Source organism: Podarcis cretensis (genome assembly GCF_951804945.1).
Source record: "Podarcis cretensis genome assembly, chromosome: 7".
Classification (NCBI taxonomy): Eukaryota; Metazoa; Chordata; class Lepidosauria; order Squamata; family Lacertidae; genus Podarcis; species Podarcis cretensis.
In genome coordinates this window covers 14,814,499-15,700,945 of record NC_137176.1, presented here as the reverse complement: position 1 = coordinate 15,700,945, position 886,447 = coordinate 14,814,499, and the positions used below count along the sequence as shown (strand labels likewise).

Below are 886,447 nucleotides of genomic sequence, written 5' to 3'. Positions count from 1 at the left end.
GAGTTGCATTTCAGACACTTGAAATATTTGCTGAGGAAGCATCAAACACTTTGAACAATGCTGTTAGGTGAGAGGTCAGTATTATCCACATATTGCAGGGAGCAGCTGCTCAGAGAGAGGAGTTTGCTTGAGAGGTTTTTGCAGCAGATGAGAACTTAGAACCAGGGGCTTTCTAACCCATGCCCAGGCCAAAATGCTGTACAGTGGAACCTTGGCTTACGTACCGTCCTCCTTACGAATGCTTCGGGTAACGAGCTCCGCTAACCCAGAAGTAGATGCCCCTAGTAGGGAAGCAGGCCATAGCAAAAGAGGCCTTGCCGAAGTGTGTGGGGATGAGAGACTTTTGAGTAGATTAACTGGCAAATAGTTTCCGTTATTTCCACAGAAGCCTTGCCTCCAAATTCTGAGCCTTTAACACTTCAGTCCAAATCCTTGACTTTGTATTAAATCCCACAAATTCCAGTGGGGCTTAGTGACTTCCTAACCAGTTTTAAGACTGCATTGTGAGAGGTTGCAATGACCACTTTCAGCAGTGATTACCGGTAATCTGTTACCTGGAAATTGCTTTTCTGTGGCGATGCTTTTATATTTGTGGATGGCAAATATTTTATATTTGTGTATGGCATGGAGACGAACTGGTGACATGCTTCAATTAAATTGCATCCTAAATTGAAACCAGGGGGACATAGGTTTCTTACTCTGCCTTGAATCCCCCTTCTACCAGTTTTGTTTTGGTGGGGTTTTTTGGTCAGTAAATATATGACAAAATGCAACATCAGCCTCCCCCAGCATGGTGCAGGAGAGCACAGATTCAGGCTTTTAAGAAAACACGAATACGGTTAAGTAGGAGGAACCCTTTAGATATATGCAAACTTACCTGGCTCCCTTTGTAAATCTTCTAGCTCTACCCAGGCTCAGGAAACACACTGCAATACTTTTGAGCATCACCCGGGAGGAATATTTTTCAAGAGATAACCAGTCTGACTCCATCACAAGTGGCCTTTCTCACAGAAACGTCACGGTGCATACAATTAACATTCATCACACTCGAGTGGGCATCTCAAGGGAATAAAAACAAGGAGAATGCAAATCAGTATCACAAAAAACTGCCTGACCTCTGAGCTTATAATGCCTACTTCATCATCTTAGAGCTTTAGTCTTCATATTCATTTGCAATAGAGCTCTGCCCCACCACAGTTGCAAGAGCATAGACAGCTAGTTTCCTATGTAAAATAAGTTCAATAGATAGTGTCAGTAGATAATCCACTGCCAACTCATTTCTGCCCCTCCTCGCCTGTTTCCTGATCTGTAATAACAGAAATGAGAAGGTCTTGAAAAACATCTTAAGGGTGAAGGTTGTTCATATGTTAACATACAAGTTCATCGTATTCCTCCTAATTCCCCTACCTTGTGTGGAAACTTCACAGTGGTTCTTTAATGAAAATGCCACAGATAGTTAAAGGTCAAAGGCCTGGTTATAGTAGGGATGCCATATTTTGAAGAGCAAGAAAGAAGACACATTTGCTGAGTTCTAATTTTAACTGGATAGGGATGCGGGTGACGCTGTGGTTTAAACCACAAAGCCTAGGGCTTGCTGATCAGAAGGTCGGCGGTTCGAATCCCCGTGACGGGGTGAGCTCCCGTTGCTCGGTCCCTGCTCCTGCCCACCTAGCAGTTCGAAAGCACGTCAAAGTGCAAGTAGATAAATAGGTACCGCTCCGGCGGGAAGGTAAATGGCGTTTCCGTGTGTTGCTCTGGTTCGCCAGAAGCGGCTTAGTCATGCTGGCCACATGACCCTGAAGCTGTACGCCGGCTCCCTCAGCCAGTAAAGCGAGGTGAGCACCGCAACCCCAGAGTCGTCCACGACTGGACCTAATGGTAAAGGGGTCCCTTTACCTTTACCTTTTACTCTTAACTAGGGATCTCTATGATGGCTCTGATTTTACATACCCATTAAAAAGAGGAAGTATCCTGGAAAGAGGACATATGGCAACCTTAGAGGAAGGTTTTTGCCTGATGCCTAATGATGTGTAATGAAGGTGCAGAAAAGGCCCATTCTTGTGTTGCCACCCTTCGGATCACTTGTGGAGGAGGCACACAAAGAAAGACCTCAGAGTGGTGATTGAAGGGTTTGCGTTGGTTCATATGGGGAGAGACATCATGGTCCTGAGCCGTTTAAGGCTTTGTAAGTAAAAACCTGCGCTTTGAATAGATATCCTTTTGCAGGAATGGCATTTGTCCTCTACTACTTCAGCATTAAAATCTAGGAAACTGAATTATTTTATTCTGCAGCAGTTTACGGACTGAACTATGTTCTAGAGCTGTTCAGCCCATGATCTTAAAAATGCTGTCTACAAGGAAACTGGCTGGGTTATCTCTACTTGCTTCTAGGTTTCTACCCTCCACAAAAAAATCACACACAAAAAAAAACAGTGTTATAACAGCAGCTCACACAATGAGTGTTGTCAGTGAGTCAGCAATTTATTCCTCTTGCTAGAGCTGGGCAGTTCTTGCTCTCGGCTTAGGTTTTCAATTATTGTTTCTCGCTGACTTCCAGGAGCCTCGGCAGGCCCTATTGAAAAAAGGTGAAAATCCAACAAGACTAACCATAAAAAGGCTTTCTATAGTCACATGTGCATAAAACGTGCTAGAATATTTCCACAACATATGTAAAGATGGAATCTGGTGGGCATAGTCTAAAGATATTACTTACCAGGAAAGTCTGTAAATAGACCATTTCCCCTCTCATCACTTAAGTTTGGAGCCTGATGTTTACCTCGTCATAGAGACCAGCACTTCAGAAAGCCAAAATACACATGGGATGGCTGCAGGAATAACAAGAGTTTCCCCTTCACATACTTGAATCAGCCCCAGTTTGTGGAATGTGTAGTGCCAGCCAGTTAAGTCTAAAACAGGATGTCGCATGAGAGCCAGTGGGTAGGAATTTGAGACTTCCTCCTTGAAACACTTTGGCAATTCTGAGACTGGGGGAATGGAGATTTGCACCAGCAGCTGGAATAGTATCTATGGATACGTAAGGGCAGGTTCTGTTTACAACAATATCACACAACTGTAAGTGCTGTTACTTTCAACTTTACCAAAGATAGAAGAAGAAGAGTTTGGATTTGATATCCCGCTTTATCACTACCCTAAGGAGTCTCAAAGCGGCTAACATTCTCCTATTCCTTCCTCCCCCACAACAAACACTCTGTGAGGTGAGTGGGGCTGAGAGACTTCAAAGAAGTGTGACTGGACCAAGGTTACCCAGCAGCTGCATGTGGAGGAGCAGGGAATCGAACCCGGTTCCCCAGATTGCAAGACTACCACTCTTAACCACTACACCACAGGAGAGGGAGTGAGAGATCACCAAACTGCAGCTGCCAGGTCCCAGATCAGAAAGCTTTGGGTCAGAAAGCTGAAAGCTTTGGGTCTGACCTCTAGATTGTCTCCTGAAGCCTCACACACAATGCATACTACTCCTGAAAATAATAACAACAACAATTTATTTATATCCTGCACATCTGGCTGGGTTTCCCCAGCCACTCAGGGTGGCGCCCAACAATAAAAAGGGATAAAACATCAAACATTAAAAACTTCCCTAAACAGGCATGCCTTCAGATGTCTATTAAAAGTCAAACAGTTGTTTATTTCCTTGACAACTGATGGGAGGGCGTTCCACAGGGCGGGTGCCACTACCGAGAAGGCCCTCTGCCTGGTTCCCTGTCATCTCACTTCTCGCAGTGAGGGAACTGCCAAAAGGCCCTCAGAGCTGGACCTCAGTGTCCGGGCTGAACGATGGGGGTGGAGACGCTCTTCAGGAATACTGGGCCGAGGCCATTTAGGGCTTTAAATGTCAGCACCAACACTTTGAATTGTGCTCGGAAACGTACTGGGAACCAATGTAGGAATTGGTCTGCTGGACTAATTGGCTCTGTCTTTTGGTTTTGCCTACCTCCTAGCAAATTTTGGCAGTTGAGGCATTAGGTAAGCCTTAGTCTTTGATGGGACGCAGGTGGCACTGTGGGTTAAACTACAGAGCCTAGAACTTGCTGATCAGAAGGTTGGCGGTTCAAATCCCCACGACGGGGTGAGCTCCCGTTGCTCAGTCCCTGCTCCTGCCAACCTAGCAGTTCGAAAGCACGTCAAAGTGCAAGTAGATAAATAGGTACCGCTCCGGCGGGAAGGTAAACGGCATTTCTGTGTACTGCTCTGGTTTGCCAGAAGCGGCTTAGTCATGCTGGCCACATGACCCGGAAGCTGAACGCCAGCTCCCTCGGCTAATAAAGCGAGATGAATGCCGCAACCCCAGAGTTGGACATGACTGGACCTAATGGTCAGGGTTCCCTTTACCTTTTTAGTCTTTGATGGAGGAGAGGCTGTAACCACTGCCTGCCCCTCCAGTATCCCAGGGTACCCACTTAAAGGGATCAGGAAGGAGTTGCTTCTGACCAGAAGCCCAGGTGGGTGCTAGGACGACAGCACTCCTCAAGGCAGCAACCCTGTGGGGCTTTCCTGCTTGATGTATGTTATAGGACCCCTTTGCCTATAACATAGGGCTGGTGGTTCAATGGTTCTATCCAATGCCTTGCCAAACCCTACATCTGTAATCAATAAAGTTGGGGCCTGATTTGACTCAAAATGATGGGTCGTGTGAGCTTTCTTGGGTGGTGGTGGGCACCTGGTTTGGGCAAGGGAGTGCTCAAGCTGTCTGAGTATTTGGAATAATCTGTACAGTATTTGGAATAATCGTTAACCCAGCCCAAGCTTTCTCTTCTAGACCCTGATAATCTCTTCCCAGGCAACAGATATTTGTGCCGTCATCTTTGTATAAAATGCTGTGTGATTGTAATGCCTATTTTCCCAAAGGAATATAATAGGCTAGTCTTAAATTCAAGCTTACTCTGAGAACCAATCTAAACATTGCACAGAATTACTAACCGTACATTTATTACTTCTACAGAGCTTCCAAGGATATTTCAAGCACTTCCAAAAATACTCTGTCATAAGCTTTTTAAATATATTTTTTAATGAGGATCACAGTCTGAAAGTGAGTTTATGACATTAAGGGCAGAGGAATCAAGATTTTAAGGAGCAAAAGACCAAGAAAACTGGTGGATATTCAGCTGCTGTAAAATATGGTAAAGGTGACAGAAAGGAAGGCAAACAGAACAGAGAATGCACAAGAGCAAAGGCACAAAAAAGTCTTTGGCTTCACATGTAGAGGTTGCAGGCATGAAGAGAAAGAGAGAATATAGGCAGTTTAAAGAAATAAACAAAAGTTTTCAATGAATGTGATTTAAGAAGAAACCTAGGGGCATGCAAGGAAAAAAAATGACCCATTCCATTCATTTTCATTATTAAAAACCACACTGATTTCATTATTTATTCATTTAAAGTACATTTCTTGTTTTTATGGGTTTTACTGCTGCATTTAGCAGCGGAGCTAATTTCAGCAGCTGCCTCCCAGTGACAGACAGAATGTATTGACATTGCATAAGGCCAGGGCCATTTCATTCCAGGATGCAACTTCCAACGCGTTTGTGGGGAGTGAAATGATGGCTGCCAGGAGGTGGCTGCTCAAATCAGACACTGGTGCCAGAGTAAGGTAAGTACCGTCATCCTCAAATAAGTGATGCATGAGTAACAAATGAGATACCCCCTAAAAAGGACTGCACCACATTTTGCAGGGTTCCTTCACCTTCAGTCTGTGAAATGGTATTATTCTGAATTCTTGCATTTCATCAGGTGTAAGATGTATGATCATTCTGAAGTGCAAATATACGCAATACCTTAAAACAAATAAAAAGAGGTTGTTGTCACTAAAATCGTTGTTGACATGCTGATCAGCAAAATGGTTATGAACAGTAGAACATTTCCATAGCCCAAATTTGGCGGTCCTTTCCTCCCAGTTCCACTAGCAATGCCAGTTTCTCATATCCATCACACTGGTACATCTGAGCCTCTGAAGTGTCACATTTGATGGTGAAATGTATATTCACATTGTTAATCTACAATATCACCAGTTTGTTTTATGATTATGTGAGAAAAAGTAAAAAAGGAAGATCAATTTATTTATTTTAATTGCTTTGAAATAGCACACAATCTGGGACGTGGGTGGCGCTGTGGGTTAAACCACAGAGCCTAGGGCTTGCCGATCAGAAGGTCGGCGGTTCGAATCTCCACAACGGGGTGAGCTCCCGTTGCTCGGTTCCTGCTCCTGCCAACCTAGTAGTTTGAAAGCATGTCAAAGTGCAAGTAGATAAATAGGTACCGCTCCGGCAGGAAGGTAAATGGCGTTTCCATGTGCTGCTCTGGTTCGCCAGAAGCGGCTTAGTCATGCTGGCCACATGACCCGGAAGCTGTACTCCGGCTCCCTCGGCCAATAAAGCGAGATGAGCACCACATCCCCAGAATCAGTCACAACTGGACCTAATGGTCAGGGGTCCCTTTACCCTTTACCCTAGCACACAATCCCAAGGGGCTCTGGAGAATGTTTCTTTTTTAAAAAATAGAGAGAACTTGTGCCGTAATGTTATATATTACTTAGAGGGAGATGTGCTCAATGATGCAGAACCATTTTATAAAAATGTATTAAGTCCTCCTACATCAGCAGTAGATTGAATCAGTCATATTTGTCATGGGCTGCTGTCTTCAGCTGAATCAAGGTGTTTGCAAATACAAAGCTGAACAACAGCCAAGTGTTTCTGAAAATGCAGTCTCATCTTGGCTTGAATCTATAGCGGTGAACCTATTCAGAGCAGTAATGCACCTTACCTAGGAAAGAACATTACGTAAATTGATCACCTGGAAAGAATCAACAAGTACTGTATTGCATTTTTAAAAGGAGGGCAGCCATTTCCCTAACTAATAATACCATTGGATTTTTTCCCCAGTTGTTCAACCCATTCATTTTCATGCAATCTAACTTTCTCTGAACCTTTTCTTTTCCCTATTTAGACACAGAATAGATACAGAATTCCACCTCAAAAGTCAAAAGGAATTATTACCCTTTCCCATCTATTGCTGGAGAAGAGGCCAAGAAATGGATCCTTCACAGCAAACCTATGGGGAGTCCGTAGGTTTATTTCCCCCAAAATGTCATATATTAGTATATATTTCACGTATATGCTAAATAAAATTGCCACATATACACTGCCACTTATATAAAAGTTCTCACTTTGTTATTGTTCTTTTTAATCATACATGCAGCTGACCTTACGGTTTTGCAGATTTGAAATCTTAGAAGCTGCAGAAATCTGCCTTTTGTGCAGTCTCAAATACAGACACAGCAGTGAACTATAGAATGATATACGTAGTACTCGCTGCAGTGGCACAAAGATCATTCTTTTTGGGAGGTGTGGAAAAGAGCTTGCTCATTATGTTCTTTACGTTGCATAGTGTTGACAACAAGCATTATTAGATGAGCACTTGACCAAAATTGTTCATGGCAGGGAACTGCATAAACTTGATTTTCTACAATTCCTATATGGAGGACAAGTTCTTAATACTAAGATGTCCCCTCTGTAATTCAAAGCCTGGCCTAGGATTCTTATGCAAATATGGAACAAATCTACTCCCCCAAAAAACAACAATGAAAGGGTTTCTTCAGGTCATTGTGATATGCCAAACATGCCATTTAATCTTTACCTTCTGCTGCCAGGTACTACGGCACTCACAGATGAAAATTATTCTACAGAAAGACCAAATCATGGGAACAATTTCTTTTTTACAGTAATCTTTTAGACAGTACTTAAAGGTAAAGGTAAAGGGACCCCTGACCATTAGGTCCAGTCGTGGCCGACTCTGGGGTTGCAGTGCTCATCTCGCTTTATTGGCCGAGGGAGCTGGCGTACAGCTTCCGGGTCATGTGGCCAGCATGTCTAAGCCGCTTCTGGCGAACCAGAGCAACACACGGAAACGCTGTTTACCTTCCCGCCAAAGTGGTACCTATTTATCTACTTGTACTTTGAGGTGCTTTCGAACTGCTAGGTTGGCAGGAGCAGGGACCGAACAACAGGAGCTCACCCTGTTGCGGGGATTCGAACCACCGACCTTCTGATTGGCAATTCCTAGGCTCTGTGGTTTAACCCACAGTGCCACCCGCGTCCCTATCTAGTTAAAAGTAGAACTCAGCATATGTGTCTTCTTTCTTGCTCTTCAAAATATGGCATCCCTACTATAACCAGGCCTTCAGCCTTTAACTATCTGTGGCATTTTCATTAAAAAACCACTGTGAAGTTTCCACACAAGGTAGGGGAATTAGGAGGAATACGATGAACTTGTATGTTAACATATGAACAACCTTCACCCTTAAGATGTTTTTCAAGACCTTCTCATTTCTGTTAATCCAGATCAGGAAACAGGCGAGGAGGGGCAGAAATGAGTTGGCAGTGGATTATCTACTGACACTATCTATTGAATTTATTTTACATAGGAAACTAGATGTCTATGCTCTTTGCAAGAATGGTGGGGCAGAGCTCCATTGCAAATGAATATGTGGTTTAACCCACAGCGCCACCCATGTCTCTTATACATAAGTGCTTACATAAGTGCAAAGAGCCTTGTTGTCTTTTTTTTTTTTTTTTTGCCTTCCTAATGGTCTTATGATGTATTTGCTTTGACGCTCATTTTGAAGCTGATAGGTAGAAGCCACTGAATGGGTTGGTGACTAAGCAGATATTTAAACTCAGGCCCTCCCAGCTTGACAACCTCTCATTTGTAGTTTATATTTGGTGCAAGGCAAAATCTTAATACGAAGATGTACATTCGCCCCACTAGGAAGGTGGCTCTGCTAAGGCATTGGGTCTGCTTGTTTGTTTTTTTGCAGTCAGCTGGAGGTGGAATTAAAATGGTGGTTTCACACAGCCCTTAATATAGCAGTGTATCATCCTGCCATGCCCTTTCTTTAATATTGAAGCACAAGTCAGTCCCATTCAACAAAGCTTCCTTGCAAAGTTAATTGGTAGCTTCGTCCTTACAGCTTCTGTCCATGTCTGAGGGATTACTGATGATCTGTCACTTAATTAGTCATATTCTGTTCCTTACATTAGGAGGGCTTTAATTACTGCTTTCCTTTTCCTTATTATCTTCTACTTGTTTTGACTATTTTCATCATCATAAGAATATAAGAATATTACATTATATTTTTTTCCAAAAATTTTTATTGGTTTTCAAAAAAAAAAATTCAAACATACATACATACATACATCTTAACTGTACTTTATCCAATCTTAGTAACATTGTTAAGTGACTTCCTCAAATCCCCCTGGCTGAATTTCAGTGTATATCATTGTAACAGTTTTCCAAAACCAATTTTCTCATAAAATTAACTTAATCACGTAACATCTTTCTTTGTTTTCATTTTGACTTTAAACATATTATTCTCTAACATCACATATTTAAAACCTAAGCCTATCTGATATTTGCAAGTTTTTCCAATTAAGTTATCTTAACATATTTAACTAAATAGTCTTTGAATTTCATCCATTCCTCCCAGTACTCCTCCTCCTTCTGGTCACGGACTCTTCCAGTCAGGTTGGCTAGCTCCGAAAAGTCCATCATCATCTTCTGCCATTCCTACACTGTTGGGACTTCTTGTGATTTCCAATTCTTAGCTAACAAAATTCTAGCTGCAGTTGTGGCATACAACATCTAACATCTTTTTTGGGCAATTCCAAACCTATTATTCCAAGAAGAAAGGCCTCTGGTTTCTTAATAAATGTATATTTCAACATTTATTTCAATTCATTATAAATCTTCTCCCAGAAGTCTTTCACTTTGGGACAGGTCCACCATATGTGATAAAAGGTACCCTCTTTTTCTTTACATTTCCAGCATAGATTATCACTATTGTGTTAATTTTACAGGGGTTAAGTACCATCTATACATCATTTTCATGATATTTTCCTTTAACACCGTACATGCAGTGAACTTGACCCCTTTCCTCCACAACCTTTCCCAGTCTTCAAACATTATATTATGTCCCACATCTCTTGCCCAATCTATCATCACAGATTTAACTTGTTCATCCTTTGTATGCTATTCCAACAATAAAGAATATTACATTATATTGGCTATTTTTTTTTGAAAAAGCAGACAAACCAACACTGTGGCTTGACATAAACTTTATGGATGTAGGTGCCATGATTCATGAAATAGGTTCTTTAGGAGGATAATGGCTTCCACAGATTTATGCCAACCTGCACATAGTGTCTTCCCTTCTCTCCCATTCCAAACTATGTATCATTCAAGTAGAAGTTGCCATCAATAACAACTTTTCTGTGGAAGTCTATTACAAAGACAGTGGATGACTAGAAAACCAGGAGCAGAGTCAGTTGTGCAACTCCTGGGTCACATTGGGTGAAATGTGTGAAACTAATAGCCCCAAACTATTTTTTTTCCAGTAATTGCTACTAATTACAGATGGTCAACAAGGCAAATAATTTTACCAGGGCCATAGACTATTTAAAAAGGTTAAGTTGTTTATTCACCCCCATACTAACAATCATTCCATATTTAGACTACTCATACACGATTATCTCAAAGACTCTTCTAATAGGTTATATTGCAATTCTATAGGACTTCTCTTATAGGGTAGCATATAAATAATGTAAGTAAATAAATGAATAAAATATCAGTTTAGGCCATGCCAAATGGATACTCTATGCCACCCTGAAGTTAAAAAGGTCTTCCAGAACGAGGAAGGTACAGTTTCTGTTTGTTTCTGTTTGATAAGTGGCAAGATTGTTTTCTGTTTGGTCTTTGGTCTTTGCTTCTTAAATATTCAGCTCAAAATATTTTTAAATCTGCGTTTGTTTAAATGAATTAACTGTGGAACAACTGTTTTTCTACCCTTGGGAGAGATGACAACTTTGCTAAGTGTCAAAAATGACAAAGATATTTATGAATGGGTTCTCCTACGACAACTGCAGAATGAGTGTAAGTAAATCAGAGGTGTTGGTCCAGTGTCAGAAGGCTGTAAGTCAATTATATAAGGGGTGGGGGAGAATCTACCTTGTGATCTCAGTTCCAGCAGCTATATAATGTTGTGCAAACAATGGCAGAACATTAGTTATAGAAGATCAGAGCAAGTTTCCAGAAGCGCTTAAATTTTGATAAGACAAAGTTATTGAAGTCATTTAGGAAACATTTAGATGGCTCTCTAAGAAAATAAAGAAAGGAACAGAGAAATAAACAAAGTTGCATATTAGTGCTGATGACTACATGCAAATAGTTCCTCGGCATCATCAAGAATGTGATTGCTTTAGGGCAAGTGTCCATATATTACAGCTATTAAAGCTTCAACACAAAGTCCTTTCAGGAGATTTTAATGATCAATGGATGACTAAATGAATGGGGAGCTGCAGGCTATTAACCGAGACTATAACCTCTATTAGCTGTGAGAGAAGGAAGCAAAAACAAGATGTAGCTTGAGTCTAAGATATCTACATAAATTTGGGGACTCACTAAATCTCATGTCTCTAAAATACTATAGTGTTTAACTGTAGCTTCTTAAAATAATGATGTCCTCTATTCTTTAACTAAAACAAGCTCATTTGTTTGTGTATTGACTTTAGGTCAAGGTGCAAAAACGAGATGATGAAGATCAAAAGGGCAATATTTAGAATAAGCTGTGGGAAACAGGCAAATATGAAACCATTGATAAAGGTAAAGGGACCCCTGACCATCCACATATTTCTCTTGAGCAACGCACACGTTCATATTGTCATGAGACTTTGGGATAGAGCAGAATAAATGAATTTAAAGGTAAAGGGACCCCTGACCATTAGGTTCAGTTGTGGCCGACTCTGGGGTTGCAGCGCTCATCTTGCTTTATTGGCCGAGGGAGCCGGCGTACAGCTCCCTCGGGTCATGTGGCCAGCATGACTAAGCCGCTTCTGGCGAAACCAGAGCAGTGCACAGAAACGTCATTTACCTTCCCACCGGAGCGGTACCTATTTATCTTCTTGCACTTTGACGTGCTTTTGAACTGCTAGGTTGGCAGCAGCAGGGACCGAGCAACGGGAGTTCACCCCATTGCGGGGATTCGAACCGCCGACCTTCTGATCGGCAAGCCCTAGGCTCTGTGGTTTAACCCACAGTGCCACCCTCGTCCCTTGAAACCATTGATAGCAGCTCATAATTCTACCACATTAACATGATCACGTGTGGAAAAAACCCTTTTCAAGCATCAGTTCAAAGCCGCTGATGACAAATGGGGGAAGATAAATTATAGTACTTTTCTACTATGTGAAGGCACACAGTAGATGTGAACATGCAGTATTTTATCACTGTGTGTGTGTGTGTATGTGTGTGTTTCATAAAGATGGAATTATCCAGTTAATGAGTGCTACTTCCCTTAATAGATTTATTAGTAATATTTACTTAAAATGCCAGCCATATCTTAAGAACAAAGAAATGTGTCATTTTAGCTGGTTTCTTTATATGGCATGCAATTCATCACTTTCATTGCCTATCATTACAATGTGAACTAGAGTCTGGCCTTTGAGCTATCTGTGTGAAAATTAGTTTGGACACTGCGCTTGCCTACATTTAAACTACAGTGTAATTCTATCGTTCAGGATGCTTAATGTGTCTTGATGTTTATTGATTTGAATAATACAGCCCAATGGTATGCAGATTTTCTTGGAAGTGGGTCCCATTGAGTTCAATGTGGTTTACTGTCAGTGTGCATAGGGCTGCAGCCTTAGATTGATAAATACGCTTCCGAAAGACACTTGACACATAGTTCCTGTGAGGCTGTTAATTGATCCCTAAATGCACAGCTTCCATATGCTGTTTAAGTTTCCCAAAGTAAACATGATATACGGGAGTCCTTGGATCTTCAAGGCAATTAGTGGGCAGGAGTTAGCAGCTGCAATATAGAATATATATCCTTTAAGTTCCACTGAGGTCACAGAATTACTTCAGAACAAGTCAGCTTGAGAAAAGTTGGTCTTTCTGCCAACACCGACAATGATCTAAAACCCAACTTTTTCTGAAAACCAATTGTTTCACCTACACAGTGGTTCATCGTTAAAGAGGTAGTGTTTTAGAACTGGGATATGTGAATAGGTTTAGTAAACAGGAAGCTGACTAACATCTGCCCTTTTAATTGTTCCTTTTCCAGGGAACAACGTCTATGATTGTTGTACCAGCAGCATAGGATGCACGCTTATCGTTTCTAGTTTCTGGAAACAAGAAGTTTGCATATACGGAGATGGACAATGCAACTGTCCCAGCCTATTAGCTCTGTCCTGCTTGGTTGAAACTCACTCCGAATCCGATATTAATTAATTGGTTGAAACACAATGTGGTGGTTCATGGTTCTTATGGGGTGCTATGAGTAAAATGAACCTAGAGTTGCATTAAAGAACATGGGAGGAGTCAAGAAAGCGAAAGAGCTACCACTATCAGTCCTTGAAGTTTTGACCTTTTACCAATCATTTCCTCCCCTCATGTTTTCTCCATCAGCTATGGATATCAGTTCTTCACATTGATGTTCTCATTCCCATGTTCCATGCCCAATGTACAGATGCCATTGTACTTTTTGCTTTCCTTTTCTGTCCTACTTGCTTTCTATTCTTCTAGGCTCAATGGTACTTGCTTCAAAGTGTTAACAGGATCACAACCTTGTCAGAAGATTAAGAGAACTATACAGTATATATTCATTAAATATTTATATCTCTTCACAAAATAATATTTGTAGTCTAATCAGAGAACCCCATCTCTCTTCTAGGCTATACATTAGATAATGATGATGGAAATGAATACATAGTTCATTCTCTCAACAGGCTATGTAAATGTGTGTGGGGGGGGTGTTTTAAAACTAGGAGGTTGTTTTTTGTTGTTTTGTTTTTTTACAAATATACAGGTTGGGAATGGGTGGAGTTTTTTTTAAAAAAATATTTATGCTTTTCAGGTTTATACATTTCACTAATTTTACAATCATTTTAACATTTCAAACCTTGACTTCCTTCCCCCCTTTTCTGCAGTTCCTTAAATTTATTTTTAATATCTTCTGCATATCCAAGTTAACTTAATTTGCTCATTTATTCATCTACTTTAAATATATACTCTAATAAAACTTCAGGTTATTACAGTAATCCTGCCAATGTTCTTATCTGTTTACAATTTATCTGTAAATATTCTTTAATCCATTTCCATTCTTTTATAAAAAGTTTATTTCTTGCTTTCTTATTCTTCCAGTAAATTTCACCATTTCTGCATATTCAATAAGTTTTTGTTTCCATTTTTCCTTTGCTGGGACTTTTGCTTCTTTCCATTTTGGGGCGAGTACCATTCTTGCCGCTGTAGTAGCATACATGAATAAGTTTCTATACAGTTTAGGCAGTTCTATCCCTATAATTCCCAAAAGAAAAGCTTCTGTTTTTTTTTAAAAAAATAAACGTTATTTTAAACATCCTTTTCAATTCATTATATATCATTTTCCAGTAAGCTTTAATCTTACAAGACCACCACGTGTTATGTAAACATTTATTACTGGACAGCATCAGCAATATATACCCTCTGAACACAATTTGGCCAGGCAACAGCACTTGCCTGTATATCTTTTATTTTTTTATTGTGTTTTTCCTCTGTCTGTTTCACTATTCTCTTTTCTCTTTCCTGTGCATGTAAAATTAGCAACTTCTCTGTGCTTCTGTGCATGGATTATGAGCAACTGCAAAGAAAATGATTGAGGCCACAATGTGTGTGTGGCTATGCCCACTGCCCTTTCACAGATTATAGGTAAAGGTAAAGGGACCCCTGACCATTAGGTCCAGTCGTGACCGACTCTGGGGTTGTGGCGCTCATCTTGCTTTATGGCCGAGGGAGCTGGCGTACATGTGGCCAGCATGACTAATCCACTTCTGGCGAACCAGAGCAGCACACGGAAACGCCCTTTACCTTCCCGCCGGAGCGGTACCTATTTATCTACTTGCACTTTGATATGCTTTCAAACTGCTAGGTTGTCAGGAGCAGGGACCGAGCAACGGGAGCTCACCCCGTCGTGGGGATTCGAACCGCCGACCTTCTGATCAGCAAGTCCTAGGCTCTGTGGTTTAACCCACGGCGCCACCCGCGTCCCTTCACAGATTATAGGAAGTCATCATATCCCGGATGGAGGAGTCTACAGCCTGTTATAATATACCAGGCAGCACCACACACTCATATACAGCTATGGGATATGGCTTGATAAATTGCATACCCCTCTGCCAGCATGGGGGATTCTCCCAGTACCCCCAAAAGCTCTTCTAATGCTCCCCAGCTCCTATCAGCTTCACTACAAGCAGGAATGCTCATCAGTCCCAGGCAGCTGGGTCAAGTTATTAATCCTGACAGATACTACTGCAGAAATGACAGAAGTCCTCTGCCTCCTAGCAGATAATCCAGCTCCTTGGGACTGATATGTAAAAAGTCAAGATAAATGTTAGTCTAAGAAATGGTCTCTCGGCTTCTTTTGCTGTTCAGCACTTGTTCCATGGTGACAAATCTTCAAAGCATGAGGAGTGACGAGTGGTGTATTTTGTAACATTCCCAGCATAAGAGGGAAAGAATAACGCTTACATGAACATTATCTTGTGATTTCTCAAGCTATATCATTACATGGTCTCTGCATTTTCAAGTAGTTCAATTTATTTTCAGTAATGTTAAATTAGAACAATACTAGTATTTGATATAAAATATAAATAATTCTTCGTAGTTCTGTTTTCTACCTCCTTATATATACACATTTTAAAAGCATTCAGTTTCTCCTTTAATTGATTTATGTTATAGGGTAGTTCTTCAGCAAAAGACTTTTATTGATTTTTGTGCTTGAAGAAGCAAAAAGGGGAAGCTACATGTGGTGATATATGGCCATAACTCTTTTTCATTTATCAATTCCATATATCTATGTCAGTGGTTGTATTCCAAAAATTTTGCGGCTTCCTCATCTGCATTAGCTCACATCTTTATATCCATTCTACTTAATTTGTTTTGTTAAAGTTTAAGGATCACATTATAAAACATGAAATGCAGAACAGAAGCATAGATCTGTAGGGCTGAAAAATTCTCTTGTGAACATGTGCTTATACTGACTGGTACATCTAGGCTAATATTGTCAATAGACTAGTTCTCAAGGCTAAATTAGATGTGATATTAATGCATTTTTTAGTTAAAAAAAGTAAATAGGAACCACTGAGTTTAGATAATGCAAAGCCAACATGCCTTCTACAAGGATAAGTCTTGCCTCAGGACTTTTTTTGGGAATTATTTCCCAAAAAACCCAGAGTCCTTTCTGTTGGGGACAATTCAGACTGAAATTCCCAGGTGTCAGAAAAGGTTATTTATGTATGCAACAACTGTAGCCCATTATTTGTTAGCCCCAAAATGGAAAATGAGCGAGCTCGCAACCAAAGAAGAATGGCAACTTAAGTTGACAAAATATGCACAACTTGCAGACTTAACATAGAGAATTAGAGAACAAGAACAACATACATTTCAAGGTGATTGGAAAACGTTTATTGAATATATGGGAAATGACTGTGTACAACTGAAAACGCTGGCAGCATTAAGATAAATTCAACAATGTAAATAAGTTTTGATGGATGCAATAATGGAAAACTGATTGGTTGATTGGTATAGTTTTCGTAAAATAGCAGGGATACAAGATATGTAAAAGGAACCATGGAAAGAGAAGAAGGGAAGTCATTGATAGCTTAAGTATGTAAAATATTTATCTGAAATTGTAAAGCAGAAAATTTAATACAAATAATATTTTGAAAAAGTCCTGCTTCACTAACCTTTTTGAATTAGTTTAGAGTGACAACAAGCATATAGATAGAATTAATCCATTGACATTGTGTATTTAGACCTTCAAATTGTAAGGACTGTGAGGAACTCCAAAAGCATTTCTCTAAACTCTGTGAATGGGCAGTAAAATGGCAACTGCACTCAGTGTAAGCAAGTGCAAAGTGATACACACGGGGACAAAAGAAGAAGAAAATCTTAATTGATGGTGACTTACCAGGAAGAAGATTTGCGGACATGGAGATGAAAAAGTCAACCCAGTGTGTGGCAGATGTGAAAAAGACAAAATCCATGTTAGGGACCATTTTTTAAAGAGTTTGAAAATAAGAAAATATATTTGAAAATATATTTGGTGTGACCACATTTGGAATACTGTGCATAGTTCTGATCACCCCCACCTCAGAATGGATATTGTAGAGTTGGGAAAGGACAACTAAAATGGTCAAGGGGCTGGAGTGACACCCCATGAAGAAAATTTACAACATTTGGGACTTTTTAGTTTAGGAAAAATACAAGTAAGGGAGGACATAATAGAGAAGCACAAGATGATGTATAATGTGGAGAAACTGGATAGAGAGGAGCTTTCCTTTCTCTCTCATAATGCTATAAGTTGTGGCAGATGAAAATGTTAGACTTTTTGGAGCTGGCTGACCTGACTGGGAGAATCCGCGATCATAAAGAAGAGGAATATCAAGAAGATTGGAAGAAATTTAAAGACTATTTAGTTAAATATTGTAATATAAAACAATAAAAGTCACTTGAAAGTACCGAAATGGCTTAGGATTGGAGTATGAATGTATTTTAAAACATTATGGATTTAGGACATGCTGAAAAGAAAGGAAGATAGTTATTTGAAGGAGGTAATTTCATTAGAAAGAGGATTTTGGAAAACTGTTACAAGGTGATTCAATGAAATTCAGATGGGGGGGTTCGAGGAAGTCAGTTAACAATGTCAATGAAATTGGGTTGTAGAATAATATTGGTTTGTATTTTTGTATTTTTCTTTTATTTTCCTTTCTTTTTAGTATTGTAATGTCTTTTTCTTTGTGGTTGTATTTGTTATAAATTTGGAAAATCAATTAAAAAATTTGAAGAAAAAAGAAGTTGTGGACATCCGGTGATGCTAAACACTGGAAGTTTGAGGGCACACAAATGAAAACACTTCTGCGCACCATGTATATAGCTGAACTGTGGAATTAATTTCCATACGTTGTGATTTGCTGCCAAATTGGATAGCTTTAGGCAAATCTATAAAGGCCAAGTCTATCAGGAGCTACTCGCCATTATGGCTATGTTCTACCTCCACTTGTCGGAAGCAGTATGAATGCCAGTTGCTGGAAATCATAAAGTTGGGAGAGTGCTTATTGTGTGCTTCCCACAAGCGTCTGGTTGGCGACTCTGAAAATAGGATGGCGGATTAGATAAGCCTTTGGTCTGATCTAGCAGAGCTCTTATGTTTGCATAAGAACAAATGAGGTGCAGATGTCTCTTGATGTGTGTGCAGACGGAGAAATGAGCTTTTCAGGGTATGCGGGGGAGCAGCAAATGCCTTTATGAATGTGTTACCAAATGCCTGAGAATTCTAATACATTTTCAGGTTAAAGATCCTAGGAAATGATATACAATGAATTGAAAAGGATGTTTAATTTTTGCCAGTTTTGCCCGTCATTTTGGCAAAATGACAGACAAAGTGAGAGGTAATGCTGAACAAACATTTATTCGGAAATGGGGTATGTATAAAAAGTATTTAAAAGATTATTGTACTAATATAAAGTCATTGGCAGGACTGGAATGACTTCTGTGATATGATGGATAATTATAGAAGATATTATTGATGATTAAAAAGAAAATGGAGATTGATAGTGCCCCAGATAAAATAAGCAGTAAATACACTATGGGGTAGCGGGAAGTCGTTGGGAACTTAAGAAGAATGTATAGGGGGGAAATGTGACTTTCTTTTTGTATTTATGTCTTGAGTATATACATATGTTTGTTATTACTTAATAACATCAATAAAGCATATTATTATTAAGAATAAAGGATGTTTAAAGTAGCATTTATAAAAAACAAACAAACCTAGATGCTATTCTTTTGGGAATTATAGGGACAGAACTACTGAAACTGTATAGAAACTTATTTGTGTATGTGACTACAGCAACAAGAATGTTACTGGCCGCAAAATGGAAAGAAGCAGAAGTCCCAGCAAAGGAAGAAGGGATACAAAAACTTATGGAATATGCAGAAATGGTGAAACTTGCTGGAAGAATAAGAAATCAAGATAACGGACCTTTTTAATTAAAGAATGGGAATGGTATATGGAATATTTACAGATAAACTGTAAACAGGTAAGAACACTGGCAGGATTATTGTAATGACCTGCAGTTTTATAAGAGCATATATTTAAAGCAGATGATTAAATGAGCAAATTAAGTTACACTGGATATGTGGAAGATGTTAAAAATAAACTTAAGGGACCTCAGAAAGGGGGAAGGAAGTCAAGTTTTGAAATGTTAAAATGATTGTAAAATTAAATGTATAAACCTGAAAAGTGTGTATATGTCTGTGCGCTATACAATACTACTCAGAGATGTTTAAATCTTTATTTGATTGTACTTAAATCTTCCTGCCACACTCGCCATCCTCTCCTGCCACATTAGGGTGGTGTGGCATGGATTTCTTATGGACAGTGCCAATCCTGAATGTATTGGATTCCTGACCATTATGCTCAATTGCCTTCAGTAGCCCTAAAGCTCTGATGGATTGAAACGCCTCTGGTCTATTTTTGTGGGGGGGGGGGGGGAATCCTGCAACGGTGTTTCCAGTTTTTACATTGGAATCCACTCTGGATCAATACTGAGTAGAATTTCAACGACAGCGAGGCGAATCAGCTTCGAGGCCAGACAGGTCCCTCGAAGGAAACCTGAGGTAAAACAACCACGTGACCCCACAAGAAGAGGACATTTGGCCCCTTTGTGAGGTGAGGGGAAAGGTAGCCAGGCAACTATGTCGACGTTGGCTGAGGGACGTCGCCAGTCACTATTTTGGGGGGTGGGGGGGTGGGGGGGCGGCAGAGTGCGTGTGCCCGGCTTCCTTATGCGGCGGTTCCGCGAGTGACGAGGCGCGCGTCTTCCTTTGGCGCGCTTTCCCCCCCCCACGCCCCTCCCCCCACCCCACCTGGGCTCGCGCCCGCCAACGGTCTCCCAACGGTTTCTCTCGCCGCCGCGTTCTGAGGCGTCAGATGCGGAGGGGAGTCGCGCGCCGGCACTAAAGCCTACGCGGGAGGGAGGGAGGGGGTGCGCGCGCGAGGAGGAGGCGGCGGCGGCGGCGGCTCGGCACGCGGCCCCCGCTCCCCCTCGCCAGCCAGCCGGGAGGCTCGTGCCCGTGTCCCAGCCCTTCTCTCCCCTCCGCAGAGGGGGAGGGGGGCGAGACTGGGCGTGCGTGGGAGGGGGGGGACACACACACACACGCACGCGCGTCTGTGAGGGGGGCCCCCCCATGAGCAGCAACGGCGGTGGCGGCGGCGGCGGCGGCGGCAGCCCCGGCGAGCCGCCGGAGGGCCCCGCCCCGCGCTGGGAGGCGACGACGGCGACGCCTCCTCCTCCGCCGGCTCCTGAGGTAACGGCCGCCGCCGTCCGGGGCGAGAAGCCCGAGACGCGCTCGGTGTGCAGCAACAGCAGCGGGGATGGCGGCGGGGGCGGCGCCGGCCCCATCTGCAAGATCTGCTTCCAGGGCGCCGAGCAGGTGAGCGCTGAGGCGGGACGGAGGGGCGCAGAGAGAGAGAGAGAGAGTGGGGGGGGGGGAGACTCGCCACACACGCCTTCGGGGGGGGGGGCAGGGAAGGAAGGAGGGAGCCGCGCGCACGTGGCTCTCCAACGCCGGGCAGGCGAGGGCGGCCGTCAGCACCGCGGACAGCGCCAGCCGCCGCCGTCGTAGGGAAAGCTCGGCGGCGCCAAGGAGGAAGCGGGGCATCCCGCGTCTCGCTTCGCCGGGATGGTAACAGTACCGGAGTGTTGGCTGGGATTTGGGGGGGGGGTGACCGCCGAGGTGATCCCATTGACTTAGGAAACGGAGCGGCCATGCCCCTTCAGGGCTCGCTGGGAGCAGATAACAGATATTTATTTAAAAAGGTAAAAGTAAAGGTACCCCTGCCCGTACGGGCCAGTCTTGACAGACTCTGGGGTTGTGCGCCCATCTCACTTAAGAGGCCAGGGGCCAGCGCTGTCCGGAGACACTTCCGGGTCACGTGGCCAGCGTGACATCGCTGCTCTGGCGAGCCAGAGCCGCACACGGAAACGCCGTTTACCTTCCCGCTGGTAAGCGGTCCCTATTTATCTACTTGCACCCGGAGGTGCTTTCGAACTGCTAGGTTGGCTGGCGCTGGGACCGAGCAGCGGGAGCGCACCCCGCCGCAGGGATTCGAACCGCCGACCTTTCGATCGGCAAGCCCTAGGCGCTGAGGCTTTAACCCACAGCGCCACCTGCGTCCCGAGATATTTATTTACTATTAAATTGTAAGTGTGAGATCCGCAGATTTAAACGCCCCACCCGCTCTGGCAAGGAAGCGGAGTGGTCATGCCCCTTCTAGGTTTAGTGGGAGCAGATGCCCATAATTGCTTGCTTGCTTGCTTGCTTGCTTATTTATTAACGGAGCGGCCATGCCCCTTCAGAGCTCGCTGGGAGCAGATAACAGATATTTATTTATTTACTATTAAATTGTAAGTGTGAGATCCACGGACTTAACTGCCCCACCCACTGTGGCAAGGAAGCAGAGTGGTCATGCCCTTTCTGGGCTTGGTGGGAGCAGATACGGATATTTGTTTATTTATTATTAAAGTTACAGTGGTGCCCCGCAAGATGAATGCCTCTCAAGACGAAAAACCCGCTAGACAAAAGTGTTTTCCGTTTTTCGAGGCGCTTCGCAAGACGAATTTCCCTATGGGCTTGCTTCGCAAGACGAAAACGTCTTGCGAGTCTTGCGATTTTTTCCGCTTTTTTCTCCCTTTTTCTAAGCCGCTAATAGCCGCTTAGCCGCTAAGCCACTAATAGCGCTAATCCGCTAAGCCGCTAATAGGGTTGCTTCGCAAGATGAAAAAACCGCAAGACGAAGAGACTCGCGGAACAGATTCTTTTCGTCTTGTGAGGCACCACTGTAGATCCACGGACTTAACTGCCCCGCCCATTGTGGCAAGGAAGCAGAGTGGTCATGCCCCTTCCGGGCTTGGTGGGAGCAGATGCCCATAATTGCTTGCTTGCTTGCTTATTTATTAAAGCGAGATCCACGGACTTAACTGCCCCACCCGCTGTGGCAAGGAAGCAGAGTGGTCATGCCCCTTCTGGGCTTGGTGGGAGCAGATACAACTTCATAGTAAATAAACAAATATCTGTAAGTGTGAGATCTGCAGACTTAACTGTGCCGCACACTGTGACAAGGAAGCGGAATGGACATGCCTCTTCTAGGCTTGATGGGAGCAGAAATGGATAATTGTTTTATTTATTTGTTTGCTTGTTTATAAATTTTAAGCGTGAGAGATCCTCAGACTTAACCGCTAAATAGTCATGCCCCCACTAGGCTTGGTGGGAGCAAATATGGATAAAGTTTATTTGTTATTAAATCATAAGTATGTCGTAACTTAATTGCCAATTCCTGTGTGAGGTTTTATGCAGAGAAGTTGTGTGGAACCATGTACATCTAACCAGTGTTTATAAGCAGTAGAGGCACTGGTCATTTTTAGATGTAAAAGTGCAGGTGGTAGAGAATGCGGAATACTGATGAATAGGCCAGTGGGGATAAATACGTATTTGAAAACAGAAACTAAAGCTATTGGCAAGCACAGTGGTGTATCTATCACCTACAATATTAAGTGGATGGAGCTGGGTTGTTAGAGGGTAACATGTGCTTATTACTGCAGCTCATAGATACACATAATGCCGTTTTGTAGGTAGTGTGATAACTTTTCCTATGGAACTGTCAAACTGTAGGAAGTTACAAGGCACATGAAGGGAGGCATGATTCTCAAACCTCAACAAGCAGCCAGCACTACATTGTCAAGATTCCTGTATTGTAGAGGGTTGGAATAGATGATCCCCCTTCCACCCCTACAATTCTATGATTCTTTGATTTTCCATTAATATTAGCCCTCAATCTCATTTTTTGCTCGCTGCCAACCTAGACTTCATATATAGGTGAATGTGTTTTTCTGGAGCCAAGAAAGAGACAGAGACTTATAAGAAAGGGAAGTTGTTGTTTTTTAAAATCAATTAAATACCAATTTCCTCCAGTCCATTAAACACTGTATGCAGTTGTATATGTATAGCTCTGCACAAGGATGTATGTATGTCTCCCTGCTCAACTTCACCTATCAACAATGTGACTTGTTTCTCTACGTAGTCTGGTATTAACTATCTTTCCATTCTGCTTGGTAATTTGTAGAGAAAGAAGTTATCTGAATCAACAGTATGCCCTAAACCAGGATGTCATATAGTTAGAGCATTCCCAGTAGATTATGCCTAATCTATTCTCAAAAACCTTCAAAGAAGGCCATTTATAGGATATATATTTCCTTCCACATCCTGTCTAGTTTGTCAAAGGTAACCATACTCTTCTCCTCCAACCTTTAGTAAAGTCGTTTCCATTTTTAGATGTATTGTGACAAATACTATTTCCCTATTATCAGTGGCATTGTTATTTTGTTACAATACCCCACCGTTGACACATTGTGTTCAACTTGTTGTTTCCAGGAACCCTAAATTAGGCTTGCCAATCAGAAGGTCGGCGGTTTGAATCCCCGCAGTGGGGTAAGCTCCCATTGTTCGGTCCCAGCTCCTGCCAACCTAGCAGTTCAAAAGCACGTCAAAGTGCAAGTAAATAAATAGGTGCCACTTCTGCAGGAAGGTAAACAGTGTTTCCATGTGCTGCTCTGGTTTCGCCAGAAGTGGCTTAGTCATACTGGCCACATGACCCGGAAAAACTGTCTGCGGACCAACGTCGGCTCCCTCGGCCAGTAAAGCGAGATGAGCACCGCAACCCCAGAGTCATTTGCGACTGGACTTAACTGTTAGGGGTCCCTTACCTTTACCTTTTACCACCAGCCCCAGCCAGCATGGCCCAATGATCAGGTATTGTGGGAATTGGAATCCAAAACATCTGGAGGGCACCAGGTTGGGGAAGGCTGTCCTAAATCATTCGTAGAAATCTCAAATTGCCATCCAAATATCGCCCAGTCATACAGTAGTTTACATTGGTGCCTACATGTTCCATTTTTTACATTTCCATATCTTTAATTTATTGACATAGCGCTGGATTTTGTAACCACTCTTTGAAAGGATTTCCAGACTATTAGTTCTGTATAATCCACAGTTTAATGCCTGCTGTCCCCTCTTTCTCTAAGTCATTAATAAAGAGTCAAAGCTGTCAACTTAAACAGAAAGAGTTCCGTATTCCCCCACTTGGCTCCCTTGCCTATTCTACCAAATTAGTGGGAATTCTTAAATCTGTCATTACAGCCTTAGAGCTGTTTTATCAGGTGACAATTTCCTGTGTTTGAAACCTTACGGCTCACTTTGTGGTTCACTGTGCTGTTTAAATTAATGGGCCGAAAGTTTATATGCAGTGAAAACTGATTGCAGATAGCAACTGAATTTCTTCCAAGGTTTCTGCAGTGAACGTCAAGAGACTTCCCTTCTCCAGACTACAGTAAAGAGCTACTTCAACAGGATGTGTGCTGGTGATAGTGATCTGTTGTGGGTGATTGTTTGTAAGCGGATGACAAAACTCCAACATAGTCTAATGTGATGCTCTGGAATTCTGCATTGCAGCAGTACAGAATATGTGACTATGTATATTAGATATGTCTAGTAATGGTTTCTTTGCATATTCTACACTTTTTGTATAGTGGCGTAATTAGTTTTACTCTTTGGAATTTTGAATTTTAAGTTTTTGTGAAGCAGTGGGAAAGAAGCTTTAGGATTCTTGGAAAGGCGTTAGGGAAAGGTTTAATTTTATACAAGAAGGGAGGCATGGACCTGCGGGAGCCAAGGAAAGAGGCTGATGAATCACCAAATGACAAAGACTTACTCAGTGAATGTTGAAATCTGTACTCAGATGTTACCTATATATGCCTAAGTGTTCTAGGCATATAAAAAAAATCTCAAAATTTGCATTATTTTAAGATGGACATTTAGATTTGAGACTCTTGTTAAGCTGCAGGAGATATTATTAGATGCCACATTCACCATTAATGCTCACTGGCAAGCCAATTTCAGAGCTCATCATATATATTACAGGTGTTGCCTGTGCTCTCTCATGACAAAAAATGCATATGCCACCAGAATAAATGCAACCTTACTTTATTGCTCTAAAATGATTGTATGCACTATATAAAACACCTTAAAATATGAAGGTCCCTTGGATGTCATGCATTTTTTATTAGTACATAGAGTGCAAAAATTTCAAAAATTGCAAATGAACATTTTTGCAAATACAATACAAATAGTATTGCTCTTTGCTCAAAGAGTTAATTTGTCTATATGTTTTTCCTTTCTTTTTTGTGACCCTGGGATGGGAGAATATTGAATAATATTTCCAAAATAAACTGATGGTCAGGGCCAGGGGAGGTTATTCCAGCTAAAATATTTTTTTAAAAAAATGCCTGCAAACTTATTTTAAGAGACACTGTTCAAGGATTTGGAAGCTTAATATTATATTTATTATGACATTTAACCCTATTTGTTATTTTTCCTAGGGTGAATTGTTAAATCCCTGTCGATGTGATGGGTCAGTTCGGTATACACATCAACTTTGCCTATTGAAATGGATTAGTGAAAGAGGGTCCTGGACTTGTGAACTCTGCTGTTACAGATACCATGTTATAGCAATTAAAATGAAAAAGCCTTGTCAGGTAACATTTCAAAATTCCAATAATCATACAGACTGTATGAATACAGCAACAATTTTTTATACTTTGGTTTATTCATCATTTTATTAACTCATCTCCATTTACTGAGTCTGCATGTCCTTATCATAAGACACAGTAAATATTTCCCATTCAGTTCATCAGTGAGGAAAAATATGGTAACATCAAGCTTAGGCATTAAAGAAGTTCTTAACTTCATCATACCTTAAGAGCTGTTTAGGTTCTGCTTAAATTTGCTTGACAACATAGGATTGCTCCAGAAATTAAATTATGCCTGGCAGTGCTTTGATAAGTGCCAAATCTCTAAATCAGTAACGTGCAAGTTGAAATGATATGTGAAGATTATCCTGAGAAATTAAGGGCCGATTTTGCCAGATTTATGCTCCTTTACATTGTCCAAGGTACAAGGGTTGATATCAGTGTGCAATATTTTTGTAGACATGATGTTAAATGCACCTTTGCACATTTCTCTCATGCTGTGATTCTGATGAAAATTCCTCCACTGAAGCTGCCATTTGCACTGGGATTTTGCAAACCCGGTGTATTAATCCACTATACTGTTGGAGCCCTTACGCCTCTTCAAAGCCCAGCACAGCTCAAGGGCTGGGAGGGGTGTGCACAACAAATTTTGGTCATCTAGGGCACCTCTGGTGGGGGGCACACAGGGGAAGGGGGGGGGGAAACGCCGTTGTACAAGCAGAAGTCCTTGCACAGGGTTTCCATTGATGGAGTTCCCACCCAATGTAGATAACAAATTTTGCAATTAGAATAGAGTTGGACTAGGCAAACTATCCCCAACCCCATCCCCACTAATTCGCCTGGTGTACCACCCATTATTCCACTATGCAGCACAAAACCTCCAGATAAAAACCTGGCAAACCAAAGGCTTCTATCGCCTAATAGACTTTTTTAAAAATAACAAACGTTTGCCAACACAAGAAATACAAGACAAACTAGAAGACACCCAAATGCCCTGGTTAGCACAACACCAATTACATGCCCTCTTAAACAATCCGGCAGTAAAATCAGCAGCAACTAGGCCCCTGACAACCTTCTAAAACCTCCTCCTAACAACAAAAGGACACGGTAAAGGAATGGTATCTGCAATATACAAAATACTACTCCAAAATCCCACAAACCCCCTAAACACAATCAAAAAACAATGGGAAGATGACATAGACTATGAGATTAATCCCACTCAATGGATCAGAATGTGGTCTAAACCCCGCTTTAAATCCATATCAACAAAAAGAAAAGAACTCACTCTGAAACTCACCTACAGGTGGTACCTAACACCAAGAAAACTAACACTAATATACCCAGGAACCTCACCAAAATGCTGGAGAGGGTGCACCTCCATAGGCACATACCTCCACATGTGGTGGGAATGCCCCAAAATCCAACTATTTTGGACAACAGCCATACGAGAAATATGTAAAATAACTAAGCAAGTATTAGAAATCACCCCAGAATTGGCCCTACTAAACATCTTCCAAGACAATAATGCCCATTTACACCACAAAGAACCCACCTACTTTCAGCAACCAGAAACACCATAACCAGACACTGGAGAGACCTGTCAGGTGTAAGCATGGACCAATGGTACCAAATAGTACGGGAAACAGCCTTATTAGAAAAACTAACCAATAAACTGAAACTGACACGGGGACAAATGGAAGAAAATGCCTTTACCCTGGTATGGCTCCCCTTTATCACATACACAGCCCAACAAGAGAATGACAAGAAACCACCAACAGCATACAAATCAGTACGGCTAACCTGATCGAAAGCACCCACCCACCCCACTCACACATGAAAACAAAGATCACTACAGCCAATCACAAACAAACAAACAACCAGACAACCACGCCCTAGGCCAACCCCAACCTCTCTCACCACCAAAGGAACACAAGTGAATAGCAGAGAACCTGCTCAAGCGACCCTGACACAAAACCACACATATATTAAGTATAATAGAAACATTGTCACCCACCCCACCCATCTCCCCCCTCCCCCCCTTTCCCCCTCTTTTTCATAATGTCTCAACAAATGAAACTGATCTGTAAAAAATGTTACTTGGAGAAAAGAGAGAGAGAGAGAGAGAGAGAGAGAGAGAGAGAGAGAGAGATATTACACATATTTTTTGTAAACCAAGAAAATCTTTAATAAAAATACATTAAAAAAAAGAAGAGAGTTGGACTAGAATTTTAAAAAATGCATTTTTAGCCCTATTTCTAAAATTCCTAGCTTTATTAAATTTGGAAATTCTGATTAACCCTATAGGTTAAATCTGACAGAAAACCTGCCACTTCCTTTATTTAGTTAAATCTCTAAGACCAGGGATGGAGAAGCTTAGGCTGTGGGGTGAATTAAGCCTTTCAGGCCTATCTATCTGGCACTCAGGACAATCTCCACAGCCCCACTCCCTAGTCACAGCCACCCTCTCCCAGGCCATACCACCCCCAGCTTTGCTTTGCACCCTCTTGGAGTTTTTTTTGCTGGGCTGATAATCTTGCTTGTTTGCCTGGATAGAGGATTCAGAAGGGTGTGAGAATGTGTGTAGAAACTAGTCTACAGAAGCTGCATTCATATTAATGGCTCTGCCTGTTACCATGTCCACTTTTGTTTCTGGCTCCACCTGCCACTGGCATATGGCTCCCAGAAGCCTGTCCAGAAGAGAATGTTTCCTATCTCTCTTCAGTGATGAATGGAATTTCACTCACCTGGGTAGAATAGGGCACAATAATTCACTCTTCCCAATAGACTTTGTAATATTTTATCATTTAGTATTTAAACAGTTTTTGTCTTCACTCATAAATACATAAAGAGCTTGGCAGCTACAATGTGTAAAATGTGCAAGACATTTATTCCTGTTCATTCTACCTCTCTGCTGTAGGAAGTTATCAAAGCACTTATTTTTTCAGCACCACTATCAAAACATACAGATTTCCCCACACAGATTAAATTACAAACTTCTAGCACACACTTTCCTCACTACTCCCCACCCTTGTGAATTGATCTAAAGCCTTCTTTAGGGATTCTGGAAATCTGGGACTATAACCCATTGGCTGGATGGGGAAGGGGGTGAGGAGATGAATGTGCTAGTTCTGCCTCATTGCCCTTCATGAGTTGAAGGGCATCTGTCTGAAGCAGGGTCCTATATCCCACAAAGAGCATACATGAGTAGGAACAGGGACACTTCGACTTATAGAAAACAATATGATTGGGGGCAGAGATAGCATGTTGGCTCTCATGGCACCCCTCACATGTTGTATTACTAGATTTTCAGACCACCTAAGAGGATTAGACTGTATTATGTCTCATTCAATTTGGGAGGGGGGATGCTCTCACCCAGCAGCATTCCCCTGACAAGTCATGCTTCTCTTTGTCTTGACACATAGAAATATTTAATGTCAGTAGTAATTCTCTTATTTGGCAAAGAATCTCTAGGCACAATTCCGTTAAGATGACATTAACATTCTAGTTACATTGTCTCCCAGAGACAATGAAAGGATCTATCGTGAGTTGCTGACACCTCACTATGCCAAGGTCACAGGGCTTATTTCATCTGCTGTCGTCCCTCTTTCTTCTACTTCTTGCCACTCCTACCCTGGTTTCCTAGCCCACATGGTTATGCATTCTGGTCCAAAGTGCTAATAACTTGGGGGGTGGGGAATCTGTTTTGGTGTATATTCTGTTAGTCAAACAGGGTTGATCCATGCTTATTGGCTGCCAACAATTCCTCTTTCCATTATCTCAATTGCTTACATAGGGCATAATCCAGGACCGGCCCATCCATGAGGCAAGGTGAGGTGACCACTTTGGGAGGGAGGATCCATGGGGGCAACAGATCCAGCCTCCAAGGAATACATTGCCTGCTGCTGCTGTTGCCACAGTGGCAGTGATAGCTGTGTTGGATCTGCATCCTCCTCAGCAGCTGCCCCACCCCCCCGTACCAGCTCTACAGCTGCCCCTTGGTGAATAGGAGGTGCTGCTGGTCTCCTCTTGCCCTTGCTCCCAATGTAGATGTTTGTTCTCCCCTTGTTCCTCATGTACATCTTCACTCATCCCTTCTTCCCTGGTGGGGTGGGGAACATTTTGTGGTTTGCTTCAGGTGCCAAAATGTCTGCGGCCGGCCCTGGTATAATTTCTAACTGAAGTAGAGAGCAATGGTGACTGTTGCCTACTGGGAAAAAGGGGAGGTAGAGCTTGTGGTAATTGAAACCAATTTTATTTCCAGGGAAATTTTTCTGTAACCAGAAAAACTGAAAATGACAAAAAATAGTGTGCAAGCTTTCATGTTTTCCAGTATTAATCATCAGGTTAGATGTTGAAGAGCTTGGGAGAACCTAAAAGTTTGCACACTATTTTGTGGTTTTGTTTTTATTTTATTGTAATAAAGGCATTGTCAAATATGGTTTCAGGATTTCTCTTATGGGCTAACACTGCTGCCATTATTTTCTACATTTAAGGTCTCCCACAACTGCATGATTATATACTAATACCAGTACACTAGTAAGAATAGAACAATTCTTTTATGTATTATTCTAGCACATACTTTTTAGACATTAAAAAAATCAATCTTTTAAAATTTCATTGAAGCAACATATGAAATGTTCATATGGTTATGAACTTGAGATGTAACCATTGTAGTGATGAATGTAGTTCTGTCTTTCTTTGATAAATGTGAGGAAATAGCTATAACCAAAATGCCTGTAATTTGATAGCTTCTCTCACTGTTTTTTTTCCAGAGGTTTTACTAAATAGCCGAAGCTGACAAGCTTAAAAAATTATTTTGGCTGAGCATTTTTCTTTTCCTTCATCAAAAATAATGTTGGGTTCTACATTTTTAAAAAGAGCATTTTGGAAGGATAAAATTATTTTCCACATGAGCATATGTTGGTTTTTCATTCTTTCTCTCTTGCACAAACAACATTGTTTTATGTAGCAGGATTTCCCTGGAGACATTTTTCAAGTATAGTCCATCTATTGACTCAGCTTAAGTCAAAAGCTTTTAAAGTTTTTCTGATTTCCATGGTAGAGATAATTTTCAATTGTATACCTACTTTCCTAGGATTAAGTCTCATTGAAAACAGTGGAAGTTTTTTAATCATTCTTCTTCAGTGTATAGAATTACACTGTTAAGTACATATAAAGTTTATGCAGGAAATTAGGAATATATTTTCTCATAACTGTTAGGTGATTTCTTATTTCAACATTTTTATGTGGCTTTTATTGTATAATTCTTGTAAACGGCACTGATATTTTTATGAATAGTGATATATAAATATTTTTATAAATATTAATTATAGTGTTCACATGGTTCTATATTTGCACCAAGTATTTAACTGTCATTTCTAAGCAGCGTGTCATTTCTGTGTGACACTCTAAGCTGTTATTTAAACTTCTTCAAGTTTAAGCAGATTTAATGAGAGGGATGGAGGAGCCTATTGCACAGGTATAATGCAGCATACATGTAAAAAGGCTCTGTGAACATTTTCATGGGTTGTCATAACAGACCTTCAATGTTTTTGTAAACATTTTATACCTTGTTATGTCTTCTTCCTTCTAGTGGCAAAGCATTACTGTAACTCTGGTTGAGAAAGTGCAGATGATTGCTGTAATGTTGGGATCACTGTTCTTAGTAGCAAGTGTAACTTGGCTTCTGTGGTCAGCCTTCAGTCCTTATGCAGTATGGCAAAGAAAAGATGTCCTTTTTCAAATCTGCTATGGAATGTATGGTTTTATGGATCTGGTGTGCATAGGTAAGGTCAAAAAATGAAATGATTTATTCATTTTGTTAAAGTTGATAAGAAATAATTTGGAATATGCTTTTTCTTCTTACATATATAAATGTATGTCTGTTTCTTCAGGAAGTAGAAATCATACATCAGCAAAGTTCTCAAGTGTAAAGTTTTTAATCAACAATAAATAAAGCAAAGATTTTAAAATTGCCCAACAGCAGTTATTTGTACACAAAGCCTGGCATATCAAAGGGATTGGGACATGACACAAGGAGCATATAGGTCCAGTATTTATTACATCATCTCCACTGATTTTCAGTTTGTTTTCAAGCCCAATTCAAAGTACTGTTTTTATTCTGAATATTATAACCTTGAAGTCTCCTGCTGTTTGAACCCACCTGCTTACCCAAATAATCATTTAAGGCTCTGTTTTGTATCCCTACCCCCACTGTCTGAGGTGCGGCAGGTGGTCACTAGAGTGTTTTCAGTGGTGGTATCCAGGCTTATACTGTCTCATAAGAAACTCATTTAGTTCTCTCTTTGTTTCGTTTTTGATGCACAGTGAAAACATTGGGTTTTTTAGAAGGTGTTTGGCCTCAATGAAACTTGAACATGTCCTTGATTTTGTTGTCTGCTGATGTCCCTGTTGCATTTTTTAATTCACTTTTTATTTTGTGTGTGTTTGTGTGTGTGTAATTGTTTTAATTTGTTCCGCTTTGTTATTGTTGCTAGCCATCTTGGGGGAACTTGATGAACACAAAGTTGGGATGCAAATAACAAATTAATAATAATGTTAGAAGTGGTTAAAAGTGCTTAATTATGGCTCAGTTGTAGCTACAGGTTTTATATTAGCACCTGCAGGGTTAGCATACTTTGCTGTTGCAGTGTCTGAGTCTCACACTGCATTAATTTATTGTATATGTACACACACAATACATGCATGTACACACATTGCTGGACTACATATACCAGATGGTCTAATCCAACAGGCCTTTGGCTTGGAGCCAATTTGATTCCCTCCCCCTTTCTTTTTTCTTTTTCCTTTCTCCTCCTGTGATGAGGCTGCATTTTAATATTTTAATGTTTCAATATTTTAATGTTGTATTTTAATCTTTTTAAAGTTCTATTCCTTCAACTTGTTTTTATTATTGCTTGTTAGCCACCCTGAGCCTGGCCTTGTCTGGGGGAGGGCGGGGTATAAATAAAAATTATTATTATTATTATTAAGACAAAAAGTCACAGTTGTTTATATTTAGCTTTATTTCTTTAAAGGCTGGCCTTTAATAAATTATAAAATTATATAATTGATCAGATTTATGATGTAATTGATTAGGTTTATAATGTATGTGCTGTGTCGCCAACTTATACTGATTTAGCAAACAAATGAAACATTTATGGTAGTATAAGTTTAAAAACCATCATTTTCTCATGCTCAGAACCAAAAAAAATGCCTGGATGCGTATCAGTTTATTACAACATATATAAATGGGTCCTGGCCACCTGTAATTCAGCTACTTGGGTTTACCTGTGCTTTGGCTCAGGGTACTAATTCAATTCTAATGCCACTTATTTAACAAATAAATGTGCTCGGTGTGAAGAACTGAGGGCGTGAATAATTTGTTTCTTTTACTTTCAGGACTTATTGTGCATGAAGGGGCCTCAGTTTGCAGAGTATTTAAGCGTTGGCGGGCTGTCAATCTGCACTGGGATGTATTAAATTATGATAAAGCAACAGACATAGAAGAGAGCAACCGAGGAGAATCCACAACATCTAGGACTTTGTGGTTACCACTAAATGCATTTAGAAACAGAAGTTTAGTTCATCCAACACAGTTAACCTCACCAAGATTTCAGTGTGGCTATGTTTTGTTGCATCTCTTCAGCCGAATGCGACCTCAGGAGGATTCATCAGATGACAACAGCTCTGGAGAGGTGGTTATGAGAGTGACTTCAGTGTAAAAGTTATGGTCACTGTGCTACATGCACAAGAACAATGTGCCCTGACCTCTCTTGCAGTATTCTGGAATGTAGTTATAATGAATGGTGAAACCATAGCACATAAAAATATATAAACTTTTTTTAATTTATGCTTTTATATGATCAGTTGAACTGCAAATACATTTTCCTGAAAAGGGTCTCTTTCTTTTTATACCATGATTTATCACTTTTTATCTATTTGTACTCGGCATTTATAAAAATATAATTTAACAATAGCTTTAATAATGTGGAGACAAATATTTTAAACTACAGCTATTTTTGATAGTTTTAAGTGTATTTTCAAAGTTCTAAGCCATCTATAATTTTCAGGACATGTAAACAAGATTAATTGGATGGCTTGCGTTTAGTATACCAATCAAATTCATTCAATGTGTTACTTCCAGTTGGGTAAAGGTATGTTTTTGATTTTTGTCTGGGGGAAATGTATAGTGCAGGGAGAGTAAAGGGAAGTGGGGGCTTGTATTCTGGATTTATCAAAAATGAAATAAAGTTTAAAGTTCATGGAAGATCTGTGCTCAAAACTGTTGGGTAAAAGACAAACAGTTTTGTAAGAATGAGAATGCTGAAAATCTCTGAATTAATTCGGAAGCCTTATTTCATGTCATCTAGGTAATAAGAATACTGTTATCAATATTTAATAATATATGTACTATGGACTATTTTTGCCAAATTAATGAAAGAAAATCAGCATTCGCTTATACACTCCATTGCAGGGTAGATTTCCAGAATTGTGTTCCAGACTTCTGATTTACCTGGAGTGATTTGTTTCTCAGTTTCACGAGAATTAAATTCAGTTAAATTGAAAGAAGTATTTCCTCATTGTATTTGACTTCTCTTCTTCTTTGTATCTTTTTTATGTTACCTAATTCAATACATTTAAAATTTAAGATTTAGAGTCAAACTTCTCTTTCCTCTAGAAAATAAGGTCCCAGAAAGACTTGCCATCACTGCAGGGGGGAAAAATACTATTTTTCCTTTGATCACAAAGAGCACCAATACAAAGCTCTTGCATCAACGAAGCTTCTATGGTACCTAGACAACTTTATCTTGTGAGACTGGAAGAAGAAAAGAGCTGAAAAAAATGATTTGTGCAAACCAGGCCTCTCATCATTTTTTGCTCACCACAATGAGGATATAGGAACCAAAAAAAAAGGTTATGTTGTCTTATCCTTTGGAGAGTTAGCAGTCCTTAAGTCCCATTTGAAATCAATAGTTTCAGTATTTATGGTACCCAGGCTTGAATGCATTTTTAAAATGAGCTTTTACAACCTTCATCACATGGCTTAGACCTAGAAGGCCTATATAGTTGGGCAATTAGGTGGGAAATTTGGTGAACCAGTACATGGTACTGTATTAGTTTTTAAGGACATCAAAAAGCATACTACAGGTCTTGAATATGAGGTTTTTAGATCATGAATTAGCAAGTCACGTGGCACTAAGAGCCACTGTCAATGTGATATTCATTAAACATAACTGATGCAAATTATTGAACCTTAAAAAAACTTTATTTCGTGTAATGACCAGTTACTATTGCATGGGGCCTACAATCTTTTTTTATCTAAAGGCTGTTTGCTTCAGATAGTTTCATTTGATTAAGAGAGCTCGCCAATTTGCACCATGGAAGAATTCTGCTTTCCTACCCTGTTTGTTTCTCTCATTGTCCACAACAGCACAGACCAACAGATTAAGCAAAGTAACAAAGAAGAAATATTGGGTTTAATTAGGATAGTCACTCTAGGCAGTTGAGAATTTATGCCAGGTTGTTTTATTTAATGTGCTGGATAGAGTTGGAATTCAGTATAGATTCTTTTTTAAAAAAACAACAACACAACAATCTAGTAAACCTGTTAAAATTATTCAAAATCACAGTCATTCCTTTTTGTTCTTTCCTTCTGAATTTCAAAGCTGATTGAAAATGTGGCTGAATGATACATTGGAGAGCTACTATAAATAATTGTTGCCAGCCTGCAGCCCTCATTTTTCTTCAGATTTCAGCCTCTTTCAGACTGAACTGCCATTAACTTTATTTATTCTTCATTATTCCTATCCTTCTGAAATCCCTGGATGACATGAATTCAGTGATTGGTGTGCTCATTTATCCAGAGCTTGAGGCTTGACAATGCAGTTGCTCAGTTTTTCCTTTTTGAGGTGACTAAGACTGTGCAATTCTATGCAACCTATGCACACTTACTTGTGAAAAGTCCTGTTGACTATAGTGATACTTTTAAGTAAACATACATGCTCTTGAACTGCATTAAGAAGGCAATACTATGGAAAGATCTGGCAGGACGAGCAGCTTAGGATGCAGCAGATCTCTGGTTTAACTCTGACTGAGCCAGGAATCTGGTAAGTCTCTAACCCTGACTTAGCTGGAGAGATGCTGGTATAAGTTGCTCAGCTGGCTGAGGTGAGGGTGGTGTAAGTAAAGGTAAAGGGACCCCTGACCATTAGGTCCAGTCGTGACCGACTCTGGGGTTGCGGCGCTCATCTCACTTTCTTGGCCGAGGGAGCCGGCGTACAGCTTCCGGGTCATGTGGCCAGCATGACTAAGCCACTTCTGGCAAACCAGAGCAGCGCACGGAAATACCGTTTACCTTCCCGCCGGAGCGGTACCTATTTATCTACTTGCACTTCATGCTTTCGAACTGCTAGGTTGGCAGGAGCAGGGACTGAGCAACAGGAGCTCACCCCGTTGCGGGGATTCAAACCACCGACCTTCTGATTGGCAAGTTCTAGGCTCTGTGGTTTAACCCACAGCGCCACCCGCGTCCCTCCGAGGGTGGTGTAAGTCTCCCCAAAAGTAGGGTTCCTTGGGTGTGGTAGGGGCAGGTCCAAAGAGGAGGGACTTAGACTGCATTTTAAGCAGAATCAGCTTGGTCGCATGACCTGGCAACCTGTTGTAGAACACTATTTTAAAGGCTTGCTTTCCCTCTGCCAGGTTTTGGATGAGCAGCTGCCCAACCCCACTCCTGAATGGGGTTTGGGTCTGGTGTAACTTTACACTGGATTACCGTATTTTTCGCACCATAGGACACACCGGACAATAGGACGCACCTTGTTTTAGAGGGGGGAGAACAAGAAAAAAAAAAATCTCCCCCTCTCTGCCCATCGCACCTTCAGCGAAGCGGCAGGAGGCGCTGCGCAGAGAGGGGGAGAATTTTCCCCCTCTTGTTTTCCCGCTCTAAAACAAGGTGCCGTTCAGGCGGCTACCTTGGAAGCCTGGAGAGCGAGAGGGGTCGGTGTGCACTGACCCCTCTCGCTCTCCAGGCTTCAGGTTCCTTTCGACCTGCTCTTTGGGGCTGGCGGGGGAAGCCCACCACCAGCCCCAAAGAGCAGGTCAGGGAGCAGCGGAAAGGTGCAGCGGAGAGGCTGCTGCCATAGTCGCGCGTCACCTCTCCAGCTGGGAGAGGGTCGCGGGGCTATGGCTTCTTTCGCCCCTCACGCGCTCTCCCAGCTGGAGAGGTGGCGCACGGCTAAAGAGGATCCTGCCATAGCCACGCGTCACCTCTCCAGCCAGGAGAGGGTCGCAGGGGCTTCTTTTGCCCCACGCGCGCTCTCCCGGCTGGAGAGGTGACGCGTGGCTATGGAGGCTCCTGCCATAGCCGCGTGTCACCTCTCCAGCCGGGAGAGGGTCGCAGGGGGCTTCTTTTGCCCCACGCGCACTCTCCCGGCTGGAGAGGTGATGTGCGGCTATAGAGGCTCCTGCCATAGCCACGCGTCAACTCTCCAGCCGGGAGAGGGTCGTGGGGGGCATCTTTTGCCCCACACGCGCTCTCCCGGCTGGAGAGGTGACGCGCGGTTATAGAGGCTCCAGCCATAGCCGTGCGTCACCTCTCCAGCCGGGAGAGGGTCGCGGGGCTATGGCGTCTTCGCTCCATAGGACGCACACACATTTCCCCTTCATTTTTTAAGGGGAAAAAGTGTGTCCTATAGAGCGAAAAATACGGTAATTCACACTGGCTTGTTTTTATGCCAGCTTTGTGCACACAGGATTGCTCCCTCCAGATATTTTATTTTGTTTTGCTTGCACGGAAAAACTGACAGATGACTATGTTTGGCTGGCTAATTTGCCAGTCCAAAGAGTGTGTTTGCTTTGGGATGTCTTTCCTACAAAGCAGGAAATGATTGCTGTGTAACTGATTCCAAAAGCTGATTTACAGTCTTCCCTGAAATTCGAGTTACTTCGCCTTCAAAATCCCAAATTAATTTTCTTTGGCTGAAAAATACTGTAGCATCTTAGTAGTCTCTGTGAAGCGCCTTCATTTGAAATATCCATTCAAAAACAGCACAGAGAACATTCTCAAGGGATGAGGCCCACTTATTAAGCCAGAGCTTTGCAAACTGTGTGTCGTGACACATTAGTGTCAGCTGCAGTGTGTAGATGTGTCGCGCAAACACTTCCTCCACTACTCCAGTTTGCTGGTACAGTGGTACCTTGATTCTCAAACTTAATCCATTCTGGAAGTCTGTTCCAAAACCAAGGCGCACTTTCCCATAGAAAGTAACGCAAAATGGATTAATCCGTTCCAGACTTTTGAAAACAACCCCTTAAAACAGCAATTTAACATGAATTTTACTATCTAATGAGACCACTGATCCATAAAATGAAAGCAATAAACAATGTACTGCAGTCACACAACCAGTCAATCAGTAGCTGAACTGGGTTCCACACAGTCACAAAAACAAAACAAGCCACAAAAACAAAAATGCAAAATAAATAGCAAAAGCAGACAGACTTCAGCGTAACACTCAAAATGGAAGTGTGGCACTCAAAACGGAAGCGTAACACTCAAATCAGAAGTGTAACACTCAAAACAGAGCATGTTCGACTTCCAAAAAAAGGTGGCAAACTGGAACACTTACTGGATTTGCAGTGTTTGGCTTCCAAGTTGTTTGAGTACCAAGGCGTTGGAGAACCAAGGTACCACTGTAAAACAGAATTACTGTGTCGTGAAATGATGCATGTCTAGAAAGTGTGTCACCAACATGAAAATTTTGGAAAGCTCTGTATTAAGCCCTCTGGTAGCCTTCATCCTCAACTAACAGGTTTTCATATCTTCATCAAGAGCTAATAGCCCTCCTCCCCCAGTTCTTAGAGGCCCACTCAGTGGGGGAGTAAGCAAGTTGACATAAGGACCTTGCTAAGATTAATCCATCACCATATTCGGGGAGGAATTTTCTCCTGCAAATTGGCCAGCTTGCAGGTGTTTGCCCGGCTCGTGGAGACTGTCACAACAGTCCTTTATCTGAGCTGAGCTGGAGCTACATCAGTGTAAGTCCCTGACTCTGGCTCAGCAGGCACAAGTCCTCAGAAGGGGGCATTACAGGGGCAAGGCAAGGTGAGACACCTATTCTAAATTCTGCTTGCTTGGTAATGTGCCTAGAGCCCAAATCTCTAAAACTAGGGCCCACACTACCTGCAAGTTTAGCCTGCAGTAGCCAATCCCAGAGGCTCCTAAACAGAGTTTGAAATAGACATGGTGGCATAAGTTATGCCGGCGTATGTTACATTGACCTCCTATCATTAGGATTTCTCTGTTATTGCCAAGTAAATACAGACAGGATTGCAACTTTAAACTGGTTTAATGACATTGCTAACGTTAGGCAACTCTTGTCTTGGAGCTTTACATTTATTGGGGTTTGTTCAGGAGGGAGGCCTCAGAATTTGCCTTCTCACTTCAGACAGGAATGAGCTTGGGTATACAGTGGTACCTTGGGTTAAGTACTTAATTCGTTCCGGAAGTCTGTTCTTAACCTGAAACTGTTTTTAACCTGAAGCACCACTTTAGCTAATGGGGCCTCCTGCTGCCGCCGCGCCACCGGAGCACGATTTCTGTTCTCATCCTGAAGCAAAGTTCTTAACCCGAGGTACTATTTCTGGGTTAGCAGAGTCTGTAACCTGAAGCGCATGTAACCTGAAGTGTATGTAACCCGAGGTACCACTGTATTAGCTGTCTTCCCACCTAAGCAAGTTTAAAGGGCCAAATATTACCTGGTGCTTGAATGGGGGAATATGGGGAGAAATTTATTACTATTGTCAGAGCTGCCTCCCGGTCCCAGCTCACAGAGGACCAACGCTAGGCTGTAGTTATGTACAAAAGTCTTTATTGAGATTCAGTTTCCATTTTAAAGCCGCAGCGTGCAGCTCTACGTCCCGACCTTAGACCGGCGAAGTCCCGTCTGAGTCTCCTCCCCTTCCACACCAGTTTAAGACTCTCGCTTTGCTCCACCTCTTTCTAAGTTCCTTTCTCCTCTGGGCCCTCCTGCCCGCTAGGGTCTCATCCTTCCTGGACTCCTCTGACGCTGACCCTGACGATTCTTGCCCCTCCTTCCGGCGGGCTTTAGGACCTGGTTCCCTCTCCGGGCTACCTTCTGTGCCGCTCGCCTGTACCTTTGAACTTGGTGCGCGCGCCCAGCCTGCAACTTTCCTCTTGACCGTTAACTCGCTCTCCGATGGAGGCGTGGTCAACCCTGACTCATCTTCTCTCGCTGGTGGTGCATATGTGGGCTCTGACACCTGGAACTCCTCCCCCCCACTGCGCTCTGGTGGGGAAGCTGGTCCTGATTTCCAACTGCTGCTCTGGGAGTCCCCGCTGGCCCCTTGCTTCTGGGGTGTCCCCCTTGGCTCGCCCCTTGCCCTGCCCATCGGCGCCCCCTTCTGTGAATCTTCCGATTCGCTGGAGAGGCTCATGGAATCTCTCGGGCTGCTGTCATATTCTCCTACGCTGCCCTCGGATTGCTCCCCCTCGCTCTCCATCTCTTCTCCTCCCTGCGCTCCCACTGAGTCCCTGACAACTATAAATGAACTAAAAACTATTAATGAATGTAGTTTAATATTAGGTATGATATGACATATTTTTTTAAAAAAAAAATGTTTCTAAATAGTCCTATTTAGTTGCTTTATGCACTTCCTCACTGAAGGGGTAAGGGCAAGAAGTGTCATCAGCACAATTACTGCCAGAATATTTTATCTGAGAATTGTGAAACAGTATAATGCATATTGGGCAGCAATGGATGAGGAGTGGTGGAAAAAAGGAAGAGAAGGGTTTGTTTTATTGTGGAGATAAGAGGGATCAGAATGTTTATATCTGATCATTGTTTCTGCAGAGGCATGTCGCGGTTCATGGTACAGTGTTGTGTTTCACTGACTCAGTCAAATGATCTATAAGAGCTCACTAATGCCCTTTAGTATGCACAGTAAGGTTGGCTAAGACTTGCTTGAACTCAGCAAAGCAAATAGCTGGTATTTATGCATCTTCTAACTTTATGTGAGGGACATGGGTGGCACTGTGGGTTAAACCAGAGCCTAGGACTTGCCGATCAGAAGGTCGGCGGTTCGAATTCTCGTGATGGAGTGAGCTCCTGTTGCTTGGTCCCTGCTCCTGCCAACCTAGCAGTTTGAAAGCACGTCAAAGTGCAAGTAGATAAATAGGTACCACTCTAGCAGGAAGGTAAATGGCGTATCTGTGCGCTGCTCTGGTTCGCCAGAAGGGGCTTAGTCATGCTGGCCACATGACCCGGAAGCTGTACGCCGGCTCCCTCGGCCAATAAAGCGAGATGAGCGCCGCAACCCCAGAGTCAGCCACGACTGGACCTAATGGTCAGGGGTCCCTCTACCTTTACCTTTAAGTTTATGTGAATCACAGTGAAATCCACCACAACACCAAAGGCATTATCTGTGAGTCAAGCTGGTTTTGTGTACTACGATGGCACAGATAATGCCTCTTCAACCCAGCTCCTTCTGCATGTAGTTATATGGAACTGATTCATAGCTGTCAACTTTCAGATTTGAAAATAAGGGATCAGCAGCCTCAAAAATAAGGGATCAGCAGCCTCACCTGTCCCCTTGACAGTCTACGGGGTATCTAACAATCCGGGATAGCAGCGGGAAGCAGCAGGAAACAGTGCTGGAATAAGGGAATTTTCCCAAAAAAAAGGGAAGGTTGACAGCAATGAACTGATTGTATCAGACTGTGGATGGGGATACACATCCTGAAAGTAATAGGATGTCCTTATTTTCATCAGAAAAATGTTGGAGGGTATGCAACACCCTCATTCAGATGCATGTTCTCATTCAAATCTTCTCTGCTCAGGGCATTATTGCTTTACCCAGTAAATCTCCAGAGGAATTTAACATTTTATAAATTAAAAACAACAAAAGTTTGGGAAGTTAGCATCAGTTTTACAGTGTAAAAAAACTCAGCTTTTTCCAACATCAAGGCTTTCCTCTATAATTCCCAAAGAATTTCTTTTTAGAAACCTTTACATTGTGTTAAACCTCAAGTTTGGTATTAAAGGGCAGTTTATGTTTGATGCATGGGAGTTTGAGAATTTTAATCCTCTTAAAGATACCATATTAGTAAGAACTATATGCAACAGCTACTTGCTTTAAGTCGGGCAGGCAGATCCCTTATAAAGCCACCCTATGAAACTTTTAAAGAAAACCAGGTCACTTCTACACTAAAAAACAAATGTGATAATACAATTATGGCTTTCCTGAAGGAAGTGTGGGAATAATAGTTTGTGAGGTTCTTGAACCACAAGCATTCTGTTAGAAGCCAGAGTCCCTGGAATTTCATGAAATGAACTACCGTAATGCTACAACAGCTTTATCATTGCGAGAAGCAAAGCTACAGGGAACCAGGCAGAGGGCCTTTTTGGTAGTGGCGCCCGCCCTGTGGAACGCCCTTCCAGCAGATGTCAAAGTGATAAACAACTACCTGACATTCAGAAGACATCTTAAGGCAGCCCTGTTTAGGGAAGTTTTTAACATGTGATATTTTACTGTATTTTTGGTTTTTATGGAAGCCGCCCAGAGTGGCTGGGGAGGCCCAGCCAGATGGGCGGGGTATAATAATAAATTATTATTATTATTATTATTATTATTATTATTATTATTATTATCAATTTAATGGAAGCAGTTATTAACTGGTATACAATATAGTGTTATCTTTAATGTTTCCGGTAATATATAGGGGTTGTATCCTTTTTCTTTTACTATATGGACACACAGTAAGGAATCAAAGCCATTGCTGCCTTCCTGAAACATTTGTAAGAAATTTCAAAAGAGGTGGGTGGCTCTCAGTTTATGGGGAATATTGGGAATCTTATCATTTTAAAAGTGCAACATGTATAGGAGGGTATCCATTATTTCTGTAATGTGTGAAGATACACCTGGAGGCTGGATGGGAATTAACTGGTCTGGGGCTGTATAGTCGATTAGTCCAAAGCAGGGGATAAAATTTATAAGATTCTAGTTGGTTCCATTGCTGCAGATACAGCTCAGATTGTTGTTGTTGTTTAGTCGTTTAGTCGTGTCCGACTCTTTGTGACCCCATGGACCAGAGCACGCCAGGCACTCCTGTCTTCCACTGCCTCCCGCAGTTTGGTCAGACTCATGTTTGTAGCTTCGAGAACGCTGTCTAACCATCTTGTCCTCTGTCATCCCCTTCTTTTTGTGCCCTCAATCTTTCCCAACATCAGGGTCTTTTCCAGAGAGTCTTCTCTTCTCATGAGGTGGCCAAAGTATTGGAGCCTCAGCTTCACGATCTGTCCTTCCAGTGAGCACTCAGGGCTGATTTCCTTCAGAATGGATACGTTTGATCTTCTTGCAGTCCATGGGACTCTCAAGAGTCTCCTCCAGCACCACAGTTCAAAAGCATCAATTCTTTGGCGATCAGCCTTCTTTATGGTCCAGCTCTCACTTCCATACATCACTACTGGGAAAACAGCTCAGATTACTTACCATTAAGTAATCTGACTTACCATTGTCAGGCTGACCTTGAGCTCAGGCCTATGACTTACGAAATTGTGTTCTTATGTGTTTTTGATAGGGAAGCAAAGTATGTTGGGAGGATTAATTTGATTTATAGTAGGGGGTCCTTTTTATGTTCCCTTTATTTGGTGTGAGAGCTGCTGCAGAGCTAAGTAGGAGATGAAAATGGCCGTCCAACTGGCAAACACAATGAGCTCGTTTTTGCTTTGCAATTGAGCCCGCTGATGGCAACAAGGCTTTCATTTTGGGTTGCTCTTCACAAAAGGGAATATACGCTGGCTGCTTCATTACAGTTTATACTCCAAAGTCGATCACTTTTTAACAGCTACTAATGTGCTTGGTTGTGTTTTTGTAGTATTTTTGTGCTGAACGGTCAAGCATTGGTTTAAATTGCTTAATAGGCAAGAGAAGGAGAGAGAAGCTGAGAATAACTAGGGAGCTGGAAACTCATACCCAGAGAAACATGCCTATTTGGCTCTAGGTGTGCAGAATTGGCCGTGGCCTCGGACGGGGATACGCATTCTGCAGCTATATCTAAAAGGATGCATTCTAGATGGCTCTTGGTCTTGCCTGGATGGTCCCAGGTGAGCATTGCAGCCATAAGGATGTGTATCCAGCTGCACACCCACACCTGTATGAATGCAAACCACAAACACACTACTTGTTAAAACATCTCTTTGGGCTGGGTCTTGCTGCTAGTTGGCTCCAGTGGCATTGATTCCAGTTTTGACTGATGGTAAAATGAAGAGCAATTAATCAGAACACCAATGCCATTACCATTAACTGATTCGACTGAAGGGAGAATTTTCTACATTAGTTCTTCCCCCCCCCCCCCCAAGGACAGTTTTAATTCCAGTTATTGATTCATTCCCTGCCTTGATTACACCAGTGGGAACTGTACAGTATCATGTAATGCAGTGAGAATTAAACTGCTAACAATTATTGCCCTTGATTGGGAGATGCAAAAATATTAAATTGCTTGGGTCACAGTTTCACACTCCCATTGAGAAACTGCTCAGAAGTGACTTTTCAGACTACAACCCCCACTTAAAACGGACAGCTTCTGTTGGTGGAGGAATTTGCAAGCTTAAATTACCCTGAATTATTCCCTGGCAGAATAAAAAACCTAATTCTTAACAGTAACTTTCCAGTAATGGAGGTTCTCTATGAATGAAAGTATATGCTCCATGATTTTATGAGCCATTTCTCTGAAGATCATGCACTTCTACAGCTAGGTCTTTGCACCAATGTTGAGACCTGACACCACCCCCAAAACTGCAGCCATCCATAATCCCTGTGCTGCATAACTTTTGCAGCAGTTGAAGAAGAGTGGCTCATAGAATCCTAAGTGTTGGAAGGGACCATGCAGGAATCTTTCATCCTACATGAGGCTCAAACCCACAACCCTGAGATTAAGAGCCTCACATGCTACCAACTGAGCCATCAACCTAGGATTAAGGAAGAATAGAGGGCAAGGAAGGCTTGCGCTATAGCCAAGGATATGTGACGGTGGCCTTGGGTAGGTTCTACACAGGAACACACACCTGGAAGCAAGAATGAGCATCCTTTTGCCATTGGTATCCTTTTGCCACTGTCTTGACTCAAGATGGGGGCCCTTGTAACCCTCCAAATGTTGGATTCCTGCTCCATCAACCCTGCCCATCAGGGTTGGAGTCCTATAACAGCTTGCTCCCAACTCTGGCCTGAACTGCCTTCCTTACTGGTTGTCATTTTGGTGGTTCTTAGAATACCATTAAGGAATAGTTGTGACAAAGTACCCTAACACCCTACTTCTCAATTCAAGTAAGTTGCCTGGTGTAAGGGATTTCAGAACTTTCTTTATTCCTTTAGAGGGAGCTCTTGTTCAAGAAAGCATGGAACAACCAGTTTTGATGTGAAAGACATCTGTGTACTATGGAAGAGACTATGACAACGCAATATGGCATTGCAATATGGCGCTGTTGACATTACTGCTGTTCAAGGAACCGCGCCAATGATCACTGTCTCCAGTTATCTTTGCTGCCATACTAGTGATGGCAGCCTTATTAACGTATGCTATGTGGAGTTACAATCCCCAGTTTGTTCCTCTGGAAGTGTATCTGTGAGTCAGGATTGTGTGGTAGGGGAACACCACCAGTGATATTATAAAGTTTATGACAATGAAAATCAGATAAGCCAGCACTTGAAAGATTTAGTCTTTCAGCAAAATCCCAGATGTTTACTCAGAGGTAAATTCTATAGGTCCTTCTAGGTGCATAGGATTGCAAGCTTTGACTATACTTAGAATATTATTTATTTAGACAAGCCTTTGGAACTCGAATGGCTCTTGAAGTCAGTAAATTCTTTCTGCCATGTTGTCTTATACTTATACTACATAGCTATACTTCTGAATTCACTTTTTTTGAGAGGTGAGGCAGTGGGCTTATATGTTTCTGAAGAATGATGGAATTTACCTTGGCTTTAAGTATGGTGGGGTAAAAATATTTCAGTTAAAACAATTTATAAAAGCTAAGCGCTGTACATAAAAATTTATTTATTTATTTATTTATTTATTTATTTATTTAGACAAGCCTTTGGAACTCGAATGGCTCTTGAAGTCAGTAAATTCTTTCTGCCATGTTGTCTTATACTTATACTACATAGTTATACTTCTGAATTCCCTTTTTTTGAGGGGTGAGGCAGTGGGCTTATATGTTTCTGAAGAATGATGGAATTTACCTTGGCTTTAAGTATGGTGGGGTAAAAATATTTCAGTTAAAACAATTTATAAAAGCTAAGCGCTGTACATAAAAATGGTAACACGACCACAGTTCCTGCCTTTATGGGCAAAGTCTACAGTAAACAAGACCGTAAGGGAGGATAAGGGAAATTTTAAAATGGAGGAGATGCAAGTGGAGAGAAGAAGAAAAAGTTGAATTAGAAAATATAAGATTGAGATGAAGTTTTAAGGATTCTTAAAAAAAAAAAGGAGGGAAGGAAATGAAGCAGTATCACCATCAATATGCAAAGTCTATAAGAAATTCTCGCTCCTGTTCAATACAGTCGTTGTCAACCTGCTTCCAGTTTTACATATTCACACTTACAGTAAGTCTGGGGATTTGGGGGAGAAAAAACCCTGTTATGCTGGAATTGCTGGTAGTGTTTCTAAACTGTAGTAGTATGCAAACTGCTTTGCCATTAAGAAGAATCTACTTGCAAAAAAATTGGCTAATTATTTCTCAATGTGTTTAGAAAATAAAGGATTTGGGGAAACGTCAGTCAAATAAACAATAAAGATAGACACAATCTGCTTTTAAACATCTATTACTGCAGTATCTTATAGCACAACCCCATACATGTTTACCTGAAAGTAATCTGAAATAAATCCAATGAAATTAACTCCTTAGTAAGTACACAGAAAAATTGTGCTGCGTATTCCCCCCTCCCCCAAGATAAAACTATTTTGGGACCTCTGGAAATCAAGCCAAGATAAACGAAGGATCCATCAGCCTTTTGCACATTGGAATGAGTGACATTTTGTAGCAGAGCAAGACCAATAGTGTATAATACATCGGGTGACCTTGTGAAATATTTCTAATATTGAGATCCCTGGGATTAGATGGGTCTACTGAGAGAAGAAGTAAAAAGCAGGGCAGAATCAGGGAGAGAAGGCAGGACCTTGGCTCTGTAGCTTACCTCTGTATTGGGTGTGTCCTGCAAACTGACCGTGTTCTGTTGTGCCTCTACCTTTCGTTTCTGCACACTGCCAGTATGGTCATGTATGGTTTCCATGTAAGCCTGGAGAACCCAGCAGCCCCATTCACAGATACTTGGAACATGCTCCCTCCCATCTCCCCGTTTCTTCTGCACAAGCAAGAACTTCACATGGCATTGTAATTCTGAAGTGTGCATGCCATGCAATTGTATACACATTGATTAAATCAAGCCGCTATACCAATATATTGCTTTATTTCTCGGTAGTAGTAAATTAAGGCTTTATAGTGAGTCACAGAGTACATGCCAATCTAAACATTAAAGCCCATTTGGAACCAAGTTATGTTATCCTTTCCCGTTTAGCGCAGCCAGCAAGATACCAACTTTCTTCTAGGAAAAAAAGAAAACACCCTCAAATCTTGCGTAAGAGACCTTATAAGTTCAAAAGGCCCAGCTCTTAACCATTTTCCCTTCAGGACAGACTTACTGTGAGCTAAGGGTGGTGAAGAGAGTACCTGGCAAGAGATAAGAGAACATCCTACTAAGTAGTCACCTTCTAAATGGAAAGAGGAAAGAAATTAAAATGGATGTTAGCTGGTATATCATAGCGTTCCCCAGAATAGCTTGATTTGAGATGACCCCATCAGCCAGGGGCAGAGGAAGGGGGGCAGTGGGGGTGGTCCGCCCTGGGTGTCACCACTGAGGGGGGTGACAAAATGGCGGCCGACACTCACTGCGGGGCCTGCAATGCACCCGAGCCATGTGTCTCTCGCTGGGGCGCCCGCAGGATCCGCCCTGCCCAAACAGTCTGCCTGCTGCCTCCCCCTCAGCTGTAGGGTGGCTGAGTGGGAGGAGGTAGGCAGACTCCTCAGAGGCCCCACAGAGCGTCCTGTCTCGGCGCACCCTGCCCCGCAGGTGGCTGGCCCCGCCCCTGGGCACAGGGCATGTGCACTGCCCCAGGCGCCCAATCGGTTTGTTCCGCCGCTGCTATCAGCTTTGGCCTTTAGTGCGGTTGGATAGATATGATCCGTTTGTAGAAGGAAACTGCAAGACATTATGAGTCGGCGCATGGAAGGGCAGCATTGTACTGAAAGAATGGACATGTGTCTATGCGTGTATGTACATATGGAAGCCTCACAAAGGCAATCCATTTCACTTAAAACTAATCACCCCACAAGCTATTCCACTTGTCCCATTGATTTTAGTAGCAGAGATTTAAGCACATCCTTCAACACTAACATTGCAATCACTGGGACTTTAAAGAGCTTCACTTTGCAGGGTCATAGGGAGTGTTACTACAAAAATTGTTTTCTTTTCTTCCTTAACATACAGGTTTTTCCTCCATACCAAGGCCACTGATTAATTACATCACCTGTCTCCAGTGCAGCTATTTTTTAAAAACTGGAAAAACAGACAGAGTGTTTTCCTTCCACATCTCCCTATAAGAGATGTTTTCAGCATCTGAACTGCAACTCAGAAACCAGTTGTCACCTGACCACGGGGGATTCTGCCTGAAGATATAATCACCCAGGGCTGGTTTTCATATCGAAGGACCAAAAAAATGCTTTGCCAAACACAAATTGGAATAGCATTTCCCGAAATACAAAGTATCTGCGAAATGATCCTCTGTAAAGAAAGGAGGAAGGAGAGAGAATTTATTGAGCTTTCAAAGAGCAACGTCTTGCTGTTAATCTGAGTATCTGTGTTTTGGGAAGAATTTGGTAGTCTAGAATGAAGGTGGCAGTTTCTCTTACATCCAGGATCCTACCCATGCAACATTTAGCCACGGGAGAAGACTTTAGGTCATACACAAAGCATGGGAGGCAATGGGTGAGCCCAAACATAGCTAGCCAAAGCCCTGAAATAGAAACCCAAAGTGTCTTCTGCAACATATTGACGTTCTGTGGTGGCAGTTGTGCTGAGGTTCCTCAGGATTCCCTAAAGCTAGACAGTCTGAAAACTACTGATTTTGAGAAAAGAAAACTCCAAAATCTATGTCAATTATGTAAAGCCAGCAATTCTCTGACCCCTTTTTAGGCTCTGAGTGGTGATTTCTGAGGCTGACAGAGCCTTGATTTCCCTAAACAGCTGCTGTCCTTCAGTCATGATTTCAAACACACTGACTTAGCATCTCTGGCAGTCCTTTGACAAGACACCCACTTGAGTTGCCATGCCCACATGAGATTGCAACTGAGTGTCCATAAAGGACATTGCCTTTTAAGTCTGTAACGGTGCAGAAATGATAACAACTGGTCTGACTTTTGTGGGTTTTCTTGAACTAGAGTGTACAGCATCAAAAACCACTGTTCCCCAAGGCTCCTTACAGGCTAATTGCTTTACTGTCTGGGAAATATCTCTCTGCCCCAGACAAAGAAATAGAAAATGCGAGTGGAAGTAATTTTAACAGCACAAGGCATCAATGCCATCAAGAAACAAATAAGATGCCTGTGACTCCTATCAGATGCTACAAGGAGAATTACATAAAAGAGGATTTCTCTTCTCCAAACTGCAAATGTCCCCGACTCACTAGGTATGTTGGATTTGCTGTTTTTCTGTCTCAGTGAAAGAGCAGGTCATATTTTTTCAAAAGTTCTGGTGTCCTTCATATTTGAGGTCTTCCCTGGTTTAGCGAAACGAATTGGTTTCAACTTTGCTTCAGGTTATGGAAAAGCAGGGACGCAGGTGGCGCTGTGGGTTAAAGCCTCAGCGCCTAGGGCTTGCCGATCGAAAGGTCGGCGGTTCGAATCCCTGCGGCGGGGTGCGCTCCCGCTGCTCGGTCCCAGCGCCTGCCAACCTAGCAGTTCGAAAGCACCTCCGGGTGCAAGAAGATAAATAGGGACCGCTTACCAGCGGGAAGGTAAACGGCGTTTCCGTGTGCGGCTCTGGCTCGCCAGAGCAGCTTTGTCACGCTGGCCACGTGACCCGGAAGTGTCTCCGGACAGCGCTGGCCCCTGGCCTCTTAAGTGAGATGGGCGCACAACCCCAGAGTCTGTCAAGACTGGCCCGTACGGGCAGGGGTACCTTTACCTTTTACTATGGAAAAGCACCTGCAATACAGTAAGGCTTCCAGGTTTTAGAAACCAAGGAAAATGCAGTTTTCTTAAATATTTTCAATTAAGAATCCATCGGCTGAGCCTCCTTAAGTATACCTAAGAGCTCCACTCAGAATTATTACACATCCTTGGTGTTCATGGGGCATCAGAAATATAGCCTACATTTAATAGCTGTTGTTTGCATTATAAACAGGGGAAATATAGCTGCACTCAGAAAACTGTACCAGTTTAAAGAGGGAAAACGTGAGCCACTTAAAGGAAATTTGTGAGAACAGAAATCCCTGGTCTGGACGCTCGTGACTTGACTCTGTAAGCAGAGCTTGTCCTGTCCTCCATTTCCCCTTCCCCTCTATGGGGATATTTATAGATTTATGAATAAACTAGAAAGTGCCTGGAAGGGTAGAAAGGGAAGCATTTGAAAGGCAAGTCCTACACAGAGGGCAACAGGAGGAGGAGTGAGGAGGAGCGGAAAAAGGAAATGGGGATGAAATCGGGATGGGTGAGCACTGGCTTTGCTGAATGAATGTTAAGGAATTTTGGTCATAAGGCCTTTCACAAATGCCATAACACTACTTATTCATGCATTCTGAAGGAACTGCCTTTAAACCTCAAAAAGCTAACGCTTCATACCATCTTTTCAGACTAATAAAAACATGATGGGCATGTATACTATTGACCTTATTCCCACTGGTCTCATTTCATGTTCTTGAGGCACTACATTGTGAGCTCAATATTAATGGAAAGTGTCATGCGTGTATTGAAAGTGTAGACTTAGCAAGGATCCTACTGTGTTGTTTTGGGCCAGCCATTCCCGAATTACAGTGGTACCTCGGGTTAAGTACTTAATTCGTTCCGAAGGTCCGTTTTTAACCTGAAACTGTTCTTAACCTGAAGCACCACTTTAGCTAATGGGGCCTCTTGCCGCCGCCGCACCGCTGGAGCACGATTTCTGTTCTCATCCTGAAGCAAAGTTCTTAACCTGAAGCACTATTTCTGGGTTAGCGGAGTCTGTAACCTGAAGCGAATGTAACCTGAAGCGTATGTAACCCGAGGTACCACTGTACTACTGAGAGCCCAACCTCAACTTTTCTGTACATTGCCTGTTCCACAGAAAATGGTATAAAGTTCAGCAGAATGGAATCCCCAAGGACATCTTCTATGGGGCTTGTTGGCAGACCAACTCTGCGCTACAAAGATGTCTGCAAAGATGACACGAAGGCTGGCGACATCAACCCTGCCCTTGCAGAAAACTGCATTGCCTAGAGACAGGCAGTCAAGTCATGTATCTGTAGCAGTGACCAGAGGAGGAATGGCTGCTGGGAGGAGCACAGAGAGAAGAAACACCATGGTGCATCTGCAACAGCACAACCAAACGCCTTAATCTGCCCCAGCTGCAATGAAACATGTTTCTCCCATATTGGTCTCTACAGCCACAGCTCCAATGGTTTGACCCCCCCCCCCCGGCGCACTCCTCCATCGTCTCCTGAGACAGATGGATGCCAACAAATGATATTTTAGACAATATGCAGCCTATTGAACCAGGGCGTAGCTTTGCTTCTAGTAAAGGTAAAAAGGTAAAGGACCCCTGGACGGTTAAGTCCAGTCAAAGGCAACTATGGGGTTGCAGCGCTCATCTTGCTTTCAGGCCGAGGGAGCTGGCATTTGTCCACAGACAGCTTTCCAGGTCGTGTAGCCAGCATGACTAAACCACTTCTGACGCAATGGGACATTGTGACGGAAGCTGGAGTGCACGGAAATGCCGTTTACCTTCTTGCCGCAGCGGTACCTATTTATCTGCTTGCACTCGCATGCTTTCGAACTGCTAGGTTGGCAGAAGCTGGGATTCGAACCGCTGACCTTCTGATCAGCAAGCCCGAGAGGCTTAGTGGTTTAGACCACAGCGCCACCCGCTTCTAGTGTGTTGCATCAAAAAGCAGACAGCAAAATATGACTCAGATGGGAGTAGAAGGACTGACTGTGCCATGGCAAGTTTTAGGGGTTCTCTGATTGTCACACTTGTGTCATAGGCTGGCCACCCATTTGCTAAATGAAAAGAGACAAGGCTAACAGATCCTGAGGGGATGAGGAGAAGACAGGCTCAGATTGCAGGGTTGTGGTTATGAATTCTAACTATAAAGGATTTACTATAGTGAAGATTGAAATGTTTAAGAGTTTCTTTGGAGTCTAGCAGAAAGCATTGAGTCTGAGAAAACCCACACCTTTTTAGATCGGGGATGGAAACGTGTGGCTTTCCAGATTTTGTTGGACTCCAATGCCCATAACCCTCAGCCAGCAAGGCCAGGCAAACTCCCGGCATGTCACAGCTTCCCTGTAATTGTTTTAGAGATAAATTGTGATGGGAGGGAGGAAATGAGAAAAGAGTGTTGCAAGAGCTACATCATGTACACAGATGCTTCTTCCAGGAGACAGGAAACTTTGATGCAATCTGAGTTAAAGGAAGGTGGCTTATGACCCTCTTCAAAAAAAAGCTCTCAACAGGACTCATGACAGAAACAAAGAGCAGGGAGCAGGCAATTTGTTCAGTGCTGAACATCACATTCAAAACACACCTGTGCCAAAGCAAGTTTGCTGCTGGTTGCATAATTACAATGACTCGTAATGACCAGAGTTGGTGGGTGTATTACACTTATGCTTTGACACCATTGTTCATTCAACTGTAATTCCAGCACTGAAAATGTAAAAAAAACTCACACACCCTAAAACTAAAACAGGCAAACCTGACAACCTCTCAAATGACAACATGGGCTAAGTCTAGATATTATGGCTCTAATTCAGCTAAAAGGTAGCCGTGGTGAAGTTTTGTTGAAAGCAATGAGACTTGTCATGGCTTCTTCCATTTGTTTCAGTAGGATTTCCAGAACAATCCTATGCATGTCTACTTGAAAGGAAGGCTTATTGTTTCCAATGGAATTTACGCCCAGGTAAGTGTGTACAGGCCTGCAGCCTTAGTCACAACTCACTTGGGCATTTGAAGCCAAAAACAAACTGGGGCTTCTGTTACTCTCTTTCCAAACTGTACACACACACACACACACACACACACACACACACACACACAAACTATCTTGTAGCTCAGTAACTGTAAAGGCTAGAGAATTACGTTTTTAAAATACTAAATGCTGGCATTTTAAAGATTTGAACAAGGCCACTAAAAGGTGTCTTAGGGACCAAATGTAGATGATGCTAAGCTTCTATGTTTTCTGCTTATGGCACACAGAAAGTACAGTTGCTGTATACAGACATTCTGTGCAAGTGTACATACAGACATTTTTAATACTTTGCTTCCCTCAACAAGTGAGACCTGTCGCTTCAGAAAAAGGCAGGGTTGGTGTGCTCTATAATGCAGCGCTTGCAGTGACGTTTGACAAACCGCAAAGCTTCCACCGAGATCTCGCAATCCTGCACGTTCATCATCTGCAAATCAAAGCAGTTGGCCGCCACAATCTGCAGGCCTTGTCCGGTGATGCTTTCACATGACTTCAGGCTCAGCCTCTTCAGATTGAAGCAGTTCAGAGCCAGGAACTCCAAGCCGGCGTCGGAGACCAGAGGGCATTTCCCAATGTCTAGCGACTTGAGTTTTGTGCAATTTTTGGCAAGGTACTCCACTCCGTGGTCCGTGATGCCCTCACAGCCCCGTGCGTTGAGGTATCGCAACTTGCTGCAGTACTTGGCGATGTAGCGGATGCCGACGTCAGTGATGCGGGCGCAGTGGGCGATGCTGAGGTACCGCAGGCGCAGCTCCAGCTTGGCGATCTCGCGCATGCCGAAATCGCTGACAAAGCGGCAGTCGCTCACGCTCAGCTCCCTGATGGACGTGCAGTAAATCATCAGGTAGCGGAGGCCTTCGTCGGTGATGCGGATGCAGCGCCGCAGGTACAGGTGTGTCAACTGAGTGCAGTGGGCGGCAATGGTGTGCAGTCCTTCATCTTCAAGGACAAAGCAGTCCGTCATGTCTAGGTAGCGGATAGAGATCTGTTTTCCATGTAAAGGAGACAACTTGATGGAAGCTTCGCGGGTTAGGCTGATGCATGTAACTTTGGAACAACCTAAATTCAGGGAGGAAAAGAGAAGGTGGTTATTTTGTGGCTCTGCATCGATGACTACTTCTCCTTTAAGAAAATAAAATACCGTATTTTTTGCTCTATAAGACTCACTTTTCCCCTCCTAAAAAGTAAGGGGAAATGTGTGTGCGTCTTATGGAGCGAATGCAGGCTGCACAGCTATCACAGAAGCCAGAACAGCAAGAGGGATTGCTGCTTTCACTGTGCAGCGATCCCTCTTGCTGTTCTGGCTTCTGAGATTCAGAATATATTTTCCTCCAAAAACTAGGTGCGTCTTGTGGTCTGGTGCGTCTTATAGAGCAAAAAATACAGTAACCTTATTTAGCGGGGTCTTCTATGCTAGGAATTGGAAGCTTCAGGACCTGTAAAAGAGTTTTGGGAAATAATCCATAATACATTGGGAAAAAATTATTTAAAAGTACTTTAAAAACATACAAACCAGAGTCCTTTTTGTTGGGGATAATTCAGATGGAAATTCCCAGGTGCCAAAAAAGGTTATTTATGTATGCTACTACTGCGGCCCATGTTTTGTTAGCTCAAACATGGAAAACGAGTGAGGTCCCAACCAAAGAAGAATGGCAACTTAAGCTGACAGAATATGCGCAGCTTGCAGACATAACATATAGAATAAGAAAACAAGAAGAACATACATTTAGAGAAGATTGGAAAACGTTTATGGAATATATGGGAAATAACTGTGTACAGCTGAAAATGCTGGCAGCATTAAGATAAATCCAACAGTGTAAACAAGTTTTGATGGATGTAATAATTGAATACTGAATGGTTCAGTTTATGTAAAATATGCAGGGATTTATGATATGTAAAATGAACTATGGAAAGAGAAGGAGGGAAGTCATTGATATTTTAAGGATGTTTAAATGAGTATTGAAAATTGTAAAACATTACACACACACACACACACACAGAATTTGAAGTTTCATGCAAGGAATATAATTAGTTAGCATCTTCAAGTTACACAAAATAAGACGTATTCCACAGTTTGGTACCTCTGTTTTGTTTTTTGTTTTTAATTGTATGTAACAAGCAAGTAATATGTAAGTTTGATGGAAGCTTACCTATCTTGATTGTGTCAGTAATTAATGCTATGTGTGCACACTGTATTTGTAAAAGGCCTCTGATCAATGGAACCAGCTTTATTCTGGACTCTGGCCACTTGAGAGTTTGGATGGCAACTACACCTCTGTCCTGGGCAAATTGCTGCCAAAGTATATGGAACGTGGCCACCCCTGGCTTACCCAAAACCAACTACCTGGGTTGGTTCACATGCTTGCACATTGGTCATTGCTGTAGAGGGAAGTGAGGAGCAGGTGGGGCTCATCAACATGGGAAGGTAGCCCACATAGGAGAAGCAAAGCTCTGATCCTAAACCTCAACTGCCTTGCAAGATATCTTCAGGAGAAGAAAATGCTATGGAGTAAACCCTACACAAATCTGGAGTGGAGTCTTGAAGATTGGATAGCACCATGTACCCATCCTTCCATCAACTCCTGCAGCCAAGCTGGGGCCAAACATATTGCTCTACTTTCCTTTGAACCACTTCAGCAAGGTCAAGAGGGGGTCTTGTTTGGGCAGCCCAGGACTTCCAGACACACTGCCCAGGCTTGCACCTTGGGGAGGTCACTTCAGTGTTGCTAACACAGTGGTTTGATTTCGCCTCCAGAGGTGTACTCCAGTGTCGAAGCAATGATTCTTCAACATCAACTTCGTTGGACTGGTCATGTTGTGTGGATGCCTGATTATCTTCTCCCAAAGCAACTACTCTATTCCGAACTTCAAAATGGAAAGCGTAATGCTGGTGGTCGACAAAAGAGGTTTAAAGACTTTCAAGGCAAGTCTCAACAAATGTAGTATAAACACTGACAACTGGGAAAGACTGGCCTGCGAGCGCTCCAATTGGAGAACAGCCTTTACCAAAGGTGTCATGGACTTTGAAGATGCTTGAACTCAGGACGAAAGGGAGAAACATGCTAAGAGGAAGGCACACTTGGCAAACCCTCACCATGATCAACTACTGCCCTGAAACCTATGTGGAAGGACTTGTGGATCCAGAACTGGCCTCCACAGTCACTTATGGACTCACTGCTGTGTTCATGGAAGACAATCTTACTCGGCTACGAGTGATCGCCAAAGAAGAAGAAGATGACTCCATTGTCTCTCGAGACAGACAGATGCCAACATCAACACTGGTCTTTAGAGGGGCCCAGGTGATGTAACTGATTCATGCCAGTACCAAAAGGCTTTTGCCTACACTCTGGTCTGTATGATCCAAGTTGCTTCTCCTAAGGAATTATGATGCAGTGGCAGAGGGTTAAAAGGAAGATTTAATCCATGCTGTGAGAGCTGCAAGCAACTTTGCATCATGTGCATTGTATCTGCCATGACACAGCATGACCTATGAGCACGGCCAATGTAGCCTGCAGATGTCAGGAAGATTTCTCAGATGAATATCACCTATTTGGGGACTCCACAGCACCTACAAGAAAGGTAGGTAATTCACCCACCACCTTGTCATAGAAGATCTTTCTGCCTGTGGTTTAAATTTAATGACATTTTCCTGTGGCTGAAACCACTTTTCCTGTCCCAAACAATAAAGATGTAAAAACCTGCAGGCTCATAGCAGTTTTCCACAGAGGAAATGTAAAGGATTTGAAATGGAAGGAGAAAGTTTCAAGAGAGCTGAAAGAACTTTGGCCAGCCTTTGAGATAATGGTTTGCAGTCAAGCTCACATGTATAGGAATCTTGCCCAAAACTGATCTCTCTCTTAAAAGTGGAAAAAAACTGAATGCTAACTTCTGTGTGGTTTTGACACGAAAATATTATTTCTAGGATACCTAACTGAACAGAACCTGAATGACTCAAACAAGGCCTTGGGAAACTTTCAAGCTGTCAAATGGTCACAGTAATATTCATAGAATAACTATTATTATTATAAATAAATTTGTATACGGCCCTATACCTGCAGGTCTTAGGGCAGTTCGGAGGATAATAATATAATAATTTAATAATAATTTATAATTTATACCCCACCCATCTGGCTGGGTTTCCCCAGCCACTCTGGGCGGCTACCAACTGAATATTAAAAATACAATACAGCATTAAACATTAAACACTTCCCTAAACAGGGCTGCCTTCAGATGTCTTTTAAAAGTAAGATAGTTGCTTATTGCCTTGACATCTGATGGGAGGGCGTTCCACAGGGCAGGCGCCACTACCAAGAAGGCCCTCTGCCTGGTTCCCTGTAACCTCACTTCTCGTAGTATACGTAATCAAAACAAAAACAACCCATTAATGCCCCCAACACATTCTAAAAGGGTGTTGGAGGAACATTTTTGCCTGGTACCTAGATGTGTATAATGAAGGCACTAGGTGAACCTCGCTGGGGAGACAGGATGCGTGCAAAGGACAGATCTCACTGCATGGTTACAAATAGATTCCCAGAAAAAATGCACCTTTAGCAACATGCACATATTTGGAAACATGCAGGTGTACTCAATTTATGTGCTGAGCTGGATGCACACCTCCTGCCCTAGCATATTCAGTCTGTTCCACCAAACTCACTCATCCGCTCCCTCTTTCTGCCTTAATGCTTGCTCACATAAAAGCTATAGATTGTGTGCACCTGCTCATTCAGGAGAATTCTCACACCAACAGCGATGCAATGGATGACTCTGCTCAAGAACATGTGGAAAGGAATGTGGATCGTGACATATCTCATTCTCTCACGTGCAAATCTCCGGGATAATTCTATCTGCTTCCTGTCACATATGTCTGGAAGTGAGCCAAAGTGGTTAAGTCATCCATACAGACAAACACACCATTGTCATCTCTTTTGCTATTTGTCGTGAATTTATGCAACTACTTTTCTTTCCTTTATCTTATTTATGATATTCAGTTTTATAAATTTCAATAATTTTACCACCATTTTAACATTTCAAAACTTGACTTCCTCCCCCCTCTTTCTGCGGTTCCTTAAATTTATTTCTAATATTTTCTGCATATCTAAATTAACTTAATTTGCTCATTTATTCATCTGCTTTAAATATATACTCTTATAAACCTGCAGGTTATCATAATAATCCTGCCAATGTTCTTATCTCTTTACATTTTGTTTGTCAATATGCCATAGACCATTTCCATTCTTTTTATAAAAAGTTTATCTTGATTTCTTATTTTTCCGGTAAGTTCACCATTTCTGCATATTCCATAAGTTTTTGTATCCATTCTTCTTTTGTTGGGACTCCTTCTTCTTCCACATCTACTTTCTCTGACCTGATGTGTGTTTCTCACTGTAATGAGATCTCTTTAAACTCTAACATGCCTGAATGATATGAGATCAGCAGACTTCGAAAGTCATCCTACATGCTTTCAACCCTTCAAAAGATCCTGGTGGATCTAACCAGGTGATGATGGGACAAGGTCAGGGGTCAGCAAACTTTTTCAGTAGGGGGCCGGTCTACTGTCCCTCAGACCTTGTAGGGGGCCGGACTATATTTTTTTGGGGGAAATGAATGAATTTCTATGCCCCACAAATAACCCAGAGATGCATTTTAAATAAAAGCACACATTCCACTCATGTAAAAACACCAGGCAGGCCCCACAAATAACCCAGAGATGCATTTTAAATAAAAGCATACATTCTACTCATGTAAAATCATGCTGGTTCCTGGACTGTCCGGGCACTGGATTTAGAAGGTGATTGGGCTGGATTCGGCCCCCGAGCCTTAGTTTGCCTACCCATGGACAAGAGGGAGAGAAATCACTGCAAATTGTAAAGGAAAATAGTAGTATATAATGCCCTGAGATGAACAGATGGGTGTTTGTGTCTCCATCGACCTGGCATGCGAATATTATATCTGATTGTTCGGAATATGCTGAAATATCTAATATGTACACTTGCCAAACTACTTAAAGTGATCTTCACACCTAGTGGTGCACACTGGCATCATGTGTGTGATTTCCCTGCACTGGTGTACACATTTGTAAGGGAAGACATAATTTATGCAGTGTCTCTGAGACAAGGATGTGCAAGGTGAGAAGGTGAACCTAAGTTCTTGCTCACTCTAAGACACGTGAGATTTGTTCTTCTTCCTCCGATACATTTTCCAAGCCAGAAGCTGCTAATGACAGCTACGAGAATGTTACTCGCCCCAAAATGGAAATAAGCAGAAGTCCCAGAAAAGGAAGAATGGATACAAAAACTTATGGAATATACAGAAATGGCGAAACTTACTGGAAGAATAAGAAATCAATATAAACTTTTTATAAAAGAAGGGAAATGGTTTACGGACTATTTACAAACAAACTGCAAACAGATAAAAACATTGGCAGGGTTATTGTAATAACCTGCAGTTTTATAAAAGTATATATTAAAAGCAGATGAATAAAAGAGAAAATTAAGTTAATTTGGAATATGCAGACGATATTAAAAATAAATTTAAGGAACCGCAGAAAGAGGGGGAAGGAAGTCAAGTTTTGAAATATTAAAATGATTGTAAAATTAATGAATTGTATAAACCTGAAAAGCATAAATATTTTTTTAAAATAAAAACCCCCAGCTACTTTTAAGTCCCGTTGATATTTGCCTGTAACACTCCCTGGGTACTTCTGGTGTGTGGTTCAATAGGCTATAGATGCTGATATGCATCACTGTATTCTTCGTATCCTTTTAATATGGCAATTAATTGGGCTCAGAGCAGGCTGTTGAGACTTGGTCTGCCAAGTTGCATTAAGAGGAACCGGAAAGATGTGCACATTCCTTAGCTGAGACAACCTCTCCAGCAGAGGGCAGTATTGCACACACCATTTAGCACAATGTTTTGAATATTTGAGAATTAATTCAATCTCATTCTGTTGTAGCAACTGCAATGAAGAGAACCCTGTAGAAACTAAAGACTTGGATGGGCAAAAGTGACCATTGCAGCTTCTCTCACCTTCTATATTTTGAAGTTAGGCAAGTTTTAAGTGAGGGAAGTTAGGGTTTTGAAAAAGGCCTCATGAAAATAAATCAGCATTTTAATGAATATTTCTCCCGATCTGCACATTTTTGTGTGCATTTTTTACTAAGCATTTTTGCAAACCAATTTCCCTATTATAATGCATTTTTGTATGTTATTTTCACTAATATATGTACATTTACACCAATACATGCATTTTTGTGCACATTGCTTGTCTGAATAACTGCATCACAATATTTGGGAACAGCGAATTTCAAAGGATGACTTTGTTTTGGTTCATGTATTGTTTTGGAAAGTGCAAGTCTGGTAGGCCTGCCTTTAAATGCAACCTGAACTGAATTTATCCCACACCCCTAGTTGTATTACAATAGCTAGTCTTTAAGGTGCCACTAGAGTCTTTGTTGGTTTTGTATACCTGAGGCAATTTCTACCTCTGCAAACTATGGCTTTAATTGAAAAGACACATGAAAGACAAGCCCCCACTAATTTAAGCATAAGGTCACTTTGGAGAGCCGAGGATTAGCCTTGAAGGTTTTTTTAAAGATCAGAAAATAGAAAAGAAAAATGCATCAACTAGAACACAAAGGAGTTAATATTGGGATTTAGCTTTTAAGCATTCCATTCACACACAAGCAAACCCATTCATCCATCATTTTTTCATTTCCCTATACACAGAGACTAGAATCGGCATTCCATAGGTACCGCTAAGCAGATACAAGTCTGAACCCTGGCATCCGCAACAAGAGGGCTTTAGCCCTTTGCCCCATGCGGTGGTCCTGATCTGAAGACCTATGCCTGCAATGTGCATTGCCAAACAGCAAGCAAAAATAACAAAAGCTGTTGGGTTAAACTTCCTATTCCAGCATGGAGGTTGAGGAGGATAGGGTGTGTGTGAAGTGGAGAGGCCCTGGGGGCCAGATGGGAAGACTTTGGGGGTCACAATAAGCCTATTCTTTATTTATTTATACCCTGCCCATATGGCTGTGTTTCCCCAGCCACTCTGGGCAGCTCCCAACAGAATATTAAAAGCACAATAAAACATCAAGCATTAAAAACTTCCCTAAACAGTGCTGCCTTCAGATGTCTTCTAAAAGTCAGATAGTTGTTTATTTCCTTAACATCTGATGGGAGGGCATTCCACAGGGCAGGCACCACTACTAAGAAGGCCCTCTGCCTGGTTCCCTGTAACCTCACTTATCAAAGTTAGGGAACTGCCAGAAGGCCCTCAGAGCTGGACCTCAGTGTCCGGGCTGGACGATGGGGGTGGAGACGCTCCTTCAGGTATACTGGGCCACGGCCGTTTAGGGCTTTAAAGGTCAGCACCAACACTTTGAATTGTGCTCGGAAACGTACTGGGAACCAATACGACCGGTGTTATTTGGTCTGGGTGGCCACTCCCAGTCACCAGTCTAGCTGCTGCATTCTGGATTAGTTGTTTCCGGGTCACCTTCAAAGGTAGCCCAACATAGAGCGCGTTGCAGTAGTCCAAGCGGGAGATAACCAGAGCATGGACCACTCTGGTGAGACAGTCTGTAGGCAGGTAGGGTCTCAGCCTGCGTACCAGGTGGAGCTGGTAGACAGCTGCCCTGGACACAGCGCCTCTTAGTTGAAAAGCCAGTGTGGTGTAGTGGTTAAGAGGGGTAGACTCGTAATCTGGTGAACCGGGTTCGCGTCTCCGCTCCTCCACATGCAGCTGCTGGGTGACCTTGGGCTAGCCACACTTCCTTGAAGTCTTTCAGCCCCACTCACCTCACAGAGTGTTTGTTGTGGGGGAGGAAGGGAAAGGAGAATGTTAGCCGCTTTGAGACTCCTGAAGGGGAGTGAAAGGCGGGATATCAAATCCAAACTCCTCCTCCTCATCCCTGCCTTAAGCAAAGTTCTCCACCCAAATTTAAGCACAGATATATTTTCTATTACCTGACACATCCAAGTGTTCCAGGTTGGGACACAGCGACACCACATCGAAGACCGCCTCATTGGAAATATTGTAGCAACCCGATACCTCTAACTGCCTCAGTTCAGGGCAGCACTGAGCAATAGTATAGAGCCCTCTGTCTGTGAGCCGCCTGCAGCCACTAACAATTACCGTCTCCAACATAAGACAGACGTTGGGGGTGTCCTGGCAAAGTCGCCTGGTCAGCACCTTCAGGGCTCTGTCCACGTTGATTGTCTCGCCTGTCAAACGAATAGTCCTCCAGAGATGGGGGTCCCAAGCAAGATTATACCAGCGGCGACACACACGGGCGCAGCGGCACAGCTGGTTGGTAGGCAGGAAGGAGAATATCTGGATCACCGAATGGTCCGGCAGCCGGTCGATGTTAGCCCGTTCCTTCTGAAGTCGGGAGGCAGACCGGATGAGAGGATGGGTGAGGTGGGTTGGAGGAGGCGAGTGAACCATTGCGATGGTCTCCCCAGTAATTGAAGAGGACGATGTGGAAGATCCACGGCCATTCTGCAAAATGTGCGAATTTGGCGGACATATTAGCGCTGGGCTGGGAGTGCTAAGAGTCCGCATGCTCAGGTCCGAATCTGAAAGAAACCAAAACACATAGCGATGAGAATGACCCATGTTTTGGAGGAGCACATGTTTTAAAATATCATGAAGTCATCAGAAGGATTTGGATTCTGAGCAATAGAATATGCCCCAAAAAACTGATTAATGGTGCTAATCGAAATCAGATATTGACCCGATTTGGCCAAGACTTAGGAACGAACCAGAGCAAGCCTTGGGCTTGTATGCTCTCCTGTGTTCTGTTGGGACCAGGAGTCTGTAAGTCCTTCCTTCCTTCCTTCCTTCCTTCCTTCCTTCCTTCCTTCCTTCTAGTTTCTTCTAGTTTGTTGTGTCACCTGGTGTCATAAACTGTGGTTACCCCTAACTATGATTAATGTCTTACAAGCCAACAGTCTTCTCCCAATAAAGTTTGAAAAAAGATATACAAAAGTTAATATCAAAATTTCCAGTATCATTTTATATCAAAGATAAAAAATAATCTAAATAAAAACAAAACAAAGGAAAACAAGGAGACAAAGAAAAAAGAAATTCCAATTCTTTGTCGGTCAGCTATATGTAGAAAATTATTCAAAACACTCACTCCAATATTACACCCAACAATTCCACTTTCTATAAACCAATATTTACTTCCATCCTCAAACCCAAATATCACAAGTCCATTTTCTTTTTCATGTAAAAAGTCGCTAAGGGGTTTCCACCCTTTAGTAAATATTGACAATGATTTTCCTCAAACTAAACACATCAACTTCACCAACTTGTAAGGCAAAACATGGGCTATGAATCTGACTTTCTGAAATTAACCATGGTTAGTATTAACCATAGTTCTCAGTTCAGATGACACAGGAAGCTGCATTTAAGGAAAAGTAGATGATTCCAAACTCCTCCTCTAGACTGCATGCTCTGTCAAAACTATGATATACTGCAAAGTATGAACATAGCTGTTCGAGTCACAGGAATGACTAACAGAACATGCATTTTAGTAACAGATTTCTATACCGTAAACGTGGGATGCGGGTGATGCTGTGGATTAAACCACAGAGCCTAGGATTTGCCAATCAGAAGGTTGGCGCGACAGGGTGAGCTTCCGTTGTTCGGTCCCAGCTCCTGCCAACCTAGCAGTTCAAAAGCATGCCAAGTGCAAGTAGATAAATAGGTACCACTGTGGTGGGAAGGTAAACAGCTTTTCTGTGCACTCTGGTTTCCGTCAAAGTACCGTAAACACAGATATGTACTACCAACTCTTCATCCTTAGATATAAGGAAATTGGTACGAAAATTCAGTGATAGGGAAATGTATTGTTTTCCTAAGCATGTATTTAGAGGGCTTTCCCAGGAAACTACTGTCAGGTACACTACAAGGTGTACTGAGAAGAGAAACCCTCCCACATTTCAGTTCATCCTGTCCATTTTTCCCACCTAGATCCACTGGTACACGCCCCCTGGTCACTTTTCCCAAAGGAAATGTGGCCCTCAGCTCTGAAATGTTGCTTAAAGGTAAAGATAAAGGGACCCCTGACCGTTAGGTCCAGTCGTGGCCGACTCTGGGGTTGTGGTGCTCATCTCACTTTATTGGCCGAGGGAGCCAGAGTACAGCTTCCGGGTCATGTGGCCAGCATGACTAAGCCGATTCTGGCGAACCAGAGCAGTGCACGGAAACGCCGTTTACCTTCCCGCCGGAGCGGTCCCTATTTATCTACTTGCACTTTGACGTGCTTTTGAACTGCTAGGTGGGCAGGAGCTGGGACTGAGCAATGGGAGCTCACCCCGTCACAGGGATTCGAACTGCCGACCTTCTGATTGGCAAGCCCTAGGCTCTGTGGTTTAACCCACAGCGCCACCCGTGTCCCTCGTTGCTTACTAGTCAAAGCCATTCAACAGAGGATTTTTTTTTATAACTGAAGGAAAAGGCTTGCTTCCAGATAACCTTACTGGCATTGATTCTTGACACAGTTGTAAGCAGGGTGGATTTGATTTAAATCAAATCAATTTAAATCACAATTTAAATCACTAGTCAGTAAGACTTGATTTATTAATTAATTAATTATTTTTATGAAAGACTCATTCTTGCTGGTCTCATCTTAATATTTACAACCAGAGGAAGGTTTTATTTCTGGAAGAATAAATTTTCAGAGTAGTTTTTACAGTTATATCAAAAATTATTGATTTGGTTATAACTATTAGAAATACTTAGACACATAATTATGAAATTATTGTGCGATTTAATATGTTAAAATTATAAGAAATTATTGTGAGGTTTAATAAAGAGGCCAAATAAAAGGTCATGCTCAATCTCTACCCACAAATCCCCCAGCCCCCGCCAGCATCTGGCATTGCTTTAAGCGAGCAGAGAAATTAAAAGTTGACAATTGGGCGAGGCTTCCTCCAAAACCTCTTAATCAGCTCTTGGCAGAGACGCTCAGTTGTGTCAGACACTTGCAGATTTGAGGAAAGGTTGACCTTTTACCTTGTCATGACTAAGACTCCTTTTCCTATCCCAGATCAGATAACAAGGTGGCTTCTCGTGTCAGCATTGTACAATGTTTCTTGTGTTAGCACAGGGATCAACATAAGGCTCTCAAATGCACAACTACACCCTTTGGGCACCATAACTATAAAACAATGCAGTTTTCAGGTTATAATACTGTCACCTGCTCCAAGACGTCTACATGTTTGCTGGTACAATGCAGAGCAGGCACAGCAACTCCTAGGATTGTTTCTCATCATAAGAACATAAGAATACGCTTGTAGGAGCAGACCAGCAGTCCACCTGTTCTAGCATTCTGTTCTCACAGTGGCACAACAGCAGTCTCCCCTCTTGGGGTTTCCAGCTACTCAATATTATCTTTCCACAAGGGCCAACACTGATGCCGAAATCCAGCATCGCCTGAGCTCTGCAAGTGCAGCTTTCTCCCCACTGAAGTGCAGAGTGTTTGAGGACCAGGACATTCACAGGGAAAGCAAAATGCTTGTTTACAAAGCTATTGTACTACCAACATTACTGTATGCTTGTGAAACATGGACCACTTATAAACGCCATCTCCAGCCCCTCGAAAGATTCCATCAACGGTGTCTCCAAAATTTTTTTACACATTACTTGGGAAGATAGGAGAACTAATGCCAGTGTACTGGAAGAAGCAAAGATCACCAGTGTCAAAGCGATGATTCTTCAACATCAACTTCGTTGGACAGGCCATGTTGTGCGGATGCCTGATTATCGTCTTCCAAAGCAACTGCTCTATTCTGAACTTCAAAATGGAAAGCTTAATGCTGGTGGTTAACAAAGAGGTTTAAAGACTCTCTCAAGGCAAATCTAAAAAATGTAGTATAAACACCGACAACTGGGAAACAATGGCCTGAAAGCGCTCCAATTGGAGAACAGCCTTTACCAAATGTGTCATGGACTTTGAAGATGCTTGAACTCAGGACGAAAAGGAGAAACGTGCTAAGAGGAAGGCACATTCAGCAAACCCTCACCATGATCAACTCCTGCCCAGAAACCTATGTCCCCACTGTGGAAGGACATGTGGATCCAGAATTTGCACCATGGTCACTTATGGCTCACTGTTAAAACTGTGTTTATGGAAGAGAACCTTACTCGGCTACAACTAATTGCCAAAGAAGAAGATTCGGGAGCATCCTGACTCTGACCATAGTGTGAAGTGAACCAATAAAGCACCAGTCCTTCTTCAGACCTTTTTAAATATTTCCCAAGCATTCATGCCCTAGAATCATAGAATCTTAGAGTTGGAAGAGACCACAAGGGCCATCGAGTCCAACCCCCTGCCAAGCAGGAAACACCACTGTCACTGTCCCTATCACTGTCTCTGCTAGTTTACACTCATACAAAGAACAACAGCTTTAATGACAGCGTGGTATTGGTAAAGTATAGTGGGAGGGCAATTTAAAATTGCCCTGTGTGCTTTAAACATTATTTTCCACCAAACAAGATAACTGGCTTGTTTTATCAAGGCACTTAATTGCAACACTTGTTTAAAATCCTGGGATGTGTGTATTTATATTATGGGGAACTCAACATTGAAAAGGCAGGCCATTACTTTCCCCTGTGTGATTATCGGAGCTATTTTGCACGATGATTATAATTATAGTTTCCCTCCAATTCTCAGGATTGTTTGTTGACCCTGAAATAAGGAGGAGGAGTGGTTGTTTGATGAAGAATGTGCAGCTATACAGCGGTGTAAGCCCTTGTTCTCTGTACCAGATGTGAAGATTTAGTGCCATAATGAGAAGAGATTGTGTATAAACATGCACTGCGGAGTCAAATATTGAGGTCAGAAGTGCAGCACGTGTGCATATTGTATATTATTTTAATTTTTAGCCCAGCTTTCTGCAACCACCTGCCCATGGTGACTTGCGACAGTTACAAAATACCTTTAATAATATTATCAAAAGCACAAAACAAGTACCCCCAAAAGCAAGAGCAGGAAAAAAGAGCAGTTGATGCAAAACCACTATCACTCTTTGCCTCCCACCGATGAGCAACTGAGATGCAGCAACAAAATTCTGTCTCGATACTTTTCATTCATTCAGCTCAATGGGAAGAGGAGAGCTGAGCCTTGTAACATGTGGTCTCATTCAAATGCATTTACTTACTAAGGATCTCCTGAGGCTCTGGGTTGGTACAGTATCAGTGAACAATTGCATTAAAAGGGTTGTCAGGATTTACTCCTTGCCTGTACTTCCAGATTCTTAATGGGCACCTGTGAGATCGTACGGCACGTATGGTGGTGGAGACAGGTTGGTTCATATTGACACCAATGGGTGGCTGATGGTTGGGTACTATTTGCTCACTTAAAAAGCAGTGTTTTGTTTTCCAGTCTCTTTAAACTGGAGGAGGAACTGGGAAAACCTGACTGGGTTGCCTGTGGGTTGAACCCAGCAATGAACAGAATGAAAATAAATGCTGTGAAAGAGACCATAAAAGCTATGAAAGAGAGAAAAGCAGAAGTGATAAATAATAGACTTGGAGATAGAATCATAGAATTGTAGAGCTGGAAGGGACCACAAGGGTCCCTGCAATGCAGGAATTGTTCACCCAACACAGGGCTCAAACCCACAACCCTGAGATTAAGAGTCTCGTTCTCTCGCAACTCAGCTACTTCAGGTTTGCACAAAAAGCTGAGAAGAGTGTTTTCTTTCACATATCTTGCTTGGGTGTCAGGGTGCTGAGGATGGCTGCACAGAAGAAGAATGGTGGGGGCCACCCCCTCCCCCTGATCCTGAATCTTCCCAGGAAGAGGAGGACAGCATAGATTTGGAACAGTGGTTTGCAGAGGGGCACAGTTCAGAAGGCAGAAGCTGGGAAATACTGGATGGGGAACTACTAGCTGAAGAAACACTGGAAGAGAGAGAGTTAACAGATTCAGTCTCTGGACACAGTCCCCCCTCCTTCTCCAAAGACACACAGAGCTCAGAAAGTGTTAGAACAGAAAGCACAGAGGGTACAAATTCAGATTACAAAATGTAGGAGTGATGTAAATTAATAGGGACGGAGGGGGGAGTGTCCCTTAATTGGGAGCACCACCATTTCTAGGAGATGTGTTCTTTGTTCTCTCACTGTGATTATTAAAGATTCTAACTGGTAAGGTGTTCCTTTGGTTTGATCTCTTATCTACTGACACAGGGGGAAGAAGCCTGACATTGGGCCACTCACTTCCATTGCAGCAATGGATGAACTGAAGAGTGGAGGCAATGGTTCTTCTGACCCATAACTCTTTGGCCAAGTAGCTGTGGTGGCAGGTTGAGTGACTGGATCCCTGGATCACCTTTCTCCCTCACACAATCGTTAATAGCAGAACTGAGATTCCTCCACCCTCTGGCTGTGTTGAACATCCCAGTGCCTGGGGACACGAACTCTGAAAGTTCAACCACGTGACCGTAAGACACAAGAACTGCACTGCACTTAATATCTATGACATGGTAGAATGACAGGTCAGACCAGAGCACAAAACGTGAGCAAGGTTTGGAGTTCTTTTGTGGAAATCTGGATTTAATTTCTCCCTCCGCCAGTTCTGTCCCTTGCCACTTGGCAAGAATGATTTTTGCTTCCCGTATTTTGAATAGAACTAAAAATACCACAGTTGCCTTTGTTTAACAAACAAAAAGCAGCAATCTGCATATGCGAAGTCTGCCAAGACATTTTTGGTTTTGCATCAGCATCTTCAACGGTGCCAGCGCAGCAACTCTGCAAAGGGTTTGTCATTGCCGCAAAGTCACTTGGATACAGACATATCAAGGGGAACAGTTATGTTTATACATACAGTGTGTGTGACTTAAAATAAATGCACATGGTGAAAGCGAATTTGCAAAAAGACCAGACTAAGTTTTTTTCCTTAATTGCTGTAATTATTGCAGGAATTACATAAGCAAAACAAAGTGCTAATTAAGGTTTATCTAAGTAAGGTTTATCTTTTGCCAGACAGCTAAGCATTGTCCTGCTAAGAATTCATGATCCCTGAGGATGGTTCCTTACCAGTAACACACTAGTAAGACCAGCAATATAACCTTGCAGTGTGCAGCTGTTTTTGTACAGGGATCTGCCTGGCCGGCCCCAAATATGGTAATATTGCAATACCAAAGTTGTGAAACCTCCTGATCAATTTGGTTGCCGTCTTCTGCACTTTTCCCAGCTCTGCAATATCCATTTTGAGATGCAGCAACCAAAGCTGTACACGGTATTCCAAGTGCAATCGCAACATAGAAATATGAAAGTAAAATGCCTGTTATATTTCCGGTTCACTCATTAGGAATACTAATTCTGCTCCTCGGTGGACAAGGGACAATATTTGACTTGGATCATGATGTGACCTCTTGCTGTTGGTTCTTTAGTACAGTGTTTTCCAAACTTGGGTCTTCAGCTGTTTTGGGACTACAATTCCCATCATCCCTGGCCACTGGTCTTGCTAGCTAGGGATGATGGGAGTTGTAGTCCAAAAACAGCTGGAGACCCAAGTTTGGGAAACACTGCTTTAACATATCAACTGTACAGACACACAAGGAAAATGGTATAAACGAACCCAGATGTAATTCAGTTTACATTTACGTATGGCTATTTACTGGGTTTTTTTTTTTTTGCTTTACTCCCAGGCTGGTACACATTACCATTTTACTCTGGCTCCAGTAGACTTCCACCATTGGCATTTGAAGCCATATGCACATGATGTTAGCTACAAACCAAATCTACCCTGTAGTATCTTAATCCAGTTTGATGTGTTTTCCCTCAAGCCAGCTTTCATTCAGTTTGCAAATGCAAGCCATGTTCACTTAACATTAAAGCAGAGGTGTGTACATTTGAGATAGCCATTGCAGATGTCCAGATGACAGCTTCAGCTCATCATGATCATCATCTATGTATGGAAGTGAGAGCTGGACCATAAAGAAGGCTGATCACCAAAGAATTGATGCTTTTGAATTACGGTGCTGGAGGAGACTCTTCAGAGTCCCATGGACTGCAAGAAGATCAAACCTATCCATTCTGAAGAAAATCAGCCCTGAGTGCTCACTGGAAGGACAGATCCTGAAGCTGAGACTCCAATACTTTGGCCACCTCATGAGAAGAGAAGACTCCCTGGAAAAGACCCTGATGTTGGGAAAGATTGAGGACAAAAGGAGAAGGGAACGACAGAGGACGAGATAGTTGGGCAGTGTTCTCGAAGCTACCAACATGAATTTGACCAAACTGCGGGAGGCAGTGGAAGACAGGAGTGCTTGGTGTGCTCTGGTCCATGGGGCCACGAAGAGTTGGACATGACTAAACAACTAAACAACAACAAAATTATTTATACCCCATCCATCTGGCTGGGTTTCCCCAGCCACTCTGAGCAGCTCCCAACAAAATATTAAAAACACGATAAAACATCAAACATTAAAAACTTCCCTAAGCAGGGCTGCCTTCAGATGTCTTCTAAAAGTCACATAGTTGTTTATTTTCTTAACATCTGATGGGAAGGCGTTCCACAGGGCGGGCACCACTACCGAGAAGGCCCTCTGCCTGGTTCCCTGTAACCTCACTCCTCGCAGTGAGGGAACTGCCAGAAGGCCCTCGGAACTGGACCTCAGTGTCCAGGCTGGACGATGGGGGCGGAGACGCTCCTTCAGGTATACTGGGACGAGGCCATATAGGGCTTTAAAGGTCAGCACCAACACTTTGAATTGTGTTTGGAAATGTACTGGGAGCCAATGAAGGTCTTTCAAGACTGGTGTTATATGGTCTCAGCAGCCACTCCCAGTCACCAGTCTAGCTGCTCAGGAGTGTGGGGCGGTGGCGGCGGTGCTTGGGGGCACAGGGAAGCCGAACAGGCAACGCACATTGGGTGTCGCCATTCCTGCTTTCTGCTTGGTGTGCACAGCAGCATGCAAATGCGACTTGAAGCACAATGTGTGTGGGGAAACCTTGCTGTGTTTTAAGCCCCTAATGCGTACATACCCTTAGCTATACACTAGCAACCACGCCAACTTCCCCTTGAAGTTTCTGGAGCCGTTCCCTTTGTGCTATTATAAATACATAAGAGCGAAATCACAGAGAATGTAAACTTGGCGGGGCATCCGAACGACAACAAAACAACCAAGACTCTCATGGAGTCAGGCTCTTTTATGGGATGCAAGTCCATCCCTCAGTTGTCCACCCTTTTCTCATAAGCGTATCTAAACCTAAGTAACGAGGACCCTACATTTACGAGAGCAATTAGTCTTTGTTTAGAAAGGCCTATTTGTCTGTCTCCTATATTTTTTAGTGTTTCCCAACCCCTTTTCTTTGCCTAAATCAAACAATTCACTGTTTGGATTTTTAATTGAGAGCTGGCCACAACCCATGTTTGTTTCATGTGAGGAAATCTCTTTTCACATACAAAACGATGTGGAGATATCGAATTTTCATGAGACCTGGAATGCCAGCTTTATGAGGAGAGACTATAAGAGAACATATGTTTCTGGCTCAGGCATTTGCAAGGGTTTTTATTTGCAGCTTCACTGAAAGAAGGGGATAAGGATGTTTGGTTTAGCAACTTGGCCTGGGAGATAAGCACTCTGACCCAGAAAGCGCACTGACACACAAAAGAAGCTCCTGCGTAAACAGGTCGCCCTCAGGACTTCACCAAACTGGTGAGCTTTGACAGTCATGCAGAAAGTTCCATGTTTCACTGTGAAACACTTTTGCTTTTTATTTTTTAACCAAAACAGAGAGAGACAAATATTAAAAGGGATTCTCTGCTTCTCATTGAAGTCTTGGGACATTATGCAGAGAGATGTGGGGAAGCCAGAAACATCTAGTGCATGAAGTCTTAAGAGAGCTGAGTTGGGGTGGAAGGAGGATGAGCAGTTGCATAAAAATAGGAAAACCCCAAAACTGCCCTGACCAGGAGTGTTAGCTTGGACCCATGACCATGAGTGCCCAGGGCCATGGGTGCCATGAGGTGTGCCTGGCCCTGGCGCCGGAATTTGTGGGTGCCCAGCCGCTTCATAGGAAATTTTGTGGGTGCTTGGGGATCCAGGGCCCCAGGCGGCTGGCACCTATGGCCCTGACAAAAAAGAAAACAGCAGTGTCAGCTGGGGAGTTCAGTAATAATAATAATAATAATAAAATATTTAAATTATATCCCGCCCATCTTGCTGGGTTTCCCCAGCCACTCTGGGCGGCTTACAACATATATAAAAACACAACAAAACATCAAACATTAAAAAACAAAATATCCTATACAAACAGCAAATGAACCAATAAATCAATAGAAACCAATAACAAAAATAATGAAAATAACAACAGTTTAGTTATACCCAAATTAAAATAACCACCAACCCCAACTAAATATTTAATCAACACCAACCCAACAAAAACGAAACAGAGGAACCAAAATTAGAACAGTTTGAAACATTTTAAAACATTTTAGCCAGTTGTCCCAACACAAGAGTTGTTCCAGCAATGTTCCTCTGGCTTCCCAGGAGCCTCTTTTAGCTGTTCAAGGTGAGTCTGGGCTTCGCCACCTATTCCAGGGGGAAATAGGCCTTAAAGCAGGGAGCAGTCTTCTTTCCAGCAAGGAAATTAGTTGTGTGTCCTTGTTTCTCAATTTGATCCTTTTACATGTTTTTGTATGTTTTGTGGTATTTTATGTATTGTGACTTGCCATTATTTTTATTGATTATAGTTTAGAAATTATTTATTCTAACTGTTTAATTATTATTCAATGATCTTTAATTTTATGGTTTATTATTATATTCAAAGGGATTGTTAAATATTGCTGTATCTGATATAAGTTATTTTCAAGTTATGTTTTTATTGTGACTTTTTTGTATTGGATCAGGTTGTTATCAGGTATGTGATCTACGATATTTTGTCTATTTCTTCAGCTTTCAAGCCACCTTGTGCATAGTAATATAGAAAGGCGGTATACAAATTAAAAGTGAAATGAAACAAAAATGAAAATTGAAGAAAGATGCTGACAAGTTGGAACGTGTGCAGAGGAGGGCAACTAAGATGATCAAGGGTCTGGAAACCAAGCCTTATGAGGAATGGTTGAAGGAGCTGGGCATGGTTAGCCTGGAAAAGAGGAGACTGAGGAGTTGCGTGTCGATGTCCCCAAGCCACCCCCCAAATAACTCACAACGCACACTTAATTTTTGTTTAAGGTTTTTGGCATAATTTTGGCCACAACTTTATTTAAATACAAAACCGTGAGTGGTTGTTTAGGCATTGGTTAAGACTATCTGTCCCCCCGCCTGGGGACAGAACTGACTTCCGGGCACCACCGAAAGACAGTGCAGGGGAAAGCAAGTCGGGGAGAAATGGAGCTGAGTCACAGACCCTCAGTTCTCATCCACATGCTCCCCGAAGGCTTGCCGGCCCTAGTCCCATTCCAGGGATTGGACGAAAAGATGGCAAGCCCCAGGATTCCTTTAACGGAATTCCCTTTCCGCAGCAACCATGGAGGGGCAGGCCCAGCCTATCCTAACCCCTCCTCCACCAATTTATAACCAGTGACGATTTGCTACACAGTAGGCAAAAACCAAATGGCCCAGCCAATCGGCCAGATGGATAAAATTCCTACCAGGCCCCTGCCCCAACGGCAGACGACCCCATGACAGGCATAGCAAGGTCAATGCAACAACCCCTTACTCAAGGGCGGGTGGGCGGGTGATCCGTTGCATGCAGCAAAGAGAAAGCTCCAGGCTGCGTGCAGAGTATTTAAACATTTTACCCCTCCCACCAAAATTGCAACATAACTTTTACCCCAGCAACCCAGTGAACCAATCACTGCCCCAGGCCATCTTTAGAGACCCTGCCTGGTAACAGAGGGGTGGCTCAGCAGACCCTACCGCAACACGTGCTCTCCATGAAGGAGAACATGCTATATGATAGCCATCTTCAAATATCTCAAGGGCTGTCACATGGAAACAAGCAAACTTGTGTTCTCCTGCTCCAGAGGGTAGGACTCGAACCAATGGCTTCAAGTTGCAAGAGAGGAGATTCCGACTAAACATTCGGAAAAACTTTCTGACAGTAAAAGCTTTTCAGTAGTGGAACAGACAACCATGAGAGGTTGTGGACTCTCCTTCCTTGGAGATTTTTAAGCAGAGGTTGGATGGCCATGTCATGGATGCTTTAGTTGAGATTCCTGTTATTAAATATACCAAGAAAAAAGGACACCAATGTAAGTTTGAATAGTGGGAGTGGTCCCTACTCGCAAATCAAGAGTCAATAGTAACAAAAACTAACCCATTCAAAAGTATGTATTCTGACAAGGATTACAAACTCAAATAGAGATTACAAACTCTAACAGAGATTACAAATTCAAACTCATAAAAATATGTATGACACAATAATTCATTACAGAAATAGAGATAAGAGTTTATGAGTAGAGACAAGTTCATGTTAGCCCATAGTCAGATTCGTTGTGGAGGTCTTAGTTTCAATCACTGAGCAGAAGTCAGAAGTCAATTATGGATTAGAAACCAGGACAGGGTCCTGTTTCAATGTATTCACCTTCATCAGCTAATTTTTAAAGGGTCATGTAAGTCTGAAGACTTTCAGATAAATATATCCTGTTATTTTCTACGTTTCTCAAGGATAACAACTACGTGTGGGTAGATCAACGTGTATCTTGAGCTTTTCTGTGTGTACTGTTGCTCTCTGTAGGGCCTTTATCTCACAATACTGGCTAATAACAGCTGTTGAAAGCAGCACTGTTTGAAACAGAGCTACATAAGCTACCTAACTTGCAATTTTCTTATGAGTACACAGCTTTCGTCTTACGGCACAGTCCTTCGAGGAATAGCGAAGCTGCCCACACACTATTTCATGCCAGGAAAGGAGCATTCCATTTATGTGCTGCAAGCTCTGAGGTAGACTATTCAGTGAATTGTTCGCACTGACCTTTACGGATGACCTTTCTGACCAGCGCAGAAAGGTCAGGCCTATTCTTGACAACGAGACTTGTCGAGGAAAGCAACTGAGAAAACACAAGCATGTTTTGAACGCTTCCCCATGTGGCTTGTTTAGGAGGGAGAAGAAGCCCACCGCTGATTCCTGGGATTTTATTTTATTTCTAAGTGTTTTAAGTTCTGTGGCACTCTGCCGAGTTTGTGGAAATGTGCATTCTATTTCATTTTATCGCTCATACTCTTTGAAGCCACTGGGATCTGCTTATCATTTGGGTAAAGTGAAGAGCAACTGTCCACATAAAGTCACAAACTTGCAGGCTATACCATGCTTGGACTATTCAAAAAGTATATACAGAAGCATTAACTGGGATGTTGTCTCCACAAAGAGGCTTTACAACCAGTCCATCATTTTTATAGGTTGCAATCCACTGTCGAACACTGTCAAGCTAAGTATAGTGGAAATGAAGAGAGAATTTATAAACAATACGTAGATGCCATATATCTCGTTCTGAGTGTGGATCTGTATCTTCTTCGTTGGCAATCACTTGTAGCCGAGTAAGATTGTCTTCCATGAATACGGTCTTAACAGTGAATCCGTAAGTGACTGTGGAAGCCAATTTTGGATCCACACGTCCTTCCACAGTGGGGGCATAGGTTTCCAGGCGAGAGTTAATCACGGTGAGGGTTTGCCAAATGTGCCTTCCTCTTAGCACGTTTCTCCCTTTTGTCCTGAGTTTGAGCATCTTCAAAGCCCGTGACACCTTTGGTAAAGGCTGTTCTCCAATTGGAGCGCTCACAAGCCAGAGTTTCCCAATTCTTGGTGTTTATACTACATTTTTTAAAAGATTTGCCGTGAGAGAGTCTTTAAACCTCTTTTGTTGACCACCAGCATTACGTTTTCCATTTTTAAGTTTGGAATAGCGTAGTTGCTTTGGGAGATGATAATCAGGCATCCGCACAACATGACCAGTACAACAATCACAGCAGAATAAACAAACTTATTCTGCTTCTCTCCTCCAAATATATAGATATGAGAGAGAGAGAGAGAGAGAGAGAGAGTTAGTTAGGTAAAAGGGCTTTCCGACTCTATTTCACAAAGATGGCACACCTCTGATCTTGTATGGCCACATTCATAATGGTATCCCTTTCTCTGCATTGATTTTACTTGAATCACATTGTTCTGAAATATCAATCCAAATTAAGCCAACCCCATTTTAACCCTCACTATACGCGACTTAATTCTGTGGTTAGTTGCTTTGAGCTGCAATTTAGTATATCACTATCATATATGATATCCAGACAACATGCTGGAGTTTATACACCTCATTTTAATTAAAAAGTGAATAAATGGTGGAATTACACAATGGATATGGCATTATCTTGCTTTCTATATGCTCTGTCTCACTGTGGAATTTTATAATATGCAAAGCACTCAGACAAAGGTAGGTAGGCTTAGGCTGCAATTTTGAAAGCGCTTACTAGGGAGTAAGCCTCATTGAACTCAGTGAGACATATTTCCAGGGAAACATGCATTGGATTGCACCCACAAACTTGCAAACTATCTGGCTTCTGAAAAAGAAATATGTTGTATTATGGACAAGGAGCAGAAGAATAACTCAAAGGAACATCATGAAAAAGAGAGCAGGGGACGATGGCGATATGTGAGCCAAAAACCTAAGATGTGAAATACAATAATAGCTTTTAAAGTGTAATCCATGCTAATAGTCACACATCTGAGTATAGATGCACATTGTGTTTAAGTAGGTGGTCTCCCATTTAGTCAGAACCTGAACAAATAAAGGTTTTGTGTCTCCAGAGAGAAATCTTAAAACCCGGTCCAACACATTAGAAGCAGCCAATGTAAAGAATTTTTGATCTGATCACGGCAGCAAAAGCACAATTTTGTTTTTCAAGCAGCTTTGCAGCAGCCTAAAGGAAACCTGGAGACTATGAAGCCATTAATTGTTGCAAACAAAGGATTCCATGTGCAGCGCAGGTCACAGGTATGCAATTCACAAAATATGACACCTGCTGACAACACATGCATACAATGCAGTCACAGCTTACATTGGGGAAGCGGGTAGCGCTGTGGTCTAAATTACTGAGCCTCTTCGGCTTGCCAATCAGAAGGTCAGCAGTTCGAATCCACGACGAAACGACTAAACAACAATGTATTGTGACTTGCCGTTATTTTTATTGATTATAGTTTAGAAATTATTTATTGTAGTTGTTTAATTATTATTCAATGATCTTTAATCATGACTAAACAACAACAACAACAATACATGAGCATCCAGAGATTTCTTAGCCGAATAGAAGAAAAACTTACGTCCACATTGCAAGTATTTTCTCATTTGGTTTGGAATTCTTAACCGAAAAGCAACACAGTTGATAGAGCTCATTTGCTAAGGCAGAGAGTGAAGGAGCTGGGAAACTTAGGGAGGTAATGAATGAAAATAAATGGAATAAGATTTGTTTCAGTCGTTTCTTGCTCAGAAGAGATGGCTGCACGAAGTGATGTTCCTTTAGAATAAGCAGCAAGCTTGGTGTTAACTAACGGAACAAAGTAGGTTTCTCATTTATATTGTACTTCTCATTAAAGAGAGATTAAAGTGAAGGTCTCCTGCCTCGCTAAGAAGTGGCACATAACACAAAACAGTTAATGGGCCTCTTATTTCTGAATCTGCGAGGCAGCAACTATCTGAGGACTCTGTTTTCTTTACTCCCCCCAATCGCCTCATGTAATTATGCTAAGAACCTCACTGGATTTAAGATGATAAAGGAGCTTAGTATATTTATATAATATATTAACAAGGAATTATGTTTCCATGGAGGAAGAAGAAGTATTCTCTATCAAAGCACTATGTTCATGGCACAAATAATGGCTATCACCTTATTAAAGCTGTGGTTCTTCAACCTGATTGCAATGAAGTCTTCTGTTCTGCTTTGCATGTTTTTTATGGATCACGAGGTTTTCTTATTTAACAGCCAACCTGTGTCGAGGACTTCCACATCTGTATGCTTTTTTATGTTAAAATTTATATATGTGTGTGGTTATCTTTTGTGGATATGGTCCAATGGAGCCATTATATATCTATATATCTCAATGTTAATAGACAGATGTAGAAAACCATGCACACAGCCAGGAATTTCAATTTTTATCATTCCTAATTCAACTGCTGCATTTCCACAATAATGCCAAGTTACCAAGCCTAATCCACGAAAGTACAGGTTAAAATTCCATTTAGGCTGTAAGCGTCTACACTGTTAGCAGCTGGGCGTTCTCTAGCAATGGACTGAATTGAGTCGTAAGTTGCAAATCTTCTTGCAGAGGATACATCACATCTCAAAGTGCTTAATTGTGTTTGGCACTGATAGCTATTCATACTGCCAGTATGAAAGATTCGGAAGAAATGGAACAAAAACTGGCTAACTGCCTTCAGGGCTGTTTTCCCTGGCCGAATTGTTGAGAAATAATGCTAACACCACTTGAGTCAACATATATTGCCATTAACTATTTATATCCTCATTGTACTTGCCCAAGAACACCCAAATCTTTTAACACACCTCAAAGGCTATGGTAAAAGGCGAAACGTAAAGGACCCCTGGATGGTTAAGTCCAGTCAAAGGTGACTATGAGGATGCAGTGCTCATCTTGCTTTCAGGCCGAGGGAGCCGGCGTTTGTCCACAGACAGCTTTCCAGGTCATGTGGCCAGCATGACTTAACCACTTCTGGCGCAACGGAACACCATGACGGAAACCAGAATGCACGGAAATGCCGTTTACCTTCCTGCCGCAGCGGTACCTATTTATCTACTGGCACTGGCGTGCTTTCAAACTGCTAGGTTGGCAGGAGCTGGGACAGAGCAATGGGAGCTCACTCCATCATGGGGATTCGAACCCCCTACCTTCTGACTGGCAAGCCCAAAAGGCTCAGTGGTTTAGACCACATCACCACTGGCTCCCTAGGCTATGAGTACATTGTGGGCCTGTCTACATTTGAGCATTATTTAGCTGTTAATCCACTCCCCGCCTGCCCCCCCCACTGCCATATTCAAATTATACCAGAGAAGTTCATACCCACACATAAATGAATTTGTTACAAGGAGTAAATTTGGTCTTTCCCATGTTGCTTTTTGTGTCTGCGCTTGCCCAAGAAGTGTGCAAATGGGCACAATTCAAGGTCTTGGTTTTGACCTTTAACCCTCTCTAAAAGTCCTAGAACCAGTGTCTTCCTATACACCATATTTTTTCCATGAACCACAAGGACCGCCCACTCCAAATGAACCTACCCAGACCTTGTGATCATCATCTGAGGCCCTGAGGCAACACGGGAATGGGCCTTTTCTGTGGTGGCTCCTCACTTGTGGCATGCTCTCTCCAGGGAGACTTGCCTGGCACTGTCAATCCATATCTTTAGGCACCAGCCAAAAACCTTCCTCTTCTCCCAAGTCTTTGAGTAATTAAACAATCTGTGGCCTTTTAAACGGTGTGTGTGGTGGAGTATTGTTTTTGTTTATTACTATGTTAAGTATTTTTGTGTTTTTATATTGTAAGCAGCCCTGTTATCCTCAGATGAAGGGCGGTATAGAAATTTAATAAACAAACAGCCCAAGAGTCTATTTCTAAGACTCTTCTCTCTTTCACACCGTCAATGGAAATATGCCCAGGGGATTTGAGAGGTAGTGACACATACAATGTGGAATAATGTCCCATAGACAAGTATGCTTACCTCCTTCCTTGCCTACTTTTAAACAGGCTTTGTAAACGTACCGTATTTTTCGTCCCATAAGACGCACCCGACCATAAGACGCACCTAGTTTTTAGAGGGGGAATGCAAGAAAAAAAATTCTTTAAAGGGAGCGCTGAGCAGAGCCTGTATGCATCCCAGGCTCTGCTCAGCACTCACTTTCACGAGCCGCGTGGAGCGTGTGTGTGGCGCTTGCAGGTTTTTCCCCAAGGGGGCTTTTGCGGGGGGTGGGGGAATGGAGAGAGCGCATGGCTCTGTCCCTTCCCCCACCTGCTGCAAAAGCCAGGGATAGCCCTCCTCAGGGCAGTGGGATGAAGGCTTCCCGTGCCCTGCAGAGGCTTCGCGTGGCTAAGCCAGAAGCTAGAACAGCAAGAGGGAGTGCTGCACAGTGCTCCCTCTCACTGTTCTAGCTTCTGGCTTAGCTGCACAGCCCGCATTCACTCCATAAGACACACACACATTTCCCCTTACTTTTTAGGAGGGAAAAAGTGTGTCTTATAGAGCGAAAAATACGGTACTTATTCCACTGGGCTTTTCAAAGAACTAGATTTTTAAAATGTGCTTTGGTAGTTTTGTTTTTGATTATGTATGGGTGTGATTGTAAAGAGTTTTAAAATGCTATAAGCTACTCTGAGTATATTTTAATACAGAAATACAGGATAGAAATAAAAAAGCAAATAAATCATTAGTTTGTTTTAGGATAGAGGGACGCAGGTGGCGCTGTGGGTTAAAGCCTCAGTGCCTAGGACTTGCCGATCGAAAGGTCGGCTGTTCGAATCCCTGCGGCGGGGTGCGCTCCCGCTGCTCGGTCCCAGCGCCTGCCAACCTAGCAGTTTGAAAGCACCTCCGGGTGCAAGTAGATAAATAGGGACCACTTACCAGCGGGAAGGTAAACGGCGTTTCCGTGTGCGGCTCTGGCTCGCCAGAGCAGCGATGTCACGCTGGCCACGTGACCCGGAAGTGTCTCCGGACAGCGCTGGCCCCTGGCCTCTTAAGTGAGATGGGCGCACAACCCCAGAGTCTGTCAAGACTGGCCCGTACGGGCAGGGGTACCTTTACCTTTACTTTTGTTTTAGGATACATGTTGTTGGTCCAAAATATGGGACTTCACTAGGGAGAAGCAAGGCCACAAGCTCCATGCAAACCTGATTCTCTACGTTTGCATATATATTTGTACCTGATATTGGGTTTGTGAGATCTAGGATAAAAAAGTGTGAGTCTGCAGAAAGAGAGAGAGAGAGAGAGAGAGAGAGAGAGAGAGAGAGAGAGAATTCAGAACAAGCTGAAGAGTGCTATCAGTTACAAGTAGAAGTTTTTAATATATATGGCTCCTAAAATCTCTTAAAAACATTAATCAGGAATGTAAATTTCCAAATCCACAGCTATGCATATGCCTAAAAACCCAACATCAGACACAATGCTAACTTGGAAGAGTATTTTGTCAGGTGGGGGAAAGAGAGAGCAGTACAATGAACATTTATATGAACAAAAATGAAGACAAGGATGCAGTTTATTCCAGAGCAAAGTTGTGCTGAAGCCAAGGCCAAGCGAGGAGGTGGTATGTGTGTGAGCTGCCTTAGAATGTGAAGGGAGTAGATAAATAATAGTTTAATGAAGAACAATTTCCCCGGGAGTGAAGGCTTGCCAGTTTTCTACACGTGATTGGAATTCATGATTCCGTGGCTTTGGGCTGGATTTGATTACTTCTAGGCTGAGTGAATCTTTCTGAATTTCATCCTCCTTCATCTTCCTACTAAATGCATAATATTAGTGATCTGCAGAGCATTCATTCATTCATATTTTCTCATTAAAACCACAAAGCATTACCAATAAGAAAACAACCTCACAGTTACACAAATCCATTAAAAATAATTGCGTCAGTCAGTTTCCTTCAATACCAATACAGCCATCTGCGGCAGTTCAGTCTGCATATTTTTGTAGCAGTAAAAGGCAAAAGAGGTGAAAGCTGCTTCTCTATCTGCTCCAGAAAGTAGGCACTGAATATGGATATAAAATTTACAGCATGTTATATGAAAATGATATATTGTTGGTATCTAACACTGAGATGTATAAATCTAAATCAAATAAGTGTTGGAAATGTAACAAGAAAGAAAGTTATTTTTATTATATGTGGTGGTCTTGTAGTAAGGTTAAAGCTTACTGGGAAATGATATACAATGAATTGAAAAGGATGTTTAAAATAACGTTTATTAAAAAAAACCAGAACCTTTTCTTTTGGGAATTATAGGGACAGAACTACCTAAATTATATAGAAATTTATTTATGTACGGTACTACAGCAGCAAGAATGCTACCTGTGCAAAATGGAAAGAAGCAGAAGTCCCAGAAAAGGAAGAATGGATTCAAAAACTTATGGAATACGCAGAAATGGTGAAATTTACTAGAAGAATAAGAAATCAAAATAAACTTTTTATAAAAGAATGGAAATGGTTTATTGAATATTTACAGATACATTGTAAACAGATAAAAACATTAGCAGGATTACTGTAATAACCTGCAGTTTCACAGGAGTATATATTTACAGTAGATAATTAAATGAACAAGCTAAATGAATTTGATTATGCAGAAGATATCAAAAACAAATTTAAGAAACTGCAGAAAGAGGGGGAAGGGAGTCAAATTTTGAAATGTTAAATTGATTGTAAAACTAATGAAACGTTTAAATTTGAAAAGTATAAATAAAAACTTTTTTAAAAGAAAGTAGGCACTGAGCTTTCTGTTGGGTAGACCATTCATCAGTTCCCAGCAAGTTCTGAGCGAGATATTTGAGGATTACATCCTTCCCAGTGGAACCATGCAAAGGCACAGAGCCCCGGCAACTGAGGCAAGGCAGCGGGTGGGTTGGTTTAGTGGCCATGTGGATGGAGGCAGCAGGCGAGGAATCTGTTGGAGCTGGGCTCCATTCACTCTCTGCACAGGCTTTGTATGTGTCCCAGCTGCCCAGTTCACCAGGAGGAGCAACACTTGCCCCTCCCTGGGGCACTGGCAACCCATGCTACGTCACTGGCTTTTACTGTAGCTCTATCAAGCACTGAGGGACGCGGGTGGTGCTGTGGGTTAAACCACAGAGCCTAGGACTTGCCGATCAGAAGGTCGGTGGTTCGAATCCCTGCTACAGGGTGAGCTCCTGTTGTTCGGTCCCAGTTCCTGCCAACCTAGCAGTTCAAAAGCACCTCAAAGCGCAAGTAGATAAATAGGTACCACTACGGCGGGAAGGTAAACAGCATTTCTGTGCACAGCTCTGGTTCGCCAGATGCGGCTTAGTCATGCTGGCCACATGACCTGGAAGCTGTATGCCGGCTCTCTCGGCCAATAAAGCGAGATGAGCGCCGCAACCCCAGAGTTGGTCACGACTGGACCTAATGGTCAGGGGTCCCTTTACCTTTATCATGCACTGAGGATCATCAGCCCATCGCTCAGTGAGTGTATTTGGAACTTGCAAAAACTAGCAGTATTCTTACTTTCACGTTTCATTAATAGCTCTTGAAACATTTTATTCTGGGAACTAAAGTTACTGGTAAAATATTTAAACTTAAAAAAAGAAAAAAACCTGGCCCAAAATGTAAAGACCCCATCCGTACCTCATTAAGTGTGGAGGAACTGCAGACACCAGTATTTTGTTATCTACAGGCATAAGCCGGGGTGGGGGCTGAACTCCACTTAATAAAGGAAAGCATGCATGATACAGGGTGGAAAAAACTCGTGTGCTAAATTATTTCTTCTCCAAACTGTACTTGGACTTATACGCTGGAGAGAGAAAGATTTCCAACCAAAGTTTGTGTGTGAAGTTTGGCAAGTTCATTCCTGTGTGTATGTGTATGTGTATGTGTGTAGCAGCATTTGGTATTTTGCCATCCCAAATAAAATGGGAAGAGGCTTGCCAATAACAGAGAACAATAGTGGTCCAAATAAAAATACAAGAGTTTTCCAGCGAGTCATACAACATGCTGAAAGTGCTTACTTCAACCCAGATCTTGTTTTTGGCTCTCTCTGGGACAAAACCTTGTCATGGAACTTCTTGCGTTTTAAAAGTGGTTTGTGACTTGACACCAAACTATAAATAAACACACGCTGATTTTATAATTTGCTGGGAAAGAGAAATAAATAAACCTTAAGATTCACTACTCATAACAATACCATTTCATTTCCAAAACCTTTCCACTCATTCGTTCTGTTGCACATCTATCAGGTCTACTAAAGAGAAGGGGAAAGAAAGGTCAGAAACAAGACTGACAGAAAGAAAACGCAAAGGATTGCAAATGGGGAATTCTAGCAAGAAGAGTCGGGCACCTTACCCTCTGTGTCGCTCTTAGTGGTGCAGCGGAGAAGGAATTGTGAGAAGCACAGTTCCTAGAGATTTTTGCAAAGCAGCAACAATGACATCATCAGCCACAGTGCAGGGCTATCTGACAGACTCTCTTTCCCCTGGCAAGTGAATAAAGCGATAACAAGGTTTTCGAGTGTTACTCTTTGTGGCAAATCAGTTTGGAGGAAGTCAGAGAACAAGGAAAATAACCAAGCAGAAACTAGATACTTCTTTCCTTTGATGGGCTTCCTACTCTGTACCAGCAGTTTAAGTGGTAACACTTCTCTGCAAGATTGTTGACATTTCTAATTAAAAGCTAAAGTTGTTTTTCAGCTGGCTGAAGAACTTTTGTTAAAGGACAGTGTGTTTTACAAGCTGAACCTCTACAGTCAGAAGTAAGTACCACTGCATTCAATTGGGCTTACTTCTATGAAACTAAGGTTGCAGTTATGCCACATGGCTCACTACGGATAGGGACCCAGGCCTCCCCAGTCCAATCCACCCTGCTAACTGCTACACTCTTGTCAGCAAACTATTCTGTGCCTGTCAGCAGATTCTAATAAATTGGATATTATGCTATGTTTACTGCTCTTGGGGGGGGGGGGTGATTCACTTTAAATATAGGCTGCATTCAGAAAGTGCTTCATTCCACCTTCCTGATATTTCCGCACCTGTTAATTTTCACATTTTATGCTAGCTTTAATGCAACATAAAAAGCCGATTAACCCAGAAAATTGTGGGAGTTTTGTGCTGTAATGTTACATGATGGAATTTGGAGCGGCATTCTGCCACACAGTTCTTTCCCATCATTTGAAATTCAGCATGACTTGGTGGTACATCAATCCAAAAGCCATGGTTCTATAATGCCATGTAAAAAGAACCTTTAAATATAGGATAGCAGCAGGGCTTTTTTCAGCCGGAACTCACTTCTGGCACCTCACAGGTGGGCGCCAATAACAAGGGAGATGTTCATGGTGAATTTCTTCTTCTAGAAAAATAGCATTGGATAGGAGCACTGGCATTATAATCAGGAAAACCAACACAACAATCCCTATGTCTGAATGCACCCTTAGGAATTAACACAATGGCCTGTATTTTTGGACTCTCCTTGAGGGCTTGCTATAAAGGTAAAGGGTAAAGGGACCCCTGACCATTAGGTCCAGTCGTGACTGACTCTGGGTTTGCGGCGCTCATCTCGCTTTATTGGCTGAGGGAGCCGGCGTACAGCTTCCGGGTCATGTGGCCAGCATGACTAAGCCACTTCTGGTGAACCAGAGCAGTGCATAGAAACGCCGTTTACCTTCCCACCGGAGTGGTACCTATTTATCTACTTGCACTTTGACGTGCTTTCAAACTGCTAGGTTGGCAGGAGCAGGGACCGAGCAACGGGAGCTCACCCGGTCACGGGGATTCGAACCGCCGACCTTCTGATCGGCAAGCCTTAGGCTCTGTGGTTTAACCCACAGTGCCACCCGCGTCCCTGGGGGCTTGCTATGGACTCCCCCGAAAGCGTGACTTTGGGAGCTGTCATGACGAGGTCTTGCACTTCAAAATTTACTACACTGCTGGTCACAATGGCAACTTGCTATTACATGGCCAATGGATAGATGCTGGTATCAGAGGACAAGACAGGAGAATAAGATTCCACTCGGTCCTCTAAACTTGTTGACTCTGGCCTGGCTCCTCAATTTGGGCAAGACTGCCAGGTTAACAGGCTGAGTTACTTGTGGAGCGTCTACTTCTGCCTGCATCCAGGCCACCAACCCAAGCAGGCAGGTAGGGAAGAAAGAAAGGCGGTATTTCCTTAAAAAGTAGCCTTTTCTTCTTCAGGTTTTCACCACACAACAAGGAAGTAACTTTTAAAAGGATGGCACTTTCTCTAATCAGGGCTATAGGCTGCATTCGCATGGCAGCTTCATCTATTTCCACAATGTTTCCCTAACTGTGAAGTTCCACATTCTATTTGAGCTTTCGCATGGTGCAGAAGCTACTTCCAGAACTGTAGAATACACTTATTTCCATCTTATTTGCAAATGGATATATTTGGGGATGCACAAAGCATGGAAATGAGTGCCATACTTGAACTATAGTTCCAGAAGTGGCTTTTAACATTGTGTGAAAGCTCAAATACAATGTTGAACTGAACAGTCTGGATAAAGTTGTGAAAATGGAATAAATCGCCATGCGGATGCAGCCTACATCTCTAAACAGGCCGGAACTGTAAAGTTAGGGCTGCCATACATCCAGAAATTGGGCTGGAAAATTGTGTTTGGGTGGATCTTCGGCAAATCGGCAAAATGCCTGTGAAAAAGTATGGTGGGGGTGGGGATTATCGGTTAAAAATAATTTTAACATACTAAAAAGGCCAAAAACCTAGATTTTTTTTTGGGGGGGGGTTAGTTTGGGGAATATCCCAACCCTAGTAAAGGCAATTTCGTTTCTTTTGTATATAATTTTAATTAAATTTTCTGTTTTACAATTTAAAATACTCATTTTACATCCTTAAGATATCAATAACTCCCCTTCTTCTTTTTCCATGGTTCATTTTACATATCATAAATTCTTGTATATTTTACAAAAACTACAGCATTCATTATTCCATTACTGCATCCATCAAAACTTATTTACACTGTTGAATTTATCTTAATGCTGCCAATGTCTTCAGCTGTACACCCTAGGAAAGGCAACTTCCTTTTTGGTATATACTTTGATTAAATTTTCTGTTTTACAATTTAAAACACTCATTTTGCAACTTCCAAAAAGTTAATTCTGCGGAGTAGCAAAGGTTTTCCTGCTGCCCATTATGAATGGCTTTTCAACGCCTTCCTTGCACGCTGATTGCAGAGTAATCATTAACCCCTTTCATGGGTGACACAACACTCAATTTAACATGCTGCTGTCATTGTTGGAATGTTCCTGTAAGCCATGGAATGTGGCAAGAATGCCTGATGTGTTGAGCGGAGAGGAAAATACAAATGTAGACTCTGCAGCAAAGCAATATGTGGTTTCCCCAGCTGTTGATGAGGACAAACCACAGCTACACTGTTCAGCATATACAGACTAAGGCTGCATCACTGCTCAACTACACCCAGGGCTGCCATATGTCTGGAATTTCCCAGACATAGCCTGGATATGTCTGTCAAAAATGGCGTCTGGGCGGAATTATCGAATAGCAGCTTAAATGTCCAGGAAAACCTGAGTGTATGGCAGCCCATATCAGAAAAACTTCAATAGGTAAAAACTTCATTTTTTCCTTTCAAGTTTTTATTTATACTTTTCATTAATGTCACAACTGTTTTAACATTTCTAAGTTTGACTTCTTCCCCCTCTTTATGTGGGTCCTTCAATTATTATTTTTTAATATCTTCTGCACAATCAAATTCATTTAATTTGCTCGTTTAATTTTGTTTCCGGATTTTCACTTTTTGAAATTTGGCAACCCTAGCTACACCTAACTGTGAAAGCCATTCCCACGTTCAGTACATCCGGTGCCAGATTTACGTATAAGAAGAAGAGTTTGGATTTGATATCCCGCCTTTCACTCCCCTTCAGGAGTCTCAAAGCGGCTAACATTCTCCTTTCCCTTCCTCCCCCACAACAAACACTCTGTGAGGTGAGTGGAGCTGAGAGACTTCAAAGAAGTGTGACTGGCCCAAGGTCACCCAGCAGCTGCATGCGGAGGAACGGAGACGCGAACCCGGTTCCCCAGATTAGGAGACTACCGCTCTTAACCACTACACCACACTGGTTCTTAGCTGTAACAAGCTACAGCTTAGGGCTAAACAAGCTACAGCTTAGGGCCCCACTCTCTTGGGGCCCCCCCAAAAAATCAAAGAAAAACAACAACACTGGATGTACATTTCCAAAATGTAAGTTTAAAAACAAATAAAATAAAACCTACATACAACAACAGTGTTTTGTGTTGTGTAGGCTCCTATGATGTAAGTAATGGGCCCCGCCTGCTATATAAAGGGCCCCATTACCTTCAGTAGCTTAGGGCCTCATCAAACTTAAATCCAGCCCTGAGTACATCTATGAGTAAGATAGCTGGTGACAGCCCGCAGTTTCCCAGAGAGCTGACAATGGCATGCTAGAGGTATCACTCACATGGCGTATGCAAAAATGCTTCTTTATTACAGTTTCATCTTAAGATGTTCCACTGCACATCCAGCTGGCTTCAGTCTAAAGCCATTAAAAATGGACAGTACCTAGATCTGCTCCTAAAAAATCCCTGAGGAACCAGATTTATTTCCCAGCAATCTTACGCCTGCCATCCTTCCCAGATGAATGTGCCACACATCCAGAGCAATCTCATCACTCCCAGCTCCAGTTAATGTGCCGTTGAGGGAGGCAGTGGGGAGGGGGCCTCAGCGGCAGGACCACCACAGCAGGGTTTGGACCCGTGAAGGCCTGGAAAGCTTAAAGGCCTATTCAGACTGCAGGACACAAACATTTTGTTGTTGTTTAGTCGTTTAGTCATGTCCGACTCTTCGTGGCCCCATGGACCAGAGCATGCCAGGCACTCCTGTCTTCCACTGCCTCCCACAGTTTGGTCAAACTCATGCTGGTAGCATCGAGAACACTGTCCAACCATCTCGTCCTCTGTCATCCCCTTCTCCTTGTGCCCTCCATCTTTCCCAACATCAGGGTCTTTCCCAGGAAGTCTTCTCTTCTCATGAGGTAGCCAAAGTATTGGAGCCTCAGCTTCAGGATCTGTCCTTCCAGTGAGCACTCAGGGCTGATTTCCTTCAGAATGGAGAGGTTTGATCTTCTTGCAGTCCATGGGACTCTACAACATTATTTGGAATCCTCCCCCGAAATTCTACGAAAATATCTTCTGGAAGATTCCTCAAGCTCAATATCATATGAGGTGGCCAAATTTTGCACTCTAGCAATCAGGAAGCATAAATCTCTTTTGTTGAATGGCACATTGCAAAGTTCCCTTGTGTAATTCTTTTTTTTTTTTTTTGATGTTGTTGTTGATTTCCTTTTGTTTGACCTTGTGGTGTTCTGTGTCGCTGGCTTTTGCCGTAATAAAACTAACTAACTTGGAGAGCATCAATTCTTCGACGATCAGCCTTCTTTATGGTCCAGCTCTCACCTCCATACATCACCACTGGGAAAACCATGGCTTTAACTAGACACACATTTAGCTCATGTGAAAAGGCAGTACCTTTCCTCCAAGTCTCGCTTCTTTGGGAGCACAAAACCACAAATTGAAAAGCACAGAAAGTTGCTGTGGAGACCTACCGCTATTGGCAGTGGTGGACATGGAATTCATATTTCAGCAGCGCCTGTGCAGTGCTAAAATTCGGTCCCCCACCTTTTGCGCTCGGTGCTACAACCTTGTTTTGGCACCAGGCTCAATCGCACTGCTTGTGCTACCCTAAAACAGCCTCTGCTATTGGTCAAAAACTCCGATAAAAGAGAGCCAGAAAAGAGCAGAGATCCATTTGGAGAGGAGAAAATGTCTCCCACAATTATTCTGCAGAGGGTTTAATTGTTTGTGAGATTTATATCCCCGCTTTTAAAATACAAATTAGTACTCCCAAGGTGGTTTACAATCAGCAATAAAATACAGGATTGTGCATTCCCAGCTCCTTCCCGTTAACTTTCCCCTGTAGCTGTAATTGACTACCGCTAGACATTTACTTCTGGCAATAGTTCAACTAACCAGTGTATCAGAGTTGTTTGGAATTCCAGCTTTTTACCCAATTTTGTTCAGACTGAAAAAGAACCAATGACATCGATACCTCATCTGGTATACATCAATGGCAATCTAATCAAGTGTGTAAGGTCAGCTCTGTCCCCAGAAGGCTTGGCCAATACTCACTGCGATGTGGCCCTTTCGTAAATAATAATAATAATAATAATAATAATAATAATAATAATAATGCAGATCTGAAATTGTCTGAGCATAAGGGGAAGTGGGTTGCACATTCAGATCAAAGATGCTCCGTTTGCTCATGATTTTGTACTTTTATAATGAAAACTAGTTATTCACGATGAATACCTTGAACAAGCAACCCGTAGAAAACAAACCTAGCACCGTGACTCAATGTATGTTTATTGCATTATTAAGGAAACTATGGGAAAATATTCTGAATGGCAAATTGAACAGGGGATGAAAAATAAAAGGCACTGCCTGGTTTTGAACAGGAGAGAGTTTGGATTTGATATCCCGCTTTATCACTACCCTAAGGAGTCTCAAAGTGGCTAACATTCTCCTTTCCCTTCCTCCCTCACAACAAACACTCTGTGAGGTGAGTGGGGCTGAGAGACTTCAGAGAAGTGTGACTGGCCCAAGGTCACCCAGGAGCTGCAGGTGAAGGAGCAGGGGATCGAACTCGGTTCACCAGATTACGAGACTACCGCTCTTAACCACTACACCACACTGGCTCTCAACAGGAAATTATACACTGTAGCAGGGAAAGGGTAAAAATAATGTGGCCTGTGGTTTTTAGAGTGGGAATTTTGGAGAGTTCAGTGGTACCTCGGGTTAAGTACTTAATTCGTTCTGGAGGTCCGTTCTTAACCTGAAACTGTTCTTAAACTGAGGTACCACTTTAGCTAATGGGGCCTCCTGCTGCCACCGTGCCACCGGAGCACGATTTCTGTTCTCATTCTGAAGCAAAGTTCTTAACCTGAGGTACTATTTCTGGGTTAGCAGAGTGTGTAACCTGAAGCGTATGTAACCTGAAGCATATGTAACCCGAGGTACCACTGTAATCAGAATGATGCACAATAGACAGAACCATGGTTCAGAGTGGGGAGTGATGTGCAGCTGAGTATGTGATACACAAAAAATGATGGGGAACTGCTATTCCAAAGCACTGCAACAGAACACAGACGTACTTTTGTGGATAGATGTCCCAAACATATATTGCCAGTGTTTTTTTGTTTTGTTTTTTGCGGGGGGGGGGCAGAACTGGGTCTTGATAAAACAAGATTCTGCAAATCATTCCATGGGATCTTTCGTTTATTGTTTAAAAAGTATAGTGACATGGAGTTATTTTAAAGATATTAAAAAGAAATAAAGCCCAGCAGATGTTTCTTTTTAGACCTGTCAGAGCTTCGCAGGTCTGTATTTTCATTTCTCCCACGAGTCTTCATTCCAAGTAATAAATCATTTGAGCACAGTGAGCTTACAATTCACATTGTCTATTGTAAAAGAGGGTAAGGGCAGGAAGGGAAGGAGAAAACATGCATCACTTCTCTTTTTTTGCAAACTCGTAGGAAGAATAAAAGGTCTGTATGATGGTGCCTACCAAGTCACCGTTTTGCTCATTGTTGCTACTTGAATTTGTCTTTTTCAACTAGCGTCAGCTGACTGGATCTATGGTTGCAAGCATAGCTTTTTGGGGAAAGCTTTGGGACACAAGTGAGTGTGATGATCACACCATTGTATGCTGAAGTACAGCTCCTGTGATCTTGACCTAAAACAAAGTAGTCATTGTTCTCAACACAATAGTAATGTTTCTGAGAAGGAGGGAGGAGACAGAACCATAAGGTCTTTTCCCCTGTGATAAACCTTTGGCTTTGTAGCGAAGAAGAGGGAAGAAAATATTTATCCTTTGGGAAAGCCCTCTGTTTTGTGTTTTCATTTCAACACAGACACCAGATGAGAAGTTTCTAAAGAGAAGATTTCCCCCAGAAACAAGGTAGACTGTTTGAGAGGTTTGTTCTTAGGGCTGATTACACACTTACATTTGACAAAACAATGAACTGACTACACTGAAAAGCATGAGGCACAATTCAACGCAGAGCAAAGTACACGGAGGACCACAGAGTTCAAGCATGTGTAACCCTACACCGTTAGAAAAACTGACTGTATCTATCTGGTATCAGGGTCAAATGGCCCTCAGGAAAAACATGCCGCTAAAATACTTGGTGGAAATTAAGTATGACACCATTTGAAAATTTAAAAACAAGCCTTCACTCTGAATTGTCCTTTTTCCAGTAATACCATATACAGTGGTACCTCGGGTTACATACGCTTCAGGTTACAGACTCCGCTAACCCAGAACTATTACCTCGGGTTAAGAACTTTGCTTCAGGATAAGAACAGAAATCGTGCTTCGGTGGTGCAGCGGCAGCAGGAGGCCCCATTAGCTAAAGTGGTGCTTCAGGTTAAGAACAGTTTCAGGTTAAGAACGGACCTCCGGAACGAATTAAGTACTTAACCCAAGGTACCACTGTAGTTGTACTTAAGTCAACTATATGTAAAATATCCCAACAATGTAAAGTACAAAAGCCTGACTCCACAGGTTAAACTCATAAACATTTTGTGCCAATAGCATACATACAGCATAATTACAACATCCACACAATTGAAAAGGTGATGGTCAAGGACCCCTGGACTTAACCATCAAAGTCAAAGGTGATTATGGGGTTGCGGCGCTCATCTCATTTTCAGGCCAAGGGAGCTGGCATTTGTCCACAGACAGCTTTCTGAGTCACGTGGCCAGCATGACTAAACCGCTTCTGGTGCAATGGGACACCGTAACAGAAGCCATAGTACATGGAAACCCCGTTTACCTTCCTGCCACAGCGGTACCTATTTATCTACTTGCACTGGCATGCTTTCAAACTGCTAGGTTGGCAGGAGCTGGGACAGAGGAACGGGAGCTCATCCTGTCGCGGGGATTTGAACCGCCAACCTTCTGATCAGCAAGCCCAAGAGGCTCAGTGGTTTAGACCACAGTGCCACCCGCGTCCCGTTTCACACAATTATAATAGTGCAATAACTATGAGTTGTGAATTACCTAAAACAACCACTAACCTCACAGCCCGTGTAACCATAACACACACTACTCAGTGTATCCTATGCACAACCACCACATCTCATAACTGCATGATGAATAGGACAGCTAACAGGATTACATGAAATACACAGTTGATGCAGGGTTGCATCTGCCACAGAGAGAACACCTTTTCCTTTACTTGGTGTAAGCAGGAGCAGGCCCTAACAGTTCTGAGGCTGCCTCTCTCAACGTCCTAGGCCATGTTGGGACCTAGGGTTTGATCTACTGAAGATCTGGGTCTACTGGAAAGAGCAACGTTTTGTGACAGTCAAACCATAGTGAGTTGTTCAGCCGTTGAACAATACAGGCATTTAAACATGCAAAGTGTATGATATACATTGGTACCTTGGGTTAAGTACTTAATTTGTTCATGAGGTCCGTTCTTAACTTGAAACTTTTCTTAACCTGAAGCACCACTTTAGCTAATGGGGCTTCCTGCTGCTGCCGAGCCGCCGGAGCACGATTTCTGTTCTCATCCTGAAGCAAAGTTCTTAACCCAAGGTAATATTTCTGGGTTAGCGGAGTCTGTAACCTGAAGCGTATGTAACCCGAGGTACCACTGTAATCTGCTTTTTTAAAAAAGCAAAACAATTGAGCACTGTTTGATCGTGCATTTCAAAGTGTGTATGAAGACCATCTGATCACAGGTGTCTACACAGTCTTTACTTTTATTATAATAAAGAATGATCTCAGCCTTGAAATTCTGGCCTGAGATCGCTATGCTGAAGAAAGGGGAATCACTCTTTCCTTTATTTGGCACAAAACTTACAAGTGTAAAATTTTCTTGAAAACCAAAAATGTTGCTGCTGACACTTCTGGATTTGTGGCCAAGGAACTCGGGGGAAATTTCTTACATTTTTTCCCAATGTGCCAATCAGTTTTTCTGAGCTAATCCCACAGCAATATATTTTGCAATGATATTTCTAGAAGCAGAGCAAAACGGGCATCTAAAGTTTCATGAAGTGAGTTGCCAATAAGTTTTGCCAACTGATGAAGGTACAGGTTGTTTTCAAATATTTGTGGATGCAGTTGGAGTCACAGAAACCCCAAAAGCTAAATGTGTATAATTTATACAAAACGAGAGGTATGATAGTGACAACAAATTATCCTGGGTCAAAAGGAAGGTTTTACCTGGAAAAATGTTTTCATAAAAATCAGATTTATATTTATGGGATACCTTTTTACCCCATGATGGGACACTTTTGTCCTTTCAACACCTGAGTTGTTGCTGCTTACCTGGGCAGGGTGACATGTCACTGTGTGCAGAATTTACTGAATTCCAGGGCTGTGGGTATAGATTTTATCCCACCTGTCATCTGTATTGGATCTGACATGTATCAGCTGTTATAGTTCAGTCACACATGTTATTCACTACTTGGTGCTGAACTAAGTAAGTGATGAACATGCAGATATGAAATATCCATAAATTACGGTTTTCTGAACCTCTCTCTCTCTCTCTCTCTCTCTCTCTCTCTCTCTCTCTCATGTAACTGACTGAGCATCTTATGCTATTATAAATTAGGGGTTTTATTCAGCTAACTTTTACTCCGAGTAGATTCATCTAAATTAATGGACCTAAGTTAGCAATTTCAATGGGTTTGTTCTGATTAAAAGTTAGTTGATTACCATCCTGGAGGAAAACATCAATCAGGCTTAACTGACTGCTCTTCGGATGACTAGAATCCCTTTAAAGAAATGTAAAAAGCCAAATCATAGGGATATCAAACTTCTAGTTTTTTGTTTCGTTAGCATTTTCTTTTCTCCCAAATGCAATGTCGCAGCTATAACTTTTATATATACTGTATATAATTTTTAAAATTAGTTTTCAATTACAATAATCCAATAATAGCCTCATTATAACAATGCCAAATTATAATACAATTACTAATACCAATCATTCAGATACCAAATCATATAATTTAGATGCCACCCCCCCCCCGGCATGCTAGAATTGATGGTTTGATGATTTACTTTATTTCTGCATTCCAAAATCTTATTAATTTCAATTACACTCTAGTCAATTGCAGCTATAAGTTTAGCTTTGTTGCCAGGGTAGCAAAGAACCATGTGATGGTCTCCAAAGAAAAAAACATAATACAAAACCAAAAGATAATCAACCACTCAAGGTTTCACAAAACCATCTGAAATGTATTAGTCAGATCTTGCTCAAAAGATCATCCCCAAAGCCGATATGTTTTCACAACTGAAACTTGACATCAGTTTTCAGCTGTTTCTACAAAAAATGTACCCCAGCACATATCAGTTCCAACAAGTTCTTCCAAGAGGTCTCACCTTTAGGAAAATCACTAGTTTTTCGCCATCTCCAATGTTCTCAACATTCCATAGGAAGCCTCCAGTTGTGCTTGCTTCCTAAGGAAAACTGCCAAGCATGCCAAAGTCAAGCCACAACTTAACGTGTGTGTTTTTTTTGTCCCAACGTTGATCATTCTAAATCAGCATCAGCAATGCTCACCACCACAGCCGGCTAAACAGCACAGAGAGCACAGAACAGCCACATTTTATAGGCTAAAGGTAAAGGTAAAGGTACCCCTGCCCGTATGGGCCAGTCTTGACAGACTCTGGGGTTGTGCGCCCATCTCACTTAAGAGGCCAGGGGCCAGCGCTGTCCGGAGACACTTCCGGGTCACGTGGCCAGCGTGACATCACTGCTCTGGCCAGAGCCAGAGCCAGAGCCAGAGCCGCACACGGAAACGCCGTTTACCTTCCCGCTGGTAAGCGGTCCCTATTTATCTACTTGCACCCGGAGGTGCTTTCGAACTGCTAGGTTGGCAGGCGCTGGGACCGAGCAGCGGGAGCGCACCCCGCCGCAGGCATTCGAACCGCCGACCTTTCGATCGGCAAGCCCTAGGCGCTGAGGCTTTAACCCACAGCGCCACCTGCGTCCCTCTATTTTATTTATATTTTATAGGCTAGCACATACCAAATATATAGCGGTGGAATACAAGCCTGAACAATATAGAGCCTTGGGGAACTGCAGTTTATGTAAGCAGGAGCCAACGCACATTAAAATTTCCCAGTTCCTCCCCACGTTACCAAGCATGGAGTTTGAAACATGGACGCTGGAATATCCCTGAATTCGTGCTGCCAGCGAAGGCAGCCAAGTGGGAATATTCGTCTTGCATCGCTCCACGTGCTTTCTGTACCAGTGTGCATCAAATATTACTCACTGAACAGTGAACTCCATTTCTCATCCAGAATCTATGAATTGTGCTTCCAAAAGGATTTGGATCACACACCAACGTTCTACTAGAATTACCCCTGAATCAACAGAATTAGCTATTTCCTTTCCCTAATGGTTTCAGCAAAAATGTGAAATGTAGACTAGTCCTCCTAGATCTGTGACCGCTCTTGTTATTAAAATGAGAATCTCATTTTTTTTAAAAAAATTCCATATAAATAAGATTAAGGTTTTTCCAGGCAACTGTACTGGAGAGATTGTGTGGTTTTGATACAGACTGGGGGGGACGGGGGAATTATGGCAGAGAAAAGCATTACTGATTCACACATACAATTGTAAAACCAAGTGATGACATGCGTGCATGAAAATGCCATCTCAGATCAAAATACCATGGGCTCAATATTAACTCACACACGGTGCTTTTCAGTAGAATTAGTCCATATACGGAACATATGAAATTCATATCTGCCAAGTGCAAGCGGGGGGGGGGGGGCATTACATTTTTTTCATGCAAGATCATGGCAGCCATTTAGGGTGCTGCAATCTTGCACACTCCCCCCTCTCCCCAAAAAGTGCTTTTTTCAGGGCAAGTGTGAGGTAAAGGTCATGTGACTCACCTAGAAGCGCATTCCAGAAAATACACGTCCTGGTTTTGGGCTTGAAAGTGTTGGACGGTATGGAAACTGCCCTTATACGAAGCCAGCCCAATGGCCCATATAGCCCTGTACTGTTTCCAGTGCCGGATTTACATATAAGCTAAACAAGCTATAGCTTAGGGCCCCACTCTCTTGGGGCCCCCCAAAAAATTAAAGGAAAAAACCCCAAAATATTATTATTATAAAAAACAATAAAACCTACATACAGCAACAGTGCTTTGTGTTGTGTAGGCTCCTATGAGTGTCTCCACCTCCATCGTTCTGCCCGGACACTGAGGTCCAGTGCCGAGGGCCTTCTGGCGGTTCCCTCACTGCGAGAAGCCAAGTTACAGGGAACCAGGAAGAGGGCCTTCTCAGTAGTGGCACCTGCCCTGTGGAACGCCATCCCACCAAATGTCAAAGAGAACAACAACTACCAGAAGGCAGCCCTGTCAAGGGAAGCTTTTAATGTTTAATAGGTTATTGTATTTTAGTGTTTTGTTGGAAGCCGCCCAGAGTGGCTGGGGAAACCCAGCCAGATGGGCGGGGTATAAATAATAAATTATTATTATTATTATTTAAGTAAAAAATATCACTGGTTTGCTCATTTCTATATATAGGGTGTCTACATTCTGCATGTGCAAATGGCTTTAAATACCTATTAGGTTCGTAAATTATTGGGACGCAGGTGGTGTTGTGGTGTAAACCACTGAGCCTTGGGCTTGCCGATCAGAAGGTTGGCGGTTCAAATCCCTGTGATGGGGTGAGTTCCCATTGTTCAGTCCTAGCTCCTGCCAACCTAGCAGTTCGAAAGCACGTCGAAGTGCAAATAGATAAATAGGTACTGCCCAGTGGGAAGGTAAACGGTGTTTCCGTGCGCTGCTCTGGTTTCACCAGAAGCGGCTTAGTCATGCTCGCCACATGACCTGGAAAAACTGTCTGCGGACAAATGTTGGCTCCCTCGGCCAGTAAAGCGAGATGAGCGCCGCAACCCCAGAGTCGTTCGCAACTGGACTTAACTGTCAGGGGTCCTTTACCTTTTTTTAGGTCCATAAATCACCATAAGGCATATATTCAACACAAAAAACAGCGACAATTTGTTGTTGCCAAAGGACAGCTGGACATATAAAGGGCCCCATTACCTTCAGTAGCTTAGGTCCTCATCAAACCTAAATCTGGCTCTGTTTCCCATTATATATAAGTCCTGCTAGATGCTCCAGTTCATGAAACAAAAAACCTCATTGGGTGTTTTGTGTTCTTGGACTCTTGATACCGCTTCTCATTTGTCTGGGTAGAGGATACAGAGGTGGGTGTGTAAAAACTAGCCCAAAATACAAATGCAAAGTTTACATTCACTGCTCTGCCCATTTTTGCCTCTGGCCCCACCCACCATGTGGACCTCAGAGAAGTTGCTGAAAAACAAATGTGGCCCTCATACTGGAAAAGGTCCCCTAACCCTGACTTGAAAAGGCTGTGACTCCATAATGAATATGGACTTTTAATTAGAATGTCTGTGTTCATGAGAGAAGTAAAGTAAGACCTTTATTCAGCCAAAAGTTCACAATGCAGTATGTGAGTCTATGATGAAAAAATTGTCATGCTGAACCCTTGAGAAAAATAAATTAAAAAGAGAGAAAGATGTAATAATAGTAATCTTAATAATTTAATTATTTGTACCCCGCCCATCTGACTGGGTTGCCCCAGACACTTTGAGTGGCTTCCAGCATATAGAAAAGCATAATAAAATATTAAACATTAAAAACTTCCCTATACAGCGCTGCCTTCAGATGTCTTTTTGACATATGGGAGGGTATTCCACCGGGCGGGTGCCACCACCGAGAAGGCCCTCTGCCTGGTTCCCTGTAGCCTCACTTCTTGCAGTGAGGGAACCGCCAGAAGGCCCTCGGAGCTGGACTTCAGTGTCTGGGTTGAACGATAGGGGTGGAGACACTCCTTCAGGTATACTGGGCCGAGGCCATTTAAGGCTTTAAAGGTCAGCACCAACACTTTGAATTGTGTTTGGAAATGTACTGGGAGCCAATGTAGGTCTTTCAGGACCGGTGTTATATGGTCTCAGCGGCCACTCCCAGTCACCAGTCTAGCTGCTGCATTCTGGATTAGTTGTTTCTGGGTCACCTTCAAGGTAAAAGGTAAAAAGGTAAAGGACCCTAGTCAAAGGTGAGTGAGCAGGCATTTGTCCACAGACAGCTTTCTGGGTCATGTGGCCAGCATGACTAAGCCGCTTCTGGCGCAATGGAACACCATAACGGAAACCAGAGCACACAGAAATCTTTCCACCGCAGCGGTACCTATTTATCTACTTGCGCTGGTGTGCTTTCGAACTGGTAGGTTGGCAGGAGCTGGGACAGAGCAATGCGAACTCACTCCATCACAGAGATTCAAACCGCCGACCTGCCAATTGGCAAGCCCAAGAGGCTCAGGGGTTTAGACCACAGTGCCACCGGTGTCAAAGGTAGTAACAGAGGAGTCCCTGAAGACTAAGGCAGTTACTGACAGTGCTATCTTATGCATGCTTACTCAGAAGCCTGCCCCACTGAGTCAAATATGGCTTATTCCCAGGTAAGTTTGAATAGAGCTTCAGCCTAAATTACTCTATTAGCATAGCACAGTTTTTGCCCTATCAGAAGAGCTCTTTCCTTCCAGGTGCCTTCCCAACACCACGACGCTTTCTGTCCGTGAGGAAAAATTACATATCATGTTTTAAAGAGCTCAGAAGCAAAAACTGCTTGAAAAGCAATACTCAAAAGGTAACTGCAGCTCGACTACTCATGGAAAGACACGGATACTTTTTGAAATGTTTGAGATGGGAGAGGGGTGGGACACAACGCAAGATTTCCCCTCTTCCAAATTTAATTTCTCCTTTACCGCTGCCATAACATTATGGAAAACATATGAGTGAAGCAATACACGGGGATTAAAAAAGCTTGGTTTTAACATCACATATGTTGTGCACCAGATACAATTATCCTTTCAGAATGCATTACAGATGGTGCTTTTACCGAATGGGTGCAAGATGTGTTTTTGGAGGGGGGGGGCGGAGAGCTGGCAAGAAGAGTTGGCAAGGGGGCACCCACAAGCAATGTTCCTGACTGCCTTTTGCAAGCCCAACAGTTTTTGCACATGGCGTCGTCTTTTTTCTCAGGGTGTTTTTGGCAGCTGTGCAGTCCACCTCTTTGGTTTGGGCTTCTAATTGAGTGTTGCCATGGAAACACTGACTGTAGGACATGCTGCGCCCCACCCCAATTAAATCATAGGTTTAAGTGACAAGAAAGGGAATCATATTTGATGCCGACAATGGTGATAATTCAGAAAACAACACCCTCCTAACAACTTTTGTCAGCCTGAAAACAGAGGCCAAGATGTGTTTTTATGACACCAGAGAACTAATAAAAGGGAGCTAATATCAAATTCCACATGCTCTGTCAAATCTGGAGACTACACACATTCTTTACTGATGTAGTATACAGAGTATAACCACTACCTATATGTGTGTGCGTGTTTCATTGTACTTTCAAACAAACTGATATGGCAAGCCACATTGAATGCGGGAATAGCATTGGGCATCTTCCACGTGCCTTAGTCAGATTTTTTTTTGGGGGGGGGGGGGTTTACAAGCAGTAGCTCCCAAACAATGTTCCTAGCAACCACAAGACTTATTTATTTAATCTATTTATTAAGAATATTCTTAGCCCTCCCTCCATCTCAGTAGATCCCAGAGCACGAAACAAAATAGAGGCTACATAAAAGTACATGAAACCAGAGCTGGCTCAAGACATTTCGGCACCTGAGGCGAACCCCAAAATGGCACTGCCCTCCCTGCCAGGGAAGAAGGGGTGAGTAAATATCTGCATCAGGAACAAGGGAGGAAGAAAGATCTTCTGCCCCAGTGGACTGTGCCAACTGAGGCAGTTGCCTTACCTTGCCTCATGGGTGGGCCGGTTCTGTATGTATAAACCAGCTTAAATAGTAAGAGCAGCTAAAACCACAGAGCAGCCTAACCCACCATCAACACATTAATTCATGAAGACATGGAAAATGCCTGGGCAAGCAAGTAAATCTCGCTGCCAAAACGATAACATTGTTGGAGCAAAGCACACATCATAGATTCCACAAGCACCATGTCATGACAGCAAAAGCCCCTTCTCATGTGACCACATTCCACCCCTCACCCAACAGCGCTACATATTTTCATCTCAAGATGTTTCTCAATCAGAAGAGTGCTAGCATTGGGTATGTTGACCAGAAGAGCTCGTTCACGATTACTGGTCTTGGACTACAAATGTGCAGCCACCAGGAAGTTATTAGGCACATTCTAGAGTGCTTACGTTCTCACTAACATGGTAAGTTTCTTCCTTGGTTTTATTGCCTCAGTCTGCAGGTGGGAGCTCACATTACGTCAAGCTCATTTATGGAATTCACTTTCACAAGATGTGGTGATGACCGCTGCTCTAGTTGGCTACATAAAAGATTAGACAAATTAAGGGAAGAGAAGTCTGTCAAGGAATACTAATTGTGAAGGCTACATATGCGCTCTCCAAATTCAGAAAGAGCATGCCAATGAATTTGGAGAGCGCATATGTAGCCTTCACAGGTCCTTCAGGAGAGCGCATATGTAGCCTTCAGCCAGGTCCTTCTAGGGAGTGTAGAAGCAAAACGTCACTCCCTAGAAGGACCTGGCTGGATACTGGGGTGGCAGAAATGAAAGAACCACTAGCTGGATCCAGTTCTTGAAGGTCCAGGTATCATGCTTTCCAGTCCCCAACCCAGATAATAAGAGACCAATAAGGCTGGTTTTGGATCAAAACAAGCCACAACTTTATTGAATACAGATGAAAGAGGTTTGGCTTGGGCATGGGGTAATTGAAATACTTCTAGCCCACCCACCGGAAGTGACACGTAGGTCAATCCAGGCGGGGGTTCCTAAGACTTACATGATATAGGGCAACCCCCGCAGGGACCACCGTCTGGGGGAGTGTCTTCAGCCCTGGCCCCACCTGGGCACACAGACATGACCACTCCCTCTGGATCCCTTTAATGGGATACCCCAGCATTTGGAGGGGCAGGCGGAGACTACAACCTCCCCTCCATCCGAAACAATGGATTGCCCCAACGCCCAACCGCCATGTAAGAACTACTAGTTGGATCCAGTTCTTATCTGCTCGCTCACAAACAAAACAAAAGCCAAACTATTTCTTATAGTTATTGATATGCAGCTTCTCAGGATAAAACATCCTTCCAAGCCAGGCACCGTACAGGTAACATTGAAATCTATTCAAAATCACAATAAATATTATCAAACACATACACACAGGTGTCAGAAGTCTTTGCACAGTACAGTTGGTGGTTGACAGGGCTGGGGTGAGAGAGAGAGAGAGAGAGTGAGTTTGGACTTGATATCCCACCTTTCACTCCCCTTAAGGAGTCTCAAAGCAGCTAACAATCTCTTTTCCCTTCCTTCGCCACAACAAACACTCTGTGAGGTGAGTGAGGCTGAGAGACTTCAGAGAAGTGTGACTAGCCCAAGGTCACCCAGCAGCTGCATGTGGAGGAGCGGGGAAGCGAACCCGGTTCACCAGATTACAAGTCCACCGCTCTTAACCACTACACCATGCTGGCTGGGGTAAGGACAGCGAGGGGAGGAGACATTCCAGTTGGCACTTGTCTCCTTCGCTCTCACTAAATCCTTCCCACAGGGCAGATGGTGGTAAATGGCTCTGTGGGAGAGAGAGTCCAACTTCAGCAGGCTCCGATGTCTTCATTGCCTGCCTTCCTCACTCACATTTCACATGTCAGCTGGGTAATTTGTAACAAAAATATCCAGCTTCTACACATGGTGTGCTGGTCCCGGGGGAAAGGTACCGTGATCGTAGTCAGAGTTCACGAGATGAGAGGCGAGGTCCGAAACAGGGAGCCGGGCGGGGAACAGGAACGCTGGGAGGTCAGAAGCAGAAGGCTGGGCAGGGAACAGGAACGCTGGAAGGTCAGAAGCTGGGAGCCGGGCGGGAACAGGAGCGCTGGAAGATCAGAAGCAGGAGGCCGGGCAGGGAATAGGAACGCTGGAAGGTCAGGAACAGGAGGCCGAGCAGGGAACAGGAACACTGGAAGGTCTGAAGCCAACAACGACGTTGCTCCCGCAACCTGGGACCGGGCTGACTGACCTTTATCTTCTTCTAAGGCCAGGGGCGGTCCCGGCCCCCAGGAGCCCCGCCTCCTCTGGCCTTAAGGCGAGCACTCCTCCTGGGAGAAACCAGTTCCCTTCGCCTCTCTGCCCTTCGTCTCTGCAGTTCAGGAGAGGCTGAAGGGTTACTGGGCCCCGGAGGAGGCTCATCTGTAGCCACTGAGTCCTCAAGCACCTCTGGGGCCAGAAGGGTTTCACCTGGTGCCTGCTCTTGAGGATCTGACACAGGTGCAGGCTCCTCAGAATCTAGGCCTTGCCCCAGTTCAGCCGGCCCTGGAGGCGGGGACTCCTGTGCAGGCTGGGATTCCTCTGGTTCAGCCTCTGAATCGGAATCCCAGGCCATCACACATGGAATGCTAGCGTGTTAGGGAAAATTCTAAGCCAGAACCCTTTCCCCCAGGGCCAACCCTGCCATTAGGCAGAAGTGAGGTGCCCATGACAGCCACCAGATACTGAGGTGCGTAGAGTAGACAGAGCTGTGGGTGTGACACAGGCTGCTCCCAACACCCTAAGTACAGTGGAAGATGTTGTCCTGCTATCAGTGTTGAAGTAAAATTCAGCTGCCAGCCTGGTCTGCTCCTGTAGGGTGGAGGCACAATCTTGACTTTTGGCTCAGGCAGCAAAATGACTTGGACTGGCCCTACTTCTCCCTGATCTCTGGCTTTCAATGGGTAGAGAATTTTGTTGTTTGGAGGGGGATTCAATAGCATGAGCCGACACCTGCTGTCAGAAGTGAAACATTCTAGTTTGAGTGCAGTGGCCGCTAAGCCCGACAGGTCTCTGGACGGTTATGTCCAGTCAAAGGCGACTATGAGGTTGTGGCACTCATCTCACTTTCAGATCGAGGGAGCCGGTGTTTGTCCCCAAACAGCTTTTCGGGTTATGTGGCCAGCATGACTATACCACTTTGGTACAACGGAACACCGTGACAGAAACCAGAACACATGGAAATGCCATTTACCTTCCCGCCACAGCGGTACCTATTTATCTACTTGCACTGGTGTGCTTTCAAACTGCTAGGTTGGCAGGAGCTGGGACACAGCAATGGGGCTCATGCTGTCACGGGGATTTGAACTGCCGACCTTCTAACTGGCAAGCCCTAGAGCAGCCTTTCTCAAACTGTGGGTCCCCAGATGTTGTTGAATTACAACTCCCATCACCCCTAGCTAGCAAGGCCAGAGCTCAGGGATGATGGGAGTTGTAGTCCAACAACATCTGGGGACCTACAGGTTGAGAACCGCTGCCCTAGAGGCTCAGTGGTTTAGACCACAGCACTACCCACGTCCCTGGATACTAGGTCCTTCTGACAATGTGTGCACTGCCGCAACTCACGGCATTGTGTGTCATAATGATGCTGCACAATGGCACTTGTGTTTTGCAGCCGATGTTTCATGCTTCCCCACGTGATAGGAATTTCCAGGGTAGCGTCTCAAAGGGTCAGCTCCCTTGCGTGTAAGGGAATCTTATGATGGTTTTGGCATATTTACAGATATGCAAAACAAAATAAAAGAAAAAAATTCCTTCCAGTAGCACCTTAAAGACCAACTAAGTTAGTTCTAGGTATGAGCTTTCGTGTGCATGCACACTTCTTCAGATAGGAACAGATATGCAAGTTATGCAAAGCAGGCAGACACCCAAACACTGCTCGTCTGTAAAACAGCAGCCTTTTCTTGAAGGAAACACCATGGTCTGTCTGCAGTCCGAGGCTGGTTTCTTGGCCATTCAGTTAGGACTCCTACTGCTCAAATGACACTACAAAACTGCCTCTTCCAGCCTTCACTTGAGCAGACTGGGCACATCACAAATTTCAGCAGCTACAAACCGCCAGGCACCAAAGCCCACAAAGCAAACACCAGCTAAAGTTATGCAACAATCATGAGGAACGTTTAATCCAAAGATCATGCTTGGAACATCTTGTTTTAGCTACTACACAGCTCAGTGCTTTGAGGGGTCTGTTATTGCCAGAAAAACAGGGGCTGAAATCTGCTGGCTTTTCATTTTGAAAAAAGCAAAGTGAGCACGAATACTAAAGAATCATACCCAATACTGTAGCATACCATTCAAAGGTGTGTGATCAATACATTGTCACTTTTTAAATTATTTGCTCATCATATTGAGTTTTGAAAAACATAACCATATTTAGACTCAAAATGTCAATGAAGACTTACTGGTCCTATTTTTGCTTGTCAAATGATGGGAGCTGCAAAAAATCTCTTTAGTTAAACCCCCTGACTATCATTTATGGGTGAAACTACATGTTACAAACATCAAGCGGCTGTCTGCCCAAATGGCAGCCCCATGTTAAGTGTAAAGGTAAAGGTAAAGGTAAAGGGACCCCTGACCATTAGGTCCAGTCGTGGCTGACTCTGGGGTTGCGGCACTCATCTCGCTTTATTGGCCGAGGGAGCCAGCATACAGTGTCCGGGTCATGTGGCCAGCATGACTAAGCCACTTCTGGCAAACCAGAGCAGCGCACGGAAATGCCATTTACCTTCCCGCCAGAGCGGTACCTATTTATCTACTTGCACTGAGTGCTTTCGAACTGCTAGGTTGGCAGGAGCAGGGACTGAGCAACGGGAGATCACCCCATCGTGGGGATTTGAACCACCAAACTTCTGATCGGCAAGTCCTAGGCTCTGTAGTTTAACCCACAGCGCCACCCACCTATGTTAAGTGTAGTTTCTAGTTTAACTTACATAGTAGCCTGATGTCCTCATAATGTCCCTACTTCCACCTGCAGCCACCAATGGTGTGTAATAGGAAGGAGAGCACTTGTCCTATAATGATGTCAGGACACAGAGTAAATTGAGCGAGATGTTCCTGGAATGGAAGGGGGGGGCGGAATTTGAGATATAGCTGCAATTTTTAGACGCAGTCCTTTAGAATGTTTGCCCCTACCCCAAGTGTGCTCAGTTTCTGGTAACACATCAAGTAATCTCTTAAGATGATATGACCTTAATGTAGGGCTGTTGAGTCTCACATTGCAATTATATCATGTTGGGTTGCCAAAAGTCACGACGAAGAGAAGGGAACGAGAAAAAGAAAAACCAGTGAAACGATAGCATTCTTTGGCTAATGAACAATTTCCAAATGTTATGTCTGGTTCCAATATATCTGGTGAGATTTGTGAGACCATAGGCAGCAAGCCCACCTTAAGTGCCTGAATCATTGAGAGCACTTCTCCTTAGATATTTTTTCCTTTCATTCGGATGGAGTATTGACTGCCGCCTGTCAGATGTATCACAGCATTGTAACGAAGGAGCTTGGACTGTTTAGTCTAGATCTGCCAAAACAGGACTGACCTTATTTAAAGCGAATAAAAATCTCACCATGTTATTACAGTAGTCACTGTAACTCAGTAGCTTTTCCTTATACAGTGGTGCCCCGCAAGACAAACGCCTCGCAAGACGAAAAACCCGCTAGACGAAAGGGTTTTCCGTTTTGGAGGTGCTTCACAAGACGAATTTCCCTATGGGCTTGCTTCGCAAGACGAAAATGTCTTGCGAATTTTTCCGACTTTTTTCCCCTTCCCCCCCTTTTTCTAAGCCGCTAAGCCGCTTATCCGCTAAGCCGCTAAAAGCCGCTAAGCCGCTAATAGCGCTAATCCGCTAAGCCGCTAATGGGCTTGCTTCGCAAGACGAAAAAACCGCTAGACGAAGAGACTCACGGAACGGTTTCTTTTCGTCTTGCGAGGCACCACTGTAAATGTATAGACTGTCAGGGAACTGCCATCGGAGCAGAGGGAGGAGAGAGGGCTCCAGAGGGATGCCGGAGAGGGTCCCAGTAGGGAAAGAAGCAGCCCATCCGCTGGGGAAGGAAATCAGCGTAGCACCAGTGGAGAAGTGGGGCAGATGGGGGAATCGGAGAAAAGGCTCCTGGACTCCTCACCGGAGATCAGCGGGGAGAGCACGGGTCCTCCGCTGCCCACACCCTCCCTGCGCAGAAGACTTCCGCGCAGGGAGAGTAGGAGGCGACTGGGCGTCAAAGAACTTCTTTGCTGGAAGAAGTTCAAGAAACGCCCACTAGCGGATTCTGCCAGCGACTGAGACAGCCACGAGTGCAAGGCTGTCCAGAGGGAAAGGGTTCAACCAGGCAACCTAGCCAGGAGTGGTGGCAACTTACACACAAGCAACCCCCTTAGAACCATTACATAGACCAACCTTTTTCTTAGCTCTTTTCGAGTTCTGCATTTGTTCTTTCCTTTCCTGAAACTGGGAACCTGCCAGTCTAGACAATACTGAATACCTGCTGGGATTCACAAATGCTCCTTCAAGGAGCCAAGAATATTTTCTGGCCATAGGGGCGCATAAACAAAAATGTGGTTGACCTTCTATGGTGACATAGGATAAATGAAATGAGAGTGAACCGCTAGGTTCAGCAAACACACATTGATCAGTCCCTACTGAGATGGTTATCACCTCAGAACAGTGAAGCGCTGAACAATTAAATGGTGGCCTACGTGAAAATATCCTGCCTTTCACAAAAGAGGATACTGGGGGAAGCATTTCAGCCAGACCGTCTCCCTGATGTGTTTGTTAAGTTTGTCATTGCTCTTGTTTTTAACACGGAGGAACATTTTAATATTGTAACCCCCACCTGCCTTCGGATGTGGTACAAGATCTGCACTGGCACCAAGAGCTTTTTCTGTACCTTTAGATCAGCTGAAAGATGTGCTTTCTTTATGGCAAGGTCGCTAAAGCCTGCACGGTCCCCCATTATACCTGAAGGAGCATCTCCACCCCCATCGTTCAGCCCAGACACCAAGGTCCAGCTCCAAGGGCCTTCTGGTGGTTCCCTCATGGCAAGAAGTGAGGTTACAGGGAACCAGGCAGAGGGCCTTCTTGGTAGTGGCACCCACCTTGTGGAACGCCCTCCCATCAGATGTCAAGGAAATAAACAACTCTCTAACTTTCAGGAAACATCTGAAGGCAGCCCTGTTTAGGGAAGTTTTTTAAGTTTGATGTTTTATCATGTTTTTAATATTCTGTTGGGAGCCAACCTGAGATGGGTGGGGGTATAAATAAATTATTATGATTATGATTATGATTATGATTATGATTATCCATCTGGCTGATACCGGTTCATGCAGTATAGGGAAAAGGTACTTGCTTATTTTTTGAAACACCTCCTTGACTGCATTGAAAAGGGATGCCTGCAGGAGGCTTTCTACGTGTGTAACCATATTTGTCCATCTATTTTCCACTGCTGTAGCTTCCAAACCTATAGGGGGGAGGGGATTCAGTTACAAAATGTTCAGCTGTGCACACTTTCCATGCACACATATAAAGGGCTCCTTCTAGATTGCAGCCTTGGTTGTACACTCTAACCTCAAACCAGGCACGGAGAAAGCTGCGGAACAGGTGTCCTCAACACGATGTTTTCCAAATTATATTTTCTTGTATAACTGAGAAAGAATCACTACGCTTGCTCTCTCCTTCTCTCTTTCTCTCTCTCTCTCTCTCTCTCTCTATATATATGAACAGGATATCCGAAGCTATGAAATTCTATTTATAGAAATCTACAAAGCACAGATGGAGTTTTACGAATGTACCCAAAAAAAGAAAAGGGGGGGGGGAGTCAGTTGATGGGATAAAGAGAATGTATTTCCTGGAAGTATGCCATTTGTATCTTTTTATTTAATTTGTCTAAACCTTTTCCTGTGTCTGACCTGAGTCATTTTCTGCCACTTGTTATCTTGAAAATGATTCCGGCATGACTTGATCACTTACAGTGAGAGGGGGCCTCTTGAAGATTTCAGATGGTGGTCCTGCTATCTCTTGAGAAGATCAGATCACAGTTATTGAGGGCAAATGTGCATGTTGATTCCCATCTGTGCTTGGCAGCCAAGGTAGAAAAAAGAATTCTAAAAAAGAACTCAAAACATGTCCATGCACATTCTGAGTCCGCCTCTTCCTCCAAACCTTTGCAATCTGCATAACAGATGGACCTATCAGCAGACTGAAAGCTTTTTCAGCCATTAGCCTCCTCCCAAGCTTCACATGTTAATTCACATGTTAATCCATACATGTTAATTCATTAACATGCTCATTGTTCACCTCCACCCCTTTTATCTCCACCCCTGTGTATGTTTTTAAAAGAGTTGCACAACCATTCCAAGATTAGGGAGTGGAAGGTTGGGTCCTGAATGTCATAGACACCAGCCAATGGATGCTCCCTACAGATAGGTCTGTGATCGCTGTCACATGCCGTCAGCTTCTAGGTGCCACAGGTAGAGCTGGGTGCAGGGTGGGGACCAAAGGTGAACAGGCTACCTCAGATGAGTGTGATGTGTCTGGCACCAGAGGTTCTACCCCTCCCCTAACACCCATACACTCCGTTTCCCACACCCCGGGAAATGGCTTCGACTGGCTGCCTAAACCAGGTGAGTGTAGCTGATGAGTTGCAAACCCTCAGTGAGTTAGGGACTCCTCCTGCATGGGAAGACAGGATCCAGTGGATTGAGCAGACAAGACCAACATTGGGTCCAATGGTCAAGAAGGAAGTTTCTGCACGTGCGGTTGAAGGATGTTAGAGGCAGAAGGGGGCTTGTCAACCAGGGAAGGAAGCCCATCTAGCAGAAGGAAAACTCTGCGTTGCAGAATATCTTCAGGCGAAGAAAAGGCTTAGGAATAAACCCTACACAAATCCAGAGCAGAGTCCCTAAGACGGTTGGATGGTGGTTTGCATGCCTCCTTCTGGCAACTCCAGCATCCAAACTGGTGCCAAATGTGTTGCTTTCCTTTCCTTTGGACCACATCAGCAAGGCCTGGGCAGCTGAGGACCTCCATACGCACTGCCCAGGCTTACACCCCGGGGAGGTCACTTTGACGCTGCTAACATAACAGTTTGACTTCACCCATGGAGGCACCCTCCATTGCCTCTCAAGACAGGCAGGTGCCCACAACGACTAGGTCTTCTCCATTCAAGCTTCGCCCACTGAAAGCCTGCACAACTGCTCTCTTGTTTAAAGAGCTCAGCTCAGCAATATGGTTGCTTTCAAGGCAGCAAAAGTGCCTTTGCCACTGTCACAATGTGCTCAGAGCTGAATTCTATCCGAGAAGCCTACTTACATTGTGTGCCCGCATTCTATCTTCACATCTAATCAACAGGCTTGCTCATTTTTCTCTGATTTCTATTGACACGCTTTGCAGGTTTTTCTATTGTTTCAAAATATATTCTAGACAGTTTGTAAAGCACACTAATATTTTCCAGGATCCGGCTCTAGAGGAAACTACCGACTTTGACTCGTGTCGAAACTGACCATCTCTGTAAGAAAACCCCACTACATAGGCTTGGTACATTTCTTGTTTTCCTTTCTTAATTCAGTCCCCAGTTCTCCTCAGGCGTCTACATTTGTACAAATGTGAACAGCACTTGTCTGCCACCATCCTGGATGCTTGTGGTGTCCCTGTTATTTTTCTGTCTCTCTCCTAGACATGAAGCGGTAATATTTTTGGCAAACACAGACTGTTAGAAACAAGGATTTTTCAAAGAGAGAAAAGGAAATTACCTGCTAAAAAAATTAAGGCTACAGATTACTCAGCAGCGCACCAAAGAAGCAGAAAGGAAATTGAAGAAGCAGGCCCTTTCCAACATCAACGTAATATGTTACTTCTCATAATATCCCATTCCCCAAGTGAACACTTGCATCAGGGCTACTTGAAACAAGTAACAATGCGGGTGAGGTGAGGTGGATCCCCACTAGAGACATCAGTGGAAGCTGAGCAGTGTCCAGGAATGATCAGAAACTACATTCTTCCAGGTCTCCTGTCTCTGTACCTTTTAAATCTCCCCTTCGTGCACAAAAAATGGGAAAATTAAGGACTTAATCTGTGCCAACAATCACAAGCAAAATAGGCATTCATAGGAGACGGTCTCTTTCTCAAGTCTTTCCAAAGCTTCTAAACGTTTTCCTCGAACAGTTCCTACAATGAAATCCCTTACAGAGCCAGTGAAGACCTGCATGCTGTATCTCCTATATAATGTTTTTCCATGACCTCTTCTAAAACTAAGGTGAATGCAGCAATTCATTATCGACCCATGCAGTGGCGCTCAATAGAAAATGGAGGGAAAGCTGAAGTTACTTGCTAACATGTTGAGTTTACCACAATGGAGCTAAGTGACAAGTTGTTTTTTCTGATTATATTGTTAGAGTGGTACCTCAGGTTACAGACGCTTCAGGTTACAGACGCTTCAGGTTACAGACTCCGCTAACCCAAAAATAGTACCTCGGGTTAAGATCTTTGCTTCAGGATGAGAACAGAAATTGCGTGGCGGCAGCGGGAGGCCCCATTAGCTAAAGTGGTGCTTCAGGTTAAGAACAGTTTCAGGTTACGAACGGACCTCTGGAATGAATTAAGTACTTAACCCGAGGTACCACTGTACTGTTGTTGGAGACCAGAGAAAAGGTTTGAGAACCAATGAAATAAATGCGCAAATCTGCTTTTTTATCCTAACTAGCCCGACTTAGAAATCCTTTCTTTACCCAATTTCTGTTCTCTCTCTCTCTCTCTCTCTGCTTCCTATCACTTATAAAGTGGAAAGGAAGTTTACCCTGCTCCATAAGCTCACCTATGTAATGATTCAATATACCCATAGAATGAGGGGCATTACCAACACATTCCTATGTAACAGATCAATTACTATCCTGATCCTTTGCCACACTTTCCCAAATCTATGACACTAAAACTCAACGCACTTTAAAGCTCCCCAATTCTACAGAATGTTTTTGAAATTAGGAAATGAAAACCTTTTTGGGTCCATGGCTTCCTTCACCAACTACAGTGGTACCTTGGGTTACATCCACTTCAGGTTACATCCGCTTCAGGTTACACACTCCGCTAACCCAGAAATCATGCTTCAGGTTAAGAACTTTGCTTCAGGATAAGAACAGAAATCGTGTTCCGGCAGCAGCAGGAGGCCCCATTAGCTAAAGTGATGCTTCAGGTTAGGAACAGTTTCAGGTTAAGAACGGACCTCCGAAACGAATTAAGTACTTAACCCGAGGTACCACTGTACATTTTTTCTGAGGCACCTCTGTGGGGCTCAGGAGCCCAGTTATGTCACTCCTTGCCTGTGGAAGATGGCAGCCTCTCACCGATTTTCAAACAGAGTGTTCCCTCAGCCTCCTCTCCCCTCTCCTTGGGAGTCCTCTGGGCAGTCGCAGCTGCTTCCCCTAGTCTCTGAGTTGCCCCCGCCAGCCCCAATTACAGATGCCCCCTTACACTGCCCCACGGGGGCCCTGGGAAGCACCCGCTGGCCAGCCCCAGAGGCACCATTCACCTGGGGCGCTTGTAGCCAAGGCTGCAACAAACAGTTGTGCAAGCCTTTGGGAGGCAGAAACGTGAGAGGGCATCAGAGGAAGGGAGGGAAGGAAAGGGGGACAGAGGCCAGTGTTGCTCGCGGCACCCCTGACCATCATTCAAGGCACCCCAGGGTGCTACGGCACAGTGGTTGAAAACAACTGAGTTATATGATTGCTTGTGCATGTTCTTCTTTGTGTCCCTTAACTCCTGTGGCGAGGCCAAGTTAATCCCACAGACCTGTATATTTTATTTAATTTATTCATTATTTAACAAAATTTATATACCGTTTGCTTGTAGCAAAATTTCTAGGCAGTTTACAAGAAATGTTTAAAACAGTTAAAAACAATTAAAAACAATCACAATTAACAGCAACGTGTCTGGATAGGCTTACCTATGCAAAATGCTTTAAGGAAGCGCTGAAAGGACTATATATTTATTTTTAGTTAACCAAAACGCATGTGAGGTGTTGATAAATAAGCTGAGAATATTTGATCTTGTTCATCTGCAGCATAATCAGTCTGGACATTCAACAGCACTCACTAAGTAGACAGTCAGAAGGCTTGTTAGCATCACGGAGGAATGTTGTCAAGCCAAATGGCCAGCTGTCTCTCTGAAACAGGAGCTCAGTAGATTTTCCACACAGGCTAAATCTTCCAGACAATTGAAACTGCAGCAAATATTAATGAAGTCTGCCGTTTTCCCAGGCTTTGGTACTTTCCCAAAAATGATTTTCAACTTAGCATGCTAGGAAAATAGTTCGAGAAACAATATCTTCTTCAAAACAAGATCTCAAGACTACTCAGGATTCCAATTCTGTGTAGATTTGCTAACTGTTAGGTACTGAAGTTCTCACCCTGGGCCAGCAGGGGGATACTGTAGATCGTTATGCAAATGAAGGATCGAAAGTGACGTTCAGTGATTGGATAGTTTTAGAAAGTTGCTACATTTATGTTGTTCTGGAGCTCTATATAAATAAGCAGGCTGACTGAGCTTCTCAGTTCAGTTCTGTTCCAGCTTACAAATAAAGAGCTGCTTTGGAAGAATCGCTGTGTCGTCTGATATGTTCGCCCACAACTTAACACTAACCACACTGGACTTCCTAATGCCGATATTGCTTGTTGATGCATCTAATAATGCCTGACTCCAGCTAGGCAAGGTTTTTCATCCTTTTCCTCTTCACTTTGTTTCCCAACTAAACACTTTTGGGCCACTGCTCCCCAGGTCCCATAAACTCACCCCCAGCGGCCCCCCGCCCTACCCTTTCAAAAGCAGTGTTCAGAATAGCAGCTTGCACAACCCACTAAGGACAATAGCAACGCAATAAAATTCAAAATTAATTGCAAAACAATGATTTGCACATTTATTCAAGATTCAGTTTAAACTATTTAGCTTAATCAATTCAACAAAACTGATGACCTTGAGCCGACTTTTCAAAGTCTTACAAACATGTGCATCTTCAGCACCTCTCTGCCACCCCCTTGTCTCTCAGACCCCCCCCCCCGGAACTAAACTAAATTGATGCATCGAGCATCGAATGCTTGTGCACTATTATGATATTTTATTATGGGACAACATGGCTACTATTATTTTTTGCATTTTATTGTATTTTTAAAACGGGTAATACCTGATAAATATCACATATTTCTCTTGAGCAACGCACACGTTCATATTGCCATGAGACTTTGGGATAGAGCAGAATAAATGAATTTAAAGGTAAAGGGACCCCTGACCTTTAGGTTCAGTCATGGCCGATTCTGGGGTTGTGGCGCTCATCTCCCTTTATTGGCCGAGGGAGCCGCGTATAGCTTCCGGGTCATGTGGCCAGCATGACTAAGCCACTTCTGGCGAACCAGAGCAGTGCACGGAAACGCTGTTTACCTTCCTGCCGAAGTGGTACCTATTTATCTACTTACACTTTGACATGCTTTCGAACTGCTAGGTTGGCAGTAGCAGGGACCGAGCAACGGGAGCTCACCCCATTGCGGGCATTTGAACCGCCGACCTTCTGATCGGCAAGTCCTAGGCTCTGTGGTTTAACCCACAGCGTCACCCACAAATGAAGATTTGTTTAAAATCTCAAAACGTTCTAACTTACTCAAATGCACATCTTTTTACAACGGTGCAACCCTTTCACAAGAATAAAATGGATGGATTGCTTATTTATGCTGATTAAGCTATTAAATATTTCAGGCTTTCTTCAAATGGGATCTCCCTATTCCCCTTGCTCCTCTAAACAGAAGCATATTTAGTGCTCAGTTTAAAATCCTGAACTGTTGTTTTTAATAAAGTTGTAAGAAAGCTCACTTGGGAGAAGACATATATATTTCTAATTTGCATGTCAGTTTATCCCCCACTAAAAGAAAATAGATTGGTCCAATACTTAAACAGCAAAAATTTTGTATTGCACATCTGTCTAGGTTCCCATATAAAATTAATACAAACTTTCAACGAATGTTATATCAAACCATAATGAGCTAAATATACAAGAATGAGATCTTGTTTCCAAGGGAAAATGAGCAGTTGACAGAACTGTAGTTTGCCACAAAGAGCTTGGTTATCACAAGCCAAGTGAGATCATCCGATTCCAGGATTTAAAGAAAACTGACTTGGAAGAAGCCACAGTTGGGACGCATTGCTTTTATTTCTGCTGCATAAAACGTACACATGTACATATTTATGGCATAAGTAAGAAGCAGGAAGGGGTGGGCCCTGGGAGTTAAAGCATGCATGTTAGATGGTTTCATTTCAGCAGCTGGAGTGTCAAATAAAGAGAAAGGAAAATGTAACCCAATTCTCCATCAGCTAAAAACTGTTCCAAGCTTGCAGCTACTAAATTGTTCATTGCTACCAGTTTTATGGCCTCTCCTTGGTTCCATCTTCATTTTGTGTGTGAGGTTTACATCTTTTTGCGGCTGACATACTTTCCTCCGATAAACCACAGCTGCATTCACACGCCCAGATACACACCCCAGCGAGCCAAAAGAATCACACAAAGTGGCATTGCGAACCATAGAATGTCTCATTGATGTTCACTTACGTCTTCAATTTGCACACATTTCAGCTTCGGTTATGGACCAAAACACATTTACACATCGTGTAAATCCCAAGTGAATTTCCTGTACAGCTTCCATCTGGCTAGGCTAGAATCTCTTCCCATTTTGGAACGCTTAATTCCCAGCCAAAATACAACGTCCCTTTGTTCCAGCTGATTACACTAAGCTCTCCTGAGATACAAATACAGGTTTGAAAACTGACAGCAAAAGAGTGTGCAGCGTTCCTTAAATTGAAATTATTCTGTGCTCGCTTCCATAATCCTTTGGCCGAAAAGAGAGAGGTACTTTTCTTTCTTTAGTTTTCCTAATGTCTTAGATGTCTTCTTGGACATGTGGACAAAGGGTCCAGAGATGATGACTGACATTTCTCACTTTATACTACACACCTGAGAAAGAGATGCTTGTGACATCATCAGGGTTCTCAGGTGCTATTGGCTCAACAGGACCCTCACAGGCTTCTAGTCATTAGCCAACGTCTGACCTCATCAGACGCTGCCACTGGCCATGCTTGTGCGGAACAAGACTAAAGAAAATATTGGTATGGAGAACTTAATAACACTTTTAACAGCTAATGCCAAAGACGTTAGCGCAAAAATGCTTCCTGCTCTGTCACCAAACCTGAACCCAAAGAGGAGAACTATCACACGATAGTGAATAAGAATATTATTTTTTTACTTGGGGGAAACATATAAGCCCTGCTTCAGTTATCAGTCTTCAGTCCATTTGGTTTAAAATCGCATGAAGAAAGAGTGTTTGGCAGATAACTGCCAGCCCTGGCTCCTATCTTTCCAACTGGGACACAGGTGGCACTCTGGTCTAAACCACTGAACCTCTTGGGCTTGCCAATCGGAAGGTTGGCGGTTCAAATCCCCAGGACGGGGTGAGCTCCTGTTGCTCTGTCCCAGCTCCTGCCAACCTAGCAGTTCGAAAGCATGCCAGTGCAAGTAGATAAATAGGTACCGCTGCAGCAGGAAGGTAAATGGCATTTCCATGCGCTCTGATTTCCATCACGGTGTTCCGTTGCACCAGAAGCGGTTTAGTCATGCTGGCCACACGAGCTGGAAAGCTGTCTGTGGACAAACGCCGGTTCCCTCAGTCTGAAAGCGAGATGAGTGCTACAACCCCATAGTCGCCTTTGACTGGATGTAACCGTCCAGGGGTCTTTTACCTTTATTGTACCTACCTTTCCAGGGGTTGGGGGCATGTGTGCAACGCAGATACGTGTTGAATGCATGCAGACACTCCTCCTGAGTCTGGTCACATAGGGCTCCAACTCACAGGAGAAGACAACACTGCTTCTAGCATTGCAGAAAACCCCCAATGTGGGGTTAATAGGGGGCTGACAAGGGCTACACTGGAGTGGGTAAGGTAAGGACCCCTGGATGGTTAAGTCCAGTTGACTTTGACTATGGGATGGGGCACTCATCTCACTTTCTGGCTGAGGGAGCCAGTGTTGTCCACCAAAGGCCTGATTCCTACATTGTGTGGAATGGACTTCCTAGCAGGTAAGGTAAAAGGTAAAGGACCCTTGGACGGTTAAGTTCAGTCAAAGGCAACTATGGGGTATGGCGCTCATCTCACTTTCAGGCCAAGGGAGCCGGTGTTTGTCCACAGACAGCTTTTTGGGTCATGTGGCCAGCATGACTAAACCACTTCTGGCGCAACAGAACACCGTGGAGGAAACCAGAGCACAGGGAAACACCATTTACCTTCCTGCTGCAGCAGTATCTATTTATCTATTTGCACTGGCATGCTTTCAAACTGCTAGGTTGGCAGGAGTTGTGACAGAACAATGGGAGCTCACCCCATCGCAGGGATTCGAACTGTCAACCTTCTGATCAGCAAGCCCAAGAGGCTCAGTTATTTAGACCACAGCGCTACCCACGTCCCGTGGGACTTCCTAGCAAGATGGTATATGCAGGGGGCCCTCACCTTTAGAGCACAGTACTTGACTGGGTTTATAAGGGGTGAGATAATAGTTAAAGCTGTCTAGGGCCTTATACACCAAAACCAGCACCTTTAACTTTGCCAGGCAGCTAGTTGGCAGTGAGTGTGATTCTTTCAACAGCAAGGAAACATATTGTTGACATCCCCATGAGCAGTCAAGCTGCTCCCTTTTGGAACAGCTGCAGCTTCCAGACTGGCGTTAAGGGCAGCCCCACACAGAGCGCATTGCAGTAATCCAGCCAGGAGGTTATCAGGGCATGGGCAATGGCATCCATATGTGGGAGCCTGATCATATGCGGCTTTTAAACACATCTGAAAACCAGTATTGAAAAGGAGACCATCTGGGAGACATCTGTTCAAATCGCCATTCAGCCAAAGTTCACTAGTTAGCCTTGGGGGAAGCGACTATCTGCCAGGCAAATCTACATCATATGGGGAAAAGGGGATATCTCCCATGTATGCCATCTTGTACTCCTCTGAGGAAGATGGGATGAATAAATATGCAAACAGGATGGATATGCAGGACAAGGGAGGCAGCAGCATTTGGCAGTGTCTTGCTGACAGGGAAGAAGAGAAGAAGAAGAGTTTGGACTTGATATCCCGCCTTTTACTCCCCTTGTTGTTGTTGTTTAGTTGTTTAGTTGTGTCTGACTCTTCGTGACCCCACGGACCAGAGCACGCCAGGCACTCCTGTCTTCCACTGCCTCCCGCAGTTTGGTCAAACTCATGCTGATAGCTTCGAGAATACTGTCCAACCATCTCGTCCTCCATCGTCCCCCATCCTCTTTCCCAACATCAGGGTCTTTTCCAGGGAGTCTTCTCTTCTCATGAGGTGGCCAAAGTATTGGAGCCTCAGCTTCAGGATCTGTCCTTCCAGTGAGCACTCAGGGCTGATTTCCTTCAGAATGGATAGGTTTGATCTTCTTGCAGTCCATGAGACTCTCAAGAGTCTCCTCCAGCACCATAATTCAAAAGCATCAATTATTCGGCGATCAGCCTTCTCTATGGTCCAGCTCTCACTTCCATACATCACTACTGGGAAAACCATAGCTTTAACTATACGGACCTTTGTTTACTCCCCTTAAGGAGTCTCAAAGCAGCTAACAATCTCCCTTTCGCAAGCTGCAACCATGTGGCCTAGTTTTACATAGCAATGTGTTGGTCCCAAAATGTCCACATGCGTGGGATTTAGCTGAAGGTGGCTTGTTCTGTCTCCTTCTTCTGAAACCTGGTGGGAAGCAGGAGATCTAATCTCAAAGCCTCATATTGTTTAGAATCCCAGGCAGCGTGACATCAGCGTGGGACCAAGATACTTTCTTGAATGAGAGAAGAAATATACACTAACTTCTCCTCCAAAAGGCTTGTTAGGATTTTCTCATCTAAGGTGACGCCATGAGAGGGAACAGCAGTACGAGAGGTTAGGTGACGGAACCAGCAGCCACCATATGAAACAAATTATTTTATTATTATTATTTTACATCTATGGGATTAATATAGGAAGCTAAGCTTGCCAAAACTAACTTTCAAATTCAAATATTGAATGATAAAGCCTGCAATTTTTCTTAATATACGCGCACGTACATCATACACAAAGGATTCCAAAAGATTCGCCTCCGGGAATTAAAATGAGTCAATTAAAGCATTCATCCCAACTTCAAAAACATTAATATATATGTTGTCTTTCTGGAAAGAGATAAAGTTTTGTCAGCCACAGTGTGCAATTTGAAACAATTATTATTTCTGGCACAGAATGTCAATAGACGGCAATGTGCGGCACACTCTCTTATTACTCTCTCATGCCTGCAAAATCCCGCTGGTTAAACTACTCTTTGTGCTTCATCATCTATAATCACGCAACTGTTTTCCATCAGGGATTAACCCTGTATGGTGAATCAGGGAAAGTAAAGCAGTGAAAACACTGTCTTATTCTGTCATGTCGTCTCTGTTCCAGCACTCTTAGCTGGAGAAAAAAAAAAATAGATTTCTTTTCTCAGCAATGCAGGAAAAGAGGAAAAACGAAACCTGCACAACAGAAGCAAACGGAAGCCTTTGTATACAAAACCCACACATAGGCTCTTATCAGCACAATGTGGGTAACTGATAATGAGATGTTAGTGGAAGAAAAAAGAAAACGGTAACGTGAATCTGCTGTTTTCAGAAACAGCCATACATTACTTGAACATGGCTCTGTTGGTTAGAGCTTGGTGCTGATAATGCCCAGGTTGAAGGATCGATCCCCATAATGGACAGCTGCATATTACTTCATTGATGGGATCAGATTATCCACAGGGTCCCTTCCAGCTCTACAGTTCTATGATTCTTCATGTAGTCTTTGGGAAGGAAAGGGGAATAAGGGCTGAAGGTCAATAGCAGAGTACAGTGGTACCTTGGTTGTCAAACTTAATCCGTTCCAGGAGTCTGTTCGACTCCCAGAACAGTTCGAAAACCAAGACGCGGCTTCCGATTGGCTGCAGGAGCTTCCTGCACTCAATCGGAAGCTGCAGAAGCCGTGTCACATGTTCAGCTTCCGAAAAACATTCGCAAATCAGAACACTCACTTCTGGGTTTCTGGCATTCAGGAGGCGATTTGCTCGGGAGCCAAGCCCTTTGACAACCAAGGTACCACTGTATATGCTCTGCACACAGAAGTTCCCAAATTGAATCCGAGTTAAAGAATCTCAGGGAACTGCATTGGGTGAGAGAGGTATCTGTCTGAGATCCGAGAGGTACAGCCTGCCAAGACTACACCAGGGGTAGCCAACATGGTGCCTTCCACACGTTGGACTACGACTCCCTTCAGATCCAGTCCGCATGGCCATTGGGCAGGGATGATGGGAATTGTAGTCCAACAACTACTGTGGCTACTCCTGGGCAACACTAGGTTAGCTGGACCAGTCCCATGCCCTCCAACATTCCTCATATGAAAATAGGAATGTTTCTCACTCCCCTCCTCAACTGACCCTCCTTGACCCCCCCTTGTTGTCCCCACCCCTCAGAAGACGGATGGAGGCTGCTGCCACTTCACCAACAGCACACACGCCCTGAGAAAATCCCTCAATCTCGATTTTAAAATTTTTATTATTTGGTAGACTCCCAAAAGGAAAACACACATGCCAATACAGTCATACCTCGGGTTGAAGTTGCTTCAGATTGAGTGCTTTCGGGTTGTGCACCATGGCAACCTGGAAGTAACGGAGCGCGTTACTTCCAGGTTTCGCCGCTCGCGCATGCGCAGACGCTCAAAATTATGTCGCGCGCATGCGCAGAAGTGGCAGAACGCGACCCGCGCACACGTGTCTTACATTCCATTTGGGATACGAACGGGGCTCCGGAACGGATCACGTTCGCATCCCGAGGTACCACTGTAAACAAATTTTAGAAAGAGGCAAGATCAGATGCAGGTCCCTGTTTAGGGAAGCTTTTAATATCAGAAGGACTATTGTATTTTAATATTTTGTTGGAAGCCGCCCAGAGTGCCTGGGGAAACCCAGCCAGATGGGCGGGGTATAAATAATAAATAATAATAATAATCAATACTTCTTGAGCCGGTGCATCATGCAGAGCTGGGCCTCAGCAGCTTCTCCTCCTCCTCTCCTGACCCCCCAGCAGCTGCTATGAGCTGCCCAGTGGGGTGATCCCTCGCAGCTGCCACTGCTGCCGCCACTGTCATTTGGGACAAGCGCCGGCTCATCCTCCTCCCCGGCTCAGTGGTGGCAGCACTGGCAGGGGAAATAGGGATATTCAGAGATTGAATCGGAAACTGGGGTGGCTTTCGTAATTCCGGGACTATCCCTGGGAAATCAGGACACTTGGAGGAAATGCAGTCGCCTGCCTCTGCATCAGTCAGCTTCATATGCTCTTGCTATTAAATATACTTGAATGAACAAAGAAAAGTAACCACACTAGTCTACAGGCTGTTTGCAAAACTTCAGGCAGGTATCAGGCTTTTCTACAAATGAAACAATCTATACAGTAATCAAACTCTTAAATGTCCCACCTCTGTTGAACTGTGGTCTGTACATCCTCCCTATATATTATTATGTTAGATCTGCCTTGCTCTGTTTGGTGACCTCCAGATATTTCAGACTCAAACTCTCATAAACCTTAGCCAGCATAGCCCATTGGTCAGGGAGAACACTGGGATCTCTTTTATTTACATAAAACTAACTCACTATTTATCAAAACTTAATTCCAACAGACTGCATGTACAAACTACCTCCCCAACCCCTAACTTATTTCCCTTCATGAGAGGAAATATTTTGCCCTAGGTTCATTCAGCAGCCAAACTGCTACTACAGTCCTTTTAGCTCAGATGCTTTCAAATGCCCCCTTCCAACTGTTAAGTTTTAAAGCATACGTGTCTTATTTAAATTTTGAAAACATAAAACATATAGCTTTTCGAACGTCTGTTTCATCATGCATCAAACACCGTAACCAGGATGCTACAGGGCTGTGTCACCTTCAAATGCAAACTCCAACTTCCTTCCACACATTGTTTATGCAGATGTGCCGGAGATAGTTGTGCAACACAGTACACATCATCGCATGGGGAAACAATAATGTACCGTCAATGTCATCTGTAAGGAATGCTAAAATTGGTAAGCAAATACGCCACTTACATTTGCTAGGATGCTTGCCCCCTTGTTGGGTATGTTGGGCCGTGTACATTTAGGCACCTTCTCTAGTTTGTGACTCCTGGTACCCTTCTATGGGCCAGGACACACATCACAGTAAGCCAGTCAACAACAAAGGTTTCACACGATCAGCACACTGGTGCATGCTACTGAATAGTTCTTGTTCTTTTGCTTCCCCTCTTATGCCGCACTGCCAGGAAGCAAGTCAGGAGTATGCTGTGTTGTGATGTCCAAACCTTGGTTACCGTTCATAATTTGGAGAGAAACAAGCCATGAACCCAGGTTTGGAAATCACGACAAGCCAGATTCTGGTTTGTTTCCCAACAGCATGAACAGTACAAGAGTGGGGCAAAGACTATTCACCACCATGCACCAGCAAAATCACTGTTTGTTATAAACTACGGTTTGATGTCACGTGTGAATTTGTATAGTGAGATCCTGCTGTGCCTGCAGCTTACAGCAGGGTCTTTTCAGTTTCAGCCCCCTAAGTTTGAAATGCTCTGCTGATGAATTTCATCTCTACTCTGTCACTTCTTGAGAACTTTTGTTTTCTACCAGGAAAATAGTAAAACCCATGAGTTTCACTAAATCCCCATTGAGTTACTCTCTAAAGGTAAAAGTAAAGGACCCCTGACAGTTAAGTCCAGTCGCAAACGACTCTGGGGTTTTGGCGCTCATCTCGCTTTACTGGCCGAGGGAGCCGGTGTTTGTCCGCAGACAGTTTTTCCGGGTCATGTGGCCAGCATGACTAAGCCGCTTCTGGTGAAACCAGAGCAGCACACGGAAATGCCATTTACCTTCCCGCCAGAGTGGTACCTATTTATCTACTTGCACTGGCGTGCTTTCGAACTGCTGGGTTGGCAGAAGCTGGGACCAAGCAACAGGAGCTCACTCTGTTGTGGGGATTCGAACCGCCAACCTTCTGATCGGCAAGCCCTAGGCTCAGTGGATTAGACCACAGCACCACCCGCGTCCCTACTCTCTAGCAGTGCCTAAACCTTTTGCCAAAAGATAGGCCAACTTCAGTGACAGAACTGAACCTCTTGGTGTATTGTAGTTCAGCTGTTTCATGTTGATTCCTTTCTTTCCCACTGGCTTTTCACTATTGCCATTTCTGACTTTCCTGAACACTCTGCAACTGTCCTTAAACCATTTTATTTTGACTTCTCCGTTTTAAAATCCACCCCCCCTCCCAGATGTATATATGCACTTGTAACGCAGGATAACATTTTATGCATCTGAAAAACTGGGCAAAAGCCCAGGAAGCCTTATGCCATATTAACGTTGTTAAGTCTTTCTATACAGAGGTTGAATGGCCATCTGTCATGGATGCTTTAGTTGAGAATCCTGCACTGCTGGGGGTTGGACTAGGTGACTCTACAATTCTAGTATTTTAAGACTATTTGCAACAACAGAGAGCTCAAAGGGTAGGTTCAAACATGAACTGCAAAATTCCGAGAATTATGTTTCCCATTCAGAAGGAATATATTTGTGACTCTTCCATGATTTCTCAGGAGCTCAGCCAATGGCTGGGAGGCAACTTCCAGTGTGAAAAGAAAACGCAAGGACACAGCTCTGCCAGAATTGCCTCATTAGCTTTGCTGATGTCCCCGACCCCTCAAAAATGTAGAAGTCATTTAAATTAACAAAATTCCTCCTGCACCGATGTGCTGACAGAGCAGCTTTTTGCTTCCACCCTCCCCATAGTTATGTTCATATCAATTAAATAAGAAAAATGCTGAACAACGACTTTCTGCCACAGCTGCATGTGGCTTTTGGAAGGGAGGCTGCATTTCATGAATGGTTTCATAAACAAGAGATGGCTCTTTAAACGCTAATGCAGTGAAATCGAGCCTGTTAAGTGTTCCGTTCTAAAAGCAGCCAATCACTTTAAAAGATAGGGATGCATGATGAAGACATTGGCTGGATACAAACACAGCAAAAAAGTGTTTCAGGAAAACGCGTTGTAAACTGTGTATGAGAAATCGTGTTGGCAAAAACAGAGCTCCGCAGCGCCACCTGGTGTCACAGTGTTATAATGCAAATACAATGCATATGAAATGCTTTTATTTTACAGCTGAGTCCATTGTTTCAGAAGACTTAGGTCCTGATATTTCAAAAATTGCCCCCTTGTTTTTGTTAAAGCAGGTAAAACTTGGTCCATTTCCTTACCTTATCCAGATTTGATTGTAACACTCTTACTTCCACCCCAAAAAACCCCTTTTATATCTGCATTAAACTTTGCTGCACATCTGGTTTTTCTTGCTCAAACACATCACTTTGGCCTTTACACTGTAGTCTTACACAGACCATCTTCAGGGTAAGCCAGTGTGGGCTTTACAGAGGGAGAGTGAAGGTAAAGGTAAAGGACCCCTGGAAGGTTACGTCCAGTCAAAGGCGACTATGGGGTTGCGGCGCTCATTTCGCTTTCAGGCTGAGGGAGCAGGCGTTTGTCCACAGACAGCTTTCCGAGTCATGTGGCCAGCATAACTAAACTGCTTCTGGTGCAACGGGACACTGTGACAGAAACCAGAGCACACGGAAACGCTGTTTACCTTCCCACCACAGTGGTACCTATTTATCTACTTGCACTGGTGTGCTTTCAAACTACTAGGTTGGCAGGAGCTGGGGCAGAGCAACGGGAGCTCATTCCATCGCGGGGATTTGTACCGCTGACCTTCTGATCGGCAAGCCCAAGAGGCTCAGTGGTTTAGACCACAGCGCCACCCACTATTTCCACTGATGGCCCTGAGCAAGGTGTACTGCCACCTTCTGTCGTGTACAAAAGCAGCAAACAGAACAGTGCAAAAGCTAAGCAGACAAACGTTCAATATGCAGCAGAGAAGGGCCATCTTAAGGGCCGGAGGAGGCGGTCAGTGGCTGGAGGGCAGCTCCTCTGGCAGGAAAGAGGCGGAGGCTGGACGAAGCACCTCCTGACCCAGCTAACAACTTCGTGCCATGGTGGCCATGGCACACTGAGGTTCTGGGCGTGGCACTGCTTTGGCATGGCATGGCGGAGGCAGGCGAGGGCAGTGAACTGATGCCAGGAGGCGCCGCTTCCAGCCTCTGCCTCTTCCCTGGTACCCTCCAGAACTTGGCGCCCTGGCACCCAGCACCACTAGCCTCTATGATTAAGATGCCCCTGCAGCAGAGTATGGATTAAGGAAAGCAGAATTGTTTTCCTTGCCGCCGCGCAGAAAAGAGAATACCTCACTGTGAGAGGATGTTGTCCCAGCATGACGGTGTATCGTGTAACTTGGAGGGCAGGACTATGAAGCACGCCCCCATGCTGTCTTGTAAGAAAGGAACAGGGCAGCGTGAAGTCCTCTTTTTAATGCCTCTCTGTCCATCATTTGAAAGCTTGTTCCAAGCTACCAGCTAAAGGCTAAAGCAGCAACGATGACAGAACACACCGAGCCATCGCACTGCGGTTGCTCACAGCTCGAGAAACTTGACTCTCAGACTCTGCCTCTTTGAAATTGAGGATGGGGTGAGGAAAAAAGAGAGAGAAAATATGAAGGCAGTCGTGGTCTTTAGGCAGCAAGAGTAGGCCTCCTAGTTGCTCAGAATCAGGGTGGATAAAAATCAATGATTTCATTTATTTTTAAAAATGGATTTTATTTTATTTAAATTGGATTTTTTTTGTTTTAAATCAGTTTTTTTATTTTAATTGGATTTTAAAAATAAAATGCTGTTGGAGGAAAAATCTTTCTAAAGATAGTTTTCTATTTAAGTTACATTATAGTACAAAGGCTATTCAAGGATTTGCTTTAAGGTTTTCCTGTGTGCTAAAACTCAGTCTAAGTTTTTGGTTTTTTTAAAATTGTTTAACCACATCAGTTAACAAACATGGATACATATGCTATAATGTTATTATTTTAGTTAAATAAATTGTTTAAATTTATTTCAGGAAATGATTGTTTTTCTCCTTCCAATAAAGTACAGCAGAAACGTTGTCCACATATGAACAGTTAACTTATTAAACCTCACAATAATTTCATAATTATCTGCCTATGTATTTCTAATAGTATAACCAAATCAGTAATTTTTGATATAACTGTAAACACTACTCTGGAAATTTATTATTATTCCAAAAACAAAACCCTCATCTGGTTGTAAATATTAAGGTTATACCAGCAAGAATGAGTCTTTCTGTAAAAAAACTAAAATAAATTAAATCAAGTCTTACTGACTAGGGATTTAAATTGTGATTTTAATTGTGATTTAGATCTATTTGATTTAAATCAAATCCACACTGCTCAGTATGGCCTTAAAAAAATTAATATAGAGGTCAGGGAGTAGCACTTGGAGACTTCCAAACCTGTTGGTGTAAGGCAGCAGTTCTCAACCTGTGGGTTCCCAGATGTTGTTGGACTACAACTCCCATCATCCCTGAGCTCTGGCCTTGCCAGCTAGGGGTGATGGGAGTTGTAGTCCAACAACATCTGGGGACCCACAGGTTGAGGAAGACTGGTGTAAGGTGACTTCGGGGGCTGCTCCTCTTGCAATACCCTCATCAGAGCTGGAATGTAGCAAGCAGTCTGTATCCCTGCCTGACAAGTTCAGCAGTCATATTCTCATAATAGAATCACATACCCTCCAATATCTCTCCAATGAAAATAGGGATGTCCGACTCCACAATGATAATTTTACTTTTTATACCCACACACACAAGTGGCGCTGTGGGTTAAACCACAGAGCCTAGGACTTGCCGATCAGAAGGTCGGTGGTTCGAATCCCGGTGACGGCGTGAGCTCCCACTGCACGGTCCCTGCTCCCGCCAACCTAGCAGTTCGAAAGCACATCAAAGTGCAAGTAGATAAATAGGTACCGCTCCAGCGGGAAGGTAAACGGCGTTTCCGTGCGCTGCTCTGGTTCGCCAGAAGCGGCTTAGTCATGCTGGCCACATGACCTGGAAGCTGCACGCCGGCTCCCTCAGCCAATAAAGCGAGATGAGCACCGCAACCCCAGAGCCAGCCACGACTGGACCTAATGGTCAGGGGTCCCTTTACCTATACCCACACACACCTTACTGGGTTGCCCTGGCCACTCTGGGCAGCTTTCAACATATATAAAAACATAATAAAACTTTTTTTAAAAAATCCCAATACAGGATTGCCTTCAGGAGAGGGATAGTTACATATCCTCCAACATTTCTCCAAGGAAAATATGGACGTCACCTAGTGGGACATTCTGGGATCAAATCAGAAACGGGGATGGCTTCTCTAAATCAAGGACGTCCCTGGAAAATAGGGACACTTGGAGGTTTTAGACCTTGAGTCCATCTAGTCCAACCCCCTACAATGCAGGGATATGCAGCTATCCCAAACGGGAATCGAACCTGCAACCTTGGTGTTATCAGCACCACGCTCCAACCAACTGAGCTATCAAGAAGCTGTTTTTGAAGAGGAGAGCGGTGAGTATATGACATGGGTAGGCAAACTAAGGCCCGGGGGCTGAATGCGGCCCATTCGCCTTCTAAATCTGGCCTACGGACGGTCTGGGAATCAGCGTGTTTTTACATGAGTAGAATGTGTCCTTTTATTTAAAATGCATCTCTGGGTTATTTGTGAGGCATAGGAATTCGTTCATTTTTCCCTCCAAAATATGGTCCGGCCCCCCACAAGGTCTGAGGGACAGTGGACCAGCCCCCTGCTGAAAAAGTTTGCTGACCCCTGGTATATGAAGAGGTTTGAATTTCTCAGTTTAACCCTTTTTCCCTGCTGCAAGAGGCATGGGGAGGAACTGCACTGCAACACTAACTCTTAGATCTCCTTTTTAAATCAGTGTTGTTTATTTAACTTAGTTGAATGACATACATTACCTTCCCCTAAAAGGTAAAAGGCCCCTGACCATTAGGTCCAGTCATGGCCGACTCTGGGGTTGTGGCGCTCATCTCGCTTTATTGGCCAAGGGAGCCGGCGTACAACTTCCGGGTCATGTGGCCAGCATGACTAAGCCGCTTCTGGCGAACCAGAGCAGCACACGGAAATGCCATTTACCTTCCCGCCGGAGCAGTACTTATTTATCTACTTGCACTTTGACGTGCTTTCAAACTGCTAGGTTGGCAGGAGCAAGGACCGAGCAATGGGAGCTCACCCCGTTGCGAGGATTCGAACCGCCAACCTTCTGATCGGCAAGCCCAAGAGGCTCAGTGGTTTAGCCCACAGCGCCACCCCCGTCCATTACCTTCCCCTACAAGCCCATAAATAAAATGTACAGAACCAACCTCCACAGGATGGGAAACAAAGGAGGGTTATACATCGGGGCTTTATATTGCAAAGGGTCACTCAGACAGAGACAGAGAGAGACAGAGAGAGAGACAGAGAGAGAGAGACAGACAGAGACAGAGACAGAGACAGAGACAGAGACAGAGACAGAGATATACACACATACAGTCATACCTCGGGATGAATACACTTCAGCTTAAATATTTTCGGGTTGCGCTCCACGGCAACCCAGAAGTAACGGAGCACATTACTTCCAGGTTTCACCGCTTGCGCATGCGCAGATGCAGACGCTCAAAATGACATCACGCGCATGCACGGAAGCAGTGAAATGCAACCCGCGCACAAGCAGAAACACAGTTGCATCTTATGTTCACTTCAGGATGCGAACGGGGCTCCAGAACGGATCCCGTTCGCATCCAGAGGTACCACTGTATATGTGTGTGTGTGTGTGTGTGTATGAGAGAAAGGGTAAATACACATTAAATAGGGAGGATATGGGCAGAGGTTTTCATGCCTAAAATATTGTGTGACTGCTGCCCTTTTCTTTTCTTTTCTTGCATGCATCTCACAATAAACAGCCACCTGGAAATGCCCCAAAGCGGGTGGGGAAACATATCCCCTCTGGAAGGAAAAAAAGAGTTTTTAATACACTGTGGGCGGGGGGAGGGGGGACTTCAGTGGAAAAGCCCATTATCCTAGCTAATCAAATTCAGCTCTAAGTTAGCTCGCTTTTGTTCAATTGCATTTGCTCCTCTCTCATTCCTCCCTTCTCTCTTTGCTCCGTATGCTGTCAAAATCTAAACTGGGAAGATGATTAGGAAAAGGACCTTCCCATACCCCCCCCCCCCGCTTTTGTGTTATTTCATTATGGGGCCACTGCAGCTCTATAAAATAAATTCTACAGCGAGAAAAAGATGCAAGTCAAATAGGGACACATGCATTGTCGGTATGTAAAACTAGTTTAGTTTATATACTTGATTCTAAACCCAATGACTGGCTTATTGTATAATTTAGAATGTTTAGACAAGATATGCTGTAACTTCAGGAGAAAGAAAGAAAAAAGAGGAATGAACTAGCCACAGTGAGAAGCAGTAGGGGATGAGGAACGGGGCCATGAGATGTGGCTATTACTGTTCAACACAGAACACAATCCCTCTGGTTAGAACTTCATCCTGTCCATTTTTTTGTATACAGCAGGGGTGTCCAACTGGTTGATCGCGATCTACAGGTAGATCCCCAGGAGGTTTTGGTAGATCACTGCCAGTTTTTAATTCTGTAAGTAGAGCGCAGTCTCTTTCTCTCCCCCCCCCAAAAAAATATTAGTTTTCTCTTATAACACATAGACAAAAACACAAATGAAAAGCATTACATTTGACACAACATAAAAACTTAACAACAATAAAAACACATAAAATAAAAGAAGATTTTCTTCTTCTTATTCTCTAGTGTATTTACATTGCTAAAAGACTTCCTCGACACCCTCCAATCTGGATTTCATCATATTACATATTTAGCAGTTCCCAATTTCATATTTATAACACCAGTATCTTCTTTCATTTACATTAATGAAATAATGATAGATCACAGTCTCTTGGGAGTTGGCCACCCCTGATATACAGCACCCAGGCCAGAACTCACCATGAACACCTCCCTTGTTCTCTCGGAATGGCAATGGCACTCACCTGAGAGGTGCCGGAACTGAACCCTGGGGCATGGGGAGTTGTTTTTCCATGTCAAACTCCAAATCGGCGAAACTGTCTTCTGCCCATGAGCCCACACCACATCCCAGAAGTGAAGACTGTCCCATTCTGGAACCATTAGAAAGCCCTGAGGTAAACTACCACATAAGTCACTAAGAGGAAAAGTGGGATACAGGTGCAGTAAATAAAGAAGCAACAGGTTATAACTTTGATTAAGGTTGTATCCAACTAAGTCCTACTCAGAGTAGACCCCCTTGAAATTCATGGAACTAAGTTAACTGTGCCCATTAATTGCAACATGCCTCCATGTTAGTGTGACTAACAATGCATGCAACCCTTTGTTTTTAAAAGTAAAGCAGAGCCTATCAACACCACATTTTATGCCGGATATTAAGACCTCACACTGTGTTCCACTGTACAGTCATATCTTGGTTCTCAAACAGAATCCGTTCTGAAAGTTCTTTCGACTTCCGAAAATGTTTGAAAACCAAAGCGTGGCTTCCAATTGGCTTCTAAAAACCGTCCACAAACCGGAACAATCACTTCCAGGTTTGCAGCGTTCGGGAACCAAAACGTTCGAGTTGCAAGGCGTTCGAAAACCAAGGTACGACTGTATAAGACATTTTAGTGTATTTTTCATCTTTGTTGGAAGCCGCCCAGAGTGGCTGGGGAAACCCAGCCAGATGGGCGGGGTACAAATAATAAATTATTATTATTATTATTATTATTATTATTATTATTATTATTATTAGAAAGAGATTGCACTTTGTTTGTGTTTGTGAAACTGCCCTCGGGATTTATTTATTTTTTAAAAGGAGAGGATAATAACAATAATTAAAAAGGTAATAAACATAGAGTGCCGATCAAGACCACATTTATTTAAAAGCGTCACATTTGCCAGACTTGCACTGGGTCATTGTTGCAAAGATATTGCAGCAATATTTGAGGAAGTTCTGTCACGCCAATTGTGACCAAGATACAGAGGACGTGGGCAGGGAGGGAAAACAACATACCACTATATATTACACATGTTTACACAGTAACCCAAATTCTAACTGTTGTCAGACCAATAAAGGCATGCATGGGGAGAACCTGATTTATGTGTCCAGTGTGTTGTTAGAACAAACAATGCCAGAAATAGTAAGGGCCACACACACACACTGAAGCCAATCCTACCATCACCACCAAAAGACCACCAATGAATTGTACTTAGTTATGATACAAAACATCTACTGGATCTCATCTGAAGGGTTTCAGTTTCGAAGGGCAAGGTGGGGGAAAGCAATGTTACTGTGATGCAAGAAGAGAGAGTAAAAAATACAGGCTCACATATACTCCAGGATTTGTTAAACTTTTAAAATTAAAGTACTTCTTTTAAACTTAACTCGTTGAATGTACACAGATCCTCGCACACAGTTGTGTACATACTGCATAACTGCTGAGTGTAAGGATTTTTCAATTGTAATCTCAAAAACTATTGCATTAGAAGAGAAAATATGGCAACATAAATGTATATTTCTGGTGCAGCTCATTTAATTTGAGATAGTTTTGTTAACTTCTTAGCTGCTTTTTTTGCGCCAGCATCATAAATCTATAGTCCTGTTTTTAAAATATATACACTTGGATCATGCTATCTGAACACAATGCATTCTCAGGAAACTGATAGTTAGGCGAGTGTTCACATAACAAGGCAACAATTTCCATCTTTTCCTATGGGAAAATTTCTGATGAGTTCCCGACCGAGAAATCTTGATCCCAGAATGATGGGGGGGGGGGGGCTGGGAAAGCAGTGGTCACCAATACTAATAGGAGGTCCCTGATTCAAATGTCACAACACTCAATTCACAAGATGCTCTTAAGCCATAATTGTTTGCCTGAATCCTTGTTGGTAATTTAGATGTATATTATTATTATTATTTCCATTTATGGACCATTTTCAGGGGAGAACCTCTGATGCAGCATTCAAATCCCCAGAGCATTCAAAGCCTATGTTCATAATGAAAGTTTAAATTTTCTGGGCACCAGAATATGCATAAGATATCAGATTCCATCTGAGTGCAGCCAACCCAACTGTGTAAGACACAAGGCCGGCGTTCTGCCCGTCTTCCCTATCCAAATGATTAGCAACAGCTTTCATTCTCTAACCTGCAGAAATCGGCCCAAGAAAAAGGTATCACATTACCTACCATGTATCTGTTAAAATAAAAATTTGAGCCACCTAAGGGAAATAAGAAAGAACCAGCTTAATTTGGGCAAACTGGGGTTGACGACCTCCAGTTGATTTCACCCCCTGAAGATACTCACAAGGCTTCAAATAATGAAAGCCTGAAAAATAATATCTCACCCCAGGCATAATGATAGAATGTACCTCAGGTGTTTTTTATCGACTTCTAAAGCACAGAGCTAGACTCAACTATCAGGATCAGGTGAACACAAAATCCTGTATGAGTGACTGATTTCCTTCAATCACAGGAGGCTGACTTTAAACACCATCCATTTATTCCTGCTCATTTTTATTTTACAATTTTGCATGTGGAGGGTTTAAATTCAGGTCCTATGTTGTACCAAACCCAGTGGTTCAATAAATAAATAACTAGAGGGCAACCATGTTGACCCAGTCTGGTTTGGATAATGCTAATTTCCAAACTGAATTATTTCCTGGGTAAAAAAGGTCTCTGTGGCTCCACAAACCTAGTTGGAATTTGAAAGTTCCTCTGAATGGTATAAGTTCAATCACTAATTCATCCTTATTATATTCAGTGCCCCAAAGGCAAGTACTCCTTTTAATTCTAAGTAGGTGATTACATTGTGATTAGGAGGGAATTAAATTGCCTCCTTTCTAATTTTTAACTAATTAGGAATTCTAGGTAGTCAGAAGGTCTCATTGTGTTTATGATTAGTTAAACGGTTTGAGAAAATGTTATACCTCCACTTTGCTGTATTTATAGATTTGGGAATAATGGTATGGTAGCAACCTTTCGCCATAATTTTTTAAAAACCTACTGTAGAATCAGGTTCTCACCTCTCTGGTTTTTATTTCACATACAATATGTTTTATTTGTCAAGTGGTTTTGTCATTTTGGTTAACTTTACCATCACCAGCAACTACGGTATCTTTTCAGTGAGAGCTACTCATTGTTAACAGATGCCATGGCTAAATATTAGGGCTGCAGGCTATTAAAGCAGTATCTAGTTTAATCCCACAAGGTGGTACCAAATACTGCATGTAATTGGAAGGAGCTGTAGTGATAGACAGGGGGTTGCATTGCTTTATACCAAGAATGTTCCCTCAGTAGAGATATGATCAATCCCTGATAAGTGCCAGAAAGCAGGCTAAAGAAGGGGGGGGAGGAGGTGTATATTATGCATAAGACAGACAGTTCCGTGAACAATTTCATTACAGGTGAAATCTAAAACATAAGATTTCCACCCTTGTATTATATAGATTTTGAATATGAAGTGTGTTCTGTATCTTTGCAGAGTACTACAGAGGTGTAGCATTTGGGGGGGGGCACAGGGGCAGTTGGGGTGCGGGTGGCACTGTGGGTTAAACCACAGAGCCTAGGACTTGCCGATCAGAAGGTCGGCAGTTCGAATCCCCGCGACAGGGTGAGCTGCTGCTGTTCGGTCCCTGCTCCTGCCAACCAAGCAGTTTGAAAGCACGTCAAAGTGCAAGTAGATAAATAGGCACCGCTGCAGCGGGAAGGTAAACTGTGTTTCCGTGCGCTGCTCTGGTTGGCCAGAAGCGGCTTAGTCATGCTGGCCACATGACCCGGAAGCTGGCTCCCTCGGCCAATAAAGCGAGATGACTGCTGCAACCCCAGAGTCAGCCGTGACTGGACCTAATGGTCAGGGGTCCCTTTACCTTTACAGGGGCAGGTGCCGTGGGGGCAAAATGGTTGGGGCAAAAATTCAACACCCGGGGCTGCCTCAATGCACATTCGTACTCCATCCGTTTCCCTTCCACGCAGCCCCGGGCCCTGCAACTCACGCTACGCCACTGGATTACCAAGAGGATGAAAGTTTTAATAGTGTCATAAGGACACTATTATTACGAAGAGGGCAAAAAAAGAGCTTCCCTTATTTATTCACTCCAGATGTCAGTGAGTACCCCATTTTTAGGCCCCCTGGCCCACAGACTATCTTCCTCAACTCCCTCTCATTTCAACAGACTTGCTCAGGAGACACTCCTGCCAGGTTGTGCCCAGTGCACAAAGGAAACAGCTTGCAGAAGAATACAAAAAAAGAGCCGTCCTCTAAAAACTGACCCGGCCTTCCATTATGTAAATGAATACAAGGAAATGAGTTGCAAAGGGCTTATTGAAATATCTGCATTCAGCAAGCAAGCATCATGCTTGTCTCCTTGAACTGTCAAGAGACGGTTATTCATTTCGAAAGCATTGTTGACAGGATTGTTGACTGAAGACTTGTATAAACTAGGAAATGCTTTCTTCTTTCAAGCTGTATATGTATGTACAGACATCAGCTTCCCATAAACATAAAGGCAGTACGACAGAACCAATTTTTGATTTTTCTCTTGGTCTTCGGTCAAGCACATTTTCATAGAATCATAGAATCATAGAGTTGGAAGAGACCACAAGGGCCATCAAGTCCAACCCCCTGCCAAGCAGGAAACACCATCAGAGCACTCCTGACATATGGTTGTCAAGCCTCTGCTTAAAGACCTCCAAAGAAGGAGACTCCACCACACTCCTTGGCAGCAAATTCCACTGTCGAACAGCTCTTACTGTCAGGAAGTTCTTCCTAATGTTTAGGTGGAATCTTTTTTCTTGTAGTTTGGAACCATTGCTCCATGTCCGCTTCTCTGGAGCAGCAGAAAACAACCTTTCTCCCTCCTCTATGTGACATCCTTTTATATATTTGAACATGGCTATCATATCCCCCCTTAACCTCCTCTTCTCCAGGCTAAACATGCCCAGCTCCCTTAGCCGTTCTTCATAAGGCATCGTTTCCAGGCCTTTGACCATTATGGTTGCCCTCCTCTGGACACGTTCCAGTTTGTCAGTGTCCTTCTTGAACTGTGGTGCCCAGAACTGGACACAGTACTCCAGGTGAGGTCTGACCAGAGCAGAATACAGTGGCACTATTACTTCCCTTGATCTAGATGCTGTACTCCTATTGATGCAGCCCAGAATTGCATTGGCTTTTTAGCTGCCGCGTCACACTGTTGGCTCATGTCAAGTTTGTGGTCAACCAAGACTCCTAGATCCTTTTCACATGTACTGCTCTCAAGCCAGGTGTCACCCATCTTGTATTTGTGCCTCTCATTTTTTTTGCCCAAGTGCAATACTTTACATTTCTCCCTATTAAAATTCATCTTGTTTGTTTTGGCCCAGTTCTCTAATCTGTCAAGGTCGTTTTGAAGTGTGATCCTGTCCTCTGGGGTGTTAGCCACCCCTCCCAGTTTGGTGTCATCTGCAAATTTGATCAGGATGCCCTTGAGTCCATCATCCAAGTCGTTGATAAAGATGTTGAATAAGACCGGGCCCAAGACAGAACCCTGTGGCACCCCACTAGTCACTCTTCTCCAGGATGAAGAGGAACCATTGATGAGCACCCTTTGGGTTCGCCACTCCAGATCCAGGGCTGCACGCGTCCACGCAAAAGGCGCCCCCCGTTTTAAGTGGGGAGCGGTCATTGTCTGTTCTCGTAGAACTTGGTTTGTTTGTTTTAAGTTCTTGTGGTTTTGTAGTATTACAAACTAGGACAGCAACCATGGCTGTATCACGGTGCCTTCAAGTCTCTGAAATGTTGTTTTCCCTCCACAGCTTCAGAGCACCTTCACAAACCCTATGTTGAGAGGTTTAAACCGCCTTTGTAATGTTTAACCATGGTTTGTTATTTTAACCTTAAGAGCATATGTATTCCAAGAAACCACAGTTTGGCACAGAACTAACCATGGTTAATGCACAACATGGATTGATCCAATCCTTAAAGTTGATTTACGTAGGTGTACAGATTACCTTGAGGGACGTGGGTGGAGCTGTGGGTTAAACCACAGAGCCTAGGGCTTGCCAATCGGAAGGTTGGTGGTTTAAATCCCCGCGACAGGGTGAGCTCCCGTTGCTCGGTCCCTGCTTCTGCCAACCTAGCAGTTCAAAAGCACGTCAAAGTGCAAGTAGATAAATAGGTACCGCTCCAGCGGGAAGGTAAACGGCATTTCCGTGCGCTGCTCTGGTTCTCCAGAAGCGGCTTAGTCATGCTGGCCACATGACCCGGAAGCTGTACGCCGGCTCCCTCGGCCAATAAAGCGAGATGAGCGCCGCAACCCCAGAGTCAGTCACGACTGGACCTAATGGTCAGGGGTCCTTACAGATTACCTTGTTCAGGAAAATGAACTACGGTTAAACATGTTGATTAGAGTGTGGTACTGATAATGCCAAGGTTGCAGGTTCGATCCCCATATGGGGAGGGGGGGACTACTGTATATTCCTGCATTGCAGGGCGTTTGATTAGATGACCCTCAGGGTCCCTTCCAACTCTACAGTTCTATGATTCTATGCCTGCATAAGGCCCATGTGTTAACTACAATATGTAGATCTGCATCGAGACAAAATACCATTAAAGAGTAAGGTAAAAAGGTAAAGGACCCCTGGACAGTTAAGTCTAGTCAAAGGTGATTCTGGGGTTGCGGCGCTCATCTCACTTACAGCCCAAGGGAGCCAGCGTTTGTCCACAGACAGATTTCCGGGTCATGCAGCCAGCATGACTTAACTGCTTCTGGAGCAACGGGACACCGTGATGGAAACCAGAGCGCACGGAAACACCATTTACCTTCCTGCCGCAGCAGTACAGTGGCGCCCCGCAAGACGAATGCCTCGCAAGACGAAAAACTCGCTAGACGAAAGGGTTTTCCGTTTTTCGAGGTGCTTCGCAAGACGAATTTCCCTATGGGCTTGCTTCGCAAGACGAAAACATCTTGCGGATTTGCTTCCTTTTTCGTAAAACTGTTAATACCCAGGCAATCCGCGTTCCGCAAGACGAAAAAATCGCAAGACGAAGAGACTCGCGGAACCAATTAATTTCGTCTTGCGAGGCACCACTGTACCTATTTATCTACTTGCACTGGTGTGCTTTCAAACTGCTAGGTTGGCAGGAGCAGGGACCGAGCAACGGGAGCTCACTCCATCGTGGGGATTCGAACCACCGACCTTCTGACTGGCAAGCCCAAGAGGCTCTGTGGTTTAGACCACAGCACCACCCACGCCCCTCCTTAAAGAGTCAAGTGCAATGGTGGACCTACATTTGGGGGGACCTAAAACTTGAACTTTTATGGGGGGCCCTTTGCAACCAGCAACAAGGTCTGAATAATTGCTGTTATCTTCTTCAGTTGGGTTATTCCATGACTGATCACCACAATTAAAAATAATAACTACTACACCTCAGATTTTGATTAAACCTCCTCTACCGGATTATCTCCTATTACATCAGGCACATTTTACAAAATATTATTTTTCTGGTTTTTCTAGCAACCTATTCACATACAGTTTCATCACATGAAAGCTTCCTTTGCAATGTCATTTTTTAAGAGACGATATGCATAAAGAATTTATGCACTCTTCAGCAGAATAGACAACGCTGTGACACTCTACGTTTACAACATCTACGCTACTCATTCTCAGACACTGGGATAGTTGAAAAATATACAACAAAAATAATCTACTAGACGCAAAGTTTTTATGCACTGTGGTCTAATGTCACTTCTGGGGTACCTCCAGGATTAGAGGCCTTGAAGCTTAAGCTTCATTTGTGATTCGAGGACCCGTCTCCCGCTTGGGAATAATAAAGACACGTGGACACAGTATATTAGGTTAATGGGCTAGAAAAGGCCACAACTTTTATTGATTACAGCATGTGAGAAAGTATTGGCTTAGGCATTGGACAACAGCAAATTTGACTCCACCCACTCGGAGAGGGGTGAGTCTGACGAGGGGTTAATCACCAGTAGGGGAAGCCTGTTAATGCAAATACAACTATAAGCTCTCCCCTGATGTCACCGAGGGTCATGACATGGCCCCCCGCCACACAGGGCATCGGACAGGATCCTGACTGCCGGATTCCTTTAACAGAATACCCAAAAGTGAAGGGGTAGGCAATGGCCACACCTTGCCCTTCCATAAACCAACAACACATTCCAATGCCTAACCGCCAAATACCAAGAAAGTTGTGACGATTGCTACGAGGTAGGCGAAAAAAACCAAGAGGCCGGTGCCAATTTGCCAATTGGAAAAAACTCCTACCAGGCCCCCTGGGCAACCTGGGCGACCAACCATGGGTCTATAGCAAGGTCAAGCGAGCAGCTATGCACTAAAGGGAGTGGTGGGTGGGTGACTCGTGGAAACCAGCAGCACAATGGCGGGGAGAGCTGGCGCAGCCGCATTTGAGCAGCTAGACCACGCCCCCGCGGTGTCACCCAATTGGGTGCCCAACTGGGAGGCATGGCGTGCCAGCGATGATGTCAGGGCAGGGGGCAGAACGCCCCCTGCGTGACGCGGGGATCGGCTCCCGCTCACAATCCCTCCGCTCCGGAAGGAGGAGAGGCTTTGTGATTCGAGGACCCGTCCCCCGCTTGGGAATAATAAAGACACGTGGTACTAGTTTCATAGTAGATGCACCCTCTAGTCAAGTGTGTATGGAAGGGGAGTCTGAGGAATGCACAATGTCCACAAAATCACATTTTTAAGTGGAAGTCCAAGAATCTAAATATCCTCTGCCCTTTTTGGTTTTTTCCACATAGTGGGTGTCAGGGAACTGACATCGGAGCGAGAGGTGGAGGCAAGGCTCCCGAGCGATGCAGGAGAGGGGACCAGCAGAGGGGAAGGAACTCAGTGCAACACCAGCAGAGAAGGGAGGGAGATGGAGGATTCGGAGAGGGGTCTCCAAGACTCTTTGCCCGAAACTAGTGGAGAGAGCGCAGGCACACCTCTGTCCAGTCCTTCCTTGCGCAGAAGAGTTCCGCGCAGGGAGAGTAGGCGGAGACTGGGCGTCAAACAGCTTCTATGCTGGAAGAGGTTCAAGAAACGCCCACTGACGGATTCTGCAAGTGACTGACCGACCACGGAGTGGAGGGCTGTCAGCCAAGGCATGGTTAGCCAGGCAATCTAGCCAAAAGTAACGGCAACTTACGCACAAGTAACCCCTTATAACCAGTACAGTGGGAAACAAAGAGAGTGTGTTTATTGAAAGCAATGTAGAATTGGATGGGGGAGAAAATAAATAAGTAATAAACTGTAGATATTTACAAACCCCGCAACACATACATGTACCGTAGGAGCACAATGTCCATACTCCTGTGCTGTACCAATTAGTGGGAGAGAAGTGAATGCTGGAAAAGGCAAATCACTCAGAAAAAAATTCTCAAAATCAACTCACCTAACTCAGAAGTATAGAATTTTAAGAGTTGGAAGGAATCCCAGACCCACTTTTTACCCTGAGGAACAATTTCCTAGGCTGAACTGACAGATAGCTAGCTGTCCATTCCCTCCCCCCCCCAAAAAAAAACCTCCAAGGAAGCCAATTTGGAACCCCCTCTGGTTTTAATAATGCTGAGCTTCCTCTCTCTCTCTCTAAGCTCTTTTGCTTGCTAAGCCAAGGAGATGGAAGGGGTGTTAGAAGGGAAAAGGTTGCACTTACAATGAGAAGTGGATGACAGATTTATGTATACAGTGCCATCAATTAACAAAATTTTAAAAAGAAATGTGATGAGGGGAATTCCCCACCTCAATTTAAATCTTTAAACAGAAGAGAGAAAGATAAGAAAGGATAAGGAGTGATGAACGTGAGAAAATTGTGTTGCATATACTCAAAATTTGATCGTGGTTAGAGAGAAGTACTGAGGAGTTAAACGAGGGCATGGGTTCCTCATTTTTCAAATCATAGAATTGCAGAGTTGGAAGGGATCCTGAGGGTCATCTAGTCTAACGCCCTGCAATGCAGGAATCTCAACTAGTTCATACATAAAGCTTAAATTTAGTTCACTTTTCTGCAGCAATTTGTAAATTTTCTTTCAAAAAAAACCTCCTCATTGAAAATTCTTCACAATATTAGTGTGTTTTGCTCCTAATAAACACATTTTTGTATGCAATTTTGACTAATATACACATTTCAGCAGGCAATTTCTCCTGATATAACACATTTGGGTATGATATTTTCACTAATATGTTCACTTCCCCCTAAAAGATGTGTTTTTGTAAATAATGGTTGGCTGGATAAGTGCAAATTTCAGAGGATGTCTGTGTTATTATATATTATTATTATTATTATTATTATTATTATTATTATTAGGAAGTGCGTGGAACAGGTCTCAGTGTTTCGATTTCTGGGAATGGAGTTGAGAGATGACCTAACCTGGGGAGACAACAGCAAAGACCTGGTGAAGAGAGCACAGCAGAGGTTATATTTTCTGAGAATCCTCCGGAAAAACAATCTCTCAAAGGACCTGTTGATGGCATTCTACCATTGCACTGTGGAGAGCGTATTAACTTATGTTCTGTGCGTGTGGTTTGGGAGCTGCATGGCCAGGGAAAAAACAATGCTATCCAGGGTTGTAAAGACTGCAGAGAGAATAATTGGGTGCACTCTTCCCACCTTAGATCAAATCTATGCTGCCAGGTGCCATAAGAAAGCGGCAGAGATAGCACATGATAGTACGCACCACGGAAATGATCTCTTTCAGCTTTTGCCTTCTGGAAGAAGGTATAGGGTTATAAAGGCCAGGACTCGCCGCCTGAAAAACAGTTTCTACGCTAATGCAATTCTGGTTCTAAACGCAGCATAAGGGGTCTATGTAGTATAGTGTATTTTAAAATGGGGTTTTAGAGTTTTTAGGGGTTTTTGAATGTTTTATGTAGTTTTTATGTAGTTTTTCAATTTCATTGTTCCGCAAGGGACAATGACAATAAAGATATCGTATCGTATCGTATCGTATCGTTTTGGTTCTCATTGTTTCAGAAAGCATGAATTTGATAAATTCAGGTTTAAGGAGAACTGAATCAAATTCCACCCCCTCAATCCCTATAAAAGAGAAATCACGTTGTTCTGAAAGAAAGCTGAAAGCATAACAGACTGCAAGGGAGAACGGAACCAGTGGGAATAGAAAGCTAGTGGTAAAATGGGGAACACTATGAATGTTGACTTAAGGGTAGCGAAATCACAGCTAAGCTCAAATCATACTGTACATATGATTGACAACCTTCTTTGGAAATTAAACCAATGCTTAAAAATCCAGAAGCGTTTTTGTTAGGGATTTTAGGGCAAGAGTTGTTGAAAGAAAAAAGGACGTTATTCATGTATGCTACAACAGTGGCAAGAATCTTAATAGCTCAAAACTGGAAGACCATCAAAAGCACAATGGCAAGAAAAGTTGATGAAGTATGCAGAGTTAGCAAAGTTAATGGACAAACTGTGTGAAAAAGACAATACAGTGGTACCTCGGGTTACATACGCTTCAGGTTACAGACTCCGCTAAGCCAGAAATAGTACGTCAGGTTAAGAACTTTGCTTCAGGATGAGAACAGAAATTGTGCAGCGGCGGCACAGCAGAAGGAGGCCCCATTAGCTAAAGTGGTGCTTCAGGTTAAGAACAGTTTCAGGTTAAGAATGGACCTCCAGAACGAATTAAGTACTTAACCCAAAGTACCACTGCAGTGACTTTGAAAAAGAATGGGAACTCTTTACAATATATTTGCAGAAACAACAGAAAGAAATGGTCTCGCTGGCAGGATTTAAATAAACATTTACAATTCTATTTACAGAGAACAAGAAGTATAACAATGTAATAACATAATATTGTATATAAACAGCAGAATGTATCATCTGATGTAATAAACCAGAAATGGTAATTGAGGGAAGTCAACAGGGAGGGATTGGAAAATGTATGTTTAACAATGATATTGGATACAGTATTTGTTTTGAGAAAAGAAAATTAATAACAATTATTATTATTGTTTAAAGGAAATTAAACCAATGCCCAGACCAGGGGTCTGCAACCTTTAAGACAAAAAGAGCCACTTGGACCCGTTTCCGAAGGAAAAAAAACTGGGAGCCGCAAAACCATTGCGACATTTAAAACAAATATAACACTGCATATATTGTTTCTTACCTTAATGCTATATATACAGGATCTTCCTCCTTGCAGTCGTAGACCTGCATGCGCGCCACTGCCCTCCGATCTGACAGCGGACGGGAAGGTGACGTCGGGACAGTGCGTGACTAACGCACGCACCACCCCCATGTGACGTCACAGCCAGTACAGCGCCTGCCACAGTGGGGAGTGTCGGGGCACACAATGCGCCTCCTCCCCTTGCTAGTATCTGCCCCAGAGCCGTGGCAAAGGTGTAAAAGAGCCACATGCGGCTCCGGAGCCGCGGGTTGCAGACCCCTGGCCCAGACTTTAACATTCAAAAACTTTACTTTCAGAATCTTATAGATGAATTAAAACATATTTACAGTCACATGCTTGTCCAAGCATGGGTTTACAGTCTTTTCTTCCAACCTATAAACAACTGTATTTTCCTTTCGTTCCAGAGCTCAGCACTCAGGTTCTGTATCTCAGTTAGGCCATGCCTTGAAGCTCCTATGAAATATTTCCACTTTTACCTTCCCCTGTAGCTTTGCTCTCATTCTTTCAAAGAAGCACTCCAACACTCTATTCAACTAAGCAGTGTTCACAGTGGATTCTCAAACACAGGCTTCTTGCTTCACATAAATCACATGAGAACTACTAGAAAACTCTCTAGAATTCAGTTACCAACCACTCAAATGTAAACACTTGAACATGCATACAAGCATTTACAATTTCAGCAAATTAAATTATTATACAAAACGAGGAAGCATGGGGAACACTGTTGCAATAGGAACTTAATGAAAGGTAGTCATGCAGGCAGATGGTGACAGTCTGTTGCTTGGGTAACTCAAATCAAGAGATTGGGTGGGATTTTGGTGAGGAATAGCTAACATTTGGTGGACATTTTTCAACAAGCTAATAAAAGTCCTTGATGCCATTTGGGAGGCTAAACAATCAGGGTAAGCTAACATATCATTATTATTTCCCAAGTGCATACATAATGTTTTAAATTGTGAAAGTGGCAGACATTTACCAGGCAAATACACTTTTTAATGTTGTGAAGCTCCCTACAATGTACGGATGAAAGGCGGTACACAGATTTAATAAAGAAATAATAATTAATAAATTTACCAGACAGGTACACTCAGCAGGGAGCCATGTTCTCCGACAGCTCCCCAGTTGGACATACACCTGGTGGCAAACCTACGTAATATGTGAAAGGAGCCCAAGAGAAAACAGGATCCAAACTCAACGTTCCTTTCTACGGGACCGCCTCTCCTGGTATGTCCCACAGAGGAACTTATGGTCTTCAAACAAAAACATCTTGGAGCTCCCAGGCCACAGAGAGGTTAGGCTGGCCTCAACCAGAGCCAGGACTTTTTCGGCTGTGGCTCCGATCTGGTGGAACACTCTGTCACAAGAGACTAGGACCCTGTGGGACTTGAGATCTTTCCGCAGGGCCTGCAAGACAGAGCTGTCCCACCAGGCCTTTGGCCAGGGCACAGCCTGCCTGCCTCCTTTGGCAATCCTCACAGAACTCTAGCCCAATGGTTGCCATTAATCTGATTTGAATTAATTTTATAATGAAATGATTTTAGAATGTTGTATTATTTTATTGTTGTTAGCCGCTCTGAGCCCGGCTTTGGCTGGGGAGGGCGGGATATAAATAAAAAAATATTATTATTATTATTATTATTATTATTATTATTATTTCTTACTCAAAGAACATGTCAACATAGACAGACACACCCAGCAGCTCTGGGTTTGTAACAGAAGAACATGCACCAGATGGCCCGAAAAAGAAGGTAATGTATTCCAAGGCATTTTAAGCAGCAGATGTCTATAGCTGGAGAGATTTCTTGATGAATGGCAGGGAATAAGCATTAGAAAATGTATGAAGTTGCTTTCCCCACCCTGAATTCCAGATTTTATTTCTGTGGAAAGAAAGAAAAATATTTTAATTCACTCCTAGTGAATTCCCTCACTTGGCCTTTTCTCGGTGCTCATTCCCGGCATTGGTAGAGGCAGGAATCCGCAATCAGCTGTTACTTCAATTCTCTCCCAACATCACTCTTTGTTTTATAGCTAATCACATTTTTTATAACAGGCACAAAGTTCTCTACAAGGGCCCTTGCTGGGCTGTTTCTGTAAATCAAAACCGTACGCTATCGGTCGGCTTTCTGGCAGGGGAGCAGGGTTGTTTTTACCATTTATGGTTGTAAAACTTATCCAGCATTTTTGGAGGGTTTTTTTATTTAAAAAAATACAAATTCTTTTCTTTCTCCTGCTTCAATAGAAGCAATAATATATTAGTTTTAGCTGAAACCTTGTTGATAGGGAGGGTTCCAGTCTTAACAGTTCAAGTAGTTATCAATCCCTTCATGATATTTGCTCATCCGACATTTAAGAAGGCAGAACTCAAAAGGATTTGAGTTTTTATGGATTCACTGAATTTGGATAAAAACCATACCTTTTTTATTTCAAATATATGCTGCTCTACAATCTAAAACAAAAACAAAATACAAAAACCCACAAAAAAGCACCCAAAATACTTACATACATTACGAAATGTAGTCCTTATATAAGCCTGACAAACTGCTACAGCTGCAACGTGTTACACATGGTATAGAAAGTAATCTCCAATTCATAAAACATAATCTCAACATTAGCAGCAAAGGGTTAATTGTGATACCCAACAGAACTGGGTGGATGTGCATTTGCCTCACTCAGTTTTGGCTCTGGGCAGTACTCAGATATTACCCGGGACGCAGGAGTGTGACCTAAATGATGAATCTAAAATATCCTCTATTCATGGCTAAGGTCTCACAAAGATCTATTGGACAAACAGGCCAAACCTTACGCCAAAGAATAAACGGACATAAATCTGACATCAGGAATCACAAGACAGAGAAACCAGTAGGAGAACACTTCAATCTCCCAGGACATTCTATACAAGATCTCAAAGTAGCTGTTCTATTACAAAGGAATTTCAGAAATAGACTGGAAAGAGAAGCTGCTGAATTGCAACTTATTACCAAACTTAAAACCATGGAGAGACCTGGTCTGAACAAAGACATTGGATTCTTATCTCATTATACATGACAAAGCCATTTTTCACCTTCTCACCCCTTGCTTTTTCCTGTAAGACCTATTGCAGTCGTTAAGAGTCGTCAACAGGCTCATCACAGCTATCTGCCAATCACCCAATCCCACCACCCTTCTGAGTAATACCCCTCCCCACCTTCTCACTATATAGAAGGGTCTGGTGACTTCTGTTTCAGTGTATCTGAAGAAGTGCGCATGCACACGAAAGCTCATACCAAGAACTAACTTAGTTGGTCTTTAAGGTGCTACTGGAAGGAATTTTTTTATTTTGTTTTAAAGATCAGGTGGGACTATGATGGATTATGACAGTGATGGAATACCCTTCCTACACTTAGAAAACCAAGTACCAAGATTGCAGTCTAACCTTCTTCCTTACACATACATTTTCTACGAAAAGGTCTACCATAAGAGTCTATACCTGCAGTCTAAAGTAGTACAGCCACAGGGTTCTCTTACCTCAGCTGTTTGTGAGAGTCTGGCCTGTGTGAATAGGCATTGTTATTATGCCTCTATAATAAGAGGCATCCTGATTCTACATCTTTCCTATATAACCCTGAACTTACTTCAGCTCTGAAAGTTTCTCATTCATCAGTAAAGATGCAATGACCACTTCTACCCATATATGCCTTAAGAGACAACCCTTCAATTCTCCCTACCTGCAAAGGAAACACATTCTAGATGTCACCTCCCAAACATGAGTTCATTGAGTACTTTCATGCAAAGGCTACGCAGGTACTTTGTCAGAAACTGCACAGCTACTTTTTGCATTGTATAGGAAAGGCTTGGGATACTTCCATTCAGATAGAAAGGAGGTGTCTCGTTGAAGAGGCTTAGTGCTAACTATCACTGTTTAGATACAGCACCTTGTGCCACCTCTACTGATCCCAACAGTCAACTGAGATTAGCAATTATCATCAGAGGGAATGCAGAACCCCAACTTGAGATTGTGCATTATCAGACACACTGATTCATCATGCCTGTCACTTCTGAAAGTGATTTATGCTTGTGAAACATGGACCATTTATAAACACCATCTCTGATTCCTTGAAAGATTCCATCTACGGTGTTTCCAAAACATTTGACATATCACTTGGGAAGACAGGCAAACTAATGTCGGTGTACTAGAAGAAGCAAAGATCACCAGTGTCAAAGCGATGATTCTTCAACATCAACTTCGTTGGACTGGTCTTGTTGTGTGGATGTCTGATTATCGTCTTCCAAAGCAACTACTTTATTCACAACTTAAGAATGGAAAGCATAATGCCGGTGGATAACAAAAGAGGTTTAAAGGTGCTCTCAAGGCAAATATATAAAAAAAATGTAGTGTAAACACAACTGGAAAACGCTGGCCTACGAGCACTGCAGTTGGAGAGCAGCCTTTACCAAAGGTGTCATGGGCTTTGAAGATGCTCAAACTCAGGACAAAAGGGAGAAACAAGCTAAGAGGAAGGCACATTTGGCAAATCCTCACTGTGATCAACTCCCGCCTGGAAACCTATGTCCCCACTGTGGACGGATGTGTGGATCCAGAATTGGCCTCCACAGTCACCTGCAGACACACTGTTAAGACCATATTCATGGAAGACAATCTTACTAGGCTACGAGTGAATGCCGAAGAAGAAGAAGAAGAAGAAGAAGAAGAAGAAGAAGAAGAAGAAGAAGCAGCAGCTACATAAAACAGCAGTATGGAAGCATCTACTGGTGGCTAGGAAGACCCTTATAGCAGGAAATTTCCCACCAAAGCAGATTTTTTGAGAAAGCTGTTTGATGGTACCTCTCTTAATAAGGAACATATTAGTTGTTGATGAGAGCTAAAAACTTCTAAGAACAGCTAAGGGAAAGGTACAGAGATGCATTGCATACATATCAATTCTGCATTCTTCTTCTGTACCCTCCTTAATATAAACCCCAGTCTTTCCAAACAAAACAGAGGAGAAAAAAGTACAAACATTTGTTCATGAATTGACTTCAGGCACATGAGTAAACCTAGAATAACCCAACCAAAGCCTAGATTCAGGTAGGTAGCCATGTTGGTCTGACGCAGTCAAAATATATATAAAAATTGTGCAGTAGTACCTTAGAGACCAACTAAGTTTGTTCTGGGTATAAGCTTTCGTGTGCATGCACACTTCTTCAGATACACTGAAACAGAAGTCACCAGACCCTTATATATGAACCAACCAAAGCCAGCAGCTTTAGACAAGCAAAGCCACGAACAAAACTTGGCAATAACGCCAAGTTTGCAATTTAATACATTTTCACCAGCTTCACAGCTTCTAAGATGTAATGACAACTTTAGCCAAAGTAGCTTCCTTTTGCCATTCTTAAATAGGTATGTCAGCAAATCCCACCGAAACCAAAATTCAGCACCAGATTCCTAGATCAGCTTCAGGGCAAAGTTGACAGAGAGTAACTTCACACATCCACCCAGATCCACAAACTCAGTATTGAGGGCCTGAACTTCAAGCATTCGTTGAAATCAACCTCAACAGCCATTTTGAGCAAGCTTTTCTCATTTTATGGGTACGTAAAATTAATTTTATTTTCTGTAACATCACTGGACACCTTTTAGAAGCCATTGTGTTAAGTGGTATACAAATTGCTGAACTAAATAAACCTTATCGGAATCTGGCAATGTTTCCATCAAGTTTCAAAAAGCCCCCATGCTCTGCTAATTCTTGCTGCACATGCAGAAATCCTCTGTATTTTGTGTGGATCGATACCTACATGAGATGCAACAAACCTCTGCACATGAACAGTGAGATCTAGGTCATCCTGCACTCCATTTCAGAGAGCAGGATGCCAACTTCAAAAGCAATAGTGGATTATGTACCTGACTCTGAAACTTTTGCAAGGATATAGATCACTTCATCAGCACTCAGCTATTTACTGAACATAACCCACTGGTTCTGACCATCTCTGCACCTCAGTAAAATGCAATAGACCACTCAGGTGCAATGAAATTTAAACTTTAAGACACAGAGTATCAGTGCACTTCTATTGCTCTGTGTTTAATGAATTGTCAGAACTCAGTTCACTGTTGTCCTGGCACCTCCTGGGATAGGAAGAAGGACAAGTTGGTTAGTAGCATTTCTTCCATAACAAAAAGCCTTTGGAAGTAGAAACATCTGCTAGGCTCATTAGTCACTTGCTGGAGTATGTTCAGAAGCAAAGCAGACTGCAGTTGATCTGTTTTTCCTGTTCCCAAAGGTATCAGTGAACAGGAACTTTCTGGCATGGTTTACTGGGAACACGGCTGCTAAAATGGGAGGACCAGGGACACAAAACACTTGTGCTTGACCTAAAATAGCAGCATTTCAGAAGTTCCACCATAATTTCCTGCTATGATTTTGAGAACCCAATTTTCCATACTAGCAGTCTCAAGGTACAAAAAAACACCCCGAGTCTGCTCTCAGAGAAGTATCATAACCAAAAGCCAAAAAAGGGCTACAGAAATGCACAGATTTATGCCGTGGTACTTAAGAACTCCAGACTGTTTGGTGCAACAAAAAAGCCCTCCCGGAAATGAGGTAGACAACGTGGAAATATAGGGCTCAGAAAATTAAATATAAACCTATGATACTTTTCAAAAAGATGAATGTGGAAAATCTCTCCTTTGCCAACCCCCCAAAAAGTTCAGAGGATTAATTGACACTACTTTAAATGAAGTGACAAATTAAAGCAGTCTTTTGGAGCTCCTGCAAAATCACTTTGGATTTAAAATTTGGAAACTTGAAGATGATGCTTTCAGATTGAAAGAGCCACCCCCAAAATTCAGTGTTTCCTTGAAGGCCGTACCTCCAAACAACTCAAAGCCAGCTATGAGAAGAGTGGAGTTATTAGTCTGACTTTAATAGCTTAATCAAATGTTATGTCATAAGGATTTTCTGCATATACTGAATGTATATTTACAATTTGAGGTTTTTTGTGTCTTCCCTTTTGCATTCCAGGCATTGCTCATTTCTCCTAATACAATGTCATCTGAGATGGGTGTTGTCATGCCCATTTGCAAAACGTATCACCTTTTCTCCTTCCTGTTGTGAAATGAATCCATCTGATGTATCCTGCAGCAAAATTCCCAGCGGACTCCTCTTTTGCAAGCATCTGGTTACCAAGCGTCATAATTAATCTTGGATTCCCTTCCACTCATTATATTTCCTGTCCTTTTATGACTTCAGCGTTTATGAAAAATTCCCCTGTGGCAGGCACATTAAGGCAAAGCCCTATTAAACAGTATCTCCCACTTTTCAGAGTGAGTTTTCAAGTTAACCTTGTTTTAGACACATTGACTCTGGACAGTGAGTTCCGGGATTCTTTATGTGGGCATGAGTGCAAAATTTAGCATACTCTACTGGGAAACTTTCATTTAAAAAAATAGCTGCAAACACGAAAAGCACATTGGGAGTGCCTGCAGAAGATCTTCCAATGGCTGTGGGCTTTCGTGCCTTGTGTTGTGGTCTATCCTGCTTCTCCTAATCATGGAGAGAGATAAAGAGTGCAAAATTATATGGGTCAGTGCTATTTTTCTAGAAAAAGAGGTGAACGCCTCCCTTGTTCTCTTATAATGGCAATGGTGCCCAACTAAGAGGTGCCGGAACTGAGTTCCACTGAGAAAAAGGACCTGATCTGGGTTACCTTGAAAGACCTCTTTCTTTTAGTGCTGCTCTGGTTCACCAGAAGTGGCTTAGCCACATGACCCGGAAGCTGTACGCTGGCTTCCTCGGCCAATACAGTGAGATGAGCGCCGCAACCCCAGAGTCATCCACAATTGGACCTAATGGTCAGGGGTCCCTTTACCTTTACCTAGGACGTGGGTGGCGCTGTGGTCTAAACCACAGAGCCTAGGGCTTGCCAATCGGAAGGTCAGCGGTTCAAATCCCTGTGATGGGGTGAGCTCCCGTTGCTTGGTCCCTGCTCCTGCCAACCTAGCTGTTCAAAAGCACAAAGTGCAAGTAGATAAATAGGTACTGCTCCGGCAGGAAGGTAAACGGCATTTCCGTGCGCTGCTCTGGTTTGCCAGAAGCGTCTTAGTCATGCTGGCCACATGACCTGGAAGCTGTCTGCGAACAAATGCTGGCTCCCTCAGCCAGTAAAGTGAGATGAGCCCCGCAACCCCGGAGTCGTCCATGACTGGACCTCATGGTCAGGGGTCCCTTTACCTTTACCTTTTTACACATGGCACTTAAGCATTCTTGTCTGCATTCAGATCTGCCACTGCTGAACATATCAAGCTTGGCCCATGCCTGCTTGGCTCATCTTTCCCACTGATGAACTGGCAACTGCTCTCTAACACCTCTAGCAGATGCCTCTGCCAGCCTTGCTACCTGGCACCTGTTCAACTGGACATCTAAGGGATTGAACTGGAGAAACTCTTGCATGTAAAGCAGGGGTCGGCAAGGTTTACCTCGCCTGGGCTGGTTCACTCCAGCAGATATCCCTCCATGGGCCAGATTGCGTGTGCCCGCCCGCAATTTCCGGAATCTGCATCTGTGCAGATATGATTTCTGGCGTCTCTGTCGGTGTTTTTTTCGGCGTCTGCGCAGAGACGATTTCCAGTGCCGCAGAAGTAAGTCCCCACGCCGCGCCGGTTTACAGCAGCATGCAGGGACTCGCCGAGCGGGCAGCTCAGTTTGAGGCCGGCTTGTGAGCCAGTTAAACGACCCCCGTGGGCTGCTTGTGGCCCATGGGTCTTAGGTTGCCGACCCCTGATGTAAAGCATGCTACAGTTGGTTTTGATAAATTTTAGGAGGGCAGCTAATTCAAGAAACACTGTTGGGGTAGAGTTGGTTTGGTGTATCTTTTGGATTGGATATAGGTATGCTGCAGAAGCTGTTGAAGTGCATGTCAGATGGCAACTAGAAAGGCTTCCAGACGGATCTGGCCAGGTGGTAAGTCCAGCAATACAACCACCTCCCTGTCTCTTTGAAAACTGGAGATAAATAATATTCAGCATACCATATGCAGCCACAGTGTTGTAAGCCCTTTCAGCAGCTCATACCTGGTGCTCAGACATCTGTTTCTAAGGCGCCAACTGAGTAGTAAGAGTTATTTTTTAGCATAAAGGTAAAGGACCGCTGACAGTTAAATCCAGTTGCAGATGGCTCTAGGGTTGTGGTGCTCATCTCGCTTTACAGGCCGAGGGAGGCGTTTGTCCGCAAACAGTTTTTCCGGGTCATGTGGCCAGCATGACTAAGCTACTTCTAGCGCAACGGGACACCAAAACCACGGCAGCACACGGAAACGCCATTTAACTTCCTACCGGAGCAGTACCTATTTATCTACTTGCACTTTTTGGCATATTTTCAAACGGCTAGGTTGGCAGGAGCTGGGACCAAGCAACAGGAGCTCACTCCGTCGCGGGCATTCGAACCGCCAACCTTCTGATCAGCAAGCCCAAGAGGCTCAGTGGTTTAGACCACATCACCACTGGCTCCCTAGGCTATGAGTACATATTTAGGTTCAAATCTGCATCCCTATTTAGGTTCAAATCTGCCACGAACCAATTTGAGGGCTTTAGGTGAGTCATGCTTCCTTAGTAGCCCCCACTTGCAATACGGGGAATAATAAAACTGACCTACTTCACAGTCTTGTTTGTAACAATCACAAGATAATATTGATGAAGTGCTTTGTATATATGCCAAGCATTGTTACTACAGTGAAGAAAAACAAATACTTTTCAAGTTCAGGTTAATGCAAGGTGTACTTGGATGTTGTAGGATTTTTCAGGTTGTGCACAGGTGATAATTTTTCAACACTTGGAGATGGCACTGTAAAACTGCCGTTGCTTATGGTGCGTTTTTTGAGCCTTGCCAAGAGCTCTGATTAAACTAGTATCGCTAACTTTTGCAGTACAGTGGTACCTCAGGTTAAGTACTTAATTCGTTCTGGAGGTCTGTTCTTAACCTGAAACTGTTCTTAACCTGAGGCACCACTTTAGCTAATGGGGCCTCCTGCTGCTGCCGTGCTGCCAGAGCACGATTTCTGTTCTCATCCTGAAGCAAAGTTCTTAACCTGAAGCACTATTTCTGGGTTAGCGGAGTCTGTAACCTGAAGCGTATGTAACCTGAAGCGCATGTAACCCAAGGTACCACTGTACTTCAGGAGGATAACCCTGGGAGGGCAAAACTGGGCCCTGGAAGTGTGGATTGTGTGTGTGTTTCAAGTCATCTGGATCTCACCTGGTACAGGTTGAGGTGTTTATCTACACAGAGTTGATTTCACCACATTCTGAGTTGTATGGATCTTCTAGAGATGACCCACAACCTAGATCTCACAAACAGTCCATGAGAAGGCAAAGCTGTGTCAGAAATCCAAAGTTCCTTGAATACAGAAAACCAGAGGCCTAGTTTTCTCCCAAACATAGTAATTTTCTACAGAAAGGGTGTTGAAGGAATGAGCATTCAATTGTTGACCCCCGCGTCTGCATGCAGTCTGAAGTGGCACAGTCCAGGCTCTCTTTGTGGGAACCTGGTGTAAAAGAAGTGCCAGCCATTTGCAATTGGGGGCGGGGGGTTCAAATTTGTTTCCCCACATATATCACATACAGCAGATTTCCTGCTTTCTCTACTATGTTTGTCAATAATGAATCAGAACTACAATCCACAGAACTGGTTAGGAAAAGATTGATCCTATGGCATACACAGAAATCCTAGCCTGCCTCTTCTTCCAGGGAAAAGACGACGTTGATAAAAAGAGACTAATGGGGCTGGTTGAGACAATAGAGGGGTGGGGCAGGCTGCAGTGAGAACTGCATGGGGCTTTCAAGGCAGAGCCAGCCCCTGGGTGACTCATCCCCACCCCAGTGCACATGTCTAGGGGTCTCTCATAAAGAGAAAGAGGTAAAGTTGGCTGAGGTAAGAAAAACCACAAGGGCAGCCTTCTCTTGAACAACCTCCGTGCTTCTTCCCAATTTGAACAGACATGGCAATTGGTGGATTAGCTGAAATGGGTCGCTACAGATATTTCATCTTCAATCAGAAAAGTATGGTTCTGTTGGGGCTCCTCCAGATAGCTTGTGCTACAGTTTGTATCATCAGTGGATTAATCGATGGTGCTTTCAGAAGGGACTCGGCACTGAGCAAATCTAGGATACCCATCTGGGCTGGAGTGTTTATGGCTATTCCTGGAATTATGGCTTTGTTTTCTTCACTGAGAAAGAATTCTGTTTTGGTGAATGCAATGATAATTGCTTCTGTATTTTCCTGCTTTGTCACTCTACTTGTAATCATCTATATGTCTATAACATTAGAGTATGGTGAAAAATATGAAGAGTTTGACGATGTGTCCTCTTACCATCACCCAGCCGTTACATTTGTGCTTGATAAACTTGTAGAAGGAGCCAACATCACACTACTGACTGCATCACTTTTCAGTGCTTTTATTGTGCTGATTATTGCTTATTTGAGTTGCCGAAGTCTTCCATGTTGTTCATGCTATGACAGTGTCACTGGACTTGAACGGCTAGAATCTAACGAAGACCAGCTACAAATTGCAGAATTAGTTTGCATTCCATCCGGTCAAGTGGATACAATTTTTAACTCTCCTGTAAAACTTTCAGATTTAGATATGGAAGCTGATGATGATATGCCCAAACCACCTCCATATATCAGGATGGCTTAAATATAAATTCTAGGAGAATAAGTGTTTTTAAAAGCTCTTTATAACTTAAGAATGTTACTGAGAAGTTTGTACAATTCTTAAAAGTTAAGAAATGACTGACCACTCTGAAGAGATCCTCAGAATTTCAAGACTGGTGACCTATTTTCTGTACAGTTAATAAACTTAATTCTATTTTCATAAATTAAAAAAAAGAGAGACTAATTGCCTTTATATGGTATTTGTAATGCTGGAGTAAAGGCAATTGACTAGAATCATAGAATCATAGAATCATAGAGTTGGAAGAGACCACAAGGGCCATCGAGTTCAACCCCCTGCCAAGCAGGAAACACCATCAGAGCACTCCTGACATATGGTTGTCAAGCCTCTGCTTAAAGACCTCCAAAGAAGGAGACTCCACCACACTCCTTGGCAGCAAATTCCACTATCGAACAGCTCTTACTGTCAGGAAGTTCTTCCTAATGTTTAGGTGGAATCTTCTTTCTTGTAGTTTGGAGCCATTGCTCCGTGTCCGCTTCTCTGGAGCAGCAGAAAACAACCTTTCTCCCTCCTCTATGTGACATCCTTTTATATATTTGAACATGGCTATCATATCACCCCTTAACCTCCTCTTCTGCAGGCTAAACATGCCCAGCTCCCTTAGCCGTTCCTCATAAGGCATCGTTTCCAGGCCTTTGACCATTATGGTTGCCCTCCTCTGGACACGTTCCAGTTTGTCAGTGTCCTTCTTGAACTGTGGTGCCCAGAACTGGACACAGTACTCCAGGTGAGGTCTGACCAGAGCAGAATACAGTGGCACTATTACTTCCCTTGATCTAGATGCTATACTCCTATTGATGCAGCCCAGAATTGCATTGGCTTTTTTAGCTGCTGCGTCACACTGTTGGCTCATGTCAAGTTTGTGGTCAACCAAGACTCCTAGAACTGGGCTTCTCATTCTGAGAGGAGCCCCCCAAAACAAAACTGCAAGCTTATCCCCTCTCATTTGCCAGTTGCTTAGTGAGTGGATCCTGCTACACATTGACCAATACAGCTGCCTCTAGTACTTGGCAGCTTGGCTGAATGTGTATGATATTCTGAAGGGCTCTCTTCAAAGGCAGTGTTCACAAAACTTCTAAAAAGTGAGGCACTCCTGGCTGAAAACACAAAGAAACTTTAACATTGTACATGTGAATGTCTGGATATCCTCATTTTGCAATGCATACGAGGCATCAAACAGACATTTCACTTGCTTATTTGAATGCATTTTTATATATTCCAACTGCTTTATTCTTTGGCTGATTACATTAAATAAAGAGAGAGAGAGAGAGAGAGAGAGAGAAGGAAATTAAATACAAAACATCATGTGAACTGCCGATAGTGGTTACACAATCTGAGAATAAATAAAAAAGGCAGGCAGTAAGAGTGCCTGTCAGACACATTTTGCAAGCACTAAAATAACAGTTTTGCTAAGGAGGCGGCAGAAAGTGTAAGCAAATGGGGTTGCGTTATTTCTGGAACATGACATTGAGTTTTCATAATCTGAGAACCATGCAACATTTGTAAACTTCTACCTTTGTTTAATACTTGTCAGGGCTGTGTGTACTCCTGCACTTAAAAACAGGGTGGGGAAGAAGATTGAGATTCTCCACCAAGGTAACCCAAATTCTGTTCCAGTAAGAAATCTGCTGTGACCTTTGTGTTATACAAATTAGAAAAAATGCCTACTTTGAATAATTTATTATTCTCCCCCCCCCCATTTTGCCTGCCAAGGGGAGGGACAATGGGCTACATAAGGAAAGCTCCACCTCTGGAAATTTGTTTAACCACCCATTTGTCATCTGGCATTTCTGCAGGAAATGTTCAACCACTCTGAAATGGAACTCACACCAAACAAATGGCTCCCTCTTTATATTGGGTCAGAAATCTGCCAGGTGCAGGGCAGAACGTAGAAGAGACTGTTCCTATCTAGAGGGGCTACATGGAAAATCAGGTCCTCCCTTAAAGAGGGCACGTATTGCGGTGAGACCTGCAGCCAAACCCTGTGTTGTGGGTGGGTTTGATTGAATAGCCACAACACCCAATTGGTAGGTCCCTTGATGCTGGGTTTAATCAGGCCAATGGGACGCAAGCTAAACGGATCAAGGGACCTATATATACCTATGCACGTGACCCCGAGCTTCCTCTTTCGGTGCGTGCATCGGAACACCCACCCACCTCTCCCTATATTTAGGGCTGTGCACTTGACCTTGCTATGCCGTCGTGTGTTGTCTGTCGTTGAGACAGGGGCACGACAGGAATTTTCTCCACTTGGCTGATTGGCTGTTGCCATTGGGGTTTCACCTGCCGCGTAGCAAATTGTCAGAACTTGTAAGGTTGCGGATAGGCTCTGGTTCAGGTGATAGGGATGGGAGAACGCTCTCGCCATCCCTATGTGAAGGCTATTCCATTAAAGGAATCCAGGGACTCGATGGTTTGGTCAACCCCTGTGAGGGGGTTGTGCCCGTGCCTGAGTCTAGGGGGGCATCTGGGTGGTGGAGATAGCCTGCTCCCGGCTTTCCGCTTATCCAGGTGTTCACCCTTGGCTGACCTATGCTGGTGCCCTGAGTCAGTGCCACCTGCAAGGGTGCAGGGAGCTAGTCGAACAAGAGCCTATGCAACCACTCACTTGCTATAATCAATAAAGTTGTGACCTAAATTCTGCCAAAAACCAAACCAAAATTTGAGCCTTGTCTGAATTTATTTAAGGGGGAGGTTTAAAGGTCTGAACACGCAAAGCCGAGGACAGCTTATACTTCATATGTCAATTCAACAAAGACAGGTTGTCTCCTATCAGTAAGGGCAGCCAGAGTGTACCTAGTTTTGCTTACCGAGTACCATTGAAAGAGCCCCCATTGCACAGCCACCTCTAGAGTGATGCTAAAGGATCCAGTGAGTTTAGGGGCTGTTCTCAGAGATCTAGTTGATCCACTCAGCTATTCCTGGACCAGTATGGCTTGTTTTAGTTTTAAAAATTTGGGAACCCTTGCTACACTGATTATTTGAACACAGAATACCGCCTTCCCAATGTGCTCTAGAAGTTTCTGGAACGTGCGCATGGTCAGTTCATGTGGAGCAGGGGTAGGCAACCTAAGGCCCGGGGGCCGGATGCGGCCCAATTGCCTGCTCAATTCAGCCCGTGGACAGTCGGGGAACCAGCGTGTTTTTACATGAGTAGAATGTGTCCTTTTATTTAAAATGCATCTCTGGGTTATTTGTGGGACCTGCCTGGTGTTTTTACATGAGCAGAAAATGTGTCTAGGAACACTCCTTTCCTGCGACTGTAAATTAGAGGGAAGTATCAGCAGCAGTGAGCAGCCTTTCATGGAAGTTTCTGGACCCAATTCAAATTGCTGATTTTGACCTATAAACGGCTCAGGACCGCAATATCTCAAGAACTGCCTCTTTCCATATGAACCTACCCGGACCCTGAGATCATCTTCTGAGGCCCTCCTCCGTGTGCCCCCTCCTCGAGAGGACCGGAGGGTGGCAACACAAGAACAGGGCCTTCTCTGCAGTGGCTCCCCATCTGTGGAATGCTCTCCCCAGGGAAGTTCGCCTGGCGCCTTCATTATACACCTTTAGGCACCAGGCAAAACATTCCTTTTTAACCAGGTCTTTGGTTGATTTGATTGGCATCCTATGCCTTTTTAAAATGTGGGGGGTTTGGGGAGGGTGTTATTGGGTTGCTGTTTTTCTTTTGATTATATGTTTTGTGGTTTTATATTTTGATTTTGTTCTGTGAACCACCCTGAGACCTCCAGGTATAGGGCAGTACAGTGGTACCTCGGGTTACATACACTTCAGGTTACAGACTCCGCTAACCCAGAAATATTACCTCAGGTTAAGAACTTTGCTTCAGGATGAGAACAGAAATTGTGCTCCGGCGGTGCGGCGGCAGCAGGAGGCCCCATTAGCTAAAGTGGTGCTTCAGGTTAAGAACAGTTTCAGGTTAAGTACAGACCTCCGGAACGAATTAAGTACTTAACCTGAGTTACCACTGTATATAAATTCAATCAATCAATTAAAAAAGTTTGTTGGCACTTACTGATCTTCTCATCCATAGTTTTAACCTTTCCTGTTTTAAAAAAACAGCAGCTTTCATATACACACTGAAAGCTGCTTCTTAAACTCAGTGGCTCTTCAACTGCAACGTATTGCAGGAGACAGTGATGGGTAGCAAAAATACTGCACATCCTTCTGAACTCACCAGGCCACTGAAGCCTTCTTGACCTTAGCTGGTTGTGGGTGAACTGAACTACTGATCTCTCTTATCACTCATTATTGTACTGAACCATCTAACAATGATACTTTTGATTGCACATCCTTTCAACTAATTACTCAGCTGCTTCCATATAAACCACACACATTTTGGTTCAATGCAGTACATGCGTAATTGTTTTATTCAATGTGTTGCCCCTTATCAGACAAAAGGGTATTTTTACAGATGAAACTTTGTGATGATCCAAGTGTCACAGGGACACAGGGTTGAACATGGCAACGCTCCAGGGCCGAAGAGGTCAGAATGCTGTTGAAGTTGTGCCGTTCCGTTCTGATTTGCTTTGGCAAGATTTCTGTCCTCTGGGTTGTGCTAGCTTTGCTCTCTAACTAAAATCTTGGAACAAGTCCATGAGTTGAAATCTGCCAATGTACAGTATTAGGCTGACCTCTAAAATAATAATAAGAAGAAAAGTCATGTAGGAAAAAGTGCAATTTGATACTGTTAGCCATTCACTCCTAAAACTGCTGTCTGTGGGCATAAAGTTAGACAGAAAACATAGTTCTCTAAGCACCCAAAGATGATTTTCGAAGCTGAACAAATATGATATGCCAATTTGGAGCATACTGTATTTTTTCGTGTATAGGACTATATTTCCCCCCAAATTTTTAAAGTTTAAAATTGGGAGTCATCTTATACACGGAATGTTGCAATTAAATATATAAATAAATTTATTTCTTAATTATGGGCTCAAAAAATAGGGGTCATCTTATATATGGGGGCCTCTTATACATGGAAAATACAGTAATTTTTAGAGGACCTCAACTATCAAAACCATGCACTATAAACCCGCCCCCCCTGAGATTATGCCTTTTAGTGAAAATCTGCAGCCCCATATAAGAACATCATTCATTCAGCCTTTATTGGCATAATAGAGACAATAAAATCATAAAAGAGTTTATTGTATTATTGTAGTAAACCAAGTGACTCGATCAATTTGAACAATATGTGGTGGCAACATGTCCCCTCTGGGAGCAAGACATCTTACTTCCATTTCATTTTCAGCTGGCCAGTATGCGAACATCAGGTCCAATTTACTACTTCGTACATCACAACAGGCACTGCTTGGGCTTCTTGACGAGTTCCATTAAGCATGTTTTCAAAATGTGAGACCAATTTCAGCAATTTCGGTTAAGAATTTGACCCCTCCATAACTGGTTCCATTTGCCTAGGTCCAAGCGCTTACGAGATCCAAATGCATTTTTCATTTCTATTAAATTACAGATTGCCCAAGAGGTTTCCAAAATTTATTAACTTAATTCTCTTTCTTTGTTTCTTAAAAGGTTCTTATACTCGCTTCGCTGAGCCAAAAAACTCTCCATTTGCTTATCTGATTTATTTGCCCTTAAAGATCTCACTACTTCTCCTAGAGACTGTTTATTTCTACACTCTACATCAAACCGAGAATGGTTTTCCAATTTCTGGTAACATATTCCCACAGCACAGCACTATAACCAGGAGACAGCAGGGCCGATATATTTCAGATCCTATTGGATTACACCATCCCAACATCTTCATTCACAGGCCTCCTCAACTGTATCAAAAAGCTATGCATTCAAGGAAGATTACTGACGGCAGCAATTTATTGACAGCAGCTACATTGCAAAACACGGGACGCGTTTGGCGCTGTGGGTTAAACCACAGAGCCTAGGACCTGCCGATCAGAAGGTTGGCAGTTCGAATCCCCACGACGGGGTGAGCTCCCGTTGCTCAGTCCCTGCTCCTGCCAACCTAGCAGTTCGAAAGCACATCAAAGTGCAAGTAGATAAATAGGTACCGCTCCGGCGGGAAGGTAAACGGCATTTCCGTGCGCTGCTCTGGTTCGCCAGAAGTGGCTTAGTCATGCTGGCCACATAACCTGGAAGCTGTACATCGGCTCCCTCGGCCAATAAAGCGAGATGAGCGCCGCAACCCCAGAGTCGGTCACAACTGGACCTAATGGTCAGAGGTCCCTTTACCTTTACCTTTACATTGCAAAACAATGGCTGGTTGGAAGGAACGTAGTTATGCTCTGCCAAATATCCCAGGTGACCCTATCAAACTTGTGATCAAGAAGTTGTGATAGTGTGACATCAATTTTTGTAAGTCAAAAGAGCAAAGTCATATGCTGGGAGCTGGATGCATGAAGAGAGGGATCTAGTATACAGTCATCCTGGTTTGCCCAAGCATACATACTCAAATTGTAATTACAAATAGTGCCAATTTTATTAGAGAACCTAACCATTTAATAACCTGATCTTTTTCAGGTGCAAAATATATTTCTGGAGCCGGACCACTGTCAGGAAAACTAAGTGGCCCACAGATGATGATGATGATGATGATGATGATATATTATTTATACCCCACCCATCTGGCAGGGTTTCCCCAGCCACTCTGGGCGGCTTCCAACAAAAGATTAAAAATAAATTAAAACGTCAGATGTTAAATACTTCCCCATTGCTCTCCCTGGTTTATTCAAGGTCACTCGTACCTTCTGTTATGTACTGAAGTTCTCACCCTGGGCCAGGAGGGGGATACTGTAGATAGTTAGGCAAATAAGGGATCGAAAGTGACGGTCAGTGATTGAATAGTTTTAGAAAATTGTTACAGTTACGTTGTACTGGAGCTCTACATAAGCAGGCTGACTGAACCCTTCAGTTCAGTTCAGTTCCGGCCTGTGAATAAACAAGAGCTGTTTGAAGAATCGCTGTGTCATCTGATATGTTCACCCACAACTTAACACCTTGGTTGTCAAACGGAATCCATTCCAGAAGCCTGTTCGACTTCTGAAAACGTTTGACAGCCGGGAAGGTGGACTTCCTGTTTTAGACCTCCCCGTTTCGGCACCAAATTAAGATGTTTAAAAATCCAATTCTCAGCTCTACTCACAGGTAGTTGCTTTAAGATCAAATTGTCCACAGGAAAAAGTCAGCGCTCTCCGGCAACAGCTATGCGGCTTCGCTCCGTGGAAGAAGCAGTCAATTCGAAGCACCGCGCCACTCATCCCACGTTGCTCCGGATCCCCGAAACCGGGTCTCCCCGCGAGTAGGGGAGGCGCAAAAGGTGCCAGCCGAATCCCACGTTCACAGGCTTCACCCGCCTGTGATTTCTAGTGGGTCTCTGCCTTCACCGTGGCGGCCAGACCCAGATTTCCTCGAGGCAAATTCCTCCCGATCAGAGGAATTCAGCCATTACCGGAGGCGCTAACCCGGAAGTCCCGGAAGCAGCAGAAGTCGCATCGGATGTTCAGCTTCCAAAAAATGTTCGCAAACAGGAACACTCACTTCCAGGGTTGTGGCATTCGGGAGCCAAACAGGACGTGTACCAAGGTGTTTGACAACTAAAGTACGACTGTATGTTTATTTTAAACTGCTTATTGCTTGCTATCTCTCTTTAACCAGCATTTGAACATGAGGCATAATTGTGGCTTTCGGTGAGTGAACAGGTCTTTTCCATCTCTGCTGTGCGTCTCTGAGCCTTGCAGACATGTTTTAGTGTAGCCTTGGAGAAGATTAAATTAATTGTGACTTCCTCTCTCTTTCTTTGCTTTGGACTTTTCCACAACATCGCTGAAGCCGCCTAGGACTTGGCAGCAAGTGAATTGTAATATGATGTATTCACGTCTGCCTCGCTCAGCCAAATTGGCCGGTGCTTCAAGCAGCAAAGGAGAAGGACATGGAGAAAGCTTTATCCCACATTCAGGAGGAGGCAGAAAGCTGTGGTCTAGAACAGTGGCAAGACATCCAACTTCAGCACATCCCAGTTTAGCATGCCCAGAGCTGATAAACTCCAGCTGTCAGGTAAGTGACATACTGCAATTTCTTGAAGAATGAGCCTCATTTACCGATTATGGGAAGAAAGCAGGATGTCATCGTTTTTATTTTTAAGACAGATTTGTTCACCTCCCTTAACAGAACTCCATCACCCTAGCTTACTGCAATTTGCGTTTTCCATGGTTGAAGCCTAACCAAAAGGCAGATTGACTTTGGGGAAAGGCAGGGGAAGGAAAATGTTGCCTACATTTTGGGATAAGCTTCCTAGGAGCTTTTCTGTCTCCTCTGCCAGTCTCCATGCAGGCATATTTACAGTGAGGAAACTGGAAATATCTTGAAGCTTAAGTTACAAATGGAGGGCTGCAGTCAGAGATTTGGCTGGTTCTTTCAAGTCAGCATGAACTTCTCCTTTTACATCTAAAAGCTCCTGGCAACACGCATCTCCTTTCTCTCCTCATTTTCCCCACCCCCCCTTTTCCTTTCCTTCTCCTATCATTTCCTTAGACAGCTGCTTCTTTCAACCTAAACATCTCCCTCCTGCCGTTGGCTTCTCATGCCCCTCTTTTCTGATACTGCTAGTTAATCTCTGATTCCTTAGGGCAGGTGTGGGAACCTTGGGCCCTCCAGATGTTCCTGAACTACATCTCCCGGCAAACAGGGTCACTGGCCAGAGGAGAAGGAGAGAGAGAGAGAGAGAGAGAGAGAGAGAGAGAGAGAGAGTGTTTGAATTTGATATCCCGCTTTATCACTACCTGAAGGAGTCTCAAAGCGGCTAACATTCTCCTTTCCCTTCCTCCCCCACAACAAACACTCTGTGAGGTGAGTGGGGCTGAGAGACTTCAGAGAAGTGTGACTGGCCCAAGGTCACCCAGCAGCTGCATGTGGAGGAGCAGGGAATCAAATCCAGGTCACCAGATTACGAGTCTACCGCTCTTAACCACTACACCACACTGGCCCACAGCAGCACAGCAACGTCTGGAGGGCCAAAGATTCCCCACAACTGGACAGGAAACCCCATAGAAATACAAGGAAATAATTTTACTTCAACATGGCCAAGAGAAACCAACCCAGCTTCATTCTTTTCCTTGCAGTAATAGGCTTGCAACCCAAGTTGCCCATCTTGGACTTCCAAGCCCAGGTGCACTATCTTATCCTAATAATAATAATAAGGAAGTGGGTATTTTCACCTCCCAGGATGCAGCTGCCCTGGCTGGGTAAGCAGGAATTCCATCTCTGCTCCTCCCTCCTGAATCTGTGGGGGGCATTACTCACAGTTGGTGGAGGAAGAACCAGAATCAGAAAGGGTAAAAACTGTGGTCATGGTCTGAGTGGGGACCATGGTGATGAGACTGTAGAATGCAAGTGGGAGTGGCCGTTGAGACCATATAACACCGGTCCTGAAAGACCTACACTGGCTCCCAGAACGTTTCTGAGCACAATTCAAAGTGTTGGTGCTGACCTTTAAAGCCTTAAATGGCTTCGGCCCAGTATACCTAAAGGAGCGTCTCTCTCCCCCATTGTTCAGCCCGGACACTGAGGTCCAGCTCCGAGGGCCTTCTGGTGGTTCCCTCACTGCAAAAAGTGAAGTTACAGGGAACCAGGCAGAGGGCCTTCTCGGTAGTGGATACCCATCCTGTGGAACGCCCTCCCATCAAGGAAATAAACAGCTACCTGACTTTTAGAAAACATCTGAAGGCAGCTGTCTTTAGGGAAGATTCTAATGTTTGATGTTTTTAATATTCTGTTGGGAGCCGCCCAGAGTGGCTGGGGAAACCTAGCCAGATGGGCAGGGTATAAAAAATAAATTATTATTATTATTAGCTTCTTACCACCCAGCCACCCAAAGTTTGACCCATGTCAGCACTGTAACGTACCAAGATGGGACACACATTTCAGGTACCTGATATTTATTACAGTGGTACCTCGGGTTACAGCTGCTTCAGGTTACAGACGCTTCAGGTTACAGACTCCGCTATGCCAGAAATAGTACCTCGGGTTAAGAACTTTGCTTCAGGATGAGAACAGAAATCATGTGGCGGTAGCAGGAGGACCCATTAGCTAAAGTGGTATCTCAGGTTAAGAATAGTTTCAGGTTAAGAACGGACCTCCAGAACGAATTAAGTTCTTAACCTGAGGTACCACTGTACTCAATAAGCTTGAAACCGTCAGAATATTGGTCCTCTCTGTTAACAACAGAAGCACAAGAGCACGTTGCCTGGTAGCTGGAACACCGGAAAGTTAATGCAGCAGGCAATGGAGCAAGCTGCCTCAATTGCCTTTGCAGTTTTAACATTTGGATCCTCTTTGCAGCTCATTTGTCTTTTTCTCTCCATTGAAATGTTGAAGTATGTTGTTCTTGGCAGAACCAGCCCATGGAGCAATGTGCTTTACAATGGGCACATTGAGCAGTATGAAGCACAGTAGTGCCTAATCTTGTAAGCAAACTGTACAAATGTCTTGCATGCTGCAACTGCAACGCTCGCCAACTTATTTGCGGCACATCGGCCCTTCTGCAAGGAACGGCAGCAACGTGTTCTGAAGACTAAGCAGTAAACAGAATTAAGAACAAACAGCCTTTTTCAGAAGAGCTCCCCCCCCCAAAAGAAAGGCCTTTTACACAAACCACTGATATTCAGTGCTGTGAGATCTCCTCCACTTTATGCTTGTGTCAGGTTCTTGAATACTTTCCCCATCTCATGTAGTTCCATTTATTTACATAACACACACACGGTTTTGGTTTTCTAATAATTTGGATATCCCACTAGGTCTTAGATTCTCAAACTTGATCCCATCCCCTTCCTGATAATGGGTTTTTGGTGGTGGAGTTGCCGCCATTTTCATGCTCACCAAAGGCAGCTAGCAACTGACCTCAGTTGTGTACAATGTGATACAACAAACTACACAAGCAACATGAAGACCAGTATACTAGATAGCACTGCAATTCTTATTGCATAATACAGTGGTACCTTGGGTTACATACGCTTCAGGTTACAGACTCCGCTAACCCAGAAATAGTGCTTCAGGTTAAGAACTTTGCTTCAGGATGAGAACAGAAATCGTGCTCCGGCAGTGCGGCAGCAGCAGGAGACCCCATTAGTTAAAGTGGTGCTTCAGGTTAAGAACAGTTTCAGGTTAAGAACAGACCTCCAGAACGAATTAAGTACTTAACCTGAGGTAGCACTGTATACATAATTTAGTACAACAAAAACAAAAACAAAATGTGTACACTTGTAAATTCTCTAATATATTTGAAATCAAATGAACACACACGTCTGTCAATCTTGTAGCATATGGTTCTAATGTGTGAAGTTTATATATTTTTCATGTACACAGGTCATTGTTTCATATTTGAATTCTTTTGTAGTTGTGCTAAAGAAGATTCCAGCGAAACAGTCAGATTATCTGGGATCACTGTCCCACGTTGTTATTCACTTACTACTTTGGCACCATGAATGCCTAAAATTTTTTACCGTCAAGCCCACAGGATAGCATCTATTACTCTGTTTCAACTACAGACTTATTATACTTCTACGGACTTTCAAAGATTGGCAGACATGTGTTCATTTGATTTCAAATATATTAGAGAATTTACAAGTGCACACATTTTGTTTTTGTTGTACTAAATTATGTATATTATGCAATAAGGATTGCAGTGCTATCTAATATACTGGTCTTCATGTTGCTTGTGTTGTTTGTTGTGTTAGGTTTGCAACACAGGGGTTTGTTGTTCTGTATTGGTGGTGTACAATGTGATGGCTGACAACAGTGGTGGACTTTGGGCTTTCACATGTCAGTGGCGCCCTGTGAAGCACCAAAATGCAGAGCCCCCTCCCCACCTCTCGCCTTCCATTCTACATCATAGTTGCAGTGCATCCCAGGCTCTGCGCCCAGTGCAACTGAACCAGTGGTGCTCTGCTAAATCTGCCTCTGAAGAAACATGTCAACTGGACTCCACAGGGTTCAAATAAATAATAATAATAATAATAATTTATTATTTATACCAGCCACTCTGGGCAGCTCCCAACAGAATATTAAAAACACAATAAAACATCAAACAAGCTGCCTTCAGATGCCTCCTAAAAGTCAGATAGTTGTTTATCTCCTTGACATCTGATGGGAGGGTGTTCTTAGAATTATGCTGCTGTCACAAAGGCCTTCCTCATTTATTTTGTGACTCCCTCTCACTTATGCAGAAAAACAATGTGTGAGGGTTAACATCTGACAAAACTGTCCGAGGTTACAAGTGCCAGGCACTCAGTTCAGAGACTATGAAGATCCCAAAGTCTTCTGAGTGGGGACATTGGCCTTAGGCTTTGGCAGACATTCCTTCCACTTTCAGAACCAGGGGTGCCAACTTGAATAAAATATTGGGGGGCAGATAAGCCGCACCCCACATAATCGATCACATGATGGGATTTATTGGGGGGAGAAATGACCTACCCAGTTCAGGTGTTGTCACATAGTGAGACGTAGGGGACAAGGTAGGAGAGTATGAACAAACAAAATGGTGGGAGGGCGTTCCACAGGGCAGGCGTCACTACCGAGAAGGCCCTCTGCCTGGTTCCCTGTAACTTGGCTTCTCGCAGTGAGGGAACCTCCAGAAGACCCTCGGCGCTGGACCTCAGTGTCCGGGCAGAACGATGGAGGTGCAAGATAGGCAAGATCAGTCAACTACAAGCAAAGTTTTGTTTTGTGCAAAAATATAAATATAAAATGTAGAGTGAGTCACACTGGCTCTGTGGTTTTAACTTGCTCCAGTAAATTTTCCAGAGAAAGAAGCCTAGAGTTTACACAAATGCTGGTATTTGCTCCATAAGCTCCAATACGGAGCTAATAAAAAAACAGGTTTTGGCGTTATATGGAAAGCGAAGAAAAAATAATAATCTATTTAACACTCCAAAAACCACACATTTCATGCCTTGTTTTGCCAAAGAACATTGGCCTCTAACTTCACCACAAACCAATTACAAGCTCTTCTTCACTTGCCCTCCAAAAATTATTTGCAAAAAGAAATCTCCACAGAAAGCGACCACAAGTCTGGACAGCATGCCCATCCTGGCTCAGCACAGAGAACTGGTTCTCCTATCAGCCAGTTTCACAGCTTAAAAGTATGAAGACTATTTAAGAGGTCTGGGATCCGTTCTATATCCTTTGGTCCACCAGGTATTAAGTTCAAGACTTATGTCACAACTAATAGATTTCAAAATGAGAGTCAAAGCAGAGCTAGCGTTGACCACACAATAGGCAGCAAAGCGAGCGATCATATATCACGCTGTGAGAGGAGGCAGCTGCAAACTGCTACTTTGGCTGGCTGCTCTTCTTAGATCTTACGAATTGTATGTGAGCTCAGTCCATCTTTTGTGTGCACAAGGCTGCACACTCCTCCGAATGGCAAGAGGGTTGAGGGACAGCCGCTAGAGCAATGTTTCCCAGACTTGGAGCTCCAGCTGTTTTTGGACTACAACTCCCATCATCCCTAGGTAGAAGTACCAGTGGTCAGGGATTATGGGAATTGGAGACCCAGGTTTGGGAAAACACTGCTCTAGAGGGTTTGTTTACTTGGGACAAGTAGCTACTCGAGGAAAACTAAAATAAGCCGAGAAAAGAAGAGTAGGGAACGGTGAATGGAAGCCCCTGTGTCGTCATGTGTGTATCTACCAAGTTTAAGATTATTCTCAGTACATAGAGCCTGGTTTACATGTGGCTGCTTTTGATATTCTGGACCAAAGTCACATTTTGTAGATTTCAGAGGGTGTGTCTGAAAATGCTCCTCTCCCAGATTGCGTTCATCTTCAGAGGGTGGGCTATTTTCTAAAAATGTTTATTTTAATTGAGGATTAAATGGCGTAGTCTTGGTTTAAGGCACACATACCCCCCCAACACACAAGGAATCTTGGGAACTGTAGTTTGTTCCTCACAGAAGCTACAATCACCAGCACCTACAGTTTCAAGATTCTATAGGGGACATACTTTAAATGAATGCTATTGTGTTTTTATAGGTGTTGGAAGCTGCCCAGAGTGGCTGGGGCAACCCAGTCAGATGGGTGGGATAATAATAATAATAATAATAATAATAATAATAATAATAATATACACAGTCCTAGTTTCAACTAAAGGTGCTTACAAAATTCTCACTAGATTTAGAGGTTCTAAGTTCTTTGATCTTGCTTTCAGAGTGGCACCAATTTACCAACAAACTTGGCATTATTCTACTTTTCATTATTTCTGGATGTTATTCATACAGTTGCAAATGCATTGTCTGCTGCAGTTTTCAGTCTGCAAATCTCCTCTAACACATAGGCACATTGATTAAATGACAGCACTAGAGGCCAAACTACGTGTTATGTTAAATGCTTAATTTAGCTTTGCTGTCCGTTTTTTTTAAAGTAGTTATTTTTTTTTGTTTTTAAAAAGTAAATACATGAGGCTATGATGCAAACCGAGGGCAAACATGCATCACTCCCAAAAGCAATCTTAGAACATTTCCAAGTTAAACTATAAAGCAGAACACATGGGAGTGAGAACCCATGGAACAAATAACTAGGAAAATCCTCTCTCTCTAGCTCTTAACCAATAGGACGCATTCTCTGCCTTGAATGTTTCAAAGTTTTTGGCCTTCCTCCCATCTAAAGTGAGCTTTAATTCTCCTTATTGGCACATTCCAAATTGTAGCTTTACACCCCAATGTAGAAATCCCAGTGCTTACAGTTGAACATGAAACCGCAGGAAGCTCACCTGCGTTTGGAGTTTTGTGTTCCATGACAAATAGGAAAACTCCTTCAATAGTGGAAAGCTAACTGAGCATGAGCTAGTTTATAATATCACATAAAAAGCATGTTTTACAGAATAAGAGAAAATCCATTTGGAAAATATCAGAATCTTGAGCACAAGATAGGGCAGTTGAGATGGGAAGAACCGTGTGAGCACAATCTATAGGCAGGCTCTCATTTTTGATGATAAGAAGAGTTTGGATTTGATATCCCGCTTTATCACTACCCTAAGGAGTCTCAAAGCGGCTAACATTCTCCTTTCCCTTCCTCCCCCACAACAAACACTCTGTGAGGTGAGTGGGGCTGAGAGACTTCAAAGAAGTGTGACTGGCCCAAGGTCACCCAGCAGCTGCATGTGGAGGAACGGAGACGCGAACCCGATTCACCAGATTACAAGACTACCGCTCTTAACCACTACACCACACTGGCAGTTTGAAGGTGCACCTTCAAAATCCCTCCTTGTACCCACCTGTTAACATGGTACCCCACAGCAGCCTTCTCCAATCTGATCCACTCCAGATATTTTGGACTCTAATTTAGGGTTACCAGACGCCCCCAGTTCCCGGGGACAGTCCCCAGATTTGCAAATCTGTCCCTGGGAAATGTGGCAGTGGCAGCCTCAGCAGCCCGGAGCCAGCCTGGTAGCGCAGTTGGCTCTGGCTGGCTTCAGGAGCTGCTTGCTGCCGTCGCCACTGCTGAAGGTGAACCAGGGACGTCCGGCGGGACAGATCTCCTGCCCCCTTCCCCCTTTGTTTTGACAGATCGAGGGAGGCTCAGGAGTCACGGGAGGCTGGTGCGCCGTTGCCCAGTTTTTAAAAAACTCTGTGCATTTATGTTTCATAGGGTGCGAAAGAAGGGCTTTGCAGCTTTAGACAATATGCATGTGTGCTTGGGCCCAGGGTCTTTTGCCTCACCATCCCCACTACTGACTCCCTATTGCTACTCAGCTACCAAAAAAAAAAGTGTCCCTGGATTCATTGAAAAAAATATGGTAACCATACTCTAATTTCCATCAACCCCAGGCAGCACAGTCAGTGGTCAGTGATAATAGGCGCTATAATCCAAAAACACTGGGCTTCCCTAACTTAGAGGCCTCCATCTCAGAAGCCCCAGTGCAACTGCAGCCCCCCTTTTGTTCTGACACCTGGAGATGGTTGTGCCACTTAAGTGAAGAAGCACCTCTCAATGAAGGCAAAGTGAGCTACAGAGACACAGCTGCAGTATCTACGAAAGGCTCTGTTTGAGAGTAACTGCTGCTGAAGCAACATCTGAGCTCTGCTCTCATGCAGTATTCAGCCTGAGCCCTGCATGGAGCTGTCCAAGGTACACTTGTGTTGCCTCGGGTGAGCTCAGTGCTTGCACTAAGTTGGGCAATCCTGCGCTAGAGAAGGGGAGATATACAAAATTCACAGCAGCCCCCATGAAGCATAGTGGGGTTTAATGTAGGTCCTGGCTCAAGCCTGGTTTGCAATCCAGGAGCAAAGACTATCAGTTACCAGACACAAGGGAAGGAGAGTGCACACGAACCCAAGACTAGTGGTTGTTCCTCTTCATAATGGCAAGCTATGATTTGGCACTGTGCCCGAATAGCGCCTCGTGATATTAAAATAAAGTAAAGGGACCCCTGACCATTAGGTCCTGTTGTGACCGACTCTGGGGTTGCGGCGCTCATCTCGCTTTATTGGCTGAGGGAGCCGGTGTACAGCTTCCGGGTCATGTGGCCAGCATGACTAAGCCACTTCTGGCCAACCAGAGCAGCGCACGGAAACACTGTTTACCTTCCCGCTGGAGCAGTACCTATTTATCTACTTGCACTTTGCAAACTGCTAGGTTGGCAGGAGCAGGGACCGAGCAACAGGAGCTCATCCCATCATGGGGATTCGAACCGCTGACCTTCTGATCGGCAAGTCCTAGGCTCTGTGGTTTAACCCACAGCGCTACCCGCGTCCCCTCTCGTGATATTACCTCTCTTCAAATGAATAATTAGGACCCCAAATAGTGCTTGGACTAGTCAGAATGTTAAATTGTATAATTAGGAAAGATACAGCGAGTCAATGTAAGACTTTGGAGACTAATCAGTGAATTGATTCCTGATGAATAGTTCTTGTACTAATCACTTCCCAGCCTTTTGAAGTTAGAAGAATTCTGTTCTGGCAAACCAAACGTCATACTTGACATACATCACTTATAGGACATAATTCACAGAGCTGAGCTGAAGCTAACTACTTTGTTTCATTATTTTTCTGTGTAACTGAAACTGCTTCCTCCTGTTTATTTGGTGATCTTCAGCAATTGTTGCAGACACATTTGCATTATTTCTATGCAGGGCTTGGCAGCGTCTTCTTCACTCTCTCTATCCCTGATCTCAGATATCCCCACTTTTTGTTATAGCACCCATGTGCTTTTATATGCAAGAATCAGCCACAATATCATCACAGGTGGACCCAAGCAAAGTCATGTGGTCACCAGAGCCCAATGGATTGATGATAGCAATGGAAAGAAGAAGGAACAGCAACCAGAAAAGTTGAAAAGCAACATGAGGAGACAAGTGAAGAGGCGGCCACGGAAAAGGAGTGCAAAATGCAGGTGTGTAAAAAATTCTGCTTTCAAGGTAGCTATCAAAATTATTATTAATACATAAGTTGTGTCTCTGCCAAAAGGCATCCAAATTTGGATTTGTGATTTCAGACCCTCACCTCCAACGTTTTAGGTTACTCTCTCTTTTCTTTGCGCAATTAATACAAAGTTCAGGAGAGAGTTTTTAGGAGTGTTCACAACTGAATACCCTTACCAAAAAACAAACGAAAAACACCTCTCTGCAATCATGAACTCTGATGAGTCAGGGTTCCCACTTTAGGGAGGTTTCTAAGTGTTTTCAGTTGAATGCCTATGTACCCAGAGAGAAAAATTAAAGAGGGGGTTGTTGCTTTTTGCAGTCGTTTGAATAAATAATCAGAATCATTATAGGTTTAATTACTCTTGGCAAATCTGTGTTAATATTACAGGAAAAAAATAGGGGTTATGATAGATGACATGAAACATAGGCAAAGTTATTGGCGGAAATGACTGGCAGAATCCGAGACCAGGGAGAAGAGTCGATGGAGGAAGATTGGAAGAAATTTAAAGACTATTTCCAGAAACATTGTAAAATTAATAACTGTTAGAAGGATGTTGGAATAATATTATATGATTTTAGCAGGAATGATATAAAGGATTTGGGAATAACTGACTGTTAATTGGTGAAAGGAGGAAAAGTAAAGTTACATTATATTAAGATAATTTACAGGACTAAAATTTTAAAAGAGGGAAAGGATTTGCTGAAATGGATAATTGACCTAGAATACAAAATACGGAGGTGTGAGGAGGTCAAGGAAATAAGCTAATGAAAGATAAGTAATGAGGAGATTTGATGTATTTTTCTTTGCGTTTTTGTTTTTGTTTAATGGATTTTATTTTTCTGTTTTTTCATATTGTGATGTGTTGTTTTGTTTTTGTTTAATGTGGTATTTTTACTTTTTCTTTCTGTAACCTTTAAAATTTTAATAAATATTATTTTTTTAAAAAAGAAAGAAACATAGGCAAAGTTATTTTTAAATTCTGATTGATTAAAGAGAAAAGAGCACCTGTGTATTTCTTGCTGAGTTTTTTGTGGTAGTTGAGTGGAAGCAAAGTCTCCTCCTATAGTGTCTTTATTTCCATTTTTGCAGAGTTCACTAGAGTCGAGGTGTCGGTCTAGCACCATGGGCTTATACAGATAAGCTTAATGGTGCCCTAATTCCTCCAAATGCAACAAAGAACTTGCTTTGGTTATGAGTTTTATAGTGACATCAGCATCCATGGAGCTTTACAACGTGGCTTAAAGACAAGATTTTGTCCCAAGAAGCTTGCAAAGTAAATTTAAGCAGAGGAAGGTACATGAAAACCAAGGGTGATCAAAGATTATTAGATTTTTGTTTTAAACCTTGCAGGGTTAGTGAGATTCCAGGATCCATTTAGTAACTCTCATCCACAGTGGAGGATGAGAAGAAGAGAGTGCCCAAGCTCAAAGGCCACTCTTGATCTCATTCTGGATACAATCTCAGGGATGGATTACCATCTAAGTCAGCTGAGAATGATATTTTTTACCTCTGAACCTTTCCTGCTCCCCGCCTCCCCCACTTTTCCAGGAAAGGAATTGGTTTGGAGTGGAGTCAGCTTAATATCTCTTGAGTGTTATGTTTAATAGGCAAATTATATTTTTAAAAGCAAGCCCAAAGTGGTTGGTACAAAACAGGAATATCAAATGAAACCAAAACATACTAGTATAAAAAGCCTTATAAAAGAGGCACGCGCTTTGGGTTCCTGGGGCAGGAAACGAAGTACAAAGAGTTCCCATAATTCGCCTTCCCGAAATCTTTTTATTTTGCAAGTTTGAATTTGAATTTGTTTTTACAAGTCTGGAGAAAATAAGCCACTTGGGTACTGGCCGGAAGTCTCAAAACAGGCTAATGCGCGAAGCTTACTTTACATTACTCATTGACAAAATACATCTTTTACACCAGCCAGAGAGACCAGACTCTGGTCGTTTCTTATGGTAAACCAACCCCAGCCAACTAAATTGTACGAAAACACCACACATTCTTTTGACACAGTGAGTGGTCCTTGCTATAATACTTTTAACATAGAGTTTATAATCACTCGGTATGAATTATCTACGAAAATTTAATGAACCAAATAGTAAAGTCATTTTTCATTGCCAGATCGCCACAAAAAACCCCCAAAGCCTAATATGGTCTTGAATGGCTTAAGCAGAAGCCAAGGCTCTCAAAGCAGCTCAGGAACAACTTAATACAATAATACCAGCAACAGTGCCAAAAAAACAAAGACCAATAAAATAAAGCAATGAAGCAGTCTCGACTATAAAATCTCAAGCAACACACTACACAGCAAAATTGTGCCTAGCTCTGAGCTGTGCTTTGTTAGGGAAGGTAATTCTGTTTCAGTTCTAAGGAGGTCATGCAGTATAAGACAGTTCTGCGATGAACCAAAGATCTGGCTCAGAATCAAGTTGGCTTCCTACATTTCTATGTAGAAGATGAGAAGCCAAGATGGCTGAAAGTCTACGGCACTGTTTCCCAAACTTGGATCTCCAGCTGCTTTTGGACTACAATTCCCATCATCCCTGTCCACTGGTCTTGCTAGCTAGGGATGATGGGAGTTGTAGTCCAGCTGGAGACCCAAGTTTTGGAAACACTGGCCTGTGGAACTAGGCTTAACATCCCGCTGGAATATGGAACAGCTTCACAACCAGAACTTCATGCATGTTATCAGAGCACATGAGCTTTGGATTGGAGCTAAATCGCTATGGCCATAGCACGTCTATGTATACCCGTATAAGCAAGAAGAGCTTGCATGGCGTAGCATAATGGTGAAGACAAGGGGGCAAGAACGCACCAGTTTGGCATTCCTGCCAGTGAGTCCATTCTGCCCAACATCACTGCCTCTCGACCCCAGTTAGACTACATAATTGCATGAGAACTGTTCCAGAGTATTTTTCATTACATCCATTTGAAAAAAGATTGGTGTTGAACTAATTGGCTGATGAAGAATTCAATGAAACAGTAGTTGTTATCCGGAAACATTGTTCAGCAGAGTTCAGAGTTAGACATCAGAATTGGACATTTGCTGATTATACAAAGCTTCATGACTTACTCTCCGCCGTGATTCATTTAAGGCACCGTGATTCATTTAAGGACTTTCAGAGACTTTCAGAGACTTCAGTTTGTTAGTTTTGATGTTTAGAATTATTCCATAAAGTTTTTCACATTGTTATTGTTTCTGGCCATCGTGTTGCTTTTGATATTGTTGGCTCATATATTGCAACACAGGGGTTTGTTTGTTTGTTTGTTTACTTACTGCTCCTATAAAAAGGATCTTCATAAGGTGCCACACATACCACACATTTTCACCAAAAAATCCACATTCCAAAAAGGACACATTTCCTCCTAACTCCAGGTGAGATTCATCAAACTTTCAAATGAACCAGAAGCCTCATTTTATGTACTTTATCGCTTGCTTGGCACAGACTTCTAAGCACCAGGAAAACACGACATTCAAGTGTAGCAGATCAACTTCCAGAGTAATTCCATTACCACCTTTGAAAATAAAAGTCCAGCCCTCGTTGTATTAAATGGAAGACCCAGCAAGGACAATGCCAGTGGTAGCGAACCTTTTAGAGACCGAGTGCCCAAATTGCAACCCAAAACCCACTTATTTATCGCAAAGTGCTAACACGGCAATTTCACCCATATATCTCATTTTTTTCTGTGTCTTTCACTTTTCTTCTTTATGACTGCTGTTGTAATAAATAATCCTTCATGAAAGTTATTGCATTACTGTGGCGATCACACAGGGCCCCCGGACGTTTGATGGTCTATCGACCCTGTGCCACCACTGTGATTGCTTTCTTCGCTGCCACCACCCCGCTTCTCACGGGGACACACGGAGTCCAGACAGTTGTTAACATTAACAAATAATCAAGTTTATTTTTAAATGCAGGAACAAGCATATGGTTTCAGTTTATTTTTCTCTTGTCAGTTTCTTAATCTTAGTTCCTAACAACTCCAAACTGATTATCCCCAACTATCTACAGTGGTGCCTCGCAAGGCGAAATTAATCCGTTCCGCGAGTCTCTTCGTCTTGCGGTTTTTTCGTCTTGCGAAGCACGGCTATTAGCGGCTTAGCGGCTTAGCGGCTATTAACGGCTTAGCGGCTTAGCGGCTATTAACGGCTTAGCGGCTTTAAGAAAAAGGAAACAAACTCACAAGAACTCGCAAGACGTTTTGTCTTGCGAAGCAAGCCCATAGGGAAATTCGTCTTGCGGAACGACTCAAAAAACGGAAAACTCTTTCGTCTAGCGAGTTTTTCGTCTTGTGAGGCATTCGTCTTGCGGGGCACCACTGTATCTGACTCCACCTAACAGTTCCTCTCACTCTCTCACAATACAACTCTACCAACCCACACCTAATCCTCCCTCTTCCTTCTTCACCTCCCAAACCTCAACTGACTTCCAAAACCTCCCACTCTATCTTCTACTCCCCCCTTGCATTCTCACTGGCCAATCACATCACACCCATTTTAACCATTTCCTTTTGACCCATCCTAGGAGGCAAACGCCAAAATTACATTCTTAATTAAATTAAATTTCCATTGATATATAATTTTATGGGATAACTCAGTGCTTTTTTCCTCCATTCAGTTCCTTTCTCTCTTAAGCCCCTTCTATTTATTCATTTATTGAATCTGCATACCACCCTTCATTTCCAGGTCTCAGGGCAGTTCACAGCATAAAAATACAAGATGAAAAACTCAAAAATACAGAATGAAAGCAAGAACAAACCAATAACCCTCCTCCCTTCCGATACTTATTCCGCATGTAAACATCTACATTCACAAGATAAAAGGGGAAACACAAACCACATGAACCGAGAAGTGTCACCCTTCCGCCTGCCAAAAATTAAGCACCTGTTTCTTGCAAAATACAACCTGCACAAGCGTGTTTACATGCACCCCTATCAGTCCCAAAGGAAGCCGGCTGGCTGAAGTCCTGTTGAGCCACCCCTCAGATACTCTTTATAATGGGAAACAACCATCCAGAGAGGACGCCCATCCCTCACACCCCAGTGTCGCCCACCATGTCGCTCTTAATTCCCTCGCCTACACCTCACCCCTTTTGAGTCCCTGCCCGGCTTCCTTCTTCCTTATTCTGCACACCCTTACTCGGGAGTAAACCCCACCAACCTCGGAGACGCTTCCTTCCCGAGAAAGCGTGGGAGTTTTCAAAGGCCCCCGCGTGCAAATTGCCACGTGAGATCACCTCCATCTTGGATTTTTATTTTATTTTTGCACTCAAGTCTCCTCCCTTTGTGGAAGGTGGCTTTGGTCTCCCAAATCTGGAACTATATCACCAGGCCTACCTGCTGAGTAAGACTAACGATTGGAGTGCTAGCAGGAATCCCAACTGGGCTACTCTCGAATATAGTTTCTTTGAACCTCTTGTAGGGTTGACTAAACTGGGTTCCCATTTTATGCAATATCATATTATTCTGGAGACTGCGCAACAATCCCTCTTGCTGTTCTGGCTTCAGAGATAGCAGCGCAGCCTGCATTCGCTCCATAAGACGCACACACATTTCCCCTTACTTTTTAGAAGGGAAAAGGTGCGAAAAATACGGTACTTCTTTTTGCAATGTCTCTTAAAGATATGGGTTTTTTCCCCCAACTGTCACCAGCCCCCACACATTAAGAGACAAAATGTGAAAGTAAAGATGGGCTGGAGAATTAATGCTGCTTTTCAGTTGTTTGTTGGTTTTTGCTCTTTTGTTTTTAGCTGAAGATCAAAAGGGGGAAATCTACCCTCCCCCCAAAAAAAGTTGGACAGTAAAACAGAGACAAGGAATACCATTGGCATACCTTCACTGGTAGCGGCATTCTTTTGAGTTTTGGTTGGAGTGTGATCTGTACTTGAACTCACGTCGGATGAGAGGCTTGAGCTGCCTTTACCTACAAAGGAAAATCAGGAGCGTTAGAAAACAGTTGTTGTTATTTCCAAGCAACACCTTATGTATGTGGTTATAGTTTTCAGCCCAGGTTGAGGTTCCTAAATTAAGTGGTTGGGTGAATTCTGCAAATGTACAAAAGCAGACAATCACCCCAGTGGCCTTGACCCAAGCGTTCAAACACACCTCGTCCCATGTGTCCCAAAGTGCTCTGAATAGCAATCAATGCATGTCAAGCCACTTTAAAGCAGAATTCAGAAGTATTTTGTGATACATGATAGAGTAAAGTCAGTCAGTGTTTATTACTGCAAATAGCCAGCATAAGGATAGAGAAAAACACTTCAAAGAATGTAATAATAATAATCCCATTGGAATTGGCTATTCTAAATAAGTATTCTAAAGCCAATATTAAAACCCATTACGAGAAAAAAACTAGACAAGCAGCAACAAAAGCTGTTAGATGAAATCCACTTGTCATCTCCAGATATCCTGTGAAATTAAAAAAAGAGAGCTAATAACGTAAGAAGAGGCTGCTGGATCAAGCCAAAGGCCCATCTGAGATAGCTTAGCTGTTGTTGTTGTTGTTGTTGTTTGGTCTTTTAGTTGTGTCCGACTCTTCGAGACCCCATGGACCAGAGCACGCCAGGCACTCCTGTCTTCCACTGCCTGCCGCAGTTTGGTCAAACTCATACTGGTAGCTTCGAGAACACTATCCAAGCATCTCATCCTCTGTCGTCCCCTTCTCCTTGTGCCCTCCATCTTTCCCAACATCAGGGTCTTTTCCAGGGAGTCTTCTCTTCTCATGAGGTGGCCAAAATATTGGAGTCTGCTTAGTTGGTAGAGCATGACTTTTAATCAAGCCCTTCGTTGGGCAAATGATTCCTGCATTGCAATGGGTTAGACTCCATGATCCTTGTGGTCTCTTCCAAATCTATGATTCTATGATGATGATGAAAACACACAACATGCATTTAGATATAAATGAAAACAAGTATAGGGCCAAGTTAGTTTCTGGGCTTTTCTATCAAGCCTCAGACATGGTTGAGCTGATGATCTCTCATCAAGTTGATCCATTACTGTACTAGTTATTACATCAAACAGAGCAATCTTGCTGCACATAAAGTGTGCCTATATCATCAGAGAGAAAGCAGGGAAGGGGAGTTGAATTCTCACAAAGATTTTATTAGCCCTTTTACGTTCTCAAACACAGAATTTGGCCATGACAGGGTAGAGAGTCAGAATAAAATAAGACAACTTGTGGAGCCGGACAATCTCACTGTCAAGTTGCAAATAGCCGTTTACCCGAGACAGTTGGAATAAGTGAGAAAGAACTCCAGGTGGCTAGATAGGACTACAACTTTGTCACTTGAACGAGGGCTGCTATGTTCTCCTTTTCCAACCGTCAATATACCACAAACAACTATGTATGGGCAAGCAGTTTAGGAAAACATTTTGGGAACAAGTAACTTGTGAAAATGCATTTGCAACACTGCTGTTAATAACATATTCTGATACAGTGATACCTCAGGTTACATACACTTCAGGTTACATACGCTTCAGGTTACAGACTCCGCTAACCCAGAAATATTACCTCGGGTTAAGAACTTTGCTTCAGGATGAGAACAGAAATCGTGCAGCGGCGACACAGCAGCAGCAGGAGGCCCCATTTGCTAAAGTTGTGCTTCAGGTTAAGAACAGTTTCAGGTTAAGAACAGACCTCCAGAACAAATTAAGTTCTTAAACCGAGGTACCACTGTATTAGAAACCACAAGATAAATTTAGCAAACAAGCCCCAAAGTGACACAATAAGGAGTTTTGGAACAGTCCTTTAAAAGCTACATCATAGGTTTAAAACAGTTCTTAAAACAATGCAAAAGGAGTGATGTTGTCCATATATCAAACCAGAAAGAGGGATTCCTCCGTACAGAGACAATCTATGAGATCATCTCTCAGGCATAAATATTTAACTGGTTTCTGCATATGTGCATGCGCATGTTGGACTCCATGTTTACACAAAGAGCAATTGTGAGAGATACTGACTTGCATTTGTGGCAGAAGGAAAGAGACCACACAAAGAGTCCCTTCCCACTAGAAAAACAGTGCAAGGACAGGATAGTTAAAACCCTTATTTATAATCTCAAATGGGCTTCTTTTGAACTGGTGGAGGAGCAAATTAAACGGCTGAGGTCAAGATCAAATGCGGCACACACAAAAAGTAAGTTTAACACAATGGGAGGGATGTTTCTAGGACCAAGGTGAAACTATGAAGCTCCCTTGTTATATTTGCTCTTGGATGCTGTCTATGTAAGCTTGTTGCCTTTATAGTACTGAAACAGGGGTAGGCAACCTTAGGCCCGTGGGCCAGATGCAGCCCAATTGCCTTCTAAATCCGGCCCGCGGACGGTCCAGGAATCAGTGTGTTTTTACATGAGTAGAAGGTGTTCTTTTATTTAAAATGCATCTCTGGGTTATTTGTGGGGCCTGCCTGGTTTTTTTTTTACATGAGTAGAATGTGTGTTTTTATTTAATTTTTTTTTGGATAATATTTATTAATATTAACAACAAAATATAACAATATGCCAAAATAAGAAAGAAACAATTCCAAATCTTACAGATTAAAACACGAAACTAAGAATGAAAGAAAAGATAAAAGAAAAGAAAAGATAAAAGACAAAGAAAAATGCATCTCTGGGTTATTTGTGGGGCATAGAAATTTGTACTTTTCTTTTTCTTTTTCAAAATATAGTTCGGCCCACCACATGGTCTGAAGGACGGCAGACCGGCCCACGGCTGAAAAAGGTTGCTGACCCCTGTACTGAAATGTGGCTTTTTGCATGCTATTATATCTGATACTGTTTTGCTCTGTTATTATGAAATTGTTTTTGTGGTGTTTGTTTGAAATGCCTTCCTGTCTTCTTTGTTATAAGTTGCTTGGAGCATGATTTTTGTGTTTGTGTGTGGAAAAGTGGCATAAAGATAAAATGAATGCCTGAAATGTCAACATGCACCAAAACTCTAAGGGTAACGTTAGAACCATGTTGAGGTGTCTGAATACTTATCAGTTTGAACCTAAATTGTGTGCCCAAGCGACCTGACCTGCTGCCCTCTTATCTCAAATGACAGGTAAATAAGGACTCTGGAGAGCATCCTGGGTTCAAATTAGGCCGCAAATTCATTGCTTACAAATATAAAAAGTAAAAGGTTTAGGACCCTTGGATGGTTAAGTCCAGTCAAAGGTGACTATGGGGTTGCGGAGCTCATCTTGCTTTCAGGCCAAGGGAGCCAGTGTTTGTCCACAGACAGCTTTCCAGGTCATGTGGCCAGCAGGACTAAACTGCTTCTGGCACAACGGGACACTGTGCCGGAAGCCAGAGCACACAGAAATGCTGTTTACCTTCCTGCCGCAGCGGTACCTATTTATCTACTTGCACTGGCATGCTTTCAAACTGCTAGGTTGGCAGGGGCTGGGATAGAGCAACAGGAGCTCACGCATCGCAGGGATTCGAACCGCCGACCTTCTGATCGACAAGCCCAAGGGGCTCAGTGGTTTAGACCACAGCACCACACACACCAGGTAGAAGTGTGTTTGGCATGGCATTGTCCAGCCTGCTTGCTGTACAAAACTTTGGGGGGAGTGGGATAAAGCATGATCCATGACATACAGCAAATATATACTATCCAACAGGTTGACCGTGCTACACATGCATTGTCAATTAAACAACTGAGCTGATCTGCTGGTTTTGGCATGAAGGGGCACGAGGTAGAGAATGGACTGATCTAGATCTCCTTCCACCCCAAGCAGCTGCTTCTCTCAGCCTGTTGATCTGTACTATCACAATTTTTCTAGCTGGATCAAGAACACAGCAGCAGTCTTTTGGCCCAGTGGCTGGATGAGTTAAGGAAAGCTAGGTAAATTACCATCAGAGGGGCAATCTGGCTCCAAGTGTTTTTCATTCCTGATCTTCTCACCAAATGCCCAATAAGCATCTTAGGTACCTGAGGATTCCCTGGAACATTGCCTGACCACTCCTATCTTATATGAAAACCACAACAGTAAAATACCTTGGCCGACAGAGAACACACTGCTTTTTTCATTACTGAAATAAACAGGCAGCAAAGGAATTCAGCAGGGTTTTTTAAAAATACACTAGCCATGATTTAATAGACAGAAAAGTCTAATAGTATACTACATCTTGGCTTGGGACACCCAGGCTCAAATCCTGCCAATGTTTGAAAATCAGAGACATTTTTGTTCTGGGAGCAGGGCTTACTTTTATTTGCTCCAACAGTGCGATTCAATCACCCTATTTTTCAGATGGCTAATCTCGCACCTCGCCACACGACCGTTTCTAAGCTCAGTTAGTAGCCATACCATATTGCATGAACATTATTGCAGGAGTCTCAAAGCACTGGGAACCAGTGGCAACCATGAATGTGCAGTATGAAATAGTGGGAATCAATGAGCTACTGTGGTGCTGGAGGAGACTCTTGAGTCCCATGGACTGCAAAAAGATCAAACCTATCCATTCTTAAGGAAATCAGCCCTGAGTGCTCACTGGAAGGACAGATCCTGAAGCTGAGGCCCCAATACTTTGGCTACCTCATGAGAAGAGAAGACTCCCTGGAAAAGACCCTGATGTTGGAAAAGATGGAGGGCACAAGGAGAAGGGGACGACAGAGGATGAGATGGTTGGATAGTGTTCTCAAAGCTACCAGCATGAGTTTGACCAAACTGCGGGAGGCAGTGGAAGACAGAAGCGCCTGGCATGCTCTGGTCCATGGGGTCACGAAGAGTCGGACACGACAAAATGACTAAACAACAACATGAGCTATTGACAGGAATATGGAAGGGAAGCAGCGCAGAAATCCTTTCTGCATTGCCTTGCCTTCCTGCTCTCCCTCCCCTCATGAGTTCTCATTTATTAGATAAAGTCTGGGTTCCTGAGGAGAGCATTGCCACTTCCTGAGCTTGGGACACAACACCAAGCCTTCTCAGAGTTGCCACAAGGCATATGACGGGAAAAGTAAACTTCTATCATTCTCCTTTAGCTCCCAAACCATGATGGAGTCTTTTCTTGGACTCAGGAGATATTCCAAGGTGTTCTAGATGCTGCAATGGCTTCAAGGAAACCTTCACTCAGCCCTGAAGTCATTACAAGGGAGTTTTATGGGCTGAAGGGAATAAAACTGCTTGTTTCTCTACAATTGCTCAAGCTTCCAGCACTGGCCAGCCAAGAGCTAACTAGGCCTGTGTGCTGCTCTCTGCTGCCAGTTTGGGGCAAGGGGGAGGGATGCAATTATCAGTCAACGAAGCTGCCTCTTCCATTAGTGCCCCCACCCCACCCTGAGCGGAAAATATTGCCGAATATGCAATATAACTTTCTCCCAATGCCGTGTGCATAAAAGACTACTGTCAGGCAGCCTTTCAACTCTATAAAAGCCTTGGAAAAACAAGGGCCTTTCTCCAAGTCAGCCTTCCAGTCCCTGAGGTGATGGTCGCCATGCATGCAGCCAAAAGCAACTGGAATGAACTCTTAAGAGCCTGGCTGATAATGCAAGAGATTTCCTTTCCAAGGTCACGAGGGGTTGGATAAACTGCTTTCTTCGATCCGGATCCAACAAGACATGGAAAGAAATGGCTTGCTGCTGCTGCTGCCTTGGTAGATTTCTCTGAGCACGCCCAGGATTAGCAGACTTCGATTTCTCCAGTTCTGGATTTGTGGAGCTCTTATTATCTGAGAAATCACTAACTGCACTCAAGCCTCTATGTATTTGGCAACTCCTCACAATCACAGAAAGCCACAGATTTCAAATGGTGATATATTTGAACAGCATTTTTTTAAAAAAGAGGTTTCCTCATCTTATAGCTGTGGGAATATGCTCTAAAGGGTGTAGGCAAATTACATTTAAGATCTCAGAAGCCAGTGTGTGCTTCAAGCAGAAACATCCAATGATCAGGGTTATGGTTTCGGTTTAATGAAACCCTCCCCACAACTAACAGAAGTAGGAAAAAAAATATGCAAAGGAAATATATGTGGATTTGCTGGATTTAAATTTGGCATTGAGCAAAGCACAGAATTTTTACTTCTTAAGATATGGTTTATACATATCACTATAAAAGTACCGGGGCTGACTTTGGTAATATGGCGTCCTGTGGGTGAGGATAAAAATTGCCCCTCACCCCCAATGGATGTTATTTTCACAATACAGTCGTACCTTGGATCCCGAATGCCCTGGAACTCAGACGTTTTGACTCTTGAACACTGCAAACTCGGAATTGATTGTTGCATTTGTGAACATTCTTTGGGAACCTGAACGTCTGGCGGAGCTTCCACGGCTTCTGCAGCCAATCAGAAGCCGTGATTAGGTTTTTGAACATTTTAAGTCGAATGGATTCCGTCCAGCTTCCAAGGTACGACTGTAATTCCTTTTGGTATAGCTGCTTTTTATGGATCTTCTCAGTAGGTACTTGTATAAATTTCATACCCTTCAACATTTCTCCAATAACAATAAGGACAGCCTATTCCATAATAATAATAGCAATTTTATCATTTTATGCCTCGTCAATCTGAGTGGGCTGCCCCAGCCACTCTGGGCAGCTTCCAACATATATAAAAAAAATCATAAAGCATTAAACATTTCTAAAATACTTCCCTATACAGGGCAGCCTTCAGATGTCTTCTAACAGTTGTATAGTTACTTGTCTCCTTAACTTTGGGGGGGAGGGGTTGCATAATTCCATACCCTCCAATATTTCTCCAATGAAAATAGGGACACCCTAAGGAAAAGCAGAGGGACGCGGGTGGCACTATGGTCTAAACCACTGAGCTTAGGGCTTGCTGATCAGAAGGTCGGTGGTTTGAATCCCTGCGACAGGGTGAGCTCCCGTTGCTTGATCCCTGCTCCTGCCAACCTAGCAGTTTGAAAGCACATCAAAGTGCAAGTAGATAAATAGGTACCACTCTGGCAGGAAGGTAAACGGCATTTCCATCCGGTGCTCTGGTTCGCCAGAAGTGGCTTAGTCATGCTGGCCACATGACCCGGAAGCTGTACGCCAGCTCCCTCGGCCAATAAAGTGAGATGAGCGCCGCAACCCCAGTCGTTTGTGACTGGACCTAATGGTCAGAGGTCCCTTTACCTTTAAGGAAAAGCAGGACATTCCGCAATCAAATCAGAAACCGAGTCAGCTTCTGTAAATCTGGAACTGTCCGTAGAAAATAGAGACACTTGGAGGGTCTGAAATACAGGTGATGGTGATGATGATGATGATGATGATGATGATGATGTACCCTCTCAATCCGGCACCCTGTGTGTGGGAACCACCTGCACTGCCCAAAATAGGGTGCTGTAAGTATTTCTGGTGATGAATCGCTTCCATGTGAGCAGCCCATCACCATGTATTGGGCCCATCAGGCAATCTTTACAGGAGAAATTCTTCATCCTCCTCTCATGCTCACTGTTTTCTCTCTTTTTTTAATTAATGAATATTTATTGGTATTTCCAAAATAATACAAAGTACAAAAACAAAAAAAGACAAAAACTAATAATAATAAAAATGCAAAAATGCAAAACTTGAAAACAATTAAAAACACATAGAATTTCCATTGCTTACTTTTCTTTTAACTTATTTCTCAGACCTCCTCACACCTCCCCTCTCTGTATTCCAATTCAAATTATTAACTCAGCAAATCCTCACCTTCCTGCTCACTGTTTTCTCCACAAAGCTCAACACCAAGAGAGGGATGAAATCGCTCCTCCTGAGAAGGAACCAGTAGAGAGCAATTTTCTTCCCCACTGCAGCACTGGGCGAAGGAGAAGAGCAAAGGGAGGAACTGTAGTCTCCCAAGGATTTCCAGTCTTGCCGGGTTACACCAGAATAGACTGGAAGTAGGAAGTTCATCCACCTGGGACTTTGTCCGCCACCCTGGTTGCTGCTGCTAGCAGATGGAGTCAGGGGACTATTTTGAGACTGGGCCCCCATATTACTCTGATTTACTTTGCAGTGGTGGTTGTGCCATTGATGCCACCATTTTTGGTTGGGGGAAAAAAAGGTTGGGGAACTAACTGGTGGGTTTCCAGTAAAGGTTTGGAGGTCTGGATCAGGTCTAGTATTGGGTTGTTGTGCTATATATTTTGTGTTTTCACTTTGTTTTGTTTTGTTTTTTTGTTTTTAAATTTAAATTTTTATTAAATTTTTCAAGAAATAGAAATTAAACAAAGAACAATACATAACACTGTAAACACACTTATGTACATATTTTCCAAAATGAAAACTAACAAGAAAAATAAAAGAAAAAATAGAAGATATAAAGAGAATGGACAAAAGAAAAAAAACTTTTCATAACCAGAAATATTACCAAATTCTTGCTTCAAATACTGCCATATATAAATCTTAATTTAAATATTATAAAAGACTTTCACTGCACATCTCTTAGTTGTCTTACTCGCATTTACATCTGTTCTTCAGTCATCTCCCTTCCTTAGACTCTTTCATAATCAATCAAATCTTTATGTTCTCTTTTATTCTTCACAAGGTTAGCCTACACTTTTCACTTTGAATTTTTATGGCGTAAACTGCCCTGTGATCTTCAGATGAGGGGCGGTATATAAATTTAATAACTAATGATAGCGGCTGGTGGTTCTCCATCCCTAAATAAAGGGGCATGTCTGTTGATGCACTATTATATATTAATAATAATATTAGTATTCAGTTAGTAACCTGAGATTATTTGCTATATATGTGGTACTTTATTAATATTGTACGTTATGTTGCAAAAAATTATTATAATTATCATGATCATCATCATTATTAATATATGATTAAAATTTGTATACCACCCTTCATCCAAAGATTCACAAAGAAAAAATACAAAATGAGAATACAAACACATAATAAAACAAAAGCAAACTTGGAAAGCTCAGTTGGTTAGAGCATGGTGCTGATAATGCCATGGTTGCAGGTTCGATCCTGGTATGAGACAGCTGCATATTCCTGCATTGCGGGGGTTGGACTAAATGATCCTTCAGGGCCCTTCCAACTCTACCCTTCTATGATTCCATGATAACCCACTAACACATTCAAAAAGCCACACAATGTTAATCAGCCAAATGTCTAGTTGAACAGAAACTTTTTGTGCGCTCTCCTATGTGTCTAAATAGGGACATGGGAGGCACTGTGGGTTAAACCACAGAGCCTAGGACTTGACGATCAGAAGGTCGGCGGTTCGAATCCCCGCAACGGGGTGAGCTCCCGTTGCTGGGTCCCAGCTCCTGCCCACCTAGCAGTTCGAAAGCACATCAAAGTGCAAGTAGATAAATAGGTACCTGCTCTGGTGGGAAGGTAAATGGCGTTTCCATGCGCTGCTCTGGTTCGCCAGAAGCGGCTTAGTCATGCTGGCCACATGACCCGGAAGCTGTACTCCGGCTCCCTCGGCCAATAAAGCGAGATGAGCACCACATCCCCAGAATCAGTCACAACTGGACCTAATGGTCAGGGGTCCCTTTACCCTTTATGTGTCTAAATAAAATATTGGTATTCACATATTATAAAAAGTAGAAAATCTCCATAAAAAACAAAAAACATTATTTAAAAAAAAGAAAAGGCACTAAGAACGTTGATAGTTCGTAGAAACAAAAGCTTAAAGACAGCTGGTGGTGTATAACATAGAAACTAATATGAACTACAGGGCATTAGGAGCATAAATAAATAAGATCATACATATGAGAAGAGGGATTTCCTCAGCTTTGGAAGAAAAGGGCAACTTGCTAATCATAATATGCTGATGAGAGGCTACTTAAGTTAGATTAAAAGCAAGCCACAAACACGTGATTTTACAATTAAAAGCTACATTTTTAATAAAGGGCATGAGCTCCTTGTCAGAAAAGGCTTTTCTTTGGCAGTCACCCTCAATATTTCTAAACAACCCTGCCAACTGACATTCTGCAGAATCAACACACAAAGAACATAAGGTCATATATAGACTTAAATCATTTTTTAAAACACAGATAGCGTAACTGGATAGATGCACTAAGGTGCAGCGCAGAGTTTAACTTTTTTTAAAAAAAAAAAAATCTGCAGACATAGCAGAGTGGCCTAGATTGTAATTACACACTTTTGGAAGATTTGAATTTTGGAACAAAACTCCCCATAAGAGACCCTACATAACAGCTCGTTCCTCATCTCCAAGTCATTACACCCCTTTTTTTGTCTAGAAGTAAACTTTGTCCTCCAAAATTCTTGACCGTTTCAGAGGTCACCAACCTAGCAATGGCTTTCATTGGTGCCCCTGAGGAGGTTCCCAGTGTCTGAGCATATATATATATAGTCTCTAGCCCTCCTAGAAATTTATGGGGCAAAATGTGCATGTACTTTCTAAGCAATTTCTGTGAAATGAGATGGTGATGTTATGACACGCTTCATTTTGTTTTATGTCACTGCATGGCAGCCATTTTGTGACAGGTGCCCCCAGCACTATCTCAAAATTTGAAATGTGCCCCCGGTTCAAAAAAGTTTAAGAGCCCTGCTGCCTAATTTTGTCGTCATTCTGAAGTGTGTACAAAACACGGTAGTGCCAAGTTGTTCAAGATAGAACCCATCTATAGATAAAGGTGCTGAAAGAAATGAACGGAAGAATTTGTTGTGAGGGGAAACAGAATCCAACTCCCTGTTCTTTCATGCTAGCATTAAGCAATGTGAATATTGCAGACTGGATAAATTAATTGCCTTCCATCGGAGAGGCAAGAGGTTCTGGCCATTTGCCTACCGTAACAGCATAAATCCAACTTGAGTTGGCTTTGTCAGTCAACTCGGCTTCCATCTGTATGCATTAACCGAGTTTTGTAAATAAAGATTTCTCAGTGCAAGTCAAACCAGAGAGAACATATCCAATCTGTGCTGATGGGAAATGGCAAACTGAAAGATGGTTTTCAGCAATGAATGTAAAAGTTTTTGAACCACGCTACCTGAAAGTAAGTTCCATTGACAATGTCTGAAGTAACACAGTCATACTCAGAAATGAATGTACATGCTTCACCGGCGGTGAAGACGAAGACGAAGACGAAGAAGACGATGAAGAAGAAGAAGAAGAAGAAGAAGAGTAGTTTGGATTTGATATCCCACTTTATCACTACCTGAAGGAGTCTCAAAGCGGCTAACATTCTCCTTTCCCTTCCACCCCGACAACAGACACTCTGTGAGGTGAGTGGGGCTGAGAGACTTCAGAGAAGTGTGACTGGCCCAAGGTCACCCAGCAGCTGCATGTGGAGGAGCGGAGACGTGAACCCGGTTCCCCAGCTCTTAACCACTACACCACACTGGTGTAGGCACTAACCCACTGAGGCACAAACCCATGACAGAACAGTTGAACCTCAGAAGTTGAACGCCTTGCGAGTTGAACCTTTTGACTCCCGAACACAGCAAACCCAGAAGTGAGTGTTTCGGTTTACAAACATTCTTTGGAAGCTGAACATCCGACACGGCTTCCGCAGCTTCCGATTGGCTGCAGGAGCTTCCTGCAGCCAATCAGAAGCCGCACCTTGGTTTCCGAACATTTTGGAAGTTGAACGGAGTTCCGAAACAGATTCCGTTCAACTTCCGAGGTACGACTGTGGCAGTATTGTAGCAGAACTATTTGGCACACATGCACCGAGCCATATGGCTGTGGCTAAATCGATAGCCAAGAGTCCTCAGCTAGCTAGCGAAACAGAATGTGAGGTGAAGCCCTTTAAAAAACCAAATTGCACATGGATTCTACATGTCACATTAGGATAAGGCCTGTCAAACAGCTCTATGTTTCACATAGGTAAAGGTACGGGACCGCTGACCATTAGGTCCAGTCGTGACCGACTCTGGGGTTGCGGCGCTCATCTCGCTTTATTGGCCGAGGGAGCCGGCGTACAGCTTCTGGGTCATGTGGCCAGCATGACTAAGCCGCTTCTGGCGAACCAGAGCAGCGCATGGAAACGCCGTTTACCTTCCCGCTGGAGCGGTACCTATTTATCTACTTGCACTTTGCTGTGCTTTCAAACTGCTAGGTTGGCAGGAGCAGGGACCCAGCAACGGGAGCTCACCCCATTGCGGGGATTCGAACCGCTGATCTTCTGATCAGCAAGTCCCAGGCTCTGTGGTTTAGATCACAGTGCCACCCGCGTCCCTCATGTTTCACATAGGAACCCCCTTTAATGGAGACTGGGGCATAGCCGCCTGGTCTAAGCTTTTACGGACATGGATATTAGCATTTTGTTATTGTTCTTGAGCCATCTGCTATTAATATACTGTTACCTTCCTTGAGCTGTCCGAAGACAGCTGACTACAGATGTACATAAATAAAATAAACAGAAGGTAAAGTTTTAGGAAAGTTGAAATGGAAACCTGGTGGGTTTTACTCCCTGCTTGAGGAAAGCAAAATAGATAAATCCTGCTGTTTGGCAAATGCTGTGCAGTTTTGTTTTTGATCATAAAAAAGGACACTTGTTTCCCTCACTTTCTGCCTTCTCCAGCTCAAAAACCTCACTTTTACCTATAATCATACAAATGAGGAAACCATTGCAGTTATACAGTGGTACCTCGGGTTAAGTACTTAATTTGTTCTGGAAGTCCGTTCTTAACCTGAAACTGTTCTTAACCTGAAGCACCACTTTAGCTAATGGGGCCTCCTGCTGCCGCCGCACCGCCAGAGCACAATTTCTGTTCTCATCCTGAAGCAAAGTTCTTAACCTGAGGTACTATTTCTGGGTTAGCGGAGTCTGTAACCTGAAGCGTATGTAACCCAAGGTACCACTGTACGATATAAGCAATGGCCTCGCAGTCCTCATGCAACATTTAGATGGGCTATTTCAGGGTAAAATAAACTCGACAGACCATGCAGACAGAAACTATTGCTGCAAAAGGTTTCACAAAGCTCAGCCTTAATTTAGTGCTATTTATTGAAAACACATGAAGATGCTCATGCAGAAGAACTCCAATAAAGCAGTCAAGAGGAAGGAAGCGTCACTGGGCTGTCAAAAATTCAACGGGAAAATCTGTAAAATCATAGCATGAATAGAGTTTCCAGATCCCTCTCCCAACTGGGCTTTATCTTTCCCAATATATTTATGAATTAAGGCTGCAATCTTACGAGCACTTATCTGGGGGTAAGCCCCATTGAACTGGGTCAACATGTCTAGGACGGCATTGTAAATCATTGCTCCAGCTGCATTGTATTTATTGTGGGAATAGGAATTTCTATTGCTTGTCATGAATCGCTGAATTTGGACGCTTCGAGATCCGTGCTCGCAGGAGGGGGTCAATGGAGAACGTGGTTATTATGGGTTAGGGTAGCTTCTAGGAGGCCATAAGAGCTTAGATCTGGTATGAAAGAAAGACCGTTCTAGCGTTGCTTCTCTGCCAGACAGCAATGTCTTGAATTCTGGTTTCTATTTGTGTGTGTGTGTAGGGGAGAGAAACAAGTAACAAGCATAAAAGAATGAAAGAGCCCTATTGCATTAGACCTAATGATTAACCCTGCTGCAAAGTCCTCTTTCCCATAATGGCAAAAGAGATGCTTCCATGAACCAGGCCTCTGAAACTACAGTATGTATCTTCAACCTTGTCAGACCCAGGGAACATCTGAATACCCTTTTCTTAATCTTCTCCCATACGCTTGCATGCTGGCAGTGCTCCTGTTATGACCCACCTTGGATCAGGCTGTGACTCACCAATGCATGCTTTCTGAAACTTGGGTCTCCAGCTGTTTTTGGACTACAACTCCCATCATCGCTAGCTAGCAGGACCAGTGGTCAAGGATTATGGAAATTGTAGTACAAAACAGTTGGAGACCCAAGTTTGGGAAACCCTATGCTATGAGGTCCTGACCTGGCAGTTGAAGACAAGTGCCAAACAGGCACCCATCATGACTACTGGCAATTGAGAGATCCATCCTCCATTCATTTGTCTAAGGTAAAAATGTAAAGGTAAAGGACCCCTGAACGGTTAAGTCCAGTCAAAGGCAACTATGGGGTTGTGGCACTCATCTTGCTTTCAGGCCAAGGGAGCCAGCATTTGTCCACAGACAGCTTTCCAGGTCATGTGGCCAGCATGGCTAACCAGCTTCAGAATACTGTGACGGAAACCAGAGCACACGGAAACACCGTTTACCTTCCCACCACATTTACAGTGGTACCTCGGGTTAAGAACTTAATTCGTTCTGGAGGTCCGTTCTTAACCTGAAACTGTTCTCAACCTGAGGTACCACTTTAGCTCATGGGGCCTCCTGCTGCCGCCGCTGCACGATTTCTGTTCTCATCCTGAAGAAAAGTTCTTAACCCAAGGTACTATTTCTGGGTTAGCAGAGCCTGTAATCTGAAGCGTATGTTACCCGAAGTACAACTGTATCTTCTTGCACTGGTGTGCTTTCGAACTGCTAGGTTGGCAAGAGCTGGGACAGAGCAACAGGAGCTCACTCCACCGTTGGGATTCAAACCGCCAACCTTCTGATCAACAAGCCCAAGAGGCTCAGTGGTTTAGACCACAGCACCACCAGTGTCCCCCAACTTGTGTAGTCTGCTTTTAAAAGGTGCCTAAGCTAGAGGCCACTGCTATTATCTCCTAGCACTAAATTACACAAACCAATAATGTTTTGTGCAAATAGATGATATAAATTCAATAAATAATAATAATAATAATAAATGTTTTATTGTGCCGCAGAGGGAGCGTAGAAGTGTGTAAGATGCAGTGACTTCTCTCTCTGCCTGCCTCTGCGCTATAGAATATTTTCACTGCATACAGGTCAGTGTAGCTTAGTGGTTGGGTAACGGCGCTATTCCTCCGCTTGTGCCTAGGGAGTTGTACACTGAAATGCCATGCCAAAGGTCACTGAAACCATACATTTATTTCTGACTGTAAGCTCCCTGGGGCCACAACATGCCTTGTTTTGCTTACAGCTCTGCAAAAGCACAGCCCACACTGACAGCACCTACAAAAACAGCAATTCAACAGCTAGCTTCCACCTAACGCCTTGGTTGTGAAACTCGGTGGTGTCCTGTGAATGGACACCACTATTAAATCAGTAAAGTGCTTTGCGGGCTTTCAAACCCCCCACCCCCACAAAAAATAAACTCATTTGTAACTTAAAAAGTAGACAAACATGTTGAATGCAAACTCCCAGGTCAAGTGCAGGCTCAATATTTCTAAAATATATGTCACCGTACCACACAGGAGCATAGCTGAAGCTTTCGCCCACAACCAAGGTATTTTATTTATTATATTGAAAAGCATGCATACATAGTTTTCACTGAGACATAACCAGCAAGCTTCATTTTATGCCTCATTTGTGACAGTATTTATTTTATTGTAGCCCAGATTCAAACATGAAGGAACTTGCATCCCGTTTACTGTGGCCGAATGCCCAGATTTAACTCCCCCCGTCTTTTGCATGCTACTGTTTAAATCTAAGCTATGAACTGTTTCACCATCAAGACACATGGAGGTCCAAAAGAATCATGGGTCCCTCTAGGCCCAGGTGGACTTCTGTGACTTGCCAAATCTGGATTCTTTCTGCTAGAGTGCTGACTGAGTTACAGAAGACTTGCCTTCCAGGAACTGAAAGCTTGTAGTCTATTTGCACCCGTTTAGATTCCACCAAATCTGTTTTCTCAACCGCCTGCATCATGATTTGCATTCCAGAGCCATTTGCAATTTCTAGAGTAGCTTTCAAAACAATTCCTTCCTTTTAATTGAACTTCCTGTACGTCGAGGGCCGCAAAACTCAATGGCATCGATGTCTCCCTCCAGATTTGTTTCACTCCAACAGAGAAGTCAAATGCACATAAAATCCCTTCATGTCCACAGACCTGTTTGCAGCTTCAAATTGAATAGAAACACCCTTTAAAACCTGTGACGTTAATGTGCATTATCAGAGCTCCTGGACCTGCAAGAAATCCAAGCCTGGAGCATGAGTCACAAACTTACAAGGCAGGTAAGTCTAGTCTAAAGGTCCGTCAGGTGCAGTGAGACCCCATATTGACTTTTGGGAGACAAATAGGAAGCCATCTGAGAGCAAACTTGCAAAGGTATCAGGTAGAATTCAACGCAGGTTATTTATGTATGCCACAACTGCAGCTCTTGTTTCGTTAGCCTAAAAATGGAAAGTGAGCAAGGTCCCAACTAAAGAAGAATGGCAACTTAAACTGATGGATATCCGCAACTTGTGGATCTAACATATAGAATAAGAGAACAAGAACACCACATGCTTAAAGAGGACTGGGAATGTTTATTGAATATATGGAGGGAAATTGTGTATATTTGAAAACGTGAGCAGCATTAAGATAAATCCAACAGTGTAAATAAGTTTTGGTGGATGCAATAATGGAATATTGAATGGTTTAGTTTATGTAAAAAATATGCAGGGATTTATATTGTGCAAAATGAACCATGGAAAGAGAGGAAGGGAAGTCACTGATATTTTAAGGTTGGTTAAGTGAATTTTCTAAAATGTAAAACAGAATTTAATAAAAATTATAGATACAGATATAAAGAATTCAATGCAGCACTAAGTATGCATGCATGGAATGAGGTTCACTCGTACAACAGGACTTCCTCCACACCCCGCGTTTTAGAGTTTTCCCCGACCCTCCAAAGCAGATTTAAAGGGTGTGTGGGTCACACAGGGGGAGGTGAAACCCACAACGAATGATCTAGATACAGTGCTGATTCATTCATTATTGAATGTCATTCATACCTTACCGCTGTTGTATTGATCCTGCTGCATTATTGTATTTATTAAATTATTGTTGGCATCCTTCTGTCTCGAGAGACAATGGAGTCCACTTCCATGGGTGAAGTCAAACCGCTGCACTAGTGCAGACCTGGGCAGTGTGTATGGAGGTCCTGGGCTGGCCAGACAACAAGACCCCCTCTTGGCCTCGCTGATGTGGACCAGGGGAAAGCAGAGCAACACATTTGGCACCAGCTTGGCTGCAGGTGTTGCCGGAAAGAGGCATACAAGGCACATCTTAAGTACTCCACTCCTTAGCCTTTTTCTTCTCCCGAAGATATCCCGCAAGGTTTAGGGTCAGAGTTTTCCTTCTCCTAGATATGCCACCTTCCCAGGTTGACAGCCCCATCTTCCCTCACTTCTATTTCTTGTATTAAAGGTAAAGGTAAAGGGACCCCTGACCATTAGGACCAGTTGTGGCCATCTCTGGGGTTGTGGCGCTCATCTCGCTTTATTGGCCAAGGGAGCTGGCGTACAGCTTCTGAGTCATGTGGCCAGCATGACTAAGCCGCTTCTGGTGAACCAGAGCAGTGCACGGAAACGCCGTTTACCTTCTTGCAGGAGTGGTACCTATTTATCTACTTGCACTTTGATGTGCTTTCGAACTGCTAGGTTGGCAGGAGCTGGGACCGAGCAACGGGCTGCAATAAAAGTGGCTACATCAATTACTGTGAAAAGATCCTTCTCATAGTAGAGGAGAGAATGTCCCTCTCCTTTCCATGTTAAGAGGGCATCACACATAAACTTTATACACATGGGATGGTGCTTAGAGTCCCAGGAAGCACTCTCGCAGGGATGATGAATTTAATTCATAGTTTACAAGCTAAAGAACCACAAAACCAGTAAGTCCAAGCAGCCAACATCAGCAGAATTTTTAAAACCTGTTTTGGCTTAATGTGATGAGATATGACTAAGCCTTTTGTCATGCATGTGGTCCTTTCTCTTCTCCATTTTTGGCATGCCTGCATGAAATTTGGATGTCTTAAACTTTGGCACCAAAGCATGGCTCCCAGGGAGGAAACTGCAGCTGCTTTGCTCCTTCCTGGGCTTTTCAGGTCAGCAGAGCACAACAACTCAGCCAGAGTCTGGCTTAGCATGTCATCAGTGGCGTAGCATGGGTTATCAGCACCCGGGGCAAGGCAAGTAATTTGCGCCCCCTAACCCATGGATTTGCGCCCCCTAACCCGTGGATTTGCGCCCCCTAACCCGTGGATTTCCCTAACCCCCAGATGTTGCGCCCGGTGCGGCCGGCCCCCCCTGCACCCCCCACGCTACGCCACTGCATGTCATATGAACCCAGGATCATGGTGAAGACCTTTCCTACTTAACCACAATCTGTACACAAGGTTTGATGGATGGTTGCTCAAGGTGTGCTCTCACCAGGACCCAGCAAATTCACATGATGTGCGAACCAAACCACTGTGTTATGTCAATGCTTGTAACCATAGCTTTCTGGTTCTGATAAAAATGGAAACTTATAGTTACTAGAAGACTTTTGCACATTGTTCAGACGTATCACAGAGGGAGGAAAAAAGAGGCTCTTGTAACCGGAACAAAACTCATTTCTATCATGGCTCATGCAGCCGAGATATGATCATCTGAGCATAGCCCTATGATTTGACATGCTGAGCATGCTGGATGGTTATACCTCTCAGAATATAGTTTAAGGGGTTTAAGAAAACTACTACCCCTTACGGTTACATAAAAAACTTTTTGTTGCCTCCTCCTCCCCATTTGAGTAAAAACTCTCAGTAACTTTAGCATCACACTGGGACTTCTAGCAGCTCATCGCTCTAGCACACCCACCCACAAGTCCTGCCTTGCTCAAGTGCACAGCTTTTTATACACACTGCGGGTAGAGCAGTCCCCTTAAACCAATTAACATATAACAACGTTACTTAAGCTAGGGGACTATTAAAAGCCAACCACCTGGTTGTAGCCTTCTACAAGTCCTCTGCTCAAAAAACGGAAAGAGGAGAGGAGCGTGCGCAACTTTCAAAGATGGTGCTGAAAAGATGGGCTCCAGAAGAAAATAAAAAATTGCTCAACTAAATAGAAAACACACACATTCTTCTTTCTTCTTTGGCAATCACTCGTAGCCGAGTAAGATTGTCTTCCATAAACACGGTCTTAACAGTGAGTCCGTAAGTGACTGTGGAGGCCAATTCTGGATCCACACGTCCTTCCACAGTGGGGACATAGGTTTCCGGGCAGGAGTTGATCATGGTGAGGGTTTGCCAAGTGTGCCTTCTTCTTAGCACACTTCTCCCTTTTGTCCTGAGTTCAAGCATCTTCAAAACCCATGACACCTTTGGTAATGGCTGTTCTCCAATTGGAGCGCTTGCAGGCCAGTGTTTCCCAGTTGTCTGTGTTTATACTGCATTTTTTAGATTGGCCTTGAGAGAGTCTTTAAACCTCTTTTGTTGACCACCAGCATTACGCTTTCCATTTTTAAGTTTGGAATAGAGTAGTTGCTTTGGAAGATGATAATCAGGCATCCGCACAACATGACCAACAAAGCACATTAAAGGCGCTTGGAAGGGCTTGTTTAGCACTTTCATGCACATGTGAAGCTTCTCAAGCCATAGGGCCCATGAAACTTGTATAGTCCAGTTGTACTGGGAGTGACTCTATAGGAGATCAGGCGGAGAAGGCTTTCTCCCCACTTGCTAACAGAAGTCCTAACTCAGGCATCCCCAACCTATAGCCCTCCAGATGTTTTGGCCTACAACTCCCATGATCCCTAGCTAACAGGACCAGTGGTCAGGGATGATGGGAATTGTAGTCCAAAACACCTGGAGGGCTGAAGGTTGGGGGTGCCTGTCCTAACTGGAGATAGCAGAGGTTGAAATTGCAACCTTCTGCATGCAGACCTATCCAAGACAGTATGAAAGCATTGCATTGTTACTATATTTGTTATTATTACTATATTTGCTACTGTTTTGCTATGTTGTTATGGTGTTGTTACAAAATTGTTTTGCTATGCTATTATGCAATTGTTTCTGCGGATTTTATTTGAAATGCATTCCTGTTTTCCTCGTTGCAAACCACTTTGAGCATGAATTCTTGTGGAAAAGCAGCCTACAAATAAAAGGAATGAGGATACGCCCACCTATTCTATTATAAGCGTTCCACGCTAACTCCAGAAAAGGCGCTTTGTTTCCAATGCTCACGTTGTCAAAATATATCCCTCAAATACTTTGGACCCTGCTCAAATATCACAGAAACACATTCTCCCAAAGGTGAGAGGACCCAGTCTGTAATCTGGGATAGGATCCTCAATTCTGATATAGCAGCAACTCACACTCCTTAAGGACGTCTCCTTTTAATTTGTTGCCACTTCATTCCTCATATTGGACATGGACACAGCCAGTCTGGGGTGGAGCACAGAAGGAGTCTGGGATGTTTTCTTGAGGCCAATCTGCAAGTTACCCGAGACATTACAAAATATCCTTCTTCCTGCTCTCCTTGTTGACATTAGTAGCATTAGAAGCAGCCCTTAGCGGAACAGCATCTCACTAGCACTCAAAATTAGGAAAAACATATTCAGTGCTCTATCAACGCATAAGAGAAGGAAGTGTCCCTAATATCACTCTTTATCCAGAACAGAAAGAGGTTGATTCGAAAGACCAGAAAGCAGGGAAGAAGTTGTTAGTGTGCTAAATTCCTGTGTGAACATCTTATCTTACAAACCACAGAGAAACAAATATCACTTGAATGACGACAAAAACGGGGGTACATTTATGTGGTAGTAGACAGGAATTTCCTGTTTCAAGCTCAAGTCTGGCCAAGGACTTCCTGTTTCTTTCTTGCTTGGAAGGATACACTAGGCGTGCCAGCCATTTCTTTCCCCAACAGCCACTGTAAAGTAAAGTAAAGGGACCCCTGACCATTAGGTCCAGTTGTGACCGACTCTGGGGTTGCGGCATTCATCTCGCTTTATTGGCCGAGGGAGTCGGCGTACAGCTTCTGGGTCATGTGGTCACCATGACCAAGCTGCTTCTGGCGAACCAGAGCAGCGCATGGAAACGCCGTTTACCTTCCTGCTGGAGCGGTACCTATTTATCTACTTGCATTTTCGAACTGCTAGGTAGGCAGGAGCAGGGACCAAGCAACGGGAGCTCACCCCGTCGCGGGGATTCGAACCACCAACCTTCTGATCAGCAGGTCCTAGGCTCTGTGGTTTAACCCACAGTGCCATCCACGTCCCTAACAGCCACTGTACACCCCTCCCAAAAAAATGCTTTCAGATACAGTCTTGGAAGTCGAACAGAATCCATTTCGGAAGTCCATTCAACTTCCAAAACATTTGGACACCAAAGCACAGCTTCTGATTGGCTGAAAGAAGCTCCTGAAGCCAATTGGAAGCCGCAGAATCCATGCCGGACATTTGGCTTCCGAAAATCGTTCGAAAACTGGAACACTCACTTTTTGATCGTTTGGGAGCTGAAACGTTCAGCAACTAAGCTGTTCGAGATCCAAGGTATGACTGTATTGCAGATGTGATCCCAAAAGTCTTGGGTAAATTCTGTTAGAACTACTCTACATTCTTATGGGATTAATACTGCAGTTTTATTCTACTTTTCCTTCCAGTAGTTAAGCAGATGTTTAGAGAGAGAATCCGTCTCTATTCTAAGCGGTAGGATTTCTCCTCAATCACACAAATGCCTATTGACATCCATTATATAACATGGCATTTGGCCTGGAGAATTACTTTATAGCCCTTACTGTGGCTCCTTCAAGAAAATCACTCGCAGCCTTTTACGTCTCCAGGACATGCCCTCCACTTTCTTGGATGGGAGCTTTGATAACATTACAACCCATCAAAGACTTTGAGTTTGTGAGACACATGAGGTGAAGGCTAACTCCCATTACTATATTGAACTTCATATGAACATCCAAGGCACAAACCTCTTACTCCTATTCTTCTGTCCACATCAAACACACCCCTCTTGGACCAGATATGGACATTGCATACAGGCAAAGATGTATCCATCACCCTCGCAGGAAAATTCACTCTGGCAGCTAAGAAAATACAAGCCAGACTCTAAAAAGGCTGATAGGATGTTATTTTGTTCTAATCTATTTTTAACACCTATATAGCTTGCTGTGTAGGGGCAATGAGTGATTTATATCAGAAAGGGGAGAGAGGATCATTGCGTTTCTTTTTGTATATATGCTTGTTGAATATCTTAAATTGATTTGTTTGCTGTATTTATATTGTGCTGGCTTATGGCTTTAGAGAATGAAGTTTTATTCATTCACTACAAAGTCAGCCATTCTTAAATCCCATTGAAATCAATAGAGATGTTAGTAGCAATCAAGTTTCCTATATAACGCAGAAGCAGTTCACACAGCCTGATAAACCACTTAATGGTTTACCCATCAACACAGAGATTGCTGCCATTTCACTCATCTTCTAGCGTGCTCAGGAGCAACAAGTCACAGTCCCTGGTTTCATTGCATCTGAACTGGAAATAGAGATTCATAGATTCATAGAATTGTAGAGTTGGAAGGGACCCTGAGGGTCATCTAGTCCAACCCGCTGTAATGTAGGAATCTCAACATGTGGTCAACCATCCAATTTAAAACCATACCAGAACCTCTGTCTTGGGCAAACAAAATATGACTGTAAGCTAAGGTTTATCCTTGGCTTGCCAATCACAGCTTGAGTGAAGCACACTATAATCTCCAGTTTGGACATAACACTAAGATAGAGATTGTGGTTTGTGGTTCCCATCCACACTAGGGAAGCAATAAACCATTAGTGGTACACCATTAACTACAGTTAATGGTTGATGGTGACAGCAGCACTGAAATTAAAAGATGCCTGCTTCTTGGGGAAAAAGAAATGACAAACCTAGACAGCATCTTAAAAAGCAGAGACATCACCTTGCCAACAAAGGTCCGTATAGTTAAAGCTATGGTTTTCCCAGTAGTGATGTATGGAAGTGAGAGCTGGACCATAGAGAAGGCTGATCACCGAAGAATTGATGCTTTTGAATTATGGTGCTGGAGAAGACTCTTGAGAGTCCCATGGACTGCAAGAAGATCAAACCTATCCATTCTGAAGGAAATCAGCCCTGGGTACTCACTGGAAGGACAGATCCTGAAGCTGAGACTCCAATACTTTGGCCACCTCATGAGAAGAGAAGACTCCCTGGAAAAGACCCTGATGTTGGGAAAGATGGAGGGCACAAGGAGAAGGGGGCGACAGAGGATGAGACGGTTGGACAGTGTTCTCGAAGCTACCAGCATGAGTTTGACCAAACTGCGGGAGGCAGTGGAAGACAGGAGTGCCTGGTGTGCTTTGGTCCAGGGGGTCATGAAGAGTTGGACACGACCAGACAACAACAACATTAACTACAGTTCACTATGTTGTGTGAATGCAGTTGGCCTCTGCCAAAGGCAGAACGTGAATTCAAGTCTCCCTTCAATCAAGAGTTTCGTTCATTGTATCACACTGGCTTTACAAATCTTAAAGATGAAATAAAGTTGGCCATTAAGAAAGACAAAAATAAACAAGACCCAGATAACATACCTTTTTTTTTTTTTTTAGAATAACTGTCCTATTGTCTTTTCTTGACCTGGCAAAATGTCAAAGACTATTTTCAGTGAGATTATTCAGAAGGCGGCAAACATTAGACCACTGTCTAACTGCTGTTGCAGACTGCAGTTCCCAACAGCCCCAGTCAGGTATGATGAGAGCTGTGGACCAGTTGGAAGGACAAAGGTTCCCCAGCCCTGCTTTTGACTAAGCCGAGAATAACTTTTTCAAAGCTGATTTCTATTGTGCTCACCTACACATCAACATAGTCCCAATATTAAATGCTGGGGAGGATTGAAGTTTCCTTTCCAGGAAACCATGCCTTTCTCCACATTTCCACCCTCTCTGAATGACCTAGACAAGGGAACATGTTTCTGTGGCAGGATAAAAGCACATGGCTCTTCTCCAGAATTCAACTAAAGGCGGGTGGGCTTAATTCCTCTATGCTGAAATAATATTGTCGGTATTTTTGTGCCACTTCAGCCAAGTGAAATATGCAATAATTGAGATAATAAAGGATGTGTATTCCTACAGAGCCTGTCCACCCTATGGCAAACAGAACGTTCCTTCAAGCCATCTCTTCTCCAAGTTACACTTATAAATATGCTATGCACGTATGAAGTATAAACGACACATGTTGCTTTAAAGGTTTATGGAGTATGCTCCATGAAGGATGTGTGTAACCTGTTTTCAGTTTTCCTCCACCACATCTTCTCCCCATATATGTTATTCCTCTCTTCTTTGCCTCTGGAACCTTCAATATTCTTGTTAGCTAGAGAGCCAGTTTGATCCCAAAGGGATCAATGGACAAAAACGTATGAGCTGAACAAACTGGGTTGCATCCAATGGGTTCTCCTCAAGAGACAGAAAAGCTTTTTTTAATCCAGTGGAGGCTTCTGTCAGTTTAATAGTGACGGAGGCCATTTCGATCAATTCTGCCTCTCGCTCCTGCTGACCCCACAGCTCCCTACACTAACTTTCATGCTATTCTGAAAGGATCCCAACATGTTAATGGTAAAGGACCCCTGCACAGTTAAGTCCAGTCAAAAGTGACTATGGGGTTGCAGCACTCATTTCACTTTCAGGCCAAGGGAGCCAGCGTTTGTCCACACAGACAGATTTCCGGGTCATGTGGCCAGCAAGACTAAACTGCTTCTGCCACGACGGGACACCGTGCTGGAAGCCAGAGCACATGGAAACACTGTTTACCTTCCTGCCGCAGCGGTACCTATTTATCTACCTGCACTGGTATGCTTTCAAACTGCTAGGTTGGCAGGAGCTGGGACAGAGCAACGGGAGCTGACCCCATCATGGGGATTCGAACTGCCAACCTTCCAATCGGCAAGCTCAAGAGGCTCAGTGGTTTGGACCACAGCGCCACCTGCATCCAACACATAGCACCCAACACGAAGCAGCAGCCAGCAGGGGCCCTGCATAGAGGCTCTTATGAAGGGTTTGAATTGCTGAATCAACTGGCCCAGGCTAGAAGAAGAAAACAAAAAGCAAGCCCTTTGGGAACCATGGAGTCTCAGCCCTAGCCAAAATCCTTTGGATAAGAATGTAAAAAAAAATGGAAGTAACTGAAACAGTGAGGTGAGCCATCTGAGAATTTTGCAGGAACTCTGCTTCCCAGCCACTAGACAAGACATGGCAGAATCTAGTCCCCCTCCTTGTTTCCTGACCACACTGGGAGACCAACTGGAAGGGTGAAGAATGTCCTTTCTCCTTGAGAGAAGGCAAAGAAGATTGGTGTTCAGCTCTTCTTGGCAGTGTGAAAAAATACAGTGTTCAACTAGGTTTGACTCAAAGTGTTGTTGTTATCGTTTAGTCGTGTCCAACTCGTGACCCCATGGACCAGAGCATGCCAGGCATTCCTGTCTTCCACTGCCTCCCGCAGTTTGGTCAAACTCATGCTGGTAGCTTTGAGAACACTGTCCAACCGTCTCATCCTCTGTCGTCCCCTTCTCCTTGTGCCCTTCATCTTTCCCAACATCAGGGTCTTTTCCAGAGAGTCTTCTCTTCTCATGAGGTGGCCAAAGTATTGGAGTCTCAGCTTCATGACCTGTCCTTCCAGTGAGCACTCAGGGCTGATTTCCTTCAGAATGGATAGGTTTGATCTTCTTGCTGTCCATGGGACTCTCAAGAGTCTCCTCCAGCACCATAATTCAAAAGCATCAATTCTTTGGCGATCAGCCTTCTTTATGGTCCAGCTCTCACTTCCACACATCACTACTGGGAAAACAACAGCTTTAACTATACAGACCTTTGTCAGCAAGGTGATGTCTCTGCTTTGACTCAAAGTAGCCCCACTGAAATCAACAGTAAATTCAGCTGGTACAGCTATGCTGACTACAACCCAAACAGTTAAAAAGCAGGGAAATGCTGAAAAACAAAGGGCTTTTTTTTTTTTTTTTTGGTAGCTGAAGTTACTTGTATTAACATTGAAAAGGTTCCTGCGGGTTTCATTTAATCTGACCTTCCATCACTTACACGAAAGCACAAAGAAGGACTAAACCATCTCAACAGTTCTGTGGAGAACAGCATCTGAACAGGGATAGACTAGGCTCCATACATCTAAATGCAAAACTCAGAAAAAAGGGTTTTAGTAAAGCGAAATTGCAGAGGTAGCATTTATATAGAACAGCTGGAGCACATTAAACTCTGCCTCTCTCTTGCTTTGTCCCTGGGGTTGAAAAACTTGCCATGTAGCCAGGAAGCAGCCCCACACTACACTGCACAAGGCAGGAATCCCTGAAATATCAAGAATCAACTACAAAGGGTTATAAAAGAATATATGTACATATATGTGGTGCTTGCTCAAAAGCCCATAGAAAAGAATAGACAGTGTCTGCTGCGTTAAATGTAATTCACAAGGCACCCCCCATGTTTATTTCACAAAGTGTGAGGCAGAAAGCAAGACATATTTTCAGCAGGGAACAACCCAGACTCTGAATTACTCCTGGTTCATTTGAAGCTAAAAAGATCCTCACATTATCCTCCATGACTCAAGGTCCATCAGGTCAAAGGTATTTGAAGTTTCACTCATTTTTGTATATGTACAGCTTTCTTTGCACTGAATAGGTTTGTTTGGGAATTCCTCTACAGTGGTGCCTCGCAAGACGAAATTAATTCGTTCCATGAGTCGCTTCGTCTTGCGGAGCGCGGATTGCCAGGGTATTAACGGTTTTACGAAAAAGGAAGCAAATCCGCAAGACGTTCTCGTCTTGCGAAGCAAGCCCATAGGGAAATACATCTTGCGAAGCACCTCGCAAAACGGAAAACCCTTTTGTCTAGTGAGTTTTTCGTCCTGCGAGGCATTCATCTTGCGGGGCACCACTGCATATTAAGCAGAAGAATTTCTTGCCAATATTAAATGAGCATTAAGAGTTCGTGACAGAGCAGGAGAAAACACAAGGCAGACTGGTCCAAATTCACATTGTCTGGCCACATTCAAATTGCAGATAGAAAGATAAAGGTAAGAGCCCCCTTCTAAATACAAAACTATTATGTACTTCATCGAAAAAACTAAGATCATGGCCATTGGTCCCATCACCTCCTGGCAAATAGAAGAGGAAGGAATGGAGGCAGTGAAAGATTTTACTTTCTTGGGCTCCATGATCACTGCAGATGGTGACAGCAGTCACGAAATTAAAAGACGCCTGCTTCTTGGGAGAAAAGCAATGACAAACCTAGACAGCATCTTAAAAAGCAGAGACATCACCTTGCCAAAAAAGATCCGTATAGTAAAAGCTATGGTTTTCCCAGTAGTGATGTATGGAAGTGAGAGCTAGACCATAAAGAAGGCTGATCACCGAATAATTGATGCTTTTGAATTATGGTGCTGGAGAAGACTCTTGAGAGTCCCATGGACAGCAAGAAGATCAAACCTATCCATTCTGAAGGAAATCAGCCCTGAGTGCTCACTGGAAGGACAGATCCTGAAGCTGAGGCTCCAATACTTTGGCCACCTCATGAGAAGAGAAGACTCTCTTGAAAAGACCCTGATGTTGGGAAAGATGGAGGGCGCAAGGAGAAGGGGACAACAGAGGACGAGATGGTTGGACAGTGTTCTCGAAGCTACCAGCATGAGTTTGACCAAACTGCGGGAGGCAGTAGAAGACAGGAGTGCCTGGCATGCTCTGGTCCATGGGGTCATGAAGAGTTGGACACGACTAAACAACAAATTGCGTACTTTAAATACGTTTTCTAAGTGATTAATGCCACTGCTATTTAAGAAGGAAATATTGAGTCCGGTATGCAGGGATGCTACTTGGATACTGGTGAGAAAATTCCTGCACCTCTGAGATCCCTGTGCCCCCACATTCACAAGGCCTAGTGAATGTTTGCAACACCTCCACATACAATGGTCCATCCCACCCAGAGCTGCTTATTTATTTATTTATTTATACATACATACATACATACATACCCCACCCATCTTGCTGGTTTTGCCCAGCCACTCTGGGAGGCTCCCAACAGAATATTAAAAACAGAATAACACATCAAACATTAAAAACTTCCCTAAACAGGGGTGCCTTCAGATGTCTTCTAAAAGTCAGAGAGTTGTTTATTTCCTTGACATCTGATGAGAGAGCGTTCCACAAGGCAGGCACCACTACTGAGAAGGCCCTCTGCCTGGTTCCCTGTAGCTTCACTTCTCACAGTGAGGAAACCACCAGAAGGCCCAAAGGAGCTGGACCTCAGTGTCTGGGCAGAATCTGAAGAAGTGAATCTGTGTATCTGAAGAAGTGTGCATGCACACGAAAGCTCATACCAAGAACTAACTTAGTTGGTCTTTAAGGTGCTACTGGAAGGAATTTTTTTTGTTTTGACTATGGCAGACCAACACGGCTACCTATCTGTAACTGGGCAGAATGATGGGGGTGGAGACACTCCTTCAGATACACTGGGCCAAGGCCATTTAGGGCTTTAAAGGTCAGCACCAACACTTTGAATTGTGCTCGGAAATGTACTGGGAGCCAATGTGCGGGTGTTATCTGGTCTCGGCGGCCACTCCCATTTACCAGTCTAGCTGCTGCATTCTGGATTAGTTGTAGTTTCCGGGTCACCTTCAAAGGCAGCCCGAAACATGAGCTGCACACTTCTGCCTGCTTATGTGGAAAGACATTTGACTGAACCCACTGAATTCACTCACAAGCAAACACACATAGGAAAAATAACCAGACAACAGTAGTGTTTGAACACGGCAGTTTTTCATTCCCAGAGCACGTACCATGGAGGTTCTTTTTTTCAAATAGCATATTTTCAAATCCTCAACATTCAGAGAAATAAATGCCTCCTTGTTGCTAACCCTGATAGTGTAAAAGTAAAGGAACTGCCACATCTCCAGGCTCTTCTGACTGATCTAGCAGGCAGCAGAAGCAACCTTCCCTAAGGAGCTACAGTACTGAGGTAAAATCTCCGCTTGCATACCACTGAGGAATTTCAAACAGACGGGAGACCCAGAAAGGGTTACAGCCTACAGACAGAATATCTCAAAACACAGAGAGACAATGGCAGGAAGGACCAACAACTAATTATATGCAAAGTGTGGCTCGGTTGCACTAAAATAACTGTGCTAGTCTAAATAAGAATCTTAGGAAAGGGTTATGGGAGGGGGAAAGGGGAGCTGCTAAGTTTGGGTGTGGGCACATTCTCCAAGAGCAGTAAACTCAAACAACCGTGTGTGCCACTTCTGTGCTGTCCACCCTGCCAACTCACTTTACTCTCCACAAATCTAGTACAAAAGCAAAGGGGCATGCTCTGCTGCTAAAGCTACTTGCAAGAGTGAACTACTGCTGTTGGAGACCTTAAGTGTGAATGCAGACTTGGGGTGTATTTTTAAGGTGGTGCGATTTTCCTGCATTCAGCAGAAAGTCCTGTATTAACAATCTCCCTTTGTCAACCCACCAAGACAATCCTGCTACAGGAGACAGATCGCTCTGCTGTGCGTGATAAATGCTGTAACTGGCATGCCACCTATACGTGGGGCAAAAGATTCCTACGTTGCATGGGGGTTGGACTAGATGACTCCTAGGAGGCCCTTTCCAACTCTACAGTTCTAGAATCATATACCAAACAACTTTCTCATACACAGCCATAAGCATCTCCCTGCTTTTCCCAACAAACCAGATATGCATCCGCTGTGCCCCTCCCATCCTAAGCCCCCCACTCCAAAGTCAAGACTAGTCCCTCCTATGCACACATAAAGTGAAATCAGGTCCACAGGGGTGCCAACTTGAATAAAATATTGGGGGCAGGTAAGCCCCGCCCCGCATAATCGATCACATGATGCGGCACATGGACATCATTTGAATGGCACTACCCATCAACTGGTGGGGGGCAACCCCCTCAAATATTTTATTGGGGAGGGGCAAAGCCCCTAGGAGTTGGGACTAACTCTGAACTCCATGGGACTAGCTTCTACGTAAAGGTGAAGGAGGATTGGGTTGCGGGTGCGGGAAGAGAAAACCAAGGAAGGAACTACCCAAGCCTGCCTTGAGCTTTTCCCCAAACTGACATCCAGATTTTCCCGGAAAAGGGATTGCAACTTTGCAGTGCCTCGGCTGCGGTGGGGAGGGAGCGGGGATAGGCGGGCAGACTCCTGCTGCTCGGGGAACGTCTGCAAATTCTCCGGACGCTTCGGAGAGGCTGGCAGAGCAGTGCCCGCCCGCCCTGCGCGCGCTCCTACAGCCCCCTCTCCAAGGCACCTCGGGACGCGACGCGCCGTTGCGCCCGCCCTGGCCAAAGCGGACTTACCATCACTGCCGTACTGCTTGCCATTGTTCGCTCCCATCCTGCCGCCTTCATACTCTCGTCCTCGTCCTCCTCCTCCCCGCTACACCCACCATGTCGAACCACAGATAAATGTTTGGGCTGGGGAGGAAGGAAACAAAGAGAAGATGCGGCGCTGGTTGTTTTTAAAAGGCCACCGCAAGAAGAGGCGCGGCGGAGCGCAGGCGACTTTTTCTAGCCTTTCCTCTCCAGCTGGTTTCTCCCCTCCGCCGCCCTTCAGCCTTTTGCGACGATAGAAACAAACTTAGACTCCTCCAAAAAGAGAGAGAAGGGGGTTAAAAAAACACTGAGCCTCCCCAAGGAAAGAGGAGGGGACACCGAGGAAGTAAGGGGCAGTAGCTCCAGATGTAATCCACCAGTCGATCAGAGCGCAGGAAAGGTGAGATTGTCAAGCCCAAAGCAAGAAGAGAGACCGAGACGCGCTCCTTCCTCCAGAGCTGGCCGGGGAGTGGCAGAGCCCTTTGCAAGCGCTCCAGCCTCTTTTTTTCCAGGCTCGGCTCTTGTCTTTTCTCTTCCCCCTGGCGGTGAATCGCGGCCACTTGTTAACTAGATTGCTTCTCCAAACACGCGCGCACCCGCGCGCTCCGACGCCGCCGACTTTTGTTACAAGCAGGCGCCTCCTCTCCGTGTCAATCATCGCCCGAGCCTGAGAGAGACCAAGCCAGGGTCGTGGCTGTTTAAAGACACAGCAGCGCGCTGCACCCCCACCCCTCTTCCTGGCCAGCCTTTCGGCTTTCGCAGCGGTATTGCATCAGGAACAGCGTTGCGCCCAGAAAGATGTTTCCAATCATGTCTCCCTTCCCTCCTTGAAAGGAAACTCTTCGGAGGAGGGGGCTTCTTTTGTTATGGAGTTTGGAATTGTTGGCAGCCGTCTGTCTCGACAGACAATGGAGTGCGCCTCGGGGGTGAAGTCAAACCGCGAAGTGACCTCTCCGGGGCGCAAGCCTGGGCAGTGTGTATGGAGGTCATGGGCTGCCCGGACAACAAGACTCCCCTCTTGGCCTCACTGCCAGGGGTGCCAACTTGAATAAAATATTTGGGAGAGCAGGTAAGCCCCACTCCATCAATCACAAGACAAGGCACATACATCCTATTCTGAATGGCAATGCTCATCAACTGGGGGGGCTCAAATCTATTATTTTGGGGGCTAAGGGGACCTTAAAAAGGGAAAGGTAAAGGACCCTGACAGTTAAGTCCAGTCACAAACGACTCTGGGGTTGCGGCACTCATCTTGCTTTACTGGCCGAGGGAGCCAACATTTGTCCGCAGTTTTTCCGGGTCATGTGGCCAGCATGACTAATCCGCTTCTGACAAAACCAGAGCAGTGCATGGAAACGCTGTTTACCTTCCCGCCGGAGCGGTACCTATTTATCTACTTGCACTTTGACATGCTTTCGAACTGCTAGGTTGGCAGGAGCAGGGACTGAGGAACGGGAGCTCACCCCATCGCGGGGATTCGAACCGCCGACCTTCTGACTGGCAAGCCCAAGAGGCTCAGTGGTTTACACCACAGCGCCACCTGCATCCCTTAGTCCCTAGGAATTGGCTCCTATGCTCACTGATGCCGTCCAAAGGAAAGCAGAATACGTTTAGCACCAGCTTGGCTGCAGGAGTTGCCGGAAGGAGGCATAGGCACCATCCAATCTTAGGGACCCAACTCCTGATTTGGGTAGGGTTTACTCCTTAGCCATTCCTTCTCCTGAAAGCAGTGGAGGTTTCGGATCAGAGTTTTCCTTCATTTAGATGGGCTGCCCGGGTTAACGAGCCCCATCTGCCCCTGCCATTTTGAGCTACTCTGGCAAAATGATACAGACATATTATGTACAAGCCAACAGTTTTGTTTCATTAAAAAGAGCTGTCTCCAGGACCCAAGCCCTAGGAAACCTGTAGCCTTCCTCTGCAATGAAGACAGTTCTTCAGTTTTGAAGGAAAGGAAGCCCACACATGCCCAGAGATACCCTTATGGGCTTTGCAGCCAAGTCTAGGCTGAGCCTTGACACCTCAACAGGCTCCTGTACTAGGAGATGGTAAAGCCCAACATGAACAGCACCATCCTTTCCAGTGAGGCTCACTGAACTCAACAGATTTAAGCATGCCTGACAGCTAAGAAACCTAAGCATGGAATAAGCCTCAATAAATGCAACCCAACTTACATAAGGTAAGGCTGCAAGCCTGGAGTCTTATGCACACTTCCTTGGGAGTAAACTCTGCTGAACTCAGGGGAGCTTCCAAGTGAATGTGCTGCACTCTCAGTAGGGTTGCCATATTTTGAAGAGCAAAAAAGAGGACACAATGACAGCCTTTCAAAGCAAATAAATGCAATTTGTCTGAAATTTTACCCCTGGAAAAAGGACATGTACTGGAAAAAGAGGACACATGGCAACCCTATTTGAGAAAACCTATTGGGCCCTTTAGCAAGTCTGAATTAGGTTTGCCATGCTTGTGACAGAGGAACTAAACTTAGGTTCCTGGGCCCAAAGGAACCAAGAGCCTTTGCATACACAGCCATTGCTAGAAGCAACGTGCAAGTGAATTGCGGCCATGTCAATGCTGCATAGCTGTAAATGGAGAAAGTCACATCAAAACTAGACCTGTCTTTGTTACACTGCAGTTAAAGGGAGCAATGGCTGGTGCCACTACATGAAGCAAGGTACAACTGGGGATAATAGGCAAACCAGGAGTTAGCTAGCATGGCTTTGATGACCACTACAAGAGGAAATATCTTCATACTAACTTTTCAGGAAGTCAGAAGAGGACTGATCTTGGGGGTGCTTAAAATGGAGGAGTTTCAAGATACTGCAGTTTCGCCTTCCCTGTAAGAAACCTTTAAACTTATCCACAATCCAGTTAATAAATAAATTTCCTTAATGTAAGAAAACTGGCCCCAAACTAACAGAATGAATTTCAACAGGAACAAATGTCTGGTTCTGCACTTTGGCAGGAATAACCAACTGCACCAGGGTGTCACCTGGCTTGCCAGTAGTACATGTGAAAAGGATCTAGGGGTTTCAGTAGGCCACAAGCTGAACATGAGCCAACAGTGTGATGATCCAGAATTGGATCCACAGTCACGTATGGACTCACTGTACATGGAAGACAATCATACTTGGCTACAAGTGATCGCCACAGAAGAAGAAACATAAAAAGGTATTCTAGGCTGCACCAACAGAAGTACAGCCGTACCTCTATTTACGTATCCCTCTGGATACGGAATTTTCAGGTTACGGCCACGGCAAACCCGGAAGTGTATACTTCCGGGTTTCACCACGTGTGCATGCACAGAAGTGCTCAATCGTGCCACACACATGCGCAGAAGCAACCTCTATTTACGTAATTTTGGGGGTACGAACGGACCCCCAGAATGAATTAAGTTTGTGTCCGGAGGGTCCACTGTATAGTGTCCAGATCAAGGGAAGTAATAGTACTGCTCTATTCTGCTTTGGTTAGGTCACACTTGGAATACAGTGTCCAGTTTGGGGCACCACAATTTAAGAAGGATATTGATAAACTGGAACATGTGCAGAGGAGGGTGACCAACATGATCAATGGTCTGGAAACAAGGCCTCATGAAGAACAGTTCAGGGAGTTGGTTATGTTTAGCCTGGAAAAGAGGAGACAGAGGATATACGATAGCCATCTTCAGATACCTAAAAAGCTCCCACATGGAGGACAGAGCAGGCTTGTTTTCTCTTGCTCTGGAGGGTAGGACCCAAACCAATGGATTCAAGTTGCAAGAAAGGAGATTCCAACCAAACATCAGGAAGGACTTTCTGACAGCAAGAGCTGTTCTGCAGTGGAACAGACTCCCTTGGGAGGTGGTGGACTCTCCTTCCTTGGAGGCTGTGAAGCAGAGGTTGGGTGGCCATCTGTCATGGATGCTTTAGCTGAGATTCCTGCATTGCAGGGCGTTGGACTAGATGACCATCTGGGTCCCTTCCAACTAGATGACTCTATGATGCCGCTGTTTCTTCTCCCTCTGGTTTTGCCCAGGCTTCCCCTGCCTCCAGCACACCTAGAGTCTTGCCCATTGTAGCTAGTGGAAGGGAGCAGATGAGAGGGTCAAGGAGGAATGTGGGGCTTGTAGGAAAGATGGCAAAATCTGTCTCATCTCCCACTTTCATTTAATCACAGAAGTTGTAAAGGTTGCGACCTGGAAATCCTTGTGATGGTGGATGACCCAAGAAAGAGGTGGTGACCCATCAGGCATTCTTCAACATCAACTTCGTTGGACTGGTCATGTTGTTCGGATGTCTGATTATCATCTTCCAAAGCAAATACTCTATTCTGAACTTAAAATTAGAAAGCGTAATGCTGGTGGTCAACAAAAGAGGTTTAAAGACTCTCTTCAAGGCAAGTCTAAAAAAAAAAGTAGTATAAACACAGACAATGGGGAAACACTGGCCTGCAAGCACTCCAGTTGGAGAACAGCCTGTCACGGTCCGAGTCAAAGTCCCGGCTGAGGACGTCGGGACCGGGGACAAGATGGCAGGGTGGGAGCAGGAACTAGAGTCCAGAATTCAGGAAGCCAGGAGTCCGAGAGACCGAGAGCCAGGAGTCAAGAAGCCAAGGGTCTAAGGGTCAGGTAGCAAAGAGTCACGAAGTCAAGGGTCCAAAGATCAAGAAACAAGGAGTCACGAAGTCCAGGGTCCGAGGATCAAGAAGCAAGGAGTCAATGAGCCAAACGCAGCAAGGCAGGAAACGTGTTGCTGTGGCAAAGAACCGAAGGGAAATGCTGACCTTATATCCCCTCCCTGCTCTTGCCAATCGGCCTCACCTGTGCAGCCGCGCCTTGCCTCTTCAGAACAAACTTAGGAAGGTGCCAGTCCTACGAAGTTCTACTGGTCACAGGACCTGGCTCCTGCACGCACTCCTGACACAGCCTTTACCAAAGGTGTCATGGGCTTTGAAGATGCTCAAACTCAGGACGAAAGGGAGAAACGTGCTAAGAGGAAGGCACACTTGGCAAACCCTCACCGTGATCAACTCCCACGCAGAAACCTACGTCCCCACTGTGGAATGAGGTATGGATCCACAATTGGCCTCTGCAGTCACTTACAGACTCACTGTTAAAACCATGTTTATGGATGACAATCTTACACGGCTACAAGCGATTCCCAAAGAAGGAAGAAGGGAGAAGGAGAAGAAGTGATCAGACAGAAGGAGAGAGGGTCAGAGGTTTAAAATTAAATTTGGAACTTTTCTGCATGACAGTGAAGAAGGAACTCTACTAAGCATCCTTCATAGCTAGTCATTGGCTGTGCTGAATAGTATCAGACAATGACAGAGAACTTGCAACTTTTAAGAAGGGCTAATGAAAGGGCGTGGTTTTGTGCACATTTTCTTGCGAGCAAAACCCGTTAAAACCATAGCTGTCAACTTTCAGATTTGAAAATAAGGGATCAGCAGCCTCGAAAATAAGGGATCAGCAGCCTCACCTGCCCTGGGGACAGTCTACGGGATATTTAACAATCCGGGATAGCAGCGGGAAACAGCGCTGGAATAAGGGAATTTCCCGCAAAAAAGGGGAAGGTTGACAGCTATGGTTAAAACTTAGTGGGACTGTCTACTGCTGAGTAAAGTCAGTCTGCAGCACACATTCCAGTGAAGGAGTGTGGATCTGAATCAAGTCTACTTCTCCCTGGCAAACAGGTTGCAGTGGCAAACACGGGGAGCTGGAAGGTACTCTTCTTTGAGACGCATGTAAAATAAATAAATAAAGCCAAAACGACACATTTAAATAAAGAGCAGCCAGATTGAGTTTTCACATAGTTAGCGGCTATATAGTTGACAATTATAATGACAGGCTTGATTGACAGGCAGACAGAGGCTGGATTAATCAAGCAGTAATCCCATTGAAACCAGACATTTAATTAAAGCTTCTTCTAGCCGCTTTTGTTGAATCTTTTCCTGGGGGGGGGGGGCACCGAACATCCTCAGAGGAGTCTATGGAATTGCAAGCACACAATAACCTCCATTAATAAGCCCCTTGATAAATTAAACGGCCAAATTCTTTGGGAGAGAGCTGGAGGAAAAATATGCGGGTGCCTAGGAGCCAAGTTTATAACAATTTAGGGCAAAATTCCCAATCACTAATTTAAACAAAAATTTGCTTTGATAGCCAAGCTGGTGGTCCAGTACAAATTTCTGCTTTTAATTTAGATATTTGAGTTCCGTTTTTGCTTCCATCGTCTCCTTGTCCCTTTCCCCAAGGCCCTGGCAACAAGACACTTCTTTAAACATAAAAAGAAGATGCTACAGAAGTCACAATTCCTGCTTAGTACCTGTGTCTGCAGTCACTTAATCAAATAAATTCAGTGAAACAATAAATGTCTGGCTTATCTTACAGGACCCAGGTTTGCTGATCTCCCCCAAAGAGAGGCCTTTTAAAGTTCACGTCTGTAATTTTGAGTTTCCCAACCCCACAAAGGGGGAATAAGATGACTTGTTCACAACGTGCTCTTATGAAGGTTAACTGAAGGTTCCAAGTCCTATGTTCATACTTCCCAACAGTATTTTATTGGGAGGGAGCACTCTTGGTTCGGTCTACAAGGTTCATACTGTAAGGAGCAGAATTTCAGCAGGGCTTTCTCCATCACACTGAGGATAAGCCACAACTGGTGAATTTTCCCCTTTTTGCAAATCTCAGTGCTATAGAGCCTCCTGGACCTTATAACTGAGGCTGGTTTGTGACTAACTATGTACACTAATTCCCAAAACAGCAGCAGCAGAAATGCATTCAATGCAGAGTAAACAGGAGTCTGTATACGGCCTGTATGAACCAAACTGACAACGCCATGCTGGAGAAAAACTTATGTATCCAGCCACCAGGGATTGTGCATTCTAGCACAGCATGAATGGGAACGAAACCTGACTTGAATCCATGAACTATTGCAGCAAGAATGTTACTTGGCCCAAAATGGAAAGAAACAGAAGTCCCAGCAAAGGGAGAATGGATACAAAAACTTATGGAATATGCAGAAATGGCAAAACTTACTGGAAGAGTAGGAAATCAAGATAACAAACTTTATATATATAAAAGAATGGAAATGGTTTCTTGAGTATTTACAGATAAATTATAAACAGATGAAAACATTGGCAGGATTATTGTAATAACCTGAGTATATGTTTAAAGAAGATGAGTAAATGAGCAAATTAAGTTAACTTGGATATACAGAAGATATTAAAAACAAATTTAAGGAACCACAGAAAGAGGGGGGGAGGAAGTCAAGTTTTGAAATGTCAAAATGGTTGTAAAATTAGTGAAATGTATAAAATTAGTGAAATGTATGTTTGTATGTATGTATGTATGTATGTATGTATAAATAAATAAATAAATAGAATCCACAAACTATGACTTAACTAGGTTGTAGATAGGGTTGAGGTGGTAGACGATTTTGTCTGACTGGGTTCCACCATAACTGGCGACTTGTCCATTGACACCGAGCTGGACAAGCGCACTGGCAAGGCAGCTTTCTCCAAAAGGGTATAGGATAATGTGATGCTAATATCCAGTACCAAGATGAAGAAGGTCCACCAGGCTTGCTTGTTGAGAATGCTGCTTTATGGAAGTGAGCTATGGGCAACATACAACCGTCAGGACCGATGCCTCCACACCTTCCACAAGCCTATCACATGGCAGGACAGAGTTTCAAACAAAGATGTGCTCTCCCAGTCCCACATTCCTAGCTGTTGGGATACTGCCGGGGAGACGGGGGCATTTGGCAGGCCCCCAGCTGGCTCCAGCCACCAGCCGTAGCCGGGCGAACTCTGGTACAGCATCAATTAGCAACTCAAGCCTCAGAAGTCTTCAGAGGAGTTGAGCACGCTCTTATCAGCAGAGTGAATAAATCTTCACAACGGAAGTGGTGGACAGAGACATGTGTAAGCATGATTTACAGCATTTATTTAGCAGAGTTCAGGAACAAAGGAAAACATGTCTGCTTCCCTTCGTGTCCAGCAAAACAGCAAAAGCAAAAGCAATATACCAACGGAAGTTCCCAGCAAGCCTGTGCTGGAAATAAACAGGCATGTGACACACAACAGTCATGCCTGTTCCTTTTAAGATGGAACGGAACTATATCCTAACACTAGCATGTTCATATGGTCTGAAGCTCAACATCAAAAAAACGAAGATCATGGCCACTGGTCCCATCACCTCCTGGCAAATAGAAGGGGAAGAAATGGAGGCAGTGAGAGATTTTACTTTCTTGGGCTCCATGATCACTGCAGATGGTGACAGCAGTCACGAAATTAAAGGACGCCTGCTTCTTGGCAAACCTAGACAGCATCTTAAAAAGCAGAGACATCACCTTGCCAACAAAGGTCTGTATAGTTAAAGCTATGGTTTTCCCAGTAGTGATGTATGGAAGTGAGAGCTGGACCATAAAGAAGGCTGATCGCCGAAGAATTGATGCTTTTGAATTATGGTGCTGGAGGAGACTCTTGAGAGTCCCATGGACTGCAAGAAGATCAAACCTCTCCATTCTGAAGGAAATCAGCCCTGAGTGCTCACTGGAAGGACAGATCGTGAAGCTGAGGCTCCATTACTTTGGCCACCTCATGAGAAGAGAAGACTCCCTGGAAAAGACTCTGATGTTGGGAAAGATGGAGGGCACAAGGAGAAGGGGACGACAGAGGACGAGATGGTTGGACAGTGTTCTCAAAGCTACCAGCATGAGTTTGACCAAACTGCGGGAGGCAGTGGAAGACAGGAGTGCCTGGCACGCTCTGGTCCATGGGGTCATGACGAGTCGGACATGACTAAACGACTAAACAACAAAAGCATGTTCACACTTCCGTTTCAGCGACATCTACTCTGTCTTGGTTGCATCCACAGAATGGAAGACTGCAAGATCCCCAAGAATGTGCTCTACAGGAAGCTGGCGTCAGGCACCAGGCCAGTTTCTGCATTACAAAGATGTCTGCAAACATGTCATAAAGTCTGGCAACATCAACCCCGCCATGTAGGAATCCCTTGCAGATGATCACAGAGCCTGGAGACAGACAGACAGGCCGTGTGTCCACAGCAGTGACCAGAGGAGGAATGACCACTGGAAAGACCACAAAGAGCAGAAATGCCATGGTTCATCTGCAGCAGCACAACCAGTCACCTTCACCTGTCCCAGCTGCAACAAAACATGTCTCTCCTGTATTAGTCTCTACAACCACACCAGGCACTGCAACCTTCCAACAGTTTGACTTCACTACTCCATTGTCTCCTGAGAACAAAATAAGGTTGCTGAAGAGTTATGAGATTCTGGTTGATTTATGGAGTTGCGATGAGTTATTTAATGAAAGCCCTTGCCTCAATGGCTCAGGCAGTGGGGGGAGTTTCAGAACCGCAGTAAACTCCTTTGCTACTGTTAGTCAATTGTATAACTGAACAAGGGGCAAATTAGGCATAATTTTACAAGAGAATTGTTCACCATCCAACTAAGAACTTCTGTGAATGCATTTATAATGTAAACCAACTAGAACAAGACTGTTAATTAAAATAGTGATTCTGTTGCGGAAATCTGCAAGAGGTCTTTAAATGACCCCTCACCCACCATGCCAAAATATATATATGGTCACACAGCCTGTTTAATATACACACATACACTCTATTCAGATTCCAATTTAAAAATTTAAAATAATGAAAGCTAGGAGAAAGAGCTCCATGGGAATAATTAGTTTATGAGGTATGCATGTCACTCTTCTGGTGTGCTTGATTTTTAATATTAAAAAATGTATTTAGGCCCAAGTGAGTCACCAATAAAATCTCATTGCCATCAACACTATCTCACTTTAAAAAAAACAAACTTTTAAATTCCCCTAGCAGTTGCTGAATGGCTGATCAGCTTCCCAGTTCTTAAAAAAGTTTGATTTTCATCAAACCATTTTAAAGAGATGTCCTCAAATTCTGTCAGTTGGCATAACGTCCTTCAAGTTTTAATTGATTACTTTAAAAGGTCTATTCTGAAAATCTTGAAAGAATGGCATGATCACTTCTTGTCTCAATTGCACAATTCCCTGATATGAATGTATTTTGGTATGTTGCCGCTTAACGGTAGAAGGTCCATGAGATTGTTATTTTTAATAATATTTCCAATATCTTGCTCTAATACTTAAAGGATGATGAATTACTGTAATGTCAGTGTAATGTTCACTCATTCATATTTGAACAGCAGTGAGGATTTATCCATCCATTATGTTTTCTTCGTCTTTCAATCTACAAGCCAAATATAATATTCTGATTACTTCTTCTTTTGGACACTACCAAGATGACTACATTTCCAAATAGCTGTTCATATTTCATAAGTCCAAATGAGCGTGTTGATTGCTTTTGGGCACAGCAATACCTCAAGGAATCCAAAAGAAAACGGCAAAGTTCTAAAGCATGTGTTTGATAGCTGCTCCGTTGACCTTTGTTTCTGGAATTAGGTATAATAGTAAATGCTGACTTTCAGAGGTTACAGAACCTGGATTGTCCAGACTGCAGTGCGTCCAGCTAGGTACTCGCCACAAAGAATAGTAAACCATTTATGCATTAAGGGCACATATACTGTATGCAGCCATGCCTTTATCTACATTATCTACATCGTTCTGCTCGGACACTGAGGTCCAGCACTGAGGGCCTTCTGGCGGTTCCCTTGCTGCGAGAAGCCATGTTACAGGGAACCAGGCAGAGGGCCTTCTTGGTAGTGGCATCCGCCCTGTAGAACGCCCTCCCACCAGATGTCAAAGAGAAAAATAACTACCAAACTTTTAGAAAACATCTGAAGGCAGCCCTGTTTAGGGAGGTTTTTAATGTTTAATAGGTTATTGTATTTTAGTGTTTTGTTGGCAGCTGCCCAGAGTGGCCTGGGAAACCAAGCCAGATGGGCGGGGTAGAAATAATAAGTTATTATATTATTATTACACTTGAATTAAATCTGCTAGTTGATGCATTTGTTCTCCTTTCAGTTGTATTTACATTTATTTACCAATTTTACAGAAGGGACGCAGGTGGCGCTGTGGGTTAAACCACAAAGCCTAAGACTTGCCAACCAGAAAGTCGGCGGTTTGAATCCCCGCGATGGGGTGAGCTCCCGTTGCTTGGTCCCTGCTCCTACCAACCTAGCAGTTCGAAAGCACGAAGTGCAAGTAGATAAATAGGTACTGCTCCAGCAGGAAGGTAAACGGCATTTCCGTGTGCTGCTCTGGTTTGCCAGAAGCGGCTTAGTCATGCTGGCCACATGACCCGGAAGCTGTACGCCAGCTCCCTCGGCCAATAAAGCGAGATGAGCGCCGCAACCCCAGAGTCGGCCACGACTGGACCGACCCCCTGGTCAGGGGTCCCTTTACCTTTACCTTTACCAATTTTACAAAGAATTCCTGTAAAGTCGCTCCCCCTCCATGGGGGGCAGTGTTGCAAGCAGACGATGCACTCTCCCTGAGTATAACGGGGGGCGTGGCAATGCCACCTATGTCATAGGGAGTCCCGGCAGTGTCACATCCCCGGACGACCAATCCGGTTGACTAGGGGGCGTGGCTTGCCTTATTTAAGCTGCCACACAGCCGGCGGGCTCCCTCTCCTTACCTTCTCTTTCATTGGCTCTCCCGCCTTCCCGCCCTATTTTCATGCGTTCGCCATCTTGGCCTTGCTATGGACCATGGTTGGTCGCCTGTTGAGGGGGCCAGGTAGCAATTTTCCCACTTGGCAAATGGGCACCAGCCATGTGGTTTTCGCCTGCCTCGTAGCAATCGTCACAACTTTCGTAAAGTTTGGTGGTTAGGCATTGGTAAAACCTGATTTACTTCTTTAAGGGTATTCCGTTAAAGGTATCCGGGGGTGTGGATCTTGTCCCAAGCCTGGGTATGGGCTAAGGCATAGCTGTCAACTTTCCCCTTTTTTTAAAGGGAAATTACCTTATTCCGAATAGGATTCCTCGCAAGAAAAGGGAAAAGTTGACAGCTGTGGGCTAAGGCCATGCCACGACCCCATCAGGGACCCTGGGGGAGCTCTCAGTTGATGTACATCAGTGGTATCCAACTCCCCAGAGACTGCGATCTACTCACAGAGTTAAAAACTGGCAGTGATATAACCCCTTTTGGGGGGTTCAGGTCAAAGTTATTGAGCTTTCCTTAGGAGGGGAAGCCCTGTTTCTTTGGGGTTCAGGTTAAATTCTAGGGAGGAGGAAGGCCCATTTTTTAGGGGTTCAGGTCAAAGTTGTTGAGCTTCTTTGGGCTGAGCCAATGATCTACCAGTGATCTACCACAGACATCCAGTGATCTACTAGTAGATCATGATCTACCTGTTGGATGTGCCTGATGTACATCAGCAGGGCTCCCCCTACTGGTGACTGACCCTTACTAGACAACCTGCATGGCAGGCAGGAGTCAGATATAGTCAGTTCAATTCCAATGCCTAAGCCAATACCACTCACATTCTGTAACCAATAAAGTTGTGGCTTTAATTATCCCATTAACCCAAAATACTGGTGTCTGCGTGTTTCATTATTCTACAAATGGGGAGGGTTCGGGGTCTCGACATGCAAACAAATAACTAATTTTTCAACTCCAGCTTCATTTGTCTATGATTGGATGCCAGGTGCCATTTTGAATCAAGATCCTGGACCGAAATGTTCCCAACTGCACTGATTCAGATACCTCTGGAGAGATCTTCACCCAGCTTGGCGGGAGGGTTCCCCAAATGACCTATGCTTGGATCCCATCAGGAATCACTTCAAAAAAGTTATGTACTTCAGAAACGTTTAAGTACGTGTATGTGCCTCTCTGTGTGTAAAATCATTCTTAAAAAAGGAGATAAATTTTCTCCAACCCAATCAGGTTGATTAAAAATTTGCTCAGCATGAGTGACATAAGTATGGACAGTAAGCACATTCTCCAGGCAGACCTGAGCTAGCTTCCTGAAAAATCCTATAATGAGCACATTGCGTATGTGAAATGAATATGATTGACAGATCTTGTAGCATGCAGATTGTCCCTCCCAACTTCCTCTCTGAATTGTTATTTAAAATGTACATACAGTCATACCTCACATTGTGTCCGCTTCAGGTTACGTGTTTTTGTGTTGCATCCTGCGGCAACCCGGAAGTACCGGAACGGATTACTTCCAGGTTTCGCCGATCACACATGCGCAGAAGCACTAAATTGCGCTTTACACAGAAGCGCTAAATCGCGCTGCGCTCGTGCGCAGACTTGCATCAGTTCCGTGTTACGGATGGGCCTCCGGAACGGATCCTGTCTGTAACACGAGGTTCCACTGTAGTGCCATTGAACAATCAGCGTTCGTTTATAATTTGGAATTTTAGAAACATTTTCCATCGGCGGAAAGAAGCTCATGGGGAATCTAAGTAGTCAGGTTGTTAAATCTGAGGGCAGTGATATGCAAGGGTAGGATTGCCATACGTCCGAATTTTCCCAGACAGGTCTGGGATTCAAATGACAAAAATAGCATGGTTTTTTTTGTTTGTTTTTTTTAAAAAGACACCAAAATGTCCAGAGGTTTGGGAGTGCAAAAAACTGTGCCCTGGAAGCGGAAGCAAGTGGTTGTTTCTTTTCCTGCTGAGGCCCATAGCACCAAGCTCCCCTGTGCCTGGAAGCCCGGAGTCTCTGGGAATACAGTGCCAGGGCTGCATTAGCACTGCAAGATATCTTACACTGTCTTCTCAAAATCAGGCAGGCTTGGGAAAGGGGGTAGGAAAGGTACTCCTCGTCCACACAGGCAAAAGTGTTTGCACAGAAGGGGCCCAGAGGGGATGGCTTAAGGTGGTCCTGGGCACTGTGCAAAAAATACGTAAGTATCTCTCTCCTCCCCTGGGCACAGTGCCGGATTTACATATAAGCTAAAGAAGTTATAGCTTAGGACCCCACTGTCTGGGGACCCCAAAAAAATTTAAAGGAAAAAAACCTAGATGTACATTTCCAAAGATAAAATAAAAAACCAAAAAATAAAACCTACATACAGCAACAGTGTTTTGTGTTGTGAGCCTGCTCCCTAAAATATCACTGGTTTGCTCATTTCTCTCTCTCTCTCTCTCTCTCTCTCTCTCTCTATATATATATATATATATATATATGGCGCTGTGGTCTAAACCACTGAGCCTAGGACTTGCTGAACAGAAGGTCGGCAGTTCAAATCCCTGCGACAGGGTGAGCTCCTGTTACTCAGTCCCAGCTCCTGCCTACCTAGCAGTTAGAAAGCATGTCAAAGTGCAAGTAGATAAATACGTACCGCTCCGGCAGGAAGGTAACGGCGTTTCCGCGCACTGTTCTGGTTCGCCAGAAGCAGCTTAGTCATGCTGGCCACATGACCTGGAAACTTTCTGCGGACAAACGCTGGCTCCCTTGGCCAATAGAGTAAGATGAGCACCGCAACCCCAGAGTCATCCACAACTGGACCTAACGGTCAGGGGTACCTTTACCTTTATATATAGGGTGCTTACATTCTGCATGGACTGGTTGCATGGCTTTAGATACCTATTAGGTCCATAAATTACCGTCTAGCATATATTCAACACAAAAAACAGCGACAATTTGTTGTTGACGAAGGACAGATGGACATATAAAGGGGTCCAGTACCTTAATAATAATAATAATAATAATAAATTTTATTTATATCCCGCCCTCCCCAGCCGAAGCCGGGCTCAGGGCGGCTAATAACACTAAAACAGTGCAACATTATAAAAATTAATTAAAATTAAAATTGATGGCAACCATAAACTAAAGTTTTGTAAAGATTGCCAAGGAGGGAGCCAGGCTGCGCCCTAACTAAAGGCCTGGTGGAACAGCTCTGTCTTGCAGGCCCTGCGGAAAGATGTCAAGTCCTGCAGGGCCCTTGTCTCTTGTGACAGAGCGTTCCACCAGGTTGGAGCCGCAGCCAAAAAAGCCCTGGCTCTAGTTGAGGCCAGCCTAACCTCTCTGTGGCCTGGGACCTTCAAGATATTTTTATTTGAAGACAGTAAGTTCCTCTGTGGGACATACCAGGAGAGGCGGTCCCGAAGGTATGAGGGTCCTAGGCCGTATAGGGCTTTGAAGGTTAAAACCAGCAACTTAAACCTGATCCTGTACTCCACCGGGAGCCAGTGCAGCTGGTATAGCACCGGATGAATGTGATCTCGCAGCGAAGACCCCGTAAGGAGTCTCGCTGCGGCATTCTGCACCCACTGGAGTTTCTGGGTCAGTCTCAAGGGCAGCCCCACGTAGAGCGAGTTACAATAATCCAGTCTGGAGGTGACCGTCACGTGGATCACAGCGGCTAGATCAGGGCGAGAGAGGTAAGGAGCCAACTGCTTAGCTTGGCGGAGATGAAAAAATGCCGCCTTTGTTATAGCTGCAATCTGCGCCTCCGTGGAGAGGGAGGTATCGAAGATTACACCCAAACATTTAACGGACGGTGCTGGCACTAACTGAACCCCCGCAAGAGATGGGAGTTGCCCCCTCAATCCCATATCGTCCCGTCCCAGCCAGAGGACCTCTGTCTTCGAAGGATTTAACTTCAACCGGCTCCCATGTAACCATCCAGCCACAGCTTCCAAGCATCTGATCAGTGTGTCTGGGGCCGAGTCAGGATGGCCATCCATCAACAGATAGAGTTGGGTGTCATCCGCATACTGATGGCAACCCAGCCCAAAACTCCTGACAAGCTGGGCGAGGGGGCGCATAAAGATGTTAAAAAGCATCGGGGAGAGAATCGCACCCTGAGGCACTCCACACACCAAGGAGTGGTGGGATGACAATTCCCCCCCAAGCACCACCCTCTGTCCCCGACCAGAGAGAAATGAGCGCAGCCATTGAAGGACTGTGCCCTGGATCCCCACGTCGGCAAGGCGGTGGTCCAGGAGTTCGTGATCGACCATGTCGAAGGCTGCTGACAGGTCTAGAAGAATCAGCAGCCCCGACCCGCCTCGATCCAGCTGCCTGTGGAGATCATCTGTTAGGGCGACCAGAGCTGTCTCGGTCCCATGACCAGCGCGGAAACCGGACTGGAATGGATCCAGAGTCAATGTTTCATCCAGAAACCTACCAAGCTGTTCAGCAACCGCTCTTTCAATCACCTTACCCAGGAATGGAAGATTCGAAACCGGGCGGTAATTGGATAGATCTAAGGGATCTAATGATGTTTTCTTTAAAAGCGGGCGCACCACTGCCTCCTTCAGTTCCCCTGGGAATGTCCCGGTGCCAAGGGACAAATTGATGATATTCCCCAGGGGGGCCCGCACCTCGTCTGGACACGCTCTAATCAGCCAGGACGGGCACGGGTCGAGAGGGCAAGTGGTGGGCTTTCCAGCTCGGAGGAGTCTGTCCACATCGGCTGGGGATATCCGGTCAAAGTGGTCCAATACTGGACCCGAGGACATTTGAGGGGCCTCCAGTTCCTTTATTGTATCCAAATTGGCAGGGAGGTCATGGTGGAACAACAGGACCTTCTCCGCAAAAAAGCTCGCAAATGTCTCACAGCTGTGTGTCAAATTGTTATTTAAATTTGGCTGTCCTTCGAGGGACGTTAAAGACCGAATTATACTAAATAATTGCGCCGGGCGACAGCTAGCGGATGCAATGGAGGCCGAGAAGTAGGACTTCTTAGCGGCCTTCACTGCCATCTCGTAGGTTTTCATAAGCTACCTTCAGTAGCTTAGGGCCTCATCAAAGCTAAATCCAGCCCTGCCTGGGCATGCTAACTCATGAGAGAAAGAGAGAGAGAAAGAGAGTTACCCCTATTCTTGGGCTGCCATCGCAGTTTTGTTGTGGTTGTTTTTGTGTTTTCTTTAAAAAAAAAAGCTAAACAATTTTAGGTCTCTCCTTAAAAAAGCTCAGCAATCTTGGTGGTTTCCTTAAAAACAGCTCGATAATTTTGGGGTGTCCTGGTTTTTACTTTTTGGAATATGGCAACCCTATGTGAGAGGGGAAATCACAAAGCAACAAAAAGAAAACATATGCCAGTTTGTGCCTCTCGGAAATTCCTATACAAGCACACACACATGGAACGGTGTAGGTACAAGATAGGGATGCATATTCTCAGACAGCTGGTTATGTCTGACGTACATAAAGGGGAGGAACTCTGTCCACACTATGCATTTTACAAGCCTTTGCTTGGAAACGGTACATCTGTCCAAAGAATAATTCTGGGAAATTATGAGAATTCCACAACAGGCAAATCAGTTACAGACTCTCCTCCTTTTTCAGCCTCACTCAAGGTGGGGGTTCCTTCTCCCTCCACTCCTTCTGAACAACAACAACGACAAAAATCCAAAACCCATAAAAAGCAAAGGTGGTCACATTTATCTGTAAACCCTCCAAAATTGACAGCTGGGCAATATCTTTATTAGGCCAACCCAAAACATCAGAAATAGTGGCAAGCGTTAAGTTCTCTAGAACTCTTAAATAGGCAAGATTTGTGAATGTTACAGAACATTAACTTCAGGGTTAGATGCAGTTTTCCCCCAAGTGATTTTATTGCACTGAACCTTATTGGAATCTTGTATGCATGCCAATAGGATGTCCCCACTTTTGTCGGAGAAATGTTGGAGGGTATGCAATAAAGTTTTGAGAACTGAAATTGATAAGTGGTAAAGCCAGGGCTTCTTTTCAGCCAAAACTCACCAGAACTCAGTCCGGGCACCTCTCTGGTGAGAGTCATTGCCATGATAAGAGAACAAGGGTGAGTTCTGGCACCTCTTTTTCTAGAAAAACAGCACTGAGTATACCTGATGGGGAAACATCACAGCATAATTCAACAAAAGCTCACCAAATTGTGACAGGTTGTAATAAAGGGCCCAGTCTCTTAATGGCAGGATTTGTGCCAAAACATTGGTTGCTGCAGCATATTAATACACTCCTGTAAAGGAGAAAATTGCTGCTTCTGTCAAACTGACTCCTACAGGCAAACTAGTTGCCATTTTCTCTTTTAAAGAAAGAGGGGTGGGAATAAAACACGACCAAGGTTTAGCCCCTAAGCTGGGCTTCCTTTCCCATGGTCACTCCCCACTCTCCCCCCCCCCAACTTGCAAAGCCCCCGTTTGACGAAATGTGCTCAGATATTCTAAAATCTCCCAAGTATGCGACTGGGAGTATAAGAATAGCACATCAACCTTTCCGTTGCTCTGTATATAAGATGGAGCAGATCACAGCCATCATTTTGGGCTGTGAAGAAAGCAGCTGGCAAGACAACGCAGCTGATACAATCAGTGCACATTGTAAGTGCAGCAGATCTGCACAGAGCGGAAAGCGACCTATTGTTTTCTCCTCCACAACAAGCCTGAGACATCTTCTATGCCCCGTGATTCATTCTGGGACTCGCCAGAAGGGCATTCTACACATGGGGCGTGATGTAACGCCAGCCCAATTAGTATGTGTTTAACAATTTCCCATAGTTTACAAGTGCTGTAATAGAAGACTAATTTCTGGCTTCATTAAAATCAGGCTGTTGCTTCTGGACAGTATAGCAGCATTGCTTCATTCCTGGCATCCGAACGAACTTTCTCCAGTATATGCATTAAAATCACTTGCATATGTCCCCCTCCCTCCCTTATTTTGCAAATCCGTTCTAGGGTTTTTGTGACTTTAATTGACAGGGGAATTAATAAATTACGTGGGGGAGAGATGGGAGTTCACCAGTTTGCTGTTTTGCAACAATTAAGCTTCCCTAATGGAAAGCTTGCTTTCCAGTTGTATTTAATAAAACGTAAGCAGGAGGCTGAAATGAAGCAGGAAGAATGATATCTGAAAAGATACAAGGCACAGGGGGAAAGGTTGAGCTGATTTCAAGTGGCGGAAAAGCGGCCTCTTGCCCTAAGTGCCAAAAGGAAGTAATAAGGATCAGGAAGTTTAAGGTCAAAACGACACATTGCATAAAATGCATGGTTGCTGCAGAGAACAGCAGCCACCAGTTTCGTTCTTTCCCTCACCCCATAACGTTCAAGACAACCAACCTATGTCTTGACATCACGCCATGTGAATTGGCAGTCAAGTAAAGTAGCCTGGATATCACAGTTACAGATAGGTAGCCGTGTTGGTCTGCCATAGTCAAAACAAAATAAAAAAATTCCTTCCAGTAGCACCTAAAAGACCAACTAAGTTAGCTCTTGGTATGAGCTTTCGTGTGCATGCACACTTCTTCAGATATCTGAAGTATCTGAAGAAGTATCTGAAGAAGTGTGCATGCACACGGAAGCTCATACCAAGAACTAACTTAGTTGGTCTTTAAGGTGCTACTGGAAGGAATTTTTTTATTTTGTTCTGGATATCACAGTAGGGGAAGACAGAATAAAACACATGGTTGTGCTTTTCATTGGCTCGGTGTGTAGTTCCCGCAATCTTACTCTTATATACTTGGAAGAGTCTCAGTAGAATTTATCGCCAAGGAGACTGCAAGGCTGCGATCTCATTCTCACCTACCTGCGAGTAGGGAGTAAGCTCCCATTGAATCCAACGGGACTAACTTCTGAGGAGAAGTGTGCATGCACATGAAAGCTCATACCGATAACAAACTTAGTTGGTCTCTAACGTGCTACTGGAAGGAATTTTTTTATTTTGTTTCTGAGGAGAAGACATGCATAGGTTGGCACTGCTGATCTCAATTCCCTCACAAATGTTACCAGGTTCGCCAGCTTCCTCAAATGTTTCCAAATATCGCTATGCCCCGGCACTGACATAGACAAAATGTAATACAGTGGTACCTCGCAAGACGAAATTAATTCGTTCTGCGAGTTTTTTCGTCTTGCGATTTTTTTCATTTTGCGAAGCATGGATTTTGGAAAAGCTTCAAAAATCACCAAAGTCTTCAAAAACCTCAAAAAAGGCTACCACACCGCGTGCTATGAGTTACTCCTCGAAGTCAAGTCGCAACTGCACCCCCTGAATGCACGGTTTTAAGAAAAAGGAAACAAACTTGCAAGACAAAGGAAACAAACTTGCAAGACGTTTTCGTCTTGCGAAGCAAGCCCATAGGGAAATCCGTCTTGCGAAGCAACTCAAAAAACGAAAAACTCTTTCGTCTTGCGAGTTTTTCGTCTTACGAGGCATTCGTCTTGCAAGGTACCACTGTATCTGTTGTGTAACAACTTCTTACACTGTTTAGGATGGAAGCGTAAGTGGTTGTATACTCAACCAAAACACACACACACACACCCCACTCACACACAGAAGCCCTTTCTAACAGGAATCTACACGTACGGATGCAGGGCTGACATCCTGGAGAAACCGCCCAATTTGGAAAGCTTAATGAAAGCAATTTGTTAACAATTTCACACACCATTTGATCACAATTCTTGAATGTCAAATTTTCCTGTGCGATTCCACCCTCCCCTCCCCCCAGTAAATAGGGTGTTGCATGCTGTTTTAGCAATTCATTAATCATCTTTTCATCACGGCGAAGTTCAATGCGGCTCTCTCAGTAGGAGAGCAAAAGAAGCACTCTGCACTAAAGTGAGCTACGCCATGGGAAAATGAGAAGGTACACATTCAGCAGAGCAACTAATATGTTCTTCCTGAGAAATTGAGGATACTCCCTTGCGCTACGGGATGCTCCACCTATTGTGAGGCAGAGGTGAAAAGGAAGGGGCATGGAAAAATATAAGCTTTACTTATATTACAGATGAAATTAATTATGCTGAAGAAAGTCAGAGCTGCTAACAAGGATTCCATTCGGTTTCCTCTAGTAGTGCCTTAGTCTCGTCACCTTCCCAGCTGTATCCCCATATCTCAGAAGCCTCTCTTTTTCTCATCACGGCAGATGGGCTCTATATCACAACCCACAGGAATTTCATCCTTTTGTAGCGTTGAAAGAAGTATCACAGACTGCTCGGATGCAAAGGAATGGTGGGAGGAACCAGCTGGGGAACCCCCCCCCCCAGGGAAAAAGGCTCAGAGCCAGAGGATTGGTAGAGTCATGAAAATGAGTGGTCCAAGGGAGAAGACTGGTGGGAGAAGGTGTCAGAAGCTGAAGAGGTAACAAGGTATAGTGAGCTGGGGGAGTCTGTGGCAGAGAGCAGTTCAGACTCAAAGGCAGAAGCTGAAGCAGGAGAGAAGGCAGGCCAAGAGACAGAGATGAGGTGAAGAGGCACAGGAGTCTCCGTCTCCTGCTGCAACAAGCTCCGCTCCCCCTTGGTCTCCCAGAACCAGGAGAGGCATGAAGAAGGTGGAGGAGAAGTTGGCTTCATGCAGGCGCAGTCTCAAATTGCTTGGGAAAAACTTAAGCAGCTGTGGAGAGGCGAGGACTTTCAGTCTCAGCAACTGCTTCATGGGGGCAAGATTGGTGTTCAGCTCTTCTCGGCAGTGTGAAAAAATATAGTGTTCAACTAGGTTTGACTCAAAGTGTTGTTGTTGTTGTTGTTTAGTCGTGTCTGACTCTTCATGACCCCATGGACCAGAGCACGCCAGGCACTCCTGTCTTCCACTGCCTCCCGCAGTTTGGTCAAACTCATGCTGGTAGTTTCGAGAACACTGTCCAACCATCTCGTCCTCTGTCGTCCCCTTCTCCTTGTGCCCTCCATCTTTCCCAACATCAGGGTCTTTCCCAGGAAGTCTTCTCTTCTCATGAGGTGGCCAAAGTATTGGAGCCTCAGCTTCAGGATCTATCCTTCCAGTGAGCACTCAGAATGGATAGGTTTGATCTTCTTCAGAGAAGAGTAGCTATGCTCATTAGGCCTGATGCTTCTGTGGAGATCCTGTTTTGGCTAATAAAGAGTTAACTCCAACTGCTGGCTTGCTCCTGACAAAAATCGGTGAATGCTACTTTAATCCAAGCAGAAAATAATAATAATTGAGCTGATAACCATAACAAAACATTTTTTATGACCTGGTCGTTGGTAAACCCCACTCAGAGACTGGAGTGCACTTAACAGAATATCTCAAAGGAGAAGATTTCTCTTGTAAAACTGTGAACTGATAGATTCTATACTACAAATGGGGGACTGATGATGTGGAAATCTGGAGGCCACATACCTTGGGTGTCTACTCAGAGTCAGATGTGGTCACGTGGTTTTTGGCTGCCAAAGCCCAAACAAAGCCTTTAAGCTTTTCGATGACAAAATAATGAGTCAACAACAATAGCAGTCACTTTGTAAGCTCCCCACAGCAGTGGCTAAATGCTCTTAGCCCAGAGACGGAAAGAAGAAAAGTACTGTATTTTTTGCTCTGTAAGACTCACTTTTTCCCTCCTAAAAAGTAAGGGGAAATGTGTGTGCGTCTTATGGAGCGAATGCAGGCTGCACAGCTATCCCAGAAGCCAGAACAGCAAGAGGGATTGCTGCTTTCACTGCACAGCGATCCTTCTTGCTGTTCTGGCTTCTGAGATTCAGAATTTTTTTTTTCTTGTTTTCCTCCTCCAAAAACTAGGTGCGTCTTGTGGTCTGGTGCGTCTTATAGAGCGAAAAATATGGTGCCAACCAGAAAGAGTGGCAGACCAAGCTGATGGAACATGCCAAAAGGGCAAGATTGATGGGAAAGATCAAAAACCAGGAAAGCCAAGTATTTGTGAAAGACTGGAATAACTTTTTGACATATCTGAGAGACCACTGTAAACAGCTGAAATCATTGGCGGTAATACAATGACACTTGTAAAGTAACATGAACTTTGGATCTGATTGATATATAATAGATAGATTACAGTAAAAAATGCAGGAATAAAATTTAGAAATGGAATCCAGGGAGGGAGGGAGGTCTGAAGGTTTGAGAGAACCTTTTTCTGTTTCTGTTTTGGTTTTTTTGGTTGGAATTTTTATGTATAATCTTTACTTAAAATTAATAAGAAAATATTTTTTTAAAATAAAAATAAGTGTTGGGTGTGAAAAGATGAGTACAAGATTGGGATTCAAAACGGCATCAGAATAAGCCATCATGTCTATCATGGTAGGGCAAGAAAAACAGCTACAACAGATTAGACAGGCAGGCAGACTGCTAGCTAGGGATAATTGTAGTCCAAAAACCGGTGGAGAATTGTTGGGATTGTAGTGTAACAACAGCTGGAGACCCAAGTTTGGGAAACCCTGCTCTGGAACGTGCCAGAGTATCTTCTGGAACAATGGCAGGTTCTGCACATAGGTGTTTTGAGGTCCACACAAAACTGCGGAAAGGGTCCCAGAGAAGCAGGTTGAGTAAAAACACCAGTTTAGGATATTTCTTGATGTTACTCTGGCAGAGAGCACATGAACTACCATGGACAGAGACAAGCTATGAGGGCACAGATAAATGGGAAAGAACTTGTCAAAGGCTAAACTTAATAATAATAGTAATTTATTATTATTGAAAGACCTACATTGGCTCCTAGTATGTTTCCGAGCACAATTCAAAGTGTTGGTGCTGACCTTTAAAGCCCTAAACGGCCTCAGCCCAGTATACCTGAAGGAGCATCTCCACCCCCTTTGTTCAACCTGGACGCTAAAGTCCAGCTCCAAGGGCCTTCTGGTGGTTCCCTTACTGCAAGAAGTGAGGTTACAGGGAATCAGGCAGAGGGCCTTCTCAGTAGTGGTGCCCAACCTGTGGAATGCCCTCCTATCAGGTGTCAAAGAAATAAACATTTAGAATAAACATTTAGAATACATCTGAAGGCAGCCCTGTTTAAGGATGTTTTTAATGACTGGTTTCAATGTATTTTTAACCTTCTGTTGGAAGCTGCCCAGAGTGGCTGGGGAAACCCAGCCAGATGGGTAGGGTAGAAATTAGGATTGTTTGTTTGTTTGTTTGTTTGTTTGTTTGTTTGTTTGTTTGTTTCTCACTCACCCATATGGCCAGGCCTAATCAGCCACTCTGGCCGGCTCCCAACAGATTAAAAACAGAATAAAACATACAACATTAAAAACTTCCCTAAACAGGGATGCCTTCAGATGTCTTCTAAAAGTCGGGTAATTGTTTATTTCCTTGACATCTGATAGGAGGGCGTTCCATAGGGCGGGTGCCACTACCGAGAAGGCCCTCTGCCTGGTTCCCTGTAACCTCACCTCATGGTGAGCAAACTGCCAGAAGGCCCTCGGAGCTGGACCTCAGTGTCTGGGCTGAACAATGGGGGTGGAGAGGCTCCTTCAGGTATACTGGGCCGAGGTTGTTTAGGGTTTTAAAGGTCAGCACCAGCACTTTGAATTGTGCTCAGAAACATACTGGGAGCCAATGTAGGTCTTTCAGGACCGGTGTTATATGGTCTTGGCAGCCACTCCCACTTGCATTCTACAGTCTCATCGCCATGGTCCCCACTCAGACGATGACCACAATTTTTACCCTTTCTGATTCTGGTTCTTCCTCCACCAACTATAAGTAATGCCCCCTGCAGATTCAGGAGGGAAGAGCAGAGGTGGGAGTCCTGCTTCCCCAGCCAGGGCAGCTGCATCCTGGGAGGTGAAAATATCCACTTCCTTCTGCCTCTTTCCCCAAATTTCAGTCCCCCATCACCATATCCTCCTCCTCCATCTCAACCTGCCACTTCAGTCCCGAGCCTGGTGACACCTTGAGACTCATGACACTCATCCCTTCAAATATCCTGACAGTATTTCCCCTGTATTTCTTATTAACATGCGCTCCCCCCTCCGGAACTGCAGGATCGGAGGATTCCCACCCCACCCTAAAACAATGCTACAAATAAGCAATTATGCACTCATACGTAACACACCCCACCCAGTGTTCCCAACAAGGGGACCACCTTGAGAGTGGATCATAACGCAGCCAGCTGAACTTATTGGGAGGGACTTTGTGTTCTCAGGAAAACACAAGGCTTTGCTCTTTTTTTGTTTCTCACGCTCCAATCGTTAAAATTTAGCACAACATTTTGCTTTGCGCAGAGGAAAAATTAAACGTTACTTCTCATTAACGTCTCAGCGTTCCTCCTCAGCTGAATCTCTCTGGATCAAGTTTGGTCGAGTTCAAAGAAAACAACATAGCTCTGCTTAAAATGTATGCAAAGAATGTGAGTGGGGGGAAAGTTACATTTTTTTGTTTTGTTTGCTTTTAATTAGAGATGGATTTCTCATCTACATTACCCCAAGCAGGGTGGGAGAAATGAAGGACAGGCCCTGAAACTGAGCAGAGTCTGCCCTTTCTGGGCCTCCTCTAGGTTTACGTAAGACTTAAAACAATGCAAAAACAGAACCCTGTTCAGAGTCTTTTCACGTCAGCTGATCTTACGAGGCATGCAAATTGTGGAAAAGATTTCAGGTCTTGGTATATATATTCTGCAAGCTTTCATTGCAGATGCACAAAACATCAAGCAAGGTGCCTCGATGTTTTCAAAGCGTGTTGTTAAGCAATTTAATTTCCTTTTCCATTACTGACCAACCTCGCACACAGGTCCCAGATCTCGACATTCGTTGTTGGTTTTGGATGCTGCTCCCTCATTTCCACCCCAGTTGTGGGCCCCTGTTGCTCTGTATTGTATGTCACGAATGGCCTTGGCTAGAAAATGAAAATTGCCACTCTCAGGTGGAATTAACTTGAGCCGTCTACAGTAGCTCATAGTGGTCTAACCAGGACTGGTGCGGGTGGGAACAGCTTGCCATTGGAATTCTAGGACACAGAGTAGCTCTGCTATTTCGCTGCTGGGTTTTCCTGGGTTTTCCGTGTGAGAATCCAGTGTGGTACAGTGGTTAGGGAATCATGATGATAGATTGGGCAAGAGATTTTGGACATAATATAATGATGGAAGATTGGGAAAGGTTGTGGAAGAAAGGGGTTACGTTTACTGCCTGCAATGTGTTAAAGAAAAACATTATGAAAATGATGTATAGATGGTACTTAACCCCAGTAAAATTAGCAAAGATTTATCATACGAGTGATCATTTATGTTGGAAGTGTAAAGAAAAAGAAGGTACCTTTTATCATATGTGATGGACATGTCCTAAGGTAAAAGACTTCTGGGAAAAGATTTATAATGAATTGAATTTTTTTTTTAAATATACATTTATTAAGAAACCTTTCAACTTGGAATAATAGGATTGGAATTGCCCAAAAAGGATGTTAGATTGTTTTTGTATGCCACCACTGCAGCAAGAATCTTACTGGCTAAAAATTGGAAATCACAAGAAATACCAAGAAGAATGGCAGATGAAGATGTTGGACTTTTTGGAGCTGGCTGACCTGACTGGAAGAATCTGCAATCAGACAGAAGAGGAACACCAAGAAGATTGGAAGAAATTTAAAGATCATTTAGCTAGATATTGTAATATAAGATAAGTAAAACTACTTGTAAGTACCAAACTGGCCTCATCCCATCTCTCATCCCAACCTTGTGAGTATAATATGGGAAAGGGGAGAGCCATGTAGATCACCTTAAGCTCCTTGGATGATAGACAAGATACAAAAGCAAAAAACAAAAAAAGTAGCTGCATTGAACAGAAGCTGAGAATACAGAGAATTACTTTACTTTTCTGGTTAATCACCACAACAGTTATTAACACTGGGCTTCAGTAAAGCAAATAATTTAATTAGACAGTGCCTATATGGTATCGAGTGACAGAATAATTTGGCCACAATAAGGAAATTTTGTCCATGGTATGATGATTTTCCACCTAGTCGTTTTGACACTTGGGCACCCTCTTTGCAAAATTTAACAATTCCAAAATACAGACACACTTTCACTTTCGCAGGATTGAATATACTGCCTTCGGCTGTGCTTGAGGGTCAATTTCAAAAAATTCCGCCGGAAAAACGGTTGTGTCCCTGTGGAGATGGCAGTATTGAGTCAGTGGCTCATGTGCTTCTGGCTCACACCCTTTATAAAGATTTGAGGAGTGAGGTTCTTACCCCTCTACTTGGTCCATACTTGGTCGCTCAACCATTGCTACTATGTCCTATCTTTTAGCAGATCAAGATGATCAGGTGACAGCAAAAACTGCAAGGTTTTTAGTGGGGGCAATTAGAATAAGATCTGCTATTTGATTCTTGATGTAAAACCCCCGAATGTATTTTCTATAGTTAAGTTTTTACCTCTATCTTCAGTACATTTTATTTTATTGCTATGGTTAGTGGCTGATGCAAATTCAGATTCTTCTAATTCTGATTCAGATCAATGAACATTCAACTAGAGCAAGGAATTGTTTTGGAGTCCATTGCTTATGTCAAAGATGGGGAACATATAGCCACCCAAATGTTAATGGATTGATTTCCATCATGGAGGTCAGCTGATAGTTGTGGGAGCAGGAATCCATTATCTGAAAGAGCCACAGTTTCTCCCCTTCCTAACTTAAGGTGAATGGAGCTATCCACTGGGACGAGATTTCCCAACAGTCCTAGAACACCAGATTTCTGTTGCAAGTATTGCCACTTCACTGCATTGTACACATACTTTATATTTAATGTAGCTACAACAGGAGGAATGTAGTCTGCTTGCTTTGGATTATTTAGCTAAGATTGTAGTTATGTTGTTCCTGTAGTTCATGTAGCACATGTACAAGCATATTTGGCAAAAGCTAATAACCTGAACTTTTCTGTTCATTCTTGACTCTGAGGTTGACTAAAAGGAATGTTCCTCTGACAGACTAATAGCTTACCATTTGTATCTGAAACATCAGTGCCAGAAAAAAATTCAAAACACCAAGGTACTAACTATGCCCTTGTAACTGAAATCAAAACTCTACTTTTGCAGAGAAACCTGGAAAAGGGCAACTGATAGTCAACATTCAAACACAGATGTCCACATACCGCCAACAGCTACTGTTATTATAATTCAGAATTAAATAAAATATAAAGCGAAGCAGTATTATTTTGAATACAGTATAATCCTTGAAACGTTTTGGGATTCTCAAGAAAGGCAAAGCATTTCGGTGCTGCAGACAAGAGTTGCTCAAAAACTAACCAGCCAAGTTCACCCTAGGGCCAGTTTAGTGGGATTACAAAGGGCAATATAAATAATGGTTTAAGGGAACAGACCCAAAGTCTTTTTGGCTTAGCTCCTCTCCAGAGAAACCTTCTACTTCTCTTAGGCTTTTTAATGGTTGGGTTTAGTAGTTGCTGGTTGCATATATTATTCTTGGACTTTTATAACCTTTTTATTGTACTAAGAACATAAGATGAGCCTACTGGATCTGGCCAAAGGCCCATTGAGTCCTGCACTCTGTTCTCACGGTTGCCAACCAGATGCACTCCGTCAGGACTTGAGGGACACCATGACGGAAGCCAGGAGCTGGGGCAGAGCAACAGGAGCTCACCCCATTCTGGGGATTCGAACCGCTGACCTTCTGATCGGCAAGCCCAAGAGGCTCAGTATGAGAGAGGGAGAGAAACATTGTCCGCACCTTGCATTTTTTTAAAGGGCTGCTTAATCCTGTAGCACCTGGTTGTTCTGTAGCTCGTAACCTTATCGCCAAGCTGAGTTTGATAAACTATCCGAGGATCCTTTAACTTTCCCGTGGGCCAAAAAACATCTTTGGCAGGGTAATTTTGAGTTGAAAGCACCTTGGAGGAAAAGGGTTCTGCCTTTCTCTAGCCACCATTCTTCTAACCATTTTGTAGCTAATCTAGGCTGATTGAAGCTTTAAAGATGAATGGGAACCCTTTACAAAGTATTTGAAGATGCAACAAAGCGAACTGGACTCCTTGGCTGTTTTTGAATAAACATTCACAAACTTTTTATTGATATTTATCAGCTAAATAGTTTGAGGATCTATACAACTGTGTAACATGCAGAAAACAGCATTTTTAGAGAAATCAAAGTCTGGAACTGAGGGAAGTCGGGGGGTGGGGGTGGGTGGGTTCTGTGGGGGAAGGGAGGGGGAGGGATGGAAAATGGGGGAGAGATAAGGATGATATGTTTTTGGATAATACGTTTTGTTTTAATTTTAAATAAAAAAGTAATAAAAATAAAAATAAAAAGAAGCTTTAAAAAAAAGTGCAGGGGGGAAACCACAGAGAGTACTTGGTATAAGATGTAACTTGAGCCTAATAGTCTGTCTAGTCCAGCATCCAGTTATTAGAAGCCTTCCATGCTGACAAGCAGCACATGAAAGTGGTGGCCATGGAAATCAATGGAGGCCTGTATATTTTATCTTCATATTGGAGGAGATGAAGTCAGGGCTGTCTTACCCATAGGCGCTAGGGGTGCAGGGCACCTGGGCGCTGGGCTCTCAGGGGTGCCAGGCCGAGAGTCCGGGGCGGAGATTTGGAGTCCGGCGATTGAAGAGCCAGGCCAGCTGAGCGGAGCAGAGCCTGTTGGATCGCCGCAAGCTTTTCTGCTGTGGGCGCAGAGGCAGCTGACTGACTCCGCCCTCCTGCGCACCTGGGATTGGTGGGCCATCAAGAGGCTCACCCAGTGCATGCATGCTGCTCACATGAGGTGTGCAACTTCCCTGCCAAGCCTCTGTGGGAATTGCTTTCCTCCCTCCACCCACAGAGGCATGGGAGTGAGTTGTGTGGCCTGTTGGGAAACTGTGTACGTGCAGCTACTCACACAGAGTCAATGAAGGTTTGTCAGACAGCCAGAAGGCAATCTGAAGGAGTAAGTCTGCCTGGTGATAACAGAGACATGGAGACAACTCCCTGATTGGTCAAGCTCTCTCAAGGGAGTGATAATTAATGGCCTACTAACTGGAATGTGTTAGTTCAGTGTTCAGAGTTCAGTAGTTCAGTTGTTCTGTGTCAGTGTAGGAGTTGTGAGTCGTGTCAGAGAGAGCTAGCAAAAGATCCGTGTTCTGTTCCTGTAAATAGTCCACTGTATATAATAAACACCTAACTACAAGTTCCTGGTTCCTGCTTCGTCTATCCTGTCTGCAGCCAAGTCGCCAATTGCTTCCGTGGATTCTGCATGTACTCTGCTAGGTCTGGCTAAGGTCCTGCAATTAGTCAGAAAGTTGTGAAACACCAAATAGGTGCTCAACAACTCTGAGCTGCCCCCCTAAAAAAAGTTCAACAACTTTGGCCTTCCCCCCCCCAAAAAAAATGGGGGCTCTGGGCAGTTTTTTCCACCTCAGCGCCGCATATGCTAAAGACGGCCCTGGATGAGGTCAGCCTCTCCTCTTCCTTCCTGGTTCTGGGTCAAACCTTCTTTTAAAATCTGCTGCCTCCTCTCTGGCCAGAAGATGGTGCTGGAGTACCAGAGGCTCCCATTTCAGTGGGCAGGTACTTTTATTTCTCTAGGAAGCATTGCACCAAGTGTTCCCAAACATGAAAAGTGGGCTGTGGGAGGGACCAAACTATTATTTCATCTACCTCTTCTGGGAGGAAAAAGAGAGCTTTTTATGTTTCTTCACCTGCTGGTTGCCACTTCTCCGGGAAGTTGCTTTGATACTATTTTCTGTTGCCTAGTGGAGTATCTTCCTTATCACAATGGGATCCCAGCCAATCAGGGATCACACTGTGAATGGAATGACATCACAATTCCAAAAAGCCAATGAGATGTGATTTTCTGGCTTGCCTGTCTTTAAGGGCAAATGTAGCCAACTCAGAGTGAGGGAAATGCTTCCTGTATTGCATTATTCTAGACTGGGGAAAGGAAAACAGAAGGCTTGTCACATCCAGGTGGAAGGGGAGTGTAGCTGCCATGATAGCAGCTCTCATGGCTACCTGTAAAGCTGATATGTTTGGGGACCCTGTTTAGTAAGACAAGTTAGAAGTAGCTCTTTGGGTTACTGCATAGAATACTTTAACAGACAAAAGTGGTTTTCTGTGAGGGATTTAGCGTTCGCTCAGGAAAATTGAATATAACAACTCTGAACCTCTGGAAAAGAGAGGTTGAGGAAAACCCTCCCCTGTGACAATAATACAATTTGAGGTTGAAATTGTAGTACAACTCATGCTTTTCATGCTGAAGGTCCCAGGTTAAAACTCTCTTGGGAAAATGCTCAGCAGATAATGTGAAAGACTAAATCTGGGTATAATCAAAATGGAGACCAATTATTTAGAAAGCAGAAGTACTCAGGTTTGACTAATACAACCAGTTCTTTCAGAATAGCTTCCTGAGGTTTGCAGGCAACCATTGTATGAATAACTTTGTTGAAACCTCTCGGTAACCCATATTTCCACATGTTGGGTCCTGTTCTAAAATTTAGGGGAAACAAACAATGGTGCTTGCTCACGAGTAAGTATGCATGAGTTTGCAGTCATAATCAGTTTCATTCTTGGTTCATTTTCTCATAAAACGCAAACAGTTGTGGTACTCAGACTACACTAATTGGCAATAATATTGCATTTCGGCAAGCCTTTGGCATCAGGTATACCTTCCCTTGCCAAACCACTGTCTTCTTTCCAAAAAGTAATCTTTCCTGATTTTCAGAGAAGATATTAGCCCAAAATAAGTAGTTGTTAGAAAATTCTTAATAAAAACCAGAGAGCAACAATATATCCAAAACATTGCAGTCCACATGCAACTCTATGCCTTTATGTTCGCATTAGCCATCAGCAGATATAAAAGAACATCTCCCTGAGGCTAAATGGTTGCAGGATGTCTTTCCTGCTATTGACAAATAATTCTAGAATACACCCAACTATATAAATCAGTGCCTGACTCTGAAGCTTTGAAGCTTTCCCAAATGAAGTGCGTGAGGCAAAAAATCAACTACTCCAAACTCGAACAAAGCAGCTTTGGAACAGGAGCCAGCAAATTTACAAGCTGAGAAACCCACTCTGGAAAATAACATTTTCTGTGCTCCTGCCCAAACCCCATTCATTTCAATGGATTGCAGCTGGAAGGAGCACCCTACAACTGGAAGCACCCAGAGTCTTGGGCATTTTATATACAGTGGTACCTCGGTTTCAGAACAGCCCTGTTTACCAACTATTCGGTATAAGAACTCCGCAAAACCGGAAGTAGCGTCCTGGTTAGCGAACATTACCCCGGTCTAAGAACGGAAGCCGAATGGTGGAAGGGTACTGGCAGTGGGGAGGCCTCATTAGGAAAAGCACACCTCAGTTTAAGAACAGCTTTGGTTTAAGAACGGACTTCCGGAATGGATTAAGTTTGTAAGCTGAGGTAGCACTGTTCAGCTTTTGAAAAAAGTTTGCAAACCGGAACATTTGCAGTGTTTGGGTCCCAAGCTGTTTGAGTACCAAAGCGTTTGAGAACCAAGGTACCACTACGGCGATTTGCTCCCTGCTGTTCTCACTACCCTCTCCACAAAATATACTGTTCCTCGTGATCATCTACTGTATCTCCCATCCCCAACCCTTCTTTCCATCACTTTGGTTGCAGCAGAACAAAACTTTTCCAAAAAAGCTTGGAACCAGAATAGGTTTTACACATTTCTGCAAAATGTGGCTCACTCACTGTCGCTACTCTTTTGGTTCATTCTCCACATCAGATTAACTTACTTTTAGGATGTCTTCTCAAGGAGGGCACCAAGGAGAAAGTAACTTTAGATGAAGTATACCTTGAAGATTTACCACTTTGGCAGTGGAATGTTCCACCATGTGAGTTATATCTAGGTTCTTGTTTAAGTAGGACATTTACTCCCCACCCCTATCCTGGTGTAACTGAGAAGACAAGCAGAAAATCCTTCTTAAAATGATAACAGATGTGTCGTCTACAGCACAAATACACTATCGTGCTAGTTTCATTACGGCAGTCTCCATCGCTTCCAACAAACTTTGCTGGGGCAGAATGGGAGTCAGGACAGGGTTCCTGTTTCCAGTGTAAAGGAACACCTGTTTATAGAATATTTATGATAAAAGGAGGTCAGTGGAGCCAACGACATCTGTAATCTTCAGATCTAGAGTGAGATGTATACGACGGAATTATCCACGAGCAATGCGAGATCCATGAGACCAATTTGGGTTATCATTCATCCTTGATCAATTCTACTACAGCTTTCTCAGTTGATGGTTATTTTAAATGCAAAGATCAGGCAGTTTAACACACTTTTTTTTAAAAAAAATCACTGCTGTTCTGTTAACATGACTGTTATGTACTGAGTTGAATAGGATCCAAAATGCAGCAGTCTGATTGGTCCCAGAACAGTAGGATCCAAAATGCAGCAGTCTGATTGGTCCTAGAACAATGCAACAGTATAATTGGTCCGCAGGAGCCACCCATTCCAGATCCAGCTGGAAGTGAATCCACAACCTGATTGGCCTACAGGAGGATCCCGGAATTAGCCAATCACGTGCAGCCCATTGTGTAAATAATGTACCAGTATATAAGCAGATATTGTGGGGAAACCTCCATTCCTGCTCAGCACTATGAGCTGAATAAAGAGCATGAAATCCACTCTCAACTCTGAGTAAATTTCAATGACCCTTCAAAATGTAAAGCTAACTGCAAGTGGCCATTGTCTCAAGTATTGGAAAATGCTAACTATTGTATAGGATCAGTTATTTCTTTAGCCGCTCATCACTCTGGATGCTCAAACAACCATAGACTGATGAATGTCCCGATTTCTCCAGTTAAACGGGTCTCAGGAAACAGCCTGGGAAGGAGACTTCTGCTTGGGACCTTGAAGTCTGTCAATCAGCATAGACTATACTGTACTAAATAGACCAATGAAATAGACATTTCAGAATTTTGCAGGAAGGAAAATAGATACCATGCTGCAGATTGTTTGTGCAGGAAACAGAGGGTTTATTAATGATGACAAGTGCGCATCAAATAGTAAAAAAGAGAGGAAAGTGTAAATGAAAAAATAAAGCATATAATATTACCAACTGGGAAACTGGTGTTCTTTGTTGATTATGTGTCCATTTTACGAAGAAACTAGTAGACACGTCTCCAAATTAGTAAAAGGAAAAAACTAATTTTAATCGTTTAACTACATTTAATTATGTTTTTAATATTTTGTTGGGAGCCTCAGTTCCAAGTAAACATGCTGATAACTTGGTGAAACGATTCAGCGGAACATTTTATCTGTGCATGCAGTGGGGAGAGATAATGATGTCTTATATATAGGATAATGTATGTGTTACTTTTCATGAGGTAAATCAGTTAATGTACTATATACATAATAGTATTTAGATCATCACTCTATATTCATACAAGGAGGAGGCAAATGATCGAACCCATTTCTCCTCACATTACTGGGTCAATTTCATGACTTTTGGGTCAAACCGCTCTCTACACCTCTGATTAGGCTTACTCTTGAGTGTCTAGAATTGTGGGCATGCTGAACTAGTTTGTTGGGTACACAGAGGCAAGAGCAAGGAAGATCTGGGACACAACAAATTAGCTCCGCATGAGACAATTACGAGAAAATTGCTCACATTAGTGGCTTCCTAGTTGGGCACTTTGATGGCAGAAAGTGAGGAGGAATTAAAGAACCTTTTAATGAGGGTGAAAGAGGAGAGCACAAAATATGGTTTGAAGCTCAACATCAAAGAAACGAAGATCATGGCCACTGGTCCCATCACCTCCTGGCAAATAGAAGGGGAAGAAATGGAAGCAGTGAGAGATTTTACTTTCTTGGGCTCCATGATCACTGCAGATGGTAACAGCAGTCACGAAATTAAAAGACGCCTGCTCCTTGGGAGAAAAGCAATGACAAACCTAGACAGCCTCTTAAAAAGCAGAGACATCACCTTGCCAACAAAGGTCCATATAGTTAAAGCTATGGTTTTCCCAGTAGTGATGTATGGAAGTGTGAGCTGGAATATAAAGAAGGCTGATCAACAAAGAATTGGTGCTTTTGAATTATGGTGCTGGAGGAGACTCTTGAGAGTCCCATGGACTGCAAGAAGATCAAACCTCTACATTCTTAAGGAAATCTGCCCTGAGTGCTCACTGGAAGGACAGATTGTGAAGCTGAGGCTCCAATACTTTGGCCACCTCATGAGAAGAGAAGACTCCCTGGAAAAGACCCTGATGTTGGGAAAGATGGAGGGAACAAGGAGAAGGGGATGACAGAGGACGAGATGGTTGGATAGTGTTCTCTGACCAATCTGAGGGAGGCAGTGGAAGACAGGAGTGCCTGGCGTGCTCTGGTCCATGGGGTCACGAAGAGTTGGACACGACTAAACAACAACAACAACAACAAGCTGGGCACTTGCAGTTCACCCTCTGCGATTGCACAAACCAAAAGCCTGAAATATTGAACCAAAACATCTGTTTTTATGGGGCGGGGGCAAACTGTATAGAGGATAAAAGGGGATGTCACATGTTCCATAGCATAGGACCCCCAGTACCCGGTACAACTTCAAAATCTCTTGTCTTCCTTTCTGAGAAACTTTACAACTGTCAGAACATACTGAAAGCAAAATGCTCCAGATTGCATCAGTATCATTGTGTCTCCCTTTCTCACGGTACGGCCGCTGGTCTACGAAATTCTACACCTTCACCCACCCCCTTTTCTCCACAGTCTCCCTTCATCCGCAGTCTTCGACGTTCTCCTCAGTTCTTAAGACAATCTGTTTTGGATAGGTTTCAGTCTTCCCTACTGCTGATTCAGGGCTTCTCTCCCCACGTTCCTGTCTAACATATGGGGCAGATTATGCTTTCCTTTGATTGTGTGATTTAAATCACCTTTGCTGCCCAGCAGCTTGCCACAGCTCAGCCTACAAAGGGAACTGCCTGCTGGGCTCTAAGGAGATTAGATTCTGAAAATGTTAGGCTGGGTCGATGCTGTAATAATTGTACCTTGCAAGGAGGGCAGGTCGTCATCATTCAGCAGGTATACCGGGTGCACAGCAAACCTGGCCAAGAGAAAGAATAAGATATGAGGAGAAAAACTGCATTTTCTAAGAGATCTTCCCAGTCAGATTTAGTTACTGGCCCATGTGTATTCATGTGTTTCTAATGGAACAGATAAAGGGCACAGAATTACATTTCAATTCAGTAATGCAAAAGCCTGTTTTGAAGTCTGCTTTAGCTGATATTTTTCAGTAGGTTCTGAGATGCTGAGCGTGTGTTGCAACACGCTGTGTCTTGAAAACAGCTTGGGGAAAATGGGTTGAACCAGAACATGACAAGTCATGACTAGGTGTGGGGAGAATTTAAAGCCAATTCTTTCACACTTGGTTTAAAAAATATGACAAATGGAACAGAGCCAGCCTCCAAAATTCGCACTTATCTGAATTTTGTGGTGTAGTCCTTCAACCAGTGTTTACCAAAATACATGTTAGGGGCAGGTGTGCTTCAAAATAACTATATTAGTGAAAATAGCATCCAAAACTGGATTATATTAGGAGAAATTGCTAGCAACCATGTGTACATAGCCAGAACTGCATTAAAAATGTGTTTATTAGGAGAAATTCACACAAAAATGCTGAAGAATTTTCATGAGGATTTAAAAATAATACGTTTCCGAGCCCAATTCAAAGTGTTGGTGCCGACCTTTAAAGCCCTAAACGGCCTCGGCCTGTATACTTGAAGGAGCATCTCCACCCCCATCGTTGAGCCCAGACACTGAGATCGAGCGCCAAGGGCCTTCTGGCAGTTCCCTCACTGCGAGAAGTGAGGTTACAGGGAACCAGACAGAGGGCCTTCTCGGTAGTGGCACCCACCCTGTGGAACGCCGTCCATTCAGATGTGAAAGAAATAAGCAGCTATCCTATTTTTAAAAGGCATCTGAAAGCAGCCCTGTTTAGGGAAGTTTTTAATATTTAATGCTGTATTGTTTTTAACACTCGATTGGGAGCCGCCCAGAGTGGCTGGGGAAACTCGGCCAGATGGGTGGGGTATAAATAAAAAAATATTATTATCATCATCATCATCATCATCATCATCATCATCATCATCACTCAAACTGATGCAGAAATGTGGAGAGCAGAATTTAAGACTGGAAAAAATGAGAAATGGAGAGAAATAAAACTGACAGACCCTTCCATCCCTATACTTGGGTATACAATAGAGCATTTTCACATGAGTACTTTCAAAGCCACGGAAAAGTCAACTTTGATATGACATCAATATAGCAAACATATCTGCCACACGTTCGTTTTACCTCCAACTATCCTGTCAGAAGAGAAATAGATACAGACAAAGACCACCTCAGAGCCTGCTCCAGCTTGACTAACCCCCTCCCTGCAACAGCAGTCCTCTGGGAAGTATTGTAGAGAAGTGAGAAATATAGGCGAGAGGAGAGAGAAACATAGGCAAAAACCACAAATTCTGCTCCAGTTGGACTCCCCATCCTGGACCACAGCTGCCCTGTTTTTGACACCTTTTCATATGTTGATATTGTTTGCTGTGGTTTCTTACAAAATGCAGTATAATGTTTCTTTTAAGTCAGCTTGAAAGGATGTATATAACTCTAATAAATACATAAAAAACATAAATAAATGATTGTCAATATATTGTATAATATTCCCATTAATTTTGTTTTGTGTTATGGGGAGCTCCCAGAAGATCTAAATCTAGAACCAGGCAGCTGGATTAAGGCTTTAACAGAACTATATTCCAGGCAACACCATCTCAACATGGCTGACCTGGTGGGTCAAACAACCTTTACCACTTCAGTCAACAATTGAGCACTCACATAGGTGAAATCTACACACATATAAAAAACACTGGGGAAATGTTTTGAAAAATACATTGAATTTGGCATAGCTCACTGTCGCCATCTAGTGCAACATTTGTATCTTTCATTTTACAGCACAGCTTTTATTTGCAGCTGTGCAGCTGAGTCCATAGTGAAATGCTCTTCCATTGAAATAAAAATATTAAAAATTGCGCCCCTAGTAAGCTAGGCTAGAACCTTTCTATGTGGGAATTATTTTGTATGGAGGAATATTCAATTATGTGAGTAAGAAATGGTATAGCCGTGGCATATGTTTACTGCCTTGGTTTGTTTGTTTGTTTGTTTGTTTTTTCTGCTGCTGTCTTCTTCATTGACCTTGGAAAGGATGCTTCCATTTTGATTTTTTGTTCTCATAAGCCAACCTGGGTGAGCAAACACTGACCTAAATTCAGTAAAAGTTAGTGAATTCAGTAAAAATTTGCACTGAGGTCTTGTTGAGATGAATGAACCTATTTAAGCCACGCTAAACCTGTCCCATTTATTTCAATGCATTTAAGTACAACAGATGATTTTTGGATTGGGCTTCTATTTATGTCTAATAATAATAATAATAATAATAATAATAATAATAAATTTTTATTTATGCCCCGCCCTCCCTGGCCAGAGCCGGGCTCAGGGCAGCTAACACCAGTAAAATTACAATAAAAACATAATGGGGGGGGGGACAACCAATTTACTAAAATACAGGTTAAAATACAATTTAAAATGCAGCCTCATTTTAATAGTAGCCCATAGATCAAAACCATAAGGGGAGGGAAACATAAGGGTCAGATTGAGTCCAAACCAAAGGCTAGGCGGAACAGCTCTGTCTTGCAGGTCCTGTGGAAAGATGTCATGTCCCGTAGGGCCCTAGTCTCTTGTGACAGAGCGTTCCACCAAGTCGGGGCCAGTACTGAAAAGGCCCTGGCCCTAGTTGAGACCAATCTAACCACCTTGTGACTTGGGACCTCCAAAGTGTTGTTATTTGTGGACCTTAAGGTCCTCCGCGGGGCATACCAGGAGAGGCGGTCCCGTAGGTACGAGGGTCCTAGGCCGCTTCGTATACACAGAATCTGCTTCCGAAACTAGCATCTTGTCGTTCCTGAGCTAGGCCAGTCAAGCACACAGGGCTTGCCTACCTTACTTTCTCAAGCTGCCATAGTTTGTTTCAAAGAATTTTGGGATGTGTAGGCCTATAGAGAACACATGCTCTCCCAGTGCTTGTCTATTTGCATCTCTTCCTATCTTTAGCAAGAACGGTGTAGATGCAGGCTCAGTGCCTATTGAAAAGTAGATATTATTAAGCACATCTGGTGATAGTTTACAAAACAATGTGCCTATTTGTTCAGCATGTTAATGCATTGCAACAATGCAAAGAATGTTCTAATGCATGAAAAGGAATCTACCATTTTAAACCACTGAATTGCTTCGGTCAGTAGAGCAGGAGACTCTTAATCGCAGGCTTGTGGGTTTGAGCCTCGTGCTGGGCAAAAATACTCCTGTGTTACAGGGGGCTGGACTAGATGACCCTCCCAGTCCCTTCCAACTGTACAATACTATGATTCTATCATTTTGAACATAAAACACAGCAGAAATACCCACTTTTTAGCTTAAGGGACTGAACTACAAACCAAGAAGTCCCTGATTCAAATCTTGCTTTTGCCATGAACTCAGCAGCTGGAAACTTTCTTTCCACCTCAGCTCCCCCATCTGCAAAATGCTGAATAAGACTCACTTATGGGGGTTATTGTAGGCATTCCAAGTAGATAATGCGTATGAAGTGGTTTGATTAATAATAATAATAATAATAATAATAATAATAATAATAATATATTATACCTATGTACCTACGGGACCGCCTCTCCTGGTATGCCCCGCAGAGGACCTTAAGGTCCACAAATGACAACATTTTGGAGGTCCCAGGTCGCAAGGTGGTTAGATTGGTCTCAACTAGGGCCAGGGCCTTTTCAGTACTGGCCCCGAACTGGTGAACGCTCTGTCACAAGAGTCTAGGGCCCTGTGGGACTTGACATCTTTCCTCAGGGCCTGCAAGACAGAGCTGTTCTGCCTGGCCTTTGGTTTGGACTCAGTCTGACCCTTATGTTTCCCTCCCTTTATGGTTTTGATCTTAACCTGTATTTTAAATTGGGTTTTTTCTTTTCCTATTATGTTTTAACTGTAATTTTACTGGTGTTAGCCACCCTGAGCCCGGCTCTGGCTGGGGAGGGCAGGGTATAAATAAATATTATTAATAATAATAATACCCCACCCATCTGGCTGAGCCTCCACAGCCACTCTGAGCGGTTCCCAATCGAATATTAAAAACACAATACAGCATTAAACATTAAAAACTTCCCTGAACACTTGAAAGCGGTCTAAAAATGTTAATTAGCCATGCTGACGATGATGGGATGTGGCATAGTGTAATGTCTGAATATTACAGCCAGAATACAACACAGTTATTAATGCTTGAACACACCTTTCAGGGATTTTTTTTTTAGGGTGCAGTTGGACACAAATTGCGCCGCTGATGGGGAAAGCTGATGATGTGCAACTGAAAAAGCGGGAGGGAACTAGACACGTTAGGCATATTAAGTACTGAAATAACAGGCAATATCAGGAACAGTATGCACACCAATTATATTACAGTAGAATGTGTGCAGTTCCCATACTTACACTGCCCAGTCATATTAAAATGCCTCCTAATTTTTGGCCAGAATCTCTCCTATTTCGCCTTCAGGCAGCTAACGCTTCATCACCTCCTTGGAAATACCCTCAAAGTACCCCTGCTTTTGAGCCCTTGTCCTATCCTGCACTCTTATGTTTCTCCTTCTACAGCCAATGCAAAACAGCTGGGCTGGAGTCCCGCTCAGACAAAGGCAGGCATATTATAATGGATGTAACGACAGAGGTTTTCTGTTTCTACAGAGAGTCGGGCTCTGCTTCTACTTTTGAGCACAACGCTTGCATTTATGAGCCTCTCAACACTATGAGGTTTGGCTGAGACCATGCAACAGTGGATCATCATCATCATCATGGTCTTGGAATTTGGGGACACTGCAATTTTTTAAAAAATGTTATTTAAAAAATGCTTAAGGGACGCGGGCGGCGCTGTGGTCTAAACCACAGAGCCTAGGGCTTGCTGATCGGAAGGTCGGTGGTTTGAATCCCTGTGACAGGAAGAGCTCCCGTTGTTCGGTCCCAGCTCTTGCCCACCTAGCAGTTTGAAAGCACACCAAGTGCAAGTAGATAAATAGGTACCGCTCCGGCGGGAAGGTAACGGCGTTTCCGTGCACTGCTCTGGTTCGCCAGAAGTGGCTTAGTCATGCTGGCCACATGACCCAGATGCTGTCTGTGGACAAACGCTGGCTCCCTTGGCCTACAGAGCGAGATGAGTGCACAACCCCAGAGTTGTCCATGACTGGACCTAATGGTCAGGGGTACCTTTACCTTTATTGTAAGAAACAAAGTATTATTCCACAATTATTCTACAGATGTCTTTTTATGGATTCTATATCAGCAGGTCTCTCTCTTAGGGATAACTTTACACACCTTTAAGCAGAGCCTCATGAATGTTTGCCTGACATTTTTACTCTTTAGGTAAAGGTAAAGGGACCCCTGACCATTAGGTCCAGTCGTGGCTTACTCTGGGGTTGCGGCGCTCATCTCGCTTTATTGGCCAAGGGAGCCGGCGTACAACTTCCAGGTCATGTGGCCAGCATGACTAAGCTGCTTCTGGCAAACCGGAGCAGCGCACAGAAACGCCGTTCACCTTCCCACGAGAGCGGGATTTACTCTTTAAATCTGCACTAAAAAGCATGTTTGAACCTCGCTTGTACTGCCACTTGTGAAAGCGAGTAACGCAGGAAAAAGGCAAAAGGAATATCCAAGTGAAGAGTCTCACAATCCCTCAGGTTTGGAATTTCATTTCCATACAGACAATGAATACTCCTGTTTTAAAATTTCCATCCTAGTAGAATTGCATGTGGAAATCATGAAGCCAAAAATTATGTCTGCCTATTGAGGAGTGCTAGCGAAGATGAAAATGGGCAATTTAACACTAATACCAAATAATAAGACTGCTTCTTAAAATGCAGCAAACCCAGTAGGTTGCTTTCCACGAAGAGCTGTCTCAAACCATAAATTAACAACAAAACCCTCTGCTAATATATACCCCCCCTGCCAGGGATCCTTTTAGTGTTTAGATGCAATAGCTTTAGACTAAAACATGCAGGCCTTAACAATATTGGCTGACATCTACACAAAGACGTGTGTTTACTGGGCTGCTTTAAGTTGTGGGGCTAAACAGGTCTAAACTGAGTCGCATTAACGTTTTAAACTGGCATTTTGCCTTTTTAAGGATCCTGGGAAGTAGGAGAATAGTGTGTTTGAGTACTTGATCTGGCGAATGACTCCACAGATCATTTTTTAAAATGTTTTTAGAACCCCACCAAAATGAATATTCAGTGGGGCTGTAAACCTTTTAATGGCAGCAAGAAAATTAATGGGGGGGTTTGAAGGGGCAGTAATATGGTATGTGCCTTTTATCTAGCAGGCAGAGTTACCGTCCTACACCACACAGTGAGTCCCAGGAAACTTTCTTTTACTCAGAAAAGTATGGGTAGGAATTAGAAACAATGTACAACTCTTAGATTAATACTTTCAATATGAGCGAACTGTGGCTATCTGGCATGCTTGAAGAAACAGTACTGTCCAAAACATGAGAATGTGTATATTCTCAAAATCTGAGCTACACATTCCTACGATTATACGGCTGTGTACAAACCATTATTTAAAGTGCATAGGAGTCCTAAAAGAATCTTGGAAACTGTCGTCTGTTAAGTGTCATGGCTTCAGGGAGGAGGAAGAGGATCCCGGCGAGGGGGGGCAGCTGAGAGTGTGTCACGCAGGAACAATCTGGGGAGGGGGAAGGAGAGGTTGGTGGAGATAGTACTCATGGGGTGAAAGAGGATGATGAGGGGACAGGGGCTAGGGCACAGGAAGATGAGGAGTGGGACCCCTCGCCAGAGCCAGGGAGGCCCCCTTGCCCACGAACATGACGGGTTCTAAGACGTAGGGAACAGTGGATGGGGCATTCCAGGAAGCAGAGGGCCTGCAGCCTGGATCACTAGCTGGCCAGGTGAGCAAGGAGGCATGTGATTCATCAGCTGGGGCAAGCTGAGAGCTGGTGAGGGTCCCAGGCCACATCAAGCCCAGATGCTGCAATCAGCAGACACAGTATAGGGTTGCCATATTCCCAGAAGTGAAAATCCAGACAAGGTTGTTGACCTTTTTAACCTTTTTTAAAAAAACCATTTATCTGGTTTTTCAACTTGCCTCAAGTTGAAAAATCAAACATAAATCATAAAAACAAGATTCCAAGGAATCTCCTGGATTTCCATCCTCCCCTTTGTGGGTCCTATTATGAATCATTTCCTCCCGCATCTTTTATGATGCTCCAAATCCTTTGCCTCTTCCATTATGTCCAGAATTCAACCTTAAACTGCAAGTGATATTCCAATCCTACTAACGAGTATAGCTGTTTACAATGGTCTGAAGATCAAGTTATACATTTCCCCCATTCTTTATTAAAATTTTGGTCTTCCTGATTTCTGACTCTTCTGTTCATTTTAGCCATTTCAGCATAGTCCGTTAACTTCATCTGCCATTTTTCTCTCGTTGAGCTTTTTTTGGGGGGGGGGTCAAAGTTGTTGAACATCTCCCTCCCAAAACATAAGTCTTTGGGCTTCTTTGGATTTTTATAGCCTTTTTCTTTAAAAAAAAAAAATAATGGCCAAGTTGCCATAAGTCCGGGTTTCCCCAGACATTTTGCTGATTCGGCAAAAATCTGCCCAGACGCCATTTTGACAGCCCGACTCCCAGATGGGAAAACCCAGACGTATAGCATTCCTAGTGTAAGAAGGCAGCAGAGCTGAGCTGCTGTGTCTGGCCAACTGCCCATGTTGAGGGACCTCACCTGGGATTCTCCTTGGACCTTCATGTGTTTCTACTTCGAGACTGACTCTGGACCGTACCCTGACTGCTGAACTCCTATCTTGGCTTACCTGGACTGACCCCAGACTGCGTTTCCTGATTTCTGAACTTGGCTTGTGTGGATTGGCTTCTGGACTTGGAACGTTGTCTCGGCACACTGTCTGTCTGCTAGGTAGGCCAGGGGATCAGGACATTAAGATGGGTTACCAGACGTCCCTGGTTCCCGGGGACAGTCCCTGGATTTGCAAATCTTTCCCCGGGAAATGTGGCAGTGGCAATCTCAGCAGCCTGGAGCCAGCCTGGTAGTGCAGTTGGCTCTGGCGGGCTTCAGGAGCTGCTCGCTGCCGTCGCCACTGCCGAAGGTGAACCAGGGACATCCGGCGGGACAGATCTCCTGCCCCCTTCCCCCTTTGTTTTGACAGATTGGGGGAGGCTCAGGAGTCACAGGCGGGCGTTCATTGCCCAGGAGAGGTGCAAGGCACACGGTTTGTCTGCCAGGCAAGGTGCAATGTCCTTCTTTCGCACCCTGCAAAACATACTTAGAGTTTTTAAAAAACTGGGCAACGGCCGCCTGCCCGCGACTCCCAAGCCTCCCCCGATCTGTCAAAACAAAGGGGGAAAGGGGTAGGAGATCAGGAAAGCCTTGGGAGTCATAGGCAGGCAGAATGCCGTTGCCCAGTTTTTTAAAAACTGCATATTTATGTTTCACAGGGTGCGAAAGAGGGGCTTTGCACCTTTATGCAATATGCATGTGTGCTTGGGCCCAGGGTCTTTTGCCTCACCATCCCCACTACTGACTCCCTGTTGCTACTCGGCTTCCAAAAAAAAAAAAGTGTCCCCAGATTCATTGAAAAAAATCTGGTAACCATACATTAAGGGTGCTAAGAATTGTAGCTTTGTTAGGGGTAGACTACAGTTCCCAGAATTCTTTGTGGGAGCGTATGCTTTAAATGTGTGGTGTGTACATAGTGTCTGAATAACAAATCCATGCTTCAAATGCTATTTGATTCAACAAAGGGACAAGGGGAAGGCGGTAGGAAGCGTCTCCTAGATATCAGTGTTCATAGCAGAAACATATTTAGCTATTAGCTACACCACAGCCTAGAGGGTATGTCAGGTGTTCATCTTGGCGGCTGCCAAATGATTCACATCCATTTATATATCATTCGCTTAACAGCTTTCTCCTCACTTAAAGATAATCTGGTTTATCTTGCAAGAACAATTTTGTGCTCGTTCAGTTTGAAGAGACGTACAGCTGTGTCTACATAAATCTGACAGCTGTTGCCCGCAATCAGGTTGCTTCAGTAGTTTTCTAATGACTTCATATAAATTGAGCCCTGTTAAAATGTGCGTGTAGATTATCTTCTGTGGATTATCCTCTTCCGTTGCTGTTGAGCCCATGCAGAGCACCTTGATCCTCAACTATAGGCACAGCCAACACCACCTTGCCTGCAATCAGAGGAGCAGGGCTTCTGGGGTTTGAGATTGTCCTCTTGGCTCTTTTGGGGAAAGAGGGGTGAACCTGAAGCTCTGGCCTCTACTGAGAAGGCAGGCATCCAAAACAGGTTTAGGGGGAAAAATGTAGTGGATTCTAGCTGTTATCCTGTATCCCAGGGAGAAAGACATCTCTGACCAGTGGCCATGCTGGCTAGAGCTCATGGTGACCTCAGTCCAATAACATCTGGAGTGCTTTGGGTTCCCCATCCCTGCTATACCCACAAGTCAGATTTACTTTTCAGTAGACATGTATGGGGTGCTAGGGGAGAGATAGTCTTCATCTTCTTCTTTGGCGATTACTCGTAGCCAAGTAAGATTGTCTTCCATAAACACGGTTCTAACAGTGAGTCCATAAGTGACTGTGGAGGCCAATTCTGGATCCACACGTCCTTCCACAGTGGGGACATAGGTTTCTGGGTGGGAGTTGATTGTGGTGAGGGTTTGCCAAATGTGCCTTCTTCTTAGCACGCTTCTCCCTTTTGTCCTGAGTTCGGGTGTCTTCAAAGCCCATGACACCTTTGGTAAAGACTGTTCTCCAACTGGAGCGCTCGCAGGCCAGTGTTTCCCAGTTGTTGGTGTTTATACTACATTTTTTTTTAGATTTGCCTTGAGAGAGTCTTTAAACCTCTTTTGTTGACTGCCAGCATTATGCTTTCCATTTTTAAGTTCAGAATAGAGTAGTTGCTTTGGAAGACGATAATCAGGTATCCACACAACATGACCAATCCGACAAAGTTGATGTTGAAGAAGAAGAGGAGGAGGAGGAGGAGGAGGAGGAGGAAGAGTTTGGATTTGATATCCCGCTTTATCACTACCCTAAGGAGTCTCAAAGTAGCTAACAATCTCCTTTCCCTTCCCTTCCTCCCCCACAACAAACACTCTGTGAGGTGAGTGAAGCTGAGAGACTTCAGAGAAGTGTGACTAGCCCAAGGTCACCCAGCAGCTGCATGTGGAGGAGCGGGGAAGCGAACCCGGTTCACCAGATTACAAGTCCACCGCTCTTAACCACTACACCACACTGGCTCTCACCTTTCTTTTTGGTAATCAACACTTAATTTCATAAGATTTTATATGAAGAATCATCGCTTTGACACTGGTGAACTTTGCATTAGTTTGCCTGTTTTCCCAAGTGATGTGTACAATTTTTCGGAGACACCGTTGATGGAATCTTTTGAGGAGAGATAGTTCCTCTGGTGGGGGACATGTCATGCTCCTTCTGGGGTTGTTTGTCCACCTTTGGTCCCCCACCCTGCACTCAGCTCTCACCTGTGGCTCCCAGATAAGCTGTCAGCATGTGACAGCAGCCACACCCTGGGAATGGATTCAACCTGCCAGTTAAACCAGGTGAATGTAGCCAATGGGTCTCAAGCAAACCTGTAGTGAGTTAGGGACTTCCCTTGCTGCAAAAACTGGCTCTGACGGATTGCGTGGATGAGACTAATAGTGGGTCCAATGGTGAAGGAGGTGGTTCCTACATGTGCCGTAGAGAGAAGTGAGAGGCAGATGAGGCTCACCAACCTGCGAAGGTCTTCCATCAAGGAGAAGGAAAACTCTGACCCTAAACCTCCACTGCCTTGCAAGAATATCTTCAGGAGAAGGAAAGGCTAAGGAGAAAATCCACACAAATCAAGAGTCCCGAAGACAGTTGGATAGCGCCTTGTACGCCTCCTTCCGGCAACTCCTGCACAAACTGGTGCCAAATGTATTGCATGGCTTTCCTTTGGAGAACATCAGTGAGGCCAAGAGGGGGTCTTGTCAGTATACCTGAAGGAGTGTCTCCACCCCCATCGTTCAGCCCAGACGCTAAGGTCCAGCTTCAAGGGCCTTCTGGCGGTTCCCTCACTGCAAGAAGTGAGGTTACAGGGAACCAGGCAGAGGGCCTTCTCAGTAGTGGGGCCCACCCTGTGGAACGCCCTCCCACCAGATGTCAAAGAAATTAACATCTGACTTTTAGAAGACTTCTGAAGGCAGCCCTGTTTAGGGAAGTTTTTAATGTTTGATGTTTTATTGTGTTTTTAATATTCTTTTGGGAGCCGGGCAGGGTGGCTGGGGAAACCCAGCCAGATGGGCAGGGTATAAATATGGTGGTGGGTGGTGGTGATGTCTCTGTTCCTGGGGGCTGGACCACCAGGAACAGTGCAGGCAGCTGATCCATCTTAGCCAGGAACACAGCAATGCAGGTTGCAGTAAACAATGGCTTGTTTGGGTCCCTTTCCTGCTTCTCAATTTCTATACCTGCAAACCATTTTTTAGAGAGCACACCTGAGGCTGTAGTTGAACTGTGGCGTGCATCATCCCCAGCCAAGATGGGGATGTTCTGTCCAAAGCTAGTCTGACTGGCAACAACATCACAGGAGCTTGTCGGTACTAGAATGAATCACCACAGTATTCTCTGACTGTTCATACTCGGTTCCCAGTGCAAACATGCATTAGGAAGAGACCATGTGTCCAATGTTATGCTTCCTCCCATTTCATGTCTTTAAGTTACAGTCACATTGAATTTTATAGCCTTATCTAGATTTATCGTGGTTAACTCTGCCTTTATAACGTACCATAAAAGCGAGCAGATATTGCCACTGTAAAATGTAACGCTGCATTTTAAGCCAACACAAACACATAGCTAAGAGCTTTTCAAAATGTGACACTCTTGTCTCCTATAAACCTTCCCATCACATTTTGAAATACCTCAAAGCCCAACTGAGTTCCATGTTTGAAAAGCAAAGGGTGTGTTGAAATATAGTCATGGGGCTGTTGTACAATTATGGAACTTCCCTAACTAAGAATCCCTATGGGATTGCTAGAAAATTCCCTCTCTCCATTATTTTTTAATATATATATTATATATATATTTCTTCATTACACTTTTGAATTGTATAATTCACAAAGCATAAGGAATGTACTATGAGTTCCCATAACAGCGCTCACAGCGATCAGACAGGAGCCCTGGAGTGTTTTGGAATAAAACTGTTTTTGATCTCAAACTCCAGAACTGCACATGAAACTTTCTTTTCAGTCAAAACTATTTAACCTAGTACTCTCTGACTGCCAGGGAAGATTTTGAAGACTCTCTCACAGGCAAAGGTCCTTCGCAGCCCTGCTAATAGGGATGGAAGAATCTCTCCACTACTGTTCTTTTGGCCTCTAATTTTCTCAATGTTGAATTCTCTCCACATCTTGCAGCAGTCTGCAATTGCATTCTTTCTTAATCATCATGAAAATTCATCAGCATGATGAATTTTAATAAACATGTAAGTGTATGTATGTGGCTTGGGATAGATGTTTAATCTGTTAGTGAAAAATCACAATAATAAAATTAACTCCACCTGCAGAAAGAAGCTGTGCTCTTTCCATCCTGATATGGCAGTAGTTTTGCCAGCATTTCCCTTCTATTAGGACTAATGCTTCAGCACCAACTTCACTAGCTGAAAATATAAGTATTGCGTTACACCAGAAAATCACTGCAACTGTTTGCCTTTTGCCATTTCTGATATATTTTTAAAAGTTTATCCTTCAGCACCAACCATCCTCTCTCTTGTTTCATCTACAACTGCAGAGGATAAGGTTTGAACTTTGGAAAGTGAAAGACATTTGCAGTTTGGGGTGCTTCTCTGGAAATCTGATGTGAGGCAATGGATTTTGTTGGTATTACAAGTATGCTCACAGCTGTCCATGGAGGCGCAGGTCAGTTCTGTGTCCAGGGCAGCTGTGTTCCAGCTCCATCTGATATGCAGGCTGAGACCCTACCTGCCTGCAGCCTGTCTTGCCAGAGTGGTGCATGCTCTGGTTATCTCCCGCTTGGACTACTGCAATGCACTCTACGAAGGGCTACCTTCAGTGGTGACCCGGAAACTACAACTAATCCAGAATATGGCAGCTAGACTGGTGACTGGGAGTGGCTGCTGAGACCATATAACACCAGTCCTGAAAAACCTACATTGGCTTCCAGTACGTTTCCGAGCACAATTCAAAGTGTTGGCGCTGACCTTTAAAGCCCTAAACGGCCTCAGTCCTGTATACCTGAAGGAGCATCTCCACCCCCATCATCAGCCTGGACAATGAGGTCCAGCACCGAGGGTCTTCTGGTGGTTCCCTCACTGCGAGAAGTGAAGTTACAGGGATCCAGGCACAGGGCCTTCTTGGTAGTGGTGCTGCCCTGCAATGCTATTCACAGCTAGCTGAGAGTAAGCCACATTGAACTCAAGACAGAGGGCCTTCTCAGTAGTGGCGCCACCCTGTGGAACACCCTCCCATCAGATACCAAGGAAATAAACAACTATCCGATTTTTAGAAGACATCTGAAGGCAGCCCTGTTTAGGGAAGTTTTTAATGTTTGATGTTTTATCATGTTTTTAATATTCTGCTTGGAGCCACCCTGAGTGGCTGAGGAGGCCCAGCCAGATAGGCAGGGTATAAATAAATAAATGATGATGAAACTGCTTGCATCCATCTATTCTCTGTTTGTATACAGTATTTGCAAATAAACCCAAATATTACACAATGCTACCATTTTCCAGTGGCTTACTATCTTTATGAACCCAACCAGAAGAAAGGCCAGAGTCTAGCAGCTGGCCACTCCATTTTAAATTGCCCCCTTCCCTGGCTTTACAGTGGGGCAACCCACATTTTAAGACACAGGTCATGTTACTGCCATGTCTAGCTAAGCCCTGAAATACCTGTTTAGCCTTTAATTCAATAACATGCTGATTAGATTAACTTTGAACTGGCTTGCTGCTTTTTGATAAACTTTGATAAACACAGAGCTCTCTTTCCTTTCACTCCTCAGGCTGCTCATCTGCCTCCAGGCTTGTTGGACCTCATTCTGCATTCCAGGAAGCAGAATTTGAAGTACAGATTCATATGTGTAATAAGCCGAGGAAAGGTTATCAGTGAACTGGAGACCTTGCAGAAATGAATGTGCATATAAATAACGATGATTTGGTAAGAAAAGGAAAAGAGACGGTTTTAGTACTGCATAACACATACAGAGCAAAGCTGATGTGTTTGAAGGAGTGCATAAAATCTCACTACCACCAACCACTCATTCTAAATTTTTTTAAAGTCCTTTTCTCCCATGCACATGTTTAGTTTAAATTAGCACCATCTGGAAGACATCTGCAATTAAAATCTCCCCTTTCTTGATTCATGTAAGAAGCCAGACATATTGTCTATGGTTCCTAACAAAATAGTTTGTTACCTCTTTAAGCGTAGAGCCTTCCCCAAGGGAGATGTCCACACTACAGCAAGATTGAGAAATAAAAGTCCAATTGTAATTCTGGACTAAATCCACTGCTGCCTAATTTTAGCAATGAGAATAACAGAAGGCTGGAATTCAGATTGCAAGCTGAAGAATGAACAAGCTTTAAGGTGGCTAAACAGATGCAGTTTGAAAAATGAAAAGACTTTAGTGCCTTCCATCACACCAAGTAATAACAAATTAGGCAAATATGTCATATCTGTGTTTTGTACTCTTGTGGCAGAACAGGATATATGTTTCCATTTCCACCCGCTGAGGGAAATTCCAGGCTGAGGTCCCAAGTTACTAGAACTCAGTGAGGAGACATCTCATGACACTTCTCGACTTATAAATCAACTATCTACACTTTCTTCTAGCACCACTAGGAGGCAGGAACAAGCATCTGATTAAGCTCTCTTAATAACTTAGCCTCCCCTCTTTTTCAAGCTCATCTGCACCGCACCTGAAAACCCACATTTTCTGTTTTGGATTTGGCCTGGGGGTTCACAGGTCCCACTTTGCACATAAATAGCAAAAGTTTTGAAACCTGGAATTAAGGCTACAAGAACCTATGTGTTGCAGTCTTCGGTGGACCTAAACACGGGGTGGGGGGGCACGCTATAAATAAATCAGAAATTAGATTGTTTTAGGGAAGCTTTTAATGTTTGATGGATTACTGTATTTTAATATTTTGTTGGAAGCTGCCCAGAGTGTTGGAAGCCCAGCCAGATGGGTGGGGTATAAATAATTTATTATTATTATTATTATTATTATTATTATTATTATTATTATTATTTTAACAAAAGAAAAAAATCTCTATGGAAAACTGCATTTTAAAATTTCCTGCTCTCTGGTGCCATCTGGTGTTCCATGTTTATAGCTCATTCAAATCGCTGTTTCTTTACTAATGTAGCTGAGTCCTTTATCTTGGTATTTCTACCTTCCTTTCACCCTTGGACCTTTGCCTCCTTCCACCCAGAAATAAACAGACTGGTTTCATGCACTGGATTCCCAAACCTCATGGGGCTTCACACAGTGGCACCAGGTGCTTGTGAACCCTGTTGGCTTCCTTCTCTCCCTTGTGCAGAATTCTCTCCATCCATTCTCTCATTCCTGTGGGGAAGTGTTTCATTCCACAGAATATATTTCTGTAAAGCGTGTTCTCCTTCATGGAGAGCACGTGTTGCGGTGGGGGCCGCCAGGACACTCCAAAGTTGTGTGGTGGGCTAATCAACCGTTGGCCACTGATGCCATTGGTCTTCCCTTGTCATTGGGAAGAAGTTAATGTTGCCATTTGTTGATTGACAGCCAGAAATGCTAAAACTCCTTGCACGAGGCTAGGGCTTCCTCTTTTCGCCAATGCATCAGATTGCCCATCCCCCCCTCCCTAAAATTAGGGTTGTTCACTTTGACCTTGCTATGCCTGTCATGGGGTCATCTGCTCTTGGGGCAGGGGCCTGGTAGGAATTTTGTCCATCTGGCAGATTGGCTGAGCCAGTTGGTTTTTTGCCTACTGCATAGCAAATCGTCACAACTTGTAAGGTTGCGGTTAGGCATTGGTTTATGGTTTGGTTGGTGGAGGGGTATGGATTGGCTGTGCCTGCCCCTCTAATGCTGCTGCTGCAAGGGATTCCGTTAAAGGAATCGGGGGCTAACTATTGCTTGTCCACCCTGTCAAGGGGGCTTGGGCCACTGCAAGAGCTCCTGGCTGCATTTGGGGAGGGCTGAGGGCAGGTTCCCTGCTGCGTTGCTAGCCACAAGTGTATTCCCCTTTTCTGACTTTCGCATGCTTGCGGAATGTCAGACTGTCCCCCACGGTGGGGACAGCTAGTCACAACCAGTGCCTAAGCAACCACTCACATATTTGTATTTTAATAAAGTTGTGGCCAAAATTACGCCAAAAACCTTAAACAAAAATATTGGTGTGATGTGTGAGTTATTGGGGGGGCCCTGGGGACCTCGACACGCAAAGTGTTTCATTCCACAGAATATATTTCTGTAAATATATAAAAGGCTGTGCTAGGGATAATGGTGGCAAAAGTTAAGGGGGAGAGAAACCCCTCAACATCAGGCTCTCTTGTTAAATTTAATTCTAACCACTGATTACCCACTAAAGCCTAAAAGATTAGCCAATGTCAGCTGCCAGCATAATGATCTCTGTGACCTCGCTATGACTTCAGGAGGTAGAGGCATCAGTTCAGATTTACGTCAAGTTGTAAAGTGGACAGGATTACGGCCTTCTATTAACATTGTGAAGAAATTAACTTTTAATTGAGGCAAGTTAGGAGTCTAGACTGACTGAGCAGCGCACCCTTGGCCCTTGGAAATGGACTTTTAATCAGCAATTTCCTCCAGCGCCAAATCAGTGCTGGTGTTTACGATGCAGGGGAACCCCAGCTCATGATAGAGCGGAGCAGGCAGGCAAGGGGTTGGGAAAGTAAAATGTACCGCTTAGAAACAGCGTTTACTTCCACGGATGGAAATCGTTCCAACTGAAAAGCCATTAAAAACGTTTGTAAGGCAAGCAGGGCTGTGCCAGCAGCTTGTTATGTTATGGGTGGCAAAAGAAAGCCCCCCTCAACCTGCCAATCAAGGTTCACGAGCAAAAAAGGAGTTGCTTTGCACAAAACAGCCCGGCGTCACAACATGCCGGCAAAAACGTTCCTCATTGACCAGGCCTTTGGCTGATTAATATTCTACAGCCTTTTAAATGTGTCTGTAGGAAGGAGGGGGTTATTGTTTTGCTGTTTTGTTTTTAACTATTTACTTGCTTTTATCCTTCTTATGACAAAGGGTGATATAGAAATCAAACAAAGAAATAAAATAAACAAATCTGGAAGATTTGAAGTGCCCTCAGTCCTTCCTAAACATAGCTGTCAACTTACAGATTTGAAAATAAGGGACCAGCAGCCTCGAAAATAAGGGATCAGCAGCCAAAATAAGGGATTTTCCAGGCACAGGTATGTTCAACTTCTGAGCCCTTCCAAGCCAAAGGCAGGAAGCCCAGCCAGCAGCCAAACAAAGCCTCAAGCGGTGGTTCCCACAGCACAGCAACTCAGCAAAGGGGATGCAGCAAGGAAAACCACCGTCACCTCTCCGCTGGGAAGCGCTGAGCAAAGGCGAGTCCTCAGGCAACGCGGCCGATTTGATCAGCACAAGGCATGCAAGCTCCACCCCCCAGTCGTTCTCAGACTCCTTATTGGGTAAGCAACGCAGCCAAGCAACACAGCTGGAGCCTCCCTCCTCCCTGACCGGCAGGGAGGGAGGGAGAGGAGCTGCTTCCTTTGAAACCCGGGAAATTTAAGGGACATCATCAATAAGGGACAGCAGCGGGAGACAGCACTGGGATAAGGGACTTTCCCGCCAATTAAGGGACGGTTGGCAGCTATGTTCCTAAAGCTTCCTTAGACTTCTTATTTCCCATTTCTTGCCTCAGGAGTCATACCCGATGAACACCCTTCATGGTACAACAGTGGGATATCAGCTCCACCCATGATAATTTGCAAGGATGATAGTTTACAAGGATAGGAGAAATGCCACAGACAGAATAATTGCCACACATAGGAAGAACAAGGTTACAGTTTCAGTACTTTACTTGTAGTTTTATAAATCATTTAATGTGTCAACACAAATAGAAGTTATTAATATTGCAGTTGTTGTATAATGGCATTATTATGATGACTGGAGTGTAATTGAAATGAATAAGATTTTGGAACGCAGAAACAAAGAAAATCATCAACCATCAATTCTAGCCCACTTTATCTAAATTATATAATTCAGTATTTGAACGATTGGTATTAGTAACTGTATTGTAAATTGGTATTGCTATAATGAGGCGTTTATTGGGTTGTAATTGAAAACTAATAAAAATTATTATCAAAAATAAAAATAAAAATGGAAGGCCCTTTACATGCCAATACTTGTCTGCATCATCAGTTCCAAGAAGCCCTCCTACATTTCTGTTTCTCCCCAAGCTCTGTGTTATGTTAAAGGTCATAAAACAATTCCATCCCTATCCCTTCGGCTCTGACCAATGGTCATCTCTTACCTGGTGGTAGACGTTATGACTAGCAGTTTCCTCCATGGCTGCAGTTACAGATTATGGCAGCAGACCTCTGTGAGTTCAGCCACAACTCAGCAAGTCCTGTTTCCAAAGTGAGCCTAAAGGGCTCTGCAGCCTCCTTTCTGTTTTCTGCTCGTCCTCATGGAGACCAAAACTCTCGCATTGTGATGTAAGAGGCAGGGCATGCAATGCTAGACAGAAAAGGCCTTTTTTTAGGGAAAGAATATTCTGCTACCTGCCTAAGGTTTCAGATCTACAATGAACAATAAGAAATATTATGAGTCCCCAATGTTTTTTTTGCGCTGGTGCTTTTTGATGTACCATATTTTTCGCTCCATAAAACAACCTGACCATAAGATGCACCTAGTTTTTAGAGGAGGAAAACAGAAAAAAAAATATTCTGAATTAAACAGTGGATGTATGATTTTTGTGGTTCATGCTATGGCCACAGACATGTGATCTGATGGTGAATTTGGGGTGACTCAATGCAAAAATCCTGAGGATCCATGTGGATCCGTGCTTTGTAACCACGTTTTTGCGCCATTACAGCCCCACGCAACAGCGGGTGTGTGATATTTTTGGTGCAGGCTGTAGCCATGGACATGCTATGTGATCTGATGGTGAATTTGGGGTGACCCAATGTAAAAATCCTGAGGAACCATGGACTTTTACCTCCCCCCTCCCAGGCAGCCTCTGCTAGCATCCCGATCCCACTGACCAGCAATTTCCTTTCAACACTCCCTTCCCTCTTGTTTGCCTTAGTGTCTTTTCCTTAGCTGGAGCAGTTTTTTGCTCCTCCTTTTCTTCTAATTTCTCTTCTTATTGCTTTAGTCTTCCTGTTTCCCCCCTTTGCAAGTTTGCTGTCTTTACCTCCCCCCTCCCAGGCAGCCTCCTTTATCTCTAGCGTCCCTTATCTCTCTCCCCGATCGACAAACGATCAGCGGCTTTGTTTCAACACCCACTTCCCTCTAAGAAGAAGAAGAAGAAGAAGAAGAAGAAGAAGAAGAAGAAGCAGCATGATCTGCTTTTTGCCCCTGGGCAATTTGGCTCCAGGAACCACTCATTCGCTCCATAAGATGCACAGACATTTCCCCTTACTTTTTAGGAAGAAAAAAGTGTGTCTTATAGAGCGAAAAATACGGTATATTTTGAACCGCACTAACTTAGTGGCAGTTGTTGCTGTTACAGTAAGCCGTTGTTAATGTCAGTTTGTCTTACACAACTCAGAGTAAAAAGTTAAGAGCAACAATATTTTGTTTCTGAGCTCCCTTAGTAAGCAAGTTGGCTTCTTCCTCAGACAGATGTTATCATCCCTGGTGTGACTTAAATGGTAAATCTATCCATAAAATCAATTTGACGTATTTTGCCAAGTGGATCGCTCCCTGCCCGCACCCAACTGTCTGGGTTTTACTGAAAAAGAAAGAGGGAGAGAGACTACTTTTATGGCAATAGCTGAATGGTGAGTGGTTCCTAGACTCAACAACTAACAGGATTTCTATAAATGGAAAAGTTACATTCACTAACATGGCAGGAACATCCAGGAAAAACAAAAGGGCAAAAGGAAAGCATGTGAAGCAAACAAAAGAGGGATAGCTCAGAGAGCTGGAATTACGGTGCCAAAGCAGACAAAAGTGAAGCAAATGGTAAAAAAGAAAAAGCAGTTGACCAAGGTAGAAAATATATGAATATATCCAAGCTATGAGGTATTGATCAACCATAAATATTACCTCAAACTATCTGCTATGGAACTCTTAGAAACAATGTTAATGGCACCTATCAAACAAAGATTTTCCATAGCATAGTGGTTAAGAGTTGATCATGCGCTGGGAAGTCTTGGGTTCAAATCTTTTGCTGCCTTAGGCAAGTAAGCCACACTACCTCAGAGCCTGTGCACATCAGCACCTGCACACACGAGTCACACCAATGTTTCCCTCTTGCATTAGTGCTTTATGGGTCTCTGTGCTGTTCTCCCATTCCTTCAATAAGTACTTTCTTGAATTGTGCCAGGTAAAACCACAGGGAATCGGCACAGATACCAAGAAATGGCACAATGTGCTTCGGCTAGCTTGCCATAGTCTACACCCATCGAAGCTTCCAAAGGGTTTCCACAGGCAGGGCTCCCCAAAGTATTAATCATGGCCTACATTGCTGGGTTTTTATGAGCATTACTAATATAATTTTCACCACTTTGAGCATAGGGAAAGTGCTATCTGGCACAACGGGGCATGGTGATGGAAGCTAGAGTGCACGGAAATCCTCTTTACCTTCCCACCGCAGCGGTACCTATTTATCTACTTGCACTGGTGTGCTTCCAAACTGCTAGGTTGGCAGGAGCTGGAACAGAGCAATGGGAGCTTGTCCCGTCGCAGGGATTTGAACCGCCATCCTTCTGATCGGCAAGCCCAAGAGGCTCAGCAGTTTAGACCACAGCACCACCCACGTCAGCTTCCGAGTAACTGATATTCAGAAGCACTACTGCCTCTGGCTGTGAAGTGAGAGCATAGTCATGATAGCTAGAAGACCCAGGCAGCCGTATCCTCCATGAATTTGTCTAATCCTCTTTTGGGACCATCTATGTTGGTGATCATCACTACCTCCCATAGAAGCAAGTTCCAAAGTTCAGCTATGCAGTGTGTGAAGAATTACTTTCTTTGATATGTCCTTTGATATGTTCAGGTCCACTATACCTGAAGGAGTGTCTCCACCTCTATCGTTCTGCCCAGACACTGAGGTCCAGCGCCGAGGGCCTTCTGGCGGTTCCCTCGCTGCGAGAAGCCAAACTGCAGGGAACCAGGCAGAGGGCTTTCTCAGTAACGGCCCGCACCCTGTGGAACGCTCTCCTACCAGATGTCAAAGAGAAAAACAACTACCAAACCTTTAGAAGACATCTGAAGGCAGCCCTGTTTAGGGAAGCTTTTAATGTTTAATAGGTTATTGTATTTTAGTGTTCTGTTGGAAGCCGCCCAGAGTGACTGGGGAAACCCAGCCAGATGGGCAGGGTATAAATAATAATAATTATTATTATTATTATTATTATTACCTGAATCTTTCAACATTCAGCTTCAAAAGACGTCCACAGGTATTAGCACTTGAGAGAGGTAAGAAAACGTTTCTCAATCCAATTTATCCACACCGTGACATTTTAAAAAAATAAACTTCCATTATGCTGCCTCCTTGGGCTCTGTGCTGGTCCCAGGGTGTTACCGTGTGGCATGGTCCAAGTCCAGTCTGAGGTCAAGGGTGTAGTATGGAGGCTGTCCATCACGGCTGAAGCGGGGTCCAAGGCAAGGAGTCCGGTGTGGTCAGGAACTCTGGCAGAAGAGCAGGACAGGGTGCCAGATGGACCAGGTTACCAACAATGTTGCTCCCACAACCTGGGACTGGGCTGGCTGGCTTTTATCTGCCCCGAGGCATAGGGCGGTCCCGGTCCACAGGTGACTCGCCTCTCCTGGCCTGGAGGTGAACACTACCCCTGCGAGAACTTAGTTCCCTCTGCCTCTCTGCCCTGAGCCTCTGCAGCTCAGGAGAGGCTGGAGGGTTACCAGACCCAGAGGCAACCTCAGCTTCCCCTGACGGGGCTGGGAGTGGAGCACCTGCAGGCAATGGGTCCTCCATCACCTCCGGAGCCAGAGCAGATTCAGCTGATGTCTGCTCCTGAGGATCCGGCACAGGTGAGGACCCTTCAGGCTCAAGCCCCAGCCCTGGCTCAGCTGGTCCTGGAGGCAGGGACTCCTGTGCAGGCTGGGATTCCTCAGGTTCAGCCTCTGAATCCGATTCCCAGGCCATCACAGGCTCATCCACACTGACCTTCCCTCTGCTCTTTCTAGGAACGGTTCACACACTTTAAAGCTCTGTATTCAAGTACCCTTTTTTTGCTCCTGAGCTTTCCCCATGAAACCCGCTCTTTAAACCTCAATCAGAGCCAATGGCAACTCACTTAAAATCCAAATTGACGTTTGCTCCGGTTGAGTGCTAAAGAGTGGGTTTTTGAGGGGAAAGTTCTAAGGCAAAACATAGAAATAAATGCTTGGACACAGAGCTTTTAAGCACAGACCTGTGCCTGGAAAGAGTGTGGCAAAAAATATGTGTGGATAAGTCCTTTAAATTCTTTAAGCTGAAAATCCCCAGATGTTTTAAGCTTTTCCCACAGAGGAGTTGTGTGAGCCCATTGAACATATCAGTTGCCATTTTCCAAACCTTTTCCAACAACACAATATCCTAGATTAGTTAAAAATCCATGGAAGAGTTTAAAAATAACCTACTCCCACCCCAATCCGATTACAACCGATGTGGGAAATCTATAACTATGTGCAACGAAGTTGTGGCATTTGCTGGTGCTGAGGGCGCACTCTGGGCAGGAGCAAGGTGCAGAGGGTAAACAGAACTTAAAAAATAAATAAATTACTTATTTGTTTTTTCAGATTAAAATTTTACAATCCCATATCCAACATACAACATCAAAACAAGATTCCAAAGAATCTCCTGGACTTCTCTCTTCCCATTGTGGGTCCTATTGTTAATCATTTCCTCCTGCATCTTTTATGATAATCCAAATCTTTTACATCTCCACTGTATCCAAAATTCATCATTAAACTACAGTGGAACCTCAGTTGTCAAACATAATCCTTTCCGGAAGACCATTTGAATTCCAAAACATTCGACAACCGAGGTGCAATTGCCAGGAGGCAAAATCCGTTTAAAAAATGGAGAAATGCACCCTGGAAGCCGTTCAACTTCCGAGGAGCATTCAAAAATGGAAGCTTTCACTTCCGGGTTGTCAGCGTTCAAAAGCCGAAACATTTGACTTCCGAAGCGTTCGACAACCGAGGTTCCACTGTACAAGTGTTATTCCAATCCTACTAACAATTTTAGCTGTTTACATTGGTTTTAAAGATAAATAATAAATTTCCCCCATTCCTTATTAAATTTTTGACCTTCCTGATTTCTGATTTTCCCAGTCATTTTAGCCATTTCGGCATAATCCATCAACTTTGCCATTCTTCTCTGGTAGGGACTTTATCCTCTTTCGAAGAAGAAGAAGAAGAAGAAGAAGAAGAAGAAGAAGAAGAAGAAGAAGAAGAAGAAGAAGGGTAGTAGTTTGGATCTGATATCCCGCTTTATCACTACCCTAAGGAGTCTCAAAGCGGCTAACATTCTCTTTTCCCTTCCTCCCCCACAACAAACACTCTGTGAGGTGAGTGGGGCTGAGAGACTTCAAAGAAGTGTGACTAGCCCAAGGTCACCCAGCAGCTGCATGTGGAGGAACGGAGACGCGAACCCGGTTCCCCAGATTATGAGTCCACCGCTCTTAACCACTACACCAAACTGGCTCTCCAAGAGGGTAAACAGAACTGCCTCACCAGCCCAGTGCTCACCACATGGGGCCTGGACAGGTGACACATCCCTTGGTTGGCGAATCCCCACCCCCTGTTAGCAAGGCAGCCTTTCAGTGAGGGGGCTGGGGACATGGCAGCGAGGCCAGGCTTGGCTCTGCTGCCCAATGACCCTCAGCGGGGTTCCCTGCATTCACAGCACCCTCAAAATTGTGTGCCCAGGGCTATGGCCCCCCTGCTACACCCCTGTGTGTCTAATTTCATGTAACCCCCCCCCCCCAACATGGAGTGTCAAAGAGAGAGATGCGGTAGCAATTCCACAATGCAACTGACTCCACCAATATCGGTTGCAGACCCCAATTGTCCCTTCATAGAAAAAAGCCTTCCCCTCTCTTTTTTAGGGGGTTCATCCCTTCAAAGGCAGTAATTGTGAGATGTTAAGGAAACAAAATAATGTGTGAACAAGGTGCAGAAGTATGTATTTATTTGAGGGGAGGGCAGCACTTAGGAGGAAACGCAAGACCGTGGCCAGAATTTCTTGGCAATGAAACTGAGGAGACTGTTAATTATAACTTGCTTTTGCTGGAGGAAATTGCGAAAAAATTAAGATCGATGTGCACTTTGAAAGCTCCAGGACCACGCGGAATAGGCTTCTGGCAAGTCTAAAAATAGGCTTCAGAGGAGTAAAAAGGAAAACCATTTTCCATCTAAGTGAGGCAAGTTTGCTGAGCATCCAGCAAATACTGGACAATGAAAAAGGAACAAGTTAAATAGTTTTAACTCTAGATACATCTTAAAATAACAAGGATAAGCATTGGCTTACAGCAGAGCACATTAGGTCATGGTAAGGTGACCAAAGGGCTTAGATGACCTTTGGGCTTATTTCCCCAGTGGTAGCCAATGGAGTTTCCTCCAGATGGACTACAAATCTCATCATCCATTGACCATGCTGACTGAGGCTGATGTGTTGTAGTCCCTTATACCGGAGATAGTCAATGAAAAGCTTCTTTTGCTTTTTAAAGAAAACAACAGTGTTTTATCACTCACAACCTGTTGTTTGAGCAAAATACTAATAACAAACATCTCACACCACTAGCAGTTGAAAGCTACCTCGATAATGAACATAAATTGGATTATTAACAACTCAAAATGCTTCCTAACTGGTGGTGATAGCATTTCACTATGGTTAGAAGGAGAACTAACATCGCCATAGATGCGATCAGTTTTTTGTTCAAATGCTAAAGTAAGAGATGGGTCTTATTAATGCTTTCTGTAGATAGCCAGATTCATAGAGATAATATATAGGCTCGGATTCATAGAAATTGAGATTGGCTCAAAGAGAGATATGGGAACCAAGGCATTTCTCATGGTTAGTCTTCAATTGAATTCTTTAATGGAAACTTACTTAGTGGAATGATATGTGTTTGCTATGAGACATGCTTCATGCACAATGCAAGACAAATCAGGCTTGCAAATAAGTAACCCCACTACAAGAAGCTGCCATCAGTCCTGACTCGCTGGTGTTTCGCTTTACAGGTAGGTAGGCATGTTGATCTGCCGTAGTCGAAACAAAATAAAAAAATTCCTTCCAGTAGCACCTTTGTTGTTGTTGTTGTTTAGTCGTTTAGTTGTGTCTGACTCTTTGTGACCCCATGGACCAGAGCATGCCAGGCACTCCTGCCTTCCACTGCCTCCCACAGTTTGGTCAAACTCATGCTGGTAGCTTCGACAACGCTATCCAACCATCTCGTCCTCTGTCGTCCCCTTCTCCTTGTGCCCTTCATCTTTCCCAACATCAGGGTCTTTTCCAGGGAGTCTTCTCTTCTCATGAGGTGGCCAAAGTATTGGAGCCTCAGCTTCACGATCTGTCCTTCCAGTGAGCACTCAGGGCTGATTTCCTTCAGAATGAAAGTAGCATCTTAGAGACCAACTAAGTTTGTTATTGGTATGAGCTTTCGTGTGCATGCACACTTCTTCACGGCAAAAAGTGGGAAGGGTTGGGACGTGGCTCCAAAGCATTCTGCTGCCTGAAGTGAAGGACAAAATGGTGCCTCCTTCATTCCATGCATACAAGTCAACCAGGCTGGCTGAATCTTACTTCAACACTAGTGATTGGATAGCATCCTCCATTGCCCTTAAGGGCAAGTAGACTAGCTTAGGGAGTGTACAACAGGGTGTGTGGCCAACACTGCTCTGTCCATTTCCTGCCACTCAGACTTTCACCTGAGACGGCTGCCTCACTCTGCCTAATGGTAGGGCCCCAACATCCTTGCTCCACTTCAGGACCTCCCAAGTTGAGCGAGAAGTTCTCAATGGATGTTCAGCTTAGCACATTTCGAATCTTTGTGCAGTATATGAATAGAACCTAAGAACAGATCAAGAAGTTGTCAATTTTCCTAGATAGTATTCTGGATAAATGTATACACAGACTTCACAATTGGATTCTGCTGCTTTCAAAAGGTCCCCAGAGAGCTGGCGAGAATCCCATGAAGCTGAACTTGTCAAAATAAGGATTTAGGCAGCAGCAAGACAACCTTCCCAAAGCCGTTCAAAGGTATGGGACAATATTTTGCCCCCCTCCCTTCCCCACAGATACTACGGGTAGGCTCCAGAATAATCCATGCAACGGCTTTCAGACAGATCTGCAACAGCTTCCACTGAGCAAAAAAAGAAGAAAAAGAACTTTAGTTTGGAACTTTCCCAAAAGAAACAGCACAGCCTACTAAAATTTTATTTCCAATATTCCCTGATGGAATTCACCGAGCCTGCACAAGCTTTTGGCAAAACGACACTGGAGTGAAGTTTTTTTTGTTTTACTTTAAAGCAATCCTGGAGTTTGCTCTTTTAAAAACATAATAGAAGCAGGTAATAAGTTTTGGATGTTTTTTGAATGCTTCTTCAAACGGCAACCACGCTTAAAAGGGCAGAACGTCTTTAAAATGCAATGCCAGTGCTGAAATGCACAGGATCTGGGGTGGTGATAAGTATTTCTTTATTTCATTGATATCCCACCTTTCCGCCCCAAGGTGGTGTAGATGGTTCTCCCACAACAACCCTGTGAGGTAGGTTAGGCTGACAAGCAGTGACTGGCCCAAGGTCACCCAGTGAGCTTGGGCCAGTGTGGTGTAGAGAGCCACTGGAGAGCCAGTGTGGTGTAGTGGTAAGAGCGGTAGACTCGTAATCTGGGGAACCGGGTTCATGTCTCCGCTCCTCCACATGCAGCTGCTGGGTGACCTTGGGCTAGTCACACTTCTCTGAAGTCTCTCAGCCCCACTCACCTCACAGAGTGTTTGTTGTGGGGGAGGAAGGGAAAGGAGAATGTTAGCCGCTTTGAGACGCCTTCGGGTAGTGATAAAGCAGGATATCAAATCCAAAACTCTTCTCTTCAGTGAGCTTCATGGCCAAGTAGGGATTTGAACCCTGGTCTCTCAGATCCTACTCTTAACCTTTTAATCACTGTGCCACAGAAAGAAGTATGTGGATGTAAAGGGGTGGGAAACCCTTTTCAGCCCGATGGCCCTTTCCCCAACCCATGGCCAGAAGCAAGAGTAAATACAGCAACAGTTGTGACACCTGTGAGTTAGACTTCCCCTGTGAGCTTTGCTTTTAAAAAGTCCCTGAGAGACACCGTTCCCTTTTCCCCACTATAACCATTGTGGGTATGGTGGGATTTTTTAATTTTTTAAATTTTTTTAATAGTTTTCACAAAATTATAAACAAAACAAACATAAATCATAACCTTATTAAAATTACAGTGGTGCCCCGCAAGACGAACGCCTCGCAAGGCGGAAAACCCGCTAGACGAAAGGGTTTTCCGTTTGGGAGGCGCTTCACAAAACGAATTTCCCTACGGGCTTGCTTCGCAAGACGAGAATGTCTTGCGAGTTCCTGCGGGGTTTTTTCCCTCCCCCCCCCTTTTCCTAAGCCCTAAGCCGCTTATCAGCTGATCCGCTAAAAGCCGCTAAACCGCTAATAGCGCTAATCCGCTAAGGTGTCAATGGGCTTGCTTCACAAGACGAAAAAACTGCTATACGAAGAGCCTCACAGAATGGATTAATTTCGTCTTGCGAGGCACCACTGTACACTTATTAACATTGTTAAGTGACTTCCTCGCTTCCCCTTGGTTGAATTTCAATGCATATCCTTTTAACAGTTTTCCAAATCAAAGTTCTTTTAAAATTTAATTTAAACATTAACATCCTTAAATCTTTTCATTTTAAGATTAAACATATTAATTCATCACTTAACTTATATAAAATCCTAAGCCAATTAAGTATCCGCAAGCTGTTTCCGGTTAATTTAACTTTACATATTTAACTAAATAGTCATTAAATTTTGTCCATTCTTCCTGATATTCCTCCTCCTTCTGGTCGCAGACTCTTCCGGTTAGGTCGGCTAGCTCTGAAAACTCCATCATCTTCATTTGCCATTCTTTCACCGTAGGTAATTCTTGCATTTTCCACTTTTTAGCTAGTAAAATTTGAGCAGCAGTTGTGGCATACAAAAATAATTTAACATCTTTCTTGGGCAATTCCAAACCTACTATTCCAAGAAGAAAGGCCTCTGGTTTCTTTATAAATGTATATTTTAACATTTTTTTTTCAATTCATTATAAATCTTTTCCCAGAAGTCTTTCACCTTGGGGCAAGTCCACCACATGTGATAAAAAGTACCTTCCTTTTCTTTACATTTCCACATAAATTATCGGTTATGCTATATCTTTGCTAATTTAACAGGAGTCAAATACCATCTATACATCATTTTCATTATGTTTTCCTTTAGCAGTGTACATGCAGTAAACTTAAGCCCCTTTTCCCACAACCTTTCCCACAACCTTTCAAACATTTATGTTATGTCTTACATCCCTTGCCCAGTCTATCATTACTGATTTAACTTGTTCATCTTTTGTATGCCACTCCAACAATAATTTGTACATTTTAGACAAGTTTTTACGTTTAGTATCCAACAACTCCGTCTCCAACTTAGATTTTTCAGGGGTATGTGGGAAATTTTAAATGATGGCTCATTTGTTTGATTTTGCCTTACGTCTCACAGTGCAGAATGAATCAGGTGTGACCTTGTTGGATAATTCAGCATGCTCTTCCTAAAGTCTTGCCTGTTTCTCATCCATCTCTCAGTCTCAAAATATCCTACCTACATTTTATAAGCCCATAACAACTCATTGACAGCTACAAACATATAACAAACAAACCCAGTATTTAGTGACATCTTGTGGCAAAACCACGCAATAAAACACACCCCGCTTTCACTCGCCTCTCTTGGAACAGCAGAACAGTGGGTTGTAGCTCATCTTTAAAGTTTAAGGTAAAAGTTACACACAAACGCATGAGAAACTGTGAAAAAATGTAGTATAAACACCAACAACTGAGAAACACTGGCCTGCGAGCGCTCCAATTGGAGAACCAAAGGTGTCATGGGCTTTGAAGACGCTCAAACTCAGGATGAAAGGGAGAAATGTGCCAAGAGGAAGGCACGCTTGGCAAACCCTCACCGTGATCAACTCCCACCCAGAAACCTATGTTTCTGTTAAAACCATGTTTATGGAAGACAATCTTACTTGGCTACGAGTGATCGCCAAAGAAATTGTCCCAGAATACTGTCATTAGGTTCCATGTATCTGATATGATGTTCCGTGCGCAAGGATACAGCACCACTGTGGAAAAACCTATTGAGGCGTGGTATGTTGATTCATGGGATGCAGGTGACACTGTGGGTTAAACCACAGAGCCTAGGACTTGCCGATCAGAAGGTCGGTGGTTCGAATCCCCGCGACGGGGTGAGCTCCCATTGCTCAGTCCCTGCTCCTGCCAACATAGCAGTTCGAAAGCACATCAAAGTGCAAGTAGATAAATAGGTACCACTCCGGCGGGAAGGTAAACGGCGTTTCCGTGCGCTCTCTGGTTCTCCAGAAGCAGCTTAGTCATGCTGGCCACATGTCGGCTCCCTTGGCCAACAAAGCAAGATGAGCGCCGCAACCCCAGAGTCGGTCACGACTGGACCTAATGGTCAGGGGTCCCTTTACCTTTACCTTATGTTGATTCATGAAGCAGACAGATAAAATTACACAAAGGTTTCAGCAAGAGGTATTGCAGTGCTACATGTTTTCAAATACACTATATGAAAGCAAGCACATTCCAATGAGACTTAGACTGGAACTACAGCTGGCAGACCATTTTATGTCTTGGGCATACATTATTGGGTCTGCTTCAATCGTGAATGAAGGGGGGGGCAGGGCAAATTTAATGACAAAAGGAGCACACAGGTCAGGGGGCGGTAGGCAGTCCCTTCCTGGCCCATGTGTCTTTGCTGCCCAGAACTCCTTCCCCACTTTTCAGCTGGCCTCTGATATCTTAAACATGTCCCTCTGGGTTGCAAAGAATCCATGGAAAGGAGAGGGATTAGGTCTGTCACACATTATTTCATTTATTTAACAAAATTTATATACTGCGGGATTGCAAGGAAAATCTCTAAAGAGTTTACATCCCTTTTGCTACCTAGGCACCGTAAAGGCACATCCTGCTCCCTCACAAACACTAGGTGCTTATCTATATTAAAAGCTGCATGGGTGGCGCTGTGAGTTAAACCACAAAGCCTAGGACTTGCTGATCAGAAGGTCGGCAGTTTGAATCCCCGCGATGGGGTGAGCTCCCGTTGCTCAGTCCCTGCTCCTGCCAACCTAGCAGTTCGAAAGCACCTCAAAGTGCAAGTAGATGAATAGGTACCGCTCTGGCGGGAAGGTAAACGGTGTTTCCGTGCGCTGCTCTGGTTCGCCAGAAGCGGCTTAGTCATGCTGGCCACAGGACTCAGAAGCTGTATGCTGGCTCCCTCGGCCAGTAAAGCGAGATGAGCGCCGCAACCCCAGAGTCGGTCACGAATGGACCTAATGGTCAGGGGTCCCTTTACCTTTACCTAACTTCTAGACTAAGTTGATCCCATGATTGGCTGTATCCTGCAGCCAATTGGAAGCAGTGCCTTGGTTTCAGAACATTTTGGAAGTCAAACAGACTCCCAGAACAGATTCTGTTCCACTTCTGAGGTATCACTATATTTTCTAACTAAGGCTTGCAAACAACACCTAAAGCAGGTATTATAATCCACATATGGAAGCTAAGACTGAAAGATAGTGGTTTGCCTAAGGCTTACAGTGCAATCCTATGCATAGCTACCCAGAAGTAATACCAATAATAATAACAATAACAACAATAAAAATTTCATTTATACCCCACCCATCTTGCTGGGTTTCCCCAGCCACTCTGGGTGGCTTACAACACATTAAAAATGGCAAAACATTAGACATTAAAAATCTCCTGATACAGGGTTGCCTTCAGATGTCTTCTAAAAGTCAGATAGTTGTTTATTTCCTTGACATCTGAAGGGAGGGCATTCCGCAGGACGGGTGCCACTACCAAGAAGGCCCTCTGCCTTGAGTTCAGTGTGGTTTTCTCTCAGCTAGCTGTGATTAACATTGCAGATACTGTGAGACTGAGTTTTAGGTAGCTACCTCACCAATCACTCTTACACATAAAGTGATGGAGAAGCACTTGCCATATTTCTCTCCACCACAAGCCTGCAGACGCAGAAACCCAACACTGGCCAGGAATAGTCTTTGTAGTGAGAAATGGAATAAAACCTTAGATGCAAATTGGAAGAGTGGACTCAGAAAGTTCTTACTAGGTCACCTTGTGGCGATATTTATCAAGACACCAGGCAATTCATTGAGTTTGGATCATGAATGAATACTGCAGTACTAAACTCCCTCCAGGGAAAAGCTTATTTTAAAACACATAATAAGACAATCATGTTTGCTCAGTCCTGCTTTCCTCATGATATTATGTGAAAGTAATTTAGAAAGAATCACAGCGGTTGTCTAGACATATACCGGTGGGTTCTCTCAAGCTGGAATTTAATTAAATTGAATTTCTTGGAAGAGGAAATCTCTGTTTGACTCTGGGTTGTTATTAAAGATGTGGCTTGGAGAAGAGCATGGGCTTTGTGTGAGGATCTCCATTTTTGAAATCCGATAGTCAAAAAAAAGAGGACAAAGACCACCTGAAGAATACAACTCTTGTGTTACCATTTCCAGTGTTTATACTTTAATTGCAAAAAGGGGGCTTAAACCGTATTGTTTCCTGTGTTTGATAGCAGAGGACAAGGAAATTTAGGGTGTGCATCTGGAGTTTCCATATTGATGGTCTGAATCCCAACAACTTTCCATTTCAATGTTACATTCATAGAATCACAGAATTGGAAGGGACCCAAGGGTCATCTAGTCCAACCCCCTGCAATACAGCAATCTCAGCTAAAGCATCCATGACAGATGGCCATCCATCCTCTGCTTAAAAACCTCCAAGGAAAGGCGAAAGATTTATACGACCTGAGGAGAAGTCAGAGTTATGATACACTGGACCAAGGATTTTGGGTACAACATACAGTTAAAAGATTGGGAAAAACTTTGGAAAGAAGGAATAAAATTTACAGCATGCAATGCCTTAAAAGAGAATGTGATGAAAATGATGTATAGATGGTATTTTACACCAGTGAAATTAGCTAGAAATAAATGTTGGAAATGTAAAGAAAAGGAAGGATCATTTTATCACATGTGGTGGGAATGTAAGAAAGTGAAAAGCTTCTGGGAAATGATATATAATGAGATGAAAAAGATGTTGAAATATACGTTTATAAAAAAAACAGAAGCGTTTTTACTTGGCATTGTAAATGAGGACATTAGGTAAAGGTAAAGGTACCCCTGCCCATACGGGCCAGTCTTGACAGACTCTGGGGTTGTGCGCCCATCTCACTTAAGAGGCCAGGGGCCAGCGCTGTCCGGAGACACTTCCGGGTCACGTGGCCAGCGTGACATCGCTGCTCTGGCGAGCCAGAGCCGCACACGGAAACGCCGTTTACCTTCCCGCTGGTAAGCGGTCCCTATTTATCTACTTGCACCCGGAGGTGCTTTCGAACTGCTAGGTTGGCAGGCGCTGGGACCGAGCAGCGGGAGCGCACCCCGCCGCAGGGATTCGAACCGCCGACCTTTCGATCGGCAAGCCCTAGGCGCTGAGGCTTTAACCCACAGCGCCACCTGCGTCCCAATGAGGACATTAATAGACAGGATAATAAACTGTTTTTATATGCAACAATGGCAGCAAGTGTATTGTTGGCACAGAAATGGAAACAAGAAGCACCACCGATGAAAGAAGAATGGCAGACGAAATTAATGGATTATGCAGAATTGGATAAGATGACAGGAAGGATTCGAAACCTGCTGGATCAGAGATTCTCAGAGGACTGGAGTAAATATATGAATTATTTGAAAAGCTATTGTAATCAACAGAATACGCTAGTAGGATTGCAAGAAGTTTTGTAAGGAGGATTATGCAAAATATTGTAGAGAAAACTATGATAAGGATTAGTAGTGAAAGAGTATTAAATGTAATACTGAAAATAATGAAATGAAGATTAAGTAATAAAGACTGAAAAATCTTCAGATGCAGTTGATGGAAGTCCAAAACATTGTATAAGATAAGAAAGTATGTTATATGATTTTTGGAAATTATTTGTAAAAATCAATTTAATTATTTAAACCCTCCAAGGAAAGAGAGTCCACAACCTCCCAGGGGAGACCTTCCCACTGTTGAACTACTCTTACTGTCAGAAACCTCTTCCTGGTGTTTAGTCGGAATCTCCTTTCTTGTAACTTAAAGCCATTAGTTCGAGTCCTACCCTCCGGAGCAGTAGAAAACAAGCTTGCTCCATCTTCCATGTGACAGCCCTTTAAGATATTTGAGGATGGCTATCATATCTCCTCTGTGTCTCCTCTTTTCCAGGCTAAACAAACCCAGCTCCTTCAACCTTTCCTCCTAAGGCCTGGTTTCCATTCAGCTGTTTTATACTTGAATCACTGGGTTTTTGACATGCAAGATAAACATAAATAGACTTCCTAAATACAGTGGTACCTTGGATTAAGAACTTAATTCGTTCTGGTGGTCCATTCTTAACCTGAAACTGTTCTTAACCTGAGGTACCACTTTAGCTAATGGGGGCTCCTGCTGTTCTCATCCTGAAGCAAAGTTCTTAACCCGAGGTACTATTTCTGGGTTAGCGGAGTCTGTAACCTGAAGTGTCTGTAACCTAAAGTGTCTGTAACCCGAGGTACCATTGTAAAGCCAAAGCTAATTTCACGAATGTAGAGGTGGTTTGATATAATCTTTGCTGTTCTGTCAACTGCTTTTTTCCCTTGCACTCTCAAGAAACCAGAGAAGTCAGTTGAGGAGGGCACATACTGACTAGTGCGCACATTTGATTCAAAACCTTCGTCAGCCTCAATCTCAGTGCCCCAAGTTGAAAAGTGGAATGGTTTTTGGACTTCTTGTTTTCCTCAATACTACTGCAATGGCAGCAGTGCTACTCCCAACATCACCAGATCAGTAAGTAAACGTAGGGGGAAGTTTGGGGCGAGTGGATGAGTGGTGGTAAGCCAAAGGATGTCATCAGTTCCTCTGTGGCTTGTACAGTATTATAATCCAAGTTAAACAACAACTATAACCTAGGAGCTTTAAAAACTTGCCCCTTATTGGGGTGGGCTTGTACCAGCCCCCAAACATAAGGCTCAGAGAGGTTTGCTGGTCTCATCTCTTGACAAAAGTTAACCAGTTGAAATACTGTAACTCGAGGGGTAGCCACAAGAGGGGGGCGACTGACCAACACAAGCCTCTTTGAAAATAATATAAACAATACCCCCATAAAAAAGAAACCAAATATCATCACAAATATGGCCTTTAAAATGTCACAAAAGGGGCGGGACAGGGCGGGGTCGAGTCAGAACTGGGTGCTTGCAAGGTTTTTCAATGGCATTTCAAATATACAGTGGTACCTTGGTTTAAGAGCAGCTTAGTTTATGAACAAATTGGATTAAGAACGCTGCAAACCCGGAAGCAGGTGTTTTGGTTTGTGAACTTTGCCTTGGAAGCAGAACACGTTCTGCTTCCTGTTGAGTGTAAATTGAGTCTCCCACTGCTATGGGAAAGCACGTCTTGGTTTAAGAATGCTTTGGTTTAAGAATGGACTTCCGGAATGGATTAAGTTTGTAAACCAAGGTACCACTGTAGGTGATTTCACTTAAAACATATGGTGCCTTGGAACGTAACCCCAGCATAAATTGGAAGTTGCCTGTACTGAATTGTATATACTGGCCAGAAATCTGTTTGTGATTCCAACACCAAGTTCAAAACAGAGCTCTTGCATCTGCACAAATACTAAAGCAGGTCACAGATTTATACAACACAGCTTCTTTTGCTTCGGAAGTCTACTCCCAGCCAATTGCCCTTCCCTAACATGGGGGGCGCTGTGGGTTAAACCAGAGCCTAGGACTTGCTGATCAGAATGTCGGTGGTTTGAATCCCCGCGACAGGGTGAGCTCCTGTTGCTCGGTCCCTGCTCCTGCCAACCTAGCAATTCAAAAGCATGTCAAAGTACAAGTAGATAAATCGGTACCGCTCCAGCGGGAAGGTAAACAGCATTTCCATGCGCTGCTCTGGTTCGCCAGAAGCGGCTTAGTCATGCTGGCCACATGACCAAGAAGCTGTACACTGGCTTCCTCGGACAATAAAGTGAGATGAGCGCCGCAACCCCAGAGTCGGTCACGACTGGACCTAATGGTCAGGGGTCCCTTTACCTTTACCTTATCTCCCAGCTTGCTCTGAGAGGGAGACAAGAGAAACTTCTCTTTACTGGCCTCTTATAGGCAGCTCAAGCCACACCCATTTCCTATACCATGCCACCTTCCTACACGAGTAGGCTTTTTCTCAAGCAGGCTGTAGTCACTAAGCCTGGCCAGTCCCATGCCTGGGGCCAAGGTGCTGGCAGTCTCATGCTCCACTTCTCCTCCAGGTCTGGCTGATGCTAAGATTGACATCCATCTGTTGTCTCAATGACAGTGTTGCTGATCTTGCCACAGTTTATTCTTTAATTCAATTACCTCATTTTCTTCACCTTCTTCCCCAGAACCCTGAAACTGTTGTGCAATGGTATCCCTGCACACAATAATATACAATATTAATGAATGGTGAATTATTACGATTACTATTATTACCTCACTGTGTTACCCACCCTTCACCATAAGCTTTCCCATCCAGGTTACAGCAATTGGAAAATACGTTAAAGCAAATTAAAACAAGTTACAGCCAAGAGAAGAGGATGGGTCCTAAAAATGATATATCTTAGGCATGACAAGCCAAGGGATAGTGTCTCCAATACTGGAGGTAAAATTTAGCCTTAAAAGGTAAAGGGACCCCGGAACATTAGGTCCAGTCGTGACTGACTCTGGGGTTGCAGCGCTCGTCTCGCTTTATTGGCCAAGAGAGCCGGCGTACAACTTCCGGGTCATGTGGCCAGCATGACTAAGCCACTTCTGGCGAACCAGAGCAGCACACGGAAACACCGTTTACCTTCCCACCGGAGTGGTACCTATTTATCTATTGGCAAGAGCAGGGACCAAGCAACGGGAGCTCACCCCGTCGCGGGGATTCGAACCGCCGACCTTCTGATCAGCAAATCCGAGGCTCTGTGGTTTAACCCACAGTGCCGCCCACATCCACTTTGAAAATATGTTAAAGCAAATTAAAACAAGTTACAGTCAAGAGAAGAGGGTGGGTCCTAAAAATGATATATCTTAGGCATGACAAGCCAGGGGATAGTGTCTCCAATACTGGAGGTAAAATTTAGCCTCATCCGCCATCAATTTGTCTAATCCTCTTCTAAAGCCATCGAAGTTGGCGGCCCTCACTTGTGGAAGTGAATGCCATTGTTTTAACTGCACACTATCTTCTGTCTGTCTTGAATCTTCCAACATTCAGCTTCAGTGTCATGAGCGAGGGAGAAAAATTGTCTCTAGTCACTTTCTCCATACCACGCATAGAGAGAAGCAGCTCGAGTCCTGTGTGATCCGGCTCTTTGGCAGGCGAAGGGGAACACAGAGCGGGACTGAATCAACGCTTATTGCGGAGTTTTCTCCTGCACAGCTGATGGGCAGAAATGCAAGCTTTTTCTTCCTCCACTTTTAATTTGGCCACATATGGGGGAGGAGTTATTGGGTTGTTTTTATTATGTATTTTGTGGTTCTATAAAAGGCAAAGGTAAAGGGACCCCTGACCATTAGGTCCAGTCATGACGAACCCTGGGGCTGCGGCGCTCATCTCGCTTTATTGGCCGAGGGAGCTGGCATACAGCTTCTGGGTCATGTGGCCAGCATGACTAAGCCACTTCTGGCGAACCAGAGCAGCGCACAGAAACGCTGTTTACCTTCCTGCTGGAGCGGTACCTATTTATCTACTTGCACTTTGTGCTTTCTGATAGGTTGGCAGAAGCAGGGACCAAGCAACGGGAGCTCACCCCATCGCGGGGATTCGAACCGCCAACCTTCTGATTGGGAAGTCCTAGGCTCTGTGGTTTAACCCATCTTGTGGTTCTATATCTTGATTTTATTCTGTGAACCGCCCCAAGACCCGAGTATAGGACGGTATATAAAGTCTAACAACAGCAACAACATCCCTGTCTTCTGTACTAGACTGGGAGTTGTGTACTTCACATCTATCTGCTTTTTCAATTTCCCGTTGAGGTTGAGGTGTGTGTGTTTGGCTGCCATTTTCCAAACCTTTCCTAACTACAATATCCATTGAGTCAACGCTCTTAATAGCCCTACTGTGGGTAGACAGGGCTGAGAAAACACTTCTCCCCTGCAAATCGCAAGCCTTCCTCTCAAGGTCTGTGCCCTGCCCCAGATATTATGGGTTTTTCCCCCTGCCACGAGCGACCAGCCCGACTGCATACCATGCGAAACAGGTTTTATTGGGGCTTTTGCGCAAGCCGGGTGGCGGCTCAGGGTGCACCCACTTTCTACAGAAGTATTGCTGTTTGCAAAGAGGACCCTCCAGGGACAAGGAAGCTTGCAACATGCTGGAATGTCAGGTTATTTAAGGGACACCTTTGCGCTTGTTTGTTTCTTGACCCAACTGAAGCGTGCGTAAGACTGCAGCCTCGCTGCAATATCCTGGGTGTCCCGCCCGCTCGGAAAGAAAATACAGTAAATATTTGTCAAAACACGCCGTTGCAAGCAGGCGCGGCGCCCCTGATGCAGCCCCCTCTCTCCCTCTGCAGGTATAAAATAAAATTTAAAAGATAATAAAATAAAATAACGCTGCTAACTAAGGACCTCGATTGCTTCTGCAAAGGCAGCGAGGAGAGCAGACCCCAAAGACACAGGGGCGGCCATCTTGGGGAAGGGCAGAGGCCACCCCCCCTTCCCTTCCTCTCGCAAAGCATTGTGGGAGGGCTATTAATTGCGGCTTTGGCGCTTAAGGCCAAGGGGCGGGGGCGGGGGCGGGGAGAAGTAGGGGGAAGAAGCACCAAAGAGGTACGAAAAGTGGAGAACAGCAACCGGTGCTACCTGAGATGGAACTTCTTGGTTCGTTTTAATTTTATTATTATTATTATTTTATTATTATTGTTATACATTTGTTCATTTATTCATACCCTACATTTTCCCTCGGCGTAATACACACACATAAACACACACACACATATTATTTATATATATATATATATATAAAATATATAACATTTTATATATGCAGTAATGTAATATTAAGACCATATTCATGGAAGGCAATCTTACACGGCTACGAGCGATCGCCGAAGAAGATATAAAATATATCATATATATAATTCTATATAATAGAACACAGCATGTTGATCTATAGTAATACAATTTTTTAAAAAATAAATGTGCAGTATGGTATAAAATAATACATGTATTCTACACGATTTAATAATACATATGCCATTGTTGTCTGCATCCGACTGTCTCAGAAGACCATGAAGGGGGTGAAGTCAACCCGTTGGAGATTTATAGTTTTTATCAATGCAATGCAACCCGGAAGTTGGCTTCGTAGGTGTACCCGGAAGTTAGCTCGGCACGTGTGAGTTTGCTGAGTTGTAAGTTTATAGAGAAAACGCGGAAGCAAAGGGAACAGTGGATAGATATAGATATATATTTAAAGTAGAACCGGACATTGAATGATGAAACCACTGCTGCGACCGAGGTAATTTCAAATCTTATGATCATCATAATAATAATCATCATCATTATTATTATTATTTTCGCAGCGCCCTGCAAAAGGCGAGAGATTCGATTGCCCCGCCCTGCGCCCTGCGCCTTGCGCTCGATCCTGTCCGCGCGCATCTGCCCGGAGGTTTCCAAAGGGCTGCTGGGCGGAAAGCGCAGCGCCGCCGCCGCCGCCGCCGCCCCAGTAGAACCCCGGCGGGGCAATCTCGGCTCTTCCAGGGGTTCCCTCTCCCGACGCGCGGCTGCTGTGCTGGGCTTCATTCCGCCGAGGCTTACTCCCGAGTAAAACCACAAAGGAGAAGCGTGCCTGATCAGGATTCAGGACCACCCGCATCCCAGCCCCGAACTCGCTTTCCTGGAAGCAACCCCCGCTGGCTTCGCTTAGGATTGCAGACCTTTCCCAAGTGTCCCTAATTTAGACAAGCCGTCCCGTTTTCTGATTTGATCGCAGTTAAGATCAGTGCTTTTTCCACCCCCTAGAAAAAGGGGGTGCAGGAACCGACAACCCTAAGTCGCTAAGCTTCTTTCAAAAGGATGCCAAAGTGGTTGGGCTATTTTTTAGAGAGCCATCAAAGTGGTTGGGCTATTTTTAGAGAGCCATCAAAGTGGTTGGGCTATTTTTAGGGAGCCATCAAAGTGGTTGGGCTATTTTTAGGGAGCCATCAAAGTGGTTGGGCTATTTTTTAGGGAGCCATCAAAGTGGTTGGGCTATTTTTAGAGAGCCATCAAAGTGGTTGGGCTATTTTTAGGGAGCCATCAAAGTGGTTGGGCTATTTTTTAGGGAGCCATCAAAGGGGTTAGGTTAATTTTTAGGGAGCCATCAAAGGGGTTGGGCTAATTTTTAGGGAGCCATCAAAGGGGTTGGGCTATTTGTTTAGGGAGCCATCAAAAGGGTTGGGCTATTTTTAGGGAGCCATCAAAGTGGTTGGGCTATTTTTAGGGAGCCATCAAAGTGGTTGGGCTATTTTTTAGGGAGCCATCAAAGTGGTTGGGCTATTTTTAGAGAGCCATCAAAGTGGTTGGGCTATTTTTAGGGAGCCATCAAAGTGGTTGGGCTATTTTTTAGGGAGCCATCAAAGGGGTTAGGTTAATTTTTAGGGAGCCATCAAAGGGGTTGGGCTAATTTTTAGGGAGCCATCAAAGGGGTTGGGCTAATTTTTAGGGAGCCATCAAAGGGGTTGGGCTATTTGTTTAGGGAGCCATCAAAAGGGTTGGGCTATTTTTAGGGAGCCATCAAAGGGGTTGGGCTATTTTTTTAGGGAGCCATCAAAGGGGTTGGGCTATTTTTTTAGGAAGCCATCAAAGTGGTTGGGCTATTTTTAGGGAGCTGATAACATACGCCGTGTCGCGCCTCCTTTATAGAGCTTCTTTCGGAAGAGAAGAGAATCGCTGAAAAAAGCGTGCGACATGCCAACTCCATCCAAATCTCCCTACCCAGAAAATGTGCCACCTGCCCACAGCATCTGGATGATTATGGGCACAGAGAGGTGATGGAACCCTCAGGGCAGGTTCCGGAACAAAGTCCCAGAGTGTTCCGGCTGAAAAAAAGCCCTGCTTAGGATGTCCTTACTTTCATTGGAGAAATGTTGGAGGGTATGGAGTTATCCATGGGACACGGGTGGCGCTGTGGGTTAAACCACAGAGCCTAGGGCTTGCCGATCAGAAGGTTGGTGGTTCAAATCCCCGCGACGGGGTGAGCTCCCGTTGCTCAGTCGCTGCTCCTGCCCACCTAGCAGTTCGAAAGCACGCCAGTGCAATTAGATAAATAGGTACCACTCCGGCGGGAAGGTAAACGGCGTTTCTGTGCACTGCTCTGCTTCACCAGAAGCGGCTCAGCCATGCTGGCCACATGACCCGGAAGCTGTACGCCAGCTCCCTCGGCCAGTAAAGCGAGATGAGCGCCGCAACCCCAGAGTCGGCCATGACTGGACCTAATGGTCAGGGGTCCCTTTATCTTTATGGAGTTATTCGACCTCCTCCAAGCCATCCGAAGGCAATCTTGCATGGGGAAGTGTTTTTTAAAAAATGTTTAATTATGTTTTTAAATATGTTGGAAGCTGCCCAGAGTGATTGGGGCAACCCAGTAAGATGTGCAGGGTATAAATACAGTGGTACCTCTGGTTACGTACTTAATTCGTTCCAGAGGTCCGTTCCTAACCTGAAACTGTTCTTAACCTGAGGTACCACTTTAGCTAATGAGGCCTCCCGCTGCTGCCGCACGATTTCTGTTCTCATCCTGAAGCAAAGTTCTTAACCCAAGGTACTATTTCTGGGTTAGCGGAGTCTGTAACCTGAAGCGTATGTAACCCGAGGGACCACTGTAGTCAAATTATTATAGAATGGGAAGCGTCCCTATTTTCATCGGAGAAATGTTGGGGGATATGGGGTTGTGTTGCCCCCTTCAAGTCTATCCTTTGAGACAGTCGCAAATGCTGTGGCTTGTAATGCAAGGCGTGATCATAGAATTGTAGAGTTGGAAGGGACCCCCTGAGTCATCTAGTCCAACCCCCAGCTGTGCAGGAATCTTTTTGCCCAAATTGGGGCAGCAAACTGTAAAAGGGACTACCTTTTATAATAATTTATTATTATTATTTTAATGGTTGCCATCAATTGGATTTTAATTAATTTTTATAATGAAATGTTTTTAGAATGTTACACTATTTTATTGTTGTTAGCCGCCCTGAGCCCGGCTTCGGCTGGGGAGGGCGGGATATAAATAAAATTTATTATTATTATTATTATTATTATTATTATTACCTAGGATTTCTCAAAATTCCTTCCTCCTGATGGATTTCTCTTTTTTCCAATTTTTTAAATTGGTTTTCCAAATTCATAACAAACATAAACAACAAAAAAGAAAAACATTACAGTATTAAAAAAGAAGCAAACAAACAGACAGACAAACATTTATCCTAACTGTTATAATCCCACTTTTGTTACCATTGTTATATGACTTCCTCAAATCCCCCTAGCTGAGTTTCCCTATAACTCATTGTAGCAGTTTTCCAATACTGTTTTCAAATAAAATTAACTTGGTCCATTAACAACTTTCTTTCTTTTCATATTTACTTCTATCCATAATGTTATGCAATTTAACATTTTTAACTCCTAGGCCAATCTGGTACTCGCAAGTAATTCTACTTATATTAGCATATTTAACTAAATAATCCTTAAATTTCTTCCATTCATCTTGGTACTCCTCCTCTTTCTGGTCGTGGATTCTGATGGATCTCTTTTCCTGATTCCCCTTCCTCTAAAGCGGTGGCTTGAAACTTCAAAGAGGCTTTCCTGCCCTGCAGAGATGAGCGCAGATAAGGACAGACAGCTTTGCAGGCCTCCGGATGGGAGAAAGACTGTCCTCACTGCTGCTGAGGGAAATGAGACTGGGCCAAAACCAGTTCCGGAAAGGCAGGTTTGCACCAGCCCCGGCATTGCAACTCTTACAGACAATACTAAGCGATTTAAGCTAAGTAGCAGCCAGGCTAGCCAAGAAAGGTAAGTGCTTTCGTTAACCGCGGATTAATTGGGTTTAAAAACAAAGCCGAGGATTTCCTTATGTTTCTGTTTGATCAATTTGATTTGTGTGTTAACGCTTTGGGTAACATCTAAGCTGTATTATGCATTATTTGTCATAGTAAAGGATGATAAAATTCAGTGTTGAGAAATACACATATCTGTTCCCTTTGCCAGCTGCCCCTACACACACACACACACACACACACACACACACACGAACACGAACATTTTGAATAGTTCACATACAAGCTTCGTAGTTGAATTCCTTCCCCTCCTCTCTGTAAAATGCCGGTGCAGAGAGAATAAAGTCCTGTTTGTCTGACTGGCTCCCACAAACACACATGCACTTCATAAATAGCGAAACTGAAAATAATTTTGATCATTTGATTTCTGGTTGTGTTGCACCCAGCAAGAGTAAATTCTGCTTTGTGTATGATCAATTTCCTATTAAAAAAATTCACTTGTGCGCATGCCATCTGTTTTGCTGTGCATAGGCAAGATGTGAGACATTGTTCTTTTGTAATTAAATTAGCACATATGTCAGCCTCATTACATACAATTACATGCATGTTCGGGGAAACACAAATTCCTACACAGGAGTGCTTAATTCACAACATATAAAATATTGGGAAGGAGCTACTGTTGTCAGCATTCCCTAGGAATAATAATTTATTATTTATACCCCGCCCGTCTGGCTGAGTTTCCCCAGCCACTCTGGGCGGCTTTCAATCAAGTGTTAAAAACAATCCAGCATTAAATATTAAAAACTTCCCTAAACAGGGCTGCCTTCAGATGTCTCTTAAAGATAAGATAGCTGCTTATTTCCTTCACATCTGAAGGGTGGATTTTCCACAGGGCGGGTGCCACTACCGACAAGGCCCTCTGTCTGGTTCCCTGTAACCTCACTTCTCGCAATAAGGGAACCGCCAGAAGGCCCTCGGCGCTGGATCTCAGTGTCCGGGCTGAACAATGGGGGTGGAGACGCTCCTTCAGGTATACAGGACCGAGGCCGTTTAGGGCTTTAAAGGTCAGCACCAACACTTTGAATTGTGCTTGGAAATGTACTGGGAGCCAATGCAGATCTCTCAGGACTGGTGTTATGTGGTCCCGGCGGCCACTCCCAGTCACCAGTCTAGCTGCCACATTCTGGATTAATTGCAGTTTCCGGGTCACCTTCAAAGGTAGCCCCACGTTGAGAGCATTGCAGTAGTCCAAGTGAGAGATAACCAGAGCATGCACCACTCTGGCGAGACAGTCTACTACGATGTGTTCTACATGGGGCTACCTTTAAAGATGGCCCAGAAACACACAATGGTTCAGAATGAGGTCACTGAAACATGCTGGCATTAATCTTTCAAGCAGAGAGGGGGAGAGGAAAAGGATGCCAAATTCAAGAAGTGCGCTCCCAGTTCTTCCTTTTGAATTTGGCGCCGAAGCTTAACTTGTCCAGCGTTTGAGATCATGGCCCTATTGTCCAAATGGGAAAGCCCAAAACAGCATGGGTCAGATTTATTTGAAGGACCACCTGCATCTGTAAACAACCGGCCTGCTTCTTAATGGAGGCCCTTCTTGTTTGCAAAGCACCAGTATCAGTGAATTTTGTGGGCATGCACCACTCTAGCAAGACAGTCTGTGGGCAAGTAGGGTCTCAGCCTGCGTACCAGGTAGAGCTGGTAGAGAGCCACCCTGGACACAGAATTAACCTGCGCCTCCATGGACAGCTGTGAGTCCAAAGAGAGATTTACTGCTAAACCACTGTGCCAGTTGTAGCTCTGTTAGTTAAATAGGGGTCTCCTAAGAACTTTCAGGACATTTAACAAACTACAGCTCCCAGGATTCTTTGTGGGGAAGCAGGGCAATTAAAAGTGGTATAATGTCTTTAAATGTGCCGTGCAGATGCAGCCATTGTTCCCTTGACTGTTGATTAACTTTCAAGGAGAGATGATGCAAAGATGTTTTGTAGGCACAGAAAGAATGTGAACATTTGAGGAGGGTGGTAAAATTGTTCGGATCAATATGGGGCGAGTGGAGGTTTGGTTTCTAAAATACTGAGATTATTGGCTGGGCACTTTCTGTAAAAATGTGATCAGCACGCTTATCATGCAAGGACAATTCTCATGTAGCCAGGATTGGTTGCAGATCCCTCTTGGGTTTATGCTCAATGGCAAGCTTGGGTTTTTTGCTCTGTAACTTGCGAAGAAACAGCTCTTCCTGGAATATTGAAGATGCCCATTTTCTTTGCTTCAAGAAGCAAACTTCCACCACTTGTAGTTAGTGAGTTAATTTTGAATATGCAGAAAGATAAGAGAAAAGAGAATATTCTGCCCGGACACTGAGGTCCAGCGCCGAGGGCCTTCTAGTGGTTCCCTCACTGCGAGAAGCCAAGTTATAGGGAACCAGGCAGAGGGCCTTCTCGGTAGTGGCACCCGCCCTGTGGAACGCCCTCCCACCAGATGTCAAAGAGAACAACTACTACCAGACTTTTAGAAGACATCTGAAGGCAGCTGTGTTTAGGGAAGCTTTTAATGTTTAATAGGTTATTGTATTTTAGTGTTTTGTTGGAAGCCACCCAGAGTGGCTGGGGGGACCCAGCCAGATGGGCGGGGTATAAATAATAAAGTTATTATTGTTATTATTCTTATTAATGTGAAAAACAAGGCCACATTAATTACAGTTTCCATTGTTTGTTTTTTGACTTTAAGGGGCTGATACAAATGAGTATTGATTTCATTATAAGAATATTGCAGACTAAATGCTGTGTCAACATCTGGTCGGAAAGCTGGGAATCAAGACCACATGCAAATTCAGTTAATCATGTGAAATGATGCTATGCAAATTAGGCTTGCTCGATCCATTATTCAGACACCCCATCCCATGTTGCTTCGTGTCTCATTTGGACTATTTGAACTGTGTAAGAGTGAATAAGCTTTTAAGCCTCACAGAGGCTTTTCATATATTTTTCTCATAGCCCTGGGATGTCACAGCCAATGGCGAGGAAGGCAACTGGTCCTTCCATTACCGCAGAAGAGAAGCGGAAAAAAAGTATTTTTGGTATACAGTTTTCTAAAAACAAAAAGGAAAAATGCACTCCTCATGACAAAATGTCTTCCATAAGTTCAAGCATGAGCTACAAAGGGAGCCCTGCGTTGACCGTCAAAGAAGATGGCGGCAATTGTACAAAGAGGACCCAGACAGAGGTCTCAAAAGTATCTCGACCCCACCAAGATAATTCTCACAAAAGTAAAGAAAACCTGCCTGCCTCGCTCATCACTTCCCCAATGGAATCGTCCGTAGACTAGTGAGTTTTTGTCATTAAAGTTTTGCTGAAGAAGCCTTTTCAGACCTGTGACTTGACTTTCCCATATTTTTCCAGATGCTAAATAGGTAATAGAAGTTATTTTATTGGAAGAATGGGCAAGTTTCCATGTGCGATGGGTTCGTTCTTCAGACAAATGCAAAACGTGGTCCTTGCAAACTGTGTTTTGCGAATAGAAAGTTTGCTTGGAAAAACATGGGCTTTTCCCTTCCTTCTCTAGCACAGATCTTCTCTTTTGCGTGGTCTGCCTTAACTACCCTTTGATATTTACTGCAGTACCAGCACTAACCATGGTTAAGGCTAACCCGGTTGCTGCTTTAATCTGGAATTGCTAGGCCATTTCAAGCTTTGCTTTCAAATCCTGATCACAATTTAAACCTCAGTCCACCTGTTTTCTCGAAGTGTTTCTTTGTATTGGCGGACCAATGGGTAAAACCATTTATTTTCAGCAAATCTTCCTGTTTGGTGTGTTGATACTGATTTCACCTTGCAATCACCATGGTAAGTGTTCTGGTGCCTACAGAAAATAAGTACCGTATTTTTCGGCCCATAGGGCGCACCTAGTTTTTGGGGGGGGAAATAAAGAAAAAAAATTATTCCCCCCCCCAGGCAGCTGTCCGCATGCCGTGGGAGAGCTGCGCGACTTCACACAGCCCTCCCACGGCTTGCGGAGAGCTGCGCTAAGCCCGAAGCCTGGGGGGGCGCTGAGCTCAGCACACCCCCAGGCTTCGGGGTGCAGGCAGCTCTCCACAAGCTGGGGGAGAACTGCACGACTTCGCGCAGCCCTCTCACAGCTTGCAGAGAGCTGCGTGAAGCCTGGAGAGCGAGAGGGGTCGGTGCGCATCGACCCCTCTCGCTCTCCAGGCTTCAGCGAAAGCCTGCATTCGCCCCATAGGACGCACACACATTTCCCCTTCATTTTTGGAGGGGGAAAAGTGTGTCCTATAGGGCGAAAAATACGGTAACTGCAGGATGAAGAAGCCAACCTGAAATTCTGATTCGATCCTTTGTTTGGGAGATAAGACGTTCTGATTGCCCAGCCTCTCTTTCTAGGCCAAATCTTACAAGCCTATGTACAAAACCTCTCAAATGTTCCTAGTAAAAGATAAAGTAGTATATTAAAATGTAAAACAACTAAAAGGGGGCTTAAGTATTTTCTGTTGTTTGGTGGCCAATATTACCACAGAAGTTAGAAATCTGATGTAACGAAAACTTCTGCCCATGTAGAATCCATTTGGGCATTTGAGATGTTAAATTGGTATCGCTCCGGTAGGAAAATAAACGGCGTTTCTGTGTGCTGCTCTGGTTTCACCAGAAGCAGCTTAGTCATGCTGGCCACACAACCCGGAAAAACTGCCTGCGGACAAACGTCGGCTTCCTTGGACAGTAAAGCAAGATGAACGCTGAAACCCCAGAGCCGTTCGTGACTGGACTGAACTGTCAGGGGTCCTTCACCTTTACCTTTATGTGAATAGCAAACAGAGTAGCCATTTGAGCAGAAGCAGTTCAAGTGTAGACTTGCCAAGCTAAATATTGTCCAGTCACAAAAACGATAGCAAGTTTCCTCATACCCCCAAACAGATTGTTAATACCCCTCACTGAAGAAATGTACAAAAATTAAGCTTCACCCCCTAAAATGGCACAATCTAGTATCCCAGGAAGAACAACTGGCACCTTTTTAGAGCAACGTCATACCCATTTCGCTTCCAGGGTGTGGAAAGACCAAGGGGTCGAGCCCTATGTGCAGGAAGGTGGCGAAAAGCAAGCTGGTGTAAGTTAAAGCCAGCATAAAGTTACACAACTCTAACTCCATTCAGCAATGGAGCTGCTGCTTGTTTGCCTACGCCTGGCAGAGAGGGAAAGAAGCCTTTAAAACAAAGGGGTGCCTTGGTTCTCAAACTTAATCCGTTCCGGAAGTACTTTCCAAAACCAAAGCACTCCAAAACCAAGGCAAGCTTTCCCATAGAAAGTAATGCAAAATGAATTACAGTGGTACCTCGGGTTACATACGCTTCAGGTTACAGACTCCACTAACCCAGAAAGAGTGCTTCAGGTTAAGAACTTTGCTTCAGGATGAGAACAGAAATCGTGCTCCGGCGGTGCGGCAGCAGCAGGAGGTCCCATTAGCTAAAGTGGTGCTTCAGGTTAAGAACAGTTTCAGGTTAAGAAATGACCTCCGGAACGAATTAAGTACTTAACCTGAGGTACCACTGGAATCGGTTCCAGACTTTAAAAAATAACCCTTAAAACAGCAATTTAACATGAATTTTACTACAGTGGTGCCTCGCAAGACGAAAAGAATCCATTCCGCGAGTCTCTTCGTCTAGCGGTTTTTTCGTCTTGCGAAGCAAGCCCATTGACGGCTTAGCGGATTAACGGTTTAGCGGCTTATCGGCTTAGCAGATAAGCGGCTTAGCGGCTTAGAAAAGGGGGGGGAAGGAAAAAAACCCCGCAGGAACTCGCAAGACATTTTCGTCTTGCGAAGCAAGCCCATAGGAAATTCGTTTTGCGAAGCACCTCCAAAACGGAAAACTCTTTCGTCTAGCGAGTTTTCCGTCTTGCGGGGCACCACTGTATTTTAACGAGACCATTGATCCATAAAATGAAAGCAATGAACAATGTACTGCAGTCACACAATCAATCAGTAGCTGAACTGGGTTCCACATAGTCACAAAAACAAAACAAAAAAAGCCACAAAAACGCAAAATAAGTAGCAAAAGCAGGGATACCTCAGCATAACACTCAAATCGGAAGCGTAACATTCAAAACAGAGTATGTTCAGCTTCCGAAAAAAATTCGTGAACCAGAACATTTACTTCTGGTTACTTTGGGTTCCACGTTGTTGGAGTACCAAGGCGTTTGAGAAACAAGATACCACTGTACTGCATTGCTGCATTAATTTATGCTAGGTTGCCAGGACATATGACTGAGTTTGAACGGGTTTGGGATCCAACTTAAGTCCCCTCTCTCTTAAGATCCACTGAGCTTGGCTCAGCAAGGATGGGGGAGATGCTCTGTAGTTATAGCTGAGCCGAGGATGGGAAATGGAGATCCGCTGGATCCATTCATCCCAACGGATCTAGCTCCCATGGAAATTGCCCCTGTCCTTGGCAGCATGTCCAGGGCTTTGAAACAAATCAGATGAGGCGACCAAACTTCTGATAAAAGCATACAGTGTTTCCAACTGTCCAAGCCTTCTTTCATTGAAAGGAGAGGTGTCGTTTTAGAGGCCGAGGCTGTTGGACAAATAAGCCAAATACCAGGACCTAAAAGCTACCTTTGTTTTTCAAGTCTCTGTCCGTCACGGATTGCTGTCTTCTCCTGCCCAGTAGGATGGCTTAGCATGCATTTTGATGGCGATGATGTACCTGCTCCTCCAGCTTCCTTGCTGTTTTACTCACCCAGCCACAGTAAGTACTTCTGAGATTAACTTTTGGGTTAGATTCCTTCGATAACAACCTCTTTCTGGGTTTGGGACACTCTCCTTCAGATCAGCCACCACCTGAATTAGCCAAACTATCGGGTTGGATCCAGAGCCGCAGAAGCAAAAGAAAATCCCGCGGTGGCATGATTCTCTGGAGTGTTGCACAAGCCCCAGGAGAAGAGCTACAAATTCCAGATGGCTTAGCACAAGTATAGACCTGAGGTGTGAGAGATTGCAGAAGCTAATGGATGCACATTGTTGTTGTTGTTTAGTCATGTCCGACTCTTCGTGACCCCATGGACCAGAGCACGCCAGGCACTCCTGTCTTCCACTGCCTCCCACAGTTTGATCAAACTCAAGCTGGTAGCTTCGAGAACACTATCCAACCATCTCGTCCTCTTCTCCTTGTGCCCTCAATATTTCCCAACATCAGGGTCTTTTCCAGGGAGCCTTCTCTTCTCATGAGGTGGCCAAAGTATTGGAGTCTCAGCTTCACAATCTGTCCTTCCAGTGAGCACTCAGGGCTGATTTCCTTAAGAATGGAGAGGTTTGATCTTCTTGCAGTCCATGGGGCTCTCAAGAGTCTCCTCCAGCACCATAATTCAAAAGCATCAATTCTTCGGCGATCGGCCTTCTTTATGGTCCAGCTCTCACTTCCATACATTACTACTGGGAAAACCATAGCTTTAACTATACAGATGCACATTGCTAGTTCTCTTTTCTTGTGTTAAGTTGGAAAAACGCTTTCTGCTCACAGAAAAGGGCTCCTGGAAGATCCACTATGGATCTAACCCAGGCTTCCTCAACCTCAGCCCTCCAGATGTTTTGAAACTACAATTCCCAGCATCCCTGACCACTGGTCCTGCTAGCTAGGGATCATGGGAGTTGTAGGCCAAAAACATCTGGAGGGCCAAGGTTGAGGAACCCTGATCTATTGTATTTCTTCTTAATTCATATCCCACTTTTATTTATTTTATTCCATTCCATCACAATTATTCAACCTCCCAAATGTTCAACACCTCTTGCGATGGTTTGACCCCTTTCCATTTTAACAGTAAATATTCTACAAACAGGGACGCGGGTGGCACTGTGGGTTAAACCACAGAGTCTAGGACTTGCTGATCAGAAGGTCGGCGGTTCGGATCCCCGTGATGGCGTGAGCTCCCGTTGCTCGGTCCCTGCTCCTGCCAACCTAGCAGTTCGAAAGCACATCAAAGTGCAAGCAGATAAATACGTACCGCTCTGGCAGGAAGGGAAACCACATTTCTGTGCGCTGTTTTGTTTCGCCAGAAGCAGCTTAGTCATGCTGGCCACATGACTTGGAAGCTGTATGCTGGCTCCCTCGGCCAATAAAGCGAGATGAGCGCCGCAACCCCAGAGTCAGCCACAACTGGACCTAGTGGTCAGGGGTCCCTTTACCTTTACCTATTCTACAAACACACCTTCCGTATCTCCTCAAAATTATTTCTCCTGCGTATTCCGTCTTACCTTAATGGCTCATGTTAATTTATCATTAATAGCTACAGTGAGGGGGGAAAGTATTTGTTCCCCTGCTAAATTTGCCCATTTGCCCCCTGACGAAGATAGGGGATCAAATACTTATTTCACTCATTATAACGCACATCAATCTCTGACTTTTGTCTTCTGGGTTTCCGGGGGTTTTCCTGTTGTTATTCTGTCTCTCACAGCTACAATAAACCTACCATTAAAATTATGGACTGGTCATTTCTTCGTCAGAGGGCAAACAGGCAAATTTAGCAGGGGATCAAATTCAACAACCTTACCTAAAATTGCTCAACAACTTATGTGTCCGAATTTTCACTTTTTGAAATATGGCAACTCGACATAACTACTGTCTCCAATTTCAATTTCAATTCAGCCACCTAAAAGCCTGAATAAACATGAATGTTTTTGAATTCCTCCTGTAAGTTAATAATGGTGGAGACAGATGTGTCTCACTTGGGGGACATTCCACAACTTTAGGCGGGTACCTGAGTCTCTTGGGATGCGGGCCATAATGTGTCCTAGATGTGATGCCCTTGATGTGATGTAACCTTATGCTGATTGCCTTCAAATTAAGCCCCATATGAATTCAGAAGGATGTTACTCCCAAGTATCTGAACACAAGATTGCTGTTTTCCATGTGTGGGTTTGTTTTTTTGTTTTAATGTAGCAGAAGCTTTGTTAGACTGCTTTTTGAATATAATGTGATTTTTTTATTTCCCTTCTTTTATGATTCCAAAGGTTTTGCCATCACCAACAAAATGCATTCTAAATCTGGGAGGCAACAATCTGATGTCAGAGATCTTAAGATCTTAAGAAAAGGTGTGTCTTCATTATTACTTGTTTTTGACTTTTTTTTTTGCAACTTTTAAAGTTTTTTCTTTTCTTTTTTTACTGTTGCTCAAATGAATGTACAGTTGACGCCCATTTGGTTGACTCCAACCAAGTCATTGTGTGAGCAGGTAGAATCCCATGAGCACTGAGGTCCCGCTCCAAGGGCCGTCCTGCAGTTCCGTCACTGCGAGAAGCGAGGGAACAGGGAATATTTTCCACCCTGTGGAATGCCCTCCCATCAATTGTCAAGGAAATAAGTAATTATGTAAACTTTAGAAGACATCTGAAGCAGCCCTGTACAGTCATACCTTGGTTCTCGAATGGCTTAGTTGATGAACAAATCAGCTCCCGAACATCGCAAATCCAGAAGTAAGTTTGCGAATGTTTTTCAGAAGCCGAAGGTCCGACGCAGCTTCCGTTTGACTGCAGGAAGCTCCTGCCACCAATTGGAAGCTGCACCTTGGTTTTCAAACAGTTTTGGGAGTCGAACGGACTCCCAGAACGGATTCAGTTCGAGAACCAAGGTACGACTGTATAAGGAAGCTGCACAGGGTGGCTGGGGCTAACAAAATTATTAAGGAAACTTCTTTTTTGCTCCTGACTGTCCACACCCTGATCCGCTCCAGAGGCTTGAAGGAAAGAGCTTGTTTTCTTTTTTTGAGGGCAGACACTCAGGAGGAGGATGAGAGGGGAGGCAAAGTTCTGTTATGCTTACAGATAGTGTCCTGCTCATACGACGACTTCGTTGGATACCACCCACAATCGCTGAAAACAACCTTGCTTCTTATTAATAGCTCTTTACTCCAGGAATGGGAAATCTTTCTCGGCCCAAGGCTGACACTGGCTTTTAGGGAGTCTCCTGGGGCCCACATGATGGTGGTGGGCGGGGCCAGAACCAAAAGTGGGCGGAGCAACAGGTGCGACTCCACACTTTAGCCAAAAGGCTGCATTCCACCCACACAAAATCCAGGGTTTTCTATACTGTACTTGCCTCTCCTCATTTATGCAACGGAGAGCCATGATCATAAATCTAGAATGGTGGTGCCAAGGGCCAATTAGTGAGGTCTTAAAGGCCACATCCTGTCCCTGGGCCAAAGGTCCCCCATTCCGGAATTAACTCAAAGAAATGTCTACGGATTAGCCCTTTGCCATTATGTGAAGTGTGTATTGATGTTGTTGCAGCGAGGAGGACATGTACCGTGGTGCGGAAGAAATAGAGAGAGAAAAAGTATTGCTTGTGTGTGGGACAGGCTCCTCAGGTACATTTCAGCGCTACGCATATAGAGCATGATATATTAGTTGAATTCTGTGTAAAGTAGAGATCAGCAGCCTCTCTGTGAGCCTTGCCCTCAGGGGAGCTGCCTGCCACCTGCCAACCCCAGAGGAAATAACAGAACCTATAGCATCAGGACTTGGGGGCAGCCTTGACTGCCCCCACCTTGACGCCTTGCACCAAAATGAGTTGTAAAGTTTCACCCCAAACACAACCTCATTCCCAACGGTAGTCTATTGCTGCCTTCTAGAGTAGGATTGGGCGATACATCAATATCTCACCCAATCCCGGTTTGAACGTCCATATCATGATACAGTGGAACCTCGGTTTTCGAGTGTCTCAGAAGCCGAACAATTTGGAAGCCGAACTCCGAAAACCCAGAAGTGAATGGCTCCGTTTTCGAACGTGCCTCAGAAGTCGAACGGTCTTCCAGAACAGATTACATTCGACCACGGAGGTTCCACTGTATCGGTTTCATAGCTTTTGATCTGGCAATATATCGCAAATCCATTATGTGTGTTAGGGCTGGGCGATATTTCAACTAAAATGGTTTGAAGTCCATATCATGATTTTGGTTTCATGATTTTTGACCTGCCAATCTATTACAAATCATGGTGCGTGCGCGTGCACTATGCAAAAATCACAATGTGGGGAAAACTGTGAAGCCAGCCTCTGCATAGCTCCATCCTTTTTTCAGACATTGTGATATATCACTATATATTGCAATGTTTAGCTGCTGATTCAGGTGGATAGCGATGTTGACCTGTCATAGTCATAATAAATAACAAGATGAAAGATGAAAAAATATATTTTAATAATTCCAGTGGCACCTTAAAGATCAACTAAATATACCATATTTTCCGCTCTATAAGACGCACGAGACCACAAGATGCACCTAGTTTTTGGAGGAGGAAAACAAGAAAAAAAAATATTCTGAATCTCAGAAGCCAGAACAACATGAGGGATCGCTGCGCAGCGAAAGCAGCGATCCCGCTTGCTGTTCTGGCTTCTGGGATAGCTGCGCAGCCTGCATTCGCTCCATAAGATGCACACACATTTCCCCTTACTTTTTAGGAGGGAAAAAAGTGAGTCTTATAGAGCAAAAAATACAGTAAGCTTTCAAGGTATGAGCTTTCGTGTGTAATACACACTTTGTTTCCTCCGCTTCAGAGTATCTGACAAAGTGTGTATTACACACGAAAGCTCATACCTTGAAAGCTTATATTTAGTTGATCTTTAAGATGCCACTGCAATTATTAAAAATGATTTTTTCATCTTTCATCTTGTTATTTATTATGATAATGTTTAGCTGGAGATACATCACGATGTTAAAACCAGGTATCGCAGAAAGACTTTCCACGCAATCCCAACAAAGCCAGGTATGTAAAGCCAGTCTTCACGTTGGAGGAAGCAAATATTAGACCAGAATATCCTAAAAGGGACAAGAGCAGTGTGGGTGGGCAGTCCTTCTTCTCGACTTATTTATTTTCAAGGAAGATTTCCCTGCAAGTCTTTTTTTTAAAATAATATTTATTCAACTTTTGAAGATTACAAAGAAAAAAAAGAAAACAAAAAAGAGAAAAATAAAGAAAAAAAATACAGAAAAAATACAAGCAATTAAAAAAAAAACAGATCAAACCTTTACATAACTTTCTTTCCTTTGCTTATTTCTTTGACCTCCTCACACCTCCCTTTTTTGTATTCTAGTTCAATTAGATATTTCAGCAAATCCTTTCCAGCTTTGTTTTTATCCTATTAATTTACCTTAATATACTGTAATTTTACATTCTCGTCTTTCACCAATTAACAAATCCATTTTTACCTAACCCTTTATATCATTTCTGCTAAAACCACATTACTTCATTCCAACATCCTTCTAACATTCCTTAATTTTGCAATGTTTCTGTAGATAAAGTTTAAATTTTTTCCAATCTTCTTCCACCGACTCTTCACCTGATTTCCCTGCAAGTCTTGCCCCACACCCTACTAGTCCTGCACCCACCTGTGAGACACTCCTTTTGCTTGTCAGAAATAAGCGTGAGCTCTTTAGAGAAGACTTGATTAAATGTCAAAATGGAATAGATTGAAGAAATTTAAGTAGTTTACCAAAGCTGATAATCTTCCTGAGTGCCCTTCACCCAGGCTTAGGCGTCTTGTGGCCAAAGAGGCCTGCAATTTCCATAAATGTATATACAGATTGGCTTTTCTTTTTTTTTGTAATGCTGACAGGAACTGTGCTTCTTTTGACTTTCCCCAACTAAAATGGATTCTTTTTTCCTAATTGCAATTCAGATTTTCCAGAAAATAAGCTAAGTGTGGAACCAGAAGTCGGCATCATGGATTATTGTCAAAAAGAGTGGAGAGGAACCACCTTGCAGGCCAAATGTATAAGGAAGGTCTGATCTCATTTTCTTGCAATAGTTCATAGGCTTGTGTACAACAAAATCCTACCTGGAAGCAGAGTGGATTTGATTTAAAAATCACTAAGTCAGTAAGACTTGATTTAATTCATCTTTTTACAGAAAGACTCATTCTTGCTGGTATAACCTTAATATTTACAACCTGATGAGGGTTTCGTTTTTGGAATAATAAATTTTCAAAGTAGTTTTTACAGTTATATCAGAAATTACTGATTTGGTTATACAGTGGTGCCCTGCAAGAAGAACGCCTCGCAAGACGGAAAACCCGCTAGACGAAAGGGTTTTCCGTTTTGGAGGCGCTTCGCAAAACGAATTTCCCTATGGGCTTGCTTCGCAAGACGAAAATGTCTTGCGAGTTCCTGCGGGTTTTCCCCCCTTTTCCCCCCTTTTCCTAAGCCGCTAAGCCGCTTATCAGCTGATCCGCTGATAAGCCGCTTAACAGCTGATCGCTAAAAGCCGCTAATAGCGCTAATCCGCTAAGCTGTCAATGGGCTTGCTTCGCAAGACGAAAAAACTGCTATACGAAGAGCCTCACGGAACGGAGTAATTTCGTCTTGCGAGGCACCACTGTACTGTTAGAAATACGTAGACAAGTAATTATGAAATTATTGTGAGGTTTAATAAGTTAACTGTTTATATTTCGGCAACTTTTCTGCTGTACTTTATTGGAAGGAGAAAAACAATCATTTCCTTAATAACCATTTAAACAACTTATTTAACTAAAACAATAACATTATAGCATATGTATCCATGTTTGTTAACTGACGCAGTTAAATAAAAAAAAAACTGAGTTTTAGCACACATGAAAAACTTAAAACAAATCCTTATTTCCTGATGAATAGCCTTTGGACTATAATGTAGCTTAAATAGAATCTTTAGAAAGATTTTTCCTCTAAAAGCATTTTATCTTAAAAATTCAATTTAAATATATTTAAAAAACTGTTTTGTTTGTTTGTTTTTTAATTCATTGATTTTTTATCCACCCTGCCTGGAAGTAGACTCACTGACTATAGCAGATGTAAATTAGTTATAACTAAAGCCTATTGATTTTGATGGCTTACTCAAAGTATGGTTTGGTTGGCTACAACTCATATATTTTTAAATGGATACTGTATATCCTTTAGGTGTTGTATTTCGCCTAAATATCCAATACCTAGACACTGATGTTTAGAATAGTTTCATTCTGTGTATTTTCATTTATTTAAAATATTTATAGGTTGCCTTTCTGAGCAGAATTCTCAAGGCTGTTTATTCAAATAATAGCTACTACCACTTGAACACTAAAAATTTCCAATTTAATCACGTTATTAATAAAAAGAACAATAATACATATTGAGCCTGGAAATGAAGCCACCAGCCAAAAGCAGCACAGTAGTGAGACAGAATATAATCTGGGAGTAAGCTGCTGGAAACTAATAATAATAATAATAATAATAATAATAATAATAATAATAATAATATTTATACCCCACCCATCTGACTGGGTTGTCCCAACTGCTCTGGGCGGCTTCCAACATATATAAAAGCATAATAAAACCTCTAACATCCCTAAACAGGGTTGCCTTCAGATGTCTTCTAAAAGTTGTATAGTTATTTATCTCCTTGGCATCTGATGTGAGGGTGTTCCACAGGGTGGGCACCACTACTGAGAAGGCCCTCTGTCTGGTTCCCCGTAGCTTCACTTCTCATAGTGAGGAAACTGCCATTCTTCAAGGCTTTCTGAAAATCTTAAGCATATTAACTTCATGGAAGTCAACTAGAAGTGAGTTCCACAGTCCTGTGGCGACAAATGCCAGCTCCCTCTTGCCCACAAAATTCACTCATACTGGTGCTTTGCCAAACAAGAAGGGCCTCCATTAAGAAGCAGGCCAGTTGTTTGTGGATGCAGGTGGTCCTTCAAATAAATCTGACCCATGCTGTTTTGGGCTTTCCCATTTGGACGATAGGGCCATGATCTCAAACGCTGGACAAGTTAAGCTTCGGCGCCAAATTCAAAAGGAAGAACTGGGAGCGCACTTCTTGAATTTGGTATCCTTTTCCTCTCCCCCTCTCTGCTTGAAAGATTAAAGCCAGCATGTTTCAGTGACCTCATTCTGAACCATCGTGTGTTTCTGGGCCATCTTTAAAGGCAGCCCCATGTAGAACACATCGTAGTAGACTGTCTTGCCAGAGTGGAACATGCTCTGGTTATCTCTCGCTTCGACTACTGCAATGCTCTCTACGTGGGGCTACCTTTGAAGGTGACCCGGAAACTACAACTAATCCAGAATGTGGCAGCTAGACTGGTGACTGGGAGTGGCAGCCAAGACCGGTCTTGAAAGACCTACACTGGCTCCCAGTACAGTGGTGCCTCGCAAGACGAAATTAATCCGTTCCGCGAGTCTCTTTGTCTAGCGGTTTTTTCGTCTTGCGAAGCAAGCCCATTGACGGCTTAGCGCTATTAGCGGCTTTTAGCAGCTTAGCGGATCAGCTGATAAGCGGCTTAGCAGTTTAGAAAAAGGGGGGGGGAAGGGGAAAAAACCGGCAGGAACTCGCAAGACATTTTCGTCTTGCGAAGCAAGCCCATAGGGAAATTCGTTTTGCGAAGCGCCTCCAAAACGGAAAACCCTTTCGTCTAGCGGGTTTTCCGTCTTGCGAGGCGTTCGTCTTGCGGGGCACCACTGTACGTTTCCGAGCTCAATTCAAAGTGTTGCTGCTGAACTTTAAAGCCATAAATGGCCTCGGTCCAGTATACCCGAAGGAGCATCTCCACCTCCATCGTTCTGCCCGGACACTGAGGTCCAGTGCCGAGAGCGTTCTGGCGGTTCCCTCGCTACAAGAAGCCCAAGTTACACAGAACCAGGCAGAGGGCCTTCTCGGTAGTGGCACCCGCCCTGTGGAACGCCCTCCCACCAGATGTCAAAGAGAAAATCAACTACCAAACTTTTAGAAGACATCTAAAGACAGCCCTGTTTAGGGAAGCTTTTAATGTTTAATGGGTTACTATATTTTAGTGTACTGTTGGAAGCCGCCCAGAGTGGCTGGGGAAACCCAGCCAGATGGGTGGGGTATAAATAATATATTATTATTATTATTATTATTATTATTATTATTATTATTATTATTATCAAGCCTAAATGCAACAAGGGCAAGGGTTACTGTGGCCTGATCTCTCCAGATAGAGTCACAGTATGTGCTTCATCTGTGGGACTGCAACCCCATTGAGATTTCAGATTCTTGATTGATGCTTCTATAAACCAGGCCTGATATTGGGCTCCTGCACGTGAAGTTTTTGATTTTTTTGTTTGTTTGTTTGGGTGTGTGCATCTAATAGTACTTTTCTGTTCTTCGCACAGGGCTACGAAGCAGTTTCACAGAAATTTATTTCGATAAGGAGAGTGCGAGGGGATAACTATTGTGCCGTCAGAGCGACGCTGTTTCAAGCCCTTAGCCAAGCTGCTCAGCTTCCTGACTGGCTGAAGAGAGAGGACATGATGTTGGTAGGTCACCAACTTCCAGCACATGTCTTGACAGAACAAAACGATGGTAGCTTTTGCTTAGCAGGTATTTGGGTAGGCTTGTTCACCTGCCACAAATTATTTTTTAAGTAATACCTGTGCATTCAGAGGAGAAAACACAAAAGCAAAAGGCACATGACACAAGTTTTCTTTCTCATTGTGCAGTATTCTAAAGTACCCATTCTGGTCAAAGAACCTTTGGCCAGCAGGAATTAGATGCCCTGATTAAATAAAAACATATCACTAGATAATGAGTTGCCTTGTCAAATTTCTGGTAAAGATTAACTTTTATCTTCTGAAAATTGTAGCTCCCAGAGAAACTGATGGAGAAATACGGCTGGATCGCGCAATGGCAGCTCAGGCAAAAATGGACCAGCAAAGTTGAAAACTTGGTGGATGAAATTAAAGACTGTTTAATGCTACTAAAAAGCAAGGTTTGACAAATTGTGCATTCTTAGCTCACCTTACTGTCAGTTCCACATTTCTAACTATTTTAAAACAAGCAATTGGGAGATTGAAATGAGCTGGGGACTAGATGGCTATCCAATGATCAAGGCGGCAATTTCTGCACGTGCTGTAGAGGGAAGGACAGGCATGGCCAAACATGGCCCTCCAGATGTTTTGGGACTACAGCTCCCATCATCCTTAGCTAACAGGACCAGTGGTCAGGGACGATGGGAATTGTCCCAAAACAGCTGGAGGGCCAAGTTAGGAGAAGGGAAACTCTGATCCTAAACCTCCTTTGCCTTGTGAGATATCTTCCGGAGAAGAGAAGGCTAAGGAGCAAAGCTTACACAAAACCAGAGTGGAATCCCTAAGATGGCCGGATAGTGCCTTGTTTTTGTGTGTTTTTTTATTATTATTATTACTCCAGCAACTTGTGCAGCCAAGCTGGTGCCAAATGTATTGTTCTGCTTTCCTTTGGACCACATCAGCAAGGCCGAGAGGGGTGGGGTGGTTTTGTTGCCAGGGCAGCACAGGACCTTCCTACACACCGCCCAGGTTTGAGCCCCGGGGAGATCTCGCAGCAGTTTGGCTTCACCGGCGGAGACACACTCTGTTGTCTCTTTGATTGAAACAAAGGACAGCAGTTTTAATCACACCACTTCAGCAAGAATCAATCCACACACTGAAACAGATTTCTCTGGGCAAATTACCCTTCCAGTTCCTTTCCGGTGTTCACATGTTTGATGGGGAGAACAGATCGTTCTGGTGCCATGTTGGTACAATATTTATTGTAATTCTTGTTACTGGTTGCTGTCTAATAGATATTTTGCTCAGTAGTCATTAATGTTATGTTGGTGCAATGTTACTTATTATTTAATTGTGACATTTTCTTTATGAATTTGATCTGCTCCGTCTAGTGTTTTAGTTTATTTCGGCTGAAATTAAATTTCATGTAGCTGCTATTGTACGTGGTTTGGCACTCAGACTTGTTTGTGGAAGCGTCACATGCAATTATGAAATCAAGGTTTTGAAATTAAGCCCTTGTCTTTTAACTCACCAATCAATCAAATAATCCCAGTTTTAAATGTTTCTAGATTACCAACACCACAGTATAGATACTCTTATGAGATGCTAGCAGCACTTTCCTACTTGGCGTTGCTTTTGAATTCTAAGAAGCCCCCAAATCATGACAGTTTTGGAAGGTTCAGCCTTTCCTCTTGATTCGAAATGGTGTTCAGTCGTTTCCAAGTATAGAGAAGATCTATAGCTCCTTGATCTTCAGAACTGTCATGCAAAATTTGGGAACGCTATCTTAAGAGGTGTCTGAATGCATAGTGAAAAAACAACTTTCCTAAATATTGAGTAGAAGACTGAAGGAAGTTTGAGAACCTACAGTTGAATAGAAGCCCCACTAATTCTCCCCCTGTCCCCCAGTAATCATTTATATTTTCTCTTTCATTCCCTGCTACACTAATACATCACAACCAAATAAAACCCCCTGGCCTGCAACCTCACCAGTTTATTGTCGCCCCTTATGGATAAAAGGGACGCGGGTGATGCTGTGGGTTAAACTTGCCGATCAGAAGGTCGGCGGTTCAAATCCCCGCGACGGGGTGAGCTCCCATTGCTCGGTCCCTGCTCCTGTCAACCTAGCTGTTCACAAGCACATCAAAGTGCAAGTAGATAAATAGGTACCACTCCGGTGGGAAGGTAAACGGCGTTTCCGTGCGCTGCTCTGGTTCGCCAGAAGCAGCTTAGTCATGCTGGCCACATGACCCGGAAGCTGTCTGTGGACAAACGCCGGCTCCCTTGGCCAATAAAGTGAGATGAGCGCCTCAACCCCAGAGTTGGCCACGACTGGACTTAATGGTCAGGGGTCCCTTTACCTTTACCTTTATGGATAAAAGCTTTCACTGATGGTTTTAGAGATCTGAATACAAGCTGTCCAGAAGGGATGCTGTTTGCATTCTTTAGCGTTGTTCACACTGGACTTTTATTTCCTGCTGTTATTCATGCATCCCATTCATTCATGTCTTTGCCTTTACAGTGGAAACGTATGAGTGAAATGAAGGCCCTAGCCGAGAGGCAAGCGGCTTGCGATGAGCTTTTCAGAAGTGAGGAGGATGAATACAAACTCTACGAAGCTGTGAAATTTCTCATGCTCAATACGGCAATCCATTTGTACGAAGACAACGAGAAGGGGAAGGAGGTCCCCGTCTTCGCCTGGCTTCTCTTTGCCCGGGATACATCCAGCAATCCTTCCCAACTGATGGAAAACCACTTGAATCAACTTGGTCACACGGGAGGCCTTGAACAAGTAAGTTCCTCACGTTCAACCAAAACGGGATCTAACATTCGTTCCCTGCCGTTCATTAGGAGAAGGGGAAGCAGATGTTGATTTGGTGCAGTCCAGAACTCTACCTTTATAGGCCCAAGCAGGACCCGCCAAGCAAAGTAGCAGGGAATCTCAAGGGAATCTCAAGTCTACAATTCTGACTTTGATGTTTCTCCTAATGCATAACCGAAATCTGTCGCCTTGCAATTTCCGCCTTCCTTTGGGCGTTCTCCTTAAGCAGAGGTTGGCCGGGTATCGGTCAGGGATGCTGAAGGTTGCATCCTGCACTGAGAAGCGGGAATTGGACCAGAAGACCTCCAAGGTTCTTTCCAACTGCATGGATCACTGAAAAAACAAATCCAATGCTTACACTGGCATTTCCCTCTGAGTATATAACTACAGGTGAAACTTGAAAAATTAGAATATCAGAATATTCATCGGCCATAATCATCACAATTATAACAAATTATGCCATAATCATCACAATTGTAACAAATAAAGGCTTGACCTATCTCGCTTTGCATATCATGAGTCTATCTCATATATTAAAGGTAAAGGGGCCCCTGACCATTAAGTCCAGTCGTAGCCGACTCTGGGGTTGCGGCGCTCATCTCGCTCTATAGGCCGAGGGAGCCGGCGTACAGCTTCCGGGTCATGTGGCCAGCATGACTAAGCCGCTTCTGGTGAACCAGAGCAGCGCACGGAAATGCCGTTTACCTTCCCGCAGGAGTGGTACCTATTTATCTACTTGCACTTTGACGTGCTTTCGAACTGCTAGGTTGGCAGGAGCAGGGACCGAGCAACGGGAGCTCATCCCATCATGGGGATTCGAACCGCCGACCTTCTGATCGGCAAGTCCTAGGCTCTGTGGTTTAACCCACAGCACCACCTGTGTCCCAGAATACATTTCCATAATACATTTGGCCAAATCGGTTATTTTTCTTTTTAAGTCTTTTTTTCACTTTCTTCCCTTGATACCTAGGTGGAGATGTTTCTCCTGGCTTATGCCTTGCAACACACCATTCAGGTCTATCGACTCTATAAGTACAACACAGATGAATTCATCACTCTTTACCCCAACGACCCAGAAGAGGCCTGGCCAATTGTAACCCTTATAACTGAAGATGACAGACATTATAATATTCCTGCTCGAGTCTGCGAAGAGACTAGTTTGTAAAAAAACCAAAACAAAAAACAAACAGGTGCGTAAATGGAATAAACAACTTAAAAGCAAATCTTCTTAGTTTCTGGTTTATTTTTCCCCCAGCAAAGGCAGTTAAATTTTCAACACTTCTGAAATTAAAAGCCTCATACAATGTAGTTCCAAGTCTTTTTGTTTCACCAATAGGCAAAAGTAGTTTGTCCTGTCTATTGGAAAAATTTCTAAAAAAGGTTCATTTTTAACCAAGATTCTCTTCCATGGGAAGCGATGATGCCCACTTAAAATGCAAGACGTGTCACTTTCCGAATCAGGATTTGCCAAATGAATCAAGACACCGAAAGAATCAACTGCAAACTCACTTTTGCAATATTTGTGACCAAGCCCAGGAGATCCAAGTACAGAAGCAGTTTCTTATTGGATCTGGAGGCACATTGTGCGTGTCAATTTGCACACGTGGTCTCAAGACAGCATTCCCATTTGCGCTAATAATAATAATCATGATTTTATTATTTAATACCTCGCCCATCTGGCTGTAGGTGTGGCTTACGAGTTTGCATTTGCAATGCAGATGAGAATACACATCTCCCAGCCACTTTTCCCAAGCCATGGACGCGTTGCTGCATGTAACCATGTATGTGGAGTGGAGCCACTATGTGCAACTTAAAGAGGTTGGTTGAAACATTGGTATGTTTTTCGTCCACAGGACACAGCTGCTCCGGTGACCTTAAGAGCTTCTAGGAGAAATGCAACAGGAAGCTTAGCGCTGATTACTCTTAATCCTCTTCAGGGTTATTTTAACCCCCACATTTGCAGGCAAGGAAAGGCTACGAGAGAGACCAGAGCTGCCCTGTTTTTACTGAACAATAATAATTTGAAAAATCTATTGAAACCAGACATTATAAGTTCATTTTAGGCTGGGTAGTTCACAAGTCTTTGTTTAATGTTTTGTATTTTTCTCAGAAGACCCTTGGCACTGGACCTCAGTGTCTGGGCAGAACGATGGGGGCTTTGTAATCTGCCTGGACTTGGGGGGACTCAGTTCCTTGGGATGCTGGGCAGCAAAAGCCACCCCCCCCCAATTTTTTTATATCATAATCCAAAAAGTTAAATGTCTGAATTTTGATGACTTTAGTCATTTCTTTAGGCTGAAGGAGAGGGAGAGAAGATTACAAGGAGTTTCCACAGAATCTGAGGAGGACTCTCTTTCCTTCAAGGTTTTTAAACAAAAGTTGGATGGTCATCTGTCATGTATGATTTAGTTTAGTTGCCTGCACCACGGAGGGCTGGACTAGATGACCCTCGGTGTCCCTTACAACTCTACAATTCTGTCTCATAAATGGTGGTATAGTTGTCACTTTATAATGCATTAGACTCATCGGACAGATGTGTGCATAACTCAGTTATCAGCTACTGGAGTTTTGGTATGTTCATTGTGACGGAGTTAATGGAAACACTTTCTCTCTGAAAGTGTCTCCTTCCATAACAGTAAATTTTACTGAATTTGGGGGGCTGGTTGATGTAAAGCCAAAGCCTTCCATCATGTCACCCTTGCTGTTTAATGTGACAAAGTAGTAATCCTGATTCATATCCCACTGATTTAAGATGCTGCAGCCATTGCTAGGGCTTCCTTCTTCCATATATCACAAGCCAAGAGAACATAAGTCTGTGGCTGGTCGTGGACCTTAGTTGTTGAATAGCGTGGCGAGATTGAAAGCAGTTCTTTTTTCCCCCTGAAAAGGCCATTATCAAAGCAATCTTAGTTCTGCCATTAGTGCTGGCTTGTTCATGATAGATTGGCAGCGAATGCGTTTCTGGTTTAATTGCTGTAGTACAGAAGCGTGAATTTATTGTACTCTTGTTGTTCCCCTTCTTTATAGGAAAAAATTATACGCAGAGAAGTGTTACTGAAAGAGGAACAAGAATTGTAATTCCAGTTAACCATGAGATGGAACAGTAGCATTTGATGCTCAGTTCTACCAATATTTCCCTCATGTGTGCATGTTAAAAGCAAATACTTTAACTCCACCATTGTCTAAATAAATAAAAATGAAAAAATTGTCCAGTAGCACCTTAACTATGATAGTTTTCTCCCACTATATATAAGGGTCTGGTGACTTCTGTTTCAGTATATCTGAAGAAGTGGGCATGTACACGAAAGCTTATACCCAGAACTAACTTATTTGGTCTCTAAGGTGCTACTGGACAATTTTTATTTTTTATTTATTTATTTCGTCTGTGTCAGACCAACAGTGTTACCTACCTGAATCCACCATTGTCTGTATGCTTGCAGAATGAAGGCCGCCAATCACAATTCCCTCAAGGGCAGGTATAAGCAAACTCAGCCCTCCAGATGGTTTGAGACTACAATTCCCATCATCCCTGACCACTGGTCCTGTTAGCTAGGGATGATGGGAGTGGTAGGCCAAAAACATCTGGAGGGCCGAGCTCACGGGTATTGTGTTTTCTAAGCCTAGCAAGTACTGGCTTTAGCAAAGCTATGTGTTTGTGACTGTATATGTGTGGCCTTTGCTAGCAACTTGGGAAGAGAGACCACTTGGAGCAGGATATGAATCTCTAGATTTTAAACGGAGCACTTTACAATATGGCAGAATGTGGGTTAAATTTACTTCCCCTTGAGACTCGAAGCTTAATTAAAAATTACTTAATATGTATTATCTCCATCATTTCTCTTCCCTCCAAGGCTTGAGATAGCTTATTGACAAAGAGCTAAGCCACCAGAGTGTTTAAAAGCTGACTAAACTGACCCCAACTAAACAGTCCAATCGTTAAAAGGCGGCAAAGGCATTTGCATTTGCCAACATAAAATCTATAAATCCACATTACTCTGCAACTTCTAGCACGGCTTGGTTGGAGCAACAGCTAAGGTAAATGGCACCTTTGAACTGGGTCACAGAGACTCCACTGAGAACCCCCTGCTATGCCTGAATTTATGCAAGAGGACGTCTTGGTATATTGGCATAGCTTTCAAGCAGAGTGCGGCCTGGTCTTCAAAGCAACGAACCACTGACAATTTGACATTCAGGCCCCTTTTTTGGCTAGGTGGGCGAAATGCTAAAGCAGTGTGTGCTTTCATCTAGTCATCTGAATAACAACTCATCCCGAAGCAGTGCCTCTGCCTCGAGGCCCGATGAAATCTCGACAGATTGCGCCTTCGTTTCTCTGCGTAGGTCTTGTAATATTTATTGTGACCGTCACCACTGAACTAAAATGTCACGTTGAACGTATACTGACCCCTATGTAGAGGCCAATTTATTATTTAGAGGCTTTTAGCCGTTTCTGCCCTGGATAACAGATTCCCTTTAAATATATATAAAAGCATTCATTACTTTAAGGACAGCAAAAATATTTCACACAAGTCACACACTGACACTCTGCAGATAACCTTCGCTCCATCACAGGGCTTTGAGAGCACAACCAAATTAGACCATGTCTTCCAACTGAGTCTCATCGGTTGAATTAATATAAAATGAGTTGTAACTCGGCTGTGACCCTTTATTAGTGACTGGCCTTTTAAAAGATATTAAAAATGCAAACACTGGACAATGGACTGCATACTTGAGGCACTATTAACTTGAAACTTAATAAATCAGATCTGAAGCAACCTTTATTTGAATAAGACAGCGCCCCACACCGGATGGTGATACATCCATATATCTTGCAACAAAATAAAAAATTCATTGCTTTACGGCTTCAAAGGTGTTTTTGAGTTATTTTGCCTTTCCGATGCCATCTTTCATGCTATCCATTACTAGCTGTCTATCACCAACCATTGCAATTTTCCCTTCCAGAAATCTTAATTGCTTCTTATTTCTAATTCTTAAAAGAAAGGCTTTGATCGGTGGGTGGAAAAATGCGTCCAATTGTCCAGATCCTCGGGGGACAGTCGCCTTTTAAAAACATGCAACGTCTGTCCTCAGCTTTTGAACTAAACGGTTGTGCTGATGGGATACTCAAATCACATAGATGCAGATTTATTATTTAGAAGCTTTTAGTGTTTTCTGCCCCGAGTCAATAAGAATTTGGGGGTTTCTTTCCCCCTCACTGCTTGTGGCCTGTTTCTGATGGGCTGCAAGTAAGGTCTGATTCAAGTGAAGGCGGGAAAAACTCATTGAGGCGGCAAATATAGAATCAGGATTTGAAAACTGAAAACACCTACCCAGAGAAAAGATCCTTAAAGGTTCTTAAATCACTGCATGAATCGACGTTTTGTCAAGAACTACATTTTTATTTTTGTCATGAGGAAAGCCTTTGAATGCCAAAAAGAAAAAAATTAAATAAAAAGGACCTTTCAGGTAAATTCCTTCACGGCAAGTGAAGTAACAGAAGACAGAACATAAACCCATCTGTGACATGAAACAAACCACCCTTTAAATATGCTGTTATGGTGAAGGTGGAGAAATCATTCTGAAGCAGTCTTTTATATCTATTTATTTGAGAGTTAGAATATCTGAGAAGTAGCGGCATGTGACTTTCCCCTCCAATATCTTGTGCGTTTATTTCTTCACTTCTGTAAATGGTGGATGCTGGTAAGTTTCTGAGAATGGATATGTTGTAAGCCATGTGTCAGGGGCGGGGGTCATTCTTTTATCCTCCCTCTTAATTTTCAGGCCAGTTCCTCAGGTGATGGTGCAGTAAACTTTCTGCTTGTCCGTAATAAGCCTCATGGGAACTGCACTTCAGGTCTAAGGGTGGAGATACATAACATGAAGCAAACATGGGGTACCCAACTAAAATGGGGGCCATTTGCAGGGGTATTTAGAAGACCAGAGGTGAGGGAACAACCCTGCCCTGCTCCTTTCCATTCTACTTGCAAATGCCATCCTCAGCCATGAATTTATTGTGGTTTTTCCCTTCAAAGATGGGCTCCATAACTGGAAGCGAAGCACCAGCAGATGTTTGGGGGGGGTGTCAAAAGGGGAGCCTTGGCCAGCACACAAAATCCCTCTCAAAATACCTTCCTTGCCTTTGTATTCACATACATACATGATGGGCAGTGGCATGTCCCTGAACATGGATGGATGTCCATCTTGGGAGTTCAGAAGACTCAAGGTTCTCAAGCACATCTCCGCGGGGACTGAGACCAACAAAAGAGATGACTTTGACAAATGCATTGCGACTTTTCAGGATCCCCATGTGAGAGCAGGTTTCTATGCTTCTCCAAAACGTTTCACGATGGCCAAGAGGAGATCCTGTGCAAGGAGCAACAGCTGGAAAACAGTGGCGGAAGCATGACCAATCTGTTTGAGATCTGACTTCCCAGCTTCGCCTGCTCATTAACTTACAAAGCCACAAGCAGTAATTTATCCTTAAGTTCCTTCCTCTGTATTCTCCTACTGAGATATACTAAGTCTCTGAGCAATATGCAACCTAGCTTTTGTTGAGTTGGGCTCTTGCCCCATCAAACTGCAACACATTTTCAAAAATAGAACAATCTGTGTACAGTCTTACCTCATAAGTCGGATGAAATCAGTTCTGGTAGTCTGTTCGACTTCCAAAACGTTCAGAAACCAAAGTGCGGCTTCTGATTGGCTGCAGGAAGCTCCTGCAGCCAACTGGAAGCCCCGTTGGATGTTTGGGTTCCAAATAACATTTGCATACTGGAACACTCACTTCCAGGTTTGTGGCGTTCAGGAGCCAATATGTCTGAGTACCAAGGCGTTTGGGATCCAAGGTACAACTTTACAGTACTACCTATGTCTGCTAGTAATGTTTGAAGGATACTTCTATTACGGATTGACTGGAATTTAATTTTGAACCAATGAAGTTCAGCCATGAACGGTAGATTTGAGGCCCAACTAGAATAGTAGAAATGAACAACGGCCTTTTCAAAAAGGATCAAGGGCAATTTTAAAAGCAATGTGTGTCTTTGGCATGGCCACATGGTTTGTATTGTTCTCTGTTTTACAGCAATTTGTAGAAATAAAATACAAATGAGGGCCTTGAGCTAGAAAATGCCTATGTCAATCAATAGCGCAGACATAATGGTTTGCAAAGTGGAAGCTGAAGGGTTGAACTGTAGGGATTTCATAATTTCACAAACATTTGGCTTTTGAATTCAGAGTAAGGTACACATCCGCTAGTTGAACCTACACCAGGCCAGAACATGAATAACCTACTGAAAAATAGAAGCAACAAATGATTTGTGAGCCACAGGTTGCTCAATCTAAAACCATATTCATAAACAAGTTGTCAAACTGGTGTACTTTGAGCTGTACTTGCTATAGTCGATAATATTTTCTTTCTTGGAATTAAGGACCTTTCCCTTAAAGATGACTGCATTTGAAGTTACAGTGTCGGGTAAAAAAACCCAACCTTAAATATTCCAGCCACACAGATAATTAAAAAGTTGCTATTTAGCCAAACACCTAGCTAAATAAGTATTTCAGCACTGAAATATTAGATCTTTAATATTTATCCCGCTCTAGACCCAAATAAAAAATATTACAGCATACATTTGTTAACGATATCAGAGGGACTGTCACAAGAAATATACTCTTCTCGTTTTATTTCCAAAGAGATGCAAATTTAGAGTCTGATCATGCTAGAGAAATCAGTATTGTCCTGGCCGAGAAAAATCGGTAACATTTGCCAACATTTGTGTGAGTGCTTACAGACACGCACACAGACATATGATACATACATGAGCCTCATGTATGTGAAGACAGAATATAAACTATGCAGTATTGATTTTTATCCAGTATATTTTCCTGGCAAGCAAAAAGAACCTGTTGTTGAACAGCACTATCATCATTCATCAGCAAACTATTTCAGCTGAGACACTCTGAAGAGTGGCGGGCTAGGATTATTTCCCATTTCACACAGGAAGGTGCTAAGGAATCCCATTAATCCTGCACACACCTCTCTTGCCATTGGTTCAGCAACTGAAGGCTGGCTGGTGATCTCTTCAGGCTGGATGGCTCGCTCTCTGGGGTCTCCAAGTTGTTGATCCATATTCCCAAACTGGTTTGCAGAATTCTGGCTGGTTGTGAAAGTGACCCTGACATCTTTATTGCGTTTGCACATGTGTGTGTTTGTGTGCACGTGCCAAACCGAATTATCCATTTTGCAGAGATTCAACATTTACCAAAAAAAGTACGCTTCTTAATGGTTAAGTTTCAGCACACAATCAAACTTCCTTTTGCGTTAGATTTTTTTTCTCTTTTTTTTACTGAGCTTTGGAAAAATAAGAAACATGTTGCAGCCTAAAATAAATTACACAATAATGTACAATATATATATTTATACACATTCATATGTATATATACACATATATTGATATAGGATCGCAATTGTAAGATTTCATCTGTTCTAAGCTACCTGCCCCCACCCCAAATCTAGAAAATGGCTTTGAGCACAATTAAATAAAGTCATTTTACTGCTCTACACCTTATAGAAAAATATAATTTGGCTAAAGAAACCTTGAAATGGAACATTTCAAGACATCTCCTCTCGGATTATGATTACATCATGTCACGTGGTCAAAAGTAAGTTCCTAGACGGGCACCTGGGAGACCCACGTTGCCCTGTCTACGCATGCACACACCTGCTTGGAAAGTGTTGGCGTTCCTGATTCAACACACAGAAATGCAGGAAGGTCCCAAGGAGAACAGGTACATTCCCCACCACATTTCCGCACCAACAGCAGGAAGCTGGTTGCATAAATCTGATATCCTTTGCTGGTTCTATAGTCAGCCCTAACACATGAAGCCTGAAATCCTGGGCTTTTGCAGCCTGTATTTGTGACGGATGAAGCATAAGCTCATTCAGTCACCAGAGCGCGGCCCATGTAGACATTCCCAGCCCAACCAGATTAATGGGTGACCGATGAAATACTAATTCCTTTGGCCAGAGACACCACACACAGCATGTCAAAATGCCTGCTTTTGAACAGCCTTCTTTCAATGCAGTAGGCTTTTTTCCACGCAGTGCTGGTAAAACGTTGGAAGCGACAACCCTATATGGAGTTACCTCCATTAAAGGGATATGCCATGATATTCTCTGTATATGTTAGCATGTGTATATTTTTTTGAATAGACAGTACAAACAGCCATATTTTCAAAACACTGGATTACAACTTTGGTTTCTAAGTATTGGCTGTGCTTTTTTCCCCCCACTTTGCCTTTTTTCGTCACTTTCCTTTTGGGAAACGACTGCTTGCCTCAAACCTTAAACGGTATCCGGCACACCACTGAGCATGGAAGCCAAGTCTCGTGAAGAAAGGATTTTAGACTGGACACTAATATTCTATATAAAGCGTCTGATTTAAATGTCCATAGTTGATTTTTTTAAAAAACAAAAACAAAACACAGTTATAAGGTTAGTGTAGCACAGATAACAACTGAGAAACCAGAGAACAGAAAAATTATTTTGCATCTTATAAACTCTAAACAAAAGTCTTGTCCTGTGTTTATCATGGTCTATTTAATATATTCCACCTATCATTTTCTTGAACCCCGGCCTCAGAATCCTGCTTTGCAGCGGTATACAACAGATTACACGGAACAATGAGTAAACCATAGTGAAAAACCCACCGTGGTACAGGTCAACAGATCAAAGTCATTTTCAAGCAAATAAAATAAAGCTAACGAAGTGTGTCTCCCCCATCCCAAAAGCTGCATTTCAAACCTTCCATTATTATTATTTTAGAAAGGAAGTGTGTGGGAAGCACTGGCAGAGGCAGAAAGGACGGCAGCAGAATCCACGAATAAGCCGACTTTGGTTGACAAATGCAGACTGTCGAAAGAAGGGAGATCCCAGCTACCGTGTAGCGGCCACGTTCTCTTGAGTTTGCATGTGGTGAGAGAAGAATTTCAGTCGAAGGGAGAGGGGAGGGAAGCAGAGACTGTTCCTTTCAGTCCCTCATCCATGCCTGCATACTTGGTATGCTAGGGAATTTGTTATCGGAAACCTTTGGAATCAAGGCCTCTTTATTACAAAGAAACAATGAAGTATGCGAGAGAGAGAAACAGAGAGAGAAATATGCTTCCAGTTGTCCCTGCAGAGAACAGTCACCTGTCATTTGCTATTCGTTCTCTCTCATTTCGACAATGTCCGTCATTTCCTCTGTGTGAGGCATGTCAGTCATTGCAGAGTCCTCGCCTTCTGTTGCCGTCTCATTGTCGTTCCTCTTCTTTTTCTAATGGGGAGAGACAAGAGCGTTGTGGGAGGCGGCCTTGCAAGTCTGCTTGGCTTTTAAAATCAAGGGAACCAAATAATCCCCAAGTATTCAGGCCTAATTCTCACTGGAAACTACTCGTGATGTTAATCAAATGGGAGTTCTCCCAATCGTGCCCTTTTCCTATCTTCCACAAAACAGGACTCTAGGCTGCAGTCACCAATAAGAGGCTGACTTTGGGCTCAGTGGGGAAATGTAGTCTGAAAACAAGATTTCCCCCCGCTAAGGCATCATAGCTTACTGTGGGGAAGTTGCTTCAGTTAACAAAAGAAAATGTGGTGGAAGTGTGCCATTAACATCACATATAGTTTGAGCTGCAGTCTATACCTGGAAAGGCTTGTATTGGTCAGTTCTGTGTCATCCCCTCACTTTTTAAAAAAGAAGAATTGTAAAGGACAAAACCATGTGTGCACTCATAGCAGCACAAAGCTCTCTATATGTCAGCTTACACAGTGTTTCTCAAATTTGGGTTCCCAGTTGTTGCTGGACTACAACTCCCATCATCCGTCGATAGCAGGTTCAGTGATCAGGGATGATAGGATTCACAGTTCAACAATAGCTGAAGACCCACGTTTGAGGAACACTGGCTGACAGCGTGGCAGCACTTCCTGCGAAATCAAGTAGTCACATGGGCTCTCCAGGAAGTTCTGATGAACTTGAATCTGCTTTGTTTATACAGTGTTGAAAGAGGAAAACAAGGTTCCATGGCTACCTAATACAGTACAATAAGTTAAGTGGTCCACCCCCATCTGTTGAAAATAGGGGAATGGAACACCCAAACTGTGCTCCAAGGGCGTGTTCAATTCCCTCCATCTCAAGCTAATTTCAAAAACGGTCATCTCAGTGAGAGATAGGACACAGGTTTCCTATTCCTGCTCTGCGGAAGCAATCACTCTGCGAGAGTAATTTCTTACCTGTTTCTGATAGACGTAACAAGCTGCTATTGCAACCATGGTAGATTCTCCTACAAAGCCCGCCAAAAGTGATCCTACTCCCAAGGTGGCTCCATGAACCCTAATCGCACGAGGAGAAGAAAAAATACACCAACTTTCATCATCATCTCTCTCACATATATACTTAATCCATGGTCACTGTGCTACTATAAGGAAGGGTAGAATTAAAATGATAAAGGATAGGCATTACAGACGTTTTAAACACAGTTGTCTCTTGCAGTGTAAGAGGCTAACAATAGCTGCCTTGTCGCCTGTAACAATTCCTTCCTCTTAGTCATTGGCTCCAGTGGCACAGAATGTTGACTGGTAGCTGTCAACCTGCAACTTTAACCATCGCTAGCTACTACACAAAGCTGAAACAAGGGCATGGCAGGGAGAAAAGACTTACACTAGACAGGAGAGGCTATATGCCAATGATGTCCATGTGGTTTCAGAGTTAAGCAGGAAAGCACTTCAGCTAGGAAGGGAGCTTGAACTGCGACAAAGCAGCACAGGTAAGTCCAGGAGCCTGAGTAGCTGAAGGGACAGAATAGGCAGCAAAAGAGGAGCAGGGACTTGAAGAAACGAGGGACACGGAGAAGAGGAACCAAGGCAGGGGTAATACACATCTCACACAGTGATCAGAAGATTTGCATGGTACTAGAGGAAAAGAGAGAAGGGGCTCAGCCTTTGGGCTAAAGCCAAGGAACATCAAGAAAAAAGACGCAGAGGGGACGAGGCTGAATTTCACGACTGCATTGCTTTGAAATGATCGTACAATACCTTGGCAGCTGCAGCTAGGCGAATGATGATTTTTATTATTTAGTAACCAAAAAAGAGAATCAATTTTGCAGCAAAAGCATGCCTTCAAACAGGCCAGTGTTCTAGCTAAAGTGCAAGGTAGGTGTTAACAACCTTTTTCTGACGTTTAAAGTAATCCTGTCAAGAGTTTCCTAGAAAGCCCAAATCATCGTACTACAGCTACGGAACACACTTTAAATTCTGTTGTGGATCACCCTGGGATCTTCGGATGAAGGGTGGTATACAAATTTAATGAAGAATAATAATAAATTGTTAGAAAATGGAAATGAAACTGTTTTCTCCTATGCAAAACAGGGATGTTAGCTTCGTTTTCTCTAATATGACAAGCAGATCCTTTCAGCAAACATATCACAGACAGCAGAGCAAAGTGCTGGTATTAAAATCAACTCATTAACAATGCCGTCCTCTGTAGTGGTGATCTCCTCATCCTGCAAAAATAGGTGTGGGTTTTTTTAAAAAAAAGGTAAAGGACCCCTGGACAGTTAAGTCCAGTCAAAGGTAACTATGGGGTTGCGGTACTCCTCTCGCTTTCAGACCAAGGGAGCCAGCGTTTGTTCACAGACAGCTTTCCAGGTCATGTGGCCAGCATGTCTCAACTGCTTCTGGCACAACGGAACATCGTGACGGTAACAAGAGCACACGGAAACACTGTTTACCTTCCCGCCAAAGCTGTACCCATTTATCTACTTGCACTGGCATGCTTTCGGACTGCTAGGTTGGCAGGAGCTGGGACAGAGCAACGGGAGTTCACCCCGTCGTGGGGATTCAAACTGCCAATCTTCTGATCAACAAGGCCAAGTGGCTCAGTGGTTTAGACCATAGCACCACCCACGTCCCGTTGCCCGCACAAATAGCATGCAGGTGAATAGAAGAAGGAAATTATGGACACTGGGCAAGATATGCATATTCTCTAAAGAACCATCTGGGCACTGTCATGTTGTCGGCTCAAGAATCTTGCAGGCCCATGTTCCAGATTCATTCTCCCTGCTGTCAAGAGAGTACAAACAAAAACAACTAATGGTGCCCCCTCCATAGAGCAAAATGGTTGGGGCTGATATTTCTGTGCATGGATACATTCCCCATGATACACCAAGTCCAGGCCATGAAATGAAATCTTTGAATGAGAGGGAAAGTCTCTTTGAAGAAGAAGAAAATAAATTCCAGGTGAACTTGAGGACAGGCTATATAGCTCAATAGAAGAGAACATATTTTCCACGCATCTCCCGTTCAAAGGATCAGTTGCAGGTGATGAGAAACCCCACTCTCTGCCAAGAGAGACCTTGGAAAAATCACCATCGGCCAGAACAGATAATGGCAGGCTAGGTGGACAAAGAGAGCTCTCTGACCTGGTATGAGGCAGTTTTCTGTTGAGAGCCTTTGAATGAGAGCTGAGAAGTAAAGGCTAAAAGAAGAAGGGGCAAGGCAAGAGAGGCAGAGCTGACCCTGGAAACCAGACACAGGTGAACTGATCAGCTGATAGCTTTGTGGAAACAACTGGGAATGGTGCCAACTGCAAAGGATTGGATTGGGTGGAAGGCTGCAGCTACCAGTTTTTAGGCCCGGGGCTGAACAGTGGTTCATTGCAAATGGTTTTCCACAGATTTTCAAAATTTTCTATATAAATATTACATACATGTCAAAAAAAGAGTACAGTTATACAAATAATACATTGCCAAATACCAAAAAGCTACTAATAAGAAGAAAAAATACAGAAAATAATAAAATGATACAGACTGAAAAGAAAAAAGGGAAAGGGGGAAAAGGAGAAATAAAATAAAAAAGTCAAAAGGAAAATAGAAAAAAAGTTGACGTCCTTTGACCACTATACCATTTATATGATCTCATATCTTTAGTTGTCTGTAATCATTTTGCATTAATGGAGAGACTATTTGTTTACCTGTGGAATTTTTAGTCAGACTGAGCCAATTATAATTTTGGGAGCCGACTTTCTTCATATAATTTGTAAAGACACCCCATTCTCCCCTGATTTTTTCATTTGGTTGGTTTCTTACTATTTCTGTTAATTTTGCCAGTTCGATGTGAATTTTAATAACCATTCTTTTTTTGTTGGGTTTATGTTGCTTCTGCAATATTTCACAATCACTATCCTGGCGGGCATTATTGCATACAGACAAAATCTTTTATTATCTTTTGGAATGTCTGTTGTGAATAAACCTAATAAGAATAGTTCTGCAGTTTTTGTAAAGGTGGAACTTAATGGTGCCAACTGCAAAGGATTGGATTGGGTAGAAAGCTGCAGCTACCAGTTTTTAGGCACGGGGCTGAACGGTGGCTCATTTCGGTGGCGTAGCAAAATTTATGTAGAGCAGAAGTTTAGTTTTAGTTATAACATAATAGAATAATATAGAATGCTGCACCACACAGATGAGGATGCGTAGAAAGATAAAGGGCCAACTGTCATTTTAGATCTCATTAATGAATAAATTCAGAGATGATGGCACTGGTAGCTCTTCTGAACAAACTGGCATCTGTGTGCATTGCAACAGAACTGCAGCAATTTCTTTTTTTTAAAAAAAAATAGTTTTTCAGTTTAAAGTTTTACAGTCAATTATCCAACAACCAACAAAAAAACAAGATTCCAAAGAATCTCCTGGACTTCCCTCCTCATTTTTGTTAACTATATCCTCCTGCATCTTTTATGATAATCCAAATATTTTACATCTCCATTATATCCAAAATTCAACATTAAACTACAAGTGTTATTCCAATCCTACGAATGACTTTATCAGTTTACAATGGTTTTTAAGATAAATTATAAATTTTCCCCATCCCAGATTAAAATTTTGGTCTTCCTGATTTCTGATTCCCCTGGTTATTTTCGCCATTTCAGCATAATCCATCAATTTCACCTGCCATTCTTCTACCTACCAGTGCAGCAGTTTCATGTGGGTGGATAATACTGTGGTTTTATTTTATGATTGGGACATTTTGTGGGCCTCTTATGTTTTGTGTGATGTGCTATCCAGATGCTGAAAATCAAGGGAACCAGACGCACTTACCCCAAGTAAGGCAACACAATCAGACTCGTGATGAGGACAATGATCCGCAGTACCGAGCTGGGGGCCAGCACAAAAGTCTTTTTTAATGTCATCAGCCATCCTGTCAAATGTGCTCTTACTGTGACTGTAAAAAGAACGTGGGAAGAACAATCAGATACTGGCAGGGAGAGCTTGGCTGCGCATCCTGCCTGTAGCAGAGTGCATTCTGACTTTCTCTGGAGAAACCATTTGGTCTCCAGTGGCCAGTAGCAGCTGGTGAGGTGGCAGAGATACAGCACCATCGCTCCCCTGGCTTTCTAACACAGTTAGAAGGGGTAAGGCACAGGAACCACAGTCCAGTGGGGTCCATGGTTGCGGAGCCAATCCAATGCATTGCAACTGGCCTAAGCTCTCAATGCTACCGCCTGCAGCCCTCAGAGTTCATTTGCTGACAAGTTCACGACAATATCCGTAGTTTGCATGATGGAAGTTCAAGCTCACCATGGGCTGCTATTAAAAGCTGCAGATATTCCATGCAATTAAACCCCCAACATTTCAGATATGAGGACAGCAGGTACGCAATTAAAAGACGCCACTTAATAGTCACAGTCTTGCCTATGAGAAGTATAACGGGTGGGGAAAGCCCTGCTGGACAAAACAATTAGAATACAGTGGTACCTCTTGTTACAGCTGCTTCAGGTTACAGACTCCACTAACCCAAAAGTAGTACCTCAGGTTAAGAACTTTACTTCAGGATGAGAACAGAAATTGTGCGGCGGCAGCGGGAGGCCCCATTAGCTAAAGTGGTACCTCAGGTTAAGTACGGTTTCAGGTTAAGAATGGACCTCCAAAGCAAATTAAGTTCATAACCCAAGGTACCACTGTACTCTCACTTGCTGATAAAAAACTGAACGTTTTGTTTTTACTTCTATTTGTTTTATATCTGCACATAGAGTTTCCCCAGTCACTCTGGGTGGCTCCCAATCAAATGTTAAAAACAATACAGCATTAAATATTAAAAACTTCCCTAAACAGGACTGCCTTCAGATGTCTTTTAAAGATAGGATAGCTGCTTACTTCCTTCACATCTGAAGGGAGGGTGTTCCACAGGGTGGGCGCCACTACCGAGAAGGCCCTCTGTCTGGTTCCCTGTAACCTCACTTCTGGCAATGAGGGAACCGTCAAAAGGCCCTCAGTGCTGGATCTCAGGGTCCGGGCTGAATGATGGGGGTGGAGATGCTCCTTCCGGTATACAGGACCTGAATGCCCGTGAAGTCTGGGGCGGGGGGCGCCCCCAAGGGGTGCGGGGTGCAGAAGGCGCCCTGCCACGCGCCACAGTTCAGTGTAGAAGAGTTGGGGAGAAAGGTGCCACCCACTCTCAGCTACCAGGTCAGACCTGACCTGGCGACAGAGACGCTGCGACTGAGGAGAGCTGCCCTCTGCCGCTGGGTCAGAAGAGCTGCTGCCGCCAGGTCAGGCCCTTCTCAAAATTGCACCCAGGGCCATGGCCCCCACAGCACTCCCCACGCTACGCCTCTGGGCCAGAACAATACAGAGAAGTTTGCCACTTTCTCTGCTATTTCCATTAACCAGGCCCAAGTCCTGCCTCTTGGTAACATTGCACTAAAGGTAAAGGACCCCTGACAGTTAAGTCCAGTCGCGAACAACTCTGGTGTTGCGGCGCTCATCTCGCTTTACAGGCCGAGGGAGCCAACGTTTGTCAGCAGACAGTTTTTCCGGGTGATGTGGCCAGCATGACTAAGCTGCTTCTGGCGTACCAGAGTAGCGCACGGAAACGCCGTTTACCTTCCCACTGGAGTGGTACCTTTTTATCTACTTGCACTGGTGTGCTTTCGAACTGCTAGGTTGGCAGGAGCTGGGACTGAGCAACGGGAGCTCACCCCGTTGCGGGGATTCAAACCGCCAACCTTCCGATCGGCAAGCCCTAGGCTCAGTGGTTTAGACCACAGTGCCACCCGCACTACGTATATATAAAAAAGCACCCAGCCTCCATTGATATAAATTATGGTGCCATCACTAGAATCTCTTTGGTTGAACCAGGCTAGACGCTTATGCAGGTCAGAGAGAAGGAAATGGAAATGCACAGGATTAATGTACAATCTAATGGATGATTCCCTCCCTCCCTCCCCCCCTCCCCTTTTCCCGTACCTGGAACTGGGAAGAAGGAGAAGATACGAAGTGGAATGACACAGAGCTCCGCAAAGGCAAAATCCACTCCAATGATATCAACCAGAATCCTTTCAGACACGTTTGGAGTCCAGAACATCACAAAACAGAGCTGAGGGAGGAGAACCAGAAAATGGAAAAAAAGGTTAAACATTTGACATTGTCCCATACTCTCAATTCTGAATGCATTTGGAAATGGTCCCTCATTTCCCCCTTGTTTTTTACTATATGTTCCCTGTACTTTGGGGTCGGCTATTAGGAATGATTTTAGTGCCTCAAAGAGTAAACACTCAAATAAAAAACATTTTCAGATTTCTTAAGGTACTTTACTCTCCCTGCAGAATTCAGTCTCTCTCTCTCTCTCTCTCTCTCTATATATATATATATATATATATATAGGGGCTGTTTTGCACAATAAGTGAAATTTGGCCAGCAAGAATTAGTTGTGCACTAAACTGGAAAATGCCTTAGCCAATCCCACTAGAAAGAGCCCAATGCCTGGTGATTATAAATGAAGCAACAGTGGGAAAGCACCAATGCAATTAATAAGTGTTGTGAAAACACAGAAGGAAAAATATATATATGGACATAAGGAGATAGATGATAGATAGATAGATAGATAGATAGATAGATAGATAGACAGACAGACAGACAGACAGACAGACAGACAGACAAATGATGATAGATGATAGATAGATAGATAGATAGATAGATATAGATAGATAGATAGATAGACAGACAGACAGACAGACAGACAGACAGACAGACAGACAGATAGATATCAAGCTGTACTCAGCAGATGAAAGGATACAAGGCTGTTTAACATGATGAGAATCAATCAACTAGGGACTGAGGACTTTGAGAGTTTAAGATCAGAATGTTGAAAATATGAGAACAAGAAGAAGAAAGCAGAAAATATAATTGTGTGAGATGTTTGCTTCAGAGGTCCAGAACATGGGAAGTCTGTCTGAAATTTAATAATTAATAATTCAGGTTGTAATTTGGGTTTTTTTCTTGATTTGGATTATGATTGAATTAGATTTGTTATTAATGGGAAACTAATAAAATTTTTTTTTTAAAAAAAAAAAAAGTGTTGTGAAAATACAGGGTCAGGTCCAGCATTGCTGTTCCACTGGTGCAGCAGATTTCCATGTACACAACAGAACTTCCCCCTTCTCTCTGCACATTTGCTCCAGAGAGTAGGAGGACCGTTCAGGGGAGAAGAGGAAAAGGGGAAATCCAGATGCACAATTTGAACTCTACACCTGCAGCACAAGGCACAACCCATGGAGTTTGCTTATTACGTTTGGATCTCCCTCTTCCTCCAAGGAAGTCAGGGAAGACCTGGGTGGATTTGATTTAAATCAAATCAATTCAAACCACAATTTTAAATCATGGTTTAAATCACCAGTCAGTAAAATTTGATTTAAATATCTCTCTTTTTTTTTAAACAGAAAGACTCATTCCTGCTGGTATAACCTTAATTTTTACAACCAGATGAAGGTTTCGTTTTTGGAATAATAAATTTTCAGTGTGGTTTTTACAGTTATATCAAAAATTACTGATTTGGTTATACTATTAGAAATACATTGACAGACAATTGTGAAATTATTGTGAGGTTTAATAACAGTTTATGTTTGGGCAACTTTTCTGCTATACTTTATTGGAAGGAGAAAAACAATCATTTCCTTAATAACAATTTAAACAATTTATTTAACTGAAACAATAACATTATAGCATATGTACCCATGTTTGTTAACTGATGGGGATAAACGATTTTTTTTAAAAAAAACCCTGAATTTTAGCACACATGAAAAACTTAAATCCTTATTTCCTGATGAATAGCCTTTGGACTATAACATAACATAACTTAAATAGAAAACTAGAAAGATTTTTCCTCCAAAAGTATTTTACTTTACAAATCTGATTTAAATTAAAAAAATCCGATTTAAATTAAAAGACAACTGATTATTATTATTATTTTAAAATAAATCATTGATTTTTATCCACTCTCAGGAAGACTACACCAGACCTCTAAAGCAAATTAAGTCTGAGAGATGCCAGTCCAAGGTCACACAGTGAGCCTGAAAACTAAGAGGGGATTTCAGTCCAAGATTCTATTCACCAGGCCTTATACTGAGTCAGACCATTGGTGTATCTAGTTCAGTAGTGCCTGCTACGCTGACCGGCACTACTCTCCGCAGTTTCAAGCAGAGGCGCCTTTCCAGCCCCAACTGGAGACACCAGGATATGGGATCTTCTGCTCTTACCATTGGTTACAGCTCTTCCCAACCACAGAAGTCAGTTCTGCCCATATACTGTACTGGCCTGAATATAAGCATCACTCTACCCTCCCCCCCAATTCTGACCTTGAAAAGTGTGGCTTATATTCACGACCTTATGGTATGCAGCCAGGAGCGTGGGGCAAACAGCGCCAGGAGCGCGACAAAGAGGCACCCACCCCACGCATAGTCCCCTCCACCACCCCCCATGTAGCCAGGAGTAGCAAGGAACGGAGCGGCTTATATAGTCATACCTTGGGTTACAGCCACTTCAGGTTGTGTTTTTTTGGGGTTATGGACCGCCGAAACCCGGAAGTACCAGAACGGGTTACTTCCAGGTTTCAGCAGTCGTGCATGCACAGAAGCGCCAAATTGCAACCCACACGTGCGCAGACACGCCGCTGCAAGTTACAAACGTGCATCTTGCATGGATCACGTTCGCAACCCAAGCGTCCACTGTATTCAGATATTTTTTCTCTTCCCCCTACCAATTTTAAACGTGCGGCTTATATTCGGGTGCAGTTTATATTCAGGCCAATATGGTAGATTTGCCTGTTCTTAGCCACTTTACACAACGAAGGTGTTATGCACTGAAGTTCTCACCCTGGGCCAGCAGGGGGATACTGTAGATAGTCATGCAAATGAAGGGTCGAAAGTGACGTTCAGTGATTGGATTGTTTTAGAAAGTTGCTACAGTAACGTTGTACTGGAGCTCTATATAAGCAGGCTAACTGAGCCCTTCAGCTCAGTTCTGTTCTGGCCTCTGAATAAACAAGAGCGGTTTGAAGAATCACTGTGTTGTCTGATATGTTCACCCACAACTTAACAGAAGGAATATCCATAAATCATCATAATTTATTATTTATACCCCGCCCATCTGGCTGGCTTTCCCTTCTCTGCCACAGCCATCATTATCTCGCAATTTCAGTGAAGTTAGTGTACTTTTTTTCTTCTTATTGGGACAGGTAACTCGAGACCTTAAAGGTGACCTTGCTTTTGAAAATAGAGATGTGCGACTCAAGCACATCATTTTCTAATTAAAACCTTCTTTTGAAATGGCAACAATTTTATTACGGTGAAAATTTACATAGCTATGCAGGATTAAAGTAAGTTCGAGGCTTTGTAAAAGCTCTCTTTTTTTCTTTTTCTGTTTTACTGCTCTTGGTTCTTGGAAGTGATTTATCTGCTTTCATGGTTGAAGAGAAGACATTTACAAGATTGGATTTGGGTGCCGGGGAAGCAATGTCACACTTGAATTTAAAGATTAGTATATTATTGTGAGAATTAAGAAAGGATTGCTTGCCCTGACAAGACAAGTTGGTTTTCTTATGAAGGCAGTATTCCCTGCATGAATACATAAAGAGATCCATTTGCATCCCTAAAGGGAACATTCCCCCCTCTTTTTGTAACGTATTGTATTCTTCTCATTTACCAACTGAATGTGTTTGGGAATGACAAACCCTCAGTGAATTTAAACTTGTTTCAAGGGCTCACACGCCCAGCAAAGATTTATATCTAAATTATTTCAACATGATTTGGTAAATTAGATTTAAATAGCTGCCAACTTCTTGCATGGGATAAAAATGTCAGCTACTCTCTTCCGTACAAACACAGCTCTCAAAGTGGTCCCTTGTTCCTTCCTCATATAAGCACAATGGATAACTTTCCTCATTGCATTATGCATGCAAAATGAAGGAGAATATACACTCTCTCCTGTATTTGCAAGTTTATTCTAAACACAGGCAATAATTTTAAAAAATGCTGTTAGAATACCTAAAAAGAAGTATTTCGCACAGTTTAACTGCAGCTCCTTTTATAGCAAGCAAACTCAGGAGAATTGGTCATAAAACTCTAAAGCAGAGAGTTTAGGAACATTTGGGAGTTGGCAGAAACAAATGGGATTGTGGACATCTTCCAGATGGGTCAATTGCCTGGCAGAAGAGGACTTAAAAGGTAGTTTGCCTCAAACACGCCCTCCACTTTCTGGTTCAGAGATTGAGGGCCAAACATGTTATCCATGCTGTATTAAAAGCCACATTCAGAAATATAATAGCCACGCAGGTCCTTGAATTGAATCCGGTACAAAGAGAGGGATTAAACTTTTCCCTCTGAGCCTTTTTCAATAAAGCACTCATTAATTCGTTCAGCTTCAAAAAGGCAGGGGGACAGGACAAGACAGGGCTGATCAACTTGCTTCCATCTCCAAAGAGTGAACCTAATGGGATATAAAAACACACCCGGCACTTTCATGAACAAAGAACGGAATATGCAGAACTGGGAACACCTGGAGATGCTAAGAGGTGCAGAAGCTCAGGGGCAAACTGTCCGGCACACAAACCTGCCGTGCCAATGTGTACACCTAGATCAAATGGAGCGTCACAAAGATCTCCAGCAGATATTGTTCTGCCCGGTCCTGTTTCTTTCTAATAAGAGCTCTTCAGGATCAGAATGAGGAAGGAACATAGGAAGCCAGCTGTTACAGGGGCAACCCACTGGCTTATCTAGCTCAGTATTATGTGCAGCGACAATTCAGGATTTGAGGTAGAATGGCTACCTAGCCTACCAGTCTAGCTGCCGCATTCTGGGTTAATTGCATTTTCCTGGTCACCTTCAAAGGTAGCCCCACGTAGAGCGAATTGCAGTAGTCCAAGCAGGACATAACTAGAGCATGCACCACTCTGGCAAGACAGTCCGCAGGCAGATAGGGTCTCAGCCTGCGTACCAGATGAAGCTGGTAGATGGCCGCCCTGGACACAGTATTAACCTGTGCCTCTATGGACAGCTGTGAGTCCAAAATGACTCCCAGGCTACGCACCTGGTCCTTCAGGGGCACAGTTACCCCATTCAGGACCAGGGAATCCCCCACACCCGCCCGCCCCCTGTCCCCCCAAAACAGTACTTCTGTCTTGTCAGGATTCAACATCAATCTGTTAGCCGCCATCCACCCTCCAACCGCCTCCAGGCACTCACACAGGACCTTCACCGCTTTCACTGGTTCTGATTTAAACGAGAGGTAGAGCTGGGTATCATCTGCATACTGATGAATACCCAGCCCAAACCCCCTGATGATCTCTCCCAGCGGCTTCATATAGATATTAAAAAGCATGGGGGGAGAGGACGGAACCCTGAGGCACCCCACAAGTGAGAGCCCAGGGGTCTGAACACTTGATTGGGAGCCGCCCAGAGTGGCTGGGGAAACTCAGCCAGATAGGCGGGGTATAAATAATAAATAATAATAATAATAATAATAATAATAATAATTATTATTATTATTATTATTATTATTATTATTATTATTATTATATTACCTAGAGGTGGTGGGGATTGAAACTGCTCCCATATGCATGCAGATTGAGATGTCTGCCACTGACCTACAGACCTTTCCCCCTAAGTCAGTGGTGGCGAACCTATGGCACTGTGCCAGAAACGGCACTCAGAGCCCTCTCTGTGGGCATGCGCACAGTTGCCCCACCGTGCTGGAGGTGGGAGGAGGAAATCTCACATGCGCGTCCAAAGCTTGAAGCCCTGGTGGCGTAGCTTCTATGCCGGGGGTAGGGGAGGAGTGAGGAGGAGAGGAGGGCTGGGTTAGGGTTAGGAGATGGGGACATCGTAGAAGCAGCGGCCTCCCCAAAGGGAGGCGACTTGAGTTAAAAAAAAAGATAGGAAATCCAAGATGGAGGTGATCTCGCATGGGAATTTGCACACGGGGGCGTTTGAAACCTCCCGCGCTTTCTCGGGAAGGAAGCGTCTCCGAGGTCGGTGGGGTTTACTCCCGAGTAAGGGTGTGCAGAATAAGGAGGAGGGAATCCAGGCAAGGGGATGAGGTGTAGGCCAGGGAATTAAGAGTGACATGATGGGAAGCACCCCCGAAGTTGGTGGGGTTTACTCCCGAGCAAGGGTATGCAAAATAAGGAGGAGGGAAGCTGGGTAAGGACTCAAAGGGGGCGAGGTGTAGGTGAGGGAATTAAGAGCGACATGGTGGGTGACACTGGGGTGTGAGGGATGGGCGTCCTCTCTGGAGGGTTGTTTCTCATCATAAAGAGTATCTGAGGGGTGGCTCAACAGGACTTCCTTTGGGACTGATAGGGGTGCATGTAAACATGCTTGTGCAGGTTGCATTTTGCAAGAAACAGGTGCTTAATTCTTGGCAGGCGGAAGGCTGACCCTTTTCGGGTCATGTGGTTTGTGTTTACCCTTTTATCTTGTGAATGTAGATGTTTACATGCGGAATAAGTATTGGAAGGGAGGAGGGTTATTGGTTTGTTCTTGCTTTCATTCTGTGTTTTGTGTTTTTCACCTTGTATTTTTATGCTGTGAACTGTCCTGAGACCTGGACATGAAGGGTGGTGTGCAAATTCAATGAATGAATGAATGAATGAATGAATAGATGGAATGCAGAAACTTTCATGAAGGATTATTTATTACAACAGCAGTCCTAAAGAAGAAACATGAGACACACAGAAAAAATGAGATATACAGTACGGGTGAAGTTGCCGTGTTGTCACTTTGCGATAAATAAGTGGGTTTTGGGTTGCAGTTTGGGCACTGGGTCTCTAAAAGGTTCACCCTCACTGCCCTAAGTTATCTTTTTTTAAAACCCACCAGCTTCCTAGAGCACTGTTTGTGGCTCTCAGTAGCCATGATCCAAAGCCATGATCCTTGTGGATGAAGGAGCTGAGGCAAAACCACAGCTTGACTCCTCATCTTTGACAGATGCAGTAGTAGAAACCCCGGGGGGGAGGGTCCAACTATTTATTTGCAAAAGGCCTTTGCACATATCCCCTTCTAGTGTCTCCCTTCTCCACCCCAATACAAATCTGTGCTTTTCCTCTTTATCCCACATCCAGGAGGGAGGGAGAAACCCCTTACTACCCAACTGCTTTCCTCCCCCCCCCCTTTGTTTAGATGTCAGTAGGAATGAGAAGCAAGAGGAAATGGGTCTATGTGTCTTTTATAGAACATCAGCATTCTAATAATGATGCAGAACTTCATTTGCCCCTTAATGGGCTGCTCTTTGTATTCGGTTTACTCAGCAACAAAACGGGCAACTTGCGCTCCAGGCTGCATCTGCAGAAAATGCAGGGCAGGAGAAATGCAAATGAAGACCGAATTAACCTGCGTACACAATGCCACTTTCCCCCTGCAGCTTTAAGCAAATTCTATTAGAACAGTAGTTGAAACTGGCAAAGGGTGCACAACTACATGGCCAGTCAGACGAACCCAGTGAAGTAAATACAGTGGTACCTCGGGTTAAGTACTTAATTCGTTCCAGAGGTCCGTTCTTAACCTGAAACTGTTCTTAACCTGAAGCACCACTTTAGCTAATGGGGCCTCCTGCTGCCGCTGCACTGCTGGAGCACGATTTCTCTTCACACCCTGAAGCAAAGTTCTTAACCTGAGGTATTATTTCTGGGTTAGCGGAGTCTGTAACCTAAAGCGTCTGTAACCTGAAGCGTATGTAACCCAAAGTACCACTGTACTGATTAACCCTCTGCAATACAGTGGTACCTCGGGTTACATACGCTTCAGGTTACAGATGCTTCAGGTTACAGACTCCGCTAATGCAGAAATAATACATCGGGTTAAGAACTTTGCTTCAGGATGAGAACAGAAATTGTGTTCCGGCAGCGCGGCGGCAGCAGGAGGCCCCATTAGTGGTGCTTCAGGTTAAGAACAGTTTCAGGTTATGTTTTTAATGTGTGACATTTTAATGTATTTTTAATTTTTGTTGGAAGCTGCCCAGAATGGCTGGGAAAACCCAGCCAGATGGGCGGGGTACAAATAATAATAATAATAAATTAATTATTATTATTATTATTATTATTATTATTATTATTTCTGCGTCATGAGGTCAGCATGACTAAACCGCTCTGGCGCAACGGGACACCGTGATGGAAACGAGAGCGCACGGAAACGCCATTTACCTTCCCGCCGCAGCGGTACCTATTGATCTACTTGCACTGGTATGCTTTCGAACTGCTTGGTTGGGACAGAGCAACGGGAGCTCACCCTGTGGCAGGGATTCCAACCGCCAACCTTCTGATCAACAAGCCCAAGAGGCTCAGTAGTTTAGACCACAGCGCCACCCCATTCCTCTTTAACAAAAATGCTGGTTTGCACTCGAATGCAGTCAAGGAAGCTGTCCTCCCTCCCATCTCCTAAAAGGGGTTGAATGTGCTTGAATTGCGCCTGTTGGACATGTTTGCATGTCACACTAAGCCAAGGGTCCCATGGAAGTACAGCTGCTTTGCTTCTTAGGTTTAGCGCAGCATGGTAAGCTAAGGCAAGACATACCATATGAACCTGGGATGGTGATCTCTCCTCCTTAACCATGTTCTATAGCCAAGGTTTGTCCTGTGGTTACAGGGTTCCTGGGTTTGGATACTGCTAAGTCAAACCTTGGCTTAGCTGCCATGCTAACAAACAAAAAAAGCCCAGAGAGGAAGAGAGCTCTTCTCCAGGAGCCAGCAGGTTAATAAACCATACTCTGGCTTACCACACCCTGCAAATGGGTGGGCCACACTACAATAAAACAATCAGAACAGACATATGAACTCCAATGTTTTTGAAAACGCTGGCAGCGTTAAGATAAATTCAACAGTGCAAATAAGTCCTAGTGGATGTAATAATGGAAAACTGATTGGTATAGTTTTTGTAAAATATGCAGAGATATGTAAAATGAGTGATGGAAAGAGAAGAAGGGAAGTCATTGGTATCTTAAGTATGTTTATCTGAAATTGTAAAACAGAAAATTTAATAAAAAATCATTATTTAAAAATAATAACCGTCATCGTATTTTAAAAGAACTATAATGTTTTAAAAAATTGGTGGGAGATATATTATTATGTATACCAGAATTTCACTGTCTTCATCCCTTAAATATTAGAAGATATTGATTTCTTATTAAATATATGAATTATGTGACTAACCATGTCTGGAAGCTAGATTGCTCAGTGTGGGAGAAATCTGCTCCTCTGGTGGTTAGAAGCAACAGAAGCAGGATGTTTATGTGTGTTTGAGTGTGCCGACACTTAGGTGGCAAAGGCAGCATTTATTCTGAGAGTCCTAGCATTTAGAACAATGAATCAAGGTTAGCTATCCTTATTTACAGACCAGAAGATTCTCTCTCCTCCTGCTTCCTCCCTGCAAGCAACCAGCATTCAAATTCCCAAGGGCTCTGAATAGATCAATTCCTGAAGATGCTGGAAATTAAACCCAAGGTCTTATGCATGTGCTCTACCACTGAAAAACAAATTTCAGGATACGACCCTGAGTTAAGCAGTTTTAAGTTCCAGCAATTTCAGCTTGAGAGTTTAGCATGTCTTTAAATCTATCCCTACTGATTTTTCTTTTCCTTTTGCAACAGTTGATAAATATGAAAAAAGGGGCCCTCGGAGTGATTTAAGTAGTGAATCCTCACTATAAATACTTGCTTGTTTAGATGATGTAATTGGTCTAAGAGTGTGGCAGTATAACTCAAATCTCTTATTTAAAGACATCGTCTGAACCCTTTTCAGCGCCATTAATCTTCTTCCTTGATTTGAACTACTATGGTTCAGCCTGGCTTCTGGAAGAAAAACAGTTTGCTCAGGATAAGTTGGTGCTTGTTCTTAATCAAGAGTCTCATTAATCTGATTAATTAGATGGGCCCTTCACTCATCCTTAAGTCTCGACAGTTGTTCCTTATCTGCTTGAGGTCTTTACAGCCCTGAAATGAAACTCCTTGCGTAAGAAACCCTTCTCATAAGACATATGTGAATGCCTTGACTTCTTAGAGCGAAGCAATATCGCTAATTATGGCTTCAGTACTGCAGAAGTGCTAAGAACCCCATCTTTACCTCTCCTGGGAAACTTGATGAATTGATGGAGCTGAACCGAATGCTTACATTTCCCAAGCTCTGCTTTTCACAGCACTGTTTATTTCAGTCCAAGCCAGGGCAGCACACTATAGTCTTGGTCCCCAGTCAAACCGCCCTCTCACAATCTCAATTTTGGAGTAATTGGCACAGATTTTCTTCAGTATTTTGGAGTGACCAGCTGAGAGTTTGGAAAGTTACCTACTTCCCCCCTGTGCTGTTTCGGGCAATGGAGTCCGTGTTTCAAGATGAACCCCTCTTTGCAAGGGACTTCTAAAATTTGTTTTCATTTTTATAAATCATTCAGCCTTTGCAGTGACAGTGAAAGGTGTCAAACGCTCATGACTGATATTCAAAGTTCCAGTTAGCCAGTCAATTACACCCCCCGCTAACAGGATATTTTGTAAGCTATATGAAACGCAACAAGGGCATTCTAGTGTTCTCTCTCCCCATAGAGACTAAGCATGCTGAGTCCTCATTTGACTGTTTCTGCTTAGGGGGTTGTTGTTTATAATGTGCTTTTTGCAAACCTTGGAGTCCTCCTGAGCACGTCAATGCTTGCCCCCTCTCCAAACTTTTCTTACTGGTTACAATCCTGTCAGAACACTCCAACAGAGTTCACTATTAGGAGTGCTATGGCAAGTTTCTTCACATGATTGCTAAATGCTCCACCTCCCAGTCAAGATTTGTGGTGGCATGCAGGGCCGGATTTAGGTTTTATGAGGCCCTAAGCTACTGAAGGGACGCAGGTGGCGCTGTGGGTTAAACCACAGAGCCTAGGACTTGCTGATCAGAAGGTCGGCGGTTCGAATCCCCGTGACGGGGTGAGCTCCCATTGCTCGGTCCCTGCTCCTGCCAACCTAGCAGTTCGAAAGCACGTCAAAGTGCAAGCAGATAAATAGGTACCGCTCCAGCAGGAAGGTAAACGGCATTTCCGTGCGCTGCTCTGGTTCGCCAGAAGCGGCTTAGTCATGCTGGCCACATGACCCGGAAGCTGTACGCCGGCTCCCTCGGCCAATAAAGCGAGATGAGCATCGCAACCCCAGAGTCGGTCACGACTGGACCTAATGGTCAGGGGTCCCTTTACCTTTACCTAAGCTACTGAAGGTAATGGGGCCCTGTATATGTCCAGCTGTCCAAATTGTTGCTGTTTTTTTGTGTTGAATATATGCTATATGGTAATTTATGGACCTAATAGGTATCTAAAGCCATTTGCATCTAACAAAATATGTATTTTATCAAAGTAATTGTTGAACTGAAATACAATTAAGAAGTATCTTAATAGTGAAATAATTATTAAGCTCTAACTGTATGTAGGTTTTATTTTATTGGTTTGTAGGTTTTATTTTATTGGTTTTTTAATCTTCTATTTTGGAAATGTACATCCAGTTGTTGTTTCTCCCTTTAATTTTTTTGGGGGCCCCCAAGAGAGTGGGGCCCTTAGCTATAGCTTGTTTAGCTTATATGTAAATCCGGCACTGGTGGCATGAGAGGGCAGGGAGAAATGCAGACATAGCCACTGCCCAGGAATTTATTTCTTATTTTTAAAATCTGTATACTGCTCTTCATCCAAAGATCTCAGGGCGGGTCACAGCATGAAAATACAAGATAAAAACACAAAAGGCATAATAAAAACAAGAAGAGAAGGCAAAAATGGAACAACAACACCCCCAAGCACATTTAAATGGATATAGATGTTGATCAGCCAAAGGCCTGGTTGAGGAGGAATGTTTTCTCCTGGCGCCTAAAGCTGTATAATGAAAGTGCTAGGCGAGAGCATTCCACAAATGGGGAGCCACTGCAGAAAAGGCCCTTCTCGTGTTGCCACCCTCCAGACTTCTTGTGGAGGAGGCACATGAAGAAGGGCCTCAGATGGTGATTGTGGGGTCCAGGTAGGTTCATATGGGGAGAGGCACTCCTCCACCCAACCCTTGTTTTGTGTGCTACACATTATGGACCACAGTCCTACGAAGGACAGCAAGTTGTTTCCTAGAGGGGCCAACCAGATGACTATGGGAAGCCCGCAGCAGGACATAAGCAGTCAACAGCCAGCAGGCAAAGCCTCTGCATCTTGTTGCAGGAAATTCCTCTCTCTGGGCAGGAAAATTGCCACCACAACCAAAACCAGGCTTTCAAAGAGGAGCTGTTTCTATCTGTACTGGTTTCTTCCAGGCATGTCCAGCTCCCTCGCTGCTACCCAGAAAATATGCTCTCACCTCTCCAAACACAGTCAGGTGACTTCGCAGTGAGCAAGAACAAATAGGGAGATGAGTAATGAACCAGACCAAGTCAGCAGATAATCGTCAAGTGATTCAGCTCCGTCGCTGCAAGTTCTTACGCAATAATAATAATAATAATAATTTATTATTTATATCCCGCCCATCTGGCTGGGCCTTCCCAGCCACTCTGGGCGGCTTCCATAAAAACCAAAAATACAGTAAAATCACACGTTAAAAACTTCCCTGAACAGGGCTGCCTTAAGATGTCTTCTGAATGTCAGGTAGTTGTTTATCGCTTTGACATCTGCTGGAAGGGCGTTCCACAGGGTGGGCGCCACTACCGAGAAGGCCCTCTGCCTGGTTCCCTGTAGCTTTGCTTCTCGCAATGAGGGAACTGCCAGAAGGCCCTCGGCGCTGGACCTCAGCATCCGGGCAGAATGATGGGGGTGGAGACGCAACCACTTTTTCTAGCGCCGGGAGAGCAAAGAATGTGCGGCGGCTGCCAGCACGAAAACCGAACTATAGTACCGCTCCTGTCCACACATTAAACCCTTTGCTTTTAAGGAGGTGACTTACTCCAGACCCGGGACAAAGCAATCCCTATGGTTTGCGAGCGCTCGCAATAATATTCAGGAGTTTGTAAGTGCTTTTCAGTGCTCAAAGTGCATTGCACAGATGATCTCTGTAATCTTTACAACCGCTCTTTAAAGGCGGGTCAGCATTACTGTTTCCACACAGCAGAGGAGGCTATGGCAGGCAAATGATGGCATGCCAAAGGCTACTCAGTGAGCGCAGGCTTGAGGTGAAATATGAGCTTTGTTGCTCATAGTTCACACTTAGCCTCTACGTTATACTTAACACCAGGTGCACACACAATTTCTATCTCACACACACAGGTGGAAATGAATATTTTGCTATTTTCCCCAGTGAAAGGCCAGTTTCAGCACCACAAGGTGATGAACCCAAAGCTTGGTGCCCGTGCTTCAAAGCGCAATATTTCATTTCACTTCAGCCAGGGTGATACAATGGTTAGGATGTTGGATCAGGAGGGACCTGGGTTCAAATCCTGCTAAAGCTATGAACCAGCCTTGCCTACCTCACAGGTTTGTTGTGAGGGCAAAACGGAGGGGTGGAGGGAAAGAAGACAGTGTGTGCCGCTCTGAGCTCTTGGGTATGAGAGTGGGATAAAAAAAGCATTAATACATAAATCAAAAGGAACAGTCATGCGATGATTGATGCCTTACCGTTAAAGACAGGGCCATGCAGACAAAGGTGAACTTCTTGATATGCGTTGCTGTGACAGTGCTGCTGGTATTCACCAATTTATTGCTGGGGTTATTCTAGGGTGAAAAGGGAGAGAAAAACAGGCATTAGCCTTCTAGACAAGCGGCAAAAAGCAGCAATGAAGCTGCAATCTGAAACCCACTTTCATGCGGCTAAGCTCTATTGATTTCAGTGGGGTTTACTTCTGTACAAGCATGCAGAGGCTTGTGGTGTGAATCGTAGAAAACAACTGGTTTCCTGGAGCATCAGCTTTCCTAGGCAATAAACTAGGAGCATCTCATTAGCTGGCTTTTGCTTACAGAATGAATAACGTGGTCCCCAAATGCTATTGTGTTTATAGCATGAAGAGGAGGAAAAACCTGGCTGAAATTCTGATTATTGCAGATACCAGCCATAATCCAGTGATGCTGCTCTGTAGGTACTGGCAGAGCTCTACAATTACTGGGAATTGAAACGAAAGGCATCTTATATGTTTGCATTTGCCATAGTCCACACTGAGGAACCTACACACATGCAGGTCTCTGGATTTCAGCTGTGGGCTGCATCACAGGCATTTGGCAAGCAACAAGCAAATGAGGTTTGCATTTTAGATATTAAAGTGCAAGCTTGGGTTTTTGCAGTGCCATAAACAATAATACAGACCCAGTAGACTTGTGGTTTGGTTGGTCGTGGTCAAATGGGCGCAGCTTCGAAACAGGATTTTTACAAGGGACGGCAGGATATATTTCCATGTCAACAACCACAGTGCAGATTGGCTCAGAGTTCATTAACCTGCCCTGTTTGTCCAAAATTTGAACTTCCTAGCTCTTAACGGGAGTTTAAACAAGCAATCCTTGTGGTCTGAAGCAGGAAGATGCTACTGCAGATGCTGATCACACTGCAAGCTTGTTTTTCCTTTTTCCTTTTCTGTTTAAATAAATATATTGCTCCAGGAATACAGCTTGGTACAAGCTGATCCAAATCACTGTGGCAGCTCCTGAGTCATTACACCCCCAATTAGCAAAGGAAGCAACCTACAGAAACAGCCCCCGAACACCTGGTTCCTTTTCACTCTAATGATCTGTACACAAATTAAGGGATTCAATGTTCTGTCCTGCACAGAGATTCCACGTATCGCTATGCAAACATCAAACCTCGTCTCCCTCCCCAGAGCCCACCCTCAATCTACATGTGCAGATGTAGTTTCCGTAAACAGCAAAAAGCAGAATGTAGCTAAAGTCGTGGAATCTTCAACAGGATCTGTCAATGAAGAACTACAGCTAAAAGGCATAGAAGGAGTAAGAAATTTCAAGTGTGCTACTGAAATCTTCCTTACTCACCGCTTCCTCGTTCTTTTCATCCAAACAATGAGTCTCGTAGATTAGGGAAAAAGAGGGACCAATGGGTATATAAAGGCTGCATACACAGCATACGTTGAAAAGCACATTGTTTTCCCAAAATAATCTTCTCAGCGCCCTTATCTAACTATAGCTCCCAGGACCCTTTGCAGGGATATGTGAACCCTTTGCTTTAAATGTATGCTCTGGGCCCTGTGAGAAACTATTGAAAGTTGGCTTTCTGACCTTGAAGCAATCAAGGGCATGTTCCTTGCTGATGTCCAAGGAACACAACAGGGGAATCTCAATTGCTCATGGTTGGCTTAGGTAAGTGGAAGTATGAGCATTCAGGGACATACTGGGGGTAGGGAGGCAGGGAGAGATGCATGCCAATCAGGCCGTTAAGGATGAAGGAAACAGCTTGGAGCTGGAGAGCGAGGAGTTGAAGGACCACCCTCCAACCTGTTCTTCATCCAAACATCTGCCAGGTTGAGACTAGTTCAATGTTTTTTGGGCTTCCCATGCACATGGGACACTGGTACTCCTGATGACATCAAAGAAGATCCTGGGGCATATTCTTAATTAGCAAAGGGAACTGGCCATGCTAAAATTCAATTCTGGAGGGGTGGTGGGTTCCTGGCATAAACTGGGTGTGTGTCCTGAAATGCCCCACAATTATCAGAAGCTTCTGGAGCTGTACTTTCGGAGCACAGTAAAGGTAAAAGTAAAGGACCCCCTGGACGGTTAGGTCCAGTCAAAGGCGGCTATGGGGTTGCGGTACTCATCTCGCTTTCAGGCCGAGGGAGCTGGCATTTGTCCACCGACAGCTTTCTGGGTCATGTGGCCAGCGCAACAGAATACTGGGACGGAAATGAGAGCGCACAGAAACACTGTTTACCTTCCCACCGGAGCGGTACCTATTCATCTACTTGCACTGGCGTGCTTTTGAACTTCTAGGTTTGCAGGAACTGGGACAGAGCAATGGGAGCTCACTCCATTGCATGGATTTGAACCGCCAACCTTCTGATCGGCAAGCCTAAGAGGCTCAGTGATTTAGACCACAGCGCCACCTGCGTCCCCACTTTCAGAGCACACATCCAGGGGCTTTCACATCCAGGTAATCTTTTGGTGCCTCATGCAAGGCCAAAATTTGGTGCCCCCAAATGGATCTTCTGAATTTTGCACCACCTCAGCTCAGCCTGCACTGCCCTACATCCTGCACCGACACATGCAAGTCGCATCAGTTTGGAGTTGCACACTGCTTCCAGCATGGGGCTGCCCCCTGAACTGTGCTTTCCAACTCCCAATGGCAAGCAGTTCCCTGTGATAATTCTCCTGCATAAAGAAGCCAGCTGGAGGACCTCATCTCCTGGCCATTACAGAAATCCAACAGGCCCAAGAGATGGCTATGCCAAACTTACAGATAGACAGATGGGTGAACTCATCAACAGTATTTTATAGAATCGAAGAAGTGTACCATTGCACAGCACAACAGCAACAACAAAACTACCTTGAAGTTTCCTAGAATCTAGAAATCTGACTCATTTTCTATACGCTTCACACGCTTATAAAACTGACACATGGCAAGGATGCATCTGAAAGAGAAGCGAAGGGTTTGCTCTCATCAAAGAAAACAAGCTCACCTTGTCAAAAGCAGGATAAACAGCTCGAATTTCTGTCAACCAGCCATATGGCATGTGCCCTACTGGATATGTAGCTGTCAGAATTGCCACCGCCTATGGCAGAAGAGGGGGGGAAGAGAGAACATTACAGGTCAAATCCTTGGAAAAACTCGTAAGGGTTGCCTCTCGCTCAAGATTCACATTATCCTATGAGTTACACCAGTAACATTTTAGATGGTCAAGCAAGAAAATGGTTCCTGCACAGAAGAGACAAAAACACTAGCTTATGAACACACTCTTTCTCTTGTTTCTTCTTTGTTCATTGTTCCCTTTCCATGATAAAATAATAATGGTCTTGGTATGCCATCTTAAGACTGAATGAAATATAAAGCATTTCCTTTGTATGTGAAAAAATGTTAATAGAGAGGGGTTTGTTTTTTTGTTTTTTTTAAAAAAGGAATAGGCTGAGCTCTCCTCAGTATTATATGTAGATATTAATCCTAAAACCAGAAAAGGAGGGAAACAATTTAAGACAATTTTTAGCTCAGCTCTGTTTTCAACAAGATTACTTGGTTAACCATGGTTAGCTTCAAACCAAAGTTTGCAACCAGCATCATTTAAATGACTTGGAAAGCCCGGTTAAAGCTATTTGTTTGTTTAAAACACTTCTATACCACCCTTCATTGAAGCTCGTTCCAAGCGGTTTACACAACTGTGTCACAGAAATGAAAACACACAATTAAAAACAAAAGCAAGTAGAGCCCTGTTCAGATGTGAGGGGTGGGTGTGGCTGTGGGTGAGTTAAATATGCGAGAAAGGGTGGGGAGAGAGCGCTGTTAGCTCCGCCCCCTCTGTCACATCACTATCCCTGAGTTTAAAGTCCTCCACGAATTTGAGGATGAGGTTCTGAAGCAGGAAGAAGCAATCTCATCCAATAAGGGGTGCTAGGCAGTTAAGCCTGAGAAGCGCAGAGGAAGCATTCCCAAATATGAAGCAGTTCTGCCCCTGCTTCAACCCTGTCCTCAAACTCTAAAACACAGCTGTCAACATTTCCCTTTCCTTGCGAGGAATCCTATTCAGCATAAGGGAATTTCCCTTTAAAAAAGGGAAAAGTTGACAGCTATGCTCTAAAAGTGATAATGGTCTTGAATATGAGGGGGCACAGCCTAGCGGTATGGCCACACTGCCCCATGCCTGTTTGCTTAAAGGTAAAGGTAAAGAGACCCCTGAAAGTTAAATACAGTTATGAACGACTCTGGGGTTGCGGCGCTCATCTCGCTTTATAGGCCGAAGGAGCCGGCGTTTGTCCGCAGTTTTTCCGGATCATGTGGCTAGCATGACTAAGCCGTTTCTGGCGCAACTGAACACTGACACCAGAACAGCGCACAGAAATGTCGTTTACCTTCCCGCCGGAGCGGTACCTATTTATCTACTTGCACTTTGACATGCTTTCGAACTGCTAGGTTGGCAGGAGCTGGGACTGAGCGATGGGAGCTCACCCCGTCGCGGGGATTCAAACCGCCGACCTTCTGATCGGCAAGCCTAAGGTTCAGTGGTTTAGACCACAGCGCCACCCGCGTCCCACATGGTTACATAAGAACAAGCAAAAAGAGCACTTGCATTGTGCTTAGTAGAGATAAACAACAAAATCTAATTGATTTGCAATTGCGTTTGCGGTATAATAATGTCTGGAGTTTGGCGGCATCTGAGAAAGGAACACACAATTTAGAAGTCTCAAAAGGATCTGAAGACCCAGCCCATTACTACCCCGTTATGTGGGAGTTTATTGCTTATGCTACTGCAAATGATCTGCAAAGGTCTTTGCCTATAAGCAGAGCATGAAACTGGGACCTCATCCCTGTGATTTATTTAAAAAACACACTCCTCTATTGATGTTGTTGCACTGTTAATATTAGATGAGAGGTTTTGTAATGTGACACTGAAAACAATTATTCTTTGATGAGTTCTCCCTAATTGTATGTGTTGTTATGCTCCTGTTTTTTTTATAATTCAATAAATAAAGAATTATTTTTAAATGCCCAGAACTTAAAAGCTTGAGAAAATAGAAAAGAGTTTTGCCTGCTGCTCAAAAGATAGCCGTGTTGGCACTAGGAGACAAACCATATTTATGAATTATGGTTCATAGCACAAATACTGTTGCAGAGCGAACACTGAACAGTGGCTAGCATCGAAAAGTGAGGGAGATTTGCACAGAATTATGCTCAGGGAGAACGAGCTTATGACATATTTCCCATTTTAGAACCATGGTTAGAAGATTACCGTATTTTTCGCTCTATAAGACGCACCAGACCATAAGACTCACCTAGTTTTTGGAGGAGGAAAACAAGAAAAAAGATATTCTGCATATCAGAAGCCAGAATAACAAGAGGGATCGCTGCGCAGTGAAAGCAGCGATCCCTCTTGCTGTTCTGGCTTCTGGGATAGCTGCGCAGCCTGCATTCGCTCCATAAGATGCACACACATTTCCCCTTACTTTTTTAGGAGGGGAAAAGTGAGTCTTATAGAGCAAAAAATACGGTACATCTGTACTTGGCCAAATCTAAGCCAAATGCAGCACCTGACCAAAAAATCGAGGAACAAAGTAAAACATGCAAACTCATTATTTTTCATAGAGTTCCTTCTTTTCTCCTCCTGCCAAAATCAAGGGCTACTGGCAGCGCCATGTACAGAAATTTGCAGTGCACTCAGCTTGTGCGCTGCCAGGCTTATCCGATTGTTGGCACTGCCAGCGCTTTCTCTTTCAGTAGTGATGCTTTCAGAAACGGAAGCGAAAAGAACAAACGGACAATAGGCACTAATGAAGTCAGCTATCAGCTGATAGATAATATGAGAAGTATTTGCTTTTGAGTGAATGCATTCTTTGCACTTAGCAACTGAAACCACGTTAAAGTGGTATGCTTAAAATATTAATTGCACAAACATTTCGGGCAGGAACCGGGAAATGTGCAGTTAAGTATTTCCAGGTGCTTGAGCTCTGAAGTTCAACTACACGATACAATTCTATATACTTCCTCTTATTCTACTTTAAATCACAAGAAGAAATATACATAAAAAGACCATCACCTTAATGTTTATTAAGTTGTCAGGAATATAATCCTATAATAAGGGTGGTGCATATTCAGTGATTCTGCTAGTGTGTGGAATTTAGAAGTGAGGGGAAATATACTAAGAATCTGAGTTTCGTTTTTAAAAAAAATCTTTCTAGCTCATACAGGCTGCAATGATAGGTTTCCAAACATCTGGGCAATATCTGGTAAAATCTTATCCCCTCCCCTGCATATACACTCTGCAATATGTGAGCCACTGAAATATGGTACGATTATATTCATTCGTTTGTTTGTTTGTAAAGTGCCTAAAATTACTATATGCAGTATAAAAGAGTCACTACGATACAGGCGCCTTGCTCACAGATTGGCCATGTGGGAGGGACCAATAATATTGACTTGCCTGCAGAATTAACACCTTCAGGGACTTTTGATTTTCATAAAAGAGTCCTGTGCAATTAACCCAGCCCATGTAGTTGTGCTATTCCCATTTATGCCCATGGGATCTTGCCATATTGATGCAGCTCCAGTGGTTTAAGGTATGCATACAGAGAGGTCTCAGAATTTGGGGAGGAGGGTTTTTTAACATTTTTGGCCAGGTATTACATCTAAATGTTCCTTCCACAAGCCGAAATGCACTTACACTTGCGCTAGAGGAGAGTATGCCTTTTCCCTCCACTGACAGTCCACCATATTTTGAAATATGTCTTTCCCGAACGTCACTATACCCTTAGAACCAGCAACACAGATGGCATTGGGTGATGCGGCAGGAAGCAGAAGACGACAGTTCCGTAAGTGCAACACCACTCACAGTTCTCTGAATCTCGCCCAATAACGTTGCTCACACAAGAGATGAGTCAGCGAAGAATCAGACTCTAAATGAGTGTCTTTGTTTTGCTTTCTGAGTTACCAAATACTCTGTTGAAGATCTGAGAAACCGGGGGGAAAGAGTAATGCTCGGCTAATGGCCAAAGCAAATATGAACAGAACTCTGTTTCTCTCTTCCTTCATGTTTTAAAATAATAATAATAAAATCAGACTCAAATGGCAGTAGTGGGCAGGACAGACGAATGAGATTTCCTTTTTTTCTATCCATGGGGAAAGAGATATGGGGTCCGTGTATTTTGTTAGGTGAAAAATGTCTGGAGGGGGAAGGGTTGAGCAGCCGCCACCCACTTTCACTTCCTCCCCTCAGGACGGCAGTTGGCTGAGGCTGCTTATGTTTCTAAAAGCAAAAATGCTGAGGAAAAATAATATAGAAGTCCATGTAGCAGCTAGTTTGGCCCTTAAGTCATGACAGTGGTGAAAGAAAATGCTATAGTTTCAGAAGTGGTCGGGAAAGTTGCTCAGACTTAGGAAAAAAACTTCACGTAAAAGTCTGCAGGTTTCTTTAATACCCTGGGGAAGTTTGACATTTAACAACAGCAGAATGAATTCCTAAAGAACCAGGAAAACAGAGACAGCTGGAGAGGGAACTGGGCCCTCTACTTTTCTGAATAAATACAGGGAAAACAAGGACTCCTACCTCTGTAGCTGCAGAGCTGCCACCCAGATCTCGGGATACAAAGAGGTTGACGATTGGCCGGCTGATTCTCTGAGTAGCCAAAATTAATGCCAAAGGCCACCAGAAACTGAGCATCTTTTTTATTGTAGCATCTCCCTGCGGGTAAAATGAGAAAATACAGTCCTTGTGAATGACAGCACCTGAACGCAGCAATAATAATAATAATAATAATAATAATAATAATAATAATAATAATAATAATTTATTTATTATTTATTATTTATACCCCGCCCATCTGGCTGGGTTTCCCCAGCCACTCTGGGCGGCTTCCAACAAAACACTAAAATACAATAACCTATTAAACATTAAAAGCTTCCCTAAACAGGGCTGCCTTTATGTCTTCTAAAAGTCTGGTAGTTGTTGTTCTCTTTGACATCTGGTGGGAGGGCGTTCCACAGGGCAGGTGCCACTACTGAGAAGGCCCTCTGCATGGTTCCCTGTAACTTGGCTTCTCGCAGCAAGGGAACCGCCAGAAGGCCCTCGGCGCTGGACCTCAGTGTCCGGGCAGAATGATGGAGATGCAATCAACAGAATAGCTAAAGTATCTCCTTGCCAAATGTTGGCTATGGTATGTGCAAGCAGAAAGAAGAGCAAGGAAACACATAAGCATGCATATATCACCAGCCAGTAAGTTAAAAAGAAGATATACCGTCTTTTTTGCTCTAGAAGGCTTACTTTTTCTCTCCTAAGAAGTAAGGGGAAATGTGTGTGCGTCTTATGGAGCGAATGCAGGCTGTGCAGCTATCACAGAAGCCAGAACAGCAAGAGGGATTGCTGCTTTCGCTGCGCAGCGATCCCTCTTGCTGTTCTGGCTTCTGAGATTCAGAATATTTTTTTTCTTGTTTTCCTCCTGCAAAAACTAGGTGCGTCTTGTGGTCTGGTGCGTCTTACAGAGCGAAAAATACGGTAGATTTTATAGATATAGATTTTAGACTATGTGATTTGGATTATTGCAGCACTGGGCTTTCTTCATGAGAAAAAGTGTTCTGGCACCTAACGAAGGTACTATCTGCCACTATGGATTTAAGAAGTGCCATATTTTTTAATGTTTTTAAATCCATTCTGATATACACTCCTGCAAGGAAGCATTCTTAAAGGTATGTGGCTTTGAGCGACTCAGAAATGGTTCTGCAACTATCTGTGTATTTCCTTGGCTCTATGCTAATCATGCTGACATCTTAAAATAACAGCACAGAAAGAAATGTGGTGGTGTGTTTTTTTCTAAATCCAGTACTGAACTTCACTACACTGAAGAAAATACTGTGGTTACAAGAAATGGCCAAGAGAGAGGCTATGGCACAAGGATTGCAATCATCAGAGACAAGGCAGCAACATAAATACAAATATATTTTGTATACAATATCAGGGCATCGTCACAGCTTCCATATATAAAGGATGTAGGAGAAGTAAGTTAAACTGGCAATTAATTGCTGCCAAGTAATGAGTATAGCATTGTGGTGGAGGTTACCCTTAGCACAAATATTATAATAATAATAATAATAATAATAATAATAATAATAATAATAGGCAGTGTGTTTTTTGGGTATAAAAGGAGGTGTCGGTACTCGTTTATAAATGAAGTTTATAACCTTAGCAACCCCTTAGCGGGGTGCATTGTAAGCCTGTTAAGCAGCAATTAAACTGCCAATTAACAATTAGCAATTAACAATCACTTTCAAAAGCTTCCCCCAGTTGTCTAGCAAATGGAGAGCGTTGTTTTTCAGTTCGGGTCTTGCACATGATACAAGTATATGCGGGCAGATGAGCAAGTAGTTTAAAGTAAACAGGGCCAGTGGTTTTTAGGTTCTGTTTTGCAATCCTGGTGTACTGGACGTAATCATATATCAAGATCAACAAATGCATCAAAACATACCCCCATCTCTGGCCCGCTACTGTCCGGAATAATATCATGTATGTTTCTGTAGTAGCCCAGGCATAAGGTGGTACATCGGACAAGGGCTCCCATGTACAACGACAAGATAGGGATCAGGAGGGGCTCTCTGCACTCCAAATGACTGTGGAGCAAAATGGCTACGAAAACAACCTGTCAAGAGAAAGGGAAAGAAAGACCGGTTATGAAAACAAGATTCTGAATTCTGATGTGAAAACTAAATAGTTTTGGACACAGTCATAGTGTTCAGAACATAATGCAATTCTTAATTATTATTCAGAGGTCTTTGCTGGAAATGCATGTTCAATTCTGGAAATTCTCCGGTCCTCTAATTTCAAGAAACTACTTATTTTGATTTTCTATTATAAATATGTAAGAGAAGCTTCTGAGTCAGTCCCCCCCCCCATTAAACTTGTCTGAAGAAGCCAACGATTTCATTAATTTGAGAGGAGGCTATGAAGACGATAGCATTTTCTTTAGATGTTAGGAGCTTATTCATCAAGGGCTATGGGTATGGCTAGAAGGCCCTAGATTATTATTTTTTAAAAGAAATATAGAGATAAAGGGTATCTATAATAAGACTGTATTATATGCAGTATGAGGGAGAAAATGAATGGAATTCAGAAGTGGCCTTGAACTATATGTTCCAACGAAGTATATAATACATCTCATCTAGTAGCATGCATCACTTAAAAAATACTACACAATCAAATGACAAATGCAGAGAACTCCAATAGCAAAAAGCTAAATATAAATGCATTTATACCATTAGGAACGACAGGGGCGATATTCAACAAAGTCATACTTAGAGCAGGCCCAATGAAATCAATGAACTCAACGGGTCTACTTCGAGTAGGACTTGGGTATCGCCTAGTAACAATGAGGTGGGAAAATAACTTCGACCTCTGAGAGGTCACCTTCAAAAAAGCATGAGAGATGTGGTACACACACAATGCTAACTATGCTAAAACAGACGTGATTCATATTTGGGAAAGGATTCCTATAGCAATACTAAACAATGATAGATGTGATTTGTAGATGTGGTAGATGTGATTAAATTTTACATTGGTAGATGTGATTAATTCAAATCTGAGTATCCTAAGTCCTAGCCGAGAGTTGCCATACATCCAGATATAGCTGGGATTTGAAAATGGTGTCTGGGTGGAATTTTAGGAAATCAGTTTAAAAGCCGATGGCAGCTCATATCAGCAGTGTTAATTTTGTGGCTGTTTTCATAAAAAAAATATCATTTTAAAACTTCATTTTATTTTATTTTTTTAGAGATTTTGCAGTTCAACATCTTTTGTGCCCAGATTTTCACTTTTTGAAATATGGTGACCCTATGCTAGCCTCTATACCACCTGGGTAAATTAGGTGTCAGACAAACTTACTGTTTTTTAAATATGCCTAAACAGCTTCACTTAGCTATGAAGCTGAAGCCAATTGCTCTCTCAACCACCACACAATCGTTGTGAGGATAACATGTTGCGGAAAAACCATGTATTCTGTCTTTTGCTCTTTGAGGTAGAAGCCCAAGAGAGATAGATAATTAGTCAAAGTGGGGCATAGATTAATTTTAACAATTGAATTCAAAAGGCTGGAGAAATCAAGTCATAATCATAATGGTCCTTTCTTTTGCATTGAAAGAATTCCCTCCAACAGAGAGTTCTTCCCTTTTGCATTTCCTCCAATTCCTTGAATTAATAACAGTCATACTCAAACTCTAAAACTCCATCTAGGAAATATGAAACATCTCACTTTTGCAGCAATTTTAACTTATGGGCCTGATGCTATCCTTCATAATTTCCAGGTGTCTTTAAGGAACCCTGACAGCCCTGGGTTTGTGAACAACAGCGCTGAAAATGTATTTGCCTATAAGTGGCTGGAGTTTAATAGAGTTTAAATGGGAATATACTGTAGCCAATGGTACACTCTTTCTCTGGTCACTTAAGTTTTCCATGTGTCTATATTTAATACACCTGCTGGCATTAACTGGTGTGAAGTATCATCTTGAATTATGCTAAGGACAGAATAAATTTTGATTTGGACGGCAAAGAAGGAAGCTTGACCATTTTCTTTAGGGAACTTTTAAAATGTTCTGAAAGAGAACTCACACCAACATTTTTAAGGAATTCCCATTTCCGAAAGCAGTAACCTGCGCTTTTAGCATAAAAGGATGCTTCTACAACATCTACTTTACCGCATGAAAGTTGACAGAGAAAATTTATCCGTTGTGACTTTTGCTATCCAAAAGCAATTGTGTGAACTGGCTCAGAGGGAAAGGAAGAACACCAAAGTATAGCATAAGCACAAAGACAGTCAAAATTGGATTTAATAACATCTATTCCGCAGCTGTCTAATGCATAGCAGATTAATTCATACTGGCTATAATGACATGAGCAGGAAGTAGATTAGCTAGATCCAGCTATTCAGCAACACAATAAAATTATTATCAGAAAAAATATACCACTATATTATCGAGAAATGCGACCCAACTTGCAGTAATTGAGATAATTTAACATGTCTTTAGTGTCAACTCTTCAGTCCTTCAACCCCTTGTCAGCAAGCAGAACTATTTCCACTCCATTTCAAAAGGGTCCTATATCAATATATATGGATAATCTTGCAAAGACTGTTCTAAGCATGGTTATCGTACAAATTTGGCACGGCTCTTTCCGCAGCAGAAATACCCGTGACATGAATCAATCCTTACCTGAGCAATGACGTCTGAAATGGAGGCACATCCAACCAAGAAACTGTATTTGTGTTTCAGAAGAATACCCGCGTGGGTCCAAGCCTGAAGAGGACAGAAGAATGGGTGAGATCCAGTTTAGCACAAACTCAGGCAATGGGTCTCCTCCTGCTTCTCCTTCCCCCTGCAACTCCTGGCTCACCCTCCAAACCTGCTCCAGAAGGTTGAGGGGCTCTCTGAAGCAGCATTTTGGACTGTATGGAGAATAAGAGAAACTGGAAATATCATTGGGCAAGGCAGGCAGGCATTTGCCTGGTCTGGACATCATGACTAGCTGAACTATGGCTTAGTTTCTGGGCTCAATTCAAAGTGCTGGCACCGACCTATAAAGCCTTACACAGGACCTCAATATCTTAAGGACAGTCTCTCCCCATTCAAACCGACCTTGTCATCCGAGGCCCTTCTCTACGTCCCAACTCCCTGAGAGGTTCCGAGGGTAACAACATGAGAACGGGCCTTTTCTGTGGTGGCTCCCCTCCTGTTAAATGCTGTCCCTGGAGAGACTTGCCTGGCACCATCATTACACATCTTTAGGGATCAGGCAAAAACATTCCTCTTTACGCAGGCCTCCGGCCATTAAATAATCTATGGCTTGATAAATTTGGGCAGAGGTTGTTATTATGATTGTTTTATTATCATGCTGTGTATTATTGTGTTGTGTATTATGTTTTTACTATTAAAGGTAAAGGGACCCCTGACCATTAGGTCCAGTCGTGGCCGACTCTGGGGTTGCAGCACTCATCTTGCTTTATTGGCCGAGGGAGCCAGTGTACAGCTTCCAGGTCATGTGGCCAGCATGACTAAGCCGCTTCTGGCGAACCAGAGCAGCGCACGGAAACACTGTTTAGCTTCCCGCCAGAGCGGTACCTATTTATCTACTTGCACTTTGACATGCTTTCGAACTGCTAGGTTGGCAGGAGCAGGGACCGAGCAATGGGAGCTCACCCCATTGCGGGGATTTGAACCGCCAACCTTCTGATCGGCAAGTCCTAGGCTCAGTGGTTTAGACCACAGCCACCCTTTAGGTTTTTACTATTATGCTGTGTAAATTAGGTTCTTAATGTTGCACACTGCCCTGGTATCTTTGGTTAAAGGGTGGTATAAAATGAATGAAAGAAAGATGATAGATGGATGGATGGATGGACGGATGGATGGATGGATAGATAGATGATAGATAGCATAAGAGCTGCCAGAGGAGTTCACATCCACTTTTCTCCCTTCTGTTTTCTCCTCCCTAGTCCTTTGTTCTGCCATGCTAAACTAATAAAAGATGTCATGGGTTAGATCCCGATATTCCTGCATTGGAGGGTTGGACCAGATGAGCCATGGGGTCCCTACTAATTTTATGATTCTATGATTCTAAGATTTGGCAATCCAGACCAGGGCTTGTGCTTAAAATCTCTCCTTGCTAACCTTGGTTACAGCTTGCTTACTATGAGCGAGGAGACAGCTTAACCACAAACCCCATTTTGGACAGCAAACTAAGTTAAACCTTGGCTTGGCTTAGTAAGGCATGCCATGGCAAAGCCAGTTGTGAACTCTATGCGCATAGACTTCAGTGGAACTGAAACCCTGATCACAAAGGGTTTGGGCTCCTGCTGGGACTTCCACGTCTGATGTGCAGCCGGATGCTGTTCCTTTGTGGGCAAAAGCCCTTCATGCTCACAGGTGCAGTTGTTGAAAGATCACAAATATACAACGTTGCACAAAGGAAGAACATGATGACAAAGGATTGCCAACGAGGGGTTGAGATGAAAAAGTGCATGTATGCAAAGGGGAAATCTGAAACAGTTACAATAAAGATTATAAAAATAGCAGCTGGAAACAACAAAACCAGGTCAGGTGAAAAGGCTGGGAGGGAGAAATAGATGTGTTTTGACTAACTGCTTTAATCCCAAACCTGAAGTAGCTGAGATTTCAGCAGTCGTTTGCATTTGGAGCTTTTGAATTTGCTTTTTCCTCTCTGAGGAATAAACTACCGTATCACTTTTTTAAAAAAATAGAAGGTATCTTTTAAAAGAAATATTAAGTATCTTGCTAACCACTCACACCTAATAACCACTTGCCAAAGAAGTGACAGAAAATGTATTTATTTTTCTAAAATATTTAGAAATGAAATTGAGACTGCATCGTCAGAGGCGCAGTTCAGATATCACACTAAACCATAGTTTTAAATGTGCTGATCGTGCTGCTCAAAAGTTCCTCCCCTGCTCCTAACCGCTGCCATGCCGCAGACTAAACAAGCCACAGTCTGGCTTGTTGTGCCATCCAAACCCGAGCTCATGGCTTGCTTCCTGCAAACAAATCATGAGCGGTAAACCAAGGACAAACTTTGACTACTGTTCATGGTTTGCTTGGAGAGAAACAAACCACAAGCCTGGGTTTGAAAGACACAGCAAGCCAGGCTCCAGCTCGTTTTGTCTGTGGGTAAGGAGCACCAGGAGAACTTTCGAACATCGTGCAACCAGTGTTAGAAACTCAGATATATAAGCTAGGTGCCAAAAGGCTCATTAAACCAGGGTCACAGTCGCCAAAACGGAATGCCTAGTTGCCATTTCGCTTGAAAGTCATATTTTTCAGTAAGAATTCTTGGTTCCTGAAGTTCGTTCCGATTGTGGAGATAAAATATAACAGATAGAATTCTGCAGGGTTGGCACCCCAGGCACCTTCACTTGGTCTCAAGTGGCCAATAGCCAAGTGCAAAATGCACCTGGGACATTTTGGATTTATATATATATATATATATATATATATATATATATATATATTAAGTTTTGATGGATGTAACAATGGATTACTGAATGGTTTAGTTGATGTAAAATATGTGGGGATGTATGGTATGCAAAATGAACTATGGAAGGAGAAGAAGGGACGTGTATGTCTATGTCTATGTATGTATGTATGTGTGTATATATATATATATGTGTGTGTGTGTGTGTGTGTGTATGTTCTAATTTATATTTCAAAATATTCATTTAAACAACCTTAAATCAATTACTTCCCTCCTTCTCCTTCCGTGGTTCATTTTGCATACCATACATCCCTGCATATTTTACATCAACCAAACCATTCAGTAATCTATTGTTACATCCATCAAAACTTATTTACAGTGTTGAATTGATCTTAATACTACCAGCGTTTTTAAATAAACACAATTTTCAGTAAACATTTTCCAGTCTTCTTTAAATGTACATTATTCTTGTTCTCTTATTCTATGTGTTAAATCTGCAAGCTGAGCATATTCCATCAGTTGCCATTTTTCTTTGGTTGGGACCGTGCTCGTTTTCCATTTTAGGGCTAACAAAACACGGGTCGCAGTAGCAGCATGCATAAATACTGTTTTTTGACACCTGGGAATTTCCCTCTGAATTATCCCCAACAAAAAGGACTGTGCTTCAGGGGAGGGATGGAGGGACTTTTAAACATTATTTTTCATTCATTAATTATAATTTCCCAATATTCTTTTACCCTTTTACAAGCCCACCGCATATGATAAAACGTACCCTCAGCCTCATTACATGCCCCTGGGACATTTTGAACGCATGCTGCTCATTTACATTTAATAATAATAATAATAATAATTTATTTATAGCCCGCCCATCTGGGCGGCTTCCAACAAAACACTAAAATACAATAACCTATAATAATAACCAATAATAAAATAATAAAATACAATAACCAATAATAAAATACAGAATTTGTTTTAAACTATGGTTTAATGTGATGTGCAAACTAGGCGTCTAGAAACCGCGAAACCTATGAATCAGAGGTCAGAATCAGAAGTGCTTTTATGGATTCACTACTAGGACAAAACAAGGAACAAGCTAAGGGAAGGGCTGGCATCCATTGTGCCATTCCGTCTAAGAGTGAGGATAGTAAACTAAGTTGTAGACTCACCATGGCATCCATGAACGGGAAGGCTGCCAGATACAGGAAGGCCTTGCGTGTTTTGCTTCCCACTGATTCATCCACATGGTGCAACTTGTTAATTATGTAGTACCCCAAATCACTGTATGCTGCAAAAATAAATATAATCATTTTTTAAAAAAGAAAATAATGTACCGAACGCACCCAGGTCTGTTTTGGGTGGTTCAGGATAAAGAGGGAGAAAGGAGGAGCGGGGACTAACACCATCATCTTGATGAGCTGCCGTCATAAGCCAATTCAACGATGATTCTAGCAGGTGTACTTAAACCAACTTGCTTTAAATCACATCAGCTTCTTCTAGACTAAGGCTGAAATCCTAACCCCACTTACCTGAGAGTAACCCCCACTAAATTCAACAGGGTTTAATAGTGCATTCCTTACAATATCGACTCAGAAGTAAGACAGCCTCCTGCGGCAGAATGGGTCCATGCGTCTGGCTGTTAACCAGGTTTGAGCCCATCCAGGGACAGCTGTGAGCAAGATTCATGCATTGCAAGGGGTTGGACTAGATGACCCTCCGGGTCCCTTCCAACTCCACAATTCTATGATTCTGTATCATAACCTAGCAAAATTAAATGAGGTCACATTAATGCTTTTGTTATACTTTACATTTCCCAAACCATTTCAGCCTCTCTTAATCTAGTGTTCCCCCCCCTCCCTCTCTCACACACACACATATTAGAAACCTTGCTTGCTTCAGTCTGTACAAAAAACCATCACTCTTTCTCCATCCTCAGCTCCCAAATCTGGCCTCCCATCTAGCTCCAGGGTAATTAAAATCACCAAACTAGGATTAAAATGTACCTAACAAGCAGTAAGAGGGACACGGGTGGCGCTGTGGGTTAAACCACAGAACCTAGGGCTTGCCGATCAGAAGGTCGGCGGTTCGAATCCCCGCGACGGGGTGAGCTCCCATTGCTCGGTCCTAGCTCCTGCCCACCTAGCAATTTAAAAGCACGTCAAGTGCAAGTAGATAAATAGGTACAGCTCCGGCGGGAAGGTAAACGGCGTTTCCGTGCACTGCTCTAGTTCGCCAGAAGCGGCTTAGTCATGCTGGCCACATGGCCCGGAAGCTGTAAGCCGGCTCCCTCGGCCAATAAAGTGAGATGAGCGCTGCAACCCCAGAGTCAGTCATGACTGGACCTAATGGTCAGGGGTCCCTTGACCTTTACCTAACAAGCAATAATCTGCAGATCAATGTATTTTTCAATATGCTGCTATGCACTGGGAAATTTTAGAAGTATTTAATGGATACCAAAGCTCACATAAGCCCTGCACTATAATGTAAAAAAGTTACCATAATATACTGTACACATTTTTAAAACACACACACACCTTTTCCTAGGAAACACTGGCAACTGCTGACAAGCACCATGAAGGAGGATAAATTGTGACTCAGTTGGTGAGTCAGAAACCATTACCTGGGGTTGTTATGTTGCTACTAGCACCCATGAATGTCTTCTAGGTGACTGCCAAGTTCCATCACAAACCCGTCCTACTCCTCTGGTGTTTTCCATGGATTGCCCTGGGGCCAGCTCTTTCACTGTGCTATGAGGGAGACAGAGGCTGTCCCTTCTTGAATCCACTGGCATGCCTAGAGGACTTGGGGAAGTTAGGTAGCAGGAACTTTCTCTCGTTTTTTGGTGTGTTTTTTTGCCAGAATTTGCAAGCACAGCACGCAAAAGTGAGCAAATTACTCATTTCGTGCTACGGAAGCGACAAGACAAATTGCACATCCTGGCAAAAATGAGAAACAGCTCGCTCAGTCCTTCCCAAAATCCTCTGGAACTCAGGGGAGGGAAGGAATACCTTACTTAAGTTGTGCACTTAAAAAAGGACCTCCAAAGTTGCAAAAGCGATTATCCCGGCTTCCAAAATCCTTCAAATCCTGCTGCATGTGAGAGGCTGACAGCTCCTCTAAATTCTCTATATATGCCGAAAGACTTTTGGGAGCGAGCAATCAAATATAATGGTTGGCTAATACAGCCAACTAAAATCTATGGGCGCCTGACCATTGCAGTATAAAATCATTAGCTGTGAATACTCCCTCTGAAGTATTTGAAAATAGCAGCTTTATGAGAGCAAACTTCATCTGTGAGCAGGGACATTCTTATTTGTGGTATCCAAACAACAAATGGTTTGTGAGATTGGCTGCGAAAACCTCCTTTCCTTTTAGTGTCTCAGACCACAGTGCGAAGTTGAGGCTCTCACTAAAGGATCAATTTCGGAGTGACAAAATCAGAAGAGTACAAAAATATGGACTGGATGCTTCTGAGAAAATAGAGTGTAAAGTCCAAGTGGAGAAATCTACATGGTCTGAATAACCAACACACTTGGAGGAGGGGGACACACCTGGGTTTACTTTGCTACACCAGGTCAAAATCCTTCATTCTAAAACTGTCTCAGATGGTTTCAGTGGTGGGTCCAATTCACACATTACCGCAGCATTATGGGTATTGCTATTCTTATGCTGGTATTTTCACCATTGTTTAATTATCACACTATTCCCATTCAAGATCTGATCATCAAATCTAAGCAAAAGTCTTGGAAGTTTGTCAAGATTCATTTTGTTCGTAAAACGCATTTGTGAGCTGGAAGAAAAAGAGGTCCCAGCCTGAGACTTGGAGGATTACATTTAATACCATTACATCATCAAAAGAAAGTCTTCCTTGAATAGGCTATTATTATTTACTTTCAAAGACGTTATCAGGTAACTGAACATTGGCCAAATATACTGCCAGATCTCAAGTGATTCTGGAGAGAGCCTGCATTTTCTAGCCACGCTGTAAATAAACAGATGAAAACCTCTAAAATTGAAAGCTGGCACATCACGGCTGCTCACAGCCTCAGGGCTTCAATAGCTAATGGTTCTTGAACTCATCTAATTTGAGGAAATATATTGTGTCCAGAGGCATGTTAGTGCCTCATTAAACTCAGTGTAAGGCTGCAATGCAACACCCACATGCCTGGGAGTAAGTCCTACTGAACTCAGTAGGATTTACTTCTGAGCAGGCATATATAGGACTGCACTGTAAGGTACATTAATGCAAGACAATGCCTACTGCTTTTCCCTGAGTTACTTAGCACCAATAATACACTCTACTGTGCCACGCAGGGCCTTACATTTGAGAACACTATCATTATGCAAAGACATGGCTTACAGCGAGGGGAAAGTATTAGTATACTCATTTTAATCATAAGTTAAGTGGCTTGCATCATTCCGAAAAGAGGATAAAGACAGAGAATCCCATTGTGCACAACTTCATCTAGCCTGCAGTGAATTTATTTGTTTTAAACATTTCCATCCCACCTATTTTCTCTGAAGACAGCTAACAAGAAGTAACAAAAACAGAACATAATCCCTTAAAAGCCCCAATATATATTCAAATTAAGAGGCTAACAATATTCAACCTGTTCCAACAGACGCCGGCAGCACAAAAACAGCACAGCATAGCTTTTATAACCAATGAAAATGACATAACTACCGTATTTTTCGCTCCATAAGGCGCACATGACCATAAGGTGCACCTACTTTTGGGGGTGGGATTAAAAAAAATGCTGCTCTTGGGGGCTTTTGCGGGAGGTGGGGGAAGTGAGAGAGCCTCACTCTGTCCCTTCCCTCACCTTCCGCAAAAGCCAGGGATAGCCGCGCAAAGCCTCTCCAGGGCAGCGGGATGAAGGCTCTCTGTTGCCCTGCGGAGGCTTCTCGGGCTACCCCAGAGTTGCTCAGGAGCTTGTCGGGGCTGGCGGGGGAAGCCCGGGTTCCCCCCCCCCCCCCAGCCCCAGGGACCACACATTCGCTCCATAACACGCACAGACATTTCCCCTTAGATTTTAAGAGGAAAAAAGTGCGGTCTTATGGAGCGAAAAATACTGTAAGCAAAGGCCTTTTTTAAAAGGCTAGGTCTGCAGAATCAGGGTTGTAAATTGAACCGGGAGCCTTCACAGGTAGAGGAGGTTCATTGCTTAAAGCCATTCACCCTCAGACTTGTGGGGGACTCTTACCTAGGTAAAAATGATGCAGTGGCCGGGAACGAGCTCCCGCACATTTGTATGAATCATAAGCACTTAAGAACCGCTGTGCTGCACCAGGCCAGTGGCCCATTCAAATCCAGCATCTCGTTCTTACAGCATCCAACCAGATGCCACGGAAATCCTTCGTGCCAGTGGTGGGTGGGAACAGGTGCAAATGTGGTCAGGGCAGATATAAAAGTGGAAAGAGCGTTGCACAGGAGGCTACATTGCAGATCCGCAAAAAACAGAGGTTTCGAGAAACGCACACACCAACAAGACACATTCCCCTGTAGCAAGGCTACCCTGGGGAATGTGGAACAGGTTTGGTGAGCGTTGTGACCTCGTTGTAGGTGGGGAGCGCATGTCCTAGGGAAGACCCACAGAGAGGGGGCTGGAGGGCAGGAATCAATCCCTAAACATAGGGTTCCCCACTCCTAGTCGAGGCGGAGAAGTCTAGCCACAAAACGTCTCCCCAGTTCCTTCAAGAAATATGCACATAAGCAGACCAGGTTTTAGGATGTAGAGGAGAAGCAAAAAATAGTATAAGCAAAAAATAGTATTGTTCCCTCAGCAAATGGAATGAAGGCTTACCTATTAAGGTGTGAAACACAGCGGCCACAGCACCAGCTACAACCATACACAACACTGCTTTGGTTCTGTCTCTCTTGCTGTTGACAAAAACCAGCCCCACGTTCTTGAAGTCGCTCATTGGGCCCGTGAAGAACTTCATGAGGGAGTAGGCCAACCCATAGCTGGCCAGCATCTCCACAGCATCTTCCTTAACAGCTGCGATACCTCTGTTCAAGGCCTGAAGGGAAAGCAAAGCAAACGAGATACAAAGGTTTAAAATGTGCCAAGCCAACTCCAGACAACAGAACGTGATAGTCAAATTATTCTCTATCTTGTCAGAAAATCACAAACAGACTGCAACAAATGACATACAATACAGTAACTGGGATAAAAAGCTCTGTTGATGGGGGTTTGTTGAAAGAGGGATGTCTTCAGCAGGCACCGAGAAGATGACAGAAAAAGTGGGAGGGTGTTCCATAGGACGGGGGCCACCACACTAAAGGCCTGGTTTCAAAATGGTTCAAAACAGATCACCAGACAGAATGGTATCTGTGAGATCCCCTCTCCTGTGCGACACAGTGATTGGTTGACTATGTAGGGGATGAGATGATATTTTAAGATATCCTGGTCCCAAGCTGTATAAGGCTTCATTCACCAATTCCATTGCCTTGAACCTAGCTGAGTAACTGATAGACAGCCGGGGCAATTCTTTCAGTGCAGGTGTAACTGGTGGTGCTATTCTGCTCTGGTGAGCAATTGATTCCCAAATTTTCAGCTAGCTACAGCTTCTGGGTTAGCCTCAGGGAGTCCCACACAGAGTGGGCTTGAGCTGTTGACATATGTAGATTGCACTTTTGAAGGGATGTACATTCCCATGTGGCACTACTAAGATTTGACTAAAGCTAAATTAGGACCCAGGAGGGACGTGGGTGGTGCTGTGGGTAAAACCTTAGCGCCTAGGACTTGACGATCGCATGGTCGGCGGTTCGAATCCCCGCGGCGGGGTGAGCTCCCGTCGTTCGGTCCCAGCTCCTGTCCACCTAGCAGTTCGAAAGCACCCTTAAGTGCAAGTAGATAAATAGGTACCGCTTTATAGCGGGAAGGTAAACGGCGTTTCCGCGTGCTGCTCTGGTGCCGGTTCGCCGGAGCAGCTTCATCACGCTGGCCACGTGACCCAGAAGTGTCTGCGGACAGCACTGGCTCGAGGCCTCTAGAGATGAACGCACAACTCTAGAGTCAAGAATGGCCCGTACTGGTAGGGGTACCTTTACTTTACTTTAAATTAGGACCCAAACATTTGCACATACTAAACAACACCCAGATTCATGCTATCCTATCAAGCGGTCAACCTTTCTCTGCGGCAAAACTCAAATGCCCAGAACCTTTTATTTGTTTGTCCCCCTTAACCATGCTTTGAACATTTTCCTGCTCAACAAAATCGATGAAGATTAATATAAAGCAGGTACACTGCATCTGTGCTGTTTATCGATTTCTACCTTGTGCTAATCTCCCCCCACATTTTAACTAATTGCTTTAATTGTTCAAATACATTAAACTTTGACTTCACCTCCAAAGGCACATACCTCCATTGTCTCCTAAGTCATGTTTTATTCTATTTTGTAAACGTAAAGCAAGGATATAAAATAAATGATCATTTAATCATTCGACCACTAATGAATGGATACTATGAGTTTTTCTTCCCAAGAAAGAAGTATTTAGGCTGTAAACCTATTTTCACTTGCTTGCAAGTCCCGCTGAACTCAAGGGGGCTTATTTCTGAGCCGTTATGTATAGGGTTTCCTGCCAACCTAGCAGTTCGAAAGCACATCAAAGTGCAAGTAGATAAATAGGTACCACTCCGGTGGGAAGGTAAACGGCGTTTCCGTATGCTGCTCTGGTTCGCCAGAAGCGGCTTAGTCATGCTGGCCACATGACCTGGAAGCTGTGGACAAACGCCGGCTCCCTCGGCTTATAGAGCGAGACGAACGCGCAACCCCAGAGTCAGTCACAACTGGACCTAATGGTCAGGGGTCCCTTAACCTTTATGTATAGGGTTGCACCGTGACAGCACTTTTTCTGCTCTGTGTCCTAACATTCCTCTTGACATTTCCTAACAAAGCTGTGTATCTTTGTACGCTCACTTTACCGGGACATGTATTCCCATCCTGTCGGCAATTTGATTACATGTCAAGCATACACACAGAGAAAATGGATTTTATCACCAACAGGATGGCAGCCTGACACTGTATCCGAGATAGTCCTTTCAGTTTCCAATTGCCTAAATAGAAGAATGATTTAAGAAGTCTACAGCGGAGAGCATCTCAGGAAAATTACCATCTAATAACTATGTTTTTGCCAACAGCCACAGGAGCAGTGTCACCGTACAGAGAAGGAGAAAACCCATGATGTAATGGAAGAAAGAAGCAAGCACAATTTGGCGGTGACTGTACAAAGGAGAACTCCAGCAGAGACAGCGCTTCTTTCACCTCTGGCTGCCCTAATTTTCCAAAAAAAAAGTTAGCCTGCAAGCTCAAGGCATGCAGCAACTTCCAAGAAGGCAGGGGAAAGTCAGAGTATCTTTTCTACTAGGAAACACTAAAAAGTACCGTATTTTTCAATGTATATGACGAGGGGGTTTTTTACCCCAAAACGAGGTTATAAATTTTTGGGATGTCTTATACACAAGTAGTGCCACGGTGGGACGGGCAAATGGTTTTAGCAACAAGCCGGAGAGTGTCAGTGGCGATTGGGCAGGTGATTGGTGGCTGCGGCAAGGGCTGCTGTCTATTGGCTGCCGTTGCGGCAATTGGGAGGGCGTTCGGCAGCTGATGGCGGCAAGCGAGCAAGACGCTAGGTTGTCTTGTTGATGCAAGCGGTTGTGTGTGGCGGTTCACTGGGTGAGTGATTTTCGCCATCCCCCCCCAAAAAAAAAAATAGGTCAACAACTCTGGGCAATCCCCTCCCCCTAAAGCTCAACAACTCTGGGCAATCCCCCCCCAAAAAAGCTTAACATGTCTTGGCAATCTCCCCCCATTTTCTAAATATAGAGTTCCTAAAAAATAGGGGGCGTGTTACACACAGAAAAATACAGTACTTACAGAAAAGGTACGGCGGGTAGGGTGATATGACTGAGGTTCAGTAAATTACAGGTGGTGGGTACAATCTTTTCTCTTTCCCCTTCCCCTGAGAGGTACACATTTAAGCAGACTGGCTCGGGTATAGACAAATCTATCTATTTTGAGTGTGGGTCCATTTTATTCATAAAAGTGCTCTATCCAAGTGTCTGTATTAATCAGTGGGCATTTTTCCCCCTCCAAAAGAATTCCTACCTAAATTCTTATTTAAATACATATTTTATCTCCATGTATGCATTTCAAAAAGCATCTAAAATATGCATTCTAACACTTTTTGTTACTTTTCTGAGCCGACAACTGTATTACCAAATTTGGAGAAACATAAACCCTGAAGGGTAATTATGTTCTGATGAGTCTGGGAGGTGTATCAAGTCAATTTGCAAGTGAAGTCATATTCCTTGAGCGTCCATGGACAGGTGATAGGAGTTGAGTCACTCTGCAAAAAAAACTAACTTATGGAATTCACTGCTACAGCAGGTGTCAATGGGCCACTACCATAAATGGATTTAAAAATGGTTGCTAGGCACGTTGGCTAAACAGAACCACCCTGTTCAGAGGTGGATACAAGCCTTGCTTATAAGCTCCCCAGAATTATCTGTGCGACTACAGGGAATCAATGTACTGCTCTAGATGAATCCTTGGTCTGGTCTGCCAGAGCTCTTCTTTTGCTAAGAACTCATAGTGAGAGAACGTCTCACTCCAGTTGTTCCACTAAGAAGGAATAGCTGACGGGTTGAATCAATGGAGAGCTGGCACTGTAAAAACAATGACATCATGCCAAGGGTGGCATCCCCATGGATGACCACCGCAAAAAAGAGGGGTGGAGGGGTGGAAAGCTCTTCTGTGAAGGTTGGTTGTCGAGCTTAATTACTCCCTCCAGACAAACCAAATGTTTTGACTAATTGGCTCAGCCTTTCCCTTTTTTAAGGCCAAAGAAGAAGAGCTAATAAATCCGGGTGCTCAAACGTTCACTGCTATGCTTTCAGGCTATAAAAATCAGTGGCAGTATCAGAAACTCAAATATGTAAGCTAGGCGCCAAATGGCTCCTTAAAACATGGTTACAGTCACCAAAATGGAATGTCTAGTTGCTATTTTGTGGCAAGATGGCTCTAAAGTTTTATTTTTCAAATGATGGACTGACTGTGATTGATTCTCAGTTAAACATCTGGCTAGTTCAGAGGACAACCTTGAGCTAGGTTACGAGCTTTGAGAAGTTAAAGAAAAAGGGTTTGGCCTGTTTTTACCTCTTTTTCTTAATGGGAATAGCCTTCACAACTGTTCAGTGCTCCTGCTCAGGCTGCATGGTAAAAGCATTTGGGTTCCTGAAATTCATTCTGATTGTGTCGCAAGTGGCTGATAGCCAGGTGCTAAATGAGCCTGGCACCTGGCTAATTTCGAACACTGATTTGGTGCTCCCCAAATTTTTGATACCTGGGTAGGTATCACCCTAAGTAACTCTTAGAAACCACATGTACACTCAAAAATACACATATAATGGACGCTCGGGTTGCGAACGTGATCCGTGCAGGAGGTACGTTTGCAATCCGCAGCGTTTGCAACTCTCAGCGCCGCGTCTGCACACACGTGGGTCGCGATTCAGCGCATGCACAAAGCGCGATTTAGTGCTTCTGCGCATGTGCGAGCGCCAAAACCCGGAAGTAACCCGTTCCGGTACTTCCAGGTTTGGCGCAGTCCGTAACCCGAAAACGCAGAACCTGAAGCGTTTGTAACCCGAGGTATGACTGTACAAGCAGAACCCTCACAAAAAAATACACAGTTAATGCACTTTGTAGCTCCAGAATACCCTGGTTGAATGTTGATTCCGGCATCCCACTTTCCTCTTTTCTGTATTCAGTTTTCAGGGTAGGACCATGGTTTAATCAGGGCCCAGATCAGAGCAAGCAGGACTAGTTAGATGCTGCTTAAAACCTGCCCCACCTCCGGAAGCCCGGAAGTACTAGAGCAATTGGATGCAATGAAACGAATGACAGCAATAAAAGAAAATTCAACCCTGAGCAACCACTGTGGGTCAAAGTGACTTCTATGCTGTCGCCCAGACTGCACAGCAAACAGTACATTCTCAACACCTTGGGCAAATATAAGTTGTCTTCAAAAATACACCAAAAAAGAAAATAGGCTGATGAAATGACAGAGAGACAATGGCAGAAGCAAAGAAGCAAAACCAAGAGTTTGGGTACACATGAGCACACATACAGATGTTGTTGTTGTTTAGTCGTTTAGTCATGTCCGACTCTTCGTGACCCCATGGACCACAGCACGCCAGGCACTTCTGTCTTCCACTGCCTCCTGCAGTTTGGTCAAACTCATGTTTGTAGCTTCGAGAACACTATCCAACCATCTCGTCCCCTGTCGTCCTCTTCTCCTTCTGCCCTCCATCTTTCCCAACATCAGGGTCTTTTCCAGGGAGTCTTCTCTTCTCATGAGGTGGCCAAAGTATTGGAGCCTCAGCTTCAGGATCTGTCCTTCCAGTGAGCACTCAGGGCTGATTTCCTTCAGAATGGAGAGGTCGGATCTTCTTGCAGTCCATGGGACTCTCAAGAGTCTCCTCCAGCACCATAATTCAAAAGCATCAATTCTTCGGTGATCAGCCTTCTTTATGGTCCAGCTTTCACTTCTATACATCACTACTGGGAAAACCATAGCTTTAACTATACGGACATTTGTTGGCAAGGTGATGTCTCTACTTTTTAAGATGCTGTCTAGGTTTGTCATTGCTTTTCTCCCAAGAAGCTGGCGTCTTTTAATTTTGTGGCTGCTGTCACCATCTGCAGTGATCATGGAGGCCAAGAAAGTAAAATCTCTCACTGCCTCCATTTCTTCCCCTTCTATTTGCCAGGAGGTGATGGGACCAGTTGCCATGATCTTCTTTTTTTTTGATGTTGAGCTTCAGACCAAATTTTGCAACACATACAGATACCCATCTCCAAAATGTCTCAGATGATGGAAGGATCTGGTCAAATTGCTTTTCTTACCTATCTTATCCTCCCAACAACGCTGTAAGGCAGGTTAGGCTGTGAGAGAGCAAGCTGCACATTGTCATCTAGTTTGAGACTCCAACCCCTACACCACACAAACTCTTAGGAGCAAATTTGCCCATAATTCACAACCTCGCCGATTAAAATTAGCCCCACAGTTTAGTTCATCTATTAATTAAAAAGATAATAATAAAGCAATGCTTACTTTCCCCCACCCTCCTTTTCACTTCTTAGTTTTTCTATACACTGTCACGAAAAACAAGTGTCAGTACCCAGACTGAGTTTTGCAAAATAATTCAGTGACACAGGTTAAAGAAACTGAACAGTTATTGTCTGGGAAGAGTGCCCAGCCAGCCAACCAGCCAGCAGGAGAATACTTGTGTGCCAGGAAGAATTTATGTGACAAACATCTTCCTCCGCGATTGCTCAAAATAAAATATTATCCCAATGCAATGAGTAAGTTTGAAGAACATCCTTTGATCCAAAGCATAATAAAATGGAAGAGGGCTTATTTATGACAAGTCAAGTTTTCTGTAGCAAAAAAGTTGAAGAGCCTTAATCCAGCATGATGGAGAATGAGAAATGTTTACCCTTTCCAGGAAGACCTGAGGAGATGCAGTAGAGCAGGGGGTCAGCAACCTTTTTCAGCAGGGGGCCAGTCCACTGTCCCTCAGACCTTGTGGGGGGCTGGACTATATTTTGAAGGAAAAAATGAACGAATTCCTATGCCCCACAAATAACCCAGAGATGTATTTTAAATAAAAGCACACATTCTACTCATGTAAAAACACCAGGCAGGCCGCACAAATAAACCAGAGATGCATTTTATAAATAAAAGGACACATTCTACTTATGTAAAAACACGCTGATTCCCAGACCATCCGCAGGCTGGACTGAGAAGGCGATTGGGCCGGATCTGGCCCCTGGGCCTTAGGTTGCCTATTCCTGCTGTAGAGCAACCCTGCCTAATATGGTACCATCTAGAGCAGCGGTTCTCAACCTGTGGGTCCCCAGATGTTGTTGGACTACAACTCCCATCATCCCTGAGCTCTGGCCTTGCTAGCTAGGGGTGATGGGAGTTGTAGTTCAACAACGTCTGGGGACCCACAGGTTGAGAAAGGCTATCTGCTACCTGACCCTTCTTAACCGGAGATGTCAGCGATTGAATCTGGGACCTTTTGCATGCACAAGCCCTGAATTGTGGTCTTTCACTACAGAAGATATCCCTGCATGGTGTAAGCCTTGGTTACAGATGGATCACAAGGCAGATATTGGTGCAGAAGTTTTTAACAGCTTCTACTGCACCTGCATTGGAATTGGGGTTGCTGCACTGGTGTGTTGACTCGACTATTCGGACGCAGGTGGTGCTTTGGTCTAAACCACTAAGCCTCTTGGGCTTAGCTATCAGAAGGTTGGCGGTTTGAATCCCCGCGACGGGGTGAGCTCCCGCTTCTCTGTCCCAGCTCCAATCTAGCAGTTCAAAAACTTGCCTGTGCAAGTAGATAAATAGGCACTGCTGCGACAGGAAGGTAAACAGCGTTTCCGTGCGCTCTGGTTTCCATCACGGTGTTCCATTGTGCCAGAAGCAGTTTAGTCATGTTGGCCGCATGACCCGGAAAGCTCTCTGTGGACAAATGCCGGCTCACTCGGCCTGAAAGTGAGATGAGCACCGCAACCCCATCGTTACTTTTGACTGGACTTAGCCGTCTAGAGGTCCTTTACCTTTTACTTGACTCCACTCAAATGTGGCCTTTCAGGAGACACAGTCTGACCAAAACACCGCAATCCTTTGTGAAATGTCTATGAACTAACTTTGTCAAAGATGCTACCAGGCTACCTTATACAACAGCAACTCAAAGTAGGAGTTAAACTTTGGTTTATTATCATTGTGGGGGGAATTGTTCCAGCTAACAAAACCATCACTAGTTGATTAATGAACTCCCAAGAAAGAATATAAGAATCATTCTGTGGGTCCAGGCAAAAGCCCAATCTAGTTCACCATCTTTTGGTATCATTGATAATCTTCTCACTGTTCCTAGGGTCTCTTGAACCTCCTTCATGGTCCCAGGTAGGTCTAGTCCACAGCTGGCGAAATACGCTCTCTCACATGTCCTAACTTATTGGGAAATAAGCTCCCTCAAATGTCCCAAATTATTAGGAAATAAAACAATTCCCATAGAATGAATTTCCCTTGTGAAAAGAGGGTGCACAGTGTTAATGGTTATTTAACTAAAAATCCTAGAACATGTTTACAAGCTCTGAAATTCTTTGCTAGTCTATCGTGATGCCACCTCGTACTTTTAAGACTATTTTTAATCACCCACGATCACTTTTCTGTATACTTTTTCTAGCAGACGTCTCAAGTTTATTAAACCTCCAGACTATTGCTGAACTTTAGAAACCTTTTTCCAACCGAGTACATACACCCACGGACTAGGCTGTGGTTTTTATGAAAGAGCAATAATATTATAAATAAAGTCTCAAATGGAGACAACAGGTGCCTTACAGCTGAACTGGAAGCTTAATGACAGAACCAGGATAGTCAACCAGAAGAAGCCCAGGGAGTAGAACAACAAACTACATTGTGTGGGTGTCTATGTTCCTTCCTCCATTGTAAACTATTCCACCAACACCCAAGACCAAAGCTGCCCAGATGTCTTCTGTGGACAACTGGAGAGAGGAGAAATCAAGTGACAGATCAGGATGGATGCCATGATTTGTAGAAATCAGATGCAATAGTTCATCTTATTGAATAATCAGTAATAAAATTAATATACAGAGCACGTCTCTTGTGTAACAAAAGATTCTTATTGCGCAAACTGCTGGAAAGGGGTCATTGTGCTTGGGAACAGATCAGCCCTGTACAACTCATCTCCCACCAAGCTAAACGGAGCCCACCAGCTATGTATGGCAGTGTTTTTCAAAGTGGTGGGCTACAGACTGGTGCCAGTTGGCTACCAGACCGTGGCAACTCCACCACAATCTAGCTTGGGTGGTACAATTCAGGGACCAAATATGGTACTGTTCCCTTGCACATGGTAGGGGGGAAATTGCTGGTTGGCCACATCAGATAGTTTGAGAAGCACTGGTGTATGACACCCCAGTAGATGAACCCACTGTTTTCGATGCCTACTTAGGGTTGCCATATGAACACTTTTTCCAGGACTCATCCTCTTTTTCATGGGTATTTAAATGAGTGTTGTCATAGCAATGCATAATTAAAAGTAGAAGTTGGCAAATGTGTCCTCTTTTTTTTGCTCTTCAGAATATGACAACCCTATCTAGAACTACAAAAACGATAGGAGTGCCAAATTCCAGGCCACAGGGTTGGTAGGTACTGTGCATAATAACTTTCCACAGAATATTTCCCTCATTAGGTTCAGTTTCCTGTTCTCAAAAGCAAACATGATATTGATATTTGCCTCTTTGAGAAGAAGCTCTTCCCCTTTTCTCTCCTTCAAAGCAAACACTCTCTCTTTTTTTAATCTAAAAGGAAGGACTGGTGAAAAGTTGGCTCAGACATACAATTCTATCTTCACAAAATAAATGGACAGACACCATGTGTAATATTTATTATGGGTAAAGGTAAGGTAAAGGGACCCCTGACCATTAGGTCCAGTCGTAACCAACTCTGGGGTTGCGGCACTCATCTCATATTATTGGCTGAGGGAGCAGACGTACAGCTTCCGGGTCATGTGGCCAGCATGACCAAGCCGCTTCTGTTGAACCAGAGCAGCACACGGAAACACCGTTTACCTTCCCGCCAGAGCGGCCCCTATTTATCTACTTGCACTGTGACGTGCTTTCAAACTGCTAGATTGGCAGGAGTTGGGTAGAGTTCCTTAAATAGGAATGATCCATTAAAAGCAATACATTGGGAGTCATAACCCCCATGTACAAAAGGTATTCAGACTAATCAGTTACCAGAGGACTATATCTTCCAACTATCAGCTAACCTTGTTCTAAATCTTTATAACTAGATATACCGATGCGATCATCTGACATGGCTGCAAGAGCAATTAGCCAATCTCCTTAACTGGCTCAGCCAGTCTTGCTCTAGCAATATTATTATAACTGCTCTTAGAGAATGATTTTGCTCCACTGCTGACTCACTAGCAATGCTCTGGTATTTTCCCTGAGACACTTCTGTGGCGTATGATTTTTGTTTAGCTAGTGTAGGAAAAAGCAGGAAAGCAGCAGTTCATCCACTACTGGTTGTACAAAGAAGTTTTGTTAAGAGTGAGAGACTGTGGAGCCGCAAGATTAGTTCATGTCTTAATATTTGTGAGCGAGGGATTAGAGGTCGCATATTCCTCAGCTCATCCAAGTGCTCAAAGCATCAACTGCATCAAAACAGACAGAGACAATAAATTATCCTTTCAGGTTTTTTTGTTTTGCTTTCCCCTCTGCTTCTAAGCTTTCACCCTGCGCGCATATATATATATATATATATATATATATATATATATATATATAATCACATCAGGCTGAAAAACACAGGGGTTTTTTAAGAGGGCAAAAGGTTGCACAAAAATGTGTCTGTGGATGGACAATTTATAGGCGAATCGAGGAAAGGCCACAGATTGCCGACCAAGTATGAGTTTTCCTGCAAAAAGCCCCATGTTCAGTTCCTGGCATCTCCAGATAGTCTACTGCCTGAAATCTTAGGAGAGGGGCTGCCTGTCAGTGTAGACCAGCCTTCTCCAACCTGATGTCTTCCTAATGTTCTGGAGAACAATTCCTTACAGTCTGAGCCAATAGGGTCAACAGTCTGGAATGGTCGGAGTTGTGCTCCAAAACACCTGGAAGACAGCAGGTTGGGAAAAGCTGGTGTAGGCGTCATTGGCCTAGGTCAGGGATGTCCAACCAGTAGATTGCGATCTACCGGCAGATCCCCGGCTGATCCTGGTAGATCGCGGGATCCTTACTGTGTACAAAAATTTACAGGGAAAAGGCTAAAAAATTCTGTGCAATCCTCCCCCCAAAAAACTCTGGGCACTTCCCTCCTAAAAAAAAGGTCAACAACTGGGCAATCCACCCACCCCACGCACGCTCCTCCTCCCTCCAATGACAATGGGTAGATCACTGCCAGTTATTTAATACTGGGAGTAGATCACAGTTTCTTGGGCGTTGGACATGCCTGGTCTAGGTCAGTGGTTCTCCTCCAAGAGCGGGGCGCACCACACTGCAGGAGAGGATGGCAAGTGTGGCAGGAAGATTCAAGGGCAATCAAAGAAACATCTAAACATTTCAGCGTGCTACAAGCAACTCCCAATTTCTGTGGGGGTTGCATTCTGGACCATTGTGTGCATCTCACCCCCCCCCACCCCCTTTTCCAGCCGTCAAGAGTGTGAAATGCCCATGTTTTATTCCATCGGTTCATGCACTAAGAACGAGGTGCCATGAAAAAGAAGCACTGCTTGATTGCTGGGTAACTGCCGTAAAACTGCTGTTTGAGGAAATGTGAGGAAAATGGGGGAAATGACAGCAATAAATTTGTGTGCTTGTTTTATCTATGGAACTGTCCATGCAAAGGCCTTGCATTCTTGAGCTAAGGAGGAAGACCAGGGGAAAGAGAGAAAATGAAGAGAGCATTAAGAGGTGCTCAGACTTGCAAGCGCTACACCTGGTTTCTCTTAAGACACAATATTTATCATTGCATAGCTCTATGTAAGCAGCTGTACGCTCTCCATGGTGTGAAGAACCTTCAATAGGAGATATGATTACTGTTGCCCAGCAGATGATTCATAGTAGTTTCTCTGCAAGGTTGTGGTCTTGAATATATGGAAGGACAAGTGGGGAGGGGGGAATAGGCAGTACCAGTTGTATTCCATGTGGTTCTGTGCTGCAGGATTTCCTTCCAATCACACAAGGTGGGGCACCCAATTTTGCCAATGCCCTATTTAATGTAGCCCCCCCATGCCAGCTCTAGAAGGTCCCCCAAACGCCAGAAGCAGCTTTCAGACAAGTTGTGCTGGGCAGTGTGAATCAACAAAAATGGGTGTCTTGCCTTGTGCAACCAAAAGTGTTTCCTGCTAGTGCAAAGACACTATTGGATAAAGCCAAAGGTGTGTTTGCGTTGCAAATTTCTATCCCAAAATTGCATTTACCATAATGCACAATCTAAGACTGCTCACTAACAAACGGAAACAAGCCAAACTCATCTGGAAATCTAAGCACAAGGCAAAATGGTTTTTCTGACAATATATATTTGCTAGGATGATGAAACCGGAGTTTGCAGTCTACCTGTCTTATCCTTCTCGGCAATCTAATTCCATAAATCAAACAGGAAATTAAGCCTCTCTATGCAGCACTCAGTGTAAATATTTCATTCATTCATGAGGGGTACAGGTTGACCTGAACTATCTATTCCACATGGCTAAAGGATGTTGCATGACTGGTTTAATAAGCAAACGTCTAGCAAGTAGCACAATAATTACGTCCGATAGCTGACACTGAAATGTCAGCTTTTTAGCTTCTGAATTGTATGTTCTATGCACCAATTTAGTACACTGTCCCTGTGAGTTCTTTATTCAAACTCTCACACACTTTTAGCAGAAATGCATGATTAAAACTATACAGTGGTACTTGGGTTACATACGCTTCAGGTTACATACATACTCTGCTAACCCAGAAATATTACCTTGGGTTAAGAACTTTACTTCAGGATGAGAACAGAAATTGTGTTCTGGCAGCGCGGCGACAGCGGGAGGCCCCATTAGCTAAAGTGGTGCTTCAGGTTAAGAACAGTTTCAGGTTAAGAACAGACCTCCAGAACAAATTAAGTTCTTAACCCGAGGTACCACTGTACTGTAACAAATCTTCAAACATCCAGAGATATTGCCCTGCAAGATTTTCTTTTAGACCATAAATCAAAACTACGAGGAAATCCTTAAACTAAGCATTTACGAAACAAAATAAAAAAATTCCTTCCAGTAGCACCTTAAAGACCAACTAAGTTAGTTCTTGGTATGAGCTTTCGTGTGCATGCACACAAAAGCTCATACCAAGAACTAACTTAGTTGGTCTTTAAGGTGCTACTGGAAGGAATTTTTTTATTTTGTTTTGACTATGACAGACCAACACGGCTACCTATCTGTAACTATAAGCATTTACAGAGTCTAAAGAACACATTGATGGAACAGACTGTAGTTATGAATAATGGTTTCTATTTCCACCAAGAGAATGTGCAGAGAGCACTACTATTAAATGACAACTAATATTTTAGTTTCATTCATTCATTCATTCATTCATTCATTCATTCATTCAAATCCTGTCCCTCTAGTAATAAACTCAGATTGCAATCTTCACCACATTTACCTGAAAGAAGGCCCTACAAAGCATAGTAGGACTTACTTCAGAGTAGGGATGGAGGGGAAATTAAATCCAAGTTGCATTTAAAGCCATCAGCTATCAAATTCTTTTTGAAACACTATGAGAACTGAAAAATAGCCATCGTTCAAAATTTGCACATATCCAAATTTTGCACTCCAGTTCTCCAACCAATTTCTAAAAATGCATATTTTAGGAGAAAACGTGCACTGAAAGTAACATACAAAATGCATTACATCAGCAAAACAAAAAATTTAAAAATTGTGTATGTTAGTCAAAACCACAGACAAAAAATGTGTTTAGTAGGAGAAAAATCAAACAAATGCTGGAAAATTCTCATGAGGATCTTTTTTTAAAAAAATAAATCGCAAATTGCTGCAGAAAGGCATCAAACTGAATTTAACACTGGAAAAAAGAGAGACTGAGATAACTGAAATTGACAGATCCTTCCATCCCTACTTAATACAGGCATGGTACTGGGTTGCCTGAATGATGTGTTATCCTCATGATAACCCTGTGAAACTGACTTCGTCAAGAGATAATGACTTGCCTAAGGCTACAAAGAGAGCTTAATAGTGCTCTTAATAGAGAGCATGGATACAATTACTCGTGTCCTTTTTCTGGGTCAGGCCTCCAAATCTATACACATACACACCACCAAGAACTACTACTAAATTCGGACCTTTCCTGGAACTACTACTGAACTCTCGCTGTTCAGATACACTACTCTAGCCTACTGAATGTTTTCAGCTGTTGCTTTGTTCTATTCTGTTGGAAGCTACCCAGAGTATCTGGGGCTACTGGGAAACACAGGTCTGCGAGCGCTCCAATCGGAGAACAGCCTTTACCAAAGGTGTCATGGGCTTTGAAGACACTCAAACTCAGGACACAAGGGAGAAACGTGCTGAGAGGAAGGCACGCTTGACAAACCCTCACCGTGATCAACTCCTGGCCAGAAACCTATGTCCCCACTGTGGAAGGACGTGTGGATCCAGAACTGACCTCCACAGTCACTTACAGACTCATTGTTAAAACCATGTTTATGGAAGACAATCTTACTCGGCTACGAGGGATCGCCAAAGAAGACTAAATTAGCACCGTTCAGATACACTGCTATAACCTGCTGCATGTTTTCAGCTGTTGCCTCGTTCTATTCTGTTGGAAGCTACCCAGAGTGGCTGGGGCAACCCAGTCTGACGGGCACAAATTGTTGTTGTTTTATTTTTTATTTTAGTGGTTTATGGCATGAAGAATGCATTACTTGTGTTTGTTGTGCCACTCTGCTGTCTTCACTAACCCTCTGAGAAAACTGCAATCCATTTGGCTTTTCATCCGCCATTTTATCAACACCCTTATTAACCATTCCACATGGAAAATAAAATATTACATGGTGTAGCATTATTCTAATACGTGTAACAACCGTACATCATCTTTAGTGCCTATTTTGTGTCCAGAGCAAGTGCCCAAGTTTGACAACTTGAAGAAAGCAAGGGAAGAGGACCCACCATGGAAAGAGATGGCAACTGCTTTGGCAACAACTTATTAGGAAATTTCCTTTTAGGAAAAAGCTTTCAAAAGGAACTCTGTAATTAACGACAGGTCTGCCACAGCTTAAGTAAAACATTTAAATCATGGATTTGTCCTATAAGTACCTCTTCCTAATGCTATTTATCTGGAAAATGGAAGTACCAAAACTCACCATGATCGATCGTCTCCTGTGTTCTTTTATAATAGCCTGAGAGGAGCCGGAACTGAGTTCCAGTGAGTTCCTGCTGGGGGGGACCCTGCCTCTTCCTTCTTGTACCGTAACCACCATCTTAACCATGTGCTCAACTTTCCACTGATGGACCTGTTGGAAGCTGAACCTAGTTTCAAAGATAATCCAAGGAATACGAAGTATTGGCTTCGTAGTACTTAAGAAAGCACTTAATTGCCTCCATCATGATTTGATACTATGGCATGCCAAACAAAATAATTACATTTGTGCTTTATACATCAATGTGAAGCCCGCACAGTTTATTCAGGGTGCTGACACACAGTTAAAGTCAACATCCTGAATAAACTGCACACCATAAGCTCTGTTGCCCAAAAGGAAGCGTGGCTCTGTTTCTCTTTTACTAACAGACTTTTAAATATTAGCAGGATTCAAAACGGTTCACAAGTAGCGTAATAAAAAGGATATTGTATTATCTCTAAGGCCCTTTGATCACCAACTGCGGGTTTGCAATAAGCTGATTAAAAAACAGTCTAGTTTAAACATAGCCAGGGTGCTTTTATCGAAGTGTTGACAATACTGCCTGTCCCCTTGTGTCATCGTGATTAAGCTTTAACTTGAAAGCGCATCTGCAACAAACTACCCTCCATTAAAATAAACAAGGGCAGCTGCATTGTGAAGGCTGTTTTGGGTATATTGCTACTCCAATTTCAGACAGCATTGGCAAGTAGACCCAGGAACAAACTTGCAACTTTCTGCGAGAAATTACAAGTTTAGCTTGCAGTCTCTGCATTCTTCCTAGGGAAGCTCTGACCTGCTCTTTGTCACTGCGTCAGGCCAGTAACATCCATCAAATTTCCTTACTAAGCTCTGAATGACTGCTTTGAAACAAGGAGCTGCTGCTATCTGTGCCCATCTATGTTAATGTATTTTGAACAAGTGAATAATGTTTTGCATAAGACAGCATTGTGAAGCTTCAGAGGAAGCGAAGAAGCAAGGTGTAATGTCAGAGAAAAGGGGGGGGAGAGAGAGAGAGCGACGAACCACACCAGTAGTTAAGGGAAATGAACATTTCACCATTCCATTTCATCAAATCACACAAATCATGTGCCACCCACAAATATATATTTTGCGGGGTCGACTCAGTACTACATGATTCTGGCAGTGAGTTTCTTCAGCTAAGTAGCAATACAGATTTCAGACACTGGTATCAGTTGGCTGCTTTAAGACTGACCATAATAGTTCACTTCTACAAAACATTTATTAAAGTCTATTCTATTTAATCTCTAGGATTTTCTTAATGACATTGCTTCAAACTTCCTGTATAATTGTTGGGTTTCCACGTACTGCATTTGTCTTTTAGAGTAAGACTAGCACCTGAGGTGTTATTAAGTTGTGACACCCCATCGCCCCAAACGCAGTCCCCAGACAAGGTATGGCAGGCTCAATAAACCATCTGTCTTCTTATCTCCGACTACAAAAAACAGGAGAGCCGCCTAGCAGCTGAGTGTTATGCAGGCCTGATCTACATGTTGGAACTTGATTGCAGTTGGAAGACACAAAGGGAGAGACAATGGAGTGCACTTCCGGGGGTGGTCAAACTGCTGTGTTAGCACCACTGAAAGTGACCTCTCTGGGGCGTAAGCCTAAGCAGTGTGTATGGAGGTTCTGGGCTGCACAGACAAGACACCCCCCCCCACTTAGCCTCACTGTTGTGGTCCAAAGGAAAGCAGAGCAATACGTCTGGCACCAGCTTCGCTGCAGGAGCTGCTATAACGAGGTACCATCTAACTGTCTTAGAGTTGGGTGTCCAATCCAGATTTATTCCTCATCCTTTTCTTCTCTCGAAGATGTCCCACAAGGGAGTTTTAGGATCAGAACAAAATTTAAAAAATCCTTCCAGTAGCACCTTAAAGGTAAAGGGACCCCTGATCTTTAAGTCCAGTTGCGGACGGCTCTGGGGTTGCGGTGCTCATCTCGCTCTACTGGCAGAGGGAGCCGACGTTTGTCCGCAAACAGATTCTGGGTCATGCGGCCAAAATATATGGATAGACACCAGGTGTAATATTTATTATGGGTAAAGGTAAAGGTAAAGGGACCCCTGACCATTAGGTCCAGTCGTGACCGACCCTGGGGTTGCGGCACTCATCTCGCTTTATTGGCCGATGGAGCCAGCGTACAGCTTCCAGGTCATGTGGTCAGTATGACTAAGCCGCTTCTGGCAAACCAGAGCAGTGCACAGAAACGCCGTTTACCTTCCCACCGGAGCGGTACCTATTTATCTACTTGCACTTTGACGTGCTTTCGAACTGCTAGGTGGGTAGGAGCTGGGACCGAACAATGGGAGCTCACCCCGTCGTGGGGATTCGAACCGCCGACCTGATCGGCAAGCTCTGTGGTTTAGACCACAGTGCCACCCGTGTACAAAGAAGTATCTGAAGAAAAGCGCATACGAATAACAAACTTAGTTGGTCTCTAAGGTGCTACTGGAAGGAATGTGTTTTTTTTGTTTTGTTTCGACTACAGCACACCAACACGGCTACCTACCTGTTTTAGGATCAAAGTTTTCCTTCTCCTAGACAGGCTACCTTTCCAGGCTGGCAAGTCCCATCAGCCCCTTATTTCCCTCTGCAGCACACACAGAAACTGCCTTTTGATCTTTGGGCCCACTATTAGTCTCTTCTGCTCAATCCACCGGAGCCTGTCTTCGCATGCAGTGGAAGGCCCTAACTCACTGAGGGTTTGAGACCCACTGGCTACCCTCACCTGGCTTAGTCAGCCAGTCGAAGCCATTCCCGTGGCGTGGCTGCTGTTGCATTCTTATAGTTTCTGGGAGTCACACCTGAGAGCTGAGTGCAGGATGGGGACCAAAAGTGGACAAACTACCCCAGAAAGAGCATGACATGTCCCGTACCAAAGCCACTACCCCTCCCCTAACACCCCACTAAGAGTGTATTGATGGCCCACCTTCATATAAGGTTGTTCTATACATGCCATCAAATGCAAACCTACTCTTCTGACTGAAATGTAACATGGCAAAAGTTGCATCGCCACATGAACTGCATGCCTGCCCATGGCCAATACGTCACAGTCACGATTTAGAAGATTTATAGGTAGCCACCATAATGAAAAAAGTTGTTTTAATCCTCCCCAACCATCTGTCCAGAGCAAGCTGACACATCTGAACCAGAAATCCAAAAATAATAGCTTATGGAGGCAACGCAGCTGGTACCATTTAATTATGTTGTTAAGGCATCATCTCAGCAGAATGTCTTGAAATAGTATCTCTCGCTCTCCCCAGCAATTAATATTTAAAGAACAACCTCAACTACAAATACAATTAATAAATTCCAGGTTAGTCATTTGCAATTTACCGGTGCCACAGTGGGACAGAAAGGATCACACTGGGGCACGTCTGGAAACATAAATGGGCTGTGAACATTGAAGATAAATCCAGTTAAAAGGAGACTGTGGGGAATGTCAGCTGGAACACTGTTTGCACCTGTATTAAATATTACTTCCACATCAACAACTTGGACAGCACTTTAGTCCAAGGAAACACAACTGTACTGGATAACAAAATAAGTCATCCGGGATGATGTACAATGCAATTTAAGCATGTCTAGGAACAAGGTAACAATTTGTTCTGCTCTTTTTTTCTTTCCTATTTCACAAGAGCTATATGCTTCTTGATTGTAATAAAAGCTCAAAGCAGTTTTTAAAAAAATTAGCAGTAAAAAACAACAACCAAGTATGTAAACATACAAAAACAATGGTTGCATTTTTATTGGAAGTGGAGTCCTGGAGGTGGAAGAGGTAACAGGTTTTTTAACTGTACAGTAGTTGATGTGCTTCAGGTGTTCATCAGTGAAACCCCGCAAGCAGATCAATAAAGCCAAATCCTAGATAATTCTATGGATCCAAGTCAGGGAGTCAATAAATATGTCAAAGACATACTAGAAGCATATGCCCAACAGTTAAAGATGGGCAGCTTCCTATTCAGTCTCTCTGCAAGCACAGCATAAAGGGACTCACATCCCCATTTTGGGAAAGATGCAGGGGTTGCACAACTGCAGAGACGCCTATTCAAAAACATCAGGTACGCAGCCCATTTTTTGTGTGTGGTCTCTGAAGAATCACACATGGCTGGCGTATGCACCAGGAGGGGGGTGCAGGTATCCCTTGGAAAACAAATTGCAAAGATCAGCCTTGCCAAATGCATGTCAGCCTTGCCCATTTGCTGGTATTTGCGTAATATTTATGAAGGGGAATACATGGCCTGAGCAGGTACAACTCTGCACCTGTAAAGGGACCCCTGACCATTAGGTCCAGTCGTGACCGACTCTGGGGTTGCGGCGCTCATCTCGCTTTATTGGCTGAGGGAGCCAGTGTACAGCTTCCGTGTCATGTGGCCAGCATGACTAAGCCGCTTCTGGCGAACCAGAGCAGGGCACGGAGACACCGTTTACCTTCCTGCTGGAGCAGTACCTATTTATCTACTTGCACTTGGACGTGCTTTCGAACTGCTAAGTTGGCAGGAGCAGGGACCGAGCAACGGGAGCTCACCCCGTTGAGGGGATTCGAACCGCCGACCTTCTGATCGGCAAGCCCTAGGCTCTGTGGTTTAACCCACAGCGCCACCTGCGTCCCTCTGCACCTGTAGGTAATGGCTATATGCCTCTAGAAAAAGCAGGTGATACTGCTAGCCCCCAACAGAATGATTCTCAACTCCAGATTGAATGGGTTGCTTAACAGCAAGACACCAAAATAATATTTTGAGAAGAAAACCCTCGTTATCCTTCTTGAAGCAGGCAAATTAATTGTTCTCATACAATTTTTCCTTCATAGAGTTGTAGAGTCGGAAGGGACTACAAGGGTCAACTAGTCTAACCCTCTGCAATGGGGGTATCTTTTGCCCAATGTGGGGCTGGAACCCATAACATTGAGATTAAGAGTCTAACGACTGGGCTGTCCCATTGCAGAGTGTTGTGAAAACGAAGGGCAAGTCTGAGTGCACATCTGGAGTTTGCAAGGTTTTTTCCTTTATTATTTGGTAGATCAGGAAAGAAAGGCATGAGGACACACACACACACCCCGTGAAAGATGAAAGCCAGACCCCACCTGCCAGAGAAAAGCAGAATCAGGCTATGCTATGACCTTGTCTCCGTTCATATAAAGAAGTGTGTTGTTACACAGTTAACAGGCCTGCCGAGCTGTTGTACTTTCCGCGCAGAAAAACGAGATGGCTCAGATCAGACGACAGAAGGCCAGAGGTATGTATGCAAGCTTAGAGAGGACCAATGATAAATCCCAGTCTCGCGTTTTGCAGTTTGATGGGTACAAATCAGGGAGGCCCTTAAAAATTGCTCTACTATGTGGTGAAGAAGAAAAAGCAACTGAAAGGCAGGAACTGCTGCCACATCAACATGTAATGAAGAAATAACTCAAGTGTTCTAAGTGAAAGGGATCAAAATGATACTGGTTGGCATCAAGGACAAAAGCTTTCCTGATAAAAGGCTTTCTGGTGGTGAGGAGAACTGATGAAGAGATTTGGAAACCCCTTTTAGTGTTGGGATACTCCTTTTTGTTTGTTTTTTTTGTCACCACAGGGTTGTCTTCTCGTACCAAACAATTCGTCAGCACCAAAGGACAGAGGTATTGACTGGCAAGTGCTACAATAGAAATGTGCAAAACCTATCCATTTCTTCATATATCCCTACATTACACAAGGCATTACATGTTGGGGGCACATCTGCAAATGAAGATATAGCTTTTGCGATGTATCTCCATAACATGTTGGCGAATGCATTGGGCTTAATTGCATGTCATGCTTCCCATTCAAAAGCAGTCATCTCTCTCTAGGCAATGCAATGGAGACCTGAATCATATTTGAACACCACAGACTTCACTGCACATCTTGCGCATAATTGTTAGCCACTGTGTGCATATTATCTGCAACCGGCTTCATTGGGTAGCACGTTCCCCTTTGGAAAGCACAGGCATGTCTCTATAACACAGGTGATTCATCGTTCTGCATTACACATCTTATACATCCAGTCACCTGTTCAGCCACAGGAAATGTGCAGCTCTCTCATCAAAACATTAAATCATGGTTATTTGAAGCATCCCTAAACACAGACGAGGTAAGAGTTGTTTGGGTTTTAGTCCTGGGCACATATCTTTGCTATTTCAAATCTTGGCATTATTCTTCTAATGATCTATAAAGGTAAAGGTAAAGGTACCCCTGCCGGTACGGGCCAGTCTTGACAGACTCTGGGGTTGTGCGCCCATCTCACTTAAGAGGCCAGGGGCCAGCGCTGTCCGGAGACACTTCCGGGTCACGTGGCCAGCGTGACATCGCTGCTCTGGCGAGCCAGAGCTGCACACGGAAACGCCGTTTACCTTCCCGCTGGTAAGCGGTCCCTATTTATCTACTTGCACCCGGAGGTGCTTTCGAACTGCTAGGTTGGCAGGCGCTGGGACCGAGCAGCGGGAGCGCACCCCGCCGCAGGGATTCGAACCGCCGACCTTTCGATCGGCAAGCCCTAGGCGCTGAGGCTTTAACCCACAGCGCCACCTGCGTCCCTATACTTATATATATGATCTATACTTGATAATTAAAGAAGGAAAGGAAAGGAAGGAAAGGAAGAAGCAAGGGGCAAAAGCCCATAGCCTAGTAGTACATGTGGAAAAGAATCTAGGACCACAAGCTTAACATGAGTCAACAGTGTGATGCAACAGCAGCAGCAAAAAAAGAAAAGAAAAAAGCAAATGTTATTCTAGGCTACATCAACAGAAGTATAGTGTTTAGATCAAGGGAAGTAATAGTACCACTCTGTTCTGCCTTGGTCAGACCACACCTGGAATACCATGTCTAGTTCTGGGCACCACAATTTAAGAAGGAAGTTGACATGCTGGAATTTGTACAGAGGAGGGCAACTAAAATGATCAAGGGTCTAGAGGCCATGCCTTATGAGGAACGGTTGAAGGAGCTGGGTATGTTTAGCCTGGAAAAGAGGAGACTGAGAGGAGATAGGATAGCTATCCTCAAGTATCTCAAGGGCTGTCACATAGAAGATGGTGGAAGGCTTGTTTTCTCCCACTCCAGAAAGAAGGTGGCTTCAAACTCTAAGAAAGGAGATTCCAACTAAACATCAGGAAAATCTTTCCGACAGTAAGAGCTGTTTGACACTGGAGCAGTCTCCCTTGTGGGGTTTTGGACTCTCCTTCCTTGGAGGTTTTTAAGCAGAGGTTATGTGGCCATCTGTCGTGGATGCTTTAGCTGAGTTTCCTGCCTTACAGGGGGTTGGACCCTTCCAACTCTATGATTCTATGATTCTAATCTATAGCCTGTAGACTGGATTTGATATCCCGCTTTATCACCACCCGAAGGAGTCTCAACGCGGCTAACATTCTCCTTTCCCTTCCTCCCCCACAACAAACACTCTGTGAGGTGAGTGAAGCTGAGAGACTTCAGAGAAGTGTGACTGGCCCAAGGTCACCCAGCAGCTGCATGTGGAGGAGCGGGGAAGCGAACCCAGTTCACCAGATTACGAGTCCACCGCTCTTAACCACTACACCACACTGGCTCCTGTTAAACAGCATATCACTGTTAAGCAGTGTATCACAAGTCTTCTATTCTGTTTGCCTAGAAAACAAGGAAGGCAAGGAAGTCAATCTTACCAAGCATCATGGAACTCCACCAAGTCAGTGGGATGCAAGACTGCTGCTTTCAGCTAACAGCAGTCCCAGTATTCTGTGGATCTTTTTGAACCACACCATGTGGGTGGGTTCCTGGAATTAATACTAAAACTGCATTCTGATACATTACATACTTTACCCACATAAGGAACAGGCCATTAAACTTGTGCAACTGAGGAATAAGGCACAACAACAACAAAGGTGCCTGTACTGGGAAATGTTCTTACTTCAGAATCACAGAAAAGCAAAAAGGGATACATTCATTCTAAAGCAAACAGGCTTATTTATCCACAGGAAGGAAGACAGCTTAGCTACTCCTTTATTTTATTCATATTGTTTCTCCTAAGCACAATTTTCACAGAGAATGAAGACTGTTCTAATGCCTGCCTTTTTGGCCTGCCCGCCCCCCACACCGCCCCCTCTTAGGTACAAGATTCCAGTCAGAGGGATTTTTCACCCTGCACCATCTTGGTAACCACCGACTGCCCTGTAAACCCACTGTTCCTCTCTTTCGGGAACTAATCTATTCCTATAAATCAGCAGGGTCAAGGAGTACAACATGCTTTAGCCCTGAGAGCTCCATGGGTCCCCGTCTCCCTGAAAGTCATGGTTTTCAAATTCTCTTTTTATAGATGTTTATCTGTCTGTCTTTATCCGCACTATGGTTAGGCCTTCCTCCTTTCCTTTTTTGGTTTTGTAAGGCCTGACCGCCTACACATTGGCTGGCATCGTGGCAGGCTTTTGGACGAAGCCCATTAGGAACGGGAAAGGTCTTAATTACATGGCTTCCTTACCGACAGAACAGGAGACATGTGTCTACCATCCAGCTACTGTCATGTGCTCTCACTCTCCCTTTCCCTTCTGTTATGCATGCTAACTATGGCTGTTTACAACCCGTTCTACCGCATAATTGAAGTTCTTTCTGCTTTATCGTGCCAATAACCTGTGTATGAATAATGCTATTACTTTAACGTCAAGTAATTATTGCTTACCCTAATGGCACGTTTATCCTTATGAAGAAGATATTGCATCCCAATCTGTTTACTGTAAAGCACCACAATTATAACACCTGTCCATGGCTGTGTTACAAAAGATCCGTGTTGAGATCTATCTTCTTCTGGGAAACAAGCACAGAATCATAGAATTGTAGGGCTGGAAGGGATCCCCCCAAGGGTTATCTAGTTCAGCATTTCCCAACCTTGGGCCTCCAGCTGTTTTTGAACTACAACTCCCATAATCCTCAGCTAGCAAGACCAGTGGTCAGGGATGATGGGAATTGTAGTTCGAAAACAGCTGGAGGCCCAAGGTTGGGAAACACTGATCTAGTCCAGGGGTCTGCAACCTTTAAGACAAAAAGAGCCACTTGGACCTGTTTCCGAAGAAAAAACAAACTGGGAGCCGCAAAACTCGTCATTATAAAAATAACTTTTTTGTCATTTTTATATTATTTCTTTGTTTGACCCTTCAGAATTACTCCTCCTCGTTAATTTAACAAGTTACCTTTTGTGTGTGTGTGTGTGTGTGTGTGTGTGTGTTCTTCACTCTCCTTCAAAACAGTGACCAGCGTACATGCCCCCTTTCAATGCAGTGACCAGCGTACATGCCCCTTACAATGTAGTGGGCAGGCGGGCGAGCAAGTGACGTCGGGACGGTGCGTGACTAATGCACGCACCGCCCCCATGTGACGTCACAGCCAGTACAGCGCCCGCCACAGTGGGGAATGTCGGGGCGCACAATACGCCTCCTCCCCTCGCTAGTATCCGCCCTGGAGCCGCGGCAAAGGTGTAAAAGAGCCACATGCGGCTACGGAACCGCGGGTTGCAGACCCCTGATCTAGTCCAACCCACAATGAAGGAATCTCAACTAGATCATATGTTGACAGGTGACCATCCAACCGCTGCTTGGAAACCTCCAAGGAAGGAAAGTCCACTACCCTTCGAGGGAGTCCGCTGCACTGTCAAAAAGTTCTTAATAAATGATTACAAGTAAGCTCCTTGGAGTAGGGGGCAGCAACAACACGGGCTTGAAAGTGTGTGTAGGGAGAATTTGAATCCTTGTGACCCTTGTGTGTGGGGTGAATAATAATAAAAGAACTGGCTAGGTGTATAGATTCAAAACACAGGGTTGAACTTACTCTCCAGCAGGAAAGAGCCCCCAGTAGCAGAGTGTAAGCTCTTCAAGGTTTAGCAGCTGTATATTATGTTGTTGTTGTTGTTGTTGGTGGTGGTGGTGGTGGTGGTGGTGTTGTAATTGGTGGTGGTGGTGGTGTTGTAATTTATATACTGCCTTATACTTGGAGGTATCAGGGAAGCTCACAGAAAAGGTTGTTAGAGGTTTTTATCCCATACAGGTCTTGCCTCCTTCTACCCATCTTGCAATGAACAGACCACATACTGATAGGTAAGTTTAAAATGCTTTACTTACAGATTCAAAGGCAGATTCATGAATTTATCCAAGCAGCAAGGAGTACATAGGCAGAATACTCTTGGGGAGAAATTACAGAAAGATAGCTTCAAACGCACACCCTGAGCTTGCTTAAGACACATTCTCCCTGATGGGTTACCTCCTTCATCAGAGAAATAGTAGGAGTGACCTAGATGAGTCTAGGAATCTAACTCTGTGTTCTTAACCCCTTCACGCACTAACTAGAACTCACAAATAGTTCTATTTCCCACAGAAAGATTTTAAACAGGTTAGGGAAGGCTGGTGCAATGTAGGGGTAATAGACAGGTGCTGTTGGGACTCACAACTCTTGTCAGTGCAGTCAGTGTGGCCTGTGATCAGGAATGACAGGAGTTGCAGAGTCCTACAACATATCAGAACTGTCACACTGGCTGCTCTTTGTGTGAAGCTACAAACTTATCTTTTCTCTTCAAATTACTTCTTTTAAAAGAGGTTTTTTAAAAGAAGAAAAAGAAAAATATGTACCATTCATGTTCCTTTGGCATTAGACACCTTCTGCCTTGATAAGAAGTAGGACAGGGTTAAATATAGTAAACACCAGGGGTGAAGGGAACAAGACAGTGAGGAATCATACTTTTGCAGTGCGCATGACGACTCTTTTCCATCATGTGCCTCAACTCATCTGGCTAGTCACCTGTTACAATTATAGCATTGACTCCTAAGGTTTCAGGACAAAGGGATACACTCAGAGATCTCCTGAAGCGTCTAAATAATAAGAGCAATTACTCCTCAGCGTTTATTTACAGCTACTTTAAATGTAACTGAAGGCACATATGGAAGAAATCGCTAGTACAGTTGGCTGTCAAGGTATGAGGCTATATGAAATTACTGAACAATACCCCAATATACTTATCAGGAAAACAACCTCGGGTCTCTGAAGTACTCTCAAAGGGGATTTCAGGCAATATCTTTGGAGGAAATTAAATTCTGACTGCGAAGCACTGCCAGACAGTCTGTTTGCAAAACCTCCTTATCTGGGATCAACTAGACAAATGCAGTGTTCTGCCAATGAAGAAGGAACGTTTTCCTGAGTTGCTTAAAGATCACCTAGCACTTGTTTGGAAATTACAGCTGGAACCAAATAAATCCTTGGTGTCGCTGCAGAATAATAATACTGAAGTGTGTATATGGCATTCTTTCCTGACTGTTTGAAACACTTCGCAAACGTTATCTTGTCGGAGGTCTCACAGCCACCCTGTGAGGCAGGAGAATGTTATTATCTCCATTCTGCAAATGTGAGACTGAACACGAACACTAACTTAAGGCTAGTTAGAAAGTTTGTGGAACAGGTGAGGGTTTTTTTTTTTTTTGTTCCAGGGCCTTCCCAGTTCAGAGTTCGGTCTTCTGGCCACAATACTAAACTGGCTCTCATGCTCTCATCTCACCAACACCACCACTGCAGGCTCTGTTGCCTCACGAGGTAATGTGGCAATGTGGCAAGGGTCATGCTATTTAATATATACAGTGGTACCTCGGGTTACATACGCTTCAGGTTACAGACTCCACTAACCCAGAAATATTACCTCAGGTTAAGAACTTTGCTTCAGGATGAAAACAGAAATCATGCTCTGGCGGCGCGGTGGCAGCAGGAGTCTCCATTAGCTAAAGTGGTGCTTCAGGTTAAGAACAGTTTCAGGTTAAGAACAGACCTCCGGAATGAATTAAGTTCTTAACCCAAGGTACCACTGTATAGCTATTTTTATATATCACAACTGATTACATTTATATACCACCTTTATCTTCCAAGGGTCTCAAGGTGGTATGTATCGTTCTCCTCCCCATGTCACCGTCAGAAGAACCCTCTGAGTTGGGTTGGGCTTAGAGAAGGTCACCCAGTGAGCTTCATGACTGAATGGAGATTCGAATCCTGCTGTCCCAGGTCCTAGTCCAACACTCTAACCCAGGGGTCATCAAAATTTTCAGCAGGGGGCCAGTCCACTGTCCCTCAGACCATGTGGGGGGCCGGACTATATTTTCTGGGGGGGAAATGACCAAATTCCTATGCCCCACAAATAACCCAGAGATGCATTTTAAATAGAAGCACACATTCTACTCATGTAAAAACACGCTGATTCCTGGACTGTCCGTGGGCCAGATTTAGAAGGTGACTGGGCTGGATCCAGCCCCCGGGCGTTAGTTTGCCTACCCATACTCTAACCATATAGTTACAGGGCATTTTTTTTCCAGCCGGAACTCAGTTCCAGCACCTTTCGGGTGGGTGTCATTGCCATTCTAAGAGAACAAGGAAGGTGATCTGTTTGGGACCGCAATACCTCAAAGATTGTCCTTCCGCATATGAACAGACCCAGACTCTACAATCATCACCTTTGGCCCTCCTTCATGTGACCCCTCCATGAGACACCAAGAGGATAGCAACACAAGAACAGGCCTTTTCTACAGTGGCTCCCTGTTTGGGGAACCAAGGAGGTTCATCTGCCACCTTCACTATACACCTTTAGGTGCCAGACAAAAACGTTCCTCTTCAACCAGACCTCTGGTTGATGAACATCCTATATCAGGCTTCCTCAACCTCGGCCCCCTAGATGTTCGAGACTACAGTTCCCATCATCCCTGACCACTGGTCCTGCTAGCTAGGGATCATGGGAGTTGTAGGCCAAAAACATCTGGAGGGCCGCGGCTGAGGAAGCCTGTCCTATATCCTTTTAAAAGCATTGGGGCAGGTGGTTTATTGGTTTGTTTTGTTCTTGATTTTCATTATTTATTTTACATTTTTATCTTGTATTTTCATGCTGTGAACTGCCCTGAGGTCCCTGGATGAAGGGTGGTATACAACCTGATAAATAATAATAATTACTTATTAATACTGAAGTCTTCATGCAGGACATTGTTTTCCACAACTGACTTAAATTTGCTGTGCTGAAAATAGCTCGCTGCAGCTTCTGCCCTTCTGTGGTGGCTGATCCTGCCGCCAAAAGTTAAGATATATTCCTGGGAATATGGGTGTGGGTAGATGTCCTGACTGCTATTTGTCATCCAATGTAGCCAGAGGACAGGTGCAAACTTGTTTGAGAAATCAGCCTGGGTTACTTTTGGATGCCGAGACACTAACTCAATTAAATCCATCTGTGTTTCCTAGAACATCATGTTCCCCCAGTTATCACCCCCTTTTTAAGACTCTTGTATCCATGGCAACAAAGCCAGCAAGGATAAGAGCTATAATACATCTCACCGTCAACAGGATATTGACCACAGAGCCACAGTTGCTGTCTAGTATTGCACTTTCTGTTGTCATTGTTGTTTACGCAGTTCAAAGGCTTGTTTGGGATTGCTTTCTCAAATGATCAGGTCTTCCCCATGCAAGAATCTCTGGGTGATTCAGCTACATGATCTTCCATAACAATGGGTGGAAGCAATCAGGTGGGTCATGACAAACATATGGCATTTTTGGCTCTTGATACCTGCTAAAGGAGACCTAACTGGCAACTTCCTTGCTTTTTATTAGGCAGTTGGTTAAGGCTATTACTCAGAGTTTTTAGAGATGTCAGTTGGTTTTCTTTCTGCATTCTGCTGCTTTACTCTTGTTTCAGCGAGACACATTTATTTTATGAGATTGCAAGCTGCAATGAAATCAGACTGGCATAGGGTGGTGCACACATTTTGAAAATGATCATCTTAATACGAGGAGCCTTTGCAGTAAATCTGAGACTCCATCTCCCTCTGCAAACTTCATCCAATTTCCATCCAAGGTCACTTATTTGAAAATGGAAAAGATAAGCATAAGAGTTCCCAATTATCTGTGGGTTCTTTGCTTTTGGCTTACTGCATTGTCTGATGATCCTAGGGTTGGAGCAATTAAATCAGGGTAGTTAGTTAAGAATTTGTCAAACTTGGAGTCTGTCGCTCCCGAGATCTTCCCGTAAAAACGAATGCCTTTAAATAAATGACTCAGAAACTGCATATTCCTTTAAGTTTTCGGTGTCCTGTTCCTTACATAAAAGTCACATCATACTGAAATATCTGTTCAAAACAGCACATTGAAGAGCGTTTTTCAGATACACTTGCCAATTCCACCAGCTAAAATCTTGATTAGTTGTTATGTGCAAATGGTCCCATTATTTTGGATAGGTTTTAAGCGCACACAGCTCCATAGCATATGGCAACCACTGGTTGCTTTCACAGTTCTATATATGCAGTCTTCAAAATCCACATTGCCAAACATTAAAATAGAAGTGAGTGGTGGTGGTGGTGTTTTTTGAGGCGGCGGGGAGGGGGGGGTATTTAAAATAAACTTTTTTAAAAAATGGTCTAAACAGTTATAAATTGGCAAGATAGCAACCCCAGTCATCCTATATACTTAACAAGCAATGGGAGTTGAATAAGCCACTCTCTTTTGAAGACTGAAGGAGTGGAGGATCAAAACTGAAAAACAAAATCAATCATTTTGTTTGGACTTGTGAGTAATCGCCACTGAAGCCAGCTTTTCCACAAAGGATGCTCTCTTGGTTTGTGTGGCCAGGATGTTTTGCCACCGACACGAAGGTGGAGTTAAATAAGAATTTGTTCTGAGGCTTTTGTGGTACATTAATGTGTTTTCTAATTTTAAACCTTTTTTTTTTGCCGGGCAAAATGCTTCAGTTCCTCTAGACGGAGGCAGTTGTACTTTTCTGTTGTTTATGCCAACTCAACCCAGACAAAAAGGATGCCTTCTTGTAAGAGTCTCTCATTGGCCTTAAACTTGGAGGAAGTTGTGAATCAAAGCAATTCTGGCTTTGCTCCTTCCAGATGCTTCTATATGTACATATTATGAAGACTACTGGACTACTAAAGCTACAGTGAAAATGTTTCTGGCTTTATCTGTGGGATCAAATAGGCACTGGATTTAAATACTTCATTTTTAACGAGAAGTTAAATGGAGCACAACTTTGCAGAAATGTTGGCGTTTGTCTGCAGACAGCTTTCTGAAGCAGCGTCTCCACCCCCATCATACTGCCCGGATGCTGAGGTCCAGTGCTGAGGGCCTTCTGGTGGTTCCCTTGCAGCGAGAAGCCAAGTTACAGGGAACCAGGCAGAGGGCCTTCTCGGTAGTGGCACCCGCCCTGTGGAATGCCCTCTCACCAGATGTCAAAGAGAACAACTACTACCAGACTTTTAGAAGACATCTGAAGGCAGCCCTGTTTAGGGAAGTGTTTAATGTTTGATGCATTACTGTATTTTGTTGGAAGCTGCCCAGAGTGGCTGGGGAAGCCCAGCCATATGGGCGGGGTATAAATTATAAATTATTATTATTATATTATTATAACCTGCCCAAGTTAGGTGCCTTTTAAGTCCTACTGATTTCAGTAAGTACATACTTAAATCTCCCCCTTTGAAAAGATTGCATAAACTATGACTTAATGTGAATGAGCAGTACTTTTCCCTGTTGCTGAAATTGCCTGTGCTTTGCTCCTGCCACGCTGGGTAAAAGCAAGCCATAGTTTGGGCTTGAAATTGCTTCTGAATCCAGGCTCATGGTTTGCATCCCCCAAACCACCGGCTGCAGTTTCTTTGGAGAGAAAGAACCCAAAAGTTACAACAGACTATGTTCCTCTCTGGCATGGCAGCACCAGGACTGGGGGAGGGACAAAGCATCACAATTTCAACAGTGTGCACATTAAACCATAGGTTATCTTAACTATGGGGATGCGGGTGGCGCTGTGGGTTAAACCACAGAGCCTAGGACTTGCTGATCAGAAGGTCGGCGGTTCGAATCCCCACGACAGGGTGAGCTCCCGTTGCTCGGTCCCTGCTCCTGCCAACCTAGCAGTTCGGAAGCACGTCAAAGTGCAAGTAGATAAATAGGTACCGCTCCGGCGGAAAGGTAAACGGCGTTTCCGTGCGCTGCTCTGGTTCGCCAGAAGCAGCTTAGTCATGCTGGCCACATGACCCGGAAGCTGTACGCCGGCTCCCTCGGCCAATAAAGCGAGATGAGCGCCACAACCCCAGAGTTGGTCACGACTGGACCTAATGGTCAGGGGTCCCTTTAGTTGCTGCCTGATTCTTTGTTAAGCAGGGGTAAGATGGAGAGAGTCATCTTTTATCATAGCTTGGACACTGTCTAATTTCTTTGCTTTTAATTCTGCTGCCAAGGATGGGATTTTGAAACTGTTCAGCTCCTACATGTGGGTGCCGGGAGCTTGCTTCCAGATGTGCCCTGTTTATTAAGCATTCAACCCAATTTGTTTTCACAAAGCTTGCGCAGAGGTTTACGGCATCCACTCCTGAACTGAGTATTCACGCTAATTTGTTTGCATTGAGGTTGTACAATTTCCCGTCACTCTTCCAGCATCTCACACTTTCTGGCACTTCTCCCCATCACTTTCCTTACTGCAAAAGTCTGTATTTTGATTTTTTAAAAAGTGGGTTTGTTGAGCCTACACACATTTACTGATATGGGTGTTGATCCTACGTGCAAAACAGTGAAGTCTGAAGGCAACCCAGGACCTTTCTCTCTGCACCACCTGACGACTCAGAGAGAGAGTGAGCTATTGGCTCAGTATTTGCTATGTGGCAGTTAGTGGCTACAGCATAGTACAGTGGAATGCCTATTGCACCCAGGGGAGAAGCAAGGAATGTTCCTTGCTTCCTACCCCATCATAAGAACTAGATCATCACTGATGCTACCGTATTTTTCGCTCTGTAAGATGCACTAGACCATAAGGCGCACCTAGTTTTTGGAGGAGGAAAACTAGAAAAAAAATATTCTGAATCCCAGAAGCCAGAACAGCAAGAGGTATCGCTGCACAGCGAAAGCAGCAATACCTCTTGCTGTTCTGGCTTCTGGGATAGCTGCACAGCCTGCATTCGCTCCATAAGACGCACACACATTTCCCCTTTTTAGGAGGGAAAAAGTGAGTCTTATAGAGCAAAAAATACAGTAGTTTATGAAGCGGGCATCAAGCAATGAGACAATCATGCATACAATATGGGGCAAAAAAATGGGAGTCTTTCGAAACAACTTGGATGAATTCTAAAATATAGACATTTCAACAACATGCCCATAGAAGCTGAAACAGACACTGGGGTGAGGGAAGAATCTCAGATATCTGGAGGGATGCAGAGTGGTACTGCTCCTTGCTTAAGGCCTGGGCTGTCTGAATCCACTTTTAAAAAGAAAAGAAAAAACTTTTGTACCCTGCCTTACGACTTATTAAGCTTCTGGAGCAAACTGTTCTGTCGTTGCCACATTCTCCATAGATGTAAAGAGACAAAGCCATCCTACATCAATTTTCTGACAACCAACACAGTAAATAAAACCCACAGTCAAGAGGTAATCCATGAACCACTTTTACAGACTCTCCATTACAATCTTGATAGTTTTAAGTGTTCGAAGACATTTTTAAATTATCACAAATGCCCTAGCAGGTCAGGAAATGAATATTTTTCGCCTGAAGCTTTCAGTATATAATCTGCCTTGTGCTTCATGTCTGAAGTACTGCTGCGTTAAACCACAGTCTTAATTTGCCCTCTGCTGCTTCCCCCTTCTTTGTGTCTCTATAGCAACAGGAAGTCTGGAGGAGAAAAACGGGAATATGTTGCTGTTGTGTAGGTTATCTACTCCTTTTTCTCTCTCTCTCTTCCAAAGAAATTTGCTCAGGAAGAACTGCACAAGACCTATCAGGCTGATATGACAAATCTGAAACATGACATACTCCTGTTCCTTTTCAGAGCACTCAGATATTTTTGATCCCCCAAACATGTTGCTCTTCATCTAGGAAACATATTTTTGGCACCAACTGCCCTGAGGATCAAGAAAGCATCCACAGACAAACTGAAGATGTAGCACCCTGCTTGTGGTTAACGCTTAGCTGGAATGAAATATTCAACGCAGCAATAGAGAAATTAAAATAGTAATTTATTTGTCAGACAAATAAATATGAGGCACAGTGGTATATGGTTACCAAGCTCTGGCCTGGCCTCTTGCCATTCTGGCCAGCACTTATATTTCCTTAATCCAGCCCCCTTGCTCCTCCTGTGGCTGCCTCTGTCCAATCAGCCTGGTTAAAATTCCTATTGGCTGTTTGCTAGAACCAATCACAAAAGATACACCCATTTCCTCTTGCCCTTTTATGGAAATCAAAAAGCTATATATTCTTCTATCTATAAATGACAAATAAGTAGTAATATATCTTACATGTGTCTCAACAAGGAATCTTAATTACCAGCTCACCTCTTGCCCTCCTTGCCCTATTGCCTTCCAAAACAGATAATTAATCTTGAATTTTTATCTTATGCATATGTCAAGGATTGAGTTCACATCAACATTGAGAGATCTCCTTCATTTGAAGGTTTCTAAACAAAAGGCCTGACAACCATATATCAGGAGTGCTCGATTGGCGTCTTCTGTCTGACAAGGGGGGCTGGTGGCTGATGGCCCCTGTGATCTCTTCCAACTATATGAAATAAGAATCTAGCATTTCTTAAATCCTTTGCATAATTATATTTAAGCTAATATATTTAATACATAAATAACCTTTTAAAAGGAAAAGAAATCTTAAAAGGATCTTAGTTTAAGAAAGAAACAGCTTTAGAAAAGATTTCCCAAAATGTTCTCTTTCTGCCAGCTAGATGCTTTTTCACTGCTCTTGACCTTCTTAACCTTAGGAAGAAGATATGGCTCATTTTACTATTTATCCACCCTTAATTTGTAGGGTCAGTGTAACCTTGGCTGTCAGCCTGTAATTCCCTTTTTACGACTTTGAGAGTTGTTTTCTGCTATAAATCAGGGGGGGCCCTTGTCTAGGAGTAAAACATTGCCAAGGTTCTTCTAGGCAGCTGGTCTTTTGCCTGGCATAAAACATTTTAAGCTCATTTTTAAAATACAAGCCCTGATTAAACATATAAGCTTTAATAAAAATGCAAGCTTATGATTAGATGCCTCAAAGAGACAGCCAAGTCTAGATTTTTAATTTAGGAAAATTTAACTTCTTATAAACGATGCCTTCATATGCCCCAACCCCACACTAAGCAAGGTCAATAAACAGCTTAGCCAATGCAAGAAGGAAAACAAGACAATCACATTTCATTTGGGTGTGTGGGGATAATCTAAATTGTAGAATTGTGGCAGAATGGAGAAATGAGATTCAGCTCCGAGGGCCTTCCGGTGGTTCCCTCACTGCGAGAAGTGAGGTTACAGGGAACCAGGCGGAGGGCCTTCTTGGTAGTGGCACCCGCCCTGTGGAACCAAGTGTTAGAAACTGAGATATGAAGGCTAAGAGCTTGATGGCACCTTAAGCCGAGGTTATGGGCTCAACAATGGAATGTCAAGGCACGCTTTTTTATATAACAAGAATACAAAGCTGAAAATGAACGAACTGCAGGTAAAATATTGTGTTCATTTTTCACATGGCCCTTCCCCTGCCCAACCCTCTAATATTCTTAAGAGGATCTCTTCTCCAGTCTTCAGAGAGCAGCTGGAAATGGGGAGGCAGAAAAAGGACCTCCTTTCCTTCCACTCTGCAGTTTTAATCTGAAATCTTAGGCGCAGTACTGCGCCCAGAGCTCAGAAACTGCTTGTGCTAATGAAATTCCCTGTTGCAAAATGCGCCTAGGACAATGGGCGTTTCGAACGATGTGTGGAACAACCTCCTATCCGATGTCAAGGAAATAAACAGCTATCTGACTTTTAGAAGACATCTGAAGGCAGCTCTGTATATGGGCTAAACAGCACAATTGCCTCTGCCCCCCTCTCTGGCAGAGGTCTTGTGGTGTATCTTAGGGCCCAGTAGGGCATGACTTGAGAGCTATGTGAATAGGATTCTCATGCATTTTTTTTAAAAAAAACCCCGATTAGCACAATTTCAGATCTGAACCATTGCACCATTTCCCCCCAGCAAAAACTATCCATCCATCACCCACTCCATCAGAAGCTGCTGTTTGCCTCTTTCTTCAAATCTCTTCTGTGTAAGCAATTACACATTCTGGATGCATTTTCTTTTCCTAGGTAATCTATTTTAAGGTGGGGTGGTTGCAAAGAGGAAGCGTCTTTTCTACTACCGTAAAGCTTCAAGCACACAGTAACCTGTGACGGTTTTCTCCACTCACGTCCCAACAATGTTGCTCCAGGCCAAGGTTAATGCGTTATTCTAAGGGCATAGTGCCCACTTCATGCAACTGTAAGTCAGGGCCAGGGAAGAGAGTGACGCAGCAAAGCAAAACAAAAAACGAGGCGTGATGGATGGAGCCAAGCCTACACAGTGACGGAAATAACTTTTTATATCACAGAAAATAATCACCTCTCCCACACAAGCTGCTCGCTGAGAAAGCACAAAGACTGAGAAACAGTTATGGCATCTTGGGGTGGGGTGGGGGGTCAAGAACGGTTTTGTAGGTGTGGGTGTTTTGAAGCCTTCCCAGCAGCTCAGGCTTTTAGGGGGAAGGCCTCAATGACCCCTGTATTAAGCGGTATTGATATGCTGATCTGGTTTTTTGAAAACTGCTTATGCTTGAGATTGGGGGGTGGGCAGGGAGAGGACAAGACTGGAAAAACATTACTAACGGAGATTGCAAGAATATTCTTGCACGTTCAGGTACATGTGATGAGAACATGGATGTTCACGCAAGAATGGGGAACTGAAACTGCAAGTTTATGGGGCAAAGTGAGCACGCGGGGGCATTACTCAGAGTAGGTCGCTGGTTTTCTTGGGCGAAGTAGAGGACGGAGGAAGACAAGAGATGAGTCAACCTTTCAGGCAGACAGAAAATGAGGAACAACCAGTTTCAAGGTTCTCTGCAAAAATGAGAAGATTTGGGGTCTGTGGTCAATCAAATGATGAAGGGTAGCATCATGACTTATGTAGGCCCCAAGAAGGTGGTGCTGACAAAATTTAGGGTATAAGAAAAGGTGGCTCATATAGGAACGGGGTCTCCATTCCTGGTCAGAAGTGAGGTCCCATTGATCAAGAAAGATATCCGATGGTCTATTGAGTATGTCTGATTAACTGTTTGCACCTTTACTGTTCTAGGGAATAATCTTCCATAGATATAGATATGGATATGGTTCTTTTAATGTATTCACGATGTCTCCTGGTCTTGTCCTAATAGATGGCATACCCCTCACAATTCTGCGGAACAAAGAAGGACTATTCAGTCAGAAGATTAAATCAGGGCCATCTCCTTCAGAGAAATTGGGTACATCTGAATTTATTTTCCTTCACTATGGTTTTTCCAGGTTGGGAGTGATACAGCGGTGCATTCTTGCTACTGTGTTCCTGTGCTCATGTGAAACAGCAGCAACCATGCTGCGACTCTGACCTAGTACAGTTGTACCTTGGTTCTCGAACGTAATCCGTTCCAAAAGTCCGTTTGACTTCCAAAATGTTCAAATTGGCTGCCAGAGCTTCCTGCACTCAAGCAGAAGCCGCGTCAGACATCTGGCTTCCGTAAAACATTCGAAAACCGGAACACTTACTTCTGAATTTTTGGCGTTCGGGAGCAAAAACATATGAGTACCAAGGCGTTTGAGAACCAAGGTACGACTGTAGTTAGTTGCTGAAGTGGTAAACCTGTATCTGAGCTGTAACATTTTGTACTGGCAACTCTGTGTCTGAAAATTCCACCCTGCTAGAAGATGAGCTTCCTTCTTCTCCCTGACACCCTAATTTTCTCGGTGTGAAAATTCCTTTTTCATGAGAACTCCCACATGCAAGATGAAATGGCACAGGCCTAGACACATGGGCTGACAACCCCAGCCAGGGCACAACTAAATGAGATGTGAGGATGAAAATCTTCCAGGGCTTTACTTTAAAAAGTGTAAGTTAAAAGCAACTATGGGGAGAAGGAAGACCAAAATCATAGCACAACCACTGCACTGGTAAAGTCGGAAGTTAACTTTTTCTCCCTAAGCATTTTTCCCAATTGAACTTATCACTGGGAAGAAAATACGCAGGTAGCTATCTATATGGCACTTTCGCGCAGAAAATAGCAGCTCCGAGAATGGGCAATTTAAATGATGAGCACTGAATTTGGGCTGCCTCAGAGCACATTCCCAGAGATTTATTGATGGTATAAAATTTGATCATTCAGTGCACATCCAACGTCCAACTCCTGCCCAGAATTATCATGCTGATTCCCCCTGTAACAAACCCACAATCTACACCAAAGATGTATTGACTGTAAATGAGCCAATTACAGAATTAATTTATGAATTAACGATCGGTCTATATGCACAGCTGTGTTACTAGCTGAACTCTACCCTGAAAAGAGGCAGGGTAGATGTTGGTATCAGTGCAGAGGTTAATATAGGCTGACCCACTGAACCATGAATTATGTGTGGGAGCTGGAAATCACTCATGGCTGAAGAAAGTAAAGGGTCAATAACAGCTGAGCATCAGCTGATCAGTTGTCAGAGCAGGAAAGGGAGGGGGGTCAAGGAGGAATAAAGCAATTCACACTTGGCCTGCTAAGTGTCAGAGACATATAAATGAAGCCCTTCCGAAAATAGCAAATTGGAAAGGGCTTTTATTCTGGAGAAAGCTAGAGTCAAGATCTTTGCAGTACCCATCCCCTCTAATTTCACATTAATTCACTGCCCCTTACACACTTTATCCAGATTCATTCCAGCTATTCATTTGTTGTGTGTTTCTGTGCAATATTGTTATTTTCATATTAGCCACCATGGTGGAAAAATAAATAGATCTCATGGCTTGCGGTGCACAACTCTGCTTTACAATGCAATCCACAGGACAGGTCGGTGGTAGAAGAGTTTGGATTCGATATCTCGCTTTATCACTACCCTAAGGAGTCTCAAAGCGGCTAACATTCTCCTTTCCCTTCCTCCCCCACAACAAGCACTCTGTGAGATGAGTGGGGCTGAGAGACTTCAGAGAAGTGTGACTAACCCAAGGTCACCCAGCAGCTGCATGTGGAGGAGCGGAGACGCGAACCCGGTTCCCCAGATTACGAGACTACTGCTCTTAACCACTGCACCACACTGGCTCTCTGGTAAGAACAGATGCCCATCTGAAGTGGTACAATATCAAAGAAGGATTCCACCTGGCAATTTTCCAGAAGGAGTATGTTGGTGCTGAGCAATTATGAGGTTGGTCATCTCATGGGTATGTGGCGCCCACGTGAATGACAGGCAGGATTCCAAGAATTCTTACAGGAGGCTATGGAATGCAGCAAAGTCCATCAGCAACCAAGCCAAGGAAAGCAATCAGAAGGTAGACGTTATTGCACCAGCTTTAAAACTGACGTTTTGATTCCAGGATGTCCCTGTAGTGCCCCTTTCGTTGTCCTCTCCCGCTCAAAGCAGCTGGTGCCCTTATCAAACACTGTTAATAGGCATCCTGGGAAGTACTTCTACACTTAACAACATTACGTCAGGCGGCAAAATTAAATTAACTTAACAACAGCACAACGGATTAAGCATTTTCTGCGAGCGACAGAGCTAACACTAATAGGAATTGACACTGAGGATGTCTGTGTCGCTGGCCAAGGTGTCAGATGTTACTGGAAAGCAAAGTAATAATAGGCAGCGTGGTGCAGCAGTTAGATCAGGGGTGGCTGAAATATCTCTCCCAACAACCTCAGCGATCATGACTAAAGGCTACTGGGAGTTGGAGACCCTTGGGTCAATCACTGGTTTGTTTTCAGCTAAGTTCTACTCAAGAGTAGATCAGGGCTTTTTTTTTCTTCAGTCAGAACTTGCTGGAACTCAGTTCTGGCACCTCTCAGGTGGGTGCCATTGTCATTATAAGAGAACAAGGGAGGCACTCTTTTTCTAGGAAAACAGCACCATAGACCCACTGAAATAAATGAACCTAAGTCAGTCATGACTCATGTCCATTAATTTCAATGATTCTACTTCAAGTAGGAGTACCTGTCACAGCAAAACCTACCTCACAGGGTGGTTGTGAAGATAAAAGGGAGAGTGGGCTACAAATGCCACTCTGAGGACATGTCGGATAAAAAATACGTGTTTTTAAAATGAACAGGTAGACACTAGCAGTCACATCTGTCTATTGACTAAAGAAAAGCCATGAGGTTTCTTCCCTCTCTAAAGGACTCTATAGAAATGAAAAGTAAGATACAATAAGAAGCCTTTGCACATCACATAATTCACTAATGGAATTTGCTGCCACAAGACAGGACTAGAAGAAGATCAGATACATTAAAGGATGCCTATCAACAACAATTACCTAAATGCGGCGTCCATGTTCAGAGGCATCCGAATACCAGATGATGAGGAGAAAGAAGTGAAGGCTATTAACTTCATGTTCCTCTTGTGTATCCCATGCTTGTTTGGCTGCTTTTCAATAGAAAATGCTGGACTGGATAAGGCTGAAGTACCGTATTTTCCCATGTATAACACACCCCCTATTTTGGGGGACTCAAAATTCAGAAAATGGGGGGGGGGGGGATTGCCCAGAGTTGTTGAACTTTTTGTGGGGAGGATTGCTCTCAGAGTTGTGGAGCTTTTTTGGGTGGAGAACAATGAAAATTGCTCACCAGCCTGATCAACGGATGCATCGCGGAAACACCCACCCATTGGCCACAGCAACAGCCAATCAAAAGCAGCACTTGTCACAGACACCAATCAACAGCGCAATCACTGCTGGCAATCTGCTGCTCACAGCAGGAACCAATCCCCCATCACCACTATATGCTATCTATGTATAAGACGACCCACAATTTTTGAGATGATTTTAGCTGACAAAAAGCTTGTCTTATACACGGAAATGTATGGTACAGTGGTGCCTCGCAAGATGAAATTAATCCGTTCCGTGAGGCTCTTCGTATAGCGTTTTTTTCGTCTTGCGAAGCAAGCCCATTGACAGCTTAGAGGATTAGCGCTGTTAGCGGTTTAGCGGCTTTTAGCGGATCAGCTGTTAAGCGGCTTATCAGCGGATCAGCTGATAAGCAGCTTAGCGGCTTAGGAAAAGGGGGGGAAATCGCAGGAACTCACAAGACATTTCGTCTTGCGAAGCCAGCCCATAGGGAAATTTGTTTTGCAAAGCGCCTCCAAAACGGAAAACCCTTTCGTCTAGCGGGTTTTCCATCTTGCGAGGCGTTCATCTTGCGGGGCACCACTGTATGTCTTTGGTAAAGATATGGCATAATTGGATAAAAACTGTATTCGTGCATGTTCCTATCTACCAATGTATAGAGAAGTGGACATTAATTTAAATGCCCCAATATGTGAAGGGAAATTGATCAAAACTGACATCCAAAGAAGTTTCATAGAGAGCATATGTCCCGCAACAATTATTTTTGCTGCAACTAGACCAGCCATTGGTTGTGCTCATAAAACTCTGCAAGGAGACTTGCATCACCAAACACTTGGCGACATTCTCTGGACATGCACTGGAGAATTGCAAAGGATCATGGTTCCCACACTGGACAAAGGCTGGATGATCATCTGTCATGGATGCTTTAACTGGGATTCCTGCACTGCAGGGGGTTAGACTAGATGACCCTTGGTATCCCTTCCAACTGTATGATTCTATGGCACACTCTTCCAACAGAAATTCAGGAGCTGCATTCTGTTTTAACCTTCAACCGTCTCCTGGAATCTCTTAGATGCCACCAAGCTTATGTGGGCAATTCAGTCATCAATCTCAGGTTTTATTTTACACGTGGTCTTATTGTATAAAGGAATGGTTGCTGTCAACTGCGGCCGCCGAGACCACATAACACCGGTCTTGAAAGACCTACATTGGCTCCCAGTACGTTTCCGAGCACAATTCAAAGTGCTGGTGTTGACCTTTAAGGCCCTAAACGGCCTCGGCCCAGTATACCTGAAGGAGCGTCTCCACCCCCATCGTTCTGCCCGGACGTTGAGGTCCAGCGCCGAGGGCCTTCTGGCGGTTCCCTCACTGCGAGAAGCAAAGTTACAGGGAACCAGGCAGAGGGCCTTCTCGGTAGTGGCGCCTGCCCTGTGGAACGCCCTCCCATCAGATGTCAAAGCGATAAATAACTACCTGACATTCAGAAGACATCTTAAGGCAGCCCTGTTCAGGGAAGTTTTTAATCTGTGATATTTTAGTGTATTTTTTGTTTTTATGGAAGCCGCCCAGAGTGGCTGGGGAAACCCAGCCTGATGGGCGGGGTACAAATAATAAATTATTATTATTATTATTATTATTATTATTATTATTATTATTGATATACCAGTACTTTTATAAACAAACAAATAAAAGCATAATGTAAGTGGAAGGCGCACCTTTTAACATTTGCTTGCCCCCATCCAGCCCATCATGGCTTCCAAAAAACATTTAATTCCTGGTCTACCTTGCCTAATTTAGGTGAAACAGAGAGCTGGAGCTCTCACTCCAAATCTCCTTTTGCTGCTTTTGGATAAATGTTAAAAAGCATGGGGGACAAGACAGTACTCTGCTGGACGCAACTGAACAACGCCCCCAACCCCAGATGCTGAGCAATAGTTTCGCTAAAATCATACCTGTACTTAATTTAAATCAATTTATCAGGTCGAAATGGTTTGTTTATGGTGTGGGGGAAGAGTATTATTCCTCCTGAAACAGAGAAACTGACAGCATTTGTCTAAACCAATGAACAAAATATTTCATGGTAACTACCTTATCCAATGTCATCCCTTGAAATGCATCACTTTCCACGCAGAGAAAAATGAGCCATATGGTGAAGCACAGATGATGAGTAACGACGGTCGGGTAGAAAAACAAAAAACAAAGTATCCTGTGACTGCAAGATGGCATGGTTGCCAATAAACTGCATTTAAAATTAGTAAAGGCGGAGGAAAATATTCTGCACGTATTTTTCTATTCTTCATAAACGATAGATCGACTAAAAGGTATGTGGAAGAAGCATTTGGAAGAATGATGTAACCATTTAGCCAAATCGCCTTATCTGTAAATTCATTTCAAAAATTGACAGGGGTTATTTATTCTCAATATATGGAAAATACACAGTAATGGCTCATCTTGAGAGCCAGTAAGCACAGTGTTGTTAATTGGTTTCCAGTTCTACATTCTGAATAAAGATCAGTACTGGGGCTGTGAAGATGTTTCAAGAATTTGTGGGTACAGTGGTACCTCAGGTTAAGTACTTAATTCGTTCTGGAGGTCCATACTTAACCTGAAACTGTTCTTAACCTGAAGCACCACTTTAGCTAATGGGGCCTCCTGCTGCCGCCGCACCGCCAGAGCACAATTTCTGTTCTCGTCCTGAAGCAAAGTTCTTAACCTGAAGCACTATTTCTGGGTTAGCAGAGTCTGTAACCTGAAGCGTATGTAACCTGAGGTACCACTGTATTTTGATAAGCATGAATTAATACGCAATTCGCATAAGTGACACGTTAATATCACACTTTTAGCAAAAATTGTTAAAACATGTTTTCAAAACACTCTACTCTTTATTGTTAAACTCCTTAACGAATATTTCAATGCTTCAAAGCACATACATTTAAGTGTCAGCCAAGCGCAAAAAAATGGCACTCAGACTTTTGGAGGTGCTCGCAAAATGCGCCCGGCCCCCTGCTAATTTTGAACCCTGCCAATATGGCAATGGATATAACTCTACTGGACATCTGAGAACAGAGGATCCAGTCACCAGGGTTTCACGTTCCCTTCTCGTAGTGTCCCTCTCTGGATTGTAGACATTTTTAATATTCAACAAGAAGGCCTTATGTGGTTGACTTGGTTCATACGATACGATACGATATCTTTATTGTCATTGTCCCTTGCGGAACAATGAAATTGAAAACTACATAAAACTACATTAAAACTACATAAAACTACCACAAAACTACATAAAAGCTACATAAAACTACTACAAAACTACATAAAACATTCTAAAACCCCTAAAAACTCTAAAACCCCATTTTAAAAAACACTATACTACAGAGACCCCTTATGCTGCATTTAGAACCAGAATTGCATTAGCGTAGAAACTGTTTTTCAGGCGGCTAGTCCTGGCCTTTATAACCCTATACCTTCTTCCAGAAGGCAGCAGTGGCGTAGCGTGGGGGGTGCAGGGGGGGCCGGCCGCACCGGGCGCAACATCTGGGGGTTAGGGTTAGGGGGCGCAAATCCACGGGTTAGGGGGCGCAAATTACTTGCCTTGCCCCGGGTGCTGACAACCCACGCTACGCCACTGGAAGGCAGAAGCTGAAAGAGATCATTTCCGGGGTGCGTACTATCATGTGCTATCTCTGCTGCTTTCGTATGGCACCTGGCAGCATAGATTTGATCTAAGGTGGGAAGAGTGCACCCAATAATTCTCTCTGCAGTCTTTACAACCCTGGATAGCATTGTTTTTTCCCTGGCCGTGCAACTCCCAAACCACACGCACAGACCATAAGTTAGCACGCTCTCCACAGTGCAATGGTAGAACGCCTTCATCACCATCCACATAACAAAAACCTATTTCTTAGGTCACAGAAGACAAGCTTTCTTGAGAGGATAGCTGTTGTGATCAATAGTACAGCAGAAACCCAAGTGACCTCTTGCCTATAGAATCCCTCTGTGAAGGAGGCAGCCAAGCAAAATACAACAAACTCCTGGCGAAGAAAGGAAGTGGTTTTGCAGAAATGTTACTTTAGGGTTGCGGCAGGCATGTTTAATTTTATTCCAAGGCATTTGACGTCAAAGGGTGGGAAAGACGTAACACCGGGGGTGGTGGGATAGGTGTTTAAACCAAACCCCAAAGCTATCGCATATGTGGCATGCAGCATCACTTGCTGAGAGGTTTGTTTGTTTTTACTCATGAGACTTACAAAAGAGCTTTGCTGTTGACAGCAAAGCATCAGTGAGATGTTCATGAAAGCAACCAATATCTGAAGTACAGACAGACAGAAGATCTACATTTAAAAAAAAAAAAAAGACTTTAAAGAAGAATGGGAACTTTTTACAAATTACTTTAAAAAAACACAATATGAATTGGACTCCTTGGCAGGTTTTGAATAAACATACACAAAGTTTTTTATTGTTAACATAATAGGCAGATAATTTAAGATCTTTACAATTCTACAATATGCAGAGAATAACAGGTGTTGAAAAATCAGAGAGGGGAGATGAGGGAAATCTTGGGAGGGAGGGTTTTTCTTGGGGAGGGGAGGAGAAAAAAAATGGGGGGGAAGAATGAAGATGATGTGTTTTGATAATTTGCTATGTTTAAATTCTTAATAAAAATTCTCATTACAGTGGTACATCGGGTTCCAGACACTTCAGGTTACATACGCTTCTGGTTACAGACTCCGCTAACCCAGAAATAGTACCTCGGGTTAAGAACTTTGCTTCAGGATGAGAACAGAAATCGCGCAGTGGCGGCGCGGCGGCAGCAGGAGGCCCCATTAGCTAAAGTGGTGCTTCAGGTTAAGAACAGTTTCAGGTTAAGAACAGAGCTCCAGAACGAATTAAGTACATAACCAGAGGTACCACTGTATATAGTCATAAATTAATGCATCTAAAGCACACTGAGAGGCTTAGTAGGAGCAAAATTGTACTGGTAACTCGACTGAACAATCACTGTATTTTGTAATTGGTTTGATTTTATATTTTTTTACTAGCTCATTTGCATTAATAAATTCATACAGAAGGCCTGGAAGAGGGAGAGAAGTAACTGTTTTCTTGATTTAGGAAGATGTCCTTGCCAGCTCACCACAGGTGGCCATTTATAAGCTTGATTGAAAGCAACAACGAATAAACCCTAGGAATGGGGAACTTCAGAATGGGAGGTCAAAATATGGCCCTCAGTCCTCTGTGTCCGGCCCTCTGAACTCTCCCCAAGCCACACCCATTGCTGGACCTGCTCCATTTACTCCAGCTGATTTTGCCTTGTTGAAATGTGTCCTTGTGATGATGACTCTTGCTTGCCTGGACGGATGAAGGAAGATGTTTGTGTGTGTGTGTGTGTGTGTGTGTGTGTGTGTGTGTGTGCCCACAAACTTTTGGCTTTCATGTAGCTGGAATGTAGACTACCGTACAAAGGTACAAGTTGTATGCATTCCTCCACCAACAGGAAGGCTGTCAACAAAGGCAATACAGGATGAATTCCCTGCATTATACCTGACATAGCTCATTCTTCCTCACTTAAAATCAATCAATCCTGTCAAAAGATATGGACAAACAGATAACATACCAGGCACACCCTGAAAATCCATTATTTTCAACCCATATTTTAAGAGCCAATGTTTCCAGTCCATAGTTTAGCAAGTGCCATGAGCTTTGTACAGAGCACATGATTTTCCCAACACTACAAGGTTAGGGGGCAGCTCAACGCACAAAATGAACCTCTGAGTCACTCTGGTATACCTATAACCCAGTTTTCCTAGCATTTAAGATTAGTTTAGAAACCTTGAAAACTACCATATTTTTCGCCCTATAGGACGCACTTTTCCCCTCCAAAAATGAATGGGAAATGTGTGTGCATCCTATGGGGCGAATGTAGGCTTTTGCTGAAGCCTGGAGAGCGAGAGGGGTCGGTGCGCACCGACCCCGACCCCTCTCGCTCTCCAGGCTTCGGGAAGCTATCCGCAAGCCTTGGGAGCCCGGCGCGACTTCCCGCTGGGCTCCCCAGGCTTACGGATAGCAGCCTGTTCTGGGGGCTGGGGTCGGGGGAAGCCCTGGGGGGGAAATAATTTTTTTTCTTTATTTCCCCCCCCAAAAAAGACCTAGGTGTGCCCTATAGGGCGAAAAATACGGTACTACATCCACCCTTAGCTTTTGTACGGAACCTTTGCCTATTTGACTAATCCACAGTAATTGAGCAGAATTTGAATGGAAGGAATTAATACTGCCATTTCTTATAGTAAGGTGCACACAGTTTGTGCTTTTCTGTTTGTTTTCCAGTTTTAGAATATCAGCATGGGCGCAGTCATCTCTAAAGAACGCACCACACAATACTGGGAACATTTAAGCGATTAAGACGCCCTATGTGAAAACAACATACTGCACACCTTGTTGTAATGAGACGAAACCTTACCCTATGTCCCCCTGTTGCACTGTGTCAGTAAAAGTCAATGATATGAGAGGTGTGCGTGGAATAAACAGTCCGTGCGAGAACATCAGGACATGATGTATTTTGTTACGTATACAGAGTGGAGGTGCAATAATAAGGGGTGCTGGAACTACTGAATGAACCACATTTCCGCTAGTTTGTATTTTCACCCTTCTCATATCTTGTTCTGCTGCAGTTAAACTAAGATACCTATGACAGTATATGCAGCTTGTGCATATGTATTCCCATTGCCGGATTTATGTATAAGCTAAACAAGCTATAGATTAGGGCCCCACTCTCTTGGGGGCCCCAAAAAAAATTAAATGGAAAAAACCTGGATGTACATTTCCAAAATATAAGATAAAAAACAAATAAAATAAAACCTTCATACAGCAACAGTGTTTTGTGTTGTGTAGGCTCCTATGATGTAAGTAATGGGACTTACCTGCTAGCCTGCTCCCGAAAATATCACTGGTTTGCTCATTTCTATATACAGTGGTACCTCAGGTTAAGTACTTAATTCGTTCCAGAGGTCCGTTCTTAACCTGAAACGGTTCTTAACCTGAAGCACCACTTTAGCTAATGGGACCTCCTGCTGCCGCCGCACCGCTGGAGCGCGATTTCTGTTCTTATCCTGAAGCAAAGTTCTTAACCCGAGGTACTATTTCTGGGTTAGCAGAGTCTGTAACCTGAAGCGTATGTAACCTGAAGTGTATGTAACCCGAGGTACCACTGTATAGGGTACCTACATTCTGCATGGACTGGTGGCATGGCAACATGTGCAAATGGCTTTAGATACCTATTAGGTCCATAAAGTACCATATAATCAACACAAAAAACAGACAATTTGTTGTTGACAAAGGACAGCTGGGCATATAAAGGGCCCCAATACCTTCACTAGTTTAGGGCCTCATCAGACCTAAATCCGGCCCTGTGTATTCCTGCACAATGCAGGCAGAAACCTTACCTAGCTGTGCATTACTACTTTAGAGCTGCAGGGACTCCCATTAGATTTGCCAGCTTCACTGCCCTTCATAAATTGTATCTGCTGAGTCATTTGTGCACTGTTTACTTTCTTCATATTAAATCTTCCTTCCGGGACATGCTACAAAGTGTATTTTTCAGTGCTGTGTCACTTGCCTTTGTATTTCCTTGCAAAACAACAAATCTGGTTAGGATTAATGGCACATCAAACGATACTGAGGGCTGATACTCATCTTCGGACCAAAAGACATTAGAGAATCGCAACAGTGGCTCCGGGATTGGAGAAGATTTGCAAACATCTGCTTGGGATGGATGCCAAACACATTTCGTAAGACCAAGTCTGATCTCTTGGTCCCGCTTTGGAATCCTATGGTGGCTGCGTTCGGACATGTAAGAGTCCCAGGTTCACACATTCTACTCTCCCTTCCCCTGGTGAGGCTATGAGAAGGAGCTGAGAATTATAGCTTCCAGTTCTGTTTCAGATTAACCTTGGTTTAGGGAGTCATCTGAACCATACTGTGACTATTCTTAACCATGGTGTGTTGTAACGAATCAGCTTTGTAAACCATGGTTTGTTCCAACAAACTCCAGTTAAGATGAGTATGCTTAAACTGGTTAATCCAAAAATTCCTCCTCGTGCCAGCAAGAAGGGGGAATGGGGGTTGGATGACGAAAGTCTGCAGCTCATTCTCACGATTCAGCAGTACAGTGGTACCTCAGGTTACATACGCTTCAGGTTATATATGCTTCAGGTTACAGACTCCGCTAACCCAGAAATAGTACCTCGGATTAAGAACTTTGCTTCAGGATGAGAACATAAATCGTGCTCCGGTGGCGTGGCAGCAGCAGGAGGCCCCATTAGCTAAAGTGGTGCTTCAGGTTAAGAACAGTTTCAGGTTGAGAACGGACCTCCGGAACGAATTAAGTACTTAACCCGAGGTACCACTGTACATCTAAATAAGGTTCATTTGTCTGAAAAACAGCTCAGTTATTTGGGGGGCAACTGCGCTTTCACTAGGGCTTCCTATTTTAGATTCACAATTCTATTATATTCCTTTAGAAATATATTTTTTTTCATGTGCGCCTCACTTCAGCCTCTCCCCTCTCCACCACCAATTCTCTACACTCAGCCACAAGCAAGTCTGCTGTTGCTTTATAGCAGGGGTCAGCAAATGTTTTCAGCGGGGGGGGGGCGGTCCACTGTCCCTCAGACCTTGTGGGGGGCCGGGCTATATTCTTTTTTGGGGGGATGAACAAATTCCTATGCACCACAAATAACCCAGAGATGCATTTAAATAAAAGCACACATTCTACTCATGTAAAAACACGCTGATTCCCGGAACGTCCGCGGGCCAGATTTAGAAGGCGGTTGGGCTGGATCCGGCCCCCGGGCCTTAGTTTGCCTACCCATGCTTTATATCATTAATTATCCCTTGTTGCCTCTTAAGCAAAGAACTTTTGATGAACCAATACCTAGTGCTACCTTTCTGTAATGAAATCCTTCGTCAATACTGTGCTCGCTTACAAGGAAAATAGCTACTGCAACCTGATACAGCCTGATCCAAGGCAAGCTTTATTAAATCTGTTTTTTATATGACCATAATAATTTACTGCTTAAGGACCAACTAATCTTTTTCATGTCTGCAGCTAGAAATATATTAACACAATATGGGAAAACAGCTACTAACTTAGAGGCATGGTGGGAGACATTTCTCCACAAGGAGCTACGGTACGTTCCAGTGTCTAATAAAGTATCTCAGAGCACTAAGCCACACAAAAGCCAAAGATAATTCTGTAACTGTATGGTGCATTTTTTATTCAGTACAGGTAACTCACAACTTGTGCACATTCAGCTTTAAGCGCTTGACAATTTTTTTAATTGAAAAGGATGTGGAAAGCGGGCAGGCAACTGGGGGGGGGGGGGGCTTTGGCAATCCCACCCACCACTGAACCCAATGTGCTTTGACTATATGTGATTTTGGCTTCCGGCGCTATCCCCAGAACGTAACCCCAGCAGAATCTTCAGAAACTGAAATATAAAGTTAAAAAAAGAATACTCACTTATTTTATGAAGCCTCTCTTGACATATTTTCCTGGAAGCTCCTTACATCAGGGCCATTTTTATTGTGTCACCCTGTACAGTAGAACTTTCTAAACTTTTCATGCTGGTGACACACTTTTTAGACATGCATCATTTCGCAACACAGTAATTCAATTTTACTAGCAAACCGGAGGTTCAATTGACCCCTTTCCAGCCCTGGGAGGAGCATGGGGAGTGTTTGTGCGATACACCTACACAACGCAGCCGACACACTAATGTGTCGTGACACACAGTTTGGAAAGCTCTGCTGTACAGAAAGAGGTACACTGATGACACGTGGGGGCGGCGGAAATGTGTACCTAGTGAAATTCTGTATACAACTATTACAGGAGCCTGGTCTTTTGAGTATAACTAACCACTACATTTATGGTATAGAACTGTCTACATAATTCACCAAATATCTTTAAATGCTTTTGGCTATAACACCATCCAACCCACCTCAACCACCATGAACATCAACGTACCAATAGTACAATGTGGTTCCACTGAAATTCAAAACTGTGCTAGAACACTGACTCTAAAAGTCAAATCACTTTACGGACTTTGAGGCATGCTGTTTTATTTCTAGTTCTCAACTTGTGGTAGCAAAGCCCAGTAAAAAAGTAATAATAATTTCACATCCAGCTAGTTTTTTTGAGGGTGGTATCAAACTTGCCTTATTTTGCCTGTCTGTTAAGATCTAGAATCAAAAATCTAGACTTTTTTATTTCCATTACCAAAACGACAATACAGTATATAAATGCCCACCACTTTTATGAGCTTGGATAAATGTATCACATTATCAAAATACACCAGCAAAACACATTCATCATGTGCCGCTTCCAATAATCGCAACACTCCAACCACACAAATAATGTTTGACTGGGTTGCAATTTCTGGAGATGGAACCAAAAAGTTCTTAAATCTGTTTGGAATAATGTGTGCCACTGGAACTTAATTGAGAAGTAATGCAATGGCTTTATTTGTTTGGTGTCTTAAAGGATTAGCACTTTGTCACAAAGGGCAAGTCATCTTTAACCTGGAAATGTTCCTTATATACATTTTTTCCATTGTTTGGTATGTTCAGTACTTGGCTTTGAGCAGCAAAATTAAGACAGGCTTGCTTTCTCTTGCCATTAGTCTCTGACGTCAGCCCTTCATTTCCAGTATGTTTACTAGCATAGAAAGGCATCTGCTCCCATCTTTAATCGCCCAGAATGGGCAATAAAGCACTAAAGTTATATAAGCAATTTAATAATTAACAGTAGTAGTAATCATCAGCAGATTTTCCACCCATTGGTGTGTCTCTTCTGTTGGAATACCAGGCTTGAAATTATCTCGGCCAGCACAGAAAATGTCAAGGCACATTAATGTTATTTCTGATCGCCGAAGAATTGATGCTTTTGGATTATGGTGCTGGAGGAGACTCTTGAGAGTCCCATGGACTGCAAGAAGATCAAACCTATCCATTCTTAAGGAAATCAGCCCTGAGTGCTCACTGGAAGGACAGATCCTGAAGCTGAGGCTCCAATACTTTGGCCACCTCATGAGAAGAGAAGACTCCCTGGAAAAGACCCTGATGTTGGGAAAGATGGAGGGCACGAGGAAAAGGGGACGACAGAGGATGAGATGGTTGGACAGTGTTCTCGAAGCTACCAGTATGAGTTTGACCAAACTGCGGGAGGCAGTGGAAGACAGGAGTGCCTGGCGTGCTGTGGTCCATGGGGTCACGACGAGTCGGACACGACTAACGACTAAACAACAACACTTAAAACAGCAGCATTTATTTTCAACAGCAGTCTGCTTCGGACTGGACAGCAACGAACTTTCGAAGAGAAATTAAGACGGGTGGTCAATAAGCAGGAAAATATGAAGGGCATCTTCAGATTGAATAAACCTTAAACTTCTGCTTCTTCTCCAAGAAGCAGCTAGCGTCACCAAGAAATGCTTTATCAGCAAATCCAGCTGCACCCCTTGCAGGCAGCAGTGTCCAATGGCATGTTTCTTCAGGCAGTTTTAATACTTCCCACACACACTTCCCACTTCCGCATCAACCGAGACTGCTTCCAAAGCCATCCTGAAACTGAGATTGGCTACTCAAGATCACACGGTACCATTAGCTACCCTAAGTGCAGCATCTGAAACAATTCAAAAGGCTTGGCTTGTGAGCAAACATCTCTCCTCCCCTGGCTGCCTCCCTGACTTCATCCCACATTGTTCATGAGAGCCCTTTGACCCTCCAGAGAGATTTTTTGGGAGGGAAGGGAGGTGCAAGAGGCTGCACGGAGAAGGAAAGGAAATAAACTTTACGTCCATGAACATCCTTAACTTGTGTTATAGGAATTCCAAGGTCGCACACACACATATATTAATATAATATAATATAATATAATATGTTCATAAACGTTCATAAATGTACAAGGCAAACACATACATAAGTATATAAACCATGTGTCTGAAATAGTACAGGAGAACAATCCTGAAGCCATTTTGATTCTCCTAAACTGACCTGCAAGGAGAAAGGAAATGGGAAAAGCTTTCCAATTGTCTTTGGTCTGAGGGGCTTACACCTCCCTGGGAATACAGTCTGGCAAGTATCTGTTAAGCTGAGCACACTATCAATATGTGTAAGAGATTCAGGAACTAAGTATTTACCATCTCAAAGGAATGGGCCAGGCTACCCAGAAAAGGCAATCAGATAAGGCATTATCCTGGCAGACAGGAGAGAAGCAACACATTCAAATTTCTGCTGGGGACCACCTCCTGTGTATGATGTTTTTCTTGGGGGGGGGGGTGTCTTGAGCTACAGGGGAGGCGATTTCAAATGTCTATACAGTGGACCCTCTGGATACGAATTTAATTCGTTCCGGGGGTCCGTATGTACCCCGAAAACTCAGCATCTAAGAGGCACCGCTTCTGCGCATGTGCACGGCGCGATAGAATGCTTCTGCGCATGCGGCAAAACGGAAGGTAATGTTCCACTGTATAAGAGCTTGGGCACCATTGTTCTGGGTTCCTCCTCCATCCTGCACGGGGGTGGGGGGACGACACACCCTGTTGCAACAGTTTAATAAAGATCAGGCTTACTAGCTGCTTTGCTTCTCAATATTCTCTGGCTGGCCTCTGTTATTTTCTCCTACCAATAGAAAAACTACATAAGGACTCTATACGGGCTCCTGTAAGGGATAAAGGAGCGTTTTTTTCTTATAACACTTGTATTAGCATCCAAGTCAATATCATTCTGTGCACTCCCTTCTTCCTCTCCCTAACACAGCCGTCTCCCCAAATATGCAACTTCCACAGATTTTAATATATTAATCTTCCAGATTCTAAACAAAAGGGTGGAAAGCTGCTTTGGTTTTAGAGGCAATTCCAATGCATTTTAAAATGCATCCACCCCTCCACCCCACAAGACTCTTTTAAAGCTTTCCCTGAGGATTCTTGTTTTCCGAGGACAATGGAGTTGATTTGAGGTTTTGGGTTCTTAGGTTATTACACTGCTTTGCAATTCCCTCCTGGCCAATGTGTGCACCCAAGTGTTAAATGTGTTGTGACATGCCACCTGAAGCGACAAAAGAATATTTACTTGGCTGAATTAACACATTGTACTTCAGTGGAAGAAAGTAGCCACATCTTACAGAAAATCTAAACGTGACACAATCAAATTCCATCAGAAAGCATTGATGGATATTAGTGATCAAAGTGCTTCTGTTTCCAATGCCTGAAAATTTTATATTTCTCTGACGCATACCTTTTTACTCAGGTAAATATTCTATTCTACTGTGGTCCCTAGGAAAGAAATCCATCTTAGTGGAATTTGCCTGCTACTCTCACCTCTATTCCTGGAAATATCCAAAGCAGACCTATCCTATAAAGCTGTTGTAAGGGGTACAAAATAAACATTTCATACTGCTATAGCTTGGGGTTGTTTTATCATGTTGCCATCTTTGTTCATGCTGTTGGTTTTATGGTGGATTGAATTGAGTTGATTATGAGTTGTTGTTTTAATATTTGCAAATTTTCAGATTGTTAGCTGCCTTGGGGGGACTACTTTTTCTTTCTTAAAGGAGAGTGCAAACAATTTAAATAAATAAATTAAATGATACCTTCTATGTTCTCCAAACATTTCTGTTCCCCAGGTTGCTCATGTCAAACTTCTATCATGCAAAGCACAACAGAAAGGCAGGTATTAGATACCCAGAGCAAAGCATCAAAATGGCTGCAGAACACACTCGCAGGCTTCAAGTTCACCGCTATTCCCAAACTGTGAACATTTGTGCACACAACGCTTTGTGAGTTCCCCTCCCCACACTTCACAAGAAATGCTATGCTGTCAATTGAGTCTTTGGGCTTTGTTGTTGCGCCTTCCAGACCAAGAATCTCTAAAAACATCATTTTAGCCTAATCTTTTCTATTCTCTCTAACTGTTGTATAACCTTCCCTTATGAAAACTTTCATGAAACGAAGTGATTTGTTTTCAAACCGCTTTACGTTTGCTCACTGCCAATAACTCCAGCTAGACTTTGTTTCTTTATGTTGTGGTTCTTAACTGTATACCATTCGGCAATATCAAACATGGTGAATAAATTCAAATAAACATGGGAAACAATTCAAGCAAACACAAGCCCCTCTTAAGTCTCACTTTTTTGCAGTAAGTTCAACTCTCTTCTCTGCTGAAATCAAGACTTCAAAGCATGTTGAACTTTGGCTAGATACCTGGTGGGTGCTCTACACAAATACTAGCTATAGTTTTATGACCTGGCTCTGGCAAGATCACACACCTTTGCCTGTCCTCCCAGATTACAAAAACAAATTAGATTAATAGAAGGCTATGCATTAAACGTAAATAACAACACAAGTAAAATGAGAAGAATTGGAAGTCTTATTTAGAAATTCAATGAACGATTGTATAATAATGCAAATTCGTGTTTTGTATGTGTGTTTTTTCCTCTTTTTTTTGTCTTAATCTTTCCTTTTTTATCTTTATGTATGTATATATATATTGGGACGCAGGTGGCGCTGTGGGTTAAACTACAGAGCCTTGGACTTGCCGATCAGAAGGTCAGCGGTTCGAAGCCCCAGGACGGGGTGAGCTCCCGTTGCTCGGTCCCAGCTCCTGCCAACCTAGCAATTCGAAAGCACGTCAAAGTGCAAGTAGATAAATAGGTACCGCTCTGGCGGGAAGGTAAACAACGTTTCCATGCGCTGCTCTGGTTCGCCAGAAGCGGCTTAGTCATGCTGGCCACATGACCCGGAAGCTGTACACCGGCTCCCTCGGCCAATAAAGCGAGATGAGCGCCGCAACCCCAGAGTCGGTCACGACTGGACCTAATGGTCAGAGGTCCCTTTACCTTATGTATATATATTTGTATTTTAATTCAATAAAGATGATTTTTAAAAGAAAAAAGAAAGCTGTGGCCTATAATTGCTAAACAATGGTTGGAAAGGGTTGAGTCTACGCTATTTGCCACTGGGATGTGAATTTTGAGTAATGAAAGCAGAAACACTGATTTCATTACTATCTATGCTGAGTTGAATTGCATCATTGAGAATATGTACTATGCAGAACTACCGCCACCACTGAACATTACACACTAGGGTAATGTGTGAACCAAGGCCTAATTCTGCCTTTCTTCCACAGGTTCAGAAGCCCTTTCAAAGAAGCAATTCTCAAATGCAGAAAACATTTAATAACACGTTTAAGCCAGGGAGTTGCTGTGCGTGTGAAGTTTAGCAATATGCCTGCTTAATTGTATGTTTTCCTGACAGGCAACCTGGCTGGTGGCCGAAGGCAAACACTGTGGAAACTGCTCCTGCCTTGAACTGTCCTATATTTCTTCTGCGCAATCAGCAGCCTTACTCACTGGCATATTCTACGTGCTTTTGCTGTATTCTGCATCCCAGCATAATAGGCCCTTTGTTCTGAAAATACTGGAAATATGATGAATACAGTATTAGATGTTTTTTTTTTAAAAAAAGGAAAAACTGCAGAGTTGGAGCCGCTCAACTTTGTGACTCCTTTCCAATTCCAAGGTATCCTTTTCTCTTCTTTGTATTTCCCCATCCTCTTTTTCAGTAAAAAGCTTTACTCTTCAGTTTAGATGTGGACACCGCACCTTTCCTTCTTATCTCACCCAGGCAATTCTTGAAGAGGGGGAAAAACCACTATTGAGGAGAGTAATTGGAGTACCTCATGTTCTATTCCTGTTGGGTATTTGGAGCCACTTCAGTAAAGGCAAGCATTTGTCAGATGAAGACTTAAATGGAGGGGTCTTCTGCCGCTGCAAAGATATACGGTACAATGCATTGTCTGGATGCAGACCTATTTCTTTTTCCTTTGGAGTTACTTCGATATAATTCAGGGCCTTGGACCACCAGCAGTAACTGACGGCTGCGAACCAAAAGCTCCTATATGAAGTGCAGCTGCTATTTCTGCGCTAAACATCTAACCACCTATTTGTTGTTCCTTTGACAATATCACCATAATATTTCCACTCAGGTTCTACAAAGGAGGTTTGCAAACACATGGGTGTACTTGGGGGTGGAAAAGGTGTTAGAAGAAGAGTCTTCTTGGAGATGAAGTCTCTACACCTATTGCCTGGGTTCCTGGATAGTTATCAGACACCCACACACCCAAGGGAGCAGAGGAACACTCAGGAAGGATCTTCAAAGATGATGGTGAAGTACCCGGATAGCCATCTCCTCAGGAGGAAGGTGAAGCTCATGAAAGCAACTGCTTGGGTCAGGGCTTGGCTGAGAAGCCAGAAGGGAGGGAGCCTATATAAGCTCTCACAGTCTAAACTGAGCAACTGCTGAAGCAACAGTTCCCTTGAAGCTCCAATGCTTGGCCTTTCCTAAACCTGGTAACAGATGAAGTGTCACAACAAATCATCTGAAGGAGCGTCTCCACCCACATCGTTCAGCCTCCTGAGGTCCAGCTCCAAGGGCTTTCTGGTGGTTCCCTCACTGAGAGAAGTGAGGTTAAAGGGAACCAGGCAGAGGGCCTTCTTGGTAGTGGCGCCCACCTTTTAGAATGCCCTACAGTCATACCTCATATTATGTCCGCTTCATGTTACATTCTTTCAGGTTACGTCCCGCAGCAACCTGGAAGTACCAGAAAGGGTTACTTCCGGGTCACCGCGGAGCGCAACCCAAAAACGCTCAACTTGAAGCAACTTTAACCCAAGGTATGACTGTATACCCATTTTTTTAATGGTTTGAATGGTTTCCAATGCAGTACCGCATGGAAAGCTCTGCTAAAAATCCAAACAGACTAGATCTACCGCACATATTTTTTTTTAACACCCAAATCACCTAACAAGGATATCTGTGACTTTAAAGATGAATGGGAACCTTTTACAAAATATTTGAAGAAACAACAATACAAACTGGACTCTTTGGCAGGTTTTGAATAAACATTCACAAAATCTTTGTTGGTAATATATAGACAGATAAATTGAGGATCTTTACAACTCTATAACATGCAGATAAAAATATATGTTGAGAAACCAGAGATAGGAGCTAAGGGAAGTCGGGGGGGCGGGGACGGGAGGGTGGGTATATGTTTTGGGGGGAGGGGTCGGGGGAAATAATGTGGATGATGTATTTTTGTTAAAATTATTGTGTTGAAATTCTTAATAAAAAATATTTATAAAAAAAGAAAGATGTACTGCACATTTTGGGTACATGAATCTGGCTGCTCTCACCAGAAAAGCACTATGGTTTGCTTGCTCCCAGTAACAAAAATAACCAGTGGTGATCCCGATAGCAGTGCAAGTGAAGAAAAACGTAAAAGGTACTTTGCGCAGAAGACTTTTCTAGGCCAGGATCAATGGCAAAACAAACACCGAAGCCTGTCTTTGATACACAATTAGCACGTGAAGCTGAATAGATAAGCCTGCACGTGATTCAAGTGATTCAAGGGCGCTGTTCTTTGTCTTTCCCCTGTGGCACTGTGCTCTTCAAACATTCAGAAAATAAATCCTTTCCCTATCAATTTTGGCCCGCTCTCATCAGCCCCCTTGCAGCCTTCCAGGAACCCCCTTGCCTTCTGCTCCCACTCATTCCTTCCATAAACTCTCAACAGTAGTCCATTTGTTTATCAGGTCCACCATCAGCAGCAAGGGCAGCCCTGCTCAAGCAACAAGCTGGCCTTCCCCAACTCTGGGTGAAAGAACAATAGGCAGCTGTGAAAACTGAACCAGCTACATGGGGAGGGGGGGCATTTTCCATTATAACATAAATGTTGTTTTTATATGGTTCCCACATGAATAAATACTAATAAAACCTTTCAGGACTGTGATGGGTTTCAAAATCAAAATACAGAATTTCCTACTGCAGTACTTTGGGCCTGCAAAACAGGTCAATTGAAGCCAAAACTCTTATTTCTGGTTGACTATGTTTTTGCAGGCAGGAAAAAAATTGTGGCCAATGGGGGGTGGACCCAAAGTTTGTGAAGGAGCATCTCCACCCCCATCATTCTGCCCGGACACTGAGGTCCAGCTTCGAGTGCCTTCTGGCGGTTCCCTCACTGCGAGAAGTGAAGCTACAAGGAACCAGGCAAAGGGCTTTCTCACTCAGTGGTAGCAAACGCCCTCCCACCAGATGTCAAAGAGATGAGTAACTATGCAACCTTTTGAAGACATCTGAAGGCAGCCCTGTATACAGAAGCGTTTGAATGTTTAATTATATGTTTTTATATATTGGCAGCTGCCCAGAGTGGCTGGGGCAAGCCAGTCAGATGGGCGGGGTACAAATAATAAACTGTTTCGTTGCTATTATTCATAATTTTGTATGCATGCCACTTTTGCACGAAAACAAATTGTGCTCAAAGTGGCTTACAAGAAAGAAAACAGGAAGAACAATTTCATAACAGCATAATAGCCAATATAGCATCATACAAAAAACACCACAGTACAGTATTTAATAATAATAATAATAATAATAATAATAATAATAATAATAATAATATTTTATTATTTATACCCCGCCCATCTGGCTGGGTTTCCCCAGCCACTCTATCAATATAACAAGATTACACTAACAAGGGAACACCTTCTGGCAATAGCAAAAACAACAAGGGAGCTTGTCAGCTTTACCGTGGTCTTAAGAAACACCTCACAGTTCCTCTCCTACAATGTAGTTGTGGAAGACTTTACAGTAACAGTAGGATATCAAGCTTTTTCTCTGTTTCAGTCAACAGATGGCAAGCCATGCAAACAAGGTAGAAAACACGGCCTTTTCCTTCGGCAACAAGAAGCACCAAATAACCAAGACTTGTCCAAATGTATCGCCCTTGTTTTCCCCTCAGCTCTGGCATCGGGTTCACCGCTGGACAGAGCAAAAACGGTCCTGCTCCAAAAATTGCTCTCTTGCATCAACATTCCTTTGACTTAGGGATAACAAACATAGGGGTGGCCCTTGATAATATGCCGCCCTGATAATATGCCACCCATTATCCATACAAATATAAGGGAAGAAGGCCATCTCCATTTTGCTCAATGGTGCAACTACATTGTGGTTGAAAGAGGAGAAAGGGTGGACACCTTGTGGTTTAATTCAGACCAATGCAGACAAGCAACGTCATTAACTCAGTTAACCTCTAGTGCATCAGCTGATGCTACAATCGTAAGGCTGCAAAAAAGAACAACAACCACCTTGTAGGAATCACACAGGATCTCACGAAATGTTCAACGCCCATAAAAGAGCTTTTCTTGAATGGGGCTATAAACAGACAAGGCCGTTCTAATAAATAAAAGTGCAATCCAGCAACAGCTTAATGGTAGAAATGCCATCACCAATGGGAAACGGACTGCATTCACTGAATAACATTTATCCCTTAGGAGATTTTTATGGGGCAATGCCTGACATAAGAGGCCAGAGAATTCTTACCATTGTATATTAATACAGATAATCTATCCATCACTATTTTTGGGGGAAAGTGGTTTTTTAATTAAAAACCAACAACACATTGATGGCCTCCTTTGGAATGATGCATATGTCACAAACATACAACCTCCTGACAGTAATGTCCCTATGTACATGCTGAACTTGTTCCAAAAACGACTAAAAAGGATGAAGGAAACAGAATCATTTTCCTGCCAAAACTGACGGGGTTGGCTCTGTGAGGTCATAATGCTGGCAAACAGATTACACTTTTGCTTTAGAAGGATGCCTAGTGGAGCTGTCCAGCCCAGTTGTCTAACAAAAATGACATGGTAAAGGAGAGATAGGGCAAGCCACAACCTAAGAGAGATGGTTTAAATCAGGGGTAGGCAACCTAAGGCCGGGGGCCAGATCCGTCCCAATCGCCTTCTCAATCCGGCCTGCGGCCAGTCCAGGAATAAGCGTGTTTTTACATGAGTAGAATGTGTCCTTTTAGTTAAAATGCATCTCTGGGTTATTTGTGGGGCATAGGAATTCGTTGGTTTTTTTTTCTTTTTCAAAATATAGTCCAGCCCACCATGAGGTCTGAGGGACGGTGGGCGCCACTATGGAGAAGGCTCTCTGCCTGGTTCCCTGTAACCTCACTTCTCACAGTGAGGGAACCGCCAGAAGGCCCTCAGAGCTGGATCTCAAGTGTCCAGGCTGAATGATGGGGGTGGAGACGCTCCTTCAGGTATGTAGGGCCAAAGCAGTTTAGGCTTCCACTGCTTACTTGATTTGATTAAAAAGGAAGAGATTAGCAGAGGGTTGGGGAGTGGATCAGGTTTGGAGAGACAGCAAGTCTCTCCTGGATAAGAAAAGATTGAGAGGAGATATGATAGCCACCTTCAGATATCTCAAGGGCTGTCACATGGCAAATGATGCAAGCTTGTTTTCTACTGCTCTGGAAGATAGGACCCAAACCAATGGCTTTGAGTTACCAGAAAGGAGATTCCGACTAAACACCAGGAAGAACATTCTTACAGTGGAAGCTGTTTGACAGTGGAGCAGACTCTCATGAGAGCTGGTGGTCTTTCCTTCCTTGAAGGTTTTCAAGCGATCTATCATGGATGCTTTTGCTGAGATTCCTGCATAGCAGGGGATTGGATCAGATAACCCTAGGGACTCTACAATTTGCATGATTCATCCAGTGAAATCCTTCAGACAACCCACATAGAACCTACTTGAGTTGACACAGTATGCTGTTTTCATGCATTCTCCACAAACATTAAAGTAAAGGTAAAGGGACCCCTGACCATTAGGTCCAGTCGTGGCCGACTCTGGGGTTGCGGCGCTCATCTCGCTTTATTCGCTGAGGGAGCCAGTGTACAGCTTCCGGGTCATATGGCCAGCATGACCAAGCCGCTTCTGGCGAACCAGAGCAGCGCACGGAAACACCGTTTACCTTCCCGTTGGAGCGGTACCTATTTATCTACTTGTAACTGGTGTGCTTTCGAACTGCTAGGTTGGCAGGAGCAGGGACCGAGCAACGGGAGCTCACCCCGTCGCGGAGATTCGAACCGCCAACCTTCTGATTGGCAAGTCCTAGGCTCTCTGGATTAACCCACAGCACCACCCACGTCCCTGTCCACAAACATTATAGCCCTCCCCCAAAAAAACCAACAGCGGTAAGTGTTTTCTAAAATATTTTCTAGAATACACACATATGTACAAATAAATTTATTCCTTGTCTCAAAATGCACAAAAAAGGTTGTGAATGCCAACCAAGTGCCTGATAAAGCTCTCCCTGCAGAAGTCCTACCAAAGGACTGCTGTCTAGAAAGAGAGCTGGTTTGTAAAATAAACATCTTCATAGGTCTGCACAACCTTTCCTCAATGATCTTTTTTAAGAGCATGTTACAATGCTGGAACTGAGCCTAACCAACAGACCGTTGTCAATATCTCACAAACCTCTTTAGAGAGCAGGGGAAAAACAACCCTGCAAATATAGAAAAGTCGTCATGCTTTAGTAGCTGGAAAGAAAAGGCCTGGAGAAAAAACTTGCAAACTCAGTGCTTATAAAGACTATACTCTCATCATTTGTTCATTTAAGGTCAGCCTTTTCACGGTGGGGAAGAACTGAAGTGTATCCACACAACAGGTTATGCAAGAGAAATTCCCATGTTTATAATCTAATTGCACTCACTGAGCACCTAAAAGCCGGCTAATGAAAGTATGCAATCGCTAAAAGCATTACATTTTATTCTGGGATAGCACTTCAATATATTCTACAACCCATTTTCTAAATTCCAGTGTAGGGATCAACCAGTATATTAAATAATGGATGCATACTTGTTTCTCATCTCTCAAGGCTTAGCAGATAATTCATTTTGCAAACACTCAAAGCACATGAGTTTTGCACCATAAGAAAATGAGAGGCACTTCTGCAAAATGTTCAGTGCTGTGCTGAGACTGCTGTGTGGGTCATAACTATTGGTTATTGTTACTGCAGGTGGAAAACAGAACTCTATTCTGTGCCCCCTGACCCCATATGACTCCGTTCCTTCTGGTCAATTTTTGTGAAAAATGTCTCTGGAAGCTAGGTGGTCCGTGTACTGTATAATGCTAGTTCAGTAGCACTAATCCAGAGGTTTCAATATGGCAAATCTCACTTTGTGATTATTATTTGTTAACAGCACTCTTTTACTAGAATGAAGGACAAGACAGCCGAGGCTTTGTGAAAGTAGAAGGGAAGAACTGCAACTCAGTGAACACAGCTGCCCTACAATTTCCCCAATTATTGACAAACAGATTAAGATATAATTTTGTAGCCCCAAATGCAGTCAAACCGTGTGACAAGCCTCCTGTGTCCCTAATCTGGTATCTAGGGTATGGGGTACCTCTGGTAGGGGAACTGTCATGCTCCTTCTGGGGTAGTTTGTCCACCTTTGATCTGCACCCTGTATTCAACTCTCACCTGTGGCTCCTTGAAGCTGTCAGCATGTGACAGCATCCATACCCCAGGAAACGGCTTTGACTGACCGGGTAAACCAGGTGAGGGTAGCCAATAGGTCTCAAACCATCGATGAGTTAGGGACTTCCCCTGCATGCGAACACAGGCTCTTGCAAATTGAGCAGACAAGACCAACAGTGGGTCCGACGGTCAAGAAGGCAGTTTCTGCCCGCGCAGTTGAGGGAAGTTAGCGGAAGTTGGGGCTAGTCAACCTAGGAAGCTGGTCCACCAAGATCAGGGGTCAGCAACCTTTTTCAGCAGGGGGCCGGTCCACTGTCCCTCAGACCTTGTGGGGGGCCGGACTATATTTTGAAGAAAAAAATGTATGAATTCCTATGCCCCACAAATAACCCAGAGATGTATTTTAAATAAAAGCACATATTCTACTCATGTAAAAACACGCTGATTCCCAGACCACAGGCCGGATTTAGAAGGTGATTGGGCCGGATCTGGCCCCAGGCCTTAGTTTGCCTACCCATGACCTAGATGAAGGAAAACTCTGATCCCCAACCTCCACTGCGCCTTGTGGCTATACCCATTCGTGAGAAAGGCTTCAGGAGTAAACCCCGAGGAAAGGTACGTCCCTGCTGCTTTGCAGGACACCTGTGGGTGAAGAAAAGGCTGAGGAGTAAACACTACATAAATCTAGAGAGGTGTCTCTAAGATAATTGGATAGTGTCATGTAAGCCTCCTTCCGGCAACTCCTGCAGCCAAGCTGGTGCCAAATATATTGCTTTGCTTTCTTGGGCCACATCAGCGAGGCGGAGAGGGGGGTCTTATCATCTGGGCAGGATAACAACCCCATACACACCGCCCAGGCTTGTGCCCTGGAGAGGTAACTTCAGTGCTGTTAACACAGCAAAAACAACGCAGGATGCAGCAGTTATGGGTTACCAGTCTCTGCAACCACAACAGGCACCGTGCTTCTCCAGCAGTTGGGCTTTGCCCCCAGAGGAGCACTCCGCTGTCTCTGAGACATTGGGTGGTCTGCATTAAGATAAGTGGGTCGCTAGCTGCTCAGGCCCCATAGATAGGGACCTCCAGGATTATAACTGAAAGAATAAAGGTCAGCTTAAAAGGGAAACCTTGGCCGACAGCTCTGCAAGACCCCAAGATAATATCTGAAATTTCGCTCGTTTTAGTTGGCCAGGATTCAAAGAGCTATAAATAACGCAGTCGGTTAGCATCAATCCCCATGCGTTCAGCTTCTGAAAGGAAGGCTAAAGATCAAAGGCTCCAAAAAACTGTTGAAACAACCTGTTATGCTAAATATGTTAAGAGATAAAAAACAACAACATCATCATCTAGATAGGAGGCTAAGTGCATTAGAAGTATGAAGAGGCCCAGCCAGCAGTTGTTTTTCCCCTAGTGGCTTCCCTTACCAATAAGATGTTGGCAGCAGCTGGAATGATGGAGCAAGCAAATAACCGAGGTGAATGAGATAGGGAATGCAGTGCATGTGTACACACAAACACACACACACACACACACGGATGGAATCAAATGTTTCCCAGGCAGCTTCTGCTCTTTAGACCTTGCCCGCCCCTTCTCCTCTGCAAGCTGGCATTACAAGGCAAGATTTGCAACCAGGAAGGTGACAGAAGGTGTCTTGTCCTATAGGATGACACTGTTTTTCCCCTAGCTGGGGTTGCAGGAAACATTAGTCTGGATCCCTTGCCGGGTGGGCCATGGGAGAGCAACGGGAGAGTAAAGTTGCAGGCAGAAAATGATACAACCTTGATGGCAGAAAGTGAGGAGGAATTAAAGAACCTTTTAATGAGGGTGAAAGAGGAGAGAGCAAAATATGGTCTGAAGCTCAACATCAAAAAAACGAAGATCATGGCCACTGGGCCCATCACCTCCTGGCAAATAGAAGGGGAAGAAATGGAGGCAGTGAGAGATTTTACTTTCTTGGGCTCCATGATCACTGCAGATGGTGACAGGAGTCACAAAATTAAAAGACACCTGCTTCTTGGGAGAAAAGCAATGACCAACTTAGGATCTTAAAAAGCAGAGACATCACCTTGCCAACAAAGGTCCGTATAGTTAAAGCTATGGTTTTCCCAGTAGTGATGTATGGAAGTGAGAGCTGGACCATAAAGAAGGCTGGTCGCCGAAGAATGGACGCTTTTGAATTATGGTGCTGGAGGAAACTCTTGAGAGTCCCATGGACTGCAAGAAGATCAAACCTATCAATTCTGAAGAAAATCAGCCCTGAGTGCTCACTGGAAGTACAGATCGTGAAGCTGAGGCTCCAATACTTTGGCCACCTCAAGAGAAGAGAAGACTCCCTGGAAAAGACCCTGATGTTGGGAAAAATGGAGGGCACAAGGAGAAGGGGACGACAGAGGAAGAGATGGTTGGATAGTGTTCTCAAAGCTACCAGCATGAGTCTGACCAAACTGCGGGAGGCAGTGGAAGACAGGAGTGCCTGGCGTGCTCTGGTCCATGGGGTCACGAAGAGTCGGACACAACTAAACAACAACATCCTTCGTCCTGCTCCCTTTTCCACATAGCTCCTTTCCCTGATGCTGCTTTGCAGAGAAGCAGCAGTGGCAAGTTTAAAAAGGATAACCGGCTGCGTAACATGCACTTCTATCCAAGGATTACATACGTCTGCAATTAGACGTATTAGATATCTCTGCCAGGCTCCTTCTTACCACAAACCGATTCCCTTCAGTGGTTTGCCTGCTCCCTACTTTTAGCTGTTGCCAGCATCATGCTGATAAGGAAAGCATCCAGGGAAACTAATAATACACAGTTCTAACCTGTGGAACAAGCCTTTTGAAACAAACAAACAAAACAAAAAAAAACAGGCAATGTGAGAAGATCAAACTGGCAAACAACCAAAAGTAACTCACACCACACACATGATTCTTGTATGCAATTTACTGTCCTAAGATGTGCTGATGACCGCTAGCTCACATGGCTTTAGGAAAGGGATTAGGGAAATTCTTGGAAAATGGGTCTATCAATGGCTATTGGGCATGAAGATGGCTCAAAAAAAGAATCTCCAGGTTCAGAGACAGCACTGTACTGAACAGCAGTTGCTGGAGAACCACCAGGAATGGACGACTTTTGTCATCCACTGTGTATGCTCTTCCAAGGAACGCTTTAGGGGACAACAGGATGATGCACTAGAGCAGGGGCCAGCAAACTTTTTCAGCAGGGAGTCAGGGTCCACTATCCCTCAGATCTTGTGGGGGCCCGGTCTTAATTTATTTGGGGTGGGGGAGGAATGAACGAATTCGTACACCCCCAAAATAACCCAGAGATGCATTTTAAATAAAAGGACACATTCTACTCATGTAAAAACACGCGGATTCCCAGACTGTCCGTGGGCTGGATTTAGAAGGCGATTGGGCCGGATCTGGCCCCCGGGCCTTAGTTTGCCTACCCATGCACTAGATAGACCTTTAGTCCAGTTCAGCAGAGTTCTTCTTAGTCAACAATCTGGCTGTGCAAACAGATCCATAGCTAGACAGCATGCTTACAGAGCCCCTCCAGTTGCTCTATTCCCGGGCTGGTGGGGAATGCTTGGCAAACCCTTTCCAAGCCATCCTCTTTCATACACCACTGGAACTCTGTATTAATAAGGTGAAACCATACCACAACACACACACAGTCCCCATCAAGCACCTGAATTAATCCAGTCAAAGTAAGAGTCAAAAGAAGAAGGAAAATGGAGTGGTTTCCAAGGAGGAAACCTACAGGTATGGGCTCCCAACATCCATCAAAATAAGTAAATTGCAATCTTCCATGATGACTTCACAAAAGCTGGCCCAGGACCTGGTGATAATGGTGGGCAATCCAATTATGTGCCACTCTGAATATATTTTGCTTCTGTAGAATCCATTGTGTGTTATGGTAATCTGAGCACCATTCATTCATTAGCTGATGAATATTCCTGTAAAGAGGTGTGTGTGAATCTGAACTTATGATATGGTTTATCTCTGTAGTTCATGGCATTAATAATAAGGTTGGCATAATTCCAATATGACAGAAGACCCTCCATGATGAGCTTTGGTGACCCTGGAACAATCCTGATTCCTGTCTCCTCCTGAAAGGCATGCAGGCATATCCAGAGTTCACCCATATCTGACCTGAAGATTAACACATGCAAATTTAGTTGCGTGTTGAGGTCCCCAGGTCCACCCCAATAACTCACACATCACACAGAAATTTTTGTTTAAGATTTTTGGCATAATTTTGGCCACAACTTTATTAAAATAAAAATTTGTGAGTGGTTGCGTAGGCATTGGTTGCGACTATCTGCCCCCACCATGGGGGACAGACTGACATTCCGCACGATGCGAAAGTCAGAATGGGGGAATACACTTGGGGGTTACGCGGAGCAGGGAACCTGCCCTCACCCCAAATGCAACCAGGAGCTCATTGCTATGGCCCGAGCCCCCTTGACAGAGTGGACAAGCAATAGTTAGCTCCCAATTCCTTTAACGGAATCCCTTGCAGCAGCAGGATTAGAGGGGCAGGCACAGCCAATCCATGCCCCTCAACCAACCAAACCATAAACCAATGCCTAACCGCGAACCTTAAAAGTTGTGACGATTTGCTACGCAGTAGGCAAAAACCAAATGGCCCCAGCCAATCAGCCAGATGGACAAAATTCCTACCAGGCCCCCGCTCCAAAGCAGACGACCCCATGACAGGCATAGCAAGGTCAAAGCAAACAACCCTATTCTAGGGAGGGAGGGACGGGCAATCCAATACACGGGCTAAAAGAGGAAGCCCTAACCTCGTGCAAGTTTTACTATTTCTGGCTGTCAATCAATAAATGGCAACATTAACTTCTTCCCAACAACAAGGGAAGCCCCAATCGCATCAGTGGCCAACGATCAATTAGCCCGCCCCCCAACTTTGGAGTGTTCTGGCGGCCCCCACCGCAGCACGTGCTCTCCATGAAGGAGAACACGCTTTGCCACATACAGTTTACTCAACTTCTCAATGGGAGCCATCAGCACAATGGCCAAGTGATCTGAATGTAGATAGCAGACAGAGATGGTCAGATAACGACTCACTATCAAAGTCTTTCACCCTTTTGTTAAACAAACAGGATGGCCAGTTTTCAGTCATTTTCTCACTAGGATGGGCAAGGTAAGAAATGGGCAGGGATAAACAGAGGAATTTCTCATCTCAAAATCCCTCCCTTCCCTATTAGGAAGCATTAGCTAAGAATATTATTTGAGCTCATCTCGCTTTATTGGCCAAGTGAGCCAGTGTACATAGGGACGCAGGTGGCGCTGCGGGTTAAAGCCTCAGCGCCTAGGGCTTGCCGATCGAAAGGTCGGCGGTTCAAATCCCTGCGGCGGGGTGCGCTCCCGCTGCTCGGTACCAGCGCCTGCCAACCTAGCAGTTCGAAAGCACCTCCGGGTGCAAGTAGATAAATAGGGACCGCTTACCAGCGGGAAGGTAAACGGCGTTTCCGTGTGCGGCTCTGGCTCTGGCTCTGGCCAGAGCAGCGATGTCACGCTGGCCACGTGACCCGGAAGTGTCTCCGGACAGCGCTGGCCCCTGGCCTCTTAAGTGAGATGGGCGCACAACCCCAGAGTCTGTCAAGACTGGCCCGTACGGGCAGGGGTACCTTTACCTTTTTACCTGAGCCGGTGTACAGCTTCTGGGTCATGTGGCCAGCATGACTAAGCCGCTTCTGGCGAACCAGAGCAGCGCACAGAAACGCCATTTACCTTCTCGCCGGAGCGGTACCTATTTATCTACTTGCACTTTGATGTGCTTTCGAACTGCTAGGTTGGCAGGAGCAGGGACCGAGCAACGGGAGCTCACCCTGTCGCGGGGATTCGAACCGCTGACCTTCTGATCGGCAAATCCTAGGCTCTGTGGTTTAACCCACAGCGCCACCCGCGTCTTAGATGTGTAATAAATAAATAAATTTATGTGTAATAAATGTTCATAAATGTAACAAGCAAGCACGTACATAAATATATAAACGACATGTCTGAAACCCCACAGAAAAAGTCCTGAACAAATTGACCTCAAATATTTCTCTGCAAGGCCCAAGTGGGAAAGGCCCATTGTCTTTTTCTTCAGAAATCCTGTCTTAAGGGCTCACTTTAAGATATGAATAGGGTGTGAGCCTGTGACCTGGCTCAGGAACTAAATATTTATCATTACGAAAGACTGGCCAGGCTTCCCTGGTAATCCAGTCAAGTGACCATTAAACAGGTAACCTGCCAGACAGGAAATAAACAACGCACTCAGATTTCTGTTGTAGACTGCCTTTTCTGTGTTGTATGTATGATGCTTCTGGGGGTGGTCATGGACTTGAGGGTGGGCAACTTTAAATGTCTATATAAGGGCAGGCACGCTTTTGTTAGGGGTTCCTCCTCCTTTCTCCTGTCTGTGAGAGGGAACCCTGTTGCAATAGTTGAATAAAGATCACGTTTACTAGCTCTTTGCTTCTCAATATTCTCTGGTTGGCCTCTGTTATTTTCTCCTACAGATGGAGAACCTACAAGGGCTCTTGTGTACCCCATAAGGGAATAAGGGCAGATTTTGTTTATTACAATATGCAGAGAGCAGGGGGGGCGTTAACCACTCACCAATTTTCTACTGCAAATGCCCAGCAGGCAATTCTAAATTGTTTCCCCCTCTAGTGCGGCTCCAAAATCAGGTGTGGGACTGGGTGGGAGAAATATAGTTATAGTTGCTGGATAGCAGGCATCTGCAAATAAGAATCAGTGTACATGTACAATGGGCCACACATTTGCCGATAATAATGTTTAATTCCATCCCAAGTCCTTTGGGATAGCTGAAACATTGGACTGTGTCCAATGTTTCCCTTCAGAGAGTGGAAGTAGTCCTGTTTGTGGCAAGGTCAGTGCTAATTGAAGAGAGGAGGCAATTTATGCAAATGTCCTTCCCCTCAGGTGCTCTGGGGGGGGGGCAGTCCTCTGAAAATTACCCCTTACACTCTTTTGGAGGGGGGGGTCCAGATAAAATGACTTCCTCCCTTCTCTTAGCAGAGGCCTCCATGCTGAATATCAAAATCGCTTCCACCAACAGAAGGGCAACTCCACACACAAACCTTTATCAATGGAACGTCAGCAGTTTTCATAAATACCAATTAAACTGGTGAGTCAAGACAACAGAAATAGTTGTGGTGATAAGCCATTGAGATTAGGGGATTTTTGGAACAGCAGTTATTACACTTCATGCGAGGTTTGAAAGGCCTACTTGGCCTTCACAATAGTCCCGGAAAGGACAGTTCCCTGATAATTCTCATGCTATGCAGCTTCTGTGGCTCAGAATTTTCTACATATGGTGCAGAATACAAAGGTTTGCCTAGCGCTTTCCCCCATGTCCTAAATCAGGTCTGCACTAAAATTGGCCATCTATTGTCAGACCAAAGGACTTAAGAAGTCACAGTCCTAGGCCAGCTGACATGAATATGGGCAAGTCATAGAATAAATAGCTGAGCTTCCTGTTTTTCATAAGGCACAAATGGCGCTGCTGGGTGAGATTGGGGGTCATCTAGGACATGGGCAGGCAAACTAAGGCCCAGGGGCCAGATCCGGCTCAATCGCATTCTAAATCCAGCCCGCAAACGGTCTAGGAATCAGTGTGTTTTTACATAAGTAGAATGTGTGCTTTTATTCAAAATGCATCTCTGGGTTATTTGTGAGGCATAGGAATTCATTTATTTCCTCCCCCCAAAAAAATATAATCCGGCCCCCCACAAGGTCTGAGGGACAGTGGACTGGCCCCCTCCTGAAAAAGTTTGCTGACCCCTGTTCTGGGCCAACCAGATCCTTCTGGGAAACTTTTAAATTGAACATGAATACAACAACCCACTTCTAGTCACCTTCAAAGCAATACTGCCCTAGAACACTGAGGTTCCATTTAGCCATTATGGGTAATGGGTATAGATAGTCTAATTCTTTATTTAATGCCATCTAAATGAACTGTGAGCAAACATACACACACCTAATGACAGTTCCCACCTCCATATTCATGAGTAAGGCACCAATTTATTGCTATCTGGCCCAGGGCATTCACGTTGGGCGTGTATTTAAAGAGACAACTCCCATCACCCATTACAATCAGCTAAGCTGGGTGGAGCTGATGGGACTTAGAATCATAGAATCGGAAGGGATCCCAAGGGTCATCTAGTCCAACACACTGCAAGGATCTCAACTAAATTAGCATGACTTGTTATCCAACAGCATATGGAGGGCACCATGTTGGGTAGGCCCAGAATATTATTACAGAAAAAGCACCTAACTAGAGTTTGCAGGAAAAGGGGTTACTCTAGAACCTTTGGTTAGAGCAGTCATCCCCAACCTGCGGCCCTCCAGATGTTTCGGCCTACAACTCCCATGATCCCTAGCTAACATGACCAGTGGTCAGGGATGATGGGAGTTGTAGTCTCAAAACATCTGGAGGGCCGAAGGTTGGGGATGCCTGGGTTAGAGGCCAGAACCGTGAAGTTCTGCCCTTAAGTGCAGTGGGGGTTACTCCCCACAAATTGCCAGACAGGGGCCTTGAACTTCACAGAATCACAGAACTGTGGAGTTGGGAGAGACCACAAGGATCATCTAGTCCAGCGTTTCCCAACCTTGGGCCTCCAGCTGTTTTTGGACTACAACCCATCATCCTTAGCTAGCAAGACCAGTGGTCAGGGATGATGGGAATTGTAGTCTGAAAACAGCTGGAAGCCCAAGGTTGGGAAACACTGATCTAGTCCAACCCTCTGCATTGCAGGAATCTTTTTAGCCCAATGTGGGACTCAAACCCACAACCCTGAGATTAAGCATCTTGTGCTCTACCAATTGAGCTATCCCAGGTGAGCCACAGCATGGCAGATAGGGGGCTTTAAGCCCTTGCCCCATGCTATGGTTGTAATCCAGATGAGGACCCCCATGCACTGGGAGAAAGAAAGACAGACTGCAATTCAAATTGCAGGTGTTGGGGGTTGTCTGATCTGAATCAGGACTGAAGTGGGGACAAAAGGTTAAGTTTACAGCATCCTACCACTGCTGCCGAAGAATTGATGCTTTTGAATTATGGTGCTGGAGGAGACTCTTGAGAGTCCCATGGACTGCAAGAAGATCAAACGTATCCATTCTGAAGGAAATCAGCCCTGAGTGCTCACTGGAAGGACAGATCCTGAAGCTGAGACTCCAGTACTTTGGCCACCTCATGAGAAGAGAAGACTCCCTGGAAAAGACCCTGATGTTGGGAAAGATGGAGGGCACAAGGAGAAGGGGACAACAGAGGACGGGATGGTTGGATAGTGTTCTCAAAGGTACCAGCATGAGTTTGACCAAACTGCAGGAGGCAGTGGAAGACAGGAGTGCCTGGTGTGCTCTGGTCCATGGGGTCATGAAGAGTCGGACACGACTAAACGACTAAACAACAACAACAACACTGCTGCCCATTCTATAGTCTACATCAAGGACCACACCCAGCCATTTTTGGGGTGAACACCTTGCATTCAGTGGGAGAACTACCATGCAGTTAAGTTCATGTTGGGTTTTGCTCTCACAGCTAAACTAAAAAATCACGAGGAGACAGCCCCTAATCTAGAAAAAAACAAGAGAAAAGATGAACTCCACAAGAACTCCTGGTGTCCCCAGTAGTTCAGCTCAGTTTACATGACACAATCTCTCTTTTTCCCCCTATCCATGGCCTAATTTAGATTGCCGCCCACGTTATCAGAAGACATAGCAACAGAATGTAACGTTACAAGCGGCCCAAAAGAAATGTAATCTAGTGACCTAGTTGCACATTAACAAAAAGTCCCATTTCACTATTTCAAAGGATAAGATGGCAAGGAACACGGAGCTCCTCGGAGGATTGCAATGAGAAACTGCAGAGTTCGTTAGCTTGTTCGGAGAGACAAAGAAACAGCTCTAAGGAAGCCACAGGAAATGTTAAAAAATATCAATAAAGCTCCGCAAGTGACCTTAACTATAACAAAACAAAACATCATTGCTGCTGGCAGCGACTTCGATTTGCAAAAGGTTGAGGCACACTGCATGAAACCTGGACACGTTTCAAATTCTGAAATATGTGCTTTTAGATAAGTGTTAAAAAACTGCACACCTTCAGGAGCCAATCCCCTGTGGCTCTAATGAGTAACTAATCTAGGCATGCATCTTGACTGATAGGAGGCAAGCCCAGAACACTGACTCACACAGAGATACAAGAGTCTCCTACATGTCTGCGCATAGAAAGCTGAAATCTGGTGTTGAAATCCAACAGGACCCCTCCTCAGCGGCAATACAAGGTTTGCAGAATGCTCTCCCCGGTGGCGCTGTGGGTTAAACCACAGAGTCTAGGACTTGCCGATCAGAAGGTCGGTGGTTCAAATCCCCGTGACGGGTTGAGTTCCCGTTGCTCGGTCCCTGCTCCTGCCAGCCTAGCAGTTCGAAAGCACATCAAAGTGCAAGTAGATAAATAGGTACTGCTCCGGCGGGAAGGTAAACGGCGTTTCCGTGCGCTGCTCTGGTTCGCCAGAAGCGGCTTAGTCATGCTGGCCACATGAACCGGAAGCTGTACGCCGGCTCCCTCGGCCAATAAAGCGAGATGAGTGCCGCAACCCTAGAGTTGGCCACGACTGGACCTAATGGTCAGAGGTCCCTTTACCTTTACCTCCCCGGTGGAGTGTGTTTGTTTCAACATACAGGAGGAATTTTAAAACATTAAATAATTAGCCGGAAGAGTATGTGGCTTGTTTTTAAGTGTGTTTTTATTTTAATCGTATTTTCACTGCTTTGTTGTTGTTTTTTTGCCACTCTGGGCTCACCTGGAAGGAAGGGCAGGATAGAAATTTAAATAACAACCACCACAACCATACCCAAGTAGAGGATGTTTGTAAGAAGCCAGAACAACCAATGATGTTAGGATACTATCAGTTCACAAGCCTTATATTACTGCAAGGGAAGAGCGGTGCTTTTACAACAGTTCGAAATTTGGAAATTACTGGATTAGAGGAATCTGTAAGGCACCATACAGAACCCTGGTGTGTGTGGGGTTTTTTGGCAGGGGATATTAAATTATGACTATTAAGCCACTCCTAATGTCATGTTATAAAATTCAGGTTAATGCTCCGCCACCAGAACACTTTACAATTCTAATTACTACTTTGTATTATACAGAATGCACATTAACATGTCCAATTACACCTGCATCCTATAAATCTACTGAGAGAAGAAGAGACACTAAGATGTTTCGTCCCATAAATGTGGGAAGGGGAGGGGAGGAACCAGCCAAGGAAACGTTCATTAAAAAATTATGCGTAAGGTTTCTTAATAAAATTGTAATAACAACATCATTGTATGCTGTTTTTGTCCAAATGTTTGTGAGGGTGTTTCTGCTATGGGGCATCGCTTAACCAAATTCACTATATAACTGAGGGGAGAGATTTCTCTTATCCTGAGCCGAATCATCAGTGGTATCAAACTGGCCAGAAAACCCCATCAAATAAAAAAGTTTTTCTTTTTCTCTTTTTTTTTTAAAAATATATATTTCAATTTTTCAGTTTTACATACAGCAATTTTTTTTAAAAAAAATCCACTGCTTTTGGGGGATCCTTATATGTTATGATTTTATCCTCTTCTTACCCGTCAACGTGCATGGACATGCGCCAAGAAACAAACACACACATATACACAGGCGCAGAGTTGCGCCCGACATGGGGCTGACGTCACGCACAATCTGTGCCTGTATGTGACATCATGTGCATCGGGTACATGACGACTGTGTTATAAGAATTCTAAGGTCTCAAATACAGAATATTCATAAATGCACACATATCTAAATATATGAACCACGCGTCTGAAATAGTATGGGAGAGCAATCCTGAAGCCATTTTGACTCTCCCAATGACCTCAAATATTCCTCTGCTGTAAGGGAGGCAAATGGAGGGAAAGCCTTCCCATTGTCTTTTTGCTTGCAAATCCTGTCTTATGGGCATATTTGTGTATGAATAGGTTGAGCCTATTACCTGGACTCAGGAACTAAAGTATTAACCATCACAAAAGAATGGCCAGGCTGCCCAGGTAATACAATCAGCGACCATTATCAGATATCCTGACAGACAGGATTTCTGCCATAGATCGCCTCCTTTTGTGATGTATGTATGACCGGGGGGGGGGGGGGGGTTGGGGGGGTCCTTCGGCTACAGGGTGGGCAATTTCAAAAGTCTATACAAGCGCATGTGCACCATTGTTCAGGGTTCTCCTCCTTCCTGGGTGTGGGGAGTGGGGACCCTTTCGCAACAGTTCCTTGAATAAAGATCACGCTTACTAGCTGCTTTGCTTCTCAATATACTTTGGTTGGCCTCTGTTATTTTCTCCTACCGATAGGGAACCCACTTAAGGACTCTGTACGGGCTCTTGGATACCCCATAAGGGAAAGAAAGAAGGTTTTCTTATAACAACTGTTAAGGGCTGCAATCCTGTACAGTGGTAGCGCTGGATACAAACGGGATCCATTCCAGAGCCCCGTTCGCATCCAAAAACGAACGCAACCCACGTCCGCGGGTCGCCGGTTCTGCGCATGCGCGTGACGTCATTTTGACCGTCTGCGCATGCAGCGAAACCCGGAAGTAACGCACTCCGTTACTTCCGGGTCGCCACAGCATGCAACCTGAAAATACTTATCCCGAAGGTACTTCAACCCGAGGTATGACTGTACAGCCATACCTAATACTGTGTTTGGTTCATGTTGCGTCTTTTCAGCTTGCGAATGCAGCAAACCCGAAACTGTATACTTCCGGGTTCCCCCGCACATGTGTGCGCAGAAGCGTTCTGCGCGCTTTGTACATGCACAGAAGCGTTCTATCGCGCTCCGCACTTGCGCAGAAGTGCAATTCTAGTTGCAGACTTTTCAGGGTGCAAACGGCACCCCAGAACAGATTGTGTTCGCAGCTAGAGGTACCACTGTATATACTTGCCTGAGAGCAACTCCCCATGGGACTTGGCACTTTATACAAGAGGGAGGCCATTTTGTGCCCCTCAGAAATGGCGAGTGACCTCCAACGTGAGGGTCCATTTGGACCCCGGAGAAAGCAGGATAGGGAGGGCTAAAGTGAGCTCTGCTGACGCACGCGGGGGCCAGGAACAGAAGGCCCCACGCAAAATGGTTGCCGCCCGCACCCTTGAGGCATAAATCCCTGTTTTGCGAAGGAATCGAACAAATGGCAAAGCACTTGTGATCTGAATGTGTCCACAGGAAAGACAGCAACCAGATTAGTAGTGGGAAGCCAGAAGGAAACCTCAATCAGCCAAATAATACCTCACTATAATAATATAATAATAATTTATTATTTGTACCTCGCCCATCTGACTGGGTTTCCCCAGCCACTCTGGGCAGCTTCCAACAAAATATTAAAAATACAACAAAGCATCAAACATTAAAAACTTCCCTAAACAGCGCTGCCTTCAGATGTCTTCTAAAAGTCAGATAGTCACTAAACCCAACAGCCATTTAAAAACCAAACAAGTGGCCATTTTACCCATGGCTGTTTGGAGTAAATCTCCAAGTGACCGTCCCTGTGTAGAATTCATAATCAACAAACAGGCCAGATGCAGTCATTTGATACATTTTCACTTACTTTGCCCTGTCAGGGAGTCAGGTAGATTTTCTTGGTGGCTGCTCCATCTCTCAGGTCCCTTTCAAAATATCCGCTCATTCTGTCACATTCTCCACTCTCCTTATTCAGAAAAACTGGAAAACTAAGCAATCTGACCTAACGAAACATTCAGCTGTCTTCCACTGCAGCTAAGCCAGCAATATTTCTCCAAAAAGCTCACATTTCTCGGCGTTCAGTTATGTATGAGCCAAATACTAATATTTCAGCTACTGCTGGATTCATTCCAGTGCACCTTCTTAAGAATTATTCCAAACTGGCACAACGCAAGTGGAATAAAGTCATTTTACAGTTATTTGAAATTATTTCCATGTTTCCTTTTACACTGAAAGGTTTGAAGGCTTCAACCTTTTCTTCAACTTTTTCTTCTGGGATGTTGATTGTTACATCATTGCAATATACCCATGTCATCACAATATGCTGATGTCATCACAATAGAAAATTGTGACACACTCTCTCACACAACACCAAGTGTGCTTTCTGTACAGTTAAAATCCTCTCTTTGTTAAATCAACATCTGGCAGGGGAAAGGATACAGAAGTTTTCAAGTTAACAGATAATCCTTCCGCATCCAAAATGAAAAAAGCTGAATTCAGATACACGCTAAGGTAAGAAACTTTTGTAGCCCGGTTCTAACCACATTTATTTAGAAGCAAGCCTCAAATAATGTAAACAGGCCTTGCTTCCAAAGTAACCCTTCTTAAGTCTCTGCCCTTAATCGGTTTAAGTTGAAAAGTTATCAGCCACTGTTTTAAAGTAGGCATACCAAAATGTAATACTATATATGCTATTTTTTTTAAAAAAAAATAATTATCTGACATAGTCAGTAGAGCATGAGACTTTGGGGGGTCATAGGTCTGGGCCCCACATTGGTCAAAAGATGCCTGCATTTAATGTTTGATGTTTTATCGTGTTTTTAATATTCTGTTGGGAGCCGCCCAGAGTGGCTGGGGAAACCCAGCCAGATGGGTGGGGTATAAATAATAAATTATTATCAAATTCTTATTATTACAGATGAACCCCGTGGTCCCTTCTAACGCTACAGTTCTATGATTCTGTGATTCACACACTGTCATGTCCAAAACTAATAGCAGAGGATTATTTTGAGCTTTCTTCCTTGGGCCTTTTGCCATTTTGAATACTCTTATTATCGCCGAACATTTCCCTCCCCGCACTATCCCTCCTCAAATGTGTCATTTATTTACAAGGTCTACAGCAGTGGTGTCCAAGCTTTTTGCAAAGAGGGCCAGATTTGATGAAGTGAAGGGCTGTGGGGGCCGACCAAAGTTATTGACCTTTTTTTTAGGATTGAAGTTGTTGTTGAGCTTTTTTTTAGGATTGATGTTGTTGAGCTTCTTTTAGGTTTGGAGTTGTTGAGGTTTTTTTTTTTTTTTTAAGGATTTTAACCCAGGAAATAAACTGCCACAGGGGCTGGATTAAATGGACCAGCAGGCTGGATTAGTAGGCCCCTGAAATGGACTTTGGACATGCCTGGTCCATAGCAATGCCTGCCATTTTGGGGCAGCTGCTTAGGCCTCCTACTTCTGATTGGGCCTTACTGTTGCCGATACGTGACTCTCAAATGGGGCACCTATGGGCCTCCTATTTAGCTTCCCTAAAATGCTTTGAAAGGCCCAACATAGAGCCACCACCCATTATGGCTGCCTGGGACACCCCTGTATAGTGGACAGGTGCCCCTCAAGCCGAGAGCTGGTCCTATTTATTCAGGACGGATCAGTGCTAAAACTCTAGAGTCAACTGAATAACCGGACCTCAGATTTCTAAACATGCAACCACCCGTGAGACTATAGTCACAACTCAGTATCACGAGGCTTCTTGTTGTTGTTCCTGGCCCATGACAGTAAAAAAATAAATAAAAAATGTGTGTATGTGCTTTCTGCTATGGTAGGTAGTGACAATGGGCATTTACCATATCAGACACTCCGATGAGAAAATAGGCCTTGAGAATCTGGGGTGGGTGGGAATACGCAAATTTGTTTTTATTTCAGGGATTATTTAGAAGCGCATTCCCCACAAGGGCGCACAAGATAGCTCAGTTGGTTAGAGTGTGGCGCAGATAATGCCAAGGTTGCAAGTTTGATCCCTGTAAGGGGAAGCTACATATTCCTGCATTGTACAAGGTTGAACTAAAGGATTCTCAGGGCCTCTTCCAACAGAGACCCCCGGGTATAGGCTGGTATATACGGTAAATTCAATAAATAATAATAATAACTATGATTCTATGAAAAACAGCTAGCTCATATAGCTGGCTAGCTATCATACAATGGCCTTGTTTATTTTACTCTGTTAAATAAGGCACAGTACAATGGTATAGTAGGCTTAAATTCTATTTAAATTCTAGCACTTACAAGTATGGCAACATAAAACTGAATTAGGTGGACCTTGCTCTGCAAAGCGATTCTTGTAAGAAGTGACTGATAACCCAGGAGTGTGGGTTGGTCACACTCTGAGCCAATTATGCCTAATTCATTTGCAATAATAATAACTCTACAATTCTATGATTCTATAAAAAGTAGCTAGCTCATATAGCTGGCTAGCTATCACACAATGGCCTTGTTTATTTTACTCTGTTAAATAAGTCACAGTACAATGGTGTAGTAGACTTAAATTCTACCGAAGGAATTCCTAATATAGAGTAATTCTGCCTAAGTAAGAATACTACCAATCACAGGTAGAGGCACTGGCTGCCAACATTGTCCTTACATGTGTCGGTACTGTATTTGAGAAGGTATAGAACAAACATTATTTGGTTGCACTTGCACATACTATGCTACTCTCAACACATCAAAACTACTGCCCCAATTGTTATAACCACCTCCAATAAGCCTGCAGCACTTGCAGTCTCAGGTATGTGTTTGACAGTATTATAAATTAGCCAGGTGCTGGGTGCATTTTGTGACTGGTGTGGGTCCAACTGCAACTACCTGGAGATCTACGGATGTCAGGTTTGCAACCGGGGAAAGCAAGATGTTACTTAAGAGAAGGAGGGTCTGAAATATTCTTCCTTGAAGCTTGAATTTGTTTTATTCCGGATTGCTTTATTTGATGGTTTAAATGGGTTGTAAACCGTTCTGAAATTTGTTCTTTAAAATATAAAGCGGTGTAGAAATGATATGAATGATAGTAAATAATAATAATAATAATAATAATAATAATAATAATAAACTCCATTGCAAAAGAAAAACAGCACCTAGACATTACATTGTGGCGACCGTAAACTAGGTTTAAAGTGCCATTTGGGGGTTATAATAGATAGCTGAGTTTCTAACACTTGTTTTTTATATGCTGTAGCCAAAAAGAACTGTAGTTCAACACACAACTATGAAATTTATTGGCTATTGCTGCCAGTTTAGGTGGCTTTAAACAAAGAGCTAGGGACGCAGGTGGCGCTGTGGGTTAAAACCTCAGCGCCTAGGGCTTGCCGATCGAAAGGTCGGCTGTTCGAATCCCTGCGGCGGGGTGCGCTCCCACTGCTCGGTCCCAGCGCCTGCCAACCTAGCAGTTCGAAAGCACCTCCGGGTGCAAGTAGATAAATAGGGACCGCTTACCAGCGGGAAGGTAAACGGCGTTTCCGTGTGCGGCTCTGGCTCGCCAGAGCAGCGATGTCACGCTGGCCACGTGACCCGGAAGTGTCTCCGGACAGCGCTGGCCCCTGGCCTCTTAAGTGAGATGGGCGCACAACCCCCGAGTCTGTCAAGACTGGCCCGTACGGGTAGGGGTACCTTTACCTTTAAACAAAGAGCTATCAGCCCCCCCCACCCCCATAGCTACACAGAACAGAGGCAGTATACCTCTAAATACAGTGGTACCTTGGGTTACAGATGCTGCAGGTTGCAGACTCCGCTAACCCAGAAATAGTACCTCGGGTTAAGAACTTTGCTTCAGGATGAGAACAGAAATCACGCCGCCGCCGCACGGCGGCAGCAGGAAGCCCCATTAGCTAAAGTGGTGTCTCAGGTTGAGAACAGTTTCAGGTTAAGAACGGACCTCCAGAACGAATTAAGTTCTTAACCCGAGGTACCACTGTACAGTCATACCTCGGGTTGCGAATGCTGCGGGTTGCGCGTTTTTGGGTTACGGCCCACACTGAACCCGGAAGTACCAGAACGGGTTACTTCCGGGTTCCTGCATGCGCAGAAACACTAAATCGCGCTTTGCACATGCACAGAAGCGCTGAATTGCGCAGGTTGCGAACGTGCCTCCCGTACGGATCACGTTCGCAACCCGAGGTATGACTGCACTAGATACTGAGGACAAAGAACAATGACCCAGTACTTAGCACTTACAAGTATCTGGCTGCCACCACTGGCAACATAAAACTGAATTAGGTGGACCTTGCTCTGCAAAGCGATTCTTGAAAGAAGCGACTGATAACTCAGGAGTGTGGGTTGGTCACACTTTGAGCCAATTATGCCTAATTCATTTGCAACGCTTTCAGAAGTGCAGATGGGGCTGGCTATGGCTTCCTAGTTAGCTCTGCTTCAGTAAATTTGCAAGAAACCAGAAGGCACTAAAAGGTTATGAATTAAAAAAAAAATCTCTCTTGATTGGGAGATTTTGATATTTTTATTTTTTTGGTTGTTCTTATAGAATAAACCCAGTTGGAATATACTGATATTTTTACTGGATCCCCATCTGTTGCTGTTGCGAGTATTGTTGGAAAGGACCTTTTCGCCAAGCAGAATGGGAAAAGGGATTAAGAACAGAGTAGGCACAGAAGACAAATGCTTCTCCAATTCAACCAATTGCTCACTTGGATCTGACAATGGTACTTTGGGGAGCAACAAGCTTAAAACTAAACCTTGGATTGTTGGGTCACTGTAACAGTCTCCCAGGTACCCCAGTAAGATGTTATGGTTGAAGTGGAATTGTTATATGAGGCCATTATCTACCTAATAGATTTAGAAGAGAAAAATGTACTGTACTTTTTTAACTTTGCATGCCTTGCTTCCCTTTCAAGCATCTTTATTATGTTCAGTTGGGGAGGCAGAGAATGAGATAAATGATTATTCGAGTCTACAAACAGTAAAAATAGGTTTGTGTATATTCTGTATAATAACAGCTGGCTGAAAGTCTTAAGTGTAAGAAGCCACATGTAAAAACCATATACTGTACATATCACATTGCTATTTCCATCCCAGCCCATAATCCCCATTAACTCCCACTATGATGCTATGAAGAGTGTCCTGTAGTCAAAGATACATCTTCTTCCTCCTCCAAGAAAACTCAAGATCAGTTAACACAAATTAGTTACACATCAGCACCCTATAACTACCATTTTGCAACTACGCTTTCCATTTTCAATGCACCCTTAAAAAGGAAGGGAAGCAGTTTCTCATTCATACTGCATACTGTTGAGTACAATCCTTTCTTGAGAGTAAGCCCCATTAAATTCAACAGAGCTTGCTTCTGAGTATATCTCTATAGGATTGCACTGTGAGATGATGAACTCAGAAGGGCAGCAGCTGGCCTGCATGAACTGATAAGGAGTCACCACTAGGTGACTTAATGTGGAGTACAATATTGTGCTCTTAAGTATGTAATACATGCACCAACTACTGGTGCTGAAGAAACTGAAATTGACCAATTCTATGAAGACTTACAACACCTTATAGAAGTGACACCAAAGAAGGATGTTCTTCTCATTATAGGGGATTGGAATGCTAAAGTAGGGAGTCAAGAGATAAAAGGAACAACTGGCAAGTTTGGCCTTGGAGATCAAAACGAAGCAGGGCAAAGGCTAATAGAGTTCTGTCAAGAGAACAAGCTGGTCATCACAAACACGCTTTTCCAACAACACAAGAGACGACTCTACACATGGACATCACCAGATGGGCAGCATCGAAATCAGATTGATTATATTCTCTGCAGCCAAAGATGGAGAAGCTCTATACAGTCAGCAAAAACAAGACCTGGAGCTGACTGTGGCTCAGATCATCAGCTTCTTATAGCAAAATTCAAGCTTAAACTGAAGAAAGTAGGAAAAACCACTGGGCCGGTAAGATACAATCTAAGTCAAATCCCTTATGAATACACAGTGGAAGTGAGGAACAGGTTTAAGGATTTAGATTTGGTGGACAGAGTGCCTGAAGAACTATGGATGGAGGCTCGTAACATTATACAGGAGGCAGCAACGAAAACCATCCCAATGAAAAGGAAATGCAAGAAAGCAAAGTGGCTGTCCAATGAGGCCTTACAAATAGCGGGGGAGAGAAGGCAAGCAAAATGCAAGGGAGATCGTGAAACATACAGGAAATTGAATGCAGATTTCCAAAGAATAGCAAGGAGAGACAAGAAGACCTTCTTAAACAAGCAATGCAAAGAAATAGAGGAAAGCAATAGAATGGGAAGAACCAGAGATCTGTTCAAGAAAATTGGAGATATGAAAGGAACATTTCATACAAAGATTTCCATAATAAAGGACAAAAGTGGAAAGGACCTAACAGAAGCAGAAGACATCAAGAAGAGGTGGCAAGAATACACAGAGGAATTATACCAGAAAGAAACGGATGTCTCATATACCCCAGGTAGTGTGGTTGCTGACCTTGAGCCAGACATCCTGGAGAGTGAAGTCAAATGGGCCTTAGAAAGCACTGCAAATAACAAGGCCAGTGGAAGTGATGGTATTCCAGCTGAACTATTTAAAATTTTAAAAGATGATGCTGTTAAGGTGCTACACTCAATATGCCAGCAAGTTTGGAAAACTCAGCAGTGGCCAGAAGATTGGAGAAGATCAGTCTACATCCCAATCCCAAAGAAGGGCAGTGCCAAAGAATGCTCCAACTATCGCACAATTGCACTAATTTCTCACGCTAGCAAGGTTATGCTTAAAATTCTACAAGGAAGGCTCAAGCAGTATGTGGACCGAGAACTCCCAGAAGTGCAAGCTGGATTTAGAAGAGGCAGAGGAACCAGAGACCAAATTGCAAACATGCGCTGGATTATGGAGAAAGCTAGAGAGTTCCAGAAAGACATTTACTTCTGCTTCATTGACTATGCAAAAGCCTTTGACTGTGTCGACCATGGCAAACTATGGCAAGTTCTTAAAGAAATGGGAGTGCCTGATCACCTCATCTGTCTCCTGAGAAATCTCTATGTGGGACAAGAAGCTACAGTTAGAACTGGATATGGAACAACAGACTGGTTCAAAATTGGGAAAGGAGTACGACAAGGCTGCATTTTGTCTCCCTGCTTATTTAACTTATATGCAGAATTCATCATGCGAAAGGCTGGGCTGGATGAATCCCTAGCCGGAATTAAGATTGCCGGAAGAAATATCAACAACCTTAGATATGCAGATGACACAACCTTGATGGCAGAAAGTGAGGAGGAATTAAAGAACCTTTTATTGAGGGTGAAAGAGGAGAGTGCAAAATATGGTCTGAAGCTCAACATCAAAAAAACGAAGATCATGGCTACTGGTCCCATCACCTCCTGGCAAATAGAAGGGGAAGAAATGGAGGCAGTGAGAGATTTTACTTTCTTGGGCTCCATGATCACTGCAGATGGTGACAGCAGCCACGAAATTAAAAGACGCCTGCTTCTTGGGAGAAGGGCAATGACAGGCCTAGACAGCATCTTGAGAAGTAGAGACATCACCTTGCCAACAAAGGTCCGTATAGTTAAAGCTATGGTTTTCCCAGTAGTGATGTATGGAAGTGAGAGCTGGACCATAAAGAAGGCTGATCGCCGAAGAATTGATGCTTTTGAATTATGGTGCTGGAGGAGACTCTTGAGAGTCCCATGGACTGCAAGAAGATCAAACCTCTCCATTCTGAAGGAAATCAGCCCTGAGTGCTCACTGGAAGGACAGATTGTGAAGCTGAGGCTCCAGTACTTTGGCCACCTCATGAGAAGAGAAGACTCCCTGGAGAAGACCCTGATGTTGGGAAAGATGGAGGGCACAAGGAGAAGGGGGCGACAGAGGACGAGATGGTTGGATAGTGTTTTTGAGGTTACCAGCATGAGTCTGACCAAGCTGCGGGGGGCAGTGGAGGACAGGAGTGCCTGGCGTTCTCTGGTCCATGGGGTCACGAAGAGTCGGACACGACTAAACGACTAAACAACAACAAGTATGTAATACAGGGCTCCCTCCGTCTCAGTGGCCCAGAGGGAGGGAAGCATGGGGAAGTACAAGTCACACCTTTAACACACATGCATTCTGGGGGATTCTTTTTCCATTCACTTTTTTGAATGAACCAGCAGTTGAAAACATGAGCTACCTAGGAGGTGCATCAACCTTTGTTCTCTAGCATTTGCTAATCACTTACACAGAGTTTCGTGCAGCCCAGAGTACTTAACACTGCCTAATGAGTGAAGCTGCCCTGGTCAACTGAGCAGTAACACAAAAGGAAAAAAACGCTCTGCTGCTCATCAACACGGCAGTATCAAATAATGTCCTAGCACTCCAATGAAGATGCTGGATATGAATTTCTTCAAACACCTGTTCACCACATTCATGCTTTACATTTTTTGGTGTATATTAAAAATATATATAGTAGTATACCTTTTAAAAAACCACTATAGCATGTGAAGCATCTCTGGTGGGTACAAACACCTGAAAATTACAGGGGCTTCCCAGCTCTCCCACTGTGATTACTTCACTGACCTAAGAGAGTGTTCATGTTGGTAAACCAAGCAAGCAGACATATACAGCTGAAATGCACACAGTTGTTTACTGCAGAAAACTACCAAAAAAACCATTTCTCTAACTTATCCTGCAACTAAAGAATAACAGGCCCAGCTAATGCTAATACTATAGGATTAAAACAATAAGCTTTCAAAGTCTACTCTGCAGAAAACAACGTTTACACAAGTCCTAACAAACAAGGCCTCACTTCTAAGCAGAAGCATTTGGCAGCATGATCCCTTTCAAACTCTCCTCCCCACCCCCCAATGCACTCACTCTCTCCTAATGCTATTATTACACAGCATCTTCAGTCATCCAAGGGCAGCTTAAGTCAAGCAAGCAGAGCTGACACCTTCCCACCACTGGCTCATTGGTGGCTGAAGGGGTTAGAGCATCACCTGGTTTTCTGTGAAGGGAGGGGGGAGACCATGAGTAGGGAAAAATAATATGGATGCCTGCAAAAAAGTTTAGCACCTTCAGTCCTCACCCACAACCACAACTCCCCGGGAGGAGGGGGGAAATCAGCAATTAAGGGCAGGCTCATTTGGGATTACTGTGAGACTTGCTTCCGAGTAAACATACACAAGCTTGAGCTGTGAGCAAATGAATTTATAAATGTTTCTGCAAAACAATGCGCGTGCAACACCCATAATCACCACCTCCAGCCTGAGCATTATTTAGCACTAATAAACAATGGACCTGACATCCGCCCAGATTGCAGAAACTCAGCCGAGGTGTCCTATTAAATGTATGTACGCGTAGCCAATACTTAGTGGCATTCCAAATTACATAATTCTTCTGTGAGCAGCTTTTCAGGCCTTTGCTGCATCCCCAGTAACACTGATGCCTGGAGCATCCCCAGTAACATTGATGCCTAAGAGCCTGGAGAATGAAAAGCACATACATTGGATAACAGCAAAAGCCCCTTCCTGCAAGACGCAAGAAGATGAATGGCTGTTTTGCATTTCCAATCGTGGCCTGAATCAGTCCCCAAAGCAGGTCGGCTGTGCCTTTCTCAGAGTGTTATATCACCCCCCCTCCCTCTGGTTTGCACACCCCCTCCAGCCCATCCCTACAATCCATCCCCCCCCCCCGCCGCCCCGCGCCTGGTCTCTGTTCCTTGCATGTTCTGGAAAAGGAAAGCCGGCTGGCTTCTGACATTCAAACATCCAGCCAGCGCTTTGTTGCTCTCCGCCAGAGCTTCTGGGCTCCCGAGGAAAAGGAGTGCGCTTGGCGTTTTGTCATCACTCAGCATTAGGGAGCCTAAAAATAGACCGGGCAAAAGCACCGTAGCAACCTTGCAGGCGATTTGCATCGCCCAGCGACGGCTTCCTTTCCCCGGGAGTACGCAGGAAAGAGTTGCAAATAAAAATAAAAATAAATCCATAAACTAAAAAAAGAATGGGCGGCTATCTGGCCGCGGGTGGCCTCTTACCTGCTCCCCGAAGTCGATGGCTATGTTGGTGATGCCCAAAGGGACCAAGAAGCGGATCAGGGGCCAGTAGTTAGTGAGCGCCGGAAATTTCACCATAGTCCCAGCTGCGCGGTGACCCCAAACACATCTGCCGCAGCGGGGAGGCTGCAAGGTGGGAAGGCGGTGAAGACGAAAGCAGGAAGGGAGAAGCCAGGCGCTTCTTTACGGAAGAGCCTTGTGGCTTTGCCGGCAGAGAAGGCGATGGTGCGCCCAGGCGGAGGCAACGGCAGCAAGTGAGCGCAGCAGCTCCTCTCGCGTCCGCCTCCCTGCTGGTCTGGTGCGCCGGGTGTCTGTGCTGCTCCCTTTAGCAAGAAATCCCAAAGACCAAGTCCATCCCTGTCGCCGCCGCTGCTGCCGCCGCTGCCCTCCTCCCACACAATGGTGATCCGCTGCTGGTGGAAAAAAAAAGAGGAGGGACGCCGGCACCAGCACCATCGCCGCCAGAAATTTCTCTGGGCACTTTTTCCATTATCAAGAAGCCGGAGGACAAAAAAACAAACAGGCGCGCGTAATTGCGCCGCGCTTTTGCGCCTCGCCTTGGTTTAGGCTAGCCGGCTGCAGGAAGAGGATGGGAGCCGCGGGGAGGGCGGCAAGGAAAACAAACCACCACCACCCATCACCGGCGCACAGATCAGACAGGATCTGCCCAGCTGCCTGTCGTCCTCCTACACCACCACCTCTTCTCCTTCCTCCGCCTCTTCTTTCTCCCGGGTGAGCGGTGGGGAGGGGAGCGGCTGTGTTTGCTTGCTGCTTCTGCCGGCGGCGGAGGAAGAACCGTAAAGCAGGCTAGAGGAGAGGCCGTTCAACACACGCACACAAGCAGGCCCTGCTCTTTTGAAATTAAAAAAAAAATTAAATGTTATTTGGGTTGCTGCTCTGCCAGTGCTCCATATGCACGTGGCCTTCTTTGGCACAGGCTCGTTGCTTATCTTTTCTCTCTCTTTCTCTCCCCTCCCTCCTCTTTCCCCTAAAGAGGAAAAGTAAAGAGAAAGAGAGGCTTTATTTAGCTGCTGCTGCTCCTCCTATCGCCGGAGCCCGGGCACAGCATCAGCCTCCGGCTTGCAGGCTGCCTTGCGCGCTGCAGAGATGAGCGTAGGCCAAACAATGCTCCAGGAGCGCGAAAGAGGGTTAAAGAGCGCGCCTTCGCAGGATCGGGACCAGCGTTTGTATTGGCACCAAAAGCAGGCAAGCCAAATGTATCTAGAAGGTCATAAGGAGGGCCGGAAGGCAGCAACCCTTCTGGGTTTTGTTCCCAAGATCTGGTCTTCAGAGTTACAGTATCTCTGTTCAATGGAGGTATCTCAGCCAGCTTTCCTTAGGTGGACCAGGAATTCATTTAATCTTGTTTATTGTTTAAATAACAGTTAGTGGCCATCACAATGTCTTATAGTAGAGAAAGACTCCACTCCCTGTCTCAGAAAGGATTGTGTTGTTACAGTTATTGTGAAAAATCTCAATCTCAATCTCAAACCAAAAACATTTGTAATACCAGTTGTACACAGTGTTTCCAAAGGACCAATTTAAGGGTTTGTTTAAATATATTTATTATCATTATTTATTAAATTTGTATACTGTCTTTCATCCATAGATCTCTGGGCAGTTCACAACATAAAAATACAAGATAAAAAAGCACAAAATGCATAATAAAAACATAAATACGGACAAAACAAACCAATAACCCATCTCTCCCATATATATATATTTATCATGGAGTTTCTCTTCAGTTTTGTTAAGTGGGACAGAAAGTGAGTAAGAGAGGTTTTAAAATGGTATCATATCGGAAAAACATTGTGGCTATTTTCTGGAGCAGAATTACACATATTGTTCTATGCACACAGGGAGCATTTGGTGGGCAGGAGCTGAGCCATAAAGGATGCATTTTAATCTACTATATTGTAATGTTTTAATCACCACCACACCAAAATATATTTCTTCGTCTAAGATGTTGGGGATACTGCCAGAACTACATTTGAGCTAGGTATCATCAGGTCCAGAACTCAGCTCTAAACTATTTAAAGTAGGGGATACATGTATACAGTGAGTAACTGCATCTAGCAGTGTATTCTTATACATCTGTCTACTTAGAAGTATACTGCATTGAGTTCTGTAACACTCCAAGTAAGCATAAATTGCAGCCTAGGGGTGCAATCCTGTGCACACTTAGTAAGTTCCATTGAATGCAGTGGGTCTTACTGCAGACTGAAAGGATTGGCGGTTGTATCAATCCCAGTGTTTGAAGTGGGATTCAGTCAGTGGATCACATCCCCGTGACAGAGTGAGCTCCCATTGCTCTGTCCCAGCTCCTGCCAACCTGTTGTTGTTTAGTCGTGTCCGACTCTTCGTGACCCCATGGACCAGAGCACGCCAGGCACTCCTGTCTTCCGCTGCCTCCCGCAGTTTGGTCAGACTCATGCTGGTAGCTTCGAGAACATTGTCCAACCATCTCGTCCTCCGTCGTCCCCTTCTCCTTGTGCCCTCAATCTTTCCCAACATCAGGGTCTTTTCCAGGGAGTCTTCTCTTCTCATGAGGTGGCCAAAGTATTGGAGCCTCAGCTTCAGGATCTGTCCCTCCAGTGAGCACTAATGGCTGATTTCCTTCAGAATGGATAGGTTTGATCTTCTTGCAGTCCATGGGACTCTCAAGAGTCTCCTCCAGCACCATAATTCAAAAGCATCAATTCTTCAGCCATCAGCCTTCTTTATGGTCCATCTCTCACTCCCATAAATCACTACTGGGAAAACCATAGCTTTAACTATACAGACCTTTGTCTCTGCTTTTTAAGATGCTGTCTAGGTTTGTCATTGCTTTTCTCCCAAGAAGCAGGCGTCTTTTAATTTCGTGTCAGCTGTCACCATCTGCAGTGATCATGGAGCCCAAGAAAGTAAAATCTCTCACTGCCTCCATTTCTTCCCCTTCTATTTGCCAGGAGGTGATGGGACCAGTGGCCATGATCTTAGTCTTTTTAATGTTGAGCTTCAGACCATATTTTGCACTCTCCTCTTTCACCCTTATTAAAAGGTTCTTTAATTCCTCCTCACTTTCTGCCATCAAGTTTGTGTCATCTGCATATCTGAGGTTGTTGATATTTATTCCAGCAATCTTAATTCCAGCTTGGGATTCATTCAGCCCAGCCTTTCGCATGATGAATTCTGCAAATAAGTTAAATTAGCAGGGAGACAATATACAGCCTTGTCGTACTCCTTTACCAATTTTGAACCAATCAGTTGTTCCATATCCAGTTCTAACTGTAGCTTCTTGTCCCACATAGAGATTTCTCAGGAGACAGATGCCAACCTAGCAGTTCGAAAACACGCCAGTGCAAGTAGATAAATAGGTACCACTGTGGTGGGAAGGTAAACGTCATTTCCTCGTCACAGTGTCCCGTTGCATCAGAAGCAGTTTAGTCATTCTGGCCACATGACAAACACCATGGACAAACACCGGTTCACTCGGCCTGAAAATGAGATGAGCGCCACAACCCCATAGTCACCTTTGACTGGACTTAACCATCCAGGGGTCCTTTACCCCTTTTTAATGTCCTGGGTGGGGAATCACATTGTCCTTCACCTTGGACAGCAAGATATCTTTGAGCAAGAGGCCTAAATGGATCTTACTTCAAGGCAAGGTGGGTTGGGGGGGACAAGCTAGGCTTCTGTTTAAAGGTATGTTGGAATATGCAATCTAACCTCTGAACAAACTATTTCAAGGTACATCTGTATGCAGCCTAAGCTCTGAACAAATCTTTAAATGGGCAATTTTCATTGCAGAAGTAGGTAAATATTGGACTTGCGATTTCTAGTCCAATAAAACTTTTTCATCATTTGGAAAGGAATCCCTGGCTAACAATAATTGTTTTTTAAACAATCATTTTTTATTAAAAAAAACACCAATGTGGACATGCACTGTCCTTGCTAAAAAGGCATGCCTTCTCTGCAGTTTGCATGTGTGTGTGTGTACGTGCATGCACTATTCCTTTATTTATTTAAAGCATTTTTTACCACACCCTTCAGCTGAAAAAGGTTCCCAGGACATCTTTCAAAGAGCAATAATTTGACTTGCAATCTAAAAGATATGACACAAAAGGAAAAGGAATCAGGAGGGGAGAAAGTAAATACTAGCACTAGTTCTTCGTTACAAGATGACACTTCTGGCCTCAAAGGCAAATAAACTCGCTATCATGGGCTGCTTGCAGTTCAAAAAGAAGCTGTGGATGGCCTCCAATAAGTAATCTTGCATCATGACCTTCTGTTCGTCACAGGGCCGTTGGTTCCAGCGGCCTCTGTAGAGAGACAGGAAGGAGGGTGGACAAAGGAAACTAGCCGAGCTGACAAAAGCTGCAGCAAGTACATATCCTCCAACATTTCTCAGGGGAAAATAGGGACGTCCTATATTATAATCATCATAATCACTTTTTTTTCAGCCAGAACTTGCTAGAATTCAGTTCTGGCACCTCTCAAGTGGGTGCCACTGCCATTATAAAAGAGGGAGGTGTTCATATGAGTTCTGGCACTTCTTTCGCTAGAAAAATAGCAAGAATAATTATAACCCACCTATCTGACTGGGTTATCTGGGCCACTCTGGGCAGCTTCCAACATATATAAAAACACGATAAAACATGAAACATTTAAAAACCTCCCTATACAGGGCTGCCTTCTAAAGGTTGTGTAGTTACTTCTTGGCTCAGGGGTTGCATAACTCCATACCCTCCAACATTTCTCCAATGAAAATAGAGACGTCCTAAGGAAAAGTGGGACATTCCAGGATCAAATCAGAAACTGGGATGGCTTCTGTCAATCCGCAACTGTACCTGTAAAATAGGAACAGTTGGAGGGTCGCAAGTAGAGATAGCAAGTTCACCCTGCTATCTGCTGTTGCTTCTCTTCCTCCCAGCCCGGCAGCTGATTCCAATAATTTAGCATTCTTTTCTCATTTAAAAATAATATCTTCTGTTCTACTGGTTTTATTCCATCACAGATTGATGTAGATTTAATTACCTAATTGATTAACAATATACTCTTGTGCATATTTACTCAGACGTCCGTCCAACTGAGCTCAGCAGGGCTTACTCCCTAGTAAACAACTTTAGGATTGCTCTGATGGAAAATCAACTCAGGTTTCAGTAACCAAGTGACAGCGCCAGTTAATATTTGTTCTCCTTTCATGTTGTGAGGAACACAGGAAGAGAAAGGAAGCTTCCTACCAAAATGAAGCAGAGTGAAGTGGCCACCCTAGCCTGAAGGTGTGCTGTCAGAGAACAGAGAATATGTTGTAAACAAAAATTGCTCTTTTCCCTTATGGGGTATCCAAGAGCTCATATAGAGTCCTTAAATAGGTTCCCTATTGGTAGGAGAGAATAACAGAGGCCAACCAGAGAATATTGAGAAGCAAAGCAGCTAGTAAGCTTGATCTTTATTGATCTGTTGCAACAGGGTGCTCCCCTCACCCGCAGAAGAGGAGGAGGAACCCAGAAAAATGGTGCGCAAGGCCTTATAAAGACTTTTGAAATTGCCATCCTGTAGATCAAGACCACCCCTAGAAACATCATATATACATCACAGAAGGGGTGTAACCTAAGACCACCCCTCAGATACATCATACCTACATCACAGAAAAGGCGGTCTAGACAGAAATTTGAATGTTGTTTTTCTCCTGTCACAGTTTATCTCCTGTCTGGCAAGTTACTTTATTGGATTGCCTGGGGAGCCTGGCCAGTCTTTTGTAGTGGTAAAATACTTATTTCCTGGGCCAGGTCACAGGCTCACACCTTATTCATATCTTAAATGTGCCCTTAAGACAGGATTTGTGAGGAAAGAGACAATGGGAGGTTTCCCACTTTGACCTTGCAGAGAAAACATTTGCTCAGTTTAGGAATCAAAATGGTTCCAGGTCGGTCTTCCTGTGCTGATCTATGTACGTGCTTGGTTGGTACGCTTATGAACATTACAATATATCTAAGACCTCAAAATTCCTATCACAAATACAGCTACAAAAATCATCCTGTGCCCCCAAACCAACCCGCTACGTTCTCGGGCAAAGGAGGATGCTGTCCCAATGTTGATGTTAGAGTCCAAACAGCACATACACTGGAAAAGAGCTGCCATCTTGTCTTTCGCCTCAGGCAGCAAAAGGTCTTGATCCAGCCTTGATTTCAAATCCACAAATAGTGAGGAATAGTGAGGAAAATCCCAGCTTTGCCCTTGATGGCTCTTTCCAATAGTTTCAGCTTCGAGGCACAGATATCTTTTCAAATTCATTGTTGCTGCATTCTTGCTGCATTGTTGCTGTGTTTGAAGGACAGGACCTTATAACGCAAGAAAGAACCAGTGTTCCCAATCCCCTGTTCCTGCAGAAAACGCTAATGCAGTGGGAAGCAGGCAAAGCATTTGCACATCAAGAGCATGTGTCTTAACCATTTTCTAACGGGACGCGGGTGGCGCTGTGGTCTAAACCACAGAGCTTAGGACTTGCCAATCAGAAGGTCAGCAGTTCGAATCCCCACGACAGGGTGAGCTCCCATTGCTCAGTCCCAGCTCCTGCCCACCTAGCAGTTTGAAAGCATGTCAAAGCGCAAGTAGATAAATAGGTACCGCTCTGGTGGGAAGATAAACGGCGTTTCTGTGCACTGCTCTGGTTCGCCAGAAGTGGCTTAGTCATGTTGGCCACATGACCCGGAAGCTGTACGCCGGCTCCCTCGGCCAATAAAGTGAGATGAGTGCCGCAACCCCAAAATCGTCCCCGACTGGACCTAATGGTCAGGGGTCCTTTTACCTTTAACTTAAGCTACCAGTTCTCCCCTGCACACATCCCCACTTGTTAATGTGTTTGTTTTCCTCTAGAGGGGCTCAGAAACAAACAGACCAAAATAAGCCCAGCAGAACTGGTTAACAAGCTGTGGGATTTGTAGAGGGAATTCTGTGAGCACAGGAGGAGTTAAAAATTTTAAAAAACCCACCTGCCAGTCCTCTCCTGTAGCAGTTCCTGCTCCCATATTCCTGTCATTAAGCATGCTTTTGAGAACATTTAAGTGTACCCAAAGTATGTCATAAAGCACATTTATACCTAAATATGTAATATGCTAAGGGACGCGGGTGGCGCTGTGGTCTAAGCCTAGGGACTGCCGATCAGAAGGTCTGCGGTTCGAATGCCTGCAACGGAGTGAGCTCCTATTGCTCTGTCCCAGCTCCTGCCAACCTAGCAGTTCAAAAGCATGTCAGTGCAAGTAGATAAATAGGTATTGCTATGGCGGGAAGGTAAACGGCGTTTCCATGTGCTCTAGTTTCCATCACAGTGTTCTCTTGCGCCAGAAGCGGTTTAGTCATGCTGGCCATATGACCCAGAAAGCTGTCTGTGGACAAATGCTGGCCCCATCCAGGGGTCCTTTACCTTTAAAACAAAAAACCAAAAAACCAGGCAGCATTCTGTAGCTGTGGTATGGCCAGCAGGGCTAATGGTCCATGGAGATTAGGATCCTCTTTTTCCGCAGTAAAAAGAGGGTAACATGTTTAATTTATTTGTATGGAGCTCAAAGACAAGGACAGTTGCAAAACCAAATACAGCTGATATTTGCATTTGCGTGTTGTCATTAGTCAGTGTTCCAGACCTTGTTTGTTATAATGTAGATAAGGTTGCCTTATTGTAAAACCTTCTACACTTGATGCTGAAAAGTCTTATCTAAAGAATGAACATCTTGGAGTACTTTAAAAAAAAAGAACCCAAGAACCTTCTAGAGAAATAGAGATTACCTAATGAAAGAAATCTTTTGCTTTTTTTTATCCATTTGGTTCGACTCTTAATGGTAAAATTGTGACAATGTGAATTACAAACATAACAAATATATTGAGAATGAGTCCCATTTAAATAAATGGACCACATTAGTTGCAGATAGTTTAAAGGTGCAATCCTGTGCACACTTACATTTGAGTAAATCTCACCAAACACTTTGGGAGTTGCATTTTAATAAACATGGATAGGAATGCACTGGAGAGCTCATTAATTTTAAGGATACGTATATGCAGTTAAATATCTGCAACTTGTTTGTCATAAGACAAATAACACTCGCGAGGCCCCTATCAATAACTCTCAGAGAGGACACTTACTGTTTTCCTATTGGTACACACAAAGTCACCAGTGAATTCTATTTGACCAAAGTGAAATCAATTTCACTTTCAAGGTTCCTCTTCATGCAAAGCATCTGAGAATATTCAAAAGAATTAAAAAGTTTATCAATAAGACTGGAAAAATTATCAGGATGTTCCAGTGTCACCACCTGTCATTGAATAATACCTAAAGCAAACTTGAATTTGGGAAGTCTCAATGGGCTCACAAAATTTATTGTGTGTTTTGCAGAGCCCTTGATATGTAGAAATAATTGCTGTGTCGGCCTACGGTTAAAAACAATACACTTCAAAATGGCGAAGAAACTATATTTCAATCTTCCCTGGCTTTGAGAAATCACTGATGCCAAATAAGTGACTTGCTAAGTCAAAAGAAGAAACAAAATGTTCTAACCTTGGTGCCACAAGGATTTGTATATGGAACTGTGTTGTCTGAGTCAAGGCTTTCCTTCAAGATAATTTTGCAGTTTATGAACAACCGCAGAAACCCAGGCTTGTAAACAAGGGTGTTCATATTGTTATGCTCTTTTAGAGCCTCATATTAACAAGGGTGGAATTCAGTGTGGAATTAAATGCTTCCTTTCTAAGGCCAAGCTATCCTCCAAACCTGTTTGGGTGGCCAGCTTTGTGAGCTATAGAGGGTTTCCAACAAGTTGTCCAGAAACCTCTGTGTACGTCTCACCTTCTGAAATACGGCCTGCCGCCATATTTCCTGCCAAATCCTTCTTTAATCATGGGAACTTTGGGAACAGCTTCCCGAAAATGCAGAAAACATTTGTGGCAGAGGGACAGTATCTAAAAAAGTAACTTCTTTACAAAATAAAAATGGGTGGATTCCTAAGAGGACTGAAAATGAGTACAATGCCCCACATCCTCTGAAAATTCTGTCCTAGCTATGAAAACAGCTTTACCATAGAATATAGAAAAGTGGAGGGGACCCCCCCCCCATGACTCAATGATGTCTACCTGAGATTGCAGAAACTGGGTCAAGGAGGAATCACTTGTCAGCCAGCAATACGAGGCTGGAGAGCTGGGTGGACGTTGCAGAAAACAAAATCAGGGACTTCCCTCTGCTGCCTGAAGTAAACAGCAAACATTGCACTTTAACTCATAAGCGGGGCAGTTTGTCAGAGTGTACTTTAGCATCTATTTCCATAGACCACAAAGCAATCCGGTATGCCAGGTTCTGAAAGATGACTTCATTTTGCATCCTAATCTCTATAAGCCATCAACACACAGCAAAGGTTGCTTCCTTGCTGCCACCATAATCCTATTTCCCATATTGGTGTTTCAAGAACCACAATACCCAAATGGGAGCTAGGCTCAACTGTTTTCATCCACCTGCTTTGCACTTTTGCTAGACCTTGTCATCAGCAAGTGAACATTGACAGATTTTGTAAATGTCCAAAAATTCCCCTTTTAACATCATAGGTTGTCTGGTTGGCCTGTAGATTATTTTCTTCCTCCGGTGCTATAATCAGGGCCAGCTCAAGCATAAGGCAACATGTGGCAATTGCCTCAGGCGGCAAGATCCACAGAGGCAGCAGATCCCAACATAGACCCTTAATCCCCCCGCCCTTGTTCCCAATTTAGATATTCACTCACGCCTTCTTCCTAGGCAGGGAGGCGAGTGCCATTTGGTGGTTTGCCTCAGGCACCAAAATTCTTGGGCCAGCCTTGACTGCAATGGAGATGATGTATCTGCAGAAAACAAAACAAAAACTCAAAGTGTACTGGAATCTTAATTAATACCTGAGAAAAAAATATGGAGTAAAACTGCATTTTTTAAAAAAACAACAACACCCCAGCTTCCAACATGGAATGTGATTGGGTTTTATTGATAAAAGCCAGTGATAGGAATGCAGATTAATTTTAAGAGAACTGCTAATTGCTTCACGATACCTTCTTCAAACATTATTTTCACATAGGTTGACCTATACTACTACAGTGGTACCTCGGGTTAAGTACTTAATTCGTTCCGGAGGTCCGTTCTTAACCTGAAACTGTTCTTAACCTGAAGCACCACTTTAGCTAATGGAGCCTCCTGCTGCCGCCGCGCCGCTGGAGCACGATTTCTGTTCTCATCCTGAAGCAAAGTTCTTAACCCAAGGTACTATTTCTGGGTTAGCGGAGTCTGTAACCTGAAGTGTATGTAACCTGAAGCGTATGTAACCTGAGGTACCACTGTAATTAGAACAAACACACTCCTTTTGAGGAACCTTTCCCTTTGAAACTCGCAATCCTCATATTCTATTAAAAGATGTCCATTTTCGTTCTGAAAATATTTGAGAATCAAGAATATCTCAAAATCTTCTGTGAGCATAGAAAACTGTGGTTAGAGGTTGGGGGAAGTGGCCATGTTTTTCAAGATGTGTTCAGTGACCCTTCACTACAGTAAAAAAATAATATTAATCTGTTCTATTATTCCCAAGAAAAGCAGAAACTTCTCCTCCCAAGAAAAGCAGGAATGTAAGCAAATACACCAGACTCTGTATGAAAGACAGGAATGGAAAAATATGTCAGCTTTGGTTCTCTCAGTTTCTCCATCTTTCCCCATTGTACATTCAATTCTCCACAATTCTGCAGCAATTTGGGATTTAGAAAAAAAGAATCCTCAAGAAAATTCATCAAAGAAATTAGTGCAAATTTCCCCTAATAAGTACCGTATTTTTTGCACCATAACACTCACTTTTTTCCTCCTAGAAAGTAAGGGGAAATGTCTGTGCGTGTTATGGAGCGAATGCCTGCGGGTGGCGGGGGGGATCTGCTGCAGTCGTGAGCAGAGGATCCATGGTTCCCCTTCCTTTCCTCCTCCGTGGTTACAAAGCATGGATCCACATGGATCCTCAGGATTTTTGCATTGGCTACTCCAAACTCACTGTCAGATCACATGTCCGTGGCCACAGCATGAACCACAAAAATCATATAACCACTATTTCGTTTAGAATATTTTTTTTCCTTGTTTTCCTCCTCTAAAAACTACGTGCGTGTTACGGTCTGGTGCGTGTTATAGAGCGAAAAATACGGTACATTTTTTTGTATGCCGTTTTGACGAATGTACCTAATTTTGCCAACAATCTCCCCCAAATATAATGCATTTTTGAAAACGTTTGGTTGGAGAACTGCATCACAAAATTCAGATAAGTGCTCATTTAAAAGGATGCCAGTATTTTGTTTCTCACATTGTTTTGGAAGGTATGAGCGTGGTACATTTGCCTTTAAATGTGAACTGAATTAAATTCTCCCCGCTTCCCTAATGAGAGATAACAGAGCAGTTTACTTGGGGAAGCAATTAGGTTGCAGGTTGAATTTGCTCCCCAGCCATTTAAAACAAGATCTTCTAAATATTTTTTCAAAGGGAAAACACAGGAGCTAGAGTGCTGACAGAATTAGATATAAAATGGGACCACTGAGATTAAAAAAAGAGGGAGGTGCATGTTTGGGTGAACCCCAAGGTATGTCATCAACATTACCATCATTTCAATCATCATCATCAACCTGAAAAGGTGGTGAAAACTGAAAAACACAGCCCAATGATGACTGAGCATGCTCAGTGACTTGCTGGGGCCATTTGGAAAATAAAAATGGAAAACTGGGGAAGTAGGAGGTGTGATAGGAATTTTATGGTCTTAGATATATGGTAATGTTCATAACTGCACATACATAGATCAACACAGGAAGACCAACCTGGAACCATTTTGATTCCTAAACTGACCAAATCCTTTCTCTGCAAGGTTAAACTGGAAAAGCCTCCCCATTGTCTCTTTCCTCACAAATCCTGTCTCCTGTTTGAATAAGGTGTGAGCCTGTGACCTGGCCCAGGAAATAAGTATTTTACCACTACAAAAGACTGGCTAGGCTCCCCAGGCAATCCAATCAAGTAACTTGCCAGACAGGAGATAAACTGTGACAGGAGAAAAACAACATTCAAATTTCTGTGATGTAGGTGGGATGTATCTGAGGGGTGGTCTTAGGTTACACCCCTTCTGTGATGTATGCATAATGTTTCTGGGGGTGGTCTTGATCTAGAGAATGGGAATTTCAAAAGTCTTTATAAGCCCTTGCACGGCATTTTGGGGTGTCCTCTTCCTCTCCTGCATGTGAGGAGAACACCCTGTTGCAACAGATCAATAAAGTTCAGGCTTACTAGCTGCTTTGCTTCTCAATATTCCTTGGTTGGCCTCTGTTATTTTCTCCTACCAATAGGGAACCTGTGTAAGGACTCTATATGGGCTCTTGGATACCCCATAAGGGAAAAGGGCATATTTTTATTTACAACAGAGGGGAATGAGTGAACTGGCCTGCTTGCACCCCTAAGGAAGGAGGATATGAGTGGCTAGAATCTTGAACAGGAGGACTTGTAATAATAGAATCGTAGAAGGGGGCCAAGGGACATCTAGTTCAACTCCCTACAATGCAGGAATCTCAGCTAAAGCATCCACGACAGATGGCCATCCAACCTCTATAGAGATGAGGTGGAGCGGCTGACAGAGTGGTGCAGAGCTAACAACTTGCTCATAAATACAAGGAAGACAAAGGAGCTTGTGGTGGACTTCAGGAGACAGAAGAGCAATGTCCAGCCACTTTTGATTGATGGGGTCTGTGTGGAGAGGGTAACAACGTTCAGATTTTTGGGTATTGAATTACAAGAGGATCTGTCCTGGAGTGTCAACACAAGGGGGCTTGTGAAGAAGGCGCAGCAGAGACTGTACTTTTTGAGAATCCTAAGGAAAAACCATCTTCCGCAGAAACTGCTGCTTGCCTTCTATCACTGTGCCATTGAGAGCGTGCTCACTTATGGCTTATGTGTGTGGTACGGAAGCTATACTACCCAGCTATACTACCCAGGACAGGATGGGGTTGTGCAGAGTTGTTAAGGCAGCAGAGAGCATTGTTGGCTGCCCACTCTCCACCTTAGAGCAGATCTATGCCACAAGGTGCCATAGGAAGGCACTGGACATAGTAAAAGATCCATCACATCCTGGTCACTGTCTCTTCGAGCTCCTGCCGTCGGGACGGAGATACAGGACGATGAAGACAAAACGAGCCGTCTCAAGAACAGCTTCTTCTCTAGAGCGATCTCGGACCTGAATGGGAAACCTGGACTTTGAAAGTCATCTAATCTTCCTTGCTGTATTATATTGTATTGTTTTAATTAGTGTTTTAATAGTTGTTCTGATTTTGTGTGGAGTGCCCTACCTGGGTGGATGGAGCAGCCAAGTAATTTTCGTTGTCCCTGAGAGGGGTCAATGACAATAAAGATATTATTGATATTATTATTATTATTATTATTATTATTATTATTATTATTTAAAAAAATCTCCAAGGAAGGAGAATGCACAACCTCTCCTGGGAATCTGTTCCACTGCCAAACAGCTCTTACTGTCAGAAAGGTTTTCCATATGTTTAGTTGGAATCTCTTACCTTGTAACTTGGAAGCCATTGTTTCGAGTCCTACCCTCCAGAGCTGGAGAAAACAAGCTTGTTCCTCTTTCATGGGACAACCCTTGAGATATTTGAAGATGGCTATCATATCTTCTCTTAGGCTCCTGTTTTCCAGACTAAACACACTCCAGCTTGTCAACATCCTTCAAGTTTCCTCAACTTGTATGGCTATGTGAGGGTGTGTGCTGGAATGTTGGAAACTTTTTTTAAAATGTATAGATTTTGAATAAAATGTTTACAAAAAGATTATGGGCCTAAACTTATTTGGCCATGTCGCCAATTACAGTTAGTAAAATGGTATACATAAGGTATCATCAGTAATGGCTACTTCTTTGTCTAATGCTGGTTTCCCATCCATTTACTGTGCTTGCCGAGTAAATCAGGAGTTCCGAACCTGTATCCTTTCAAATGTTGCTGGACTATAACTATTATGTACTGAAGTTCTCACCCTGAGCCAGCAGGGGGATGCTGTAGATAGTTTTCACTCAGGTCCACATATGCAAATAAGGGATTGAAAGTGACATTCAGTGATTGGATAGTTACAGAAAGTGTTACAGTTGCGTTGTAGTTGTAGTGGAGCTCTATATACGCAGGCTGGTTGAACCCTTCAGTTCAGTTCTGTTCTGGCCTGTGAACAAACAAGAGCTGTCTGAAGAATCGCTGTGTCGTCTGATATGTTCACCCACAACTTAACAAAAACATCCATCATCCCTGATAGCCATGTTGGCTAGAGCTGGTGGGAACTGAGAGTTCAACATTTGAAAGACCACAAATTGGGTAGTCCTGGTCTAAATGGGTGAGCTTTCTCGGATTGTCTAGAATCTGTAAGAATTTGATCCTTCATTGAACATGCAGGAGTCTTTTGAATTTCTACAGTTGATGCCTTTGGGCTTGGGTGTTGACTTGTCCGTGGGTGGGAGAGAACCTGATATGAATGCAGCTGAAAGCCTGTTTTGTTTTTAATTTAATTGGCTGAGAATTGGAGCTGCAGGGGACAAGGCATGCAGGCACAACAATGAGTGTCTGTAGCAGCTCTGCAAAAGGCCAATGTGCACAGAGGGGAGGGGTTTTAACTTATGCATCACGTAGGACTTTTTTTCAGGTGGGCACCATTGCCATTGTCAGAGAACAAGGGAGGCGTTCATGGTGAGTTCTGGCACCTCTTTTTCTAGAACAGGCATGTGCAACTCCCAAGAGACTGTGATCTACTCCCAGTATAAAAAAACTGGCAGTGATCTACTCATTGTCATTGGAGGGAGGAGGAGCATGCATGGGGTGGGTGGATTGTCCAGAATTGTTGAGCTTTTTTGGGGGTAGGATTGTCCAGAGTTCTTCAACTTTTATTTGTTAACTTTCGGTAAACTTCATTTAATCCCACGATCGATAAGGGTCCCGCAATCTACCAGGATCAGCTGAGGATCTACCGGTAGATCATGATCTACTGGTTGGCCATGCCTGTTCTAGAAGAACAGCACTGGCATCAGCAGATCCGATCTTGGATCTCTGGCAACATGTGTTGTCCGGCCACAAGATCATCCGTAGGTATGAAGGGCAACACTTCTTGAATGCCGATGGAGATTTTACTAATCAGCATAGACGGGGTGGATGGGAAATATAAAGTCTGACTTAAGAGTCAGTGGTGGAAATGGCTCACTAGGCCACTCCAGTCTGGTTCTAACTCACAATATGGCTGGAGGGTTAGATATTGTGGCTGTCTAGACGTGAGATGGCAAGCAAACAACATTCTTTCCAGGAAATGGGCAGACAGGAGATGTGGCTCCTTTTTAGTTCCTACTAGAGTCTGAGCTAACTGATTTTCCCAGAAGGATGACAGCTTAGCAAGTCTACTCACTCCCACAGCATTTTCTGTAAATATGGTTCAATTTACTCCAATTTAAGAAATTCATATGTGTTCCCCTAACTCCAGCAAATAAAGCTAGTTCAAAAGCAATCTATTGTACCAAGAAAGAACTGGAAGTGGAGTGAGGGGATATGAGGAGGACCTGACACTAACAACAACAACAACAACAACAACCCATCTGACTGGTTTGCCCCAGCCACTCTTGGCAGCTTCCAACAAAAATACCAGGAAACAACAACATCAACATCAAATATTAAAAGCTCCTGAAACATTTACTCTTTTAAAATACAACAACATTTTTATACATATGTTGTTGAAAACCACAGGTTTCATCTCAGTGTCGCTCCACTCTCACTTTACTCAAACTTCTGCTACTGTTGGAGAAGCGAGAAAGGAAAGATGGCAATTTAAAACCAGGATGTGAAGCCCTCAAATATTTAATAGAACCTTCCCAGAATTATGAAGTTAAAGATTCAACGCAGTAATTTAGAAGAGATAAGAAATATAATGTGATTTAACAGGTGCTTGCAAACCTCTGTGATTCTTCCCCCTCTTCCCAAGTTATACAGGCAACAAAAATGAAAATGACTTATCAGAGGTCAAGTCCCAGAGAAGTCAGATCAGGGACTCAAGGGCGATAGGAAAGTATTTAGAGACAGAAATGTCATCAAAATCAAGCCTTGAGAAGCGGCGTGTGGAATCTAAGGCAGGAAACTGAAGGCCAGGAGAGCCAAAAACAGATATGAGAGCAATGTCTGACCAGGGTCATGACTGAAGGCAAATATTGGGGTAAGGGAAGCAAAGCATTGGAGTGTCTAGACCAGCTGTTGGTCTAGAGACTCCTGGTGAGTTGTTCAGTCTGACAAGCTAGATCTGAAGGGCAGGCCAAAAATGAACTAATGTAGGCCTGATGCACTGGGGTTGACCATCATGGTTGCAGTCAACTGGCTAGAGGTACAGATGTTTGTTAGATGGTACCCTTGAAGCCCTGGGACGCAGGTGGTGCTGTGGGTTAAACCACAGAGCCTAGGGCTTGCCAATCAGAAGGTCAGTGGTTTGAATCCCCATGACGGGGTGAGCTCCCGTTGCTCGGTCCCTGCTCCTGCCAACCTAGCAGTTCAAAAGCATGTCAAAGTGCAAGTAGATAAATAGGTACTGCTCCGGCGGGAAGGTAAACAGTGTTTCCGTGCACTGCTCTGGTTCGCCAGAAGTGGCTTAGTCATGCTGACCACATGATTTGGAAGCTGTACGCTGGCTCCCTCGGCCAATAAAGTGAGATGAGCGCTGCAGAGTCGGCCACGACTGGACCTAATGGTCAGGGCTCCATTTACCTTTACCCTTGAAGCCCACCAGGTTTGCATTAGTAAGTGAGTGCTGGTGGTACAGATAGAGAGTGTGACTACTGGAAGCCCTGGTTCTAGACTGGGGTCAGCAAACTTTTTCAGCAGGTCCACTGTCCCTCAGACCTTGTGGGGGGCCAGACTATATTTAGAAAAAATATATGAATGAATTCCTTTGCCCTACAAATAACCCAGAGATGCATTTTAAATAAAAGGACACATCCTACTCATGTAAAAACATGCTGATTCCTGGACCGTCCATGGGCCGGATTGAGAAGGCAATTGGGCCGGATCCGGCCCACAGGCCTTAGTTTGCCTACACATGCCCTCTCCCAACCTAGTCCCAGAGCTTTACTGACTAAGTTCTAGTTTGGTGGGTTATGTAGGCCTGTATAAACAAACCATTCAAACTATAGGTTGCTCAAATATGCCTTCATTTATTCACCCATAATCCTCACAGATTGCTTTGGGTCATGCAGTGCATTTTCTCAGTCCGGTTGAATGAGTACAGTTCTATTTTTAAAACCCACCCTCAGTTTGCTTCCCTTCCTCTCGGGGATGCAAACTTCTTCGTAGTTGGTTAAGAAAAATTAAAAAAAATTATAAGTGGTGGAACTTGGCCTTCGTTTACACCCAGTGTGGTTTTGTTAACTGCAGTGGGATTGACCAGGGTCAAGTGCAAAACAAACTTGGATGGAATTATTGACCTAGATATATGAAATATTTCAAATGTTTTCTTAGCGGTAGTTCAAAGTTCACAACTGCCCAGCAAGCAGGTCTTTGAGATGTGTGTCAAATGCTTGTCAGAGTTTCAAAGTGTGGATAAGGTGTGTCTTCACAGCCAGCTTGCAATACAGGTGAGAAGGTACACCTGCCATGACTTTTTGCAAAAGTGAACAAATGAGAGAAATGAGTTTCAGTATTGAGGAGGTAGAAGCACACATATTTGTCAGTCCTGGAAGACCTGCTCCCTGCCTTGCAGGCCTTTTCCCACCTGGCCTGGAGGGTGGGGCTCTGACTGACTCCAACTGCAGAAGCTGAGGTTGCTGAAGAGGCCAGAAACCATCTTGGCTGTCTCTTAGTGAAGATTCAGGTCACTGAGCCTAAGCTTCCACAGCCGCCAGAAACCACCATTGGCAGGATTAGCAGTAGAAACGCTCTATGCTTATGATAATACTGTACTGTATTCTCTTCCCAATTATGCTGTTTTAAATGCACATTTTATATTTGACTTCCTTTAGTAATGTTTTATTTTGAGATGTTTAAGATAGGTTTTTTTCTTAACTTTGCTGTGTTAAATGTGCATTCTCCTTTGTCACGCTTCATTTGGGAATCTTTAAGATACAGTGGTACCTCGCAAGACGAATGCCTCGAAAGACGAAAAACTCGCAAAACGAAAGAGTTTTTCGTTTTTTGAGTTGCTTCGCAAGACGGATTTCCCTATGGGCTTGCTTCGCAAGACGAAAACGTCTTGCAAGTTAGTTTCCTTTGTCTTGCAAGTTTGTTTTCTTTTTCTTAAAACCGTGCATTCACTTCGAGGAGCAACTCATAGCACGCGGTGTGGTAGCCTTTTTTGAGGTTTTTGAAGACTTTGGTGATTTTTGAAGCTTTTCCAAAGTCCGTGCTTCGCAAGACGAAAAAATCGCAAGACGAAAAAACTCGCGGAACGAATTAATTTCGTCTTGCGAGGCACCACTGTAATGTTTTAGTTTCCTGTTAATTATGTTGCTTTGAATGCATGCTTTATATTTGACTTTCTGCAGTAATGTTTCATTCTGGATTGCTTTGTTTGATGTTCTAATGTGCTGTATATGGCTCTAGGTTCCCCCACCCTTAAAAACATAAAGGAGTATAGAAATGAAATTAAAAATGATGATATTATTTCAAAGAAACTACTATTAAATGATTGCATTTGTTAGACCTTTTAATAGCTCAGAGAGGCTTCTGTGGGGCTCCCAATGGCTGCATCCAAGCAAACATCAGGTCTGCTCAGCTGCAACAACATCTATTACTCTCACATCATTCCCTGCCCCGCCCCCTCATAATAGGCAGCAATATTTTGGGTGGGGTGAGGTTGTGTAAATAGGAAGACCTCACTAAAAAGGAAGAAGGCAGTTCTGTTTAGGGAAGCTTTTAATGTTTGATGCATTACTGTATTTTAATATGTTGTTGGAAGCAGCCCAGAATGGCTGGGGAAGCCCAGCCAGATGGGCGGGGTATAAATTTATTATTATTATTATTAGTAGTAGTAGTAGTAGTAGTATTTATTTCTTTGTTTTGCAGTTCTTTGAAAGGTCTGCATGAACACCTATGTGGAAAAGCTGTGTTTGTGTGTGTGTCTTGTGTGTGTACAAAACACACACACACACACACACACACACACACTGATGTATGTAACCCTCAAGCTCCGTCTCAGGAAAATGTGGGTCTCCAATGTGGGTATCTAGTTAGCAACCCCACAACCCAAGATATTGCTAGGCAACAGTGTATATATACAACAATATCAACAGGAGATTATTAACGGACAAAGCCATATGGCATCTTCAGATTCAGAACTGCTCCTTCCTTCCACAGTCTTGATATGCCAGTGAAAGTCTATGCCCTTTGGCATTTCTCATGGTTAGTTTAAGGCAGGCAAAGGCAAACTCGGCCCTCCAGATGTTTTGCGACTACAACTCCCATCATCCCTGGCCACTGATCCTGTTAGCTAGGGATGATGGGAGTTGTAGTCCTAAAACATCTGGAGGGCCGAGTTTGCCTATGCCTGATTTAAGGGCACAGTCAGAGGGTTGGCTCCTTTGCATCTTCCAAAAAGATGCAAACATTTGACAGTGTTGCAATATTAACTGTTTTGGCAGGTGGCAAGAACCGCTAATTTGTACTCCAAGCAGCAGGTGGCAGCTAAGAGCCTCTCGTAGTTCCTTTTGATAGGAAGTCCAAAGCAAGATCCCAGATGTGAGTGTAACTCACAAACCTCCCACTCTAGCAACAATTTCAGCCGGGAAGAATAAGCACTGGTTATGTGCAGTTTCGGGCAATAGGATTTGCAGTCCATGATCTCTACTGCCAAGCTTTGCAGAATCAGTTGCATCTTTGCTCCACAAGGAAAGAGAATTGTCTCCAGTCTTCTTGCCCGACCAGAACGGTACACCTATATTCCCAGGGTGTTATGTACTGAGTTGAATAGGATCCAAAATGCAGCAGTCTGATTGGTCCTAGAACAATGCAGCAGTCTAGTTGGTCCACAGGAGCCACCCAATCCAGCTCCAGGTGGAAGTGAATCCACAACCTGATTGGCCTACAGGAGAATCCCAGAATTAGCCAATCACATGCAGCCCATTGTGTAAATAATGTATGTAAAGTGGATATTGTGGGGGAACTCCCATTCCTCCGCACCACTATGAGCTGAATGTTGTTGTTGTTTAGTCGTTTAGTCGTGTCCGACTCTTCGTGACCCCATGGACCAGAGCATGCCAGGCACTCCTGTCTTCCACTGCCTCCCTCAGTTTGGTCAGACTCATGTTTGTATCTTTGAGAACACTGTCCAACCATCTCGTCCTCTGTCGCTGAATAAGCTGAATGAGCTGAATAAAGAGCATGAATGAGCTGAAATCCACTCTCAACTCATACTCAGAGTTGAGAGTGGATTTCAGCTCATTCATGCTCTTTATTTCACAGGGCCACTGCGCTGAGGGTGAACCATCATACAGGCACCTACATACTGAGAGGAACTGAGGAGAAGGAAGCACAAGTTCCCCCAGAACCAATCTGTTGGTTAACACATTACAACCATTATAATTAAGCACATGCTGCAGCTCTAGCGGAAATTCAAATCAGTCTCCTTCACACAGACGCACCTTGAATTTCTTACAGTAAAAGTATACTCCTGGCCACTCCTTCCCTCCCCAGATTTGCACACATATGAACATAAGAGGAACCATGCTGGATCTCACCAAAGGCCCAGAATCCTGTTTCCTACAGTGGCCAACACAATTCCCCAAGAACCCACAAGGAGGCAAAAGGTCTATTCCTGCTGCTGTTCTCCAGTCATGACCAGCATTGAATGGACCTGATTATAGAGAACATACTGACCCCCTCTGATCCTGCAGGCAATAGATAACCATCATGAGAAACGGCCATTGGTAGACTTTTCCTCTTGTCCAGTCCGCATTTAAAACCATTTACCAGAATGCAAAGAAAAATGCATGTCTAAAGAGTGAGAGACAGAAAGATGGTATTTCCAGTGGCCCATCTAGTCCAGCACCCTGTTCTCACAGTGACCAAACAGAGGCAGAGCTTCCAAGTGCCCTTGTTTTCCAGGATTTACAGAAGACATCGTGGTTTCTGACTTGATCCCGGAATGTCCTGCTTTTCCTTATTGGCCGAGGGAGCCAGCGTACCACTTCCAGGTCATGTGGCCAGCATGACTAAGCCGCTTCTGGTGAACTAGAGCAGCGCACAGAAACGCCGTTTACCTTCCCGCTGGAGCGGTACCTATTTATCTACTTGCACTTTGACGTGCTTTCAAACTGCTAGGTTGGCAGGAGCAGGGACCGAGCAACGGGAGCTCACCCTGTCGCGGGGATTTGAACCGCCGACCTTCTGATCAGCAAGTCCTAGGCTCTGTGGTTTAACCCACAGCTCCACCCATGTCCCTCTCAACTTTTCCTTAGGATGTCCCTATTTTCATCAGACAAATATTGTAGTGTGTGGAGTTATGCAACCCATAAGCCAAGGAGATAAGTAACTATACAACCTTTAATAATAATAATAATAATAATAATAATAATAATAATAATTTATTATTTGTACCCCGCCCATCTGGCTGGGTTCCCCCAGCCACTCTGGGCGGCTTCCATAAAAACCAAAAATACACTAAAATATCACAGATTAAAAACTTCCCTGAACAGGGCTGCCTTAAGATTTCTTCTGAATGTCAGGTAGTTATTTATCGCTTTGACATCTGATGGGAGGGCGTTCCACAGGGCGGGCGCCACTACCGAGAAGGCCCTCTGCCTGGTTCCCTGTAGCTTTGCTTCTCGTAATGAGGGAACCACCAGAAGGCCCTCGGCGCTGGACCTCAGCGTCCGGGCAGAACGATGGGGGTGGAGATGCTCCTTCAGGCATACTGGGCCGAGGCCGTTTAGGGCTTTGGGACTACAACTTATAAGTATATGATTCTATGACATATACTTGATGTCAGCTCATCAGAGCTGTAAGTATTTTAGGGCTTTAGAACACATCTGAAGGCAGCCCTATGTAGAGAAGTTTTAAAATATTTAATGTTTCATTATGTTTTTATATGTGTTGGGAGCTGTCCAGAGTGGCTGGGGTAACCCAGGGTTTATTTATTTTTTACCCTGCAAAATCTTCATAATGGCAAATGATTGCCCTTCAAATCGGACATGTCATTATCACAAAGTTACTGGCACATCTAAGGATTAATAAATCACCCCTTTTTTCAGATTTTTCAGATTCAGGACATCAATTATTAACATTATGTTTGATCCATTGCTGGTGGCTCTCTAGAGCAGACAATGCTGGCATGATCAATAGCAATTATCGTACCATTTTATTAGTTAGCATTTTTACGCTGAGTTTTTTCTCACATTGCTTCCTGATGTTTTGTACTTTGAAATCAGGGCAAGAGAAGAAAAACAGCTTCCTTTTTTCTGGATATATGTTCCCTCCCTAATTTAAACTGTAGGCAGGAAGATGTGTGCACAAAATTTAGTTCACAGTTTTTTGATCCCCGCAAAGCAGAGATTCCTTCGCAGTGAGCCAGAGAATCTGGCACTCACACATATAAGAATGTGAATGTACTTCTAGACAGTGAATACTCAAGAAACCTTTGCAAATGATGGGCTGTTCCAGATATATTATTAGTGCCGCAGTGAACTGAGTCAAACCCCATGTGGATGCATACGTTTGGCTCTTTGTGTCCCACAATCCTATACTTCTTGGAATCCTTTGGTCTCACAGACCAGGTCAGGAAGAATAAAGTCCAAAAGTACGACAGCGGCGACAACAACAACAACAACTGAGAGGAAGTGTGTGGGCTTGTGGGTAGAGTAAAAGCACATAGTACTGAAGACCCACAATCCCATTACACTTTCCCGATCACCGTCAAATGACAAAGTATACCTCACTCTGCGACAAAACTCGAAAACGTTTTCATTTCCATTTTCATGTGGTTTCTGCCTAATTGTTGTCTTCCGTTTGGTTCTGACGTAGTAGGATTTTAAAATGAAAAAGAAACCGAGAGAGAAAGAGAGACTTGTGTTGACCTTCTCTTTCTGCCACCCTCCAATTTGGAAACTAGATAGATAGATAGATAGATAGATAGATAGATAGATAGATAAGATAGATAGATAGATTTTCTTATTTTACTCTAGCTGCTACCTATCATTCCATGATTAGAGAATTAATCTTTGTACCTGGGGCAGTGGAAATTCAAACTTTTTGTGAATGTAGGGACATGGCATTAAATGCTCTAGACAGTCCAAACATATGCATTTTAAGCTTTTACTTTCAAGGTGGGAAAAAGTAATTTGCCTCCTATTCTCAGGTTACTCCATTAAAGGACAGCTAATACTTTACAAAGCAATACTGGCAAGGGAAGAAACCACATTACCCACCCTGTGATCTATTTCCTTCAAGCAGGGAGCAGTGTGGGAGCAGCCCTGTTATAAACTTCCCCCTGTATCCTGCTGGTAATATATGAAACATCTCTAAGTCACTTCTGGCAGTGGTTTTCCAACTTCCTGCACACAGAAAACCTTTTCCATACTTATTTGCAATGGAATCCCTGTACATCTGCTACATAGCCTCTGGATTTTGTAGCACAGGGTTTTTGTGGCACACGCACAAGGACACAACTACTTGATTTCTCCCCTCGCCAGGTCTTCACGCTGCTCTGATTGACTTTACATTGATTCACACTGGTTTCACGTTCCTACAATAGGAGTGCCAGTCCTAGAACGTAACCGTTTTAAGTTTATGGCATTTGTATTTTGTGGATTTTAATTTGTGAACTGCCGAGAGGTTAGTTGGATGGTAGTTGGATGGTACACAAGAAATGAAATAAAAACGAGGCAGATTTGTGCCACCAACAAGATGTTGCTCGGATAGCTCAACTGGTAGAGCATGAGACTGTAAATCTCAGGGTTGTGGCACCCCCGCCGGGCTCGCAAGGCTTGTGGATAGCTTCCTGAAGCCTGGAGAGTGAGAGGGGTCGGTGCGCATGGGTATCTGCTGAGAAGAGCCATTAAAAAGCAACGGTACCAAAAGGGATTATTGTGAAAATAAGAAATATTTAAGAGAGGGCGCACCAAATTTTGTCCTCGCTCAGGGTGCCATATCACCAAAGTCTGCCCCTGCTGCTGCCTTCCTCCAGTGTGCAAACATCCCTGCTGAAAATAAGTCTGGATCCAACTCACTTTAAGTGAAATAAATTTGCCACAGGTTCAATTCCATGATAAAAACAAGTGTTTGTATAGAACAGAGTACTGGAGGAAGAAACCCAAGGTGAATGAGGGTATCTGAGCCCTAGAAGGGAGGAGGGAAAATAAGGTTTAAAGGACTTTTAATTCCTGATTTTATTCCCCTTCTGTCGCAGGATCATTGCCAAAATGAGACGGTATTGCCAAAAGTGCAACCACATCCTGAGGACAAGTAGTGAACCAGTGCTCAATTTGTGTTTTACAGTCCCCAGGAAATACTTATTTTCAGTCACTTTGGCTTGGTCATGTTTCAGAAACCCAGTATGTTATTTCACACACACCCCTTGAAAACCTCAGTTATGAACTCAAAAACCTGGACACTGTCCTCTAGATGGTACAGAACGAGCTGGAGGTCAAAAACCAAACCTTGAATACCTTCTTTTGTTGTTCTCTTCAACATGACTACATTGGTTTATGAGACTATTTGACCATTTACTTTCCAGTGCTGGGTGCCACAATTTAAAAAGGATATTGACAAGCTGGAACGTGTGCAGAGGAGGGCAACCAAGATGATTGACGGTCTGGAAACCAAGCCTTGTGAGGGACAGTTGAGGATGTTGGGTATGTTGGTCTGGAAAAGAGGAGATTGAGAGGAGATATGATAGCCATATTTAAATATCTCAAGGGCTGTCCCATGGAGGAGGGAACAAGCTTGTTTTCTCCTGCTCTGGAGGGTAGGACTTCATCCGATGGCTTCAAGTTATAAGAAAGGTAAAAGGTAAAGGATCCCTGACAGTTAAGTCCAGTCGCAAACGACTCTGGGGTTGCGGCGCTCATCTCGCTTTACTAGCCGAGGGAGCTGATGTTTGTCCGCAGACAGTTTTTCCGGGTCATGTGGCCAGCATGACTAAGCCGCTTCTGGCAAAACCAGATCAGCGCATGGAAATGTTGTTTACCTTCCCGCTGGAGTGGTGCCTATTTATCTACCTGCACTTTGACGTGCTTTCGAACTGCTAGGTTGGCAGGAGCTGGGACAGAGCAACGGGAGCTCACCCCGTCATGGGGATTCGAACCGCCGACCTTCTGATCAGCAAGCCCGAGAGACTCAGTGGTTTAGACCACAGTGCCACCTGCATCCCTACAAGAAAGGAGGTTCCTATTAAACACCAGGAAGAACTTTCCGACAGTAAAAGCTGTTCAACCGTGGAACGGGTGTCGTTGGAAAATGGTGGACTCTCCTTCATTAGAGGTTTTTAAGCAGAGGTTGGATGGCCATCTATCATTGATGCTTTAGTTGAGATCCCTGCATTGCGGGGGGTTAGACTAAATGACCCCTAGGGGATCCTTTCCAACTCTATAATTCTGTGATTCTATGACATATACTGGATGCCAACTCATCAGAGCTGTATTTACACAGAGAAATGTTATTCTTCCAAAATCTAAAGAAGTTCCCTCTCAATCTCTCAAGAAAATGTCTCTAGTAGGACTGAACAGAATTTTAATCCAGTTTAATCTGGTTTTAGTTTGGGATTGAAATTCGCATTTGCAGTAAGGGAGAATCTTTTGTCAAACATACTTTCACATTACACAAAAATGATTTCCCCCCCTCAGAAAAAAAATACCTCCAGGATATCATGCTCTGAGGAAACTGTAGAGACCTAATTTTAGATTTAAAAGGTAGAGAAAAGGTTAAGGGAACTCTAAAAAGCACAATGGAAAATGGAAGTATTTAAGGATAACAGTGAAAACGAAACTGAATAAATAGTTTTGGCACAGCACTACTCAATAGTTTCGAACTTTTATATCCTATTTTGCCACATGTAAATAAATTGGCCAGCCAGATATTAGCTATTGGAGCAATTTTCATTTTCACTGGTGGCACCAGTGTTGTGGAATGCAGTGAAATATGAGAGGCCCTGGCTGTAATGGCATTCCACTGGCTTTTGAAGACACACCTGTTTGCAAAGGCTTCCCCGTGATCTCTTGACCTGGGAATTTTTACTGCATATTTTAAAAAATTATCGTGAATTGAGCAAATTTGTACAATGGGCCGTTTATTTAAATAAGCCATTGTAAATCACTTTTAGAAGCCATCTGGGCATTAGGTGGAATATAAATCTAATAATAAAAGTAGTTGTTGTTGGGCAATAGATACGCAGCTGTCCAATGCCGTCCAATCTGCAAAACTCTGGCTAACCTTACCTCGACACATAGAGTCTGTGTGCAAACAAACGTGTTGTTCTAGAATCAATGGAGACTGAGCACTTAGCCCCCCAACCCACGTAGTCTACAAACAATCTAGATCTACTGCATATTTTTTGCCGCTGAAAAGTGCTTTGCGAGAAACTGGTTTGTTACGAATGCAGATTGATTCTGCTTTACACTGCAGTGCACACTTGAAAACAGATGTTGGCAGTCCCTGCCCAAAGGCATTGTGGGTGGGTGGGTGCATACCAAGCTTGCAATCACCGCTTCCTTTTTCATTCAGCTGGGACCTGTGCCAGGAGGAAACGGCATGGTTAACTTAATGAATAATCATAAAGACACTACTGTCTCCCCTGTGCCTCCAAAGGGAATCATCGACCCTGGGTAAGCAGCTGGGCTCCTGGTATCTCACACTGCTTACAGCTGGAGTAGCATGTAACACTAATCAGCTTCATTTTTTGTTTTTGCTATTGGCTTAAAAGCTCTACAGTGGTACCTCGGGTTAAATACTTAATTTGTTCTGGAGGTCCATTCTTAACCTGAAACTGTTCTTAACCCGAAGACCACTTTAGCTAATGGGGCCTCCTGCTGCTGCGCGCCACCAGAGCACGATTTCTGTTCTCATCCTGAAACAAAGTTCTTAACCCGAGGTACTATTTCTGGGTTAGTGGAGTCTGTAACCTGAAGTGTATGTAACCTGAAGTGTATGTAACCCGAAGTACCACTGTAATGCTTTTTTTAAAAAAAGTAGTAGTATGAACACTGACAACTGGGAAACGCTGGCCTGCAAGTGCTCCAGTTGAAGAACAGCCTTTACCAAAGGTGTCATGGACTTTGAAGACGCTCAAACTCAGGACAAAACATGCTAAGAGAAAGGCACCCTCACCGTGATCAATTCCTGTCCAGAAACCAAAGTCCCCACTGTGGAAGGACGTGTGGATCCAGAATTGGCCGCCACAGTCACTTACAGACTCACTGTTGAAACTGTGATCATGGTAGAGAATCTTACTCGGCTACGAGGGATCGCTAAACAAGAAATCCGCTTTCAATGGGTTTTCAACAGTTCCTTCAAAATGTTCCCTGTTTTTCATCCTGAGGTTACCTCTGTCTGGGGCGGTGGGGAATACACCGCCACAAAGCAGCCCAATTGCATTAAAATCCTGGTATCCACAACAAGAAAGTTTGAGGAAATGCTGCAGGTGGAGAAAACATAAAAAAGGTAAAGGTACCCCTGCCCGTACGGGCTAGTCTTGACAGACTCTAGGGTTGTGCGCTCATCTCACTCTAGAGGCCGGGAGCCAACGCTGTCCGCAGACACTTCCGGGTCACGTGGCCAGTGTGACAAGCTGCATCTGGCAAGCCAGCGCAGCACACGGAAACGCTGTTTACCTTCCCGCTGGTAAGTGGTCCCTATTTATCTACTTGCACCCGGGGGTGCTTTCGAACTGCTAGGTTGGCAGGCGCTGGGACTGAACGATGGGAGCACACCCCGCCGCGGGGATTCGAACCGCCGACCATGCGATCGGCAAGTCCTTGGCGCTGAGGTTTTACCCACAGCGCCACCCGCGTCCCGGAGAAAACATAGCCTTGGACTATAACTTGATTGCTAGCAGGCATGCAGATTACTGCAGAAACCTCTGCTCCTGGGTTGGGTGCAATCGGTGGTAGCCAAGTTAAGTGTATTCTGGGAATTCTGGAGTCAGAACCATTGCATTGTTTCTGATAGAACCCTCTCACTGTGGCAGTGACTGCAGCATAAGCCATTATTAGAGAAAGATGGCAGAATGAAAAGTCACTTCACACACTTTTGCCCTCTTCTTCTCTCTCTTTCTACAAGTTTGTGTGGAGGTTAGGAGATAATCAGTGGGTGGGAAGGAATGCTTAACCTTTCTCTTCCCACTGATTCTCTCCCGGAAATGTCCTTCCTAGCCTGGTTTTTTTCCTTTCAGGTGGGCTTCCAGTTTTTTAGTTCGGCTGGGGAATAATTTTAGGAAATCGATTGAGGATTAAATCTGTGTGTGGGAGAAAAACAAAGTCAGTGTCCTGCGAAGCCTTTTTAGCAGAGTAAAACACTAACACGTTTTGCAGTTTACCAAAGTTTAGGAATAAGGCAATCACACCTTTTTACCCCTTTTATTTGTGGTTCCCTCTTCACTTCCAGTGCAGAGTAAGAAAAAAAGGTTTACTTATTAGGCGACTGGGCGTATAAGATGACCCCCAACTTTTGCTGTTCAATTTTAGAGTTATAGAGTTTGAGCGCAGCGGCAGCAGCCCAAGGTGAGGCGTTGGGCGGTCGGGCGGGTGAGCACCGCACTGGAAGCACTTCCCACATCCCCTTCTGTGGGGAGGGAGGAGGAGCGACAGCAGAAGGGGCGCCTCTGCTCACTGGCTCCCTCTCCTCCTTCCCAACGCATTTACCCGGCGTATAAGACGACCACCGACTTCTGGGGTGGTTTTCCAGGGATAAAAAGTTGTCTTGTACACCGGAACATACGGTACATTTCTAGCAGACAGCAAATAAGTAAGAAAATGTCTCGTGTACAAAATACAACATACAAAAGTTGGCTTCAAAATAGGCTGACTTTGTCTGGACACATTTTGACCCAAAAGCTCAACAACTTCGTTCAGGTTTTCACTTTTTGAAATACGGCAACCCTACAACACACGTCTGATCAGATTGGAAGCATGGTGGAGAGAGAGTCTCCTCAGAGGCCGAAGGAAGTACAAAGGATCATCTCCTTTGTTTCAGGATTCCTGTCCAGAGGGGGGGAGGGGAAGTGACCACACAGAGGGTCCTTTCTAGGAAGTTTCTAGCCCTGGGCTTGTCTAGCAAAACATGCATCTGTGATTGGGCTGCAAACCCCACAAAAATGATTCAGATAAACTGGGTGAGCATTTGTAGGGAAAACCTGCTCGTGGGGAAAGGAGTAATCAGTGAGTCTCCTCTCCAAGTGCCCACCTGTCCCCACATTTGTTATATGAGGAAGGAAAACACAGGTTGGGAAAGCCATACTTTTAATCTCACTTTAATCTCACTTGAAGAGCATCTGCAGAAACTTCATAGCTTCCCAATTAGGTGCTATAAAGAACCACCAGGGATGGAATCACGTGGCACCCAGTGGAAAGGTTGGCATTTCTTTGCTCTTCACATCTCATTGCTTTTACGCTCACCTCAGGAAGCCAGCGATTCAGAATGTGCTTTCCACTTCTCCACTTCTCTTAGCTATGTACACATTTATTTTAACTCGAGAAGGTCTGCTGCCTCTTTGAGGACATCTCCTTCCCCACCCCCATGCCTTAAAGTGGACTCAACAAATTAAAAGTAGGTAGGCAGAGAAGGAAACGGCTGCTCAGTAAATCTTTGGTAGAGAAAAACAGCTATTGAATGAATCAGAAACAGTGTTCTGATTTTATTTCAGGGGTATAAAGAGGATCCAGATGCTGACGTAAAAGTAACCTCACCGGATCAAAAGTCTGCAAGGATGTCTTGTCCTGGTCAGTCAGAGGAAACAGGCAAGGAGAATAACAGCTCATGTTGTGTGCAACCAGAACTTCCTTTTAAGTAGCAGTGGTAAAAAGATGTAGGACTGGAATCTCCTGTGTGGAAAAGAAACATTCAGCTTGTCCTATTTGGTATATGGAGAATGAAATAATGAGTGCCTTTATTTCTGGAGTTTACAGTGATTTACTTATGATATGCTGAAACACACTGGATTACACCGAACTTCCTCTAGTCTAACACAAAAGAAACATGGTTCGGGGCAAACACTCAGGACTAAAACTTGCACCAAGAAGTTCCAGTAGTTTGCAAAAGGATGGTCTTTCTCAGCTTTGGTCTCATCAGAACTTCAGTTCTTAAGATACACATACACGTAGACAGTCGCTTGTTGGATGAGAGCCTCAATTTTCCTGCTAAAATTGATCGGAAAATAGTATGAGGGAAATTGGCGATCAAGGCCAGCCCACCCTTTAGACAAGCTGAGGTAACTGTCTCTGGGGGCAGGATCCACAGGGGCACCAGATTCCAGTGTAGATCTGATGGTTTAATTTAGAAAAGGAAAACCAGTGCAATCTGAGAGAAATAGCACTGGAAGAAAATATAGCATGTGGACGAAACAGAAATAAACAAGAAAGATACTATAGAAGTCATTTCAGACATAAGCACTCAGAAGAGATTATTAACACTACAGATTATGGCAAGGCAAAATATAGCCTTTGTTCACCTCGCCACAAATTGCCTCATGTGAATATTCTCTCTCTCTCTCTCTCTCTCTCTCTCTCTCTCTCTCTCTCTCTCTCTTTCTCTCTCTCTCTCTCACACACACACATTGTATGGCACCTGTAAAAAAAACCCAGGATGCTCTTCTGAACCCAACTCACCTTTGACAAACCACAATGTTTAACTTACTATGATTTCCAGTAGCACAGAGCTGTCTATAAGCTGTATTTTAAAATATATAAATTTCTTCCCCACCCTTCAGAACCATTACAGTGATTTTCTGTAAGAAGTTTGCCTCCTACAGCTCAGAGGTTTAGAAATTTGACGTTTTAAGTCAACTCGCTGAAGTGGGCGACTTCCTTGAGTAGGTTTTGTGAAAACAACGAGATTCATTATGAAAACACGAGTTGGCTGCTCCTTTCACCTTGGTTAGCCAAGGAAGTCACATCGCCAATACAGCAGGAGGGAGGGCCAGCAGCAGCTTTTTAAGAAAACAAATTTCTTATCGGAAGCTGGAATTCTTAACCATTTTTGCCGGCAATGGCAGCTAAAATCTCATGCTTAAAAAGATGGAGTATAATAGATATTTAGGGATGCGGGTGGCGCTGTGGGTTAAACCACAGAGCCTAGGACTTGCCGATCAGAAGGTCGGCGGTTCGAATCCCCGCGATGGGGTGAGCTCCCGTTCCTCAGTCCCTGCTCCTGCCAACCTAGCAGTTCGAAAGCACGTCAAAGTGCAAGTAGATAAATGGGTACTGCTCCGGTGGGAAGGTAAATGGCGTTTCCATGCGCTGCTCTGGTTCGCCAGAAGCGGCTTAGTCATGCTGGCCACATGACCTGGAAACTGTATGCCGGCTCCCTTGGCTAGTAAAGCGAGATGAGCGCCGCAACCCCAGAGTCAGCCACGACTGGACCTAATGGTCAGGGGTCCCTTTACCTTTATAATAGATATTTACAAAGTTAGGCACAACGATAATAATCAAGGGAGTCTGGAGCGCTTGCTAAAGTCTGCTACTCTTCAAGGACACATATAATTGTGTTAAAGATTGGCAGGGTGGTGGAATTGACTAGGGATGGCTTTTATGACTGCTTCATTGTACTCAGAGGTCAAGTGACCAATCACCTGCGTTTCCATAAGGTGGAAATTACCATGTCATAATGCACAATGGTGATGCATTCTCTGCTGATTCTGACAAATCAGCCTCCTGACTGTAGCGTAACCAGCTTCACACAGCTGAGCTGTGAGCCAAAGGAGCCTAATGGGGGAGCAGAGATAACTTGGGCACAAGAATGATGCCGCATTTCCATCCAGAAATCCCAAAATTGCTTTGTGTTATACTCTTGGAGCACTTCCCTGAACGAACACATAAATCTGATCGTCTGTTTAAATTGACACTTTTGACAAATGTCATCTAGAAACAGCGAATTCAGTGCAGCTGGCTGAAGTTATTCTATTAAAGCGCATGCATAAAACACTTGAACCAGGAGAAAAATGTGTTCATAGATCAAAAGACATGTTTTAAAATTGGTCTGAAAATTATTGCTCGTACAGTACTTTGGTGGTAAATACTTCCAAATCTTCGCCCTTTCTTCGGCCTGGTGATATCCCTGACCGTACTCCTTCAGTTTCGCACGTAAGTGAATTGCCACTCAGGGCCAACCAGACATGACTTTAATTGCATTTCCCCCAAGTCTCGTCCCTCCTAAATACAGTCATGGGAGAGGGCCAATCAGGATCAGGCTTGGGCACATGGAGAAAGAGGGCTGAACCCTTTCTACCCCACTGTAGTTCTGATGACAATCCTGCCTCCACCTGAAGAATACCCTCCAACATTTCTCCAAACCACAGAGCCTAGGACTTACTGATCAGAAGGTCGGCAGTTCAAATCCCCGTGACAGGGTGATCTCCCGTTGCTCGGTCCCTGTTCCTCCCAACCTAGCAGTTTGGAAGCACGTCAAGGTGCAAGTAGATAAATAGATACTGCTCTGGCAGGAAGGTAAACGACGTTTCCGTTTTGAAGGAAGCAGGGGGGTTTCTGTTAAGTTGTGGGTGAACATATGAGACAACACAGCGATTCTTCAAACTGCTCTTGTTTATTCACAGGCCAGAACAGAACTGAACTGAAGGGTTCAGCCAGCCTGCTTATATAGAGCTCCACTAGAACACAACAGTAACCATTTTCTGTAACTATCCAATCACTGAACGTCACTTTCAATCCCTTATTTGCATATGTGGACCTGAGTGGAAACTACAGTATCCCCCTGCTGGCCCAGGGTGAGAACATCAGTACATAACAGTTTCAAAGTGGGAGAAAAAAGGATATGGGCTGGTCAAGCCAGATTCACTTATGGGCTGCTCCACATGACCAGCCTTGTAATCATTTATCCTGATTTGCTTGCACAGACCTAACATGGAGGTTAGACCATGTCTGTTCTGTATTGAGCATTAGTCATGATTGGTTTATGGGAAGGTTATAAAAAATGAGCAATCACCTTGAATTTATCCTGATTTGCTTGCTTATTTGTTTATGTATCTTCCCAGGGTTTTTTTTCAGCCAGAACTCACCGGAACTCAGTTTTTGCACCTCTCAGGTGGGCACCATTGCCATTATAAGAGAACAAGGGAGGTGTTCATGGAGAATTCTGGCACCTCTTTTTCTAGAAAAAGAGCACTGCATCTTCCTGTTAGTCATTTGCCTAACCCATACTTTTCAGTGCATTATCTTGCTGCTTTCCTAACTGCCAAACTTTCCAGAAAGCTATGCTTTAAGCAACTTAACAAAATATGTTCTTGCATAGGTCTGTAGTAGGGTTGGGGTGATAGGTGTAAGTGCAGTTGAAATGGGAGCAAAGCAAGGGCTGAAAAAGACTGGGATCGTGGTGCAGACATTTTAAAAGATGACTTCAGTCTTGCACATATAGTCCAATAATTGTGTCTGTCAAACGCATGCAACATTCCCCTGCTAAAAATAAATACTGCTTAGAAACCAAGTTTCTACTATAGAAAATGAGACCCTACCTTAAATATTACAGTGCTTCAAATTTACCTATTCTCTATCAATCAGTTTTGTAGCAAAATAACTTTTAGGGGGGGAATTTCAATTAGTTTTTAAATATAGAGAGGAAGAACCCTACCTTAAATCACCTGGTTGCCTTTCTTTGGCTTGTTTGCTCTCCTGCATTTCAAGGGAGTTTACTTCTGCACTGCTGAGTAAAAAAATGCTGGAGGAAATAAAGGTGTGCAATTTATTTTGCAGAAAGCTCATCTATCCATAAAGTCCAGCTCCTCGTTGAATTCCAGTGGTACCTCGGTTAAGAACTTAATTCGTTCTGGAGGTCTTAACCTGAAACTGTTCTTAACCTGAAGCACCACTTTAACTAATGGGGCCCCACACTGCTGCCTCACCGCGATTTCTGTTCTCATCCTGAAGCAAAGTTCTTAACCCGAGGTACTATTTTTGGGTTAGCGGAGTCTGTAACCTGAAGCGTCTGTAACCTGAGGTACCACTGTATCTTGGACTGTGAAAATGGTGTGAAATACAACTGTTTTCTTCCTGCCACATGCAGTGTCTATTTTTTCATGTATATAAAGCTTACCCGAAAACATTTCCAATTAAGTACTAAACCAATTTTCCTATGGCACCAACAGTAAAATACCTGAGCTTCTGCTCCAGCATGAAATTAGACTGAATTCATGGTTTTGAACAAGACAAAAAAATAAAAGTCAATGGCTAGAATCGGGTTATATCCTTTTGTGCTGCTGCTTAGATTCTATGAAATTGCTATTGTGGATTTTATTGTTATGAGCCATTAGTGACAACTGAAGTCAAAAGGCAGGATAGAAACATTTTAAACATACAATCCCAAAGCCACCTTTTCAGCCACAATTGTAGTATCCCACTCTGACCGTGAACAAGGGCTTCAGGTCAACTTGTAATATCACAATGATCTGATTATTTCAAGAAGTGTCATAGCACATCCAGCCACTGCTAATTTTGGGGACATTAAAACAATTTTTAAAAGACTGGACTGTATCCTGATTGTGGGCTGACTCACTTCCAAATAGCCCCTGCACTTTGCCCAGACTGCCAACAAGTGAGTCTGCAACTTCCTCCTTGGAAAATGTGTCATCTATTATTGACCTTTCAGAGGAGCACAACTAAGGAAATTGCTCGGTAGCTAGTTCCCTCTCATGACCACAAGTGAGCAGTTTTTCCACAGCTCTCAGTCTAACATAAGGAATTAAGCAAAAACAAAACGGTTCTCCAAAGTATATTTCAAATATGCAATACACACTGCCTACCAACCTTTTGACCTGGCAGATTATGGAAGGATCAGCCATTCAGCACATGGGTGAGGCAAAGTAATTAGGACACCAAGGGTCTTATTGGAACTAATCATAGATATGTAGTCCTGTTATTGGAAAAAAAAACAGATTGCTAATGTCTTTTTGTTATTACACTACACAGCAACTCTGATTTTCAGAGTAGCAACCCTGCATGTTATATTTCTATAATATAATACACTCCTTAAGGCATTCTTGCTTATGCTTTCTGCTGGCTGCAGAAGCCTTTGCCTGTCCCATAAACATTTATTTTTTTTTGAAACGGAGAGCATATTGGTTGTGCAATGGAACTTCCCACCTTTCCTCCCCCTGTGCCCTGAATCCAATTATGGCCCTCTTCAGGTATTACCTTTCTGGGTTCAGAAAACATGCAAGGGTTGTGTGGCAAACATACCAGCTGTGCCAGACTCCATAATTGTCTCTGCTGCTCTCCATTTGAAGGCCAGCTGTGTGGAGCAGACAGCTTGCTGCATCTGTGGGAGCTCGCAATCTATTTTGCAAGTCTGGAAAACAAAGTTCTAAAACATGCAGGTGTCACACACAGATGTGGAAGGCTCTCCTGTTCACACAGATGTCCTCTGTGAGTTGGACAGCAATGGAACAATTTGGTTCATGAATGAACCCAGAAGGTAACAACCAAAGGGGGAAGTCTTCGTCGTTTTGCAGGGGTAGAGTAAATGCAGGTCAATTTCAAGCTTGGATAGAAGCATTTATCCATCGCTGGAAGCTGTGTGGCAGCAGGTCTTCTTTTCTCCTCCCCTCAGGGCAAGATGGTCTCTCAGAAGGCCTATTCACATTGTCAAAATCGTCAGTTGTCAAAAACAAGATCCCTAATTGGCATTGCTCTGAGTGAGATGACTTGGGACCAACTTAAAGCAAACAGTTTGTTCAAGATAAGGATGCAACGAATGCAGACCTTCTGCAAAAGCTTTAGTGAGACAGGGTTGTCTTGGTTGTATGTAACCATGTAAGCTGCCTCTCAATGAATTCCACACCGCCACCCAAGTGCTCGGTTTGCTTCAGATAAATCTTGTTTGCTAAACTATTCTCCTTAATTCCCCAAAGTAGTTGTGAAGGCTGACCGACTGTGAAAACAAAGAAATAAAGAAATAGCTGTTCTGCAGTAATGTACTCTGTCAAAGAAATCAACAAGAAACAGGTCACTGGAGACTGAAATACTGATCAAAAAACAAAAAAGAGCATCACAGAGCATCTCAGCAGATGGAATTCTTCCATGAGAATCAGTCCTTTGAATTTACCCAGTGCCAGATTTACGTATAAGCTAAACAAGCTAAAGCTCAGGGCCCCACTCTCTTGGGGGTCCCCAAATTTTTTAAAAGAAAAACAAAACCTGGATGTACATTTCCAAAATATAAGATAAAGAACAAATAAAACCTACATACAGCAACAGTGTTTTGTGTTGCGTAGACTCCTATTTGTTATGTGCAAATGGCTTTAGATACCTATTAGGTCCATAAATTACCATATAGCATATGTTCAACACAGAAAACAGTGACCATTTGTTGTTGACAAAGGACAGCTGGACATATAAAGGGCCTCATTACCTTCAGTAGCTTAGGGCCTCATCAAACCTAAACCAGGCCCTGGATTTACCTAATACATTTTAATTTTTGCATTTCAGCAACTGACATTAGACACAAATAAGAATTTGCCATGACAAACTATAACTTATTCTCAATTATTTCTTATTACTTGTCAAAGAAGAAGAAATAATAATGGATTAGAATTTCAGAGTGGGCTTCCTATTACTGAGGTTCCCTCATGATGTGGATGAAATATAATTTGTAGGGGGAAATCAGCAAGTCGGAGAGGGTGCTTAACACTTGCACACCAGTTTTTAATCCTGCTCTGCTACACACCCACCCACACCTAGCTGTGCTCTGGACATAAGCCTCAACAGGTAAAAACAGCCAGAGGTAATTTGCAGGGAATGACAACTGTGTGCAGGAATGTTCCAGAACCTCTTCTTATAGCCAGGCATCATTGCTCAGGATATTCTCTCTCATTCTTCTGCCCTGCTGTGGTTAAACAGACATTGCAGGTTTAACAAGGACCACCACCAACAACCGCTACAAAGTTAAGTTTATCAGTAACAGCAGTGAAACTTTTGTACATATTAAAAATATTTTTTATTCGGCTTTAGGGGCTGAATGTCCTGTTTCACATAGGAAGGATCTGCCAAGGTCAAGCAAAAACAGGGATGAAGGGAAAGCAGATGGTTGCAATTTAGTGGCCTTGCTGTCCTGCTGTTCTTCCGCCACAGTTTAATCATGACAATTCGTTAGAATTTGACATTTGGTCCTGGTCAGATTAGTTGAGTTGAGCAGCCACAATTCAGGATAAAAATATCAGAAAGCCAGACTGTTTCCTCCTTGTGGTTTGCACTCACAGAGGACTTTCTAGGATACGGTGTGTGCCTCAATTCATTTTGTCCTGCTTTATGTTACCATGGGCTGGGCTCCTCTCATTTCCAAACAGAGTGAGAAATCTGTTACTTTGCTTTCTTTTGCAGGCATAGTTCTGGAAAAAAACGTGTGAGATAACTGTGCCAAGAAGGTGAAAACTGTGGTCAGGAAAAACATGCGATGCTCCACTCCACTAGAACCGAGGGCTACAACAGCAGTGGGAAAGAGCAGTGTGAGCAGATAAGTTGTGGGGCGAAAGATTAGTATGGGGTGCCCCAAGCCTCAGGTCTTTTGCAGCATGCACTAGATTTCTTGCTCCTTTTTTTATAATAATATTTATTAAATTTTTGTATAACCAATAAAAAAACATACATAATAACAAAATATTTTCCATTATCCACATTTCATTCTCAACTTTGGACTTCCTCACATCTCTTGTTCCTGCTTTCTAAACATAAATTTTACCAGCAAATTATTAACTTAATTTAATTCATATAATATAATTTTCCAATATTTAATGTCTCAAATTTTGGGATTTAACATACTCTTATTGAAGCTTAATCATAAAATATTACTTATCCAAAATTTATCTTTTCATCTACCAATTAAATTTAAATTTATATTCTTTATAACTAGTTTGTTGGAGCCGTGTTTTTGCTAATCTTACATCTTTCTTAACATTCATACAATTTACAATATTTTTGTAGATAGTCCTTAAATTTCTTCCAGTCTTCCTCCACCAGTTCTTCTCCCCGGTCTCGGATTCTGCCAGTCATCTCCGCCAGTTCCATATAGTCTATCAGTTGCATCTGCCATTCTTCCAGTGTGGGTAATTCTTGAGTTTTCCAGCTTTTAGCGATGAGTATCCTTGCTGCTGTTGTAGCGTACATAAAAAAGGTTCGATCCTTCTTTTGCACACTCTGACCAACAATGCCCAAGAGAAGGGCCTCTGGTTTCTTAAGGAAGGTATACTTAAATACCTTTTTCTTGCTCCTTCTTCCTCGTTATTTTATTTTTTTTTAAACACCAAACCAAAATCCCTTTGCTGATAGGGCAGCTGGGCAAACTGCAAAATTCAATGCTGGTGAAATCCAAGTCACCCACTGTCACAGGAAACACCCCCCCCCAATCATTCAGTTTGTACAAACTTGACACACACACAACATACGCTACGCTTCTGTTATAAATTCATAGAAAATCAACCATACATCAGATCTGCACCGTTCCACTTTTATTTTACTCCATGAAGGAAGGACTACAAAATGGGGAAGGTTTGATACAGGGCAGCTATAATCCCTAAAGCATACCAGTACATACACAGGAGCCCTGCCCAGTTGCTATGCCAACCTGATGGCCATAAACAGAAGACCATCAAGGTCACAAAGAACTTGCATATAGGAGTGGATTCAGCACGGACTGGAACAATGATCAGCTCTTCCCTCTGGGGACAGGAAACTGCAAACTCTCCTTTGTCACCTGGAAAGTACTCATGGGGAGGGAGGGAAAGGAGGGAACCAGCCAGGTGACAAGATACTCAGGTTACCTCCACAACTCCTCCCTCAACCCCTCCTTTTTGTGATGTAGTCTTAGGGGTGTAGTTTGGGGGATTAGTAACTAATAAAAGTTGGGGTCTTCTTTTGTTCTGGGCTTTCATTTTGCTTCATTGTGGCTCCGACCTGGTGGAACACACTGTCACAAGAGACTAGCGCCCTGCGGGACTTGACATCTTTCCGCAGGGCCTGCAAGACAGAGCTGTTCCGCCAGGCCTTTGGCCAGGGCACAGCCTGACTCCCTCCCTCGGCAATCTTCGCGGAGCTCTGGCCCAATGGTGACCAGTGGCTTGAATTTAATTAATTTTATAATGAATGATTTTAGAGAGTTGTTTGTGCTGTACTTTTGTACTGTTTTATTGTTGTTAGCCGCCCTGAGCCCGGCTTTGGCTGGGGAGGGCGGGATATAAATAAACTTATTATTAATTATTATTATTATTATTATTATTATTATTATTAATCTTCTTGTGGGTGGGAGTCCTGTCGCGACAGTTTCCAATACAGGCCAAGCCTACAGGCTGCTGTTTTGCTCCAAATTGTCCTGGTTGGTGTCTTGTTTTTTGCCAAGGGAGCCCTCAGATTCCTCCGTTAACACCCACTATCTTAATTTCCAAGAGGCAGGCATCTATACATACAAATTTGCATTTCTTATCTTTAGCAAATTTGTGTCAGGAGCCTGTGCCTCAAAGGCCTGAACAGGAGTCCCTTCCTTCCAGGAGACGTAACTTGCAGAGTAAGCGGGGTCCTCTGCACAAAATAATGCCCAATCCCATGGAGTATTCATTCGCAATATGCTCTCCTCCTTCACAAAATAGCAGAAGACTCATGTGAACCGGACTTTCATGCTCATGTTGAGAGCCTTACTTACACTGCAGGCCCCCATGGTTGTGGATGGTATGTGTGTCGTAGATGGTTTTTCCACTACAAAAACATTTGAAGTGGTCGCCACAAGATTTGTTATTCTGCAGTAGTCAATCACGTCACACTCTTTGCAATTTCACTGGGGGGAAAACCCCCCCAGAATTCCAGTGAAGGGAAGCCAGGCATTATAAAGCATTTTAATCGTGTAGTTTAGCCCCTTGTCATTAGAGAATTCTGCATTTGGAAAAGCATTTTCCTTTATTTTATATAAAATGCCCTGTTCGACTCCTGGTGATCCTGAGCCTTATCTAGTACAGTCATACCTCATGTTACGTTTACTTCATGATACGTTTTTTCAGGTTGTGTCCCGCAGCAACCCGGAAGTACCGAAAAGGGTTACTTCCAGGTTTCGCCAATCCCACATGTGCAGAAGCGCTAAATCGTGCTTCGCGCATGCACACAAGCACCAAATCGCACCGCGCACCGGCGCAGATACAGCGCTTCAGGTTGCGGGCTTTTCATGTTTCAAACGGGCCTCCGGAACGGATCCCGTTCACAACCAGGGGTACTACTGTAGCACCCTGCTTGTGGTTAACGCTTAGCTGGAATGAAATATTCAACGCAGCAATAGAGAAATTAAAATAGTAATTTATTTGTCAGACAAATAAATATGAGGCACAGTGGTATATGGTTACCAAGCTCTGGCCTGGCCTCTTGCCATTCTGGCCAGCACTTATATTTCCTTAATCCAGCCCCCTTGCTCCTCCTGTGGCTGCCTCTGTCCAATCAGCCTGGTTGAAATTCCTATTGGCTGTTTGCTAGAACCAATCACAAAAGATACACCCATTTCCTTCTTGCCCTTTTATGGAAATCAAAAAGCTATATATTCTTCTATCTATAAATGACAAATAAGTAGTAATATATCTTACATGTGTCTCAACAAGGAATCTTAATTACCAGCTCACCTCTTGCCCTCCTTGCCCTATTGCCTTCCAAAACAGATAATTAATCTTGAAATTTTATCTTATGCATGTCAAGGATTGAGTTCACATCAACATTGAGAGATCTCCTTCATTTGAAGGTTTCTAAACAAAAGGCCTGACAACCATATATCAGGAGTGCTCGATGGCGTCTCCTGTCTGGCAAGGGGGGGGGCTGATGGCTGATGGCCCCTGTGATCTCTTCCAACTATATGAAATAAGAATCTAGCATTTCTTAAATCCTTTGCATAATTATATTTAAACTAATATATTTAATACATAAATAACCTTTTAAAAGGAAAAGAAATCTTAAAAGGATCTTAGTTTAAGAAACAAACAGCTTTTGAAAAGTCTTCCCAGAAAATGTTCTGTTTCTACCAGCTAGATGCTTTTTCACTGCTCTTGACCTTCTTTAACCTTAGGAAGAAGATATGGCTCATTTTACTATTTATCCACCCTTAATTTGTAGGGTCAGTGTAACCTTGGCTGTCAGCCTGTAATTCCCTTTTTACGACTTTGAGAATTGTTTTCTGCTATAAATCAGGGGGGCCCCTTGTCTAGGAGTAAAAATATCTTGTCAAGGTTTTTAGGCAACTGGCCTTCTAAGACTGGTCTTTTAAGATACAGGCCCTGATTAAACATATAAGCTTTAATAAAAATGCAGGCTTATGATTAGATGCCTCACTACTGTATTACAAACCTTGCCTAATAAAACCAAAAACAAGGTTTACAACATTACTCAGTGTTACTCTTCTATGGAATTAAATCATTCAGCATTCTCAAGAACACAAATCCCTCTTGGCATTTCCTTTGGCATGTTGATTCACAGCCTGCCTCGGTTGCTAGGGCACAACACCATGAAGTGGAATTTGGTAGATGAGCTGCTGCCATTTCATCCCTATACTTCAGTGAGGCTCAGCCTTTGCACCATCCTTTTTTGAAGAGCAGTCAGAAGGCAGCCCTCACTTTGAAGGTGTCCTCTATCTAAGGGCTCCCCCCCATGCAAATCTGGCTTAAATTAAAGTATATGGCTAGCTTTTCCAGCATATATTGGACACATCTTGTCTTATCGCTCCCAGATTCCTACATGATGTTTTCACGCATTATTATTTTTTACCACATTATGAAAGAGAGCCTGAAATAGTACAGCTTATTATAGCTTTCGTCTCCAAATCCTTTTCATGTATTGAAAACAATACTCTGGCAGCAGCAGTGAATAACATCTGTATTTTCAGAAAAGCAGTTACCACACTAACTAATGGGAGCTTCGGGCACCTTGAGACTGACAGATTCATTGTGGCCTAACTCTCATAAACTAAACATGTGGTATTGGGTGAACTAGGCTCTGGAGCACAGTGAACCTCAGTATTCCATTTATTTTGTTATTACTTTTTAAGAATATGGTGTCACAACTCTATTTCCACCTCACTATGCGCCTTTTATACGACAATTCACAAGCATTTATAATTTTGCCTTCCCCTAACATGCTATTTGCAGAGCTTAGAGCCACAGTAAAAATACTGGAAACATCACATTGAAAGAATTATCGTTTCCTCACTTCCTCTCAAACTTCTAGACAACTTCCTTCATTGTCCCCAAAATAAAAGTGTATATTGTTTCTGTCTGGATTGCAAACAGATGTGTACCAGAACAGATGCCGGCCACAGTGAGAGTACTACATTTTTGCCTCCCTTCAGCCATAAAGCAACTTTACTCACCTTAGATAGCCATCCCGTGTGCACTTACTTGGAAGTGTGCCTCCATTAACTCAGTGAAATTTACTTCCAAGCAACCACGTATAGGATGGGACTCCAATACAGTGCCAGATTTACATATAAGTTAAACAAGCTATAGCTTAGAGCCCCACTCTCTTGGGGGCCCCAAAAAAATTTAAAGAGAAAAAAACTGGATGTACATTTCCAGAATATAAGATAAAAAAACCAAATAAAATAAGACCTACATACAGCAACAGTGTTTTGTGTTGCGTAGACTCCTATTTGTTATGTGCAAATGGCTTTAGATACCTATTAGGTCCATATATTACCATATAGCATATATTCAACACAAAAAACAGCGACAATTTGTTGTCGACAAAGGACAGCTGGACATATAAAGGGCCCCATTACCTTCAGTAGCTTAGAGCGTCATCAAACCTAAATCCAGCCCTGCTCCAATATTACACATTTAACCACTTTTGGGCAAAGTCCACTTAAGTCTCACAGACAAGTTAATCATGACTACCTTCACACATTGATTAAATGTGCTTTAAGTGCTACTTAATTTATCTGGATTGCAGCATTGAAGTTCTCTCTATACCAGTGTTGGGTCTCTAGCTGTTTTTGGACTGCAACGCCCATCATCCCCAGCTAGCAAGACCAGTGGTGATGGATGATGGGAATTGTAGTCTGAAAACAGCTGGAGACGCAATGTTGGGAAACACTGCTCTGTACTATGTTTTCACTTCTCTGTCATCATAAAGGTAAAGGTAAAGGGACCCCTGACCATTAGGTCCAGTCGTGACCGACTCTGGGGTTGCGGCGCTCATCTTGCTTTATTGGCCGAGGGAGCCGGCCTACAGCTTCCGAGTCATGTGGCCAGCATGACTAAGCCGCTTCTGGCGAACCAGAGCAGTGCATGGAAATGCCGTTTACCTTCCCGCTGGAGCGGTTCCTATTTATCTACTTGCACCTTGACGTGCTTTCTGTTAAGTTGTGGGTTGACATAGCAGACGACACAGCGATTTCTCCAAGTAGCTCTTTATTTTGTAAGCTGGAATAGAACTGACTGCAAACAGCTCAGCCGGCCTGCTTTTATAGGCAGCTGGCTGTCAACATTGTAGCAACAACAGCCCAGCGTTTCCCGCCTAAAATAACTGACGTGGACCTGAGTGAAAACTATCTACAGACCGGAGTGAAAACTATATACAGTATCCCCCTGCTGGCCCAGGGTGAAACTTCACTACATAACACCCCTCCCCACCGAGATAAGGCGTTAGTTACAATCGTAATGGTTTCCTTATATACAGCACTACGCGTAATGGTTCAATTAGGCACAAAAGCATATCGGTTACATTTCCCATACTTAGACCAACAGTGATACATGTCCAATAACATAGTCCTTTAAATAAGTTGGGCGCTTGGAAACTCTGCCAGACCGCCGGGGACTGGTAGCCAAGTCCAGAGGGCCACACAGTTCTTGCTGAGGCTGTGGTGCGACCCTAGGTGGCGTTGGAACCAACTCCCCTGGATCCGCTGCTGTGGGTGGAGCCTCCGCAAGTGGAGTGGTCTGAGTCTGTGGTAAGTCTGGCAGACTCTCTGAAGCAGCTTGGTTCGGCTCCACGCTGGCAGTTGGCGAGGGAGGTGTAGGTGGGGCCTCGCCATCTGTACGTGTCTCTTCTTGAGCCGCAAACGCAGTTGGGGGCACCACGGTAGTGTCCAAGTCCCCAACCCTGCGCCTAAGCTGGTCTATGTGCCGTCGCCACAAGCGTCCGTCTTCGAGTGCCACCTGGTACGTGCGAGGTCCAGTGACTCCCACTACTGTGGCTGGCACCCAAGGAATGTCCCCCACATAGTTCCGGGCAAAGACCTGGTTTCCTGGGACAAATGACCGTGGCGCGTTGGCACAGCCTGGGGGTTCAGCCACGGCAAAGTCTGGGTGCAGCCGGTCGAGCGGTGACCTGAGGCGGTGGCCCATAAGCAGTTCAGCAGGACTCCGCCCTGTAGCCGCATGAGGGGTGATGTGTTGCACGAACAAGTATTCGGCGACCTGCTCATGCCAGTCTCCCCGGTCCAGGCGCGCCAGTGCCTCTTTTGCCGAGCGCACCATTCTTTCCGCTTGCCCATTGCTGGATGGATGAGAGGGTGCCGTTAGGGCATGGCGGATGCCCAGTCCCAAAAGATACCGCTCAAACATGCCTGACGTGAACTGCGGTCCGTTGTCAGAGACAAGGACATCAGGACACCCATGCGTTGCAAACAGGCCTCGCAGCACCCGGATGACGGCTTCGGTAGTGGTGGAGGGCATCAGGGCGACCTCCAGCCATTTGGAATAGGCGTCCACCACTACCATAAAGGTCTGGCCGTGAAAGGGGCCAGCCAGATCGATGTGCACCCTCGACCAGGGTGTCTTTGGCGTCTCCCAGGTGTGTCCCTTAGCTGCCGGTGGTGCAGGCCTCGACTCTTGGCACGCTTGACAGGCGGACACCCAGGCAGTGATGGCATCGTCCATATTAGGCCACCAGATGTAACACCGAGCCAACGCCTTCATTTTGACAATTCCCGGGTGGCCAACGTGCAGAGCCTCCAGGACGCGCTGACGGAGTCCCTGGGGAATCACGACGCGGTCTCCCCACAGCAGACAGCCGCGATGAGCTGAGAGTTCATGTTGTCTGGTTGCGAAGGGCTGGAACTCCGATGCAAAAGGCCCTTGTGGCCACCCCCTCCACACCCAGTTGAGCACCCGGCTGATGGTGCGATCCTGGGCAGACGCGGAGGCCACAGTGGCAGCCGATACAGGCGCTGCCGGAAGATCCTCAATCAGGAGGAGCGATGAAGCTGGAGCCGGGTCTTCCACAAATGCTGGAAGAGGGCAACGGCTGAGGGCGTCGGCATGGCCCATCGATTTCCCAGGGCGATGGATGAGCCGGTAGTGGTAGGCAGCCAGGAAAACAGTCCATCGCAGCATGCGTGGCGAGAGGACCGGTGGAGTTGGACGATCACCGGCGAGGAGGCCCAGGAGTGGCTTGTGGTCAGTGATGAGGTCAAAAGTCCTGCCATAGAGGTATTCATGGAACCTCTTCACTCCAGCCACAAGTGCCAGTGCCTCCTTGTCGAGCTGGCTGTAATTCCGTTCCGTCGGAGATAGCGTCCTGGAAAAGTAGGCGAGCGGTGCTTCTCTTCCGTCTGGAAAACGGTGACTAAGGACAGCACCGATGCCAAAAGATGAGGCGTCGCAGGCAAGGACCAGCGGCCTGGATTCACTGTACTGTACCAGCACACTGTCTGATGAAAGGAGAGCCTTGACCGCGTTGAAGGCCGCCGTCTCCCAATGACCCCAGGCCCAAGGCGTCTTTGTGCTAAGGAGTCGGTGAAGAGGCTCAGCCACTGTGGCTTTGTGGGGCAGGAACATGTTATAAAAGTTCAGCAGCCCCAGGAACGCCTGCAACTCCGTCTTGTTCTTTGGGGTGGGGGCCTGCTGGATAGCGCGGATCTTGGATGTGGTCGGGTGAAGGCTGGAGGCATCGATAAGAACTCTACCTGTGGAACGGCGATCTGGCACTTTCCCCTCTTTACCTTGAGCCCAGCCTCTTGGGACCTGGTCAGCACGGCACGGAGGCGCTCGAACAGCTGCTGGTGTGAGTCTGCAGACACCAAGGCGTCATCAAAATATGGTACCACGCCCGGAAGCCCTTGCAGGAGACGCTCCATAAGGCTTTGGAAGATGCCAGGAGCCACACTCACCCCGAACTGCAACCGGCGGCAATGGAATGCCCCCCGGTGGGTGACGATCGTCTGGGCTTCAGCAGTGGCATCATCGACGGGCAGTTGTTGATAGGCTTGGGCAAGGTCCAGCTTAGCGAAGACCTTACCCTCACCCAGGGAATGCAGCAGGTGTTGGACAACAGGAACCAGATAAGCGTGCTGCTGAAGTGCCTTGTTGATCGTGCACTTGTAGTCAGCGCAGATTCTCACTGACCCATCTGGCTTGACAGGCGTGACGATGGGGGTTTCCCACTTGGCGTGGTCAACCGGCTCCAAAACTCCTTGGGCGATCAGTTTGTCCAGTTGTTCGTCCACCTTAGCCTTGAGAGCAAAGGGAACCCGGCGTGGCTTTAGCTTGATGGGGGCGACTTGTGGATCAAGGCTAAAGGAGATGGGTGTACCTGTATATTGCCCCAAGGTGCCGTCGAAAACCTCGGCAAAGTCTTTGACCAGACCCTCAGTCTCTGCGTTAGAGATGCAGTTGATGCCGGTGACTTCCAGGCCGAGGGCATCAAACCAGTCTAGCCCTAGGAGGCTTGGCCGCTGACCTTCGACCACCACCAACCGGAGCAGGCCCGAAAAATCCTTGAAAGCAATCCGGAACCGGCCAACGCCTACCACGGGAATGTCGTTTCCCTAGTAGTCTCTCAGGTGTACGCGGTGAGAGTCGAGTTGCCTTTTGGACACTCTGGGTACCAGTCTTTTGATGGTGCTCCATGACACGATGGACAGGGCAGACCCGGTGTCGATCTCCATGTCACATGGAGCTCCTTCAATGAGCACCGTGACGTTCAGCTTGCGTCGCGTAGGCGAGTCGGTTTGGCCAATCGTGGTTCCAGACGGGCAGCGGCAGTTGGTGAGAGCGAAACAACTTTCCTTGGCAGACTGGAGTGAAGACTTGGACTTGCGAGTCGATGAAGGGGGGGTGTCAGACGGAGCCGATCGGCAGACCTTAGTGATGTGGCCCCTTCTGGAACACTTCCTACAGATGGCGTCTCTGAATCGACACTTGGCACGGGAATGGTTGCCTCCGCAGCCGGCACATTCCGGTTGGCCCTTGGACTTCTGTTGGAACTTCCTGCGCTCCCGCTTTGTCTGGTGCACGTCATCGTCTTCATTGGGGGATGCCTCATCACTGCTGGCCTCTTCATGATGCACCGGAACTGGCTCCCTAGCAAGACGCGGGCTGCTGGACTTGCGGATCTCCTGGGCGGAGCGTTCAGCAGCTTCTGAGGCCACAGCCTCCTCAATGGCTTTCTGTAGCGTGAGGTCTGGCTTGGCGAGGAGACGCCGTTGCAGATGGATGTCCCGGACCCCGCAGACGACTCACAGTGCATTGCAGCCTGTCGCAGGGCGGTGGTGTAGTTGTTGATTGACTCCCCCTCTGCCTGGTTCCGGTGGTAGAACGCATGGCGGGCAGCAATCTTGGACGGCTTTGGTGCGTAGTGGTTGCGGAGCTTCTCTTGGATCGTGTCCCATGGTGTTGCCTGGACTGCTTCAGGCGCAACCAATGCTCGGGCCGTCTCAAACACCTCAGGCCCTCAGAGGCTGAGGAATAGGCCCCGCTTACGATCCTTTGATACTGCTGTCAGCTCGTTGGCTTGGAGGTAGCAGTCGAACCGAGCGAGGTAGGAGTCCCATGATTCAGAGGCTGGCGCAAACGGCGGTAGAGGCACAAGTGAAGCCATGATTCCGATGCCGGCGTGAAGGGCGATGGATGGAACACAGTGCTCTTAGCCAGAACAGTCAGCTCTGAATTGGTTCTGTCCAGTGATTTCGCTCAGTGATTTCGCTCTGTGATTCAGCTCAGTGATTCAGCTCAGTTCAGAGGCTGGCCGCATCTGGCTGTGCTCTGATGTCCATCGATCCCACCTTCGTCGCCAGTGTTAAGTTGTGGGCTGACATAGCAGACGACACAGCGATTTCTCCAAGTAGCTCTTTATTTTGTAAGCTGGAATAGAACTGACTGCAAACAGCTCAGCCGGCCTGCTTTTATAGGCAGCCGGCTGTCAACATTGTAGCAACAACAGCCCAGCGTTTCCCGCCTAAAATAACTGACGTGGACCTGAGTGAAAACTATCTACAGACCTGAGTGAAAACTATATACAGTATCCCCCTGCTGGCCCAGGGTGAAACTTCACTACATAACACTTTCGAACTGCAAGATTGGCAGGAGCAGGGACCGAGCAACCCTGTCGCGGGGATTCGAACTGCCAACCTTCTGATCGGCAAGTCATAGGCTCTGTGGTTTAGACCATAGCGCCACCCGCGTCCCTGTCATCATACCGCCAACCAAAGGTGCATGTGCAGCCTAGTTAAAGTGGTGAAAGAAGCACGGGAAGCCCTGGGCAAGTTGGTGGAGTGAGCAAGCAAGCAAGCAAGGAGGCAGGTGGATAGAAGAAGAAAGCAGCGAGGTAAGTGGCTCAGGCATTTTCTCTCTGCTGGCCCCACCACTGCTGCTGCCACTGAGCGTCATGACCTGGCAGGACAACGGGGAGGAGAAAGAGGATCCCAGCGAGGGGTGTAACTGGGACCGGGGACACCCTGGGGGAAGCTGAGGACGGGGAAGGAGAGGTTGGTGTAGGAAGTACTCACAGGATGATGGAGGGTGGGCTCAGTGCACAGGAACCACAGCAGCAGGACCCATCACTAGAGGCAGAAGGGCCCCTGTCTCCATTAATATGGAGGGCTCTGGGGCATAGGGAGCAGCAGGCAGGACTGAGGCAGGCAAGGGCCCACATCCCAGCTCCCTAGCTGGCCAGGTGGGGCTCGCTAGCTCTGGGAGGAGGTGTGTGATTCCTCAGCTGAAGTAGGCTTGGAACAGGTGAGGGTCACCTGCCTTATCAAGCCCAGATGCTGCAACCAGAATGCAAATTCCAACAGGACAGCAGAGCTGAGGTGCTCTGTCTGCCCCACTGCCCACGTTGATGGACCCTAGATCTCTGTGGGACTCTGCCTCAGTTTGGATTTTGGACGTGTGGCTTGACCCTGGACTGGGGACTTGACATGCTGGCTTTTGCCACTAGGTAGGCCAGGGGTTCAAGACGCTGAGAGAAGGGAAGCAGCAATGACAAGGAGAGCGTGGGAATGGGGGTGAGCTGTGAAGGGATGGGAGAGGGGGTTGTTTTGTTGTTGTTGAGCAATGAACACTTAAAAAAGAGTGGTGAACAGGAGCTCATTAATCAGAACTGGCCCCAAGTGGTCTGCTAGCTGAATCCCCTATTTCTTAGTAGTGTTGGTGGCAAAAGTAGTGGCAACATTGCCCCAGGAGCCTGAGCATTAAGTGTTTATAGCTTTTTTTGTATGAGGACTTCTGATGCCCTCACATGAGGGCTCTCTGTCATGAGCACCTGCTCCCATCAGACACCAGTGCACTATGCACATTTATAACATTTCCCAATTTCCCCCAAATTTTCAATCCCCATACTAATAACTCAAAAACGGTAAGGCCTAGGAAATTTTATTTACACCTGTGACTTTGATGTGTGAGATAATCCAGTACAGTAGTACCTCGGGTAACATACGCTTACATACGCTTCAGGTTACAGACTCCACTAACCCAGAAATATTACCTTGGGTTAAGAACATTGCTTCAGGATGAGAACAGAAATTGTGCTCTGGCAGCGCGGTGGCAGCAGGAGGCCCCATTAGCTAAAGTGGTGCTTCAGGTTAAGAACAGTTTCAGGTTAAGAACGGATCTCCGGAACGAATTAAGTACTTAACCCGAGGTACCACTGTACAGCAATTTTAATCAAAATCTGAGATATAGTAGCTATTTTAAAAAAAAAATTGTGATGATCTGGCATGAAACAACCTCATTGAAGAAAATAACGGTGGTTACCCAGACCTTGTTGGTGGTTGTGAAGGGCCCCCCCCCCCATGACTGTTCAAGCTTCAGGGCCCCCCAAACGTAGGTCTGCCACTGCTTGACACTTTGTGTTCTGCTGCTCTTTAAAAAAAACTTATCAACATCCTGCTGATGGTATTTTTTCCCAGTCATTAGAAAACTGTAATTTTAATATTTGTTCACGGAATGAAAAAAGCACTAGATAAGAGATGTAAACTTTGTTTTATAGTAAGTACATTTTTATAAAAGTTTTTTTTAAAAAAGGCTTCTTAGAACCCACCCAACGCCCATTTCCTTCCTCCAAGCCAAATGCATACAACAGTTTACTTACTTGTCCTTTCCGGTAACTATAGCCGCTTGACTTGCTGTGCAGTCTTGAAACTGGCACTACCCTTAGGGTAATTCATTGCACTTTTATAAGTTTGGAAATGATGTGCATGCAGCTCACCGCGAGAGTTCTAGACAGTTTGACAGTTTGACATCAACAAACAATTATGTTCTTTTTGAGCTGAGTAAAGTATGTGTCTGACTTTATCAGTGCAACATGCTTCAGTACTTCACAGCATAAGTACTGACAGCAGCGGGTAACTTCTCCAATTACAGCCGGGTTTGCATTTCCATAGCCTGCAGCCATTATTGGCATTTCCGATATCATTAAAACAAAACAAAACACAAAAACCTTGCATACTTTACTCTTAAATCCGCAAAGCAGGCTTGTTGATAGTCACCCACCTAGCTGCTTGTAGCAGATAAATAAGGTCTTCAGGTAATCAGATTGTTTTGTTTCTTAACATTTCTGTGGGAGAGTATGGGTTCAGTACAGATACCAAGAAAGGTGAGTTGTCGTAAGAGATGTCAGGTTGGGTAAGCTGTAGCAGAGATCAGGCCTGTGGAGTGAGACATTTCAGAATTGGAAACCGCTAGCTGTCATTATCGTGTTGCTCCCAGAAATGTTAGGGGAAGCCCTACCCTAACACGCAAAGTGTGGTAGCAAGGCTGGAACAATAGAATCATAGAACTGTTGAGCTGGAAGGGATCATGAGGCATCCTAGATCAACATAAAGGTAAAGGTACCCCTGCCCGTACGGGCCAGTCTTGACAGACTCTGAGGTTGTGCGCCCATCTCACTTAAGAGGCCAGGGGCCAGCGCTGTCCGGAGACACTTCCGGGTCACGTGGCCAGCGTGACATCGCTGCTCTGGCAAGCCAGAGCCGCACACGGAAACGCCGTTTACCTTCCCGCTGGTAAGCGGTCCCTATTTATCTACTTGCACCTGGAGGTGCTTTCGAACTGCTAGGTTGGCAGGCGCTGGGACCGAGCAGCGGGAGCGCACCCCGCTGCAGGGATTCGAACCGCCGACCTTTCGATCGGCAAGTCCTAGGCGCTGAGGCTTCATACAACAGCCAAAACCAAAATACAGGTGTGGGGGGAGCACTTTCCACATTGCTAAAGAAGATATGCATATGCTCCTTTATGTATACAGACAGATGCAAACTTAATTATTGTACAATCCATTGCACTATAGTGAGGAAGACTCAGACCAAGTGATCCACTGTGTAATCTGCTGTTGATGGGTGACTTAGAGGCAGCTTCTACTCTTCCTACTTACGATTCTATTTAGCCAAGATTCCTGCATTGCAGGGGGATGGGCTAGATGGCCTTTGGGATCCCTTCCAACAATTCTATGATCTTTGAACTGGATTAGTAGTGGGTGGCCTTTCAAACGGAGGAAGCGCCAGTTTTTAGTGAACCATTCTTCTTGCACACAAGGACAGGGGCTGGAAACATACAATTTTTTATTTAATGAAGTTGGAAATTAAAGGAAAGTGTCTCTAATATCCTTGAGTGGGCTAAAGGTAAAGGGACCCCTGACTGTTAAGTCCAGTCACGGACGACTCTAGGGTTGCCGCGGTTATCTCGCTTTACTGGCCAAGGGAGCCGGCGTACAGCTTCCGGTCATGTGGTCAGCATGACTAAGCCGCTTCTGGCGAACCAGAGCAGCACACGGAAACATTGTTTACCTTCCCACCGGAGCGGTACCTAATTATCTACTTGCACTTGCTTTTGAACTGCTAGGTTGGCAGGAGCAGGAACCAAGCAACAGGAGCTCACCCTGTTGCGGGGATTTGAACCACCGACCTTCTGATCGGCAAGCCCTAGGCTCTGTGGTTTAACCCACAGCGCCACCCGCGTTCCCCACAAATTCCTCCCTGCTACATGTCTATGACTCATGGTATTCCTAACTATAATTCTGCTGTGGACACCTTGTCTCGTTGTTACTTTTACTAAGACTTCTTCCATATTGCCCTTACTAGTTTTCCATTCATTGCAGAGCATCAGTAGAAATGCTAAATCCATTTGAGGAAGCAAACCTATGGCAAAAGACTGTCCATTTCTCGGCTTTGATGCCGGAGCTTTAGGTCTGTGGGGGAGGAGGAAAAAAAACAACCCCAAGGTTCCTAACGGGAGAAGAGACACTGAATAAAAATAGAGTGCTGCATTTTCAAACCTGGCCACGCAGTGGGCGTGTTTGCAGACAGGCGTGTTTTATTTGCAAATTGGTTAATAACATGCTTTGGTTCCGGCTGGTAACATGGGTGGAAGGAAATACATCTTGGGTTGGCTGTAGAAAAAAAGATGAGTACACAAGAGAGAAAGATCGCTGTGTTTTAGAAGATCTTTAAAACAGGCACAGTGAGTTAAAGTGAAGAGCCCCATAATCTTCACTTCCACGCTTAGTCTTCCAGACCCTACAGTTTATTTCTTGGTGCAAAGAAGTTTTGTCTTTTTAGAGTTTCTGAAGACTGGCTTCTGGGACTAGGCTTTCCAAGAGAGGAGGAGTAGAAAAACAAGGAGTAACCAGAAAAAAGGGGTAGTAGCAGGAGAAAGGCAGTTAAGAAGTGTTTTAGCAGTTTACAATGCAATCCTATGTGTGTTTATTCAGAGGCAAATTCCACTGTATTGATGGGGCTTACTCCAGTACCTGTCTTAGGACTGCAGCCTTAAACTTGCCTTCTGATGAGAATAAACTTCTCAGAACAGCCAGGGGACTAACAGCTGGGCATAATGACTGTAGATTGAAATTGAACAACAGCTCACCTGGGTAAATATTGAATTATGTTGCAATTGCCCACCTAAAATAGTGGTAGGTTTGCCTTGATGTTAGTGTTTGGTGCCCAGTCATACATCAGGGAAAGGGTCAGGCTAGAGGAATACTTTTTGGTGGCTCCATTTGCCCTTGAAAATGCAGTTCTTACCATAAGTGCCAACTCTCCTGGACTCTGGGTGCCTGAGCACCCACAAAATTCCCCATGAAGGGGCCAGGCACCCACAAATTTCAGTGCCAGGGCCATGCTCACTGCATGGCATTCATGGCCCCGGACACCCATGTTTGCGTGGCAAAGTTGGCACTCCTGGTACTTACAGTCACACTTCCTTATGACTTTCAAGCACATTCAAATCACATTCCCGCTCTCTGCAAGAATTTTGGGCATCACAGTTTGCTAAGGGTTTCTAGGAATTGTAATTTCATGGGGGGTACATCAGTCGTCTCTCTAGATGCCCCCCCCCTCCCCAAGTCACTTGGAGTATTAGAAGCTTTGCCTGCTATCACCACCTCTGAGAGGGCAGCCTGGAAAATTAGTTGCCACCATGATTCTCAATGTTTCCATACACATACACCACAGGATAATTTATTTATTTTTGAATGGAGGAGCAATTAAATGATGTGACCTCTCTACTTCCAGACTTGAAGCGGTGCAAGGCTTACCCTTGTTTGCTCCCAGCAATTCCGACCACACTGCTAACAGGTCAGCTTAAAGAAGGCATTGTTTTCAGAGGAATTATTTCTTTCTATATAATTCCCCCATTTCTTGGGTCAACAGCATAGCTGTCAACGTTTCCCTTTTTAAAAGGGAAGTCCCCTTATTCCGAATAGGATTCCTCGCAAGAAAAGGGAAAAGTTGACAGCTATGGTCAACAGGGTGACACCAATTTATACCCATTAAAAAAAAATACCTGCTGTTGCTGTTTCCTCTAGCCTAGTGCCATGTTTCTAGAAATAGAGCTCACCATGAACACCTCGCTTGTTCTCTTTTAATGGCAATGGCACCTACTTGAAAGGGGCAAATTCTGGCTGAAAAAAACCCCTGGCCTAGCCATTAAAAGTGCAGCAAGCAAATTATTACTCTAGTTATGAAAATATATTCATAGCTAGATACTTGTGCTCATATATTCCCATTTTACCTTTCGGCTACATTAAAGGAACAGTGGCCAATATTTTACCTTTGGGCTACATCAGCCAAAACCAGGATTTTACTTCTGGCTGCTAGAAGGAACAACAACAAAAAAACAAGGTAGAAAAACTGTCCCTATCTTTTTAAAAGCCAGTTTTTCTTCATGTGGTGGTTGTCTGCTGCCCTCTAACGTTGAAATGGTGCCATTCTTGACTACGGGACAGGAAATGCACTCGTACTGAGGAATGTCGAAAGAAATGGTTAAAAATGGGAAAACACTCCATTTCCTTTGCACTTAGATGGCAGCCAGAATGCACAAGGATTGCTGAAGCGTTGTGTCTGTCGGGAGGGCCAAAAGCAAGCTGTAAAAATGTGAGAAACAAAAGGGAGGAGGGGGAAAGCTGGCAGGCAAGGACACACTAGGACCTGCTTCAGTTCTGCATGTTTGTGCTTCTGTTGTGTTTTCTAAGTGTTGTTAGCCACTTGGAGCACTTCAGCTGAAAAGCCTGGATATAAATCAATTAAATAATGAACAGAGAGTAGGGAGAATTGAGTATATTGCCCTTTAACTCGTCTCTTTTCCTAGTCATCACCTGATCTGTTTACTAAATGCCTCACAGCTGCTACTGCCTTCCCCACTTCAAGCTGGGCCCTGAACCTTCAGGTTGTATGTAATAATGTGGGGAGTTTGGTTGCCATGGAGACGGAGGGGCAGGAAAGGTGTCTCAGAGCTTACCTGGCTCAGTGTGGATGCGGAGCTGGTAGGAGGCAGGTGCTGCCGATTTGTCTCCTGCTGTAGGGGGCAAACAACCCACTTCTGAATTAACTGTGGTGGATGTTGACAGAACAAACCTGTGACCACAGGAAAAAGTACTGAGAGAAGGAAAAGGGACTGTGGCCATTTAAAACCAACTAGCCCAAAAAGGTGTGGCAAGGGCCTAGGAGGTAAGCTTTGGGAGGTAAAGAGGGCTGTGAATTTGAATGTTTGGAATTCCAGACAGACAAAATTCAAAACTTGTGGGTTTTTAAACGCTTTCAGCTTAAGGAAGGAAAGCTATATAGGTTTGTCAGAAATGGAAGAGTTACTTCTTCCCTTGTGGCATCAAGAGGCAACCAATTCCCTCATGTTCGCTCTTCACTGGTCGGCCGATACCCAGATGATTGTTTCAGGCTTTATAGCTAATCGTAACAAGAGTCCTATGTCAATACATGTAACTAACGACTGCGAAGCGAATACAGCTAACTTTCAACTTCTGTTTATTTTAGTTATGCGACTGCAGCTTTGCATGTGTGACAGTGGGAAATAAATAAATGAAGAGTGGAGAAACCCACTCTCCATTTACTTATCTCTCTTCTCCCCCGACATCTTGCAGAGCTGCAATCGGAAGCGTACCTAGTTTTGGAAATGTGGCACAATGGCCTTGGGACCCTCTCAAGAGCCCTCATGCCTCCATCTTGCAGGGGTTGGGGCTTCCTGGCTTTATATAATTTTGCTTATACACACGATAACACCCACAAATATGTGAATTACCTGTATATATCTATGTTCGTATCTTGGGTTGTGTATCCCTAAGTTAGAGCCATTGAAATGAATGAACCTTATTTATGTTTGTTAACTTCAATGGGTAGAGAAATTTTATTCTGTTGTGGGGTGTCATAAAATTTATACACCACTTGGATCGTAAAAATACTAATAATAAAGCCCCAAAGTGCATCTGTGGAGTTTTGCTACATGCCTCAAGCCTTCCAGAGGGGAAATATAGTTCTTTCTGTTTTTCCCTTTCTTCCTTGTTTTAAAGTCGGGTTTTAGCTAGACAGTTTACAGTGATCAAGTACAAAACAGAAGTGTAGTATTAGCAAAAGTATGCAAATGAATGGGTAAGTTTATCTTACTATACAGTGTTTTTGTAAGGGGGAAAAATGGGCATGTGTGGCTCCCAGTAACAGGTAGGCAGCCGTGTTGGTCTGCCATAGTCGAAACAAAATAATAAAAAAATTCCTTCCAGTAGAACCTTAGAGACCAGCTAAGTTTGTTATTGGTATGAGCTTTCATGTGCATGCACACTTCTTCTGAAGACAATCTGAAAAGCAAGATGAGCACCACAACCCCAGAGTCGGTCACGACTGGACCTAATGGTCAGGGGTCCCTTTACCTTTAGGCAGCAATATGCACTGTACGAGGACAACGTGTGGAGTGGAAGCCTGTAGTAATAAATATATTTATTTAGCAAGTAGAGGGTTCTAGATTTGTTTTGAAGTTTGCAAAGTCACAGAAGACATCAAATCAACACAACTCCCGGAACTTACTTACAATACTCTTCAACTCATTTTGATATTACGGTTTTGCGCAACGCATATATACACAAACTGGAAAGAGAAATTTGTTCTACAACACGGAACGAATTTAGCTTCTGCTACCAAAAGCACACAGTGCTTAATATGATCTGTTCTTAGGAAGATTAAACAACACTGATGTAAAGATCACAAGTGATTTACAAACCATTCTTCAAAGAAATGAATCAATATGAAATCTGTTCAGTATTACAAATCCAGAGGCTTAACATTTTCACCAAAAATGCAAGTTGAAAATATTTAAGTACATTTTGAGAGGAATAGGGTACTGCAGTGATTACTTTGAGATAGTCGCAATTACTTTTTCTAAAAAAGAATACGGCCTAGGCTCTGCATATGTTGCGACTCCATATGAGTGCAAGGAGTGCAAAAAGGGGCATTGATTGGATAATTCAGCAGTATGAGAATCTCAGCTTTTTCAAAGTAATAAGAATAATAAAGAGTAGGTTACTAATCCTTATGGCTATGAATGTATGTTGAAAGTTTGCAGGTGAGATTTTGGCAGTCACCGGGGCAGTTTAATAAGATTTCCATTGGCTACCGATATGGCAGCAGTGCCTTGCACAACTCTTTGGCTTTCTAAATGGCAGGCAAAACCAGAAAAAAAGTATGCAGTACAGTGCAAATCACAGAACTATGCAAATTTACTTAGGTGGCAGGCTTTTCCTTTTCTTGGCACAGAATGTGGAGCATATGCACAGCTCTGATGATGGCTGAATGCAATGCTCTGAATTCTACCACATAGGATATTCTAAGGCATCCTATTCAAAACTACTACAACATAACCATCCTGGCAGTAATGACCTATCAAATCCCATGGCATTCTGGGTCAGCTATAGGCAGTGGAAGTGATGTGCTTGAGCAGAGTTAACACAAATAGCTCTTCCCAACATCTTTATTGTCAGATGGCAACCCAACATCTGTCTGCCATATTTTTGTGAGCCAATGTAATTGTTGCATGTGGACTATTTCGCACAGAATGAACGGTGTAAATGTGGAAAATACATGTGCAAACAACTTGGGTTGCTAAGGAGACAAGATTCAAAGTATAGTCAATGGTAACCCCCCCCCCCTTTATTTTTTACAATAGGATGTATAACAAGGTCCTTTAACTGCAAAGCAAGTAAGTGGCTTTAAACAATACTGTGATGTTTCTGAAGGACTTGATATACTATTGCTTTCAGCAATCCCAATGCAGCGCCTTATTTCTGTTAAATAAGCAAGATTGGCCACCCTGGATATTGTATAGTTATCAATCGATACTGATTGATATAAGTAAAACTGAGCTGTCCATAGATCATAGCCTCACAGCGCCCATTTACATTACCAACTTAATACCGGCTTTACACCAATGCCACTATATGATTTCCCTGCAAATTTTAAGTGGGTGATATTGTTGAGAATTATGTGTCAAATTCCCACTTCCCTCACAGAGCTAGTTCCTTGGGGAAAAGGAATGGCTATTAGTTTACAAGTCTATGTGATACACCCAATGTGATCTGATCTTAAAAAGCACACAAAACCAATATTGTGTGAACTGACCCTCACATCCAATTTGTGCCATTACCAAAGATGTTTATCAATAGGCATATGCTGCTGGTGGGACCTTGAGAGTGAAATATATGGGCTTATAACATGTTACCCTCACAACTTGTGAGGCAGCTTAAGCTGAGAAATGGCCTGGGTCACAGTTTTAAGCCGGGCATTAGAGTCACTCTTAAAAAAAAGTTTGGATATTTTATGGTTCTTCAGCAGGGGGATCCGATGGCAGGCAGTTCTGACAGCATCCCCAGAAATTAGATTTACATCCTGATAATAGGGATGTGATAGTGACGGTCATCTTCAGTCAGAAGAAAGACTTCTGGCCAGTCCCTCTGATACACGTCTGTGTAGCTTTCTTGGGAAACGGCTGAATTAAACTTGCACAACCTGTAAACGGTTATCTTGACTTCAAGAGAATGCCCAAGGAGAAACAGTTCGACCTGTTAAGCAGAAAAGAATGAGAATTACACACTAGCAAACCATAATAAATTGAGTTTGTTGAGTGTGAACATGGCATTGATTTGGAGTCATGTCAGCAATTAAAAGATGTAACTCAGACATTTAAAGGCAGTGAAGAAAAGTACCATATAAAAACAAATAGGAACCCATGAATAGAAGTTTCATGATGAGTGACCCCAAGCCTTTTTTTTTTGTTTTGTTCTATTTGTGACATGTGGGGTGGCATTCTATATCTGGAATATCTATTAAACCTCATGAAACTGACTGATATACCTCTGGAAATTTAAATCTGATGTGAGAAAAAACGTGCATGTGAATGATAAGCATTGTAAGAAGGTTTGGTGAGATTCCATTAGGGTTGTAAATTGCTGTTTTATTGAAGTAGCTTTAACTGTCTCTGGACTTCATTTAAAAATGCTGCTATATTCTTTTATTTCCTTGCAAGGGGTGATTTAAACTGTTAATTTATGGTTTTCTAACTGTTGTTAGCTTCTGTAAGCTTTCCTGAGGTAAAGATGGAGATATATGTTTCAGATAACTAGCAAGAGTAGAATTCAATTTCTTAAGAAAGAAAATGAGCTCCTTCATTTTAGAAAACAGTTACTAATCCATGTGCCAAATAAGATAGGCTTGAAAGTGCATGGGAGATGTCTTGTGAAATCTCAGATAAAATAAATATGGCCAAATAAGGTTTCCACTACTCAGGAGATGACGCTTCAGGGCCCATATATTTATTGTCCCTTCCTTGTGACTAGTAGAGATAGAGGAAGCAGAAGCACAATTCAGGTTGTCTCTTGAAGAAAAAAAATCTTTTTTGTTTTTTTTACTGCACACACCTTGCCCTGTTATTTGTTTTCTTGATGTAGACAAAGATGCATTAACCTCATGAACACATCCAAGTACTGCAGTATTTGAAGCTTTTCTTGAATGCTACAGAATCGTTGGATTTAGTTTTTCCAGCTCATATTTACCTGATCGAGGCCTCTTCTCTCCCCTATGGCGTTCAGATGATTCATCATGTAGCTCAAAGGGTCCAAGGAAGTATCACGTACAAAAAGCTGGTTAAAAAAACTTGGGATGCACTCTTGCTTGTTGTTCAAGCATTCGTAGGCTTCTATTACTTGGTAGAGCATGATGAATTTTATGGCCTCGTACAGTTTGTGCTCCAAACTTTCGTCAGCAAAAAGGGTGTTGCACAAGTTCCCTCTTTCATATGGGTCTTTAATACTACTGACTTCCATCCACTATAACGCACAGAACAACAAAAAGCAGAAGAGGTGGGGGCAAAAAGTTAGCTTGAGGAATAAAACAGTTAAATAGCAAGTAGCAGTTTTATTTTTAGCTGAAGTATTTAATATTGTATATACTAACAGCAAACTCAAATTCTCTGAATTCTGGTCCAAAATGGCACTAAGAGTAGGAGTAAGGTACCAGCAAGCTGAGTGAAGCCCAAGGACTGCAGAATACCAATACAATAACATACTATTAAGGTGGCAAAAAAGTAAATAAATCCCAAAATGGTCCAGTGAGGACTGAGCATGCTCAGTGGTCATGGAATGCCAACTGGCTGCAGAGGTAAAGAAAAGAAAATTGTGGGGAGAAGGAATGAAATGAAATGCTGTGGAAGAGATGTGCAGGAACACTGTAAATATTTTGTACCTTGCAAGATTTTGTTACAGGTCCCACTTGCACTCAGATAATGGTGATTCACAGGTGTAAAAGGTAGCTTTAAACACCTGTGGTTCAGCCACTCAGCTCTCAGCCATTCACTGCTCTGAGTAGTTGTCCTCAAAGGTGGGTTATCAAGCTTTAAAAACCAACGGTACCTTTTGAGACTAGCCTTTATTTGACGCACTTAATCTCCCGCTTTTTAAAACCACATTGGTTCAATAAATCTGCACATCACTGAAAACTCAATGCGGTGCCTTTTTGAGATACTATGGTTCTGTAAAAAGGTGTGAACGTTTTCTTCAGTAACTGTGAAGTAATAAGAATAGCTCCACTCCCCATCCCATCAAAAAGTGTATTTTAATTCTATTTTGCAGGCCTGTAATATTAAATTTACCCTCTCCAATTAGATTACCCCCACTAATTAGTTGACCAGAGCTTCTGTTAACTGATCTACAGATTAAACTAATTAAATGTTCTGCCTCCTTGCACCTCAATTGTCTCTTTCCCATTTGCTCAGTGGTAGGACATCTGCTGTCTATGATGATCCCAGGTTCAATCCCAATCACCTCCAGTTCACACTTGGAGAAAACCCTGTTTGATATCCCGGGGTAAGAACTTCAGTACATAACACCCCTCCCCACCGAGATAAGGCGTTAGTTACAATCGTAATGGTTTCCTTATATACAGCACTACACTGTTGGTCTAATGGAAGTATGTGAAATGTAACTGATATGCTTTTGTGCCTAAATGAACCATTACGTGTAGTGCTGTATATAAGGAAACCATTACGATTGTAACAAACGCCTTATCTCGGTGGGGAGGGGTGTTATGTACTGAAGTTCTCACCCTGGGCCAGCAGGGGGATACTGTAGATAGTTATGCAAATAAGGGATCGAAAGTGACGTTCAGTGATTAGATAGTTTTAGGAAACTGTTACAGTTATGTTGTACTGGAGCTCTATATAAGCAGGCTGACTGAACCCTTCATTTCAGTTCTGTTCTGGCCTGTGAATAAACAAGAGCTGTTTGAAGAATCGCTGTGTCGTCTGATATGTTCACCCACAACTTAACAGTTTAATAATAGACCAATGGGCTGATATGTAAGGTTGTGGCCTTAATATTTCATCCATAGCACAGTGATAGTTTATAGTGACAATGGGCAATCCATCCATCCTGCTGATACCTTCCCACTCACCTGACTTCTCAACATTTCAATACATCTACGCAATTTTCCCAATGTATTGGAGCCCGTGTACTGTTCTGATCCAAAACTATATTGCTGGATCCAGTTGCAGCCTTGCGAATAAAGAAGTTTCTCTGGGAGCTGAAATAGAAGAGAACATAACCAGTGGAGGAGTTCAGTGGGAATTTTAGGATTTCGGTCTGAATGAAAGCATGGTGTATTGGGTACAGTGTCAGATTGGGACCTGGGAGACCCGGGGTTGAAATCCCAACTTGGCAATAATGCTAAGCAGTTGATTTCAGCCTGACCTACCTCACAGGATTGTTGTGAGGATAAAACGGAAAGGGGAAGAACTATGTATACTACATTAATAATAATAATAAAAATATATGTACACACACACACACACACACAGTGGTACCTCGGGTTACATACGCTTCAGGTTACATATGCTTCAGGTTACAGACTCCGCTAACCCAGAAATAATACCTCGGGTTAAGAAGTTTGCTTCAGGATGAGAACAGAAATCATGTGGCAGTGGCGCGGCAGCAGCAGGAGGCCCCATTAGCTAAAGTGGTGCTTCAGGTTAAGAACAGTTTCAGGTTAAGAACGGACCTCCGGAACAAATTAAGTACTTAACCCGAGGTACCACTGTGTGTGTGTCCATTTGACTGGGTTTCCCCAGCCACTATGGGCAGCTCTCAACAGAATATTATAAACATATTAAAACATCATACATTAAAAACTTCCCTTAACAGGGCTGCCTTCAAATGTCTTCTAAAAGTCAGATAGTTGTTTATTTCCTGGACATTTGATGGGATGGCGTTCCACAGGGCGGGTGCCACTACCAAGTTCCCTGTAACCTCACTTCTCACAGTGAGGGAACTGCCAGAAGGCCTTGGAGTTAGACCTTAGCATCCGGGCAGAATGACGGGGGTTGAGATGCTCCTTCAGGTATACTTGAGCTGAGGCCGTTTAAGGCTTAGAAGGTCAGCACCAATACTTTGAATTGTGCTTGGAAATGTACTAATATACTAGAAAATCATTCACTCTGCATATAATAATTTGTTTCAGGATATACCTTTAGGACATCTGTTGCCTTTGTCCACAATGGAAGAGGAATACCTTGGCTGAAAATCTGGAACAACACAGCTCTCAGCACACAGTAGTTATCTCCCCTGACCTGCCGTACATATTTCACATGATGTCTCCAAAACAACTCTTCATAAGCCTTAAAAGAAAAAGAGAGAAAATACCAAATTAACAAGGAATGGTATTTCCTGAATTTCGGACGGGGACAAATGATTGGCTGGAGCAGTTGATTGAGGACCATTCTAAAGGAGAACACCACAAGCAGCTCTGCATGAGGTAAGGTCAGGGGCTAAATTTTGGGTATCAGCAAGAGCAGCCGAATGGGTGGCAGTCAGAGCTGGCCACTGGAACGCAACCCATGGGAAGAAATTCCTCCAATTCGATTCTCAAGCAAATGGGAGCTGTGCAGCAGCCCAGTTGTTATCTCACACAAGACCACCACATTTTCGGTGAATCTTGTGAAGGAGAGCTTCCCCAATGGATTGTGCACCATGTTAATTAGTGGGGGGGGGGGGGAGAGCACACCTTATCAAATTTTCTAATACCTGAATAGCCAAGATTCCAGACACAGAGAACGTTTCATTTTCCTTCTCCTGTGTTCTGTCTCCTTCACTGCAATGCGATATATGGGAACTAACCATTAGACAGCCATGTTCACATCGGGGATACCAATTATTCAGGGACTGAATAAAGTACAGTCGTACCTTGATTCTCAAACTTAATCTGTTCTGGAAGTCTGTTCCAAAACGAAAGCGTTCCAAAACCAAGGCGCGCTTTCCCATAGAAAGTAATGCAAAATGGATTAATCTGTTTCAGACTTTTTTTAAAACACACACCCTAAAATAGCAATTTTACATGAATTATACTATCTAATGAGACCATTGATCCATAAAATGAAAGCAATAATCAATGTACTGTACTATAAAATAAATAAGACAGTATTGTGGGTGATAAAAAAATTAATTATTATTTTTCCTTACTTGCACTGATGATAGTCATTGTTTGGATGGGGGGCTTTTATCCATTTCCGCAGTCACACAATCAAATCAATCAGTAAGTGAACTGGGTTCCACACAGTCACAAAAACAAATTAACCCCAAAACATTTCCAAAACAAAAATGCAAAATTAATAGTAAAAACAAAAGCGCCAAACTTAATCCGTTTGACTTCCGAAATGTTCGAAAACCAAGGCACAGTTTCTGATTGGTGCAGGCGCCCCAGAAACAATAGCCGACAGCCACATTGGATGTTCAGCTTCCCCAAAACGTTTGAAAACCGGAACACTTACTTCTGGGTTTTCGGTGTTTGAGAACCAAGGTACCACTGCAGCACCTTGAAGCCTAATTTTAATATATCCTAGCCTTGGACAACAAACCTCTTTACGTGCTACAGGTGAAGCAGGCAGGCAGCAAGCAAGGCAAGGCCACAAACCAGTAGAAAGCTAGCTAGTAACAACAACAGCAAAAATCACATGTTTTGGAAGCTTTTTAAGTTGGAGTTCTGCTTTATTTATTATAAACCTATCTACTACTAGATGAAGCATCTCTTTTTTTTTTGAGGTGGAGACCTTGTCATGGATAGTACATTATGATCAATTTTGAGCCTTTGCTCCCCTTTGAAAATGGCTGTAAGGTATAAACTGGAATTACGTTGCGAATGGATGTGCTCGATGTTATTGCTTAATCTATGTGCTCAAGGGAGACACTGTAGTGCAGCTTGCATCTTTCATGCAGTCTTTGAAAGTCTATTGATGTGGGAGACGGCTGAGCTGGATTTTGAACTTTGGTTTCATAGGAGAACAAGCTGCAACAAGGTGTATGTTTGCACAGTCTTTGCTTCCCTCTCCTCTGCATCTAAGGGGGGAGGACTGAAAGTGTCACCTTTTGACCAAATCCCAGTTTCTAGTTATGTGGGAACCTGTGATTTAGTCTACCTGGTTCATTAACAAATCTGAAACCAGTATGACCCTGGTTCCTTTTAACTAAGCACGGTTTCTCAAATGTGGATGTAACAGAACCCCATCTTTTATTCAAAAGTAGAAGGTTTCGATCTCCTCCTCCAAGCAAGGTGCAGGCATGAGTCGGAGATGTGTTCTTTTAAAACTAAGCCATTGATTACAATTGAATTGAACCACACTCACTCTGTCTTGAATTTGCATGCCAACTTTGTGATATTTCAAATTTCAAGGCAGATACTGCATTGCAGTATATTACCCCAAGGATCGCCTCCCCACATATGAACTGATCCAGACCCAGCGATCATAATCTGAGGCCCTTCTTTGCGTGCCTCCTCCATGAGAAGTCTGTAGGGTGGCAACATGAGACTGGGCCTTTTCTGTGGTGGCTCCCCTCTTGTGGAATGTACTCCCCAGGGAGGCTCACTTGGTGTTACATATCTTAAGGCACCAGGTGAAAATGTTTCCTCTTCCCCCAGAGCTTTGGCTAATTAAACAACCTGTGGCCTTTTAAACTGGAGGGTATTGCTTCATTTCTTATTAAGTTACATATTTTTGTGTCTTTACACTGTAAATTGCCTTGTGATCCTCGAATGAAAGGCCAGTATATACGGAAAACTTAATAAATAGATGATAATTTCCTCCCTGCTTTGAAAATGGCACAGGGGTCGGTCAAGCTGAAATTTTAATTTGCAACAGGGAATTGTGTTCTGTATGCAGGTGCCCAAACTCATCTTGATATCTCGGCATTTAGCAGAGATTCTGTGTTAAAAATGTACAAAACCAAAGGCCAAACAAGCAAGCTGAACTTTGCTCCTCGGCTATCCCTGCAGTGTGTCCATTTTCGTATTAGTAGCTCACCCCTCTCATTCTTAGTCTTACCTTTCTCATGTGTTTGGCCTGCTCTGTTTCCTCTTTCCATTCTTTTGCACAGTAGCCAAGCAAATCAGCTTCAGCCGAAACACCTTGGTTATCTAAGTATAAGCGCAGGTATCAGTTAATAAAATGAATCTGTTTAAGATTATATGAATTCCCCCCCCCAAAAAAAAAGAACATTAACACAGTACAGCATATATTACTTGTGAATTTTCTCTGCAGGTATCTACTCCACCTGAAAGCCAAACAACAAGAACAGTAGTCAGAAAGCCTGCATCAAGTAAGCACTGTTTAATAATAATAATAATAATGGTGATGATGATGATGATGATAATTTATACTGTTGGAAGCTGGTGAGCAGGAGATTTGTGAATGAGTGAAGGAAGCACTTCATTGTGTAACGCAAAAACAAATATAGTTCGCTACCACAAGATATGGTAAATGGCCACTAGCTTAGACAGCCCTTCAGAAAGGATTAGGAAAAATTAAAGCGCTATAAAGAAGTATTTGCCCTGATGGCAAAATGGAGTCTCCATGTGGAATTTTCTACTACTGCTATTCAGGCTGCCCAATGCCCTCCATTTCAAATGTCCAGGCTGTTTATATACCCAAAATGGCAGCACCGGCTCACTAGAGGTTGGGGCAGGGGGAATTTTGATATTTGCAGAAGTACTGTACTTTTTCCCATGTGTATAAGACTAGGTTTTTTTCTTAAAAAATTACGCTAAAAGGTGGAGGTCGTCTTATACATGGGTAGTGCATAGGGTGGACGTTTGATTGGTTGCTGCTGTGACTATTGGGTGTGTTATTGGTTGATGCGTCAATGGCTGGTGTTGATTTGCTGACGATGTGGCAATTGGGCAGGCAATTGACAGCTTCTTCCAGCGAGGGGACAGACAAGAGGAAGTGCCCTGCATGTGGGTGAGCGATTTTCGGCAATTCCCCCTAAAAAAATCTCAACAACCCTGGGTAACCCCCCCCCAAAAAAAATCTCAACACTCTGTGCCCTCTCCCCCCACTTTCTTAAATTTTAGTCCCCCAAAACAGGAGGCGTCTTATACATGCGTCTAATACACAGAAAACTACGGTATTTAAAAAATAGAGGGAAAGCTGAGAGGGAAATCAAATGGAGCAGAGTAGCTGGACTGCTGAACAGCATCAATCCACGCTGCAATGTTGGTCCGTCTTGTACCTCTGAATACCAAACCTTAGAAGCTTCCAGAGATACCTGGTTCCCTGCTCTTAGACCAGAAGGACTCATGATCTGTTTTAGCAAGGCTGTTACTTGGTTCTAATGCTGGGCTGGAAAAACCTACTTATGCAGCCCTCCGTGTCATCTGAATCTCTGGACACTGCACACCCAACTTCTAGCTTTCCAGACTGCTCCAATTGGTTATTGTCTCCTCTTTCTGTGTGTGTTTGTATGTGCATGTAGGGGGCAGCTGCATTGCATGGGGTTGTCTAGATCAGGGATGTCCAACTTCCAAGAGACTGTGATCTACTCCCACTAAAAAAACAACAGGCAGTGATCTACCCATTATATTGACCAAAGTTGTTGAGCTTATTTGGGGGGGGGGGAAGGACCTGGGTTTTTTTTGCAGGGTGGTGTGTGCAATCAATAAGCATCATGTGATTGACCACAATCGACCAGGGATGCCCCACGATCGACCGGTAGATCGTGATCAACCTGTTGGACATCCCTGGTCTAAATAATACCTGGGTCCCTCCCAACTCTACAATTCCATGGTTCTATGCATGTGCACACATGAGAGAAAAGGGATGGGGTGGGATGACACAGAGGAAAACTATGCAATCCTGCAAACTCTGCCCACCATAATATCTGGCTGCACTGACCATTGATTGTGCTTTCCCTCCCACTCATTGACTTTAACAATGGGGCAGTGGCACTTCAGAGGAAGAATTACTCCATAAAACCTACCATTTTAGCAAATGAGCAATATATGTATAGAGTTGCCTGCAATACCACAGAGCAGTAGCAAGAAGAGTCATGGTGAATGCAAACTGTCCCTTTACAGCTTGCAACATGTAGGGGTGATTGACAGCTCTGATCTAAGAGGGTACATCATTCTATCCTAAAAACAGGAAAAAAAAGAGAATTATTAACCTTCATTGTTTTTATATATTGACAAATTAATTCTTCTAAAATGTAAGGTTTATTAATTTCTCAGCACTACAGTGGTACCTTGTTTTGAGTCCGGGATCTGTTCCGGAACCCCGGACGCTCGACAAAGCGCCGCTCTGCGCACGCGCGTGGAGCCATTTAGCGCTTCTGCGCATGTGTGAGTAGCAAACCTGGAAGTAATTCGTTCTGGTACTTCCGGGTTTGCCACGGACGTTTGCCGAAATGGACGGTCGACAGGGTGGACATTTGAAGAAGTATTACTGTATTACTGGATATTGAGTGGGGTGGGGATTGGTTTTGTTTGGTACAATTGTTTTTGGTTTGGTTTGTTTTTCTATTTTGTAAATGGCGGTTGGTATGAGGCTTGGGATCGCTACCGTGGTGGGGCGAGGGAGGTATGGTGGTGGGGGCAGATGTCATAGGCGAAGGGGATCGAGATATGGATATGCTCGTACCCCTTCCAATCTGCGCCCCATCCCGAGGGACGAGGGTAGGGTGAGCAAGGATTACTCACTTCCGTCACTGGTGTTGTGCAATGCCAGGTCCATAGGCAACAAAACCGCCACCCTGCGAGATTTCGTCACCTCGCAGGGGGTTGACGTGGCTTGTGTGACGGAGACCTGGGTGCGCGAAGGGGATACTGTTACCTTACGTGAGATGGCGCCCCCGGGTTTCTCCGTCCTCCACCAGTCGCGAACTGTGGGCCGGGGGGGAGGGGTGGCATTATTAATCCGGGAAGATTGTTCTTTCAGGGCTCTACCATCGCCATCGATCCCCGGCATTGAATGTGTTGGCCTAGTGTGGGGCTCCGAGGTGAGCTTGGCTGTCTGGCTGGTGTACCGGCCACCTAGCGCACCAGCAGCCACCCTGTCAGGCCTGCTAGAGGCGGTGGCCGGCTGGGCCTTGGAGTTCCCTAACCTACTGGTATTGGGGGACTTCAACGTCCATGCTGACGCCCCTCCCTCCTCACAGGCTCTGGACCTGGTGTCTTCCATGGCGACACTAGGGCTCTCCCAGTTTGTTTTGGGCCCCACACATCAAGCAGGCCACACGCTGAAACTGATCTTTGGCGTCGGTATAGATGTGATCATGTCTCCTTCGATGAAGGTGCCATGGTCTGATCACTACGCTCTGAAAGCCAGGATTGATTTTCTACCCCCACTCTGCTTAGGTGGCGAGCCAATTTGGGCGCGCCCGCAGAGGCTGATGGACCCTGATAGATTCCGTCAGGCGTTGCGGGACCTTGCTTCCCCTGGCGACTCATTGACTGAGCTTGTTGAGGGCTGGAATATCCAGCTCCTGGCAGCCATCGATGAGATCACACCTAAGCGCCCTCTGCGACCCCGCAGAAACCGGGCTCCCTGGTTTACCGAGGAGCTCCGGAAAATGAAGCGGGACCTCAGACGGCTAGAGCGAGTATGGCGGGGTGCCCGTGACGGAGCCTCAAGAACATCTTATAGGGTTTTTATGAAAACCTATGAGATGGCAGTGAAGGCCGCTAAGAAGTCCTACTTCTCGGCCTCCATTGCCTCCGCTAGCTCTCGCCCAGCGCAATTATTTAGTATAATTAGGTCTTTAACGTCCCTTGAAGGACAGCCAAATTTAAATAACAATTTGACACACAGCTGTGAGGCATTTGCGAGCTTTTTTGCGGAGAAGGTCCTGTTGCTCCGCCATGACCTCCCTGCCAATTTGGATACAATAAAGGAACTGGAGGCCCCTCGACTGTCCTCGGGTCCAGTATTGGACCACTTTGACCGGATATCCCCAGCCGATGTGGACAGACTCCTCCGAGCTGGAAAGCCCACCACCTGTCCTCTTGACCCGTGCCCGTCTTGGCTGATTAGAGCGTGTCCAGACGAGGTGCGGGCCCCCGTAGGTGATATCATCAATTTGTCCCTTGGCACCGGGATATTCCCAGGGGAACTGAAGGAGGCAGTGGTGCGCCCGCTCTTAAAGAAAACATCATTAGATCCCTTAGATCTATCCAATTACCGCCCAGTTTCGAATCTTCCATTCCTGGGTAAGGTGATTGAGAGAGCGGTTGCTGAACAGCTTGGTAGGTTTCTGGATGAAACATCGGCCCTGGATCCATTCCAGTCCGGCTTCCGCGCTGGTCATGGGACCGAGACGGCTCTGGTCGCCCTAACAGATGATCTCCGCAGGCAGCTGGATCGAGGCGGGTCAGGGCTGCTGATTCTTCTAGACCTGTCAGCAGCCTTCGACATGGTCGATCACGAACTCCTGGACCACCGCCACATCTTTATGCGCCCCCTCGCCCAGCTTGTTAGGAGTTTTGGGCTGGGTTGCCATCAGTATGCCGATGACACCCAACTCTATCTGTTGATGGATGGCCATCCTGACTCGGCCCCAGACACACTGACCAGATGTCTGGAAGCTGTGGCTGGATGGTTACGTGGGAGCCGGTTGAAGTTAAATCCTTCGAAGACAGAGGTCCTCTGGCTGGGACGGGGCGATATGGGATTGAGGGGGCAACTCCCATCTCTTGCGGGGGTGCAATTAGTGCCAGCACCGTCCGTTAAGAGTTTGGGTGTAATCTTCGATACCTTCCTCTCTATGGAGGCGCAGATTACAGCTATAACAAAGGCAGCATTTTTTCATCTCCGCCAAGCTAAGCAGTTGGCTCCTTATCTCTCTCGCCCTGACCTAGCCACTGTGATCCACGCGACGGTCACCTCCAGACTGGATTATTGTAACTCGCTCTACGTGGGGCTACCCTTGAGACTGACCCAGAAACTCCAGCGGGTGCAGAATGCCGCGGCGAGACTCCTTACGGGGTCTTCGCTGTGAGATCACATTCATCCAGTACTATACCAGCTGCACTGGCTCCCGGTGGAGTACAGGATCAGGTTTAAGGTACTGGTTTTAACCTTTAAAGCCCTATACGGCCTAGGACCCTCGTACCTACGGGACCGCCTCTCCTGGTATGTCCCACAGAGGAACTTACGGTCTGCAAATAAAAACATCTTGAAGATCCCAGGCCACAGAGAGGTTAGGCTGGCCTCAACTAGAGCCAGGGCTTTTCGGCCGTGGCTCCAATCTGGTGGAACGCTCTGTCACAAGAGACCAGGGCCCTGCAGGACTTGACATCTTTCCGCAGGGCCTGCAAAACAGAGCTGTTTCACCAGGCCTTTGGTCGGGGCGCAGCCTGACCCCCCTCCTCTGGCAATCTGCACAGAATTTTGCTTATTGGTTGCCATAAATTTGATTTTAATTAATTTTTATAATGAAATGTTTTTAGAATAGTTGGATTATTTTGATTGTTGTTAGCCGCCCTCAGCCCAGCTTCGGCTGGGGAGGGCAGGATATAAATAAAATTTATTATTATTATTATTATTATTATTATTATCAATGCAATGGTACAACCATTTCAGAGTCCCCTACCATACAACAGCATACCCTCACTTCTTCCTTGAAAGCACACAGCAATGGGCCCCCGTGCCCTGCCCCACCATATTAATGACACATTCGTAACTAACGAAACATCAGGCAGTCAGGAAAACAGAAGCAGTATTTACAGATCAGGGACCCTGTTCAGATTTTCCCAGTCCCCTTTTTAAAAGAAAAGAAAGGAAAATTGTTCAAAGGAAATCTTTCGATTTACTGTTGGCAGTTCATGCCATTTTGTAAACAAAAAGTGGAAAAAGAAGCCTGTACTTGCGACTGAGAAGTCACGAAACTGAAATAAGTCAACCAGCCAAAAGACTGACCACAAGGTTGAGAAACGGCTTGCAACAGGGCAACCGTCTCTCTCAGAAGGTTTCAAAGCAGTGGTTGGATGGCCATCTGTTACAGATGCTTTAGCAGAGATTCCTGTATTTGCAAGGGGTTGCACTTAGATGACCTTTGGGTTCCCCTCCAATCCTACAGTTCTGATTCTGTGAACCATTGTGCAATGAAGGTAGCAAGCCTAGTGTTGGCCTCTTTTTGGGAAAGGACTTCCTTAGCTCTGCTTTTCTCAGATCTCACATTTTAGGTCTCCCCATGACCACCATCAGACATTTCAGCTGAAAGGTCAAATTGGAGACAGTTGCTAGTGTGGAATGTTTAAAGGCTGCGAGAAGCTCATCTGGTTGCTTCCCCTGCCTCCCATCACTTCCAGGTAACTCAAAATCAGAAAGGAAGCTCATCATCATCTCTAAACATTTCATTCTAGCCCCTTTGCCCTTCCATTTCCTGAGAAATGACCTCCGGCTTTAAGACAGGAACTCTAAAAAAAATCGAGGGGTTACTTTAAATAATCATGTTTCCCCTCAGTAAGTTTGCTTCACTGCTGGCATCAGTGCAGAAGGTCAGCTTGTACCTGATAGAAGAAGAAGAAATACCTACATTTACCTTTGTACTGCTGGATGCAAATGCCTGTCTTGATTGCTAATGTTCCAAAAAGCAACATCATCTGATAGCTGCCTGCTTATAAAACAGTTGTCTAAATATAGGGCGACAAAAAGCACGCCTTGCCAAAAGAAGCCTTACAGTTTCTCTATGCAAAGTTTTGCCATTGGTTCATTTAGCTCATTACACGGATGGACCGCAGCTCTCTAGCGTTTCAGACATTTGAATGCAAGGCATGTGCTCTTCCAAAGAGATATGGCATTTCCCTTGCCTCATTAACTTGGCAAAGCAGAAGTAAATCATTCAAATCAGGGCGTCTTTATTGATGCAGTCCTGGTGCATTAAGGGTGGACTCATACTGGACTGTCCACAGACCCATTCTGCTTTATTAGTTGTCCTGCGATGCTTCCCCAATGTTACCACTTGGTTTCTGTCTGGATGGAGGTGCTCTTTCTCTGTAGTGCAGTGAAAGCAGGACAAAACCCAAGCAAAACACCAGAACGTTTGTCATATGAAAAGTCCCCAGGGTTTCAGTAGGGCATGCACTGATTGGAAATGTAGTATGCCCATTCCGAAATTTTTGAAGGCTCAAATGGCAGGATCATGTATAATGACTCTAACATCATCACGAACACAAATCACTATGAGTGTAGAATAGAAAGGATGTCTGGGGAGTCCCTAAATTTCAAACTGTGTGTAATGTGTTGAGGTTGATAAATCAGGTTAAAAATATATGCATTGCCTTTCAAGCTTTCAGAAGAGGCCTTATCTTTGAGCTGTGGTGGGAAACAGGGGCACCACCGTATTTTTCGCTCCATAGGGCTCACTGGACCATAGGGCGCACCTAGTTTTTAGGGGGGGGAAATAAAGGGGGGGAAATTTATTCCCCCCCTCGGTCCAGGAGCGGCGGCAAGTTTGCGCACCGCGCTCAGAAGGCTTGCGGATAGCTGCCTGAAGCCCGGCGAGCGCAGCGGGAGTTGGCGCAGCGCTCGCCGGGCTTCAGGCTGCAGGCTGCTGTCCGCAAGTCTTTGGAGCGCTCAGAAGGCTTGTGGATAGCTGCCTGAAGCCTGGAGAGTGAGAGGGGTCAGTGCGCACCAACCCCTCTCGCTCTCCAGGCTTCAGCGAAAGCCTGCATTCGCTCCATAGGATGCACACACATTTCCCCCTTCATTTTTGGAGGGGGAAAAGTGCGTCCTATAGAGCGAAAAATACGGTAACTTGAAAAAAATATCGGTACATAATTGATCACAAGACATGGTGTGCACACATACCATCCGAATGTCAGTGCCAATCAACCTGGGGGGGTGTCGCAGCCCCCTCAAATATTTTATTGGGGGTGGGTGAAGAGACCATGGCCTCTAGGAGTTGGTTCCTATAGGGGGGGACCTGTGGCCCTCCATATGCTGTTGGACTCCAACTCCTATCGGCCCCAACTAACACAGTCAATAGCCAAGTATTATGGGAGCTGGTGTCCAATCACAATGGGAGTGCCGCAGGTTCCCTATCTCTGTCTTTAAGGGAAATGCACAGGACTGAGCTGCTTTAGGTACACCTGTCAGAAAGGGAGCGGTCTAGAAAGCCTGGACTTTGGATTCTGATATTTCAGAAGGGAGGAACAGAAACTACAAAAGCCTGCCTATTTTGACTGAGCATTTGCATGCCACACCCAAGCTCACTTCTTTTCTTTAAAGGCTTCTATAAGGTACCCACTAAAAGTCTGTTAAAAATCCTGCAGCTGTTACATATTAGGGGCTCGATATCCCCCCACTTCTTGCCCTTGAGGCTGATTTTCTGCTCCAGCACTCAAACTTGCAATATTCTGTAGCTCTTCTTCAATTGCATGGGCTGATCCTGTGTGGAATGTCCCTGTGCCAGAAGTATCTACAGTGGTACCTCGGGTTAAGAACTTAATTCGTTCTTGAGGTCTGTTGTTAACCTGAAACTGTTCTTAACCTGAAGCACCACTTTAGCTAATGGGGCCTCCCGCTGCCACTGCACCGCTGCTGCACGATTTCTGTTCTCATCCTGAAGCAAAGTTCTTAACCTGAGGTACTATTTCTGGGTTAGCAGAGTCTGTAACCGGAAGCGTCTGTAACCTGAAGTGTATGTAACCCGAGGTACCCCTGTATAAACGTTTATTGCGTAGGACATGGAGAGCCAGTGTGGTTCCCTCCAGATGTTGTCAACTGCAACACAAACAGTTGTCAGGGATGATGGGAGTTAATAACCCAACACAAAGGCTACCCCTGGGTCTGGCATATGGCAAGGCAAGTTCAAAGCAACAACCTCTACTGCATTGAAAACTACCGTTTTATTTTAAGGTGTTTTGTAAACAAACAACCTTAACCTTATTTTGGAAACTCTGAGTTCTTCCACTGTGTGACAGCAGCATAACACAGAACTGATAGTATCGAGGCACAGTTCTGCAGAATCTCCTTGGGGAAATGGTTGTTGCTTAGAGTGACAGAGGTCATGCTTTTTATATAGAAGGTCCCAGATCAATACTCAGCTAAAGGATCAGGTGGAGGGTGCAGACCTGAATGGTACCTTGGAGAGCCACTGCCAGAGTAGACAGCCCAGGCATTGGCAATGGTATAAAGTACAGTGGTACCTCGGATTAAGTACTTAATTCGTTCTGGAGGTCCGTTCTTAAACTGAAACTCTTCTTAACCTGAAGCACCACTTTAGCTAATGGGGCCTCCCGCTGCTGCCACGCCACTGGAGCCCGATTTCTGTTTTTATCCTGAAACAAAGTTCTTAACCCGAGGTAATATTTCTGGGTTAGCAGAGTGTGTAACCGGAAGCGTATGTAACCTGAAGCGTATGTAACCCGAGGTACCACTGTAGCTACATCCTCATTTACAATAAGCCTGTAACATATGCACATTTAACTTGTGTGCATTCACCTTGACACACTTGATAATTTATTTTTAAAAAAAAAAAAAAAAATTAAAGTGGTGAGGTTCTGTGAAATATGATGTTGGCAATCCCACCAGCCATTGAACCCAATAGGTTTTGACAATACACAATTTTGGCTTAAGGCACAATCCCTGGAACGTAACTCCCACATAAGTTGCGGGCTTATTGTATACAGTGGTAACTCAGGTTAAGTACTTAATTCGTTCCGGAGGTCCGTTTTTAACCACTTTAGCTAATGGGGCCTCCTGCTGCTGCCACGCCGCCAGAGCACGATCTCTGTTCTCACCCTGAAGCAAAGTTCTTAACCCGAGGTAATATTTCTGGGTTAGCGGAGACTGTAACCTGAAGCGTATGTAACCTGAAGCATAACCCGAGGTACCACTGTACTAATAGCAAACTCAATTATCCAAGTGTGGATCCTCATGTAGTCAAAATCCTACTAGCCACACACACAAGAGGGAAGTTTCAGGCAGGTTTGGGGGAACCTTCAAGGTTTCTAGGCATACTAAAAACTTTTATGGAAAAAGTACCCTAAAAGGGGGACTCCAAACCAAAGCAATGAAGGCTGGGCATGAGTGTGCCACGGAATGGTGGCTGAGTGCTGACAGAGCGATAACATAAAACCAATGAGGGGCTAGTCTATTTTTCTTGTTTGGTTGGCACTCTATCCCACTGCCACACAAGAGCTCTGAGCAAAACTTGAGTTTTGAGGCTTACCGGGATGAATTCCAAAATGATAATCTAACAATAGTGATGAATTTGAGCAAACAGCTTCCTAATATACAGCTCTTTCTTTCAGGCCAAATCAGATGTGATGTAGAATATCTGTGAATGAGATCTCCCACATTTTTTTTAAGGACTGAAAACAACTGCATGGGGGCAGGATTGGGATTGGGAAATGAGGGGAAGTGTTAACTTTCTCCTCTCAATTAAAACCACCCCCTGAAGCTGCTATTTACTTGTGGGCGGAAATATAACAGGTACCCATTCTGCTGCCAGCCAGTGCTCTACACTACCCTGCGAGTGTGAGTGCGCAAAAGAATGTAATAAGCAATTGCGACCCACATTAGGATACCACAGACATTTGCATCCTCGATCACACGCAATACATATAATGTGTGAGGATTATGCTCTAGCCACAATGCCTTTTAGTCTGCTTTTGTCTCTCACCCCTGCCTCAAGTCTTAACTTCTACTGTAAAGAGGAGGTGTAGTTCATTGCCGACTTAGAATGATAAGAGTTAGGAAAGACCCTGAGGATCCAGCCCCCTCCAATGCAGGAATATGCAGCTGCCCAATTTGGGCATCGAACCTGCAACCTTGGCATTATCAGCACCAGGCTCTAACCAGCTGAGCCATCTGGCCTTGAACTTTTCCCTATTTTCCATTTTTGGCACATAACGCCTAGTGCCAAACGCTCTTGAGTCTACAAGCAAATGTTCCCACCCCTCCCCCATGCAATCTGATAAAATAAAAACCTAGCAACGCACCCACCCCCTCCCCTTCCTTATCCAAAACTCAACCGCGCACCTATACACAAAGGCGACGCGTAAAAAGTCTCTGCCTGGAGCGCTTTTGCGCGCGGGCAAAAAAAACGGCGCTTCCCGAGTTTTCCCAGCGCACAGGTCAGGCAGCAAAAAAGTGGGGCTGGGAGTTGCCTAGGAAGTATGGAATCGGGGCCCTCGGCTACATCTGCTTGTGGGGAAAGGAAGCCCAAAAGCTGGGCGCGCCAGACAGAGAAGGGAAGTGCAGAAAGAGAGAAGTAAGCGCTGCCTTCCGCTGTTTGCGTAATTGCGCGCAGCCAGCGCCCCTTCCTCACCCCGGGTCTCGCCTCCGGGGAAGCTCTCGGAGAAGAGCCGCTGACAGCGGACTGGTTTTCCTTACCGCCTTCGCAGTTGCTCGGGCCTCTTCTTGCCTGCGGCGCACTCAGAGGGCGGGCGCGGGTGAGTGGAGGCGGCAGAAAGGAAGGGAGAAGGCGCCACAGCAGCCTCACTCCGCCCGCTGCTGGCGGACACAAAGGCGACACCGGCCACGCCTCTGGAGGCTGGCGGCCCGGGCAGGAGAGACGCCCCGATCGCCAGAAAAGCCCTCGCGGAGTAACAGCCCACTTTCCCTTCTCCCTTTCTCTTGGTGCTGCTGGAGTCGAACCGCACTTGGGCATTTTAAAGGCGAGGTTACAAGTAGATGTAAGGGCAAGGAAGCGAGAAACAAGAGAGGAAAGACTGCCATTGATTCTTGAATTGGTCCTGGCCGTGTTTTGGAAGGAAGGCATGAGAAGGGAGGTATTCCACAATTTTTGTGAAGGCAGAATCGCGCACTGCATCCAAACCATACTGCAACCTCACCAGCCCCGCCTTCCTTTTCAAAAAAAAAAAATTGTGTTGGGTTTGACAGGCTGCTGGACACAGCATGTTGAAAAGCCTTAAAAAAAAAGAAAAAGGAATGAGCCTAGGTTTTGTGAAATGCACTGCATGGTACTATTTTGACATCCACATTCTGAAAACGTTGCGCAAGATGAGAAAGAGGAGCCCATGAAGGGCCTTAAGGTGTTAGCAGTCAAAAGTTATTTTGTTCCTACTGCAGCAGTTTCAGAATAAATGCACATAACAGCTCAAAGACTTCTAAAAACACAGCCTGCTCCGCAGAAAAAGGCCTACATGAATTCCGGCCAACTAGAACAATTCATTGCCCTGATCTGAACTAGAACTAGAATTCCGGTCACTAGAACAATTCATAGCCCTGATCTGAAGAAAAGTTTATATTAGAGTCTGCAGTTATAGCAGAAAGAGCCACTCTGAGCAATATGCTTATGAGGGATCCCCAGGATTTGCTTTTTTGCAGGGTGGAGGAATAAGTAAATACTCCAAATACATAACCAAATATGACTAGCATCAGATAACAGGTCTATCATTTCTGGTAGGTCTGGAGGCTAAGCAGTAGCCAGGCCTGATTGCCCCATCTAAAACAAATCTGAACACAGAGCAACACTGGACTATGTTGTGCACCTGTTTAGCTGGGGATAGTGGCGTAATAACACTTGAGCTAGATTGCAGCAATTACTTTACCAGGGAAGACCAAAAATGGCTATAAAATGAGTCAATAAGTTTCTTCTCTGGACAATGGGTGTGTCCTTCTCAACTTCTCTTTGTTCAAGTGATTAGTTGGCCAATTGCTTTCCTGACATCAGTTGTTACCATGATTTCATTCTTTGGGTAAACACATTGACTTGGGGAAATAGGTTAGTTTGTTACAAAATGAACGGGCATGATAGTTCTTGCATATTTTGCCAATTATTTTAGGTTCTACGATGGCAAGAGTTGCTTTCTAAAAAACATTTCATTGTGAAATCTGGGAAAACAGAGATGATAGCTAATCCAGGAGGGGCAACTGCCCACCCCCCGTGCGTATTGTACGTGCTGATAATTTAGCAAACAAACAAACAAACAGCAGCCCAAATAATTTTCATCAGTAAATAACTGCCAAACCATTTCCTTCAGTAGTCCACAAAAAGCAGCACAGAAGTAATGCAGAATGACCTAAACTACCGTATTTTTCGCTCTATAACACGCACCTGACCATAACACGCACATCGTTTTTAGAGGAGGAAAACAAGGGAGAAAACATTCTGAATGAAACAGTGGATGTATCATTTTTGTGCTTCATGCTGTGGCCACAGACATGTGATCTGATGGTGAATTTGGGGTGACCCAATGCAAAAATCCTGAGAATCCCTGTGGATCCATGCTTTGTAACCACGTTTTTGCACCATTGCAGCCCCAGGCAACAGTGGGTGCGTGATTTTTTGGGGGCAGGCTGTAACCATGGACATGCTATGTGATCTGATGGTGAATTTGGGGGGACTGAATGCAAAGATCCTGAGGATCCATGTAGATCCATGCTTTTTAACCACGTTTTTGCACCATTGCAGCCCCAGGCAACAGTGGGTGTGTGGTTTTTGGGGGGCAGGCTGTAGCCATGGACATGTTATGTGATCTGATGGTGAATTTGGGCTGACCCAATGCAAAGATCCTGAGGATCCATGTGGATCCATGCTTTTTAACCACATTTTTGCACCATTGCAGCCCCAGGCAACAGTGGGTGCGTGATTTTTTGGGGGCAGGCTGTAGCCATGGACATGCTATGTGATCTGATGGTGAATTTGGGCTGACCCAATGCAAAGATCCTGAGGATCCATGTGGATCCATGCTTTTTAACCACATTTTAAGTGGGGAGGGAAGGAAAAACACAGAAGGGACAAGGAGCAGGAGAGGGGTGTGCAGAGAAGGAGCTGGCTAAGAATGCAGGAGAGGGGTAGGGAGGAAAGGAAGGCAAAAGTTTTCCCTCACCTACCCACCCAAGCCAGCCAGCTCGCGCGCTCTCTCTTTCTCTTCCCCTCTGCATGTTTTCAGCTTTCCCCTCTGCTTGCCTGGAGGGGAGGGGCTTTCCCTGTTCTTTGTTCCGTTTGAGCAAACACAGCAAGGAAACAGAGGTGGGTGGGCAGTAAGACCCTGAGGCAGAATGCTGGAAAGCAGCCGCTTCCTCTTTTCAAGTTTCCCTTCTAGGAGACGCGCGGTTTGATTTTTGCCTGCTTTTTTTTGCCTCCCCTTGCACTATTTGGCTCCAGGGACCACACATTCGCTCAATAACACGTACAGACATTTCCCCTTCCTTTTTAGGAGAAAAAATCTGCGTGTTATAGAAGGAAAAATACGGTACTTGGTTTTTGAATGGTGGAGATTTAAGAACAACAGTCTCAGGTGGGAAATGTTATTTGAAATTGGCCTCTAGTTTATATGGTTGTAAGATAAAGGTAAAGAGACCCCTGACCATTAGGTCCAGTTGTGGCGCTCATCTCGCTTTATGGCCGAGGGAGCCGGCGTACAGCTTCCGAGTCAGGTGGCCAGCATGACTAAGCCGCTTCTGGCGAACCAGAGCAGCGCACGGAAACGCCGTTTACCTTCCCACCAGAGCGGTACCTCTTTATCTACTTGCACTTTGACATGCTTTCGAACTACTAGGTTAGCAAGAGCAGGGACCGAGCAACAGGGGATCACCCCGTTGCGGGGATTCGAACCGCCGACCTTCTGATCGGCAAGTCCTAGGCTCTGTGGTTTAACCCACAGCGCCACCCGTGCCCCTTGTATGGCTGTAATATGCATCTATATAGCTTGTGTTGCATTGAAACCTCATATTTTATCCAATGCAATATCCTATCTTCTCGGGTGCATTTGTATCTGGCTGGTAGCTATTGAAAAAATAGTGTTGCAAAAGTTGGACTCCACCCTCAACATGTGGCAAGATTCCAGGCGCTCACCAAGGGTCTGTTTTGCTGTGAGAATCAAGACATGGTGGAAACTGTCGTGCCTTTAGAAATGTGTTTTAATTACACATATTTACACCTGTAGTCTACATAGAGGGTGTCCAAATCTTACAGCATGGTCTGCTCAAGTGAGGCTTGTTCCCCACAGCAGTGCAACACTGGAGTTCAAAGCATCTCTCCCAACCTGCCATCAGCCAAAATGGTTCTGCCCCTTTTCCAGCTATTCCAAGCCTCCTGTCAAAAGCCCCAAACTCTTCCTGTGACTCCACACCTAGTTATCCTGGCAACCGTCCAAATCTGCTACCTCTGTTCACACCTCAAGTCAGTGGGGAAGGAGAGTTCTCTTGCATTGCCAGTGGCCCTCAATGGCCCTGTATTTTGCTTTAAATGGCCCTAGCCTGGCCAGGTCATTTTGCAAAAGTTAGCCCAGGAATTCCTCTGCAGCTTCTATTATCCCTTCACATCCAAAATAATCAAAATCCTATCATTTATTAATTCCTAGGGTTTAGCCCCCACCCCCCAATTCATAATAATAGAATGCTTGATAGTTCAAATGTTGGCCACTGTGTCAGGTGCAGAGAATCTGTGGCCCTGCAAATGTTGATGGACTACAAATGCCATCATCCCAGACCAGCTGGGACTGATGGGAGTTGACAGCCTCAACAGAACTGGAGGAAACCATGTTCTTCATCCCTGTGCTATATATTTGATTATGGAAATTAGTTTCCAGGAAATGCAGTATTTTACATGTACTGCTATGGGAAAGGCCATATTTTGCATCTGTTCCATAAACCAATTGCAAGGTACGGCTTTTTAAAAAATCAGCACATGCACATACACATAGACCTCTGAATCCTCAGAGGTCTATATTATTAAAAAATACTCTGCCACAGCAAACTCCTTAGAGCTCTCCTACAAGTCCCCAGATGCGTTTCAAGCGCATGGGTTAGACTAGAAAAAGGGATGATGAGAGTGGAGGCTTATATCCACCTAACATCAATCTATAAATGGCTGACATTGAATCTGCTCCCCTGAGGAGTAGCCCCACTGATCCTCTGCAACCAGTTCCAGTCAGGCTGGCAGACAGCAGTCCTGAACACCCTTCAGAAACTGGGTTTTACCCCTCAAGCCCTTCTAAGTCTTGGGTTGGGCCAGGCAAAAGCTACAGTCAGGCAAAGAATCATAGACACCGAGAGACAACAGGACTGCTCAAGGTGCCCTGACTATAAAATTGGAGAAATCGAGAGAGACATAGCTGCACCGGCAGCATATCTCTTCTTTCTCGTATCCAAAAATGCAAGAAGGGCTTTTACACTCGCCAGAAGCTTGGCTCTGCCCTTGCTGATCCTGGAAGGATCCTTTAAAAAAATCGCATATGCTCAAGAGACTTTGCGCCTGTTCATTGGGGGATATAGGAAGCCCAGAGCACTTGTTCTTTAGATGTCCCTTTTATGAAGAGGCACAAAGTGAGACCATTGATCCCCTGCTGGTGAGGCTCGCTGACCTCCCGGAAAAGCAAAAATTTAACCTTTTCCTGTTAGGCAAATAAGACCACCCAGATGGTTGCCAGATTCTGTGCACAGACCATCCCCCAACCCAAACTAGTTTGTTAAGAAAATCCCCAAACTCAGTTCCATGGGTGACTCTGGGTCATCTTTCTGTAGTAGCGTATCTTAAAGTTTTAGGTGTCTATATGCTTATCGCATTTATAAATTTTAAATTTATTGTTGTACATTGTTTTAAATGTTTGTTTTCCTTCTGGGATTGTACCCCCAAGTGTGTTTTATAAGCTAGTCTCTGACCATAATAAATTATCTATCTATCTACTCTGCCACAGCTTTGGTTAAAGAGTACTGTCTCTTCTTAGGGAGTCTGGAAACTTTCAATTGTCAGAGCGTCCCAATATTCACCTGTGAAAGACTGGAAGATCAGCCAGTTGCCACTTCTGTCACGATCAGGAAGTTTGGCTGTGCTTTTCCTAAGTTGTTCTTCCAGTTCACTGGAATGAGTGCACAAGAACTTCCCAGTAAGATGCAACACAGATCACTGGCTTCTACCTTGCTACCTCCAATAGTGGCCCAAAATCCCACCTTAGTTCACAGTAGGGCAGGTACTGATCAGCGTTAAAAGCCTAGAAGGTTTTTCACAGCCAGATCTAGAAATTACAATTCTTGTCGATAGCCATCTCTTCAGTTGTCGGGAGCTTTCAAGACAAATCTTTAAGGGAAGTGTTTCAGGCCTGGTGAAACTTGAGTATCATCATTTGCTGTCAAGTCACTGTGGCCCAGATACTAGTTAAACTTTTGGGACACTGGAGATATAGACAGAAAATGGAAGTGTTGCTCATTGTAGAGGCATTGCTTTAGACTGAACCCACTGTTCCCTTAAGTTGGAGTGTGGCAGCCACTATGAAACATTACATGCAAATCTCTGTAGCTAAAATGTACAAATTAAACACAGACTTCCAGGTCAAGATTTATTTTCCAAGTAACTCCTGCACAGAACAACATGCTCACATTTTGCTTTTATGAGATGTTGCCAGTGGAATCAAATAGCAATTAAAAGGTGGCCGGCGAGGCTTTCAGGGCTGGTGCAAACACGTTGCGCAGCTGATTGATGTATCTAGATTTATAATTAACTTTACCCTACATGGCTGCCACTGCGGCTTACAGTGAGGCAAAGCAAAACCAACATCTTGAGAAGTTTTTTTTTTTTTAAAAAAAAATGATTTAAAAAAAAGCAATTCAGGATCTGCCCTCGATTTCCTGTTTGCAAGAAAATAAACTCTAAGGGGCTCAACAGCCTTGACAGAAAAAGGGAATGTTTTTGGTGAGCTTCTCTTGGGAGGAGGTTTCCCCAAAAGTCTTATTTGTAGTGCCAAATGGCCCTGTCTTTTCTGCCACCGAGGTGGAAGCAGCAAATGTGGGAGGGCTCTCACTAAAGACCAAGGGGTAAAGCTTGCTCTTACTCCAGGGTAAGAGTAATACTTCACTAGCCCACCCCCCACATAGATATGAAAGTCCTAAGTGCACCTATTAAAATAGCATTTAAATAACTGCTTGGGACTGCTGTGAGTTTAACTGTCCTGTTTTTATTTTCTCCTGCTGTTTTTAGACTATGTTGGATTGTATGCAGTATTAGTTTCTATGATTTTATGATCATTTAAAAAAAATATGATCATTTTTAAAAATTTGACTGGAAGCAGCTGAGACAGCTTAGGTTTTTGGGTAGCATATATACGTTCTTGTCAGGGACTCAGCGGGAGCGCAGGGAGGAGAGGAGATGGAAAGCGAGGGGGAGCAATCCGAGGGCAGCGTAGGAGAATATGACAGCAGCCCGATAGATTCCATGAGCCTCTCCAGCGAATCGGAGGATTCACAGAAGGGGGCGCCGATGGGCAGGGCAAGGGGCGACCCAAGGGGGACACCCCAGAAGCAAGGGGCCAGCGGGGACTCCCAGAGCACCAGTTGCAAATCAGGACCAGCTTCCCCACCAGAGCGTAGTGGGGGGGAGGAGTCCCAGGTGTCAGAGCCCACATATGCACCACCAGCGAGAGAAGATGAGTCAGGGTGGACCACGCCTCCATCGGAGAGCGAGTTAACGGTTAAGAGGAAAGTTGCAGGCTGGGCGCGCGCGCCAAGTTCAAAGGTACAGGCGAGCGGCACAGAAGGTAGCCCGGATAGGGAACCAGGTCCTAAAGCCCGCCGGAAGGAGGGGCAAGAATCGTCAGGGTCAGCGTCAGAGGAGTCGAGGAAGGATGAGACCCTAGCGGGCAGGAGGGCCCAGAGGAGAAAGGAATTTAGGAAGAGGTGGAGCAAAGCGAGAGTCTTAAACTGGTGTGGAGGGGGAGGAGACTCAGACAGGACTTCGCCGGTCTAAGCTCGGGACGTAGAGCTGCACGCTGCGGCTTTGAAATGGAGACTGAATCTCAATAAAGACTTTTGTACATAACTACAGCCTAGCGTTGGTCCTCTGTGAGCTGGGACCTGGAGGCAGCTCTGACAGTAAGTCCTGTCTCAGATTTCAAAGAACCTCGCAACGTGAGAGGACGCAGCGAGGGGCGAAGATTGGTGCTTCGCGAGCTCACAAAAGCAGCACAAGATGACTACAGAAGAACGACTGGCAGCTTTGCAAGAAGCCGTGGTACAACTTAACGCAGAAATACGAGCGGCAAGGAGGAGAGAAGAGGAATCAGATGCTGTCTGCAAGGATCTGCAAAACAGGTTGGAAATGTTGACTAAACAGGGGCCACCGGCAGCCAAATCAGAAGGGATCGGGCTCGGGAAGAGAGGGGGGAGCCTGGTGTCGCATTTCGATGGGAGTCTGCAGCAATATCCTAACTTCAGAGCAGACGTAGTTTTTGCGCTAAGGTTGCTGGAGAAGGACTTTAGAGATGAGCAGGAGAAAGTAGGATTCATACTAACGCATCTCCATGGAGAAGCTAAAGCGTGGTTGCGCAATCTGTGGAGAGATAATGATCCAGGCCTCCAAAACGCAAAAGCCTTCATTAAGGCGATGGACGATTGTTTTTTATCGGAGATAGATGTCGATGTCGCTAGAAAAGAGATTCACGGTCTGAAACAAGGCAGAGCCACTGTAAGGCAATATCATTCCCGCTTTTTTGCATTGGTCAACGCACTGGGATGGGAAAAAGACTCAGCGTCCGTCAGGGACCTGTTCTGGGAGGGGCTGAACGGGGCTGTGAAAGACGAAATCGCAAGGGGGGAGAGGCCACAGAGCACTCAAGAAGTGGTCCAGAAGGCGTTGACGATTGGTGTGCGGCTGGAAGAACGTCCCTGGAGCAAAGATGAAGGGCGTTGGGGACGCACGCCAGCAAGGGCACCTCCTTTCTTCCCCAGAGACTCAGCGCGCGCTCAATCCACGCCTCCACTGGGAGGGGGAGAGGAGCCGATGGAGATAGGTGGTGCCAAGGCTCAGTCAGCAACCAGAGCCCTCACACCAGGAGCAGCCAAGGTGAAGCCTCCTAGAGGGAACAGGAAGTGTTACATCTGCGAAAGTGCTCAGCATATGGCAAAAGAGTGCCCCCAGAGGCTCCACAAGCACAATGCAGCCTCAGCAAAAGTAACAGAAGCAGCTCAGCAGAGGGAACCGCAGCAGGGAAACGACGAAGTCTGGCTGGAAGCAGAGCCGCTGGGGCCCAGCCAGACGAATCAGTGAAGCAGTCCCCAGGAATCTTACAGCCCACAGACCCCCTCCCGCCCAAACCAGTGGTGCAGCTCACCGCAACACTCCAGCTTCCCAATGGGCTCACCATGGAAGTGCCTATTACCATTGACTCTGGTAGCAATGCAGACTTTATGGGGGTGGATTTCATCAAGCAACATAGCATAGCGCTCCTGCCTGCCACGATGCCCCTGAAAGTAGTGACAGTCGATGGAAGAGAATTGCTGGGGGGACAGGTGGTACAGCAAACGCCGCCAATGGTGATGCGCATTGGAAATCACCGCGAAGTCATCAGCTTCAACGTCACCCAACTGTCAGACACGCCCATAGTGTTGGGCATGAGCTGGTTGGACAGGCACAGCCCGGCATTGGCATGGTACCAGCGTAAATTGACCTTCTGCTCCTCCTACTGCGCAGAACATTGCATCATGACTAACCAGGAGGACGAGGGGCAAGAGGATGACCCACAGCTACAACTGGGCATGCTGCAAGCTGTACCCGACAAGTACAAGGCGTTTTTGGAGGTCTTCTGCGAGAAGGAAGCGGACAAGCTGCCTCCCCACAGACCCTACGACTGCAAGATTGACCTCCTGCCGGGGGCAACGCTGCCGACCGGAAAACTGTACTCCATGTCTGAAGACGAACTGCAAGAGCTCAGGGAGTTCATAGATCACAATTTGAAGCGGGGATTCATCCGAGAATCCAAAGCAGTGGGGGGCAGTCCTGTTTTCTTTGTGAAGAAAAAAGACACGCCCCAGAAGAGGCTTGTAGTTGATTTCAGAATTTTAAATTCGAAAACCAAGCCCACGGCTTTCCCGATGCCCAAGATCGACGACTTGCTCGCGACGGTGAGAAAGGGACGCATCTTCACCAAGCTGGATCTACGAGGGGCGTACAATCTTATACGCATGCGGGAGGGCGACGAGTGGAAGACGGCCATGTTCACGCCCTTGGGCACCTATGAGTATAGGGTTATGCCTTTCGGTTTACAAAATGGCTCCCACTGCTTCCAAGCCTTCATGCATCACGTGTTAGCGGGGCTCCTATACAAGAAGTGCGTCTGCTTCCTGGACGACATTCTGATCTTCTCGGAATCGCAGGAGGCTCACGAGAGAGATGTCAAGGAAGTCCTGCAAAGACTACGGGAGCACAGGCTTTACGCCAAGCTGGAGAAATGCCAGTTCGACATGACGGAGGTGGATTTCCTGGGCTACAAGCTGTCCGACAAGGGAATCGCCATGGACAGCGCCAAGGTACGATCAGTACTGGACTGGAAGAGCCCGCGCAATCGGAAGGAGGTCCAGAGGTTTGTCGGCTTTGCTAACTTTTATCGCAAGTTCATCAAGGGTTTCGCTATGCAGACGGCGGCCATCACGGACACCCTCAGCTCCAAGAAGAAGAAGTTCATCTGGACGGACCAGGCGGAGCAGTCCTTTCAGAAACTCAAGCGTCTTTTCGCTTCCGAGGAACAACTGCTGCATGTGAACCCCAGCAAGCCCATGAGGGTGGAGACGGATGCCTCCGACAGAGCCGTGGGGGCAGTCCTGTTGCAGCGAGACCCGCAAGGGGATTGGAGGCTGTGTGCTTTCTACTCCAGGAAGCTCAGCAAGTCGGAGCAGAACTACACCATCTGGGACAGAGAGTTGCTGGCCATTCATGCAGCATTCAAGGCGTGGCGGCACTTCCTCATCGGAGCCAAACACACGGTGCAAGTTCGCACGGACCATAAGAACCTGGAGTACTGGCGCACGGCGCGGTTCCTGAACCAGAGACACATCCGCTGGGCGGAGTTCTTTGCGGATTTCGACTTCAGGATAGAATATATCCCCGGAGACAACAACGTCATGGCTGATGCGCTATCCAGGAAGCCGCAGTATCTGGAGGAAGCAGCACCGGTAGCGGCCAAACACATTTTCGCACCCAAGGCGTGGGCATGCGCTTCTGCCACAATAGACCTGGAAGCGATACGGCGCGAGCTGCGAACAGATTCCTTCGCGCGCTCCAAGATGGAGGAGGTGCGCAGCGGCACGGCAAAGGACGACGAGTTCCAGATACGCGACGGACTGCTCCTCCGCAAGGGGGCCATCTACGTACCGGGAGATGAACTCCGCGCGACAGTACTGCAACAGCTACACGACGCACCCAGCGCCGGACATTTCGGCAGGGAAAAGACAGTGGAATTAGTAGCCAGAGACTTTTGGTGGCCCAAGATGCGGGGAGAAGTCGCGGAATACGTCACGAGGTGCGACACCTGCCAAAGGGCCAAGCCAGTACACAGACCGCCGGCGGGACTGTTAGAACCGCTACAGACCCCGTCCGAACCGTGGGAGAGGGTAGCCTTGGACTTTGTCACTGACCTGCCCAGCTCGAGGGGCAAAACAGCAGTACTTGTGGTAGTCGACATGTTCACCAAGATGGCGCACTTCATTCCTTGCGCGAAGGTGGCCACAGCGGAACAGACAGCCAAGCTGTTCATAGACCACGTGTTCAAGGTACACGGCCTGCCACGGTCTATCCTGTCTGACAGGGGGCGCCAGTTCATCTCGAGTTTCTGGCGGAAGCTGATGGGGATCCTGAACGTCAAGGTCAACCTAGCGTCGGCAAGACACCCGCAGACCAACGGACAAGCGGAGAGGGTCAACGCCGTCATGCAGCAGTACCTGAGATGTTACGCCAACCAGCAGCCCTCGACCTGGGTGGACTATCTGCCCCTGGCCGAGTTTGCCTACAACAACACACAACACGTGTCCACGGGGGTGACACCGTTTTTTGCCAACCACGGGCGACATCCCAGGACCTTCCCGGGCTTAGAGAAAGAGGGGGAGGGGGAGCCACAGGGAGCAGAGGCATTGGCAGAGGAGTTACAGGAGGTCCATGAACAGCTCCGTAGACAGTTAGACCTAGCAAAACACGTATACAAGATGCAAGCAGACAAACACAGAAGAGTGGGGGAGGACATACGGGTAGGGGACTGGGTCTGGTTAGCGGCCCAGGCAGTGCCGGCCAGGTCCTTAGCTAAGAAGAAGCTAGGACACAAGCAGTTGGGCCCTTACCTAGTCGAGGCACAGATCAACCCAGTGGCTTTCCGTTTGACACTACCGGAGGGTTCCAGAATGCACCCGGTCTTTCATAGATCGGTGCTAACGCCCTACAAGGCACCTCACAGGTTTCAGGAGCCAGGAACAGCTCCCAGTCCGCTTAGAGATGCACCCATGACAGGGGGGTCGCCGAGGGCGGGGCCACTCAACGAGGTGACGGAGATTTTGGACTCGAGATGGGGGGAAGAGGGAGTCGAATATCTCATCGCAAGGGAAGGTGCCCCGGCCAGCGCCAACAGCTGGGTGCCGTACTATGCGGTGGAGGAGCACTACCTCAAAGACGAGTTCCACGCACTCTTCCCACACAGGCCCATGCCGGAGGATTATTTTGACGAATATCTTTTCACCCCCACACTCTCAGCCAGTACGTTTCAGGGGTTCTCCTCGGTTGAGGAGACGGTTCCAGAGACTACCTCGCCGGAGGGGTCGGTCTCAGACTTGGGTGCGGAGCGCTCTTATTGGTGGGACACTCAACCCGAGGAGGAGTGGCGCAGGAGACTGCTCAGAGGGCCCTGGCACGCAGACTACCCAGAGGAAATGGGGGAACAAGGGGGCATGGACGGGTTGGGGGAGGATCCTGGTTTCGAGCACGCCGGCAACGAGATGGAAGCGGAGGAGAGCGACGTCGATGTACCCGTCACGGACTGGCAGCATGCCAGGGGGGAAGACCGGTATCCGGCATGCACCCCCACAGCATTGGAGCACCCGGAACCCACGCCAGAGGAGGGGGAGGGGGGAAGGGGGGGCTTCGAGGGGGGGATGGATGTCAGGGACTCAGCGGGAGCGCAGGGAGGAGAGGAGATGGAAAGCGAGGGGGAGCAATCCGAGGGCAGCGTAGGAGAATATGACAGCAGCCCGATAGATTCCATGAGCCTCTCCAGCGAATCGGAGGATTCACAGAAGGGGGCGCCGATGGGCAGGGCAAGGGGCGACCCAAGGGGGACACCCCAGAAGCAAGGGGCCAGCGGGGACTCCCAGAGCACCAGTTGCAAATCAGGACCAGCTTCCCCACCAGAGCGTAGTGGGGGGGAGGAGTCCCAGGTGTCAGAGCCCACATATGCACCACCAGCGAGAGAAGATGAGTCAGGGTGGACCACGCCTCCATCGGAGAGCGAGTTAACGGTTAAGAGGAAAGTTGCAGGCTGGGCGCGCGCGCCAAGTTCAAAGGTACAGGCGAGCGGCACAGAAGGTAGCCCGGATAGGGAACCAGGTCCTAAAGCCCGCCGGAAGGAGGGGCAAGAATCGTCAGGGTCAGCGTCAGAGGAGTCGAGGAAGGATGAGACCCTAGCGGGCAGGAGGGCCCAGAGGAGAAAGGAATTTAGGAAGAGGTGGAGCAAAGCGAGAGTCTTAAACTGGTGTGGAGGGGGAGGAGACTCAGACAGGACTTCGCCGGTCTAAGCTCGGGACGTAGAGCTGCACGCTGCGGCTTTGAAATGGAGACTGAATCTCAATAAAGACTTTTGTACATAACTACAGCCTAGCGTTGGTCCTCTGTGAGCTGGGACCTGGAGGCAGCTCTGACAGTTCTAAACCAGCCAACCAAGGAGAAGGCTTAGCAAATACTTATTTGGTGTTCTCGTTTTCTACATGCAGGTAGTATTTTTTGTATTATTATTTTTTTGGCAAGGGGAGTTTTAAGCATGAAATCCTCTATGTACCTTCTGAAATGGTACGTGCATACCTGCTGCTGGATCAGGGCATGAGGAAAAGCCAGGAAAGGGTTTACCACTTGATTCTCTTTAAACTAGCTCTCAGTGACATGAGAAGAATGCTTTTCCATCAACAATTTTTAATTTATTTCCGGCTTACCAAACACCTCACGCTGCACTACCAAGAGAAGGCAAAATATATCCTCGCTCCCCAACACGCATGCACATACATCCATACACAAAACCATCTCTCAATACCACTATGGTGATTAGCTTTTAACCTGAGTTTCTTAGCCAGTACAAGGCTGGCCAGCAAACACTGATAGCGCTCAGCAACAAACATCTCAACCGCCTTATAGGACTTTCATTTGGCTAGTAAAAAATAGTGTTGTATGATAACCAATGGTGCTTCTGCCTGGGGGGTGGGGGAAGAAACCACCACCCAAAATTTTACACTTATGTACAAAATACTGGACTACATACCCATCCTTAGCATCAAATATGGTAATATTCGCCTGCGAATGTGTCCCTAAACAACTGTGAAATGCTACAGATTAAAATTCTTAAGAGTTCTTAACATACACACCATTTCAGCTCCAGGAACTCGCCCCTTTTTTTCCTGCTGAACTAACAATCTTCACTCTTGTCAACTCATCTTCTACTTGCTGTATCATTATCCTAGTTGTCCAACTGTTCAAAACATCTCTAAATCCTCTAAATTGGAAGCTGAGCGAAAGGTCTTTCAAGCTAGAATTCCTTCCCCCCTTTAATTCAATTGCTCATTGCCACAGAAAGCCGCCTTTTCAGAAACAGATAATCTTTACAGACTGAACAGCGAGGAGCCCAGGCTTCCTGTTACGTTTCCGATAAACCTCTTGAGAAACATTTCATGGTTTGTGCAGATACTTCTCCAGATGCAAACCACAAAAAGAAGTTGAACGTAACATAGGCTTCTCTTTTCTGTGATGGCTGCAGGAGAGCTCAATTTAATCTGTCCTAAATTGAAGCAGTGTACAAAAGATTGCATTCCCATTAACAGCATCAGGTTTTTCTACCAGGAATATTCAAAGAGCCTTCTGTGCACTTGCCCTGGTCCTTAGGGGTGATTATGTCCAAGGTGGAATTCTAATTCAGGAAGGTAGGGAGGCCTTCACAGGTTGTATGAAGCACCCAATACATCCCATCAAATGGTGGCTTCTCACAAGCCATCGCTCTGCATTAAAAGGTAAAGGTAAAACAGGTAAAGGGCCCCTGGACGGCTAAGTCCAGTCAAAGGTGACTATGGGGTCGCGGCACTTATCTCGCTTTCAGGCTGAGGGAGCCGACGTTTGCCCACAGACAGCTTTCTGGGTCATGTGGGCAGCATGACTAAACCGCTTCTGACACAACGGGACACTGTGACAGAAACCAGAGCGCGCAGAAACACTGCTTACCCTCCCGCCACAGTGGTACCTGTTTATCTACTTGCACTGGCGTGCTTTCAAACTGCTAAGCTGGCAGAAACTGGGACAGAGCAACGGGAGCTCACCCCGTCGCAGGGATTCGAACCAGCAATCTTCCGATCGGCAATCCCAAGAGGCTCAGTGGTTTAGACCACAGTGCCACTCATGTCCCCCATGATAGGAACAACTAGGTAAACACCCTTTAAAGTAACTAAACACTCTAATTGTTTTCAATAACCCCCCTCCCAACCCCCCCTTCAAAATTCCTGACCTAAATCTCACAGAAAAAGGTAATATCAGGAAGCCACTAAGTACAATTTCCAAGTCAGAGGATGAGGCTTTAGTGCCTCATGTGTCTCCTTACATTTCCTTGTGAGGAGAACCAGCAGAGTGTTCTGACCCGTTCATATTAGATACCCACAGGATCAAGGCAGATTAGGGGTGATGACAATGCAGATAGCTCTGAGCAAGCAACTTGCTCCGACAAACACTGAAGTTAAACTGAGGTCTTATTCGTCTCTTCCTCGTGACCCCCTTTCCCAAACTCCACCTCCTTGGCCTGAAGACTTTAGTCTGGATGAGTGCTTCTTTACTTCTCTGTGGCTTCATGCCTGTGTGCTCCTTGCACCACTGGGCAGGTGTGTTAGTGCAGGAAGCACATCCTTTGATAAAATCTGGTTCTGGGGATAGCAGATCCTGGCTCAGGCTCTGTGGGCTCTGAACTATCAACCTCCTGTTCCTCAAACACTGAACCATCAGCATCAGAAGCCCACTCCACCCTGGACTCAGCTGGCTCCTCCTCTGATTTGGAGCTTGAGCCCAAGACCGTGGCAGAATAAATGATGCATAGATAGGATGCAAACATGTTTAGCATCCATTCAGAAATCAGAGGACTCCACTTTTCCTGTCAGAGTTTGAGTATCTTGTTGAATATTTTTTTTAATGGTTTTGCAAGATACCTGGAGTAACCCCTTAGCGCTAAACTGCTTGTTCATGCGAATGGTACCAGAGTACTGGCTTGGCCATATATCTTACCAGGCAAATTGTTTCTCTGTGATCTGAGATGTTCAGGAAATGATTCCTTGGTACAGAGACCACTCTAGAATCTCGAAAGTGTGAAAGTCTTCAGGGGAAGGAATCGTATATTTACTGTCTCTCAACCAAGGTGGATGCATTAAGTGTGTGTGTGTAAACAGTAGAAGCAGGGCTGGGGGGACAGTGAGATGGAGAACGTGCTGCTTGGAATAGGATAAGAGTCTGAAAGGAAGGTGTAAAACTGCAGTACAGTGGTACCTCAGTTTAAAAACGATTTGGTTTACAAACTCCGCAAAACCGGAAATAGTGTCTTGGTTTGAGAACTTTACCTTGGTCTAAGAATGGAATCCAAACGGTGGATGGGCACCGGCGGTAGGAGGCCTCATTAGGGAAAGCACACTTTGGTTTAAGAACGGTTTTGGTTTAAGAACGGACTTCCGGTACAGATTAAGTTCGTAAACCAAGGTATCTCTCTCCCTGGAGATCGGATGTGGGAAAAGTGGCTATTACAAGAACTCCTTAAATCTCCAAGGAAAACCTAAAATGGTTGCTGTAGCCCCGTCCTCCAGTTTGTTGAAAGTTTTCTTCCTCTGAAAAAGGCTTCATTTTCTGTGTAATTCATAGGACCATGAGGCGGACTGAGGCCGTCATCTTGAGCAGGGTGGAGTTGCCACAGGCGACCTCCACCTTTGGAGAAGTGAGAAGCAGCTAGGGCAGCAGAATTGGGACTATGAATCTTGCATGACCAACAGGTTTTCTCCCCGAGTAGTTGAGAGGTTCCACATCATCACACTCGTCATTACAGGCATCTCTGCCATAAATAGTGGACCTTCCAAACATACCGCTACTTTATATGCAGTGCTTTCTAAAAAAATGTTTAGGGGTAGTCTCATTTTGACTCAAGAAAACCACCATTTTATAGTTCAAATCGGGAGAAATAAATACAGTAAATGGACAAAAGGCCGCCATCGGGGGTAGCAACGGAACTGACAATTCACCACGCTAGAGAAGAAACTAAAGATCTTTTAAAAATTTGTTTCTTCTCCCTTTAGATTCACAAAATGTTTAGGGGTATGCGTACCCTTGCGTACCCTCAGAAAAAAAGCACTGTTTATATGTACAGTGGTACCTCGTGTTACATACGCTTCAGGTTACATACGCTTCAGGTTACACACTCCGCTAACCCAGAAATAGTGATTCAGGTTAAGAACTTTGCTTCAGGATAAGAACAGAAATTGGGCTCCGCTGGCGCGGCAGCAGCAGGAGGCCCCATTAGCTAAAGTGGTGCTTCAGGTTAAGAACAGTTTCAGGTTAAGAACGGACCTCCGGAATGAATTAAGTACTTAATCCGAGGTACCACTGTATTGCATATTTGGAAATACCACAGCTTGTGAAAATCATGCCTACTTATAAAAGCTTCTTGAAAATACCATCCAAAATTGATCACCCAGTTAAAGGAGAAAGTGTAACACACAATGCACGATTTACCCAGGTGCTCCCCTCTTTGCTATTTAAACCGTGGGATTACTGGGACGTGGAAGGCTGAGAAAGCAAAACACGTTAAGTCGCGAAAACAGAATGCCCGGGAACAAGCCATTTTTAAAAAAATAAAAGAACACCACCACCACCAAGCGACTTGGGCTTTATTAAGATTCTATGCTTCTCCATTTATTTTTGAACTGCAATTTCTTCAGTCCCATTATCCAAACCCAACTCAAATTGTGCCTTTCTTGGCTCACGTTGCTTGCATGTTACTCAGCTGATGCTGACGCTGTGAAGCAGTTCTTGGGTGACCTTGCCTCATACACGCACCAGAGTTTCATCCAGTAAACCTTTTATGTAAACTTTGTGGAGCAATGGAAACAAGCCCTAGTTCAGTTCTTTAGCCATGGGCCCAGAGAACTACAGGGATCAAACAGCCTGGAATTGAACATTAAAAGCTTGGGGGCAGGGGAGAAGTAAAGTACCTTTGTCCAATGACAAAGCTGCATATGAGCCAATTCCTAGGGGCTGTGGGCCCTTTGCCCCCCCCCCCCAAATAAAATATTTGAGGGCCGGGCCCCCACAAAGTTGATGGGCATTCCCATTCAAATTGTGTGTGCTCACTACGACATGTGATTGATTATGCAGGGTGGGGCTTACCTGGGCCCCCACAATATTTTGTTCCAAGTTGGCACCAAGTTGCAAAGTTGTGAGGTGAGCCTCAATTGGGAACTCATGTTACAGTGGTACCTCGGGTTACATATGCTTCAGGTTACATACGCTTCAAGTTACAGACTCCGCTAACCCAGAAATAGTGCTTCAGGTTAAGAACTTTGCTTCAGGATGAGAACAGAAATCATGCTCTGGCGACGCGGCAGCAGCAGGAGACCCCACTAGCTAAAGTGGTACTTCAGATTAAGAACAGTTTCAGGTTAAGAACGGACCTCCAGAACGAATTAAGTACATAACCCGAGGTACCACTGTACTGCAGTTTGAACTGCAGAATACAATTACGCTACAAAACAGATCAATACACTTTTTTAAAACAACAGCAGCAGCAAACTTAGTTGAGTCTCTAAGGTGCTACTGGACAATTATTTATTTATTTTTATTTATTTATTTATTTCGACTGCGTCAGACCAACACGGCTACCTACCTGAAGCAAATAGACCAGGGGTCAGCAACCTTTTTCAGCCATGGGCCGGTCCACCATCCCTCAGACCAAGTGGTGGGCCGGACCATATTTTGAAAAAAAAAATTTGAATGAATTCCTATGCCCCACAAATAACCCAGAGATGCATTTTAAATAAAAGCATACATTCTACTCATGTAAAAACACCAGGCAGGTCCCACAAATAACCCAGAGATGCATTTTAAATAAAAGGACACATTCTACTCATGTAAAAACACGCTGATTCCTGGACCGTCCGCGGGCCGGATTGAGAAGGCGATTGGGCTGCATCTGGCTCACAGGCCTTAGGTTGCCTACCCCTGAAATAGATTGTGTGCACACAGTTACAAATACATCTAACTGTATTTCCTGTGGTCTCTTAATAAACAGAATCCTTTGCAGTAACCACACTAACACTGTGCTCGCAGGCTGTGTGCTGGGGCATGCAGCCTGATTGCTCCTCCCATTGCAAAAGCAAGCAAACGAACCAGGAAGGGGATAGCTTAGCATTATGTCTGAACTCAGAATAATGGTGTGCTTCTTTCTAACAAGCCAGGATTTGTAAGTCATAGGGTGGATAAAAATCAACGATTTTATTTACAGTGGTACCTCAGGTTACATACTCTTCAGGTTACATACGCTTCAGGTTACAGTCTCCGCTAACCCAGAAATAGTGCTTCAGGTTAAGAACTTTGCTTCAGGATGAGAACAGAAATCATGCTCTGGCGGCGCAGCAGCAGGAGGCAGCCCCATTAGCTAAACTGGTGCTTCAGGTTAAGAACAGTTTCAGGTTAAGTACGGACCTCCAGAACGAATTAAGTACTTAACCCGAGGTACCGCTGTATTTTTTAAAAAATGATTTTTTGAAATTTAAGTTGGATTTTTAAAATAAAATGCTTTTGGAGGAAAAAATCTTTCTAAAGATAGTTTTCTACTTAAGTTACATTATAGTCGAAAGGCTATTTACCAGGAAATAAGGATTTGTTTTAAGTTTTTCATGAGTGCTAAAGCTCAGTCTGGTTTTTTTTAATTTAAAAAATCTTTTAACCACATCAGTTAACAAACATGGATACATATGCTATAATGTTATTGTTTTAGTTCAGGCTTCCTCAAATTCGGGCCTCCAGATGTTTTTGGCCTACAACTCCCATGATCCTTAGCTAGCAGGACCAGTGGTCAGGGATGATGGGAATTGTAGTTTCAAAACATCTGGAGGGCCGAGGTTGAGGAAGTCTGTTTTAGTTAAATAAATTGTTTAAATTGTTATTAAGGAAATGATTATTTTTCTCCTTCCAATTAAGTGCAGCAGAAAAGTTGCCCAAATATAAAGTTAACTTATTAAACCTCACAATAATTTCATAATTACCTGTCTATGTATTTCTGATAGTATAACCAAATCAGTAATTTTGGATATAACTGTAAAAACTACTCTGAAAATTTATTATTCCAAAAATGAAACTTTCATCTGGTTGTAAATAGTAAGATTATACCAGCAAAAATGAGTCTTTCTGGAAAAAAAGATGATGATTTTTGAAATCGAGTCTTACTGACTTGGGATTTAAATCGTGATTTAAATTGATTTGATTTAAATCAAATCCACCCTGGTAAGTCAACAATGAAACTTGCATTTAAGGCTTGCTAATGATCCTGTCTTGGAGGAAGACACAAAACATGACCCTGGGTTCAGACATAAATGTTAAGATATCCAGTTTCCTGGTGTTGCAAAGCAATGGTACACATCAGGCTATGTGTACCAACAAACTGTTTGTGCACAGTGTGGTTTATTAAGCCAAAGGCTTATCGTTCTGTGCAAACATCATTTGTAATGGGCATCCTGCCTTTATCACCTATGAAAGAGAAAGAAGCTACCTTCCTTTTTTTAAAACACTGAACACGTTTCTAATACTTATAATGAAAACTTATAGCGCTCGATATACTAGAGGCTCCTAATTAAAATAATAATAGTAATAATCAGGCACATCTGTTAAATATGTTTAATTTTTTTAAAATAACTGATGGCAAAATAAAATATTTACATCACATCATACTGTGTAAACACGCAATGTTGCTGTACAAAGAAATATACATGCAAAATAAAGCAAAAAACCAACTAAAATAAGGAATGAAATAATAATAATAATTCACAAGCAAAAAAAAAAGTTATGGTTGGTATGAATACATATCCATCCAGTTTTGATTTTAATTTTTTGTTTAAAAAGTTTCTGTACAACTTTACAAAAAAGAGAAATAAATAGATTACAATGGAAGTTGCAATTATTAAAATTAAAACCAAAGCCAGATTATGGCTTAAGACGGACTGCTATGTCTATTTCATAAGGGATGTAGGCTAGGTTTGTTTCAACAGGCATAAAGCACAAAGAGAAACATGGATGGCTGAACATCCATGCTAGCTCACTGATGCACAGAAAACCATCAATGACTTAATATTTCACATATTGCCTATGTCTTGGAACTCATTAAAAAAAGCAGACAGTTATTTTCTGTCAGGTTCCGGTCCAATTTATGACAGTATTTTCTTCAAAGAGGAAAAAACACACACACACCATTCACTCAGTTATTGTACAGAAAGCAATAGACAAATCTGAAAATTCTAAAAAGTAGAGATCGATTATGGGGTGAAATAACACTTTGGCATCTCGAACAAACAAAACAAACCATCTTGTAAAAATGTCGCCTTGTTTTCCTTATCCAGTTTGCATTTCAGGAAATGAAAATAATTTTACAATCCTTTTAAAACCAGCAAGACTTCCGAACTAGGTGCTAAGCTAAGGCTCAAGTTAATGACACAGTGATAAAACCCCAACCCAGTCCCCCCAACCCAGCCCTGGAAATCCCCAACACAAAAGTCATAAAGTTCGCCATACTATGAATGTGCTTTTTCTATATATTTATTACAGTTACAACAGGGGTCCTCATAAATAGTTGCATAAAATGTTAAAGCCACAACATTGCACATGATATGAAATTAAAAAAAAACCCAAAACAAAACAAAAATCCCAAAGTGAGTGCATTTACAGTATTTTCTTCCTGCTGTATACTGCTTGACGATAAGAGGTTGGCTTAAGGACACCAAACCCAAGAGTTCTTCTCTGATAGGTCAAGCCAGGGCTGACCTGAACTGAAGACCCACACAGTGGTTCACCACCATTTAGGGGGGGGGAGTTATAGGGAGAGGAGAAGAGGGGAGAAATTAAAGAGACACAGGTTGAAGGCAGGTAACAGTCTATTTACAAGTAAGGCCTACATTTTATCAGAGCAAAATGGTTCATTCTATTTGTATGCAAAAATCTTGAGGTTGGATGCACTTAAAAGCAGAGTCTGATCTCAGTGCACTGCTATGCAAGATACACACAGGCGAGGCAACTGGAAAGCTCTATGTCCAAGTCCAAAAAAATAAAATAAAATCAGATGGGTCAAAACGGACACCATCTAGACGGGCAGCCATTTTGTTCAGTCGTCTTTTAAGTGTCAGTGTCTGTACCTTGTCTCTCAATACCAGTGCTTTGAACAAAGGCATATTTTTCCCCCTCTGTCTAAAATCTTGAAAACGCTAGTTAAGATCGGTTGCAAAATTTCAATTCTCGTCAGACGTTTTTAAAAAAGGATTTTTTTTTTTTGCAGAACCCTGAATTAAAATACTGTAGTAAGTGTCAAGTTCTTCATTGCCTTTTGCAGAGTACAATGTTGCAGTCCTCCACCCCAACATAGTTTTGCAGTGCTAGTCCCAAGTACAACCGTGCTTAAGATTTACTTGGAATGCATTTCCACACGATGAATACGCTAGTAGCTGATTGGCTTCTGTTTTTCTTTTTCCTTCACCCCAAATTCAAGTCAACAGCTGATTGGCAGGAGAGCTTCACCCACAGTTTAGCTGACAGGTGAAAGAGAATGAGAGAACACATCAAAGATAGGTCAAACTTTTGGCAAGAGCCTGCTCTGTAAGAAGTTTTTAATGCTACGAATGGGTCGAACATCGTTCTGGTGTTTTCGCCGCTCAATGAATGAAGTCAGTCTGGCTATGTCAATGCTGTCAGCACTTTTGGCACTGCCTGGCTGCAGCCATTGCTCCTGCAGAGCCAGTGCAGCCGAAGGGCGCTTGGCTGGGTCATCCTGCAATAGGAAACAGACAAAATCTTTGGCCTTCTGGCTTACTCCTTTGAAGTAGTCGTCTGGGAAGCTAAAGTCTAGGCGGCAAATGTTCAGGCAGGTTTCCTCTACGCTTTCGTCCAGGAAAGGAGACACGCCGCTAAGGAGAACGTATGTGAGCACTCCGAGGCTCCACACATCTGAGGTCAGGGAGACAGGATTTCCAAGGATAATTTCGGGAGCTGCAAACTCTGGGTTCCCAAGGAGCTGGTGGATGTGGTACGTGGTGTTGAGCTGGACTGCATCTCCAAAGTCAGCCAGTCGGATCGTTGCTTTGGCCAAGCTCTTGTCCACCAGAATGTTTTCAGGCTGGAAGAGACGAAGAAGGGGAAGTTGTCACTTGTTACGCCAAGCAAAGCGCCACATGTTTAAACAGCCTCACCCGTAACAACCTAACTTGTACTTTCAAGCCTCAGAGGAGTCGGCACAATTTCCAAATGTTCGACAGATTCTGAAATGAAACGCACAGAAAACAAGACGACCGTATCTGAGCGTGCTGACTACACTACGCATTTAACGTACGAGAGGAAAACTTAAAATGTGATGCAGGGAATATTTGAATGCATCTCGCAGCATCTTTTTATTTTGCTAAAAGCAGCTGCTGGGAAAAGCGTTTGTGGAGGATGATCAGAACTGCAAACTAGGCGGTTCTGTAGCCCCTCAATGCTACAGAATAATCAAAATTGCTCCTATTGAAGCTGCTGTTAGCCACCTAGGAGAAAACACAAAGGAATAATACAAGAGCCTTTATGTGTCCTCCTCTGTGGCTAACAGCAGTTGCTGCTCTCTTTTGCAGGGATGGCAGGGAGATTTGCATTAGGGAATTGGAGAGGGTAAAAGTCAAATTTCCTTCCACTTCGTAGACAGGCTGCCCCCGACGTTAAGAATCCTGCGAACCAAGTATTGTGAAGTATAGATGTGAAAGTCACAATAATTTCTCCTATTTTAAGCATCAAGGTACGGCATATAGAAAGAAAGTCAAATTCACCTTTTTTTTATAAAAAAACACAACACTCAGCAGTTTGCTTCTTTCCAAACAAAGCATGAGTAGAGCAAACATGACTGAGCAGAATGCTGCTTGTTCATGCTAAGCATAAACCGTGGCTTAGAGGGATGTGTACACAGCTGTCAAGGGCACTTTCCAGCCAATGGAAGGCACACAACAGATAGTTAACGCTTTATGGTCAAAGATAACTTAGTCGTTTCTACAGCTCTGGATAGCTACATGCAGAGTCTGCATCCTATGTAGCAGTTGCAGCAACAGGGGACCACAACTTTAAGTACCTCACCCTGACAGGCGGTGCACACACAGCCAGAGACTACGCCTGCATGGCAGGTTTTGCCTCTCCTCTTCCCGCTTCATCTCTCTCCTGGTTCTGGGAGAGAGTGGTGCAGGAGAGGGTGAGGGAGCAAACAGCCCTTCCCTTGCTGGACCTTCCTTTCTCCTCTGATTCTTCCACCCTCCAATTCTTGCCCCCTGGCTGGTATGGATCGCCCCCAACCCACTGCTCCCCTCTCCCGATTCGGACTCCAGCTCGCCTGCCCCCGATGCCCACTCATTAGCGTCCTGCCAGTTCCCGACATCAGGCTCAAAGTGGGCTTTGGCCACAACTGTACATTGTTCCTTGAGTTGGCTTCCTATTCACACAAGGCTCTCACAGCACTTACAGCCTTTGTGCAGTAAGGAGATGGGAACTGGGCGAATAATATGTCCCCTGGATGCACCTTGTTTCCACACACAAGACTGGACCACCAGCTAGTCTGTCAGAAATGTGTGGGTGCTCTGAAGTATATCCTGGTATTGACTGTATTCGGGGGGGAGAAAAACCTGTTATCCATTTCACCTTTAGGTCCAAGTGCACTATTCTGCAATTGTGAAGATACTGTACAGCATCCAGAATCTCCCCCAGATACAGCTTGATCTTTCCTTCCGTGAGGTTTCCCCATTGCACGATGTAGTCCAGAAGACGGCCCTGGTTAGCACTATGAAAGCATAAGTGTCATGTTAATCTTAATCATCATCATCATCATCATCATCTGTCCACATTTGGGGGGGGGGATGATTTAACTCTGCTGCATGGTAGAGCTAGTCCTAACTATTATAGAGGGGTGTGTGTGTAGAAATAAATTACCGTATTTTTCGCTCTATAAGATGCACCAGACCACAAGACGCACCTAGTTTTTGGAGAAGGAAAACAAGAAAAAAAATATTCTGAATCTCAGAAGCCAGAACAGCAAGAGGGATCACTACGCAGTGAAATCAGCAATCCCTCTTGCTGTTCTGGCTTCTGGGATAGCTGCGCAGCCTGCATTCACTCCATAGGATGCACACACATTTCCCCTTACTTTTTAGGAGGGAAAATGTGAGTCTTATAGAGCAAACAATACGGTAACTTTTTTTTTTAACCCACACAAATCTCACCATAAAGTGAGAAATCTCCATTATTGCTCTGTGATTACTTGTTCTTAGGATTAACTTGAAGTAGAAATGTAGCCTGATTTAAACTCAGGTGTGTATTTATGAAGATGTACTCACAAAATAAGTGTAAGATTCTAATCATGTAAGATTTTCCTAACTTCAACATTTTACATCTAGAAATCAAGAGCATAACATATTGGACACGTTTGAATGTAGAGCTAAACCATTGTTGCTGCTGCTGCTGTTGTTGTTGTTTAGTCGACTCTACACATGGACATCACCAGATGGGCAGCATCGAAATCAGATTGATTATACAGTGGTGCCCCACAAGATGAACGCCTCGCAAGACAGAAAACCCGCTAGACGAAAGGGTTTTCCGTTTTGGAGGCGCTTCGCAAAACGAATTTCCCTATGGGCTTGCTTCGCAAGACGAAAATGTCTTGCGAGTTCCTGCGGGTTTTCCCCCCTTTCCCCCCTTTTCCTAAGCCGCTAAGCCGCTTATCAGGCTAAAAGCCGCTAAACCGCTAATAGCGCTAATCCGCTAAGCTGTCAATGGGCTTGCTTCGCAAGACGAAAAAACCGCTATACGAAGAGCCTCACGGAACGGATTAATTTCGTCTTGCGAGGCACCACTGTATTCTCTGCAGCCAAAGATGGAGAAGCTCTATACAGTCAGGAAAAACAAGACCTGGAGCTGACTGTGGCTCAGATCATCAGCTTCTTATAGCAAAATTCAAGTTTAAACTGAAGAAAGTAGGAAAAACCAATGGGCTGGTAAGATACAATCTAAATCAAATCCCTTATGAATACACAGCGGAAGTGAGGAACAGGTTTAAGGATTTAGATTTGGTGGATAGAGTGCCTGAAGAACTATGGATGGAGGCTCGCAACATTATACAGGAGCTAAGCCATAGTTTGTTTAATTCATTGTGCACATTATGCACAAATAACCATCATTTGTTCTACGGCAACAAACCATAACTTGAAACCGTGGTTTGCTTTTAGTTTATCAGTTTCAGCTTGCTTTAAATGTGGTTTGTCGTCATGTCTGAACAAAGGATCCAGGCGTAATCCTGGTTTGTTTGGCATCCTGACTGAGTGGCTTGCCAAGCAACCAGATGTGTGAGGCAAGAGAGGCTAGAGGGATGTTTGTTTCTTTGATGTATACCCCGCATTTTCCTCCAAAGGAGCCCAGGGCTGCAAATGTATCCATACTAATGCTATTAAAACATCTTTAAAAATGATTTAAAACTACCTTCCAAAAAAAGCTACTGAAAAGCAATCACCCGCTCTGCAACTATTAATTTCAGGGTTGCCTGGGACAGAACTTTTAGCTATCAAATACCCTAGTAAACAGTAATGTTTACATTTACCTAATTTAATTTAATTTAATATAGCGAGGAATAACTCGCAACATGCACACATTCAGTTTTATGCGCTTAACAACAACAACACACACAAAAAATATTTTAAAGGGGGCGGGCTTCTTGGAAAAGAGACTTTCGCAATCCCACCCACCATTCAACTCAATGTGTTTTGACTATAAGCAATTTTGGCATTAGGCACTATCCCTTGAACACAACCCCTGTGTAAGTTGAGAGTCTTATGTATCATCAACTTCACGTAGGAGCAAAATATCTGCAGGTAGCAGTAAGAGGACTATTGCTTGGTGGGAGGCGGGGAAATGGTAAACCTATCATTTGGGTAGGTTTTCTTTCTGTTTGTTTATTATATTTCCTTGGTAGTGAAAGAGGTTGGGTGGGGGCCCCAAGGAATGGTTGGCTGTGTTTAGTTGGCTGCAGTGAGATTTGTTTGTGGGGTGGGGGTGGGGGAATTGTTGGGTCAGGTTAACCAGATTGTTTTGTATGCTGTCGGTGAAGGCATCCTCTTCTATTTGTCCCCGTGACAGTTGCAGTCTATTGGTTAGCTTTTCTAGTAAGGTTGTTTCCCATACAATTTGGTACCACTGGTCCATGTTCACTCCTGACTGGTCTCTCCAGTGACTGGCTGCTGAGAGTAGGTGGATTATAAGGTCTTTATCATGTGAGCGGTCATGATGCTCTTGGAAAATGTTTAGTGGGGCAAGTTCTGGGGCGAGTTCTAATACCTGTTCAGTTATTTTGCATATCTCTTGTAGAATGGCTGTCCAGAATGGTTGGATTTTGGGACATTCCCACCACATGTGCAGGTATGTGCCTGTAGAGGTGCTGCCTCTCCAACATTTTGGTGATGTTCCTGGGCATATCAATGCCAGTTTCTGTAGTGTTAAGTACCATCTGTATGTGAGTTTCAGTGTGAGTTCCTTTCTTTTGGCTGAGATGGAGGTTTAGACCACTTTCTAGTCCACTGGGTGGGGTTAATTTCATAGCCTAGGTCATGCTCCCATTGTTCTTTGTGTCAAAGAACTGTCAGGAGAAGATTTTCAAAGGTGGTCAAGGGCCTAGTGGCACCAGATTTTACTGTTGAATTGTTTAAGGAGGTGTGTAGTTGGTGGTGTGTTAGCCAGGGTATTTGGGTGTCTCCAAGTATGTCTTGTTTTTCTTGTGTCAGTATGGGTTTGTTGTTTTTGTAAAAGACTTTAAGACGGTGCAGGCCTTTGGCTTGCCATGTTTTTATCTGGAGGTTTTGTGCTGTGTGTTGGAATAGTGGTGATGAGCTAGGGGGGTTAGTGGGGCTGGCACTGGGAACAGTTTGCCTATTTTTTCCTTCTATGTTTAGTATTATAGGGATTTTCTTTAGATTTTGTATTGTTTCGGTTGATTTTTATTGTAGTTTTAGTGCATTTTTCTTTTACATTAATATTCTTTTGACCACTGTGGGAAGAGTCTGGGTCAAAAAGCAGCATATAAAATAAACCACAACATAACATTAGGTAACATAAAAGGGCACACACATCTCTAACACCAAGATGTAACTGGTGGAACTCTCAAAGGTGTCCAGGAGGCCGACAAGCTGAGGGTGTTGGAGATTCTGCATAACTCCGAGTTCATGGGTGACCTGATCTCGTTTCATCAGTTTCTTATTTATGAACTTAGCGGCTACTTCTCGCTTGGTTCCCTTCTGATCGCATCTCTTAATGACAGAAAATCTGCCCCTGCAAAACAAATGGTGAAAGGAAAGTCAGCTCCATAAGGCAAGGAATACAAGAGAGAGAGAGATGTATTTATTTTCACACCCCACACTTGCAAACATACATATTCAAAGCTGGTCTTGAACTACCATTTTTGCCCTATAGGACACACTTTTCCCCCTCCAAAAATGAAGGGGAAATGTGTGTGCGTCCCCTGGGGCGAATGCAGGCTTTCGCTGAAGCCTGGAGAGCAAGAGGGTCGGTGAGTACCGACCCCTCTCGCTCTCCAGGCTTCAGGAAGCTATCCGCAAGCCTTGCAAGCCCGGCGGGAGGTCCTGCGGGCTCGCAAGGCTTGCGGGCGGCAGGCTGCAGCCCAAAAGCTCAGGGGACAGCGGGGAGGCGGAGCGCCGCCACCCCGCTATTCCCCGACCTGATCTGGAGGCTGGTGGGGCAAGCTTGCTTCTCCCCATCGCCAGCCCCCAAGCTCGGGGGACAGCGGGGCAAGCCGCTGCCCCACGGAGGCTAGAGAGGCTGTCCCTGAAGGCAGAAGAGGGAGACGGAGCGCTCCGTCTCCCTCTTCTAGCTTGGTGATGGCTGCGCAAACCTGGGGAAAAATAATTTCCCCCCCCCTTGATTTCCCCCCCAAAAACTAGGTGCGTCCTATGGGCCGGTGCGTCCTATAGGGCGAAAAATATGGTATTAAAACTTTCTCCCTTTGAAATGCAACCAGATGTCCAATTTCTGAGACACTTACAATACTAAATGCTTTTTAATAATAATTATTATTTATATGAAGTATACTAAATCAGCCTGGGCCTGTTTCTCATGTTCTGGACAGTCAGGTGTGCAGGTTACAAATATGATGCTCTTATGATAAGTGTATGTATCAGTATTTTCATGTGAGCCAGCTATAACAGGGAAATACAAGAACAAAATTTCAGAGCTAGATTCATGAGTAGAAAGCTGCTCTTATGAAGACTTGGGCTCATATGTTCCACCCTACCTCTGGGCTAGGAGGAGGGGTTCATCAGAATTAAGTTTTATTTCTCACAATTCCTGGCTCATTGTGTGAACCAGAGATTGTGGTTTAAAGCAAACTCTGGATAGTTAAACAAGCCAACTGCATACCCCACGGGTTTGGCTTGTTTTGAAACTGATGAGTTCGCTTTAAACCATAATCACATGCAACAAGAGGTCCATCATAAAAAGTGCAACTAATTCTCCTGCCTATGAATGAACAGGGAAGAGGAGCACAGGCTTGATGTTTCTTGCAGGTTCCTTTCTGCTTGTGCACATTAGCACTAAACTATGTTGTGTGTATGCAGCCTCTCTGAATGCACATTAATCTGTCCAAAGATTTTCCAAAGTTCAGCTTATTTTGCCCGATTCATATGTAACCAAAATGGTGTGGAGGCGATTTTACAATTGCCTGATCTCATTCTGGTTTGGTAGCTTTTGCACATTAATGTTAGCTGAATGACATGATTTTTCCTTAGTGGAAGTTGCTCCAATGCATGACTCAGGTTTTAATTAATATACGTTAAGTAATAACATTGTTTTTGGCTACTTTTCATACCCCAGCACCAAAAGCTTAGAGTTTACTCTTGCCATGCAAACTCTTTTCTACGAAAGCACTTGATTTCTGCATTATCAGGGTCCTTGAATGTATGCTAGAACAGCTGAATGCCCATCTCAACACAGAAGTCATTTCTTTCCAAAAATATTTATGATTATATAAGTAGGCTGAATCATACCTGCCAAGCTCAGCCACTTCACTGTACAGGGAATCAAAGTTATCTTTCCAGGTTACTATGATCCCATCACTTCCAGGACCTGAAAAGTGGAAAAAATAATCTACATTGAGCATTTAACATGCGAAAAGCATTGCTATCTTTATTCTGTGCCTCCTTGCCACAGAGATAGACCCACCTAAAACTCGTAGACTGGCTGAAGATGAAACTGAACCCATATCGTTTGCAGCTACACAGGTATAAATACCATCATCTTCTGTGGTCACACCAATGATTTTCAGAGATGCTTCTCCCAAATCACTGCAAAATATTGTAAATTTGTAAACATGTGAGATTTATAAACACTCAACTGGTATTTATAGTCACAATCATCTATTCCCTTCAAAATATTCTTTCTGCTTTCTTGCCAACTATCTCACAAATCCCCCTTTTTGACACAGTATAAAGGATGCAAATGCAGAAGAAGCCACAGATACCTGTATGAGATGCTGTAATGGCTGTCACTGCTCAGTGTGTTATGTTCAGGACCTTTCCAAGTTACTGAAGCTTTGGGACGACCACAGACTTTGCATTTCAGAATGACAGTCTCTCCTATCTCACATGTTGTCTCACTTAATGGTATTATGAATTCTGGGGGAACTGGGAAGAGAAGGAAACAATTGCCATTAAAGAGTTAATTCATACATCTTCTCTGTCACCTAAATACATGCAGTTTGCATGTTACCTCTGTGATACGGTTAGTGCCAGTACAGTTTAAGTCTGGTAAAAATATAGGGCAGCATATGCCTTAAGGCCCATTAGGATGTGTGTGACCTATATAGAGACTAGGTTCTGGTTCTATAGGCTGCCTCTTAACAGTTTTCTCTGTCTGGCTCTGACATGGAAATTAACTGAAAGCAAAAGGAGGAGAGGAGGAAGTGATGAAAAAGTTTGTCATGTGGGTTCCTGCCTAGTCAGGGGGGACGGACACAATTAGTGCACTGCGTCTCACATTCTGCTAGGAAAAAATGTTATTTCTCAAATGCAGCCACTCCTTTTTTCCTGTGACAACGCAATGTTTCTCACGACTTAACTAAGATATTGGAGAAACTGTATCATTGCTATTGCCTCTCTGATAAAATACATCTCTACATTTAAACTGAAAAGACTTTAGTCAGATCAGGTGGCTCACCCATCACTGACTACTGTTCAGCACCAAGGCCCATTTCTGGTGCCCACTGGTTTGGCCATTATGGTATTTAGAAAATGTCTGAAGAGGGATTGCATCTACGACTCCCCAGACGTTTTGCAGCCTCACAGATATTTCCCTCTGCTGGCTTAGCAGGCTCACCAGCCGCATTTTAAATGCATTTTAGACTTCCTCTGCCTTTGTAATGAAAAAATGTATTTTCATGCTAGTGGCAAGTGAACTTAAACACAACTTACCATCATAAATGTAGTTGGGGTTGAGAAGCTGAAAAGGGAAGTTGAAAAATGTTAGCATTTTGAAAGTCTCCAGACATTTCTTAAGGACAATAAGGTTAAAAACTGAAGTCTTAACATCTGTCAACTGTTGACATAGAGGACTGTGTGCAGTTGGTGCTCAATGATGTTGTAAGGTCAACAATCATCAGCATAGCCAGGTGTACTTAACATATCATGATCAACAGACAACATGGTATTTTCTGTGCACATGTACCAACAAAGCTTTTTCCACTACATTCCTTAAAATTGGACATTTAGAGACCAGCAGCAAGATTTTTATGCCAAAATGTTTCCTGAAAATATAAAGCAGTACATTGCTGGCTGGGTACCTTCCCCCCCCGCCCCCCATACTGACAACGCCACCAAGAAATCTCCCCTTTGCTGGGTCTCTGAAGATGTACCAGATTACAATGCCCCCTGCTCCTCTGCAGATCTAATCTCCAGGTACAATTCAGGCAGGATGAAAATCCTTTTACACTCCCTTTTCATTCAGCACAGGAATTGTGGAGTGCTCAGAATCCTGGTGGATCCATTGTGACCAAATATCATCTGTGACATCACCCAATCATGGTGCCAGTATGATGGCTCTGTGATATTACAGTGGTACCCCGGGTTACAAACACTTTGGGTTACAGACTCCACTAACCCGGAAATAGTACCTCGGGTTAAGAACTTTACCTCAGGATGAGAACAGAAATCGTGCGCCAGCGGCGCAGCGGCACCGGAAAGTCCCATTTGCTAAAGTGGTACCTCAGGTTGAGAACACTTTCAGGTTAAGAACGGACCTCCAGAACGAATTAAGTTCGTAATCGTGTACTGTACGTGATGATGTTATACAGAGAGAATTTTATTCACTACAAGTCTAGCCCAAAGTATTCTCACCTACAATGGTTCAGAAATGCTCCCCCCCACCACTTAAAGTGAGTAACAATTCCATCTATTGTTCTGTTAGAGCTGTATGGAAGTGATATTTATATAACAGTTTGTCTTGATAATATATATATATATATATATATATGATATTGATAATATATTTGACTTGAGAACTGCCCTTTTTGGGGGTACTGAAAATGTTTAAAATGGGGTGTAGAAGTATGGATCTGGATTTATTGTAGGAAGTCATGGCAAAGGGATTTATTTGATATTAAAGCTTTGTAAACTTTTGGAGGCTTCTGTCATGCACCTGTGGTCAGTTATGGATGCTGCATCAGATAAACAAAATTCTGCTGGAAAGAGATGATTTATCTCTTCTTACATAATCTAATATCCTAACTCATGGTAGTAAAATTACTGTCAATACACTGAGGAAGCGGTTGCTACTATTGCTTCTGAAAGGATTAATTAGGACTCAGAAAAGATGCTTCTTTTAACTTCTGAACTGCGGATTGATGTTAAAGGTGGTTTGGCCAACATAGGGCATGTGCACTTCTGCCTTAAAACTGCTAACAGGTCAAGAGTATTTGTTGTTCTCTGAGCAAACGGTTGCTTCCTGTGAGCTCAACCTGTGTGTTCTGAAAGTTGACTCATGCACTCCAGAAAAAATGAAAGTGAGTAATCTTCTCTGTAATATAACTCCCTGAACGAGCTTTATCTGTACCATCTGCAGTCTCTTTGTGCATTTTGCTGTTCCATAAGGAAGGAAGGGGTTTGTTGTTAAAAGCGGGCAGCCATTCAGTGTGCAAAATGCACTGAACGAGCCCCATCGGTCGAAACCTTGTGCAAAGATGACTCTGGCTTACACAATGGGGCTTCTTCCTCCCTTGCCACTGTGTCCCTTGAAATTGGCTCAGGGACAGATGGGGGTGGGGGTGGGGATTGTTTCGCCTGGCAAGCTGCTGAATTTAACCATAAGACAATGTACACCTATCGTTTTCCAACATGAGCACAAACGTAGCTACTACAATTATGAATTATGGTGCTGGAGAGCAAGAAGATCAAACCTCTCCATTCTTAAGGAAATCAGCCCTGAGTGCTCACTGGAAGGACAGATCGTGAAGCTGAGGCTCCAATACTTTGGCCACCTCATGAGAAGAGAAGACTCCCTGGAAAAGACCCTGATGTTGGGAAAGATGGAGGGCACAAGGAGAAGGGGAAGACAGAGGATGAGATGGTTGGACAGTGTTCTCGAAGCTACCAGCATGAGTTTGACCAAACTGCAGGAGGCAGTGGAAGGCGGGAGTGCCTGGCGTGCTCTGGTCCATGGGGTCACGAAGAGTTGGACATGACTAAACGCTTAAACAACAACAAAGCTACTACAATGTGTCTACTGTTCTTGTTCAGGCTGCAAAACTTTTATTGGTTGTTAATGGTTTTCTTAAAAGCTGTTGCACCTACTCCTTTCCTGAGTCCAGCCATCTTTTTTCCCTCATGAAAACTTTCCCCCATTCTTCCCTCCCAACACAAAAAAATACACTGCTATAGTCAACCCAGGCTTTCACCCTTTACCTGAGAATACCTACATCAGAGAGTTCCTTCTCCTGGACCCAGTTCCAATTTTAAACCTTCACTCCTACTACCTATTCCCACGTGAAGTTTTCAACCACGGCTCTAGTTGCATGTTAACGACAGATTTTGAAATACAGAAGGCGCAACCCACCATATTTCTGCAAGAATCCTACTAGCTGATATCCCCCCCTTTAAATGGTATCACATTTACAGTGCAATCCTAATAAGACTGAGTTTAATGGGATTTACTCTCCAGTATGTAGGTTAGCCTGACCAGGGATACTCAAATCTGAATGATATACAGTTGCCCTAAAACACGACATGAAAACAGGTCTTTAGCACTTCATATCTCTAGTAATGAAAGGTAGAAAAGAACACTGGTGCAAATGTATTTCAAGTAAAAAAAGTATTGTTAAAGTGAGATACTTGTTGTACAGTATAGACTAAGAACAACTAAGAACATGAGGAAGAAAGGTTACCTTCACGGAAACCTTATTGGCAAGTCCATCTCGAGATTTACGGTAACCATTTTCCAGCTTGCCTTCCCTTTTGCTGTCTTTATCTTTTTTCTCAGATTTCTTCCTTAGACGGAGTGCTGTGTGCCAAGATGACGACTTCCTGAAGCCAGAACATTGTGATTAGCTGGACCCTTGCCTTGGAAAACATTAAAACATGCAGAAGGAGGAACATCTGACGGATAATCCACCAAACAGTGAGTATACGAACAAATGATCGATGAAATGACATGGTTCTTCTGGTGTTTTCTTGACCCAAAGAGTATGAATTCTGTCATCATTTTTACAGGAACAACTAGTTTGAGCCTAGTTCTTGCTGCATTTGTAAACCTGTGTCTAGGCTGCACCCTTTCGGACTGCAAGGGCTCAGTTATTTTTTCCCATCCATACAAAAAAGTTTTCTCCCATAGAAAACTATATATCGGGGGAAGAATTCGAGCTCAGCTTCCTCTTTCACATGTTAGTTTTCTTTGTGAAAAGATCGATTTATTTTTGCATGAGAAAGCACTCTGTTATGTAAGCTCCCATCTGCGTCTAGCTTCAACCACTCCAGATTCTTCACCTCAGTGAAAACTAGGCCTCAGACTTACCTTTCCACGAAAGAAAAAAAAAGGGGGGAAAACACCTGTGACTCTTCACACGCCTGACCCATCTCTGCCTCCTGGCATCCCTCTTCCCTGCTTCTGACATTGATTCTGTACTTCTTTCTGCCACAAACTCTCCCTGCTCACTAAGCCCTGTTACCTCTTCAGCTTTTAACATCTCATCTTCCCAGTCTTCTCACTGTTGTCCTACCACCAATCTCCAGGCTCTGAGCCTCCTTCCCTTGGGGGGTTCCTCAGCTGGTTCCTCTTAGCATGCCTTTGTGTCCAACCAGTCCATGACAGCCAGCCAGATCTATCACGTGCCTGTTTTCCTGCTGCAACAGACCAACACAGCTACTCCTCTGGGGTGCATGGCAAACTAACAATCTTACCAAAAATGTCCACCTTAAAAGGAGCACCTGAGACACTTACTTCATTGTTCCATCGGGGTTCTCAATGGTGACTGCACTGGTATGCCCCAGGACATAGCCGGGGATCCAGCCCTCGGCTGCGGGGCACTGGTCAGTGGCGGCTCGGAACACCAAAAACATGTTCTGTTGGTTGCTGGCTAGAATTTGCACGACTTCTCCTTGGTAGACATTAATCTCATCCTCCTTCACTGCCGTATAATCGTGTGTCACCAGCATGGTGGAGATATTGCTACTGCTGCTACTTTCACTCTGTCGGTGAACCAATCAGGTAGAGAGAGGAAAACAAGGAGGAAAAAGGAGACAGTTTACAAAAATACCGGGGAGAAGGGGGAGAGAATGCCTCTCTTCCATGACATTAGCTCCTAAGAATAGTCATTTCAATAAGCTTGTATTAAACGAACCATATGAGTACTGAGATTTTTCAGAATCTAGATAGACCCCAAAGAGCTGTTATCTAATAAACAGAGCAAGTAAATTAAACTGACCAGTAGTTGGAGGAGGGCTTATGTTCTTAATATCCCATCATTAAGTGTGAACCTGTTATTTTTATGTTCATGCACTAATCATTTAGCCTCCTTTCTTAAGGACAGGAAAGGATGCACGTTTGGGCTTAAGAAAATCTCTGTAAACCTTCCATTAAACAAACAAGCACCAGCCTGTTTACTCATCAGGAGCTTAAAAGCAGTACCCAACAGCAGCTTAAGATATTGGTTAGTAAACCAACATTAAAATCTCAGTTCCCCATTTCAGATGCAACAGGGAATTGCAATTTAAAATAGCCAAATTAAAGCTGGTGAGTAACAAGTGGTGTGGGACTGACACTACCTTCTGGTGTGATAAGCTATGGTTTAGTGGGATCATTTTATCAGAAATGGCTCACTAAGTCACCTTACACTGCCTTTTCTAGAGTTCGTAAGCAGCCCATCCCAGTGCTGCTAAATTCATTCTGTCCAGAAAGCACTGGATAGTACCCATTCTGGGCTCAAGAACACCAGATGCCTGAACTATTAAAAAAAAACACCTACATTTTTTTATTTGGCTGAAATCAGAGATTGGCAGTAATTTAACAAATCCCCAGATTCTGCAAAAATGACTTGGGAACAAGACGTTTTCAGCCACTGATACAGGGAAGTATGTCGTTCCTTTGTCCCAATACAATATCTGGAAAAGGAAAGTTAATTGGGGAAGAAATATATTGCTAAGCCTAAAGGGGAAGGTGGTGTTTCCATTAATGGTGAGATTCCTATTTCAAATGTTCCTGTTTGCTGGTGAAATGAACAGTATCCACCTTTAGTGAATGGGTGGTGGAGGGACAGTTATTATTTCCCCTATGTGTAAGAGTCTAAGAAGCATTTTTTTTAAAAAAAATAAGGCAATCTCCCTTCAAATAACTGCCGAGTCCTCTTAAAAGATTTGTTTTGCTTTAAATTTAAGCCACTTCTGGCTATTTGCCTGATGCATAGGTACAGTCTCGAACCCGACAGCTAGTTCCTAGTATGAAGCTATCCGCCCCTGCAGCACATTTTCTCCATATGGAGAAATGGCATCCCCCCCCCCCATGCAGCATATTAAGAACACATAGAAATACTACCTTAAACAGCCCCATCCCTTACAGTGAACAACCTTTTTTTTACGCTGGCTGCCAAGCTGACATTTCCCTAAGCTATGAAAACAATTTAAGCAGGTATGCCAAAGCCAAATCAAATAAATATAACAGGAGCTCAGAAACAGAACAAACATGCAAAGCGGAATTTCTTACCCTACAGCTACAATACAGTGAGTGAAAGAGGAAATCAGAAGAGGTCTACATTGTTAAAAAAAAATTCAACCAAGTAGTGCATGCTTTCAAGAAAGGTTCTGGAAGGCCAAGTGATGTGCGATCGAGGTTGTGCGGAAGCTGTGAAAGGAGCTGAAGAAGTGTATCACACACTTAAATTGGGGTGTGGGGTGGGGAAAAGGGTGTGGTTTTAAGACCAGCATCGAGTTTGAGGATGCAACTATTGCACCCCCCCTGAAGAATGATTATTCTGAAAATAACAATAGGTGTCCTTTGACTGCCATGTTGCATTTCCAGATTGGCAGCTTTAAAGAAAAGGAGCCGAGGTCTGCTGGCCGACAACCTGATCTTTCCTCGCAGAGCGGGCTGAAAAATGAAATCTCCAGGTGGCCCCAGCGCAGCGCTTCTTAGAGAACAGAAGGTATTTAGCTTGGAGGTTTGATTATGGTAGCCTTCTATTTGTGTTCACTAAGTGTATTTATCAGGATTTATTTTTGTGATGCTGTAAGATTCCTTGACCAGGTACGGATTTTTAAAAGACAGCAAGTCAACAGAATGCTTCAGCTCAACCAAAACACAGGAAGCGCAGCCTAACAGAACCTCCATGTTCTCTGAATACTGGATGTCGGAGAGTTCAGGGGAGAGGAGTGGAGTGTTGAATTCATGTACTGCCATGTGGGTATCTTGGGTTCATTTGGCTGGCCACTGTTGGGAACAGAATGGATCTTTGCTTTGATCCAGCGGGGCGATTCTTATTTTCTTCAAAGTCTTGCTGGGGTGGCATGGGGGGTGAATTGTATGCATGTATATGAACGGCAGAGGAATCCCTAAGCAAACCTGCCTATGGAAACACAGGTGAGGCGCAAACTGAGCTCCACCAGGGCAGCTGTACACAGAATGTTAATTTGTGCCTTCGTGTTAGATGGAGGGGGAGGAAGCCAACAGCAAGTTAGTAGAAACCAGACTAGCAGATTTTTTCCCCCTCCCAGCAGAGGTGGAAGTCACATTTAGAGTTAGAAAGGCTTTCTTCGTCTCTGTATATATACTGCAAGTTTATGTCTTATGTATACACACAGAGAGGCGACATACGTTTCTACTGAGATTTGCATAGAAAGACTGGGAGCGACTGATTATTATTATTTCAGAGCAGCGGTGCAGCACCAGAGAGCCAGAAGTTAGTATGGAGAATGATGGCAACGCACAGGAAGGGAGGAGGAGCATGGGAAGTTTTTTTGTTTTTAGAGGAGCTCGCAGGATAGAAGCGCTCCAGCTCTTACCCCATTACTCTGGGTGGAGTGTACTGACTGCTCGCTGGTCGAGGAACATGTGCTCATGCGGTCTGTGTCCTTGCTGTGTGAAGAGTGGCGGTGGACCTGGCGCTGGAGGGAGTCACTGTCCCCGGGAAAAGTGAAGGAGCCGGGGCGGCTGACAGGGGATGCTGGGATGGAGCTCCAAAAGGAGCCCTTCTGCAGGGGGCTGCTGGGAGGAAAGGCTTCCTTGCCAAAAGGAGAAGGGAAAGTCATTGCGGGAGGAGAGTTTATTGGCGAGACGGCTCCGGGCCTCGGTTTCCCCAGCGCCAGCGATCCTACGCAGCTCCTCGAACGGATCTCCTCCGAGTTCCCGCGGCATTCCCTCTGATCTGCGTCCGCCAAGCCGCAAGCGCTTCCCGATGCCTTCCGGGGGCTCTCCATCGCTTTCATCTTGGGGATCTTCTCTGGTTCTCTCTCTGGACCGTTCTGCTGAGCGTTTGGTACCGGGTGCCTGCCTGCCTGGCTAAGGCCAGCCTCTAGGGTGGTGGTGGTGTGGGGAGGCAGGGAGGAATTGTGAATGGACATACCTGACATCTTGTCTGCCTCTGCTTGGACTGAGGCTGCAGAGGAGACCAGGACTGGGGAATGGTGTCGGACTGGCTGCGGGATCCGGGAAGGCCTGCTACGGCTGGAGCTGGGGATTCCAGGGCAGGTGCTAGGGCCACTGCTATTGCTGCTGCCGCCGCCACCACCAGGACCACTGTGGTTCCTCTGGTACTCGATCGGTGATGTCAAGGCTGAGAAAAGTGAGAGGGGTTCACACAAAAATGGAAGGCAATGCAAAGCCAGTTGTCAAACAGGGTCTCAAATTCAATTGCCCCAATAACAGTACAGTCAAACCTTAGCTCCCAAATGCCTCCGTTTTGGAACATTTTGGCTCCCAAATGTTGAAAACCCGGAAGTAAATGCTCTGGTTTTCGAACGTTTTTCGGAAGCCGAAAGTCTGTCGCAGCTTCTGCTTGAGTGCAGGAAGCTCCAGCAACCAATTGGAAGCTGCGCCTCAGTTGTCGAACATTTCGGAAGCCAAAAGGGCTTCCAGAATGGATTACGTTTGACAACCAAGGTTTGACTGTATCTTCTTTTGCACAATCGCCATGTTTTTTGGCAGGTATTACTCACACCATCATTCCCAGATAAAGCCAAGCAACTTAAAAGCAAATATATTCATGTCAGCAAAAAAATCTGATGCATTTGAAAAGAAACACAATACTATTTATGAAACAACTGTGATTAAATTAGCATTGCGTTGTGTGAGTTACTGAATTACAGTATGGACATACTATGGACAACTTCTTATTTGTCCAAGAATGTCGAAGTGAAAGCATATCGGTTATTTTTGCTTTGATGATCTATTTATATGAAATAGTGGGATTATAACAACCATGTGAATAATTTTGGGTGGACGGAAAAAAAGGGATTATCTGAAATATGTATCTGTAAATCAGACTATGGTATCTAGGTATTTTAAACTGAATAAATTGTGGGACATTATTTAGGTTATCTGTGCTAAAAAGAGGAAGTCAGGGCTGCACAAGATATTTAGCAGAAGTTCTTAAAAAAAGGAAGCTGGACATCCACTCTCGAATATAATTAATTAGCAAGCAAGCTAAGCAAAATGACATGACAAACCATTACGGCTGGCTTTTAAAAATTTAGCTTCAGTGTGATTCTGCATGGAAGGTTACGGGGAATGAACTAAAGCCTCTGACAAAAAGCTTCCACAAGGAAAGCAAAATTATTAGCCCCGTCAATGAACTCAAAATACGGAACAGTGATAGAGGGGAACTTTTAAAATAGCAAGACAAAGGAAACCGTCTGGAGAATTAGATTAATTCTGAAACTTTAGTAGGAAGTAGAAATGAAGTTCACTTTACCATTTAGAAAATTACGCTGGTTTTCCAAGATTTGGTTGATTTCGTGGATCCACATTTGGCGGACTCCTGGACTGGTGGAATGCAAAACAAAAGTCTCCATAACATCACCTGCCCTTGACGTTAGTGCAAATTTACAGGGATCGTTGTCTATGTTTTCCTCCAAGCACAGGCCACTCACCTTCATTAAAAAGAAAAAGGGAAAAGCTTTCAGAAAATGCCAATTTCATCTTTTTGTTACTACTTTTGATCAGATGGCATGTGGTAACTTAGCAGGAGCACCCATGTCGAGGAAGTCCCAATAAAGACCACTCTGCGAGAAGGTCACAACTATACCAAAACCAGAAGCGACCTCAGAAAAGGCACTAGCAATTGGAGAACTTGTTGCACCAGAGCCTATTGGCACTGGAGTTGGGGATGTAACACTCATTTCTAGTCCATTTTGTCCACAGCCCAGCCCACACAAAGCGTCAAACAACAACTAATCCAGAATGTGGCAGCTAGACTGGTGACTGGGAGTGGCCGCTGAGACCATATAACACCGGTCTTGAAAGACCTACACTGGCTCCCAGTACATTTCTGAGCACAATTCAAAGTGTTGGTGCTGACCTTTAAAGCCCTAAATGTCCTCGGCCTAGAATACCTGAAGGAGTGTCTCTACCTCCATCGTTCAGGCCAGACACTGAGGTCCAGCTCCGAGGGCCTTCTGGCAGTTCCCTCCCTGCGAGAAGTGAGGTTACAGGGGACCAGGCAGAGGGTCTTCTTGGTAGTGGCGCCCGCCCTGTGGAACGCCTTCCCATCAGATGTCCAGGAAATAAACAACTATCTGACTTTTAGAAGACTTCTGAAGGTAGGCCTGTTTAGGGAAGCTTTTAATGTTTGAGGTTTTATCATGTTTTTAATATTCTGTTGGGAGCAGCCCAGAGTGGCTGGGGGAACCCAGCCAGATGGACGGGGTAAACATAATAATAATAATAATAATAATAATAATAATAATAATAGTTATAGTCATGTCTTAATTTGAAGTCTTCAAGCAAATTTCACTAGCCTACCTAGACAGCCAGTGTTATGTTAATCATTCAAAACAGCCTGACAGCAAAGAAGGAAAAACGCACCCTCTCTTAAGTTTCTAAAAACTTCCCTCCCTGCTTGCCAAGGGAATTTCTGACTTGCCCCTGCACAGAAGAAGCCATTTGCACTTTGACACCTGATCAATTTGTTAGTGATGAGGGGGAATTGCTTGAAAGGCAAAATGAGAAAAAGTGCTAAACCAGGGAGCAGTCGAATGAGACAGTGCCTCTTATTCTCAGCATTCCACGTGTCCCTACAGATTTGTCATTACCCAAGCAAAGTAGGAGCAGCTCCTCTATGACTGCATCCCATGCCACTCTGGTATGAAACATAAAAGTGGGCTGGTGGCCTTAACATGGGAATCCTCAACCCCATTTCAAAGGTTAGGAAAGCTGCAGAATGCAGCAACAGGGAAATTTGTTGCAGGGGACAGTCAAAGGAGGAGGATATCACAACAGCCTTGTAATTAACAGTTTGCCTGGTAGACGACAAGGAAATTCATGCAGGTAAGTGAGATGATAGGGACGCGGGTGGTACTGTGGGTTAAACTGCAGAGCCTAGGACTTGCTGATCAGAAGGTCAGCGGTTCGAATCCCCACGACGGGGTGAGCTCCCGTTGCTTGGTCCCTGCTCCTGCCAACCTAGCAGTTCGAAAGCACGAAGTGCAAGTAGATAAATAGGTACCGCTCCGGCGGGAAGGTAAACAGCGTTTCCGTACGCTGCTCTGGTTCGCCAGAAGCGGCTTAGTCATGCTGGCCACATGACCCGGAAGCTGTACGCCGGCTCCCTCGGCCAATAAAGCGAGATGAGCGCCGCAACCCCAAAGTCGGCCACAACTGGACCTAATGGTCAGGGGTCCCTTTACCTTTACCTTTAAGTGAGCATGATGGCAAAGGAGGGAGGGGTCATGGCATCAAGCTTGTTTGGTTTCTGTGCTGGCTACAGAAGAGGGATAGTTCCCTCTTCCGTGATCAGCAAGGAAACAGTGGAGTCCACCAGTCCTTTTGGGAGAAGGCAACTTTTAAAACTAGCCTGTATTTCCATGCTTACTTCCCTCTTTGGCCAGCATGGACATAACAGACTACTAGTCTCTTAGCATACTAATAATTTTTTGCACAGGCCAGTAACTTGTGCGGGCTCTTTTGCAAGGCTGAGCTACAAAACAATACAAGATGCTGCCAGTAACTATGAACAACCTCTTTCAGTCCAACTTTCATCTCAGGTTAACATTTAACAGCAGGCCATTTGCCAACTTGCACCTGCTCCTCTTAGCTCAGCTGAAACACACAGTAGTTTTGCATTAAGTGTGCTGCAATAGCTAGAGTGCTGGGTTTGGCAAACCTAGAATCAAGTCCCCACTCAGTCACGAAGCTCTCTGCGGTGACCTTGTTTGAATCGTTTTTCTTTCAACCCAACATCCGTCACAGGGCACTGGTGAGAATAAATTGCTACTCTGTGCTCCCTGGAGGAAGGGAGGGATTCATAAAATTCCATTCTAGGTTAGTTTGCTGACAGACTAAAGAGCTCTCTGCAGCAATTTTTGGAGTGACCAAGTACAGCTTGGGATCTTGACTCAGAACAACCCAGAAATCAAACTCGGGAAGTCGTTCCAACAGATGAGCCAATAAAGAATACAACATCTTCACATCCAGTTTGCGAAGTGAGTTGTTGAGGCCACCTGGTGGGAAAATGCACATTTACAGCTTCCAAGTATGGTGAGATAAAAGTGAATAAAAGGCAGGGAGGTCAAGGGGCCTGATCACAATATGTGTGCTATGGACACACAAAGGGGAGGAAGGCGCACTGCTTCATGGAGTAAACCTTCATGGAGTTTCAATATAAACATAGATATTGACTTATATCTGATATTAAAAGATGAACAGTGGGAATGTGCATGAATACAATGGGGTTTGGAAAAGCACACCAGCACAGAAAACAGGTAAAGGAAGTAGAACAATCATTTGCAGTTGACGTATGGGGTTGAGCAATGTTATGTTGCCATAAATCAATAAAATTCTTTATGTCATTAGACAGGTTCTTAGAAGAGGCACATCGTTCACAAGACACCACCTACAATTTCCAGACTTACTATGGGGTGGTCCAGCATTCTAAATGCTGGCATACCTGATTGGAACAGTTTTGATATTATTAACTTATAAAGCTTTGCCAGACACATGAGAAATAGTCTTTTAAAATTTGACTCCTATTCAACTGCATTTTGCAATTTCCCCCATAATTAAGAGAAACCACACCTGACTGTGTTCCAGGCCTTTTGGCTGGTTTGCTCCAAGTATTTCCAATTTCTGGCTATAATAAGCATTTGTGCTGCAGCCAAAGTAGGCAACAGAAGTTATTTCCTGCTTTGTAATTCACTTAATTTCTCTGAAAACCATTTCCTAAAACCCAGTCACTTGAGGGAGGCACTTGAGGGAGCGCTCCCACTGTGCTTAGGAGGCTTCGCGTTGCTTTCGCTGAAGCCAGGAGAGCAAGAGGGATCAGTGCGCACCGATCCCTCTTGCTCTCCTGGCTTCGCTTCGCTGGAGAGGCACTGCGCAGGGAAAGCTGGAGAGGGAAAGCTGCGCAGTGCCCCTTCAGCGAAGCGGTAGGAGATCGGCAAGTCCTAGGCTCTGTGGTTTAACCCACAGCTAGCCTTTCACCTCCTGATCATTGGTATATTTCCCCTAAGCTTTGAAATAAACCCTTTCCCAGTGTTTTTTGCAGAATCAGGAGATTAATCCCAGAGGAAGGGGACACCCCCCCCTTTAAACAGACTATGAGCACAGTTGGATTAGAAACTGTTGTCAAAATGGAATTGAACCCTCAAGCCCACTGCATAACTAAAAGAAAAAACATATGCAGAAGACTTACCTTGATACTGTTTTTAAATAAGAATCCTGGCGTTGAGAAGCCTTTCTTTTTATCTAGTGGTTCACTGAATATAACAATCTGTTCAAACAGGAACACCCGTCTTTCTTTGCAACGCGGCAAGAGTCCCGTTTCCTGATCTGTAACCATGAACGTATCTTGCAGCAACAGCTTACCCTGGGCAACAATTTTACCCTAAAAAAGAGAGGCCAGAACAAGTTGAGTCAACCCTTTTTAGTCCATCAGCTGAAACAAGTCTGATAAATGTCGTTTGGAATGCTGGGTACCTTTCCAGTTAGGAGTTTGATCTGGCCTTCCACAAATTGTCGTGCAGATCTTTTTTGGTTGGAAGATTAAATAAGAAGAGTTTGTTTTAAGAGCCTCTGCACGTTCTATGTTGAGGTTAGGGGTCTGCTCTTGTTGTCGCCAGTTCACTTTGGTACTATGGTGTTCTGTTAATGCCTGCTTGTTATTAACTGATAAACTGTGGACCTCTTTGGATAATTGGGTTATTTGAGAGGCTATACCTCTAATTTGTTGGAAGATATGCTCAACCGTTCTTGCAATTAGAGTTAATTGGGTGCTCTCCCTACTTGTTATTCCTTCCTCTCTGAGCGGCACAGGACCAACTTGCCCCATTGCTGGATCCAGTTCCAGCTGAAACAAGTAGTTATATTACCAAAGAAAGTATGGCTAACAAGGTTTTTACATTCCACATGGCTATGTTACTGAGAATTAGTGCTGCTCTCCGATTCAAACTATATCTACATTCTTATGGTGCTCTGCTAAATTTATCCCTGAAGGACTGTAGCCTGTAGAAGACCGAAGTTGGGACTCCAAAGGGACATGTGACTGATTAAAAACAACAACAAAATGGCAGAAACAGTGGGATCAATACAGTTAAGATCATAGAAAGAAAATCACACAAACTCTCATGGTCATCAGGAAGCCTCTTCCCATTCCACGTGATCATGGGTTGTGTGCACACTTCCTTTGGGCCACATCTCAAAATGTCACAACCAAGCAGCCCCACCCGTTAGCAAATGTACAATTTAGTGGGGTTCAGGAATGCAGCTCCTTACCTCCATAGCTGTCAACTTTCCTCCCCTTTTTAAGGGAAATTCCCTTATTCCAAATAGGATTCCTTTCAAGAAAAGGGAAAAGTTGACAGCTATGCCTTACTTCCACCTGATGTATATCAACTGAGCCATTATTATACAACAACCACGTGAATTCGGCCTCACTGCATTATCTCTGCACATTATATTCTGGCTCTTGTTCCAACAACTGTGACATCCAACATGCATATGTCAGATGAGAACAGGGACTAATCTACACTGGTGAGTTATAACGTTAAAAATGTGTTATAAAAATGTAACACCAGAGGGAGCTGTAGAGTAGCGATGTGTCGCCAATGGGAAATTGCACTGGGAGCTATTTTTTAATAGCATTTTCCAGATCAGTGTAGATCCAGCCCAGGTGCTTTAGGAGGATGAAAGAGTAGGGACGACAAGAGGCCATGAGTTCTAAGTTTGGGTGCAAGCCTACAGGGGCACGGTTCCCTGTACTATTCCTATCCTTATGCTTTGCCCTCCTGCCAGCATTACAGTTCAGGGACCTAGCAGGGGCAAGCGAGCGAGAAGGCTACTTCCCTATGGTCTGTTTTCAACCTCTAACAAGAAAAAAGGTACTTCAATTGGATTTTAGGAGTAATTTTGAAGCGGAAACAAGTCCAAATGTTAAGAGTACATGCACTTATTCTTAAAATGCTTCCAGGTGACTCGAAACCAGATTGTAATGGGAGGATGCTGTTTGTGAAGAAAAAGGTGCCCAAACCCAAGGAAGGACTTACATCAAATCCTTGTAAACGACCAACATTCATCATGTCGTTGCACCGTTTTGGGACTATACACATTACTTCTACAGCCCTCTATTGAATCAAGAAAGAGAGAGAGATTAGAACAGTGAACTGTGCAATGCCTTTTAGTTATTCTTTTCAGATTCTCTAAGGTGCCACTACCAAGATTGATTGCACACATCGAAGAGGCAGGCTATATAATAAAATTTGTTGGGAGACTGCTTCTGGGAACACCCTGCCCCTTCCTGTAATCTCCATGATGAATTCTCCCAAAGTGATGGACCTGCTGTTTTAACCATTAATTCCAGAATAAATCCAATGTGGAAAAACAAAAACAGAACAATCTTTGTGAAGGAGGTCCACAGACTGCAGACAGATACAGAAAGAGTGCTATAATTCTGCTACAACAGCTGTCTTGATGCTGGCATAAATATTTAAGAAAACAGTGTTTCTAAGTACCTCTAATTCTGTTGTATCAAGATTAGCTTTTTTGGAGTACTTAAGGAAGTCCTGCAAAGAAAAAGAAAGAACTATGAATTGACATATTCCATTAAAATTATATATGTGTATGCATATATATTGGGAAGTCCTGATGATCAGAAACTGCTGATGATAATAAAATGTGCATTTATCTACCATCCCATTTTGGGACTTCTGGGAAGCCCTGATGTACAGCATATCAGAAATAAAATGCTTAGGCGAAGAAATCAAACAGTAAAAACAAAGTGTGTTTCCTGACTGTCCTTCAATTGTTTTGCATATTTACTGTGTTTTTGTTTTATATGGGCAAGTGCTTTAAGTTGTATATTTTATGGTTGTAACCATATGTTATAAGGGAGGTAAGAAATCGAACAAAGCAAAACAAATATTATTTTATTCACAAGTAGCTAAATCCCCACAAAGGGCTCTGCTTTCTCTGAAATTGGCAAACAGAGGAAATGAAACATTTTCAGATCAGAATTAACACTAGTTATTTACTATTTCCTGAGGCATACTTATGTAAACTACCTTAGCAGACACACAGTGCTCCAACATAAACAAAGAACATTTGTGGGTACTTTCTGAGAAATATCTGCCTATATCTATAAGATGCAAAGCAATCATTTTTTTTTTTAAGTGTTCCGAATGCTATACAGCAATAAAACTCCCAACCGAGAGCATTCAAAGTGCCTTACCTTTAGTAGCAATTGGTATTTCATAATTCTTTGCACTGGTTTTATCAGCAAGTCGGTGAGCTGAAGTCGGTGACCCAAACGTTGCTTCAGGTCCTAGTAGTAGTAAAATAAAAGTTCAGAGCAGATCCTGTAACTCTCTATTTTGAGAGGAAATATCATCAAGGAAGCTAGTTCTGACAGCCACTCTAATACAGATTTCCCTTCAGGATTCCTAACAGCTTCCCTTAGATTAACTCTCTAAATTACTTAGCAAAATGAACTGTTAAAAAAGAAGTAGTTTGCTTTTCAGTAGGGCTCACGTCTTCCCTGACTTCATTCTATCCATATCCCTAAGAAATCTGTTGAGTCTCATCCCCTTTATCCTGTCTGGGCCTATCATCCCTCCTGTTAAAGGACGACAGTTTTTCTTAGTTACACACAGCCAGACCATCTATGGATGCCAAACCTGGGGGGCTTACATTGTAATAACCTGGGGGCTTAAACTTTAATAGGAAAGGGGGATGATGGTGGCAGCAACCTCAGTCCAGCTTGGGACTAGAAAGACTCACTTTGGCCCTACTGAATTTTCCAGACTTTGATTGGCTGGCAAAAGAAGGATGCAAAAGTAAACTATTCCCTTGGATTGTCTGTTGGGCTAAAACTAGTTTTCTATTAACACTTGATGCTCAGTCAGTACAGAGGCATCATGTGTTCATACATATCTAGGGACCAACACCTATCCTCGCTTGTACCTTCAAGCTGACCACTAGTCCATCCCTGACCACTAGTCCTGCTAGCTAGGGATGATGGGAGCACCTTCCAAAAACAGCAAGAGACCCAAGTTTGGGAAACAATGGTTTAAACTTTCCCCCTCATTTGAATGTCTTTGGCCTGGTATGTGAAAGCAGCTAGTGATTTGAATTCAGGTTGCTATGACAACATCTTAAGATCCAGTTAAACGAGTCAATGTCACTCGGCTTCCTGATGTCTCACAAGTATTGTATGGTAAAATCACAAAAAAACCGATTCCATGCTGTAATTCACCTTGAAGCGGAATTTGATGTACAGAATTATTAAACCCTAGAGCTAACTGGGGGGTGGGGGGTGGGGAAGAGAGTTTATTCATTTGGTAACAATAAACTAATTTCGATCTCAGCCACAGATCCTGAGAGAGATAATGTCTCAGAGACTGCAAAGAACAAGAATTTTTGGAAAAGATTATATTTCTTCTGTCCAGAAAGAGACAGCCAACCCCCTGCCTTTGGCACTTACCTCAAAAAAAGTATCAATGTATTCCGAGACAATATGCTCAGACTTTGGTTTGTTTTGGCAGTAAACTATGTACATGTGCAATCTTCTCTCCTGCAGCAGAGGGAAAAGAACAAGGATGTTGTATTTCATGAAAATGTAAAGCATACTTGGCACGGACCAGAACAGCACAGATCATTAGAACAAAAGCTACCATACTCTACAGGAATATAATGGTCCATATAAGATATTGCATTTTCCATACTGTCTCACCTACTCTCTTCCTTGCATATGCTCACAAGTGCTTGGATAAATCAAGTGTGCAACAGACTGTAGACTAGGTGTGGGGAACTTCTGGCTCTTCAGATGTTGCTGAACAACACTTCCCATCAGTCCAAGAAAGCATGGGCAATGCTCAGAGGTGATGGCCATTGCAGTTCAGCAACAGCAGGAGCTTGAGAGGTTCCCCATGACTGCCGTACACGAACACAGCCAACAACGATAATTGCAACTGACGGAGAGCACTTTTTACACAATTAGCCTGCTGGTGGTCATATCTATGTTCGCCTCAAGTCTACACTTTGTGCCCAGAGACGTTTGGCAGAGGATTATGACCCACATTAATGTCAAGGCATATCCTCCCTGCTGCCCCCAAATTAATAAATCCATTTGATATGCAGGCTTGTGCATGAGAGCAGCTGCTCCAAAACTTTGTGCCCTCAGGAACTGCTTCCCACTGCCAAGGAACAGTCAGAGCCAGTCATGAACCCTCCTTATGTTGCAAAGAATTCCGGAGTGTACTCTAAGGTTGTGGGCATTCTAGGGCACACTTTGAGTCAGAACAAGGTCCAACATTCCTCTCTGGCTGTGTGCTCTGAAGGGCTAAAATGACAGTAATGACCAACTCCATCTATCAGGAAGCGTGGCCACCATGGCTGATCTTGTTGAGGAGACTCCCACCCCCACCATGAGGAAATGTGTCATGGCCCAAATAAAGAAGTGAAGAAATAACCTCTGTTCTTTAAGAGCATATTTCAGATTCGTTGTACATATGGAAAGCCACAAAAGTTTGGCTAAGTAGAAAAATCAGGAAACTAAGTGAGAGTGTAACAGATTGCACCTTCTGTCACTGCCTACACATTTAAGAGAGAACGGAAGGCGTTAGTGCTGGAATTTGTTCTGTGCATAATTTCTTTATATCTCCCCCAAGTTTACTATTCCTGCCACTCTAACTAAGCATTTTGGAAGGCAAAGAAGCAAAGCAAAGTAAGTTCATGCATCTTTTAAAAAGGCACAGAATGGAGAATACATGGGTGAAGATATAAGGGCTGCTTGTATGTTGTCAAATATCCAGACCTATGATCAACGCAGCTTCTATATATGCAATGGAGAGGAGGAACATACTTACATGTTTAACAAAAAGTGATCCCAATTTTTCTGGATCCTCAAGGCACTTCTCTAATTCTCCTAAAAAGAAACTGAGCAGCACAAAAAAAATATTATTGTTAGCCTCATTATGGCAACAAACAACTGATTCAACAGCTGACAACAGTTTGGTTGCATTTACTCTGTGGGAGCCATCCACTTTCGGAAATAGAAAGGTTTGTGGAAGACGCATCAGTGGATTGGCTGAAGACACTTTTGTCATTTGCCAGCAGCTATATCACATCGCCCCAGTGTTATGCTGCAAGAAATCCCAGGGTGCCCCTCTCAGCTTGGACACGGCTGAGTAAGTTCCCTTAAAATTATAATTGCCTCAACCAGCCACTTGGTTTGACTGTGTGGCTGGGACAATTCTGAGCCCAGGCGAAGAACATCTGGGGAAAGTGTAGGGTTTCCTCGAAATGAAAGTTAACAAGCAACAGCAAGGAAGCTTTGCCCTAACTTGGGATTCCTCTGAATCAGAGCTCAACTAACACATATGCCATGTCTTCTTCATCACAGTGACAAATAACTGAGTAGTGAACACAGTGTGTAGAGTTGCATGTTAATGCACTCATATTACTTTCAAACTTGAGCAAAAGCAAATTGCAAAATTATCTTTATCTAGGGATAAGGGAAATTCCAGTGTAGATGAATCATGTTACATGAACCTGCACTAGCAGTTGAGGAACTGGCTCTAATCCAAGGTCTGTCTATTATGTAGTTGCCACCACTCGTTCGTAGAGATACTAAAGGGATAGAAGACACAGAAGGCCATTTGCGGGGCCCTAACAATGTTTGCAATGTAGGCCTTCCATCCACAGATTCTGCAGAGATAAATCAATCCATTCAGAAATGTCTTGCAATAGTCCAAATAGTCCACCAGACAGTTATTCTTGTCTGTAGACTTTCCAAATATAAGACTCCCAGACACTAGGAGCAATTGCTGCTCAGATAGAACAGAACCAAAATCTAAGATCTCATCTTATGGCAGACCGTGCACAATTGTGAAATGAAGGGATCTGAAACTTTCAGCTGAGACCACGTTCTTGAGCCACAAAGTTATATTAAATCAAGGGCATCCCTGTTACTAGAACAACTAGGACTAGTAAGGCCCCGATGGCTCCATCCTTAGGTACCAGACAACTGCAATATAGAGGTCAGACTTCCATCTGAAACAAGGCACAGCTAAACCACCTTAGTGCTGAAAATAACTGGCTTATAATTCCACCTGTGGCATGCTGTAAATTGGAAACTGCCCCCAAGTGGTAAAAACCAAAGTAATTTCTTTCTACTGAAATAAACTGGGCACCAGATGCATATACAGGAATGGCCTTCCAACAGTATCCGTTCATTACAAAAAGCACAAGAGAGCAGGGCAACCTTTGCCTGGAACCTAATGGTGGATGCCTGGTTGAAAAAAATACATAATTTGTGTGCCTCCAGAGAAAAGACCCCCTTATCCAGTAGCTCCCTGCCTGAGACTTGGAAAAGGGTCTCTGAAGGGCTGTCACATGAAAGATGGAGCAAGCTTGTTTTCTCCTGCTCCAGAGGATAAGACCCAAACCAATGGATGCAAGTTACAAGAAAGGAGATTCCAACGAAACATCAGGAAGACGTTTCCTGACAGTGCGAGCTGTTTGACAATGGAACCAATTCCCACGAGAGGTGGTGGACTCTACTTCGCTGGAGATATTTAAGCGGAGGTTGGATGGCCACCTGTCATTTATGATCTAGTTGAGATGCCTGCATTGCAGGGGCTTGGACGAGGTGACCCTCGGGGTCCCTTCCGACTCTAGAATTCTATGGTTCTATGTCAATCTTCACAACGTGCTCAACTGAATTTTTCCAGTATAATATTTTTATGCTGCTTGGGGTGGTTTTTGTCCACTTCTTCAGCTGGTTATGCGAGATGAGAACCAGAAAGAAAACCAGTTATGAACAAAAACAAAAAAATACATACTCTCTGTGCCAGTCATATATTTGATGAATGTTGCCAAACACAATTTTGTCTTTCCCTTTCATGTCATCTGGAACACCATCTTCTTTCATGAGTGCCATGTAACCCTGGAGTAAATTAGTAAGAAAAATGGACATGAGCGCAGCTGTTCACCTTTTTATTACTTTTAACATTGCAAACTGCTGAGTATCATCTTGGGCCCTTTATCATCCCCCCCCCAAATCCCCCTGCCAGCTGATGTGTTTTTAATAATATCTATCTATCTATCTATCTATCTATCTATCTATCTACAGTGGTGCCTCGCAAGACGAAATTAATCCATTCCGCGAGTCTCTTCGTCTAGCGTTTTTTTCGTCTTGCGCAGCAAGCCCATTGACGGCTTAGCGGATTAGTGCTATTAGCGGCTTATCGGCTTAGCGGATAAGCAGATAAGCGGCTTAGCGGCTTAGAAAAAGGGGGGGGGAAGGAAAAAAACCCCGCAGGAACTCGCAAGACATTTTCGTCTTGCGAAGCAAGCCCATAGGAAATTCGTTTTGCGAAGCACCTCCAAAACGGAAAACCCTTTCGTCTAGCGGGTTTTCCGTCTTGCGAGGCATTCGTCTTGCGGGGCACCACTGTATCTATCTATCTATCTATCTATCTATCTATCTATCTATCTATGGGGGTGGCTGAAAGTACATATAGTGGTACCTTGTGTTATTTACCATCCCCCTTATGAATGCTGTGGGTCACACACTCCGCTAACCCGGAAGTAGATGCTCCTTGTTGTGAACATTGCCCCAGGATGCGAGCAGAAGTCGTGCTCCGGTGGCACAGCAGCAGCGAGAGGCACCATTAGAGAAAGCGTGCCTCATGTTACGAGCAGTTTCCTGTTACGAACGGACCTCCAGAATGGATCAAGTACGTAACACGAGGTACCACTGTATTCAGGATGAAGTCCTAATGGCATAACTAATATGCATTCATTGATTCTGAGTATGAACTCTTGTTTAAGAAATGCCTCGCAGGATAGGATCAACAGCCATCAGGGTTGGCCAGTGGTCCACAGACTATCTCTCTTCTGCTCACACCTGCCATAAGCCATGCTCTTATTTAGAACATAAAAAACACAAGAGACCCAATGGGAAGCCAAACATTTTTGCAACAGCGTAGTTGAAAATCCCTTTACAACATGCTTCCACATTGTGGTCAAGTAAGTACTGAAGCTCGTAACAAATCCCGATTTACTCTTTTTCATATTTGCGTGCTTTATGTATAATGTTACATTGCTCCTTGTCTGGCTTGACACATCAACTCACAGGACCAAGTCTGTGGGAAAAGCAGCTCAGAAAGGCAAAAGGAGAATATCTATCTGAATCTTGACAGCAAATTTATGCTGGATCCAGATTTATGGGGACTTATTGTGCCTTACTGGGGGCCAGTTTATGTGATACGTGTGCAAGTATTATTTTCTTTTTTTATAATAATTTTTTATTAGTTTTTAATTACAGTCCAATTATTATTGGCCTCATTATAACAATACCAATTTATAATGCAATTATTCACACCAATCATTCAAATACCAAATTTTATAATTATAATTTAGTTAAAGTGGCCTCCATGTGCTAGATTTTATTATTCTCTTTATTTCTGCATTCCAAAATCTCTGCATTCCAAAATCTGTGGAAGTATTATTTTCAGTAAATGGAAGTTAACTGTCAATTTTCACAATCAATTTCATTGTTTATTTGACTTAATTTTAACAACTCTCTGGACTCAGTGTGTACCCGAGAGTAACGGGTTGGTGGCAGCAGGGAAGCGAGCACAGTGGTGGCACAGGGATCAATAGACAGTCAAACGTCCGGGGACCCTGTGCGATCGCCACATACTCCCCACCCTCAAAGTTCAACAACTTCAGGCCATCTCCTCCCACTTTCTTAAATTGGAGTCCCCCAAAATAGGGGGCATCTTAAACACAGGGGTGTGTTATACACGGAAAAATACGGTAGTTGTGAACCAGAATAATACACGCGCAGAACCCACAGCTACCTCCACGAGTGTATTTGCACATGTTCCAGCAACAGCTAACGATTCACTACACATACCATCCAGCTTATACAAACTGTTTTCTGTTTGGTCATGAACCTGTGTATATTATTGCATAGGGGGATTTAATAGCCTGAAACAAGCCTTTGCAGGAGCAAGTAGATCTGCAAGTGCAAGGAATGCAAGCATACAAACTGTCTACTGTGCCATAAAGGGCGCGAAGAAGCCCTATATGTAGAGCAGCCCTGGTGTGGGCAACAATCTGCTCAATTAGGTTGCACGAATCAATGCAATTTGGAACACAGAAGCTGGGGTACTCAATACAATTTGTAACTCAGCCTAGTGAGCCCCGTGATCCCACACTTCTGATTCTTTCCAGATCATAAATTCAGGACAACAGAAGCAGCAACTCAAAGCAATCTAAATGAATCCATTTTTAAAGTACATCTATTGTACTTGTTTAATTTGCTGCCACGTTCAGAAGTCATTCCTAAATCTATTAAGAGGCCTGTTTATTAAAAGGTGTTCCAGCTGTCCGTTCTAAAACTGAAATACTGCCAGCCATTCCATTGCCTACATTCCTGCACAAGGACTGAACAGGCCCCTTCGCTGCAAATATATTACCAAGCTGGCCTTAAAGATTCAACAGCTTATTTTACAGAAGAGCCAAGAAACAGCAGGGAGTCCTGATCTCGTGCTGGCATGGAAACTAATTACAGCCAGGATTCAGAATTTACATTTTCAGCTGTCCATATGCAGTTAAGTTGGCAGCTTGTAAAAAGCGCCTTCTCAAAGATACTTTACATATGGAATTATTGCTAGCTCATCAATAACACTGGAAACTGTTGTCTAGTAATTACCAATCTTAACCTAGTTCATAACTAGCTAAAAACGGACTAATATAACAGGTGACAAAGTAGATTTCTCCAAGCATTGCTGGTAGCATCCTCCAAAGGTGTTTGGTGGAGAGGAATGGCACTTTCCTCTTTCCCCTTTTGAAGTTTGTGTTTCTGATCTGACTGGAAGCAGCACACTGATTTTAAAAAGACATACCTCTACTACGTAACCAAGATCTCTCACATAATCTCTCTCCGTCTCCACTAATTCCTGTAGAACATAGCTGCAAAGTTACGAAAAGTGAGAATAATTAAGGGTCGCATTTTGCGATATGAACAATTTCTATGCATGCAAATAATGTGACAACAGTAATAATAATAATAATAATAATTTTTATTTATACCCCGCCCTCCCCAGCCAAGGCTGGGCTCAGTAGGGAATACTATGGTAAAATATGGTGTGACTAAGCAGCATGAGATTTTTTAAAAAATATATCTATCTATTTCAAGAATAGTTATAAAATTACTAATGTTTCTCATACTGAAATTTGAAGTGTGCATGCCAAGTGGATTTAATATAATCAACATTCCACAAAGTGGCACCGTTAAAGGCCTAACTGGATGTTGCAGCTACCATTTGTGTAAACTGAAGAGCCCCCCAAAGTAAACATTTTATGTTTCTGAGACTCTCAACTTTCCTACTAAGTTTTTAAAAGCATTACAAGCACAAGAATGGGGGCTAACGTGCTAGACAGGGGAAATTATTGCAATTCATCTGGCTTTCCGGCAAAATCCTCCAACAGTTGAAATAATCAAAGTCTTAACTCGCTGAACAAAAGAGGTAAAAACTAATGTCTACAATAACACAGATTTTACAACACAGAAGGCAAAGGACAGATGCTCTTCTTAAGCATATAAGGGAAAGGGATTGGTGGGCTAGTCTTACTGTCGCCTTTTTAAAGAGCTGGACTTCCGCTCTTCCATCTCATCTATGGGTGAAGAGGAGGAGAGAAGTGAGTTGTCTGAAGGATTGAATGATGGGCTACTGCTGTCTCCCTGGTCCACCATCAGTGAGCTTGGACGATCCTCCAGAGCCTAAGAGGAAAACGATAAACAAGTGAGATTGGGGCAACACCATCAGCACAATCTATTTCACATACACATGCTGTAAAAAAAGGTAAAGGTACCCCTGCCCGTACGGGCCAGTCGTGTCCGACTCTAGGGTTGTGCACCCATCTCACTTAAGAGGCCGGGAGCCAGCGCTGTCCGGAGACACTTCCGGGTCATGTGGCCAGTGTGACGAAGCTGCTCTGGCGAGCCGGCACCAGCGCAGCACACGGAAACGCCGTTTACATGCTGTACTTTTATCTATTTTAAGAACATGTTGATCATTTATTATTCTAACACCTTTGTCAACTGTGTACGGGTATTCACAACTCTCTCCTTCCCTGGTGGCGGCAAGATGTGTTGCAATGTGTGTGGCCATTTGCAGGCACCAGAGGTTCTCCTGCAGCCCTCCTTGCTGCACCCAGCAAGCAGTTTCCTTTCAGGTCCGCACCAACACAGGCTAACTGTGCCTAAGTCCAGGGTTCCAGGAAGGGGCCTGATACCAGCAATCAAAGCTGAAGCCTGGATAAATGAAACAAGTTCCTTATCTTGTGAAGCTTACTACCACAATAAGTGGCGACAGCCGTTAGCTTAGGTGACTGTAATCTGGATTGGCTCTCAGAGCTAAATGAATCTTCATGTTCAGAAGTAGTGTACCACTGGATACCAAATACTTGGACACAAAACAACAGGGGAGACTTCTGGTCTGATTCCCCAGTATGGCTCTTAGAGCCACATGTTTTGATAGGATTCCACCCTGCTCTAAACAGGGCTAATAATAATAATAATAATAGTAGTAATAATAATAACAATAATAAATTTTTACCTCACCCATCTGGCTGGGTTTCCCCAGCCACTCTGGGCAGCTTCCAACAAAATATTTAAAATACAATAAAACACCAGACATTAAAAACTTCCCTAAACAGGGCTGCCTTCAGATGTCTTCTAAAAGTCAGATAGTTGTTTATTTCCTTGACATCTGACAGGAGGGCATTCCACAGGGCGGGTGCCACTACCAAGAAGGCCCTCTGCCTAGTTCCCTGTAACTTCTCTTCTCACAGTGAGGGAACCGCCAGAAGGCCCTTGGAGCTGGACCTCAGCTGGGGAATCCATAGCCGTCTGCATATTGTGGGAATCCTGCTCTCATCAGTCCCAGCTAATATGGTTGGGGATGATGAGAGTTGTGGTCTAACAACATATTGAGGGCCTCTAGGGTTCCCCCAAAAGGAAGGAAAACATGCCATCAAACAAACCAGACTCACCATTTTACTCTTCACAAGCTCCTCTATTGCACTGACAAGTTCGGCTGCACTGGGAGTCTCTGAGCTGGTAGGACGTACCAATAACCGGGAAGATGCCTGCACAATGGGGTGAAAAGCAGGAGGAGAGGCATCCTCAATATCAATTTGAGGCTATACACACTATCAATATTTGTCCCCGAGGCATCTTGCTAATGAACAAAATGCCTCTCTTTCCACTTCTTTTTTTTTAAACCCCTCTATTTGACACAAGCACCAAAGGAAGTTTTAAATAAACTCTGGTATTGACAAACATTAATCTGCCTGTGTCCATTTAATGCTTTTATAATACCTGGATAGGAACTCATAATGCTCCATTTGCAGCTGGATGACTGGGAATATTTTTTTGGATAGCCTTGATCTTTTTCTTTCTCCAGAACCTATCAAAGCTACTACGCAAAGCCAATGCCGGATGTACCAAATTATCTAAGGATCCTTTCCCACCCCTCCCAATTCAACTCACATTATAAAGCCACAGGGAAAAGAACTGCAATGAATGAACGAAACAATAAATCAACTGTAGACTACTGTAGGCTAAGACTACTAAACAAGGAGCCAATTGAGGATTCTAAAAGGGAGCAGGGTCTTTTTGCTCACCATTCCTTGTGCCATCCATCTCCCCCAAAGGTAAGTGCAGAGTCTAGAAGATCTCTGTCCTCAAAAGCTACAAGATGCCAATTTATGGCTGCAACTGAGGATAAAAGGTGTTGACAGCAAAAGGATATTGGGAGGGTTGGTGGCCACTGAATTTGGCTTTCAGTAATTAGCAAACATGCAAGCCTGTTTGCAGATTACATGTACCATTAAGTAACTGGAAGCTAAACAAGGCATAATAATATGAACCTCACTTCATATTACAAGGACCAGCAGGGATGTACAGCATGCAAAACACAGGTTATGTTGTTCTTCACCACTGGACGGACATGTTAAACCAACAGGTACAATGCTTCAGAACACGGAACTCTGTTCAACCTCATCTATGGGAGCAGAAAGATTAGCTCCCATAATTTAAAGAATAGTAATAATAATAATATGCAAATTTCATGTGCTGTAGAGTTAGCTTCAATGAGACAGGGGACATTGGGAGCGGGGCAAATGCGAGAACACACAAGAAACTCTAAATGGAGAGGTAGGGAAACTGAGCCAAAGCAGAGACAGAACATAAATCAACATAATGCTAAAGGAAGAGTAAAAAGAAAAGAAAGAAAAGAAACAAAGGAAAACAAAAACAAAAAAAGATTAGTTATACAGTAATATAGCAGCTCTCTTAGCAATTCTATCCAAAACAAGAAGAAAACTCAGAAGCTACAATTTAAGCACAACTCATGATGATGTATGGCACCACCAAATGGAAAACTGAAGAATCTTTGAGATCCTGTGATGGAAGTGGTTGTTATTTAGTGACACCGAATTAAGTGCTAGTGGCTGGACAGGGATGTCACCTGAGCAAGTTTAAAGGGACAGGGAAATAGAGGCAGCCATTGTTGTTGTTGTCTCCTTCCTTTCTGCTCACTGTAACTGGGTAAACCTTGGATGTGTATCAGAATGGCAATTCTTTCACAATGATTGACTTGAAATACAAATCAGGAGATACCTTCTTTTTTAAAAAAAGCAATTAACAGCTTGGTTGTGTAGCACCAAAACGTTGGAGAAGAATTAATTCCCACAGGAATGCCATCATAAAATGGGAGGTGCATACTTACTTGTGAACTGTCTTTTTAATGGCAACATATTACAACAAAACATGCACTTCTTTGGTACATATGCCTTGCAGCCCACTACAGCTTGAGACTAGAGTATGCCCATTCCTGCCCAGATGAAATTTGCTATATATCACTATTTTTATTATTATTATTTCCTTCAGGGATTTCCCCCCACATCAGCTTGGCTGCCAAGGCACCCTCACAAGTTCTAGAGAATTCTGGGAAATGTTCCTGAGTATACAAGGCAGTGCATAAGATACACTGGAGAAGCCTGTGGGCCTCATCATAACCGCATGAGAACGGAGATTTGACTTCCTCAGAACATGACCAAAACTGCTATGTAGCTACGCATGCATTACAGGGGAAGATCAGTACTGTACTTGCAAAGAAGCCTTTTTCCAGAGAGCTTGTTCACCATTACTGATCTTCTACTTGAGAAATTCCTACATGACGTTTCCAAGGAATCCAGAATTCCCTGGAACACAGCTTGAAACCATGGCCCTAAGGAGTTCAAACTAAGGGATGGTACAAACATTACAAAAGTAGGAAAAGGAGAAGCTCAAGCAACTTGAATGCTGTCACATGTTGAAGGTAGAGCTGAGATAATTGTTAATTTCGCCTGTTGCCTGACTGGAATCTGAAGAGGAAAACCTTGATTCTAGGCCTAGTTGTGAGAACTGATCCAGAGATTGTGGGAATTATAAATAATCCTTGTGGTAGAGACATTCTTGGTTGCTTTAGTCCGAACAGCAAGGTTATGTTGAATTCCTAAGCATTGTAAGAAACTAGAAGATAAGAACCTGAGAATTGGACAGGTTACCACAGTGATACTATTATCTCAGACCTTGCAATAAAGCTGCAATAAGGAAATATGTGACTGCCAGACCTGCTTGTTTTTGTTTTTGTTTCACCCTGTTAGGGTGAAAAATATTAAGGAAATAGGGGAAATGCTTTGTGGTCAACCTATTGAACATGGAAAGAAAGAGAAAGATTCTCTGTAATCTTATCACCTTTTACTAGTTTTTCCCATATTTAGTATTATTTTTTCCAAATGGAACAGAGCAAAATATTTATAATGCAAAAGCTTTTTTGTACATAATAAAAGATTTCAGGTGTAATTACTGAGCCCAGGGAGAGGAAAACTCAGCCAAACCTAGTTGCTTGAATGTGTCAACTAGAGCTTGCCACATTTTTTGGGGGGGTGGGGTGGGGTGGGGGTGGGGGTGGGGTTAAAATCCAATCAGGATGAAATTACACAAGTTCCCTTTAAATCACTATGGGGGAAAATGGGGGGCAGGAATGGGATGGGATTCATTTGTGCCTCTGACGATTTATCTAGGGACATAGCAATTCAAGGTGGGTTATGGCACAACGAGAATTCTCGGTTGTGAGGGTAACGAGAGGCATGAATAAATTGCGCAGAGGCAGGAAGAGGTTGGCCTCTTACCCTAAGCTACTTTTCAATGAACTTTCTGTGTTTCTGGCTCCAGTGAGACAGAGAACAAGCCCGGACGACTGTTCAGCAGGCCTACGAAAGATGGCATTTCAGGTTAAAAGACTGGCGCAAGTGTGTTTAGGAGTGGGGGTATCAAGAGTCACAAAACCGTATCAGTGTTGGCGATCAAAGGGTTAATGATAAAGCCCACATTCGATTCTAGCCTCAGTTCAGATGGTTGCCCAGAACTTTAGACGAAGGAGGAGTGATTCCCTTAGCCCTCCTCTGTGCAATGTCGTCAGCTATGAATTGGGTGCTTCACATCAACACCCAATCACACCAAGAGACTTGTGTTGAGTGGGAACAAACCACACGTACGATTATGAGTCAGCATGAGTGTGGGTGTCAGTTTGGAGCACCCTGTGATATAACTGCATGTGTAAATATGAGTGTGCACGCAAGTTTGGGCCACTCCTGCACCATAAAAAGGCCTGGGTAAGTGTTTTAACAGAATGGGAAAGCCATTTGGCACAATAAACAGCGATCAGAACTCTTAATATTGCCTTATATGTATGTCAATCATCTAAGTAGTGTCTACCCAACTAGGAAAGCAGATGATTTTTTTTAAAAAAGTAAAGGAAGTTTTGAGATGCATTTCCAAACCCCGTGCTGCTTTTTTCTGCGATTCTGTGACATGGATAGCCAACCACAAAGCTTACAAGGTGTCCATCAAGCATCATGCATGTATTTTTCTCACCATATTCTAAGAAAATGTGTGAGTAATGACTGGAAGCCCTATTTGCCCCGTAGCGAAACACAAACAAGCACTGATGGTGGGTTTTATATTCTGGCATTTGTACTGGTGCACAGAGAAGTCCTGTGAGAAAAAAAAATCCCTTTAAAAAGTAGTTGACACTTGCACCCTCTAGCAGTGTCAAGTTTATACCACACACGGGACTCCAGAATAGAAAAATGTGGAGGAATGGGTGGAAATTAACTTTTAATGGTTTGTCAAATTACTTTCCAGACCTTTAGGACTGTTCAGGTGCTGCTTCCCTCTTCACGCTGCTATGTATGGCGAGACTGAGAGAATGTTTCTGGCTCATGCATATTCTTCCCCAGTCCTCTCACAGCATGCAGAACATGGCTCCAAAAACACAGAAGTTCCTGTGTTTCTAATACAGTGGTATTTTGGTTTTTGAACGTCTCAGAAGTCAAACGTTTCAGTTTTTGAACACCGAAAATCCAGAAGTAACTGCTTTGGTTTTCGAACACTTTTTGGAAGTTGAACATATTGAGTTTTCCGTGCTTCCAGAAGTAAATTCTTCAGTTTTCGAACATTTCATAAGTTAAACGGTCTTCCGGAACGGATTACGTTAGAAAACTGAGGTACCACTGTATTCCAGATCTCCTCTAACACTTCCTATTTTAAAACCACCAGACAATACAAATAGTGAGGACAGCAAGGGTCTAGATGGAAGCACATGAACCTTAAAGGTCTGTTCCAGACTTCCCCATGCACAGAGATGAGAAACAGAAGCAAAATCCTTCCCAAGGGTGACAAAATGATTTTAGGTGATTGACATTTAGTACGAGAGCTAGCATCTCAGCCAAAAGCAGCAGGGCCTCCAATGCTATGGAAGTTCTTAGCAGCTTCTGTGACATGGCATTCCTCAACTCACTGAATGGAGAAAGCTCTGACCCAGGTGGGGATCCTTCTGTTGGCTGGAGCCCTGTGATAGCATCTGGGTAGGGGCTCAAATGTTTAATGTGCAAAAGAATCAAACTTATTCTAACGACAGGAAGGATTTGGGGTCTTCCTGTCCATCTCTAGGAACATTTCGCTTTGAGTTCTACCATGCTTTTATACACTGTGGGAGTCAATTTTACTGAGCATGCAGGAAATTCCCACTGCTAGTCAGGATGTGGTTACCTTAACAATGATTAAGATCCTCAAGAAAACCACAAGGGTGTGGAAGGGGGGGTAGGAAACCCCCAAATGCTGAAAACATCTGCTTTGCCCAAAATGGTGGCTTGTTGCCAAGAAAGCGTAGCCATGATCTCACATAAAAAAATACCCCGCCCCTCAAAAAAGGAAGAGGAAAATATTAAAAAGCAAAGTCACTGGTTTTTCAAAAGTGCATTTGGAAAATAAGTATTTGGTGCAGAACTAAGTCCGTGAGAAAACTATATACACAACAACAAAATCTGTATTTTCGAAAAGTTAGGTGTGAATCATAAATTTTTGTTTATGTCAGAAGGCATAAATTATGCCGAGTGGGTGTGTTTTTTAAAAATTCAAACGATAAGCCTGAAAGCAGCAGAACGTCGAGTGAAATGCAACATGTGAAGAATCAGGTTGCTTAGCAAAACTTTGCGCTGACAAAGCCTTCCAATTTGAGATGAACGAAGGACAAAGGCAGACAAACATCCGAAAAGATGGAAGGAACTTCAGCATGCCACAGTGATGGAGGGGCGAGATGCAGGAATGAGAACAGCTAGGCAGGATGATGTTCTGAAGGTCTAGGGAGGCACACCCAACCAACTCTTTCCCCAGACCTTCAGAAGATCAATGACAATGTTCCTCTTCAGGGAGGCCTTTGAGAAACTGGACTGAGGTTGCTCTACTCTGTGCTGTGGGTCTGGCTTGCTGTTTTATTGTTTTTAACTGTGTAGACTTCAAACTTGTGGCGCAGGGATTTTATTACCACTACCACCACCACTACACAGGCTTCTGGATATGAACCACCTACTACTCTTTTCCTGGTCTGTTCACAGGGAGCCCATACTGCTCTGCAAAATGTTCGGGTTTGACATGACACACTGCACATCGAACAGCTTTGATTACCAAACACAAATCATTTCAGTCAAACCATTCTGCCACGGGATCTCCCTCCTTTCATTTATTTACCTTGTCATCCTGCGAATCTGGCTGGAGTAGACTGTGTTGCTGGATTGCCATTGGAGGGGGAAGTGGAACAGCATCAGCCCCTTCTTCACCTTCCTCCTCTCCACAACTCTGCATGCCTGACGAGGATGATTTGGAGAGCGTGCCACTGCTCAAACCCTCATTACGCCCTCTCTACAAATGCAACGTTAACAGTACTTAAGCATTTATATAGTGTTTCAGAATATGGAAAATACTTCATAGAGCCTCATCTCCTTACAGCAGTCTTACAATATTTGAAGGCCAGAATTTCTCGTACATAGCCCAGTCTCTTACACTCTGTGAAAAACTGGTCTCATCTCCCTCTCTAATATGCCATGAAAATTATCAAACCCGAGAGCACTCTATAGACCCCATCACTATTCATATATCCTTTGGGAGAGTTCAGCTCATTTTAACCTTCTGGTGGAAGAAGACAAGCCTCCCCAAAATGTGCTTTTAAGAAACATGTCAATTGACAGTAAAACCTGCAAAGGCAGCAGTACTGATAACAAATGAGAATTTTAACTGGAAGCCCATCATACAAAATAGAATGGAAGTTCACTCTGTTACTGAATTTGGATTATGAAGAGGGGTTTGATGTCCTTAAAAGAACAACCCAATGTTGGTTCAAAATCAAGTGGGCTTGACTATGTCCTAGCTCAGACAAGCAAATAACCCACAGTTTATGTGCTATGGAAGAAGCCATGCCGAATCTTGGGCTCACACCCTCCTTCCCCTCCCTGGAGAATTTAAGCTTCCACTTTAAAACAAACCCACTGTATTTTCAAATTTTGATTATTTCATACTAGAGCAAACACCTGCTCCCTAGAATTCTTGACCTCAGCCTGGTTTACAGGAAGCCATTAAAACAGGTACCTTTTTTTGGAATCGTGGGACACTGTGTTTTAATAATAATAATTTTTTTTTTATTTATATCCCGCCCTCCCCAGCCGAAGCCGGGCTTAAGAAACAGATAACTTTGCTCAAGCTGGGAGCATGAGGGAAGGGGGCAAGGAGGGCGTTTGAGCACAAACCTTGACCCCAGTTTCACAGGTCTTGGGTCATCAAACTGGGATCAGTATGTCTGAATTGGGCCAGAATGGTCACGTCTGTGTACTGAAAGTACACTACAGACACATGCAAGTATGTCTTTTCAATATAGCAAAATTGGGCTCGTGCTTCCATATTAAAACTACTAAGGGAGAAGGGGTTAAAACACGTATAGTAAACCTCAAACAGAGATCATATCTTGCTGGTACTTAAACTGTTAGCTAATGTTAGTTAACAGTTTTTTTTTACAACTGTCTGATTTAACTCTGCAGGATCAGAGTGCAATGTATCACATAGTATAGATCAGGATGGCAATCACAAAGCATAGATGTTTCTGAATAGTCAAGATGTTCCATGAGATTCCCTCTCTTTGCAGTGAAACATAGTGAAGAGAAATGAGGCAACACATTTTGAGGAATGGAAACAGCCAGATGTGGCTGTTTATGGAAGAGTGCCATGGAAGACTTAGAAAACAAACTGTTTGCTAAGGATTCTGGCAGCCACGGAAAACAAGGAAGTATCTCTCTGGTCATAAAAAAAAAAACACCAGACCCAGGCAGTGGTGCTTCTCCCAGTGTGGCCAGTGTGTCCAAGAACAAAACAAAAAGTACCAGGATGCTGTAAGGTAAAGGTAAAGGGACCCCTGACCATTAGGTCCAGTCGTGACCGACTCTGGGGTTGCGGCACTCATCTTGCTTTATTGGCTGAGCGAGCCGGCGTACAGCTTCCAGGTCATGTGGCCAGTATGACTAAGCCACTTCTGGCAAACCAGAGCAGCACATGGAAACGCCGTTTACCTTCCCACCAGAGCGGTACCTATTTATCTACTTGTACTTTGACATGCTTTCGAACTGCTAGGTTGGCAGGAGCAGAGACCAAGCAACGGGAGCCCACCCTGTCGCGGGGATTCGAACCGCGGACCTTCTGATCGGCAAGTCCTAGGCTCTGTGGTTTAACCCACAGCGCCACCCACGTCCCTACCAGGATGCTGTAGGTAGGGCCAAAAAATAATAATACCTGAATCAACACTCCTATTTCAACTGAGTGTACCTATATAATATTCAAAGAAAAACTTGGAAAACACACACCTCTTCAATAGTTTCATCTTGTGGTGTAGCAGCACTGTCATCGGAGTCCTTCTGAGAGCCAGTATCAGCGCTTTTGCGAACTTCGCCTCTCTTCTTATGCTTGTGGGCCAGTTTCTTGACATGCCCATCTGCCTTTCCGCTGCTAAGTCGCCTCACTGGGCTGGTGAGCCATTTCCTCAGGGTGTTACCCGGGCGCTTTGGACCTGGGGAACTCTGTGCCCCAATCATATGGGGCTGGAGCGATGTTACTGACGCAGGAGGGCTGGCATCATTGCTGGAAACGGAAAGAGAATCTGAAACAGAGAAGGGAATGGAATGATCAATGGAAGATCTATCAGCAACCACGCCCGTTGGGTAGACTTGACTTCATGTGAGGAATGGCGAGAGCCATGGGTAACAACTGCAACGTCGAAGCCGCTTTCTGGAATTTATCCAAATGCAAGGAAACTGGCGTGAACTCAACCTTGGTCATTGCGGAACACCATATTGTTACTTGCCGTTGTATGTATGGATCAGACAGTTATAGGCACTATGATATGTCAGCTGTTGTACGGAGGGTTCCCTGCTGCAACCATGTGAGCCAGCTGGATTGCAGGGGGGGATTTCCACGCCAGTACTGCTGGCTCCCAGGTAGATATAATGTCAGTGTGGGGACTCTGTACAACATTGACCCAGCCTGAGTGGCTGGAGGTGGTAATATTGTGACATGAACTCCACCCAAGCACAACCCGGAACCGTGCTGTAACAGCACATGCATATAAACCGGCATTACTAGTAGCTGATATTGATTAGCCAAGTTTCTCTCCCCTCCGCCCCACAAAAAATGCAAGCTATATTTCTCCTTTTCCTTTTGCACAGTTCTTTTCTAATTCTAGCATCAGGCAGGCTCTCACCCTATGCTTTTTAGATTCCTGCTAAAACCCTTCTTTGTTTGTTTCAACAAGGCTACCCAGACACATAATTTAGTTTATATATGCTTTGCCTTAGTATTTGACAATCGTGCCTGATTTTCAATGAATATTGGTATGTAAACTTAAGTGTACAGTGGTACCTCAGGTTACAAACACCTTGGGTTACAAACACTTTGGGTTACAGACCGGAAATAGTACCTCGGGTTAGGAACTTTACCTCAGGATGAGAACAGAAATCGCACGACGGCAGCGCGGCAGCAGCGGGAGGCCCCATTATCTAAAGTGGTACCTCAGGTTAAGAACGGTTTCAGGTTAAGAACGGACCAGAGGTAACACTGTATTCTACATGGGGTGAAAATAATGCTGTACACTGGATTGGGACAGATGTGCAACCAACCCCCAAAATGCCTAGTATCTGAATTACAAGTTACAGGGATAAAAACACTACCTTATTTTAGGCCTCCTCATTACTGAGGTTGTTAACCCAGGCCTGGGTTGCATTATGTTAGGCTGCTGGTTGGGGCTCATGCAACTGAATGCCTCTCTATTAAACCCTGCCCCGCAAAACCACAAAAACTTCCCTGGATCCGATTACCAGATGAGGAAGACAAGTTCTAGCCTAGCTTTTTATACCTGTCACTTCCACATTGGGCACAAAATTGCTGCTGCTTTGTGTATTCTGCACTCAACAATTAAAATTCTGTACTCAGGACTCGCACAACCTGGGCAAACTGAGCACGACTGCATAACTTATCTTACACAATTCATTTTACACTTTCACAATTATTCTGAAATTATAAACTACGTATGCAGCCCTTATCTTCGCATTCATAAGGGGCCGAAGCTGCAAGGAGTGGGGAGACGCTCTCTTTCCTACGGAACTGAATTGCGCGCCAATATTGCGTTCTATGAGTTTTTATTCATTGCTGTATTAATTTTGCCCTCACCAAAGGATTGTAGGCCATGGTGCACGTAGCAAAAAACAAACAATAACTCTGAAGTAAAACATATAGAACATTACACAGACATAAAACCTCAAAAACAGTCTAAAAAGTAGTGGGTGGACAAAAACCAGTAATATCCCTTCAGGACCAAATCTCATCTCTGCCTAAAGGCCTGGACTAAGACATCTTCACATGTCAAAGGGATGTCAGCAGGGAGCAATTTAGCACAGAGTCCTAATACTGTTTGAGGGAATTATCTCCTTTTTTTTTTGCATGTGTGGGTGTGTGGATAGTGGTGTTAGATTATATTGTAAAAAAATGCCCCTCAGTTATTATATAAAACTTGCTAAGAAACCGATTAGTTACTGCGTCTGCATCCATTTTAATGTCCTGTGAATTTTTAAGAAGATGTCCACCCACTAGTCTCCCAGATCTTCCATTAACAAGATGATAAATATTTATCCCACTTGTTAAGTCTATGAATGTAACTCACATTTCTCCAAGGCTAGTCAAGGGTATTGTCCAAGTTCATAAAACTAATCATAAATACAGACACCAGATGAGCCTTTGGGACTTGCTTTTATCAAATATCTCAAGGGTGCACTTTTGTTTAGACTAGCCACAAACCCTCCAAGGGATAATTTACTACATTCTCCACAAGCTCCAAGTACAGCTCCATATGTACCTCTGCTAATGGAGGTCGGAGTTCAGGCAAAGTCCATTTAATACAACAAAACAAAGGAACTGAAGAGAAAGCAGAAAAGTTAAGCTAGAACAAAATATGGAAATCAAAATTTTACAGCCAAGTACTCATTCTAAACCCAAAGCCAAGGAATCAGACCTTGTTTATCTGTATGACAATTTATGTGGGTAACATTCAAGGAATCGCTCCTAAAGCCAAAATCACATATAGTCAAAACCGATTGGGTTCAATGGTGGGTGGGATTGCCAAAGTCATTTTTCCAAGAATCCTACACCCTTTCTAGTTTTTTGCCATGCGCGTAAATGTGAATGCGTAGAAGTTAAATGCACTAAAGTTGCAGGCTCACTGTATGTGTGTAAAATCTCCTTAATCATGCCCTGTTGTTTGGTGAAAGAAAGGCATCTGCCTCAGATTTTCCTGTTGAGCTCCAGACAACTTAATAATATTTAAGACGCGGCCAGAGGCAACAAAAACCCCATTTCCTCCCATGAAACAGATATATTTAATTTTCCTCTGCCAAAGAAAACACACATCCAAGTGCCCCTTTCTTTAACTGAAATGTGCGCTTCATATAGGGTAGAGCTGACGCTTGCTACTACACAATTATGCTTGACTGTATGTCCACTTAGGATCAATATGGGGATAGACAATTTGGTGTCCAGAGATGAAATACCTGCTTTCTAAATCTACCTATGCAAAAGCACATTCTCTCTCCCTTTCCTCTGTTTGCTATTTCCAGCATAAAGTACAAAACTCCTCAGGTGGTATTCAACTTGGGTTCGCTGGACTGGTCATGTTGTGCGGATGCCTGAAGATTGTCTTCCAAAGCAACTACTCTATTCCAAACTTAAAAATGGAAAGTGTAATGCTGGTGGTCAACAAAAGTGGTTTAAAAACTCTCTCTCAAGGCAAATCTTAAAAAATGTAGTCTAAGCACCGACAACTGGGAAACACTGGCTTGCAAGAGCTCCAGTTCGAGAACAGCCTTTACCAAAGGTGTCATGGGCTTTGAAGATACCGTATTGGGACGCTCCGTCCCATAGGACGCACCTAGTTTTTTTGGGAAAATTTTTTCCTTTATTTCCCCCCCCAAAACCAGGTCGGGGAACCCGAACCAGGTTGAGGAACAGCGGGATGGCGGCGCTGCGCCTCCTTGCTGTCCCCCGAGCTTGTGGGGCTGGCCGATGTCTGTCCGGCGTGCAGGGCGCTCTGCTTCAGGGCGCCCATCTCGCCGGGCGGCAGGCTGCTATCCACAGCGTGGGGAGCCCTGCAGGGAACTCCTGCAGGGCTCCAACACACTGCAGATGTCTGCCGGGCATGAGGGGCGCTCTGCTTCAGGGCGTCCCTTGCGCCGGGCAGCAGGCTGCTATCTGCAGCGTAGGGAGCCCTGCGGGAACTCCCGCAGGGCTGCCTAGGCTGCGGATGTCTTCCTGAAGCCTGGAGAGCGAGAGGGGTCAGTACACACTGACCCCTCTCGCTCTCCAAGCTTCAGCGAAAGCCTGCATTTGCCCCATAGGACGCACCCAGATTTCCCCTTCATTTTTGGAGGGGAAAAAGTGCGTCCTATAGGGCGAAAAATACGGTACTCAAACCCAGGATGCAAGGGAGAAACGTGCTAAGTGGAAGGTATGCTTGGCAAATCCACACTGTGATCAACTCCCGCCTGGAAACCAATGTCCCCACTGTGGAAGGATGTGTGGATCCAGAACTGGCCTCCACAGTCACTTATGGACTCATTGTTAAAACCGTGTTTACGGAAGACTATCTTACTCGGCTACGAGTTATCGCAGAAGAAGAAGAAGAAGAAGAAGAAGAAGAAGAAGAAGAAGAAGAAGAAGAAGAAGACTTAGACCAGACACACTGGAATTAATGAATGCTCCACACTGTAACAATTTCTTGGAAGGCCTCACTTGCATGTGTACAATTACATATATGGAGCTTCTAGGTTCTTATTTTACTCCCCCCAGATGCTTTCTATGTAGTAATGTCATGCATTCATGTGACATATGTTTGTTTACGGACACATTTTATTATATACTTGTCAGAGAACAGGGCCGTAAATATACTTCTCTGAGAAAGGTTTCCTATTATGCGACAGCAGCAGTCATCACCTTCAGCTAAGCACATGGATGACAAATTATGGAGATTTTAAAAAATACCTCTATGTAAGTCTGTACTTGTCTAAAGTCAGATAAGCCTAAACGTTACAACACCAGTAATCAAAATAATGAAACCATTACAGTATTCATAGAAAGCTGCGCTTTTATTTCTGGTGCCTAAGGTAGTGAATCTACATTCCTGAGTGACTGACTAGTGGATGTGTGTTGTTTTTTTCACGACAAAAAATAACAGAGTTTCAACAGGCTTTCTCAGATGAACAGAGCTAGCCCCTGTTCCCAGTTCTTGCTATTTAGACCACCAGCCAGCAGGGGAAAAAAATAATCAAATATCTGTATCTAAGAGTACGGATACAGGTACAAAAGGCTGTTCTTTTCTAGGTAATCAGTGGAAATGGCCACTGTGCCATTTTATGAAAAGGAATATTTTACTATGAATCACTATGTGGAAGCCCTTTCATTTTTGCTGTTGACATAATGAGGATCATTTGTTCCTTTTTAACAGCAATAGTCTTGCGAGTTGAGAGCATACATTAAATAGAAGCAGAGGGCTTGTGTCACTTTGCTGCCTCTCATACAACACGCTCGTGTGGCGTATCAGAGAAAAACTGGACTGACACCAAGAAGGCTTTTCTGCTAGGAATCCTCCTCAGGGGCCTTTGCAAATCAAGATATTTGAACTTAATCTAACACACACTGTTATTGCTATGTGGTTATAATCCTGCACTGACCTCCTTGGAGAAAGGGTGGGGTGCAAACGTAGGAAACTAAGCAGTAGACAATAAGTTCCATAATTAAGAGAGCCGTGCATGTTCCTTGCTGGGTTTCAATGGGATTGAGCCCACAACTTAAAGCAACACATTGTAACCAGACTATGCACACCAGTGTAAAAGACTCTACTGGCCACAGGTTAACCTGTTTGGAAATGTTACAATTCAACATCAAATTAGTTCCCCAAGGGCATGTTCCACTTGCCTGCCCTGCTGTCAATCAAGCCCACCTGTATGTTCTTGCATAGTAATATAGCTATTATAGTTCACAAAAAGCATCTAGCATATTCTCAGGCCCCCATCTGTGACATGCAGAATGTTACTGGCAAACCTTACATGACCATAGCAGAAATTACAGACAGCATATATAAAATGCTTTGAAAATTTGTGATTTGTGTGTGTGTGTGTGTGTGTGTGATTAAGTTCTGCATATAGATTACCTGTAGGGAAGGGAAACCAATGAAAGTTGTGGTTACAACCGAATCCCTCACAGTCAAACTGTGTTGGAAAGAGTGTTGGAAAGAGTCCAACTTGAAGTCATTTCCTTTCTTGTTGATATGGGAAACAGGCCATTTCTCAACTCATATGAAATTGCTCTTTTTCCGGTCAAGTCATAATAATACTAAATTGAAGGTTTGACTTGAACACCGGAGGTGTTTGCTTCTCTACCTCATTGCAGCATTTTCTCTCCTTCCCATGGTTACAGACACCTTTTGAATAGTTCAGTTGGTTAGAGCGAGGTGTTGATAGCGCCAAGGTTGCAGGTTCGATCCCAGGTGGAACAGCTGCATATTCCTGCATTGCAGGTGGCTGAACTAGATGATTATCAGGGTCCCTTCCAACTCCCATGATTCTATGACAAAATGTGTGTTGTGTGTTGTGATGGGCATAGAGACCTAGGTTAGAATTCTTATTCATGTTCACTGTATGGTCTTGGCCACATCACTGTCTCTTAGCCTAGCCTACCTTGCAGACAAAATTGAGTATATGAGAGAGAGAGAGAGAGAGAGAGAGAGAGAGAGAGAGAGAATGAGAATGAGTATGGAAGCTGACGTGGCTTCCTTGAAGTAGAATTAAAGAATCTAATAAAATAAAGCAACAAGCCATCATTTAAGCAGCACAAAATTCTTATTGGGGCACGCCATGATTTGGGGAAACTCATTAGTACAAGCTTATTCTATGTTTTTCTCCTGACTTAAGGAGCTCGGTTGTGGCAAAACTTACTCACATCTGTACCCTACATATTCCAAAGGCTCAAGGGCCAAGGCAGTGCTCCCTATGCATGCAGACAGATGGACAGTTTTCATTAGACCAGGGCCTATCATAATTTCAGGGCCTATCATAATTTCCAGTCTACTTATGTGAAGAAAAGGACACTAAAGACTGATCAAAAGCTAACATGAAATCTAACATATCCATGGATATTAGCAAAGGTGGCTAAATTGATTTGCCTCCGAGTACCAGATGCTGAGGTCAAACAAGAGATAGTCAAGTCCAGCTTAAGTGTTTCTCAGGCGTGTTAGAAAGGATACAACTGTTGTGCTAAGTGGATCTTTGGTATGGTCCTCCAAGCAAGGAAAATATTATGTTATAAGGTTCAACAAAAGCCCAAGGATAGAAGCTTCTTTTTTCCCCCAAAGGGGCCTTAATTTCAACCTAGCATTCCACTCAAGGCAGACATAAAAGCAGAAGTGTCCAATTCCTCCACGGTATGCTTTCTAAAAGCCAGATGTGACACATATGCTACTACTGAGACAGTGGGCTGTGTATCCCCTCAAGGCATAATTTATGGCCAACAGAGCACGCTATCGACATAAGAAGCATGGAGCACTCCACATGTCAATGGCCACGGAAGGATAACTGAAGCTGGCAAATGGACGGGGAAGGTGCAACAAGAAGGAAGGGCCATTTCACACATTACACAAAGCAAATCCTGGTTTGCTATTGTGACTAAACACAACCAAGAGTCATAACCAATATTGTTTCCTCAACTAGCATAGCCATTTGATGCTCATTTCCCATCGTGTAACATTTTTGCTACACATTTTCAGTGGACGGTTCTTATTGACACTTAAAATATGGTGAATGAACAGATCTGACAGCTAAAAACCCAATCTGGTGCCCTCCAAATATTTTAGATCAGGGGTGGCCAACTTTCAAGAGACTGCGATCTACTTTCAGAATTAAAAACTGGCAGTGATCTACCCCTATTTTTGGGGGGTTCAGCTCAACGTTGTTGAGCTTTCCTTAGGGAGGAGAAAAGCCCCATTTTTAGGGGTTAACTTTTTTTGGGGGGGGGAGTTAAAGGCAAGGGTCAAAGGGGGTAAAGTCACTCACAAAAAGATTGCTATGGATCAAAACAGCTGCACAGAGAAAGCTCCCATCTTCCTTTCCAGAGATCATACAACAATGGAGGGCAGGGCAGGAGTCAGTTTTAGTGACGCTAAGGAATGGGAACCAGAGATCAACCGCGATCTACCAAAACCTCTTGGGGATCTGCCAGTAGATTGCGACCGAACTGTTGGACATCCCTGTTTTAGACTACAGCTCCCATCAGCAGTGTTGGCTGGTGGAGAACATCTGTACTGCACGATCTAAGAGGAACCCACTCAGAGTCTGGTCTCCATTGCTTGGGAACATGGGCAAGTGCAAAGGAAAACAGACTACTGCCCCCTGCTGGATCTCTGGCATGCTGCTCTGCATCTGAGCGTGGGCATTGCATTTGCCTGCAGTCTGCCCTAATCCCGGAAACAGGCATTAACAGCATTCAACCTACATTTACCACCTTTGTCCTGCCCAACAGTGAAGCCAAGCAAGGACACAGTACAACTGGGCAAGGAGAATGGGAAAACCATACATGTTAATATGCTGTACAGTGACTGCCATGTCCCAAACATGTACTTTTATGAGTTCTTAACCTTAGACCGCAACCAAAGAGGAAACGGGACTCAAATCTCCTTTCCCCTCCAAAGAGGATGCTTTCCAAACTACAAAAGGAAAAGTATCATTCATGTTGTTAGTAGCCAAGAACAAAGGATTCCATCATCACTGAATCAGGCATCACTTTATGTGATGCAGTTAATAGAGCCAACTTTAGCCCTCTCTCTAGATTAAAACCGGAGGTTTCGGATTTATACGGATATTACTTAAGGGCTTTCTTCTGGCAAAAAAACCCATCACTGTGCTGTGGGGCTTGTTTTAGCATGAGTGCCAAGAGTTCCATGTTTCAACCGATATATTTTTGTGGTACGGCTGGTTTTCTGCACTTCCAAAATCATGACAAGTTCTGATTAAAACACAGTGTTCTGAAGGGGGGGGGGGGGAAGCTCTGCAGCTTTTGCCACTGAATTGTTTCTTAGCTCCGTTTGCTCCAAATCTCAATGAAAATGATGAATCAGTTGATGAAATAAAGCCGCTGCTAGGTGCATGAAATATCCATTTTTAACAACAACAACAACATTAACAACAACATGCCACTGCTCCTCTCTGCACCCCAAAGGATAAACACAAGTCAAAAGCATCACCACTTTTCTTCAACTTCAGTTATCCATGTTTTAAAGTTGCTTTAAAGGTATACCTATAAAACTATCTTGGATTCAAGAAGTGTGCAGGCAAAAAGCCTGTGCAATCATCATATAGGTACTTGAGAGACCCAGCTTTAGTTGCAACCCTTCACTGGCTTGGTTCGCACATAGAGCTAAACCATGGGTTGATTAAACTACGATTTATTTTAAAATTGTTAATGTGATCATCCAACTTTTACCCAATGGTTTAACTACGGCTTATTTAATGCCAACAAACCACAATACGAAGTCATGGTTTGTTGTTGCCTAATGAACTATGCTTTAACTATGGCATGGTATTATGTGTGAAGCCAGCAATTTACCCACCTCAGACACTCATCAAGCTACAAAGGCAGAAGCAAAGAGTAGTTGGAAAGAAAACAAACTGTGGAGAAACAAGCTATTGGGTTGTTTGAGCAGCTGCAGAAAAACTTGTGGTTTGTTAAACAAACCATGGCTTAGTATTATGTGTGAACTACGGCACAGAGTGAATGCACTGCAGAAAACTTTGATTCACTGCTATGCAATGTGTGTAATGTTCCTTAGAGAGTATGAAGTAAAATCACAGTTGCACAGCAAATAGCTCCAGCACCAAAACCTCACCAATTTTCATAGGAATTCTGCAGCAAACATGTTTCATAGCTAGGGCATTGATTCTCAAACAGTGTGTTAACACTGCCAGAGGGGCTGAAATGCATCTTGAAAAATTAAGGTACTACACTAGATGCACCCAACACTTTACATCGTCCAAAGCATTGAGCCAACATCTCTGTCCCAATATATCATCTTGAAAGAAGCAAAGCATATACCAGGATTTCCTGGTATTCACAGCTGATGAGTGCAGGGCAATTGCAGAACCATCACTACAGTCTAGAAGTCACAAGACAAAGGGGAAAAGCAAGATGACAGGAGGCAATATTAATGGCTATTATGCGTTTGCAATGATGATGTCTACCCATTTTTCTGGGATTTATCAAGAGTATGAAATTCTCTATTTCCAAGTGTCAAGGGCATCACCAATTTTCATCTAGAAAACAAAAAGTCAAAACTGTACCCCAGGTATCTAAGTTAAGGAATCACCAAGGTAGGGAGTGATAAATTATAAATATCCTTCTACTATATGTACAAAGAAGATTATATTATATTCCTCTTGGGGTGTATGGGGTGTTAGGGAAGGGCTATTACTTTCAGTGGGGAACATGTGCTCCTTTGTCTCTAGAAACAGATGGATACCAACATATTCCTCTTCCCTTCAGAGCTTCATGCAACTTGCAAGCAATGCATAAACTTTGATGGGATGCAAAGCTATAAGACTGTTAGGAAAGCATTCCCCCCCCTCCCATTATCCTATGGAACACTGTTTTAATAGCAAATGTATTGAGAAGCTGTGGGTTAAGTAAATAAATCCCCAATGTATTTAATGGGGTTCAAAGCCAGCACCTTCCTCCATATGGATTAACAAAGACTTACAATTCTCTGCATATGAAAGTAAGAGAGAGAGAGAAGGGCATAACTAAAGATGCTTCGCAGGCAAGTTCATGATCATGTAATAATACAATGTTGGCTTATTAACACATGCATTTAGTAATGCATAACATACAATAGAAAAAAATGTCTTTGCCTGATGAATTAGTAATTAAGATTTGAAGGCTCTTTAGGAATTATGCAAGTATATGTTTTCCCCCTTTCCTGAGACATTACAAGAAATGATAGAACAAAAGTATCCACTTCAAAACCAATGGGGAATGTTAAGGACCAACATACCCACAAACATACTTATTCTGGAGTAGTCATAGTGAAGTCACTGGGACTAATCCGGAGGAAGTGGTTTGAAGGCTATGACTAAGATTCATAGAAAGATTCCTGAAAGAGCTAGGCAGGTGAACAGCTGGGTTTAGATGTCTGATGGGATGGCTCTTTGGAGTTCATCAGAGACCTTTTCAGCCCCAAGAAATCTGGCCTTTTTGGTTTCCATCAAATTTTGAGAGGTTCAGCCTTCTCAAATCAGCTTTGTAGCACTGAGAGTTGCCACAGAGCTGCTTCCCAATCTGTAATGCAAAAAGCCCCATGCTATGGAGGCAAGAACATTGTCCCACTGCTTATGGGTCAAAACTAGACCCTTAAAAAGACACCCCTATTTAGCAGTTCAGCTTAACTGGATCAAGGAAGTGAAACTCAGAGAGATGGTGCTTTAATATGTTTCTCTCCTACCTTTTCATGCACCCTCAACATTCCCATGCCAAGTTGTTATTAGCTCTGACAACCCCCTCCAGTTTTCCACCTTTAATGACCTTCAGAAAGGAGCTTCCAGCTAGTTCACACATACATGAACATAATGTGACCATCTGACGCAGAACACATAAACTGACTGCATAGAAAAGCACTGGGTTTGACTTGCAATGCAAATGGTGTTTGATTTGCGATGGCTCAAATCCTATGTGAGTTCCCATTTTTTTTATTACCACCAAGTTATGAACCCAACATGCATGAATTAGCCCTACAATACATTAGGGAGAACTGATATTTAAAAGGAGCAAGTGGGTGGGAAGAAAATGATGGGGGTCTCTCACCTTATTGTGGTTTACATGCAATGAGGTTGGGCCCCCGTCTCTTCTAAAGCTCTTTGGAAGAATTCGAACCTCAGACCACATCCATCACAGGCAGAAATTGTGCCCCTAAACTCAAGCTAACAAAAGCCCATTCAGGAGCAAATCGTTATTTCCTTAGACACCCTCCTCCCCTCTCCATGGGCACACGTGAACATAGGTTTTTTTTTTCCTTTAAAAAAAATGACCTTCAAGTTCGTTAAAAGGGAGATTTCAACTGGAACTTCCTGTTTATGAATTGTGCACAAAAGAACGCTTGAGAGACAGTCCCCACTGAGAGAAGGTAGGAAACACAGGCCTGCAGTGCATTAGCCGACAGACATGCCTCTCCACAGCACCCAGATGTGCTCTGTTCCAGGGGAGATTTTGCAGCCCATTGTTCTGGCCGACTCTGGCGAGGGTCTACAGCAACACATTTAACAACTTCCATCTGTGCCACAAAGGCTAGGACTACGCACTTCTTTCAGAACTGGCACACATCCAAGAGTTACACCACCCTGCAAGCTACACTGGATACTTTACTGCATTCCAGCCTTCACCCTCTTTTCCTGAGCGCCCTTTCCCAGCAACCGCTTCACGGTAACACTATCCCTCAAGTAGAAACGGAGAGATATATTACATGCACGCACCATCGTGATACTGGATGTGAATGGTTTTTTTTTTTAAAAAAAAAAAGTACTTAGCGAGGAAAGCTCGTGTGTTCCATTTGAGCCATAAATCTTACCTGAAGTACAGCCGGAATCAATTACGGCAACAAATCCTGGGCACAAATATGAGAGCCCTACGTGAGCAACACCTAACCCCACTCTTTTTCAGCCTCTCTATGTAGCAGCTGAAGGGACGCGGGTGGTGCTGTGGGTTAAACCACAGAGCCTAGGACTTGCTGACCAGAAGGTCGGCGGTTCGAATCCCCGCAACGGGGTGAGCTCCCGTTGCTTGGTCGCTGCTCCTGCCAACCTAGCAGTTCGAAAGCATGCCAGAAAGTGCAAGTAGATAAATAGGTACCACTCCGTGTTTCCGTGCACTGCTCTGGTTCACCAGAAGTGGCTTAGTCATGCTGGCCACATGACCCGGAAGCTGTACGCCGGCTCCCTCGGCCAGTAAAGCGAGATGAGCGCCGCAACCCCAGAGTCGGCCACGACTGGACCTAATGGTCAGGGGTCCCTTTACCTTTTATGTAGCAGCTACAAGCTCTCTCTGCAGGGCGATAAAACGCACACAACAGGAAGCGGTGCCCCCACAGAAAGGGATACAGATGCCCCAGTCTAGATTACGGAATCACAGATTTGTAGAATTGGACGGGACCAGGGAGGTTCGCCTAGTCCGACCCCCTGCAGTGCAGGAACCTTCCACCCAACGTGGGACTCGAATCCACAATCCCGAGATTACGAGTCTCATGCTTGTGGATCTTAAAGACTTGTGAGACCTGTTTCTTTTCCTCAATTTATACTGTTCTCTTCCATTTGGGATGATTTTGTTTTATAATTGTTTTGTCTGTTTTATAAACAGATAAATGAAGTGGAAAATCAGAATGCATTTGGATTGTGGGGATCAGATGCGCTGAATCTGCGCTACAGCTCCCCGAAAACGAGTCCCACGTGGACGTGTCTTGCAGTGCTTGGCAATACTCAGTGTGTGCAGTCTCGTGGCAAGAATGGAGCAATTCCTGCTCTGGAAAACATAAGGCAGCCCAGGCTTACTTTCATGGGTCTCCATTTGCGCATGTTTGATTAGGGTCAATAGGATTTTGTATTAACTAAAAGGCAAAACTAATGGAACCCTCCTCCCACTATTTCCTGTTACACTACAGAATGCATTAACACGTCTCATGTTTCTTTCGGTTTCCATCCATACTGTTCCATGTTACCTTTGAAATTTCCCAGGGAAACATGGCTTCGTATGATCTGTTAAGGAAGTAGGAAGGTATGCCTCTGGTTATTTGAAAATAAAAATCAAGTGTGTCCATTACACAGTCCAATATACAGTGGATGCTCTGGTTGCGAACGTGATCCGTGCGGGATGCACGTTCATAACCCGCAGCGTTCGCAACCCGCAGCGCCACGTCTGAGCATGCGCGGGTTGCGATTCAGTGATTCTGCGCATGCACAAAGCGCGATTTAGCTCTTCTGTGCATGCGCGACCTCCGAAACCTGGAAGTAACCCGTTCCGGTACTTCGGGGTTTCAGAGCGTCCATAACCTGAACAAACACAACCTGAAGGGTCTGTAAACCGAGGTATGACTGTACATTTCCACTGCTCCCTACAGTGGAAAAAAAATCTATTATTATTAATTTATTAAATTTGTATACAGTCCTTCATCTGTAGATAACAAGATGTTTTTGTTTTACTCTAATCTCTCCCTGTTACATTTCCCTAAAGAATCTTACATTGGGGCAGAAAATGGGGTAACAGTTTCTCTTCCCATTCTTCCTGGGAGAGGACAACTTGTTGACTGTTTTGTTTTTAAGGCATTGTCATGTGGTAACAAAGGATTTTAATCTAGATTTTAAAACATGTATGAATTTTAATACTCAAAGAAAAAGTTTGGTGGAAAAGCATGCTTGCTGCGCAGCTGCAGCCAACATCCCAGTACTGCAAAGTGTGATATAGCAACTATAGATGTCTGGAGGAGAATCATATTGAAAGGCCTCTGTCTATTTTAAATAGAAGTGACCATGTATCAAAGAGGAGGTTGAATCTTACAAATTTCAGTTCTTATTTACAAACATGCAATATGTACAATGGTAATTAATGAGGTTTCGGTTTATACAATTTCAGTCATTTCTGCTGACTTGCCCCCAGAGCATCCTCTATAGGTGTTAACAATGTGAGGAGTTCTACACAGACCAAAAGGAAACAGGATAAAAAAACCAGAATGGATTGCACAACACCCAGGAACTATATAGACTTCCTGCCAGGTGATTCAGATCATTGGAATGCAAGCCATTTGCTAGCCATTTTTAACTTGAGGCGTAAGTGGGAAAACATTAGGGTGGCCTTGGAAATATTGATTTCTGCACTAAAATGTGCAACAATGATTAATAAAGTCAGGAGGCTTTGAAAGACCTCGAAAAGAGGAAAAATGAATAAGCCTAAATGCCAATGCATGGAAGTAATAGTTTCAATTAATTTTTAGATAGTCATCAGCATGCATAGCGCAGTGGCCACAAACATGAGCTTGAGATAATCAGATTCTTGCATGAAAGCAAAATTCCCTTATAATCCATTTCTGCCTCATGTTTCCCCTCTTAGGTTGCTCACAGATCCAGTATGCTTTTAAAAATGTGCCATCTAGCCAGGTGCACTTACTTCCTGCTGCTTGTGCCCAGCGTGAGCATGCTCTATGAGCCTAAGCTGGCAAATGCAATGCACAACGGAATGTGCTTTATCTACCTGGTTTGGTACAGCATCTATCCGAACGACACTGCAGGCTGAGGCATCTGAGAAACATTCCTGCTAAGTAACGCATCTGGGAGGTTGTCAGATGTTCCTCAGAGAAGTTTATGCTATCTTTGGAGCTGGAATTTATCATGAACAGCACAGTGAGATCTACAGACTTTTCAAAAGGCACAAGAACTCTTCCACTGCAAAGAACATGAAAGGTACACAGTTCCATGCTGTTTCCACTTCATTTCAGACATTTGTCACATATCAGCCGTACCTTATGGTAATTTTTCCACAGTTGAAACTCCTCCAGCCCAGATGCATGCCCCAGGTTCAGTCTACCCAAACTGTTCCTAATTCACTTTGAGCTACCAATCCTAACTGGTAAGCAGCAGTGAAGCCAGTGGGATTTGATTCTGAGTAAGTTATAAACCACAGAGCCTAGGGCTTGCCGATCAGAAGGTCGGCGGTTCGAATCCCCGCAACGGGGTGAGCTCCCGTTGCTCGGTCCCAGCTCCTGCCAACCTAGCAGTTCGAAAGGACATCAAAGTGCAAGTAGATAAATAGGTACCGCTTCGGCGGGAAGGTAAACGGCTTTTCCGTGTGCTGCTCTGGTTCGCCAGAAGCGGCTTACTCATGCTGGCCACATGACCTGGAAGCTGTACACCGGCTCCCTCGGCCAATAAAGCGAGATGAACGCTGCAACCCCAGAGTCGGTCACGACTGGACCTAATGGTCAGGGGTCCCTTTACCTTTACCTTTAAGTTATAAACAGGATCAGGCTGCACATGAACATTAGAATGCCTTAGATCCTTAGAATGCCAGTGGCTGCTTTTAGATTACATTCAAGATAAGTAGGGAAACATAAAGATCCAGATACATTTTAATCAACCTCTATGACAATGGGTTTCAACAGTCTCTAGTGCAAATCCTTGTAATTTCTATTCATCAAGCAAGTTTCAAGTATCCCATTTCATTCACCCAAAGGAACACAGACCTTTAAAATTTATTACCCTGGTTAGATTTAAGTTAATGGCTGCTCATGCGGGCAGACTAAACAACGCCACAGAAGAAGATAAAACTTGTTTTGGAACAGATAATGGCATCTGATAATATTGAAAGCCAATCAACCCATTTGTTGGATGGCTGGTCTGGTACAACAGGCAAACAGAAAAATCTGATCCTTGATAGGTTTGCGTATCTTTGTGATAGTGTATAGAAGACACACAGTTAGCACTGATGTATTAATAGACTGTCTCCTTTTTTATTCCTGACTTGCCTGATCATATTTAATTGGAAATGTTTGATTTGTAGATGTTTGAATCTTTTTTCCCCTTACTGGAGAAGGTTTTCAAAAATTTGCATAAGATAAATGACATTTTAGATCATGCATCTCCCCCCCCCCCCCGCCGCATCAACCTTCATTTCATGCAAACGGAAAGTGGCTTCATTTTGCTACAGATAAATATTCTTAGGTAGACTATTGGACAGGAACAGCTATGCTACTCTTCCCCATTCTGGCTAGCAAATCCTCATTTCCACTCCCCACCCCCCCTGTCTCCCTTTACAGCAATTTAGGAATGGAAAGAATAGCATCGCTGTGCTTGTATCTTCTAGAAATAAGATTCTGATAGAAATTATTTGAAGTACATTTGCTCTCCCCTTTGCTTGTATTAAGCCCACAGCATACTATATTGTTCGCCTAAACAAATCTGCTTCTGAAAAGGAGAGGAAGAAACCCTTTGCCCTCCTCCCGCCCAAACCAATATTTGCCTGCCATCTGTACCTAAGTCCAGGATCCAGTATTTGCAGCTGCCCGGCTGCCCATTTCCACAGTACGGTGAATGAAGAGATTCCAGGGTGTCAATTTGCTCTACTCCGTTTGACATGGCAAACTGTTAGCTTGCTGCAAAACTTCTGCAGAGGATTTCCACAGACTGTGCTCTCCTCCTTCTCCTCCTCCTTCCCTCTGAGAACTCCTTAGCTAAGAACTGAGAGCAGAATAACAGCTCTTTTAAAGCCCCTTGTCGAAGCTTCAATGCAGTGACTCCCTTCAGGGGATGCTCTCCTCTGACTCACTTGCACAGCGCAGCTCCAGATTTTAGGCTCACACGTGGGAATAGCCAGATGCGATGGCTTACCCTCTACCGTAACTAGCCTAGCTGAAGTTCAAGAAAAATCCTTGGCTCCGCCGACAACTAGCTCATTCGTTCCCTCTGGAAGGCTGGAATGCAATTCAGTGAGCAGAAAGGACCGTGGATGGTTAATTTCACGGTGCAAAAGCAAGGGACCAACCCATCTAGCAGTAAGGCCTTCTCCTAGTCAAGCTAATAAAAAGCACATTGCTGTATCATGAAATTAAGCTTGAAAATCATGAGTTAGGCATTCTTTTGCAATGCTACCTTACTTTTCAACTTATGGCTATCCCAATCATAAACACCAGAAGCTACTTGCCAAAAGGGAGGGAGAAATGCCACGACTTATCATTGTTTTGTGTGTGTGTGTGTGATTGGTTACTGTAAATGCTCACATATATTTTTGGCTATTTCGATTCTAGTGAATGTTTAGAACTGATGGAAAAAATGGTTCCACACCACTTTATGATACAGAAATAATTCTACCATTCCTTGGGAACTTTTCCTATACTAGCGAAGGTCTCTTCAAATATTATGAGAAAGCCTGTATGTACACTGTCAAATATAGCATCACATACATATGCGTTTCTGTGTGTATACAGTGGTGCCCCGCAAGACGAATGCCTCGCAAGACGAAAAACCCGCTAGACGAAAGGGTTTTCCGTTTTTCGAGGCGCTTCGCAAGACGAATTTCCCTATGGGCTTGCTTCGCAAGACAAAAACGTCTTCCGAGTTCCTGCGGGTTTCCCCCCCTTTCCCCCCCTTTTTTCTCCCTTTTTCTAAGCCGCTAATAGCGCTAATCCGCTAAGCCGCTAATAGGGTTGCTTCGCAAGACGAAAAAACCGCAAGACAAAGAGACTCGCGGAACGGATTCTTTTCGTCTTGCGATGCACCACTGTATATGGAATATCTGTGTGGGAAGACAGTGGCCAATAGGAGGTGCTATTTTTAAGCTCTGCCTTCTTAAACAGGATGCAGCCATTAGCAACTATATATTTACAGAAGTATCACAAAACTTTTGTTGAAGACATATTTTCATCTTAGTTTGAGTGTCATAATGGCTAGAAAGTATTATCACTGTGCCAATGTGATTGATGTTCTTTTTGCAATTTAATTGTTTAGGCCTTCTTTTATAAATTACAGCAAAGAAATCCTTCCCCACACCAGCTGCTTTGGGGGGCGAAGGAAGGCAGAGTCTTCCCTTCTAAAGTAACTGTATTGGACAATGGGGGTCAGAGACAACAGCCCCCTTGGTCGAAACCAGGGGTCAGCAACTTTTCTCAGCTGTGGGCCGGTCCACCGTCCCTCAGACCATGTGGTGGGCTAGACTATATTTTGAAGGGGAAAAAATGAAGGAATTCCTATGCCCCACAAATAACCCAGAGATGCATTTTAAATAAAAGCACACATTCTACTCATGTAAAAACACCAGGCAGGCCCCACAAACAACCCAGAGATGAATTTTAAATAAAAGGACACATTCTACTCATGTAAAAACATGCTGAAACCCGGACCGTCTGTGGGCTGGATTGAGAAGGCGATTGGGCAGTATCTGGCCCCTGGGCCTTAGGCTGCCTACCCCTGGTCCAATCTATACAACAAACACTTTGCCAACATGCAGTAAACCTGACACGCTATGGCAAGAAGGAGCTGGGAATTTAGAGGAGGTCGCACCAAGGCCTTTCTCTGTTCCTTGGCCCTTCCACCTTGCCAAGAAAACATGGTTTGCCAGCAAAACCCACCTTTTCTTCTTTTATTGTAAGACATAGTCGTAGGACGTTCTCTAGATTATTATGTCCATGAAAGCCGCATGAAATTGCAGAATCTAATTTTCGAGTATGGCCCCTCCTGCACCCTTCCCAATTAACGCTGGTTGTGTAAGAAAGCTTAGGTGGGTGGTTACGTTTTATAAAGGCTCCAAAGACTCCTTATTTATGGAGGCCCTTCAGTGCTAAAATATTGGCTTAGTAGTTGTTGTCCCTCTGCCTGCTTTTAAGTTCCTGCTTTCATTGATTTTTTGATGTATATTACTGTGAATACTGCTCCTCATTTTTGAGAATTTTATATTGAAGAGAATACGGGATTAATAGATGGAGCATTTGGTGCGGGATGGGGAGGGAGGCTCCATGCCACTCCACTGAACTACTGAACAAATTTCTCTCTGTTACGCACTTTACAATAATTCCCTAGTCTTATAAATCACAATTTGTCATTTTGGCAAAATGCAACTTGGAAATCATGCTGCATTGCTCAAACTCACAGGACGCAAGGCCACCCAATCCCAAAAGTCAAAAGGTCCAACATAAGGCCGCAACTGTTCAATGCTTGGATTAAAATGCAAGTTACACAAATTACCAGGAATTTTATTTACAGTACACATTTCCTGTAAGGAGAGAGGCAGGGAGGGCTTGCTCATGAACTCAACAGCAAAGAATCATTCCATCCTGCCAGCATCATCTTTGTTCTCTGCCCTTAACTACCTCGGCCTCGGCCAAAAAAGCTGCACAATCTTCCCCAACAAGAAAGCATCGGTAAATCATTTTGGGGGTCAATACTTTCTGGGTAAGCACAATGTGACTTTATAACAAATTCTGGACAGAGTTCTTCTTGCCTTTACTGTACAATGTGCCTACAGTTTCAGCACTACCAGCACAGCTGCACCCAGTAGGGTTTTGGTTTCTTAGGTTATAAACACAAAGATTGCCCTGTTCATTGAATTCTCGCGGTTCCTTCTACCCCACAGATATTTTTTAAAAAAGCCAGTTTGCAAAGGAACTGAATGACTAGAAAACTGTTTCTTTTGGAAAATATCTAGGGTATTATTTCATGTAGCTTTGCATCCTTGCAAACAAAAGCAATTTTTTTTACTGGGTCAGCCAGATGCTGAGTGCAAATGGCCTAAAGGCCTTTTCTTCCAAGTGCTGAATAATTCACTGCATCTCCACCCCACACACCCCCTGCCTGCAAGACACAGCCAACAGCTCTGCTTTCTTTACAGTATCCTATTAAAGGCCTTTTTGAAATTGATGGGAGATTGCCTGAAAGGCTCAGGAATTGCTTCAAGGTGGTCAAAAAGACTGCATAAAGAATTCTGCCTTCTAACTTTTGTTGTTCGTGAAAAAGAAGTGACTACTCAAATGTGGACTGTTAAATGAAGCCACAGCTGGAACAAGGAACATTCAGGTGTGGCAAATGCGTCTCAGCTTCTAGTTCGTCTGACTTTACAAATCTTGCCAAAACTGATGCAAGTGAATGAGACATTAGCACAATGGGAGATTAAAAAAAAAACCCTGAGCAAGACATCAGAATGTCCACATTTATGACTAACTAGGATTTCATTTAACCCATTCACGTTCTCTGAGGAGCTCCAAAATTGAGCGGTGAAAGTGTGGCAATTCACAACTAAGCAATTAATTAGCCGACTAATTGGAAGCAAAATCCTGAGCTTCTGAATATGCATGCCTTAGAACACTTACTGGCAAAATTATGACTCAAGCATACAGATCCCCAACTCTGCTTTAATTTTTCAAGGCACTGTCAAGGAAATACAGAATAAACCGACATAGATAATACCTAAATCCTTTTGCCTTACCAGATGATTCAGTTATGTTTTATGGTAAACGCTGGCCAGGAATAAGCTTACTTACGTTACTGAAACCCCAAAAGTTGCAAGAGATTTGCAACACCATTTTGCCCAAAACTCAGAATCACTAAAACTGAACTCCTTGCCATTTTTCTGCAAGTTTGTTATGGATTTTTTAAATTTATGTTTAGAAGACACTCAGGTGCTATCATGGAAGTCCTCTTAATCCATAAAAGCCCTTAACCGCTATATCACAAACTGCTTTTCAAAGTCCTGATAACATCAGAAACAGTTTGTCATGCGGCCTAGTGGCACGTGGAATTAATTGCACTCCCAATGAAAGACTGGCCACAATGTTCAAAGCAGCCCTGTGGACAAACACGGAAACAAGAAGTCCCAAACAGCTGCAAAATAAATTCGCTAAGCTATCTTGAGAAATGCTGTGTTTATCACCTAAATTACTTTAAGAAGCAAGAACAATCTGATGCAGGCAAGCACACAAAGACCTTCTCTCTGCAGCTGAACAATTTACTGTTCTTCTGTAGTGATTGTGGTTCCTACACCTTAATAACTCTTTTTATACTGTATTGCTATGTCCTTTTGTCAGTTGCCTTGAAAGCCTAGTGCAGAAGGACAAGTTATAAACCTGATAAGAAACAAATAATACATTGACATAGTTGACTTAAAACAGGGTATCATAAGCTAATCAAGTCCTTCAAGGCCTGAGAGGCAGTTGTTTATCATGGGCTGGCGTATCAACCGTGATTTTTAGGAACACCAGTCAATTCAGTTGCTGTTGCTACATCATCAGAATCCGGTGGCCCTGACACCCGCTGATTTCAGAACATTCTCTGCTAATGTTGAAATGACTTTAGAAAGAGACAGAAGCAAATGTAGCCATCCTGTCACATACACAACCTGATTTCACTCCACCAACACATCTGACTGCATGGTCAAGTGTCGTCCAGGAACTCAAACCGCTTGTATATTTAAGTGTGTGCGACAGGCCCGGTGTTCACACAAAGCCTTTTATTGAGAGCTATTAAAAACCAATACTGCACAGAAATATGCCCCCAGCAATATGACAGCTTGCATATTTTGGTTGATGAAGAACAAGCGAGCAGAATAAACAAAGCCTAGCATACTGGTGTTTTAACCATCCTAAGGTTTAGCTGTAAAAGGTTTTCTTTGTAATAATAACATTATCAATAATAAGCAATCAAAGATGTGAGCATTCAAAGCACTTCATAAACTCTCAGTAAACTGTCCAACAGTCCTTAAAGTATTATCCACAGATTGCAGGCGAGGTTCAGAGTTATTGGCTTACTGAAGGATACTCAGGCCAGAGACAAGATTAAAACCTGGGAGTTCTTGGTTCACAGCTCAGTTGCTTAGCAGATAGGCTGCAAACAGGGTCTTAAATATATGCTAAGGTTTATTTCCCCCCGGGAAAAATTCTTAACAATTGCAACTTAATGATAAGTTGTTCCATGATTTGGTTCTCTCTAAAACCGGAGAAAACATTCAAAGCTAAGTATCTAAAACCAGTTTACTTTACTATGTCTACTCTGCAAGCTCTTCCTAGTGCATGTAAGAAGGTTGTGGTGGTGAGACTCTTGAAGGCTGCATTCTCTCTCCAGGGCAAACTGTTATGAAGAGTCTGACAAATACATTAAACAGAACACCGAGACAGTTCTGAGTACACGGATGTCTTATACCAATTAAGTATGGAACAAACGGCTCAGACTTTAACAAGCAGTTTGTGCTGGGTAAGTCTGTTTTACAAGTACGTACAATATATCTTTTGGTTTGTTCTAAACACACGGCGCTCCCCTGAAACTTCTCTAACTCCCTCAGACTGCCAAGCACGAGATTGTCATGCGCAAGGGTCCACAAATATCACGCTGGTGTTAACAGACATTATTTGTGGGCGTTATTTACCCAGTGCCTTCAAGTTCTTTGCTGCATTCAAGGTGGGAGTATCTCTCTCACACTTTGTGCTGACCTCAGGAGAAAAGCAGTATAAATCTCTTTCACCACTCCTTTCTCCAAAGACCAGTGCGAACCTTGACCCCCTTGATCAGCTTCCAAAGTTTTCTCTGGGCAACATGGATGTTGAGGAGTTGGAGCTGCGCTCTCTCACTCCTGGCACACTGGCCTGGTTTTCACCAGGTGAAGTCAAACCTTGCACCTTAGTGAGACTGCATGGGATCCTGGAGAGGAACTCACAGCTGATTTTCTCCTTCCTGGTCTGGATTAGCATGTCAACCAAATCAGGGCTTGTTACCCACCCTCCTCACTAGCCACAAGGTTTAACTAAACCCAGATCTTGGTTATATAGCTCACGGCTAGCGAGGAGAGAGCTTAACCACCAGACTCAGTTTGGATGACAGGCTATGCTAAACCTTGGCTTGGTTCAATATGGCTTGGCTGCAAAAAGGAGAAGGGAGCTCACATACTCATGCAGTCTTGTTAAGCCAAGGTCTGGCCAGTGTGTTGTGCGAGCAAACCTGTGAATAGACCCTTTCCCTTTCCTCCGCAATTCACAGGGGAGAACTGGGAGAGGGGATCTTAGCAGCTGTCGGAGGGTTCTCAGTTTGTAGATCCTAGTCATCTAGCTACATGGCAATACATGCTTTTACATTTGGGAGTTGTGTGGAACTATTGCAATTTTTTGAGAAGTTACGTGGTACGTCCCGCAGTTCTTCAACCACTCCGATAGGGCTGTTCAACAAGCACAGCCAAATTACCACCCATATTTTATCTGTCACACCCATGGAGCTGTTGGAATACTTAGTGTGGACAACAATTATGTGAAGCTCCACTTTAAGGTCACAACCCAAAATCTACAAAATATGGTGCACAGAGTCTCATCATACATGTGCAGGGCTGCACCTATGATCTTTTTCTTTTGCTTCTTTATTCTTTCTTTGTTCTTTTTTCTGATATCTTTCATTTCACTGCTTTATTGTGAATAGCATTTTATAGAGGTATAAATAACTGTAAATATGAAAAGAGACAAAATATTCTCTATTTTTTTTCCCCTTGGTTAGATGTATTTTCTTTTTCTTTTGTATTTTCTTTTGTTGTGAACATGTATGTTTTCTAATTTGTACTTAATAAAAATATTTAAAAATAATAATAATAAAAAATACATGTGCAGGGCTGAGGTGATGGTCATTTAACAGGCATGAACCCCTGTAACTCCTAAGCCGTGCACCAATTTCTAAAGACCCCCTCAGAGCACTGATAAACAAAACATGGAGAAATATAAGGGTAGATGACTTCCAAGTCCTTGTTCTCCTACCTTTGTGGTTGAAGATGCCCTCCATCTCCATGCTGCTTCGAGAGTGAGCAATGCAGAGAGACCCACAGGGTACAAGTCCTTCCGCAGCTGGGGAACGGTCGGTGGTTCGTACTAGGCACCAATCAGGCTTATCGTGTGGCCGCTCAAGAACCTCCACTGTCTGACCACGGCGGATTGTCAGCTCATTGCTGTTGCATGCCGTGAAATCGTGGATGACCACGGTCAACTCACACCCACCAGAGAGCTGCAGAAGAAGCCAACAAAACAGAGAAATTTTTAGTACTGTAGGCTTACGAATTCTGGTGGGGCATGCCACCCACATCAATATATTTTCAGTATTTCTTACAATGCTCATAAAACAAGCAGAGGCAAAAAAGGAATTCTCGGCCACGTTCTAACACATTGCAAGGAAAGTGATTTTACTGTGCCAATTTCGTTAAACCGGTTGGTGTCATTTCTGAACTCTGAAAGGCACAGGCGATTTTGTGAGGAAAATGTATTTGGTCATTAAGGACACTGATATGCCATGCTAAGGAAAAGCGTAAGAAGCTATCTGCTACGAAGTCACTTTTTTAAAAAAAAGTTGGGTCAATTCCTCCCTTCCTTTCCACACACTGTGTGACACAACTTTATTCAGGATGTCTGCAATTCTCTCAGAGCTTTCCCATGACCATTGCCTGCCCGCCTTGCTTCCTAAATCCTAGTTCTGAAAGAGGGAGAGGGGAGGTAAAGAGAAGCCTTATGTTTCTCATAATGAAGTAAAATAAATCAGCATGAACCCGTCAAGACACAGGCAGGAATTAATCATACTGCTCCTACTTAAGTCTCTCTGGACAGTCTCTACTCAAGTTATGAGGTGCACACTTTCAGAAACAAGCTGCCTTCTCGCTTGTTAAATGTGAGCTGGGGTGCCCTTTCCCACCTCAACCCTACTTCTCTTATATATTTGCTCTCAGTCCATTCAAAATTATGCCAAAGGGAGGCTGGGAGAGGGGCTGGAGGGGGGAGGCAAAGGAAAGCTCTTGAGTTTTTTTTTGGCACTGATTTATTTTTATGGCTCTCCCTAGATAGGAGTCAGGAACAATTGAAAACAGCTGTACGCCCGAAGGCTCTGAGAAAAGGGCCTTTTTGATTTAGAGTTTGACCACAAAACGTCAAAACGTAGGCCTCCCTCAAACGTATGCACACCGACAACTTTGCGAACAGAACATTCTGAATATCAGCCTGAATAACAGATCATTCAAAACTGGGCTCTACCAGCTTTGTCATGGAGGATCAAGGCTCAAATAACCTGCAAGTGTCTGGAACACATCTGTCTCCACGTGGGAAGCTGGCGTTCCTGCAGGTTTGGGCGCTGGTGTATTAAACCAAACAAGCAGTGCAAACGAAAAACAAGGATGGAAGGGAGAGGGGGGACTTAGGGCAGGTCCTTTGTATGTATAACTAGGGGGTGCACCCCTGCTTCCTCCACTCAACAATCACCCCTACATTAACCCCCTAGAGCCTCCAACCCTATTCAACTACTGCCCTCACTGTTCCACTTCCTAACTCCATTTCTGAAGCCATGTCTTGTATTCTGCAGCCCTGCTTTACACCCCTGTTGCACACAGACCACTCTTGCCTCTTCCTCCTCCTACTGCACACTGCAATGTCTAAGACCAGGGCTTCCGGTTCCTCCAGGCCTTACTGGAGGCAGCCCCCACGACAGCAGGAGATCGTTGATGAAGGAAAAACAAGAGTGATTGAGGGTAAATCATCCTTGCAAATTCCGCCCTAGGGATGGGGGAAACACACTTCACTCGCAGTTTGTCTTGGTACCTGGCTCTCGCTCTGGCATGGGATGCGGGGGGCAGGGAGGCGCTGAGTGCAAAAGCACTTTTCCTGCCGAAAACCCTTCAATGCCGCCATTAAGAAGCAGAGGTTCTCTTGTTAATTAGAGCTTAATTTGGACTAATGTACAGACACACATGCTAGAACAGATGAGATCACAAAGTGCGGAACAAACCAACTGCAAGGACTTTAAGGTTTGAATTTGAGATAAGACTTCATTCGGTGCAAAAGATGGTGGTGGGGGGAGGGAAGTCTACGGTTTCTTTATTTAAAGTTTTCTTCTCTACACTTATGATTCGGCAACCCTCCTCTGAATGTTAATTCAAATTATAATTGTACAAGCGAGGATGGAGGAAATTGGATTATAAATATGGAATATATCTTCAAATGGAACTGTGTGTGGAAAAACAGGGGGGGGGGAGGAAAAAGGGAGGGAAGCTCTATTTTGCAAAAGGTTTACGATGGAAACTTAGAACTGACTCTTCCCCATCCTTTAGTATCTATGAAGTGAACTGAATAACTCTAAGAGGATTTGGAATTTAATACAATTGGAAGGATAAGTGGTCATATATCTTCAGCTGGAAGGAAGGATGAAAGGCATCTATGAGCTGCCAAGGAACTGATAAGGTTCTTTATTGAGTCATCTGCAGTTCCACAGACCACTCCTTGCTGAGAGGAAAAGTGGTGAAAACAGCTTATTTACTGGGACAGTTCTCGGTGCAAAACAATGAAGCACATGATGGAGTGATGGAGAACTTTCTGGAACAAAAATGGGAAATCAGCTCCACCCAAGGCATGATGGATTAACAGCAACAATCAGGGAAAACATGACATCTTACAAGGACAGGAAGAAACACCAAGGACAGAGTAATTGCCACACACAGAAAGAACAAGGATCTAGTTTGAGTTCCTCACTTGAAATTTTATAAATCACTTAATGTGTCAACACAAATAGAAGTTATTAATACTGCATTTGTTGTAGAAGGGATTATTATTATGACCGGAATGTAATTGAAACTAATAAGATTTTGGAACCCAGAAAAAAGGAAAACCATCAAATCTTGCATGCGGGGGGCCACTTTAACTAAATTATATAATTCAGTATTTGAATGATTGGTATTAATAATTGTATTATAAACTGGTATTGTTATAATGAGGCTTTTATTGGAATGCAATTGAAAACTAACAAAAGATTATTATAAAAATTAAAAAAAGCAACTACTAAGACCTTCTTTCACCTTCCACCCAGTTACAAGGCCACTGTCTCCTCCTCTGCAGCCTCTCTCACACCCGATTCCACCTTCACATCCAGTCCTATGCTTCCTATTTGCTTTTCTACAACCCCCATTTTCACATTCAGCTCCCTTTTCCCTCCCTCAACTTTCCCTCAAACACAGAGCCCTTCCAGAAATAAAATGCATTGAGTGAAGTATTGTGCAATATTTGAGGGTTCTGCACCCATTGTCTCTCTCACACACAAGGCAGCTGAGCTGAAGCTTTGAGTACAAGAAGGGAGGAATACTGAGAAGAAAATGGCAGTTTTAAGCAATGGCAGAGGTTTGAGTAGAGCAAGCGGAAGGGTATTTGCATGAGCAGTATCATTTTGCTTTGCTAAAGCCTTTTCAAATTTCTTTTTAAAAAAATCATAAGGACTAGAAGCTTGCTTTAAGAAGGAAATATATTTTCTGGATTCTGTGTGAGAGAATATATTTCAGATTATGGAACCTTACTGTGCTACTGGTATCCTTTGACAATTTAGCAGCAACTGGAGGGGGGGGGGAACTATGCTCTATAATTATCTAAGTGAAAGGCACACCTCAAAAATCATGACAGAATTATTAACTTTATCCTATTTTCTTGACCGAAACATTTGCCTGTTTACAGCCTTCCCAAGGTAGTCAGTCAGCCAAGCTGGAATTTAAACACAGAAGGAAATTAAAGACATACTTATGAAAGCCTTTTTACTGAAGAGCATTTCAAAGTGCTTCTTGTTGCCTCAGAGATACTATGCTCATTCCCGAGGAAGCTGTATCAAAGTGGGAAACGCCATAAAGATAAAAGCTTGCTCTTCACAGTGCATTGCAAAGAGGTATTTCGGAGGGCAGATGGAAGCCCACCCTTGCTCACTTATCTTGGGGTTTGAGAAGGAAGGGTTCAAGACCGGAAATCTGCAATCCCAGTCATATTCGCTGGGGAGTATGCCTCATGGAGCACAGCAGGACTGACTTATGAGTAAATTGCATAAAATTGCATCGAAAATGCACCAGGGCAGGGAATCCAGCTCAGGAAGTGCAATTTTAAGGTGCTTAACAGCTTCTGCGTCTCTCTCCACTATTAACCACTGAGGATTTAGCAAAAGATGAAGAGGGCTACCGGATCAGCTCAAAGATCCACCTAGTTCCACAACCAGTGCTCAAAATAGACTATTAGAAGCCCGGCCATCTTGGCACCTGAGGAGAACCACAAAATGGCACCCTTCCCCCTTCCACCAAGGAAGAAGGGATGAGTGCGGCTCCCAATCAAGTGTTAAAAACAGTTCAGCATTAAATATTAAAAACTTCCCCAAACAGGGCTGTTTTTAAAGTCCAACAGTGGCCATTACTACTTCCTGTGGTGGTAAATTCTGTATTTTAACTACGTGCCGTGTGAAGAAATGCCTCGTTCTGTTTGTCTCGAGTCTTCGAACATTCAACTTCATTGGTTGGCCCAGAGTTCTAGCACTGTGAGAGAGGATAAATCTTCCCTCTGTTCATTTCCTCCACACCATGCATGATCTTATAGATCTTGATCATGTCGCATCCACTTCCTCTGATTTTTATATTAGGCCTCATATACCATACTGCGGGGATGTGGGTGGCGCTGTGGGTTAAACCACAGAGCCTAGGGCTTGCCGATCAGAAGGTTGGCAGTTCAAATCCCCGCGACGGGGTGAGCTCCCGTTGCTCGGTCCCTGCTCCCGCAAACCTAGCAGTTCGAAAGCACGTAAAAGTGCAAGTAGATAAATAGGTACCGCTCTGGCGGGAAGGTAAATGGCATTTCCGTGCGCTGCTCTGGTTCTCCAGAAGCGGCTTAGTCATGCTGGCCACATGACCCGGAAGCTGTACGTCGGCTCCCTCGGTCAATAAAGCGAGATGAGCACTGCAACCCCAGAGTCGGTCATGACTAGACCTAATGGTCAGGGCTCCCTTTACCTTATACCATGCTGCAAGCAGTGTGGGAGGGGACATTTTCCCATACACTTATGGAAAAGTGGCTCCTGTTGTTAGCACTGAGAATGCAACCCTAGGGCTGCCAACATGTGTAAAAAAACACAACAACAATCAGGGTACCTCAAGTGCTTCTGAGCCCATGCAAAGCTGATGGTTGCTTTCATAAAGAGACATGCAAATCCCAACCTTCAAAATTTGACTTTGTTGTTGTTTAGTCATTTAGTCGTGTCCGACTCTTCGTGACCCCGTGGACCAGAGCACGCCAGGCAAAATTTGACTTGGGCGAGAGCGAACACCATACATAAGATCCTAAAATATACGGCTGCTGTGGCTCTCAGGCAAGCCCAATAAACAGCTATTTCAAGGGGGTCAGTTCCGAAGTTCAAGAGAAACAGGGCTTCTTTACGAGCCCTATTTTGTCTTTTGAATGTACAGATTACCCAAGAAATGCTGCTCATGATTGTGTATGATTTACCAACCGGGGGGAAAAAGAAGAAGCATAAGGCAACACTTCAGAGAAGTCCCAAAAACTATTACACACAAAAAAAGTGACAGATTGAGTTGCCGATTTACAAGGCAGCAAGCATCACCGCCCTTTGGAAGATGCTGACATTTTACTATTAGTGTCATGCCTCAAATTAGCATGTGGCAAACAGTTTATTTTTTAACCGCCATCTGCAGACCCATGCCTCATCCAGGCTCTCCCACCACTTCACTTAATCTACAAAGTGTGTATGTTGCGTTTCTGCCACAGATGGCCTTCAAAGTTTCATAAAACATCAAAGCAATTGTGATACAGAAAGTGGAAAGGAGGAGGGAAGCAAAACTGAAGCACAGCACTGCTGCGGAGCAAATAAAAATAGCAGTTTAAATGCATCTAGCCCCCATCAAAAGCGAAACTCATAAACTGAACCAATCTGGGTTTTAAAAGGAATTAACCACCTTCCTGAGGAAACTAGGTCTGTGCCATTAAGCATGAAAAGAAGGCCTGAGCCTTCATCAGGGCAGTCCCATCTTAGTACTATGGGCCTGAAAATAATTAGATACATTTCTATGGGAGTTTTGGTATCTGTTAATAGATGCTAAGGAGATTATACTTATTGTAAGACTCTTGTTTTTAGTCTTTATTGTATGATGCTTTGAACAATATTTCTTAACCGCAAGTTAGCGGTTAGTTTATTCAGCTTTTTAGGTTTATTATTTATGTACTATTTACTATTTGTACGTTGCTTTCCCCTACGAATATGCCCAAAGCGGCTCGCATCACAACAAAAGTGAAACGATCGAAAATCCAAATCCACCTCATTACTTCCTCATCCTGCAAAATCAAAAAATTAGATTTCGCTCATCACTTCATAAACATTCTGCTGATAAGCTGCATAACAAAGATTTGAACATCCTAAATACAGTAATGCGGAAACAAATATGAAAAATTGAAAAGTGAGGTGAAGTGGGCATTTGAGTTTTGGTCGTTGGTTTTCTTTGTAATTGGATTTTGCATTTTAGTGTTTAACCGTTGGTTTGGACGATGCATCTTTCTGCCCTGAGACTTTCTGCTGAACGGTAGATTATAAATATTTCTAATGAATAATAAAAATGAAATTAAATACCAGTTTAACCTCACAACTTTTAATGAATTTGCAAATCACAGCTTCAGAAACTTTGTCCAGGTTTCCCTCCACACTGCCTTTCTAGAAAACACATAGGCATCTTGCCTCCGTACTCACAGTAAGCCACATATTATGATTTATATATGTAAAAAGATTTCCCAAAATAAAGAGTTCTTAGTTTCCTCCTTTGTGGCTTTAATCCCAACAACATCTGGAGGGTCACAAGCTTGTCAGCCCCTGTTAAAACATTATTTCGAGGTGTGTGTGTATTTGTCAACTAAAAATCTACTCTGGAGCCATTAAGTTCTCAGTAAAGCCTTCATATCAGAATAATGATGTAGTGTACAACATCTTGCACAGCAAATTATCCAAACATCATTCAGCTGCATTAGCTCTGTTACACACTGCTACCCTCATAAGGTAACCAGGTGCAGCCAACTAGTACTTACTTACTCTACTAGTTGTGCACACCAAGGTGGAATCTACACACATAGAAAAAAACGCTCTGAAAACGCTGTAAAAAAAGTTTTAAAAAATACATAGCTCACTGTTGCCCCCTAGTGTCACATTTGTATATTGCACTTTACAACACATTTAAAGTGTTTTATTTGCAGCTGTGTAGCTGAGTCTCCAGCCCTATGTACTTTGCTCACCCAGGTGGACCAGAAATAATGTACTATTTACTGGCTCAAGCTTAAGATAAAAGTTGAGCCCCTGTTTTACCAGGAGGACTTGTCACTTGAATCTTTTATTTGCCCCTTGCTTGCACAGTAATATTGAGTCAAAGGTGTAGGATTTCAGAATGAGCGGTTATGTGAATTCAGCACAAATAATAAATACTTGTGCACCCATAAAGGCCCTTTCTTGAAAAATCTTCCTTATGAAGCGCTTTGTGCTCAAAGTTGTATCCAACATTCCTGAGGATATGGAGGAAAACTTTACTTTCCATGAAAAAAGCTAGGCGATTCCCAAGGGTCTAAATTTATCATGTCACGGCATCATCTACTGGTCCTATCATCGACTGAAAACTAAAAAGAGGTTTTTCCTACACAGAACTGACATAGTTTCTCTGACAGCATTGTTCCAAAACAAATAAGCAAACAAATAAATCTCACCTTTGCTACTGGCACAGTGATGCCAGAAAAGATATTTATAATAATTTTACACTGTGACACTCAGGTGACAGATTTGCTGCCCTGGAATTGCCTGTGGCAAGATAGTTCTCAGGTATCCTGGCAGTGTCCAAATATTGACACAAACACGGAAAGGCTAGGCCTGGAGTCATAAATTTTGCAGTGAACGTTGAGCCTCAAAGGTACAATTGCAGGGTGCCATTAATTAGCCAAACAGAAGAAGTCTGTGTAGAAGTAGTCCAATACATTGAATTTAACATTAAACTGTACATAATTCGAACAGCACAATTTTAATAAAAATGCACCTACCAGTAATCTTAATTTTTGTGTGTGTTATTAGCCAAAATACTGGAAGGCAGAAGGGTTACTTCTCAGGTGTAAGACTGCCCAGCAATGGGTAGGCTGCAAAGACCCTGTACTGGACTGGCTGTCAGTCTGAAAAAATAAATATGCACCTTCAAAGCTCTCCCTTTTCAAGCTAGCTCTTTGTATGCAGGGGAGCTGCGGAGGGCAGAGAGAAGAGGAGAATGCCTGTAAATATTTTTAAAGCTGTGGATCAGGCCAGCTGATCCACACCTCCAAACCTTTCAATTACATAGTGAAAAATAAGTTTTGCTTCCGACAACCATCCCCTGATGCAAATTCTAAGAAGAAAAGTTGCTTTCCGGTGATGGAAGCGCTCAACAACGCCTATGTGAAGAAACCAAAAACTTTGCATACAGTGGTACCTTGTTCTGAGTCCGCCTCATCAAGCGTCCATTTCGCTGACCGTTTGCAGCAAACCCGGAAGTACCGGAATGGGATACTTCTGGGTTTGCAGCTAGTGCATGCGCAGAAGCGCAAACTGCTCCGCATGCACGTGCAGAGTGGCCCTTTGTTGTACATCCTTTTCGTCTAGCTTCCGGGGCTCCGGAATGGATCCTGGTTGCAAAACAAGGTATGACTGTACTAGGTTAAGGCCCAAGCTGAACAAAAGGAAACCATAAACTAGAGAAACTTAGGAATTGATTTACTGGGGAATGTGAAAATATCCTCTTATATTTTATATACAGCTGCACTGAAAGCATCCACGAGACCTATTAAAAGATGAGTAGCTAGAGTCCTTTTGCACAGATCATTATCTTGGCCCAGGGAATGGTGTGAAGACCATTGTACGGTTTTTGACTGTTGAAACTAAAGGGTTGGGGCCATGAGCAATGTCTGGACAGCACACCACCTGGGAACCATATGTAAACAGCTGTACATTACTTTGAGGAAGAACAGGATATAAAAGCAAGTAAAGCAAACATACAATTCCATTCTTAGGTACATGAAGATCGGATTTCGAGCCTATGAATTCTGTACGCCCATTCATGTGGCATTTTGACCCACTGTAGGAAAAAATCATGCATGATTCCCAAATATGAAGAGGTAATGTAAAGCCAGTCACAGCTATCACTTGCCAATGATTATAGAAAAAAAAAAGGCATAAGCAAACTTTTACCAAAAACCTAATTATACTTTTGTCTTACCTTATCGCTGTCTAGTGTATTCTGGGAGGTTCGTGAAGCAATTGAAATAGTATCTGGCTGACTGCTTCCATCTCCTTGACTATCCAAGTCTTCTCCATCTCTAAAAACACAGGAAGTTAAGAGTCATTAGCTGGAAAAACATTTTCTGTGTAGGGTGATGCTAATATTCATCTCGATGTACAAAAGCAGACATTCAAATAGTAAAAGGTAAAGGGACCCCTGACCAATAGGTTCAGCCGTGACAGACTCTGCGGTTGCGGTGCTCATCTCGCTTTATTGGCCTAGGGAGCCAGCGTACAGCTTCCGGGTCATGTGGCCAGCATGACTAAGCCGCTTCTGGCGAACCAGAGCAGCACACAGAAACGCTGTTTACCTTCCCGCTGGAGCGGTACCTATTTATCTACTTGCACTTTGACGTGCTTTTGAAGTGCTAGATTGGCAGGAGCAGGGACCGAGCAATGGGAGCTCACCCCGTCGCGGGGATTCGAACCACCAACCTTCTGATCGGCAAGTCCTAGGCTCTGTGGTTTAACCCACAGCGCCACCCGTGACCCGTGACATTCAAATAGGAGGCCAATAATATGCTACACAAAATCCAAGAGAAGAAAATCAAACATGCCGTTGTACTTTTAGTTACATCACTTAGTTTTAAAATCGATTGTGGTTAATCTATAATGTATGGATAATGCAAACTGGATAAAGAATGTACACAAACACTATCAACTGCAAGTTTACATGAAGGTACAGAAAATCCATACAAATAGTGAGCCTAAGGGAGGAGGTGTTTTGTTTTTACAATGCTCACTGGAGAGTATACTGATCTTGGCATATATGAAATGAATAAATTCCTTTGTCCATCACTATTAGCACAAACTGACTACTATATATCAGGAGATTATGATCTGGGGAAAGCACAAAAATCCCTGTTTAGGTTGACAATTTATGCACATTCTCCAAGCCACATCCCACTCACCCCCCCCCCCATACTTCCCAAAATAAAGGGAGCTAATGTGTTAAACCTGTGCATTCTGAAATTACGGAGCCAGACATTTGGTGACTGCAATTTGCTATGCGATACATTTCAGTACAGTGTCAGCAGCTTGCTTGCTTGTTTGTTTAGTACATCTGACATGTGTCAACTTCTTCAAAAGCTAAGCACAGCAACTTTTAAAATAAGGGTCTGAATAGCATGCAACAAAATAATGCATGTGCTCAAGTTTCTGTGCTGTGTAATTATTTGAAGAACTTACAGTTCAGTACTGAGATCTAACTAGCAATATAAAAAAATAATCATGTTTCCCAAAGAGCTCAGCCTTACATACATTTGAGACAAATATCATGAATGACAGGCTGGAAGTGTACACCTTGACATTCTCTGCAGTTACTAACCTTCTTCCTTTCTGTTTTGTTGTTGGTGCAGTTTTGGGGATATGAATTGGCTCTTTTAAAGCTCCCTTGAGATGAATCGTTCTTTCCTGTATTACTTCTCTGATGTGCTTGATCCAGTCTTGCTTGTTTTCAATACTGGAGGCCTTTAAGACAAAATAAGCAACTTATTTTTTTTATGTTACCTTCACTAGTCAACTCCATGTATGAAGGAGGGATGAAGCAAACCTGGTTGTGTCATTTACAGTAGTATATTCATGGTTTAGATTTGCAAAATGGTATTTCTTAATTATATTACAGTAGTTGTGAAAAAGAGATGTTCATATTATACTTCATACAGTTGCCTGGTTTGCACACAGAGTTAATGTCAGTTTGCATTTCTTAGTGCAGAAAGTATTGATCTGATGTGTAGAGATCTTTCTTATTCTACTTAATTCAAGAGGGTTCTGGAAGCTTTTCTGTGTGAAAGAAACAAGCAGAAGGTGCGTGATGTTTGGGTTATTCCTTCAGAGAAGCAGAGTACAGCTGGCTTAAACTGGTTATCTTATCTCTTCTGTCAAGGTCATGCCGACTATAAAAGTAAGGCCAGAAGGAGCCTGGTCTTCACATTCTCTTTCTATCTCTTTTCCTGCTGGTGTAGTGTCCTGTACATAGTATTAAGGTTTAGACTTATTGTAAGTTATTGTAAGCTTAAGTTAAGTCTGCTGCAACTGGTTTTCTTATGGACAGTGCCAATCCTGAATGTATTGGACTTGTGACCATTATGTTCATCTGCCTTCAGTAGCAGTAAAGCTCTGCTGGATGAAATATTAATTGCCTCTGGTCTATTTTTGGCAGAATCCTGCAACGTGCTTAAGTTTTTACTCTGCTAACTATACATTGGAATCTGCTATGGATCAATATTGAGTAGAATTTCAATGACAGTTAAAGCATAATGCAGCAGGACATTTCAACTGCTTGCTCTTTTCCTCTCGAAGCCATCTTTCTGAACCCCGAATTCATGTGTAAGGCTCAGAACTGTTGGTAATGTGCTCTGCAGGCCGGATGAAGGGGGGGACAGTTATTCAAAAATGATTTCACACACACTTAAAGAGTATCCGTACACGCCACAGTTACCTTTAGTACAATTTTGTTGTCTGAAGTAGGAGTCCTACCAACCCAGAGTGCAAATTTGCAAGGGTCACCTTCCACGTGCTCTGTGACACCCAGCTCTGAGGTCTGAAAATCAGAAGAGATTAGAGGAATATAATTCAGATTTTTAGAATAGTCATAGGCATGCTTCTGGTCAATGCCCTTTCAGACAAACAACAATTGGTTCCATTGTTCCCTGACTGGTTTCCTGTTGACAACAGCCCTGTATTTTATCCATATTCCATGGCCAACCTTCAGTAATAATTATTATATAATAATAATTTATTATTTATACCCCGCCCAGCCAGTTTCCCCAGCCAGTCTGTCCTCCCCCCCCCCTTAGTCAAGAACACTAAATACTTCTTAAGTGATTTCTAATGTCTGCTCTGCCATAATCTTAAATAAAAGGTATTTTGCGATCTGACCAAGCTATTGCTAAAATTCTACTGTATTTTTGAATGCTCTGAATGGACAGAGGTTGGTGATTTTGGGAAAGCTACAGCTCGTTAAACATGACACAGGTATTGCTTGACAGTAATTAATTTCCAATTGCTAATCTCAGAATCCTGCTACTTTGAGATAAAAGAATGAGCAGGTGATGTCAGTTACTGATTTATAGGGTGTTTTATGATAGGTTGAGTATCATAGTAAGCTTCAATAATTACCTTCCTTTCTCATCTACTTTGTCATTACTGGGACAAAGACTATCCAAAAATGCTTCGGTTTAGACTGCAATCATATACACACTTACCCCAGTGAACTGAATAGGACTTATTTATGAGTAGTTACATATTAGGATCACAGTTATAGTTAGCTATAAAATTGTTAGAGTGTATTTTCTCTCTCTCGTGAGAGTGGGTGTCAATCAGTACTCTGGCATTTTCAGAAGATTTCTGTAGCCCCCTTCTAGGAATGTTTATTTCTCTACTTTTTTTCTGCATTCTGTTTCAGTTGTCAAACAGGATACTGCAGAATAAAGTAGTTCAGGATCTTAACTCTACATAGGACAAAGAGAGGCTCTATCAATAATTCTGGACATAAAGCAGAACCCTGGAATAATTTCAAAAGCCAAAAGATGACATGTCTGGATTTTGTTCTTTGACATGCTGCAGTTGACAATCGGTTGTAGATCATTCTCACTTTACATGGTTCAGTGGAATAAATTTGTGAGTCTCTTCCTTTGAAAGCTCTAGGTCAAATCCTGGTTTAGGACAAAAGCTATCATGTTTGGTTGCATCAGTCAAAAGCTTTCACGCAAATTGGCATGACTGGCAGTCTATGCCCTGAAGTAATTCTTCTGTCTAATGTTGGGTCTATTTCTAGGTCACAGTTGTAGAACCATGCGAGGAGGTGCATATGTGACTGTTTCAGTGTATTTCAGCTCCCTCATTCTGGCTTCCGACACTAATATTAGTTCCTTTTGCAATGAAAGGGCATAAACCACCATATGTTTTCCATTGGACACTCTGAAAATACCTGTGTACTACTCAAATCATCCAACTATTAATAAATTTGAGGTGTTTTAATTATGTGGAATGACACCCACAATCTTCTCAATTAAGAATCACAATACAGAACCCATTTCTAAGCAGGTACATTTAAAGGCCCTTTCCACGGGGGGGGGGGGGGGGAATCTGTGCATTGAAATGGCCATTGGAGGAAGACTTTCCCTGAAAGTCATTGACATTGGAATTGTCAGAAATGCACAAGGAAAAACTGCAGCTCTTAATAGACGTCTGCCTTGGATCTGCAAAAATTGATGATTTCCACAAAGGAAGAATTGTTATTTGGATTTGGGCACTTGGAAAGCTTTTCACTTTATTAGATGAGGACTACAGCACAATCTCTCCATCCCTGGACATTTAAAACGATATGACCAAGTTCCACCTGCTCTGTTATAGCTTGTCACAAAGTTGTAAAACCGTATGGAACCCCCTAAAAAAGTAGGAATCCTCATCAGAACATAAGAGAAAGAAAGACCCTAAAATACCCAATTTTCTCACTTGATCTGCAAAAAAAAAGGAGAAAAACAGAAGCCACTCCCTTTCCACATCAGTCCATTAGAGGAGACTGCAAATAACTAACTTCCACTCCCTACACCTTTTGCCCAAGTTCTTCTCACATCCATCGCTCCACCCTTAAAAAGCTTAAAAGTTTCCTTAAAAAGCTGTTGATTCTTTAGAGGCAAAATGGCGTCTGGAGAGCACCATGTGTCTGAGCTTCAAAACTGGAGTAATGAAGATTGAAGTTAATTGGCCAGGCTTTGAGCGGCCACAACCAAGTGTTTGGCTAGCAACTGGGCCAGCCAGTCCGTGTCAGTGATGTGCAGAGAATGAGGCCTCTGAAATGGATCTGAGCTCCTTCAGCTATCTTTCCCCTTGGATTTGCAAGATTTGTCATTTTCTCTACAGCTGCCAAGTAGTATGGCCCTATTACAGCAAACAGTTAACCTTCAAATGGCTCTTTTCCTTTCTCCAGCCTGGAAGGAAAGCCTGGAAGGGTAGTGACACACTATACCGAAAAGCTCTGCATGGTTGCAACATCCGAGCCCATCTGCTTGTCGTTAATAACTAGATTTGGCTGGGTTTTCGCTTCAAACTTACAAACAATTTGCTCTTGTAGATATATTTGCTTCTCCCACTGGAGTCCTTCACTTCTTTACTGAAGACCAGCGACATCTCAAAGAGGAAAAGGTGCCTCTCGCGACCTTTACGAATGAGAGTTTTGGGGTCCCACACTTGGAAGGATTCCTGAAGGATGAGCTCCCCCTGAGATTCAATGTTCTCATCAAAACCTAGGAAGAAAGTTGGAACAGTTGAAAGAAGCAAAGAGAAATGGAGGCTGGTGGGGAGCCAAAAAGCTCTATTTTAGTGACAAAGCTTCCTACACTCTCTTACCTTAGCAGTTTTTGAACTAGTTCTGGGAAACCATTGGACTTCCTCAGAAGCCTTTAATGCACCCCCCATGATAAGGTTATTAATGATGGACAAGCTAGGTACCTCTAAGATAAGTAAACTACATAATCAACATGTCCTTGCAGGGGTTTTCCTAAAAAAGCGGAATTGGAAGTACCCTGCCTCAATACTTTGTTACAGTCTCGTAAGTACTCAATAAAGCTACCAACATATTTTAATGTATTATTTAGCATTTAATTTCACACTAAACAATGTTTCCATTTTGCAAAACTTCAATGAAGTTGTCTCTCCCTCCTCCCCCCCAAAAAATGTGATTACAAGCTACTTTGCAATGGAAATTTCTAATACAGTGGTGCCTCGCAAGACGAAAAGAATCCGTTCCGCTAGTCTCTTCGTCTTGCAGTTTTTTCGTCTTGTGAAGCAAGCCCTTTGACAGCTTAGCGGATTAGCGCTATTAGCGGTTTAGCGGATCAGCTGATAAGCGACTTAGCGGATCAGCTGATAAGCGGCTTAGCGGATCAGCTGATAAGCAGCTTAGTGGCTTAGCAAAATGGGGGGGGGGGGAGGGAAAAAACCCCGCAGGAACTCACAAGACATTTTCGTCTTGCGAAGCAAGCCCATAGGAAATTCGTTTTGCGAAGCACCTCCAAAACGGAAAACCCTTTCGTCTAGCGGGTTTTCCGTCTTGCGAGGCATTCGTCTTGCGGGGCACCACTGTAACAGTTTTGGCTCAACTGATTCTCAACCAAAAATGGTTCCAGAACTTCCAAAATTGTGCTTCATTTCAACCTGCTAGGGATGGACTGCATGCATAAATACAATGCCTCTTTAGAAAAGCTAATATGGCTTCATGTAGCAGTTCTTAAAACTAGTGTCTCCCAAATAGCCATTTGGAATGTAGCTGCTACCTTGAATTTACAAACCCATAAAAGAGCTGTGAAAATAAGGGGAATCAATCATGATTACTTAAAAGTTCATTCCCTATTATTAAGTGGGAGATGCTTTCATTTATTAGCTCCATATAAAAGGTATTCAGGCAACAGTAAAGAGACAAGCCAATGGTTTAACGTGGCTGAAGCTTTTTATACTTTCCAAAGAGCATCAACCAAAGACAGAACCGGCTTGAAATAGTGAAACACAATTTCCATCGCTTCCATCCCTGCCTTGCCAAACTGAAAATGTATGTATATGGTAGTAAGGAACTGTTCACTTTAATAAAGTCTAATATATAATCCATCAAAGGACACAAGTATCAACAGATGGATTTGGAGCCGCAGAAATCAGCTCCTAAAAGGAAATGCTTTCACTTGAGATGTCAACATGTCAACTATGCAAATGTTCAACAGAGCTTGTTTAAAAGGCTGACCTGTGTAAAAGAAATATTGGAATATTCCATAAAGCCTGCCCACATGCTTCCTGACAAGGCAACTACTAATACTAGACTTCATGGTCACTGCAACATTTCTGCTTAAATATGTGGTAGTAAAGGCCTCACAAACTACTACTGATATGAATTACTCAGGGTTTAGAAACTGTGCAAAGTGACAGACCATGAAAGCAAGAATAAAAGGTTTATTAGGTAAGTGATTGTTTATTGAGGAAAAGGTTTCCAAAAAAGTTCATTTTTGAACTAAAAAAACTTTCAAAAAACTAAGCATGCAGACAGGCATAATTCACATAAAATGTAACTGCGAAAGGTGGTTTTTCAATCAGAGGCCATCAGTTTTTTAAAAAACAACAACCCTGAACACGTGACATCTTTTAAGCAGGAACTCAAGTTATGGGAAGGTCAACATAAAGATTTAAGATGAAATATTCTAGAAAGCATTGACCAGGTACGTTATTAAAGACAAAACCCTTCTACTGGTTGTCATTGTAAAAGATGAAAAAAGCAGCAATCACACACATTTTTGATACTTATAACAAATATTTTAATTGACCAATGAAATACCTACATAAATTTCTCCTCCGCAGAACCCTCAAAATTCACTTCAAAGTAGTAATTTGGTGATGATTCTACCACAACCAAGATGCTGTTTGAATATAAATGGACTGTGTGCCACAAACTGGCTGCTTAGTGATTTCACCATGGGCCTGATCTCTTATTATCTGGTTGCATATCCCTCTACTGGTAAGAAATGAGTTGTACAATAAAAAGGCCTTCCCTATTACCAATGTATGAACAACCTGAACACAGACTGTGGAAGTGGAACCTCATGGTCCAGCAGACTATTTCAGTGTGGTTGGAGCAATGGCAATCACAATTTCTAAAGCTGTTTTCCAGGTTACAAAACCTTCCCTGGTCACCTGGAGGTGATTTTTGCTTGCCACAGGCGGTCCTGTAAATAGGTGTTTACCCAGAGCTGCTGCTGAGTTCTTAGAAATAAGTTTTCACAGAGCAAAGTGAATGCCCTGGACCCTACCTTCCAGCATGCTGAGATGCATGGCATCGTTTGCTCGCTTTGGCACACTTAGCATCACTTCTAAGCCGTCTTTAATTTCTCCTTTACCTTCCTCACAGCAGGTGAGCAGCTCCTGCAAAGACAACAGAATCATTTATTACAGTGCTTATCACGCTTGGATCTCTCTGTTTTTACAAATCTGTATACTGCGTTTCAAAGAAAAATTATTTCCAAAGTGGTTTACAAGCCGCAGATCAAACATACAATAGAATACAATTCAAGCCTCAATAAATAATACAAAAAACTCCACCATGTGAATCTCAAAACAGATTTCAGAACATTACTGTATGACAAGAGGACGGACACCGATCTAGCATAATATAAAATTAGCAAAATCAGGTGAAAATACTGGCTCTGAAACTCAAGATAATGTAAGCTGCTAAAGGCTGTACTAAAATCTTCAAGGCCCATTTGAAACCTTCAGGGGATGGAGATTGTCTGATGTCAGATGGAATCACAATCCCCAACTGTGATGCTGTCAGTCAGTCTACTCTGATTGGTAGTGACTGTACAGGACCTCAAGGCAGAGATCCTTCCCAGTGGAAGTAATCCAGGAGCTTTTAACTGGAGATACGAGTGTTCAAATGTGGGATCTTATTAGTGCAAAGCATGCACTTTTGCTCAGCTATGGCTCATCTCCATAGGTCACAATGTCCAGGGTTTCAGAGGAGGCTAAGAAACAGTCTTAAGTATTGGAAACTCTGCTCTCCCGCTACAGTGGTACCTCGGGTTACATACGTTTCAGCTTACAGACTCCGCTAACCCAGAAATAGTGCTTCAGGTTAAGAACTTTGCTTCAGGATGAGAACAGAAATTGTGCTCCGATGGCATGGCGGCAGTGGAAGGCCCCATTAGCTAAAGTGTTGCTTCAGGTTAAGAACAGTTTCAGGTTAAGAACGGACCCTTGGAATGAATTAAGTACTTAACCCGAGGTACCACTGTATTCCTTTCACAAAAACCAACAGTAAAGCTTGTTAGCACCTGAGAACTGTCACAAAAGGGGAAACTTCAGGGGGGGGGGAAACTGGCACAAAAGTCAACAGCGTTATGTACAAATCCTGCCCCCAGTACCATTTGGAAATAATTCAGACCACTTTTCTGAATGTCAAGACAACTGAAAACTCACCTACTCTCCAAAGAAGACCTGGAGCATATCAGGTCCCTACTGCAGAGCCCAGTGTGATCTCCGCTGTTCCCCAAATTACTGGGGAAATGGAGAACAGCAGGATGGGGCAATGTTACGCTACTGGCAAGACTTTGCATGAATGCTATTTAGGAGCATATAACCACATTCCCAGAACTCAGGGCCTGGATATCAGCATGCTGTGCCAACACCCCAAGTGTCTCAAAAAGTTAGGGAAAAAGAGATGGCAGGTAAGGCTGGCACTGTGGTCAGAAATTGGTAGGTCAGTCCCAAAGGGATTTGAGCTTGACCCTAATTGGACCAGATGGAGAGGGGCATTGGATGTCAGGAAATCAATGTGCAAAGCAGTGGTCCTGTCAGAGCAGGACTCTGGGGCAGAAGTTCAGGACCCCACTCACTCAATGGAAGAAACAGGGGACAGAAGGCACAGTAGAGTTATCTTACCATGTTTTTAAGCAAACCAAGCGATTCCCATTGCCATTTAAAAAGCACTCTCCCAAAAATAAAAAATATCATGGACATTAAGCCTGAAGTCTTAAAATTACTCAACTATACCACGGGTCTGAATTTCTCCCCACATTTAGAATTCTGCCCCATCATTTAATTATAAACAAGCCCCACTGCTTTTATCTAAGAGGCTAGTGTAAAAACTTCACCCAACAGCACCTCAGCCTTTCGGTATAAAGAATGCCTGAGGTTTCTCAAAGGACTATTAATGTATTCCAGAAAAAAACTAGATTACTTTGGGGTGTGTGTCCCCCCAAACTGGGACACTTGAAAAGGATTCAAAGGAGATGAATTAAGTGCATCTAATACAAACAGAAAAGTTGCCTGGATGTCACAAATTTAATTTTGTAGACAATTTCATTCATGGGCAGGCTCACAGGTGTCTTGCCTAGTTATTCATACACAACTTCTGCCATCTGCCAAGCCTTCTTTAATTGCTTTTAATGGATTTTGGGTCCCTGGACACTCTGCTGAGCAGGTGCGCAGTAACCTTGCTCTCTGAAGCATATTGGAAAGACGGGATCCGTCTCTGCTGCTGACTACACAGAGGAAGGAGGGATGCAAGGGAAGGGAAGCAACATGTTTAATTAAAACCATGAAAGAGAGGTGGGGGCAAGCCTGTAAGCAAACAACAAGACTTAATTTATGAATAAAGTGAAGTGCCTGTGAATAAGAAAGAGCAGGAACGCATTACGCTATGCACGTTCCCCTTTAGTTGTCTCCCATTACATATTCTAGATTTTATTAGGCACACTGATTTGTCCAGGCGGGAAGAGGAGCCAAACAAGGGCACTTTTCCTTTCGATTTCATACGCTCAGAGGCCAGCTGGGATGAATCCCAGTTCTTCCTTGACTTTTCCTCCCGACGACTTCACAAACCAAAGGAAACCTTGCCAAGCAAGGCGTTCCTTGCATGAATTGACTGACACAGTAACTGACTTTTCTGTGGCTGCTTGCCAAGTAAAAACTTCCTGGTGGGGCCGGCGCCGCCAAAGGGGAGACACCAAAGAGCGTCGTCTCTGTGGTGGCAGCACTTCGAGGGTGGAACAAGGGTGTGGGGCCAGTCCCCTTGTGTTAAAATTACTGAGTCCTGCTTGGGCTGGGGAGGGCGGGATATAAATAATTTATTATTATTATTATTACTGTTTTAACAGGGACAAGGGTTTAACTTGTGTGGGTACTGTTTTATTTGGAGGGTTGGGTTGTTTTAAATTGTTGTTAAATGTTATATGTTAATTTAGATTTTTCCATCTGCGGGCTGGAGTATTGTTTAGGGGCTTTTATTGGGAAGTGTGTTGTTTATAAGTGTGTATACATCAGTGCTGTTCTATTGTTTTGATTATTTTTATTTTGTATTTTGTGCTTCGTATATTGTGAACTGCCCCAAGACCACGGATACAGGGCAGTATACAATTTTTTAAAACAACGTGTGAAGTTCATTTAGCAGCTTGTTTAGCCTCATGTCTGAAAATATGGGCCCTTTGCCCTGTATGCCCAAAACACTATACAGCTGTACCTTGGTTTTCAAACAGCTTAGTTCTCGAACATTTTGGCTCCTGAATGCTGCAGTTTTGGAAGCTGAATGTCAGGGCTTCCGCGGCTTCCAATTGGCTGCCGGAACTTCCGGCAGCCAATTAGAAGCCACGCTTTGGTTTCCGAATGTTTTGGAAGTCGAACGGGACTTCCAGAATGGATTCCGTTCAACTTCCAAGGTATGACTGTAATAAGAGGAGCTGCATGGCTGGGAAAGTGTTCACACTGGCCAGTGTGGGAGCAGCCTCGGGGGTCAATGTAACCATGCTGATCGGCATATGTTAAAAGGGGGTGACAGACTGTGCCTCAAATGGAGATCAGATGCCTGCACTCGCTGCCACATCTAGGGTGGACTACAGCAATGCTCCGCTCATGGGGCTGCCTCTGAAGAGTGCTAGAGACTGAAGCAAGTGAGGACATTAAATGCCAAAGGCACATCTGACATTATTTGATCTGTCTTGGTTCCTGGCTTGTTTCTGAGACAAATTCAAAAGTGTTGGATGTCACCTTTAAAGTCCTAAATGGTTTGGGGTGCGGTATTTAAAGCATTGCTTGCTCCTATCTGATTCTCCCTGTCTACTAAGCTCTTTGGAACAGGATCTGCTAGGGCGGCATGGGGAGTGGGGCTTTCTGGGAATTCCTCCCCCCAGAAGCTCATCAAGCATCTTTCAGGAAGATCAAACGGGGCTTCAATGGTCCGTTCGCCCTGATCAGATCCTTGTCTGGCTCTCTGCCCACTGATCGCTTTGTTTTTGTGCTGCTGAACATTTTACGCTGTTTACTGTTGTTTTAAATTCGTATTTTATGGTTTGCTGTAAATTGCTTCAAGTGGGGCCCTTTGGGTCAGAATGCAACCAAAGTACAACTGCATGGGATTGAAGCTCCTCATTTATTCATTAAAGACGTTTAATCTTCCTCATCCCCAAACACTTATGCTTTAAAAAAAGTTATATATTATTTAAAAACATTTAATTGAATGCCATTAAAAACCTAAATCAAAATGTGGTCCTGAAAATCCACTTAGCACAGAACATATGCTTCACATGGCGAACGTCACCGCTCTATTTTTCCTGGTACATCCCATCAAACATTTGCAAAACAGGACGCAGTACATAACCTATAGAAGACATACATGCATACACTGTTTGGACAGGTGTCCTGGATTCATGTACAAGATGTAGAACTGCACTGCTGTGCATGTTCTGGGAATCGTGTTTCCTGCACGAAGTGTAGACTGCAGCAGTGCACTTTACAAATGTACTTTCTGAAAGAACCCTATGACAATTTATCACCCTTTTTTTAAAGAGTAAAGGATTTATGTCCTTCATAACTGACGCAATAATCCTATTTTGTACCTCAGTATCCACACTCAGATACATAAGATGTTTGAAGCAGCATCTTTTTGAGTGTAAAAGGAACCCACCCACACATCTGGGGGCTTTGCCAATAAGAAAATGGTGCTTACCTTTAGAAGAAGCTGATATTTTGTTATCCGCTGGACAGGTTTAATAAGGTATGAGGAGATTGAATTGGCTAGCCCATGCCGCTGCTGTATCTCCTGTGTTGGAAAGAAAAATATATGAGAGTAGTAGCCAACTTAGAAAGTTTGCTGCAACATTCTCTGTTTCAAGAATGGGAGCGGATCTCACAGTAGTTATGCATCTGTATTATGAGATCCAAAGCCCATTTACAATTTGTAGGTGGAGTTTACATTTGTTTAGTTAAAAGCAAGTACAGTGGTGACCCGCAAGACGAATGCCTCGCAAGACGGAAAACCCGCTAGACGAAAGGGTTTTCCGTTTTGGAGGTGCTTCGCAAAACGAATTTCCTATGGGCTTGCTTCGCAAGACGAAAATGTCTTGCGAGTTCGTGCGGTTTTTTTCCCCTTTCCCCTTTTTCTAAGCCGCTAAGCCGCTAAGCCGCTAAGCCGCTAATAGCGCTAATCCACTAAGCCGTCAATGGGCTTGCTTCGCAAGACGAAAAAACCGCTAGACGAAGAGACTCGCGGAACGGATTCTTTTCGTCTTGCGAGGCACCACTAAGTTCCATGGGGGTTATCCAAGTGCAAACAGGACTGTAACCTCTTTCACAGAAAACAGAACTATGGCTGGCAAGTAAGCCACTCATTATGAAGAGCGTTATTTACTAGAATTCCCACCATGGGCAGGATGAAAAAAGACAGAGGCAACTAAAGAAATAATACACAGAACTCTTGGTTGGCTCGGCCAACCTAATCAGCTGGGAGGAGTACAAATAATAAAATTTATAATAATAATAATAATAATAATAATAATAATAATATATTAATAGTGCAATGTCATGAAAGTTGGGTAGTGTTAACAGAAAGCAAGTGTTACTTGCTTTTCATCAGCATAACACAGAAATGTTCAGACGTGTTGCAGTTATGATGAGAACCTAGCATGAGTTTTCAGATTCTTTTCCCAAAAGCCCCTTCCTCTCTTGAGACCCTGCAGTCTCTATCTTTGGTGTTGTAAGCTCCTCGACTACCTTCCTTTTAATTCCTTTTTAATGAAATAATTTTCTTAAGCACGCACATGCCTAAAGAAAACGCACACAAAATATGATATACCAAATCCCACAGCCACCTGCACACTTACTATTTTCATTTACATGTTGCATCGTATTCTCATCCATTCCAAGGAAACTATAATCAACCATTCCTCTACAGTATTTATTCTGGTTGCAGAAATGGGAACATTGGGAGTTGGATAGGAGGGCGACGGCCTATGAGTGCGATCTGCCGTTTTAAGGACTGCTTATTGTACCTTTTAGAAGACCCTGAAAGCCAGCAGAGGGAGCTACGAGTTTCAAAAACAAATAGAATAATGCATGAATGTGGTGGGTTGCATTTAGAGAAGCGCCCGTGTGAAGTCTAAAGTCCATTTAGTCTAGCATCCTGTTCTCACAGTGGGAAGCCTGTAAGATGGTATTAAATTGTTGGGGGCTGAAACAAAACAATTCAAGAACTTCTCTTCTTGGTGCCATTGCATACTTCCTGGAGACATTCACTGGGCTTCTAGGGTCCATCGCACCTGCTCCTTTGCTTTTAATTTAAAAACGAACACATTTCTGCATACTTAAGGAGCAACTGTTATCTTATATGTGGGTGGAGCCATTTTACATCCAAAGTAATAGGCGCTTGACCACCCAAGTTTGCTTCCATATGAACCTACCCGGACCCTGAGATCATCTTCTTGGGCCCTTTTTCATGTGCCTCCTCCACAAGAGGTCCAGAGGGTGGCAAGATGAGAATGGGCCTTCTCTGCAGCGGCTCCCCACCTGTGGAATGCTCTCCCCAGGGAAGTTCGCCTGACGCCTTCATTATACACCTTTCAGCGCCAGGCAAAAACGTTCCTTTTTAACCAGGTCTTTGGTTGATCTAGGGACGTGGGTGGCACTGTGGGCTAAACCACAGAGCCCAGGACTTGCCGATCAGAAGGTCAGCGGTTCAAATCCCCGCGATGGGGTGAGCTCCCGTTGCTCGGTCAATAAAGTGAGATGAGCGCCGCAACCCCAGAGTCGGTCATGACTGGACCTAATGATCAGGGGTCCCTTTACCTTTACTATGCCTTTTTAAAATGTGTGTTTATTCTTCACTACTCACTACAGTACCAACACATTGGTAGGAGTTTTTAATATAGTGATCTGTTCACTCTATACCAGCTGGACTAAGTTATAATACTCAGAATATAATGTTTTAAGCCCCTATATGTATTCCTGAGCAGTTCGTGATTCCAGAAGCAGATTTCTTCTTTCATTTATGTCTGGCAGAGATATACTGCGCCTTGTCCTAAGCACCGTATTTTAAAAGCAATTTCTGCTCCAGCTGTTGAAATAACAGCATATTGATATATGTGTGTGTGTACACACAACTAGGGACACTGATTATATTCTTGCTGAGTTGTTTTTATTTTATTTTAAAATGTCCAGGATAGAATGACTACAGGGCAGTTTATAATTCCACTCACAGAGAAGTTCTGTGGCTGGTGGGTGCTAAATAACTTTACAATATAATAGCAGCACCCCTTTTGACGAGGCATCACAAAGTCTGAAGGCTGGTAACTTTAAAAAATGATCAACAATTAATAGGATATTGCTCAACTCATTATGAACTTCTACTGTCTAAAAGACACACACACACACACACACACACACACACACGGAGACAGAGGTGTCTCATTCATAAACATACAGTGGTACCTTGGTTAAAGAATAGCTTAGTCTATGAACAACTTGGAATAAGAACGCTGCAAACCCGGAAGTAGGTGTTTTGGTTTGTGAACTTTGCCTTGGAAGTAGAACATGTTTCGCTTCCTGTTGAGTGTGTTCTATTTGCAAATTGAGTCCCCCACTGCTATGGGAAAGCGTGCCTCAGTTTAAGAATGGTTTTGGTTTAAGAAGGGACTTTCAGAATGGATAAAGTTCGTAAACCAAGGTACCACTGTACTTTCAAAAGGGTGAGAGATTAATTCAAGCACAAGGGTCCTGGTACTTACATCAAAATAAGAACCTGCGTGTTCCAGTATCAACTGGGTAGAGTCTGGTTTGTTCTTGCAGTAAGTCACATACATCTGGAACTTATCTGCCTGCAAAAACACAAATTTTGAGCGTTTTCTTCCAAACGTTACATCTGATTCAAACTTTATCTTGCAAAGGATAAGGAAACTTGCAAGAGCAATTAAAGAGGAAAGAAAAGTCAGAATATAAAGTTAAAACTGAATCAGGCCCTCTGACACTCATCCATTCAGATGTTATTAACAAACGTGTGTTCGTCTAGCAGTTAAAGATTCTAACCATGAATCTATTCTGCATCTGTCAGGGGCTCAGGAGCAGAGGCACAGGGGAGAGAGGAAATGGAGAGCGAAGGGGAAGAATCTGAGGGCAGCGTAGGGGAGTATGAAAGTGGCCCGAGAGATTCCATGAGCTTCTCCAGCGAATCAGAAGATTCCCAGAGGGGGGCGCCGAGGGCCAGGGCAAGGGGGGTCCCAGGGGGGATGCACCAGAAGCAAGGGGCCAGCGGGGACTCCCAAAGCAGCAGCGGGAGATCAGGACCAGCTCCCCCACCAGAGCGTAGTGGGGGGGAAGAGTCCCATGTATCAGGGCCAGCGTCTCCTCCAGCAGGGAGAGAAGATGAGTCAGGACTGACCACGCCTCTATCGGAGAGTGAGGGAACGGAGGGGAGGTCAGGTCCAGCTAGCCTCCCCGAAGGGGGAAGCAGTGACAGGAGCAGTGTAACGGTCAGGAGAAAGGTTGCCGGCTGGGCGCGCGCGCCAAGTTCGAATGTACAGGCGCGCGGGACGGCAGAAAACCCGGATTGGGAACCAGGTCCTAAAGCCCGCCGGAGGCAGGGGGAAGACTCAGGGGACTCAGCGTCAGAAGAGTCTAGAAAGGGCAAGACCCCAGCGGACAGGCCGACCCAGAGGAGGAAAGAGCAAAGGAAGAGGTGGAGCAAGGCTAGAGTCTTAAACTGGTGTCTGGGGGGAGGAGATTCAGACGGAGCTTCAGCGGTCTAGAGTTTAAGATGTAGAGCTGCGCGCCGCGGCTTTGAAATCGAAACTGCACTTCAATAAAGACTTTTATATATAACAACGGACTGGCGTTGGTCCTTTGTGAGCTGGGACCTCGGGCAGCTCTGACAGCATCAACAAATTCCAAGGATCCACCATGAGTTGCCTTAATTTCATTCTAACATTGCTGCATTTTGATCCTGTTTTGTGCCTCTTTGTATTCTTTAAAACTGAAACACAGAATTCTTATTCGCATTCTGCAAACCATTTTCTATGCCCCAACACCATTTAGAGTTGGCTCTTTAGATTGTATCAATTTGGCAATTATTTGTATTAATTTGAAAAATCAATAGAAATAAATGGCAGAAAAAAATTAAGTTGGCTCTTTATAGAGCTGATGGACCCCATTAGTCTTCAGCTTCTCATAACGCAGGTATCATGTCTCTGAATATGACATTTTTTTTTTAGGACGGTGGTGTCACATGGACAGAGGACTGTTGTTTTTTTAACAACACCCCCCCCCCTCTCTCTCTCTCACACACACACACACACACACTCATAACTGATTATTTGCTATAGAAAAAACCAGCTCTCTTACCCAGGTGACGAAACAGTGACCAACATCTTCAGGAAGCTGCTCATATTTTTCTAGCTCTTTCAGGAATATACTGTAAAACAACAACAAAGTGACGAAATTATTTTCTTTTTTTTTTTTTAATTCTTTTTATTAAATTTCATTTGCAACATACACAAAAAAGAAATAAATTAAAGGAAAAATACATCTACACATAAAACAGGAAAAAAAGAAAAAAAAAGAAAAAAGACTGATACACATAACAAATTTAGGCACATAATTTAGATACACAAACTGACTTCCTTCCCTGCTGATTTCGGGTTTCTTAGTTTAAAAACTTCATTTTCTACAGCTGGTATTGATTACTGGTTTATACATCGTAAGTTTTATAACAGACCTGCTATAGTTGGTAAGTTTCTATAATTTCCTTCAATATAGACCATAAATTTATTCCAATCACCAATTAACTTTGTATTTTTTTGATTTCTAATTTTTTGCGTCATTTTTGCCAATCCCTCACCGTTGGTATATTTGTACTTTTCCAATTTTGAGCGATTAGTATTCTGGCCGCTGCTGTCGAATATTGAAATAGAATTTTATCTTCTTTCCTGATTTCTTCTCCAATGATTCCTAATAAAAAGGCCTCTGGTTTTTTAGGGAATGTGTACTTAATTTTTTTTTTTAATTCATTATAGATCAAATTCCAGAATTTCTTCACCTCCTCGCATGTCCACCACATATGTATGAAATTACCTTCTTTTATTTTGCATTTCCAGCAGGCCTTATTTCCGGTCTTGTACATCTTGTTTAATTTTACTGGTGTTATATACCACCTATATATCATCTTCTCTAGGTTTTCTCTAATTGCAACACTTGCCGTGAATTTTATTCCATCATTCCATAATTTTAACCATTGTTCATATTCTATGTTATGTCCCAGATCCATTGCCCATTTTATCATGACCTCCTTAATTTCTTCGTCCTTTGTATCCCAATCTAGTAATATATTGTACATTTTAGATAGTAATTTGGTTTTGTTTTCAATTATTTCAATCTGGAATTTGGATTTCTTTTCATTCATTCCTACTTTTTTATCTTCTGTCCATATTGCGTTTATTTGATGGTACTGTAACCAGCCTGTTAGTTTTTCTTTCAAATCTTCGTATGGTCTTAATTTCCAGCTGCCTCCAGATCTTATCAATAGGTCTTCACATGTCAGTCTTTGCTCTTCCATATTTACTTTTTTGATTATTAGGATATCTGTTGGGGAGAGCCACCAAGGTGTTTTCCATTCCAGAAGTTTTTTATTTTTCTCCCAAGCTTCATACAGTGGTCCTCTAATAATATGACTTGAAAACCCTTTGTGAACCTTCTCTTTGTTTGACCAGATAGGCGTGCCAGCCGAACCTATTGTTGTTGTTGTTTAGTCGTTTAGTCGTGTCTGACTCTTCGTGACCCCATGGACCAGAGAACGCCAGGCACTCCTGTCCTCCACTGCCCCCCGCAGCTTGGTCAGACTCATGCTGGTAACCTCGAAAACACTATCCAACCATCTCGTCCTCTGTCGCCCCCTTCTCCTTGTGCCCTCCATCTTTCCCAACATCAGGGTCTTCTCCAGGGAGTCTTCTCTTCTCATGAGGTGGCCAAAGTACTGGAGCCTCAGCTTCACAATCTGTCCTTCCAGTGAGCACTCAGGGCTGATTTCCTTCAGAATGGAGAGGTTTGATCTTCTTGCAGTCCATGGGACTCTCAAGAGTCTCCTCCAGCACCATAATTCAAAATATGACTTGAAAACCCTTTGTGAACCTTCAAAATAATTCATAATTCAAAATATGACTTGAAAACCCTTTGTGAACCTTCTCTTTGTTTGACCACAGATAGGCGTGCCAGCCGAACCTATTGTTAGACCCTTCTAAATCTAATAAATCGGTATTTTCTAGGGTTATCCAGTCTTTAACCCAACATAGGCAAGCAGCCTCGTAATATAATTTTAGGTTCAGAACTGAAAATCCCCCTCTCTCCTTTCGGTCTGTGAGTAATTTAAATCTAATCCTTGGCCTTCTCCCCTGCCATATGAATTTCGAAAGGGTTTTCTGCCAATCTTTAAATATTTTAGGACCTCTGATCACAGGAATATTCTGAAACAGGAACAACATTCTTGGGAGTACATTCATTTTTATTGCCTCCATCCTACCCATCCACGAGAGTTTAACTCTGTTCCAGGTATCTAGGTCTTTTTTAATTTCCTTCCATGTTGTCGAGTAATTATCTTGGATTAAATTTATATTTTTTGGTGTGAGCCATATACCCAAATATTTAATTTTTTTAGCCACCTTGATTTCGTATTGTCTCTCTAATTTTTCTCTTTCATCTTTTCCCAGATTCTTAATCATCATTTTTGTCTTTGATTTGTTCAATTTTAAACCGGATAGCTTGCCGTATTCCTCCAATGCTTCCAGCGCTTTGTTAATACTTTCTTGCGGCTCTTCCAAGGATAACATTAAGTCGTCTGCGTAAGCTTTTAGTTTATATTCCTTTATTCCTACTTTAATTCCTTGGATCTCTGGAATTGTTCTTATTTTATTCGCTAACACTTCTAGTACCATAATAAATAAAAGCGGGGAGAGAGGGCATCCCTGACTTGTTCCTTTTTCGATTTTAAATGAATTTGTAAGGTTATTATTTATAATCAATTTAGCCGATTGGCTTGAGTATATTGCTTCTATTCCTTTCATAAATTCGCCCTCGATCCCTGCTTTCTCCATGGATTTTACTAGGAACAACCAAGAAACGTTATCAAACGCTTTTTCCGCATCTATGAAAATCAACGCCGCCGGTATTTCGTTATTGGTTTCCAGATATTCAATTATATTTATGATATGTCTCACATTATCTTTCATAAACCTATTTGGGAGAAATCCTGCTTGGTCTTTGTGGATTAAATTTACTAAACAGTTTTTCAATCTATTCGCCATGATATCTGCAAAGATTTTATAATCATTATTTAATAAAGATATCGGCCTATAATTCTTAATACTCAATTTATCCGTATCCGGTTTAGGGATTAACGTGATATGAGCTTCTCTCCAGGACTCTGGTATTCTTCCTCCTACTAAGATGTTATTCATAGTATCGCAAAGCGCTGGTATCAGTTGATTTTCTAACACTTTGTAGTATTTGGCAGATAGACCATCCGGTCCTGGGGCCTTTCCCAATTTCATTTTTTTTTACCGCAATCTGGATTTCTTCTATTTTTATAGGTTTATTTAACTGAGTTCTTTCTTCCTCTGTTATGGTCTTCCCTCTGCAGTCCTCTAGATATTTTTCTATTTGGGTTGGGTCTTCCTCTTCTTTCTTATATAGCTTCTCATAAAATTTAAGAAAAGTTTTTTGTATTCTTTTTGGGTCTTCTATCACTTCTTCCTCTATCTTTATTTTGTTTATCACATTTTGTTTTTGCCTTCTTCTCAGTTGCCAGGCTAGTAATTTTCCCGTTTTATTCGCTGATTCAAAATATTTTTGCTTCATTAACTTAATTTTCCATTCGATTTCTTGGTTTGTTAGTAATGAGTATTGTGTTTGTAATATTTTTGTTGTTTGTATGTTTTGTTCATCTTTCGGGTTTTCTGTTAATTTTTTCTCACACTCTCTTAGCTGTCCAAGAATTTCTTCTTTCTTTTGCTGTCTTATTTTCCTCTTATAATTGTTTTGTTGAATGAAGAAACCTCTTAGAACAGCCTTACTGGCGTCCCAAACTACTTCTATGTTTGTTTCTGAATTGAGGTTCAGATCAAAATATTCCTTTAAAGTTGTTTTAGCTTTTTCAATAATTTCTTCGCTATCTAATAAGTATTCGTTCAGCCTCCATCTAAAACCCCCCTGTGGTACACCTTTTATTTCCAATGTTGTTGGATTGTGGTCAGAGAGGGTTCTCGGTAGGATTTCACATTTTATAGATCTTAAAGTAAGTTCCCTCGAAATCCAGATTTGATCTATTCTGCCCCAGCTTTTGTGTACTTCTGAGAAGAAGGTAAACTGCTTTTCTGTTGGATGCTTATGTCTCCAGATGTCTACTAAGTCCATGTTTTCTTCCAAATCTTCAAATGATTTCGGTAACTTCCCTTGGTTTCGTTTTTTCTTTTCTGTTTGTCTGTCGATTTCTGGTATTGGCACTGCATTGAAGTCTCCCAATAGTATCGTCCTGTTGTTTTCTAATTCTAATAAAATTTGTTCTAATTTCTTGAAAAATTCTAATTTGTTTGAATTTGGGGCATATATGTTTACCACATTCGACAAAATTATTTTCAAAGTCCTTGCCAGATTTTCATTAGGATACCCAAAAATCTTAAGTAGTGACCATAAACATATACGTACATATACCTGTGAAAAATTATCTGTAAAATCCAGTTTCAGCTGAATTATTTACGCTCAGCTAATAGTAACAGAAGAATTAAAAGGATGCTACGTGCTACGGATTCCCTCACAGAATTAAATGCAACTTTGAAATTGCTTTACTTTGGTTGGACCACACAACCAAAACGTTACAGGAAAAGTGTGGACAGCTGCAGCCAAGCTTCATAAAGACCCACTTCTACTCTACCACTAAGGGCTAACTCAAGCTGCCCCCAATTGGGTCTTGAACACACAGTGGGTTATAACAGAGTTAGAAATTATGGCACACTGTGGAAACCCAATTAATATACAGTGGTACCTCGGGTTGGGGACGCGGGTGGCGCTGTGGGTTAAACCACAGAGCCTAGGGCTTGCCGATCAGAAGGTCGGCGGTTCGAATCCCTGCAACGGGGTGAGCTCCCGTTGCTCGGTCCCTGCTCCTGCCAACCTAGCAGTTCGAAAGCACATAAAAGTACAAGTAGATAAATAGGTACCGCTCCGGCGGGAAGGTAAACGGCGTTTCCGTGCGCTGCTCTGGTTCGCCAGAAGCAGCTTAGTCATGCTGGCCACATGACACGGAAGCTGTACGCCGGCCCCCTCGGCCAATAAAGCAAGATGAGCACCGCAACCCCAGAGTCGGCCACGACTGGACCTAATGATCCAGGGTCCCTTTACCTTTACCTCGGGTTGCAAATACCTCGGCTTACAAACACTTTGGGTTACAGACTCCGCTAACCTGGAAGTAGTACCTCGGGTTAAGAACTTTACCTCAGGATGAAAACAGAAATCGTGCGGTGGCAGCGGGAGGCCCCATTAGCTAAAGTGGTACCTCAGGTTAAGAACGGTTTCAGGTTAAGAATGGACCTCCGGAACGAATTAAGTTCGGAACCAGAGGTACCACTGTATCTCCCATCCTGATCTAGTTTCAGCACAACAGTGAAGATGAGCAAATGACGGACTCCTAGTTACACACTCAGAACTGGTTTGGCTATAAACCTGGGTAGCATACTGAGGAGCCAAGATAGGGCCTACAGACAGCCCCAAATCTGTGTATATGTCCACACAGAGCAGAGGTGCTGTGATGGTTTGTGTATGCTCTTCGCAATAAGCACCCTCTGCTCACTCAGAGAAATATTTACAGTTCTTTATTTTACACATGTACAAGCAGCACAGTACAATCATGCATCTGCATCTTCTGGTTCAGATTCGAGGAGTGGTCTTCTGCTTTTCCTCCAACAGAAAAGGCGGGGAAGCTTCATGAGACATCTCTGATCCCTGCGCTTTAATCCTCTCCTTTCCTGTGCCGAAGGCACAGGCATAGGCTCCCCATCTGTACCTGAGCTTCCTGTGCAGCGCTGGGGCTCTGCCTCAGTATCGGAGAGCCTTTCTGCCTCCTGGCTCTCTCCCTCTTCCCCTTCCGTCACTTCTTTTCTGTCTCCTTCTGACTGTTCCTGCCCTGACTCTTCTCCTCTCCTCCAACTTCCTTGCAGTCCCGTGACAGGTCTCCACACAGGTCACATTAAGATCTGAATGTCACTCCTTAAAAGGTGCAGGAGGGCAAGAGAACTGGGTGGCACAGAGCTTGTTTTTGGTGCCCTCCATTCCAAACACACAGGGGACCCCGGCACAACCATGTTCCTGACCTTCCAGCTTGCGCAGAATTGGCAAAGATAAATCTTGCATAAAATAGGGCTCCTCCGCCACACAAGTGTGCATCAGATGACTGTTTTGCTTGCAAGGCCTGGTTGGTAACAGGAGCTGTATTTGTTCTTATGTTCAGGGCAGCACTTCAGAAATTGTGAGAATGTTTTTTAAAAAACAGAAACGCAACATCGTTTTGTCAACTCAATGCACTAACATTCCTGAACTCCTCTCAGCAGGTGATACTGGTATCTTGTTAATAGGAGGCCTAGGCGTGATTTTTGTGCACTGTGGTGCAAATACTCTTTCTTCTGCACCTCTACTGAGCATGAGGCTTCATACAAATCCTGAATTCAGGCTGTGCGCTCCAATTATGGCAAGTTCACCGTTACTGATATCTGAAAAGAGCTTTCTGCAGCTATCACCCCATAAATGAAAAATGAAATGTCATACTCGTTTGTTTATGGACTATGCAGATCTGCTAAGAAAAAGAAATCCAGAATATCTCATTCTCTACCAGACTGAACAACCTGGCATTTTGCACTTTCGTTCTGGCCTAGCGATTTAAAGTCTATTTTAACCAGCTATTTAACAAAAAGTGGATACCACAGAAACTGAAGATTCACCCGTTGCAGCTACATACTCTCTCGATACATTTACGGGGAAATAACAACCATATATTTCTTTACAAGTGTGAAAAATGCATTAAGTCAGTCTTTACTGACATCAGGTCTTCATACTCACTTATTATGGAATTCGTAGATTTCCTGCATGTTTCCAAAGATAATATGTTCCTTATTGACAATACCAGGTGGGATCTCTTCAACGCCACTTGTTATTTCCCACAGATATGTCTGGTCAAAAGCACAAGACAAAAAGGGTGAACTGTGAATTTGCTTGAGGGTAACAACTCAAAAAGCAACCTTTCCAAAACTGAGATATACAAGATCACACCAATATCTGTAATGTATGGCCACTTTAGCTTTTATTGTAAACTCTGGTCTGGTTTTATACAAATAAAATTCTAACCATAGGCAAAATACTTCATGGTATACATGAAGTCATAGAGTTTAAAATCCAAGCACTGCAATAGCTACAACGGGAATATGATTCCTCTCTGGTTTTAACAGTGAACAGGCATTTCTGTTCAAAGAGAATGAGCCGGTTCTCGAATGTGCGATACACATAATGGAAGCATTAGCAGAGGATCATCTCTTTTATAGAAAACACCAAAGCCTAAACAAAGGCAGCAGTCCGCTCACGGTGATTCCTCCCCAAAAATAAAAAATAAAAAGTGTAAACAAACTGTGCCCGTGTCCAGCTAACATAGGAGTTTTGCAGCAGCAAAACAAGATGCTGGCCAAGTCACCAATGGCTGCCTAGTACAATTCTGTTGACAAACAGGTCTACTTAAGAAGCAAGATGGCACAAACTGGCCCTTCAATTCTACAGTTTGCAAAAGTTCTACGTGAGACCCATCCCATATGGTCACACACTTACATCTAAACACTCTCGGAGATCTCTCACGTAAGCCTTCTCTGTCTGGATAAGCTCCGCCATAATGAACCTTTGAAACAGAAAGGAAACATCAGTGTGCTGGAATCGTCACACATCACTCTCCTCTTGATTTACCATTGCTTTCTATTGTGAATAGGAAAAGCAGAACAGAGGTCCAGCACACAAAGGAATTACAAGGGGGGGAGGGGGGAGTTTATTTGTTTTTGCCGATTCTTAAGCAGAGACAACGTTGGGTCAACAGTCCAAGACTGAATAATGCATGGTTTATGAAGACTTCTCCCTCACCCCTTGAGCACCAGCTTTGGTACAGATTTGGCACGGAGATGGTAGCTTGGATTAAGCCAGGGTTCCCCGTTATATCTGAACTGGGGAACTCTGCTGTAAAGTCAGTGAACAAACCAGGAAAATAAATCACTTCAAGCATATCCAAAGAATACACACAAAAAGCGAGAAGTGAAAGCATTGGGATTTCCAGATTGAAGTCAGATTCCTAAAAAAATAATAAAGCATGTATTTTTGGAACCCTTTGATTTCTCCCTTTTTCTTCTGTACACCATGCGTGGTTTACTGTCCCTTTTTATCATTTATATGGAGAATTTCCAAAAGGAGAACTTAAAATTTGCCATCTATATAGGAAGAGAGCTTTAAACAAACAAACAAAACAAAACATTTCATCTACTCAAAAAGCCTCAATGTGTAAGGCTAGTACTGGGAAGTGGAAAAGCACAAATGGAGCGGGGGAGATATCAAACCACACACGAAGCTAAACCATGCACAAAGATTTCTATAGAGTGCGGAAAACACTGCATTACTCTTTCCTGCGGGCCGACTTCCTCTTTTCTTCATTAAGCTCGTGAGCAGCATCTCTCAGCTTCACCTCTGACCCAGGGACACTGGCTGGGATTATATCCAGCTGCAGGCTTTTACTCTGAATTAAGAGGGGGGAGAAAACAGAATTAGCAGAGGCAGGGGGAAAAGAGAAAAGGCAGCTGTCTAGTAAGGAGCTTAAGCCGCCGCACTAAGCCAGCCCACGTTTCTGCTAGCAGAAGAACAAAAACCCCAAAAAACCCCGCAGCACTTACCGATTTATTGGAATCTGAAGAGATCCCCAGGGCTTTCTCTAAAGAGGTCCTATACTTTTCCATGCGCAGAGAGAAGTCCCTGTATCTTTTGTCCACCGCTGTGACACATTTTTTAATCTCCGCTGCATGGGCATGGCCCTTTTCACAAAAGCCGTCTGCCAGCTGTATCAACAGCTTCACCCTCTCTTTGGTTTGCTGTGGGAAACACAAAAGGCAGAAAGGTAGAACTGTGGCAGAATGACAACTATCCACTAAAAGAAGCATCCTCACAAGTAATATAATAATAATAATAATAATAATAATAATAATAATAATAATAATAATAATTTATATCCCACCCTCCCCAGCCGAAGCCGGGCTCAGGGCGGCTAACAACAATAAAATAATACAACATTCTAAAATCATTTCATTATAAAATTAATTCAAATCAAATTGATGGCAACCATTGAGCTAGAGTTCTGTGAAGATTGCCAGTGGAGGGAGTCAGGCTGTGCCCTGGCCAAAGGCCTGGTGGAATAGCTCTGTCTTGCAGGCCCTGCGGAAAGATGTCAAGTCCCACAGGGCCCTAGTCTCTTGTGACAGAGCGTTCCACCAGATTGGAGCCACAGCCGAAAAAGCCCTGGCTCTAGTTGAGGCCAGCCTAACCTCTCTGTGGCCTGGGACCTTCAAGATGTTTAGGAGATAGTTTGCAAACAGACGAGGCCATCTCTGAACAGCTCTCTGTTGCTCTTGCCATAACACAAAAAAATCAGGATTGTTATTTGATTTCAAACCATCCATTTAAATGAGGAACCATCTATTTTGAGTTTTCGGGGTCCTACAAAGTAAGGATTTGACAGGCAGAATTTATCTTAGAAATCTGCTCCTCCAGCCTCACAGCTCAAGTTTATGTTACCCCAGATTGCTGATAAGCAAGGAACAGAGAGCTGAAGTTTTTAGTCCTCATGGTGGCAGAGGAAAGCCAAGGAATATCTCAATAGGTTTGCAGAAATAAGTGAGGAGGATTCCTCACAGCCAGCATATTTATATCCCCCTACAATTTCCATTTTCTCCTAAACAACCCCCAAACTAATCCCTGTCTTCCTGCTCATCACATGCCAATTGCTTTATGTCCCCCCTCCTTACATAAACCATCCTAGATGGCCTAAATTTCAAGAACTGGAATAAGAAGAATATAAAATGTGATGTTGGTGTTGTCTTTTAAGCGACTGGCTCTCTGACACAGCCTCAACTTAAACCAAATTTCAATGGCACAGCTAAAAGCATAAAAGGTGGGATCCAGTATCAGAACCAGCAAATATTCTTGTTGAAATTCTTTACTACAAGAAGAGGAAGAGGAAGAGGAAGAGGAAGAGGAAGAGGAAGAGGAAGAAGAAGAAGAAGAAGAAGCAGCCAGATGGGCGGGGTATAAATAATAAATTATTATTATTACAGTGAACGCTCGGGTTGTGAACGTGATCCGTGAGGGATGCACATTCGCAACCCGCAGTGTCGCATTTGCGCATGCACGGGTTTCAATTCGGCGCTTCTGGGCATGCGCAAAGCACTATTTAGCACTTCTGTGCATGCGCGACCGCTGAAACCCAGAAGTAACCCGTTCCGGTACTTCCGGGTTTCGGTGGTCCATAACCAGAAAAAACGCAACCTGAAGAGTCTGTAACCCGAGGTATGACTGTATTATTATTATTATTATTATTATTATTATTATTATTATTAGTGTGTAGAGGAGGGGTAGGCAACCGCTGAGCTAAGGGTCACATGCACCCTTCAATTCAATTTCAGAGCCTGGCTGGAGAAAAGAAGGGGGAAATCATGGTGGAGAAATCCCCAAAAGATGAGGCGATGTAAGGAGGATGAAGGAGAAAGCTCTCTGCAAGCTTGCTCAGTCACTTTTGTCTCTGGCTCCATCCTTCATCTGCATGCTAAGGGAAAGTGGCCTTTGATAGAAAAGGGCCCCCCAATCCAGGTGCAGAGACTACATGTGGTTAGGAAGAGGGAACATACCTGCCTGCCCTACACCCCTTTCAATCGACGATGCGGCTCCACTTCTCCCAAAGAGATAAAAACAGGCACAAGACACAGCAAGAAAATGGCAGGGGACCTTAACTGCCGTCGCAATTTACCTTGGCCGTAATCTGAAATTCTTCATGCTCCTTTAGCAGCTCTTGAGTATGCTGGATACTGGAGCCGGTGGAAGTGTGCGTAGATAAATAAAATTCTCCATTGTCATGGATCCATTCAAGAGCCTAAGAGAGAAACAGATCACGAAGAAGTGTTAGACTACCTTTCAGCAAAGGCAACTTATTTCCTAGGTGTAGAATCCCATTCGAAACTCAGGTCACCTGTTCCTGGGCTTGTTCTAACATCGCCCAGGCATCTCCTAACATTATCCAAGCAGGCTGCCTCAGTGGGAGAGATGACAAGCAGAGCTCGTCGCGTCACCTCTCCTGAAAAATCAGCTCCATTAGGCAGTTCCTACCCCTGAATTGTTTTCAGCTGGTCACTTTAATAACTATTACTGTATATAACTTTCAAGAAGTGGAGCCAGCAATCGCTTTTTACACCTTTTCCCTCCCCGTCCCTTTTTCCTTACGTGCCGTGTCTTTTAGATTCTAGGGTCTATTTTCATTTTAGCCACTCTGGGAGTCTGTTTTGGCTGAACAGCGGGGTACAATTGCACCAAGTATAAATAAATAAATAAATGCACTCAATCGATGCCCTTCTGTTCATGGAAGAGCTTTAAATGGTTTTCTTTTTCTTTTTTGCCAATTTGTCCTTCCTCCTGTAACACCATCCTGCCAAATGTCACCCTATTGCAGCGGGTCTCCAATTCCTGGGGGAAACTGGAGGCTGCAGGATGGGAGGGAGAGGGGAGATCGGCAAAAATTGCCCTCCTCCTTCCAATAGCGGAGGCATCCATTGGATCAAAATCAAAGTGAATGTGCTTTGAATAGAGATACTTGCTCAAAGGTTTCTGGCAGCCTTTGATGGCACAAACCACAAATTGCAAAGAGAGAAACAGATTAGAACCTGTGAACGATCCTTGGAACATCAAGGCCTGGAGTTAAGTGGTGGGGAGATGTAGCCATTGGGTTTCTACAATTCAGAGATTTCCTTCTTCTCCATTCAAATATACCACTGCTCAAATATTGTGAAGATCGTATCTGGGACAGAACAGTCGGTACGGAATGAGACTCCTAATCTCAGGATCAGGGGTTTGAGGTGCACATTGGGCAGAAGTTTCCTGCACTGCAGGAGGGACCATCACGGTCCCTTCCAACTCTGCAATTCTTTCTGGGAAGTAAAGGGTGGATGGTTTAGTCCAGTCAAAGGTGACTGTGAGGTGTGGTGCTCATCTTTCTTTCAAGCTGAGGGAGCCGGTGTTTCTCCACAGACAGCTTTCTGGGTCATGTGGCCAGCAGGACTAAACTGCCTCTAGTGAAACGAGACACAGTGATGGAAGCCAGAGCGCATGGAAACGGCGTTTACATTCCCACCACAGTGGTACCTATTAATCTACTTGCACTGGTATGCTTTCAAACTGCTAGATTGGCAGAAGCTGGGACAGAGCAACGGGAGCTCACCCTGTCATGGGGATACGAACCGCTGACCTTCCGATCGTCAAGCCCAAGAGGCTTGGTGGTTTAGACCACAGCACTTGACCTCATCCCCAACTAAAGAATGTGAACCAAGCATGCCTTGTTAAATTTGCTACATCCCCACCTTTCCCTTTGCTGTAGTAGTTTAAATTGTGAGTTTGTTGGGGCACGAACCCATGTTCCCCCCAACCCCCATTGCTTATGTTACTCTAAACAGCACTGTGTACATAGTGGCTGAGTTATTTCTTACTATAGCAGTACCTCGGGTTACAGACACTTCAGGTTACAGGCTCCGCTAACCCAGAAATAGTACCTTGGGTTAAGAACTTTGCTTCAGGATGAGAACAGAAATAATGCAGCAGCGGTGCGGCAGCAGCAGGAGGCCCCATTAGCTAAAGTGGTGCTTCAGGTTAAGAACAGTTTCAGGTTAAGAACGGACCTCCGGAACGAATTAAGTACGTAACCAGAGGTACCACTGTAATAATAATTCATATGACTCCCTTGAGCTATGTGTATAGCATCGTGAAGCATTGTTGTCTCCACCCCCCCAACATGGAATGATACCTGCGAATAGTTCCAAGCATTGTCCCACAGGAATCCAGAACATTTCACCAGAACGGTCTCTTGCGTTCAGATAGAATGAAATACAGTGGTGTCTCGCAAGACGAAAAGAATCCGTTCCGCGATTCTCTTCGTCTAGCGGTTTTTTCGTCTTGCGAAGCAAGCCCATTGACGGCTTAGCGGCTTAGGGGCTTTTAGCGGCTTTTAGCGGCTTATCAGCTTAGCGGATAAGCGGCTTAGAAAAAGGGGGGCGGGAAGGGGAAAAAAGTCGGAAAAACTCGCAAGACATTTCGTCTTGCGAAGCAAGCCCATAGGGAAATTCGTTTTGCGAAGCGCCTCCAAAACGGAAAACCCTTTCGTCTAGCGGGTTTTTCGTCTTGCGAGGCATTCGTCTTGCGGGGCACCACTGTAGTTCAGGATCAGTGGGAGAGCGGCCACTTTCTGAAGGGTAACTTTGCAGGAGAAATTAGGAGGTTGCGACGCAAAAAATGCCACAGATCCCAAAATTCCTGAAATGAGGTTAGTTACAGGGCTCTCTTCTTGGTGGGTGTTTCTTGTTTTGAGGCTTTCTGTCAGTCTTCCTTAACCTAGCCAAAGCACCACCAGCAGAAGCAATGAGACAGAGGCATGGCAGGAGAACAGAATCTCCTCTTTGCATATAGCAAACCCCAAGCGAAGCAGAAGAGATGCTCCAGAAGCTCTCTGATAATATTGTGCAAGATGGTAGGCTTTTTTCACATCAAGAGGCGGTACCGCACTGGGGAGAGGGGGTGTTTTCCCACCAGGAAGGCAAGGCAACCTCTGAAATGTTGGTGGACAATCAAGGAGCGCGTCCCGTATAGACCTTCTGATCGGCAAGCCCAAGAGGCTCAGTGGTTTAGATCACAGCACCACCAGTGTCCCTGAGAAGTAGCTCCCATCAAACTGAGTGGGACTTACTTCTGAGTAAAAAAGGGTTATGATTGCTCTAACATTTTTCAAGGATGAAACTACATCAGCACTTAAAAAATGCACAATGCACAGCTAGTTCCAGGTCAGAAATACTTGAGATGCGACAGTATGTTCTGGAGAATTATATAAAGAGATGTTAGGGACTTTTTACACTGCAATTGAAGCTCCATACCAGCTACCAAAAATTATACACTAGAATATCTACCAGCTAAACTGAGCTGAATACAACCATCAAAGAAGCTTGGTTGTTGAGAGCATCAATGTTCAAACACATAATTTTACAAAAATGAAACAGCGGGACTTTGCTGAGAATAGAACAGCAGCTTTTGGACCAGCAGTTCAATACAGAATAGCTTATTTTCCAAGAGATCAGAAAGATGAGAAAATCTGCAGAGATCCGTAGCTCATTTGAAACAAAACTTACTGAAATCTGCCCCACCAATCCCTGCTGATATTGCCCAGAAAAAGCTTGACCTCCCACCACTTTTCTGTGTATTCAGTTATTTTGGTCTTATTATATTTAATTGAAAGCTTGTTTTCTATAGTATTGGAATGAGTTCCTACAGCTGTATTAAATCCATTCATTTTAGAAATACCGTATTTTTCACTCTATAAGATGCACCAGACCATAACACTCACCTAGTTTTTGGAGGAGGAAAACAAGAAAAAAAATATTCTGAATCCCAGTAGCCAGAACAGCAAGAACTAGCTGCAGAGTATACTGCAAAGTATACAGTTTTGGGTTGTTCCCCCTCCCTCCTTTATTTTCCCTTATACAGGGGTGCTGTTTCTTTTTTCCTCTTTTATTTACGTCTCACCAAGTTTAGCACACATATAATATAATTATGTACCTTTTTGAACTTTCAATAAAGATGTCTAGAAAGAAAAAAAGAAACTAACTGGGCTTAGAAGAGTTGCAAATGGGGTTATAAAGGAAATATATTTGATGAAACCTTTTTTTTCATATGTAAGGGGAAAAGAAAGGAAAGCTCTCCCACCAGCCTCCCAAACCTGTCCATGGAGAATCTATACGGACTGCCAATGTTTTAAGACCATGTAAAATGACACCATAATCTTAACGCTACATTATTTTTCTTTGCCGTGACTGCACTGTATAATATTAAAATATATAAAAGACAATCTGGGCTGTTGTACACTTTTTCATTCCATCTTTGTGTCTCTACCGCCCCTACCCCCCACCCACCCACAAATGGATACTCCCAGCTAACAGGCTACCTAGAAAACTTGGTAAAAGCTGGATTGTGATAAATAAAGTTACTAGGAACCTGAACTCTGAGAAACACTCTAGCTGGTGAATTCCAACATACAAAATTCCATTCCCATAGAACTACCCAAACGAGTGGACCATCTTTTCTATGGCACCGATATACTTGCTCTTTCTTTGCCCTTCGCTTTTTCCTTTCTCTGTTGTATACTTGTATACCTGAAGGAGCGTCTCCACCCCCATGGTTCAGCCTGGACACTGAGATCCAGTGCCGAGGGCCTTCTGGCAGTTCCCTCATTGCGAGAAGTGAGGTTACAGGGAACTAGACAGAGGGCCTTCTCGGTGGTGGCGCCCGCCCTGTGGAACGCCCTCCCAGCAGATGTCAAGGAAATAAGCAGCTATCTTCTCTTTAAAAGACATCTGAAGGCAGCCCTGTTTGGGGAAGTTTTTAATATTTAATGCTGTATTGTTTTTAACACTTGATTGGAAGCCGCCCAGAGTGGCTGGGGAAACTCACCCAGATGAGTTTTAAATAATAAATTATTGTTGTTGTTGTATATGGCTCATAAAATCTTGCAGCTGGGTCAAGGAAGGTTGGTGTTAAGAGGCTGCTTGGTCCCTGCGTCTCCTTCCCTACCTGTGCTATCTCCAGAACCAGCCCATTGGATCCTTCCAGCCATGCCTCAGCAGCTGTAGTAAACGCAGCCAATTAAGGAGAACAACAGCCAACTCCAGCTTGAGAGTCGCTGGCAGTCTACATTCCCTGGTGCTGCAAAAGAAGCTAGCGGGTCCCTCACGAGCGGCTTTTGGGGAGATGAGTAGGGAATGCAGGACCTGAAAACCCCTGAGGCTGCAAAGCAGAAGATTGCGCCTGGCCCTTTAGATCCCAGTTATGTGCTTTTAACTTTCTGCTAGTGGGCCACCAGCATACAAGCTACTGTAGTTTAAAAGCAAGTCATTTATAAAGGTAAAGGTAAAGGGACCCCTGACCATTAGGTCCAGTCGTGGCCGACTAGGGTTGCGGCGCTCATCTCGCTTTATTGGCCGAGGGAGCCGGCGTGGCCAGCATGACTAAGCCGCTTCTGGAGAACCAGAGCAGCGCACGGAAACGCCGTTTATCTTCCCACCAGAGCGGTACCTATTTATCTACTTGCACTTTGAGGTGCTTTTGAACTGCTAGGTTGAAGGAGCAGGGACCGAGCAACGGGAGCTCACCCCGTCGCGGGGATTCGAACCGCCGACCTTCTGATCGGCAAGCCCTAGGCTCTGTGGTTTAACCCACAGCGCCACCCGCGTCCCAAATCATTTATACTTAGGGATTTATTAGCACGTTCAGCACTTCGCACACTATGGCCTCCTCGCAAGCAGCATCGTGCTGATTGAAACTCCTTGTGGCGCAAAAGGACTAGAGGTTAGAGTGTCGACACACTCGCAAGCAAATTCAGCATTGCCACAACGGAGAAAAGGGACAAGAGGGCATTTTTTTTAGCACAGGCTATACAAATCAGCGAGACGTGGTGCAGCTCGCTTCTCGGCTGCCTGTTGGGAGAAGGGCTGCAAGCAAACATGGGCATTCCAATCCAACAGCGTCAGGAAAAAAAGGCTGCTTAAAATACAGGCCCTGACCTGTTTGGCACTCCTTTCGAAGACCACATACTGCTGACACTGGTCAAGGCGTCTTTTCCTCATGGTCCAGTAGTGTAGGACACGGTTTTCCCTCTGGAAGAGCTCGTTCAGGATATCTGCCGGATCATAAAGAGGCCAAATCAATCGGTGCGCTGAACAAAAAGCAAAGGCCTATGGAACTGATATATCTGGCAAGCCGTTGAGATACCATATTTTTCGCTCTATAGGACGCACCTTGTTTTAGAGGGGGAGAACAAGAAAAAAAAATTCTGCTCAGCGCCCCTTCAGCAAAGCGGCAGGAGAAACAGAGCCCTTCCATTTCTCCTCCCGCTTGGCTGAAGGGGCGCTGCGCAGCTCTCCCTCTCTGCTGAAGCCAGGAGAGTCTTGATCTCCTGGCTTCAGCGATAGCAACGCGAAGCCTCCAGAGCGCAGAGGGAGCGCTCCCTCTGCGCTTTGGAGGCTTCGCGTTGCTATCGCTGAAGCCAAGGAGCCTGCATTCGCTCCATAGGACGCACACACATTTCCCCTTAATTTTTGGAAGGGAAAAAGTGCGTCCTATAGAGCGAAAAATACGGTAAATCAAATGAAGATAAGGAAGTCAGGCATACAGCAGCAATAGTTAAAAACAAGCAGCAGTGGCAAGAGAACAGACTGAAAAACAAGTTTCATTAAATCTCACATGTTGCTCTTGCAATACAAATTAAGGATTCTTTGTCTGTAGGAAGGTTGAATCTCCTGTGTCTGGTGTAAAGGGTAAAGGTAAAGGATCCCTGGACGGTTGAGTCCAGTCGAATTCAACTTTGGGGTGTGGCGCTCATCTCCGCTTTCAGGCCAAGGGAGCTGGCGTTTGTCCGCAGACAGCTTTCCGGGTCATGTGGCCAGCATGACTAAACCGCTTTTAGTGCAACGGGACACCGTGGCAAATTCCAGAGTGCACAGAAACACCGTTCACCTTCCTACCATAGTGGTACCTATTTATCTACTCGCGTTGGTGTGCTTTTGAACTGTTAGATTGGCAGGAGCTGGGACAGAGCAATGGGATCTCACTCCCAAGAGGCTTGGTGGTTTAGACCACAGCACCACCCACATCCTTAAAGGGTCTGGTGTATCTGTGCCTTACATTTAAATATGGCCTTTATGTTGTTATGGCAAGCGGTCAATGCATGAAGCAACTCTCACAAGCAATAACTTCTACACCCAGTGCTGCCTGCTTGAATTTTTGGGATATCAAGGTATCTAACTGTGTTTGGATTATCATATACAGTGGATGCTCGGGTTGCGAACGTGATCTGTGCAGGATGCGCGTTCGCAACCTGTGTCTGTGCGTACGCTGGTTGCGATTCGGTGCTTCTGTGCATGCACCAAGCGCGATTTATCGCTTCTGTGCATGTGCGACCGCCGAAACCTGGAAGTAACCCATTCCGGTACTTCCGGGTTTCGGTGGTCCACAACCTGAAAAAACGCAACCTGAAGTAACCCGAGGTATGACTGTATTGCTTAATAAGTTGTGATATGAACAAGCTTAGTACCCTTGCACACATCCACCTCCCCTTATGTGAGTGAACAAACAAGTCAGCAAATCTTCCTCTCGTTAACCGATGTGTTCCACTGCATCCAAACTAGGAACGTAATGCCAACAGTTTCAGAACAAGCCAGGATATGAAATCATAGTTTAGAGTTGGATTCATATCCTGGCTTGTTCTGAAACCACTGGCCGTAGCATCCCAGTTCAGACCTAATGAGAAACTAGTGTTAACTGAAGACTTCTTGGCGTGTTCATTTGCTTGTACAAAGGGAAAAGTGCACAGATACTAGATCCATTTGTATATTGGCTTATTAAATGGAGATACAATCATCCAAAAGTGGCCACTGAGTGTCCCAGAAATCATGGCAGATCAGCAGAACAGCATGAAAAGAATACAAAGCTATGTATATACACATAAAATAAAATAAATGAAGCAAAGTGTTGCCATTTCAGCTCCTCACTGAGATCTGCAATTTATTTTCGCACTCCAAAGTGTTCGCCATACTCATAACTGGTCCTCAGCTTGCTGTTTTCAAACACATTAATTCGTCTATTTATTCATTTAAGGTATTTCTGTAACACCCTTCAATTTACAACCATCTTTTTTTATTGAAAGGAACAGTCAATAAAACAGAGTGCAGAAAAGGCCTTAAAAAAAGAGCCACCAATCACTTAAAAAAACAAACAAACCAGGTGTTAAAAATCTGGCAGGGGAGAGGGCAATAAAAATTCTTCACCATGCACTTAAAAAGTTACTAACACAGGTGCCAGGCAAGCTCACCTAGGGAGAGAGTTCTAGGAATGGGACACCACAACTGAAACAGCTCTCTCCCCAGTCATCACCTGCCTCACCTCCAATGGTGTGGCCACTCAGAGGAGGGACTTTGAAAACAACTGGAGTGTATGTCAGGCTGCTGTAGGAACAGATTGGGGACCCACGTCAGCCAAGCTGTGCAGGGCTTTAAAATGCAGCCACCAACTAACTTCATAGAAGGCTTTATAAGCACTACATAGGACACTGATTTCATTATTTTTGTGCATTCTGATTTCTGCTTATTTTAAGGATAGGTCTTGATCATTTTCTCTGTGTTAATGTCTCTGTTACAGCTGTTATTTTGTTTTATTTAGCAGTTTGCAATAAATAAACGTGCTGCTGGATTTGTGGAATATTTTATTTGCATGAAATATTTAGAAAATCTGTGTACTTTTATATATAGCTGACAGACAATTAATTGGAAGTTTCTTAGTTTTTTAACGTCTCTCTCTCTCTTAATGCTGTCTCTATCTATTCCTTTCTTGTTCTCTCTATTTTTCCTCTTCTTTTTTCTCTCCCCTCCCCCCGCCCGATTGATGTTTTCATTTTATCTAGATCCGTGGTTCCCAACGTGGGGCACATGCCCCACAGGGGGGCAATTTGATTTTTAAGGGGGACAATTTGAGAATGAGTTATTAACAGTGAATGGCCTTTTAGGCTTCGTCCACGTGAATAGGCATTCACTTTTTGAATAATAAGAATTACCGTATTTTTCGCCCCATAAGATGCACCAGTCCATAAGGCGCACCTAGTTTTGGGAGGAGGAAAACAAGAAAAAAAATATATTCCGAATCCCAGAAGCCAGAACAGCAAGAGGGATCTGGCTTCTGGGATAGCTTCTGGCTTTTCTGACGTCTGGGATAGCTGCGCCAAGCCTCTCCTGGGCAGCCGGATGAAGGCTCCCCCTGCCTGAAGAGGCTGCGTGCGGCTAAGGCAAAAGCCAGGAGAGGCGTTTCGCTGAAGGGGCGCCGCGCAGAGAGCGAGAGCTGCGCAGCGCCCCTTTAGCCAAGAGGGATGAGGAACAGAAGGAGCCCCTTCTGTTCCTCCTCTGGCTTCGCAGGACAGGCGTATCGCTGAAGGGGCGCTGCGCAGTTCTCCCTCTGCGCAGCGCCATTCGCTCCATAAGACGCACTCACATTTCCCCTTACTTTTTAGGAGGAAAAAAGTGTGTCTTATGGAGCGAAAGATATGGTATATGTCATGGGGGGGGGCATTAGGATTTTAGAGATGCATGGCCAAAAAAAAGTTGGGAACCACTGATCTAGATTAACGTCTTAGCCTGGACAAAAAAGATATTTGATTATCATCTTTGTATCTCTCTTTATAAAACCTGATAAAATTTATTCAAAAAGGGGGGGGAGAAACTGTTTCACACGCAGGCACAGGTAAGTGTATAATTTACACAAACAGAGGAAACATGCTTAAATGTTTGGCACCGTTGTCATTTGTTATTAATACATTATCGCAAGTTGCAAAAAATTCCAAAACTTCCACTGTTGTGCTTCCCCCTCAAAAAACTACCTTATTTTTTACCCGGTGACAACCACAGCTAGGAGTTCTTTATTGCTCTTACGATGGCTTGGGATGCTAACAGGGACAGCTGATGCACAGCTGATTTGCACCCTTGTTCTGTGTGTGCTTCGTGGGTACCACCCGCATAAACCAGAACTGTATCGCCGCCTTACCAACGGAATGGTTGAACTCTATTAAGGTCGACAGGTAGCCAGCCCATCGTGCATGCTTACTTTTCACCTGCTGTTCAGGGGCCTTGATGTGAGTCACCATCCCTGGCATGTTGACGCTATTCCTGTGCAGGTATTTCAGGAAGACATCAGCATTTCGACGAGCCAGCGTGCAAGCCTGGAAGAGACCACAGACAGACACATCAGGGCAGGCTTGTGCAAGGTGATGCTAACTGAGCTTGTCGTTTTAGGCACTACAAGTGGAAATTTAAATTCCGCTACAGCCCACGTGCAATGGCTTGAACAAACAAAGCAAATTTGGTGCATTCCTCTTGGGCTGCACAACACAGATGCTTCTCTATGAGCAAGTAAGGTAAAGGGACCCCTGACCATTAGGTCCAGTCGTGGCCAACTCTGGGGTTGCGGCACTCATCTCGCTTTATTGGCTGAGGGAGCCGGCGTACAGCTTCCAGGTCATGTGGCCAGCATGATTAAGCTGCTTCTGGTGAACCAGAGCAGCACACAGAAACACCGTTTACCTTCCCGCCGGAGCGGTACCTATTTATCTACTTGCACTTCGTGCTTTCGAACTGCTAGATTGGCAGGAGAAAGGACCGAGCAACGGGAGCTCACCCCGTCGCGGGGATTCGAACCGCCGACCTTCTGATCGGCAAGTCCTAGGCTCTGTGGTTTAACCCACAGCGCCACCCGTGTCCCTTCTATGAGCAAGTAGGAAGGCTCAATTCCTCTGTGCCTTGTTCTTCCATGGATGTTCCATGCCTGGCAAGTGGGATCCTTGTTCCCCAACCTCAGTTCTCCTAGTAACACATGCTAGGCCTTTTTCCAGAGTGTAGCTGCAGGGCATCAACTGTCAAGCTATTTTTTGATCAAGGAAAACATCATCACAGTGGTTTAAAGAGGGGGGAAAGCAGTTTAGTTAAGTTTATAGGACAGCCATTGGTCATATTTTTACATGGGCCACGTTCAGACATAATGCTGAGCCAATAAACATAGCTTAGTCTGAGCACACTGGTTCCTGAGGCGGAGATTACACTACCCCAGTCCGTCCGTCCATTTATTTATTTATTTATTTATTTGCAGACTTATAATCTGTGCTTTCATAAAAATATATATATCGCAAGACATGTATAAATAAAAATGAGCCAAATGGTCATTAAGGCATCATTAAATACATCAATAAATACTGATTGGCTAAAAGAAAAGGAAAAAATGCATGTTGTAAGGTGCTTCAACAAACAGTTGTCTGAAGGAAGGGAGGGATGCTTCCTGTTGAATCTGTACTGTGGCAGGGAGTTCCACGGGGCAGGGTTTGCCACACTAAAGGCTTGGTCCCTAGTGATGACCAAAGGAACCTCAGGGGTGTAGAGAACCACTAGAAGCATCCCATCCAAGGACCTCAGTGATTGGAGTCTTTTAGCATGCCGTGGCAGCCAAAACAAGGTCTGGTTTAGTGCAGCATCCAAACATGAGACTGTGGTTAAGCTCTCTCTTCCTTAAGCAGGCCGGCAACACTCAGGATTCAGGAACAGAAGTAAACCCTTTCACAGCATTTTCATGCTGTGTTTTGCACTTAAACACTAATAGGGAAATAGTTGCTTGATGTGACCAGCTGCCCTCAATTATTACATTATTTGCTAGGACTCATAATCTGCAGATTATAAACGAGGAGCACGATCACTGTGCAGGCACCAGCAGACAAGGACATAAGTGCAAAAATCTCTTAAATTATACCAGCTTCTAAAGAGCAAGAGCGCTTGTTTTGGAGATTTGGAGTTCTTCGGGTAGCAGGCAAAAGAATAAAACAAGCTCTAACATAAAAGAAAACCAGGCAGCACTCAGTTCTGTTCAACTCTCTTGAAGCTACTAATCAAGGAGACTAACTGAATATCGGAGGCAGTTAAAGCTTTTGCAGATGACCTAGTTTTGACCCTGCAGGAGCCAGAATCTAGTACGAAAAGAGTATTACAATTGATTCAAGATTTTGGTCGGGTGGCGGGATTTAAATTAAACAAACAGAAAACTAAGGTATTGGGGAAAAACTGGACAGATACAGAGTCAGAACGGTTTCAGAAAGAGACAGAACTAAATGTGGTTAAAAAAGTAAAGTACCTAGGGGTAAACATAACAGCAAAAAATCTGAGTCTTTTTAAGGATAATTATGAAAAATGTTGGTCAGAAATTAAGAGAGACTTAGATAGTTGGTCAAAATTGAAACTTTCTTTGTTAGGCCGAATTGCTGCTATCAAGATGAATGTATTGCCAAAAATGTTGTTTTTGTTTCAAACATTACAGATTGTGGACAAGACGGAGTGCTTCCGGAAGTGGCAGAGAGATATTTCTAAGTTTGTCTGGCAGGGCAAAAAGCCCAGAATTAAGTTTAAGATATTAACTGACGCGAAAGAAAGAGGGGGCTTTGCCCTGCCAGACCTAAAGTTGTACTATGAGGCCGCAGCTTTCTGCTGGCTAAAAGATTGGCTACTTCTCGAAGACACTGATGTATTGGATCTGGAAGGTTTTAACAATGCTTTTGGTTGGCATGCATATTTATGGTATGACAAGGTTAAGATCAATAAGGCCTTTAAGAACCATATTGTCAGAAAAGCAGTGTTTAATGTCTGGACAAAATATAAAGACTTATTGGAAAATAAAACTCCAAGGTGGCTTTCACCGCTGGAAGCTAAGGCCCGAAAAAGACCCAATATGGAGGCCAAATGGCCAAAATATTGGGAAATATTAGAAAAAGATGGAGACAATTGGAAATTGCAGAGTTTGGAGAAAATTAAGGACAAAGTGCGAGACTGGTTACATTACGCTCAGATTAATGAAGTTTTTAAAAATGACAAAAAGTTAGGGTTCCAGGTGGAGAAATCGAAATTGGAAACAGAACTGTTAGAACCTAAGACTAAGATACTTTCAAGAATGTACAACTTGCTGTTAAAATGGAATACACAAGATGAAATGGTTAAATCGGCCATGATAAAGTGGGCACAGGATATAGGGCATAATATCATGTTTGAGGACTGGGAAAGGTTGTGGACCAACGGGCTGAACTTCACTGCATGTAATGCTTTGAAGGAAAATGTAATGAAAATGATATATAGATGGTACATGACCCCAGTTAAACTTGCCAAAATATACCATTTGTCTGATAACAAATGTTGGAAATGTAAAGAAAATGATGGAACATTCTTTCACCTCTGGTGGACTTGCCCGAGAGTGAAGGCCTTTTGGGAAATGATATATAATGAGTTGAAAAAGGTATTTAAGTATACCTTTACTAAGAAACCAGAGGCCTTCCTTTTGGGTACTGTTGACCAGAAGGTGTTAAAGAAGGACCGAACATTTTTTATGTATGCAACAACGGCAGCAAGGATACTCATCGCTAAGCACTGGAAAACTCAAGATCTACCCACACTGGAAGAGTGGCAGATGCAACTGATGGACTATATGGAACTAGCCGAGATGACCGGCAGAATCCGAGACCTGGGAGAAGAGAAGGTTGAAGAAGATTGGAAGAAATTTAAGATTTACTTAAAAAAGCATTGTAATTTGGTTGAATGTTAAGATGGAGGCTAGATCATAAATAATTGACCACCACTAAATTAGATGCAATTAGGATGATAAGGGAGATTGAGGGAAAACCATAAACCTTTGGGAGAACTATTAGATTATATTCTAAATGAATGGGACATAAGAATGTAAACAAGATGATAAATTGCGGGCAAGAATTGACAAAGATGCAAGTGGGAGCGGAAGACGTGAGGGAGTCCAAAGAAGTTAAGAAATTATGTTATGATATATGTTACATTGTTTATTATATTTGCATTTATGTTTAAAAATCTTAATAAAAATTGATTTTTTAAAAAAAAAGAATATCGGAGGCAGAAAACAGAGGTGCCCATTGATATAATAAAGGCTGCAGCCCTAAATGTAGATTTAGGAACTCAAGTGAGGTTCACTTCTGAGTAACCATGTTTAGTAGCGGCTGAAAAGCCAATAGAAATAAAGGGGAGTATTTTGCATTTCATGCATGGTACGAATTGAGGTTCACTTTCTGGTCACCTAAATGGACAAAGTAGCAATCAGTTTACACTACAGAACACACACTCGCCTTAACAGCTGCAGCCTTTCCTGCCGTTCTCTATAAAAATGGGCTGCTGAGAACTGAACACAGATTACTAGTAAAAAATGGAAAAGTGATAGCAGAGGTGACAGGTGGAAGCCCCCGATCCGGTCGAGTCACAATGTTAAGCCCTTTATACGTCGACCTTAGAATTCTTATTTATTCAACAAAATTCATGGGCAAAGTGGACCCTCGTCCACAAAAGCTTATGCCACAATTAAATCTATTAATTTTGAAAACTGCCGCAAGACTCTGCTGTTTCCGCAAGGTATCTCGTAAGCTTTGCTTTATTTTTAGTGCCGCCAGAAACGGCAAAAAACGAGCCTGCTTCAATATTAAATGGGCACTCAAACAGATTGATGCCCTCGTGCTTCCTTCGCTTCTTCAGCCTTCTGCTCCAATTAACTAACTGCACTGTGTTTGACAGCTTTTATTTGCTATTTTGAGAAGCCGCAAACCTTCTTCTATATCCTGCACCCGCCCGTTAGCTTTCCAGTCCATCTTTCCTTGTCCCTTCTCTCTGCAGAAACAGTAGAATGGATTGACAGCCGCTGGCTTCAACTTTGCCACACCAGGGACCCACTTTTGAATTTTCTATTAGGTAGGAGGATCCAATTGGTGCTCTTAAGTTGATAGACGGGCTTTTGATTCGATGGACACCTGCTGCTAATGGCCAAGGAAGGGGAGGTGATTTTTTTGCTGTTTTTCCCTTCCTCCTTCCGCCTTCTCTGTAGGGTCCCCCAACAAAATATAGCAAGTTTTCAGGGGTGCTGAGGGCTGCACACATAGGGAGAAAGACACAAAAACAATATCTCCTTTTCTTCTTCAGGAGGAAGCAGGATCAAAAACCCTTCCACGAGCACAAACAGGATTCCACGCTGTGTAGTACCTTCCCTTTAGGATGATGGACCCAAGTTAGTCAAGTCCATTGATTCCCATGGGACTACTCTAAGGATGACTAAGGTTGGATGCGGCCCTGTAGGGTATAGTAGGTACAACTTAAGTGTATGATAAGACCATACAATTTAAAAAAAAAATTAAATGGGCAAAACATCAGCTAAAACACATTAAGATAAAGACATAATAATCAGATCATCACTAGGAGGCAGTGGAGCATTCGCACAACTCTACCAAAAAGCCTGGGTGGAAAGGTATGGGTTTGGGGCAGTGTCAAAAAGCAAATAAAAACAAACGGGCATGGCTTATCTCAAGGGGGAGAGAATTCCACAAATTAGGCAATCCTTCCGTAATGGATGATCCAGGGGTCAGCAAACTTTTTCAGCAGGGGGCCGGTCCACTGTCCCTCAGACCTTGTGGGGGGCCGGACTATATTTTTTTTTTGGGGGGGGGGGGGGAAATGAACAAATTCCTATGCCCCACAAATAACCCAGAGATGCATTTTAAATAAAAGGACACATTCTACTCATGTAAAAACACACTGATTCCCAGATCATCGGCAGGCCGGATTTAGAAGGCAATTGGGCCGGATCCAGCCCCCGGGCCTTAGTTTGCCTACCCATGGATTAGGCCATCTTGTCTGCCCATTTTATATGCACGGTTGCAAAACCCACCCTAGAAATATAGTGTTCATAGGCACATGAACTTCTCATTGTTACCTTCAGGAATGCCTCCTTCTGTTCAAGGTGTTTACTTATCATAGGCGTTACATGGTCTGTTTCCGAGTTGGGGCCCAGCTTGTCAGCTCCTCCGCACCAGTCTTCTTCTCGCTTGTACTCTTGCTCCAAGCTTTCCAGTACGCTGCATACCTATTGGCCAACAGACAAGAAAAGACAGAGTAAGGGTTTCTATTGCAGGATGAGGGCTAACCTATCAATACTGAAAGGTCATGCTGTGGATGCCTGATTAACTTTTCCCAAAGCAACTACTCTATTCCGAACTTAAAAATGGAAAGCGTAATGCTGGTGGTCAACAAAAGAGGTTTAAAGACTCTCTCTCAAGCCAAATCTTTAAAAATGTAGTCTAAGCACCAACAACTAGGAAACACTGGCCTGCGAGAGCTCCGATTGGAGAACAGCCTTTACCAAAGGTGTCATGGGCTTTGAATCTAGATTCAGGTAGGTAGCCATGTTGGTCTGACACAGTCGAAATAAATATTTTTTTTAAAAAAAGTCCAGTGGCACCTTAGAGACCAACTAAGTTTGTTCTGAGTATAAGTTTTCGTGTGCATGCACACTTCTTCAGATACACTAAAACAGAAGTCACCAGACCCTTATATATAGTGGGAAGGTGGGGTGGGGTTTTTCTCAGAAGGGTGGTAGGAGATGGGTGATTGACTCAATGGGTATGGTAAACCTGTTGATGTTTTTGGTCATCTGCATACTATCCTTTGCTTTTTCCTGTAGGACTAACTGCAGTCGTTAACAGTTGTCTGTTATCTGAAGAAGTGTGCATGCACATGAAAGCTTATACCCAGAACAAACTTAGTTGGTCTCTAAGGTGCTACTGGACAATTTTTTAACAGGCTTTGAAGATGCTTGAGCGCGGGACAAAAGGGAGAAACGTGCTAAGAGGAAGGCACGCTTGGCAAACCGTGATCAACTCCCACCCGGAAACCTATGTCCCCACTGTGGAAGGATGTGTGGATCCAGAATTGGCCTCCACAGTCACTTACGGACTCACTGTTAAAACCATGTTTACGGAAGACAATCTTACTCAGCTACGAGTGATTGCCCAAGCAGAAGAAGAAGAAGAAGAAGAAGAAGAAGAAGAAGACTGAAAGGACTGGCATTCACTTCACATCTATAACCTGATTTGACAGCTTTCTCAGAAGTCACACAATGCAAACACTGGGTCAACATTACATCTCTTGACTACTCCCAGCTTCCCTCACCTGTGGTTTGCAAACAGAGGTTACTTCAATACCACAGGTCCATTCTGCTAAAGCCAAGTGAACAAAGCAGTTGTTAGTAAGCCTTTGGTAATGTGAGCAAACCCATCTTTAGCACTGGCACGGCTTAATTGCTCCTGAGCTGCAATTACTTTTAAGGCTTGCTCTTTGAAAAATTAAGCAGCCTAAGAAGAAGGCATGGAGATTCTGCTTCCAGGGGTAGCAACAGGACCCTCTCGCCTTCACTAATGTCTAGCTTTGGCCTTAGATTAATTTAAACTGGAATCAATAAACTACCAAGGTTAAAGGGAGAGTGGTAGAGAAACTTCTAGAAAGCAGGCTTTAGAACTTATAAACCTACTACCTGAAACCCAGTCCATTCAGGAAATGGTGTGTTTTGTTTTATACAAAAAATATACACACACAAATCGTGCTCACTTTCAAGTTACGCCTAGGAACATGTTTCCATTTTCAAGTATTGTGACTGTAATGCTAGATGGCAACATACAGAGAAAAGCAAATGAACCAAGTCTGTAAAATGGAATTGGTTTCCCTTATTAACCCCAGTTGAGTGAATTTGGGCTTTAAAACCAATCTGTCGTGAAACCGGACCTTGAAACCATTTACCAGCAGCCACACTGTTGGCTCGGCGAGCCACTGTCCTCTACCTGCTCAGATGTTTTGTAAAAGGCCACAGAGGCGTTCACAAGCTTGAGCCGATCTTCCATCTTGAGCATCAGCTGCTGCCAATGAGAGGCGACTTTCTCCGCGCAGTCCCGGATCATGTCCATGTCGTAGTGATTCGCCTGCAACATCGCCTCAGCTTTCTGCTGCACTTGCAATGCGCTCTGGTGCGTTTTCTGATCAAATACAAACAGAACACGCCACTTAATTCGTGAAAAGCATTCCACACGTTTTCAAAACGGTTTCGCGCCCTCCTCTTGTCAGTTAAATGGCGATTGCACACCAGCTAAATGCTCATTAATCTGACAACTGCAAGAGAAATGTCTTTCCTCTTTCTCCCTCCTCCAACTTTGGGTCAAGGAAGCCAACCCAGCAATGTAGCATTCTGTATCCAAGTGCTGGCTTTTGGGGCTATCCCTGTGGGTCTATTTTAAAATGTGGCATCAGTTATATGTGTTGTCCACAAGTGTTACTAAAGAATTATCCATGAGCCAGAACAGTTAAGAACCTAGGAATGACTTCTAGGTGCCACCTCTGCCTTAGAAATCCTTCTCAAAGCTATAAAGGTAAAGGACCCCTGGACGGTTAAGTTCAGTCAAAGGCAACTGGGGTTGCGGCGCTCATCTTGCTTTCAGGCCAAGGGAGCCGGCGTTTGTCCACAGACAGCTTTCCGGGTCATGTGGCCAGCATGACTAAACCGCTTCTAGCGCAACAGAACACCGTGATGGAAACTATAGCACACGGAAACACCGTTTACCTTCCTGCCACAGCAGTACTTGCTTATCTACTTGTATTGGCATGCTTTTGAACTGCTAGGTTGGCAGGAGCTGGGACCGAGCAACAGGAGCTCACCCCATCACAGGGATTCGAACCGCCAATCTTCCAATCGGCAAGCCCAAGAGGCTCAGTGGTTTAGACCACAGCACCTGACCTCATCCCCAACAAAAGAATGTGAACCATGCACACCTTGTTAAACTTACTACACCCCCATCTTTCCCCTTGCTGTAGTAGCTTGAACTGTGAGCTTGTTGGGGCACCAACCCATTTCCCCCCAACCCCCATTGCTTATGTTACTCTAAACAGCACTATGTACATAGTGGCTGAGTTATTTCTTACTAATAATAATTCCAGTGAGTCCCCTTGAGCTATGTGTATAGCATCGTGAAGCATTCTCTCCCCCCCACCCCCAACATGGAATGCTACCTGTGAATAATTCCAAGCATTGTCCCACAGGAATCCGGAACATTTCACCGGAACGGTCTCTTGCGTTCAGATAGAATGAAATAGTTCAGGATCTGTGGGAGAGCGGCCACTTTCTGAAGGGCAACTTTGCAGGAGAAATTAGGAGGTTGTGACGCAAAAAACGCCACAGATCCCATAATCCCTGAAACGAGGTCAGTTACAGGGCTCTCTTCTTGGTGGGTGTTTCCCGTTTTGAGGCTTTCTGTCAGTCTTCCTTAGCCAAGCCAAAGCACCGCCGGCAGAAGCCATGAGACGGAGGCATGGCAGGAGAACAGAATTTCCTCTTTGCATATAGCAAACCCCAAGCGAAGCAGAAGAAATGCTCCAGAAGCTCTCTGATAATATTGTGCAAGATGGTAGGCTTTTTTCACATCGAGAGGGGGTGTTTTCCCACCAGGAATGGCAAGGCAACCTATGAAATGTTGGTGGAAAATCAGGGACTGGTCACCTATGACTGACGAAACTACATGGAGACAAGTATTTCTCTTTCCATTGGTTCTGTGTAGCTTCTTCTAACGGGGAAGGAAAGCCACTGCTGGAATGGTTGAGAAGCTGATAACAGCATTCATATTTCAGCCCCCCCCCCAAAAAAGCTAGGCTCTCAGCACACACCTTTTGTGTCATCTACATCTAGTCTACACACAGCTGCAACAATACAGCAGCAAGAGAAAGCAAGCCCCACGAGACAGAAATCAGAGCACTCTCACCTGATTATAGTTAAGGATTCCAGGTCTAGGTTGTAACAGGGACTACATGGCAGGCGAATGAAGAGTAATAAATGGTCACACACCCTTAAACTGGGTAGGTAGGGAAAGCAGAGTGCACTAGGCAACAGGCCCTTGTTGCTCCGCATACTGGATCCCACTTCAAGCAGCGTCGGGAGACTGGGAGTAACTGGTTGCCTTTTTATGTGCTCGCAAACTTCACATGCCATAACCAGAGCACTACACCTGGAGCAACTTGCGTGAATTATACGAGGTGGGCATATTTGCAAAAAAGGGGACCTCTCTATACCCTCTACGTGGGACACTTTGAGAGTAAGTTTGTCCCACTTTTATCAGGTCTTCTGGAACGCTCATGGGTTGTGGGGTGAGGTGGTGGTGATGGGGGGGGGGCAGGGGGAGCAGGTTTCCCCCTGCCATGTGGCCATTTTTCACCTGTCTGCTATAGGATCACATGCCTATGCTTGCAGACGCATTCCCCTTTCAACAAGACCAGGAATTTTCCCCAGGTGGTGTGTTCCTGATTGCTTGGAGAGGGATGTGGGCCGACTGAAAACACCCCAATAATGTGCATGTACTGAAGGGGGGGGGTCCTGCAGCTACGATGCTTCTCCCAATCACACGTGATGGGTTCGTTGAATGTGTAGAAGGAAGCCCATACAACTGTACTCCACCTGCACTGCCAAAATGCTTTATTACTGCTATTAAAGGTAAAGGGACCCCTGACCATTAGATCCAGTCGTGGCCAACTCTGGGGTTGCGGCGCTCATCTCGCTTTACTGGCCAAGGGAGCCGGTGTACAGCTTTTGGGTCATGTGGCTAGCATGACCAAGCCGCTTCTGGTGAACCAGAGCAGCGCATGGAAACGCCGTTTACCTTCCCACCAGAGTGGTACCTATTTATCTACTTGCACTTTGACATGCTTTCAAACTGCTAGGTTGGCAGGAGCAGGGACCGAGCAACGGGAGCTCGCCCTGTCACAGGGATTCGAACCGCCGACCTTCTAGTCGGCAAGTCCTAGGCTCTGTGGTTTAACCCACAGCTCCACCCACATCCCTTATTACTGCTATTATGTAATTTTAAATATCACTTTTCAAACAAGCTTCAATCCTATTACTGTTGAGTGTTCAAAGTGGTTATCAGATACTTTCACAGTATCCTTACCACAGCCCTGTGAGATAGGCCGGCATTAGTAACCAGGTACTTCTTTACAGCAATGAAGAGTAGATATTTGTTTAAGAACTGCAGCAGAGCATAAATGTACCAAACTGTTTTGCTACAGGTTATTATTAAGTGCTCTGTGGCCACTCAGATTCCTGGGCCCCTTTTTTGACTTAAGACATTTGCTGCTTTTAGAGAAAACTCACGTAAAAAACCCTGGGCTCTGATGGAAGAAAAGAGGGGAACGTTAGAAAACAAATGCATAAATAAAAAGGAGACGCAGAGAGGGTGTGCTGGAGGGAAAGTAGTTTTTCCAGGTTTGAAATCTAACTTTGCTCTGGAATTCTTAAGTATAACCAGTATATAGCCCGCTCTATCGCATTCTACCAAAGTAGCCCCCGGTTATAGTTCCTACACATTTATCCCCTAAAAGGACAAATATCTACACTGCAGATTCTAAAGGGAAGGAATGTTATACCGAAAATTTACCAAAGCTGTCAAGAGTGAGGGCACAGACACTGCAAACTGTGAACAACAGAAAGGGAAAACGGAAAACTCCGCAGAACGACAGTAGAACAGAAGGCAGTTACTGTAGCACCAAGGATTTCTGAAAATAAAAAGCTTCCCAATGGATAAAAGCAAAGGATTTTACTTTTAGCAATCTTAAGCACTCACGTCTCACTACGTATTACTAGAAAAAAAAAGTTAAACCGTACAGCAGTCGTTTTCAATGCTTTGGGCCTCTATTTTAGTCAAGACACCCATCCCAAGTAAGGTGAAGATTAGAACAGGATTTAAAAGTTACTTGAACACCCTGGTTGTTGCTGGTCATGTAGTAGTAGTAGTAGTAGTAGTGGTGGTAATAATAATAATAATAATAATAATAATAATAATAATAATAATATGCCACGGATCTGACTGGGTTGCCCCTGGCATTCTGGGCAACTCACAACAAATGGTAAAACATCCAAAACAGGGCTGCATTCAGGTGTCTTCTAAAAGTCAGATAGTTGTTTATTTCCTTGACATCTGAAGGGAGAGCATTCCACAGGGCGGGTGCCACCACTGAGAAGGCCCTCTGCCTTTGTCCCTGTAACCTCGCTTCTCGCAGTGAGGGAACCCCCAAAAGGCCCTCAGAGCTAGACCTCAGGGCTGAATGACAGTGGTGGAGACACTCCTTCAGGTTTACGGGGCCGAAAGTGTTTAGGGCATTAAAGGTCAACACCAACACTTTGAATAGGGCTTGGAAATGTACTGGGAGCCAATGCAGGTCTTTCAGGACCGGTGTTATATGGTCCTGGCAGCTGCTCCCAGTCGCCAGTCTGGCAGCCGTATTAAACTAAAGAAGCACATTAAATTAAGGTGCACATTAGCAGCGGCACGAGGGCTTTCCACATTATTGCTTCATGGTAGTGTGTGGCATTTAGCAATGGAAAATGATGATACCCCCATAGCAAATGAACTATTCTCTTGGTTAATAAATCTTCAGCAATGAATTCCAGCCAGTGAAATGCACAGTGATAGCCACAAATGCTGCTCAAGAGGTAACCAGAAATCAAATTTATGAACAAAGTTTTTAGTCTCCATTTTGTCCTGATGAGGGCTGACGCTATCGTAAGAAGGCGGGAAAGCTGCTTTAAGCAGAGTCCAACTAGCAAGCAATCAGGCTCAATATTGTGTCCACCTTGACTGGCCGCGGATCTCCAGCATTTTACAAAAGAGTCTTTTGGAGACCTGGACTGAATCTGGGGCATTCTGCATGAAGACTTTCACTAAGCAATAGTCAAAATACTATTTCCGCATCTTTAGGAAACCTTCACAGGTTGTTGTGCCATGTCGACAAATACCTTAGTCGTTTTTTTGCTGGCTGATACACATCAACAGGAAAACGGGCGTTTGACTAACATCTCTCCTCTTGTGTAAAATATAGTTAGCGGCAGACTCATGAAAAATCAGGCAAGGACTGCCTTGTTTCTGAAGCTATCTACTGGCATTGGGAGATTTAAACACTATCAATCTGACACATGATTAGTAACCAGCAAATTTAAATTATAAACTGAGTTGTTCCTCTAGTGCAGGCTTCCTCAACCTCAGCCCTCCAGGTGTTTTGAGACTACAATTCCCATCGTCCCTGACCACTGGTCCTGCTAGCTAGGAATCCTGGGAGTTGTAGGCCAAAAACATCTGGAGGGCGGAGGTTGAGGAAGCCTCCTCTAGTGTAAGTGCAAAAAGAGAACGAAAGGTATCTCTGCACGCTCTGCTGGACCGCAAAGCTGAGAGTAATAGCCCAAAACACTTTTACCTCTATTGCATGCTGGAATTGTTCATGTTCGCGCTGAAGTTGCTCAGCCTCTTGTAGCGAGCTGGCAGTGATCAGTCCGGCATTTAACATGGACTCTCCGTTTCGGATCCAGCCCAATACCTGAAATGCAGGAGGAGAGAGCACAGCTTAGGACAGTGGTTCTCAAAGGGGGTGGCAGGAAGATTCCAGGAAAACCAAACATTTAAACATCTCCATATAGTATAATACAGTATAGTATCAGAGTACAGTGGTACCTCGGGTTACATGCGCTTCAGGTTACATATGTTTCAGGTTACATACGCTTCAGGTTACAGACTCCGCTAACCCAGAAATAGTACCTCGGGTTAAGAACTTTGCTTCAGGACGAGAACAGAAATCGTGCGGTGGCGTCGCAGCGGCAGCAGGAGGCCCCATTAGCTAATGTGGAGCTTCAGGTTTAAGAACAGTTTCAGGTTAAGAACGGACCTCGGGAACGAATTAAGTACGTAACCAGAGGTACCACTGTATTTATTTATTTGCAGAATATGGATGGGTGATACTGAAGACAATTTCATTTGTGATCCAGAAGCACCATTCTAACAGTGTGCTGAATAAAACTCATTTATCTTTATATTTTGGGAATGATACATGTTCTTATGTACCTGCGTTGTTTTATACTTTCTTGATGTCCCGCGATCATATGATAAAGTAGTTGTGCTCTATGTTATAAACCAAGCACCGCTAGGAATTGTTTCTTTTGGTTTTCCAATGTACTTCTTAACAACATAAAATTCGGTGCGGTGAAAGCAAATTCTTATTCTGAAAGCGTGGCCTGGGGGGGGAGAGCTTGAGAACTGCTGGTTTAGAACATTCTCTTTACGTCTAGAGCAGTTTCTCAAACTTGGGTTTCCAGCTCGTTTTGGACTACAATTCCCACCATCCCTGACCACCGGTCCTGCTAGCTAGGAATGATGGGAGTTATAGTCCAAAAACAGCTGGAGGCCCAAGTTTGGGAAACGCTGGACTAGAGCAATACATCTGAAAACGTTCCTATTGTTAAAGAGCAATACTCAAAGATGGGGGAATTTGTTTCACGCTGCAATGTTAACAATGGTGCCAACATCAGACCATTCCAAAGCTCAGCTTTCACCAGCTTATTATCAAACATACTTTGGTTTTCTGTTCTTTTCGGTAGAGGAAACAGCATATTTCCTGGTTGGGACTATGTCTTGGGGCTGTGGACTCCCATCCCTCCTCCTGCCTCCTCAAATCCTGGCTTACCATACATTTGATTGCTATGAATGGAAATTTAATCAGGATTCTAAAAGGTGCATCGTGGGCCAGGGTTAACAATTTTTCAGTATCACAGGGCGCCCTAGCAGAGGAGGGAGACGATGTGCAAGGGTGGAGCAGGGTGAGTTGGTTCACACCTGATCACTCCATGCTAGTAAGTGTGGCAACTGCACTAGATCTTGAAAGCACAATGCACCTTCGCAATGATGGACCAAGTGCTACAGAGATCACCATTTTACAATAATGGTCGCAAAAGTACAGAGCCTTTTTCTCTGCAAGGAAGATTAAAAAGAACAAAGGAGATCAATCCCATTGTGTTCTGTTAATGGATGCTTTGGATAAACTCAGCACTATCTAGAAAACAAAGCCACAACATTCTTATTAGTGGCAGCTCAACATGTAGCTGCATTTTTTTCTGGTAAGAGATAAAACACCAGATATGCAGATATGTACTTTATTAAAGTAAGATTAACATTAAAAATAGACTGTCTGGAAAAACGTCCAGGGGAGACAGAAACTGTACTATTATTGTTGTATTTACAGAGCATGGCTGATTTTACCTTGACTGCACAGAAGAAACCTAATTCAAAAATCGTGAGCCTTAAAGGGTAAAGTTAGGGACACGCTTTAAAGGGCACAAAGAACAGAGGGAAACGTCACACCAGAAATACAAAGTGTTCAACTATCAACCGCCTGCATCTTTGTACAGCAAACTTTTTAAAAATAGTAATGCATGTCTCATCAGATTATTCGTACCACCCGCCATTTTAGCGAAGCCAAAGTTTGGTGTAACCAACTAAGAAAGTATCCTTCTGTCCCCTAGTCCAGCAGCAGCAAATCTGGCAGGAAGTTGCGGTCATTAGCTAAAGGAATTGTGGATCAAGTGCCGCAGGAAGCCAGCACAACAAACAGCAAACACGCAATTCTCTCTGTCTGGCTGAACACCTGCCGAGCTGCAAAGCTTTTTCTATCTCAGAGGAAAAACAGAAAGACATCTTCCTTCCTGGCTTAAGAATGAAATGTGTATTTCTGCATCAAGGTCACTTATGTCAACAGATAAAAAAGAGCTTTCCGCCCCCCAAAAGGCTTACAACGTAAGACTTGTGGAGAAGAAACTCAATTCAGGAATCCTTTTCATTGGGAAGACTACAGAATTGGGATCAATGTATCTGGTTTGGGGGTTTTCTAATTCACTGGTATTTTGTGAGTAAATTCCACCAATCCAACTTCATGCAAATTGATAAAAGAGGGGAAATAGAACTATTTTGGCCTCAACTCCTAATATGTTTAAATTCACAATGCAAACAGTAACTTAAGAGCTTTTAGCACATTGACTGAGATAAATCAACATGAATATGGAACATATCTATGAGACAATGCAAATGTGAAACACTTGACTAGTTTATTTTAAATTTCCTCCATCTAATTTCCTAATCTAAGTTTCCACCAGAGCCCCTGTGAGGGAAGTTTCTTGAAAAGGAGCAAACATGGAAACTCTGCTGGCCATGTTGAAGTTTATAGTGAATTTCCTTACAGATTACACTCATCGAAGGTAGTAATGGTTGCTGTTGCTTTTGGCATTTGGTTTTTATTTTATACTGATGACTTTTAGCTTTTGTCAGCTGCCTCAAACGCATCTGCCGGAAGGCAAAATCAAAATGCCAATAATAATAATAATAATAATAATAATAATAATAATAATAATTCTGACAACGGGGGCAAAATTTACCAGATGCATCAGCTGCATATATGTTCAGATGTCCTGAGTGCTCAAGCTGGCCGGCTGATAAGTAACAAACTTTTCTTTTAAAAACACCACCACTCAAAAAGACTTCGCAGGAAGGATAAGATGAGATACAGTGATATCCCAGCAGTTATTAAGAGCAGCAATTTAAGCAAAAGAGTAAGGCAATTTTGGTGCCATGATGCATACAAAGCAATCTGCTGAGAACAGCTCCGACGTAAAGTTTAAGAACGTAGGCAGAGCTCTGTGGGATCCCTTCAGCTAAAAGTCGCTGCACTGTCGTAATTCTTCAGCTCAGAGGTTTCCAAACTTTTCAAGTCCACGGCTCCCTTGACCAACCACATACTTTCTGCGGCAGCCCTGTGGGGCTCAGGGGCCCAGTTATGTCACCCCTTGCCTGCAGAGCTGGCAGCCTCTCTCCCTTTTCCAAACACCCTCCCCTTGTGGGGGGTTCCCTCGGCCTTCTCTCATCTCCCCTCTCCTTGGGAGTCCTTTGGGCAGCCACCGCCACTACCCTGGTCTGCCCCAAAGAGAGGTGCCCCTGCACACTGCCCCACAAGGACCTGGGACGAGGATGCGCCCCCAGCCTTAGCAGCCTGACAGAGACTGACCAAAGATTGGGGAGGCAGTGGCCTACATGGCGGAAAGGCTCCCCTTCAGCACCGGGCACTGGCTGCCAGGCAGGCCTTGCACACAGCAAGCACAAGAAAGGCCAGCCTGCTTGCCCGGCCTCCCACTTATCTGTCCATTCCCAACAGCGAGGGCTGGAAGACTGGCTGGCTGGGCTCCCTCACCAAATTGCTTGCCTATTCTGCAGCTGCTTCAGCTCCTGGCAACCAGAACCCACTGGCCAGCTCCAGAGGCACCATTTGCCTGCGGAGCTTGTAGTCAGGGCTGCTGCAATAAACAGCCATGCAAGCCTTTGGGAGGCAGAAACGCGAGAGGGCATCAGAGGAAGGGAGGGAGGGAAAGGGGGACAGAGGCCAGTGTTGCTGGCGGCACCCCCCACCATCATTCAAGGCACCCCAGGGTGCCAAGGCACACTGATTGAAAGCCACAGCTGCAGCTTCTGCTTCTAACAGTGGCTAGCCAGTTGCCTCTGGTTTCATTCTGCCACACTGGTTGACAGCATAGCTCAGTTACATAAATGAGAGGTCTCTATGTTTCTTTAGGCGCCAGGTGAAAACGCTCCGCTTCTCCAAAACCTCCGGCTATTTAAACAATCTATGGCCTTTCAAACCACTTGTGTATTGTTGTTGTTGTTTAGGGGGTATTGCTTTGTTTGTTATTATGCTGTTCCATTTTTATGGCTTCATAGAGCAAACTACCCTGTGATTCTTGGATGAAGGGCGATATAAAAAAACAATTCATCATCATCTATGCTACAATTCCCATTCATTTTGATGGAACTTGCCCGGGGGCAACTTTCTACAGACAACTCCTATATCTTTTATGGAGTCCAGTGTCATGTTTTTGTACATAAAAAGTACTGTATTTTTCTGTGTTTAAGATGCCCCTAAGTATAAGATGACCCCTATTATCTGAACCAAAAATTAAGAGCTTTTTTTTTGGGGGGGGGGAGAATATCCATGTATAGCACGCTCCCCAATTTTGCATTAAAAAAATTAAGCAAAAAAATATCGCCACACAGGGAACAATATGGTATTTTTGGTACTTGTGGGGGAGGGACGCAGACCCAGAAAGGTATTTGATTTTGAGAGTGGAATGATTAACAGGAACTGCTGTTGTGTCATGGTTGCTGCTTCTTCAAACAGGCTTGTACAACCGCTATCCCCGTGACCATTTTATGAAGAAGGTTGTGTACCGAACAGACGGGCACGTAGCACAGCAATGCCTCGTACCTGCTTGACTTCGGCCTGCAGGTGGCGCAGTTGCACGCACTGCTCCAAGTGCTTCCGATGCTGCTCAGCCGCCAGGTCCAACTCCTGCTGCTTTTCGTGAAGGAACTCCAGCAAGTCTTGAACCCGCGTTGCCATGTCTACGTCTCTGTCACAGAGCAGCTCGACACCTGCAAGCACCATTGGCAAATGTCACCTCGGCAAACACAGGTACCATTTGAAGTTCCTTCACAGCATCACACAGCAATATCTCCACACACACCCCCCCCCCGAGTTTTCAGTTTTACAATTACAATATTTCCCATTCTTTCGCAGCAGTTATTTTGGGACTTCCCAATACTTCTTTCTCTCAGTGTCCTGACTGTAACATGCACATTTATTTGTGTGCATAATATCTCAGGTTTATGCCTTTTTAGAGGTGGGTGCATAGCCCTAGTACCTGAAAAATTGGATTTGGATAAGTGCGGGTAAAAAAAACAAGCGTAAAAGACCGCTGTCAAAGGTGACTATGGGGTTGCAGTGCTCATCTTGCTGTCAGGCTGACGGAGCCGGCGTTTGTCCACAGACAGCTTTTCGTGTCATGTGACCAGCAGGACTAAACTGCTTCTGGTGCAACGGGACACTGTGACGGAAACCAGAGCGCATGGAAACGCCATTTACCTTCTCGTCACAGTGGTGCCCATTTATCTACTTGCACTGGCGTGCTTTTGAGCTGCTAGGTTGGCAGGAGGTGGGACTGAGCAATGGGAGCTCACCCCCTCGCACGGATTCGAACTGCCGACCTTCTGATCGGCAAGCCCAAGAGGCTCAGTGGTTTAGACCACAGCGCCACCCGTGCGGGTGCTATTTGCTGGCATATCAGAAGGAAGCAGCACAAGGAAGGGGAGAAGTGCTGCCGTGGTGCTTTGGAGCTCCACCTAAAGCACTGCCCCTATCGACAGCAGAAAACAAGATGCTAATTCATACAGGTTGTAAAATCTGGCTCTTGATCAGGCCAAGGTGCCAGTGAAAATTTGGGGCCTTTTGTGTTGGTGTGATGTTATATACCAGGCTTCGGCAAACTACAGGGACTTGGGTGGCGCTGTGGGTTAAACCTACCAACCTAGCAGTTCGAAAGCACATCAAAGTGCAAGTACCGCTCTGGCGGGAAGGTAAATGGCGTTTCCGTGCGCAGCTCTGGTTGGCCAGAAGCGGCTTAGTCATGCTGGCCACATGACCCGGAAGCTGTACGCCGGCTCCCTTGGCCAATAAAGCGAGATGAGCGTCGCAACCCCAGAGTCGGCCATGACTGGACCTAATGGTCAGGGGTCCCTTTACCTTTACCTTGGCAAACTACGGCCCGAGTGGGTCGTTAAACCGGCCCCTGGCCCTTGCTGCGCGCTCAGTCAGTCCCCGCGCTGCGCCAGTTGCTCTGCACAGGGACTAATTTCCGGGACGCAGCCACAGCTTCCTATTGGCTGCAAGAAGCTCCGAAAGCCAGCGGGGAAAGAGCAACGGACGTGTGTGCATGCGCATGAGTATGCGCTCTCCTGCGCGCAAGCTATCCGCCCCACCAGCGGAAAAGTTTGCCGACCCAATATATAAAGTTGTACCTTGGAAGTCGAACAGAATCCGTTCTGGAAGTCCGTTCAACTTCCAAAACGTTTGAAAACCAAATCGCGGTTTCTCATTGGCTGCAGGGCGCTCCTCAGATCAGCAGCAGATCACACGCATCATTCAGATTGTCCATGGTGTGCCCATGCATTTGTGGCCAAAGACGGCAGACAGCACATCCATTGTGTTAAATGTTCGTATTTGTTTTTAGCTGCAATTTTACCGTTCTTTTCTTCTTATATTCTATTTGAAATCGACGGAATTTTAATTTAAAATTAATTTAATTTTAATTTAAAATTAATTTAATTTTAATTTAAAATTAATTTAATTTTAATTTAAAATTAATTTAATTTTAATTTAAAATTAATTTAATTTTAATTTAAAATTAATTTAATTTTAATTTAAAATTAATTTAATTTTAATTTAAAATTAATTTAATTTTAATTGCCATATTTCAAGAAGTAAAACTCTGGACACAAAAAGTTGCTGAGCTTTTTTGGGGGAAATTTCAAAAATCCGGACATGCTAATTCTGTCCTTGACAGCCCTAAAAATATAAAAGTGCAATTAAAAATCACACAGCAAAAGACTGAGCATCATTTCAATCTTTTCCTGTTGGAGACACTCAAATACATCTGTTAACCACCATTATTTTAAACAGAGACACGACTTTGCTTTTGGTCTTGGTGCTTGTAAGCAATACTCCTCTTGGTTTCTGGCTTGGTTGTCCTTTGTGCCTATGACTAACCAGCTGATACCACAAAACCAAAAACACCGGGAAGGCAATGAATGCAAGAATAAACCAGAGAGAAAAGGGTCTCTTAAGTGCCCAAAATATTTTATTACTGTCTGACATGAAATTCTTTCCTTAGGGTCAATCTTGCCTTTCAGAACTCTGCAAAAATATACTACTGTAGGCTTCTCTTTTGCCAACAGCAAACCACAAGAAGAAATGGCGGACTGCTTTTGGATGGGGGGGGGGGGGTTAAGGGAAATGGGATACATTCAAAAGACATTTGTTAAAACATACTAGGTCCTTTAAAAAGAGGCAGCAGGGTGTGCTTAAGCTATTGGATTCACAAAAGGGCACAGTGGATCATATCCTCTGTGCTTACAGTTTCAAGATTACATTAGTTAACGTTTTCGCCAGGAACTTAGAATCATAAAGTTGGAAGAGACCACAAGGGCCATCGAGTCCAACCCCCTGCCAAGCAGGAAACACCATCAGAGCACTCCTGACATATGGTTGTCAAGCCTCTGCTTAAAGACCTCCAAAGAAGGAGACTCCACCACACTCCTTGGCAGCAAATTCCACTGTCGAACAGCTCTTACTGTCAGGAAGTTCTTCCTAATGTTTAGGTGGAATCTTCTTTCTTGTAGTTTGGAACCATTGCTCCGTGTCCGCTTCTCTGGAGCAGCAGAAAACAACCTTTCTCCCTCCTCTATGTGACATCCTTTTATATATTTGAACATGGCTATCATATCACCCCTTAACCTCCTCTTCTCCAGGCTAAACATGCCCAGCTCCCTTAGCCGTTCCTCATAAGGCATCGTTTCCAGGCCTTTGACCATTTTGGTTGCCCTCCTCTGGACACGTTCCAGTTTGTCAGTGTCCTCCTTGAACTGTGGTGCCCAGAACTGGACACAGTACTCCAGGTGAGGTCTGACCAGAGCAGAATACAGTGGCACTATTACTTCCCTTGATCTAGATGCTATACTCCTATTGATGCAGCCCTTATTCAGGGCAGAGCTTAGTAGCCGAAACCGCTCAGCTGAAAAGCCCTGACCGTGCCTGTCTATATTTAAAAACAGAATATGTGTTAATCCATACTGAAATGTATTTTAATAAATAGGTATTTTTTCCTCTAATGTGCAGAACCTGGTGCGTCCTAATTCTCAGAGATTCTTTCAGTTCAAGAGTCAGCGGAGCCCTAGGTGCCCTAAATCAGCTTAGATAATCTCTATAAATCCATTAACCTGGTTAAGGTGGGACACATGCATCTTACCAGAAGCCTGGACTTCATTGACGTACTGCAGGAGATCCTGCCCTTGGTGGATGACATCAAAGGTCAGGTTATTCATGGTCAAAGCTTTGTCCGCATGGTGCTGGAGCCTTTGCTCAGCGATGGTGAGATCCTCGGTGTCAAAATCGTTCATCTGCTGCGAGAGCTCGTCATTCCAGGACTCAAGGTCTGAAATGATCTAAAGCGGGAGAAGTTGAAGAAGAAGAAAACACACTGAGCACATGAGTAAAAACAACAAAGGCTGTGGCTATCCAGTGGAACTCAAAAGGCATCAGAGGATCAATCACTTGGTTTAAAAAATAACAAAGCAGTCTACTCTCCAAGAACAAGTTTGCTTTTTGGAACACCTTGGCGGTGGGGATCAAGAGAACTAAGGAACCCACATGAGAATCTCAGGTACACTGGAGAGATGCAAACATTGTGGACAATGAATGCCTTGAGAACAGGAGACCATCATCGTGAGATGTAGGAAGTCACTAACAATAACAAGCCGTTGTCCTTTTCCAAGCACAGTTAGCAGGAGTTGGTAGCCGTGGTATGTGTGAAAACCAAAGACAATGGGTCTTGTAGTCAAAGAAGCCTAGATATCAGACCAAGATTATTAGATGGGATGTTCTTGTTTCATGTGCAGGTCTAGTTAACAAGACTAAGGTCTCAATGTTGTGAAAGGGGTTGATGGGTCAATGAGAAGCTTTTAGGCTTTTAGGGTAGCATTTTGGGATAGGAGAAACTGTATTTGAAAAGGTGGGGTCTCATTGAACTGGAATCAGACTGCTGGCACTAAAAGATTGTAAGAGACATTTTGAACTTCACTTCCGAGGGAAAGACAAGTTCCACGGAGCACTCAGATTGGACAGTTTAAAGGACAGGGGCTGATTACAAGCTGGCAAATGAAAACCAGACCTGAAATCTATATAAGCCATCTATCTCAAAGCGGCTGTTCATAAGCTCATAGGGAGAAGACTTTAGTTTGCAGTCAATGTTTGAAGGAGGACAGAGGCATCCATTTGTATGTTCAACAGCTGGCTGGAACACAAATCAAGGGACATGAATTGAAGAACAGAGGCAGAATCGGTGGGCAACACTGATATCGGATGGAGGTAGACAGACTTCACACTTGCCTCAGCTGAAGTTTTAAAATGGATTTCATGGGAAGCATTGAGTATGTGGTTGGGGATCATCTGCTCAGAGGTTTTTAGCAGGGGCAATTAGAATAAGTCCTATTATTTGATTATTGATGTAAACCCTCAAAATGTATTTTCTATTGTTAAGTTTTTACCTCTATCTTCAGTACATTTTACTTTATTGCTATGGCTAGTGGCTGATGCAAATAAAGATTCTTCTAATCTATGCAAGTCACTGTTTCTGGACATGGATTGTGAAAGAGGGACTGAACTAAAACCAGTTTAAAAATGGGTGCTGCACAATGCATGGCGTTAAAGGTTTTGTGCTTGCAATTTAAAAGAATAGAATGAACAACTGCCAATGTCCGTGGAGCTTTCCAGAACTAAAACATATGGAACATCAGGAGCACTTATGCAGAGATAAATATATTGATACTTAAAATACTGATGTACACAGGAGAAAGGAGAAGATAACTAACAAAACAACCTGTAAGGAGTACTTATATTTTTTCTCTCTCTCTGGTCTCTACAGATATATTCATTCATTCACACCACATTCCTGAAAAACAGGTTGAGGATGGCTGTAAATTCAGACTTCTTGACAGCAAAATAGATTGAACTTTCCCAGGGCTGTAACTGTCTGCATTAGCACTGAGATTACAATCCTTAAGTACCCAGTCATGTCTCTTTCTGTGGGGGGTTGAAGGAAACCAAATCAATCAGAGGAAACAACCAACAGCTTCATATTTTTGCTCTTCTAGTGAAAAACCCCATTTTAAACCCAGCCCACCCTTCAGGTGAGAAAGGAGGAAAAAACCACAACATTTCTGCAGAAATTGAAGGCTCACATCAATGGCGTCTCTCTCAAATATCCGCAGCTGTAAGAAGAGCTCCAGTTTTATTTTGCGTTCCTGAAACAGCTCCTCCATCTGTGACTGGGCCTCATCCAGCTGCTGAAGGACCGTCTCTATGTGATTGATGGAGCTGTTGTGGGGGGTCTTGTTACTTGAGATGGCAGAATCCCTATTAAAAAGGGGGGAGAAAAACTTTTAAGTAGGAAAACAGGACCTGAAAGGAAACATGTGTACGTGAACAGTAGTCTCCACTGCCCTTCTTGTCCTGCGGGAGTCGAAGAGGAAGAGCCAGCCCTTGCCACTGGTTTTCAAATTCTCTTCCCTCAGGAAACCCTTTCCACGTCTCCTCAAGGGCTGAGGAATCAGGGCTTGGGTGTCTAGCACAGGATTCTTCAGCACACTCACAGGATTCTTCAGCGCCACAACTATGATGTAATAAATTGAGCAGAACGGAAGGAGGGAGGTGGGTCGGGGTACAAAATTTTGGGCTCTCACAGGCTGCCGTTGGAATTTGAAAGTCTGTCCCTAAAGGCAGGGTGGGCACAGGGTCTGTCAATTTGCATTTCTTAGTGCAGAAATTTGAGTGGTAGCTCGTGTTGCGTAACCTCCAGGTTACGGAATCTTTGGGTTACGGCCGCAGCAAACCCGGAAGTGTATACTTCCGGGTTTCACCGTGCGCGCATGTGCAGAAGGGCGCCTCCGGTTACAAAGTTTTCGAGATATGGCTGGGCCTCTGGAACAGATCCCGTTCGTAGCCGGAGGTACCACTGTATTGATCAGACATGTAGAGATATTTCCTATTCTAATTACAGTAGTACTTCGTTTTGCGACTGGGATCCGTTCCGGAGCCCCAGTCGCTGGCTGAAAAGGATGCTGGACAAAGCACCGCGTCTGCGCACATGGGCGGAGCAGTTTGCGCTTCTGCACATGCGGCAAACCCAGAAGTAACCCATTCCAGTACTTCCGGGTTTGCCACGGACGTTCGATGGAACAGGCGTTCGATGAAGCGGACGCTAGACGAGGTACCACTGTAATTCAAGAGGGTTCTGGAAGCTTCTCTGTGTGAAAGAAACAAGCAGAAGGTGCTTGATATTTGGGTTATTCCTTCAGAGAAGCTGAGTACAGCTGACTTAAACTGATTCTCTTATCCCTTTCTGTCAAGGTCATGCTGACTATAAAAGTAAGGCCAGAAGGAGCCTGTGTTTCACTTTCTCTTTCTATCTCTCTTGCTTCTGGTGTGGTGTTCTGTACATAGTATGCTTAGTGTTTAGGTTTTAGACTTATTATGTTATTGTAAGTTTAAGTTAAGTCTGCTACAACTGGATTTCTTATGGACAGTGCCAATCCTGAATGTGATGGATTTGTGACCATTATGCTACTTCAGTAGCAGTAAAGCTCTGCTGGATGAAATTAATCGCCTCTGGGAATCCTGCAGTGTGTTTAAGGTTTTACTCTGCTAACTACCGTATTTTTTGCTCTATAAGACTCACTTTTTCTCTCCTAAAAAGGGGAAATGTGTGTGCGTCTTATGGAGCGAATGCAGGCTGCGCAGCTATCCCAGAAGCGAGAACAACAAGAGGGATCACTGCTTTCATTGTGCAGCGATCCCTCTTGTTGTTCTGGCTTCTGAGATTCAGAATATTTTTTTTCTTCTTTTCCTCCTCTAAAAACTAGGTGTGTCTTATGGTCTGGTGCGTCTTACAGAGCGAAAAATACGGTATATGCTGGAATCTGCTCCGGATCAATGTTGAGGTTACCAGAGCATAGACAACAGTAGTTAGGCTATCCCTGTCCAGATAGGGATGCAGCTGGGCCACCAGCCGAAGCAGACAAAAGGCATTCGGTTGCGCGTTACAGAAGGAACGGCACAGAACACAACGCAGGGCTGCTCTTTCCAGGGAAAGCAACCTCTTACCTCAGCTGCTGTATCAGATCCTCGCCTTCCTTGATGACGTTCACCGTCACCTGAAGCGTGGTCTGCTGCTGCTGCCCAAACCTTTTGATCAGCTCCTGCACAGCCTCCACCGACTCCGCGTAGACATCGTCCAGCAGTTCCTTCTGCAGCTCTTCCAGCCACGTCCAGAGCTGCGGGAGGAAGAAGAAAAATCAGGAAAAAAAGAAGCCCCACAGGCTGCTTGAGGAAAACAAACCGGGAAACAAATTGGGTTTCCCAGCCCCCCTCCCTTTGCCATTTTCCTGCTGGCAGTTTACGGAAAATTGGTTGCGATGTGAATATAATGCTACTTAGCATTTATACAGCCCCCGAGTATTATTCAGTCTGTGCCGCAGATGGGAGAGGAGCGTTGGGGGGGGGGGACAGCGGCTCTCCTCCAGTCACCCAGCGAGTCTTCAGGAAAAGCCGAGATTTAAAACTGGAGACTCCTTGCTCACAGCTGGTAGAGCATAGTGGCTCCGAGTTTGAGCCAGATAAAGTCCCCAGTTCAAGTCTCACCTCGGTCTGAACACATTAGAGAGCTGCCTTAGGCAAGCCAGTGCTTTTCAATTCCAGTTCCCCACCCTCCACCTGCAACATTGAGATAGTGTTACTTATATTACTGTGTTTCTGAGGCTGTAAAGATTCTGAGCTGTTATTAATTAATTAAATTTGCATGCTGCCTTCGCTGAGAGAGCATGCCACCTGTTCGTAAAATCATGTAACCGAATACTTTGCAGAATACCCCCATCTATTTTCAGGAATCAAAGCTCCAGAAGCAATTTGAATTTAAAGCAATTTAAGATTCATTTCAGAGTTACTTCCCCTACCTCAGTGTTCAAGAGTTTAATATAAAGAATCTGAGAGCAGACACTTGTTCCATGTGGCTGTCTTGCACCCTGACTATTCTGACGTTGCAAAAGTGCTGCGCCATTTCTGGTTTCCCATTTGCATCTTTAACGTAAAGCAAAAGGGGAGCAATGTCCCCAAAAAAGCGGATTGGGAAACAGACTGCTTTGTGTTTGGCACAGCACTTTTTCTCTAAGTGCTAAAAACCCTTCTGATCGTACAGCTGTAAAATCACATGAGATTCGTTGCATGCGAGTGACACAAACACAGAAAATGTGGCAAGAAAAGCAAACAATAAATTTGTATTAGGTTTCTGCAGTGAAGTCTCATTTCCCAAGACTGCGAAAGCTTCAGACTCTTTAGGAACATGCCTGCTAATCCTCATCTAATGCCAATAAAGGCCTCTATTCTTCCAATCTAGTCTGGACTTCTGCAGAAAACCAGGAGGAAGACACTTGCACCAACGACATGGCTTTCTAAACTCTACAGGCAGTTTGACACAAAAAGTATTTGGACGCTCATTTCACAAGACACCGAGGAGTGTGGTGTACCAAGCACCACGAAAAAAATATTAAGGCACTTATGGGTCCATCGCTGAAATCTTCCACAAAGAGTTGACAGAGTTGATTTGTTCCCTGCGCTTTGGCACCGCTGCGCAAACACCTGGCCAGCGCTCGTTCCAGCTTTTCCCACTGGAGGAAAGGGGGTTATTTAAATGCACATTTGTACGGCTGACAGTCAAAACGTTATGAGCGCAGACACATGCAGACATTACTCAAAGCACCTTTTGAACAACCTCCCATCCCGACTTTGCATCACTCAGGGAATGTTGATAAGCGGCACTCTGGGAAATGGCCAAAGGTTTTCTGCCATTAATCCCTGCCCTGGGGTTTCCATCTAAGCAACTGTTGCTGTAAACAAGACTCCTTTTCCTACTCATCTTGCTCAAGACAGAGTCTCTCAGCTCCTAACTACAGGCACAAAGCAGAGCCAGACCCGTTGCAAGATGCTCAGTTCACGATCCATATGAGCACTGAAGCTGAAAGAATAACCACCCATGAAAGGTCAGGGTTTTTTCTTTGGGTTTTGGGTTTAAATCGGTTTGTGAGCCTGCTCGCAAAAAATGCTTTGAACTTTTGCCTCCAGGTTATAATTTTGGGCCACTGAGCATTCAACGAATATCAGTGTTAAGTAGTAGAAGAAGAAGAGTTTGGATTTGATATCCCGCTTTATCACTACCTGAAGGAGTCTCAAAGCGGCTAACATTCTCCTTTCCCTTCCTCCCCCACAACAAACACTGTGAGGTGAGTGGGGTTGAGAGACTTCAGAGAAGTGTGACTAGCCCAAGGTCACCCAGCAGCTGCATGTGGAGGAGCGGGGAATTGAACCCGGTTCACCAGATTACGAGTCCACCACTCTTAACCACTACACCACACTGGCTCTCCAGTTACTTGTGAAGTTAAGTTCACCTTCCACATCTGAGGCAAGGAATTAGGGGCCTGGTTGATATGAACACCGCAAGAAACACAAATCTGTGAACATTTGGGAATGGCACCCACTATTAATCTGGTTATTGCCAATGTGCAGGACTGGCCCACCCATGAGGCAGACTGAGGCAAGTGCCTCAGGCAGCAGAATCCAAGGGCCGTCTCTGCAGGAGAAGACGCAGCTACAGTGGCTTCCAGGTTCTGGCAAGACCTCAGCGAGAATCCTGTGAAATATCACGAAGTCCTCACACAGCCTTACTGAGGCGCTAGTACAATATTAAGTTGTGCTGAGCTGAGGTAAGGCGTGTGAACTCATTTGAGTAACTATAGTGGCAAGGAGAGGGTGGGTGGCACGCAAACAGGGTGGTACCTTCTCGTTTCGCCTCAGGCGGCAAAAACAGGATGGGCCACCCTCGCCCATCCTGTGGGAAGGTCCGTGAGAAGGTCCGTGTGCGATTCCCACTTGCACGTGCAAATGGATTCCATTGATAATATCCAAGGTTGGTGCAGAGAAATCACCGTCTCCTCCAATAAGCGAGGTACAAAGTGCCATCTTTCCCAATGACACCACAGGGTGCCATCACTTTTCTTGCAACACAAGAAAACCATCCTACAGTCATACCTTGGGATAAATATGCTTCAGGATAAGTATTTTCGGGTTGCGCTCTGCTGCGACCTGGAAGTAACGGAGCGCGTTACTTCCGGGTTTCGCTGCTCGCACATGCGCAGACGGCCAAAATGACGTCACACGCACGCGTGGAAGCAGCGAAATGCGCCCCGCGCACATGCAGACGCGTCTTATGTTCTGTTCAGGATGCGAACTGGGCTCCAGAACAGATCCCGTTCGCATCCCGAAGTACCACTGTATTGCAATCAAGCAGGAAGAACAATGCCACACATAGTTAACTCAAACCCAGTTCACACGCCTTACCTCAGCTCAGCACAACTTAATATGCACAGAATCCTAGAATTGTAGAGTTGGAAGGGACCCTGAGGGTCATCTAGGCCAACCCCCTGCAACACAGGAATCTCAACTAAAGCATCCATGACAGGTGGCTACCCAGCCTCTACCTGAAAACCTCCAAAGAAGGAGGTTTCCACCACCTTCTAAGTGAGTCTGCTCCATGTCAAATAGCTCCCACCATCAGAAAGCTCTTCCTGATGCGCGTTCAGAATCTCCCCTCCTGCAACTTGAATCCATCTGTTCAGGTCCTACCCTATGGAGCAGGAGAAAACAAGCTTGCTCTATCTTCCATGTGACAGCCCTTAAGATATTTGAAGATGGTTATCATATCCTCCTCCCAGGCTCCTGCCTGGTTGCTTATTTATCAACCACACCTGTATCCCATTTCTCTTCCATAAAGCTCAAAGCAGCATTGGGTTGTCCCCTACTGCCAACGATCACCTTGATGGTTAGGTTGAGACAGACAAATTGGTCCCAGATCCCCTTGTGGACTTGATGGCTGAACTGAGATTCAAACCAAAGCTTCCCTGATCCACCTCCAATATACTCATTCTGGTTATCACAGGGGTTGCTAAAAACAGCACCAGGAATTCACATTAAATTACAGCTGCACTGTTGGTAGGTTAGATAGAATATTTCCTTAACACACCATGGAATATTGCCATAACTAAGACAAGGAATAGATGCGGAGAAATTGGAGGGGGCAGGTTTGAAGCCAGGGTATTATTCCTCTGCACTGGGGGGAAGCTAGGCACCATTCCAATACATCTGCGCTGGCTTCCCAACGTTTATGAATCACATCTAATTGTATCCTCCATCAAAGCACCTTCCGATTTTTACTCAAGTAGTACATCTTAAGGCTTTATTTAAGATCCTTCTGGCAGGTGACCTTCATCACGGCACGAGCTCCTTTCAATCAATGCCTTCTTGCCAGAATTAGTTGCAAGCCCTTTCAGAACCAAGGAACAACTTATGTCTTAGAACAAACACTAACAAATATGGACATAGGCAGACATCTACTTTTAGTTGCCACTGAAACCCAGCTTTTCTCTCCCAAGTCTGCAGGAAGGCAGGGACACATCTATGTACAGTGGTACCTCCGGTTACAAACTTAATTAATTCCGGAGATCCGTTCTTAAGCAGAAACCGCTCGTAACATGAGGTGCGCTTTCGCTAATGGTGCCTCCCGCTGCCTCCGCTCATGTCCCAGGGCAAAGTTCACAACCAGGAGACCTACCTCCGGGTTAGAGGAGCTTGTAACCCGAAGCGTTCGCAAGGAGGACAGTACGTAACACGAGGTTCCACTGTACACACATGCTGCAAATACAGCATAAATGGACATCGTAAAATAAAATTCAACTGAACATTTACTCCCCTACAAACAACGGAGAAACCTTCCCACCTCAAAGTGGAGATTGCCATTAGCGAATAATGGAAATATAGACAACGCTTTCTGGGGCAAACAAATCGAGCAATGCTACACCGAGATCATAAAAGCCATTCTGATTCAGAGCCAAGCTTGCTGTTTGCGTGTTACATCCAGAGTAGGGGTGAGAACACGACAGACAGGAAGTTGCTATGTAATGAGGTAAGAGAAAGTAGCTTCAAGTGCCAAGGGGAAGCATTTGAACTTCGAAAATGGCCTAATTTGTTGCTCAGAGGCACAAGAGAGCAATGGGAACAGCACAAGAGAGCAATGGGAACAATGATTTTGTTCCTGGAAAAAGGGAAACTACATTTTTCTCCGTACAGTAAACCTTATGATTAAGGCTGCTGAGAACAACTGACTTTGGAGTTTAAGAAGACAGAGGGAGATTTTCACTTATGTGGGGGCCAGCTCTGCTATTAGGAAGAGTGAGGCAGCTGCCACATGCTTTGCCTTGCGCCTCCAAAACTAGCCTGCTCTCCTAGGTACAGCGGTGGGGGGGGGGATGTTTTTCTGTCACCAACAATGAAGTAACATTCAACTGTCAGTCCAGTTGACTTCTGCACATGGAATGAGGGATTTCTTGGCCTTCACCTCAGGCAAAAAGAAAATGCATTGGGTCAGCCCTGCACTGAAGATTCATACTCTATGCAGAAGATGAGCAGATATATGCTACAAGCTTAATGGCATGGCTTCAAACTGCCTCAAGCAATTGTAGGTTTTATGAGCTTGCTGAGAACGGTTTTCTTCCTTAAAATATCTTCAGGCCGCTTTTCGGAGTGAATGCCCACACCAAGAAGCTGACAAATACATAATGGATAAAACAAAACACAAGCGCTAAGAGCCTGAGTGCTTCTGACAACGAGCTGAAAATCCTGGTCAGGCAGGAATTGTGAAAAGCGCCAGGCCCTTCCTCGGCTGAGAGCCTTCGCTTCTTCCTGACACACTTGTTATCAGAGATCAGAACTGTGGAAGCAGATTCAGAACCTGGCTTCAAATCTCAGTTAAAAGGTAACCCTGGTTAAGGGTGGCAAAAGATATTGGGAGCCAGCGGAGGGAAACGATTGCAGTTCCACCACTCCCAATCTTCTACTGCGTGATCAGTTTGTTCATTTTTAACTGTTGATGGTTTTTAGGTTGCATATTTGTCGTATTTTGCACCGTCTCAACTTTGTCCAGGCCGCCCTGTGTACTTTTGCAGAAATGTGGGATATAATTTCATAATAAATAAAAATAACGAGTCCCCTAGCTCCGGGAAATATAACTTAGGCCCAGGGAAAGCATTAGCTTGCCAAAGCGCACAGTCAGAAGAGGAGGTCCGCCAGTTTGCAAGGACTCCATCAAATCTGAAGTCATCCTTGCCCAAACCAGTTTGAAACTGGCCTACATTAAACTACGGTCCCAGAACTATCATTGACGTATACATTTTGCTGCTCACTTACCTCTTTAACATGAGTGTGAAAAGACACGGACATGTCCAAGAGAATCTTGCGTTGCTCTACACGCCGAACGAAATCTTGAATCCGGTCTTCCAACTGGTGTGCCGCCTGATAAATCTCTTCAGGATCACACTCTCCTGTCTGCGCCAGCTGCTCAGCTGCTTCTAGCAACTTGTCTGCATTGGTGTATGTATTCTACAGAAAAACCAGGGCGAGGGTTATTGCAAAAGGGAAATTTCTGCAGGGATTTACTGTATTTTCCCATCTATAAGACGCCCCCATGTATATTTGGGGGGACTCTGATTTAAGAAAATGGTGGGAGAAGTATCCGTGTATAAGTCCGTGTATAAGATGCCCCCAATTTTTTGACATTATTTTTTAGGGGGGAAACCTAGTCTTATACACGGAAAAATATGCTAATCTCTACCATAATATAACAACACATCCATAGGAAGAGATTCCCCCAAGTTTTCCAAAAAAAACCAACAACCCACAAGCACCTGATCCACTGAAATCCGTCATTTTCATAGCTAACTTTGTTCAGTTCCTCTAAATTTTTGTATCCAATGCATGGCACAGCCGTTCAACATTCAGAGGGCTCCTGGTTGCTGTTTCTATTTTTTATTCCACCCTGCTTGTTTTTATATTTTTTATTTATACTTTTTAATATTGATAGAGTTTTATTCGGCTAACATTTTTATATTGCAACTTTAGGGATTGTAATCTATTACAGTCGTGCCTTGGTTTTCGAACAGCTTAGTTCTTGAACGTTTCGGCTCCCGAATGCCACAAACCCGGAAGCGACTTTTCCTGTTTGCGAACGATTTTTGGAAGCCGAATGTCCAATGGGGTTTCCGTGGCTTCCAATTGGCTGTAGGAGCTTCCTGCAGCCAATCAGAAGCCGCACTTTGGTTTCTGAACATTTTGGAAGTCGAACGGACTTCCGGAACGGATTCCGTTTGACTTCCAAGGTACGACTGTATTGTGAATTGTTAGTGTTTGCAATGTTGTGAGCTGCCTTGGGAGGGTCAGCTCTGACAGGCGGCCTAGCAATTTGGAAAACAAATCTCTGTCATGAACACAAGACACAGACCAGGAGCACAGAACTTAGAACCCACTGACAAGAGCTATTCCAAACTGATGAGATGCCAATGACAAGTAATCCTAGATGAATAGTTCTTCCACACCGCCACCATGAACATCAAGAATGAAAGAAAGGAACTCCAGAACTGGCCGAATTCCTTTAAAATCATGGTCAGCTGCAACTTCTTGGTTTGAGGTGCAGTGGCTGGGGAGCCACGATGTACCGGCAGCTCAAAAAGTTCACAATGTGAATGCCATGCTGGTTCAGACAATGAATCATAGTATCACCCAGCTCTGCGGACTGCTGCTCTTTGCACGATATATCAGCCAAAATTCCAAACTATTCCATTCCCCCCCCCCCCAAGGCTTGCAGTGCATTATTTTACAAGCTAAATTTCGACATGCTAAAATGAAGATCTCATGGGTGAGTCCTACCTGTGCCACTTCTTCGAAGTCTTCATGGCGTTTCTGCAGTGCCCTGGCTCGATGCAACGATTTACCAACCCCTGTGTGTTTGCTAAGGAAAGCTTCTCCATGGTTTTCAATCCAATCCAGCACCTGCAAGAAAACATCAGCACGAAGGAATCCCAATTACATGCTCACAACGCGGCTCAAATGGCATCTACTGCTGCTGTAACGATCAGGGCAGATCAATTTAACCACAATCAAGTTCCAGGTTTATCTAAATTCCTTCCCCTCAAAATATCCCAAAAGACCAGGACAGGCAACATTTTGTGTATATAGATCTATATCCAAATCCAAATAAAAGCCAAGTAAAAATCAAATTAAAGCGTAGTGATTATTAAAACTCCCAACTCAGATTAATCTGCACATTAAAAAAAACCTGCTGCATAGAGGCTACATTAAAAACGATCCGCAAAGTGGTTGTCCACCATACAGATTTGTGGCAATTCTCTGGCTAAAGTCTGCAGTGACGTCAAAAAATAATAATCTCAAAACTCTACAGTGAGTCAACTGGCCATGCACGAAGCTGCTGCAGACATGGACTCGGTATAATTCGGCAGCTGTATCGTGCGCACTGGACCTCAGACTGTCAAGTCTCCAAAGGGAGAGATACTCTTTGGAGGGTTTGAGAACCAAGCAAGAAAAATATTTCCTATGGGGTTAGGTGTCGCCTGAGCTGCTGAATCCAATGTTCTGGGCTGCCATTTCTATACCCCCCACCCGGCACAGCCATAGTCTAAAACATCTGCAGGGCATGAGGTTGGCAATGGCTGATTTTTCCTAAGCTGCTTTGGGAGGATCTATGATCCTGAAAGCCAATATAAAAGGAACTTCAATCAATCAATCAATCAATCAATCAATCAAATGTACTTTCCATAACTGAAAATCCCCCAAACATGCCAGGATTCTCAATTACATAGAATCATAGAGCTGTAGAGTTGGAAGGGACCCAAGGGACATCTAGTCCAACCCCTTGCAATGCAGGAATCTCAGCTAAAGCATCCATGACAGATGGCCATCTAACCTCTGCTTGAAAACCTCCAAGGAAGGAGAGACCACAAACTCCCGGGGGAGACTGTTCTGCTGCTGAACAGCTCTTACTGTCAGAAAGTTCTTCCTGACATTTAGTGGGAATCTCCTTGCTTGTAACTTGAAGCCATGGGTTCAAGTTCTACCCTCCAGAGCAGGAGAAAACAAGCTGTGTCCTCTTTCAGGTGATGGCCCTTGAGATATTTGAAGATGGCTATCTTCTCTCAGCCTCCTCTTTTCCAGGCTAAACATACCCAGCTCCTTCAACCGTTCCACATAAGGCTTGGTTTCCTTTATCATCTTGCTTGCCCTCCTCTGCACACGTTCCAGCTTGTCAACATCCTTCTTAAACTGTGGTGCCCAGAATTGGACAGAGCATTCCAGGTGTGGCCTGACCAAGGCACATAGATGCTGCACAGAGTGAGAGCTGGATCTTTGTGAAGCAGCAAAAAGGCAATGGCACCATCGAGTACTAACTGCATAAATGCTAATTCATATAAAATGTCCATATTATTCCTAAGAGATCTCATAGTTTGTTGTTGTGGCCACCTACACTACATTCTACTGATATGATGCACTAATTGCCGTTCGAAACGTACACACAGTTTGTATACAGTGATGGTAAGGTGTAACAGGCCTTGCCAACAAATATCTCATGTGAACTAAATGTGCACTTTTACAACATTCCCCAGAATCCTTTGCACACTCCCAGGTCTATATGCAAGGCCTGCTTGGCAGACAAGTTCATACAAAGCGTTCCCTGTAGGCGTCACATTTGAAAACCAGTGAAATTAAGTAGAACTGTATCTTATCCTGAGATGTTGCTTTGCATGTCTAACCATCAGATGCAAGGCTTTAATTGTCTCATCGGGCAAGAACTCTGCTTTCAATACACATCGGGCCCCAAAGTTTTTACTAATCAGAATCTACTCAGCAGCTAAACATTCTGGGATCTGAAGCCAACAGACACATCACAATGCTATTGCAATTAAGATGGTAACAAAAGCAAGATGTTCCCCTACTCCACAAATTCTCTACAGATGCATCATACTGGCAGGCTCCAGTGCAACTGAAGAGCTCTTCCTTAAAAGCAAAGTTTAATTCAAGCCCGTCCAAGTAATATTTTCAGGAATTGCATGTAATGTTGAGAGCCAACTTCCACCCTGGAGTCTGCAAACACAGCGAAGCCTCATTCATCAGACATTCCGCTTCTGCTTATATTAGTCAGAGATATTATACAGCCTTCGGGCAAACATTCATTCTACAGATTCTTCCCTGGTTGACTATAGCAAAAGCCTTGAGCATTAGCCAGAAGTTCAACCATTGTTCAAATTAGAGGAAAAAAGAGAGCACTGCAGGTCTGCGAAGAAGGAAGAATGAAGAACAAAGGAAGCAGTTCTGCGCAAAGGAAGAAAGAATGTCTTTCAAACACTGCACTATAATTTTGAATTGAGCGTGCGGTTTTCTATGACGATTCAAAAAGACTAGTGCAAATGTAAATAAAGTACCTGGTCTCTTCACCATGGTTAAGAGGTCAGGAGTGTATGGAAGAGCCATGCAGAAATTCTCCTCATACAGAAATTCCCACTGGCGTTTTAAATCATTGTTAAGGCTGCTGTTGGCGTTCTGACTAACCCTGGTTCTTTCTTAACCAGAATTTCCTAACCAGTCAACATCGTTAAGATATTAGGAGTAGGTCTCCCTGGTATGCCCCAAAATCCTTCCATCTAAGAATTATTCATTGCTTCAAAAGAAACAGATGTAGTTTTTATGAGTGTGTATATATCCTTGCTATGAGCATTTTCAGCAGCTTCCTGAATAGCTATTGGAACTTATATTTAGTTTTCTAAGCCGCATTCGCTCTCCAACAACATGGAGCCGGATGACATCATTTGCTTAGGGACCAGGCAGCAGAAAAACCCATTGTGAAATGAAGCTTTTTCATCACGTACAATTTTAAGCTTCAACTATTTTGTATACTGTTTCATGGTTTTTTTTTACTTTACAGGTCCCTGGCTGTAGGATGAAAAGATACGGTGCTTGAAAGCTAGATCTGGAAGAACTTACCATTTCTGCTAAATCCTACATGCTGAGAAGATGCAACCTATTTGCAGTCGGTGAGAATGTAGCGCAAACTTGATTAAAATTTGGTGAGCTATCAGGCCAGATAAAAATTGCTCAAGTAGTGGTGTGTGTGTGTGTGTGTGTGTGTGTGTGTGTGTGTGTGTAAGGAGGATATGAAACTCGCACACCTAGGGAATTCATGTAGGGTAGACATGGGAGCAGAAAGTGGCAAAACATTACAACAGATGACGCTTTTGCCCAAACAGTGAAATCACTCTGGGTCTCTGCATTCCTCGGGAGGTCAATTTTTGATGGATTCAAAGCCACCCTAATTCATCTGATAGTCACTGATGCAGATGACAGGCAACCGCTGCTTTCAACAAACTGGTATGTGCAGATCAAACGATATGACAGCAGTGCCACTTTCAAAATTACACCTGTCAATTTGGTGACAAAATAAAACCATTTCCTTTCCTCCTCTCCCCCCCCCCTTTTCATCCACCACTAGGAAATGCAGGTGTGAATGTGGGAGACGCTATTTGTCAGGGAAGAGATACAGCATAGCCTCCTGATGTAAATGAAAGCCAGTGAGGCTTGGGGAGGGAACAAGGAAAGGAGGCCATTTCAGGTTAGTGGGTCACCTTGGTCATTTTTATAATTGTCAGAGGCTGCATGGCGCCAACAAATGATCTTGGGGAATAGGTCCCTAAAGGGATCTTTTGAAGCTGCCTGACAAGCATGATAGGGGCTTCCCCCCCATACTCCACCGAGAGCCCTAGACATGCATCACTTACTTTGAAGAGGCTGGAAGGTCCTGGGAGATTGGCTGGTAAGGACGACGTAGTGACAGGTTTTCAAAGTCCTGCTTCTTCCTCTGTCAGTCCAGCTCTGGTGGCTGACGCTCAAGTCTTTTACTTAACAGTCAAACATGCCCTGTCCATGCCATCTTCCTATTTATTCCACTAACTTGCGTTGAGAGGTAGAGAGTTTCTACTGCCACCACATCACCAAAAGCAAACAGAGGTGTGTTTCTGCATGTGATCTCCCCCTTCACCCAAATGCAAGATACCTGGCTAGGCTTTTCTTTCGTCACCTGGCCGGGAATCAACTGTCACCTCACTGAAAGTTTAAGTTCAGTCCTTTAATATGCACCCTCCGTTTGGAAGTCTCCCAGTTTCCTTCAACTGAGCGTGCTTGGAATTTTCCGCACAAAATTTAGTTACTTGCTCTGAGAAAGGTTGGGGAGAGGAAGAAAGCAAGGCCTTCTGTGGAAGCCAAGGTGTACACTTGTTCTTTGTTTTTACAATTTCCATTAAATATAAACCAAATCTGCCTTCATCATACATGCCTTGCCGCTGTATCTGCACACAACTCAGAAAGTATAGTATTCACGTGCATGTTCTGTAATATGAAAGTACAATGAAGATGCACAAGATTCTGAGGTTGAATTGAAACACTCAGCCAGAATCGGCCGCCATTTTCTTTTCTGCACTAATGGCTTACTGTATAGAGAGTGCCAAATATCCCCATCCATCAACAGTGTGCAGTAATATTCTCTCTTCTCAGCTGGAAATTTAATATTTGTTCTCGGCCTTGGTTTTCAATTTTAGCTTAGTTTTCAATAAACTGTCAATAATCATTTTAGGTAAAAAGTAAAGGACCCCTGGGCAATTAAGTCCAGTCAAAGGCGACTATGGGGTTGTGGCGCTTATCTCGCTTTCAGGCCAAGGGAGCCAGCATTTGTCCACAGACAGTTTGCTGGGTCATGTGTCCAGCATGACTAAACCACTTCTGGTGCAACAAGACACCGTGATGGAAACCAGAGCGCACAGAAACACCGTTTACCTTCCTACCACAGCGGTACCTATTTATATACTTGCACTGGTGTGCTTTCGAACTGCTAGGTTGGCAGGAGCTGAGACAGAGCAACGGAAACTCACCCCATCGCGGGGATTCGAACCACCGGCCTTCTGATCGGCAAGGCCAAGAGGCTCAGTGGTTTAGACCACAGTGCCACCCACGCCCCCAATAATCATTTTAATTGCATCTAGCACCCTTGGCTAACTGAAAGGGCTGAGAACTCTAATTTCCCCCAAATTCTCTTCTTTTCTTAGTCAAAGGCAACGTATAGGAAACGGGTGGTTGTGTAAAAAATAAAAATAAAAACCCCTTGCAAGCATCTGCAACAGAACATCTCCCGACCCTGGGAGCCACGAACTGACCTGCTGAACATCCTGTTGGAAGACGCACAGCTGCAGCCGCTGATGCAGGCGGACCTTTCGATGCTGCCAGATGTTCTCCAGCTGCCTCTGGTGATGCAGCACTTCGTGAATAACATCTAGGGCATGGTGCACCGCCTTGGAGTAGTTCGCGGAAGCGGTTAAGGAGTCTGAACTTCCAGGTGTCAAAGGCCGTTGCAGCTTGTCGAGCAGCGACTTCCCGTCTTGGCTCACCTGTTCAGCGAGACAAGAATTTAAGAGCTCACCTGCAGGCTATGCAAATTTCCAGGATGGGGCACTAGAATTTCACAGTCGCTTACCCATCTAACGATGAAGGAGAATATCTCCACCTCAAGCACAGGAAGCATGGCGTTACTTATTATGGATGGAATTAAAAGGCAACTATGTTCAAAGGAGGGGAGCACAGCTTTTCTCTTTCAGCCACAGTCCCATTCGCTACAATAAATTCTTCTTCCGGAGCAGGGGTGGAGAGACCTGTGACCCAACCCTCCAGGTGATGCCGAACTACAACTCCCGACGATGAGAGTTGTAGTCCAACAATGTCTGGATGATGATGATGATGATGATGATGATGATAATATCATCATCTTAGGACCCACTCTATTTTTATGACTGTAAGTTGTCTAAATGTTGGGTTTTAAAGCATTGTAATCCTGCTTGGGCCCTTAGGGTGAAGGGCAGGTAATATATTAAATAATAATAGTAATAACCAGCAGTCCTGTAATAGTAATAACAGGCAGCCTTGTTTAGGGAAGTTTTTAATGTTCTATGTTTTATCGTTTTTTTAATATTCTGTTGGAAACCGCCCAGAGTGGCTGGGGAAACCCAGCTAGATGGGCAGGGTATGTATGTATGTATGTATGTATGTATGTATGTATGTATGTATAAACTAATAAATAAATAATCATAGTTGTTGTTACCACAACCGGTTCCCCATTCCTGCTCTCAAAGATCCCCCAAGCTGCAGGGGGTTGTGGGGAGGGAGAGAGGCAGAAGGACACACACAGAAACAAGGAAGGTCTGTGGAGTATGGGGTGGGGCACTGGGTTGTTTTTATTATGTATTTTGTGTTTTTATTTTGTGATTTTATGTTGTAACCACCCTGAAACCGGTGGGTATAGGGAGGTATACAAATTTAACTAGCAGCAACAACATATGGTCTCTTGAGTACAGTTGTATAAAAGCAGGCACCATTAAAAACCCAGAGCTTTTCAAACACAAATAGCTTTGTCACCTTACTTTTGCTGAATTTTTTTTTAAAAAAAATAACTGCAGGATTTCCCCCCCTCCTTTACGGAACGCGAAATATGGTTATCATCTTATAGCGTTCATCTTACAAATGATTCCATAGACATTTTTTAATAACTTGTTAAAAGGTAATGGTCATATTTAATTATCTCATCTACTATTGAAGCGGATCCAAAAGTAGAGGGGTGGGTGTGGATACAGTGGAAGAGTCAGGCCCTTTCTAAGACTCCTATTCCACTCACAATTCCCAGAGTTCCCTGGGAAGAGGGACCGATTGTTGAACCACTCTGGAAATTGTAGCTCTGTGAGAGGAACAGGCCGCTCCTAACAACTCTCAGGGCCCTAAAAAAACACTACAGTTCCCATGATTCTTTGGGGGAAGCCAAAATTGTTCAAAGTCATGCAATAACAGTGTTTTAAATCTACAGTGCAGAAGGGGCCTTAGTTTCAATAAGTCAATACTTTACATTCAATACATAATATTTAAGTCTGAGGAGCAACAGACAGGCTGCGGTTTAGATGCAGCATCACACAATAGTGGGAAAGTGCCATCGTTGTCAAATAAATTTATTCAGCCAGTTGTTAGCTGTCATCAGATAGCTACACATTAGGCCAAGTGCAACAAGTATTTCAGTGTGTTCCAGCTGTTGTATTATCGCTGAACTTTAGCATTAAATGGTAAAACCTCCAAATTGTCTTCGTATGGTTAGAAGACAATTGGTTCTGACAAGTGCCACCCATACGAAGCACCACCGAAGCAGCTTCCTTTCTGCAAAATGAACCTGTATACGACAGGCGACCAAGCAAGCAGATGAGAAACAGCACACAAAAAGTAGAGAGGGGGCACAAAAATGAGGCCTTCTAGCTGACGAACACCTCCCAAAAACAGAAGTTGCTACAGGCACCTGGAGGCTTTTGACTACGTGGTGGGTTTTTAAGGCCTGGGCGTTAAGAAATATTTGGCAATGAATGTCAAGAATCAAGATTGCCTCTCTCTGAATTTTGAAGCCATACAAGAACTGAGTCTGCTCGAAACCGATTTCATTGAAAAGTTTTATCGGCATCTAGCTTGACTAACTGAATGCATTTTGCTTAGCTAAGAATTCCAGTCTCACCAGGCTGAGTGCTTGCAGTGGCTTTGTCTGAAGAATGGAAAGTCTTCAGTAAACCTGGTTCCTTTGTCCATCTATCTTCAAATAACAGCCAAATATGAAGTATGACAGTGGTGGCAGCAGTAATTTTTCACTCAGTGATCAATCTGATGCTTGAGTGAACACATCTTTTAGTTACAATTTATTAAAGTTTATTGAACACAAGGAAAAAAACATGGTTGCCTTAATCTTCATAGCTCCTTTTTACATTATGTAGAAATGGGGTCTAATTTCTTTCTCGCTTCACGCCAATGACAATAACCGACTCTGTACCCTGACTGTACAAGCTTGCTTACTTCCCTCCCTCTTGAAACACATTCTAACAGATTAAAGAATTGGTTTTTCAACACAATGTTAGTATCTCTTGGGAGTTTTTGTTTTTAATTGGGGGAAAATCCTCCCAAATTAACATGACTGAAAGAGCAATGTCAAATAGCTGTTTAATACTGAGAGAAATTACAGCCTATTACTGGATAATAGCACTAAAAACTGTAGCTAGGTGATATAAATGTCTGAATGTTCGTGCACAATAAAAAAAGGTGTTAAGATACAGTGAACTGTAGTCAAGAACAGGGGTAGGCAACCTAAGGCTGGAGGCCGGATGCAGCCCAATCGCCTTCTCAATCCTGCCCGCGGACGGTCTGGGAATCAGCGTGTTTATACATGAGTAGAATGTGTCCTTTTATTTAAAATGCATCTCTGGGTTATTTGTGAGGCTTAGGAATTTGTTCATCCCTCTCCCCGTATAGTCCGCCCCACCACATGGTCTGAGGGACGGTAGACTCGCCCCCTGCTGAAAAATGTTGCTGACCCCGGTCCAGAATATCTGGAGGACACCAAGGAATGGCATGGGGATTCTCCCATGTTTAATTTTATTTTTTACATCGTCAGCCATCATAATTGACTCCTGCCTGCTGAAATGATATACAGTGGTACCTCGAGTTACATACGCTTCAGGTTACACACTCCGCTAACCCAGAAATAGTGCTTCAGGTTAAGAACTTTGCTTCAGGATAAGAACAGAAATCGGGCTCTGGCGGCGCAGCAGCAGTGGGAGGCCCCATTAGCTAAAGTGGTGCTTCAGGTTAAGAACAGTTTCAGGTTAAGTACGGACCTCCGGAACAAATTAAGTACTTAACCTGAGGTACCACTGTAGCCTGATTTGTGTGGGACGGCCAATTCAAAGTTTCACACCAGGGCTAATCGATGTCCTGTTAGCAGTAGGGAAACTGATAAAGAGTGCTGAGTCGGGTATTTGCGTATATCTGGAGCTCTTGCCCCTCTCAGATACAGAGGGAAAGTGTGCCTGATATTAATGAGGATAGTTAAGGTATGCCAGGGTTCACTAGCACCTGTGCATTTGTCAAAGCCTTCTCTCTCTTGGTTCATCTACTCTTGAAGGGAGCTAAATGATCAAGGGCATACTCAGAGTGCCAGCTCAATTAAACACCTTGGTAGCACCTTTTTGCCCCCAATTACGCACAATGCGCTACCCCTTCCTAAGTTCAAGCCCATAGCAGCTGATGTGTGTATTAAGGGGAGGACTCTGTCCAAACTGCTTTTGCTGTAGACACACAGAGAGATGGGATTAAAAAGCCCTTTGCCTGGGCCTGGGCTTGTGTAGGTGTGAATGAGTGGGCAGAGCTTACATTTCTGGCCTTTCTGCCAATGCCAAGTTGAAAAACAGTGTCCCCAATACAGGTTAGCTGCTAACCAGCCCATATGGCAACAAGTCGACACCACCATATTTCAGAAATATCCTGGGTTTTCGTTTGAAAACATTTTTAGAGACTTGACGCCTCCCACCTTTCACAAGACTCTCACTTTATTATTTTAAAGATGCTGCATGTGATATTTATCCAGCTAAAAAGAACAGCGTATCTGTTTTGCTTTTAAATATAAATCTAGCAGCCAGCAGAGGTGATGCACAATTAGTACAGATTTTATTTCGCTCCTTCATCTCTGCATTAAAAGGAACTGCAGTAAAATAATGGCGGCTTCGGAAGTGAAAACTTTCCCTTCTAAGTGACTTTGCCTTAACGGTAAACTGATCAGCAGTCGCTTGCATCTCTTAAGTGTTCTTCATCTGTCTTGTACACAGATGCCGCCATTTTGCATTCGGCACTGAAGTTCCAAGGATGGTAGAAATGTCGGGTCCACTACTATAATTGGTTCATGGCTCTTGCCTCTGGCTCTCTAAGACCACCCTCTCTATTTGTGATTGGGGAAAATTGGATTGCCATACCTTGTGTGACTCAGTGCATCTGGAAAATCCCCTTTCCCTATGAACGGCCAGATTCAAATTCACCTATCGCCTCAGATAGCCCTTCCCCCTCAGGAATCTAAGTCTTGAATTATTTGTCCCCAAGAGACCACATTGTTCAGTCCTCATGAGGGAAGATCGTTCCAACCCCAATCATCCTTGTAAACCTGAAGAAGCATCTCCAACCCAGTCGTTCAGTCCGGACACTGAGATCCAGCTCTGAGGGTTTTCTGGTTCCCTCACTGCAAGAAGCGAGATCCAAGTAAATCAGGCAGAGGGCCTTCTTGGTAGTGGCACCTGCCCTGTAGAACGCCCTCCCATTAGATAAATAACTATACAACTTTAAAAAGGCGTCTAAAGCCAGCCCTGTCCAGGGAAGTTTTTAATGTTTGACGTTTTATTACGTTTTTATATCTGTTAGAAGCTGCCCATAGTGGCTGGGGCAACCCAGTCAGATGAGTCGGGTACAAATAATAAAATTATCATTCTTATTATCGCCCTTCCATTGCCTCTCGAATCCTGCTCCCTCACCTCATCTCTCTTTGTTGTTGTTTTTTGCATTAGTCAGGAACCTTAAAAGGACACAAAGCTACATACTCTCCTTGAGGAAACTTTTATTCTTTTGTAACTGTATTGGGTAGGTTCTTAAGAAACCTCATTACTTACTCGGGGCAACAACTTGTCAAAGTTGGCCCACGGGGGACATAAGGTTTCCACACTCTTGCCCTAGAGCATCTTCCTGCTGTGAAAGCTTACTACAGAGAGCTGCTTCTTGGACGCCAACTGCTGCAAACCCCCACATATAGCCAATGGCACACAGCACATTTATGTACTGAAGTTATAGCAAAGCGGTGATTTCATCTCTGGCACTGGGGGTGAAGGAACAGAAACTGGTTCACCCAAAAGGCTGGGATTTTGAAGGCCAGGTTCAAATAAGTAGTTCTGGTAGGAGCCACTACAATGGTTCTCACAAAAGCAGTGGGGTTTTCTCCCCTCTTTTGCCACCCCAACTTGCTCTAGGGCGTTGGGAGGACCCCCAGAACATAACATAGGGCAGGGTGAGGTCAATAGGAAATGCTTGTATTGAGGGAACGTATGTTTATTCAGTGCAGGCTTCCTCAAACTGGCCCCTCCAGATGTTTTGAGACTACAATTCCCATCATCCCTGACCACTGGTCCTGCTAGCGAGGGATCATGGGAGTTGTAGGCCAAAAAACATCTGGAGGGCCGAGGTTGAGGAAGCCTGATTTAGTGCAACACTGAATTCCTCCCTGCGTCTCCATCATTTGACTCCAGTAGAGAAAAAGTGGCCACGGGGCTCATTTAAGGTGTTGGCTGCCTCTTCTAGAGGGGGGGAAATGACTTCAGTTTGTATCAACATGCACTATTAGAAGAATGTCCTTTTTCCTCTCTGCCAAGATAGCTCCGAGTCAAAGGTGCAGCGTTCATATTTCAGCTACAGATGGCAACGACTGACTGAGCAAAACGAGGGATTATTTTGGGTGCGCCTTCAGATGCCAATTCTCTCCCTACTCTTCAAAGCCTCCAGGAGTTCTGGGATCGGGAGCAGATTGCCAACTCCCACCTAACTCCCTTTGCTGCATGCAGATAGTAATGTGAGAGGTCACATTACTAACTCGCAAGAAGCAAGGACTAAGACAAAATTAAGAAGAGGCAGGAAATGGGCTGGGGTTGAGGAAGGCCAATGCCCACCTTCCTTCAGGTTTAGGTGCATTTTTTGCTTTTGGAGAACAGGTAGAGTCATGATGGACCGCTATCCCACAAGAATGTGAGATGTCACATTTGTATTTACCAACAATCTGATTGACTCTTGATAAACAGAAACTGCTCTTCTGCTCTGGATCTCTTGGGTATAAGGGTGGATGTTGTACACACAGTATTTCTGGTTTTTCACAGGTTTGTTTGTTTAATATAATGGTTGGAGAATAGAAGCACAGAAAATACTTGTTTTAGTGTTCCTGCCCACACACTGAAGTTAATCGAAAGACAGGCAAGATGGATACTGAAAGAAATTGACGGGAACATTTCAACCTCAAAGGATACGCAAGTGAGGTTAGATCTATGCCTCCTCTGGCCAGTATACAGAACAAGGCCAATACTTTACTAAAACAAGTCTTCAAGGTTATCACTGTCAAACTATATTGAGGGACACTAATAAGCTGACGGGTGTCTGAAGTTGGTAAAGAGGATCAGGGACACTTCACAACTACCCGATTCATGAACAAAACTATCATTCTACTTGCCTCTCCTCAGGCTTCCACAGCAATTACTGTGAAGATTTAGGAAAAAGCAGTTGGGTGTGGAGGGAAGAGAAAAATGCAAAGAATGTTCTGTAGTCAAGAGCTAGAGAAGAAAAAGCACAGAATGGAAAGCTTTCCAAGTGTAAAGGTAGAGCACACTGTAAGGGGCGGCAGGGGGTAGGGGACTGAAGGCTGCCAGGAAGACTGAAAAGACTTACATTTCCCCAAAAGATCAATTGATTCTCCTACAGACCATCCTAGGTGTGAAGCTCAGCAGCAGAAGCTGTCCTCATATCTCCACCAACCTGAGAAGTTCAAGGAGGGGCAGCCCAGAAGGAGGCTTCTTTCAGGTATCCCCCAAATTGTGAAATTTATTGCCTACAGAGGTTCATTTAGCATCACATCATTCTGCTTTCTTCATATCTCTTTACCCTTGCCTTTGACAGCTGAAAAGTATTTGTGACCCACCTGGAAACCGGAAATTAACCTGATACCCATTGTGGATGGTTGCTTGGTTTTATTTTAAATAGTACTGTTTTCGTTGCTTCTATCTGCCCTGGGACCTTATGGTGAAGAGTGGGAAACTATCTATCTATCTATCTATCTATCTATCTATCTATCTATCTATCTATCTATCTATTTACTTACTTACTTACTTACTTACTTACTTATTTACTTACTTACTTACTTACTTACTTACTTACTTACTTACTTACAAACAACAGCAACATCCCCTAGCAAGGAAGGGAACCTGGGTAAAAACTGAGTGCACCCATCACCTCAACAAATGCGGTGAAATTCACAGGTCAGCTGTTTTATTGATCTAACAATATATCTAACAGCTATAGCACCTCCTCCCCGCCAAGATAACGTGAAACAAAGCCAGCATTTGTTGTGAGGCCCAAACCAAATGATCAAATCAATGCTGCATCCATGAGGCAACAAGTCAAATTAATTAATGGCATTATGCTTGCACACAGCCCACAGAAAAACAGCATGAAATGTCCCTAGTAGTATTCAGCCCTTAGGGCCTTTCACACAGAAGCAAATCTGGCTTTGCTACAGATGCACTCTCAACAGGGAGCTGCAGCCAATCCCAGCTCCTTCCCAAATCAGCAAATTCGTATCGCACACGTTTGCAAACTGTATGCCTGACATTTGCACTGCACAGTTGAAACTGTGCACTTAAAGCATCTTTGCGTACACGTAAAAAGCTTAAACATTTCCAGAAGAAAAACGGGGTTAATCTGTCGTAGCAAAAGCAGCAGAATACTTTCCAACGTAAGGTTACCAGACGACAGTCCCCAGATTTACAAATCAGTCCCCATACAAAATCCACTGAAGTTGAAAAGTGTCCCCGGATTCCTTGAAAAAAATCTGGTAACCTTACTCCAACACGTTTGTATTTATTATTAATATCATGAGTCTATTTGCATGCTGATAGAACCATGTTTGTGTTAAATACCGTATTTTTGCACCATAACACTCACTTTTTTCCTCCTAGAAAGTAAGGGGAAATGTCTGTGCGTGTTATGGAGCGAATGCCTGCGGGTGGCGGGGGGGATCTGCTACAGTCGTGAGCAGAGGATCCATGGTTCCCCTTCCTTCCCTCCTCCGTGGTTACAAAGCATGGATCCACATGGATTCTCAGGATTTTTGCATTGGGCTACTCCAAACTCACTGTCAGATCACATGTCTGTGGCCACAGCATGAAGCACAAAAATCATATATCCACTATTTCGTTTAGAATATTTTTTTTCTTGTTTTCCTCCTCTAAAAACTACGTGCGTGTTATGGTCTGGTGCGTGTTATAGAGCGAAAAATACGGTATGTATTCTATAGATGACCTCCTTTGTAACATTTTATTTCGAAATCTTTTAATATTTTAGTTTCCTGTTCATTATGATGCTTTGAACCTGTATGCTTCATATTTTACTTTCTTCAGTAAAGTTTAATTCTGGATCATTTTGTTGATGTTTTAATGTGCTGTAAACCGCTTTGAGATTTTTCTTAAAAATATAAAATGATAATGATAATGACAGAACCATGCTCAATGCAGCACAGTGACATGCGGAATAAAAGTTAACAACATTTCAAGAAAATGAATCAACAGTTGCAAAACAGGAAACGACGTTAACAAAAACCCACTCTTAATATCAACCAAGAGCAAACCAGTATTTTATGCTAATGAAGGCTAAAACAATACCTAACAATAAAATACAGAACACCCAAGCAGCAACAAAAACAAAGGCCCCTCCAGGAAAGGGAGTGGGGCACAAGCTTTTGCAAACTAGACCCCTTTTCATCAGTTGAACCAACTGTTATCCTCAATTGGAAATACAGGTGGCAACCATTTTGCATACATCCAATTGACCTGTGACTGACGTGTGGGTCCTTTTGGACCCGGAAAAGGGCAGCGAGAGGGCAGAACAGGGGCATAAGGGGGCAGGCTTATGCTCGCCCCGCCAACGCATGCGGGGGCCAGGAATGGAACCCCCACACAAAATGGTCACTGACTGCATATACAGTGGTACCTCAGGTTACATACGCTTCAGGTTACAGACTCTGCTAACCCAGAAATAGTACCTCGGGTTAAGAACTGTGCTTCAGGATGAGAACAGAAATTGTGCTCCGGCGGCGCGGCAGGCCCCATTAGCTAAAGTGGTACCTCAGGTTAAGAACAGTTTCAGGTTAAGAACGGACCTCCGGAATGAATTAAGTTCTTAACCCGAGGTACCACTGTACAAGAGAAGTAAACAGCGGACATATTACTTCTCCTCTGCCCCGAGTACCTCTGTTTTCATGTGTGTGTGTGTCGTCGACTGAAGATAACACTACATGTATCTAATGAAGGAGTCGCCAGTCCCTACAAGCTTATGCCTTTATAACTGTTATTATAACTGCTGCTTTTCGGTGCTAAAAAGTGAAATGTGCGAAGCAGTCCTTGCATCAGATTAAGTCCCACAAACAATCCACTTAAAGATAGGGGCAGCGGTGTTACCTACCTCAGAATATGCCAGAGTAATGTGCTCATATATTCCTTGGTGATGATGGATGGAGTCCTCCAAGTCCTGAAGTTCTGAGGGGAGATCTACCTCTCCACAGGCCTTGCACCAGGAATCCACGTTACTCATGTACTGGAAGGAAAGAAAATCCTAGTTATTTGCACCAGAATGTAAACTGAGAGATTGCATTAGGCTTCGTGCATAACATGAGACAAACAAGGGTGAATCAAGGAGCAAACTAGCCCTCCTGAAGGCAAGCTTTTTATCCGCCTGCCTTTAAAACCCTGCGCTCTTCTATCCAGAAAACGCTCAAGTCTATGAGGAATAGCAGGAATGCCTTAGGAACCTCTTCGGCTAGCTACTAGCATGAATTCAGATTCGTTTCTGCCCTTGCTTAATCCAGATCAAAGAATAGGATGCCTTCAGAAAAAAAGAAGTAAGAAGAATTACACGTTTATTTTGCTATCCTCTGCAACAGAGAGACAGTTGTAAAAGAAGGGTGGGGGGGACATCGCTTGAGTAAAATGAGAGCTCTTTTGTTAAGCTGTGGAGGGGCTTGGGAGAGGAAACAAACACATATGGAAGCACTAAAACAATCCGAAGCCAAACCTCAATTGACATGCGAAACAGGACAGTTCTAAATGCGTCCAAAAATCTTTAAAGGGTTCAGCTGCAATTTCTGGCAGCAGAAAATCCTGTCGGATCAGGCAGCCCGATCATCCTCACTGTTAACACGCTCCCTAACATACAGAGTCATGGTGTTAGCTTATAATTCGTAGCCTGTTTTCCTGTGGCGAAAGCACTACAATTAAGCACACAGCAAAACGATGCATTAATAAGGCTAATTCAATTAGTCCCAGACTCCGCCTACATGTTCTATTTTTATTTCTCCTCTAGTTTACACAGAGGAGAACACTGAAAGAAAATAGAAAGTCTCTCCCTCTTAATCAATTGGGCACTCATGCCACAACGACCAGGCGCACTTGGGGGACCGTAGACGCATTGTCCAATAGCAAGTTGGCTGCAAGCAATTCACCCTTTTTGTTCTGAAATTACGCAATGCAAACTTTTGCTTGTGAAACAGAAGCATGCTCAAACTGGCATTAGTACTATAAGGCAAGCACTATAACGCAAACTGGGAATGAGAAAGAAGGCTGGATGTCATGGGTAGGCAAACTAAGGCCCAGGGGCCGGATCCGGCCCAATCGACTTCTAAATCTGGCCCATGCACGGTCTGGGAATCAGCATGTTTCTACATGAGTAGAATGTGTGCTTTTATTTAAAATGTATCTCTGGGTTATTTGTGGGGCATAGGAAGTCGTTCATTTCCCCCAAAAAAGTATAGTCCGGCCCCCCATAAGGTCTGAGGGACAGTGGACCGGCCCCCTGCTGAAAAAGTTTGCTGACCCCTGCTGTATGCAGACCATCATATGCATCCCTTATAGGCCTAAGTGGCATGCATTCCTGTCACCCAAATTCCTTATGGTGTTATTTTAATCTCATAGGATCTACTAAAAAGCAGCAGCAGTAGCCAGGGAATCATGGCCCAGAACTGGGAAGCAAACCAGATCCTAAAACCCTCAACTATCTCCAGCAGAAGGAGGGGAAACTGACTGACTTTACGGAGGAACCTGCCTCCTGGTAGACCGAACCCATTGCCAATATCTGAACTCACAACATAGGTAAGCACCAAACCCCTTGAAGATGACAGATGAAGAACCTGCCATTGGGTCCAGTCCAATGCCATCTACCCCAACTGGCAACTGTCTTCGAGGTCTCTCTCTTTCCCAGTCTGGTCAGCTTTTCTGCTAAAGACCCCAAGAACTGACTTTTTGCTGGCAAACCATGTATTCTAAGCTATGATCCCTCCCCAAAAACTTAGCATTTATCATCATCCCCATACAGCAGCCCTGGGCAGGTTGTGATATCTGAACTCAGGACCTCAGTTCTCTCTGCAAGAGATAGTGTACCTGCTCAGGGATTTCCCTTAGGTGAGGTAGGACTTGAATCTGGGTCTTCCATGTCTTATTAGCCACTGCTCCACCACAAGCAAAATCAACCCAGTTCCATGTTCAGTTTTGGTACAAAGTCTCCCATCTGTGCCACATTCATCCCTCTTTTGCTCTACTAATAGCAATATAATAATAATAATAATAAATTTTATTTATACCCCGCCCTCCCCAGCCAAGCAATAAGCAATAATAAAAACAAGTTGAATGAATACAACTTAAAAACAAGATTAATATACTACCTTGGCAGGTTGCAGCGTTTTTATGTGCAGCTATTTTAAAAAGCTGCCCCTGCCAGAATTGACTATTATTTTTTCTTAATATACATTTTTATTAGTTTTTACATATATTTTCCAAACAGAAGATATCATCTCATCTCATGCAACATTTTGGCTATTTTAGCCTGAGACTTCCATCAACCACGTCTAATGATTTTAAACCTCATCTCTTAATCTTATATTTGTTATCCTATTACTTCTAATAACCCATAGCTTAAAATCCAGTCTCATAAATCTTTTCTGCAATATTTCATATAGTTCTTCTAGAACTATATGAAATATTGACTATTCTTCACAACTGCTGAAGGTATAGAGATGCTTGCTCTCCTTTAATCTGGTCCTCTTCGCTGTTTGATGGGCTAAATCACTCCTACTAAACTAGCAAAAATGTATAGAACTGCTACAAACACGTGTTGAAAGTGTAAAGAGGAGGAAGGCACCTTCTTTCATGTGTGGTGGACGTGCAAGATCACTAAAGCATTCTGGGAAATAATTTAAAATGAATTAAAAAAAATATTTAAAATAACCTTTTGTGAAAATACCAGAAGCCTTTTTGTTAGGAATTTTAGGTGCAGAAATACCAAAGGAGCAGAAAATACTATTTATGTATGCAACAACAGCTGTGAGGTTACTTTTGGCCTAGAGATGGAAGGAAGACAAAGTCCCTATCAGAGAAGAATGGCTGATAAAGATGATGGACTATGCTAAAATGGCAAAAATGACTGGGAAGATCAAAAATCAAGAAGACAACCAATTTAATAAAGAATGGGGAAAATTTATAAGTTACCTTAAAGAACACCGTAAACAATTAAAAACATTGGCAGGATTTTAACAACACTTGTAACGTAACAAGAACTGTGATAAAAATGAAAGTTAACTGATAAATGGAGAACATTATACAACGCAGATGAAAAAAGACTTACAATGGAACCCAGGGAGGGGCAAAGGGAAGCCCAAAGATTCAGGGAATCTTATAAGTGTATGATTATGATTTTCATTTGAATGTTAATCTTAATTGTAAAATGGAATTTAAAAAAAATCACATCTAGAGAGACAAATACAAAACTTCAGCCGCAGCAAGTCAAAGAGAGCCGCTCCGTATATTTCACTCTTTCGTTTAGCTAAATAAAAGGACAATTAAGTAACACCACTAACTATAACAGAAACAAAACTGACGGGCAACTCAAAGCCGAGTTTGCAAGTGAGCAGCTCATTCCCTTAAGGAAGACACGCTCTACTTATAGAGACGGCCCTCCAGGGGATAAGAGGAACATTTATGCCTGCTTCTCACTAAATCAGGTTTTTAATTCACTTGTGGCTACGCATAACTTAGAACTGTTACTTTAAATAGCCGAGAACGCCTGCAGCTAGAGACCCTAGTCAAACGCTTGCCTCAGGTTAAACTTTTAATTTTAATCTTGCATCCCAGAGTCCTCAGCTTTCTAGTTATCCTCTACAATCCTTGCAAAACGTTTGATGGATAATGTAGACGGTGGAACTCTCATGATGCCATTCAAGACGCTGGAACTTTATTGGCACAAACAACTGCTTTTGCTTATGCTTTTTTACTCACCAGCAGGTGAGTTCCAAGACCACGTCGTACGTTTGCCTCTTAACAAGGCATCACATTTTTTAAAAAAGCTTATTTGTAGCTTGTAAAGGTAAAGAGACCCCTGACCATTAGGTCCAGTCGTGACCAACTCTGGGGTTGCGGCACTCATCTCGCTTTATTGGCCGAGGGAGCCGGCGTACAGCTTCTGGGTCATGTGGCCAGCATGACTAAGCCGCATCTGGCGAACCAGAGCAGCGCACGGAAACGCTGTTTACCTTCCCGCCGGAGCAGTACCTATTTATCTACTTGCACTTTGATGTGCTTTCGAACTGCTAGGTCGGAAGGAGCAGGGACCAAGCAACGGGAGCTCACCCCATCGCAGGGATTCAAACCGCTGACCTTCTGATCAGCGAGTCCTGGGCTCTGTGGTTTAGCCCACAGCTTTTAGTGACCACCAATTCCCAAAGCAGTTACAGGCAAGTTACAAGCAGGCTTGCCATGAAATCCTTCAACTTGCCCATGCTTTGAGGACGATGGGCAGACCTATGCACCTTGTGTGTGTTTTGCTGGAGGGAATAAGAAAAACCAAAATCAAGACGAGGATTTCCTTGTTCCTTCTAGCAAAATATGGGAGGTGTTACGGCTACAGTGAGGATATGTTGAGGAGCGATGGCCCTTGTCCCTTGTCCAAAGCAAGGATCTCAAGCCAAAGGGACTTGGAGCAGGTTTGAGGATCAACAGAAACCAGGAACTTGCCGGAGCAATGGAGAAATTTCTGGAACAACAATGGGATATCAGCTTCGCCCAAGGCATGATAGATAACAGCAACAACCGGGGGAAAGAAAGGTATAACATCTTACAAGGACAGGAAGAAACACCACGGACAAGATAACTGCCACACAGAGGAAGAACAAGGATATAGTTTGAGTTCCTCACTTGTAGTTTTAAAAATCACTTAATGTGTCAACACGAACAGAAGTTATGAATACTGCAGTTGTTGTGTGAGGGATTATTATGATGACTGGAATGTAATGGAAATTTTGGAACACAGAAATAAAGCAAATAATCAAGCCATCAATTCTAGCTCATGGGGGAGGGCACCTTATCTAAATCATATAATTTGGTATTTGAATTATTGGTATTAATAATTGTATTATCACTTGGCATTGCTATAATGAGGCTATTATTGGGATATAATTGAAAACTAATAAAAATTATTCTAAAAGAAACAAGAAACCAGGAACTTGCCCTGTCCCAAAGCCCTTTTAAGAGGCAAACATACAAACTGGGGCTCATGAGAGGCAAAACCCATTTCAAGATTAAATGAGACCGTGCATGCTCAGTCTGCTGTTGCTGCTGTGCAGAATTACTGACCTGCTCCGATTTCTGGTGGAAAATGGCCGACATGTCCAATAAGGTACTCCGCTCATCCAGCGCTGCAGCAAACGCTTTCCATTCCTGCTCCAACTGGCTAGCAATCTGCTTGATTTGCTGCGAGGCATAGTGACCGGATTCCACCAAACGGTTGGCTACAGACATGATGCGGTTTATGTTTACATACACATTCTGGAAAGAGAGGAAACAAAACACATTAGACAAGAATGCCAGACATGCCGCAGACCTCTCTGAGAAAGCAAGAGTCTATTGCGTTGCAAGCCAGCTTTTCGCTCATATCCTTATACCGTGATAACCAGGGCCGTGCGCATTTTGTGTAAGTTCAGAATTCAGTATCCTGAATTTGACATCCTCGGAAAGTCTGAACATCCATTATTATTATTATTATTATTATTATTATTATTATTATTATTATTATTATTATTATTATTTAAAAAAGCAAGCGAGTAGGCTGGAAGGATGCTAAATATTCGGATGGTGCAATATTCAGAGCTTACACGAGCAATATTAAATCTAAACTTTCATTAAACGCAAAGTAATTAGAACAGAGGAAAACATGGCTTCCTGCTGCTCCCTAGCTACCCACTCAACCACAACGGTTGTCACCTTGGCACAAAATTCCCCACCCCCCATGCTGCCTTCCCAAAGCCAGATAAATTAGGTACCATGCTCTGGGAAGGTGGTGCGAGGCTTTGGCAGGGTCCTAGAGCCCTCCCATCTCCTTCCCAAGAAGAAGAAGAAGAAGAAGAAGAAGAAGAGTTTGGATTTGATATCCCGCTTTATCACTACCCTAAGGTAGTGATCTCACAATCTCCATTCCCTTCCTCCCCCACAACAAACACACTGTGAGGTGAGTGAGGCTGAGAGACTTCGGAGAAGTGTGACGACCCCAAGGTCACCCAGCAGCTGCATGTGGAGGAGTGGAGACACGCACCCGGTTCACCAGATTACAAGTCCACTGCTCTTAACCACTAGGGCACATTGGCTCCCAAAGTTGGGCAATAACTAAATAGACTTTGGGAAGCAGGGAGGACTCTGGGATACTGTCAGAGCCACCACAACTCCTTTCCAAAGCCCGGCGAGGCACAAGGGCTGTGGGGAATGGGGACATCAAATGGGCAGCAACCCCTCATGAGAACTATTCTTCAGAGAAGACCATGGACCAAGATTGCAGGCCAGCCTTCCACAAACTGGTGCTTTCTAGGTGTTTTGGAGAGCAACTCCTATCAGCTCCAGCCAGCAAGGGCACTAGGTTGGGGAAGGTTTTTTTCTAGCCATTAGGCATACCACTCTTAACCCCAAGGCTTCTGGCAGAATTCACAGCTTCCTATATTCCCTTTTAAAAACAGGAAGAAAGGGGTGTGTGCACTTAGCAGGTAAACAGCATTCGCTATTCCATCAGGGACAAAATGCAACTGACTGCTCACAATTTCAGCAGCCCCTGTTGTTTTCTGGAAAGCAACAGCGAAATGCCAGCTCTGCTTTCTCCAAGCCCTTTGCCGCGACATGTTTTCAAAGCAGGGAGGGAAAATGAGCACCTCTCTCTCGAGCAAAAGCCTACTTTTATTTGATCAAGTAAAGCACATTGCAGAAACAGCAAAATCACCCTGTACCTTGGACTGATCTCATTTACACAGATTTCCATTAACACTGTGACTTTTGTTTGCTGCGGCCTCAAACGGAACATTGGGAGGGCTTAAAAACAGCTTATTAAATCAGCCTGACGGGTTTGTGAATTAAAAGGGAATATTAGAAGTTTTTTTAAAAAAAGAAAAAGAAACCTTAAGCCTTCAGAAGGGCTGGGCGGGACTGTAACAGGGCTCAGGGAGAACTACTTACTGCCTATTCTTGGACTATTTTTTTTAAAAAAAAACCTTATCTGACCTCATTGCTTCATGCTGTATTCAAATAAGATTGCTAGGATGTGAGATTTTACTGTAGCATTTCCATTCAAATCCAAGGAGGCTATCAACTACTGGCCACAACAACACCTTATAGACCGATACTATATAAACGCACCATTATGCAAAGCAAAGGAGCCCCATTTTTCAAATAATAATAAGTTCATCAAGGACTGGACTAAATTTGTAAATTATTTAAAAGACAATTGTAGTCAATCAAACACGTTGGTAGGATTGCAAGAAGCTTTGTAAGGAAATGTATAAAAATCACTGCAGGGAAGAATAAGAAAATATGATGCTTTGATGTTTTTGATTTGAAAGCAATGGTTAAGTAGTGAAAATGCAGAAATTTGAAATGAAAGATAGAAAATCATAAGGAAGGTTTGAAGGAAGTCATGGCCCTAAAAAGCCAAATTGTATAATATAAGAGGAGAGATTGTAATGGAAAGCATTATTGTAAAGTTAATAAAAAGGATATGGCCAAAAAGGAGTCCCATTTTAGGGCTTTCTGCACAGAACTTCCTCCTCACTCTCAGGGCAGAGTTGCATCCCAGACTACTAGGTACCCACTGGGTCATTTTCAATGCCTCACTCTTTCAATTGTGCCACCTGTGCAAGCATTCCTGTTTGCCAGATGACATGTTCCTCCCACTGCTCTGCATGCTGTTCTGGGGCTGTTCTGGGGCTGCACCAGGTGTGTGTGTGTATGTGTGTGTGACCAGGGGGTGGGAAGCTTCATTGCGTAAGTGAAAGTCCTTGAGCAGCACTTCTGCTGATAGGACTGGTTAACTGAATCCAAGTGCGCAGCTTGGGAGATGATGATGATGATGATGATGATTTATAACCTGCCCATCTGGCTGAGTTTCCCCAGCCATTCTGGGCAGCTCCCAATCAAATGTTAAAAACAATACAGCCTTAAATATTAAAAACTTCCCTAAACAGGGCTGCCTTCAGATGTCTTTTAAAGAGAAGATAGCTGCTTGTTTCCTTCACATCTGAAAGGAGGGCATTCCACAGGGCGGACACCACTACCGAGAAGGCCCTCTGTCTAGTTCCCTGTAACCTCACTTCTCGCAGTGAGGGAACTGCCAGAAGGCCCTTGAAGCTGCACCTCAGTGTCCGGGCTGAACGATGGGGGTGGAGATGCTCCTTCAGGTATACTGGGCCGAGGCCGTTTAGGGCTTTAAAGGTCAGCACCAACACTTTGAATTGTGCTCAGAAACGTACTGGGAGCCAATGCAGATCTCTCAGGACCGGTGTTATGTGGTCCAGGCGGCCACTCTCAATCACCAGTCTAGCTGCCACATTCTGGATTAGTTGCAGTTTCCGGGTCACCTTCAAAGGTAGCCCCACGTAGAGCGCATTGCAGTAGTCCAAGCGGCAGATAACTAGAGATAACCACTCTGGCAAGACAGTCCGCAGGCAGGTAGGGTCTCAGCCTGTGTACCAGATGGAGCTGGTAGACAGCCACCCTGGACACTGAATTAACCTGCACCTCCATGGACAGCTGTGAGTCCAAAGTGACTCCCAGGCTGCGCACCTGGTCCTTCAGGGGCACCGTTACCCCATTCAGGACTAGGGAGTCCCCCACACCCGCCTGCCCCCTATCCCCCCAAAACAGTACTTCTGTCTTGTCAGGAGTCAACTTCAATCTGTTAACTGCCATGCATCCTCCAACCACTTCCAGGCACTCACACAGGACATTCCCTGCCTTCACTGGTTCACAGATAGTTCACTATGGCCTGCTGGACTGATGAATACTCCTGCTCTGCGATTTGTTAGTGACAACATTTCTGGGCAAGTGACCGCTTGGCCCTTCTATTCACTGGACTCCTGAGGGCTGAATGTCAAGCCAGAAACACAAGCAGAATGCTCGGCTTTTGCATAACTCTCACCTAGAACGAACTCTTCAGACATGTCAGCATTTGTTTCCATCTCCATCTCAATCCCTATCCTCAGCTCAGGCTGTCCAAAATGCTAATTAACTTCAGTAATTAGTGCCTTTTGATAAAAGGCAAGCCCATGCAGGCCTCTGCAACGAACCGCTATCATTAAGACGTTAGAAAACGATGTCAAAATAGGCCACATTCGAATCCCTAATCTGAAACCAAAAGCAATGCAAGCAAGGACAAACCCAAACCACAAAAGCTTTAGCAAATCCTAGCTTACTGGTATATTAGTTCATTTCAAACTGTTTTTTAGAACTGCCAATGTTCTTCTATCAGTGCTGCCCCCTGTTCAAACATGGATCAAATTAGGATTGGTTTCGTTTTATCCATGTAATACTGTCATGCACCTTCTCAGGGTGTGTGTGTGTTTGTGTGTCTGTGTGTGATGTAGTTGTCCCCATTCTCTTGAGTGCAAACAAAACTCCATCAGGCTCTAATTTACCTACCCTCATTTAAAAATGACAGCCTGGACCACGGTTCCTGAAAGCTGAGCTGTTTCAGTGGAGTTCCGCAACTTACAGAATTATTACTATTAGCTAATCTATCGCTGCACAGCCATTTACAATCCCTGTGGCAAAAGCACACATACACAGGAATGAGGCCTCCAACTTTCGCTGAATTTGGAAGGAGTCCATATACGTTATAATCCGGCTACTTCTATGCAGCATGACTCACTAGCCGTGGGCACAACTCCCTAGTCCTCATGCCATAATGTACAAAGTTATTTCTCTCTCAGTTTACTCCCTGCCTCCACTGAATAAGAAGATTACAGGCCCTCTGGGTAGGGGGACCTGTTCACATGTCGCTTGCAAGTTGCTACCATGGCAGCTGTAATAGTTCTGCAAAACCCGAAGCAACTATGTTGTTCTCAGTCTGTCTTCCTCCCTTCTCTTCTCCTACCTTGTTTATTTAGATTGGATTCTGTTCTTTCCTCTCCAGCACACTGCATACTGGCAGGGCCAGCACCTGGGGTCAGACTTTCATGAGTCTCTGCACTGTGAAATACAAGATGTTTGCCAAATACAAAGTGCCGTTGCAAGTTCCAATATTCTTACCATACAGTTCATAGCAAAATGATTGTGCTGTGTCTGGAGCTCCATGGCATGAGGGTGGCTGGCTCCAATCTCTGTGTAGCTGTTCAGAAACAGGCCTTTGTTGTGTGTGATCCAGTCAAACATCTAAAAGAAAACAGGAATTAATGCTCATCACAGGACAGGGCACCAGGTTGAACTACAACAACATATTTTGCATGTTTACAAGCAAAGACTTTCCAAATTAGCAAAGCTTTAAGCATAAGAGTTCTGCCAGCCGGGCTTGTAAATAACCAATTGCCTAGACCCCTGTGGCGAGGAGAGACATCACCTTGCCAACAAAGGTCCGTATAGTAAAAGCTATGGTTTTCCCAGTAGTATGGAAGTGAGAGCTGGACCATAAAGAAGGCTGATCGCCAAAGAATTGATGCTTTTGAATTATGGTGCTGGAGGAGACTCTTGAGAGTCCCATGGACAGCAAGAAGATCAAACCTATCCATTCTTAAGGAAATCAGCCCTGAGTGCTCACTGTAAGGACAGATTGTGAAGCTGAGGCTCCAATATTTTGGCCACCTCAGGAGAAGAGAAGACTCCCTGGAAAAGACCCTGATGTTGGGAAAGATGGAGGGCACAAGGAGAAGGGGACGACGGAGGGCGAGATGGTTCGACAGTGTTCTCGAAGCTACCAGCATGAATTTGACCGAACTGCGGGAGGCAGTGGAAGACAGAAGTGCCTGGCGTGCTCTGGTCCATGGGGTCACGAAGAGTCGGACATGACTAAACGACTAAACAACAACAACAACTGTGGCGAGGAAGAACTGACCCCAAGCAACCAGCTGGGAGAAACTTTTGCAAAGAAATGAGTTGGCTCTTTTCGGCCATCAACATGCCCCAAATGGTAAATGATAGGAGTGACTAGTGAAGCAAGTAGAAATTGTTGTGGACTACTAGTAATGTCCATTGTGTACCCATTTGCAAAGCACAAGTAAAAACAGAGGAACACTATGAAGAAGGCCATATATTTGGTGGCTACCTAACTTGTGAGAGCACCACACCACACCACACTCCTCAACTTGCTCAACAATGGACCAAAACAGCGGGGGCAAGCATCAGGGTGGGCCTTATGGGTGTCTATCCTGTTCCAACACTTCAAATTCTCTGGTTTGAAAGGGAGCAAACAGGCACTCCCCAAGTGTGTTCAACAAAGCTGGGAACAAATGCCATCATCACAACTGAGGGTTAGGACAGGGTCCAAAGGATTCTTAGTAAACTGGAAAATTGGGCTGAAAACTGAGTGAAAGAAGAGATTAATGTAAAAAAAAAACAACCTACAGCTAAAAGAGAGTCAGGGAGAAGGGCATTAAACAAATGCACAGTGACCGAAAGTAAGATGGCCAGTTATGCAGGAATACTACCAACAAGCACTAGGTTAACTCAGGATAATAGCAGCAGCAGCAGCAGGAGTCATCAGAACTATTCGAAAAGCAAAGGAGGCCTCAGTTGCACTGGATATCACATTTCTAAGACATCTCAGAGGCCAGCACAGAAATAAATGCCGTAAGGACTGCGAGGCAACTGAGTACATTGAAAGGGCCACAACAAGTAATTGCTAATGAATACAGTATGAAAGTCCACCCGGACCACCCGGAACTGCAATAGTTAAAGTACAGCGGGAATGCTACATCCAGTTGTCCGCATTTTGAGATACGGAGGAAAGACAAGCTGCAATATAAAAAGGACCGGTCACAGCACGTCCATTTACTAGTTTTGCAGCTGAGATGACAGACCAGCGTACATCAAACCGAGCATGGCTACAGCTGTCAGTCTTGCCTCTTCCGACATGCTTCGGACGGGATGTCTGCTCTGGGCTTTTTAAGAATGTGTCCATGCAAGTTGTCGCCTTGCTAGAAAACAAGATTATGTAGAGGGTTGGAGGGGGGGCAGAAGAGGGGTTTCTTGGCGACATCACAAGGGTTAGCCAACCAGCTTGTTTCTCAATGTCTGGTCCAGAGACCAGGGAATGGAGGGTTCACAGAGGAAGAAACCTACCCTCGTTTTATTTTGTACATCTGTGAATGGTGCAAACTTGGCAGACTGGGGAGCTGGAAGGTGAGCGCTTGTGGCACTACCTACACAAAACCTAAGGCAGCCGCATCCTTGCCTGGCAGCCAGGAGTCTCTAGGACTGGCAGCAAAACAAAGCCTGCCTGGCTGGGCTCTGTGCTCACTCCCAGTTCCATCCGCCGTGGAAATGTGGGGAGCAGCAATGGCGGACACAAAAAACACAGAAATTTCTGGGCCAACTTGGCTTCCGGTGGTGTTTGGCAACCACCCCCAGCAACAGAGCTGGCCCAGCTAAGCTTGATTAAACATTTCAGCTCTAATTAATGGGGAGCAATATGTTCGTTACCAGCACAGATGCAGGCCCGAGACATTTCGCTGCTTGAAACCCAAGCACAAATGGTGCCCCTCGCACCCCCATCGTTAATAGTTTGCACTCTTCGGGCATCAGTTACTCCCTTCGAGTATTTCATTGTGCCTTCTGCACATAGCTGTCAACTTGCAGATTTGAAAATAAGGGACCAGCAGCCTCAAAACTAAGGGATCAGCAGCCAAAATAAGGGATCAACAATTACTTTGATAAAATTCATATTTTGTTGTGTGCAAATGGCTTTAGATACCTATTAGGTCCATAAATTACCATATAGCATATATTCAACACAAAAAACAGCAACAATTTGTTGTTGACAAAGGACAGCTGGACATAGAAAGGGCCCCATTACCTTCAGTAGCTTATTTAAGGGACATCATCAATAAGGGACAGCAGCGGGACATGGCGCTGGGATAAGGGACTGTCCCGCCAAATAAGGGATGCTTGACAGCTATGCTTCTGCAGCAGGCAAAATGGCCTTGAAGGTCTATTTAGACTTAGATCCCCCCCCCCCAAAAAAAAACCCCTTCTTAATCAATTGGTACAGTTTGGCAAGGAACGGGTTAGCTATTTCCTTCAGTCACAAAACACCATTTCTTCCTGCCTGTGTTTGAGAAGAGTAATTTAACAAACAGCATACATGGAAGACTGGCTTCAAGAGAGCCCTTGAGAAATTTTCAATTTGGATTTTTTAATAATCTACTTCACAGCATTTCAGAGTTCACCAGGTTATTTTTTAAAAAAAATTAAAATAAAGAAGTTTGCAGATTTGAAGTGAAATCTTCAGGGCATCAAATCGTGATTTTTAGATACATCTAAGCTCCACGCACCCAGCTTCCTGTGAAAATTTGACACTGACGCTTCTGCTTAACAAGCCAACCTTACGATTCCCTGTGCGTGCGCATCCATCTTAGGCATTAATCTTTGGTTTAATTTGGCTTTTAGCCTTTTATTGTATAGGCTGGCTGTAAGTGAGGGAGATAATCCCATGTGAAACAGTGGCACAGCTAGTTAGAAATGGGGGTGGAGGGTGGGGGAGAGAATAAACACAGTCTGTGTAAAAAGATGCAATTATTTATTAGTCAATGAATTACATTTGCTTCTTTGTCAGTAGTGTGCTTTAGATGGCACAGCTGCAATTTTATAGAGTTCTATAAAACATCCAATTATTTTGTCTTGGCCGGCTCTTCCCCTTCACTATGTTTTTGAGCTCCACTACAAAACTCCAATGTTATTTGTCTGATTTCTTTTTTTGGTATGGTTTAGCAACAAGCAGGCTAACACAAAAACTCTCCAATACAGATCCCTTATCTGGGTTTGAGATGTACCACTCCGTCTCACCTGAAGTGAGCAATGTTGATGCTTAATCCATAACTAATTAGTGCTCTTTCTAAGGCCGGTCTAGAAAGGGCGTCATTTCTGCACAGCAAGTCTCCATCCCTGAATGGAAAAGACAACACTTGCCAAGCGATGCTTTCTTCGGTGAATTTTCCTCCCCAACCCCACTGGCATGATCACTAATGCAATTTGCTTGCACATGTGCGGAGTAATCATGATACCATCATGCTCTCAGTGTTCTTATATGTTATTACATCTCAGCCAGCTCTAAGATGGTAGAGTCTTCAGGCAAGGGCTATACCAGAAAGAAGGTTCGCATAGCAAAGGCTTTGCCTGCAAGTGCCCTCACGTCACAAAAACTTAGCACTTCGGAGAGAAGGCTTGCAATCTGATCTTGGATTCCAAGCAGATCTGCAGCCCATGCATTTAAGAGGGTTGGACTTACAGCATGGAAGAAGTTACGGAATTGAGATTTAAAATTTACAGCATGTTATACGGTGGTACCTTGGTTCTCAAACACCTTGGTACTCAAGCAACTTGGAAAAACACTGCAAACCCAAAAGTAAGTGTTCTGGTCTGCGAACTTTTTTCGGAAGTCGAACATGCTCCGTTTTGAGTGTTATGCTTCCATTTTGAGTGTTAAGCTGAGGTCTGTCTGTTTTTGCTATTTATTTTGTGTTTTTGTTTAAGCGGCTCTTTTTGTTTTGTTTTTGTGACTGTGTGGAACCCAGTTCAGCTACTGATTGTGTGACTGCAGTACATTGTTTATTGCTTTCATTTTATGGGTCAATGGTCTTGTTAGATAGCAAAATTAATGTTAAATTGCTGTTTTAGGTGTTGTTTTTAGAAGTCTGGAACGGATTAATCCATTTTGCAATACTTTCTATGGGAAAGCACGCCTTGGTTTTGGAATGGACTTCTGGAATGGATTAAATTTGATAACCAAGGTACCACTGTACGTTGAAAGAAAACTATATGAAAATGATGTACCGTTGGTATATAACTCCCGGTAAACCAGCAAAAATGTATAAAACAGGGTCAAATATATGCTGGAAATGTAAGGAAAAAGAAGGCCCCTTTTATCATATGTGGTGGACGTGTAAGGTTGTAAAAGTATTTTGGGAAATGATGTATAATGAATTGAAAAAAAAATGTTTAAAATAACTTTTTCTAAAACATAAACCAAAACCTGAAGCCTTTCTTTTAGGAATTTTAGGCGCTGCGTGGATGTTATTGGCCCAGAGATGGAAAGAAGATAAAGTCCCGACCAGAGAAGAATGGCAGATCAAGTTGATGGATTATGCCAAAATGGCTAAAATGACTGGAAGAATCAGAAATCAGGAAGACCAAAATTTTAATAAGGAATGGGGTAAATTTATAATTTATCTTAAAAATCATTGTAAACAGAATCGTTAGTAGGATTGGAATAACACTTGTAGTTTAGTGGTGAATTCTGGATAGAATGGAGATGTAAAATATTTGGATTATTATACAAGATGCAGGAGGAAATAACTAACATTAGGACCGTCAAAGGGGAGGAAGGAAGTCCAAGAGATTCTCTGGAATCCTCTTTTTATGATGTATATTGGATATGTGATTGTAAAACTTTAATATGAAAAACCAAATAAATAAATTTATATATATAGAAACCCCCCTTTCCAACTCTGCTATGATTCTGTGTCTTGGTCGCCTGAGCCTATCTATAGCTACATGGAAGGTAGGAAAACGTTGAAGGACCAGTTGTCAGAAGATTCCCCACCCCCTGTGTGAAAGAATCTGTCTTATTCCTTTGCCAATGTTGGTCTTTCGTCATGCATTATTATTTATCACCACCCTGGTCCTGCAGATGGCTTAAACACCTGTGAAAGAAGCTTACGGACAAAACTTGCAATGTATGCGTAGACCAAAAAAGGATCTCTGTCATACACACACAGGCCAGGCACACTGTCCCCCTCTCCTCCTGAGGTGATCTGTGCAGATCAGCTGAGACATTTGGGCGGAATAGGGTGTTCTCCGATTCCCGTGATTTGCATATAATTTGCGCTGTACTCCACCCACCTCTGTACGGTGTCTACTTAATTTCCCCCTGCTTTTAACCACTGTCAAAATGGATGGCACTTCATGGGCAGGAACAATTTGCTCAGGGCGGGCAGGCACTGAATCAGGCCCTCGCATTCCCAACTTAATGAAGAGTGTCCAAACTAGTAAGCAAAAGTTCAATATAAATACCATTGTATATACACATGCTTTCGTTTAGGATAAAAACAGTAAAATCCACATGCATTTTCCATTCTAGCAACTTTCTTTTCTCATAGTTAATCCTCCACGGGTATTCAGCTAGAGGGGGAAAAATATGATGTCAGAATTGGCTCCAATTCCTGTTATCATCTCCTGTTGTCATTGGCAGAGAGGACAAATCTCTTATTTCCATATGCTGCTTCTCAGCCCCTGTTGAGCCCTAAATCTTGGGGGGAGTTCCCTGGGTGTACGGAAGGGCTAGATGGATGTGCATATTCTAAAAGAGGAAAATCTCTCCCCACGGGTTTGGCTGCAAAACAGGTATGAGTACACCTGGAGCTTCTCAACTCTACTCTCTTTGCAGAAAGAGCCCAAAGGAAGTGTTATAGCTTCGTAGCGTTCTGCAAAAGGAAATCCCCTGCCAGTCATCGTTTTAACTGCAGCAGAAGCAAAGTGAAAATGTCCAGGGTTCTAACCTCAGAGGCTCGCCAATTGCATACAGATAAGAGAGAGGTGGCTTTCTGATTTTGGAACTGGTCCTTAGACAAGCAGGCCTGAGCTTTGAACAATATTCAGCTTTAACCTTTTAAAACCCTCCCAAGCATCTGAGGTGTATGCAAACTTTATGGTGAAAGAAGCCAATCGTTTTGCTTCCTCTAGGGCTTTCTATCTTAAATTTGAGGGTTTCACTAAGGAGAGCGCACTGCGAGCATTTACACCCCCGTTGCAATAGAAAGAAAATGCGAAATTGAAAACTGCATGTCTAAATGACTTGCGGTCCAAACGACCCCAAACATTAATTCCACAATACCTACTTTTTTGTAATAAAAATTGAAATATGCGCATTATTCACGTTTTTAATTTCTGCCTCTAGGTACCTTTTAGTTGGAGGATAAAATGTATGAGTAAGGTATGAGTAAGGCCCCACTGGAATTACTCTTGGGGGCTATTACAAACCCTTGATACCATCCCTATGTAGTTGTAACCCTGCAACATAAAGCAATAATGCTTAGCACAATTCCATGTTTCAATATTAAACTGGAGTCACTGTCAAATATACATGGGCTTTTATTTAATCTACAACTTACTTGGGATCTATTTGATTAGTGAAATGCCTCTTGCACAGCCATGGTTGGAATCAAGATAGATTAGGGGGGTCTAGACTCATCCTTGACTGCATATGTTCAGTAACAGCGCAGAAGTTGTACCTACGCAGCCTGGCACAGGCAGACATAAATCAATGGCTACTAGCGATGAAACCAGTTGCAGAGTTGCACATGGGGAGCATGTAGTGCTTAGGTTCTGTTTCTCCATGGGCATCTGGTTGGTCCCTGGCCAGATCCGACAGTGTCACGGACTGGTTGGAAGCAGAGGAAGGAGGAACCAGCTGAGGAACCACCAAGGGAAGAAGGCTCAGAGCCCGGGGATTGGTGGTGGGACAACCATGAGTGGTCAGAGGGAGAGGACTGGGAAGAAGAGGTATCAGAAGCTGAAGAGGTAACAGGGCTCAGTGAGCGGGGAGAGTCTATGGCAGAGAGATGTTCAGAATCAGAGGCAGAAGTGGAAGCAGGAGACTAGGAGGAGGGAGGCCAAGAGGCAGTAATGAGTCAGGAAGGCAAAATGAACCTAGAACCAGGAGAGGCGTGAAAAGGGTGGAGGGGAGGTTGGCTGCATACAGGCACAGTCTCCGCTTGCTTGCGGAAAGCCCCGAGGAGACGGGGCCTTTCAGTCTTGGCAAGTGATTTTCATGGAAGATCATCAATGGGAATGAGCTGCTTTGCTCATTAGGCCTGACACTCAGCCGAGTCTGCAGAGACTTTGTTTTTGTTAATAAAGAGTTAACTCCATCTTTGAACTGACCGGCATGTTCCTGTGATAAGCAGGGTGGTCCGTACGTTCTTACTAAATAATCCGTACATCATTCCGGCGACAAGCAGCGCTGACACTTACAACTTAAGTGGCATGAAAATCCAGAACACTACAGCGTTGATGCTGTGGTGATATCTACTGCCAGTTTATGTAAATGAATAAAAGCTTAAGTCAAGAAAGAACTTATCATATGAAGTTGAATGTTTATAAATATATCAAAACCATGAGAGAGAATTTACTGAAGAAGCCCGAGACTCTTCATGGGTGAAACAGGTGACAAACGCCAGCACCCTGTCTAATTCTTGTGCGTAACATCACCAACACTTCGTTTGATCAAACTTATCTTCATTGATATCTAACCCTTGAGCGCAACATGGCCGATGTTTCGTTTGATCAAACTTACCTTTGTTGATATCTACAGGAGCCTGGCTAAAGGAACTTTAAAGACTGGATCTTCCTTTTGGACACAATTTGAATGAGTTTTCTGTTTGTGGCTTCTGTAGTAGATCTTGTACATTGGTTTCTCAAGTTTTGGATTATTAATGTAAGTTTTAGAACGTAGAACGGTTTGGTAGTGTTTTGTGTGCTCCTTACTTTATACTGGTCTACTATGAGCAAATATCATGGCAGAAGAGAAGGCCTGCCCTACCCCACTCCTGCTGTGAGTAACATCTGCTTCTGCAATTACTTCCAGAGAGGTTATTTACACTGGGCCCACCAAGGGTGGCAGGTCACCCCACCCCAAAGGAGCAACAACCTTTGTGGTGGTCACTTTAGGAGCAAGCTAGGGAAAGGGCATGACCTCTGGTTAGTTTATTCTCTCGAGACTCAGGTCAAAGGTGTTGCTTTCAGTTGCCTGTATAACCCCCAACCCTTCTAGTAAAAGAGGAGTTGAGTTAAGAGAAATTGGTAAAAACTAGAACAAGGAGTCTGGGGTGCTGGGATGTAAACCACAATCACTGCATTGAGAGGCTTGCTGTTTAATAGGCTTTTGTTTGTTGCATGCCGGATTTTAATTGTTATCTGTTTCGAAAGCCGATCTGCATTGAAAAGCAGTGTGAGCACGTAAAGCATCTCTCTCAAATCCCAGTTGTTACAATTAATTTGCCTAAATCATAGAGGTATCTGCATTAAATAAAGGTAAAGGGACCCCTGACCATTAGGTCCAGTCGTGACCGACTCTTGGGTTGTGGCGCTCATCTCGCTTTATTGGCCGAGGGGGCCAGCATACAGCTCAGGTTCATGTGGCCAGCATGACTGAGCCGTTTCTGGCGAACCAGAGCAGCACACAGAAATGCCGTTTTTACCTTTCCGCCGGAGCGGTACCTATTTATCTACTTGCACTTTGACGTGCTTTCAAACTGCTAGGTTGGCAGGAGCAGGGACCAAGCAACGGGAGCTCACCCCATCGCGGGGATTCGAACCGCCGACCTGCTGATTGGCAAGTCCTAGGCTCTGTGGTTTAACCCACAGCGCCACCAGCGTCCCACTAAATAAGTCATTACGGCAACGGAAAAAAGGGGCCACCAACATGAAACTGCACAACGCCACGCTTAGCTAGGGGGGCAGATCCTATGTGTGTGTTTTATCTGGAAGTTGAAGCATGCAGAGTTCAAGAGGACTTACTCCCCAAAGTGTGTGACGGCAGTCTGAGAGGCCCAATCCTAAATTAAGCATGGATAGGTCTCAACGACTATAGTGAGGCTTGAGGCTTCACGCCTATGAAAACTGGAAGCTAATTTATGCTTGCCAATTGCCCCCCTACCTTTTTAAAAAAAGATAAGCATTCAGAATTCCATTTTAGCATGACTTAAAGGGCCAATTGATGGACCACATCTGGTTCCTGGAGGTTATGGGCTGCAGGCTCTGGGCAACACCACACCGGCTCCATACAGGAGCAGCCAGCTCCTCCTCAAGCCTGAGTGGTCACACAGGCACTAAATCCAAGGCTCCTAAAGGGGAACACGTCCAGCCGTACTGGGTGTTCCAACAGCTGTCAATTGCACAGAGCAATCAATGGGTATCTGCATGGCAAGCAGTACAGAGGGGACAGCTCTCCCCCGTTTCCCGATGAACCAAAATCCGCCAATCCCAGGTTTCATTTTTTAAAAACAGAAAGTTTCTAGCATTTGTAGAACCTGAAATGCGAGGCAAAATGTACAGACATCCTCCTTCACATTTCTATTCTGAGAAAGCATCTTTTGACTGCTTTACTTGGCCCCTTCCTTGGAAAAGAATCCTGCGGACCCCCACAGTGCCACTGGGTGCTGACACATAAAAGTACAGGGACCCCTGACCATTAGGTCCAGTTGTGGCCGACTCTGGCGTTGTGGCACTCATCTCACTTTATTGGCCAAGGGAGCCGGCGTACAGCTTCCGGGTCATGTGGCCAGCATGACTAAGCTGCATCTGGCGAACCAGAGCAGTGCACAGAAATGCCATGTACCTTCCCACCGCAGTGGTACCTATTTATCTACTTGCACTTTGATGTGCTTTCGAACTGCTAGGTTGGCAGAGCAGGGACCGAGCAACGGGAGCTCTTCCTGTCACGGGGATTCGAACCACCGACCTTCTGATCGGCAAGTCCTAGGCTCTGTGGTTTAACCCACATCACCACCCGCATCCTATCAACTTAAGAAGTTGACCAAGAAATACCCCCACCCCCTGCCGCCATTTTACCTTTTCTGCATCTTGTTCAAAAAGCCTGAGCTGAAAGCATTGGTCCAGTTTCACCTTCCGCACATGCCACATCTGGTGCAGATGCTGCCGCGTCGAGTGCAACCTGTCTAACATGGTGGACACTTTGGGCAAGAGGTTCTGCAGATCCGCGTTTCCAGACCCAGAGTTCTTTTTGGGGAAGGTCTCGCTGCTCTGTATCCTCTGCAGCAACTTCTGCCCTTCCAAGTCCAGGTCCTCAATGGGCGCTTTGATGACCTTCTTCTTCAGCTGCGAGTGCTCTTCGATCATACTCCGAGCCGCCTCCAAGTCCTGAGGCAAGTCCTTTTTGGCCAATATGTCCTGCAGCTCCTCCAGCCTGGAGAGCATGTGTGTGGCATTGCTAATGTAATCCTCAAAGGCAACTCTGATTTCTATCCATTCCTCGTGGTTATATTCCAAGCAGCCATCAAATTCAGGAGTTAACTGAGAAGGGTCGACAACTTTGGTAAGGCCTTCCAGAGACACCATGTTGGTCTGAAAAGCAGCAACGGTTAAAGGTTAACCACACAATGAGATACATTTAAAGCGCTGGAAATGTACAATTCCATTGAACCAAACTCCAGGGAGCTATGGGGGAGCTGTGTTGTGCCCCCAAATCGCAGTGGTTAACCATGTAAAGAGATCTGAACCTCTGCCTGTAGGGATCACCTAAGCTTTGGCATGGCTGGGCCACTGAAACTGATGGTCTGATGAGCATTATGATGTCATAAGTATGTGTTGGTGCAGAGGGAGTTTTCCTATGTGTCCATAGCAACCTGAGTTCATTGGTTCCTTCCATGTGTGAGCAACATATGGGCATCATAGCTGTCAACTTACAGATTTGAAAATAAGGGACTAGCAGCCTCGAAAATAAGGGATCAGCAGCCAAAATAAGGGATTTTCCAAGCACAAGTATGTTCAGCTTCTGAGCCCCTCCAAGGCAAAGCCCAGCCAGCAGCCAAACAAAGCCTCAAGTGGTGGTTCCCACAGTGCAGCAACCCGGCAAGGGGGATGCAGCAAGGAAAACCACCGTCACCTCTCTGCTGGGAAGCACTGAGCAAAGGCGAGTCCCCCCCGCAATGCAGCCGATTTGATCGGCCCAAGGCATGCAAGCTCCACCCCCCAGTTGTTCTTAGACTCCTTATTGGGTGTGCAATGCAGCCAAGCAACACAGTTGGAGCCTCCCTCCTCCCTGGCCAGCAGGGTGGGAGCGGGAGGAGCTCCTTCCTTTGAAACCCGGGAAATTTAAGGGACATCATCAATAAGGGACAGCAGCAGGACACGGCGCTGGGATAAGGGAGTTTCCCGCCAAATAAGGGACTGTTGACAACTATGATGGGCATCATCGCTGACATAGTCATCGCTGACACAGCCAGCATTCCCAGGGCCACTGAGGAATTATTTCTAGTTTGCTTGTTTTGCCATTTGGGGTTATTTTTCCCGCCTGCCCTCTTGAGCATCAATGGAGGAGTACAGGAGGAGTACAAGCTCCGTAAGTTTCCTCAGCGACGTTGAAATGGAAGACTTTAATGTACCAAATGCTAGTTTTACAACATTTCCCAAAATACTGTTCAAATGCCGGGCTTCCCTGCAGCACTTTGGGCACCCAACATTGGTTATCGAGAAGTTTACCTCAAATTCAAACTTGGAGCTGCCGAAGTTAGTCCGCTGTTTCTGCCAAAAGTTGTCTGGCTTGATTATCAGTGCAACATGAATGCAACAGGGAAAGGATTCCTGCAAGATCTTCAAAAGTGGCTTAATAGAGTCCCATTTAGATCCACGCATATCTACAATAACGGTGAAACCTCGTTTACATACTTCTTCACTAGAAAGCAAACAAGACAACAGTTAATAGAGGCAGGAATGGTTCCCAGGCGCCAACCTGGCTACTCTGCCTGCCAATTCTATTCTCATTCCCATCCGTCAACTCGGTGGGAGCTTCACCTGTAGAAGAGGGACATCTCACTGGAATTTTGCACAACCTGGTAGGATTAAGCACTAGTGCACGGCCAGCCCTAGATGAACATTTTACACATACATAATGTACATCACCCAGGCAACCAGATGCCAAGATGTCTCGGTGCATCTCCTCAAACATTCAGGGGCACTCTCTTCCCTCTTTCCGCAGAACATCTTAACGTATCAAACAGGTATTCATAGCTGGACGCCATCTGTCTTGGATGCTTTAGTTTAGATTCAAGCATCGAGGGGTTGGACTAGATGACCCTTGGGGTACCTTTGAACTCTACGATTCTATGACTCTACAATTCCCCAGGCACCTGCCTAGTTTACCTCTATTATTGGAGTGCCCCTGCACTAGTGGATAAAGCACAACATAGGTTTCAGTAAAGTTTTAACAGTTCATTTAAAACTCAGCACAGAGGCAACCGTAGCGTCACAGAGCCAGATATCAGTGAGACAATAGTTCTGTTTTGTTAAGATGCCCTCTAATTTAAACACTTCCTACATAGTCTAACAAGGACCTATTGACTTCAGAATGTTGATGACACTCAGCTTAGGGAGATTCAGAAAACAAAAAACCAATTGTCTGTTGATGGACTGTCCTAGTTCCTTGAAAACCTATTTATCTCTCCCTCTGGGATTGTGAGGGCTGAAAATACACTGCAATGTTTCGTCCCCTAGGCCAGGGTGACAGCACTCATATTCCCCACGCTCCCCAATAAAAATACGCTGGGGTACCACTAAGTATGTGTGCAGCCAACGAGGTCTTGCTTTCTCCCGCCTTCCTCCCTCTGCACCACCCCTCCATGTTATATTCGTTGGGTGAAGAATTCGGAAGAGGCATCCTTGCAAGCTGCTTGTTTCACAAGACCTTCCACAGACTTTTGCTACTGCTTCAACTCTCTCAGCCATCTGCTATAGGGCCTTGGCTCCATGGTGGATGTTTCTCCTTTAAAGATCAGTCAAGGCGGAACTGCAAAGCAACTACTCTATTCCGAAGTTAAAAATGGAAAGCGCAATGCTGGTGGTCAACAAAAGAGGTTTAAGGACTCTCTCAAAGGCAAATCTAAGAAAATGTGGTATAAACACTGACAACTGGAAAATACTGGCCTGCGAGCACTCCAGTTGGAGAATAGCCTTTACCAATGGTGTCACAGGCTCGAACTCAGGACGCAAGGGAGAAACGTGCTAAGAGGAAGGTATGCTTGGCAAACCCTCACCGTGATCAACTCCCGCCTGGAATCCTATGTCCCCACTGTGGAAGGACGTGTGGATCCAGAATTGGCCCCACAGTCACTTATGGACTTACTAATAAGACTGTGTTCATGGAAGACAATCTTACTCTGCTCAAATGATCACCAAAGAAGCAGCAACGATGTTAATGCTCTACTTTTTAGCTTAAACTTCTGATGTGCACAGGCGGATGGGTGGGTTGTATCCAGTGCAAGGGTTTCCACTAGTCTAGCAGGGCTTCCCCCTCCCTTTCTTATCCCAGTGCCCTGCTAATCCTGTTTTGAGTTCCCCCTCTAGCCCTCAAGAGCAGATTCAGGGGGTGGAGGGTGGGCAGAGGGGAAGGAGGCAGGGAGGTCTGGTTGTGCGAGTGGACCTCATCCTGTGTATGCAACAATTTAGGATGAATCTACTGGACCCGGCCAATGGCCCATCTAGTCCAGCATCCTGTTCTTACAAGGGCTGGCCTAATCCTATTAATCTCCCTAACCCTGTTTTAAAGCCTTCTAGGTTAGCAGCTATCAGATGCCTCCAAATGAGCGGCTAAACCAGCTGCCCAAGTTTCCAATGCTGACAAAAACCACTCTCTAATGTTCGTCAGCTATCCCACAATGCTCCCTCCTTCACGAAGGTGCCTTGCTGACTTGCCCATTGTCCAAACAACCTACTGAAGTGGCAAAAGAAAAAAAACAAAGAGCTGTGTGCTTGACTACTCGAGTCAAATGCTACCAGTGCCTAAATTCAGCCTGGCATTCGGTCCACGCCGAGTCTTTTGGAAAGCCCCACAATTCATAACCAGATACAGTAAGGCCAGCTGGCCCTTAGGAGGAAATTTACACTTCACTCAATATTATTCTGACCGACTGAAGGAGAGGCAGCCAGCTCAGATGTGAGCTATTTCTGGGTTGAAGAGCAGTCTTGCAGAGTCATGTTCAGGACCATTTATAAGGTGCAAACTTTACTCTGGAATTAATAGTCGGTTCAACGAAATGTCCTCCCCCTGTGAAACTGGCACTTTTAAAAAAGAAGCAGCAGCAGCAGCTTCGGCCTAGTGTGAACCAGGAAAAACATCTTTTAAGTGTTGCCACTTTGCCAAAGCACCGAAACTGGCCAAAGTCACAAATAACTCTCAACAAGGCTGGTCCTCAAGAAGCTACGGTTCGCAAAAAGCCACTTTCTCCCTTGTTCCTTGGAACACTGGTTTCTTCCTTTGCCAGAAAGCTCATAAATTCGGAACAGGTTATAAATCCACAGAATCGAGTGGTGAAGCTTTTCCCGGACTCTGCCACTTCAGGCAGCAGGTGTGAGGTTGCACAGTTCAGTGCTAACACACACACACACACACACACTCCCACCCCTCAGGGAAAATTACGTCAAAGAGATGACTAGGGTGAACTCTTTCCCTGACATGCTGTTTTCATTCTGTGTGTAAATGTGGAATAGTGTTCATACGCATGCACAGAGACAAGTGCCCCTTACCACAAACCCGCTGCAGGAAGTGGTACAGTCCAAGGATAGGTTTGTTTTTATCATCTGAATTTATCACAAGTTGTATAAACTAGTCTTGCAACCTGAAAAACACTAGCAAATGCAGCAATAGTGATTCAGACTTTGGCTGCACGCCACAATTCACTTTGCATTCCTGGTTAAGGGCAATTCTCTTGGAATAATGCATTTGCTGTTGTTGTCGTTGTTAATTGCAGCCCCGATCGTTCAGGGCGAGATGGTGCAGAAAAACAACCTTACTCCAACTTTATGGCGATCTGCTTCTTCTTTGAAAGCATTCTGAATTCTCCAGAGCGGCATGCCTGGTTGCTGAGTTACATCTCCTCAAACAACTGGAAGGTTAGAGGAACATGAACTTGATATGAACCCACACAGGACTCCCTTTTAAACTGTTTTGACACAGCGAGGCAAAGTAGCACAGCTTCAAATCATAATACAGGGAAGATGCCCTTACCTAGGAATACAAGCTAGGTATGAAATGAGCCTCCTAAGGTCCTCTTGTCGTATTCTATCATGGTTGCTGCGAGCTGGAAATGTTAGAATGGGGCCTCCGCGCTTATCTCTTCCACCTGAAAAAGAAACATATTGAGTGCCAACTGCAGGCTACGGTGTGCACTGGCGATAAGAGATTCTGCCCAGGGGAGGGATGAAATCTGACAGTACGCTTTTGAGAAGACACCATGGGATTCTACACATGTTCATTTCTACAAGCGTGGCTTTGGCTCAATAAAAAGATGTTGCCAATATGTTTTAAGATCTTGCTGAAAACAAAAAGACACACACGCCACCAGGGGACAAGCAGTTTACAAAAGGTCTTGTTTTCAGGTCTACAAGAACCATGCTAAACATGCTGGAAGTAAATATTTAATATTTATCTGATCACATTGGCATTCCAGCCTTTGTCCGAGGACTCAAGATCAGCATTCACAGAGCAACCCTTTGTTAATTCCCCAAACAACCCAGAACATTTATTTTGTGCTTTATTTTATTGCATTTGTATCTGGCCTTCCTTCCATCATGGAACCAAAGGCAGCGTAGATGTGATTCTCAGGCAGTGACCCATCCAGCCACGGATCAGACTATAATTTGCTTAGTTTTTAGCAAGGCGGTGGCCTCATGTGCCTTGAAACCATACCCTTGGACCTTGTACCAATAAGCTTGGAAGGTTAAATGGAGATTTGAACCCAGATCTTCCACTCCCAATGCCGACACTATCTATTGCTCACACCTGTGAGCTGCAGGTCAGCATGGAGACTAAAAGAAGAGCAGTAAAGTTGATTCCTTATTCAAGGAAACAGAATACAAAGAAACCTACGGCAAGCAGGTGCCAGAACTGACAACCCAGCCTCCCACTTCCCCCTAAGTCTCCTCCCTGTCCGGCTGTTTTCCTTGCAGTCCCTTCGGGGGGGGGGGGCAGTGAGACCTCTGTGCTCGTCGTTCTGCTACATGAAAAAGTCTCCGAGTTCTCCGAGACAAGAGGGGAGGGGAGCAGAATACAGTAGGACTGGCAGGCTCCTGTGAATTTGTTGCAGCCTCAGCCTCCTCCTCAGCTACCTGTCCTACGTCTGCAGTGTTTTCTGCCTCTTCCTCCTCTCTCTCACTCGAGCCTGTTACTTGTTCAGCATCCAGCCATTCTGCCCCCGCTTCATCCTCTGATCTGTCTTCCCGTGTCCCACCGTGTCCTCTTCTGAAGCTTCCCTAGGGTGGCTCCTCCTACAATTTCTCATTGTCCAGCCAGTCCCTGACCACACCCCTCTGTTGCTCCCTCCATCTCTCCGTCCTGTCCCCACTGCCCAGTCTCGATGGCAAGCTAACTGGGAGTCTATAAACCACTTTGCACACTTACAGTGGTAGATAAATTACTGGTACTCCTAATAACACTCTACAATGCCTCTCATACCACTTGGAAAGGCCGAGAACAGAAAGCTACTCATTGGAGCAACATGACCACTACAAAAACATGCAGACCAGGATTGTTCTTCGAAGCTAGAAAACCAACAACCCTGTCTCTACTTCCAAGGACTTTATAGAGAAGGCTGCACGGAGTTCCCAGTTAGTCTTCCATGCAGAAACTGGCCTGATCCCAGAAACCTTAGCTTCACAGCAGCAACTATATCATGCGCCTTCTGCCTCCATTACTGGGGCTCTTGAAGGCTACAAGAGATAGAAGCTGAGGCATTTGCAAAAGACAGCAAAACACTGAGCAGCAATGAACACATGGCGGAGTCAGCTGCATGCACAGTGTGAGAAATGACATGGAGCCAGAACTGGCTATGACCTCATCAGACATTCCTTCATCTCCCACCTTGGCCCCCTTTTGAGAAAGGACAAAGGACATGTGCCAAACCTGACATGGAAAGTCTGTGGCCACTGCTTTGACTATTTCCTTTACGTCCAGGGGACTATTTGCATTCCTGGTGATGCTACGTGCTTAACTTAAGATCCAATTATGGGGAAGTAGAGGCATCCATCACTAACATCAGTATTACTATACCACTTAAAACAGGGGTCAGCAAGGTTTACCTTGCCTGGGCCCATTACCTCCAGCGGAGATCCCTCTGTGGGCCGGATCATGCGTGCGCAATTTCCAGTGTCTGCATAGACACGATTTTCAGTGTCAGCGCATGCGCGATTTTCAGCACCGCGGAAGCGAGTCACTGCGCTGGTTTAGCACAGCGGGTGGGGGCTCGCTGAGCGGGTGGCTTGGTTCGGGGGAGGCTCGGGGGCCGGTTAAACAACCCCTGTGGGCCCCTTTGGCCCATGGGCCTTAGGTTGCTGACCCATGACTTTGAAGCAATGCCAGAAGACAATTTTTGTTGGACTTACTGCAGTGGAGCAAAGGCACAAAAAGCAATCTCATCAGTTTCAACTCCTCCCACAACTGCGCAACTTTACCTGTTTTTATTATCTCCCCCAGGACAATTTTCCAGCTCACTCTAGTTAAATTAGCCAATCAATTATGGCACACTCATGCTATTTGTAGAGATCTGCCATGGAGACTCACCCACTACTTTAGCCTTTCGAAACCAGATGACGGCCTGGTTATTCAACACAGCAGTTTGTGGACTTTGGTGCCAGCGCTGAGGTTTATTTCAGCTGGTTTCTTAACCACCTGCCTTGCTTTTTAGTACCTGTATCCAGGTACTAAACTGCTTTCATTTGTAACCTGCTCAGGAGTTGTATTTGCAATGAAAAGCTCATAATAAATGTTTTAAATTAAACAAACCTATCTATACAGTTACACAGCCTTTTTTTAAAAAAAGGGGGGAAAGGGTATTTTTCTTCTTTATTTTAACGCTATTGCAAAATTATAATCTCCAGGAATGTGGGTTTGGTGGGGGGAGAAAAGGAATGTGCAACAGTTAATGAACCCAAACCCAATAAGATATTGATCTCTCTCCAGCACTAATCTTTGACAGTCATCTCTGATTAGGATTCACACATTTCTGGGGTACAGTAAACCAAGAAAAAATGGTGTCACCCAGTTTTACACACAGGGCAACAACACCTCTGCCCTGAAACACAACAGAAAGAACCCATTGGGGTCTCCGGGGGTCATGTAGAAGCCCAGATTAGATGGGTGCTCAGTTATTCCAGCTTTACTGCCAAAACTAAAGATATTCTAACACAGGAGAGACACATTGTCAATAGATACCAACACTTACAGGGGTTAAAGCATTGTTGGACTCATATATCATGAGAGGCACTACCGGGATAACAAAGCGAAACTTTAAACTTCCAAAGTCTAACTACCCAGCTGCTCCATTAACTTGGCTTAGCAGAGAAAGACTTACACCTAGGGCGAGTTGAGCTTAGTCAGACTCTCCCAGATGAGAAAACACAGTCTTGTTTAACCAAGAACAATGAACAAAAGAACCACAGAACTGCAGCCCAAGAAACAATAAGAGAAAAATGGTTCTAGCTCCATATACTTTCACCGGCTGACATAAAAGGCAGGTAGGCTGCCTCTTACGCAGCTACATAAGATCTCTAGCAAAAGGCAGGCATTTTGAGTAAGAAACTGAGGTCCATCTTGGTGAAAGATGTAACATGGAATCTAGGGTGCATATCTTCTGCTAACCATAAACTACCCTGACTAAAGCCTAGGCTGTACAGTCGTATCTTGGATCCTGAACGCCTTGGGAGTCAAACGTTTTGGCTTCCGACTGTCGCAAACCCAGAAGTGAGTGTTCCGGTTTGCAAACGTTCTATGGAACCCAAACGTCCAATGTGGTCCTGCAGCCAATCGGAAGTCACACCTTGCTTTCCAAATGTTTTGGAAGTCGAATGGACTTCTGGAACGGATTCCGTTCGACTTCTGAGGTACAACTGTGTGTGTGTGTGTGTGTAGGCTGATTTGAGAGCTCCGCTTGACTTGGGAATAGTTCACTGGTATAAGACTGACTGACTGACTTATTTATAGAGAAATTTCTATCTCACACTTTGAGGGCCCATACAAGTCTAGGCCTGTCCTAACCAACACACAAGCAGTGTCTGGAGTAAAACAAAAGTCAACAAAAATGGCTATTATACGCCACCTTGACTTTTAGAAACCGAGAAAGACGGAACCATATTCCTAACGCTCAAAATGTCTACAAATCGGATACCCCACTGCCAGCCCCAAACTTGGGCGAGGGGTACGGAGCTAACGTTGATCATGTAGCACTTTGAAGGTTCTGAGTCGTACCCCCCCCCCAAGTACAGTTATGGGGTTGGGAGGGAGTTTGTGTGTCTTGACCTACGGCGTCAGTGCTTTTCTGGGCTCCTGCGCAACCGTCAGACAAATCATGCTTGAATTTGGGATCTCAGAAATCTTCTCTATTGTTTCTCCTCCACCAAAAGGTGGTAACTCGTGTCGGGGCCGTTGGTCACGGTGGCAGAACATGGAACACGTGACCCTTACTAACCTTGGGCACCATAAGCTAAGTGTCAAGCAGAAATAAAGCACTTATTTCCATAAAAAGAGCTGCGAAGAAAGGGAGGAAACCAAGACTCAATGAATACTACATGAAATATTATCAGTCCCCTTTCCTGAGCTATCGTTCAGTTTCTGCTTCTTCATATTTGTTATATTTATCATGGATTTCTAAGACTCCTCTTGTCTCAGGCCTTTGGCTATTGACACAATCTATGTCCTTTTAAATTGTGTGTGTGGCAGGGTCTTACTGGTTTTGTTACTTTATTGTGTATTATTGAGTTTTTTTATTGTAAACCACCCTGCCACTCTGTTATTCTCAGATGAAGGGCAGTAATAATAGTAGTAATAATAATAATAATAATAATAATAATAATAATAATACAACTGAAGGCTTGCCCAGACTGAAACAAGCTTCTCTACCCTTTCATATGTCATAGTCCAACATTTTTCAGTTTTTAAGGGAAAGGGGGGGTTCCCTATTTATTTATTTTTTGCATCCCCCCACCCTTTCAAAAAAGGAGCTTCATGTCTCTAAATCAGAATAATTATCCTCATAACTCGGCTTTGGAATTTTCCTCAGCCTACTTATGGATAAGATGAGATTCAAACCAGAAATTTCTGAGTTTGAAAAGTACTACCGTATACAGAGCTAAATGTTTTCCTATGAGCACAATAACACAACTATATAAGCAGCATTCACATTTATTTTTTGTTGGGATGTGTCAAAGGGGAGGGTGCTGTTTTGAGCCCAGCAAGTGGGTTTTTCAAGCAAATCTGGGCCGCGGTGATAGGACAGAGTTAAAACCCTTTTTTTGCATTCTGCAATTTCACACCGCTAAACCAAACAGAGCTGGGAGGCAGAACACATCCTTTTAAGTAGTCAGTTGCTTAGGGATTGTGGGCAAAAAGACTGCTCCACGATAATCCCAACAGCTTTTAAAGTGTTTAAACTTGAAAGAATGTCACAGACGTAGTCTATTTAACAGCCGCAAACCATTAAAGCACGTTGCGTGCTGCTCTCTGGAAAGCTACCTAGCGACGTATGGGTTCATAGAAAGCTCATTTCAATGTTTAGGGTCCGATTCTTTCACCAGCTGGCTTTCAGTTCCCGCTTTTCCACAGATTTAGAAACTAGCCTGTTTTGAAATGTCGTAACAGCTTCAGGTAGACGTGGGTGGTGCTGTGGTGTAAACCACTGAACCTTGCTGATCAGAAGGTCGGCGGTTCGAATCCCCGCAACAGGGTGAGCTCCCGTTGCTCTGTCCCAGCTCCTGGCAACCTAGCAGTTCGAAAGCACACCAGTGCAAGTAGATAAATAGGTACTGCTGTGGTGGGAAGGTAAACGGCGTTTCTGTGAGCTCTGGTTTCCATCACGGTGTCCCGTTGTGCCAGATGCGGTTTAGTCATGCTGGCTACATGACCCAGAAAGCTCTCTGTGGACAAACGCTGGCTCACTCGGCCTGGAAGCGAGATGAGCATCGCAACCCCGTAGTCAGCTTTGACTGGAATTTAACTTTCCAAGGGTCCTTAACCTTTTTCTTTCTTTTTTACCAGTAAGGCAAACCCATTAGAAACTGTTTAGGATGTCTCACCTGGCTCTTGGATTAATAAGCCCAAGACAACAAATGAATACAGAAGAGACTGTCCTATTAACCTCTCTCAAAAAGAGAAGATTCAGAGGAATGAAGAACAGTTCATTACATTTACACCCTTCTTTTCCTCTAAGGAGCTCAAGATGTTTCCCCATAGGGTTAGGCTGAGATACCCAGACTAGCTCTGGGTCACCCAGTGGCTGAGTGGAGATTCAAACCCTGGTCTCCCAGGTTCCAGTCTAAAACCCTAATGGCTACCCCAAACGGACATTCTCAGAGGTAGCACTATGGAGTATATATATCGGGAGAAACGAAAAATATATATCCTTTTTTTAAGTTAAAAATTCCTGAGCAATTTTATGCAGGAGTGATCCACTCTTAAATGAGTATTTGAAATGCACCCCCTACCTCAAAACAAAGAAAGACAAATAATATTTGTTAGATAGGTAAATTTAAAAACAGGACAACATTTCTAAAGATATGAAGTTGTTTGAACTGCTTATACAGTGGAACTCCGGTTTCTGAACGTTTCAGAAGTCGAACAATTCGGAACATGAACGCCGAAAACCCGGAAGTAATTGCTTCCATTTTCAATGGATTCTGCCGACCGCCCACTGATCCTTGGGTTTTTGAACGGATTACATTTCGAACAGATTATTTTTGAAAACTGAGGTTCCGATGTATACAAATTAAACACTTCTGTTATTTACATGGAAAGGAGAACGACTTGAGAAAAACCTGGTTAAGTTTTTCTTCAAAGTATCTTATATTTTATATTGCCGCCAACACCTCATTCATGTCCTAGACTGCAAGCCCAACACACATTCCCATGCAGGTAAATTCAACTGTAAAAATGGACAACATTGTGTTGCTGGTGAGCACTGAATAAATATCCATGAAATACAGATCAGGGTTGTACACAAAATGCATCGCCTTACCTGACAGGTATGCAACTTTCTCCTTCAAGATTGGCAGGACTTCCATAGCTTTCATTTCATCATTTTTACGAAATCCTGAAGAAATAAATAATATGGAGGTTATTTGGCTTTAAAATCAATATGCGTTTCCCAGAAGACAACTGAGCTATACATATTCAACAAAGACAAAAGTTTCTGGGACTATGGTATAGCTTTTTTTATGGATTGTACCATTTCATATTACACTGCGGAGAGCGAAGAAGACTGCTTATTGGACAGCTCCCCATGAAAAACTCTACCCTATTCAATGCAGCTGTAGTAGAACAGCAGCCCTAAAATCAGATTTTTTAAAAAAACAGCTTAGTTTAAATGTCATCCACATGCAAAAAAGCATACTCTAACAACTGCAGTTATAAAATCTTAAATCTGAGTCCATTATCCTCTCACATATATTTGAGTTAAAAGCCCGTAAGAGAACATAAACAGGTCCAAAATATGAGCCGAGAGGTCAAGCACTATAAGTATGACACAATAAGTATTGCCACGTATTTATCATTGTGCTGCAAATATTTAGGCTGCAATCCAAAAACACACTTAATAGGAGCTAAACACCAATGAAGACAGTGTGACACTCTTCAGGGTAGGCTGCAAAATTGTTATTTATTATTATAATTACATTTATTAATTCCCTTATAAATCACCTTCTCAATGCAATTTACAGGGAAGATAATTAATAACAGTTAAAACACAAGTATATTTAAAGCAAGACTAAAACCCTGGTGGTAAAAACTCTTTTATCCAGCTGGGCAAGCTTGTCAGAACAAAATGTCTTCAACTGTTTCCAGAAAGTGCAGATAATTGATTAAAATCATTATCCAAAACAACGTGGACATTTTATTTTTCACGACAGGCACATTATACTGCCCAGTTAACCAACAGCCTTTCCTCATGCAAACTTTCGGTCCTTTAGTCTGCGAGTAAGTGATCTTGCTTAGTGTCCTTAGATACCTATAGAATGGCAAAACACAACCTCTTAATCTCACATTTACTTCCGTAAACAAACAGTGCTGGTTATGGCTGGCAGGATAAACTAGGGAAGGGGAGGAGAGTGCAATCCCATCACCCTCAATCTTCTGTTGTGTGATTTGCTTTTTAAAACCTCTGCTTGCTTGTTAATTTGTTTGGTGTTAAGGTTGTACAGTTCACCTCTTTTGTAAGCTGCCTTGTGCATGTCATGATCCTGGAAGCAGACTGCCTTTCTTCAGGGAATGAAACTAAGGACTAATGTCAGAAGGGGAACTGCATGCGGGGCAATCCCCTGATGATGATGATGATGATGATGAATTATTTATACCCCTCCCATCTGGCTGGGCCTCCCCAGCCACTCTGGGCAGCTCCCAACGGAGTATTAAAAACACAATAAAATATCAAACATTAAAAACTTCCCTAAACAGGGCTGCCTTCAGATGTCTTCTAAAAGCCAAGTACACTGGTACCTCTAGTCGTGGACTTATTCCCTTTTGGAGTGCCATTCACACCCCAAAAAGTCCGCAACTAGAGCGCCTCTTCCGTGCATGTGTGCGGCACGACTGAGAGCGTCTGCGCATGCACGAAGCGTGCAGATCGCTTCTGCACATGTGTGCGTGGCAAACCAGGAAGCAAACACTTCTGGGTTTGCCGCGTTCGTAAGCTGAAAGTCCGTAACAAGAGTGGAACGCAACTAGAGGTACCACTGTAGTTGTTTCTTTCCTTGACATCTGATGGGAGGGTGTTCCACAGGGCGGGCGCCACTACCAAGAAGGCCCTCTGCCTGGTTCCCTGTAACCTCACTTCTCGCAGGGAGGGAACATTCAGAAGGCCCTCAGAGCTGGACCTCAGTGTCCGGGCTGAGCGATGGGGGTGGAGACGCTCCTTCAGGTATACTGGGCCGAGGTTATTTTGTTAAAATTTGGATAAAAATGTATAATTCTGTTGGAAAATTAATAAAAAATTATTTTTTGAAAAAAAAGGTATACTAGGCCAAGGCTATTTAGAGCTTTGAAAATCAGCACCAGCACTTTGAATTGTGCTTGGAAACCTACTGGGAGCCAATGAAGATCTTTCAGGACCAGTGTTATATGATCTCGGCGGCCACATCTGCGAGTTGAGCCTATGATATTAGTGCACCCCTCTGGCCCAAGGATGTCACACTGCCGTCCCTCAGAGGACTCCATCTTAGAAGCCCCACTGCCACCAGGATCTCCCTCACTCTGTTAACATACATGACTGCTGGAGCAAGCTGGGCTCCTCTAACTGAAGGGACACCTTTCAGTAAAGGTGGAGCTGGCAACAAGGAGAGGACTGCTGCTCCGTCAAAGCAACATCAAAGCTCGGCTGTCTTATAGCTGCCGGCCTGAGCCCTGCACAAGGCCTCACCTATGATGGGGAGAGTGCTTGCATAGCAACAGCATCATTCTATATCAATTCATCAATTCCAACACACATTCATTCCAAGACACAAAAGGGAAACGGGCAACACGGCCAGATGTTCCGAATTATGCTCCTTGGTAGCTACCCATGCTTTATTTAGCTGCAAGAAAATAGATTTCAACTCTTCTAGCGGCCAATTAGTACTCATGCTTGTTGGGATAATGTATGAGTTTGGAAATGTGAGAAGCGGATGGAAATTGCCGATGATTTAAAATTGATCCAATCCAGACTGACTTTGTACGAATCCTGCACCATGTAATATCTTTTATGAGGCGTTGCCTCTCACATTCCAGGTGCCCTGAAATAGTGAGCGAAGGAGCCTGGGAGTTTCCCACATGTACAGGTAAAAGGTAAAGGGACCCCTGACCATTAGGTCCAGTCGTGACCGACTCTGGGGTCGCGGTGCTCATCTCACTTTATTGGCCGAGGGAGCCGGCGTACAGCTTCCGGGTCATGTGGCCAGCAGGACTAAGCCGCTTCTGGCGAACCAGAGCAGCACACAGAAACGCCATTTACCTTCCCGCCAAAGCGGTACCTATTTATCTACTTGCACTTTGACGTGCTTTCAAACTGCTAGGTTGGTAGGAGAAGGGACCGAGCAACGGGAGCTCACCCTGTCACGGGGATTCGAACCGCCGACCTTCTGATCGGCAAGCCCTAGGCTCTGTGGTTTAACCCACAGTACCTCAGGCTAAGAACAGTTTCAGGTTAAGAAAGGACCTCCAGAATGAATTAAGTTCTTAACCCGAGGTACCACTGTACCCCAGAATGACATACGTTTCTGCAACACACAAAACAATTTCAGACTTTTCCGCTGGAAATACTTTGAAAATCATTGGGGGGGGGGGAGACACACACAAATGCATCATCTGCACCATCCCCTAACCTTCAGACTTTCCACCCAACTATCTGGAGTTGGACCCAGAGAGGATGGTCAGTAGCAAACCAACGAGCTTTAAATCTACACACCTCTCTCCTCCCTACTGCATTAAAAGGTAAAGGTAAAGGTACCCCTGCCCCTACGGCCAGTCTTGACAGACTCTGGGGTTGTGCGCCCATCTCACTTAAGAGGCCAGGGGCCAGCGCTGTCCGGAGACACTTCCGGGTCACGTGGCCAGCGTGACATCGCTGCTCTGGCGAGCCAGAGCCGCACACGGAAACGCCGTTTACCTTCCCGCTGGTAAGCGGTCCCTATTTATCTACTTGCACCCGGAGGTGCTTTCGAACTGCTAGGTTGGCAGGCGCTGGGACCGAGCAGCGGGAGCGCACCCCACCGCAGGGATTCGAACCGCCGACCTTTCGATCGGCAAGCCCTAGGCGCTGAGGCTTTAACCCACAGCGCCACCTGCGTCCCCCCTACTGCATTACTCTCAGTTAATTCCATTCCCCCTCTCAGCTTCCTTTGTTCTGGGAGGCAGCCAGCTTTTCCATACTTGCATTTTTGTGGGCAATTCTTCTGACCAGCTTTTTACATTTGGTAAAAGCATGTAAGTCCCGGTCCCCATCCCTCCTTTTTAAGTATATAGCTCGTTTATTCCAGATATCCAAAGAAATCAGTATCTCCCAACTCTTGAGGAATGCCTTAATAAAATACAAGAATACCCATTTATGGCCAAATTAACATGTTCTACACATGCTGAAGGGGAAAGGAGGGGGTGGTTTTGTGGATGCCCTTTGATTAAATTCCAACAATAAAATAAATATATCAACACTCCATGTCTTTTAAAAGGTTGCCTTAAAATGATTCCCTCCAGCATGGATTCCAGTCCAGGTGAGCAAGAACAATTACCAAATAAAGTAGTCCGCATTTCATTGTTGGTTATTTACCCAGAAACAAATTGTGCCTCTTTCCCCCCTCTAAGTGTGCCATGAAATTCACACCAAGCACCAGCCATTTACAAGGTTGTTGTTTTTTTAAAGTAAATAACCCCAGAACATCTATAGCTGAGGTCTGAACAAGGAGGGTTTCTGAAAATTGCTGCATGCGTGTACAGATCCATAAATATCTGCATCCATCTCTACTCACACACTGGCTCGGCATCTCTCCCTCCAGCAACCTCAGCACCGCACATTAATAGAGATGATGTCATCTTTTCAAAATCAGGGCAGTCTGCAGCTCCTGCTGCCACTGCAATGCCTGCAGTATTCGCCGGATTTGCAAGAGAGCAAGGCAGCGCAGCCGAGATCCGAGCTGGGGAGCTCAGAAAGAGCTCCCTTATTTGAATCCCGCTTGCACGCAGCACACGGGAGGGAAATTATTCTCTCATTATTCCATGCCGACTCTTGAACCGTATCGATTCATGAACTGGGCTTCACGTCGTTCCTACCTGACCTAACAAAGCACAGTCGTTTATGCTTTGACAAGCCTGAATTTAACAGGGAGACACGATTTCCGCAGGAACAATGAAACAACTAATTTGCTTCATGAGTGTGGCGAGAACTGCCCATTTTTGCAATGCTTCTTTTCTGTTTATCCTCGCAAACCACAAATGTCACAGATAACAAACTCTCCGCTATAAATAGCCAAGATAATAAACCCCACTGTAGGCAAGGAATAATACTTTTAGGCAACACACTCCCCCCCCCCCGTAAGCGATCCAAACTTTGATCTTATTTGATACTTCGTCCCCACCCCCGTTATTATCATTTTATTATCATTTATTGAATTTATATACCGTCCTATACCCAGGGAGGGGAGGTCTCAGGGCTGTTCACAGAACAAAATCAGAATATAAAACCACAAAATATACAATCAAAATAAAAACAGCAACCCAATAGCCCCTCCTCACAAAAAAACTTATTTTAAAAGGGCATAGGATGTCAATCAGATCAACCAAAGGCGTGGTTAAAAAGGTGTATAATGAAGGCACCAGGCAAACTTCCCTGGGGAGAACATTCCACAGACGGGGAGCCACTGCAGAGAAGGCCCTTTCTCATGTTGCTACCTTTGGAGGAGGAGGCACACAAAGGAGGGACTCAGAAGATGATCTCAGGGTCCAGGTAGGTTCATATGGAAAGAGGAGGTCCTTGAGGTATTGCAGTCCTGAGCCGTTCAATGCATATAACCTTGAACATCACGTACATTTTTAAAAATCACAAAAAGTATGCCTTCATACACCCATATCTGTTCTCTATAAGCAATTTTAACATTCTAGTATGACATTCTTATCTACCATTAAATGCAGGTATAATAATTCCTTAAGCATCCTGCAAAAGATTTGGCTAAGAGAGCCCTACAATGCAGTGCAGCCGCTCCAGGCAGTATTTTCTAAGGCTGCATTCACATGCCAGTTTATTCCAATTTCCACATTTTATCTGCAACTACAGTGGAATATGTTTAGCACGCATGTCTGTACAATTTGCAAATAGGTTGCTTCTGGAAGCAAGTAACAAGGAAATGAGCACTACAGTTCCAGAAGTGGCTTTTACGTCACGTGAAACCTCAAATACAATAGGGAACTTAACAGCTAGGCTGGGGAAAAGTCGTGAAAATGGAATAAACTGCCCTCTAAGCTTCGTTCTACACACTGTGTCCATATTTCACAACAGTAATGTTACCGGACATAAAAGTCCAAGGAAATAATAATTCTTTTGTCCATTTGCCTTGCCATCTCAGGAGGATTTGAGCACAGGGAAGCACCTGGAGGAAGCATGGATAATCCCCTTGCCCATCACTTTACAGATGTTTTTGTTCTGCTCCCATACAATATTATAGCATATATCCTGTTTGTTTTTCACCCCTTTGGCTGGCTTCTCCTCTTTCAAGTTCTATCACCTGCAAAACTGTCCTCCCAAGCCCAAAGTTTGGAGGAACAAAAAGAGCATGGAAGCAGCAATCCACTCTAGGCACTAGATCAGGCATAGGCAAAGTCGGCCCTCCAGATGTTTTGGGACTACAACTCCCATCATCCCTAGCTAACAGGACCAGCGGTCAGGGATGATGGGAGTTGTAGTCCCAAAACATCTGGTGGGCCGACTTTGCCTATGCCTACACTAGATGGACTGGCCTCTGGTTTTGTTTTGTTTTTTAAAAACAACAACAACAACAACAACAACAACTGTGCATGGGCTTTTCCTCTACCCTCCATTTCAGGGGTCTGGCTGCTTTTTGAACTACAGTGGTACCTCTGGTTGCAAACGGGATCCGTTCCGGAACCCCATTTGCAACCTGAGCAGAATGCAACCCTTGTCTGCGCGTGTCACGATTTGCTGCTTCTGCGCATGGCATCATTTTGAGCGTCTGCGCAAGCATGAGCGGCGAAACCCGGAAGTAACCTGTTCCGTTACTTCTGAGTCGCCGCAGGATGCAACCTGAAGCGTCTTTAACCCGAGGTATGACTGCATGCACTTTCCAAGGACTCATTTCTAAAACTTACTCGTCACATCTCATGTCAAATCTCTATTTCAGAGAAGAAAGGTGCAATCGCAATTGAGAAGCTATACTTCAAGGGTGCTACACTCAACTCTCTGAAATACTAGTCACTTCCGCTGAAAGACAGGTGAGTCGATGCTCAAAATGAGGATCCCCTAAGAAGCCAAGCCTGAAAAAGCAGAGAAACCATTCTGTGATGTCCAAGAACTCACAGCAGATGAACATTTATCTTCACTGTTTTAAACCAGTCAGATCCCAATCTTTCCTCTTTTATTACTGTTGATTTGCTACTACTGTTGGGTATTTTATAATTTTTTTAAGATGCATTTTAGCGCTTGGATTGTCATAAGCCGTTCTGAGAGGCAAACTCGCTGCCCACCTGCAAAAACCAGGATAGAAATATAGTCAATGAACTAATATTTCTGTTCCATCAATGAAGCATTTCAGCGGCCAAACTCAAGCATACATTCCTTCACCTACATAGCTGAATCTCCTGTTGTTGTTTTATGTGAATGAATGCGGCACCCATGCATGTGCAGCCACGCCAGAGCAACTAAAACTATCAGCAAAAATATTTAACCCATCTATGGTGGTCTTCAAAGCTTTTCAGACAACTAAAAGGAAAAGGTTAAGATCTATAAAGCTATAATCTCCTTTAGGTATATGAAATCAATGCTAATCCTATGTACATTTCAAAAGTGAGCCACTAACACTGTAATTCTTAATATCCCATCAGTACAAGGGTTGCCATACATCCAGAATTTTTTCCTTTAAAAAGTTCAATAACTTTGAATTTCATTTCCCCCAAAAGCTCAATTTTACTTCTAGAAATCTGGCAACCCTAATCAGTTCACTGTTGGGTACAAGCGTGAGTGGCGCTGTGGTCTAAACCACTGAGCCTGGGGCTTGCGGATTGGAAGGTTGGCAGTTCCAATCCCTGTGACGAAGTGAGCTCCCATTGCTCGGTCCCAGCTCCTGCCAACCTAGCAGTTCCAAAGCACACCAGTGCAAGTAGACAAATAGGTACTGGTGTGGCGGGAAGGTAAACGGCATTTCTGTGTGCTGCTCTGGCTTCCGTTGTGGTGTTCCATTTCACCAGAAGTGGTTTAGTCATGCTACATGACCCGGAAAGCTATCTGAGGACAAACGCCAGCTCCCTCGGCCTGAAAGCGAGATGAGCGCCACAACCCCATGGTCGCCTTTGACTGGACTTAACTGTCCAGGGGTCCTTTACCTTTACAAGCTGCAATAATGGTATGAAACAAGACTAACCTAAGAAGAAGACTAGGAGAAAGCTTTTAAGAACAAAGCTTGGGAGTTTCACCAAATACTGAATTTATTGAACCATCTAGAAAAGTCATGCCCTATTTTTGTATCAGTTCACTGAGCATCTTGACAGTGATGCCCTAATGGAGGGCAGTGTCCCCACTTCACAATAAAACAAAAACACCCAAAAGAGCCTAGTAGTGACCCATCTAGTCCAGCACCCTGTTCTCACAGTGGCCACCAGATCCCCATGAGAATTATTCTATATGTTAAGTCTGCAAGCTGCGCATAATGTGTCAGCTTAAGTTGCCAATGTCCTTCTTTAGTTGGGACCTCGCTTGTTTTCCATTTCTGGGCTAACAAAACATGGGCCGCAGTAATAGCATACATAAATAACCTTTTTTGGCAGCTGGGAATTTCAGTCTGAATTATCCCCAATGAAACAGACTCTGGGTTGTTGTTTTTTTGGAAAAGTACTTTTAAACATTTTTTTCCCAATTTATTATGGATGGATTCTATGAGATCTTTGCAGGGGCTTCTTACCAACTCCAGTTAAGCACTTTCTGATTTTACTCACCACTCTGGACGTGGGACTGAACTCAGACCCCCACCTTACAACCTCCCGCCTTCTCTGGTAAATAACCAACCACTCCAAAGAAGCTACATAGAGATAGCCATACAGATCACCATCGTGGGTGCTCTGTGGGTGCATTTTCAATAACATACTCTTGAGAGTAGATGGTATGGACTGGATCCGATATGCTCACTTGAATTTGAATGATTTACCGTATTTTTCCGTGTATAACACGTCGCCGTGTATAAAACACCCCCTATTTTGGGGGACTCCAAATTAAGAAAATGGGGGGAGATTGCTCAGCATTGTTGAGCTTTTTCTTGCAGGGGGTGGCCCAGAGTTGTTGAGTTTTTTTTTAGGGGGGATTGCCAAAAATCGCTCACCAGCCTGACCTACACTGCCACTCATACTTGTCGCAAAACCCACCTATCGTCTGTCAGAAGCCGCCAATCGCCCGCCCTATTGCCGCAGCGACAGCCAGTCAACACAAGCCCTTGACAAAGTCACCAATAACACACCAAATAGCCACTGACAATCCACGTATAAGACGACCCCAATTTTTTAACATACTTTTTTATTTAAAAAAACAACTCGTCTTATACATGGAAAAGTACAGTAATTTAAAACTTGAAAAAGGGAAAGACGAAAAACCATTGCAAATTTTCTTGGGGCGCCCAAAGTCTTCTTCTGCCTGTTAACCAGCCCTAACAGAAACCAACTCTGGAATACTCATGCCAGAAAAGTCTTGTTTTTTTAAAGGTTTTTTTTTTTTTTCTTTTTTGATAGTGATGCTGGGGAGAAGGAACATTGGGGACAAGGGATCAGAAAATATGATTAATTGGATTTCTTAATCAGTTAATTTCTCTGTTAAAAAAAAAGTTTTAATTTGCTTGGCTGTCTTTATTCCCCAAACTCTTTAAACAATTTCAGCTACCTAGACTCTTAGAGACCAAATTGCAAACATGCGCTGGATTATGGAGAAAGCTAGAGAGTTCCAGAAAGACATTTACTTCTGCTTCATTGACTATGCAAAAGCCTTTGACTGTGTCGACCATGGCAAACTATGGCAAGTTCTTAAAGAAATGGGAGTGCCTGATCACCTCATCTGTCTCCTGAGAAATCTCTATGTGGGACAAGAAGCTACAGTTAGAACTGGATATGGAACAACTGACTGGTTCAAAATTGGGAAAGGAGTACGACAAGGCTGCATTTTGTCTCCCTGCTTATTTAACTTATATGCAGAATTCATCATGCGAAAGGCTGGGCTGGATGAATCCCTAGCCGGAATTAAGATTGCCGGAAGAAATATCAACAACCTCAGATATGCAGATGACACAACCTTGATGGCAGAAAGTGAGGAGGAATTAAAGAACCTTTTATTGAGGGTGAAAGAGGAGAGTGCAAAATATGGTCTGAAGCTCAACATCAAAAAAACGAAGATCATGGCCACTGGTCCCATCACCTCCTGGCAAATAGAAGGGGAAGAAATGGAGGCAGTGAGAGATTTTACTTTCTTGGGCTCCATGATCACTGCAGATGGTGACAGCAGCCACGAAATTAAAAGACGCCTGCTTCTTGGGAGAAGGGCAATGACAGGCCTAGACAGCATCTTGAGAAGTAGAGACATCACCTTGCCAACAAAGGTCCGTATAGTTAAAGCTATGGTTTTTCCAGTAGTGATGTATGGAAGTGAGAGCTGGACCATAAAGAAGGCTGATCGCCAAAGTATTGATGCTTTTGAATTATGGTGCTGGAGGGGACTCTTGAGAGTCCCATGGACTGCAAGAAGATCAAATCTCTCCATTCTGAAGGAAATCAGCCCTGAGTGCTCACTGGAAGGACAGATTGTGAAGCTGAGGCTCCAGTACTTTGGCCACCTCATGAGAAGAGAAGACTCCCTGGAGAAGACCCTGATTTTGGGAAAGATGGAGGGCACAAGGAGAAGGGGGGGACAGAGGACGAGATGGTTGGACAGTGTTTTCGAGGTTACCAGCATGAGTCTGACCAAGCTGCGGGGGGCAGTGGAGGACAGGAGTGCCTGGCGTTCTCTGGTCCATGGGGTCACGAAGAGTCGGACACGACTAAACGACTAAACAACAGACTCTTAGAGGACATAAAGTGGTGGTGGTGTAACTGGTGTTTGAACTTTGATACTACAGCCCAAACTCCTTCAAGAGTCACAAAAGCCACAGAACCGCAGCAACTTAGTTTGCATACAAGGAGCTATCAGTATCACACTTTGAGGATCAGGCTCAAAGTTAGTCCAACATATTGTTAGGTTGGGTTGAAGCAGTTTTTTTCTGATGACTAAAACCTGCAGGAGGCTGCCTTCTCAGCAATAGCTCTGACCTGGTGGAATGCTCTGTCCCATGAGACCAAGGCCCTGCAGGATTTAACTTCCTTCCACAGGTCCTGTAAGACAGAGCTATTCCTCCTGGCTTTCAATTTGAACTTAGCCTGATCTTTTATTCCCCTTCCTTCCCTCCCCCTCCCCTTTTTATGAAGATTACCCACTCTGGATCCCACAGCTAATTCTCCCCTGGTCTCTTCGTTGGCCCAAATAGGACTAATTTAGCCAGCTAGTCCTGGTGATCATCTAATGTTTATTGGATGGATTTCCCCCCTAAATTGATTTTTTAATTTATTGTTATTCACGTTTCATACTGTATTTTATGCTTTTTTTGTTGCATCAATTAAGTGTTTTAAATTTGTTGTTAGCCGCCCAGAACCCGGTTTTCTGAACCGGGAACGGCGGGGGTATAAATATTTATTATTATTATTATTATTATTATTATTATTATTATTATTATTATTCCTGCTGCCATATATAGTTCCATTTACTAGCACTCAGTGTGAATATTACACAACTTGCATAGCCACAAGCTTGACTAGAAAGGGACTAGGTGTGGACAGCAGGGAAGAGAAAGTAGCAGCGATAGCAGGAAAGGAAGAATCAAGAAGGGGGACAGGAATCTACAGGCAAGCTTTCCTAAGCAAAAAAAGAGAGTTGGCAACTTGGGATGGTTGCCCTGGCTCCACACAAGAATTGGACTCAAAGTTGGAGAGCCGAAAGGATAGGGTGGAGGAAATCCCCTTTAGGCAGCTGTTAACAAGATGTCTCTTAATCAGAACTAGCCAGGTTTATATTCAGCAGCAAGGTTGAATCTGCAAAGAATCACTAGCTCCAATAGGCTGCTGGTTCGGATGAAGATTCTGTTATGGACAGAATCTTCACTTTCCATCTGACTCTGGTCTAGAATGAGCCACCATATTTAAGCAAGAGCCAATGGCACAGCACATATGTGCCCGTTTTACAAATGGAGCAAAATACCAAAACTTTAGGATGAAACACACATGGAAGGGTGGAGGGAAGAGGCAAGCATCTTGGCACAGTTCCTTGCATCTCCCCAGAGCTACCAAAACCAGGATTATGCAAAGTGAGGATGCAAATTTTGGAGCTGAATATGCATTATCTAAATGCATGGTGTTCTTTTTTACGTGCAATGAGGATATTGCACCATACACGCCAGGCTTCCTCAAACTTGGCCCTCCAGATGTTTTTGAGACTACAATTCCCATTATCCCTGACCACTGGTCCTGCTAGCTAGGAATCATGGGAGTTGTAGGCCAAAAACATCTGGAGGGCCAAGTATGAGGAAGCCTGGTACAAGCAGTTCCTGCGATTCTCCTCCCCACTTTGATATCAAAGGACTGTAGTTTCTAGCAGCTGAGTATGCCGCCATATTGCCCTGTATATTATTTCTAGCTTGCTGGCTGTGCAAACCAATCAGCAATGGCCAGATCAACATTAGGAGTTTTGAAGTTGCAAACCTGCTTGCTTTAGCGAGAGGAAATGCTCTGCTTACCAGTAGCACTGGGACCAGAGCATCACACTTTCCTGTTATCAGTCAATTACTGTAATCGCCACAATGTAAAGATAAGTCCACAGAACGGCCCCAAATGCAGATTTATTGCCCATTTTCCTTCCTAAGGAGCATCGCTGCTGAGAGTCAGTCATTCCAACTTCGTGATTTATACAAGAGAAAACCAAGACTAAACTGCGCCATCTGAGTGAATAATGCCATCTCGACCTCAAACAAATTAACGTAACGTAACATGCAAGTCAATCCAAACTTGGGACACATTCCAACTCTTCTTGAGCAAAAACAGCCAAGGAGACCACTACTGCCAAAAGCAACAACAAAAAAACCAACCAAGCATAATGTTTAAAATAATCCTAGCTCATCTGAAAGTCAGGATAAAAGCGTGCTTTCTCATAATGCAGCATCTGACCAGGATGAGATCATTTGGTTCCAGACTGTATAAAAGGCGCACAAAATTCCACCCACTATGAAGTAGATACACAGAGCCTTTTAAATATCACCTTAGCTGGAAAACAGGTTGGTGGGCCACAGACGGATTAGAGGGTGGGTGGGGGGGGGGAGCCGCCCACACAAAAATAGAAGCCAGCCCACTCCTCAGTTTTGCAGTCAGTCCTTTTCACCGTCAAACCCCCAGAAACTGCCAAAGCGTTTGACATTTACCAGAAAATCTTGACAATTTAAAAAAATTGTTCTCTTTCAAGGCCCTACCAAACTTTTGAGGATTGTTAGTCATCCCCTGGATAATAATCAGCAAAACTGTAGCTCCCATTTTACCAGGTAAGAAGGTGGAGAAATCTGGATCCAGCAAACTAAATCCAGTTATAATAGTCTTAAAGGTAAAGGGACCCCTGACAATTAGATCTAGTTGCAAACGACTCTGGGGTTGCAGCGCTCATGTCGCTTTACTTGTCAAGGGAGTCGGCGTACCGCTTCCAGGTCATGTGGCCAGCATGGCTAAGCTGCTTCTGGCGAACCAGAGCAGCACACGGAAACACCGTTTACCTTCCCGTCGGAGCGGTACCTATTTATCTACTTGCACTTTGACGTGCTTTTGAACTGCTAGGTTGGCAGGAGCTGGAACCAAACAATGGGAGCTCACCCCGTCGCAGGGATTCGAACCACCGATCTTCGGATCGGCAAGCCCTAGGCTCTGTGGTTTAGACCACAGCGCCACCCAGCACCACCTAATAGTCTTAATTTCATCTAAATATGGATAAGGGAAATAATGAGCATGGCCCCTACTCCTTCCGGTCAACGCCAGCTACCTTCTTCCAACAATATGAACCAAGACAGAGTTCCTTTGAACATAAAGAGAATCAGAGTTTCTAAGTTTTCTGAGAATTTTAGAAGGCCATATTCTCTCAGCACTAGATTTGAATTTACAGAGCAGTAGCATAGTGAAATACCCCAAGATGTAATGGGATGTGGGTGGCGCTACCGTCTAAACCACTGAGCCTCTTGGGCTTGCCGATCAGAAGGTAGGCGGTTCGAATCCCCACAACGGGGTGAGCTCCTGTTGCTCTGTCCCAGCTCCTGCCAACCTAGCAGTTTGAAAGCACGCCAGTGAAGTAGATAAATAGGCAGCGCTGCGGCAGGAAGGTAAACACCGTCTCTGTGTGTTCTGGTTTCCATCATGGTGTCCTGTTGCACCAGAAGCAATTTAGACCTGGAAAGCTGTCTGCGGATAAACACTGGCTCCCTTGGCCTGAAAGTGAGATGAGCACCACAACCCCATAGTTGCCTTTGACTGGACTTAACCGTCCAGGGGTCCTTTACCTTTTCTTCTTAATTTCTTATCCCTTAGTAGTAAAGTAAAACTCTGCCGCCTTGTGGGATATCTTCAGGAGAAGATAGGGAGTAAATCCTACACAAATCCAGAGTGGAATCCCTAATACGATGCCCCCATGCCCCCTTCCGGCAACTCCTGCAGCCAAGCAGGTGCCAAACATGTTGTTCTGCTTTTCTTTGGACCACATCAGTGAGGCAGAGAGGAGGGTCTTGTCATCTGGGCAGTCCAGGACCTTCAGACACACTGATCAGCCTCGTGTACCATGGAAGGTCACTTCAGTACTGCCAATCCAGTGGTTTGACCTCACCCTTGGAGGCGCCCTCTTAAGACCGATGGATGTCAACAACAACGAAGTACTGAAGGCACAACTAATCAGTGTTAAATGTTCCTTCACATGCTTTCTTTGTTACCATGATAAAGAGTTCCTCAACGGGTCAGGTTAAGGTCCACCCAGCCCAGCAATCATTGCAAGAGTCCCATAGCCAGCAATCCCAAGCGGTCCACTTGAAAATGGTGAATTTTGTAGTTTGATGGTCAATTTTGGACACAATGGAGAGATAAAGGATTTTGGATTATCATAAAAGATGCAGGAGGAAATGGTTAACAATAGGGGAGAGGGAAGTCCAAGAGAATCTCATTTTATGGATTTGATATTGTTTTTGTGTATATTTTTCTTTGTTTTTGGTGGTTGTTGTGTTTGTTGTTTGTTTTTGTTGAAAATTTAATAAAAATATTATTAAAAAAGAAAGAAATTGCAAACACACCAACAGGTCAAAGATTATGGGAAATTGAAGAAATGGAGTTATATTTCTAGGTGAGATTTTTGTGGAGAATAGTGCAAGGGACTGGTTCTTGGGTGAACAAGTTAAATCCTACTTGACGTGTAACTAAAATTTTGGAGCATCTTAAGGGGATGAAGCAGGTGTCAGATATCCATGTTTGCTCCAACTTCAAAACACAGCAACCCAGATAATTATAAACACTGCACTTCATAAATTTGTGAGTTCAAATTCTAACCCCTTTCGGGGACTATAAATGTTTCTTATGTGATCCCCAGCTACATAACTGGCAATCCTTTCCCAATCATCAGGGCTGTGTGCTCTTGACATTCCACACCAAGAAGAGTGCAGTTCTGCAACAATGAATCGTGTGAATTACTACCCTCCTAGTTTTTGTCCTAAGGTAGACAATAACATCTCATTCTCCAATCACTAGAAAGCTTGCTGGCCATGCCGCTCCCTGCTTAAGAAGTTTCACCAAACAATTAAAAACTTATTTCTGTCCTAAGGACCAAAGGAAAACATCCTGTCTTTTTTTGACTAGGGGAGGGTTGAAGCATTGTCAGATTTTTATAAACACCACCCAAAAAGGTGCAGCAATAAAACCACTAGCACGTTTGCAAAGCTAAGCAGGGTCCGGTATGGTTTCAAATTGGATGGGAGACCATGTGCTGAAATTCATGCATTGCAGAGGGTTGGACTAGATGACCCTCAGGGCTCCCTTCCAAGTCTATGATTCTAAGTCAGTGTGCCAGCTCTGCTGGAGAAACACCAACTCCCTATATAATGCTTTAGGAAAAACCCACCCTACTGAAAGTGGTATTGGGAACAGTTAAGAGCAATTGCAAAACTGAGTAAGAGAAGCACAATCATGTAAGGATTAAGGAGCCCTCCGCCCCAATTTCAATTGTAAAGAAACCCAATTTGATGCTTGAACTCTTCCCCCAATTTGCTCATTTTGCGCTAGCTCATCTTCCTTCTTATCAGTTTTTTGCTTCCCTCCGCTACGATTTGAAGAGTTTTGGTGGCTGTGCATTTGTGCACAAAGGTTTGGTGCTAAACTGCAGAATTCCTTTCAAACCACTCCTGGAAAATTACCACCCCAATATCTCTATCTCAAAAGCACCATCTGAATCCCCATAAAAAATGCATTGGTTAAAAGAAAAACACATTTTTATTGCAAAAAAATAAAAAATAAAATCCACGATTTTCCTGCAGTAAACCCATATGTGACATGTTTTCAGATCCCACGAAAAATGAGCTACACACAAAAGAGGAAAAAATGCACTTTTTATGTAGGCAAGTGGTTGCTATGAGCAACCCATCTTTCTTCCCCCGCCTCACCCTAAAGCCGAGGATAAGGGCAGCACCCAATCCCCAGGCAGATGTCCCAAAGATTCCATGTTGACAGTGGCAAGTTGTGAGGACATGGGATAATCCTCGCCTCTCTAATAAGCAAACACAGCCCTGCTAGAATTCAGAAGCGACGCAATGCTGGAGATCATTCAAAACTCCAAAGGGAAAGGGGCAAAAATCTACCTGCCGCCTTTTACGATAGCTCTGAAACCACTCTGGATAATGAAGCCGCACAATGCCACGGGTATCCGTGCAAAATGCAGCAACAGAACATCTACCCACAGTCAGCAGCCCTTGCAGCAGAACGGATTACATCATCGCTTTGCAGAGCTGAGCCACTGAATACGCTTAAACCAAAAGCACCCAGTCAGATGGAGCTGCTTTGCCTCTTCTGCTCCTGCAGTTATCACCTGCCTCCTCCTACCTTTGGAGCAGGAAAATGTCACACACACACACACCAACACAAAAAGAGAGAGATCCACCTTGCCCTGTTCGCCCTCTTCTTACGTGGGCTTCCAGATGTCAGAAAGAACTCAGCTCACACACAAAAAACACCTGTTTTTCCCTCTCCCACCCCAAACAAAGCAATCTGATGAAACCTGCTTTTAAAACCTCAAGCAAGAGCCACAGATGGCATTAAACTCACAGCAAAATTGGGACGGCAACCTGATTTCTGTACGAATTCAAAGGGTGGGGTTTTGTAAACGGAGGACAGGAAGGTCACTCCCTTTTCCATTTGTCATTAAAAACAAAAAAAAAACAAATTTCCTTCCTAAGGGTGAGGCAACTCCACTGCACTAAACACTCTTTTCCCCAGATGTGCATTAAAAAACACAAAAAACTGGTGGCAACTCCCTTTGTTGCTCAGCCCAGCCGGCTGCTTCACTTACATTGTGCTTTGCCTATTAAGTCAGCGCTCTGTCCAGTGGCGAACACTAGTGACATAAGCCACACTAAGGGAACACCCATTTTTTCCAAGCTCTTGCTGCCTGCCTGAATTCAGTCGGCTGTAGCCAGCTCCCTGCTCAGAGAACACACAAATTAGCCCTCTCATCAGTACAAAAATGCAGCGCTTACCTTTTGTTTAACCATGTGGCTCTTACAAGGTCTGCATGGTCTGTGCTAGTTTCTTAAGATCCACCTCTGCTACGCAAAGCACTGTCTGGAGATGAAATAGTCTGTGTGCATTTTCCTGCGTTATTCACGAGTGAATGCACCACACACACACACACACACACACAGACGTTATGAACCATTCCTTCTGCAAAACTTTAACACCGTTTTGCCTCTGTTTGTACCTCTTAGGTTATCATCAGCAACCATAAATGTCTGAAGACCTTTGTCTGCTAGGCACTTGGTCAAGAGTTACAGCTATAACAACGGATCGATAGATAGAAATATAGCTCTCTTCTATAAATATGTGAGAGGGAGGAAAGCCACAGCAGCCCTGACTATAAGTGAGGACAGCCACAACTGTCACCTTTGTAAATTGCTTTGTAATTTATCAGCTCCTAATGGCATTTGAAATTAGCCAGGCGCTTTTTCCACCTGACTATCGGCCACCTGCGACCAAGATGCTCAGGTGCCAGAATGCTGCCTGATGTCTCCAGCATCTGGAAGTGCATGCCTGGGAATCACTGGATCTTGACGGTTTTCACACGCAAGCAACACATCCTGTAGAAGTCTATCAGCTATATGTTATCTGCACGATCAGAATGCATTTCAGGAACCAAAATGCTTCTTCTGTGCAGCCTGAGCGGGAGTAGGGAACAACGTTATACAGTGGTACCTCGGGTTACATACGCTTCAGGTTACATTCTCCGTTAACCCAGAAATAGTACATCAGGTTAAGAACTTTGCTTCAGGATGTGAACAGAAATCGTGCTCTGGCGGCGCTGCGGCAGTGGTAGACCCTATTAGCTAAAGTGGTGCTTCAGGTGAAGAACAGTTTCAGGTTAACAACAGACCTCCGGAACGAATTAAGTACTTAACCTGAGGTACCACTGTAGTTAATTGTTGCAGCTTGTCTTCACTTATCCCCACCCCACCCTACTGCCCTGCTCACAGTTGTGAAGAATATTCCTACGTTTTGAATGGTCTGTGCAGCCATTAAGAGGTAAAGGTAAAGGTAAAGGGACCCCTGGCCATTAGGTCCAGTCGAGACCGACTCTGGGGTTGTTGCGCTCATCTCGCTTTATTGGCCAAGGCAGCCGGCGTACAGCTTCCGGGTCATGTGGCCAGCATGACTAAGCCGCTTCTGGCGAACCAGAGCAGCGCACAGAAACGCCGTTTACCTTCCCGCTGGAGCGGTACCTATTTATCTACTTGCACTTTGATGTGCTTCAAACTGCTAGGTTGGCAGGAGCAGGGACCGAGCAACGGGAGCTCACCCCGTCGTGGGGATTCGAACCGCGACCTTCTGATCGGCAAGTCCTAGGCTCTGTGGGTTTAACCCACAGCGCCACCTGCGTCCTACCATTAAGAGGTAGGAATAGGCTAATATTTGTGTGGACTCTCCCTGGATCAAGTGACTTTTCTTCCTTAAGTTCTCCAAGTTCTTAACCTAGCTCAAGGTTGTCATCGGAGCTAGCCAGATGTTTAACTCTGAATCGATCAGTCCATCCTTTGAAAAATAAGACTTGAAAACAGTCTTGCCCAAAAACAGCAATGAGATATTCCGTATTGGTGACTGTGACCTTGTTTTAAGGAACCATGTGCCCTCTAGCTATACACCTGAGTTTCTAACACTGCTTCCTACTATTCTAATGCTTTGTAACCATATTCCCCTCCCCACCTCTAAGCCTCCCACTGGCAGCTTCCTTCAGATGCAAATGCTAAACCACAGTTCAGCATTACAAGGATGGAGCCTCTATCCCAGGCTCAACCGTTCCCCTCTTCATCTCCTAAACGGGCTTCAGGGAGACCAGAAGCATCTCCTTTAGATTAAGCGCAGTTTGGTGTGCCACAACTGGTGGGTAATCGTCATGAAAACAAGCCAGTTTCATAAGCGCGTCTCCGCTAACAGCAGTTAAGGTGAACCATGGTTTCTCTGGGTTCGGACAAACTGTGGTTAATCAAAAATGGAGGGAGAAACAGCTGAGTTCCTCCTCACAGCAGTATCGGAGAAGAAAAGGGGAACACGAAAAGCAAGGAAGGAGGTTAGGTTTGTTCCCACAGGAAGTTCACAGTCTGTTGGGGGCACTGGATTAACATTTAACAGGAAGAAAGACTGCTGAAAACTTCTCTTGGAAAGGGCAGAAAACTTCTTCTGAGCTTCCTTATTACTCCTATCTGAGAAGAGCATCTTTTCACCTTACTTTAAGGGGGGAAATCCATCCCATACCACCTGCCACACAGGAACTTGCATAAGCTTTCTTTCCTGTTAACTGCTAATCCAGGAACTCTCTCTGGGGCTCAAAAGCACCCTGATACTAAGTCCTAACCAAGCTAATAATCATTGCTATAGTGCCAAGGTAACATATTTTTCACTCGTACAGCATTGCTGGAAAAAGCTTCCTTTAATCCTTTTTTTTAGGCAATGCAATCTGACCCCAAACCAAGCCAACATGTTTGTCACATCCTGAAGGAAAAGGGTGCCTTGTTGGGGAGCCCCATACCCAACAAACCCAAAAGTTTGCCTATGTTGGTACGTCTCCCAGATGGAATCCATTTAGGACCAATGCAGCAGTGAGTAGCGAGACTTATTCACTCTTGTTTGTATTTCGACGGGGGACTTTGCTCAGTGGCAGACTCCATGAGTTACATGTGGATTCCTGCAACACTGGGGGATTGGACTAGATGACCCCCAGGGTCCGTTCCAACTCTTGATGTTGTTTAGTCGTGTCCCCATGGACCAGAGCACGCCAGGCACTCCTGTCTTCCAATGCCTCCCGCAGTTTGGTCAGACTCATGTTTGTAGCTTTGAGAACACTATCCAACCATCTCGTCCTCTGTCGTCCTCTTCTCCTTGTGCCCTCCATCTTTCCCAACATCAGGGTCTTTTCCAGGGAGTCTTCTCTTCTCATGAGGTGGCCAAAGTATTGGAGCCTCAGCTTCAGGACCTGTCCTTCCAGTGAGCACTCAGGGCTGATTTCCTTCAGAATGGATAGGTCGGATCTTCTTGCAGTCCATGGGACTCTCAAGAGTCTCCTCCAGCACCATAATTCAAAATCATCAATTCTTTGGCAATCAGCCTTCTTTACGGTCCAGCTCTCACTTTCATACATCACTACTGGGAAAACCATAGCTTTAACTATACAGACCTTTGTCGGCAAGGTGATGTCTCTGCTTTTTAAGATGCTGACCATTAAGTTGTCATAAATGGATGCAGCCCAAAGCATCTCTCATCCATACTGGAAGCTGTTGGCAATTGTACTACAGTGAAAATGGAGACCAGAGCTATTATAAGGGGCTACTGTTTCTGTTTTTAAAAAAGACTAGAGTACAACTTTGATCATAAACAATGGAAGCAGATGTCTAATTCCAAAAGTATACAAACACCTGGAAACTGTTGAACCACTGTACTTCTACCGACAAGAAAAAGAGAGTGGATTGTGGACCTAACTCAAAAGAGGTAACAGCTAACGTTACCAAGCAACAGGTAAACTGCACGGTGATGCTATAGGACTGTGGCAAGACAAGAAGTTTTGACAGCTATGCCTGCTCACAAAGTGCCATCGGAAGGACTATAGCCAGGCTGAACTGCCAGGTCATATGCAAAGGAAAACTACCTAGCTACCTAAAAGTCCAACAATCGTACAGGAGGAAAAGGAAAGCAACAATCAGAACATTGGGGACATGGTCCAGAACCAAACATAAGCTATGTGTCAATGCTACTGCTAATGTCTGGGGCACTGTATACGATTGCTGCTTTAACCTGACTCACAATAGAAAAGTTAAGGACGCTGTGCTAAGTCAACACGATCAGATGCCATTAATCCACAACAACACAAAATTGTAGAGCCAATTCACTGTAGCAAAATATGCACGCTACCATCAAGTGTAATACAGTGGTACCTCGGGTTACAAACACCTCGGGTTACAAACACTTTAGGTTACCAACTCCTCTAACCCAGAAGTAGTACCTCAGGTTAAGAACACTTAACCCCAGGATGAGAACAGAAATCACGCAGCAGCAGGAGGCCCCCATTAGTGAAAGCGCGCCTCAGGTTAAGAACAGTTTCAGGTTAAGAACGGACCTCCGGAACGAATTAAGCTCGTAACCCGAGGTACTACTGTAATAGCACAAAGAGAAGCAAAATTCACACCTCTTGCCCCCCCCCCCCAACTTCGGACCAGAAAGGAAGCAGGTTATATCATCATTCAAAGGACCCCCAAATACGCCTTCCATATGAGAGAAAAGAGACGAGCACTCACTAAAAAGTCCTGGTGGTCCCACTGAACTTCAAATCCCAATGCAAAGTACCAGCCAATGCCCCCAAATTCATTTGCTGTGTCTGTACAGATGTATACAGCTTCGTAATAGGACTGTAATCACAACACAACAGTAAAACCAACAGGTTGAGATCACCAATATGAGCCTGTGGCTTTGCAGCAAGGGGTGGGGCAAACCGAGAGTATAAAGTTTGAAGTACACTTTCCAAAGCAGGATACAACAGTTGCACACACATCACTTAGCAAACTCCTCACCTTCCAGCAGGTAAACAAATGCTTGCAAACCGTGCTGCTGGGCTGCAGCAATAGTCAACATTAAGAGAAAGCCTTGCACTGTATCAAACAATGGGCAGGGTCTGTTAGCAGCTGCTGCTTGCTAAGCATCTAACAGGAGCAGCTGAATTATCATTGAAACATGTTTGAATCCTCCACCTGAGCTTGCTTATCAAGCAATCACTTTGGAGACTATCAGGAAAGCCCTGAGGTTACTCCAATCATGGTAACATTTGACCACAAGCACGGAAGCATAGATTGTGTTTTTTTTTTTTAATGTTAGAAGTCGCCACCTACAAGTGTGTGGTACATCTTCAAGTTGATTCCCTCTTCTAGACAAGGAAATAGTTTTAATTCCTCCTAACCAGCAGTGGCATGTTTTGTTTTGCTTTTTAGCACACAGCTCTGAATATTCACCATGCTGGTTACAGCTAATGGGAGTTGGAGTCCAACAATGCTTGGCCTAGATACAGATGCATAAAGGAAGTTGGGAAAGGAAGGGGGGGGGGAATCTGTCTGAAGATCTATGTTCACTTGAAAATATTTGCATAATGAGACAGTAAAGAAGAGCGGAGAGCTGCTAAAGATCAGTTGATAGGCAGGAACACACGCATGAAAAAGACGAGGACCTGACTGTGAAAGCCGCAGAAATTTCGCACAGCATCTGAGGCCAGTAATATTTAGCACAGGAATCCCGACTGCAGTTTTTCATGTTATAATATGTATTAAGTCCGGGACTCAAAATGAAAAGATTAAAAAGTAAATCGCATTAATGCAGCCTAGTGGCAAAGTCAATATTTTTATTCAGCATTTTCATCTTCCAAGAGTCTCCTTGGCTGGGAATTTTCCGGCATAAGTGGCCACTCCAACAAAGATCACATTTGTATTACTCTTTCTCAGACCTATGCTTTTAAATATCCATAGAAGGTTATCAGATGGCAAAGATGAAGCACATATCATGCCAACCCCCGAAAAAGCCATTTATAGGCTTGATTACTTCCTAGCTCTTTTCTGCCTGCAATATCAGATTATTAAACCTGTAGCCATTTCCATCACACGACCAGAGTCCCGTTATTATTATTTTTTCAAGAGACTCTACAGTGTTACATCTGGAAACAGAAATGGAAAATGAGGTCACATACCAGGCATTTTCTCGCGTAACTTTCCTTCTCAGATGCCTTTCGAAAGGATCAACAAAAAGGTTACCAGGAAACAGTGTCAAGTAAGAATGCTGCCACCATCTTCTAAAATTAGACGCGCATTGACACCTCTTAGGCCGAACCAAATGCCGTCACCAGGCCAGGGTTCTCTTTTTTCTACGTTTTTAACAACAAAGCATTGTATGGTCTCTACAGTTACACACACAAATACCCTGCACCAAACTGGAAATGATGTAGGCATTTATTCATTTGCTCCCCTCCATTTGTCAACACTTAAATTGGAAACTCAATGGGGTTTTGGTTTGTGGTACTCAACAAAATGACCTGTACATTGACAGCACTATATTTTTAAAAACGGCTCATCAAAATGAATCACTGTTCAATTAATAATAAGGTTGTTATAATATATAGAGCATGTTCTACACAGCATATAGGAATGAACCATTGCTATTTGGTATATTATAAAATCACCTGAAGAAAATCACCAAGACAATGGATCCTAGGCTGCAACTGAAGAAATGATGAAACACTAAATACATTTATAGGTTCAGCAAGCTACATGACTATTAACCAACAAACCAGCCTGCCATTCTTAAGAGTATCACCAACCCTCCATTTTCTTTGGCTTCCATTTGGTAAAAAAAGAGAGTCACATATTTCTAAGAGAGAGGAAATTATACCAAGCCCGTTAATGCTAATTAGCATTCACACACACAAAGCTAAACGCAACAGCCGAGTACAGGGCTAAATCTCAAGCATAATCAAAGCAACAACTTTTAAAATCAATATACTTTTAAAATCAATATACTTTTAAAATCAATATACTTGCTTATGGACCCTGAAGCTCACTGCTAAAACAAAACGGTCCCCTCTTAAAAAGGGAAGACAAGGGCAGCTTCAGGTTCTAGGAATTCACTGCTTCAATGCAAGCACAAACTAGGTCAGCGCCAAACGTCTGGCTAGCCAAAGCCAATTCTTGCTGAACTTAAATTACCTCCCCTCCTTTCTGTCTTGCTCTCTTCCTGAAACAGCAGATCTTGAAGATACAGTATTTCTTCCACCATGGCAGTGCGTTAAAGATCGGGGTCTTCACGACACCCATAGCCCGGTGCACGACGTCTGCTTCGACATCTTCCTCCCAGACCCAGTGAGGACGTCAGCTTGCTCAACAGTTGCTTTGACTGGATTTGCTACCAAATAGGCTTTGGCAATGATTGCTTTTAATCCCCTGGTAATACCAAGCTGCAACTGTTCACAGCTAACGACAGGACATGGCCAGTACTGCTATAGGGAAAGGTCCCAGACCGGGGTAGTGAAAGGGCTGCAAACAAATCTTTGTAGAAAGAGAGGTTGCTGACAGGAGAACTGAATTGCAGGAATTAAGAATGCTAACCAACACGCTAGAAAGAAACTCGCTTAGGTTTAATTTGTGTGCACTGAACTTAAAGAGGGCTATGCATGCAAACATTTTACCCACCGGTTGGTCTGCTGATAACGCTTTGCCTTAAGCTAAAACTTTCGGTTATCATTAATATTACTGCTTTGAAAAAGAGTTCTGGTCAGTGTTTATCTGCCCGCGGTATGCCAACAGTACGTGCTTTATTCAGCGCTACACAAACACACACGGTTAGAAACTCAAGACATAAAATCTAATCACCAAATGGCACCTTAAACTTGGGCTGCTGTCGCCACAATGGAAAGTCTAGACCCAGGGGTCAGCAAACTTTTTCAGCAGGGGGCCGGTCCACTGTCCCTCAGACCTTGGGGGGGGCCGGACTATATTTTGGAAAAAATAATGAACGAATTCCTATGCCCCACAAATAATCCAGAGGTGCATTTTAAATAAAAGCACACATTCTATTCATGTAAAAACATGCTGATTCCCAGACCATCCGCCGGCCATTTTTATACCGCTTTTATATTTTAAAGAACAAATCCCAAAGCAGTTTGCAACGCATAAAGAAAAAAAATCAAACAAAACAATCCAGAATAAAACTAATTAAAGGAAAATATTTCAGATCCTTCTCTAAGTGACATTTTGCTTTCCCTAGTCACCAACCTGGTATTCAGAGATCTCCACGTGGTCTCAATTGGACCCACATTAGTTGCAAAGCGCATATATGTTTTCCCCACATGCAGCTTCATGTTATGCAAAACGGCTTCTAAAAGCTGACGTTGGAGAGATTTACAGTAAACGTAGGAGACTTTGCTATAAGGTACTTGCAGGAAATTGACAGACTCCCCCTGCTAGTAAGGCCTGGGCGCCAGGCAGTTGCCAATTTCAGGACAATTTGGATCTTAAACTACACAATCCTTAAAACGCTACGGAAAGCAGGAAGGTTCAGACTGGTTGGACCTGTACTATAAAAAAAACCAACCACACAAACATTGGTTAAACAGCTCGTTTTAAAACAAAGCCTGGACAGGGGAGAAAGTTAAACATTTTGTACTAAATCATTTCTGCTGAAGGAATGAGAGAAGGCAAGTAGCAAAACCACCAGGATTAGCTTATAGACTTCCTCCGCTCATTATCTGAGCAGAGTCCCAACTGCCCCAAGAAGGCAAAATAAAAATTATAATAATTCTAACAGTTTTATTATTTATACCCCACCTGCCTGGTAAGCGGGTAGGGGAACTAGGTGAGAGTTATTAGCAAACCCCCGTTCCCCTCACAAAGCTACAGTTCCCAGAGTGGTGTAACAATAAATCCCTCTGGGAAATCTGGGAATTTTAGCTCTGTGAGGGGAACGGGGGTCTCCTAACAACCCTAAGCGCCCTTAACAAACTACAGTTCCCAGGGTACTCGGCGACGGGGGGAGCCACGACCATTTAAAGTGGTACGATGCTGTTTTAAATGCTTCGTGCAGATGGAGCCCAAATGCAGAAAGCACTTAATCCTATAGCTGTTTCCCACAGCTAGTGTCTTATTAAGACTTTAATAGGCTCTGTCCAACACAAACGGCGCAGCATGCAGATTGCCTGGGTCACAGGAGGATATTCCACCGGTGCAGAAGCAAGTAGCCCAGCACCCACAGCAAGCAACATTTAAATAGGGTGGCAGCTTCATGGAACACCTTTGTGGGTGCTTTACTTTCTTGGGCTCCATGATTACTGCAGATGGTGACAGCAGCCACGAAATTAAAAGACGCCTGTGTCTTGGGAGAAAAGCAATGACAAACCTAGACAGCATCTTAAAAAGCAGAGACATCACCTTGCCCACAAAGGTCCGTATAGCTAAAGCTATGGTTTCCTCAGTAGTGATGTATGGAAGTGAGAGCTGGACCGTAAAGGCTGATCGCCGAAGAATTGATACTTTTGAATTATGGTGCTGGAGGAGACTCTTGAAAGTCCCATGGATTGCAAGATGATCAAACCTATCCATTCTGAAGGAAATCACCCTGAGTGCTCACTGGAAGGACAAATCCTGAAGCTGAGGCTCCAATACTTTGGCCACCTCATGAGAAGAGAAGACGCCCTGGAAAAGACCCTGATGTTGGGGAAGATGGTGGGCACAAGGAAAAGAGGACGAGATGGATGGACAGTGTTCTCGAAGCTATGAACATGAGTTTAACCAAACTGCGGGAGGCAGTGGAAGACAGGAGTGCCTGGCATGCTCTGGTCCATGGGGTCACGAAGAGTCGGACATGACTAAACGACTAAACAACAACAGCAACAACAACACCTCACCACTACTGAATCAGTGGGAGGGGGGTTTCCTTATGCTCTTACCCAGGGGTCGGCAACTTAAGGCCCAAGGGCCACAAGCGGCCCACAGGGGTCGTTTAACCGGCCCACGAGCCCCCCCGAAACCGAGCCGCCTGCTTGGCGTGTCCCCACGCATTGCGCTAAAATGGCGCAGCATAGCACGTGGACTTGTTTCCGCAGGCACCAGAAATCGCGACTGCGAGGGCGCCAGAAATCGGGGGCACGCGTGCGATCCAGCCCACAGAGGCGTCTCCGCTGGAGTGAACCGGCCCAGGCGAGGTAAACCTTGCTGACCCCTGTTCTTACCTAAAGAAAATGCAATGCAAAGCAGTACAACTGACCCAAAGCAATCCTTGCCCATTTTGGCTTCAGGGGAGAGGGAGCCCCACTCCCTATCCCTAGAGGCCTGTTCAGGAAGAGAAGCAGTTTCTGCTCACATGGCGCATTATTAAGAGGCAAACGCGGCAGCCAAGCCTTCAGTTCCAGAAGGTTTTGAAGTGAACATCTCCTTCCAAAAGAGTCGAGAAAAGGATCTGAGTCAGTGCTGAAAATGACTCATCTATGGCGTACAGATTTCTCCGCCTAACTACAGACAGATGAGCTTGACCAGTAAAAAAAACAACTAATTTTTTTCCTGGTAATGATAGGTTACAGAGCATGCAAAAGGAAGCAATTGGAGGACGTTTTTGTTATTACACAGAAGCATATTCTCGCCAGATTTCAAAGGCAATTTCTGAAATCTCAGCCAACACCAAGTTAAGGAAATAAAGTCATCAAGTGGCGCTTTCTACTGGAGCATTTGGTATCCGAAAGCATTCCCCTCCCCCTTTCTTCCTAGTAAAACATTTGTACTAGAATAGACGTTTTCACCTCCTTTGCAGCAGTGGCTCAGCTTCCTTATTAACTTGAACTTCCAAGCACAGAAATTCAGGTATTTCACCTGAAGCATGGAAGCTAAGGAATGCACACGGCAGATAGTTAACTCTTTATGGTCAAAGACACCACAGCTCTGGATGGCTACATGCACCAACCTAGTGTCCGGGCAGCTAGTTCCAGTTCTGGGCCCTATGGAGGAGTTGCAGCAACCACTCCACCTCCACCAGTTCAAGTTTTCGTGAAATATGCAGGGATTTGTGATATGTAAAATGAACCATGGAAAGAGAAGAAGGGAAGTCGTTGCTATCTTAAGGAGGAAAAAAGAGTATTTTAAATTGTAAAACAGAAAACTTAATAAAAAAATTATAAAAAAGAAACATTGCCCACCACTGAAAAACCCCAATGCAAACATGGCAGAAAGCACTGCGTGTGCTCATCCTCACACAAGGCCACTGAGAGGCCTAAGCCTGGCCAATTTGCCACATGATATGCCACATGATATGCCCAGAATCCCCTGCAATGCTTGAGGGGGTCCTTAGCATATGAGACACTACAGAAAGTTTGAAAACCAGGTGTATTCGTTGCAGCATCATAAAGACATCACAAACAGGTTCAAAGCAGTGCTTCTGCTACGGTTGTGGAACTGGCGTCATCATGAAGCCAGTTTGCGTGTCACAACATTGTTTTATTTGACCAGGAAGCACTGACTAAGTGACCTGTTTCTCATAAGAAAGCCTATGTATGTGTTTGTGGCAAGGGGCAGGGGGCGGGGGGAGAGAATCAATGCCTGGTGAGGCAAGTAATATTCAATTTTCAAAAACAAAGCACCAAACCCCAGCAATTGTCATCTGTCTGGAGAACGTGCACTGACAGGTTGGTGTGGTGGTGAGGGAAGCAAATATAATGCCAAGAAAGGGGACCAAATCAATTTGCCTCAAAGAAGGTCCTCTCTAGTGCCCCAGCCAGCTGTGTCTCCCCAAATCATGGGATGTGGAGGAAACCCTGCTCTGCAGGTCTTAAAAAGTAGGCAGGGTTATATGGGAGAAGCTGGTCCTTTAGCTACTTTGGGCTCAAAGCATTTTAGGTCTTTAATGAATTGTGTCCAGAAACCTACTGGAAGCCAGTGCAGCTGTTATAAAATGGACATGACCTTCTCCCATGAATACACCCAACACGGCTTTCTCTCTCAGTTTCAGAAAAGCTGCTGATATTCTGAATCAGTTCTGGGAAGCAAAAATAGACTGGTCGAAGACTAACAAAACGAAGCCTAATCAGGAAGAACAAAGGCCGTCAACTGATCTGGGAGCAGAGGTTCAGCCTGTCTTGTATGCCATTGTGTTCCCCTCAAAATTAAACGTTTCTGGTCTGGGAGTGCTCTTGGATACTCCAGTAGAAGTTATGGCCAAGGATGCTTAGGTCCAGCATCTAAATAAACCCACTGCTAAGAAGATCAGGCTTGGCCACAGTGAGACATGCCTTTGGTTACCTCTAAATTAAATAACTGTAGTGTGCTCTGTGTTGAAGAATATTTGAAATGTGGTGGTGTGACAGCCTTGCTCAACTGAAGGTCTAAACACTTCAGGTCCAGAATACGTACCTTAAAGAATATCGTTTCCCATGGAAGCCTTCTTGCTCCTGCAATTAGCCTTTCCCAGAGCTAACGGCAGTCCAGCAGGAGTACGCTACCAAAAACAATTAAATTGTTTTTCTTCTCCAGCATGTTCTCTAAGCTAGTTTACACAATCACAGAAGCAATATCCCAGTTCCTAAGTAACCGGCGCATTATACAGAATCTCTCGCAATACAGATATTATAGTGCCACCTGTTAAGAGCTGAGCAGCCACTTTCAGATTATTAGACTCACTCCTATCTTTTATGTATCCATGCAAAGCAGGAAACTGTTCTAACGGAATAGGATAACCAGCCGTTTCTTTTGAGGGGGGGGGTCTCTCTTTTTTGTGCTGCTGTCAATAGTGAATTTTGAGAGCTCGTGCAGCATTTTTGAAAGCGTGAAGAATTTGGTAGAGAGACAAAGAAGGACCTCTAGGCATTAGCACTTTCATGATGTTACTTGTGATCAAGATGAAATGGTCCTGGCAGAGCAAAAGCCACATGAAAGGTAAAGATAGCTAAGTTGGTTCAAGCATGGTGCTGATAATGCCAAGGTTGCAGGTTTGAACCCTGTGTGGGACAGCTGCATATCCCTGCATTGCAGGGGGCTAGTCTAGAGGGTTTCATCCAACTCTACAATTCTATGTTTCTATGATTCTGAAGTAGAGGGCCTCACTGTCTTGGCTCTCTGTTTAGTGAAACCAGGTGAGATGGGCGCCGGCAGTTATCTTTCCACAAGGGCCGACATTGATGCCAAAATCCAGCATCGCCTGAGCTCTGCGACTGCAGCTTTCTCCCGATTGAAGTACAGAGCGCTTGAGGAGCACGACACTTGCAGGGAAACCAGAATGCCTGTTTACAAAGCTATTGTATTATCAACCTTACTGTATGCTTGTGAAACATGGACCACTTAAAAACGCCATCTCCAACTCCTCAAAAGATTCCATCACTTGGGAAGACAGGCAAACTAATGCCAGTGTACTGGAAGAAGCAAAGATCACCAGTGCCGAAGGAATGATTCTTCAACATCAACTTCATTGAACTGGTCATGTTGTGCGGATGCCTGATTATTTATCGCCTTCCAGAGCAACTACTCTATTCCAAGCTTAAAAATGGAAAGCGTAATGCTGGTGGTCAACAAAAGAGGTTTAAAGACTCTCTCAAGGCAAATCTAAAAAATGTAGTATAAATGCCGACAACTGGGAAACACTGGCCTGCGAGTGCTCCAGTTGGAGAACAGCCTTTACCAAAGGTGTCTTGGGTTTTGAAGACGCTCGAACTCAGGACGAAAGGGAGAAATGTGTTAAGAGGAAGGCACACTTGGCAAACCCTCACCTTGATCAACTCCTGCCCAGAAACCTATGTCCATAGCTGTCAAGTGTCCCTTATTTGAAGGGACAGTCCCTTATTCCAGCGCCATGTCCCGCTGCTGTCCCTTATTGATAGATGTCCCTTAAATGTCCCTTAAATGATGTCCCTTAAATTTCAAAGGAAGCAGCTCCTCTCCCTCCCTCCCTCCCTCTCTGCCGGCCAGGGAGGAGGGAGGCTCCAACTGTGTTGCTTGGCTGTGTTGCTCACCCAATAAGAAGTCTAAGAACGACTGGGGGGTGGAGCTTGCATGCCTTGTGTGTGGCTAGTTAATGCAAGCTGAGGGGGTTTTTGAATGCTGGACGCCATTTTGTTGCACGTGCTGCTGCAAACTTTGCAGTGCAAAGCCAGGCCGGGGAGCTATCTTAAGTTGAGGCTGCATAGGCCTTGTGGTGCAAGTGATTCAGATTCTATTCCGTTGAACCTCTGGTTACAAAGTTGGTTGGACAGTGTTCTCGAAGCTACCAGCATGAGTTTGACCAGACTGCAGGAGGACAGGAAGACTGGAGTGCCTGGAACAGGTGAGGCTGCAGGTCCCTTATTTTGGCTGCTGGTCCCTTATTTTCAAGGCTGCTGGTCCCTTATTTTCAAATAAGGACGTGGAAGGACGCGTGGACCCAGAAGTGACCTCCACAGTCACTTATGGACTCACTGTTAAGACCGTGTTCATGGAAGACAATCTTGCTCGGCTACAAGTGATTGCCAAAGAAAGAAAGAAGAAGGGGGGTACTAAATCTGGTGGGGAACATGTCATGCTCCATCTGGGGTACTTTGTCCAGCTTTGGTCCACAGTCTGCATTCAACTTTCATCTGTGGCTCCTAGAAGCTGTCAGCATGTGACAGCGGCCACAGCGCAGGAATGGCTTCAACTGGGCAGCTAAACCAGGACAGGGTAGCCAAGTTAGGGACTGGCTCTGCATACAAAGACAGGCTCTGGCGGATTCAGTGGACAGGACCATTTGTGGGTCACAAAGGCAGTTTCTGCACATGCTGTATAGGAAAGTAAGATGCAGCAACCTGGGAAGGCAGCCCATTCAAGAGAAGGAAAACTCTGACCCTAAATCTCTGCTGCTTTGCGGGGGCTACCTTTGGGAGAAGGAAAGGAGAAGTAGTAAACCCTACAGAAATCCAAAGTGGAATATCTAAGATGGTTGGAAGGTACCTTGTATATCTCCTTCTGCCAACTCCTGCGGCCAAGCTGGAGCCAAACGTATTGTTCTGTTTTCCTGTGGACCACATCAGCGAAGCTTGTGCCTCAGGGAGGGTCACTCTGCCAACACAACTGTTGACTTCAGCCTGAAATCTTGTGATGAAGGGCAGTACAATCAATCAATCAATCAATCACGATTTGGAACCAGCTTCAAACCTTGATTCCGTGATGTCAAAGGCAACCTAACACTGTACAACAGTTAAATGGAGGGGAGAGTTGGAGGAAGCAGTTTTGAAGTCAATCTATGTTACATATAAGACGGATTTACTTTCCTCGAACAAAATTCTTACATATGCTCAACGCAGAAATTTTAAATGGTAGTAATTATTCAGTGAACACCCCTCAGGCATTCCCCCCCCCCCCCCCGTAAGGCAAGGTGCTATGCTGGCAACTGGGATGGGGGGATGTATTTTTTTAAGGTGTTTACAATCAATTGAGCCAGTGAATTGCAGTGCAATTACGAAGCGGGGGCAATTACTAATGCGAAGCCTTAGAAAATGCCAAGCTATGCAATTTTCTTGCTACTAGGAGTCGCGTGTGCAAAAGCCAGCACAGCAGCGTCGAGTGAAAATGCAATGTTTCCTGTTGAAGAAAAAATTGCCACCTTTCATTGATCAGCAGCCTTGACTGGCTCAGAGTATTATAGAGACCTCCTGATTTGGAACAGGTTAACTCATTCCTCTCACCTTTAGCTACACCCAAATTGTTTTTCAGATTGCTTTTGATTTTGGAATAGCTTCTCAGAAGGAGTGCCATCAGTCAAAATGATGCAAGTATCCTTTCTCTCCCCCACCCCTTTTTAGTTCCCGACTGCTGTTAAGTAATGTAGGACTGTAGGACTACCTTAGGTGTGCTGACCCAGAAGGAAGCATCATTGAGTTCAGTGGGACTTACCCCCAAGTAAGTGCATCTCGGATTGCAGCCAAAGACCTTTGGCAATGGGCAAAATATACTCAACACACAATTAAGCAGCTGACAACCCATCCAGCTTCCTTGGTTACACCAAGATATTTCAGGAATGCATTAGGGTGCCAACGGCTTGGGTATCACAAACCTAGGAGCACAGAAAAGGTGAGTCCAGATAACTCAAAGGCAAACAATAAAGCATGGGAAACGAGACGTTTAGAAAATGTTTCAGAGTTGAAGAAGCACATTGCCTAGCAGGTTTTTGTTTGTTTGTTTTGGGGTTTTTAAATAAAAAATAAAGGTAAAGGACCTCCAGTCAAAGGCGACTATGGGGTTGCGGTGCTCATCTCGCTTTCAGGCCAAGGGAGCTGGCGTTTGTCCACAGACAGCTTTCCGGGTCATGTCGCCAGCATGACTAAACTGCTTCTGGCGCAACGAGATACCGTGACAGAAGCAAGACTGCAATGAAATGCCTTTTACTTTCCCACCACGGGGGTATCTCTATATCTACTCGCACTGGTGTGCTTTCAAACTGCTAGGTTGGTAGGAGATGGAACAGAGCAACAGGAGCTCACCCCATCATGGGGATTCGAACCGCCAACCTTCCAATCGGCAAGCCCAGGAGGCTCAGTGGTTTAGACCACAGCGCCACCCGCGTCCTTCTGCTGCCCAGCGTGCAGCTTTAAGCACCAGCAGTACGCATTTAATATATTTTAAACTCCTTAGAGGTTGTCTTACCTACCATCAAGTGGTATATATAAAATTTGTTTTAAAAAATAAAAATAATTCAAGTCTCATTGCTGCTGACAGGAGCTTGACTTCACCAGGATCAGGGCCCAAGCATTTTACTACCATTTATATCATCTTCATTATATTAAATGAGACATTAGTATGTATTAAATTATATTTTCATCCGCAGATCTCAGCATAAAAATACAAGATGGATTAATACAAGTTCTTCCAAAGAAATTAAACCCAAGTACATGGCAACACTGAGTACAAATCAGACACCAACTAATTAGTGTCCATAATACCTAACAAAGAGATACTGAAGATATTAGTTGTGCAATTCATAAAAGCAGCCCATATCTCATTGCATCACCTTTAAACCTACAATTTAACATTTACCCATCTTAACCTAGTTTTTGTTGTATTTGTACACAAACACACAGAGAACGTTTACTATGAAGAGGGGAGGAAACCCTGCAAGTCAGTGGGTCTGTCTCCTCAGAGGTAACACAAACTGGGTGGTACTAGACTAAAAACACGATAGACATGGGTTCAAATCCCCACATCCCTCACTGGGGTGACCTTGGGCCAATCGCTGTCTCTCTGCCCAACCAACCTCACAGGGCTGTTGTGAAGAAAACATGGGGAGGGAGACACCCTACACACCACTTTGAACTTCCTGGAGGAAATAACGAGATAATGTAACAGTGAAAATAATAACAATACTCATCAGCCCTGCTCCCCGCCCATTCCTGCCAGGAATGCATCCCTGAACCGCAAACATGTTTCTAGCTTGCCTGGATAAGGGCAAGGAGAGATGTGTCTCTCTGTAGAAATATCTGACTCCTGCATAGCTGGAAAGTCACCTAAAGGAGGAGTTGCATCTGTTGCTCAACCCACTGTTTGCCTCTGGCCACAATGCACCACAGAAATGGGTGCATGAAGGAACATGGCCCTCAAGTCAAAAAGGTTCCCATCCCTCGTAGAACCTGATTTGTCTCATTGCCTCATGGGAGGTGCTTCCACGAAAGAAAAGTCTGAGACTCAAGATCTCCCCTTGGACACAAGGCCTGCTGTCTTCCCAAAAAGTTTCAGAACCCACCGACTTCACTGAACGCCACCAATGGACAATGGAGTCTAAACATGCATACACAAGCACACTTCCTTTCATTGTTATTATCAAAATCTACCCTTTTCGGAGCAATGCTACGCCGAAAGTTTGATATTTCCATTTTCCTTACGGCTGTTCGTCAAATTGTGCCGCCTCGTTGGAGATACTCAAACATACCCAGCATTGATTATTTCACTAAATGCCAAACAGACAATGCGTCTTTATGAGGAGGAGCAGAAGCAAGGCAAATAAGCAATTATTGATTCAGAGGATTTTGCGAAAAGAAAGATTCTTTCACCAACTCAAAACAGGGAGAGTTTTGAGCATGGGTTTGATTTTTGTTTTTTAATCTCGGGCACAAAGACTTTCTCTAGGTCTTTACAAGCAAAGTTTCAACACAGACCAGATATGGAGAGTTAACAAATGATGATTCACAGCACCAGTCACACTTTACTCATGTATAAAAACGAGCGATTCAGCCATCCAGGGAGCAGCAGATACAGGAGGCAAAAGGTTTGTGTTTTTAAAAACAGACGCCTTATTTAGGAATGAGCCTTCTGATTCAGTACTTCCCTTATGACCCGTGTTTTGGCCGGGTCTCAATACTTCTATTTATCGAACGGCAAGCCCAACGTCATTTGCCTCCACCCACCCACAAAAACACAAGACTCAGAAGTGAGGCGACATGTCAAAGTGTACGAAGACGGCCGTTTTGGAGGCAGCAAATAAGCCTTTACGGAATTCACTTCTGCTTCAAGTTCCAGAGGTCGTAAGGAAAAATTCTGCCTCACGTTTGTTTGAAAAATACAAGTTAAGGGCTAGCTTTCAATGCAGGGCTGCAGTTCCTCCTCCCCACACAAATGGACCATTGGTGGGTTAGGGCCTTCACCGATATTCTCATCTTATGATTTAAGAACACAGCTATGAATTAAAGGAGAAAGCCAGGGCTTTCTGGGGTTCCAGAGCAGCCATTTCTTCCCCCAGTAAGAAGAACTGTCTCTCATGGGTGGTATTCAACCAAGATGTTCTACCAATGCAATATTTCAGCATGCATAACGTATCTCCCCTCCTGCAACCTCCCTAAATCTACTCCAGAGGGTTGCAGGAACCTCCAGAATTTTGGGGGTGCCAGGGGTAAATGTAGACTAGGATCACGCTGCCAATAAAGTGGTTTTACACACACACAGGGTTTGAAGTATTACTGTTAGCTTAGTTGCTGCAAATGGATTTCTTTACTATTATGTTTCACCGTACAGTGGTACCTCGGATTAAGAACTTAATTCGTTCTGGAGGTCTGTTCTTAACCTGAAACTGTTCTTAACCTGAAGCACCACTTTAGCTAACGGGGCCTCCTGCTGCCGCTGCGCTGCCGGAGCACAATTTCTGTTCTCATCCTGAAGCAAAGTTCTTAACCCGAGGTAATATTTCTGGGTTAGCGGAGTTTGTAACCTGAAGCATATGTAACCTGAAGCGTATGTAACCCGAGGCACCACTGCAATTGGTTGGTGTGTTTTTTTCCTGCATGACCCACCCTACCCCTCTGTGAGAGGAAGGGTGATATAAATAAATAAGTATTTCCACCCTGGAGCACAGTATGGAAAGATTGGGAGTGCTGATTCTTTGAACCGCAGAAGGAAGAAGCGTCTTCTGAAAAATGTTTAAAAGTACTCCTCCCCTCCAAAAAAACCAAAAAAAACCCCAGAGTCCTTTCTGTTGGGGATAATTCAGACTGAAATCCCCAGGTGCCAAAAAAGGTTGTTTATGTATGCTACTACTGCAGCCTGTGTTTTGTTAGCCCCAAAATGGAAAACGAGCAAAGTCCCAACCAAAGAAGAATGGCAACTTAAGTTGACAGAATATGCACAATTCACAGACTTAACATATAGAATAAGAGAACAAGAACAACATATGTTTAAAGAAGATTGGAAAACATTTATTGAATATATGGGAAACAATTGTGTACTGCTGGAAACGCTGGCAGCATTAAGATAAATTCAACAGTGTAAACAAGTTTTGATGGATGCAATAATAGAATACAGTGGTACCTCGAGTTACAAACGCCTCAGGTTACAAACTCCGCTAACCTGGAAGAGTTCCCTCGAGTTGAGAACTTTGCCCCAGGATGAGAACGGAAATTGTGTGCCGGCAGCAAGAGACCCCATTAGCGAAAGCACGCCTCTTGTTAAGAACAGTTTCAGGTTAAGAACGGACCTCCAGAATGAATTAAGTTCGTAACTAGAGATACCACTGTACTGAATTTGTAAAATATTTACAAAAAAGAGAGAGAGGAAGCATCTTCTGGGCCACCAGGTGATGTCAAGTAAGCAATCATTCAATCTCATCCCTCTATTCAGTCACCTGAGAATAACAGCAACCTACTTTGCAGGGCTGTTTTAAGGATGGCTGAAGTGAATACCAAGTGCTTTGAGCTCACTTGGTTAGAGTGTGGTGCTGGTACGCCACGTTCATGTGTTTGGTCCCCATATGGGCTAGCTGCATATTCTTGCACTGTAGGGGTTGGGACTAGATCATGGGTAGGCAAACTAAGGCCCGGGGGCCAGATCCGGCCCAATCACCTTCTAAATCCGGCCCACGGATGGTCTGGGAATCAGCATGTTTTTACGTGAGTAGAATGTGTGCTTTTATTTAAAATGCATCTCTGGGTTATTTGTGGGGCCTGCCTGGTGTTTTTACATGAGCAGAATGTGTGCTTTTATTTAAAATGCATCTCTAGGTTATTTGTGGGGCATAGGAATTCGTTCATTTTTTTTTTTTCAAAATATAGTCCGGCCCCCCACAAGGTCTGAGGGACAGTGGACCGGCCCCCTGCTGAAAAAGTTTGCTGACCCCTGGACTAGATGAACCTCAGGGTTCCTTCCAGTTCTACAATTCTATGATTCTAAGAGCTAAACACCACAGCTAATATTTTTTATCACATCAACTTTTTTAAATAATAACAATAAAAAATTAAGACCAGTTCGCTCCAACCTAAGTCTCAGAAGACAACTGAACCCACTTCTTCTAATCATAAATCCACAGAACTAAAACCTCAGTCACCATGCTGCAACATAGCAGGTCTGCTTCATCAGATGAGATGTTATTTAGCCCAGCACCCCATAGTGACCCATAAGGTGTCTCAGGATATGGTCACAATAGCACTTTCCTGCTCTGTAGCAACTGGAATTTGAAGGCATACTGTCTCCCAACCTCAAGAGGAACTTGCAGTTATTGATAATCTCATCCTCCATGAATCTGTTTAATCCTGTTTTAAAGCCATCTAATTTGGGACCATCACCGTATTTTGTGATGTTGAATAACTATGCACTGTATTAGAGAAGGCATGAAGGGAACGAAGTGGATGCCCCATTTAAATGTTCTCTTCTCAGTCAGGATGGAATTGTCCCATCTTCCGCTTCTCCCATACGTACTATCAGAAGTGGGTTTTTTGCTGTCACAGCAAGTTCAATACATTACAAAAACTCTTTCTCCCAATTCCTTTCCCTGCTTTCCCTGGGTCCTTTTTTTCAAGCCCATTCAGTAACATAGGTAAGTCAGCCTCAAAAGTTTCCATTGCAAAACAGATAGCCTGGAAAGGAGAGAATGTAGTTTTAAAGCTACCTATTTATGGATAGATAAGATGTCTTTTTCTGCCTTTCATCATCATGTCTCAGGGCAGGTTGCAATAATATAATACAGTGGTACCTCGGGTTAAGTACTTAATTTGTTCCGGAGGTCTGTACTTAACCTGAAACTGTTCTTAACCTGAAGCACCACTTGAGCTAATGGGGCCTCCTGCTACCGCTGCGCTGCCGGAGCCCGATTTCTGTTCTTATCCTGAAGCAAAGTTCTTAACTTGAAGCACTATTTCTACGTTAGCGGAGTGTGTAACCTGAAGTGTAAGTAACCTGAAGCGTATGTAACCCGAGGTACCACTGTACAGTAATTAATAATAATAATAAATACAGCTAAAGGAACAAGTAAAACCATTCCAGTAAAAACAGAACAGTAGGCACATGGTGTTAAGAGAAAAAACGGATTTAATGCAGAACTGGTTTGACAATCTGCATCAGAGAATTAAGTGGGCAAGAAACAGGGCAAGACAAATTGTGTGGGAACAGCAAAACAAGTGCACACACAGAGGATTGAAAGCTAATTAAAACTCACCCCCGGTTGAGTGATCAAAGCGAGTTAATCTAATTAAACTGTTAGCCAGGGGTTTATGGTGCTGACCCTCATATCTGAAGCTACCCCACAGGAAAGAATTGGATGGCACACACTTTGTGAGGTTTACATGACCCCATGTCCACCTATCCTGCCAGCCAGCAAAAGGGCTGAAAGCAAAACTGTGAGGGGAAGATCGATGAGAACAGCGCTGAAGTGAAAGGTGCAGAAGAAGAACCTCGGTGGAGAACAGATACGTCTGCCCCGCAAAGGTTTATAAGGTTTAAAATGTATTCTGAGGAAGCTTGGGCTGCAGATGATGAACACTGGTTGCTCCCAGCAAAGGTGTACTATTGCTGTCCCAGGTGTGCAATAAAGAGAAATGTGCATCATTGTGCTGTTAGTGTGGGGATTCTGTGCGAGTGACCCCAGGATGCCACTTCAACGACAAATAATCTACAGCAGGGGTAGGCAACCAAAGGCCTGGGGGCTGGATGCGGCCCAATTGCCTTCTCAATCCAGCCTGCGGACAGTCCAGGAATCAACGTGTTTTTACATGGGTAGAATGTGTGCTTTTATTTAAAATGCATCTCTGGGTTATTTGTGGGGCCTGCCTGGTGTTTTTACATGAGTAGAATAGAATGTGTGCTTTTATTTAAAATGCATCTCTGGGTTATTTGTGGGGCACAGCAATTCGTTCATTAGTTTTTTTCCAAAATATAGTCCAGTCCACCACATGGTCTGAGGGACGGTGGACCGGCCCATGGCTGAAATAGGTTGCTGACCCCTGATCTACAGCTAATGTACCCACTTCTAAGAGTCCATTGAAAGAACAATTGCCTCTTGATCTAAAAGGCCAGCATCCAGATCCAGCAATGGGCATTTGTGACCACAACATCCTATCTCCTTGATGTCGAGGTATATAACTAAATAAAGGACCCCCTGGACGGTTAAGTCCAGTCAAAGGCGACTATGGGGTTGCAGCCCTCATCTTGCTTTCAAGCCTAGGGAGCCAGCGTTTGTCCACAGACAGCTTTTCGGGTCATGTGGCTGGCAGGACTAAACTGCTTCTGGCGCAACAGAACACCGTGACGGAAGCCACAGTGCACAGAAACTCTATTTACCTTCCCACCGCAGCAGTACCTATTTATCACACACATGGGAAAAGGGGGGCACTGTGGTCTAAACCACTAAGCCTCTTGGGTTTACCGATTAGAAGGTTGGCGGTTTGAATCCCCACGAAGGGGTGAGCTCCCGTTGCTGTCCCAGATCCTGCAAACCCAGCAGTTCGAAAGCACACCAGTGCAAGTAGATAAATAGGTACCGCTGTGGCGGGAAGGTAAACAGCGTTTCTGTGCACTCTGGTTTCCATCACAGTGTTCCATTCCACCAGAAGCGGTTTAGTCATTCCGGCCACATGACCCAGAAAGCTGTCTGTGGACAAACGCCGGCTCCCTCAGCCTGAAAGTGAGATGAGCACTGCAACCCCATAGTCACCTTTGACTGGACATAACCGTCCAGAGGTCCTTTACCTTTACCTTTTATAACTAAATCAATGAATGATTACAAACATAGGGCCACACCCAACAGATGCACACCATTTACACTTAGGCTTTCAAGAACGATGTCAAAGTCATTAGTCTACAGTTGCAGCTGCTCCCTTTCTCTCTCACACAAGTTTCCCTCTTTTGAATGACCTGTGTAGGACATGACTCAAAGAGAAAGTTGGCACCCGGAGTGTCCTATTTTTAGCAACGCACAAGGTTTGTTTGGGCAAAGCTGGATAACAAACTAACGCTCCCAACGCCCAAAAGGAAATGAAAGAATACAACAGTCCTCAGCCATGATGAAATCAGCCAGAATCTTCAGAGGAAGGCAGATAATGGTCTTTTTCATACAAACCAGTAAGCAATAGCATCAGTGAACAGGAAGAACCACCCTCAAAACATCAGGTTTCAGGCTATTGAGTTAGACGAAACAGTAATTAAATAAATGTACTAAGTCAGAACATGGAACGTCTTGAGAAGAACGCCTCAGTATTTCCTCTCGTACGAAGGCCAGTACAGTGGTACCTCAGGTTACATACGCTTCAGGTTACAGACTCCACTAACCCAGAAATATTACCTTGGGTTAAGAACTTTGCTTCAAGATGAGAACAGAAAGTGTGCTCCAGCGGTGCAGCAGCAGGCCCCATTAGCTAAAGTGGTGCTTCAGGTTAAGTACAGTTTCAGGTTAAGTATGAACCTCCAGAACAAATTAAGTACTTAACCCAAGGTACCACTGTACACATATAAACAAAAGTGAAGATAATCGCAATCGGCACATAACCACTTTGTGAAAAAATTATCGCAAAACAGCAATCGCGAATGGCGTTCGTTCCATGCTAACAAGGCAATCAAAGGATTGGTGATACATTTCTGGTTGGAAACTTCTCCCAGAACTAATACACTTTACCTTCAGATCCCAGGCCATAATCTCTGTCCTGCAGGGCTTCACTTCTGAAATTCATTCCCCAGACTCAACAAATCTCAATATGGTGTAAGTGAAGTTGCTCATTTCCTGTTCCCTCACCAATTTCTTAAATTTCCTCCTCCCACCCCACACCCACTTAGGAAATTTAAGTTGTAGCTTACAGGGCCATTTACAGAGTATAAATATCCATAAGGAAACTGTTGTTGTCTGCTTCTTCCATAAAGCAGTTTTTAAATATACATCCTACATCTGCATTCTGAAGTGGTACAGGAACAGTTTTTTTCATATGATGCTCCATTTATGTAGGCAGGCCAAAGTCATAATCCAAGGTACAGATTACTGTTAGGGGAACTTTTGTTCCAGCGCAAATCTGGTCAATCACCCGATTCGAATGTGATGCTAAGCTGCTGTTTCATGTTATGTCTCTGGCTTGTGTGCTCTCCACCCTCTCTGTTCTTCTGGTGGAACCACAAGTGGTGTTTTCATTTAACCGCAGTTTACTGTTACACCCTAAACTGTGGTTAATATTAAGAAGGGTTTGTTAAAACAAGCCAAACTCTGTAGATCCTAGTTTGAAGTTGGCTTGTTTCACTAAACCATAAGCAAATGCTAACCACAGTTTTGTCTACGTTTGGACATAACACAGAACTGAAGTTAGTTAAAAATAGACACAAAAGCTTTCAATATCCTTGTTGTGGGCAAACTAGGGGAATGGGGGAGCACCTAAGCCTTAGGCTTGTTCATGTTAACACTAAACCACAGTTAACGTTGTGTTGCCACGCAGCTATAAGGTTCCCCCACCTCCCATGTAGTTTTAATACCAGCTAAATCCAGACTGGCATGTCAAAGTAACGTAAAGAAGGTAATTCAGTTTCCAGATAGTGTTTATGTACCTCACCCACAAAGCACGTAAAATATAGATGAGAGTATGCATGCTTCACCCCCTCCATTTTTTAAAACACAACAGAAGTTTGGATTCTGCACTGATTAGAAGCGGCAAAACTACAAGCCAAAAATAACTGAATGAGGTCCAAAGAGAATCTTCAAGTGCTTCTCCTTGACATCAACTGGGAACATACCAAGAATCTGGATCATATTCTCCTTACTGTGGTTCAGAACTGGGAATGGGGTAGAAAATTCCCAGGATTTTCTGTTTGTTCACAAAGATGAAGTAACTTCAGGAAGGTGAAAATCACAGTATTAGTCCAGTTTTTACATAGCCAAACAGTGCGAATCAATAGATAACAGGGCAAATCTGTCCCAGAAGACATGGAAAAGCCATTATTTTCTAGTTCCCTCCCTCCGGAATAAAAAGGGGGCAGTAAGGTCATACATAAATAGCTTTTGTCAAAATTAAGCTACGCTAAGGAGCTTAAGAAGATGGTGTATTTCATTTCAAATGATCTGCCACCTGTACATAAGCAATTTTTACACATTTGAACACACACACACAAACACACACACAGGCTTTGTTCCCTTCACGTTTCTAGTTCCTTAGGAGGAAGCCAGCTGCAGGATGAGTGGGCATTTTTAAAGAACCGCTTAGCCACTAAAGAATACTGAAACAATAAATACATTTTCTTGAAATAGGGAAATATCTCAGGAAAGTACAGAAACCATTTCAAAATGGGAACCCAAGAGCTTTGCCCGTTTCAAGGTAGAGAATAAAAAATGGGATCAACCTTCTAGTCATAATGCCATTGGGGTAAATGGGAGAGAGATGTACCAAGTCTGACATACACGTCCCCCCCCCACGCCCCATATGCCAGGGAGTTGCTCACGTCAAATTAAGAAAAAAGGACTATTTTACAGCAAGACTAAGCTTACAGCGCAAGTCTTACTCCTTGCCACAGCTGCTCAGAAGTGAATCTCACTGATTTCTATGGGGTTTATTCCCAGGTAGGTCGGGCTACGATTGCAGGCCCAGTCACAAAGCTGTAGCATTTGGTGCCTGTTCTGTATGACTGCTACTATGTCGGTGTGTATGGGACTTTATAGATTCAGGAGCAAAAACGCACAGCAAGCACCAGACACTCAACATTTCAATAACAAAGGCAAGTAATGTTTTAGTATCCAAAACCTTCAGTGGTACCTTGGGTTAAGTACTTAATTCATTCCGGAGGTCCGTTCTTAACCTGAAACTGTTCTTAACCTGAAGCACCACCTTAGCTAATGGGGCCTCCTGCTGCCGCCGCGCCACCGGAGCACGATTTCTGTTCTCATCCTGAAGCAAAGTTCTTAACCCGAGGTAATATTTCTGGGTTAGCGAAGTCTGTAACCTGAAGCGTATGTAACCCGAGGTACCACTGTATTCCATACATAAATGGTGAGTGCATTAAAAACACATTGTAAGCCTGGAGATTAGTCATGTTCCAGAAAAAAAGGTTCTTATGTCCGTGACGCGAAATAATTTCTACAAACACTGGTTCGCAAAGTAGGGGTAAGCAGAGAAAGCAGACAGACATGCCCTCTCTCTCTTATGCACACACAAGCACCCTGGTATTCTTTTTGTTTTATTCCCCCAGACACTCTCATCTCTAGTCGTGTAGCTATTTGGCAAGCCAGTTCCGAAAGCCATTAACAAACAAAAGCTATATTGTCTCCTAAACTGCACACTAAGCATCCGAGACATTCTTCCCATACAGTTGTCTTTACTGGACATATCGCACTAATGGATGGGCTTGCAACTTAATAGGGACTAGCCTGGATAAACAAGGCCGGTCGCTTCAGAATCTTATCTCTTTAAACCTTTCATCTCATGGTAAAACACTGCCCATCTTTCATAATCCTTTCGCTTGCTGTAGGTATTCTCCCAGACATCTAACAGGCAAGTGGGTGGGTTGTGGGATTATTATTAATATTATATTAATCTTTCCAGCAGCTCCTCCCCCAATGCCTTTAATGCTTTCGTTCTACATTCCGCAGTCCATTTGTGTGCTCTGAACCACATAACAAGCAAAGCACAGCAATCAGAGCTAACAGCTGAAGTTCAAGGAATCCTCGTCTCCTTTTAAACCTTAGTAGCTATTTTCATTCATCAAGCCTAAATGGTATGTTTTACCCGGCAAAAACCTTTCCACACGCTGTGGCAGGGAAAGAGGATTTCTCACACTGAGACAGACTGATCCCTGTAGGGGAGTTAAATCTCCAGGGACCTACCTTCTCTTGGGTCTGAGCCTCCTGAACACAGATTTGTCTTACTGTATGGAGAATGAGTTGCTGGCCCTGGTGGTCCGCTAAAACTTACGCTCATCACGAAGCCTGCCACCTCCCCACCACCACTGCCTTTCTCCAAAGTCTTGAGGACAAGAACTCTGCCCAATGTTAGGCCTGGGCGATACACCAATATATCGTCCAAAACTGGTCTGAAGTCCATATCCTGATATCGGTTTCGAAATTCCTGACCTGGCAATATATCGCAAATCAGGAAGCCAGACAATGCATCTACATAGCTCCATCCTTATTTCAAACATTGTGATATATCAGTGTATCGCGATGTTTAGCTGGTGATAGATCGCAATGTTGAAAACCAGATATCGCCTAGCCCTACCCAATGTTGCACTGAGCTCATCTCGCCAGATTAAAAGACATATTCACCAGTTTAGCAAGCCGGTTGAGGACATTCACAGGCCCCTGTGTGGTCCAGAAGGGACATGAAATCAAGGATGGAAGGGTTCTGTCCTAGGAAGATCAGCACCTCGAATCTGGAGCCCTCCATGTCTCTTGCTGCAAAGTGGAATGTAGGAACTGCTTGACAGATCAGAAAAGTGGCCCATCCTGAGTTCACAGAGGACAATTAGATGACTACGGGAAGTCCATTAACAGGACTCAAGTGCAACAGCATTCTCCTCTCCAGACATCAGAGAAGAGCTCATGTCAAGTAACAGTCTTCCCACCCACAGCAGATCAATCTATCAGGAAGAGATCCTAGAAAGCTCATCACTGTAGGGAGTTCTACCTCTACACATCCCCTAAAGGGGTGAAGAGAACAAGACCTGTCCCTAGGCAGACAAAGGGGCTCATTCCTGGACCACATCTCACCTGGCTTTTCCACCACCATGGTCAAAGCAACTGAGTAGGCACTTAGCTGTAGGAACTATGAAACTATTTTGTTTTCCCCACACCGCCCTTTTATAGTTGGAGCCAGACTCTTTAATTCATGGACCCAGGACAGTAGTTTGCTCCTATCTGCAGCCAACCTGGTGAAGAAATTGCTTTCTGACATGAGCGACCAGATTAAAGCCAGACATACATTATGTTCCTCTTAGTCAGACCAAATGCTGACGTTTTCGTCGCATGCAAAAAGGGCAGCAGACAAACGCACACGTACAAATGTATCCTGTTCCTAACCTGCCCTTTCTACAAGGAGCTCAGGAAAGTGTCCAAAACGATTGTCCCATTTTAGGCTCACAACCATCAAGGTTTAGGTCAAGCCATGAGACGGTGGCTGGCCCAAAGCCACTTGGTGAGCTTCATAAGCCCCCTTCAGTCATTATCTCCTCAAGTTATCACAATCACGTAATGGAGCGAGCAGGACCCAACAACCAGGCCAAGCATGGCATAGTGGTTAAGAGCGGTGGACTCATAGTTTGGTGAACCGGGTTCACGTCTCTGCTCCTCCACATGCAGCTGCTGGGCTAGTCACACTTCTCTGAAGACTCTCAGCCTCACTCACCTCACAGAGTGTTTGCTGCAGTGGTTTTTTTCTGGGGGTACTCAAGGGTAAAAGGTAAAGCTAGGATCCGTGGACAGTTAAGTCCGGTGAAAGGTGACTAAAGGTATGCAGCGCTCATCTCGCTTTCAGGCCGAGGGAGCCGGCGTTTGTCCACAGACAGCTTTCCGGGTCATGTGGCCAGCATGACTAAACCGCTTCTGGTACAAAGGAACACCATGACGGAAGCCAGAGCACACAGAAACACCATTTATCTTCCCACCACAGCAGTACCTATTTATCTGCTTGCACTGGTGTGCTTTCAAACTGGGACAGAGCAACGAGAGCTCACCCCATCACAGGGTTTCAAACCGCCGACCTTCTGATTGGCAAGCTCAAGAGGTTCAGTGGTTTAGACCACAGCACCACCACCAACTCAACTCAGCGCAAGGGTATGCTGCACCATCACCATTTTTTTCTAGAACAAAAGCACTGCAGCTCGTGGAATTTAGGACCCACCCTAACCTAACACAAAACACTAAAAAAGAAAGAAAGCCTGAAACACGTGTAATAATAAAAGCCCAACCCAAAAAGCCATCTGGTCTGGAAAAATCACAGTTCTTAAGACACTCATATTATTGAAAGTGGGCTGGTGTCGCAGATACACTCCCACTAGCCAAAAGTCAGCTTGCATGTTCCCTACCTGGCTGCACTGACTCATTTCCACCCCCGTGGGAAAGAAAGCGTTGCCCACTTCCCCCAGCAACAAAAAAACAGAATAGCTCGTGCAGTCTAAAGGTGCAAACTGGAGTCTCTTTTTCAACCCAGGTTTTCCTCCCCTTCCAGTCCCCCCTTTTCTCCTTCTATAACATTGAGCATCCAAACCAGAGCTGCAAGGAAGTCACCAGCACTATGAATCACTTCCTAGTCATGCAGCATTTTTCCTGAACAAAGTGATTCAGCTTTCCAGGGGCTGGTAGCAAACTGAATCACAGTCCTTCTTCCTACCTACTTCCATTTAGAACTTCAAGTTTAGCTGTGTCAGAGAACTCCCTACCTATGTTTCAGAGAAAACAGGCTGGGCAGGGAGGGCGAAAATTGAGGGCCCTTAAGCTTTTGAATTATGGTGCTGGAGGAGACTCTTGAGAGTCCCATGGACTGCAAGAAGATCAAACCTATCCATTCTGAAGGAAATCAGCCCTGAGTGCTCACTGGAAGGACAGAACTCCAATACTTTGGCCACCTCATGAGAAGAGAAGACTCCCTGGAAAAGACCCTGATGTTGGGAAAGATGGATGGCACAAGGAGAAGGGGACAACAGAGGACGAGATGGTCAGACAGTGTTCTCGAAGCTACCAGCATAAGTTTGACCAAACTGCGGGAGGCAGTGGAAGACAGGAGTGCCTGGCGTGCTCTGGTCCATGGGGTCACGAAGAGTCGGACACGACTAAACAACAACAACTTTCTTCTTTTTGCATCCCATTGAGAAAAGCGGTACAATATGCAACAGAATCCTTCATTTTCACAATGCTTTTGATTGGGTCGCTTGCCAGTAAGCAAAGTATCCATAGGAAAGACTCAAACTAGACGTTATCATGTGGGGAAAATAAGAAAACAGTTGCCAATACAGATGATGGCAAATTTTGGAAGTGGGTGGTCCCATTATAAACTGAGCCTAAACCCCTCCTAAATTTTAGTTCTGACTTGCAATGGGTTGACTGCCAATTTCCCCATCCTTCTCAAGGAAAGTGGAAAGGGGGACCAGCAAAGAGGGATAACTGGAGCCAATACAAACCTTGATGGTACAGTATGGCTGTTGTAACTCAGATGCTATTTAATATTAATGCAGGGAGCTGTCATTAGGAGATTTTGGAGTACAGTGGTACCTTGGTTCTCAAACGCCGAAAACCCAGAAGTCAGTGTTCCGTTTTTCAGAAGCCGAATGTCCAATGCGGCTGTCGGCTATTGTTTCCAGGGTGCCTGCACCAATTGGAAGCTGCGTTTTGGTTTTTGAACATTTCGGAAGTCAAACGGATTAAGTTTGGCGCTTTTGTTTTTGCTATTTATTTTGCGCTTTTGTTTTTGAGGCTTTTTCGGTTAACTTGTTTTTGTGACTGTGTGGAACCCATTTCAGCTACTGATTGATTGATTGTGTGACTGCAGAAATGGATAAAAGCCCCCCATCCAAACAATAACTATCATCAGTGCAGGTAAGAAAAAATAATAATTTTTATTTTTATCATCTACAATACTGTCTTATTTATTTTATAGTGCAGTACACTGATAATTGCTTTCATTTTATGGATCAACGGTTTCATTAGATGGTAAAATTCATGTTTTAGGGGTTGTTTTTAAAAGTCTGGAACGGATTAATCCATTTTGCATTACTTTCTATGGGAAAGCATGCCTTGGTTTTGGAACGCTTTGGTTTTGGAACGGACTTCCAGAACGGATTAAGTTTGAGAACCAAGGTATCACCATGCAATGATGCAGGACTAGAAACTCAGGTATATAAGCTAGGTGCCAAATGGCTCCTTAAATCAGGGTTGCAATCACCAAAATGGAATGCCTAGTTGCCATTTTGGGGCTAGACGACCCGAAAATCTTATTTTTCAATACTTTTTGGTTCCTGAAATTCATTCTGATTGCGCAGATAAAACATAAAGGGTAGAATTCTACAGGATGCGTCGCTAGTGTGTGAAAACAGTCAACATCCAACGATCCCCAGATGGTGGAGACGGAGTCAGACACCGTACATCTTTCACTTGGTCGCAAGTGGCCAAGTGCAAAATGCGCCTGGCGAATTTCGAACGCTGATGACAACCAGTTCTACTTGTCTGTAACATCGGAATCCAAAACCGCTATGTGTGACCTGAACTGATGCCGAGAAATGAAGGAGATTGGACCTGGAACTTCTGCACACAAAGAAATGAGCTGGAGAGCTTCCCGATGACCGTACTTTGGGGAGGGGGGGCGTTCTCCAGGTTCCACTATTGTCCCTAGGAAAGGAGAATAGATGGTCACCTTTGGTTGACACATCAACCACCCTTTCTTGGACAGAGAGAGCTTAGCGACTGAATGAAACACGCTTTCATAAAAGAGTGTTTATGAGCTCCTGAGCATGGTTTGGAAGCTAGAGCTAGTTCAGAATGCAGTGACTTTTCAAATCAGTCTTACAATCACATCTTCAACATACAACATAAAAACAAGATTCCAAAGGATCTCCTGGACTTCCCTCCTCCCCTTTGTGGGTCCTATTGTTAGTCATTACCTCCTGAATCTTTTATAATAATCCAAATCTTTTACATCTCCATTATATCCAAAATCCACCATTAAACTACAAGTGTTATTCCAATTCTACTGACAACTGTTTACAATGGTTCTTAAGATAGAGAATGGGGAAATAATTTATCATTTATTAAAATTTTAGTCTTCCCGATTTCTGATTCTTCCGGTCATTTTTGCCATTTCGGCATAATCCATCAACTTAATCTGCCATTCCTCTCCGGACAGGACTTTATCTTCTTTCCATCTCTTGCTAGTAACACACACAAACAACTTGGAACCAGGTGATTGAGTGGGACCACCTTCCCCAAGCGACACCTTTGTGGTCACCCAGATCATCAAAGGAGATTCCGCTAACTGTGCCCATCTAGAAGCAACATGGAAGCGGGTCTTTGCTATGGCCCCTGTTCTCTGGACAGCTCTCCCACCCAGGAGGAACCCTCTACAGACACCAGAAGAAAAAGCAAGAAGCAATTTTCCATGTGGAGGAACATACAAGACCAGATCCAGGATACAGATGAACATTACCAGCCAGATGGATCACAACAACAGCACATCTAGCCTAGTATCCTCCTTCTCACCGTGGCGACCCCTCACAGTAAGAAACAGGCCCAAGCTCTGCTCTGAAGATCCAAAATGTTTTCCCATATTGGTAATGAAAACCACAGCAGGTTTTTCTTCCTAAAGAGTTAATGTTTTTGGAAGGCATCCACACAGATATACGCTTCCCAGAAATATAAAAATGAAGTGCTAATAATTCTCTGCAGGAGATTTCTGGTAAAACACAACTTGTCGTTTCAGAAGCATTAACAGAAGCACCATTTTATTTTTATTTTTCCCCCTCTCGCAGTTCCGACTCGTACACCAATCCCTGTTTTAATTATGGGTGGGGGGAAGCACCTCAAGCTTTCTAAATAATAAAAAGTTACACAAAAAGAACTAGCTTTAGATTTCTGTTTAGAACTTAGAAATTTCCCTTGCTGAATCAAACACAGAAATGCACCAAGGCTATCGAGGTAACCTATTTATTTGGGGGGAAATGTATATGTTCCTTAATCCGCCGCTGCCGGCATTGCAAAAACCACCTATCCTCTGTCCCTTCGTCAAAAAAAGAAGCAAATCGACCGCCCAATTGTCACAATGACAGCCAATCAACACCAGCCCCTTGACGCAGCCACCGACAACATTCTCCAACTCGTTGCAGCCACCAATCACACATCCCCACAATGCACTACCCATGTATAAGACTATCCCCAATTTTTAACATGGTTTTTGAAGAAAAAAACCTCGTCTTACAGACAGAAAAGTACGGTATTTGTTTGGGACTATTGTAACCAACAGCCACCGACAGAACTGAACAGTTGTGTACGCTTAGAATTCCTGGGTAGGGATTGCTAAGCTATGGTGAGCCATACTCTGGTGCCCACCCAGTTGGACTATTGTAATGGGTCACGCTTGGGGCTGCCCTTGAAGATGGCTTAAAAGCTTCAGTCCATCCAAATGTTCCTGTGCATAGATGGGGCTGTGTAACCCCAATTCTCAAAGAATTAATCTGGGTGCAAATCTGCTTCCAGGAGCAATTCAAAGTGTTAATCATTCACTTTAATGTCCTAAACAGCTTGGGATCCCTATAGCTCATCCCATGTTTGTCCTACTCACGCATTAAGATGTTCAGCTAAGGCCTTTCCCCAGGTTCCATCGCTTGCTGATCTGCAATACGTTCCCAACAAGGAGAGGACCTTTCCTGAGATGGAACCTCAACTCTAGAACACTCTCCCATGGGAGGCTCAACTGGCAAAAATATTACAGTATTTTAGATGCCAGGTTAAGATTTCCTTGCTTACTCGGGCATTTTAAAGGGGCTCCATTTGTCTTGCGCACAGTGCTTGTTTTTTGCTGGTGCCTTTTAGCTTTTATTGTTTTATGATGAATCATTTTGCTTCTATTGAATACTTATTATTGTTCACCACTGAGGGAATCTGTTGCGATGAAGAACCATTTAGAATTATTTCAAAAAAATATCCAAGCTTTTCCTTGAAGAAGAAAAAGAGAGGTTAGAAATTAACTATGCAATATTCACATTCTCTGGCTGTGTAAGACGACTGCAAACCAAGCATGCAAGCAGCTGATCTACGTAGAGTTTGAACCAATGTCCTACCTAATCTAGTACTACCCTACTCTCCAAGGCTTCAGGAAAAGATTCTGCCCATTCCCACTTCCAGAATGCCTTTAAACAGAGATGTCCGCAATTGAGCCTGAAAAGCATGTGCCCCTTATTGAAGTACATGGTTCCTTGGTGTCTTCCCCGAGTATCAGGTCAGCAGCCCTGGTCCTTTGCTGGAGTGGTGAATCACATGGGGATACTTCACTTCAATGTAAGCAAGTGACCAAGTGCTCACTAGGCTAGAGAAAGATGGCTGAAAAAATCAACCTGGTGTAGCCCCACCCACTCCTCTTGTGATGCAACAGCCACATGGCTAGGCTCAAAACTCCACATGGTGATGCAACTGTCACATGACCGGGCTCATAAAAAGTAGGCTATGCTTTCCCATAGCTCCTCTCCCAACCCATCCCTTTTGCCACAAAGAGCTCCAAGAGCCCAGTCAGGCGACAATCTGGCTCTATTCATGAGCAGCGTAGCCTTGGAGGACAGGAATCCCGCAAGATGGCGGCTTCTCCTCACTTCAAGAATTGGAAAAGTAAAATTACAAGGTGCCCAGTGACCTTATTTACACTCTAGATTAATGGCACTGCTTTTGTTCCACCCTTCCTCCATAGTTAGGGTGGTACACTTGGGGCTGTCTTCACAGGTCTAACACAGCCTCATCCCAATTCTTTCCAGAGTTTTCTTACAAAATCACATGTTGGTATCGTCTGGGTGATCTTTCCCAGCTTCACAAACCAATTAGTTCCCCGGTATGTGTTTTGTCTGCGTTGACAAAACGATTAAGTGCCGTTCCTGAAGCTAGGAACAAGTTTTGGGTTCAAGTACTCTTCCCCTTCACTCGCGTATCGGCTGACTTATCCTGGTTTGCTACCCAAGATTAAGCAATAGTTCACAGTTCAGATAGTAACAGCAACCCTGGATTAATAAAAGTCAGGAATAAAGTTCCAGAACGTGAGGTGGGGGATCATGGGAGAAGCACTTGGTCCTGATGCTTGTCCCCCACTATATAAACCATGGTTCATGAAGCTGCAAGAGATCAAAATAATTGTTCCACCACCTCAAATCTCTCAAGGCTTGTTCAACAGCAGTTTTGGTTTCTTACCATTTACTAGAAATCCCCAATTTGGTCGCACTAGTGTGACATTTCGTGGACACTTCTTTCTTGAGCGTTATCGTTTTTGCTTGCACTTAACACATCCCTGAGGAATGTCCCTCGATATATAAAAAAAATTCCCTGCACATTCAAGAAAGATTCCAGCGTTATTCACCCACCTGCAGCCTTTAGTTATAATGAACTATAGCATGCCATTTTGCTAAATATGGCACCCTACTCTAACCTTTTCAGGATTTCCTGATTTTGAAATCTCTTCTAGAATTCAAGTAAGGTAAAGGGACCCCTGACCATTAGGTCCAGTCGCGGAATCTGGGGTTGCGGCGCTCATCTCGCTTTATTGGCCAAGGGAGCCGGCGTACAGCTTCCAGGTCATGTGGCCAGCATGACTAAGCCGCTTCTGGCGAACCAGAGCAGTGCACGGAAATGCCACTTACCTTCCCGCCGGAGCAGTACCTATTTATCTACTTGCACTTTGACGTGCTTTCAAACTGCTAGGTTGGCAGGAGCTGGGACCCAGCAATGGGAGCTCAGCCCGTCACGGGGATTCGAACAACCGACCTTCTGATCGGCAAGTCCTAGGCTCTGTGGTTTAACCCACAGCACTACCCGTGTCATGTAACCAAGCGCCAAGTTGTCCTGTGACTAAAAGCCCACCCTTTATCTCCAAAGAGGCTCAAAAGCTCAGAAGAGTTGCAAGGACAGGAATATCATAGTGAACTGCAGATAACGCGTTGGTTGCATTTCATATTTGGGCGGGTCAATTTCTGCTTTTTTGGCCCAAGTAGAAAATTCCATTTGTAGTTTAGAAGGGAATAAATCAGCAGTTTGCAAAATGATGTACTGTATTAATATTCAAGAGTGGAATTTGATGGCAAAGTGGATCTATGACATCCTGGTAATTTTAATTTCTTAGCAGTATCAAGGGTGACATGTTCAAAAAGATTCAATTTGGATAAATTGGAAACGTCATTTTTAAATACGGTAAAATATGTTCAGAACAACCATTCCAGGCACAGGAAGAGGCCAGAGAAAAAAGGATGTGGAACACAAGATCTTTGCCTTAACAAGAAAAGAGCCACAGTCAAAACTGAAACCTAATGAGAAATCAAAGGGGAGCTGAATCAAAGAACCCTAGAATGCTGCTTTGTGGGGAATTTCCAAAAGGCAGGGCGCAACCATGTAAACTGAAGAAAACAAAACAAAACTGGATGTCAGTGATTAGAATAAAAGATGGAAGTGACATGAGAGTGGCACACACACACTTCTTTACCCAAAGACACCTGAAATATAAATGTTTAGAACCCACCCTATTACAGTTCTAAACCATTTTTTGTGTTGTATTCTTTAAATTGTTGCAACCTACCCTTGGAAGTTAGGGTGGAGGAAAGCTATTAAACTATTATTAACTAATAATACAGTGGTACCTCTGGTTAATGGGACATGGGTGGCGCTGTGGGTTAAACCACAGAGCCTAGGACTTGCTGATCAGAAGGTCGGCAGTTTGAATCCCCACGACGGGGTGAGCTCCCGTTGCTCAGTCCCAGCTCCTGCCAACCTAGCAGTTCGAAAGCACATCAAAGTGCAAGTAGATAAATAGGTACCGCTCCGGCGGGAAAGTAAACGGCGTTTCCGTGCGCTGCTCTGGTTCGCCAGAAGTGGCTTAGTCATGCAGGCCACATGACCCGGAAGCTGTACGCCGGCTCCCTCGGCCAATAAAGCGAGATGAGCGCCACAACCCCAGAGTCGGTCACGACTGGACCTAATGGTCAAGGGTCTCTTTACCTTTACCTCTGGTTAAGCACTTAATTCGTTCTGGAGGTCCGTTCTTAACCTGAGATACCACTTTAGCTAATGAGGCCTCCTGCTGCCGCCGCGCAATTTCTGTTCTCATCCTGAAGCAAAGTTCTTAACCCGAGGTCCTATTTCTGGGTTAGAGGAGTCTGTAACCTGAAGCGTCTGTAACCTGAAGCATCTGTAACCCGAGGTACCACTGTAATATTAACAGTAATAGCAGCATCTCGTGGTGAGCAGAACAAAGTGCAGAATTGCGGACAAAAGATTATATTGAGGAAGGAAGTCCACCCCCCAAAAAAAAGAAAAAAACGAATCATGAGGGGAGAGACTCCATCAGGCAAGGCCTCCTTCCACCTGCCTTAGTCTACTCTCTAGTCTCTGCTTCTCAATGCGCATTGTATTGTTTTATGTAATGTGGCTTCCCGTTGTTTTATTGACTATAGTTTAGATATCATTTATTGTAACTGTTGAGTGGATTTCTGTTTAACTTTTATATGTTAATATTATTATTTTATACTATTCTAATGATTGTTGAATGTTACTTTTTTGATATAGGTTGCCTATTTTAAAGTTATGTTTTATTATCACATTTTTGTATTGCATTAGATTGTTGTAAGATGTACATTTTTTGTTTCTTCAGCTTGTAAACCGCCTTGAGTATTGTAAGATGGAAAGACGGTATACAAATTAAAAATGATGATGATGATAACCAAGATGAGAAACGAAGTGTGAACAAAAAAGAACAATTTCTGAAATAGCAAAAAATAATGGCAGTATCTGGCAACAGAACTGATGTCCTGGGGAACTAACCAAGGAAAAAACGAAGACCAAAGGTTTTCCTTCCTTAATCAGAAGGCATGTTGGCTCCATTCACAAGCAGTGGCTTTCAAAGTTATGTTTCAGGTAACCCCAATGTTTCTCAGAAGCCTCCTCATTTGGAAGACTGCAAATGACCCAAGAAGCATATATAGCTTTGCACAGAACCACCGAACTTCGCCTGCAACAAGCAACCTCAGACAAACATTGTGTGTATCTTGAGTAGCAGTCCTCAACTGCACTGGCTGCCAATTAGTTTTTGGACCCAATTCAATGTGCTGGTTTTGACCCATAAAGTCTTAAATGGCTCAGGGCCGCAATTCTGCCCGGACACTGAGATCCAGTGCCGAGGGCCTTCTGGCAGTTCCCTCGCTGCGAGAAGCCAAGTTACAGGGAACCAGGCAGAGGGCCTTCTTGGTAGTGGCACCTACCCTGTAGAACAACCTCCCACCAGATGTCAAAGAGAAAAACAACTACCAGACTTTTAGAAGACATCTGAAGGCAGCCCTGTTTAGGGAAGCTTTTAATGTTTAATAGACTATTGTATTTTAATGTTCTGTTGGAAGCTGCCCAGAGTGGCTGGGGAAACCCAGCCAGATGGGCGGGGTATAAATAATAAATTATTATTATTATTATTATTATTATTATTATTATTATTATTACTACTACTCAAGGACCGCCTCTCTCAGTAGGAATTGTCCCAGACTCTGCTATTCTACATAATAGAAACAGACCGGATGGGTGGGAGATTGCGTGTTCTTAATGGGGTTATCCTTCCTCTAAAGGAGCAGGTTCATAGCTTGGGGAAAATCCTGGATCCTTTGCTGTCACTTGAGGCTCAGGTGGCCTCAGTGGCCTAGAGCGCCTTCCATCAGCTTTGGCTAGTGGCCCAGCTACACCCCTATCTGAACAGAGATAGCCTAACTATTGTAGTCTATGCTCTGATAACCTAAAGGTTAGATTACTGCATCGCGTTATACATAGGGCTTCCTCTGAAGACGGTTTGGAGACTTCAGTTACTGCAGAATTCAGTGGCTAGACTCCTCGCCAGAGAAAGACAGTTTGAGTATATTACACTGATCCTGGTCCAACTGCACTGGCTACCAATTAGTTTCTGGGCCCAATTCAAAGTGCTGGTTTTGGTCTATAAAGCTTTAAACAGCTCAGGACTGCAATACCACAAGGACCACCTCTTTCCATATGAACCTACCTGGACTCTCAGATCATCTTCTGAGGCCCTTCTTCATGCACCTCCTCCGTGAGGTCCAGAAGGTGGCAACACGAGAACAGGCCTTTTCTGTGGTGGCCCCCCATTTGTGGAATGTTCTCCTCAGGGAGGCTCACCTGGCACCTTCATTATTTATATTTTTAGGCGCCAGGTGAAAACGTTCCTCTTCAACCAGGTATTTGGCTGATCAACATTCTAGGTCCTTTTAAATGTGTCGGTTGGGGGGTGTTTTGCTCTTATTTTTATTATTCATTTTGTGTTTTATTTTGTTGTGAACTGCCCTGAGACTGTCTAAGGAAGGGTGATATACAAATGTAATAAATAAATAAAATGTAATAAAATAAATAAAATGTAATAAATAAATAAAAAACTTTCCTAGAGCCACGTTTCACCCTAGCCTGAAAGATTGGACCATTTTTACCATACATTTTTGCCCTTCTCCTCTCTCTATTCTTACTTTTCTGTCTGTTGGTAGTCTCTCTCTCTTACCTGAAAAGATATCAAGCCATAAAAATGAGAAGTTGTGCTCCTGCCATGCCCCACCTTAAGACTAAGAGAGAAAGACGGTGAGACCAAAAAACTCTGGTGCAATGTCAAACCATGGTTCTGTGTTCTGTGAATAAGCAGTCAAGAAGCCTTGGTTTCACACACCAGGATTAAGGCAAACCATACTAGCAGACTATGGCTTGCAGAAGTACAAACTGTAGGTTGCTGGGTTGGCTGAAACAGCAAACTGTGTTTTGACTTCAAACCAGGGACTCAGCTACATTAGTTATATATATTTTAAAAAACCTCACACATAACGTTTGGAATGTGCTACAAACATGCAACACCAAATGGCGCCAGAGAGCAAAAAACAAAAAAACAAAAACCTGATTTTTACATAGTGGGTTTTTTTTTCATTTGTTATAGCAATTTAATTTCTGACTTACTTATAGCTGGGTTTTTTTTACAGGAAAAAAGATAGGGAATCATCACCACACCTGAGAAGAGCCGCCCAGGGTTTTTTGATTGTTTTTTCACACAGCACTATGGTCTGGTGTTAGTTCTGAATCAGCTGCAACTGGGCATGCTAGAATTCTCAGCAATATGCAGCATTTATTTGAGACAAGTTGATGTTATCTGAATGTAGGAAGTTTGATTGCTAGTGGCTTAGAAAGTGTCCGGGCAAATATTTACTTTATATCCAGGAATCACAAATCCAAACAAGAGTTGAAATGCGCTGTGTATTTCAAAAGTTTGGGCATTTTGGGGTTTTTTGGGTTTTTTTTGAAAAAAGGTTTAATAAAAATATACTAATTCCATTAAAATGGCCTGTTTCCATGCAGGTGAGGAAAACCCAGAGGGAAACAAGGAGGGTGGAAAGGAAGCAAAACTGAAATGGACTGAAGGACAAAGCTCTCTGCAAACTCTCAGTTCAAACCTCTGACCTTCTGCATGCAACCAAAAGAGTTGGGGAAGAAAAGGGAAAGAAATGGGGGAGAGAAATGGGAGCAGCTCTGACCGCAGCCAGCATGCGGCCCCAAATAGATTAACCCGCAAGAGAATGTGGCCCCCCAAGAGGGGAAAAACCCTGCTTTCAAAGTAGTTCAAATTACCCATTGAAATAGCAAAAGAACTCTTAGCGTTACACAACTTCCTCGATCTAGTTTGTTTCAAAGTCATCCCTCCCTCTATTTTTAGGAGGCATTTAAAAAATGTAGACCACGAAGTGCTATACTGCACATCAAACCGAGTGGGCCCAGTTATATAATTGCAGGGAACGAGAAAGAACGAGGAGAGAACGAGAGCACAGGAAGTCTTCGCTTCTCCTGGTCCCGCTTACATCACAGCAGTGTATACGAGGCTCGAAAAGTCAGCGCATGAAAGGCCCTCGCGCCGCCTTTTTAATGTGGAGGGCAGTATCGTGCTACCAATATTGATCTCTGCCAATAAAAATAAGGAAACAAAGTGGCAGGAACAGCGCGCATGCCAAAGTATTAAGCCCACAAGCGCAACAACATCCGTTCAAAGTGTGCGTATCGGATTGGGCCAAAAGTGTTACTGTGCCTGTTATTTCAAGCATTAAGGAAACATTTCCACCCAAGTTACAGCATGCTGAGAAATACGTCTACCCTTTCCAAGAAAACGGGAAGCACTGCTTTGCTTTGAAGTGCTTCTTTCCTTTTGAGGTACCACGGCCTACTACCGGAAAGCCAACAGAGATGAGCTGAGATCAGAGCTCTGATCTATACAAAGCAGCCACGCTGGACCGGGGCTGTGGCACTGGGAAGAAGGGGAGCTATCCCTTTTCCACTCGGGCCACTATCCTGATCAATAAATTGCCCACCTCCACAATGCCAAATCTGCTGTTTGCCCAGCTGGGAAAATCACACATGCTTCCCATGGGCGGCAAACCATGCTTGAAATTCGCCAGGCGCATTTTGCACCTGTCCATTTAAAGGGACACGGGTGGCGCTGTGGGTTAAACCACAGAGCCTAGGGCTTGCTGATCAGAAGGTCGGTGGTTCGATTCCCCGCGACGGGGTGAGCTCCCGTTGCTCGGTCCCTGCTCCTGCCAACCTAGCAGTTCGAAAGCACGTCAAAGTGCAAGTAGATAAATAGGTACCGCTCCGGCGGGAAGGTAAACGGCGTTTCCGTGCGCTGCTCTGGTTCGCCAGAAGCGGCTTAGTCATGCTGGCCACATGACCCAGAAACTGTCTGCGGACAAACGCCGGCTCCCTCGGCCTATAGAGCGAGATGAGTACACAATCCCAGAGTCGGTCACGACTGGACCTAATGGTCAGGGGTTCCTTTACCTTTATTGGCCGTTTGTGACCAAGTGAAGATGCCCGGGCGCGAGGATGGCACCTGACATCTACACCATCTGGAGGTGCCTGCCTGGAGATCCGTGGACCTTGACTGTTTTCACACGCTAGCGACACACCCTGTAGAATTCTATCCGTTATATTTTATCTGCACGATCGGAATGAATTTCAGGAACCCAAAAGTTGCATTGAAAAATATGACTTTCGAGCCACCTGGCTCCAAAACGGCACCTTGGCTTTCTGTTTTAGTGACTGCAACCCATTTGGCACCCAGCTTATATAGCTGAGTTTCTAACCCTGGAGACAGACTGGGTAGGGGGCAAAGGAAGTCAGAAACCCCTTCTCCCCAAGAAACCAATTTATAGGGCCCCCCACAACTATTTTCCACCTTCCCCAGAAAATTTGTGGAAATCTAATCAGAGAGCATCTCATATAGTTTGGTCACAAAGTCTGTAGTTCCTATAGCACAAGAGACCAACATTTTAAGGCTAAATAAAAAGGTCATTCCTATATTATAGGCGAAACTAGGCATTCCTACCTCCAATATGCAACAGAGCCATCTGATTTTTTAAATTATTATTTATTTTTTAAAGCATGATTTTAGTAGCTTTCTTGGATTCTTCCCACTTCCCGCAACAAGCAAACGTCATGGGAGTGACGTACCATTATTAACTGCACCAAACCAGCCATTGTACAGCATGCCGGCCCCACCATATTCCATTTCTGGCTTTATCTTCATAGGTGCTCGAGCTATTCAGCAGCACCTACAGGCCTCAGCATTGAGGCTCCGAGGACCTATTTTGATTTGCTTGTCCAGTGGAAGCAACCAGCAGTCCACAGTTAGTACATTCCACGCCATAAAAAGTTCACCCATCCCAATGACTCAGAGATACTCTCCCATAGCAGCTGCACCATTCCAAAATCAAAGCCCCCTCCCTCTTTGCCGGTCCTGGAAGACCAGTCATGCTGCCCGCCCAAACTCCTACTTGCATGCTTAAAACGCCATTCTGGTATTCCATCCACCCATCCCTGTTCTTCCCAGGTCCCCCCCCTTTTGTTTCCTATTGCAGCACTTTCCACCCCATTCGTTGTCTATCATTACCCATACCACCAGGACTTTCCTACAGAGACATGTATTTATTTGAATGACTTTCCCAATTTTCCAAAGTCAATAGCTAATCAACACAAAGAAAGCCAAATCAGGTCTTTTACAAAAATAAAATAAAATTTCAAACGTGATTTAGGTAAAGGTAAAGGGACCCCTGACCATTAGGTCCAGTCGTGACCGACTCTCAGGTTGCGGCGCTCATCTCGCTTCACTGGCCAAGGGAGCCAGCATACAGCTTCCGGGTCATGTGGCCAGCATGCCTAAGCCGCTTCTGGCGAACCAGAGCAGTGCACGGAAATGCCGTTTACCTTCCCGCTGGAGTGGTACCTATTTATTTACTTGCACTTTGATGTGCTTTCAAACTGCTAGGTTGGCAGAAGCAGGGACTGAGCAACGGGAGCTCACCCCATTGCGGGGATTCGAACCACCGACCTTCAGATCAGCAAGTCCTAGGCTCTGTGGATTAACCCACAGCACCACCCACGTCCCAAAACATGATTTAGGTGGGATTAAATCTAACACACAGCCCAAGTCGGTGTGTGTCTCTGCATGCCTGATCTAAGTGGATTCTAAAGAGAAGGATTTGTCAATGATTAGCTCCTGTGTTTATTGTTTAACAGCCTTTCTAATTCTCCCAGTCTTCTCACTACCAATATTCTCAGGGATGCTTTCACTGCAGAATGGCTCAAAGTGGGTGAATACAGGTGAATCAGAAATTAGATAAAACCTGAAGCAGAACCACCAAGGCATAACACATTTTGTACAAGGTTTGCAAATACTGTAGTCACTTCTCTGAGGCAAGAAGAATCAACTGGAGGTGGCCCAGGGCAGGGAAATCATATGTTGCCTTTGTCAGGTTTCAAATCCTGCTGAATTCAACTGTCTTATCCCCAGGACAGTGGATACAGCCCAAAACAAGTATCTATAGACAGGTATGAAGGCCAGTAAATTTTGCCGATGAATTTGAAAGCCTGTCTTGAAGAGAAGCCAGAACGCTCTGACATAACCCCAGTGCAGAAAGTCTTTTCAACAGTAAAAAATTCACTTATGTCTCGCAACAGGCACACACCAGAACATCTTTGTCACGCAGCACAGATCAAACCTAGAGGAAAGCAACCTCAATTGGGCTGGTTAGTGTACCTAGGCAGCAACTCACCCAATTCCCACGACGCCAGAAATGCCCAGGAAAGCAAAACACTCACCCTTGAAGCCATGCAGAATGAATGGGTCTCCCTGCAACTCAGCGCTGCGAGACAGTCTAACCACGGCAGTGATGTCCAACAGGGATTATGGGTTCCCGAGGAACATTATCCATGCAGTCTATCCTGGGAGCCCATTTCATACAACAACAACAGAGCTCACGAGAAAAGCAGCCACCTGTCCACATAGCCACCACCCTCAAGGATCATATCTGGCCCAGATTAAGGGACTGTGAGCCGAGAAGCTTGTGATCACCCTTGTATACAAGTTCCCTGACTTTAACCAACTCGGGGAGTGGGGAGGAGGAGAATAAAGGGGAGACCCAACGACTGACAGTTTTCATCCTTCCCTTCTCCATATGCCTCCCCCCCCGCCAATGTCCCAGTTCTCCATCAAATAGGGCAAACGCTAGCAAACGAACACTTATTCCAAGCAATCATGGTCTACTCCTTCACTAATAGAGGCAAAATACCTACCTAACTCAGATGCCCCTTCGGTTCTCCAGAGATGAGTCTGCATTTCTTCTCTTTCTCTCCCCCCCCCCAACCTATCCCCACTTCCTAGGCTCGGTCCTTTTAAAGGCATCCAGATGAAGCAAGCGAAGAAGCCCGCTGTCCTATCTCCCCCTCTCCCCACCTCCTTGGAAGGATGATGATGAGCAGCATATCAGCAGCAGAGGAGGAGGAGGAGGAGGAACCAAACAAATTCTGGCAAGAGGGAGGAAAACCCAAAGCGAGAGCTTCTGTCTAAAGCAGTGTTCGGGAGAAGTCTGACAGGCAAGCCGTTACAGGGGGCCTTTCTGCTGGGCTTCCCCTTCAGCCTCCTCCCCCTACCCCCCCCCCCCCCGCAACAGCAGGCAGGCATTGGTTGGGACAACCCCATGCCTTTTCCTTCCCTCCTTCCAGAGATATCCCTCCCCACCTGAATCCACAGAGCCTCCTCGTTTTTACTTGGATTTGTCAGAACCGGGTACGTTTGCTCCAGAAGCAAAGGGATGTCTGTGACTTGCACATATGACCCAACAACCACTCCTTTCCCCCACCCCATTTTCCAAGGGGAGAAAGTGATTGTTCAGTTCAGCTGCAAGCCCAGAAACATACAGGCCCAACTAACTACTCCTTTCCCACCCCTTACTGTCTTATACAAATCACACAGTCCCTGTGGCCATAAGCAATGGATTCATTGGGAGCCTTGCAACATGGCAGTTTCACACACAGGGCAGGCATCATTAATGTACAGGTTACCTTTCTGCACTTGTAGGGTTTCTGGAAAAGCTCTGTTTTGGAGGAATCGCCTGCCTTCTGCGCCTTATCCATTCTGTTTCCCAGATGCAGCCATTACCCCATCTCAAGCACTCAATAACGAGAATAATAATAATAAAAGTTTTACCACCCTAGGGTAACAGGATACAAGGAGGTTTGGACAACAGCTGGAGTGACCATGTAAGGAGAGGCTCCCAGCACCTGCCTTGTGTCAAAGTATTTCCCTTACAGCTTAACTATGCAAGATGCATGTCTTCCTCTGCCAACAGCCCCCCCCCCCCGAAATCCGACCATCTACCAAAATCAATGCACAAAGACAATCAACTGTCCACTCCTTAGGCCAAATTTGTATTAAAAATAAAAATTAAAATGCACGCTCCCCAGAAAAGAAAAAAACAGACAAACAAAGCCAACTCTATCTTAGCCTCTCTGTAGATTATTTACACCCTGCTTTTCCAAGACTTGCATTCGAACCGCAAAGGCAGGCAGGCAGAGATGGAGAGAGAGAAGCTTTTCATTTTAATAGAAATAAACACACACCCAGAGCTGGAGCCAAAAGCTAGACAAGAAAACAAATGCTTGGGTTTTTCCCCCCCATGGAGGAAGGGAAAGATGGGGATGCGGCTGGGTTGCCATTCCTTGGTTACAGCAGCTGTCTAGAAACAGTGACAAAGGCTGTGGATTATGACACCCAAACGCATGCTACAGTCCACAGATAGTCTTGGCCTTCTGTAGTCTATTGACTTTATCAAGGAGGGGAAATCTAGTCTTTAAAGGAGGTGAGGCTGCTCTGAAGAATGGGGCACGATAAGGTACCCCGACTGGCTAAAAGAGAATCTATACCGGGGCTTTGGAGTTGACAGCCAGATCCATCGACCTAATATTAAAGAGACCCTGTAAAACGCATACAGCGGTACATATGGCTGGTCCTGTGAACATTTGGCCTTTTTCAACGCACGGCCATAGAAATCCTGCAAAAATATGAGGCTTGCCGAGGCAAGGATTGATACCTCCCCCCCCCTTTTTTTTTTTTTAGCTCTTGGGCAAGGAAAGCAGCGACACTCCAAAGCGCACAAAACCACCGGACGGGGGAAATAAAATCGGAACGACCGAGATTCCCCCCTCGCTTCCTTCTTCAAACTCCTTGGAAAGGCCAACCCTCTCCTCCCCAACGCCAGACCACCTTTCCCCTCCGGCCAAGCGGAGCGCTCACCCGATCGGAAGAAAGCCGCGATGTCCGCGGAATCCTTGGCGGCGTCCTCCGCCCCTTCGCCGGCCGCGTTGCCGCTGGTGGAGGAGGCGGCGGTGGAGCCGCTCATGGCTGCGAGACGCGGTCGGTGGCTCCTCCGGACCCGAGCGCGCTGCCACCGCCACGCTGACCGGGCTCGTCGCTCCCTTCTCGGCCTGGATCGCTGACGGGAGCTGGGGGTCGAGGAGGAAGAAGAGGAGATCTAAAACCTCGGGGGGCTCCGGCTTCACCTTCCAGCAAAAACACCCAGGAAGAAGAAATCCATCCGAGAAACGCGGCGGTGGCGGCGGCGCTGGCAATGACGATGGCGCAAGGAGGGAGGGGGAGAGGAGGGGGGAAATGGGGGGGGGGAGAAAAGAAAGGGGCAGCTGGATGGGTGGATGGATCGATCCGGTTGCACCGGCGGCAGCCAAAGGATCGCAATAATAGATGGAGGCGCGCGCGTGGAGGGATCACAGCTCTGGCAGAGCCTCTCCAGAGAGCGCGTGCATAAGCAATGGGTGCATGCGGGATAGGGGGGAGGAGAAGCAAAGACAATTGCAGGAAGGAGGGGAGGGAGGGCGCATGGGAGGAGAGGGTGGGGAGGGAGGGATGCAATCCGGGAAGAGGGGGGGGGCAGCGGGGCGCGCTTGGGGGGGGGGGCAGCAAGGGCGCCGCAGCCTTTGGGGAGCAGCTGCGCTTTTTCAACAACAGCGCCCTGGGAGGGCGCCGAAGCCGCCCCGCTCCTCCATCTTGCTTGCCATTGCAAAAGGTGGGTGGGGACAGCGAAGGAAGGAAGAGAGGCGATTCCCCGCCCAGGGAAGCCGGGGGTTGGCTGGGGGAAGAGAGAAAGCAGCCTCGGAGCGGGGCAGGAGAGAGGGAGGGGAGAGGCAGCCTGTCGGGAAGTTCCGGGCAGCTCCGTGCGCGCTCGGCGAGGCTGCACAGGAAAGAGGCAGTTGGGGCGCGGAGCGAAAGATCATTTTGCTATTGGCTGGGGGGGGGGTGCATTATGTGCAAGCGGGGAAATCCCCTTTAATGCCTCGGCGCCGGAGTATGCATTTAATGCGCCTTGATGGCAGGGGGGTGGGGAGCAGAGCGCGCCCTCTCTCTTGGGGAGGCCATTGGAAGGTGTGGTTCCTCCCCCCCCCAAGGGGAGCCCATAAAGCGAAGCCGCAGGTCAAGTGCCCTTTCCTTTATGGAAGAAGCGAAACTCTTAAAGCCGAGAGCAGTGAGGAGCGTTGGAAGGTGAAAGTGCTCTCAGCCTCCCCCGCTATCTAACCTTTCATTATTAGCAGGAGCCTCGTTTGAGGAAGATGCCCGAATCAGTTGTCAACGTGTGCAATTACAATTATGGGAGTAAGTAGCAGTTCGTTTATTACTGCCAAAGGGCCATTAACACGAAATGCAAAAATCACAGCCTCAACTAAAGCAGATTAAAGAGAGTGACAAGCTACGTGCTGGCAAAGTCTGAGAGGACCGACAGCGGCCTTAACAAATTTTGCCACCTGCGGAGTGATGACAGCTTGCCGGAAATCTTCCCAAAATTTATTAACCCAATTCTCTTTTTATCAGTCTTAAAAGGTCATCTACACACTTTGCTGGCCCCCCCAAAACCCCACTTTGCTAATCTGATTTATTTCACCTTAAAGGTCCGGTGGCTTTTTTAAGGGAGTGTTTACATCTGTACATTGGGATGCAGAAGTTGGGGCCACCCAGATGTTGTTGGACTCCAACTTCCATTAGCCCTGTGGATAGCTCAGCCGGTAGAGCATGAGATTCTTAATCTGAGGGTTGTCAGTTCAAGCCCCACCTTGGGCAAAAGATTCCTGTATTGCACGGTTTGGACTATATGACCCTCCCGGTCCCTCCCTCCCAACTCTACAATTTTAGCATGACCAATGGGTCAGTGATGATGGCTGCAGTCTATCAGGAGGACAACAGAAGTCCCTTCCCTGCTCTTCTTCAAACCAAGATTGGGGCAGCGAAGGTTGCAATTTAAGTTGGCAAGAAAGCTCATCAAGCGTATTTCCTGCATTAGAACCAGTTGCATGACTTGTAGAATTACCACTTTAAATCCATCATTGGACAATTCATTATATCAGGCATAGGCAAACCTGGCCTTCCAGGTGTTTTTTGGGACTACAAATCCCATCATCTCTAGCTAACAGGACCAGTGGTCAGGGATGATGGGAATTGTAGTCTCAAAAAACATCTGAAGGGCCAAGTTTGCCTATGCCTGCATTAGATGTTGGCTGTTGCAAAGTGGTCAGCAAGCAGAGGCGCATCGAAGCATTCAGTGACCATCGTGGACAAAGCCTGTGCAGAAATCTACCACAACACATGCAGTTAGTCCAGCTTCCTGTAAGTGTTGCAGAGGATGTTGTCCATATGGGAAGTTGGACCAACTGCCTGGTGTTGCAGCCAGTCACCGTCCCTTTTCTGCACAGGCTCTGTAGGTATCCCACCTGCCTCCTATGTACTCAAGATGGGGAGGAGCCTCCTACAATTCCAGCAACAGGTGAGTGCCTTGCTTGTGGTCCTAAGCAGGGTAGCTTAAGCCCTGTTTGCTTCTTTCTAATCTTTCCATCCCTTCCTCTTGCATTTTATGTTGGGCTCCCTTTCACCCAAGCCTGTCTCTTCTGCTCCTGGCTCAGTGACTCTCTTATTCCCTTCCTTCTCTCCCCATTCTGCTTGGGTGGGTGGCTGTCCTTTAAAAAAAAATAAAAATGTAAAAGACCCCGGACGGTTACGTCCAGTCAAAGGTGACTATGGGGTTGTGGCACTCATCTCGCTTTCAGGCCAAGGGAGCCGCCATTTGTCCACAGACAGATTTCCAGCTCATGTGGCCAGCATGACTAAGCCGCTTCTGGCGCAACAGAACATCGTGATGGAAGCCAGAGCGCACAAAAACGCCATTTAACTTCCTGCAGCAGTGGTTCTTGCACTGGCTTGCTTTCAAACTGCTAGGTTGGCAGGAGCTGGAACAGAGCAACAGGAGCTCACTCTGTCACGGTGATTTGAACCACCAACCTTCTGATCAGCCAGCCCAAGAGGCTCAGTGGTTTAGACCACAGTGCCACCCGCATTCCTTAGACCTGTCCTCTACTGCTTCCTTTAACTCTGCTTCCTTTCTGCAGCACTGACCACTGTTTGCATTCAGCTGCGCTTTTTTTGGCAACCCTGCCCCTTCTTCAATACTGTGAGCAGCTGGGTTCCTTCCTAGTTCCTGGGTTGGCGTAGCAGCCAATCAAACAACCGGCTCCCCTGCTGTTGGGCAGCAGCCAAACTCGCATCCAGCTCAAGGGAACTTCAGCAGAGACAACATTGGGGCAGCCTGCTCATCTGGTGGCAGCGTACGCCAAGGTACCACTTCACACAAGAGGGACATCAGGCCGTGTTGGTTCTCTGCCAGGAAAGTGTCATCCCAAGATCCTTGACAAGTGGAGTGGGCTGGTTGTGAGCCTTTCTGATGGGCAATAGTAAAAGTATAGAGCTGCAATGACAAATACCACCAAGTAATGTGGGGGTTTGCATCTTTCCTCCATTGAAGGAGGGGTGTGGTCAGCAACTAAATGGAGAATAATGCAGGGAATGAAAGGCCCAATTTATGGCTAGGGCCTCTCATTTTATGGTGGGAAGTTTTTGTTCACAAGGGAAGTAATTGGTGACTTAAATATAGAAGGGGGTGTTCTGGTCCCTTGCAATCTTCTGTGAGGATGGCACCTAAAGGCTTCTCCCAGAGGCCTCCAGCTGAAGGATAAAGGGTTGAGAAAAGCCTGGCATTTTAAAAATGGGATCTTAAGAATGACAAGACTTCTGGAAAATGAACGAAGTCCCAACTAAAGAAGAATGGCAACTGAAACTGATGGAATATGCGCAGTTTATGGATCAAACATATAGAATTAGAGAACAAGAAGAACATACGTTTAAAGAAGATTGGAAAATGTTTATTGAATATGTGGAGGAAAACTGTGTATATTTGAAAACGTGGGCAGCATTAAGATAAATTCAGCAGTGCAAATAAGTTTTGATGGATGTTATAATGGATTACCGAATGGTCTGTACAAAATATGCAGGGATTTATGTTGTGCAAACTGAACCATGGAAAGAGAGGAAGGGAAGTCACTGATATTTTAAGGGTGTTTACGTGAATATTCTAGAATATAAAACAGAAATTTAAGAAAAAGTATAATTAAAAAAAAAGAAAGGAATCACAAGACTTTAGCCTATAAGAGGCAATGCTGGCTTGTTCTGTCCTGGTCACTTGTGGTGGTATTTCTCATGAGATCTGACATGAGATGCAAAGACAGCAAAACAGGGAATTATGATAACCGCTGAGAGATTGGATATGAAACCAAGTGTTTAGCTCTGTGTTTCAGTGATAGCAAGGAGAACAGTGCTATAGGGACTTGGAAGGAGGAGGTAAGGTGGAATACAGTGGTGCCTCGCAAGACGAAAAGAATCCGTTCCGCGATTCTCTTCGTCTAGCGTTTTTTTTTTGTGTTGCGAAGCAAGCCCATTGACGGCTTAGTGGATTAGCGCTGTTAGCGGTTTAGCGGCTTTTAGCGATCAGCTGTTAAGCATCTTATCAGCGGATCAGCTGATAAGCAGCTTAGCGGCTTAGGAAAAGGGGGGGAGGGGGAAAAACCCGCAGGAAGTCGCAAGACATTTTCGTCTTGCGAAGCAAGCCCATAGGGAAATTAGTTTTGCGAAGCGCCTCCAAAACGGAAAACCCTTTCGTCTAGCAGGTTTTCCGTCTTGCGAGGCGTTCGTCTTGCGGGGCACCACTGTACCTGAATCCTTTCCAATATTTTCTTGAAATTATCACCACAAGGGCAGGTCTGAGCTGGGTACAGAGGGTTCTATTTATCTGCCTAAATAAGTGTATACATATAAATAAGATTATCCATATATAAGTTTATTTGGCCCAGATATTTCTTAATTATTGGCTCTGAATTTATTCTCCTGCCGCCTCCAAGTCACTGGGAGTTGGAAGGCTCTTAAGTGTCTACATGTAAAAGAGTTAACAGGGAGAGATGCCTTGCTTCTTTTCCCTTTTGTTTGTGTCGGTGGATTTGAAGCAAGCTAAATCTACAGTGGTACCTTGGGTTACATACGCTTCAGGTTACACACACTTCAGGTTACAGACTCCGCTAACCCAGAAATGGTACCTCGGGTTAAGAACTTTGCTTCAGGATGAGAACAGAAATCGTGCTCCGGTGGTGTGGCGGCAGTGGGAGGCCCCATTAGCTAAAGTGGTGCTTCAGGTTAAGAACAGTTTCAGGTTAAGAACGGACCTCCAGAACGAATTAAGTACTTAACCCGAGGTACCACTGTATAGCTAAAGAGAAAATTAAAACAAGGGATTTGCAGAAGCTAAACACATTAACCAATGGGTCATATATGGCAGTCACAGGGGTGGCTTGGGTCTACTCTTGAATACATGTCTTAATGTTTTTTAAAAGGTAAAGGTAAAGGTACCCCTGCCCGTACGGGCCAGTCGTGTCCGACTCTAGGGTTGTGCGCCCATCTCACTCAAGAGGCCGAGGGCCAGCGCTGTCCGGAGACACTTCCGGGTCACGTGGCCAGCATGACATCGCTGCTCTGGCGAGCCAGAGCCGCACACGGAAACACCGTTTACCTTCCCGCTGGTAAGCGGTCCCTATTTATCTACTTGCACCCGGAGGTGCTTTCGAACTGCTAGGTTGGCAGGCGCTGGGACCGAGCAACGGGAGCGCACCCCGCCGCGGGGATTCGAACCGCCGACCTTTCGATCGGCAAGCCCTAGGCGCTGAGGCTTTTACCCACAGCGCCACCCGCGTCCCTTTCTAATGTTTTTTAATCCGTACCTAAATATTGGCCCATTTTAATGGTTTCACTTCAAACCTTCTAGGTTGTAAATTTGCTGCTGGAGATCCTTCAGATGTTGTTCTCACAGCTTTTTTTTCCTTTATAAATGTTTAGGGGTACTCTCATTTTGACTCAAGAAAAGCACCATTTTATAGCTCAAATGGGGAAAAATAAATACAGTAAATGGACAAAAGTACAAAGATTCACAAAAATGTTTAGGGGTATGTGTAGCCCTGTGTCCCCCCAGAAAAAAAAGCACTGGTTGCCCTTATAATGGGACTATGGTGGAAATGGTCACCTATATGTTCTTTTGCTAGAATTATTATCACAGGGTTTGAGAATGTATTATCGGTCTTTAGAGATTCTCTTGAGTATTTTTTATTGAGGGTACAACATGTCTTTATTACTTGGTTCAAAGTAAGCTCCTCTCATAGGGACACGGGTGGTGCTGTGGGTTAAACTGCAGAGCCTAGGACTTGCCGATCAGAAGGTCGGCGGTTCGAATCCCCGCAACGAGGTGAGCTCCTGTTGTTCAGTCCCTGCTCCTGCCAACCTAGCAGTTCAAAAGCACGTCAAAGTGCAAGTAGGGAAGGTAAATGTCATTTCCATGTGCTGCTCTGGTTCGCCAGAAGTGGCTTTGTCATGCTGGCCACATGACCCGGAAGCTGTACGCCGGCTCCCTCGGCCAGTAAAGCGAGATGAGCGCCACAACCCCAGAGTCGGTCACGACTGGACCTAATGGTCAGGGGTCCCTTTACCTTTACCTTAAGCACCTCTCATTGGTGTTTCAGCAGGCTGTACAGGGAGCAGCTCCCGATTTTATACCCTGTATAAGGTACTTGTATTGGGGAATGACGCATTAAATCAATTATATAAAGATCTGATAAACTGTGTTACCTCCATGGGAGTTACCAGAGAAAGGGTTTTGCAACTGTTGACAGCCTGAAGGTAAGAGATACTGTAGCTGGCCCATGCTCAGGGCCAGATTTAGGTTTGATGAGGCCCATAGCTACTGAAGGTAATGGGACCCTTTATATGTCCAGCTGTCCTTTGTCAACAACAAATTGTCGCTGGTTTTTGTGTTGAATATATGCTAGATGGAATTTATGGACCTAATAGGTATCTAAAGCCATTTGCACATGTTGCCATGCAACTAGTCCATGCAGAATGTAGGCACCCTATATATAGAAACGAGCAAACCAGTGATATTTTACGGAGCAGGCTAGCAGGCGGGGCCCATTACTTACCGTACATCATAGGAGCCTACGCAACACAAAACACTGTTGCTGTATGTAGGTTTTATTTTTATTTTTTTATCTTCTGTTTTGGAAATGTACATACAGTTTTTTCCCTTTAATTTTTTTTTGGGCCCCCAAGTGAGTGGGGCCCTAAGCTATAGCTTGTTTAGCTTATACTGTTCATATCTCACACACACAAATTCAACTTTCCAGAACACAGGTCTCTTCAATCTTCCTTCATTTTTCAAGCTGTAAAATTGTACTTAAAAAAGAACAAAAGCAAATCTTAATTTATTATGTTGCATATAGAGAGCCAGACCATATGGCAGCCTTACTACATTTTTATTTGTAGATGATCTCATGCAACATTAAGAGGAACATTGTCTGGGTGTAGCTATGGAGAGAGATGCACAACAGATTTCCTGTGGTTACCTGCTGTGCCTTTTCAGTGGGGAAACAGAACTGAATCCACTGCCGGTACTCGCTCCAATTCTGCTTCTGATTTAAGAACTTTTCAGATTGATGGACCAGCTTGCCACAGAACATTGAGAACACCACCTTGTGGTTTTGGAGCTTTCCTGCTCATATGTACAATGTTGTTTCTCATGCCATACTTTAAAGATGTGGTCCACATAATGCAAATTCATATTTGTTCTGCTGCTAATTCCCCCTGCCTTTATTTTATACTCACTGCAATACTGTGTCCTGTGCCAATTTCAAAGGAGAAACCACTTTTACCCTCCCCCTTTTTAAATATATACTGCAGGGGTAAGGAACCGCTAACTGGTGAGCCCAACAAGAGTACGAATTTGGCCCACAAATTTGGCCTGTCTGGTTCCTTTGTAAGCAGCACTTTGTAAGTAGCACCAGTCAGCCTCACTGGAATTGACTGCATTCAGGAATTCCCCAACTGGAAGTTCCCTACCAGAGCCAAGAGAGCTCGCTGTCAGCATTCGTCAGTGATCATACAAAGCGTCTGTGGGTCAAAATGGCGTCCGGCACGTTTCCTTGCTCTTCAAGAAGAGCACGTGTTGCAGTGGGGTCTAACAGGACACCCCCTTTTGGTTACTGGGCAGGACTGTTTGGATGGCCATGATTGTGATCGGGCCAATTTGGATTGATGGGGAGATTTTGATGTTACCATTTAGAGGGATGGCCTGAAGGTTTTATATTCTTGGCACACAGTTTTTTCAGTCTCTTTTGCTGCGTGCATCAGATCGCCCGCCCACCCTCCCTAATTTAGGGCTGTTGCGTTTGACCTTGCTATGCCTGTCATGGGGTGGTCTGCTTCTGGGGCAGGGGCCTGGTAGGAATTTTGTCCATTTGGCAGATTGGCTGGTGCCATTTGGTTTTTGCCTACTGCGTAGCAAATCGTCACAACTTGTAAGGTTGCGGTTAGGCATTGGTTAAAAATTGGTTGGTGGAGGGGTAAGGGTTGGCTGTGCCTGCCCCTCCAATGCTGCTGCTGCAAGGGAATTCCGTTAAAGGAATCCAGGGGTTTGCCATACTTTTGTCCGTATCCATGGCAAGGGGCTAGGGCCGTGCAGGCTCCTGGGAGCATGCAGGGAGGGGTGACGGTATGGTGCCCAGCTCCATTCTCTCCCCAATACAGTGGTACCTTGGGTTAAGTACTTAATTCGTTCCGGAAGTCCGTACTTAACCTGAAACTGTTCTTAACCTGAAGCATCACTTTAGCTAATGGGGCCTCCTGCTGCTGCCACGCGGTAGGAGCACGATTTCTGTTCTCTTCCTGAAGCGAAGTTCTTAACCTGAAGTACCATTTCTGGGTTAGCGGAGTCTGTAACCTGAAGCGTATGTAACCTGAAGCGTATGTAACCGAAGGTACCACTGTATTGTTTTCCCATACTGGCTTTTGCTGGAATCCAGAAGTCAGTTCTGTCCCCAGCCGGGGGGACAGATAGTTGTAACCAATGCCTAAGCAACCACTCACATTATGTATTTTAATAAAGTTGTGGCCAAAATTATGCCAAAAACCTTAAGCAAAAATTTCTGTGTGAATTGTGATTTATTTAGGGGGTGGCTTGGGGACCTCGACATGCAAGGATGAGCTGTATTAAGTAACTCCCCACTTAATTACAGCAAGTCCCTTTGCAGTGGTGGCTTGGATTCATACCACCCACGCATGCAAACAAACAAAATGGGGCTCCTCAATAGCAAGCTCCATTTGTATCGGCTGCACTGAGGAGCTGCCCATTTGGAATTCTCCATTGCAGCCATGGGAGCTCACTGCCAGTGCCAGTCAGCTGATCTGTGCTGTCAACAAGTTCTGCTTTGTCCATTTGCAGGTGCAGTTTGAATCCAAACCACATGTGCTGGTCCCATGGGTTACCTGAGGCAAGGTCCAGGTCCGGTCCATGGTCAAAGGCGCAACATGGAGGCAGTCCGTAGTAGCTGAAGCTGGGTGCAGGGCAGGGAGTCGGGTGAAGTCAGGAACAGGCATGCAAGCAGGGAGCCAGGGCGGGTCAGTAGCTCAGGCAGGAAAGCAGGACAGGGGAAGGTAAAAGTGGAAATCTCTCATAGCGGTTGCAAGGCATAGCCTATTTGAGATACAGAAGGCTGAGCGCTGTGCTCTGGAAAGAGAGAGAAATAGTTAGCCCCAAAACAGGAAATGAGTGAGGTCCCAACTAAAGAAGAATGGCAACTTAAGTTATAAAAGTTATCTTAAACATCCTCATAGCTATGGGACCGTCTCTCCTGGTACGCCCCATGGAGGACCTTACGGTCTGCAAATATTAACACCTTAGAGATCCCGAGTCTCAGAGAGATTAGGCTGGCCTCGACCAGGGCCAGGGCCTCTGCCACAAGAGATCAGGGCCCTGAGGGATCTGACATCTTTCCACAGGGCCTGCAAGACGGGGTTGTTCCACCTGGCCTTTGGTCAGGGCTCAGCCTGACTCCCCTTTTTCTTTTTGTATAAGAACTAATATGGAAGAGGCCTCCCAGCATTCTCACAGGCCCATATAAGATCAGCGTAAACAGTTGGGCCGATGAGCACTTACTGTTCCCAACCCTAACCCTGTGGAAAGCCATCTAATTAGACTTTAATTTGATTTTGACCTGTTTTTAGGAGGTAATTTAATTATTGTTTGATTTTATACTAATTTTATATATCTGATGTTAGCCGCCCTGAGCCCGACTTTGGCTGGGGAGGGCAGGATATAAATAGAAGTTTATTATTATTATTATTATTATTATTATTATTATTATTTCATTATAAATTGTTTCCCAATAGTTTTTGATTCTTTTGCAATTCCACCACATGTGGTAAAATGTGCCCTCGTTCTCTTTACACGTGATCTCTCATTCATTGGAGGTTTTTAAGCAGAGGTTGAATGGCCATCTATCATGGATGCTTTAGCTGAGATCCCTGCATTGCAAGGGGTTAGACTAGATTGCCCTCAGAACCCCTTCCAACTCTACAATTCTTTTATTCTGGCATACTCTTTTATATATATATCTATATCTATATCTATATATATATCTATATATCTATATCTATCTATCTATATATATATATATAGATATATAAATTATTAGTTTTTTTTTAACATACCATTTTCAACAGTAATTAAACATATTTTTACATCTTATTCAATTTTTTTTTTTACTTTTTTGACATCAGTCCTGTCTGAAAATTTTCCAATCTAATCTCTTAGTATACATTTCTTATTTTCCCTGTTACAGTCATACCTCGGGTTGAATGCGCTTCGGGTTGAGAGCGTTCCGAGTTGCGCTCTGCGGCAACCCAGAAGTAACGGAGCGCGTTACTTCCAGGTTTCGCCGCTTGCGCATGTGCAGACGCTCAGGGCTTGAGCCTGAAGGGTCCTCACCTGTGCTGGATCCTCAGGTGCAGGCACCAGCTGAGTCTGCTCTGGCTCCGGAGGTGATGGAGGACCCATTGCCTGCAGGTGCTCCACTCTCAGCCCCGTCAGGGGAAGAGGAGGTTGCCTCTGGTTTTGGTAACCCTCCAGCCTCTCCTGAGCTGCAGAGGCTCAGGGCAGAGAAGCAGAGGGAACTAAGTTCTCGCAGGAGGAGTGCTCGCCTCCAGGCCAGGAGAGGCGAGTCACCTGTGGACTGGGGCCGCCCTATGCCTCGGGGCAGATAAAAGCCAGCCAGCCCCAGTCCCAAGTTGCGGAAGCAACATTGTTGGTAGCCTGTTCCTGCCTGCACCCTGTCCTGCTCTTCTGCCAGAGTTCCTGACTTCACCCAACTCCCTGCCTTGGGCCCAGCTTCAGCTTTGACGGACAGCCTCTATACCGCACCCTCGACCTTGGACTGGACTCAGACCTCGCCGCACAGTTAACCCTCGGGACCAGCACATTCACTCTCTTTCAAGCAGAGAAGAAGCACTCCAACACTCCATTCAACTTAGCAGTGTTCACAGTGGATTCTAAAACACCATCATACTGCTTCAAATAAAATGGAGTCTCTCCTTTACTAGATACCTCCGCTGTGACCAATGTTAGCCAGTTGTATGAGAACTCTAGAATTCCGTTCTTTGGAAGAAAATTGATTGTCAAAATGTTTGGGGTTTTTTTGTGTTTTTTAATGTATTAGTTTATTGGTAACAATGAATTTTAGTTTATGTTGTACAGCTGTAAGTATAATAAAGCATAACTGAAAAACCAATAATAATAATTCCGTTACTGACCAATCAAATTTAAACACATAGTAATGCATACAAGCGTTTACAATTTCAGTGAATTAAATTACTATACTCAACCTCCCCCCCCCCCCGGCTCTACAAAATGGAATGCTTAATTTCAGTGGGACGGTGACAATTTTACCAACGGAAAGCAATGAATAATGAATCCCACAAGGACCGAACTCTGCCATGTGGAAATGCATAGATTCCACATAGCTGCTCTTAACAAGCTATATCACTTACTTTATGCTGGCAAGAAGCCTGCGGAACAAGTTTCTTTACCTCTGCTAACTTATTCAAGTATAAAAGCCTGTCCAGGCAGGTTTTTGTTAGGCTCTTCCTAGGAGAATCGGAAGGCTAAGTGATGTTACGCTTACATGCTAGAAAAGAAGGTTTTGGCTATGCCAGATATTGAACTGTACCATGAGACAGCCTTACAATGGTATAATGGAATGAGCACATGATAAGTCAAAAGACTAATGTAGAAACTGAACAATGACTTTTGTTAATTTACAAACCTTACTTAGACTAAGTGGAATGTATGTTTGCAATACAAAATGTCTATATGGTTTTTTTTAATTGTATGGGTTTATGTGTGAAGCTGAGGCTCCAATACTTTGGCCACCTCATGAGAAGAGAAGACTCCCTGGAAAAGACCCTGATGTTGGGAAAGATGGAGGGCACAAGGAGAAGGGGACAACAAAGGACAAGATGGTTGGACAGTGTTCTCGAAGCTACAAACATGAGTTTGACCAAACTGCGGGAGGCAGTGGAAGACAGGAGTGCCTGGCGTGCTCTGGTCCATGGGGACACGAAGAGTCGGACACGACTAAACAACAACAACAGCAACAGAAACTAGGAATGTGATTTGGAGTGATGGGGTCACGAAGAGTCGGACACGACTAAATGACTAAACAACAACAATGCGTGGCTTAATGGATAGAATGCTGGACTAGAGGACCTGCGAGAACAGGGTTCAAATCCCCGCTGAGCCATGAAGCTCACTATGTAACGTTGGGCCAATCACCACCTCCTAGCCTAACCTATCTCACAGGGTTGTTGTGAAGATGAAATGGGGAGGAAGAGAACCACCTTGAGATCCTTGGAAGATAAAGGTGGTATATAAATGTAACAAAACACACAAACATACTGTTCTGATTTTTTATTTTTTTTATTTTATTAACATATAAAACACATACATATACATATACACAATACACATACACAACACACTACCTTATTTTCATAACATAAAACATACCTACATTACTCTATAAAATATCTACCTATACTATACATATCAACATACCTACACACCTACCCCACACGGACACCCACCAAGTGACTTGACTTCCAGCCGTTCCAGCTGATATTTTTTATTAATACTTTTTTATAAAGTATTAGAAGTACACTCTCTTGATTAGTAATTTGTTATACATTTGGGATAGTGGGATGCGGGTAGCGCTGTGGGTTAAACCACAGAGCCTAGGACTTGCTGATCAGAAGGTTGGCGGTTTGAATCCCCGCGACGGGGTGAGCTCCCATTGCTCGGTCCCTGCTCCTGCCAACCTAGTAGTTCGAAAGCACGTCAAAGTGCAAGTAGATAAATAGGTACCGCTCCGGCGGGAAGGTAAACGGCGTTTCCATGCGCTGCTCTGGAAACGGCTTAGTCATGCTGGCCACATGACCCGGAAGCTGTATGCCGGCTCCCTCGGCCAATAAAGCGAGATGAGCGCCGCAACCCCAGAGTCGGTCACAACTGGACCTAATGGTCAGGGGTCCCTTTACCTTTACCTTTATACATTTGGGATAAAACAGAGGTAGAGGTAGTTCAGGATGGGAAACAATTTTGATTGCTCTCTTGTCTCCACCTGTTTTAGTTTAGAAAAAGGGATGACTAAACTGGTACATAGTAGGCACTCATAAGGATGTGAATGTGAGAAAGTTACTAGAAATATTTTTCTCCCCTTATAACCCTACAACTTAGGCTCACCCAAATGAGATATATTGGAAAGATTCAGAACAGATGGGGAAAAGTACATCCCCCCCCAAAGATGTAATTGATGCCCAGAATTCACTGTCCAAAGATGTACTGATTGGCTGCCGGTTTATAGCTTTGGATTGAATAAATTCATGTTGCAACAGGTTTTGGCCATGTTGGCTAAACTGAATACAGTGGTACCTCGGGTTACATACACTTCAGGTTACATACGCTTCAGGTTACAGACTCCGCTAACCCAGAAATAGTGCTTCAGGTTAAGAACTTTGCTTCAGGATGAGAACAGAAATCGTGCTCCAGCAGCTTGGCGGCAGCAGGAGGCCCCATTAGCTAAAGCGGTGCTTCAGGTTAAGAACAGTTTCAGGTTAAGAACAGACCTCCAAAACAAATTAAGTACTTAACCCGAGGTACCACTGTAGCCATGTTTGGAGGTAGACCATCTCTGAATGCTGTTTGATGGGGAACAAACAGCAGAGAAAGCTGTTAGTGGACTTTTCAAAAACATCTGCCTGGCCATTCTAAGAAACAGGATGTTGGTTAGATCAGGGGTCAGCAACCTTTTCCAGCTGTGGGCTGGTCCACTGTCCCTCAGACCATGTGGTGGGCTGGACTATTTTTTTTTTGGGGGGGGGGGAGGAACAAATTCCTATGCCCCACAAATAACCCAGAGATTCATTTTAAATAAAAGCACACATTCTACTCATGCAAAAACACCAGGCAGGCCCCACGAATAACCCAGAGATGCATTTTAAATAAAAGGACACGTTCTACTCATGTAAAAACATGCTGATTCCTGGACCTTCTGCAGGCCGAATTTAGAAGGCGAATGGGCCACATTTGGCCCCCGGGCCTTAGGTTGCCTACCCTGTTAGATGAACCATTAGTCTGATCCAGCATGCTTAGGTTAACAGTGATAAAGCATCCTTGAGATCCACTCATATTTTTGTTGCTCTAATCACAATCTCCTGCAGCTATCCTGACTTTATCTTGTATATAATTTATATCATTCATGTTAAGGAATTTATTTCCTACACAACAAGAATAAGGCTGTAGTCCTACGCAGAACTGGAAATAAGTCTCAATGAATTCAGTGGACTTCTGAGAAAATATGCATAATATTGCACGGTAAGCTACATAAAATGCTGGAATTTAAACTCCCTGAATGGCATCCTGTTGAAATTGCCTCCATATTAAGTCAAAAGATGGAAGGCAATAATGAATCACCTGGGAATTTGCTTACTTTTATTCATTATTGGCACAAGAAGACATGTCAACAAATGTGCATGCTTTTAATTTAATGTAGCCATCTCGTTGCTTTTTTATATTGAAGAACAGATTATATATGAACTTGACATGTATATCCTGTAAAACAGTTTACGAAAAGATGCAATGCTACTGCTAACCCTGATCTCGCAAATTGACAGTTTCTCCTCTGCTTTACAGGAATAATTTTCCGTCGTGTTTCCGACTCTCCCCGGGTTTGATGAAAGCACCAGCATGTAAATTAAGAATGGGCAGCTGTTTGGCCAATTCTGGCAGGAGTCCTGCCAGAATTCATCCACATTTGGTGCACATGCAACCTCCTGGATAACTTCAGACAGGCCCATCTGCTAAAATGCCTTGATTCGCATGTACAGTTGATGAATACAGCTCCCCAAGGGCACAAATAGACAACCCACCATTGTGGCCAAGCTGGTGTTAGCTGCAATAAAGAAAAAAATGCATCTTGGGTGCAAGGTTGTTTTTGTGTGCTATTTAAACATCAGCACCATTGGATTGGATGTGGGTGGTGCTGTGGGTTAAACCACAGAGCCTAGGACTTGCTGATCAGAAGGTTGGCGGTTCGAATCTCCGCGACGGGGTGAGCTCCCGTTGCTCAGTCCTAGCTCCTGCCCACCTAGCAGTTCGAAAGCATGTCAAAGTGCAAGTAGATAAATAGGTACCGCTCCGGCGGGAAGGTAAACAGCGTTTCCATGCGCTGCTGTGGTTCGCCAGAAGTGGCTTAGTCATGCTGGACACATCACCCGGAAGCTGTACGCCGGCTCCCTTGGCCAATAAAGCGAGATGAGCACCGCAACCCCAGAGTCGGTCATGACTGGACCTAATGGTCAGGGGTCCCTTTACCTTTACTACCATTGGATTAGACCATTAATTTTGGAATTTCGAGCTAGTTGTAGCAGTGGAGGCTACCCCATTAAGGAGAATGGGGCACTGCCCCACCAATCTCAACTCTGCCCTCAGCCTGCCTTCTTACAACCAGCCCAGGAAGTGGAATTACATATCACTTTCTTCTCTTTAGCCTCATCGTTCCCCTCTTGTAACTCAGCAGAGAGGCGGATGGGGACAAAACTAGAATTAGCTGGATCCGGTGACAGCTTCTGTTGGTCTTCCTACCAGTGCTTTCCACCCTCTCCCAATAGGCATCAGCCACCACTGAGATGGACGACTCATGATATCATGGTGACAAAAGCCAATCAGACTGAGGGCAGTGTTTCTTGTCCTCAATCTGATTGGACGCAGATGTTTGTCCTGTTTCACAGCCCGCCCTCAACCAAATTGGGGGCCACATTTTTCAGCAAGCTACGATTTTAATCAGATGCTTCCCCACATCCATCCCAATTTGGTTCACCTCTAGTTGCATTGTGTGTGAAGGTAGGAAGGGACTACCTTTGAAAGGAAGCAGAAGTCCCAGCAAAGGAAGAATGGATACAAAAACTTATGGAATATGCAGAAAAGGCGAATCTTACCAGGAGAATAAGAAATCAAGATAACATACTTTTTATAAAAGAATGGAAATGGTTTATTGACTATTTTCAGATAAATTGTAAAGAGATAAAAGCATTAGCAAGATTAATGTAATAACCTGCAGTTTTAGAAGAGCATATATTTAAAGAAGATGAATAAATGAGCAAATTAAGTTAATTAGGATATACAAAAGATGTTAAAAAATAAATTTAAGGAACCACAGAAGGAGGGGAAAGGAAGTCAAACTTTGAAATGTTAAATTGATTGTAATACTAATGAAATGTATAAATTAAAAAAGTATAAATAAAAAAACTTTTTTTAAAAAAGGTAGAACTTTTGCAGGCATTTCAAACCAATGCATCTTTAAGAGTTTTAAAATTCTGTTCTAACTTTTTATTGTTTTACCCTTTTCTAACACACTTTGAGGTTTGTTTGTTTGTTTTTAAAATAGCAACAACAATCAAGTGACATCTAAATTTAGGAATTAATTATAAGATAAGTATAAGATAAACACCTTAGTAGGATTCGAGGGTTTTTTTCCTGGTCCACATGTTTAGTAAGGATGTGGCTGAAATGGTGTTGTTTGTTTCTGTCCCAACATCATGGTATCTGAACGCCCCAACTGTATATTTCCAGGGTGTTTGCCCACCCTGAGTCTGTATTTTGACATTTGGGTTTGCGTGTATTTGGGTTTGAAATTACACTGCAAAACGGGCAAAGCTGAACCAGCGAGAGAGATCACAAATTCAAAATTGTAACTGAAACAAATTAAACAGTTTATCGAGGCCAAAAGCTCAATGCAGATACAGTAGAGAAATCATAGCGTGTGACTAAACATTGTAACTCGAATGCCTATTTAATAAAATAGAGATAATAGAAATGATAGATTATTTAGTCATACTGTAATTCCTCCACTGTCTCTGTACCAAGCATTGTGCTTCGACAAACTGTTTAATTTGTTTTAGCTACAGTTCTGAATTTGCAGTCTTTCTTACTGGTTCGGTGTTACCCAGTGGAGTGTAATTTCAAACCCAGACCGCAGCTCCCCGCCCTATAACCTCTAGCAGAACCTCTTGTTGTCTACTGTGAATTCTTGTCATTACACTGATGTGTCATCTGTGCCTCTACGCTATGGCAGAGAGCCTAGCATCTGACAATCTTGTCCAAATGATCACTGCTTTATCGTCACGTTCTGGGGAGTGACACGATCTACTCATTACGAAGAGGCTGCTTACCCAGAGCGAATTGTGTTACCGAGTAGCTCAGTTCGGCTGGAACTCTGTACATGTCCCCAAATGATGTGAGTGATTCAACTTTGCCCCGTTGTGTACTTCTCAAGGGGAAAAAAATTCAGCTTATTTTTAACCAAATTAAGAGAATTCTCCATAAAGAAGACTGATTGCCGAAGAATTGATGCTTTTGAATTATGGTGCTGGAGGAGACGCTTGAGAGTCCCATAGACTGCAAGAAGATCAAACCTATCCATTCTGAAGGAAATCAGCCCTGAGTGCTCACTGGAAGGACAGATCGTGAAGCTGAGGCTCCAATACTTTGGCTACCTCATGAGAAGAGAAGACTCCCTGGAAAAGACCCTGATGTTGGGAAAGATGGAGGGCACAAGGAGAAGGGGACGACAGAGGACGAGATGGTTGGACAGTGTTCTCGAAGCTACCAGCATGAGTTTGACCAAACTGCAGGAGGCAGTGGAAGACAGGAGTGCCTGGCGTGCTCTGGCCCATGGGGTCACGAAGAGTCGGACACGACTAAACGACTAAACAACAACAACAAGAGAATTCTAAGGAAACCAAGATGAAATAAAAGGAGCCTAATTACAGGGAGTGAGCATGTCAGACAGCAGTCTCCCTGCTGTGCTCCTTTTCTACTTGCAGGGCTTCTCTAATGTAGAGGAACCATTTCCCAACCTGTAACCTGAAGGTCGACTTAGATGTGTACTACATGAATAGGGCTATAACCATGTCTAGCACTTGGGTCTCTGTCGTTCCATTCCTATCTGATTCTGCCAAATACAATGCACCACTCTGGCGAGGAAGTCTTCAATGACTCCCTTCAGCATTCAGTGTTCCCAGAGGAAGCGGTGCATGTCTGTTACTTTACAATATTCACTGTAGGATTGGATGTTCAGGTCAAGCAGCTGCTGTGGTTTCAAAGCAATGTTTTGAGAACCTCAGCAGACTGGCTCTTGTATAACCCATGGGCTGGGGACGGGGGGGGGGGGGGCGGCGGCGGCGGACAGGAAAGAAATCCGAACATCCAATGGCACCAGACTGTTAAAGCGTTCCATGCTAGATCAGCATTCATTAAATAGAGGTTTATTCATTTTTCCACTTGAATTCACCTGGGATAGCTACACAGGAGGGGGAACTGAAAGCTCCAATTCATTTTTAATTTGCCTCTTTGGTTATACACTCAACATTGGAATGCAACAGCAAAGCGGCCAGAATTTTAAAATTCATGAATATAATCTCTGATCAGGTAAAATTGGAAGCACACGGCGATTTCACTTCTGCTTCCTAACCTAACAGAACAGCCATCATCCACATGATGAATATGTACATTTCTTTTTTCATAAGCTTCCAGGCTCCACAAAAATTAAACCACGTGGTTATGTAGTTCTTCTCGTCAAAATGCTGTCGCTGACTGGAGGGGCTCAGTCATCTGACTATCAAGCTTGGGTTTGCTCTCTCGGCCAAGCATCCTCAGACAATGGAATTCCAGACTCCCAAGGTTTCACCCTTATAGAAAGAGTCATACAGACTTGGGGTAGTAAGAGAAAAACTTAGCTACACATTATTCAGAAAGACCAGCTGTGAAAGGGAGAGAGGCAACCATGGTGACTTCATACAGACTCCTTATAGCCTTGGAATCGTAAGACGTAGCTTTCAAGTTGCACAACACCTAGATGAACGAAAAGATACCCTATATAGGTTACCCAAGGCAAACTAAGCAATGATTATGAGCAAAACCTGTGTCCTCCCTAAAAGAGGGCACTTGTTGCGGTGAGACCCGGAGACTGACCCCCTGTGTTGTGGGTGAGTTGGATTGGTCAGCCGCAACACCTGATTGGTAGGTCCCTTGATGTTGGGTTCGATCTGGCCAATGGGGCGCAGTCTAAATGGATTGAGGGACCTATATATACCCATGCATGTGACCCAGAGCTTCCTCTTTCAGCTCGTGAATTCGGAACAAGCTATCAGCGCGTCCTCTGTGCAGCCGACAGATTTACCTTTGACGGATCGACTTGGTGATTTCTTTCTGTTATTTCCCCCCTTTTCGTTACTGCTTTCTTTATTCTTCCCCTTTTCTGAGTTGTCCTCTCCCCCCTTCCTTCTCCTTCCCTTCCTTCTAATGGGGCTTTGCCCCACAGGGGCTCCAGCCCCTGAGCGCTCCCAGCTGTGGAGCTTGCCGCTGCCTGTTGATCTTTGCCTACTCAGCACTCCTTGCAACAGCTGGTGTCCCTGGCTGCGGCTGCAGCTTTGGGGTTTTTAGTTAACGCAACTTTGGGCAATTTGCGATTGTCACTCTCTGGGCACTTTTGTTAAGCGCTTTCGAAGTAGTTTCGCTGCATTGAGAGTTCCCTCTCCTTGCAATATCGATTTCTGTGTGTTCCCTTTTGAATAAGCCTGGTTGGGTATTGTTTAAAGGCAGGACGTCCCCCTTCTTTTATTCCGGCCGCCATTTTGGGTTCCTTTTGCAAGGACAGGTTCGTCCCGGCCTAGTTTTGGCGGGAGCGCCATCTTGTTTTGGTAGGAGTGCCATCTTAATGGCCTGGGTCCTGTTGTGTGAACGTTGATTTAGTACACCCCCACCCGGTAAGGAAGGGATCGTGATGCCTATTAAAAGGAATCGCAGTCCTGCTCTTCCTTCTAAGAGGGTGATTAGAGGTCTGTCTCAGTCACTGCGTTCAGCGCCGGCCCCTGTGGTCCCTCAGCTTACGCTGGATTGCTTAAGTGCAATTATGGCTAATACTGGTTCAGACCCTGCTGCCATGACTAGGTTCAATTCAGAACTTGAGTTGTTGGCCCAACCATTTGGGAGGCAGCCTGACGCTCAGCCGGGCCCCTCCATGTCGTCTACTGCTTTTGGGGCTCATGGTCCTTCGGATGTGAGCTAAGGGAGCGAGGTTTATGACCCTTTGGGGGCCTTGCTCTCTCAATTTCAGCCTTCCAGAATCCCATTCCCAGCTAGTCCGAGGGGTCGTCCTAGGAGTATGGGTGCTTTGGTACAGCAGACCTTTCTGTCAGGGCTACCTCGTTCGCAGTCAGCACCCCCAGGTCCTGGGAACTCAGGGCCTCAGCCAGCACAGCATCTGGGAGGGGGAATTTTCTCCCTGCCAAGCTCTTCACATGTTTTTAGTTCTGTGCAGGTTCGGTCTGTACCTTCGAGGGAGGCACTCAGTGTCCAGTCTTCTGAGCAGGATCTCCCGGTGCCTAGAGTCCCTTCATCTGGTGGCAAGCGGCAGAGGAGTCATCGCTCCAAACGCAGGGCAAAGAGGCGTAGAGATGGAGGCGCGTCCAGAACAAAGTGGCCAAGAAGGTTCTGGTGATCCGTCACCCGGACATTACCTTCCGTGATGCGTCCCTTTACAGGCTTGATGGGGTTCATCTGTCTGTAATTGGGAATGATTTGTGGCTGACCTCCGTGTCAGTGGGATTAAGGGATTGGCTACAGGTATGAGTGGTTGGCGGTGAGTGCGGTGCTCGTGTGGCAGATAATAGTAATAGTAATAATAATAATAATAATAATAATAATATATTATTTATACCCTGGCTTTCTGGCTGGGTTTCCCCAGCCACTCTGGGCGTCTTCCAACAAAACACTAAAATACAATAACCTATTAAACATTAAAAGCTTCCCTAAACAGGGCTGCCTTTAGATGTCTTCTAAAAGTTTGGTAGTTATTTTTCTCTTTGACATCTGGCGGGAGGGCGTTCCACAGGGCAGGTGCCACTACCGAGAAGGCCCTCTGCCTGGTTCCCTGTAACTTGGCTTCTCTCAGCGAGGGAACCGCCAGAAGGCCCTCGGCGCTGGACCTCAGTGTCCGGGCAGAACGATTGAGGTGGAGACACTCCAGGTATACTGGACTGAGGCCGTTTAGGGCTTTAAAGGTCAGCACCAACACTTTGAATTGTGCTTGGAAACGTACTGGGAGCCAGTGTAGGTTTTTCAAGACCGGTGTTATATGGTCTTGGTGGCCGCTCCCAGTCACCAGTCTAGCTGCCGCATTCTGGATTAGTTGTAGTTTCCGGGTCACCTTCAAAGGTAGCCCCACATAGAGCGCGTTGCAGTAGTCCAAGCGGGAGATAACCAGGGCATGCACCACTCTGGCAAGACAGTCCGCGGGCAGGTAGGGTCTCAGCCTGCGTACCAGATGGAGCTGATAAACAGCTGCCCTGGACACAGAATTGACCTGTGCCTCCATGGACAGCTGCGAGTCCAGAATGACTCCCAGGTTGCGCACCTGGTCCTTCAGGGGCACAGTTACCCCATTCAGGACCAGGGAGTCCTCCACACCAGCCCGCCCCCTGTTCCCCCAAAACAGAACTTCTGTCTTGTGAGGATTCAACCTCAATCTGTTAGCCGCCATCCATCCTCCAACTGCCTCCAGACGGCACTGGTTCAGGCACTGGTTCAGGTGATAGGGATGGGAGAGTGGTCTTGCCATCTCTATGTGAAGGGTATTCCGTTAAAGGAATCCAGGGACTCCAGGGTCAACCCCTGAGAGGGGCTTGTGCCTGTGCCTGAGTCTAGGGGGACATCTGGGTGGTGAACATAGTCTATTCCTGGCTTTTCACCAGAGCCTATGCAACCAGTCACATTCTGTAATCAATAATGTTGTGGCCTAAATTCTGCCAAAAACCAAAACTAAAATTTGAGTCAAGTGTGAATTTATTTAGGGGGGAGGTCTCTGGGTCTGAACACACAATCAATGATTCCTCAGTTCTCAATGCGAAACTAGGTGTGAAGGTAGAGATACACAAATGGAAACTACAGTTTCCAGGTTTCTTTGTCTGCATACCAATTCCACATATATTCATTTATAAGTTCCTTCTATCCTGCCTGCAGATTATTAAAATGCACACAGCAATTATTATTTGCGCATTCTATTTCAGTGTATTCGTTTCTAGCCTTATTTTATCCTAAAACATGCTTTTTAAAAACAACAACACATTTTTGCATGTTTTTTTTCTTTGATTAAAAAAAGGCAACGTTTTATTCGTTTTAACAAAAACAGTACGGCATGTAACAGGCAATTTGGATATGTTTTTGAGCTGAGAATTGCAAATTGGTATAAGGGTGAGGAAAAGCCTCTTGAGGGCAGTGTTGGACCAGGCAGAAGAGTCTCATTCCTTCAGGATGAGCTCAGTCCAAGTTGAAAAACGAACTGATATATTTATAATTCAAAAAGGCTTGAGTAGCTATTCAGCACTGGTTTCTCTTGGCAGCTTCTACGCGGTGTTAATGTCATGCAGAATATGGGGAAAACCATGAAACAAATTAGCAGTTTATGAGCTCCATTTCAGTCACCAGACCCTTATATATAGTAGGAGGGTGGGCTGGGGTTTTTCTCAGAAGGGTAGTGGGAGATGGGTGATTGACTCAATGGATATGGTAAACCTGTTGATGACTGTTAACGACTGCAATTAGTCCTACAGGAAAAAGCAAGGGATAGTATGCAGATGAGCAAAAATAGCTTTAGCATGTGTAATGAGACAAGAATCCAATATCTCTATTCAGACCAGGTCTCTCCATAGTTTTCAGTTTAGTAGTAAAGGTACCCCTGACTGTTAGGTCCAGTTGCGGATGACTCTGGGATTGCGGCGCTCATCTCGCTCTACAGGCCGAGGGAGCCGGCGTTTGTCCGCAGACAGCTTCCGGGTCATGTGGCCAGCATGACTAAGCTGCTTCTGGCGAAGCAGAGCAGTGCACGGAGACGCCGTTTACTTTCCCACCGGAGTGGTACCTATTTATCTACTTGCATTTGATGTGCTTTTGAACTGCTAGGTGGGCAGGAGCAGGGACCGAGCAACAGGAGCTCACCCCGTCGCAGGGATTCGAACCGCTGACCTTCTGATCGGCAAGCCCCAGGCTCTGTGGTTTAAACCACAGGGCAACCCGCGTCCCTTCTTTCAGTTTAGTAATAAGTTGTAATTCAGCAACTTCTCTTTCAAGTCTATTTCTGAAATTCTTTTGTAATAAAACAGCTGCCCCCGCATTCGCTGAAGGTCAGGATAGAATCTGTGTGCAGTCTTCCTTGCACAACTGAAAATCCCTTGTACACTGTCACTTTATAATAAGGTAAGCATAGACGCGGGTGGCGCTGTGGTCTAAACCACAGAGCCTTGGGCTTGCCAATCAGAAGGTCAGTGGTTCGAATCCGCGCAATGGGGTGAGCTCCCGTTGTTCGGTCCCAGCTCCTGCCAGCCTAGCAGTTCGAAAGCACGTCAAAGTGCAAGTAGATAAATAGGTACCACTCCGGCGGGAAGGTAAAAGGCGTTTCCATGCACTGCTCTGGTTCGCCAGAAGCGGCTTAGTCATGCTGGCCACATGACCCGGAAGCTGTACGCTGGCTCCCTCAGCCAATAAAGCGAGACAAGTGCCGCAACCCCAGAGTCGGCCACGACTGGACCTAATGGTCAGGGGTCCCTTTACCTTTACCTTTTTAAGCATAGTTGTATACAAGTAGGTTCTATTCCTTTCCTGCAATGAACACAGGAAAGGCGGCAGTGAGTAGAATCCTGCTCCCCCCCCCCCCCCATTGAAAGAACAGCAGAAAAGGGCTACTATTGCCACTAAATCAGGAACTGTGGTGTTGAATTGTGACATAGCTACTGATTGCTCTCCTGCTGGGATCTTCTTCTCCCTCTAGTGGTTAGTCTGCAAAGTCTCTGAAATTAAGAGTTTCCCCTGTAACACTGCTTTTTAAAAACACATAGGCTCTGTTGCCTTTCTAGATGGACCTGAGAACCAGGCTTTTAAGAGGAACAATTTAGGGATCCCCAAATGTTTGCTGAACTTGCCTTCAGAGGCTCCAAAGCTGGCCTTGAAACACAAAGCCACTGTGTCGGATGTGTCTATGCTTGTTGGAACAGAAGGGCAGAGAGATGATTTTTGGAGTGAGAGGGCTTAGTTTTTCCCAGAGAGCTTGCACTGGGATTGACAGGTGTTGACAAATGCCTGATGTATCACCGCATGCTGAAAAGCATAGACCTTCCCTGGACCTGAAATTGTCTACGTTGTCATTCCCATCTACTGCAACCATTCTATCAGGCTAGAGGAGAGGGACTCGGGTGGAACTGTGATCTAAATCACTGAGCCTCTTGGGCTTGCTGATCGGAAAGTTGGCAGTTTGAATCCTCGTCATGGGGTGAGCTCCCATTGCTCTGTCCCAGCTCCTGTCAACCTAGCAGTTCGAAAGCATGCCAGGGCAAGTAGATAAATAGGTACCGCTGTGACGGGAAGGTAAATGGCATTTCCGTGTGCTCTGGTTTCCGTCACGGTGTTCTGTTGTGCCAGAAGCAGTTTAGTCATGTTGGTCACATGACTAAGAAATTTGTCTGTGGACAAACACCGTCTCTCTTGGCCTGAAAGCGGAGATGAGCTCTGCACCCCATAGTTGAATTCGAGTGGTGTATAAAAGAGAGCCCTGGACATAAACCTACTTGCCTTCTTGGGGCCCTGCAATGTACACTCTTTAAACTTTGTAGTTAATTATGCTGCTAAGTATTGTCTGAAAATAACTAGTTTTTTTCCAGATTGGTTCAACAGATCTTTAATTATTTCACTGCATTGCATTGGCAGATTCTAACTAGCCATGTATCAGATTTAGGCATAACTGCTAAACCACAGAGTGAAACAAGATGGGCGAGTCAGATTGATGCTTTGAAACCACTGAGATATCATCTTGTTGTTATATATGATGCTTTTAGAGAGATCTTCGATGAAATAAGCCTAAAATATTTATCTGGAAATATTTCCTGAATTGAAGCTAAGGCCCTCGATGATGCAATTTGTTAGTTCAAGTTTGTTGCATGGTACAACATCGTTTCTGAAATCACTATTACAAGCAAGCTACTACAAAATAAGGAAGCCGATGCAAATTCAGCTAAAGGCAATTAATTGCAAGTGACCAAGAATTACCTTGTGGGTTGTAGGTGTGGTGAGGGTTTTCAACAACTTGGATACATGCTACTGAGATTGCAAAGGAGCTAGAAAGACTACCAAACTTTGAGAAAAAGGTGAAAGAAACAGCAGTTTGCATATAAAGCCCAAGAAGAAGCACCGCCAGATCCAAAGCAGAAATAGGTTTCTACAATGCTGTCTTAGACATGGCTATATAATCTGTTGAAGAGAGATTCCAACAGCTACAACAACATATTTCCCTATTTGGCTTCCTGTATGATCTACACAGTGTCAACAACAACAAAAATTGACTAAAAGTATAATTTGGAAAAATCCTTGATGCACAAGGGAAACAAATATAGTGATGCTGAAGATCTTTGCTGTGAACTTATAGCAATAGTTTTAAGATTTTCAAGGTCTATGCTGCCACAAGGAGTACTTCTCTTCATACTACAACAAAAACTCAAGGATAATGGGCCTAATGTTTCTGTTGCTCCCTCTTCCACTTCCAGCATCAGTGGCTTGCAGTGAACAGTTTCTCAAAGCTCAAAAACTTACATACGGTCCACTAACTGAACATGCCCAAGCAACAGCACTTGAACTGAAGGAATTGCAAAGGAAAAGGCACACAAAGTGAGATTTTGATGTGCCAGAAATTAAAACTTTTAAGAAACTTAAATTTTAACATCACCATTCACAAGGCTATTCAAAATGATTGGTGCACTAAAACATTTTGTTTTGTATTTGAGAAAGCTAATCAAACATTACTAATTGCATTACTTATTCTTGCAATTTAAAATAAATGCAGCGGTCTCAAGTTTTGTGCTTTTCATTTCCCCCCACAAGACATCTGTTTTTGAAAATTGAAATTAGCAAATGTTGGTGTGTTTTTGTGTGTGTGTGTGTGTGTGTGCAGGTAGCTAGCTTTTTCCAGGGCACAAAATAGCCTGGCAATGAAGACATGTAGAATGTTTACATGAGTGCTAACCTGGTTTTTAGCTTATTAGAATAATAGAATTGTGGAGTTTGAAGGACCACGAGGGTTATCTCATCCAAACCCCTGCAAATGCAGGAATCTTTTTGTCCAGCGTGGGGCTTGAACCCACAATCCTGAGATTAAGAGTCTCATGCTTTACTGACAATTATTGATCTTTTTATTAAAAAGGCTTTAAATTGTTGTTTTTAACTTTTCCTAAATTACTGATTTTATTTTATCCTTTTTATATTCAACACATTTATTATGGCATAATATATTAATAAGAGGGATGCGGGTGGCGCTGTGGGTAAAAGCCTCAGTGCCTAGGACTTGCCGATTGAAAGGTCGGCGGTTCGAATCCCCGTGGCGGGGTGCGCTCCCATCGCTCGGTCCCAGCGCCTGCCAACCTAGCAGTTCGAAAGCACCTCCGGGCGCAAGTAGATAAATAGGGACCGCTTACTAGCGGGAAGGTAAACGGCGTTCCGTGTGCTGCGCTGGCTCGCCAGATGCAGCTTGTCACGCTGGCCACGTGACCCGGAAGTGTCTGCGGACAGCGCTGGCTCCCCGCCTCTAGAGTGAGATGAGCGCACAACCCTAAAGTCTGTCAAGACTGGCCCGTACGGGCAGGGGTACCTTTACCTTTAATATATTAATAATAATTAATAATATGATAGATGGCTAGCATATATTTATTATGGCATAATATATCATCAGATGTAAGGTCCTCCTTAGCCCTTAGCTGGACTATCACACATCTCCACTTGATGCACAGTTTTGCCACTTGACAGGGAGAGATCTACCCTGGGGCAGTTAAGTTATCAGTCATAGGACCTGAAAATGTGGCCTGGAACACATCACCAAATCCTCTGCACCGCACACAAATCCTGGTGCCAGTGGTGTGCGTTTGTGTGTTCATTCTTCAGCAAATCAACACAGACCCTCCTCCTACTAAAATGAAAAACATTAGGAGAGAAAGATTAAATTCCAGAGGCTTCTAATCTTCTTTTTAAGTGCTGCTTTCTGCTTTGTCTGGTGACAGTGCTATGAAGAGTCTTGCATGTTTTGATTTCCGAAGGAGGTATGCAAGTTCCCTGTCTCTTTCTTCCTACTCTGTGGCTCACGCCTTCCTTCTGGGAAGAGTGAAGAACCCGGTGAAGTGTGCATTGATTTAAAAAACAAGAGACTGAAACACACGCTTTTGATCCCAACTAATCAATGAAAATTTTGACTTGGCTGGATTGTATTTCCAGTTCCAGGCCAGAAGGTACATGGAGAGCTGGTGGTGGGGGCAGGGGGGGTAGGTCGCTTTCAAAGCCTCCACCTGCAGCTTCCGAAGGGTTGGTCAGGACTTTGAAATTTCATTGACGTTGCTAAGCAAATTTGTAATGGGGTGGGCTGTAGTGGTGGCCAGAAGAAGCATGAAAATGTTGCACACGCATAGCTGGAATTCTTGCAAGTCTGTGGACAAAGCCATGGATGAGCTTGGTATAAGTTGAGAGGATATGCAGAACTTGCAGACTTCACAATATAGAATAAGAGAATAAGGAGAACGTACGTTTAAAGATTGGACAATGCTTATTGAATATATGGGAAATAATTGTGCACAGCTGAAAATGCTGGCAGCGTTAAAATAAATTATTATTATTTTTTTAAAATGATATTTATTAAACTTTCCAATAAAAACATACAAATACAAAACAACTACAATAAAAAACAAACACAAACAAACAAAAAAACAACAACAGGTATAATTTTAAAACTTATTTTCATAACCTAATTTCCCCGACTTCCTCATACCTCACCGTCTTGTATTCTAGTTTTATTATCCCATCAGCAACTCCATTCCCTTATTTCCCCAAATTTTTTATAAATTCCATTCCTTTTCTTACTCTAATGTCTCTGAAAACCACAATATTTTTAAATCCATGTCGATCTAACATTCTTTAATCTTACAATATTTGTTAAGATAGTCCTTAAATTTCTTCCAATCTTCTTCCACTGTCTCTTTCTCCTGGTCTCGGATTCTGCCCGTCATCTCTGCCAATCCCATGTAGTCTGCCATCTTCATCTGCCATTCTTCCAGTGTGGGTAGATCTGATGTCTTCCAATACTTTGCAATAAGGATCCTTGCTGCTGTTGTTGCATATAAAAACAAAGTTCTATCTTTCTTTAATACCACATGGCTGACCATACCCAGGAGAAAGGCCTCTGGTTTCTTCAGGAAAGTGTATTTAAACATCTTTTTCATTTCATTATATATCATTTCCCAGAAAGCCTTTATCCTTGGGCACGTCCACCAGAGGTGAAAAAATGAACCTTCATTTTCCTTACACTTCCAACATTTGTTATCTGGCAAGTGGTAAATTTTTGCAAGCTTGACTGGGGTCATGTACCACCTATAGATCATTTTCATAATATTTTCTCTCAGGGCATTACACGCCGTAAATTTCATTCCGGTGGTAGCGTTAAAATAAATTAAACAGTGTAAACAAGTTTTGATGGATGCAATAATGGACTACTGAATGGTACAGTTTTTGTAAAATATGCAGAGATTTAAGGTATGTAAAATGAACCATGGAAAGAGAAGAAGGGAAGTTCTTGACAGCTTAAGGATGTAAAATGAGTATTTGAAATAGTGAAAAAACAGAAAATTTAATAAAAATTATCTATCCAGCTGTCTGTCTATCTATCTGTCTATCTATCTATCTATCTATCTATCTATCTATCATCTATCTATATAGATATAGTATATCTGAAGGAGTGTCTCCACCCCCATTGTTCTGCCCGGACACTGAGGTCCAGCTCCGAGGGCCTTCTGGCGGTTCCCTCACTGCAAGAAGCCAAGTTACAGGGAACCAGGCAGAGGACCTTCTCGGTAGTGGCACCCGCCCTGTGGAACGCCCCCCATCAGATGTCAAAGAGAACAACAACTACCAGACTTTTAGAAGACATCTGAAGGCAGCTCTGTTTAGGGAAGCTTTTAATGTTTGATGTATTACAGTATTTTAATATTTTTTTTGGAAGCTGCCCAGAGTGGCTGGGGAAGCCCAGCCAGATGGGCGGGGTATAAATAAATAAATAAATAATAATTTATTTCTATCATCTATAAAACACATGGATGCACTTTGTAGAACAGGCCATTTTCCAGCAACCTGGCAGGGAGAGAAAAAGCTCAGAGGCAGGGGAAGGAATAATAAGAAATCGAGAAAGGTTGTATGTTTTTGTTGAGGGTGTGTGCAAGCAGCCTTTAAAAAAGAAGGTTGCACTTGATAGACAGGCCTTTTCTGAGGATTCACTAGGAATGTTTCTGGAAGGGGCACCTTCAGAGGCAGGCCAAGAAAAGCGGGTTGGGGGAGAAGCAAGAAAGAGCGGCGGCAGCAGCAGCCTTGCAAAGTGTCTGAGGATTCAAGGCTCACCATGGAAACAGCAGCGGCAGCAAACAGGCCCGGGTAGCTGGCGCTTCAGCCAAGTGGGCAGCGGCAGGAGGCGCTTTGCGCTCTCTCTCTCTCTCTCTCTCTCTCTCTCTCTCTCTCCAAGGCCGGAGATGGAGAAGGGGGAAGGGGGTCGCCAAGCGGCGGCCGCCGCCACCGCCGCGAGCAAGTTGGGCTCTCAAGCGCAGCATCCCAGACCGACTCAGCCCATCGCGCCGATGGAGAACATCAAAGAGATGCAGGTGAGAATCTTCGCGCTGGTCCTTCCTTGCTCTCCGGGATGCTTTTGCTGCGCGAAGAATACCCTTCCAGGGGGACCCTGGAGACGCATGGGCGGGGAAGCTGCTTTTGCGCCCGGATCTCCTAGCCGAGTTTGTTCCGGGGTCTTTAACAAAGCATGCAAAAAGAGGGGATTTCTGGGGATACAGCTCCCTCCTCCTGGGTGGCAATCTGAACCTGTGGACGTGTAGGGTAGGGATTTCTTCTTGTTATTAGAACTGGGGAAGAGGTTTTTTTTTTTTTTAATTTTTATTTTTGCAGCTGCTTGACATTCCAGGGCGTCAGAAGCTGCACCCGCAGAAACTCCTTCTTCCCATACCGCTTCGGAGTTGGTGCTGTTTTGCTGCGCGAGAACAAACTTTGCCTCGCTACGAAATGTACTCACAAGGAAGGAGGTGGGGGGCTGGAGGGAGGGAACTTGGAAAACAACATGCAAAGAAAGAAACGGGCATTTGAGAAGGCGGTTGAAGAATATTGACTGCCTTCCGGCAATGTCAGCTGGGGAAGAGTCCCATACGCTGTATGCACACAATCTGCCCAGAAACGTGTAAGGAGAGGCTCTTACCTGTTCTGAGCGCAAGAGCACCTTGAAATTTGATCACTCTATTTCCCTGAGGGTGTTTACCTCTGCTGTGTGTCATATCTTTCCCAACTGCTTGTAGGAACTTTGGGGAGTTTAGAGTTTAGTGTATTCATTTCTGTATCTAACCTTTCTTCTAGCTTAAAGGTAAAGGGAGCCCTGACCATTAGGTCCAGTCGTGGCTGACTCTGGGGTTGCGGCACTCATCTCGCTTTATTGGCCAAGGTACAGCTTCCAGGTCATGTGGCCAGCATGACTAAGCCGCCTCTGGCAAACCAGAGCAGCGCACGGAAATGCCGTTTACCTTCCCGCTGGAGCGGTACCTATTTATCTACTTGCACTGGTGTGCTTTTGAACTGCTAGGTTGGCAGGAGCAGGGACCGAGCAACGGGAGCCCACCCAGTCACGGGGATTCGAACCACCGACCTTCTGATCGGAAAGCCCAAGGCTCAGTGGTTTAACCCACAGCGCCACCCACGTCCTAGTTTCTAGTTTAGGGTTTCCCAAACTTATGTCTCCAGCTGTTTTTGGACATCGCCCCTGACCCCTGGTCATGCTAGCTAGGGATTATGAGAGTTATAGTCCCAAAAAGGAGCTGGCGACCCAAGTTTGGGAAACCCTGTTAGCTCAAGACAGCGGCCCTGACTCTCTCCCTCCACCCCACTTCTTATTTTTATTTTTAAGCATCACAATAATCTTTTGAGTTAGGTCAAGCTGAGAATGAGTGAGTGACTAGATCAAGGGCCCTAGATTGCCTCAAGACTGCCAAGTATTTTGTGGAAAGGACTGAAGCCCATGCCAGAAGTTTAGATTTGTGCAGCTAACAGTTATGGAATAAAGTGCTTTGTTGCCCTAGTGCAAGTTAAAACCAGAACCACACACACAACATGGACTTTTTGCAGTTAGGAAAGTAACGGGGAAATGTACTGAAAAGTGTGGAATGAACAAATTATTTGTGGAAAGATGTGTAAACACCCTGCAATTTAAACAGGATGAATGCACATTGTTATATGATTACCCCACAAACAAAATAAATGTACAGTAAAGACCAGATGTAGTCTAACCACTGCATAAGCTTGGTGCAAACAAATCAGGATTAATGCTCAGTAAGTTGGTCATCTGAAGGAACTCCCATTGATTGCTGCTGTGGCTCAGTGGTAAGGCAATTGTTCTGTGGTGTTTGCCTTGTGGGTTTCAAGCCCTAAAGGATCTCTTCTTTGCCAATTGGATAGCTCAGCTGGTCAGAGCATGAAGCTGATAATGTCAAGGTTGCAGGTTCAATTTCCGTATGGACAGCTGCATATTCCTGCATTGCAGGGGGATGGACTAGATGATCGTCAGGGTCCCTTCCAACTCTACAATTCTCTGATTCTGTGACTGATTAGGGTTTGAATCTGGCACTCTCCAACCCTGTTCCAATAATCTGACCACTCTACTGGCTCTAATTTTTAAACAGTGCTTGGTTTTTAAAATGAGAGACACTATCTCTTAAACTTGCTTGCAAAGAATACTTTGGGATTTGAAAGCCCCCTCTCACAAATCCATTTGACAGAGGTTGTCTGTGGTTACTTAAAAGCAGAAGAACCACCAATTTTTTTTTGAAAAAAACCAGATGTCTATAGTTGAGCTGTGTACTATCCCTAGTCTTCTTCTTCTTCTTTGGCTATCACTCATAGCCGAGTAAGATTGTCTTCCATAAACACGGTTTTAACAATGAGTCCGTAAGTGACTGTGGAGGCCAATTCTGGATCAACACATCCTTCCACAGTGGGGCCATTGGTTCCCGGGCGGGAGTTGATCACGGTGTGGATTTGCCAAGCGTGCCTTCCTCGTTTCTCCCTTGCGTTCTGAGTTCGAGTGTCTTCAAACTCCATGACACCTTTGGTAAAGGCTGTTCTCCAACTATCCCTAGTACATCATTCTGGATATTGGGACTGAGCTGGTGGTTTCCAGTCTCCTTTGCCAATTTTCTGACTAGCAACCCTTTTCTGCCAAGGGGACTGCTATATGTTGCCAAATACCTCTGAATATGTGTGCACATTATTTACTTTCGAGAACAGCTTCTTGCTCATTTAAGAGCCCACTTTCTTTGGCCCTGACCCAGCTATTGTAAGGACGATGTAATTTGGATGTGGACTGCTCTGGTTAAAAGGGATCAAGCAGACACAATAGTTACCGTAGATGATGAATCCAGAGCTTCTAATGTTAGAAGATCTGGGCATGCAGATGGTAAACTGTGGCATGCTCTCTCTCCCTCTGTCTCTCCCTCCCCCCCCCTCTCTCACATGCTTATGTGCCAGAGGTGTGAAAAGGGGATGCTGCTATTGTGTGTCAGCTGGAGTGTTGGATTCTTGGTGATGAAACTTGCTGGGTGCAAAGCCAGCTCGTATCCGTTAGCCCAGGGGTAGGCAACCAAAGGCCCGTGGGCTGGATGAGGCCCAATCGCCTTCTCAATCCGGTCCGCGAATAAGTGTGCTTTAACATGAGTAGAATGTGTCCATTTATTTAAAATGCATTTCTGGGTTATTTGTGGGGCCTGCCTGTTGTTTTTACATGAGTAGGATGTGTGCTTTTTTATTTAAAATGCATCTCTGGGTTATTTGTGGGGCATAGGAATTCGTTCATTCCTCCCCCCCCCCAAAAAAAAATATAGTCTGGCCCACCACATGGTCTGAGGGACGGTAGTGTTGGGGTTCAGAACTTACTGGGTTAATTTTTGTTCTGAGTGTGCCTCCCATTCTGACGTGTGGAAAGAGGGAGGAGCCTTAGTTGTTGTTCTCTCTGTGTCTCTGAGAGAGAGAGACGGACGGAAGCCATGAATGCTAGCAGTCCAGGAGATTTTGGGAAATGCTGAGCTGTAAATATTTGCTACAATAAAGAACTGTTGAATTTGGACATACACAGTGCTTGGTGTTTGTCTGGACCTGAAGCAGACTGCAACGGTTTTGATCCGCTGTGTTTTTACTCTGCAAGGCGAAACCAGAGAAGAAAAAGGTCTGCGCAGCTTGGCTGGGAGCGTGCCGGACCACTGGGGCTAATTGTGGCCATAAAGTCATTAGCTGGCCAGTGCAATTAAGATCTTATCAGATCTTCACAGGTTGTGGAGGACCTAATTAGCGCTAATAAAACTGTTGCTAAGAGTCTGCCGGTGAGCTTTGAAGTCTTGAAGTCAGCTTGGCAATAGCTGGAAGACGCTACTGAGGCGGCAGAGGTCTGCGTTCTGTGTTTTGCCTGCTGCAGAGAGGCAAGAGTTGCTGAGGCAGAGAGCTGAGAAAGCAGCTGAGGAATCGGGTGCCGGAGAGCTGACTGGTGAAACGTGAGTACAGCAGCTGGGGCCCCGGGGAAGAGGAGAGAATGGCAGACAGCCAAGTTTTTGAGGACGTTCCGCTTGAGAAGCTCACTTTAAGAAGTTGGGCAACCTGGTCCAGAAGAGTAAGGGGTTGGTTCCTGGTTACTGGGCTTTGGAATGTATGCCAGAGAGAACCACGTCCCCTGAATTCAGGTCCTGAAGGGACAGACATTACAGGCTTTGAGGCTGCGTTGCCTGAGGAAAGCCAGCAGAGAATGCAAAGAGAGCTTGCTATGCTAAAGGCATGCGTACATGCATCACTTTTGCCCAGTTTGGAGGGCGTAAAGTCAGCAAGGGCTGCCTGGGAGGTGCTGAGAAGTTTGTGTGAAACTTCAGCAGGAGGCCAGGGCCCTGGAGGAGTCACGAAGAGCCTAGAAATGGCTGTAGCCCCAGTCCCTGAGGTGCAAGTCGGGGGGGCTGAGAATTCCAAAGGCAAGTTTCAAAAGTTTTCCACTGTGAGTGCTGAAGTGAAACGCAGTTTCAGCGAGGGCAGGGCTGGCACAGAGGGCTCTTCCGGAAGAAGGGGGGCCAGGCCAGCTGAAAGGAGCCCTGGGCAGTATTTTTCCACTGGGGATCGTCGTCATGCAAAGTCAGGAAGGCGGCAGAGAGCTAGACGCTTCAAGGTCGGCCACCTGGACAAAGTGAAGATAAGGCCTAAAGAGTCGCGTGGGAACGCAGAGGCCAGGCCGGTCTCCAAGGCAACGGAGGAGGCTACTTCTACGGAAGCTGCCAAGGCCCTGAGCAAGGGGGAGTTGGTTGCCAAGACAACCAGACAGAACTGCTGCAGAAGCCCAAGAGGGGGCAGCGGGACGTTTGTTGCCAGTATGGCTTTGTTTGAGAACAGCTCTGAGAGACACACTAATTTTCGTTTTGTAATCGACTCAGGAGCTAACTGCCACCTGATCCCAGAGACCCCTGCAGTCGAGATGTGGAATTGCAAGTCAATTCCGGCTGGAAAAACTGTTCAGTTTGCAAATGGGACAAAGAAAAATGTGGCTAAAATTGCAAATGCTTTGTTTTCTGTTTTGCAGGAGCAGATGGAAGTTTGCATTGTGCCAGGAGTGCAACACTGTATTTTATCTGTGCCTTATTTGTTGAAAAAGGGGTTTAAGGTTTGCTTTGAACACGATGTTTGTACAATCTCCAAAGGAGGGAAGCAACTGGTCAGAGTTGCAAAGGGGCAGAATGATCTCTTCATTCTTAAAACGTCTCTGGAGGGTGAGGGGAAGGTTGAGAAAGCACAAGCCCTGCGTGTTACAGTTCCCACTCATGTTTCATGTTCGTGTGTGTGGCATAAGAAGACAGCGCATGCCTGTCTTGAAGAACTACAGGTGCTACCTGAGGTTTCCAAAGGTTGTAGAATTGAGGAATGTGCAAGAGCCCTAGATTCTCAGGCTTGCAGACAGGCAAAGGTAAGAGGGTGCAGTTACCCCAGGGTGGAGAGGGTAACCACAAAACCTTTTGATCTTGTGCACATAGATCTGTTGGGTCCCATGAAGGAACCAAGTTTGGGAGGGGCCAGGTTTCTGCTGACACTGCAGGATGATTTTTCGCAGAACACCTGGACACATGGTCTCAAATCCAAGGAAGATGCAGCACAGCTGATTAGTCGTTGGATTGAGGAGGTGGAACTAATGTTCTCCACCAGAGTCAGGGAAATTGCTAGTGACAGAGGTTCACAGTTTACTGGGTCTGCTTTGCAGAAGTTCTTTCACAAGAAAGGGATAAGTCACACAGTGACTTCTCCTCAACAGAGGGGGGTGGCAGAGCTCAGAAGTGAGGCTCTGGTTAAAGCTGCACAGGTGATGCTGTTAGATTCTGGGTTACCTCCGAAGTTTTGGATGGAGGCAGTTAAATATGTGAGCTTCACCTGGAATAGGTCCTACAATTCAGTGGTAGGAGACACACCGTTTTTCATGCTTCACGGGAGGAAGCCACAGGTTCACTTCCTCCGTGAGTTCGGATCAACGGCCTCGCTGCCAGTGCCTGAAGCTTTGCGAGGGCCAGGTGAACCCAAGTTCCAGAAAATGATCTTCTGTGGGTATGAGCCAACGGCTCGTGCATGGAGGTTTGCGTATCCGTCAGGTGATCAGAGTAAGCTGCTGATCAGTAAACACGCTGAGTTCTGTAAGCAGGAGGAAAGGTCAAAGACCCCTGCCAGACGCGATATTCTTTCAGAATGTCTTTCTGATTCAGAGCAGGAAGGTTCTGATGAGGAGGAAGGAGAGCCAGGGGCTGAGTCTGCTGATGACGATCAGCTCACTGACCAAAGTCAGGAGCAGGATGGGGCATCTCCGCAAGTTGTAAAAAGGGAGCCCAAGAGTGAGCCTAGTTCTCCTGTGAGGGTAATTCCAAAGGTTCGAAGACGCGTTAAGTCAGAGGGGGAATCCCAGGATGCAAAGGACACACCTGCTGACCACAGTGAGTCAGAGGCAGTGCCTGAGTTTGTGCCCAGGAGGTCCAGTCGCACAACGAAGGGAATTCCACCTGAGAGGTATCAGGCCACAGGTGCGTGGGTAAGTTTCGCACAGTGCGAATCTGAGAGTTGTGAGGATGTTCCACAGATGCCTGACAGGAACGCCAGGAGAGGGCGCAAGGCATTGGGGAAGGGATTGATCTCACAGAGGTCTGCAAAGGTACATCCACAGGTCTTGTCAGAATGCTCTGCAAGAGGGGGTGTTGGGGTTCAGAACTTACTGGGTTAATTTTTGTTCTGAGTGTGCCTCCCATTCTGACGTGTGGAAAGAGGGAGGAGCCTTAGTTGTTGTTCTCTCTGTGTCTCTGAGAGAGAGAGACGGACGGAAGCCATGAATGCTAGCAGTCCAGGAGATTTTGGGAAATGCTGAGCTGTAAATATTTGCTACAATAAAGAACTGTTGAATTTGGACATACACAGTGCTTGGTGTTTGTCTGGACCTGAAGCAGACTGCAACGGTTTTGATCCGCTGTGTTTTTACTCTGCAAGGCGAAACCGGAGAAGAAAAAGGTCTGCGCAGCTTGGCTGGGAGCGTGCCGGACCACTGGGGCTAATTGTGGCCATAAAGTCATTAGCTGGCCAGTGCAATTAAGATCTTATCAGATCTTCACAGGTAGACCAGCCCATGGCTGAAAAAGGTTGCTGACCCCTGCGTTAGCCCAAGCTATCGGAGAAAATTATTGCCGAGTTCCCTGGAGGAAGGGCCGGCAGGTTAACAAGTCTGGTTAATAGTTGACAAAGCAAAATGATCTTTGAGCCTCGGGCCTCTCTTGCACTGTTTATGCAAAGATTCAGCCACCTGTAATGTGAAGGAGCATTTTGGCCAAATAAATTTTACACCCACTCAAGTGGCATATGCAACAAAATGTTTGAGCACTTCTGTTTAGCGTTTTAGGCTGCACATACCTGGATAATGTCCCATTACAATCAATAGGGCTTACCTCAGAGGAGACATGTATTTGTTGTTGTTGTTTAGTCGTTTAGTCGTGTCCGACTCTTCGTGACCCCATGGACCAGAGCACGCCAGGCACTCCCGCCTTCCACTGCCTCCCGCAGTTTGGTCAAACTCATGCTGGTAGCTTTGAGAACACTGTCCAGCCATCTCATCCTCTGTTGTCCCCTTCTCCTTGTGCCCTCCATCTTTCCCAACATCAGGGTCTTTTCCAGGGAGTCTTCTCTTCTCATGAGGTGGCCAAAGTATTGGAGCCTCAGCTTCACGATCTGTCCTTCCAGTGAGCACTCAGAGCTGATTTCCTTCAGAATGGATAAGTTTGATCTTCTTGCAGTCCATAGTCTCCTCCAGCACCATAATTCAAAAACATCAATTCTTCGGCGATCAGCCTTCTTTATGGTCCAGCTCTCACTTCCATACATCACTACTGGGAAAACCATAGCTTTCACTATATGGACCTTTGTTGGCAAGGTGATGTCTCTGCTTTTTAAGATGCTGTCTAGGTTTGTCATTGCTTTTCTCCCAAGAAGCAGGCGTCTTTTAATTTCATGGCTGCTGTCACCATCTGCAGTGATCATGGAGCCCAAGAAAGTAAAACCTCTCACTGCCTCCATTTCTTTCCCTTCTATTTGCCAGGAGGTGATGGGACCAGTGGCCATGTATAGGACTGCACTATCAACTAGCGATGTCCCCTCATACAACTTTATGCCCACTTCCCCATCTGATTTTCTACTCCCACCTCATCAATACTCTGTGGGCACTGAGCACATACAGTTCTCTCTGTGTTGTTTTTTTTTTTGGGGGGGGGGGGCTGCTTCCCTCATTAGGGATTTTCCCTTTCCAATTTTAGTTTATTTCCAGCAACACTGAGGTTTCCTTACACCTACTGCTACCTCTTCTGTCACAGGCCTCAGTGCTACAATTGCAATACGATGCAGATGAAACAATAGGGCCATTGAGGGGAAGGAGGAATTTAAACTTAAGTGTACAAATGTTGAGTGTGGAAATATGTTAAGGAAGCCTTGTCTGAGCTGTAAGGAATTAATATGGGTTTTGGTTGGTCAAATACTCCAAGGATAAGGGACTGCTCCACCCTAAGATTTGATCCTCAAACTTGAGCATAGGATGGGCAGTACAGATAGCAAAACCAGAAAAAAATGGGTGACTCAAAAGCAGGTGTCTGTGCTGCAGTGGTAGTGCATTGCATCGACAATACAGGCTAAAAGTGAGGTGGCTTTTTGTGGTTTCTGGGGTCAAAGTGTCAGTTTGCATTTCTTAGTATAGAAAGTATTGATCTGATGTGTAGAGATCTTTCCTGTTCTAATTAATTCAAGAGGGTTCTGGAAGCTTCTCTGTGTGAAAGAAACTTGACGTTGTTTGGGTTATTCCTTCAGAGAAGCTGAATACAGCAGGTTTAAACTGGTTCTCTTATCTCTTTCTGTGAAGGTCATGCTGATTATAAAAGTAGGTCCAGAAGGAGCTTTCTCTTTCTAACTCTTTTCCTTCTGGTGTGGCATTCTATACATAGTATGCTATAGTGTTAAGGTTTAGACTTACTGTAAGTTACTGTAAGTTTAAGTCTGCTGCAACTGGATTTCTTATGGACAGTGCCAATCCTGATTGTATTATATTTGTGACCATTATGCTCATTTGCCTTCAGTAGCGGTAAAGCTCTGCTGGATGAAATATTAATTGCCTCTGGTCTTTTTTGGGGGGAATCATGCTTATTATATATTGGAATCTACTCTGGATAAATATTGAGTAGATTTCCATGACACAAAGTCCTATAATTCCAAAAGGAAGAGAGTAAAATTGCACTTATGGTGGTTTGAAGATTATGGGGGTGCCACATGACTTGGGATGCTGAAGTGTTGGCATCTAGTTGGCTACTGTGAGAAGAGGATGTTGCCGAACTACAACCCCCATCATCTTTGGCCATTGGCCTTGCTTGCAGGGGCTGATGGGAGTTGTAGTTCAGCATATATTTAGTCTTTGCTGTAGTTTGGAATGAGAACCAAGACCTCACTGAGGTGTTTTCTTGGCTCCCATGCAATTGACTATGGGAGCAGGATAGTCATTAGGTGAGATTGGTTATGAACCTACCACCTTCTAAGGGCTCAGAGTGGGTCAGCAATTTGCTAATTATTCTAGCTGAAGGTTTCCTGTCCTTGGTGACTGAAACAAAACAAGATGCTTTGGCAAACCTATTTTAAGTTGCTGCTATAATGTAAGTCACAGGAGCCACATGCCCATCCTGCTGCAGAGAGAGGCTTGGAAGAGAGATCTCTACTTCTCGCATAGCAGACTTAAACACAAGGGTGATTGCAGCAAGCACATTAAAACTTGGTTAGATTCGCATCTGCCCTCATCCACCTTTAAACAAAAGTTTGCCATGAAATACTTAGGCTAGAATAAATCACAGATGCTTTGCTTTTTAAATAAGTGAGGCTTTTTTAAATTTTAACTCAGGGCTTCCAGAAGTTTTATCAAACAATCTCCATCCCTTGGCAGTAAAACAAAGTAGAAGAAGAAAGGTTCCAAACAACTTAAAAAATAAGTGCTTAATTTCCTTACAAAAAGGATTGTGCAATCTTTCGGTTAGCAAAGGTGCAGGCTTTAAAATCTCATTTTGTAGAGATTCATTTCACTTACAGGGAGCCACGGCTGCATGGCTCCTTTGCTTGTTCCAGGAAACACACAGAGAAAGAGACTGAGAAGGGCTGGGGATCAGAGGATGCTGAGAGCCTGCTAAGCCGCACCCACTCTAGTAATTTCAGCTCAGGGCTCATTAACCCTTTCATGCACGCAAGTGTGATTCAGTACCTGTATATAACAACACACTCACCATGGGGAAGACGTTGGTTCAAAGCACTGCATTATCTTGTCTGAGTTGCAAAAGATGCCCAGGGGTCTCTCACAGGGGAGTGATTCCATGGTGGTCAAAAGGTACCTGAACTGGGTCTAAGGAGTTAAAAACAAACGCTTTAAGGAAAATGGGTTTTGAGGAGAGATCTGAAGGACAAAAAAAGGTGCCAGTCAGGCCACTGAGCTGCCTTGCAATGCATTAAGTTAAAGTGGATCCTCAGGTTATGTTACCTTTGGGTAACATAACTTCCGGGTTTCACTGTGCACGCATGTGCAGAAACGCTCTATTGCGCCGTGTGTGTGCGTGCGCAGAAGTGGCATCTCTAGATGTGGAGGGTCCACTGTATTTTCTTTCTTCCCTGAGCAAGTTCTACTGCACTTAACGAGTGAGCCCAGAAATAGTCTCCCAAGAAATCCAACTCTCCCCCCCCCCAGTTTGTTGAGCGCTTCTTCATACAAGACCACCTGCCCTCTTAAATTTAGAGTTGCATCTGGCAATATGGCCATGAAACTCTAGTTGTCGACAGCCTCTAATTAAAAGCCACCCTTGTTAGCTAATGTCGGTCAATTGCTCATAAAAAAAGAAAGCAGAGTGCAAATCAATTTCATTATCAGGTCTGCTGGTGGCAACCTGCATTTTGCACTATCATAAACCAGGGTGCATGTATTATTATCTGTTACTGGCATTCACTTTCATGACACTGAGGTCTGTTGAGCTCTGAAGTACCCCCTGTTTCCCCAGTTAACTGTGATCCCTTTTCGATGTGCTAGCTTCCAGCCTGTAAAAGTCTATCCTGTATTTGATCTATTCCACATTATTTCCAGGTGCCAGTGGAGAAACGTCTGTTAAATAGTGGAAGGCTGGATAGCTCAGTTTGTTAGAGCGTAGTGCTGATAACTCCAAGGTTGCAGGTTCAATCCCCGTACGGGACAGCTGCAGATTCCTGCATTGCGGGGGTTGGACTAGATAATCCACAGGGTACCTCCCAACTCTACAATTCTATGAAATATAAGACCAGTGGTATAAGTAGGAGTGGAATGGGGAGGACCTCTTGCAGATACTGTCGATCCTGTGACTTCACGTTTTTCCTCCTTGAAACTGCATTTCTTCTTTTTAAAATATGGGAGCTTTTTATTTCTGAGAAAGCTCAGATCAGCTCCAGTACAAACACGGATGAAACAGCTATGAATCTGTGCCTGGGCTCAGCCCAGAAACTGATATTCAGTCCCATGGCTGAACCTTGGAACATATGAAATAATTAATGATACAGTCATTCTGTATCAGTTGCACTGGTTGCCTGACTGCTTGTGAGCTCAATTTAAAAGGCCAATGTTGGCCTTTTAAAGCCCCAGATAGTTTGCAAGGAGCTTGTCTGAAGTGCCACTTGCCTCCATGTGAACCTGCCTGGGGCTTATGATCCACTGCAGAGGGCTTGCTTGCAAGCCACCAGCAGACACAATCAGATTGGCAGGCACGAGAGACAGGGCCTTTTCAGTGATGGCACCATTGATGTGGATCTGCCAGCCATAGATTCATAGAGTTGGAGGGAGGCACATTTGTCTCCTTGTTTTCTTTTAGGTGGGCCTTCCAGACCCCTCAAGTGTCCCTATTTTCCAGGGACAGTTTCAAATTTACAGAAGCCATCCTGGTTTATGATTTTATCCTGGAATGTCTCGCTTTTTCTTAGGACGTCCCTATCTTCATCGGAGAGATGTTGGAGGGTATGGTAGGATGTCCCTATTTTCATCAGAGAAACGTCGGAGGGTGTGGAATAGGATTTTCCTATTTTCATTGGAGTAACCCAGTATCGCCTGAGCTCTGCGATTGCAGCTTTCTCCCGATTGAAGTGCAGAGTATTTGAGGACCAGGACACACACAGGGAAACCAGTATGCTTGTTTACAAAGCTATCATACTACCAATCTTACTGTACGCTTGTGAAACATGGACAACTTATAAACATCACCTCCAGCTCCTCAAAAGATTCCATCAACGGTGTCTCTGAAAAATGTTACACATCACTTGGGAAGACAGGCAAACTAATGCCAGTGTACTGGAAAAAGCAAAGATCACCATTGTCAAAGCGATGACTCTTCAACATCAACTTCGTTGGACTGGTCATGTTGTGTGGATGCCTGATGATCATTTTCCAAAGCAACTACTCTATTCCAAACTTAAAAATGGAAAGCTTAATGCTGGTGGTCAACAAAAGAGGTTTAAAGACTCTCCCAAGGCAAATCTTTAAAAATGTAGCATAAATACCGACAACTGGGAAACACTGGCCTGTGCGTGCTCCAGTTGGAGAACAGTCTTTACCAAAGGTTTCCTGGGTTTTGAAGATGCTCAAACTCAAGACAAAAGGAAAAAATATGTTAAGAGGAAGGCACATTTGGCAAACCCTCATCTTGATGCGGGTGGCGCTGTGCGTTAAACCACAGAGCCTAAGAGTTGCTGATCAGAAGGTCGGCAGTTCAAATCCCTGAGATGGAGTGAGCTCCCATTGCTCAGTCCCTGCTCCTGCCAACCTAGCAGTTCGAAAGCACGTCAAAGTGCAAGTAGATAAATAGGTACCGCTCCGGCGGGAAGGTAAACGGCGTTTCCATGTGCTGCTCTGGTTCGCCAGAAGCGGCTTAGTCATGCTGGCCACATGACCCGGAAACTGTACCCCAGCTTCGTCAGCTAATAAAGCGAGATGAGCGCCGCAACCCTAGAGTCATCCGCGACTGGACCTAATGGTCAGGGGTCCCTTTACCTTTACCACCTTGATCAACTCCTGCCCACAAACCTATGCCCCCACTGTGGAAGGATGTGTGGATGCAGAATGAATGAATGAATGAATCTTTATTTGCATCAGCCATTGGCCATAGCAATAAAAAAAATATGATGCATAAAGAATAGAAATACAGATAAAAAGTCAATTATATAAAATACATTTTAGGGTTTTGGATCCAGAATTAGCCTCCACAGTCACTTACGGACTCACTGTTTAGACCATGTTCATGGAAGGTAATCTTACTTGGCTACGAGTGATTGCCAAAGAAGAAAAAGAAGAATGGCTTTCAAGGCATTAAATTTCAATTTGCCTTTAGTTAAGGAAGGTAGGCTGGATGTTTAAGCCCTTGCACAGGGCTTCTGCTGACAGGACTTATTAGCTGAATCCCACCCTAAAGAAATAATCAATAAGTACTCTTAAACCCTGCACAAATGTTATCAAACGTCCACACTCAGCATGTCCACAATCCTTTTCACCTCCTTGAATCTTGCCCATTGTTGAAATCTCCCACGGCATCCTTGCAACTGAACATATATAAGTTCAATTAGAGAGAGAGAAGGAGGCCACAATTTTTATTACTCAGCAAGCAAATGGCCCTCAGTGCAATTCTTCTGCTCGGAATCATATAGGAGTTGAGAGACGATGCTGAAAACCAGCAGGAACATAAACTGGAGTCAAAGTCAGGGAAGGATTAATAGTAGTAGACCCAGGACATCTGGGTTTGAACCCACACTCAGCCACAAAGCTTACTAGGTGACGTCGAGCCAGCCACCAATTCTTGGTCTAACCTACCTCACAGAGTTTTTGTGAGGGTGAGGGGTGGGAGATAGCTCTGAGCTCCTTGAGACAAGAGTGCGATGAATCTAGATATCTAGATCAATTAATTAACCACAGAGTGTGACTTGATTTCCAGTCTTAAAGAAGAAGAATCCATCTGCTCTCCCAGTTATAATGAGGGAGAGATTCTAAACTGGGCATAAATTGGGAGTTTGATTCATCTTGTCCCTAGAGAAAGATCAGGACTACCATGGTATGATGTTGTTTACACCCAGCCTGCTATTTCAACTTACCTATTCTATATGCCCAGGCGCAAAAATTCTGAATGTTTCACCACATATCTGGGCGCAAGGATTTTTTCTTGTGTTGGCACAGTCTTGTTGACTTTCATGGAAAGCTTAAGCTGTAATCTTCATGTCACAAAGGAATATTAAATCATTTTCTTAAACTGTGTGTGAGTTGTTTCTTTATACTGCAGCTTACATAATACAATATATTTGCCACTGGGGGGCACCGCAGTATTGCTTTTCTGCATTTTGCAGGGCAAGAGAAACTCACCCCTTTTCAAGTGCCTTGTAGGTGGCATCCTGCTGGCTGTGTGTTTTAAAGCGAAAACTGGTTTTAGCTGCAATGAGCTGTTCGTCCTGGCACAATATTATCACAGCACTGCACAGCATGAACCAATTTAATTTTATATCCAAACTTAAGGGCTATTGGCTCTATCTTTTCCATGTTTGCAAAACTAGTCTCTGAACACGGGAAACGTAGAATTCGTCCCCCCAAAATGCATCAAGGCCATTCGCTTCTCTGACACTGATCAGTTAAGCTGGCTTGATGGCACATAACATTGATAAACCTTACAACAGCTCAGGGAACAAACCTGTCAATGTTTCATGTCCATTTCCCATGAGGATAGAGAGTTGTCAGTTTGGCTGGTATTTAAACTTCACACAGTCACTAGGAATGGGAATAGCTTTGTGAGGCAGGCTGAAGTCCCAGGACATGGGGATATTTGCATTTGCATTTTGTATTTTTATGCTGTGAACCGCCCTGAGATACAAATTAACTAACTGACTAACTAACTAACTAACTAACTAACTAACGGGTCAGGGAGGCATCTGGCCAGAGATGAGATGATGCAGGTAAGCAACAGACTGAGAAACGAGAATCTGAGGGAAGAATCCATCTCGAGAAAAGGAATTATTATTATTATTATTATTATTATTATTATTATTATTATTATTAATACCCCACCCATCTGGCTGGGTTTCCCCAGCCACTCTGGGCGGCTTTCAACAGAATATTAAAATACATTAATCTATTAAACCTTAAAAGCTTCTCTAAACAGGGCTGCCTTCAGATGTCTTCTAAAAGTCTGGTAGTTGTTGTTCTCTTTGACATCTGGTGGGAGGGTGTTCCACAGGGTGGGTGCCACTACCGAGAAGGCCCTCTGCCTGGTTCTCCGTAACTTGGCTTCTCACAGTGAGGGAACCGCCAGAAGGCCCTCGGCACTGGACCTCAGTGTCTGGGCAGAATGATGGGGGTGGAGATGCTCCTTCAGGTATACTGGGCTGAGGCCATTTAGGGCTTTAAAGGTCAGCACCAACACTTTGAATTGTGCTCGAAGTGGAGATAGCCCTCCCTGGAGATTCCATGTATTGAACAAGGGACTTTCTTTAGGCAAAGCAGAGACTCTATGGCTGAGCAACGCCCCTAAAAAAAGAAAGACTGAACTATTCCTTGATTAAAAACAACTATCTACCACATTTCACCATATTAGATTTCAGGGCAGTGCAGATCAAGATGGCCAGAGATCGTAGTAACGCTCATGGAGTTCTGAGTCAGAGACTGGGCTTCTGTTTGTGGCTGTATTAATTAAATCCAGTGAAATGTCTGACATCTTTTGACAGCCATTCACCTGTCTTGCCTCACAGAGCACAAGAAAGAAAGAAAGAAAGAAAGAAAGAAAGAAAGAAAGAAAGAAAGAAAGAAAGAAAGGGGAAAGTGTTTACCCAAGACCCATAGAGCAAACAAGATGAAAGATGACGTGTGGTTAGAAAAGAGAGGACTGGAACAGGGACAGCTAAGATTGATATGCAAATTTGGTGGTGTAGTTTCAGAAGTCAACACTACCATAACAACACCACACCTATGTTGGGCTTGTCTCAGCAGCTCAAACTCCTGAGTTCTAGAGCTCCTGGTGGCTTCTCTGGGTGGCCCAGGCTCTGTTCACAATCAGTTTTAGCTGTGAACATTGGCCACATTCCGGAATCTAAACCAATTTTGAAGGCACCTAATCTTAGCCAGAGATCCTCGTGCCCCAAAAGTTTCGACTAAGGGACTTGGAGCAACAAAGCAAATGTTGGCTTCCGATTAACCGTTAGTGAACTTTAGCTAGCAAAATGTTCAGAAGTGGGAAGAGACAACTTTGGAAACAAAGCATCAGCAGAGTTTTGAAGGTAAGCGCCAGAGACCCTCGCTGTTTTGCGGCTGGGAATTGCATACCAGCCGATTCTGGTTTTACAATACAAGTGGATTCGGTGCTCTTGGGCAACAAACCTACTTCCCTCCCTGAATCCTTTGCAGTAAGGAAAGTGAGGGGGAAATATGCTGAAAAGTACAGGAGAGTAATGAATGATCAATAATCAATAATCAGCATTTAATGGGAAGATTGATTGACGTATGATGGTGGGGAAGAATGAGTTGATTTTCTTTTGCTTCATTGCGAATCAGGTTTCTGTTTTTTTAAAAAGGTGAAATTTATACTTTTAAGCTCATTTTCATTTTTAATTATTTTGCTCCCTGATCTTTAGAGGATGCTTGGATTTAGTCCTTTACTATGGATTTTTTTATGTGGCAATGTTTATTTTGATGCTCTATTTAGTTAAGTTTTATAGAACGTAGAAATTCTCTCTTTTTTGTTTTGGTATTTGCTATTTATTTAAGGTATTTAAGACCTATGCTGTAAACCACTTAAGAGTTTTGTTTAACTACGAGCGGTATATAAATGGTCCAAATAAAAATAATTATTGAAGAAAATATGCGCTAAATCAGAGCAAATGTCAATATGCAGAAAACCCAGTTGGTGTTTGCTCCAATTCAGCAGTAAAGATTGGGTTTTCCTGGGGGAAAGCACAGGTCTGGATGAGCTGCAAGTGGAAGTATAGGCATGTGATTTTCTCCTGTATTCTTCAAAAACCAGTAGCTGGGGTGGGGGATGGGCATCACAAAAGGTAGGGATGCTCTTTTGGGCCTCTTAGTCCTAAATCTCCCCTTCTACATCCAGAATCCAAAAGGATACCCTTCCACACCCCAAAATAACCATTTTATTGATTCAAAACAATAAAGATGGTAAACGATTGCACACAGAGAGAAAGCACAGGATTGCTTAGAACTTTCTTGTTTTAACATGAGGTAAAGAGTTCTTGGAGAACAGATAGATGGTTGTTTTCTTGCGTGAAGCTTCTTCTCTTTCTCTTATTTATTTTTTAAATCCTTTTTCCATTTGAAGAAGAGTGACAGATCATTATTAGTGCATAATTTTTTATTATTACCTCATGAATTAAACTTCCGCCCATTATGGGCTCTGATGATTTATGTATTTTGAATGGGAAAAATTCCCACCGTAAAGACCGCCGCGTCTTCTATAAGGTCTTTAGATATGGAATGACGGCTTGTTTTCAGATACTTAACGTAGATGATGGAGTGAGCTGTGTATATTGGAATCCTTATAATACCGTATCTTGTGATTCATGAGCTGATATTGCAGTCTTATTTATTTCATGATGGATTGCTTTTTGTCTCAGTACCTTCATTGGCGAGTTGCAGCCCCCCCCTCCTTTTGTTATAAGCGAAATAGGTCTATTAGCCATGGTAACTAAATGTAAACCCCAAAACTACAGAGAATTTTGTTGTTTACATGTTGCTGATTGTCGGCTTTGTCAGGATTCCTGCCAGCCACTGAAGGGAACAGTATGTTAGTTCTTAAATGTGATATCCTTTCTCATGTTTTTTTGAATGCAAAGACACCCCCCTGCGTCACCCCTATTGGCTTTCTGAAGCTTGGACCACGACCGAAAACGATAGCCTGAGACTAGAAACTGGCACACCCCCTCTGTAATGTTTTGTTTGTGGCAGCTTGGGTAACCTGTTGCTTAGCAGCTCTTGCAGCTGCTGCTGCTATTGTCAAACGGTCGAAGGCAATTTGCTGCCCGTGTGAAATGAGATCTCTCCATCTTTCAGGTTGCTTTTATCAAATGATTGGCTTTTGTTTTCCAACCCCATGGCGAGGACGTTTTCAGGAAGTCAAATGATGCATGGCTCATTTGGGCGACAATCGAAAGCCCACTTAGATCTCATTTTGAGAAGCAGGCATTTTGGAATCCGTTGGAAATAAACGAAGAAATCATTCTGTCCGCTCAGCTGTCAGGAAAACAGTGCCTAACCAATCCCTTCCTGTGGGTACATGGCAAAGCCTATGTGGCCCTCCAGATGTATAGAATTGTAGGTTTGAAAGAGGGTCATTGAGTCCAACCCCCTACAATGCAGAAATCCTGCCCACAGCTGTCCCTGGGTGGGCTCGAACCACCAACCTTCTGGTTAACAGCCAGACACACTGATTCATTGTACCATGAGGTAGTTGGACTACAACTCACATCACCTCTGACCATTGGCCATACTGGCTGGGGCTGATGAAATTTGCAGAGGCAGAGCTAGCTGCTCAAGCACCTGCTCAAGCACATGCTGTGCACCTGGTGGTGGGGCTATCCTCCTGCAGGGGCGTGACTAACCACCATGGGGGCGGGGCTAGCTGCCGTAGGGGGTGCCGCCCACGTCGAGCGTCCCAGGGGGCTGCCGCCCATGGTGAGCGTCAAGCATCCCAGGGGGGTGTTGCCTGTAGTGAGTGTCCCGGGGGGGGGGGCGGCACGGCAATGGTCACCCCCCTCAGGGATGAAACCCGGGGCAGACCACCCCCCTTCCTCCACCACTGGGGATTTGGAGTCCATCTGCATTCCTAACTCCCTTGACAGCTTCAGAGCCCAATTCTATACATGATGTGATGATGATGATGATGATTAATTGAGTTTATATACCGCCCTATTCTCAGAGGTCTCAGGGCGGTTCAAAGAAAAGATCACAACATCAGAATAAAAACAACAACCCAATAACCCCCCCCCCCCAAGAAAAAAGCCACATTTTAAAAGGTTATAGATCAACCAAAGGCCTGGTTAAAAAGGAACGTTTTTGCCTGGCACCTAAAGGTATATAATGAAGGCGCCAGGCGAACCTCCCTGGAGAGAGCATTTCACAGATGGGGGCCACTGCAGAAAAGGCCTGTTCTCGTGTTGCCACCCTCCGGACCTCTCAAAAAGGAGGCACATGAAGAAGGGCCTCAGAAGATGATCTCAGGTTCTGGGTAGGTTCATATGGAAAGAGATGGTCCTTGCGGTCCTAAGCTATTTAAGGCTTTATAGGTCAAAACCAGCACTTTGAATTGGGCCCGGAAACTAATTGGTAGCCAGTGCAGTCGGACCAGGATTGGTGTAATATGCTCAAACTGTCTTGGTTGCTGAATTCTGCACTAGCTGAAGTTTCCGAACCGTCTTCAGAGGCAGCCATTCATATAATGTGTTAAGTTGTGGGTGAACATATCAGACGACACAGCGATTCTTCAAACAGCTCTTGTTTATTCACAGAAAAGAACAGAACTGAAGGGTTCAGCCAGCCTGCTTATATAGAGCTCCACTACAATGCAACAGTAACCACTTTCTGTAACTGCCCAATCACTGAACGTCACTTTCAATCCTTTATTTACATATGTGGACCTGAGTGAAAACTATCCACAGTATCCCCCTGCTTGCCCAGGGTGAGAACTTCAGTACATAACATAACACATTTATACTTGGGGGAAAGTTCCCGTTGAATGAATCCGAAGGAACTTACATATGACTGCAGCCCTACCCAGTGAACAGTGAGATTTTCCCCTCCCCCAAGAATATCACATGGAGTTTTTGCTTTTTCAAGCATCGGTGTGATGGCCTGGGAATCCGATTCAGAGGCTGAACCGGAGGAATCCCAGCCTGCACAGGAGTCCCCGCCTCCAGGGCCGGCTGAACTGGGGCAGGGCCTTGATTCTGAAGCGCCTGCACCTGTGCCAGATCCTCAGGAGCAGGCACCAGGTGAATCCACTCTGGCTCCAGAGGTGGTTGAGGACTCAGTGCCTACAGGTGAGTCTCCCCCTGGGCCCAGTAACCCTTCAGCCTCTCCTGAACTGCAGAGGCTCAGGGCAGAGAGGCGAAGGGAACTGGTTTCTCCCAGGAGGAGTGCTTGCCTTAAGGCCAGGAGAGGCGGGTCTCCTGGGGGCCGGGACCGCCCCTGGCCTCAGAGAAGATAAAGGCCAGTCAGCCCGGTCCCAGGTTGCGGGAGCAATGTCGTTGATGAGCTGTTTTGGCCAGCATCCAGTCCTGTTTCCCCCAGAGTTCCTGTCCTTGCCCGGCTTCCCTCTGTGGACCCCGCTTCGCCCGAGGAGGACTGTCTGCCGACCCTCAACTCAGGTCCTGGAACTCGCCCCACAGTAACCTTCCCCCCCTGGACCAGCACAATCGGGAATTTTTGAGCTTCTAATGCAGGGCCTGGAAAGAAAGGCTAAGTTCCCTCTAAGGTACTAATGGAAATTTTGTCCTTCCAGCAAAAGCTGAAGGAGGAAAAAGAGGCCAAGCGTGCCCACCTGGATGGCAGGCATGATTATATCCTGTCGATTGTTGCTTCCTGTGTGGATTTAGAGAAGGCTGAAGTGGAAGATGCAATCCTTGAAGGAAATCAGGTAGGCTAATGGATGTAGCTTCAGAAGGCAGAAACCTGCTGGGAGCGGAACGGATTTAATGCCATGTTGATTGTGGATGCATTTAAGAACATGCAAGTTGGAGAGGGCCAAATGTTCACTCGCTTCACTGTAAATGGAGCAAAATGGTTTTCGGAAAACCCCTTCAGATGTTTTGTACGCCAGTTTATTGCTTCTGCTGATGCTTTAGCATTCCTCCTCTCCTCCTGCTCAGTTCTGGGTCATCTTCCTGGAAACGGATGATCCTAGTGAGTCAGGAACATAATTTAAAATATTTATAGATCACCCTTCATCCTTTTAGGATTCCAGGACGGCAGTTTATGCCTCGGTACAAATCACATTGTGAGTGTGAGGATGTCACAAAGCTACAGAGCCGTTTCCAAGAGGGATGGCTCACTTGGCTACCTGAGGCCAACTGAGACTCCTTGGGGCTGTGGCTTTGTTATATTTAAGGGGAGTTTGGATTAATACTCTTCTGCACCACTCTCAAAAATCCATAATTTCTAAGGTGCCAATTGAGGTTGAGAGGTTGTCAAGCGAGCCCAGGTCATCCACAGGGCAGGAAGGAACTGGAGGCATGAAATGGCAATTAGCTTTTTATTAGCAGGAAATAACACAGCAGAGTCCTCCGGCTTGTATTAATTTAACTGGGACATTGCTAAAATTGACCACTAACCCTACCCTTCCCTCTCTAGCCTCTCATTTTGGATTCCTCCTGAGCAGACGAAGGCTGTGTTGAATTCGGTGGGCTCTCCCTGTGGGCCTGTCTGGCAAGAGAGCCAGCAGGACTGGGGCTGCCCTGGTGTTGTGTAGCAAGGGCAACGTCTGACTGCTCTCTGTCTGAGTCGCCACTCACACTGTGACTTTCAGCCTCTAACCCTGTCCTGGAAGGCCCTCCTCTTGACGCCCTTGATTGCTCAAACCTTCTGCTTCTAGCATACCCCAGACTGCTCCTCAGAGTTCCACCACCATGATCTGGGGTCCAAGTCACCATCTTGGGCAGGTGGCTCCCACCGTTCTTCCTCATCCAGCCAGTCTCTGACATCCTATCAACCCGTGACCTGAGTAGCTCAGTGAGGGCCTTACCCAAGGGTGAGTGGGAAGCCTGGGTGTCAAAACAGCCCCAAACCCTTGTGGGCAAGACCTTTTTAAGGCAGCCTTTCTCAACCTGTGGGTACCCAGATGTTGTTGAACTACAACTCCCAACACCCCTAGCTAGCAAGGCCAGAGCTCAGGGATGATGGGAGTTGCAGTCCAACAACATCTGGGGACCCACAGGTTGAGAACCACTGTTTTAAGGTCTTCTTGTCCTTGTGAGATCTTGTGGTACGATTCCTTCCCATGAGAGCACACAGGAGCACAGGGAAGTGCAACTCAGACCTCCCCAATTATTTCCTGGTCAAACACCATCGGGCAACGTTGACCCGTGTGCAGTTAGTTGTGCCTGGAATGAGCTTAAAACTTCAGCAGGCTCAACTACACTATCAGGGCTTGTTCACACAGGGGTGGAGGAAGGGGGGCGCGGTGGGGGCAATCGCTCTGGGTGTCACCATTGAGGGGGGTGACAAAATGCTGGGCGGCAGTCACTGCAGGGCTTGCAGTGTGCCCGAGCCACACGTCTCTCCTGGGAGTGACGTGGTGGCTTGGGAGCCCGCAGGCCCACTGCCTCAAACGGTCTGCCTGCCACCTGTAGGGCGGCTGAGTGGGAGGAGCCAGGCGGACTCCTCAGAGGCCCTGCGGAACATCTTGCCCTGGCTTGCCCCACCCCATGGGCGGCTGGCCACAACCCTGTGCTCAGGGCACGTGTGCCACCCCAGCTTGCTCCATGGCTGTGTCCACACTAACCTTTTCTCTGCTCTTTTTCACCTCGTAGCTTTCCCTGTGAAAACCCGCTCTTTAAAGCTCAATCGGAGGAAACGGCAATTTGTGGGAAACATGATGTTTGCTCCGATGAAGCACTAAAGAGTGGGTTTTCGCAGAGAAAGCTCTGGTGCAAATAAAATAAAATGCAATACTTGGGCACAGAGCTTTTAAGCACAGACCCATGCCTGGAAAGAGCAGATAGGCCCCCCAGGTGTTGAAAGCATGTGCAGGTTGTTGAAAGACCTGATTTCCATACTCTTTGTAAGTGTATGCAAATATTCTGGCACATGGACATGTTTAGCTCTTGCTATTTCTCATAGCAAGGCACTGATATACATTTAACTTTAAACTGTTAACTACAAATGGTGAACTTTTAACAGATAGAGCGTATTGATAAATTCTTCATTGCTGGTGGCTTTCGTCACGTCATGTTCTACTATCAAGAGATGGAAGCAACGGAAACAGGTAGGGAAAGTATTTAGCAGTCAAAGATACAACCCATCAGCTCTTTACACACACAGGATGTGCTCTTTAAAAGGTTATTTTATTTTTTTGAAATCATTTTTATTTGATTTTACAAATATAAATATAAATTTACAACAATCCAAATGCATATCCATATCTAGAGATTGCTCTGAATCTCGAGACTTCCCCCCCATCTCCTTCATGGAACTCTGGGCGGCTTCCAACAAAACACTAAAATACAATAACCTATTAAACATTAAAAGCTTCCCTAAACAGGGCTGCCTTCAGATGTCTTCTAAAAGTTTGGTAGTTGCTGTTCTCTTTGACATCTGGTGGGAGGGTTTTCCACAGGGCGGGCGCCACTACCGAGAAAGCCTTCTGCCTGGTTCCCTGCAACTTGGCTTCTTGCAGCGAGGGAACCGCCAGAAGGCCCTCGGTGCTGGACCTCAGTGTCCAGGCAGAATGATGGAGGTGGAGATGCTCCTTCAGGTATACTGGACCGAGGCCGTTTAGGGCTTTAAAGATCAGCACCAAGACTGTGAATTGTGCTCGGAAACGTACTGGGAGCCAGTGTAGGTTTTTCAGGACCAGTCTTATATGGTCTTGGTGACCACTCCCAGGCACCAGTCTAGCTGCTGCATTCTGGATTAGTTGTTGTTTCTGGGTCACCTTCAAAGGTAGCCTCATGTACAGCGCATTGCCGTAGTCCAAGCAGGAGATAACCAGAGCATAGTGTTCAGTTGGCTGCACTGATACTGTCCGTCCCCCCCCCCCTCCGAAATGTTCCAGGACATGGAGGCTCTACGGCAGCTATCCCTCACTCGGCTAAGAGCAAAGGGCCTAAATTATTTGTGACGGAAGGCAAGGATGTCGCCTTAACTGGCATATGCGTTTTCTTCATCAGAACTAACCCATCCAAACCAATCACTGTGGAAAATATTAATCGAGTGAGTATGTGCCGCTTTTTAGTCGCATTCATGAGCACTTATGATTGCATGTAGGGGAACTGCCCTGTGTCCATCTTGAGTCTGATTTGCACTTTGCCATTTATCTAGCAAAACAGACTGGGATTGCATGCTTGATCTCCTCATTCAAGGCTCTAGTCCTCAGTGTTCTTTTCAGTAGTATAATAAGCCCCAAGCTAACAATGTGATGTGTTATTTTGTTGGCAGGAAGTGGCTTTCAACATGATGGATACGGCTCACGGGGGTTTACTGAACAGTGTACAGCAGTTGCTGTCTGATATCTTCATCCCAGCTCTGAAGACAATGAACTACGGCTGGGGAGAGTCGAGTGGACCACAGAAAGGGGCTAACATCAAGCAGGACTTCATTGCTTCTCTAGAGGGATTTGTTAGTGTCCTTTCGGGGGCTCAGCAGAGCCTGATGGAGAAGGTAGACTTTCTTGCTTTTGTATTAGAAGAATATTAGGTGAGCAAGGTGCATAGGTGTTTATGCGCCCCCTCGCCCAGCTTGTCCGGAGTTTTGGGCTGGGCTGCCATCAGTATGCTGATGACACCCAACTCTATCTGTTGATGGATGGCCATCCTGACTCGGCCCCAGACACACTGATCAGATGTTTGGAAGCTGTAGCTGAATGGTTATGTGGGAGCCAGTTGAAGTTAAATCCTTCAAAGACAGAGGTCCTCTGGCTGGGACGGGACGATATGGGATTGAGGGGGCAACTCCCATCTCTTGCGGGGGCGCAGTTAGTGCCAGCACCGTCCGTTAAGAGTTTGGGTGTAATCTTTGACACCTCCCTCTCCATGGAGGCACAGACTGCAGCTATAACAAAGGCGGCATTTTTTCATCTCCACCAAGCTAAGCAGTTGGCTCCTTACCTCTCTCGCCCTGACCTAGCCACTGTGATCCATGCGATGGTCACCTCCAGACTGGATTATTGTAACTCGCTCTACGTGGGGCTGCCCTTGAGACTGACCCAGAAACTCCAGCGGGTGCAGAATGCCGCAGCGAGACTCCTTACGGGGTCCTCGCTGCGAGATCACATTCACCCGGTGCTATACCAGCTGCACTGGCTCCCATTGGAGTACAGGATCAGGTTTAAGGTGCTGGTTTTAACCTTTAAAGCCCTATATGGCCTAGGACCCTTGTACCTACGGGACCTCCTCTCCTGGTATGTCCCACAGAGGAACTTACGATCTTCAAACAAAAACATCTTGGAGGTCCCAGGCCACAGAGAGGTTAGGCTGGCCTCAACCAGAGCCAGGGCTTTTTCAGCTATGGCTCCGATCTGGTGGAATGCTCCGCCACAAGAGATTAGGGCCCTGTGGGACTTGACTTGACATCTTTCCGCAGGGCCTGCAAGACAAAGCTGTTCCACTAAGCCTTTGGCCAGGGCACAGCCTGACTCCCTCCTTTGGCAATCTTCACAGAACTCTAGCCCAATGGTTGCCATCAATTAGATTTGAAGTAATTTTTTAATGAAATGATTTTAGAATGTTGTATTATTTTATTGTTGTTAGCCGTCCTGAGCCCGGCCTCGGCTGGGGAGGGCGGGATATAAATAACAAAATTATTTATTATTATTATTAAAACAGGACATAGTTGTGAAGTATGCACCAATGGTACTGTACTCTTTGAATTAAGTAATGGACAAGCTCCCAAGGTTTCTTGAGTGTCCATTGCCAGCATTTACTGGGAGCATCATTTGAAAATTATATGCTAAGAATGTCAGAACAGCCCTGTGGCATCAGACTAAAGGCCTGTCTGGTCCAGCATCCTGTTTCTGCAGTGGCCAGCCAGATGCCTCAGGGAAGCTCATAAGCAGGTCAGGTGGGCAACGGCCCATTGTTATTCTGCAGCAGAGGTATGCTGCTAATGCAGTTTAATCAGCGGGTGACTCTGTGTTCTAAACCACTGAGCCTCTTGGGCTTGCCGATCTGAAGGTCGGCGGTTCGACTCGCCGTGACGGGGTGAGCTCCTGTTGCTCTGTCCCAGCTCCTGCCAAGCTAGCACATCAGCACAAGTAGATAAATAGGTACCACTGTGGCAGGAAGGTACATGGTGTTTTGGTGCGCTCTGGCTTCCGTCATGGTATTCCATTGTGCCAGAAGCGGTTTAGTCATGCTGGCCACATGAACCAGAAAGCTGTCTGTGGACAAACGCTGACTCCCTTGGCCTGAAAGAGAGATGAGCGCCACATCCCATTGTCATCTTTGACTGGACTTAACCGTCCAGGGGTGCTTTACCTTTACCTCACCTTATTCAGCTGAAGTCTAGAGCAGGGCAGTGTGAAGTTCAAAGTGACTGGGTCTTACGTTTTGCAGAGACAATAGCCTTGGGGTGAGTCTGTGCACAGCCACAATTCCTTGGGTGAATGGGTTACTGAACGTATACATGGAACAATAACTGGTTAAAATATTGCTTAGGTGAATCTGAAGAAGTGTGAAACCTATGATCTGAAAACGCTCAAGGGACCTGCAGACTACCTGGTGGCATCAAATAGTACGGAGACTCTGGAACGGATAGAGGCCTGCATGAAAGTGTGGATTAAGCAAATTGAACAGGTGATGTTTCGATGAATCGTAGAATCCTACAACTGTAAAATTGGAAGAGACCCCAAGGGTCAATAATAATAATAATAATAATAATAATAATAATTATTTATGATTTATACCCAGCCACTCTGGGCGGCTTCCAACAAAATATTAAAATACAGTAATGCATTAAACATTAAAAGTTTCCCTAAACAGGGCTGCCTTCAGATGTCTTCTAAAAGTCTGGTAGTTGTTCTTCTCTTTGACATCTGGTGGGAGGGCGTTCCACAGGGCGGGTGCCACTACTGAGAAGGCCCTCTGCCTGGTTCCCTGTAACTTGGTTTCTCACAGCGAGGGAACCGTCAGAAGGCCCTTGGCATTGGACCTCAGTGTCTGGGTAGAATGATGGGAGTGGAGACGCTCCTTCAGATATACTTAATGTAGGAATCTCAGCTAAAGCATCCACAACAGATGGCCAACCAACATCTACTAAAAACCTCTAAGGAAGGAGACTCCATAACTTTCCAGGGGAGACTGTTCCATTGTCAAAAAGCTCTTGTTGTGGTTCGAGGACCTGACCCTTGCAATGTGGAATGAATACACAAGGACACGTGATATAAGGTTAATGGGCAAGAAAAGGCCACAACTTTATTGATTACAGCAAGTGAAAAGGTATTGTCTTAGGCATTGGATTACGTCAGCTGACTCCACCCCCTCAGAGAGGGGTGAGTCTAAAACAAGGGGGGTTTATTCACCAGTAGGTGGAGCCTGTTGATGCTAATCCCACTATAGGCTCTCCCCTGATGTCACCGAGGGTCGTGCCATGGCCTCCCACCAAGCAGGCATCGGACAGAATACACGACCGCCAGATTCCTTTAACGGAATACCCCAAAATTGAAGGCATAGGCGATGGCCACACCTAGCCCTTCGACACACCACAACACATTATTCCAATGCCTAACCTACCCACCAATACCACGAAAGTTGTGACGATTGCTACGAGGTAGGCGAAAAAACCAAAAAGCCTAATGCCAAATGGAAAAATTCCTACCAGGCCCCCCGGACAACCAGGGTGACCAACCTAAGGTCCATAGCAGGGCCAAGAAAAACTAAAACCCTGAGCTCAAAGGGAGTGGAGGGTGGGTGACTCGTGACGGGACGACGAAGAGTGAGGCCGAGGAGGGGCTGGCGCCGCAGCATTTAGGCTGCTGTACACGCCCCCTCGGAGGCACCTAGCTGGGTGCCTGTCGATGGGCGTGGGCGCCAGCCAGGTGAGTGGGAGGCAGGGGGCTAATGCCCCCTGCTAGGGGCGGAGCTCGGGCTCCCGCCCACAACCACTCCCCTCTCTTCCAGGGAGGAGAGTCTCTGTCGGACAGTTCTTCTTGTTGAGTCAGAATCTCCTTTCTTGTAACTTGAAGCCATTGGTTTGAGTCCTACCTTCCAGAGCACGAGAAAGCAAGCTTGCCCCATCTTCCATGTGACAGCCCTTTAAGATATTTGAGGAGGGCTATCATAGCTCCTCTTAGTCTCCTGTTTTCCAGGCTAAACATACCCAGTTCCTTCAACTGTTCCTCCTAAGGCTTGGTTTCCAGACCTTTTTTCATCTTGGTTGCTCTCCTCTGCACACATTCCAGCTTTTCAACATCCTTCTTAAATTGTGGTATCCAGAATTGGGCACAGCATTCCAGGTTTGAATAATTTACTATACATTGTGATGATTATTGTTAAAAAACCAAACCTATAATTCATCATTATTGATACTAAGGGCCTTGCTGACTGCTGACTGCTTATATCTTTCTGACAGAAGTTTTAATGGAAATTCATTAGGAGAAAAGTGCATTTCTCAAGTAAACCGTCAATTTCTTGCTAGCTTGCTTAGCATTAAGACTCAGCATCCAACCAGATTCAAGATGTTAACACTGAAAGCCCAGCAGGTTGCACACAGTCCACTGAGAGCAATTAGCTTTCCCATATTCGCCTGGTAATAACCCCCTGTGTGACTTTGTAGGTCATTGCGGAAAATAGCCAGCTGCGGAAGGAAGCAGATGATCTGGGGCCACGCGCAGAGCTGGATCACTGGAAGAAACGTCTGTCCAAGTTTAATTACCTGGTGGACCAGCTGAAGACCTCAGATGTGAAGGCAGTGCTCGGAGTGCTTACGGCTGCTAAATCGAAACTTCTGAAGGTAAGTCTGCTGGTTAATTGCTGGTGTGTTCATAAGATTTAGAACCCCGTTCCTTTTTCTTTAAAGGTGATACTTGTTTCCAAACACACACACACAGTGAGACTTTCCACCCAATAAGCTCACAAGCAGCTTATAATAAAATGTGCCATGTTCCATAAACAGAACAATAAAATACTATAAAATTAATACTTGTATATAGCAACACGCACTGAGCCTTTCAATTGGGGTTAGCCCATAGGGCAGCTCGTAATAAAATGTACATTTCAGGACTAGAACAATAAAAAAATAACACGTATATATAGTAACACACAGGGAGAGCCTTTCAGCTCAGCTTATAAAATGTAAAAGAGCTGATAGTATAATGTACAACATTCCAGTAACAGAACAATTGCACTACTACAAATATACAGTGGTACCTCGGGTTAAGTACTTAATTTGTTCCGGAGGTCCGTTCTTAACCTGAAACTGTTCTTAACCTGAGGTACCACTTTAGCCTCCTGCTGCTGCCGCATGATTTCTGTTCTCATCCTGAAGCAAAGTTCTTAACCCAAGGTACTATTTCTGGGTTAGCAGAGTCTGTAACCTGAAGCGTCTGTAACCTGAGGTACCACTGTATATAAAACTGCTGTACAATTCATGAAGATTAGCACAGGAAATTATGCCTGTTGAAAACAAAGGCTTTAACTTGCTTCTTAAATGTTCCTTATGCTTGATATATACTTTGATACAATAAAATGAATGATATATCCTTGGCCTTAAAGGTAAAGGTAAAGGGACCCCTGACCATTAGGTCCAGTCGCTGACGACTCTGGGGTTGCAGCGCTCAACTCACTTTATTGGCTGAGGGAACTGGTGTACAACTTCTGGGTCATGTGGCCAGCATGACTAAGCCGCTTCTGGCAAACCAGAGCAGCACACGGAAACACTGTTTACCTTCCCGCCAGAGTGGTACCTATTTATCTACTTGAACTTTGACGTGCTTTCAAACTGCTAGGTTGGCAGGAGGAGGGACTGAGCAATGGGAGCTCACCCCGTCGCAGGGATTCAAACCGCTGACCTTCTGATCGGCAAGCCCTAGGCTCTGTGGTTTAACCCACAGCACCACCCATGTCCCTTATCCTCGGCCTTATTATACCCCTAATAAATTACACCCCTAATTATACCTAATTGACCTGCAGCAATTTCCTAGCGCATAGGTAAGGGGTAAATATATGTTGATAAGATCAGCCTTCCTGAACCTGGTTCCATCCGCATGGATTGGACTACAAGTCCTATCAGTCTCAGCTTGCATGGCCAATAGTTGCAGATGATAGGGATTGTAGTTCAAAAGATGTGAAAAGAATTAAATTGAGGGAGGCTGGTCTGAATCAGCTTCTTATTGCTTTCACAGGGTGAGCTATTGTGGTTCTTTGACCTGAGATTTCTGTTCATTATTTGTTGAGGGTAAAAGCATTTCAGAAGTTCTCCCTTAAAAAAAAAAAGTGGTGTTTTTTTTTTAAAAAAGTAAAGTATATTTTTTGCATTTTAATTTTCAAAGAGTTGGCGAGAGCTGGACACTCGGATCACAGATGCAGCAAATGAAGCAAAAGATAATGTGAAGTATCTGTATACGCTTGAGAAATGTTGTGACCCTCTATACAACAGTGACCCTGTAAGTTTTTTAAAAAACAAATCAGTGTTATAAAGATATAGCAAAGGAGTTTCCAGGCCACAAGCGAATGATAGTGAATCCTAACATTTAATTAAACTGTTTGCAAATAGAGTCACTGCTAACTAAATCCCTGATCTAGACCTTGTGCAGAGTAGAAAAATGAATTTGTTGTCCACAAGAATGGGTTTCAAAGCTTTACTGAAAACAGTCTTACAATAGTTACAAATAAGCTTTACAAAATGCAAAGTAAAACATTGCTCTTAAACATACTAATAATGGATCCCAGTCTTATTTAAGTGCTTAATTCAGTTCAATAATTGCCTCTCTCTGCTCCCAGAGAGAGAACCTAAGTAACTTGTTTGATGTATTACAGTATTTTAATATTTTTTTTGGAAGCCGCCCTGAGTGGCTGGGGAAGCCCAGCGAGATGGGCGGGGTATAAATAAATTATTATTATTATTATTATTGCTTGTTCAACAAGCTAAGTTCCTACTGCTGCAGCTGCTGGCTTTTTCTCCTGCTGTGATGCTGAGTTCTCAAGTTTCACCTCCAGAAATGAGTAATCAGTTACAGTATCATACTCAGTGAAATGGAAAATCTCCAGTTTCTCCTTGTTAAATTTACCTAGTGTTTAACCTACTGCCTAATGCAAACTTCTCTTTGCAAAATCTTTTCATACACAATGCAGACAAACATTACATTTTTTGCTTATTAACCTTATATTTTTAACAGCATGTGGCATTGTGTCTTCAAAAATGATACCTCTCTTGGTCCATGTTGAATAATATTATTAAGTGATCACTTTGGCCAAATGACACACACAAGAATTTGCACTTACTGACATGTTGGCATTTCAGGTGACGATGGTAGATGCTATTCCAGGACTCATACATGCTATCAAAATGATCCACAGTATCTCACGCTATTATAACACCTCGGAGAAGATAACGTCTTTGTTTGTGAAAGTAGGTACAAAGACTGTGCTGAATTATTTCCTTTTTCTTGGGAACTGAAGTTTGACTATTGTGAACAATTAAAAGAATTAGAATGCTAAACCATGGTTTGTTTAGCAAAAGTGTATGTGTTTTGAATGTCTGAACCATGGTTTGATTTCTGGAGACACATCATGATGTGAAACCATGGCTTGCTCTTGGTTATTGAACCTCACTTGTTTTAACAATGGCATTATATCTGAACCGAACAGTCTTGCATACAGATGCACAAGGTAAGAGCATCAGGAAAAGAAACCAAGCTTTGAGAAACAAGCTATGGCTTGTTTGCTTTTCTGTGAAACTACTCATGGTTTCTTGAACAAACTATGGTTAAAGCAACCGTGGCTTAGGATTATGTGCAAACACAGCCATAGTTAATCATATGACTGGATAAATGAGCTTTCTTTCAATAGAAAATATAGCATATGAAGAAATAATGCGAAAAGATGCAAAGTAGAAAGCTAAGTTGCCAAAATTAGGATCCGTTCAGTTTTGGGATGGAGATCCGTTGAGTCACTGATAAATCTCTTACACATATTTTTCAAGTTGATATGTTATTTCATGGTAGCCTACTGAAGCTAGATGTATTTTTTGGGATATGGCTGCACACTATGCTTATCATGTGAAATTTCTCTTGTTGTGCGTTCTTTTTCCTAGTAGTCTGGGGAGGCATCAAGGGAGCTCATGAAAAATAAGCACCAGGGGGAGGGATGTATCCAGTGGCTGGCTCCTCCCTTATCATTATGACTTCAAGCCCCTCCAGATTTCTTTGATTGGGGATAGAGCCTTATATTTCTGAGCAGCCGGGGATGGAAAGCTTTTTACACTAAGCGAAATGCACGGCCTGGATCAAGCCGAAACAACAGTTGTTGATTTCACAAAAAAGCTGACTGAGACTACTAAGCTTCTTGTTTTACCTGTAGGTTACAAATCAAATGATAACTGCCTGCAAAGCTTATATCACCAATAATAACACTGCCACCATCTGGGATCAGCCACAAGATGTAGTTCTGGAAAAAATACAGGCCGCTATACGACTTAAGCAGGTAACCTTATAACGTGGTAGCTAACCGTTACAATGAGCCATGGTCGACCCTGCATGGGTTACATGTCAAAGTGGGTGTGGCTGAAGGGTTAAAGTGGGTGTAGAAAGTACTGCAGTCCTCAAGGCTATCTGACATTTCCCCACTATTTTTAAATCATTCCTTAGTCATTATGCTCTCCCCAGAGAGACCTGCTTGGTGCCATCATTGCATGTCTTTAGGCGCCAGGCGAACACATTCCTTTTTCTCCAAGACTTTGGACATTAAATAGTCTGGCCTGTTAAATGTGGGGGCGGAGGCTGTTATTAGGATTATTTTATTATTATGCTGTCTATTATTATACTCTGTATCATGCTTTTATTATTATGCTGCATAAATTATGTTCGTTTAATGTTGGGATCTTTGGATAAAGGGCAGAATACAAACCTAATAAGAATAAGAATAGTTTAAAATGTGGGGTGGGGCCCCAGAGGAGTTACAGACGCTTCAGTTTACAGACTCTGCTAACCCAGAAATAGTACCTCGGGTTAAGAACTTTGCTTCAGGATGAGAACAGAAATCATGCGGCGATGGCGCGGCGACAGTGGGAGGCCCTATTAGCTAAAGTGGTACCTCAGGTTAAGAACAGTTTCAGGTTAAGAACCGACCTCCAGAACGAATTAAGGTCTTAATCCAAGGCAAGGTACCACTGTAGTAGTGTTTCATCAAGAGATATATCTTTTTCTGAGCCTCTCTGACTTACGCAAAGAAATACCTAAAGTCAGTGTATCAAAGCAACCTAGTATACTGCTGATCATGTGTGTCATAAACAAGCATGTCATTTTTGTCATGGTGCCCAATTCCATTTATCCATCTATTTATTTATTTCCTGGCTCACGTTCTTAAGGAGTACCAGAACTGTTTCCACAAGACCAAACAAAAACTGGAACAGAGTCCATCCGAGCGCCAGTTTGATTTCAGTGAGATGTATATCTTTGGAAAATTTGAAACCTTTCACCGCCGCCTACTTAAGATTATGCACATCTTCGATACCATCACAACCTACTCAGTTTTGCAAGACTCCAAGATGGAAGGACTAGAAGTGATGGCCACTAAATACCAGGTATGCAGAATGCCAACCTAAATGGATTTAGTCATCTATAGTTGGACGCGGTGGCACTGTGGGTTAAACCACGGAGCCTAGGGCTTGCCGATCTTAAGGTCGGCGGTTCGAATCCCCATGATGGGGTGAGTTCCCGTTGCTCGGTCCCTGCTCCTGCCAACCTAGCAGTTCAAAAGCACGTCAAAGTTCAAGTAGATAAATAGGTACCGCTCCGGCGGGAAGGTAAATGGCATTTCCGTTCGCTGCTCTGGTTCAACAGAAGGCGGCTTAGTCATGCTGGCCACATGACCCAGAAGCTGTATGCCGGCTGCCTCAGCCAGTAAAGCGAGATGAGCACCGCAACCCCAGAGTCGTCCGCGATTGGACCTAACGGTCAGGGGTCCCTTTACCTTTACCTTTAGTTGAGCCCAACCTCATCTCTCTCTCGCTCTCTCGCTCTCTCCTACACTACAGCCAGCTCTTTGTATCGCTGCCCAAGGCAGCCATTTTGTGCTGGCACCCACTGCATTTTCATCAACATTCGAGTACTGGCACATTATTATTATTGTTGTCATCAGCATCCCCTCCCCAAAGCACTGTCCCTACCTACAAATCTGTAGATCCTCAGGTTTACATCTTAAGGGACAGAATTTAAGAAAAAATGCATTTTAGGATAAGGTCGCATTTTGTCAAGGCGTTAAGATAGGGCATGCTGTTAGGATAAGGGCCTTTCCTGCCTCACTTCCACCTGATTCTCCTTGATCATCATGCTGGGTTTTGAGTCCTCCAAGCCCAGGACGTTTGTGTCATAGAGCCGTATTTTCCAGCTTTCTGCCACTGTCATGCTCATGACAGGACCGCTGCACCCAAACACTTCCCTAAGTATGCCAAAAGCTGGTACCAAGCCTGTCTAAATTTCTCCATGCATTAATTCCCTAATGCTAGGCATGAGCTCTTGCTTCTAGTTCAGAGGCTTTCAACCTTTTTGGGTCCACAGCTCCCTTGACCAACTGCATTCTTTCTGAGGCACCAATGTGGAGCTCAGGAGCCCAGTTATGTCCCCCCTTGCCTGCAGAGCCGGTGGCCCCTTGCCCCTTCCTGAACACCCTCCCCTTGTCTGTGTGTGGGGGTTCCCTCGGCCTCCTCTCCTCTCCCCTCTCCTTGGGAGTCCTTTGGGCAGCAGCCGCCACTACCCTGGTCTGTCCCAAAGAGAGGTGCCCCCACACACTGCCCCACAAGGGCCCGGGAAGGGCCCGGGCCTTAGCGGCCCGACAGAGACTGGCCAAAGATTGGGGAGGCAGCGGTGGGCACTGCCCTGCCTGCGTGGTGGAAAGGCTCCCCTTCAGCACCGGGCACTGGCTGCCAGGTAGGCCATGCACACAGCAAGCACAAGAAAGGTCAGCCTGCTTGCCCGGCCTCCAACTTGTCTGTCCATTCCCAAGAGCGAGGGCTGCCAACCAACACCCTCTGGTCAGCCCCAGAGGCACCATTCACTTGGGGAGCACATTGTAGCAAGGGCTGTCGCTGCAATAAACCACTGTGGAAGCCTTTGGGAGGCAGAAACACGAGAGGCATAGCTGTCAACCGTCCCTTATTTGGCGGGAAACTCCCTTATCCCAGCACGTGTCTCGCTACTGTCCCTTATTGATGATGTCCCTTAAATTTCCCGGGTTTCAAAGGAAGCAGCTCTTCTTCCTCCCTCCCTGCCGGCCAGGCTTCGTTTGGCTGCTGGCTGGGCTTTCTGCCTTTGGCTTGGAGGCGCTCAGAAGTTGAACATACCTGTGCTTGGAAAATCCCTTATTTTGGCTGCTGATCCCTTATTTTTGAGGCTGCTGGTCCCTTATTTTCAAATCTGTAAGTTGACAGCTATGGTTAGATGGCATCAGAGGAGGGGAGGGAAGAAAGAGGGGCAGAGGCCGGTGTTGCCCGCGGCACCCCTGACCATCATTCAAAGCACCTCAGGGTGCTGTGGAACACTGCTCTGGCCGATTTCCACATGGGAATTGGTTATTATTTGTATAAAGGGGCTCTCAGTCATTTCCTCCCATAGTAAAACATGATGCATTGCATAGTTCACCACCCAAGGGAAGAAGAAGACCCAAATAGGGAGTTTTAGACCCAAATCCAGTGTTTCGCTTGCTGCACATTTTATATTGGTCTTCAACCAGCTGAACAGTAATAGGTTTTGCTCGAGAATCATGGGAATTGTAGTTTGCCGAGGTTGTCGAGAAATCCGTTAGAGACCTCTCACCCCCTTGCAGTTGCTGACTGTTAATGTAGTAAGACATCTTATTGTACTTTCATTTGTACAGACCACGGCAATGCAGGAGCAATGGGAGGTAACTTGCGCCAGGGTTTTTAATGCTGTGATTTGTGGTTATGAATATGACTTTTTTGCTTCTCACTGGAGGCCTTTGAATGAAAGGAAAGAGAACACTGGGACGTTGTGTTTCAACTCCTATGTTTCTACTTCTATATATCCTTTGTCAAAATAAATAATTGCACCAGAGTGCGTTCTACAGAAGTGTTGCACATTTTTGCATGTTTGAGTATTTATTTTCCTTGAAAGAAATGTGGCTTTTAAATGAGAACTCATTGGGCTGAGCCTTTTTTGTGTGCAAGACTTTATTATCTAGTTAATGAATGCTGCCTGTGTTTTAGCATTATCAGCTACACTATTGTAAATATAAGCTGCGTAGGTCCCCCTCACTCCCATGTGAAAGATTTATTTTTAGCTGGGCACTGGGGGAGAAAAAGTAAATGTTTAGTCCTATGCTGATGAGATTAATGCACCTTTATAACAATATTCACTCCCAATTATATTTAGAGTATTGTTGCCACCATGAAGAAAAAGCAGTACAATTTTTTAGATCAGAGGAAAACTGATTTTGATCAAGACTATGAAGAGTTCTGCAAGCAAACAGATGATCTTCATGTAAGTTTGATACTCACAAATTTTATTCTTGATCACCCTCGTCACTGAGAATAAACACATCCCTACATAACTATTATTATTATTATTATTATTATTATTATTATTATTATTATAATATTATTATTATTATTATTATTATTATTATTATTATTATTATTCTACCGCCCTATACCTGGAGCTCTTCACAGAAGAAAATCAAAATACAAAACTTCAAAATACATAATCAAAATAAAAACAACAACCCAATAACTGCCCCCAAACCCCCACATTTTAAAAGGGCCTAGGATGTCAATCAAATCAGTCAAAGGCCTAGTTAAAAAGGAAGGTTTTTGCTTGGTGCCTAAAGGTGTGTAATGAAGGTGCCAGGTGAACGTCCCTGGGGAGAGCATTCCACAGACGGGGAGCCACTGCCGAGAAGGCCCCGTTCTCGTGTTGCCCCCCCTCCGGACCTCTCAAGGAGGGGGCACACGAAGGAGGGCCTCAGAAGATGATCTCAGGGTCTGGGTAGGTTCATACGGAAAGAGGCGGGCCTTTCGTTGTGATAGTTAATTTAGAATATAATTAATAAACATCTTCCATCCTCATATTTTCCTCCTGCAGCAACAATTACAGTCATTTATGGATATTACCTTTGAAAAGATTACAAACACTGAAAGAGCCCTTAGTATGCTGACAAAGTTCGAAAGGTAAAGATGATTACTTATAATCATTTAATGTGAAACTACCAGTACTTCTGTAACCCATTCATCCTTTATTATTGAATTAATTGCTCACAGATAAAAGAATGTGAATTCCCATGGTGTATGAGTTTATCATCTAGAGTCTATATGGCCTTTGTGGTCCCTTCCAGCTCTGTAGGTGGAATGCAATGTCATGCTAGGACAAATGTCCTGTCTACCCAAACATTTCAGCTTGCCAGAGGGAATGATACCCTCCTTGCCCTGTAAGCTGTTCTGAGGGTTCTCCTGTGCCCCCTGGAGTCAATTTTGGGGGGTTCATGGGGATGGAGAGGAGGGAAAGTCCCATTGCAAGCAAAAGTCCTTGTGTAGGGCTTCCACTGATAAGACTTGTTTTGTGAAGTCCGCTCACCTTTCCCAGTAGGCAGCGTTGTGGCCAGGCAGCCGGGTCTCAACGGTATACTGGCCAAGGGGGCAGAAGGATGCCACCTCTTGTTATCGTTGTTAGGGTCTGCCCCCTTTGAGCCTGCCTCAGCCAATCAGCTTTCAGGGTGGGCTTTTGGCTGGAGTGGCAGTTAGGCATTGGGTAAGCCTTTTTCTTGGGGACGCGGGTGGTGCTGTGGTCTAAACCACTGAGCCTCTTGGGCTTGCCAATCTTAAGGTTGGCGGTTCAAATCCCTGTGACGGGGTGACCTCCCGTTCCTCGGTCCCAGCTCCTGCCAACCTAGCAGTTCAAAAGCATGCCAAAAAGTGCAAGTAGATAAATAGGTACTGCTCTGGTGGGAAGGTAAACAGTGTTTCCGTGTGCTGCTCTGGTTTTGGTGTTCCGTTGTGCCAGAAGCGGCTTAGTCATGCGGGCCACATGACCCGGATAAACTGGCTGCGGACAAACGTTGGCTCCCTTGGCCTGTAAAGCGAGATGAGCGCCGCAACCCCAGAGTCGTTCGTGACTGGACTTAACTGTCAGGGGTCCTTTGCCTTTTTAAAGTCTTTGTTTGGATGGAGCCTTCGCCTGCCCCTCCTCAGTAAGGGTACTCTGTTAAAGGGATTCGGGATGTGAATTCTGTCTGAAGCCTAGATGTGGGCTAGGGTCATGTCACAGCCTGTACGGGGACTCCTTGGGGGCCCCTATGTGATGTAAGTCATAGGGTGCCCCCTGTTGGTAGTTTACCCTTAAGTGGACTCATTGCAGATGGGCAGGAGTCAAGATATAGCCTAGCTTCACCCCAATGCCGAAGCCAAATCGATCACATCTGTAATCAATAAACTTATGGCCTAATTGAACCCATAAACCAAAATACTTCAGGACAGTGTGCTTTATTGTTCTCCTGGGAACTTTGTGGCTTGGGTGCCAGTATGGGAAAACCCAACCAGAAGACCAATTGTATACTGAGGAGGTAGTAATTCTAATATGGTTACCCTTCTTGGCTCTGTTCCTTCCCCCTCCCTCCTTCTTGTGTTAAGTTTTGATGGTGTAAGAACCACCTTGTATTTGGCAAGACAGTGCCTTGGTACGCAACCTTGTCCTATGATTCAAGAAGAGAAACCGATGAACTAACTCCGTCTTCATAAACCTCTCCTGACGGTGATGCTTTCTCTTTGCAGACTAGGAATTCCTAACCTCGGCATTGATGAGAAATACAAGATAATCCTTCAAAACTATGGTCATGACATTGAGATGGTCTCTAAGCTGTACTCCAAGCAAAAGAACGACCCACCGCTGGGGCGCAACCTTCCTCCCGTGGCTGGTAAGATCTTGTGGGCTCGGCAGCTGTTCCACAGGATCCAGGAACCCATGGATCTCTTTCAGAAGCACCCCCTCGTTCTGCAGACAGCAGAAGCCAAGTCCATAATCCGCAACTACAACAGGGTGGCCAAAGTCCTTCTGGAGTTTGAGGTTGTCTACCACAGGGCGTGGCTTCAACAGGTAAGATGGTATCCTTGTTGTTTTCGTAGTAGAATTCAAGTGGCATGAATTGATGCTAGAGATGGGTAGAAATTTGAGTTCCTGTCTAAGGCAAGCTGATGCAATTCACACTTTCTGAAACACTACACAAACTGAAACACAGTTGTCCCCTTTAAATTTACACTTCTCTGAATGCTGTTCTCCAACTGAGTAGCATGTACAACAATGGGCACATTAATGTCTAGTGGACACAAGTGGGCACATTAATGTGTAGATTAGTGACAATAGTACACAAAATGTGTTATATTGAGTGAAATGCTCAGCAGAAATGAGTATATTAGATTGTTTACTAATCTGGGTGGGTTTATTGCTGCCAGGATTCAGTGATATAATATAAACTTTGCTTGTGGAAGGTTCAGTCTTTTATATCTTGAGTTAAAAGGTTCTCAGATAGCAGGACAGAGAGACTCCTGGTTTAGGTCTTGAAGAGCCATGATCAGTGAGATGAAACCGTATAAGATTAGATGGACCAGTGTTCTGACTCAGTATAATTTCCCCCCCTATGTTCACATGGGTATTTCAGTGAAAGGTTTCTGAGTATACAGCATGTGAGAATGTGCACAGCTAGCACAGAAATAGGGTTCCTTGCTTCAGGAACTGTGGGAGAGAACCAAGATCAACAGTGGTTCAGAGCTGGGCTTGTTGTGTAGCCATGAAGTATAAAGTAAAGGTAAAGGGACCCCTGACTATTAGGTCCCGTCATGGCCGACTCTGGGGTTGCGGCACTCATCTCACTTTAATGGCTGAGGGAGCCAGCATACAGCTTCCGGGTCATGTGGCCAGCATGACTAAGCCACTTCTGGCGAACCAGAGCAGTGCACAGAAATGCCGTTTACCTTACTGCCAGAGTGGTACCTATTTATCTACTTCCACTGGTGTGCTTTTGAACTGCTAGGTTGGCAGGAGCTGGGACCGAGCAATGGGAGCTCACCCCATCGTGGGGATTTGAATCACCAACCTTCTGATCGGCAAGTCCTAGGTTCTGTGGTTTAACCCACAGCACCACCCGTGTCCCGCCATGAAGTGTAGCAAGCGCCATTTATTCTCCAACCTTGCTGGATGTGAATGTTGAACTGCAATTTGCTAGAACCATAGAACTACAGAACTGCCCGGTAGCTTGCTGAGATGTTGCCTCCGCTTCATGACTTGGGGTGGGATTCACCTAATGAGCCCCATCGGTGGAATTGCAATGCAAGGACTTCTGCTTGCCCAATGGGGTTTCCCCCCTCGCCTCCCCTACGGCCCCACAAATTGACTTGGGTGTGTGTGTTGGGAGAACCCCCATAGCAGCACACGGGTGGAGGAGAGGGGAATCATTCCATCTGGCAATCTGAAACGCTTGCGCAGACAGAACAATTGGAAGAGCGGAGCATTGAATCCCACCCACGGCCAGGAAGGATTCTTCTAGGTTTTTTTGTGGGGTTCCAGGCTACTGAAAAGGGCTTCTGGGGCTGTATTTTCCATGCAGGATGGCTTCCTCAAGTGCATAGCGTAAAAGGCATCAACTAGTTGTGTCTTCTAACTTCATCCTCAAGCCAGTCTATAGCAATCAAAAGTCTATGGAAAGTTTCCAGATAGTTAGAAGAGCAGGATTCTGAGACTGGTTACATCCCAGTTGCTCAGATGGTTAGATTGGGCTGCGCCTGCTTTTGTGCATGGCAGTGGTTTTCAACCAGTGAGCCATGGCACCTTGGGGTGCCTTGAATGATAGGGGAGCCACGGGCGACACAGGCCTCTGTCCCCCTTTCCTTCCCTCCCTTCCTCTGATGACCTCTGGCATCTCTGCCTCCCAAAGGCTTGCACAGCTGTTTGTTGCAGCAGCCCTGGCTACAAGCTCCTCAGGTGAATAGTGTCTCTGGGGCTGGCCAGGGGATGCTTTCGAGGCCCCTGTGGGGTCGTGGGAGGAGGCACCACTCTTTGGGGTGGGGCTGGGGCAGTTTAGAGACTGGGGTGGCAGTTGCAGCTGCCCGGAGGACTCCCAAGGAGAGGGGAGTGGAGAGTAGGCTGAGCCCACAAGGGAGGGTGCTCAAAAAGGGTGAGGGGCTGCCGGCTCCTGAGCCCCACAGGGCTGCCTCAGAAAGAATGCAGTTGGTCAAGGGAGCTGTGGACCCAAAAAGGTTGAAAACCTCTGGTGTAAGGTGATAGTTTTGGACAAAGCCAGATGTGAGCTCCTCTTGATGACAGTAATGTCTGTAACATTTCTTGTCTGCAGGTCCACCTAACTAGAGCCGGGCTTCAGGCCTCGTTATTGGTGAAAGCTCCAGAGCCAGGAGAAATATTTGTCAATTTTGACCCAGAGATCCTCACCTTAATAAGGGAAACAGAGTGCATGTCACGCATGGGACTAGACATTCCACCCTTTGCTGTTGCACTTCAACAGAAACGTGACTCCTACAAACAGAACTTCAATAAGCTGCAGGTATTCTTGGATTTCTTCCACCTAACTGTTGCATCTATGGGAAAGTCATCTTGCTGGTTTAAGAAGATACCTGATGTCTCAGGATAAACTATCCTCGTGCAGTCTTTTTAGTTTACTTCATGCGCTGTTTACATATGACTGTTTAGAGATAAAGCAGTTTTTAAGGCTCTCCTGGATGTGCCAGCAGGTTGAAATCCTGTCTTGTTTAAATTGCTATGTTGACTTTCCTACTGAATTTATCTATATGTCGCTAAATTTTTATTTTTATTTTTGATAATCATTTTTATTCATTTTCAATTACAATCCAGTAACAGCCTCATTATAACAATATCAATTTATAATTCAATTATTAATACCAATAGTTCAAATACCGAATTACATAATTTAGATAAGGTAGGCAGCCATGTGCTAGAATTGATGGCTGGATTATTTGCTTTATTTCTGTGTTCCAAAATCTTATTAATTTCCATTACATTCCGGTCAGAATAATAATCCCTTATACAGCAACTGCAATATTCGTAACTTCTATTCGTGTTGACACATTAAATTATTTATAAAACTACAAGTGAGGAACTCAAACTATATCCTCATATGTCACTAAATTTGATTAGGTGTTCCCTCCAGTAAACTTGGAGGCTTATCAAGTATAATGATGAGATGAACTACAGCAAAGCTGACCCCACCTTTTAAAAAATAAAATAAGAGTATCCTTGCAAATTGTCATATTCTTTGTATCCTGATAGCCTTTAAACCAGGTCTCGACATATTGTGACCCACCCTGTCAGATATAGATGGCTTACAAAGTCTGTATCTACACAACTATAAAAAACACTCTGAAAATGCTCTGGAAAAAAATGGTTTTAAAGCTCACAATGGAAAATTTCATAGAGTTCCGATTTCAGCTCTACAGCTCCATCTGGTGTCACAGTGTTGTAACACATTTATAATGTTTTATTTTTACAGTGGTGCCTCGCAAGACGGAAAACCCGCTAGACAAAAGGGTTTTCCGTTTTGGAGGCGCTTTGCAAAACGAATTTCTCTATCGGCTTGCTTCGCAAGACGAAAATGTCTTGCGAGTTCCTGCGGGTTTTCCCCCCTTTCCCCCCTTTTCCTAAGCCCTAAGCCGCTTATCAGCTGATCCGCTGATAAGCCGCTTAACAGCTGGTCGCTAAAAGCCACTAAACCGCTAATAGCGCTAATCCACTAAGCTGTCAATGGGCTTGCTTCGCAAGACGAAAAAACCGCTATATGAAGAGAATCGCGGAACGGATTCTTTTCGTCTTGCGAGGCACCTCTGTACTAATGTAGCTGAGTTCCAACAGTGGCTTGTCCAGGAAAGCAAAAACAAGATGGTTATAAAATATCTTGCCAGGCCACAATACATGGTTGATGGACAACTTGTGACCCAGTCAGTTGAACGTAGTCTAAAATATGTCTTTAATCTGTAGAGCAGAACTTGACAATATAATATGGATAAAGTTTTTTTGGGGGTTAGCAGGCACATATGGGATTTTAAGAGCATGTTGTGGGTGCCTATCACAAAATGGCTGCTGTGCGGTGTGTCATAATACAAAATGGCTGCCGTAGGGTGTACAGCATAACACAAAATGGTGGCCGCATTGAAAAGAGACAGGACTATGAAATGGGGGGGGGACATGACCCACCAGTGGGAATAACGCACATACTGAGATTTTTCGGGGGTATCTTAAGGGATGCTGGTACCTTTGAGTACCATTCTCATGCTGCATGTTTACAATTCTTCCTGGGCCTCATTTCAGATGATGCTGGCAGAGTACAAAAGAGTGAAATCAAAAATCCAAACTCCCCTTCATGTGCTAATGGCTCCTCATTTGGCGAAAGTGGATGATGCTATCCAGCCTGGTTTGACCACACTGACCTGGACATCCCTGAATATTGAGAAGTACTTACAGAATATTTTGGATAAGCTTGGTAAGTCTTATCATTAGGAATAAGACCCTTATAACCAATAAGCACACAAATTCAGTGCCTTGTTAATGATCAGGACTGCGGTTCAAACTCTGCATGTGATCTGTTTGGTCTTGGTGGTACAGCCTGCAACTTACAAAGGGGTTATGTTCTGGGGATCGCACCCAAAGCCATAATCATGTATAGTCAAAACCCATCAGGTTCAATGGCGGGTGAGATTGCCAAAGTCATTTTTCCTTTCCACCCTTTTAAATTACCGGTAATTGATTTTTTTTTTGCTGAATGCACACATGTTAAATGTATGTAAGTTGCAGACTTACTGTATACTGTTAGGTGCAAAGCACAGACGTTCATTGGTGTGTTAAATGACATCAAGAAGAAATTAGTGTTTGGCCAGCTAGACTTATTGTACAATTGTTCTTTTGTTTGATCTTTGTTTTCTTCTCTAGTGCCAGGATAAAGACTTTGAACTCCAGGAAGGAGTTCAGGAAGCTTATCACTATTTCTTTGTACTACTCATCCTTTTATCCTTACTTATAAGTGGAAATTATACCGATTTAGAGTGTGATAGGTTTTTTATTTTTAATGCCAAACTAGATATTTAGGAGAAGACATGGGGCTGGGAACACCAGTTGTTGACCAAACCATTGTAAAACAATAAGAAAGCTTCTTATTTTCAGAGAAGCTGTGCGTATGTGTAGGGAAAAGAGGTAAGGAATAGATTAAAGACCTGATCCATTGCCTGCTATTTCCATTCTTCAAATCATACCTTCCCCATACATATTGCTTTGCTGTGTGGCAGCGTCAGCCATTCCACGTCTTGTAGTGTCAGCCATTCTATGGCTGAATCTACACTTATGTAAAAAACACTGTGAAAATGCTTTTAAAAAACGTTTTTTAAAATACATGTGGAATTTACCATTAGCTCACCAGCGCCATCTAGTGTCACAATTGTATAACACACTTACAACACACTTAGGTAAAGGTAAAGGTACCCCTGCCCGTACGGGCCAGTCTTGACAGACTCTGGGGTTGTGCGCCCATCTCACTTAAGAGGCCAGGGGCCAGCGCTGTCCGGAGACACTTCCGGGTCACGTGGCCAGCGTGACATTGCTGCTCTGGCCAGAGCCAGAGCCAGAGCCAGAGCCGCACACGGAAACGCCGTTTACCTTCCCGCTGGTAAGCGGTCCCTATTTATCTACTTGCACCCGGAGGTGCTTTCGAACTGCTAGGTTGGCAGGCGCTGGGACCGAGCAGCGGGAGCGCACCCCGCCGCAGGGATTCGAACCGCCGACCTTTCGATCGGCAAGCCCTAGGCGCTGAGGCTTTAACCCACAGCGCCACTTGCGTCCACACTTAAACACACTTAAAACGCTGTATTTGCAGCCGTGTAGCTAAGTCCCAAGTCTAAGTCTCAGCCTGTGTGCAGTTTTGTTTCACTTCTGAAACTCTTAAAAAGTGATTGGTTTTTATATTTGTCTTCTAAATTTTTTTTATTTATACATTTATTTATTTAATTTTATACATTTCAATAATTTTACAATCGTTTCAACATTTCAAAACTCTACTTCCTTTCCCCTCTTTCTGTGATTCCTTAAATTTATTTTTAATATCTTCTGCATATTCCAAATTAATATTACTTACTCATTTATTCATCTACTTTAAATATAGACTCTTATAAAACTGTGGGTTATTACAACAATCCTGCCAATGTTCTTATCTATTTACAGTTTGTTTGTAAATATTCAATAAACCATTTCCATACTTTTATATAAAAAAAATATTTTTCAACTGTCCTCTTCAAGATTTTGATGATGATAAACCCTCTCTGCCCTCTCAGTTGGCTGTTACGTTAAACCCCATAATGATGGTTTTAAGAATTTCCTAACACATCAGTCCATTCATGCTTAAAAGGGAGGGGAAAGTGGCTTCTGAAACTACTTGACCTAACTATATTCATTCTCTTCCTGCCCTTAAAGCTGACCTTGAGCTGATGCTTGATCGAGTAAATGACCTAATAGAATTTCGTATCAATGCTGTTCTTCAAGAAATGAGCACTGTGCCCCTTTGCAATCTTCCTGAAGACGATCCACTGACCTGCGAGCAATTCCTTCACATGACAAAGGTATAGTCATCATGTACACCTAGCCTTCACTGAGGAATCAAACCTGTGCCTGAGCTGCACCACTTTCAGCTGCTTGCATTATTGCATGTCCTTAAATATACACACACACTTCCCTGCACATAGAAATTAAGCATGTCAGGGAGAAGACTAGGCTTCACCTCCTTACTTCTAGTTTTATGGAGTTTGCATTCATAAATGCATCCAAAAAGGGACTGTTTGCATGGTAAAGTCTACAAATCACATGATTGCCTACCCGCAGTATGGTGTAACAGATCAGGTGCGGAACTATGGCCTCAGATAAAACTGTAGAGTCATTGTAGTTTGTTGTTAGAATTCCTGCTCCATGATTGCAGTCATGGGATTTTTGTCTATCACATGACGGTGTATGTTTTGACTCCATAGAGTGGGAAGTGACGGAGACAGGATGTTTGTGTTACTGTGTTCCGTGAAGTGGGTCTATTGTCCTTTGTTCTTTTTCTCTTTGCTGTTTGATGCTAGAGAGAGGGGGAGCCATGTTGCAGTGCTCTGTGTGTGTTTATATGTAAATAAAGTAGATTAGCCAAAATGCTGAGTTGCTGAGGTCTGTTACGCAAGCTGTGAAGACTCTGTGAATCCCTAAGTGTGCCGATGTCTGTTAGCATCGGTTGTTGTGATGTTTGGGCAGAAGAAAGCTTTTGAAGCTCCCTTACAAATGACCAGGAGGGAGAGAACATGCCAGTGGGCATGTGTCTCTGTCAGGGTCCTACTTAAGTGTAGGATGAGCTCCTGACAGTTTAGTCATTTAGTCGTGTCCGACTCTTCATGACCCCATGAACCATAGCATGCCAGGCACTCGTCTTCCACTGCCTCCTGCAGTTTGGTCAGACTCATGTTAGTAGCTTCAAGAACACTGTCCAACCATCTCGTCCTCTGTCGTCCCCTTCTCCTTGTGCCTTCAATCTTTCCCAACATCAGGGTCTTTTCCAGGGAGTCTTCTCTTCTCATGAGGTGGCCAAAGTATTGGAGCCTCAGCTTCAGGATCTGTCCTTCCAGTGAGCACTCAGGGCTGATTTCCTTCAGAATGGATAGGTTTGATCTTCTTGCAGTCCACGGGACTCTCAAGAGTCTCCTCCAGCACCATAATTCAAAAGCATCAATTCTTCGGCAATCAGCCTTCTTTATGGTCCAGCTCTCACTTCCATACATCACGACTGGGAAAACCATAGCTTTAACTATATGGACCTTTGTCAGCAAGGTGATGTCTCTGCTTTTTAAGATGCTGTCTAGGTTTGTCATTGTTTTTCTCTCAAGAAGCAGGCGTCTTTTAATTTTCTGACTGCTGACACCATCTGCAGTGATCATGGAGTCAAAGGTTCCTTCTGAACAGAGCTAGGTTCTTTTGGATTCATGCAGATACACATAGTAAAAAATGATTGCAGGCCATTGAAATTTGTTGTTGTTGTTGTTAATGTCCCACCTTTTCCCTAGACAGGGACTCAAAGAGGTGGCTTTATAGTGAAATATAAGTGTGCAATAAAAAACGTTCAGCTGATTTCGGTGTGGGTATGAAGATGCCAGTTACCTAATTTTATACTTGATTTGCATGTTGAAAATCATATTCTACCCCTTGGTTTATTCTGCTTCTAAAATTTATTCAAAAATTGGTCATTATGGAGAATATAAGGGTATACAGGACTTAACATTTTAATTTAGTCTTCTTCTTTTTTTTAACCTTTCTTTTAGTTTTTACAATTATGATTCTCATCCGGCTTTTATCTACTCCCCCAAAATCAGAAATATAGTAAAAATTAACTTTAGTTTCCCATTGTTCTCTATTGTCAGGGGCTGGACAGAGGAGGAGGAATGGTGGAGACTGCCTCCCCATCCGGACCCTTCCAGGGAGGAGGAAGAAGAAGACAGTATAGATTTACAAGAGGGATTTGTGGGAGGTCACAGCTCAGAGGCAGATGAGGGGGGAAATTGGGGAATAGTGGGAGAGGAAGACCAGGCAGAGCGGAGAAGCAGCTGGCTGACACATTGTCACTAGAAAGCATTCCAGACCCTACTTGTCCCAGAATCCGGTGAACCTTAAAGGAGGAGAGCAAAGAGTTCGAAGACTTCTTCTTTGTGGAATAGGAATTCAATGATATGAAGGACCCATCATTCCTATGCTGGACCACAAAGCCATCTTCCTAGCCCCCTCACTTGTAAAGCTTACATCCTCACCATCCTCATCCAAATCTTATTCCTGGTTCCTTATCTTCTCCTTCGTTATTTTTTCAAATACAGAGAAAAAGCTGCTATAGAGTGGATAAAGGAAATGTGGTTGTATGAATCAGTCCCAAAGTCACACATATAGTTGATTATTTGATGGGTACAGGGCTGTGAGTGTATGTCTATATTGGCCTCAACTTGATGGGGCACAAGCTGGCAAACCAATCTAAAACTTTTCCCCAATAGTAAAAGTTTATATATCCCCCAAATAAAACTATTCATCACCTATTATGGAGATCCATCTTGACAGGGCTGAGATGCAGTCTGACTGTTAACTGTTTCTGGCTTTACCAACCAAGACTTAAAGCAGATCCCCTTTGTGACATCACACATGACATCAGAATGGCATGTTTGCATTCAACCTCCTAGACTATCTCCAGGCCAATAGCAATGGCCAGTAAACTTCTGCAGCCAAGTAACCATCATCCTGACTACCCAGTTGTTTCTATCTAGACTATTGGATGTTTATTTTTTGCTCTCATAATCAAAGCCTGAAGAAGAGCTGCGTATAATCTGAAAACCTGCTTCCACTGTTAAAGAAAACTAATTGTCAGGAACTGGATAAAGGAGGAATGGTGGAGACCCCTCCCCATCCTGACACTTCCAGGGAGGAGGAAGAGGAAGATAATATAGATTTACAATAGGGATTTGAGGGAGGACACAGCTCAGAGGCAGATGGGGGGGGGGAGTTGGGGAATAATGGAAGAGGAGGAGCAGAGCCAGAGCAGCAGCTGGCTGACAAGTTGTCATTAGAAAGCATTCCAGACCCTCCATCCCCCAGAACCTGGCGAGCCTTAAAAGTAGGAGAGCAAAGAGCTCAAAGACAGAGGGCACATAGCAGCACCCGTAGAGGAGGTGATGATGACGCCGAATGAGGAAGTGGGAGAGAAGGGGGGTGGAGATTCACTCGGGACAAGGCTATTGTTAAAGAGGCTGGGTTCTATAGCCTCTCTCTGTAAAGACTGAAATGAAAAAGGACTGTAAGAAACTTTTTTTTTATACTTCCCTGGGCAACCAGCCGGGAACCGCTGATAGCACCCTGACATCTATATGACACCTTTTTCAAGTTGACTCTCTGCTGCTTTCTCATCCTCAAAGTGTGGCTTCCACATATTGGAGAACAGACTGTCAGGCAGCAGGTGAACAAAGCACAGAGATGCTATCACTGGCCGCCAGCTGCAAAAAGCAGGCCTCTTACGTATGTCCTATAAATCATGGTGGGAATGGTAGTTCCTTCCTGCTTGAAGAGCGGAGATTCTTGCACTTGGGAGAATGGGATAGTAAGAAAGTTATGAAACTTCTGTCTGATCTAGGGTACAAATGACACCTTTCTCATTCAAGTAAATCTTGGGTTTTAGTAATAAATTTGGTTGCCTTATAGTTTATATATGTAGACAGCAGAGTTAAAAAGTTTGGATGCTGGAGCTACTCGTGCTTGCCCCTGTTCTGTCTCATTCTTGAGGAAGAATAAAAGGAAAAATAAAATACACAGAGTTCCCACTGGTAAAAAATAAATAAAAAAGATTCTTTACTTACAGTTACTTCATATTTAAAATGATGGCTTTGGATTCAAAAGCCACATGATCGGAGCTAGTTTCATGGCATCCTTGTGCAAGAGAGGGGTAAGGTAAAGGACCCCTGGGCAGTTTAGTCCAGTCAAAGGCAACTATGGGGTGTGGTGCTTATCTCGCTTTCAGGCCGAGGGAGTCGGCATTTGTCCACAGACAGCTTTCCAGGTCATGTGGCCAGCATGACTAAACCACTTCTGGCACAACGGGACACCATGACGGAAACCAGAGCACATGAAAATGCAGTTTACCTTCCCGTCACAGTGATACCTATTTATCTACTTGCACTGGCATGCTAGGTTGGCAGGAGCTGGGACTGAGCAATGGGAGCTCACCCTGTTGTGGGTATTCGAACTGCTGACCTTCCGATCAGCAAACCCAAGAGGCTAAGTGGTTTAGACCACAGCGCCAACTGCATCCCAAGAGAGGGGGAGAACAGAGCGAGCAAACCAGAGGAAGGGGCAGAGCTTAGCTGTTTAGTGGGAAACCACAAAATGTATTTTCTCCTTGGTATCTGTTAGTCCCAAGTCTGCTCTCTACTGACTGGCGGCATGTAAGGTTGCTGGTACCCAATTTGCTGGTGGGCATAGAGACCAGTATCTGCCTTTCAGGTGAGCAGCACCTGCATGACATCACAGTGGTTAGCCCCTCCCTTTCAGGCAAGCATCATCACGTGGTCACAATGACCTGCCTCTCCATTTCAGGCAGGCAGCATTGAAATGGACCATAGCACTGTGCAAGGACAGGGGCTACTTGTGTTGTTCTCATCACGATAGCATATTGTTGGAAAAGTAGCAGGCGAGAAGAGGAAAAAAGTGGTTCTGCAGTGTGGCGATCACACAGGGTCCCCGGACGTTTGACGGTCTATTGACCCTGTGCCACCACTGTAATTGCTTTCTTCGCTGCCACCAACCTGTTTCTCATGGGTGCACACGGAGTCCAGTCAGTTGTTAACATTAACAAACAATCAAGTTTATTTTATAGGCATGAACAAGCTTATGGTTTCAGTTAATTTTTCTTGTCAGTTTCTTAATCTTAGTTCCTTAACTGTCCTATTTGTTCCTAACAACTTCAAACTGATTATCCCAACTAACTATCTGACTCCACCTAACAATTTCTCTCACTCTCTCACAACACAACTCGTCCAACCCACAGACTTTTCCAACCTCTTCCTTCTCCAACTCCCAACCCTCAACTGACTCCCACATAACACCCACTTTAACTCTAACTCCTCCTATCAGTTTCCACTGGCCAATCACATCACACTCATTTTAACCCTTTCCTTATGTCCCACCTAGGAGGCAAACGCCACAGGCAGGTACACCCGAGCAATACAGGGCTTCACTCTAGAGCTAGTGCCACCAAAAGTTGTAGAGATAATGGAAAGAAGTGGAAGAATGGTTTGTGACGCTCTAAATACGACAAAGTGCTATAGATGGCAATGTGCTGATATCCTAGAAAAGCAGTGGCGTTGTGAGCCACAAACAGAAGCAGGCTAAGAATGGACTAGCAGCGGAGGTAGGCATCTCAGATGTTACTGTGAGGCATCCACCTGAACCAGGTGTTTTATAGAATCATAGACTTGTAGAGTTAGGAGGGAAACTGGCCCACCCCCTGCAATGCAGCTATCCCAAACAGGGATCAAACCTGCAACCTTGGCATTATCAGGACCATGCTCTAACCTACGGAGCTACCCAAGGAGATAAAGAAATCAGGTGGTGGGTATAAGGAGCAAGAGAATGAGACAGGAGAAGGCAAGGAGACTGGAAGCAGTGGCGTAGCGTAATTTGCGCCCCCTAACCCATGGATTTGCGCCTCCTAACCCGTGGATTTGCGCCCCCTAACCCTAACCCCCAGATGTTGCGCCCGGTGCGGCGGGCCCCCCTGCACCCCCCACGCTACGCCACTGACTGGAAGGACAGTGAGCCTTGGGGGTAGGAATAAAGATCGAGAGGGGACCAGCCAGCAGGGGCAGAAATGCTCACCCTCGAATGTTGCCTCATCAGAGCTGAGCAGATGCCTTCTGAAGACTGGCCTGTTTGCTTCTGCTGAAATGACATAGTCACAGTGAGTGTGGTACAGGGAATTGGGAGACTCAGGTTCAAAATCATTCCTGCTCAGCTATTCCTGCTCAGATCTCATTGGGTGACCCTGGGCCTGTCACTATCTTTCAAGCCACTCTGCTTCACAGGGCTGTTGGAAAAATAAAATGGATTGTGACAGCAGACATGTCTGTGTATCTGTCTGTCTGTGTCTGTATAGACCCATATATGCTTCCCAGAGCTCCTTGGAGCAACGATGAGACAAAAATGCAAGAAAGACTGTTGGTTCTTTCCGTGTGTTTATGTAACTCAAGAGAACTACATACACAATTGTCTTGTTGCCAGCATTGCTAAGCTAGAATAAAACCTAATTTATTGACAGCTGCATGAATTATGATAGCTAGGAAGTGGAAGGGGCTGTTGTTGTTGTTGTTGTTTAGTCATTTAGTCGTGTCCGACTCTTTGTGACCCCCTGGACCAGAGCACGCCAGGCACTCCTGCCTTCCACTGCCTCCCGCAGTTTGGTCAAACTCACGTTGGTAGCTTCGAGAACACTATCCAGCCATCTTGTCCTCTGTCATCCCCTTCTCCTTGTGCTCTCCATCTTTCCCAACATCAGGGTCTTTTCCAGGGAGTCTTCTCTTCTCATGAGTTGGCCAAAGTGTTGGAGCCTCAGCTTCAGGATCTGTCCTTCCAGCGAGCACTCAGGACTGATTTCCTTAAGAATGGATAAGTTTGATCTTCTTGCAGTCCATGGGACTCTCAAGAGTCTCCTCCAGACCATAATTCAAAAGCACCAATTCTTTGGCGATCAGCCTTCTTTATGGTCCAGCTCTCACTTCCATACATCACTACTGGGAAAACTATAGCTTTTACTATACGGACCTTTGTTGGCAAGGTGATGTCTCTACTTTTTAAGATGCTGTCTAGGTGCTAAGGTAAAGGTAAAGGTACCCCTGCCCGTACGGGCCAGTCGTGTCCGACTCTAGGGTTGTGCGCCCATCTCACTTAGGAGGCCGGGGGCCAGCGCTGTCCGGAGACACTTCCGGGTCACATGGCCAGCGTGACGAAGCTGCTCTGGGGGGCCTGCACCAGCACAGCACATGGAAACACCATTTACCTTCCCGCTATAAAGCGGTACTTATTTATCTACTTGCACTTAAGGGTGCTTTCGAACTGCTAGGTTGGCAGGAGCTGGGACCGAAAGACAGGAGCTCACCCCGCCGCAGGGATTCGAACCGCTGACCATATGATAGGCAAGTCCTAGGCGCTGAGGTTTTACCCACAGCACCACCCGCGTCCCTCTGTCTAGGTGCTAGGTGAATATAAAATGGAAGAATGGTATAAAGAGGTGTGGGATATGGTTATTAATGATAAATTAACATGTGCCATTAAGCTAAGACAGGGGATATGCAGGAGAAATGATTTTGAGGAAATATGGAAGGCGTTTGTAGAATTTGTACTGTTAAAATGGAAAGGGGTCAAACCATCGCAAGAGGTGTTGAAATTTTGGGAGGTTGGATAGTTACAACAGAATGGTCTCAGTGGTGGGGTGCATATATTTATTCTTATTTGTTTATTATTATTCCTTATTCAAAATAAAAAAGAAGATTTAAAAAAGAAAAAAGAAAAGAAAAAAAAATAAATGATATTGGCATTTTTGCAGGAACTCTGTACGAAGGGAGCATGCACTTTGCACCTGAAAAGCTCATTGGTGGAGGAAGCAGCAAATGAGCTTATCAACATGTTACTGGACACGGAGGGGCAAATCAGAGGGGATTCTGGCAATAAGTTTCTGGGTGGAAGCAGCAATGAGGAAATGCATGAAGGTAAGGACTGGCATTCCACCATATGTTAACTCATAGTCTATTTCAGGTATGGGAAATCTCTGGCTTGTGGGCCAGTCTTGGCCATCCACGTGTTCTAACTTGGCCTGCAAGGCTATTTCCCCTCCAACCACGCCCACACACCCATCAGCTGACGTCACCAGTGATGTCAGCTGAGGGGTGAGAGGATGGGGCATTCGCTGCATGCCCTATTCCCAGCAGAGAAGAGGATTGCATAGCCAAGGCAGCAGGATTTCAGCTGAACTGGAGAAGCACGTGAGCTGCTTCAAACAGCACTTTTGCGAAGCGCTTTAAGGCAGCTCCTTCAGTCTCGTTTCAGCTGAAATGGGGCTGTGGAAGCTGCTGTAAAATGCTTCACAAAAACATTACCCAAGAGGTTTCAAATATTTCTTTTGAAAGTAGGTGGTCGGTGGTCGGAAGAAAGGTTACCCCCTACCTTATTGTTGTCACTGCCATTTGCAGGAGAAGAATGTGAGTCTTAAATGGGTGAGGGTAGAGACTCAGAAAGGCTTTTGCAAGTCTCCTCTCCCTGAAGTTCAGAGGGAAAAGGACTTAAAAGATAAATGGGAGGAGACTTGCATACACCTTTGCCAGTCTCCCGCCTTCCTTTTTAAGTCCCTGATCTTGCTCCGATCTTTATGGGGTGGGGGACCCACAATGACCGCTCCCCGCTTAAAATGGGGGGCGCCCTTTGCGTGGACGCACGCAGCCCCTAGATCTGGAGCGGCTCCATCAGCATAGGCTTGGCTTGCCTTCCCTCAGGTGGGATACCTGGAGGTCTCCGCCTACCTCAGTCAGTTGTCCAATCCCACCTGGGGGAAGCGTTGCCAAGGAGACCAGGCCAGGTAGGGGAGGGATTACCTGCCCACACAATAGAGGGAGGATCTTACCTGGGAATCCTCACTTGGCTCAAGAGCTTCTCCCACCCTACCCACCCTCAGTTAATATCTTATTTTGCAGGTTAATTTTTCTTCACAGGTTTTGCAGGTTAACTTTTCTTCACAGGTATGTGGGTGCTGCTACGTCAAGGTCGCTGTTAAAGGGCCGGAAAGGAATTTCCCTGCATTGGCAGGTTTCGCCTTTCCCGTAGCAAAACGTCACAACTTTGGCGGTATCAGGCCTTGGGTGGAATCCTTTAGTCCATCTTCCTCTTTGCAGTGACGATACCAGGGTTCCCCGTTAAAGGGGTTTCTGAAGGGAGGCTTTGACCGTACGCCGAAATGTCATCATTGCTCTCCCCTGCGGCGGCGGCGTAACGGGGGCGGCTATCTCTGCTTGAACATATGTTCTCCAGAGCCAGCCCATCCCCCACACAAACACTGGATAACCCTGATGCTTCCTAGGTCCCCAGCTGGGGACTGGGGAGGGAGAACGCCCAATGCATGAGCCAAGGTCTACCCACATTTGAAATTTAATAAAGTTGTGGCCAATTTAATCCCATAGCACATTGTTTTGAGTCGTTATTCCACATGACGGGGGGGGGGGGCGCTCGGGATCTGGGGGGCTCTGCCTGTCCATGCAAAAGTGCTTGCGCAGGCTTCTTCCCACTTGCCTTTTAAGATCAGAGCAAAAGAGGTTTTGACAGGTGGGCGCCCCATGCAGAGAAACTCGACACTGAGATTTCAGAAAATGCATGCGAGCAGAGTGCTCATAATATGACATTGATGGATAATTTCCTTGTTGTACTGTGCTGTGTTTTGTACAAGCTAGTAACTGAAATAATTCTGTGCAGTTGTAGTTGCTCTTTGTAATGTTTAATGAAAATAATAATACTAATTTTTAAAAAGAGAAAAAGAAATAGTAATTCCTGTCTGAAACTGCACTAGGCATTGCTCACACACTTTCAGGCCTATATCTGCAACCAAAAGTTCTAAAAAAATTGTTCTTAAAAGGTAAGTTGAGGTTCTCAGGCAATTCTGTACCTGGTCAATTTTGTGTGTGGATTGTCTGCACTCCTGAAGCATCGCAGTATCGTTACGAGCCATTATGAACAGCCCAATGTATAACATGGGGCATATCAGTTCTGACTCATATTAACTAGCTAATTACATAAGTGTTTGACAAGAAAAAGTGAGAGAAAGAGACAGAGACAGACAGACAAACACACACCAAAGATCTGTAAGGGGGTGGGTGCATGTGTAATCACTAGTCCCAATTTCATTGTGAGTGCTTCCCCCCTCCCCTTATTGCACAGGGAAGGTCTGCATAAAGCTTCTATTCATATCCACACAGAACTTTCTGTGCAACTGAGGACTCAGGCACCTTTGCTGTGCAACACAGTCAAGATTAAGGACTGGCTGCTCAGAAGGTTACTGACTTAACTCCACTGAAATATACTCGGAGTCGAGAGTGGATTTCATGCTCTTTATTCAGCTCATAGTGGTGAGGAGGAATGGAAGTTCCCCCACAATATCTGCTTTATATACATTATTTACACAATGGGCTGCACGTGATTGTCTAATTCCGGGATTCTCCTGTAGGCCAATCAGGTTGTGGATTCACTTCCACCTGGAGCTGGATTGGGTGGCTCCTAAGGACCAATCATACTGCTGCATTGTTCTAGGACCAATCAGACTGCTGCATTT

General features: G+C 44.1%; 7 protein-coding genes and 4 long non-coding RNA genes across 26 annotated transcripts in view; 7 read left to right on the top strand and 4 right to left on the bottom strand.

Moving 5' to 3' along the window:
• Positions 1 to 19,859: 19,859 nt before the first annotated feature.
• Positions 19,860 to 33,537, top strand: MARCHF11 (membrane associated ring-CH-type finger 11). Of its 2 annotated transcripts, none has more exons than XM_079985085.1 (4): positions 19,860 to 20,535; positions 25,536 to 25,691; positions 29,479 to 29,513; positions 31,279 to 31,435. In XM_079985085.1, the coding sequence occupies exons 1-4, from the start codon at positions 20,290 to 20,292 to the stop codon at positions 31,295 to 31,297; spliced, it is 456 nt and encodes a 151-aa protein (XP_079841211.1). In that variant the 5' UTR covers positions 19,860 to 20,289; the 3' UTR covers positions 31,298 to 31,435. The 2 variants fall into 2 exon arrangements, with proteins under 2 accessions (XP_079841211.1, XP_079841210.1); XM_079985084.1 differs by lacking the exon at positions 29,479 to 29,513 and adding an exon at positions 33,087 to 33,537 and having other exon boundaries at positions 19,947 to 20,535; positions 31,279 to 31,471.
• Positions 33,538 to 53,245: 19,708 nt separating this feature from the next.
• On the bottom strand, positions 53,246 to 261,087 carry FBXL7 (F-box and leucine rich repeat protein 7). 2 transcript variants are annotated; one of them, XM_079985024.1, is made up of 5 exons: positions 261,052 to 261,087; positions 242,419 to 242,474; positions 176,785 to 176,874; positions 61,945 to 62,556; positions 53,246 to 54,036 (listed from the first exon to the last, which is right to left on the bottom strand). In XM_079985024.1, exons 4-5 carry the CDS (start codon positions 62,540 to 62,542, stop codon positions 53,300 to 53,302), a joined length of 1,335 nt encoding a protein of 444 aa, XP_079841150.1. In that variant the 5' UTR covers positions 62,543 to 62,556; positions 176,785 to 176,874; positions 242,419 to 242,474; positions 261,052 to 261,087; the 3' UTR covers positions 53,246 to 53,299. The 2 variants fall into 2 exon arrangements, with proteins under 2 accessions (XP_079841150.1, XP_079841149.1); XM_079985023.1 differs by lacking the exons at positions 242,419 to 242,474; positions 261,052 to 261,087 and adding an exon at positions 206,928 to 207,651.
• LOC307221013 lies at positions 175,166 to 211,632 on the top strand. The gene is made up of 3 exons (XR_013841280.1): positions 175,166 to 175,273; positions 211,387 to 211,517; positions 211,595 to 211,632. It is a non-coding gene; the product is annotated as an uncharacterized lncRNA (long non-coding RNA).
• A 20,295-nt stretch (positions 261,088 to 281,382) lies between the features above and the next one.
• OTULIN (OTU deubiquitinase with linear linkage specificity) lies at positions 281,383 to 305,338 on the top strand. Of its 2 annotated transcripts, XM_079985027.1 has the most exons (9): positions 281,383 to 281,515; positions 284,798 to 285,033; positions 288,023 to 288,352; positions 295,314 to 295,390; positions 297,697 to 297,800; positions 301,160 to 301,303; positions 301,630 to 301,755; positions 303,816 to 304,085; positions 305,086 to 305,338. In XM_079985027.1, exons 2-9 carry the CDS (start codon positions 284,840 to 284,842, stop codon positions 305,278 to 305,280), a joined length of 1,440 nt encoding a protein of 479 aa, XP_079841153.1. In that variant the 5' UTR covers positions 281,383 to 281,515; positions 284,798 to 284,839; the 3' UTR covers positions 305,281 to 305,338. The 2 variants fall into 2 exon arrangements, with proteins under 2 accessions (XP_079841153.1, XP_079841154.1); XM_079985028.1 differs by lacking the exon at positions 288,023 to 288,352.
• An 8,244-nt stretch (positions 305,339 to 313,582) lies between these two features.
• ANKH (ANKH inorganic pyrophosphate transport regulator) lies at positions 313,583 to 442,674 on the bottom strand. Of its 2 annotated transcripts, none has more exons than XM_079985021.1 (12): positions 441,677 to 442,674; positions 355,785 to 356,001; positions 351,150 to 351,268; positions 347,214 to 347,297; positions 344,483 to 344,653; positions 342,571 to 342,705; positions 338,002 to 338,094; positions 335,003 to 335,098; positions 321,384 to 321,513; positions 319,236 to 319,359; positions 315,376 to 315,475; positions 313,583 to 314,422 (listed from the first exon to the last, which is right to left on the bottom strand). In XM_079985021.1, exons 1-12 carry the CDS (start codon positions 441,770 to 441,772, stop codon positions 314,309 to 314,311), a joined length of 1,479 nt encoding a protein of 492 aa, XP_079841147.1. In that variant the 5' UTR covers positions 441,773 to 442,674; the 3' UTR covers positions 313,583 to 314,308. The 2 variants fall into 2 exon arrangements, with proteins under 2 accessions (XP_079841147.1, XP_079841148.1); XM_079985022.1 differs by lacking the exon at positions 441,677 to 442,674 and adding an exon at positions 431,556 to 431,767.
• LOC307220989 lies at positions 396,616 to 402,127 on the top strand. Its single transcript, XR_013841255.1, has 3 exons — positions 396,616 to 396,665; positions 397,683 to 397,872; positions 401,876 to 402,127. It is a non-coding gene; the product is annotated as an uncharacterized lncRNA (long non-coding RNA).
• LOC307220949 lies at positions 437,360 to 564,641 on the top strand. 3 transcript variants are annotated; one of them, XR_013841191.1, is made up of 4 exons: positions 437,360 to 437,610; positions 552,880 to 553,017; positions 555,910 to 556,033; positions 564,506 to 564,641. It is a non-coding gene; the product is annotated as an uncharacterized lncRNA (long non-coding RNA). The 3 variants fall into 3 exon arrangements; XR_013841192.1 differs by lacking the exon at positions 437,360 to 437,610 and adding an exon at positions 507,415 to 507,474; XR_013841193.1 differs by lacking the exon at positions 437,360 to 437,610 and adding an exon at positions 544,202 to 544,349.
• OTULINL (OTU deubiquitinase with linear linkage specificity like) lies at positions 498,270 to 532,718 on the bottom strand. 3 transcript variants are annotated; one of them, XM_079985081.1, is made up of 8 exons: positions 532,446 to 532,718; positions 509,134 to 509,287; positions 507,398 to 507,429; positions 507,201 to 507,292; positions 504,354 to 504,503; positions 503,285 to 503,413; positions 501,391 to 501,663; positions 498,270 to 500,400 (listed from the first exon to the last, which is right to left on the bottom strand). In XM_079985081.1, the coding sequence occupies exons 2-8, from the start codon at positions 509,238 to 509,240 to the stop codon at positions 500,221 to 500,223; spliced, it is 963 nt and encodes a 320-aa protein (XP_079841207.1). In that variant the 5' UTR covers positions 509,241 to 509,287; positions 532,446 to 532,718; the 3' UTR covers positions 498,270 to 500,220. The 3 variants fall into 3 exon arrangements, with proteins under 3 accessions (XP_079841207.1, XP_079841206.1, XP_079841208.1); XM_079985080.1 differs by lacking the exon at positions 532,446 to 532,718 and adding an exon at positions 518,493 to 518,644; XM_079985082.1 differs by lacking the exon at positions 532,446 to 532,718 and adding an exon at positions 518,428 to 518,592.
• TRIO (trio Rho guanine nucleotide exchange factor) lies at positions 540,812 to 800,705 on the bottom strand. 8 transcript variants are annotated; one of them, XM_079984877.1, is made up of 57 exons: positions 800,356 to 800,705; positions 736,267 to 736,341; positions 729,273 to 729,387; positions 725,753 to 725,945; positions 724,103 to 724,615; positions 713,573 to 713,695; positions 708,647 to 708,838; positions 703,434 to 703,565; positions 693,488 to 693,718; positions 688,143 to 688,265; positions 686,628 to 686,819; positions 680,442 to 680,611; positions 678,521 to 678,695; positions 676,531 to 676,726; positions 672,936 to 673,102; positions 668,058 to 668,177; positions 662,615 to 662,806; positions 660,715 to 660,864; positions 655,018 to 655,132; positions 650,934 to 651,049; positions 645,095 to 645,217; positions 642,972 to 643,166; positions 642,702 to 642,817; positions 641,872 to 641,938; positions 641,116 to 641,225; positions 634,363 to 634,432; positions 632,754 to 632,843; positions 629,702 to 629,794; positions 625,014 to 625,125; positions 622,279 to 622,469; positions 619,661 to 619,762; positions 618,548 to 618,690; positions 617,159 to 617,258; positions 607,866 to 608,109; positions 583,843 to 584,135; positions 581,687 to 581,857; positions 575,602 to 575,697; positions 574,179 to 574,327; positions 573,450 to 573,516; positions 570,375 to 570,478; positions 568,398 to 568,467; positions 567,014 to 567,103; positions 565,763 to 565,855; positions 565,047 to 565,097; positions 564,582 to 564,659; positions 562,733 to 562,924; positions 558,797 to 558,974; positions 556,890 to 557,659; positions 553,837 to 554,084; positions 552,785 to 552,923; positions 549,822 to 549,849; positions 548,873 to 549,035; positions 548,575 to 548,696; positions 548,400 to 548,478; positions 546,469 to 546,669; positions 543,001 to 543,139; positions 540,812 to 541,465 (listed from the first exon to the last, which is right to left on the bottom strand). In XM_079984877.1, the coding sequence occupies exons 1-57, from the start codon at positions 800,459 to 800,461 to the stop codon at positions 540,923 to 540,925; spliced, it is 9,216 nt and encodes a 3,071-aa protein (XP_079841003.1). In that variant the 5' UTR covers positions 800,462 to 800,705; the 3' UTR covers positions 540,812 to 540,922. The 8 variants fall into 8 exon arrangements, with proteins under 8 accessions (XP_079841003.1, XP_079841002.1, XP_079841005.1 ...); XM_079984876.1 differs by lacking the exon at positions 800,356 to 800,705 and adding an exon at positions 798,357 to 798,414; XM_079984879.1 differs by lacking the exon at positions 800,356 to 800,705 and adding an exon at positions 777,693 to 777,762.
• Positions 647,547 to 666,608, top strand: LOC307220951. Its single transcript, XR_013841195.1, has 3 exons — positions 647,547 to 647,650; positions 663,864 to 664,024; positions 666,209 to 666,608. It is a non-coding gene; the product is annotated as an uncharacterized lncRNA (long non-coding RNA).
• Positions 800,706 to 830,426: 29,721 nt separating the features above from the next.
• DNAH5 (dynein axonemal heavy chain 5) overlaps positions 830,427 to 886,447 on the top strand; it is a 185,075-nt gene continuing 129,054 nt past the window's right edge. Inside the window, exons 1-18 of the mRNA XM_079985129.1 lie at positions 830,427 to 830,658; positions 851,155 to 851,289; positions 853,551 to 853,635; positions 854,425 to 854,582; positions 854,808 to 855,029; positions 857,024 to 857,161; positions 859,140 to 859,316; positions 860,854 to 860,967; positions 861,825 to 861,932; positions 862,883 to 863,005; positions 863,889 to 864,104; positions 866,911 to 867,018; positions 867,619 to 867,704; positions 869,301 to 869,622; positions 871,874 to 872,080; positions 873,859 to 874,030; positions 876,007 to 876,152; positions 883,682 to 883,844. Of these exons, the coding sequence (XP_079841255.1) occupies positions 830,530 to 830,658; positions 851,155 to 851,289; positions 853,551 to 853,635; positions 854,425 to 854,582; positions 854,808 to 855,029; positions 857,024 to 857,161; positions 859,140 to 859,316; positions 860,854 to 860,967; positions 861,825 to 861,932; positions 862,883 to 863,005; positions 863,889 to 864,104; positions 866,911 to 867,018; positions 867,619 to 867,704; positions 869,301 to 869,622; positions 871,874 to 872,080; positions 873,859 to 874,030; positions 876,007 to 876,152; positions 883,682 to 883,844 (2,809 nt within the window). The 5' untranslated portion in view covers positions 830,427 to 830,529. The remainder of the gene's footprint in view (positions 830,659 to 851,154; positions 851,290 to 853,550; positions 853,636 to 854,424; positions 854,583 to 854,807; positions 855,030 to 857,023; positions 857,162 to 859,139; positions 859,317 to 860,853; positions 860,968 to 861,824; positions 861,933 to 862,882; positions 863,006 to 863,888; positions 864,105 to 866,910; positions 867,019 to 867,618; positions 867,705 to 869,300; positions 869,623 to 871,873; positions 872,081 to 873,858; positions 874,031 to 876,006; positions 876,153 to 883,681; positions 883,845 to 886,447) is intronic.

Excerpts from the sequence above, each read along its gene's own strand:
- MARCHF11 (XM_079985084.1), top strand. The coding sequence starts at position 20,290 with ATGAGCAGCAACGGCGGTGGCGGCGGCGGCGGCGGCGGCAGCCCCGGC. Across the intron at positions 20,536-25,535 it reads GCTTCCAGGGCGCCGAGCAG|GGTGAATTGTTAAATCCCTG; the intron begins GTGAGCGCTGAG and ends TATTTTTCCTAG. Across the intron at positions 31,472-33,086 it reads TATGGATCTGGTGTGCATAG|GACTTATTGTGCATGAAGGG; the intron begins GTAAGGTCAAAA and ends TTTTACTTTCAG.
- FBXL7 (XM_079985023.1), bottom strand. The coding sequence starts at position 206,964 with ATGGGAGCGAACAATGGCAAGCAGTACGGCAGTGATG. Across the intron at positions 176,875-206,927 it reads CAAGCAGTACGGCAGTGATG|GTAAAGGCAGCTCAAGCCTC; the intron begins GTAAGTCCGCTT and ends TTTCCTTTGTAG. Across the intron at positions 62,557-176,784 it reads GAATGCCGCTACCAGTGAAG|ATTCGGACCTGAGCATGCGG; the intron begins GTATGCCAATGG and ends GGTTTCTTTCAG.
- OTULIN (XM_079985027.1), top strand. The coding sequence starts at position 284,840 with ATGAGCGCAGATAAGGACAGACAGCTTTGCAGGCCTCCGGATGGGAGA. Across the intron at positions 288,353-295,313 it reads ATGGAATCGTCCGTAGACTA|CGAGGAGGACATGTACCGTG; the intron begins GTGAGTTTTTGT and ends ATGTTGTTGCAG. Across the intron at positions 301,756-303,815 it reads TAATGCTACTAAAAAGCAAG|TGGAAACGTATGAGTGAAAT; the intron begins GTTTGACAAATT and ends TTGCCTTTACAG.
- ANKH (XM_079985021.1), bottom strand. The coding sequence starts at position 441,772 with ATGGTGAAATTTCCGGCGCTCACTAACTACTGGCCCCTGATCCGCTTC. Across the intron at positions 356,002-441,676 it reads CCATCGACTTCGGGGAGCAG|GCCTTGAACAGAGGTATCGC; the intron begins GTAAGAGGCCAC and ends CTTTCCCTTCAG. Across the intron at positions 344,654-347,213 it reads TTTCAGACGTCATTGCTCAG|GTTGTTTTCGTAGCCATTTT; the intron begins GTAAGGATTGAT and ends TTCTCTTGACAG.
- OTULINL (XM_079985081.1), bottom strand. The coding sequence starts at position 509,240 with ATGTTGCAAGCTGTAAAGGGACAGTTTGCATTCACCATGACTCTTCTT. Across the intron at positions 501,664-503,284 it reads TTGAAATGTTGAGAAGTCAG|TGGATGGAAGTCAGTAGTAT; the intron begins GTGAGTGGGAAG and ends TGTGCGTTATAG. Across the intron at positions 500,401-501,390 it reads AGAGAAGAGGCCTCGATCAG|GTCGAACTGTTTCTCCTTGG; the intron begins GTAAATATGAGC and ends TCTGCTTAACAG.
- TRIO (XM_079984877.1), bottom strand. The coding sequence starts at position 800,461 with ATGAGCGGCTCCACCGCCGCCTCCTCCACCAGCGGCAACGCGGCCGGC. Across the intron at positions 625,126-629,701 it reads AATATCAGCTTCTTCTAAAG|GAGCTGCTCACCTGCTGTGA; the intron begins GTAAGCACCATT and ends TTGTCTTTGCAG. Across the intron at positions 558,975-562,732 it reads TATTTAAAAACAGTATCAAG|GTGAGTGGCCTGTGCTTGGA; the intron begins GTAAGTCTTCTG and ends TTTTTAATGAAG.